The sequence below is a fragment of the Triturus cristatus genome, chromosome 1_2 (genome assembly GCF_964204655.1).
Source record: "Triturus cristatus chromosome 1_2, aTriCri1.1, whole genome shotgun sequence".
Lineage (NCBI taxonomy): Eukaryota > Metazoa > Chordata > Amphibia > Caudata > Salamandridae > Triturus > Triturus cristatus.
Genome location: NC_140580.1, coordinates 318,495,576 through 319,649,008, shown reverse-complemented (window position 1 = coordinate 319,649,008; position 1,153,433 = coordinate 318,495,576). Strand labels below are relative to the sequence as shown.

The 1,153,433-nt window shown below is 44.7% G+C and overlaps 1 protein-coding gene and 1 pseudogene across 1 annotated transcript; both read right to left on the bottom strand.

The window, feature by feature from the left end:
* Positions 1 to 186,664: 186,664 nt before the first annotated feature.
* On the bottom strand, positions 186,665 to 729,574 carry WNT8B (Wnt family member 8B). The gene is made up of 6 exons (XM_085603883.1): positions 729,304 to 729,574; positions 482,116 to 482,149; positions 375,388 to 375,526; positions 336,956 to 337,081; positions 244,964 to 245,106; positions 186,665 to 195,691 (listed from the first exon to the last, which is right to left on the bottom strand). The coding sequence occupies exons 1-6, from the start codon at positions 729,369 to 729,371 to the stop codon at positions 195,125 to 195,127; spliced, it is 1,077 nt and encodes a 358-aa protein (XP_085460009.1). The 5' UTR covers positions 729,372 to 729,574; the 3' UTR covers positions 186,665 to 195,124.
* On the bottom strand, positions 669,525 to 670,061 carry LOC146867245 (lecithin retinol acyltransferase pseudogene; annotated as a pseudogene).
* Positions 729,575 to 1,153,433: the final 423,859 nt, after the last annotated feature.

The following is a 1,153,433-nucleotide window of genomic DNA, read 5'->3' as shown; positions in this document are numbered from 1 at the left end:
ACTCTGGGGAGTACCCGAGCTTGATCTTAACTCCATAAAAAGGTGGTCTGAGACAATCTTGCAGGTCAATGCTCTCTGCTACGAGTATGGTCTGAGGGCTCTGAATGGAAGGACGGTGGGTGACAAACTAGGGGCCAATAAATTTGATAATGGTCGCCACTCTAGCAGGATAGACTACGTTCTATGTAGTCTGAAATTGTGGCGTTTTGTCTTAGATATGACAGTTGAGGCTAGAGTTGAGAGCGACCACAACCCTATTTGTGTTACCCACCAATGGTGGACTAGCAACCGCCCAGTAGCCGAGGCCACGGATTCAAGGCCGCCTGAAGTTGTCCCTACAAACGATATGCGCAGGCTCAAGTGGCACGAGCTTAAGCTAAATCACTTGGTCACTGCTGACATAGACAACAAATTAGCTGACGCCATATTGGAGCTCGAGGGTATATCGATCTCAGAGTCACGCTGCACAGCAATCACTGAACTTCACGACAAGCTGTTTGATGACATAGGCTCGTATTTTATAAAGCCAAGGAGGAAATCCAACAAGATCTCACCCAAGAGTCTCAGATGGTACGATGATGCCTGTAGGCAATCTAGGGCCAACTTGGCCACTGCCCTCTCTAATGGATTCAATGACTCTGTTCGCCTAGCTAGATTGCTGTATAAAAAGGCTATAAGAACGGCCAAAAGGAACTGGGATGAACAACATTGGCTTGACCTAAAAGGCGCATGTTGTATCAAAGATTCCCGGTTATTTTGGAACATCATCAAGTGGGGCAGGTGCGGGAGACCAGATAGCCCATCCAATTACGTTTCTCAAGTGGAGTGGGTTAAATACTTCAAACCCCAATACGCCTGTAATCCCTTGTTTAACTTTGCCTGGGTTCCTATTTATGCTCCCTTCTCACAAGGTCCCTTTTGCACCCAAGATGCTCTGAAGGCTCTGGGTTCTGTTACTAGTGGCCGTGCCCCTGGGCCAGATAGGGTTCCTCCTGATGTTTTTCTCCATAACAAAGACAGCTGGAGTAAGTACGTTACTCTTTTGGCCAATGCCGTGGCCGTAGGTGCTCCTGTTCCCAAATCATGGGGGGGGTGCTGTTATAATTCCTGTATTTAAGAAGGGCGATAAGGCACTCCCATGCAACTACAGGCCAATTAGTCTGATAGATTCTATACAGAAGGTGATTGGGAGGATGGTCCTGAACCAGATACAGGAGTGGATTGATGACAATAACATTCTGTCCCCCTTCCAAGCAGGTTTCCGTAAATCAATCAGTACAGTAGACCAGGTTTTCCGCTTTGTCCAACTCCACTGGCGGGTGGTGACGCTGGGCAAAGGCAGCCTCTACGCAGCTTTCATGGTCTTGAGAGCTGCCTTTGACCTTGTGCCTCGTCTTTGGTTGTGGGCAGTTTTGGAAAAGCTTGGTCTCCCTAAAGAAATCTTGACACTGGCCATGCGATTGCACGAGTCCAGCTACGCTAGGATCCAATGGGGCGGGCCAGGCGAGGTTACCCCTGAGTTCCCGGTTGAGCGGTGTGTGTGACAAGGGTGTACTATGGCACCCACGCTCTTCTCATTATATATCAATGAGATAGTTGATCTTATGCTTTCTGCAAACATTGACGCCCCAAGGTTGGCTGGAGTTACCATCCCTATATTAATGTTTGCAGACGATACGCTTATCGTATCCAAAACGTCAAGTGGTCTGCAGAAAGCCTTGTGCCTGTTCGACGACTTTTGCCTTGATCACGGTCTGGAGGTTAACGTGGCAAAAACAAAATTCATGGCCTTTAACCCCCATGCTAGCTTTCGAGGAAAAAAGGTATCCACTAAGGGCCAAACCTTGGAGATGGTAACCAACTTCACGTACCTTGGTATCCAAATAGCAAATGATAGCAAATGGCGTAAACATATCGAAATGGCCACCCTGCGATTTAAACAACTAACCGGTGCCTTAAGCAGGGAATTTAGTAAGTCATTCACTAAACCAATAAGCCCAGTACTGCAAGTCTATGAAGCTAAGGCTTTAAGTTCTGCATTATACGGGGCGGAGCTTTGGGGTTTTGACCAGCTAGCCCCTTTATCCAGTGTTGAAAACAAATTCTTCCGGAGTATAACTGGTCTCCCCCAGAGTACTCCATTGATCCCACTTAGATATGACCTAGGTAGGAGATCCATACTGGACATTGCAAAGCTCCGACCGGTTTTATACTGGCGGAGACTCTGGACTACCCCTGAGCTCTCCCATTACGCCAACGGTCTTATGGATATCATAAATACTGATGTCTTCCATAAAATTGCATGGTTAAAGAGCTTACATGAGACGTTGAAAGGAATGGGCATGGAGGTGCTATGGTCTGACCCGGGGACAGCCTTGTTTCCATCAAAGAGTTCTCTCAAAAAGGCATACTGGGATAGAGTAGACCTCCAGGTATTGAACAGAGCTTCAGGGATGTCCGGTACCTTCCTAGAGGCTAAAATTGCCCCGGCCCTAGAATCATACTGGGACTTGGTTACCAATGTTGGTGACAGGAAACTTTACTTCCAGTTTAGAGCTGGGTCTCTACCCCTTAGATCTTTGACAGGGAGGTGGGATAGTAAATCGGAGGAATCATGCCCTGCATGTGGGGCTAAATCCGAAACAACTGCTCACTTTTTGTTTGTATGTCCGACATTTATTGCTCCAAGACGTGTTTGGCTCTCCCCCATGTGCAAGACACTTGGTACCAGGAGCAGTGTTGTGGCGTTACGAATTCTGCGCACTAGCTCTTTAACAATTGTTTCTGTGGCCCTAGCTAAATATTTGGGTTGGGCATGGTCTTTACGAAGAAAAGTGACCAAGAACACCCTAGAGGTCCCCCAATGGAATATGGGGCCTGGGTCACTTATGTGCATTGAGCCTGGTTCTTCAGCCTAGTGATCTTGAATGTGCAACTGTCAGTGTGTCTTTTCATTCTTTTTTTTTTTTTTTTTTTTTAGATCTATTCATCAGCATACAGATCTATTTAATGCTTTTCTTAATTGTCTTTTTAATGTATTTATTGATGTCAGGTATTAACGAGGGCGCATAAATTGTGCTCCCGTTCTTATGTTTGTGTCTTTTATGATTCATTTTAAATCGAATAAAGACTGATGATGATGATGATGACATGACAATAAACTGCGTACTAATACAATGCAATCCTAACTAGATGTATCTACGTGAACCTAGCATCTATGTAGTTGGAGATCCAAGAATTGCCCTAGGATAAAGCCAACCCCATTACCTGAAGTGAAAGACTGTGGGACCCTGTCTAGGTCTCGAGATGGACACCCTGCAAGGGATGTCAGACCACTGCAAGCTGGAGTGTCTGCGTGCAGGAACCTCAGCGTTTCGCATCAGTGTGTCAGCATGGAAGTCATTTTTCTGCTCTCCTGTCTCAGCAAATATATGGTGTTTATATACCCAAAGTGGTACCCTCAGGGGATCTACCTTGCTGTTTCATGGCAGACTAGGATGACGGAAGGAATTACCCTTATGCATAGTTAATATGCAGGAGATGGTAGTCCTGCTGAGATTCCAAGAATCCTCATGCATAATGAATGAGGCTAGTTTGCAGAGAAAACCCCACGTCATTTAAGCAGTACCATAACTAGGTAAAAGGTCCCTACCAAGAACCGTTATGTTGTGTAATGGAAGGGGCAATATAGGTGAAAGGTTTAGTTACTACCTGAGCCTATATCGGGTTACCTGTATAAAACATAGCACTAATTCAATATTCATCCAAATAAAGGCCTGGTTAAAAAAACCTACCACAACAGTTCTACTACAGACAGGATGTTAGAAAACATTGCAGTGAAAGGTAAGTTATATAATAGTGGTACACATGATGGTACTTTAATTTGGCTATATACGAAGTGAAGGATGTATGCTCATTTTTTTAACATATTTATCTTGCCTGTAAAGTCAAGTATAATTATCATAAAGAATTACAAAAATATAGTCTTTTTGTGTGTTATCAGAAAGTTGTAACAATAAAGTTACAGGGTATGTCAACACTTAATGAGGCAAAGATGTGAATCCTCTTGCAGTTATCAGTAAACACTGGTTAAAAACACAAATCATATGAATTTTGAAAAAAACCCTTATTAATGCTGTGCTTGTTCAACTGTTTCTTTTGCTAACATTAGGAAACAAGTACATAGTAATTAAACACATTTCTTACATAAAGCAGTCGATTTGATCAACCATGCAAGGTCACATAATATACTGATATCTGACAGAGACATCTATAAATTTCCCGGCCTCAAACTGGATCTGGAAGATTTTTCTACAAGCAATACCCCTGCGTGTCAGCCACGCCGGAAGTGACGTCTAGGGGACCTATATAGGCATCACCTCGGTGCTCTTATGTCCGTTCTTTTCTTTCCACACCAGTCAAGCACTGGTACATGAAGAGAGCTACCCTCTTTCCCTTTTTGACAGGATTTTTCAACATTTTGTTGACCCTCTTTTTTGGTGTGTTGGTATATCATTTCTAGAAAGACTTCAGGGTTCCAACTGTGTGGCGCCTGTCGCCATGCCATGTTGGTGAAGGACCTGCATTTGGTTGGCCTTTGGTGTCTGGAGTGCGACCATGACTTAAAATTGTGCTTCGACTGCCGGGCCATGGCTCTAAAGGCTTTGCTAAAGCGGTCCCTAAAGCTGCTTGCGGCCTGGCAGGCGACACCATGGCGCTCGACTTATCAAAGGTCACGGTCCAGATCCAGAGGAAGTTCCCTGCACCACTCCAGGAGTCCCTAGTCCTCATCATCCTGTTCAAAATCATCCGGACATTCAAGTAAGAGGCGCAAGAAGCACAATAAGTTGAAGAGTGCTTTGACTTCTCCCCGTCTGTCACCCGACGCGATGGAGAAGCGACATTCAGGGCCTCATTCTACGGAACCTGCGCCTGGGTCAGCTTTGCACCATCCCAATTTTCTGGGAGCTGGATCAACTCCTGACCAACTAAAAGAATTTTATGAGGCCATGCTTCTCATTGCTGGGCTACTACTAACAAAAGAGGGTTTTGGCCCTAAATCAGTAAAGCTGAGCCAAATATTCGTAAGCAACAACAAACATGCCAATACTGATATTTCTTTGGTCAATTTTCAAATCGGTCACACGTAAATGACTCAAGTGTTAATTTCAATTTCAACTTTGTTTTATTTTTAGAAAAAACTTTTTACATCATTATCAAAAAATCATCAATTTATACAAACATCATAGATAAACTGTTATATATCCACACCCACAATCTTCAAAAATCCATTTTCCAACATAAATTTTGACAAGAACACAAAATGACCTCAACAATACATATAACACACAACATTTTAGATAAGACAAAACAATGTGCACACATCAATAGAACAACATGAGAGTAATGCCCATTTTTGGGTGGCATGACCCCTCTGACTTGCCTCTGGGCCCCGTTGGATCAGAGGGGGCTCCATCGGGTTTCACACCGGCAGCTCTGGCCCCTGCACCGATGCCTCACCCACAGATCCAGACATGGATCCGGACTGGCGTCGATTGTGCCACTGCAACCTTCCACGACACCGATGCTCACGATGTCGCCGGTGCTCACCGGTGACAGGAGCCCCATTCTGATACCCGATGATCTGGAGCGGGCACTGCATTGCCCGACACCGAACCCGGTGTCGACAGAACCTACTGGTCCTAGATCCTTTCTTGAGCCCTATTCTGAAGGGCTAGGAATGGAAGAAGATTGGGAGGGGTCGCAACACCTCTTTAGAACACCAGCCTGATGAGGAAATGGATTGATATGAGGAATTGGGTGAGGCAAGTGGGCTGGATACTTCTCCAGAGACTGGAATGCTTTCTCCCCCTACCATGGCTACAAAGGAGGGAGCGTCTAATGGTATGGTGGTGCGAAGGGCAGCTGGGGTCCATGGCCATCAGCTTCCTCCTGTGGTGGTCAAGAAGGACATCTTGATGGAGGTGCTACAGATGAGTTTCCTCCTTGGAACCCTTACTCCCATTTAATGAAGCCCTCACAGATGTCCTACTAGGGACCTGGTCTAAACCCAGCACAGGGGCTCCTATGAGTAGAACAATTGCCCGCTGACACCGCCCTTCTCCGGCAAATCAAATTTCCTCATTACCCACTGTACCCCAGAGAGCTTGGTAGTTCAGGCATTCCAAGGTGCGTTACCTTCTGCTCTCTCGGATAGGGAATCCAAGAGGCTGGATAGTTGGGGTAAGACTTTTTCTTTTCTTTCTCCAGCCTTTCATTGCGGTCAGTGAACATCACATGCTTATTGACCTGTTTTTCCCACACTCTGTGGGAAAAGATTGCACAAGTGCTGCGACAGGTCCCAGAGGAGGCCCGGGCTGCCCATTCCCCAAAAATATCAGATGGGAGAGATGCAGCAGTGTTTGCTATTCGATGTGGTCTCGACAAGACCGACTTGCTGGGGAGACCAATTTAATCGACGGTGGCTGTCAGACACCATGCCTGGCTGAGAACCTCTGGCTTTTCAGGGAATGTCCAGGCCTCACTCATGGACATGCCCTTTGATGGCACCTGCCTCTTCAATGGCAAGGCAGACACAGTTCTGGAGCGTTTTAAGGACTCACGAGCTACGGCCAAGTCCTTGGGCCTCTTAGTGGCTGCACATACCAAGTCTGCCGTATGCACCTTTCTTGGCTACGGAAAAGAGCTTTCAGCCATGCCAACCATACCCCAGCCACCGAGCCGCGCAAGCTCAGCAACCCCTGCATGGCCGCTGTTCGTTCCAACCATGTGGGCCTGGCATGCCAGAGATGGGTCAGATCACTACCTCCCCAGCAACTTCAGCCTCCAAAACCTCCTTTGTCTCAACCTTCCATACCATGGGTATCCAGTTGTTGGCAGGCCATCACATTGGACGGGCGGGTTCTCCAGATAATCTAAAGGGGCTACTCTCTTCCCTTTGAGACCACCCTCCCTCCATGCCTCCAACCTACAGCCAGCTGACGGAGGATCATTTAATTTTACTCCCAAAGAAAGTCATGACTCTCTAGGCCATGGACGCCATAGAGAGAGTTCCGGAGCCAGAAGTAGGCTGTGGTTGCTATTCCTGCTACTTTCTGGTCCCGAAAAACGACATGGGCTTTCGTCCTATCCTAGCGAGCCCTCAACTACTTCCTCAAAAAGGAAAAATTCAAGATCCTAACACTAGCTCAGACCTTGTCTGCCCTGGACCCAGGAGACTGAATGGTGTTGTTGGACGCCTATTTCCACATTCCCGTCCTGCCTGCCTATCGGCGCTACCTGCGGTTTACGGTAGGTCACAAGCATTTTCAGTTTATGTTGTTCCCTTTTGGCCTTAATAGCACCCCTCTGGTGTTCACCATGGTAATGAGGTGGTTGCAGCTCATCTGCACGGATCAGGGGTGCCAGTCTTACCCTATCTCGACTACTGGCTGTTGACCACGAGCTCACCCCAGGTTGCTGTCTCCCACCTCCAGACTACGGTGAACCTCCTGCATTCACTGGGGTTCACTATCAATGTGCCAAAGTCATACCGGATTCTTTCTCAGATGCCGTTCTGGATAGTGTGCAGTTTTGGGCTTATCCTCCCAAATGGCGAGTCCATGATATTCAGGCAATGATACTGATGTTTCAGCCTCTATTCTGTAGTCTGCTGGGCCTCATGGCAGCCTGTATCCTGCTGGTGACACATGCCAGATGGCATTTGCGGGCTCTGCAGTGGATCCTGCAGTTCCAGTGGGCGCAGCATCAAGAGAATCTCTCTGACATGGTCCAGATCTCAGAGGGAACTGTACGAGACCTTCAGTGGTGGCTGATAAGCCGCGATAGGGTCAGAGGAAGACCCCTCTCCCTTCCCCAACCAGATCTAATAGTAGTGATAGATGCGTCACTTCTGGGATGGGGCGGTCATCTGTCAGATGAGGACTTTGGTCTCGGGCGGAATCTGGACTCCACATCAGTATGCTGGAGCTCCGAGCGATCCGATTGGCATTGAAAGCCTTTCTACCCTCCATCAAAGGAAGGCTAGTTCATGTATTCATAGACAACACCACCAGCATGTGGTACTGCAACAGACAGGGCAGAGAGGGTTCGTGGACTCTTGGCCAAGAGGCCCTGCGTTTCTGGACATGGCTGGAACAGCAGGCCATATCCTTGGTGGTTCACCACCTGGCAGATTCCGGGAACGCCAGGGCAGACAAACTCCGCCATCGATGCCTAGTGAATCACGAGTGGCATCTCCATCCGAAGGTGACGCAAGGTCTCTTTCTTCAGTGGGGAGAGCCCTGGTTAGATCTGTTCGTCTCCACAGAGAACGCGCAATGCCAGTAGTTTTGCACGCTGAAGTTTTCAAGGCAGTTCTCGCTTGGCGACGCTTTTCATCTCAAGTGGAGATCAGGCCTCCAGCATGCCTTTCCACCCATATCACTCCTGCCCAGAGTTCTCAAGAAGATCAGGAACGACCAGGCCCAAGTCGTCCTTGTGGCTCCAGACTGGACACGAAAAGACTGGTAGCCCGAGCTTCTGCAAATGAACATCCATCCTCCAATCAGGCTGCCCCTTTTGGAGGATCTTCTGTCGCAGCAGCAGGGGAGGGTCCTCCACCCAAACCTGCCTACTCTATGCCTTCTTGCGTGGAGATTGAACGGCGACAGTTGACAGCTTTCGACCTTCCTTCCGAAGTCTGCAATGTTATTCTGGCAGGCAGGTTTCCCTTCTCTAAGATGGTATGCTCCTGCCGGTGAAACAAAGTCTACTGACCCTCTTTCTGCTTCCCTTTCTTATATTTTTATTTTTATTTTGTCCCTTGCCATGCAAGGCTCTGCCCGGGGCACTTTGAAAGGGTATCTTTCGGCTTTGTCTGCCTTTTTTTTTTTAACATACTTTATTGAGGACCGTGGTAACATTATCAATACAAAAAATTATTACAGAAGGTCATTTGTTTTTTGTATAGTTGCAACAAAACAATTGTGCGAATCCACCGATCAGTATTCAAACAGCGGGACCGGAAACAAAATCCATGTACTGTCGCATCATGTCAAATATTTGCTGATCATGAAATAAAGTCATCTAAAAAATCGTGAACTTGTAGCACATACATATTTCCAATTACCCCATCCAAACCTATCTATTTTCCACCCCTCCCTATCCCGCCCACCCCGTACTCCTGGTCTGAAGACGTCAATGAAGCTGTTAGCCTAAGGGAACTAATAGGGTTTCTCCAGGGGACCTACCCCACCCGTAATTGAGTTGTAAATACCTCAGATTGTGGGATAATTAAGGCATGTGATCACAGAACCGCACCTAGAGTCATGGTGAAGGGAGGTGGCTTTGTCTGCCTTACTGAGGCTGCCAGCCCAACCCTCCTTATTTAAATCACCCATTGTACATAGATTTTTGAAATGCGTTGTAAATATGTTCCCACCTCCCCCTTTCATTATGCCTCAGTGTGAGAACCTTTTGAGCCCCTGCATAATTGCCACCTCTGTCTGCTCACCATTATAGCAGCCTTCTTAGTGGCAATTACTTCTGCCAGGAGGGTGAGTAAGCTGCAGACTTTATCATCCATGCACCCCCCTGTCTCAAAATATTGCCTGACAAGTTTGTGCTTCACACTAGGGCCTCTTTTCTTCCAAAAGTGGATACTCCATTTCATGAAGGGCAAAATGTTAACTTGCCTACTTTCTACGCTCCTCTGCATCCCTCTAAACAAGGGAGAAACTCCATCGCCTGGACCCAAAAAGAGCATTGTTGTTCTACTTTGGCCGCACAAAAGAATTATAGGTGGACGACCAAATCTTTATGTGGTATGTTGGAGCGACGAAAGGTCGTGCGGTGCAGAAGAGGATCATCTCCTGGTGGGTCGCCCTCTGCATCAAAATCTGCTATGCTCTGTCCTAGAGGTAGCCTCCTGAAGGCTAAATGGCTCATTCCACCAGAGCTAAGGCTGCCACCACTGCATTGCAATATCTGATAGAGACATCTAGCCGCAGATCCCTTAACTTAGAATATCCCCCCAGGCATCAGGCTGGATCCGGAAAATCTTTTTTCCCCAGCAGTACCTCTGCACGCCGGGAGGTGGCGTCGTCCGGCTCCGTCCTGACGTCATCCACGGAAGTGACATCAATGGAGCCATATAAGACCCTCCCGGCGTGCTGACGTAAATTTTCTTCTTTTACGCGTCCTAACGCGGATCCGGGAGAAGTGGTACCTCTGGCCTGTTTTTGCTCTCTTCAGGCCTTCTCAATGCCTTTTTGGGTCAGGAACAGTGTGTTTCGATGCCTGCCGGCTTCAAATCGTGCCGGTCCTGCTCGCGGCAGATGTCAGCGACGGACCCTCATGAAATATGTATGTGGTGCTTGGGTGAGGACCATGACTCTGTGGAGTGCGACGCCTGCCAACAGCTGCGACCGAAGTCCCTGAGGGAAGCCGCATGAAGTTGCTGTCTGCTCAGATGTCCCGAATAGACCCCTCGCAACGCCGGTCTCCTTCTCCAGCGGAGGGGTCCAGGTGGCGCCAGTCTTTCCATGAGGACGTTACTGTTAGGGGCAGGTCCCGGGGTCATGACCGTCATTCGTCTACCTTAGGTAAGCACCGGAGGAAGTTGCGGAAGTCATGGGCTTCGCGTTGCCATGACGTCGGGGCCCGCTGCTCCCGGTCTTTGACGGATGTGGGCCCCCAGGAGTCGAACCCTGCATATCCCCCATTTCCGGGTGCTGGGGCGACTCGAGCCCAGATGGAGGACTACTGCAGGGCCCTGCAGTCCATTTTTGCTTTGCTCCCCCTCCCTGGCACGCCTTCAGGACCCCACAGGGGGTGTAGTGACTCAGGTCAGGACTCCGCCGGCGAATTTACCCTCGGTGCCGACCAGGTGCCCTGACTCCGACTCCGGAGTCGCAGTGACGTCGGTTCACGGCCCGGTGGGGCATCCCACAACGTCTAGCCCTTCCATAGCGCCATTGCACAGCCTTCTGGAGCTCCCAGCGGCGTTGCTGGAGGTGGCTGCGGTGCGGAACACAACTCTGAGTCGGCGCCACCTCTCCCAGCAGGTTTCCGCCTCGGTGACGTTGGGTCAACGCCGGTCCGACACCGGGCGGATGAGGCCTCTTCAGAGTTCGCCGCCGCCGGCACGACGTCGCCTCGACGCCGTTCGATGCCGGTGCCATCCCCGGTCCCTCCTTTATTGGTGGAGGATGTGGTCCCAGTGGATTCCCCACCCCCAGAGTAATTTCCACGCTCTCTGGAGCGGGCGCCCATGGGGCATTGGCCGGCACATCCTTTTGCTGTTGGGTGGACGGATTAGCTTGCGTCCTTCACCTACTGATCGGTATAGGAAACAATGGCCCTAGACTATTTTCCTTAGGAAAGCATTCATTGAGTAAAAATCTATAAACATGGTACACATAGAAATCAAATTGCATCATAAATGTATCCTAGTTATTTCCAATTTTATTAAGTATATCCTCAAAATGACTCGAGGAGTACAGCGCTGATCACCTGGACTGTGCTGTGAAGGCCTATTGAGATGCCTTGCTCTACCAGTGTGCTGATTTCTTCAACACCACTGCCCTGAACTCTACAGATTGATTTCTCGACATCTATTCTATTCACCGCTGAAATTATGCGGACCGCCACCTGAGGGGCTGTAATCCTGACTCCACCTTTGACACAGGTTGTCCTCCCACCCATCCTGAGGAAGACCCACCCGCAGAGAATCAAAACCACCCTCTATGTGCCAGGGTCGAAACGTCGACTTTCCCCTAGTGGGCCTGTACCCTACTTCACACCATCCCTGCCTTTTTACAAATGATTATACTCTGTACAACATCAAGAAACAGAAAATTACTCGCAAATCAATAAGAGACAGTCCCCATTGTAAGACTGGTGCTATTGTAAACCATGACCAGTCTACTAAGGGCATTACTATACGTAATTGATTGTTTAAATTACTCTCTGATTTCCCCTCCTATATATCTATCCTACTCTCATGAGCACACTTTCTTTTTTCACACTCCCCCTGGAGCAACCCTCTTTTTCTGTTTTGAAGCATTCTCTACAGTGATCTGTTATAATAACTGTGAAATTAAACAGTCACTATTGGAGCTATTTATGGTGCTTGTGTGTCATTTTGAGGATATACTTAATTGAATTGGAAATAACTAAGATACATTTATGATGCAATTTGATTTCTATGTTTACCATGTTTATAGATTTTGACTCAATGAATGCTTTCCAAACGAAAATAGTCTAGGACCATTGTTTCCTATACCGAACATTACCCAGGTCCGTGGACTAGTATGGGTCATCCCATTATTATGTAATGCATCACCTACTGATGACTTGCTGTCACCGCCTCGCAGGGCCACGGAGGCTAGTGAGAGGTTTGCAAGGGCAGTTCGCATGGCTGCGAATATTTTGCTGATGCAGCCGTCCTCTGTCTCTAGGCCTTCGGATCCGTTGCTGGATCTTCCCCATCAGGGCTTTGGGGAAGTGGAGCCTTTGTTGCCGTTTGCGTGGTCATTACATGACATCCTTTTGGGGACGTGGGTGAGGCCCTCTTCGGGGGATCCCGTGGATCGTGCTGTGGCACATTGCCATCGCCCGGTTTCCGATGACCCTGCCTGTTTGTCCCTCCACCCTGGGATTCAAGGACTTGTGCTCCAGGCAGCTCTCTCTTCCTCTCCTGTTCTGTTGCATCCTCCCACACTGGAGTCTCGATGGTTGGAGTCATATGGCCACAATGGGTTTGTGTCCGCCAGCTCGAGACTCCGGTCCCTGAACACGTCCTATGTGTTTGTTCGGGCTACCTTGCCCTTTGGGAATCTGTTGAGCAGCTCCTCCCCTCCTTGCCGGAGAGCTCTCGCGCTGACCTGGGCCGGCTGATTTGTGATGGCCGTGATATGGCGCAATTTTCGATCTGGTCCGCCATGGACACCACTGACTCCATTGGGCGGGCTATGGCCAGGTCGGTTGTCCTGCGTCGCCATGCGTGGTTGCGTGATGGAGTTTTCCCGGAGCATGTTCAGGACCGGCTTAGGGATCTGCCATTTGATGGGGTCAATCTTTTTAACAACCATGCTGATTGGGGGGTCCGCCGCCTCCTGTCTGTGTTTCTATGACTTAATTCTTGTGGAGAATTTTTGATTTAGTGACGGTGCCGTCACTGTTTTTCTTGTGCCCGTTTCTGGGTTACAAGCATTCTGGGTTGTCTGGCTGTTCAGCCGCGTTTCTTTCCATTATTCTGATACAGCTGGTTCAGCTGTTTTTACCTTTCTTGTTGAGCCTCTACCTATGAGCATGTCTCAAGAGGAACCCTTGTTTTTGTACGGTTGTGCCTTACCCTATGTGGGGTATTTGTAGGCTATTATATAGCTACTCTTCCTTGCCCAGGAAGTTTTGACGCTAGTTGTCTCTTCCAACTGCTGTAGGGCGTCTCCTCTGGTGAGATCCATGGGATTGGTTTCTCACCTGGGGTTCAATTTGGTTGTCTACGGTTGGTCCATAGTTCTCTCCTGCCTCTGTAGGGGCGTTCTTCCCTGCTGTTTCGTTGGGGTTTTACCACGCCTGTTTTTTTGTGGCGTGTTATTGCAGCTTTTGCTGTGCCTTTCTTGCCTGTCTGGAGGTGGGGACACACTCCTAAGGGGGCAGGTCGCTCTGATCCGCTTCGGAACGGTCTCTCCTTTATTCTGTGTGTATTCGACGTATTGGTGCACACAGGTTATGCTCTACGTTCTATTCTTCCTGGAGTGGGGTAGTCATTACCTCTTTTATTATGGCTTAAGCCCTGTTGGGGCTCTTGCATAGGGCAAGGGTAGTTTCCGCCAGCTCTGTTTCGGCTGTGCGTTGCCTCCTACCCTGTTTCCCTAGCAGGGTCTCTGGTCCCTTGCTTCTTGCTGGGCAGGGGGTCAGATTTTTCCACTCCTGGTCCTATACATATTTTATAGCTCTCAAAGGCTTAGTGGCTCATGTCTGACTTTTCTTCCATTGGTTCTGTGCTCCACCCCAGCTGTTTCTCTGGGTGTGAGTTCTTACTCACATTCCTGGCACAGTTGTTTCTTTTATGTATCATTACAGTAAATGTATTCTTCTCCACATTCTCGTTGTTGGTTGACGGTGTCGGTATATGGTGGTGTATGCCTTCTCCGACAGACTTCTGTCTGTGGTTTTTCTCTCCTTCCCTGGGAGTGTTGTGGTCAATGTTCTTGCCTGCCTCACGGGAGACCAGGTTTCTTCCCCGTTGAGGAGCTGTCCTTGCTTCTGTGCTGTTACAGTTATGCCGTACACCGGTGCCGAGGTACCAATTGTGCGACTTCCCTTATTTAGGGTTACGTCAATTCATGTACATATACCTACACCTATGTCTCTACAAATTGTGTAGGTGTCGTGAGTTATACACACCACGGGGGTGCCCACATACTAAGTTCCTTCTTGCCTTAGTATCAGGAATGTTTGCTCACTCTCTCCTTCGGGAGCGAGTCCTCTGGGTGTACCTGGCTTTGCCGATTATTCCTTTCAAGGTTGTACCTTTGGATATAGTTGGCTGGATGCCTACCTAAGGAGCTATTTGCTCAATGGTAAGTCTTCTGTCTCTGGTGGGTGCCGAGGTACCAATTGTGCGACTTCCCTTATCTAGGGTTACGTCAATTCATGTACATATACCTACATCCTTGCCTCTACAAATTATGTAGGTGTCGTGAGTTATACACACCACGGGGGTGCCCACATACTATGTTCCTTCTTGCCCTAGTATCAGGAATGTTTGCTCACTCTCTCCTTCGGGAGCGAGTCCTCTGGGTGTTCCTGGCTTTGCCGATTATTCCCTTCAAGGTTGTACCTTTGGGTACGGTTGGCTGGATGCCTACCTAAGGAGATATTTGCTCAATGCTAAGTCTTCTGTCTCTGGTGGCACTGGACAATGCTTTGGACCCTGCCACTGGTGTCAAGTGTTGAAAGGTGGTACAATTTCAACCAGTATTTCTTTTTTCCTTTAACCACACAAGCCTGCTGTTGAGGCTCCTGTTCTTGGCAAGGGCAGTCTTAGGACTGTCCCCTGTTTCATTTTGGCATCCACTGGGGTGTATGTTCAGGCGGTATGCTCTGACGTTGTCATATTGTCTTGCCCCTTTGGGGCTTCGATCCTCTCGGATCCGTGGAAACCGGTGCTTGGCTTCTTCTGTTCGAAGGAGATCCTGCATTTTCTTCCAGTTGGCACTGACCTTTCTGGTTCTGTATTTACTTTCGTCTGTATCTGGACGAGGGAGGTCTCACACCATCCCTTGATGGATTGTGGTATCTTTGCCGCCCCTTGTTCATGTTCCTTTATGGAGTTTCCTGGGTCTGATGTCAGTTGTCCTGGCATTGCGGTTCCCACCATGTTATGTCACCCTTTTTGACGGATATGTTCTCCTGGAACTTGGTGTGTTTATCTTGAGGGCTCTCCTCCTATGGGGTATGGCTTTCGTGTCTATTCTAAGTTAAGGAATCTGCGGCTAGATGTCTCTATCAGATGGACGAGTTACTTACCTACAGTAACGATGTATCTGGTAGAGACACAGTCTAGCCGCAGATTCCTTAACACCTGCCCATTCCGCCCCCTTTCTGCGAAGGCCTTTTCAGGTGCTGTTCTACCACCTAGCCTCCTTTCCGGTGGCCTTGGTCTTCCTGAGGTGTGCTCTCGCATCTTCCTCTGGGGCAGGGTGTGTTGTTCGGCGTGGGGCCCTAGGGCCTCCACTCCTTCCTCGTTTTTGGATGGTGCCGTGTACTCGCACCTTCTTCTGGGACAGGGTGTGTTGTTCGGCTTTGGAGCCCTTTGGCCCTCCACTCCGTCCTCGTTTTTGGGTGGTTAAGGTCTATGCTTTTCAATGCTTTTCAATGTTGCTCCACCTGTGTTCCTCACGCGTGGAGTTCTTCTGTTTTTCCTTCCCTCCCTCCGCCCAAACCTGCTCCTCCTTCTTTCCACGGCAGTCGGTTGGGTTGGGTTCTCTTTGGTTACGCTACAGTCCTTCGATCACTGGAGGGGGTGTGTGGTGAACATTCTTTGTGGTCGTTCACTTCTGGTCACTTGTCTTGCGACATTTTGCTTCACTCTTGTGGTTCTTTTAACTTCCCTCCTGTGGTGATATTCTAAGTTAAGGAATCTGCGGCTGGACTGTGTCTCTACCAGATACATCGTTACCGAAGGTAAGCAACTCGTCCATTGAGTCCCAGTTTCTGGACATCTGTCAGGCAGGAATGGGAGCACCCCTGCACATGTTCGCCAAACATTACTGACTGGATACTCAAGTCTGCAGGGGCGGCCATTTTGGCTGCTCACTCCTACAGGATTTTCTAGTGTAAACTTGTCCGCAGTTCCTCTTCCGTGGATGGCATTGCTTGTGTATCTATTCAAAGGTAAGGAATCTATGGCTAAATGTCTCTATCAGATGAACAAGTTATTTACCTTCAGTAACGCCTTATCTGGTAGAGACGTGATCTAGCCGCAGGTTCCTTACCTACACACCCATACTCCCAGCAATGTGGACATGTTTCTAGGGTCAGGGCTGTTTCCTTTCAGGGCCCTAGTTTCTTTAAAACAAACCAATGTCAGTATTCTTCATGGCTCCACGTATCTGGCATGGAAAGTCATGAAAAGTAACTGACATCAGCGCGTAGAGGTGGTACCTATCTAGATGATGCGGACATCACTTCCAGCGCAGACGATGTCATGCAGAAACGACCAACACCACCTACCTGCACTCAGGGGTATTGCTAGGAGAAAAATCTTCTGGATCCAGTCTGACGCCTGGGAAAGTCATAGGTAAGGAATCTGTGGCTACATCATGTCTTTACCAGATGAGGCATTACAGAGGGTAAATAGCGTGTCCTTCTATGACATACCATGTGGAGTAAATGTTGGAGATTTGTTAAAAGATTTGCAATTAAAAGTGTTTTATAAATTTTTTGTCAATCTGTAGTTAATGGTTAACTTAGTGTAATTACATTCTGTCCATCCTGGATTGTTCCTCAAATATATTGTAAATTGTTGTTTCTCCATGATGGATTTTTTTTTGTCACTGCAAGTGAAAGTGTGCCCAGAATTTGAAATCTACATGGCAGTGATATCTGTAATTAAGGTTTTAATGTTAATACTCTGTAGAACACTTCTTTGTATCATTACAATTAGATAAAGTGCACAGCTTTTTATATAATATGTTTAAATGCTATGGATTTACAATTTGGAATAGGAAGAGAAGCAAATCTTTCAAATTCTGTGACTGTTGAAAGTGCAATAAAACAATGGAAACATTAATGTTTCCAAAAGTAGTTGACACCAAAATGATCTTTATGTGGCAGACTCTTCTGAGCTATGATTTCAGGAGTAGCCATACATAATTCCTGAGCATCTTGTTGATTTATGGAGAAGCAAACTGTTCCTGTACAAATATCTACAATATCTCTAATACCACTTGTAGAGTGGGACATTTGTTTTTGAGGTTGAAGTAGAGAATACAGATCAGTTACTGTATTGGAGAAAGGGTTATGACTGTTTTGTATGACTAGTTCTCTTACTAAAGCTTAGTAGAGAATAAGATTAACAATGAAATAACTATAGCAGTTAATTCCATTTGCATTTCTAAACTGAAATTCTACAATTTCCAGGTGCTTTTGTTTTTACATTTTCTTAGAGGGGTCTTCATTGTTCAGAGGTTCATTATTGTTGAAAATGTATTTTCTTTATATGTATGTTTTAGGTTTTAATACAACCAGAAATTCTTCAAGGGAAGGAGTATATGTTCTTCACAAACAATTGTATTCACATACACAGGAAGTGTCAGCACTAATTTTTGTCTCTTCAAGGGCTATAATATATAGTTCTCTTAATGTTTTGACACAAGATAAAGCAATGCAAGCCATATAATCTTTGAAAACAGTAGAGCCAATGTTAATTAATGCGTAATTCAAGCTTAGTCCTTGAGATTTGTGGATGGTAACAGCATAAACTAACTACAGAGGAAATTGTTCTCTCTGAATAGCCCTTGAAAAGTAAAACCTTGCTGTTGCTCTGCAAATTTGTTTAGGTTCGCTTATATGGTTGAATTTAACACTAACAAATTCAATATCGTCATTGATTTTCTAGATCACAAAATGTACTACATGTCCCATTGCTCCATTCACTACCCATGTTCCACATCTGAATTTCAATGTAAAATGAAGCAACATGTTTTGTACAAAGATATAGCTCCTTTTCTAATCCTGCAGTACATGAGACAGATTTTTCCATGTTTAATAATTTAAACACAGTAAATTTGATAGATAAGTCTTTAGTTATAAGAATGCATACTCCATGAGTTTTGAATGTATCTTAAAAATGTAGATAATCCTGGTTGAAGTAGCAGCCAATCAGATCTCAGCATGATCTTTTTTTGTTTCCACTTAAAAACTATAGAGCAATCATATACCATATTACAAAAATCACTCTTTCTGTACCAAGATCTAGCTTTTTGCAAATATTGGTGTAATTCCGTTCAGCGGTTCGGGCTGTAGTTATGTCTACAATGTCTATGGGAAATTGCATGGGGAAAAAGCGTTTTGGGACTCCCCTTTTTATCGTCCTTTTCTTGATGGACCACCCCAAAACTTTCCAGCAAGTGAAGTGAGTAGCAAACTAGTTTTGAGAATTTTGTGAAGATTTATCAAACGGCACCAAAGTTATTAGCAAAACAAAAAAAGCAATATCTATGGAAACCAAGGGGTCTATTACGATGGTGGGTGGACGGGACCGTCCCCCAGGGGTGCGGCGGTCCCTCACCTACAATTAGGATGCCACCGCCACCGTGGCAGTGGCATCCCCTATGCCCAGCATTGTGGCGGACGGTGCTCACAGCACCGCTCGCCACAATGCTGGGAATGCACCGCGCGGTGCCTGTCACCTTGTTCATGCCAATGCCAAGTGCAGCCCCCCACCCCCGCAATCCCCTGTGGGCTCACAATGGGTCCCCATAGCATTTACCACATGCCTTTCCATGGCGGAGACTCTGCATGAGAAATGCCCCATAGTAATATGGATGGCGGTGTCTTGCAAACACCGCCACCATATTGAGTCCCTTTTCCGCCCAGTCAATATTTCGACCGGTGGAAAAGCGGCGGACAGTCTTCCCGTCTGCCGCGGGGCCCCCGCCATACTAATATGGCGGGGGGTGAACCAGGGACATATGGCGGGCGGATCTCCACCGCCAGGCCAGCTGTGAGCACCGCTGGCCATCCTAATAGACCCCCAAGTTCTAACTATAACTACCTACTGGCAACTGTCAGTAGGGGTTTTTATATATATATATATATATATATGTATATAAAATACATATATATATATATTATTTATGTGTAGTATATAATAGGGGTGGGCGGAATTTGCGAAAGCGACTTTCGCAAATTATCGCGAAAATGTTTAAAATCTCCGGAAATATCGAGAAGATGCGGAAGTTTTTTTCCCGCCCGTTCGTGGTATTTTCTGCGTGTTCGCGGCTTGCCAACTTACCCATGCGGTTGCTTGCGGGCGCGGCCATCTTGTTTTCACTCTTCTCGCGGCGCATGATCGCGAGAAGAAAGACGTGATCGCGCGACGCATGACGTTACTGCGGGCGCGAACTGTCGCGAGACAGCGCAAATGGCTACCAACAATCCAACATCTTGTGGAGAACGCGATCGGATTGGGAAAACTTGTCGGCGAACGCGGGGATTCAGGTAAAGCGATCGCGCGCGCGCGCGAGAATGTATTATTTTACAGCGCGAGCAAGAACCAAATTATCGCTAAACTGCGGAATGCGGTAATTTTGACATTTTCGCGCTCTCCGCGGAACGCGAAAATGTCAAATTATCGCAATTTCCGCGAGCGGAACGGAAATTTAGCCCAGGCCTAGTATATAACATATATTTACTGAAAAATCCAACGGTTAAAATAATGTTATAGTTAGGTGAATATGTCAGTGAAAACATTAACGTTCTGAACTAAACAAATAACACAGAAAGTCACCAGTCATAGTTAGCAGAGCTAACTATAACTTGCTCTCCATCATGCACTGCATATGACCTCACATATTATATCACTCATATTATGCTCTATGACCTAATTTATGACATCATTGATGACATCAATGATGACATTATTGATGGCATCTTCCAAAGAGTGTGCTAGTTTGTTTTATAGTTTATATAGTGGTGGGTAGTTGTCATATAATTTTTCTACCTATTTTTTTACAGCTTGGTTTCAACTAATGCGTGTAAGTGTTTACAAAATGCATGTGTTCCCAAAGCACCATAGCAGTGTGGAGGTAATGAACACGTTATAAATCTTTTTATTCAAGAATAACTCTGCGTGCAGGTGTCAGTTGACTTGTGTTCATTATGCTTCAGACAAGTTTTTTGTTTCTACAGAAAATGTTTCCTACAGCAGAAAGATTCTACATAGTAGAAACTAACTTTCGAAGATGCCTTGAGTTATTAGAGAGAATCTTGCCAACATGATAATTTATACTTGATTTAGAAGACTGTGTGTACCAGGAACTAAGATATACATGTGTGCTAGTTTTGCTAGAATAGATTAGCTATCTGTAAAGTTTTCACCATAGTGTGAATGGTGCAAGTAGTATGTTCTTTAGCCCATTCTTTTTAGGAAATTGTGGGGGGTTTTTAACAACTATTTTTTACACTGTTCTTAAAATATTTTTTTATACTCTGTTGTACATTTGTCATGAGTGTTACACTGTCTGCAAACAGTGTGATACAGAGTATACTCTGGCCATAGAGAAACAACTGTTTGTAGTACCTACTTTTCAGCTAATGCCCATTTCATTTCTCAATCTATGGATAAAAGCTGTCCATGGTAGGGCATTTGTTCTTGAACTAGCATTCACTATTTTGTCAACAATTTATAAATATTGTATAGATATTGAACATTGCAGCCAATGAGTATTTCTCGTATATCTGTGGTTGATTGTTAATTTGAACTATGCTACCTGTAAAGTGTATGCTCTAGGCTCTATGTTGCATATAATACTTGCTGTCAACTTCTAAGTGTATGGTGACATTAGCAATGGGTGATTTTCTCCTGAGCTATTTTGCACTTACTGTCAGGCCTCTAATGTCATACTTATTTATAGAGCAGTATGTGTGAAAGTGTAATTTGAGATTTCATCAGTGTTGTCATAAATGATGCCATAGAACATGTCATTGGTGATGTCGTATGTGAGGTGCATGGCGGGATTGCAAGTTATAGTTAGTGCTGCTAACTATACATGGTGAATTTCTGTTTTTTTTATTTCATAACTTTAATGTTGTCACAGAAAAAGTCACCTAACTATAACATTACTTTAACCTTTGATGTTTTCAGTGAATTTCTAAAAAACATTTAAAGTAATTTTTTAAGTGTATGTATGGTAGAATAACTTAATAATATATTCTGTGTGAGCACATTATTCTGAAAGGCAATTCCTTTTGCATTGTAACTTAACAGGAAAGTCTGCACACTTTGCAAAATGTTTGTAAAAAAAAATGATGTTTGAGTACAAAACAGAGTAATACAACAATGTTTGTGTTGGAATTGTCTATATCTTTATTTCTTCTGACTCTCATATTCAGACATTTTCCCAGCAAGTTCATTATTATTGTATTAGCATACTTCTCCTAGCCTTTTGTATATGTTTTCACAAGTCGTAATTATAATTCAGAAAGAGTAATCAGTTTTTTAATGTTGTATAGTATTGTTTCATTATATTAATCTATTTTTAAGTATCTCATTACTCATTAGAGTTCTATATTTTGTTTTCATCTACTGTTTAGAGTTCCTTTTCATGTGATCAGTTATTTTTTAAGATTAACCTGTAAAAAGAGAGTCATTAAATAAGCTAATAAAATTCATTTAGGTTTTTTTTTTTTTAAAGGTGGTGACTCTCGCAAGACGCTTGCAGGAGTCAAACACATAATACCCTGCGTAGACTCCAAGGGGGGTGTACTGCCTGGATGACTCTTGCAACCCTCTTGCGAGATTGTACATTTGGGATTAAGTTAAGAGCAGCGTTTTCCTGTAATTTTAAACAAAGTAACAGATTACAGAAGTTAAGTATACTATTAAATTGCTTATGATTTGTTCCATTGAATATATATGGCCAACCTGAGAGAACACAGCATCTAAGAGAGACTACAGCTCATCAGTCAATGCCCATACAAGAGCCTCAAAAGATCCCCAGTGTAAAACAGGCCCTCAGTCCTCTGAAATTTCAGGCAACAACAATTGAAGATCAGATCTCTAGAAGACACCGAGATTGAGCGCCAGGCCCAAATTGCCTTCCATCAGCTATTTTTAAAGAGGACAAATCTTTTTGGGCAAATAACTTGGTGTCAGTCTTTGAGAGTATAACCACTCTCAATCTCATCTCTTCTTCCTGGAAAGGCTCTTGGACGTTGATACTTTGCGGGCTGTCTCCTCGATGAGAAATCATTATGGGCTACTGAAAGGTGTTTGATTCAATTTAACCAAGCAGGCTTTGCAGAAGGCATGTGAACTATATCAAACGTACTCACTCCATCACTACTGTTTGAACAGCACAAAAAAACCAATCAGACTCTCTATCTCGGTTTTATAGATTATAAAGCAGCATTTGATCGAGTAGATAAGGGCAAGATTTGGAATAAACATTGGCAGCTGTCATATACCTCACTCTCTGCTGCGAGCCCTGATGCTTCTTCATACCGACACCTGGTTTAGAATAAAGCTAGGAGATGGTGTCCGACAGTCCGGAACGATCCAGATCTACCAGAGTTTAAGACAAGGGTGTGTACTACCCCCTACACTCTTTAATCTTTTTCTAGCGGATCTCCCTTCCAGCTTCGATCAGGTTCACATGCTCCAAAAGTGGGAAGGGTTTTGCTGCCAAGTCTAATATTAGCGGGCGACCTAGTCCTGCTCAGTCATAGAAAAGTAAGTCTTCAGAGACTTTTGAATACCACTGCCTTATATTTTAGTACGAGCTCAGTGGAAATCAATTTGAAAAAGATAAAAATCATAATTTTAGGTAAACCTTCAGTTCTCATCAGTGGATTCTGCTAGATGGGAAGATTGAGGTGGCATCAGAATATAAATATCTGGGCATGCTATTCAAGAGACAAGGCTCCTTTAAGCAACATATGGCACTTATGTGGCTGAAAGCTAATTACCTCACTGCAGCCTTACAACGCCTTAAGTCTGCAATTGCGAAATTGACATACACACCTCTTCTGACAGTTATAAAGACCAAATTAGTGCCAACCATAGCCTATTGCATCAAAGCATTGAGAGTCCTCTCACCTGAACAAACTGATTATCCAGCTCTGTAAGTTGGTTTTCTCAGTACCATGCCGCACATCTCCAGCCCCACTGAGATTGGAATTTGATTTCACTAAACAAACTCTAGTGAGGCATGGAGCATTTATTAAATTCTGTTACAAACGAAAGAATGCTGACTATGGTATGCTGAATTATCACCGTTGGGTAGAAATCAGAATCAAAGATTACTCTCTGGGTAGGTGCTATCTTTCTTTTCTTTAACAGCCCTTGGCTTAAACCAAGAATGGGATTCAATAGCCAACTATTCCCTCGTCAAGGCCACTGTAAACAGAAGAATCAAGCGCACCTCCCTACTGGCTGATAAAGAGGTATTCTCAACAAGACGACGTGCCTGGTTCACAATATCATCCTATGGTAAACTAGCACCTCAGCCATACCTGGGAGCAGGCATCAAATTTCGGGCCAAAACATATTTTCTGAAATCCTGTCTGGGCTGTTTTCCATCACTTTATATCTGCCACAATGGAAATACCTTGCCAGCATAGAGGCCTGTAGACTTTACGGACTATCCCCTGAAACTATGGTCCACCAAATCTGCACACGTGAACAAACTTGGAAAAACGGATATTAAAACCAGCATTTAATGCTAGGGGGGTACGCTGGTGCAGGCAGATCATAGTAGCCTGCTTCAATCCATCACTAATTCTGCTACATTGTAGACTGTTGAAATATCTGGCAAAACTAGAACTGAAAATTAACCATCTAACAGGTGGTAAAACATCTGGGCTGAATTTGGTACCATAAACCTTTTTTTGCACAAGTTCTGCTTGCACTGTCACTGTATTGTGAACAAGATTTGAATTGAAAATCGACCATCTAGCAGGTGGCAATGCATTCGTACTGAATGCAGCACCCGGACCCCCCCATTTCACAAGATTCTGATTGTACTGCCACTTTATTTTGAACCCCAGCACAGTCAACAACTGGCACATTATGCACTTTAAATGGATTAACTGCTTCTTAATGGTCGAGTGGGCAGCTTTTCCATGGTCTGTCAGCACACCAAAATAGTAACCAGGCATGGAGTTCATGCTGTGACCCCGGTGAACAGCTTTACCACGTATGCGAGACAGTGCATGCCATTACAACGCAGTTGTTACAACGACCGCGTTGTTACATCGCATATCTTTACAACCCAAGTCAGAACAATGACTGCAATGCATCTGGGCTGAATCCGGCATCCTGACTCCTCTTTGCTGAAGACTCTGATTGCACTGCCACTTTATTTTGAAATCTTGCACAGCCAAATACTGACACATTATGCCCTTTAATTGGATCAATCGCTTCTCTATGGTCTTTGTAAGGTCTGTCAGCCTGCCAGAATAGTAACTAGGATTGGAGCTTTACTTTGTGAAATTTTAGCGCTTAATCTATAACATTTATTCTTTTGTATTCTATTGTTTTATGCACGACGTATTGTACAAAAAAGCCATCTCTACCTTGTAGAATCAGCTTCTTCCAGCACCTTAATAATTTATATGAATGTATTGTTTTATCATTCTTTTGTGCAAAGGTTTTAATTTATCATGCACTCAAATAAAAAACTTAAACCATTGAATTTATAAAGCAATAATATTTTTATGATCTCTTAAGAAGCTTGCGGAAGTCAAACACACAATCCCCTGCATGTACTTTGTGCGGCCTCTACTCCCTGTTTGGCTCTCGCAATCTACCCGCGAGACTGTGCATTTGGAATTAAGTTAATAACAGTGGTTTCTTGTAATTCTGAACAAAGGAAGACATTATATATGCTGATTAGCTTGGAAAAATTGATGATGAATTGTTCCATGAAAGATATAAAGCAATAATATGTTTACGATCTCGCGAGACACTCACGGGCATCTCGTGGGAGGAACCATACCATAGGAGACGATTGTTATTGGTTCATATGGATGTCTATATTTAGAAGAAGAAGATTCTATCCTTTTTGCTTTATTTAACTTTTGGATGTTGGTGAGAGAGATCATATTTGGCAAGCTCTCCTTTCCTGTTTGCCTATCTTCACTAACATATCTTCACCAGAGTCAGATGAACAGCCAGGAGATTCTGTACCAGCTCAGCCATCTCAGCCACCCATGGAATCCTTGGTGAGGCAATTTTTTAAATGAGGCCAGATTGAAAGAAAGTTTCTGCAAAGTACTTTACCTATAAACTTTGCAGTAAAGAGTTCAGCTGGGAGAGCAGGAATAAAGACAGGGAGGCAATCTTTCGCAAACAGTCCGAGGGGGCATTGCTTCCTGGATTGCCCTTGCGAGCCTCCTCCGAGATCGTACTTTATTTGGCATTTACACTGAAAATATCCTGAAGTAGTATGTATAATTTATATATGCCAGAATAGGAACAGTGTGTTTAGTTTAATGAAAGGCAATCCATTATATAATTGTGTGGAAAACTAGATTACTTAAAATTATGAAAAAGCCCCACTTGTTTTATCTGCATGAGAGGAACATTGGTACATAGCACACATTGAAACTCATTTATTTACTTTTAGTCCATTTATTATTATTAGCAAAAGTACAATCATACTTAAATTATGATCTCACAAGAGTCTTGTGAGATCGTAAACTTTATTTTAGAGGAAGAATTTACACTTTCCTTTATTACAATACTTATGCCTTATAATCCCCATTAGTTGGGTGTGGGAAGAAAGTAGACTCTCAAATTAGACTTTTCAACAGTATAACAGTGCACAGTAGGGTGTAAGGAGATACTGTGATCTCACTGACACCTCTCCTAAGCCTAACAGCTGTGGGGAGAGACTGACCTCTCCAGTGCGACCCTGCTTAGAGGTAACCAATGTGTAGAGTAGGCTGTAAAGATACACTGCCTCTCCACTCACACCTTTCCCCAGGCTCAGCAGTATGCATAGTAGAGTGGGGAAGGTACGCACCTGACATGTAAGACATTACTATTTTATAGTAAGTATAACAAGTACTGATCTCTTCACTGAGACCTGTCCCCAGAGCTATAACCATATATATCGGGGTGTGGGAATGGATTTGACTGTCCAGTCACAGCTCTCCCATGCATGACAGACATATACAATAGTGTGTATGGAAACATTGTCTTCTCTGCTAGCACCTATCTCCAGGACAGCATGGATGGAGTACAGTGTGGGGAAGCAGTGCCCTCTTCACTGATACCTCTCCCTAGAGCAACAGGTATACGCAGTGGTATCTGATAGGGGGGTGACATGAAGAAAGGCACGGCTTGTACTATCCTGCCAGTGGAGGATATTTGTGGCTCGGAGTCCCTCGCTTTTTCTATCGCTTTGGCTCCGCATCAATCAGTCAAGGGATTATTGGTCTATAGACCGCCTGGCCCACCCGGAACGTTCTTTGAAGATCTTGACTCCGTTTTACTGGGACTGGCCCTGAAAGCAGAACACTGCATCGTGGCCGGAGATTTCAACCTCCGGATGGATGATCCATCCGACGCGGCCGCTATTAAAATCTTAGAGGCTATGGCACCGCTGGGATTGCTCCCCTATCTGCAGGGGCCGACGCATGACAAGGGGCACACTCTTGACCAGGTTTTCTCGACTTCCCCTTTTGAGGTCCTAGAGATTATCCCAGTACTATGGTCAGACCATTCGCTGGCTAAATTTTCGATCAAAGGCACAGTTAAATCGGCTGTTGCCGCCCCACAGCAGCATGGTCGCACCCATAGGGCGTACCATCGAGTGACCCCTGAGATGCTGGCTCAGGCTGCCCTGGATCATCCCTGCCCCCTCTCTGGCGACCTGACGAAGGATTTGGAGTCCTTGCAGGCATGGCTTTCTGACAGGCTCAACGATCTTGCCCCGGAACTGGCCCCCCGTCTTACTCCTAAACGAGTTTCTGCCCCTTGGTTCACCGCAGCACTGTCGGCCAGGCGGCAGCAGTGCAAGGTAGCTGAAAGAGCCTGGCGGGTAAAATATGACTCGGATGCTAAGTTGACCTATAAGAGCGCGGTTAAGGAATATCACCGGGACATTCGCCTGGGTAAGAAAGCCTACTTGGCAGGGAGGATAGAAGCTGCCTCCAACTCCTGTAAGGAGATTTTCTCTATAGTTAGAGAATTTATTTCTCCACGGACTAACATCTTTGAGGAGAGACCCTCTGACTCTTGGGCCTCTGATCTTGCTAGTTTTTTTACCAGCAAGGTCCAACTTATACAGGATTCTTTTCCATCGGCTGTACCCGTGGAGCGAATTCATTCTGAGGCCAACCGATCGCCCCCGGCTTCGCCAGGCTTGACGCTGGGCGTATTTCCACCTATATCTGCGCCCGCCTCTTTAGCACTTTTGGGCAACTTGAAATCGGGCTCGCCCCTGGACCCATGCCCTGCTAAAATTCTGGCGAAATTGGCCGAGGTGGTTAATCCATTGGCCAACCCGCTACTGAATCTCTCGCTGAGCCAGGGAGTGGTTCCGCAGGCTTGGAAGCAGGCAATGGTCATCCCGCTGCTCAAGAAGCCTGGTCTGGATCCAAAGGCCCCAGTCAACTACCGGCCTATCTCTCTGCTGCCGGCTCTCACGAAAGTTGTTGAAAAGCACGTGCAGACGGTGCTGTCCAATTTTCTAGAGTCGAATGAGATTCTGCATGCCACCCAGTCGGGTTTTCGCCCAAATCTCAGCACGGAGACTGCGCTCCTCGAGGTCTCAGAAACTATTAAAGGGGTTCTGGATACTGGGGGCAAAGCCATGCTGGTGATGCTGGACTTGTCGGCGGCTTTCGACACCGTCCCCCATGACGGTCTTCTCACAAGACTCCATGAGATTGGACTACGGGGGACGGTGTTCAGCTGGTTTTCCTGCTTTCTAGCGGGCCGCCGGCAAACGGTCTGGGCCTCGCCAGATTCCGCCGTGATGCCGCCTCTGGGAGTCGGGGTCCCTCAGGGCTCTATTTTGAGCCCGACCCTCTTTAATATCTTCATGACCCCTTTGGCGGCGTTGGCGGAGTCGTTTGGGGCCCGGATCGTATCTTATGCAGACGACACCCAGCTCCTCTTCTCGTGTAAGAGAGGAGGAGACTTTGATGGGGAGAGTATCCGGGATTGCCTTGGGGCTGTGTTTCAATGGTTTCAACTGAACAGCCTCAAGTGCAATTCCGATAAGTCCGAGGTACTTTTCTTTGGGTGTGACACGGAGCCAGACTGGCAGGCTTGGTGGCCTACCAATATGTTCCCCCCAACTTGTTCATCCCAAATGGCTAAGAACTTGGGGGTCAAGATGGACAAGGGGTTGACTATGAAGTCCCAGATCCTGGGGGTGTCGGGCACTTGCTTCGGCCTCCTTAGGATGTTACGGAGGTTTCTTCCCCTCTTATCGGAGGAGCACAGGAAGCTGACTGTGCAGGCCCTGATAGGCTCTAGGCTAGATTATTCAAACGTTCTGTACCTGGGCCTGCCAGAGTACCTGCTACAGCGGCTCCAAATTGTGCAGAATGCTGCGGCGAGAGCGATTTTTGGATTGAATAGACGCGTTAGTGCTGTGGGCTTGCTCCAGACCCTGCACTGGCTCCCAATCCGCAAGCGGATCGCCTTTAAGGCTTTGACCCTGACATACAAGGCCCTCCATGCGACGGGAGCTAAGTACCTCCAAAGGAGACTTGCCTTCTACCGACCGGCTCGCTCTCTGAGATCAGAATCCCTGTTTTTGGCGATCGTCCCGCGAGTGAAGAGAGTGCGCTTGGGAGGTCGCTCCTTTGGACTACTGGCGCCACAGCTGTGGTACTCTCTGCCTCTTACACTTCGGGGAGCCACCAGCTTACTAGCTTTTAGAAAGGACCTCAAAACCTGGTTGTTCACCCAGTAGGTCTTTTTTTGCTCGTTGTTTTCTTTCTGTCTGTGACACTTTCTCTTTTAATGTGTTATGTTAGTATACTGCAGCCTACCCTAAATAAAAGCGCCGGGACACTCTTTTTGAGTAGCCGTGCGCTCTATAAAAGCTATTTTAACATAACATAACATAACATGTCCGCTAACACATTTTACCCCAGGTGAGAGGTGTCTGTGATAGGATTTCAGAAAAAGTTTGCTCTCTGCTCATACTTCTTCCCATGCTGACAGGTATGCACAGTAGGCTGTAGGAAGGAACTGCCCTGTTTGCTGACACATCTCTCTTGCCTGATATGTCTGCATAGTAGTGTGGGAAGAGCTTGATCCTCTCCTGTAACCTGTGTCTTGGATGATGGGTGTAAAATTAGGGTGTGAAAAGAGGCTTACCTCTGTGGTCACAGCTCTCCTGAAGATGACTGATATACAAGTAAGGTGTAGGGATTAAATTACCTCTCTGCTGAGAAGTCTGTTGTGCATACAACTATACAAACTATAATATGGAAACACACTGTCCTATCAGGGTAGGTAGTCAGAATATCGAGTATTAAATATAGTTTTGCCATAATATCGAGTAAAAAATATCGTTAGTTTAAAATATCAACGTAAAAAATATCTGTCAATTATATCGATTTTTGTGTTGTAAAAAATATCATTAAAAATATCGATTTTTAAAATATCGTTAGTAAAATATATCGTTTTACAATTTTTTTATTGTGTTAAATATTTGTAAATGATATTATAACTGTTAAATAAAAATAAATTAGATTGTATAACAATTTTTAGGAGCGGGATGTTGGGTTTATAGGGGATAAGGGTGGGGAGGTTTTTAAAATGGGAAAATAATTTAAATTTATGTGAAATTTTAAAATGAATGTATAATTTTGATTTAGGGGCGGGGTGTTGGGTTGATATGGGATAAGGGTAGGGAGTGTTTTAAAAACATTTTTGGAAATTTAAAATTTTGATCTAAATTTTAATTTTAATTAAAAAATGTATTTAGGAGAGGGATTTTATTGTTAATAGGGGAAAGGGGTTGGTATTCTTTTTTAACACATTTTTAAGAATTAATAAAAGTATTTGAAATTACAAATTGAAATTTGTAAAAAAACAATTATGAGTGTAATGTATTTATTGTGTTTAAAGATGGTTAGTTTTTGATGAAATTATTGATCAAAATCTAATTATTTTTTTAATTTAAAATTAACATTTAATTATTAGAGTCCTGGAATGTTGTGTTTATAGTGGGTGTAATTGAGTTTCTTTTAAGTTTATTAAACAATAACATAATAAAGAAAATGTAAATTAATAATACAAATTTTAATGTATTAATGAGAGTTGTTATTTTTTATTTATTTGGTTATAATTTTGTATTTCGTTAAAATTGTAATAATTATTTTAGAATTATTTGGTAAAAATTTGTGTATTAATATTTATATGCATTATATATTTTGAATATATGTTTAGAAAAAATACATTTTACAATACAATGTATATTTATTTATTTATAGTAATTTAGAATTTTTTTGTCTGTAGTATTTAACAAGATTTCATATAACTAATAATAGGAATAGTATATTATATTTGTTTAGTGTGCAGTAATTTCCTTGATTTCATATATGTTTTGGAGTGGGAATAGTAATTCATATATGTTTAGTGTCTGGCACCTTCCTTTATTTAATGTAGTTTGGAGTGGGAATATTAAATTATATATGGTTACTGTCCAAAGCCTTCCCTGACTTAGGGGTCTATTGGGATGGCGGATGGATGGCAACCGCCAGGCTGGCAGCAACCATCCGTCCGCCATCGAAACCTGGAAAACCGCCGGTCACATTAGCAAGGCGGTGTTGACCGCGGAGGTGAGAAATCTTGCCTGCCACTTTTCCGCCGGTAGCAGTCCACACGCTTGCCTGGCGCGCGGAGCTGGACCGCTAAAATGGGGCCGGTGCAGGGCCAGGCTCCGCCGACATGATTATGATGCCCGCGGAAGCCAGCCTTTCTGCTGAGGTGGAACCGCCATGGAAAGGCATGCAGTGAATGTCTCCGGGGGCCTATTGCAGGCCCCCAATGTGTTGGGGGTGTGTGGGTGCACTGGGGGGGGGTACCATGTCCCTTTACTGTGCAGTGCCTGCCACGCAGTACAGGGATATGCAGGACATGCTCCTTTTAACATCGCGGCGGTGCAGCTGGCAGCAGCAACCGCCACAATGTTAAAGGCTGCGATCGTACCGCCGTGGTCGGATTTCGACTGCAGAGCATACTAATTGGACCAGCGGTTATGCCGCGGTCCTGGCGGGTGGTCTTTTCCCGCTACCATGGTGGTCGGGGTGATTTTCCGACTGCCATCCTAATAGACCCCTTAATATTGATTGTTGTGGGAATAGTAAATCATAAATGTTTAGTTCCAGCACCTTCTCTGACTTATTATTAATTGGAGTGGGAATAGTAAATTATATATGGTTAGTGTCCAGCTCTTTCTCTGAATTAATACAAATTGGAGTGGGAGTAGTAAATAATATATGTTTATTGTCCAGCACCTTCCCTTAATTCATGTAGTTTGGAGTGGGAATAGTAAATTATATATGGTTAGTGTCCAGTGCTTTCCCTGAATTAATACAAATTGGAGTGAGAATAGTAAATGATATATGTTTAGTGTCTAGCACCTTCCCTGATTTAATGTACAGTGGAGTGGGAATAGTAAATTATATAAGGTTAGTGTCCAGAATATTTCCTTATTTAATGTAGTTTGGAGTGGGAATAGTAAATTATATAAGGTTAGTGTCCAGCATATTCCCTGAGTTCATATAAATTGAAGTGGGAGTAGTAAATTAAAATGTTTGCTATTTAGTTCCTTCCCTGACTTAATGTAGTTTATAGTTAGAGTAGTGAAGAAATACAAATTTAGTTTTCTAAGTATATTGATATAATATATATATTTTATTATACATATAATATTTTATAATATTTAAAAAATAATAGACATGTTTATGTTTTATTTTTATTTATAATTAAACATTGATATTAAAAAACTGAGATCAAGCTATTTTTTCATTTAATTGATATTGTTCTAGACAGAAAAAAATACATTTTCTTAATTCTTCACATTTTACATATTTTATATTTAGAAATAATTTTTTTCAAAAACAGCATTACACGTTTTTGTTTTATTACAGTATCATGTATATTTTTTGGAAACAATAAGTAGTTATTAATCACTTTTTGTACAATTTTTAATACATATAATTTTTGGGGTAACAGTAGATACATTATTTTTTGGTAATGTAAAGATTTTTACATTAATACATATAGTGAATATTAATAACATATGTACTTTAACAACAAAAACGTGTAAACATATTTATAATTGTATTTTTTAACATATCATGTTTCATTTTCGGTAATATTATTTATATTTTTTATATGAATACATTTATTTAATACATGTCTTTTTACAAACACAAACATTTTTTAAAACATTACTACATTATTTTCATATTACTAAAACATATTACAATTTTTATATATACATTGCACATGACATGTATATTTTTTAATTATATTAATAAATATTATTTTTTAAATAATATGTATTATTATAATTTTACATTATAAATCATATGTCAAACTTTCTTTTTATAACTTAATAATATTTTGTAGAATTTTTCTAACATTAACAGTAATGCATTTTTAATAGATAAGAGTTTTATTAATTCAAATTCTAAATCTTTATTATTTAAGGCAGCCATTTTAAAAGTAAAGTTGTATTTTGTAAGCTATCGGTTTTGTTTTAGGTCATTTCTGAGGAAAGAAGCTCGCGGTTAGAAAGTGGCGTCGCATCGGTTAAGGTAAGTTTAATTTTCTTTCATTAAACTTTAATTTAAGTGTAATTTGGAGGTAGTGTAGTGCTATATAGTGTATGTAGTGTTCGTTTTGTAATTTTAGGTGAGATTATGTTTAAATTAGAAGTGTTTGAAATAGTTTGTTCAACCGGTTGTGTTAGACTTTAATAGATTATTGTAATTATGTTTAAAGTCTAATGTTAGTATTGTATTTTTTGGTAATATTATACAGTGTATATGTGTTTAGTGCGGGAAGGATTGTTTTATTTCCTAACAGGTTTTTTTCGAGTGGAAGTAATTTTGTGGAGAAGAATATGTGTGTTTTTTTTTTAAGGAAGTGTGTATTAGTTTTAGTAAACCAATTATTAATTTACACTTCCTTATTTCTTCGAGTTTTCCAGGAGTGTTTATTTTTTTGAAACTTTTTTCGGGTTTTTTATGGTTTATCATTGGGGGACCTATTGCTGATGGATGAATTTATTTACAGTTTAATTTTTCTATTTTTTGGGGGGATTATTTTTGGAAAAATTAATTTTTTACACAAGTCTGGATTTTTATTTGAAATTTAGGAGTACTGTTCTTCAGCAATGAAAAATGTAAATAAAATTTAATTATTTATAGTGGGTGGGAAATCTTTATAATGTAATTCACAGTTATTTGTATTATATCAAATATAGTTATTATGTCAATTTATTTTTTGTATCTTAATTAAAATAATTGACATAATTATATTTTTGCATTTGGAGAAAAAAATATTTATTTGACTGTTTGTTTTTAGATTAATTGTTTTTGTAGTTTGGAGGTACATTTAAATTAAAGTAGGCTTTGAGCTATTGTTCCTAGGTACTCTAATCCTTTATTTGTTGGGTAGAGTCTTACTTTGAATTGTAAGTACTCAAACATTTGTTTAGTTTGCTTGGTTAGTTTTGGGCCTACTTGAGTTATAGATTGTTCCATTCTTAGTTGTTGGTAGCTTTGTTCTTTTCGGATAGATTGTAATAGTTTTTGTAGAGTTGGTGTAGTTCTGCCAGTTGTGGCTTGGAAGGCGTTATGCCATCCTTCCACAGCATTGTTAGTTTTGGCTTCTTTATTTAGGGTACTGTTATATACATTCCACCATGGAATGTGATATTTAGGCTGTCTTCTGTGTCCAGATCTATGTAGCCTTCCCACCCAGGTATCCTCAAAGTAGTTAAGTAGGGGACTGAATTTTTGCTCATTTTGTTGATAGTGGGACTCTCAATTAATACATTTTAGTGCTCAGCTACGTCAGTAATAGGTACATATACTAGTGCTATTATTTTTTTTACTTGATATGCAAAGCTGCTATTTGTTGCATATTCTATACTTTGGGGCTGATTCCGATCCTGTATTTTTTGTTTCCCGTACGACTCGTATCTGTATATTTTTCCGTACGAATCGTACAAGTCACGTCCGACCCGTGAAGTATGGTTCGTACGGGAAAAAGTACATACGAATCGTAGCGGGAAAAGTTGTACGAGACGGACCCGGACACTTTTCCGTACGAATCGTAAAAAGACAGTCCGATCGTACAAGTACGATCCGGACCGGCTTTCCGATTTACGAATCGTACGGAAAACGTCCCGTACACGGGGAATGACTTGTACATATGCAGTGTCGGTGTACGCACCGTACATACGCAATGTCGTTGTACGCACCAATGTTGTAGTACGCACCGAACATAGCAATGGCGGTGTACGCACCGTACTATCAGGACCCACAAGAGGTTTCCTCCCAGTAACGCTTTTCTGGCTACTATCTCCCTTTCGCAAGATTACCAAAAGTCTTCTAATCCATTAAGCTGGGGTGCATGTTGGCATCGGTGGAACTCCAAGATGGCTGCCAACATGCACATACTGCTACAGCACTCTGCTGTTAGCAGTCTAGTCTTTTAGGATTCAGGGCAGCTGGTGAAGTGTGCTCCAACATTCCACTGTGCACTTCACTGAAAAGCTGAGGGAAGAACATCTGATTTTCTGCGTCGTGTTAGTCAGCTAGGGTAGTTTGCGTATGTGCGGGGTTAGTTTCGCCGGTGGTTGATACTTCCCTTCAGATTCAGGTTAGTGTGTAAAGGACCTTCAAAGTGTAAACTTCTCAGAGTATTAAAATTAGTCAGTCAAGTTGTCAAAGTTAAAATCTCTCTCTCTGAAGTAAAAAGATAAACGCTGAAGTAATTGTGTCAGAAATACTAATCCATTTTCAGTCAGCAGAAGTAGAGTGTATTTAATAATTCTTAGTGTGCAGGAATGATTCAGACGTGGGCGCTTTCATTCGTGCACTGTGTCTGAAACAGTTACCGAAATATTCCTCAGAGTAAACAGTGTTCTGGCGGCTTCAAACGCGAGCGCATACATTTAAGCGCTGCTACCTTAAAAAGGCTGCCGGAACACTTTTTGACCTTCTTGAATTCTGGGCAGTAAGAGAGATAAAAGCGCGAGCGCGTTTCTTATGCGCATAGTGTTGATAAGGAAGTGAATTGGGCATTACTTGAATCTCGGTGGTTAACGCGACGCATTAATTCAAGCGTCGCGTCTACCACAGAGATTGTTAACCATTTCCCGGGCACGGTTGTTGGAGTGTAGACAGCGTTAGCTCCTTCCGTGTCGCAAATTAAACCTAGCGGGGTGGAAATATAGGAAGGACTAGAGTTGCTTCATGTGATTGCTGAAGGTTCCTTCTCATCGTGTCAGGGAGAAAGCATTCTCCTTGAGGTAGAGGCGAAAGCAAACACTTGTGAGAGCTTACCTTCTTCACCCTGTGATCCCCTCATTAATTGCAGAACTAAAATAAAAAGAAACCACGGTGGAGGAATAGTATTCTTTCCTAAACAAAAGATAATTTGAGAGAGTCAATCAGCCAATCATATATATATGAAAAAATATTAATTACTCTCTCTACATTATCCTGGAAAGAAAAGTATCCAGTCCATATTTCGTCATAAACAGAATCCCGGTACATCGTCTCACTCACGACTCCACACAGTAAGTTATAGCGAGACCTCGAAGGCACACTTACTGTAAAATATTAAGGCAGGCTCACACTAATGATATTTTCTTCTTTACGTAAGGGATTACAGAATAGTCCTGAGCAGCACGACCCTTAAACTGGAAGAGCGTTGAGTGAAGACTTCTCATCCTTGTAAATATGGAATTAGAGAAGTAAGAAGTAAGAAGAGTAACAAGCATCCAAGAGATTCTGGTAAGATGAGGAACTAATGTAGATTGTAAGGAGTAAGAACAGTTGACAAGTTTAAAGTAAGTTCTAACATTGATGTAACTGTTGTCAGACCTGTAAAAAGAAGATAAGAAGTCAACGAAGCTGCAGGCAGAATCTGGAGCTGTCTCTTCTCTGTCCCAACCCCTTTCCCCCTTTGGAACTTACCTGGAACGGAACTTAAGAACCTTACAGGAAGTGTTCTGAGGAGGGCATTGGGACCTATCGCCGTTCTGCTCCCGTGCAATTTAAAGGTTACAAGTTAGAGCCCTGACACGTACATATGCAATGGCGGTGTACGTACCATACATAGCAATGGCGGTGTACGCACCGTACATATGCAATGGCAGTGTACTCACCGTACATAGCAATGGCGGTGTACGCACCGTACATAGAAATGGCGGTGTACGCACCGTACATAGCAATGGCGGTGTACGCACCGAACATAGCAATGGCGGTGTACGCACCGTACATATGCAATGGCGGTGTACGCACTGTACATAGCAATGGCCGTGTACGCACCGTACGCCTGGGGGTGTGTGCCTGTATGACTCGTACCCCTGTACCATACTGAACCACGGATACTGTAAAACAGAACAAGGAGGGTCTATTCGAGTCGCACACCACCACAAAATACGTCTACAGTGCACTAATAATTGAAAAGACTGACCTGGACACATCCAAACAGGCAAACAGAGGGGCAAACTCACAACCACCCCTTATAACACACCCACCAAAAATTCAAACTGATGCCCACCCACAAATGGACCAATAAAAAGGGCCCACACACACAAACCATGAGCCTTTGCAACAGACTCACTGCAGCTAGAGAGCACACACCAACAACTGCACCCATCCACCTTAACATATACACCGTCAAACAACCTCCTTCACACATACCCCCTCTACACATTCACACCCACACTGTCACATTCAGACCCACACACCCACAACCATCCACACCCTCACCCCACACCATGCCCACAGACAAGAATCCACAGTTCACAAGGGAGGAGCTGGAGATCCTTGTCAATGAAGTCATCAGAGTCAAGCCACAGCTGTTTGGAACATTGGTCAGATAGACCAGCATAGCTGAAAAATCACGCCTGTGGCAGAGGATCGTTGATAGGGTGAATGCTGTTGCACCCATCAGAAGGACCAGGAATGAATGCCAAGCCAGGTGGTACGATCTGCGGAGGGCGGTCAAGCGCAAAATGAATGATGACTACGCCCAGAGCAACATCACTGGAGGTGGTGCGCCCCGCAGACCAGTATATTACCATCCCTGGGAGGAGAAGGTGATGGCCCTGCTTCCGCCGGTGAGAGTACATGGACTGCAAGGACTTCCAGAGCCTGGTGAGTACACAAACAACTTACGTAACATGGGGGTAATGGCATCCACACCCCAACTACACAAAATGCATGCAACTACCCCCAAGCCCTCACCGGCCAGAACCACAGTCAAAAATAATGCTAATGCCACTAACATGTGTATGCTCCATTGAGAAAGCAAGGCCATGTTATGTCCCATGCTACATGAAGCAGCAACCCAAGAATGGATGTCCGGTATGCTGGGAGGGTGGGTGGCACAAAACAAATTGTTGAACTCCAAATCAGACACAATTGCCCTCATCCCATATGGCCCAGGTACATACCCATGCACCATGCACAATGCACAGGGATTGGGAAAGTACTGACAAGATAGCTCACACTCGGGCCGGGTTTAGGCAGCACAAGGCCCTCCTGTGACCAGTGCAAACACAAACACCAAGGCAACCAGGTCAGATATCTAGGACAGGAACTCACACTCACTGTCATGGCGGCATGCTCCATGGGGGGACAGCTACATCACCTGGGAGCCCCAGTGCCAAATCACACTACACCCACCAGCAGGCCCTGTCACACACACCCCTTAAACAAGCAGGCACCCCCGGGACATTCAATGGATTTACACACTGTCACAATGGACATGTAACACAACACCACCAATACATAGCCAAAGAAGCATCCAAGCCAAAAATCTACATGTCAAAGACTCAGGAGAACATATCAATCTGTCCCCCGCAACATACCCATCCACAAGTGAACATTGAGGAGAATGCTAGGCACACACAACTACCTGGAGGAACAGTGCCAACTTGAATGTGTATGATACATGCATGTTTCATGAAACAGCATTAACATTGTCTGTCTCTCACACACAGGGCAGCGTGATGAATCTACCCCCAACAATGGGGGTGAAGATTCACAGTCCCTGGAGGAACCTGATCCCACCGGCAGCGAAGCCTCTCAACATTCCGTGGATGACCCCGACCGACCTGGACCCTCTGGTGTCCAAGCCCCTGCAGAACCTGGTTCAGGACCATCTGTGCCAACCACCACCCCCATTCCTGCCACATCCCAGGAGACACTGAGGAGCCCTGCCCGCAGTGAACAACTGAGCCAGTCTGACCAGGAGGGACAAGGAGCGCCAGGCACCCAGGAGGAGGCAGACAAGACTGCCACTGCCATCCCTCAGGGGTCCCGTAGACCCGATGTGCCCACAACGGCAGGTCAGGCTCGTGTGGGCAGGGGTGGTGGGAGTGGAGGCAGGCGGAGGCGAGAACCTGGCCAGCCAGCTGAAGGGACCGGTATGTCACACATACACAACATCATGGAGGCATACCGGCGTGACACCGGGGAGTTCAGCCAGGTAGTGGTGACCCTCACAGAGATCAAGAACCAGCAGGCCGAGCAACACGCCTGTCAACAAGAACACCAAGGACGGATGGAGGCAAGACTGGCTGAGCTCCTGGCGGTGCAAAGGGACATAAGCTATTCACTCCGTCGGATCGCCGACAACATGGGCAACCCTCCCTGGGCCACCAGGCGAAGGCCACCACCAGCCACAGGGAGGGAGGAGGAGTAGGATTCATCCGACGGAGCGTCCCAAACATCGTCAAGGCCTGCATCTGAGGGTCCCCGGAGGAAGGTGGGTCGTCCACGAAAAAGACCGTGAGAGGCAGCGGACCATCCACATCTCCCAGGTCACCTGGCCTGGCACCTGGCCTTCATGTGCGACAGCATCACCTCATTGACTGACATCATCTGCCACATGGACCTGCTGGTCAAAGTCTGACTATTGATGCCAAACACTGTGGTCTGGACTCTGATGACTTCAAATGGCAAGGATCCCATCTCCCCATGTGAACTTTGGATACTATGGTCCCTGCATTGCACCTTTTTCAGTGCACAAATCACGCCCCAGACCTATAATTAAATAGTTCATACGTGAAATTTTATGTTGCAGTCATTTAGCATGAGTCCACAACATACGTGTGGGGATATGTCAAAGTATGCGGAACTAACTCCAGCCATCAATACACTTGGATCTGAGTCCGGTCGAGGACACACAGGTGTCTCAATGTATCACCAAATACAGACATGGAGCCCTATACTCACCCGTGATGGCCTCAAGCTGCTGAGGGGGGGCTTGCAATACTGCTCAGACAGACCAATTTGGAAGAGTGTCATGAAGGTGTAGAGGTCATGGGTCATGTTGATGTGCCCGGGGACGGAGTCCCAGGTCTGTTTGGCGAGGTGGGAGAACTGAGAACCACAGTTACACCCAGGGTCTTGCCCGGGGAGGGAACTAGAGGCGTTAGGGCACTAGAGAACGGTCAGCCTCCAACCAAAGCTATGAACCACAGAAAGGACCGTCCCTAGTTGTGTCTAAGAGATGCCCAATTTATTGGGGGCAAATCACAAAAATTGACGGACTGGCATCACACACCACCAGGTGTCATGCTTTATCATCTGCCAGTCCTCGCCCTCTAAAAACCGCGTTTGATAGAGGGCGGGCATACACCTGAAGACAGGGATGCACTTCTAAACTAAGTGGGGGCCCAAACAAAAAAAGGAGTGAGTGAATTTAAAAACCATCATAGTATACCTGAACAATTTTTATTCTATGGGGTTACTATGTGGGATTAAAATATATAAGTGCGGTGAGTGGGGACCTTATCATCCCATCGCCGCTGTGAATCAGTGATTGTTAATAGGGGGTCAACATGTTTCTGCCTGTATTGTCCACTTGGGTACGTGGCATTCGTCAGGACCTTAAATATTGGGCTCCAATCTTACCACTGGGGGCGTAGGCGTATAGCCAGCTGCCACCTGTTTAGAGAAACCTGTAAGAGAGAGGGGGTGAGACAAACATATAATACTCAAAATGGTTTCTGTGGTTCATAGCTTTGGTTGGAGGCTGACCGTTCTCTAGTGCCCTAACGCCTCTAGTTCCCTCCCCGGACCAGACCCTGGGTGTAACTATGGTTCTCTGCTTTGTACAGCCTCTTGCCTGTGGGAACATTAACTAGGGCCTACTCCACAACTGGGAGTCTTTCGAGGACTGTATTGGATAAAAGCCAAACGTCCCATATACTATAATTACATTGGAAGTCCGTGGTGTAGCCACAAACCACCTCCTTAATAATGGAGACGGAAGTCATGTTTGACGAAGACACCTTTACAGAAATACTGAGAACCCCCTCACTACTGGCAGAAACAGTAGTAGCATGCACCGTAAAAAACTCTGACGAATGGGAAGCTCTAACAACCAAGAAGAAAGAACAGATAAGAACAGCTCTTCATGGAGCTTTTTGACAGAATACCTGATGAAGAACACCGCTCCCAGGGGCCTGATAGTCACCAACGAACCCAGACTCTTTCTGAACAATAAAGAATTCAGGATCAACTGGTCCGGTATAGCCTGGAAATGTACCAAGGACTGGCTGGCGCTCATTATTAACACGGCAAGACAACTGGCGGATGCCCTTCTTGTTGAGATCCAGCAGAGCGAGAGTCGACTTAAAACGACTATTGATATCAAAATCTTTAAGAAAAAATTAGACGATATCAATAGCGACCATCAAGAATACCGGAAATTCCTCACCCAGTCAAAGATTACCAAACTTCAAAAGGATGTCTTGAAATTCAATAGGGATACAGTCTACCCCTATACGACTGATGAGTACTACGACAAGGCTCCAGAACCCCAACCTACAAGGAGACGACAGCAGCAACAACGCCCCCATCCAACTCCCCTGAACTGGACTTTCAGTTCAGGAGATGAGCGCAGTACATCAGAAAGCGGCGAAGAAGACAATGGAGGTACTACCAACCAAGGTCAACAACAAAGACCGCACCATAACCAACAGATGTACACCCCTCCAATGAATCCGTATGGATTTTGGCAGCAACCACCGTTCCATCCGCCGAACTTTGGCTATTATCCCGGCCCACAACCTTTTTTATCCAGGGGCAGGGGACGAGGCAGAGGAAAACAGAAACAATGGAGAGGACCAAGAGTACACTGGGAGGAAACCGCCGAAGACCAACTAGGCGCAGTAACATGGAGCAGGGGCAAAGGCACCACAGCCTCAACGAGCAAACAGACACGAACATAGTGAACCTGAGTAATTACCAACTATCAGGACCTGAACAATCAGTACTACAGAAAGGTTTAGGCTTTGTACCCACTCCCCAAAATGATCCATTTACCCTACATACCGAACTGGCACATTTTTTTCGGAAAATCAGACTCAGGGCCTTCTTTGGAGACACTGAAATAAACAAACCAAAGGACGATGGACATACTGATCTAAGAAATAAATCTACCTTTTGTCCACCTATACAATCCATTCCATGCCAGGTTCTGGCTTTTGAACAGGCAGTATTGGCAGAAATTGAAACAATCGATTTTCACAATCTAAAAGGCTTCCAAACCCTAACCCGAGAAGAAAAATCCGCGATGTCAAATCTCAAAACCAACAGAGACATCACGATTAAACCAGCGGATAAAGGTGGGGCCACAGTGATCCTGGACACAAACGCATACGATCAAGAGTGCCTGAGACTATTAGCCGATGCAACCAGCTATGAGGTTTATCAGACGGACCTTACTGGACGCCTAATGACCAAAATAAAGTCCATCGTGGTAGAAGCCACCGCCAACAACTGGATTACACAACATGAAGCTGACTTCCTCATTAATGAGAACCCTAGGATGCCCAGGTTCTATACCCTGCCGAAGATACATAAAAACAGGGTCCCACCACCAGGAAGACCCATAGTCTCAGGGATCGGTTCCATACTACAACCCCTATCCCAGTTCTGTGACTGGTTCCTGAGACCTATTGTCCAAAATTCAAGAACCTACCTACGGGACACCAAGGATGTTCTCAGTCTCCTACGTGACATGCCTATCAATCATATGGAAGACACCCTGGTCGCCATGGATATTGAAGCGCTATACACCAGTATACCACAGGAGCGCACTTTACAAGTGGTAGAGCAAATAATTCTAAACCAGGATTGGAACTATGTCACACCGCAACACTTCATAATGGAATGCGCAGAACTGGCACTATGTGAGAACTTTTTTGAATTCAAGGACGTGATATACCACCAGATCAAAGGTACTTCAATGGGGAGCACATTCGCTCCTAGTCTGGCATGCCTCTACGTACACCAATTTGAGGAGGACCATATCTTTAAGGAAACCAACCCTTACCTTGATCAAATCAAAATGTGGAAGAGGATATCGACGACGTTCTGATCGTCTGGAGGGGTACCAATGAAGAAGCACAATCATTCGTGGAATGGGTAAACAGCATTGATCCACATTTGAGATTCACACATACCATCGACAAAGAAAGAGCAATATTCCTGGACCTTGAAATCAACCTATCTTCAGAAGGCCTACGCACAAGAGTTCACAACAAAGCAACCGACAAAAACAGCCTTCTGCTTTTTGAAAGCTTCCATCCCAAAGCCCTAAGACAAAACCTCCCGGTAGGGCAATTTCTGCGCATCTGCAGAAATTGTTCCGAAATTTTAGACTTTCATGATCAAGCAGACACCCTGGAAATGAAACTCAGAGCAAGAAATTACCCCGAAAAATTGGTCAAGAATGCCAAAAAAAGAGCTCGAAACAACAACCGGGCAGCTCTTTTAGAAAATACGCCAAAGGAGCCGGCCAACCGGATGGTGTGTGTCACCACCTTTACCCCAGCGTCCAACAAAATTCAGAACATTATTCAAAAGAAATGGCGCATATTAAACACCAGCGACAAAGTCTGGACCCAACCCCTATTTGCGTACAAACGCAGTAGGAACATCAAGGATGAACTAGTCCATACAAAACCACCAGCCGCTACAGATGACAACCAACTGACACTATGGGGCCACCAACGACCAACTGGACATTACCCCTGTGGCGATTGCGTATCATGCCAATTCACGGCCACCACAAAAGAAGTGGACATAGGTACTGAGCGACCATGGACTCAGAAGAACTTCTCTAACTGCATCACAGAAAATGTAGTGTACCTACTCAAATGCCCTTGCCAACTCATGTATGTTGGCATGACTACTAGGCGTGTAAAGACCAGAATTAGTGAGCACCGGAGCACTATCAGAAGGAAGAAAGATAACACCAAATTAACAAAACACTTCCTTGAGAAAGAACACTCTGATAAAGATCTAAGATGGACGGTACTGGAAGTGGTACAGAAGCGCAATGGCTGCCTCTCACATGTCTTACATGTTAGAGAACAGCGCTGGGTGTTTCGCCTTGGGACATGGAAAAACGGATTGAACGATGATATCCCATGGCTACAAATGAAGTAACTTCCCTTAGCGCTCACTAAAACATACACTTTAACAGTACCCATTATAAAGACAAAAACACAAACAATAGACACAGTAATACATGTGAATAGAGCTATACGTAGTTTCCCTTACTCCCTAAAACTAGAATCATCTTGATCAGCAATCATGCGGTAGCTGTAAAATCAACTTGTGCACTAATTGTGGGTTTAACCACACCGTCACCCTGACTGTAAACAATCTGGGTTTGTTTTCTCTTCCTTTCTTCTGTGTAAATACTCGAAACTGCTCCCGTCATGAAATAATACTCATGAGCAGGGCACATGTTCCCCATATTTCTATATAACGTGTCTACACACGTTAAATCACTCCCTTGTATCTCCAGAAACTATGGCAGGCGCTTTCATTGGACCACAGTTGGTCCCGCCCCACCCCAGGCAATCATATGAGGTAATGACGGGACACAGGAAGCGGCGTGTCATAGAGCAGCGCCATGTGCTGACACACCCCCACGAGGGTCAGGCAACAAACAGGCAACGTGCAGTCCTTTCTGCATGCTTCGCTCAGGACACAGGAAATGCAGCATCATCACTGTGCGCCACACTCACCTGAAACCCATATCGCATGCCACGATCCCACCCAACAGTATAAAAGCTTGCTGCGCACTACACTTAATGTCACCGGGGAGGAGGCTGGACGCATGCAGCACTAGGTTTTCTAGCGGGGAGTACGCCTTGAACTGTAAGTCATTGTTCTGATTTCTTCTTCCAACAGGTTGAAACTATAGTAGACCAAGCACGCCCTGACAGTTTTTTCTGCTAACTAATTCAGTATCTTTGATATACCTTCCTAACCAGTCTGGTTTTTGTCTTCATCCTTTATCGTCTCCCACCAGAATGTGGCCACAAGGATTTCCCCCCTACCCCTCCCATGGGGCAAATAGGTTTTTCCAATAGGGTAAGACTTCTATTTTATTCACATGAATGTCAGAGTGAACACAGATGCCTGACACTCATATAAATTTTTCACCTTTTTCACTTTAGGAGAGAGCAGTAAGTATGGAGCGTGACTGTGACACATCAAGGTCTACCGAATGATAACCATTTTGAGTATTATATGTTTGTCTCACCCCCTCTCTCTTACAGGTTTCTCTAAACAGGTGGCAGCTGGCTATAGGCCTACGCCCCCAGTGGTAAGATTGGAGACCAATATTTAAGGTCCTGACGAATGCCACGTACCCAAGTGGACAATACAGGCAGAAACATGTTGACCCCCTATTAACAATCACTGATTCACAGCGGCGACGGGATGATAAGGTCCCCACTCACCGCACTTATATATTTTAATCCCACATAGTAACCCCATAGAATAAAAATTGTTCAGGTATACTATGATGGTTTTTAAATTCACTCACTCCTTTTTTTGTTTGGGCCCCCACTTAGTTTAGAAGTGCATCCCTGTCTTCAGGTGTATGCCCGCCCTCTATCAAACGCGGTTTTTAGAGGGTGAGGACTGGCAGATGATGAAGCATGACACCTGGTGGTGTGTGATGCCAGTCCGTCAATTTTTGTGATTTGCCCCCAATAAATTGGGCATCTCTTAGACACAACTAGGGACGGTCCTTTCTGTGGTTCATTGAGGTGGGAGAACTATCTCCTGCATGCAGTGTTTATGTGGATGTGATGAATGGTGGCCAGGGCAAGGTGGGCTGCACGGGAGTTGGGCCAACGGGGTGTTGGATGACAGACGTCCAAGGTTTGTTTTGGGTCTGGGGTTGTGGACTGCCTCCTGAGTGTGGTTGAGGAGTCTGAAGGTGATCCTGCAGCAGACAGTGAGCCATTCTAGCTATCCCAGGTGGACGGTGATGTGGCTGGGGCGTTGGATGTTGAAGATGAGGTGTGCGGATGCACCCTGGATGTGGACAACTTCTCCTGCAGTTTTGCTGCTGTTCTACGTAGAGGCCGGTGCTGTAGTTGAGCCGGCTGGTGTCGTGGACCTGGGGGACGGTCTGTCTTGCCTTGTAGTGGATCTATCTGTGGATCATTTGCAGCATGCGGAGGGTGTTGTAGCATGAGGTACAGATGTTGGTGAGTTGCATGGTAATTGTCAGCGATGGGTCCATGATGAACACCAGCTTGCGTGCGTGGCCACTGGGTGCTGGTGCGGTGCCCAGACCAGTGGGACACAAGGAGTTGACACAGCCGTAAGGGGACAATCCTCAGATGATGACCTCAGTCCTGTCCAAGTCCAGCCTCAGGTGGCTGATGTTGAGCCATTCGTCAACGGATCTCATGCCTTCTTGAAGTTTGGATCTGGCAATGGCTGGCTCTTTGGTGAGTTTGAGGAGCAGCTGGGTGTGAATGGCATACGAGATGATGATGAGGTCGTGTGCGCATGTGATGGTGGAGGGGGGGTCATGGAGACATTGAAGATCGTCACGCTGAGAGAAGAGCCCTGGGGCATGTGCCACATGACCCCAGTGTACTACATGCTGCAGGGTGGAGCAAGAGCCAGGTGGTCTACTTGCTGCTGACGGGAGTCCAGAACCTGAGGGGGATTTGTCCTGCGGATAATAGTGCTGTCTGCCTCTATGTGCCAAGGCTGTTGTGTTTGGCCATGAGCTAGCAGTGGTACAAAGTTGCAAGGGATGTGATCTGCCTTGCAAGGGTGGGGTGACTTGGATGGAGATCTGCTGTCAGTTCACTCACAATGCTGATGAGCTCCTTGATGTCGTGTGTTTTGGTGTCTCAGCACTATCTGAAGGATCTCCACTTGTCCTTGCTGGTGATATGGTGATGGCTGTGTGTGGTCTTTTACAGGCCTGTAAGGTAAATGATGGCTCTTTGTGTTGCAAGGTGTGCACAAGAGTCCGGCTACGTCTATAGGAGTCCAGTAGGTCTGCCTTGTCCCAGGTGCCTTAACCGTTGTGCTTCACAGGAAAGTCTGTCAATGTGGAAAGATTGTTGGATCAGTTGCTGATCCAGTGCGTGAGGTTTCAGGGTGTTGCGTTGGTGTTGTTTTGAGTGTCCCACACAGCTTGTCTGTGGTGACTTACATCAAGCATCTTTGGGGGATCGTTAGCAGGGTGTGGGGCAGTGTGTTGCTTGTCGGAGATGTCGATTAAAATGTTGATGGACCAATGATGGATGGTGGTGTGGTTCTCCTCCAGCCAGAAGTTACGGGCCCCAAGCCACATGTAGCCTGTGGAGGTGAGGGCGTACGTGCAGATGTACGTGTTGATGGCTTAGCGCAATTGTGGATGTAGGCCTGGATATCTGTAGATGAGTGTTACTCTGAGGGTTGCCAGGGAGTTGCTGCAAACCCGGATTTGTGACTCTGGGGATGTACTTGTGAATCAATTGCAATTCATCCTCCGGGATTGTTGGTGCCGTCCCTGCGGGTGATCCTGTATCCGTCTGAGATGGCAATGAAGAAGTCGTGTGCTGAGGATGCTTATGTCCAGGTTACTGTCATGAAGGTGATGTGTGGGCCTGTTGTGTTGAGGAGGTAACACAGTCCAATGGCGTGCTGGTGGACGGAGCGGGTGTGGAGAAGGAGGCACATGACCTGGTTGGTCTGACAGGGTCTGGTAGGCTGGGCAGCACTGTGTAGGCAGTTTGAGTTGCACACTCAGCATGCGAAGGTGTCCTGTGTGCGCTTAGGGGTTGCCTGATAGCAGGCGGATGATTGTGTGGAGGACATTGCTTGGAGGTTATGTTATGTTAAATGAAGCTTGTATAGCGCACTAACACCAATGGTTTCCTGGCGCTTATGACAGAAGAATGAGAGCAGCAGCAGAGTGACAGACAGCAATGGCAGATTAGCAAGGAGGGGGGAAGAGGGAAGTCTTTAACAGTTTCCTGAAGTTGAGGAGGGAGGAACTAGACTTGATGGGGAGAGATAATGAATTCCAGAGGGAAGGGGCCAGAAGGGCAAAAGAGCGGGCACCAAACTTTTTAGTTTTGACTCTGGGAACAGTCAGTAAGTGGAGGTAGGCAGAGCGTAGATTACGTGATGGCTGGTATGCCGTGACTAAGGATTGCAAGAAGGCAGGGCTAGTGCAGTGAAGTGCTTTATAGATGATGCACGCCATCTTAAAAGCTGCCCTTTGACCGATTGGCAGCCAGTGAAGTCGCTGTAGTAGTGGTTTTGCCGACTGCCACCTGGGGATTTTATAGATAAGACGGGCCGCCTGGTTCTGGACAACCTGAAGGCGATGCAGAAGACACTGAGGAAGACCATGATAGATGGAGTTGGAAAAATCCAGGCGGGACAGGACCAGGGAGATGACGACCTGGATTAATGCAGGGGATGAAAGTAGGTGGCTGATCTTACGGATCTTCCTGAGCTGGTGCATAGAGGAGGAAATGACAGCCCCCACTTGGGCTTTTAGAGAAAGTTCTGCATCGATTATCACGCCGAGACTTTTCACTGTTTTCAGCGGGACCGGAAGAGGGCCTAATTCAGTGGGCCAGAACTGTGGGCCCCAGTGACAAGAGCTGGAGCAAGGGAGAAGTAGTTCAGTCTTCCCCGGGTTCAGCTTTAATTGATTAATATTCATCCATTCCAAAATGTGGATCATGACAGAATGGAAGGTATTAACAGCATTAGGGGAGTTCAGTGGGAAGATGATTTGCAGGTCGTCGGCGTAATTATACACCGTGATGTCCCAGTTCCTGAGTGAATGAATGAGTGGACGAAGGTAGAGGTTGAACAGCAACGGCGAAATGGAGGAACCTTGGGGACTCCACAAGTAGTTGCAGTTCTCCCGGCTGTGTAAGGGCCTAGGCGTACGGCCTGAGTTCTGCCGGTTAAAAAAGACATGATCCAATTAAGGGCGATGCCCTGGATGCCCGCCTGTGCAACACGGCGGAGGAGGATGTTATGGTCCACCGTGTCAAACGCGGTGGACAAGTCCAGGAGCACCAAGGCTTGAGGAGTACCAACGTCCGCATTACTTCTCAGAGTATTCAAGACTGCGAGAATGACCGCCTCGGTCGAATGGGCAGGTCTGAACCCAGGTTGATTGGGCTCAAGGAAGCCAGAGAACTCAATAAAGTGGGACAGAAATTGAGTAACGTGGGCCTCCAATAGCTTCGAGAGGTAGGGGAGGAGGGAAATGGGACGATAATTAGAGAGTTCTCCCGGGTCTGCTCCAGGTTTTTTTAAAAGGGGCACCAAAATTGCCTCCTTAAAAGATGCAGGGACAATGCCGCTGTTGAGGGAGCTGTTCAATAAAGGGAGGATGTGATCCGGTAATTTAAGACAGATGTCCCGCATGACTGAGGGTGGGCAACAATCACTAGGGGAACCAGATTTGACTCTAGTAGCGAGTCGAGCCAATGAGTCAGCGTTAATAGCAGGGAGCGTCGTGATGGCTGCAGCATGAGCCTGTTGTGTGACGTGGGTCATGCAAAGACCAGAGGCTCGGGCACTGTGCAAGTTGCAGGCGCAGATGGTCCTGCCTTTGGCACGGTGTTGGCGCAACAGTGGCACAGACAAGCTGCTGGCTGCATTAAGAATGGGTGGAGGGAGGAAGGGAGGAGCGTTTTGGAGGCGTGTGGGTTTCAGAATCATGGCACTCGGCGGGGCGGGGCCGCAGGTGACGCAGCAGCAGGCGGAAGGGGTGAGAAACTAGGCAAAAAGTAGCACACAAAGACAAGGAGGTCAGAAAGGCACTGTGCAACAGGTGTATGTAAAGGAAGGAGTGTCAGGTAACTCATGGGTCACTACGAGAAAATATATGACCAATCACCAAAAATGACGGTCACAGGGTCAGGCAACAAAATGCGGAGCTGCGCATAGGAGACACACCATCAGCATGTGTGGATGTATGACGTTACAACGCACACTTTTACAACGCATGCTCTTACAACGCATTTTTTACAACGCATAATCCATTACAACGCATGACATTACAACGCATGACACTACAACGCATTTTTAAAAAATACCTTTACAACGCATTACCATTACAACGCATACTACCTTTACAACGCATACCATTACAACGCATAATATTAAATTACATTTAAGGTAAGTATTAGATAGTATAGGGGTACAAATTACTATTCTAACTCCAGGGGGGGCAACAGTAGGGTAAGTGTTGGATAGTGTAGGGGTAAAAATTACTATTCTAACTCCAGGGGGGGCAACAGTAGGGTAAGTGTTGGATAGTGTAGGGGTAAAAATTACTATTCTAACTCCAGGGGGTGCAACAGTAGGGTAAGTGTTGGATAGTGTAGGGGTAAAAATTACTATTCTAACTCCAGGGGGTTCAACAGTAGGGTAAGTGTTGGATAGTGTAGGGGTAAAAATTACTATTCTAACTCCAGGGGGTGCAACAGTAGGGTAAGTGTTGGATAGTGTAGGGGTAAAAATTACTATTCTAACTCCAGGGGGTGCATCAGTAGGGTAAGTGTTGGATAGTGTAGGGGTAAAAATTACTATTCTAACTCCAGGGGGTGCATCAGTAGGGTAAGTGTTGGATAGTGTAGGGGTAAAAATTACTATTCTAACTCCAGGGGGTGCATCAGTAGGGTAAGTGTTGGATAGTGTAGGGGTAAAAATTACTATTCTAACTCCAGGGGGGGCAACAGTAGGGTAAGTGTTGGATAGTGTAGGGGTAAAAATTACTATTCTAACTCCAGGGGGTGCAACAGTAGGGTAAGTGTTGGATAGTGTAGGGGTAAAAATTACTATTCTAACTCCAGGGGGTGCAACAGTAGGGTAAGTGTTGGATAGTGTAGGGGTAAAAATTACTATTCTAACTCCAGGGGGTGCATCAGTAGGGTAAGTGTTGGATAGTGTAGGGGTAAAAATTACTATTCTAACTCCAGGGGGTGCATCAGTAGGGTAAGTGTTGGATAGTGTAGGGGTAAAAATTACTATTCTAACTCCAGGGGGTGCATCAGTAGGGTAAGTGTTGGATAGTGTAGGGGTAAAAATTACTATTCTAACTCCAGGGGGTGCATCAGTAGGGTAAGTGTTGGATAGTATAGTGTAATATTATGCGTTGTAATGGTATGCGTTGTAATGGTAGTATGCGTTGTAATGGAATGCGTTGTAAAGGTAGTTTTTAAAAATGCGTTGTAGTGTCATGCGTTGTAATGTCATGCGTTGTAATGGATTATGCGTTGTAAAAAATGCGTTGTAATGGTAGTGCGTTGTAAAAGTTGCGTTGTAAAGGTTGTTCCCCGCATGTGTTCACATCCCGTTGTGTGGAGCAACCTGCACAAATACATACACAACCAGGGACTTCATGCACAATAGATATTATTAGCCATGAAGAACTGCATGCATGTTGCCGAAGTACACATACACATATGCTCAATATTTGACAAGTATGCCATAGATGACGCATGCAAACTGGCAAGAGAGCTGCATTGACAGAGATGAGGCACTTTGGATTGTGCTGAACACCTTTATTCCACATACACACACAAAGGGAAATGCATCCATGTGAACAGACTCACAGGTCAGTTGACAGAACATGTGGGACATACGCTGGACCCCCCCTTCACGACACGGATGATGTCAATCCCAATGAACTGGCACACAAGTCAAGGGGATGAGCCAAACACATCCTGCTGCACACGGAGAGGCTGCAATTCCCCATAGAGCCTGTTGTTGTGATGTCCCACACTATGTCCACCCGTAGCATCCGCAATGTTTCAGAGGCAAGGTTTACACACATTGATGCCTTCATCGGACACCACATTCCACTACAGATGATAGTCAAGAAGGGTGACTATCATGTCATGGGAGTGATGCTACATGTTATATGCTCCATGGTGAGAAGACATGTATGCATGGTACCACAACATGCACAGAAGCAGGCCCACACATTCCCAACCCGTACCACCACCAAAAAGCCTTGCTGTTATCCTTACCCAAACTGACATTTCCACATGTCCGTGCATGGAACACTGATTCAGCACATGTTGCAATCCTCATGAGGAATAGCAGGAGGACAAACATGACACGAGCAGACAACAGGCGCAAAAACCTGGAAATGACAGACACACAAGAAGTCACCTAAAACAATTCTCGCCGCACACATGGACATTTACAAAACATGAACAATGTAGGACACATGTAAATTTCAAAGAAAGTCTCTCCGCAAAACTGTGTGGCATGACATCATCACTCGAGTGACACATCAGAACACACATCAAAGTCACTTTGCATTCAGTCAGCTGGACACACACATTGCAACACATGCCACTCAATGCTACAAGCTTGCACACTCATACCCATTAACTCACCATTATGAGAAGAAGTTGCGTATGAGCTGACTCCAGATATCATCCTCCTCCTCCTCCTCCTCATCACTAGCCTCGTGAGCAAGCCCTTGATCCTCCACGGGTGGATGTTCCTGCTCATCCGGATCCAGGATGAGTGGCACTGCCTTCTCAACTGCCATGTTGTGCAGCATGCAGCACACGAGGAAGATTCGGCAGACCTTCTCCGGGGCATAAGGGAGGGACCCGCCTGTCTTGTCCAGGCACAGGAATCGGCTCTTCAGGAGGCCAAACGTCCTCTCAATCACTCGCCTGGTCTGCCCGTGTGCATTGTTGTACCTGTGATCTGCAGCTGTTCTTGGGTTGCGGAGAGGTGTCATTAGCCATGGCATGTTGGGATATCCAGAGTCCCCCACATGGAAACATCATGTAAAAAAGTGGGTCAGAAGATGCCGTAAGAGCCAAAGATACTGCAACACACAGGACAAACAGAGTATACCCACCAACAAGACATGCTCATTCGTTGTGCAGCCGCAGCATCATTTGTGGCACCCTGCTACGCCTCATGATGTAGGCATCGTGTGCTGATCCTGGAAAACGTACACAGACATGGGAAATCAGCATGCTAGCAAGACACACCACAAGGGCATTTATCGAGTGGTAATGTTTTCTATTGTGATAGGCTTGTTCCTGTGCCTGTGGTGGTACCAAAGCCACATGTGTACCATCAATGGACCCAATGACATGGGGCATCCCTCCCAGGGCATAGAAATCACCCTTGACATCTGTCAACTCCTCAGGAGTAGGAAATGTGATGAATTCATCAAGGTGCTCCAACATGGCTGCTAAAACATCACGCAGGACACGGCTGAACATTGTCTGTGACATGCCACCAACATCAGCTATGGTGAATTGAAACGTACCTGTGGCAAAAAAATGTAGGGCTGCCATCACCTTCATCTTTGGGGGCAGCGCAGTAGGATACCTGTGTCGCGGTTGGAGGTGTGGTGCCAGCCTGTCGGTCAAGTCCTCAATCAACTGTTGAGTGACTCTGTAACGTCGGATGCAGGCACGTTCCCTCATGGCACCCAAGTCTGGCATTGGTCTTGGGACAGGCGGTGCCCTGCAAGACATTGTTTGTAAGAATGAAGATTGAGAGTCTGCCAATATCAATGTCAATGAACATAGCACATGCTACACTGCTAATACACATCAGGTAACTATGGAGTCGGGTGTGTGCAATACATACAGGACACATATGCCAGCTTGCTGGCACTCCTACAAAAAGCCAGATACACCTGTTGATTCTCAAGTCTACATGACATGCCCTGAAATGAGTTGGTGGCCAGTCTAAGTGAAGAGCCACAGATATAACCGGAGTGACACACAACCACATAGCTGCATTGGAAGGATGTCATCTCATCCACACAGCTGACTGCAAGGCACACACACATGTCACAAGGAATGTCAAATGTACATATCAAACACATTGCGATGAAGGGGTACACGTGACAAGAGAAAGACACAGCCATTGAGACAACGCAGACATGTATGACTGGGAAAATATGATGTCCGATGAACACAGACCCTACAGCGGTGGAAATCCACATGTGGCATGGTGTGCATAGATGTGTCCCATGCCCATCTCCACACAGACCCATGTTGGATGCACCAACAGCAGATGCAGTTGACGGAACACTGACATCAAGCTCCTGGGAACACATGACACACACCTGACATAGTCACAAAGGGGCACGCAGATCGTGACATGTCAGTTGATAGAGTGTCCCTGTCCCTGGCATCAGGATACAGGTGCAGGTGGTGATGATTGTGCCATCCCACTGCTCCTGTGCATGACACAGTTGGACTACAGACACACGTGGCAAGTGTCAAGGTGAGGTGTGCCACATAGTGCCCCATCACACATGACATGTGTCCACAGGTCATCACACATCAATTGTGCAACTAGATGAGATGACCTGTGCAATATCACTGGCTGCCACACCTAGGGCCTGCACATAACAGTATGCAATGACAAGTACTTGATGGATATCCTTGTGCGACTCGTAGCCCTCCATTCCTGGCATGTGTGCGCCTGTATTACCATTGTAAGCATGTGAAATGCGTACCCGTACGTGTCAAACGCACTTTACTACTAGTGCGTACCTGTATGTGTGAACTAGTGCATACCCGTAGGTGTCGAACGCACTGTACAACTAGTGCGTACCCGTACGTGTGAACTAGTGCGTACCCGTAGGTGTCTAACGCACTGTACTACTAGTGCGTACCTGTACGTGTGAACTAGTGCGTACCCGTAGGTGTCTAACGCACTGTACTACTAGTGCATACCCGTACGTGTGAACTAGTGCGTACCCATATGTGTGAAACGCACCGTACACCCGCTATCATCACATGTGTACGCTTCGTTTCACCATTGTACTTGTGCCGTAGGGGTACGTGTGAAACGCACCTGTCACGGGGAACACGGGGAACAAACCCTCGTTGAGGGAGACTGGTGGGCACACCACGACATGACAAAGCCTGTGATTTGTACTCCCCAGGACGATCCGTGGACTTCATCCGACACCGGACCTTCCCAGGAGGACGCCTGTTGCTTTAACTGGGAAACCCTCCCAGTTACTACCGCCCTCTGTGCAGACCTACGCAGCCAGCAGCCAATAAATATCCTGGAGACAAGGAGCCGGGTGTGTGACGACACCGGAGGAAGTCGAGAGAGTGAGAGCCAAGGTGGAAGAGAGCGACGGCCAGACGACGGGAGAACGGAGGAACCAGCGAGGAGCAGAAGCGATTCAGAGGAAGGAAAGCCGGAGCAAGGAGGTCTCCGCAACTACGCTCCGCCGAGCCACGCTCAAAGGAGAGTGTGGCTATCCCAGGTACGGGATCGTTTCTCGGGCTGGGTCGGGAGGCGGGAGAAGGGAGGGCGGCTCTAGACGCCACCACTCGCCACCGTGTACATAGTGTGTAAACCCCCTCCTCACAAAACACCCCCCCACACGAGACGCGGACTGGGTCACCGTTGCACTGGTGTGTGTATTCCCTCACTTCCCCTCCTTCACGATTGTGCCCGAACGGGGCCTGAGACTAACGATAGTCTTCTCTTTTCCTTTTGGCACCGGCACCGGAGCTCCTCCAGTCAGCTGTAAACCACGCCCCACCCACGAGCCAGACTCGGACCTCGGAGATCAGACGACCACCCCGCCAGGAAACCGGATTTGCTTCCCTCCTACATACCTACCCTGTATACGACAATAAAACTCATTCTATACAGCAGCCCACGCTCTAGCGTCCTCCTTCGAACCCGCTTACACTGGTGGAGAATGCGGGCATAGAGGACCCATCTGTACGACAAGATGGACGCACTGATACAGCATATGATCAAGGGACAGGAGAAGCTGGAATGGGCAGTAGAACGCCAGATGACTTCTGCGAGTGCAGACAGGGAGGTCTTCAAGAACACGATAGCGTCCCAGTTGGAGGGATTACAGAGAGCCGTAACCAACCCCGTGGTGGGCACCGGGAGTGATGGACGCCACACCACCCCTGCCGGAATATCCTTACAAAAGTATGTCCAGGGAGATGATCCGGATGCGTTTTTTACGAACTTCGAAAGGGTCGCTAGAGCCTGTAGCTGGCCGGTGGAGAAGTGGCCGTTCTTCCTGGCCCCCCTGCTGACAGGAGAGGCTCAAGCCGCATATCAGGTGGCCAATGCCACCGGTGATGCTCCGTATGGCTCTATTAAGGCCCTCATTCTGGATCACCTGGGCCTTGACGCGGAAGCCTATCGGGTTCGCTTCCGCAAGGAGAAAGGAGCACCTGGTGACAATCCAAAAACCCTTTATTTCCGACTGAAAATGGCAGCAGACAAATGGCTTAGTCCCGGTACAAGTACCAAAGAGGAAATAATGGAAAAGATATACCTTGAGCAGTACTTAGAGGCCCTGCCCTATCACACACAGAGGTGGCTTAAACAACACACCCACCTGACGGCGGAACAAGCCGTAGAAATGGCCACTACCTTCTCCAGGGCACAGCCAAAGGGGTACGTCGGGGACCTGGAGAAAATGCGCAACACCCCCACACGGATCGAGAAGAAACCAAAGATCCCTGAACCCCCAAAAGGTCGTGCCACGAGATATGAGGTTCCCGTCCCGAGGGGACCCCAATGCTTTGACTGTGGGGAGTGGGGTCACATCGCCCGGGCCTGTCCAAAGAAACGACCCGTAGACGAACCCATGGAGGTGGGGTATATACCCAAGTCTATCCTCTACACCGCAGAAATGGGGTCCGCTTTTCACGTTCAGATGCAGGTAAATGGCTCATCCTTACACGCACTGCTGGACTCGGGATGTAGGCAGTCCGTTATTCAGGGGTTGTGGGTGGCTCCTGAACAAGTTATACCAGACGCTTTCGTACACATTCGGTTTGTCCATGGGGACGTTAAGCCTTATCCAGTGGCTGATGTTCCCGTGGTTCAACCCTCTGGGGCTAGGAGCAAAATACGAGTAGGAGTCCTTGACAATCTTCCCTAAGAGCTAATCATAGGGACCGATAATCCCCAATTCCAAGATATGTTCCGCATGGCCCTGTCTCAGACGGGAGGGGGGGAAGAACACCCTATCAGGAGGGAGAACATCCCAGCCCCAGCCCTGATAACGGCAGAACCATGGCTCCTGAATCGTAGCTTTCGATTCGCCCAGGCCAACGATGCCACACTCCTAAACGCATGGGAACAGGCACACAGATCCATAGGAGTAGACCCTGTAGTATATCCCCGGTTTCTCATTAAAAACGACCTACTCTACAGACAGGGAGCTCCCTCCGAACCACACCAGCTCATAGTGCCCCAATCCTTTAGAGAACAAATCCTCTTTTTCGCACATTCCCACCTCACGGCAGGACATGCAGGGACGGAGAAGACCACACAAAACATACTCCGACATTTCTATTGGCCTGGCATCTACAAGGACACCAAAGAACACTGTCAATCCTGCACAGTATGCCAGACGAGGAACACACAGAGACCCCCAGCTGTGCCACTTCAACCCCTTCCCGTGATAGGCTCCCCGTTCGAAAGAGTGGGGATGGACCTCATAGGTCCTCTACCTCGTACAAAACGAGGCCATACCTATGTGCTAGTAGTGGTCGACTATGCCACACGCTTTCCGGAGGCATTCCCCTTAGGAGCCCCCACCACCCGGAACATAGCCGACCGGTTCGTGGAGCTCTTCTCAAGAGTCGGCTTTCCGAAAGAAATATTGACTGACCAGGGCACGCCGTTTGTCTCTCGCCTGATGAAGGAAGTCTGCAAAATCCTTGATGTTCGCCAGATCAAAACCTCCGTGTACCACCCGCAAACTGACGGGTTGGTGGAACGCTATAATGGAACCTTGAAAGCAACCCTCAAAAAGATGTTACACGTAGAGGGCAAAGAATGGGACCAGATATTACCGTTAGCCCTATTCGTTATAAGGAGCCAGGTACAGAGCAGTCTAGGCTGCTCATCCTTTGAGTTATTGTACGGACGAAGACCCAGGAGTCTCATGGAGATGACGAAGGACGCATGGGAGAAAGAAGATCTAGAAAGCACTCGAGAGATGTTAGAGTACACCCGGGAGTTACAATCCAAGCTAGGGAAACTCCGCGACCTCGCCTACTCAAATCTGGAGAAACGACAAGAACAACAGGCAAGATATTACAATCGAGGGAAAAGATGGAGGACCCTTGCAATAAACGACTGGGCCTTGGTGATGCTACCTACATCCTCACAAAAGTTCCTGAAGGAATGGAAGGGACCATACCGAGTAGTAGCAACCATTGGAAAGACTACTTATAGGCTACAGATCACCCCAAAACGAACACAGGTGTGTCACATCAACTTATTAAAAAAGTGGATCGGACCCCCACCCAAGAATACGAACCTCACGGTACCCGCTCCGCCGAAGGAACCTAACACGTTACAGCATCTGGTGATCAACCCAGACATAGGCCCGGAAAAGACCGAGGAACTGCTGAAGACATTACATACTCACGCCTCGCTGTTTTCCAATGCCCCGGGGAGAACGCACTTGGCAGAACATCGAATAGACACCCCTCCAGGGAAAATCATCAAACAAAGACCGTATCGCATACCAGCAGCCAGAAGAGAAGCGATACAGCAAGAGGTACAGGATATGTTAAGGCTAGGAGTGATACGCCCGTCCAGAAGCGAATGGTCCACACCAATAGTGATGGTGCCTAAGCCCGATGGAAGCATACAGTTTTGTATGGACTTTCGCGCTCTCAACGACATCTCCTCCTTTGATGCCTACCCTATGCCTCGCATCGACGAACTGATAGAGAAGCTGGGAGAAGCCCAATATATCACCACGCTAGATCTAACAAAGGGCTACTGGCAGGTGCCGTTGAGGGAAGCAGACCGGAAAAAGACGGCGTTCTCAACACCGGACGGCCTCTTCGAATTTACGGTCCTGCCCTTCGGACTACACGGTGCCCCGGCCACCTTTCAACGCCTGATGAATGAGGTGTTGAAGGATCACCAAGGTTTCTCGTCAGCCTATTTAGAAGATATCGTCGTCTTCAGCCCGGATTGGCCCACGCACCTCCAACACCTGCATACTCTTCTTCTGGCTCTACATAACGCAGGTCTCCACGTGAACGCAAAGAAATCGAGGGTTGCCTTCCAGAAAGTGAACTATTTGGGTTATGTATTGGGGCACGGTCTCATTGCTCCCCAGACGGAGAAGGTAAAAGCCATTACCGACACACCATTCCCATCTACGAAACGAGACATGAGAGCATTCTTGGGCCTAATCGGGTATTATAGACGATTCATACCGAACTTCTCCGATCTGGCCTCCCCACTGACAAACACCCTTCAGAAAAACGTGAGTCCCCGAATCTTCAAAGAACCTACGGAGGAAATGACGAACGCCTTTCAGGACCTAAAAACCATCATAACATCCAGCCCCGTGTTGTCATCCCCGGACTTCTCCAAGCCATTCATATTACATACGGATGCCTCCAATCACGGGTTGGGGGCGGTGCTGTCCCAAGTGCTTGATGATAACGTAGAGCACCCCATACTGTTCATTAGTAGGAAGCTCTTTCCTCGGGAGACCAAATACCCCACGATAGAACGGGAGTGCCTCGCAATTAGATGGGCAGTCGACAAGTTAGGCTACTACCTAGAGGGGCGACACTTTACATTATATACTGACCACGCACCCCTACAGTGGATGAGCCATAACATCTCTAACAACCCTAGGGTCCTCAGGTGGTTCCTTGCCCTACAGCCCTTTTCCTTTTCAGTGAAACACCGTAAAGGGTCAGAGAACGGCAGTGCAGACTACCTGTCCCGGACATGTCTTCTCCCCGAGCGGGAGAATCCAGTGGTGGAGGAGTGTCACGGGGAACACGGGGAACAAACCCTCGTTGAGGGAGACTGGTGGGCACACCACGACATGACAAAGCCTGTGATTTGTACTCCCCAGGACGATCCGTGGACTTCATCCGACACCGGACCTTCCCAGGAGGACGCCTGTTGCTTTAACTGGGAAACCCTCCCAGTTACTACCGCCCTCTGTGCAGACCTACGCAGCCAGCAGCCAATAAATATCCTGGAGACAAGGAGCCGGGTGTGTGACGACACCGGAGGAAGTCGAGAGAGTGAGAGTCAAGGTGGAAGAGAGCGACGGCCAGACGACGGGAGAACGGAGGAACCAGCGAGGAGCAGAAGCGATTCAGAGGAAGGAAAGCCGGAGCAAGGAGGTCTCCGCAACTACGCTCCGCCGAGCCACGCTCAAAGGAGAGTGTGGCTATCCCAGGTACGGGATCGTTTCTCGGGCTGTGTCGGGAGGCGGGAGAAGGGAGGGCGGCTCTAGACGCCACCACTCGCCACCGTGTACATAGTGTGTAAACCCCCTCCTCACAAAACACCCCCACACACGAGACGCGGACTGGGTCACCGTTGCACTGGTGTGTGTATTCCCTCACTTCCCCTCCTTCACGATTGTGCCCGAACGGGGCCTGAGACTAACGATAGTCTTCTCTTTTCCTTTTGGCACCGGCACCGGAGCTCCTCCAGTCAGCTGTAAACCACGCCCCACCCACGAGCCAGACTCGGACCTCGGAGATCAGACGACCACCCCGCCAGGAAACCGGATTTGCTTCCCTCCTACATACCTACCCTGTATACGACAATAAAACTCATTCTATACAGCAGCCCACGCTCTAGCGTCCTCCTTCGAACCCGCTTACAGCACCGTACACCCGCTATCATCGCGTGTGTATGCTTCGTTTCACCATTGTCCTTGTGCCATAGGGGTACGTGTGAAACGCACCGTACACCCGCTATCATCGCGTGTGTACGCTTCGTTTCACCATTGTACTTGTGCCATAGGGGTACGTGTGAAACGCACCGTACCTGTGTGTGGATTTCAAAATTACATAGGGGACACATAAGGGACAAGTATTAGGCCCAAAATGCATGCTGGTTGTCATGGAGACAGAGTTTTCAGTTGAAAAGTGTCGATCATGTGTCCTGGAACAGTCAGTTGGCCACAAAATACAATGTTGCAAAGTGGTTGTTAACTTGACATGATGCTCAAAATTTGAACGATTCGAATGCTGTCATTGGTGTATGTTTAAAGTCATTGGTGTATGTTTAAAGGGATTGGAGTAAATGTAGGATGCGAATGAGTCTGACCAATCACTATGTACTCCTCTAAATGAATGCCCCTCAGCAAGACAGATATAAGGCAGCCAGAACCCATGAGAGGGCACTTGCCTGCACAACTTTCCAGTCGACCACACTGCTGCTGTCTCTGCTTCCTCTGGACCATGTCACGTACTGTGGAGAGGGCCCAGCCATTCACCCAGGAGGAGAATGAAGCCTTGCTGGACGTCCTCCTCCCACAGTACACCAAGCTGTATGGGAGACCAGGGGAGCAGGTGAGTGCTGAGTCCACTAACTTTGCCTATGCACCTGTTGTGTGAATGTCAATATTGTGTCCAGGTGGGGCAGACATGCAATGTTGTTTAGAGTGGGTCCCAAGGGGGGGACATGCTGATGTCTCTCATGCAGAGCATGATGTAGTTCCTGTGTGCACTCCTCACTTGCATTGTGCTTACTGTGACTTTCACTGCATAGTGCATGACACTTTCAGCCTGGCAAATCCTTGGTGGCTTTTTTTCCTATTGTCCTGAGGTGATTCAGTGGTCCCCCCGGTGTGACAGGTGACTGTACCCACAGATGTGTATGAGCTGAGTGGCCCTATGGTGAGAGTGTCCAAATGATGTGTACAACCTCATGGACAGTGATGTGTGTGAATATTCCTTGTCATGTGGGTGAGTGTCTATGTGAAGTGTTGCACCACAGCTGCATGGAGGAGGCAACAGATCAACCCATCTGATGTGACAAGTAAGCCGTGCTGTGTGTCTGACTTGCCGAGCTAGCATGACACCTGTAACACCCCACTGGCAAGTGGCACATGTGCAGAGTGAGGGTTGTATCCGCTGTTGTCAATGACAGGCGAGTGATCTGTGCTTGGGTGTGTCTGTCTAGTATGCTGATGGTGCGTCAGTGGAGTGGGACATGTGACTGCTTGGCACGTGCTGGCCTTCAGCCTGCTGTTGCATGTGCTGCACAGTGTGTGGCATGATCAGTGAGTGTGTCACACCCCTCATGCCAACCTGTTGACTTTCAATGCCATGTAGTGCATTGGGGCTTGCACACAGGCCAATTTCTTATTGTGAATGATGTAATTCTTGTCTGCATCCTATGCCCTGTTCAACATTTCAATGATGTTCAAATGTGTGTCTCTGGGACATGGAGCAGGTGTATTGATTTTGTGTAACTTTGTCATCCTGACAGGTAACTGCCTACGAGAAGGGCGTGATCTGGAAAGACATCGTCAGGGCCGTGAGATCTGAGGGGGAGCGTAGTCAGCAGCTGCCCCAGGTCCGCAAGAGGTGGCAGGACATCCGGTGCTGGACAAGGCGGATCGCCCGGGTCCAGCTGGGGCTCGGCAGTCCTCGCCCCCACCGCGGCCACCGACGCCTGACCCCCCACATGAAACGTGTCCTGGCGGTGGTATTCCCTGAGCTCGATAGGCAGTTACAGGAGAGACTGCAGCAAGGAGGGGGTAGGTACATGGCTGTTTGTCGTGTTGTGTGTCGCCAGCTTTTGGAAGTGCTCTGTAGCCTGGATACACTCCCAGAGTTAATATGTGCAGTGCATTTTCTGTTCCCTAATGTCACCTGGTGCTCTTTTTCATCCCTTCCCCTCCTTGACATGTGTCCCCTGATCTGTATGTAATCACATTTGCACATGGTCATCTAGGGTGCCAGTAAATCTAAGTGCACATTGCTTTCGGCATCATGTGGGAGGGTGGTCTGTGACTTGTGTTGGTACCTTGCCTGTGCCATGACCTGTTCACTATGTTTGGGTCCATATTTGTTGGCACTGATGATGACTCTCAACATAGGAGTGTGAGCTTTCAACTGAACACCCTTGCAGCATGCATGACCAATGTTGTGGCCTCAGACATGATGTGCATGAGTGGGAGATATGCATATTGCCATGACGGTTGAATATGGTACAGTCAGCTCATTCCAGGACCACTGAGCAGTGTGCCCGCTACAGTCCCCTGAGACACCCTGGCCTCCTAATCATGTGTGTCATCCAACACTGTGCACATTCTCTGTGTGTTCAGCATAGGTCTGCCTCTGTGGCATTGTTCCCTGGCCTAGTTAGTATTTTGCAAATGTGTGCTACATGTGTCCACTGGACAGGGATACACCATTTTGCTTGTGCATACTCACACTGGGCAGTGACTGTGTGGCTATTCACAACAATCTGTTGATGGTTGTTTGTCACAAATATGTGTTGCCAGCCCCACGAGGTGATGCTGTCTAAATCAAGCTATTTTCCAGCACAGTTATTGTAACCCTGAATAAGAGGTGTCACTTCTTGATCTGTATCAATCACATTGACTCAGGCATGGGGTGGGGTGTGCGGGAGAGGCATACATGTGCAACCCTGATTTTTCATTGCCAGGTCTGACTTGTGTGTGAGACTTGGCTGTACAAAGAATCACTATGCAGTGCCCCTGTGATGCTGGCCAGTGCTTAATTTACCTGCTTTGCAGCCTGTGTCAGTTTTTTAAAAACATGATTCCTGTTTATACATTTTTAGCACCTGTGTGTGGTTCAGATGCAACGCTGTTTGGACTTTATGTGCTGACATCTGTGTGTACATTCTGGCTTGCGATGAGGGTGTTCCCACAGTACAGTTAGGCTTTTGTTCTACCCAATTGCAGGCCCATTAGCTTATGCATTGTCCTGGGTGTGGACATGTGTGCCACTCAAGATGACAGGCAGTAGGTCATATGTGTAGCCAACTGTGTAATCAGGTGACGGATGGCCATGTGACAACTGACATAATTCAAGTTGTTACTCTTAAAAAATTGTACCTTGGCACTCACAGCACTTGTCAACAGTTCTTCATGTTTTAAATGTGGAAATTTGATGATTTGTGTTAAGAACACTGATGTGCCTGCATGAAAAAAGTCGCCCAAGGAAGTGCACACTAAACCACATTTCCACTTTCATGGAACACACTGGCACATTTTCTAAGAATAATATCACAAAAAAGAGAGACTAGGGAGAAAGAGAGCCTTCTCTGAAACCCCTATCAAACGTGGAAACTCACTAGGCAGAGAAGAACTACATTCATTAAAAATTATTACAAGGCAATAAGACAGTGACAAAGGAATAGTTTTATCCTTCACTATCTAGAACCCAGAGGTATTGCGAGTAGAAAAACTCATTTTTATTATAATACTGCCCTCACACACTTTGCAGTGTCATGCTTCATCATTGGTCTGCGTCAGACGCCCCAGTGCAGACCAACACAATGGGCGTAGCGCAACATTTTTTAGAAATGAAGTTTATAGTGGTGAGAGTACAGAAAGACTAACAAAGTCAACAGAAAACGCAAATAATGAAGACAGATACAAGGAGAATTATTCCCTGAAGGAGGGACCACAAGGTGCAGACATAAACACTTAAAACTACATAAGAGGGAACCATCAGCAATCTTTATTCCTGTCACCCCTTGATAGGATTAAAAATAATAACTCGGGACGGTTAGGGGAGGTAAGGACCCCTAAATCCCTGCTGCGTAAACCAACATGTTTCAGCCACTGTTACACGCTCATCTGAGTCGTTCTGGCATTCATCAGGGTGTTGGTCCCGTTTTTATCTGGTCTATGCCCCTAATTGTTTTTTTTTTACCTTCTATCGACAAGCAGCCGATACTGCTGTCATCATGTACTCTGGGTAATTTCCAAGAGAGAACAAGTTTAAGGGTTTATTAGAAATTCTCCAAACCCGGGACCGTTGTGGGACCGTGGTCTTGTTGTCACACTTACTCCAAAGATTCACGCCACTGCGACTCCTCTTTTTTTCGTGGTGTCCAAGTGGCATAGTGGGTCTACCAACTGGGCAGTACAGGGCTTACATATGTGCGGAGTTATCTAGCTGTTACTCATGATGCATTGCCTGATATGCACTGTGACCAATTGTTCTTTTGCTCATGTGTCAGATGTATACAGGTGACTGATGTATTTCGGTTTCTTCTCCTGGCCCACAGCATCATCATCCGCAATCGAGGGAGACACCTGCATGGACCTGGAGGAGGGACCCAGCGACAGTGCCACCAGTGCTGGGGAGTCTGAAGGAGCCAGTGGCACGGGCGGCGAGGGGAGTCAGTCAGAGGACCTGTCTGCAGGCGAGAGCAGCTAGGATGCCGACGGGTCCGAGGCTGACCTCCCTGAGGAGGCGGAGGCTGCAACACCAACTGGCAGCATCCCCACATCTGTCTCCGCCTCCTCCATTACCATCTCCGCCCTCCCAGTTGCTCCCGTCCCTTCTGTCCGTGCAGAGTCCCACCATGTCTCCTTTGGCCCAGGCACCGCACCCCCTACCCCTGTCACCCCTGCTGCCCTCAGTGAAGAATCTGTGGACATACTGCGGCAGTTGCAGGTTGGGCAGGCATCGGTGCTTGCTGTCCTCCATGGACACACTAAACTGCTCACACAGATGGTGTCGTTCATGGAGGGCATGTCAGCAACGATGTCTGACCAACGCAGGTTTCTGCGGTCCATGGACTCTTCCCTGACGGAAGCAGTTTCTCTCCTGCAGCGCTCCGTACCCCCCCTACCCGGACCCATCCACACTGCCCTCTCCCATGCCTGCCCAACGCACACCCAGACAGTCACGGGCACGCACCCCACCAGACACATCCAGCACACCCCCAAGTAAGGCACAGCGCACACCTCCTGGCACGCACACTCAGGGGGATGTAGGCACACCAACAGGGGCTGGGGGCAGACGAAATACACGCAGCCACAGTCGCAGTCTGCAGTCCTCACAACCCTGTTCCTCCAAAACCACTCCCCTTAGCTCCTCTGCCAAACTCTCACCTATATGGTTGAGCTGGGCCTCGCCCCCACTGAGCCACCATCCCACAAGCGGGCGAGGAAGTCCCCGGGCACAGGAGTTGAGTTCCCCACCATGTCCACCCCCTCCCCCAAGAGCGTTACACCCCATCCTTCGCCCACCACACCCTCCGTTGGCCCTGGGGTATCTTCAGGTGCAGGGTTTAGGATGGAGGCTCTAGCAGCAGTGTGCAGTCCCGAGCTCACCTCCACCTTTGGCGCTGCCCCACCCCCTGTGGTGGAGACATCCACCCCTGCACCCACCACACCTACCCCTCCCCCTCATGTCCCTGCGGTGCCTGGTCCTGCCACAGATGATGCCCCCCCCCGGTCGACAAACCTTGAGGTTCCTTAGTGCAGGCAAGGTAGGGGTGGACGCGGTCCCCTACGTCCGCCCTTGGACTTGAGAAATGGACTGGCCATTGGCCTTTGTACATAGTATCTTTTAAATGTATTTATTTTTGGTGCTGAATAAAGCCTTTTCTTTTACTTTCAACACTATTGCATTTCAGGTACTTGATGTTGGTGATGAGGCTCCGGGGAGTTGGTGTTCTGGTAATGTGTTAGGGTTCTGAGAAATGTTTTTGTATGATGGTCATGAGGTGGACTATGGTATCTGTGTGCCATCACAATGTCTCTGCAAAGAATCATTCGTAGTGTGTGTTCATTTAGTTTGGAGACATTGTCCCAAGGAGTGTTCCTTCCTCTGTGGCACCTGACATCTTCCCTGCAAACAGTTGCACAATTGTTGTGCTGACCTGTGTCCACATTTCCTTTGTTGGTGATGGATCCCTTCAACAATGGCCATGCCTGCTCACCGATGTCTCCTGCTGAATCGTTTGTCCCATCCTGGCTAGTCACTATACTTGTGTTTTGGGTATGTAGGAATGCCTTCAGGGACAAATTGGCCATTTTCAGCACTATGCATGTGTGTAATCACAGCCTACCACACAAATGGTACTTGTTATGCAGGGTATTTGGGCATCTGACTCACAATTGTGGGCATTGTATCTGGTGGAATTGAACCCTATTCCTTCCATGAGAGACAACATCTTGGTGGCTGGACCAGCACCTGTACATTCCTAACACTCCTGGGATGTGCGTGACAGTGTGTGTTCACTTTGGCTATCTTAGTTTTGTATGCAGTTACATGACTCTACAGTCTGTTGACATTAAATCAGGGTGAGTATTGTGCTGCATCTGCCATGGGTGGGTATGCATGTGTTATATGTCCTCACACCCACATGTGGTGTGTCATGCAGTGTGTGACAGACATCCATCGTCCTGGTAGTGGGACCCTGCTGTCAGTGATGTGTTGTAATAGCACTAAAATCATAGTCCAAAGTTAGGGATGCGTCCATACCACCATGTAGGTGTGGTCATCTGATGATGATGTACACCCCCTCCCATATCTCTGTCCACTCATAGGTCTGGACACTGCTGGGAGTCATATGCACCCACCCCTCATATGTCTGGACACTGCTGGGAGTCATATGCACCCACCCCTCATATTGCAGGCCACTGCTGGTAGTCATATGCACCCACCCCTCATATCTCTGTCCACTGCTGGGAGTCATATGCACCCACCCCTCATATCTCTGACCACTGCTGGTAGTCATATGCACCCACCCCTCATATCTCTGTCCACTGCTGGGATTCATATGCACCTACCCCTCATATTTCTGGACACTGCTGGGAGTCATATGCACCCACCCCTCATATGTCTGGACACTGCTGGGAGTCATATGCACCCACCCCTCATATTGCAGGCCACTGCTGGTAGTCATATGCACCCACCCCTCATATCTCTGTCCACTGCTGGGAGTCATATGCACCCACCCCTCATATCTCTGACCACTGCTGGTAGTCATATGCACCCACCCCTCATATCTCTGTCCACTGCTGGGATTCATATGCACCTACCCCTCATATTTCTGGACACTGCTGGTAGTCATATGCACCCACCCCTCATATGTCTGGACACTGCTGGGAGTCATATGCACCCACCCCTCATATTGCAGGCCACTGCTGGTAGTCATATGCACCCACCCCTCATATCTCTGTCCACTGCTGGAGTCATATGCACCCACCCCTCATATCTCTGACCACTGCTGGTAGTCATATGCACCCACCCCTCCGGGCATCAGCAAAATTGCCGAAAAACTGGTCAACGCTCAGTTGTCCCAGTTCCTGGAATCGAATAATCTGCTGCGACGGTCCCAAACGGGGTTTCGCCCTGGCCAAGGCACGGACACCGCCCTCCTCGCTGTCATCGAGGAGGCAAGGTGCATTTTGGATTCAGGGGGATCAGTGGCAGTGATCCTCCTGGACCTTAGTGCAGCCTTTGACACGGTGAACCACCGTGTCCTGCTCCATCGGCTGGCCAGAGCAGGACTCGGGGGCACAGCACTGGCCTGGTTAGAGTCATTCCTGTTGGGCCGCTCGTTTCAGGTCTGGGATGGCAGCTCCCGTTCTGACTCCCTTTCTCTGACAAGTGGGGTTCCCCAGGGTTCCTCACTGAGTCCAACCCTTTTTAATGCCTACATGGCCCCTTTGGAGGATATAGTTGTCCCCTTCGGCATCAAGATTGTGAGCTACGCGGACGACACGCAATTGGTCGTCTCGCTCTCACATCTAGACCAATGCCCAGATAATCTTCTGCACTGCCTCCAGAAAATCCACCTCTGGATGTGCGATTCCTCACTCAAACTCAACGGGTCCAAAGCAGAAGTTATGCTGATGGGCAAGAAATGGTCAACAATTCCACCATCCGTTTGGCCCGACACCATGGGTGAGGTGCCCGCCCCCAGAAAAGAAATTAAGAGTCTGGGGGTCTGGCTTGAACCAGACCTATCCATGAAAACCCAGGCTACCAAAACAGCCGGACCCTGTTTCGGACTTATGAGGTCAGTCCGCAAGATCCTTCCTCTGCTCCCCCCTCTTTCCAGGAAACTCCTGGTTCAAGGACTGGTTCTTGCACGACTGGATTACAGCAATGCTGTCTATTTAGGAGCCCCTGAAGCTACTCTGGGCAAGCTGCAACGAACCCAAAATGCAGCTGCTCGGATGCTGATGGGCCTTCCCTCCAGATCCTCTGCCAGACCGGCATTAAGGCACTCCACTGGCTGCCAGTGCGAGAGAGGATCGAGTTCAAGGCTATGTGCATCGCCCACAAGCTCCTCAATGGACAAGGCCCCTCGATCCTGGGAGACATGGTTACCCCGTACAAAGCCTCGAGATCTCTGCGCTCGGATAATGAGCGACTGGCGAATATCCCCAAGTTTAGGAGGGCACGTACCGGAGGTCGTCGCTTCTCAGTAAAGGCAGCCACCCGCTGGAACTTGCTCCCCCGTAGTTTGCGTTTGGGCCCCTGCTACCTGCGCTTTCGCAAGCAGCTCAAAACTCTGCTTTTCCCAAATAAAAAGGTTTTCTTCCCCCTCTCCCCTCTTAGCCAACCTTACAGGTTTACAGCGCGGGGATGCCTTCGGGTCACCAGGCGCTCTACAAATCTTTAAATAATAATAATAATAATAATGTCTGGACACTGCTGGGAGTCATATGCACCCACCCCTCATATTGCAGGCTACTGCTGGTAGTCATATGCACCCACCCCTCATATCTTTGTCCACTGCTGGGAGTCATATGCACCCACCCCTCATATCTCTGACCACTGCTGGGAGTCATATGCACCCACCCCTCATATTTCTGGACACTGCTGGTAGTCATATGCACCCACCCCTCATATGTCTGGACACTGCTGGGAGTCATATGCACCCACCCCTCATATTGCAGGCCACTGCTGGTAGTCATATGCACCCACCCCTCATATCTCTGTCCACTGCTGGGAGTCATATGCACCCACCCCTCATATCTCTGACCACTGCTGGTAGTCATATGCACCCACCCCTCATATGTCTGGACACTGCTAGGAGTCATATGCACCCACCCCTCACATTGCAGGCCACTGCTGGGAGTCATATGCACCCACCCCTCATATTGCAGGCCACTGCTGGTAGTCATATGCACCACCCCTCATATCTCTGTCCACTGCTGGGAGTCATATGCACCCACCCCTCATATCTCTGACCACTGCTGGTAGTCATATGCACCCACCCCTCATATGTCTGGACACTGCTAGGAGTCATATGCACCCACCCCTCATATTGCAGGCCACTGCTGGTAGTCATATGGACCCACCCCTCATATTTCTGGACACTGCTGGGAGTCATATGCACCCACCCCTCATATGTCTGGACACTGCTGGGAGTCATATGCACCCACCCACGCACCCCCTTGGAGCAATACAATTCTGGCCTGGACCCACACACACACCAATATGAAGGTAACATGCTGGCCCAGTCCTCTAAGCCCACATTCCTGGCGTGTGTACGCCTCGTATCCCAAATGTACCGGTGCCGTAACGGGGTATGTGTGACACGCACCGTACCCACACATTCATTGCGTGTGTACGGTCCATATCACTGTTCTAATGGTGCCGTAGGGGTACGTGTGGTACGCACCGTACCCACGCATTCATTGCATGTGTACGGTCCGTATCACAGTTCTACTGTGCCATAGGGGTACGTGTGGTACGCACTGTACCCACGCATTCATTGCGTGTGTACGGTCTGTATCACTGTTCCAATGGTGTCGTAGGGGTACGTGTGGTACGCACCGTACCCACGCATTCATTGCGTGTGTACGGTCCGTATCACTGTTCTAATGGTGCCGTAGGGGTACGTGTGACACGCACCGTACCCACGCATTCATTGCGTGTGTACGGTCTGTATCACAGTTCTACTGTGCCGTAGGGGTACGTGTGGTACGCACCGTACCCACGCATTCATTGCATATGTACGGTTCGTATCACTGTTCTAATGGTGCCGTAGGGGTGCGTGTGACACGCACCGTACCCACGCATTCATTGCGTGTGTACGGTCCGTATCACTGTTCTAATGGTGCCGTAGGGGTACGTGTGACACGCACCATACCCACACATTCATTGCGTGTGTACGATCCGTATCACAGTTCTACTGTGCCGTAGGGGTACGTGTGGTACGCATCGTACCCACGCATTCATTGCGTGTGTACGGTCCATATCACTGTTCTAATAGTGCCGTAGGGGTACATGTGCAACGCACTGTACACGTCCACTTCCGTTGTTGCGGTACGCAGGGGTTGCTGGCCACGCCCCCCCAAGTGACCAGACCCTGGGTGTAATGTATGGCCTCCATATTATAGGTTTGGCTTTGAGTATGGGGTTTGTTTCCTGCCCCTCACCCCCATCCTGGCCCCTGGGTGTTGTTCTCACCTTCTGCAGCGTATGCGTCGGGTGCGGTTCACCAGGTCGTAGGCCAAGAGGACCGGGATGACACGTACGACGGGGTTCATGGCGTGTACGTCGCGTACCGGGGCTCCGTTGCGTAGCGGTTCGCGTCGGACTCTGCTTTTCCGGCTGTGTTTGACTCCCGTAAAAAAAGAGCCGTACGGAGTGACGTAGGGACGAATCTTACTTGCTGGGCCGGAAACCGCTGCCTGAATATGTCCGGACGTTGCGTACAAGCTGTTCCGGATCAGAATCGTAGGTTTTTTTGACCCGTACGGGCTTTTTTACGAAACGTACGGAAATAGGCTTTCTGTACGAATCGTACTTCCTAGGTTGTACGGAAAATTTACTGGGTACGAGTCGTACGGGGTATACGCTCCGTACAACGATTCGTACAGCCTTTTTACAGGATCGGAATCGGCCCCATAATGTAGATTTTTGGAGGTGCCTCCAAATGCATTGGTTAAAGTGATAGTAGCAATCTTGAATTGCTGGTTGAGGGTAGTTTTTTTTTTAGTATTGCTTGAATCATTGATTGCTCAAAGCCTACTATTATTTTTTGGGGGAAATAATTGTTAGTTTCTTGCTTTACTTTGCTTAAAGGTTCTACATAGGTTGTTGTTTGCTTGTTTGGCAGTAGAGCATATATGAAGGAGATGTTTGTATGTTGAAATAGTCCATGTATTGTATATAACTGGTAAAATGGTTTGGGACATATTTTAAAAGTCACATTCATCATCCATGTCTCACAGTTTTGTAATTTTAGTACATTTGTGGGAGTACCAAACATTAATATTCTTTTGTCAGCTGATGTATTGTCATACAGAATAAATTGTTCTTCAGTATGTGTAACTGTGAGTTCAGGTGGGATTTCTACTCCTGCAAAAGTTTTGGGGATGGGTGCAGTGGTAGCAGTAGCTTTTTTAGTTCTAGCTATAGTTCTTTTTAGTGAGGATATTGAGGGCATTTGGCTAGTTGCATGCTCAGGGACTCTGGGAAGTATGCATTTAAGGATTTCTGTTCTAGGATTTTGAGATCTAGTGCTAATTTCTTTGATATTTTCTAAAGCATTACTAACTTCAATTTCAGCAATGTTAGGGGGTGGTTATAACATATAATACAGTTGTTTCCTTTGTAGCAGCTCTCCCATAACATTTGTTAGAATAATATTTGCTACATTTCCAGTTGACTTTGTCCCCTGTTTGCTTTTCTTGGGTGTACACATACCCCATATAACATAATTATTTTCCTTTCTGGGAAGTAGTAAATTGGGCCCCTTCAGTCATGGTGGTGCTTCAAATGCTAAGAGAAATGTATTTAAAAATTAATAAAAATATTTTGTTATGCTTTATTATCTAAAAATGACCTTTGTCAAATTCTTACTTACAATGTTGAATTTGAAGACTTGTTTAAATGTTGATTCTTTTTCTTCGCTGTTTGACTTTTTTGGTGCAAAGAATCCTGTAAAAAAAAATAAAAGAGTAATATTTATTCATGTGATTAATTGCTTTTTTAGCTGGGGGGAATTGTGATTAGCTAGTGCTTCTGTTTTGTTGCGGGGATTCTGCACCTACACAGAACTATGTGCAGAAAAACAGGACCTCTGTGCATAGGGGTGTATCAACCTATCACCTCAGTACCCAAAATCCCAAAACTGTCTAGCTATAGTGTCTCATTTGTTCTCCTCCAAAAATCACGAAGCTACAAATGATTAGACAACCCAGAACACAACACTCCTGACTCTCTCAGGAATCGCGGTAGCAAGACATACTCTTTCGCTCACTCACTCGTACTTGTCCACAATGAGAATAGGCAGAGTCACTATAATAGTTAAAAAAAATTATTTTAACTATCGTGCTCTACAATACAGTATACGAGCCACTACCAGCAGCAAAATGCATAAACTCAGAATGATTAGCATTGTTACAATTCCATAGAATACAAAGAGGGAAGTCATTTTTATAAAGACAGTGGAATAAGGACTTTTAAGGCCTAACCACCCTCCCCTTGGTTGGAAGACGTTTATTTATACGATTTGACAGCAGACCCCATACCTTAAAGCCTGGATGTAAGGTTTACATCATAGGAACAGCGTAGCTCTTCTCCTTGGAACGGCTTTCTCCAAGTGTGTGTAAAAATAATGTGCATCCCCGTAATATCAAAGCACGAGTCTCCAGCATTGCAGCTGTGTTTAGCATGTTATGTCTAGGTACTAGGGACTGAGCAGAACAGAATAACAAGGGGCATTGTTTATCGATCTTGTACAATGTGTTCAGACTAAACTCCAAGAACGTAGCAGAGAACGTGAAAACCAGATGGTTCTCATGTGAAAGGCATAAACAGAGTTTTGCAAAAATAAAGTCATGGAGTAACGGGCGCAAAAGCAGCATCATGGCAGCAAAGCTCATGCTAACTTAGCGAGGTCGACAATGTCCCTAAGGGCCATATAACACCCTCCCCCTGGTAAGGTCATAAGACATAGACAAAGGACCAAAAACAGAGTTCGAAAAGCTAAGCAGAGTTCAAAGCGCTCTTAAAAAGAAACCAAATAGGGAAAAAAAGGAATATATATATAAAAAAAGCTCAACTCTTCGTTGACACTACTAGCAAAGCGTGATCTCCTGGATAGTGTTAGTAGGGAGGAGGTGATTAATCCTTTCAAGTACATGAACTCAAGAATGCAATTCCTTCCGAAAGATCATCCCTGGCGTTAGTAGAAAAATGGGATGCCATCCAATCAAGTAGGTCGAAGGAACAAACATGCTGCTTGTAATCTGATGCTTCCAAAAGCATAACAGGACAACTTGTGTGATATTCAATGAAACTCCTATGCAGGAAGTTCTGCACAGATATCCCATTCAGCCAATACTCCAAGTGCTGCAGCACGCGCCATACGACCATCCCCAGAACAAGCCTTCTCATTGGCCTCTAAGGGACCCATCAACTGGTTAAAATCTGAGACTGGACATGACGTACTGGAGAGACACAAATCCATAGCCCAATAGAAGGGGCATCGCTGACAACAGAAGACTGGTCGCACACAAGTAAAGTAGGCAAAGCAATAAGTTAATTCATAACTCGTGCTAAGCGTAACTAATGGCAAGCATCCAAAAACTTGTTGCATTTGATCACGGTACAGTTGCAATCGGCCTTGTCTGTGCAGTACTACAAGAGGAGCAGCCATTGCGCAGCAGGAACAGAAGAAGCAGGATCCCAGCAGATTACGGCAGTATTAAAGGGAAACCGCTGAAGATGCTGGAAAAAATAGAATGAATAAAAGCCGGTATTACTCCAAATATCGTCTGAAAGGAAGTCACAAGGCAGGATCCCACACGTTTAAAAAAAATTGCAAGGCCTTTAGTGTCAAACGCATTGAATATTTGATGTATAAGCTCTTCAAAATGAAGTGGGAAGTTAGTTTTCAGAAGGAACTGTATCTTGCTAGATGTCCTAGTCACCTGTAACTCCAAGGTCTCGCGAGCCGAAGTGAGGGCCACTTCTTGTTGGAATTATAGCGCTTTGAGCCTGCTTAATTTGTTGAAATCTGTCTTCAAAGTGGGAATGGAAGGCCAAATTGAACTATCCACACTCCCATACTGGGGCAGGAAAAGCACATTGCTACAAGTTACGCGCTGGTAAACTGTTAAAAAATACGGGACTCCTGCCTGTAAACCACAGCAGTCTTGGTTTTTCAAAATAAGATAACTGCCGTTAGAAAGCAAAGTAATAGCAGGAATTATTGACGGAACTGGCGTCCTTTTAAAAAAACAAGCCAGATGAGGTGCCAAAACATTACAAGCGCCGTGCAATTTAACGTGTTTGCAAACCAGGAAATGTCCCACTGTGGAATCACAGTCCTCCCCTGTTAGAAAATGTCCTTATCTTCCCACTAACACCTGTAAGTGAAAGGCAGGGACCATAATTCGTGGAGAAACGCACTACCCAGTGGTTCATAACGACCAATCGGAAAATGTTGCATGCACAAATTTAAATTGAAATAGTGAGAAAGAGAGTGAGATAACCCCATGAATTAACCAAACAGCAGAGTCTGTTTCCGCTACAGAGAACGGTAAAGGCTCTAATTGTTCGATATGCAACAGTGTGTAAGCAGCATCTTTCATGGACATAAATCTCAGTCAGATTAAATGGTAGAAACAAAGCAGAAGCATTCAAATAATCCCAAGGGACTTTTCCCATCTTGAGGGTTTGCAATGTCCATGCAAACTGCATAACAGATCTTAATTGATTTTAACCATGATACAACACAGATACATAACCCTGAACAATATCAATAACAGATGAAACAATATTATCCAATCTATAAATGCGGGATGAAAGTGTATTAATACTATTGTCAACCATGGCAAGGACTTGCAATAAATTTGCTTGATCAATTTGGTGCAGATGGAATGCTGCGCCCCTCATGCGAAAGTTTCCAAATTTTGTTGTAAGTGGCATAAATAAATCTCTTAGATCTTGGATTTCTTGGTCCTAAGATGAAATCAGCCAAATTGATGTCATTCGACAAGAGACTCAGGTGCTGTTTCATGGATGCTAAGGTGGAATGTTCCAACCATTATTGGCATAATTTACCCACCGAGTATGTGGTGACCGAATGTGTAAGTGGATAACGAGGATCCGGTCTAGTCTGTGTGAAACCATGTGCAACATTATAAAAACGCAATTGACATACATTCAAATTTGTTTTCCACACCAACCAACCGGAGGTATCAAGTTCAGAGACATTGAAAGTGCCATTTTGAAACAATGCCTGTAAAGCATCGATAGTATAATTTGTCTGAGCACTCCAATTGTCGTATTCCGCTAAGGACGGAATGGACGGTTATTCAAATTTTTAACAGTGGCCAAGCCAAAACAAGTGGTTTGGTATACAGTATCATTCAAGAATAAAATTTGAGTTGGAATCAAGCAGGCACGATGTAATGCTTCAGTTCCCTGAACCTGCCAATGTTTAGTGCCCCAAAGTGACTTTAACTCTATGGTCTCTTTCCAATGATCATAACCCTGTGTGGCCAATTTTGCCCTAAAAGAGTTGCAGTAAATCAATTTAGTGTGGATCAATATAAATTGCATTCTTGAGATGACGAGTGTAGTTTAAAGAAATAGAGCTCCGGATTAGATGTGTCACAATCGGTAAAATATGTGAACTTATCTCTAAGAGTTTTAGAACTCACTGTACAGGAGTAGGACAATGTTCCCATTGAGTGTAATTGATAACTGGTCTCAACATGTTTGTTTTATGCAAAAAATTATGCACAAAATGTTGATAACCAAAGAGATCAGCATAATTGGCAGAATTTAAATACAAGTCTTCAGCATCAAAAGCAGCATAATATTTCAAAATGGAAAACAATGCATGTACTGCTTGAACATCCCAATCGTCAGAATGTATATCTTGTGTTACCACATCCCCTAACAGGACTTGAAATACGTATGGTACCCTGAGGACCTCGGTCGGGCCGTGGATTTTAAAGGCTACTTTGTCCCAAACTATGCCATCTGCAACCGAGAATGCTGAAATGTTCACAAGTGTCTGATCACGTTTCATGATATGGGATGATGTGTGAGGGGACAGAATTTCATCGACCAAGTTCACAGCAGAGCGTTCCAGCAAGTAGTGACCATTGATGAGCAAAAAGAATACTGTCACAAATCCAATTGACATGAAGAGGAAAATCAGAATAAGCCCCAACCAAATGAAGGTCCATGGAGGGACCAGGTAAGTCTTTTTGAACCAAGAGAAGAAAATACTTAATTTAGTTGGTGGGACTGCCAAACTGGATGTCAAGGAGGATGAGTCAGAAGAGAAGCTGGCATGATCTCCAAAGTAAGCACTTGTCATTCTATCAGTTAGCGGTGGTAGTGCGGGTCCGCCTGATGTTGTCGAGGACTCATCGGTACTTCAATAGTTGACTCATCTGTAGGATATGTGTACTCGATGTCCGTGTTGGAAGATGGAGACAGGACGGGTGAAAGGTCAATTACAGTGTCCATCACTTCCTTAGGCACATGAGGAACAGTGGAAGATGATGACATCAGCGGATCCAATGAAATTGCGTTACGGGAAACAGCAGGCGTGACGCTATTCAGAATTGGCCACACAGTGTAACTTGACATTGTCCATTGATATGTATCTGTTGTCTTTGCGACCAGTTAAAGGTGGTAAAATGACTGTACGGGTACCCTTCAGTCTCAGCACTGGAATGGGTGCACGATAAGAGGGACCAAATTCTTTTTTTTGTCTCCAACTTTTCTCGTACTAGATCTCCGATCTTGGGAAGCCAGTCGGCAACTGGAATCATCAGTCATGCGTCAGTGAAAGAAGGTAAATGTTCAGTTGCATAACTGTCACGGGTCGTCTGTAGATCCTGTAACACAGTAGAATGATTATCTACGTCAAAGGTCGCTCCTTTCCTACACTTTTTTCACTATAATTGGGTGGTTAGAGACAGATACTTGTGGATTACAGAGACAATTTTGCTATTGTACCTCGTATGAGTTTCTTCTTTTTTTAAATTGGTGAAGCATACCCATAAGTAGCATAGATGGTGCAACCACATGCTGTATAGATTGTCTTATAAAATATATGACAACGGATATAGAGGCATGAACTGTATATTCACCTTGGGAACAGGTCAATTGCTGTATAGAATTGTAAGATTGAACACAGTAATAAGAATTGCATACAATAAGAGTATTCACTTCAGGATCAGCAAACTCAAGAGCAAGAACAAGAGCATGTTGCTCCGCCAATTGTGCCGTACAGTCTCCAAGTGCCTGAGTATGCACCACGGAAGAATTAAACTCTCCATTCATAATAGAGCCAGCAACAATTGCGCAAGCTGCCGAATAAGCGTGTTTAGAACTGACGGCCGGTTGAGCCGATCCGTCAGTATAGATGATACATTTGTATTCATCCAAAGGAAGCAAGGACAGAGGAGGAGGATGAACATGTTCATACTGTAAGAACTCCTGTGTCTGAAGAGAAGGATCAAAGATAAACGTGACATCAGTCGATGTCAGTGATGCAGCCCATTGTATCCAACGTGCATGTAAAGCCTTAGAGTTTGGTACACTCGCCTTAGTCACCGCTTCTAAAGCAGGGAGAGGCATGACCATAAGACTGCATTTACCTTGTGCCAGAGAGCGTTCTTTCACAATTGCCATCTGCACTGCTGTCAAAACTTTTTCGGTATTGGAAAATCCCATTTCAGTTGATGTGTACAAATGTGATTTGTATGCAATAGGTACTGTGTCCCCCTCATTGAACATCAAATAAATGAAACCCACTGTCCCTGGAACTATACGTATTACCAGATTCGTGGTTTTATCATGCGTCAACAAGTAGTAAGACGCAAGCAAGTCAGATTGCAATGAATTCAGTATAGAGGTATGTTCTGGAAGCCAGCTGGCAGAAGAAAAGGTAGGTTGTATCAATGCATAATGCGGTTTGATACGCTGGGCATAATCGGAAATGTAGGTCCTCCCGAAATGTAAAAATCCCAGCAAGGACTGAAGTTTCTTAATTGTAGAAAGGGGTTGCAATTGTGCATTTCTCCAAGAAGTGGGGGGCTAGCCCCTTTCCTTCATTATTGAGCTCATAGCCCAAAAAGAGCACCGCCAAATGGGCGATGTGCGATTTAGCAAAATGAAATTTGTATCCATAGTCGGCAAAGGACAAAATTATATTATTGACTCGGACTAGATGCGGCATAAGTTCATCGCCCGACAGATAAATATCATCAACGTACGAGAACGCATCTGGATCTATGTTGTGCAACAAAGACACAACACGTGCAGCAAATGCCCCGGGGCTATTCTTTTACCCCATAGGCAAACGCATACATTTTTTCCGATTTCCGACAGCAGTAAATGCTGTCAAGTCACAACTCTCAGGTGCGAGATTATAACTGTAGAAACCATTGGAAATGTCAAGTCTCGTTTTGTATTTTTTACGGACAAGATTTTTCACTAGCGCAGAGCTGTGAGTGTTTTGCACTGCAAATGTGCGACAATGACTATTCAAATTTCGGTTAGCCAATACAATCCGATATGAACCGTCAGGTTGATACCGTAAAGAGAGGATTATTCATTGGTGATGTACATGGTTCCATGGTTCAATCACTCCTTGATACTCTAACTGTGTTAGAATGTCGCAAACGTGAGCCTTAGCCTCATGCTTAATTGGTATTGTGGTTGTGGCTGCGGCATAGATCGTAAAGGTATCTCATGAGCCGGTGAATCGACATTCCAGCTTACTTGATTACGATACACCGCCGGGGCAAGGGCCGCAGCCCACCCTGCTGCGAAAGCTTTGGCATGCTCCTCAGGGACCTAACACGAAAAACTTGGAAGTATCACATCTTCCCCCCTAGGAGTTGCTAACACAAAGGATGGAGGCCAGTCTGCCTCTGCTAACAAAATGTCGTATGAAGAGGTAAATTCTCCCAGAACACCGCCTTAATTGGATGTGGTACATCACCTTCAATTTGGAAAATAATGTCATAGAGTATTTCCGGGGGGGGCAACCTGGGTATCAGCTGTTTCTACTTTAATTAATGTATTAGTTGCTGTCGCCTCCAGACAGGGACGCAGTGCCTCCCGCACTATGGTAACCTCCGCTGTGCTGTCGAGCAGAGTCACTGCCCATGTCCAGTCCAGGAGTCGCGTTCTCACCGTCTGAGGCATATCTCGCTGTTAAAGCGACAACCTTCTTCTTTTGATATGGCGGTCGAAAACGAGGCAGATCCGCTTGTTTTCCTTTACCATCAAATTGTCGAGGCTGATCTCGTCCCTGTGGTGCAGGTTGACCTTTGCCAGGATCCTTGCATTTTCCTCCACTGAGTTGAGAGCCTGATGTGTCCTGCAAAGAACGAGGAAAGCGCTGATCAGGGACTTGAAATCTATCAGGGGACTTAATTTTCGCGCGATCGCCCAAGTCATAAGTACGCTCAGAAGACTCAGGTGTCGTTGAACCAGCACGCAAACCTTGCTTCTGCTGTTGCTGCCCCTGTTTTTTTATTTTTCCAGTTCTTTTTAGGAAAGAACGGGCACCCATCTTTATCAGTCTGGGCTTTTTGTTGTGTTTGAGATTGAGTTTGCGTTTGCATTTGAGTAAAAGGCTTAACTCCCAGACTATTGTGGCCAATTGGTTTATAAGCCTTTGCAATAATTTTTGGTAATTTGCGTGGCTTGTCTGCATCTGGTACAGCCTCCAAGCAGTTTGCCACTTGAAAACTCACAGCATCACCCTTGACATTGGCAAGGATCATACCAGCAACCACGTCAAACACCCCCACCAATCTCATTCCCAACTCTACAGCCGCTGCGGCTCCGGGTTCATCTTGAACATGTTTTATCACGGAAGGGAGCACGGTCAAGGAAGGAGTGCCGAAACACTTTAAATATACCGCCGCAAACACCTTGCCCCAGGTGTTACAATCAGCTAATTCAGGGATTAAGAGGCCTATTAGGATTGCGGGCGGACCTGAGTCCACCCGCCATCCTAGCGGGAACAGGACTGCCCGCCTGCCATGCAGCAGTCCCGCAACCCTGATCATGATGCGACTGCCACCGCGGCGGGTGCTGCTGGCTGCAGCACCCGCCACAATGGTAAAATGCCATGTGGTGCATTTCCATGCACAACGTGGCAGGCACCGCGTTGTTCCTGCCACCTTGTGCATGTACATGTAATGGTACCCCCCAAGTGCACCCCCCCCCCCCCAGGGGGCCCACAACAGGCCCCCAAAGCAAGTCCCCACCAGCCTTTCCATGGCAACATCGCCTCCATGGAAAGACCTTAAATTCCACACATCATAATCTGGATGGCAGTGCCTGCTAGACACCACCGCTATATATGGGCCCCAGCTCCGCCTGGCTGGCAATCGTAACAATTGCAGACCGGCGGAAAGGCGGCAGACAGACTATTTTATTTATTTTTATTTAGGATGTTTATAGAGCGCAACGAATCACCCGGGGGCATCTCGGCGCTTTGCCTGGTCGGGACCTGAAGAGAAGAGAGGAAAAAGAGTGGGCAGAAAAGAATAGAGGAAATAAAACCGCAATATTCAAGACTGAAAGGAAAATCGGTCAACAGATGGTTAGAATAGAAAGGTTTTCAGTTTTTTTCTGAAAAGGATGAGAGAGGGGCAGGAGCGTATGGATATAGGGAGCATATTCCAATAGCGGGGGGCAAGATATGAGAAGGATCTTCCCCCTGCACGGGCAAGACGGATACGTGGGATCTGCAAGAGCCCTAAGGAGTTTGACCTCAGGTGCCGGATTGAAGTTTGATTCGTAAGTTTACGTGAGAGGTATTGAGGTCCTTTCCCATTTAGGGCCTTGTAGGTAAGACAACAGGTCTTAAAGAATGCCTGTTTCTTTATCGGGAGCCAATGAAGGTCAAACAGTAAAGGGGCTAATGCCGTGCCAGGAGGGCGGTTCAGTATCATACGTGCGGCCGAATTTTGTATGGTCTGCAGTTTCCTAACCAATGTCGGGCCTAGATCAGCCAATAGTGCGTTGCCGTAATCATGACGGGAAATCACCATGGCCTGCACCAGGGTTTTCCGATGTGCGATGGGTAAGTAGGGGAGGATTCTCAGTAGGAGCCGGAGGCTGTAGTAGCACAAACTCGTCGTTGCTGCGATATGATCCTTCATGGAGAGCGCTTGATCAAGTTTAAAACCCAGATTTTTTACCGCTTGTTTAGCGACGGAGGAGGATCCTGGGTCGGTGGGCCAGCAGCCCTGGGACCAGCACGCCGAAGCTTTCCCGATGAGCATAATTTCAGTTTTACTGGGATTTAGTTGGAGATAATTCTCTGTCATCCAATTTGCGATGTTACGCATTCCTGCTGCAAAACGCAGGTGTTCAGATTTTTCATCTGCCACGATACCCACGCCATCGTAATATGGCGGTGGGTTATTCAGGTAACGATGGCGTGACGGTCGCCAACCCCGGCACGGCGGCTGGCGATTGTAATCACCGCCTAAGTCTTTAGGCAAACTTATAGTTAAGATCCTATGTTTCTCCACAGGAATGGTATTTGGAAAAACAGCCTCAAGTTGTCCAAATTTCTCAGCAAGCCAATAAGGTAACTCATCCTTATTCTGTGGATGCTGGCCCATCACTGAATTAACCATAAATGGGCTGATGGTCACAGCAACAGGACCCGCAGGTTGCGCAACAACCTCAGGTGGTCCCACCTGAAAGTTGCGCGACATGAACTGTATAACAGCTCTATGCACACATATCAAAGACGTATGCAGTACACGGAGATCTGCAATTACAGCCGTCATATAACGTGGGTGTGGGGTATACCCAGCTAAAATGGGCCAAGTGTCCCCATCGATTGATAAAGAGCCTAAACGGACCGGCGTTATTGGGTAAAGAAGGATGCCAATAAACCATATTTGGTGTTGCCAAGCCGTTAGCGGAACTTCAAGAGCCCTATAAGGCTGATAGACTTGAGGAAGGACTGTGGTAGTATATTCGGGAAACAAATTATTTGTTCTATCCACCGCTGGAAATTTGACACAAGAATAAAACACTTCAAAGCGGTAAGCTGCATCCGCTTCCACAACAAAAATGCAACACCAGCATTGGGGACTCCATTTTGAGTCAAATAAGCTGTGACTGCCGCTCAATTAGGTGGCGTAATATTAACCACCATAATGAACAACAAATGAACGACAACCTAAAGGGTGGCAGCGCAATAATGGGTTAATTATAATGAGAAGAAATCTTTTAAAACTTCAAGCTTGAAAGAACCTATAAAACAACAATATAGGAGGTTACACCGTCACAGCTGTCTCAGGAAACAGAAGTGAGGGGATTGTGGACAAGCACAAGCACTACTCAAGAGTCTCGCAGATAAGAACCACACCAAACGTTGGCGGCGCCATGTTGCGGAGATTCTTCACCTACACAGAACTATGCGCAGGAAAACAGGACCTCGGTGTATAGGGGTGTACCAGCCTATCACCTTAGTACCCAAAATCCCAAAATCGACTAGCTATAGTGTCTCATTCTTTCTCCCCTAAAAATCATGAAGCTACAAATGATTAGACAACCCAGAACACCACACTCCCGACTCTCTCAGGAATCGCGGTAGCAAGACATACTCTTTCACTCACTCACTCGTACTTGACCACAATGAGAATAGGCAGAGTCACTATAATAGTTCAAAATTGTTTATTTTAACTATCGTGCTCTACAATACAGTATACAAGCCACTACCAGCAGCAAAATGCATAAACTCAGAATGGTTAGCATTGTTACAATTCCATAGAATACAAAGGGAGAAGTCATTTTATAAAGACAGTGGAATAAGGACTGTTAAGGCCTAACCACCCTACCCTTGGCTGGAAGAAGTTTATTTATATAAAGGAAGATCTCTGGGCTTTGACAGCAGACCCCATACCTTAAAGCCTGGATGTAAGGTTTACATCATAGGAACAGCGTAGCTCTTCTCCATGGAACAGCTTTCTCCAAGTGTGTGTAAAAACAACATGAATCCCCGTAATATAAAAGCACGAGTCTCCAGCATTGCAGCTGTGTTTAGCATGTTATGTCTAGGTGCTAGGGACTGACCAGAACAGAATAACAAGGGGCATTGTTTATCGACCTTGTACAATGTGTTCAGACTAAACTCCAAGAACGCAGCAGAGAACTTGCAAAGCAAACGATTCTCATGTGAAAGGCATAAACAGAATTTTGCAAAACTAAAATATGTAGTAACAAGCGCAAAAGCAGCATCATGGCAGCAAAGCTCATGCTAACTTAGCAATGTTGACAATGTCCCTAAGGGCCATATAACAGTTTGGTATTTAACTTTTTTTTTTGTTAATCTGAGAGTAATACTTGCCTTATTTGTAAATTGAGTTTTCACACTGTTGTGCAGTTCCTTGAGTTTGTTCTGATTTATCTGTAGAGGAGATATAATTTTAAAAATACATATTCATTATTTTATTCATAGACAATTTATTTGAGAGCAGTTTTAGTAGCAGTAGTTGTAAAATGCTATTTTACGTAATTTGTAAAGATGTAATCAGAGTTTTCTGTAATGCAGTTCAGTGTTGTGTGAGCAATCCGGCAGAGTTTCTCCTTATTGTTGATTTTTTTGGTTGCAAAGTAAATTAGTGTTCAATTTGTGTGTGTTTATATAGTGTTTTATTAATTAGTTTGCTAATCTTATTGGGTTCTTTTAATTGTATGTGTATTTCATTGGTTGCTACTGTTTGTTTTATTTAATTTGGCAGTTGTTTTCTATATATGGAAAACGTTGATTACGTTTGTTACTTTTTTTTAAAGAAAAAAAATGGTGCACTATATTGTTTGATATTTATAACTTTTTAAATGTTAAAGAGTTACATTTTATTTTACATATTATGTTTAGATCAGTATATAATAGTGTATTTATAAAATTTTATGATATTGTTTTGTTATTTGAAAACATGTGTTAAGTGATTTATAATGTATGTTGTGTGTCATTGCTATTTTTTTTATATTTTTGGTTATGTTTTGAGTTATTATAAAATATTTCACTTGTCGATATTTTTTTAAACTATGATTTTGATGTCTATATTTTTGTGATTGATATTTTTGTCATTTTGTTGGTTTATTTAATGTGCTTGATATTACTCATCCCGATATTTTTCACTTCGATAATGTTGTAAACAATGTAAATGTGTTGCGATATTTTGTAGTCAATATTTGTGTATTTTCTTAAATAAGTATAGGATGTCGATATTAGTGTTATCGATATTTTTGTCCCGATGTTTTGGTAGGTTGATATTGTGTCAGTCGATATAATGTCAGTGATCCCCCTGTCAGCTGAGACATCTCCCCAGAGTAACACATATGCAAAGTAGGTTGTGGGCAGAGATACTCTCTCTGCACACACCTCTCTTCGTAGTGATGCATATCCATAGTAGAGTATAAAATGGAGTATCCAGTTGATGAGAACTGCCAGTTGTATTCAATAATGTAATACTATCATAACATTTACATTTATAGAAACTGTTAAACAAAAAAATGAACAGTAACTTTACACTTTTTTATTACACCATAGCAATTTAACAACAAAACTACTACAACTATCTTAACAAACTATATCAACAACAATAAAACAAACAACTTTAGTAATATAAAAGATTTTTCTTTTGCGCTCATCAGCAGGCAGTAATGTCTCCCCCCTTTTCGCTTAATTTGCCTACTGGATGTTGATGAATGCAGCACTTTGTTTACTGTCTTTTAGCTACCTTAGCCTGCCAAAGACTCTTCAGATTCCTACTGTTTCATAGCAGGCTAGGTGGCAAAATAGTCTCAGCAAAGTAGCATATCTATAATGACAGTTTAAAAAAAATAATTAACAAAGCACAACTCGTGCAGAGTTAGCTCGTGCTGCTGAACTGGACAACTGTTCAGGCGCTTCCACATCCTTCCAACTTGCCTGAAGAGGTACTTATTGCTGAACAGCACAATAATCCTGCTCTTTTTTTGCTGCCTATTTAAGCAGATAACAGTTTCCTCAGAGTCAAGATGCCATTTTCCTCCAATAGAGACAAAATAACCAAAAACATAAAAGCTACATACTGATCAATGATTGATAAGAGTGTTACATCGCTGTACTGTCTAAGCTTGACTAAATCTTTCACCCACTATCACATATTTATATCTAGTGTTGTATCCAAAATTTCATCTCAAGGGCCACACTTACCGGTGGCCCGCAATGTAAGTCAAATAATGAGCAGTTGGCAACGTAGAAGGTTCAAGCGTTTATTGGCCAGACAGAAAACTCTACATAGAGGAGCCTCATCGATCCTCACCCAGGAGGTGCGCCGAGGAAGACTGCTGGCTCCTTGACAAACTCATACTTTTATACATTATCAGCGCAACATACAAAGCCTTACAAGTGGAAAAGTACCAGCCCGTCCAGGCGCTCCTAATGAGCTCATCCTATATCTAGTTTCAGCGATACAAAAAAGGTTACTATCTTTAAGAATAGAAGGTCGGCCGGGTGACTCCCTTCTCGTCCCAGGTTCAGAAGGAATTTTGCTTGGTACTCCCTTTTAGCAGATGTGACCTTGCTTCTCGGTCGTAAATACAATTCAGCCTGTCTTCTAAAACTGGTGTGTGCTAAATGAGGGAAATACGGGCTCAGAGAACCACGTGATCGTAGTTCCTACACGACGAGAGAGTTAAGGGCCAAGATGGCCGCGGTCCTGTTTTCGGCCCTTTTCGTCGTACTAACTTATAATGACGAAGAGGGGCCTTATTACGGGACTAAATCAAATAAGCTAATTTTAGTTACGCTATGCTAATCATATATTTTAATTTGAATCCTACAGAACGGCCCTTTTAGCATAGTGTAGCTAAAATAAAATAAAAAAATGACTACTCCTCAAAAATGCCCTCATCTATTTGCATAATATCATGAATTTCTTTCTGGGTCATCTGGGCATTAGCTTGAGCATGGGTAGGTGGGGACTTAGGTATTGCAGAGCGAAATTGGGTGGCACAATAAGAACAACAAGCAGGACCGCACTGGATACAAATACAACAGGTAAAAAGGAAACCCACTATACCCAATAGGACCATGAATGGTTTCCACCCCCAAGTAGTCAGGAGGTCCCAGAACCAGGTTGACAGGGACCAGGTACCGGTCTCCGTATGGATTTCTGATGCCAGTCGGTGGAGTTTCTGAATGGCTAAATGAACCGAAGGGGCGGAGTCAGGTATATATACACAACAGGAGCTCCCGATCACCCGGCATGCTCCTCCGCGATCGGCCAATATAACATCTAGAACAAGACGATTTTGAAGGGTCACAAGCCGGGTCGCCTGAAGCTCAACAGTGATATTAGTCAATATCCCGGCAGTGGTATTGACCACTCCTTCCACCACCCTGGACAGCCTCCTAATTTCCTTACTAGTTAGGATAGGGCCCCATATAGGTAGGACCCCTTTCATAATATCTACGTGTTGGGCCGGGGTATCTGTTTGATCAGTGACATCCTTATCAGGGAACGTGGATAACAGACTTCTTTTGTTCAAGGAATGGGACTTGTGATAATCTGATGGGGCAATATAAACAGGAGGATAGAGGAAGGACAGATAACACCTGCCTGACCATCCCCTGGGAAGCCAGGTATAAGCATTTTCCCCACATACGAAATATATGTTCGGGGGAGTTAATATTGGCAGACTACTAAAAGTCCGTAATCGATAAGTGTAATTGCATCTGCTAAATCCCACGAACAAATGGCCGGCACCCTGGATACAAAAGGAGGATGACGTATTTAATACAGGGACGGGTATAATCTTGTCTTCTGAGACATTGCGTTCCTGAAAATATCTGAAGTATTCGATAAAATTGAAGGATACAAAATCTAACATCTCATCCCTTAGCCAAGTATCATTCTCATGGTCCATGTACACATTCATGCAGGCTGTTGGGTCTAAAGTGCAGTCAGTACCCTCTGCATTTGGAGTGAACCCCTGATGCCTCTCTATGTAGGCCAAGATTAAATCATAATCTTTCTCTGAGAATCGATGTGCGTCTACAGTATAATGCTCGTATATCATAGACAACAATCTAAACCAAGCTTCACAGCTCCCTAAATGTGAAAACGGCATTGAAATAAACAAATCATGTTTATGCATTACTGAAGGGAGGAGGCCACATACCCAGCAATCGGTAACATTCGTGGAACTGTGGGTTTGATGCAACATTTCTATGAAGGCATTATGTACATAAGTCTGGCGATGCCTCTCTTTGTGAGGGGCCAAAGTCTGAAAATGGTGTTCCTTAGGAGTGGGGGTAGATAACACCAGGGTATGGACTGGGTGGCGGAATTCTAGATAAATGAGCAATCCTAAACACAATAGAAATGACACAGCTATTATAGAAATAAACACAATTTTAGCACGCAAACTCCATGCTGAAAACATTGGTAAATATGGGTATCTAGGGCGAGGGATTATGGGACGTTCTTCTTCAAGGGCAAAACGAGCAATGGGATACATTCTCACTAAAAGTCCAGTTCTAAGCTCGGGAAACAAAAAAAAGTTTACAAGCAGTCTAATCTGCCGGAGGGTGCGTCTTTCCTGTGTCCTTGTTAGAGCCTCACAGGCAGACTCTTAGCATTCCAAACAGTAAAAACATAAAAAATAAAAATCAAGGGTGCAAAAACTTCTCGCGTGGGAGCTGCACTTGACGCAACTCTGGTCGAAGAGGAAGGTCACCTGAGCCCCTTTACTATCAGTGTCTCTACCTTCTTTCTGAACAGGGCTATCACTTAAAGTTCCACGCCCTCCACGAGTTCAGTCCAGTGTTCATATGATCCCTAGGTCCCTTAGCTTAGACTTCACCTTTTATTGTAGGCCGGACCGAAAGATCTCATTCCGTTTGCGGGGCCGCAGGTGGTATCGAGTGTGACCAGGGGTTTCAGGATTCATGAACAAGATGGGCACAGTGGGATCAGATAAGGAACGAGGTGTGTGGCCCTCCTGGTCACGCGTTTGGTCCCCAGGCAGGGCCTTATCTGCCACAGCTGACCCTGAACTTATGGCCCTCTCTCCCTGCCCTTCCGCTTCTCCGTGGGCTTCGGGGGAGGGTGACTCTTCGGTGTCGTGCTCACCTCTTTGTCGTACGTTTTCCTCCTGGTCCTGACAATCCTCGGGCAAGGGAAGCGGGACACGCTTCAAATGGGAAACATGAATCCAATGCTGTCTCCCTTCGACCTTTACCGCCGTCCTTGTGGCCAAAAGCACTTGATGTGGCCGGGTCCAGCGGGGTTCCAAGCTCGACTTCCGCTGATAGTTCCGAATTAGGACCCACTGACCTGGTTCGATGCTGTGTCCGGGGCCCTCCGGCAGAGGCTGCAGTACTGCTGAAATCTGTTGGTGGATAGAACGGAGATCTTTAGTTAACGCATAGAGGTAGTCGGCTAACATAGGATACTCAATATCCCTGAATGACTTGGGCCGGGGCACCCCCCATACATTGGCAGGTCTCCCAAAAACCACCTCGTAAGGGGAAATCCCACTCCGAGAATGAGGGGTCGTTCTTACAGACAACAGGGTAGAAGATCAGGCCATTTCAAGCCGGTCGTGTCCTGTAGTTTGGCTAGTTTTAACTTCAGGATCCCATTATATTTTTCAACTAGGCCTGCTGATTGAGGGTGCCGCGCGGCGTGAAACTTCTGTCGTATGGACAGACCCTTACATACATGTTGAACTAGATTAGCATTGAAGTGTGTCCCATTATCACTCCAGATCACTCGTGGTAACCCATATCGGGGAAAGAACTCTTTTATTAAGGCTCTCGCAGTTGCTATAGCTGTGTTTTCTCTAGTGGGGTACGCTTCTACCCACTTACTGAAAGTACAGACTACCACCAGAACGTATTTGAGGTTGTTAACCCGTTCCAGCTGTATATAGTCCATTTGGAGTACCTCGAAGGGCAAGGTGGGTGGGGCAAAACTACTTGACAGAACAGGAGTACCACCCCCCGGGTTATGTTGAAGGCAGACCATACAATGTTGGACCAAATTCCTGGCCGTTTTTTGGATATTGGTGTTGTACCATACAGGGTCCAATATCGCACAAATGCCTCGAACCCCGACATGGGCGGGACCATGTGCCATGGCTACCACCGCATTCACAAATGCATTCGGTAGTAGCCATCTGCATTTTTCTGACAGGTCCGTCCAACACCCATTCTCGTCTAACCGCCCCACCTGCTCCTGCCAATACTGCAGTTCCTCTGGGGTGACCTCCTGCTGCAATTCTTTCACACTATCTACAGTGTTTCGAAAAATGTCTGCTTCTACCACCCTTCTGCACTGGCTAACCACAAACATGGAGGGGTTGTCGGACTGGGCAGTTTCTTTAGCAATCTTATCTGCAAAAGCATTTCCCCTCCCGACATCATCAGTTACAGCCTTATGGGCGCTACATTTTACAATAGCAAGGGCTTCTGGCAAAGGTAGTGCAGTCAGCAGTCACTCGACCAATTGTCCATTCTTTATCTTTTCACCATGGGATGTAAGAAACCCTCGTTCTGCCCACAACCTCCCAAAACTATGGGCTACACCGAAAGCGTATTGGCTATCGGTGTAGACATTCAGCCTCAATCCCTTACCCAATTCACACGCCCTCAGTAGTGCAATTAATTCAGCTGCTTGGGCTGAATGATATGGTACTTTGGCCGTCTCGACCACGGTCTGCAAGGTAGTAATTGCATAAGCCGCAACCGTAGTACCGTTGGGCAATCTAAAACATGAGCCATCAACATACAATTCCCCTTGGGGTTCAGATAAAGGGGTGTCTGTTAGATCTATCCGGCCCTTTGTTTCTTCTTCAGTCCGAAATATGCAATCATGTGCATCCTGGCCACTTTCTCTGAGGGGAGGGGTAGCAACGTGGCAGGATTCAGAGTGACGCATCTCTTGATCGTTATGTGAGGTGCAAACAGGGTCAATTCGTACCCCGTAAGACGCGCACTGGTTAAGTACTGCGTCTGTGTCCTGTTTAACAATACGTCCACAGCGTGTGGTACCATCACTGTGAAATCCGTATTTAGGACTAGCCCTTCTGCCTGATCGCCACCGCTACAGCGGCCGTGGCTCTCAGGCAGCTGGGAAGCGCTCTGTCGACATTGTCCAAAACCGCCGAAAAATATGCACAGGGTCTTTGCTTACCTCCAAAGTCCTGTGTTAACACTGAAAGCGAACAACCGTCCACCTCATGCACGTAGAGCACAAAAGGCTTCCGGTAGTCTGGGGTGCCAAGCACAGGAGCAGAACATAAAGCAGCCTTCAAAGAAATAAAAGCCATTTGACACTCATCAGTCCAGGGTAGGGGTTCATGCACATCTTTGGTGATTAGATACAAGAAAGGTTTAGTGATAAGGGAGTAGTTAGGGATCCATTGGCGACAGTAAGAGGTTATACCAAGCAAAGCACGGACATCACGTTGCGTGCGAGGAACAGACATGTTAGTAATGGATGCAATACGCTCTGAGGTCAATCGCCTTCCCTCCTTCGACAGGAGATGACCGAGATAGGTCACCTCCGGTCGACAATATTGGAATTTTGACAGTGACACCTTGTTACCATGGCGTGCCAGATGCTGTAGTAAATCCACTGTTGCCGTCCGGCAGCCCTCCTCAGTATCAGAGGCCACCAGGAGATCATCAACATACTGGAGTAATACATTACCTGGCGGCAAGCTCACCGTGTCTAGTATCTTTTTCAGTGCCTGACTATAAATACTGGGGCTTTCTGTAAACCCCTGGGGGGCGCGACAGAATCTGAAGCTACGGCCCCCCAATGAGAAGCCGAAAAGATAGCGGCTATCTGGATGTATGGGGATACTAAAGAAGGCATTCTTTAAATCTATGACTGAGAAAAATTGTGCAGTTGGAGGAATCATCGTCAAGATGGAATTAATATCAGGTACCACAGGGTACTGGGGTACCACGATCTTATTGATCTCTCGTAGGTCAATCACAAATCGATAGGTATCAGCATAATCAGGAGTCGGTTGTACCGGGGCTCGCTTAAGAGTCGGAAGAATAGGGCTATTACACGTGTTAGAGGCCGTTTCTTCCACCACTCCGGTTTTAATCAAATCATGAATGATAGCCATTAAAGCTCATTCCCCAGCAGGGGCAATTTTATACTGGGGAATTTTCGGCAACTTGGCGTTCTGCTTTAGGGTAATCGATACTGGGGAAATTTGCAAATGGCCCACATCGGTGTCTCCAGTCGCCCAGAGGGTTTTCGGGATGCACGCCAGTTCTGGTGGTAGAGATTCTGTTTTAGATAAGCATTGCGCGGAGAGGGGTGAAGGGTCTTTTATGGTCCGGTAAACCCCCTCCGGGGAACAATAGATGCGAGCATGCAATCTTTTCAATATGTCCATGCCTAGAAGGTTCTCTCCACACTGGGAGGTCAAAAGGAAAGGTGAGTTTATTGATACCGACCCCAGGGTAAGGGGAAGCGGTTGTGAGATGGGGCTTACCACTGGAGTTCCAGAAAACCCCACAGACACATTATTCTGGCCAGACAGAGCAGCCCCCGGGACTAGGGCACGTGAAACAGAACTGTTCATGGCCCCTGTGTCAACTAGGAACTTACCTGATGCGTTCAGTAATCGTGCATGGACATAAGGTCCAGCTTGATCAATTGGAATCGACACCTGCCCCTGACTCTGTCTTTGGCTGTCCTATGCTTGAGAATAACCTGATCCCTCGCCTGTCATATAATCGTCATTGTAATACTGCTTCCCCTGACCATGATCAAAACAATTCTGACCAGTCTCACCTGTTGCCGAATGCTCTTGTCTCGTAGATCCCCCTCGCTGTCCACCAAAACGTCCCCTTCCCGGACCTCTCGGAACACTGTTCTGCTCATATAATAACGGACACTGGGCTCGCCAATGCCCCTCCTGCTTACAGAAGACACATTGATTTATGCCCAAGTCGGTCCGTCCTGTCGTCTGCGCCGGACCCGCCCCTCTTGGAGCAAAATTCTGCGACCCTCGCCCTCTTCCCCGTCCTCTCTCTACTTGCTGTAACAATACTCGAGTCTTCAAGTCCTTCGACTTCTTTTCTGTCCTGTCCTTGCTTTCATTCTCACGATGTTCATAATATTGAGCCATACTCAATATTGTCGAAGGGGTAGTAGTTGTCCAGGTGCTTTCAGCAGCCTGTAATCGAGCCGATACTTCCGGCAGCAGATTGGTCACGAATCGATTCACGAACAAACGTACCCCTCCTTCAGTGGCCAGGTCCTGTCCACTGAAGTCAATGAAAACTCCCTCAAATCTCGTAAAGAAATCTGATACACTCTCATCCTTCTTCTGCTTGCAGGCCGTCAACTTATCCCAATCCACCTTCCGGGGAGGGATCAGTGAATGCATATAATTTATTATCCTATCAGGAAGGGCCAGTATTTCCGCCCGGGGTTTATTCCCTGGTTTACGATCTCTATCCCATTCCCGTAGCTGTTCCCAAGTTCCCCCAAATTCGGTTGCATGGTCTTGATCATGTACCTGGCGCCAAATGTCCACCGGTACTAATAAAGCGAAGAATAGTTCAATGTCTGCCAACGTCATTACTGCGGAGGAAGCCGCTTCAGTAAGCTCTTTGTAATACGCGGTAGGATTCTTCCTGGGATCTGGTAATTGACTTTTTAGTGACAACACCTCACTTAGTTTCCAGGGGGTATACACCCATTGTTCCTGGAAACGCGCCTCCACTCTGGGACGAGTAACTACCCCGAGGGCATCTACCACTTCCGTAACTTCTGGATGGTAGATGGGGTGTACTTCCCGCATAGGGTACTGGGATAGCCCCGTAGGATTAGCCGACTGCAGACGGGTTCTATACGCCACCAGGGTCTGCACATTCCCATACACTTCTTCTGGGGTAAGGCGGGATTTATGGGCTTGCGTGACGATATCGTATAATATGGCCGGGGCCCTTCCCTCCGTGTGTGTCTGCTCCCATAATGATTTAAGGCGGTTCGCCATATGTTCTAATGCATGCTGCTGCATTACCGGCTCGTAATCTCTCATGGTGCTCCAAATATCTGATAAGGAATAAATGGGTTGCCGCATCCATTGGGATGCCTGTACAGCAATAGTGTCTTTTTCTTCGGTTCCCAAAGCCGAACGAGTAAACAACCTTTTACCCTCAGCTAAGGGGACCGGACGCGTCGGAGTGGTGGCAGCTGCTACTGGCGTAGTACTCGCGGAGGAGGAGGGCAGGACAGAAGCGGAAGTCATTGACCCGGATGGCAGCTGTGTTGTCCCAGCTGCTGCGGCAGTTAACAGTGCTGGTAACATAGTAATCATCTCCGACACGGATGTGGACAGTCGGGAGAGTTCTGTCAAAGGAGAGGAACTGGGGGGAGCCGGAGGGGCTGAGGCCCCTGAGGTTCCTAAGGACGCAGCCGTGGCCGGAGCCGAGACTCCGGTCACCTCCGGATACAGCCGTTGAGGCACATAAGGAGGCGGTGGCCGTATATCCAATAAGTCTTCTATCTCATCTTCAGCATTGGGTCGAGTCACATAACTCTTATCTACCTTCAATCGGAATTCACGGTTCATACAGTCTATTCCCTTTTCTGCTCGAGACCTATCATAAGCTATGGCCTTCTGAGTCACATTCTGTCCTGCCTTAGCCCTGGATTGCTTCTCCTCCCTTATCCGCCGCTGCTTGGATTCTTTCAGCCACGAACCCAGGGCATCAAACATAGCCTGGCGGCTACGCCTGGAGAACAGTTGTTCCTGTAAGAAAGCAATCTTTTTCTCATCAAACGAGCCAGTCTTTGGCCATTGCAATTCTTCGTTACTTTTAGTATATTTATGCCACAGAGTACAAAACAATAAAGGGGTAATTCCATGCTTCACATACATATAGTGGCTAGGACTGCCTTCCGGCGGGGCAGGCTGACTCTCAGCCAGCCGAGAGTCACCTGTCCGACAGCAACAGCTGAAACAATTCAATTTACTAAAACAAGGCATGGTGATTGGTTCAATACAGACACAAATGACATAAACCACAACCAAAAGTTACAACCCTTACCACCACCTCAGTGAGCCAGTCCCACTCTAATCCGTAATGTTTCCAACAATAGACATCTCTGACTACACCACAGATCCGCTCACTGCCTTCCTGGTTCACCACTGAGGCCTGTCCCGGGGAGGTCTGTGCCTCACCGCGGGTACGTCTCGTGGCTACCCAGCTCGGGTTGTGAGTCTCCCAGGTGCAATCGGGCTACATTCCGCGCGCGGTTTATCAAATCAGAAAAAAGGGCCCATCAAATCGTGCCAACTGTACATGTACTTTCAAATCAATGCCCAGCCATACCATTCGGGCTTCAAACCAACAGTGGCACCGCTCTCCAGCGCCTGCCTCAAAACCAATGCACCGCCCTAGAGCCTGTGCTTCAAATGCAACTACACGCTCCACCTTGCGTGCTTCAAAATCAAAATGGGCACTGTTTATAATCAGTGCTTCAAATCAAAATTCTACTCACCGGGTGCACCCTGGTACGAATGTCCGTTCTTCGCTGCCAACTCCTCTCGACCAACGCGGTCCGTTTCTTGGGTTGAGCCCGTAGGACCCCGGTGAAAGGTGACTAGAAGCAGAGGGCATCCCACTCGAGCGCACGGAGCGAAACCCACGAGCTCGTTCTCCGCCCGCCCGGCTAAGACGCCCTCGAACCTACCACCCGATTACGGGGAAAGTCAGACCCTATCACGGGGTCCCTTCGTGGTCGCCAACTGTTGTATCCAAAATTTCATCTCAAGGGCCACACTTACCGGTGGCCCGCAATGTAAGTCAAATAATGAGCAGTTGGCAACGTAGAAGGTTCAAGCGTTTATTGGCCAGACAGAAAACTCTACATAGAGGAGCCTCATCGATCCTCACCCAGGAGGTGCGCCGAGGAAGACTGCTGGCTCCTTGACAAACTCATACTTTTATACATTATCAGCGCAACATACAAAGCCTTACAAGTGGAAAAGTACCAGCCCGTCCAGGCGCTCCTAATGAGCTCATCCTATATCTAGTTTCAGCGATACAAAAAAGGTTACTATCTTTAAGAATAGAAGGTCGGCCGGGTGACTCCCTTCTCATCCCAGGTTCAGAAGGAATTTTGCTTGGTACTCCCTTTTAGCAGATGTGACCTTGCTTCTCGGTCGTAAATACAATTCAGCCTGTCTTCTAAAACTGGTGTGTGCTAAATGAGGGAAATACGGGCTCAGAGAACCACGTGATCGTAGTTCCTACACGACGAGCGAGTTAAGGGCCAAGATGGCCGCGGTCCTGTTTTCGGCCCTTTTCGTCGTACTAACTTATAATGACGAAGAGGGGCCTTATTACGGGACAAAATCAAATAAGCTAATTTTAGTTACGCTATGCTAATCATATATTTTAATTTGAATCCTACACTAGTACACTTGTAACTTGTTGTTCCTTTCTCCTAAAAAATTCCACAACCTCAACCACTCTATTTCCACATTTTTGCAATTAAATTATAGCATGTCATGACCTCTGCTTCCATAACTGTTTATAAAGTAACACATTCAACTTCACACACCTTTGGTAACACTCACCGCAGATTTTCACACTAGAAATAGCAATATCGCCACTCAAACACCTCATAGGACTACAGTATTTGTACAGTGAGGTTCATAAAACACTAGGGCTTATATTAGCACTCCATAGTCTTTCTTTTATAATTTGAGAAACACTGCTTCCTTTATTTACAAGTACATATATTTTGAACCCTTCATTTTTAACACAGTCTGCAGTACTTGCTGATCTCACTCTATGGTCTAATGTCTACCTCTCAAAAACTATATTGAGAAATCTACATCTCTACTACAAACTGCTTTTCACTCAGTTAACCTTGTGTGGAATAGGTTTACCAACATTAGTACACATACTGACACATCACAACTAAGTTTATAAAATATATTATAAAATGCCTGAACTTGAAGTTCTTTCTTTAATACAGATGAAGACACCAGTCTCTTTCAGCTCCACATAAATTCACTTCTGCTGAGCACCTGTATCTCTGGTACAGGTCCATTCAAAATCCACAGCAACTGTAGACCCTTAATGACTGGACGCTCTGTGAGAGGTCTTCAAAGATGCTGGCACAGAGTCACATCTGAATCTTTCGAAAAAATGTACGCTCCCCTTTTTTTAATGTGCTTATGGACGGCTCTACAAAACTTAAAATTTTTAATAAGACCATGAGTGATGCGATAGACGGGTTGATGCCCATGTCACTTCAACTTAATAACTCCAGGAAAAAAAGTGAAGAATGCTACACTGATGACCTACGCAGTGAAAAATCCAGATGTAAACACTTAGAAAAATCCTGGCGCAAATCCCAGCTGGAGACAGATAAATCAAAGTTCAAACTGGCCCTCACTATCTATCATAAGAATTTTAAAAGGGCACGTAAAGACCATTATATAACTAAACTTAATCAGGCAGGAAACTCATCAAAAGATCTTTATAAAATTCTTAATGCCCTTACCAATCCTACAGCATGTGCACAGTTGGTCACCCCCTCTCAGGGTTTGTGTGATAACCTAGCCGTATACTTTGACGATAAAATCAACTTGATTTATAAATAATTTCCTCAAAATATGGGCCAGATGCTGCCTATCAAATCTGAATTTGTACTGCTATTAGGCTCAGGAGAAGGTCTGAAACAGTTTAAGCATACTGATGTTGCACAAGTGGAAGCCATGCTGAAAAATGCAAAATCTGGATCTCCTTTGGATATTATGCCTGCCCATAAGTTTGCCCTTGTCCCCCTTTCTTAGCTGCCCCTATTGCTGAGATCTTAAACTCGTCATTAAGCGAAGGCAGTGTGCCTTTAGATTGGAAGACCGCCCAAGTACTTCCCATCAAGAAGAAAGATCAGGTGCCAGCCGAATTGCTCTCCAACTACCATCCCATTTCACTCCTTCCTTTAATGAGCAAAATGGCAGAGAACCATGTTAACACACAGTTAATGGACTACTTTGAGACAAACGGCTTCCTTGATCCCTCACAGTCTGGGTTTAGATCCAACTATTCCACTGAGACAACGCTCATTGGGGTAACGGACTATATTAAAATGGCCTTAGATGATAATAAAGGAGTGATATTGGTCCTGTTGGATCTAACAGCAGCCTTTGACACGGTCTCTCATCACAAACTGATATTTCGACTGAGAGAGGCCGGTCTGCAGGGGCTGGCGCTTAATTGGCTTGTTAGTTTTTTAGACCAGCGCACGCAAACTGTCAATATGGGCCCTTTTCGATCTCGAACTGTGAAGCTTATTAAGGGGGTGCCCCAGGGCTCCTGTTTCAGCCCAACTTTATTTAATATCTACGTGGCCCTCCTTGCTAAAGTCATCCGAGAGTACGCTTCATGCTGTTCTCCTACGCAGATGACACACAATTACTCCTATCCTTTGATAAGGACAGGGAGTCAGTCGATCAGCGGTTTGTTAAAGGCATGTCTGCCATACCCGATTGGATGACTGAACACTTTTTGCAGCTAAATGCGGCCAAAACCGAACTCCTGCTGTTTGGTCCTGCACTTATTTCCTGGTGCCCTGCGTGTTGGCCGACAGTGTTAGGCCCCGCCCCCTCTCCTACCTTGGTAGCAAAAAATCTAGGGGTCTGGTTGGATGCACGATTATCGATGAAAGATCAAATAATGACCACAGCCGGGATCTAGTATTATACCTTGAGCCTTTTGCGCAGAGTGTTCATTTGGCTGCCCCTCTCAATACGTAGAACCCTAGTTCAGGCTCTGATAATAGGTCGCCTCGACTATTGTAATGCTTTACTGGCCTCTGCGAATGAGGCTTTTCTTAGCAGATTGCAGATTGTTCAGAATGTGGCCGCACGCTTAGTCCTTAATAAACCACCTCGCACCACCCTGGGCCACTATTGAAATTTTTCCATTGGCTTCCTATCTGCCAGAGAATAAAGTTCAAGCTCTGTTGCTTCGCTCACAGAGCCGTTTTGGCACAAGCCCGAGCTATATGGCCGATAAGTTCAAACTGTATTGTCCGAACCGGTGTCTCAGATTGGAAGGCAAAGGGCTGCTGGTGGTCCCTTATTTTAAGAAAATTCGATCTGGAGGCAAAACGGTTGCCTATCTGGCCCCAAAACATTAGAATTCCTTGCCAGAGGAGTTACAAAAATGTTCTAGTTTTGCTCGCTTCAGAAAACTTCTGAAGACGGAATTATTCAAGGCTTGAGCTATGGAAGTCTGTGCCTGTCTGATCTGTTTTCTATGCTAGCGCGGAGATACTCCTCAGGGGGTGATTCCTGCGCTCTACAAATTCCTTATATACATAGATACATACTCCACCCAATCACATCCCACTGTTTCTTCAACCATGCAGTAAGAATTGTAACTATTGGTTGAGTGTTAGAAATGGGGGTTTTGGTTGGCTAAGTTATACACCCAAGCCGGTCAGAACCCACCACTCTAGTCAGGATAAGCTAGATACACAAATGAGATAACCTGTGCTCGACCTCTGGTAGCTTGGCGCAAAACAGGCTGGCTTGTCTAAAATATTTGTGCAACACAATGAATACACCACAAAAAGGCTCCACACAGGTTTATGAAAAATAGCTTTTGTATTAACAAAAAGTCAAGACCCAAATGATAAAAATCTGAAAAGTACTTTTCAAGTTATACTGGTTCAAAGTATCACATTAAATGCAAGATTTCCAAACAGCCAGGTCAATACTGTGCTAGCAGTACTTACGATCAATGGGTAACTGATGTGTACTTTTTCCTCGCCGTTGCAGGAACAACAGTGTTCAGCGCAGCAATCTGGATATGGTTTTAAGTGGGTCCCTTGGGACCAGGGGAGTCCAACAAAGACGGACAACCTGTGAGGGCACAGGTCGGGGTCTGGGACCTCGGGGGCCTGACTCCCAATTACAGTACCTTTCTGACCAGAGTCTTAGGGGACAGGCGGCCATGCGGGGCTATCCTCACTTGGTTGAGGTAGCCGCGGTGGACAGAGTAGAATGCACAATTTGCGTAGAGGTTCGATGATCCTTGCACCTCTGGCCACGCCCCTCATCACCAGGGCGGCAATGCGTCACGATGAATCCGTACTCTAAGGTGTGCCGTTGCGGTTTGGGTTGAAATCGGCACGCACAGTGACTGGAAGTTTCAGCGCAAGTTGGACTGGCAGGAGTGCTGATTCTGCGCAAAATATAAGCAGCCTCTTCCGCCCCTGAACCAGGGTGTGAGTCGATGAATACAGTCAGTTAGCGGCCCAACATGCTCCACTTCTCCTTAGAGCCCAGTCACCGGACTCACGGCGGCGCTGAAGTCTTTGTTGACTCTGAGACTTCAATGAACGGGGTCAACAAGCCCTTAGAGAAAACTGGAAGTTTGGTCACAAGGCAGAGGTAACAGGCAGCAGACCATCACAGCAAGGCAGGTTGCAAAGTGGCAGTTCCTCCTGAAGCTCAACAAGCAGTAGGCCAACACAGCAGAGCAGTTAGCAAAGTGGCAGTCCCTTCTGGCAGCACAGCAGCCCCTTCTGGCAATGTGTAGGTGTAGAGCCAGTGATGTCTGGTTACAAGTCCAACAATGTCTGATTTTAGGGGGTCAGTACTTATACCATAAAGTCCCTGTGATGTTAGGGTTTACTTCAAAGGAGTTCTCCAAAGTGCACAAGGGTCTCTTTCAACCCAGTCCTGTCTGCCAGGCTATCGGTGGGGGGTTATCAGTACCTGGTGTGTGGGCAGGAAAATACCTATTCCTGTGGAGTGTGAGCTCCTCACACCCCTCTCAGCACAATAAGACCCATCGGAATAAAGATGAAGGTAGATGCAGTTGAGTGACCTGTGTTGTGGCTGTCTAGAGGGAATGCACAAATGTAGCTGTCACCCAGCCCAACCCAGACGTGCATTGGAGGCTGTCAGGCACATAGAGCAGTAAGTGCAGATAAATACCCTCTTCCTAAAAGTGGCATTTCTAACATAGTAAAGTTAAGTCCAACCTCACCAGTAAGTATGATTTATCAATACCATTCCAAACAAATGAATAATCAAAAAGCTACTCCTCTCTGATCAGGAATTACCACTTCAAAAGGCATAAGGGAATTCCTAATGCTAATCTATGAGAGGGTTAGGCCTCACAGTAGTGAAAAACAAAATTGGCTGTTTGTCGCTACCAGGACTGCAAATCACAACAGTATATGTCCACCTTTTACTTACATAGCACCCTGCCCTTAGGGGTACCCAGGGCATACCTCAGGGGTGACTTACATGTAATAAAAGGTGAGTTTAAGGATGGCAAGTAGTTCTAAATGCCAAGTCAAAGTGGCAGTAAACTGCACACCCAGGCACTGCAGTGGCAGGCCTGAGACAGGTTTGAAAGGGTACGTCTGTGGGTGGCACAATCAGTGCTGCAGCCCACCAGTAGCATTTAATTTACAGGCCCCTGAATATGGTATACCACTTTATAAGGGACTTCCAAGTAAGTTAAATATGTCATTAGGTATACACCAATTACACATATGTTTAGGGACGAAGCATATGCAATTACAGCAAAACGTGGAGGTAAAAAGCAAAAAGATGGGGGGGGGGGAAATACCCTAAGGATGCCAGGTCTAACACTGAGCCTTGGCCCTTTTTTTACTTTTCTCTATACGATCTCAGGAGACTCTTGCTGGATCGTGAAACACCTCATGGCAGGCACAGTAATTTTCCATGTAGTTCTTGCAAGAGGCTCACAGGATCACAAAACACCTCATGGCAGGCTCAGCAATTTTCCATGCGGGTCTTGCGAGTGTCTCACACAGGTCTCATGCAGCAAACCTCACCCCTGAAGTTGCAGGTTACTCTCGCGGGATCATAACACAATTGTAGAGAAATAGTAGAATATGAAAGGCACTAGCCTCTCCACTAAAAATCCTCTGTTGGATAATGGTTGTGCATACTGAAGTATGAGGAGGTATTTTCCTTTGCTTTCAAACTTCTCTTTCAAATAACAACTATGCATTGCAGGGTGTGTACAGGGACATGCCCCTCTCTTACATAATGGGTGTAGATAGTAGGGTGTGTTGTGGGACGGGCCTCTCCTTTCACATCTATCAGATGATGGGTGTGCATAGTAGGGTGCCTGGATGGAGTATACTCTCCTTTGAGACCTATCTCTTAGATGATGGGTGTGCATTGTAGTGAGTGGGGAGGGACTCTCTTTCCTCTCAGACCTATCTTTTCTCAGATGACGGGGGTTCATCGTAGGATGTGTGGATGGACTGGCCTTTTCTTTCAGAGCTCTGTCTCAGTTGACAGGTGTGCATAGTAGTGTGTGGAGAATAACAGGCTTGTCCTTTCACACATCTCTCTCAGATGATAGGTGTGCATACTTGACTGGATTCATGCGTTCTCTTGGGTGAAGGTGGAGAAGAAGCCTTGCAACATCATTTTGAATGACGTATATTTTGCGTATGATGAATGTGGGTGTGCTAAGATAAAGGATGTTGGTATAGTCAAGCTTGGAGATTACGAGTGTGAGAATGGCTTGCAGTTTTCGTTGGTATGCACGGAAAAGGAAGATGGGATGTAGCATTTTCCTTGTATAAAAGGCTCTCTTTTTGACACTGTTCTCATAAGATATCACGGATAATTCTGAATTTGTGGTTACTCCTAGGTTTCTAACTTCTCTTGAAGTTGTCGGAGGGGCTTCAAGTTTCTTAGGCCATATGTCAATGGTTCATGATACACCCATACTCACCCATGCGTGCTTCATAGATGAAACCGGCCACAGACAATGACACACCCAATTAGCAGTGCTTGGAATTGTGGGGGGTTGACGACTACTCCCTACCACAAGTTATGCCCCTGCTGCCATGAACCTACACATTGTAACACTTGTTGAATCACTTCACTGGGTGGGGCAAGTCACATACTAAACACTAAACATGGTCTCCGTTACACCAGCACTTTATTTATCTACATCAATGGCAACAAAAACACCCCTCACAAAGTGTAGGAGCCAACTAGTGTTACACGCCATGGGACAGTAGCAGTATCATAATATAGTAAGTAGCATAGGAATTTTAAGGTAGCAGCTTTCTGCTCTGCTACTGCTACTACCAGATTCTACTCAGGCCTGTCCTTCAGTTCAACTGTGCCCCAGATTAGGGGGGCGTGGCCAGTAGCATGGCTGAGTAAGATGTGCTTTCGCCGAGCTCCGGCCGAAAGCTTCATCCGCCATTGATTCCGGTGACCTGCGGACCCGGAGACCACTGCTTTTACCCAAAGATATTCCCAGCTGTTGCCCGAAGTTGAAATCGCGGGGCATAATCCCCTAGATGAGCCCTGAGGACTGAAATCCTGGTTTGCTCGAGCGCACTGGGAGAACCCAAGATGGCGCCGCAGAGAAGCTGAAGGGAGGAGGTACTGACTTGAGTGCCGAGACCCGGGACTGCGAGGCCGCAGGGAGCCGGGGCTGACACGGTGAGCTGGGCCCCATCTGAGCACCAGCCGGAGCAGCCAGGGGGGGGTTGATACCCCTGGGGATGCGGCGGAGGCTGACAGGACGCAACAGACCCAAATAAGGTGCCCCTCCCCCACCGGGACTGAGGGCCGTGGCAGTGGCCTGCATACGGAGGTGCTGTGGAAGCCCTTGATCAGTGGGAGGGCCTCGGTGCGGTTAGGTCTGCTCTCCAGCGGAACTGAAGGAAACGACTTGGAGCCGCTGTCGGGAGACCGGGTGCGAGCGGAGAGACCCCCGGGGTGCAGGATCGTGCAGAGGAGGGTCTGGCCTGAGACGAGGGGAGGCAGTGCCTTTACACCGAGTCACCGATCTACTGAGGTGCAGCCTGTCGGTGGGATGCCACACTGGATGGCCCTTCCCATCCCCTGCGTCCCTGAATTTTCCCTGGGACCGGTGAAGGAGCTTCAAGATAGAGCCGCGAAGGAGCCCAGGTGCAGAGAGGAGGACGCGGGTGCCTGGACTGGAGGCAGAGGAGTTGTGGGGAAAGAACGCTGACAAGATGAGCGCCCCCCCCCCCTGAGCATAATACGGCATGGACTGTGTGAGAAGTTGCCACTGAGGGGGCGGGTGTGACAGATAGGGGGCCAGGGACCTGGGACCGTACTCCTCGTGCCCCCCCCCCCATTTCAGAGACAACACTACTACTACTACGGCGAGGACACTGGGACAGGCCTGGTGGTGGAGGCAGAACAGGGGCCCTCAGCAAGTGGAGCCTGCGTGTGCTGAGGCGGGGGATACCATGAGCGCACTGCCTGGAGGTGGATGAGAGGAACGCATACGAGCCGCTCCGACTGAGCCTTTGAGCTGCTGAGGTGAGGCCTGGTGGTTGACTGGAGCGCCGGGCTGGCCCTCCTCCCCTCGTCTCCTCATACCTGCTTGAACCTGACTGCCCCCCCACGACGCAACATCCTTGGGTGGCTGCCCGTCCACGGGCATGAGAGGCGGGACTCACACGTACCGCAGACCGAGAGTGACCTCGACCGCAAGACACGGGGAAGTCGCAGCTGACCCAAAATTGGGCGACCTTAATATGAGAAAGGGCAGGGAACTGAAACTGCCTCGACAGGGCAAAATGGACCAGTATGCGAAGGTCATCGCCCGCTCGGATACGGATACCCTCCTCCAGGCAATCCAGGCATCCAGGACGGCGCTAGAAGGTCAGATTGGTGCAGTGGGACCAGAAGTGGCGCTCCTATGCCAGGACCTCAGGAACCTAGCTGAAAGGGCCACCGAAACGGAGACACGACTGGGCGAGATGGAAGACTCAGTAAAAGACCTTCACAAAGGTATGAAGGAACTCCAATCCTCTCATAAATACTTACTGTGGAGGGTGGACGATGCGGAAAACAGAGCAAGACACAACAATCTCCGCTTCGTGGGCTTTAGAGAGGGAATTGAAGGGACAAACATGCCGGAATTTCTACACACTTGGCTACGGAGCACCTTCACGACAGACAAGTTCTCCTCTTGTTTCATCATAGAAAGAGCTCACCAGGCGTTGATGGCCCTGTGGGGGCACAGCCTAGGCCCGTGATAGCGCGCTTTCTGAACTTCCTGGATAGGGACATGATACTTAGGGAGGCTCGAAAGCTAGGGGAAATACGACATGAAAACACTAGCATAATGATTTTCCCAGACTACAGTAGGGAAGTACACAAATAAAGACGCACTTTTGACTCCGTAAAAGCCAAATTGAGAGAACGCAAGATACAACATATGCTGCTTTTCCCCGCATAACTGAAGGTCCTGTTTTTGGGCAGATCCCACTTCTTCCGGATGCCGGAGGAGGCCTGGCAGTGGCTGGAGGAGCCCCCCCAACCCCCGGGGCGCCTGGAAACAGACACACGGCACCGCCCCTTCGGGTGGAGCTGGCAACTGACCCTTGGACTCGCACCGCTCGCTTGCCCCGGCAGCCGCAAAGGGTTCCACCATAGAGACCACCCCGTATGCCCGAAGTGCACAGGCAGAAGTAGATGACGCACCGGCGGATCACTTGACTCCTGGCTCCCAGCGAGCGCCCACACGCTCCGTCCCCTCGGACGGCCTCAGACAGATAACGACATTGAAAATGAAGCTGGAACTGAAAGCGGACACTCTTCCTCCGGGGAGTGAGCCCCTCAGTGCATCCCTTAGCGCCTGAAAATACTGGAGATGAAACAAGCAACATTGGCAGAGGACGGGGCATCCCCGAATGAACCCCCGGATTTAACTCATGAACGGGGGTCTGCAGGATTGACCATAGTTTGGACTACTGTGCTGATGCAGGCAAGCTGGACACGCACTCCCTCTTCTTTTTGTTCTTTCCTGCTTATCTTGACTCTTTCCCTATTCTTTTCTCTTTTTCTTCTTACATTGACATTTGCAGAGGACCGGAGATAACCTGGTGACTGTGTTCCCTGTGGTCCCTCTGGTTTTTGATCTACGTCTTTAACTTCATATTTTCTAGACTTTGTCTCGATGGTTCTGGGACAGCCACAGGAGTTTGAAATTGTGGCGTAAGTTGGGCAAGGGAGGGCGACAGGCCTCCGCCTGCCCTAAATTCCACTCCCCGGCATATTGCTGGGGATGAGTCATGAGGGAGGGGGAGGAGGGGTGGGAGGGGAGGAGGAGGGGGTTGCACTTGTTTTATGGTTGGGAAGGTTTTGTTTCATGTTTTCTTTCACGTTTGATTTGCACACTGATAGCGGGACCGCACAGGCTGGCGCGCATACTGTTCGCCCCCCACTAGAGATAAACTCGACACACACCACTCCATGGCCTCCGTGATTGATCATAGAACCCCCGAGGGTGGACTGGTGACTGGCCCCTACAAGGTTCTCGCGTGGAACGTGAATGGCCTAGGGGAGAAAATTAAAAGAGGACTTGTGACGACATATATTAAAAGGTTACACCCTGATATAGTTCTCCTCCAGGAGACCCACCTTAAAGGAACGAAGTGTGGGTTGCTTGCAAGAGAAGCCTACAAAGTATTGGCGCATGCTGGATACACAGCGGTCTCCCGGGAGGTAGCTATTTTGGTCAAAAAGTCCCCTAACTTTACGGTGACTCGGACCTGGACGGACCCCCAGGGGACTTATGTAGGGGTATCAGGAACATGGGGGCGACAGAGGGTTACAATAGCCTCGATCTACGCTCCCCCAAAACTCCAGGCTAGGACCCTCTCCGGATTGGCCGAAATCCTGTTAGACACACCAGACACGTTACATATCATAGGTGATGACTTCAATGACGTTATGTCCATCCCCATGGACCGATCAGGGACCCGCGCCGACAGCTGCCCGACTACGCCCATGGCTCACGTTATGACTACACTGGGCCTGACAGACTGGACCATGTCTTCCTCCCCCGACATGCACATGGGGTTGATGATGAATCCGAGTATCTAGCAAGGGGAATTTCGGACCACTTCCCCCTTTTGGTCCGGTTGGGTGGGAAGCCTCGAGCCAGTAGTGGAGGTTCGAGACTGACGGCATGGGATTTGCAGAATAGTGAGATGATGCAGGGCTTTAGGGCTGACACGAAAGTGTACTTTGCAGAAAATGTAGGCTCAGTGCAGTCGGGTGTTATCGTGTGGGAGGCATACAAAACAGTGCTCCGTGACGGGCCCAAAACTGGATATCCTGGGGGAAGCGGAAAACGCAAGAGGAACTTCATACCCTGGAAATCTAAATACTAGACTTAGAATGGCGGTATCTGTCAGGAAGGGACCCACAGGTGCTTCGGTGCCTGACTGATATCCATTAGCAATATAAAGCCTTAGCAAATGACGAAGCCAAAGCACAGGCACTAGCAACCCTACACAGATTATATGACGTTGGGGACAAGTCCGGAAAGCTATTGGCATGGCTAAGCTGTGAGGAAAGAGACGCCAGGTGGATAGAAGGTGTGGTCGATGGACAGGGACAGCTACGGAGGGGGGATGCCCAGATCGTTCCTACTTTCGGGAATTCTATAAAACCATGGAATTAGGTGAGTCAGAAGAGATCATGGCTTACTTGTCTACTATTCAAACCTCGATCTTAACGGATGAGGACAAGGAGACCCTGGAAACCGACTTATCGGCCACTGAAATTAGAGAGGCAATAACCAGACTCTGACCAGGGAAATCCCCAGGTCCAAATGGACTCCCAGCTGAATTCTTTAAAAAAGGTGTTGATTTTTTGACACCCCACCTATTAGCGCTCTTTAAGGACGCAGCCCAAGAGGGTACCCTCCCACTTGACCTACGAATGGCCACAATTGTACCTATATATAAACAAGGCAGGCCCCCTGAGGACTGCGCGTCTTATAGACCAATCTCCCTCCTGAATGTGGAAGCTAAGCTATTGGCGACGATCTTGGCCCTCCGCCTGCACCAGGTGATTTCAAGCCTGGTACACCAGGACCAGACAGGATTCCTGCCAGACAGGGCGACTAGGCAAAATTTACGACGGACCTATAATTGGCTTATGGAGGTGAAGGGGCGGGAGGATCCTCATATGTTCCTCTCTCTTGACGTTGATAAAGCATTCGATGCTGTGCACTGGCCCTTTCTGGAGGCGGCTCTGATCAAGTTTGGCGTTGGCCCTAACTTTAGGAAGTGGGTGGGACTTCTATATGCAGACCCCAGAGCCCGGGTTAAGGTGAACGGGGTCCTATCTGAAGACTTTCCTATTAGGAGGGGGACCCGGCAGGGATGCCCCCTGTCTCCACTGCTATTTGCCCTCACTATTGAAATAGTGGCCTGTGAGGTCCGGCAGTGCTGAGGAGATACGGGGATTTCAGATATCGCAGACCGACACGCAGGAAAAAAAAATCTCGCTATACGCGGATGATATTCTGTTATATGTAGCTCAACCGGCCACTGCAGTCCCCGCACTGTTCAGGCTCCTGGGTAGGTATGGCTCCTTCTCGGGGTACACGATAAACTGGCATAAATCGATCCTGCATAGCCCATGACAGGAGGAGTGGCCCCCTCTGCCTGGTGCCCTCAAGGTCACCCAGACGGGGTTCACGTACCTGGGGATCTACCTGACTACAGACAGACACCTGTCCTATCAAAAAAACATCCAACGAGTGTTTGTCACTTTTGCGGACGATGCCCTTAGATGGAAGACCCTTCCCCTCACGATATTAGGCCGAGCCGCAATGTTTAAGACTATTACGTTGCCTCGTTTTCTATATGCCCTACAGAATGAATACTTCTCCCTCCCCAGACAGACGTTTAAGGTGATAAATGCGGAAATGCGCTCTCTGCTGTGGTTGGGGAAACAACCGAGAATAGCCCTGGACATGCTCCAGAGAAATCAGTATAATGGAGGGATCTCCTTGCCAGATATGGAGGCATATTATTGGGCTGAACACCTGGCGCCGATAAACGAATGGCTCCACGCGTCAGCGGATCACCCGACGTATAGGCTGGAAAGGGACACCATGGCACTCCGCACCAGTTTACTCTATTTGTATGGGGGCGCCGGAAAGAGGCGGTTACTCCCGGCCACGCAGATAACCATAGAGGTCTGGGAAAGGGCAACGAAGATGATGGGGTGGACACATAAACCAACAAAACAGACACCGATATGGACTTGCCTATGGCTGAAGGAGCTCCACCAACTCAGGGGTTTTAGAGGATGGAATGATATCGGGATCTCCACGGTGGGGGACCTGGGGGCAAAAGGGGAGCTTAAACCCTATGGGACCCTGGCGGCAGAGTATGGACTACGTCCCGCTCAGTTCTTCAAATATGCGCAACTGCGCCATGCCTGGAGGGCTGAGGCGGCGCTCTCCTCTCCCTTCCCAGAATATGCCCCATTGGAGTGTCGCCTGTTGCAAGAACGGGTACCCAATAAGCTAGTATCCCTGACATATAAGACCCTGAATAATAACACACCAGATAGATTGGGGAAACTGAGAGCAACCTGGGAGCAGGACTTGGGTGAGATGGACACAATAGACTGGGAAGCAGCCCTGATGCATCACAGAGAAGTCGCGATTAAATCTCGACTACGACTCATTCAATATGAGATACTACACAGGGTATACTATGATAGGGTTAGGCTACACTGCATGGGTCGAGCCAGTGACTCCTGTTGTCTCCGATGTGAACACCCGCAGGGGGCCTTCTATCATATTATCTAGGACTGCCCCATTATCCATACCTACTGTACACAAATACTGGGAGAGTTGAGGAAGGTGTTAGAGGCAACGCTTTCTGTGGAACCAAAATTTGTTTTACTAGGGATAACTACTGATGTAGATTTGAGCCGCCCGCACCTGATCTTTGGGATGCTAGCCCTGGTGGTGGTGAAAAGAGACATGGCGCGTGTGTGGGGAGCACCATCACCTCCCCAATTGGGGAATGGAGGAGGGGGATGGATATGTATATGGCGGCGGAAAGGGTCACCTACAAAGCAAGAGGCTGTCCCCGGAAATTCCACAGAGTATGGGGAAAGTGGAGAAGGTACCATGGTCTTGATGGGGGTCTGGGACCAGATTGACGCACTGAGAGTCCTTCCGCCTAAAACTTTGTTCCAAGTTGCCGGAAGGCGGGCTATGGGCCCTTGACCTTTGGGGAGTCGTTGGGGGATAAAAGAGTATAGCAGACTCATGCATTGTGGGAGGAGGCTGGATTTTGTTGAGCTCAGGTTCACGATGCTGTCACTGTGGATGGTGGGTTGGGGGGCGGGGGGCGCCTGGGTGTGTGGATAATCACCTGTGACTTGTCAGCTGTGTCTATGTTGGTTAAAATGCAAATATAAATATATATATTTTTTTTAACTGTGCCCCAGATTAAAAATGTGTGCCCCCTCTGACCCAATACCAAGTTTGTGCTATTCTCCTTCCTAAGCCCCCTCACTTGGTTGGGTAAATATCTCTTTATGCCCCTTAGAGGCAGCCAAAGAGCCAACTGATAGTTCTTATGAGTTGTTTGGGGTCAGCAACTGAGAGCCCACCAAGTGCTGTCAGCTCATCAAGACAATCGTTCTAGAAGAGAACAGTGCACAGTGCGTCCAAAGCCTTCAAAATCCTATTTCACCCCAAACCTCCCAGTCTCCAATGAGTCTTGCAGTCTAGAAGTTCTCATAGTATTGGGCTGTGGCAAGCCAAAACCGTCTAATACCAACAACCCCATATAATCGTACTTCACTCAGTCCCTCGCATTCATCTCCAGGGCCCTATTATGTAAAAGGCGCACTTTCCCTGTTTGCACCCGGCGCACCTTAAAACAGGTGTGCCAGGCGCAAACAGGGAAAGTGCGCCCTATTACATGGAATGCGGTGCCCCCAGGGCAGCCGCTAACTTGCACTGCCCTGGGAGCAGCGCATTCCTGTGAAAAACAGAGCTACTGCTTTGAAGCCGCTCCGTGTTTTAGCAGTGCAGGCGGCAACCCACCTGCACCTTTAAAGGGAATTAGAGATCCTCTTGCAGGCAGGTGCAGTGAATGACTGCACCCACCTGCAAGGGGATGTCTGTGGCATCTATAGTACTCCTGTCACCCCCTCCAGTGCGCCACCTGACAGCTTCTTTGCCTCTGTGCCCGTGTCTGTAATATGGCGCAGGTGCAGAAGCAAAAGGATTTCCTCATTTTCATGGGGCACGCTCCCATGCAAATGAGGGAACACCCCCTGAAGATAGCGATGGTGCTTTATGGACACCAGCGATATTGGTATTACAGAAGGGCCACAATAGCGTCTGAAGCCCCTTCTGTAATGCCAACAGGCGTTTGCGCTGCTTTGTGTGCCCCCGGGGTACTCTCTGTAATACGGCCCTAGGATGACTTAATTCCCACTGGGTGGAAGACAATTAAATAGAGCACTGTCTTTTCCTTCTCATTCAGTTTTTGGACGCTAAAAGCTACTTTAACCTTCAACGACCTTGTGAACACATCCACTCTACAGGTATACTCTTGGGCCAAAATACCCCTGTTCCCTGTGTGTGAATGTAGGTAATATATGATGCTCTGCTAGTAAACTTTGTTTGATATGTTCTCTGTATATGATTGTTGTTTTTTATACTGAGGGGTTGTTTTAGAAAAGATAATTGTAATTCGTTTTTATCAGATTTTATACGTTTGGATTTTTACTTCGTTAAATTAACTGGAATGGTGATGGAAGGAGAAATATGCTATTCAAAGTAAGTGTTGCAAAGGATTTCGGAAATGAAAATACGCAAGAATTAACTTAATTGGATCCAAATTCACGGCACACATTTTCTAAAGTAAGTCTCTCTTTCAGTAGAACTATGCTGTATTTTATCAACACCTTTCTGTGGATTCTCTAAGATACATTTCTTACATTTGGCTAGCGCTTGGATGACCAAACTCAGTTTTTTTTTTAATTGGTCATGTTTTTCTGCGACCCTTTAAAAACCTTCTTCACCAACAGGTTTCAGGGAAAGTTCAAAGTGGAACATTCATCTTTAATCGCAACTATTGTGTAGGTGAAAAAAGATCCACTTTGTTGATAAAATCGAGAAGATGTACTATGTTCTACTTCGTGCACATCTAGACAATGGGAAATTAATTCTATACTTCCGGTGGTTTAAGCCTATAGGTTAATTTGTTTATTAGATTAAACCATTTTTTTCACCTGTTCTTCCATTGATAGGATTTGGAAAAAGTACATCAGTGAAAACAGATCACACACATACTCTTCAGTACCTTCTTTCAGTCTCAGTATCCCTCAATAGCTGAAGGAACATATCTGGGGCTGCGTGCCTGTGGCAACGAGCACACAGAGGATAACAATATTCCCATCAAGGAGTCGTTTGTTGGTAATTGGTGTTGTGTCAAGGGACAAACCTCAATGGTCTTCGAAGAAAGACCGTGTTTTCAATTGGCCGATCTATTTTGAATAACATGACACACATAGAGGAGTGAGGAAATGCAGGGACAAAGGCTTCAAAATATCTACTGGGCAGTGAACCAGACTTCATGGAAATTCTTCCTCTGCCCTCCTTTCTTTTAACAACTTCTTTTCCGAAACTGTTTGGGAAAAACTCTTGGAGTAGCACATGCAGCTCCTGCCAGTTTTGTTTCTTCGTGTGATAAGTTTGTGGCCCCCGTGTGGGTCTCACTCCAGCGGAGTCTTTTTTTTTTTGTTATTATTGTTTAAACAAAGATTTTGGAGTTCATCAGCCCCCCACTGAAATTCACAGCTGCTCAACACACTAATCCGCTCCCTCTTCCTTTATCCCTTTCAATGGGTTCCTTGGTTCAAAGGCGCTTTGGGAAAGGACTTTGTAGGGGCTCGCACAGCTTCCTCAATAGAAGTTAGTGCAAGTATTATCCCAGAGCAAGTGGCTTTACAAACAAATGCTGCCTAACAATCTCCCTCCGCCACCCCCCCACCCCCAAACACACACATTCTAGCCCCCAGACATGATGTTGTCCACAAAGGGATTAGTGAACTGATCTCTCAATGCAGTGGATCCGACAACTAACACTCCCCTCAAGCCCCAGGCTCTTTGTGAACCAAAACCTCTTTCCTCATATGTGAAATGCCTTCACAGCTCTGTCGCATAGCGATGCCTTGCTAACCCCAACCCACGAAGAGGATATTTGGCTGCTGTCTCTGAAGTTCTGCCCCACAAGCATCTTTGCCATGCCAGGCAGAAAGACCATGCAGATTTCAGCATTTGGCCTTTGCCAGCTGTGCTTTCTTCTATTAAAATCGTCTCTCCAATTCCGTAGACCACAATGGACCATCAGCTAAAGGTTTCCTACGCCGGTTTTGGATTCATAGGTTTATTTCTACAGTCTGAAAATAATATTTTTGTCCAGTGCAATGCAACGCAAAAAAACAAACAGGCTAACTCGCTTTTAATAAGAAATCACCCCTAGCGTAGTTTTAGAAATGTGGGACATCGAATTTTGCATTTTGCGGCTATTTCAGGCACCATTTCCAATACAAAAATTACTTATCAGGTGCTTTCCTTCATGTTGTCCCTCTCAAAACAATACAAGTTTAAGTATTTATTGTCTTCTAGCGCCTCCTTTTGTTAGAGGCAGGTACACTGCAAAAAGGTTCACAGTGATGTCTAGCTTTTAAGATAAATTATTAGTATATGCTTTAACTTTTTCAATTTTGTTCCAATTTTCGAAGATAAAATATTTCTAGTTGTGGTACTAGATAAGGGGGGGGAACGGTGAAGGGTGATAACATAGTTGAGACTTCACAATTCAGAGCCGAAGAGGCTGCAGTATAGCAGTGGGCAGGGATGACTGAACTGTAATATTCAATCAATCAATCAATCAATCATTGGTAGAGCGCACTAATCACCCGTGAGGGTCTCAAGGCACTGAGGGGGGGGGGGGGGGTGCTGCTACTGCTCGAACAGCCAGGTCTTGAGAAGTCTCCTGAAGGTCAGCAGGTCCTGGGTCAGTCGCAGGTGGGTGGGGAGGGTGTTCCATGTCTTGGCAGCGAGGTGGGAGAAGGGTCTGCCGCCGGTGGTCGTTCTGTGGATGCATGGAACGGTGGCGAAGGTGAGGTCAGCGGAGCGAAGCTGGCGGTTCGGGGTGTAGAAGGTGAGTCGTTTGTTGAGGTATACTGGTCAGGCGTTGTGGAGTGCTTTGTGAGCGTGGGTGAGGAGCTTCAAGGTGATCCTCTTGTTGACGGGGAGCCAGTGCAGGTCTCTCAGGTGGGCTGTGATGTGGCTGTGGCAGGGGGATGTCGAGGATGAGGCGTGCGGAGGCGTTCTGTATGCGTTGTAGTCTTTTCTGGAGTTTGGCCGTGGTTCCCACGTAAAGGGCGTTGCCGTAGTCCAGTCTGCTGCTGACGAGAGCCTTGGTGACTGTCCTGGTTCTGGTGGGGATCCATCTGTAGATCTTGCAAAGCATGCGGAGGGTGTTGAAGCAGGAGGAGGTGACGGCATTGACTTGCTGTGTCATTGATAGCGATGAGTCCAGGATGTACCCCAGGTTGCGTGCGTGGTCGGTGGGTGTTGGTGTGGCTCCCAGTGTGGCCAGCCACCAGGAGTCGTCCCAGGCGGAGGGGGTGGAGCCAAGGATGAGGACCTCCGTCTTGTCCGAGTTCAATTTCAGGCAACTGTTCTTCATCCATTCGGCGACGGCCTTCATTACTTCGTGGAGGTTGGTTTTGGCGGTGGCGGGGTCCTTGGTGAGGGAGAGGATCAGCTGGGTGTCGTTGGGGTATGAGATGATGTTGAGGTTGTGCGATTGGACGATGTTGGTGAGTGGTGCCATGTAGACGTTGAAAAGGGTCTGGCTGAGGGATGATCCTTGGGGTACGCCGCAGGTGATCTTGGTGGCTTCGGATCGGAATGGAGGGAGGCAGACCCTCTGGGTTCTGCCAGTGAGGAAGGAGGTGATCCAGTCCAGGGCTTTGTCGCAGATCTCTGCGTCGTGGAGGCGTGTGCATAGGGTGTGTTGGCAGACGGTGTTGAAGGTGCCCTAGTGGTCCAGGAGGATGAGGGTCGCGGTTTCGTCGTTGTCCAGCAGGGTCCTGATGTCGTCTGTAGCAGCGATGAGGGCGGTTTCAGTACTAGCTTCTGAATGTTAAAACATACAGCAAGTACTGTATTCAGTAGAGTTTGATTGACTCAGGTTGGCCACCCTAGAAAGATACAGGCAGGCCTAAAAGTGAAAGGACAGGGCAGGGGCAACAGCTCGGACAGGACCTGAAAACAGCAGGTCCTAGAAATGGGCAATGAACAATTGAAGATAATAAGGCAGCCCACATTACCTCCAAGAAACGCCACTCAATGCAGTCTATAAACAATAACATACGTATTATAACAGTAAACGGATGTAAAGCAGGTGTTTCTTTTTTCCTTTAATGGATCGAATATTATTTTAATGAAGGACAATGATAAAAAATCATCTGAGTGTTTGGGATGCCATTATAATGATGAAACCCTACTTCACGGAACACGTGAATTATTTTCCATATATTACACAGGTTCATGAAAATGTGAGTCTTATACCTCTGCATTTTATGGAATAAAGCACCTAAACATGCCTGATATAAAGAGTCACGAATAGCAACTTTCACTTTCCATTGAAAAGGACTGATTTGTTTTGCTTTTGACTTAGTCGCTATTGCCCCAATTTGCGCGAAATTTGGAATCCGCTTATTGCATCTGTCAGGCGCTGATCCAAGGCGCCTACCGAAAGTACAGCCGGACTACATCTCCCAGAAATCCCGGCTGTAAGAAGGCGTGGTCACAGCTGATAAGTACGGGCGACGAGAACCAATCGAAGCGCGTAATACTGGTAAAGTGGTGTCAGGTTGTGAGACCACACGGACGAAGCGAGGAGTCGCTGGAGCTCGCAGTGGAGGTATCGAAGTGCACGCGTTCCACTCTGTCTTTGCGGATCCGCCGTGTGGTATGCGGCCGACGAGATTCCGTTTCCATACCCAATGATTGCATTCGCGGGACGCTGACGTAAGCGTCACCGCGCTTTCCTGGCATCGGAGGTTCGAAGTAATCATCTCCTTCGCGGGACGCTGACGTAAGCGTCACAGCGTTTCCAGTGCACCGGAGGTTCGACGGGAGCATCTTCGTCGCGGAATGCTGAGCTAAGCATTGCCGCGGTTCCCTGCGCACATGACTCTCGGGAGAGTAGGAGCGGACGCTTCCCACTCGGACTTCGAGGCAGAGACAAACTCGGCGAGAGGCTGCCAACCGTACAGCTTACAGGTAGCATCGAGGGGGTTGCCCTGTGCGTGACTATTGAAGTTGTTAAACACGATGCAAACGAGTGTAGAGTGCTGGGGTGTGCGTGACATTTAACTTTGCTCCCCACTCTCACTCTGCAAGGATATCGACTGTAAACCAAACTCTACATGCTATCAATGTTAGAGTAGTATTATTTGAGGTTCAAGCATTTGAGCAGTAGAAAGTAAGAGACGCTCATCAAAGCCCATGAATGCCCATGAATACTGGGGGGGTTAAACAGACAGACGAAAGCAGAGAGTGAAAGGTCTTAGCCCTGTTGTAGGTAGAAGTGGGGGGGTCCCCTTGTTGGAGCCACGTTCCCTAATGTGGCGAACTTGTTGATGCATAGGCGTGAATGAGGTGACACATTGGTGAGGCACATTTAGTGAGACCTAACTGAGAGTAGGTTGTCTTGTGTAACTCATTTCTATGTTATGTTATTCCTGATGTTACAGGTATCCCCATCCCAGCTGTTCCTTTCCTAATTCCCTTTCCCTCGCCTGATTGCCCTGGTACTCTGTGTTTCTATATTCAGAGCTGGGGACGTCTGGAGGTGGAACCCTTGTGCTTCACTCGACTCTACAGGAACCCCAGTGGACCGTGACAGCATCTAGCAAAATTTTAGTATGTCTCGTTTTCTCTAGATCATCCCTGGGGAATAGGGAGATACACATTTGGTAAACAGCTGTACTGAATTACACCACATATGTCATGAAACTAAAACTTCGATCAGAAAGGACCATTTTGTTGATTTGACATACATGAAATTAATCCCAAACCAATGTTCCTTGATAGCATTCCAGGGAGGGACACTGTACTACCATGGAGCTATGGGAATCGTATTGGGAGGCAGGATCATTTGATCCCTCTTACACCACTGGATGTCTCGAATCGATATGAGGTTCTTTCGAATCTTGATGATTGCGATTGACAGATGAGACATACGACCAAACTTCCCCTTGTTGCTACCCAGTCTGATCCACTTGTACATCTCGGGCTGCTTCAAAATGGTAATCCCGGACAAATTGAACGACAAAGCCTGTTGAAGAGGATCTTGACCCCAGAACTACCTGTCCCTCCCGCTACCCCATGCCCCCCTCTAGAATGCGTAACCAAACAGAGGGTGGATGCTGGTACCTTAACTTTGAGCTATTCTACTAACTTATTGGAACCTCAAATAACTAAGCAAACCCCCAACGTTGAAGGGATTAAAATAATCTCATGGAATGTGGCAGGCCTTAAAAATAAACTCCCCAACCCTGAGTGGGTTACATTCGTCTCCTCCTTTGACATCTGCATGCTGCAAGAAACCTGGATGCTTAAAGAGAGTGCGGCCCCGGGTTTTGCAACATTTGATATTCTAGCATGTAAGAGTGGTAGGGGAAGGCCATCGGGGGGGCTGTCTATATGGGTTGGCTCCCATTTGGGGATTAAGGCGAAGGATATTCCAACTGATTCTCGGGATGTACAACTTGTATTATTGGATGTAGTGAACGGCCCAAGCATTGCCCTGATAAATGTCTACTCAAGGCCTACTAAGAGGGGCCTTGAATCAAAGGCTATTACTGTAATGTCTAAACTCTTACAGTCACTTGACTCCTCTACTGTGCTAATCCTGGGCGGGGATTTTAACTGCCACTTTGAGCCTCTTCTGGACTCAAATACGGGAGATCGTGATGAAGTAGATGCATTATGGAATATTCCTGACCCACTGGCCCCTTTGGTCAAGGTATGGACCCCCCTTGTTCTGCAATTGCAGTCACTCTCCCTAGCTACATCACTGCGAGCATGCAATGGTAGGGTGATGCCAGATAGACCTGGTAATGTAACGTTTAATAGAGCTAATCATACCTCAACAATTGACTACATTTTCATTGAAGCCAGACATTGGGACAGGCTCCATGAATTTGTGGTCATTGAGAGGTCTGATAGTGATCACAATGCTCTAGCCCTGACCCTTAAACCAGGAAGTTTTGGACTTAAAAATCCTGCTCCGGGTGACCATCTTGTGATTGACCCATTGACAATCACAAATTGTAGAAGGAGAGTAAAGTGGCCAGAACTTCAAATGTCCATTAGTAAGCTGGCGGAGCTGTATGGAACAATAATACCATTCATAGAAGAGATGGGGAGAGTCGGGCCTCTTGGTAGCCCTACAGATATCCATGGTAATCTGGTTATTGCATTAAAGGACACCCTGTACCCAGTTAAAAGGGTTAAACAGTCCCGGGCCTTAACAGATAGGTGGTTTAATAAAACCTGCCGCACAGCCAAAAAGGATTTGCTGATTGCAATAAAAATTAAGGACAGGGAGCAAATTAGAGCAAATCGTTCTTTGTATAAAAAGGCAATCAGCGAAGCGAAGAAGGAAGGGGAGGCTGTACTGTGGGAAGAGTTGGGACGTGCGCTTAGCTGTAAGGACATAAAATCCTTTTGGACCATTGTTGCAACTGGAGTTGGTGGGCATTCCCACACCCCTGCCCCTAACATAGCTGCTTCAATTTGGGAACGTCATTTTAGTGATCTTTATGGCGCAAGCAATCTTGATAGTCTGTCTATTGATACCCCAGATCTTTTACCAGTCCCAGGGTGCTATGCCCCATCTGAACTTTTCACTTTGGTTGAGGTGGAAACAGCAATCGGAAAAATGCTCCCAAATAAGGCTCCAGGCTTGGATAAATTGCCAGGGGACTTATTTAGGGCTCAACCAAAGATATGGGCACCGTACTTGGCTGTCCTGTTTAATCGTATCCTACAGGGGGGTGAAGTACCTTACACCTGGCTTGGGGCCGAAATAGTACCCGTTTTTAAAAAGGGCTGTCCATTAACCCCCTCCAATTATAGGCCTATCAGCCTTATCGACACCTCACAAAAATTAATGGGGAGGGTTCTTTTGGACAGGGTCTTGGGATGGATTGAGGAGAATGGGATTCTTTCCACACTTCAGGGAGGCTTCAGGGCTGGTACTTCTACCCTAGATCAGATTTTTCGCCTGCAGGTCTTGTATTGGAAAACAGCTTTGGTTGAGGGTGGCAGCCTCTACCTAGTGTTTGTGGACCTGCGGGCGGCATTCGATCTAGTCCCACGAACTAAATTGTGGCAAGTATTGGCAGAACTGGGCCTTCCACCTTACTTATTGGCCGTCCTAATTAGGCTCCATAACAACAATTTTGCCCAAGTAAGGTGTGGCAAGCATGGTGAGCTTACTGAACGTTTCCCTGTTCAAAAAGGCGTTCGCCAAGGGTGTGTCCTGGCCCCGACATTATTCAGCCTTTATATAAATGGTCTTGTCGACCACCTAAACCGTGTGGTAGACAATGACGCTCCTAAATTGGTGTCAGGTCGTGTGCCCGCATTGATGTTTGCAGACGATACTCTGTTATTGTCAAAAACGTCATCGGGCATACAAAACATACTGAATGGTTTTGCGAGGTTTTGTGAGCTAAGAGGACTTGAAATAAATCTGGGGAAAACAAAATATATGATTTTTAACCCCCCTAAGCGGGTGCGTCCTAACCCAGTTTTATTTGATATTCCCCTTGAAAGGGTCAAAACTTTTGTTTATCTGGGCGTTACGTTAACGGAGAACTTTAGCTGGAATTCCCAAATTGCTAAGTCTACGCTCAAACTTGCCCAATTGACAGGGGGTTTAAATAAAGTTTTTAAAAAATCAACTTTTAAACCTGTCTCCCCTGCCCTTGAAATTTATTGTCGACAGGCAAGAGTGGCCGTAATTTATGGGGCTGAACTTTGGGGGCATAAGCAGACAGTGTCCCTCCTCAAGGTTGAGCAGTCTTTCCTAAGATCCCTTTTGGGGCTTCCTTCTAGCACTCCGCTGATCCCCCTTAGGCTTGATCTTGGGCTAGCCCCAATAGAGGAGATCATCAGTGCGAGTCCAATTTTGTATTGGAAGAGGCTGTGGTCAGTGCCTGAATTGACCTCCTATAGGTCAGAATTTGCAAAGATTTGGCCTGCTCTTAAATATAAAGAGATCCCCTGGCTTACACATATTAATGAAGGTTGTATCCAATTAGGACTTCCAGATCTGTGGGCAAACCCGGAAGCAAGTTGCCCTGGGATAACAAGGAAAAAGCTTCTTGCCCTGATATCCATGAAGAATTTTTCTTCCTTTTCGAGCTCTTCAGCTTTGGGTAGGTTGTCCTTAGAATTCCTCATGGTTAAGCAAGATTCCAAACTAGAGGAATTCATGGATCAAATAGAACCCCCATTGGCACGAAAATTGTATATCCAGCTAAGATTTGGTACTTTACCGGTTCGGTCCTTTTCGTCTAAGTGGCAGACTCAAAACCAGGAAAGCTGTCCTGCTTGTAATTATAAAACAGAGTCTGTTGCACATGTGCTACTCTTCTGTCCAGCCTATTACGCAATCAGGAAATGTTGGTTGACTCCTATTTGTAGGAATTTGGGATTTCGCCACTTTAAGCAGGCTTGCAGGTCACTAATCTATGATACTCATCCCAACATTGTCTTTGCTGTATCCCGCTATTTGCACAGTATGTGGCGTAGGAGACAAACCTTCTTAACTTAACTATCTCTGTATGATAACTTCAAGTTTAATTCTTTTTAACTTTTTTAACTTTATATGTATATTTATTGTTTTATCATGTCTTTGTAATTGTTGATGTACGCATGTGCACTTTTATGGTCGTTCGACCGAAATAAAGTTATCACTGACTGACTGACTGACATTTGTTCAATAACTTTTGATATGTATTTGTTACAAAAAGGTGTTGGGAATAGAGTTAAATTATAGATAACTTGACAAATAAACCAGTGTTTTTCACTTGTTTTTAAACGAAATTTAGTAGCCTTTTAACTTGTTTAGTTTCCTTTTGTTGTGTCAAGTGTTGTGCAGATTGGTTGGGGTGAGGGGGCATAAAAGTGATCATTTACTAATAACTTTGGCACAGTTTGACAAATGCTATTGAAATCAGGCGGATAATTACAACTTTCAGTTCAGTGCTGTATTTCAAGGTTTGTTTAGATCTGGAGTTGGGAGAGAGGGGTCAAAGGTAAAGGAGGGTCCAAAAGGCTTTGTTTTACTAATAACTTTTTCATCAGTTGATCAATATGCAGGAAACCTGAGATGACAAAGCTGAGTTTAACATGCTGACACTCTTTCAAACTTCAAGCAGATTCATACAACTGTGGTAGGAAATTTAAAGAAAAGGCGTGGTCAGAAAAGGTTACATTTAATAATAAAAGTTGAAGAGATGTTATGGTTAGAATTTTACTCTAAAACACTGACATTTGCATTTAATTTTTAGCAGCTCATCTATAACCTACCCACAATGCACTTTTCATGATCTCATGCATGATATTAACCAAAGAAGTTAAGACCGTCACTTGTGGCGTCACATATCACCTCGCCATTAGCAATGACGAGAGGACGCTAAGGCATTGCAACTCTGTACCAACAAAAGGACATTTTATTACAAAACACAGCATCTCTCGACATAATAATGGACTAAGGATGCAAGGTCTGCTTGTGCTGCTTGGTTATGGGGAATTGATACATATGGAAGACTCTACCTAGGACACTGGGAATGGGCTTGGTGTACATAAGACACAAGGCCAGGCCCTGCGCGCAACCCCTGGTACCTATGGCTGAAACCCGGCACAGTAGGCTATGAACATACTAGGGCCCGTTGCCGGTTCAGGGCGGGGTCTTTTCCAGGGAGGATCCATCTTGCAGATGTTGTCACATAGGTTTGAGGCACTTCGTAAATTACTTCTATACGTGGACCTTATCTGTGACAACCCATTTCTCATGGATTCTTCCCGCAGATTCTTCACCTTTAGGGTTGTCCTGTTAGTGCTAACTTGGGTCTGGAAACGTTTTGCCCAGCAGTAGCTCTTCAGCACTACCTAGTGGAGCCATGCAGCTTCAGCAGCAACTCTACCTACCCCGGTTGTTACAACATCAAAGTATATAGGGCTCCTCCAATGTATATAGGGCTGTCATCAGTTCTTGGACAACAAGTATAGCGCTCAATAAAACAAAGAGGGCTTCAAGGTGTATCCGTGTTCATAGTTGCTTTCAGATTCTTGTCATATAGCTTGATAGTCTTTTAGTTTGTTAAAGGGAGCCAAATATATGTTTCATGCAGTGTCCGCATTGATTGGGGGTACTTACGGTTGTCTGACTTACCTGGCTTACAGTTACAAGTACACCTTTTGTCCACCCTTGACACTTTTGTTGCTGTGCCAGGCAATGTTTCATATAGGCGTAGTGATGGCGGACTGTTAATGCTGGCTACAGGATGGCTTTATACCCTGACACTTCCTGGTGGGGAGTTTATCCATTGATCCTCCATCGGGCATCTAACTTACAGGCACTCTCCATTACAGACACTGTTCCCTTGATCATCTTGCACACATGAGCAGGAATGATGAGTGACTGTTCTTTAGTCAGGATTACCCCACCCTCTGCTTCAGTGTGGTGCACTCCTCTCCCTCACTTTCGAGAGGTATGCTCACTGACATTGAGTGAGCATATCCATATTTTGATATAACCTGGACCTGCCAATTCTCTGCATATGTTGGTAACTTTGCTAAACAGGGAGCAATGTGTGGCAACTAAGCACTGAAGATGAATTTGCACGACCCTGGGTTTGCAAGATGCACGTCTTGGAAACAAAACACAGGGCTGGCTCCTCCAACAGCAGCTGCAGTTAGATGTTTCCTCTGGAAGAGGTACAGATACAGACTGATGTGCCACTGTCCTTAGATGTGTATTGCTATTTATATTTTAGGTTCCTGCAAACCTCCGTGTACCATTTGAACCCGTTAGGCTGCTTCCTAATTGCAGCGACTTAAGCTATGTACATGAACAAGTCACCTGGACACCACTCCAGCATGTCAGGTCTTACTGTTCTGAAATGCCTGTGTTTAGAGGTCTTTTCAAGGGGTTGACTTTATTACTAGGTCTGAAACCATAAGACACAGGCAGCTATTTGTTTGAGTTGAGCAATTCATCAAATAGGTCCTATCTAAGCCACACCGGAACTAGAGTTTGACCAGCAGACTCTGCTTTCACTGACTATTCCTCTTGAATTCATAGAGCTTATTATATCTTGGGAGATCTTCAGGCCTTTGTGCTCAAATGGAGCCTTCTTATTGCTTCTCGGTGGCTTAGGCTGAGGTGCAGCACCATCTTTATGAGTTCTTGAGAAAGGACAGAGCCCATCCTGTCTCTAGTGTACTGGTTTAGGCATGCAGTGTTCTTGCAGGGTTGAATGGTCATGAGGTCATCACATTTTCTCCTTATTTCTATAACTATGTTTGTGAGTGTTGGAGAGGTTCCCTTCCATGCTTATAGTCACAGTTTTTGGAAAAGCAAGCATTGGTTTTCAGTGGCTCACCAGGGCACATACTCCATGCTTGAGGTGTCCATTTCCATGGTTGCTATGACCTTCTTCCTTGGCGCCTACCCCAAAATGTCCTCTATTCCTATGACATATTTGTAGAGCCTCAGTGATTCTTCTTGATATCTCCCATGTTGCAGTAGTACTCACTTTGTTTTCTCTGCTAAAAAGATTCTCCTAAGCATATCATCCCCAGAGGCAGCTGGTTTTGATATATTTGATACCACAATGGCCTTAGTGGCTGCTCTTCCCACAGACTACAAAATCATTGCTCCTTTTTTCTTCTAAGCAGGTCCATCCCTTTAATGTCTGAGGTGCCCTGAGGAACCAGATACTGAATTTCTTCTCATCCCATCTGTTGGAGCAGGCTAGGTCCTCCATAAGACTTGCAACTTCTTACAGCTGATTTTCATATTCCAATGCCTTGACTGGGTGAATATCATCCAAATGAAGACTGAAATTGCAGGATCATTTGCAGGATTGCAGGTGAACAGACCCCAGTGTAGCAGTGCTTATGAATTCCAGTTTATTAGCTAGCCAGTCATGGCATTTCTCCTTTGTCTCTTCTCCTGTAGCGACCTGCTGGGATGACTGCTTTTTCTGACATGTAGTGTGACTTATTGCACAGCCCTTTCCTGACCAAAGGATTCTGCTAGCCAGTCCACCATCATTATCATGGGGACTAGATACCATAGGAGGTAATTCAGGTGTACATCCCACCCAGCAAGTTCTTGAGTTGTTGGATCAGTTCATATATGGTTATCCTTGGATTGTCTCCGAGGACCGTACACTTACTCTGGGTGTGTGCCACTGTCTCAATCTATGTAGTAAAATTATTTTTGTCCAACTAGTATTTCTGCTCTCAGGTGCCTCTGGTGGGCACCACATTCTAAAGATCTCAGCAGTGCGTTCTCTTACATGTGTAGGGAGGTTGCTATGATGTCTAGTTGGTTGATGCTGTGAAGTGAGCTGTGAGATACCTAAGCCTCCATGACTGGCTAGGCCTGTGAATGATTGGCCTAGGGATGGTTAGACATTTTACTCTTTGTTGCTCAAGCTATACGGGTCTAACAGTTGCTTCTAGTGGCAATTGACAATGAAATGATAGGATATGTGATAGGATGCCCAAGAAAAGTCCCTGCAAAAATGATGTAAACAATGAGGGCAATGTATGAAGACATGTCAGCCCCTTTTATCTATATGAGTGCACTCTACAGTGTATAAAGAAGTCCAAATATTTATTTTATCACCTTTGTGGACAATAATCAGATGCATGGAAAAGTACACTGAACAGTGGGGCCTATTTGGGCTCTTTCTGACCGGTGGACTACTCTGTTGTAATTACTTACAGTCCACTTCACAAAGTGTCAACAGCAGTGCCATTTGGGTGCAGGGTACACTGCCTATCTAATGTAAAGTATTTCCCTCCATGCCTGAAGTAAACTGGTGCGAGGCAACATATCTAGAGATGTTGAACATTTAGTAGTATCAAAACAATAATTCTTCATAACACTACTGATTGTTACTACAGTACTGATGAAAGCAAATAAGAGTGGGTGTTATTCTCAAAAAAGTATGAAAAGTATGGGCAGAGATTTCCGCTCCACCTACTTTTCTTACTATCTGGGGTTCACAAACAGTTCTAAGACTATACCATGAAAGTTGCAGACAGTGTAGCTTTCCAGCCGTACTTCAGGGAGCCCATTAAATATAATGGGGTTACCCTGTGTCCCTCAGAACCTTGGGATACAGTTATGAGCTACAAACAGTTCTGTGGGGTGAATGAAATCTCCTCAAGTGGAATTGTAAAATAATGTTTTTCATTAAACATTAAATACTAGAAGGGCTGATAAATGATCCCTCAAACATGTTTGAAACTTCTCCTGACTCAAATAACACAAATCTTTAAAGACAATGAGATCTAAAAAACCATTAACACAACACAACCATTAACTAGTTTTAAATATATTATTTTTCATATATCAAAACATGTATATCTATCTCTTTTCATATTTCTCTTTTAAACAGTTTTCCGGAGAACACAAAGAACAATACATCACATTAACATAAACATAATAAAAATCAAAAATCTCCCAGTAATCACATAAACAAACATGTGACCTTGGAACCACATATAATCAAAATGTCCCCAAAATGTTTTGTTCAGTGCATCCTTATATCTTCTTTACATATTCCATTGATAGTTGATATACGACATAACGTAACGTCGTCGATGTTTCGACCCTGTGTTCAAGTGTTATTACCAATAAGAACAATGTCAATGTATGCTATGACAACTATATGCACAATGTTAAGGATGTCAATAAAAATTATACCAATGATTGCCACATTATTTTCAGGCCTTCCAATGAACTCATTTAACTGCAGTCAGATTCACCCAAGGTGACCTCCCCATCAACCCTGTTAGACCTGGCACCTTGGCGTGAGTTTCCCTTCCACTTTTTGCTGATGTGTCTCATTGTGTTTTGTTGGTGTTAGCTGCTCAGGGCACTGTGCCACTGCTAATCAGTGCCACAGTGCAAGCGCTCCCTTTGAAAAGTGTATACTTTGATTGGTGTCCATGTTTGGCTTATTTGGTTTACTGTCAGCCCCTAGTAAAGTGCACCAGGAGTGCCAGGGCTTGTAAATACAAATGCTGCTGGTGGGCTTGCAGCACTGGTTGTGCCACCCACAGAAGCGGCCTAGTAAAATGTGTCTAAGGTCTGCCACTGCAGAGCCTGCACGCAGTCTGGTATTGTCGCGCTGACTGCGCAAGTGCACCCACTTGCCAGTCCCTAAACCTTCCCTTAACTATATATTAGTCACCCCTCTGGTAGGCCCAAGGGCAGGGTGCATTGTAGGCATAAGGTAGGACATGCCCTGATGTGTGTGGCATGTCTTAATAGTGAATTACAGCCATTTTCGTTTTTCACTATTGAAGGCTACCTGCTCTTCATAGGCCAGAATGGGCTGCTGGGATTACTACACACTGTAATCCCAGTGGACTCATAGAGCATGGCAGAAAGTCATATTTAGTATGCCTGAACTCAGAATAATAAAATACTTCTTTTAGTAAAGTTTATTTTAATATCCTGCGTTTGTAAATACTACTTTTAGAAAGTTAGTATTTACTGACCTGGCCATTTCAGTCCACCTCTGCGCTGTGTGTTCTGCCTAGTAACAGGGAAGGAGCAGGGCTGGGGAATTCCAAAAGACAGGCTGGCTGCCTGGTGGTGGGTAGAGAGATTACACCAGGATGGGTGGGAGGAGTACACCTTTGACTCTGAATAGACCTGTGCTCTGCCAGCACAAAGCCGGCTCCGCCCCCTGTGGAGCGGCTGATGTCTCTGCCCTGCTGCTGAAAGGAAAGAGCAGAGTCACCACAACAAAGTGCTCCAAAACTGGACTGAGCCAGGCCCAGGCCCCCTGGCGACAAAGAACAAAAGAATTGGTGTATAAAAGAAGGAGCCCTGCTCCTAAGAAATCAGATCCTGTTTGCGCCAAGACGAACCTCTGCCTGAAGGAGAAGGACCTGGAGAAGCTAAAGGAGGAATACTGTCCCTCTGCTGGAGAGACTGGCCTGCAGTGGGTGCCTGTCTGTTGGAAGGAGAGGAAAAGACTAAAGGAAAAGACTTTGATTCAACTTGTGCTTTTAAACAATCTCCAAGGGCTTGCTTGTGAACTTGCCCCCTGACCTGCGCCCCAGGAACAGTGGGCGCTACCTTCCCCCAAGGAGAAGAGAAACTGCTGGAGACGATCCTGTGCGTCCCCCTCTCTCTGAGCACCGCGACTTCTGCCACCGGGGCTGCTGTGAGCACAGTAAAGGCCTGCCTGGCCCGAGCACAGCAAGCAACTGCCCCCCGAGCCGTAGCTCGCAAAGTAAAGAAGAACCTGACCAGGCTCCAAGCGCCGAGCCTCTGCGACCCCTGGAAGTGGAGAGCATTGTAAGGACCTGCGACGCCCTGTTTGCCGCCTGAGTGAAGCCGACAGCGCGATGCGCTGAAGAGATTGCCCCCGAGCTGCCCCTCCCTCTTCTGCCCGTGATCGTGTGGCCGAGACCGTCCTGGAGCACCCCCCGAAGCACCGCCGCCCACTGCCAAAGAGGGACGACAACGCGACGTGGGACGCTCCTGCAGGGACCCCTGAAGCTGCTGCGATCATCTTTGTGCAAGAAATAAGGTACTGTGTGCGAGCGCGCTGAAGTACGACCCGTCCGCTGCTTTGTTCGGGCCGTACTAGCGCTGTAGACCCGCTACGCGACTAACGCGTGAAGTGTGAGCTTTTGTACGGTTCGAAATCAGCTGTTCGAGGCGTCCCGACGAAGGTACGACTCGTCCAGCATTAGATACATTGACGGCGCTTACGCGGGAAGCGTGAGTTTTGGCAAGAGGCGTACCGGACGTGTACGACGCGTACCAACGAAGGTACGGTTCGTACGGTTGACGTCCCGAGTACGCGTGCTCACGCGAGAAGCGTGAGAAACGGCAAGTGACGTCCAAAACCTCGTACGAAGCGTACGCAAGGCGCTACGAAGCGCACAGACACCCTAAAGAAGCTATTTTAAGTACAATTTTGCCATTTTAAGTACTGTGGACTGCCTGAAAGCATTTGAAAGGAACTGGAACATTATTTATACAAGAGAGCTGTATTTTGACAACCTGCCTAAAGAAATCTTATCTATAAAGAACTTTATTTTGCTATAAATACAGCCTTGTGTCTTTGTGTGGTGGGGTGGTGATTATTGTATGGGATACCCTGAATGCTTAACCTACTGCCCTCTGGAAATCTAGCCTGACTGCTCACGCCACGTTACCTAGAGGGTGAGCAGGGGTTATTTTTAAAGAGGTAATCTTACGCCCTGACATAGAGCAAAGGGTCCCTGCTTGTCGCAAGTGCATACCTGCGCCAACCAGAGACCCCGGATTCTAACAAACTCCGAGTCTGATAAGTTGTTAGACAAGTCCTACCACCCACACCCACGCCTATTGAATACTAGGTCACAAGTTGGGTCTCTCTTAACCTAAAATGTAAATGTAAAAAATGTAAATCAGTATTTGTAAAGCGCGAACTACTCACCCCTACGGGTCTTAAGGCGCTGGGGGCTGTTGTGGAAATAAGTGAGCTATTGCCCAGTCTCACATGGTGCTGAGCTAAGCTGCTGCTGGGGATCGAACCGTGAACCCTGTGCTCCGAAGTCAGCTGCCCTGGCCGCTGCACCACACCTCTCCTAAAGACAAACATGCCCCCAGGGAAAACCCTGATCAATCCCACCGATAGATAGTTGCACCACAAACAGGTCCAAGGAAATTGACTCCAATAAAACACATTTAGACAAGGGCTCGCGCACCCCAAAATACAATAAAGCTAGATACCACATGTAGATAGAAACACTCAACCAATCAGGACATGACATGCACACCACACATAGCGATCACGCGCTCCTCATGTCCGATATCTAGACACATACACACTGGCCACATTAGCTCTGCCTGAGGTCGAGAGCCATTGGTGTCCTTATAAGATGACTGCATTTGTTGATTTATGACTGAGATGCTTTCTTGTAATGTAGAAAATTGCTTTATTTTATCCCATGAACTGAATATAAAAGTGGCCAAAACTTTGAGAGACCTTGAGCAGACTCACTCTGTCGAGGCTCTCCCAGCCGCAGCGTTTAATTAAACCAACTTGTTCCTATTTTGACAAACGCCTCGCCTTTTCATTTAGTGAAGGTAAACTCATATCCAAGCAACATTACCAAGGCCTGACATATCAAACGTTGTGTTCTATTGGAATGCTTCAACACATGCTATCTTTGTTGTACTTTGTTTTCTGTGTAGGCTAACATTGTATTATGTTGTTGTCATAGTTATTGTTTTACTCATTTGTTTCCATTCAATGTATATTGTGTGTGGGGCACTTATTTGACGGAGTATTGAAATTCTTAATTCGGTATTAGAATAAAAACTTTTAATATTTTTCCCATTATATGTACAATATCATTTAACATTGTTGTGTGCTCTGGATGAGCTGGGATTCGTATGCCTGGAATTACTTTTAGAAATTGCCTTATTTACACATCATGATAGCAGGAGTGCAGTCTGTTTGGTCCTATGTAACATTGACCACTATTATCAGGGATTGTGCAGATATTCTCTTCCACTGCTACCCTTGTAATGGTCAAGCACCTGGATACCCTTGCAGGTCATTAGTGTGCTATACAAGTTTACATAACATAACATGATCTATGGCCCATCCCAAATAAATGTTTTTAAAAACCTGAATGGACTGTTGCAAACAAACGTCTATGACAGATCCTCACAAGGCAAGTCTCTGGTGTTTGGTTTGGTCCATGACTCCAAGACGTGGGAGGTGTGTACCGTAATGCACCCTAAGTTGATTCGGGAACGTGAAGCCAAGCTGTATGTTGCTGAGCACTGCAGAAACTCATGTAAGGCCTGTTGCCACTCCATGTCATGGAAAGAAGCCTACTCCAACTCCACAGGACAGTCCTGCGACAGGTCATCAAAGTCCAAGTCTTTGGGTAAGCTCAAGCCAAAATTAGAAGCACAAAAAGTCCTAGTGGGCTTCATTTCTCATCTCGCCACTCCCCATCTAAGAAGTCAATAGGAAATTGAGGTGCCTCCAGTGTCACTCCCTGTGCCATATAGAGGAGCTGATACCGCTGCTAATCACAATGGCCCCTGAATTTCCAAGACTTCTTTGGGGGGGGAGTTTTATTCAGCGCAAACTCGACCCAAAGAATCAGAGCGCTTTACATGAACACCAGTTGTGTTGCAGACGTACACATTCAATTTGTGAGGCAAGTGTAGATTAAGTGATTTGCCTAGAATGGTGGCCAAGATGGCGACAAGAACGGTGGTTCACTGCTCTGCTGTAGGCCCAGCAATTATTTGTTCCTTAATCTCCCCACAGCAGGTTCTCCACCCCTGCAATTATAGCGGGATGAGCTGAGCACTCTCAGCCACCTTGGCATGACATTCTCGGCTGGCGGTAGCCACTGAACTGGGGTGCAACTTGTTCTGTGCAGCGGCCCGGCTGGGCCCAAGCCGGGCTGCCTACAGTGATCTGCTGCAGCCTGCAGGGTGTGCGGCCGCTCACTGCTGGAGAGGTCCGGTCGGGGCATGCGTACTGTGGAGACCCACGTCTGCTGCCGTCCCCCCACCCATTGTATTGCACAGGTGACTGTGGGGTGATAAGTGCAACGAGGCCTGCTTGACGACCACTCACATCGAGCAGCGGCCTGTATTCGTGACGCGGCCCAGATGAATGTGGGACTACACTGCACCTGAAGGTAACAGAGCCCACCGAAGCCCGGTGAACCTTGGACCCCCGCCCACCCCTGTGTACTGCCTGCTGGTGAGGGGAGGTGGGGGCACATGGCGACTAAGGGCCCATGACTGCTACCGCTCCCACCTGGCATGTGATTTTGTGGACTGCGAGGTGCTCCACTTCTGCACGGTGTGGCAGGGTCTACCTGGGGGCCTCACACCCTACACCAGCGTTCTTTCCCCAAGACTTGGCCCGGATGGCCCTAAGGCACCCTGTGTCTGCCCATTGCCTGGGAATAATAGACCTCTCCAAAAGGTGGTGAGCCCTGGACCCTTAGCCATCGCCAGCTCCCATATGGTATTGGGAAGCTTTTGCAATGAAGCATGTTGTGGTACACACAGTCTGGATTCTTGATTGCGGGCACCCCCGGCAGCAGGATTAGACCGCCGCTGGGCCCTGAATACTACAAATGACCCCAGGAATGAGGAGCTGTCATGAACGACCCCCGCATTTCCTGCTGCAGGTCTTCTTGTATGGGCTTGTGAGCCGGACCGGACCTGCCCTGCGCTGGTGACAGATCTTCTATCTGACATCTGGAATACAATAGAAAATATCATGAAAGTACAATTGACTGGATTCTCTAGTGGGTGCTCCTACAATCGCCTTGGGGTGCTGATGCGCTCGAGGCCATCCTCCGCCATGCCCTTGCTCACATTGGCCCTGCTGCTTCCTGACACAGGATGTATAGCGGGCTGTGTCCTCCCTGTCAGTGGCCCCCTACCATTACTGCAATGCAGTGGGGTTGATGACCCGCACTCAAGTTGACTGGATCTGAGGGGCGGCGGCATCACTGGATAACTTGGGGTCTAGCCTGCTGAGTGGGGAGCACCTCCTTGCCACCCCACCTGTTTGACCCACGCAAAGGACCAGCAGTCCTGAACACAAAGGGGTGATACAGTATCTTGGATTTCCTGCTCGTGCCTATACTATCTCAGTGACTGTTGAATGGAGGGATCACCTTCCTTGCCTCACCCTCTGAAGTGGCTGGGCCACCCTGGACCCCTACCCCTCTGGTCATAACTGTTACCTTCTCGCCTCTCATCTCTGGACCTATGGTTGACCCTCAGTTGGCCCCCTAATATTTTTCGCTGAGCATCCACTGTGCATCTAAGATGCACATGCTTTCTGGCCCACCCTCTCTGTGCACCTGCTGCATGCCGGATTGACCGGGTGCCTACTTGGACCTCAGTGGCACTTATTTGGCAGTCATTCTGGCCCTTGCATTCCCCGTTTGGACTGTATACTGCACGCCCTTAGGCCCATCTCTAATCGCTGCCCGGGACTTTTGTTGACCTCTCTCCAAGAGACACTGATCGATCCACCACAGCGCGTACAATCATCTGAGCCTTTCCCCCGGTGTTTTACGTAGGTTCCTGGCTGCGATGAAGTCCAAAAACACCAAATGCCAGTATGCGGGAGGTGGCGCTGCTGAACCGGACTTTTCACAACAGGACAAGACTCTCAGTAGCCTGCAATGCCTTGCGCAGACTCTCCAGATGCACTCAGCATAGTTTGATAAGGGACTCCAGGCCATCTTGGACACTAAGACCTCCCTGAAGGCTTGCACTGACTCGGTCTCAATAAAGGTAAACTTATTGCGTGCAGATCATCGTAAGTTGATGGACCGTGTGGACGAAATTGAGTCTGCGCTGGCAGCCCTACATCCCCCAAATAAGGATTTACAAGAGCGCCTTCAGAAGGTGGAAGGAAAAGGCACTCTATTGCACCACAGAGCAGAGGACGTTGAACCTGATGGGCTTTCCAAAATGCTCAGAGGGCCCCAGCGTGGAACTATTTTTAGAGGAATGGCTGGTGTGGACTGTTCTCTGCGGCAAGGCCTCGAACGTCTTCTTGATTGAGAGGGCACATCACAATCCTGGCCGACCTCACCTCCCGTGAGGCCCTGCGTCCCATTATATCCCGTCTCCTCAACTACTGAGACCGTGACTTACTACTGCAGTGCTTCCGTACCAAAGGCCCATGGTCCTATGAGAACGCTCAGATAAAGGCATATCCCGATTTTACCATGGAGATGCAACGTCGCCGTGGATTGTTTGTTACTAGTCAAAAAACGCCTCAGAGACCTCAACTTTAAATACCCGCTCTTATTTCCTGCTAAACTGCGTGTCATTGAGGGGGGACATGACCCACATATTTCAATCACCTGAGGACACCTGGACGTGGCTTCACACAAAAGACCTGATGAAACCAACATCCCCAGAACAGACCAAAGATGCTTGGCTGCAGCCCAAACCACGATGGTGAAGGCGTCGACCTCTGGGTATACGACCCACCAAAGACCATGCAGCGGAGGAACAGGCAAGTGCGGTGGCGGAGGCATCTCTCCATGCAGTGAATCGTTTAGCTCCCCTCCCAGGTAGGCGCCTTTCGGAGTCAGGGTCAAACTTAGGCTACTCACGCTCCTCATCAGGCAGAGGTCATCGAGGACTGAAAGTTACCCCGCCGTCTGCTGATGACCTATAGACCTGGGCCTGGAACTGAGTTGTAGGCCTGGAGAGGGTGGGTACCCTATGACATCTAATGACACCATGAAGGTAAGGCCGCATGGCCATGAGACTGTGAGGAGCTTCATATGCTGGGCCCACACCAATGACTTGCTAGACTCTGTTACTATAGCCCACATGTGAAATCCTTTCCCTAACTAGATGTCATTTCCCCACAAACTTATATGTGGACTTAGTGTTCCTGCCTTATTGGTATTTGTTCATATTTACTGTTACCCAAACTGGGGGAAAAATGTAAGGGTGTTTTACTGGACAAGGCCCAGAGGGGCAACTGTCCTTGTGGGAGTTGTTTTTTTGTTAATATTGTGGTTTTACGAACTGCTCTACTAATGTCCAAAATGATGCTTGTTACTTGCTGACACACCACAGACCTGCCCAACAATGCAGGGTCAGTACCGAGTGGGTTGGGGGTCTGGTAGATGGATTGTGCATCCTTACCCCTTATTAAATGGCATGACTCGAATGGCTAACATACAGACCAACACACAGGTTCCCCAATATAATATCATGTCTTGGAATGTGCAAGGTGTGGCTGTGCCGATGAAGCACTACTGTATGTGCGCCTATCTCAAAAGACATCATGTCCACATAGCAATGCTCCAAGAAACGCATTTCACCACCCCCGAATTACACAAACTGTGCACCAAGTGGTGGGGTCAGGTGCATGGCACCGTTGCCCCCTCCTTTGCTTGTGGGGTCTTCATATGGATTGCACCGGGAGTACGATATGTCGTATCCTCTCAGAAGATAGATCCTGTGGGCAGATACTTGGTGCTGGAGGGTTCACCCTTAGCACTGGCATTAGTGTACACTCCCTCTACCCAGCTGAGTGTATTTCTCAACCTTCTTGCCCCGGAACTCTTTAGTGATCGCTTTTTGGGGTGGGCATTTTAACTGCCTTCCAGATGTTTTTTAAGGGGAGTGGGTTATGCAGCCCTCAACTCCAGGTCAATTTTGGCCCTTTGGAAACCCATCCCCCGGGTTCCGACATCATCTTTAGGAGGAGGGTTGCATGGGGCCCCCCTACCCAGGCCGATTTCAGCCCCAGGGACCCCATTTCCCAGAGCCCTGCACAATTAAAGGTGGATGCCCTGGTGCCCACCCAGGGCACCGACCATACTCGTTGGGAGCTATGGAGGGTGGCCACAAGGTTTCCAAGGCCGTGGCTGGCTCCCCACATACAGCGTGAGCTGGCATTGCTCCCACCCACAGGGAGCAGCTCCTAATGCTACTCCCTTCAGGAGGGAGCAACATTTTAATCTGATTCCCTGCCCGCTTCAGTGCGGGCAGGGAAACAGATCAAAAGTCAGCTCTCAGCAGAAAGGAGCATATTCAAAGCTCTAGCCTGCTGGGAGCAGACTTGGTATTTGCTCCCACTTGGCGGGAAGTTAAAAAATGCCAAATCGGAGCACCGGCTTTCTTGTCTGCGCTACTGCAGGTGAACTACAATGTCTTGGGGGTGGGTTCCCCTATACATAGCTTGTGAGCCAGCCCCCCTCCTTTAAAGTAATCGGCTCCAGGGGGTTGGGCTGTTAGAGGCCTGTGGAGGGGGGCTGTGCGGCTCCCCATTTTGCAAACTTTCAGCACGGGGGCGGTCTCTGGGGGGCCTGTCATGGCTCGGGGAGGGGGTGCTGCATGGCCCCCCTCCCCTTCTTTCATGATTTCAACCCTGTAGGTGGGCTCCTCGTTGGACTCCGATGGCTCAGGGAGGGGGGCCATGTGTTTCCCTTCCCATGCACAATATATTCAGCCCCAGGGGTGGGCTTCTAGTTAATGAATGCGGCCCTGCTGCCATTATTTTTTCCGAACGCTTGAGAATCTCTCAGGATGCATTTTTTGCAGATTTTTTTTCTTTTTGGCCCTGGTAGTGAGTGGTCCTGCTGGGTTTGCCCCATGGGCCTAGGGGTTCTAAGTATCCCTACCCTGCCCCCACATATTATTATTATTATTTTTTCTTTAGAACAGGGCACTTAGTCCATGAGTCCTGTAATCGCTGCCAGCAAAATTTAGGGAGTGGCTGGTCCAAGGGAAATAAAATTCCCTGGACCAATCGGAATGCTCTATTTTCAAATTGACGATCCCGCAAGAGTCTCTCGAACCTCTTGCGGACCCAACCTTCAAGCTATAAAAAAAAGTTTACCCTTAAGTTTTTCAACATTTACTGAGCAGATTTACACCAAATCACAAAAAGCACAATCTGTGAGCGAAGATCTAGCTTCCTACCCATTTGGACTGTTCAGCAGTTTTTGCTGGAGTATTGTCTAAAGAAGGCTATGGAAAATGTATTGGGGTTTTGCCTTTTGGAACCTCCCTCTTCTCTTACCCCCAGCTTGATGGATCACCCCAAAACTTTCTAGGAAGGAGCTGAGGTGGATGAACTGTTTTGGGGGAATGTTTTGTGAAGATTTGTATAAAGTATATATATATAATGGCAGGCAGAAGGGAGTAAATAAAAAAGCTCTATTCACCGACGAAGAAGAGTTTGTGCATTCATTCTCGCCGCGCGCTGGAAGTTTGTGAATGCTTTGAAGTTGATATATATATATATATATATATATCTGAAAAGCACCCAACAGTGAAGGCGCCACACACAGTCGTGTTGTCTTCCTTTTATTTGCAGGACCTGCAGGGCAAACAACATCGCTCATTCCAGCTTATAAATCTGCCAAAGTACCAAACGCGTTTCGGGCGTCATCTCGCACTTTGTCAATGGTTTCGGCTTGTATGGAGAAAAAGCAGCATTACTTCCCATCGCACTTGTGGTGGATTTTATAGTTTAGCCCATGTGGGCGTGTATACGCAATGCGTTGTGGTTATTTATAAGCTGGAATGAGCATAAGGAACGTTGTGTCTGCTTTGCTTGGACTTTAAAAAAGCAGAGCTACAGCATCGAGTGTTTACTGCTACTCACTGAGGTATTTTTGAACAACTACAACATTGGAGAACATTACGGCACCCATTAGGGAATATTATTGATGTAAGAACTACTATAACCACCACGCACAGCGTATACACGCCCACATGGGCGGAACTATCAAATCCACCGCGAGTGCGATGGGAAGTAATATATATATATATATATATTACCTACTGGCGGTCGCCAGTAGGTAGTTATAGTTAGGACCACGTTTCCATAGGAAATCCGCAACATTCTATTTTGAATAACTTTGGCGCCGGTCGACGAATCCTCGCAAATTTTTCAAAATAGGTGGGGCGCTACGCTCCGCTCCTTCCCTGAAAGTCTCGGGGGGATTCGTCAAGCGGGGGCTGAGATAAAAGGGGGTCCCAAAACGCGTTTTTCCCATGCATTTTTCCATAGGACCTTTAGACAGGGCTACAGCCCGAACGGCTGAACAGAATTACTAGAAATTTGGCAGAGATGTAGTCCTCAGGTCAAGGAAGTGCCTTTTGTAGGTTTGGTGTAAATCTGTTCAGTAGATTCTGAGAAAATAGCCTTTAAATCAATATATATATCTGAGCCAGCTTACGGTGCGCTTACGGTACGCTTACCGTACGCGTACGGTGGCGTGCGCGAGCACGATTCTGATTGGCTCTTAGATCTTAGTAAACATTCGAATCGGCCGAAACCAGGAAGCGGCGGCCGCCATTTCGTGTGTTTCTCTCAGAAAAAAAAGAGTGATAACAAGAAAAGGGGGCAAGGAGGAGAGTTACAGACCCCCTAACATTTGTAAGGGGGTCAAAGAAGGACAGAAAAGTACAAAGAAAACATTTATTGATTTAAAAAAAAAATCGCGGGGTACGCGTACGGTAAGCGTACGGTAAAAAAAAAAAAAAAAAGAAATGAAATGCAGATTTAAGTGTTTAGATATTAGGGGGCTCTAAAAAGAGCCGTTGTGTTTATGAAGTGATTTTTAAGTGGTACCTACAAGTAAGTACCGATGCAGAGTCTAAGGTTCAAGAGGAAGACTCTGTTCCCTTCATCATTGAAGTGCACACCATCTCCTCTATAAATGTCTTGCATGTCGTAACGCAAGTTGTTGTGGTAAATGGAACCCATACCATAGTCACGGAGGAAAGCAGAAACAGATTTGTTGACGTGCTTTCTTGCTTTGTCAATCTGTGGACAGAAATGATTGGACCAGTTCCATTTTTGCCTTTGGCATATGTTAGAAAACACAAAGGCAGTTTTAGGGAAAAGTGAAAACAGTTGTGCAAAGGTGTCCTTCATAAGCATTTCCAGACCTACCCCAGTCAAAGTGCCTAGGTCATTGCCACCGCAGTGCACTATTATGAGGTCAGGGTGTTGGTTTTGCATGAAGGATTTCACCAATGGCATCAATTGGTGCCACTTTAACCCTCTCTGACCAATCCATTTAATGTCTACATTTGGCAAAGCAAGGTCTCTCACCATACCTGTTTTCTCTGCAAACTTTTCACTCCAGAAGACATAGCTGTGTCCTACAATCCACACTGTGAACATCTTCAAAGGAGATCTGGATGCACTCAGGAGGTGTATTTCAGTAGAATGGTAAAAAGAAATGAAAGACAGTTTGGAAATGGAGGCATACATATATTAAAAAAAAGAACTGATTGGCTGTTTCATACCATTCTACACTAAAAACTAGGCTGTATGTGTAAATTTATAGAAGCATGTTTTGTATTGGTACAGAAAAATGTGTTACCAAAGAACAGTACTATGGATTTGCTGTTAGGTTAGAAAAGTCAAGCACTCTTGCTCTGTGGGATTGAAACATTGTTTGGCGAACTTCTGACCTAACTCCACACAGCAGTGTTCCATGAGCTGTTGCTATGGTAGCAGGCAGAAGTCAAGTTGGGGGAAGGGTACTAGGCAGACGTCAAGTTGGGGGAAGGGTACTTTTCGAAAAGGGTTGGTTTTCAACCAATAGAAATGTGTGATTACATTTGAAAAAAAGGGGGAAGCACTGAGATTTGAAATTAACATGTATATATGTGGAAAAAGAGAGGGAAAGTTTTCCATTATCTGGTTCTGCTGAGAGGAGAGAGGTGTAAAGAACAGAGATCCTGGCTCTGATAATCTGCTGTTTGAGTGCCACATTTCTTTCACAACTAACTAATTTTAAAGGTGAGTTTAGAGTTTGAGAGTTATGTATATGGTAAATTAAGAAATGAATAATAGAAATGCAATTCTTTTTGTTGAAGTTGTGTTTATTATTTTCTGTTTTGGGAGAAATTTAAATGTGAGGAACATGTAAAATAATATGGACTATGTTTTCACAATAAATTAAGGTGTACTGGTATAAAAAAAGAATAGTTTAAGGGTTTGAGGTTGGACTCAGTAATGCAAATACATTCAGCATCACTAAGGCTGGTTGCCCTTGCTGGAGTGTAGGCAGTCACTCAGGTTACAAATGGTGCTGGTCTGAAAAAGCAGTTTGGACATGTGCTTTTTAAAAAATCTGAAAAGTGGATTCATAATGTGTCAGTCTGTAAAAGTGTTTATCACTTGCCAAAAAAAAGAGCAGTAAGTGTGCTTTCAAATTGGCAAAGAAATTTCGTTTTGTGACTAATGTGAAAACATGACTCTGTGTGCAAAGAGGAATTATAGGCAGAGATTTATTGCGTATTGCTCTGGTGATTTCATAGTTGCATTAGATGGAAAGGGGGAGCCATTTTTTGGTGCAGAAGCAGACTCTTAGCACACACCCAGCTGCTTACCATGTGGAATCATGCACAGTATTCACAAGCGAGTGGGGTTTGAGGTTTCAGTCAGTAATGCAAATACATTCAGCATCACTAAGGCTGGTTGCCCTTGCTGGAGTGTAGGCAGTCACCCAGGTTACAAATGGTGCTGGTCTAAAAAAGCAGTTTGGACATGTGCTTTTTAAAAAATCTGAAAAGTGGATTCATAATGTGTCAGTCTGTAAAAGTGTTTATCACTTGCCAAAAAAAAGAGTAGTAAGTGTGCTTTCAAATTGGCAAAGAAATTTCGTTTTGTGACTAATGTGAAAACATGACTCTGTGTGCAAATAGGAATTACAGGCAGAGATTTATTGCGTATTGCTCTGGTGATTTCACAGTTGCATTAGATGGAAAGGGGGAGCCATTTTTTGGTGCAGAAGCAGACTCTTAGCACACACCCAGCTGCTTACCATGTGGAATCATGCACAGTATTCACAAGCGAGTGGGGTTTGAGGTTTCAGTCAGTAATGCAAATACATTCAGCATCACTAAGGCTGGTTGCCCTTGCTGGAGTGTAGGCAGTCACCCAGGTTACAAATGGTGCTGGTCTGAAAAAGCAGTTTGGACATGTGCTTTTTAAAAAATCTGAAAAGTGGATTCATAATGTGTCAGTCTGTAAAAGTGTTTATCACTTGCCAAAAAAAAGAGCAGTAAGTGTGCTTTCAAATTGGCAAATAAATTTCGTTTTGTGACTAATGTGAAAACATGACTCTGTGTGCAAATAGGAATTAGAGGCAGAGATTTATTGCGTATTGCTCTGGTGATTTCACAGTTGCATTAGATGGAAAGGGGGAGCCATTTTTTGGTGCAGAAGCAGACTCTTAGCACACACCCAGCTGCTTACCATGTGGAATCATGCACAGTATTCACAAGCGAGTGGGGTTTGAGGTTTCAGTCAGTAATGCAAATACATTCAGCATCACTAAGGCTGGTTGCCCTTGCTGGAGTGTAGGCAGTCACCCAGGTTACAAATGGTGCTGGTCTGAAAAAGCAGTTTGGACATGTGCTTTTTAAAAAATCTGAAAAGTGGATTCATAATGTGTCAGTCTGTAAAAGTGATTATCACTTGCCAAAAAAAAGAGTAGTAAGTGTGCTTTCAAATTGGCACAGAAATTTCGTTTTGTGACTAATGTGAAAACATGACTCTGTGTGCAAATAGGAATTACAGGCAGAGATTTATTGCGTATTGCTCTGGTGATTTCACAGTTGCATTAGATGGAAAGGGGGAGCCATTTTTTGGTGCAGAAGCAGACTCTTAGCACACACCCAGCTGCTTACCATGTGGAATCATGCACAGTATTCACAAGCGAGTGGGGTTTGAGGTTTCAGTCAGTAATGCAAATACATTCAGCATCACTAAGGCTGGTTGCCCTTGCTGGAGTGTAGGCAGTCATCCAGGTTACAAATGGTGCTGGTCTGAAAAAGCAGTTTGGACATGTGCTTTTTAAAAAATCTGAAAAGTGGATTCATAATGTGTCAGTCTGTAAAAGTGTTTATCACTTGCCAAAAAAAAGAGCAGTAAGTGTGCTTTCAAATTGGCAAAGAAATTTCGTTTTGTGACTAATGTGAAAACATGACTCTGTGTGCAAATAGGAATTAGAGGCAGAGATTTATTGCGTATTGCTCTGGTGATTTCACAGTTGCATTAGATGGAAAGGGGGAGCCATTTTTTGGTGCAGAAGCAGACTCTTAGCACACACCCAGCTGCTTACCATGTGGAATCATGCACAGTATTCACAAGCGAGTGGGGTTTGAGGTTTCAGTCAGTAATGCAAATACATTCAGCATCACTAAGGCTGGTTGCCCTTGCTGGAGTGTAGGCAGTCACCCAGGTTACAAATGGTGCTGGTCTGAAAAAGCAGTTTGGACATGTGCTTTTTAAAAAATCTGAAAAGTGGATTCATAATGTGTCAGTCTGTAAAAGTGATTATCACTTGCCAAAAAAAAGAGTAGTAAGTGTGCTTTCAAATTGGCAAAGAAATTTCGTTTTGTGACTAATGTGAAAACATGACTCTGTGTGCAAAGAGAAATTACAGGCAGAGATTTATTGCGTATTGCTCTGGTGATTTCACAGTTGCATTAGAAGGAAAGGGGGAGCCATTTTTTGGTGCAGAAGCAGACTCTTAGCACACACCCAGCTGCTTACCATGTGGAATCATGCACAGTATTCACAAGCGAGTGGGGTTTGAGGTTTCAGTCAGTAATGCAAATACATTCAGCATCACTAAGGCTGGTTGCCCTTGCTGGAGTGTAGGCAGTCACCCAGGTTACAAATGGTGCTGGTCTGAAAAAGCAGTTTGGACATGTGCTTTTTAAAAAATCTGAAAAGTGGATTCATAATGTGTCAGTCTGTAAAAGTGATTATCACTTGCCAAAAAAAGAGTAGTAAGTGTGCTTTCAAATTGGCAAAGAAATTTCGTTTTGTGACTAATGTGAAAACATGACTCTGTGTGCAAAGAGAAATTACAGGCAGAGATTTATTGCGTATTGCTCTGGTGATTTCACAGTTGCATTAGAAGGAAAGGGGGAGCCATTTTTTGGTGCAGAAGCAGACTCTTAGCACACACCCAGCTGCTTACCATGTGGAATCATGCACAGTATTCACAAGCGAGTGGGGTTTGAGGTTTCAGTCAGTAATGCAAATACATTCAGCATCACTAAGGCTGGTTGCCCTTGCTGGAGTGTAGGCAGTCACCCAGGTTACAAATGGTGCTGGTCTGAAAAAGCAGTTTGGACATGTGCTTTTTAAAAAATCTGAAAAGTGGATTCATAAAGTGTCAGTCTGTAAAAGTGATTATCACTTGCCAAAAAAAAGAGTAGTAAGTGTGCTTTCAAATTGGCAAAGAAATTTCGTTTTGTGACTAATGTGAAAACAAATGTAGTAATATATTTAAATAAAATAAAGGAATTTTTTTTTAGTTTTTTTCAGGTATTGCTGAAGAGCAGTGAACAAAATTTAAGATGCCTACAAAATCCAGAGTAAAAAAAGACCACAAAAAAAACCTATATTTGAAGACAACTGGAGGACCTAAGTTAGTTGAAGATGCTCATGTTGGGAAAAAGAAAAAATCTTCTGGTAAGCAGACAAAAATTTTTCTAAAGAACATATTCAAAAAAAGGAAAAATGTACAAAATGTCTGTACTGGAAAGAATGATTTCAATCGAAAAGGACAGGAAAAAATTGAGAATTTAGTTAATGCAAATATACCTTCTGCAACTAAAAAGATTAACTTAAACAGAAAAACAGCGTTTAAAGAGATACGTAGAAAAATGTTTCAGAGAAGAGTTATGTCCAATTTGATAAAGGATGTGAAGAAATATAAGCAAAAGGCTAAGTTTTATAAGAGAAAAAAAGAAATTGAAGCCATTGCAGCAAAGGCATTAGAATTAAAAAGGAAACTATTCATTTTAATTTTGAATAGGATGCGTACATTAGACAAAATGGTTAATGTACTGAAATCACATAGCAAAAGGAAAAGAGTAGTGAACAGAACAAACTTTTCTAAAGTGTTTTTAGGAAAATGGATGCATAGTTCAAGTAGTGAACCTTTTTTTAATGAAGAGAGTTATTTTCAAAGTAATAGTTTGCTGCATGCAGTTGACACCAGAGGTCGTGCTTATGAAGTGAAAAATGGTTGCATAATGGAGAAGGAGATAATGGTTCCAAGAGATGAGGTACAAGTGATGGCGGATGAGGCTATGGGGAGACGTCCTAAAGCCCCAGTGTACACTTGGAATTGTAGTAGTATTTGCACTGTGTGTCAGGAATCTATTGATAAATTTCGTGAGTTTCTAAGAGAATATAGTAAAAAAAGTGTAAAACAGAAGATTAAGGTGCTTCAAAGTCTGGATCCATGCAGAGTGAGAGAGAATACTGGTTTGCAGGGTCATTCTCTGGCTTGTCTATCTAGAAAAGTGTGTAATAGTGTTTCCCATCATTTTAGGATGCTGGCTGTTCATCATACTGAAATGAGAAAGTTTGTGAGACGGTTGTATTTTGCTAAAAGTCCAGCAATAAAGTTAGATGAATTGAATAGGGCTCTGTTCCGTGGAACGGTATCAGATGTAGAGAAGGTTGTTGATGAAATTCAGTTTTGTTACTTTGGTCCTGAACAAAACAGTGCAGAGAAGGACACAGTAAATGAGGAAGAAGTGGAAGAGAATGTAGAACCCTCTGTAAGTAAGACATTTAATGATCACATAACAAAATTTGCAATAATCTCTAATGAAAGACCAAATATTACTTGTATTTGTTGCCGCAGAACTCATTATAGAAAACAAACTAGGAATGTTGATCACTACAGAAAGAGTGAAAATGAAGATAATTATAAGTGGAAGGATTTTGCCACATATATATTTCTTGAAAATTGTTTTGAATTGGGTGAAGATCAGCGTATTTGTAAATACTGTTACAACAAGTTAGAGGAAAATAGAATGCCGACCAGAGCTGTACATAATAATTTAGAATTGGATGCTATTCCTGCTGAACTTTCTGAATTAAATACATATGAGTCTATACTCATTCAATGTGTTCATCCGTTCCAGACCATAGTACGTATGGAGCCCAAAACTGGTAAATTACCTCCTTCAGATTTACTGAGAGGTTTAAAAGGTAGAGTGGTGTATTTGCCCTTGGATTTGAAAAAAAATATGGAAACTATTGATGCGGATACTTTGGAAACTGAACCATTAATTATTCTGGTTAATGGTGTACCTACAAAGAATAAGAAGATTTGGCAGGAGCTGGTAGATGTACGGAAAGTACAAAGAGCAAATTTGTATTTGAAAAGGAATAACAAATGGTATGAATCAATTTATATAGAAGAAGAAGAAGATTTACAAGAAGACACAGAAACACCAACTGGACAAATTGAAAAAGTGGACAAGTCAAAGGAAGAAGAAATTTATGAACATTTTAGCATACATCCTCTTCATTCAAAAGAAGTTATGGGAGACAATATTGATCTATTTCAGATGAAGAAAGCAAAAGGAACTCCCGTGAGTGTATGGGAGGAGAGCTTGGAAGCTCGATGTTTTCCCCAGCTGTTTCCTAAAGGAAAAGGAGGACGATACGATGAACGTCCGGAACAGATTCCAGCTTCTGAGTATCGGACTACAAGACTATATGCTGAAGATCCCAGATTTCGACAAAGTATTCCTTATTTGTTCCATCTTTTATTTGAAAGCGACTTGTCTGCATTGTCTTATGCAGTAAATCACATTTTAAAAAGTGGAGTACATTTGCAAAATGTGTCTGCTAAGGATTTTATGGAGAAAGTGCAGCACCGAGATGATCATTTGGAAACACAACTGATCAATCTGATGGCTTGTCAGCGTGGGACAAATGAATATTGGTACCGACGCCATGGTGAATTAAAATGCATGTTACGGAATTTAGGAACACCAACATGGTTCGTTACCCTAAGCTGTGCCGAGTACGCTTGGGATGATTTACTGGATTTTCTACGAGAGGCAAATTCAAACATTAAAAACATCGAATACAAGACAGCAGGAGAACTGTGCTCATTGGATCCGGTTAATGTTTGCAGATATTTCAATCATAGATTTGAGGCTATGATGTCCTTCATCTGCAATAAAAAAAATCCACCTCTAGGAGAAGTAGTGGATTTCTTTTGGAGAAAAGAGTACCAGGCAAGAGGTGCTCCTCATATTCATATGCTGTTGTGGATCAAGGATGCCCCAAAGTTTGGAACAGATACTGATGAAGCAGTGTTATCTTACATTGAAGAATTTGCAACATGTGCTATACCAAAAAGCACAGAAGAGAAAAAGTTAAAGGAGCAAGTTTTACGTTTCCAAAGTCATCGGTGTGGAAAACGCTGTCGACGGAAATACAAGAGCAAAGATAAATACTACACTAAATGTCGATTTGGATTTCCTAGACCTGTTCTTTCAAATGGAAGAGTTAACAGTTTTATGTCATCTGTGAGACATACTATCACAAGAAAATCACCTAAGAATACCTACAACCTTAAAAGAAAAGAAGAATCAAAAAATATAAATGACTACAACCCAGTGATTTTATCCATGTGGAACGCTAACATGGATATACAGTATGTAGCTGACAATTCCATTGCTGTTGCTCGATATGTAACGTCTTACATTACGAAATCAGAAAAAACAGAATTGAAGGAAATGTGGGAAGAGATTTCTCATGAGAAAACTGTCAGTAAGAAGCTGTACAGTTTCAGTTTGAAGATGTTATCGCATCGAGAAATTGGATCCTACGAATGTTCAGATAGGTTATCTTCTGCAAGTCTCTACTCGAAATCAAGAAGAATAATTTGGGCAAGTTTAGGCCTTGCAGCAATGAGAAATCGGGTACTGAAATCTGTTGGAGAAATTGAATATTTGGCCGAGAATGACCCAGAAAGTACAGATATTTTGAAATCAAACATGTTGGACACATATTATCCCAAGAGAAGTCTTCATCTAGAGAACATGTGTCTCTATGAAGTGCTGCAGAACTACATTTATTCACGGAAAGCCGCAGAAGACATCAACAATGGAAAATATAAAGTCATTGGTGAGGAAGGATGTTTGGTGAAGCAAACAAAAGGAAGTTTGATAAATCACCGGAAGCTGAGTTGCGACACTACTGACAAAAAGGAATTTTACTACTTGGCTCTTTTACAGCTGTTTAAACCATGGCGTACAGAGGATGAACTACTGGGAGAATTTCAAAGCTATGAAGATTCTTTTAATGCTTGCAAAGACAGCATACAATGCAATACATTCACAACTTATCTGCAAATGTTAAATGAAGAAATTGAACAGGAAACTACAATTGCAGCAGAAATAGCTAGAGACAGTTCTCAGGACAGCCAAAGTTCAGGAACACTCAGTCAAGATCCCCTAGGACAACCAATCGTTGAAAATGAAGCATCAATAGCCATGAATGAAGTGGAAACGGCTATGAATCAAGCTCAAGAAGAATTTATAGACTTACAAAATTTGGAAAGACAACTGAACGAAGAGCAGCAACAAATTTATGAAGAGATCAGAAACAAAATTGATCACGGATTTCTACATGAAAAAAAAGAGTGCTCATGCACATCATTTCATCCAATCAGGATGTATGTAAGCGGACAAGCTGGAACTGGAAAAAGTTTCCTAATAAAAGTCATCAGAAGCTACCTACAGCAAAAAACGGATTCTACTTTGTCTTGTGTGGTTACTGCTCCAACTGGGTTAGCAGCATATAACATAAAAGGAATCACTTTACATCGTTTGCTAATGTTACCAGTGGAGCATGAGAACAAAATACAATACAACAAGCTAACTGGAGAAGCATGCTTGGAAGTTTCAAGAGTATTGAAGAAGATGCAAGTTCTCATTATTGATGAGGTGAGCATGGTATCAAACTTAATGCTTGCCTTTGTGCATTTAAGAATGCAGCAAATTCTGAAGACAGACTATGACGTGTTATTTGGAGGAAAACACGTCATAGTTTTTGGATATCTTTTGCAACTTACTCCAGTTAAAGGACAACCAGTGTTTAATACTGTGACACATGAAGACACGAAGAAGTCATTGGGAAGCATCGGTAATACAAATATTTGGTCCTTCTTTGAGTACAAGGAACTTACTACTAATATGAGGCAAGCAAACGATGAAGAATATGGAAGTATTCTGAAAGATATCAGAATTGGACTACTCACTGAAGCTGGCAAAAAAGCATTACAGAGTCGGCTGCTACATAATTTATTTCCAAAGGAAGAAATAGTTGCAGAGAAGATATACAAGAACATTGCAGAAAACAAAAGTGTCATCTGCTTAATGCCAACTCTACGTGAATGCTCAATATTCAATGAGGAGCTTTTGAAATTGGAAAAGGAAGATATCAGGAAATTGGAAGCAGTGGACAAAATTGAGGATGGAAGAATTACTGTCACATTAACAGGCACACTGAAAAATAAATTGGATTCACTAGAGAAGAACATTTCCAAAACAGCTGGATTAGAAAAAAATCTATATGTTTGCATGAACTGTAGAGTATTTTTAAGGAGAAATTTGGATGTTGAAAAAGGTTTAGTTAATGGAGCTATGGGAAGAGTTGTGGGTTTTATTAATTATCAGAAAAAAGATGGAATTGAATGTTTAAAAATAAAATTTGATCAGATAGAAGAAGTTAAAGACATTTGTCGTTGTTCAGTTCGTTTCATGCTTGTGAAAGACTTATATGTACGTAGGAAGCAGTTTCCGTTTTCGCTAGCATATGCTGTAACTATTCACAAGTCTCAAGGATTGACTGTAGATTGTGCATTTGTGAACATTGGTTCAACTGTGTTCAAAGAAGGTATGGCATATGTTGCTTTGTCACGAGTGAAAACATTATCAGGTTTATTCATGATAGACTTTGATGATTCAAAAGTTAGTGCTGATACAAATTGTGTAAAGGAGTATAATAGATTAAGAAGAAGCTATGCTCCTCATTTAGGTCAGTATCCTGTGTTGGAGAAACGTGTAGTTTCTCGAAAAAGGAGAAATGAGAATATCTGTAATGAAGATGTAGAGAGGAGGAAAAAAAAGAGGAGTGATGTAATTGCAAGCAAAAAGAATAAGGAAAATGAAGAACAGGTTGTAGGATGTCATTTTGGTGTCAACTGCTACGCTAATGTAGTGCTGAATGTTGCATTTTATCTGGAAAGTTTGCAAGAGCAGATAATAGTAAATCAGGGAAAAAGATTCTGTTCTGTGCTGAGTCTCCTTTTTGAAAAGCTGAGTAATGATAAAACTCAAATAGAAAGTGCTACTGAAATTAGAAAAGTTTTAGATGTATGTTCAGGACGGACACAGTTTTCTCAAAATGTACAGCAAGACGCACAGGAATTCTTGATGTATTTTCTTCAGGTACTGGAAGAAGAAGGGGTTCCCATTGAAAATTTATTTGGTCTCTCTTATAAATGGGAACATAGTTGTGAAAACTGTTATAATATATGTGGCTCTAATGTTGATAATGAAAGGTTTATTTATTTAACATTGCCAGAAAGTAAAACAGTCACTTTTGCTAAATTAGTTAAAGATGCTAATCATAGCATGGAATGCAGTGAGTGTCAATCTGACATGTTTTCAACGTTAATTTTAAAAGAATACGGACAGTATGTAATTTTAATGATGCAACGCTGTAAAGCTGATGGTTCAAAATTAGATACTTTAATAAAGAAGTTTACAGGACAGCAATTATCAATTTCAGGAAAAACTTTTGTAACAGTTGCAATAATTTTCCATGAAGGACCTACTGTAACTTCTGGTCATTGCACAGTTTATCTTAAATGTGAAAAAGGCTGGACACTGTGTAATGATTCCCAATTGATTTTTAAGCAACGTTTGCCTTTTGATTTAGCAAATTCCTATCTAATCTTCCTGAGACCTAAATTTTAGAGAGATTTGGCAACATCTGGACAAAACAATTTTACCATTTTATTGGATTACCATTTGGAATTTACAAATAAAAAGATGTAACAAATTATCATTTGGCCTAATGGAAAGGTAACCAATTGTAATGTGGAATTTTTCCATTTTTTAAGGAAACTTTGGAAAACCAAAAATTTAGAAAAAATCGGTAACATCTGCACAATTTAAATTTTGGAATGTTATTGGATTGCCATTGGAAATTTTTTCAAAAAGGATTTTTAAAATTACTATTTGGCCATGCGGAAAGGTAAACAATTCTATTGTGGACTTATTTAATTATTAATAAATCTTTCGGAAACCAAAATGTTACAGAGAATCGGTGAGATCTGTACAATTTAAACTTTAGATTTTTATTGGATTACCATTGGAAATTTAACCAAAAAAGAATTTTTAAATTACTATTTGGCCTAAAGGAAATGGAACCCGATGTATTGTGGCGTTATTTGAGATATATTATTGTGATTATACTTCTGAAACAAAAATATCAGACGGTATTTTAAAGAAATAAGTATTGATATTAGATGATATTTTTTAAGAATATTATGCATTTCTATAAAGTTATGTTTATGCAAAAAGAGATTGTGGGCTTTTTTAAAACAATCTTTGAGATTGTTAATTTTTTTTTTGCCTGCTGTTAAATGATGAATGCAATTGCTTTCACAATTTATAGTGAAATGCAATATATTCTGAAAACAGCAAAAAAAAGGCAAAAATATTTTTTGAAAAATATGTAAATATGTGTACTGTATTATAAAATGTTTTATTAAATATTAATACTTTTTTCTTTTTTTTCAGATTGAGATAGAAAATTTTCGAAAACTAGAACCATTTTTAAAGCAATTAAAAAAAAATTTAAATGAATAAATATTTTTTTGAGTGGGTATGGTAAGTCAATAATATCATGGTCCCTTTTTTCCACTTCTCTACAATCACATTTTCAGTTTTTAATTGTAGTCTCTCAAGGACCTTGTAATGTGATAATTGATTTTTAGTGTTTTTAAAAAAAAAAAAAAAAAATTACGCGTATCGTACGCGTACGGTAAAAAAAAAAAAAAAAAAGTTTTTAAAAACATATATAAAAAATAGATGAAAGGTAAGGTTGGCTCTTAAAAGAGCCGTTGTGTTCATGCAGGGACAGAGGAAAGAAAGATTGGGAATATTAGATGGTACGACAAGTGTGCTGATCTATTTTACTGTTCACTAGGGAAATACTGGTCTCCCTATAACTAATTAGATCATGACAAGTGGCGCACCGTACTTCAACCCTCGCAAACCGAGGGTTAATTTCCAGAGGACCAGAAAAAGGAGATGCTCCCCCCACAGATGAAGGGCTCACCTGACCTGCAGAAGAAGGACTCGGCACTGCAGATGATGGTCCAGGCTGAGCTGCTGTGGATGTGCTTGGTTGATTTACTGAAGGGTTACCTTCAGTAAGTCGAGCATGTGTCCTTCTGTGTACATCCTTAAGGTGTCTCATCATGGTGTGATTCCCAAAGGAATACTTCCTGTCAGGATTCCCTCTTGAAAGTACACGCTTACACAGCTTACAAGTCACTAAGGGTGCATTTACCTTTTGCTGGCCTTCTGGAAAAGAAAAATACTCCCATACGTAAGAGGTCTTTTGTTTCCTCGCTCTCTGCCTCAAGGTAGTGCTGCTAGCCTCACTCTCAGAAGAGCTCTGCTGTTCTGCCATCGTATCACAAAGACAACCCAGCTCCTTCTCCTAAGGGATCACAAGCAGAAATGAGGGGAATGGGTGTGGTGTAGGAGAGTTCTAGAACTGAAAGTAGTTTCAACCAATCAAAAGTTGTGTTTCATGATCACATGACCCACCGTAAGCTTACGGTGCGCTTACGGCAAAAGTACGCATGCGCGTAAAAAAGACACGCGCTCGTGCGCATGCGCATAACAGTCACTCCCCAACACTTCCGCGTAACGTGCGCATGTAGCGTACACGCGTACGCGCCCCACGCGCAGTACGCGCGGCTACGCAAATTGCGTAAATATACGCAAACAGCGTAGATAAATTACGGACATTGCGTAAACCGTACGCTTACCGTAAGCTTACCGTACGCGCACTAAAAAAAAAATTAAAAAAAAAGAAAAAAATGTATTGCTAATAAATTTTACCTGTTTATTTTAAAAAAAATGTAAAATAAAAACATATTGTAGAATTTTTAAAATTTAACCATAGTCTTTAAAAAAGGATAGAAAATTAAAATAAAAATATGTAAAAAAAAAAAGAAGAAAAAAAAAAAATTAGCATTTAAAAAACCTTGCAAATTCACTGAAAAAACCATGGGTTTCACACACGTTATAGTTAGGAATTAGCATTTAAAAAACCTTTGAAATTCACTGAAAAAACCATGGGTTTCACACACGTTATAGTTAGGAATTAGCATTTAAAAAACCTTAGAAATTCAATGAAAAAACCAAAGGTTTCACACATGTTATAGTTAGCTGGACATTTCACTCGTAAAAAACCATTGAAATTCCCCCGTTATAGTTAGTTCAGCTAACTATAACTCGCGCGCCCGCAATGCACTACTGATGACGTCACATATTACATCACTCATGACATGGTCAGTGACATCACTCATGACATCACTGATGACATCTCAAATGACATCACTGATGACATCATCCTTGTGATAGAGTGGTAGACCTCCTCTCACCCTAATATAACCTTTGATACACACATTTAAAAATAGAGACTGAAATTTTCAAAAAAATGGACATACCAATAACAGTTACAACAACCTATTCAGTAATTCTAAGATCCACATACACATCCACTCATCCACCAACAATCCTATACAGTCACTCATACATGTAATTACACATCATATGTACTCATACACCTAAACATCCTGTAACACAATGCCACTCATTCATAGAGTTACTCACACATAGTCACTCATGCTAATAAAGAATCAAACATCCATTTACCTGCATATACAGTTATACACACACCACCACACTTACTTTTACAGAAACTTACACATACTTAGTCTTTTAAATAATCACTTATAGAAACACATACTTATTCATACAGGCACTCTTCCAATCTCTCACTCGCACATATACTTACTTATATACACCAATAGTCATATATACTAGTTTAAAACATATGTAGTTACTTATAAAGACACTATTGAGACAGTCATTCACTCACTAACACACCCATACACACACTCATCCACCCATACGGTCCTACACACATGCTGTCTTCAACACATACAAACAGTGAGTCACTCATTCATGCACCTATGCACTACATAATAACCCCCACCGAACCATGAAGACACTCAGACACTCATACTGATACTCAAAAAACCAACTAATAACCTATATAGACACTCATGTAGCTACTCACCAACCCATGCAGCCACTTATATACAAAGTGAGAGACTGATACAGGTATTTACACATTTAAACATTACTCACTTAGCCATGTATTCATAAAGATACACTTAATCAGTCAGTTACACAATCAATTTTTCAAAAACAAATCATCAATTTAGACACTTATATACTCATTTATTCTTCCATCGACCTTGAGATATACATATATTAAACATATTTAATTTTCAGAAAAACACACATTCACTGGATGATGTCATCAGTGATGTCATTTGAGATGTCATCAGTGATGTCATGAGTGATGTCACTGACCATGTCATGAGTGATGTAATATGTGACGTCATCAGTAGTGCATTGCGGGCGCGCGAGTTATAGTTAGCTGAACTAACTATAACGGGGGAATTTCAATGGTTTTTTACGAGTGAAATGTCCAGCTAACTATAACATGTGTGAAACCTTTGGTTTTTTCATTGAATTTCTAAGGTTTTTTAAATGCTAATTCCTAACTATAACGTGTGTGAAACCCATGGTTTTTTCAGTGAATATATATATATATATATATATATATATATATACTAGTGGCAATTGCGAATGGGTACTTATAGTTAGGATCCTGCTTCCACCATAGGAAATGTCTTTTTTGTATTGCTAATAACTTTGGCATTGTTTGACGAATCTTCACAAAACTTCCCAAAAACGTGCCACTGTTAAACCAGTTTGCACATGGCAAGTTTCAGGGTGATCCGTCAAGTGGGGCCTAAGAAAAAGGGGTGTGCCAAAACATGTTTCTCCATTCATTTTTCCTTAAGAACTTTAGACTCACCTACAGCCCAAACCACTGAACGGATTTACACAAAATTTGACAGAAAGCAAAGTCTTGGTCCAGAGTGCTTTTTGTGTTTTGGTGTAAAATCCTATCAGTAGTTTTAGAAAAATTAAGGTTAAAAAACATTGTATATATCACACTGCAGAGGATCCGTGGAGCTGACAAGTCTCATCCTGAGATCTAATTGGCTGTCACCACATCAAGCAGGCACCATCTTAGGACTTGGGACTCAGTACAAAGTCCTATAAACAACACAAAAAAGATATAAGGGGACTGGGTAGGGATACCCTGATCCCCTAGGTCTGCTGGTGGTGTCCCAGAGGGACACCGTCTTGGTCCAAAAATGTTTTTTGTAAATGTTGCAGTCACTTCAACCAACAGTCAAAAAAAAATGTAAAAGCTCTGTATCCCGTCCAGTCTATAAAAAGAAAACCTTGCTGTAGGCCAGGACCTGGGGGGAGGGGGGACTGTGTATATTTTAGTGGGAGAGGGGCACATGGCCCCCCACTCCAAGCCTCTAAGAGGCCCAGGGACCACATTACCCGGCTGTGTTTTCAACAAGGGTAGGGGGTCTCTGAGACATTAAATGGCCCTAGGGACCCCACCCCTGGAGTCGGCTCAGTGACCGTGTCCTGGGGTCTTCAGCTCCCGGGACACCATCAGGTTCCATGCCAGCCAATATGAGCAGGGAAATAGCAACTGTTTTTCCACCAGGCACGTGCACAAAGCTGCTACTGCCTAATGGGAAAATAAAACATTTCTCAGCCTGCGCTCTCAGGCAGGGAAATGCTTTGAATTTCTCCCACCCTGCGGGCACAAAAGAAAACTGCTCCCATGGGGTTGCTGCAATGCCGGTTTCCGCTGCACCCATGATGGTTACCAGCAGGACTAAGGAAGCCATGGGCCAGCCCCATCAGCCCCCAACGTGAGGATTACTGTGGAGTGCCCAGGAGACACCCCATTTAAAAAAAAAACAGTTGCTCCTGCCAACAAATACTGACTCTGGCAAGGCCTTGTGCAATGGGGCCACTTGCAGGAAGCCGACAGGCTGGGGGCCTTGGGTCTCCCCCGTACACTCCCCAAAAAACCACAGCTGGAGCACGCCAGGTGGGCAACAGAGCACCCCTAAAACATTTTTAAAACTCTGACTCTTTGCTGCCCCACTAGGTGCGCTTGCATGAAGCCGGAGCGGCCACGGGGCCCTGTAGCTTCCCCCTATAAAAAAGAAAAACGGTGGGTGTCCAAGGTGGGACAGGGACACTCAGAAAAAAAAAAGTGGATAATAAATGAGAAGCCACAGCTGCTCATTTATTATTCACCGTTCCTTCAAGGAGCGCCACATAATGCACTGGGAGGGCTATTTACATATATTTTGGTTTTGGTGATGTCCCTAGAAGGGAAAGGGTTATCACCAACATTTCTTTTTAATATTGTTGGGGGAGGGGATTGCACAGAGTTCTGCAACACTATAAAAAACTGTATGTCTCCTGGGGCATTAAAATCATGGCCCCTGGAGAATTTACCATATTTTTGTTAAAGCATTTCCAGGTTGGAGCTTTTGTTTTACAGCTGGGGCTACAGTCCCACCTAGGTGCCAATTGTATTGTTGCATTTTATATGGCCTGAAGATGTGTCACATAAAATACAAGGCCTTTATGTGGTCATTGTTATGACTGAATATTTGGGATGTAATATTTTAAAAGGTAGACTAAGAAAGGTGGTTGTTTTAATTTCTTTTTTTTTTAAAGAAAAAATAATATCTCTTTTTGCCCCCAAAATGTAATAATAAAAAGTATGTAAAAAGAAAGAGTCAGACATGTAGTTTAATAACAGATATTACCATATCAATTTCCATTTTTTGATACTTAAAGTTTGTGTGATGACTACATAATAAATATGCTTTTATTGGTAAAATGACAACATCTGAATATATATTTTATTTTCAGGTGTCATGCACATACAAATAACCTCTGCACATGCAAGTATCTCTGCCAGGGTTACCTGACTCACAATACTCTGAATTTAGATGAGCCTATCTCGTCATAGAAATGAGTATAAGACACTTGTGTGTTCACCTTTTCTCTGGAGAGTGTCCCACATGCATTTGCCCATAGGGCTGAGGTGATCTAACGGGTTGTGCCCCCACATTATGAGGATCACAATATGACATCCATGCGCTCGGCTAAACCTTTAAGGCCTTTAAATGCCTGGATTGTAAAATAGTTTACACTGAATTTAATTGCGAGGTCTGGAGGTATTTTATTATCTTTCTCAGAGATAGGAAGGGTGCTCCCATCCCTGCTCGTATTTATTAAGAGCTTAATATTTACTAAAGATTAGGCCTTATTGTGAATTTCATGTAAGTCTTTATGAACAGTGGCTGGAGAATCAGAGCAGGCTGATTTGGAGGTGGTAGAGATCCCGAAAAGTGTTTACTTTACCGCATATTTCACAGCTAGAGAACTTGCATCGGGTGAGCATGGAGTAGTACTTGAAGTAGTACTAGTAGTCAAAGCAGGCCCCAGGGCCGGTTCTAGGATTTGCGGGGCCCTGGGCCAAAAGGGAATGTGCGAGGCCCCTCTAATTTAGATAAGTGACCCCTTGCAAGGAGACCATTCAGAGACACTGCAGGACGCCCGTTGTCCAGCATTTTAGCGCCCTCACTGTTTTAACTTTTAGCCCACAAGCAACTCTCACACCTTCAGTCCGATAGGTGTGAGAATTGCTTGTGGGCTAAAAGTTAAAACTGTGGGGTGCTAAAATGCTGGACAATGGGCGTCCCGCAGTGTCTCTGAATGGGTCTCCTTGCAATTGGGACAATAGGAAGCGTCTCCCTCCCCTAGGCCTCCAGACACCATCCTTGAGAGGCCCGGGGAGGGGGCCCTCCCATGGACCCTAATTGCAAGGGGACACCTTTCTTTAACCCCTTCGCCGCGGCACGAATTTTGCCGCGGCGCTGGGGGGGTTCGGGGTGAGCGCGGCACCGCCATGCTCGTGACAGAACCACTCCGTCATGAGCCACGGGCGCGCTGTGCTCATGACGGAGTGGTTCCGTCACGCCTCCGCCCACTTGCATTATTCGCCCGCACAGGCGGGGAATCAGCGCCGCGTGGGCGGAGCGGCCGCAACGGCCGCAGCATGACAGAACCACTCCGTCATGAGCACACGGCGCCCGTGGCTCATGACGGAGTGGTTCCGTCATGAGCAGGCAAGGGGTTAAAAAGGATCGCCAGGGAAACAACAGGACACACCACCAGTGCGGGGGCTGAGTGCAAGGCCCTGGGCAACTGCCCACACTGCCCATGCCTAGCGCCGGCCCTGGCAGGCCCAGTATATACTACAGGGGTATTTTACTCCTGCATTGATCCGGAAGCTTCTCAAGATCAAAGTATGTCAAGATTGACCCTCCGTTTGATCCATTTTTGTATGTGGAAGTGCCTTTACATTACATTGAACACTTAATACTGTTTCAGGGAAAGCTCCTGCATTTACTACAAATGGTACATTGAGATCCACTCACAATGTTATGTTAGTAGTACTTCTATAGCGCACGACTCACCCAGGGGCATCTCGGCGCTTGCATAGAGAAAGAAAAGGCTAAAAAGTGGAACCGGAGTCAAGATAACAACAAAGTTTAAAACAGGAAGGCTTTTAAGTGTTTCCTAAAGATACTATATGATGCACATTCTCGCAAGGCACTAGGTGGTTGGTTCCAGTAACGTGGAGCAAGGTGCGAAAAAGCTTTGCCCCCTGTGCGACTAAGACGTATTCGGGGAACCTGCAGGAGGGCTAATGAATTAGATCTAAGGTTTCGACAGGATACATATTTAGTGAGTTTGTTTTGCAGGTAGTAGGGGACTTTGCCGTTTAAGGTATTATAGGTGAGGCAACAGATTTTAAAGGGGGATCGCTTCCTCACAGGTAACCAGTGAAGCTCTCTCAGCAAAGGACCTGAAGGAGAGCCTGCTGGGCGATTTAGAATCATCCTTGCTGCAGTGTTCTGGATCACTTGCAGTTTAGCAAACAAGGTCTCACCTACTTCAGCCATCAGTGCATTGACATAGTCAAGTCGTCTAATCACCATGGCTTGGCCAGGGTTCTACGATGGTTAGTGGGCAGATAGGGCAGAATCTTACGTAAGAGACGTAGGCTGTAATAACAGGAGCTAGTTGTTGCCGCAATGGGATCTTTCATAGATAATGACTGATCAAGTTTTAATCCAAAGTTTTTTACACATTGTTTGGGGATGGGGGCTGCTCCCAGCTGAGACGGTCACCAATCATCCGTCCAGATGGTTGAGGCTTTCCCCATTAACATGACCTCCATCTTACTAGGGTTCAGCTGAAGGCAGTTCTCCGTCATCCAGTTTGAAATAGCACGCATACCTGCTGAGAACCAGATTTGCTCAGCTTCTAGATTAGGACCAATTGTAACCATAAGCTGAGTGTCATCAGCATATGAAATTATCTCGAAACCGAGTTGTTCTACAATTTTTGCCAAAGGGGCCATGTAAACATTAAATAATGTCGGGCTTAGGCAGGAGCCCTGGGGTACGCCCTTATCCAACCGAGTTTTCTCTGAGAAGTATGGCCCTAGCATAATAGTTTGTAGTCTATCCGACAAAAAAATCTGCAGCCATTTTAAGGCTGTGCCTTGAATACCACAGGAGTGTAGTCTCTCCATGAGCTTTGAGTGTGAGATGGTGTCAAATGCCGCCGAGAGATCTAATAGGATCAGGACTACTGATCCTCCTGCGTCCATAACCTGCCTAAGGGAGTCAGTCACGGCCAGGATAGCGGTCTCGGTGCTAAAGCCCAGACTGAACCCTGATTGTGAGGGGTCAAAAAATTTGTTTAACTCAAGATATAGGCTTAACTGCCTATTTATTATACTTTCCATTTGTTTACCCAACAAGAGTAAAAAGGAAATAGGCAGGTAGTTACTGAGTACCTGAGGGTCGGCAGTGTTTTTTATTAGTATTGGTCGTACTTACGCTTCTTTCCATGTAGTAGGGATAATACCTGATTGAATTGAACAATTAAAGATTTTCCGAATTTCAGGAGCACAGCTAGTGACTAAAATGGGCCATTATTTTAGGAGGGCAGAGATCTCGGGGCGAGCCGGATTTAGCAAAGGATAATAAGTTGGCAACCTCATCCAGCGTGATTATTTCAAACCGATCAAGGGTGTTAGGTGTCAGCTTTCCCAATTCTCCGGGTCTATTGGAGGTTTCAGGGTTCTGGGACTTCACAGTTGGAAAGTTAGCATAAATATTTTCAATTTTTTCATGAAAATAAGTTGCTAATGAGTTGCAGAGTTCTTGAGATTCCACTGGGGATTGTCTGCAATTTTGTGGGGACACAAAATCCTTAAATATGTTGAACAGAACTTTGGAGGAGTTACTGGCATGGTCTATTTGATTCATAATGAAGGTTTGTGTGGCTGTTTTTATACTCTGATGATAGCTGGACAGAGATTGTTTGTATGCTTGTCTGTCTAAGGGATCGTTACTGATTCCCCATCGTCTCTCTAATGTCTTACATTTAGATTTACCAGTTTTTAGCTCAGATGTATACCAGGGGGCTGATAGCCTCCGCTGAAGAGAGCTGTGGTTTCTTTTGAGGAATTATGGAGTCTAATGCTGTCACTAAGGCGGAATTAAAACCTTCCAACAACTTAGAAATGTCCGCATCGCTCTCAGATAGATTAGGGCGAAATGTCTCGTTGAAGGTTTCCTGAGATAGGTCATGCCATGGTCTACGCATCACATTATTCCTTCCTGCATTCCCTGCTAGGCTCGTAGTAAATGGTGATTGAATAGTAAACATGATCAGTCCATGTTAGGGGATTGGGAGGGTTGCAGGTCAGGTGATCAATATTAGTAAAAATTAGATTGAGGGAATGGCCTGCCCGGTGTGTAGGGCCTATAACTCTTTGGGAAAGTCCTATTAAGTTTAGACTGGATAGAAGCTTATACACTTCTGGATTGGAGTAATCTTCGCCATGGAAGTTAAAATCACCCATCAAAATAAATGTATTGGATGCCAATACATGCATGGCTATTTGCTCAATCAATTGATTAGTGAAGTTAGCTCTAGATCCCGGAGGATGATAGATCAGCGCTCCCTTCCAACTATCGGTTGGTGACATAATTATTTTAAAGATACCCAGTTTCCTGCTATCATTACTTAAGGTGGAAATCCATTTCACATTAAGATGGTTTTTAAAGGCTATGGCAATGCCACCCCCCATTTTCTCATCCCTGTCTAGATGTAAAAATTTATAGCTATCTGGAATGGCTAGATTGATCAATGGAGGGTTTGTGGAGTTTAGCCAGGTTTCTGTAAAAAAACAGAGTTCTGGGGAGTGCGAGGTGATCAAATCCCATATTTCGATGGGGTGTTTTGCTAGGGATCTTACATTACATAGAATGTTATTTAGACTGGTTGTAGCTTGGTCCGTTTCCTTACTTTGATTCAGTGAACTGGTCATTGTCAGATCTCTTTGAAAAATACAGAACCTGCAGGCTACCGGCCCCTCCGCTATAGTTGGAAGCTTACTGGAACAGCATGTATGAGCAAGATATTTGGTTTGTTCCAAAGTTCTGATTTTAAGAAAGGTTTTGGCAGAGTAGGTTAGTCGACTCATAATTGGAGCGCTTAACTTGTTTTGTGTAGCATGTCCTGCCTCTGGGCTCGTTTGGGCGTGGTCGGGCTTGCCTTTGGAGCGCCTTTGGTGCGCCGGTGGCGCGCGCACTTCCGCTGCGCGTTCGTCTTATCTCGGGCATTTATATAATCAGGGGAGAAAGAACTAGCCCGCTACCAATTGATACCCCCAAGATGGCGGCTATTTCAGCCGGCAGTCCCAAGACAGCAAAGTTACCTCCCCGTCCAGCACCTGTCCCGGCTGTTGCAGTGAGTAAGTAAAATGGCAAATCACAAATTAAAAACAAAATTCAGGCTTTAAAAACAAGACAATCTGTGCAAAGATGTAAAGTGCAAATCATTAAGGTTGGCTCCCGGCTCTCCGCCTCAGGAGTCTCTATGTCACTACAATACACTGGCATACTTGCCCAGTGCTTGCTACATAGGTAATCCAGAACTAGAATTTCTTTCTATAGCAGAAACAAGAGAGATGCTCTCTGAGATTATAAGCAAATATGGACAGTTGAGATAGTCCATACTACAACATCAAAGTACTGATACAGCAGGTACTATGTAAACATCTACACAGGCAAAAGCTACAGCTATTACTCCATAGATAATAAATAATATGGGGGGCATTGCTCAACCAATTTGAGTGAAATACCTTTTTGTTTACCAAGTAAGACCTATCAGTTAGAAACATTCAGCCTCATGCATCAAGCCAAAATCCAGTCGGTAAAATACCGAATCGCAAAAAACACCCGTTAGCGATTAAAAAAAACCGAATCCCAATGCATCAACCAAAACGGTGACCAAATAACGAATCGCCAAATGAAATCCGGTAAAATACCGAATCGCAATTAACCAACATGCAAAAATACCGATTAGCTAAATACCGAATTAGCAATCGCCGAAATCACTAATAGCTCCCGGCAAGTGCCAATGGCTAATAACGAATCGCTACCCAATGCAACAACAGTCGCAAATACCGAAAATCCCAAAAATCGCTATTTTGCATGAGCTAAATAAGGGGAATCAGAACCTGGAGGTAAAGTAAAAAAAAAAGATTTGTGAATAAAAAAAAATGATCCTACAGGTGCAACTGATTGTGGTAATCACCAACCCCTTAAAAGTGGCCAAGGAGACCCTGTTGGCTACCACAAAATGGCAGCCCTCTACGTGCTTGCAAGGAGGATGCGTATCAATGCGGCAGGACAGCGCAGGAGAAGGGTCCAGGAGAGAGTGTTCAGACTGCGCATCACCTTGCTCGGCCAGAATGAGGACGAGGTGTACGAGAAGTATCGACTCAATCGTGCCATGATCATGCGCCTCATTGCAGACCTGGAACCATTACTGCAGCACCAGACACACCGGACCAATGCAATCGCTGCTCACGTCCAGGTCCTATGCATCCTGCACCTACTGGCCTCAGGAAGTTTCCAGGGGGTAATTGCGGTAGAAATTCCTAGATGCCATGCTGACAATGCCACACTCCCACATCAGCTTCCTCACAATCCCACAGCAGTTGGACCGCAACAAACAGGCATTCTACCAGGTGGCACAATTCCCCCATGTAATTGGATGCATCGACTGTACGCATATCGCCATATGTCCACCGGCAGCAAATGAGTACATATTCCGTAACCGCAAGTCATACCACTCAATCAACGTGCAGGTTGTGCGCGATGCCAATCACATCATAACGGACCTAGTGGCACAATTCCCAGGGAGCACACACGACTCCTACATATTCCGCAACAGTGGAATCCACAGGCGTCTACTCAATGGAGAATTTGGAGAGGGACTCCTGCTTGGTACGTACAAATCCCGCTTCCCAACATGAACACCACACATGTATGAACTTCACCATTGCTAAGTCTTTGCTTCTATCTTCTAGGTGACAGTGCTTACGCCCTGCGTGATTTCATACTCACCCCATACATCAATCCAGCAACCCCACAGGAGCAACGCTACAACGCAGCACACATTAGCACCAGGAATGTAATAGAGAGGACATTTGGGATTCTGAAGAGTCGCTTTCGAATCCTACACAAGACTGGCTGCGCCATGCTATACAAACCTGAAACCTGCAGCCGGATTATTGCCGTATGTGCAATGCTGCACAACATTGCGACCAGAAGGGGGATACCCATAGAGGTGGACAGGAATGGGGACCACCGGGATGACCAACCACCCGCCCAACACCGACAGGCACACGTCCCTAACACAGCAGAGGGCCCTAGGAGGCGGACATACATCATGCAACATCATTTCTGAATCAGGTGAGAATGATACATAACTAATTTGTTGGGGGTGCAACTGTTTAATGCACAGTAGCACTGCGATATGTGCAACAAAACAAGCAATGGAAGAAATGCACCACATGTAAGAAGTTAAAACAAATGTGCGTTAAAGTCACGGCTGTGCAGACTCAGGAAGGAGAGGACCATGGTTGCCCCACCACGGTCAGGTAGGCCTGTAATTCTGTCTAGTGGCGCTTGCCACGTACACCAAGCCTCCGCTCAGGTGTCTCCGACGCCTCACCACGCCCTGTCCCTGTGGAGGCCCGCGAACTGCGGCGCCTGGTGCTGGCCTCTGCCACTGACACACTGCTGACACTCGAGGCAGCCTCACTGCCATCTTCCCCTCCCAATGCACCAGCACTGAATGTGCCGCTCTGTAGGTGTTCGACAGCAGCAGTCATCTGCCCTAGTGCCTTTGCTACATCCCCGCAAAAGTGCCCAAGGTCCACCTGCAAGAACACAGAGCGGCGTGCCAACACTGCGGTGCTGTTGCTGAGACATGTGATGGCCTTTGTAGAGGCCGCGGACCGCAACAACTGCTGACGGTGCCTCCTCCTCTCGCACTCATGGCCCTCCCTCATGGCACGGGTGAGCTCTTGGATGTCCTCCCTGAGGTGCCCATTGCCCTCTGCCACCACAGTGGACATGTCCCTAACCGCCGCACTCATGGCACGCATTTCCCGAGCAAGGCGCACGATATTCGAGCTAATTGTTGCCATGTGTCGTCCCTGCAGGCGCTGTACACGTAGCATCCTCTCCTCGATGGCAGAAGTGTGTGGGAGATCAAGGTCGCCTGAGGAGACAGAACTTGGCCGAGCCCTGCGCCGCTGTTGGAGTCTGGCGCTTCCAGGTGGTGCAGCAGGCGGTGTGATGGTGCGCAGACTTTGTCCCAATTGTGTGGAGGGTGTTTCCATCACCTGCGAGGGCGCTACTTGGGACCTGCGCCTCTGCGCTTTAGTGGCTGGTGTTGCTGCAGCTGGTGTGGATGGTGCCGGTGCTGGTGGTGCTGGTGGGGCTGGCGCTGGTGGGGTGGCAGGTGGAGGTGATGGATGCGCATCCTGCGCTGTCTCCATGTCGGAATCCACCGGTGTCTCAGATATGATCAGCTGGCCGCTGTCGTCCGATTCCCCAGGAGATGCATCTGTGTGTGAAACAGTGCATGGTTAGTGGGATAGTTACACCTCCGTAGTGTTGTACACATACATGTCCCTCTGTGATCCACTAAATAAACAGTCTACATCCCTGTTCAACTGATGTGGTGATCCGTAATAGTATTTACGTCTGTACATGCACACTGGGCTGACTAGACTACAACTCCCATGATGCACTAGTGTTAAGAGTAAAACTGTGTGGCCCAAAGCTGCATACACACTCAGGTCCTGCTGGGGGCATGGGAATGAATTTACGCTATGCTGGGTATGGGCACAGGCATGCATCTTACCTTGGGCACTTGTGGCTGCGCCGGACGTGTCCATCTGGGTCACTCCCACGACGGCTTCCCGCTCGATCGTCCCTTCCACCAGGTCCTCCAGGGCAGTGTTGGATTGTACTGTTGAAGGTCCGCCTCCGGTCCTGCTCGCCTCCCGGAGCCTCTCCGCAATCCTCTCCTTGGCACGCTTCCGCAGGTCGTACCACCTTTTCTTGAGGTCGTCGATGCTGCGGGGCGTTACACCAACTGCATTCACCCTCTCCCGGATGCGCAGCCATATGCGCCGCTTCTCCTGCTCAGGCACCTTGAGGGACAGCTTACCGAAAAGGCTATCGTGCTTGCTGCTGACTCCCTCTATAAGGTACTCCAGCTCCCTGTCAGAGAAATTGCGCTTGCGTGCTGACTCAGCGCTGGATGGCACTTCCTTCTCCATGTTGAATAGGTTTTGGGTTTTGCACAGTCGGTGTGGCTTCATTCTGCACAGGCAGGCTTCACTCACAGCTCCTGTTTGCTCCTCTGTCGAGGCAATGAGGGTGGGGCTGCAGTATTTCCTGGTTGGTGATGTCATCTGCACGTTCCCGGAGCGACGCGGTCAATTGAGATTTCGCTAATACCGAATTCGCTAATTGCTAATTCGGTATTACCGAACTCGCAAATAGCTAATCGGAGTTTGCATGCCCCGCTATTGATTATTCGGTAAATATAGCGATTTTTAAGGAATCGCTAAAATTTACCAAATCTGTTGATGCATGCTCAATAGCGATTCCTTAATAACGATTCCTTATTTCTCGCTATTCAGGAATCGCTTTTGGTTTGGTTGATGCATGTGCCCCATTGTTTCCTAAGCCTATTTCACAGAATAAAAGTTTAAAGAAGGGTATGTTACAAAACGTGGACAACACCAGGGTTCAGATTTTGGGGATGATGACAAACGGTATGCAGTGGTGAATGACGAACTGCTTCCCTACCTGAAGTTGACATTGGTGCCCGATACATCACATCTGGTTTGGAGCGGCCACCGGTGGAATCCCAGTCCACATCAACCTCCAGGGAGGAGTGGGGTCGTACGACGCAATGAACCTCTGGAAATGGCTGGAGTGCCAGGACATCTTCCTGATTGTGCAGCACAGAGGTGGCGCAAGGTCTCTCTCGAGAATGGGGAGAACCTTGGCTCGATCTATTTACCATTGCCAAAAACATGAAATATCAGCACTTGTGCCAGTTGGAGATTCCAAAGTGGCTATCACTCTGAGACTCATTATGTTTTGACTGGAACCCATGACTCCTGCACTGCTTGCCCCCAATACTGCCTCTGCCCTGAATTCTCAAGAAGAGCAGCCCAGATTCAAATCGCGTACCTGAACCATGTTTGTGCATGTCAGTCGGTAGACAGGTATGATTATATACTTAAAGCTGGAGCCTCATGCACGCAATTTAAGCGGTTATGGCCTGCACCATGTTACGGCTCATGCAGTCAGAAAAGACTTAGTAGCGATTGGTGATGCAAATACATTTCATTCTGATCGATGGCTAGCTTTTACCACAAAAGCATTAACAGAAGCCTTTGCAAAGGTGGGAGTAAGTCTTCTGTTCTCCCATCCCTTGGTGCCGAGTTCAAACGGGGCTCTCAGGAGAGCTAAGGCCAGGTCAAAACAAGTCTTGACTGTGAGGTTCTTGGACAGCAGTGGGTCGTGATTTCAGAACCTGCCTAGTGCACAAAGAGCAATAAATAGTATACCTGCATGTCTACTATTCAACTGCTGTCTGTATGAGATGCTGTTCGGAGTCAAAATGTATTTACCAGACCTTTCAGAATGCAAGGATCCGAGTGGTCTATCACATCTTACTCTTGTCCCGGATTTGCAGCACACCCAGGAGAGTCTCAGTCAGACTCCAACTCCCACACCATATTCAGTGGCTGGCTGGTTACCACAAGTTGGTGAGCTTGTTGGAGAGGAATTGAAGCAAAAGTTTGGTCCAACATATCGAGTGACAAAGGGAACAAGGATGGTGATACTACCACTATTGCCTGGGAGAAAGAGGACAAGACTGGTATCAGTGGACGCAGTGAAACCATGTCATGTGGCACATCCTATACAGAGGACAAGACTGGTATCAGTGGACACAGTGAGACCATGTCATGCGGCACATCCTATACAGAGGACAAGACTGGTATGAGTGGACGCAGTGAGACCATGTCATGCGGCACATCCTATACAGCAGACCAGAGCAATCTCCGAAGCAATCACCGACTACTGCCGACAACTCTGTCTCACACCTAGAAATGAAGAGCAATTTATTCAAAGCACAGCTCAACAAGTAGTAAGCACTGAATAATTGTAAAATATATGACATTATCAACTCCACTGCCGCGACAATTTAAAAATGATCAGCATGAGTGTTGCAGTATCTGTATCTCTCAAGATTCAAGCGCAGAATTATCAGCATGTGAGAGCATCCCTATTAATGATTTATGGTTGGAGTGTTTACCTAGTCAAAGAAAATAACCTAATGAAAAGCCTTGCTGGAAAAATAAATTGAAGAAATGTAAAGATAGTATGGAAGAACACATGAGACTACCTCGGACTTACCTCTGCCTCACATTAACATCAATTTCAGTGATGATTTGGTTTATAATGGTAGTTTTTCTTGTGAGGATAGTGCACAATGAATATGATGCAGACATAGATTATCCAGTTGCACTTAAAATGCTGAGCAACCAAAATTAAATACATAGAGTTACTAGAGAAGTGTCTGAAGAATGAGTAGAGCTACCTTGTTGCAAGATATGTACACTGGGATGAATTAGATCAGCAATTTCTAGGGCCAGCGAGACTGTTCAAGTACCACACACAGTTTGTCTTGAGTTTGATGACATCTTGCTTCCATTCCCATTTGCCAGGGAATAGGACAGAGACAATGTAGGAAATGTACTTCTGGAACTACAGACACCTGCTTCAATGTACAAGGCTGATCCTCATCTCAGCTTGGAAGCACATGTCCTGCCACAACTGGTATGCTGCAAATAACATTACATCAAAACCAACAATGGGGAAAATGCCCAGTTCAGACAAAAGGGAATACACCCACGTTTCATGCACAATTCCCTTATTTTAAATGTACATTGAACTATAGAAATGATGTTAAAACATATTTTTATAATCAAAATACAACAAACTTCACTTCCGTGTTTATTTCTAGACACACGGTGATGTATTTGGTTTATTGTTTTAGATGAATATGCTGAGGCTGGATATTTAGCTTGGAAAACAACAATACCTGTAAAATAGACATTGAGAACAGAAAGCTGAGCGATTTAGGCGTCAGATACTTTGCTTCCAGCATGCCCTTTTCCAGATGATTTCATGTTTTGAATAATACTGTTCAACAGGTAACCTGCAGGCTTTGCTAATGTTTATGAATTGCCGACATCTTGAATAGCTAATAAAAATGTATTTCACTTCACCTTTTGGAATTTGGAAAGAGAATTCCCTGAAGGTGAAATTCAAGCATAATTTGTATATTGTACTATCAAAAATGTGGTTCCTGAATCTGGGAGAATGCGAGTTTAGAGTTAGCAAACGAATGAATGTTAAAATAGATTGTCTAAAGGAGCGCCAGGACCATTGGCTAATAAAGCACAGTCTAAGTTTATCAGAGTGAACATTCACACTTCTCTTGTAGGCAAACTCTGTCAAGGATGGGTGGATCATTTTTCATTCGCAGTTGTGCATGAAAACTTGAATATGTATGCTTTTCTTAATGGACCAAAAGGAAAAAAAAGCATGAAACATCATTTGATTTTGCTAACTGTTATGAGTATAATGCATAAATCTGCTGCAGAAGCTCTTCTAAACACAAGAGAAATAGTTGATGGAACTATTCAGGGAATATTTAATGTAATAGCCAATGATTTAAAAATGATCATGAAGGGGGCCAGCTTTACATACACTAGGGCAGTGGTTCTTAAACTTTTGACTTCTGGAGCCCCCCCCCCCCCCCACACGCACACTGAATAACTGCTTGAAGCCGAAGACCCCAGATTAACAAAATTCCCACCATTTGAACCGTAAATACACAAATTATGAAATCATTTTAATTATGAACAAAGACATGTACAAAATCGAAATTTTAATTTCAGTGGTAACATTGGTCTTTTCAAATTTTGGTTTCATTTGTAAAAGATGAAGTGATATGTTAGACTCCAGCAAGTCATTTACCTTTTGTGCTGTGAATACATGCTCCATTTTTTGTCAACAACCACCAGTGCTTTAATTGAGGCCAAATTTGTAATTTTACATTTTGTTGTTTTGTGTATATATACTTCATTAATCTTCTAATATTATTTACTTTTATAAGCAGCTGTAGACGCCCTGAGAAGGCCTCGCGGACCCCTGGGGGTCCACGGACTGAAGGTTAAGAATCACTGCACTAGAGTATATCATCTTATTTTTTCATGAAATAGTTCCAGTTCTAATAGTGGCTGTGATCACATTGGTACCGATGATCAACAAGCGCCCTCTACATACCTCAGAAATGGGTCACATCAACGCTGCTCGCCTGGCCGGGTTTTAGGGGGATATTAATGCTAAGCACCAGGATAAATGACAAACCTGTGGGATAAGACGAAAGACGGACTGCCCGCAACACAAAGCCACATGTTCATGGGCAGTGGTAGCGTAGGTGATGTACCCAGCCCAACCAACACTGGCTCACCAAAGGTATCTTTCAGACGACAGTAGCAGCTCGTGCGAAAAATAACAACCTGAGTGCCCCCACTATCGTGGCCAACATTACTGCAATCGAATCTCCCTCTGCGCATGTGCCCCGGTGGAAAGACTATGGAAAGAATGGAGTTGTATTTCGAGTCCACTGAGTTGGCGGACGAACGGAAAACGTCCATGATCCTACCACTTGGGGGCTTTTAAGGCGTATTTTGAACTGATGGCAAAGCAGAACTATGAAAGATTCGTATTGCACCAGGTCAGCCAACATGAGAAGGAGTCAATCGACACCTTCTACACACGACTGAAGGAACTGGGAAGCAGGTGTGGGTTTGCGGATGAGAGGTGGGAGATTCAGGGCCAAATAATCCAGGAGTGCACATTAGCAAAACTCTGTGAGAGCATCCTACAGTAGTCAAGCAGATTGTTGGCTGACATTTTACCTTTGGGCAGAATGAAAGAATTATCTAAACCTCGGGCCTCCTACATGGAGGCTGCCCTACAAAGGGCAGTAAAGATGGGACCAGTTAACCCCATTGCATCAAGGCCTAGCCCTAACAACCCCAAGAAAGTCACAGCAACTGCTCGATCCTGCAGGTATTATGGTGGTCCAACCCACGGTCCAAATTATTGTCTTTTGAGGTGCAAGAAATGCACAAGGTGTGGGAAGTTCAATCATTTTGCAGAGGCCTGTTGCTAGTGAAAAGGATGGACCCCTCGCACTACCATCAATGTTGTGCTGGACAAGAGCAAAACAATGACATGGATGATAATGAGGGTCTCAAGCATACGATCCACTCAGTATTTACAATAGGTGCAGTATCGCAATCGCAGCACCATCTACCTCAGTGCCAAATAGAAGTAGGTACACCCGATTCTAACCATTGTGGACAGAGGAGCGCCTATTAACATTATGCCTGGAGAAGCATTTCAGGCCCTGCATCCTACCCTAACACTCCAAAAAGCAGTTAACAGGGTGTTTGTTTATGAACGAGAAATGCCGCTACTCATGCAAGGAACATTCCAGGCATCAATTGTCCGTGGGTCTCAGTGGGTAGACTCCCAAATCCTTGTTGCCGAGGGTGGCCATGGTATGCTGCTTGGATGTCGTGCTGCAGAGGTTCTTGGGATTGTCACATTTGCATTTAGAGGTCATCAGGAGGCAGTGTCCCACATCTTAGCCTAATTCCCTGTAGTATATTGGATGCCTGAAGGGTAAAGAAATAAAGTTGCATATTGACCGGTCAGTGCAGCATGTCACCCTGCGACAAAAGCTAATCGTTTTTCACCTGAGGCCTCATGTAGAGAGTGAGTTGGAGAAGCTAAAAGCTGTGGGGATAATTGAGAAAGTGATGGGGTCCACACCATGGGTATCCCCTATTATGGTGACAAGAAAGCCAAAACAGTTGGTGAAGTGCCCATATGTGTAGATATGCGGCTTCCTAATGTCGCCATAAAAAAAGGAACGTCATCTGACCCCTACCATTGATGACCTGATAGGAGAACAAAGTGGAGCCAGTTGGTTCTCGAAGGTAGACCTAATTTCAGGCTACCACCAGCTCACCCGCACTGAGAAGTCGATGTATATAATAACTTTCTCCATTCGCATGGGACTGCAGCACTACCGGAGACTGAATTTTGACACTTTCAGTGCTGCCGAGGTGTTCCAAGACACCATACAGGCTCCTAATAGGTCTCCCTGGAGTAGTCAATGTCAGTGAGGACATTCTAGTATATGCCAAGTCAATACCAGAACACAACACCAGGCTAAGAAAAGTCCCACAAAGGAGACAGGACTCTGGGCTCACCCTACATCGAAGCAAATGTGAGTACTTTAAGCAGAGGCTCAGTTTCTTTGGATATACCTTTTCAGCTGGGGAAGTCTCACCCAATCCCTAAAAGGTGCGCAACATCAAGGAAGTGGCCCCACCTTTCACAGTCTTGGAGGTTTGCAGTTTTTAGGCATGATGAACTATTGTGGCTGATTTATTAAGGACTTGACGACTCTGACCCAGCCACTTGATGACCTCACCAGGTCTGAAGTTCCCTGGTCCTGGGGTGTGGAGCAAGAACATGCGTTTCAGGTGGCTAAAGACGCCTTATCAGCCGACACCACCCTCATGTACTTCCACTCCTGGAGAGAAACCACCATAGCCATGGATGCCGGCCCAAAGAGCCTGGGAGCTGTGCTAATGCAAAGACCTGAAGGAGGAGATTGGGCATTTGAAAGCCAATCCCCTACGACGACTGGACAGACATACTCGCAAACCAAGAAAGGGGCAATAGCCATACATTGGGGATGTTGCTATTTCCACTTGTATGTCTATGGACATCCTTTTGTAGTTACGAACGGCCATAAGCCCCTCATTCCACTTTTCTGAGGGACAGCCTCGAAACCACCTCCACGAATTGAGAAGTGTATGCTTCAACAATATAACTGACAAGTAGAATACCATCCAGGGTCCCAAAACCCCGCAGATTATCTGTCAAGGCACCCCTGACCTGCGACGTGAGAGGAGGAAGAAGAGGCCAATGAAACTGAAGAATATGTCAATCTCCATGGTAGCCATACGCCAAGCCACTGCACAGGACGAATGCCTCAAGCAGCTGTTGAGGGGGTCAGAAGCAATCGTGGTATCAGTTCAAAGCCCACTGGCTTAACATATGCCAGACACCCAGCGCATTTTGGAAAGCCTATAGCACTTCTGCCAGGAGTTGGCTGCTGACTTGAATGGCTGTCCCCTCCGAGGACATTGTCTCGTCATTCCCACCAGTCTCACTAATCAAGTGGCTCAGCTTGCCCTTGCTGGGCACCAAGGGATGGTCAAAATCAAGAGTTGTCTGAGAACAAAGGTGTGGTTCCTCTTGATGGATGAACAGGTCGAGACCATGGTATGGTCTTGCCCTTGGTGGCAAGCAACAGAAGAGCCTGGTCCACCAGCCCCAGTCCTGACAGAGAGAGGAGTTTAACAACCGTGTGTCTGTGCAAGTTTCGATTTTGGAAGCCTGCCTGATAGAAGGAATGCCATGGTGCTAAATGAACACTACTTCAAATATCCCGAAGTGGAAAGCATCACCTCTCAAAGTGCTCATAAGGTGCTGCCAAAGTTAGAGAAAATAATGGCCACACAGGGTCTCCTCAAAGAGTTGAGAACTGACAATGGTCCACTGTTTCAGAGGCAAGAGGTAACATAGTACTTCAAGTCTTTAGGCATGGCACACAAGAAGGTCAATCCTTATTGGCCACAAGCCAACGGGGAGGTGGACGTTTATGAGGACTCTAAATAAAGTCATCAGGATTGTAGCATGCCAATCAACAACCTTGCCGTGTAGCTCCTATAAGAAATATACAGGATCTGCACGTTTAGACAACATACACTGTAGGATTGGTGTCAGATTGATTTAGGACTCTTGTACCAAGTATCTCACAGTACCACTAGAATATCCTCTTACCAAGGAGAGAATAGTTCTTGACAACCATCGAACATGACAACCCTGATCCCTCAGGACCGTGGAAACAATGTACTACCTTTCGCTCAGTCACTGGTGCTTATTTAGCCTGTCTCAGAGAGCTACACAAAATAAACAGGCTGGGCGTTTTCAATAAGTATTTATTGAACAGTCGTTACTCTGGTGTATAATAGACGAGCTGCAACAACCATTAGACAGTAAAAGATATAAATGATTAACAGTACTATGAAGGTAAATGGATGATATAGTTCTACCATCTTACAATAATCATGGATACACATGAGTAAATAAAACACATGATAAAAAGATGCTTACTCCTACGATGCCTCCCTAACTAGATGTACCTAAGTGTACCTAGCCTGTATGTAGGTGTTAAGCCAAGAATTCCTCTAGGATTTAGTCAACCCCATAACCTGAAGTGAGAGACTATGGGACCCTGTCCTGGTCTCGAGTTGGACACCCTGCGAGGGATGTTAGATCACTGTGAGCTGGAGTGTCTGCATGAGGAACCTCAGCGTCTCTGGTCAGTGTGTCGGCCGGGAAGTCTCGGTCTCCTCTGTCTATCTTAGCAAGATGTGATGTATATATACCCATAGGTCTCCCCAGGGTTCCTACCTCACTGTATTACTATGTCGGCCTAAGGATGATGTCGGGCTTGAACTTTATACACGGTTTAGGTCCTTCACCTCATCTGCGATTAGTATTTCTTCGCCGTTATGTTGTACCATCTCCTCAGCGCCAGGACGCCACTTTGCTGCGGCATCTGCGCGCTTTACAAAAATAAATAACATAACATAACATAACATACATATATTTCATACAGGAGATGGGTGTACTACTGTGGTTCCAAGAATCTTCATGCATAATGTATGAGATTTCAAACTAGGGAAAATCTGCGTACTGAATGCAGTGTCGTATCTAGGTAAAAGGTCAGTCCCTGTAAACCGTGACAAGCGTTATGTAGGGAAGAATATTGGTGAAGGGTAATGAAGTTACCGGGGCCTATAGTATGGTACCTATATGGAATATAACAACCTTATGTGTAGGCTATCTATTTCTTTCTGCATGAATACCGCCAGATCTCACACTCTACCACCAGGCAGGATCCAGGGCATCTATCCGTGGGATGGGTAATTCAGGGCTCCATCCCTCACCACCCTGCCTGGAATACCGATCCCATTGATGACCAGAGAGATTTTGACAAGAGACATGCTTCCAATGCTCATGCCCATCTGCGTCGGAATGTAAGGCGGTCCGACCTCTAAACATGGAATCTAGTATTGTTCAAAGACAGGTCTCCTGGGAGCAAGTTTAGACTGGACAATTGTTCACATTCATGGTACCAAGTAGGGGTGGGCAGGGAACTTTAGTCCGCTAGTGGAGTTCGTTGAATTTTACCACTCCGTACTCTGCTTGGAGCGCAGAGCTTGGCAAAAAAATAAAAAAATACTCTGCCATTTGCCGGCAGAGTGGAGTGTACCGGTCCACACTGCTCACCCAGGGCAGAAGAGCAGCATCGAGTATCTAGTGAAGGGCAGTACCAGCTCTGCTGTTTCAAACAGCGAGTGCCTGAATGAGACTTGCTGGGCTGCAATAACAGACCCTTGGTAAACCACACTGTACTGCCATCATAACGATGTTACCTGCGTCACGAGGGCTGTCGGACATTTTACTTCATACTGAAATTACTCACAGGCTACCCATAAAGAGTCTGTAATGCAGTGCAACGTAAAACTAGCGGCCATCTGAGTACAGTACAGTGATTTTCATGGCCTCTATGATTTTGCATTTAGGGACAGTTGATGTTTTACTTTGGGGCATTTTTGATGTGGATGGATAGTCATTGATTCTTTCTTGTACGAAGAACAGTGATTGGTCTCCAGACTATTTATTTATTTATTTAATAGAGTTTTATATAGCGCAAATTTGACCCGAAATGCGTATCAGAGCTCATTACATAGCACCAGTTGCATTACATGAGGACACATTCATTTTTTTCTGTTAGGCACGGGGAGATTACGTGATTTGCCTAGAATCACAGGATGTTCAGCGTCATTGCCAAGACTCGAACCCAGTTCCCCAGATTCGAGGTCGACCGCCCTAGCCGTTAGGCCAACTCCTCTCCAACCCTGATGAGCAGTGATTGGTCTGCAAGTCTACGGTGCTAGTTGATTGGTATTTTGAGTGGTGGGTTGGGTTTTATCAGCACTGCTATGTTTAGATTTGAATGTCATGGCGGGTTGCTGGGCGGAAGTTGCTATGTTTTTTGTACTGTCTGGTGTTTATTGCAACAGGTTGCTTAGTGTGCCACAGACGCAGCAGGTAACTTGCTTGCCTCTGTCACCCTCTGTTCAGTTGGCTCCAGCACTGCCATGCACTGCAAGAAGATCTGCATTGTACATGATGTGTTTCTGAGACCCGCAGTGGTCCCAATTTGGGCAGTGCTACCTGGAGCTACAGCGATACTGCCTAAGCCATTGTCTGTTAAAACAGTCGCACAGCCCCTGGCTCTGGCCATGCGAGGAAGTGTTTTCTGACTGCAGTAGCGCTTGCCGCAGCCCTTAACAAGAAGATCCCCTGCTCCTGGAGCAGAACACCGAGGTGAACGTCCAAAGCCAACCCTCCGCCGAACTGTCCCAACCGAAGCAGCGCAGAACCACACATCTGCGGCTTAAGTAAGCAAGCAAAGACATGACATGATGCACGCCTAAGTTTGAAATTGAAAACAAACACAATTTCCAAAGCAGTGTGTAATTTAAGGCCAACTCCACCTTTGTGCTTGTCCCTGGTGTATCATGCAAAAAAACAATTGATGAACAGAATGCAGAACAATGTCATACATTCACCCCAGTGGGGAGATCAGGGCCTAAATCCATCGTTTCTTTGCTCACCATGCCATTCCAGTTTGGACCCAGCCATATGCAAATCAGTCTTGACCCTGCACCCAATGGGAACAGTCCAGCCTGAACTGCCAGGCCAGGTCCGCCCTGGACTGGAAACAAGCATCCTAGGACCGGTTTCGGGCTTTCAGCTCTCATTAGCCAGGATAGCTTGACTCCAGTGGCATGGAGAGCACGGGATCCACGTCTGGGCATACCCGTCCCACTCGGGGTGACAAATGCAAAAAGAAAAATTGATGGACAGAATGCAGAACAATGTCATACATCCACCCCAGTAAGGAGATCTGGGCCTAAATCCATCGTTTTTTTGCTCACCATGCCATTCCAGTTTGGACCCAGCCATATGCAAATCAGTCTTGACCCTGCACCCAATGGGAACAGTCCAGCCTGAATTGCCAGGCCAGGGCAGCCCTGGACTGGAAACAAGCATCCTAGGACTGGTTTCAGGCTTTCAGCCCTCATCAGCCAGGATAGCTTGACTCCAGTGGCATGGAGAGCATGGGATCCACGTCTGGGCATACCCGTCCCACTCGGGGTGACAAAGGCAAAAAGAACAATTGATGGACAGAATGCAGAACAATGTCATACATTCACCCCAGTAAGGAGATCTGGGCTTAAATCCATCATTTTTTTGCTCACCATGCCCTTCCAGTTTGGACCCAGACATATACAAATCGGTCTTGACCCTGCGCCCAATGGGAACAGTCCAGCCCGAACTGCCAGGCCAGGTCCTCCCTGGACTGGAAACAAGCATCCTAGGACCGGTTTTGGGCTTTCAGCCCTCATCAGCCAGGATAGCTTGACTCCAGTGGCATGGAGAGCACAGGACCCACGTCTTGGCTTACGCGTCCCACTCGGAGTGACAAATGCAAAAAGAAAAATTGATGGACAGAATGCAGAACAATGCCATACCCTGACCCCAGTAAGGAGATCTGGGCCTAAATCCATAGTGTTTTTGCTCACCATGCCATTCCAGTTTGGACCCAGTCATATGCAAATCAGTATTGACCCTGCGCCCAATGGGAACAGTCCAGCCCGAACTGCCAGGTCAGGTTCTCCCTGGACTGGAAACAAGCATTCTAGGACCGGTTTCGGGGTTTCACCCCTCTTCAGCCAGGATAGCTTGATTCCAGTGGCAAGGAGAGCACGGGACACACGTCTGAGCATACCCGTCCCACTCGGGGTGACAAATGCAAAAAGAACTATTGATGGACAGAATGCAGAGCAATGTCATACATTCACCCCAGTACAGAGATCTGGGCCTAAATCCATCGTTTTTTTGCTCACATGCCATTCCAGTTTGGACCCAGCCATATGCAAATCAGTCTTGACCCTGCGCCCAATGGGAACAGAGCAGCCCGAACTGCCAAGCCAGGTTCTCCCTGGACTGGAAACAAGCATCCTAGGACTGGTTTCAGGCTTTCAGCCCTCATCAGCCAGGATAGCTTGACTCCAGTGGCATGGAGAGCACGGGATCCACGTCTGGGCAAACCCATCCCACTCGGGGTGACAAATTCAAAAAGAACAATTGATGGACAGAATGCAGAACAATGTCATACATTCACCCCAGTAAGGGGATCTGGGCCTAAATTCATAGTTTTTTTGCTCATCATGCCATTCCAGTTTGGACCCAGCCATATGCAAATCAGTGTTGACCCTGCGCCCAATGGGAACAGAGCAGCCCGAACTGCCAGGCCAGGTCCTCCCTGGACTGGAAACAATCATCCTAGGACCGGTTTCGGGCTTTCAGCCCTCATCAGCCAGGATAGCTTGATTCCAGTGGTATGGAGAGCACGGGACCCACGTCTGGGCATACCCGTCCCACTCGGGGTGACAAATGCAAAAAGAACAATTGATGGACAGAATGCAGAACAATGTTATACATTCACCCCAGTACAGAGATCTGTGCCTAAATCCATTGTTTTTTTGCTCACCATGCCATTCAAGTTTGGACCCAGCCATATGCAAATCAGTCTTGACCCTGCGCCCAATGGGAACAGAGCAGCCCGAACTGCCAAGCCAGGTTCTCCCTGGACTGGAAACAAGCATCCTAGGACCAGTTTTGGGGTTTCAGCCCTCATCAGCCTGGATAGCTTGACTCCAGTGGCATGGAGAGCACGGGACCCATGTTGGGCAAACCCATCCCACTCGGGGTGACAAATGCAAAAAGAGCAATTGATGGACAGAATGCAGAACAATGTCATACATTCACGCCAGTAAGGAGATCTGGGCCTAAATCCATCGTTTTTTTGCTCACCATGCCATTCCAGTTTGCCAAGCCAGGTCCAGGGAGGACCTGGCTTGGCAGTGCGGGCTGGACTGTTCCCTCAAGGAACAGGATCAAGACTGATTTGCATATGGCTGGGTCCAAACTGGAGTGGTGTGGTGAGCAAAAGAATGATGCATTTAACCCAGATCCTTATGACTGGGGGTGAATATTTGCATTGTCCAGCATTCTGTCCATCAAATGTTTCTTTTGCATATGTCGCCCTAATTGGGAAGGGTATGCCCAGACGTGGATCCCGAGATCACTACTCCACTGGATTCAAGCTAGCCTGGCTGATGAAGGGTGATGCTCTGAAACCGGTCCCATGATGCTTGTTTCTGGTCCAGGGAGGACCTGGCTTTGCAGTTCAGGCTGGACTGTTCCCACAAGGAACAGGATCAAGACTCATTTGCATATGGCTGGGTCTAAACTGGGGTGGTGTGGGGAGCAAAAGAATGATGGATTTAACCCAGATCCTTGTGACTGGGGGTGAATGTTTGCATTGTCCAGCATTCCGTCCATCAAATGTTTCTTATGCATATGTGTCCCTGGTGTATTGGCACTGGGGTTGCAATAATCCAACGACATGTGGGACTCTGTGGAATTTGGGAGAGTTTTTCTAGAACTCTGCAGATTTTCACTGAGTGAAACTCTGCAAGCTCCGCCCAGGCTAAGTACCAAGGTGACAGCACGTTGAGGAGGGGAAGAAGTTTCCTGGAACATCTCCCAGTTCAAGCAGTTCTATTCTAGAGACTCTCCTGGACCGAGAATAGGAAAAAGTGGAAGGCTGACCTGGCTTAGCCCGAAGATGCACCTTTGATGGAAAGTAAGCCTTCTACAATCCCTGATCCCATGATTGGTAGACATAGTGAGGCCAGTTCCCCTGGAGTCTCAGTGGGAGAAACAGATCTCTCTCAACCAGACAATCTGGCGAATCTAAACACTCGCAACAGGTACGAACTACACAGCAATACGGTGCCCTCGACCCGGTTGCGAGACCATCTTGTGTGATGATATGTGCTACTACACAAGGTAACCTGAGTTTTCTATGTGAACTGTTTTATTTGATATTGAAGTCACAGCTATCCGTAAGGTGATGTCGTGATTAGCCTCCCAAATAACGAGTGGGTATTTTTTTGATATATGCTAGGTTTGCATTTGTTTGAAAATGAAGGAGGAATGTTGTGTCGTACCGGTGAAATAACATATCCTGTCTGTGAGGGTGGGTTGGAATTGTTACCTGCGTTGTGGGTGTGATCCCACTGTCACAGGGCAATGTTCAATAAATACTGAAATGGGCAATGGGGGTCAGGGGAGACCACTTGCTACGGAACCTGTAATCGGTCTAACCAGTGTCGCTGTGTTTCTTTCATTGGCCTAATCCACAAGGGCCTTGTGTGCTGGGTGTCCTCAGTTATACTGCTGGTGCTCCTCATCACCCAGAGCGACCTGCATAACACACTCCAATAGGCTACTTAAGGATTTTGATGGACAGTTTTGCATGATCAAATTTCTCTAGTCCTAGGCTAGTTTTGCTGCTCTGCTCTTGTTTGAGTTTTCTTCACTAATTTATTTAGGAAAGGAAGAACAGCTAGTTCCCTGCCCACGCTCATTCACTCTGTGCCTGCCATTTTCCATTTAATTCCTCTTATGTCCTTTTGTCTTTCTGCCTTTATTTCCGGCCCTTTCTCCTTATGGGCAAATGAAACATCATTTGTTTGCAATCACTTAGTGACAGGTGTATTGTATCAATAACAATAACAAGAACTGGCTCCCAAATCATTAGTCAGTACTTTACAAAGACAGAGGGCCTGATTTAGGTCTTGGCGGATAGGTTACTCTGTCACAGCGGTCACAGATATCCCGTACGTCGAACAATAAATCCCATAGGATATAATGGGGTTTATATTTCAGCGTACGGATATTCGTCATCATCGTGACGGAGTAACCCATTCCCCGAGATCTAAATTAAGGCCAGAGTATTGTCAGACAATATCACACCATTTCAGGTTTGGATAGACAAGAAAGGTTTCAAAATATGGATTCTTTAACACTGACAACTCAGCACAGCAAAGTTGGGAAGGACCATTTACCTCAATTTTTAATTTTTCAGAATAACGTCTGCAGTCTTTTAAATTGATAATGGGCTACTTTGCAAATAATTTCATACAATACATAAGATAGCATGCCGTCCGGTTAACCCAGTTTTTCTCGTTTTAATTAGGCTTGGCTGCAGACCACTTTAGCTGGACACTAAAGCTTATGGTATACATTAAGAAAATGTTTAGAGAAGGGCTTTAGGTCCTTCTTGTTCAGGAAGGTGTTACTTTGGGTCAGCCCCCTTCACCATTGCTTGATGACTGTCAATTAGAATTTAGTTCAGCCCACAAATGTATTTGCTCTTTATCCTCCTGCTGCAGTTTAATTGGGTATTGTTTGCATTATTTACTGGGGGTGCTGTGCTCTCTGTTTCAATTCATGGATAGTGACGTGTCCCTGTAATGCAATGTAGGTGCATTGGCCTTTATTTTTTCCGCCAAGTACTTGATTGATTGCTATCTTTGCAAGGGCACCTCTCCCCAGGGGCTAAATCTTTAGCCTTCTCACTCCACCGAGTGTACGAAGAGGCTCAGCCGCCGCACACTCTGGCCAAGTCCCATACCTCTCAGGCACCACCTCCATTTGAAGTTTAGCCAGATGTGGTTTACTCGCTGCCTGGGGTGGACAATTGCACCACTAACAACTCCTGCCTGACCCCTGCTCTACCACTCACAGTCCAACTCGATGAGTTATTACCTGACCTTCTCACACCACAGAGGATTGGGTTGAGCACCCACCTTCCCCTCAGTGTCCAGCCATGAACGCCGCTCTGCACCCACTAATAAAGGGCTAGCATTGGGCGGCATACACCTTGGTGGACCCGCAACTTCATGTGTTCCCTGCTTAATACATGGAAGCATTGCTTGTCTTGCATTGTTTGTGAGGAGACCATACACACAGTAACATCTGACAAAATAGAACTGCCTTATACCCACTAGCATGAAGGTCTCTCTCTGTTAAAGCAATTTTGCTCCGCTTCTAGCAAGCAAGAGTATTTTTGTATGCTCTTGCTTGCTAGTAGCGGAGAACAGTTTGCTTTGGCTTGGCAAGTGTGGTAAAGATCCCGCCAAGCCATAGCAAACAGCTATGTCCCAAGAGGGGGTACCCCGGGACATAGCAGGAGCCGACCCTGGAAGAGGGGAGGCCCCTTCCTTTCTTAAATGTTGCCCCAGGGAGGTGGAGTTCCCCCGCATTCATATTTTTATTTACCAAAGACCCAGGAAGGGTGAGGTCCCTGGGGCTGCAGGGGCGTCCATGCGACCCCACATTATTTGTAATTTAAGGTCTGGGGACGTGGCAGCCCCCATGGCAGTGGGGGGTCCATGCGCCCCTTCCATTGTTTTCATGTTAAGACCTGGAGAAGTGGTGGTCACTGATGCTGGGGGGGGTCTGAGAGATCCCCCATGTAAAAATAAATAAGCCCCAGGGAGGTAGTGGTCCCCAGGCCAGCTGGGTAGGCCATGTGGGCCTCCCCCGCATTCATTTCTAGAAAAGCCCTGGGGAGGTGGTGGTCCCAGGGACATTAATAAGCCCCAGGAATGGGGCCCGTGTGCCCCCCCCCCCTCCTTTGTTATGCACATGCCCCCAGGACCTGTCCCACAACTGGGCTGATTAATAAGGAAGCGCGGGAGCCTGCGCTTTGTTTTTGTAAACATTTTTAGATCCCGCAGAAAAACAAATATGCTCTTTTGGCCTTGCGGGGTCCCTGTGGGACACGGCCTAGGGGCTCACAGGATTTCTACCCTGCCCCCTTCTTTTTTTCTGGGACTTGAGCCCCAAGATGGCTGCCATCACTTCCTGGGAGATCGGAAGGGGTCGTGGATCCTCTGCGTCACTATTTATACAACTGGAGATTTCTTTAAATTACACTGCAACTACTTAACAGATTTACACCAAATCCCATAGAGGCACTTCCCTGGACCAACATCTACCTTCATGCCAAACTTGTTTGTAGTAGTAGTATTTTAAAATCTCCTCTTTAATATTTGCGTTTATTTTTTATTTCGCTTTTCCTTGTTTTTAATTGCGCCGTTGTCCACTCACCTGCACCTTAAATTGTGTGAGCACCGCTGTTTGGCGGGTCCTGTCCTCGTGGGGTAGCGTCGGGGAGTGTTTGCTCGCCATCTTTGATTGGGGTAGTGGTGGGACTTTGCCGGGCGCCATATTGGGGGAGGAGACCTGCAGCCTATGCTCGGACGGTGCATTTAAGGCGGGCAGTTGCACGGGTCAGCCAGATAAGGTATTTCAGCTTTGACCGGCATGATATTAGCGCACAGCTCAGCGCAGCGCTGTTTGTAGTAGTATTTTAAAATCTCCTCTTTAATATTTGCGTTTATTTTTTTTTTCGCTTTTCCTTGTTTTTAATTGCGCCGTTGTCCACTCACCTGCACCTTAAATTGTGTGAGCACCGCTGTTTGGCGGGTCCTGTCCTCGTGGGGTAGCATCGGGGAGTGTTTGCTCGCCATCTTTGATTGGGGTAGTGGTGGGACTTTGCCGGGCGCCATATTGGGGGAGGAGACCTGCAGCCTATGCTCGGACGGTGCATTTAAGCCAGCCACCTGCACGCGCAGCGGTGGGTGCCCTCGCTGCGCCTGAGTCACGCCAGAGTCCTGCCCGTCTGCGCCCGTCAGCGTCTCGGAAGCTCCGGGGCGACGGTGGACAGCGGCCCGGCCAGCCTCAGTCGAGGATGATTTGTTACTCCTCGGCGACGCTGCGCGCCCTACAGACATTTTCTTGCTCCTGTCGTTCTGTGTTTCCGGGCCGTGTTAAGGGCAAAAGGCGCTGCCCGGGCTGTGGCTGGTCGCCTATGTGGACTCCGGTCACCGGTTGCCGACCAGCCGCGGCTCGTGTTAAACATCTCTGCCTGTTGCTCAATACGAGGTCAGTAGGCAGCCATGCCCTGTACATTTACGATCTTCTTGTCAGGGAAAATCCATTATGTTTGCTACTGACTGAAACCTGGCTGGGTGAGGCATCCAATCCGGACATCTTTTCTGCCATCCCTCCGGCGTATAATATTTTTCGGCACGACAGAGCGAAGGGTCGGGGTGGTGGGGTTGCTGTGGTGGTGAAGAAGAGCGTGTCTTGTTCAGTGCTCCCCCTGATTTCTATCGGGGGCTCTGAGTCCCTTGCTTTCACGCTCAGATTGTCTTCATGCCAAGCTGTGAAGGGGTTGCTGGTTTACAGGCCCCCTGGTCCTATGGGCTCCTTTTTGGAGGACCTGCAGATGGCCATTTCTGGTCTGGCGCTGTCCACACAGCACTGTGTGGTGGCAGGCGACTTCAATTTCCATCTCGATGTGGCGGAGGATTCGGACTCAATTAAATTGCTGGATATTACATCTTCGCTGGGCCTTGTACCTTTTGTGGTGGGTCCTACACACGAGAAAGGGCATACCCTGGACCAAGTGTTGATATTGAAACTTTGCCTGTGCTCTGGACGGATCACAGGCTGATCAGGTTCTCCGTGTTGGAGAACGGGCGAACGAACAGTAGTGCCCCCATACTGCCCAGACCAACTGCGAAAGCGCTGCATAGAGTGACGCCCGATATGTTGGAGCAGGTGCTTGCGAATCATCCTTGCCCCTTTTCGGGCGTTTTGGAACAGGACACTGAGGCTCTGCAGCTATGGCTGACTGAAAGGCTAAACGATCTTGCCCCTAGGACGGCCCCCCGGTCCACGGCAATCCGGCGATCTGCACCGTGGTTTACGGAGGTGCTGCGATTGGCGCGCAGCCAATGTAAGGTTGCTGAGCGGGCCTGGCGCCGTCAGTATGACGAGAAGGCCAAACTCGCCTATAGGTTGGCTATGAAGGCGTATCACCGGGATATCCTGTGTGCTAAGAAGGAATATCTCGCTAGGAGGATTGAGGAGTCGGTGAACTCCTGTAAGGAGATCTTCACTGTTGTGAAGGAGTTCACGACCCCCAGTTCCAACCTGCCCCTATCAGTTTCACCTGACTTGTGGGCGCGTGATCTTGCCAGTTTTTTTACTGACAAGATTAAGGCGATTCAGGCCTCTTTCTTGGACAGGTCGAAGGAGGGGTGTTGCGGCCCTGGGGCCGGATGCGTTCCACCGCCCATGCCTGCCGCTGTACTGTCGGTTTTTCCATCTGTTTCCAGCGATGCGTCCCTGTTGTTGTTGGCCAGCCTGAAATCGGGCTCGCCGTTAGACCCCTGCCCTGCCAAATTTTTGGCTAGGATGGCAGCGGTGGTGAATCCACTGGTTAATTCTCTTATTAATGCCTCTTTGAGGGAAGGGAGTGTCCCACGCACCTGGAAAAGGGTGATGGTGATCCCCCTCCTGAAAAAGCCCGGTTTGGATACTGAGGTCCTGGCCAACTACAGGCCTATTTCTCTTCTTCCGGCTCTGGCGAAGATTACAGAGAAACATGTGCATGGCATCCTGTCGGGTTTTCTTGAAACAAATAGTCTACTGCACCCATCCCAATCCGGATTCCGCCCTTATTTGAGTACGGAAACGGCTTTGTTGGAGGTCTCGGAGGTTATTCGCGAGACTCTGGATGCTGGAGGTAAGGCCATGCTTGTCATGTTAGACCTGTCGGCGGCCTTTGACACTGTCCCCCATGCGGCGCTCCTCGCCAGGCTCCATGCCATCGGCCTCAGGGGGACGGTGCTCAAATGGTTTACATCTTTTCTTGAGGGCCGCCGCCAGACGATCTGGGTTTCCCAGAGCGCCGCCGAGATGCCGCCATTGGGAGTCGGAGTTCCACAGGGTTCTGTGTTGAGCCCGACGTTGTTTAACATCTTCATGTCTCCCCTGGCGGCCTTGGCGGAGGCTCTTGGGGCCCACGCTGATGACACGCAACTCCTCTTCACATACGGGAAAGATCAGGCATTTGATGGAGAGATTATTCGGGGGTGCCTGGGGATGGTCTTCGACTGGTTCCAACAGAATAGTCTGAAGGCCAATTCCAGTAGGTCGGAGGTCCTATTCTTCGGCTGTGCCACCGACCCGGAGTGGCAGGATTGGTGGCCGTCGGATATGTGTCCTCCTGCACAGTCATCGCTGGTTGCCAAAAACTTGGGAGTTAAGCTGGACAATAAACTTTTGCTGAGAGCGCATGTTCTTGGTTTGGCTGGCTCCTGTTTTGGCATTCTGAAGATGCTCCGCAAGTTTTTACCATCGCTTTCTGTGGAGCACAGGCGGATTACTGTGCAAGCTTTGATTGGATCCAGGCTGGATTATGCGAATGCCCTTTTCCTTGGTCTCCCGGATTATTTGGTTCAGCGCCTGCAGGTGGCCCAGAACTCTGCTGCTCGTGCCATTTTTGGCCTTCACAGGCGAGCGCGAGTATCTGGGCTGCTGCAGACGCTCCACTGGCTGCCTATCCGGAAGCGGATTATGTTTAAATCCTTGACGTTGATTCACAAAGCACTCTTTGGCACTGGTGCAAGATATTTGCAACGGAGGTTGTCTTTTTACCGTCCAGCCCGTTCATTGCGGTCAGATTCTCTCTTTCTGGCCGTGGTTCCGCGGGTTAGGAAGGCGCGCACTGGGGGGCGTTCCTTTAGCTTTAAGGCTCCCCAGCTTTGGAATTCGCTTCCGTTGGCTCTACGCAGCTCTGCTAATTTGCTGCAGTTCAGAAAGAGCTTGAAGACCTGGCTTTTTAACCTTTAGGTTTTTTTTCCCCCTGTTGCCTTGTGCTCTGCTGTTTGTTTGTTTTGCTGTGTTACACTGAGCTGCTTGTGGAAAGCGCTGGGACACTCCTCTGGAGTAGCCGTGCGCTATATAAACACACTATAACATAACATAACATAACATAACTTGGTGTAATTCCGTTCAGCAGTTTGGCTGTAGCCGTGTCTAAAGCTCCTATGGAAATTAAACATCGGGAAAACGCGTTTTGGGGCCCTCCCTTTTTCTCGGCCCGCTAGATGCATCCCCCTACAACTTTCAAGACAGCAACTGAACTGAGCGTCAAACTAGTTTTGAAAACTACACGAGGATCGTCAAACGATGCCAAAGTTAATTGCAAATGAAAAAACACTTTTCCTGTGGAAAATACATCCTAACTATAACTACCTACTGGCAACCGCTAGTAGGTAATGTGTGTATGTATGTATGTATATATATAAATATAAATATATATATATATATATATATAAAATATTATTATAGTTATTATTGTGATTTGTGTGTGGACTGTTTAATTATCCATTGATGATCCTAAACATCTCTGCCCGAGACTGTACTGTCCATGAAGAGCCTTCTATTTTCCGACTCTCTTATTAAACATGCTACTAAGATTCTGAGATGTGCAACATTATAATATTGAATGACAGTTCGCAGTGCGAAGACCCCTTTCGCCAACCGGGTGAAACCATTTTTTGTTCAGCCTCATCTTCTCCCTCCCCAGACATAATTAACTATATGATTTTGCAGTCACTTTGATTTTGTGAGTGGTATTACCAAGGGTAATACACTGAGTATTTGATACCCAGTTCCCATCTGGAATATTTTTTATTTTATTTTTTGGGGTTTTTTTTTGTTAGAGTTTTATATAGCGCGAACTAGACCCGAGACATCGGGTATCAGAGAGCTCTACATAAGCACCAGTTTCGTTACAGATTGAAACATTCATTTTTTTTTATGTTGGTCACGCGGAGATTAAGTGATTTGCCCAGAATCACAGGATGTTGTGCGTCGTTGCCGAGACTCTGACGAATTTCCCCTGCTTTGAGATCGACCGCTCTAGCCGTAAGGCTACATCCCCTCCCCAATATTGGTCTTTCCTGTCTCTCAATATTAGCCATAGTATAATGGCATTAATTCTCAAAATAGTATTGACACCTATAGCTCAGATTACCAACTTCTGCGTATTGTTTGCACTGCATAATGCAGTTAATTCTCAATTTTTGGGGCCTTTATTGGTTTCATGGTTTACCGGATTATTGTAATACTTGCACTGGCATGATATTGGTGATTCTTAGCATTCGCTTTTACATTTTCACGCCTGCGAAGCCCGTAGCCTATAAGACTAGTACAACTTCTCTGCATCAGCTGACTCACTCTCATTCACCCATTTATCGAAACAGCCAGCCATGCTCTCACTGAATCAACCATTCATTCATGCACTCATTTATTGCAGCATTTAATCATGATCACATTCACCCACTCATCCATACACACACAAACGGGTAAATGAAGGAAGAACATTCATAACCAAATAATCAGGCCTACCTACCTAATCTTTGTTCAACCTATCTCCTTTAGCCATTGGCTGTTACTTTTTGCATGTTTTGCTATTGCTTGGCTGGGCTGTCCATTGAACTCCCAGCATTTTGATGACATCAACATTGTTCTTTTTGAGTTTCCATTAAGTTTTGGTGATGGAACATCAAGTACTGCTCTGTTATACTGCAGATGCAACATGAAAGCCGCTATGTGTTCTTTATGTATTTACTGTGCTGACAAGACAACATTTTAATTGCTGTTGTATGGCATTTTTAGGTCTCGCCTGAGACAGCGCTTTAGCGCTGCTCTCGCGAGAGCTTTTGTAAATGGGGGATCTGGAAGTGCAAACGAATGCTTTCAGGCCTCCAAATACAGTGCATGTGCGCCGGACGGGCGCCCGCACCATTTGGAGGCCTGAAAGCACTCGTTTGCTTTCAATTTTGCGGGCCGCACGGCAGTAAAGATCGGCAGTAAAGATTGCAATCTCTTTGTTCCCAGCATCAGTGAGATGCAAATGAACAAACAGCGTGAGGCCAAAGGTCTTATTTTTTAAAAAACAAACCAGGTCACTGCTACAGTGAAAGGAACAACAAGCATTTACAATGCAATAGGTCTCGCATTTACGTGAGTTTGAGCTATTCACATTGCAAATAACAATGCCTTTTATTTGTGTTTTCGTTTTTCAAACATAAATAAAAGGCATCGTCATTTACAATGCCAATAGCTTAAACTCGCGTAAATGCGAGACCTATTGCATTGCAAATGCTTGTTGTTGTTTACGGTCCACGCTGGGTGCTGTAATACTGCTGACACACATATAGCACCAGGACGATCTCAAGGGCACTCTTGGATGCCCCAATGCAAACAAGGAAACATTTTCCCTTGCGCCATGTCATATAAGGGATGCAGGTACGGAGACAAAGTTGACATTAGGAGCAGTTAGTGTGCCCGAGGGCACCCATTGGAAGGGTAAGGAAGGGGGTCCTATGGAACCCCCTAGACATCTCCCGGCAGGCAGGTGCGGTGAGTTACTGCACCTGCCTGTGGGGTTATTTCTGCTTCCCTTTCAAATTGCAGGCTGGTTGCCCCCGCACAGTGAAGGGATGACTGGTGGGGGCAGCCTGCCAGTCCGTCTTACACCCATGCGCTGCACCCAGGGCAGGTGCGGGTTTGAGACTGGGCTCCGGACAGTGCATTCATCTGCAATACAGGCCTAGTTTCACACATAGACTAACAAATTTTCATCAGATTACAATAACAAGCACTGCTGTTATATGAGTAAATAAATACAGGACACGTTATTATGTTGCAAGCACTTGGCTACTTATTTATTGCATTGACTAATGGTTAACAAGAAGTGGCTACAGAAAAGGGTTAGCAGGTTGTGATTTTCCAAGACAGGGTCATGGCCAACGTCTGCAACACATTGCTGTCCGCTGTCGGTTTGTAAAGACCAGAAGAGAATACAAATATGTGTTTTCTGCACAAATGGATTCTTTTAACACTGACAAATCGCCACCTCGACACAGGTGGTTAGAAACTTCTACTTAATTTTTCGCTTGCCATACTAACAATGTCTGCAGTCATTTGAAGGGACAACGATTAACAGTTTAGGTTCACAAACATGATGATCAAGAGAATATATACAAAACCTGTTAACAAGAGAACATTACTTAGCTTAGATTACAGTAACTGTGCAATAAATTAAACTTCAAAGTGCTTAACTTGCTATTTACAACACAATTAAATAGTTACATGTTAGCTTACAGTGTTTTAGGATTTCACCTCCTTCCGGACATGTTTGTTTTTATTTCTGTGTTAGTAATAATGTGCGGCTTATTGACTCCATAGGGAGAATTCTCACAGGAATGTACATATCTTACAGAAGAGGAAGGAAAGTTTCCATGAAGAAGTGTGAGCAAAGAGACAATGGCCAGGGGTCAAAAGCTTGCGGGAATTACGCTCCCATGTCGACAGGGTCTTGTCATGCACACTTTTCTTTATCTGTACACTGTTACTTTTGTCTACCGCACAAGAGCCTTCTTGCGGCTCACCGCGACTATTCACTTACATGCCACCAAAGTGATCATTGAAAATATTTGAAAGAATCTGAACCAGCGATAACTACTTTGGGTGCATTCCATTTCAGCTTTTGTAGCTCGTTTATGCCATCACAGACAGACACCAAGCATCATAAGTCTCTCTTGGCACTACCCAAAAAGGGACACTTTAGCTGGAACTACTAAGCCAGACACCCCCTGAATGGGAACAAAGGTAACCCCAAGCGCGCGCCGGCTCTATTGCGCATATTATTTTTATGCCACATGGAGGTAGCCTTGATGAAGACGCCCAAAAGGGTGTTCAGTGTAAACAAATATTACTAGAAGGTCCCAGATAATGTCCTTATGGAGCCCACAGAGAGATGTGGAAATATAGGCATTTAAATGCATTAAAATAATAAATAAATTATGCATGGTGTTTTCCCACTGGTCGAGGGAGTGTATTAATGGGGAACTATTCAAAAAGGTAGAATGTTAGTGGAATCTGGAGTAATTCTTCCATAACCAGGGTGGTGTACTATAAACATGGATTATTGTCCTTTGAGTTATTTGTGGACATGAGAAGTATGCACATTTCAAGTATTGGTATTGCAGGTGCACAAAAAGGGTTGACACATCAAAAATACTTTATTAACAGTATTGTATCACGAAGAAGTGATGCTTGAGAAACCGTCTTGTCTTGTGCTCAAATGCAATGTTTGCAAGGCACACTCCTACAATGTTGCTCGACTCGATTAGCTGCTACTTGGCCTTCTTCTCCGAGCCAAAGTTTGACAAGTGTTTTGGGCTATCTTGATGAAGAGCTTTTTTAGAACATTGTATATTTTTTCCAGGAATCTAGATTGCATTATGCCTTGTATAGGGTTTCCATTGTTTACCTCTATACTATATTGCTATTTTCAATATATTTGTACTGATTTGCATACCATGTGATTTAACCATTCCGTGTATGGGGTCATATTAAGCAAATTACTATTCCTCTGCTCAGCCACTTTTATGTGGCAGAGAGGGCCAACATATATAGAATAATAGAGGGGTAGCAGTGAATTACGTGGATGGTTTTCATCGGGGATTCTGAATGACATGAAATAGACAACGAGAGCAAAGCACAAACTGCCTATGATGTCACTCAGAACCCTGAGATGAAAAAAAATCTGTAATTTGCTTTTTACCCATCTATAATGTTGCGTTACGTATGACCCCCCACCCCCAAATCCTCTATCCCTGCTTTAAAAACTGCTACGCAGACGATTAATGGGGGAGCCATACGGCCTCTCACCCCTATCCCAAATAATATTTTATTTTAAACTGACATCCTGTCCCCCACCAACACCACTCTTTGTGTCTTCCTTTTCCTCTCCTTCAGAAGCTGGTTTCCCTGCATATCAGAGCTGCTCTGACAGGCTCTCACAGCCTTTGTGGCGAAGTAACAGTGAGCTATGAGATCTGTTACCCACCACTGCTATGTCACAGAAGTGAATTATCACATTTAGAATGTGGCATTCACGCTAATGAGAGCCATACACAATAAACGAATTCCACACATTACAAATGAAATCCACTTGGCTGTAGCATGCAGTTAAATCAGTAATTTGACCACTGCTTTTGCTTCCTGATGTGAGTTTCGCTGGCACTCTGTTGACCACACTTGCTGCATAGTGCCGTTGGGACTGACCAGGCTCTGAATTGGAAGCAATGTGCGCCCTCTCCCAAAGCAGAGGGTCTGAATTTGTAAAAAAATAAATAAATAGCCACCATGCGGCAGCTGTCATAAGATCCAGTGATGAGAATTAAGTGCCGGTACCGAGCAGCAAAAACCACATGCTCAAATTAAGCACTGCCTTATGACCCTCACTGGTGGGATGGCATGTCCACTGGGGCCCTCTTACACTCATTTGTGTTTGGATGAGTCAAGATTGTATTTGACTGTTCCTGAAATAAGACAGGCAAAAGGCTGACCTTACGTTAGATGATACCAGTCCTGCCTCCGCTAGGCGTTTAATAGGGGCGTGCATCACAACACAAATGGAGGTGGGGGTGGCGCAAATTTGTACGGGTCACCTCTGTCTATCAGAGCTGGAGAAGGAGCTGCTGCTGTGTGTTACTCCGGCATAAAAGGAAGTCAGAGACCTGGCCCTACCCTTGCACAAGTCAGTATTCTTTCATCGGTTTTAGGCCTGCACTAGTACTGGTGTTTCATAAACACCTTTATGTAATGAGGATCCTGTTCTTTTAAAAGGATGCATAGTGTTTCTGCCCTATGCTTTGAATAGGATATTTTTTTAAAGTACAATTTCCTTTCATTGTGATTATAGGTTTTGTGCTGCACTTTGAAGTGGAGGTTCCAATGGGCATATGATATGACTTAAGTTACCCATATTAATTTGCTAAATTGAAAGAATTATTTAGCAGTGGTATTTTCGGACTTTGAAGCATAATCACAAGTTTCTTCTCTGTGTTGATAGTGCTATGCTCTACCTGTTGTGATAAGTTGCAGGGCTCCTTCTGCAAAAACCGGATCAGATTTACTAACGGCTGTTTCCCTTACAAGAAATTCCCCATCAATCCGGGGCCCATTAACCCCATCTCATTTATGCCCTCCTGTAATGATTCTCCTTACTCCATGGGATAGGTTGGAACCCCTTACACGTGATCATATTTTAATACTCTTATCAAAAACCAAATCTGGCTCTCCCATGGATGTCTGCCCACCCAGGATCTCAGTCACTTTATCAGCAATGATAGGCCTTGCCATTCTTTCTCTGTTAAATCATTCTCTCGAATTTGCCAAGTTACCTTTAGTTTGGAAGATGGCTTTGGTCTCTAATATTCTTAAAAAACCTAATGTGGACCCAAACAGCCTGACCAATTACCGTCCCATTTCTCTCCTCCCGTTACTAGGAAAAATGTTCGAAAGCTACGTAAACAAGTAGCTTATGTTGTTCCTTGAGCAACATGCAATCCTAAACCCTCCAAATCAGGTTTTAGAGCGCCACACAGCACTGAAACTGCACTGATTGCTGTTACAGATTCCATCCGTCTTTCTCTGGACACAGGCACACCTGCCATGTGTGTGCTGCTTGATCTCTCCACAGCTATCCACACCGTTTTTCACGCAATACTGATTAGCAGACCACATGAGATTTTATCAGAGGTGCTGTTTTGCAGTGGCTGGCTGATTTCTTAACCCCTTCAGTGCCCGCCCCTTTCCCCGCCCTGTGCCGGCCGTTGTATTAGCGGGCAGGGTTTATGACGAGCTGGTCTCGTCATGGGCACAGCGCGACCGCGGCCCATGACGAGACCAGCTCGTCACGGGCATTGAAGAGGTTAAAAGATCGGTCTCAAATTACCACTCTGGGTCCCTTAAAATTCTGGACAGTTTCCATCACCAAAGGAATGCCGCAGGACTCGGCTCTGAACCCCATGTTATTCAATGTCTATGTTGCCTCCGTGGCCCAGATTGTCAAAGCATGGGGTTCTGAAGTAATTTCTTATGCTGACGATACTCAGCTAATCATTTCTCTGGGACACGACATTGACAATGCCAGGTGTCCTTTTCAAACCTGCATGAGAAACATTCCAGCCTGGATGTCCAAAAATGCCTTAAGCTAAACAGTGGGAAGACGGAGGTTCGGCTGTTTGGCAAAGCTCGACATTTCTGGTCTTCAGACTGGTGGCATTCCGAATTGGGGCCTTCCGAATTGGGACCAGCCCCCTGTCCAAGTAAATCAGCGAAAAGTCTGGGTATCAAACTATATCATGAATTATCTATGAAAAGTCATGTAGAGATCATAAGAGGGTCCTGTTTTGCTACCGTGCCGCTCCTGAGGAAAGTCGTCTCCTGCCTTCCTTCTTCTGACAGAAAAACGTTGATCCAGGCTTTGATCATCAGACTACAGTGTCACCCTGTTGATGTCAGCCAACAAAGCCAGCCCTCCTGTCCAAATTGCAGGTGGTGCAAAATATGGCTTCGCAGATGGTCTGCAATCTCCCGGCAGGCTCTCCTTCTGCTCCCATGCTCCATTCTCTTCACTGGCTTCCAGCCAGGAAGCGTATTCTCTACAAGATCTGCTGTCTCGCCCATAAAGCCTTATTCGACAAGTCTCCTCTGTATCTTGAAGAAAAACTACATTACTACTATCACTCTCACACTCTAAGATCCAGCAAAAGGCGTGGCTGTCTATTCCCGGTGTCTGGACCTCCAGATACGGTGGCAGAGCCTTTTCCTACACTGATCCAACAACATGGAATCTGCTTTCAAGCCACCTTCGCACCTGTTCAGATTTTGCTTAATTTCAAAATGTCTAAAAACCTGGCTGTTCTAAATTATTAGGTGCTTTTTACTGTGGAAAGCTGAGCGCCAAGTTACACCTATGGGCGTGATTCGATGCGCTATACTAAATGAATATAACCTAACACAAAGCCTGCAATGCACTAAAAGTGCAAAACCTCGACCGCAATGTACTAAATAGACCACTGTGAGTAACATTTGAGTTTCCGGCTTGCATTGTTCACACTACACTGCGAGTCCCTGTGAATTGAAAGGATTAGGGCACGTGAAAGTGGTTACACTCTTTCCTTACCACTCCTAAGGATATTTATCAAATGTTTAAGATCACTTTTGTGGCCACAAGGAATTGATAAAACTCACAAAATGGCTTATCCGTTTTCAATGTGGAGTTCTATGTACCTCACAAAATGTGTCAACTATGGGCATTGGAGGGAGGAGTTTTCGATACATGAGGTTGCGGCATGCTTTCCACGATGTTCTTATGCATAGAGACACATTTCTTTTCATTGCCATTATTATAGGGGCTCTAGTAGCTGTATTTCGTCAACGTGATTGCAGAGATAGAGGTCTGCTGTTCCTAAAAGGCATCCTTCCCTCCATTTCCAGCCATTTGCAAAGATTCGGAGAGGGATGCTCCCATTAAAAATATTGAGGCAGAAGAGTCTACAACTCCTTGGAAATTCCCTTTTTGCTCTGTACCAGATAAGTATATCCAAACGCAGTTAAATTAGAAAAAGTATCAGCTCGCACTGCACTACTGTGCAAAAAGCAATCCGTTCTCATAGTCTGGGGCATTTGCAAAACATGAGCAGTGCAGATCGGGCCTCGGTACGTTTTAGAGATTTGATGAATGCAATACAGTGTCTATGCTGTCTACCCAAGCATAATGCATGCCACTGCACATATGTTGCTCATTGAGAGTTTGCTGCTGTTATTTAGCCAGCACCCCACAACACTGTTATAAATATTGTAGATGCTTTTTGCACAATCTCCATACTCTGTATTACAGAGGTACCTCTGGGTGTGATAAGTGCTTGTGCCATTTTTTGCACTCCTGTGCACGTATTTTATTACAAGGTGATCCTCAAACAATAGTGCGCCCCCTTCTGTAATACCGATCATAAACACACACACACTTTGCACTCAGGTGATCTCGGGGGGCTGTTCCTTCATTGGATCTCTGTTATTGATGCGGGTTCGGGGACAAACAGGCTGTCTGGAAGTGCACTAACTGCTCCACCTTAGAAGTGCCAACCTACTATCCCTTTGGGATGGAGCATGATAGGTCCAATGTACCCCTTGCCATTCATTCACAGGTGGGCACAGTTCCATCCTGAATCCACCTACTTTTCCAGAAAATCTGTATTGTTTGCTTACAACTTCACCTTGCCACCTTTGCCCTGCACTAGAGGAATAGGCTTCTGCTGTGGGAGAGAGCAACCTTCATTTTGATTTCATCACCATTTAGTCCTGAGTCTCTCTATTGAAAGTTCCAGCAGATGTTGTATTTGTGACAAATCATTAGTGTTTTTCATCTCATGACAATGATTTTAGTCTACGGTGTAAGTAAGAGAATGGTGCATATTTAACGGGAGTTCCACTGCATAATATGTACAGGCTAATAAATGTTCCTGATATGGAATAAGGTGTTACAGTAGTTAAAAAGAAAGAACACAAAATATCCAAATATATTTATGAGTAAAGGTCAGCTGGGGATACTGTGTTACAAACACATTTTAGAGAAAAGAAATGCTAGGTGGGATATCTTCAAGGACCAACATGAAGCACGCCCCTTGATCCTTTATTCCATATTGCCTAGAAATAAGACCGAGATGAAACAGTCCCAAGGAAATCTATTGGAAAGTGTCGATTGTGGTTAAGCGCAGCCTAAAATAGAGTATTTTGCCATTGACAGCCATGGATAATCTCCAGCATACTGGGAACAAACTGAACTCTCCAATTCACCTCACCTCTGCCATTGAAAATCCAAGTTGGTGATATCTTGATCGCCTTATACTGGTACCTGCTCTTCCTCACACATCGGAGTCGCTATAATTTCAAACACAGTGCTTTCTAAGACTTAAAAGTTAACTGGAAATAAAGAATAGTAACAATATTGTGCAAGTAGGTGCAGCAAGCACCTCTTTTCACTTTTAACTTCTCGTTTCCCTCTGGACAACTTTTAATTTGAGGTATTTCGTGCACCCAGTAACTATCTTACCCCTGGGACTCTGCATTTACCAGATCCGGTATACAGACCGCGACTTCCATCAAACTCTGAATCACGGTCTTTGAGGATACGTTTACCCCATGGGTTGCAAATAAAGCTTATTCACATTCAGTTTTGTTAAGGCTGATAGCCCCTGTGCTCCACCGGCAGGGCACTACCGAATTAGACTTTTGCGCTACTCCAACTTTCTCCCGTCGTCTTTTCCTTCATGCGGCTCTGACCCTTAGTGGCACGGCCTCCTCCAGTCCCCACTGGGTCTGTGATCTGAAAACATCAGCGTATCGCTTCCATGCATGGGATGCTTAATTCTGAACATCATTATATAGTCTGATTTTCACACTCGCCCCTACTTACAGTCTCCATTTTAAAGTAGATTCAATAAAGTTCAATTATTTTTTTTATATATAACATTGAGTGGACAGAGCATCTTCTCGAGGCGAGAAATTTTAAGGTAATGTCCAGTGGTGTCTTATAGAAGTGATATTTTGGGGAGCACATAATGTGCTGCATCTAAAACTGGCGTAGCCACCTCCAAGTTGTAATCTTAAAGAGTGTCTGAGTACATATGTGTGTAACTATACATCAGTGTAAGAGTAGATAGAATATACACACAAAAAGTGAGGGATTGACACATTGTAAGCTCTCATAGAGGCTCTTGTATTGCCTCAAACACTCTCTTCTTTGCAGTGAAAGCTGCACATATTAATGTGCGTAGCAGTGTATGTTTTTGCCGGTTTCTGCCCAGGTTTCTGCCCAGCAGAAGCAGCGTTCAACATCTGTGGTGGTGGGGCCCAAGGGAGGCCAGGACATATTGAGCCTGGAGCACGGCCCCATTTGCCCCCCTCCTCCCAGTAGTCACTACTAATATTTTACATGGCTAGGAAGTTAACAGCAAGTGCACCTACTTAGGATGGTGTCTGTCTGGAGCTATACAGCACACATTTGCTGGGTTCCACGTCTAGGCATGCTTAAGAATTGATAGGTAAGGATGTCTGAAGATAATTTACTATTCTATCAAAAACATTGTGTATCTACAAAGGCACCTGGATTGAATCACACTGAAACCTCCTGTCTCCTCGATGTGCATTGAGAAGAGTGGAAGGAGAGAGGAGCATAGTGTGTTTGCCTGAAGGAGGAAAAGGCAGGACGAGAGAGAGGATAATGAAAATGGACAAGACTAGTGATTTAAATTTTCTTTTTGAGCTTGAGGTCCTTCTTGTGGAGGATGCCACCTCCGCTTCTTTCGCGCTTCTCCTTTTTGACACAGAAGTACTTTGTGACATTTTTGTGGCATTGATCGCACCTCACCGCACAGCACCAGTGGAACTTGCAGTTGCAGCTGGACACCATATCCGCTCTCCTTTCCTCCACAGCGAGCCCGCAGTCACCACACAGGCGCTTGCAGCTTCTCTTCTCCCACTTGCTGAGTGATTTGCCCCTCTTTAAGCATTCTCTGCCCTCTGTGCCAAGCAGGCCCAGGGTCTTGTTTTCCAAACAGTAGTTTGGAGAGTCCTCTAGGTGAACCAGTTCCTTCTTCGAGATGGAGTTGAAGGTCTCTGTGATTGCTCCCCTGCTGGCAGCACTGTTTCCTGCCCCTTGCAACAGGTCCACTTTGAGTGCTTTATGGTACTTCTCCTTCAAGTAGGTGCCCACTTCACGGAACTCGGGCAGCTGAAGCCAGCAGGTCTGAGTGGTGCAGCTGCCGGACACCCCGTGGCACTTACACGTCCGCTTCATAGTACTTTTTACTGCCTAGTGATTAAAGACAATAAAGAGGGACAGGCATTAACATCTAAACATTGTCCATAAGTCATCACTTTCTCACCTTCATACTAAATGTTTATATATGCACTTTAAAAGCTTAAACTGTAATTTTGAACCAAAGAGACATGGTAATCATGGTTAGTAAAAGTCAGGGATACATGGTAATCTGAATTTGTATATATGGGTTGAGGATCCCTGAAGCGTACATTACAAGGATGTTGCAAATTACTGGCGTGTTCCATGGCTATGTAGAGGCACGCTGCCACAGTCACCACGCCTTTATGTGAAGTTATGAAACTCCGAGGTGACTCCAATATCTTTTTTTTGATGTAGGGTTGGGGATATTTTATTTCTAATAGAATACAGGCCCCGTCCCTTGGGGACATTCCTAAATTACATTTTTAGACTTTTCCTCATAGCTTCGTCCATAGTGCTTACAAAATAACCAAGGTACCCTTTGGAGAAAGGGATCCTGCCTTTGACTAATACTACACAAAAGTTTACACTTTACTCGAAAAGTCTGGCACTATCACTTATCTCCGCCCTTCATTAAGGTAGGTAAAGTTTGCAGACTTCACCTAACTTCACCTGAGTTGAACATTAGAGCATCTGACTCCTGCTGGTGACAGTTTTCTGCAGCTTGATGTTTCACCTTGGTTACATGAAATAGATTGGTGTGCGTCATATGTTACTGGCCCTTCACACTTACTTTATGCTTCAACGCATGTCTACCTCAATTATATGGGCATAGGATAGAGGACAGATCAATAATTGTTAGATGTCACTATATCAATGTCATAATACCGACAAACACAAATATCACACTCACTACAATGCCAAGGCAAGCATATATTTCTGTTCTTGACTCCACATCAACTCATCTTGTCAAAATATGGAAAGGCCGTAATGCAATATTTCTGTCATGCAATATCTCAAGTGAGCTCCCCCCTCCCCTTACAACTTCAATTCTACTTATTCTGTTGCCATAGTTTTGCTTTGCTTTTGTGGTGCATGGGTGCAACGATAGCAATATACATACGATGATCACTGAAATAAATCACTGGGTAGCTAGGACTGTTGTTATTCACGGCATTGTGGGTGAAACACAAGTCATGACTGGATAATTCCAGGTCTTCACTGAAAATGTAGTCTTTTGAACCCTTCATCTCCAAAACTGGATCTACAAGCTTTGACTGTATTAGACAATTTCCACAAAGGAAATCAGTGTTCAGACAGGATTGTTTGTCATATATACTGAAGCTTCTATATGGACTCCATTGAGCAATATTAAGTTGGGAAATTTAAAATAAATCAGATACTTTTCTTTCCAGAAAAAGTTGTTAAGATCACACTGCTGTAGCCCAGTCTGAATGACACACAGTCCCGAGCCAAGATCAATATCATTCTTGATCAGAAAATACCTCAAACATTATAATATGATTGCCAGGGCTATTCATGCATCGCAGACTATGTTCAGAGAAGAGATTGCATTTCTTTTCTGCCCCACTTGCATTCTGCTCTACATGGGTTCTTTTTTTGATGTCTTTGCGATGGGCAGGACTCTTTTATGCTGAAACCATAGAATGGTGAGACGTCCTCCACAGATAAAACTAGCCCGTATTTTTTCCAAATTTCAAAGCTTTATTCGACAGCATGTCATAAAAGTATTTTTACATAAACACCAGGGACATAGTTTATCATTGTGGCATCTGAGTGTTAGGCTACAAACCCTTTAAAAGGCCAGCTACTCTGATTCTATGTGACAGGTTAGTAAGCACAAAACAGGACAATTTCCGTATGTAGCCATGTGTGTCTTATGGAGTCAGCATGTGTGTTTTTTCAAACTATCCCGGGAGAGTATGTTGAGATTTGAGTTTCTAACCTGCTTTTGTGCAGACGAAATTATAGAGGCAATTTTTGTTTCTTTTCAGTGAATGGACAAGGCTGTCTGTACTGTTAGAAAGAACCAAGACTCATTACAGGGCGTGCAGAAGCCAAGAGTTACCTGAAAGTTTCCCAATTTGTTTACTTGGTGCTATCCCCTAATGGGGTTTAAAGAATTGATACTATTTTTAAGTTGAATTATTTGTATTCTTCCATTATGACTCCTGTTTAATTGCACCTACCTTATCTTTTCAGTAGAACATTTGAAGGTCAACGAAAGCTAAGTATCTGCCTTTTTACCTGATTCCTTGGACCAGCATTTCCCATAAGCTTTACATACCATTAAGGTATATTTTTCTTATTCATCGTCATGTTTCCTTTATTTTGGTTCCGTGGAACCATAAAAGGTGCAATATAAAACATTTAATATAAATACAAAGGAAATACGAATGCATTAAAAAAAATAACATTACTCATTGAAAACAGGCTGGAATAACAATCACAGTTCACCAAACCAAGACTTATCATATTTCCAAAACCATAAATATTATAATAAAAAGTTATTAAAAAAGGAAATATCTTGGTTAAAAGAGACTTTGAAAAAAATAAGTAAAATAATTCACGAAAATTAAAAATATGACACCAGAGAAAATCAGATCAGAGAACAACACAAATACAATAAACTCAAAAGAAGACAATTGTGCAAAAAGTAAATCTGGCTATTTAAAAGATGACTTCGACCTAATATGCCATACTGCCGACAGATATCTCGAAATTGAGTACACAACACAGTCTCTGGTATTGGTTTTACATACCCTTGGAGCTGTGTGGCGGTCCCTAAAACCTAAAAGTTCACGAAGAGGAATGATCCAACGTGATCAGGGTTTGGCGTAGGCCTTGCAGAAAATGTTTCTCATTCATTCTATTGCACAGAAATATAAAATTGTGGAATTTGGTGGGCAGAATATTATACAAGTCCTGATTAAGACACCCAAAATCTTTTGAGAGATTTGAAACATTGATTACTCATGGATTGAAATTCTCACTATATATACATGAAGATTTGCTCCTTTTAAGGGATGTTCTCGGAGAAAGCTATTTGGACAGCAACTAAGCTTCTAACATAACAAATTACGCACACTCTTGATCATCACCTCTAGAAGAACTTTTGCACCTTTCATCTATCATTTGATGCTTTTAACCAATGTTTACACCTTATGCTTTGTCAAAAGTCATATCATAATACATAGTTATTTGCATGCTGCATCTTCAGACTATGTGCTGCTTAAAGAATTTCACAAAGCTTAGTGCAGATATGCATCCCTTTTTTTATGCACTTTATAACTATCAGTGGATCAATTTTATGTACAACTGAATTGAGAATATGGTTAAAATAAACTGTATGCTGCGTAGACAAGATGGCGGCCATGTAAGATGCTCAGGATGGCTCCTCTGTCTGCTTGCCGCCCAAATAGGTGCCTTGATCTGGCCCTGGATCCCGCAGAATCCGCACATCGGAGGGGATTAGCCCCAGAAACAGCCTGAACAGTGTAGGCCCGCCAAACACTCTCCCTGTCCCGCCTGCAAACAAGCAAGTGATCGCGACTGCTGTATAACAAGATTCAAAATGGTGGAGGTGGCATCTGCAGCTTCCTGGCCTGCTCGAGGCCAATAACTGAGTTTTCTTTGAACAGCCCAGGCACGCACAGTGCAACCCCTGATTGCTGAGAGCTCCTGAGGTTGCAGGTCAAGAGACCCATGTTGCCAGCTACCAGAACAATGCTTCAGCACCCCCGCAGACAGCAGCGTAGGCACAGCATCTGGTGTGGGGGGAGGCCCAGCGGGACTAGAGGTGAGTGGCTGACTCCATAAATGATACAGCCTGGCTCTTCTGTGAATGACGCATTCCCCCCACAGCAGATGGCCCTGAGCGAAGCACCCATTGATCTGCACCCCTGATGGCCAGGGCCCAATGTGCAGGGCAGCAGTTACAATACAGGGCCAGAGCCCAAGCTCGCCTAAATGATACAATTACGGCAACCCAGGTGTCTGCCACCTGCGAACTAAGACCTGCACGACCAGGGACCCAAACAGCCTATTGTGTCACCCCTTTCTGGAGGAATACCTGATGCAGGCCTGAACCTCTGCCTCTCTGACCCAGGTTGACATACGAGGTGGACATACCTTGAAAGCCTGTGATTCCCTCCCTGAACTCGAACCTAGACATCTTTCGGTGATCTGGCCTGGAGACTAGCTACACCATACATTGGTGCCAACGGCTTTAGGCAGGCCCTATTGGCTTCCCTACGAGAGGAAATCCAGTCCATTAAACACAATTTTTCATCAGATCTCAAGAATGCCAAGCATGACCTGGCACAGATGGACAACAAAGTGTCCTCACTCAAGGACATGAGACAGGGTGGGGCAAGATGTTTGAGCATCTGCAACAAGAAGTCTTGCGCCTTCAGGAACAGCAAGCGATGCTACAGGCCCAAGCAAAGGACCTGGAGAACAGCTCCTAAAGAAGCAATATCCGGAGCAGATGATCACCTTACAGAGCTGAGGGCGTACATATAATGGACTATGTACAGGCCCTCTTCCATCACCTTCTGGATCCAACAAAGGAGACCATGATACAGCTGGACAGGGTGCTCCGAGTGGGGCGTTCCAGTGCCAGGGGAGCGTCCTCCAGACATTCTTGAATGCTTCTATAACTTCTAACTCAAAGAAATCATTCTACACATAATGAGAGCTTCCCATCCTGTACTATTCCAGGGCACTAAAATAGCGCTTTACGGGGACCTTTCAGCCCTGACACTACAGAAACGCAGAACTTTCTGCCAAGTCACATAGTGTCTCAGTAGTAAAGGAGTCTCACACAGCTGGGGTCACCCATTTCACCTCATATTCCACTGAGAAGATACCTTACACCAACCCAAAACCCTGCCAGAGGCATGCCGACTCCTGAATATCCTGGATGATGCTAGTGGAGCAGCCTCCCCAGGCCTGTGTGGTGGGGAAGGGATGGTCATGCTACTGGCCCTAGGTTGGAGGTCTCTCTCGGGCCTCTGCCCAGACCCCAAAACTATGGCCTTGGACGGCCAAACGATAATTGATAGCATAGCGGGTGACAGAGAACTCTCAGACAGCTGTTGAATGAGAACTAGGTGACACTGGCCGTGAGGCCCAGAGGCACGGCTGGGGTGTGTCACACATGCCACCTGCAGGAGGGACCGAGGAGCAGGATCCGCTGATGCAGATCATTGGAGGTGGACCACTATGACCCACGTCCCAAAGATATCCACAGGACCAGCTCAAAGAGTCACAGTATTTGCTGGACTTTTTATTGTTCTCATGTTTATGTTGTTGTCGCAGGTTCTTTTAAGGACACTACACACTCCACTAAACAATGCACACCGAGATCCTAAGATGGAGACACATAATACAGCTCTCATATGTTCTTAGCCCCTACCATGGCTCCCAACCCTCCACCTGGAGGTTGACACTGGCATACGTTCACCCACACACCCACATATTCTGATTTTAATATTCCTTTCCTCGATGTTGGAGAGCTCAACAACCCTACCAAAGTGAGCTCTCCTACTTAGAGCATAACAGAGGAGACATGTGCCTCCTTCAGGAAACACATTTGCTGCCCTTAGAGTGGCATAGATTGAAACTGCCCCACTTCCATAGCCTATATTTTTCTTTCATGCCCACAAAAACTGTAGCGTGGCTATTTTGTTTGCCCGTTCATTTTGGGGGACAAGGTGCCTAAAATACAGAGAAAGCTACTTCCTTACCAGATTCGCATAGGGGGACACCCCCTTGCTATAATGTCCATATACACACCGAATGATAATCAGGGGACATTTTTTAAACAGGCAACATTAGAGACCCTATACTACCCTGGGCAAACAACCCTGATTGGAGGTGACCTGAACCTTGTAATGAAAATGAGTGGAACAGTCTGGGAAGCGCTATGGCCATACTGGGACTCACTCCAGCGGAGGTGCAACATAGCTACAGGAGGACTTGTGGAGGGCGGGCCATCCACAGACACTCAACTATACCTACTACTCTTTGGCTCATAAAACGTACGCCAGAATAGATTATTTTCTAGGGACACCAGCTATGCAGAAGTGAGTTAAGGTTGTAGTGATGCAACCTCGGATTCTATCAGACCATGGCTCCATTGCGCTTACAGTACAGATCGACAAACCCCAGGGGCAGGCTGATCCCTGGAGATTTTGGGAGAGTCTGCCTAGCCAACAGGACACGGTCCTGAAACTCACACGCACCATCACCGATTTCCTAGAGACCAATGGCACTGCAAACACCACCATAGATACACTATAGGAGACTTTAAAACAGTGGCGAGAGGGAAGCACATTGCCATCTCTACATGCAAAAATAAGCTGCATATGGACAAAAGGAAAAACTTTGAGGGGCAAGTACGGGAACTCTAGGCGTCCAGAAAAGGACAGGGGCCCCTAGAGTGTGGCAAAGCCTAGAGGCGGTCTGGTCCCAGTTACGAGGCCTCAACTTAGAAAGGGCAAAATACGCCATGCTTTACCTCCGACACAACGTCTACATTTTAGGAGAAAATGTGGCAGACTACTGGCCCCCAAACTCCAGGCTAAATATCAAGCCAAGAAGGTCAAGGCAGTCTGGACACCTGACGACACTGAAACCACCCACGAAGCTGGCATTGCTTCAACCTTTAAAGAATTCTACACCTTTGTTTACACAGTCCAGAGCCTCCAACAGATGGATGCCCTTGAATACCTCAGAGGCTCCAGCACTTCCCGGATGGCTTTGCAATAGGCCAACTTTCTCGACACACCCTTCAAATTAAAGCGGTCATCTCTGCTGTTTCTCATCTAAAATGCCTCAAATTCCTTGGCAGAAACCATTTTTGGGCACTACCTTCTACAAAACTTTGTGCCAAATTCTTGCGACGATTCTAACCATACTCTTCAATTCCTTCTCGGAACCTGGAATGTGTCCTCGCAGTATGATGGAAACCTCGATCACAGTCATCCCCAAACCCGCAATGGACACGCGCAGCTGCAACTCCTATCGCCCCATCTTGCTCATAAATGTAGATGCCAAACTCTTCACTGGCATCCTGGTGGTGCATCTCAATCCCCTTAGGCCAGGCCTGGTGGACCTGCACCAATCTGGGTTTATCCCCCACGCCCTGCACCTGGTCAACAAGGCCAACCACTCTCACTGAGAGGTGATGCACCTGGCTGGGGACGCTGAGAAGGCATTTGATAGAGTGCACTGGCCCTACTTAGTGGAAACTGGTCAGTTCGGGCCTTGGCACCAGGTTCAGCAGATGGGTTCCCAGTTGCTACAGCAATCCTACCATGGCAGCTGTTGACCCCCTTCTCCGTATGCAAGAGGTCGCTCCAAGTAGGGCCACTATCCTCTCTTATGTTTGCCCTATATATGGGGCTGAAGTCACAAAGAATACGAACCAACCCCTGAAGTACTGGGGTGTGGTTCGGAGGAGATGTGCACACTATAAGTCTTTATGTGGACAACGTCTTAGTAGCGCTAGATGACTCACTGCATTCCCTACTGGTCTTCCTAGAGGAATTAGTTCTTCAGGAAGGTGTATGGCTTTAGCATTAACCTATAGAAGTCAAAGGCCCTTAATCTATCAGAACCATCTTACCTGCAAGACCGGCTGGCCGCAGGCTACCCTCAGCATGGTATACATCCTTGGTCTCATAACTCGGAATCCAGATTGCCCCATGATGCATGACACGGTCCACCACAATTATTGCACTTTACTCCATCAAATCAGGCCTCTCCTTTCTAGGACGTATAGAAGCCTTAAAAATGATAATACTCCACAGTGCTCTATATCTATTCCAGGCCCTGCTGTTGACACCACCTACTGGAATGCTCAAGTCTATGCAGGCAAAGTTACGTTTCATATGGGAAAGCAAACTACTGCGTATGCATCACAATCAGCTAGACCGCCCCACGGTGTAGGTAGCCTGAGGGTCTCTAATGTCCTGCACTATTATCAAGTGATGCTGCTCTGCTTCCTGGTGGAGTGGAGCAGCCCAGAGACCAAGAAGCACGGGTCTTCATGGACAGTGCAATGGCGGGAGAAAACTTGTGGAAGGTACTTTGGCTACAGAAACGCAAGACATGGGGTCCATACTCTTTACCGATCACCAGATCTACCCTTGTGGTCTGGGATAGAGTGGCCACTGAGATAGATCTAGCGACTTTTGCCTCTCTGCTCATGCCTATTTTGGGTAACCTGCACTTTGCCCCAGGCCTTCACCCCACAGCCTTCTCTGCATGACAGTAGGCCAGTTGTCGATCCATTGGACATTTCTTTGATGCTGATGGTCCCTCCCCTTCGAGCAATTGAAAACTCATGATAGTATCCCCGAAACAGAACGCCTCCACTACCTTCAGATCAGGCACTGTTTTTGAAACCCGAGGTGCGAGAAGGGGCGAGGAGACCACTCACTACCTTGGAAAAATATCTCCTACTCAAAGATGCCTACTAGCGTATCATCACCGAACTTTACACCCTTCTGATCCAAACTCATATGAAGGAGAAATAAATGTGGGACAGAGATGATAGGACCAGAAGTTGGGAGGATCATTCATACATAAGGAAAGGGGAGACATACACTACCGGGCACGCCACATTGCTCGTAATACATTGAGCATGGAAACAGCCACCACCAAGATACCGACCTACTGGTATCTAACACCTGCCACGCAACACATGGGGAATCCTACACACAGTGGAGATTGCTGGAGGGATTGCGGGCACTGGGAGCACTTGTCCACCTACTTTGGGCAAGTCCAAAGCTAACACCATACTAGCACTTGGTTTTAACTGACATAGATGCAAACTGTGATACGTAGCTCCCGCGATTCCATGCCTACATTATCATAGGGCTCCAATGTTCTGACCTTCCTATGAAATCAAGACAAGGCCAGCACATCCTCCGAGCACTCGGCGCAGCACTACAGGTGATTCTTTCACATAGGAGCACAAGCAAAGTACCCACACACACAACCTGGTTGCATACATTATGGCATATCCTAAGCATGGAAAATATAACCCTCTCCATGACCCATCCCTTGGACGCGTATAGAGAGCTGTGGGCCCCATACATAGCGCTGCTTTCATAGGAGTTCTATGAATTGACCTATCCCAAATATCTCTGATTATTGTGCCTGACTTCGCCAACAGATGACACACACACAAAGGACGCCGACTCGCCGACGGGGCCCATTCCTAACTTTGGAAGGTAACCAACTGGGACACACTACAGAGTGAGTAATAGGGAGGTTGGAGGTAGGGGAAGCAGGATGTTGGGCTAAGTTTGTTCTTACTGTTTTGCCACTTAAATGCTTCACAATGCCAGGCTGACCTGCGGGGGTTTGGCCTTCAACGCAAACATAATGTTTGTATTTTACCTTGTAAACTCAATACAATAGATTTGAACCATACAATAAGCTGTACAGGCACATATTTCTTTTGGATTACATTGTAAACACAAATTACGATAGGGATACAGAAGTAAACTGGAGGAAAAAATGGTTTGTGTTTATTTGTAATTGCACTACCAAGTCCTAGTACTCAGTAGTATGAGCTCAAATATTGTTCCAAGTTCTAATCCAGTTATGATATGGCAGATATTTCTATCATTGCCATGTGGGATTATTACAAATGCCACCATGAACTCAGCTATCTAGGCTTGCCCTGGGCCATTTCCTATTTTCTTGTACCATTAGATAGCTATTTATGGTTTAATCCTCAGAGTTGTCATTTAGTGCTGGATGATTGGCATCACACAAATCTCTGATTACCGTTCTTTGTATTACAAATGAGATTAAGCTGTTTATTTGTCTAGAGAAGGAGATTACTTGGATTATAATAGTTAATATTAAAATACAGAATTAGATTTATCTTGATTACTTTATATTGAATATGATTGCAGGTGGAGATTACTTGGGTCACACAAGAAAATTAGTTTGAGTGATCTTCGCTTTATAAGAGGAGAGTTGTTTTATTGCACACATATTGCAGGAAGCAATTGCTCTTTATTCTTCCTGTTGCATTAGAATATGACATGGTACTCTGATTGCTTCATCCTGAATTACATTACGCATATGATTGCTATAAATATTTGACCTTTTATTAGATTTATGAAGAACAGTACTCCAAACATTTTACGCTGAATTAGATCACAGTGTAAAGTGTATTACTCTAAATACATTACTCTGCATTAGGTTTAAAATATGTCAAATGGTTTACTCTTTTATTGTTTTATAGGCATTTACCTTGATTGCTTGTCTGCATCAATTTACTGAAGGTGATTACCTTGATTATATTAGGTACAGGACTTTAACTGTTATAACTTTACATGCATTGTAACACACTAAGGCCCTAATTAGGATGTCATTCAGTTTGCCTCCGACCGCTCGTCGGAGGCTTACCGACTATGGTGCCCCCCTGTAAATCCCTGCACCGTGTTGCAGGCACCATGAGGTGCCTGCTACATGGTGCAGGGATTTACAGTGACTCCCATTTCTCTATGGGAGCTTTGGCTGTGGCCAGTTTCCAACCGCCACACAAGCTCCCATAGGGAAATGGGAGTCTGTGACTGCACCATGTGCAGTCACATTGTTATTGCGGTTTCGGACCACCGACCTGAGGTCGTCGGTCTCGAAACCGCAGGCTTGTCGGTCGGAGGAAACTCTGACCGACATCCAAATTAGGCCCTCAGTGATTACTAGGCCACTTTCTTAATTACATGTTTTTTTTTTGACCTTTTGTTATAAAAATTTTTTTTTATTGGAATTGTTCATAAATTACATAATTAATAAATATATAATTACCTAATTACATAAATACATAAAAAGCAGGATCAAACTTAAATACATCCTTTCTAATATTAGAAAGTGATTACAGAACACGATTATAATAAAGAATCAGATACATATAGATAAAAAAAAACACTTAATTCATATTTGTGATTTCACATGCAAAAACCCTCTTATCCCCGTGTTTCCCATAATTTCAAACATTTCCTATATGACCCAGATCTTAATGTGTATCTTTTTTCTGACCCCTTAATCCTATTAAGTTTACACAGTAGTTGCTGAAAAGTTGGAATTTTGTCAGAGCGCCACTTTTGAAGAATTAAGGATAAAACCACAATATATAATTGTGTTTTTTGTAGCAAGTCAGCTTTTAAATCTGGTGAGTATACTAAAACTGCTGTCTGAGCATCTAGTGATTGTTGCGCTTTCATTTGATCAGTACAATACTGATTGATTTTGCCCCAAAACCTGCTCAACCTTGGGCAGCCCCAAATAATATGTGTCCAGTTCCCCCCTTCTTCCATATTGCACCGAAAGCAATTTGCAGGAATCTGTGGATTTATTTTACGACGGATATTGGAGTTCTCTATAGGAACCATTTAGTATAAAATTACATACGTTGCAAGTTGCCTCCTTTCAACAAATGCAAGTTAAACTCATTAATCTTACCCCACGCTGCAATGGATAACTGGAGACCTTCTCCAACTGTCATTTTGTTTGGGCTTTTCCACGGAGTTTATCTGCCCCATGGCTGTGCAAGAGAGAAGCCCAGATACTGATTGTCTTACAGGTTTAAGATTCTATCAGCTCCTCAACAAGTACTATAGTTTCAGTTATGTGTAAGGGATTTCAGTCTCGTAAAAAAAGGCTTATTTTAATATAGGACCATTGCAACATTTCTTTGCAAAGCAAACACAAGAAGATGATGGACGGAGCGCTGAAACCTTTCAGACACTCACACTCACCCCCAGTCACAGATATGGGTTGAATCCATCATCGTTCTTTAGCTCACTTGGCCACCCCAGTTCAGACCCAGCTATATGCAAATAAGTCTTGACCGTGTGCCTCTCGGGACCAGTCCAGTCCGAATTGCAAAGCCAGGACTTCCCTGGACCGGAAACAAGCATCCTGGGACTGGTTTCGGGGTAACACCCCTCATCTGCCAGGCTAGCTGGAAACACATCTGAGCATACCCTGCCAACTTAGGGCAAACAAAGCAAACACAAGGAGGTGATGGACGGAGTGCTGAGACTTTTCAGACACTCACCCCTGTTCGACATTGTGCAGCAATCTGCCCATCAATTGTTTTTTTTTGCATTTTTCACCCCGAGTGGGACGGTTATGCCCAGACGGTGGTCCCGTGCTCTCCATGCCACTGGAGTCAAGCTAGCCTGGTTGATGAGGGGTGGTGCCCCAAACTGGTCCCAGGATTCTTGTTTCCTGTCCAATGAGGACCTAACCTGGCAGTTCGGGCAGGACTGTTCTCATGGGAAACAGGGTCAAGACTGATTTGCATATGGCAGGGTTTGAACTGGAAAGGCATGGGGAGTAAAAAAACGATGGATTTTTGCCCAGATCTCTGTCTTGGGGTGAATGTTTGACATTGTACAGCATTCTGTCCATCAATTGTTCTTTTATCATTTCTTTCCAATACTTGATGCCAGGCTCTATTTCACTCCAACTTTTCTAATTCCCCTCCAGAAAGTCCCAGATTTTTCCGTAACCGTTGCTCAACCACTTAGATGCAGCATTCTTATCTATCAAATGATGCTTCTCCTTATATACATCTGATAGGAGGGTTACTCCGTTAATTATGGAAATCTCGTAGTGCACAAACAGTTGCTGCCATCATTTAATATTCCACTGTAGCGTCTTGTATCTGACTTTTTTAGGGGTTTTCGTTAAACGCATAAAGTCAATAATAACATATTCTTGACAAATTCTATCTAAAAAAAATTGTCATACCTATTATTATTTAAAAACTTAGTTGATCTATACATGGTATGTGCAAAATTCGCAAAATAATATTCTTTCAAATCAGGAAGGCCTAGACCTCCTTTATTTACTGGTCTATAAAGTGTATCTAAAGATAATCTAGGTGATTTGTTTGCCCATAAAAAAGCTGAAAACATACCTTGCACTTATTTAAATAATTTCATTTGTATTGCATCAGGGATGGCAGAAAATAAAAAAATGATTAGCTGTATAATCGACATATGGATCAGTGCAGCCTGGCCCATTATTGACAGTGGCAGATTATTCCATTTTGAAAGCAACCCTTTAATCTTATTGATTAAAGGGACATAGTTTAATACATACAGGTCATTAACATTTTCCGAGACATTGATGCCAAGATACCTCTGAGGTCTAGTATTGACTGCGGTTGAAAGTTCTATTACTAAAATGTCGGGTGCAGTATTACAGAGCAGAATCTCTGTTTTTAATTTATCTTTTTCATATTCTCCAATTAGCTGTTATTTCTCGAAATTTTCAAATATATCATTTTGAACTTTCAAGTCGGGTCTAAGAAACAGGGCTATATCTTCAGCATAACGCTTTATCTTTGTCATCCCTGGAATTGGAGATGTCAAATTGCTATTTGAGTGAACAGCTATTGCTAGTGGCTCTATAAATAGGGCAAAAGTAGTGGTGACAGCCTTGTCTTGTTCCTCTGTCAACTTTGCAAGCACCAATCTTGTTTGAATTAATAATTATTTGTGCTGAAGCCCCTTTATAAAAATCAGATATCATATTAATAAATTCAGCAGGAAATCCAAACTCGGCTAAAATGCAGGAAAGACTCTCCCAGCAAACAAAGTCAAAAGCCTTCTCGGCATCTAGTAACATATGCTGGGTCGTAATTTTATTTTGACTAAAGTAATCGATGGCTTCGACTAAAAAAATGGTATTAATAGATAATTGCCTCCCTGATACAAATCCACACTGGTCTAAATGTATGATTGATCCCATACACTTACTCATTCTGTTTGCCAATAATTTGGCTATCAATCAATCAGGGGAATTGTAAGCGCGCTACTCACCCGTGAGGGTCTCAAGGCGCTTGGGGGTGGACGGGGGTGGGTGGGGGGGAGTAGTCCGCTCCGTTCAGTCGAAGAGCCAGGTCTTGAGTGTCTTCCTGAAGATGTTCAGGGAGGGGGGGTGTCTGATGTCGAACAGGAGCTTGTTCCAGATCTTGGCCATGATGTAGGAGAGGGCTCTTCCACCTGTTCTTGCTCTGCAGATGCGCGGGGTTTCGCCAAGGGCGAGGTCAGCAGATCAGAGGTTTCTCTTGGGTACGCGGGAGGAGATCCTCTTGTTGAGGTATTGGGGTCCGATGTTGTGGAGGTATTTGTATGCGTGGGTGAGTATCTTGAAAAGGTCTCTCTTCTCAACGGGGAGCCAGTGGAGGTTACGTAGGTGCTGGGTGATGTGTTCGTGTTGAGGGATGCCGAGGACGAGTCTGGCTGCTGTGTTCTGTATGATCTGGAGTCTGCGGAGCAGAGACTTGTTGATCCTGGCATAGAGGGTGTTTCCGTAGTCCAGTCTGCTGGTTATGAGTGTATGGGTGACAGTCTTCCTTGATTCAGGGGGATCCATTTGCAGGTCTTTAGGAGGATGCGGAGGGTGTTGAAACAGATGGAGGTGATGGCGTTGATCTGACGAGTCATGGAGAGGGAGGAATGGAGTACGATGCCGAGGTTTTGGGCGTGTTCCGTGAGGTTGGAAGGGCTGCCGAGGGTGGTGGGCCACCAGGTGTTGTCCCAAGCAGAGGGGGAGAGGCCGAGGATGAGGACCTCTGTCTTCTCCGAGTTGAGCTTCAGGCAACTGCTGCTCATCCAGGATGCAACGTCCTTCATTCCTTCCTGGAAATTGAGTCTGGTGGTGATGGGGTCCTTGCTGAGGGAGACAATGAGCTGGGTGTCGTTGGCATAGGATACTATGCTGAGTCCGTGCTGTCTGACGATGGTGGCGTGGGGGGCCATGTAGATGTTGAAGAGCGTAGGGCTGAGCGACGATCACTGGGGTACTCCACAGTTGATTTCCGTGGGTTCGGAGAGGGAGGTTGGTAATATGATTCTTTGGGTTCTGTCAGTGAGGAAGGAGTGGATCCAGTCGAGGGGCAGTTCCCTGTATGCCGGCGGTGTGGAGTCTAGCGTTGAGTGTGCGATAGGAGACGGTGTCAAAGGCTGCAGAGAGGTCAAGAAGGATCAGGGCCCCATTGTGTCCTTGGTCGAGAAGCGTGCGAATGTCATCTGTGGCAGCGAGTAGAGTGATATAGGTGCTGTGGTTGCTGCTGAATCCGGATTGAGAGGGGTCGAGGATGAGGTTGTCTTCGATGAATTTTGTTAGCTGGATGTTGACGATCTTCTCAGTGAATTATGCTGCGAAAGGGAGGAGGGAGATGGGTCAGTAGGTTTTCTGGACAATATTTTCTCTCTTACTCAGAAATCAGCAAAGTTCACTAAAATAGTACGAGGGTTTTTTGCATTGATTGGGCGTTGGAAAGGTACCCTGTGAGCGCTTGTAATCGTTAGGTCCCCTGTTAGTTTTGGGATTGCTTTTCTCAACAGGAATTCCATCCAGTCTTGGACTCGAGGTCCTTCAATTGCTTTCGGGACCCCCACTAAACGTAAGTTCATGCATCTGTTGTTGTTTTCAATATCTAGTAGTTTAGATTCAAGGACATCTTTATTTTGCCTAATTTGTGTTGTTTCCTGCTCAAAGGACGCTCCCTTGCCCTCTAAGCTGGATACTTGTTCCTCGGCTTCCGTCATGCGCTCCGGTATTTTACCAATTGTTTCCTCAATTATTGACAACCTTGCATGTAATGATGCAATTTCCTGTGAATGTATCATATGCAGCTCTTTTATTTCAGACAGGATCAGCTCAAACATGTCTTTGACCGCTTGTCTAGATTCCAGATCATGTAGATTTATCTATTACCAATTTTGTTCCCTGCAGGTTGCTGAGTCGAAGACAGTATTAGCTGGGATTTCATAGAATTCTTTAACTGGCTGCTACAGTTTTTATAGCTGACACAGCAATATGCAATTTTGAAAAGAGAGGATATTGTTTGCAGCAGATGGGAGTTGAAAAAAGGCTCAGCAATAGATGACTTTTGGAGGTCTCCCAATAGGCTATTATTTTTCATATTTTCTTTTCTTTCCAGAGTTGCTGAGGGGCTAGGCGTATGTAGTTCTACGGCCTCCACAGTACCTTCAATCTCTCCCCCTTTTTGTTCTCCGCCTCTGGGACATCGGGGGGCTCTAATCTATAAGCCTCCAACAGCTGTTGCACCTTTATATTCATTCTTTGTTGTGCGTTTCGGGATAAGCGTGAATTACCAAGTGTTCTTTCTAGGATTCCTTTTTGGTGCACCTTCTGAACTGGGGTAGACTGATTAACAGGAACAGAGTTTACATTTTGGAGTTTGCACTTAAATGTGCGCATACTGTGGCTGTAGCCGTCTTTCCTCCTTTCTTTTTGTTTTTAAACCCCTATTGTTAAACCCCGTATTTTTTGCATAATCACAATATCCTACTGTGTAGTTACTTAGTTAGGAACCAAACAGATGGTTGAATTCTGTTCCATCTGGCAGCACATCAAGCGGCTGAGATTAGAGATGAGAGGAAAGTGCAGGCTTGGTAAACGGCAGTATTTCTAAGGAGAAAAGTATGGTCTAACCCAGCACGGCTCCCCGTGCATGTGCGTCCTTACCTTCTCCACCTGATGCGCCGTCTCGCTGCTTGGCACCGCTTATTGCTGGTACTGCCATTCACTGCTTTCAGCATCTTCCTCTCAGCTTCCTGGCCTGCATTTCCTTATGAATGCCCCGTCCGATGTGTCAAACACCGGTGGTGACACTGCTCGAAATTTTCTCAATCGCGTCCTCAATCCTTCACTACCGGAGTACACACTCTAAGAGTGACACATGTGGGTGGTGTCTCCCGTCTTCCCCCTGTGCGGAGGTACAACTCTCTTAATTGTTGAAAATGATGTTGAAGGAAGTGACCCGATTTGGGTCACTAATGATCACCTTTCAGCCTTCCACAAAAATGAAGAGTCAGTCAGACAGTAGAGAATACAAACCAATATATGTTTATTCATATACACTCAGAGCGGAGCCCAATCGGCCCAGTCACTTTGGAGTGCTGCAGAGGGACTGACATCAGGAAGCATAACGAGACATTATGTACACCTTGAAACCAATAAAAGCACGCCTACCATGGAATTTTCCAGAGAGATGCAGCTGGACAGTAAATTACAAAGGAGTATGTTTCGATTCTGAGGCCGGGCACACATTATCCACTATTCAAGGTCACTCTGCCTGTACCCACCACTAGACAAGTGGGAGAAGGCTTACATCTAAGGAAAGGTATGCGCTAATAAGAACAGCGCATTCATTAGTGTAGTAAAACTCAGCTCCGAACAAACATAACCTAGAGAAGGCTGTTTTTCAGAAAATGACAATGGATTGGTTTAGATCATGATACAAAATGATGCCCATACACAAAATGGCACCGCAAATGCTAACTTACGTAAAACAATGCGAAAGCATAATTTTTTATTCTAACAGACCCTCCTTTTAGCATGAGCTAAACATTTTTGTGTAATAGCAAAAAAGGCATATAATTCAATAAATCATGAATACATTTTTTTAGGAGCACTCCATATTTTCAGCTTCAGGAAGGAAAACAGTAAGGAGGGAAGAAGTCTCAAAAATAATCTAATCTATTTGCATGAGGTCTTCTACTCGGGGCTACCCTCTTGTTGCGTATATGAGAAACAACCTTATGTTTAGTACATGACAGTGTATCCTGATCACATTCCAAAACCCAGGACACCCCACACAGAATCATTAGCAATAAAATCACAAGAATAGCACATAATATTTTTTTCTTGGTAGACCAAAATATATGGGTATACACGAGGGGAATCACTGGCTGTTCTTCATCAGCAACCATTCTGCCAAAGGGGTGCATAGCTAATGATAAAGCAACGGGGAAAATGCCAGCAAGAAGAATATACAAGTTTCCAATGTCCGTCAGAGCCTTACTGGTACAGGCTCCTATTGTCCATCAAAACGTTGGCACTCTTGAGCACCAGCGGTGGAGCTTGCTCTGTCTTAAGCTTGGGTTCCCACGTCGACCAGGATAGTGTACCCCCAAGGGGATACTCTCGATCTGTCCTGTTCAATGCACAAATCTCACATCACCCTAATCTAACTCTGTTGGTACTATAGCAAAGTACACCCTAACTTACATAGTCCATCCCTAACTAATCTGACTTCTCCTTTTGTGCACCGTTCCTCAGTCAAGGACGCAGATTGTACCTAGTGACTCCAGGCCCAGAGGGATCAATGAAAAGGGGCTCTTGGATAGCCGGTATTTCCAGAGGTACTGCTGCTTTCAGCACTTCAACATTTTCCTCATCAGTTTTGGTCCAGGTCAGCTTGGCGTCACTGAAGGGGACAAACTCACACTCTGAGTCCCCTAATCCATCCCTCATCCATTGATCATAGGGCAGGGGTAGAGGTATACTGTGACAATGAGTCACGTGCACCCAGTTCTTTCGGCCAGCAACCTTGACAGCTGTGCGTGTAGCCAGGAGGACCTGCCTCGGTCCCTTATACCGCGGCTCCAAACTCTTCTTCTGCTGGAAGTTTCGGACCAGCACAAAATCGCCAGGCTGAATATCGTGTCCGGGCCCCTCTGGTGTAGCTGGCAGGACTTCCCGGACTTGTTGGTGAATAGAACACAAACTTTCAGTTAACTGAGCCAGGTAGTCAACCAGCAACGATACTCAATATCTGAAAACAGCAGGGGTCGCAGGACGCCCCAGACATTTGCTGTGTGTCCGAACACGACCTCATACGGTGACAATCCTGTCCTAGAATGTGCTGTTGTTCTTGTCGACCAAAGAGCTAATGGTAAAGCATCTGGTCACTGTCACCCTGTAGTCTCCTGAATCTTTGCCAATTTCAATTTGAGAGTACCGTTGTATTTCTCAAACAAACCTTCTGACAGTGGGTGGTTGGTGGCATGGAACTTCTGCTTTATGTGCAAACCATCTCAAACTAACTGAATTACTTTGGCATTAAAATGGCTTCTGTAATCACTCCAAATCAAACGAGGCAAGCCGAAACGAGGAAAGGACTCCTTCAGGAGTACCTTTGCAGTCGTAATGGTTGTATTGTCTTTAGTGGGTTAAGCCTCAATCCATTTACTGAATGCACAGACAACCACCAGAACATACTTCAAATTATTGCAGCTGTCTAGTTCGATATAATCCATCTGAAGGACCTCAAAAGGAAAAGTGGGTGGTGCGAAATTACCGGGTGGGGTAGGGGTACCTTTCCCAGAATTGTGCATCATGCACACCATGCAGTACTTCAGTGAATGTGCAGCTGTTTTCAAAATGTTATCATTCTGCCATACAGGGTCTAACAACTTGCATATACCCTTAGCACTAATATGAGCTGGGCCTGTGCCATCGTAACTGCAGGGAGAACATATGCATCTGGCAACATCCATCTCTGCTTCCCTGACTTATCACTCCAACATCTCTCATCGTTCATCTGTGCTGTACTTTCCTGCCACAATGCTAATTCCTCTATCGTGGCATCATTTTGTATCTCTTTCACATTCTCAAGTGTATCCTCAAACATGGTACCTTCAGGCACCCATCTAGCGGGACCCGCTATGAACATTCTTTTCCTTTTAGTCCGGACTGTTTCCTTAGCTGTCTGATCTGCAAAATCATTTCCCCTACCTACATCATCAGTGACTTTCCGGTGGGCACTACACTTTACTATAGCCAATTTATTAGGGAGTGTCAAAGCAGACAAAAGCCTCAATATAAGGTGCCCATGCTGAATTTTGGGGCAATGCGAAGTAAGAAACCCTCTCTCAGCCCAGAGTCGCCCAAAGTTATGTGCGACTCCAAAGGCGTACTGGTTGTCAGTATAAATATTGATAACCAGTTCCTCACTCAATTCGCAAGCTCGTATTTGGGCAGCAAGCTCAGCAGCTTGGGCCGATTGCTAGGGAACTCGTGATGTCTCAACTACCGTACGCAGCGTGGTGATAGCATACACAGCAGTTGTAGTGCCATCTGGTCATTTAAAACAAGAGCCATCGACATATAGTTCCCCTTGTGGGTCAGATAAGGGAGCATCAGTCAAGTCTTCCCTAACCTTTTTGTCTCTTCTACCGTCTGGAAGATAAGTCATGTTTATCAATCTCATCATTATCAGACGGGAGGGGCAGTAACGTGGCTGGATTCAGAGTAGCACATCTTTTGATTGTGATGTGTTTAGCAAACTATGTTAATTCATAGCCAGTCAGACGTGCACTGGTGAGGTGCTGTGCCTTGGTCTTATTCAAAAAGGTATCCACAGCATGGTGTACCATGACTGTGAGATCAGTATCAAGTACGAGTCCAGCCGATTATCTTATTGAGATGGCCACCGCTGCGACTGCTCTAAACAGTTCGGGAGGGCTCGTGCCGACAGGGTCAAGAACAGCAGAGAAATAAGCACACATCCGTTGCTTATCGCCAAATTTTTGCGTTAAAAGAGAAAGCGCGCAACCAGCCATCTCATGGACGAACAACACAAGCGGTTTGTTATAGTCGGGGGTGCCAAGTACTGGAGCTGAACAAAGCGCCGATTTCAATTGCTCAAAAAACTGCTGACATTCAGGCGTCCAAGGCAGGGGCTCATGCACGTCTTTAGTGGTTAGTGCAAGCAAAGGTTTGATTAGTAACGAGTAGTGAGGTATCCACTGCCGACAGTAGGAAGCGATACCTATAAAAGTGCACACATCTTTCTGAGTTTCTGGAACGAGCATTTTAACAATAGTACTGATGTGTTCCGGGGTCAATCTCCTACCCTCCTTTGACAGTAGGTGACCTAAATAGGTGACCTCCGGTCAACGATATTGAAATTTACACCTTATGGCCATGTTGGGCCAAATGCAACAACAATTTAACTGTACTGTCTTTACAACCTTGTTCTGTATCAGAAACGATTAGCAAGTCATCAAAATACTGCACCAATACATTACCTGAGGTAAGCAAAAAGGAATCTAACTTTAAAGCCTGACTATAAATACTTGGACTCTCAGTATAGCCCTGAGGAGCTCCACAGAACCTAAAGCTTCTGCCAGCTAGTGTAAACCCGAACAAGTACCTACTATCTGGATGAATAGGAATACTACAGAATGCATTTTTCAGATCGATGACAGAGAAGAATTTAGCAGTAGAGGGAATTATTGTCAAAAGAGTAGTGATGTCAGGGACCACTGGAAACTGGGGAACCACTATTTTATTAACTTCGCGCAAATCAATCACAAAACGGTAAACATTGTCATGTTCATAAAGGGAACCTGAGGATTTCCATCTAAGAATTGGAAGGATAGGGCTATTACAAACATTAGCAGTCATCTCTTCAACCACTCCCTTCTTGAATAATTTGCAATAGGTCTTGCTCTCCTGCCTGTGGTATTTTATACTGAGTGATACGGGGCAATATGGCACCCTCTTTATCCTGTATCGAGACTGGAGGTATCTGCAGTAGTCCCACGGGCAAAATGGCACCATCTTTAACCTGTATCGAGACTGGAGGTATCTGCAGTTGTCCCACTTCTGTATCACCTGTCGCCCACAAAGTGAATGGCATATCAGCAAATTCAACAGGAAGAGGCGCATCTTTCAACAAACACTGTTTAGCGCATACTATATCTGGTCCCATTGTCATATAAACACCTGCCGGGGAAAAATAAATAGTAGCATGCAGTTTCTTCAACAAATCCAGACCCATACAAATTTTCACCACAGTTGGATGTCAACAAGAATGGCAAATCCATAGTGAAAGGACCAATGGTCAACGCAAGGGGTCTTGAAATGGGGCTTACAACCGGTAAACCAGAAAAACCTACCGAAACATTATTATGGCCAGACAGAGCGGCCCCAGGGACCATATTTCGAGAAACAGAACTTTTTGTCGCACAGGTGTACACCAAAAATTCCTTAGTCGAACCTTGCAGTTCCGCTGTTACATAAGGACCACGCTAGTCTACAGGTATCAGAATTGGTCTCCCACCATGTCCCTAGCTGTCCTAGCTGTAAGACATTCCTGTCACTTCCTCCACATCATAATCGTCATGATAGTACTGTCCTTCATGAGGGTCATCAAAGTAATTATTATCAGAACGACCCTGTGAGGCTACGGAATTCTGAGCCCTATCTGCCCCACCAGCTCCACGACCCCGTCTAAGAGAACCCCGTCCTCTCAGGACCGCTACCTTCTGCAAAAGCACAGGACGCTCGCTACGCTAATGTTCCTCCTCTTTACAGTAGGCACACTGATTCGGACCCAAAAACGTAGTGGTTGGCTGCCTACTAGTGCGTGGTAGCTGTCGGGCAGGACCACCACATCCTCTCCCATTCCCTCTAAAAGCCTGCTATAACAACACCTTCGTCTTTAAATCCTTATGCCTTTTTCTCTGTCCTCTTCTTTTCCTCATTATCCCTATGTTCGTAGTCCTGTCCCATATTCAAAATAACAGAGGGGGAAGAGGTGGAAAGTACTTGGCCCACTTCTTCCCCCTCTGTTATTTTGAATATGGGACAGTATTCCAAGTACTTTCAGAGGCCTGCAATCGAGTCGCATATTCGGGAAGCAAATTAGAAACAAATCTGTTAACAAACAACCGAACACCTCCCTCAATAGAAAAATCCTGCCCACTGTAGTCCAAAAATGTACCTTCAAATTGGGTGAAGAAATCAGACACACTCTCATCCTTCTTTTGCCGACAAGCTCACAATTTATCCCAGTCTACCTTTCTTGGCGGAATAGGAGAATGCATATATGTAATGATGCGTCTTGGCAACGCTAAAATGTCCGCCCGGGGCTTATCACTTGGTTTTCTTTCCTGGTCCCATACTTTAATTTGATCCCAAGTACCCCCAACTCAGGAACATGGTCTTGGGTCTCCAAATATCAACCAGAACAAGAAGACCAAAAAACATTTCAATATCAGCAAGAGTCATTACAGCGGAAGAGGCAGCTTCAGTCAATTCTTTATAATATGCAGTAGGATTTTTCCTAAGATCAGGCAAATGAGTCTTAAGGGATAAAACCTCACTTCTTTTCCACAGAGTATAAACCCATCGTTCTTGAAACCGGGCCGCCACTGCTGTTCGAGTAACATTACCTCGCCCATCCGTTAACTCTCGTATCTCTGGGTAATATATAGGATAAACCTCTCTCATCGGAAACTGGGACACCAAATTGTGACTTTTCTCATGCAGTCTTCCCCTATAAGCTATTATTCTCGTAACATTACCAAAGACTTGTTCTGGCCCCAATTCACTAATATATACCCGATCTCTAATGTCATATAAAATTTGAGGTGCTTCCGCTTCAAAGTACTGTTGTCAAAGACCAATCATAGTAGCTGACATGTTTAACGGCATGCTGCTGTTTAAAGGGCTCAAAATCTCTCATAGTCGCCCAGACATCCTCTACACTATAAATAGGATTACGGGCCCACTGTGCAGCCTGGTTGTCTGTTACCTGTTTCTCTTCATCTCCCACATCAGGTCGCACTAACTGTCCCATGCGCTTCTTAAATTTCGTCCAGTCCCTATCCTCAAATCCACGTACCGTTGTACTACTTCTTATTAATTGTCGGAGGATGAAAAACCTCAGTGGGAGAGGCAACAATAGTAACAGGCACTATTGTCTCTGAGGGTTGTATCATGGGGGAAAGAACTAGCGAAAGGGACGCTGAGACACTAGATATGGCAGGACTGCTAACAGTCACAAGGACCACAGACGGCAAAGAAACAGAAGAAAGAGGAGGGGGAGGGGTCAAAGCCACAGCCGTTGACATGACAGCGGTAGACACAGAGACAGAGTCAGTGGACGCAACTGTAACGGGCGGCTGTGAGGGCACCGGAACAGTGGGATATATTCTTTGCTGAGCATATGGAGGTGGGGGTCGTGCAGCCAACAATTCTTCCACAAAAGTATCATCTTCTTCCTGAGCCACATACGATTCATCAATTTGCAGTCGAAACCTTCTATCTTCACACTCAACGCCCTTTTCCTGTTTTTCCCTATCATATGCTACAGCTTTCTGAGTCAATGTCTGCATTTTTCCTTTCTGGGCCTCTTTTTCTGCCTTCAATCACCACTGTCTAGCTGCTTTCTGCCATGTTCTGAGGGAATCAAACATAGACTCATTACTTCGTCTCTTAAACAACTTCTTGTAAATACTCAATCTTTTGTTCATCAAAAGTGCCCGTCAACGGCCACCGCATCTCGGCATTGTCCCTCATATATTTGTGCCATAATGTACTAAGCATAATACGGCCAAGACCATGCTTCACATACATATCAAAATTGGGAGTGCCTTCTGGAGGCGCCGGCTGAGCTTCTTCCAATTAAGCATCTGCAGAACAACAGCGGCAGCACACAGAAATGAACTTGCTAACGTCAGGCATTTTAAAAACATTGGACAAACCAAAGGAAATGATGGACGGAGTGTTGAACATTGCAAGCACTCACCCCCAGTCAACTGATCTGGGTTTAATCCATCACCGTTCTTTAGCCCACTCTGCCACCCCAGTTCAGACATGGCCATATGCAAATCAGTCTGACCCTGTGCCTCATGGGAACAGTCCAGCCCGAACTGCCAAGCCATGTCTTCCCTGGACCGGAAACAAGCTTCCTAGGACCGGTTTCTGGCATTTCAGCCGTCTTCAGCCAGGCTTGCTTGAATCCAGTGGCAAAGTGAGCAAGGGACTCACGTCTGAGCATACCCTGCCAACTTATGGCGAACAAAGCACAAACCAAAGGAAATGATGGACGGAGTGTTGAACATGTCTGAACTGGGGTGGCAGAGTGGGCTAAAGAACGGTGATGGATTAAACCCAGATCAGTTGACTGGGGGTGAGTGCTTGCAATGTTCAACACTCCGTCCATCATTTCCTTTGGTTTTGCTTTGTTCGCCATAAGTTGGCAGGGTATGCTCAGACGTGAGTCCCTTGCTCACTTTGCCACTGGATTCAAGCAAGCCTGGCTGAAGACGGCTGAAATGCCAGAAACCGGTCCTGGGAAGCTTGTTTCCGGTCCAGGGAAGATATGGCTTGGCAGTTCGGGCTGGACTGTTCCCATGAGGCACAGGGTCAGACTGAATTGCATATGGCCATGTCTGAACTGGGGTGGCAGAGTGAATAGAATAGAATAGAATAATTTTATTGTTTAGTTAGTAAAAACCATAACAATATAACATTTATTAACAGTGCATAATACCGATAAAATCAGTTAAAAGGTAATATAAAACAGGTGCTTTATCATTAAGTTTTAAGCCGTTTCCTAGTACGAATAGTCGATATGTCAATAAATTTAGGCTGTTACCTGAAATTAATTCTGAAGTGCCATCGTGCTAATAGCTTAATGTTAAAACATACACGTTTGCAATTTGATTATAAATAATGTAATTTATATGCAAAAATGTAAGTTTTAAAAAGCATTTATGAACAACAGCAGCAGGGTGAACGGACGAGTTCGTTGATCGTTCAATGGGGCTTTCTTGTAACTGAGAATAAGTCCTTAAGGTCTGGCTAAGACGGATCTGTATCTCCTTCTCGGTATGGAGAAGCGTTGATGCTTTGTTGGACAGTTACCAAGTTTTTTAGCCGTTTGTGTTCAGCAAACGTTAAAAAATTTTCTAGGCGGCAATTTAACTGAGTATTTTCTGGATTGAAACATGCTAGTACCGCTTGTCTCCTTGTTCGGATACCCTTAGTGTTAAATAGGTTTTTTAGGAGTTTCTGCCGGTCGTGGGCCATATTTTTGCATAGGCAGATTAAGTGTAAAATGTCACCTTGCTTGGCTTTGCACAGGCTGCAGGAGTCTTGACCTGTCCGCCGTTGCCATGGCGGAAGATGTTGGGCACAAGGCAGAACTCCCAGTCTGAACCTCATAAAGCTCAGTTTTACTGCTTTAGAGTACCCCTGATTGAAATATGACTGTGGGGTCAGAGACTTATATGTGTTCAGAGTCATCCAGGCATGGGCTCTTTTAGAGAAGGTTGCCTTGTCTTCAATCAGTGACGCTTGTTTAATGACCTTCCGAGTTAGTTTTTTAAAAGCGTAGTATCCAATTTGGGCATCCCAGAGTTCCTGTAGTTTAGTGTATTCCAGGGCTGTCTGGAGGTAAGCTCTGGCTTGGGACGTATCTCTGTTTTGCAGTTCTTGCCACAGCAAACCGTTAAGCATGTGGGACCGAGCGCTTTTGATCTTAAACCAACAGATGATGTATGCTCCTTGTCGCAAAAGCCCGAACTCCAACCTAACCTGGGCTGGAGAGATGTAGTTCGGAAGACAAAACATTTGTTTATAGGCTTGAACCTGAAGGTTGTTTAATTGCTTAGCGTCTCTGCCCCGCATTGCTTCACTACCATATGCAGTTGTGGGAAGAAATTTCGCCTGGGCTACCCTTAGTAAGGGGGTCAGGAGCGGCCCCGTGAGTTTGTGTGCAAGATTTTTCAGAGTTATGGCCATTAGCAAGCCCTTTCTTTTTTCCTCCTTCATCTGAGATTTAAACAGGCCTCCTTTATCGATTATTTCTCCTAAGTATCTATATTCGTCTGCCGCGTCAATTTTTTTATTACCGAAGAACCAATTCCTCTGGCGTGTCCTTTTGTTTTTTTGGATTGTCATCGTCCGTGTTTTTTGCAGGTTTATCTTTAAATTGTTTTCTACAGCGTAGTTCTGCATTACTGTCAGGAGGTTCTGTAGACCGACGTTTGTATGAATAAGCAGAACTACGCCGTCTGCGTACATGAGGTTGGACAGTACAGTCCCACCTAACCGCGGGGAATGAGAGTTACATGCGTTAAGTACTTTTGGCAGATCAGCCAGATATAGATTAAACAGGGTTGGTGCAAGCACACAACCCTGTTTCAGGCCTTTTGAGGTGTAAATTTTCTTGGAGATGTGACTACCATCGCCTAGTTTCACCTGCACCCAGGTATTTGTGTGTAAAAGTTTCAGCATGTTTACCGTAGGGGCTGGTGCACCCCATTGTTCCAGTTTCCTCCACAGTCTGACTCTGTCCACGCTGTAGAATGCAGCACTAAAATCAAAGTAGCACAGGTGTAGTGGTTGCTTGGAGATTTTGGCTGCGTCGATTATTAGAGATATTGGGCCATATGTAGGTAGCTAAATACCGGTCGGTAACGGCCGAAATTCGGTAAATATGCCGTTACCGACCGGTATTTAGTCAAGTGAGATGTAGGAGGCCAAAAACCAGTTTTGGGTAAATATGAAGCGGTAAATACCGATTCATATTTACCGAATACATATTTACCGAATCGGTAAATATGAAGTGGTAAATATGAAGTGGTAAATATGAAGTGGTAAATATGAAGTGGTAAAACTGAAAAAGACATGTAGGTAAATTCGGTAATTAAGAAATCCATGAAATTCGGTAATTAAGAGTCGGTAATTAACACGGATTGAAAGCAGGTGGTAAGCATCAACAGTGCATATAAGCAATCCCAAAATGCAACAGTGTGGACAACATGGCCGCTCTGTATGTGATTGCAAGGCGCCTACGTCTACAGGCAGCAGGTCTGAGGATTTGGAGACGGGAGGAACGCATCTACAGACAGCGCATCACACTCTTTCAACAGACTGACGCAGAGATACATGAAAGGTACAGGCTACACCCACAAACCATCATGGACCTGATCAGGGACCTGCACCCACTCCTGGACCAGCCAAGAAGAAGGGCGCATGCCATACCACCACATGTGCAGGTGCTCTGCAGCCTACATCTACTCGCATCTGGCAGTTACCAGGGGGTGATAGCTGCGGTGGGCGGTGTATCCCAGAGTTGCCTGTCCCGTTTCTTCAGGAAGTTCCTGGATGCCATGATGCAGAGAATGCACCACTACATCAGCTTCCCAAACACACAGGCTGAACTACAGAAAACTTAAACTGACTTTTATCACATGGCACAGTTCCCCCATGTCATTGGCTGTATTGATGGCACACACATCCCAATCTGCCCACCAGCTGCCACTGAGCACATCTACAGGAACAGAAAGTCCACCCACTCCATCAATGTGCACGTAATCTGCGATGCAGGGAACATCATCACTGATATTGTTGCAAAGTTTCCTGGGAGCACCCACGACTCCTACATCTTCCAGAACAGTGGGATCTACACACGGCTGCTTGCCGGTGAATTTGGAGAGGGATACCTGCTAGGTAAGTAACAGTGACGCCCCATGAAACTTGCAAATCATAGTGTATTGAGGCATGTGACTGATGGTTCCCTTTTACTCACCTAGGCGACAGTGCATATGCCGTGCGGTCATTCATCCTCACTCCCTACCTACACCCAACAACCCAGAGTGAGAGACGATATAACGTGGCACACAAATCTACACGCAACGTGGTGGAGCGCACGTTTGGACTATTGAAAAGCAGGTTCCGCTGCCTCCACAAGAGCGGAGGCGCACGCCAGTACACACCCATCATCTGTTGCAAGATCGTTGCCACTTGTGCAATGCTGCATAACCTTGCCACGAAGAGAGGTACAGAGGTGGAACTAACAGATTTTGAGGACAATGAGAATGATTCAGGTCAGCCAGAGGCCAACGCTGCTGGAGTGCCAACAGCAACAGATGGGAGAGAGAGACGGGCAGAGATCACATGCAACTATTTCTGAGTAAGTAAGGGGACACAGCCAATTGTTGTATGTCATGACATAGTTTTAATGCGGCACTACGCCACAACACCAAAAATATGCCATTCTGGCAACATTGCGTATGTACAAGGAGTAAGTCCAGGGTTACGTCACCCAATAGTATTTGGCTATGCGGTGCAGCATTAATGCTTGCGTCCACGCGCTACAGTGTGAGATGGCACGGATTGAGCCTCCTCACTACTGCCAACCCCAAGCCGCCTGCTGCTCCTGCGGGTATCTGGGACCGGGGGTGTTATTCTGCTCCTGCTGCTGGTGTCGATGCTTTCTGCAGCATCCCCTGCACCAGTTGTGGCCACCTGACTAGTCAATAGCACCTCAAGTGCACTTGTGACCTGCACCATCCCCCGAGACACGTCGCTGCTGCAGTGTGTCAGGCCCTCCTGCATAGACGCAGAGCGCCGGCAGAGTAGTGATGTGGCAGTTGCCAGCCGGTTGAGTGCCCTGGTGTGACTGTCCCTCCTCTGCCGTTCCCGGCGCCGTGCAGCTCTGTCAGCATCATATTTGCTGCACAACAGCTTGATGGACTGGGAGATGTCCTGAATGCCCGCTGCCATGTCACCCATCCCCACCGCCATTGTGCTGATGTTCCTGTCCATGTTGGTAAAAGTGGTTTTCAGTCCACGCATATGTCGCTGCACTGACATAACTGCCTTTGTTTGCAGGCGCTGTTGCTTCAGCATGTTGCCCTCGAGCCCCGAGAAGACCCCATGGCTGTCGACGTCTGCTGGTGGACTCTGCACCCGCGACCTGCGGCGCCGTCTTGCACCCGTGTGTTCTCCCTGTGAGGTGGAGGGCACAGTGGCATGGCTCCCATCCTGGGGCATATTGTTTGGCTCCGGGCCCCTGCTGTCGTCAGATGTGGTGTCTAACGCTCGCAACCTGGCAGCAGCACGCCTCCTCGACCTCACAAATGCAGGCGGTGATGTGGCCGGTGACTCAAACATGAGTGGCGATGCTGGCTGTGGTTGAGGCGACGCTGGCTGTGGTTGAGGCGACGCTGGCTGTGGTAGTGGTGATGCGGGCTGTGGTGGTGGTGATGCTGGCTGTGGTAGTGGTGATGGTGGCTGTGGCAATGCTCCCTGGGCGGAACTTGTGCTGGCCAGAGCTGACCTGTCTTGCCGGTGTGCCCTCTCTCCTGTAGCAGGTGCAGTCCTGTGCGATGTTACATCTGTGGACAGAAATGCAACATCAGCTCAGTGTACCTGAAGCCCTGCATTGCTAGCATCAAAATAAATTCATGTAACACTCTCACATTGTCCCCTGCATCCTTTTGGCTGATGTGTGTACCATGCATTGTTGTTCTGTGCTATTCAGTTAACGGTTGGGGTTTCCCTGACTACATCTCTCATAATGCATTGCCTGTCTGCACTAACACATGGACTGGAGTGGGATAGTAATTTCACTATGGGGGATGTGGGATAGGGGTAGGGGGGGGGCTACATTGCTGTGCATTTGTCTTACCTTGTTGGGTGGCGGCTCTGGCAGAGCTGTCGGCATCCCCAAGGCCCACGACGCTCTCGTGCTCGATTGTGGCCTCCACCAGCTCCTCCAGTTCGGTGAGGGCAGGTGCCCTGTTAATTCCACCTCCTGTCCGGCTGGCCTCCTTCTGTATTTCCCCCATCTTCCTCTTTGTGACGATCCTCAGGTCGTACCAGCGCTTTTTCAGGACCTCAATGTCCCTGGGGGTCACTCCAACCGCATTGACCTGCGCCTGGATTGCCAGCCATATATTGCGCTTCTCTGACTCTGGAACTTGCAGGGACTGCCTCCCAAACAGCTTCTGGTGCTGCTTCACCACCTCCTCCACTATCACCTGGAGTTCCCTGGGGCTGAATTTCTGCTTCCTCCTCCTTTCCCCTCCATCTCTCTGTGTCCTCTGGCTGGACATAGTGGTTTTGAGCTGCACAATCAGGCACTGGCTCCCTGCCTCTCCTCTGCACTCCCAGCCTCTCCAGGGTCTGTTGATTGTGTGCACCTGCCTGGGTGTGGCCACTTCCTGGTTGGGTGGGGTGTGGTTGCACAGGATTGGCTGTTTCATCCAGTCATGTGTTTTCGTTTTTCCGATTCGGTATTTACCGATTCGGTAAATACCACCTCGGTATTTACCGATTCGGTAAATTCCGATTCTTTAATACCGAATGTTACCGAATCGGTAATTATTACCGAATTACTACCTACATATAACTTTCCGATTCATAATTATCGATTCGGCAAAGTTCGGTATTTAAGAATCGGTAAATTATATTTACCTACATGAGGCCCATTGTGAAGATATTGGTGATGGTGCTTGTTGATTTACGGAACCCAGTCTGATTCCACGGTATAATAGAACTAGCCTCTGCCCAGTTTGTTAGTTCTTCAAGTATTGTGCCTGCAAAGTATTTTGCCTCATTATCAATCAGAGCTATTAGGCGATAGTTGTTAGGATCAGCCTTGTCCCCTTTTTTATGGATTGGTGCTATGATTGACCCTTTCCAAAGTTCTGGTATTATTTCCAGTTGCCTGATGTCCGTGAATAAAGAATGAAAAATAACCACCCAGGCATCAGGCTTAGCTTTGTAAAGTGCCGGAGGAATGCCGTTCGGGCCTGGTGCTCCTTCTCTTCTTCCTTTTGCGATTTGTTTCCTTATTGTTTCCAGGGGGTGATGACTGGCGACACCTAATTGGCTGTTTTCGTTGTCTCCGCCGAGATCTAGGTTACTAGGGTAGGTTGAAGTCTGGCTGATGTATGCTTGCGGCGAAAAAGAGCTTATTTGATAATTGCCAGGTGTTTCAGCAGGGATGTTAAAATGGCTTGACAGGTAGTTTATCCATGTTGATTCTGTTATGTTTGACCCAATTCCAGTGTGATGTGGACGGATGATTCCGTTGACTGTTTTCCAGAAGCGACTACTATTGTTGCATTTTATGTCGCATAGTAATTTTGCCCAGTGGTCATTCTCAGAATCTCTTGTGATGTGCCATTTAAGTTTCTTCAATTTTGCCCTTTGCTCTTTTAAGTTTGTTCGAAGAAAAGTGTTCCACGGTGAATATCTTAAATTGCGCAGGGCTGCATTAATTGTTTTTTTAAGAGACTTTATCTCTTGTCGGGTTTTTTTCGAGATGTTGTACTTATTTCGTGTGAACTGTAGCTCCCGGTTGTTGTTGTTGTTGTTGTTTTTTGCTAATTAACTTATGAGTGTATCGGTGAATATTTCCCAGGTTTCTATTTGATTTCCTGGGCTTTCAGCTAGTTTATTAAAAAGTTGAATTGCAGCATCTGCTTTAGTAGCTGTATTTGTTGTTGTGCAATTAATCCTCCGTAGGTTAGAGGTATGAAGACTCTCCTGGGTTGCTTCTGGCGTGATTGTTTTTGAGGGTAAGCAGGTTATGTAAAATTCTTGTGGGCGATGGTCACTGTCTCCTTTTTCCCCCATTCTGAACCCACCGATGTGTTCAAAAAATGCAAGATTTACAAAGGTGTAGTCCAAGATGGAACTGGTTGTTGAGGAGTAATATGAGGCTACGGGTGGGGTGTCATCTGAGAATCTTCCGTTTAATGCACGCAGATGTAAGTGTTCCAGGTCATCTAGTAGGTGGTTGTTGCACAGGTTCTTCTTCTTCTGCTGTGGTACGTGTTGTTTGGGGATATTATAAAGGCCAGTATGCAGCACTACCTCATAACCCTGAGCTGAGCCTATAAGATGTTGGTTAAAATCCCCAGTCAAAATGATCAGAGGGTTCTCTGGCGCCATGTATATTTCTGTCACATGTTTCACTAACTCAGTGGCATCTTTTATTTTGCGTTTAGGGTGGATGTATGAGTTTATCCAGGTCCCCTCAGTTTCTTTATCCTCAATGTAAATTAGAGTTTTGACTGTTATAAATGTGTTTGAGTTTAGATCCATCGTTGTTACTGATGATATACGTGTTGTTGACACGTAAGTGGCCAGCCCCCCAGAGCTGTGGACAAGATCTTTTTGCCGGTGTGGAAAAGCACGTGTATCCCTCAATTTGTATCGGGGACATGAGCCAAGTTTCTTGCAGTAGTATTATATCGTGGGCCTTGATGTAATTTCGAAAGTCTGGATCAGTTATTTTTGCTGCTAGGCCGTTTATGTTCCATAAACAGACTTTAAGGCCTGTAGATCCAACCTGTTGATCTGGTCAATCCAGCTCTATGTGTCTTTTTATGGTACGTCAAATTGTTTCCGTTTTTTGAGCCTGATGTATTGGAGCCCGTGGTTGAGATGTTAATTCCTGTTTGTGCCTGTAGTCTTCAGTGCTCTTTTGGCGAGATCTACCACGGGCGCCCTTGAGGATGCTGGTTGGTGGAATATTATCCACTTGTTGACCTGTGCCATCAGTAATTATTAGTGGTGCCGGGTATGCTGGATTTTGAAATGGAAGTATCTCGATGCCCCATTTTTGAAAACATGTAGTTCGGCCAGAATTAGTTTTGCCGATCCGCTAGAAGACCATGTTGTTTTTGTTGCTTCCATGGGTTGAGGGTTGTTGGTGTTTACAAACTCTATGGATGTTAAATCCGTTGATCTTATCACAGCTAAAGTTGGAATTGCTTTACATAGTTTTAAGATGTTACCGCGATTGAGTATATCCTGAGGACCCCGAGAAACATATGTTGGATGAAAAACCAGGACTGTTGGCTCTTGCGTTGGTTCTTGTATTTCTAGAGGCATTGGGTTTGTTCTGTCTGTTTGATCGGTTTGAAACAGGCCGCTAATTATATCTTTGTGCTGTATATCCCTCCTGTTGTTTGCAGCCTCAGGCCTATAGTTTCCTGAGGGTAACTCCGAGTTTCCTTGTATGGGGTTTGGATGTGTTGTTCCTCCCCGTCTGCACTGTAGCTTGTTGTCCGGTAGCCTAACACTGGAGCATTCGTTGACTTGCTCCTGGAGCGTAGACTCAGATAGCAATGGCGCCTGCGTTGGCCAATCAGGCCTAACTTCACTTCCTTGGGCGTCCCTTGTTATTTCTTGGTTTTGTATTGGTTTCCAGTTGTATTGAGTTAGATTGACCGGTATGGGTGCACGCAGAGGACTGCCCTTTTCTATTGATCGCATGTGTATATTTTAGGCTGTCCGAAGTGGACTCGTTTGGTCGGAGATCTGTTTTTGTTCTTTGTTTTGAATTGTCATCGGATTTTTTGTAGTTTTTGGGTCAGTTGGATCACTTTGACTACTCCCTGCTTCTTGTTGTGAAGTTAACGTAGTTGTTATTTGGTTTAACTTATCTTTGTTTACGAGTGTGCAGATGCGCAGATTCGAGTTTTGAATACTTTCAGGTTCCGGGGATTGTTTTAAAGTATCAGACTGAATTGCATATGGCCATGTCTGAACTGGGGTGGCAGAGTGGGCTAAAGAACGGTGATGGATTAAACCCAGATCAGTTGACTGGGGGTGAGTACTTGCAATGTTCAACACTCCATCCATCATTTCCTTTGGTTTTGCTTTGTTCACCATAAGTTGGCAGGGTATGCTCAGACGTGAGTCCCTTGCTCACTTTGCCACTGGATTCAAGCAAGCCTGGCTGAAGACGGCTGAAATGCCAGAAAACGGTCCTGGGAAGCTTGTTTCCGGTCCAGGGAAGATATGGCTTGGCAGTTCGGGCTGGACTGTTCCCATGAGGCACAGGGTCAGACTGAATTGCATATGGCCATGTCTGAACTGGGGTGGCAGAGTGGGCTAAAGAACGGTGATGGATTAAACCCAGATCAGTTGACTGGGGGTGAGTGCTTGCAATGTTCAACACTCCGTCCATCATTTCCTTTGGTTTTGCTTTGTTCGCCATAAGTTGGCAGGGTATGCTCAGACGTGAGTCCCTTCCTCACTTTGCCACTGGATTCAAGCAAGCCTGGCTGAAGACGACTGAAATGCCAGAAACCGGTCCTGGGAAGCTTGTTTCCAGTCCAGGGAAGATATGGCTTGGCAGTTCGGGCTGGACTGTTCCCATGAGGCACAGGGTCAGACTGAATTGCATATGGCCATGTCTGAACTGGGGTGCAGAGTGGGCTAAAGAACGGTGATGGATTAAACCCAGATCAGTTGACTGGGGGTGAGTGCTTGCAATGTTCAACACTCCGTCCATCATTTCCTTTGGTTTTGCTTTGTTCGCCATAAGTTGGCAGGGTATGCTCAGACGTGAGTCCCTTGCTCACTTTGCCACTGGATTCCAGCAAGCCTGGCTGAAGACATCTGAAATACCAGCAACCGGTCCTGGGAAGCTTGTTTCCGGTCCAGGGAAGATATGGCTTGGCAGTTCGGCCTGGACTGTTCCCATGAGGCACAGGGTCAGACTGAATTGCATATGGCCATGTCTGAACTGGGGTGGCAGAGTGGGCTAAAGAACGGTGATGGATTAAACCCAGATCAGTTGACTGGGGGTGAGTGCTTGCAATGTTCAACACTCCGTCCATCATTTCCTTTGGTTTTGCTTTGTTCGCCATAAGTTGGCAGGGTATGCTCAGACGTGAGTCCCTTGCTCACTTTGCCACTGGATTCCAGCAAGCCTGGCTGAAGACGGCTGAAATGCCAGAAACCGGTCCTGGGAAGCTTGTTTCCGGTCCAGGGAAGATATGGCTTGGCAGTTCGGGCTGGACTGTTCCCATGAGGCACAGGGTCAGACTGAATTGCATATGGCCATGTCTGAACTGGGGTGGCAGAGTGGGCTAAAGAACGGTGATGGATTAAACCCAGATCAGTTGACTGGGGGTGAGTGCTTGCAATGTTCAACACTCCGTCCATCATTTCCTTTGGTTTTGCTTTGTTCGCCATAAGTTGGCAGGGTATGCTCAGACGTGAGTCCCTTGCTCACTTTGCCACTGGATTCAAGCAAGCCTGGCTGAAGACGGCTGAAATGCCAGAAACCGGTCCTGGGAAGCTTGTTTCCGGTCCAGGGAAGATATGGCTTGGCAGTTCGGGCTGGACTGTTCCCTTGAGGCACAGGGTCAGACTGAATTGCATATGGCCATGTCTGAACTGGGGTGGCAGAGTGGGCTAAAGAACGGTGATGGATTAAACCCAGATCAGTTGACTGGGGGTGAGTGCTTGCAATGTTCAACACTCCGTCCATCATTTCATTTGGTTTTGCTTTGTTCGCCATAAGTTGGCAGGGTATGCTCAGACGTGAGTCCCTTGCTCACTTTGCCACTGGATTCAAGCAAGCCTGGCTGAAGACGGCTGAAATGCCAGAAACCGGTCCTGGGAAGCTTGTTTCCGGTCCAGGGAAGATATGGCTTGGCAGTTCGGGCTGGACTGTTCCCTTGAGGCACAGGGTCAGACTGAATTGCATATGGCCATGTCTGAACTGGGGTGGCAGAGTGGGCTAAAGAACGGTGATGGATTAAACCCAGATCAGTTGACTGGGGGTGAGTGCTTGCAATGTTCAACACTCCGTCGATCATTTCCTTTGGTTTTGCTTTGTTCGCCATAAGTTGGCAGGGTATGCTCAGACGTGAGTCCCTTGCTCACTTTGCCACTGGATTCAAGCAAGCCTGGCTGAAGACGGCTGAAATGCCAGAAACCGGTCCTGGGAAGCTTGTTTCCGGTCCAGGGAAGATATGGCTTGGCAGTTCGGGCTGGACTGTTCCCTTGAGGCACAGGGTCAGACTGAATTGCATATGGCCATGTCTGAACTGGGGTGGCAGAGTGGGCTAAAGAACGGTGATGGATTAAACCCAGATCAGTTGACTGGGGGTGAGTGCTTGCAATGTTCAACACTCCGTCCATCATTTCATTTGGTTTTGCTTTGTTCGCCATAAGTTGGCAGGGTATGCTCAGACGTGAGTCCCTTGCTCACTTTGCCACTGGATTCAAGCAAGCCTGGCTGAAGACGGCTGAAATGCCAGAAACCGGTCCTGGGAAGCTTGTTTCCGGTCCAGGGAAGATATGGCTTGGCAGTTCGGGCTGGATTGTTCCCATGAGGCACAGGGTCAGACTGAATTGCATATGGCCATGTCTGAACTGGGGTGGCAGAGTGGGCTAAAGAACGGTGATGGATTAAACCCAGATCAGTTGACTGGGGGTGAGTGCTTGCAATGTTCAACACTCCGTCCATCATTTCCTTTGGTTTTGCTTTGTTCGCCATAAGTTGGCAGGGTATGCTCAGACGTGAGTCCCTTGCTCACTTTGCCACTGGATTCAAGCAAGCCTGGCTGAAGACGGCTGAAATGCCAGAAACCGGTCCTGGGAAGCTTGTTTCCGGTCCCGGGAAGATATGGCTTGGCAGTTCGGGCTGGACTGTTCCCATGAGGCACAGGGTCAGACTGAATTGCATATGGCCATGTCTGAACTGGGGTGGCAGAGTGGGCTAAAGAACGGTGATGGATTAAACCCAGATCAGTTGACTGGGGGTTAGTGCTTGCAATGTTCAACACTCCGTCCATCATTTCCTTTGGTTTTGCTTTGTTCGCCATAAGTTGGCAGGGTATGCTCAGACGTGAGTCCCTTGCTCACTTTGCCACTGGATTCAAGCAAGCCTGGCTGAAGACGGCTGAAATGCCAGAAACCGGTCCTGGGAAGCTTGTTTCCGGTCCAGGGAAGATATGGCTTGGCAGTTCGGGCTGGACTGTTCCCATGAGGCACAGGGTCAGACTGAATTGCATATGGTCATGTCTGAACTGGGGTGGCAGAGTGGGCTAAAGAACGGTGATGGATTAAACCCAGATCAGTTGACTGGGGGTGAGTGCTTGCAATGTTCAACACTCCGTCCATCATTTCCTTTGGTTTTGCTTTGTTCACCATAAGTTGACAGGGTATGCTCAGACGTGAGTCCCTTGCTCACTTTGCCACTGGATTCAAGCAAGCCTGGCTGAAGACGGCTGAAATGCCAGAAACCGGTCCTGGGAAGCTTGTTTCCGGTCCAAGGAAGATATGGCTTGGCAGTTCGGGCTGGACTGTTCCCATGAGGCACAGGGTCAGACTGAATTGCATATGGCCATGTCTGAACTGGGGTGGCAGAGTGGGCTAAAGAACGGTGATGGATTAAACCCAGATCAGTTGACTGGGGGTGAGTGCTTGCAATGTTCAACACTCCGTCCATCATTTCCTTTGGTTTTCCATTTTAAAAACATTCACTATTTAGTGCCTGGCAAAACAAGTGCAAATGCTTTTTGTCCAAAGACAGTCCTTAGACCGCACCAAAATGGTACCATATCCACAAAGAACCAAAAACAAACTCAGCTGATATATGCAGGTCAATGCGAATTAATTCTCCACTGCTGACTCTTCAGACCAAACGGTCAGATCCAAGGGTTTTACCGTTCAGGACTCCAGTCGGAATGACCAGAAGGGGCAGCTGCGAGTACCAGAAACTCTTCATGCAGGGATTCCCGATCATTCTGTCCAACCCGACAATAGCCTTGACTCTTCCCCCCCCCCCCCCCCCCCCCCCCCCCCCCCCCCGGCTGCAGAAGGGGATGGGTCACACATCCGAAGGAGTCCCTGTTCGGGCGCCAACTGAAGGAAGTGACCGGATTCGGGTCACTAATGACCACCTCTTAACCTTCGGCAAAAATGAAGAGTCGATCAGACAGTAGAGAATACAAACCAATATCTGTTTATTCAAATACACTCGGAGCAGAGCTCAATCTGCCCAGTCGCTTAGGAGTGCTGCAGAGGGACTAACATCAGCAAGCATAATGAGACATAATGTACACCTTGAAACCAATGAAAGCACTCCCACCATAGAATTTTCCAGAGAGATGCAGCTGGTCAGTAAATTAGAAAGGAGTAAGTTTCGATTATGAGGCCGGGCACACATTATCTCCTATTCAAGGTCACTTTACCTGTACCCACCACTAGACAAGTGGGAGAAGGCTTACATCTAAGGAAAGGTATGCTCTAATAAGAACAGTGCATTCATCAGTGTAGCAAAACTCATCCCGAAGAAACATAAATTAGAGAAGGCCGTTTCTTGGAAAATGGCAAAGGATTGGTTTTGATCATGACACAAAATGGTGCCCATACACAAAATGGCACTGCGAATGCTAACTTACGTAAAACAATGTGAAAGCATAATTTTTTTTTCCCAACGTTTGTTGCTTTATTATGCCTTATGAGTTTTTGTTAAAAGAGAGTTAAAATAGACTACTAAGATTATTTTACTCTGCGGTTTATTACAAAGAGAGCATTCCAATTTATATTATTTTGTACTTCATTACAGAACTTTACTTTACCTACTTTACCGTATATTAGCATCATATTACCTTATCCCACAGCAGACAACTGTAAATTGTTAAGAGGATTATCTCTCTGACTCGAACATCCCCACCTACTAACTTGTACAGCACTGACAAGAGCAGTGCACCATTATCTATCTGTTTCTGTCTATCTCTCTGACAGACACTCAACTTCCTGTTTCAGCATAGAAAATTGCAGAGCTATCCTTTACACACACACACACTCACCCTCAAAGGTACAGTACAGGCATGGGAAGTGCAACCTTTCACCACTATCACCGCACAAGTAACATTAATGTCCGTGTCCATGCAAATAGAGCACAAATAGTAGTAATATAAGGTTATCTCAATCAAAGTCGGCACAGCAAAGGGTCATACACAGCAAAGGATGAGTACAGATGTGAGAAATGGGGTTATTGCTTGAGGTGGGTGGAAGCCCCAATTAAGCAACAACCACAGTCTTTGTCAGGGTGAACCACAAAAGCCACTAAATTAACCTGTGCTTAACCCTCTGGTAGCTAGGCACAAAGCAGTCAGCTTAACTTAGAAGCAATGTGCAAAGTACTTTTGCCACATACAAACAATAATAAAGTAAAAACACAACAAAAGGAAAATGCCAAACCACTTTAGAGAAATAGAGTAAATTGTCAAGATTAAAATGATACCAGAATGACAAAAATAAAATGGGTAGAACCAAAGATATTGAAATTTAAAGGTTTAAGTAAAAATAGTGCAAGAAGCAGAAAGCAGTAACTCTGGGTATCCGGTCGCGCAGGACATGGACAAAGTTACCAGTTTAGGCCCAGGGGCATCTTAAGGATTTGGGGGGCCCTGGGCCAAACATATTTTGGGGGCCCCTGTTCAGGACACCTTTGAATTTATGATCTAATTTGAGCCCCTGTTTCCCACGCAGTTTCCGCTTCCTCAGCTGCGCTAGCGATTTAGTTTGCATCATAGGCATTAGCCTATATATTCCCGATGTAAATGGACATGTGCAGCTTACAGGTGTAGGATTCAGGGTTTCCTGCCCTGCTACTACATTTTTAATACTTTTTAAATTGTATATGTGTGGCTGAATTACTCTGTGCTTTTTAACAATTTCTCCTACCTATGCGCCCTTGCACTTTACTTGATTCTGCTTGCCAACAACCTCCTTAGCTGCTCCGATTCACATTTCGGTTTTCCTCCAGTCCTGGTCCGCTGCTGCTGATATGCCAATTGTGTGGAGGGCTGGGGCTACTATCGGGCTACTCACTTCCGCCCACGCAGTTTCCACTTCCTCAGCTGTGCTAGCGATCCAGTTTGCATCATAGGCATCAGCCTATATATTCCCTATGCAAACGGATGTGCGCAGCTGATAGCTGTAGGATTTGGTGTTTCCTGCCCTGCTACTAGGTTTTTATTACTTTTTAAATTGTATATGTCTGGCTGAATTACTCTGTGCTTTTTAACAATTTCTCCTACCTATGCGCACTTGCACTTTACTTGATTCTGCTTGCCTACACCTCCTTAGCTGCTTCGATTCGCATCTCGCTTTTCCTCCAGTCCTGGTCCGCCGCGGCTTATACGCCGATTGTGGAGGGCTGGGGCTACTATCGGGCTCCTCACTTATGCCTATGCAGTTTCCGCTTCCTCAGCTGCGTTGGCGATCCATTTGCATCAAAGGCATTAGCCTATATATTCCCGATGCAAACGGACGCGCTAAGTGGACGTGCACAGCTGGCGCGCTGCTGGCGCCAAAGGTAAGCCTGTCTGCGCCCGGAGGCGTTCGGCGCCGGCCATGCTGCCCAGTTCCCCTCCGGTGAGTTTCTTCCACTATATTGCAATAGGGAAAAACTGCTTAGCCTTAGGCGGCTACCATTATGTCACTGTACAGCCGCTGATCCGTGGTTGGAGGTAGACTTTCGATGCAATAAGTGCAACTGGACTCTCAGCCCAGGAAACTCGCACCCAATATCCTCCCACGCCACAATAAGTGTAAAAACAATAAGAAAACAGAGGACTTAAAGGCCACCCTTTTAAATTGTCGCTCTATACAAAAGCATGAACCATAAATTTATGGCCTACTTTTAGACTAACAGTCTGATCTTTTATTTCTCACTGCCATCCCTACGGGTTATAACATTCTTAGGAGGGACCGATTGAATGGGAAGGAGGGAGGTGTTGCCATAATTTACAATAAAAAACGAGACTGCTTAGGCTTCTGCTGTACCTTATCCCCCCACCATAGCATAGCTGGATTTCTGATTTACAGACCTCCCAGTGCTATTGGAAATGTTATTACTACGCTTAATACAGCCACCACCTCCCTGGCCTTAAAATACAACAACTGCCTCATTGTGGGATATTTCAATATACATATGGACAATGGAAGAGACCCTCAAACAATTTCCTTGTTGGAGGCGCTGCAGGCCTGCAACATTTTTCCATCTGTTTCTTTGGCCACCCATGAGAAGGGCCATACCCTAAACCAAATCGTTCACAACTTTGACATATCAGTAAGCCTACCTCTTCCCATTACCTGGTCTGACCACCTCCTATTAAAATTCGTCATTCCCAACTCTGCCACAGCCCCTTGAGCTAACACAGGGCAGAGAGTCTCTAATTACAGGACGTTCCATAAAATAACCATCCCGATGTTAGCAGACGCCCTCGGTCGTTCCTCACCAGAGCTGTCTGGCTGCCCCGACTCGGACGCCCTCTCAATAGATTCATGGCTCCGAACCAACATTGATGCAGTGGTACTGGTTGTTTGCTGCTCCTCAAAGAGGTCAGCCCCACCAGCTCCATGGTTTAACGATTCCTTTAGATCTCGCAACAGAAATTGTGGAACAATTGAACGAGAATGGCGTAAATCCTATCTACCTGAGGACAGGAAGGTGTATAAAGACACCTTAAATGCTCATTACATTCTCGTGAAGGCAGCCAAGAAAAACCTCTTTCAAACCAAGATAGAAAATGCCCAAAATAAGAGGAAGGAAATCTTTAGCATAGTTAAATCCTTTACTGCCCTGAGAGCCGGCACAAAGGAAGGGCCATGCACTGAAGAAAGGTCTAAGTAAATAGTTGAATTCTTCCACAAAAAGATCTCCATGATCCAACAAGCCTTCACTAACATCTCAGAGGAAGAACTGACCTTCTACCTTAGTTCTAATAGCAAATTTCACCTCTTGGATCCTCCATCTTTACTAGGGGTGGGCGGAATTTGCGAAAGCGGCTTTCGCAAATTATCGCGAAAATGTTAAAAATCTCCGCAAACAAGCGGAAATATCGCGAAGATGCGGAAGTTTTTTTCCCGCCCGTTCGCGATATTTTCTGCATGGTTGCGGGTCGCTAACTTACCCCTGCGGTTGCTCGCGGGCGCGGCCATCTTGTTTTCAGTTGTCTCGCGGTGCATGATCGCGAGAAGAAAGACGTGATCGCGCAACGCATGACGTCACTGCGGACGCGAACTGTCGCGAGACAGCGCAAATGGCTAAAACAATACAACATCTCATGGAGAACGCGACCGGATCGGGAAAACTTGTCGGCGAACGCGGGGATTCAGGTAAGGCGATCGTGCGCGCGCGAGAATGTATTATTTTACAGCGCGAGCAAGAACCAAATTATCGCAAAGCTGCGGAATGCGGAAATTTTGACATTTCCGCGGAACGCGGAAATGCCAAATTATCGCAAATTCCGCGAACGGAACGGAAATTTTGCCCAGGCCTAATCTTTACTAGCTTTCCCTGAGTTTCAGCTTGAAGAGTCACTGACCCCTCTCCAAAGCATTAAGTCTGGCTCTCCTACTGACCCATGTCCAGGGAATATCTTGAACCTATTAGCTCCCACCATAAACCCCACAGTAAACCAGCTCCTTAATGCTTCTCTCTCCTCGGGCAACATGCAGAAATTATGGAAGAATGCTAAGATTCTTCAACTGATAAAAAAGGCTAACGCCAAACCGACGGACCCTGCCAACTACAGGCCAATCTCCCTTCTTCCGACCCTCTCCAGAGTACTAGAGAAGCATGTAAACAAGGCCCTCCAAAAACACATTGAAGATGGGAAGCTCCTTCATGAGTCCCAATCCAGTTTTAGGGCTAACTACAGTATGAAGTCCGCTCTGCTGGAAGTGACTGAATTTCTCAAGGGTAAGCTGGACCAGGGAGGCAAGACTGTTCTGATATTGCTCGATACGTAGGCGGCCTTCGATATGGTCCCACATGAGAGGCTCCTTGAGAGACTTGCTAACATCAGTCTGGGGGGGGACCGCCTTAACATGGATGTCATCCTTCTTGGCAAATAGATCTCAAGACATCTGGCTCCCCCCTTTCTCATCCCCAGTTCCAGCCATGAATGTAGGTGTCCCTCAGGGCTCCATTCTCAGTCCTACCCTTTTTAATATATATCTATCCCCCTTGCATTTCTGGTAGAGGAAGAGGGCGCCAAAATTGTTTCCTATGCTGATGACACTCAGCTGATTTTTACGTGTGAAAAAGGAACCGACTTTGACGGGGCAATGATTAGGTCTTGCCTCACAAAGGTTTTTAACTGGCTTAAAATCAATCAGCTGAAGTGCAATCCTGACAAAACTGAAGTTGTTTTCTTTGGTAATCCATAAACGCCTGACTGGAGCGCTTGGTGGCCAAAAGATTTGCCGCCCCCGCCCGCTGAAAAGGAGAAAGTCAAAAATGTAGAAATTGTCATAGACAAGACACTCTCCATGTGCTTTCAAATTCAAAATCTAAATGGCACTTGCTTTGGCATACTCTGGATGCTATTCAAAACTCCTGCCACTGTTAAAGCTTGAGAGCAGAAAGATCGTGGTGCAGACTCTGGTGACATCAAAGCTTGACTATGTCAACAGCTTGTACCTCTGTCTTCCCAAATCCCTTATCCAGCGCCTACAAGTGGTACAATACGCGGCGGCCAGAGCCATCCTGAGACCTAAACCCAGATCTAGTATGACCCCTATTCTTAAGTCTCTCCGCATAAAAGAACGGATCGGCTTCAAAGCGATGACCATCTTCTTTATAGCTTTCCATGGCTTAGGAGCCGGCTACATAAATAAGCGCGTTAATCGCTACACAACAGCTAGACCCCTAAATTCTTTTAATGCCAACTTGACCATCATGCCTAAAATATGCAGTGCCCGCATTGGAGGCAGATCCCACGGCTTTCTAGGTTCAAAATTGTGGAATAGCCTTCCTGAGTCTCTGAGACTAACCACAGACCTACACTCTTTCATGAAAGAACTTAAAAACTTGGCTTTTTGATAACTGATGGGTCATTTACGCATTTTTACCTCCCACTGTCACGCGCCAGGACTCTCTAGTCTGAGTAGCTGTGCGCTTTATTAAATACACTATTTCATTAGGCCCCTGACAGTGCAAAGGAACACTCGTCCAAATTCTAAGGGCCTTATTTATGAGACCTTGCTTCACTTTTATGCCGCCAATGCGTCACTTTTTGTGCCGCACCGGCAGCGTAAAAAATGTGCCATGATGCGCCCTATTTACAAAGTGACGCATCTAGGCAGATGCTTCACTTTGTAAACCCCTGCACCGCATTATACCTGCGCCAGGCATAATGTATGCAGGGTGGGTGTTGCCCCGCAAAATGCCTCGTAGAAGTGGCGCATTGAAATCTATGAGAACTCAGTGCGCCACTTCTAGGACGCCATTGCGTCAATATCTTACACCTGCCACACAGCAGGCATAAGACTGATGCAGGCCCTTTCCCATGGGGCTTGCCCAATGTGAAAGGACACATTGCTGGAGTTGCGTCTATTTTCAGACACACCCCAGCAATGCATCACTTTTGCGCATACAGATTCGTCAGAAATACTGACATATCTGTAACTCCTTGCGACATGATGCGTCATACAGTAAATATGACACATCCGTCATGTCGCAACGAGGGCGCACTAAGAATTGACGCATCCCTGTTTTCACACAGCGATGCATCACTTCTCATAAATAAGGCCCTGACTGTGTTTACATCTAATATTCAGGGATAGTTATTTGTGTTTTCAATATTGTAACACAGCAGCAGCTCACCAATATTCCTGCAAATAATCGCTGTGACGCCCTCCCATTTCTTATATGTTGGCCTTGTTTTGATCTAAAATAAACGTTTTTTATGTATATTGCATGAAACATAAACACAAAATTTCTCTGCAAAATGGCTGTACTAGACACTCACACATCAGGTACATAAGAAATAAATGAATGGAAAACAGAATTTAAAACAAACTGTTTAGGAAATATTCAAGGTCATTAGGGAAAAACTCTGGAAAATGGAGCTGACTGTCAGGGGGCCCCCTGAAAGGCTGGGGCCCTGGGCCAGAGCCCACTTTGCCCCTGCATTAAAACGTCTCAGTTTAGGCCAACCGAGATGGAGCACAGTCTGGGCACAGAACCATGTCTGGCCCGTTTAGAACTGTACCTTGTGTCCTTGGTGTGAGGGCTGCGCGGTGTTGCTTTGTGAGGCTTTGCGCAGCCCGTTATTGGTTCCGCTAAAGCTGTGCGGTGAGGCTTTGCAGGGCTTTGCTTTGCTGGATTTATTGTAACCTTCTGTTAAGTAGGGAGGAGTGCTCTCTGCTGAGATCAGAGACCCAGCAGGGCTCATGTAGATCCAGTTGCACATCCAGGTAGGCCCAGTGCAGCAGGTTAGCTGCGCAGTTGCAGAGAGGCCTCTGCGGCTTGTTGTGTCCCTGTAGCTCTGAATAGGAGGTACAGTTTTCCTTCTCACAGAGTAGTCCTTTGTGGAGGAAGAGAGGCCTCAAGCAGCAGGGCAGCCCTCTGGGGAACACGGCAGGCCTCAAGCAGCAGGACAGTCCTCTGGTAGCAGTGGGGGGCAGAGGGGGGGTTATTTGAGAAACAAGGCAGGCCTCAAGAAGCAGGGCAGTACTCTGGGAAACAAGGCAGGCCTCAAGCAACAGGGCATTCCTCTAAGGAACTAGGCAGTACTTCTTCTTTAATGTCCACAGGTCTAGAGTTGCTCTGACGGTTCAATATTTGTACGTGGTGCCAACCTTTGAAGTGGGGGAATGTTCTAGGTTACCCCACATTAGTTCATGAAAGTTCTTCCCTTTCAGGGCTTCAAGAAGTCTGGGGTGACAAAAGACTAGTGTCATGTTCCTTTGTGTGTGTGCTGGAGGCAAGTCCTTTGTAATATAAGTGGGACTGAGAACAGCTCCGCACCCAGCAATCGAGGAAGTACTGTCCATCCTGCCCACATCAGTCCCCTTGGTGTCATTGTGTGGCAGGAATACACTAACCCCAAAAGCAGAGCCATTCACAGTCATATGACCCAGGACACTGGCAGAGGCAACAGAATGGTTATGACAGAAAAATGACAACTTACTAAAAGACACAATTGATGCCACTCCCTGCCTCGGGCGTCAAGCTATCCTGGCTGATGAGGGGTGAAACCCCAAAACAAGTCCTAGGATGCTTATTTCCAGTCCTGGGAGAACATGGCCTGACAGTTCGGGCTGGACTGTTCCCATTAGGTGGAGGTTCAAGACTGATTTGCATATGGCTTGGTCCAAACTGGAATGGCATGGTGAGCAAACAACACAATAGATTTAGGTCCAGATCTCTGTACTGGGGCAAATGTATGACATTGTTCTGCATTCTGTCCACCAATTGTTCTTTTTGCAACTTTCTAAAATTGGCATTTTCAGAATTGTTTAAAATCCAACCTTACCATAAAAGGGAACTTTAAATAATTCATTTGAGCCCAAACACGACATTTCTACCTGTTCCCAATCAAAGGTTTGCACTTCCTAAATGTAATAAGGTAACCCAATGTTATCCTATGGGAGAGGTAACGCTTACAGTAGTGAAAAATGAATTTAGGAGTTTCTGACTACCAGGACTTGCAACACTTAAAACCACAAGTTCTACTTTTTAAATACAATGCACCCTGCCTTATGGGCTATCTTAGGGGAGATGTATATGTATTAAAAATGAAGGTTTAGGCCTGGCAAAAGCTTTATTTTGCTAAGTGTAATTGGCATTTCTAAACTGCAATGGCAGGCCTGTGAACTGTTTTAAAGGGTTACTTTAGTGGCACAATGAGTGCTGAAGGCCCACTTGTAGCATTTAATTTACACCCCCTGGGTACCATGTAGTACCATATACTAGGGACTTACAACTATATAAAATGTGCTAATCAGGTATAGGCCAATTTTACCAGGTTTTTGGGAGAGAACGGAAGTACTTTAGCACTGTTTGGTAGTGGTAAAGTGCACAGAGTCCTAAAGCCAACAAAACAAATTCAGAAAACAGGAAGGGTAAAGGCAATAAGTTTGTGGGTAACCCTGCAGAGTTGGCCAAGGCCAACAACACACAACAGCAAGGCAAGCTTACCGTACTAGCACACAAAACAGATAACACAATGAGAGCCTCTCCAGGAAACACACAATTCATTTTTGAGTCTCCATACATAAGTATAGGAAATAACTATCCACACAGATTAGCTCACCTAAGATGCAAGCAACCCAGGTGCAGGAAATCTGCCTTTCCTGAAAATTAACTTTAAGAAAATTTACTTTGTAATGTCTAAGTATAAACCAGTTCAGAACTGGTTTGTCTCTTGGCTCTACTTAAATACCTGCTTATCCTGAAGAGCAATTGCTTAACCTTTGGGCCTAGAAAAGCAGTTATGTTTTCAACAAGGGGCCATTTAACAGGGTCTAACCCCCTTAGAGGTGGGTGGGAGCAGTTGGCAGAAAATAGAGATGTTTCCACAGTCCTTTCTTTGACTTAAGGAGACAAATAGGGATGTGAAGGGACTGCTACCATTCATTCTCAGGGCCACCCTCGACCTTCTGGCTCCAACCCCAACAAGAGGGAAAATCAGTTCTGGCCCTGTCAGAGGGAAGAAAGCCTCATCTCTATAGGGGAGTGGCTAGGGAAATGAGAAGATCTCCTCCTCCTGTAGGATGGTGGGAACCATCTTATTTTAGGCCTTCTGTGAAGGTTTACAGTAAACCTAAAGAGAAAGTACTGATAAAGGTGTTGGAGATAATGTAATACAGTAGTCAGAACTGGGTGTAAGGAGTTCTTCAATCACTAGTTAGTACACAGGTTAGGAGTGGCACCTCACCACTACCTCCTCAGAACATTCGTAAACCTGGGAAAAAAACATCTCAAAGAAAGAAGACTCTCTCATTGCTGGAAGAAGTACACTTCAAGGACTCTTGCTCTAGCTGACATCTATGGACTGGAACTGCTCTCCTTTTACCTGCTGTGGAAACACAAATGTACTCCAAGAAGGATCAAGCTGACCACTGAGGGCTGGACCCTGCAGGAGCCTTGCCTGGAGTGAGACCTGGTGCCTAAAAGCCCTCCTTGATGATCTAAGGTCTTGGTGCCTAAAAGCCCTCCTTGGTGATCTAAGGTCAGCCATGACAAACTTTCCCAACAGCTGGAGAAAAGTGTTATGCTATGTTATGTTAATGTAACTTATTGAGCGCACAAATACCCGGTGGTTACTTGGCGCTAAAAGACTAAAGTAAGCCCAAAAGATCAAGAACTAGTTCTGGAATAGTCAGGTTATAAGACTCTTTCTGAATAAGACTAGTGAAGTTGCCGACCTGATATGTATTGGAAGCATATTCTATAGTTTGGCTGTGCCATAACTAATGCTTCGTCCCCCCCCCCAGCTAAAGGTACGAATCCTGGGGACCATCATAAGCTTGGTACCAGTAGAGCGTAGCTGTCTGCCAGGATAATACCAGGAAAATATATTTTTTAGGAACACCGGTCCCAAATTATTCAAGGCCTTATAGGCTAGGCCTAGCGTCTTAAACTTGACGCAACCTGCTACAGGAAGTGGAACTTAGTAATTCCTTTTCACCCCATACAACCAGGACAAGATGCTGAGGCTTTCCCAAGGGGGTCATTACCTCTGCCACCCTAGTGGACTATCACCCTCCATATTTAGAGATCTCTGCTGGACTGGCAAAGATCCCTGTCCATTGAATGGAACCACTATCACTACACTTCCTCCTCCTACACCCCTGGAGTTTTCTCCTGTGATGTGGTGGTCATTTTTCCTTTTTCCTGTTCAGATTCATAAGGCGTTCCTTGACTGTTCAGAACAAAAGAAATGTACATCAGACCATCTGCGCCAAAGATGTAATTACAATGAAGGCCCTGAATCCGTTGGGCTGTAGTTTAAAGTTTCCACCGGTAGAGTCAGCGGGGGCAGCTCCAGTGAAAACATATCAGTCCTCCTGATTTTAAATAGAGTGACGGACTGTTGGTGGGGTAGAGAGGGAACTTCACAACATTTTTGGAAAAGTCCCATGTTTGGCAAACTCTAGATGAGGTCCTAAATTTGAAGTTAAAACCTTGGACAGGGGCGATGCAGCACCTCGTTCCCGTTGGTGAAGTGACTTTTATGTTTAAGTTAATTGTCGGTATGGACTTCCAGCCATATAGAAAACACTTAGAAAATAAATTCTAGTGAAACGTAACAATTCCTGATTTAGTAAAAGCTAAGTCATTATACAAAAAGAGGTAGAAGGACCTACCTTTCTGCCGGCTTCATGGTTGTGAAGGTTCATGGCAGCCCTGGCATCCTGTCCAGTTTCAAGAGCATCCACAAACTGCTTTGAAATGGCCTCTCCAAATCCCACGTTATCACTGCATCCACCCCACAGCCACCCCTGTCCTCCTAGGGGCAACCAAAATCAAGAAAGGGATAGAAGTTAGACAAGATATTATTGCCAAGGTTTGGTTTAGAGCATAGGAAAAAAAATTCAAAACGTGTATACAAAACAAGATTTACTTGTTTTAATGCTGCTCCTTTTCTACCCCATACAATGGCATCTAGTCTAAATTATGAAACAGATATTTGGAACATTACTACTACTACTGCAGTTATACCGTGGTGATAAATATGGCTCAATACAGAAGGAGACAATACCATGTGCTGGTAAAGTCTACCCCATTGATTTACTGGCAGTTATACAATTTCTGATGGTGGATACTGTCACCTGCAACTGTAGTAACATCAATAGTCCCACCTACGGAACAAGACCATGCCTGCAGATTACAAATTTCTGTGCCTCAAGTATGATCATTTCTGAACTAAGCTTTAATTGGGCCAAGTCCAAACCCAGCTTTTGGAACTGAAGCGTTGGTTATGTGTGCTTATTAATCAGTTAATAGGCAGAAGTGTTGTTGTCCTGCATGAATTTTCTCCTTGCCCCTGTCAGTACTAGTTTAGTTGCTGTATGCAGATGAATTTGTGCGTCGTCAACTGTATTTTTTACCAGTGGTAGCTACCTGTATACTTACCACTAGCGCTATTTTGTTTGCCAATTGATTGTTACTGTAGTAGTGCTGATATTATTTCTTGGCAGACAAATAGCTCCCAGGTTATGCCATAATTTGAAATCGTGGGAATTCTACATAATGATGGCAGGGTTTCTAGTTTTTATTGTCCCCTGTCAGCTTTGTAGACCTACTTTCCCAGGTTTCCAGCATTCAGATGCCTAATCTGCATTTCCTGGGAAAAGTAGTCTCTGTTTTTCCTTGCTTCTTTCTCCGTTTCTGATGACAGAAATTGATAGAGTGTGTGAGAAGCTGCCCTGGTATATGATGTCCACTAAGGCAAGCGGGCACCTTGCACCAGTCCAGACAAATTCTTATGGTGATTTAAGAAGTCTTAGACAACCTTAGAAAGCTCTCTAAGTGGTAGCTGTGGAGAACAGTCGTCAGGCTTAGTCCAGAAGGAGCGTAAAGCTGCTTGTTTTACCAGAATGTAATCTTATAGTATAGATCATGTGAAAAAGAACCACACAAGGTATTTATAAAAATATGTATTTATTATATAATACTCTCCAAAACGTTTAGATATCTCCTACCCAAGGAACCACCCAAGGTGAGTGACTAGGAACCCCACGGAGAACACAACCGTATGCTCCGTACAACTCTACGTGTAAGTTGCGGTTGGATTTTTAAAGATTAAGGTCCCTTCCCAGTGGACCCTGAAGAAACCCCATGGAAGACAGAAGGTAGGAGAGCCACCACACCTGTGGATACCCTAGTACCCACGTTAACTACACCAGGGAAGCTGGATGCATACGTGTGAAGTGGTCTCGGAAATCGCCGTCGAACCCAATGGAGGGCTTTAGGAAAGTGCCACTGCTGGAAGAGGAGAAAGTGTCTGTGGGAATCCATACGTGGATTCTTGAAGACGAGTACCTGAAAGCAGAGGGGACAGAGTCTATGTCACTCAGGAGTGACCAGGAGACTTGGAAAACGAATTCCCTCCGATGTTGGGTGTTGCAGGATGAGTGACGATTACCTTGACTCTGCAGCTGTTAGGACCAGGCGATGCTGAGGAGGACCAAGAGCCATGCACAAGCTGTCCCATGAAGGATGTCGAGTGCTGAAGGGTCGGTGTCCGGCTGGAGCAACAACAAGCCTTGACCAATGCAACCAACGCATAAGTCAAAGAAGGAGCAACGTCGGGACCAGCAAGTCCAGGGGACTCAGCACAGGGAGGGGAGTCAGGGCAGGCCAGAGCAATCCGGGGAGCCCAAAAGAAAGAAGTGTGACCCTCAAAGGGACCCACAGGCCAGAGCCACTGGAATAGCGAGAGGCCTTCAAGCAGCTCACCAAAAGATGCAGGCCACAATGCACAGGATGTGGTGTGGATGAAGATTCTGGTCAGTGGAGGTGCTCGAGGTTGGGGCTACTTGGAGTCCAAAGATCTTCTTCGAAGGAAGTCAACAAGCCTTTGCACCTGCAAGTTGACGCGGTGCACAGGGGTCTGGTTATTGCAACCCCCACGAGGGATACTGGCCTCAAACTTGGTGTGAGGGCATGGCAGGCCTCGGAAGCTGTGGAAAACCACCACCTGTGTTGCAGAACCTACGGACTCAGGAGGAGCTCAGGATCAGCACAGCGGTCGACTTAGTTGCGGTGCCTGCAAATGCAGGGGAGTGACTGCTTCACTCCAAGGGAGATTCCTTCAGGTGTCTTTGATGCCCACAGGCCTTAGAATGTTCCTGTATGGTGCACAGGCGCAGACAATACAGAAGACTGAAAGGGAGACGAAGTCCAGCCCAAACGAAGTCCAGCGAAGTCCAGAGTGCCCAGACGGTAGAAGAAGTGGTGTCTGATCTGAATCTTGTCCCATGACAAATCTATGGATCTACACCCAGGTAGGCCCTTAGGTACCCTAAGGAAAGGGTTGGGATGATTCAGGGGACCCTCACAGGGGAGGGTCTGGACAAGTAGGGGGTTACTTCAATTTACTTTGTCCAGTTTCACGCCAGAGTGAGAGCCAGCGGCTCCCAGGACTGGTTTGAACTGGACTATGAACAGAGACACCAAATGTGCCCCTCCTGCAGACTGAGTGGCACTGGCAAGCGCACACACCCTACCCCAATACACTAAATCCTGTCTGGGAGATGGTCACACCTCCCTGTGACAGGATGCCTATTGTTGTGCCTTTCTCTGTTCGAGCTTGGCTCAGCAGGAGAGCAGAATTGTGTCTCTGGTCTGCAGCAACCATTTTGTGCTGTCCAAGTCAAGAAGGCTGGTAGTGGGAACACTGAGAGCCTAACGGAGGGCTCTTCCAGTGCTTGGAATCATACCTCCCACACCGTTTACGGTGTGGGGGTGTGATTCCTACATGTTTGATACCAAACATAATAGGATTCGTTGCAGTCACTTTCGAGATGGTCATCGCGTAATTATGCGGTGCCCCTCTATATAGTATATGGCTGCTTCACAGACAACCCGGGAGATTGGACTCCGTAGGTTGTTGGGGTGTCCTGCTCATGCAGGGGCGCCCTCACACTTAAAACCAAGGACACTGCCTTCAGGATTGTAAAGGCCTGCTAGAGGGGTGACTTATAGGTTTTAAGTGCAGTGACAGTAGATATAAGAAACCTATATCTTTAGTAAGTGGTACAAGCACTAGCTTGCACAGGCTGCAATGGCAGGCCTGTAGTTCCATTTTGAAGGGTCTCTCATGAGTGACATGATTCATGCTCCAGCCCATGGGGGACCTCTGGAGTACCTATGCCCTAAGTACATGGGTACCATATACTAGGGACTTATATGGGAACCCCAGTATCCAATCTGGGGTGTACCTAAGTACTGACATAAAAATGTAGGGAGAAAGCAGATAGACTAGGGTCCTGGTTAGCAGGATCCCAGTCAGACTAGTCAAATACAGCTTAGCACCAGGCAAAAAGTGTATCCTACTTTACAAGAGTATTGTCAAAGATGACTCCTAGGTTTCCAGCGCAGACAACTGGCGTAGGCAAGGGCCACACGACTTTGGCCGCCACCGCTTTGACCACGACAATTGTTGTGCCCCAAAGAGCTGGATCTATGTCTTTTTGGCATTTAATTTCAGACAGTTCTCCATCATCCAGATGCTGATATCCATTATACAGAGTTTGAATTTCTCTGCCACTGTCAGCATATAAACAGATATCGAGACAATGTTATTTTTGTTATTATAACCCTCACTCACTCTAATAGTGACATGCTTCATCACCTGTTCAGTTAGGGTCATAGGACCATCACATCCTCCAACCCTACCATAGTCTTTTTTAACCTTCCCCCCCACTCCACGAATAAAGGATACTTTAGGAGTGAGAGAGGAATCTTATCTTTAAAGTTACGCCCCCATACCCAAAATCTCCACAAGTGCTCCCTGGAATATGGTCGAGCCCACCCTGACCTCCGGAGCCAGGGTGAGCCCGATGAGGAAGCATGTCACTATTAGAGTGAGTGAGGGTTATCATAACAAAAGGGTCTCCCTCCCTTCCCACCTAACAACTCGGGGACATTACTGAATCAGGAAGGTTCAAACTCTTATAGGTATTCTGTTCATCTTCCGAACACCCCCTCCTACATCATTGACGGTTGTTCTCCCCTTGCTTAACTTTTTCCCATTTCACCACCATAGGACCTTTCGAGGTCCCAGGATGGATATCCTTTTGTAAAACTAATTATCCTAGATTTAGCACTGCTTCAATGCATTTTGTTGGTTAGTTTTTATGTATTTTTGAATTACATTTTTCGGATTATACACATAACCCCACTCAATGTACCTGGCTCCTCGACTTCCCACCATGTCATTGAAATTATATAAATAGACAATGTAAGTTTCACTTTATCCTGTTTTATCCCCTGTATGCAAGCAATGGATCAATTTTCCTAAAACCAGCTTGGCTTGCTGTGCCAAGCTGGTTTTAAAAATTAATTGCATGCAATGGAATTTTTAGAAAGGCTATCCACGGTCAAAATATATATTGGAATATTGAATTTTATTAAGGTTAAACTTTAAAATGGATCCTTTTAGCTTCACGCGTCGGACTCTATTGCTCTGTCTTTATGATTTTAATGAGATGTAGTTTCAAATTATTTTGACATTTTATTGGATTTGACTTATGTTTACACGCATTTTATAAATGTTTACTTTTATGACATATTTCAGTGTTGAATACCAATTTTTGAACTGAAGTGAACCATAGGAACAAGTTTGCAGGTATTTTTTTTTCTTCAGTGTTTTATTTTGCACATAGTCTGTTTTAGGCACTACAATTTAGGCATTATGACAGAATACTATTTGCTTCCAGTCATTTCAAAACAAGTTCAATCACATCTAAGTTTAGTGACGCCAAGCCACAATATGCCTTACAGCAACGGACTTTAATAATTATACTTTAGGAAATTATAAGCAGTGCTTATTTCTGGTTTTTGATATCTAAGATTATAAAATGTAAAGGATGTTGATACTTAAGTGGTTACACGTTGAACCAGGTCATATAATTTTCATGCCTGGGATTCCTGTTTCCTACTACCCTGAGTTGCAATGAGCTTTTGTGAAATGTTTTGGGGGGAACAGTGAATACAAGTTCAAGTTTAATTAGATATTTAGCTCTTACAATCAGATGTACAATATACAAAATTACATTCCTTAATACAAATTGAAACATGAGCTAAACAATTAAACATTTTTACAGCACCTTAATTCATTAGCTGGGCAAATTATCATCTTGATTGCATTTATAATTTCCTTCAAGTATCAAGACGTCTCGGAAGACCTTTACGGGGTCAGGTCCAGCAAAACAATATTGTCCGAATAAAGGAGTGTACCTAAAGGATACGCGCCTAATTTTGTGGCATCGCCAGCAACCTTACTTAGCACATCTGGCAAATCTGCTATGTACAGCGAGAAAAGGAGAGGGGCCAACAAGCATCCCTGTTTCAAACTATTTCTGGTAGGGATTTCTTATTTTGTGTTTGCATTGTTCAACGCTCATTAATTATAATAATATTATTTCGCATAATATCATTTAGACATTAATACTACAGGAACTGTATTCGAACGAGTTCAGACTCTGTACTAATTGTTGATTGTATGTTTAACTTGTTTTTATCCTGGCTCAGGTGAAATCTTCTTTCCTGTGCCCTAACCGTGATTTTTGCCAAGCAGGCATTTAATGATTCTCAGTGTTCAAGTCCTTCAGGGTTGATTTGGGCTAATTGCTTCGGAGGAGTTGTGTTTCCAGCATCCCTTTTAGAGGTTTGACTAATGGTCTTGAGCTTTGACGTCCCATAATCTGTTTTGATGTATACACAATGCTTTTGGGCACGGGGCTGGTCCACTCCTTAAATTGCCGGTTAGAGTGGGTAAACTGGTCACCAATGAAAGTAATGTATATTATATCAGTGGCGGCTGGTGGCATTTGAAAGTGGTGAGGTGTAAAATAATTGTCACACTGCACTGTGGCAAGCGAGCGTAGCGAGTGAGCCCGAACAACCTATGGGGGAGGTTGGGGGGTTCTCCCCCCGAGAAAATTTTGAAAAAAGAGTGGACAAATGGTGCATTTTCAAGCACATTTGAGAAATTAAAATATTAGTAATACAATTAAATGACCTAACACATGAAATCAAGTTGGAATAAAGTAATTAGAAGTAGCAATGAGAAGTAGACCTTAAAACATGTAAAATAAATTACAGCATGGGTTTTAGTGAAATGTAAGGTGTAATATAATGACTTTCCCAAGAAAGTGTGCTGGAGATTAGACTTCCAAAAGAATTGATCTCTTATTCTGTACAAGAGTATTGAAAAAATAGGAAAACTTCTGGATGAGAGTTGATAACCCGGGGGGTGGGGGGGGGGGGGGATTTGGGTATTGATATTCTGTACCCTGAAATGTTTTGAACATTAATGGATTAAGTGGTTGGGCTCTATACAATGCACTTTTCTTAAGCCCATCATAAAAAAGGTCCCCTCTTCTAGCAGGGCATTAGGCTGGCACACAAATCCCTGTGACTTGATGTCGTCAGAGGCCACAGTCGTCGTTGCTGAGTGTGAGTATGCACAGCTGCACAATCCACGTGTCTTGAATCTGGGGCGCACTCCCGAATAAAACAATTGGGGGTGTTATGCACAATTATTAATTTCTACTTCTCGTGTCTACTCCAAACTACGAACTATACTCACACAAACCTCTGAAAAGGAGGCGCTTTTGGGAAAGAATTCATGCATTCTGGTCTAAAATTGGTAAAAGCTGTACTCTTGCAATCAATATTAACTTGGGAAAATACATTTTTCAGTAGTTGAGTCTCAGGACTTGTTTTTTCCAACACTGTAGACTTTTGCACCTTGCAGAATAGTTTTTGGGCACCTGATTGTCAAAATGCAGAAGTGAATCCCATCCGCCAGAAAAAGTTGCCAACCAAACGTGAAAGATGAATCATGGTTTCACTTTGTCTCTTCACTCCTTGATTATATGGTTCATAGCTGCCAAGTGACCCTTTACTTTTGTGGTAACCTGCAACCAGGTGGCATTTAGCCAATAATATTACACATCCCCTGACTTGTATTTTCATGACATAGATGATGTGCACTTGTATGGTGCGTTTTCTTCCCAGAAGAGTAACCTAATTCAGTGGTACTCATTTTATCAAACTAAAAGAATGAAAGGCTAAAAACACTTGGGTGGGGGTGAGCAGGAGAAATTTGATCAGTGTCCATAAGGTCAAACAAAGATAAACCACGCATTTGTAACATTGCTTCAGATGGACGAGAGAGGCACAGTGCCCGCTACCAACTGGAGTAGGCGAGAAAGGCTTAAACGTTATCTTACCTCAGGTCTCTGGAGGGAGCCGTGCCGGGGGTTTCTTGCAGGTGGTATTAAGCGCGATTCTGTCGGCTTCTGGGGACACGGCTTTAACCCTCTTTATCTCGTGGAGTAAAAAAACTGCGGCGGGAGAGCAGCTGATAACTTTAGCATGACCTGAGCAGAGATCCCTCGGCATAGCACCTGCTCATGTCCACGAGGCTCCAACGGGCTTCCCCGGGCTCCAGACTATAAGTGACAGCTTCCAGTGCACCCAGTCTTGATCCAGACATGGGTACCCTGTCACCTCCTCCAGGACTCTGGGTTCCTGCTCTGAAGCCCCTTTCCTGTTGCATGAGCGTGCTACAGCTCACCTGTGAGAATACTTTGCCACCCACAGGCAGCCTCCCTGCCCTCTACCAATTACAACACTGCAATGGCAGCATTGTGATTGGTGCGGTGCAGGTGCACAGAGCCCCAGCCGGGCACCTAATGGGAGGCCCTTTTCTCTATGTAGGCTGCATGCAGCCTACACAGAGAAAAGGGAGAGCGCGCATGACTGCTTTGGTCAGCCCCAGGCCGACCAAAGCAGTTAGGGCGCACAACAGTGGGCAAGCCACTCCTCCCCTGCCCTCGAGCAGGAACGCCCACCCGCCCGCCCACAACCAGACACTTCTGCTTTCTCGCAGTGTGAGAAGCAGAAACATAAAATGGTAGTTTTATCATGTTATGTTTCTGCTTCTCGCACTGCGAGAAAGCAGTGTGGCGACGCCCCCACGCCCCTTTTGAGGAGCCGCCACTGTATTATATCAATTAGGTCGGGCTGTCTTCTTTTCTAAATGGTAGGTGGTGCAATTCTTTATACTCTCAGGGGCCGCATACATACTTTGTGTGCATAATCTTAGTTGCACATGACATCCCTTGATGCACTGCATATCCCAGAATTTTCTACTGCGTCCACCGCGATTGGTTGAAGGCCTTTACTGAATCACGGGCTCAGTTATTTAAATAGTATGTTTGGTTACAGATACTGTTTGAATTGGTTGACCGGTGGTATACTTCAGCTTTTCTTGAACCCTTTCTTTGGCTTTTCTCAAATAAGGAGCGTAAATCTACATGAGGTAAACTGCTTGTTAGCTTCTCTGGTTTTCACTTTATTTAGAGTTGTGGCCTTTTATTTTTATAGGTTTGGCGAGGTTGGATTGTCCTCGTGAGCAAGCTGGTGTTTTTTGTTACCACTTCGTAAACTGTTTGCTGTATTTGACGTACGTCACATGAATTTAATGAGTAAGTGGCGGGCTCTTTAAAGGATGGTGAATGTTGTTCCTTGTATCGACAGCGAATTCTAATATAAAACATTTTGTCTTACAACTCCAAAGGCATTTGGAACCTGGGCTTATACTGTAGCCCTTGCAGCCACAATGAAAGGCTACTCTGGCTACGTGTGCTTTCTCAGGCTATTGGATGAATTGTTTCTTCCTCTTTACAGCACCACTAGTAAGTTTCTATTGTGAACGGATTGATTATAGATATTTTCTCTCCCTAAGTCCAAGTTTAATTATTCACTACTTTTGTATTGTTTTATGTACTTTGGCTTGTGCAGCCCTCTCCGATCCAACTATAATCTGTTTCATTCATACTGGGGCATTTATTTCGAAGGGTGTCATTATCCCTCACATTTTTGTAAGTACTGTCTAATTTCAATCTTCCAGGTGGATAGTATAAGAGGCTGAATTCGCTTAAAACTTTGGCTAGAGCACACGTGGTCATGGGACTCCTTTGGGCCTAGTATCTTTTATCTGTTTTTATTTTTTATTATAAAGCCTACACATTGGGTAAATGGCATTTCTTTTCTGTCTGGAGTTATCACCCCCTATTCGGTTACGCACTCACCCGTTTTTTGTTGTTAGTTCCTGAATGTATGACGGCCGGTGCGTTCGTGCGAGGCAGAATCAAGCCTCAAATCCTATTTACCATCAGCAAGAATACGTCGCACTCCAGGGATTTACTTTCCACAATTGTTTTTCATTGCCACCATCACCTTTTTTCCGTTTCTGCTATTTTATTTCATTGCCATAATCACCAACGTGTTTCGACCTTCTAGGTCTTGATCATGGTTAGTTGAGTCCATTTTGACTTTCAATTTATACATAGCTGCCCACATGGCCAATAATGAGGCATTGTGGGACATGCAGTCCAACAGTTATATAAAAAAAAGGGTGTTTGAACTTCTTTTTATAAATACAAACAACAATCATCATTGCATATGCATATTGTTTCTAATCTTTTGATATTATAACAATATAACAAATGAACAACAAGTTGTTAGTTGGAGGTTGATAGCCATATAGTCTAATGGATTAAATAATGTAACCATTCTTAAAAGATGTCAGTAACGTGTTGTGGGTACAAACAATGATAGTTTTAACATCTCTACCTCATTGTGAGCCCCTTTTGATGCTTTGACAACATGACCGGTTGTCAAAATGTTCCTGGTCGGGAGTTATGACACATATATATTATTTCTACCCAATTGGCTTATTGTACACTGGCGGACTAGTGCCTGGTGGATGGCATTTCTATCACTACGAGAAATCGCCTGTAGGATATTTCTACATATATTCCCACAAGTTTACATACTATTAACAGCATAGTGCCGTGTGTCTTAGTCAAGCCTCCAACCATTTTCATGTCAAAAGATGATAATTCTAGTTCATTGATGATTTACATAGTATGGTAGAATCAATTTATGGTTCTGGCTAAGTGCCACTAGTTACAAATATTCTCCTACCCACCTCTACTGAACATTTCTTATTTGAACTATACATCCAGTGTCCTTTTCAATGGAGATCTTCATGGTATCAGCTGACAATGTCTACAGGTGTACATACATTTCCTCATCCCTGTTCAGACCATAAGGTTGTTTCGTCCGGAATCTAATAATCAGTCTAGACACCAGGCGTCTCAATTTGAGTGTTCTGTCCTCACCTCTCTCACTGGCAAGTATTGTGGCAATCCCTCGTTATTTCATTTGTTGCCAATTATAACCTTGGTGTGTTGACATATGTCTGGTCATTGCATAATTCATATAGTTATTTTGTAATGCTCATATATGTTCTCAAATCCTCTTTTTTAGTGGGCAGATTGTACTCCCTATATAGCGTAAGCCACATAGGCACTCCAGCTTACAACAAAGATCGTTTCACAGTTAATTCTTTCCTCAATCATAAATGTTCTTCCTTTGAAATCCTTGATTCCCTTGATGTTTTTCCCGATTGTATGACATAATTTCGAAAGACAAAAATTCGACCTACAAAAATATCGCAACAAAAATATCGTGGTCAAGAATATCGACATCCTATCTACAACATGGTAAGTACAAAAATATCGATAATTTAATATCGATGTAAAAAATATCGTAATTCAAAAATATCGTTTTTTTTTAGTTTAAAAATATATGTAAAATAAACCAAATAATACTTATAAATCAAAGAAACATAATTAAATATATTGTATAATATGTAAAATGTATAATAAATATATATAATTAAATGAAACTTTAATGAAACATATATATATATAATATATAATATATACACTTACTTAATAATTACTTTTAATAATAATTTCTGTAACATATAAATTATTAAATATTTATTTAAATTACCAATACATCTATACACATAAAACAATAACATTAATAAATATTAAATAATTACATATAGCAAATAATAATCAATAATTTTAATTTGAATAATTTTTATTATTAATTATATATTACAATAGCTAAAATATTACAAAACATATTTAATATCAGACACAATAAAACTACTAGTCCAACTTCAACAAAAACAACAGTAAGGAAAATGTTGGATAGCGTAGGGGTAAAAATAACTATTCCAACTCCCGAGAGTGCAACAGTAGGGAAAACATTGGATAGCGTAGGGGTAAAAATTACTATTCCAACTCCAAAGAGTGCAACAGTAGGGAAAGCGTTGGATAGCGTAGGGGTAAAAATTACTATTCCAACTCCAGAGAGTGCAATAGTAGGGAAAGTGTTGGATAGCGTAATGGTAAAAATTACTATTCCCACTCCAGAGAGTGCAATAGTAGGGAAAGTGTTGGATAGCGTAAGGGTAAAAATTACTATTCCCACTCCAGACAGAGCAACAGTAGGGAAAACGTTGGATAGCGTAGGGGTACAAATAACTATTCCAACTCCAAAGAGTGCAACAGTAGGGAAAACGTTGGATAGCGTAGGGGTAAAAATTACTATTCCAACTCCAGAGAGTGCAATAGTAGGGAAAGTGTTGGATAGCGTAAGGGTAAAATTTACTATTCCCACTCCAGAGAGTGCAATAGTAGGGAAAGTGTTGGATAGCGTAAGGGTAAAATTTACTATTCCCACTCCAGAGAGTGCAACAGTATAGAAAACGTTGGATAGCGTAGTGGTAAAAATAACTATTCCAACTCCAAAGAGTACAACAGTAGGGAAAACGTTGGATAGCGTAGGGGTAAAAATTACTATTCCAACTCCAGAGAGTGCAATAGTAGGGAAAGTGTTGGATAGCGTAAGGGTAAAATTTACTATTCCCACTCCAGAGAATGCAATAGTAGGGAAAGTGTTGGATAGCGTAAGGGTAAAAATTACTATTCCAACTCCAGAGAGTGCAATAGTAGGGAAAGTGTTGGATAGCGTAAAGGTAAAATTCACTATTCCCACTCCAGACAGTGCAACAGTAGAGAAAAGGTTGGATAGCGTAGGGGTAAAAATTACTATTCCAACTCCAAAGAGTGCAACAGTAGGGAAAGCGCTGGATAGCGTAGGGGTAAAAATTACTATTCCAACTCCAGAGAGTGCAACAGTAGGGAAAGCGCTGGATAGCGTAGGGGTAAAAATTACTATTCCCACTCCAGATAGTAAAACAGTTGGGAAAGCACTAGATAGCATAGTGATTCTATGAACATTATGACCAATTCAATAATTTGTTATAAAAAAATTGCATGTTAACAATGTTTTAAAAAAATAATTATTATTAAATACCAATTATGTAAAATAAATATTTAAATAAATAAATTTAAATTACATCCCACACTATTCCCCCTTTAACACACGACACACTACACATACAAAATACACAATAGATTTAAATATCAATTTATCTCTTATTTACAATTATTAATATATTTTTTATAATTAATATAGTTATTAATTCACTAATTAATACATATTAACTACGAAATTACAAATATTCACCTATTAATTATTAATTAACAATACATTAATTAGCAATAACAACAAATAAAATACAATAATCAATTATTTATATTTACTATATTTAACTAACTAATAACAATTAATTAATAATAATTACAAATAAATAAAATATATCATTATTTATTTTATTTTAATTACATCCAACCCTATTCCCCTATAAACCCACAACCCACTACACATAAAAATTCACATAATTAATTTTAATTATCAATTAATCACTTAATAAAATTAAATCACCAATTAATTACTAATTAACAATTAATTAATTAACTATAACAATAAATAAATATTATTAATAAACTAATTATAATTTATATAATTAACCAAATAATAAATTATTTTTACAATTAATAATTAATTAAAAATTATTTAATCTATTAATCAAATTAATTACCAATTAATAATTGATTACCAATTAATTAATCATAAATACCAATTAAACAATACATATTAATTCATTCATTATAATTACATTACTTCCCACCCTATTCCCCTATAAACCCACAACCCACTACACATAAAAATTCACATAATTAATTTAATTATCAATTAATCACTTAATAAACTTAAATCACCAATTAATTACTAATTAACAATTAATTAATTAACAATAACAATAAATAAATATTAATAATAAAGTAATTATAATGTATATAATTAACCAATAATAAAATAATTTTACAATTAATAATTAATTAACAATGAATTAATCAATTAATTACCAATTATTAATTAATTACCAATTAATTAATCATAAATACCAATTAAACAATACATATTAATTCATTAATTATAATTAAATTACTTCCCACCCTATTCCCCTATAAACCCACAACCCGCTCTGATACTAAAACGCTAAATTAAATATAAAATAATTATAAATCTCTAAACATTTATTTTTAAATGTATTAAAATACATTACAATAATCTTTAACATACAAATAAAATACATATTAAATGACATTACACTAAATAAATATCGATATTATTGACATCGAAATTTTTACTTACGATATTACTTACATCGATATTAAATACTTCGATATTATTAACTTCGATATTACTTACCTTGGGATCGATATTCTGTCCATCGATATTCTTGACTTCGATATTCTGTACCTACGATATTAAAAACACGATATTATTGTAGGTCGAAATTTAAAACTCGATATTTTGGCTAAACACCGTTTTTCCCTTCTCCCCAAGCCACTGTTTTCTCCCACCACCCCATGGTGAGATTGGCGTAGCTTGGGGAGAAGGAAACTCCCATCGCAGTACCACATGTTTGAGAATATATTTGACAATCAAATATAAATATGTTATTTCTGAGACATGTTTCCACAATCTCAATCAGCATTTGCAAGTGTTTTTTATGTCTTCCTGAGACAGAAAGTACCTCACTGCGGTTAGCCCTATTTCATGGCTGATGGACGTGTATAGCGATACTACATCGACTGTAACTAGGAGTTTTCAGTCCTGCCAGTCAGTATCCGCAAGTATTCTCAAAAAGTCTCCCGTATCTCTTAAATCTGAATTCAAAGCCCATCGGGGCAAGGAAATGGTCGACATATGCTAAAATTGATTCAAATAATCCTCCACAGCTCGATATTATAGGTCTCCCTGGAGGGTTATTAAATGTTTTATGTACTTTGGGAAGAAAATGAATTGTCGTAGTGATGGGACTCATTTTTCAGAAATTTAGCTTCCTCTTCATTCAATAAGCCTTTTTCCTGCCACACATTGATTTTCTCATTCAAAGCCAATGTTCATTCATTAATTGTTTTTAAAAAGAAATGTATTATAGTTACTGGAGACGTTGAGTTGTCTTAATGCCTCTTTCTTATATTGTGCTTTGTCCATCACTATGACATTGCCACCTTTGTCCGCTGGTTTAATCTCAATGTCTTGATTAATTATCAATTCCTGAAGAGCTACTCACTCTGCTTTGGTTAGATTTTCATTCTAATTTTGGGTATATTATTTGTTAGATTCTCCATGTCTGATATTACCAGCTCATGATATATATCAATCCTGTTTCCTGGATTCAATGTTGGACAGATCTTGGATTCGTGACCCATGGTGTTGATTTCCAACTCATTTAATATCTGTGACTCCGACATCTCTTCATCATTCAGATTAAAGTCCAGGTCATACACAGTGTTCAAATCTGGTATTTGGTCAATAGATAGGGCAGTTCTTTTGGTTCTTTCCTTTGGAGTTGATGGAGCAGGGTTTTCCGTAAATAAACCTGCTCGGATTAAACCTCCCATTGTGTGAAAATCATTAACAAAGTTTTGAAATTAACCAGAAAGAGTATTATTAACATAGATTTGGAAAAGAAAATAGGAAAGGTGTGGGAAAATTACAAGGGGTTTAAGTAGGCCACAAATGATTCCTGCATGAAAAGACAGCAAAGAAGGAGCAGCTATTATTTTCATGAGCAAATGTGAATGAAAACGTATTTAATCAAGCAAATATTAATTACATAGAATGATTGTGTTTAGACTAATGAAAATGAAATGGAGCTTTTATTTTGAGCAAATAACTGAATCTGTTTATTTCTCCTAGAGAAAACTACACGCTTTACAAAGAAAGCCTCAAAAAGCTGCCATTAGGGTTAATAATGCTTTAACTGTAGAAATGCAGAGATTTGTGTTTTATTCTTCATAGAATGACTATTGTGTTCTTACTTTCCGATGGCTGCTACATGTTCGGAGTATCAGTGGAACTTCCTACTGTCCAAGGAAAATATTTAGCTTTCTGGATAACTGTGCTAGTAATGTTACAACTTTTGTTCGAATGCGCATGTGTCGAGGAAGGAGAAGATTTCGATTTCCTTTGCTGAAGGACGTTGACTTCTGTACGAGGCGTTCGTATGAGCTGTTTCTTTGAGATTCTTTGGCTGATGCTGTCTGAAACGGACTCCTTAACTTTGCTACTCATACCTTTGTGAGGATTACCCCCTTTCTGGCCTTAGGGTTAGCTGGCTGACTATTAGCACGCTGTGCTATAGTTTTCTTAGGTTCGTATGAAAATCTGCATTTGCATCTAGTTATAATGCACTTTTGTCTCTTACTCTAGCCACTCAACTCATGCTCCTTAAATGAGATGTTATTGTGAATTATTGATTTGTGTTCTCTTGTGTGATGGTTCTAATTTGATACTGTACCTGTGTTTGACCATTTTCATATGCTTTCAAAGAAAACAGATAAAAAGCAAAGTAATAAAGAAACCAAGTCTGTCGTTTTTGTTTATTATAAATAATGATATATAGTTGTATATAGAGTGGTTTGTATATAATATTCCCTTTGTTCTAGGTCCTCATGAGGGGGATATTCATCTAAATATTTTGCCAAATCCCTGTCAACTCTCCAATCTGTCAGAGGACCTGATGTAGATATGGGCCAACATTCAGTTTTATATAGTAGAGATTTATTGACTGAAAGACGCGTGGTGTAAATATACACAATCTGCCTTAGATAGCCCAATCTCCCCTTTTCCGCTGCGCCACGTGCTAACAGAGTCAAGGCCTGGAAGGTATCTTTTTATTTGCAAAGAACTTTGTTAGTTTTAATATCTGTATGTATTTATATAGATCAATTCTCATCTCCACAAAATCATAGTGCTTTTTGAGACAAATTGTGAGGCCTTTGTTCACTAAGCTAATTTGATCTCTGTTCAATATGTATTGTGATAAGTTAATAATAATATTCTCTTCTGAATCTGTGTTCTATTATTTCGATTTCTTCTGTATGTTGCGTAGGGGATATTTGTTTGTGTTTTCTTGTTCCCCTCCTTGTTTTTCTTCCCTTTAATGTCAACCTTCCTCGTCCCTGTCCTTGTCCATATCCCCTCCTTTTCCATCTTCTGCTTCCTGGTCGTTGGTCTATATATAGCAGTCTCATTTCTTCTAAGTGGTTTTCTTTATAGCAGTCGCAGAACCCTCACCTTCACTCAAGTCGGATTCACTGATAGTTGCATCAGATTCATTTTCTCTTGTTTGTTTTACTTGCAATTGTTGGTTTAAAGTAGTAAATCTTTTTGCAATGGTGAATATTGTTCAGATTTCATAATCTCTCTCATCTCGTCTGAATTTCCTTTGCTTCCTTTCCTCAATATCTTTTTCATATCTATCTAGTCTTGTTTCCTCTCTTTTCTATATTGGTTACACTCCTCATCCTTTTTTAAGGATTGAATCTGTGCTTCAATGTTTTTTATCACTTTTTGGGCATCATCCAGGTCTACTTTCGCATATTTGATGATGATTTGCATCATGGTTCTTGAGCATTGCATAGTATTCCTGCCCCACTCTTCCAGCATTTCCGGTTTTGTATCGGGATGGTTAGGTAGTGTGAAAATTCGCAGACCTCTTGGCAAACTGTCTACCTCAATATACTTCTCCATTGTGATTACTTACCATCCTTTGTTAATTTCTTTTTCATTATCCTTCTCAGTTGGAAGAACAATTGTTTCCTGTTATTTTCTATTGTATTAATCTTTTCCATGTTGCTCGATTTCTTTCCAGTCTTAACTTCCTTATTGCTGGTAAATAATGTTTCAGCTTTTTGTTGTCTGTTTGGTCACTCTTGCCTCCATGATTGTATTGTCTTCAATCTTATATTACTCTTTGGTGTTTAACAATTTATTCTTGTTTGTTTATAAAACCAATCATCTGATGGTGTTATGCAATTTCAGTGTTGCTTTAGTGTACTTTAAAGCCTTTCCTTTACCCTGGTGAACTCGAGAATGCTGGTGTACTCTGCTTCTCTATTGCGTTCACTGCCTCAATTTCAAGCAGACTCCTTCCCTCGTGCAACATCAAAGTCAGTTAATTTTCTTACCTCGTAGTTCCTACTGGCCCGGGCGGCGTCCTCTAGCCCCGCTTGTTCGGTTTCCCCACTCCGTTTCTTTTCTCGCTGTAACTGACAGCTTCAACTCCTGCTTCCTTGATGCGCACCAGGTGTTCCAGGTCGCCGTCAGGAACTTGTTTCAAAATGTGTTGGTTTCTTTACAAAGTATCCGACTTTCCTTTGCTTGATGTCGGGCGCCGCTGCCTTCATGTATATGTAAATGACCATCAATTGATTCCAAGATCAGCGCGCAGCACGGCTGGTGCGATCCTGCGAGGCCGAATCAAGCCTCGAATCCTATTTACCTTCAACAAGAATACATCGCACTCCAGGGATTTCGTTTCGTGATGGTGGAAATGAAATAAAATTGCAGAAATTAAATCCCTGGAGTGCGACGTATTCTTGTTGATGGTAAATATAATAATTGGTTTATGATTGTCTTATTTGCAACACTTCTGTCCTGATGATGGCCCTGGTTTATTCTACTGCAGGGCTGAAACGTCAACCTTCATTCAATAAATATGGACTGCTATAAGTGTATTTTATAAATGTTCTTTATATATTGTTTATTTATTAGATTAACCAATTGTGTGGCACCGACGTTGAATCTGGGACAGCCACTGTTTTCTGTATATTTTATATCAGCATAATATATGTTGCTGTGTAATCCTTGTTTTTGGTTTAAAAATTAGTTTACGTCACATTCACATTTGACCTTTGATATGTAAAGCTTTATGGACAATATTTTATTGGTGGGGACAAATTGATAAGAACAGGAAGCTTTATGAATTATCTCTATGATGCTTAAGGGGTGTATTCTTTCTGTGTTAGGCTTTATCACATTCTTCTTGTTATATTTTATTTTTCATATATGTGTTCAATTTAATTACATAGCTTGACTTCGATGGGTCAATTCTATCCCAAGTGAACCATAGTCACATGGAATAACATTTATAAGAGTAGAACAATGGATTAAAAGTATTTTAAAAACATGTGCAAGTAATCATACAAAAGATGTATTCATCCTAATACATTAAGAAGACAAGTTCATAGGATAAAAGCAGCAACAGGGGAAGTTTCGTGTGAGTAAAAATAAACATTGAAGGCTGTAAAAAAGGCCAAAGCTCAGGAATAAGGAACTGATGTCATTTCCAGGAGTGGACAAAAATCCAAGTTCAACAATTCGCAGACAATATTTGTGATCTTATGGTCCACATCCAACTCAAGAACTTGGCTACCAGGATTGCATAACAAGGAGATGCATCAGTACACAAAATTCTCAAGACGTCACTACTTTGTCAGGTACCCAAATTCCTGCAGGCCATACTTTGCGAGGGCCAGCGTAGGCAGGGCAGACAAACAATACATGGGAGTAGGTTTCTTCTTGATCGGTGCAAGTGGGACATTTGCAATCACCTAATGTAGCCCATTTTACAGTGAAATTCTTTAATGTTAAGGAACCCACTCTGAATTAGAAATACAGTTTACGATCAAATGGTTTTGATATTGCATCCCAATAGTGCTCAAGGCTTAGCCAAGGTGTAAATGTTAAAAAAGTCCCCGTCAGCGTTATACTATCACTTTTTCTAATGGTCTTTTGTTCAACCACATCCGAGTATCTTTCCTTAGTAATGTCTCTTGATGGAAATTGGGTAATAGATGGGGTTTCCCAAAGGTTCGGCAGACCCTTGCTGATCAGGGCATCTCTAATGTCACATAGGCCGCTAATTTTATGAAAATGATCCTCCTTAATAATATCCATAAAACTATCTGAGTAGGTTGCCAGTTCCGGGGTGCACCAGATTCTGCACCAATATGATATTGGGCATAGCCTAGCTACATCTACCAAATCTTTCCCGCCTAGGTCATTCAACAAGGGTAACACAGGAGTGCTTCCTGGTAGACTGTGATAATTCAGAGGAACCTATTTTCCGCTCTAGCTAGCTGAGTAAGTTTCTCAAAACCCCATAGTTCTGCCCCATATAGGACTGAGCTTACTACTTCCGCATTATAAATCTGTAGCACCGGTTTGACTGGCTTTGTCAGAGATGTTTTAAATTCATTATATAGGGCACAAGCTAATTGTCGGTGTTTCAATGTCATAATATCAATGTGAGGCCTCCATCTCAATTCCTTCTGCAAGATAATTCCTAGGTAAGTAAATGCATCTACCTGTTCTAAATGTGCCCCATCCAAAATTATACTTACCCTAAAGGTTCTGTGCTGTTTAAAAGTCATAAATGTTGTCTTTGAGGCAATAATTTTTAGGCCTCGTAGAGAGCAAAAGTCTTCAAAAAGTAACAACGCACGCTGTAACCCACTAGGAGTTTTTGAAATAATAAGCCTGTTGTTGGCAAACATTAAAATTGTAATTCTTTTGCCTGCTAAACCCGGTGCATCAGTAGGGACAGCAGTAAAAAATGTAGCAATTCCATTAATAAAAAGGGAGAATATTGTGGGTGACATAACACATCCTTCGCTACAGGAAAAGAATCAGTTACATTCCTCTGTGAACCCCAACGTATTTGAGCAACATTTTTCTCATGAAGGTGGGCAATAAGGGAGAGCAGGACCATGGGCATCCACAACTCCTGTAGCACCACCCAGAGCTTGTTGCGAGAGACCAGGTCAAAGGCTGACTTGAGGTTGACAAAGGCAGCATACATGCTGTCCTTTCCAAGGACTACGGTCCGCCAGTTTATTAGAATAAAACGAAAAACTTGGTCTGTGGTGCTGATACGTGCCTGGAAACCCGCCTGTAATGAGTTTAGGATATCGTTAGCATCTATCCACTCTTGAACCTTTGCCAGGACATGGCAGGCTACCACCTTTTGGTTAGAATCGATTAAGCTTATTGGCCTGTAGTTTCCTGGCAGAGACTTGTCACCATTTTTGTATACTGGGATAATTTCAGCTCCCCTTCAGGAATACGGGATGGGGGCACCAAGGGCAATCGTGTTTGTCAATAGCTTTATATACCTACTCCATTTAGCCTTGTCATGTAGGAAGATACCAGCGGGAATGCTGTCAATATCTGGCGCTCTCCCCCCTAAAATTACATTAAGGGCAGCTCTTACGTCAGCTAAGTCAAAGAACTTGTCAGTAAAATAAAAATGGGTGGGGAGAAGCTTGTAAGCCTCATCATCATCACTGGCGTATTGCGAGGCAAAATGGTTAACCCAGGAGTCTGGTGCTACATGGTTTTTAAGGGGTAATGAAACGCCATCCCTACCCCATTTGACCAAATTCCAGAAACGTTCGGGGTTGTTCCTGATGCATGCTAGTTTAAGATCCTGCCATCTATTATTATCCCATAGTTTTGGGGCATTTTCCTGCACCTTCTTGTAGATTTTCCTAGCATTTTGTACACTGCACGAGTCTCCTGATCTGATAGCCTCCCCTAGGAGTCTGTAGGCTGTTTTACATTCTTTATTGAACCAGTGGTGCTGGAGCTTAATACAGTTCTCCTTAGCCCTGTGTAGTCTTTGAAAGTAAGAGCGCATTTTGGTGAATAGTATGTTATGAAACATAGTTATTTCCTTGATTGGCTGAGAGCTGAGGAGAGAAGCCTCCATCTCTGCTAACATGTTCTCATCATCGGTGGCAATGCTGGACAGAATGTCTGGTTTCTCTCAAATCATTGACCATTTACGTTGCTGCATATCATTGGTAGTTTGCAAGTCTCTGGTGGTAAATAGGTTATGTGGTTGTGTTGGTTCGTGTAGGTTCCTAAGTTCGAATACCGAGCATAATGGATTGTGATCGCTCTCCATGCGATCTAACACAGCCATATCCTCAAGGGCGTGCCATAGTTTTAAATTAATTAAAATATAGTCAATGTGGCTTGCATAGTGGCCGTTATTGAATGTGTGCGTCCTTTGCCTATCAGAGATGGTTCTACCATTAGCCGCCCTTAATCCTTTTCCTAGGCTGATAGTTTTAAGTTGGATAGCCGATTCTGTCCATCTTTCAATTGGTGATATTTCAAGGCATGGACTACCCCACTGCGCATCTTCCTCCCACGCCAGATCATATTCCTCGCAATCAAGAGGCTAAAAGGTTGAGTTGAAATCTGCCGCTATTACTACTGAGGAGGCCCATGAGAGATTATCTAGGAGTTCATCAAGAGCCATTATTGATTCAGACTTCCGTCCCCACTATGACCTCTCGCATATAAGTTATAAATATTGATGTCACCATAAGAGCCGATCACGAACGAATGGCAAGAATATCATTGCTCCGAGTCGGGAGGTCATGTACATTAAGGCCACTGTCCTGAAGAACCCAGATTGTTAGCCCCCCGATGGGTGACCCTTTCCACCATGACTAGCTGGGATATAATAATGTAAGTACCCTGGGTGATAAAGTGGTTCTACGGACCATGTTTCCTGAAATGCGCAGATGTCATACCGTTCTGCAAAACTGTTCTAGTCAGGGGAAGCGGCCTTAGATCTCAACCCAGCAATATTCCATTACAAAAGCTCTATTGTGCGTGAAGTTGGGTGAGTTTCTAATGACTTCCTACTCCCTGGGTATAGGATCCCTAATGTACCACCCACCATGCCCTTTGTGTGAATGGGATAAGTCGATTCTAGGGGAGATTTTCCTAATAGGAGGGGTGCAGTAGGCTCACTGATGGGTTTTAACATCATAGCGTGCGTAAAACCATCAGCAAGTGAAGGTAACGTTCAATCTATCTCTCGTAAAGGTGACACGCCATTATGGGATGGTATAAAATGGACAGGATTAGTCTGTGAGACCATTTCTGGGGGGTTACATTTGTAATGGATGTTACTTTTAGTAAGGTGTTTGGTACGGAGTCAAAAGTCACAAGGTTCTCGACCAGGTGATGGTGTGAGAACGTGAGTGCGATGAAATCTAGAGCGACTCCTGGAGAAGAGTGTCTCTTTGCCCTGGTGATATCATTCCTTATTACAGACTGGCAACCCCTTACATATCAAATCCATTGGATACACTTATTTATAAGGGAACCCTCATCTTCGTTAGATAAACTTTTAAGTAACTTTGATAAGTTTGTCATATATATACAATGCTACTCGTATCTAGGGCACTTACCGTGCTTCTTGGCACTTGAGTCATACCTCCCTGTAAAGGGACGGGACCTAGTGAAGGGCCTAGAGCCGCAGTGGAGTATTCAGATTTCCGATGGCCTACCCTGTTTGTATCTACCCTGCCAGGTTGTCCAGGGTCTTGTAAATCAGTGTTAGTACACGTTGGTATATTTTACCTGTCTGCTCTATTCATACTATGTTTTGCTTGGCTCCTGCTGTTACCAGAGTGCTGTCTTACATAGTACGTGGCCCCTTGAGGATTAGCTGTGTGAACTGTGCGAGTTCCCAATAACCTTTTTACTTGTTGCACATCTGAGTGAACCTTGCTTAGGGAATCAGAAAAGCTACTGACAGTTACTTTAAGAGCTCTAATTTTAGGTTTAGAGAAAGAGCCACTGTTCACCCCTATAATTTCCAGCAGGCTTTATGAGTTTTACACTTCGCCGCTTCTTTTATTTTTACCTAGATGTTATCAGAAATTGATGTTTTCTGAATTTTCACCCACCTAGTTCTTTTCAAACAAGAAATCCACTTTTATACCCTTTGGTGTAAAAAGGTATATTGACTTCTTTGTAGGTGATTAATGAGCTTATTAAAAACAAACAATCATTTAAAGTTATGAGACTGCGTTGGAGATATTTTTTAAAGGCTACCTGCCGTAACTGGAGTTACCCTTACAAGTTTTCCCATGTGCTCCTCCTACATATCAACCGGTAGCCAATCTGACAAAAGTAGGGTTTCAACAATTTTCCTTAATTCTACTGCTAGCGACTGCTTCTCTTTCTTAGTCCATAAAACCTTCTCATTCACAGTACGAAATAACATGTCATCACTATGAGGGATCTGCCACGGATGCACTTCGTCAATGCCTTGTAAAGGCTAATTAAATCATATTCCCTGCATGCCTTGACAAGAAACGTTCCTCTTTTATTTGCCTTAGAGCGGGCAGGGAACACAGGGGCTGGCATATTCACAGTCTCTTTTTCTGCAAATAAAGAGAGAAATGGTTGTACAGAGTAGCATTAAAATCTCCCTCTATTAGGACCTTTAAGAGATCTACTTTCCACATTAACATGTTTATATAATGAAAAAAACTCACTTAACAAATAGTTACTTTCTTGGTCTGGTAGACTATAAAGATTAACCAAAATAAAAGGTAAAATAGAGAAATAACCTGCAATCTCTTCTGGAAAAACAATACACTGTAGTACATTTGATTGATGACAATACACCTGATACATTCAAGTATAATTTGTAGAGAATAATGTCGCTGAACCACCACTAGCATGGCCTCTTTTTGACTTGTTAGCAAGACAGCTAATAACATATCATCAATTTTCAAACTCAAAAGCTTTGGGGGCCCATGTTTCTTGCAAACTACTTCTGGATTTATAGCATTTAAGCTTTGGATTTTCCCCAGATTATTCCAACACCCAGCTATATTCCATCACACAATTCTAATGGAATAGATCATTATACTAAACACCCCACTTCAACCTGCTTGAAGCAGCCACGTTTCCACTATTGAAGCAACTCGATAACCATGCCCATTGAGAAACATTATCATTTTTTCACGTCATTCCAGATTTGTAATCATTACAAGAGACCACCCTGGTGCCAGCTTTACAAGACCTAATGTTAGTTTTGCATTAGTGGCCATCTCTTCATGTGATGGACTACATTCTATAATGAAAGGAAGATTTACCAAATAATTATTGCCACCTACAGGCAACACCCTATTTATGAGAGGGGTGGGAACAATATTAATTCCTGTGCCATAAAGAACTCACAATTGTTCAATATCAAATTTGCAATAAACGGGGACATAAATCTAATGCTAGTTTTCTTTTCTACTTGTGTCACTAAAGGTTCAAATCACTACTCCTTACCAACTTAAATTGATCAACCTGAACCAGAAAATTCAACAAAAGAGATCGATTTAAAAAGAGGCATCCTAAAATAAGGCAATAAAATCCAAAGATGTAATATTCTCTTTTCTCCTTTGCATTTTTGGCGGGTAAGTTTGACGATGTTAGGGACAGAGTTCCAAAACATCAAACCATCGCTGAGGCACAAAGTCAGAAGAGATCGAGTTCAAAATAACTGAGGAAGTTACTTGTTCTTTTCTGAGCCATTTGCCTACCACTACGAATGAACAAGGGATGAACATTTGTTGCAGAGCTCTTGAGACTAGATGACATCTTTTCAGCATTCTTAATTAAAAAATATTTTTTTCTGATTGCTCGCTAGTCTTAGTTCCTTTGATGGCATTAGTCCACCGGGATTCTCATGAGCATCCGTTGATTGCAGAATCTCGATGGTGATAGTCTGAACCCTATCTCCTGGGTCTACGGTGTTCAAAATAAGATTAGTTTCAGTAGGGAATTTTACTTGACTAACCCCTTTATGTTTAACCTTCTTAGCTTTCTTTTACCTTATTCCATTCTTTCCTATTGTCAGGTATCACAACTGGGACTGGAGGAATTTCCGCTACTGCTTCCCTTTTTTCCTTCCTTTTAAAAATTGAAAAGACTTTAGTTTTCATTAATTGTATTGACAAAAGACACTGTTTAGCCAGAGCAACATTTGTGGAAATTTGGAGAGACAAATCTTTTTCCATAAATAGAAGCTCCAGTGAGGATAAATGTGCCACTGAAATTGGTTTCGGCTTATGTGCTGGTATTTTTTAGGCGGGACAGCCAACTTGTAAACCTACGTCCTACTTGGTACAAACACCCCCTCAGATTTCACAGGGAGTTCAATCAAAATTACTGAAAATATGTCCAAGATAAGATCTGATCTGTCTGTAGTTTTTTCCAAAAGATTCATAATAGAACACAAGATCTTTAAAAGATCTTTAAAGGCATTCTAGTGTTGTGGAAAAGCAGACATAATCACCAGGGAGTTTCACTGAAGGATTAAGCAATAATTTTGATGCCATAGAAAGATTTGACCCCCAACGAGACATTAACACTAGATGTACTACAGAAGACTTCCAATGGCCTTCTCCTATTCTGTGATAATGGCATGACCCTCTCTGAGATGCTCTTACTCTAGACTGATGAGGCAGTCTTAAACTGGGATATCTCCGGTAGCGTATTCAACCACTAATGAAGTATCTCTAGAGTGGTCAACTAAGGGGGTTCTCTGATTGGCCTTACTGGGGCTCACCACTGGAAGCTAAGTCAATCTGAGGAGTTCTCTGATTGGCCTTACTGTAACTCGCAATGGGGGTGGACCAGAAGAACATTGTATAGAATGCTCTATGTTGATGATACCAGCATCATCAAGACCAAACAAAGACATTTCAGAGGATTTCTCGCTACATAACAGATTGTTAATAGTCCTCTTAGTATCCTCCACAGAGTCCTCAAATTGTGAGTTCATATTTACTGCCTCTTTCATGGATAACAGATCCGTTCCAGCTGTTCGTAATTGTGGCTACCCCTCCACAGAACACCCGAATAACCCAAAGTTCAGTGGTCAGCACTCAGTTCACTGAAAGTTCAATTATGCTGAAAGAATGAATGAATTAGGCAGGAGCACAATGGCCACCCTCAAACTGCACCCATACCTACTTGGGCTGCTTCTGCGGCTACCAGGCTCACACTTACCTGGACTGAGGACAGCCCTGAGCTCAGACAGTCTCTACTACTCCTCCTCCGCCTGCACCTTGGTGCCACCTGCTCCTCGTCTGACTTTAAGTAGTCTATTGCTCCATGCTCCAATTACTCATTGCACCTTTGGACTCTTAATTTCCCCCCCTACTGGGACCAGCCAGCTGGCTGGAACTCTACCATTGCCCCTGTTGGGCTCCCGCTGTGTTCCTGCCATAATTTAGCATAATTAAGAGCAGATAACAAGGCAGCAGTGATCGCAGACAAAACTATGAGGACTGGGATCAAGCTGGCAGAATCTTGAGGATAAAATACAATATAATCTGCAATGTGGTCCTGGGTTGCTGTGGTGCTATGGTGGTGGCAGCGAGGGCTTAGACTTTTCATAAAGGAGGTACCGTATGTACTGTGCTTTCTGTGCTCTTCCATGCTGTCCGCTCATTGTGGCACCTCCATGGAGGTGACTAAAACCCTTCGCTCAGGCTCATTGGTGGTAGGAGGTTAGGGGGTGGCGACTTGCCGAAGGCTCTGATCGAACTTGGGTGACTCCGGCTCGGCTCAGGGCTGCCTGCCTTCTCAGGAACTCCCTGCCAGCCTGGGACTTGATACGCTCGAGAGGCTAGGACTGACCTCGCCTCGTCACCACGCCGTCCTCGACTCTGATCTGGAAGCACTCAAAAACTCCACCTCACAGCGAACCAGTCCACCTGCCGCTGAAAGGCCAGTAGAGTCTCTGTCTTTTGAGTGAATACCAATAGGGGGTTTCCTTGTTAGACTGATATAAAATGACATAATTTGACTTTTGCTAAAGTACAGGTCTCAAATATGAGACCACCATATGGGGAAGTACTCGTGTTTGAGATATGTGGTTTTCGGTAGGAAGGTATGACAGCATGTAACCCTTGAAATATAGACAGCAACACTAATGAACTTATTGAAGTTCGAATGGGACCTGCAGGCAGTTGCTCTGAGGTTTTATGAGTAACAATTATGTGGATGCAGGTCGCTCTGCAGAATTTTCAGAATTCTCTAATAAATGTACGTGTGCTGAATGTTCACAGTTTAGAGATAACATTAAAATGTTTGTTGATAATTTTTCCAGCAAAAATGAATAAACGAGCCACAAAGATCAAGAATTTTTAAATAAACTTGTAAGCATTTGTTTATGTCCTTATAAGGATAACGGATATACGTATTCTGACCAGACTCGGACTTGTATTTTTAAATCGTGTAGCATATTATTTATGGTAGTCAATGTGAGATTTCAGAAAATCACAGACCAATATCATTTAAATGGACAGTGCCCATCTCAAAGCAAAGCAAGTTGTTGGTGCCTTTCGCGAGGTGGATATATAACTACATCAGCCATCTCTAGAGAGGACTGGCTAAGGTCCTTAGAGGTTTGTTAATTACTGCAACACAGACCAGAGCATCATTTGTTAAAACAGGAATGAAATTCACTGACTAGGGCTTCATTATTTTGAGAATAGGTCTTTGTCAACAACGACCCATAAATATCAGTATGTATGCTCAGGCAAGGCAAACGTTTCCTACTGTCCAGTGCTAATGAACCCTGATTATCCGAAATACCTATATTTTCTTTTTTTTTTTCTTTCTATCAAATTTGGCTTTATTTCACTTGGACATTGCCGGTAGACCATACATGTCAAACTTTGTGGAAACACTTAATTTATTTCACTTTTACATAATGGAAACAGTCTGAACGAGGTGACTAATAAATGGCGACAAGGTACATGCTTTCAGTTCCAACTTCAAAATATGATCCTCAAATAGGAATGTATATATAAATAAGCTTTGTCATGTAGTGAAACTTAACATTCAAGATAGCAATTGCTGAATAGCTAGAAGGCAAGTGTTGCGCTACAATTAAGTCATAGTTTTATCTTAAGTGGCAAAAAGAGTGTGCTCCAAAAGGGGGTGGGTATTGAAGAAAGAAAACGTAATGGAAATGGATCCATAAAATGGTGGACTGTAACAAGAGACAAGTTGTGAACATATACCCGTTTATTAAAAAACAAAACCTGTACAAAATATTCAGTTTTTTTTACGTTTATATCTTGTGAATACCTATATTTTCAACGTATATCAATAAGCACATGTGTTTTGGCTATGCCAGATATGCTATAAGACAATGCTTTTAAGTTGCCAATTTACCAAACTTCACACATCCCTCCAAGATATGAGAGAGATGAAATTATGGACGCTATGAAGGGATAACAAAGGGTGTAGAAAACTGCTAGATACATTTTGCTGGTCCTACTTCGAGTGACGCTGTCGACCTTCTCAATGTTATGTGCTACTGGCTGGCTAGCGTTTTCTGACAGGGGTCACTATTGGAGTAATATAGTTCCATGCATGGGATAAGCAGTACCCATATATCTGATAGAGAGTGTTAGCTGTAGATTCCTTACCTTAGAATTTCCCCCAGGCGTCAGTCTGGATCCAGAGATTTTTCCTTTAGCAACACCTATGCGTATCGGTAGGTGGCATCAGTCGACCCTGCATCCATCGTTGGCGTTGTGGTCGCTGAGATGGCGTCGCTGTGCCTACTTAGACGCCGCCCCTGTGCGCTAATGTCAGCATAGTGCAGATCCGGTGAGAGCTACGGCTTAGCTGTTTTTTGGGTAGCTTTTTTGCCGACTTTTGTCGATATCTTTTTTGAGTCTTGGACTCCTGGTGCGCGAGGGATGTCCAAATGTCGGACCAGCTTCAACCCCTATGGTTCCTGTCACAAGATGATGTCTGGGATGGATACGCACCTCGTGTGCTTGTGGTGTATAGAGCGCGACCACGACCCGAAGTCGTTCTCTGACTGCCGGCCCATCCATCCAAAGACTTTGTGGGAGCAGTCCTGAAAGTTGTTGGAGGCCCAGCGGCGGCTCTGCGTCGTTCCCAGTCTCATTCGAGAGGAAGGCCACAAGGCCCTTCGCAGAGCCCCCACTCCTCATCACACTCCAAGTTCTTGAGGTCCTCGGGTAAGTCAAAGTGCAAGAAGAAGGCGAAGAAGCACAAGCGCTCTTCTCCTTCTGCCCGTCGGTCGGCTGACACGACGCATCATCGCACGAAGGCTCCGTCACCGGTGCCAGCTTCAGGTACGACTCTGTGCCTCCCACCCTTTCTGGGAGCTGGAGCATCCGTTGTCCAACTTAGACAATTTTACGAGGCCTTACACCTCGTCTTTGGGCAGCCCGACTCCACCGGCGTGCCTTCGGGCCACGCAAAGGGTTTGGGGTTCCTAAGCCTCCGATGCCGGCAGCTCCAATGCCGGAGGACCCAGCGGATCCAGGCCTGGATCTGGATCCACGTTGGTCGATTTCAGTCGACTTTCCTCAGCATCGATCCTGACAGTGATGCCCTCAGCGCCGGTTGTGCCCCCAGCAGACGCCGTCCCCATCCTCATCCCAGAGTTGGGTACGGAGTCGGTCCAACATCGGTCGAAACCGATGCAAGAGGGTACTTTTGTTCCCCTGGTCATCCCTGGTGTTCCCTATCGACCAGAGGGTGGTGATGAGGACTGGGAGGGGTCACTGTACCTTTTAATTGACCTGCTGAAAGATCCAGACTAGCGAGAGGACCTGGGTGATGCCAGTGGTCTGGACACCTCTCCAGACACTGGTTTGCTTTCTCCACCTACCGTGGCTACCGAGGAGGGATCGCCCTATGCTGTGGTTGTGAGAAGCATGACCGAGGTCCTGGGACTTGAGCTCCCTTCGGTGGCAGGCAGGACTACCCTCCTGACAGAGGTGCTTCAGCCTGCGGCTTCTTCCTCTGAACCCCTATTGCCATTTAATGAAGCCCCTACTGATGTCCTCCTGGGTACTTGGTCCAAGCACAGCACAGCATGGCACAGGGGCTCCTGTGGGGAGAGCAATTGCCCGCCGCTGCCTCCCGGCCCCGTGTGACCCAGTTTTCTTGGCCCAACACCCTTCCCCTGAGAGCTTGGTGGTCCAAGCCTCCTCTTCTAAGGGTGCATTCCCTTCCGCTCCTCCAGATAGGGAATTCAAGAAGCTTGACCATCTTGGGAAACATATGTTCTCTTTCTCCAGCTTGACACTGCTGTCGGTGAATAACGCGTGCCTCTTGGGCTGCTGCTCCCATGACATCTGGGATACGGTCACGCAGGTGCTGCCTCAATGCCCGAAGGAGGTCCGGGCCGTTCTCTCCCAGGAAATTCCGGATGGGAGCAACGCCTTCCAAATTTTCCATTCGGTGTTGACTGGATACCACCAACTCACTGTGCAGAATGATTGCCACATCGGTAGCCCTTAGACGTTATGCCTTGTTGAGAACATCTGGCTTTTCAGGGGATGTCCAGTCAACCTTGATGGACATGCCCTTTGATAGTCGACTTGGCGCATGAGCGATTTAAAGAATTTTGAGCTATAGCCAGATCTTTGGGCCTCACTGCGCCTTCCCGACTACTCCAGTCTGCTTTTTATCCCTTTCGTGGCTACGGAAGGGCACCCAACCACGTCCAGTCCAGACTAGCCACCGGTTCACGCAAGCTGCCCAGTCTCTGCATAGCCGTGGACGTGGGACCCAGCATCCTCGTGGGTCTGGGAGCCAGCGGGCGGGCCAGTCCACCATCTAGCCCTCTGCCACTGCCTCCAAACCCTCCTAGTCCAACGTTTCAGGCCCATCTTCAGCCAGTTGGAGGCTGGATTTGCCATCACCTCCTCCACTTGCAATCCATCATGTCAGACAGGTAGGTTCTGCAAATCGTCCGAAAGGGCTACTCCCTTCTCTTCGAGACTACCCCGCCCTCCAGGCCCCCATCTTATGATCGCATGTTGGAGGATCATTTGGCACTTCTCTGCCAGGAAGTCTCAGCTCTTTTAGCCAAGGGAGCTATAGAGAGGGTCCCTGTGCCAGAAGTAGGTCATAGTTGCTATTCCCGCTACTTTATGGTGCCCAAGAAGGACAACGGCCTGCATCCTATTTTAGACCAACGGGCCCTCAACCACTTCCTCTGGAAGGAGAAGTTCAAAATGCTCACGTTAGCTCAAGTCCTGTCTGCCCTCAACCCCGGAGACTGGATGGTGGCTTTGGACTTGCAGGACACTTATTTCCACATTCCCGTCCTGCCAGCCCACAGACGCTATCTACGGTTCACCGCGGGCCACAAATACTTTCAGTTCACCGTGCTCCCCTTACCAGTGTCCCTCGGGTGTACACAAAGGTGATGGCGGTGGTCGCAGCTCATCTGCGCAGATCAGGGGTTCCAGTCTTCCTCTATCTAGACAACAGGCTGTTAAAGGCGGGCTCGCCCTAGGCTGTCGTCTCCCACCTCCAGACTACGGTGGACCTCCTGCATTCGCTGGGGTTCACTATAAACGTGCCGAAGTGACACATGACTCCCTCTCAGATGCTCCTTTTCATCTGAACTGTTCTGGACACAGTGCAGTTCGGGCCTTTCCTCCCGAACAGCGAGTACGGGATATTCGGGCTATGAACCAATGTTTCAGCTTCTATCCCGGATATTCCTTCTGCATCCTGCTGGTGGATCATGGCGGGTGGCATATGCAGGCTCTGCAGTGGGACCTGAAGTTCCAGTGGGCGCATTATCGGAAGAATCTTTCTGACTATTTCCAGATCTCAGAGGGGACTGTATCACAGCTGCAGTGGTGGTTAACGAATCAAGATTGGGTCAGAGGCAGATTCCTCTCCCTTCCCCAACCAGATCTAAGGATCGTGATGGATGTGTGACATCTGGGATTGGGGTGGCCATCTGGGGGAGGTGGAGATCAGAGGCATCTGGTTTACGGTATAGTCCGGGCTCCATATCAATCTGCTGGAACTCCGGGCGATCAGACTGGCACTGAAGACCTTCCTTCCCTCTCTCAAAGGGAAAGTGGTGCAGGTATTCACAGGCAACACCACCGCTATTTGGGACTGCAACAAACAGAGCCAGGTGGGGTAGTGGTCCCTTTGTCAGGAGCCTCTCCACCTTTGGACATGGCTGGAACATCAGGGCATGACCCTGGTGCTTCATCACCTGGCGGATTCTCTGAATGCCAGGGCGGACAAACTCAGCCATCGGTGCTTGGTCGATCACGAATGGCGTCTTCATTTGGAGGTAGTGCAAGGTCTCTTTCTGCAGTGGGGAGAGCCTTTATTAGATCTGTTCACCACTGCAGAGAATGCGTAATATCAGCAATATTGCGCGTTGGAGTTTCCAAGGAGGCACTCGCTCCGCTATGCTTTTCATCACGAGTGGAACTGCGGCCTCCTGTATGCCTTTCCACCTGTGCCACTTCTGCCCGAGTGCTTAAGAAGATCAAGCGTGACCGGGTCAGCGTTATCCTTGTGGCTCTGGACTGGACACAGAGTCTGGTACCCCGAGCTTCAGAGCATGGCCATTGATCCTTCGATCCGACTGCCCCTTCGGGAGGATCTTCTGTCGCAGCAGCAGGGGACAGTTCTTCACTCGAACCTGTCCAGTCTCCACTTCCTTGCGTGGAGATTGAGTGGCATCAGTTGACAACTTTTGACCCTCCGCCCAAAGTGTAATGTCATCAGGGCAGCCAGGCGTCCCTCCACTAAATTGGTATACTCCTGTAGATGGAACAAGTTTGTGACATGGTGCACACAAAGGCTGTGGATCCCCTTTCTGTCCCTCTTTCAGCGGTCCTTTTGTATAATCTTTCTTTGGCCCAACAGGGCTCTGCTCTGGGCACTCTCAAAGGTTATCTTGCAGCTATCTCTGCTTTTCTTTGACTGCCAGATCAGCCATCCTTGTTCAAGTCTCCTATTGTTAACAGATTCTTTAAGGACATTACTCAACTGTTTCCTCCAGCTCCCTTCACAATGTCCCAGCAGGATTTGAATCTTGTTCTTACATTTCTTATGTGTGCTCCCTTCGAGCCTCTTCATAACTGTCCTCTCAGGCTCCTCACACTCAAGACTGCCTTCCTTGTTGCCATCACCTCTGCTCACAGTTTGAGGGAATGTCAAGCTCTATCTTCCAAGCCCTCTTTCTTCTCTATGCATCCGGACAAAGTGGTGCCTAGATAGAGGCCTTCCTTCCTTTCTTAAGTGGTTACACCATTTCATGTAGGACAATCTATCACCTTGCCCACCTTTTTCCCACCTCCGCACCCTTCCAAGGAGGAGGAGAGACTCCACCGTCTGCACCCTAAACGTGCGCTGTCATTCTATCTTGACCGCACAAATGACTTCCGGGTGGATGATCAACTCTTTGTTGGCTATGTGGGTGCCAAGAAAGGCAGGGCTGTTCAAAAACGTACAATCTTTCGATGGGTTGTCCTTTGCATTAAAATCTGCAATGCTTTCGTGAAGAAGGATCCTCCATTGGGGTTGTATGCTCACTCCACTAGGGCTATGGCAGCAACCACGGCATTGGCACAAGGAGTCCCACTCCTCGATATCCGCCAGGCGGCAACGTGGGCATCTCTGCACACGTTTAACAGACATTATTGCCTGGACAGTCAAGTCCATAGGGACGGCTATTTCGCCTGTTCGGTCCTCCAGGACTTTCTTATGTGAACTTGGTTTGCAGATCCTCCTCCGGGAATGGTATTGCTGGGTTATCCATTCTAAGGTAAGGAATCTACAACTAACAGTCTCTATCAGATGAACAAGTTACTTACCTTCGGTAACGATGTATCTGGTAGAGACATATGATAGTTGTAGATTCCTTACCACTCCAGGTGATGAACTGGTTGAAGCTCTGAATTCTGCAGCAGTAGCACCAACACTGGGGAATCGGATTAACTCTACAGGTGACCTAGTAAGCCTGGACATGGGGGATGATATTGCAGGCAGTGAATTACTGGCTTTGGGGGATATTGAGGGGGGAGTCCCCCCTTTAACGTGAATATTTTTGTTCTTCAAGAACTAGCACCCACCTTGCTTCACAGAGGCTCATCTCCATCCACATCAACCATATGCTTACAAACTGGCCTTGTGGACATAGGTCCAGTGCTGCATGATGGCAAAATGACTCAGTCAATGGGGGTTCTAGCCCGACAGTCGATTTACCGACTTCTTCTGTGCCTTCTACAAATCCGGTGGCAGACTTGTTGGAGGGGTCCAGGGCGCAGTCTGGGACATTGAATACCCCATTGAACGCTTCAAATACTGCCGATCCTGCTAAACCAGACTCAGACCCAGCACAAGTAGATCAGTATATTTTGCTTAAGGAGCCCATTGTTGCAGTTAAGCACAAACCACACCTTGGTAACCCCCTTGCTGTTAATAAATCTTTAGGAGCGAAAGGATCTTAAGGAGTCAGGGGGGTGAAAGGAGGGGGCAAAAGAGGGTAAGGTCGGGGGGCTCAAAGCTTGATATGACTGTTACTGAGGAGTGTCTCAAAAGCACAGTCCCAGCTCGGAATAAGGATGGCTGGGCCACTATCCCCTTACGCAGATGGGTAGTTTCTAAGGACGAGGTGAAAGCTATAATTTCCAGACTGTCTAGCCATGTCCGAGTAGATGCCTCAGCTCAATCATCAGAGGAGATACTTCAACAACCCCAAGCCGACCAAGTGGATTTTGAGATTAAAAAACCGGGCCCGGTCCAATATGAAGACAATGGTGGAGTCCCTGGTGGGTCCCTCAATATACCCACTGTGGCTACATCTCTGTCTCCAATTCCAGCATTCGTAGACCAGATAGACTATATGGCTGAGTCGACAGGCTATAGTGCAAGATCCGATATCCAGGAGGAACCTTCACTATTCAAGATCCTGCAGGCTTTAACTGCTCAAAGAGTGGAAGCTCAAGAATTTTATATTCAAGCCACAGCTGACAATCGGGATTTCAAACAGGCACTGATGGATGTCACTACTAAGGTCGCCTCACTCTCCTTAGACATTTCTGATCTACAGTAGCGGGTCATGACAGTGGAAGAACCTAGCACCACTACTGCTGGTGCTGTCAAGCATCAAGAGGCCTTGATAGCGGCTTTACAGGTCAAGGTTGAAGATATGGAAGACTCGCAGCAATGCAATAATTTGCGACTCTTTGGAATCCCTGAGGTTCAATTTGGTCCTGAAGAAAACCTGGGACCCAGGTAGGGGCCATTTTGGGAGCTGAAGCATGTCGACCCAATTAACTAAACAGACCTGATTGTTTATAATCGGACAAGTAGCACCAGAACAGGGCTATTAATGTCCAACTGCTTTTTAACCAATCCCCCTCCACCAAGGAATAAAGGTTCTGAAATGTAACTGGTAGGCAGGAGGGATTTTTAGTATTGACTTCAATCCCTTTTCTTTTTCTCCTCAGTTTGCTGCTAATGCTTGAACCACAGCCCTAGTATGGGCTCGTTTGCTGTTAGAGGATTCTTTGGCAAACGTGGGATGGCCTATGATGAAGCCTGACACATGGATGGTGTGTGAGGCCATCCTGTACATTTTCTTGCACAATTGTGTGGGTCCATAAATATCGGATGAACAGAATAGCTAGAGTTTTTCCTCTGTGAAGGAACACCTATATCATAAGGTGTGTAAAGGCCCCCGTAATAGGCTGGGCTAGTAAACAAAGGGACCCGTTCATTTCTGTGGTGGAAGTTATTTGGTAGGGAGAACACGAACAATGGCTCCTGGCCTTTAGGTGAATCCTCTCCCTCTCCCTCAGACCCAATAGTGGTCGAGTCCATTGTGTTAAATAATTTTCACAGATACACTGAGGTACAAGTACCAAACAACAATAGACCAAATGAGGATTTAGAGATCCCATTAACATATCAGAAACACATGAATTGGTTCCTAGGATGCCCTACCATATGCAATAGAAAATGTCATACTAGGTCCTCTCAGTAATGACAGAATGCCAAGGCCATTCCTAGCAGGTTACACACCTTATCCAGATATAAGAAACCTTACAGCTCCAGAACTACAAGTACTATGTACAGGTATGGTTATATTGTATAGAAGACTAATACAATTTGTTATGCGAACCATAACAGCAAACCCAGCAATGGCTGCTCAACCACTTGGTGACGCATGAAACTAGTCCAGTGACTATTAACGCAATAATGGGTAAAGTTCCCATCAGGCGGAAAGAGATTCTATTACAGGACCGGAGGCTTCGGATTATGCTTCTCTTTCTTTTATTTGCTACTCACAGCAGCCAATGAAAATCGTTTTGTATGCAAATAAAACTACATTGCTCATAATGCTTGTCCATACATCACATCCTGTACAGTCCTATAAGAACCACAGTATCCTGTTTCTGTTTCTCTTTCTTTGCTGCCCACGCAGGAAGTTAAGTGCTCAATACATTATATTGTGATTTATGTCTTAATTGACTGTTAAATTGACTTTGCGATCTTGCACTTATGTTTGTGCTTATATCGCGCTAGGTGTTTGAGTATGTGCACGATTTCGCTCTGTGAACAATTATGTCATCCTTGTTTTTCAATGGTTGTGATTTCTGAAATAAATGTATAGGCAATGGTACGTTATCTGCCAAATGTTGGGAAATTGTTTTCCCACGTTAACTCTCGCTGTCGCTATCGTGTTTCAGCCTGCGGGCATCTTCAGAAGCCCCGATGGGAGTGGTGGGATCTGTGAGGCACTCCCGCTGGGAGCAGTGCGTGTGATTACTGCGGGCGGCCCCATAGGGCATTGTTTCATTCCCGCTGGCCTGCGAGCGTCTTAAGGGGCTCGCAGCGGGAGGTTATCGTTACACTGGCGGCCCGATCTGGCTTCGCTTTCCTCCCTGCTGGCCTCAGAGCTCCGCGCAGCCTTCGGTGCGAATACAGTTTAAGCGGGCACGCCCCGCCATTTTTTCCTTCACCGCGCTACTCGCGCTTTGTTTTCGGCATTTCTGCATGTAAAGGAAGCAGGTTCGAATTCGACCTGCGAGCTCGTATTCTTTATAATATGCATAGCCAGTTTTACGGCAGCATGCCGTGCTGAATCACTGGCTTAATGGTTAAGGTTTTTGACTCTTACTCTCAAGGTTACGTGTTCAATTCCTGGTATTTCAATGTATTTGTTTTTCTTCAATTGAAAATATAAGCAATAGTAATTTAAACAGCATTTAGCCCACACGCTCTTTCAGGGCAAGACTCCTCTCATTGGCAAGATGTGCCCAGAGCCTGCTTACTTTCACGTTTTCATGTGTATAGTCCTATTGGGTTACTGTCTAGTACGGTTGTGTTACGTATTCTAAAGCTTTTATTAGCACTTGTGGGCACAGACACCATACCGCGAGGCACGCTTGAAACTCCATGCTTGGTAGATGTATTCCTCGGTGGCCTAGGAGATAAGGCACAGGCCTTCCAAGCCAATGCTTTTGGGTTTAAGTCCCACCTGTAGGGCAACCTGATACCCTCCTTCTTACTCCGTGATAGCGCTACGTAGTTGCCCCGGGCACAGCATATGAGGCCCCCGCGGGAGCAAAGATGCGCGTTGGCATTACACGGATTTGCCCGGCTGGGCGCAAACAATCATGACCCCCCCCCTCGGGAGCGGGGATACTGGGCTGCTGCCAACAGCGTTCCTAACGAGTCGCTGTGATGTAGTGGTTGAGGTATCTGACTCTGATTCTCAAGGTTATGTGTTCAACTCCTGGTGTTTTTCGATAACGTTCTTCTTTCAATAATATTTTTCCTTAAGTAAAATACATTTTTTAAAAAACAATTTTTTTTAGACAAAGTACTTTCTCTGATGGATGTCAGCAATATTTTATGTTCGCTGCGCGTCATCGCGCTTAACCGCCAAAGGCTTTCCCTGGTTGCCGAGTGCGGGATGAAGCCGATCACGCTCCGAGGTGCGTAGCCCAATTGGGCTATATATGTAGATATATTTGGACGTTTGAGTTACGCACTTCGCACGCGTCCCCCGTTTGCTCTGAAGCTTATAAGGCCTCATACATTAGACGGAGCAGTTTTTTCTTTTACGCCTTCCCGGCTGCAACAACAGGCTGGCCCTTGGAGTGCGCACACGCTCCTGATATTTATATATGGCTCTTATGCCCTTCAGTGGGCTGGAATAATTTAGACTACAGCTTTGCTGAGGAGCTAGGTACATTATTTTTCACTTCTCGTGTGCATAGGGTTGGCTCCCCCTCTACTCCTCCGTGACGTTGTGCTTTGCACTACAATTTTACACACACCCCTAACTTTACATGGGTGAGACTTAAGGAGGATGTGATCTATTATGACGGAGCACAGAAAAGTCTCCTGGAAGAACTTGTTGACACTCTGGATATCTCCATCCTGGAGTCGTCTACAGGGCCTCAGGAATTACAGTCTCTAGCACTGTATAGCTAGCCGCCTTCGCGGCCATAACTATTCACCCAGTTCATAACATGCCAGTTTTCATAGCAGGGTGCCCAGCTAGGCTCCCCCCCCCTCCCCTTTTTCTTCCCTTCCATCCGTCGTTTCCTGCTGATTCGATGCGAAACAGTTATTTGGAGTCTTTGGCCTTTTCCCTTTTGGATTCCTCCACGCCCTACTGCTTCACCACCTGACTAAAATCGGTAATTGCTCCCTTACGGGAACAGAGTGGCCTTCGGATCATGTTTATATATATATATATATATATCTGTTCATCTTAACATAGACTTAGCTCTTAGGCTCACAATTTTCGACTATATATTCAGTGCCTTTCTGTTTTGGGTTAGAACTTTCCAGGATTGTCTTGTTCCCTTGTCCGTCCTAGACGGTGGAGTTCCGAATCCATTGTGAATTGTCAGAGTACTGGCGCCATTCGCCTCCTTTGTCAAAGTTTCTTCCCTCCCCTTTCCACTTCATTTCGGACCTTCCCTCACAGGTCTTTGACATATCCTATCCAATATGCGATCAGGCGCTACCGTCGACTGGATATGATTGCAGAATCAGACTCAAGACCTTCTTAGTTCAACTAAACTTGTCCCCTTCGGCCTATACTTCTGTCTTCCCTGTTTTACATTCTCTGTCTGGACACGCTCTCTGAGCAGTTGTGCGTGTGATGAATCACTAACATTAACATATAATTTAGGGTGCAGACTCCTAACCACAGGTCAGGTGTTCACTTCCGGATATTTTCTCTGATTTTTACTTTCTTGGCAGTGCGGACCATCAGCAAGTTGGAAGGTATGAGGTCATCTTCCTTGTGGAGATAGTGAAGGATTTTAGACATTCTGCCTCAGTCATCTGAGTAGGTCATTGCAGAATACATTCCACAACAGTTGCGCTCTGTGGCAGATTGATATCCCGGGTATATCCTAGATTACAGTGAATGGCAGTTTCGACCGAATGAGATTGTGATTGTGGGATTTTTCAAGGTCCTTGTCCAACTGACCTTTTAGCGTCAGGACTACTTCGCCACTTACAATTGTTTTTTCATTTGGAGCCAGATCCATCAGTAACCCAATTAACGCCCTGTCCCGCGACTGTCAGTGGAACTGACCTATGCTCCCCTCCATTCATGTCAATTCAATGAGCAGGATACAATATCACACGGACTGGCGGAAGCAATCTTGGCATCCCCCTTATGGAAGCCCATCTTATTTTCCCGCAATCCTTGTGTCAGGCTGCGACTGTGCCTCTTCACGATCATCCAGGCCCCTCATGCACGGCTCCCGGTGGTCAATGGGGCAGCTATTCCATAGGACATACAGATTTTTCGGCACCACTGGCGATGGCCGGGTTTCAGACACGCTGCAGGCGTTCTTTTCCCAAATCTGAGGCATTCTAATCACACACAATGTTCTTTAACATGGGAAGGCCAGGTTCGCCAGTAAGTACACAACGCGTGGTTTCTGTGGGGGCTGAATTCTCCATTTTGTGAATGGTTTTTCAGTACTAATGTCATAACACTTGGCATATCGTTTAGTTCGCAGCGGCCGTTTGGCCGTTTTTTCCTGCCAGTCATCCTCGGATGATGGGCAAACCGGTGCACTTGCGCCGGTATTCTGTTAGTTATATTAAGGTATTAGAGGGGCGAACCTCCCAAATCAACAAAAAATTCCCCTCTGTGGCATGTTCTATAGTTCTTTACTTCTTAGATCAACAGCTCCTGATCCGTTGACAACTATTTTTCTCTGTCCTACGTATTTAAGCCTAGCCACCTGTCGGTGTTTCTACGACAGAAAGACCCTGGATGTACAGGTACAGTATATACTCCAGAGGGAGTTTACTTTAGTACGACATTTTGTCTAGAACTGTTACAAATTATGTGCTCCAGCTACTGCACTTATGTGGGGTTCATTGCCTTACGGCTTACAAAGGATGTTCGCCCTGATGGGTGATCATATTACATAAGTTTTAAAACTGTGTCTGCAGCTTTTATAGCCAGGAGGTTACGGTCAACTGACGGAAGTAGGTATTCATACCCTAAGTTTAGGGCACCTTCTATCGTGGTGCCATGGCGTCTCAATGTTTTATGATGACTTTTACCGTTCCAGACATCTGGAGATCTGTTGCTTAGTTTTTCTAAGTCTACATTTGAACTGTTGTTATAAACCGGTGGGTGATGTAGTTGTAGTTGTGTTTTAATAAGCGTTAAACTAGCATAATCCGAAGCCTCCGGTCCTGTAATAGAATAACAAATTAGCTAGCATTCGCGCCAAGAATTTTCAATTCTATTAAGGACACGGAGGCGAGGATTATCCCACCCGGTTTTTATTACAATATTAATAATAAATTACCCACCCTCATGTATTTTATATTCTGTATAAGCAGAAGTTACTTTTTTTTCCTGTCTCATTCCTTTCAGGTTCTGGAAAAGAAGACGGAGCAGAAGTACTTCTGGTTTAGAAGATATAAACTTTCCAGTTTGGTTATGGTTCTTCCATGTTGGAGGATGATTGTGGGGACACATGTTCCTTATTTTGGACTGAGGTTAATGTTATTGACCGTCAAGGTTCGAGCAAAGAAAGAGGAACAGAAACAGGATACAGTGGCTCTTATAGAACTGTACAGGATGTGATGTATGGACAAGCATCATGGGAAATGTAGTTTTATTTGCACACAAAAGATTTTCATTGGCTGCTGTGAGTAGCAAATAAAAGAAAGAGAAGCATAATCCTCGCCTCCGTGTCCTTAAAAGAATTGAAAATTCTTGGCGCGAATGCTAGCTAATTTTTTATTCTGTTCTTGATTGCACAAGAAAGAATCAGCTTGAAGCAGTATTTTCCCATACGGACCCCAAAAAAAACATAAAATTCTCACAATGTGCCTGCAAACAGGGATAGTTTCCCTGATGGAAGACAGCGCCACATGGGGCACACACGTTGCTGCAGTCTATATCATAATGCATAGCACACCATCATTATCTGTCTTACCAGATGTGCTCAAACAGATTTATAGGGCAGCCCCTGCACTGGACTTTGTGATCAATAAATCAACCAATCAAGATTTGTAAAGCGCTTCTGCATCACCCGTGAGGGTCTCGAGGCGCTGGGAGACCATGCTCATGCTGCCCGTGGTCCCAATGGTGGAACATCCAGGTCTTGAGGTCCTTCTTGAACTGCTGGAGTGAAGGTGAGGTTCTGAGGTGCAGGGGGAGGTTATTCCAGGCTTTGGTTACCGGGTGGGAGAAGGAGCAGCCTCTACTATTTGTCCGGCGGATGCGTCGGTTGGCTGCTAGGGATAGGGATTTGGAGCAGAGTTTCTTGGTACGTTTGTGGAAATTAATTTGATTGTTGAGATACGCTGGTCCTTCATTGTGTAGTGCCTTGTAGGCGTGGGTGAGTAGGTTGGACTGGCATCTCTTAGCAACTGGTAACCAGTGGAGTTTCTTGAGGTGAAGGGTGAGGTGCGTCCATCTGGGGAGGTCGAGGATGAGTCTGGCTGCTGTGTTCTGGATAGTCTGGACTTTAGTCATGAGTTGGGCGATGATTTATACCTAGAGGGATTTTGAGTTTGAGTTTGAAAGTACTTTTAGAGCGCACGTATACCAGCGGTTTCTTGGCGCTATAGCTAACGGGGACTGAGGTGATAAGCAGGGAGGGCAGAGGGAGCATTTATTCAAGGGACTTTGTGAATAAGTGGGTTTTTAGGCATTTGCGGAATTGTGAGTAGAGGGTGATGGAGCGAAGTTCGAGGGGAAGGGAATTCCAGAGGGTGGGGGCAAGGATGGCAAATTTGGATCCCCCCAGCTTCTTTCTCCGGAAGCGTGGGATGGTAAGGAGGAACTGGGAGGAGGAACGTAGAGCCCTAGTGGGGACGTATGAAACAATCTCAGAGGAGATGAAGGCTGGCGCCAAACCCGATCGGGCCAAGAAAGTGATGGATGCGAGCTTGAATTGAATTCTAGCTCGCACAGGGAGCCAATGAAGTGATTTCAGAAGAGGGGTAGAATGGTGAAATTTAGGGAGATTGAAAACCAGGCGAGCCGCCTGGTTTTGTATCTGTTGTAGGCGACGCAGACTGTATGCAGGAATACCGGCATACAGGGCGTTCCCATAGTCCAGGCGGGACACCACCATGGCCAAGATGATGAGTTTGAGGGCAGAGAAAGTGAAGAAGCGGGACACCCTGCGTATAGTACGCAGTGAGAGGAAGGAGGAAGATACCACAGAGCTAACTTGGGAGTGAAGGGTGAGTTGAGAATTAAGTTTTATGCCTAAAGTTTTAACTGAGGAGGAGGGAACAGGAGAAGAACCAAGAGAGGGAGGCCAAAAAAGAGGGGACCAGGGACTGGATGAACCACCCGTCAACACCAGCTTGGTTTTATCAGGGTTGAGTTTAAGGTGGTTGTGGTTCATCCAGTCCCTGATATGAAGCATGACAGTTTGGAAATTAAAAACAGCAGAGGGAGAAGAAAGATTGAAGACCAGCTGGAGGTCATCCGCATAATTAAATACGGCGACCTCCATCTGTTGAAGAGAAAAAATCAGAGGGGCAATGTACAAATTAAACAAGAGGGGAGAGAGAGAGGAACCTTGGGGGACCCCGCACTGAACTTTCCGGATGTCCGCTGTGAAGTCACCCAGGCGGACAGCCTGGGTGCGGTTGCTCAGGAAGGAGGATAACCAGACCAGGGCAGTCCCCCCGATCCCCGCAGCCCTGACACGGGAAAGTAAGATGTTATGATCCACCGTATCGAAGGCGGCTGAGAGATCGAGGAGCACAAGGGCCTGGTGCTGATTGGTGTCCATGCCCTCCCTGAGGGTGTCTAGAACCGACATGACAACGGACTCCGTAGAGTGTGCGGGGCGGAAGCCAGCTTGGCGGGGGGCAAGGGCTCCGTGCTTCTCCACAAAGGAACTCAGAGCGCAGGTGACATGGCGCTCGAGCACCTTAGCCAGAAATGGCAGAAGGGAGATGGGGCGGAAATTAGCTGGGACAGATGGATCTGCCCCAGGTTTTTTCAGAATGGGCACAATTACAGCGGATTTCAGGGAGCTGGGAACTATGCCTTGAGAAAGGGAGCTGTTGAGGAGGTGAAGGGGAGGGTCTGGGCAAGAAACAAAGATGTGACGGAGGATGTGGGCAGGACAGGGGTCGAGCGGGGAGCCAGATTTGATCAAAGGCACCAAGGAAGTCAGACTTTCCCGAGTGATAGGAGGAAAGGTGGTCAGTGCGCCTTTGGGGGGAGGACATTGAGGATCAACAAAAGATGGGGAAGGTGGAGGGATGTTGGCCTTGATGGTGGCAATTTTGTGAATGAAATAATTATTGAGAGAGAGGCAGAGATCTTCGGACGGGGCTGGTTTTAGAGTAGTTCTGTCCGAGAACGCCAGGTTATGGACGATGGTAAATATCTCCTTGGACTTGTTCTCTGCTGCTAGAATCTTGGAGGAGAAATAAGATGTTTTAGCCTCCAAGATGCCTTTTTTGTACTGGCTCAGGATGTTGGTGTATTCCAGTTTCAAAGTGGGGCAATAGTTTCTCCTCCAGGCCCGCTCCGCGCGGCGAACTGTTAGTTTGGTGGTTTTAAGCTCTTTATTAAACCACCGATTGGCGTCTTTGTCGCGTTTGGAGGTAATGCGCTTGAGCGGGGCAACGGAGTCGCGGCTGTGGGAGAGCCACTGATCTATGGCATCAACCTGGGAGGCGGTGGTAAGGCCCTGAAGAGAGGGAAGAGAGCAGGTGAGGAGGGAGGAGAGATTCTCAAGGTTGACACGGCCCCATGGTCGGACCCAGGTGTTTTTGGGCCGAGGGGGCTTAGCTGGAGGGAGAATTTTGGCATAGTGTAGTCTGCAGTGATGAGTGCTTGCGTGACTGTTTGCCAGGTGTTGGGTGTGAACCATGTGAAGACCTTCCCAAGCATTTGGAGGGTAAGGAAGCAAGCAGAGGAGACGGCGTTGACCTACTTCTTCATAGATAGCTGGCTGTAGAGGATGATGCCAAGGTTGCGGGCATGCTCGGTGTGTTTGGGCCCGGCTCAGGTGTCCATCATTCATTGTTCCAGAGGGTATCCTTGCCTTTCTCAAAGATGAGTACTTCTGTCTTGTCGGTGTTTCTTTGAGACAGTTGTTCATCCAGAAGGCCATGTCTTTCATGCATCTTTGGAACTTGTCCTTGGTGGTCGTTGGTCAGGGAGAGGATGAGTTGAGTGTCTTTGGCACAGGAATATGATGTTTAAGTCCGTGTCTCTTGACAATGTTGCCCAGGGGTGTCATGTATATGTTGAAGATGGCTGGGCTGAGGGATGAGACTTGCGGTACACCGCAGCTGATGTTCTCGGGGAGGGAGGTGTAGGGAGGGAGGATGACCTGCCTTCTTCATGTGAGTGCTATCCACTTGAGGCCTGATCCTTGGATTCCAATCTGGTGGAGTCTTTTGATCAGTGTGTGGTGGGATATGGTGTCGAAATCTGCTGAGAGGTCGATGGAGGATGTGGGCTGCTATTTCTCCGGGGTCTATCAGCAAACTGATGTATTTTGTGGCTGCGACTGGAGCTCGTTGCTGTGGTTACCTCTGAAGCCAGATTGGGAGGGGTGCAGAAGGTTCTCCAGATTAAATTAATAAGCAATTTTTCTACAGTATCCTCAATGATATTAGGTAATATAAAAGCAGCATTAGAAGCATGCCAGCAGCTCACGCATTTCTCCAGTAGACTGAGAGCCCGAACTACCTAAAATTACTGCAGAATCCTATTCCTCAATAGGTCAGGATAATTTGGGAGACAGAATTTATAAACCACAATTTAAAGTTAATCCAGATAAGGATAACTTGAAACAGGCACCAGTGACTTCTAACAAAAAATGCTGGGATAGTCAGAAAAATAAAGAAAAGACTATAACACAGGGTGGATCTCCTCAACAGGAGTCCTTTGACAAGTGCTATAACTTGCCTAACCATGATACAATTAAACAGCCTGATAGGTATCAGGATACTGATATACGTCCTTCTCATTCCTTTCAGGAATCATCCGAATAATACTCAGAGAGAAGAAGACAATCAGAGCACAGATCAGAGGAGTATGTGAAACAGAAGAAGGACTCTCTTCTGACTTCAAAATAAAAAAAGAAAACTTCTACAACAAAATCCTCAATTTAAAAAGAAGAAAGTGGCTGAGATAAAAGTTAAACATCCCACATATATTGAGAACTCTCCCGAGTACGCTCTGACTATGCTAGACAACGCACACTTGTTATCAAAGAGAGGGATCTCAGCAGAGAGGCCAGTCCATACAGTCACCCTGTTATGCACACCCATCATCCAAGACAGAGGTCTCACTGGAGGGGCCAATCCCTCCCTACACCCTACTACGCACACCCATCAGCCAAGAGAGGTCTCGGCAAAGAGGCCGGTCTCTCCTCACACCCTACTGCACATACCTGTCTTCCAAGAGAGACGTCACAGGGGACAGCCTGGTCTCTCCCCACATCTTACTTCACACACCAGTCATCTGAGAGAGAGGTGTCAGTGGTGAGGCCAGTCTCTCTCCATACTCTTCTAAACACACCCGCCACCTAAGAGACAGGTCACAGCAGAGAGACTAGTCTCTCCTTCCTCATCCTACTATGCACACCAGTTATCCAAGAGAGAGGTGTCATATAATAGGCCTAGGCAAAACCTGAAAATGAGGGAATGGCGTTCCCGGCGCGACACCACACGTCTATGAAGTAACACAGGGCCTGGCAGCGTGCACTCGTCGCATACGGAACGCGCAGCCAGCGCAACCCCATACGTATATGACATAACGCGCCGCTTGGTACCGCGCACCTGTCGCATACCAAACTAGCAGCAGGCACGACCTCATACGTATATGATATTAGGCGGGACTCGGTGAGACGAACCCATCGGATACGAAATGCGCATCCTTTACGAGTTTAGCAATATGGCGGATAGGATTCGCGTGCTGATGGAGCTTGGTACACTACCGGAAAAAAAGATATACATACTTTTTTTGACGATATAAAACATCACATAAGTTTTACAATTAAAAACAAAAGGATAATAGAGTTCCAAAATATTACCAAACGAAAATTGAAAAAAAATATAGGTTTTATAAATTTTAAAATATGAAATTAACATTTAAAAAACCTTTGAAATTCACTGAAAAAACCATAGGTTTTACAGACGTTATAGTTAGGAATTAGCATTTAAAAAACCTTTGAAATTCACTTAAAAACCATAGAAATTTGACCGTTATAGTTAGTTGAGCTAACTATAACTCACGCGCCCGCAATGCACTGGTGATGAGGTCACATATGACATCACTCATGACATGGTCAGTGACATCACTCATGACATCATCCAGTGAATGTGTGTTTCTGTAAAGTTTAAATATTTTTCATATATATCTATGCCAAGGTGTATTGAAGAATGAGTGGATTTACAAGTGCCTGAATGGATTATTTAGTAGGTGCATGACTGACTGTATAAGTGAGTGATTGAACGTGTCTTATACAGTGTGGGTTAGTGACTAAACTGTGTGAAAGTCTGTATTAGTCTCTCAGTTGGTGTGTAAATGGCTGCCTGGGTTGGTGAGTAGCTACATGAGTGTCTATATGGGTTATTGATTTGTTGTCTGAGTATCTGTATGGGTGCCTGAGTGTCTGTGTGGGTGGGTGGTGGGGTGTTTGACTCTGTGCATTGATTTCTGAGTGGGTGATTCACTGGTTGTATGGATTCAAAAGTGCATCTAGGAAGGGCTGTATGGGTGAGTTAATGTGTGTATGGGTGTGTTGGTGAGTGCATGAATGTCTCAGTGGTATATGTGTGAGCAACTACATATGTTTTAAGGCAGTATATGTGAGTGTTTGAGTATATGAATGACTATACGTGAGAGTAAGTTATTTGAAGAGTGGGTGTATAAATGAGTGTCTGCTTGTATCAGTGATTGTATAAGACAGTAAGTATGTGTTAGTATCTGAAAAAATAAGAGATGTGGTGTGTGTATAAATAACGGAGTTGGTGTGTATAACTATATACATGAGTAAATGGGTATGTGATTGATTCTTTGCATGACTGACTACGTGTGTGAGTAACTCTATGGATGAGTGGCGGAGTGTGACTGTATGTATAGGTGTATGAGTGCATATTGTAGTACTGTGTTGATGAGTAACTGCATGTATAAGTGACCGGATGTGTGTGTAGACCTAGGAAATAGTGGGTGGTATGTAGTATCTGCAATTGTTGTGTGTATGGTTTCAAAAATAGTAGTCTGTATTTTAGAGTGCGTGTATCAAAGTTTATATTAGGCCATCAGTATGTGCATCAGATTATCACGTGGATGATGTCATCAGTGATATCATCAGAGATGTCATTTGAGATGTCATCAGTGATGTCAATGACCATGTCATGAGTGATGTAATATGTGAAGTCATCACCAGTGCATTGAGGGCGCACGAGTTATAGTTAGCTCAACTAACTATAACGGACAAATTTCTCTGGTTTTATATGAGTCAAATGTCCAACTAACTATAACGTCCCTGAAACCTATGGTTTTTAAGTGAATTTCCAAGGTTTTTTAAATGCTAATTCCTAACTATAACGTCTGTAAAACCTATGGTTTTTTCAGTGAATTTCAAAGGTTTTTTAAATGTTAATTTCATATTTTAATATTTATAAAACCTATATTTTTTTCTATTTTTTGGGGGTAACATTTTGGAACTCTATTATCCTTTTGTTTTTAATTTTAAAACTTATGTTATGTTTTATATCGTCAAAAAAAGTATGTATATCTTTTTTTTTTTTAGAAAACTGGAGTCCCGTACCGGTAGTGTACCAAGCTCCATCAGCACGCGAATGCTATCCGCCATATGGCTAAACTCGTAAAAGATGCGCATTTCGTATCCGACGGGTTTGTGGCACCGAGTCCCGCCTAATATCATATACGTATGAGGTCGTGCCAGCTGCTAGTTTGGTATGCGACGGGTGCGCGTTACCAAGCTGCGCGTTATGTCATATACGTATGGGATTGCGCCGACTGCGCGTTCCGTATGTGACGAATGCACGCTGCCAGGCCCACTGTTACTTCATAGACTTGTGGTGTCGCGCCGGGTATGCCATACCCTCATTTTTAGGTTTCGCCTAGGCAGCGCATGCGCTCTCTCGGCGAGAGATGCTGTATACAGTATTGTGGGGGAAGCTCCGCCTACTTTCTGCCCATGCTTTTGATTGGCTCAAATCTGAAATGCTGCATTCTCATTGGTTGCCGGCGTATTAGTCCCGCCTCCTTACTGCCATGACGTTATTTTTATCCTTCCATGGCTATCAGCCCCTTTACTTCAGCAACTCTTTTGTTCCCCTGCCTCCCCCTGTTCCCTCCCAAAGTCTGTGACTTCTCTGACCACCCCCACCCGCCACCCACTCCTGCCTTCTTCGGCGCCCGCATTTTCGTCTACAATGCAATAGGACTCGCGTAAATACGAGTCCTATTGCATTTGTAAATGCTTTATTTTCATATGATTGGCTGCCTGCATTCGCACTTTCTTTCGCCTGACCTGTCCAGACTTTTGCATGCACGCAATGCTTTACATCATGCGCATGTGTGCCAAAAGTGTTACTCTGTAGTGCAGTGGCTGCCTCCGGCTCGGCACGCAGTGACTCAAACCACGCTAGGCTGGCTGGCTGGCTGCAGGATATAGGCGTGTTTGCCTCACTTCTCTTCAAAGCGGATGCCGAGATCCTGTGAACGAACCCCTGTATAACCAGCCGTCCTTTGACACCAGACACTCTGCCCGACTGTGCAAACAGAGGTTTAATGTCTCTCGCATGGGCGGAGGCGGCTGGTGACGGATAAGAGATCCGCAAAGGTTGCTGGAGGGGTTAGTTTGGGGACAGCGGGACCCGGCTCTTGTGATAAGAGCAGTAAATAGGTCCAGTGAAAGGGGTCGCCTCGTCAAACAAGTGTTAGCTGCCATCACTTATTTGGTCTTCAGTTAAAGGATAGACCCCCACCTCTGAACAGAATAACAAAGTTAACAGCCCCCTTATATTTATTTATGAAATATCTTATGTAGCATCGACTCCACCCAGCGGGGCTTCATAGCGCAGTACAACGCACTCTTAAACACGGCCAGTCAACCATTTATTGATTGCTGTAAACACACTCCTAATGCAGTTGAAATTAGTTTTGCCTTTCTTTTACGAAATACGTCCTAAACGCTGACATTGTGCTAGTTTCTTTATGTCTCAAAACTATATCTAAATATAAGTATATGAGAGCAAGCTATAATCTAAAATATTTTAAACATTTATATATTTCTAACTGTAATAAACTTATATTATAGTAAATATATTTTCTCAAAATCGCGTCGGGTGCGATCTCCTTTCGCGCTGGGCGCGATTGCCATGTGACCTTAAAAAAAATTATTTGATTAGTTCATAACATTTCCCATTGTAGCAGTTGGAGAACGCCACCCATTTTAGTCATTCTCTCTACAGCATTTGATGAGACACACCTCTTCTGCTTAGAGAGCTTTTTTGAAAACATTTTGCTATGTACACATATCTTACACTACACACAACATGCAACCATCATCTTCATCAATATTCATGGTCTGTAAAGTAGCCTTCCACCTGTGATAGCTATGCACCTAAAAGTTACATAACCAACGTTTTACCCACTGCCAGAGGTAACATGGTTGCATACGCTGTCCACAGTACAATGTCATGTGGTACGGCCCAGGGGCAGTATCATGCATAGATAATGAACACACGGACACAGGTAGATAGTGTAAGTGGGTACGGGCACATGCGCTCGACTCCTTTTTATTACCGGGGTCACATATCCAGTGACTTCTGTGCAGGATGCGTGTGGGGTGAGTGTAAACCAGCCCTTAGGGAATGGTTGCTGCTAGCATCAACTACAACAGTAATAATTGGATCACACACAGAGATTCAATAATAAAAGGGTCAATAGTTTGTGCCGCAGTAAGGTAGGGACAGTAGATGTGAAATAATACACAAAAGATTCTATCGTAAAAAAACCATAACTTGTGGTATACTGAGATACAGGCAGTAGATCTGAAATAATACACAAAAAGATTGTATCAAAAAGCGTCCATCAGTTCTAGTGCACTCAGCCACATCAAAAGCATTCAGCATGTGCACAGCCAGCGATGATGCGTGCTGCGGGCGGGCCGTACTAGGAGCAATGTCTGTTGCCTACAGGACTGCATCATCTGCAATAGCGACTCGATCTGAATTGTGAACACTGCTGTCTACAGTGTAGGCCAGAGAGAGCAGTCAGCAAGGGCCCACAGCCACGTGGCGTTGACTTGAGCTGCCCAGTTTGTAATACACGAAGCAACAAAAAGCGTATGCGGAGCCTGCGATGATGCATATGCGTAGTGCGGACAGAGCGCACTGGAGCAATTTCTTTTGCCTACAGGACTGCGTCATCTACAATAGCGACTCAATCTGAATTGTGAACACTGCTGTCTGCAGTGTAAATTGAAGGCAGTAGTCAGCACAGACATCCATGAATACTTTTTCTCACTTCCTCTTCACAAAATACAACAACATAACTTACAAAAAACTCTGCAATAAATAAATCAAAACAATTCGAATTGCAATCTCTGCTGTCCACAGTGTAGACTGTTATTCAGTGTTCTTTTCCACTACCAAGAAGAATTTGGTCATTGTACTAAACCTATAACTCATAAAAAAAAAGTTCTTCAAGCAAGTATACTAAAAGGATATTGTGTATATTTCAATAGACGTTGTAGTTAGTTGCCTACTGGATTCTGTAATTTAACAATCACCACTCAATCTGAATTGTGAGTCCTGCTGACCGCAGTGTAGGCAAGAGGCAGTGGTCATTAACGCCTCACAGCCACTTGCCGTTGGATTCGAAGCACGGAGTTGGTTGCACCTGATTGGAGGGGGTACACAGAAATCATCACAGACTTTAACTTCTGACATCCTCAATCATAGAATCAAGACCCCGTTTCACTGTTTGGACCTGCTGTACCGCGGTGTAGTCCAGCGACTACAGTCAACCAAGCCCAATAATCATGTGCAGCAGTTAGCTACGGAAGCACAGAGTGACCTCGACGGAGGGAGTTCTGTGAAAACCAAGCAGTAGGTAATATCGGACATCGTCCATTGTGGGATCAAGATACCGTTCCACTGTTGGGACCTAGAGTTGGTTGCACCTGGTCGAAGGGAGTACCTTCATCTCCACTCTCAGATGCAGTTCTAACATCGCCCATTGTTGGATCAAGACACCGTTCCACTGTTGGGACCTAGAGTTGGTTGCACCTGGTCGAAGGGAGTACCTTCATCTCCACTCTCAGATGCAGTTCTAACATCTTCCATTGTGGGATCAAGACACCGATCAAGACACCATTCCACTGTTGGTACCTGTTGGACTACTGTGTTAGTAGTATACAGAGCACTCCACTGTGCTGGGCCTCAGGCTGGGCGCTGTGTGCCTGTGTCGCGGTAGCCAGCGTTGATCTCAGGAGCCTTCCCAGCTCGCAGACCTCGGCCCAGGAGCTTCCGCCAGCACGTTGTGGGCCCTCTTTCACATACGGCGGTGTCGAAAGGTGAACTGTGGGGCATATGTGCGTCGCGGCGGCCATGACGGTTTCTGGGTACCAGCAGGCTGAGAGCATCATTCACGCACCCACCTTCTCTCACGGCATCAGCCTCGTGGCAGACACGTTCGCCATTTCGGAAGAGAACCACACTCAGAGAAACGTGCCTTTTATTCATACCCCTACGCTAGCCTTGCGTACGCCGAGTCAGCCCACTACGCTAAAGATTTGGGAGGGGAGGGTGCACGTACACGCTATGTTTTCGTAATCTCCCCTACTACTGTACTATCATGGTTGCGTCCACTGTCCACTTCACTCAATAGACCATCAGTGTATGTTGATATGTACATGTCTGTGCTCTGCATACTCAAGTCTCTCTGGCACATCCCCTCCACACTTTGCATTGTATACTTTAATAATCGAGAATCACTTGCCACTTTCGCACATACTTTGGCTCCCATCTCTCCCCGCATTCTGCATTGTGTGGCAGAGGTGCCATGCCATGTTTGGTTTGTGTACATGGCTAGCCACGGTTCCCACAGTACGTAGTGTTGTTGTGTCTGCTAGGTGTACATGTTGTTTGTCATGTTGTATCTGATTATATAAGGTAGCGCGTTTATTCACGAGCAGTGGTTTCTCCCATTTACATATCGCTGTCTTAAAGAGGATAAATATATTTTTCTCACAGGTGAAAAGTGCGACCACAATGACAGTCATTCATTACTATGCAAGAATGTCCAACTGCACGACGCTTCTAAGCTTACAGTCCCCAATCTTGCGTGCTTTCTTAAAAGCACGCCAACTCCCACAATCAGACCAACATTCACACAGCTTTCTAACGGCAGTTATCTGTTCTTAATAACATGGACTGCTACGGAATGTGAGCTGGCATACCGTATGTCCTTACTGTTTCAAACCAAGTAACTTCCTGTGGCAATGTCTATTCCCACCCACACAAAGTAACTCCCACAGTTCAACTTGGCCTTCCATACCTACTTTGAAAACAGATTTCATTAAACTGAGCAAATTGAAAGTGCTTTTGTTTCAAACAGAAGTGTCCCTTACTTCTGCAAAAGAAATTTATCGACTGCAGATAGCATGAACTTCAAGTAAAATACAGACCCTTTTATTTACGAACCTCCCATTACACTTTGTGAATTGTTAGACAATTTTAAGCACATCTGACACTCAAGGTCTAGCACATTTTTTTAACACTGTCTCCTCCGGCCTTGTCACAGGCTTTCAAACTGTTTTTGGTATAATACCAGACCTCATTAATTCGATCATCTCTGGAATAACAGGAACAGTGCCCATAATTATCGCTCTGTTTGTGGCCATCCTACTACTATTTTTGCTTGTAAAAAATGGCTGCGCTCCCTGTGGTAACAATCATGTCTGACAGAATACTGTGAAAAAATTGAATAACTTTTCCCTGCCTGCCTCTATCTATTATCGGAGCCAGCTACAACATGACATTTATTTACACATATGCAATCAGCGTGCAACCATCTTTTTTTTGCAAAACTTTCCCATTCGACTGGCGAATGGATCTATGCCTTGCCAACATCCCAACAATCGCTCCCGATATCCAGAAGGTAATGGAGTATCTTGAAAACCATGAACTTGGTTGTTCGGGCAGTGGAGCAATGGCGGATGCAACGCAAAAAGGTATCCTGGTGGAATGGTATTTCTGCGCAGCCGCGAAAGATCTCCTTTAACGTGCGACCTTTGACAACATCGCAGATTGCCTGCCAATTCAAATTGCCGCTCCAACATTCGAGGAACATTACTGTCCCTTCGAGTATATGAATTGGATCGCTTCGCTTTTCTCACACGATGGCAACAATCACCTCTTGGAACATTACGCATCTCAAGCCGCTGAAGAACTTCCGTACTGCAATCTCCAAGACTTGTAAGAGATTCACCTTATCCTTGGATTGATTTTTTCCAACTTTTTTCACTTTTTCATATACATTTTTTTAATACACTTCAATTTAACTATTTTCATATAATAACTTTCTAAGTATGCTCAGGCATTTGAACTCTGTTTTCATTATTGCCCCTTACGTCTCCAGCCTAACCAGGGATGGGTGATGTATGGCCTATGCAAATACGCTATTTACTTGCTAAATTATCCTAAACCCAACATCCATTTTGAAACCATGTCTATTCTTTGTGCACACGTCTCTCTGCCTGCCTGTTATCCACGAAGCCCTTTCACACAAATTAGCTCATCCTCAGCCTCTGCTCACAAGTTGGCGATCAAGATAAAAAAACACGACATTGTTTAGGAACTGGTTGGCACAGTCTGGTAATCGTATCCTACCTTTATTTTCATTATAGAATTTACTCATTCATGTCTAATAGCTATTGTTTATGTCACATGGAACTGTAACATGTAATGTGCAATTCACTAATGCAGGAGCTTAGGTTAGAATACAGCAGAAGAGGTTGGAGTTTGCCTCAGCTTGATGCCTTAGCTCTTGCACAAGAATGTGTTTTTGAAAGGGCTGAAGACAATAATGTATGGTTTGCCGAGAAGGGTACCGAATGTGCTTCTGAGAAGTGCAAAGTTTGTGTTTTTCCTCAAAGTTCCGATGTGAGTAGAACTATTACCAATTCTGACACGCACCAGATTGAATCTACTGTAGAAGAGATTGCTGACTGTTCTGCTGTTGATAATTTTGTGTTACAAAAAAGGAGTACCAGGGTACCTAAGAAGTTTGATGATTACATTTTGGATTTTTTTTTTCTTAAAGGATACATGTGGTAATCGTATCCTACCTTTATTTTCATTATAGAATTTAGAGTCATGCATGTCTAATAGGTATTGTTTATGTCAGATGGAACTGTAACATGTAATGTGGAATTCACGAATGCAGAAGCTTAGGTTTGAATACAGCAGAAGCGGTTGGAGTTTGCCTCAGGTGGATGCCTTAGCTCTTGCACCAGTGGGTCCATTTATGGCACTTAAATAAAGACACTTTTTATATAACTTGCCGACTCCATTGCTTTATTACACACAGCCACTTTCTTAGACACACCTGATTTCACCATTTGTTTTCTGTGGCATTGCAACATTCTGTATTATATTCTTCACGATTATTTCTTTATTCCTGCTTGCTAAAACACTGCATTCGAGTCTTCAGACCGGTAGGGGTGAGTAGTTCGCTTCCCACTCCCTGTATAGTATAAACGCATACTAACACTACTTACACAGGTATGCTACAGCGGCCAGTATCCTACAACACCCACAGCACATCACTTTACAGCAACCAGCTAACGGCTTAGGCTCACGGTTTGATCCCCGAGTCTTCAGACCTGTAGGAGTGAGTAGTTTGCTTCCCACTCCTGCTATAGCCTAAAAGCATACTAACACCACTTGCAAAGCTATGCTACAGCGGCCAGTATGCTACAGCGCCCAGAACACATCAGATTACAGCATCAGCTCACGGTTTAGGCACAGGGTTTCATCCCCGAGTGTACCAGCACCTCACCTCAGCACCATCTCACTCTGGGCAAACCAGCACTTTCACACCGGTAGGGGTGAATACTTCGCTTCACACTCCCTGTATAGCACACCCTAACCACCCCACAGAGCTCACAACACTCCTACCCTCCTCTTTCCTACTTTTTTTACCCTTTACTCCCCTTACTTGCTTCAACGGAATCACAAAATGGCTGCCAGCACTTCCTAGTTGCAACTGTTCGCAGTCAATAACCAGCAAGCTCGTGCTCGTAACGCCTCAGCCAATCAGATGGCAGAATTCCCAAATATCGATATCTGTAAATTTCGATATTTCTCCAAAACTACTCTACGGATTCACACCAAATAAACAAAAGCGTGCTTTCTAGACCAAGACCCTTCTCCCTGCCAAATTTGGGTTAAACCCATTCGACCTGTAGCCTTGTCTAAAGTTTCCTATGGAATTGCATGGAGAAAACACGTTTTAGGACCCCCCTTTTTTCTCGGCCCCCCCCTTGACAAATCACCCCCAAACTTTCAACATAGGAGCTGATATGAACAAAGAATTAGTTTGGAAAATGTCATGAAGATTCATCAAACGAGGCCAAAGTTATAAGCAAAACAAAAAATGCTTTTCCTATGGAAACTTGGTCCTAACTATAACTACCTACTGGCGACCGCCAATAGGTAATATATATATATATAGATATTATTGTGGGTGAAAGATGTACAAAAGTCTGGTCAACATAGTGATGAATCTGTGTTATCTTTCATTGAGCAATATGTAACTTTTAATTTTTTGGGTTATTCTTTTTGTAGGACAAAAATATTGTTTGGCAAAATATATGAAGACAAAAATAAAACTTCCTCATTTTTGAAGAAGCAGGTAATAATAACTTTGTAGAAAATCACACAGAAAACGATTGCAGGGGGGTTTATTTACGTTCTTGAGAAGTTTATCCAGGGAGGTCTAGCTGTTTCAGAAGGAGAAATAATTTGTTTACAGAAACAGCAAAACACAGCCTTGTTTAAATAGATTGGATTGGTATCTGCCTTGCTGGATTGTATTTTGAGGAGGTAGTATATACCCAGGTGCTAAAGATGTAGAACCTTCTGAAATGTGGCCTATTTCAAAAGAGTGAGCCATCTGAGCACTGGCAAGTCTCTATGGATGCGTAGATCTTAACTGTGTCTACATACCAGTAGTGCTCATGCCGTACTTGTTGTATCTTAGCAACAGTATCTTAGCTACCCCAGCATCTGGTTGTCATCTCCACTGGATTAAGGAGTGTGGAATCCAGGGGACAGAGAGCAGGCAGTTGCTGAGGGAGAAGGACCTCAGTGTCTCTGGGGTTGTTATGCCTACAAATAAACTTCTTTCTGCCACAAAATTGGTCTCCTGTGAACTTAAAAGTAGTGACGTGGATGGGATGCCTGTGAAGGTGCTGCCCTGCCATGCAGGAAGAATTTTTGGATTTAATTTGACGATTCTTGCTGAAGCCGACTACCCCCAGATGTGCTGTGGCTGTGTACATCGTGTGAGGACAGTCATAGGTTGTGGGGTGAGAGGAGCCAGCGAGTTGCTGTTTGACTGGAACTATACCTCCGTGAAGGTAGGGTCAAAAGCAAGCTGTTTATGACCTTCATGTTGATGTCTGAATCGTGCAAGAGGTGCATGCTCGATCGGTCGTGCCTACCTAAGTGACGTTAGGAAGGGCGCAGCTGATTATCAGGCCGCTGTAAATCATCCGGACTGAATACTCATTGGTACTGTGATGTTCCAGTCACCACAGTAGCGTTGTTGTTAATAAGCACTAGGCCGGAAGAAGCATGGTGACGCATCAGCGTCGGATGCTTGACCTGCCTGATTTGAATTGTAATGTGTGTGACGTGAAGGAACACATTGGCTGGGAGCACAGAGGCACATCCACGCATCAACATTATATTTGCTGATTAACACGTTGTGCAAGCAGGTCAGTTGCCTGACAACACTAGAAGCTGAGAGCAGACTTGCATGTTGACAATCGTGCGAATCGTACTAGGATTTGTGAGCTGACGCGGCATACTTGAAATCGAGTGTTTTAAGCAGGGCACCACACGCATGAGCAGCAGAAGACTAACAAAGTTCGACGGAGTGTTTTGTATTGACGGTGACTACTTCTTTTGTTTTAATTTGTTGTGTTGCCAAGCTGAGCAATTGATGTCAATGGTGACTACTTAATTTGTTTTAATTTGTTGTGTTGCCAAGGCGTTCACGTGCCTGTATGACTTTTCCACATTAACCGTTATCAATGGACATTGAATCATATGCATTGCAGATGGATGGTTTAGTTACCAGTTGATCTATGTTCATGCCTTTCTGAATGTGCATATTGTTCTGAAGGGCAGCGCCAAGTTTGTTTTTTTTGCACGCATTATTTTACATTACCACACTATATTGTGCAGTGTCATGGATGCCACATCAGTATTAGCTCCACTCAAATTTTTACAAGGACCGGTGATTCCAGGCATGGTATAGGGAAGATTGGCACAAGTCCGTTGAGCCCTATCTGGAAGCAATAGGGGGTGAAACTTTTGTAGCATCTCAGAAACTTGCATTGTTGAAACACAACCTAGGTGTAGAAGGTAGGAAGGTGTTAAAAACACTACCTAAACCTTTGTGGTCAGGAGGGTGAAGGTGAGGGGGATGAAACTAGCTCTGATGAAACAATAATTGATGAGTACTTAGAAGCCTTAAAGGCGTTGGAGGATAATTATGGTAAAAAAACAGGCATAGTTGTGAAAAGACACAAGTTTTTTTTGAGGGTTCAGTTAGCGGGTGAAAGCGTAAACAATACGTTGCAATTTTAAGAATTTTAGCTGTCGCATGCAAATTTAGAGATTTCTATGGAGAGATAATTAGAGATCAGTTCATCAACCGGACTAACAATGTTAAGATTCTAGAAAGATTGCTCGGGTTAAAGGACCCGTCCTTGCAAAAGACTATTGACATTGCAAGGAGAGTAGAGAACACCTCTAGCTATGTTAAGGAGCTTAGCAGTGAGCAGGGAAGATACAAAGCCAATTCAATTAACGTAAATGTGATTCACAAAGCTAAGAAAGTCCCAGATGAGGTAAAAACTCTGAATTGGGTTAAACCGTTTGGGGGAAAAAAGCATAATTAAGCAAAAAAAGACGCACACGCTACAGGTGCAGAAGTTTCAGACACACTGCTGAAGCCGAAAGATGCCCTGCCTCTAAAGTCACGTGTTTCAAATGCAAAAAACTGGGTCATTTTTCCAGAATGTGCAAGTCAGTTGGTAATGAGGTTTAGAGACATTCTGTAAATTTGGTAAAAGTGTATGAAGATGAAGAGTATTTGGAGGGTAAATAAGATAACGACATTGAGGTTATGGTAATTTGTGATAATAATGTAAATGAAATATCAGTAGGGTACCAACCACTAAGGTGTACACTTTCAATTAACAGAGTTGATGTATCATTGTGGGCAGATTCATGTTCCCCTTACACAATAATCGACAAGAGAACATGGGAAACAACTGGCAAGTGCGAGTTGTTACCACCAGACTTTGAACCTGAAGGGTATTGTGGCACAAAACTACTGCTGTTGGGGTACTTTAAGTGTCATCTGTTTTTGCTAGGCAGGCATCAGACAAGCGTAGCACGCTCAACAGTTTGATCTAGATCAATCTTGTTTAAATAGTAATTACAGAATCTCCCCCAACTTTTCAATCTGTTTTACAAAGGCAGACATACACATAGTAAGGTGTATGTTGTGGAACAAGGCAGAGCTCTATTGGGTTGGAGAGAACAAAGGAATTTGGGTATGATACTAGATCCCAATCACCCTGACCAAGTCTTATTGACCCATGACACTGCAAGATCGATCTGGCATTTGAAATACCCTGAGTCATTCGGCAACAAACTGGGATGTTTGAACAAGTTTGAACACCGTATTGTATTAAAGGCTGGTTGTATTCCCATTGCCCACAAGGTCAGAAACGTACCATTTGTTCTGCGCACACCACTTAAAGAGGAATTGGATAGGTTGTATGAAGCAAAGGTTATTGAACTAATCGAGGCATCAGAATAGCTGTACCATAGTTTTGGCACGCAAACCTAATGGCAAGTTGCGTATGTGTGTGGACTTGAGGGATTTAAACCGTAACATTTGGGTAGATCGCCGTCCCTTACCATGCATCAGTGAGATGATAGCTAGCATAAAAAATGGCAAGTATTTGTCCTCTATCGATCTATCCAATGCATGCCACCAGGTGAAGTTACATTCTGATTCCAAACACTTGACTTCATTGATAACACCTGACGGAGCGTTTCAGTTTCTACCCATGCCATTTGGTCTAGCATCTGCTTCTGCGGTCTTTCAAAGACTCATGAGTAGCATTTTGAGGGGTGTTGCAAATGTAAAGGTGTTCCAAGATGACATTTTGGTTTGGGGCAATTACATGAATGACCGTGATGATGTGTTGAATGAAGTCCTGAGGAGGTTGCAAGAGGCCGGTTTGACTGTATGTGCTGAGGAATTCAAGTTTGGCGTTAAGCAAAGAGATTCTTTTGGGCACACGTTATCAAGGGATAGAGTCAAGCTGAAGAAGAATTTACTAGAGGCAATTAAGAGAACCCCGCACCATCTGACAAGGAGCAATTGCGTTCCTTCCTAGTATTACTCAAACTGTGTGCAGCATTTTGCGAACAAAGTGCATAATTTAAGACTGTTAATGAAAAAAGGTACACCGTTTGTATGGTCGAATGAATGTCAATGTGCGTTTGACGAAATAAAGACAAACATAGTAAAGGCTGTGGCTCTCAAACCATATGACCCACAAGACAATTCAATAGTGGTGGTAGATGCTAGCACATATGGTTTAGGAGAGTGTTGAGCGAGTAATAGCTTTTGCCTCATGCACTCTCAAGGGTGCAGAGGCAACTTATTCAGTGATCGAAAAGGAAGCCCTAGTCTGTTGGTGGGGAGTCAGCCATTTTAAAACCTATGTGTGGGGAACAGCATTCAAACTTAGAACTGATCAAAGACCCCTTATCGTCATTTTTACCACCAAGGGTGCACGGAAAGCAACGCCTAGGATTGTGAAACGGTTATACCATTTGCAAGAGTATGATTTTCAATTGAAATATGTACCAGAACACAAAAACATCAATGAGATTGTTTATCTCGGTTACCCTTACCACATTAAGAGGAAGGTGTGCACGAAAAAAAGGAGGAGTGGCGAGTGGCCAATGTAGAGGAATAGTGTAAAGGGGCTGTGAGCGAGGATGAGTGGAAACGGGCGGTGGCAGAGGATGATATGATGCAGCAAATAATTTTGTGTTTGACGAGCAACACAGGACAACAAGCGTTAGTGAAAAGGGAACTTACTGACTACAGGATGGTGTGAACAAACTTTCTGTTGTGGATGGTGTCATTAGGAGGGTAAACAAATTGGTAGTACCTTCGGGACTACATGCCAGACTTTTAGAGTTGTTGCATGAGGGACAAGAGACACAGCGGCATGTCTGGCATGAAGAGTGGAGCCAGGTGTGACTTTTGGTGGCCTGGCATGGATGAAGAGATAGAAAGATGTGTGCGTAATTGTGTGGCATGTATGTGCAGTGGTAAATCTCACAAGTCACAGGAGACCACCATTTCGCCCACCATTATGCCAGACAAACCCTGGGAAAAAGTTGTGCTTGATATTTGTGGCCCCTTTAATGCTAGGGGCATTGACAACAAACATGCTATTGTTCTGGTGGATTATTTTACCAAATGGCTTGAGGTTGCATTTGTGATGGATATCAGATCTTCCAATGTGATTGTCTTTTGTGAAGACGTGTTTTGCAGGGAAGAGAATCCTGATTGAATCTTGACTGACAATGGACCACAGTTTGTTGCCGGCGAGTTTGAAAGATACTTGGTTAGGGTAGGTGTTACACATTTCACCACAGCGGTTTACAATCCCAGAGACAATGGTCTTGTGGTGATTCAACTGTGTGCTAAAGGAGTGGGTACAGTTGGCCGATTCGTATGGGGAAGAATGTAAAAATGCTGTGAAGGATATGTTATGGAGTCATCGGAACACACCCCACACGGCCACAAAGGAAACTCCTTTTAGTCTTCTTAAGGGGCATGTTGCAGGTCCCAAAGTGACACCTGCTTGGATGTGCAATCTGAGTTCCACAAAAGTATGCAGAGATAACTTGGTGCGCAGGGTGTAAGGTTATCAAGATAGATACACGAGCAGGCATAATGACAGAATCAAGACCTGTGCACGAAGTTTTACTATTGGTGACTGAGTGAGGACACATCTTTGTAGGAGAGAAAGAACAAATTTATCAAGATGGTCCAAACCCAAGCAAGTCACTAAGGGGGGGGGGGCAAGAATGTGTGGTTGGACTATGGAAAAAGATGGAATGTGAGAAGTGTGACTAAGTGTAATGGTTTGGAGCGTGATGTATGGTTGAAGAATCGGTTTTCTGTTTCTTCACACACTAATACTGCAAATATGCAGGAATGCAAGAAGGTGGTGCATGTCAGATCCAAACCTGCTTGGCAGAAGGATTATATGTGCACCTAGACTAGAGCATCAAGCATCTTATGTATTGCATGCATATATTGTATTTCTTTTTGTTTCTCTGTGTTGTTTTTTTCTCTCTTATAAGGAGGGAAGATGTGTTGTAGCTTAGCAACAGTATCTTAGCTACCCCAGCATCTGGTTATCATCTCCACTGAATTTTGAAATGTGGAATCCAAGGGACAGAGAGCAGGCAGTTGCTGAGGGAGATGAACCTCGGTGTCTCGGTGTTGTTATGCCTACAAATAAACTTCTTTTTGCCACATAATTAGTCTCCTGTGAACTTAAAAGTACTGCTTCTTTGTTGCTCTGCTGAATTCTTTGTTTCAAAGTTTGCAAGTTACAAACTTGGCAAATACCTTTTTTCTTCCTTCTCCAGTATTGAAAAAGTTGCATACAAGTGGCTCTTTTACCAGTTGAGCAGTTTGAGTTGCTGAAACTGCTTGTGCCTGCTCATGAGAGTCAGAAAAATACATTCTAAATGAGTGAAGTTGGTTGTATTCTTTGTTTTAGAGTTTATGATAGTTTGTTGATATAGATGTTGTAGGTTTGTAATGTTGATAAATTACATTATTGTAATAAAAAAATAAGTTTAAAGTTAGAAGTGATTTTCTTACTTACTAGTTATTTTAGATTTTCATATTAAAAAAAAATTATATGGTCACTGAAACTGGCAGTTCCATTTCCTCGGACTTCTCAGGTGTTCCTGCACATATGTCTGTCTATACAGGAGAGATCAGTCCATGTCCACAATGTAGTATGGAGAGTTCTCATAGAAGAGAGAAATCTTGGCACAGAGGGCAGTCCGTTCCCATAATCTACTACACACAGATGTCATCTGGTAGAGATGTGGTAGTGAAGAGGGCAGTCCTTTTGCTCATGTTACAATATACGCTTGTTTCCCTGGGTAGAAGTTTCAGCAGAGAGGTCTGTCCCTGTGCACATCCTACTACACATCTATCGCCATGAAGAGAGGTATGAGCAGAGAGACTGGTCTCTATTCACAGCCTACTACGCACATCTGTTACCCTGGAGTGAGATCTCAACTGACAGGGGAGTCTCTCTCCATACCTTACTGTCTATGCTTGTCACTCTGGGGAGATGTATCAGCGAGGAGATTTGTTCTACCTGACATACTACTACATACATTAGTTTCCATGAAGAGAGGTGTGAGGAAAGTTTTTATTCATATCCTACTTTGCACATCTGTTACCGCGGGAGGTGGTGTTATCAAAGAGGGCACTGTCTTTTTACATCCTATTATGTACACCTATTTTCCTGGGGAAAGGTCTCAGTAGAGAGGTCTCTCATTTCCCAAGTCCTAATATGCATATTCCCCCACACCATCCTGTGCATGCCCGTCACTTTGAGGAGAGAGATCAGCGGAGAACCACTCCCTCTCCACACGCTACTATGGACGCTCGTCTCCATGGGAAGATGTCTCAGTTAGAGGCCAGTCTCTTCCCACATTCAATTACATAAACCCGTAATCCAAGACAGAGTTCTAAGCATAGAGGCAATTTCCTCTCCACATCCTACTTGCACATCTGTCACCCTGGTGAGAGGTATGAGCAGAGATGTAAGCCCCTCTTCACTTCCTACTACGCACACCCATCATCCAAGAGAGGGGCCTCAGCATAGGGGCCAGTTCCACCCTACAACACACACCAGTCATCCAAGAAGGGAGTGTCAGCAGAGAGGTCAGTGTCTCCCTCATAGCCTACTATGCACACCCGTCACCCTTGAGAGATGTGTCAGCAGACAGACCACGCCCACCCTACTGCACATCCCTTTTGTCCTGGGGGGAGGTCTCAGTAGAGGCACCAGTCTCTCCTCACATCCGTAATCCCATAGAGACCTCTCCGCTGTAAGATCAGTCCCTCCCCACCCCCTACTATGCACACTGGTCACCCTGGGGAGAAGTGAAAGCGGAGAGGCCAGTCTCTCCTTACGTCCTACTATGCACGCTGGTCACCCTGAAGAGAGATCTCAGTGGCCAGTCCCTCCCCACACCTTATTATACACAGTTGTTGCCCTGGGGAGAGGTGTCAGTAAAGAGCCCAGTCTCTCCTGACACCCTACTATGCACACCTGTCATACTGGTGAAGGGTCTTAGTGGAGAAGTCCTTTGCTCCCCATATCGTACTACAGGGGACTTTAAGGCATAAATACTGTGATGAAGCAAAATATTAATTAATTTTAAATAACATTTTATTATCCTGAGGGCTCTCACAGGATAGTAAAAATGTAGGAAGAGGTAGAGGAAATCTCTTTCCAAGCTACTTTGCACATGCGTAGCCCTAGGGAGGAGTCTGTAAAGGGAGATCATTATCATTACACACTATTACACTCATTTATCACCAAGCACAATAGTCTCAGCATAGAGGCCAGTACCTCCCCGTAGTGTACTATGCATGTTAGTGGAAAAGACAGACCCTCCCCACACCCTACAACGTACAACCATCATCCTGAGAATAGCTGTCAATGTAGAGGTCACTCCCTCTTTATACCCTACTACGTACATCCGTCATCCAAGAAAGACATCTCAGTGGAGAGCCCTGTGCCCTTCCACACCATAATACGCACACCCTAGGATGCACAGCTGTAATCCAGGAGATGTACATTAGATATTTGAGCTTTCAAGACTCTCGTAGGAGTCGGACAAATCTACAGAAGGCAGGTGTGTGGGTGCTCCTGCTCTTGTGAGAGTCTTGCGGCTGTCAATATCCCCCTAAAAAAGGGATTTATAACATCACACAATCACATAATGTAGGAATGGGGGGCCTCTGACAAGAACCTATGTGTTTATAGTGTACAGTTACGCATAGAATTGCACTCGATCTCGTCTATAGACACCTGCTATTTGAAAACGGATATTGTTATGATAAACAGAGCCCATGCCATGGTTATAAAGAAATGCAGTAATTGTTTTATTATTGTGTTTCCGTTACTTCTCAATCTTAGGATAAAACTCTGTTGACCATTGCCATTTTTGCCTTTGACATATATTTGAATATACAAAGGCTGTGTGAGGAAATAGAGACAGCAATTTTGAAAAGGTCTCCTTCATTTGGATTTCAAGAGCAATCCCTGTGATTGTGCCTAGGTCATTGCCACCATAGTGCACTATCATGAGGTCTGGGTGCTCACAAACCGAAATGCTCTCAGCCCTTGTAACAATTACTACATACCTTTGTGGCCAACCTAAGTAATATCCAAGTTTGGAAATTCAAGTTACATGAGAGGAGAGAAAATGAGAGGGAGGCAACAGTACACATGTAATTGGTAGATGTATTACAGTTAGAAAAGTAAGTTTGGTTGTGAGCAACTGCTGTTTGAATGGTGAACAGTTAGTGGTTAAACAGTATGAGCTTTACTATTAGGTGAGTTTGAAATTATACTACGATCCGGCCTTCGACATACAGCTTTGCTTAATAAATAAAAATATAGTGTAATTAAAATATGAAGCCTGTGTCTAAACATTTAAATTTGAATGGCTAAAATGTGATTGCCAAAGTCTTTACTATTGAAAGATTTTAAACAAATAACAAGAAATTAATATTGAAAATGTTATAGTAATATTGTTGTTCTGGTTGTAATTGCAGTTTTGTGTTTATTGTCTGTATTTAGTTTACTCTGTTAGTTGCTGTTGAAATTTCATTATGTGTGTAAAATTAATTGCCATATATAAATTAAGAGTGCTTGCTAGTGAACCTTAGCTGATTCTATCAGTGAAATGTTATTGAGTTCATAGGTGCTTCTTTGAGATATCATCGACTTTATAGGTGGCTATTGAGATATATTTGTATTGAGTTCTAGGTATCTCTCAGGAGTGGTTGGTGTATATTCTAAGGATTGTACTTAGTATATATAATTTTAGAAAGTGGATGTCCATACAGTCATAGAGCGTGTTGACTAATATTAAAGGTGTTTGAAGGGGAGAGACTTTCTCAATGAAGCTTATAGTACCTAGGTATCACTCAGTAGAGAAATGTCAGGGAACGGATATGTTGTCATAAAAATGAAGTATTAACCCTGTATAGAGTACTAAGATAAGAAGCTAATATATGTAAATGTACTGTAGAGATTGTATGTCCTGTTATTTTGGGAAAAACAGGCAATAGTGGTTCTGCTATACCTTCTAGATACAGTCTTTACATTGTAGTGATGTGTTACTGTGTAGGCTTTTTTGCAAACCTCATTATTAACACTGTTTACCAAATGAAAGGTGTCTACAGAGAGTTTACTTTCACACTAAAGGTTGTTGCTCCCATACATTCCTGTTTTCACACTAGAGAGTGTGCTCTAACTGAATAGAATCATAGATGCAGTCCACTCATAGAAAAGATACTTGCACAGAAATAGGCTATTTACTAAATTATTTAACACTCAGATTTCACCTGTACAGGGGGCTCCTGACCCTAGTATCTAAGAGATCAAAGATAACGATAGACTCCCACATAAATGACAAGGAGGGCAGATTACTTATAACAAACCTCTCCAGGGGGTCCGAACGGTTTCATGTAGCAAACCTATATGGCCCCAACACAGACGACCCTACCTTCCGGACAGAGGTATCTGACTCACTGGACAAAATCCCGCAGGACGAGCTCACTATTGTAGCTGGAGACTTCAACATCCCACTAGACCCTCTGATAGACAGACAGTCCTCCTGCCAATACCACCCCACCAGCTCTCATGCAGCTCTAAAAAACATGTGCTCCAAATTCAATCTCAAAGATGCATGTGGAGACTACAACACCCTGTCACGAGAGACTACACTTTCTATTCCAACCCTCATAAATCATTCACGAGGATAGACTACATTCTAATATCAGGGAGTCACACACACTTGATTGAAGAATCCGCGATCGAACCAAGGCTAGTCTCTGACCACTCAGCCATCAACCTAAAACTAAGTGGCTGTCACAATGAAGCAATCCCCAGAAGGTGGCACTTCAGAAATGACTCCATCTCGGACCAGTGCAACAAAAAGGAAATTGAGGCAGCCATAGAGGAATACATAACCAACAATGACAACCAGGAGGTTAACACTAATACACTATGGGAGGCGCTAAAAGCAATGATCAGGGGCAAAATGATCAGCATTAAAGCAAGAATAAAAAAGAAAACGAACCTCAGGATAACCCAACTAGAGGAGGAGATAAAAAAGTTAGAACTTGAGCACATAAACACCAAGCACGACAACGCACTTCTACTCACCCTGACACAACAAAAGTATGAATACAATAAAATCATAAGCGAGAGAGCAGGAATGTGGTTCAACAAATGCAAAGCCCTTAACCTCTGCGAGTCTATTAGAGCAGGGAAACCTCTGGCCTCATACCTGAAACACAAACGTAATCAAGTAGCGATCTCAACAATCACAGACACACACAACAAAACGCACACAAGACACAAAGAAATCTTCAGTATGTTCAAAGACTTCTACTCAAAACTATACAAAACGGATAAGATACTAGACAAGGAGGAATGCACAAGATATCTAGACAGACTAAGACTCCCTAAGCTAGACCAAGCAGACACAACAAAACTAGAACAAGAAATCAGCGGCACAGAGATAGAAATGGCAGTTAAGTCCCTAAAAAAAAAAACAAGGCTCCCGGCCCGGACGGATACACTGCCAATTTTTATAAAGCCTTCCTACCCCAACTAGCCCCAACCATGAAAAAGGTATTCAACCAAACTGCAACCTCAGGGAGGGTCGCGCTATCTATGACAGAAGCAACAATAATAGTTATCGCGAAAGAAGGCAAAGACCACCAACTACCGAAAAACTATAGACCCATATCGCTCATCAATGTAGACTGTAAAATCTACGCCAAAATCATGGCGGCCAGACTGAATAAGTTTCTACCCAAACTAATGTGAAGCCGTATGGCTAGCGACAACACACGTTTATTCTGCCACGTACTAGAACAAGTCTCAGCGAGACCGACTCCAGCAGTAGCCATAGCACTAGATGCAGAGAAGACTTTCGACAAAGTATCCTGGGCTTTCCTAGAGCAATGCATGCATGCCTTTAACCTAGGGAAGACTACATCAGGGTGACAATGGCCCTGTACCAAACCCCCTCAGCCTGCATCATGATAAATGGGACACTCTCTGACCCATTCAAGCTCCAACAAGGAACTAGACAAGGGTGCCCGCTCTCGCCGTCACTCTTCCTCCTGGCTCTCGAACCCCTAATTCAGGACATAAAACTTAATGACAGCATAAAAGGGGTCATCTTTAATGGATCGGTAGTAAAACTGGCGGATGATATTCTGATAGTGACAGAACAACCAAAGGCTTCAATAAAAGCTCTAATGTCCACAATAAAGAGATACTCAGAACTTTCAGGATACAAACTTAACAATGGAAAATCAGAATGTAAACCATTAAATGTATACTGCTCTAGAGATGTGCTGGGAGATTCAGAACTGGCCTGGCAGACAGGTCACATCAAATACTTAGGAATATTCTTTGGTAATGACCTGATAACCACAATACGCCACAATGAGAAATTCCTATTAGGAAAGGTAAAGAAACGATTAGAAGCCTGGTTGCCTAAATTTATGACATGGTGGGGATGAATCGAAACATTAAAAATGATGATTACGCCTCTGATAAACTACCTGTCAGGCATGTTCCCAATCCTCCTAACAGGTGAATTCCACCAAAAGATAGATAAAATGTGCACCAAATTCCTTTGGCACGACAAGAAGGTTAGGATTAGTATTAAGAAACTAAGACTTCCGAAAACGCAGGGGGGTGAACCTAGCAGATTTTAAACTCTGGAAACTAGCCTTCCTAGCTAAACAAGGTACACACTGGGTTGTCCAGATACCAAAATACACACCAGTGTGGATACAGGTAGAAAAAGCCATTCTGAACAATCTGAACCCACTAGCCATACGAACGTCAAACGCATACCCACACGCGAATAACCCAATCCTGAGGAATACCAAGATAGCGCTCCTAAAACTGGACAAAAAATTGGAGGTCAGCATTAATGGATCCAAATCAGAAGCACTATGGTGGAATAACAATATCAAATACAAGGGGAAAACACTCAGATTTGACACATGGATAGTAAAGGGCATTTCACACCCACACCAGCTAGAAAAAGAAACATCACCAATCACATTCTCTGACCTGAAAACATCCCACCAACTAGACGACTTAGTATAGATTCCTAAAGATAAAAGCAGCCATATCAAAGTCAAAAATAGCAGATACCAAGCCCTCGATCTTCAAATGCGTAGCAAATATAAATAAAATAGGCCACCAAGCATCGCAACTATATAAAATACTCCGAACTCAAAAGTCCAAACTCAACAACAGAACAAAGGATTACTGGGACAAACTTACCCCCCCCCCCCCCCGTTAAACAAACAGGAGTGGAATAACCTGTGGTCCTCAGCCACCCAAAATAAGATCACCCCAGTCTTAGCCCAAACTAAACTCTGGCTGCTCCACAAAACATTCTGGACCCCAGCCCACTTACATACATTAGGCCTCAGGAATAGCCCTCTCTGCTGGAACTGCAACACAGGGAAGGGGGACCTAGAACATCTCATCTTCCAATGCCCAACACTCAAGGGTTTCTGGGGTAAGGTGTTTGACTTCATAAACAATGTCTTTAAGTGCAAGATTACAAGAGACTTTGCTTCGCTCACCACGGCTTTTATCCGAACCAACCTGCCCGCAGAGGGAGAGAGGGAACTAATGGATCTATTCCTAACAGCGGCGGTCAAGCTGGTACTAACGAACTGGAAGGACACATCCAAGACCACCTACAAAGGCTGGCTCAACTGGGTCACCCACCTCAGGGGAGCAGAAAATCTGGCGTTGCAATACTCTCCCTGGAAAGCGTCATCCAGGGGCTTGTGGGAGGTTCTGGACAAAGCCCTGGTCCCGTACGATCCGCCTTAAGAATCAGCCCCGCACTCGCTTGAGGGCCGTGCTGTACCTACCGTGCAATGGGCATGTTGGGGACTGGAGCAGTCTATCACCAAGTCAGAATGGTATATCTAGCTGTTTGCCTGTCCTATCCTTCTCCTCCGCTTATTCCTAACTTTCCAGTACTTTCCTATCTTAGACCTACCTCTCTACAAAAGTATAGGCAGCAAAGGGAGACCCGCCCAAATTGTTACTCTATACTAGGACTATGCCAGCGGTAAACCCATATAACAAATGTATGTATTATATATGGAAAACTCCAAAAAAAACCTAAATTATTCAACACTCAGGTTTCACCCATACAAGGGTGTATTGTAGAGAGTGCATGGCATGTTGTCATTAAACGGAAGCATTGGTACTGTATAGAATTGTATGAGAAAGACTCAAGGTTTTATCAAATTGAAACTTATTTAATCTGCACCCTGTTAAAATGTGTTCAGTTCAGAGGGATGGGGTTCTCACTAAAGACATTTACATCCAGCATTTATCATGCGTAGAGGTCTCAGCAGAGAGGCCCTGCTGTCATAGAAATAAAAGTTATAAGAAAAACTGCCCTATTTTATCAAATGCTACCCTACAGAGTCACCACCCTCCTAAATGATGATAACAGAAGGCCTAGTGTTTCTCTGGAGCTTTCCACACATATTCTTTACCCTTTTCAGTGGTGTCACTAGAGACATTGCTGTTTGTAAACTGAATTAACCATCCTTTTCACAATGAGAAAAAGGTCTCACCAGAGAGATGGGTTTTTAATAAAGTCTTCCACACCTAGCGTTAACCTTGAAAAGAGGTCTCAACAGACATGCTATGTTGTCATAAAAAGAAGCACTTACGCTTAATACAATTATAAGAAAATAACACCCTCTTTCACCAAACTCTTCCGTATAGAAACAATACACTTTTAAAGTGAAACTTAGATAAGAGCTTGTGTTTCTATGGATTCTTCTACGAAGATTTTTTTTCCTTTTCAAAGGTGTCAGTAGGGTAATTGCTGTTTGTAAACAGAGACATACACCATCTTCACTCTGACAAAAGATTTCTAGAGACTGATAGCTCAATTACTAAAGCACTTCACACCCACAATTTATCCTGTAGAGAGTTGTGAGCAGAAATGGTGTATTGTAATACAACTGAACCATTCACGCTGTCTAGGTTTGAATAAGAAGTACATATGCTTTCATGAAACTCTACCACACACAATCTGTACCCTGTTTAAATCTGCTAACAGAGGGTCTAGTGTTTGTCTAAAACCTTGTGCAAAAATCCTTTACTCTGTTCAGCGGTATCAGTAGAGATCTTGCTGTGTGTGAACCCAATCACACACCATGTGCTCTCAGAGGACACACCTTTGTACAGGGCCGAATTACACACTAAAGCATTTTACACCCAGCCTTTAACCTCTACAGACCTATTATTAGAGAGGGAATGTTCTGACAGAAGTGAGACATTCACTCTGTATAGAATTATATTACAAAGGTTTACTGTTCTATACAAACTTAACTATCCTCAATCTGAACTCTGTTAAAATGTAGTAGCTGAGGGCCTAGTGTTTCTCTGAGACCTTTTATACACACCCTTTAGTATGATTAGAGATATCAGTAGAGAGCTTGCTGCTTGTAAACCCACATAACATGACAGGAACTAGTACTCAAAGTTCCTCTACTGAAATCATGAACTCTCTGCTGAGGTGTCAGTAGAGGGACTGCTGTTACATGGTAGAATGAGATAGGATCTCATGTTTACCAAAGTCCATCATTCAGAATGTATTGGCTGTTGAAATATATTAGCACAAAGTCTAGTGTTTCTCTTTTGCTCAGAGTAATCACTAGACACAGGATGGGCTTACTGTACCAAACCAAACACCCTATTCACTCAGAGAAAAACATCTTTAAAGAGTGATGGTTTTCTCTGTAAACCTTTTGACACCCAGCCTTCACCCTGAAGAAAGGTTTCAGCAGACAGACAGACTATGTTGTCATAAAAAAGAAGCATTTACTCTGTATACACGTATAACCGAAGAAGCCCTTCTTTCATCAAACTCTACCATAAGGAATATGCACCTTTTTAAAATGTGATTATATAAGGCTTAATCTTTCCATGTAGCTTTTTCTACAGATCATATATCATTTTAAGAGGTGTCAATAGGAATATTGCTGTTTGTAAACTGAGTCAAACACCATGTTCACTCACAGCAAAATTCTCTAGAGATAGACAGCTTCATTACTGAAGCAAACACAAGGAAATGATGGATGGAGTGCTGACACTCACCCCCAGTCACTATTAGATCTGGGTTTAATCCTTCATCATTTTTAGCTCACTTCGCCACACCAGTTCAGACCTAGCCATATGCAAATCAGTCTTGACCCTGTTCCTCATGGTACCAGTCCAGCCCGAACTGCCAAGCTAGGTCTTCCCTGTACCTGAAAGTAGCATCCTGGGACCGGATTACCAAAGCCCTTCACACCCATCAAGGTCTTCTACACACATTACATCTCTGATAAGGTGTCACTAGGGAGGCTGCTGTTATACAGTAATATTACATAAAATCACTGATTTATAAAATTCTACCATACAGAATGTTTAAATGTAGTAGCACAGACTGCATAGGTTTTTCTCTTAATGCTTGTACACAGAATTTTTATTCTGGTTTCTGGTATCACTAGAGATGGTGGTCTTATTGTACTGAACTAATCATTGTTAGTTACTCACAGAAAAGGTATTTTCAGACGGATGAGATCCTCAATAAAGCCTATCACACCCAGGCTTCATGTGGCAGAGAGGTCTCACCAGAGAGACCATGTTGTCATACAAAAGAGCATTTTACGCTGTATACTACAGTCATTAGAAAAAGAGCTCCTCTTTCATCAAACTGTATCATACAGAATGTGCACTCTCTTAAAATGCGATAATACAAGTCCTAGTGTTTATCTAGTTTACTCTGCATAAACTCTTCAGTCTGTTTAAAGGTGTCACTAAAAACTGTGTGTAAATTGAACCATGCAATAATCTGATTTTTAGTAATAATTCTGTGAGAAGCAGAAAATAATATCATGTGTTGTTATTTTCTCTGTAGGGCTTGCAGTCGATTAAAGACACCAATGAACAGCAGAAAAATAAGTAGAAAAAACAAAGCAACCACAAAAAAGTCTTCAAACACGGAACACAGCCACAGGAAGGAATTTTTTTTTAAAAAGATTGAAATCAAGTAAGAGCACTCAGTCTTTAATAAAAAAAAAATAACATCATGTGAACCTCCAGACACACTGCAGGGGGGGTGGAGACAGCATTGTGAAAGGCCAGGCACAGTCCTATTCAGGTGCAGGTGACAGCTCCTCCCATCCCTCAATCTCAGGAAGAATTTACTTCATACTCAGGAGGATTTACCTACCTGCACCACCTACCTTTCCCAGATTAGAACTTCTTTTTCACACACAGAAGTGCGTCGGGCTATCCCACTGGTGACTTACGTAAACAAGAAAATGCTCACTTTGGCATTTTCAAATACACAATTTAAAACACACCTTTACTAAAAGATGTGTTATAAAATTCTGAGCTAAGAGAGCCCAGACTCCAAATTTCTAGCTGCACCCAATTGAAAGTTACACTTGTAAACATTTTACAAGGCAGCTCCAATGATAGTCTATGGGAGAGGTAGTCCTTGCAACAGTGAAAAAGGAAATTGGCAGTATTTCACTATCAGGACATGTAAAAAACACAAGTCCAGTATTTCACTATTAGGACATGTAAAACACACCAGTCCTACCTTTGACATACACTGCACCGTAAAATGGAAGGTTAGTGCCTGGCAAGTGGGTGTACTTTCCAGGTTGGCATGGCAGTTTAAAACTGCAGTCACAGACAATGCAATGGCAGGCTTGAGACAAGTTTACATGGCTACTCATGTGGGTCGCACAACTAGTGTTGTAGGCCCACTAGCATCATTTGATGTACAGGCCTTGGGCACACATAGTGCACTTTACTAGGGACTTACCAGTAAATAAAACATGCCAAATAATGGAGATTCAATCAGAATTGTAATTTACAAAGGGAGCACTTGCAATTTAGCACTGATCAGCAGAGGTAAAAGTCCAGCACACAGTAAAAAATACAGGTTGTAGAGGCAAAAAGACAGGCAAAACCACGCCAAGAATGCCAGGTCTAATAAATATGAAGGAGAATATTGAACCTATATGTGTAGATCGAGAAAATGAAGATCAACTACGTTCTAGTAAATGGAGTGCCAAATAAAGATTTTTAAAAAATTGGCAGGAACTCGTAAACAGTGATAGGATTAAGAAAGCTTTGTGATATCTTAAACTAGAATACGTGTTTTACAAAGATGTTGATATAGAGGGACATGTTACCTGTGTCAGAACAAACACTTTCATCTCAGCTGCTTCTGCTTAGTTTGTAAAACTTGAAGTAGGTAAGGAAGAAGAAGAAATACATGAACATTACCACATTCATCTTCTATGTTTAAGAGACATGATCAGTGATGCTTTAAAGTAATACAAAATGAAGCAAGCAAATGTTGTTCCCTACTTCAGTAGGGAACAACATTTGCTTGCTTCATTTTCTTTTTCAGAAGGTCGTCGTTATGATGAGCTTTCAGTACGTATTCTTGCATCAGAATATAGATCAAGTAGATTATATTCTGAAAATCTTCGGTTTAGCCAAAAAATAAATTTCTGCATTTTGTTTGAAAGTGATCTGTTAGTGTTATCTTATGCTGTGGGCGATGTTATAAGAACAGGGACACAGTTTAATGATATCACTGTGAGTGATTTTATAGGAAAAGTACATGGTTAGGATGATGTACTAGAGAGTAGTCTAATGAATATCATGACTTGCCAATGTGGTACCAATGAATATTGGTTCCGTTGCCATGGTGAGCTAAAGTGTATGTTACGCAATCTAGGTGCACCTACCTGGTTTGTCACCTTGATCTGTGCAGAGTTTGCTTGGGATGATCTTCATGAGTTTTTCAGGCTAACTAATGCAAACATTGCAGGGATTCATTTAAAGACTCATGATGAAATGTGTTCCATTGATTCTGCAAATGTTTCTAGATACTTTAAGCCATGGCCGGACTCGGAACCGAAACCGCCCCAGGCAAACAGCTTAGCCAGCCTTGGTGGGAAAGGGGGGCACTAGTTGGAACCACCACTCCCGTCTCACCACTTCTGCTTTTGTTACAGGGCCGATATTGCAGACCTGCCCCCAGTAACAACAGCGGCCCCTCAAGGTTCCAAACCAGCTCCCACCCTGTTAGCCCACCGGGGAAACACCCAGTGCCCGCTACGGCCAGTCCAGCCCTGCTTTAAACACAGATTTGAAGCCATACTCCATTTTATCTGTAACAAAAATAAACCACTATTGGGTGAAGTTGTGGACTTTTTCTGGAGAACAAAATACCAAGCTATAGGTGTACCATATATACATATGTTATTGTGGGTAAAAGATGCACTAAAGTTTGGTCAAGAGACTGATGACTCACTTTTATCATTCATTGAGCAGTATCTAACTTGTGATATTCCAGAAGTTACTCAGAACAGAACTCTTAGGCAACAAATCTAGTGATTCCAGTCCTATGAATGTGCCAAATATTGTCGACGGAGATACAGAGCAAAAGGGAAATACTAAATTAAGTGCAGTTTTGGATTCCCTAGGCCTGTAATCGCCAAAGGAAGAGTGAACAGGTTTATGTTTGCAGTCAGACACACTGTTACTGGAAAATAACCTAAAAACACACATAACCTAAAAGATTTGAACTTCAAAATGTATCAATGATTACAATCCAGTAATCCTGTTCATGTGGAATACCAACATGGATATTCAATTTGTAGAAAACAATTCTATTGTTTAGCTCAATACAGCACTTCCTATATAACAAAGTCAGAAAAAAACGAAATGAAGGATGTATGGGAAGAAATTGCATCAGAGAAGAAGTCTTTAAGTTAAAAGCTTAACAGTTTCAGTTTAAAGATGCTTTCACACAGAGAAATTAGATCTTATGAAGCCTGCGACAAGCTCAGTTCTTCTAGCTTATATATGGGAAGTCCAAATCAATAATTTGGGCAAGTTAAGATCTTGCATCAACATGAAAACGTGTGTTGAAACCATTTCCTAAAATTGAGTGTCATGCTCAGTTCAATCCAGAAAGTGCTGAGCTACTTAAAACCTATATGATGGACACTTATTAAACTAATCGGAGTGTCCATCTAGAAACCCTTTGTCTGTATGAAGTACTGCAGTAGTATACATACAGAAAATACATGGATGAACATATTGAACAAGGAAAGCTTGGGTAGACTGGCTGTAATGGATGTTTGGTGAGACATTCAAAACCAAGCCTCATTAAGCATTGTAAACTGAGTTGTCAAACAGGTGCGAAAAGAGAATTCAATTACCTGGATCTTTTGCAACTTTTTAAAGCTTGGCATTCAGAGCCTGAACTACTAGGTGACAATGGCAATTATGAAGATGCTTTCAATGCAGTCAAAAATAGTATTCAATGTGAAGAGTTTCCCACAAATCGAATAATGTTAAATGATTAAATTCAACGAGAGGAAACAATTGTTATAGAGGTTGCAAAGGATTGTTCACAAAACAGCCAGAGCTCAGGGTCCAATAGTCAAGATCTACTTAGCCAGCCTATCATTGAGAATGAGGCTTTAATACTTATGAATGAAGTGGAAAATGCTATGAGCCAAGTAAGGAACATTTATTTCTCAACTGAATCAGGAAAACTAAAAACATTTGCGCAAATAAGAAAATCTGTAGAGCGTGGACTCCTGCATGCAAAATTTGAATGTTCATGTAGAATATTGCAGCTTACACTTCTCAATGTTAGTGGTCGGGCGGGTACAGGAAAAATTTTCTATTTAAAGTGGTGACAGCTTTAATTTACAGGAAGACTAGTTGTGATCTTTCATGTGTTGTGACTGCTCCTACTGGACTAGCTGCTCACAGTATTAAAGGAATCACATTGCCAGACTACTTGTGTTACCTGTGTAACATGACAACAAACTAGGATAGGAGAAGTCCTCAGAACTTACTATGATGATCTGTTTGGTGGTAAACATGTCATAGTTTTTTGTGACCTTCTACAGTTGACATCTATCAAAGTTTAACTAGTATTTAAGAAATGTCTTCAAGAAGAGCCTAAAAAGTCATTAGGGATTATTGGAAATGTTAACATGGTTCCATTTTCAGTACACTGAGTCGACTCAAAATATGAGACAAGCCGCAGATGTGTAGTATGGCAATATATTAAAAGACATGAGAACAGAAATTATCAGGAAAGAAGCCAAGAAACTCTTGCGTTTCACATGGTTAGGTCTCTGTTTCCACACAATGACTCATGAGCTTCTGTAATGCAAGATCTTATAGAATGCCACAAATAGATCTCTTGACTGGGGGTGAATGTTTTGATTTGTTCTGTATTCCGTCCATCAATTGTGTGTCTTTTGCTTTCTCACCCTAAGTGGCCAGGTATGCCCAGACGTGGGTCCTGGGCTCACTGTGCCACTGGAATCAAGCTATCCTGGCTGAAGAGGGGTGACACCCCGAAACCAGTCAAAGGATGCTTGTTTCCCATCCAGAGAGGACCTGGCTTGGCAGTTCGGGCAGTTCGGGCTGGACTGTTCCCATGAGGCACAGGGTCAAGACTGATTTTCATATGGCCAGGTCTAAACTGGGGTGGCATGGTGAGCAAAAGAATGATGGATTTACCCAGATCTCTTGACTGGGGGGGAATGTTTTGATTTGTTCTGCATTCCGTCCATCAATTGTGTGTCTTTTACAAATAGATTGTGTGCCTCATGCCAACATTAAACGAGTGTGCTCAATTTAACTTAGAAATGCCTCATTTGGAAAAACAAGACTTTGTGAGTCTTAATAGTAAATATAAAATGGAACATCAAGGTTTAAATTTACCACTATGCCAATCAGTGGTAAAGAAACTGGAATCACTAGAGAAAACAGTTTCCCGTACAGCTGTTTTAGAAAAGACTCTAAAACTGTGACAAAATTGCTGAATAATTTTGCGATAATCTGAACGTCGAGGAGGGATTAGTGAATGGTGAAATGGGGAATGTGATAGATTTAATTACATATCCCAATAGAGGAGAGTATGAATATATATTTTGATGTCATCAATGATGTCATTTCAGATGTCATCAGTGAAGACATAAATGATGTCAAAGAACATGTCATGAGTGATGTAAAATTGAGGTCATAAGCAGAGCATGAAGGGGCGCAAGTTATAGTTGGCTCTGCGAACTATGACTGTTGAATTTCAATTTTTTTTTGTTCAAATCGTTAATGTTGTCATTGACATTCACCTAACTATAATGTTACTTTAACCTTTGTATTTTTTGGTGAGTTTCTAAGTTTTAAAAAAAACAAAAACAGATCTTTATATCACACCAAAGTATTATGTTACTTTAACCATTGTGTTTTTTCGGTGTATATAAGTATATTACAGATTGGCCGTAGCCGCTATATAGTTATAGTTAAATTTCTTAGGTATAGGAATTCCTCAGGATTTTCCTCGCTAATAACTTTGTCCCCGTTTGATGAATCGCCACAAAACCTTCCAGACCTATAGCTTTTTCTACATTGGCAGAGGATCTGGAGTTTCCCAGTGATTGGTCAAGGGGGTGCAAAGGTAAAGGGGTCCCAAAATTAATTTTTTTACTAATGCATTTTCCATAAACTTTTGTATCGAATGTAACGCAGTCGCAGCAGTTTTGCAAAATTTCGCAGTATTTCACAAAAAAATCATGGTACATATGGATGCCATGGCATTATGTGATTGGTTAATGACTGCCTTTACAAAAATGTCACTGTGTTCTGCGATACACCCTTAGATATAGGAAAGTATTAGATATGATATTTCTTCCCTACCTGTTACCAGTTAATTAAAGTGCTAATAGGTAGAACAATTATTTTTAAGTTTCTTTTTTTTTTAAAAACTTTTTTTATTGTCAAAAAGAAATTCATTTACAATTCTGATCCGCAATAATACAAAATACAAGGATGAAGAAAAAATAAAACAGATACCAAAGTGGTGGTAAAAAATAAGATAATAATGCAGTGTGAGTCTAAGTTAAGGTGTCGGAATTCGATTTACAAGTTAACATCTAGAAATGAGTGCTTAACACAGATACACAAATTTACTGAAAATCAGGAAAAACAGATAATAAACAAAAGAAATGGATCCTAATCTCCTAAAACCATCAGCCTATGCATCGTCTAAACAGCCCCATATAGAATCAAATTTTTGTAAGACGCGGATACCTCTTTCTTTAGCTAGAGCCTTCTCTCTTTCGCCAATTTCCCTTTCAATTACCCACCACTCTGTTACTGAGGGAGGCTTAGTTGAAATCCAGGCTCTAGCTATCGCCAGCTGGGCAGCAAGTAACATGATTGCAATTATAAATTTATGCTCGCCACCATCCTCTTTGTAACCGAGCATTTTCTCAGCTATCGTAAATGTATATTCCACCCCAAGTCGGAGTTTAATAACAAATAGTATCTTCTGCCAAAAAATACCTAAATCTGGGAATATAACAAACATATGAATCATATCATCTGTGAAGAGCCCACACTTGGGGCAGTTACACCACGCCCCCCCCATTACCCCCCCTTGAGACCATCTAGCGATCTTCTCCGGTGTATAATAAAGTGTACAGATCGTCCAAAATTATTGCAGTCGTAAATTGACCGAGTGTACCAAGGGTGCTATGATATTAAAAGCAGTCTTTACCTCCCCTATGGTAATATTTATCCCCAAGGTCTCACTCCATCTTGACGCTAATTTTTCACAGCCATCAAATCTGAACTGACAAAGAGATCGATACATCCAACTGATGGCTGCCTGCCGGTTCTGAGCACACAAGCACTCCCAAACCTCTGAGCTTGAGACACTCCGGATAGCAAGGTATCTAATGAGATAATCCCTGACCTGAAGATATTTAAAAAAACATCCGTTGGGTGACACCAAAAGTAAGTTGTAGATTCTCAAGTGATTTAAAACCATTACAATCGTACAGCTGCCCCAGGTAATGGACTCCCTGCTTCGCCCACTGCTGGCCCGCAGAATCCTGAAATATCCCGGGAAACATCGGGTTACCCCAGAGAGGGAGCTTATCATGTATTAGAGATAAAGAAGATCTAGCCATAATGCCCTACCATATATAAGCACAATCTCTAATAGTCTTGAACCGTACCCTTTAAAATAGTTAGGATCATTACTTCGATATAAGAACATCCAGCTCTCTGGACCAAGAACAAGCCAATGCCAAAAATCCACTTTCCCCGGGTTCAAGAGGCTGCGCAGACGACCGATAAATGCAGACCAAAAATACAACTTAAAGTCGGGGAATTCTACACCCCCCTGATTATACGGAAGCTTCATTAATCCCATAGCACGTCTTGACTTCTTATACCCCCAAATGAAGCTACTTAAAACCCCATCCAGTTTGCTAAAAAAAAGATTAGGAATGCGCAACGGGATCAACCGAATTAAGTACAAAAATGTAGGTAGTATCTTCATCTTAATGGTGTTACACCTACCCAAAATACTGATAGGAAGCTTGTGCCACAATTTCAGTTATTAGTAATAGTAGCTAAGAGAGGATCATAATTTAATAGATGAATAAGTTCGACCTTGGGCAATATACAAACCCCTAAATACCTAGCAGTCGGGCAAATGCCTTTTAACAGAGATTCCGGTTGAAATTTAAGAAGGACTTGCGTTTTATTAATAGTTAATTTATGGCCCAAAAAGAGGCCAAACTTCTTAGCTTCCATATTGATACCCTCTATTGCCGAACTTGGATCAGCCGAAAAAATAGCTATATCGTCCGCATACGCAGTGAGTTTCAACAGGCATTGCCCAAAATTCAGCGGACAAATCCTGACATTAGCCAGGAGTGCCCTAATAAATGGCTCAATATAGAGAGCAAATAGGAGGGGAGAGAGGGGAAAGCCCTGTCTAGTACCAAAGCAAATGAAGAAAGGGGCTGTTTGAACATTACCATAAAGCAATCTAGCCATAGGACTGTGATACATAGCTTGAACCCGTTTCCGAAATTTCTCCCTAACCCCATATGCAGTAAGTTGCCCAAGTATATATTCCCAAGCCACCCGGTCAAATGCTTTTTCTGCATCTAATCACACCATGCCCAGGTTAGTTTTTAACTTCCCTGCAGCATCAAAAGCCACCTCTGCCGTGTTGACATGGGCAGTGGTATCTCTCCCTTGTATAAATCGGTGCTGCTGGGAAGAAACCAGGCCGGCCATCATAGGGGCTAACCAGGTGGCAAGTATCTTGGCAAAGACCTTAGCATCTGCATTAATGAGAGAGATTGGGCGATAAGAAGCCCGTTCCTCCGATGCCTTATCCTTTAAAAAAACAAATATTATATTAGCAATATTCCATGAGTTTGGAACTCGACCGGTTGCCCCAATTTGCTAATTACCTCTCTTAGCAACGGGGCCACCACACTTTTACAGCTCTTATAAAATTCAGCAGGGATAGTATCCTCCCCGGTCACCTTCCCCAGTGGGAGCCCCCCTATTGCTTCCTCAATTTCCTCCAATGTAATTTCCTGCTCTAATAAGAGCGAGTCTTCATCCGCCAACACCGGGTGGTTATTCTCTTCCAGATAACCCTGCATATTTGTCAGATCTTGAGCAGCATCTGGAGAGTATAGTTGCTGATAAAAAATAGAAAATTGATCAGCAATATCCTGTGGGCTTCTATATAATGTACCCCCCTCGCCCTTAATGGTTTTGATCGTCATCTTAAGGCAATTATCCTTAAGCTGGTGAGCAAGTATTTTCCCTATTTGATCTCCATACTCGTATTGCAGTGTCTTATGCTTAATGAAGCTCGCGCTACCTTCTGTTTTAAAACCCTGGTCATCGCCACCCTGTGCTCTTCTAAAGAGGCATACAAAGAATCCTGGTCTACTACCCCCTGCCGGACCGCCTCAGCATGCTGGAGTTCGCTGGCTATAAGCTTTTGAAAGGCTTCCTCTGCTAACTTCTCTCGTTCTATATTCTGATGGTAGACAAACTGCTGGGTAACTCCATGAATATATGCCTTCATTGCATCCCATACCATAAAAGGGGAGGCAGACCCCAGGTTATCTTCCAAATATTCCGATAATTTTTTTGCAATAAAAACCAGATACTCAGAATCCGTAAAAAGATAACGCGGAGAAGAAAAGAGTCGAGATGTTTTAGGCCCAGAAATAACCCGGAAAGATAGTAATATAGGGTTCTGGTCAGATGTAATCCGAGGACACGCCTCCATGTTCGAGCGTAATAAAATGCTATCTGAGATCCATGCCATATCGATCATGGAATACTGTCTATGTGGTGTGGAATAATATGTATAACCTGGTGTTGTTGGAAATAGAGAACGCCACGCATCCTGCAGCGAGTGCAGACGCCCTAATTCTAAAATGGAAGCTCTCACCTTCCCCATCCTAGAAGTGAGTGCCCGACTAGTTGAATCTATAGCATAATCAATGACACAGTTAAAATCGCCCATTACTACTAACTCCCCCTGCCACCCCAATAATTGCAGACAAATAAAGTCAAAAAGGGCCGGATCATCCACGTTGGGACCATACATACACAGAACACATATTTCACACTGTTTAATCTCAATTTGAGCCAGAGCCCACCTCCCCCTTTGAGCGGCTAATACCTTATGAACTTGACAGTGCAATGTCTTAGAAACCATAATAGCAGTACCCCTTATCGACACATTCTGTGAAGTGCACATTACATTCTGAAAGCCCAATTGATTAAGAAGAATTCGGTCCTTATATGCTAAATGTGTCTCTGAAAGGAGTACTATATGAGGTTTATATGCCCTAAGCTCCTCCCGTACTAATTGTCCTTTAGATCCTCTGTTTAATCTTGACACATTCCAAGACAAGCACCTAATCATTGCCATATCCCTTCATATATACAGCATACCTCAACTCAGAAAAATAAAAATCTTCCTTTCCCCACCTACTCAAAAAAACCATAAAAGAGGGGGAAGGAAGATAGCGGACAAGTGCCGCCTCGTCTCGGACGCACCAGGAGAGACTCCCGGCCTGCCCGCCTATCGCTATGTATGTCGCGCATATCGTAAAAAGGAAGAAAAAAAGAGCGCTAGACAACCAAAACGGGAAGATTACCTGCATTTGGAAGAAGGCTTGTTGACACGATGAGAGCGGCTATGGCTGTACTCGGCGGGTCTGGTGGCTCAGGCTGATTCCCGACACCAACACGGATGCTTGGACCAATGAGGAACTTCCAACGGCTGTGGCTGTCTTTGCGGCTGGTGTGGTGGTCAGCGGGCTCCTGTCGCTCCTGCGGCTTAGGGATCTATTGGTCGAGTCTGGCTATCCCTGCTGGCCTTGCCGTGGAAAACACACCAGTGAGAAGGATGGCGCCACCTAAGACTACGGTGAAGCTAACCCGGGCTACTAGGGCTGCAGGCGCCCAAGGAACTTCACTGGGCGAAGAGACTGCGGCAGCGGCGATTATAAAAACCGGCGCAAAAGGAGGTATGTCACGGGTTGGCAAACCCACACTTCATTTGTTACAAGCAGGGAAAGCTGCTGAACTTATCTCCCTGGGGGAAGTCGTGGTTCAAACGGCTGATGCTATAGCAATAGAGAGAATTTTGGGTAGTGCCAGCAAGAATGGCAAGAATGTTGCGCAGGAGGGATCCCCTAATAATAGTTCTTCTCCAGAGGCGCTTTCAGTGCAAACAAGAGATACTTTGTTCTCTTTTGCAGCACCAGTAGAATCGGTGGCTGATGCTGCTGGCCTGGGGAATGTGTCTGCCCTGAATCATATGGAGGCCCAGGTGTCAGGGGAGACCCCGGTTATTATGGATAAGCCAATATTGGAAAGGGCTGATGCATCTACAGCGAGTGAAAATTTACGGGTTGATGGCGGCGAGAGCCCCATTTTTATTTCCCAGGACCCTGATATTCTTAGTCCAGAGGTGGAGGGTGACATATCCGATGACCCCGCTAAGGCCCAGGGGTCTCCTCCTATATATATGGATCAGGGCGCTAAACCAAAAACAGGGAATCAACTGACGCTGGATGCCACGATCATTAGGAGGGGGGGAAACAGACGGGGGCCGCAACGTACTCCTAACCCCTCTATTGAGAATAAGAAAGAAAAACCCAAGGCGGTTAAACTTCGCAAGAAGGGGACAGACTTGCAGCAAAGCAGTTGGTACAACAGCTCTGCTTTGCGCTGGAGAACTTGCCTGGAGAGTAGCCCTTTACGTAAGTGGGTTCAAGCAAAGGGAGAGGTTAAGTTCTTAAACTCTCGGCTGTCTGGCTCCGTCTGTAGTTCCGATTCTGGTCTGAAAAATGGGCAGCGTAGGGTGAGCTCTAGCAACCAGGAGATCCATTTAACAGCTGGCAGGTCTGAGGTATCAACTATGATGAATCATTTAATTCAGAACTCTCCAGGGACTGAGACTTTGCCAAATGGTGAAACGGCGCTGGAGTTAGGGGGCACGACAAGGGCAAACATGCTCGGTACAACAGACAGGGCAGAAGGTACCTGTTAAGGAGCCGACACTCACTGTAATATTGCAGGCATTGCAAAAGCAAAGATGAGAAGCACAAGACTATCATGCCCAGATCAGAGCTGATTACCTCAGGATTCAACAGTAACTGAAGGAGGTGACTGGTACAGTGGCAGGAATAACAAGGGACGTCGCCGAGCTACAAACGGGGGTAGCAGAGACAGAGGAAATTATGACAACTATGGCTAAATCAGTTCAATCTCATGATTTGCAGCTTTTGGTCTGTCAAAATAAAATCGAAAATTTGGAAAACTGCCAATGTTGGAACGATCTAAGATTATTTGGGGTTCCGGAAGGCAAGGAGGGATCAGACCCTCGTGCCTATGTGGTCCAGCTTCTTCTAAAGGCCTTCCCGGACCTGTCAGATTGGGATTGTCAAGTCCAGAGGACGCATAGGTTGCCCTTAACTTTGCAGAGACCCAGCTCCCGGTACACCCGACCCATTCTGATTTTCTGGGGACATTTTTGTTAAGGCAGGCGATATCCTTGAAGGCTCGGCCTGGTTCTCCAATAGTTGTTGACTCTTTTTCCTTATTTGTTAGATCTGATTTAAGTTGTGTGACAATGGAGAAAAGGTGGGAAATGAGGCATCTTATCGATCCTATTAAAGCAGAAGGGCCAGAAGTTTTTTTGCAGGAACCGGCTCGGCTCAAAGTTGTCAAGGATGGGCCCTCACAATTTCTTTTGACGGATATAGAGGCTAAACAAGCGTTGAATAAGTGGCAGATGGCCAGAGCACCTGGCAGGACTGATGGTGTTTAGCATTTCTTAGCATTCTTTAAAAAGCAAAGGGGCCAGAGATATGTGTTGTAGAATGGAGAAGGGATAGAGTTGGGGAGGTTGTTAAGGGCTAAAGTGCCTTTTCCTCTGGGATTATGCTGTTTCGGTTTTTCTTTTTCCCCCCCTTATCTCTCCTCCCTTATCTCTATTTTCTTGTAACTCTTTCCTGATTTAGGAAGGCGTATGCTCTAACCCTTTGCTATGTACTATTTAGAATCTTCTTTTGAGATCGGTGGGGCGCTGGCTGGGGCCGTCTTCATCGTGCGGTGAGATATTAGCTACCATAGCCAGCGGCAGCTTTTTTGGGAGGGTGATTCCTTCTTTAGGATACTGGGTGGGGGGTGGACGGTTGTTCATGGGGGGGTTTGGGGTGGGTGCACCTAAGGGTGAGGGGGTTGGAAAAAAAGAGAAAGTGTTTATAAGTTTCTATATATTTAAAAAACAAATGTACCGAGTACTGTGGTAATGCCCAGGAAGAACTGCAGTAAATTATATATATTAAAACATTAAAACTACATTGTATAACACTATATTTTACAAATATAGTATACTACAGTGTATTTTAAATTTCTAACATATTTATTTCTTTATAAAAATTCAACGGAGTACTGCCATAATACCTACAAATTTCCATACTAATTACAAATGGTTTTTTTCTTTTTTTAAGGAACGATTCTCAGTAAAGTGCTGTAAAAACAGCAGCAGAGAGGAGGGTGGGCTGTCTACGCACTATTTAAAGTGTGCATGTCTTTTTGGCTGGCTGTCTTGCGACGGCCAGCCACACATGTGCACTTTGAACATTTCTAACCCAGCTGTCTTAAGACAGCTGGGGTTAGAGCAACTGCAGACCTCCAGAGTGCTGTGAAACGCTGAGTGAGGTCGCTTACTTTAATCAGGGCACTGCTCTCATGCAGCATGAGAGCAATGCCAGAATTGGTCAATGGAGTTGCTGCATGCATACATTTCCTGTGGAAAGAAGAGGACTGGAGTATAGGACAGGAGCGGAGGACTGGAGCAGAGGACGTTGCGTTCGGTAAGTTTTATTTATTTTAATTTTATTTTCCATGTGCCTGCGTGCCCCCCGTAGATATCAGCCGCCACTGCCACTCCACTATATGGCACTCCACTATACGCTATTCCATTGTAATCCACTCCACTCTTTGGAACTATGCTTTATCCCACTCCACTCTACACAACTCCAGTCTATGTCACTCCACTGTTTATGACACCAGTCTATGCTATTCTTCTGTACGCAATTCCATTCTACGCCACTCCACTCTATGCTACTGCAATCTACACCATTCCTCTCTAAGCCATCACACTGTACATCAATCCACTATACGCTATTCCACTCTATGCCAATCCATGCCATTGAACTATACATCACTACATTCTACCTAACTCCACTGCACGCTACTCCATTCTACGCACTGCACTGTACTCTATTCCACTGTATGCTACTCCACTATAAGCCACTCCACTCTGTGCCACTCCACTCTAACGTATTCCAGTGTACACCACTCCACTGTACACCGTTCCACTGTACGCTACCCCACTGTACGCTATTTCATTTTACGCTACTCTACTGTACTCTGCTACACTATATGCCTCTCCACTCAACGCCACTCACTTGTATCCAGTCTATGGCACTTCATTCTACCACTATATTGCACTCTACTCTAATTCAGGCCACTGTACAATACTGTAATCCAGTTTGTGGAACTCTACAACACACCAGTCCAATCCACTGAATAACTCGCCACTTCACTCTACAACTCTTTACTCCACTGTATGCTATGCCAGCCCACTCTTCTCCACTCCACTTGACTCAACTGCACTCCACTTAATCCCACTCTATGGCACTATACAACACTCTACTCTACACCGCTCCATTTTACCCACTTTATTCCACTCTGTGCAACTCCACTGTACACAACTCTACTACACTCTGTGCCACTATACCATACTGAACTCCACTCTATGCCCCTAGACTACACTGTACAACCCTCTTCTCAACTCGATGCAACTACACTCTACTGTTCGACACATTACAACACTTTCTAATACTTTACGGCATATCACGCCACTGTACTGTACAAGATGCCACTCCAATTTATAACAGTTTACTCAACTCTTCGCTATGCCTCTCCACTCTAGTACACTCCAGGCCACTGTACAACACACACTACTCCACTTCACTCTAAACCACTCCACGTTACCCCACTCCACTCTTTAACACTCCACTATACGCCACTCAGCTCTACACCACTCCATTGTACGCCACTCCACTGTACGCTACTTCACTTTACCACACTTCACTCTACTACACTCTACAATACTACACTCGACGATATTCTCCTCCACTCTACTGTACCACACTCCACTTAAAGTCACTCCACTCAAAGATAGTAAACTCTACGATTTTAAACACATTTACATTGAAAAAATATTGAAATTAATGAGAAACCAAAGGTTAAACCTTTGTTATAGTTAGGAAAATTGTATTTATCTTTTCTATAGAAGCCAAACTTAAACTACACAAACATTACAAATTCTCCACTTATAGTTATACCATTAATTTATATTTTATGCACCACCTTTACCTTACTATAACTTTACTTATTCTTTATCTACAAACGTTAAATTGCACCAAATTTTAAAGTTCTAAACTCTTATACTTATACCATGAATATATAATTCACGCAACAATTCAAATTATTATAGCTTGCGGACCTCCATACACAATGAATTCAACTCAATATCACCACTACATTAACTATAACTTGCCACTCTACCATGCACTGGGCTCTCACAAATGATGTAATGTCATAAATGCTATTGTAAATACTATTATTTTCCATGGTATAAGTAATATAATATAAAAAGATATAAGTAGGGCATGAAGAAGGCGTGAGTTATATTTAATGTAGTGTAGCTATTGTGCGTAAGTTATCATAATTTGAAGGTGTTGAGTAAATTATATATTAAAGGTTAGAATTTTTTATTTTGTCATAGTTTAACTTTGTTTTGTAGATAAAGACTAAATAAAACTATAGGTATGTAAAGGTGGTGTGTGTATTATACATTAAATGTATAGTTATAGGTGTAGAATTTGTAATGTCTGTATAGTTTAGTTTGATTTGTATAGAAAGAATAAATAAAGTTTTTCTAACTATAACGAAAGGTTTACCCTTTGGTTTTATTTATTATTATATATATTTGTGTATATAATACACCTCCCAAAAAGCCAGAAGGTTTTGTTCTGCAATACAAGATGTTAATCTAAAGTACCTGAATGGATGTGCTACTTATCAGCAAAATATCGCTTTCGGAACAAATCCATTTCCTTCTTATCCTCAAGCCTGTTCTTGATATTACCATCCTAATATGATCGATTCTGATACATTTTGTCATTGATATATCCATAGTGAAATACTTGCCGCTCATATCCATAGTAAAATACTTGCCTTTCATACTGCCTTTGAAAGGCAAAATTGGATTATGGGGGCCCCCAATAAATAGTTTTGTCATCTTTGATGTCTTATCCTCTTCATCCCCCTTAAGTTTTAATTTGCCTTGAACTATTGAGATTCCTTTTCAAGCTGTCTTCATTCACACTGATGGATGGAAAAGAATTGTGGAACTTACCGTGCCTGCCCTTTCAATCTCATGACCCTCTACGTAACCCAAACTAACTAAAATATGTGATTGGGCCAAAGAATACAATTTATAGTCTCCTTCTGTAATTTAACATACTTTTTTAAAACAGGGACATTTTCTGCCCCTAGCCATGACGTATGGCCACGCTGGATGCATTGGTAGCATTACAGAACATTCATTTGTGGGGGCCCAGTCCCTAACGTTCAAATCAATAGTTTTCCTTCTATATCTTTCAAAGCTCAATTGGTGAGCCTTTTTCTCATTCCTGAAAGACAGCAACATTAGCTGACATAAAAATGACACATGTTTGAGGGCATCCACAAATTCAAGTGTGGTTGGTAGAGTCTTAGCTCAAAAACATATTATAGTTTTCACTCACGTACAATGCAGTCAAATGAGCACTACACACATTTATTTATTAACTTATTTAAGTATGTTTATAAAACTTCAATCCCTGCGTAAAAAACATTGCAGAGGGCTAGGGGACAAAAGGACAAACACAACACTTGATATATGGGTGGAGCTAAATATTTTGCTGATCCACCAGTAGCCAATAATAAGACCAGATGGGCATAAGAGATCACACACAGCAAAGTTCACTGCACTCAGTAATATCTCACAAATGTGAGTTATACGGAAAAGATTTGATTTGAAGCCCACTTGGCAAAACTGGTCCTAAGTGTCTGCCCAGTTTAAGGCAAGATATGAGGGTGAGCAGAAGGTAGCATAGAAGTCATACCTATCTAATTTCCGGTTGTCGGACCATTAATGTAGCTGAGGAGACAGGTTTTCAAAAGGTTCCTGAACCTCAAGACGTTCGCTAGATGCTTGAAAGAGAGAGAAAAGAAGTTGGAGAGGGTGCAAGATTGCACTTGAAGGGTGCTTCCTACCACATCTTTTAAGCCTGCAAGGGTATATATTAAAGGTGGCTGATCCCAGGTACCTGGTAAAATGGTAATAGAGGAAAACTTGGGTGATGTAGTGTGGGTACAGGGCCAATGAAAAACCTGTGTACTACACAACTGGACTTTAATTGGGATCTTTCTTTGAGCGTAATCCAGTGGTTTTTCTAGAAAGAGGGTGTAATATAGTCATGTTTTAGCCAAAATATGTGTCCGTTAGCAAATTCTTTACTTCAGGATTCAGATGTTGAAATATGCCACTTATACCTGAAAACTAGCAAAGTAAATGTTGAATTTGTGTCATAAGTGCCTTTGTCATTAAATCACTTAGCCTATTCTCGTCGTAACTCTTGTTTTCCGTAATCATCTCTTTGTGGTCCTTGTTTACAAATTTAATCTTGACTTATTACTATGAACAGGATATTTTACTATTGTAAGCAATTTGGTTTAAATTAACATTGTTATCACACCTATCCCCACCAACAATCTTCATGAAGGCCCTGTTCTTTCAAGAGTCACGCTACCACTTTTCTCACAATATGTTATTGCATTTTTATCCTTCAAATTGGACCTATAATTTTAGCCTCCTTAAAACAAGCAATCAGGGGAATACGACTATAGATTTTACATATCAGTTATAACATAGTTAATTTCTTCATGCTCCCACAGGAGTCTTCTTCAGTTGTAAAGAACCAACAATGTTACATTAGCAGCAGCAAGTATATTTACTTCCCTCTTGTGTGCTAGATCAGCTTTCGAAGCAATAGTTCATTATGATTGCCTTAAAGTTCTGGTACCACTTTCATATATGCTAATGCATATACCCAGGTTCAGAAATATATAGTTGAAGTGTTGTGGCTTTGTTTGATGTCCAGATCGTCTTGGCTTACTGTTTGACAATGTTCCGTTGCTGCTGACCCATAGATGCTTCTTTGAAATCATTGAAAACTGAATGTTTGCCCCTTGGAGTGGGCACCAGTTATTTCCTGTGTAATTCTGATCATTTTCCTTTCTGGCCGGTGTTATAAAGTCACACAGTTGCTCAAACTGAGTATTGAAATGCAATAATATGAGCGGTCAGCCTCTTCCTATGGATTTATCTTTTTGCATAGTAATTCCTTAATTCTAAAAATTAATGCACATCCAATGGCAGGATAATCTCAAGCAACTGAATATTTCTAGACACCTTTGTACTGTAAACAACATGGCATTTAAAGACCACAGTGATCTAAATAGATGCCCTAATAGTAGACCACTGCAGCCTTTTCTGGCATTGATATTTAATTCAAATACCCTTGTTTAAAACACACATGTTGTCAGGTGTCTATAACTGCACTGAATAGTCACTTTCATAAGGTTTTAGTAATCATTGTCTAACAATCTAGATAAAAACCCAACTATAATCCTTGAAAGTGTCGTAGACAACCGGTCAAACAACAACCTACAAAGCATTTATATAAAAGGGACTTAGAGGCATCAGTACCATTTTGACCAAGGGATTTCTTAATTTGTGGAAAGCTTTCCAATCATCTGTCTCTGGATAACACAAATCCGGTTAAGTTTGGTAGAGGATGGACCATTCCCTATTGGATCACAGACCCTTACGTCCTTCCTAATACACTTCCGTGCTATAGTAGCAGATACATCAATGTTATCCAAGGTGAAAAATGGGGGATCATGTGATATTTACTTTTTTGCCACAATAATATTGGTTCCCCTAAAATAAATCTGAGTTCCTGGCACAATCATTCTACTTACCCAGCTGTCCATTCCTAGAGTCATCGCACCCACAGTTCTCAAAGTCCCCCAGGCTGCAGTTCCGGGTCAGAGTGTACATCACTCCAGCAGAGCTGATGGCATGGACAAAAGCAGTTTCTCGGTTTGCTGCAATAAAAAGAGTAGAGGGAAAGTAGATTGAAATGTCCACAGTAAGCGACTGCTCTCCTCCATCATGTTCAGCAATCAAAGAAGACGCTGTGCCCCGTATCAAACATTTAGAGTGTCTGGATAGAAGGAAATCTGAAAGACTGTGGAACAGGTCGATCGTGAGCTCACAGAAACCTTCAGAGAAACTTACAGCCTTGAGTTCATTTTAAAATAAACACCAGGTAGTTTTCCATCCAAAATTAGGGGATGGTTGTGTTTATTTTATATCATAACATCACGCTGGGGATAGCACGGCCTGATAATGAGCAGTGCTGGACTCAGATTTTTGGCCCATGGTGGGGATCAGAGGGGAAGAACTGAATCACTGAGTAATTTAACTATTAAATAAAAGTCCTTGTTAACTAAATATTGGAACATGGAAACAACATTATGTTTCTAAATGCTTTTAAATGGAAGAAATTTAAAATGAAACATTAACTTCATGATTAAGTTAACTCTCTGTTTTAATTTTCTCCCATTTCAAAATGTCACATTAAAAAACAGCAAGCCGCTTGCTCCATCTGGCCACTAGACACTTCAATATTTATAATTGAGAAATAAAGTCATTATTTTAAATTGGAGAAATTTCAATTGAAGAAAAATATTTCTATGAAACATTAAGTATAAATTTGTTTTGCCCTTTCAACACAGCCAATTACTCTTAATGTTTTATGAAGCATGTTTCTTCACTTTTAAAGTCTACAGACTACTGGGGGCAAAATGCCTACTGTTTTCAAATGCAACACTTTGAAATAGGAGAAAATTTAAATAATGAGTTTCATGGAATCCAAATGAACATAAAGTTAACTCTTCAAAATAATTTTTTCTCATCTCAAAGTGTCGCTTTTACAGACAGTATGCATCTTGCTCCCAGTGGCTGAACAGTCATTTATTTACATGGGTGAAATTTAAAGAGCAGAAAATTATTCCATATTATGAACATTTTTGCAGATCATTTTTTTGCACTTTGAATTTCTCCCATTTAAAAAATGGTTGTATTTTTGTGTTATGCATGTTACTGTGCCAAATATGCCAAAAGGTATGTCCTGTGCCACAAGTACATACGACACAGGCTCTCATTTACCCATGCCCATATATCCCATTCATACGCACACATGTTCATAAATCCCCACTGACCATGCTCTCACTGCAGCCCTGTCATAGTATCCCAAGTCAAAGTATTTTGTTCAAACAATAGTATCTGGCCAGGGTTGGATTGGGGCCAAAATTAGGCCCAGGAAGCCTAAAAAAGTGGCCCATGTTCGCAGATCACAACATTTTACGATCATTGAGCTAAGTGTTGGCAAACATTTGCTTTAATGTCAAAGACTGCCTTTTACACTCATCTTGGGATTTTAGATATTTATTTTTTACAATACTTAATAGAAACCCTCCAATGATTAGAGACTCATGAAAGGTGTATTTGGTTTTGTTGTTGTTTCTTTACTGCTAACATCTCATGTAAGTTCCAATAACAGGAATGATGCTAGTGTGAAAATGCACAAAAAAGAAGTGTCACTTTCCTCAACTACATGCAGTTTTATATAGCATGAAAATGGCCCAGAAGCATTGGAGGCTTACATTAGCACCAGATAACGTTACAGAGTCAAATTCATTTTTTGGCTCATGTAAATTAAGTGATTTACCCAGAATCACAGGATGTTGAGCTGACGCTGGGATTCAAACCTGGTTCCCCAGTTTCAAAGTCAGCTAATGCCAGAATCTCTCTCTGTTGACTGTAGCAATTGACTTATGGCAGGCAAAGGAGATCAGCACAGACATATTTATCTCCCTGTTCCATGCAGGGGAGGAAACACAAATAACTGAAGAGCCCCCTTGCTGGTACTCACCAACACCCCACCACCAGCTCCAGTCCTCTCCCCTGCCCCAGTCCCCTGCAAAGCAAGTCCTAGTGGCTTCCATCAACAGTTCTTTAGGGCCTCTGTCACACCTGGAGGGAGGCAGAGGGAAGGCACAGCTCATGATGTGACAGCTGGAACAGCCCATTGTCATTCTGCCTCTGACAATGGGGCAGCTTGACCTTAATGTGCATCAGGTCAGGCGCATTATAATTATGCAAAGGCTTTAACTACAGCCTTTGACGTTGTGACCTTGCACTGGAGACTGAGACGGCCACCCAAGAAACGGCCTACCAAAGGCCTCAACCACGGCTATTCAAAGAGAAAGTGCATGACATATATCACATTACAAATTGCATTACACAAACAACATGACATATATACAACAAGACCAATAACCCTAAAATAATTTGTTCGTAATAGTGTCCCCCTTAGAGAATTATGAGCGATCCACTTGGAGGTAGTCAAAACGTGAGACACTACAGGGCTAATAACTAGTTAACCTAGCTTTAGTGTATCACAGCAAGGTTTTCAAGAATCACTATTAGTCCTGTGATTCCTCCTTTAAAGTGTCTGTCGACGTGACCACGTTTCAGCCTTATCTTCATTGGCCTCTTCAGGACAGGGGTTATACAAAAATATCTGCGTAAAATAGGACGCGCGAGGTCCCACACGCTGAACCTATAACAGGGGGCCCTACCTTCCCAATAGTGGGTGGGGCACACCCTATGCAAAGGTATCTTAGATAGGTAGGGCTTTCTCTCAAAACTGGCAACCTCCCGAATTAAACGGGAATACAACTTTCAAAGTAGATATACGATCCCTCGCTTGATAGAGATTCTCTCATGCCGCCCGACTATATCCGAAACACGCGAATACCCGTTTGATATATGTCATGCACTTTCTCTTTGAATAGGCGTGTTGCCCATGTGTGTTGTAAATTGAGTTAGATATATTCAGTGTAAATATGAATTATTCTGGAGAGGGTAATTAAACGTGCTCAACCCATATAATTGATCAGTATTGGTTCCTTGATACCTATTTTTCTTTGTATATAACTACGCGTCCATACCCAGGTATTTAAGGGTCATTTGGGTATACCCCTGTTGTTGTTTCTAGTATCTGGCTCTATGGACATTAGGCTTAAAGTAAATCAAGCTGGGCGTGAGGGTGTCTGCTAACAATGTTTTAGTTGCTTGGCCTTCAGTAGCTCACAATGATTTTCACTGATCAGAAGTACAGAATAGGTTGGAGAATCCTGCTGTGGAATGTATTAGAACTGGTAGTAAAGTTTCCCACCAGTATTTGACATTGTCCGGCCACCATCCTCATGCAAACTCTACCTGTGTATCTCTGAGTAAACACCACAGGTCCCCTTTTTAAACATCCAAGAGCCAGATGACTACATTACTCCCACAAACACAGAAGGAACCTCAAGTTTATTTGATTTGTCTGCTAAGTAATTGTTTTGGGGAATATTATGCATGAATGACAAAAATAAAGTCTTCCGGCCCCAAATGTTGTGTTTTTTTTACTGATATCTTTATTGTTTACTCATAAGATACTGGGTTATTGATTGAGGGGGTGGAAACCCCACTCAGGCGACAACCAAACTCCTTCGCAAGGTGAACCACAAAAGTCACTACATTAACCAGTGCTTAACCCTGTTGTAGCTTGACACAAAGCTATCAGGCTTAACTTTGAGGCAATGTGTAAAGTATTTATGCAGCACACAAACACAAATAAAGTGAAAACACAATGATGCAAGTCAAATAGAGTACAGTTTACCAAATAAAATGATACCAGAATGACAAAAATCCAATCAGTAGAACCAGAGACATTCAAATGTAAAGTTTTAAGTTAACAGCACCAAGAAACACAAAGCGCCAGCTGTGGTTATCTGATTGCTCTGAACTGGGACACAGCCACAAGTTCAGTCTGACTGCAATGGAGCATGTGCTGGATACAGGGACCAGGTTAGTCCCACTGAAAGTTGTACTTTACGTCCTTGATGCGAGGATTTGCCTCGCTCTGCGTCGGTTTTGATCAGATGTGTGGTGCTGCGATGCGAAGTCCTGCATTGAGTTGTGTTCTGATCAGGAGCTGCGATGCAAGGTCCTGCACTGAGTTGCATTGCACTGCATTGGTTCCTCCCAGGAACTGCAAAGGCTGCTCTGCAAGTTCCTGCGTCGAGTTGCATTGCTTCCGATGAAGCCATTGATCAGGAGTTACGAGATGCTGAGATATGAGGTGCTGCATTGGGTTGTGTCACACTGCATCGGATTTGATGGCACCCACATTTAGGCAGGGAGGAGTACACTCTTATGCACACACTGATGCCAGTCAAAGGTCCTGGGCTGGGGTGGGGGCACCTCTTGGTTATCACAACTCTTTCCAGGAAGAGGCCAACAGCATGGCTCAGGCAGGTCCAGTTGCAGCAGATCAGCTGGGCAGTTGCAAAGATGCCACTGGAGCTTGTTGTCACTGTAGTTCACACAAGAGGTCATCCAACTGACCTTTGAAGTCACTCTAGGTTAGCCTGGGACGAAGTAAGCAGGTCCAGTCTTCCTTCTAAGACAGCAAGGCAGTCTACCTTCTGTGACTTGCACAGGTCCAGGAGTGTTCTGAAGAGTGGTTGTTGGAGTCCAATATTTATACCTGGTGTCTGCTTTAGTATGTGGAGGGATAACTGTGAAGACTCCAAACTTTCTAGGGTGATAAAAGACTGGTGTCAAGTTCTTTTGTGTGTGCTGCAAGCAAGCCCTTTGAAGTGTAAGTGGGCCAGGGCACAGCTCTGCCCCCAGCCATCTTGCCCACACCTAGTCCCCTTTGTGTCACTGTCTGGGAAGAATACACACATCCACCAGCAGAGCAATTCACAGTCATATGACCCAAGATACTGACAGAAGTCACAAATCGTTAGAACAATAAAACACCAACTTTCTAAAAGTAGCATTTTCAGAATTATGACTTATTATCCTACTTTTAAATAAAGATTATTTTAAATTACAATTCATTTGAGACTAAATAGCATATCTTCATCTGCTCACAATCCAAAGTTAGCACTTATTAAATGTAATAAAGTAACTCAGTAGCCAATGGGGGAGTTAGACCTTACAGAAGTGAAAAACGGCTTGAGGGGTTTTTCATTACCAGGATACGTAAAACTTAAGCCCACATGTCCTACTTTTTAAAGCACCATGCATCCTACGCTATGGGTCTTTAGGGCCTCCCTTGTGGTTGACTTGTAGGTATTAAAAAGAAGGCTTAGCATGGCAAAAAGGTTCTTTTACCAGGTCAAAATGGCAGTTGCAGATTGCAGTGCCAGGTCTGAGACACATTTAAAAGGCTACTATAATGGGTGGCACAATGAGTGCTGCTGGTCTATCTGTAGCATTTAATTTACAGGCTGTGGGCGTGGGGACAGAAGGCTCTGAAGACCGTATCTTGGTAAAGCGGGTTTTTATTAAACATAAGCGTCTCCTCCTGAGAGAAGCCAGTGTAAAGGCACGTGACAATACGTCTTGTCCGGGTCTTCTCCCTGGCTGGTTTCGGTACGTCGCCGGGTCTGGTCTGTATCTTGATCCAACGCCACTCGGGTACATGCAAGAAGGAGGAGAAAGGAATCAATATCCTTGTCTGGACGTTCTTCGGGGAAAAGGGGAGTGAAGGGATCACCCGTGAGTGCTATACAAATCAGGTGCAAGTGCTCAAGGATACCAGGAGACGGAGTAGGAGGTCAGAGTGAGGAGAAACACCCTCTACGGGTCGGTCCTCTCCCGTGCCCCAACCCATCCGGCCACCCTGTTCCATACCTTGGAAAGCCACGCTTCTCCTGAAGCGTGGCCCGGCGCAGCGTGGAAATGGTGGCCTCCTGGCTGCTTCGGCTCCTCTTTAATCTCTGTGGTAAATAAAATTCCTTTACCGGGACTTAATTTGATACGGAAACATAATAAAACAGCTCAGTAAATAAGAGGCAGAATCCGTGGTATTAGAGGTTCGGAATGGGCTTTATTCCAATGATCGATTATAATCGGTTGCTCCAAGTTCCATCACCACGGAGGTTCAGGAAGTGAAGTACATACTTTATTGACAAGAAATGACTTTTATAGTACATACATTACAATGAAGCGAATGCAGTAGGCGTAACAATTGATAAGGAAAATGACGATTCATATGCGTAACCGAAAATGGGTGTAATAAGGAGTAAAAAGGAACATAATTGGTTATGATGTCATATATAGGTGGATCTATAAGATAATACTTGGCATAGATGCGCGTGCAGCAGCATGACGTGTGATTGACGTGCAACTAGGGGGTGAAGGGGACTTGACATTTAGCTCTACATGAGGAGACGAAAAGTCTGGGGGGTCAAGTCAACCTAATCCCAAATCATATCTAACATCCTATGTTTAAAGAACTATGTTATCCACAAAAGAAGGACTCTCGGACAGAATCTATTCTATACTGACTGTGCGTGCGTGTACAAGCGTCTAAGTGTCTACACTAAATGCGAGGGGGTAGGAATATTCCATGGTAACAGGGCTATGAATTACTTGCATGAAGACAGAGAAGCCGGGCCTTTTGCTCGGTAGCTGGAAGAATGTTTACTTAAACTACTAGACAGGAATGCATCGGCTGAGGGGTGAAGCAGATAACTCGAAGGTGAAATACAGTTCTTGGCAGAGAATAGGCTGATGTCAGGCTTCGTGAGCCGCGCAGAGAATGAGACAAAGTTCATGGTCACAGATGCAGGCTCAGACTGGAGTTTTCAGAGGCAGAAGGCAAGAAGAGTTTGATGACAGAATCAGGGCCTACTTGCCTGGACTGTAAAATGGCATAGGTGAACCATATAAAGCCGGTGGCTTTTCATACTTAGGAATGGAATATCCGGCCTATTCATGGCGGATCTGACAGAGGACATGTTGACGGTGGACGCACATGTGTTTGCGTCTTCATGACTGGAACTGGAGGGGATATACATGTACTTGTAACATGCACATAGAACCGTTGGGGTCCAAGATAGGGGACATAACTGACCAGAAAAATCCATATTTCCACATTCCCTCCTTGTCCCCTACTTGCCCGTCAAGAGATATCAATCTTCATTAATCCATTGATCTGTTCGTATAACATCATTTGTTCTTCTTTCTTCTTCCGTGACGAATGAGATCTTGGTGGTGGAATGCACGATGTGGCACACAGACCACAAATCGCTGGTCCACATTGCAGACATAGACAGCAACTGAATAGTGTGAGAAGGCCAATACCTAGGAAAGATAGGACCTTCCATCCAAAGGTAGATAATATACTCCAAAACCAACCGGACCAAGTCCAGGTGCCTGGATTCTGGTGTATCTGGCTTACAATCTTGTGAAGGCGAGTTATAGCTTTATATACAGATGGCGAATTTTCTGGTATGAATACGCAGCAGCTTGATCCGATGACCCTACAAGCTCCGCCCCTATCAGCCAGGATGACGTCAAGGACAAGACGATTTTGAAGCACAACAATCCGCATAGCAGACTGCTCTTCTGTTAAATTGCCTAAGGCGGAAATAGTTTCGTTCACTACTGCTTCAAGGGTTCTAGTTAATCTACGTATCAGCTTACTATTAGTAACAGTACCTATATAGGGAAAGATGCCTTTATTGAAATCTGTGTATTTTTCCCATGCTGTTTCAGTGTAATCGACAATTGGGAGATCTCTCCGCTCTCTGTTGTGTACTAAATGAATATTTCTATAATAATCAGGAGGAGCTAGGAAAACAGGTGGCAAAAGGAATGCAATGTAGCAGGTACCATCCCAATCTAGAGGTAGACGCATATATGCAGTCTGACCACATATAAAGTAGGAGTGGCGATAAGCTCTAAATGAAGATTTGCCTTGATCACTGAATTCTACTGTAGTAGTGCATTTACTATGGCCCATATGTATGGAACCAACTTTTCTTACACACAATTCACCTTTCGCTGGGAATACTGACATGGTGGGCAAAATTAGTTCAACTTCGGATTCGACATTCAGAATCATGAGATTAGGTGTGAAGTTACCTAATCCATATACTTCATTTTCTAGATCAGTTCCTGTTCCTTTGGGGCGACCCTCCTTGTCAGGGTAACAGACTTTGAATAAAACTAGGTTCAGATTTCCCCATACCCACTGGTCTTGGTAAACGGCTGTATCTGAGTCTATGGAATTTATTAAACTAAACCATGCTCCACAGGAGCCATTATGTGTAAACGGATGTGGAAAGAAAGGCAGGACTCCTTCATAATTCTGATAGGGAGGGAGCCGGCCACACACCCAACAATTAGTTGCATTACTAGTCTGATGGGAATGATGTAACATACTAATGAAAGTGTTATTGCGCAGCGCAAGTCTATAAGACAATTCATGCGGGGGTAAGTCACTAAAAGAATGTTCAGCAGTAACATTGTAAACGTTTCTGGCAATAGGGTAATATATGTGCAACAATATACTTGCAGTAATTATTAAAAGACTTAAGAAAAACAAGATTAATAATGTCACTATGCAATGGCTACGCAGTGATTTACAATACGCCTGTCGTTTCATCATTTTTCGCGACTGTCCATGATTCAGGTCTAGGCGATACATGTCGGAGACAGATTCAACCGCTTCACCTAGGAGAGGACTTAAACAATCAAATCGTCCGACGGCCTAGGCCTTAATTTTAGTCTATAAAGTTCTTTACCGTCGGCCTCAGCCAGAGGTAGTTTTGAGTCAATTGGTGAGGACACACGAGGTGGGCTGTTTACATCTGAAGGAAGTCCATGAAATTTCTTGATATGACTTGAATGCACCCATCCTTTCTTGCCCTCGATCTTCACGGCTGTCCTTGTGGTCAGCAAGACCAACTTGGGTGTCTTCCACCTGGGCTCCAGCTGAGTCTTTCGGTCGAAATTCCTCACAAAGACGAGGTCCCCCGGAATTACGTCATGGGGTTTCACCTCAGTATTGTCGGGAAAGGCTGCAGCTACCTGTGAACGACAAGATTGTAGTGCAGACATCAAGGAAGCCAAGTAATCTGTCAGCATATTACAGTCAATATCAGTTATTTTGCGTGGTATAGGCGTCCCCCACATATTTGGTGGTCTGCCGAAGATCACCTCATACGGGGATAGCCCTGTTCGAGAGTGTGCTACCATTCTCATGTAGAAGAGTGCAACTGGTAACGCTACTACCCAGTCGACACCTTTCTCTCTGCATATTTTGGACAATCTGATTTTCAGTATCTGATTATGTCTTTCTACGAGACCTGCTGCTTCGGGGTGTCGGACACAGTGGAATTTCCACTGATAACCTAACAGAAGTGAAACATGTTTCATTAATTCGGATGAGAACGGCTGGCCGTTATCTGAGTGAACAACACGTGGTAAACCGTATCGTGGGAAGAATTCTCGAACTAACTGTTTGGCAGTAGTCGGGGCAGTGTAATCTGAAACCGGGTATGCCTCCGTCCAGCGGGACAGAGCGCAGACAACTACGAGAACATATTTGAATCCTCGACATCGTTCCATCTGGATATAATCCATCTGGAGTACTTCAAAAGGGTGATTAGGAGGATGAAATCCACCTTGCTCTACGGGAACACTTTTTCCTGGGTTGAACTGGCAACAGATCATACAGGTACGGACCTTTTGTTTGGCTGCTGCTCGTAAATGTTTATTGAACCAAATGTGTTGAATGCTGTCTAGCATAGCTTTTTCTCCTAGATGTGCTGGACTATGTATAGTGTTAATTATAACTTGGACCATTGAATCAGGAAGGAACCACACAGATTTTTCCTTCATCATCCATCCTTGGTCCGTTTGGATCCCTCCTAATTCAGTCCATTTCTTTATTTCGTCTGGTGTAGCATGTGTCTGTATGTCAATTACGTCAAGGGTAGGATCTTTAACTGTCATACAATGTGTCGGCATCGGGACTATTGTCTTTGTCATGTCGGATGTTTGGGTTTGAGCAGTCTGTTTAGCTGTTCTGTCGGCTAGATCATTGCCTTGAGAAATGATATCAGTAACCTTCGTATGAGCCTTACATTTCATAATTGATATTGCAGTAGGTAGATGTATTGCATCTAATAAGGCATGAATGAGGGGTCCGTGCTGAATGTGGGCACCGTGGGAAGTTAAATAACCTCTCTCTCGCCATAGCACGCCGAAGTCATGTACAACTCCGAATGCATAACGTGAATCAGTGTATATGTTGACTTTTTTATTTGTGGCTTGAATACAGGCTTGTGTCAGAGCAATAAGCTCTGCGGCTTGAGCTGACAAAATATTTATACGATTAGTTTCAATGACTTCAGTATCTGTTGTGACTGCGTAAGCAGCCACCAACTCTCCTGTATTTGTTCTCATACATGAACCATCTACATACAATGTCAGGTCTGGGTCTGACAATGGGACATCGGTTAAGTCTTGTCTAGGTTTCGTCGTTATTGTAATAACTTCAATACAGTCATGGGCTAGTGGGTCTGTTCCGGTTACTGGCAAAAGTGTGGCAGGATTCAATGTATTACAGCGTCTGATTTCTATATGTGGCTGAAACAATGTAAGTTCGTACCCTGTAAGTCGCGCTATAGTCAAGTGTTGTGTTTGCGTTCTATTTACAAGAACCTCTACTGCATGTGGTACTTGAACTGTCAATGGATGTCCTAACACTATGGCATCGCTTTGTCTGATTGCTAAAGCTGTCGCTGCCACTGATTTTAGGCATGCAGGCAAAGCCTGAGCTACGGGATCTAATGTACTAGAAAAATAAGCACATGGTTTGTGTGCTCCTGCTTGTTCCTGTGTGAGTACTGACAAGGCAGTACCTTCGCGTTCTGTAACAAAGAGTGTGAACTGTTTTCTGTAACATGGCGTTGCTAAAACAGGTGCTTGACTTAAAGCTTTCTTTAGGCTTTCAAAAGCTTGTGTATGTTCCTGAGTCCAAGGGAGAACAGTCGATGTGGCTGCCTCCTGTGTTGTCAACTGAATGAGTGGTTTTGCTAGAAATGCGTACTGAGGGATCCACTGCCTGCAATATGACGTGAGGCCTATGAAAGCCCGCACCTCCTTTTGTGTCTTGGGTATTGGCATGTTAGCTATTAACTGAATGCGGTCGGGTGTAAGCTGCCTTCCCTCCTTGGACAGCGAGTGTCCAAGATAAATAACTCGCTGGACACAGAATTGCAGCTTAGAAGGGGACACCTTGTGCCCCTTTTCGGCTAGAAATTGTAAAACTGTCAGTGATGCTTTTTCACATTCCGGTTCACTTCTCGCGGTGATCAACAGATCATCGACGTATTGAAGCAGAGCAGTGTTAACTGGCATGTAGATACTGTCGAGTTCTCGTTTCAGTGCTTGGCTATAGATGCTGGGGCTTTCTGTAAATCCTTGAGGTGCGCGTGAGAATTTAAAGCTACGTCCATTTAAACTAAACCCGAACAAATATTGGCTTTCCGGATCTATTGGGACGCTGAAAAAGGCATTCTTGAGATCGATTACAGTAAAGAATGTCGCTTCGGAATCAATAGCTGTCAGTAATGACGAGATATCTGGGACCACAGGAAATTGCGGCACAATGCATTTGTTTAATTCGCGCAGATCAATAACCAATCGATATACTGGCGGGGCCTTTGGATCTGTTCGTTTAAGAATCGGAATTATCGGTGAATTACATACATTGGAGTCTGTTTCTACAACTACTCCTTGGGTAATGAGCTCGTCAATGATTTGTAGTAAAGCCACTACAGCATCTGGTGGTAACTTGTATTGTCGCATTCGTGGTAGTACCACTCCTGCCTTTAATGTGACTCGATATGGTGTAATATTCATGCATCCAACATCAGTAGGGCCTTGTGCCCATAGATGTGTAGGTAAAGTCTGTAGTCGGGGATCCATGTCTCTAGACACATAATGACCTTTAAAATCACGTAAAAACAACCTTACTCCTTCCGGAGAACAACATATTATGGCTCCTAGAGCTTTCAGCGTTTTTATTCCTAATAGATTTTCTGGACATGATTTAGTAAGCAATAAATCGGTAGTTCGGGTCAAAGGTCCTATCGTAAGTGGAAGAGGCTGTGACACTTCATTAACAATAGGCTTTCCTGAAAAACCAAGGGAAATATTCTGTGAGCCTGAGAGGGGTGCCCCTGGAACTTCACTACGTTTTATGGTCGTTCGACTTGCCCCTGTATCGAGTAAAAATTTTCTGTCTTGGCCTAATAATTCACTATGTACATAAGGTCCTTCTTGATCTACAGGGATCTCGATAAGGGGTAAGTCAACTTCCCTCTCTAGGCTTGTTCATGCGTATCGTTGATAATCAGGATAGTCGTACTGTGCGGTCTGGTACAGTTGTCGTGTCGTGGTTTGTGTGGCAGCAACAGGCAGCGCTGGTGCAGCTGGCACAAACTGTATAGACTGTTGTGAAGCTGGCATGGACTGTGCATGCTGCGGAGCTCCTTGTTCATTCTGGTCCTGTCTAGGTGGCCGTGGTCTTTCTTGTGTTTTACCTATGCTGATATTATGTTTCAAAACTGGACAATCGTGTACGTAATGACCTGGCTTTTTGCAATAATTGCATGTCCCTTTTACAGGTCCGGCTGAATCACCGGAATGTGTCATACCCTTTTTATGTCCTTCAGCTGGGACTGTCTGAGAAACTAACATTTTCATTTTCGTGTCTTTCATGCGTCTGTGTTCATGTTCTTGTTCCTCTCTAATTCTATTGTGATGGTATTGTAACATTTGTAACATTTGTGATGGAGTGTTACCTTGCCAGGTACTCTCGAATTTTAATACTCTATTCTTTACTTGGGGCAGGGCATTTTCTACTAATTTTGTTACGAACAGATGTGGGTATGATTCGCTACTTGCTTTTAGGCCACTATTTATACCAAAACATTTTTCAAATCGGGCATAGTAATCACTAGTGTCTTCATCTTGCTTCTGCTTACAGGCTGAAATTGTACCCCAATCTTCCTTTTTCGTAGTTAATAAACGTGGCAGTACCTGTACTAATAAACCTGGTAGTGCTTTAGTTTTATCCCCAAGTCCTGCTCCTGCAGTTCGGGCCTTTTCTTCTGCTTCCAATGCTGACCATTCTATCTTTTGGTCTCCTACCTCCCACTCCTTTTCCCTGAGTTTCTCATAAATGCCAGCAGGCATCAATACCTTTAATATTGTCATAATGTCGGGATAGGTATACTCTCCCATGAGTAACATGTCTTTAATTTCTCGGTGAAAACCCGCTGGATCTTTGTCATGACTGGGTACCACTTTCTTCATTTCTAACAATTCTATTTTTGATATGGGCGTATATACAAATACGCGTTTAAACTCGTTGTCCTCGCCTTTTATTGGGTGCACTTCTCGTAAGGGATTCTGTCTATCCATGTAATACGTGGTTCTTTCCTTGACGGGTAATGAGACACGGTCTGAACATACAAAAAGAATATACTGCTTTCTTGATTCTAGAATTTCTTTAATTAATTTAGTACCTGAACCTCTCCATCTATTCATAAGCAATTCAGTCAATATGTCAGGTAAGGGACCAGGGTCCGAATGCTGACTCTGATATAGTATAATGAGTTGTTGAATCATATAAATCCCAGCTAACCGCTGTTCATCTGGGGTGAGATTCAAAAATGCGCGTGCTACTGTATCATCACTATATTTTCCGGGACTGTCCACCCAATGGACAGCTGCCCTAGCTAAATCTTGTTCATCCATAGAATCGAGGAAATGATAACCCCTTCGTTCTCGGAGTAGTTTGTCGGCGGCTTGGAACGAATGCTCGTTAGACCTGATGTTAATTATAGGTATTTGGAAATTCCTATTATTATCTGGACATATCGGACGTATCGGGTCAATAGGACATCTATTACTATTACAAGATCTTCCTTTACCTACATAGGCTATAGTGTCTGACTGTCCTGTGGGCAGTCCTGATCCTTCCTCCTCGTTTTGTTCGAACTCGTCTACCGCTAATCTTTCTTCGTGTAGGCGTTCTATTTCTTTACGGATCTTTCGGCACATGGCTATTATACAATTTTGTTTATCATGTCTACCTTCTGATATATTTCACTCGGATCCCTTCCTCAATTAATAGATTTTCTCGAACTTTATTGGAATTCTCTTTACTCTTCTCTTCCTGTCTACGTGCTTTTTCTGTACGTCTATGAGATTCTTTACGCCATAACTCAACGGCATCTTTCTGTGATTGTCTGACTTTCCTTTTCCATAACTCTTCCTCGACTTTCATGATGCACTCTGCATCCCAGGTTCCCGCTGTGGGCCACCTCTGACTTTCTGGTAATTCCTTGGTGTAGTCTACCCATAAATCAAGAAATAATATAGCATCTAAGCCATGTTTATGATACATGAAGTACCCCGGAGTGTCCCTAGGAGGAATAGGAACGGCTTCTTCGAGCACCCCTTTTCTAGTAGTGATCTGTCTTAATTTCGAAAAGAGCGGCATATTGACAACTGATCCGATACCTAATCTTGAACACACTTAGTACAAAAGCACAATAATGAACAACCATTCATACCACAATATGCAGGACGTTTAACACATTAAACATTAAACATTAAACATTCTTAACCTTTAAAATAACCAACAATGATGATCGTCTGCATAACTAATCACCAAGCATAATTCTTTGACAATAACTAGATACTTCGGAATACTTGATATACTGCTAAACAGTACATATACACTGCTAAAACAGTGCAGACCGGATTTGTGTACCCAAACCCGTCTTGACCGGCACAACCTATGTGCACGTCAGAAATGCCTCCCCAGTAATGGTACTCACCGGGTAGCTTCGGAAACGGAAGGCCTCGGAGACTGAACTTGGACCGGACTGGACTCGACTCGACTCGTGGGAAACTGGACTTGACTTCGAATTGGTGGGCCTCTGTATACCTCGGATCTTGCTCTCTCAGCTAGGCTCTGGTCGGGATACTTCGCACTTCTCACCGCCTCGTCTGGGTGTTGATCGCAGCCTCAGTCGCCCCCGCTTGACCGGAGGGAGATACAGGAAATCCTGCTGGTACGCGTTATTGTCCGTCCAGCTGTGGCAGGAGACCGGGCCTGCAACTCACCGCCGGCGCGTGAGATGAGAAAGTGTCCCTATTCGGGCGCCATTCATGTGGTAAATAAAATTCCTTTACCGGGACTTAATTTGATACGGAAACATAATAAAACAGCTCAGTAAATAAGAGGCAGAATCCGTGGTATTAGAGGTTCGGAATGGGCTTTATTCCAATGATCGATTATAATCGGTTGCTCCAAGTTCCATCACCACGGAGGTTCAGGAAGTGAAGTACATACTTTATTGACAAGAAATGACTTTTATAGTACATACATTACAATGAAGCGAATGCAGTAGGCGTAACAATTGATAAGGAAAATGACGATTCATATGCGTAACCGAAAATGGGTGTAATAAGGAGTAAAAAGGAACATAATTGGTTATGATGTCATATATAGGTGGATCTATAAGATAATACTTGGCATAGATGCGCGCGCAGCAGCATGACGTGTGATTGACGTGCAACTAGGGGGTGAAGGGGACTTGACATTTAGCTCTACATGAGGAGACGAAAAGTCTGGGGGGTCAAGTCAACCTAATCCCAAATCATATCTAACATCCTATGTTTAAAGAACTATGTTATCCACAAAAGAAGGACTCTCTGACAGAATCTATTCTATACTGACTGTGCGTGCGTGTACAAGCGTCTAAGTGTCTACACTAAATGCGAGGGGGTAGGAATATTCCATGGTAACAGGGCTATGAATTACTTGCATGAAGACAGAGAAGCCGGGCCTTTTGCTCGGTAGCTGGAAGAATGTTTACTTAAACTACTAGACAGGAATGCATCGGCTGAGGGGTGAAGCAGATAACTCGAAGGTGAAATACAGTTCTTGGCAGAGAATAGGCTGATGTCAGGCTTCGTGAGCCGCGCAGAGAATGAGACAAAGTTCATGGTCACAGATGCAGGCTCAGACTGGAGTTTTCAGAGGCAGAAGGCAAGAAGAGTTTGATGACAGAATCAGGGCCTACTTGCCTGGACTGTAAAATGGCATAGGTGAACCATATAAAGCCGGTGGCTTTTCATACTTAGGAATGGAATATCCGGCCTATTCATGGCGGATCTGACAGAGGACATGTTGACGGTGGACGCACATGTGTTTGCGTCTTCATGACTGGAACTGGAGGGGATATACATGTACTTGTAACATGCACATAGAACCGTTGGGGTCCAAGATAGGGGACATAACTGACCAGAAAAATCCATATTTCCACATTCCCTCCTTGTCCCCTACTTGCCCGTCAAGAGATATCAATCTTCATTAATCCATTGATCTGTTCGTATAACATCATTTGTTCTTCTTTCTTCTTCCGTGACGAATGAGATCTTGGTGGTGGAATGCACGATGTGGCACACAGACCACAAATCGCTGGTCCACATTGCAGACATAGACAGCAACTGAATAGTATGAGAAGGCCAATACCTAGGAAAGATAGGACCTTCCATCCAAAGGTAGATAATATACTCCAAAACCAACCGGACCAAGTCCAGGTGCCTGGATTCTGGTGTATCTGGCTTACAATCTTGTGAAGGCGAGTTATAGCTTTATATACAGATGGCGAATTTTCTGGTATGAATACGCAGCAGCTTGATCCGATGACCCTACAAGCTCCGCCCCTATCAGCCAGGATGACGTCAAGGACAAGACGATTTTGAAGCACAACAATCCGCATAGCAGACTGCTCTTCTGTTAAATTGCCTAAGGCGGAAATAGTTTCGTTCACTACTGCTTCAAGGGTTCTAGTTAATCTACGTATCAGCTTACTATTAGTAACAGTACCTATATAGGGAAAGATGCCTTTATTGAAATCTGTGTATTTTTCCCATGCTGTTTCAGTGTAATCGACAATTGGGAGATCTCTCCGCTCTCTGTTGTGTACTAAATGAATATTTATATAATAATCAGGAGGAGCTAGGAAAACAGGTGGCAAAAGGAATGCAATGTAGCAGGTACCATCCCAATCTAGAGGTAGACGCATATATGCAGTCTGACCACATATAAAGTAGGAGTGGCGATAAGCTCTAAATGAAGATTTGCCTTGATCACTGAATTCTACTGTAGTAGTGCATTTACTATGGCCCATATGTATGGAACCAACTTTTCTTACACACAATTCACCTTTCGCTGGGAATACTGACATGGTGGGCAAAATTAGTTCAACTTCGGATTCGACATTCAGAATCATGAGATTAGGTGTGAAGTTACCTAATCCATATACTTCATTTTCTAGATCAGTTCCTGTTCCTTTGGGGCGACCCTCCTTGTCAGGGTAACAGACTTTGAATAAAACTAGGTTCAGATTTCCCCATACCCACTGGTCTTGGTAAACGGCTGTATCTGAGTCTATGGAATTTATTAAACTAAACCATGCTCCACAGGAGCCATTATGTGTAAACGGATGTGGAAAGAAAGGCAGGACTCCTTCATAATTCTGATAGGGAGGGAGCCGGCCACACACCCAACAATTAGTTGCATTACTAGTCTGATGGGAATGATGTAACATACTAATGAAAGTGTTATTGCGCAGCGCAAGTCTATAAGACAATTCATGCGGGGGTAAGTCACTAAAAGAATGTTCAGCAGTAACATTGTAAACGTTTCTGGCAATAGGGTAATATATGTGCAACAATATACTTGCAGTAATTATTAAAAGACTTAAGAAAAACAAGATTAATAATGTCACTATGCAATGGCTACGCAGTGATTTACAATACGCCTGTCGTTTCATCATTTTTCGCGACTGTCCATGATTCAGGTCTAGGCGATACATGTCGGAGACAGATTCAACCGCTTCACCTAGGAGAGGACTTAAACAATCAAATCGTCCGACGGCCTAGGCCTTAATTTTAGTCTATAAAGTTCTTTACCGTCGGCCTCAGCCAGAGGTAGTTTTGAGTCAATTGGTGAGGACACACGAGGTGGGCTGTTTACATCTGAAGGAAGTCCATGAAATTTCTTGATATGACTTGAATGCACCCATCCTTTCTTGCCCTCGATCTTCACGGCTGTCCTTGTGGTCAGCAAGACCAACTTGGGTGTCTTCCACCTGGGCTCCAGCTGAGTCTTTCGGTCGAAATTCCTCACAAAGACGAGGTCCCCCGGAATTACGTCATGGGGTTTCACCTCAGTATTGTCGGGAAAGGCTGCAGCTACCTGTGAACGACAAGATTGTAGTGCAGACATCAAGGAAGCCAAGTAATCTGTCAGCATATTACAGTCAATATCAGTTATTTTGCGTGGTATAGGCGTCCCCCACATATTTGGTGGTCTGCCGAAGATCACCTCATACGGGGATAGCCCTGTTCGAGAGTGTGCTACCATTCTCATGTAGAAGAGTGCAACTGGTAACGCTACTACCCAGTCGACACCTTTCTCTCTGCATATTTTGGACAATCTGATTTTCAGTATCTGATTATGTCTTTCTACGAGACCTGCTGCTTCGGGGTGTCGGACACAGTGGAATTTCCACTGATAACCTAACAGAAGTGAAACATGTTTCATTAATTCGGATGAGAACGGCTGGCCGTTATCTGAGTGAACAACACGTGGTAAACCGTATCGTGGGAAGAATTCTCGAACTAACTGTTTGGCAGTAGTCGGGGCAGTGTAATCTGAAACCGGGTATGCCTCCGTCCAGCGGGACAGAGCGCAGACAACTACGAGAACATATTTGAATCCTCGACATCGTTCCATCTGGATATAATCCATCTGGAGTACTTCAAAAGGGTGATTAGGAGGATGAAATCCACCTTGCTCTACGGGAACACTTTTTCCTGGGTTGAACTGGCAACAGATCATACAGGTACGGACCTTTTGTTTGGCTGCTGCTCGTAAATGTTTATTGAACCAAATGTGTTGAATGCTGTCTAGCATAGCTTTTTCTCCTAGATGTGCTGGACTATGTATAGTGTTAATTATAACTTGGACCATTGAATCAGGAAGGAACCACACAGATTTTTCCTTCATCATCCATCCTTGGTCCGTTTGGATCCCTCCTAATTCAGTCCATTTCTTTATTTCGTCTGGTGTAGCATGTGTCTGTATGTCAATTACGTCAAGGGTAGGATCTTTAACTGTCATACAATGTGTCGGCATCGGGACTATTGTCTTTGTCATGTCGGATGTTTGGGTTTGAGCAGTCTGTTTAGCTGTTCTGTCGGCTAGATCATTGCCTTGAGAAATGATATCAGTAACCTTCGTATGAGCCTTACATTTCATAATTGATATTGCAGTAGGTAGATGTATTGCATCTAATAAGGCATGAATGAGGGGTCCGTGCTGAATGTGGGCACCGTGGGAAGTTAAATAACCTCTCTCTCGCCATAGCACGCCGAAGTCATGTACAACTCCGAATGCATAACGTGAATCAGTGTATATGTTGACTTTTTTATTTGTGGCTTGAATACAGGCTTGTGTCAGAGCAATAAGCTCTGCGGCTTGAGCTGACAAAATATTTATACGATTAGTTTCAATGACTTCAGTATCTGTTGTGACTGCGTAAGCAGCCACCAACTCTCCTGTATTTGTTCTCATACATGAACCATCTACATACAATGTCAGGTCTGGGTCTGACAATGGGACATCGGTTAAGTCTTGTCTAGGTTTCGTCGTTATTGTAATAACTTCAATACAGTCATGGGCTAGTGGGTCTGTTCCGGTTACTGGCAAAAGTGTGGCAGGATTCAATGTATTACAGCGTCTGATTTCTATATGTGGCTGAAACAATGTAAGTTCGTACCCTGTAAGTCGCGCTATAGTCAAGTGTTGTGTTTGCGTTCTATTTACAAGAACCTCTACTGCATGTGGTACTTGAACTGTCAATGGATGTCCTAACACTATGGCATCGCTTTGTCTGATTGCTAAAGCTGTCGCTGCCACTGATTTTAGGCATGCAGGCAAAGCCTGAGCTACGGGATCTAATGTACTAGAAAAATAAGCACATGGTTTGTGTGCTCCTGCTTGTTCCTGTGTGAGTACTGACAAGGCAGTACCTTCGCGTTCTGTAACAAAGAGTGTGAACTGTTTTCTGTAACATGGCGTTGCTAAAACAGGTGCTTGACTTAAAGCTTTCTTTAGGCTTTCAAAAGCTTGTGTATGTTCCTGAGTCCAAGGGAGAACAGTCGATGTGGCTGCCTCCTGTGTTGTCAACTGAATGAGTGGTTTTGCTAGAAATGCGTACTGAGGGATCCACTGCCTGCAATATGACGTGAGGCCTATGAAAGCCCGCACCTCCTTTTGTGTCTTGGGTATTGGCATGTTAGCTATTAACTGAATGCGGTCGGGTGTAAGCTGCCTTCCCTCCTTGGACAGCGAGTGTCCAAGATAAATAACTCGCTGGACACAGAATTGCAGCTTAGAAGGGGACACCTTGTGCCCCTTTTCGGCTAGAAATTGTAAAACTGTCAGTGATGCTTTTTCACATTCCGGTTCACTTCTCGCGGTGATCAACAGATCATCGACGTATTGAAGCAGAGCAGTGTTAACTGGCATGTAGATACTGTCGAGTTCTCGTTTCAGTGCTTGGCTATAGATGCTGGGGCTTTCTGTAAATCCTTGAGGTGCGCGTGAGAATTTAAAGCTACGTCCATTTAAACTAAACCCGAACAAATATTGGCTTTCCGGATCTATTGGGACGCTGAAAAAGGCATTCTTGAGATCGATTACAGTAAAGAATGTCGCTTCGGAATCAATAGCTGTCAGTAATTACGAGATATCTGGGACCACAGGAAATTGCGGCACAATGCATTTGTTTAATTCGCGCAGATCAATAACCAATCGATATACTGGCGGGGCCTTTGGATCTGTTCGTTTAAGAATCGGAATTATCGGTGAATTACATACATTGGAGTCTGTTTCTACAACTACTCCTTGGGTAATGAGCTCGTCAATGATTTGTAGTAAAGCCACTACAGCATCTGGTGGTAACTTGTATTGTCACATTCGTGGTAGTACCACTCCTGCCTTTAATGTGACTCGATATGGTGTAATATTCATGCATCCAACATCAGTAGGGCCTTGTGCCCATAGATGTGTAGGTAAAGTCTGTAGTCGGGGATCCATGTCTCTAGACACATAATGACCTTTAAAATCACGTAAAAACAACCTTACTCCTTCCGGAGAACAACATATTATGGCTCCTAGAGCTTTCAGCGTTTTTATTCCTAATAGATTTTCTGGACATGATTTAGTAAGCAATAAATCGGTAGTTCGGGTCAAAGGTCCTATCGTAAGTGGAAGAGGCTGTGACACTTCATTAACAATAGGCTTTCCTGAAAAACCAAGGGAAATATTCTGTGAGCCTGAGAGGGGTGCCCCTGGAACTTCACTACGTTTTATGGTCGTTCGACTTGCCCCTGTATCGAGTAAAAATTTTCTGTCTTGGCCTAATAATTCACTATGTACATAAGGTCCTTCTTGATCTACAGGGATCTCGATAAGGGGTAAGTCAACTTCCCTCTCTAGGCTTGTTCATGCGTATCGTTGATAATCAGGATAGTCGTACTGTGCGGTCTGGTACAGTTGTCGTGTCGTGGTTTGTGTGGCAGCAACAGGCAGCGCTGGTGCAGCTGGCACAAACTGTATAGACTGTTGTGAAGCTGGCATGGACTGTGCATGCTGCGGAGCTCCTTGTTCATTCTGGTCCTGTCTAGGTGGCCGTGGTCTTTCTTGTGTTTTACCTATGCTGATATTATGTTTCAAAACTGGACAATCGTGTACGTAATGACCTGGCTTTTTGCAATAATTGCATGTCCCTTTTACAGGTCCGGCTGAATCACCGGAATGTGTCATACCCTTTTTATGTCCTTCAGCTGGGACTGTCTGAGAAACTAACATTTTCATTTTCGTGTCTTTCATGCGTCTGTGTTCATGTTCTTGTTCCTCTCTAATTCTATTGTGATGGTATTGTAACATTTGTAACATTTGTGATGGAGTGTTACCTTGCCAGGTACTCTCGAATTTTAATACTCTATTCTTTACTTGGGGCAGGGCATTTTCTACTAATTTTGTTACGAACAGATGTGGGTATGATTCGCTACTTGCTTTTAGGCCACTATTTATACCAAAACATTTTTCAAATCGGGCATAGTAATCACTAGTGTCTTCATCTTGCTTCTGCTTACAGGCTGAAATTGTACCCCAATCTTCCTTTTTCGTAGTTAATAAACGTGGCAGTACCTGTACTAATAAACCTGGTAGTGCTTTAGTTTTATCCCCAAGTCCTGCTCCTGCAGTTCGGGCCTTTTCTTCTGCTTCCAATGCTGACCATTCTATCTTTTGGTCTCCTACCTCCCACTCCTTTTCCCTGAGTTTCTCATAAATGCCAGCAGGCATCAATACCTTTAATATTGTCATAATGTCGGGATAGGTATACTCTCCCATGAGTAACATGTCTTTAATTTCTCGGTGAAAACCCGCTGGATCTTTGTCATGACTGGGTACCACTTTCTTCATTTCTAACAATTCTATTTTTGATATGGGCGTATATACAAATACGCGTTTAAACTCGTTGTCCTCGCCTTTTATTGGGTGCACTTCTCGTAAGGGATTCTGTCTATCCATGTAATACGTGGTTCTTTCCTTGACGGGTAATGAGACACGGTCTGAACATACAAAAAGAATATACTGCTTTCTTGATTCTAGAATTTCTTTAATTAATTTAGTACCTGAACCTCTCCATCTATTCATAAGCAATTCAGTCAATATGTCAGGTAAGGGACCAGGGTCCGAATGCTGACTCTGATATAGTATAATGAGTTGTTGAATCATATAAATCCCAGCTAACCGCTGTTCATCTGGGGTGAGATTCAAAAATGCGCGTGCTACTGTATCATCACTATATTTTCCGGGACTGTCCACCCAATGGACAGCTGCCCTAGCTAAATCTTGTTCATCCATAGAATCGAGGAAATGATAACCCCTTCGTTCTCGGAGTAGTTTGTCGGCGGCTTGGAACGAATGCTCGTTAGACCTGATGTTAATTATAGGTATTTGGAAATTCCTATTATTATCTGGACATATCGGACGTATCGGGTCAATAGGACATCTATTACTATTACATGATCTTCCTTTACCTACATAGGCTATAGTGTCTGACTGTCCTGTGGGCAGTCCTGATCCTTCCTCCTCGTTTTGTTCGAACTCGTCTACCGCTAATCTTTCTTCGTGTAGGCGTTCTATTTCTTTACGGATCTTTCGGCACATGGCTATTATACAATTTTGTTTATCATGTCTACCTTCTGATATATTTCACTCGGATCCCTTCCTCAATTAATAGATTTTCTCGAACTTTATTGGAATTCTCTTTACTCTTCTCTTCCTGTCTACGTGCTTTTTCTGTACGTCTATGAGATTCTTTACGCCATAACTCAACGGCATCTTTCTGTGATTGTCTGACTTTCCTTTTCCATAACTCTTCCTCGACTTTCATGATGCACTCTGCATCCCAGGTTCCCGCTGTGGGCCACCTCTGACTTTCTGGTAATTCCTTGGTGTAGTCTACCCATAAATCAAGAAATAATATAGCATCTAAGCCATGTTTATGATACATGAAGTACCCCGGAGTGTCCCTAGGAGGAATAGGAACGGCTTCTTCGAGCACCCCTTTTCTAGTAGTGATCTGTCTTAATTTCGAAAAGAGCGGCATATTGACAACTGATCCGATACCTAATCTTGAACACACTTAGTACAAAAGCACAATAATGAACAACCATTCATACCACAATATGCAGGACGTTTAACACATTAAACATTAAACATTAAACATTCTTAACCTTTAAAATAACCAACAATGATGATCGTCTGCATAACTAATCACCAAGCATAATTCTTTGACAATAACTAGATACTTCGGAATACTTGATATACTGCTAAACAGTACATATACACTGCTAAAACAGTGCAGACCGGATTTGTGTACCCAAACCCGTCTTGACCGGCACAACCTATGTGCACGTCAGAAATGCCTCCCCAGTAATGGGGTTTTAGGAGACAAGGGTACCCCGATATGTGAACCTGGGGTGATAATGAAGAGTTAAGAACAATGGTTCAAGGATGGCCCAAAAGGGTCCAATAGAAAAGGTGACCCAGGCAGGGTCACTTGTTTTTTAAGATAAGTGAAATCAATTCCGTAGGGAGCAGGAGACAAAGTACGTAAAGGGTCATGTAGGTCAAAAAATAGCAGGTATTTATTTAAACAAAGTCAATTTTAGAATGCTCACAAAATAAGAAAAGCGTGGTGTGAAATAGTGATAGTAGTTTTAAAAAGACATCGCATTGACAACAATATAGTAGTTGAATTCCATAATTGATCTTTACAAGTTATAAAGAATTCATGTTGTGGGGTGGTCGACGGCGTTTCGAACCCAATTATTGGGGTTCATCTTCAGGACAGTGGTGAGCATGTATTTTGAAGTTAAACTGCCCGTAAAGTTCCTAGAGTCTCCAAAGTGGGAGGCAGGGGCTTCAAAGGTTAATTATTTGAAAACAAGCAGCTTGGCAGTACATAGATCCGCCTGGAGAATGTAATTTTCTTTAGAGGGGCGACAGGGCAGTGAATGGGAGCCTGAGGCCGAGCAGTCAGAGACGTCCTGCAGCTGTTGGGGCTGGCTGATGAATGCAGCCAGCCCCAACAGCTGCAGGACGTCTCTGACTGCTCGGCCTCAGGCTCCCATTCACTGCCCTGTCGCCCCTCTAAAGAAAATTACATTCTCCAGGCGGATCTATGTACTGCCAAGCTGCTTGTTTTCAAATAATTAACCTTTGAAGCCCCTGCCTCCCACTTTGGAGACTCTAGGAACTTTACGGGCAGTTTAACTTCAAAATACATGCTCACCACTGTCCTGAAGATGAACCCCAATAATTGGGTTCGAAACGCCGTCGACCACCCCACAACATGAATTCTTTATAACTTGTAAAGATCAATTATGGAATTCAACTACTATATTGTTGTCAATGCGATGTCTTTTTAAAACTACTATCACTATTTCACACCACGCTTTTCTTATTTTGTGAGCATTCTAAAATTGACTTTGTTTAAATAAATACCTGCTATTTTTTGACCTACATGACCCTTTACGTACTTTGTCTCCTGCTCCCTACGGAATTGATTTCACTTATCTTAAAAAACAAGTGACCCTGCCTGGGTCACCTTTTCTATTGGACCCTTTTGGGCCATCCTTGAACCATTGTTCTTAACTCTTCCCCAGTAATGGTACTCACCGGGTAGCTTCGGAAACGGAAGGCCTCGGAGACTGAACTTGGACCGGACTGGACTCGACTCGACTCGTGGGAAACTGGACTTGACTTCGAATTGGTGGGCCTCTGTATACCTCGGATCTTGCTCTCTCAGCTAGGCTCTGGTCGGGATACTTCGCACTTCTCACCGCCTCGTCTGGGTGTTGATCGCAGCCTCAGTCGCCCCCGCTTGACCGGAGGGAGATACAGGAAATCCTGCTGGTACGCGTTATTGTCCGTCCAGCTGTGGCAGGAGACCGGGCCTGCAACTCACCGCCGGCGCGTGAGATGAGAAAGTGTCCCTATTCGGGCGCCATTCATGTGGTAAATAAAATTCCTTTACCGGGACTTAATTTGATACGGAAACATAATAAAACAGCTCAGTAAATAAGAGGCAGAATCCGTGGTATTAGAGGTTCGGAATGGGCTTTATTCCAATGATCGATTATAATCGGTTGCTCCAAGTTCCATCACCACGGAGGTTCAGGAAGTGAAGTACATACTTTATTGACAAGAAATGACTTTTATAGTACATACATTACAATGAAGCGAATGCAGTAGGCGTAACAATTGATAAGGAAAATGACGATTCATATGCGTAACCGAAAATGGGTGTAATAAGGAGTAAAAAGGAACATAATTGGTTATGATGTCATATATAGGTGGATCTATAAGATAATACTTGGCATAGATGCGCGCGCAGCAGCATGACGTGTGATTGACGTGCAACTAGGGGGTGAAGGGGACTTGACATTTAGCTCTACATGAGGAGACGAAAAGTCTGGGGGGTCAAGTCAACCTAATCCCAAATCATATCTAACATCCTATGTTTAAAGAACTATGTTATCCACAAAAGAAGGACTCTCGGACAGAATCTATTCTATACTGACTGTGCGTGCGTGTACAAGCGTCTAAGTGTCTACACTAAATGCGAGGGGGTAGGAATATTCCATGGTAACAGGGCTATGAATTACTTGCATGAAGACAGAGAAGCCGGGCCTTTTGCTCGGTAGCTGGAAGAATGTTTACTTAAACTACTAGACAGGAATGCATCGGCTGAGGGGTGAAGCAGATAACTCGAAGGTGAAATACAGTTCTTGGCAGAGAATAGGCTGATGTCAGGCTTCGTGAGCCGCGCAGAGAATGAGACAAAGTTCATGGTCACAGATGCAGGCTCAGACTGGAGTTTTCAGAGGCAGAAGGCAAGAAGAGTTTGATGACAGAATCAGGGCCTACTTGCCTGGACTGTAAAATGGCATAGGTGAACCATATAAAGCCGGTGGCTTTTCATACTTAGGAATGGAATATCCGGCCTATTCATGACGGATCTGACAGAGGACATGTTGACGGTGGACGCACATGTGTTTGCGTCTTCATGACTGGAACTGGAGGGGATATACATGTACTTGTAACATGCACATAGAACCGTTGGGGTCCAAGATAGGGGACATAACTGACCAGAAAAATCCATATTTCCACATATTTCCATATTTCCATATTTCTCTGTGGTTCGTAGGTCCGGTCCCGCTAGCGCCAGCGTCAGTCTCCGGTCTCTCCCTCTCGCGTCGGTCTTCTCCTGTTCCTGGTTCCCTCCGGAAGCGTGTTTCGCCGTGATCACGACATCCTCTCCTCTTATTAGCCAATGGGTGCCGACGTTGGTTTGAGAGGTGGTCTGTCCACAGCCTGGGGTTGATTTAAAGGGCCCGCTTCCCCATACACAAGTGTCCGCTTTCTGTGTGGAAAACGAGTTGGCAGTCCACTCCTGCTGAGGAACAAAAGGCATAGTGACAGGGGGAACCGACCACCATTCTGTATCAGGGTCTAGAGGTTCATAGGGCACCATGTGACGCTCCTGCCCCCAAGGATTCTCCCATTCGTGGAGAGGGAAGACTCGGGATAGGAAGTCCGTACTACCATTAGTAGAACCTTTCTTGTGTTTAACACTAAAGGAAAAAGGTTGCAAGGACAAGAACCACCGAAGCACTCGGGGGTTCTGGCTGATGTTGCGTGCCATCCACTGGCATGGAGCATGGTCCATGAATAGGGTAAAAGGGCGCCCCTCAAGGTAATAACACAGGTCATTGATTGCCCATCTGATGGCAAGGCACTCCTGCTCCACTGTAGGATACTTGGTCTCACGAGGGAACAGTTTACGGCTAATGTAGAGGATGGGGTGCTCAGTACCATCTGAGACTTCCTATGATAAGACCACCCCTATGCCATAGTCTGAAGCATCAGTATGCAGGGTGAAAGGTTTAGAAAAGTCGGGAGAAATTAGTACTGGGCTATTGGTAATGACAGTTTTCAGTCTAAGAAAGGCGTCGAGAACCGCCTGGGTGGGATGGTGAAGTGCTTTGTTCTTATGTTCCTTGCGGAGCAAGTTGGTCAGGGGCGTCTCAATTTCAGAGGAATGTGGGATAAACCGCCGGTAATATCCCAAGAGCCCGAAAAAGACCCTCAGGTCTCTTTTGGATGTGGGGAAGGGAGTTTCTGAAATGGCTCTTACCTTCTCTGATTGGGGGGGGCGATCACGCCATGGCCCAAGACAAAGCCCAAATATTTGACCCTTTGAAAGGCCACCCGGGATTCTTTTAATTTATGTGGAGGCCCGCATCTTGTAAGGTTGTCAGTACAGCCTGGAGGTGTTCCATATGGGTTTCCCAAGTTGGGCTAAACACCACTATATCGTCTAGATATGCTGATGCGAAAGAATGGTGTTTGTTCAGTACCAGGTTCATGAGGCACTGGAAGGTAGCGGGTGCCCCGTGCAGTCCGAATGGGAGAACCGTGAATTCAAAAAGGCCATCTGGGGTGACAAAAGCTGTTTTCTTCCTATAAGATTCTCTGAGAGGGACTTGCCAGTACCCCTTGGTGAGATCGAATGTGGCGATATAGGAGGCGTTGCTTAGTTTCTCTATTAATTAGTCTATTCGTGCTATGGGGGTAGGCATCAAAGGTTGAGATGGAATTCAGGGCACTAAAGTCCATACAAAACGTATGGAGCCGTCAGGTTTTGGCACCATGCCTATGGGTGAAGACCACTCACTCCTAGACGGGCGGATGACCCCTAATTCCAACATCTGATTCACCTCTCTTTGTACTGCTTCTCTTTTCGCAGCTGCTATTCTGTAAGGCTTTTGTTTTACTACTGTCCCAGGGATTGTCTCTATAGTGTGTTCCGTTAAAGGCGTCCTTCCTGGTCTATCTGAAAATATGGGGGAAAAGTGTTTCAAGACCTTCTCAAGGGTATGCTTTTTATCCCTCCGTTAAGTCTGTATTTACCACTAATTCTTCTAGTGTGTGTTGTGACTGTTGTAAGGAAGGCATGATGAAATGAGCTGTTGCAGGTAGGGGCCCTAACCATTTTTTTAATGGATTAATGTGAAAAGTCTGGATTCTAGAGGGTTTTAATTGAACTCTATAGCTCGTTTTACCTATAGTACCAACTATTCTATAGGGACCCACCCATTCGGACCTGAACTTACAGGTCGATGAGGGCAACAGGACAAGGACCTAATCATCGATTTGCAATCTCCTCCATTTATTTCCTTTATCGTACAGGGCCTTCTGCTTCTTCTGTTTCTTTTCTAGCCTGGAAAACGCCAAGTCTTGTAGCTTCCCTATCTTATTTTTCAGGTTTTGTGTATATTCGAGGAACCTCCGAGGTTCCTCCGCCTCCACCCTTTCCCAGGCCTCCTTGGTGATTTCCAATAGTGACCTGGGTTGTCTCCCGTTTAACATTTCGAATGAGGAGCACCCTAGTGAGCTTTGTACTTGGCTCCTGATCACATGAAGGGCGAGGAGGAGCAGTTGGTCCCACTCCTTCCCATCATTCTGGAGCATTTTCCGGAGGACCGATTTTAGGGTCCTGTTGTACCGTTCCACTAGACCATCTGTTTGTGGTCTATGGAAAAATCATCTGTGAGGGAGAGGAAAGTCTTGCAACATAGTTTGATGGTTTGGGCTGGGGTAATGCACCTGTGTGTAAACAGAATGCCCAGCTGCCTGGAAAGAAGACTTTTGCTAAAAGTTGATTCTAGAGTTTTGTAGGTACAGTTCACTATGTAAGAAATGTGATGAATGTTTACTGGTGCGTTGCTGCTACAGTTTTTCCTCCACTTCCCTCTTAGACGATATAACTCACTTTGCGATTCTCCTAGGATGTATGGTTTGTGAAGCATGATTATGAGCTACTATGATTAATGACATAGGGGCTCATTACGATGGTGGATGGACTTCAGTCCGTCCGCCATTGTCCCGGGGATTGGGACTGGCCGCATATACGGCAGCGGTCCCGCAAATGACATTACGATGCGACCGCCACCACGGCGGCGCAAATGGCACGTTTAACATTGCGGTGGGTGCTGCTGGCTGCAGCACCAGCCGCAATGTTAAAAATGCACTGTTTCAACGTCCCTGCACTACGTGGCAGGCACCATGTGGTACTTGCCACATGGTGCGGGGAAATGTAGGGGGGGCACATAGGTGCCCCCCAAGTGTACAAACAATCAGCCCATGCACAAGGGGGGCCCTCAAAAGGCCCCCAAAGTACATCCCCGTCAGCCTTTCCATAGTGGTTGAACCTCCATGGAAAGGCTGGCGGGGATGCAGCATCCTAATCTGGGAGATGGTGCACCATTCTGTGGATATGCGCGGACTGACAGGCAATTGTACCGATTGCTGCTGTCAGACCCGTGGCGGACAGGCTTTTGGTCCACACGCACACTGCCCGCCATCACAATGTGGCGGACGGAAATTGGCCTTACAATGGCGGTGAACCGACCACCGGCAGCCTGCTGGTGGCGGGTTCACCGCCATCGTAATCAGGCCCATAGTTCTGGCATGATTGCCCATTATGCATAATTGAAACTTACGCTGATGTAGGAGAGTAGGATCTGCTTCTTATAGTTACCCCCACTTTTTGCTGATGTTTCACTGTTTTCGACTTAGATTGATTGGGATCCTGCTATCCAGGACCCCAGTCTAGCTGCTTTCGCCTCTAAATTGATTGCATGTACTTTAGGTACATTCCAGATTGGATTCTGGGGTACCCTTATTAGTCCCTAGTATATGGTGTACTATGTACCCAGGGCATAGGTACCCCAGAGGCCTCTCAGGGGCTGCAGCATGTATTATGCCACCCCTGGGAGACCATTCAAAATGACACCACAGGTCTGCTACAGCAGCCTGTGTGAGGTGGTGCATGCACCCCTTACTTAGATATAGGTTCACTATATCTATCCTATATCACTGCTCATATAAACCTATCAGTCACCCCTATGGCAGGCCTTATCAATCCTGAAGGCAGGGTGCCAGTAACTGGCGGGGGAAGTATGATTCCACCCTCCTAGAGGGAGAAATATGACAACACAGGTACACCCGGTACCAGCTTTACAGAACCTGGCATCACAAAATGGATGCTGCCAGCCACAGACACGGTCAAAACTCGAGCAGAGGATGGCCTGACAAAAGGTTTCCTATCACAGGGAGGTGTGACCACCTCCCAGACAGGCTTTAGTGTATTGGGGCAGGATGGGTGCACTCTGAGAGTGCTTTGATGTCTGCACTGGGGGCACTTTTGGTGTCCCTGTGCATAGTCCAGCTCAAACGGGTTGCAGGAGCCATTTGCTCCTGCTCTGGAGCAAAACTGGACAAAGGACATAGGTGTAGCCACCCCTCTGTCCTGACCCTCCCATAGGTGGGTCCCCAGAGTTTGTCCCAGCCCTTCCTTGGGTATAAAGTAGGAACCCCTGACTACAGGACTTTAGATTTTACCTGGACTAAACTCTGCTACAGAAACCAAGTACTTTGACGATCTCACGACGCTGGATGACTGAAAAATCTCACTTGGAGTAAAGGAGTAACTCCCCTGCAAGGCAGGCACCTGAAACGCATCTGACCAGTTTGCATCTCTGAAGCTCCTGAGGAATCCGAAGATTTCTGCAACACAGGAGGTGGGTTCCCGAGGTCTCTGAGGTTGATCTGTACTCTCAGCAATTCTGAGGCCCGTATCCTTCGTGGAGACCATGCAACCCGAACCCCTGTGCACTGTGTACATTTGCAGCAGCATATGCTTTTTGGCGACCCTCGAGGCTGTGCTTTGGGCTACTTGTAGTCCGGACCCCGAGCAGTATTTCCACTGACGATTTCCGGCCTACACTCCACGAGTGTTCCTTGGGCTGGTATTTTGTGATTCAGCTCGAGGTCCCTTTGCGATCCCTGGTCTGTCGACCTGTGGGTCCCTGTGAAGGTAACTTTGGCTTTCCATGGACTTTCCTGGTTGCTCCAGATGTGCCCTGACTCTCCATAGCTTGGAGAGTCCCCAGGACCTTGCTGGTCTTCACCAAAGCATCGTTCCTCTACCCGCGTGGGTTGCAGTTGCCAAGGCTTGTTAGTGTTTAATCCGGACACTGGCCCCCCAGCACTCGACATCCTTTGTGGGGCAGCTCACCTCCGGACATTGGTCATCGTACACGTCTCCTGGTCCCCGTGGCTGCAGAGTCAAGCTTCACCTCTTCTCACCTGAAACACCCGACATCGGTGGGCATTCATCTATCGTGCCCCTGGTCACTGTGAAGTGACCCAGACTCTGTTCCCTCTGCTTTCAGGTTCTTCTCAGCTCCGATCCAGGCTTGGATCACACCGGACACTTTTCATCTTCCCGGCAGTAGCACTTCTTCGCATCACGCCATTGAAATCAACGAGCGTTCCCGACACCACTTGACCCCTATGCACCCGGCTCCTCTGGGATAGGTAACACGGGTACCTCGGTACTCACAAGGGTGCTGACCTTAGAACCTTCTATGTTCCAAAGGGTTTGCTTGAAGTCCTCTCCGAAGTGTCCTTAATCTTTAAAATTCCAACCGCCACTTTCCCATAGAGTTGTACGGAGCTCGCGTCTGTGTTTGTGTTCTCACACTGCACCCGTCCTCCGTGGGTCCCCTGTGTCACTACTTTGGGTGGTTCCTTGGGGTCCCAGCGATTCTACGTGCTCTAGGCACTGTGTCTTGTCAAGTCGTGGTTGTTATACCACTTTCTTAGTATATGGTTTGGTCTCCCACTGGAGCCCACTGTGTATTGTGCTATTTACTGTCATTCTAGTGATTTAATATTGTGTGCTTTGTTCTCTAATCTCATAAAGAGGTTAGTAGAGAGTGTTTAGTAATAAATACATATATTTCATATATTCCTTGTGCGGTTCTCCTTTCATTTGGTCATTCAGGAGGTTATAATCTGATAAACCAAGCTGCTTTACATTCCTTCGAGACTTAGCCTGAAGGCTGCTCTCCATAGCTACCACTAGGATAGCTTTCAATAAAGGTTGTCTTTAACCTAATCATCAATAAGGGTCGTTTGGACTGGTGCAAGGTGCCCACTTTAATAATGGACAGCAGATACCAGGCCAACTTCTCACCGCTGCTCCCTGGCGAAAAAGGCCAAAACCCCTGAGCTGACCCAGCCTGAATGGCATGAATACCTTTTGTCCGGGTAAGGGATAGGATCCTGAATATAATCATTACTTTAGGCCTGAAGAACAAAATATAAGCAGCTGAGCTAAGGAGCAGAGTTCTAATCTGCTATCACGTTATCTTAAAAAACATTTTTGTAGTTGCTGAGATAGCGGAGAATTACCCTAAAGCTCGAGAATGGAAATCAGGTTTTCAGACCTTTGAGAAATATACCTGTTCATCATCATTACCATCAGCATATCTTTATTTCACATATCTACACTGCATATTTTCAAGACATTTTCAAGACACACTATTTATATAATCCAAATTATAAAAACCCATAGCCCAATATCAATTCATGTCATAGAATGCAGGCCGTTAGAACAATTTATAAAGAGCATTATGCTATGTATTAAATAATGAAATTTATCATCAGTTTCACTGCAATATTACTTTCATGTGCCATTTCCAGGGTTTAAATATCGACGTTGCCCCATTTCTGTATTTTTACACAACAATAACAACGTGTCATTACAACTTTTTATATCGTATTCTACAACACAGGCTGTAACTAAAGTCTTCTCAACGCTTTGTAAAAAGTACAGAATAACAAGCATTAAAAATGCAATAGGTCTTGCCTTTTATTAAGATAAAGCCATTTGCTTTGCTATACAATACCATTAGCAAAGCAAATGGCTTTAACTTAATCAAAGGAGAGACCTATTGCATTTTCAATGCTTGTTCATTCCTGCTAGCTTCATTTCTCACAAAAAGAAAATTCTCTCCCTTTTCTTTCACCCTTTTCTGCCTCCCTCGCTGGCTTGGGCTGAAGTCTGATGATGAAAAATAAGTTCCAGTGTGCAAAAATGAATGCCGGTGCCCACCACCTGCAAACACCAGCACAAATTAAGCACTGCTTGGGCAATCTCTTTGGTCAGAGGCAACTGCCACGGATGTGGTCATCCAGCTGGTCCTGGTCTGAGAAAGTTTAAGACTATAACATTGTTGAACCAAAAGAGGCTAGTGACCTGCAGGGATGGTGGAGCACGGTGGCCAGTGGGAAGTGGTGGGGTGGATCCATCAAGGAGACCATTCCTTATTCCTCAAGGAATCCCTCTTGTTACGCAACCTTAGCCAGGCGAGACCCATTCCTGACCACCCTACACCTCTACATACTGAACATGCGACTGGTTGTTCCCCAACCTTATCAGCCTTGGTATGATGTCTGTCAGACCTGTCCAGATCCATGGGCCCTTCAGATCCACTCCCCATTGATGTCAAAATCACCAGATCCATCAGTCAGCCGCCTCACCTGTCGTGCAGAAATCCTATTCAAAAACACAAACATATCCCTTACATACCTGCTCCGCCCATCACCTGTACAACACCAGCACAGCGGATCCTTCAGGGCTGCGGTTGGAAGAGAACAGCTCTCTCCTGTCCTCCTACAAAGACTTGGCAAGGCCCTGGCAGGAATGAGCGGTGTAATTGGCCCCATTGTTGGCAAGAAGCTGGTGTTGCATTCCCCGGTGGCCCATACAATTATCCTTTGTGCCCTTGGCCACCTCTTGTGCAATCATTCATTTACTCTCTAGAGGATAGGAGGCTTAGTGGGTAAACTGTCAGCTAAAGACGTAGGCGACCAGATGTGTTATTCACCATCCCTTAGTTCATCACTCTGTGTGATCTTGGACAAATCAAAGTGTGCCAACCCCTCTACTTCACCCTGCCGCTCGTAAACAGACAACCGCTCCAATTTGAGTGTGATACACGAAACATCTTGACATTTCTATTTCAAGTGCCTAGGAGCATATGGAGACAGCACGATGCTCTATGAGCGCAGGCAAGTTTTCGTTGGTTCAGCTAAGGTCGTTTCCTTCAAACAAGCATTGTCAAAGGCAATAGGTCTTGAATTCTGGGCGCACTGGCTTTGCCAGTGGTTTTAGCTGATGCAGTGTTGCATCACGGGTGGGAGGGCGGCATACCTTACCTAGACAGGTGCATCTCCATGAATGTGCTTGCCCTTTTTTCCTTTACATTATTTACTGATCCAAGATGGCAGGTGGCATTAAGAGCGGTTAAAATAAAGAAATAAATTAAATAGAATTTTAGTTGTGCAAACACCTTTTACACTGTGAGACAGATCGGCAGCAAAAGGCAACTCCCAGGCCCTCGAAAAATAATGCAGTAAAAAAAACATAACACATATTAAAAAGTCACACAGGCCCTTTAGGCTGGGCGTGCAGGAGGACAAAAAAAATGAATACAATGTAGGATGGCTAAAGTAAATGAGAGCTTGGGTGGGGTATAAAGTGCACCGGGGGGTGTGGGCGAGGGAGCAGCACACTGAAAAACACATGCACTATCACAGAGGGCTGAATGAAAAAAATAAAGTAGTTCTCTGAATGTGAACAGCAAAAGAATAAATGAAGTCATCCAATCAAATGGATGGTAAAGATGCTATGCTCCAGGTGAGAGACAAACACAAGAAGGGGAAGGCAAGCTATTGAATAAGAAGAAGGCAAATGGGAAGACAATAATCCCAGCCAATGGCAAGCATGAGTGGACCCCAAACCCACTGTAAGTTTTCGCTATGGCGTGTGAGGCTTTTGATAGGCAAGACCTAAAAAAGGTAAAACACTCGCCATCTATCATTTCACTAATATATTTATCCTAGGACACATTAGTCTTTCTACTTTAATGAGTTGTTCCAGAAATACTGTGATAAATTTGTCCTTTTTAAAAGTTGGACCACCGCAGCCAGTTGGTGTGGCGAGATGAAAGGTTGAGTGGGGGGTGGCGGGGGTGAGAGTTTCAGTTGCTGCTGCAGTCTCCTATGTTCCAGGTATAACTACATGGCCAATCTATGGCTGGTTCTGCTTGCACTGCAATCTTCTGCACTCAAGTATGGTTGCACCCAAGCTAGTTATTACATAGCTGGTAAGAAAAAGTGAGTATGTGAAAGAGCAAGAGGTAACACATTAAACAAAAGACAGTATGTCTACCCTCTCCACCACTGGAATTATGAATTGGAAACAAATACAAGAAATCACTTCAGAACTATTTTAAGAGCCATCTAACCTATTTTTAAGTTATTTGAAAGACAAAAAAAAAGGTAGGGTTGCCATTGGAAAAACAAAGACAACACAGATGGTTTTTGCACACCCTTGCATCATACTACCACCTCCTGGCTCTTCCAGAATTTCAAAATGTGACAAATGGACACTATTTCTATCTGAGGAAGGTCACAGCACCAAAACCAGCTGTGGTGCGGCCGGGTGCCTGCCCCCTCCATAACATCTACCCCAAACCAAACCCTAAGACCCTGGGGGTTCTTTGAGATGCAGGACCACAGTGTCCAGACCCCCACGTGCCTGGGGTCTGGACAGAGCAGACATTATGCTGAAGACCTGAACACTGGCTGCCCTGGCGTGCACGAGAACCAACTTTCTGAAATAGATGACTGTGGGGTATTTAGGGACAGAGGGGGATTCTGGGAGGAGGGCTTCTAGCCCCAGTCCATGGGCACATGCCACGTTTCCACGGCTTGGCTATGAAAGGTCAGGGATGCTCTCCGCGGTCAATGCCGTGGTCACTTTGAGCCGCTTTAGTGGATGATGCCCAGGCTAGGCGCCCAGATTCACTTGCCCCAGCAGATGAGAACACACAAGGGCGTAGTTTTGGGGGGGAGGGAGCGGGGCATTACACCCCTTAATAAATGTATTTTCTGATAAATAGTTGGGTGCAGGTGCTTTCAGTCGGGTATGGTTAGGTTTCTGTCGGATTTCACCAGGAATTTTGACATACACACAGACTAAAATGCTAGCACACTCTCTCTGTTTTAAAAAGTCTTTAAAAATGTTGGCTAGTTTACAAAATATGGTTTTTTCACTCACTTAGTGCCCCCTACCAATCCACATTCCTCCAAGTCTACTGCCCCTAAAATCCCTTCTATGCGCCCTGCTTGTCCTATAATGTATTTTAACATTATGTGCCAGCGTGATTGTTGAAAAACCTGAAGCTCACCCCACCCCCCTCCCAATCTTACTGCCCAAGCTACGCCCCTGGGAACACACCGACCCCACAGCAGGTCCTGCACTCACAGACACTGCAATGACTGGGCTGAGACAAGTTACGGGGCTCCTCATGTGGTGGCAAAACCAGTGCTGCAGGCTCACTAGTAGCATTTGATGTATAGGCCCGGGCACACATAGTGCACGTTACTATGGACTTACTAGTAAATCAAATATGCCAATCATGGCTAACCAATTAGAATCATAATTTACACAAGGTGCACTTGCACTTTAGCACTGATCAGCCGAGTTAAAGTGCCCAGAGTACATAAACCAGCAAAAATGAAGTCCAGCATAACATAAAAAATACAGGAGGCAGAGGCAAAATACAGGGGAAGCAACGGCAAAGATGCCAGGTCTAACAGTGGCAAAAACTGCTGACCTTAGAACATGGGGAATAACGTTGAATCGCTGCCTCTGCTCAACATTCTGTGATTAGGTCCGTGCTATAAAAAACTGCAAAAAAAGAAGAAAGGATGGTGTACTTTGAATGAGTGAGACTAAGAATATATGGTTTGAACCATTCTTGAAATACAAAATAGGAAACAATAGTGGCTTTGGAAATCAGCAAAATTGGCAAATTTATCAAGAGAACAAAAAAAGCATGTGGCTTTGTGACAATTGATAGTATTTGGAAGAATCAGAATTAGTGAGAAAGACATTTGCCTAAATGTATGGTTGTTTCGGAAAAGGTGACTTAGGCTCACATCGCCGTCAATATGTAATTGTGGTATGATAATTCTGCACCCAGTATTACTGATGTTGTGGATAGCTATACTTCCAGAATTTAGATTTACTGTGGGATTACAGATAAGCCCTAAGGCTTTGGATGGAATGGGGAATAACATGCAGAAATTGGTGATAATGCACCGAATTCTGTATGCTAGTCTCAAATTCCACACCCTTTTGCTGGGATAAATTCCACCTGGTTTCACCTGATGGATTTGTCCAGATAGTAATTTCACATATGGTACTGCATGGCTCATAATATCGTTTCGGGCTACAAGACCTTTTTCAATTGGGCCTAAGTAACAATGGAAATCAGGTACTACTTTTCCAGCCCCTTCTGTTATGTAGTCTTGTTTATTAAATGTGTTGATTAGCTAAATTTAAGATTGTTTTAATCCATGGGAATGTCCTAAAATCAATGAGCTTCCTAGAGGCTGTACTGATACACCATTCATCACGACAGTCAACTTAAATAAAGAGTTTTCAAGATCATCCAAGCCATCATTGCTACTTTCAGAATTTTTAAGTCCTCAATTCTCTATTAAATCAGCAGAGTGAAGCAGATGATGTTGTTTAATATAATCATATGTGTAGATGGTATTGTAGAAGAGAAGTTAAAGTTGAGGAAGGTACTAAAAACCTTATTAAGAATTTGCTGTTGGGCTACTCCATCAAACATGACGTATATCCTGTTTGCCGTATTACAAGTGCCATAGGTTATAATGCACTTATATATCCAACACATTTGTGACTGAGTATCCTGTCCACCAAGCTCTAAATAACGCACAAAATTAAATGTCACTTACCGCTACGAAGACCACTGTGACTGGAGAGCTGCAAGGCTCTCTCTGGGCAATTCCACCGGTCCCAGGCAAACTGGTATTTGCACTCCTCAATGCCACTCTGTGCCCCAGCTGCCACACTGCTGGAGTAGATCAAATAGGCCTGGAAAGCAAGAACAAAACTACAATGGCTACAATGTGACATTATTTTTTAAACTTACATAAGACCATATCGTTTTCTATCTAGTACATTTCTGCATTAGGCAAGGGTTACATGATCCATCCATGGGTGGAATCGACTAAGGATTCTGCTCTGCCAAAGTAATGGTATGTAGTACATTCCAACTCACTTCAATCTGCCAATCCCATGCTCCTTGATTAGTGCTGCGAGAAAGTCCCAGGGCAAAATGCATGTGGTTATCATGTTGGCTAGCATGAAATAAGCATGCATAACAATGGCCAATTGTTTTACATAATTTGTGAACAATTTATTGGTGGGGGCTGCAGAGTTCTCTGCCAGTGAATCCAAAATGCATAAATGTGGCAGATAAAGTCCGCAATTTCCCTCTAGGGTTCTGAATGGGAGCATTCCACCAACCCCATGCCTGAAGTACTCACTTTCTAGGTCTCAGTGTCAAGTTCAAAACTAAAACTAAACTGTCAACAGAAAATATCTTTAATGTAATAAATAACTGCATAAGATACATCCGGGTAAAAACATATAAAAAAAATGCAAGAGAATATGTTGTTCATAGCTCATACATTATAGATGCTAGCTGTCAGGAGAGTATAAGTAATTGGCTGAAGATTTCACCTAATTTGCCATAATGCTATGGTATTTTTCACGTTAGAGTTAAACACTATAAAACAGAAAATGAAGTTCAATAAACTGAATGCTTTTTGTTGAATGGCACAACTTTTGTAGTCAAACTCAAAAGATTGCCTTAATAGCTGGTAGGATACTGATGTGACTCAGACACATCTCACTCTATGCCAGAGGTCTTCAAACTGGGGGGCAGGCCCGCCTTGGGGGCCTTAATTGATCCCAGGGGTGGGGGTGCCAGGCTCTGACCAAGAGAAGCATCATGCTGATAAAACTGCTTTGTTTCAAGTGGAAAAAAGGAGTCTCAGTAAGTCACTCTGTAATGGGCCATCACAAACACCTTTTGTCATTTATATACTGACTAGGAGTAGGTGTCAAAAGAGAAGGGACTCCAAATACTCCTTAAAGGATCCCCCTCCCATCACTACTGATAATCACTCTGTGGATGCTTGTACACTCTAATAAGACCTGGCTGACCAGAATAGTATGTATGGCAATCATGTATTTGATTGCATTTTTAAAAGGGGTAACAGAACGTAACTGCACTATTTAAATATGGTAGACATATTTAAACATTGCAAATTTATCAGAATAACTCTTAAACCTTCAGGGGGTGTGATGTGTTTTTTTTGGTTCTTTTTTTACAGTGGGCCCGACTTTAAAAAGTTTGAAGACCACTGCTCTATGCTCATTTTGTCGGATCAGATGTGTGTTATGTACATAAAATTGAAATATATGAAGAAATTGCTTAGGTGGTGTCACATAGCAGACTGAAAACGAAAATGGCACAGCCAATTTGGAATTTCTACAAAGTGTGCTGATCAAAAGGTTTACAGTAATTATGTAGACCAAAAACCATCAGATTTGAAATGCTACATTCAATTTTTGTCTTTACATAACAATCAGATAAAACATCTCATGTTGGAATTAAGCACCATTTAGGAACTCATTACGATGCCGGGCAGAAAAAGCCTCCGACCAGCGGTCGGAAGCTTTCCGCCCAACATGGTAAGTTACAGTCAAACCGCCATATTAGGATGATGGCCTGGGGGGCACCTATGGTGCCCCTCTAAACATCCCTGCACCTTGTGGCAGGCACCGCATGGTGCCTGCCACACAGCGCAGTAATGTTTAAAAAGCTCTGTTTCTCATTGGAAGCTTGTGCTGCGGGCCTTTTCCGCCCGCCACATAAGCTTCCATTAAGAAATGGAGGTTTACGACCGAACCATGGGCAGTCGCACCAAAATACTGAGGTCAAAACCGCCGACCTGAGGTCGGGTAGTTCCTTTCCGCAACGGAGTCAGGTGGACGATCGTCCGCCTGACATCGTAATAAGGCCCTAAGTCTTCAACAAAGAGCATTTCGTCATCATAATTTACACCTGCGTAAATATACTGTGTGTCCTCTGAACATTTTTGTTATGTCACCTTTCGACAGTAAGGGGTTCTGCTATTTTCTGGCTTGCTTCACAAATTTAAAAGGCACAGAAAAATAAGTGTTTTCTGCACACTGTGACAAGTCTTTCTACTACCCACTTACAACAAATTAGGCCATACATAGATCTCCTTAATTGTGTTTTCTTAGACTGTATCCTAAACCTAGAGGAGGGGACTTTTTGTTAGTTTTCCTGTGGCAAAAATGTCACTTTAAACTCACTTTTAAAATACTATGTATCAAGTGTCAGTACATTTTGCCAGCCATCGTATTCACATTTATCTTTGACAGCCTTATCTTTTGGTGGTTATATTGAGAATCTGAGGATCTTTTTAATATATCTGCTAATCCCCTCCATTAAGCCTCCACCGCAAAAACGTAATCTGAAAACATATTGTTCGCTCCATATTTTTCTCTAAAAAATCTAAAAAGCTGTATTTTTTATTTTTCTACTTTACCCACATAAGAAGGTGTGGCCTTAGGTGGGTAGCTCTCAAATCAATTTCCTCTGTGTTTCTAATATAACATAGAAGAGTCCGGGGGAAGGGTTAATAAAGGTTTGTTTGGGAGATCTGAATAGTAAAAGTGGTATGAGATGACACAAGGAGGGGTAGAGGAGGGAAGAGTCTAAAAAGGGTTATTTTGGGGATCATAGTAGTGGTATGGGGTTTCGGTTGAGTGAGAGAGTTGAGGTAGAGGATATATTGAGAGAGATATAGGGTGAGATATAGGGTAGTGCATTGGAAATGTTGAATTTGAAGCAAAGTAATTAATATGAGGATACATAAGTACATGGAAAGGTATATATGTATAAGGAAGGTAATATATGTAGATTAAAGTTGTATTTAATAAACCCTTGGCTTTCAAGTATTGCTGTACTTTGATTTTGTTTTTTAATTCACTAGTGAAGCAATTGTAGAGAAATAGTTATGATTATAGATTTACTTATTTATGCAGTCACTTATATACATGTTAAACATAGAATAATGTAAGTATAAGTAATATCTACATTTGTTAAGCAGAACTAACCAATATATATATCTTTAAAACATAATTATTATACACGCTTACCAAGCAATACACATATGTAGGTACACATCTATAGTCCAAATAAATGCTTATATACAGAGGGATATGCTGTTTATTTATGTTTGAATATGGTGGTTATGTGTGGAAGAGCCAACTCTTGAGTACTTTTCTGAAGATAAGGTGGTTATCAGTGGATCTTATGTTTGGGGGTAAAGAGTTCTATAGTTTGATGCTTGAACAGAGAAGAATGTGCCACCTACGTTTTTTTTCTTGTACGGTGGGATTTTGATGCGAGTTGCCAATCTAGAGGGGAGGTTCCTTTGTTGAATGTATTTGGTGATTTTATTCCTGATGAAGAGCGATCCTGTTCCATGTATCCCTTTGTGGGTTATACAAATCAGCTTGAATGTGGATCTTCTGGTAACCGGTAACCAATGTAGGGCATTCAAGGCAGGGGAGATATGGGATTGTGGCTTTGTATGTAAGAGTACATGCTGTTTATAATAGCAGCAGGGTTCCGAATCCGTTGTAGTCTTTTCATAGTTGTTAAAGGTGATCCGTGGTAGGGGCTATTGGCGTAATCGAGTTTAGACAGAACAAGAGAAATGGTAGCCTGGACCTTGTCCCAGGGGGGGAAGATGCATCACAGAGTTTTCATAGTAACGAAGCTTGATCTTGCTATTTTGTCCACTTGGCCATTCATTGATAATTCGGAGTCCATGGTAATTCCAAGGTTTCTTACTTCCTTTGATGCTTTAGGCGGCTTTCCCAGATCATCAGGCTATGTTGCGAGTGGGTCATAATTTTTCCAATCGCCACACATGAGTATATCCATTTTGGAAGCCTTCAATTTAAGATAGCTCCGTGTCATCTATTGATCCAAGACTCTGAGACAACTGAAAATCAGTGTCTTTGGGAGTATTTGTGTGTCATCTGCATAGTTATAGCATGGGAGGTGAAATTGATTGATCAGTGCTGCTAATGACTTCATGTAAATGTTGAAAAGCATTGGTGAGAAATAGAGTCTTGGGGTACCCCTGCTTTTGTGAAGTACTGTTTGGAAAGGAAAGGAGGGGTATGGATTACATTAGTTTTGTTGTGAAGGTAGGATGTGATCCAGTTAAGAGCAGTTCCCTCTATCCCAGCTTCGTAGAGTCTGTATACTAGAGTGTCTTGGTCAACCGTGTCAAATACAGCTGAGAATTCAAGAGAAGTAGTGCAGCAACCCCGCTCCGGTCAACTGTGTTCTTAAGGTCATCCCAGATGACAACAAGGGCAGATTCTGTGCCTCTTCCTGGATGAAATCTTGTTAGGAAGTCTGAAAGTATGGCATTTTCTTAAATGAATTGTGGCATCTGGGCAAATGCTGCTCTTTCTATCAGTTTGCCCAGGAAAGGCACATTTGTAATTGGTCTGTAGTTGCCGGGGTTCAGCGGGTCCAGGTTTGTTTTCTTCAGTAATGGGCATATGCATGAGGCTTGGACCGGGTTGGCCATTGGGAAGATGGCAAAAATGCAAAAATGTATAAGCACTAAAATAGATTAACGGGTTTAGGCAAGGGGTCAAAGAAGACATGAGCAGGCAACCAGGGTTCAGAGTGGCTACAGAATTGTAGGAGAATGCCGAGTTTGAGTAACTAGACGGGCACAATCCCAAGCCCAGATCAGTCAATCAGTATGTTTATGTTTGTTTATGTTTATATGCTTGTATAGCGCTCGATTGCCGAGGCGGCTAGGCGCTGGGGCGTGTGGGCAGGAAAAGGTGCACTATAGTTGAGAGGCCTATGCAGCTGTAAACAGCCAGGTTTTCAGACTCTTCCTAAAAAGCTGAAGGTTAGATTGAAGCTTTATAGGAAGTGGCAGTTTATTCCAGAGCTTAGCCGCACAGGGAGAATCTCCTGGCCCCAAGTGACAGGGAATATTGCTCACAAGTTCTGCACTCTCATACTAAACCATCTTTATCACTGCACTGAGGTGAGTTGAGAAGCAGTGCCTTAACACAGTGAATGCACTGTAGGAAATTAACTTTGCAATACATTTACCTAGAAACAGAGCAATACGATTCATGACTCTGAGCCATATTAAAAACAGACTCTTTTTTGTTCAACTAAACAGTACTCTGGACTGAACATAAAAATGTCTTTTATTGAAGTGACATGTTTGAAACTCGCCTTGCAGAGCTGATGAAGCATTTAAATTCACAGTGCAGCCAAACTGGTGAATTTACTGAGGTTTTTTGCCAGAACCACAGTTACTGATATGCAAATGAGAACAATATTAAATTGTCTGTCCAGCAATTAACTGTGAAGTGCAAACAAAACTGAAGGCTGTAACCAAAACCTGCTGAAACATTTACAAATCTATCATGGCCCGCACTCTGGCATACCTTGCAGGCAACCACACCATCTCTGGTGGTTCTCGACGCTCTCACAGCCATCTGACTGCAGACTAAGAAGTATAAAAAACATCTATGCCCCCAGCATCTGGAACAATATTCCTACATTCATCAGGACCACTTCAACACTGCTTGGGTTTAAGAATAAGTTGAAGACTCACCTCTTTAAAGACCACTACATTACATCCATTAACCGTTCTCAACCCGACTTCCTCTCTATTACACGTTGATTTTATGTTTTTCTTTGCCTTTGTACAGTGCTCCACAACTTTTTGACTAGGTTTGTGCTATAGAATTACCAATGTATACATGCAGAGCTTGAATTAATATCAGCAAATGGTAAATTACTCCAAGCACATTCAAGTTCATCATCTTTTGCATTCTGTAGCTCTGCAGGTGGCACAACAAGAATCAATCTAGTGTGATTGTGAAGACAAGCCAACGCTGATACACTTAGCTATAGAGTAAAGACCATTCCCATCCTGCTATCTCCTACTTGAAGAGTACCTCCTTGCCCAGCTGTGGCTTCACCACAGAGCTAGCCTGGCTTGCACACTCCTTGCAGCTTCCCCATTCTGTTCTTAACCCCACCTCAATCTCGCCCCACCTCAATCTCGAAATCGCTGGTGAGTGGCAGTTGCGTCAATCCTGTTCCTGAAGCCACAGACTACTGACAGCGACACCACAGACTACACCCCTCTCACCCAGTTAGGTCAAGCCATGTAGATCCTTTCTTTCTGGACTGCAGGGTCTTGGGAGAACTAAACACGATGGAGCCTTTTTGTGGTAGGGTATTTGTAAACACAACCTGTGAACCCTTTAAAAAGGGGGTTGGAGCAATGAGAGGGGTGTTTGGGCTGTCTAAGTTTGCATCCTCCTAACACAATCTAAATCACAACAAAGCAAACTAAACATAAGAAATGGGGTCACATCTGGGGAATACCCTATTTTGGAAGGTCTCAATTACCTCTGTGACATAAGATATGGATAGGACCAGAGTAATATGAGTGCAGCGCGTGAGCTTGACCACAACAAAGAGGAGTTTTGCCCAAGAAATGTTGGGAAAAATGGTGTATTCTGCAACATATTTGAAATTATATATTCAAATGTATTAGTTTGCAAAGCATAGTAAATGATGACCTTACTGTGCACCAGTATACAACAATCTTTGTTGGGGCTCTTCAATGATTCCAACCCTCCAACAGTGCCTCTCATTTCTCCAAAGCCCCTCTCTCACATGTATTTAATTTGTTGTATAGCACCTCTCATACCAGTGTAGGGTGTCAGAACACTTTATATCACACAAATACAGAGATAATGAATCACACATGTGTAAATCAGTATATAGAAAAGGTTACATAAGGCAAAAGGAACTACAAGGTGTAGCATTCACACACCATCCATACTGGTAAACACTTTTTAAGAGTCCTTGGTCTGGAGAAGCACAAACTCAGGATCCAGAAATAACACAGTGGTTAGGGTTGACTTTAGTCATAAGCATTTATTTCTACCTAAACAAACCTTTTTTAGCCACATCAGGATGATAAAAAACCAGGAAAAGCTATCACTTTCTAAAGTGTACCATGTAGCTTGCATGCAGCTCTTTGATGGCAGTTCATAGCTCACTGTGCTAGATTATGATTGTAACTTATGAACTGCACAGTAACAAAAGAATTGTGTAACAAGAGCAGTTACCCAATGAGCTATGCACATACAATATTGTTCTTTGATATGCATAGTACACGTTCTTCATAGCAGGCAGATTAACCTTCTGCGCTACCTTAGATGAGTCAAAACTGCCCCTAGGCAAGCAGGTACATTAATCACCAGAGTTAACTTGACACTTTTATCGTTACCGAAAACTGCTGAATATCAATGAACTTTTCAGTGCTTTTAAAACTGCTGTACTACTACAAAACCAGCCCCATTAATAAGACTGTCCCTCCCACCCTTCTAGCCTCCTGGAGAAATGCCCAATGCCTGGTCCGGTCAGTCCAATCTTGATTGCAGACAATTACAAAAAATTGTATATAATGGGCACACACACCACCCTAGGTGTGATGCTTCATCCTTGGCCATCCTTGCTCGCAAAATAATCCTCTAATAGTGGGCAGGCCTCCTGTATTAGCTGGAAGTTTTTATGGATGGAAGGTGGGGAATGGGATACAGAAGGCAAAAGGCAAAAATCAGAGATGTTTCCACCTAGGAAATACCTTTATTTGATGAGAAGGCAAGATAAATAAACAAGCAATGCTTAGCCAATAGGTCTCGCCTTTGGATCCTTATGAGTGTTTAGCCAAGCAGCACATTATCCTGGGTGCTATGCCGACAGGAATTGAAGAGCTATACAATTACTATACACTGGGTCATGCAGTCTGATTCAGAAATACATGCTTGCCTCAGAAAACATTTATGGATACTTAGCAAGGCTTTTTAATGCATAGACTGAAAGACAAGTGCTACGATGCAAGTCAACAGTACTGTAATATTCTATGTGTGACTGCATCACTAGAGAATTGAACAGCCTTTCATCAATGTGATAAATTAATTGGAATTCGGGGAGACATAGAGAAGTTTTGGGAGGGGCTGTTAGATGTTAAGATTAATCTATCCCCCACTCTTATGATATTAGGAGTCGATAGTAAACTGGGTCTCAGCAAGGAGGATGAAGCTTTTGTTTTTATATCTGTGGCTGTTCTCCGGATATTATTAGCGGCAGGCTGGAAGGATATTGTAGTACCAACCTTCCAGATGTGGCTGGCTGAACTACTGGGGATTCATAACATCGAATCCTCCTTATATAATCGGAAGGGTAGGAAGATGAATAAGTTGGGGATTAGCATTTGGGCCCCTCTTAAGAGCTGGAGAGATTCTCGACTATAACATTGCTTAAGGTGGTATATTTTGCATTATGATGAATTTGAGGTTTTTTTTTTGTGGTGATTATTTCTTGTCCCCTTAATTCTTCAGTTGTTTGTCATTTTTTGTAAATTTTTTCGAATCTTTGTAAAGAAAGTTGGATCTTAGTTGCAACTTTGTATACACTGAAGTATAAAATGTATTGATTGTACCAGGTATATTTTTCAAGAAAAAAAAAAGAGAATTGAACAGCCTATGAAAGAAAGCAGTGAAGTACTTTCCAATGGTGGAGACGTCACATCTCTTCTCGTCCAGGCCTCTATTCACCAGGTGCCAATCTCCAGATTTTTCCATTCAAAACACTGTTTGCACATCCATTTACCAGAAAGCCGCCGGACCCATCTTCTTTCCCAGCCCCCTGGGTTTAGCAGCACTGTATGTAGCAATAACAACAAAATGCTCTCATTTGTCAGGTAGAGGGAAAATAATGAATAAACAGGGCTGGCATCAGCATCACCTAATTTCTGCGTGCATAAAAACCAAACAATTAACCTGACCTTGTGCAATATAACGGGCGATTTTGTTTACGCGGTCTGATACCTTTCGGTCAATTGAGTTTGCGCTCTATAAAAATGCTCCCAAAAATGAATATGACCTTGTGTGGTGTAACTACTGCCCATGTACAGCGCTCCAATATCTTCCTGTTTCTTGCGTTCATATTATATAATAAAAAATGTCTCACAGTCCCTGGGAAATGTGCATTGAAATTAAAGCTCTGAGAGGAGGAGGAAGACAGGCAGAGACATGGGGATGAGCATGCAACGACATGGGAGGAGGTGGGAGGGATGAATGCTTCTCCCATTTCTCAGGTAGAGAGGAAATAATTAATAACAGGAACAGCGTCAGCATGACTTAATCGCAGTGCACCTAGAAACAAAAAAAATAACCTGACTCTGTGTAATCTAACTGCCGCTTTTGTAAAGCGCACCAATACATTTGAGTCAGTTGAGTTTGCACTCTATAAACATGCCCCAAAAAATTAATCTTACCTTGTGTAATGTAACTAGCGCTCATGTAAAGTGCTCCAGCACCTTCGGGTTGCTCGAGTTCACATTATATAATAAAAAATGCCTCACAATCCCTTGGGAGCTGCTGTGAATGTGCTTCGAAATTAGAGCTCGGAGAGGAGGAGGGAGACAGGAAGAGGCAGGGGGGTGGGAATGCAACGACATGAGAGGAGGTGGGAGGGACGAATGCTGCTCCCATTTGTCAGGTAGAGGGGAAATAATGAATAAACTGGGGCGACATCTGCATCACTTAATCTCCACGCACCTAAAAACAAAACAAAAAAATTAACCTGACCTTGTGTAATGTAACTAGCGCTTTTGTAAAGTGCCTCAATACCTTTGGGCCAGTTGAGTTCACACTCCATAAAAATGCCCCCAAAAGTTAATCTTACATTGTGTAATGTAACTAGTGCTAATGTAAAGCGCTCCAACACCTTCAGGTCACTCAAGTTCATATTATATAAACAAGCGTCAGAGAAAATGCGGCATTAGTTGTGCAAGCCTTGCCCTTAAGTGTGCTGTAAGGTTGGGCAGCCAGGGGCATCTTAAGGATTTGGGGGGCCCTGGGCCAAACATATTTTGGGGGCCCCTGTTCAGGACACCTTTGAATTTATGATCTAATTTGAGCCCCTGTTTCCCACGCAGTTTCCGCTTCCTCAGCTGCGCTAGCGATTTAGTTTGCATCATAGGCATTAGCCTATATATTCCCGATGTAAATGGACATGTGCAGCTTACAGGTGTAGGATTCAGGGTTTCCTGCCCTGCTACTACATTTTTAATACTTTTTAAATTGTATATGTGTGGCTGAATTACTCTGTGCTTTTTAACAATTTCTCCTACCTATGCGCCCTTGCACTTTACTTGATTCTGCTTGCCAACAACCTCCTTAGCTGCTCCGATTCACATTTCGGTTTTCCTCCAGTCCTGGTCCGCTGCTGCTGATATGCCAATTGTGTGGAGGGCTGGGGCTACTATCGGGCTACTCACTTCCGCCCACGCAGTTTCCACTTCCTCAGCTGTGCTAGCGATCCAGTTTGCATCATAGGCATCAGCCTATATATTCCCTATGCAAACGGATGTGCGCAGCTGATAGCTGTAGGATTTGGTGTTTCCTGCCCTGCTACTAGGTTTTTATTACTTTTTAAATTGTATATGTCTGGCTGAATTACTCTGTGCTTTTTAACAATTTCTCCTACCTATGCGCACTTGCACTTTACTTGATTCTGCTTGCCTACACCTCCTTAGCTGCTTCGATTCGCATCTCGCTTTTCCTCCAGTCCTGGTCCGCCGCGGCTTATACGCCGATTGTGGAGGGCTGGGGCTACTATCGGGCTCCTCACTTATGCCTATGCAGTTTCCGCTTCCTCAGCTGCGTTGGCGATCCATTTGCATCAAAGGCATTAGCCTATATATTCCCGATGCAAACGGACGCGCTAAGTGGACGTGCACAGCTGGCGCGCTGCTGGCGCCAAAGGTAAGCCTGTCTGCGCCCGGAGGCGTTCGGCGCCGGCCATGCTGCCCAGTTCCCCTCCGGTGAGTTTCTTCCACTATATTGCAATAGGGAAAAACTGCTTAGCCTTAGGCGGCTACCATTATGTCACTGTACAGCCGCTGATCCGTGGTTGGAGGTAGACTTTCGATGCAATAAGTGCAACTGGACTCTCAGCCCAGGAAACTCGCACCCAATATCCTCCCACGCCACAATAAGTGTAAAAACAATAAGAAAACAGAGGACTTAAAGGCCACCCTTTTAAATTGTCGCTCTATACAAAAGCATGAACCATAAATTTATGGCCTACTTTTAGACTAACAGTCTGATCTTTTATTTCTCACTGCCATCCCTACGGGTTATAACATTCTTAGGAGGGACCGATTGAATGGGAAGGAGGGAGGTGTTGCCATAATTTACAATAAAAAACGAGACTGCTTAGGCTTCTGCTGTACCTTATCCCCCCACCATAGCATAGCTGGATTTCTGATTTACAGACCTCCCAGTGCTATTGGAAATGTTATTACTACGCTTAATACAGCCACCACCTCCCTGGCCTTAAAATACAACAACTGCCTCATTGTGGGATATTTCAATATACATATGGACAATGGAAGAGACCCTCAAACAATTTCCTTGTTGGAGGCGCTGCAGGCCTGCAACATTTTTCCATCTGTTTCTTTGGCCACCCATGAGAAGGGCCATACCCTAAACCAAATCGTTCACAACTTTGACATATCAGTAAGCCTACCTCTTCCCATTACCTGGTCTGACCACCTCCTATTAAAATTCGTCATTCCCAACTCTGCCACAGCCCCTTGAGCTAACACAGGGCAGAGAGTCTCTAATTACAGGACGTTCCATAAAATAACCATCCCGATGTTAGCAGACGCCCTCGGTCGTTCCTCACCAGAGCTGTCTGGCTGCCCCGACTCGGACGCCCTCTCAATAGATTCATGGCTCCGAACCAACATTGATGCAGTGGTACTGGTTGTTTGCTGCTCCTCAAAGAGGTCAGCCCCACCAGCTCCATGGTTTAACGATTCCTTTAGATCTCGCAACAGAAATTGTGGAACAATTGAACGAGAATGGCGTAAATCCTATCTACCTGAGGACAGGAAGGTGTATAAAGACACCTTAAATGCTCATTACATTCTCGTGAAGGCAGCCAAGAAAAACCTCTTTCAAACCAAGATAGAAAATGCCCAAAATAAGAGGAAGGAAATCTTTAGCATAGTTAAATCCTTTACTGCCCTGAGAGCCGGCACAAAGGAAGGGCCATGCACTGAAGAAAGGTCTAAGTAAATAGTTGAATTCTTCCACAAAAAGATCTCCATGATCCAACAAGCCTTCACTAACATCTCAGAGGAAGAACTGACCTTCTACCTTAGTTCTAATAGCAAATTTCACCTCTTGGATCCTCCATCTTTACTAGGGGTGGGCGGAATTTGCGAAAGCGGCTTTCGCAAATTATCGCGAAAATGTTAAAAATCTCCGCAAACAAGCGGAAATATCGCGAAGATGCGGAAGTTTTTTTCCCGCCCGTTCGCGATATTTTCTGCATGGTTGCGGGTCGCTAACTTACCCCTGCGGTTGCTCGCGGGCGCGGCCATCTTGTTTTCAGTTGTCTCGCGGTGCATGATCGCGAGAAGAAAGACGTGATCGCGCAACGCATGACGTCACTGCGGACGCGAACTGTCGCGAGACAGCGCAAATGGCTAAAACAATACAACATCTCATGGAGAACGCGACCGGATCGGGAAAACTTGTCGGCGAACGCGGGGATTCAGGTAAGGCGATCGTGCGCGCGCGAGAATGTATTATTTTACAGCGCGAGCAAGAACCAAATTATCGCAAAGCTGCGGAATGCGGAAATTTTGACATTTCCGCGGAACGCGGAAATGCCAAATTATCGCAAATTCCGCGAACGGAACGGAAATTTTGCCCAGGCCTAATCTTTACTAGCTTTCCCTGAGTTTCAGCTTGAAGAGTCACTGACCCCTCTCCAAAGCATTAAGTCTGGCTCTCCTACTGACCCATGTCCAGGGAATATCTTGAACCTATTAGCTCCCACCATAAACCCCACAGTAAACCAGCTCCTTAATGCTTCTCTCTCCTCGGGCAACATGCAGAAATTATGGAAGAATGCTAAGATTCTTCAACTGATAAAAAAGGCTAACGCCAAACCGACGGACCCTGCCAACTACAGGCCAATCTCCCTTCTTCCGACCCTCTCCAGAGTACTAGAGAAGCATGTAAACAAGGCCCTCCAAAAACACATTGAAGATGGGAAGCTCCTTCATGAGTCCCAATCCAGTTTTAGGGCTAACTACAGTATGAAGTCCGCTCTGCTGGAAGTGACTGAATTTCTCAAGGGTAAGCTGGACCAGGGAGGCAAGACTGTTCTGATATTGCTCGATACGTAGGCGGCCTTCGATATGGTCCCACATGAGAGGCTCCTTGAGAGACTTGCTAACATCAGTCTGGGGGGGGACCGCCTTAACATGGATGTCATCCTTCTTGGCAAATAGATCTCAAGACATCTGGCTCCCCCCTTTCTCATCCCCAGTTCCAGCCATGAATGTAGGTGTCCCTCAGGGCTCCATTCTCAGTCCTACCCTTTTTAATATATATCTATCCCCCTTGCATTTCTGGTAGAGGAAGAGGGCGCCAAAATTGTTTCCTATGCTGATGACACTCAGCTGATTTTTACGTGTGAAAAAGGAACCGACTTTGACGGGGCAATGATTAGGTCTTGCCTCACAAAGGTTTTTAACTGGCTTAAAATCAATCAGCTGAAGTGCAATCCTGACAAAACTGAAGTTGTTTTCTTTGGTAATCCATAAACGCCTGACTGGAGCGCTTGGTGGCCAAAAGATTTGCCGCCCCCGCCCGCTGAAAAGGAGAAAGTCAAAAATGTAGAAATTGTCATAGACAAGACACTCTCCATGTGCTTTCAAATTCAAAATCTAAATGGCACTTGCTTTGGCATACTCTGGATGCTATTCAAAACTCCTGCCACTGTTAAAGCTTGAGAGCAGAAAGATCGTGGTGCAGACTCTGGTGACATCAAAGCTTGACTATGTCAACAGCTTGTACCTCTGTCTTCCCAAATCCCTTATCCAGCGCCTACAAGTGGTACAATACGCGGCGGCCAGAGCCATCCTGAGACCTAAACCCAGATCTAGTATGACCCCTATTCTTAAGTCTCTCCGCATAAAAGAACGGATCGGCTTCAAAGCGATGACCATCTTCTTTATAGCTTTCCATGGCTTAGGAGCCGGCTACATAAATAAGCGCGTTAATCGCTACACAACAGCTAGACCCCTAAATTCTTTTAATGCCAACTTGACCATCATGCCTAAAATATGCAGTGCCCGCATTGGAGGCAGATCCCACGGCTTTCTAGGTTCAAAATTGTGGAATAGCCTTCCTGAGTCTCTGAGACTAACCACAGACCTACACTCTTTCATGAAAGAACTTAAAAACTTGGCTTTTTGATAACTGATGGGTCATTTACGCATTTTTACCTCCCACTGTCACGCGCCAGGACTCTCTAGTCTGAGTAGCTGTGCGCTTTATTAAATACACTATTTCATTAGGCCCCTGACAGTGCAAAGGAACACTCGTCCAAATTCTAAGGGCCTTATTTATGAGACCTTGCTTCACTTTTATGCCGCCAATGCGTCACTTTTTGTGCCGCACCGGCAGCGTAAAAAATGTGCCATGATGCGCCCTATTTACAAAGTGACGCATCTAGGCAGATGCTTCACTTTGTAAACCCCTGCACCGCATTATACCTGCGCCAGGCATAATGTATGCAGGGTGGGTGTTGCCCCGCAAAATGCCTCGTAGAAGTGGCGCATTGAAATCTATGAGAACTCAGTGCGCCACTTCTAGGACGCCATTGCGTCAATATCTTACACCTGCCACACAGCAGGCATAAGACTGATGCAGGCCCTTTCCCATGGGGCTTGCCCAATGTGAAAGGACACATTGCTGGAGTTGCGTCTATTTTCAGACACACCCCAGCAATGCATCACTTTTGCGCATACAGATTCGTCAGAAATACTGACATATCTGTAACTCCTTGCGACATGATGCGTCATACAGTAAATATGACACATCCGTCATGTCGCAACGAGGGCGCACTAAGAATTGACGCATCCCTGTTTTCACACAGCGATGCATCACTTCTCATAAATAAGGCCCTGACTGTGTTTACATCTAATATTCAGGGATAGTTATTTGTGTTTTCAATATTGTAACACAGCAGCAGCTCACCAATATTCCTGCAAATAATCGCTGTGACGCCCTCCCATTTCTTATATGTTGGCCTTGTTTTGATCTAAAATAAACGTTTTTTATGTATATTGCATGAAACATAAACACAAAATTTCTCTGCAAAATGGCTGTACTAGACACTCACACATCAGGTACATAAGAAATAAATGAATGGAAAACAGAATTTAAAACAAACTGTTTAGGAAATATTCAAGGTCATTAGGGAAAAACTCTGGAAAATGGAGCTGACTGTCAGGGGGCCCCCTGAAAGGCTGGGGCCCTGGGCCAGAGCCCACTTTGCCCCTGCATTAAAACGTCTCAGTGGGCAGCTGAAGGTCAGGTGACTGGGGCTTGCTAAAGCAACATGCAGTGAAGTGAGAGAGGTTTGGGGGAAATCCTCAAACTTTGAAGTCAGAGAAGATTAAAGAAGTGCCCTCAAAAACAGCGTCTAAAGTGTCTGACATTTCATTTTGGTTTTATGAACGGGATGGGGAAATTAAGTAACAGGTGTCTCAGCTGAACCAACGGAGACGAGCAGTGACTTTGCCAGGAATCAAAGAAAAAAATATCCAGGGTCCACAGCTTTCGTCAGGACCTGGGATCCCTACTATCCTATGATGCAAGCATACATACAATCAACACGCAGCAGGCACACACACAATACCAAATCCTCTGTTCATTCTGGATACTTAAGAGTAAATGAACGCAGGGATGGATGTGGACAAAAGGCTAAATAGAGAAGCGCATGAATGAGAGGATGAGCCAAGAATTAAAACGGTCGAATAAACTTGTGATTAAGCAGTAGAGTTTCGGCCCATAAATTTGAAACATATTTTGGATTCAGTGAACAGGATTCTAAAAAAATTTGCTCCTACAGATAACCCAGCAGCAGAAGGAAAAAGGACATTTTTATGTAGACAGAATCCTAGTAGCTAGAGAATAGGCATCAATTTTACAATGTGGACCCTAAATGCTCTAAGCCAAGCTGCACCTCACGGATGAAGCGCAACAAGGCCAAAACGCTTTTGTGTTTGCTTATGTTCTTGAGCAGATGAGATGTGACCTCGCAGTTGTGGTTGAGAGGTCCTGTTGAGACTGGGCCAAGGTCATTTTCACATGGTTAGCTTCAGTCATTAAATGGGCAGATAGAAAGGCAAACAGACGAATACATGGAATGTACAATGACATAAGGATTCAGAGTGATTCAAAGTATTGCCACTGATCATTTGCATGCTGTCTATGAAGAGATGCAAAGACAGGTAAATGTAACAGGTTGGGACAATTACTGAACATGTTACAAACTGCACAACATGTTCAATAACAGGCTTAAAGGTTGCACTGAAAAATCACTTGTAAGACCTGTTCCCGATCACTTCTGCCGTCGCCTTCCTAGGACCCCCAATGTCGTCCTTCTATAAGAACTTTCTGTTATAATAACTGTGCATTCAGATTTCTACTCCTGTCTGTGTTTTTGGTTCTGCTTATGTAGCTGGGTAAAATATTTCTGTGCAAAATGTTCCTTGTTGATGTACATAAATATAAAATCAGTACGGACCATGTCTGCCCCTAGCATTCATAAACGCTGCAAACGCTGCAATAATTTATCACAACCATGTTCTCCTATGAAAGTATCAGTGTGACCAACTATGCCTTCCAGATGAAATGGCTATGTAACTGCACACGAGATGTCCAGAGGAACTGCAAATACTTTGAGTCATTGATCAATCTTTGGAGACGTTAAACCATGATATTTGAAGACCAATATGATTGTTGCACCTCGTTCAATTTCCCTATTGAGAAATTCTAATAGATTTGTTTCACTTGTAGGGGCAGATGTACAAAGATACTGCTCACAAAATGTGGTTGCAATTTGCGACCTGAATCTTTTGTGAATCAACCTATGTACTAATAAGTCAGTTCCCATATAGAATGGTGGGGTGTGTCAGAATGTTCTGCCTAATTAATTTTCATTAGGCTGGTCACAAATTGGGAATCCGGCTGATTGCCTACTTTCAGATTGATCAGTTTGGGGATGACGCTGCGAAGATGGCCAAGTCCAACAATCGGGTATCTGGGATGAGGAGCTTTAAAAAGGAACCTGTTCATGAATACTTAGATATCTATGGCCACAGAGCAACTCTATATTGAATTAAATGCAATCACATCAAAGGTACCATTTTGAACCATAGTATTTAATTCATCAACAGTAATGTGTTCTTTCCATTCCCAACCAGGTTATGTGCGCCACATTAACTTTTGCAATGGATGGTGTCTTTATAGCGCTAGTGGTCGCAAACCCCAGGCATGTTGTCTGCTGGATCGTCTTGTTTAAATATATAATTTCTCAGAGTATCATCCATGCTCTAAATAAATCTTCTGTACCTACCAGCTGCCACAACTTGTACCCAAATACGTTTTACTCATTTAAATTTTCTTTCCACTATTCATAACCTCGGACAGAAGGGGTTTTAGTGAATTGTGAGGAGTATATGAACCTGTGATTGGCACTCAGATTTTTCTGGAGTCTTTTTGGTTTTTGTGAATAATAAGAAGCAGATTGAGCTGACCATCATATAGAGGGACTTTTAAAACACACGGAAATGCCGTCGTACCCATAATATGATAATGAACCTTTTCCCAAACAACACCGTCCAGCACAGGCTACTCATTGATACCAACGGCATGATAATTCTGACATGCTCTATGAAAAGAAGAATGCAGCTCAAATTCCTGAACCCCCAGGAAACTGCACTGTCTTATCCAGAACATAGTTCACATGTATCTGAAGCAAAATCATAGTCTGCATTACAGTCTACATTAAAAGGAAAAAGACTCCAGTGACAATCCAGATATATGACTAGGGTTGAAGAAAGTATCTGTCGATAACGAATCGCTAGCAAGAAGCCTTATGTAGTGCTGATTAATTGGAGGTGTATTTGTAATTTCTTCTCTTTTGAAATCGATCTCAGAATCATTCTTCTACAGTACAATTTCTTGTAACGGGTTCACACGGTGCAGGTTCTGTTAGTGGTTCATAGTGGCAGTTTGGTCTGGACTGTTCCCATGAAGCACAGGGTCAAGACTGATTTGCATATGGCTGGGTCCAAACTGGGGTGGCATGGTGAGCAAAAGAGCAATGGATTTAACCTAGATCTCTTGACTGGGGGTGAATTAATTATTTATTCAGCGTTCCGTCTATCATTTGTTTGCGTAGCACTTTTCACCCTAAGTGGGATGGGTATGCCCAGACGTGGGTCCCTTGCTCATTGTGCCACTGGATTCAAGCTAGCCTGGCTGATGAAGGGTAATACCCAGAAACCGGTCCCAGGATGCTTGTTTCCGGTCCAGGGAGGACCTGGCTTGGCAGTTCGGTCTGGACTGTTTCCATGAGGCACAGGGTCAAGACTGATTTGCATATGGCTGGGTCCAAACTGGGGTGGCATGGTGAGCAAAAGAACGATGGATTTAACCCAGATCTCTTGACTGGGGCGGGGAGGGGGAGGGTGAATGAATGATTTATTCAGCATTCCATTCATCATTTGTTTGCTTAGCACTTTTCACCCTAAGTGGAATGGGTATGCCCAGACGTGGCTCCCTTGCTCACTGTGCCAATGGATTCAAGCTAGCCTCACTGATTAAGGGTAATACCCAAAAACCGGTCCCAGGATGCTTGTTTCTGGTCTGGGGAGGACATGGCTTGGCAGTTAGGACTGGACTGTTCCCATGAGGCACACGGTCAAGACTGATTTGCATATGGCAGGGTCCAAACTGGGGTGGCTTGGTGAGCAAAGGAATGATGGATTTAACCCAGATCTCTTGACTGGGGGTGAATGAATGATTTATTCAGCATTCCGTCCATCATTTGTTTGTGTAGTACGCATAGTAAACCACAGCAGCAGTATCAACAAGTATGAATTGTTCAGCTCACAGAATCAGATTCTTCCTTTGAAACTGGTACTTGTAAATCTTGAAAAGCAGTAGTCTCCTCAGTTCTTGGAATAGGATATAGGACATCTCGATTGGAATCTTCTTGAGATAGCTCTTGCAGAGTTAGGAGGATTATGTGCCAATCTTTTCCGAAGTAACCCTGATGTCAGCAGATGTCTGCTGAACAGAATCATCCATACATTGCTGTTTATTGTAATTGATTGACACTCACCTGTTTTTCTTTGAGCTGGGCAATCATGGCGATACTACTGTTTGAGTCCCTTCTGTCACAAGAACTGGAATAGGTGGCCTGTAGGATGGCCTGAAAACTTGTTTGCCAGGGATCTTTTCTAGTACTAGCTTTCCCACTTTGGGGAGCCATCCGTCAACAGCTTTAGGAACCTTATCTCCACCAGTTTTGAAGGGTTTGTAATAAATACAACAGGAGCAAAGTATCAGGTGATTCGGACTCTGACGCCTTTCCAGGGACATCAGGTTTAGGCACATACATTGATACACCATAGAACATCTCATACGAAGTGTGACAACCCAATACTCCTCTAGGTAGATTATGTAATGCCTGCTGAGTCCCATACACATTATGTAGCCAGTTTAATACTGTATTCAATACCAAGGCAGTCAAGGCTTGTTTAAGCATACCGTTGTCTTGTTTTACAATTCTGTTAATTTCCGGACAGAAATGAACGGGAAGGCCTTCCAATTTGCACATGGTTTACCACCTACTTGAAGTAGGTGGTAAACTGCGAGTGTTTTGAGACCACAAATGCGGTCGCAAAACACTGGCACATACCATTTGGACTCGCTATTATGAAGGGACTCCCTTGGCACGCCCCTTCCTAATAGCGAGTCCCATCGCTATTTTGTGAGTCTTTGACTCGCAAAATAGCATTAGTATATACCACCATGGTTTTTTGCAGTCGCAAAAGTGTTGAATACCCTTTTGCGACCGCAAAAAATGGTCGTACATCTGGCCTCATGCCTCTAACATGTCTGTTTGCAGTCCATTTATGATAGCTGTGTGTGCTTGCATTTGAAGTTTTTCAGAAAACGTGGGAGTCATTAAAGGTGCAAAGGTTTCACTTGGTCAGCATAATGTGGCATATAAGTTCTGCCACAGTTGAGAAATCCCATTAGGGCTTGTCCTTTTCTCAGTGTGTTTGCCGGTTGTAAAATAACACTTCTGTAGAAAGTCATGTCCCAAAACTTTACCCTCACTAGATAATTCATATCCAAGCAAAACCACATTCAAGTAAGCAATTTCAAAGTTCTTAAAGTTGATATCATATCTGTATCAAGTTAGCAGAGTTGCTATTCTGTCCACCCTTGCCAGGTTTTCAGTCAAGTCATCATCCGCAAGATATATATATATATATCGTATCAATACATGATCGCACCTCGGGATCTTTCTGTAAGATCTTCATATTTATTTGCTGCAGAAAGCCCACTGCTATTCTCATACCACATTTGCAATCTTGCATAGGCATAGTGAAAATCACCGAAGGAAAAAGCGAGTAGATACTGAGAATTTGGCGCTGTATATTCTGGGTAAAGAAACCACTGGACACATCTAAAAACATTTTGTATTTCTTCTTTACTAAATTCGTCATTAGTCTAGTATTATGAGCGTTTTGTACAGCAAGTGTGTTTTTGCATGTAAGTTTCTATTTATGAGACTTCAATACCTGGAAAAGAGGGGTGTTCGTTGTGGAAGTACAAGGCACCATTATACTTTGATAGTGAAACTGACCTAAATTAGCTTTTTTATCATGCTTAGTTTCTGGCTTCAAAGCACTTTGAGCATATACTTGGGGCTCACTCCTTAAGGGAACCATATGTGGAACAGACCATTTGTTCTACTCTGCTTGGTTTCAGGAGTCTGTTACAAAGCCCACTCACATGCATATTTTTCCCTGAGTTCTTCAGATACGAGGGAGGAAAAACCTGCATTATTGCCTCCTCACCGTGAGGTGCGTTCCTATCATCCACTGCAACATTACTGTCATAAGTATCCACCAAAGGAGGCTGGAATATAGGGTTTATTTTACGCTGTATGTTCCCCTCAGTGTGTATTTTTTACATTATAAACCCTATCTGGGGACTTCCCGTCCTTTCGCCATCTCAACCTGCATTTATTCTTTATTTGGAGTCCCTACCAGATGCTCCTTGAGAGACTGGTAAACTATTGTCACTTCTGCTGCACTGCCCAGAAGCGCTACAGCTGATCTTTTAAAAAAACATTTTCCTTTTATCCCTACTGACTTATGTAAAGTTGTGGTTCTGGCACTGATGTCTTTCCAGATGGATTACTGCAATGTGCTTTGCTTCAGCATCAACCATGCCTCTCTCAAGAAGTTACAGGTAAACCAGAATGTGGCTACCCATCTAATTCTGGATATTCCGAATCATCATCTGTTTCGAAGAAACTGCACTGGGTACCAATTATGAAACAAGTTATGTTCAAGGTCCAAGCTCATAAAGCTTTACACTCATGGGCCTGAGTTTTTTTTAGATCTTCCTTTTAATGGTACTCGCCCAAAAGACAAGAAACATGTGGTGTTACCTAAAATCTGAAGAGCTAGATGGGCCAGTAGATCCTTTTCTTATGCTGTGGCCAAGCTCTGGAACACGCGACCCAATCATATTTCAGGAACTGAAAACTTTATTGTTTTCCTTAAGTATCTTAAAACTTGGCTTTTTCGCTTCAGCTCCAGCAATCCGATCCTATTGTTTTTGCTTTTTCTTTCCCTTCTTCCTCTTTCTATTTTCTCATGTTTGGGGACCATGATACCTTTGGGTATTTGCTGTGGTCTACACATCTATTTTTAATTTAATTTAATGTAATGTTATGCCCTTGTTTTGCATAGATATCTGTAGTTTGGAGGGCACGTTTTTTGCTAGATCTGCCGCCTTTTTTTTCTTAAAGTCAGTCTCTGAGTCTGAACCTTTCTCTTCTTTCTTTACATTAACCTCAGCGTCATGTCCTGATTCACTTTTCTGATGATGTGCTCATCCTTTCTGCGAAACTCAGTCCGTCCACTTCTTTCTGCTCTTTCACTGTCTCCATTGTGCTGAAAAGAATGGGTAGAATGGCTATGAGAACATTAACATCAATCTAACTTTTTTAATTTTGTCACTCTCTCTCAAATGATATCCACCCCTGCTGGACACCAGTGTTGAGGATTATCCAGTCCTTGTTTTTGCTTTATGCTATTTCTTAATCTCTACTGCGTCTTTTTTATTGCTGGAACCCTCAATCTCATTTTTAGATTGAAGAGATGCAGTGTAAGGGCCTGTGAACCTACGGTACCACATCACAAAGGAAAGTATTCCATGAGTAGAAGAGTAAATACTCGCAAATACTGTTCACCAGGTGTATCAATTCTCCACAGGTAGTACCATTCCAAGTGGAAGGCATATGGTAAAAATGATACGCCTATCCTGGGCTGCTGTGTGAGGATAGACCGCTTCCAACTGCTTGGATCTTATGAGCAATCCACTGGGTGCATTGCCAGCGATAGCATTAATAGTCTGTGGACTGATTACTTGTTTTGCAGCCCGCTCATGTAGAGCTGACCCAGGAACAACGGCTCTGGTAACATTTGTTGAACAGATGGTCAAAGTCACCTGTAAATAGACACTATCCACATGTGTATGTAACAGTCTTGCCTCTGGAAGTATCAGATTCTCTACATCTGGATATTGTGTATACCCCGCTAACACAGACCAGGTGGCCCCATCATTACTTAGGGGAACCAGTCTATATTCTGCACTACTTGAGGTGGCTGACCACCAAACCACGCTTGGTGTTCTTGATACCCTTTTGGGACTTCCAAGTCAAAATATTGTACATAGTTACCTGGTGTTGCAGCATGTTTGTGAGTATGAAAACTCATATTATTAATGCCCGCAGCATCAAACTCACCCCATGAGTAAAACATTTCAAATAGATATGCAGCATGTGCATTTACAACAAATGCTACCACATCTCCTGTGTTAGACACACTCCTTGTAATAAGATGTTGTGTTCTTGGTGCCCCATAATTTGGAACTCTTGGAACAGTAGCTTGCGCTATATTCAACAAATAGATTTTAAAAATTGAGATTCAAACAATCAACATCGAAATGCAGAATGACTTTTAAAGTCCAGAACTGACAAACCTACAGCAAATAGGAAGTACCTAACTAGGCTTTCGGAAGTACCCAATAGTACAATGGATGTCTCTGTTATATGTAGTACGTGGTACAGTGGTCTGTTTTCTAGACCCCCTGGCACTCAGCCAATGTGCCAATCTGAATCAGATAACCAGATGTACTGCAAGCACCCCACAACACACTGAGCAATATTTGGGCAAGATGTGTTTTATGTAACACACAATGCCATGAGACATTACAAAGATAGTTAGGGAACCCTAAACCTTTTTTCACTAACACACTTAATAACTCTAGAAACTGAGTGATGCATTTTAAATATTCATTTAAAAATCAATATCTTATTCTAGTGTACACAATAGGAATTGTAACAACAATGAAGCCAAATATAATGGCAGGAGCAATGTTTATTAAAAGGGTGAACAGGATGAATCACTTCAATATGATAACTATTATGATTTTGTATCAATACTACCCTCATATTGCTACTTCTAAGTGGTAATCTAATTCTAGCATAGCAGAAAATAAAACAAGGATGGTACACACCCGGATACCTGTTTGAACAATAGTGCTTATTCTCAATGCAATAGCCTGGTCTGCCATTCTCATCCCACGTGGCCAGATTCACTAATAAGTCAGTGAACAAAGGCTAACTGCCTCCCATCCCAGTAGCTTTCAACTGGAACCGGAGATATGATTCTGTATGACCAGTGGCAGTGTCGTCTAGTGTCGTCTAGTGTTATGATTCTCTTCTACTCTTCACTCTTCGTGCTCGGTTTTTATAACCTTATATCATTGTTGTTAAAACCTTTAGCTTAAAAAATTTAAAATTAAAAGCCCTCATGCCCTTTCACTTATTTTTATTCCGCCAGAGTTACTTACCTTCGGTAACGCTTTTTCTGGTGGATACAGTACCTGCATGTGGACTCCTCACCTTTTAAATTACCCCTTGAGCAGCATTCCACTGAATCTTTTTTCATAGCCCTCCCACGTTGACGAGGACGTCACAATGGTACAGCTCCACACGTGACTCCGCGTGACATCATTGGAGCCAGAAGAAGACCTCATCAGCGTGCAGATGTCAGTAGCACCCATTTATTCCGTGCTTTTGAGGCGAACAGTTGAACCAACAACATTTCTCAAGTATTCATAGTATAAAACATTTGCACAAGTATACACAGTATATGATCCAAAGTAGAAAGGAAACTGGAAACTCTAAAATACAGACATTTCCTAGCAACAAGCATCAAATAATTTCAAATGACAATGAAATACAAGAATGTCATACCCAAAATTCTTTTCGGTATAAATAGGCCGACAACGCTGAGGCGGGTGGGTCAGTGATGAATCAACAGGCAGATACTGTATCCACCAGAAAAAGCGTTACCAAAGGTAAGTATCTTGTTCTTCCGATGGATACATCTGCCTGTGGATTCCTCACCTTTTGAATTAAATCACCAAGCAGGCCTGCCCCCGGAGGAGGGTGTCTGCCTACCTATACCAAAAAATCCTGCAGAACAAAACGTGCAAAGTAGCCGTCTCTCCTCACCTCTGAATCTATACAGTAGTGCTTCACGAAAGTGTGGAGGGAGGCCTAAGTATCCACCTTGCAGATGTCTACAACAGGGACACCTCAAGGCGAATCCGAAGAAGAAGACTTAGCTCTGGTGGAATGAGCTCGAATACCTTCAGGAAGGCTTCTGCCTGCGACTGCAAGAGGTCTACTCTGTGAGGGAGACAGAGCGGAGGGCGCGGTGAGAGGAGAAGGAGGTCTGTGTACCACACTCTTCTTGGCCAATCCGGGTCGATCAATATGACTTGAGCCCGGTCTTGGTGAATCTTCCTCAGAATCCGAGGAATCATGGGTGTGGGAGGGAAGACGTAAAGAAGCAGTGAGCCCCAATCTAACTGAAACGCATCCCCCAACGCTCTCCACATTGGATACTGGAGATTGCAGAACGACGGGCGATGCACATTCTCGTGAGTGGCAAACAGGTCCAACCAAGGAAACCCCCACATCCTGAATATGTGATAGACCACCTCCGGATGAAGACGCCACTCGTGATCGGACGAGTATTGCCAACTGAGACTGTCCGCACGCACATTCAGTGCTCTGGTCAGATGATTTGCAATTACACAAATCTGATGGTCCTGAGCCCAGGACCAGAGTGGCAGAGCCTCTCCGCAGAGACGGTACAACCCTACTCCTCCCTATTTGTTTATGTACAACATCACAGTGCTGTTGTCCATCAGGACCTGCACTAACTGACCGTAGCCAAGCGTATCGCCCGCAATTCTAGAAGATTGATATGAAACAATCTTTCCTCTGGAGACCAAAGGCCTTTGATCTCCAGATACCCCAGATGAGCTTGCCACCCTAGAGTGGAGGCATCTGTTATCACTATTGTCACCGGAGAAGGAGGTTGAAACGCCTTGAGAGAGGTTGCCCGGAACACTCCACCATAAGAGCTCTGCTGCGGTGTCTCTGGAGATTCTGACCACCTCCCTGAGATCTCCTTTGTGTTGAAACCACTGCCTGCGGAGGCGACACTGGTGTGTCCTCATGTGCCAGCGTGCATAGTTGACCAACAGTATACAAGAAGCAAACAGACCAAGAAGGCGCAGAACCTTCAGGACTGGAACAGCCGCTCCATCTTGAAACATTGGGAATTATAGCTTGGATGTCCACAATCCTCGGAAGAGGTGGGAAAGCACAACTCACAGTAGTGTCCAGTACTGCCCCTATGAACAGGTTGCGCTGAGAGGGCACCAGCTGAGATTTGGGTACATTTATCAAAAAACCCAAGTCGAACAATAGCCGTGTTGTTACTTGCAGATGATGAAGCACCATCTCTGGCTACTTTGCCTTGAGCAGCCAGTCATCCATATAGGGGAAAAAAGGAATTCCCTACCTTCTGAGATGTGCTGCTACCACCGCCATCACCTTTGTGAAGACCCTTAGTGCGGATGAAATACTGAACGGGAGAACCACACACTGGTATTGTTCATACCCCACTGTAAAACAGAGATACTTTTGATGCAACTCCAGTATGGGCATGTTAAAGTATGTATCCTGTAAACCGTTCAACACCATTCAGTCTTCCTGCTGCGGCACCAGTATAACCTGAGCTGGGGGTCAACATCTTGAATTTCTACTGTTTGAGGTAAGAATTCAAGACCCTGAGGCCTAGGATCGGTCTCAATCGCTCGTCCTTTTTTGGGATCAGGAAATACCGGGAGTAGCATCCATGCCTCCTTTCCTGCTCCGGAACAACCTTGAACACACTTTTCTATAGCAAGGACAGAACCTCTTGTTGCAGGAGCAACAGATGATCCTCCGAACACCAGCCCTGGTCAGGGGGAAAGGAGGAGGAAACTCCTGGAAAGGAAGGGAGTGCCCACTTTCTACAAGATTCAAAACCCAGAGATCTGATGTTACAGATTTCAAATGTTGTCGAAAATGGGACACCCAACCTCCCACGGGTCCAACATGTTCTAAGATGGGGGATCTAAAGCTGCTTCCCTGTGGAGCCAGTTGGGGAAACAGGAGAGGAGGAGGAGGAGACTTGTTGGCGAACAGATTCCCGCAGACGACCTCTACCTTTCCCTCTGTATGTTCTATACTGTGGGTTTGCCTGTTGTTGCTGCTGCTACTGCTGTGGGGCCCAAAAAGGAGCAGCCTTTCCAAAGCCCCGAAATGTTTGGTGTTCAAAACCCCTAGGCAGAGATTGTAAACCAAGATATATAGTGGTAGCTCTACTGTCTTTAAAACGCTTTAGCACTGAGTCCGCCTTGGTTCTAAAATGTCTAGAGCCATCAAAAGGAAGATGCAACAGTGTGGCCTGAACATCTGGAGGGAAACTTGATCCTCTCAGCCCGGCGTACCTCCTAGTTGCCACAGAGGAACCCATCACCCTAGCAATGGATTCAGCCATGTCAAGCCCAGACTGACTAACCTGACGGGCCACAGCATGAGTGTCCAACATCAGCTCTTCAAAGTGGCCCTGGACATTCTCTGGTGGTTTAAGAATCACATCCTTAGCTGAATCAATCAACGCATGGATGTAGCATCCCAGTAGGCACCTAGCATTAGTCGACTTTAAAGCCATACTGACTGATGAAAATACCTTTTTCGCCCACTGCGAGTGGACGGAAAGGAACCTGAAAATTGCTTCGAAGAACATGCAGCCTGAACCACCAAGCTCTCTGGTGAAGGGTGCGTTGGTAAAAAGGCTTTATCCCCAGGCACAACATTGTATCGTCTTGCCACCGTTCTGGATACAGCTGGGGCAGACATAGGCTTTTGCCACACTTCCAGAATGGGTTCCGTCAAAGCCTCATTGAATGGAAGCAAAGGTTCTATCACCAATGAAGGAGAACGAAGAACCTCCGTCAGAATGTTCAATTTGACCTCTGCAGTATGCAACTGCAAATCCAGAAGGTCAGCAGCCTTCCTGATAACAGAGTGGTAGAAAGAAACCTCCTGAGAAGGGAGAACTTTAGTAGAAGAGAGTTCCCGCTCTGGTGATGTATCCAGCCAACTAGCTTACTGAAGCCCTTCAAATTCATGCATGGGATCCACTATCTCCCCTTCCTCAGCTTCTTCCTGTTGCTCCTGGAATTCTTCCTCTTCCAGAAGCCTCTGTGTCTACCTTCTTGACCTAAACTTCGGTATCAGCATTAGCAGCGCCGGTGACTTCAGAGCCGGCATCGATGGTGGCCTTCAGGGACTGCTGGAGGTGCCACAAGAAGTCGAGATGGCGCTGGACCGGAGCCCGATGGCGCCGGAGAATAATCCATCCTTCCCTCCAGGGATGGAATCAGCTTCGAGAACCTTGACGTCAGGAGAGGCCAATTCGGGGTCATTGGTATGAAAGGCATAAAAGGTGCCTGGGCATAATGATGGGGTAAGCCCATGTTGAACTAAAGCGGTCCCATGGTGCCACCTGGCACACCAGAAGGGTTAGCCGACCTGGAAAACATGCCTTACATTGCATTGAAAAAATGTGAAAGATCTGCACCTGAAAAAGGTTGGCACGGATCCGGAACCATCTGCTCAGGAACAGCCCAAGGTCATAAGGCTGGTCCTCATGTGGTGAAGGGGAAGGCGAGAGCTTATTCTTCCTGTGATGCACTAGGGCGGGGGACCCCGACTTCTGCGACTTCTGTAGCCATGATGACACTTCTTCTTATGTTTCCTCAACGACTTCGAGGTGTGTGACCTCGACTTTGTCCTCCACCGACCCCTCTTCTGCTTCTTCGAACAGGCCATGAAGGGCATTCCGGTTCATACGGCAACACAAAGAGCATTCCTCAACGTCGTGGTCAGACGACAGGCACCAAAGGCAATCAACGTAGGGGTCTGTGATGGACCTATGTCCCCCACACTCCCTTCAAGGTTTAAATTCAGAATTTTTGTGAGCAGCCATCCCACTGCTACAATTACGACTGTAACAATGTTAAACCACAATGGAGAGTACTAGAAAAATCATTGCGCCTCGATGGTGCGTAAAAAAGGGAACTGATGCCAGCACATGGATGTGGTCTTCTTATGGCTCCGGTGACGTCACGCAGAGTCGCAAGCAAAGCCCTACTGTTGTGATGTCTTCATTAACGTGTGAGAGCTATGAAAAATGTTTCCGTAGAATGCTGTGCAAGGGGTAATTCAAAAGGTGAGGAATCCACAGTCGGACGTATCCACCAGAATATGCTCTTCTAAGTAATAGCAATAAACAAGGCACATAGGTGTCAACCTAATAGAAATTAGTAATTAAATACTGTGAAATAAAGCCCTCAGCATTTAGATTAAATACTGCAAATATATTTACATAAGCTTGAATATCACATTGCAAAATATAATTTAAAAAAACTAAATGTGTGTTGCATTAATCACATGTATTCGCTTTTGATTGATTAACTAGCACATGTAACTTAAATTCGGGAAAACCATGAATGGAGAAGACATAATATTTCTAACATCCATTTCTAAACCCATTTAAGGGTTCTGAAAACCTTTTTTAATTGTTAAATGTGTTTAGTATATTCCAAAAATGTTTTTAGTGGTAACAGACGCTCTGATTCAGTAAACTGGAGGGTTGCGGTCCTTAGAAACATTAGTGCATCTGGCACCCAATATTCATAAAGAATGCTTTGAGCTTGCTACTCACCCTTAAGCAAGTTGTGGGAGTTTGTAGCAAAATAAGCAGCAAACCACACTCTGTGAAAATGATGTACAATGTAAAACATTGCTCCCATTCGTAACTTTTTGAATGAGTACAGCTTGCAGAAAGCAGTGCTACTTTTGCCAATCCATTTAATCCATGGTTTTAGGACACTACCACTGGACTGTGAACATACACAGGGTGGCTATAGCAAAATGATTATAAAACAAGAGAACCAGAATAATAAGAAACAGCAACTGCTCCTTTTTGGCAGTTTATGTTACGCATGGAACATTACAGGAATGCGCTCCTAGTACGCATTCAGATAATTTACTCCTGCTTCCATGTATCTCTCTGACTGAAGAAAAAAATCTGATTATTGAGCGAGAGGCACTAGCTTGGGCTCTCGATCACTTTAGATTGTTTGCATGGTGAAACCTTTTACCATTTCCTGTGATCATAAACCTCTGGTTAAAATTCTGACTACTCAAAGTACAGTTACTTAGTCAGCTAGAATTGCACAGATTTCCATGTGTATTCAATTTATCAAGAATGTTTTTACAATTGGTGGAGTGTGAAGCCGAATTGGCAAATTGATTTCAAGTGGCTTTTGTACATGACTGTGGCTAATCCAGGCATAAAGAAGAATGGTTGGGAAATGGAATATGAGAAAGAAGGTGTTTTGCAAAAAGCTATGGTGTATTTCACGATGCGTGGCCTAATAAGGAGGCCTTAACATTACTGATAAGACCCTTTTGGGAGGTAAGATCTGAGTTAACCACCAATAATGGTATCATTCTCAAGGAATCGGACTGATTGCCCCTTGTGAGTTGTGTAATATAGTTTTGGAATTGTGCCATGAAGGTCACTTCTGGATCAATAGAAAAAAAATCTATAGTTAAGAAACAGTTTTGTGGTCAGGTGTTGATCTAGCTGTTGAAAGGTTTGTGAAGGAGTGCACAAATTATTCCATGGCGGACAAATCTTTATGCACTTTGAGACCCCCTCCTAATGTGTGAAGGTATTACTCCAAAGTATGCTTGGGAATCAGTGGCCATCGATATTATGGGTCCTTTTAACTTTCCACAGAAGTGCATAATTGTGTTTATGGATTTATTTTCAAGATAGCCAGTAGAGGAAGTAGTGGACCAAACTGATACTGATTCTGTTTTGAAGTTCCTTGATCAACCTTTCATTTCAGAAGGTATTCCAGTGACTGCTTTAAGTGAAAATGGCGTACAGTTTTTGCCTAGCATGGTACGTTCTACTTTGAAAAACGAAGGCCCTCATTTACAATGTTTTGGTGTAGCACAGCATCGCAAACCTTCCGGCTGTGCTGCCTTATGTCAAAAGAAAAGGGCAGGAATGCACCATATCTATGCAATACGGTGCATAGATATGCACCAACACAGGCACCCTTTCACCAATAGGGAAGGGTGTCTGCATTGAAATCAGATTGTTTTTGTGGGGAAAGGGACACCTTCCTACACAAAAACAACCCTTACACCACTCCTGTGAAGGCATGGGCTTTTGATGCATTCCCAGATTTCCAGCATGGTGTAAATCTGGGAATGTGTGGAATACCATGGGTGTTGCGTGGGAACATCCACCATAATGCCCATGGCATGCCTCCCCATCGCAGTGTGGGGCGACGCAGTGTCTTGCACTGCTTTGTCTCACACCATATCTACGAGGCCATGAAAAGCCATGCAGGGTTTCTTTACGTGCCCTCGATGATATGGGTAAGCCCAGTGCGCCATTGGTACGTCATAAAAAATGACTTTCTGGTGGCGCACTGAGCTTGTAAATAATCCCCTTAGTATCAAGCATAGAACAATTTCATTGTGCCATCTTAGTGGCAATGAAATTGTGAAAAGCTTTAACCAAGTTATTGAAGGGACCAATCGTCTAAAAGTAGCAATAACATTGGGTTACTGAACTTGGTAAACAATTATGGGCTTACTGGCACACAAGTAATAAGGCCACAGAACTATCTTCTTTTTTATTATGAGACAGAGGAATCCAAGGTCTAAGTGCAGCTCTGAATGGTTGTTTCTATCTGTTGTTGTGAACTGGACAGAAGATGATTTTCACAATAGAATACTTGAAAGTCATGGCAATAGTAAAGCATATTACAATACCGACCACAGTGTCCAGTCAACGGACATCAAAGTTTATAATTTGGTTCCCATTAAGAAATCATTCAAAGTATGTAAAGGTGAAAGTCAATTTTATGAAATCTGAAGAAGTTGTGAAAGAACTGAGAAATGCTGTAAGACTGAGTTATGGTAAGGCTTGGAATCGCAAACAGGAAACCTCTTTAGTTCTCCTGGTAGAGTGATCATATTAACAGTAATAATTAAGATAGGAGCAACTATATTTATAATAATAAAAAGTTGTTCAGAATAATTTTTAGTATACTTACATTCAATAGCTACATAACATACCTTTTGTGATTATTGTTTTTACTTTTTATTGGTTTATTTTTATTTATGTTATTGAGAATTGTGTACTGTATGAAGGGGGGGTTGTTGTAGCCTTATCTTATGTATGGAATATTAGAGGAATTAAATCTTTGTGGGGAGTCAAGATGGTGCCTAACTGAGACAGCCGTGCTGGTCGCCCCTTACTACTGACTGCGCTCGAAGTATGTAAGGCTAAAAACAAAACCCCTAATCGAGCAAACCTATGCTCCTCGTCAGGTCTTACCAGCTGGTTCTTCGTGCCGCGGACGTCTTGTGGACTCTTGAGCGGCTATGGCCGCAATTCTGGTAGGCGTGAGGGGGACGTGGAGAGCGCTACATCTCGCATTGGTGCCTCCTCAGACTGGAGGAGAGCAGGGGTCGGAACATATGAAAGGACCGGGCAGCTCACGGCGCGGGGCTGCTCCAAGGGAAGCTCAGAAGTGAGGATGCCTCCCAAGCCAAGTCGTGCAGCACGCCTATAGGCTCCTGAAGGACAGGCAAGTGCTGATGTCAATACCAGCATCCCGATACAGCGTTCCAAGGGAGGGAAGCCAGGAGGCTGCCCCAACTCTAGCACTCGGACATCCCTGAAGGGGAAATCAAACCAGGATGGTATTAAAAAAGCTGAAATAAAAGGGGATGAAAGACAAGCCGAAAGCGAAGAAAGCACTATGGGGGCAAAGAAAATAGATTACCAGCTAGACTCTATCTACAGCCGCAACCACCACTACAGTTACAGTCTCAGGTGCAGCAACAGCAAAGCATTACTGAATTATTTTCCACATTTACGGACCCCACAGATGATGTCCGCAATGGGATGGTTAATCACAGGGAGCGGAAGGCTCAATGTGTGAGTATTCATAGCGTGGAGAAAAAGATCCCAGATGCAGCTGACTCTACAAAAAAAAAACTGGAAGATGGGATACTAACTGGAGCCGCTGCCATCCAGGATGAAACTCCCACTTGGAGGCTTGAAAGCATTAATAGTCAAAGATCCACTCCACTACCCGTCCCAGTGCAACTTGCTTCAGCCACTGTGGGTCAGTATCATGACATAACCCGCTCCTCAACGGCACAGAAACAAGCCCCCGTCAACACAGCCTTAGACACCAGTCTGCTAGTCGAGGAGGCAACAGGACTCAAGGGGCTGGAGGACACTCAGGAGGGCGTGATACATTTTTCTCTTTGATGGATGGTTCTGATATCAGTTCCTCAGATTCCGAAGAGGGAAGCAATGCTCAACTTTCCATTTCATTCTCAGGCAGTCAAGAGATGGAACCAGGCACAGTGGTGAGAAAGACAAGGTTCTCTAAGAAGCACAGAGACTCTCAACCAACTGATTGGACAGCGGACAAGAATGCCAGGTCCAATGTAAACCCTGGCTTAAAGAGGGATTATTTTGGTACCCAAAATATTTACCCAGATCTTTCGGGCCAGCAAGAAGTTACTACCAATGTAAGAACTTTGCAAACTGAAGAACCTTCCTTGAAGTTAATTTACTAATCCATCGAACAATTTCAAGAAGAGACTTGATTAGATGGGAAGAAAAATTGCCTGGCAACAAAGAAGCTTCAGGGTGCTGTAAGAAAAATGGCAAAGCCTGTACAGATATAAACTCAAGGCTGACGATGGTCGAGGAGTGTACCGCAACGCTGGAAGACAATATGACCAGAGCCCAGGCACAGACGGGGACCCAAGCAGCACAATTGGCAGACCTTTAATGGAAGATGGAAGATTTTGAGAACAGACAAAGGTGGAACAACCTACGGATACTTGGCATAAAGAAAGAAGTTAGAGGGCAATGATTAACGAACCTACACTCTGAAGCTAATGAAGGGAGTCTGCTTGTCTCACAATGTAGGTGGAGGTAGGGGGGGCGGGGTAATGGGAGGGTCAAGTTGAGGGAGGGTTAAAAAACAAAAAACACCATCATACAAGAAAAGCAAAGAGGGAAGACAAGAAAGGGAAAAGATGACGCACAGGGAAGGAAAATACACTTAGCATGCAGATAGCAACGATAAATATATGCGGGCTGAATGATCCGGCAAAACTGCGGAAGATTAAAGAGCAGATTCGGATGCTGCATGCAGACATTGTCTGCAAGCAGGAAACACATATTGAGGGAACAAGGAAAAATCTCTTAGAGCAGCTGGGGCTTCAACTGATAACATGTACTACACAGGGGACTAGAACTCATGGGATGGCTATACTGGCTAAGAAGGGGGGCATTCTATTTAAAAACCGCTCAGCTGATAAACTAGGCAGCTGGGCAATTGTTGAGTGCCAATACCAGGGGTTTCGTTTTTTACGCTATTTACAATTTATGGATCCACCGGTGATGATTCTGAAGTGTTTGAGTTCCTCAACTCAGAGCTTGCCAAATGGCCACTACCAATGATTTTATATGGCGATTTAAACATAAACGGCATGGGGGGCTATGGAAGGTGAACCCGAGTAACTATACAGGCCGAAAAAAGAAAGTACATTGGGCCCTTATTCAAATGATGCAAGATAACGGGCTCACTGATGTATGGGCACAACTTAAACCAAAGGAGGGGGTAGCACATACTTTTCTGCACCACATAGAGCTGTAGCACGGCTGGATTATTTTCTGGTCTCACATCGCCTCCTTACTGCTTGCACCATTAAGAAATTGCCCCGGACTATGTCTGACCACAACCCCTTGGTCCTGGAGATGACAAATATAGCAGTGAATGTGCCAGAACACACTTGGACATTTGAGAGGGCCCTGCTTCAAGACCCTGACTATGTTCAGCACATGAACAAATGGCTTGGGGAATTTCTGGAGGTTAATAGGGGCAGTGCTAGGTGCAGGTTGTTGTGGGATGTTCTCAAGGCTGGGGTTAGAGGAAAACCTTGAGCTTCTCTTTGATCCGGAATAAAGACGTTAGACAACGCTCAAACTCAATGTATGGTAGATACAGAAGAAGAGTTGGTCAGGGCCATTGCTAACGGTTTAAGCTTAGAAGGGGCTCTCCAAAAATTGGCGCTAGTAAAAGCTGCCGCAGGGGAAACCATAGCAATAAGAGCAGCAGAGAAATATCTGGCCTGGCAGCAAACCTGTCATGAATATAGTGAGCAAGTTGGGCACATTCTTGCCACTAGGACAAGACAGAAAACTGCAGGGGGGGGTACATTTTAGAGGTGAAAAATCTAAATCTCTCACTGGGGTCAAGGAAATATGTATGGTATGTCAAAGATACTATGAAAAATTATGCAGCCAAGACCTTGAGGCATGCTGCAGGAATGCTGAATGGCATACTGTTATTTTGCTTTGTGGTTTCTTCATGTAGTTCACTATATAAGCCACAATGGGATACTTGGTGACTTCATACAGGTTGTTCCTGATTTTGCTTTCAATCTCAATTTGTTTCTTCTGTGTTCTCCACCGAACGGGAACATAGCTGGGCTTCTTGTACTGGAAAGTGTTTCTTCAGCAGGGCTAGGCACTCTATTCCATTCTCTGAGGCAGGATTATAGGTACTAGGCAGATCCACAGCTTCACCAGCAAGTTGTCCAGACTTCAAATTATGTCTCCTCAACTCTGGGAGACTGACCTTTCATGCAGACCAGCCCTAGTCTCACATCAAGTCTTCGAGTACTCTGCAGAGCACTCCCTTTCTTGGTGAAGAAGGACTTGAAACTGGAATGAAGTGGGGTGGTTTGGATCTCACCTTTATAGTCCTTTTCTAGATAGGGGACATTATCCACTATTTAAGGACCTGTAGCTGATTTGAGGTGTTTCCCTTCCAAATGTCATTTGCTAGCTACAGTGCAAACACAACCTTTGTACAAGGTGATGACCCTTACAGGTAGGGATGATGCTGGTTCAAACAGGAGTATTTAAAACTTGGACAACATGAAATGTCAGGATTTTGTACCTGGCTGTCATCAGCCTTCCTGCTGTAGCAATCACTGACAGACAAAAGGGCAGGACCCTGCCCTAGAAACTTCTTCATATTTAGCAATAGAATCCGCTAATTTGCCCCTCCTCCTGTCAGCCACCAAATGGCAGGGCTAAGGGAAAGCTAATGACCAATCACCTACTAAAAGTCACACTTCAGTGTCTGGTTCTCCAACCTTTTCCTCATAAATGTAGGCAATACACTTCCTCTGCCTGGGTAAACTGTATCTACTCTCCCTATTGTGCCATGCTAAACCAGGACAATTCAGAACGGATCCCACTGGTCCCAGCAATCATACCAACAATTCAACAGTCTTACTACCTTAAATGTTCCACACATGCACAATATATTAAGTTTACATGCACATGGAACTGTAGCACAAAGGTATAAGTGTTATATCTAACAGAAACTTCGCCTGAATGGGTTGTAGGTCACACACACACACACCACTAATACAGGAAAAATATGTGTTCAGGGCTATTAATTCATACACATCGATTCTGGATATTGGCTTTACCATGGACCGCTGTAGGTCTCAGTACACATGCAACATAAATGTGTTAACTGGGTCAACCCAAGCTAGGATTCCAGTTTCACAGTTTCAGCTCACTCCGGGCCGGGGTACATGCCTGTTTATCATGCAGGGGACATTGGTCACCCCACAAATATTTCTGCTTTGCTGCTGACAGGAAAAAACGTCAGAACCCTGGAATAAAGCAAATAACACCACCAAATGGGCTGTAGTGATGCAAGGAATGTGACTGTTCTAAAGAATGAATGTCGCAAAGTAAAGAAACTGACCCCATAAAGTGGAACCTCATACTTTGGAAGCGATCAGAAAAGGCAGGTTTTGTGTCTGGTGGAAAATTGGATTAGGTCACCTAAGATCGACTGTAATAACCTCTCTCCTCCACATGGCTGTGATTGAAGGGAGATTGGGGGCAGTTTGTGATGCTGGTCTCATCGCCTCGTGGTTTTTTATTGTTTTTACACCACAAAGCTCAAATGAAACGGAACAGAAAGTACAATGGTAAGTGGCTGCTTTAATCAACAAGTCACCAAAACTGCAGCCCCCTTGAACTCAAGTAGCATCCCATTGCTCCACCAGACGTGACCGAATCTACTTTCATATTCCTTAGCTAAGCATTATATTAGCTCAGACTTGCATTTCGAAATCACAGAAATTCAATGTTATTGTCTATGTAAGCATTTATAGCAGGCATAAGTAGGCTGTTACAAAAAATTACAAATGACGTTTGCAATCGCAATGGATGCACTTCAGAGACAGATGAGTCGAGCATATTTAGATGTGGGCTGGGGACGTGCCACGTCAAGTCAGAGGGATTTATTAAGCGCACATATCACCCTGAGGTCCCATGGCGCTAGCGTAAACTCCATGAAGACTGATAGTCAGATATATGGGCATTATAGATGGCTAAATAACCAGGTTTTTAATTCCCTGCGGAATAACTTATGGTCAGCGATGGAGAGGAGATGTGATGGAAGCTTATTCCAGAAAGCAAGTGCACGGAAGGAGGAAGATCCACCGCTGTTCCTGGCAGTGAGAATTCTGCAAGGGGTAAGGAGACATTAGTACTTGACCTAAGCGTTTTACTCGGCTGATACCAGCTAGGTTTTTTAGCAAAATAACTTTGCTCATTTCCATACATGTTCTTATGAACAAGACAGCGGATTTTGAAGCGGATTCGCTTCCTGATGGGGAGCCAATGAAGGGTCTTCAGACTAGGCACTGATGGGGCTCTCAATGAAAGGTTTAATACTAGTCTGGCAGCGGTATTTTGCAAGACTTGAAGCTTGGAATAGAGCTACTCATTTATGGAGGCCAACAGGGCATTTCCATCGGCAATACAACTTATGATAAGTTCCTGGATAAGTGGTTTCCTAGATTCGATGGGGATCCATTGAAAGATTTTGTGTAGATTACGCATAATGCCATAACAGATGCCGATTACGAGATTCACATGGCTTTTCATTGACTGCTGATTGTCAATCATCACTCCGAGGTTCCTCACCACTGGTTTAGGAGATGGACAGGGGCCCAGATTTGAGGCCACCAGTCACTAGACCAGGATTCGTCCGCCTTACCAAAAATAATGACCTCTGTCTTACTTCCGTTAAGTTGTAGGTGATTGGTACGCATCCAGTTGTCAATATGGGTCATGAAGTTTTTTAAACGAATTCTTGTGTCAGTGGGATTGGGTCTAGGGTAATCAATAACTGGGTGTCGTCAGCATATGATACCACATCAAAACCATAGGAACTGATCACTCTGGCCAACGGTGTCACGTACAGGTTGAAAAGCATGGAACTTAAGATGGAGCTTTGAGGGACTCCTATGCTTACAGACCAACTACAAGAGGCCAGGGTGCCCATCTGTACAGTGGTGGTTCGATCAGTTAGATAATTTCTGAACCAGTCCAAGGAGACACCCCGGACACCGACCTTCCAGAGCCGCTGTTCAAAAATGCTATGGGAGATGGTGTCAAAGGCGGCTGACAGATCCAACAGGTCTAGCATGGTCAATAGTCCAAGGCCAGTCTAATGTTGTTTACAACCTCCACCAGTGAGGTTTCAGTGCTGTGAGCAGCCCTGAACCCCGACTGTGATGGGTCCAATAGTCCATGATTCTCCAGATGGGTGGTAAGCTGCTTGCTGACCAAGGGCATAAGTACCTTTCCAAAATATGGAAGCAGAGAAATTGGGCGGTAGTTGCTCGGTACCTTAGGATCAGCAGAAGTTTTTTTTTAAATTGGCTTAACCCACGCTGCTTTCCATCTAACAGGGAACGCTGCTTGTGCTATTGACATATTAAATAAGTCCGTAAGATTACCAATGAGCAAAGGGGCAATAGTTGAAAAGAAGCGGGGTGAAACTGGGTCCACTGGAGAACCCGATTTAATCTTTGCCAGAGCGGTTGATACTTCATCTAAGGTAAGTGCAGTGAACTCCAGTAAAAGAGGAAATGTGGTTAGGGTTAATGTCGGGGTTGTTATCAGGATTTTTGGTGTCATGGTGTGGAAAGGAGCTATGAATTGTTATAATCTTTTCATCAAAAAAAGTTGACAGCGTGTCTACCCATTCTTGCGAAGATGTGTTACCGGGCTGACCTGCAAGAGGAGTAGTAAATTCCTTTAATATTTTATAAAGCTCCTTGTTGGAATTAGCAGCTTTGTTAATCCTGTTTATAAGATATGACTTTTTGGCATGTCTGATGTTATCTAAGTAGCCTCGGTGGATATGTTTATATTTTTGTCGATCTTCACTGGTCTTGGTTTTTCTCCATTTACGCTCTGCATTCCTACTAGACCGTTTTTCATTTTTCAGGGATTCTGTGAACCAGGGTGATGCCCTAGGCTTAATCTTGACCCTTGACAGAGAAGCCACGGTGTTCAAGGCCACTGTGATTGCGTCCTCAAAGGCTATTACTGCATAATCAATATTCTCAGTGTAGGATAGAGACGGGGTTTTAAAATGAGCCGAAAAGGTCGCTGGAGTGACTTTCCGCCAAGGCCTTCTCCAGGTGGGTTCACTACTAAGATAGTTTTTAGTGGTGGCTATTGGTTGGGAGAATTTCAGCAGGTTATGATCAGACCAGAGCAGAGGGAGGGGGGACTCAACTCTGACATTGGCTGTGTTAGTAAACAAAAGATCAAGAGTATGGCCTGCCAAGTGAGTAGGTCCCCGCACCATCTGGACTAGTCCCACTGTGTTCAGATTTGTCATAAGTTGACTTGTATCAGGGTCTGATAGCAGTTCCGCATGTTAATTAAAATCTCCAAAAAGGAGAAAATTATCAGCAGCTAATACATGTGGGGCAATTGTCTCAAGTAGATGGTTTATAAAATTAGTTTTCTGGTATGGAGGTCTGTAAACTAGGGCACCTCTCCATGTTGCCTTAGATTGTATTTCAATTCTGAAAATGCACATTTCAGACATTTCTGTGGTAAAGGCATCTAGTGTTTTGATCTCTAGTCTCGCCCTGATGGCTATTGCGATACCTCCTCCTCTTTTGACGTTTCTGTCTAGTCTGGTTAGATGATATTCTGGAGGAAACGCAATTGCCACATCAGGGGAGGCATATTCGTGGAGCCAAGTTTCGGTAATGAAACAAATATCTGGCTTTTCTAAATCAAGAAGGCTCCATATTTCCAGTGCGTGTTTTGGAAATTAACGGGCATTAAAATAAAGCCCTTTTAGTTGTTTAGGGATCTCGGTGATGTCTCTAACATTTTTTAATTAAGGTGCTGGGAGAGGGATTGACTTATTGAGAATGGTTTCATTGTCTCCTTTGGAAGTGGCATAGCACGTGACTCCTCTTGCACGTGATACACTTCATTCATCTAGCTCACAGGGATGCTGCTTATGCATGAGAGATGGTCTTTGCTAAGCACAGGGCTGGCAATCTTGTGACGTCCCTTGTGTGATTGAGAAATGTTGTGGCAGTTGCTCCTCAAATACAGAAAATGGTGCCTCATTTTGGTCCCCCTTGCTGTGTCCGCATTACCAGCATTGCAGCCAACAACTCCGCTGAGGGCCAGTTGTGATGCCCAGGTGGTGGTCGCGGTTTGAGATCGATATTGTGGTTTGTGGCTGTGCTTTGGTCCAATTCTGACTGAGATATAAAGTGGAGAAATGCTGTCACTCGCGTTGCCTGACACTTTAACCACCAAATGACTATCCCCTGGATTGAAGCAACATGTGACTGACCCTTCAAACAAAGCAGTGGTCGAATTGGGCTGTCTTCTCCCCACTCTGTATGCGTTGGGCTGATACAGAATATGATTCACAATTCAGCAACGCATTGGCAGACAGGGGCTGACTCAAAGCACATTTATGAATTGCTATTTTGTTTTCATTTCAACAGCAGTATCATGCACTGAAGCTGTCTTCAGGCTAGGCTCAAAAAGCAAAAAGAAGAGGGACTTGAGGAACTGTTCTGTTTCAAATTAACAGCACTAATGCCTGATACCAGAATTAAAGCAACTCTGGTGCAGTGCTCACCCATGACCAGAGAAAAACAAGAATTGGTAAAGGCATTAGGCTACGCCTATGTGAATAATAATGAGCTGTTTTTTGTTGTAAGTTGTAGCTTGCTGAGTATGTGTAAATTATAAGTTACAGAAAGTCTAATAAAGTGTTATGACTTGTTTATGTAAGAAAAGGCAATATATTGTGCTGTTACTAGTGGTATAGTGCAGGTAAGTAGTAGCAACATTTTGGAAAATGGAATGAAAGAGGGAAATAGAATTAATTGATGTAATAGCAATATTATGTGTTCAGAGGAGTTCTGACAACTTTTGGGCCCGGTACCACTGCACCTGCTCCATCATTTAAAGCACGCCCCTAGTGCCTTCAAAATAACTGCATTTTTGACTACTTGTTTAGTAGTAAAATATTTAAAATGTGGTGTTTAGGGGAGTTATTACAACTTCTGGCCCTGGTGCCACTGCACCTGATACACCATTCAAGTCATGACCGTATTGCCTGTAAGTTAACTGCCCTTGTGACTGCCTATTTAGTAGTAAAATATTCCAATATTTGGTGCTTAGTGAGGTTCCTACAGCTTTAGGCCCTGGTGTCACTGCAGCTGCTGCACCATTGAAATCATTACCCTAGTGCCTGCAAGGTAACTGCACTTGAGACTGCTTATTTAGTAGTTAAATATAGCAATATTTGGTGTTTAGAGGAGTTCTGACAACGTTTGGCCCTGGTGCCACTGCACCTGCAGCACCATTGAAATCATGACCCTAGTGCCTGTGAGGCAACTGCACTTGTGACTGCTTGTTTATGGGTAAAATGTAGCAATATTCTGGGGTCCCTAGAGCTTTTGGCACCAGTGCCACTGCACCATTCAAATCAAGTCCCTTTTAACTGCAAGGTAACTACAATTGTGTCTGCCTGTATAGTAGTAAAATATAGCAATATTATGTGTTTGGAGGAGTTCTGACAACTTTTGGGCCCAGTGCTACTGCACTAGCGGCAAAATTCAAATCATGACCTGTTCTCTGCAAGGTAACTGCACTTGTGGTTGCCTGCTTAGGAATAAAATATAGCCATATTAGTTGTTTAGTGGGGTGCCTAGCGCTTTTAGTCCAGGTGCCACTGCACCAACTGCACTATTGAAATCATGACCCTAGTGCTTGCTAGATAACAGCACTTGTGACTGCCTGTTTAGTAGTAAAATATAGCAATATTTGGTGTTTAGTGGCTTTATGATAACTTTTGGCCGCGGTGCCACCGCACCTACTGCAGCCCCTTTTAACTACAAGGTAACTGCAATTCTGACGGCCCGTATAGTAGTAAAATATAGCAATATTATATTATGTGTTTAGAGCAGTTCTGACAACTTTTGGGCTCGGTGCCACTGCACCTGCTGCGCCATTCAAATCATGACCCTGTTGTCTGCAAGGTAACTGCCCTTGTGACTGCCTGTTTAGTTTTAAATTTGAGCAATAATCTGGGTTTAGTGAGGTCCGTAGAGCTTTTGGCCCTGGTGACCACCTGCTGCACCATTCAAACCAAGTCCCTTTTAACCTCAAGGCAAATGCAATTGTGACTGCCTGTTTAATAGTCAAATATAGCAATATTATGTGTTTAAAGGAGTTCTGACAACTTTTGGGCCCTGTGCTACTGCACCTGCTGCACCATTCGAATCTGTTGTCTGCAAGGTAACTGCACTTGTGCCTGCCTGTTTAGTAGTAAAATATAGCATAGCTCTTGTATAGTACCTTTATTTTTAGTATGCAATGTTTATTACAATATTTAGCATTTGATCAAAATGACCAAATAGATTACTTTGAAAAAATCAATCAGATAATGCCTACGGAGTACAAATATAGGTACTGAGACATGAATAGGATATGCCACAAATGTTCTAAGACTAAAGCATCTGCTTAACACAATTAAGTAATAAAAAGCAAGCATTCCAGCATACTGTTAGAAGCTGTCTGCCTTTTCCATGGGAAGAGATCATCTTGACAGTGAATGGGGCTTAAACAGTGTGAATAGCTTTAGTAGAAGTATTGTAAATGCGTGCAGCCAGGGAATGTTAACAAAAACAAAGTTCCACACAAAAGCGAATGAACATAGTAATTCGGAATTAGGAACTGATATGAGTCCCCTTTCAAGATGTATTAAATACAAGAGATTTCACAAGCACAGCGCAAGCGCTGCACAGGCGAAAGAATGAGGGGCAAGATTAAGGATGAAAGTAAGGCGTGTGTTGGTGTTCCAATTACGGTGGCCATTTCTCCATGTAAAGTTGCCAAAAAGCAACAACTTTAATAACATTTTATTTGATCCCAAATGCTTTCTGGTTGGACGTGGGCAATAAACTGATATGAGTTATTACAGGGTAAACCTTTTATGATTGAGGGTTGTAAATAAAAAAGCAGGAGTAACTTAGTTCTATGTTGCATAGTGTTCAGATAATCTGGTTGAAAAATAAGAGGTGCACAATGTTATTCAAAAGGTTCAAAGTTCTTCTGAACCCAAGTAAATATCAAGCAATGTCCCATGTCTTCATTCATTACATTCTAGAGTTCAAGCTGCCCTATTGACTTGATTGTTCCCAGCTGTACATTAACTGTAAAACCATGTATGGTATCTAGGAACGAAGAACGCCTCTACAGTTGATGCTGGCGTAATGAGAATGCGAGACTGACTGGACTGTTCCTCCCCAATATACTATCTGGATAACATCGAGATCACCCTCAAGGGAACTGATCTGGCGGAAAACCTCCTTGCTCTGGAGTTTCGTACTTGTCCCCCTGAAGGGTCTTCTATCCAACTCAGGCATTTCCCCATACGCAAGCTGGACGGGCCAATAACTTCACAGCCACCGATACACCTGGTAGGCACTTCCTCCTCTCTCGAGGCCATTGATTGACTAAAGGACCCGATATACCACCACCTCGCCTTACAAACTTTAGAGTCTAGTTTCAATCATATAGCTAGCCCTTCAGCTACTTTGGTTTTTCCCAAGCCCGAAACCCACACCGTGGACGGTACAGGCAAAAAACTAGCCGTCGACACTCCTATACACCCAGGCTTGCAAGTACCACTCAACATACAAACTGACATCTATATTCCTGCATCAAACGCCGATATTGACCCTGTAGCCAAACATCTTCTGAAGATTGTGTCATGGAATGTGGCGGGCTTAAATAGTAAGATCCAGCTCCCCCATTGGAAAAATGTGTGGGTGACTTTGACGTCTGCCTCTTTCAAGAGACGGGGAGTTTGGTTCCTCTATACAAGGTGGGTTATACCTGCCTTCATATACCTGCAATTTCCACTGGGAGAGGGCGCCTATCTGGAGGCTTGATGGTCTGGATAGGCATAGCTCTAGATTGTCGAATCACCCTACAAACCAGCGCAAGCCCTGATATTTTGTGGCTAAGCTTCAGGGGTTCCTGGGGCGGTCTCCAAATAGAACTTTTTAATGTTTATGCAAGAGGGACAAAGGGGGGCAGGCCTTCAGCAACCATCTCAGCACTAGACGAATGCCTAGCTAATTGCTCTCCCCAAGCACGAGTAATAGTTGTGGGAGATCTTAACTGCACATACGAACCACTGGCCACAGAGGATCTATCGGGAGCAGAAGATTAAGATAGCAAATGGACAGTACCCCAACTTGACCTTCCCATAGCAAAAAGATGGACACAACAAGTGCTCTAACTCAATGCTATTGCTATGGAGTACGGACTAAGGGCAACTAATGGAAGGTCCCCATCGGATAAGCAAGGCGCTAAAACCTTCAACAGAGTGAGCTGCCTATCCCAGATAGACTACATCCTCCTAGATGTCAAATTGTGGGGGAATCTGTTCGTTATGCTAGTGGGTTCCACAATAGAGAGTGACCACAACCCCCTGTGTCTGACCATGAAACCCCTGTGGGAGGAAACCCATCAACAGTTGAATAATACACCTCTGACAACTACCAGAGACGTAGTCCCATCCAATTGAAAAAAAAAAATTTAAATGGAAGAAGGTCATTTTAAGTAATGCTAAGACTGCTGGAATTAAAAATGAGCTTAACTTAGGTATAGCCAAGCCCCGATCTGCAGCTAGCAGCGCAATAAGATTAATAGACACCTCAAGGGCCCATGCACACACTGTTGCACAAATAAGCACATACTTCCAAGCCCCAGACACGAATAAAAAAATCCAGCAGCACCACCAAGGACCTTTATTCTTGATACAACAAAGATTGTAGGGCTAAAAGATCAATCCTGGCCAAAGCCATCAAAGAGAAAAACCATCCGCTTATAAAATCTGCTAGAAAATACTATAAAGTAGCCCAGCGCGAGGCAAAGGCAAGCTGGGATGAATCACACTGGGCACAACTGAAAGATGCTTGCTTAACTAAAGACAATAATTTGTTTTGGAAATTAGTAACCTGGGGTAGCAAGACAGGTGCCCACTCGCCCCCAAATTACATCACTAGCCAGGTGTGGTATGACCGTTTCAAAGGCCATTATTCAGCAGTGGAGGCAAATACGGAAGGGGTATCAGATGGAGTAAATGGGTGCATGACAGAGGATGAACGCTTTACCCTTCTGGAGGCAGAAGCTGCAATAAGCAAAATCATTCCCTCAAAAGCTGGAGGTCCTGATGGCTTGCCAGGCGACTTGTTTTTGGCTGATCCCAGCAACTGGGGTCACTATATCTCACTCCTAGCAAATGCTATAGCTGATGGTACGCCAGTCCCAGAGTCCTGGAAGAGCTCAGAAGTGGTCCCCATATGTAAAAAGGGTGCAAAGGATGACCCCGCCAACTACAGACCTATTAGTCTGATTGATGCCTTGCAGAAGTTCTTTGGCCGGATGCCTCTGCACAGGATACAGACATGGTCAGTGGATGAGAGTATCCATTCCCAGTATGAGGCCGGTTTCAGATCAAAGACTGGGACAATGGACCAAGTATTTCGACTTCTCCTCATTTACTGGAAAATAGTTGTGCTGGGCAAGGGCAGTCTTTATCTTGCATTTATTGATCTGAAGACTGCCTTTGATTTAGTTCCTAGATCTAAACTGTGGAGAACGCTTGGTGGGATGGGCATGCCCCCATTCATCCTAAAATTACTGATCCGACTCCATGAGGGGAATGTCACCCAGGTCAGGTGGGGGGAGCAGGGACAAACAACAGAGCGCATCCCTGTTAATAGAGGGGTTCGACAGGGATGCGGCCTGGCCCCAACCCTGTTCTCCCTATATGTGAACGGGGTAGTCGACTTCCTCTTAGAGGAGCCTGCTGCCTCGCCCACTTTGGGAGGAAACAAGATACCAACCCTGGTATTCGCAGACAACACCCTGCTGATATGTAAGACCCCAGCAGGGTTACAGCGTCTTATCAATAGATTTCAACTTTTCTGCGATAACATGGGTTTGGTCATAAATAGCTCCAAAACCAAATTTATGGCCTTTAATTGCCATAGGTCATATAAAAGTGGCCCTCTGCTAGGTGTTGTCCCCCTTGAAAAGGTGGACACCTTTGACTATTTGGGCGTAAGATTTTCTGACAAGATGTCCTGGGGACCACACATAGCGAAGATGTTGTTGGGACATAAAAGAACAACTGGAGTAATTGGGAAAGAACATCGTCTTTCACATACTAGGCCTGTGGCCCCAGCACTCCAAATTTACGACCTAAAAGCAGCCAGTTCTGCCCTTTACGGAGCAGAAGTTTGGGGGTTCGACAAACTCGACGAGCTCTGCAGGTCAGAATATAAATTTCTGAGAGACTTGGTTATGGCACCCAAATATGTCCCCCTTGCCCCTCTATTGTTAGACATGGGTAGGCGGTCACTGGGTGACATAGCAAGGTTGCGTCCTGTACTCTTCTGGGCTCGGATTAGGCGAACCCCTGAGCTTTCTTCCTATGCAGAAGCTATGACTGAGATTATCAGCCTAGATACTGGCAGGAAAATAGGCTAGATTGTCAACATCAAAAGAACGCTGATGGCTATGCGTCTCCAGGGCTGTTGGGCCAGTCTGGAACCCCAGAGGAGAGAAGAACTTAAACACCTATACTGGGAATGGGTGGATCAAAGAGAGAACCGTAACCCTAATGTGGGCAAATTAACACTATAATTCTATTCTCATATGCAAACCAGATACTTTGAGCCCTTCCTCAACACAATTAAAGTACCAAGAGATAGAACACTCTATATCCACTTTAGGCTCGGAACTCTCCCAGTCCGTGAGGCGACAACAAAGTGGGGCCCAAGCAAGGAGAAAAATTGCCCATGTTGCAAAGCCCCGATTGAATGCATTGCCCATCTAATGTTTGCTTGCCCGGCGTATAAACCACCACGGGCAAAGTGGTGAAAACCGCTCTGTCGACAACTGGACACACAAGATCACTATACAGCATTACGCATTCTTATTATGCATGCTGTGTAGCAACATTTTTGGGAAAAGCATGGCTCACAAGGTGTATGGTGCTCACAAGAAGCACATAGCCTTCATTGAAAGCAGATTAGCGGGGACCCTAAAGCCATATTATATAAGCCGCTAGATCTACTATGCACAAGCACTTTACTCGCGAAAACTTTCACAGTTAGCTAAGAATAACTGAATGGCCTTCTGAATTCCTTTTATAATTCATTGTAAAAAAACCGAAGTATTACATAATCTTATCCTAGTTTTTAAAGATGATATGCACTAAATAACTTGAACCAAACTGTGTATATATTAATTGCTTCTTTGTTTCGAAATTTTAAACTTTTTACCTTTTTCGATATGTCACTTGCACTATTGTATTATTAGTTTAATTGATTATTATGTTGCAGTAACATCAACACAAACCAACGATGCTGTAAATCTGTACTCTGTTATATTTTTTTAGCTTTTAATGAACAGCAATGTGTTTTTTCTTTTTGTAATCGTAGCTTTAATGACATCTCTGTCGACATAAAGCCTGAGACGTTTTAATGCAGGGGCAAAGTGGGCTCTGGCCCAGGGCCCCAGCCTTTCAGGGGGCCCCCTGACAGTCAGCTCCATTTTCCAGAGTTTTTCCCTAATGACCTTGAATATTTCCTAAACAGTTTGTTTTAAATTCTGTTTTCCATTCATTTATTTCTTATGTACCTGATGTGTGAGTGTCTAGTACAGCCATTTTGCAGAGAAATTTTGTGTTTATGTTTCATGCAATATACATAAAAAACGTTTATTTTAGATCAAAACAAGGCCAACATATAAGAAATGGGAGGGCGTCACAGCGATTATTTGCAGGAATATTGGTGAGCTGCTGCTGTGTTACAATATTGAAAACACAAATAACTATCCCTGAATATTAGATGTAAACACAGTCAGGGCCTTATTTATGAGAAGTGATGCATCGCTGTGTGAAAACAGGGATGCGTCAATTCTTAGTGCGCCCTCGTTGCGACATGACGGATGTGTCATATTTACTGTATGACGCATCATGTCGCAAGGAGTTACAGATATGTCAGTATTTCTGACGAATCTGTATGCGCAAAAGTGATGCATTGCTGGGGTGTGTCTGAAAATAGACGCAACTCCAGCAATGTGTCCTTTCACATTGGGCAAGCCCCATGGGAAAGGGCCTGCATCAGTCTTATGCCTGCTGTGTGGCAGGTGTAAGATATTGACGCAATGGCGTCCTAGAAGTGGCGCACTGAGTTCTCATAGATTTCAATGCGCCACTTCTACGAGGCATTTTGCGGGGCAACACCCACCCTGCATACATTATGCCTGGCGCAGGTATAATGCGGTGCAGGGGTTTACAAAGTGAAGCATCTGCCTAGATGCGTCACTTTGTAAATAGGGCGCATCATGGCACATTTTTTACGCTGCCGGTGCGGCACAAAAAGTGACGCATTGGCGGCATAAAAGTGAAGCAAGGTCTCATAAATAAGGCCCTTAGAATTTGGACGAGTGTTCCTTTGCACTGTCAGGGGCCTAATGAAATAGTGTATTTAATAAAGCGCACAGCTACTCAGACTAGAGAGTCCTGGCGCGTGACAGTGGGAGGTAAAAATGCGTAAATGACCCATCAGTTATCAAAAAGCCAAGTTTTTAAGTTCTTTCATGAAAGAGTGTAGGTCTGTGGTTAGTCTCAGAGACTCAGGAAGGCTATTCCACAATTTTGAACCTAGAAAGCCGTGGGATCTGCCTCCAATGCGGGCACTGCATATTTTAGGCATGATGGTCAAGTTGGCATTAAAAGAATTTAGGGGTCTAGCTGTTGTGTAGCGATTAACGCGCTTATTTATGTAGCCGGCTCCTAAGCCATGGAAAGCTATAAAGAAGATGGTCATCGCTTTGAAGCCGATCCGTTCTTTTATGCGGAGAGACTTAAGAATAGGGGTCATACTAGATCTGGGTTTAGGTCTCAGGATGGCTCTGGCCGCCGCGTATTGTACCACTTGTAGGCGCTGGATAAGGGATTTGGGAAGACAGAGGTACAAGCTGTTGACATAGTCAAGCTTTGATGTCACCAGAGTCTGCACCACGATCTTTCTGCTCTCAAGCTTTAACAGTGGCAGGAGTTTTGAATAGCATCCAGAGTATGCCAAAGCAAGTGCCATTTAGATTTTGAATTTGAAAGCACATGGAGAGTGTCTTGTCTATGACAATTTCTACATTTTTGACTTTCTCCTTTTCAGCGGGCGGGGGCGGCAAATCTTTTGGCCACCAAGCGCTCCAGTCAGGCGTTTATGGATTACCAAAGAAAACAACTTCAGTTTTGTCAGGATTGCACTTCAGCTGATTGATTTTAAGCCAGTTAAAAACCTTTGTGAGGCAAGACCTAATCATTGCCCCGTCAAAGTCGGTTCCTTTTTCACACGTAAAAATCAGCTGAGTGTCATCAGCATAGGAAACAATTTTGGCGCCCTCTTCCTCTACCAGAAATGCAAGGGGGATAGATATATATTAAAAAGGGTAGGACTGAGAATGGAGCCCTGAGGGACACCTACATTCATGGCTGGAACTGGGGATGAGAAAGGGGGGAGCCAGATGTCTTGAGATCTATTTGCCAAGAAGGATGACATCCATGTTAAGGCGGTCCCCCCCCAGACTGATGTTAGCAAGTCTCTCAAGGAGCCTCTCATGTGGGACCATATCGAAGGCCGCCTACGTATCGAGCAATATCAGAACAGTCTTGCCTCCCTGGTCCAGCTTACCCTTGAGAAATTCAGTCACTTCCAGCAGAGCGGACTTCATACTGTAGTTAGCCCTAAAACTGGATTGGGACTCATGAAGGAGCTTCCCATCTTCAATGTGTTTTTGGAGGGCCTTGTTTACATGCTTCTCTAGTACTCTGGAGAGGGTCGGAAGAAGGGAGATTGGCCTGTAGTTGGCAGGGTCCGTCGGTTTGGCGTTAGCCTTTTTTATCAGTTGAAGAATCTTAGCATTCTTCCATAATTTCTGCATGTTGCCCGAGGAGAGAGAAGCATTAAGGAGCTGGTTTACTGTGGGGTTTATGGTGGGAGCTAATAGGTTCAAGATATTCCCTGGACATGGGTCAGTAGGAGAGCCAGACTTAATGCTTTGGAGAGGGGTCAGTGACTCTTCAAGCTGAAACTCAGGGAAAGCTAGTAAAGATTAGGCCTGGGCAAAATTTCCGTTCCGTTCGCGGAATTTGCGATAATTTGGCATTTCCGCGTTCCGCGGAAATGTCAAAATTTCCGCATTCCGCAGCTTTGCGATAATTTGGTTCTTGCTCGCGCTGTAAAATAATACATTCTCGCGCGCGCACGATCGCCTTACCTGAATCCCCGCGTTCGCCGACAAGTTTTCCCGATCCGGTCGCGTTCTCCATGAGATGTTGTATTGTTTTAGCCATTTGCGCTGTCTCGCGACAGTTCGCGTCCGCAGTGACGTCATGCGTTGCGCGATCACGTCTTTCTTCTCGCGATCATGCACCGCGAGACAACTGAAAACAAGATGGCCGCGCCCGCGAGCAACCGCAGGGGTAAGTTAGCGACCCGCAACCATGCAGAAAATATCGCGAACGGGCGGGAAAAAAACTTCCGCATCTTCGCGATATTTCCGCTTGTTTGCGGAGATTTTTAACATTTTCGCGATAATTTGCGAAAGCCGCTTTCGCAAATTCCGCCCACCCCTAGTAAAGATGGAGGATCCAAGAGGTGAAATTTGCTATTAGAACTAAGGTAGAAGGTCAGTTCTTCCTCTGAGATGTTAGTGAAGGCTTGTTGGATCATGGAGATCTTTTTGTGGAAGAATTCAACTATTTACTTAGACCTTTCTTCAGTGCATGGCCCTTCCTTTGTGCCGGCTCTCAGGGCAGTAAAGGATTTAACTATGCTAAAGATTTCCTTCCTCTTATTTTGGGCATTTTCTATCTTGGTTTGAAAGAGGTTTTTCTTGGCTGCCTTCACGAGAATGTAATGAGCATTTAAGGTGTCTTTATACACCTTCCTGTCCTCAGGTAGATAGGATTTACGCCATTCTCGTTCAATTGTTCCACAATTTCTGTTGCGAGATCTAAAGGAATCGTTAAACCATGGAGCTGGTGGGGCTGACCTCTTTGAGGAGCAGCAAACAACCAGTACCACTGCATCAATGTTGGTTCGGAGCCATGAATCTATTGAGAGGGCGTCCGAGTCGGGGCAGCCAGACAGCTCTGGTGAGGAACGACCGAGGGCGTCTGCTAACATCGGGATGGTTATTTTATGGAACGTCCTGTAATTAGAGACTCTCTGCCCTGTGTTAGCTCAAGGGGCTGTGGCAGAGTTGGGAATGACGAATTTTAATAGGAGGTGGTCAGACCAGGTAATGGGAAGAGGTAGGCTTACTGATATGTCAAAGTTGTGAACGATTTGGTTTAGGGTATGGCCCTTCTCATGGGTGGCCAAAGAAACAGATGGAAAAATGTTGCAGGCCTGCAGCGCCTCCAACAAGGAAATTGTTTGAGGGTCTCTTCCATTGTCCATATGTATATTGAAATATCCCACAATGAGGCAGTTGTTGTATTTTAAGGCCAGGGAGGTGGTGGCTGTATTAAGCGTAGTAATAACATTTCCAATAGCACTGGGAGGTCTGTAAATCAGAAATCCAGCTATGCTATGGTGGGGGGATAAGGTACAGCAGAAGCCTAAGCAGTCTCGTTTTTTATTGTAAATTATGGCAACACCTCCCTCCTTCCCATTCAATCGGTCCCTCCTAAGAATGTTATAACCCGTAGGGATGGCAGTGAGAAATAAAAGATCAGACTGTTAGTCTAAAAGTAGGCCATAAATTTATGGTTCATGCTTTTGTATAGAGCGACAATTTAAAAGGGTGGCCTTTAAGTCCTCTGTTTTCTTATTGTTTTTACACTTATTGTGGCGTGGGAGGATATTGGGTGCGAGTTTCCTGGGCTGAGAGTCCAGTTGCACTTATTGCATCGAAAGTCTACCTCCAACCACGGATCAGCGGCTGTACAGTGACATAATGGTAGCCGCCTAAGGCTAAGCAGTTTTTCCCTATTGCAATATAGTGGAAGAAACTCACCGGAGGGGAACTGGGCAGCATGGCCGGCGCCGAACGCCTCCGGGCGCAGACAGGCTTACCTTTGGCGCCAGCAGCGCGCCAGCTGTGCACGTCCACTTAGCGCGTCCGTTTGCATCGGGAATATATAGGCTAATGCCTTTGATGCAAATGGATCGCCAACGCAGCTGAGGAAGCGGAAACTGCATAGGCATAAGTGAGGAGCCCGATAGTAGCCCCAGCCCTCCACAATCGGCGTATAAGCCGCGGCGGACCAGGACTGGAGGAAAAGCGAGATGCGAATCGAAGCAGCTAAGGAGGTGTAGGCAAGCAGAATCAAGTAAAGTGCAAGTGCGCATAGGTAGGAGAAATTGTTAAAAAGCACAGAGTAATTCAGCCAGACATATACAATTTAAAAAGTAATAAAAACCTAGTAGCAGGGCAGGAAACACCAAATCCTACAGCTATCAGCTGCGCACATCCGTTTGCATAGGGAATATATAGGCTGATGCCTATGATGCAAACTGGATCGCTAGCACAGCTGAGGAAGTGGAAACTGCGTGGGCGGAAGTGAGTAGCCCGATAGTAGCCCCAGCCCTCCACACAATTGGCATATCAGCAGCAGCGGACCAGGACTGGAGGAAAACCGAAATGTGAATCGGAGCAGCTAAGGAGGTTGTTGGCAAGCAGAATCAAGTAAAGTGCAAGGGCGCATAGGTAGGAGAAATTGTTAAAAAGCACAGAGTAATTCAGCCACACATATACAATTTAAAAAGTATTAAAAATGTAGTAGCAGGGCAGGAAACCCTGAATCCTACACCTGTAAGCTGCACATGTCCATTTACATCGGGAATATATAGGCTAATGCCTATGATGCAAACTAAATCGCTAGCGCAGCTGAGGAAGCGGAAACTGCGTGGGAAACAGGGGCTCAAATTAGATCATAAATTCAAAGGTGTCCTGAACAGGGGCCCCCAAAATATGTTTGGCCCAGGGCCCCCCAAATCCTTAAGATGCCCCTGCATAAAGCTTATATCAATCAATCAAAATTGACACAATTCACAGGCCAACTAGCTTATACTGCAAACCATCAGGTGAATGAATGTCAGGTTTGAGCAGCTTCAAGTTGCAATGCAGATAATGGATAATGAGTTGCTTGAATATTTTTAAATTGTTCTGGACATTTTTTTGCCTAAATTTTGGCCTGAAAAATAATGATTTAGTGGACTATGTGGGTGATGTTACATAATTTAGTAAGGATGAAACTAGAGAGTATTTTACGTTGTGTATGTTGAAACATTTTAAAGACCGTGCCATAAACAGTAGGAAGGATCTTTGATTAAGGCCAAAACAATTCAAAAATGTAAGTAGGAGTATATTATCATCAGGTGTTATGGGTGGGACAAGGGTCATTTCGACTGCAAAACATATTTAGATGAACTGGTGGGCCTTACCTCATTCCCGTGCCTTGGTGCTTATTCTGAAAAAACTTGCTTTCTGATTTTTGGATGCCAAGTCTCCCTAGGATGTGGCTTGTACTGTTGAGGGTGATTCTCAACATTTTCAGTTTTAGTGAAGTAGTGGTGTCTCTTACAGCTGGCTGTTACTGGACGAAACATTGAATTGTGAATAGAAAATGGGTGTGAAAGTACATTTAGTGTAGTTGTGTGAGGGTGACCAGTGGGGACCAGAAAGATGATGAAAAAGAATTCAAATGTACTTACCCACACTCTCCTCCATGTTTTCTTCTTTCTTCTTGGATGACGGCACCTCATGAAGCCTCAGCCTTCTGCAAATCTCAACGCTATTCTCATGCTGCAGATGAACCACATGAGAGCCGCGCCAGGTTTGGCTGGCGAGTGCTGCCTTAATGCTCCAGCAGGCACAGGAGGCCAGTGCCTGCTCTCCACCCAGCTGACTGTGAAAGCTGGGTGGGGAGATTTACACTGCGCATGTCAGGCTGGCTGTTGCAAGACAGCCAGCCAAAGTGACATGCACAGTGTAAACTGGAGCGAGCACCACTTCCCTCTGGCAGTCAGCAGCAATTCCCTGCCCTAAACACTGATTGGCAGGGAAAAATAAAACGGGGGGCGGCTCATCCGCTAAGGCGGAGGAGCGTCACCCCACTGCTCTTAGAGCAGTGGACAAGGGAAAAACAAAATTATAATAATAACGTTATTATCATTTTATTTTTTGTCGCTGTGGGGCTGGGCTAGGGCGGAGCGGGGCTGTTGGCACATGAAGGAGTAGTGGTTCATGAACTTAAGTGTGAAGGACGGTTTGGTCAGCTGTCTTGGGCTGGCCAAACAGTCATGCGCGCTTTGCATTTTCTCTACCTGGATGGAGAACATGCACAGGCTCCCTGTCCCCAACTAAGCGCTGAACCACGGCACTCAGACCAATCACAATGCTGCATTGCAGCATTGTGATTGGCTTAGGGGAGCCTGTGTGCTTCTTGCTTCTTCTGGACTGGGAGTCAGGAAGAGAAGCGGAGAGACGACAAGGAGAGATGGTGGAAGAGTTAAGTGTTTTTTGTTCATATTTTTCAAACCTCCCCGCCCCGCCAGCCCCATTCCCTACCAGACCCACTGCTATTTGAATAATCAACCGGGTATACTGATAAATGTAGTGCCTGCTGAGAAGAGCCTGCCGTGGTTTTGCGTACGCGTGCACTGCATTGTTATGCAAACTTTATAAAAACCAACCAAAGCAACAGAGAATCTTTCCAAAATGGAGAGGAAAAACACGTCTGTGGTCTTCATCGGCCTCTCTCTCAGCTCTGTGTCCAGGAGGTATGTGTCTATTCCTCTCTTCTTTGTGGCTTTGATATCTATCTATCTATCTATCTTGGTTTCTTTACAGATTTCTGTGCTTCTGTCTCCTTGTTTTTATCTCCATCAAAGTAGTTCCCTTCCTCATTCTCTCTCTCTTTCTCTCTCTCTTTCTCTCTCTCTCTCTCTCTCTCTCTCTCTCTCTCTCTCTCTCTCTCTCTCTCTCTCTCTCTCTCTCACTTCATCCCTCTCCACAAGCTGGTCCCAAGTAGGGGTGGGCGGAATTTGCGAAATTCACTTTCGCAAATTGTTGCGAAAATGTTAAAAATCTTCGCAAACACGCGGAAATATCGTGAAAATGCGGACGTTTTTTTCCCGCCCGTTCGCGGTATTTTCTGCGTGGCTGCGGCTCGCCAACTTACCCATGCGGTCGCTCGCCGGCGCGACCATCTTGTTTTCACTTGTCTCGCGGTGCATGATCGCGAGAAGAAAGACGTGATCGCGCGACGAATGACGTTACTGCGGGCGCGAACTGTCGCGAGACAGCGCAAATGGCTACCAACAATCCAACATCTCGTGGAGAACGCGACCGGATCGGGAAAACTTGTCGGCGAACGTGGGGATTCAGGTAATGAGATCGCGCGCACGCGAGAATGTATTATTTTACAGCGCGAGCAAGCAAAAAATTTCCGGTAAATGCGGATTGCGTCAATTTTGACATTTTCGCGCTCTCCGCGGAACGCGAAAATGTCAAATTATCGCAATTTCCGCGAGCGGAATGGATTTTTAGCCCAGGCCTAGTCCCAAGCAGTTCGAAAGTTGGCCTCCTACGGTCACCTGGCTTTGCCATTGATCTCGCACGTCAACTTTGGTGGCTGTAAAGAAGACGTGTAATAAAATCCTCAGGAAACTCTTTAAGGTAGTCTTTATTACAGCAGAAGGTTAGCACTAGGTTAAAATCTTGCAATATTACGTAGCACACCTTCCCGTTCCTTTATATGTTCTTGCGGTTACAAAATAGCAACGACAAACACACACACACATACTGCTAACTTACATATCAGTACCAGTGATACACAATGAACTGTTGAAGGAACTTTCCCTTGAAAACGAACACTGTCAAGGTAAACTGCAAAATATTTTTAAAGAAAATCAATGGAAAGCTAATGTGGCTTCCAAAACAAAGTAAAAAGCAATTGACTGAGTATTTGGCATGAAACTAGATTTGATACTTTTTGACACTTATCCTATTTACCATTTAATACAATGGGGTTGTCCTGTGTCCCTCAGAACTTGGATATACAGTTACAAACTACAGAGTTATGTCGACTAACACAATTCTTCTCCGAGAATTGTGAATAATGCTATTCGTTAAGCATTAACATTGGAAGGGTCAGACACTGATCCCTCCCAAATATACAGTACAAAATCTTTTTTGTCAAACAAATAAAACCAATGTTGAGAGAAAAGAGAGACATATCTATACACCACAGACATGACACGGAAATCTGTTTCTTGTTTCAATATTTTGTTTCTCATATATCCAAACATTTATGTTGCATTCTTGCTTTTTTGCATAAGTAACCGACTGCCCAGAATGCATAAAATACATACATCACATTAACACATGCACAGTGAACATCTAATACTTCCAGTGATCACATTCACAGACATGAGACCATGAAAACATATAAAATCCTATTTGCCCACTTTATCTCTTAATCACAAGTATGTCCCTTTTTGTTGCATTTACCAGTGTACTATATCGCAGTAAACATTAGAACTTGGACTTATTAGGTCTTCTGTTCGCTGCCAGTCTTTTTGCTTTGACACTGTTTATTTTGTTTTGTACGGTTTTTGCTATATTGTATTGCTGGGGAAGCTGCTGGGCACTCATCAATCTTAAAAAATCACAGTGACTAAATGCACAAATATGTTTTGGGTCTCAAAAAAACACACTGTCGCAGTGCCCCCTGGCACTGAAGGGTACAGTCATGGTGAAGTTAGCCAATATCTGAAGAGGACTGACCCTTTGCCCCACGCTGAATGCTGTACTAGGCAGAAATAAAATGTGAAGGACACAATAACAGAGCAGTAGATGAAATGGGCTGACTGAAAGCCCCTATATGTAAATATATCATGCATACAATTTATGTAAAAACCAAAGGTCTTGGCTAACACCAGATCTAAAAACCTTTAGCATGTTCCATACCTGTCCCTTCGCTTTGTTGGCTTTGTCTATAAATGTAAAAACCCACATCCGGCCTGTGAATGATTTTTTGTCTTTAGTTTTCCTAAGAAATTCTGCTTAGGAGTCATGCCATTAATAGGTTGCCTTTCAGTGGTTTCAGTTCTGAATACAGTAAAACTCTTTTACTTTGCTCTCTTTCCTGTACTTCTTGGTTTGGTGACGTGATAACGCCAAGACTAATTGGATAAATACAAGGGATAATCCTGGCTAGGACAGTCGCACAAGCCTAGAGTAAGAGAGGAGAATGGAGGGACACTGCAGCTGAGGACCAGTCTCCTGGCCGTGATTCAAGAGGGGAAATGAGGCGGGCCATCTCTTGAATCAAGTGATCAGCCAAATGTGTGAAAACACAGGCTACGCAAGGCCAAGGTTGAATAGGCCCTTGAGATTGAAGAATTCGGGCCAGTGTATTGAGGAATTAATGCCTCCTAGCATCTTTGGAGTCTGAGGACAAACAGCATGTGTGCCACAAACGAACCCTTATACTTCCTGTATGTATGTAGGCAGATGAAGTGGGAGGCACTCGAGGCCTCAGACGTGGTGAAGTGGTGACTTTACAAACAGGCCGTTGTTTGAACTTCCTCCACAAAAGCAGGGGTGAAATGCCGAATTATTTGTCTCCTTAAAAAGTGAAGTAAACAAGACAGGCAAATCTAAGGCCTAGAGCAACCGGGACTAAGCTTGCCTGATCAGATCTATCAATGTCGATCTTGTGGATTTAGTCCGACTTTTTACTCAGAGTTTGCTCAGGGTTAAGTTAAACACAGACGTAGACTTTATTTGCAGGTTTAAAAAAGATCTGGTGGAGACCTTATCTGTGTCACGGGTACAATGCAGTCAGCCATTGGTTTCTGTAAGTATCACTCATTGCATTCAGCATCTATTATTCGATTGTCTACGTCATTTGTAATAGATACAGTTTAACCAGTGCACTAGGGGAAACATCTATTTAATTAGCATTGAGGTTAGAAGAATTGACATAGGGAAGGTTCCTCCTGCGGTTTGGGCAGTAGTTTACTTGCTAGGGAAAACATGAGGTTTTTAGTCGCAGTCAGCAATTGCCAGGAGTGGTACGAGTCTCCTGTGTTTTTGATGTGCATGCTATTCAAAATACACTGATCTTTGCACTTTTCGTAGTTTAGTCCAAGATAGATCTCTTGGTTTTCAGTTTAGGAGCTGCCTTCACACTCTTTCTCTGCGCTGTAACTTTCAGTGGATTGGAGCGTTTCTGAATTTTTTATAGCAACACATTCATACAGAATAATATTAAGACGCGTCTCATTTAAAATGTATTGAACGCTTTGTATCTATTTTTCACCCCGAGTGGGACGGGTATGCTCAGACGTGAGTCCCATGCTCTCCATGCCACTGGAATCAAGCTATCCTGGCTGAAGAGGGGTGAAACCCCGAAACCGGTCCTAGGATGCTTGTTTCCAGTTCAGGGAGGACCTGGCCTAGCAGTTCGGGCTGTACTGTTCCCATGGGGCACAGGGTCAAGACTGATTTGCATATGACTGGGTCCAAACTGGAATGGCATGGTGAGCAAAAAAAACGATGGATTTAGGCCCAGATCTCTGTACTGGGGTGAATGTATGACATTGTTCTGCATTCTGTCCATCAACAGTTCTTTTTGCATTTGTCACCTCGAGTGGGACGGGTATGCTCAGACGTGAGTCCCGTGCTCTCCATGCCACTGGAATCAAGCTATCCTGGCTGAAGAGGGGTGAAACCCTGAAACAGGTCCTAGGATGCTTGTTTCCAGTTCAGGGAGGACCTGGCCTAGCAGTGCAGGCTGGACTGTTCCCATGGGCCACAGGGTCAAGACTTATTTGCATATGGCTGGGTCCAAACTGGAATGGCATGGTGAGCAAAAAAACAATGGATTTAGGCCCAGATCTCTGTACTGGGGTGAATGTATGACATTGTTCTGCATTCTGTCCATCAACAGTTCTTTTTGCATTTGTCACCCCGAGTGGGACGGGTATGCTCAGAAGTGAGTCCCATGCTCTCCATGCCACTGGAATCAAGCTATCCTGGCTGAAGAGGGGTGAAACCCCGAAACCGGTCCTAGGATGCTTGTTTCCAGTTCAGGGAGGACCCGGCGTAGCAATTCGGGCTGGACTGTTCCCATGGGGCACAGGGTCAAGACTGATTTGCATATGGCTGGGTCCAAACTGGAATGGCATGGTGAGCAAAAAAACGATGGATTTAAGCCCAGATCTCTGTACTGGGGTGAATGTATGACATTGTTCTGCATTCTGTCCATCAACAGTTCTTTTTGCATTTGTCACCCCGAGTGGGACGGGTATGCTCAGACGTGAGTCCCGTGCTCTCCATGCCACTGGAATCAAGCTATCCTGGCTGAAGAGGGGTGAAACCCCGAAACCGGTCCTAGGATGCTTGTTTCCAGTTCAGGGAGGACCTGGCCTAGCAGTTCGGGCTGGACTGTTCCCATGGGGCACAGGGTCAAGACTGATTTGCATATGGCCAGGTCTAAACTGGGGTGGCATGGTGAGCAAAAGAATGATGGATTTAACCCAGATCTCTTGACTGGGGCTGAATGTTTTGATTTGTTCTGCATTCTGCCCATCAATTGTGTGTCTTTTGCTTTCTCGCCCTAAGTGCGCCAGGTATGCCCAGACGTGGGCCCTGGGCTCACTGTGCCACTGGAATCAAGCTATAATGGCTAAGGAGAGTTGAAACCCCGAAACCGGTCATAGGATGCTTGTTTCCCGTCCAGAGAGGACCTTGCTTGGCAGTTCCGGCTGGACTGTTCCCATGAGGCACAGGGTCAAGACTGATTTGCATATGGCCAGGTCTAAACTGGGGTGGCATGGTGAGCAAAAGAATGATGGATTTAACCCAGATCTCTTGACTGGGGGTGAATGTTTTGATTTGTTCTGCATTCCGTTCATCAATTGTGTGTCTTTTGCTTCCGTGCTTTGTGCAGCACCTTCAGCCAGTCCTGTTATTTGAGGTAAGAGCAGCATTTTTGGACTTGTAGTTCCACCTTTACCATAGTAAGGATGGAGTAAAAACTTCCAGCATGCAAAGTTTTTTTTTACTGGAAGGCTAGACCCAGCTGAAAGTACTGCTTATGATAATATGGCAAAATAAAACCCATAAATGAAAATCAAGTTTTAAAAAAAATCGTTGATGCCCTCTAAAGGCAGTTACACAATTCGGCTCCTTCACTTACAATACATTTTCGATTTCACAAATCGGATTAATTGTAAGAAAATAGTAAATTAGAACATAGATGTTTTTTAAGAAAAATGTATTATGCTTCTACACTACACAAGTTCACTTGACTTGAAATGTTTGGCCCCATTGTCATCTTTTACAAAGCAGATACAGAGTGATAAACTGAAAAATATCACTTGAGCTATTTTGTTCTATATTTGTTAGAGGGTGTACCCTCGACTGCAGATTACATTCTTTAGAATACTTACAGTATTTAACAATATACAGAATAATTATTAGAAAATACTTTTCTCATCTTAGGTGGCCCTGATGTAATTATTTTACGTGAGAGTGTTGCTGCAGGACAACTTTGGGCAGCAAGGAAAATTATTGTCAGCCACGCATCCTAACGAGGGCGGCACCAGTCCTGGGTTACTTGTATTCTGGTTCAGGGAGGACCTGGCCTAGCAGTTTGGGCTGGACTGTTCCCATTACAGCAGGGTCAACACTGATTTGCATATTATTGGATCCAACCAGGGGTGGCATGGTGTGCAAAATAATGATGGACTGGGATGCAGTCCGAGTAATAACCAGTGGCTGAAATTAATTTGAACATTCCAGCCATCACTTTTTTGTTTACTAAGCCAAAAGATGCCACTGTAGGAAAGGGCGGTGGCACCCTTCAGCATGCACGTGCACAGGAGCGGAAATTTATCAAGAATATGCAGAAATTATCGTGACGCAGAGTAATCACGCACAGCTAACCTTGAAATTAAATTGATTTATTGGTGTCTCAGATCAACCGTCGAGGATCAAGTGTCGAGTATGGCACACCACTAGGCAGATACCAACCCTACTGGCTCAGGCCTCAACCAACAGCAGGGACAATGCCATAAAAGGCTTTGTCAGTATAAATTAAAATATGTATCAGCACAAGTCATGTAATAATATCCAGAGTAGCAGGACCATTTGGTGCCTTGGAAACAATATCGCCAACACATCCCAACTGTCAGCATGAATTATCACTGAAATATCACTTTCAAATATTTTTTGCAAATATGAATTTCAATTAAAAAGGGTTATCTTCTCGGTTTCTGAAAAATCACACTTTTTATTATCAAACATATTTTTTCACTTTGAGTATGTAAGCTCAGTACCCCAGACAAAAGATTCCCATTTTCATGAAACAAATCACTACTTTTGTAATCCGAAATTCCAACTTTTCGCCCTTATTAAGTGCATGCTTGATCCCTTGACATTTTTTCCAAGTTCTCTTATGCACAACTATCATACAGGAGCAGATTCTGATTTTGATTACCGTTTTTCCTCATGTCATCATCTCTTGCCATAAATGTCCATTACATGCCTGGGCTTTCCACTGCTATTTCAGGGAAGGTTAATATTATGTCAGGAAAACCCACACTATGCCAATATTTGGCACCATTGTGCCAGGCCCACTGTTATGCTATGAACAGTCTCCATAATGTCAAGGACTGCTATGATCCCATGGCCCAAATGATGCCAGAAGTGGGCAGAAACATCATTCCAGGGCTTAATTTGAGCCAGTTATTGACAGTGGAGGGCACCAGCACTTATTTTTGGGCTTGGGTATTTATTTTTCTGATTCATGGAAAAAACACACAGGTTGGGAAGATGGAGGATGAGAAAGGCAGCAAAACCGTCACAAAAGGACAACTTTGATGAACAGAACCAAGTCACCGACCCGCCACCTTCCACCAGCAACTCCACTCAGCCGACCAACCTCGCCTGGTACCCTGTCACCACAGAAGACACCGCAAAGACCATGAGAAGCATACACTCCGGAGCACCCACAGAGCCCTGCCCGCCGCACACCTTCCACAGGGCCACCCTGAATCACACTAGAACTATGACGGACAATCAACTGCACCCTCGATATAGGCACGTTCCCCGATGACTGGAAACATGCAGAAGTCAAACTCCTCCTTAAGAAGCCCTCTCCAGACCCAACGGACCTCAAGAACTCAGGCCCATCTCCATCCTCCCCTTCGGCGCCAAAGTGACAGAGAAGATCGTAAACATCCAACTGATGAACTTCATAGAATCCAACGACATTCTCGACACTTCTCAATCCGGCTTTCACAGCACCGAGACCGCCCTCCTAGCCACCATGGACGACATCGACACACTTCTCGACCAAGGCCACACGGCAGCCCTCATGCTACTAGACCTCTCAGCAGCCTTCGACACCGTCTCCTATCGCTCCCTAGCCACCAGACTCCATGACGCAGGCATACAGGGAACTGCCCTAGACTGGATCCGCTCCTTCCTTGCCGGCCAAACTCAAAGAATCAGACCCCCCTTACTCTCCGAACCCACAGAGATCAAATGCGGAGTACCCCAAGGATCCTCCCTCAGCGCCACGCTCTTCAACATCTACATGGCCCCCCTCGCAACCATCATCAGAAAACACAGACTCAGAACAGTATCCTACGCCGATGACACCCAGCTCATCCCGTCCCTCACCATGGAACTCAACATCACCAGGCTCATCTTCCAGGAAGGAATGAAGGACGTCGCAACCTGGATGAGCAGCAGCTGCCTGAATCTAAACTCAGAAAAAATGAAAGTCCTCATCCTCGGATCCACCCCTCCCACGTGGGATAACACCTTGTGGCCCGCAGCCCTCAGCACCCCCCACTCCCATGGACCACACCCGCCTGCAACCTTGGCATCATACTTTACTCCCCCCTCACCATGAACCGACAGATCAATGCCGTAGCCTCCTCATTCTTCAACACCCTCCGCATACTTCACAAGCCCTTCAAATGGATCCCCTTGACTCCAGAAAGACCGTCACCCACACACTCATCACCAGCAGGCTTGACTACGGGAATGCCCTCTATGCTGGAATCACAAATCTCTACTCCACAAACTCCAGACCGTCCAGATCGCCGCAGCAAGACTCGTCCTCAGCATCCCATGACAAGACTACATCACTCTGCTCCTACGAGACATCCACTGGCTCCTCATCAAAAAAAGAGTGACCTTCAAGCTGCTCACACACACCAACAAAGCCCTCCACAACACCGGACCCCAATACCTCAACAAATGAATTTCCTTCTACGCCCTCAAGAGAAACCTCCGCTCTGCTGACCAGGCCTTGGCCAAAAACCCCTGCATCCACAGAGCCAGAACGGGAGGCAGATTCTTATCCAACATTGTGGCCAAGACCTGGAACAAACTCCCCCTCAGCATCAGACAAAGCCCCACACTGCAAGCATTCAGGAAGAGCCTCAAGACCTGGCTTTTCGAATGACAGGAGCTGCCTGAATCCTCCCCCCCCAGCACCTTGAGACCCTTACAGGTGAGTAGTGCGCTCTATAAATGCCCTGATTGATTGACTGATTGAAATCAGAGACATGCCAAAGTGAGAAAGGGGACAGGGAGCATCTGGTATTGAATTAAACAGACATGAGGTGGATTTGGTAGTAGGTGAACCAACATTTAATTGCACCAGCGGTAGGCTTATGAAGAGCTTCGGGTATCGGCACTCTTTCTTTTACAAATTAAGCACTGCCTTATGTTACTGATGCCCACACTATTGTAAGTATAACCACCATATGCTGAGAAGCCAACATTCTGGGAATGGGTGCCATAAGAATGCCTACCATATGCAACGAATATTAACTATTATGCCAGGACAACCATCATGCTCAAAATGGATGCCATACAGGGATGTCCACAATATGTTAAGAATAACCACAATTATGCAAGTGCAATCATTATGCCAAAAATGGGCGTCATCTTGCAACTTGCCAGTGCTAGGAGATGACCTAACAATAGCTTATTCCATTAGGCTTTGGCCCAGCTGAGAGAATGTTCAGGGTATACATAATGCATGAGGTCAGCAAGGGATGTCCAAATAATCTCTACCATTCAGGAACAGAGAGTAACCCCTCCTAGAACATTTTTCTTTTGTTATCACACAGATGAGTGGCACTAACTATGCAGTTTCCAGTGATGCTTTTGGCTTGCTGTTGGTGGGGAGAGATATGTGGATCCATCTAGGTGGTATTGCTTGGATGGGCTTGAATGATTCTTACTGCCAGCATGTCTTAACCTTGGAGTAACTCCTAAGTCTTTTAGTGCTGCAGAACCGCTGCAATTCTGTTGGGATGCATGTGTCTAGTCAGTCCATTGTGCCGGCAGAGACTGTTCCTTTTGACATGCCACCAAGATATTAGGCCTGGGTGGTGATCTCCACTCCGTTCACAGAGTTTGCAGAGTTTCCTCACTCTGTGGAGTACACAGAGTTCTGAAAGTTTTTTCCTTGCTTGTGCCCGCCAGCGTTAAGTTGGCGAGTGCAAGAGGGGAAAATCCAAACGCTAGACCACGTCCCAGTGAGATTTCTCAACACAGGTGGTTGCAGATGGTCGCAACTACTCACGTTGAGAAACCTTCCATTCGCGTTGAGGAAGCTGCAACTCAAGTAGAACATCTACTTGAGTTGCAGAAAGCAATGCACTCTTGCGCTGTACATGGTGTTGTTGGCATTGATTTTTCAGTGTGGATCAAAAACCTGGTGCTACCTAACCCACTCCACCGCTTGCGGAACTTCGTGTAGTGCGGTGGAGTTAACTTCGCCCTAGCCAGATTCATATACATGGGGACTATGTCTGTATTCTTGACGAGGTACAGGTTTGTTCTTCTAGGACCACCATTCAAATCGGTATTGCTCCCACTATTTTCAGGAGAGGCATCAACCCCTGGAACCCATGCAGCACTAAATGGGCATGTTGGTGGTGGGGAGAACACATAGGGCCTCATTACGATGTTGGTCAGTATGGTTTCCGACCAACTCGGGTTTGGGGAGCCAGACCGACCGGTTACGATGTATCCAAACACCGTTCGGTTGGACTACCATTTATTTCAATGGGAGCCAGCGTTCCGACCGACAACACAGGTTCCCATTGAAAAAAGGGGTGGTCACGGAAAACATTGCACCCTGTGGTGGGCACCCCTTGGTGCCTGCCACACCGTGCATGGTTGGAAATATTGGACCCATGGGTACCCCCAGGAGCCCCAACCGGGGGCCTCCAAATGAAGGGGGGCCTGCTACGGGCCCCCAAAGTCAGATTCTGACAGCCGATCCATGTCAGACAGACCGATTTGGAAAGGCTATCCGAATCAGACATTGTAATCGCTCGGTCGGAAATTCGGTCGGTAGAGACGTACGAGTCGGCTCCAACCGACTCGGAGTCTACGAATGCCGTTTGGACGTGAGTCAGAACCGAGTCAACAAGTCCGAACAGTTTCCAACCATCGTAATCGGTTGGTCGGAAATCATTCTGAGTTGGTCGGAAACAAGGCTTCTGACACGGATTCAGACAAACCAAATGCCGTTCGGAGCCTTTCTTACCGACATCGTAATTAGTCCCAAAGTATGACTGACCTGTTCTGGTTGTGTTTATTATTCATGTTCATCCTCTTCAAGATTCCTTGTCAAAGGAGACACTGGCTCCTGCTTCAGCCTCTCTGTCTTTTGCTAAATCTGTGCCTTTGTACCCTGCAAGCTTTCACAGGGCGTCTGATAGTGGGGAATTAAACCTAGAATCAACTGTGCTGCAGACAGTAGGCAAGGGTGCTGCTCCAGTGCATGCAATTGTGTAAGTGGTAGTTTGGCTGCATAGCAAAGGCTCTGGTAATAAAATGCAAACCAGGGATTAAGGCCTTTGGGGAAGCAAGCCATCACTTTATTCATTGATTGACCACTCACCTTCTCTCACTAGACCTGGATGTGGGTCCACTACTGGTCCTAGAAACTTTACAGGTCCATTATGGGTGTGGGTCACTGTCTCTAGTCTCTAAATTAAATTCAAGTTTGTGTCAGATGAGTCACTGGTATACATGGTAACTTCTGCCTCCAAGGTACTAACAACTCTCCTTGAATTGTGAGCATCTCTTCTTGTTGATGGTAGGTCTGCCCTTCCTGAATCCAAAGCACACCAGGACTAGTAATCACTTTATTGTACAACATGAGAGGTTCCATCTCGATGGAATGCGTCTACTCTTGGTCCTTGGAGAGCACAAGACTCACACCAGAATGGACCTCATGCAGGAAAACAGTTCCAGCTCATTATCCATTTCAAGCCATAATAGTGTTTCACAAATATGTTGAGTTGAGGAAACAGGGGCTTTTTGGGGTTCTTGTCACATATCTACAGGTCCAAATTCAGAGACGAGCATGTCAAGATTCTCCTCAAATTGATGTTCCATCTTGCAACAAAGGTGTGCCACTCCTGCCCTACCCACCTAAATTGGCCTGAAACAGTTAGACAATGTTGTGAGATTGTTTGTTACTTAACAGAAAAACTACAGCCTCACTAAACATGTTGCCAAATGCAGTATTGGATAGCCCTGGTGCTCAACTTGCCAATTATTGAGAGCCAGCACTCACTGTAGAAACAGGTATCGTCCTGTCCAAATGATGCTCTCTATCTTGCATCTAGGATGTTATTGTTGCCCACTTATTGTCCCTCCTACTTGTCTTCATTTCTGTGCCAACTATGCAAACGGATGCCATCATCCTCACGTGCGGTGGTAGAGGGATATGGCTTTACCGTGGTACCCTTGGTCTGAAAGAACTAATGTCTGTCTATTCGACACTTGAACTACCTCCTTGTAACCTTTACTACCCTGGGGAGAAAAATTCACAGTTACCCTCAAGCAGCATTCCCACCAGGGTGGTACAGCCTGCCTGGATGTATACAAACACAGCGCCTTGCTTTATCAGATTTACCTAAAGACATCTGCACTCATCAGAACATTCTGTCTTCAGGCAGAATGTCTGACCACACACACATCATGCATGATGACAATCTGGCCCTTCCATGCAATCCACTCTGCTCCCCCACATTTCAGTGGCAAACCCTTACAGTTAATCCACATCTTCTTGGATGTGCCTCTGTGCTGCCACCTGGAGGCTCAACAGGGTTCAGATTTATAGGTCCCCCCACATTCTTATTATTGACTCATAACTGATTTGATGCAGCATGCGTTCATTCATTAACACACTTACTGTCTAAGAATAGACCCTCACACTCTTTCATGTTTTCGAACGTGCTTCGCCCTCTCCCACTGACTCTGATGATACAGGTGGTCAGTGCTCAATTTGTAAATGAATAAATAATTAAGAAGGATGTATGACCAAAATATTTTTAAGAGGCCACCGCCCAATTCTACCACTGGCGCTACGCACTTACACCTCTCACATCGTTCAAACCTAGGTGTATAAACTAGCCTGAGTTGTGAGTAAGTACTGCTTCCGCCAGAAGGTTCTCCTCAAGAATATTTTAAAACCATAGGACAATAGAGGAAAATGGGCCTCCGCTGGGTGCTAAAGGGCCGAAGAAGAGTGCAGTGACCCACTCAAACTCCTGCCTCTTCTCTTAAGGAACTCCCTTAATGATAATCTCCCATTACTAGGCTATCTGTGAACTGTATCAGTGCCTCAAATCCTTCATTCTGAAGAGCTAAGTTACTATAGCCATGCAAAAACAACATTTGCATTTTCTTCCTTTGAGTCACGGGAAACCATGTCGACCCTTTTTTTTTTAATCTGTGTAGAGCAATAGTGGTCATAGTATCTAGTAATTTCTATTATATTAATGTTATGCTTGTTAATAAGCTTGAGTACCTGTTAGACCTGTTAGCCTTAGGGTGGTCTTCCCCGAAACATTTTGCCTTCGCTTTCCTGTTTTCTGAACATGTTTTTGTTGGCTTTTAGGACTCTGTGAACTTTACCTCTGCTAACCAGTGCTAAAATATAGTAGAATTATCTTGTTCTCAAATGGCACATTTACTTTACTTGTAAGTCCCTAGTAAAGAGGTACCACATGGACCCAGGGTCTATCAATTAAATGCTCTTAATGGGCCTACAGCACTGATTGTGCCACCCACTTAAATACCCCTTAAAATATGTCTCAGACCTGCCATGGCAGCCTGTGTATGCAGTTTTAAACTGCCATTTCGACCTGACAATGAACTGACAATGGAAATTCAGGTCAATAAACTTAAGAGTCAGCAAGTAGAGTTGTGGTACAAGGCCTAGTAACTACCCAACTCGATTACAGGAACTCCTTATACCTGGGGAGGCACTAGTCAGTCTTAAAAATATTGCAGGTTATACAGAATGTTGCAGCCCACATTATTTGTAAAAATATCCAAACACCTGTCAGCAAGGGCAGCAATATCGGCCCTACATTGGCTCCCAATACCTAAAAGAATCCAGTTTAACCTCTTCAGTGCCCATGACGAGATAGTCTCGTCATGGAGCAAGGATGCGCTGTGCCCATGACGAGACTATCTCGTCATGAACCCCACCCACTAATACAACACCCGGCACAGGAGGGGGAAAGGGCGTGGCACTGAAGGGGTTAAGACACTCTGCCTTGTACACAGAGTGATGTACAAAAAAGGTCCCAAGCTGATCCAGGGACTCCTCATAACTTACAACCCTGCAAGGCTGCTATACTCCACCGACCAGCAGTTGCTCATAGTCAATAGGATAAAGAAAGCCAAAGCTGGTGGCTGGTCCTTTGCCTACATCACCCCTAGGCTCTGTAGCAAATTGAGTCAAACTGAATCAGAATTAAAATTCAAAAGACTGTTAAAAACTAGACTGTTTGAATAATTTGTCAGCATGGTAGGAGACCTGTTGCTAGATTAGCTCTGGGAGGCCCTTCTGGGTAGCCATGCGCTTTAGAAATCCTGAGGAACAGAATAGAATCTAATAAGTGATAACTTTCAATTGGGAGCAGGTAGGAACACGTTTGGTGTCTAAAGAACTGTAATTAAAAGCCAACTTTAACAATAAAGTCACAATTCTGAAAATACCACTTTTAGTAAGTTGGCATTTTCTTGTCCCAAGCATTTAGGGCCTGCAGCCTGTTCCTGGGTTGCATGACTTGGTGTAGCTGGCAGACTTACAGGCATATGCATCAAAGGTTTTTGCAAGCGCAAACGGTGCGATTTGCAAAAATTGGCCATTTGCGATCACAAATTAACCTTTAGCGATGCATGAAAGTGTTTAGCAAGCGCAATTTAAGAATTCACAATTTTTTGCGAGTTCCTAAATTGCGATTGCATTTAAGGAATCGCAATTTGCAATTCCTTCAATGCAATTCAAGAAGTACTTTGAAATAGCGATTTTGCTATTTGGGACCACAAATTACAGAGAAATCAAACTGGTCTGTAATTTGCAAAACTTTGAAAAATGCAATAAAATGCATTTTTCCAAGTTACTGGTTACACACACACATGCCCTTGGGGCATGTGTTTGTGCAACATGGGTGCACATCACAATTTTAGGGGTGCAACAGGGTGTCCTTTTGACACCTTTGCACCCATGAAATTGCATGCGCAATTTGCGAGTACATATTGGTACTCGCAAATTGCGCATGCAATTTCCCATTCATTCCTATGGGTCTGTAGGCCCATAGGGATGAATGGGAAGCCATTCCTCAATTGCGACTCACAATTAAGTCGCAATTAAGGAATGTTTAGAAATCGCTATTTTAATAGCGATTTCTACATGCATAGGCTTTTGAGAGTCCCTAATTGTGATTCCTTAATAATCGCAATTAAGGACTCGCAAAAGCATTTCTTGATGCATGTACCCCTTAGTGTATTCCTCCTAGACAGTGAGACAAAGGGAAGCTAGGTTTTGGCAGGGAGGACCACTCTGACTTCACAAGAGGAAGAAGCTGTCACCTACCACACATGCAGTTCACAAATGCTATGCCTGAGCACTCTCACAAAGGGTTTGTCACTAGTCTTTTGTGTCCCAGACAACCTAGGCCAGGGCAGGGAGGAAGGAGATGTCTGACACCTCAGGGGGGCAAAAGCTTCAAGAAACTCCCCCGACTTCAAAGTGGACACCAGGTATAAATATTGGACCTCAGACCCCAACTTTTTATTATAAATCTAGACCTGTGGAAGACTCAGAAAAAGGACTGACATGCTGCTTTGCTGCAAGAGAGGGACTGCCACTCAGCTTCCCTGCTGTGCTGCCTTGCTGCTCTACTGACTGAATGAGAAGGACTGGACCTGCACCTTGAACCCAGGATCACCAGAGTGACTCCAAGGGCTAGTTGGCTGGTCTCCTGATCAGAAGCCTCTGGGACAGAACAGACTTTTCCTATCTTGAACCTAGCACCTGGGCTCTCCCAGATGTTAGCCGTCTCTCCCAAGTGGTGCCACCCCAGTCCTGGACCCTTGGAAATGGTTTTTAAGGTCCTCTGCCAGCCCAACCAACACATCACGATGCATCGCCTCCCAGAAACTCTGGATCAGTGCTACTGGCCAGCGCATCAACTCAACAAACCCCACATCAGGACCACAGCATGATGCATCTACCGTGCAGCAAATCACATCACCACCCTAAGCCTCCTTGGAACCACCACTGCATGACTCATCTCCAACACATGCCTTCGGATCACAAGCTGCTCACCAATGGCACCCCCGATGATGCAGGACTCCGCATAGCCCAGCAGCTTCTTTGGAACGAGTCAGTGCGCGATGCAATTTTGAAAGTCCCTCATCTACGGCATCCTCGACAATGACGCAGGACCTTACACCACAACCTTGCAAGTCCTAGGAGATGCTGCTGCTCAACTCATCCTCGACGTGTGACTCCGCATTGTTCCAACACCAGGATATAAGGCACATTGTTCAGGGGGCCTCACTGGGTTCCTGTAGCCAGCCTGCACTCTATCACAGTCGGCCTGAGCTTCTGACTTTGTAATTGTTTGGCGTGACCAGATAATCACAGCTGATGCTTTGTGCTTTTTGTTGCTATATTTACTTAAACCTTTAAAATAGCATACCTCTGGTTCAACTGATTGGATATTTGTTGTTTTAGTCTTAAATTATTTATTACATTTTATTGTTATTTTCTAAATTGGTGTGAGGTTTTTCTTGTCTGGTGTTGTCACTTTATTACTTTGTGAATACCTGCATAACTACTTTAAACATTGCCTCCACGTTAAGCCTGACTGCTTTTATGTCAAGTTACCTGAGGGTTATGCATAGGTTAATTTGAGGCTTGCTTGTGAATTCACCAGTCAAGGATTGTGGTTCCTGCTCGAGTAGGGTGTCATCCCCCTCAACCAGTCACTTGCTTTCTTACAGATCCCCTGCAGCATTTGTTGGCCCACCTACCGCTACTCCTGTGGAATAGCTATCTTCTACATACTAAATGATCTGAGGGAATTTTTTCCAATAATATTTTCTTTAAGCTGTTGTATGGTATTCACAGTTTATAGACACTAAAGAGTGCCATATGTGGACCTATTTACCAACATCAGTTTATGGTGGTACGATTTATCACCATATTCCACTAACAGTCCCCCTAACTTGTAGCAATATTATTAGTTTGTTTTATAGACAAGGTAACACAGGTTAGCATTTTTCAAACGTTGACAAGTCCATACACAAGGATTGATTCTGTATGCTGCAGTTGCTCCAGTAAATTAATGGGGATACTTTTCGGATGGTGAGACATCGCTGTCCTACAATAAAAGGAACCTTACTTATAAGATGAATAGTGATAAAAAGTATTTTTCGGAAGAACCGGAGGCAAGAAGGAATAGATTGCAGAATATTTGGCGAACAGCAAGGCTAATAATTGAGAGAAGGAAGAACAGGAGATAAAGGATGCAGACTTATATCCTAGATTGAGTCTGGATATGGTAAAGGATAGAAATCTATGTTTCATAAAATCAAATTGGTGGGTTAAGAATACACTGGCGATGGGATGGAGTAAGTATGTACAAGGAGTGGAGGTTAAAAATGAATTTATTTTGGTGGAAAGGGAACCTGTAGTTTTTGGAATTTGTTGCATGCGATGGACAAATGTTTATGCTTCAAATTCGGTAGGAAGTTGCAACATGGGTTTAGTGTTTCCAAATATATATTACATAGATACATTAGAAGACAAGGGAAAGGTCCAACAGAGGAGATCTATTCCTAGTGCATTACAGGTAGTGAGTGCTATTTTTGGAGATTCCGTCTGTCGGTGTGATTTTAAATGATGTAAAATTTTAAAGTTGTCCACTTTAGTTGACATGTTGGCAGCTGACACCACAGATGCATTAGATGCCAGAAATTTAGATTTAGTGGCAATGAGAACAATGGTTCCTCCAAACATGCTTGCTTTGGATATTTTGCATGCGAACAAGGGAGGAGTTTGCAAAGCTTCACTTGTCCAGCAATGCTGCACTAATGTGCCAGATAAGAATAAGGAAATCAACAAGTATATGAAGAATATTATGGATTTATCAAAAATATTTGAAGGTGCTGAAAGAGGCAGATGCTTGGGAAGCAATTGGGAAAGATTTTTCTGCTATAGGTGGCCAGCTTAGTAGTGGGGATTTTAGGTGCTACATTAAGGCCCATATTGATTGTTGGTGTTTGTGTGATTTGTCTGTTTTTGGTGATAAAGGAATTTAGGTTGATAAAGAGGGAGAAACGTGGAAAGAAATCAGCTTCATGTCATGGAGTTAAAAGAAAGCTGACAGAAACAGAGATGGAGGAAATACAGTGTCCAATACAAGGGGAGACATACTTTACATCGCATGCGATACATTGCATGCCAAGTTGAAGGAGTTAGTGGATCTAGACGTAAGTAGCAGCGTACAGTAGACGGGTTCTGGAAGTGTCATGGAGGAAAATGGTGGGGGTTTGGTGTAATGGATCCTAGAGCCAATAGAGGAGGCATTGATGATGCAGGTTCACCATAACTTATTTGCAATTAAGGATATGTTAGTGTGTAACCTGCATAACCACTGCTCATATGATTTAAACCTGACATGCATTATTTTGCATTATCTCACATATTATTTCATACATTATTCTACATGTTGCTCTGTATTTAGGTTTAGTAATCTGAATGAACCACATGTTTTTGATTCATTTTAGGTAGCATATGTGCAAACATCATTGTCATGAGTGAAGCTAGGTGTTTTACTATATTTTTGGAATAAACATTGCCTTTCTGCTTTTTGTGCATAATACTTCTTCTGTTTCAGGCACCAGAGTCACTGTGTTCTCATTTAAAAATATTAATGTTTGTTAGCTTATAGTTCGCAGGTCGTAGAGTAATAATTATTACATTTTCGTTAAAGAGTCCCAGCACCTACAGAATGAGATACTGAGGAGGTGAGATATAATTAAGGTTGCATTTAGGGAAGAATCTGTCATACTATTATCCGTGAGAAGAATGTTGACACCAAGTATGGAGAAAACACTTTTTTTGGGGTGGGGGAGTTTTATATAGCACAAACTAGACCTGAAGGAATCAGAGCGCTTTACATGAGCACCCGTTGCATTTCAGACGGACACATTCAGTTTTGTCAGGCACTGGGAGATTACGTGATTTGCCCAGAATCACAGGATGTTGAGAGTACCTTCCCAGACTCAAACCCAGTTCTCCAGCTACGAGGTCGACCGCTCTACCCATTAGGTCACATTTTGATTGGTTCCTCCTCAGTGGGGACCTGTGGAATGTATCTTTTGGATGAAATGTTATTTATGTTTTGCCTGTGTGAAGCTTGTTAGTTGGTTAGATCACATTCCCCAGTTCACCTTTGCAGGCAGATGTCTTTTTTCTCCCCCTGACATCAATGCTCCTTATTTACCTGCTCATAGAGGTACTCTAGAGCGCAAGCACTTTCCTCCTCATTCTAATTGGAACCTTTGGTTCTTCTTTCAATGCTATATTTGGTGACACTTGTCACTTTTGAATTTCCCCAAACTGCCCACAATCTTAGCTTAGCATTAGGAAGTGTCCTTTATGGAAACCAGACTTTGCTTTGATTTGCATATGGTTTAATAATGCAATATTTGCATTATTAATTGAATTACTCAATTACTCATGTATGCTATATTAAGGTGAATTTCGATTTATGTCTAATTGATTTGCTTGCAGATTGTACATTTACTAATTTGCTAATAAATCTTTATGATTTGCAACGTACTCTCTATGTCGTTGCTGTGGGGAATTGTGCTTCACTGCTATTGCAATGTTATTGAATTTGTGATTTCAGTCTCAGGTCGAGAGAAAGGTCAATCAGAGCAGACTCAGTGGAGTTTTGAGTTTGCAAAAAAGTTTGCGCTGGTGCAAATACCTTCTTTATCTATCCCGCTATTACTGCTGAAAAGATTTTCCAAACCTGTCTGAAGCCTGGAAGGATAATTCACCAGGATAAGAATCATCAGGAGATTATGTAGCCACTGGAAATATTATTGTTGTAGTACCCCCTCTCTTTTCAATCTAGTGTTCTCTCTTTCAAAAGGTTTTACTCTATTTATTTTTACATTCTAAATTTTTTAGCTATTGCCATTTACACTGTGCTGGAAAAGAAATGGACTAAAACGAAATTCTTTATACTGCTTTGTGTCTTCATTACAAATGTGGCGACGAGTGACGCCCATGAAGTACGAGGCTGTCCTTCATGGGCACTCTCCAAAATGTTGTATCATATCGACCGTGATCACACAATTGTTACTCTAAGTAGCTAACTTTTTCTTTTTGTCATTTTAGATACACTCTCACGTACAGGGTTCCATCTGGATAATTTAATGTTTACATGGCTTAAGAAAGTAATAGTGTGAATCTAAAGATTGGTCAGGATTATACTTGTAGGAATTGGAGGAAATCCATTGTGGAGGGTGCAAGAGGGGTAATCACAAAGGGATACAGAAGTCCCATGTAGGCAGGTCCTATGATTCTGGACAAATCACTTAATCTCCTCTTGTGCCTTAAAAAACAAGAATGTGGCCTTGTGAAGTGTAACTGGTGCTTATATAAAGCACTCCTATATCTTCAGGTCGAGTTCGCACTACATAAAACTGCAAGAACAAAATAAATAAAAAATTAAAAATGATGTGGAAAGTCTCATTGAAATCTGTTTTGTGGATGCTAAGGTGGAGCATTAGCTGCCTGAGAGCAGAGTGGTTCCTTCATAGAGGTCGGATGGAACTGAGGCCTGGACAGTTAATCTGAAGTTGGGCTCGCAACTGAAAGCTTCTTACATCAGAATGACATTCACTCAATGCTGCTTAAGTTATCCTAGCAATGTGGACTGTGAAGAAGAAGTAGTGATTGAGTTCAAAGCCCAGTGATTTTGCCCAAGTTGTGAGCTGTGGCATGATTCTCTTGAGTTTCACTGCTGAAACCCAGGCCCAGGATTTTGGAGTGGTTTGTGTTGTTGGTGAGTGAGGGTCAGCAACTTTGTCTTGGTAAAGTTGAGTTTGAGTTAAGCACCAAGCATCCATGACTCAACTGGTACGATAAAGGCTTAAGGCATTGGATAGTCTAAACTGAGGATATTATCAAGTAAAGCTCAATGTCGTCATTGTATTCATGACTTTTAACTCTGTGGATCATCAGAAGTGTTCTACGACTCCATGTATTGCCTAAATATTGAAGGATGAATCCTTTTGGCACTGATCTAGATTTACCCATTTGGATGAATTACTGATGGTCTGAAAGGTATGAGGCAACCAGTGAGGTGATTGTTTTCCAAATCCATTCATCGTGTTTGGTAGTGTTAATGGTAATTCCGCTAAAAAGTAGGATGATCACTTTATTCTTAGCAGCACAGCAAATACATCATCACAGGAAGACAGCAAATGTTTAACTGGTTTGAGCAATCAAAGCTTTCAGCGATTATGTCAGAGGGCTATGCCCCCTTAATGTCCAATATGCCACTAAACCTTTCCAGGAAACTTTGTCTGAACTGATAGTCAACAGGAAGCCAGAATCAACCACGAGTTCCAACTCCACACCTAATATGTGAACCACACATATTAGGCGTGGCCTCTTTACCATTTGGTCTGATTCACATCCCCCATTCTCCTGAATGGACAACACAATTCCCCTTCCACTGTCTTCACCCTAACCAGACTTAAGAAAGGACTTTGACTTCTTCTCCTATGTAGTACATGACACTTTACCACACATCTGCATGGAACCTTTCTTGACATCCCTGCATAAACGTGAAAAATGTCCCACTCTACGGCATTTTTTACATTCCTTATTTAAGGTAGGACACCAAACAAAAGAAGCAATGTGAGTGCTGCTAACACACCTGTAGCATGCACCAGACTTTACTGTGTTCTTTGCTGCATTAGCATTATTTGAGCAAGGACCATTCACATTTCAAACTTCCATCGGCACACAACACATACATTCTCAGCACAACCCATTTCCATACTACTATTCTTCACAGATGACATCCATTTTTCGGATAGTTCTAAAGCTTTTGCCGTTCAGTTGGAATCCTGCAACTTAGGATCCCCCATGACCCACAATTGTGGTTGCGCTTTTTTGTTTTTCACATGAACTATAATTTGGTCCCTAATCATTTCGTCATTCATGGGACCAAAATTACATGTCATGGATAAAGCTCTCAAAGCTGTCAAAACTCATCAAACAATTCTCCATCCTTTTGTGACCTTGTGTAGAATTTGAACCTGTGAAAAGCAATGTTGGTTGTGGGTTTAAATCTGTACTCCATTCTCAGTAACGCTTTCTCATATACGTCAATGTCTCCTTCACCACCCGAAGGTACCACTTGCGTTCAGCACAACTTGACCCTCTGAACCCAGACAATGCAACAGGATATATTTTTTCCATTCAGGTCTCATTCTTTCACCATCAATAGCCTGCATGTATGTGATAAACTCTTCTTTCCACCTCATCCAATGTATGGAAGGGTCTCCTATGCGTTGTATAATTGTTGCTGAAGGATCAAACTGCATAGCATCTTTAGTAAGAACTCTTTACAGAATACAGATAAAAGAAGACACTGACCAGAAAGAAAAGCTCCAAATGCTCTGTTTCACCTCAGTTCCTGGAAAGCTCAACCAACAAAGATCACAGACATAAAGACCAAACAGCTGTAAATGAGATACAAGGTACCATTCAATGAAAGGCCGGGGAGTAAAAAACAATAACCAGAGTCTTTCGCTTGAAGGTAAATGTAGTTGAATTATGTTTCCCCAATTTAAGATGGCTGCCACATTTTATGCGATGACATCATAAATCACGTGACATTCCACATTACACACCAACTCCAATGAGTGCCCAAGACATCTTAGGCGTGCACAAGTGGGATGGTATTGTATGAAAACTGCTCACGTGACATTTGTTTGTCATTACTCCGCGGACACTCCAACGACTTGCACTGGTGAGGTCTCCATTTTCTTGCACTGTGTAATGGGTCTCCAATGACTCATTAAGACAACGTGGGACCCATTTGACGCTGCGCAGGACTTCAGAGGTCAGTGCATCCGCTTAAAGTTGAATCAAAAGTGCGAGGTAAGACTCGCTGTAGATGATGGTTAGCGCTCAGGCCAGCACGTGGCAGGGGTTCAGCGATCCGCATTCACATGTTAACAGTTCCCAACATTGACCCAGGGAAAGGACGAAGAACAAGTGCCTCCAAAGTTAAAACAAAATCACAAACTCACTGAAGAAAAAAGGGGTGCACTCACATGGTTGCTGTAAGGCCTACAGTTCTAAAGATGATCAGTCCTCACGGACTAAATTGAAAAAATAGGTTCTCAGAGGCAAATCTGCTCCGATGCTGCATCCATATGACAGGATGCCTCTGTAGCTCGTCGCCATTTGTTAAAAGTAATTCCACTTAAGCATAGGATGATAAATGTATTCTTGGCAGTACAGCAAATATATCTTCACAGGAAAACAGCCAATGTTCACTGATTGGTACCCAGAATTCCATGACCCAATCATTCCAAGGAATGTAGAATGCAAACCAAACCACAACACAAGCAAGTGCATATTAAACATGTGAATCACAATGCAGCAGGTGGCCATTCATTTTTTGTGCTTCAAATTATCTTATGATTGCGATTACCCATTTCATATACTATGCCTCCCACTATCACTTGGCTTAATGTCACACATGAAGCTTCATGAAAGGTACCCACACTGTTATACATGTTGCATTATTACCAGACTGGAAATACTGCAGTAGTAGCAACATGGGCTTATATGGTCTAACAGCGCTGGGCAAAAGGATGAGGTGACGTACTGTTATGGTGAAGGGCACAGTGCTGATTATCTTGTCACTGGGAGGCGGGAGAGCGTTAGTTTACCAAAGCAGTCTGCTAAACGCCCTCAGCCGGTAAGTTTGGTATATTGCTCTGAAACATTATCTTCATCCATACAGGTCTATCGCAATTAATATTCATAACATACATTTGCATATAAAGGACCTAAATGAAGTTTTATTTCTTTGCTTACACTGAAAACCCAACTTAATTGCGGCATCTTAGGACAGTCGAAGGTTAAAAATGTGGTTGATAGGGGGGGCGTGGCCACGAGCTGAGCAAGATGGCCGCCTGACGCGGGACCTCCGGCGCACCGGAGCTTTTCTTTTATGCCGGTTCTCCTCCGAAGAGGATTAAAAACATTGCGGACATCGGTTTCAGATGTGGGAATGCAGCGCGCTTCTGGTGAGCGCTTTTTGACTCATTTTTAGGGCCGGGCTGCCTCTTTTTTCACCGCGTTCGTTCTCTCCTCAGAGAGCGGCCGCCATTTTGTTTGAAGCACGATGCCCGTGCTTACTGCTGGCTTGCCTGCATTTGCTCCACATTGACCTTTTTTAGGGTCCTGCGCCTCCTGAATGCTGATTCATCCTTTTTTTGGACGCTGCCTTGCCCTATGACTGCCTTGTTGCTTGTGCTGCTTCACGCTACTGGAATGAGGTAACCTCTGACGATGGCTTCCATACTATGTTTCTGCCTCCTCTTTGATTACGTTCAACATTTCCTCTGACGGGAGCTTCCATGGCCTGGTTGGTCACTGACCCTGCGCTCTTCATTTCTGCATAGACCGGCACTTGCTTGTCCCTATGTGATTATCCTGGACTGTTTTCTGGAACATTTCTTTATTCACTCCACAAGCTCTCCTATGGTTACTGCTTCACCTTATATGTGAGTGGATGCCTTCACTTTCTGGTCTTCCTTTATAGTCGTCCTCTTGCTTGCTGCTTGTTATTTCTGATTGGCTTCTATGGGCAAGTTACATAACCCAAAATTTGTCTTTACTCCTTCGGGGAGCTCTCCTGTGGTAACTTCTTTACCTCACTCAACGGCAGACTCTCCTCCCAAAGCAGCGCCAATGGCGGGAGTAGCTCTCCCTCGTTCCTCCTCAGCACAGCCGCCTTTAAACAAATCTTCGCCTCCGTCAACATCTTCTAAGCGTCTCAAACAAGATTCCTCTTCATCAGAGAAGTCGCCATCCCCTATTTCCATGGAGATGCTTTTTGAGGAAATTCGTGCTCTTCGGCCGTTTGTGGAGGAGACCAACAGTAAGATGCAGTTTCTTGAGGAGAAATGGTCGTCCATGGATAACAGAGTTACATCTGTGGAGCAACAGATTTCGGATCTTCAGTCTACTTCCCAGAGGGTCTCCTCCTTGGAAAAATCTGTTTTGGCGCTTCAACAGCATACGGAAGAATTGGAAAACAGAAATAGGAGGAACAACCTTCGTATTTATGGTTTGCCGGAATCTTTAGAAGGGGACGACCCTGTGCTCTTTTTCTCCTCCTTTCTTCCGAAGCTTTTGGATATGCCGTCCACCACTTCCCTCAATATTCAGAGAGCACATAGACTTGGTCCTCGCTCGTCCACATCAACCAAGCCAAGGGGAGTCATTATTCTTTTTTTGAAGTTCACAGATCTTCTCTCTGTTCTCTCAGCGTCCAGGGCCAAGCGTCAGGTCTCCTGGTTGGGTCAGAGAGTGTATCTTTCCCAAGATGTTTCAAATGCTACTGCCTCTCGTCGGAAGGAATTTTTATCTCTACGAGCTCCTTTGAGGTCTCTTGGCGCTAGATATGGTTTATTCCACCCATGCACTTTCAAAGTTACGCACCAAAATCAGACTTGGACCTTCCAGGATCCTGCTGAACTCAAAAATTTCATTCATATCCGCTCTAATTCTGCTATGGAGACCTCTTCCTCTTCTTGTGGTTGATTGTTTAACTGTTTTACGCCTGCAGATTACTTGAAAATGTCTAACTTTTGCTTCCCTTACAGGTCATCCATTTTTGTCCCTGTCTTTGTTTCCGTTTATTAGTCTTTTCGTATTAGATTATAAAACATACTTTTCTTACTCCCTTGTATCTAACTTTAATCTCCCTCTATCCTTTGTTTAATAATTGTATCTTGTGTTTGTCCTTCAACAATCCTTTTTGACTTCTCTGCTCTATGCTTCCTCAGTTCTTTCCTTTATGTGTCACTTTTGGATTTTCACCCTTTGATCGTCGCAGTGTCTTTTCCTATTCTCAAATGTTACCCATTCTTTATTCATTTATCTAGATGGACCGACTTCCTCTCCACCTGGCTCTTCGGTTATGTTCTTTGTTCCGGTGCGATCCGGCCTGGTCTCCCGTCTTGGGGGATCTGTCTCGTTGAGTGTCGCCATTTCCCCGTTGTCCTATTTCGTACTCCCCTCAGGTATGTTTACTTCAGTCATCCCTTTGGGATATGTGCTGTCTCTCCTTGTATTCGCTTTCTTTTCCTGTTTCCTTTTTCCTTTTCTCTCCCCTTTACTGGTTGATCAATTCCGATTCTCCTTCATTTCTCTTTACCCCTCACTTTTCTTTTTCAACCTACTTTATCGATATTTCTCAGAGTTTTCTCTTTTTCGGCTTGTTTTCTGCGCATGCCCCCTCTTTTTCACTTTTCCTGTCCTATTTGATTCTATGTTATTTGTTAATTCAAAGTTGTTACCTGGAATGTAAAAGGTTTCATTAACCCCATTAAGCGGCAGAGAGTTCTTTCCCATTTGGCTTCCTATAACCCAGATATAGCTCTCTTGCAAGAAACCCCCCTTAATGATGTTGAATCTCTGAAGTTAAAAAGAAGTTGGGTGGGTACAGTTTTATTTGCACCCTCTGACAACAAAAAGAATGGAGTCGCTATCCTTTGTCACAAAAGACTTAAATGTACAGTTCTGTCCCAGGAGACGGACTCTGAAGGTCGTTGGATATTAGCCAAATTACTACTGTACTCTATTCCTTTAACTGTTTTCAATGTCTATGGGCCTGTACAAGCAGATTGTTCATTTTGGCCTTTAATTACAAAGAAATGTATTCAATATAAGGATGTATCATTTATTTTTGGTGGTGATTGCAACCAGATTGTTGACCCGTTCCTTGACCGTAAATCCACAGTCCGTTTCGCACCGCACAAACCCCACAAACAATTTCTTAATACTATTTCACAATCACACCTTATTGACTCTTGGCGTCTTGCACACCCTGACACGTTGGACTATTCCTTTTTCTCTCCTCCTCACTCATCTTTTTCTCGCCTTGACTATATTTTTCTCTCTAAATCTTTATCTCAGAATGTTTTGTCTTCTTCCATTGAACCTATTGTCATCTCGGACCACGCTCCCATCGTGACAGATTTTGATCTACTCCCACCACATCCTAAACCCTCCCGGTGGCGCTTTAATAGTGCACTTCTTACTGATCCCAACTTTTCTTCCTCTTTTCGCTCTTTTGTTGAAGAATTCTTTTCTCTTAATTCGGATCCTAGTATTTCTTCCCATACTCTTTGGGATTCCTTTAAAGCCTCTGCGAGGGGATTCATTATTGACTTTGTCTCTCAGAAGAAGAAACAGTTTACTCAAAAGCGGAAATCCTCCCTGGCCCATATAAAATTTTTGGAGCATCAGTTTTACACATCTTCAGATAAATTTATGTCACCGGATCTCCTACGAGCTAAGCTGGAATTCAATAAATTAACTACGGACAATGCTTCTTCGGTTCTTCTTCGCAGTAGTGCAAGGTATTACGGTGGTCGCAATAAATCTGGTAAGCTCTTGGCTAACTATCTTAAATCCCGTAAGGAGCGCACTCTTATTGACTCTATTTATTCTTCTGCAGGCACTCTTCTCCACAAAGACAAAGAAATCCTTGAGCAATTTCAATTGTTTTACCAGAATCTTTACACCCCAGAATGTCCTCCCACTCCTTCTCTTATTCAGAGCTATTTTGAGAATCTCCCTAAACCGTCTAATTCTCATCTTAATTTTCCGGATCTTGACCTCGATCTCTCACTACATGAACTCTCTGCAGCCTTGACCTCCCTTACTAAAGGCAAAACCCCTGGCCCTGACGGCTTTCCTGTGGAATTTTATTTGCACTTTTCAGACATTTTATTGCCTAAACTTTTAACCCTCTTTCAATCATTTTCCTCCTCCGGCAAGGCAGAAGGCACTTTTCAAGATGCTACCATTTGTCTGATCCCCAAAGAAGGTCGCGATCATCAATTTTGTAAAAATTATCGTCCGATTTCGTTAGTCAATGTAGACTACAAAATTTTTGCCAAATTACTTGCAATGCGCCTAGATCCCCTTATGCCTCATCTCATTGGCAAAGAGCAATGTGGCTTCGTTAAGGGTAGACTTATTTCGGACAACTCTCGCCTTTTTCTTAACGTCCTAAATAAAGCTCCCTCACTCTCAACCCCTCTTGCTGCTATCTCTGTTGACGCAGTGAAGGCCTTTGATAGGGTTGACTGGTCTTTTTTGTTTGCTTCATTGCGGTGGCATGGTTTTGGTATCAAATTTATCTCCCTTATTTCTCTTCTCTATTCTGCCCCCAAGGCCTCGGTTCTTGTAAATGGACAGCTTTCTCCGTCTTTTAACCTTCAGAGGGGTGTTCGTCAAGGTTGTCCTCTTTCTCCACTCCTCTTCGTCTTATCTCTTGAACCCTTTTTATCTTCCATTCGCAATAACACTTCCATTTCTGGTTTCCCATATGGTTCTAATCAATTGAAACTTTCTGCCTCTGCGGACGATATCTTATTGTTTATTTCTGATCCTGAATCCTCCATACCCCCCTTGTTATCCGAGTTTAACTCCTTCTCTTTGGTCTCAGGTTATAAGATCAACTCGGACAAAAACGGAAATTCTCCCTCTCACCTCATCCTGTCTCCCCCATCTTTTCTCTGCTACTGGTTTTGCTTGGAGTAGCTCCAAGATTAAATACCTTGGCATTTTGTTTTCCAACTCCATCTCATCCTCGGTTAAATTAAATATGTCTGCAGTTATTTCTAGGATTGATCAATCGCTCTCAGCCTGGAATCCCCTCTTTCTTTCCTGGTGGGGTCGATTGGATTCAATTAAAATGATGATTGCTCCTATTCTAATTTATACCTTCTCTATGTTGCCGGTTCATATTCCTACATTTTATTTTTAAAAAATCGATTCTCTTCTTTCTCGATTTCTTTGGAAAGATAAGAAATCCAGAATTTCTCTTGCCATCCTCCGTAAGCCCAAATCTAATGGTGGGGTTAACTTCCCTGATTTCCGTCTTTATCATAGATCCTTTTCTTTACGTCAGGCCTCGAGATGGATCTCATCAACTCTTTCTCCTTTCACGCCCCTTTGGCTTCTCATTGAAGACTCTTTACTATTACCCTTCTCCTTTGCCGAGGTGGTACGATTCTCTACCAGGAATCCCTATTCTCTTTGTCCCCTATTCAAACATACCTCTTCTCTTTTAAGTCCTTTGGTTCTTCCCTCCATGGTCACACGTACGTCCTTTTTAAATTCCCCTATCTGGTATAATTCTCTTATTCTTCTAAAAAATAGACCCATTTTTTGGAGATCGTGGAGGGTCAAGGGCGTAATGTGGGTCAACCAACTTTTTGACGGCATATCCCCTTGCTCTTTTCCCCAATTTCAACTTTTATTTCGATGCCCTCGTTCCTTTTTGCGGAAATTCACAACCCTCATGGCAATTATCCTTGATCGTTATTATTCTCTCCCCTCTACACCATCATCGTCACCTCCTCCTCCTCTTCTCAGTATTCTTGCTACACTCCCTAAAGCATCTCTCATCAAAAAATCTTTTGTATCTCCTAACCCTAATCGTGTCAAAACTAAAGTGGAGCTCTCTTGGGAAACAGATTTTTGTTGTACTTGGCCGATTGCTCTTTGGGATAAGCTGTGGTCCAGATCTTTAAAAATTTCTCGCTCTGCTTCTCTTACTCAATCCTTATTTTATCTGTATCACAGACTCTACCTCTCTCCTCTTTCTTTATCCCATTTTTCCCCCTCCTCTGACTCTAAATGCTGGACTTGCGGCTCTTCTGATGCTGACCTTTTTCATATGTTTTTTCTGTGCCCAGTTGTTTCTACCTTCTGGGGGAAAGTGTGGTCATGCCTCTCTCGTATCTTCCCTCTCCCTTCCTCTTTCACAAATTCCTTTCTCTTTTTGGGTAGTCTTTCTGAACCTTTGAACCTACCCGTTCATCTACACGGACTCTTTGACCTGACGCTTGCTCTTGCCTTCCAACACATTTCTTCCAACTGGAAATCTCTAGCTACTATTTCCTTACAAGGCTGGTGGAATTCTTTATGCCATTTTCACAGACTGGACGTCTCCTTTGCCTCCACTTGTAAACCTGTTCGTAATGTTGATCTTTTCTGGTTGCCCCTCACCACGTATTTGGACTGCTTGGCCCTGAAGAAACCTATACGTCTCAATGCAGAAAATTTTAAACCCCCTTGAATGTCTTGAACTCTCTCCTTTTGTTATCCCATATAGGTTTATTTAATACTACTGCTTGTTTATGATGGTAATTTTGCATCGCTGATTTATATAGTTTGAATATATGCCGTAATTATTAGATAACGCATGGTCTGTATTATTATCTTTATTTCTTCCCCTCCCCTCCCCCCTCTTTTCCTCCCTTATCTTATCCCTTCTCTTGTTTCCTTCAATGTTAAAATTCTCTTAAAATGCTTTTTGGGTTTCTAACATTGATATTAGCAGTGTTAAGTTTTTTTCACTGGATTCTGTATTGTTGCAATGTATGCTGATATCTTCCTTTTGTTATCAATTCTTTAATAAAGCTTTCAAACATAAAAAAAAAAATGTGGCTGATAAATCATAGTTTTAATTTTGTTAAGAAAAAACGGAAAGCTACCATTTATTCATGAATGCAATTAGTTCCATAATCAAACTCTAGTTTCTCCGAAGCATGGATGGAGGCAAAGAATAGAGCACATTAGGTTTGCACTGATTTTGCACTAATTTAACAATTTTCCATAATATGAGAAAAACTTTTTTTTTTTATTCTTCAGTTATGAAGGTTGCGAATTATAGTTTGCTCCGATTTCATTTTTACCTCAGTGGTGTAAATATTTCTTTTTAATGTGGACCATTCATAAAAACATGAGCAACTTCCTTTTAACTCAAGCAGGAAGATGATAAATGACTGAGAACTTTACTTACGCGGGTCCTTTGTTCGGTGAATGTATTTTTCCGTATTAGAATTTCGCTGATAAATGTTGCCCTCTATTGACTGTAACAATTAGACTATAAAATATTCCTGCGCCTTATAAAATAAAGGCGCTAGAATTATTCCCATGCGACTCCCAATCAGGTTCAGCATGCATTTTTCTACGTTAGATGTGGGCTTTGCAGGGGATAATGGAATGAGGCGGAGACAGATGGCTGCCACAAAGAACACACGAGGCGAAGAGAAGTGGCACTCTTCACTGTGGTGGGGGTTGTTTAGGCCGCGCTCTGGGGAATTCTGCCTGTGTGGCAGCTACAGGTGTAATCCTATTAAACAAGCTGTCACTACAGAGCCCCCTCTCTCTTTTCACGTGAGGCGTGTTTATCCTGGCCTGATTAACTCCGTGCCTCTCCAGTGCTTTAGTTCTCGCCCGGTTTGTTTAGCTCATTGGTATGCCAGTAGTGGAATCGACACAATTCTTCTGATTTTAGTGGTTCAATTGACAGGTTCAAGGACAGGCCAGTGTTTGGTCAGGCACCAAGGCCCCGATTCACTCAAAAATGTGCATGCAGCGTCGGATTCTCACAATGATATGCACAATTTCCGCGTTTTCGGGATTCCACAGCCCCATACAGTGCACCTCGGAAATGTAGGGAAATCATAGATTTTCGTGCATGCCATTCCTCCTCACCACTTTCTCTTGATGTTTGGCGCATGGGGGATGTTCTCCGGAAATAGGTATTGTGGAGACGAGCATTTAAAAAAACTTTTTCAAAATATTTCCTCCTATCATTTTTTTCTTTGAAGAGTACAAAAGCCTTGACTATACTCCAGAATATGGGGATGTTTGGAGTAGTTTCCTAATTTGCACTGTTTACCTTTTTGGGAATAAAGTAATGAGCGGAAAAACATTAAGAAAGTCATTGGGATTGTTTGTTAAATATCCAAAAAACGTTGACATTGTAGGTTTCCTGGGTTTCCAATGGGCACTCTAATGGGAAAACGTGCCCTTCTTTTCAAGACCTTTGCAGTAAATAATATGTGGGGTGAGCAGTTGCAAAATGTAGCAAATCCTGAAACATATGTCCACATAAGATTTTGTTATGAGGCCTAAATAATGAGTTGGGCATCTTTTGGGTGAATGCGACCCTTGACCCTGTCACCCGGCAGGCAGGTCGCTCCCCTCACCTCCACGCAGCCCCTGCGCCTGGGTGTGCCCTGATCCTCGCCGCTACTGTTGTCCGATTTGCCTCACCCCATGTGCCTTTTATTTTCTGTACCCCTGTGCCACTCACCGCTACTGTTGTCCGATTGCCTTAACCCTTGTGCCTTTTTCTTTCTGTCCTCGCTGCTACTGTTGTCCGATTTGCCTTAACCCTTGTACCTTTTATTTTCTGTATCCCTGTGCCACTCTCTGTCTGTTCCCCCGCTCGCTCTTGGTCTCCCCATTGTTGTTGTTCCGCTGTTTTGCCCCGGTTCCCGCCGCTTTCCCTTCCCGCCGCTGCGTCCCTGCGGACCCGCCCCCTCTCTTTCCATTGGCCACCCCGCTCCCACCTCCCAGCTGCTCCTCCCTCTCTCTACCCTCATATGGAGGCCGCGCAGCGGTAAAGAGAGCGACCCTTGACCCTGTCACCCGGCAGGCAGGTCGCTCCCCTCATCGCCACGCAGCCCCTGCGCCTGGGTGTGCCCTGATCCTCGCCACTACTGTTGTCCGATTTGCCTCACCCCTTGTGCCTTTTATTTTCTGTACCCCTGTGCCACTCACCGCTACTGTTGTCCGATTGCCTTAACCCTTTTGTTCCTTTTTCTTTCTGTCCTCGCCGCTACTGTTGTCCGATTTGCCTTAACCCTTGTACCTTTTATTTTCTGTATCCCTGTGCCACTCTCTGTCTGTTCCCCCGCTCGCTCTTGGTCTCCCCATTGTTGTTGTTCCGCTCTTTTGCCCCGGTTCCCGCCGCTTTCCCTTCCCGCCGCTGCGTCCCTGCGGACCCGCCCCCTCTCTTTCCATTGGCCACCCCGCTCCCACCTCCCAGCTGCTCCTCCCTCCCTCTACCCTCATATGGAGGCCACGCAGCGGTAGAGAGAGCGACCCTTGACCCTGTCACCCGGCAGGCAGGTCGCTCCCCTCACCGCCACGCAGCCCTTACGCCTGGGTGTGCCCTGATCCTCGCCGCTACTGTTGTCCGATTTGCCTCACCCCTTGTGCCTTTTATTTTCTGTACCCCTGTGCCATTCACCGCTACTGTTGTCCGATTGCCATATGAACTTAAACACCTAGGCAGTCTAGATTATGCAACTATGTAATACATTAATCATTTTGGATATTGCAGAAGGAAACACAGTGTACATAATGTAAATAAAAGCATATTTAATTTTTATTATATGTAGATTGCACAAAAATATATCGATAATAGGCAATTCTACATTAGAATATATGATTCAAAAGATGTCAAGCAAAATAAACAATACAACACATATAATGAAACAAATCACATATATAATACAGTAAACAACAGATACAAATACGAAAAGGCAAACAAAGTGGCTGAGGCCGAGATGTTCTCAACGCGCGTTTCGACGCTAACAAAGCGTCTTCATCAGGAGAGCCACAATATCTGTTATCTCAAATGATTGTCGTGGGATTAGATAAATAAATATGGTCCAGCCAGGACCTAATGTCGATAAAGATACTCCAAGTATGGTGAGACGCAGTAGTCAAACGAGAAATACCTTGAAGTCCAATAAAGGCACATACATTCACAATGAGTTCAGAAAATTGCTGCGGCACAATTCCAATAGATACATGGAATGATTTGAGGAGTCAAACAGATGAAAATAATTTGAATGCAACACATGGGAAGCAAAACACAGCAATTGGACTCGTAACAAGCAAAGATGTAGCTTGATATATTAGGATTACAAGCATTGAATGATTAGAGGATCAAATGTAGTAACGGATGTGGACCAAAGGCCTTAACCCTTGTGCCTTATTCTTTCTGTCCTCACCTCTACTGTTGTCCGATTTGCCTTAACCCTTGTACCTTTTATTTTCTGTATCCCTGTGCCACTCTCTGTCTGTTCCCCCGCTCGCTCTTGGTCTCCCCATTGTTGTTGTTCCGCTCTTTTGCCCCGGTTCCCGCCGCTTTCCCTTCCCGCCGCTGCGTCCCTGCGGCCCCGCCCCCTCTCTTTCCATTGGCCACCCCGCTCCCACCTCCCAGCTGCTCCTCCCTCCCTCTACCCTCATATGGAGGCCGCGCAGCGGCCACGCTGCTGGCGCGCCGCTGGCGCGCCAAAAGCAAGCCTTTTTGCGCCTGTCCGCGCCTGGACCGCACCCAGCGCCAGGACCCCTGGTCCCCGACGATGCCAGCCCACACGACGGACTTACGACGCCGCCACCCTCAACGCACTCAACGCCGGACGGAACCCCGCCTGCTACCAAGCCACCCCAAAACGCACCCACGGACACTTCACCTGCCAAACCTGCAAGTTCACCTGCCTCCGGACCTGCACCGCATCCGCCAAGCCGAACACCAGCAACAACCACCTCAAGTGCATCCTGCTCAACACCCGCTCCGTCCACAGACACGCCGTCGAACTCTGGAACCTCCTCGACACAACATCGCCAGACGTCGCCTTCCTCACAGAAACCTGGATGAACGCCTCCTCAGCGCCCGACATCACCACAGCCATCCCGGACGGATACAAGATCCCCCGGAGGGACCGCGTCAACCAGACTGGAGGAGGCATCGCCATCGTACACAAGAACACCCTCCGCATCACGACCAACTCCGACGTCACCTTCACCGCCACCGAACACCTCCACTTCCAGATACACTCCGACCCCAAGATGACCCTCAGAGGCACCCTCATCTACAGACCCCCGGGACCACGCACACAATTCAGCGAAGACATCGCAGACTTCATCAGCCCGCACGCCCTCCCCTCCGCTGACTACATCCTCCTAGGGGACCTCAACTTCCACCTGGAGAACAACAAGGACTGCAACACCACCACCCTGCTGGACAACCTCGCCAACCTCGGACTCAAGCAACTGGTGAACACCCCCACCCACTACGCCGGCCACACGCTTGACCCCGTCTTCTCATCCAGCAAGCACATCTCCTTCAGCCACTCCACCGGACTTCATTGGACTGACCACAGCTGCGTCCACTTCAGCTTCAGAAGAACCACGACCCACCACCACCCGCAACAGGTTCCTCGCCGGAGCTGGAGCAAGATCACCGCCGAGCAGCTCACCACCTCCCTCAGCCGGAACCCTCCCGCCAGCACAACGGACCCCAACAAAGCAGCCAGCAACCTCACACAGTGGCTGACCGCCTGCGCCGACGGCCTCGCACCACTGAAGAACCCTCCCAGCAGACCCAGCAGCAAGAAAGCCCCCTGGTTCACCGACGAGCTCAAGGACTCCAAGAAGAACTGCCGCACCCTCGAGAAAACCTGGCGCCACGACCAGACCACAGACAACATGACCGCCCTCAAGCACGCCACCCGCAGGCACCACCAGCTGATCCGCACCACCAAGAAGACAGCATTCAAAGAAAGACTGGACAACAACGCCCACAACAGCAAGGAACTCTTCAGCATCGTCAAAGAGCTCTCCAACCCCAGCGCCGGAAACAACGACATCACTCCTTCACAAGACCTCTGCGACTCACTCGCCTCGTTCTTCCACCGCAAGATCGCCGACATACACAACAGCTTCGGCGCACCAACCACGCACCCAACCGCCGAACCAACGCCCCCCACCACCACCCTCTGCGCCTGGACCCCGGTCAGCACCGAAGACACCACCCGCACGATGAACACCATCCACTCCGGATCACCAACCGACCCCTGCCCCCACCACGTCTTCAACAAGGCCGACTCCATCATCTCACCCCAACTCCGGGACATCATCAACACCTCCTTCCACACCGCCAACTTCCCGGAGAGCTGGAAGCACGCCGAGCTCAGCGCCCTCCTGAAGAAACCAACAGCGGACCCCACCGACCTCAAGAACTTCCGCCCCATCTCGCTCCTCCCTTTTCCTGCCAAAGTCATCGAGAAGACCGTCAACAGACAGCTCGCTGCCTTCCTCGAGACGAACGGATCCCTCGACCCCTCGCAGTCTGGTTTTCGAGCCAACCACAGCACCGAGACCGCAATGATCGCAGCCACCGATGACATCAGATCCCTGCTCGACAACGGGGAAACAGCGGCCCTCATCCTCCTGGACCTCTCTGCAGCGTTCAACACTGTCTGCCAACGCACCCTAGTACAGCGCCTCAGCAACATTGGGATCCAAGAGAAGGCACTGAAGTGGATCATCTCGTTCCTCGCCGGAAGAACTCAGAGAGTCCGCCTCCCCCCGTTCAACGTCTACATGAGCCCCCTCGCAGCCATCGCATGCCAACACAACCTCAACATCATCTCCTACGCCGACGACACCCAGCTGATCCTCTCCCTCACCAACGACCCCGCCACTGCCAGAACCAGCCTCCAGGAAGGGATGAACAGCCGCCTGAAACTGAACTCAGACAAGACAGAAGTCCTCATCCTGGGATCATCGCCCTCCACCTGGGACGACTCCTGGTGGCCCCCTGCCCTGGGCGCCACTCCCAAGCCAACGGACCACGCACGCAACCTGGGCTTCATCCTGGACTCCTCCCTCTCGATGACCAGACAAGTCAACGCCGTCTCATCATCATGCTTCAACACCCTGCGCATGCTCCGTAAGATCTTCCGATGGATCCCACCGAAACCAGGAAGACGGTCACCCAGGCACTCGTCACCAGCCGACTGGACTACGGGAACACCCTCTACGCCGGAACTACAGCCAAACTTCAGAAAAGACTCCAACGCATCCAGAACGCCTCTGCACGACTCGTCCTGGACATCCCCCGACACAGCCACATCTCCGGCCACCTGAGAGACCTGCACTGGCTCCCCGTCAGCAAGAGGATCACGTTCAGGCTCCTCACCCACGCACACAAGGCTCTCCACGACCTGGGCCCCAAGTACCTCAACAACCGCCTGACCTTCTACACGCCCACCCGCCAGCTACGATCGAGCAGCCTCGCCCTCGCCGCCGTACCACGCATCCGCACAGCCACCACCGGAGGAAGATCCTTCTCCTACCTGGCAGCCAAGACTTGGAACTCCCTCCCCATCCACCTTCGGCTGACCCAGGGCCATCTCTCCTTCAGGAAGCAACTCAAGACCTGGCTCTTCGAGCAGTAACGGACCCCTCTCCCCCAGCGCCTTGAGACCCTTCCGGGTGAGTAGCGCGCTATACAGATGCTATGATTGATTGATTGAATGCATCCATTGCTGGGCCTTTCTGCATTCCAATTTCCAGAAGCTACATTGATCTGCCTGATTTTCGCTGGCCCCTACACCTTTGCTGCGCTTTGTGCTTTTTGGGGCTATTTCTTCTTAAAACTTTCAAAATTCATGTTGCTGGTTCTCCTTGTTAGATGTTTGTCATTTTGGTGTCATTTGGTTTAATAAAATATACTTTTGGGATTTTTATTGTATAACATTTTGACTTTATTACTGTTTTGTCCCTTGATACTGCATACGTACTTTACACATTGCCCTAAGTTAAACCTCTCTACACCGTGCGATAGCTACCAGAGGGTTGACCTCAGGTTAATTTAGTGACTTCGAGGGTTTGTGATTATTCCCTAGGGTGGTTAGTCATCCACCCCAAATAATAATCCAATTTAATACACTATCCTACATTTTTCTTGTGATCTTTTATGCTCAATTAAGATGTACACGAGTGCGCTAGTGGATGCAGATATATACCTAATGTTGGCCATTGTCGATTAGTTGCTCACAAGTGGGTATTCACATGCACCAGTGTTAATCGTTCAACAGGACTTTGGCACATCCTTAAAAAAATGTCTGCTGTAGAGAGTCACAAACAGGCTTAAACACTATTAATCTTTCTCTTTTTTTCTGTAGGTCCTACATATGCAACACTGTGTCACTCACTCCCAGGCAACCACAATGAAAGCTTCACTCAAACAGAACCTGTAAACAGCATGGAAATAAACAGTGCAAGCTTTCCACATATGCATAATTGCTCATCACTGGAACAGTGCAGAGAACTACACTGCAAATTTCCCTTATACAAATGCAACGAATACATCATGGACATCAGCAGTGGAAATTTCCCCTCGCTCTCAGCATAGTTAGCCATACTGCAACAAATCTGTATCTTACACAGGCACACACAAACAAACACACACACATGCACACTGAATAGTGATAAAGTTAGTTGTGTGGTTATAGTCAAAATAGATTATACACTTCACAATCATCTTTTAAATCGATGAATGTAGCTGTCATCTTCCTCATGTGACATGTTCTTCCAAAAGAAGGTTAATTCACTGCCTGCCTTGAGTTGATATGGGGATCTTAGCTATTGAAGAAACCAGATATACATTTCAGCATCTTACTCAATTCCATTTCACAGCCTTAAGTTTCTTGATCCATAGGCTATACATTTTATTTGTATTAGTTTAGTTTTCTATCACCTCTACTCCTGTTTTTTTGGTATGTTTTGAATTGAAAACAGTAAGGAAAGTTCTTTGGTTTTCATGTCTTGTGACATAGTGCTCTTTCAGTAGTACTTGGTATCAAATTTAATGACCCATCTTGTAATGCTTTAGTATTCTAGTCTTGAGTGAGCAGTGCTTGCATGCATTAGTCCAAGGACATAGCATTGCATGTATAATAAAACTATTGTGCCAGTCAACCTTTTTTTAAATTATATATCTAAATGGGTTTTTTATATTTGCTTTGTTTTTGTTTTGTTTGTCTCAACTTTCAATCAATCAATCAATCACATAATTTGTAAAGCGCACTACATACCCGTGAGGGTTTCAAGGCGCTGGGAGGGGGGGGGGGGGGGAGGCGCTGCTACTGGTCAAAGAGCCAGGTCTTGAGTTGTCCCCTGAAAGTCAGCAGGTCTTCGGTTTGTCGCAGGTCGAGGGGGAGGGTGTTCCAGGACTTGGCGGCGCGATGGGAGAAGGACCTGCCTCCGCAAGTGGTTCTACAGATGCGTGGGACCGTGGCCAGGGCGTGGTCGGCGGAGCGGAGGTTCCTGTTGGGTACGTAGAAGGAGAGTCGACTGTTGAGATAGGCTGGGCCAGTTTTGTGGAGTGCTTTGTGTGCGTGGATCTGGAGCTTGAAGGAGATTCTTTTGTCGACGGGGAGCCAGTGCAGGTTCCTCAGGTGGGGGGTGATGTGGTCGTGGCGCGGGACGTCGAGGATCAGGCGTGCGGAGGCATTCTGGATTCTCTGTAGTCTGCTGATGAGCTTGGACGGGGCTCCGGCATAGAGGGCATTTCCGTAGTCCAGTCTGCTGCTGACTAGGGCCTGGGAGACGGTTTTCCTCGTGTTGGTCAGAATCCATCTGCATGCGGAGGGTGTTGAAACAGGTGGAGGAGACTGCGTTGACTTGTTTGGTCATGGAGAGTTTCGAGTCGAGGATTACTCCCAGGTTGCGTGCGTGCGTGGTCGGTGGGGGCCGGGGAGGACCCCAGTGAAGTGGGCCACCAGGAGTCGTCCCCTGCGGAGGGATTGGGTCCGAGGATGAGGATTTCCGTCTTGTCTGTGTTCAGTTTGAGGCGGCTGTCCTCCATCCAGTCAGCGACGGCCTTCATTCCCTGGTGAAGGTTGGATTTGGCGGTGAGGGGGTCCTTTGTGAGGGAGAGGATCAGCTGAGTGTCGTCGGCGTATGAGATTATGTTGAGGTTGTGCTGTCGGGCGACGCGTGCTAGTGGTGCCATGTAGATATTGAATAGTGTCGGGCTGAGGGAGGATCCTTGAGGGACGCCACAGATAATCTTGGAGGCCTCTGATCGGAATGGGGGGAGGCGGACTCTCTGCGTTCTGCCAGAGAGGAAGGAGGTGGTCCAGTCCAGGGCCTTGTTACGGATCCCTGCGTCGTGGAGGCGCGTGCGTAGTGTGCGGTGGCAGACGGTGTCGAAGGCGGCGGAGAGGTCCAGGAGGATGAGGGCAGCCGTCTTGCCTTTGTCCAGCAGGATCCTGATGTCGTCTGTGGCGGCGATGAGGGCTGTCTCGGTGCTGTGGTTGCTGCGAAATCTGGATTGGGACGGGTCTAGGATGTTGTTGTCTTCGAGGTGCTGGGTGAGCTGGGTGTTTACTATCTTTTCGATGACCTTAGCAGGGAATGGAAGCAAGGAGATGGGCCTGAAGTTCTTGAGGTCGCTAGGGTCCGCCTTGGGTTTCTTCAGTAGGGCGTTGATCTCTGCGTGCTTCCAGATCTCAGGGAAGGTGGTGGTCTTGAAGGACAGGTTGATGACTCTGTGCAGGTGGGGAGCGGTGGACTTGCTGGCTTTGTTGAAGATGTGGTGTGGGAGAGGGTCGGATGGGGATCCGGAGTGGGTTGTACCCATGGTCTTGATTGTCTCTTCGATGGTTACGTTGGACCAGGATGTCAGGGTGTCGTGGGCGGTGGGGTGCAGTGGTTTCGGTGCGGTGTGGTCGGCAGGGGTCATCCGGGGGGTCTGAAGCTGTCATGGATGTCGGTAATTTTCCAGTGAAAGAAGGTGGCGAGGGAGTCGCACAGGACTTGCGATGGTGAGATGTCGTTGGCGTTGGAGCTGGGGTTGGAGAGTTCCTTCACGATGGTGAAGAGCTCCTTGCTGTTGTGTGCGTTGTTGTCAAGGCGGTCTGTGAAGGAGATTCTTTTGGCGGTCCTGATGAGGTGGTGATGGTTGCGGATGGCGTCTCTGTTAGCAGAGCGGCTGTCTGCCGTCTTGTCGTTGTGCCATATGTTTTCTAGTTTCCGGCATGTGCGTTTGGAGTTGAGGAGATCCGGGGTAAACCAGCTGACTCTTCTGCTGGTGTCTGTGTTGGTGGGGTTTTCAGTGGAGCGATGGTGTTGGCGCAGTTGTTCATCGAGCGTTCGAGGGCGAGTGCCCCTTCATCTGGGTTAGTTGGGGTCGTCGGGGGGTTGGGTGCGAGGTTTGTTTGTAGTTGTTCTTCGGTGATTTTGCCCCAGCGGCGGCGGGGGTCTGTAGGGTGCGGTGGTGTGTGGGCGGTTTACGGAAGGAGAAGTGGATGCAGTGGTGGTCTGTCCAGGAGAGTTCGGAGGCGTGGCTGAAGGTGATGTGGGGGCTCGAGGAGGAGATGACATCAATCGTGTGGCCGGCTTTGTGGGTCGGCGACGAGACGAGTTGTTTCAGTCCGAGGTTGGCGAGGTTATCGGTCAGGTTGGAGGAGTTGCTGTCATTGTTGTTCTCTAGGTGAAAGCTTAGGTCTTCGAGGAGGATGCAGTTGGCGGAGGTCAGCGCGTGCGTGCTGATGAGGTCGGCGATGGAGTGGTATTTGAGTTCGTGTGGACCTGGAAATGCATGTGTTCGGCGGTGCTGAGGGTGTCGTTGGTGTTTGTTGAGATCTAGATGGTGTTTTTGTGGACGATGGCGATTCCTCCTCCGGCCCTGTTGGTGCGGTCTCTGCGGGTGATCTTGTACCCGTCTGGGATGGCTATGGCGATGTCTGGCGAGGAGGCTTCGTTCATCCAGGTCTCGGTTAGGAAGGCGACGTCCGGTGATGTGGTGTCGTGTAGGTCCCAGAGTTCGATGGCGTGTTTGTTTACGGAGCGGGTGTTAATCAGGATGCATCTAAGTTGGTTGGCTTCCGTTGTGGTGGGTGTCTTTGCGCTTTCGTGGCAGGAGAAGCTGCAGTTCCGGCAGGTGAAGGGGCCGTGGGTGCGTCTCGGGGTGGCCTTGCAGCAGGTGTGGGTCCTTCCTGGGTTGAGAGCGATGAGGGTCTTGGCGTCGTAGCGGAGGTGGTTTTCCTGGCAGGTGCGGGGGCCAGGGGTTCTGGCACTGGGCGCGGTCCAGGCGCGGACAGGCGCAGACGGGCTTGCCTTAGGCGCGCCAGCGGCGCTCCAGCTGCGCGCGGCCGCCATATAGGGGGAGGAGCAGCTGGGAGGCGGAAGGCAAGGGACCGGTGTGGCGAATGGGCGCTGAGGGGGCGTGGCCGCAGGGGAGGCAGCGGCGGGTACGGGGGACGGGAGACCGGCGCGGGCACAGAGGAGCGAGAGGTGAACAAAGCAGAGGGGCACAGAGCGGGCGGCGATCAGGGTACAGAAAGCAAAACAGGGGCACAAGCAGAGCGGTGATCAGGATACAGAAATACAGAAATCAAAAGCATAGTGGCACAAAGCAGAGCGGCGATCAGGGTACAGAAATCAGAAACACTGGGGCACACGCAGAGCGGCGAGCGGGGGTCAGGGGGCACAGACCGAGCGGGAGCAAGACAACAGCGGCAGGGTAAACAGTGAAAAATAAACAGAGAAAACGAAGCAGTTAAACAACAAACCTAAGGGCCACCACTGGCCACCAGGGATGAGGCGCAGGTGGAAGCCTGCGGGTGGAGGAGGGTCGTGATTTCACCGGCGGTGGCAGCAGCAGCGGTCAGTGACCAGCGGCAGCGGGGGTGCAGGCGGAGCTGCAGCGGTGGTTGGGGGAACGACCTACCAGGAGGTCAGGGGTCGCTCTCTTTACGTATGTTGCTGTTATGACAAGTTGAAAATCATCGCTTTGGCCTCATTGATATTTGAGGATTATAAGTCTTAAAATGGTATTTCTTGTATTCAAATGGGCAAAGATCAGTTTTGAAATTTGTTTTTTAAATATCATTTTTGGTGTGTCACTGAGGCTAATCAAAAGTATTGTTTTTTTCTAGTCACATGTACCTGTGCTTTTGTCAAACACTCAGGAAAATCTAATGTCCTTCATTTGGTTGGATAATGTATTTCTTCTCTTTTGGTGGTTGATGTGGTTGTCATTGAAAGTTTGTGTCCATTGTTTCCACTGCTTTCTTTACTTTATTGATAGGACATGTGAGATATTCCTATGGCTAAATTTCTTCACAACTCCACTTGCTTTCTGTTCAAATATTTATGTATCACCCCAGGTTCTCTTTATCTTGACTAGTTGTACGTTGGACATATTGGAAATTTGAGATGCCGGTTGTGCACTTATGGGTGCAGAGTCATATTTGTGAGAATGTAGCTTTGTTTGTAACTTATCCTACTGTGTGTATATCACAATATCCAAGAAATACATTTGTTTCCGGCTAATCTGGGTGGCCTGAGTTATGGTATAGTTGTTGTTGTTATTCATCTTCCTAATATAATCATTCAAAATATTTTCTGGACCTTGCCTTATAGGCAGGCTCTCAGTGATAAATCTGCCTCAGCATGCAAAATGATTTGTATATGTTATGAAAAGTTTACGAATCTTCATCTCTGATCCAATTATTTTTCATTTAACACTTGAGCAGGTTGGTGTGTGAGGATGCAAAGTTGGTCCTCATCGTGCTACTCTGGTTTTGTAGATAGATTGCACAATTCAACAAAAAAATAGTGTGCCAAACAGAAATCGAGCATGTCTAATTTAGAGCTGTTTATTATTCAATAGAAGGTAGGTCTTGGTTTCAAAAGCTGTTTGGCTTGTGTGAATGTTGACATCATCAAACTTGATGATGCAGTTATAAAAGTGAATTTCATGCAAATGGATTTGACAAAGTGGATTTCTCAACCTAGAGTTACCCTGGGAATTTGGCCGTTTAACAAGTTAGGTAATTTGCATAGATTTTCTGATCTGAGCTCTTCTTTCCACTCGTTTAAAGCCATAAAACTATCTTTAGCATTTGACTAAAGAGATTTTTTTGATGTGATACAGTTTATTTTTTATTGCGTCTTATCCCTAAATATGTTTTCTCCAAAATTAGAAAATGGGATTGTTATTTAACTCCAATATTACTATGATAGCGCTTTGGTCTGTGGAGAAAATTCTGATATTAATTTTCTACAGCTATCATTAATACAGCAGCCTTAGGAATACATACTGTGTTTATACAAGCATTAAGGGCCCCATTACGATGGCGGGCGGACTTTGTCCGACCACCACCGTAACGGAAAACGAGACCGGCTGCCAGAGGTGCGCCTGGTGGTCGCATCCTGCATCTTCAACATTGTGGTGGGTGATGCTGTAAGCGGCACCCGCCACAATGTTGAATTTGCATGCACTGCATTGACAGGCACAACGTGACAGGCACCGTGCGGTGCCTGCCACCTTGTGCGTGGCAATGAAGGGGGGTCAGTGCAGCCAACCACCTCCTCACCCCCCCGGGGGCCCGCAACGGGTCCCCAAAGTCATTTACCGTATGCCTTTCAATGGCGGAGTCTCCGCCATGGAAAGGCATACCCACCGCAGGCATACTAATATGGATGGTGGTGCCTGGAAAGCATCGCCACCATATTGTGGGCCTTTTCCGCCCTGCCGGCAATCCGTCCGGCGGAAAAGCAGCCGACAGACTTTCCGTCCATTGCGGTACCCCCGCTATAGTAATATGGCGGGGGGTAAATTGTGTTGTGATGGTGTGCGGATCGCCACCGCCAGCCGGGCGGTGGCGATCCGCACAACATCCTAATAGACCCCTAAGTGGTGGTTAGTTAGTGTTTATAAAATATGGTGATGTAAATTTCAGACCCAAATTACAATGAGTGAGCGTATAAAGGGAGCAAAGCAAATCCCACGTCCTCCCATGGTATTTGTGGGAATTCTCCTTCTAAGAATATTTTGAAAAAATGTGGCCAGACTCAAACTTTGAAACACAGGTAAGGAGGTGGTATTGGGCATAGGAGAGGCGCAAAAGAAAAAATACACTAGCCATAGGGAGACTTACACTTTAAAGGGACGGTGCAATAAGGAGGAGAGAACCACCAACTGCTCCTAATTAGCAGCCAAGGCCGAAGTCAGATACAAAGTATAAAACCTTAGCACACGTCAATTCTTATATACATAATCACATTCCATCAATGAAGTTGTAGGCAAGAAGACACATCAAAAATCCACTGCTGGTGGCGGTAGCGTAGTGGACATAAATTAAAGTCCAAGGTAAAGGTCATGTGCGCATCAATAGCCAGTATTCATAGCTGAAAATGTTAGGGAAATGAAGTAGCATCCGCCACGTTTCTGCCGATGTTCTCGAGTGCGCACATGACCTTTACCTTGGACTTTAATTTATGTCCACTACGCTACCGCCACCTATTGGATAAACTTTTGATGCGGATTCTATTTCAAACAGCTTTTGGTATATCTTGTCTTCAGCCTTGAAAAAGTCGCATATACAGACTTGTAATAGCGACGAAACACGTGTTGGCTTCAGGCTCTATATGGTGTAAAACCTGGACCAGCTACAGTGAACTTTTAATGAATAGCAAAGAATGACAACTTGGATTAAAGAGTAAAGAAATACCAAGAAATACCTGCTGCCAGCTGTGGATTTTTGATGTGTCTTCTTGCCTACAATATTGATGGAATGTGATTATGTATATAAGAATTGACGTGTGCTGAGGTTTTATACTTAGACTCAAACTTTGCAATTTATTGCACCATTTTCACATAAATTCAATAAAAAACATGTTCTCAACAAGCATTCCAATACTTTTTTGGTTTGCCAAGCAAGTCTGACGATATCCAGAGTTGTGTTGAAGCAAGACCCACCTTAAGAACTATTTGAGAAAATGGTAGCAAAATGGTGTATTCTTCTACAAATGTTCTAAAAAATGTCTAAAATACACAGGTGAAACAGGAAACTCAGAAAATGCATTTCCACATTTTTCATAGCATCTATCATCACTTCTGCCGTGTCCTGCCAGCTTGGGTACTCGCCAATGACTACACCACACACGAAGCTTAGTATTACACGTCTTTTATCGTCTGTGTATAACTGCAAACTCAACATTCTTAAGCAGTCTTCATTGCATTCCGCTCTAACACTTACATCACAGTTCTGAGGAGACTATCAGGGGCCAAAAGGTTTCCATCATTTCTAACTCACCAGACACTACTACTTCAACATTTCACTTCATTTCATTTTTGCCATTCTGCCCCTTCGAAGTATGTTCTCAATAATATGTAATGACTGATAATCTTGGTGTAAGGGAGAGGATGAAAATAGGTTAACACACAGCAGTGTTATCACGCATGTCACAGAGACCTTACCAGTTCAGCTAGCAGATGATTAGCCAAATTCTATAAGGTAAGTCCTATGACAGCTAGTGATTATCACTCAAATATTAGCTTCACATATTTATCTGCAAATATATTTTTTCTATACCCTAATAATAACTAGGCATATTATGAAAATATGCACATTTTGCAACAAAAAATGTAGCTTTCCATTTTGGGACAATAAACTTAATTCCCCTTGTCTTAGATGGGATTCTGGATTTCTTTCCGAGATATGCCAGTTACCAAGAAAGTTTTCCAAACCTGGCAACAACAACTGGTGTATCAAAGCTTGAGCACTGAGTTATTGGGAGAAAGTTGTAATCATGCAACTCTGACTCAGAACAAGAAACATGCCAGATCCTGGGGTAGAAGGTTTTAGCATGCATTTATTCTAATAGAAGGATTAATGATGAAAACTAACAGAGAGTATGCATCAGGAATAGAGAAACCTCTGCAATAAATCAAATAACGCATCAAATGCTGCCCTTTGTTGTATTGCTCTGCATTGTGTTGCTTTGCAATGATGCAGGATAACTCATTCAGTCTACATGATTCAAAGCGTGACACCCCAAAGAAGAGCAGCTGATCTCCCTTTAAATGCAAGTTACACAGATTTATGTATGTATAAAGCTGGTCATTTCAGAACTTTTTAGTTTGAGAACCTTCTAGCCCCTCGCTGTACTTTTCAACACATCAAGCGTATGTGCAGATGTTTTTGCCCAACGCACAACGCATCCATTCTCTCTCTTTTACGGAGGGTAAAGCAGACGTCTTTAAACTGTGGGGTGTGGCCCACTGGTGGTCCTTGGCTGCATTCCCAGGGGAGTAAAATTGTCTGTGCAAGTAATTGTAAATGAAGATGTCCTAAAAGTGCGACCTTGGCGCTTTTCCCGGCTGTTTTGATTTACAGGCAGCCCTGAAGTCCATAAAAAAGTATGAGAACTGTGATCCTGAGTGCCATGGAGGCGGGATGAGTGAGTGTGGTGACATAGTCAAGAGGTGGCTAAAACCCCAAAATATTCTGTACGTATTTTGTTGTGTTTTTGCATTCAGGTAACTGCAAAATTATGCACATATAGCTTATATAAAAAATAAAACGAATCGGTGGGAAATGTACTCTTTTACGTTATGAAACCACAATTGGTTAATGTCATCATTGCAGATGTCTGTGTGTGTGAGACCAGGGAGGTGCATAATTGAATCCTAGTTTGCACTGTGGGGAATAATGACTTGTGTATTTATAGTGCTACGAGGTCCCAGCCTGTGACGCAAAACACTGTTATCTTATTGTATGTGTATCTAAAATAGTATTACACACAGTATAAGAAAGGCAGCCACAAAATGATGGAGTGTTTGAGATAAAACAATTGCTTTCAAAATAAATATTTTAGCAGTATCAATTTTCAATTCAATCTTTATTTCGGTTTAAAAAAGCATAAAAGATATACAGTGACAATAAATACATTTAGAATATAAAAACGTCTTTAAAGGTAGCGCTAGACCATTGCATAAGTATTAAAATTCATATTTTCAATACATGACCGTTCACATTTATATTTCAGAAAGATAAGTACAGTTAAAATTTAAACTTGATAAATAAATAAAACTTAGAAAACTTATTGAGGAGGCACAACAAATACTGTTGTAGGAAACCAAGGAATAACACTAAAGGAACAGATATTTAACTGGTATTCTTTAAATATAACCTCTTAAAAAGGAGTCGATTCAGGAAGTGTAGGCGCTTTAAATGCTACTTTTGGATAGGACTCCTTTAAAGGAAGTCAGTTCGAAAAGTGCAAATGCTTTAAGTGCTACAACCATGCTTATTGTAACGTTCTACTAGCAATCTTGCTAATTCATAAAGTGCGAATGCAAAACCAATGTAGCAGTGAAGTAACTAATATAGTATACTCAATAGTGCAAATGCTTAAAATGCAACATATGTACTTAATGTGACAATGTACTAGTGTTGTTGCTAAACAAAAAAAAAGCAGTTAAAAACCAATGTAGCAGCGGTGTTACTAATATGGTAGATAAAGCGCAAGTACAAGACTAATATAATGACGATGTTGCAAATGTAGTACATTACAATTTTAAACCTTCAGTTGTTCTTATTAGGCCTACATCAAACAGGTATACTAAAACACTAAAAATGACCTTCTGGGAGGTATCAGTTCTCAATATTCTTGCTGACTCACAGCAGGACCAAATACTTAATGACCAACAAATGGGTTTGATCCATTTCTTTCTTGGTTTAATGTAAGCTGGGCAGAAAAATAATAAATGTAAATCCTTTTCTATTGCACCGGATTGACAAAGTGCACAACACTCGGTATTTTTCCTCCCCTTGTTTGTGAGCCAATTTCAGTGTATTTAAATTTATTTGCAAAATACCATATCGAAATTTCATATATATTGCGATTTTGTTAATTGTGGCTGCACCTCATTTAAAAATGGCTCAAAGGTCCAAGTTTATTTCATTAGAAGGAATCGTGTTGTTAATGTGCCAGTGGTTGAGTTGTGGGACACGCTGTCTTGAATATAGGCACAAAAAGGTTGATTTTAATATTTTCCTAGAGGCCATAGATAATTGAGCGGGTTCCCCCCAAAAAATGCTTCAGCCCTACTTTAATGAACCAACCATGGACGTGCTTAAGCCACGGCAAACCTATGTCGTGGTTGAGCCGTAGAATTGTCTGCAGCCCTTCTGGAGGAGTAAGTAATCAAACTGTACCTAATGGCAACAATTTTGTAGGTGTCTCCATTACTCTAGGATTCAGCTGATAACACCCTTACATTTCCTCTCAAAAAGAATACATTTTCATCACCATGAAGCTTTAAGTGAGTCCATCAATTAAAGGCTGGTGAGATGTATTTCTTCCTTAGCTCTCAATAACCCCCAACCCCCAACCACTCCCACCTTCACTTACAGGCCTCAGGGTAATGGCCCAGGAAAAAGAGGAAAGGATCGACTTCCATGGACAGTGTTCAAGATGTGGCCCAGAAGGGAGGGGAATTACGTATGGGCTCATTTCTGTGTTTACAGGTGGACAGTGACAGCTTCTTCTGAGAGATGTCCCCAAGGAAGGGGGCTATTTATGGGGGCTTTTTTTAACGGGCCATCACTGCCATTAGTGAGGCAGGTACTGGGGCCAACAGTGTAAATGACAACTGCAATTATAGCTGTCTTGTGATGAAAAAGTAGAATGGGAGCCCATCGTCGTTACTAGCATTAATGCCAAGGTCACCCTTTCTGTTTTTTGTTCTTATTTTAACACAAAGGGGCGTAAAGTATCATTGGTGGTGCAGGTACAGTGGCACCTGGGCCCACCGGTATGAGAAGCCAACTAAAATGAAATCATGACTGTTTTACTATCCTTCCTTTCTTGCATTAGAGCCTACTGCACAATTGAGTTGCTGTGTTGCTTTCAGCCTCGGAGAAATGGGAACCCAGTGTTTAACAAAGGGCAAAGACGACTGTCTACTTTGCAAGGCAGTAGCTTTCATTAAGGAAGCAGGTGCAGTGGCACTGGTTCTCAGGGGTCCAAGGGGCCTACTGCATCAAAAAATCGTGAATATCTCACTTTAAAAAAGATTCTTGGGGGCTATATTTCCTTTGTAGCATTAGGTCTGAGGGCACAGAGAAAAAGGGAACAACATGTAGGGGCTCATTGGTTTTTTTCTTGAAAAGGAGAGAGAGCCTGTTTCAAGATAAAAATGATGGTCAGGTAACCATTTGGGCCCAGAAATATAGTGTTTTTCTTGGGGCCTAGAATTGCAAGGTGCTCTCAACACCCCAATTATGGGGGGCAGTAGTTTTGGGTCAATTAATAGACTTGAGCCATTTGCTGTTTTATAATTCTCACATTTATTCTGGATTATGAGCTACAGAAAGGGTAACCCTGTAATTATCTCATAAACCCTTCACTCTGCCCGATCACTCGCATTCACCCTAATCCTTGCCATAAAGTTTTGGAGGAGGTTGACTTTAAAGCACTGTGCTTAGAGGGTCTCAGAGCAAAAAATGTTGAAAACCTCCTAGTTAGACGGACTGGTTACTAAGCCTGTCTCTTGCCAAAAAGATGTGATCAGCGCATGGACATGGATCTTTGGCCTCATTATACATGAAGCATCACCACTAAGTGAGTATGTGAAAGCTATGTGGATTAAGCCAGGGTCCTCTTCCTGTTTCTACTGCTCCCATGGTACATTTCATCTACGGTATAAAAGATCATGGTACCAAGCAGCTCCATATGCTTCAGTCGTACCTTGTTGAGGAATCTTGTAACAATCTTCCAATAATGTTGTTAATCTTTATGACCCTTGCTTGAAAGTTAAAAAGAAATCTGTTCTGGGAAACAAACTATGCTGTGCTACTCCAATGCGCTACCCTTACTACTTCTATGTGCTATTTCTCCTTCCAGGTGTTATACTAAGGGCCCGATTATGATGCGGGCAAGAAGGGCTCTGACTGTCAGAGCCTCCTGCCTGCATCGTAATCACCGATTTGGCTTCCTTTCCGACTGAGCCATTTCAGTGGGCTCAATTGGAAGGTAATCCGAATCAGTCTTCCGAATGGCTTACAACGGGCTCAGAGAGCCCGTACACCATTCGGAAGGTCCACATTAATACCCCGGCTGGCTCTTTCCAGCCGAGGGATTACGATGGTAGTTTCTCACTGCCTTTTTATGCCTGTCTTTCCGGCAAAAAAAAGCATTGGGAAACAGGTTTGGGGGCCCCCAGCAGGGCCCCCATCAGTGCAAGGCCGATAAATGGTGGCCTGTTGGTCCCTGCACTCGGAGGCAGCTACCTTGAGGTGCCTGCCTCAGGGTGCCGGGATGCACCTTAGCATTTTGCTATGAGAGCATGCATTCCATTGGGAATGCATGCTCTCATAGCAAAGTATAGGATTGCGACAGAACTGGGTTCAGTCGCATCCTAATTCCTGGGCTGGAACCGACGACTGGAGGTCGTTCGTTTCCTGTTCCAGAACAGTGACGGACGGACTCGGGTCCGTCCTGCATCATAATCGTCCCCTAAGTGTTCACAAATACCAGTTCATTACACTTCTAAACAAAAACATATTATTTTCAAGAAAAAATACTATATTTCTACTGTAATACAACGTTTTCCATTCTAATGTGTATTTGGTGCAAACACATCAGTTTGCCATTTTCCTTTAGCATTCACATGTACTACTTCACATACTGATAGATTCTGCCTTGCATACACATGAATCATCTTCTCATGTCATGGATGCCCAGAATATGACTAGCATTATCACCATTATTCCACGGCCAGTTTCTAGCAGTAACTTCTACCAGGGACTGCGGGTGCCCCAAATATGAATGAAATACCACCATGACACCAGGCCCCTCATTGTCGAAGGCATGGGCACCATCATGTCATGGATGTCCACAATATGGCCAGCAATACCATCATTATTCTAGGGCCAGCTTCATTTCAGGGTAGGGCACAATCAAGCCATAGATGCTCACAATATGTGAAGAGTTACTGGCATTATGCCAATTAGTCTATAATGAGATGATGTATGGCTGTGGTTGAGATGGAGATGAACAAAGGACATAATACATTGACTAAAAGCTAACATATAGATCAAACAAATGCCTCTTACCTTGGGTCCAGTCATCAGAAAATTGTTTACTGACCTAGAAGAGACAGACCAAAGAATTAATGGAGTCATACACATTCCAAAGTTGCTCTTCAGAAAATGCTTGAAATTCCACACTTTTGTCTCTAAAAATTCCACATCAGTGAAAGTTGCAGTGTGGAAAAGAGGAGATGAGCTCTCTCTCTCTCTCTCTCTCTCTCTCTCTATCGTTCCTCTATCTATCTATCTATCTATCTATCTATCTATCTATCTATCTATCTATCTATCTATCTATCTATCTATCTATCTATCTATCTATCTATCTATCTATCTATCTATCTATCTATCTATCCATCTATCTATCAATATATGTACACACACACATATATATATTATATATATACACACACACACATACACACATACACCCATACTCACACATACACCCCACACACACATATTATTGAGAGCGAATGCTAAATATTAGGATAAACTATCAAATTCAAAATTGCTAATGACACTTTTACAAGAAAATGTGAATGAACTGTAGGAAAATAATAAGTTATATTTAAATTCACATTTTGCTAAAAGCAGTCAGGCAAAAGTAGTTATGATATCAACTTTAACGTTTTGCAGAGGAAAAAAAAGTAATGCTTTTTTATTGCCGCACACCCTACATGGTGTAGCATGCTATCCATGTAGGCAGCACCACACATAGCGGAAGTAAGCACCATATAAATGCTGCAATACATGACCTATTTTTTTTCCTAGAACCCAAATCTATGTTTGTTTTTTTTGCAATACAGTTATTTTATGTACGATATGTTCTGTATACACGCGTTTTTTATATAATCATCTAAACAAACCGAATGCTGCTTTTAGATCCAATGTCTGACTTATCATAACTATTAGGCCAATGCCACCGTTGTGTAATTCCATCCAATTTTTCTCGCACATAAGGAGAAAGATAGAGAATCTGTTTCACAGTTTTCTATCTTGTGGGGGAGACTACGCCATTCTAATAATGTGCAGGGAGAAGCATAACTTTTCAAAGACCGGGGTAATGGTGGCCATCTTGGCTGTTAGCAACATGGACCTCACGGACACCCACCAGCTGCTCCAAGAACGGATGTTATCACATTAAAGACAGGTATCCCCTATGGTAACATACGTCTCACTGTGATAGATATCTAGGGAAATCTCTTTAGGACAAGATATCTGCGTGTGGGATATTGATTTTGTATATTGTTTGCCATTGTCATTGTGACCCTAATCATTGTTAATATTTTAGTTTAGGTGCAACTATGCGAGTATGTAATAAAGATCTGTAGAAAATTCTCTTGTTCCTTTTGTCATCTCATGGGGGCTGGAAAAGGAAGGTGCCACCTACTCATTATTGTTAGGGTCTCTGGCAGGTCTGATCTGATTATACGTCTATATATGGATTTTCCTTCTGGTATAAACAGGGAGGTGTCGTGACACACTTGTCGATTCTTACACTCCTCAGGCACCCACAATGTGTAAGAGTGGACCCTCCAGCCCACAATGGATATACCAGATGTGATCAGAATATTTGTGTAAATAAGGTAGGATTTTATCGTGCCTTTAGAGTCCTGTGCAAACTGCTTGGCTTTAATGTGTTTGTTCTACTTGTTGCACTCTGCAAACTGATTTCTTGCAGCTTGCACAGTTAGACATGTCCATGGTGATTTCATCCATTCCACTCTGTGCAGAAAGAAGCATTGAATCTAGTTAGTTAAGTCTTTGAGATAAAAATTATTTAAACTGAGAGGGTGTTGGCAGACTATTGCCAAAATTGATCCGTTGAAAGTCATCCGTTCCTTCACTTGTCATCTTCCCTTAGGTACCTAGGAGACTTTAAGAGCTGATACTGAAGGTGCTTCTCCCTTTATATCTGTAGGTGCACAAGGGGAAATACAGTCCATACATTTTCAGTAAGGTAGCTTCACGCGCAATGACACAGAGATAGTAATGGCACACCACAATTTCCAAGAGCATACTTTGCACTTCTAAGCACCTACACATAACACACATTCAATATATCATAGACAGCCCTTACCACATGCAACTGACACATTTACATGACCTTTCAACTGCATCCAAAAAGCACTCAATGGCCAACCATAACACCATATACCATTTGTTGGTTCTCACCTTAAAAATGGTTATACCGAAACAGTACATGCAGGACAAAATCCCTCACCATGTAGATGACAAACCGCAGCCACATTGAGGGTACAGCGTTGAAGAGCGCATCAGCAATCACCACAACAAGCTGCATTCCAAGTTAACCCGGGCGTGAGAAGAAAAGACTGAGAGACTGTATCTTGCGCTGGTATAGATAAACCTGCAGTTAACAGACTAGCAATTGCCAGAGTAAACACTTTTGCTCACAATCTGAACAAAATGGCCCCTTGGGTTATTCAACTCGGTAGTTGTTTTGTAGCCTGATAGAACCCTGTTTCGGAATCCCCATTTATCTGTGTAATATTTCACGTTGTTGTGAGATCAGAATACTTCAGTTTTTTCTCTCAAACTTCTTTCTATTGAATTTTCCATAAGTCACAAACAGTACTGTCTGACATTCCCCGCGTTCCCCCTGTAGTTCTACAGAGTATACAGCTGCATGGTTGACATCTCCTCCCCCCTCCCTCAAACACCCCCTACCGTCCCTAACTAAGGGTAAAAGACATAATAGAAAGAGTTAAAAAAAACTAAGACAATTTTCAAGTCCTGACGTGGAATTGAAAACAGGTAGCTACATCTAGTCTAGGGCTCTGTGGGGTGTGGAGAAAGGTGGGGTCAGCATGGTGCCCCCAGGCACTGCGTTAGAGATCAGAACTGGAAGAGGTGCAAAGCCCGCGTGGTCGGGGGAAAGCTATCAAAGGTAGGCTCCATGAGAGGTAAGTTATTAGTGGGCCCCAGCAGAATTCAAAGATTTTGAAGTCGCCCGTAAATATCTCTGCCATTCTCGCCATTGTTTGTGCCCTCCATAGGCGGGCATCCCATTGCGTCAGCGCCAGGGCCTCATGTTTTTTCCATGCGGTTGCAATCGTAAGTTTAGCTGCTCCAAGACAGATCCATAATAGGGCTCTGTCATCTTTAGTTTGATAGTGTAGACTTTTGTCTCGCAGGCACAGTAGAGCAAATTCGGGGGAGTCGGGAATCAGGTAGCCCAGTATGTCCTTGATGTGTGCCAAAATTTCCACCCAGTAGGGTTGTATTGTTAGGCAGTCCCACTAGATATGGCGGAAGTCGCCCAGAAGCCCACACACCCTCCAACACAGATCACAGGTGTTCCGGTATATTATTTTCAATGTTTTAGGGTACAGGTATCAGTTGTAGAGTGTTTTATAGTGTCCATGGAGTGACTGCATTTGCCGATGTCTCTCTCTGTAGTGCTGTCCATTGCCCCTCACTAATTTCTGTTCCCAGAGTGTGTACCCAGAAACCCATGTGACGTGGTCATGGACAGTGTAGTGTATCCAGCAGCAAGGTGTATAGAGAATATATTGCCCCATTCGAGGAACCTGCCATTCTAAAAAACTGTTTATAGGGGTGAGTTCATTGGTGGCCGCTGCCCTTACTTCAGGGTGTAACATCCAGTGCTTCAGCTGGTGATAACGGAAGTGTTCACTGCTGGGAAGTTGGAAATCCCCCTGAGAGTTCTCAAAGGTTAAAATGTCAGAGTTGTGGAAGAGATCTGAAAGAGTTAAACACCCACCCTGGCCAAGCGTCGAAAAGACCTGGTGTCAAGGCCGGGAGGAACGCTGAGTTAAAATGTATGAGTGTATATGGAGAGGAGAACGTGGTCCACTCTGTAAGTCTGAGCACATCATCCCATGTTTTAAGTGTGGTACTCATGAGGGTGCTTAGATAGATGTTCGGGGTCGATGTTCCCCAGGTTTCCAAAGCACATCTCATATAACCCTGCCGACTATCGCTCTGTGAATGTGCAGTCAATGCTTGTCTGATTCCCTCACTGACTATTCAGTGTTAAATCTGAGCTGGGCTGCCTTGCAGTACAGAGCAAACACAAGGAAATGATGGATGGAGCACTGATACTTTTCAGACACTCACCCCCAGTCACAGATCTGGTTTAAATCCATCATTGTTCTTTAGCTCACTTCGCCACCCCAGTTCAGACCCAGCCATATGCAAATCAGTCTTGGCCCTGTTCCTCATGGGAACAGTCCAGCCCGAACTGCCAAGCCAGGTCTTCCCTGGACCAGTAACAAGCATTCTAGGACCGGTTTCGGAGTAACACCCCTCATCAGCCAGGCTAGCTTGAATCCAATGGCAACGTGAGCAAGGGACCCACATCTAGGCATACCCTGCCAACTTAGGGCGAACATAGCAAACACAAGGAGATGATGGACGGAGCCCTGAAACTTTTTAGACACTCACCCCTAGTCACAGATCTGGGTTGAATCCATCATCATTCTTTAGCTCACTTCGCCACCCCAGTTCAGACCCAGCCATATGCAAATCTGTCTTGGCCCTGTTCCACATGGGAACCGTACAGTCCGAACTGCCAAGCCAAGTCTTCTCTGGACCGGAAACAAGCATCCTGGGACCGGTTGAATGCTTGATTATGTCACCATTCTGTCCATCACCTGTTCTTTTTGTATTTGACGCCCTAAATTGGAAGGGTATGCCCAGACATCGGTCCCGTGTGCTCGCTACGCAGCCTGGCGGATGAGGGCTGTTACCCAAAAACCTGTCCCGGATGCTTGTTTCTGGTCCAAAGGAGACATGCCGCAACCTTGGATCACTTCCACTCGGCCCTATTGGCTGGCCACGCCCCATACTTTCGTTTTTATTAATTGAATCACTGGAAGGACATTGAGCTCTTTGCGCCTGTTGTTTGACTTTTTGAGACCTGTGTCTCTGCCCCCGTACTCCCTCAAAAGCCTTTGACTGCTCACCCTCGCTATCATGAAAGTGAAGTGCAGAAAGGGTGTACTTGTCCCAGTTTGCCTAGCCACAGTATGACCGATCTTAGGATACCAGAGGCATACAACCACATCCACCACAGTCTTGCCTAGTAGCCCTTATCAGTCCTGTGGCCCACCGAACATTCATGCAATTGTTATGAAGAATTGAATCTCATGCAGTCAGACATTCTAAGTTGTTCGCTAGGTCAGCTAATTTGATTGAAATCACACTAATACTCCAGGTAGGGGTGTGCGCTTGCTGAGGTAATCTTGGCAAACATTGGTTGGAGCTTTCCTCCTTTGTGAAGAGTTGGCTGTGCCTATCTGACAGTCACGATGTGGAGGCAAAACCTCCAGTGTCTGGCTGACAGGTATATGGGAGTTTTGAAGGGTCCTTCCGAGTGGAAGGACCTACAGTGTAGCTTTTTCTTCTTTGCTGTGCCATTCTCAAGTTGTTGCTCAACAGCAGGATAATTGTTAAAAGGGATCAAATGCAGTGATGCATTTGCCACTGCATATCCCTCGAGCTGAGAGGCCACTGATTGGCTTGCCTCTGAATCCAACCTGTGTGATTATTTCCTGCTAGCGTCAGGATCAGTCAGCTTGCAAATAGTCTGCTATTCAAACATACTTTAAGCCATCCTTATCCCACCCAGAATTGGGAAACCCATGGACGGGAGAACCTTTCCCAGGCACACATGGCATAAGGATTCTGGATCCAGTTTTGACCTGTTTTTAATGTTAGCATGGAATATTGTTGATGCGGATTCCACCAAAAGTAGAAGAGAGAATGTGGCCTAATGGCTAGGGTGGTCGACCTCGAAGCTGCGGAACCGGGTTCGAATCTCGGCAGGGACACTTAACAGCCTGTGATTTTGTGTAAATCATTTAATCTCCCCGTGTCTAACAAAAAAATTAATGGATCCATCTGTGACACAACTGGTGCTCATTTAAAGTGCTCTGATACCTTATTAAATTTGCACCCAAAAAAAGTGGATGAACTATTGAATTACTGAGTTTAAAGTCTACTTTCCCAGTGAATTTTTGAAGGCTAGGGTTACTAATGCTTTTAGATCATTTTTGCAACCCAGTGATTGTTTCAAACTGCTGCAGCCTGTGACTAATTCCAGCCTGTGACACATACCAGCCCGCCAAAGCTCATACTTTGGTTCCTCTCAGGTAGTCAGGACCAATATTCAAGCCTATTCCTCTGCCACTGCACCCCTGACATCAAAGCAGAGGACTAACTGGCCTGGGTTTCCACCCAAGTGGCGCACCATCCTCGTTTTAATACTGCTACACAAGCAATAATTTGTGAGTAGTGCACTGGAAGAAACTGGCGTATTAGTTGAGGGTCGGGAACACCTACCTCAAATAATACTCTCAATCTTTGCCAGGTTGAACCACTGAAGTCACTAAATATTCTTGTGCTTAACCCTCTGGTACCTTCTGTCAGGCCTAACTTACAGGCAATATGTATAGTATTTATGCAGTACTCAAGCAAAACGAAAACACAACACAAGAAAAATCCTAAAACAATTTAGAAAAATAAGAAAAAATAATAAAACATAAAATGATACTAAAATGACAAAAATCCAATAAGTGGAAGTGGAGATATGAATTTTTAAAGTTTGAATTGAAAGTAGTACTGCAAAGCTCCAACCATGGTTATCTGGCCTCACTAGACTGGGTCAAAGTCATAATCTATTTAAATTTCAAGATACATTTTTATAAGGGTTTTACACAAGTCAAGTACAGGTATGGTAAAGATATAAAGAGGAAAGAAAAACAAGTTCCCGTGGGGTTATCATAAAAGGCATTTAAAATCATCATATAGAAGGACAGAATATTTATTTATGTATCTAGTAGCAGTTTTCTATAGCGGGAAGGATACCAACTAGTTGACAGACCTCTTTGTACTGGTCCAGGTTAAAGGTTACAGGTTACAAGAGTGATTGTTTCCAATTGTACACAAATATAATTTGGAAAATAGGGTGAACAGTATACCTTAAAATATATAATATAATAAATAAATTATTAAAAAGTTATATGTTACAAATAAAGCAGATGTATAAGGTACAAAAATAAAGCAGATGTATAAGGTACAAAATAATGTACCCTATTTCACAGTATTACATATATAAATATAGGCGAATAAACGATGTGTAGAGATGTAGGCATATCTTAACCAAATTTACAAGATTATTGGTAGTTGCTTTAGAGAGGAGTTTGTCGAGTAGAAGCATTTAGCACTAACACAGTCCTTTCTTTTAATTAAATGGCGTTGGTACAACAGCCATTTCATGTTTTTATGAAGAAATAATAGGAAAGAGTTGTGATAGAAGATGAGATGGAGTTCCAGACCCCAGGGAAAACTCAACTCACCAGAAAGTTATTGTCTTTGCTCCCTTCTCTCTTGAAGGTGGAGATTTCATGAAAGTGGATGGCAGTGCATTGACGTTGATGCTTTTTGAAAGATTTATTTATTAGTATTTTTGCTTCAAAGAAAACCAAAAACACAGTACATGCAGTTTGATTCTAATGTTGTATGAGAATCAGTGTTTTATTTGTAAATACATAAGTGCCAGGGCCCTCATCATGAGGCTCCTGCAGCTTGCATCACCCATTGCCCCTGCCAGTGCTGCCAATAAATAAATACTTTTTGTATATCACAGCTAATCACCCGCAAGGGCCTCTAGGCGCTGTCCATAGGGAATATAAATCCCATCAGATATAATAGGATTCATATTTCGGCAGACAGGATATCCCTCACCATTGTGATAGAGTAATAAGTCAACCAAGAATTAAATCAGGCCCTACGTGATTTTCTCAGAGTCACAGAATGTTGAGCAGACACTGGGACTCGAACCTGGATTCCCAGCTTCAAAGTGAGCACCTCTGGCTGTTACATCACACTCTCCCCATGACAGTATCAACATAACTACTAATCATACTGCTACAGGTGTTGCATTTTATACTATTTCAGACCTCAAAACTATAAGAATGACTTGGGTGGCAGGTGTTAGCCATTTTTAATGTATATCGAATTAATAAACAATTGTTAGTGTGCTGATCTCTAAACTATATAAACAGCGCCATCATCTGGCAGACTGTCATATGAGTTGGTGTAGACAATTAAGTGCTGGTGTCAGGCACCGTAAGCCACTGGCTCAAATGAAGCATTGATGAGAAGTACAAACAACACAAGGCATTCGCAGACAACACGCAAGCACGCTGTACATTTAGGAATGGTACAATGAGACAGTGGGTCTTCATTGCAGTCAAAATGATAATATGGTGGGGTTCCAAAACTGCAGAGAAAGCAGTGGTGTCTCTACCTTGTGCAGCAGGTAAAGTCAGAATGGAGCCCATATGACCCTAGGTCGAGCCGTGGGGTGAACAGTCTCAGCATTTTTGCACCAACATATGTTGGCTGTAGGCGATGTCCCACAGCCATCTTTTCACTGAAGGCACCCGATCAGCATCTGAATCGTCCCTACACACATCTTAGTAAGTACAAGTAAAATGGCGGTAAGGCACCAGCTCTGGGGGGTTTAAGCTGAAGTATGTCCTTGTAGAGCCCTAGAGTCAATCGAAATCCCTACAATCTCAGATACAATGGAAAATATTTCCCTCCAGTATGTGGTGAGATAGCAGCAATCTAAGCTAGCATTAAGTAGGCCACATATAACACATTTCCTATCAGTTTTCCCACCAGATTTAGCTATTGATTCAGGAGAGTAATCGTATTGATGCAAGTACTTAAAATGTATGAGTTTGTGTTTTATAAGTGAGCATAGTTTTCTTAACTTGTGCGCAACAAAATGCTTATCTCATGAGACTGCTGGTAACCCAAATTCATCTTCCATTTTAGATTAGCATTCAGGACCTTGTCCATAGTACGAGCTAGGAAAGTAGAGTGCACATTTGAGACTTAACGACCTTTTTCGGCCCAAGCCATGTAGGCCATGAGGAGTTGCATGCATGTTTGATGTTGATCCTGTGATGGTTCTTTTTAGCAGCATAAAGTGTAAAGGGGAGCAAAATCTTGTCAACTCAATATTTAGTATACATTGTAACTCAATATATGACTACACAATGACTCCGGTTGACAACCAAATGCAGGTTAGTCAAATTTGATCACAAATTCAGGAATAATTGGATATACACAAATCTCAGCTTAAGGGTGTAAAAATACAAAGTAAACAGAAGAAATCCGAATCTCCAAAAGAGATTTACTCGATGCAGCAAGAAAAGAACAACTAGTTCTATGACGATTTTGCATGAAATCAGGAAGCAAAAGTTAAGATTACCCTGCATTGGCACTTCGTGGAAGTAAAACATTTAATTCTATCTCCCCTACTCTAACTCTAAACCTAGCATCCCTAAAATAGCAATTTAGCATGAGATTTGAAAGAAAAAAGGTGTCAGTGGTTAGAGTCTTCCTAAGAAGTCACTGCACCATCAGTTGGGTCAATTAAGCCACAAGTAGGAAAGAAGTAACCTAGCACTCAGGTGCTGTCTGTCAGAGAAGCAACATGGAAAAGGCACAGTGTACGATGCATCACATATTCAAACTTGTATTCAGCATATGTCCCATAATGCTTTTCTCACGTGTAGTCTACAGAAGGCTCAAACACAATTTTTTTCATGACGTTGATTCCTTTCACAGCATTCTGCATGTATGCAGACTAACTGTAACTCCTTCATTCCTCAACTATCTAATGAAAACAATATCCCTTACTCTTCACTAACAGGCGTTTGTCCACCTCCAATACAAAACATGGGAACAAGCAACATTCTACAAGACTCCCAAGCATTAATTTCAGAAACAAGAACATTCAGAATGCACTGTGAATTCAGGCCTACAACTTGAGCTAAAATAATGAATGCACCATGTTATTCACATTTAGCATTTCCATAAAGTCATTAGCATGTTCAGTAGAATCGCTCTGTAAGTTACAGTAGTACATTTACTTCAGCTACATCATAACCTAATCATTCAAAATACATTTAATGTGTCTATGCGTAACACCACTAACAATCCCTATATGTGTTTTACATTGTTTTTACGTAATCAGAAAAATTCTATGAATCATTTATTATGCTTCACATTAAATTATATTAATTTTGCAAGAACGTGTTACTGGGTTTGTGTTGCCTCTAACAACAAATTTCATCAAAACACTCAATGATATATGAGGCGGCGCACAGATATGCCCTAGCAAGGATTACGTTCGGGTATAGTTCGTTTCACCCTGACGTGCATAGGTGTATACTGCATTGGTGCCCAGTATTTCAAGTAGTGAGCCTGAACGACCGGGTAATAAATGTAAAAATCAGGTGGCGCAAGACCTTTGAACTGCATGGGTAGTCAACACTTCCCAGTGTACCCTGGGTTGACCCTCGTGCCATATCAGATGAGAGAGAACTTAGGGTAATTGATGAAAGAAGTAAAAAGGGAGGGAGACAGGGATGTTTGCAAACAGGTATAAATATTTCAGCATTACCAACATCTTTATTAAAAAGATCCTCCCAGTTAGGGTTAACAGGAGTTGAATCTATCTCTCTATGCTTGACTTAACTGTGTCTAGGAATGTACCAAAGTTGCTGCACATCAGATCATTAAAATTGTAGGTGTCCTGATCCCGAGATATCTCACCCTGTTGGGGCGCCATTGCAGGGAGTGGTCCAATGTGGTTGCCGTGCAGGTGTCAGTTAGAGGGAACCCTTATGATTTAGCCCATTTAATTTGAAGCCTGGATTATACCCCAAATTGCATAATTTCTCTGATGGATGCTAGATTGACCACTGGGTGCTGCACGTGTAGTAGGACATCATTGATGTATAAAGAGATTATTAGTGATGCACTACCAAGGGACAGTCCACAATGGGAGTGCAGCTCCCATATGTAGCAAGTCAGAGACTCTATAGCCAAGGCAGAGATCAGGGGGGATAGGGGACACCTGTAATGTGTGCTCCTGCTAATCGCAAATGATTTAGAGTGCAGTTTGTTGACACACACACTCGCTGTTGGGGTTATGTATAATAGGTTTATAAGTGAGAGGAAGTAATTACCTAGACAACAAAATGCCTCTCTCATAAACAGCCATTTAAGCAAATCAAATGCTTTCTCACTGTCCAGGAGGGCAGCAGCAGATGGGAGCTGGTAGACCTCTCTATGGGCCAGATGTACCACCATTGATGTTTGCGACTCGCAAATTGCATTAAATTGCCTGCCCTTAAAAAATAATTGTGCATGCATTCACAAAGGAGAAGGGGTCCCCTGGGGACCCCTTTCTGTTTGCGAATGCTTTATCACCCTTCTGCGAAGGGTGGTAAACTGTGAGTGTTTTGCGACCGCAATTGTGGTTGCAAAACATTCTCACATAGTATTTGGAGTCGCTATTAGAAATGTAATGCCCCTTCCTAATAGCGAGTCGCTAACCCTATTTTGCGACCTGCTAATTGATTAGCAACTCGCAAAATAGGGTTGGTACATGAACCACATGTTTTTTGTAGTCGCAAACGGGCCTAGAACCCCTTTGCGACCGCAAAAAACAGTCGTAATTCTGGCCCTATGTATGATGGCCACAAATGTAAGGCGATTAAAAGAGGTGAAGCATTGTGGCATAAAGTCCAGCTGATTGGGCAGCATTAAAGATTGCATTCATGGCAGTGGTGGCTCCTCCGCAATGGCAGGAAAGGAAAAATAAATCGATAGTAAACATGTTATTATCGTTTTATTTTTCCTTTCATGCCGAGTCATGAGGGCGGGGCCAGGTGGATGACATGCACACGGGGAGTGGTAGTGCACTGTGTCAGGCTGGCCAAACTGTCATGCCCACTGCAGCTCTGTCCAAAGAGACCAAACACAGGCACCTAGTCTCCGTGGGAGCGAAAATTCAGAGCGCTCAGGCCAATCCTGACACTGCTCTCATGCATGACATCAACATCAGGATTGGCAACAGGGGAGGCTGGGAGCAGAACAACTCGACCGGCTGCAGGTACGTTTTTTTCAATAAAATTTTTTTTTTATTTCGTCCTGTGAACCCGTTCCTCCCATCGCCCGCCCCGCCACTCCTACACAACACCAGCCGCTAATGATTAATGGTGGTAGTCTCTGTGAAAGAATTTTGCAAAAATGTTTTATCTGTGTTAAGCAATGATAGGGGCCTATATGAGTGACACTCAGTGAGAACTTTATCAGGTTGGAGCAGTACCGTGATGGTTGCTTTCATTGTGGAAAGTGGAAAGCTCTTTTTTGCAATTGATTCAGTATACATGTTGAAAAGTCTCAGAGACAAAATATCTATATATGCTTTGTGAGAGTAAAGAGGTAGACCATAGCTACCGGGAGCCTTTCCATTAGGGAGAGTCATTATAACATTTTTAACACCAATTAGATTATTAGGAGTGCTTATTAGCTCCATGGGTTCCTCATCCAGCCAAGCTAGTACGACCTGGTTGAGGTATGATGATAGATCAGCTTAGTCTGTATGAGGTCTTTGAGTATATACATGAATAGCGAGAACTCATGAAGTATTGCAGTTGGGTCAGTGTTCATACCTAGGTCCTCACAATTGATGCTTTTAATCCCTTCACATCTCCTGTCATTTTTGGCAACCCAGGCCAGTGTTTTGCCTGGCCTGTTGCCCTCACCATACGCCCTTGCTCTGGCACCGCAGCCCAAGTATAAAACTTCACGATCTGCGTCTACCCAGTATTCCTGCAGTCTTTACTGTTGCTGAACTAAGTACGACTCATCATTATTAAAGGAGTAACTATTTTCTAAGTCTCTGAGTCACGTCTCTAGACTGGTAAGGTAGCCATGATTTAAGCACTCCAGTGCTTTTGGAGATACAGATGTTGCAGATGTAAACTTTGAAGGCCTCCCATAATGTGGGTGCGGTTGATACAGAGTTTTTATTTGGTAGAAAATATTCAAATACGGCATCCCTATTTTTTCCCTGCAGATGACTTGATCCAGTGCCTTTTAAGGCCAGTAGTAAAACGACGCATAGGAACTAAGTTGACAACAAGCTAGTTTCACTGGGGAGTGATCCGATAATGTGTTGGGGAGTAGGACCATGTGTGCGTCTGCTGCATTAGCATGTCTGAAAGTAACCACATGTTCAGCCTAGATGAGGTATCATGTTCCGAGGAGTATTTATATATATTATTTAGTTATTAGGGAGTTTTATATAGCGCTGGCCAGACCCGAGGGTATTGGAGCGTTTTACAACAGATTCAAAGCAATCATATAAAAAGGCAGAGGTATACATATTGGTTCAGAAGACCCAGCGTGCTGTGCAACATTGAGGTAAGGAAGTCCTGAGATAACCTCGATGAGTGCACGATGTCTTGGGCTGAACCTCAAGTCACCACCTTGGAGTGAAACGTATGTTTAGTGTGTGTAGGATACAGCAGTCTCAAAGCATTGACTAGACCACATTGCTGTATAATCTGTATAAGGGTGGAGCCAGCGCATAATGCTGGCCGCAAAGCTCTCACTGTCCTATCGTTTGGGAAGGAGAAAGTGAGGTTGAAGTCTCTGCCTCAGATAATTGGCAATTCTCCACATTTTATACATAGCTGCAAAATATCATCAAAGAACCGGGTGTCATCTACATTTGGGCCATATATGTTGATCACCTGGACTCGGTGCCTGTCCACCACACGGCCATTGCCACCATCCTGCCTGCTGAGTCTGTTAGGCTTTCTGTCAGTGAGAAGTTACCTGCTTTGCATATGAGGGTGACCACCCCATAATAGTAAGTCAAGTAGGAGGAGGAATAGAACTGTTTGCCACAGGAGGAGGCAAGAGCCAGGCGAACCAATGGAGAGCAGTGGGATTATTGGATCAGAGCAATGCCAAATTTATGACAGTCCAGGTACGCTAACACCTGTCCAGTCTTGCTTGGATTATTCACTCCCCTAATGTTGCATGTTAATAAGTTAAAGTCATGTGCTTCGGTGTGACGGTGCTGAACAATAACTATAAAAAACAGAGTTCAATAGCATTGAATACCTCATCACCCCCCATCCTCGCCAACTCCAAACATTGGTGAACCTCTGAATCTCCATGAAGAGCAACACAGACAATAACAAACTAGACAACTAAGTTGAATATCCCAGGGACAAAGACTGAGCTCCATTCATGGGGGTGCCTAGGGAGCACAGCAGAGCCCTGAGTGGTTTCCGTGATGTATCTGACAGTAGTGTATATTGTACCATATGCCTGAAAGTAGGAAGAGGAAGAGGCCCTGCCGGACCCAGCACCCGCCGTAGTCGAAATTGCAGGTACCACTATAGTTGGTCAGGAAGCTTTTCACACAGGAAAGAACCAAACCTGGTGAGTAGAAATATACTTTCACATATTTATTACTACACACAACACACTAACTTGGTATAGCTCCTACCCGGAGGTATCAATTACACACAATGAATACTCAGAAAAGAGGTAAGTAGCATAGAAAAGCACACAGGGCCAAACCAGGGAGCAAAACCATATACTAAAATAATGGAATGTGAAATAGTTACCAAAACGGGACTAGTACCCAAGGTTGGAGGACTCCAGGAGAAACAAGGAACTGCCCAAGGTAAGTAGCCTGGGAACCCAAGGCGCCAGGTGCAGAGTGGTTACTGGGTCAGACGTCTTTAGTACAATACAGGTAAGTTGTGGTCTGGAGTTTAGAGTTCTAGGACCCTTCCCAAAGGACTCCGAAGGAACCATTGGAGGAAGGAAGATTGGAGAGTCACTCCACCCGTGGATACCCAAAAGAGATGGATAACTGCACCAGGGAGCCCGGGTGCATAGGGGTGAAGTAATGTGGGAAACTTCTGTAGACTACAATGGACGGTCGTGGAAGTTCTGCAGCGACAGCGTCTCGAGGAACAGGGTGGTTGAACCAGGACTAAAAATTCAGATGAAAAGCACCTGAAAGCAGAGGAGACACAGTTCAAACCAACCGGTGGTGACCAGGAGGCATGGGATCACAATACCTGCCCTTGTTGAAGGTTCTTGCTGAAGTGCGGTGAGAAGAAAACAGCAGCTGTAAAGACCAGGAGATGCTGTAGAAGACCAGGACAGGAGCCTCTCACAAGCTGTCCTATGCCGGTCTATGAGTGCAGGACGGTCAGTGGCTGGCAGGATCACCAACAAGCCTTGGCAAATGCAAACATCGGTTCACAGGTGAAGATGCAGCAATGCAGACCAGCAAGGTCTGAGGGACTAACCCAGCATGGGTAAGTCAGGACCAGCCCTCAGCATGATGGAGAGCCAGAAGGAATCGGTGAAGGCCCCCTCGATGACCCTCTGGTAGCAGGCACAGGAAGTCCAAAGGAAGCCCCAGCAGCACAAAGGTGAAGAAGACCCATGAGGCAAGAGATGCAGGCAGGATAACATACTTGGAGCTGTGCAATACTGGAGGCAGGGGATGCTTGGGGCTTGAAGATAATGTGTGAAGAGAGCCTTGGCAACGACAAACAGATACAGTGCACAGGGAGCCATCACCGTTGGCAGGAGAGGGATTACAGTCTCCCAACTTGCAGGGAAGACTGGTCAGGCCTCTGGAGGACCAACAAACCACCACCTGTGTTTCAGAGCCAGAAGATGTTCATGGGACAAGAGTTTCAGCAAACCAGATGTCGATCTCAGGGTGCCTGCAGATGCAGGGAAGTGACTCCTTCACTTCAAGGCAGATTCCTTCAGGCTGGGATGCAGGCTGAGTCCTTGGTGACTCGGAGATACACGGACACAGAGTTGCATATCTTTGGAAAAGCACAGGGACGAAGATGCAGCAGTATTCTTCCTACCGGAAGCAGTCTTGTTGTGGGTCCTTGCTTGAAGTACAGCAGAGTTCCAGTGTCTACCAGCAAAAGGGCAAACATACTGACACCAGGCAAAAAGTGGGGGTATCTATGCCAGAAAGATCCTACTTTCCTGCATATCCCCCTCCCAAACGAAAGAAGATAACACTAACCTTGCCCAGTTGAGTTTTATTTTCTGAGTGGAAATATCTGGAAAGTCCATCTGCATTGACATGGTTACTCCTAGGTCTATGTTCCACTAGAAAGTCCATCCCCTGAAGGGAAATGGACCACCTCAAAAGTTTGGGGTTTTCACCCTTCATCTGTTTCAGCCATTAGAGGGGCTTATGAACAATGAAGTGAGTGCCAAACAGTTATGGCCTCAACTTCATCAACGCCCAGACCACAGCAAATGCCTCCCTCTCAATAGCTGACCAACATCTCTCTCTTGGGGGCAACCTTCTGCTAATAAAAGATATTGGTTGATCCTGGCTCTCTTCATTAAGTTGTGACAACACTGCTCCTATTCCTATCTCAGAGGCATCTGTCTGGACAATTAATTGTTTGGAATAGTCAGGACTTTGCAGGATGGGAGTTGAGCACATGGACTTCTTCAGTGCATCAAATGCCTTTTGACAGCTAACGGTCAAATTTACCTTCTCAGGCATCTTCTTAGAGGAGAGGTCATTAATGGGAGTCACGATGTACCCATACCACTTAACATATCTTCTGTAGTACCCAGTCAGGTCCAGAAAAGCTCTGACCTGAGTCTGGGAAGTGGGAGCAACCCAGTCCACGCTGGTTTGGATTTTGATCTCCAGCAGAAGAGTCTTTGAACAATCTTCAGATGATGAGCAGTCGGTTCCAGAAGTTGTTGTTGAGACGAATCAAAGGACCTACCCTCAGGGGAGCCCATAAGTACCCCTAAAAAGGGGAAGGACCTCTTCTATGGTGACCCACCTATCAGAGGGGACAGGGACGCTACCCAGATGTCCTAGCCAGTCAGATGCCCCCAGGTGCCAAGATTCAACATGGTAAAATCAAGTGGCCACCTGGAGGAGCTCTGGACACCTCCCTGGGGAGGTGCTGGACGGGGGGTGGTTACGCCCCTGTCCTTTGTGTAGTTTTCCACCAGAGCGGGAGCCAAGGGCTTGGATCGGGGCAAAACGAGTTTATGCACGGAAGGCACCAAATGTGCCCTTCAATGCAGTCTGGTGGAGCTCGAAAGCAAAACCACCCTACCTTATTTCTAAAGAAGAGGTGGTGACACCTCTCCTTTGCAGGAACTCCTTTGTTCAGCTTCCGCTGCCTGAGTGAAGCTCATTAGCAGGGGGGCAGAACACTGTCTAGGGTCGGCAGCTGCATCGGCTGGCAGTCAGACCCTGTAAGACTTCACAGATAGGTATTGCAGGGGTCCTCTAAGGAGCCTCCCCAGTACATGGCATCATGCAACGAACACTAGAATCAGTGTGGTTGCATGATTCCAACATGTTTGATACCAAACGTGACCAGGTTCGGGGCAGCCATTATGTAGTTAGACATCTTGGCTTGCCAGTGTCCACAACATACCCTATAATGGCTTTTGCGCATTTACAAAGCCCAGAAAATGGAGTTAGGGGTTTGTAGGGGAAGCTCTGCTCATGCAGAGGTGCCCACACACTTAGAACTGTGCACTCTGCCTGAAGACTAAAGGGCCTACCTAAGTGGTGACTGACATGTTTTAAGTGCAGTGACTGGGATATAAGGGAACCCATATATCTGAAGTGAAGGGTGCATGCACCCTGCCACACAGACTGCAATGGTAGCTCTGCAGACACTGTTTGCATGGGCTCCTATGGGTGGCACAATACATGCTCCAGCTCATAGGAGGCCCGGGTGGACCAGTGCCCTGGGTACCTCGTTACCATATACTAGGGACTTATATTAGTACCCCAGTATGCCAATTGTGGGGTGTACAAAGTAATTACCAAGCGTATTTAGAGGCGAGAGCACAGTCACTGGGGTCCTGGTTAGCAGGATCCCAGTGAAATACGGTCAAACATACTGACACCAGGCAAAAAGTGGGGGTATCTATGCCAGAAAGATCCTACTTTCCTGCATAATCCCCCTCCCAAACGAAAGAAGATAACACTAACCTTGCCCAGTTGAGTTTTATTTTCTGAGTGGAAATATCTGGAAAGTCCATCTGCATTGGCATGGTTACTCCTAGGTCTATGTTCCACTAGAAAGTCCATCCCCTGAAGGGAAATTGACCACCTCAAAAGTTTGGGGTTTTCACCCTTCATCTGTTTCAGCCATTAGAGGGGCTTATGAACAATGAAGTGAGTGCCAAACAGGTATGGCCTCAACTTCATCAAGGCCCAGACCACAGCAAATGCCTCCCTCTCAATATCTGACCAACATTTCTCTCTTGGGGGCAACCTTCTGCTAATAAAAGATATTGGTTGATCCTGGCTCTTTTCATTAAGTTGTGACAACACTGCTCCTATTCCTATTTCAGAGGCATCTGTCTGGACAATTAATTGTTTGGAATAGTCAGGACTTTGCAGGATGGGAGTTGAGCACATGGACTTCTTCAGTGCATCAAAGACCTTTTGACAGCTAACTGTCAAATGTAACTTCTCAGGCATCTTCTTAGAGGTGAGGTCATTAATGGGAGTCACAATGGACCCATACCACTTAACATATCTTCTGTAGTACCCAGTCAGGTCCAGAAAAGCTCTGACCTGAGTCTGGGTAGTGGGAGCAACCCAGTCCACACTGGTTTGGATTTTGATCTCCAATGGCTGAACTTGGCCAAGTATATAACCTTACTCTGACCTTACTGGCCTAGATAGTGAAGCCTGCCTTCTGCAGGACCTCAAGTAAATTTCTGAGGTGGACAAGGTGATCCTGCCAGGTGGAGCTAAAGTCAGCTATAATGGTCGGATATGCTGCACTAAAATCTTTCACACCTGACTTTATTCACAAGCCTCTGAAATGTGGCAGGTACATTCTTCAAACCAAAGGGCATCACAGTAAACTCGAAGTGCTCTCCAGAAGTTGAAAATGCTGTCTTAGGTTTTGCATCCTCAGTGAGCCTTATCTGCCAATAGCCTGCAGTCCGGTCAAAGGTGCTACGATACTTAGCAGAAGCCAGAGTATCTGTCAACTCATCTGCCTTAGGGATAGGATGTGCTGTGGCAACAACTGATGGATGGAATCATGAACAAATCAAACATTCACCCCAATCAAGAGATCTGGGTTAAATCCATTGTTCTTTTGCTCACTACGCCACCCTAGTTTGGACCCAGCCATATGCAAATTAGTCTTGACCCTGTTCCTCATGGGTACAGTACAGCCCGAACTGCCAAGCCAGGCTCTCCCTGGACCAAAAACAAGCATCCTGGAACTAGTTTCAGGGTAACAAACTTCATCAGCCAGGCTAGCAAGCATCCTGGGAATAGTTTCAGGGTAACAAAATTCATCAGCCAGGCTAGCTTGAATCCAGTGACACAGCAAGCAAGGGACCTACGTCTAGGCATACCCATCCCACTTCGGACGAAAAGAGCTGTGGCAACAAGAAGCAAAAGTAAAAGAGTTCATAGAATTGACTGAGAACCTGTCTGCAATCAGCTTGTTGGTGGTCAGTGAGGCTGTCCGCAAAGACCACTCCATCAACTGACCCATCAACAGGGTTTTGTGAGAGGAGATCAGGGAGAGGGTAACTCTCTTCCTCCTGTCCGTCATCAGTAGCCATGAGCAAGCTCATGTCAGCCCTGTCAAAGTAAGACTGTAGGCGGTTCACATGAAGTACCTTGTGGGGCCTTCTAGGAGTGCCTAGGTCCACCATGTAAGTGACTTCACCATTCTTTTTCCAGGATGGTGTGGGGGCCACTCCACTTGTCTTGGAGAGCCCTTGGAGCCACAGGTTCCAAAACCCATACTTTCTGCCCTTGCTGGTAAACAGCCAAAACTGCCTTTTATTCATGTCAAAATATCTGAATTTCTTGGCTGGCCTCCAGGTTTTTGCTGGGCTTCTTCATATACTCAGCCATGCATGAACGCAGGCCTAGCACATAATACACAATGTCTTGCTTAGGAGGTTTGAGAGGTTGCTCCTATCCCTCATTCACTAGAGCAAGTGGACCCCTAACTGGATGTCCAAATAGAAGTTCAAGGGGACTGTACCCTACTCACTTCTGTGGGGCCTCTCTGTAGGAAAAAGTAGGCAAGCTTGTCAGATAGTCCAATTATCATACCTTTAAGGGTTTTGTTGAACCTTTCAACTAACCCATTGCACTGCGGATGGTAAGATATTGTAAATGTTTATTTACTCCACAATCTTTCCACATGGCTGTTAGGCAACCAGACATGAAGTGTGCATCTCTGTCTGACACAACCTCCTTAGGAAAGCTCACTCTGGTAAATATTTCTAGGAGGGCCTTGGCCACTGCAGGAGCTGTAGTGGACCTAACAGGAATATCTTCTGGGAATCTGGTGGCATGGTCTATCACCACCAGGATATAACTGTTCCCAGATGCTGTAGGGGGGTCTAGGGGACCAACAATGTTGATTCCTGATATTTCAAAGGGGACCTTAACTATCGGTAGTGGGATTAAGGGGACCTTTGTAGTGCCACCTTTCTTACCACTGGCTTGACAGGTGACACAGGAGTGACAAAACTCCCTAGTGTCTTCAGACGTATGGGGCCAGTGAAAGTGTGGTACAAGCCTGCCCCGAGTCTTACTTTGCCAAAGATGCCCTGCAAGTGGTAAGTCATGTGCAAGGGTTAAGAGGAACTCCCTAAATGTCTGAGGAACAATCAAACTCCTGGTGCCACCAGGCTTGGGGTCCTTAGCCTCAGAATAAAGGAGTCCATCCTCCCAATAGACCTTGTGGGTCCCACTGACATCCCCTGCCTCTGCATCAGCTTGCGGCCTAAGGCTCTCAAGAGAGAGGCAGGACCTTCTGCAAGCTCAATTCCTCCCTGTAGGGTCCTCCTGCTCCCTGTAGCTCTGACAGGTCAGGCCCACACTCCTCTGGGGCAATTCCCTCACAAGAGGCAAGATCATCTTCCTTAGAAGACTAATCCTCACATGAAACCTAGGGGAAGGATAACTCTTTACCCTTCTTACCTCTCTTGTTGGTAGCAGTCAGTGCCATTATTTCAGGCTCCACTGCTCCTTGATAATCCTGCTTCTTGGTCTGTGCTCTAGTCATCAAAAACACTGCCTCTGAGATATCATGTATGGCAGCATGAGTCCTCAAATCAACTTCAGCCGATGCTGACATTTCCAAATCATTGCCAGGAAGGTACTCTACAGGAATGTTAGAAGATACCATAACCTTTTTAGGGCCAGTAACGTCCCCAGCTGAGATTGATCACTGCCATGGGGTGGCTATTATCAATCAATCCATCAATCATGGTATTTTTAAAGCGCACTACATACCCGCGAGGGTCTCAAGGTGCTGGGGGGGAGGGGGTAAGCTGCTACTGTTCGAAGAGGCAGGTCTTGAGAAGTCTTCTGAAGGTCAAAAGGTCTTCGGTCTGCCGCAGGCGGATAGGGAGGGTGTTCCATGTCTTGGCGGCGAGGTGGGAGAATGATCTGCCACCGGCAGTCACTCTTCGGATGCGGGGGACGGTGGCGAGGGCGCGGTCTGCGGAGCGGAGCTGGCAGGTGGGGGTGTAGAGGCTGAGTCGGCTGTTGAAGTACGTTGGTCTGGTGTTGTGGAGTGCCTTGTGTGCATGGGTGAGGAGTTTGAAGGTTATCCTCTTGTTGATAGGGAGCCAGTGTAGGTCTCTCAGGTGGGGTGTGATGTGGCTGCAGCAAGGGATGTCGAGGATCAGGCGTGTGGAGGCGTTCTGGATGCTTTGAAACTGTTTCAGGAGTTTGGCCAGGGCTCCTGCGTAGAGTGCGTTTCCGTTGTCCAGTCTACTGCTGATGAGGGCCTGGGTGACCATCCTTCTTGTTTCGGTGAGGAGCCACTTGAAGATCCTGCGGAGCATGCAGAGGGTGTTGAAGCAGGAGGAGGAGATGGCATTGACCTGCTTCGTCATGGAAATTGTAGAGTCGAGGATGACCCCTAGGTTGCGTGCGTGGTTGGTGGGTGTTGGGGGTGTTCCTAGTGCAGTCGGCCACCAGGAGTCATCCCAGGCTGAGGGGGTGGATCCGAGGATGAGGACCTCCGTCTTGTCCGAGTTCAGCTTCAGTCGGCTGTTCCTCATCCAGTAGGCAACAGCCTTCATTCCTTCGTGGAGGTTGGTTTTGGCGGTGTGGGGGTCCTTGGTGAGGGAGAGGATCAGCTGGGTGTTGTCGGCGTAGGAGATGATGTTGAGGTTGTGCGGTCGTGCGACGTGGGCGAGTGGTGCCATGTAGATGTTGAAAAACGTTGGGCTGAGGGATGAGCCTTGGGGTACGCCGCAGATGATCTCGGTGGCTTTGGTGCGGAAGGGGGGAGGCGGACGCTCTTTGTTCTGCCGGAGAGGAAGGAGGTGGTCCAGTCCAGGACCTTCTCTTGGATTCCGGCGTCATAGAGGCGTGTTCGTAGTGTGCGGTGGCAGACCGTGTCGAAGGCGGCTGACAGGTCCAGGAGGATGAGGGCCGCGGTTTCTCCGTTGTCTAGCTGGGACCTGATGTAATCGGTGGCGGCGATGAGGGCAGTTTTGGTGCTGTGGTTGCTGCAGAACCCGGACTGGGACGGGTCCAGGATGCTGTTCTCCTCGAGGAAGCTGGTCAGTTGTTTGTTGACGGCCTTTTCGATGATCTTCGCCGGGAATGGGAGCAGGGAGATGGGTTGGAAGTTCTTGAGGTCCTTGGTGTTGATTACTTGGTAAGTGTGTCCAAGTAGGTATTGTTCAGGTGACACCAGTTTTTCAGTCACCATTGTAACACTGGCACCTGTGTTTCTGTAAGGTATTGCTTCCATGCCATTTATGAGGGGAACTGCCTGTATTTTCTCATATTTGGAGGCTGGGCAGCCAAAGTGGCATGGTCAATGCCACCCTTTAATATCAGGACAGATCAATGCCACCCTCAGTGTCAACCTTAGTGACTTTTCTGACTAGGCCAGAGCTCACTTCCCAAAGTTAACCCAGCTACACCATGTGGAGGTTTACTGCTACTAGTGCTACTGCTAGGGGCTCTAGTGGGAATAGTAGCAGTCTTGGTGCCTTTCTTAGGACAATTGGAATCATTGGGTCTATGGCCTTTTTGCTCCCAAACAAAGCACCAAGGAGGTTTGTTACCAGTGGGAGAGGAGGACTCTTACCCACCCCCAGAGGAGAACTTTAGTGGCCCTGTAGAAGACTCTTTCTTGTTTTCTTTAGGTTTCTCCCCATCTTTGTCTTTGGTTTTAGATTTATATTTCTTTTTCTGGTCACCCCCACCATGAGACTTATTGCTCACCATGGTGCAAACCCATTTGCCTGTCTTATTTCCCAATTCTTGGGGAGGGATCAGGTATTGGTGCAGTTTTTCAGACAAACACAGTTATTAAGGATGTGCTCTCTCATGATCAAATTATACAGTTCTGTATAGTCATGTACATTACTACCATGCAACCAGCCTTCCAGAGTCTAAACTGCACAGTCTATGAAATCAACCCAGTCTTGTGAAGAGGTCTTCTGGGTATCCCTGAATCTGATCCTGTATTCTTCACAAGTAAGTCCCAACCCTTGAATAAGTGCCTATTTAAAACCCTTATAGTTGTCCGCATTCTCTTCTCTTACTGCCAGGAGTTTGTCTCTACCTTTTTCTGCAAAGAAGAGCAACAGGATAGCTGCCCACTGCTTCTGGGGAACCTTCTGGACTTTACAGGCCCTCCATAGCAGTAGTTTACTCGTGGATATAATCCCCAGTTGTAAAAAGGGGTACTATCCTGCTAAGATTCATAGAATCAAAAGTGTTCCTTTCTGACTCTAGTCTCTTTATTGCTGCCACCATTGGAGTCTAACCCCAACTTCTTCCTCTCCTTCTCCACTTCGAGGACTTCCCTCTTCAGGTGCAACTGTCCCCTCTTCAGCTTGAGTTTGGCCTTCTGAAGCCTGAGCAGATTGTACCCCCTATCTGGGATGGCCTCATCTACATTAGACTGAGTAGAACCAGCAACTAATGAGGAAAGGGAGGATGAGGATGAAGAAGATATCCTCCTCCTAGGAATCCTGTGAACCAACCCAGGGGGAGTGAAAGCTGGCCTACTGACATGACCCCCAAGTTGGAGTCTACTATTGTATAGTTGAAATAAGTTGGATTTGCAGCTTTTGGGCTTCTGTTGAGAGGAGGCAGTTCTAAGGTAGCAGCTATCCTTCTCTGGCTTTTAGCGGGAGCCAACAGTTGCTTAACTCCTGTCTAATGCTCAGCAAAGAATTCATTAACGTGACAGGAAATTTTGGAACTATTCTTCCTTCAGATACAAGGGAGACACTTGCATCTTTTTTGCTGGTCTGTGCTGGGACTTCAACCATCATCAGGCACTGGACTCCAGGAGGTGGTCCTTTCCACACCTGACATCGCAATGGAAATGAAAAATATATTCATCTGCAGCTGGGCATTCTACAATCATTGCTCCATCTGCCTCCAAGGAAACAACCATAGATAACAACCATCTGTCGACTATGTGGAGAATCAAAAGAGGATGTGCTAAATTTACTGTGTATATGCGGGAGACTAAACAAGGAACGCAGACTTCTATTAAAACCTGCCCTAAAGATCAAGGGGATAAGAACATGTAAGCAGGCAGTGAAAGCATGCTTCAAAGGCGGGGATGTTAAGATAGCCTGCCGTCTTGTTCAATTTATGGGCATAGCGGAAAGAATGCTAAACAGGAGTACTTAGATGTCCAATTGGGCTCTCACAACAGGTAACTACATGTTAGCCACGACTGATTTAGGACCAAAGTCACCTCACCCGCTGCTGATTTTGCACATTGCCCGCTTTGGCTGTTGGGAGCCCCATTTCATATCCTGCAGTCACCGACTGTGCTGCTTAGGAGGAAAAAAAATGTACATTGCGGGCTTCACACATTGGAATCAATCTTTTTTAGCCCTGTAGTCTTTGACCCTTTGATCCCAACTAATCCTTTTAACAACCTGAGAACGTCACTTTGGCAAAATCAAACTGCAAACCCCGGTACATAACAACGACTTTTAACTCAGAAAATTTGACTAATATTGTTTTATTGATGTAAAGGTTTTTAACTTTCATCGTAATCATGGTCTCTCAACGTGGAGAAATCTGACATTGTTGTTTTCACTGTTGCAATGGTTTTAAGTAATCACCCAAATAAAGATGTATATTAATATATAAAAAAAAAAGACATCACCGTGGAGGCGCTATAAAGTGCACAGCTGAGCACTGCAGCACAGGAGACACTCACATCTTTACGTTGGTCTGTGCCGGGACTTCAACCACCATCAGGCACTGGGCTCCAGGAGGTGGCCCTTGCCACACCTAATATCACCGTGGAGGAGCTATAAAGTGTACAGCCGCTGGACACAAGCGGGCCTAGGGTGGGCTCGTCCACAGCCGGAGGAGCTCAGAGGAGGCTGGGCCTTTCCCCCTTGGATCTGAACTTTGGCTACCAACGTAACCTTCAACTAAGCCCATTGGTTATCATTTAAATGCTGCAGGTACTGTAGCCATATTTTTCGTCTTGTTCTTTTGTGGCCTCCACATCTATTAAATTTACTTTGATTAATTTAACCCAGAGTTGACCTGGCAAGGTGTGTCATGAGTTTGGTTTAGTCTTGTCTGTGTAATTCGCCTCGATTTACAGAGCCCACAGGGGAGTCGGTTTGGTTGGACCACATGCTGACATCTTTCATTTTTCTTTATCCACGTTTACTCATCATTGTGAGGATGGTAATCCTTGGTTAAAGGCTTCCATAGAAAAAGGGTTAAAGGAAGGCAAAGGGGAGCCCTAATGGAGTTACTAAGATGGCCCAATGGACTGCATCTAATGCAGCTGAGAATTGTGTGGATAATGACATTGACACGTTGATTGAAGCAGTAGAGAGTTTACTAAGTGGTCATGATAAACTGCAGAAGATGGAGAGTGCCGGATATTTTTAAAATGAAAAAACTCTCTGGAAAGACCTTATCCACGACAAGCATAACTACGGTTTCTGTCCCCGAAAGATGGTAAAAATGCAGTTCATGACGGGTTGGTGGCACACAACTCTTCAGCACAACTGCACAATGTACCTGATTCTGGCTTCTGGCCCAAGTGACACTGTAGTGGGTCACGTTGTGGCACCTGATATTGTATGTGTCAATCGGTTTGATCCCTTGGTACATTTGAGCACTGCAAATGAGAATGTTGATAATTTTGACATTTGTACATCCGCCAGTGAAGGGGCTAAGAGTGTGGATGATGGCTGTCTATCGAATAGCAGCAACCGTCCCTATCAGAGCGAATTCAGCGAGCTTAAATTATTTGTCAAGCAACTAGCTACTGATCGCTCCCAAGAGCTATTTTGGGAACACTTACTGAACAAATTATTATTAGCTACCCACATGGAACTAGTAGAGGGAATGCAGAGAGCTCTAGCTTTCAGGCCAATTAAAGGGTACTAACTGCTATGAGGTCTGGAGATCTTAGTTCATATGTTGAACCTTAATCTCGGTATGTGGCTGTTTCCATGGTCTCCAAAGTATGTCATGACTCTAGGCTACATCGCAAGAGCAGGGAGTCATCATGGTCCAAGCCCTGGGGGGTTGTGCCAAGGGCAACACCATATGCCCCTCTCTATGTTGACCCCTGGGATCATGGTAACACTCCCGGAAGGGTCCAATGCAGGGGAGAGCTAGGGTGGTCTTACCACCCCAGACGGTTCTAGGAGGGGCGTTCGGTATGCAGCCACAGGGAGATAGGCATCATATGAAGGAGACTATCAAGTCCAAGTATGGGAATCGATGTATAGGGCCTGTGAACCTGCAAAGTGAGTGTAGAAAGCAATTTTTTATGCTAAATGTACATAAATTGGCATCTATGACAAAAGAAACTGGTGAAACTTTAATTAATAAAGTAACACATTGGATAAGAGAGGTTAGGCAATGTTATGTATAGCAGCTGCAACACACTGTCCTTTAGTGATGAACATGATTATATAATTCTGGAACTAGTTAGTGTGAATTTAGGGGATGGACTGGTAAATTTAGACTAGCTGACTTCACTCCCTAATGGATCTATGATCCAGTTTAGGTATACTCCACCTAGTAAGGCATTGACGCCTAACCCAGAGACCTTGAGGCTGCTAATTGGCCAATATTCAAAACACACCCAAAAAGGGGGAGTCAAAGGAGGAGACTGTGGATGGCAATATATGACAGGTAGAGGGATTTCCCTCCAGACGCGCCCAGGGTAGCTTGGTGGAAGAAGACCCCAACTCTTGTGTACTTCTAGATGCAGTACAATCCGCCATAATTAGAATGGCAAACGATGCGGGGAGGCAATCCCTTGTACGTCAAAAGTGTACTAGAAATTAAATGATATTGTCTTAGAATTTAGCTGGCCTCAAGTCTGAAGTTATATGTGATGAGTGGGGGAAGTTCGTTGATAGTTACGACATATGCCTTTTACTGGAGACGTGGGCCACCTACACAGTATGTAGGGTGGGCTTTACTAATTTTGGTGTAGAAGCTGTGTAGTCACCTATGGGCCGTCCAGCTGGGGGTCTTATCATTTGCTTCAAAACTCACCTGAATTGTACCATCAAAAGCTTGATACAAATTCCATTGACTTACCAGTTTTGAACCATTGGTAATCATTTGGTGCTTCTCGTTATCATCTATAACAGATTTCTTTCTCAGAACCAGAACTCACCCACCGTAATTGCCTTTGACGAGTTCTTGGAAAGGGAACTTAGTGCTTGCTGGGGACATGAACATTGCTTTCGAACCATTGAATATCACAGATGAGGAGGATGCTGAATGGGGTACCCCAAGTTTGAGTCAAGACAGGCCTGTTAAGAATGTGAGGGTAGTATTTCCAAGTTGCTTCTCTCACTCTCAAATATGGCCTTTGGCTTGTAGTGATTGCTCGGCCTCTGATAAATATTTAAGAGAAACCTTTAAAATAGCCAACTGTAAAACCAGGATAGATTATATCCTTCTGGACGTACTTCTATGGTGTAACTTAACAGATATGTGGGTTATCAAATAACTAGATAGTGTCCATAATATCCTATCATTAGAATTGTCTGACATGTTCACTCTCCCCAGTTCCTCTTAGAAGGAAGTATGTCTAACCTCATTGTTCTCAGTAACAATAGAAGGAGGGTTAAGTGACCCATGATTGAAAGGAACGATGATACCCTTGTGCAAATTTATAACACTGTGGGTCACTCATTGAGTAAATGTACTATTGAACCACAACCCAAACTGGATATATTTGGTAGATTAATGGAACAGATTAAAACGTATTTTTATAAAGTGGGGAGGAGCATGGTAATCAGTCAAAATAAGGATGAGGGGTATGATGAGCACCGTAAGGCAGCAAGGACAGAATTGATGCCATCAAAATTGGATGTAGGAGTATGGTGGATCTAAAAAGGAAACATTAGAAAATGGCTCAAAACGAGGCAAAAAAGGAAGTAGCATGAGGTATTCTGGAGAGATTTGAATACCGCAGCACAAATCAAGGACAGCAAACAGTTCTGGCATCTACTTGTTAAAGCAGTGGTTCCCAAACTTTTTCAACCTGCGGCTCCCTTGACCCATTGGCCATTTGCTGTGGCTCCCCACTGTTACATTTTTTGGAGGGTGATGGGGATGTAAGCCCAGCCTCGTGAGTACTTGCATTTTTCCCTCTGAAAATAATTGGGAGGAAGCTGATGAAGGTATTATAATCATATACACAGGGTGTTTCATATTACTAAGGTGGTGCCTAATATTCCTAGTTACACTTCAAAGCCCATGCCTTTTTTAGAGTACCCTCTCACACTTTTTTATTCCACTTACTGTACTAGATAGCACCCCATATGCATGTAGGCCTCATTGGCAATGTGTTTCTGCTCTTGAAGAATAATTGCATGCGTTTCCATTTCTTCCTATGTCATACGTGCCAACATACCTGTCTCAGCAGGATGACTCATGAATTTTTAAACCAAATACAGCTTTATTTCTGCTGCCTCCTCCCTAAAATTGCCTCCAAATCAATGCAAGTAAAATAAATTCCTCTGCTTTTTTTCAAATGTGCCTTTTTCTTGTTTCCAAATGATGTCATTATGCCGTATATGGTGTTTTACTTCCCTGTGCTCAAGGAGAGAGCAAGCCTGTCTGGAACAGTGTGTGTACTGAAAGAAATGTGTACTGGAAGCACCTATGATGCAAGTACAAATGTCAATACTTAATAATACTTAGTGTGTTTAATAGACAGGACAACTGTACTTTCCTGATAACTTGCAATGCAATGGTGTAAAATGCATTTGGAAAAAAACTAAATTATTTACAAGTCTTACAAAACAAATCCGGCATCTTAAGCATACTTTGGGAGTGTTGGAACATGGGGATCCAGTGAAATATGGAGGTCATCTCCCTTGAAATGCCATTAATTAAGCACTACGTTTACAGCTTTAGGCACTTCACTTACAAATCATCGACATCATGCATTTAAGTCTAATTAGTTTAACTGGAGCCAACAGACCTTTCAACATTAAATACATTAAGGTGCTTGGGAGCCATGGCCACAGTTTGAGAACCACTTAGTTAAAGGGTCAAAAAGGTAAACTGTAGAGGAAGATTACCACATACAGCCACAGACCTGGGAAAATCATTTTAGCTCATTGTAAGCAGGGTTGGCAGATACCAGGCCGGGGCAATTGAACCACCCCCTGGGGCCTTGTCCGCTGTAGCTCGGGAAGTAGACTTGACTACCTTCATCTTAGAAGAAAAATAGGTAGCATTTGCCACGTTGCAAAAGGATAAGGCACCCAAATTAGATAAAGTCCCAGATTATCTTTTTCTTTGAACTGGAAATCCGGTGTCTGATTCTCATCCATAGCTTTAATGCTATTATAAAGGGTGCAGGAATTCCTGACGCCTGGTTGGGAGCGGAGGTAGTACCTGTATTCAAAAAGGGGGACAAAAGCAATCCAGCGAGTATCCAGAAAAAATCTTTGACAAATCTTAAAAAGAGATACTGGCACCATATTAACGAATCATGGTTTATAGGGGAACTGCTGGGGAGCTAACAAGGAGGTTGCTGGATTTTAAAGACAGCATGTATCAAGAGGAATTTCTAAATCGCATTTAACCCCCATTGATGAAATCTTTGTTTTTAAAATTCAGATATAGTATTCTGCCAGCAAATGGATATTGTAGTAAATGGAAGGGCGTTAACACTCTGCCTAACTGTCCTCCATGTATGGCCAATTCTGAAACTGAAGAACTGTTCTTGTTTCTTTGCCTTAAGTATATGGATATAAGAAGAACCTGTCTAATACCAATATGCCGTATCTTAACTACAAACCATCTAAATCTAAAAGATATTATCCAAATTGTAAGAAGTGACCACTCGTGGTTAATTTTTTCCTTGTCCAGATATTTTTTGTATGCCTGGAGATTGAGAAGCAGGATGAATAGATTCCCTGTAAAGTACTAAAATTGACTATTAGCTGTAATGAACTGTGCTTGAATATTATTGAATATAATAGTATTACCAGAGATGCACCGACTGGTGGTAATACTCCCATATGGTTCTTTACATTCAGGGATTTCATACACATTTACTGGCACCGAATGCGAGTTGTTAGTCTTTTTTCCATTACATTGCCAAAACCGGCATCTAGCGGCAGCACGGTAACGGGGATTACGTGCTGTTTCACGTCTCCCGTCAAATACACTTGGACGGTGAGTTTGCGCGCTCCTTCCCATTAACGGAGTGAGATCTGGCAACGAGGGTGAGTCTTGCCTCCCTTTTGAAATTTCTTCATACCCCCACTTTGCTGTGATGGAGTCGACTAAATTTTCATCAGGCAGAATTTGATTGTAGCGATCTAGATCGCTTTATCGCGCTGGTAGCGCAGTGCCATGACTCCGACCACAGCGCTATAGTTTCACCGTTTTTTCTCTTTTCTAATTCGAAAGTAAGTCACCCCGAGCACAGGCTCTAGTGAACTTATTTTGGGAAGTGGAAAGGGGTATACCTTACAAACGTTGTGGCATGATATTCCCCTTGGTTTAATCAACACACCCCCGTCAGGGAAGGTGCCGAGACCGAGACATTTAACTTGTCGGTTAGCCACCCATTTGTTTCCATCTTGAAAATTATTGGTCTAGCCCCTAGACGCCCTCAAATACCCACGCCCGTTTGTGACTTTTTTAATTTTGCTGCAGGGTCCGTAGCTTTGGTTTTAATCCTCCTCTTCTATTTTTAGATTCATTCTTCTATGGTGATCCAGCGGAGGTTCAGCCTCGTGTTTCGCCCCAGCCCACGTATTACTTTCCACGGCTGTATCCAGGCAGATTTTGGACTGTTTTCAAATATCCGATAGGGGATTTTTTCCCCCTGAGGCAGAGTAAGTTGATGCCTAACCCCCTCCTTCTTTAAATTTTTTGATCTCTAAGTTTTGGGAGACTGCAATACTAATAAGCACCTTAATTTTATAGGTGGTCATCACTCTCTTCAATCGTACCGTTGGGAGGCTTTGTACCCCTTTTTCTTTGACGACATACTGCGCCTTAGAACCCTGCCACAAGGCAGATACGGTAATTTCCTAAACGTCAAGTTTTTCGTGTTCCCTTAGATGTTTTGATATTAATTATACGCTTTACACTTGTTTTATTAATTGTTTCAGGTGCCCTCCCTTCTTCCCACCCGCAACCCTGTCCTGAGGAAGACCCCACTTTGTAAGGTCCTAGTGAACACCTACACGAACCAAGGGGTCGAAACGTCGACACAACATAACTGCCAGTATTATCACCAGTACATGTTGCACTGTGATTCTCATTCTACATGGCGGCATCTAAGTTCTGTGTATTGTATCTTGTGATTGGATCTATGCATAACATGTGGCATTGACTAAATAATGCCGACCAATTTGATTGTTACTAAGTGGATATACCGTTGTTTTCACATTTCCCTCAATTCCACACTCAATCACTGACCCTCCCTTCCCCCTCCTCCCTCTTCTGGGCACATCTATTATATCTTGTTGAAAGCATTTTGCTTAATTGATTAATCAACTATATGATAATTGTAGTTCAGTGTGATTAAATAACACTTGAACTTCCTTCAGTTTTTTGTCTAATTGTTTATTGATGTTTGATTTATATGGTTTGTTTTGTGCTGGGACCCTTTTTTTCTATAGTATCTTAACTACAAACCATCTAAATCTAAAAGATATTATCCAAATTGTAAGAAGTGACCACTCGTGGTTAATTTTTTCCTTGTCCAGATATTTTTTGTATGCCTGGAGATTGAGAAGCAGGATGAATAAATTCCCTGTAAAGTACTGAAATTGACTATTAGCTATAATGAACTGTGCTTGAATATTATTTTTTATTCTATTTAAAGGGTAGAACATTTTAATAGGGCTCATGTTTGACAAATGTAGTGGAGCGGTGCTCTGATGTGTCCGAATGAGGAGAACAAACCAGTGGTGAGTAGAATGCTTGAATTAAACTCAGCTACTGGTAATTTTTTGAGCACCGGAGAGAAACCAGCCGCATGAAAATCAGCTTGGATCCAGCTCCAATAGGAACAGTCCAGCCCAAACTGCCAGGCCAGATCTCTGATCAGAAGCACAAGCTACCCTAGACTGTTTTCAGCCGATTTGGGCTCCTCTACAATGTATAGTTTGAGTCCTTTGGCACAGTGAGAATGGGACTCACGTCTGTGCATACCTATCTCAGCCACTGGTTATTACTCTTGTCTTCTATTCAATTCATTGTTTTTTTGCCCACCGTGCCACCTCAGACAGGAACCAGCCATATGAAAATAAGCCATGGGCTGGTCTATTAGTAACAGTTCATCCATAGTGCTAGGCCAGGTTCCCTCTGAAAGAGTGTATACAAAAAGACCTGTTCACAATGTGAACAATTATTTGGTACATCCGTTTCAGTTGGTACTCGCCTGCTACCTCAAATTCTCATCATCAGCTACCAACACTCCAAAAGCAAGAAAATTGTGTAAAGAAACCAATGATTGACTGTACAGGTGCTAAGGTGTGTAATTAAAGAAGAAAGAAAAACAAAGAGCTGTGCTATACTGTGTGCACCGTATCGAACCCCTTCGTGATATACACTGATATCGTAAAATGAGCTAAATCACACTGGCTTGCATATTTTATTCTAAGCTGCGTGATGGCTCATATGTTTAAATGTTTTGGCATTTTAAACATATGAGCCATCACGCAGCTTAGAATAAAAGTACAGTCAATCATTGGTTTCTTTACACAATTTTCTTGCTTTTGGAGTGTTGGTAGCTGATGATGAGAATTTGAGGTAGCAGGCGAGTACCATCCTGCTTAACCCTCCCTGGTGGCGCTACCGTGAGGCACCAACACTCCTCCTCACTCTTTTTTCACCACAATTGGGTGTTGGAGACATAAGTTTAAGACACATTGATAGTCAGTTTGACTCACCTCGTACGCAAAATTTCTCTCCCTTTCTTTCTTTTTTGAGTGAACTACACCGTTGAATAGCTTAGAGGAAACAATCGCAAGCTGAAAAGAGTGTCTAAAATCTATGACAACTGAAACGGATGTACCAAATAATTGTTCACATTGTGAACAGGTCTTTTTGTATACAGTGTATTGAGTGGGGGATGACCTGTTCTCTGCCCCTTTAGCTCCTTATTGTAGACTGTTCCCTCTGAAAGAGAACAGAAGCAACCCAACACCAGTTTCAGCCTATTTGGGCCGCGTCTGTAGCTGGACTAATTACTAATGTAAATTTGCATATGGCTGGTTCCTGTCTGCAGTTATGGAGTACCATGACGTAGACTGCAACACAATCATTCAAACAGAAGCCACTGACCATATGGTTGTATCAGGGACTAAGTGGTAATCCAGACAAGATATGAAGTTAAGGCATTATCACTTTGAATTTTCCAGTTAAATTATACTTCATAAATACAAGACCACAATGTTATAATAATTACTAAGCCCTGAGGAAGAAAGATTTGCGAAACATGTTGGCTGTGCTCATTTTATCTACTTTCTTAAAATTGGAATTATGGGTTGATGAAATTACATCAATAATAGACATTTTGAGTAATGTAATGAATATATTGTTTTGTGGCACAATGTTGCAGCATTTTGTAATAGATTTCTGAGGTTACACACAAGCAAAAGAGAAAAGGTTTCTGATATGTCACTAATATGCAGATTAACATACTAAAATGTAAACTCCTGAAAACTCCTACTCCATTTCATGTTAATAATGCCAGGCATGGAATCCTAAAACTGTATCAAGGCTTAGAAGTGCTTTCAAAATTGGAGCACACTGTAATCAGAGGATCAGGGTTGAGCCCAAGTAGCTTGAAGACAGCAAATTTCACGCATGATAAAGAGGTCTTGTCTACTAAACAATAACACAAAATAGAAGTAATAACATGGCTGAAGTACTGCAAATATAAAATGAAACTTCGAAGAGAGATAAACTGCATCTTCAAAGGTTTCAGAGGGCAGCATTTCTACATTATTGTATTCTACTGGGAGTGACTATAAAATGTGGAATATCTCTTCCAAAACTGGAGCAACAAGGGGAAAATCAAAGAGGGATGGCCATGAAAAGACAACAACAAATCGACAAAATTGCCTCTCAAGAGCAATACATTAAATGTACACTGACGTCTACTTAAGGAGCACTACAGGCAAAAACTACTCAAATCTACTTCACTCAAATCTTGGGGCACTACACACCACACTGTGCAATCAGAAGAACCGGCAACAAAATGTCACATAAATCAATGTCAAATAACACGACCAGGACAAAAGAAAATAGTAAATCTAATGAAATGCAACAGGCCTTTACAGATGGCATTTGAAAAACATGCATTTTCAAGGCACCTTTAAATGATGGGAATATAAAAACAGAAACAAATCCACATGCCCACAGCAAAAAAGAGACACAGCTGCTTACATCACACAACACAAAAATTCAAATCAACAGAGACACACATTACCAAACCAATTCAAAGAGAAACATTTATTGGGCTAAGCCACTATGAAATAATCCTTTGAATGTCACCTCTCAGCCCAAGGGGAAAGTGTCAGTGATCAAATCTGCATCACAGGCATTCACCAGCTGGGTCTTATTAGTCCAACAACCAATGACGGACAGCCTGCTTTCATAAGACCACAAGCCAGAAGCATAGCACTTTACTTGCAAATTTGTCAAATGTGTTTGTACTATATCACTGGTCGTCTGAGGAATATGCACTTGAAAAGGAGAGAACGAGAAGGAGGCAGAAATTCAACCTTCTTTGCATGGCTGATGACAAAATAGAGACAAGATACTACCTCCTTCATAATGTGGTTCTGAACATAGTTGCAGAATGAGACAATGGACTTCCTTCACCAACAGCCAGCCAATATCAAGATAGTGGCTGCAATCTATTTTCTAGTCACTAAATCATTCCAAAGGACCAATGGGATCATAACTAGCAACTAACAGACCAGCCAATCCTGATGCCAGCACTAGATATACTAGATCTCTACCAGTCGAGTGCGCATCAGTACTTCTCCATTCCACAGTCCAGCTTTAACGGTTCCTGTCTCCTTCCAATGCTATTGGAAATTCCTATTTGAAGTGGACTGCTACAGTTTCACAGTTCACCATATTGTGTTGCTGGACTCAGTTTCACCAATTGTTCTTTAATAAAGTTTGCCCAGGAAGAAAACCAAACTGTTCTTTAATAAAGTTTGCCCAGGAAGAAAACCAAACGTAATCATGTTTAATTTGCAGCACACTAGTTACAGTTTCATTTAAACATCAATGAGATATAATTTCTGTTTCAGTATCCAACATTTTATTCTGTGAACCCTCGTTTCTTCCTTCCTTCTTTCTTTCTTTTTTTGCATACTTTCCTTTTTTCTTGCCTCCTTTCCTTTCTTTCAATTTTTTCTGTCCTTATTTCCATTCTTTTTTGCCTTTTTTCTTTTTGTCTTTCCTTCTTTCCTTTTTTGTGCCTCTATTTGTTTCCTTCTATTCTTCTTTCTTTCTTACCTTCTTTCCCTCATACGTTCTTTTTGCCTTTCTTTCTTTATTGACTTCTTTCCTTCTTTCTTTTTTTGCCTCCTTTCTTTCCTTTTTTCTGTTTTGCCTTCTTTGCTTTGTTCTCTTTTTTGCCTTATCTTCTTTTCCTCCTTTCTTTCTCTTTCTTTGTTTCGCCTTCTTTCCTTCCTTCCCTCTGTCTTTCTTTTTTGCCTTCTTCCATTATTTCGTACTTTCCTTCTTTTTGTCCCTTTTTTATCTCTATTTCGTTCCTTCTTTACTTTTTCATTACTTTGTCCTTCTTTTTGCCTTCTTTACTTCTTCTCTCCTTTCTTCCTTTTAGCTTTCTTTTTTTCCTTCCCCTTTTGCCTCCACAATTCCTTCTTTTTGTCTTCCTTCCTTATTTGCCCTTCTTCCTTCCATTTTTGTCTGCCTTCCATCCATTTTTATCTGTCTCTCTTATTTTTCTTCCTTCCTTCCTTCCTTACTTTCATCCCTTACTTCTTGCCTTCTTTCTGAAAGGCGAGGCTAGCAGCCAATATCAGACCAATAGCTTTTTTTTAGGACTGTGTTAAGTAAGACCTTTTGATTTCACTAAGAGTATGTATACCATAGTTATGTATAGGAGATTTCAGCTAGACTTAATCTATTAGTCTGTGAGTGTGCCATTAGCATTTTTGTTCTACCCATTCCAGCACATATCAAGAGTGGAACAATGTTAGCCAGCTTCAGCCATTGACTGACTTAACTATGAGTTTCGACATGCTACCCTTCACAAGCAGCAAATCCGCACATAAGCTTGTTCCCTTCAGTGACGGGTGTACCATAGCAATGTGTACATTTTTAAGACCAGAAAAACGCTTTTGCCTTTAGTCAATGTTTTTTGTTTTATAGAATTAATGTGGGGCCAGCTGCTTCCCGGGCAATCAAGTTTTGCAGAAACCATGACAAAACAAGAATTGCCAAAAGGCTGGCGGCCAATGCCAGACCTATAGTCTTTGCCAATGCCTTTCGAGATAGGGAATACATTGAAAGGTCATGATGTATCATGATGGTGACAGCAGATAATAAATGATGTGTTCATTAGCTGGTAGATATGATCATGTCTATTGATGGGGAGGGTGAAATCATTTGGCTGTTCAAAACAAGGCCTAGGTTAGGGTCCGGATCATGCTGTACACTGGTGAAGAATGAGTGTGTGGGGTTGGGGCCCCTGTAGGTGTTTGTCGTCTACTGGAGGTCCCAGGAGAATAATTTGGTCTTGCTGGCTGAACTGATCTCCAAACGTCTGCATGAAATCATCATGCCACTTGGAATTATCATCCTTCACCTTCTGGAGATGTTCTATGTGAAAGTGAAAAATGTCCTGGGGCATTCAGTGGATGTTCTTCAGGTGCAAGTTGTTGCTCTCCATCACCTGTGACTGTCTTGCAGGCAGGAGTCTGTGGTCCCCAGTTAGAGGTCAATGGAATGCATGGACTCCTCCATGTTCACAGCTCTATATTGCATGGAGTCCTGCTAGTAAAAACTCCTACTCCCAGAGCCCAAGCCAAGCCAAGCTACTCCATTGGACAAATGTGCCTGTTTCACTCAGCCTTTTTGCATATGACATGATGGAGTGACTCCAGGAAAGTTGTGACATTTTGAATGAAGAATGGTAGGGTTCATTGCTCATCTGAGGTATGTGTTCTGTGCCATGATGGAGTGAACAGAGGAAATGCACTCAAACGGGGGTAGAACAGGTCACTTAACTGGAGATCATGCATGTTGGGGGTATATGAGTCTTACATGGCCGGGACCAGCATCTTTGGCCTTGGACTTTGTTCTTTTGGATTTGTATAGTGGAATATTGCTCAATGAGAGAGACAGGTGACTGGCACTGCTGTGGTGGTAGATGTGTCATTCTGCAAGGGACTGGCAATAGAATAATTCTTTTTGATGTTGCGGGCCGTTGAAATTGCTTCCAGCAGGAGGCTGTTTCCGAAACTGCAAGCTGCCCTCGACTCATGACTATGATAGCAGCATCACCAGGCGCATCGTCTCCAAGTACTGTGAGGATGGGAAAGACTTCTGTTTGTCAACTGAATTCTGTTAGGATGGTGATGCATACTGAGCCAGAAAGGCATACACTACATTGTGAGACCTGGATAGTGCAGGCACCAAATTGACACAGTCTACTTGGGCATGAGAACTAAATCTGGATATTTGGTGCTTAAAATGGGATCATGGACAAAAGACAGCAAGGCGTCTTATCTACCAGTTCTGCAGATGTATCTGTGTGGACATATACTGCATTATCACCTGCTGACCAACACTGCATCCAGGAAGTCGTTGGAAGGAACACTAAAATAGTGCAGTTGATTAATAGCAAAATAGGAAACATTATAGTATCGTAGAGCAAGGATTATTGTTGACAACTCACATTGTTGGGATGACATGTTTTCTAATAATGTAGAATGTGTGTGAATACAAAATTCCAAAGAACACCTTATATAGATGCAAAAGTAGCAATGATAAACTGTTGTGACTTCGTGATGCAAAAGGAATCACATTGCAGTGTTTAGGATGGGTCAAAATACATACTTGACTGATGCATAACATGGTTGGTGTCTTGCTTGTAATGTGTCCCCTGATGTGACCGGATGGATGTGGAGTGATGTTGTACCGGGAGTCTTTGGGCAACTGCAGCTGTAAAGAGGGACACATAGACACATATTGCCATTACAGGGTCTTTCATTATGTTGGGTTCAACACGTGTCACGGGAATTCAGGATAAACTTTTCAAAGTTGTGACCTGGCTGAAAAATAGTTCCACAGTGGGGGTAATAGGGCAATTAGAAATCTATGTTGGAAATGCATGGGAACAAGGTGACATGAGACAGTTCTAATTTAGAGTCATGGACATCACAAGCAACAATCGGTTAGCATTTGAGGTTTAAGCATACAGACCATTCAGCCATGTCATAGAAAGCAATGCTATGTCATGTTTGGATTTGGTGGAATGTCATTCCCAAAGTACCTTATATAAAGTTGTAGCACTTTTTTATGTAGAGAGTCAAATTGCTGATTTGATGTATGGCACACATTTGTAAGTACAGATTAGGGAGTTGTGACAGTTATGGTGTTAGTGTCAATGGTTGTATGCAGTATGCTGCTGAAGTTGACATTGAATGCGTAGTCTCGCACTCACCAGAGTGATTGCCCAAATAAGCTTTGCATTTGCTTCTGTGCTGTAGAGTGATGATCTTTCCCTTGCATCTTTACCCAGTTTGCACTAAAAGATATGCTTTGATATTTACTGGTTTACATGGAACGTGACTTACCAGACTACCATCATTCGTTTGGTGTGAGTGGCGAGATCACATAGGTCTATAAGCATTGCAATGGTGGTAGCAGTTAGCTGAGGTGTCTGTAATACAGAGCCTTCAATAGTGACAGTCACATGTTAAATATATACGGCTGTGGTGATGCTTCAATGCCATCTATTTTTGGGGGCTGTGTGTGTTAGCTCTGCCCAAACAGATTACATTGATTATTTGCCAGTGGTGGCACAGGACAAATTGGCTGGCAGTGCTTTTTGGTGAATATTTGGAGCAGTTTTTTTTTGTGACATATAGCTGACTGAGTGATTAGGATGTGCTGTTGTGCCTGTCCTGCAGCACGTACAGTAGCTACTCGTGCTTGCATTGTTGCATGTGGAGGGACTAGGGCTGGAACGACAAAGGATAGGCAGGTGAGCATATACATTGTTTGTCTTGGTGTAGATGTGTATGTGAAAGGCTGTATTGCACTAGCATGTGTGGGATTTGGGACTATGTCACGTCTGACGTATTTGGCCATGGTGATATAAGTAGGGAGTCTGATGATTGGGTACATGTAATGATGCATTCATCTTGAAAAACATTGTGCAGTGAGAAGCTTCATGGATCTTTTTTTCAATTCTCAAGAAGACAAGTTAGTTGGATGACCAACAAAATATTTATATAATAATTTTGGCAACAAAGCCCCCCCATTCGCAAAGGAACATTTACACGTGGAAATTTACGTTTCATGTAGGTGGAGATCTCTGCCACTTTGTTGATATCGCGATGCGAAAGTATGAGGAACATTTTAAAAATTTATTATCCATGAAAAAATATAAAAAATATTTTTATATAAAATATAAATTAAAGTAAGGTAAAATATTTCTTCCTAGCATTACAACTAATAAAATGGTACAGAACCTAACTAATTAAATTAAAAGTATATTAATTATTTCATTTACATATAGCTGTTTAATTTATGTATAGAATTTCTTTAAGAATGATCAACAGAAATCTTATCCACTGTAACATTCACTGTAGTTTTAGTTGTAGTTCACATTTAGTTTGTAACAAATTTTGTTAAAAGTTGTGTTGAATTAGTTTAAATTGTTATTTGTTAACAAAAGCATAAATGTTTAATTTTATTTATAAGTATTTTTATATGAAGTTTTTTAATCAAATTTTAAGAAAAGAAAAGAAATATTTAACAATTGTATATCATTTTTTAAAATAAACTCCTCCCACCTCTGTCATCATGCCCACTAGGGCTCTCGGGGAGGGGGTTTGCGCGGCCCCCCTTCCCGAAGAAATCAATGTCAGCCCTGGTGGTGGGCTCCCTGGGGCCTCAAGAAGCACAGAGAGGGGGGCCGCACTGCCCCTTCTTGCAAATAATAAGATCGGCCCACAGGTTGGCTCCCTGGGGCCTCTAATGGCTCGGGGAGGGTGGCCGATCAGATCCTCTCTCCTTTCTAAACAGAGCCCCTGGGGTAGGCTGCCTGGGGTATAATAAATGCAGCCCGGCAACCATTTATTTTTAATGTTGATCTCGAGAGAGTCTTGCGGGATCACAGCATTTTTTTGCTAGCTTCTTTTCTTTTAAGACCCAGAGGGGGAGAGGTCCTTCTGGGTACCCGCATGAAGCCTAGGGGGGTATCTTTACCATGCCCCACATACTTTTTTTTTTACAATTTCAGGACAGGGGAATAAGTACCGAGGTTCTGTAATGGCTGCTAGTAACTTTTTCTCATATTGTTGCCACCAATTGAACGGCTTGCTCTCGACAAAGTCAGTCTCCCGAGGGAGAGAGCTGGGCCAAAAGAAATAAAGCTCCCTGGGCCAATCCGAATGCTCTATTTCTAAATCCGTGCTTCGGATACTCTTGCGAGGCCAACTGCCAAAATATAAAAAAGATTTTACCTTCATTTCTAAAAAACTAATGAACAGATTTACAGCAAATCATAAAAAGCACAATCTGCGGACTAGGATCTATCTTCCTGCTGAATTTGATGTAATTCCGTTCAGCAGCTTTTGCTATAACCTGCCTTAAAGAAGTCTATGGAAAATTCACAGAGATTTTTTATTTTGGCCCCCTTTTTTTCTTAGCCCATGCTTGATGGATCACCCCATAACGTCCCAGGAAAGAGATGAGGTGGATGAACGTTTTGTTTTTTGAAGGTTTCATGAAGATTACTCAAATGGGGCCAAAGTTATAAGCAAACCAAAAAACGCTCCATCAAAAGAAAAGCAGGCCTAACTATAACTATCTAATGGCAACCACCACTAGGTAATATATTTACATACACATATATATATAGATATCAAAACAGTACCCTTTCAGGAATAGAGTGACGCATAAATTCTGCAAAAAAAGTAGCAGAGAACTCAGGTATTTCCCAAGTTTAGGTGCTTTCCACCTAAACTTAAGAACTACCCAGGTTCTCTGCTTCTTTTTTTTGCATATATATAGATAAATATATCTATATATATATATAGATATATATTTAGGCACATAAACAAATATATATATATATATATATATATATATATATATATATATATATATATATATATATATATGTATATATATATATATTTTCACTGAAAAAGAAAGGTTAAAGTAACATTATAGATAGGTGAGAATTTAAGTGACAACTTAATGTACAAGACCACTGAAATGCCCTAAGATAACTTTAACTCACGCCCCAGCCATGCACAGTTTTCTTATCAATAATTTAGTTGCAAATGTTGCTGTTATATTATCGATGATGAAATAGATGTCATGAGTGAGGTAATTTGTGGGGTAATTAGCAGTTCATAGCGAGGGCACAAGTTATAGCTACCTTAGGGCACTAGTTATTGCTACTTCAGATAACTATAATTGGTGAATTTCAGTGGTTTTGTATGTTTAAAACATTACGTCAACACTAAAATTCTTACCTATAAATAACGTTACTTTAACCTTTGTTTTTTCAGTGAATTTCTATTTTGTTTTGTAACTTAAAGTAATTTTTTGTTATCAAACATAAAGCCAATCCCCTACCACGTATAGCCACGGGGTTTGGCCTCAGAGCCTGGCCTGGCCTGTGGCCATACCCTGCATCTAAACACCACTGGCAGCCAACTACATGCCGAGCATGGCCTTTGGCCAGGCCCTGCATCCAACCCATTAGTGCACCACCCCTCCACAGCCACTTTGGTCCCAGGGATCCATCCATAAGGTCTTTTTTTTTTAAAGTAAACAGGGAACATGGCCCCATCCCCCAAGGCCAAAAGATATTTCTAATGGGGAGGGGGCGTGCAGCTACCCTCCCCAAGCCATAATGGATACCGGGTACCCCAAACCCCTGGGCCTTTAAGCGGAGGGAGCGCACAGCCCTGAGATAATAATGCCCTAACCCCGGGGAATGGGGAATGGGCACACAACCCCCCCAGGAGCCTTAGTAGGCTCGAGGACCCATCCCCCGAGGTTGAATGCCAGAAAAAAGGGGCAGAGGGACGCATGGCACCTTTCCCGGGCCTTATTAGGCCACGGGGACCCCATACTCTGGGGCTGATAACCATTGTAAAGGGGAGGGGGGCTTGGTGCCCCCCTTCTGAGCCTTAATAGGCCCCGGGGACCCATCCCCTAGGACTAAATGCTGGTGAAAAATGGGAGGGGAGCTATGTGCCCCACCCCTCCAAGCCTTAAGAGTCCACTCAAGAGTCCTGGGGATGATTGCCATTTTAAAGGGGAGGGAGCCTGTGCCCCCCAAAGCCCTGATTGGCCCTGGGTACCCCATCCTCCCCATTATGAAGGGGAGGGGGAAGTGGGCCCTCCTCTCCAAGCTAATTGTGGCTCCTGGGACCCTAACCCCAGGGACATCACTGATTTGTAGCTGGGTGTCCAGGTTCCCAGCCGTGGCACCCACCAATCAGCAAATAGGGGCCACAGGGGGAGTCCCAGGGACCCCGCAGTACCAGCCAATTCCCCACATACTCTGGATACAGCTGCTTATGCTTGATACCGTCGGGCGGGAGCAATATGTGTTTCCCTTTCCGCAGTAGTGCTAGCAGGGAATCAGAAGTCTGCTCCCATTCAGAGGGAGTACTTTAAAACCTCCTGTCAATGTGTGAGCAGGCAAGCCTTCTCTGTCCACGCCCCTGCAGGCAGGAAAGGTATACTTGCTCCTACCCGGCAGGAGATTTAAAAATACTCCAGCTGGGCTGGAGCAAACATATGTTTCCCTGCCTGCACTGATGCTGGCAGGGTAACAACCGGCAGTAATGGATATAAAACGACTTCCTTTAACCGACAACAGCCAAAATAGAAAAAAAGACCATTGTAACACTTGAAGACAACAATTCATAAAAAGTATGTCATTTTAGCAAAGGGTAGGGTGAAACCTGAAACCACACAGGTGTAAGACAGGATCTTAGCCACAGCATAATATTGCTCACACACTAAATAAATTAAGTGAATCTGTATATTTCATTCCTTAATTTGAGGCAGTGATTTCGGGTGCTCAGCACCAGCACTTAATTGTCAAACTGGCACCTAGGACAGTCTGCCACATGATGGCGCTATTTATTTTATGTAGAGATGACCACAACAACAGCTGTTTATAAATTCAATATACATTAAAAATGACTAATATTCCCACTAAAGCCATTCTAATAGCTTTGGGGGCCTGGAATAGTCTGAACTGTCACACTTACTTGTAGGAGTGTGATGGTTAGTAGTTATGCTTGTATTGTAATTGGCAGAACTGGCAGGGGCAATGAGTGGTATGAGCTGAAGCAGCCTCCTGATGAGGGCCCTGGAACTTTTTTTTGTTTGTTTTAACAAAGTAAGCAGTGGAGGGCCCTGATACTTTTATTTTTTTGCAAAATAAGCACTGGTATATTTTATATATGTGGCTGCTGTGTAAATTAAATAGACATTGACCTAGGGCCCTGGAACTTTATTATTTTTTTTTTTTACAAAGTAAGCAGTGGACGGCCCTGATACTTTTGTTTTTTGCAAAATAAGCACTGGTATATTTTATCTATGTGGCTGCTGTGTATATTAAATAGACATTGACCTAGGGCCCTGGAACTTTATTATTTTTTTTTTTTACAAAGTAAGCAGTGGAGGGCCCTGGCTACAATTGGCTCACAGAGGGGGCCAAGTGCGCCCCTTTCCCTTTATAAGATCGGCACTGGGGGATGGGGTCTCTGGTGCTGATAATGGCTTGGAGAGGGGGGCCATGACGCCCCTCCCCCGTTTAACTTGAATAATACGGCCCTGGGAGATGGGGTCTCCAGGGCCAGGCCCTATGACCAACACCCTAATTCAGCCACACGCAGCACAGGGTTGGCTGTATGGGGGGACTGTCTGCAGAGCCTGACCGCAGGGTTTGCATTTATGTATGGTAATTAGGTATTACATTATGTTTTTAAAAAACTTGAAATTCACTGCAAAAAATTAAAGGTTATAGTAACGTTATTGTTAGGTGTGAAAAAAGGATCTGGTTATTTATTTATTTATTTATGTTTACCAAAAAAAACCTTAGAAATTCACTGAAAAAAACAAAGATTAATTTAACGTTATAGTTAGGTAAATATGTCAGTGATACCATTAACGTTTTGAACTAAAAAACACAGACATTCACCAGTTATAGTAAGCAGTGCTAACCATAACTTGCACGCCGCCATGAACTACTTATGATCTCACATTTGACATCATTTATGACATGTTCTATGACATAATTCATGAAATCACTAATATCTCAAATGACATCATTGATGATATCATGAAATGAGTGTGCTAGTCAGTGGCGGCCGTGACAGGTAAACGTGGTGAGGCGGGCAGGGCTCGGCAGCAGGAGAAGCCGACAGACAACGGAATATGTATTATTTATTCATTTAATTATACCTATTCCAGCGTCTGTCGACTTCCCCCATCCCGCCCCACACCACCATACCGTGTTTACCTGTGCCGACCGCCGCTGGTGCTAGTTTGTTTTACAGCTTACATAGTGGTTGGTAACTACCATATTACTTTTCTATGTACATTTGTACAGCTTGGGTCCAGCTAATGGGTGTGTTTACAAAACGCTTGTGCTTCTTATGAACCATAGTTGTGTAGAGGTATTGAACACGTTATAAATGTTTGCATTCAAGAATAGCTCTGTGTGCAAGTGACAGTTGACTTGTAAAAAGTTAGGAGAGGTGGTGGTGGAGATTTCCACTCGTAGGTCTATGAATTGCATTTTGTAGTAAGTAAGTAGTACTACTGTCCTTTTACTCTACGTACTACAAAATGTAGTTTGTGAATCAGGTACAAAGTGTTTTACTTGCATTTATTCTTTTTCTACATGCTGATATTAAGTGACAAATAGTTTGTACCATTTTCTTTAATGTTCCCAAAAGCTCTTAATTGGCTTGAGTTTCTTGGTGGCAAGCATTTTATTTAAGGACATTTTTGAGAAGTATAGTGCATTTTCAATTTTTGCTAGTAATGCAAGTGACGTATTTTCCATTGTTAATTGCAAGAATAGATAAGATTCTCGTTGCTCCCATTTACAGAGAGGTTTTTAAAATATATTTTTAGGTATACATCGGCAGTTATTTCATTTGGTCGTATCCATCCTCTGGAGTAAAGAAGTTAGATGGATGACTATCAGCTTGATACTGGAAAGATATTTTTTTAGTCTAAAGAGGGCAGAGACTGTTGGGATTGGGAGGGTGGGGTCGGGTAGGTCTGTACAAAGGGGCAGCTCTTATTCCCCAATGACTAGAGAATTTAGGGAGGGAGATGATAATTTATCTGTGTAATTTGTCACCACATTAGGACAGTTTGCTCTAAGGTTATTCGGTCATGGTATCTTGACAGATTATTAGAATTTTCTCCTAAATAAATGTTTTTGCAACAAAAGGTGTTTGAGCAGCAATATTCTGCCCAGTTTCAATTGACCATTAGAATTAATGGGGTAACCCAGTAACCCTCAGAACCTGGGTAAATATATGAAACAGAAAAGTTGGTTCTGTTGGGAGTGAACTTGATTTAAAGGACACTGAATGTATTCGAAGGACTATTACAAAAAGGTGTACCTAATCACAGGAAAACACACACATATAAAACATTACTCTAACAAACGCAAAGTGATTTTCATTCTCAATGTATTTAAATGTGCATGATTGTTATTGCAATATAGAGCTGACCAAAAGACAATACATAGAATCACAACACATTTAGTGATCAATGGTGCACAATAACATAAACAATCAACGCAAAATTGACATCATGAACATATATTTGGACGAAGATACTTTAAAAGAATGATGATCCGAGATTAGTAGCATATAACACCACAATATGTATCATTCAATATTTGAACGGTGGAATTGCATGGATCAATCAGATAGATAACGTTGACGTTTCGACCATGAGACTACGTGTAGATTTATACGCATCAATGACGGGTCTTCATCAGGACAACAACAACCGGTCAGTCTGAGGACTAAGAAACGATTTTTTATATATATATCCTTGTGTCGCACACGGTGAAGTCAATCAAATTCTCACTGCGTCAGGACAATATATTCTTACTGCGTCAGGACTGGCTTTTGTTTGTCCGGACTGTGAGATATTGGAAGCGGATTCAGTTTGCTCCAAAAATTGTTGATCGCCTTGACGGTACTTTTTGCCCAGTGCAGGGACATCGTAAGAATATATTCGACGTTATCTATCTGATTGATCCATGCAATTCCACCGTTCAAATATTGAATGATACATATTGTGGTGTTATATGCTACTAATCTCGGATCATCATTCTTTTAAAGTATCTTCGTCCAAATATATGTTCATGATGTCAATTTTGCGTTGATTGTTTATGTTATTGTGCACCATTGATCACTAAATGTGTTGTGATTTTATGTATTGTCTTTTGGTCAGCTCTATATTGCAATAACAATCATGCACATTTAAATACATTGAGAATGAAAATCACTTTGCGTTTGTTAGAGTAATGTTTTATATGTGTGTGTTTTCCTGTGATTAGGTACACCTTTTTGTAATAGTCCTTCGAATACATTCAGTGTCCTTTAAATCAAGTTCACTCCCAACAGAACCAACTTTTCTGTTTCATCAGTTTCAATTGAGCCATTAGACTTACACATACGAGATTAAAGCCAATTTTCTCAAATCTGAACCGTGTGCAGCCATTCAGACACATATTTATGCCTGTTGAATCATGAAGTGTTTTAAAGCAAGCAGAGGTAGAACTTCTATGTCCCTACAAATAGTACAAATAATCAAACTGGAAGCAACCTTAATACCCTTATTAGGCCAATAGTCAGAACTCCAAAAGGCCTTTAACTCTGTATCATAGTTTTTAAAGATTAAGGCCAAGTTGACCTCTGGAGCAACGAAGTACCAAAGACCCAATTCCAAGATACTAAAATACTGATGTATAGTTGTAGATTAAATAACAAGTTGTCATGTTCAAATGACAGCTTAATTATATCTGTACTAGTGCAACCTGGAGGCATGTTTGAATGCACACCATAATATTTATTAAGAATCACAACAAATACGATTTCAGATACGCAAAAACGAGCTAGCAATCGTGACTAGTTCCCTTTGAACGTGGAGGAGCTTAACTACACACTATAATTTCAAAAGATGAATAAGCCTGAGCACCTGTACGCAATAAAAGTGGGGTTCCCCCTGACAATGTTTGAAAAATTAGGGGTAGATAGTGTGTTTTGTGTCATACTTTTACATACATTAGCTTTAAAAGCCATGCGTATGTGTTCATTGGGGTATTCATGAAACATCCCAATTCTATAATGATGCACAAAGCATGCCTGACCATCATCAGGGATGTTGGGAGGAATTCCCAAACCAAACACTAAAAATAACAGTGGTGCCAACGGGGTCAGGTAGTGAACGGGCCAGTGAGTCCAATAGTAGCAATAGTATGTAAAGGTTGGTGCTTGTGTCAACCCTAATTGTATATGATGTTGAATCTTCTGCTGAGTCATGAAAAGTGTAAAGTGTGTTCAACTGAACTATGTGCTTGGGACTCTAAGGCGTGTAATGGAAATAAGTCAATGGATAATGTCTTGAAGGATTCTGTATATGGCCGTTCAGTTTGATGTGAAAACTTAAAAATAAAGTTAAAATATTTTTTTTAAATAACCGTGGTGAAATTGCATTTTCTGATAGATACTTCAAAGTAGATATTCCTCACCTTCAGAATATTCAGGCGCCAGACAATTTTTCACCATCCCCCTACCGCGCTGGTGGGTGGCATTGTGAGGCTGCGCATCGACCCTGCTGCTCCCTGGAAGTGATGTCTGAGGCTGCATATAAGTCCCAGCCAAGCGCGCTCACATCCATTCTTTCCTTTTCGCACCATTTGTACATGGATCTGGAGCTAGCTCCTAACTTTTTCTCATCTGTTGACAAGCTTTTTCTCTTAAATGTTCTTTCCAGTGTGCATGAAAATGCGTCCTCTCCTGAAACAACAGGTTTTAAGCCATGTAGGCAATTTTGCAAACAAAGTCTGTGACATATCTCCATGAGGTGTGTCTCTGGTGTTTGGGCTCAGGTCACGACCCCATGTCATGCGACTGAGTGTGGCCAAAGGCGATCCAGGAACACACACCGAGTTGTACATAGCCGAGCACCGCAGAAAGTCTTGTAAGGGACGCTCCCGCTCAAAGTCATTGAAACTGACACATGGACCATTCCCATTTTAAGCAACTGGTCGTAGATGTGAACCATGTATTTGGATAAGTCCGAAAAACCAAAAGAAGCACAAGAAGTTCAATCGGGCCTCGTCGGTCTCCTTCTGAGAAGTTGCACAGGACATCAAGGTGCCCCACATTCCTGCTACCCTACAGATGAGTTGATTCCGCAGCTGATTCCGGTTCACCCTAAATTCCTAGGTCTGCTGGTGAAACCACCACAGATTAAAACATTTAAGATATTTAACTGTGTCCTCGCACTACCAAAGGGGGTATTTGCACAGCATGGGGGTTGAAGCAGCAGTAAGCGGTAATAGCTCAGATTTTCCCCAGTTTATTTGTAGCCCAGATAACCAGCCAAATCTTAGGATTTCGCGAAGAAGAGGGGCCATATTTTACAAGGGGTGTCGCACAAACAGTAAGATGTCACTTGCATATAATGAAAGGAGCAAGGGGCCAGTTGTGAACTGTAGACCTTGGTAGAGGAGTTTCTCTTGCAGGTGCCGAACCAAGGGGTCCATAGCTCATATGAATAATAGGGGCGATAGTGAACAGCCCTGCCGCATCCCCCTTCTGACTGGGGATGGCACAGTAATTAAACCGTTGGCCCGATTACGAGCAGTAGGATGAAAGTAAAGAAGCATAATAAGGGAAGTGAATCCATGTGGAAAGCCCAGTTTCCGCAACGTAGCAAGCAGGAAAGGCAATTCAAAATGTAAATATCAAAATTTAACAGTGAAGGAGGTTTGTAGGATTGAGCGTGTAAAGGGTCCTTGCCAGGCTTGAGGAGGGGGATGATTACAGCTTTGCATAATGAAGGAGGTAGGGTGCCAACCTCCAATGACTCAGCAAACATGGCCAGTAAGTGTGGTGCAAGGAGGTGCTTGTATGTTTTATAAAGCACCCCCATAAGCCCATCCAGGGAGTCAATAGCTTTGATCACTTTGTCAGAAGTGATGGGCTCGCTAAGCAACTGCTGCTGTGAGGTAGTAAGCTAAACCATAGCAACCTCCGACATGTCTCCACCATCTCCTAAACACAGTGAGGTATAGAGGCTGGTGTATTCACGAATTCGTTCTGCAAGAACCGTGCTGTTATTAGCAGTGCACGGTCCTCCCTCGAGCAGCTGCTCAAGGATGTAGCCACTGCCACTCAGTGGACAGGGGAGTCACACCAGCATGCGACCAGGTCTCTCACCCTTGCTATAATGCTGGCCTTTAGTTATTTCCCCATGTGTGTCACCTTGCGCTCTGCCTATTCACAGAAATCTTCCATGGGAGTTGTGCACCTCAGGAGCTGTGGGGCGCCTCACCGGTGTGCATCTGCCTCATCGAAAACGCGCAGCTTACTCTCGACCTGATGAAGGCTATTGTGGATATCGTGTAGTATGCCAACATGTTTAGAGATACATATCCCTCTAATATGAGCCTTAAAGGCTTCCCAAAGAATGGCCTGTGTTTTAACGGACCCGATGTTGTGCTCAAAGCATTCAACTATGGCGAAGTGCAGTTCCTCATGGAAAACGTCATCCTGAAGCGCATTGCAGATGAAGCGCCAAGCGCGCTCCATTCCACGGCAGTAGGCCCATGGACCGTGGCATGGCCCAAAAGCAGGTGTGGGAGGGCAGCTAGTTCTCCAATCCAGGGCAGCACAGTCACCGAAAGCAGCCAGTAATCGATGTGGGATCAGGTGTTGTGTGAAGCTGAGTAGAACATATTTCCCGGGACACCAGTGTGCTGAATACGCCAGATGCCGCATAGGGTGTGCATATCGCATAAGTCGTGTAGTACTCGAAGGGACCACGGTTTACCAGTTGGGAAAGTAGCTGAAGAATCTAGGAGGGGGTCCAGACAAAAAATTAGATCACCTACCAAGATAACATGGTCGTCATCGTCAAGCCCCAGCAAGGTCCGGAGGACTTGCTTAACCTTACGGGGTTTGTTAATGCCCAAATGTTCCAAGTGAGAAACGTTATCTCAACCCTACGGTCGACAGTGTTCTGTGACATGATTGTGTAGTGTGGTAACGAAAGGATAGTCGGCATACAGTCAATGAAGAAAGGTCTTCCACATAACAAAACAAAATAACTATCCCTCCCCCCACCAGACCCCACTATGCCTAGTGAAGCACCATAAGAACAAACAACATAATAGCAACTAAAATAAGAAAAAGTGACAATATGGTATACACCACTGGGGTGGGCAACGCTGCGGCCTCTGATCTCTGTATGCAACAGGAGTAAGAAACTATGGGGTAGGATTAAAGGCAAAGATATGTGCAAACAAATGTAGCCATCTGGAGTATGGCAGACTGCATTGTGCTAAAACAATTACTGTCATCCGTCTGGCCGCTGATAAGATCAATGGAAGAATAGGTGAGCTAGCAGTAGATGCAGGTCAGTCTGGTTGAAACAAATTGGAGCTGTTTGTGGCGTGTAAATCTGGAGGGGAGCACTCAGGAGTGTCGAAGTGGGCAGGCGGACAATCTTTTGTGTATTGTTTGCAGAAGGCCAAATTTGGCGTCAGAGAATTTGCAGCGTCCCTCCTGCACCATCAGCGTAAAGTGTGAAAAAAGGACCACTTTGAGCCTTAGTATTGCACCTGGCCCTGGCCAGATGAAGCGCTGTGTCTCATCCTTAAAATTTAATAAACGGGCAATTATAAGACATGGCGGGTATCCGGGGGGGAGGGGATTGTGCCAAGTGAATGGTGGGCACATTCCACTACAAAGGGGGGGTGAATTGATCGCTGCCAAGCAACTCCATCAAAAGGTGCGCCACAAAATGATCCATCCTGCCCATGGCAGAGGACTCCACCACCCCTGGTATGTGTAAATTGTTGCAGCATGATCTGACTTCCAAATCTTCATTTTTTATGGCAATGGTTTTAGGAAGACATTCCAGCTTCTCAAGTCTCTTCGCTGCTTTCACTGCACAATCCTTCAACATAGAGAGATGTTCCTCTGTGGCATTCAGATGGGTCTGGTGGTGGTCCAGGAACTCCCCCCATAGTGTTCAACCTGCCTGTGAAGGTGTCGAAGCGGCATCCATAGTGTGGACCCTGGACCAGCTCTCACCCAGAAGGGCATCAGTTGTACTCAGTTGCTCGGGCCGGGTGGGCCAGTCACATTGTCAGCCATGTCCACAGATGACTCTAACCTGTCCGAATCCTTTACCGATTCAAACTGCACTTTCTTCTGGCACGTGTCACCGTGTCCCATGTTATAGACTGGCCGGGAATAAGTGTATAGATGGTGGGCTGTAAGAAGGGGAGGTCAGGGGTTGGGCTGCAATAGTCCCAATCGTATCGGTCAAGAGAAATAAATGGGGGTGTAAGTGATGTACCACGGTAGTGTAACCCCCTAGAAGCGTGGATGTAGAGATCCCAAACGGTGTGGTATGGTGTCAGGCCGAAAGCCCCACATCAGTGCAAGCAATGGAACCAACCCAGGGCCCAGTCAATGGTCCGGTACACAGCTGGCAGCAGGAAATATATAGGTAATAGGTGGCCCCACCACAGCATGTATGTGCGTTACCGCATCCATCACAGACTTTATCCCCTGAGGGGTCAGCAGGCTCCACTCAGGGTCCTCAAGACAGGGCCCAAGTCATAGTAGGGAGGCACAGTACTGTGAGGCGAGCAGGGTCAGTTAGTGGGGGGGCACAGCATTGCAACTCACCAGGTCACAAGCAAAAGTAAATTTGCTTTCCAGCTCGATATGCCACAGGGGTCGCATGCAGTCAAGGGACGAGGCAGCAGGCAGGAACGGGCACCATACCAGCAGGAGCTCCAGCAGAAGCTCGAAAGACAAGATTTCAGGCAGCACCTGGGAGAAGAGGTAGAGACAAAAAGGCAGCACCAGCACATGTCGATGGATTATGGCTGGGGCCGCGACACCTGTAGAGCAGGATTGCATTTTAGGTGAGCATGTGCCCTGCCGCTGGGCAGCAACGCCGTGGCCCGATCCGGCTGCGGATGGTAAGTGGCGCTGGTATGTTGGTCCTCAGACAGGCCGTGCTCCTCTGCGGGAGCCAGGCAAGGCCATCGTTCTGCCCCCCAGCCGGAAGGGTGGACAGAGACAGCCAGCAATCAAGGCTGTGATGCAGGCCGGCGCCCGGGCAGGCAGCACACAAGGCCATAGGCATCTCCAGGGAGGAGGAGCAGGGCCAGAAAGTGACCGCCACCCTGAGAAAAGGAGGACAGCCAGAACAAAGTAAATCAGGGGGCAGAAAGGATCACTAAAGGTAAGTCTGGGCCCTGCTCAAGATGTTACCACCACAGCCATATATAGCAACTGATGGCGCTGAACATTGAGAGGCGGGCCTGAAGGCAGACCCGCACTCCCACACAGACTTCAGTTAAATGGGCCCTCAGACTCACTCGCGGTCCCTGTCGATGTGGGGTCTCCGAGGCCGGTCCAACCGCCACACGGAGCACCACACCACCTCCTCCTTCGCACCAGTCCTGCTAATTTCCAGGCCGGGAAGCGCGGCACTAGCTTGATAAGGGCCTCATTGTCACTGATGGCTGCGGATGGCTTGATGGGGTCAAACAGGAATACTTCAGAGGCCAGAGCTTCAGCACTGTGCGCCCATCTTGATTTCCGGCGTGGCCATGCCTATTCCCCAATTGGCAATCAGTAGTAATGCGGCTCTACATGTTCCCAGGACCTGTAAACTAAATAGTGTGCCTGGAGCACTGACTGTGTCACCTGCATAAGTAGCACTTTAAACATGTCTCAGGCCTGCCATTGCAGCCTGTGTGTGCAGTTTTAAACTGCCATTTCTATCTGGCAAAGTAAACATTTTGCCAGGCCCAAACCTTACTTTTTAATATATATGACACCCCTTGGGTAGGCCCTGGACATCCCAGAGTGCAAAGAGCAATGTATTTAGACAATAGGACAGGTACTTTTTAGTTTCATGTGTCCTGGTAGTGAAAAACTCTTACATTCATTTTTAACTACTGGAATGCCTATCCCTCCCATAGGATAACATTGGAGTTGCCTTTTTGTCTTTTATGTGTAATTTCCAAATAGGAAGAGATAACCAGATCATGTTTGGTGTCTCTGGAATCACAATTTAAAATCCTACCCTGTGGTGAACTCGGATCATGACTTGCAATCCTGAAAATGTCAATGCCACATTTTGAAATTGACATTTTCTTGACTTTTGGTGCCTGCAGCCTGTCTCTGAGTCACATGACTGGATGTAGCTGACAGTTGGGCTATATGCATTCCTCCTAGACAGCCAAATTCACAATGGGAGCATAGGTGTCACTGGATGGGCCATTGTTGGCAGGATGGGATGAAGGAGCTGGGCACAGCCCTACTTACACTTGAATGGGCTATTTTCTGCCTCCACACAAAGGACTGCATACTCCCTGTAGTTTGTCTGGAGCCAGGACAGGCAAGGCATCTGTACACTTCAAAGGCATGCCTCTAGAAGCTTCTCCCCACTTCAAAGGCAAAACTGTGTATAAAAGAAGGACCTCAGACACTACTCTTCAGCACACTTCTAGACCTGTGGCTATTCTGCCAAGGAGAAGGACTGCTGTGCTGCTACAATGACTGCCACCCTGCTGGACAATAGTTCTAAAAGAACTGCTGCCCTGCTGTGCTGACCTTCTGCCCTCTTGCCTGGGGAAGAAGAACCGGGCCTGCAATGTCATCTTGAACCCAGAACCTCAGAGTGATTCAAAGGGGTAGTCTGCTGGCCTCCTGATTAGAGCCTCACTCTCCAGCCACCTCCTGGACCCATCTGTACGGTGTCCCTGACCCCCCAAGTGGTGCCTCACAGGTCCTGGATCCTTGATGTGGCTCACAGGCTTTTAAAATTAAGCTTTTGGGCTCTTTGCAAACACAAACAGGCCTGTCAGCACTGGACCGCGCTGCTCGACCGAATTTCAGCTCGAGCCACTGCCAGCCCATCTCTTTGCACAGTATGCATAGACCGCCCGCAGATGACTGCCACCGCAATGCTCCAACCCGCCTGTCCAGGACACCTGGCCCGCTCTTCACCCGCGACGCCCCCCTTGTTCCATGCGACCCTCTCCTATGCGAACAGGACTCTTGGCACAAAACTTGAGAAGGTAAAGCTTCAGCTGGACTAATCTGGGACTGTATCCAACCCACACTCCAATGCGTTGGCCTGAACTTTTGACGTTGACCCGGTCCAGTGCAACCTGATAGCTGCAGTAGCCGCTTTGCGCTTTTAGGTGCTAATTTACAGTTTATTCTTTAAAAATTCATACCTGTGGTTGTACTAGTTGCGTTTTTGTTGTTTTGGTCTTCTTTTATTTATTAAATTCAGATCTATTTTGCTAACCTGGTATAGGATTTTTTTTGCGAGGTGTTTTAACTGGTTTAAGTTCTGAAGTGTTGCACAAATACATTACACATTGCCTCTAAGTTAAGCCTGACTGCTCTGTGCCAAGCAACCAGGGGGCAAGTACAGGTTAATTTGGGGTTTGCTTGTGACTTACCCTGACAAAGATTGTGGTTGCTAATTAACCAGGGCTCACACACCAGTCGACCATTAAACCCAGTTTCTAGCACTGGGGCTCGTAACAGTGGAGTCTTTACAAAGGCGGTGCTCCTGTGTGGGTTCCTTAATTATGAGCAGGAGTGAGGCTCTGTGCAGCTGCCCAGACTGCCCATGCCTAGCATTGTCCCTGTATTCTTCCATTCTATATGGACTTTATGCTACAAATATTATAGTAGATTTTGTACTTAGTGTACTCATTTATACTTTACTTCCTTGTACACTTATGATTTTCATATTCAGAAATATATGTACACCAGTTTTCCTCTAAACTATCTTTGTAAGCCTTTTAATTTAATTCATGGCGTTAATTAAAACCAGTCTAACAATTGTACATAAAAAATGGGTTTAAACCACCCAGTAAAGAGAAGCATTACTGAGTACACCTATGAATTGAAAAAGAACATCACACTCTTACACGAATGTAAAACTGGAAATATAGAAGCTTTATCCCTTAATAACAGATTGGTTGGGTACATAGAGCATTGTCTCTGCCATGGTAAGAAATTGTTATGTTGTAGTCAATGTGATAGCCAAAAAAAACTACATTTCTATTATTTCTAACACCATGGATTATGAAGGTAGTAGGATAATATCTAAAATGAAGAACGTAGGTGGAGAATTTTTTGTTATCAACATCTATGTTTGAAAATGAGATAACCCAAAGTTTTGGTCTAATCTTTCCAATAACATGAGGGAGGTGACTTCAACCTTCGCATCAGTTGCACTTTAGATATTCCTCCTGTAAATACCTAGATCTTTCACATTCATAGAAAACTTGTGTTCAACGTATATTCTGAATGTCACTTGGAGACTTCAACACCCAGATTCCATGGAATTTTCTTTCTTTTCTCCACCTCACCTTTCTTACTTTAGAATAGAATATATCAAGCATTTATTTGAAACATATAGATAAAACCACCATAGAACCTAGGCTTATTTTAGGCCACTCATGTATTACATTACGGTTATGTCGGGCCCTGACAGAGGTGTCGCCCTTCAAATTTAGAAATGCTTGCTGGGCCAGCGGACATTTCTAGCATTGGCAGGATATGCTGTCACAGCGGTTCCTGTGAATGCACTATAAGTTTGACAAAGGGCTCTGTTAACATGTTGGTGCTGTATGGCAAACTTACAATGTTTTCTTTAATTTCAAAAAGAAAATCCCAAATTGGGATTTTGTTTTTAAAAACAAAAATGCAGTGTTTCCCCTGCCATGGGAGTTTCCTCCCATGACGAGGGGAGCATTGAGCACTTTTCTATGCCTTTTACCGCCAGGTTTTTTCCTGGATGTGATGGGCATTGAAAATTGGCTGAAGGTCCATCTAAATTAGGTGGGAGGACATACAGCCAACCTCCAAGGGCTCTTAGTCCCTGGGCTGTTGGAGCCTGGAGTTTGACAAAGGCGGAGAGGGAGTAGTCTCCTAGTTCGTCAAACCTAGAGTCTATTCTAAATTGGGCTTGTGGACCATAATGTTGGCAATGAGGGAACTTGGTGGCCATTGCATTGTAGGTCCCTCACTTGGCAACATTTAAATCAGGCCCAGAGTTTGTAAGTGTAGCCAGTTTCAAAGCATGGGGATCTAGGACGATGTCTACAGATGTGCGCTGTCAAATGAGGTTTGGAGGGCGAAGGAATGTGGTGAAAATTCAAGGTTTTCAAATCAAAGGTGCTGCAAGCTCATGCTGTTCATTTTCAAATGTGTTACCAAGTCTGGCGGGTGTCTCTTCTGGGACAAGTCTCTGGTTGTGCAAGGATTAGATTGGACTTCTGAGGTTTGCAGCTCTTGGCACACACTTGGATTTTTCTCCTTGGGAGTTTCAACAGGTCACACCTGCTGACAGAGCCGTCTTTAGCATGTGGGCTAGCTTTAGAGCTGTTGGTGCCCGGTGCGACAATCATTTTTGCCCTCCCATGAAGGCCTCCACTGATTCTTTGAAGACTCGGTCCTGTGAGGCTGTGGCTGTACTTCTCTGCATCTTTCCTGCCGACCTCGGCGCACCCGCTCCGCGGGTGCTGCTTCGTGATCTGGGGCAGAGGCACTTTGGACAGCTAGAAGGAGCCGAGTTCCGTGGGCTCCTACAGGAAGCTTGCATCAGGGCTGCGAGCGTTGCAGGGACTCCATCTCCCAGGAGCCCCTGCCTGACCTAGAGACATCACCTGGTCCGCTCTCCCTGTTGCTCCGCCCACAGCCCACCTGAGGGGTTTTATACCGCCTGCCTGCACTCCCTGCGTGGGTGTTTCTTTGAAGACTCGGTTCTGTGAGGCTGTGGCTGTACTTCTCTGCATCTTTCCTGCCGACCTCGCAGCACCCGCTCCGCGGGTGCTGCTTCGTGATCTGGGGCAGAGGCACTTTGGACGGCTAGAAGGAGCCGAGTTCCGTGGGCTCCTACAGGAAGCTTACATCAGGGCTGCGAGCGTTGCAGGGACTCGTTCTCCCAGGAGCCCCTGCCTGACCTAGAGACATCACCTGGTCCGCTCTCCCTGTTGCTCCGCCCACAGCCCACCTGAGGGGTTTTCTACCGCCTGCCTGCACTCCCTGCGTGGGTGTTTCTTTGAAGACTCGGTCCTGTGAGGCTGTGGCTGTACTTCTCTGCATCTTTCCTGCCAACCTCGCAGCACCCGCTCCGCGGGTGCTGCTTCGTGCTCTGGGGCAGAGGCACTTTGGACGGCTAGAAGGAGCCGAGTTCCGTGGGCTCCTACAGGAAGCTTGCATCAGGGCTGCGAGCGTTGCAGGGACTCCATCTCCCAGGAGCCCCTGCCTGACCTAGAGACATCACCTGGTCCGCTCTCCCTGTTGCTCCGCCCACAGCCCGTAATCCTCCCTACTTATTGGATACAGCATCCCGCTGCGCGGGAGCGCGCAGGAGCGTCGCCGGGCGAAGCCCGGGCCAAGGGCGGGCCCGTTTGTGCCCGTTCGTGACCGATCTTGTCCGGTCCGGGCCCCCCCTCTTGCTTCTGCTGCTACATTCTGCTATCTCTAGCGTGGGGAGATGTCTTGTCGTGAAACCAGGAGCAAGTCATCCCTAGCTGGAGCGGCCATTTCTGGAGGTATGGAGAAATTTTTGATTAGAGCTAATACCCTCATTGACACTGAAATAAACGTTCTTGAGAAGCGTTTATCAAAGGAATTATCGGCCTTCAAAAGATCTTCCCTTGGTACTTTGGCTAATGCTAAAACCCCCGAACGACCTACTGAGTCTACTAACAATGCTGCGATGGGCCCTTTTTCAACATCTACTGTGACCAACTTGGCGTCACTTGATGTGGATATTTTGGTTAACAAAATTCTCCCAGAAATTGATATGGTCCTTGATACTAATGTGCCCACTCCCTCAGACTCCGTTGTCACTTGTGATACTATACTAAATGGAGTTATTGAAGGGGTCGCAACTAAATGTAAAAGGCCGTATAACTCGAAACCTGGTGGCAAATCTAAACCAGCCAAACATAAACATGATACCACCAACCCCACATCAGGCCTTTCTCAACACATACCTAGTCTGGACCTCTCTTTAGAAACTTTGGGAGCCCTCTTCAAATCCCTCTTATTTCCCCTAGAGTCTAAATTGGAACGCATAGAACTCCGTCTTACCAACATTGAGAAAACTTCTGCTGCTATATTAGCTACTAGATCCCCCAAGTCCAATATTTCTTCAAACCCCCAAATCACTCTTACTAACCTAGGTAATCTAGACCCCTCCTTAGTGAATGATGCCGCTCCCCCTTTGCGTCCCCCAACGAGCAATCTAGCCCCGATTCAAAATAGCAACTTTAACATTCCCCCTTTGCTACCTGCAGGTCCAGTTCAATCTATGACCACTACTAACGGGGCCACAACTAATGGCCACATAGCTTCCCCACCCCCTGATAAGATTGTCCCTAGACCATGTAGGCCTGACCTGCCCCCTGAAGCTAACCGCTTCATGGTAGTCCTGGCCGGTGTTCCTCCCTTAGAAGTTGGAGAAGCCGAGAATTTTCAATCTCTTAAAAATAAAGTCATTAAATGGCTGAACTGGAATAGACCCCTCCCAGCCCACCTTCATAATGAAATCATCTTGGTTAGAAGGGTACCTTGGCTGGGTAAAACTAGAAAGACTATAATCGGGGACTGTATCATGGTGAGCTTTGGAGACCCCAGAACAGTCTCGCACATATGTGCCGGGTTTAATAGATCCTTCGATTCCACCATCCAGACGCTGCCAGTGTCTTTTTTCTTTACCCCTATCCACTTGCACCATGATCAAGGCCGAGATAATTGGACGAGGGTTGAGCGGAGGGGTAGATTCCGTGGGTATGAAGCAAGACCGGCCCTGTTATCTCCGGAGACTCCTTTCTGTGATTTTAACCGATTTAATTGTCTTAACGGTTTAGATGGAGTAGACTGACTATCCACATTATATTTCCCATTTTGCATCCCCCCTGCTACTGGTAATAGTTTAATAGCAGTTATGGGTAAAAGTATATCTATCGATCCAGCCCCCGTAATGCCCCTCACCCCTACCCCTGCACATTTACTATCCCAGGGAGTTGACCCCTCTGCCCCACCCCACCTTCTTGTATCTACGGTCTCCCCTGTTGTTATCAGGCCATCACTGGGATTTACTAGTATACCGGAGGTTATTGAATTAGCTCCATGTACCCCCGGCTTCAAATTTGCTAGCTGGAATATTGCTGGCTGGAGCCGGCAAAAGTCGTCCTTGGGCTGGAGCGAAATTCTTTCCCAGTTTGATGTCTTATGTTTACAAGAGACCTGGGTAACAACTGATATCATCCTTGATGGATTTGTGTCATATAACAACCCGGCACAAAGGTCCAATATGGGCAGGGCTAAAGGGGGGCTAGTAACTCTACTTTCTGTGAACCTCCCTGTTCGTGTGAAATCGCACCAGACTGTGGGTTTTCACTCGCAATTTTAAGCATGGAACACAAAAGGGGCCATGTTACCCTGCTGATTAACCACTATAACAATTTGTTTGATGCTACAAATACCTCAGTTTTGGATGAGTTGGATGTAGCAGTGAGAAACATCTGCAAAGGCATCCATAAACCTCTTGATATCATCTGGGGAGGGGATTTTAATATTCGTACTTGCCCCCACTCTTTCACCAAAGTTTGCGGGTACGACGGGGATAATGGGGAAAACCGGGCACATTTTATACACTCACCATATGGCGACTCCCTCAACTCCTTTATGCTTAAACTGGATCTATTGATACATTCCCCGGCTGCAGACCTTGAGGGTAACCCTGTACCGACTTTTGTAGGAATGAACTTGGCTTCTGTTATTGACCATTTATTAGTTTCTGTTCATATTGTTCCATTTTGTATGGTTCCTATTGTTGTAGATTTTGGAAGTAGCGACCATAATGCCATCACCATGTCGATTTCTATTTGGGGGTTCCCGGTTAACATCCAGCGTATGATAGTAGAAGACTTAACCCCCTGTAGGCAGAATGGTATTCGTATCAAATGGCGTGTGGATAATTCCGAGAAGCTGCAGCATAAAATTGTAGAAATGGGGTCTGTAGCGATACTCAAATGTTTGGACTCAGAGGCTTCCCCCCAGTGCATTATAGCTGATTTTGTGGAATTGGGTACCATCATAAAAAGATCCCTCACCATCACCAAAGGCTTAACGAAGAAGGCAGCTACCGGTTGGTTTGATAATGCGTGTACCAAATCCCTCCAAGAACTTAAGCGGGCACTTTCTAAACATCCCAGAGACAGGGAGGCCATTATATACCTCAGGCTGTTATACAAAAAGCACCTAACACGTAGAAAACAAGAGCTAAGGGAGCTTGCCTGGGACGATTTGACTAAAGCAGCAGTATTGCGTGACAGTAAGCTCTTTTGGAATACGGTCAATAGCCCTTTTCTTGTAAAGGAAGATTTCCCTATATTATCAGCACAGGTTAGCGAAGATAATTGGGTATTATATTTTACAGAAATCTTTGACTCGGCTAGGGAGGACTGTGCTAGCCTTTCTACCGCCCTGTATGAACCTAAGCTATCCCTGGGTATTACCCTTCAAGAGGTGGAAATGGCCATCAGCCAGAGCAAAGGGGGGAAGGCACCGGGACCAGATGGGGTCCCGGTGGACCTGTATAAATCCAACCCGGCACTTTGGAGCCCGCTCCTGACCCAGGTGTTCAACGCATCAGTTAGGGATAGTACACCATCCACCTGGAGTGAATCCATAATTCTACCGATCTATAAGAAGGGAGATAGAGGAGAGGCTAAGAACTACCGCCCTATCTCCCTTCTGGATTCCTCACTCAAGATTATGAGCAGGGTCTTACTGGTGCGACTGGTGGAATGGGCGGAGGAAAATAAAATTCTAGCTGAATCTCAATATGGCTTCCGTAAGGGTCTTGGGACAACAGAGCAGTGTATTAATCTCGATCTTATCATCGGGAAATACACAGAAGCGAAACAGGGCTCTTTATTTCTCTGTTTCGCTGACCTCTCAAGTGCCTTTGACCTAGTGGATCATACTTTGTTATGGTCCACTATATTGGGAATGGGAGCCCCCCCAGCAATAATATATTTCCTGGCCAGACTTTATAATAAGCTATCAGCCCAGATCCGCTTTGGCCAGGCCGGGGAATGTACCAGGAAAATCAGGGTCAAATCAGGCATAAGGCAAGGCTGTGTGTTGGCCCCGTTGCTTTTCTCCCTTTTTATAAACTCCATGGAGTCCGAATTGAAGAGGGTACATGCATATTCCCCACAGGTTGGTGGTCACCCTGTCCCGGTCCTGCTATATGCAGATGACACGGTTCTACTCTCGCGTACTCCGAATGGACTCCAAAACCTTATGAATTATTTTTACGACTTTATCAAGGGGAGAAAACTAAAAATAAATAACTCTAAGACCTTCATTATGGCCTGCGGGAAACGGATGAAACGTTCTAAACCATTTCATTTTAATAATCATAGAATTGAGGTAGTGGACAAATTCTGTTATCTTGGCATAACTTTTAATAATAGAGGAACTTGGGCACCTGAGATTTTAAATGTGAATGCCAAGATGGGCAAAAGCTCCTCTCAAGTATTCCGCTTTGCATTCAAACTAGGCAGTCGTCGCATCCCTGACATGTTAAACATCTATAGGCATAGATGTGTATCTATTGCCTTATACGGTTCAGGTATATGGGGCTACTGTAAACACAGGGATCTACAAGTTACAGAGAACCAGTTCCTTAAAAGACTCCTTTGCCTTCCCTCCTCGGCATCTACTGAACTAAGTCATAGAGAGGTGGGCCTTGATTATCTTACAGATCTAACGGGATTGAGATCTCTTATGGCTTGGAGGTCAATTTGGGCCAAGGATGAGACAGGATTTACCAGGCAAATCATTTTAGACTGTCTTCGGTTGGATAATGTCCGTAAGATCCCCTGGTTAAATTATGTTTCATCTTCCTACAGTGAAATTTTTAATCTTGACATTTTTGATGAGCCCCTGAGCGCTGTCACTATACCTAAAAAGGAGCTTAAAAACGTTTTTCTAGGGACCAAATCTAACCTGCGTAGTGTTCAATGTAGCCTCTCGTCAACCCATGTTTTTTACCACTCTAACATGTCGGTTGTCTCGGGCTTGCCTATGTATTTAAAAGCCATTACCAAACAATCTCACTAGTTTGTTCTCACTAGGTTGAGATTAGGCATTGCCCATAACCTGGTGGCCTTTCCACAGATGAAAATTTATAGCCCAACACCTTGCCCTTGTGACGGCTCAACTAAGCAAAGCACATTGCACTTTATGCTTATTTGCCCTTTTTATCTGCATCTTCGTCTTTACTATCTCAAACCTGTTTTTAAGAAATACTTTATGTTCACTACTGCCCAAGCGATGAAATTGTTATTTGGACTTGATATGTTGGACATTTGTTTTTTTACCGCTACCTTTATATTAAAAGCTGTCTCCCATAGGAAAAGCCTGGTGTTCTAACCGTGGTTATTCTATAAACATTAGATTGTCTGGCCGACATACTTGATGCCATTTAAGCTGCTTCGTTTACTGTAATATCTGATGTATGTTCTGTATTTTATTCTGTATTTTAACAATGTATGCTTTTATGATTGTTTTCTAATAATCGAATAAAGCTTTGAAATTTGAATTTGGATTCCCTCACGACCACCAGGCAAAACTGCCTCTCATGTCTCATCTCTCCATATCCCCTCTCTCACATACATTTTATTTGTTTTAAAGCATTGGTAAAGGCTGGCTTTACTAATAAGAATAGATATCTACCCAAACAAACCCTTTTTAGTAACCTTAGGAATACATAAAAGAAGACGAGGGAAAAAAACAGAACGTCCTAACCTATTTTGTGCAGTTTGCATGCAGATATTTGATGTTTGATGTCAGTTTGGAACAGTCAGTGTTCTATATATGGGTTGCAACTTATGAACTGTGGTAACAAAAGTATCTATGTGACAAAAGCAGTAATCCACTCAACTATCCACAGAAAATTCAGATCTGTGGTCTGCACAGGAAAAGTTATTTGCCGCAGGTATATTAATCACCCCTAGACAAAACTCTCTCTCTCTCTCATTAATCACAAGAGCTATATTGCCATTTTTAATGCTGCTTAAAAACTTGATGCCCAAGGAACTGGACTGAAGGTGTTTTTTAAATTGTAAGTTATTGCTAAACACAGCGCCCCCCCCCCCCGCCCCTTCCCCAGGTCAGCGCCCCCTCCCAGGTCAGTGCTCAATGCGGCCACACCAGTCGCACTGCCCTAAAGCCGGCCCTTTTTGTGAGCCTGGCCGAAGCTCAGAATGCTGAAGTCCAGAGGGGTGCAGGATCTGCCTGCAGCAAACTCCCTCCGACGTTAGTCCAAAGAAAAGTGTTTAGACACTGTTTCTGAAGGCTGTTGGCACCACTGTCCACATCTGATCTGTTTGTATTTTCATTACGGTCCTTAATTTTGCCCCCCCCCCCACATCGACCTCTTATTCTTCCCAAATTTTTGCCACACGGACAATAAAAGAAGAGGAGTAGGAATGTGAAATTTGTTTTCGCTCAGGGCGCTCTCTGAGCACAAGCCAGCCCTGCCTGATGAAATTCACTAGATGCAACTATGCTGCAAATCGCAATGCACATTCGGAAGCTGGAGTGGAAAGCACCACATTCCTACTGCAATTCCTCACTAACATGAAGAAAACTCATAATTGGAAGTATTTACCTCACCAGATAAATACATCTCTCTCAGTATTTGTATTTACACAGTTTTGTAAAACCTCAACCCAGTTGACCCCATTTAAAGTCAATGCCAAAGTCATAAACTACATTTCCAGCTAAAAGAACAAAAAAACACCAGCCGTGATTAACAATGCCGCTATTGAAAGGACGTTTTCAACAGAAATATGCCATGACGATGCTTGTATTAACTGACATGCACTGTGAAGTTTATTTTTACAAAAAAAGTATGCATTATACTTTGCAGATGTTGTAGAGCTCCTTCAGTTTTCGAGGCGCCTGAAGGTGCAAATGCATATACTGCAAATTGCGAACATTAAGGCCCTTATTACGATGTCGGACACAGTTGCAGGAAAGGAACCACCCGATCATATGTTGGCGGTTCCGCAATCCCCATTAGGATGCGACAGCCCATAGTGCAGTCGGAAACTTCAATTTTTCAATCGGAGCTTGTGCGGCGGGCTGAAAAGGCCCACAGAACAAGCTCCCATTGAAAAATGTACGTTTGTAAACATCCTTGCACCGTGTGGCAGGCACCTCACGGCTTTCCACCGGACATCGTAATCGTTCCCTTAATCTCTGGAACACCCACCCGATAAAAATATTTAATACCTGGCTGCTCTCTACATTATGATTTCAACTGATTTCTGGCTACAAAGTGTACTGGTTTGTTTAACCCCTTCGCTGCGGCGCGAATTCCGCCGCGGCGCTGGGGGTGTTCGGGGTGAGCGCGGCGCCGCCATGCTCGTGACGGAACCACGTCGTCATGAGTCACGGGCGAGCTGTGCTCATGACGGCGAGGTTCCGTCACGACTCCGCCCACTCAGTATTTCGCCCGCACAGGTGGGGAATTAGTGCCGCGTGGGCGGAGCGGCCGCAGCATGATGGAACCACGCCGTCATGAGCACACGCCGCCCGTGACTCATGACGGCGTGGTTCCGTCATGCGCGTGGAAGGGGTTAAGCAAACTGAGACCCTGCCTCTCACACTCCTTCACAGTTCATCGCATGCAACAATGTGCTGTCATATCCCTGCCTCATCATTGTTGGAGCATACCTCCAAATCACACGCACAAGACCAAAACTATTACTTATAGGCTAAAACTCAACCCACAGATGGAGTAGCTACTTATTCGACCACCATGAAAGCGCTTTGAGACCTTGTCAGGTAGAAAAGAGCTATGCAAATGCTAAACAATACCTGCTCATTCGCTTAAAGTAAATTTCATTTATACATGTATTTGCGTTTTGTTGTCCAGTTAAAAAACAAGTTCCACAATTTCTTTATCTTTTGCCATTTCTTTAACGTGTTTTAAGAACACATTGGAAGCTGAAAATCCAAGTACTAGAAGTGAAAACTAGACATTACCTACTCTATGATCAGAGTAGGGCAGTCAATGGCCAAGAAGTTGGAACAAGCTTGATTAGAGGCTTTATAAAGCAATGCTTTCTAGGGCAGGCAAGTAAGCCTTATGCAAGAAATTGTTAATAACTTTAAACACCAGGGTTCGTAGTCAAAAGGTAAATTTGATTATAGCGTAAGCTTTCCATTTTACGCCTGCTAGGAATTCACAAAGGGATTCCTAGCAGACGTGTATGTATTTACGTGTGTGTATTATTTCACCATAAGTGCTTAGAAATCTTCACACATAAACCCTCTCAAAGCGTGGGAAATAGGCGGGGTTTGCCTCGGAAGTGGCCTCAATCAAGTATGTTTGTCAGGATTTCCACTATCCTTTCTGGCCCCTTTGCATTGTGGGGATTTACTCCAGCATTCCTCTTCCAGTTACGGAATAGAGAAGACATCATCTTCATATTTGGTGGGCGTGTAGGGGAAGAGCTTTATCCAGGAAAAACAACATGTTTTCCCTGAAGAGAAAAAACAGAAGTGTGCTTTTACACAAGAGGCTCAATTCTCCATGTGCGGACTTTCCAGAATCCCAGCTATGAAAAACTCTGTAAGAGTGAATAGAACCCTTTGGAATAGTCACATGGCATTCCTAGAAGCCTGGAAACCCACACATGGAGCTGTTTTCCAAGCATTCTTCTGGGAACATACGGCAACCCAAAGTAGTAAATCAGCACCCACACACAGACCTACATCTGCACGTGCAGACTTCCATTTAAAAAAAAAAAAAAAAAAAAACAATTGGCGCCATTTCATAATCAAGCTAATTGTGCATAAGTAAACTTTTCACGCTCTTTTCAGAAGTGATCTACTGGGAAAACCAAATAATCTGGAAAGTGTATAAAAATGTCCAGATCTATTCAGTTCCTTCATGGCCGCCCCAGTCCCTTTGCGTTGGACTGCCCACCGGTTCATCTTAAGGCTTACTCAATGCAAACTAAAAAGAGCACAACAGGTGGTTCATGGACCTTGTCAAAACAGCCATGGGTCAGCGTGACATCGAAAGTCATCGGGCAAATGTAATGCTAATCAAGATTGAAGCACGAAGTACATATACTTACTGCTCAGAAAGGCAAGGTCAGACTGGGACCTCAAATAGGCCCAGGCACAAATACAAAAGTGGCTTCCATTTGTGAATCAGGCAGTGAAAAATTTGGCTCACGATTTCAAATTGAGGCAAATATAAATTTTTAATTCGTACTATACCTGTGTGGTCTATAAGGGGTGGGTGACTGCACAACTGTGTGCTTGCTGCAGGAAGTATTTGTGGTGATATAGTAATGAAAAGCAGAAATAAAATCCACTGTGCTCCTTCCCTATTAAAAATGTAACATTAACAACCTCCTGACCTGTTCTACCCTCAATGCGCTGCTCTCAGTAGATGCGACAGCCAATGAGATAATAGAAGCCACAATGCACCTTCCTTGTTCCCTTAATTTTGGTTTCCTCTTTCCTGGTGCCATTTTTGTATTTATACTGCCAAACTCAGGGCATTGAGGCAAGTTTGCCATCTTGTGAGGATTAGAAAATGTATTTATGATTTTACAAGAAGTGCTTTACAGCTGCAACACTTGCTGTGGCATAACTGAAAGGACATGACATAGCTACATCCATAACATGTGTAGCGCCCAGCCTGCGCAGCTCTGTGCATCCAGTGCAAATTAGGGCGTTGTTGTTGCCTCCTTGTAGAGATGTTCATAACACCAGCCTGCACACAGTAGAAAAAGCGTCCCACTGACCCACAACACTGGCCCACACACTGTCACAAAACAGGCCCACAAACGCACCTTCCTAACAGGCCAGTCTGACACTACAAGGTTACTCTATAGGCAGGGCATCTGGAATTATGCGATTTTGCAGCCGCGGCGATTTTCGCATTATTATGGATTTGCCACGTTTGCCAAATAATCCATCATCTGCTGCATAATCTGTTGATTTTAACAAACAAAAAATGTGTATCTGATAGAGACTACTAGCCGCAGATTCCTGGATCTGGAATTTTTTTTGCCACAGCATCTCTGCGCGCTGGGGGCGGTACCACATGACCCAGCCCTGACGTTGTCCGCGGATGTGATGTCAGCGAGGTCACATAAGTCCCACCCCGGCGCGCTGATGTCAGTTTCCTTCTTTACCCCGTGCAACGCGGATCCGGAGTGTGCTCCTTGGCCTGTTTTCAGGCCTCTTTAGCGCCTTGAGTTGGGAACAGTGTGCAATGCCTTCGTGCTTCAAGACGTGTGCTTCTTTTGCACATCAGATGTCGGCGACGGACCCTCACACTATTTGTATGTGGTGTTTTGGCGAGCACCATGACCCTGCGGATCGCGAGGCTTGTCAGCGTCTCAAGCCGAAGTCCCTGCAGGAGCGCTGGATGAAATTGCTGTCGGCCCGCTTGTCCAGATCGTTCTCGTCGCAGCGTTCATCTTTTACCTCCGACGGTCCAGGGGCCGCCATTTCCGGCTGTGACATCGTCCTTCACCGAGGCCCCATGGGCGTCGTTCGCCCTCCGGTAAGTCGTGCAGCTTGCCACCGAGGCCCTGTCCACCTTCGGCAAGGGGAGCCGGTTCCTCCCGGGACGTGCGTCCTCGCCCGTCGCCACCCTATCCGCCATTTCCCGGCATTGGGGTGACAAGGGCCCAGATGAAAACCTACGCTACTGCTCTGCAGGCTTCCTTGGGCCCTCCTCCTCCTCTTCCTGGGACGTCCGTGGATCCATCGCCGTGCGTGGGACCTTCTGCGGACTCGCCGGCGGCTTCGCCCACTGCGCCGACGAGTTCGGCTTCAGGTTTTGGAGGTGTGGTGCCGTCGAGGTGCAGCCCTTCGGGGTTCCCCTCTTCGGCCCATGGCATCCCGGCCTCACCGCAAAGCCCCGCGGGGTTCCCTGCGGTGTCGCAGGAGGTCGCTGGGACTCATGGCTCGTCCCCAAGTACCCCTCGGTCCTCGGGGAAGGCAGCTGTCTTCCCAGAGGCCGTGCCGACGCCTCTCCGGCGTCAGCGGCTTTCCTCCCGGGCGCTGGCGGTGCTGCAGGTGGAAGCCGGGCCCCGGGGCTCTTCCCCGGGCCCCTCTCGGTCCTCGGTGCAGGCGGCTGCCTCGTCGGGGGCGAGTCGGCGCCTTTTCGTAGCCGTTCATTGGCCGCTTCGGCTCCGACCCCGCCCCCCCCTCTCCGATGAGGCACGCGGTGGTGGAGGTCGACCCGGCGCCCCTGGTGGACACTTTGGACCGGTCGAGGAATCCCAGATGCCTGTGGTGTACTCCCCGGCGCCGTCCTGACGTTGAGTCGTCGACTCTTCTCCGGATGTCCCTTCCTCTCCGTTGGGCTGCCGTCTCCTTGTGTCCTCTTCACCAGAGACTGGGCGCCGCATCGTGGTCTTTTCTCCGGCAGATTCCAGGGCGGGTTCTACGCCGTCTCCACGTCCACAGCCCCCTGACCCACTCTTCCGCTCCCTGTAGTTGTCTGCCCCGCAGGCTTCTCCGCCCTCTCCAGAGACCCCTCAGGTTCCCTACTCATCCGTGAGTCTTCCATCCTACAGGGGCTGGTCTTTTCTCCCTCCAGCAGGGCACGGGGACGGGCGTCTTACTTTGCAGCCATCACCCACAGAAGAGTTGCTTCCTCCCCCATGACGCTCTACGGAGGCGAGTGTGGCCTTTGTCCAGGCCATTTCCACGGCCACTGGCATTTTGCAGATGGGCAATCCGGTTGCTCCACTCCCTACAGACCACTTATTGGAGGTTCTCCACCAGGGCTCTGGTGGAGGGGAGCCGCTTCTCCCATTTGAGGCGTCGCTCCACAACCCTCTTCTGGGGGCCTGGGGGCGCCCTGCCACGGGGGATCCGCTGGCTCCACCGCCACCGTCCTGATCCGCACAATCTAGTCTGCCTTTTTTCTCACGCATCTGTCCAGGGCCCTGTCCTGCGGGCTGCTTTTCCTTCCTTGCCTTCAGTGCTGCTCCCGCCGTCACAGGAGGTCCGGTGGCTGGACTCCTGGGGGCGTAACATTTTCGCCTCCACTAGCGCTGCTTTGCGCTGACTCAACACACTTTGTGTGTTGGCCATGGCTACTTCCGACCTGTGGGATTCCGCGGAGTCCCTTGTGTCTCGCGCCTCCCTAGAGGGTGCCCGTGCTGATCTGCGGCACCATATGCGGGATGGTCAGGAGTTAGCTACATTCATTCTCCGTTCGGCCTTGGACGTCTCTGATTCCCTCGACCGCATTATGGCGAGTTCTGTGGCCCTCTGCCGCCATGCTTGGTTGCGGGATGGTGTCTTTCCGGAGAATGTTCGGGAGCATCTTGTGGATTTACCTTTTGATGGGACTCTGTTGTTTCACACTGTTAGATCTGGGGGTCTCTAGTTGGCAGGGTAGGTACCACTGTCCAAGTAGGGACCCTTGCTTCTAGTCAGGGAAAGGGGGATACACTGTTAAGATAACCCCTGCTCACCCTCTAGGTAGCTTGGCCTGAGCAGTCTAGGCTATCAAAGGCAATGTGTAAAGTATTTGTACCAACACTCACAGTAACACAGTGAAAACACCACAGATTTACTCCACACCAGTTTTAGAAAAATAATGTATCTTTACTAAAAACTTCACAAGACCAAATACTACAGACAAACCAACATATAATTCAAAAAGGTTACTTTAAAGATAGTTCAGAGTTTGCAGAAAGTACTCCAGGATGTAAAAGTCAGTGTCCTGCACAGTGCGACTCTCAATGCACAAAATGCGACACTTTCGTGCCCAACAGTACCTGTAGTTGCGATAAGGTTCCCAAAAGCTATAACAAGGAAGATGGCAAAGGCGATGCGATGCTCCTGAGATCCTGGGGAGGCTTTGCAGCAGCCCTGCTTCACGCAGCAGAGGTGGGTGCGCCGGCTCCGATCTGTAGGGGGAGGATGCGATGACTTTGGCCTTCGTTGCGTAGGTTTCTTAGGGGGAAGCTTCACACACAGGTTCGATGCGACACTCTTCGATGTGGTGCGATGCGTGGCGCAGCGTTGCCTTCCGGCGCCGCAATTCTCGATGCGCCACGGAACGGGACTCTGCGTCGACGCACGCAGCGATTGGAGACTTTTCACGCACCGGCAGTGGTGCGGCCCGCAAACTGGTTCTGCGACAACCCTCGCAATGGCAGGAAGCTTCACGCTTCGGGACGATGCTCGACGCACTCGGCGATGCGGAGACCCCGCGTGTTGCGATGGTGCCGCGATGAAATTTTCCACGCACTCTCGTCTTGCGACACGCAATCGGATGATGCGTTGGGTACCAGTCACTCTTGTTCACGCTTCTGCTTCCCAGCTCCCAAACACAGCAAAACGACCTCCTGAGGCCCCAAGACTGGGCAAGCACTCCAAGGCAGGTCAGAACTCTCTCAGCAGAGTTCCAGGGGAGCTGGTGGTGAAGTCCTTTTGTTCCTGGGACTTCTTAACAGGGAGCCAGCTCTTCTCAGGCCCTTGGAGATCAGAATCAAAAGAAGGGGACACAGCAAAGTCCTTCCCCTCTCCTTGGCAGCAAAGCAAAACAGCAAGCAGGCAGTCTTCTCCTCTTCAGTTTCTTCCAGCTTTCTCCTTGGCAGAGGTTTCTTCTTAGTTCCAAAGTGATCTAAAGTTTTAGGTGTCTGGGGTCCTCTTCTTATACCCCTCCAAGTCTTTGTCTCTCTTTGTTCCAGTGGGGGGATTCCCCTGCTCAAACCGGTTCCTGGGTGTGCTCTGCTCTGGAGCACCTGGTTCCTTTCAGAGTGAGGGGCAGGGTCGTTAGACGCTCAGCAGGAGGTGGAGCCTTCTTTGTGCCAGCAGAGGCAGAGTCCTCAGCCTGGCCAGCAGGGGGTGGAGCCAGCTTTGTGTTTGTCAGGGGCAGCCCTATTCAGACCCAGGGACTACTCCTCCCACCCATCTAAAGCAGATCTCCCTATTCACCCTGCTGCTGACTCATCCAGGCTCCTGGAGCCACCTAGCACATCACCTGACACCAGTCAGCCAACCAGCACACAGGCACACAGGAAGGTTAAACAGGAGAATAGCTACTTTCTAAAAAGTGCTATTCCCACACAGTGAATTTAAAAACCATCTTGCTAAAAAGATGTATAATTAAATTCTGAACACAGAGATACCAAACTTGGATTTTCTATCTTGCCCTTATGGGAAGATAGGCATGTAAACAGCCTTCCCCATTCTATCCTATGGGCAAGATAGCCTCTCAGCAGTGAAAAACGAAAATGGCTGTAATTCACTACCAGGGCATGTTACACACCTCAGTACATGCCCTACCTTTCAGATACACTGCACCCAGCCCAGGGGGGTACCTAGGGCCACCATAGGGATGCCTGACATGTACAGAAAGGGAAGGATAAGGCCTGGTCAGTGGGTGCACTGGCCAGGTCGACATGGCAGTCCTGGACTGCACATAGGCACTGCAAGCAGGCCTAAGACATCATTTTAGCGCTACTCCCGTGGGTGGCACAATCAGTGCTGCAGCCCACTAGTAGCATTTGAATCACCAGCCCTGGCACACTCAGTGCACTTTACTAGGGGCTAACAGGTGAAACAAATATACCAATCATGGATAACCAATCAATATAACAATTTATACAGAGAGCATATGCACTTTAGCACTGATCAGCAGTGGTAAAGTGCCCAGAGTCCTATTGCCAACAACCATGGGTCAGAAAAAATAAAGGAGGAAGAAGCAAAAAGTTTGGGGATAACCCTGCAAAAAGGGCCGTTTCCAACACAACCCCCTTCCAGCCTAAAGCCAGGGTAGACCAAGCGATACCTCGATGGGATTCCCTGCTTAGGGCGATAGAACACGGAAACTGGCCCAAACAGCAGGGCACTATTCCTGTTCTACGCCTTCCTGAACCCGGTTGGATCTCTCCATCCATACTCTCAGGGTCCACCAAGCCAACCCAGGTGGAACCCTTCTCTTCACCTGTGGACACCACCTGTGCAGCACCTAGCCTTAACTTGCTCACAGATGTGTCCCAACAGACAGACAGCAAGCCGCAGTGACCAGTGACACTGGTCAGGGATGAGACCCAGGCCTTATGCCTCTCAGGGCCCTCAAACCCCTGTGGCATCAGAAGGTGGGGGGCAGTAGCCCCAGGTGCTGGGCACCCTTTGTCCACTTCCTTTCCTGTCAGGTCGGGTCTGACAACCTGGCACTGACCGACCAGCCCCGGGCCTGTATCCGGTGGCTGGACAGGAGGCTGGGGTAGGCTTTTCCATACCCAGTCCTCCTCTTCCTTGGGGCTCTGTACCCTCCCACCTGGAGCGGTACCTCCTTCTAGAATAGTCAGGGCACCTGTGGCAGGTGTCCTGCACCATTCACCCACCAGTTCAGGGGTTCTATCCTGCAACTGGGATCCCAGGTCAGGGGGGACACCCCAGACCTGGCCCTCCAACCTAGGGTCTCCACCCTTCAGGTGAACCGGGGTCAGAGGCGAGGACTCCCTCCCTCTGCACCCTCTTCCAGAATTCTGCACCCTCCTACTCGGAGCGGTACACCTCAAAGACAAACTGGTAGAGACACTGCTTACAGATGTCCCTCCCTCCAGTTCAGGACCTCTCTCCAGCAACTGGTCTCCCAACCTAGGGTCTAAACCCTCAGGTTGCACCGGGGTCAGAGGCGAGGACTCTCTCCCTCTGCACCCCCTTCCAGAGAGCTGCACCCTCCCCACTGGAGGGGTACCCCTGGAAGCCAAACCGGTCAGGACACAGCTTACAGATGTCCTTCCCCCCAGGTCAGGCAGATCCTGAACCTGGCCTCCCAACCCAGGGACTAAACCCTGCGGTTGCACACCTGCCTGGCATGCCAGGACTTCTGGGGACTCACACAGTATCTCCCCGAGGGTGACACATGACTCATGTGTCTCGTGACAGTCTGCCTGGCGCAGATCTCCCGGCCCCTGTCCACCTGACAGTGCGCGAGGATCCCCCAGGACAGAAGTGGTGTCACCATGGTCACTCCTAGGGGACTCAGCCCTTCTGGCTGGTCCCTGACCCACTGGTTCTCCCACTGGGGAACACATCCCCCTCTCACCCCTCAGTCTGGACTTCTGCACCCTCCCAACTGGAGCGGTACCGCCAGACACCAGAACCACTGGAGCTCTGTTTACAGAGGCTCCAGGTTCTCCTGACACTAGGAGATCCTCCTCAAATGGCCTACTAGCACCGTCTAGGCCCCCAACCTGGTGTTCCCTTAAGGAACCCTCCAGGCCCTGAGACTGGGTTTCGGGCACCTTGGGACCCACAGCCCCACACTCACCCCTTCTCCACTGAGACAGGACGTGAGCCCCTACACCCCTCCCACTACACTGGGACCTAACCGGGCTACACTGAACCTCTTCCATCTCACAGGTCTGGAAGATATCTGGGCCACTCCTTTTGGGATCACTCCCCAATGCCTCTCCAGACCTTTTGGCATCCAACCAAAGGTCTGCCTCCAACGCAAGCTCTCTGGAACCAGAGAACTCACACTCCACCGGGTGTTGGCATAGCTCTGGAAAACAGGGACTTAAAATATGCTCTCCAACAAATGAATCACACAGCCCCCCACAGTTGTTAACCAAGCTACTGTTTGCCACACCCTGCAGTGCCTCACACAAGTACCTCACACCACTCTCCTGAGATTGGCAAGACAGTACCTGACTGTCTCTGTCACACAACTCACACTCTTCTGGGTGGTCTTCACACTCACACACCAAGGTTTCTACCATGGGGGAACCCCTCTCCCTGTACCTCTCATCTAGGGTCAGTAGAGTGTCCCTCCCACCACTAGGAATATGGTCCCCTGTGCCAGTTCCCCAATCTACTTCAGGGACACTGCACCCCACGGGAACTACATCATAAACCTGAACCCCCTGGTGTATGTCGACCCCCTCCCTCAAGTTAGGTGCCACATCTCTTGGTGTTTGTACCTTTCTCTCAGCACTAGAAACTACAATCTTGCTGCCACCATCTGAGCTGGACTCCACCTCCAACTCAGCAAAGCTCACTTCCTGAGCTAACCTTTCTTCTTCAGCTGAGACACTCATGGCCTCAAGCCTCTCGAGCTCCATATCAAGCTCCCTCATTCTTAATTCATGTGCCAAGGTCAATTTCAATTCTTCCAAGGCATACATCTTCTTGCTCTCTTCTATTTTGTTTTGGGTTTCCATTTCCATCAGCTTCAACTCAAGCCTCATGACTTCTAACTCATGATCTCTAGCCCTTTGATTCTCCTCCAACTCCTCTGGAGTGAGACTCCTACTGGAATGGGAGCTGCCAGCCCTTGAGACTGGTCCGACCACGGGCAGAGCTTGGGAAACAAAACCATCCTCTTCATCTGCATCATCCTCTTCTTGGGCCTCCCACCAGGCCTTCAAGACTCTTTGTAGCACATCCCTTCTAGATCCGCTTTTCACAGGGCAACCAAGGTCTTTGCAGAATTGCTTGAGCTCCTCAACCTTGTACGAATACAGATCCTCCATGGAAAACTCCAATTCTGCCCTCTCACTTGTTGCCACCTGAGACATGATGCTCTTGAAGAGTTACTCCAAAATAGAATCAAAAATACAGCATGTGGTTGTCTATTGGTCTGCACTCCTAGTGATGTACACCAATTACTGTGGGTCAAGTACAAATACAAGTTCAATCCTCACCGCTGACCACCAATGTTAGATCTGGGGGTCTCTAGTTGGCAGGGTAGGTACCACTGTCCAAGTAGGGACCCTTGCTTCTAGTCAGGGAAAGGGGGATACACTGTTAAGATAACCCCTGCTCACCCTCTAGGTAGCTTGGCCTGAGCAGTCTAGGCTATCAAAGGCAATGTGTAAAGTATTTGTACCAACACTCACAGTAACACAGTGAAAACACCACAGATTTACTCCACACCAGTTTTAGAAAAATAATGTATCTTTACTAAAAACTTCACAAGACCAAATACTACAGACAAACCAACATATAATTCAAAAAGGTTACTTTAAAGATAGTTCAGAGTTTGCAGAAAGTACTCCAGGATGTAAAAGTCAGTGTCCTGCACAGTGCGACTCTCAATGCACAAAATGCGACACTTTCGTGCCCAACAGTACCTGTAGTTGCGATAAGGTTCCCAAAAGCTATAACAAGGAAGATGGCAAAGGCGATGCGATGCTCCTGAGATCCTGGGGAGGCTTTGCAGCAGCCCTGCTTCACGCAGCAGAGGTGGGTGCGCCGGCTCCGATCTGTAGGGGGAGGATGCGATGACTTTGGCCTTCGTTGCGTAGGTTTCTTAGGGGGAAGCTTCACGCACAGGTTCGATGCGACACTCTTCGATGTGGTGCGATGCGTGGCGCAGCGTTGCCTTCCGGCGCCGCAATTCTCGATGCGCCACGGAACGGGACTCTGCGTCGACGCACGCAGCGATTGGAGACTTTTCACGCACCGGCAGTGGTGCGGCCCGCAAACTGGTTCTGCGACAACCCTCGCAATGGCAGGAAGCTTCACGCTTCGGGACGATGCTCGACGCACTCGGCGATGCGGAGACCCCGCGTGTTGCGATGGTGCCGCGATGAAATTTTCCACGCACTCTCGTCTTGCGACACGCAATCGGATGATGCGTTGGGTACCAGTCACTCTTGTTCACGCTTCTGCTTCCCAGCTCCCAAACACAGCAAAACGACCTCCTGAGGCCCCAAGACTGGGCAAGCACTCCAAGGCAGGTCAGAACTCTCTCAGCAGAGTTCCAGGGGAGCTGGTGGTGAAGTCCTTTTGTTCCTGGGACTTCTTAACAGGGAGCCAGCTCTTCTCAGGCCCTTGGAGATCAGAATCAAAAGAAGGGGACACAGCAAAGTCCTTCCCCTCTCCTTGGCAGCAAAGCAAAACAGCAAGCAGGCAGTCTTCTCCTCTTCAGTTTCTTCCAGCTTTCTCCTTGGCAGAGGTTTCTTCTTAGTTCCAAAGTGATCTAAAGTTTTAGGTGTCTGGGGTACTCTTCTTATACCCCTCCAAGTCTTTGTCTCTCTTTGTTCCAGTGGGGGGATTCCCCTGCTCAAACCGGTTCCTGGGTGTGCTCTGCTCTGGAGCACCTGGTTCCTTTCAGAGTGAGGGGCAGGGTCGTTAGACGCTCAGCAGGAGGTGGAGCCTTCTTTGTGCCAGCAGAGGCAGAGTCCTCAGCCTGGCCAGCAGGGGGTGGAGCCAGCTTTGTGTTTGTCAGGGGCAGCCCTATTCAGACCCAGGGACTACTCCTCCCACCCATCTAAAGCAGATCTCCCTATTCACCCTGCTGCTGACTCATCCAGGCTCCTGCAGCCACCTAGCACATCACCTGACACCAGTCAGCCAACCAGCACACAGGCACACAGGAAGGTTAAACAGGAGAATAGCTACTTTCTAAAAAGTGCTATTCCCACACAGTGAATTTAAAAACCATCTTGCTAAAAAGATGTATAATTAAATTCTGAACACAGAGATACCAAACTTGGATTTTCTATCTTGCCCTTATGGGAAGATAGGCATGTAAACAGCCTTCCCCATTCTATCCTATGGGCAAGATAGCCTCTCAGCAGTGAAAAACGAAAATGGCTGTAATTCACTACCAGGGCATGTTACACACCTCAGTACATGCCCTACCTTTCAGATACACTGCACCCAGCCCAGGGGGGTACCTAGGGCCACCATAGGGATGCCTGACATGTACAGAAAGGGAAGGATAAGGCCTGGTCAGTGGGTGCACTGGCCAGGTCGACATGGCAGTCCTGGACTGCACATAGGCACTGCAAGCAGGCCTAAGACATCATTTTAGCGCTACTCCTGTGGGTGGCACAATCAGTGCTGCAGCCCACTAGTAGCATTTGAATCACCAGCCCTGGCACACTCAGTGCACTTTACTAGGGGCTAACAGGTGAAACAAATATACCAATCATGGATAACCAATCAATATAACAATTTATACAGAGAGCATATGCACTTTAGCACTGATCAGCAGTGGTAAAGTGCCCAGAGTCCTATTGCCAACAACCACGGGTCAGAAAAAATAAAGGAGGAAGAAGCAAAAAGTTTGGGGATAACCCTGCAAAAAGGGCCGTTTCCAACACACACCCACACGGACTCCGCTACTCAGAGACTCCATGCGGGGCTCCGTCCCCCTCCCCCTCTGTAAGTTTCGATTGGTGGGTCCTCCGTCCTCTTATGGGAGGCGTTTATCCCACCTTTCTCTTTGGGGCCTTATGTTTCGGTTGGCCTGTTGTGTGCTGTGTGCGGCTTGGAAAGCCTTCAGGGTCCTTCAGTTGGCCCCTCTATTATTTTGGCTGCTGGTTCAGCCCTTCAGCTTGTGGTGAGTGTTTTTGCTGTTAAGTGCAGCTGTATAGGTCCTCAGGTTGGACCCTTTGTGTTATTTTTGGCTGATTGGTAAGCCGTCTGTGGTGTTTTCCTCAGGTCTTTTCGGTTCTTGACCTCTGCTGTGGGTTTTCCTAAGAGGTGTTTGGCTGATTGGTCAGCCGTCTGTGGTATTTCCCACAGGTATTTTATGTTCTTGACCTCTGCTGCGGGTTTCCCTAAGAGGTGTTTCCCTGTTTTTGTTTAGGGACGATTCATAACCCAGGTGGGGTATTTGTTGGCTATTGTATAGCCCTGTCTTAAGCTAGGTGTGCGTGGATACCTTCTCAAGGTCCTCGCGTTTTCCTGGCATCACAGTATGCCGCTTGGTGCGGTCTCTCTCTCTCTCTCTCTCTTTTCTTCTGCCCTTGCGCAGCTTGCGCTGCTCCAGGTTTGTCCCGCTCAGTATCCAAGGGTGTTTTATCCTTCTTCTATAGGGTTCCTTTCCTCTTCGCCTCTGGATCGCCGGACCGACCTTTGTCATGCTGATTACAGCGTTGTGTCTTGGTGTTTCTACCTGGTTCTCCGCCGTTTCGGCCGGGGTCTGTCTGCCGTGTATTCCAAAGGGGGTGGTGCTCCTGGGGCGGTCCTTCTCTAGGGCTTGTTATGGGGTTCCCTTACCTCTGTCTTCGTCTTGCGCTCGACTCGTTCTGAGCCGCTGCTTCATAATATTTGCCAGCCGTCTGCTGCACGCGCCTGGTAGTTTTGGTCCCCCTCCGTGGACCTCGCCGTGTCAGCATGTGCTCCTGTCCCTTGCTTCTTGGAGCTTTGCATGTCTGCGCTTCTCGACTGTGGAACCATTCCGGCCTTGTTCCCTGCCTCAGGATAGACACCCATTCAGCTGTTACCTTCGCTGTGTGTGTGTTCTCTTGGGGCGGGCTCTGCCTCCGTTCCTCCTCTTTTCCTTGGCTTTGAGGGTGGTTATTTTCTTCCTCTGGTACTCGCAGGTGCCTTCTGCCCCTCCGGGTTTTCTGGCGGCCACCCTTTGCTCCTCGGGTAGGCTTGTGGTATCCTGGCCTTCCCTTCTCCTTGTTCTTGCTTACTTCTGCTTGGAGGGGGCTGGGCCGTCCTTCCTGTCCCCATGACACATCCCCTGTTGGGGCCCTGTGTTCTTCCAAGCTGGTGAGGTTCTCTCGCAGCCCTCCTCCCCTCTGGGTATGGCTAGGGTATTTATTCTACGTTGAGGAATCTGCGGCTAGTAGTCTCTATCAGATTTACAAGTTACTTACCTTCGGTACCGATGTATCTGGTAGAGACGATTCTATCTGCAGATTCCTTTGCGGCCCGCCCTTCCTCCCCATTCTGCGAGGACCCTTCAGCTTTGTCTTCTACACTCGCCTCCCTCCGGGTGGCTTTGTCTTGTGCGGGTGCCTTCTTTCACTTCCTCCCTGGCGGGATGCTTCGTTCTGTTAATTTGTTCCACTCCTTCTTTTCTGGTAATTGGACGGTAGGTTCATGTGTAGTTTTGCATCCCTGCACCCTGGTTATTCCAGTGTGGGGCCTACTCATAATCTTCTCCCTTTATTTTGTCATTGCTTGGGGTTTCTGACTCCTCTGCAGTCCTCTGGGTTGGGGTCTCTTGGCTGTGCCTCAGCCCTTAGCTTTTTACAGGGGATACGACACTCCTTGGTGGTGTTGTCTTGGGGTGATTTGTCGTTACTCATCTGTTCCGGACTTGTTTCCCTTCACTGTTATAGATTGTGGTTGAAGACTTTCTGTCGTCTGCCACAACATTTTTCACATGTTTTTCTGCCTCCAGGGAGGATGTCGCCTTTGCTTTGCAAGGTTGCTTCTCAGATCGGTGCTCTGCTCTTCCTTTCCATGACTTTCAGTAACGCAGTGCTTGGCACTGTCCCTAATGGTGCTGTTCCTCACCATTCGCTTCTTCCCTTTCTGTTTCACAGATTTTTTTGCACACTGTTCCCATACTTTCACAGTTTTGTTTGTGATGGCTCCGCGTTGTGGCGCGGAAAAGTTCTCCGAAGAAAACTGACGTCAGCGTGCCGGGGTGGGACTTATGTGAGCTTGCTGACGTCACGTCTGCGGACGACATCAGGGCGGGGTCGCGTGGTCCCACCCCCGGCGCGCAGAGATGCTGTGGCAAAAAAAATTCCGGATCCGATCCCACGCCTGGAGATAATTCTACGTTAAGGAATCTGCGGCTAGAATCGTCTCTACCAGATACATCGTTACCGAAAGTAAGTAACTTGTACTTCTAGCTCAAAAGGTTCAAAAGTTACTAAAAGCACAGTGACATGTAACTGCGCAGCAGAAGGCCCTTCGCAAAGCTAGACTGGTTGCCTTTCTGTTGCTTATTGCAGTATTTAAATATTAAATTGGTACTAAGTGGTGCAACCCATACCCAGACAGTAATCAATAAGTGTAAAAATGATAAAATACTATTACAAAATTTGCTGTATTACGCCGCATGATTAGCTTTTTCTTGGCGCATAATTTACTCAACACTGCCACATAATTTGGCCCTCCCCTGCCACATAATTCTAGTGACCCCACCTATAGGACAGTCCAGCCCAGCATCTCAGTATGCAATCTTGAACTGGCCACGCTCCTAAAACTCAGTGGGCCTGCGAGATACATGTTTTTTAAACAGCCTTCTTTTGTAAAGGGCTAGGAAGCTGGCACGTTATGACGTAAAACTGCCAGGAGTCTTCAATACTCTGGGACTTGAAGTTTTTACAAGGCTGACGTTGATAACTGTCAACATATTGACAACAGGCACTTTCTATATCCATGGGTGTTTAAAGTGACGTTTTGTGAGGTCTGACAACTGGTCACTTTAGTTAGAACATACAGATTCAATTAACATAATATTAATTGCCAGATGACATTGGAAGTATTGAACGAGGACTAACCAGGGAAACTGTGCCACCTTAATAGTCCAGGTGGGTGTGCTCCCTGAATATTCTGATGGGAATCTTGATGACGCGTGATGAAAATACAGGGAGCAACATATCAAAAAGTAAGTCAGTACAGATTTTCGTTACCTAACTCTACATTTATGTACCCTGATGATATATGTATCTTCAAGGTGCACATATGTAGAGAAAAGAATAGTAAATCTGTACTTCCTCTATATGTACCTAACTTTCCATATCCCATCCACAATATTCTGATAGCATGATATCCCTGTGCTTGATTTTCAGCAGTACAAATCCTCCACCTATTTGCCTCCATGCAAAGCTACTTTGTCATTTTACACTATGAATTACTCCATGTCTTTTACTTCTTTGGCTACTAAAGTGTCAGGCCCTGATGCCACGCTATACTGGCATGTGGTAGCTATAACACAATAGATAAACAAATACATTCATAAATGAACACAATAGTTCAAAATAGTTTGATAAATAACATGTTCATTTCAAATCATCAGGTTTGTTTCTTTCAAGGATTGTGGTGTAGGCTCGGTCGACTCAAGGGGCAATTTTATTTTCACCACTAATATTTGATAATTGTAGACTGTGTGAAATTCTGTATGACCTGAGTTTGCATAATTTATGTCAACAGGAGCTGGGTTAATACAGCTCAAGAGACATTTTCAACTCGATACAGTGTGCTGCTAGTATCTTGCTTGACTATTTCACGTAAGGTATTCTAGCGTGTGAAATTTTCGCTCAAGATACTGGAAAACCAGATTTCTTTTTATTTTATGCAATTTTCCGGATAGCTTATAAATCTTTACCAAAAAGTATGCAATTTCGCCCACCCCAAGAGAAACGGCTTAATTCTCTACAAAGAGGCCTCCTGTTAGTCTTAATATGAACACATGATGTGAGTAGTTGAGTGTAATTGCAATTGTGTTGTTTAATGTAAACTGCACAAGTAGTGATATAAGACCTTGTAAAAAATGCCTCAAAATACAGGGGCAGTTTGAAAATGACTATAACATCATCTCATCTCACTCACTTAAGGAATAATAATTTAATTACACACCATGATCTTCATTGCACTGGGTCCTGCACTTCTCTTTCTGGTTGTAACAATAAGAGGTGCAGATATGTGTGGGAAACAAGCATCTTTACATGAACTTTAAAATACGTTTTTTAGCCCTCCTCCTTGTCCTCAGGATAAGTACATGATCTCACTCGGACAAATGCTGCCTGTACTTCCCAAACAGTACAATAGTTGAAGAAAGAGACCACATGGGTGGAAGAAGGGAGAGCTGTTGTGAACTTTGATGAGAAAGAACAAAAGCTTGGCGTGGCTTGATCCCCAAGTAAGATGGTGGCTTCCAGTAGCCCGTGATGAGGCAGGTTGACACTTTCTTTTGCGGACCCCGGGACCTACCGATGAGTCAACACTCAGGTCTGACATGGAGAAGCACTCCCCGCCCATCCGGTGAAGTCTGCAACACGCCGCAAGTAAGAGCTGTGTTTATTTTTCATCATCTCCGATATCCCCAAAAGTGCCTGCCATTTTGTGATGCAGCCGCTTCATATCAATGAAGCACAGTGCTGAGGCGATGCTCTTCAACTCATTTTAAATTGTATTTGTTTCAAAAGAGGATGCCTGAAAATAGCACTTAACTTAAAGCTACACGGTCATCATAATTTTAAAAGAGCTTTTCCTGCTTGGTTATTTTTCCAGCATTCCAAGCATCTTGTCCTCTGACATCTGGATTTATTTACGCCATATATATGCTACGTCCAACTCTATTTTCCTACCTATATCAAGTATTGCTATAACATCATCGTTTTCACATAAGAGTTGGTGCTATTTTAACGGTTTCTGCATTGCCTATGGGAAGAGTAGGAAGGCTAAGCTCCGCTACCTTGTCCTCAGTGCGCAGATTTATCAAAAACTCCTCCGTTTTCGTGCCGTTTGCTGCAATGGAATCTTCTTTAACTTCTCAGCCACAAAATGCCAAGTCTAGAGCCACGGCAAAAGTGGTTACTATACCGGTGAATTCTGGAAAAGCTTCCACGAAATGTTTGAAAAAAGACTCACCCTCTCCAGAAAAATCCACGCCTCCTGCTTTGTTGGACCTCTTACTCGAAGAAATTCATGCACTACGTCCCTTTATGGAGGAAACTAATACGATACTACAACTTCTCACTGAGAGGTGGTCTCAAATTGATGAACGTCTACAAGCAGTGGAACAGAGTGTTTACTCTTATGGTATAATCAACAGCAAAGTGAGCACTTTTCAATCTCAAGTCTCTTCTCTGCAGAAGCAAGTTGAAGACTTGGAAAACAGAAATAGAAGAAATAATCTACGCATATATGGTCTATCGGAGAACACGGAGGGCTCAGACCCTTTCACCTTCTTCAAAAATGTTCTTCCTAAAGTGCTAAACCTACCTGAAGGTACCTCTCTGAACATTCAACGTGCACACAGACAGGGTCGTCAACAAGTTAATGCTTCCGGTTCAAAGCGCCCAAGAAGTGTCATTTTATTGTATACGGTCTTATCAAAGTTCTCTCTGCATCCAAATCAACAACCCAAATATCTTGGTTAGGTCATGCTTTATTTTTTTTCAAGATTACGCCGAGTACGAAGGACAGACGTAGAGAATTTCTAAGTATGAGACCAGATCTTCTCTCTCTTGGTACTTGCTACAGACTTTTTCATCCCTGTCTCTTCAAGATTACCTACAGAAATAAGAAGACCACCTATGAAGATTCAGTTAAATTGAAAAGCTTCCTTAACTCTTGCAAATAGAAACTACGGTCACTTCTGGCGCTTCAACTTCTCACTCTGGTTAAAATTTTAAGAGCATGTTGATAATCAGAACATTTGCTTGTATTTCATATACTGTTGTGTATCTGCTCACCCTTGCAATTTCTTTTTTTACATTAATATTCTAATGTTGATGTTAACTTTTAGCAAGTAACCCACATTCTATCGCTTCCCTTTTTAGGTATCTTATTAAATGTACTTGTTGTTGTCTCACATCTTGTCAACTGCAGTCGTCCGTGTGCCCCTTCCGCGGGATCTGGATGCACCATCTTTCCATGTGGTTTCACCCTGTCTTTTTAGGAATTGTATAGGTATGTGTTACTTCTTTTGCATTTTCTTCTCATTCTATTGCTTTTTTATCCTTTCGAGTTTTCCCTCTACTCCCTTCTCCTGTTACTTTTCTCTCCTAAACACCTTTAGCTGTTTTTTTCTCATTTTCCTAGTTCCTTCTTCATCATGGTGTTCTTTGTTGTGCTTTTGTTATTACAAGTGATATTGTGGTTTGCACTGTATCAATTCTATAATATGTCTGGCTTATTTCACTTTTTCTTCATCATGAATAGTGTTTGTCATTGAAAATTGTTTCTTGGAATGTACGAGGCTTAAATTCTCAGATCAAAAGACAGTGTGTTTTAACACGCTTAGCTAAACTAAGAGCTGACATAGCATTGATTCAAGAATCGCATCTTACAGAAAGGTGAATCCTTAAAATTGAAGAGGGATTGGGTAGGTGCAGTCTCTTCTCTCCCGGAGATGGTAAAAGAAATGATGTTGTCACACTATGTCACAAATCTCTCTGTGTTAAACTTGTTTCTCAGGAAGCTGACAATGTGGGTCGTTGGCTGTTTACTGAACTGCTGATTGGGAAGGTTCCACTCTCTTTATTCAACATTTATGCACCAACTACTGGTGATTCCCTTTTTTGGTCTCACCTTACAAATAAACTATTACAATGTCCCCAGGACAATCCCATTTTAGCAGGCGATTGCAATCAAATTGGAGATCCCTAAATTGATCGCAATTCCCTGACTTCCTTCATACCAAATAAAGCCCATAAATTATTTTTACAGTCCACTGAACAATGAAAATTAGTGGACGCCTGGAGATTATGTAACCCCACTCTAAGAGAATATACCTATTTTTCCCCGGCACACCAGACCCAATCACATATTGACCACGTTTTTGTATCTCACAACATGTCCCTATAATCTGCGGAAATTGGCTCTATATTAATATCTGACCACGCTCCCGTCTATATTTATTAGACATACTTAAGAAGCTAAGTGTCTCCAAGCTATGACGTTTTAATAACTCGCTAATACTAGACTCTATATTTAACTCCTCTTTTTTTAAAGAGTATTTTCTTTTTAACAAAACAGAAAACCTACCCTTTCATACAATATAGGATGCTTTTAAAGCAGCCGCGCATGATTTTATCATTAATTAAGTTTCTGAGAAATGACACACCGCCCGTAAACATGCCACAGATCTTTTTGCAAAAATAAAGAGATTGGAACATTCCTATTATGCTACCAAATCAAAAGAATGTTTGTGAGAGCTCATAGCAACTAAACTTAAGTTTAATAAGGAGTCTATGGATAATGCTTCATTATATCTGCTAAAGTCCAGTGCAAAGTTTTATGGTGGCCAGAATAAATCTGGCAAATTACTAGTTTTTTTTATACACTTCTCTCATTAGCTTCTCCCAAAGTTAAATAATCTTATAGCCTCTTTTTCACATGCTGGTGCATCTTCTGGATCTTTTTTGGAAGCTTTAATATGCTTCATACCCAAGGAAGATGAAGACCCTCATTTTTGTAGAAACTACAGACCCATATATTTAAACATTGATTATAAAAAAAAAATCAAGGCCTTGGACTTGAGGCTGGAATCCTTTCTTCCTGATTTACGTGGTAAGGAATAATCTGGTTTTGTTAAGGGACGCTTCATTACAGACAACACTCGTTTATTTTTTGACATACAATCCAAAACCTCTCATAAATCAGACTCTTTTACCGCAATTGCATTAGATGCGGAAAAGGCGTTTGATAGGGTATATTGGCCTTTTATTTTTCGAACACTTCAATGGTTTGGTTTTGGTACAAAAATAATAAGTTTATTGTCTCTTCTCTGCTCAAATCCCAGAGCGGCAATTTTTGCCAATGGTCTTACTTCCTCATACTTTAATTTGGGAAGAGAAGTTCGGCAGGGATGCCTCCCTATCTCCCTTTCTTTTTAATCTAGATTTAGACCCTTCCTATCTAAAATACGCCAAAACTCAAGCATTCATGGCTTTACATCCGACAATGTACACATTAAATTGGCGGCATACAGATGATCTTTTATTATTTCTCTGGAAACCACATTCCTCCCTTCCTACATTCCTGCAAGAAGTAACGGCTTATTCCTCTGTCTCCGGATACAGATTAAATAATAACAAATGCAAGATGTTGCCCTTAACCAAAATTACATTTAAAGATGATTTTAAAATATCCAAATTTAAATGGAACCCCCCAGCATTTAAAATATCTAGGTATGTACTTCACTTCGTCAATTAACTCATCAATTTCCATTAATATGGATAAATGCTCACTAAAAATATCCGCCTTGGTAGATAAATGGCACCCCCTTTATCTTTCCTGGTGGGGGCGATTAGACACTATCAAGATGAAGCTATCCCCCATAATACTTTACACGATTTCTAACATTTCAAATATTATATCTAAAAAAGTATTTTTTTAAATCAGTTCCTTATTATCTTCCTTTCTCTGGAATAATAAAAGAGCCTGCATGTCAATATCAAAACCCACACATCCAAACCTAGGAGGAGTCAAATTTCCTGACTTCCCTAATTATCACTAAGCTTTTCTACTGCGTCAATCCTCTAGGTGGATTTTGAGATCTTTGCCGGATTCTGCACTTTGGGTCATGCATGAACAATCCTACCTTAACCCTTTCTCCTTTCAAGAATACCTGTCATTTACTCGGAAACCCCAACAATTATCCACTACCATTCTTAAACACACAAGTAAATTATTAGACACAATCGTATCAGGTGAGTCCTATGATAGCGAAACATTCCTGAAATCCACCATATGGCACAACAAACTCTTACCGATCAAGGTTAAGCCCTTTTATTGGAAAGCATGGAGACAAAAAGGCTTAATACGGGTAAACCAATTATTCGATAATAATAAGGTCATACCTTTTTCTCATGCTCGTTCTTGGTTTAGTTTTCCCTTCTCCTTTCAGAATAAATACAAATTATTGCAAAATGTTTCGTGTCTTGCTTTTGACCAAGCTACCTCAACTCCTCTTTCCTCGCCCCCAACTGTCAACCAAACTCACACTTTCCTCAGCACATGCCCTAAAGCTTCCACCATATACGCTTACTTACGAAAATCCAATATTACTAGAGATAAAACTAAGGTAGAGTTGGCCTGGAAACAAGATTTAGATACAGAATGGTCCATTTACATATGGAATAAAATCTGGACTAAAATTAGAAGAACTTCTAAAGCAGAAAACACAACACAGACACTCTTCTTTTTTTATAATAGACTACTTCTCTCTCCCACAACTCTGCATAGGATGAACGCTGACATCTAATGCTTGCTGGTCCTGCTCCCTAATACATGCTGTTTTAAAACATTTGCTTGTTACTTGCCCTTTTGTTCATGATTTTTGGAAACGTGTTTTGGATCAGATCACCTTTATATTTGCCTCTACAATACCCTTCTCTATTACCAATATTTTTTTAGCCGCTTTATCAGATGACTGGAATAATTGTTCATTAAACGTACAAATTCTGGATTTGCTTTTAGGAGTGGCATTTCAACAAATTACTAAATACTGGAAATACTTGTCTAAACTATTGTTGGACTAGGCCCTATTTGCAGGGTCATCCCAGAACATTTTTGCCTTCCTCCAGTATTTTTTCTGACCTGTTGTTGGTGGTTTTAGGACTCTGGGCACTTTATCACTGCTGTTCAGTTCTAAAGTGCATGTGCTCTCTATGGTAAACTTGGGAAGATTGGTCTACACGTGTTTGGCATATTTAATTTACCTGTCAGTCCCTTGTACAGTGGTATCTCATATACCCACTGCTAGTAAATTAAATGCTACTGGTGGGCTTGCAGCACTGCTTGCGCCATCCACCAAAGTGGCCTTTCAAACCTGTCTCAGGCCTCTGCCATTGCAGGGCCTGTGCGTCCAGTTTACAGCCGCTGTGACATGGCACATAAAGTGGTTGCCATGTCCGTGACTCCCCTTTTACTACATATCAGTCACCCCTAAGGTAGGCCCTATCTAGCCCTATGCACAGGGTGCGGTGTAGGTAAAAGGTAGGACATGTGCCTTAACTGTGTGGCACGTTCTGGTAGCGACAAACAGTCCATTTGGTTTCTTACTGCTGTTAGGCTGCCCTCTCATAGGAATGCATTGGGGATTCCCTGATATGAGCTTCAGTGGTAACTCCTGACATGAGAGGAGTAGCGTGATCAAGTTTGGTATGTTTGGAATAGTGGTAATAAATGCTGCGTACTGGTGTTCACAGATTTAGTATCCCTAGTTTAGAAATGCCAATTTTAGAAGTAGGCATTTCTGTGTATTATGTGTCTTTGTGCCTGCCTGTTGTGTATTGACTGCCTGGCCTTGCAGTGATAGGGGCTTGGGAGGAGCAGTGGCTCCAGAGGGTCTGGGTGAGTCAGCGCTAGGCTGAATAGGCCCGATTGGCATTTGGAGCAGTGGGAGGAGTAGCACCTGAACCTGAATAGGGATGTGCCTGCCTTCCACAATGATGTATCTGCCCCCCTGTGGTGTGCCTGGGACCAGGGCCTACACCAACAATAGAGGTGGTTGTGCACTTGAAAAGATGTGGGTAAGTGCCCCCCAGAACTGGTTTAGACTGGGCACAGAGCCCTGTGCCAGGGGGCAGAACAAAGACACTTGGTGATATAAATATTGGGGCTGTGGCCCCATGTCTGCTGAACTGGTGCTGTGCTTACTTGAAACTGGAGAAGACACTGCACTGGCAGGGAACCGCCACTGGGTCTTGGCCTGGGGAGCTACTTGCTGGAGTGGATGCCCCTATTCCCAGGGACCATGTGTGCTGGCCTGCTGCCTGTGCTCTTAAACCGAGAGCTCAGCATGAGAGGAGCGCTGCAGCTCCCTATTTTGGGTCTCCCTGGTAGAGACAGGCTGGGCATTTTTGTGGTCTTGGTATGGCTGCTGGCCAGAGCGTGCTGAAACGCTGACCGTGTGGGCTCTCCCTTGCCCTCCAAGCCAGGAAAGGGATCTTTTGGGTGGATGTGCAGCTGGTGCTCTGCTGCATGACCTCAAGCTGCCCAACGGCGCAAGAAGGACCAGGATTCTTGAGACGGGAAGTCCTCTACGTTGCCACCGGGACTGTGTTCCCAAACATGAGCCGGTTTGTGAGCAGGGGCGACAAGAGGCCGAACCGGAGCCTCGCAGGCTCTTTCGTCACTCGAAGAGAGCTATGCAGCCTTTTGCAGATAGTAGTGAGGAGATCTGCCCCGCTGTTTGAGGAAGACCTGTGGAGCTGGGAACAGGAGCCGCGGCTGGCTGCAACCCAGCAGGAAGCCCCCTCCCCAAGACAAACAGAAGTCAGGCGGCTGTTGCCTGGTCATGGGCGGGGCAAACAGGACCGCCTCCCAGGACGTATGCGAAGCGGTTTCGAACTGGGAAGGAGCAGGTGAGCCTTGCAAGGGCTCCAGACTGGCCCTATTGGGTACCTCCTGGCATTTGAGCAGCTGCGCCGCATGGTAGCGGGCAGCTGTATTATTGGCAGCTCTTGGGAGACGGAGACCGGGCTGCTCCACCCCACGAGGGAGTCCCAAGGATTCCGATTCACCTGGGACACAGGTGAGTGTGCTGGAAGCCTAGGCAAGAGGGGGGATCCTGGGAGAGATCTCCGCCCCCGGTTGCAGCCAAGTACCTTGCAGCAGCTGCCCCTCTTTGTGATCACCGGCAGCTGCCTTCAACGTGGGACGGCCATTGTGTTTTAGGCATCCGGGGTAAACCTCGACGAAGGCCCCCACCCCTCACTAAGGAAGAGGAGTAGTATTAGTGGTCCCCAAGTGGGAAGTAACCACTCAGGACTACCGTGTATTCCATGTGGTGAGCCCAGAGGTGCTGGGATTGCCGATTGGGGGCCAGTGGGCTCTCAGGGATATTGTTGCATATGGTCCAGTTATGTGTATGCCTAAGAGGGGCATGATGTGTTGTGGAAATGATGCACTGCAGTACTGATAATTGTATGCATACTGTGCTATGCTGGGTACTGCTACTGATGGTTTATACCTAATGTGTTCATGCTAAATGTACCCTTACCAGTAGTTACTGGTTGTCTTTACTAAATGTGAGTTGTGATGTTATGACAATGGCCCGATTGGCCGTGTGGTGTATATAATCCCTGTAAAGTCATGCCAAAGTGCCAGGTGGCACAGTGTATATATATGTGATTATGTTCTAATGTGTTTTATGGATAATACAAAGGCTATTGTGCCTAGTGTGTTGTTGCTGTGTGAGTGTGTTGCGCAAACGCTTTACACATTGCCTCTGGGATAAGCCTAACTGCTCTGCCAAGCTACCAAGGGGGTGAGCATGGGTTATCTTTAGTGTTAATTCCCTTGCCCTGACTAGAGTAGTGGTTTCTGCCTGGCTAAGGCGCATACCCTAGCCAACCAGAAATCCCATTTCTAACAACTATCCTTTCAAGCTTGGTGGTATGCAGTTTGCCATAATCACAGATTAGATACAGTTTATGTATGTCCTGTTTCCCTAGCCACGAAACGCCTGCAGTGATAGTCGCCAGTTTCAAAATGTATTGATCTTCACGCCAGACTTTCCTATACACACACTCCCTTAGAACAAGATGTTTTAAAGCTTCCTTGACATTCCTTATTTTATACTCATGATTATTTGAACATGTTAAAATAGAAATATAATGTTGAAATCTTAGATATATTGCCAGACCTTGCATATATCCTTATACACCCTTTTTCTTTTCTTCCTTCTCTTTATTGATGTTATAAGCACAACTTCATGTATGATCTTATGTTATATTATGTAATTATATTTTAATGCTTCGTTTTTCTTTTTGAATAAACTTATTTTTGAAACGTAAAAAGAGAGAACAAAAGCTGCGAGGAGAAGGTGACTGTTAAATAATCAGCGTAGGCCACTCATATCTGTTTCGTTTTCACAGTCCAAATAGAATGACGATATACAAAGCATTGTCAATGTTCCCAAGGGCATCCCTTAACAGATGAAATCCAGTTATCCATTAGCCGTAACCAATTCCAGAAGACCATCTCCAACACATTACTAAGGAAATGACACAGTTTTTATGAGAGAACCAGCCACACAACGACTAGAGAGGAGTCAGACGACCACCAAAGAGCTCCGCTGACAAAGCTTTTAACAAAATGGGAATGAATTTTAGGCCCTGTGCAGCGGTGGGAATGTTGTCACTGTGGTTGGTGGTACGCTCAGTATTTGGTGGGAATGTAGCTGAGCAGCAGATGAGTAGCGGATATTGTGTACCCCACTGCTAGGCATGGATAAATTAAGATGACAACGGCAGAGAGGAAAATTATTCCTGCTGTCTGAAGTCACGTCCATCTTGGGCAGGACATCTAGCTGCAAAGAATAGACTTACTTGTTTTAAACGGTTGGCTTACACTCACATCATTTACAACTCCCAAACACAAACGCAAAAATAATTTTAAAAAGAGAAAGGCGGGTGCCGGTATCGGCCCCGCCGCAGATATAGCGGGGCAACGACCCCCTCCCCCCCCTCGCCTGTTTGCCCGGCCCGGCGCGTCCACTGCGTCAGCGTGACGCGGTGGGCTCGTCGCGGCTGGGATTGGGTGGCGGCGGGGAACCCTTGGCCCGGAGGCAATTAAGGTGCTTCCGGGTCAAGGGGGGCGGAAGGGGACAGGCCAGTTAGAACTGGCCTGCCCCCAGTACTAGGATAAAAGGCCGGGGAGCGCGGGACACGGTCTCTTGGTCCCGCGCTCTCAGGCATCCGGACGCAGCCCCTGGGAGGCTGCTAACTATTTGTTTGCTTTGTTTTTCAGGTCTTTCATCGGAGGATTAATGGGCGGATTCGGGAGCGGTCTGGCGACGAAGAGCTCGAGCGACGTGCGGCTCATCGGCTGTTTGGAGAGAGCGGAGGACACGAGTGTCATCGCGGCGAGACGCGAGCATGGTTTTCGTGTTTAAAGCTTCGTCGATGGAGGTTTCCTTCGCAGGACCCGCGGGATGACCAGAGCCGGTGTCGGGCTCGTCGGCGGAGAGGGCGTTTGAGCGCGAACTGCCTTTCCGCCCGTGTTATTTATGGTGAGCATGCAACGTAATCTGGCATGATGGGGCCCTGAAATAGGAGTATGCAGCATAATCTGGCATGGGGAGGGGCCCTGAAATATTGGAATGAATAACAAGCGGCACACGGGTGCAAGGGCTCTAGCAATGCGGAGTCACTGTGGCCTAATGGTTAAGGTCTGAAGACTCTTACTTTCAAGGTTAATACAAATGTTGTGGCGCAATCGGTTAGCACGTTCGCCTGCTAAACTGTAAGGTTAGTGGTTCGAGCCCACCCAGGGACGGTTGTTTTCAGGTTCAATTCGGGCGGGGAGGTGGTCCGTCGGCGTAAATTACCGACTTTGGTACTGGAAATTTGAGTTTGAGCCTCGAGGTCGCGTCCACATCCTGTGACTCTGGGCAAATCACTTAATCTCCCCGTGCCATAAAAAAGGTGTAATGAAAATCCGTTGTTCGTGTAAAGCGCTCCAATACCTTCGGGTCGAGTTCGCGCTATATAAAAACCATTGATTTTGTTCAGATAGTTCTCTTCGCATATTCTGGGGCAGCAATATAAGGCTAATATTTAATTGGAGAAACATGAAGGGTGTAGCGTAGCGGCTATGGCGACCGACTCGGACGCTGGGGGAAACAGGTTCGAGTCTGGTGGGAGGCCAGGCATCCTGGCATCAAGGACATGTGTGGGATCACGGGTTAAAACCGTCCTTCGTGTTTGCCTTCCATCTTGGTGTTGGGGTAACGAGGCAGGAGCGGGTCACTGGAGAATATCACATATAGACAAGGTGAAAAGTTTTTGGGCATTGCGGGTTTTTTAAGGGACAGAGCAGTGGTAATATTGTGTAGGTTGGTAGGTGTTTAACTTGACTTTAGTTTAGCTCAGCTAGTCGTGTGTGGGCATGGCAAGGTGGGAACAGAAATAGGCTACACTCAAAAAAGAATAAAGCATGCAGCGGGAGCGCGCAATTTTAACCTGACTTGCAGCTAAAAAAATCAACGGATCACGCACTATGTGGGAAGCAGCCTGTATATTTCTATTGCATTTAGTAAAGGGGGAGAGTATGTTGTTTGATGGCTAGAGCTGCCGAGTTTGGGGTTAGAAATCAGGGATTGAGCCTCGGGGTGGGGTACACATCCTGTGAGTATGGACAAAATCTCACCACGCACACAAAAAAGTACATGGACGTGTTCTTGCGTAACTTACAGGGTGCTCATGTGAAGCGCCCCGATACCTTTGTGGCGATTTCGCGCTTTTATCATTGAAATCGAACCATATCCTTCCCTGCCTTACACAAGTTCTCACAGGCTAATTAACAGTCACGTCTTATGTTCCATTGCGGGACACAAATCTGTTAGTTGTATGGTGAAGTGCTGACATACTAACAAATTTGCCTCATATCTAGAGGCATTGCCAAAACTGTTTCAAATAGAGGTACTTTAATGATCTGCGTGTAAATTTGAGGGTGCAGTTATACGCTCTCGACAAAGACGGTCCGGTTTGGTAGGTTTTTGTCCACTACGGCAACGTGTAATATGTTGTGCTATGTTATGCAGCGGGTGCGAAGCTAGGCGGTCTCAATTGAAAAATGAGTGCGTAACTCCTCAAGTATTGCTCATGGTAGGCACTCTCCTTTTGGGTGATTCCAATGTTACCTCATGTGATGCGACCAGTGCTATGCAGGGCACTCCCTATTGTAGGTCTGAATCCAGTGTCCCTGAGGTAGTGCATCTGGTGTTATGCTAAGCGCCATTTTAAGTTTTAATGTCCGCTTTCAATGTTCCTTATGCGATGAGACTGGCGGGACAGTCTCAAAGGTGTCTGCTTCCAATGATCCGGAGGTGATGCATTTGGTCTTAGGTGAAGGGCCATCAATTTGTGAGTCTGATTAACAATTGCGGTTTATGCCCATGGCAAAGGTTCTCGGATTGTGTAGGTCTCACCTGCAGGTGAATACAGTTGGATAAGGCGGCTGATGTTGAACGCCGTTTTTTAGTTTACAACAATAACAGGCTTCGGATCAATTGGGAACACATACGGGTGGTATATGCAAGTCAGTACTCAGTGCCTTAGAGTCAGCATTTACATTTGGACCAATTCCAAACTGTTTGGAGATTCATTACATGGCCGAAAGCAATGCCTTGGCCTGTATTACAAATTCATTAGGTAACACTGTAGGAAGCCATGTTAGGGGATTGGCAATAGATAAGGGAAAAAATGAAGCAGGCAGGGATTGGAACAGTAGAATAGGAGTCAGTGTTTTGTTCATCCAAAGCGGGACAACCTGGCCTATGAAAGCGTCCTATGGTGAATGTACCTGGTCTACTGAAGAATATTTTAGGATTACGAGGGGTGTGTGCCATGGCTTGTAAGCCAAGTACTGCTGGTGGGCCTGTACCACCAGCATTGCCACCCGCCGGGGTAGGCCCCTTTTAAACAATGTGTGTCAGACCTATCACTGTAGGGTCTGCTCAAACAGTTGATAAATTACCAGGTAGGTCCAAACCTTCATTTCTTTACATATAAGGTACCTTTATGGTAGGCTACAGGGTTGCACATTGTGCGACATTACTTAAGTCGTGAGTTAGGCTTAGCATGTTAGCCGATGCTTTTAAATGATTATGAGGTTCGGCCCTCTAGGCACTGGCCAGAGGTGAGGGTCACTTAAATAAACTCTCAACACGTATGACGTAAAAAAACAGGACATCCCAGGCCTTGTCGTCACACCGTCAAGGGTATCCGGGTGTGCAGTGTGGGGGTACATAGGAAGGAGGTGTCTGGGTCAAGAAGCCCTAGGCGCCATGTGCAGGGGAAGCAAGCTGCAGGACGGCGTTAAGTCACACGGCGTCTCTGCGCCGGTCCGCTTATAAACGTAGGCACTGGATTACGATGTCTGCTCACAGTGTCTGTACACCCATTTATGCGCATACATGTAGGCACAATGATGTATTGTATCACACGGTATCTATGAACTTATGTGCTTGTGCACTTGTAATTTGAACGTCGTATGGCATCACACAGTACCGTCGCTCCCCTAGTGCGTGTACACTGCGGCATTATATGCCTGGGGTTTGTCATGTTGTATTTATGCACCATTGCCCGTGCACTTACACAGTGAAATGTATGTGTGGGGTCGCACATTACTGGCGTGCATTGGACTTGTAAAATAAGTAGGTTATTCTGGGGTTGTGTCGCGCGGGACCTACTCTCTGGGGCTGGTTCACATTTGGGGTATTTGGGGGCTTATGTTGTCAGACCCACGCAGTATCAATGCACCTGGCGGCCGGCAGATTATGGGACCTGGTTGTGTCACACCTAGAGAGGGGTGTAGTGTTGGCAGTATCAACGCATCCTTGGTCCGGCGGGCCAAAGCATAGTACCGATACACTTTAAAAGCCTGGGGGTGTGGGTAGAAGGGGGAGAGTACAGTCTCACGAAGTAGCACTGACTTAAAAATCGTTGTTGGGCATCTCACAGCATGGCAGGTGTATACCTTCAGAGCTGCTCATGCATTATAGTTGAAGGGTATGGTTGTCACCCATTTATTGTTGCCATTCGTGTTATGGTAGCAGTTCGCTGCCTTGTAGGTGTCTACCTTTACCGATTGTATAAAACACAAGTATTGGGGGCAGATGCGACACATTAATTCCTGTGTCATGGAACGGTTAACTGCCATTACGGCGCATGTGCACGCAGGCGCCTTTCAGTGCGGACATTGAGCAGTGTTGGGATGCTCCGTGTAGGGGGATAGGCGGGCACAGAGCCTATCCCAGAACATAGTGCTCAGGTGCAGATAGTTCACGGTTTACATGATGTACCTAAGGGAGAGGCGTTGGGCCTGTGGGGCACTCCTTGGGTGGCCTTCCAATGGTATAAATTTCACCGGCAATGAGTGGTGTTGTCTGGGGCGACGTGACTAGGCGGCGCACCGCGAGGCTCAGGAGTCAAGGCGGGTAGGGGCTCCAAAACGGCATGTTCATTCCCTATGAGGAAGCCAGCCCCGTAGCATTATTATCCTGCAAAGGGGGAGTGACCGGGTACGAAACTATTCCTCAACACCCCTTGTCAATAAATTGGTCATTGTGCGTGTTGGGATGCTCCGTAGTAGGGGCAGCAGCCAACACATAACCTATCTTAGAGCATGTTGGTTCGGTTGCAGTGGTTCATGAGGCCCATGGTATGCTTATGGGAACTTTTTGGGAGCCTGTGGGACACTACTGGGTTAGTATCACAACTGTATAATCACATCAGCAATGAGTACCAGGGTATGTGAGTGGCGGGTTAACTCAGACGGTTTAGAGCGTGGTGCTGATAATGCTAGGGGTGTGGGTTGCAACGTGTTACATCGCGATGCGTTCAATCAAGACCATTTAGTGGCTCACTGACGGTATGTCAATTTTGTCTCATTCAGTCAGCCCTGGTATTTGTGTTATCATACACTAGGAAGGGGGTTGCGGACCCTACGCCTGGGTAGAACAGTAGGAATACTTCGCATGGGAGTGGGAAAGTGACACGTCTATGCCCGAGGTACACCTCGGCATGGATTGCAGAGATTCCGGTAGAGAGGAGGCTAGCTAGCGTTTTTACACCTGCAGACTATACAGACAGAGCTGAGGGCAGGGTGGTTTCCAAGTATCTTTCCTTGGCCTCAGTCAGTTTAGGGTTTTTTTATGACTGATCTTCTGAAGAGACACAGTCCTTCGCCACAATAGTTATTATAGCTAGTGGGGGAACGACTTTACACCATTAGGCAGAAGGGTCTTGCTGAGGGGTGTCAGGGAGAATTGTGCTTCATAAAAGTCGGGGTCCACTCGACTAGGTTAGGTGATGAAATAGTGTTGATAAATTTTCATAAGCTTGGTCAGGGAATTTAAGGCAGGGGCATGACCTTTCTGAGCGTCAGGATGGGGGGGGCCAGATAGTCGGTCAACTATGCTGGCCTGTGGCGGTAAGGTCATGACTGGTGAGCAGTAAATTTAAGGTCCTTAGGGGGCGGCGCCATTCTCGGATGGGGTCGCCCAGGAGGAAGGACAAGGGGTCTCTCCTAGAACTCCAGGGGCGGTACATCCGGTTGGCTGGATGGGTGCGGGGAAAGAGGGGAGTCACGCTTTCTTTAGGCTGGTTGGCCACCCGCACTGGTATGGACGTCATTAAATGGCGCAGAGTGCAAGACCTCCCAAATTGGAATGGAGTTCAGGGAACGTATGGGGTAACCGGGGGGGGGGGGGAGTACCCTCTCGGTAAGCGGGCCCTCTGCGCATGCGCAACTCCTACAGGAGGGCGTGGCTAATTGATAAGGATCTGACACCGGTTAGCGACCTTGCCGTAGGCTCAAATAGGATACGCAGAAAGTAATTAATGTATGATTATGTCTAGATGTTAGATTCGGATAGAAAAACTATGTATTATAGATAGTTTAAGGTTAGTCATCTGATATCTGTGCATATGAATTGTAATCAAATGCCGTGTTATGTTTCTGCGTATAATTGTGTAAATATTGTTTATTTCAAAAAAAATTATTTTGTTTTTATATTTTAATAAATACGGCCGGGGGTTGTACGACCCCCGCCTCCAAAAAGTATTTACCTTCTCTTGTCCCTCATTAGAAATGTGGTTTACGCGCAGGGGGAGGGGGAAATTCGGTAGTCCCAGACCATATCTCTTTAAGCTCCTTTTACTGGTCAATCGTGGCAGTTCTGTCACATTACACGCTTATGCACATGTGGTATATCCTGAAGGTATAATACCCTTGCTGTTTATACAGTCTGATCTGTGTAACAACTGGCACGTGGCTATGTTTGTCTTTTACAGTATATGCCTTGCACGTCGTACATACTGTAAAGTAACGCTGTTACTGTTTAACTGCTAGTGCTGAGAAAAGAAAATGATTAACAGAATGTCAAGACTGCAATTCAAATAGGGGGAGTTCCAGGAAAGACCGGAATTCAGTATGCTCAAAGAAGTTAGAGATAATATTATAGGCCTCATTACAACATCGATGGTCAGTCCGCCGGTACGCGGATGCCGCAGTTGCCAGCCACCACAAAGGCTGCGGTGTTCAGACCGCGGTATTCTGAGTGGATCGCCGGGCCAGCAAACTGAAGTCAGTGGTCCCACCATGACTGCATGGCTCTACCATTGAGAAGGCCACAGCAAACGCCGTCGCAGTGCAGCGCCTTCTGCACGTCTGTGCACTGTGTGCCATGCACCATGTTGTGCATGGCACACAGTGCACGCACAACAGTGCATGCAGAGGGGGGTACAACATGAGTCCCCATGCATTACCCCCGGGGCAACAACACCCGGGGGCCCTGTTTGGGTGCCCCTTTCTTCCCTTTCCTCCATCCTATTCATGGAGGGGGGGGGTTCCCGCCATGAAAAGGCTGTAGGAAAGGGAACTTGTATTCCCGATGGTGTTGCCTGCCGTGACACCGCCGCCATTCCCAGCCGCCTTTGTCTCTGCGGCAACATCAGGGTCCAAGATCCTGGCTGTGTAGTAGCGGGCTGGTGGCAGCCCGACTGCAAATTTATCATCTGGCAGTCAGACCGCTCAGATTGCGGCAGTCAGTCTACAACCAGGGGTACGGCAGTCCGGGGGCTGCCATACTCGTAATAAGGAACTATGTGATTAACAGTTTTAAAAGCTACAGATTGACAAAAAAGCACCTGGGTAGAAGACTACTTGTGATGATGAGAGTTGAAAATGTAGTTAGACACAGCAGGTAAGGTAGACTCTAGAATGTTTTTCCATCCTCGTGTGTGTTCTTGTAGGCCTTCCTGCCACCTGCTGACGTTTTTATGACAATGTTTAATATCCAATAGTAAGGAGTACTTGCCAAGTTCTGACCTGTCTGCGGTGTCGGAGAACTCTGTGGACTTCAATAATGATATTGCAGAACAGCAGATGCATCATTGTATGGGAGTGAATATTCTTCTAGCAAGGTATAGGTGCAGATAAGTCCTGCGACTTCACTTCCAAAGGAGAACTTGATAGGGTATCTTTAGTCATTTAAATCAGCTCCCTGTGTGGCGTTCCTGTGTAATGTGGATATGTAAATCTGACAGAAGGAGGAGGCGGCTGCTTGAAAGAAGCTACTCGCACTGCAGCTTGGGCCACCCCTAGATTCTCGTATCACAGCAGCTGTGGAAGATGTGCACAGAATGTCTACATCCCAGCTTCTAATGGAAGCTCCATCTAGCTGTGTACTGTGCCATAGGAGCTGAGCAGACTTGGGAGAGGTCGAAATCTTCAGATTCACCACCTGCCAGCCACATGCAGTGTCAAAGCAAGCACTTTGGCTGCCCGTGGCAGTCCCCATGTTTGTGGCCGAATCAAAGAGCATGGGGTGCTGACAGTATTTTTAGGTCTCGCCTGAGCCAGCGCTTTAGCGCTGCTCTGGCGAGAGCTATAGAAAACGGGGATTTGGAAGTGCAAACGAGTGCTTTTCAGGCCCCCAACTACAGTGCATGTGCGACGGGCGCGTGCACCATTTGGCAGCCTGCGTGTACATTTCGTGGGCGCTTTGATGTTCTCAGTGAACCGCGCGGCCACTGCGAACATCAAAGCCCCCGCGAAATGATTACTTTCACTTTAGCGGCCGCACAAGTGAAACATACCCTCTAATTCTTCTTTGGGCCACACCTAACCAACCCTTTCATCCTTACAATCTAACGTTCGCACCTACTTGGCAGACAAGGGAACATTAGCACCCCATCTGTACCTCACGTACATGTTTTTTCAACTAAGGCTATGTGCTATACTTTTGTGATTTAAAATAGGGTTCCCTTTTTTAAAAACTATTTCGGTACTTAAATGGAACAGAACAAGCTTTTGAAATTACTTCTTGATCCAATGCCATACCTAGACATCGCAAACTCTAAAAGTTTCACTACTTTCGCTGCAAACAAACACGGTAAGTTTTTTAAATTACAGAGCTACATCTCCTATTTGTGCCGTTTTTAAGGTTGCCTAAGTACTTATCCGAATTGTGAAACAATACCTTTTAATATAATTCCTTAAACTGCTTTTTTTGCTTTGCTTTTATAATATGTTCTGTTTACAAAATGGTAGCTTATTGCTTATACATCGCGTTTGCTTATTTGTTCATCAGTAGAGCTAACAACTGGCAACGTATAGTCTTTTTACTAAAAACAAGCTTTGTATGTATCATAATCACTTGCCTATGGACTGGATTTTAACTATACAGTTACGTTAACTAATAATCTTTTTGGGGAACGGAAACTGTAGGTAACATCTAACGCATTAAAATATATATAATACGCTTAGGTATTTTTAGATATATACGCACAATAGTAAAGTAGACACAAGCGTTAATGAGGCACAGAGTATTTGCAGCTACAACGTTCTAGCAGCGCACCAGAATTAGCGCCCCTGATGCTCTTACTTATTTATTACATTAATTTAACGCAAAGCAAAAGGGAGTCTTTTACAGCCGCCTTCTCTAACATGCAAGCCGTCTCCTACTACCCTTAATATGTGTTAGACATAACTGACACCAACACCTGCACACTGCAATGTTTGTAGGGGTGTCACTGGTACTTTAGAGTACATCTCTTTTACATTAACTTTAAGTACACCTTGCCTGAAGGTCACTTGAGTTCCCTTGCTGTATGTGTGCTTTTTAGGTCTCGCCTGGCTATCGTGTAAGCGATCGCACAGCGAGACTCTAGTAAGGGGCTCCAAAAGTGCTCCCAAAAGCGGATTGCATGGCGAGCACGCGCACAATTACATGCATCGTGCCGCCATGCAATCCGTTTGGCATCCTACTTCAAAGGGTCCGCTCACCCGCCTGGAATGCGCTCCCCGGCCCCGCCAAGCGCGCGTGCCACGCTCCGCCGTGCTTGTCTTGTTCGTCTTTTTAAACATTCACGTTATCATGTGCTTACAAAAGCCTGCATGTTCGAAATGGGTTTCTTTATTTTCAGAGCGAAGGGCTTTACGATGTACGTCTTTAACATTATTTAATGCCAACAGAGCGTGGTCTTTTTACATTTTTGTTTGTTTTTAGGTTGCCATGAGCACATAACTGCTCTGCACGCTAAGCTTTATATTAATAGCAGCACACATACTTTTTGTAGTACAAGTTAGTACTTTGCTTTGTTTACTTTGCTATTATTCCAGCGGACATAATACAACTGAGCACACTGTCTGATGCCTGATGCTTGCGGATGTCTGATGCCTGATGTCTGATTCCTGATGCTTGTGGATGTCTGATGCCTGACGCTTGTGGATGTCTGATGCCTGATGTCTGATTCCTGATGTCTGATGCTTGTGGATGTCTGATGCCTGATGTCTGATGCTTGATGCTTGTGGATGTGTGATGCCTGATGTCTGATGCTCGATGTTTGATGGCTGATGCTTGATGCTTGTGGATGTGTGTTGCCTGATGTCTGATGAATGATGGCTGATGTCTGATGCCTGATGTCTGATGCTTGTGGATGTCTGATGCCTGATTGATGTCTGATGCTTGTGGATGTCCGATGCCTGATGTCTCATGAATGATGTCTGATGCTTGTGGATGCCTGATGTATGATGCCTGATGTATGATGCCTGATGCTTGTGGATGTCTGATGCCTGATGTCTGATGCTTGTGGATGTCTGTTGCCTGATGCTTGTGGATGTCTGATGCCTGATGTTTGATGCCTGATTCTTGTGGATGCCTGATGCCTGATGTCTGATGCTTGTGGATGTCTGATGCCTGATGACTGATGTCTGATGCTTGTGGATGTCTGATGCCTGATGTCTCATGACTGATGTCTGATGCTTGTGGATATCTAATGCCTGATGTATGATGCCTGATGCTTGTGGATGTCTGATGTCTGATGCTTGTGGATGTCTGTTGCCTGATGCTTGTGGATGTCTGATGCCTGATGTTTGATGCCTGATGCTTGTGGATGCCTGATGTCTGATGCTTGTGGATGTCTGATGCCTGATGCTTGTAGATGCCTGATGCCTGATGCTTGTGGATGTCTGATGCTTGTGGATGCCTGATGTCTGATGCCTGACGCTTGTGGATGTCTGATGCCTGATGTCTGATGCCTGATGCTTGTGGATGTATGTTGCCTGATGTCATATGCATGATGTCTGATGCATGCTGTCTGTTTACTTTGCTATTATTCCAGCGGACATAATACAACTGAGCACACTGTCTGATGCCTGATGCTTGCGGATGTCTGATGCCTGATGTCTGATTCCTGATGCTTGTCGATGTCTGATGCCTGATGTCTGATGCTTGTGGATGTCTGATGCCTGATGCTTGTGGATGTCTGATGCCTGATGTCTTATGCCTGATGTATTATGCCTGATGTCTGATTCCTGATGTCTGATGCTTGTGGATGTCTGATGCCTGATGCTTGTGGATGTGTGATGCCTGATGTCTGATGCTCGATGTTTGATGTCTGATGCCTGATGCTTGTGGATGTGTGTTGCCTGATGTCTGATGCATGATGGCTGATGCTTGTGGATGTCTGATGCCTGATGTCTGATGCTTTATGCTTGTGGATGTCTGATGCCTGATGCTTGTGGATGCCTGATGTCTGATGCCTGATGTCTGATGTCTGATGCTTGTGGATGTCTGATGCCTCATTTATGTATGATGCTTGTGGATGTCTGATGCCTGATGTCTCATGACTGATGTCTGATGCTTGTGGATATCTAATGCCTGATGTATGATGCCTGATGTATGATGCCTGATGCTTGTGGATGTCTGATGTCTGATGCTTGTGGATGTCTGTTGCCTGATGCTTGTGGATGTCTGATGCCTGATGTTTGATGCCTGATGCCTGATGTCTGATGCTTGTGGATGTCTGTTGCCTGATGCTTGTGGATGTCTGATGCCTGATGTTTGATGCCTGATGCTTGTGGATGCCTGATGCCTGATGTCTGATGCTTGTGGATGTCTGATGCTTGATGACTGATGTCTGATGCTTGTGGATGTCTGATGCCTGATGTCTCATGACTGATGTCTGATGCCTGATGCTTGTGGATATCTAATGCCGGATGTATGATGCATGATGCTTGTGGATGTCTGATGTCTGTTGCTTGTGGATGTATGTTGCCTGATGCTTGTGAATGTCTGATGCTTGATGTTTGATGCCTGAGGCTTGAGGATGCCTGATGTCTGATGCTTGTGGATGTCTGATGCTTGTGGATGTCTGATGCTTGTGGATGCCTGATGTCTGATGCCTGATGCTTGTGGATGTCTGATGCCTGATGTCTGATGCTTGTGGATGTATGTTGCCTGATGTCTGATGCATGATGTCTGATGCATGATGTCTGATGCCTAATGTCTGATGCTTGTGGATGTCTGATGCATGATGTCTGATGCATGATGTCTGATGCCTGATGTCTTATGCCTGATGTCTTATGCCTGATGTCTGATACCTGATGTCTGATTCCTGATGTCTGATGCTTGTGGATGTCTGATGCCTGATGTCTGATGCTTGATGCTTGTGGATGTCTTATGTCTGATGCCCGATGTTTGATGTCTGATGCCTGATGCTTGTGGATGTGTGTTGCCTGATGTCTGATGCATGATGTCTGATGCTTGTGGATGTCTGATGCTTGTGGATGTTTGATGCCTGATGTCTGATGCTTGTGGATGTCTGATGCATGATGTCTGATGCCTGATGCTTGTGGATGTCTGATGCCTGATGCTTGTGGATGCCTGATGTCTGATGCCTGATGTTTGTGGATGTCTGATGCCTGATGTCTGATGCATGATGTCTGATGCCTGATGCTTGTAGATGTCTGATACTTGTGGATGTCTGAGGCCTGATGTCTTATGCCTGATGTCTGATGTGTGATACCTGATGTCTGATGCTTGTGGATGTCTGATGCCTGATGTTTGATGCTTGTGGATGTCTGATGCCTGATGTCTGATGTCTGATGTCTGATGCCTGATGCTTGTGGATGTCTGATTCCTGATGTCTGATGCTTGTGGATGTCTGATGACTGATGTCTGATGCTTGTGGATGTCTGATGCCTGATGTCTCATGACTGATGTCTGATGCCTGATGCTTGTGGATGTCTTATGCCTGATGTCTGATGCTTGTGGATGTCTGATGCTTGTGAATAAATTAAAGGCATTGTTATTTACAATACCACACAAACCTGCATGTTCAAACCTCTTGCAATGTGATTTATTTCTGCGCATCGCAAATACGTTTTAGATCTGGTCTTCAGTTACAGTTTTATTCTGTGTCCGCACTATGGGAACTTCTCTTTATCTTAAGAATCAACCCCCCCCATAACAACACTGTATATTTAAAATATATAATGTAAGTGTCTCACTCTAAGATTCAAGATATCAGAGCAAATAAAAAAAGCAAAATCTTTCCAATTTTTTAATTCTCTGAGTTTTTGCAGTAATTACTCTTTTGGGACAGTGTCAGTGGAACATCACGAACCTCCACAAATAAAGGCATTATTTTCAGCCTGTATCAATTATATTTACGTGTAAAAGTATTTTAAAGGGGCAAGATCAAAAGCCCAGTTTCAGTCCATGAATTTGGGCTCTATATGACTCCATCTTTGCATCATTTTCACCCCTTCAGTGCCTCTCTAATAGCTGAATACAGCAATCAACAGCTGAGAAGTGACCAGTTAACATTTGCGAAGTGCTTGGCGCTGAGTTGCCCCACTAGTCATGTTTATTTGCTAAGCTTTGATACGGTTGACTTAAAAACATTTTTTGTTGAAATCTGCCGGAGGTGTTGCATTATGTTCCTACTGCACCAAATGCAGGATTATGCGGAAAAAATGAGTGTGCAAAATCACAATTCAGTGCCCTGAATATATATTAAATTAGGTTTAAACAAATACAAGCTTTGTTGATTTACAGCTGCTAACTTGTGAAAAAAGTGCAACCAATAGGGCATATCATACCCCATTCAGGGGGTCAGTGGGCAGTCAGGGATACTGGGCACGATGGTTGTGGTTGGGGTCATTTGCCTCTAGTGTTTTGGGGTCCACTCTGCTAACTGGGATAAGTGCACCTACTCCACACTTGAGACTGAAGGTAACGAGGGTAAATAGTCAAATGCTTCTCAGGTAGGTAGTGTAAGGAGTTGAGGCTCAAACCTCAAAGGTCAAGCAACAGACACAATACATTACTGTCCAATCCAGTTCTTGTATAGTTAAAAGAGATGTACTTTAATAACACAGCAAAATCAAATAGCTATACACAGTAATGGGGTTCAGCTACAAGGTTCTACAGTGTACACTATGGGTATCCAAGCTGGGTTCCACAGTTCACTGCTCACATCATCTACGATGATCTAGTAGCAATGAACAGATCATACCCGTGAATCAGGCACAGGTGTGAGATCATAATTTGGCATAGCTGAGAAGGGATCCTGCTTGGTAACCTGTAGGGCAGTTTGTTATGTATCTGGAGCAAAACAAGCTCACACTGGTAATCGTTATCCTCCCTAATATGTAAGTTTATCTTCCTGAGTCCAATACACAGTCTCTCTGCCCCTAATTTCAAGTCTTGTGCTATCTGTCTGCTGGGATGCAGCTTGGTGGGGAGATTAGTGGTGTGTCCATCATGGTTGCATCCAGCGCATGGGATCCTCGGAAATCACTCCACCTCTTGGATCTTTCAGCCGGGAAAATACACCTTTGGCAGTTGCAACCTTCAGGCTAGTGGGGGTTATCTATAGTGGTGTGGTCAGGACTCACTGCATGTCGGGGGAAGTGGAAGAATAGGCCCCTCTGGTCATGTTGCAGTGATTCTCGAGGCACGCTTGAGCTTTGGCACATTTCTCTTGGAATTTCATCTCTGCATGCCAATAAACTAATGGTTGAGTGTTTCAAGGTGATTTGAATCGCTCCTTGCAAATATTTGCATGGAAGCACAGTTTTATATGTATCTTTCGATAATTACCACATCATATTCCTGTCTGTCTCTCCCTACTGTTATCTTTGACCTCCATAATTTTGACTGCCTTTTTGTTTGCTATATTACACTGAGTAGCTGGTTGCTACAATTTTGTGTTTTTTAAATACTTTCTAGTTTTGTAGTTTTTAGATGGATAAAGAGTCCTGTTCACAGAACAGGGAGGTGGATGGCTTGTGGAGGAATCTGAAGTTAGATAGAGTATTCACCAGAAAGATTGCTACCAAAGTTAACTAGTTCTTCTGGTTGATATCTCTAACCTCACTTTATGAATCAATACCATAGCTGTGCCTCCCAAGCTGGTGGGCATGTGAACTGGCTCAGACCAAAACGTCTTGAAGGACCGAGCGGGCAAAATGGTAACTCAACGGATCTCACTGTCGAAGCGGTAGTGCATTGTGGGTTCATTGACACAGTATCACAGTAAAATATATTGTTGACAAAAATATTGTTTACCGTGATAATCTGCTCCTATACATATAATGGTAAGTACAAAAATATCAGAAACAGTTTAATTGACATTAATATTGACTTTTTTAATATAAATAGAGTTTAATATAATATGTGTCTATATATATATATATATATATATATATATATATATATATATATATATATATATATATTTATATTTATATTTATACTTTCCGTCAACAATTTCCTTCTCAGGAAATAAAATGGAACGCACTCACAGATTCTTCATTTTTTATCCCAATTCTTCTTTATTAAGCCATTAACATCCAATTTTACGGGAAAACCAACGCGTTTCGCTATCAGCCGATAGCTTGGTCACGGTTAGTGTTATGACTTTGAATCACCCAATAAAACCAAAATGATGCCGAACATGTGATCAATGATGTCACTACTTTTTCCTTTGGACTCATGGTATTTGTAGTTCACACTCAAAATGTATACAAGCCAATTCATCACCACTTTTTATCTGGTTACCAATGTTATTTCGTTTTGGACGTTCATTATTGAAAAACAACAACAACACAGATTATCACCCAATTGTTTGTACTAATCTGTTTCTATTACTGATATTCAAGGCGGTTTGCTTTAAATGGCGAGAAATCTCTGCTCATTTTATTTTAATATGTATTCAATTAAGAACAGACTTTGTGCGCATCCTAGCTCCGATTTACATTACTACGATCATAACTTTGTGGTTTGGCACAGTAAGATTAATTGTGTCAATATTTATTCTCATACTTTTGGCCCTCAGGTGGGCTTATATTTATTGAATATCTATTTTATATATGTATAAAGATCTTATCACACTAACTGTGCCTTTTAGTCAACGGTGTCGCCACTTATTTATTAACAGTTGACCGTATGAATTTCCAACACTAGTGAGGGATAGTTGTTGATTGATCAATTAGTCTGTTTATGATGAGATGGCTAGATTTTAAACAGATCTTTGTGTGTGTGTTGTTCCTACATATCTCTTCCCTCCTCACACTCCCTCTTTCAAGGCACCTGTGAAAGTGATCATATTTAGTCTTGATATGTTCCTATAAATGAACATACAATTCTTCACTTTGATTAAGACCCCATGGTATGTAAGTCCTGAAATTCAAGATTTGTCGCGATTCTCTGCGTCTCAAGTTTTTTTCCCGGTCTCCTCCTCTTTCATGTGCAGATATTGTCTCAAGAGCATAGAAACATAGAGATTTCCAATCTCCTCCATGATGACTCTCCATATGTTTCGCAACTGCGTTGCTTCTGTCTTTGTTGACCGTTGCTCTCACATGTTCCAGGATTCTCTTTTTTAATTCGCACTTTGTGCTGCCAATGTATTTCAGTAAGCATGGACACTCAATCACATATACCACGAACTGACTTTTACATGTGATTAGTTCTTGTATTTGCCATTTTTTGTCGTCCGGAAGTTTGACTTCAGTCATGTTCTTAGCAATTTGACAGACTTTGCATGTGTAGCACTTTTTGAAGCCCTTAGTTGTTAGCCATTGTGTTCCCTTCTTTTTGTTATGATCTTGATGATGGCTATGTACCAATTTATCTCTCAGAATTTTGGCACGACGGAACGTAATATTTGGATGTTTCCCCATGATTTCGCTTACAACTAAATCTAATTGCAGGAGCTTCCAATTTTTACGAAGAATATCCCCTATTTGTTTTGATTCTTTGGAATGATCCAAAATTAATCTCACTATTGGGGTTTTCAATTGGTTAGTAGAAGAATTTTTGTCTCCTTTATAGTTTGCATCCAAAATGTTCTGTCTTTTCTTTTCATTGGCACTTGTCCAACATTTTTGGATAATGCCTTTTATGTATCCACGATGCTTGAATCTCTTTGCTGTGTTTTTACTGTGTTCCTCCCAATCTTGTTATTCTGAACAGATGCGTCGTAATCTCAAAAATTCCCCATATGGGATGTAATCCTTCACCGATGTTTTGTGGAAACTGTTCGCATGGAGAGTTGAGTTAGTGGAGGTTTCCTTTCTGTGCAATGTCGTTTCCAGTTTGTTATTTGCAATATAGATCTCTGTGTCTAGGAATATGATCCTTTCATGGCTGATATTATACGTAAATCTTATTTTCTCATCTGTGGATTTGAGAATCTTAAAGTATTCCTCAAACTCTCGTGCCGTGCCATCCCACACTATCAGAAGGTCGTCGATGTATCTTAACCACTTCATGATCTTATTTACATATTTATCATTGTTGGGATGCCATGCCACTTGCTGCTCCCACCAACCCATGGTGAGACAGGCATATCCTGGACTGAAAGAGAAACCTATTGCGCATCCCTTCGTTTGTATGTAGATTTCCTCTCCGAACAGAAACACATTTTGGGTAAGACACATTTGGATCATATCCATTAGCATTTGATTATGGTGTTTGAATTTAATGTCTCTTTCCTTAAGAAAATAACTACATGCTAATAAGCAAATATCATTTTCAATGTTCGTGTACAGCGATATTACGTCCATCGTAATCAACATATAAGATGTTTGCCAGGGTAGTTCTTGTAAGTGTCTCAAAAGATCGGTCGTGTCTTTCAGATATGAACTTAAATTGAGTACAAAAGGCATTAAAAAATGGTCAATGTAACTGCTACAGGTTCCAAAAGTGATCCCTTTGCGGACACTATTGGTCGTCCCGGTGGTTTTAATGGATTTTTATGCACTTTAGGTAGGAAATATATTGTCGCTGTGATTGGGTGTTCAGTGATCAAAAATTTCCGTTCATCGTCATCAATCAAGTTTAGTTGTTGCCACTTATGGATTTCTTTATCCAGATTTTCTTTGAAAATCTTTGTTGGATTCTTATCCAATTTGTTATAATATTCCTTGTTTTTCAATTGTAGATGTGCTTCTGCTATGTAATCTTGGGTGTTCAGGATGACGATATTACCACCTTTATCCGCCATTTTTATGGTTATTGTTTTGTCCTCCATTAATTCTTTGAGGGCTGTTCTTTCTTCTTTTTTCAGATTATCCTTGTATTTCAATCTCCTTATTTTATAGATTTCTTGTACCACGGCCTCTTGGAAGATATCAATTTTATTTCCAGGGGGCAATTGAGGATAAAAACGTGAAGGGGGTTTTTTCCCACTCAGGCCTGCTCCCATCTGTGGGCACGCTGTGGTTTCACCGATGGTATTGGTATCTTCCATTACATCCAAATTAATCAGGGTCATAAGGGCTGACATGTCTGTGGTTCTCAAATTAGGTTCTTCTGTATTCGGTTCTATCTTTTTCTTCTGTGTTTTAATGAAATTCGCCATTTCTTGGTTTTCTTTGAAGATTTTCGCAAGTTTGATCTTTCTAATATATTTATAGATGTCGATTCGTGTCTGTGCTAGGTCCATTGTTTGTGTTGGACAAAAATTGATCCCATGTTTTAACAAGGATATTGCATTGTTTGACAATACACGCTTAGATAGATTCATTATTACTAGTTCCTCTTTGTCATCTGAGACATCTGTCCAATTTATTTCGAGATTTTCTGACGCATGCTCCTCGTTTTTGTGCCTGTCTCCTCGGATCCACATTTTTCTTTTTCCTCTTCTTGTTGATTTCTTGATGATGATGTGGGTGTCCGCTGTATCCATTTTCGCCCTTTGCCCCTTCCTCTTGGAGCTTGAAATTGGTTTTGATTTTGTTCCCAGAGTCTTTGTTGGAGAACCAGTCTCAAGTCTCCTAAAAAATTCCTTGTGGATTGTTCTTCGCTCGATTCCCCATCTATATCACTTGCTTCTGTTGATGTTAATGATGTTAGACTTGTGGAGCTCTGTGCTCCTCTTGCCACTTGTCCTTGTTCCTTAAAGATGTCAAATTTTTTGCATATGTAAATATGCGACCCTGCGCATAGTCTTCTTTGTCTCTCTGAAATTTGGACTGCTTTCTCATTTTTACCACTTCTTCATGTTTATCAACGTATTTATCCAAGTCCTCTTTTAGTTTAACCATTTCAGGATTCATTTCTGTTGAAGCCAATTCTTTTTTCTAAATTTTGTAATTCTTCTTTTATTTTCATTAGTGCTATTTCAATGTGTTTTACCAAAATGGCTATCAAGCCTAGTGAGGAATTCAAAACGTAATCCCCCCATTCTTGTAACAGTTCATTGCTAGCATCTTGTTGGCTCGGCATTAATGATATTCTGAGTCCTCTCGGGACCCTCCGTACTTCCAGATATTTTTTTTAAGTCGTAAATTCCCACCATTTATTAATCTCTTTCTTGCTCAACTTTTCCCACATCTTGAGTTTGCTGCGTATATCTGTTTTCTTACTATCCATGTTCCGTTCTTTTCGATTAGTGCCCTGTGATGTTGTGTCTTGGTTGAAGAAGGAGGCCAGGTGTTCGTTTCGTTTGGCATCACGTTTTTCCATATTTACTCCCTGATAAATTGGAGCTAATCCTTGATAGTTCTGGCTGTTACTACCGGCGTCAAAGATTTTTGAAGCCGGCAAGAGAAATACAAGGGATCTTTGAATCTGTCCATGAGGAAAAAACAACTCTGTTACTGAGGTTAATTTACCGCTGCTGCTACTTGATTTATCACATTGCGGTCTTTTTTCAAGTACAGTTAAGTTTTTCCTCTTAAATTGGAGATAACCAGCGATGTGGACAACTGTGTCCTAAGCGTTAAGTGGATCACTCAAAACCAAGAGCCTAAAACAGTATAAAGAGCTTACCTTCACCCTCCGATGTCGGGTCGCCGTTTACCACTGTCTTAGCGCTTGAAGTTTTTTTCCGCAATTCCACCAAACAAATGAAAGCTGGCGTTCACCGGGTCCCAAAAGTTAAAACAGCTCCGTTCCATGGACCCCTGGCGATTCTGTATCCGGTGCAAAACCCAGCAGAGCCAAGCCGTCAATATATTAGGTCAACAATTTCCTTCTCAGGAAATAAAATGGAACGCACTCACAGATTCTTCATTTTTTTATCCCAATTCTTCTTTATTAAGCCATTAACATCCAATTTTACGGGAAAACCAACGCGTTTCGCTATCAGCCGATAGCTTGGTCACGGTTAGCGTTATGACTTTGAATCACCCAATAAAAACAAAATAATGCTGAACATGTGATCAATGATGTCACTACTTTTTCCTTTGGACTTATGGTCCTTGTAGTTCACACACAAAATGTATACAAGCCAATTCATCACCACTTTTTATCTGGTTACCAATGTTATTTCGTTTTGGATGTTCATTATTGAAAAACAACAACAACACAGATTATTACCCAATTGTTTGTACTAATCTGTTTCTATTACTGATATTCAAGGCGGTTTGCTTTAAATGGCGAGAAATCTCTGCTCATTTTATTTTAATATGTATTCAATTAAGAACAGACTTTGTGCGCATCCTAGTACTTTTGCTGTAGTTTATCATTACAAACTACATTTTTGTAATTCCAAGCATTGGTTGGCTATGTTTGTACCATAGGATGCGCAGATTATTTAACTATTGTTTGGTTGGGATCTGTATGTTAGCTAGTCCCTTCAAAAATATATATATATTTATATGTATATATATATATATATATATAATTGTATAAACACACAAGCACATATGTGTGTGTGTGTATATATATATATATATATATATTACCTACTGGCGGTCGCCAGTAGGTAGTTATAGTTAGGACCACGTTTCCATAGGAAAACCTCAACATTCTATTTTGAATAACTTTGGCGCCGGTCGACGAATCCTCGCGAATTTCTCAAAATAGGTGGGGCGCTACGCTCCGCTCCTACCCTGAAAGTCTCGGGGGGATCCGTCAAGCGGGGGCTGAGATAAAAGGGGGGTCCCAAAACGCGTTTTTCCCATGCATTTTTCCATAGGACCTTTAGACAGGGCTACAGCCCGAACGGCTGAACAGAATTACTCAAAATTTGGCAGAGAGGTAGTCCCTAGGTCAAGGAAGTGCCTTTTGTAGGTTTGGTGTAAATCTGTTCAGTAGATTCTGAGAAAATAGCCTTTAAATCAATATATATATCTGAGCTCGCTTACGGTACGCTTACCGTACGCTTACGGTAAGCGTACGGTGGCGTGCGCGAGCGCGATTCTGATTGGCTCTTAGATCTTAGTAAACATTCGAATCGGTCGAAACCAGGAAGCGGCGGCCGCCATTTTGTGTATTTCACTCTGAAAAAAAAGAGTGAAAACAAGGAAAGGGGGCAATGAGGAGAGTTACAGACCCCCTAACATTTGTAAGGGGGTCAAAGAAGGACAGAAAAGTACAAAAAAAACATTTATTGATTTTAAAAAAAATCACGGGGTACGCGTACGGTAAGCTTACGGTAAGCGTACGGTAGAAAAAAAAAAAAAAAAAAATGAAAATCAGATTTAAGTGTTTAGATATTAGGGGGCTCTAAAAAGAGCCGTTGTGTTTATGAAATGATTTTTTAGTGGTACCTACAAGTAAGTACCGATGCAGAGTCTAAGGTTCAAGAGGAAGACTCTGTTCCCTTCATCATTGAAGTGCACACCATCTCCTCTATAAATGTCTTGCATGTCATAACGCAAGTTGTTGTGGTAAATGGCACCCATACCATAGTCACGGAGGAAAGCAGAAACAGATTTGTTGACGTGCTTTCTTGCTTTGTCATCGCACCGCGTGCCCACCGTGCGTGCACGGCACTAACTGCGTAAAGTGGGCGCGCGGTGCGCGAAGCGCACCGCGTGCTCACTGTGCGCGCACGGTGCGCGAAGCTCACCGTGCGCGCACGGAACGAACTGCGTTAAGTGGGCGCGCACGCCACGAATGGCGTAAAGTAACTTAGCATTTAAAAAACCGTACAAATTCACTGAAAAAACCATAGGTTTCACACACGTTATAGTTAGGAATTAGCATTTAAAAAACCTTGCAAATTCACTGAAAAAACCATAGGTTTCACACATGTTATAGTTAGCGGAAATTTTACTGATAAAAAACCAATGAAATTCCCCCGTTATAGTTAGTGCAGGCAACTATAACTCACGCGACCGCAATCTTCTGCTGATGACATATGTGTCTTTATGAAAAAAAATATTTGTAATACATGTATAGCTAAAATTTAATGGAAGAAGACATGGGCAAATAAGTGTCTAAATACAGTATTAGCATCAGCAGAGGATTGCGGTCGCGTGAGTTATAGTTGCCTGCACTAACTATAACGGGGGAATTTCATTGGTTTTTTATCAGTAAAATTTCCGCTAACTATAACATGTGTGAAACCTATGGTTTTTTCAGTGAATTTGCAAGGTTTTTTAAATGCTAATTCCTAACTATAACGTGTGTGAAACCTATGGTTTTTTCAGTGAATATATATATATATATATATATATATATATATATATATATATATATATATATATATATATATTACCTACTGGCGGTCGCCAGTAGGTAGTTATAGTTAGGACCACGTTTCCATAGGAAATCCGCAACATTCTATTTGGAATCGTCAGAGCTCATATTAAGCATACAAAAAATCCACAGTTAGAGACGCAGTAAGGATAAAGGTGAGGCCAAAAGACTGGAACAGATTTCGACCATGTTTGATAAAGGGATTGCGCAGCAGGAATCCACAACAAAAAAATCCAATATACCAGACAAAACTGATATGAAAAGCAAAATACGATCATGGGAAAGGCTTAGCAAAAAGGAAATAAACAAATTTTGGGAACTGATAACCCTTCAGAAATATTTGGAAGTGGGAAGAGTCCCCAGAGGATTGAGAATCATGCTAATGCCTAACCATCAAGATTCCACAAATGATCTGTTACAAGAGTGGGGAGAGCATACTCTTAATTCATCTCTCGGATTAATCAAAATACTGGTCAAACACATTGAGATTGCCCTAAATAAAATCAAAGAGCAACTAAAAGAAGTTGAAAAAGATTTAGAGAGTGCAAAACTCAATCCGGAAATGCAAAAATTTAAGGATGACTTAGAAGCCCAAATAAATAAACATGAGGAAGTGGTCCGCCAAAGAAAACACAACAAATTTATCCGTGATGCGAATGACTATGCCCAGGGGAGAATATTTACATTTGCACGGAAATTTGATCCTTTTAAACAGCAAGGAATGGCAGCCTCAGTGGGAACATCCAGCAGCTTCTCCTCCCTAGCCTCCACGGATTTAAGCACAGAGGAGCTGGAGCCAACAACGGAGGGGGCAAGGTCTACTTTTTTAGGGGACATGCGCCTAGTCTTGCAACAACGACAGTGGGAACAAAACCAAATGCCCCAAAGACAAAACAGAGGAAGGGGAAGGGGGAAAACCTGGTACCAAAGAAGACGCAACGAAGGGGAAGAAGAACCCAGCACCTCAAGCGAAAGGATTGGTACGAAGACCAGAAGTATGAGGCAACGAACGGATCAATAAGCAATGAACTTCAAGTAGTCAACCTCTCAAATAGGGAACTATCAGAACCGGAAATCTCACTCTTAAAAAGAGGAATTAATTTTTGTCCGGTAAAATAAATGGACTTAGCACAAACTAGAGTTGATCTCTATCTGTATGTCCGCAAAATAAAATTGGCAAAACACTTTCTGGAAAACCCGAAAAAACCGAGGATTGGCCACATGGCGGAAACCCCCACGTCAACCTTATTGGCAAAGGAGGCTGATGATTATCTCACATTACTCAACCTAAATGTGGAAGAAGGGGAAGAGATACCCCTACAGTCAGCAATTCCACAACTAGGGACCAGTCTCAGCAATAAACGCTCAAAATCTAAATTCTACCCCCAACTGCCACCTGGCAACAAAATTGATGTATTTCAGGAGGCTGTTATCCACGATCTGTACAAAATCAACAAATTGAACCGCAAGGAGAACTTGACAAAAGCGGAAAAGGAAGTCTTGGAAAAATTATCGAATGACAAGGAAATCGAAATCAAAATGGCGGACAAAGGGGGTAATGTGGTAATATGGGACCGTCAACTATACATCTTTGAGGCACTACGCCAGTTGCAAAACGAGAGATATTATGAGAAATTAAGTACAAACCCCACCATGTCATACCAGTTGGAAATGGAAAACAAGTTAAATCTGTGGACAGCAAAACACTTGATAGATGAAGAAGAACGGAAATATCTATCAGTGGATTTCCCCAAACTTGCGACCATGTATTTTCTCCCGAAGATACACAAAGACTGTAAGACACCACCAGGCAGACCGATTTTATCAGCAAAAGGATCCCTTTTTGAACCCATGGCTAATTACATCGATCATTTCTTAATCCCACATGTAGTGAAACTAAAGTCTTATATTCGAGACACTACTGATCTCTTAAACAATCTGCGTGATGTGACCTGGCAAAATAATTTTTTGTTAATAACAATGGATGTAATTGCCTTGTATACGAACATTGACAATGATTTAGGCATGAAAGCCATTAAATTCTTCCTGCAAGAAAGAAATATCCATTTCAAAGACCATGACGATATGTTATATGACATGATTCTGTCCTGTCTCACTTGCAACATTTTTCTCTTTGGAGATGACCTTTATCGTCAAAAGAATGGGGCAGCTATGGGCTTTTCTTTTAGCCCAAGCTATGCTTGCCTAGTAATGGGCTGGTGGGAACGAGAGGTGGCATGGAACAAACAATATGAGCAACACACAAACAAAATCATTAAATGGACAAGATTTATTGATGATTTATTGATAATCTGGAACGGAAATGAGAAGGAATTCAGTGAATATTTTGAAATCCTCAACAATAGTGTCGCGAGTTTGAAATTCACATATGAATCCAACAAGGATAAGATCAACTTTTTGTATGCTACAATATATGTGAAAAATGGCCGTTTGGAATCAACATTGTACCGCAAAAGCACAGCAACAAACGCCACCCTTGAAGCAACAAGCTTCCACCAACCCTCTCTGGTGTCAAGCATACCCTACGGAGAATTTCTCCGCCTTCGTAGATTGTGCAGTGAGGAGGAAGAATGGAAGAAACAAAGCGCAGGCACAATCAACAGATTCCTTAAGAGAAAATACAATAAAAATACAGTAAAACAGTGCTGGAATAAAGCCAATCAGAAAACCCGGGAGGAGTGTTTGACACAAACCAAAGATTCAGAAACTATGGATGAACCAATAAAACTAATCTTGGATTACACTTTGGAATCTAAAGAGATTGTGAATATAATTCAAAAAAATTGGAAAATACTACAATTGGATGGGACTGTGGGAAAAATAATGGGACCTCACCCTGCAATAACTTACAGAAGAGCTCCAAATTTAAAAGACAGATTGGTGCACAGTCATTTTAAATCGAATAAAGCACAAACAACGTGGTTAAAGAAGACTGGCTTCATTAAATGTCAAAATTGTAAGGTGTGCCAAATTGCTAAACCCTTAAGTGAGATCACAATGGCAAACAAAAAAACTTGGAAAATCAAACAACTAATATCTTGCAAGAGCCAATACACGGTTTACATCATTGAATGTCCCTGCAAATTAAAATATGTGGGCAGTACCAATTGTGAGTTAAAGAAAAGAATTTTGGAACACACGAGGGCTACCAAAAACAAGGACAAAAACAACGCGGTAGCAAAGCATATGGAGACACACCACAACAGCAATTGGAAGTCTTTAAGGTTGTTTTGGAATTGAAACAGTACCAATTAACACACGAGGAGGGAATCGGGAGAGATTATTAAGACAAAAGGAGTCACGACATATCATCAACTTCAGAAGCATGACACCATTTGGTCTGAACCAGTCGGAAGAATTATATATACATCTCTAGACAGCAACATAAATACATTGACTTTTCTCAATAATACTGTTATACACTTGTACACATGGTTATTTTGTGCAAATATCTTTTGAAATTTATAATGAATATTATGGCCTAAATTTGTAGCCCTGTTTTTAAGATGTAGGCCCACCAGAGGGCACACAGCAATGTCGACCCACTAGAGGGCATTTATTTACAATGTGATTGTGTCATTGAAACACGGGACTCTAACGAGCCATGAAAATTATTTTATCTTTGAACCAAAATAATGTTGCGCAACATTTTGCATTGCAATTATATTATTGTTATGTTGATATTTCAGCCTTTCGTTTAAAATCCAGATGATTTCATAAGTAAATATTGGTTAATTAACGGGACTACATTTCCCAGAAATCCGGGGATTCTTAACCACCCCGCACATGACAGGAAAGGAGGGTATGACAATTTCCTGTCTCTATTTTGTTTAAAACACTTGATTTGAATGAGTGAATTAACCGTGAGCAAGTCAGCGGACGCTGACGAAACGCGTTGGTTTCTCTTTTGCATCTCGGAACCTGTGGATGATTTGTGAATAAAATATCAAGGATTATCACAACTCGCTGGAGTGCGACCCTGTTTTTTCTTTCAAACTGAGGGAAAAATTGTTGGCATAATAGCGGCGGTCCAAGCCGCAAGGGCACCGCACCTTCAATTTGAGCGCCATCAATCCGGAACCATTGGACGCTTTTGGCTAAATATATATATATATATATATATATATATATATATATATTACCTACTGGCGGTCGCCAGTAGGTAGTTATAGTTAGGACCCCTTTTCCATAGGAAATCCGCAACATTCTATTTTGAATAACTTTGGCGCCGGTCGATGAATCCTCGCGAATTTCTCAAAATAGGTGGGGCGCTACGCTCCGCTCCTACCCTGAAAGTCTCGGGGGGATTCGTCAAGCGGGGGCTGAGATAAAAGGGGGGTCCCAAAACGCGTTTTTCCCATGCATTTTTCCATAGGACCTTTAGACAGAGCTACAGCCCGAACGGCTGAACAGAATTACTAGAAATTTGGCAGAGAGGTAGTCCCTATGTCAAGGAAGTGCCTTTTGTAGGTTTGGTGTAAATCTGTTCAGTAGATTCTGAGAAAATAGCCTTTAAATCAATATATATATCTGAGCCCGCTTACGGTACGCTTACGGTACGCTTACCGTACGCGTACGGTGGCGTGCGCGAGCGCGATTCTGATTGGCTCTTAGATCTTAGTAAACATTCGAATCGGCCGAAACCAGGAAGCGGCGTCCGCCATTTTGTCTCTCGCACTGAGTGTTATTTATCAAACATGATGCCCAAAAACATGTTACGGGGCTGTTTTGACAACTCCCTCCCACATAGTCATGTTGAGGGAGTCCCCAAACATCCCCCAAGGGCAAAAACGGTTTTATTTTTTTTTCGGCAATTTCGCCGAGTACGCTTACCGTACGCTTACCGTAAGCGTACGGTAAAAAATAGAAATAAAAAAAACACTATCCACACTTACCCCACCCCCTGTGCTTTTGGTGGCCGTAGGCCACCAAATGTACAGGGCTTATTACATCAGTAAAAAAACTATATTTTGGCAACATGAAATTATAAAATCGAAATAAAAAAAACACTATCCACATTGACCCCACCCCCTGTGCTTTTGGTGGCCGAAGGCCATCAAATGTACAGGGCTTATTAAAGTTGATAAAAACCGTGCACGGAACGCACTGCGTTAAGTGGGCGCGCACGCCTCGAATGGCGTAAAGTAACTTAGCATTTAAAAAACCGTACAAATTCACTGAAAAAACCATAGGTTTCACACACGTTATAGTTAGGAATTAGCATTTAAAAAAACTTGCAAATTCACTGAAAAAACCATAGGTTTCACACATGTTATAGTTAGCGGAAATTTTACTGATAAAAAACCAATGAAATTGCCCCGTTATAGTTAGTGCTGGCAACTATAACTCACGTGACCGCAATCTTCTGCTGATGACATATGTGTCTTTATAAAAAAAAATATTTGTAATATATGTATAGCTAAAAATGTATGGAAGAAGACATGGGCAAATAAGTGTCTAAATACAGTATTAGCATCAGCAGAGGATTGCGGTCGCGTGAGTTATAGTTGCCACCACTAACTATAACGGGGCAATTTCATTGGTTTTTTATCAGTAAAATTTCCGCTAACTATAACATGTGTGAAACCTATGGTTTTTTCAGTGAATATATATATATATATATATATATATATATATATATATATATATTACCTACTGGCAGTCGCCAGTAGGTAGTTATAGTTAGGACCACGTTTCCATAGGAAATCCGCAACATTCTATTTTGAATAACTTTGGCGCCGGTCGACGAATCCTCGCGAATTTTTCAAAATAGGTGGGGCGCTACGCTCCGCTCCTACCCTGAAAGTCTCGGGGGGATTCGTCAAGCGGGGGCTGAGATAAAAGGGGGGTCCCAAAACGCGTTTTTCTCATGCATTTTTCCATAGGACCTTTAGACAGGGCTACAGCCCGAACGGCTGAACAGAATTTAATGAAATTTGGCAGAGAGGTAGTCCCCAGGTCAAGGAAGTGCCTTTTGTAGGTTTGGTGTAAATCTGTTCAGTAGATTCTGAGAAAATAGCCTTTAAATCAATATATATATCTGAGCCAGCTTACGGTGCGCTTACGGTACGCTTACCGTACGCGTACGGTGGCGTGCGCGATTCTGATTGGCTCTTAGATCTTAGTAAACATTCGAATCGGTCGAAACCAGGAAGCGGCGGCCGCCATTTTCTCTCTCGCTTCCTGAGTTGGGCAGCAAAAACGAACCCCAAAAATGTGTAAAGAGGCAGTTTCATGAGATCCTAACCACCCAGCATTGATACAGGGGTCCCCAAACCACCCCCAAGCCCCAAAAAAAATAATTTTTTTTGTTTTCGGAAAATCGCCAATTACGCGTACGGTAAAAAATTGTAAAAAAAAAAAAATTATCCACATTCTCCCCACCCCGTGTGCAAATTGTGCCTGAAGGGCACCATTTGTGCATGGCATATAACATCTAAGAAGTTAACAAAGAATACATTTCACAAAGATGCGCAAAATATGTCCCCCATGTGCGCACGGTGCGCGAAGCGCATCGTGCGTACATGGCCCATCCCGCTTAACGTGGGCACGCGGTGCGCGCAGTGCACCGCGTGACCACTGTGCGTGCACGGCACTAACTGCGCGCACGGTGCGCGAAGCGCACCGTGCGCGCACGGAACGAACTGCGTTAACTGGGCGCGCACGCCACGAATGGCGTAAAGTAACTTAGCATTTAAAAAACCTTGCAAATTCACTGAAAAAACCATAGGTTTCACACATGTTATAGTTAGCTGGACATTTTACTGATAAAAAACCAATGAAATTCCCCCGTTATAGTTACTGCAGGCAACTATAACTCACGCGACCGCAATCTTCTGCTGATGACATATGTGTCTTTATGAAAAAAAAATATTTGTAATATATGTAAAGCTAAAATTTAATGGAAGAAGACATGGGCAAATAAGTGTCTAAATACAGTATTAGCATCAGCAGAGGATTGCGGTCGCGTGAGTTATAGTTGCCTGCAGTAACTATAACGGGGGAATTTCATTGGTTTTTTATCAGTAAAATGTCCAGCTAACTATAACATGTGTGAAACCTATGGTTTTTTCAGTGAATATATATATACATATATACACACACGTGTATAGCAATGCATTTAAAATAATAATGAATTGAATATTATGCTAAATAAATGTTTATTAATTATGTTACGTTATATATATATATATATATATATTCACTGAAAAAACCATAGGTTTCAGGCACGTTATAGTTAAGAATTAGCATTTAAAAAACCTTAGAAATTCACTGAAGAAACCATAGGTTTCAGGGGCGTTATAGTTAGCTGGACTTTTCACTTGTACAAAACCATTGAAATTCCCCCGTTATAGTTAGTTCAGCTAACTATAACTCGCGCGCCCGCAATGCACTGCTGATGACGACACATAATACATCACTCATGACATGGTCAGTGACATCACTCATGACATCACTGATGACATCTCAAATGACATCACTGATGACATCATCCAGTGAATGTGTGTTTTTCTGAAAATTACATATGTTTTATATATGTATATCTCAAGGTCGATGGAAGAATAAATGGGTATATAAGTGTCTAAATGGATGATTTGTTTTTGAAAAATTGATTGTATAACTGACTGATTAAGTGTATCTTAGTGAATACATGGCTTAGTGAGTAATGTTTAAATATGTAAATATCTGTTGCAGTCTCTCTTTTTGTGTATAAGTGACTGCATGGGTTGGTGAGTAGCTACATGAGTGTCTATATAGGTTATTAGTTGGTTTTTTGAGTATCAGTATGAGTGTCTGAGTGTCTATGGTTCGGTGGGGGGTATTACGTAGTGCATAGGTGCATGAATGAGTGACTCACTGTTTGTATGTGTTGAAGACAGCATGTGTGTAGGACTGTATGGGTGGATGAGTGTGTGCATGGGTGTGTTAGTGAGTGAATGACTGTCTCAATAGTGTCATTATGAGTAACTACATATGTTTTAAACTAGTATATGTGACTATTGGTGTATATAAGTGAGTATATGTGAGAGTGAGAGATTGGAAGAGTTCCTGTATGAATAAGTATGTGTTACTATAAGTGATTGTTTAAAAGACTAAGTATGTGTAAGTTTCTGAAGAAGTAAGTGTGGTGGTGTGTGTATAACTATATATGCAAGTAATTGGATGTTTGATTCTTTATTAGCATGAGTGACTATGTGTGTGAGGTACTGCGTGGCCCCCCTTCGTTTTCTAATTTATTGGCCCTGGGGACCCCATCCCCCAGGGCCTGCACCCTAATTTTTTTTGTTGAAAAAAATAAATTTGGAAGGGGGCCGCGTGGCACCCTCCCAAGGCCTTAATTGGCCCCGGGGACCCCAACCCCCGGGTCATGGCCTTTGTTTTTTTTATTCTTTAGGAGGGGGGCTGCGTTGCCCCTCTCCTCAGGCCATTTATGGCCCCGGGGACCCCATCCCCCGGGCCGTCCTTTGTTTTTTATTATTTAAAAAATATATATATTTACAGAAACACCTAGGACATGCTGGACAAACCGTATGTACCTATCACCATGACGATTTGCGTGATATTCATTAAAAGGCGACTATGCATACAATGAATCCACGTGGAATGTATTTACACCGCTAGTGAAGCTCTGACGTGTCTGACGCCCTACCGTGCCTAATCCCGGCGCCCCCGCCGGTGGGTACTCTCCAAGTAGACACCCTTGTCGTTTATTTATACAAACATGGGCAGCTATTGACGAGCACATTTAATACACACGCACACCAAGCCATTTAAAGGGGATTCGACAAAAATTCGACCAAACTATGCAAGAAACCCCCCTCACGGTTAATAAAACACACATCCACCGCCGCATGTGTAATACTTTTTATTTTACTCTCTGGAAAGGAGACGAACCTCACTTGAGAGTCACAGCATGCTCTTGGCTGAGCCCAATGCTGTGTTACACCCACCAGTGCCCGCTGAGTGCCACACACCTCTGTGTTGTATTCCACCAGCTAGTGCATATGCTATGACACTCTCTAGCCCATGTGCACTGTAACACCACCCCGTGGATATGTCATGCCACACTTGCCTTCGCACAGGTTATATTGCCCCATCTAACATGCCTTCCTCGATGCCTATGTTATAACGCACAGCGCTATGCCATACATATTACAATCTAGGATCCATATCTTTGTCACAGTGCATATGCAACGTTACACTCCCCAGCACATATTTTATATTACAACTTTAGAGACTAGTTAGGTTACACAACACTGCCCTGTGCATATTACACTCCAAGGCGCATATCGCATAGCATGCGCTAGTGCCTGTGCTATCTCGCACTCTCCAATGAATCTGTCATTGCGCACAATGTATTGCATATTATATTTCACGCCCCGGTTCATCTTATATCACACTTTTTATTGCATATTTTATACCACATACTATATCTAGTTTTAATTTTCAATCGTGCTCCTGGGACTATGTTCTATGTAACACTGCGTCCACCTACCCTTTTCACGGGCATTACATTTTGCGATGGGGGGTGGAGGGTCAGGGGGTGTTTCTGCCAAGTGAGCCCAGAGTCACACTCACAAACGTCCTCTTCTTCCTGAATAAAAGTGAGATTATGCTGCATACTTGTTCATATTTTAAGTAGTTCGCACAGACACACATTTTAAAAACAATAAAGTTCCTAATACCCACCTTCTCTGAAAAGTTAGCTTGCTGCCCCATCCACCTCCTCCCTATCCTCTGTTGTCTGAATCCATGGACTAGCCTCCGCCCTCCTGCCATGCATGGTCTGATGTGCTGCCACTGCCCTCTATTTAGCATGATGTACCAGTCCACTCCCCCTGCCATCCATTGCCCAATTCTATAGCCCATCATTGACCTCCTGCTTAGCCTCTGTGCTTAGCTTGCTGCCCCTATTCTCCTTCCCCCTGCCCTCCGATGTCTTTGTGCATGCCCCTGCTCCATCCTTTTTGCCCACCATGTTCCATGGACCTGCCACTCCTATCTACTCTGAGTGTTCTGTTGAGATGCCACTCCCCTCCCACCTGCCTAACATTGTCAGATGATTGTAACCTGTCCCTGCCACCTCCACCCTGCCTGTCCACATGCCATGCCCCTAGCCCCTTCCTCCTGTCCCCCATGGTCCATTTTACTGCCACACTCTTCTGCCCTCCCTGGTCTGTTGTGCTGCAACTGCTTCTCCTGCCTGCCCCGCGCGGTCTGTTGTGAGGCCCCTTCCCCTGAACTCTCTTGTCTGTGCCCAGGTCCTGACCCTCCCTTCTATCCTTCATGGTCCTTTGTGCATGCCCCTGCACCCTCCTTCTTGCCCATCATAGCCATTGTGCTGCCACTAACCCTCCCGCTTGCCATGCATGGTCTTCTGTGCTGCCATGGCCCCTCCCACCTTCCCTCCATGGTCTGTGTGTATGCCATCATAGTCTCACTGTTGCTCTCCATGGTGTGTCTTGTTTCTAGTTCCCATCCTGCCTGACCTCCATGGTCATCTTGCTGCTCCTGCCCCCTTGACCCCAGCCCTCTGTTTCCATGTGTAGACCCCTATTCCCTCCCTCCTGGTTTGTCTGCTCCATTGTAATGCGCCTGATCCTTCCCTCCTGCCCTTTATGGTCTGTTATGCTGCAGCTTTCTCTCCTGTCTATCCATTATGGTCAGCTAGCTACCACTGCCTCTTTCCCCTCTGTTCTCTGTTGTCCTTGTGCATGGTCCTGTCCCCTCCCTATTGCTTTCTATGGATTGTTGTGCTTCACTCCTGTCCCGCATGCCCTGTGTGGTGTATTGTGCTGCTGCAAACCCTGATGCCTGCCCTGTAGGGTCTGTTTGGTGCACCTCTCCATGTCCCTCCTGTCTTCTGTTATCCGAGCCCAGGTCCCTACCCCAATTCCTCCTGCCTACCATGATCCAATGTACCATACTTGCGAATATTTTGAACTTGGTAAGAGGGAGATTTTGAAACAAAACTGGGATATTGATTTTCCCCTTTGAGTTACATTGAAAAAGAGGAGATTGTAGACAGGAGACAGATCAAATAAAGCCCATTTGAGCTTAAAAACATTGGACGTTTCCTGGCTAAAACGGGTCTGTTGGCATGTATGGTTGTACTACCACTGCCTCTTCCTTCTGCCCACAATGGTCTATTATATTGCCACAGCCTCTCTTGCCAGTCCTGTATTGTTGGTTTGTTGCCCCTGCCCCCCTTTCCACTGCCCTAAATAGTCTGTTGTGCTGCCATTGCCCTTCCTGCCTGCCCAGTGTGGTCAAATTGTTGCCTCTGCACTCTCCTACCTGCCTTCAATTTTCAGAGTCCGTGCCCCTGGTCTCTGCCTCTCAAAAGTATCCCAATGAACAACTAGATTGCTAACATTCTATATTTATTACAAAAGTGTGGAACGCCTGACGTCATCTTTATGTAATCAAAACTGTAATACCTAGAGCATTTCCTTTAGAAATTACATATATGAGAGGGTCTTATTTGCATCAAAATTATGTTTAGTGCTCTAAAAATCTAAAATGAGGACATATTTTCTGAGTTTTCAAATAGCGACAAAGAACTTTTAAATTATTTGTAATCTTTATGTTTTTTTATCCAGTTGGCCACTTGATTAAATGTTGCACTTAGGGGAGAGGATGTGGTGTTACTTCCAGAGCTGCAGACTGTGCAACTGGGGAACCAGGTTGGAGTTTCTGCTTCAGCTCAACATTCTGTGATTCTGGTCAAATCACTTAATCTCCCCATGTCTACAACCAAAATGAATTTGATCCTGTGTGATGTAACCAATGCTCATGTAAAGCACTCCAATACCTGACAAGTCTGCACTATATAAAACTGCAAATACACAAAAAATAAGTGTTTTGCACACTTCTGTCATTGTGCTACATGTGGGCTACATCTGGGTGATATTTGTGCTGCATTTGGGCTCTTTTGTCTCTGGTGGCCATCTTGGGAGATTTATTTGTTATGAAGTTTCCTAATTTCCTCATTTACTGCAGTCTCCTCAGTAGGAAATGCTTTCAGTTTTTTACTTTGATTCCATCAAGAAGGTATTCAGATATGTCACACATTTGCCATAAATTCTGAATGTTAGCACTCTAGTTGCTCATTAGATTACTGTAGTAAAGCTACTGCTCACCACGGAAGTCTGCTGCTGGTATTAAAAGTGCATGTTTCAGTCTGCATATCACAATTGTTTAATTAAATAGAAGAGGATTTGAGAAGTCACTCAAAATGTGCCCTAATTTTTCTTTCTTCAGGACTAATCATAATTTCTATGGCAAAATGAACCCCCTCATTGTGTTCCTTTTTAAATTAAATGTTTTAAGTGTTACCAGTTTATTCCAATCAAGATGGCTTCAGGTGTGCCATACTTTTGTCATAAGTAAGACAGTAAGCGCTCTAGTTGTTCTTAAGAACACTCAGGGACATTCTGTCATTGGGCTATACTTGGGCTACATCTGGGTGATATTTGGGCTACATTTGGGCTCTTTTGTCTCTGGTGGCCATCCTGGGAGATTTATTTGTTATGAAGTTTCCTAATTTCCTCATTTACTGCAGTCTCCTCAGTAGGAAATACTTTCAGTTTTTTACTTTGATTCCATCAAGAAGGCATTCAGATGTGTCACACATTTGCCATAAATTCAGAATGTTAGCACTCTAGTTGCTCATTACATCACTGTAGTAAAGCTACTGCTCACCAGGGAAGTCTGCTGCTGGTATTGAAAGTGCATGTTTCAGTCTGCATGTCAGAATGTTTTAATGAAATAGAAGAGGATTTGAGAAGTCACTCAAAATGTGCCCTAATTTTTCTTTCTGCAGCACTAATCATACTTTCTATGGCAAAATGAACTCCCTCATTTAAATGAATGTTTTAAGAGTTACCACTTTATTCCAATCAAGATGGCTTCAGGTGTGCAATACGTTTGTCATAAGCAAGACTGTTAGCGCTCTAGTTATTCGTTAGAACACTCTGGGACATTCTGTCATTGGGCTATATTTGGGCTACATCTGGGTGATATTTGTGCTACATTTGGGCTCTTTTGTCTCTGGTGGCCATTTTGGGAGACTTATTTGTTATGAAGTTTCCTAATTTCCTCATTTACTGCAGTCTCCTCAGTAGGAAATACTTTGTTTTTTACTTTGATTCCATCAAGAAGGCATTCAGATGTGTCACACATTTGCCATAAATTCAGAATGTTAGCACTCTAGTTGCTCATTACATCACTGTAGTAAAGCTATTGCTCACCAGGGAAGTCTGCTGCTGGTATTGAAAGTGCATGTTTCAGTCTGCATGTCAGAATGTTTTAATGAAATAGAAGAGGATTTGAGAAGTCACTCAAAATGTGCCCCAATTTTTCTTTCTGCAGCACTAATCATACTTTCTATGGCAAAATGAACCCCCTCATTTAAATGAATGTTTTAAGAGTTACCACTTTATTCCAGTCAAGATGGCTTCAGGTGTGCAATACGTTTGTCATAAGTAGGACTGTTAGCGCTCTAGTTGTTCTTTGGAACACTCTGGGAAGCTGCAGTAGTACACAGATGAATCAACTGACAGTCTCTGCCCTTGTTGGATGTACATGTTTTACTGAGAATGTCAGACTTTATTCTCACATGACTGAGAAAGATAATGTGAATTTACAGAAAATATGCTCTCAGTTTAGCCTATAGATCACCTTCCAAACCTCTGTGGGAAAAGCATGAGAAAATAGTTTTCTCTCAAACACGATTCATGATATCACAGCAGAAGGCTTTTTCACATGGTAAAATCACCTTAGAACACACCACAATTCCTAAATTGAGTATGGTACAATCAACAAATGATTTATAATGTAACTAAAGTCTTACAACCTTCTATTAACTGCAATGCTTTTTAATGAGGTGCTATCGTGTATATTGGTCCCAAGATGGCTGCCAACACTTCTTGGATGGAGTACTGATAGCCAATCAGATCTCACGATGAGATGTGTGGTTAAGCTCCGCCCAGATATATCTATCTTTTTAACTCAAATTTTCAGGCACGAGTCTGAACTGAGGACTACCTCTTTGCCAAATTTGGTGTAATTCCGTTCAGCAGTTTGGGCTGTAGCTGCGTCAACAGGTCCTATGGGAAAAACGCAATTTGGGACCCCCTTTTTTCTCGGCCTCTGCTTGACGACTCACCGTGAAATTTTTAGGATAGGAGCGGAACTGGCCAAAAGTTTGGAAAATTTCGTGAAGATTCGTCAATTGGCGCCAACGTTATTCCAAATAGAATGTTGCGGATTTCCTATGGAAAATAGGTCCTAACTATAACTACCTACTGGCGACTGCCAGTAGGTAATATATATACATACAGAAGGATTCCTGTAATTTTGCCTCGTTTGACAAAAATACAAGATACGTCACACCAGAGAACTGCACAATAGCTTTATTGTGCACCAGTTTAAAGACAACGCGTTTCGACGTTATCCTTTCTCAAGTGATTTCCTGTACAGCAATCCCCTTCAAAAATAGGCTCCATGGTGCAGACATGGAAAAGTCTCCGGTGATTTTAAAATACACATGTACTCAAACCAAAAACATTGCTATATACAAATGTAATTGCAATTTCGATGTAACACACTTCATCCTGTTAGTTCAATAATAATATCATCGATTAAAATAAACTATCAGGAAGTTACAACTTTGTCAAAAAGTTTGGTCTGCATATCAGTGAACAACCAACTGTTAATTACGTTGGGCCGCTTTTACTGCATAGTAAAACTTATTATTTCATGATCTATTGCAATACATTCCTAGCTGATCATATTAGCGATATAGTCAGTCACCTTCTCAACCATGGTACTACATTATTCAGCCATGATAATCGTTGTTCACAATAAATGAAAATTATTTAAAACAAAGTTTAAATCAACAACGACTTTCATACATGCTGAATAGAAAGCAAACTGCAACACCTAATTCTATGCGGGATGAATTTAGCGACCATCATGTAACACCATATTTCGCTGGTGCCATGCGATTAGTGACAAGTGCCATATCACACATTTCTATTACTTGGTTTACAAATGTCCCTATACAATTCATTCATTAATAGGGATCAACACCTTTTCTGGAGTCAATTCAATTGTATTGGGATGGAGACTGGAAGGCCTATATGTGGTGCAAAGAAATTAGTGGGACTGTGGTGAGTGTCTTTAAACTGGTGCACAATAAAGTTATTGTGCAGTTCTCTGGTGTGCTGTATCTTGTTTTTTTGTCGATCGAGGCAAAATTACAGGAATCCTTTTGCATTGTGAGCGGCTGCTGCTGCCGCTGTCCGGCACTGACGCCGAAGGCAGAGAACCACTAAGTACAGCGTTGGTGAAATCGTCATTGAGTGCAGCGGTTCCCGCCGTTCCTGTCACAAATTGGAGTGAGGAGGACTATCGGGGTAAGCGCGTGCACGAGTGGACGTGGGTTTGTGTGGAGGCAGGGAGTCCGTGTCAAAGGATGGGGTCGCTCATCTTCTGCATTTCCTTCTCCCACCCGGTTGCGCCCGCTGGTGCCCAACCCGCTTCATAACAATAATTGGGAGCAGGCGTAACTGTCACGGGCCGGATTGGAACCGTGGGCATCAGAGGACTGTTAAATATGTTGGAGTGGGAGAGTGAAAGGAAAACAGTTGCGCTATCGTTATTTAATGAGGACCAAGACGTAATCCCAAGTGCATCAACAGGAAGCGTAGCAATAACTGGGACCGAACCTTCGATTAAACAGAAACTGTCATTGCTTGAGAAATTGAGCAATCGCAAGCTCAACAAGTGGTGGGAAGTTGCTTCATTGACCAACTATGTGGAAGTGGGTCGCGTACCTCTTGGCCTCAGAACAACTATCGTACCGACATACGAAAATCCAAACCTACTTACTGAATGGGCAGAATATATGGCGAAGACATGCAAAGGCATGTTGGAAATGCTAATTAAGTATGCACGGATAGATCTGGTCGCCATGATAAAGGAATTGGCAGCCCTGAGAGCGGAGTTAGACAAAATTAAAACAGATAAAGCTGTGGTGGAATTCGTAAAGTTATCACCGCATAAACTTAAGGAATACGAAGACACAATCAACGCAAGTTCCTTAGAGACAAAAGGGACTATGCCGAAGGGTGAATCTTGACTTACACTAAACGCTTTGATTGGGCACAGAAACATTTCAGGGCATCCTACAGTGATCGACGAGGGGAGGAACTGTCGACTGGGTCCAGTTCAGATTTGAGCACAGATTCCGAGGAGCGGAGTACAGCGGTCCCTTTAGGGTCATGACCGCTAACGTTCCTGCACAAATTCCAAATTCTGAAAAAGAAGAAAGAACAGAATCAGTTAGACAAACCCCAAACAAGGGGCAGGGGAAGAGGCAAGGCTCCAAAAAGAGGAAGAGGACGAGGGACAAAAAAGACGAAGATTAACTGGCAGAAGAGGAGGCAGAAGTGTGCAAACTACATCGCCAAAAGAGGAGCAAGAAAATAAATCAGTTATCAACGTATCCTCTAGAACACTGACAGTGGAAGAAACAGCTGTACTGCAATTAGGCTTGTCCTTCTGTCCAAATAGCAATTTATACTATACAGACACTAGAATTGATCTGTTTTTGTTTATTTGGAAACTGAAATTAATTAAATTATATGAAATGACTGTGGGATCAAAAAAATCTGTGGTCGACCTAAGTAACAGTGCCAACAATACTGATCTACAAGTACAAGATACAGAGTTGTTACAGGACATGTATGAGTTGGAAATTAATAACCAAGAAGAAAATATTCATCTAGTAATGGAGTCCTGTGGTGTGACTACCAGTTGTATCAACCATAGTGGATTAAAATTGAAATCAAAGTATAACCCCAACGTACCTTATGATAACATCGAAGCCTATAGCTCAGCAGTCATAACTGACTTGAAAAAGATGTGGAAAGTAACAAGTAGGCCCAGAAATGACTACCTATCAAAAAGTCAAAAGACAGCAATAAATGGCTTGTAGAAAGATACCAGCATAGTAAGCAAGCCCTCCGATAAGGGGGGCAATGTTGCTGTCATGGACCTAACCAACTACAGAGCAGAGGCAATGAGACAGCTGTCCGATGAAACCTCTTATGAACTGATCAACTGGGAAATATACCGACAAACTATACAGGAATATTATGGTCGTTTGGGAAATTGGTACCATTAGGGATTGTTGGATGCAGATGAATACAAATTTCTGAGAACAGAGAACCCACGCATGCCGTGTGTATATTTTCTGCCAAAAATCCACAAGAATGCCACTTCTCCACCAGGGCGACCGATAGTCTCCTCAAATGGAGGATTATTGGAGAACCCCTCAATCTTCTTGGATTTGTTTCTCTCTAAAAATGTCCTAAATTTGGGATCATATTGTAAGGACAGTTCTGACTTTCTGCGCAGAATACATGATGTTCAGTGGGAGAAGGGCTATCATATGATAGCGCTAGATATTTGCTCTCTGTACACGTGTATAGAACAAACTTTGGGTTTAGCAGCATGTATGTATTTTTTGAAGAGCAGACATATTGAATACTGGCAGCATAATAAGATGCTTGAGGAAATGATGCTTTTCTGCCTACAGCAGAATATTTTTCTTTTTGGTAAATCAGTTTACCGACAGCGGTCGGGCACCACAATGGGCACTTGTTTCACCCCAGTCTAGCGAATGTATTCCTAGGCTGGTGGGAGGAGCAAACTGTCTGGATAGAAACCTTCGAAAGATATACTGACCACATACTTATATGGGTCAGGTATATAGATGACTTATTCCTTATTTGGGATGGACTAGAAGCTCTTGCAAATGAGTTCATTGAAAAGCTGGGGGATAATAATCTAAACCTCAAATTCACATATTCAGTAAGCTCCAACCATTGTGAATTCTTAGACATAGAAGTTGAGCTCAAACAGGGAAAGATCACAACCCAACTGTTTCGCAAAGAGACAGCCGGCAATACCGTTCTACATGCGGCCAGTCATCACCCTATTCCCCTAGTGCAAAGTATCCCCTATGGGGAGTTGCTGCGGGCTCGCCGCAATTGCAGTACTAATGAGGATTTTCAGGCGGAACAGCAAATCATCATGACTTGTTTTGAGGATAGAGGGTATAAAAAGAAGGTATACAGAAAGCGAAAGAAAAAGTACAGGATAAAACTTAGAATGATTTTTTATTTGATCCATCCAGCAGGTCCACTAGGAACTATAAATGTGGAGGTAGGGAAACCCCGAGAATGATAACGAGTTTCAGCAGGGGTGCATGGGCACACAAAAAAGCAATGAAAATCCCCTGGAATCTGCTAACAGCGGATCCCATAATAGGGAAACATGTGGGATTAAATCCACAAGTGACTTATATATGAGCGAAGTCCTTGAAAGACCGGCTAGTGCACAGCTATTTCCAAGATGGTACCAAATCTCATTGGCTCAAAGCGTTGAATGGGTTTACCAAATGTGGCACGTGTAAAGCGTGCCACAATGGTAAAATCTGTAAAGTGTATTTGGCAGGTCCAGGAGAAATCAAATTGATAAAACATCCTATCAACTGCAACAGTGAATTTGCTGTCTACGTGCTGGAGTGCCCTTGTGGCCTCCGGTACATGGGCAGCACAAAACTACCATTAAACATGAGAATATTACAGCATCTTCGGGCTATAACCAAGCGTGATTATAATTATCCGGTGGCCCGACATTTTGCAGAGAGGCACAGGAGCAACAATAGCTGTCTCCAATTCTATGGAATTGATATAACTCCCAGGCACATAAGAGGGAGAGACAGAGAGAAGAATCTCAGGATACTTGAATCTAAATATATTATTGATTTGGATTGTAAAACACCTAAAGGTCTGAATGGGGGCGAGGAGCTTGCCACACATATAGGTTGTTAAAAAATCCTATTATGTCAAAGCAGAGCTGTGCATCCTCTGAAACTTTTACCTGTTTTTAAATTTACATTATTCTTAATAATATTAAATTATCACCATTTTAATGTGGAGCATTGGATTGAAACCAGTAACGGTGAACGATAGATTCCTATTCAGGCATCTTAGGCTAAAAGGAGTCACATTAGTGCTCAAGCCTTGTAGGTACCACTTAATAATTCAGTGATACCTTGTGACCATTCTGTTTTTTTCTACTTTCCTCTAGACACTGTGAAGGGCGCTCACTCACAACAGTCCCAATAATTTCTTTGCACCCCATATAGGCCTTCCTGTCTCTATCCAATACAATTGAAGGTGTTTATCCCTATTAATGAATGAATTGTATAGGGACATTTCTAATCCAAGTAATAGAAATGTGTGATATGGCACTTGTCACTAATCGCATGGCACCAGCGAAATATTGTGTTACATGATGGTCGCTAAATTCATCCCGCATAGAATTAGGTGTTGCAGTTTGCTTTCTATTCCGCATGAATCTGATGTAAGTCGTTGTTGATTTAAACTTTATTTTAAATAATTTTTATTTATTGTGAACAACGTATTATCATGGCTGAATAATGTATTACCATGGTTGAGAAGGTGACTGACTATCATCGCTAATATGATCAGCAATGAATGTATTGCAATAGATCATGGAATAACAATATGGTTTAATATGTAGTAAAAGCAGCCCAACATAATTAACAGTTGATTGTTAACTGATATGCAGACCAAACTTTATTGACAAAGTTGTAACTTTCTGATAGTTTATTCATAAGTTTATTTTAATCGATGATATTATTATTGAACTAACAGGATGAAGTGTTACATCGAAATGGCAGTTACATTTGTATATAGCAATGTTTTTGGTTTGAGTACATGTGTATTTAAAAATCATCCGAAACTTTTCTATGTCTATGCACCATGGAGCCTATTTTTGAAGGGGATTGAAGTGGAGTAGTGTGGCTCAATGGTTAGAGAGGCAGACCCTGATGCAGAAGTCTGGCCCGGAACCAGGGTTCAATTCCTGCCTCGGCGGGTCTTGGGCTCAATTTCCTCGGACCTGTTAATTCTCGCCTCGGTGCCTATTCTAATCATGGGTCCCACTCTGCAACTCTGGGCAATAGCTTGCTTAATCTCCACAACGGCCCCAACAGCGCTGGGATGCCTGGCTTCACCTTGGGGGTGCCCAGGAGTGGACATTTCACAGGGAAAAGCCAGGAAGGGTTCCACAGCGGTATGAGTACAGCGCCAGGACACCCTAGGGTAACAGTGCGCTATACAAGTACTCACACATTGCTGTACAGAAAATCACTTGAGAAAGGCTAACGCCGAAACGCGTCGTCTTTAAACTGGTGCACAATAAAGTTATTGTGCAGTTCTCTGGTGCGCCGTATCTTGTTTTTTTGTCGATCGAGGCATAATTTCAGGAATCCTTTTGCATTGTGAGCGGCTGCTGTTGCCGCTATCAGGCACCGACACCAAAGGCAGGGAACCACTAAGTGCAACGTTGGTGAAATCATATATATATATATATATATATATATATATATATATGATACACAATAAAACCATAAAAAATTATAAACAGTTGAATAGGAAAAACATATTAATTAATGTAGATAATAAAATATTAAAAATCAATAAAAAAAAAGTTTAACTAAAATTACAATAAACATTAAAATAAATGTAAAAATATAAACAAACATTGTAAACAAATAAAACAATTAATGCTATAAACTTAACTAACTTAACCAATATAAGGAAAGATATTCAAGTCTAAGGATATTAAATAGACTGTTTTTCACTCTAGTTTATGCAACAGTAGGGAAAGTGTTGGACTTCAGAGGGGTTAGATTTACTATTCCTACTCCAGTCACTGCAATAATAAGGAAAGTGCTGGACTTTGGAGGGGTTACATTTACTATTCCAACTCTGAATGAGCATGTGATGCATCCGTGCTTTAGTTCGAGAAGCTCCGAGGTGTAAGCATGGGTTAGATGAAAGTCAGGGAAGCAGCAGTCACTTATGGAACATGTTGTCCCTCCCCAGTTGTCTTGCACACATTTTGACTCCAGCCACACACAAAACCCCAGCTGCGAAAAATGTGGGGCAGAATGATTATACCAAGGCTCCACCTTCAAATACAATCTTGTCAGGCCGACTTTTGTGTGCTGTAGGGCTCTGTTAATTTGGAGCATCTCAGATTCTAGCTGAAGACAGGGCTTGGAAAATAATTGTGGGCTGCAGAGTCACCGCAGGGAATTGTTGTCTCTGCTCAATAATCAATAATCTGCCATAACAGAAATGTAATGAGTCTCCTAAAATGTAGTCTATCAAAAATCTTAGAGTTGAAAAGTAGCTGAATGGCAGGTTAGTGGTTAACTTAAGAGGAATGGTTGGACATTGTTTTTTCATAATAGGTATCGGGCCACTAACGACTTGAAGAAATGAGGGTACATGCCTGAGGACAATGTTGTGTGCAATGCCTTGGTCCTCAATTGTTTGATCTCATCTAGATACTTTTCAAACTAATGGTTACATTTGATGGCCAGTAGTTTTCTGCATTTTGAATGAAACAAAGAACCAGGACAGTTGCTTTGCTAAGGTTGTGGACACAATACCTTTTACCTCTGGCTGGTCCATAGAAGGTGCAAGCCCAGACATTCCAGCATATCTTTAATATCATCATACCATGGGAGTTTGCATACACCAGGAATAGCCAATATTTGATGCATAGCTTATTTAAAAGTGCTTACTGCAGGATTGCTCTGTAAATTAATCCAATAGAGGATTGGCCTTAATTTAGCAACATGTTCAATAGCCCCTGAGTTGTAGGTCCAGTAATAGAGTATGAGAGAGTGAAGTATTGGTTGGGATGGTTGGGAGACCTTACCAAGTAATAAAGACACTATTCTGTATCCGGTTTAGTTAGGCTATCTTGATTTGAACCTTAGTCCAGTCCTAGATAGTGGTGGCACAAGGCAGTCATGCTTAACTCAAAGGAAAACATGTGTAAAACATTTACCAGTACCAAAACAGTCAATAAGTTAGAAACAGGACACAATTAAATTCCCACTCTAATTTATGAAATTAGTATATATTTTTATCTTTAAATAGACAACAAAGGAAAATATTCTGATGAAGGGAACCAGAGTTTTGCTTTTTGGATATTTTTTATAAGTCACTGTAATTCAATCAAAATGTTTTATAAATCACTGTTTTTCACTTGTAGTAGTGGTGTATGAGCCAAAGTCAAAGTTTCAGACTGACCTCGATGGAGCACTGGTAGGAAGCAGGAGCCCAGTTTGTCCAGGTCAAACATTTACCTTTGCACTTAGAATCGTTTTGGGCTCTTTTTCTCATCAGCTGGCTCGTCGGCAGGGTCCTCTGCAGCTTGGATCCGGCATTGAGCTCTATGTTAGTGGGCAGGGGAATTTCATAGGTCCAATATGAGCCTTGGTTCTCAACAGGAGTTTGAGGCTATCCACTAACTGGCAAAACCTTTTAGCCGGTACAGTCTGAAGTCAGCTGCCCCTGTAGGCTTCGTTGAAGACTGGATGCAGAATAATGGTGGCATATCAGCCTCTCGTTATTTGTCAAAAACTGTTATGTTTTAGCTGTTGGCTCACAAGTTGCAGTTTTTTCTAGGAGAAAGAGTAACCTCTAAGACCAGCCAAAAGTTCAGGACTTGGAGGGCACCTATTGGGTGCTTGGTCTCGAGCTCCCTTGCTGTACCAGCAGCGTCCAGGGCAAGACCAGTTTTAACTGGTCAGCTGAGCTCTTTGCAGATGATGGGCTTCTTTAGATTTGTGTACCTAGAGCTTAACAGGAGGATAGCCAACCAGCTGAATCACAACAAAACTTGTTTAAGTACATAATATATGATCTTATTAAGAATGTTTTTTTCATTCTTCACTCATATCAGAGGTTTTGATGTCAAAATCATGCAAATATTCCCTAAACAATGTTTTATGACAAAATGTACTTTGCAAAGAATTTTCAAAATATATTCTTCTGAAATGTCTCATGAGGTCCGAGCCTTTTGAAATCAGTTGTAAAAGCCTTCAGACAACAGGTGGAGATGTCCCACATTCTCTTCAAAAGCACACCAGTTATCTTGAATCCTGTGGACTGTGATCAGCAGCATCCCCTGACCTTGAACTGGCTGCAGCTTCCTGGCCGGCAGGCTCTTCAGAGGCAAGGCACCCCTGTAGCCAGGAACCTGTCCCTAAAAGGATTGGTCAAACTTGCCATTTGAACCTGCTGAGGAAACTGGAATCTTAGCTTGTGGCACTGAGGGTAATGATTCAGGAATAGGCAAGAACAGCTTTTCTGGTATTGTTCTACCAGCCAGGCAGGGTTTCTTCTAGCAAAGATTGTGTTGTAGGGTTAAACAGGGCCTAAGCATAAGATTGCAATTTTAGTTACACCTTTAAAATTGACATCTTTTTACACGGTGACTTTTAACATGTTTTGCACATACATGATAGCATACTTAGAAATGGTTCTACAGGCAGCACATTTCTTCGTAGGCACATTATCACATTGTCTTGTGGATTCCGTCCGAGGCTAGGAACATTGAGCATAAAAGTCATGGTCTGGATCAGGCACTGTGAGTTATCTAGGAATCGGGGCAACATACTCTGATGGATGGCAAGACTCAGTCCTCACATTCTGATGTTTCTGTTATCCAGATGCACAGTCCTACTTAATTCGTAGGAACCGTACAATGTGGTGCTACCAATGTTCTAGGTCAGATTATTATTTAACGAGTCTCCTGAGTAGTTCCTATGTATACCCAGAACCCCTTGTCACCTTATACGGAGACATCTGTGGTGTTAGGTATTAATCCTCCTGAACTAAATAAGGCACCCTATTTATGTTGGTAGGTTGTTAAAGCGTGAACCTTTAAAAGGATCACCCCGTTATAGTTATTACCTTCTTTAAATCCCAGTAATTAAATATGGTGAATGCAATACCGGTGGTTATACCACTTAATTGCAAACATGCAGTAACACAAATGTTACAAACACAAGGGCTCCCTCTCACAGGGGGAGATGTTACATTTGTGGTAGAGGCCCACGAGGCATACAAAACAGAGGCATTATATTTATGGGTCGCATTTCCTGCAGAAGATGCAAATACACAAACATTTCACACATACACTGAAGCTGTAGCACAAGGCCAGTACAGAGCTTATGAAGATTTAGAAATTCCACTAACATTCCAGGAACACATAAATGTAAGACTGGGTCACCTCAGTAAAGATGAAGCAACCGGGCCAGTCCTAGACTGCGATACACTGTATCTAACATTATTGCCACTCACAGCAGTGAAGCTATGTGCTCTATACACAGGTCTAGTCAGGCTATAAAGATATCTAACAAAATTTGTCAAGCAAACAATCACAGCAACCCCAGCGAAAGCTGTTCAAGCTGCACAGCTACATATGACTGTACCTGCAATTAGTCCAGTGACTATTAATGCGGTAATGGGTAAGGTTCTTACCAGACGGGAGGAAATTCCATTCTGGATTGCACAAGGCAAACCAGCTTGAAGCAGTATTTCCCTACACGGGAACCCAAAACAAACATAGAGTTCTAACAATGTGCTTGCCACTAAGGATTGTTCCCTCAGTAGAGGAATGTGACACATGGGGGGCACAGTTTTCCCTGCAGTGTATACCATAACACATGGTACACCATCCTTAGCTGTTTTACCTGAAGTACTAAAACAGATCAAAAATGAATACGGGGCTGCCCCTGCCCTGGACTTGGGGATGAACCTTATTGCAAACTATGCCACAGTTGCCTCAAATATTTTAAGTAACTTTAAAGGGGGTGCAACAGCTTTGGCAGTACGTCAATAGCTCAAACAAATTCCTTTAGTGGATCAAGAGAGCGAACTACCAAAAATGAATGCAGAAACCTATACATCTAAAGGTTGAGTTATTTTGGGAGCCAGGCCAAACAAACCACAACTTAAGGGAAATTCTGATAAGGATAACTCAAAACAGGAACCTAAGTCTTCTAAAAAACGCTTGGATAAACAAAAAATGAAGACAAAGTTACTGGGTAGATCTTCCTGACCAGAGTTCACTTAGAAGTGCTACAATCTGCATAACCGTGAACCATTCAAACAGCCTAATAGGCATCAGTATACTGATACTCGTCCTTCTTGTTTCTTTCAGGACTCACCCAAAAAATGTTCGGACAGAGGAGGACGATCAGAGCGTAGACCAGAGGAGTATATGAAACCAAGAAAGGACTCACTATGCTCGTCTGACATCATCATGAAAAAGGAAGAAAAACTTCCACAACAAAAGCCTCAATTAAAATAAAGAAGGTGGCAGGTATTTCTGTTAAATATGCCACACATATTGAGGATGCTTCTGGGGAGCAAGGAGTGAGCACAGACACTGCTAGACAGCGCGGAAGAGGTCACAATAGCTCAGCAGACTCCTCAAGAGTTTCTGGTGGCAAGAGAAACTAACGATTTTGTTAAAGTGGAAACACCGGATCTGAGTGTTAGCTCTCCAGACAGATTATTTCATTTGGACATCCAAATTGCAGGTGATATACTGCATACTATTAAAGTAATTTTTGAGGAAAATTTTACACTTACTTATAACATTCTTCGGCTGAAAGGGATTGGCCAACCGAGTTTCTTAGAAAAGTCCCACAAAGGGAAAATGTAATAACATATTCCTGGTCCGTCCACGTTCCTGTAGCAGTAAAACTAGCGCATGTCGTGGAGTGGGCTCTGGCAGAAGCCCCGGCATTTTACCGCAACAATGGAGGCTGGGATAAAGATTTACTGTGTAATACCTATAAGGTCCAGTCCGCAATACCCAAGTATCCGTTAAGCTAAAGCTCCAGTTAGAGTAATCCTCACATAGCTAGAGTATCAAGGCATCACTGAATCTTGTATCTCATGAAAGAACAACCCTTTGTTTCCAGTAGCGAAACCAGATTATTCATATCACCTAGTCTTAGACTACAGACATCTAAACAGTCACACCTGCACATGTGTGATGTAAAATGCACACAGTGCTGCCCTGATGAACAACAGTGTGCAGAAAATAGACATTTCAAATGGCTCTTTCTGCCAAAAGCTGGCACATGAAAGCAGGGATTTAACCGGATTCACCGCATTGGGGGCACAGAAAAGATTCTGTTGACCCATAAAAGCTATAAGAACAGCCCTGGTCTGTTTTCTGCTCGAGTAACATAAATTTTACAAGATATTGACAGAGAAGCATTATACTATGCCGATGGCATTTACCTTACCATGATGACTTGCGCTAATCAAACGTTCTACCACTGAAGAAGTGAAGGTTCAACCAGCAACTCCTGTCCCGGATTTCAAAGATTTGGGATCTAGTTCGAGAAAAGATTGTCAATAAGGAGTTTGGACCTTCATACAGAGCACCTGTGCCATTCCTGGCAGTTCAAGGTTCCAGGACAGTACTTTTGCCACACCTTGCTCCTTGTAAAAACAAAGCATTTGTGTCCATAGACCTCATCAAAACAGAACAAGTGGCCAGTCCTACACAGTAGACCACAAGGGTTCTTCGGTAGTTACTTGTCTCCTCTGACTAACACACTGGAAATACCAATACAAGCATTAAATATTACAGAAAATGTTACTCTCCGGCTTAGGACATCTGATACCAATTTATACTACTACCAGCTACAACTACCAACACCGTAACCACACTATATGTGAATTCACAGTCTTCAACTGCTACACCTACCAGCGGAGTTGTTTATTAACAACCACTTGGAGGTACAAATGAGTTCCACTTTGTCCCTGTTTTTGCACAGACTCTCTCTGGCTATTTATTTGTCGACATTGATAACTTTTCCTAAGATTCGTCACATACTTCATTACAGGGGATTTGTGCTTTTATTTTTTGGCTGAAACAGGTTTACCTGATTCTAAATTGGTCCTATTTGTGGATAGCCATTTCATTACCTTTCCTCTACACTTAGATTAGATTTAACTTTGTTTTCCTTTTGCTCCAAAATGTACATTATGTCCCAGGACGGTCTGCTGTTGAACTAGTGACTGAGGTATTGAAACCTTAGTCTTCTTCCTATATAGTGAGAAGAGAGCTGTCCCTTGTGAACATTTCTGCATTTCCTGTCCCAGATGGAATGTTTGGGATAAGGTCCCATTTAAAATTTTTAGCCCTATGGTAACTCTGCAAATTCTGTATGTATTTAAAATAAGCATGGCAATGTTATCACTCCTGGAACTGTGTCTCATGACTGGGATGTGACAACAGTGAAATCAATGCTTTCTGAACTAGAGTCTTTAACGGTATTTGATGCTGATGATGTACCTTAACTCTGCACATTATGGTGAAATGTTTTGTTATCATCATTATGCACACCATTATTTACATAGAGCGAGCACCCCATGTACAATTTTTATTTGCACACAATGGGAACATTGCCCGACCCTACTACAGGTAGTTTGAAAATATACCTGCAAAAGTTTGCATATTCTTCTAGCAACAGCCCCTTAGAAACTGTGGGCCTGATTCACAAAGGTAAATTTAGACGAAAGACTAATTTTACGACTCTCAGTATTTACAAAGTGAATACCAAAAGTCGTAAAGTTAGACTTTCGTCTAACCGTACCTTTGTGAACCGGACCCTGTGTCTTACTATTACACATTTACACCTTCCCCAGTGAAGAAAAATATGCAAACCCTCAACAAATGAATGTATTCACATTCCTTTATTCCTCACCTATCAAGACAAGTTCATGAATTTTGGAAGGAAAACATTGATTTGAAATCAGTTTGGGGAACACGCAATTGGTAAGTGCAAGGCAATTAAGCTTTGGTTAGAGCTTGTCTAATACCTAAGCAATTGATTTCCTGAACAAGATATTGCAGCAAACAACCTGCCTGGGTTTGGCTACATTTAAAGACATGAATGCACCAAACATTCCCTCCCTTGCATGTGTTGAAAATTGCTGATATTTTACAAATTACACTGAGGAACAGCTCAACAACATGATACAGAATGGCACATATAATTCTACACTTTCGGGTTCAGCAGGATGGTTAGTGTGTCCAACTGACACTAATAGCTGTCATATATGTTTTTAAACACCACAAAGGGTTTTAAAGGATGCAGACCAGATACAACAATCAGGGGTAGTCACAACCTACAGTGTTGGGAGGTTATCATCAATGCTTGCAGCATTCTACATTGTCAGCAGTTAAGGAACACCTGTCTCTCCACTCTGATGACATGGATTTACAAGATTTCTTGCTAGAACCTAGATCTCCACGCTCTAAACACTTTCTATATGCTATTTACAATAAACTCTGGAAAGTTTCCCAGCAAGAAGCTGCTGAACTTATACATGAAATTTACACGGCTAATTTGTAGACAACGGCATGACAATATTGTCAACCCGCATTTATTCTTTGAATATATTGTGTCATCTGCAATCGATGTAATACAAAGTGACATGTCCTTATTGCAACATGGGTAAAATCAGCTCAGATCGACAATGCAATTGAGTTGGACATTGCAAATGCTAAGACCAAATTGCATGCCAAGGAAATACCTGCATGCCACAGATTTATTTTTGCCGCATACTTTTACACACTCTAAAAAAAAAGAATGTCAACAAAAAACGCAACTTACACAATGTTGAACATTGAAAATTTAGAAAAATTGCCCTTCACAGTAGCTGAAATGCCATCTGCCGTGTGGTTAATACACAGATTTATTTTGCTACCAATTTCTAAGTTTTATTTCTCATCTTGTTTTAAACATTTCCAGGTGGATTGATATGAGGCATTAGGGGTGAGATTTTTTCAAGAAACATTTGTCCCGTCTTTCAATTACATGTGTAAGAATGGGGAAACAACAGTATTTCTTAGAAAAAAACAAATGCGGAACTTTGTTTGACCATTCATTACTCTGTAAAGAGATATCACTTCATAGAGTTTGCAATGCCCACATGGCCAATTTGGTGTGTTATTTGAAAGGTGCCCCAGAGTGAAAGCCTTATTGTTTCAGAAGGATGTAACGTTGACCTCAGTTAGAGAAAATTTTTATCTCCAAGTTGGAGGGTCTTCTGCTTTAATACTGTTGTTTCCCCATTCTTACACATGTAATTGAAAGACGGGACAAATGTTTCTTGAACAAATCTCTCCCTATAATTGTGCTGAAATTATTGGACATAGTGACCTCTTAATCGACTTTGATTTTAGGAGGTAAGCCTATTCTTTAGACATTATATCTGGATATTGCAATTCTTGATATGGCCTCTCAATCAACAATTGCAATATCCAGATATAATCTTTAAAGAATAGGCTTACCTCCTAAAATCAATGTCGATTAAGAGGTCACTATGTCCAATAATTTCAGCACAATTAAATGTTTGGCGTAGAGTTGTCATAAATCCAGTAGTGGAATTGACAGAGAAAGTCCATCTCTGTGTAAAAAATGTCAATCAATATCAACCTATCGTGGGAGCCTCCACTACATAATTATACGGCAAAAGGATTTAGACTAGAGACTTACCCAAATAATTATTCCACTGGTCCATTAAATATGTGAATATCAATCCCCGGAAGATAATAAGCTTCTGAAATGCCGCGAGTGTTGGTGCCCGATTACAGGTGCCGTGCACCCCGGCTCCCGGAGATATATGCCAGAAGAACATCAAAATAGAGAATGGACCACCCGTGATCAAATTCACCCGTAGCGCCATCTTAGAAGAGTAAAGTAATAACATTGCCAAATCGACTTAATGTGATGTGTAAGTCCTAATGCCACTATTTGTGAATCACGGGGCATCGGAACAAAGCTAATAACCTCAATTAGCACAAAGTGAACAGTAACTTGAGACTGTAGCTGTCAGTGAGTCTACAAGGTCGTAGAGGTAATCCCCTGAAATGATGAAACACGTATTGGCTAAGGCTAAAAGAAGTGGATGGAATAAAATTGTCATACAAGAAGATACAGAACTCTGCTATTGTGGTATTATACTGTGTATGTGTTGTAGTATAGATTGTGTGTGCATTGTCGACATCTGCTAAGTTAGCATGAGCTTCGCTGCCATGAGGCTGCTTTTGTGCACAATACTGCATGCACATATTTTGCAAGACTCTGTTTGCGCCCTTTTCACATGAGAACTGTCTGATTTTCGCGTTCTCTGCCGTGCTCTGAGGTTTTAATCTGCACACGATGTACAAGGTTGACCAACAATGCCCCTTGTCATTCTGTTCTGGTCAGTCCCTCGCACCGAGACATAACATGACACATAGCTGCACTACTGGAAATCCTATGCTTCAATATTGCAAGCGAGGCATGTGGTTGAGACACTTGGAGAGACACCTTTCCAGAGAGAAGAGCTGTGCTTGTCTTGAGATGTAAACCTTTCATCAAGGCCTTGAGGTATGGGTTCTGCTGACAAAGCACAGAGGTCTTCTTTTTTATAATAAATTATTTCTTACCACGGGGAGGGTGGTTAGGTATTGTAGTCCTTTTCCACTGTCTTTGTAAAATGATATCCCCGTTTGTATTCTATGGAATTGTGACAATGCTTACTATATTGTTTTTATGCATTTTGCTGCTAGTAATGGCACGTGTACTGTACCATAGAGCATGTTAGTTAAAATAAACATTTGAAACTATGCCACGAGTCTGATTACTCGCATTGTGGACAGGTATGAGTGAGTGAGTGAAAGAGTTGTCTTGCTCCCGCGATTCCTGAGAGAGTCAGGAGTGTCGTGTTCTGGGTTGTCTAATCATTGGTAGCTTCGCTGTTAGCCGGAGAACAAATGAGACACTATTGCTAGTCGGTTTGGGATTTTGGGTACTAATGTGGTAGGTTGGTACACCCCTATTCATTGAGGTCCTTACTTCCTGTGCATAGTTCTGTATATGTGCAGAATCCCTGCAACATGGCGCTTCCAATGTTTGGTCTGGTTCTTATCTGCGAGACGCTTGAGTAGTGTTTGTGCTTGTCTACAATACCCTCACTTTTGTCTCCGGAGACAGCTGTGACAGTGTAACCTCCTCTATTGATGTTTGTATAGGTTCTTTCAAGCTTGATGTTTTAAATAAAAGGTTTCTTTCTTTATTCTTAACCCATTGTTGCGCTGTCGCTTATTGAGTTGTTCTTCTTTGCTTTTCGTGATGGGGTTAATATTCCGCCACCTAGTCACGCAGCGCTCAGGGCTTATTTGACTCTCCATGGGATCCTGATGCGGGTGTTGCACTGATTTTTGTATTAGAAGCGGAGCCGTATATTCAAAGTGTTTCGGCACTCCCTCTATGACTGTACTCCCCTCTGTGATTAAACGTGTTCAAGATTAACATGGTGCTGAAGCGGCTGTAGAGCTGGGGATGAGACTGGTGGGGTTGTTCGACGTGGTTGAAGATTTGATCCTTGCCAATGTCAAGGGCGATTCAGTAAGCTTTCAAGTCGCTAACGGCTTGGAGGCTGTACCTGATGCAGACAAACCACACGAATTACCGAAGATTATTGCAAAGGCTTAGAAAACAATAGGTCGCAATAGTTTGGGATTTAAGCCTTTTACTCAAACGCAAACACAATCACAAACACAACAGAAAGCTCAGTCTGATAAAGACGGGCTTCCAGTCTTTCCTAAAAAGAACTGGAAAAATAAAAAACAGGGGCAGCAACAACAGAAGCAGGGTTCGCGTGCTGGTTCACCGACACCTGACACTTCTGAGCGCACTTATGACGTGCGACCGCGCGAGAACTAAGACTCCTGATAGATTTCAAGTTCCTGATCAGGGTTCTCCTCATTCTTCACAGGACACATCTTGCTCTCAAGTCAGTGGTGGGGATCGCCAGGATCGTGGCAAGAGTCATCCTGCACCACAGGGACGTGATCAGCCTCATCAGTTTGACGGCAAGGGGAAACAGTAGGAGCTACCACGCTTTCGTGCCCTGTTTTAAAAAAAAAAGGTTGCCGCTTTGACAGCGAGATATGCCTCAGACAGAGGGAACCCGACTGCTGGATTGGACGTGCTCGAAAGGGCAGCGGAAGTTACCATAGTGCAGGAGGCACTGCGTCCTTGTCTGGAGGCGATAGCAACTGAAACTTTCATTACAGTAGAGACAGCTGACACCCGGATTGCCCCCGGGATAGGGTGTATAACATAGTTTTTTTTATTGAAGGTGACATTGAGCGTGTAATCACAGGGATTTTTTAGGAGAATCTGACTGCTTCCTATGACATTTTGTTAGCAGAGACAGATTAGCTCCCACCTTTTGCATTGGCCGTATCAAGGGGGGTGGACGTGATACTTGTAAGTTTTTGTGTTATGTTCCCAAGAAGCATGCAGAGGCTTTTGCAGCTGAGGGAGCTTTGCCCCTGGCGCCGGCAGTGTACCGTAATCAGGTGGGCTGGGATAAAGATTCTCCACCACATGAGATTCCATTGTGGTCTATGCCTCAACCTCAACCCCAATATCCCATCCAGCGGGAAGCCAAAGGTCCCGTTTCTGATGTTCCAACTGAGTTGGAATATCAAGGAGTGATTGAGACATATGTGTCTTCGATGAATAATCCTCTTTCTACTGTGTCTAAACCCGACGGGTCTTATCGCATAGTTGTAGATTACCGGCATTTGAACTGTCATTGTCGTACTTTTGCGGTACAGAATACCCGTAACTCTGCTCTTGTGGACAGTATTGTTCGTAAAAAATATAAAACGATGCTTGACATTTCCATTGGCTTTTAAAGTCATAACCTGTCCCCTGAATGCAGTCAATGGACCGCATTCACGGCCGGTGGAAAACAGAAAACATTTCAGCGCTTACCTATGGGGTATAAGAGTAGCCCCAGGGTTTTTGCCACACGTGTTGTCTCTTTGTTAGATAGCATAGACCTAGATGCATACTCGTATGTTGATATTTATTCCACAGACGACTAATTATGGCAACATCTATGCCGCGTTGACCGCATCATCCTTGAGTTTGCGGACTATGGATACAAATTTAATTTTGCTAAATCTCACATCGCTTACTATGCGGCGCTCTTTTTGGGCTATGAGCTTAATAATGAAGGTCGGGGCTTGGCACCCCACTTTCTGGAGAAATGCGCATGCTTGCAATCTCCATCTACCCTGAAAAAACTTCAGTCTTTGCTGGGATTTTTAAATTTCGAGAGTTCTTACATTCCAGAGTATGCACAGCATATCAAGCCTCTTTATGCTTTGATACAACCTACATTTTCAAAAGGCAGCTGGCTCCCGGAACATTTTGCTATTTTGCATTCTTTACAATCTGATTTGCTTGAATCTAGGTACTTGTTGACACGTGTTAACCACACAAACCTGGTGATCCGAATCGTGCCAGGCGCAGTGGAGAAGTGTGGCTCAATGATTAGAGCGGCAGACCCTGATGCAGAGATCTAGCCCGGGACCAGGGTTCAATTCCCCGCCTCGGCGGGTCTTGGGCTCAAAAATACCACGGACCTGATAATTCTCACCTCGGTGCCATTCCAATCATCGAGTCCCACTCTGCAACTCTGGGCAATAGCTTGCTTAATCTCCACAACGGCCCCCACAACGCTAAGGATGCCTGGCCTCCACCTTGGGGGTGCCCAGGAGTGGACGCCTCACAGGGAAAGCCAGGATGGGTTCCACAGCGGTATTCCTACAAGCGCCTTGAGACCCTTGCGGGTGAGTAGTGCGCTATACAAGTATCAATTTACATTTACATTTACTTGACATACAATGAAGGCAACACAGTACCGATAGCATACAAATCACATTTGTACTCTTCAGCCGAAATGCGGTTTTCCACTGTTGAAAAGGTTTTGACAGCTGTACAGATGGCGATCCTGAAGGAACGCGCACTGGCACAAGGGAAATGCATTTTGGTGGTTACACCTTTCCCTGCTTTGGAAGCAGTAACTAAGGCGAGTGTGCATAACTCTAAAGCATTACATCCCGTTGGATACAATGGGCTACTTCTTTGACATCTCCGGGTGTCACGTTTATCTTTGACCCCTCTCTTCAGACACAGGAGTTCTTGCAGTATGCACACGTTCATTCTCCTCCTCTGTTTTTGCTTCCTTTAGAGGAGTACAAATGTATCATCCACACCGATGGTTCGGCGAGACCGGCCACTGGTTCTACACATGCTTATTCAGCAGCTTGCACTATTGTGGCTGGTACAATGATGAATGGAGAATTCAAGGCTAATATAGTGCATACGCAGGAGCTAGGATAATGTACCGCCCAATTGTCCGAGCTGCGGCGCTCTGGTTCTTGCTCTCGATTTTGCACATCCGAGTGTTTCTACACTCACTGTGTGTGATTCCTATTACTGTGTTCAGTCTTTCAATGACAACTTATTCTTTTGGTCTCAAAATGATTATCAAGATTCTAAAGGCAGCACAATTAAGCATAAAACGCTTTGGGTTCGAGTGACAGTTCTTAAACAATGTCTGCCCTCACACATGTTATACATACTCTTGGCCATCAGCGTGTGGGAGCACACACTCTTGGGAATGGTTTGGCTGATGAAGCAGCCAAATCTGCAGAAGCCACGTGTTCCGTAGCAGCCATTACAAGGTCCAGGACTAAGATTGATTATGACATTTTGGCAGCAATAGCTGCAATTGTGGAGGGCTCTAATTATCCACAGGGTTTCCCTTCAAAGTATTCTTATCAATTAACTCCCAAACAAGTTTGTTTTGCTAGAATACCTGACGCTGGAGATCGGCTGATTCCTAACGCGGACCGCAGACACACTTTAATCAAAGCCGCACATGAAGGTATGGCTTCGGCCTATGCTGGAGTGTCCGCTTGTTTCTATCTTGCAGCAATGTTATTGGTGGCATGGTTTATATAAACAGACCCGTAATTATGTACTTTCTTGTGACATCTGTCAACAAATCAAGCCTTCCACGTAACATGTCCACCACAAACACAACTTTGCATTGCAAATCGCCCTTTTGCTTGTTTATATCTTGATCACTGTGGTCCATTTTCTTGTGATACTGCATATAAATACATTTTGGTTGCAGTGATTCGTGCATTAGATTCCTTTGGGTTTGTCCACAACGCAGTGCTGACGCTCGAAATGTCATCAGGGATTTGTGTGTCTTTGTAGGGATTTTTGCCTGTGGCACCTTTCATTCTGACCAAGGTCCAGCGTTCGTCTCTAAGGTGTACAAGGACGCGATGAAGTCTTTGGGGGTGCTGATTCCGTTTTCGTCTCCATATAGACCTGAGGGCAACTCAATTGTGGAGCAAATGAACCTTGACTTAAAGCAATCTTTGACAGTTAGAGTCTTAGGTACTGACAGTAACTGGCTAGCCCATTTGTATGAAGTCCAACGTGCACTTAATAATTTTCCTAGAAGATCTCTGGGTGGCCAGACCCCATACGAGATGCTCTTTGGCATAAAAATATTTGTGCCAGACCTTGATGGTCTAGACGTTGCAGCGGCAGCCGCGACCTTTGACGTAGATAATCATTCTACTATGTTACAGGACCTACAAGAGACCCGTGTCAGTCTTGCTACTGAACATTTGCCTTCGGCAACAGATGCTGCACTGCTGATTCCGGTGACCGGCTGGCTTCCGAAAGTTGACGATCTGGTCCGAGAGAAGTTGGATAACAAAAAATAATTTGGTCCCTCTTATTGTGCACCGGTTCCAGTGATTGGCTTAAAGGGTACTCGTGCAGTCATTTTACCACCACTTCATGGTTGCAAAGACAACCGCTACATCTCCATTGACAATGTCAAGCTACAACATCTGACCGATTCTGAATAGTGTGACGCCTGCCGTTTCTTGCCCCACAATTTCGAGGATTCCTAGGGTTGGCGCAACTTTCGATTCACCAAACGACACTGTCATCGAGATGGACCCTGTTGTTGACCATTTGCCTGTTCCCCAGCTTCCTCCTGCAACGTGGAAGTTGAATACGCATATCCCACAAGTGAGTATTTGCATACATTGCCCGAGAGTCCTTTACACCATGGCAGTTTTTCTTATGACTCTTCCTCAACCTCCTCAATTGGCCCTACCAAATTGACTGTTTTTGTCTACTGGTTAAAACAGACTTATCTAGTCCCTCCTTGGACAAGTGACTGGTTGGTCCTCATCCTGATTTTTCTCTTCATGACAACTGGCTTTGTAACAGGGTTTTTTCTGCTCATCAGTGGTCACTACTTGCCTGAATGCTCTGCTGTGAACTTGCTTGATGGTATTTTGGCCCCCCACTCATCTTCCCACATCATGAAACGTGACCAGACTCTTGTTAACATTTCAGCGTTCCCTGTTGCTGATGGCATCGTCCGGGATAAAGTGGATTTCCAAGTCCATGGCCTGATGGAAATCTTCAATGTACCATACGTCTTTCGTGTCTCCATGAATGATGTGGTAACACAGGACATACGTTCAGATGATTGGGATGTGAATGCAGTAAAAGCATTGTTTTCAGATTTAAAGTATTATGCTGTTTTAAATGCTGAAGATTTATTTTTGAATTCTACCAATTATGCCGATTTGTTCTGTTATCAACATTATGGGCATCATTTCCTACATAAGACTAATACATTACGACCTGTTGTTAATTACACACAGTGGGTCCCACTCAGTTGAAAGGGAGCTCGAAAACATTTAGAAGTAAATTTACATACTTTAGAGACTTTGGCAGGTCTGCTCCTGAGTCCTATTATTTTTAATTGAATATTTCTTCAACTCCCAAAGTCATGTTAACCCATACTAAGTTAATTGAGCTGTCAATACAGGGTTATGATCATTGGAAGGCCACCATTGATTTTAAATCAATTTGGGGTTCTTAAAAATGGCAAGTGCGAGGCATTGAAGCATTACATCGTGCCTGCCTTATACCAGCACAAATTCAGTTAATAAATGATACAGTGTACCAAACAACTTGTTTTGGCTTGGCCACTGCAAAGAAAATGAACGCCCTTGCCATTCCCTCTTAAACTGAATATAAAAATTGGTGCTCATACACAAATTATACCATTGATGCATTACAAAATTGAATTCCAAATAACACGTTTAATGCGTCTGAGCTGGATCCTTTGGGTTGGTTAGTTTGGCAGACGAATTTGAATGCCTGCAAACTACATTTTCACAACAATATCTTCGGATATATGCAAGACAGACCCGACCCAAGATTTCCAAATACCCATTCGGTAACAACTTCTTTGGTTGGAAAGTTATGTCAACAGTGGTTGCAGCACTCTACACTATCGTCCGTTAAACAACACTTATCGTTGTTGTCCAATAATATCAATCTGGACGACTTTGTCTTGGGATCCAGGGTTCCTAGAACAAAGAGATTCATTTACGCAACTTACAATGAAATATGGATACTTTCACAAATTGAAGCTGCGTCTCGTTTGCTGGAAATTGAACAAGCAAACTTAGAAAAGGTTCTTGCTGTTGTTGACAACAGTATTAGTACGCTATCTTCCCGCATTTACACTTTAGACAATATTGTTTCTTCAGTTATAGATATTGTACAAGAAGATGTGTCTCTCTTATATCATGGTCAAAATCAATTGCTTTCTGTGATGCAATTCGCATGGACTTTGCAAACTCTAAAAATGGGGAAAAAGTACCATGGGATTATTTAAATGTGACTTCTTTATTTTTACCATTTTATTTGACTGACAAACAGCAGTTCATGTCCATAAAAGATGCAATTTACACTCTTCTACACATAGAAAAAATAGACCCTTTGCCCTTTTCTGTAGCGGAAACTGACTCTGCTGTTTGGCTAATTCATGGGGTTTTTATCTTTGCCTTTGTCACTGTATCAATTCAGCTCCTGTATGAAACATTACCCGCTAGGCCACTTTGAACCCCTGGGTAGCCCCTTTTTGCATGAACTGTGGTCTTTGCCTTTTACCTAACGATGTTTGTGGGAAGAAAATGAAGTATACCTTACAGCAGAGGACTGTGATTCTACAGTAGGTCATTCCCTTGTTTGCAAAACTATAAAGTTGCACGGAGCATGTAACATGTCAGCTGAGAACCTTGCATGTGTTTTAAAAGGTAATCCGGTTCCCACAATAATTCCCACGTTCACTCTACTTACTAACGGTAGTTATCTTATTCTAAATAACCAAGAATGCTGCAGCTTACTGGCTGGCTTACCATACATAGTAACGGTTTCATAGCTCGTAATTTGCTGTAAAAATTAGCTTTTTCCTCCCCCGCATGGGCAGCTCGATAGCTCAATTTGGCCTTCAATACCAACTTTGAAAGCAGATTTCAACAAGTTGAGCAGATTAAAGGAGCTTTTAACCCAACAAGAAGTCGCCCTTACTTCCGCACGAGAAACCTTCAACCTGCAGGTGGCTAGCGCTGCTAGCGAAATTCACACGCTTTTAACCTCTTCAGTGCCCATGACGAGACTATCTCGTCATGAACCCCACCCACTAATAAAACGCCCGGCACAGGAGGAGGAAAGGGCGTGGCACAGAAGGGGTTAAACACTAACCTCCCACTGCATTTTGGGGAGCTAATACACCGCATATTTAATGCGTCTGATACATTAGGCCTTGCACATTTTTTTAAAGCTGTCGGCTCTGGCCTTGTGACTTCTTTTCAGACAATGTTTGGTGTTATACATGCATTCATTCTATCTTTTCCAGCGTCTTTGGTGGATTCCCTTTAATAATCGCCTTAGCTGCTGGAATCCTGCTTCTACTGTGTCTGCTGCGCAATGGATGCTCCTCTTATAGTGCTGCACAGACCGGGCCGGCTGCAATTGCTACGTGACCATATGCATGGATGCTTGGGTACACTACCTCTGACAACTCTCAGTGTGTCTTATGGGTTAACCATCCGCTTTACATACTCCACTTGCATGCAACCAGACTTTTCATGTCTACAATGTCCGTTTACATGGGCGTTGGATTTATGCCTCTCCAATACGCCGTGTTCAGACCCGGATTTCGACCAGCTGATGGATCCCTTAGCAGCCCATGAGCAGAACTGTTCTGGGATTGGCCTTTTGGCGTGTGCGGCTGCACTTGGAATCTTGGCTCAATGAGATATCTGTGAGGCTGCTCAGGATCTCCTACTTCAAAGTTACATCGAATATCATGCAAGTTGTCCGGAGATGCTAATGGAGGCACCCGAGTATGGGGAGCACACTTGTTCGTTTGATTTGCTAAACTGGAGTGCATCTCCATTTTTCTACCTGCGACAATGATGTACTTCTGGAGGGTGTTGCATTTTTTTGCTCCTACACTCTGATGGATTAAACTCACCAATTCTTGAATTTCGGATGCCTTTCTACAAAATTACTTTTTTCTCCCTAATAGGTTTTTTATCCCTTCTCCATTGTTTGTTTCGTTTAATTTTAAACCCATAGACGCTTTTGAGCTCTGCTCGCACTTTTTGAAGTCTGTTTTCGTAGGATGTCTACATACGATGAACTAACCAGAGGGAGGGTGTAGTATAGATTGTGGGTCCATTGTCGACATCTGTTAAGTTAGCATGAACTTTGCTGCCAAGAGGCGGCTTTTGCGCATGACACTGCATGCATATATTTTGCAAGACTCTGTTTGTGCCCTTTTCACATGAGATCTGTCTGCTTTTCACGTTCTCTGCCGTGCTCTGACGTTTTAGTCTGCACACGATGTACAAGGTAGATCAACAATGCCCCTTCTTATTCTGTTCTGGTCAGTCCCTCGCACCTAGACATAACATGACACACAGCTGCACTACTGGAAATCTTATGCTTTAATATTGCAAGCGAAGCATGTGGTTGAGACACTTGGAGAGACACCTTTCCAGAGAGAAGAGCTGTGCTTGTCCTGAGATGTAAGCCTTTCATCTAGGCCTTGAGGTATGGGGTCTGCTGACAGAGCCCAGTGGTCTTCTTTTTTATAATAAACTATTTCTTACCACGGGGAGGGTGGTTAGGTATTGTAGCCCTTTTCCAATGTCTTTATAAAATGATATTCCAGTTTGTATTTTATGGAATTGTGACAATGCTTACTATATTGTTTTTATACATTTTGCTCCCAGTAATGGCAAGTGTACTGTACCATAGAGCGCTCTAGTTAAAATAAACATTTTAAATTATACCACAACTACGATTTCTTACATTGCGGACAGGTATGAGTGAGTGAGCAAAAGAGTTGTCTTGCTCCCGCGATTCCTGAGAGAGTTGGGAGTGTCGTGTTCTGAGTTGTCTAATCACTGGTAGCTTCGCTGTTAGTCGGAGAACGAATGAGACACTATAGCTAGTCAGTTTGGGATTTTGGGTACTAATGTGGTAGGTTGGTACACCCCTATTCACTGAGGTCCTGTCTCCCTGTGCATAGTTCTGTATATGTGCAGGATCCCTGCAACAGTGTTCGACATTGAAATGATTTGGAGCGGCGTGTGCTTCAAACTTTGTGAATTAACTTTTTACACAGTGACTTTGAACATGCTTTGCACGTACTTTATAGCATACTTAGAAATGGTTCTGCAGGCAGCACATTTCTTCGTAGACACATTATCACATTGTCAAGTACACTCTTCCAAGGCAAAGAACTTTGAGGATGGTACTTTTGTTTTTAGTCATGGAGCTGGAGTCAGCTTTGTATCGCAAAGACAAACAAGCACATCAGCGTTGTTCCTCTGACACAGTGCAATAGCAACAATGGTTTGATTATATGAACCAACTTGGAGATTTATGTACCAGAGGAGCATTTCCATGGATTATACTGGATGCTGTGACTGAGACCCAGCCCTGCTGATTCCAGTCCTTATCCTGCTGACTGTGGCCTGCTCTACACCAGAATGGCTGCCTGATACATCATACGTAGGTATGGAACTTTGGCTGTCCCAAGCAATCTGGCAGATGGTACTCTCACTACGCTCTTGATAATGTAGGTAGAATTAGGGTAAGAGCATTCATATATTCATATATGCATTATCACATAATCATATAATCACGCAATATTGTCATGATGGTTGAATTGTTCATCTTCTTTACCATTCTTGTAATGCTGGTAACAATGCTTTGTTTTGTTCTGCGAATGATTGCAGCTAATGTTTTACACAGGAATGCAATTGCTTCATTAAATGGTTGAAAAGCCAATTTGTACATGTTTTGTTTCTCCCTCTGGGCATGCCTAAGTAACCAATGAAAGGGTAGATCTGTTTCCATGATTTCCTTGGTGAATCAGAGTGGTCATGTCCTGAAGTTGCAGATACCTTCTAGGTCCCTGTCATGGTTAGGGGTCTGAATGGGGCACTGTAGGTTTGCCAGGAATACGTTTATGTTGTCCAGACACTACTTAATTCATAGGAACTGTATGACAACTGGAGCTTCTTACTCCCTCTTCTTGTTCAAGGCTGGGTTTGAGGTGTCAGTGAGCCATTAAAGAGTTTAGAAAGAGTACTAACATGCCATTGGTACGAGATTCTAAGCCACTCCATGCAGAATTCCTATACTCTGTATTTCTATTTTTATTTAGATGCAAATTAAGAATCTGTTTATAATCGTCTCACATATCTTACCTGTTAGAGGTCAGTGATATTTTAAAGCTGTCTGGTGCCCACTATAAATTGTTGGCAAAAATACCCTGCTCCTCAATTGCATAACTGTGGCAGATGCAAAAGGCAAGGTGCCCAGCACTTCTACGATTATTCTGCAATTGGCTTTGGCCTTAATGTTTTGTTATTCTGAAGTGCCAATGTCAGACTGCGTTTACTGACAGGCAGCCACAGCAGTACCTTCCACAGCAGCAGTGTCTGCAATGGGAAAACAAATGGCACACCAGTATTATGTGGCATGTGTGTCTAGGGCATGATTGTACTTTTGTTACGTTAAACACAAGTGATACAGAATTGTTTAAAGTAAATTGTTTCATTTGGAATCAAAAGTTCCTTTCTGCAGTTACTTAACGTGATTTATCAAAAAATATAATATTTTCCCCTTCTAAATATATGGATGGGTTAAGCCAATTTGGGAGGTGAGGCTTTAGTTAATATCATTTGAAATGTAGGTCCTCCTTTACAAGAGGGCTTTAGTAGACCAGCCACCAAAAACATTTGAAGCTAGGGCCATCAATATTTCAGTCTGACCTCCTCATTTAAATGTGGTGTAGGAAAGTGGGTTTCTGTTGCAGTTACCCCCATGTGTTGCATAGCCTTTGTGTATGCAGATAGTTTTTTATCATGCATAATAAATATTACTTATTTACTTAATTACTTACTGACTTTCCCAGGGGGCTCCCTAGAAGAGGAGGGCCTCTAATCTGGCCCTCACAAGAAGATTGAAGTTGTGCTGCTTGCTCTGGGCCCCATACTTTTCATGGCCCTGTATTACAATATGAATCTATCATAAATTGACAATGAGGCAGGTGAAAAAAGTCAGTATGTGGTTCCATATACTAGAGCTGCCTACAAATATTTTCCTGGACATTCTTTCTATATTAAACAAGGTGCTCGTGTTGCCTGAATACAAGAGCCGGGAACTGCAGGACATCTGCGTCTAAAACTTCTATCAGACCAGACTGTAGCATCTGGAGTAGGAGCCTTCAAAATACACAAAAGAGAGTTTCGAGCGATAAAGTTTGCCCCGGAGCATTTCTCCCACTGAGGCCCTCTACTTGTCATGCATCTACACAGAATACTAAAAGAATACCTGAACCCTTATTTGGTTTTGTTTTTTTCTTCCAATACAACTTTAATTACCATAACTTAACATAATCCTATCTTTAAAAGTCCTACCCATATTCAATGCTTCAGTATTAATGTCATAGTGTCAATTGTGCTTCTGTGACTTTTGCCTGTTCTTAGATCTGAAATTACAGCATCCTAATTAAAACGGTCATCAATTTTGTTGCTTGGAGTCACTTGGAAAGCATTGCCCATGGCGACTACTTATCCTTAGCCCCTAATCATCAGGCTGCCTTCAGTTTTGTGATGTGCATGAAATGAAGCGTTCTGAACCATGCAGCCATTTGCAGGCAAGCGCTGATTCTTAGATGATGACCGTTTGATTCTGAAACAAGAGTGACCATTTTAACAGAGGGTGTAGCATTTAAATGTTGCATAAGGGGACGCGCTATCTGAAGGTCTCAGAATGAGACAGTCCACAGCCTGGGGCAACTTACCATCGCCGTGAGGGAAACGGCCACCGCAGCAGGCGCCTACATTCCAGCCGTGAGGGTGGAACGGCTCCCTTGGCTCACGCAGGACCGGGAACCACATCCCCCACAGTTCTCTGCTTCGTCGCCTGGCTGACGCGGCGGAGCGTGCCTGGAGGCGCGATTTAAGCAGCGCCAGACCCCCGCAGCGCGGGACGCGCGCGGGTGAAGCCCGGGCCAAGGGGGGGCCGGTCCTTGCCCGTCATTGCCAGGAAGAGGCAGGGCAGAGCCACCTTCCCTGGTTGTGTGTCTAAAGGTATCACCTCCTTTTATCTATATTGGATTATGGACTCTGGATTATGACTGAACCATTCACCTAACTCAACAAGGTACTATTGTATAATCTAAGACTAACAGACGGTGGACTCTTGTAATACCATTTTGCTCATTGAGGGATTTGTATTATTGTCTATAATAAGGTCTAACCCTTTTAATTTGTGCTAGCATTTACCTCTTTAAAAATGAATAGGCGTAAACTGGGAAAAGGTCAGGGTGCTGCAGGGACCCTCGATGCTTTTTTATCAAGGGCAGAATCCGTTCTAATTAATGAGATCCAGCTCACTGAACGTAGACTGTCGCTGGACTCGCCCTTATTCGCCCAAAGTAGACTCTCCCTAACCCCTGCTCTCCCTGGACCGAGTGCACTAGTTACTCAAGCCACTTCTTCCCTGTGACCTTGTATGACTGAGCACGCCCTGAATGAGAAAGAGATTGCTACTGAGATTGCTTCCTCTCCCTCTGAATTAGATACCTTTGTTGACAAGCCCACAGTTTCCACTAGAGTTCAAAAAACAAAATCGAGAGCAGTTCGTACTGTAGCCCCGCTGACAAAGAAAAGGAAGAGTCGAGGCCCTACCTAATCTAGCAAACCTGCAAAAAAAGCAACCGGGGGAAATTTAAGTTCTGAGACAAATGAAATAGCTCCTGTGGAATGCCCCCCGGTTACCACCCCGTCCACACCCAGAGGGAGTCCTGTTGTTAGCAGTGAAGACTGATCTTTTTGGGGGGGATTAGAAACTATGATGTCCGTTCTATTAGAACCCATTTTTCCAAAGATAACTCTGATAGAAGCGAGGCTTATTATAGTAGAGGAATTGGTCTCCAGTAAATCGTCTGTAACAGGCCCTGTGCGTCCCAATATTAGTACATGTGTTGTAGATGCTGCGGAAAAAGGGAAGAGGATGGTTAACCAGTAACTATTAATAAAGGGATACTAGAGCACAATGAGAATCCTGTCACTCTGGGTGTTGTGAACCATTTGACCCTTACAGAGACTCCTATTGAGACCCCTTCTACAACCATGTTACCTTCCAATACAACATCTGATAGTAACATAGTTTCTGGTAAAGGTAATAGAGAAGCTGAGAAGATGGGACCTCACGTAGTGGAGGAAAAGGAAGAAAAGGGGTCAAACCACCAACTTCTTCGAGTTAAATCCCTGAATCCTACTAGAAATTTAAATCTTCCTCCAGAAGCAGCCCCCTACACAGTTGTTTTAACGAATATTCCCCCAGTCCCAGTTAACTCCTTGGAGCATTGGTCTACTTTGCGTAACAAGTCCTTACACTTGATTGCGTTAAGGACAGGTATTAGCAATGCTCTTTTTTCTGAATTTAAAATGGTAAGGAGAATTGGATGGGTAGGAAACTCCATCAAGACCCTCCACGGAGATTGCATAGTGGTAACTTTTAATTCACCTCACTTGGTTCACACAATTTTGGAAAGGAGCAGTAACGGGCCTGTTAATCCCACTGAGATTAAAATTCTTCCACTATGTTATTTTTACCAACCGATGAGACCACGTAGGCCTAGGTTTGGGGTGGAAAACTACCAAGGTAGCAGAGAATTAAGGTACATGTGCCCTGTGAGCAATCGATTTGATGCTTTGAACTCACTGGAGGCCATTGATTGACTGGGCCAGGGGACTGATTTAAACTTAGCCTCCCTTGGGTCTACCGGGAGAAATGATGCTGGAAAATTGACAATGGGTAAAGCTACGATTACACATTCCCAAATTGTTAACACCCCAGATGAGCATCTCATTTGTGTGCCAATCAAACTGGATCATCAGCTCCTCTAGAGGCCCCTCCCCTCCTGGTATTCCATACGACAATGATAGACAGCGATAAGTGCGCTGTTTGTCATATTGTCTCTTGGAATATTGCTGGAATTCGCCCTAAGTTAGACAACCCGCTTTGGCAAGCTTTTATCTCCCAATCAGACATCCTGTGTCTACAGGAAACTTGGACCCAGGAAGCGATTCACATAAATGGGTATAGGACATTTCACACCCCAGCCATGGATTCATTAAGTGGGAGGGCAAAAGGTGGGATATGTACCTATATTTCTAGCAACTTAAATGTGAAGAAGGTAACACTATTAGTTAGCGACCCTTATTTTCAAGTGGTCGCAATAGATATTGATGCAAGGTATCGCCTTGTTCTGACCAATTTTTATAATAATATTCCCTCTGACAAAGTTAGTCTCGTCATAAAAGATCTGGGCAAATGATTAATAAAATGTAGGTGTGAATAAGGCAAAAGAAACAATTTTGTTGTTGGTTGGAGATTTTAATTGTGCACTGTGTCCTAACTTTGATGATAATATTTGTGGCTTGCAGGAGGATGGGGCCCCCACCTCTCACTTTAAACATTCTGCAGTGGGAGATTTGTATAATGACTTAATTTTCAGTTTCGATCTGGGCTTTGTTAATGAATTGTGTACCTGCCCTGTCCCCCGCCCCGCCCCCCCCCCCCGTCTATGCCCTGGACTTTTAGTGGGCGCGGACTTTGTTCCACAATAGACTTTTCCCTAATCTCAAGTAACCACGCTAATTTTATTCAATCATTTAGCGTCTCAGGGATTTCACTGAGTGATCACTTCCCCCTTTGTACGGCGATTACACTTCCTTCAAATAGAATTACTAGGCTGTCAGGTAGTGACAGGTTACTGGAGAATGTTGCTCTGGGTAGTCTTAACGGTTACTCGGTACGCTGGTCAATGGTTGACCAGACCACCACAGTTAAGTATGTGATAGGTAAATGCAAGGATGCTATCAAGAGGTGTCTGAGTGAAATTGCTAGCCCAGATAGTAGTTTAAACTCTTTTAAGGAGATTTCTAGCACAATCCAGGCATCTCTCCTTAGAAAGAAAACAGGCTCTAGGAAGTCTAATGGTTGGTTCGACTCCAGGTGTACACAATCATATTCTATCATGAAAAAAGTGTTGCACACGATACCGAGAAATCAAAATGATATAAGACACGCTAGAGGGGAATATAGGAAAGCTATTAGGGATAGGAAAGCTACACTGAAGAGAGATGCCTGGGAAGCCTTACACGAAGCCTCATTGCTAGGTGATGGCCAGGCCTTTTGGAAGGCGGTCAAGGCGCCTTTCCTCATAAGTGATCCTGCCCTTCCATTGAAGTCTCCATTACTGGCGACCAATGGATTTACCATTTTTCAGCAGTTTATAAAGGTGAGGGAAATCCGGATATCTTGTATAATAATGAATATGAGAAACAGCAGTTAATCTCTTTTCCTGCGGTTGTGAATCTAGATTTCACTCTGGATGAAATAGAGCGGGCTCTCTCTTCTTGCCAGGGAGGCAAAGCTCCTGGCCCCGATGGCGTCCCAATTGACTTTTTCAAGTCAAATATATCTTTGTGGGGCCCCATCATTCTTCAGGTGTTGTCTGCAAGTTGTAACTCGGCTTTCTTACCCACCTGGGTGGAATCAACCATCGTGCCTATTTTTAAGAAGGGGGACAGGCAAGATCCAGGCTGTTATAGGCCTATCTCTTTGTTGGACGCTATAACTAAAGTTGTGGGCCGTGTCATTTTGGAACGTCTTCAGGACTGGACAGAGGAAAACTCTGTCCTGTCAGACCTCCAATACGGTTTCTGTGCAGGCTTGGGCACTGTTGAACAGGGTCTTAATCTGTCATTACTGATTGGGAAATACACAAGGGCAAAAAATAAAAAGGGGAATCTGTTTTTAGTATTTGTGGATCTAACAGCCGCTTTTGACTGTGTGATCCATAGTAAACACTGGGCCATTTTAGAAAAATTGGGGGTAGAAGATAGGATTATTTATTATCTTAAAAGATTTTACAATGAAGCTACGGCCCGAGTCCGTTGTGGGGTAAATGGGGAACGGTCAGGCGCTTTTTCGATAAATAGTGGTGTTAGGCAGGGTTGTGTTTTGGCCCCTTTTCTTTTTAATCTTTATATTAATGGTTTGGAAGGGACCCTACTTGAAAATAACAATGACTGTCCTCTTGTGGCTGGGAGACCCATCCCAGCACTCTTATACGCAGATGATGCAGTTCTGATGTTCCAAACGCAGGTGGGCTTTCAGAGGCTGCTGGACAGCTTCACCAATTTTATGAAGAATTTAGGCTTGAGAGTAAACACGTCTAAAACGTACTCTATGCACTGTGGGCATAGGATAAAGAAACTTAATACAATGTTTGTTGCAGGACAAAAGATCGAGGCTACTGCCAAATTCTCTTATCTGGGGATTCTTTTTACGCACAGTGACACATGGGCGCAAGCGATTGACGCCAAGAAACTGGCTTTCCTTAGAGCCACCACTGCCCTTATTAACTTCGCTAAAAGATTGGGTAAAAGACCACCGGTGGAACTTATAAAAATATATAAGGCCAAGTGTGTCTCATTAGCCACCTATGGAGCAGGGCTCTGGGGGCTAGCAGATGTGAACAAAATTCAGCATGTTGAGAACTCATTTCTCATATACCTTCTATCAGTCCCAAGTGGTACTTCTTCTACCGTATGTCATGCATAACTGGAGCTTACCTTTATCTCTGATTTAATTAAGCTAGAGCCTATACTTTTATGGCATAGGCTCTGGATTAAGGAAGAGGCAAAATTGAATCGGGAGATTATTTTAGATATTTGTGAACTGGATGGGTTTTTGAACATCCCCTGCATTGCGTACGTACGTAACTTCTTAAATGACCTTGGTCGTTTGGAGAATTTTAATAATCCGAGTTCACTTGGGACTATTTCAAGGAAGGACTTGAGAAGAGAAGGGCTACTGCTTTTAGAAAGCCACAGAATAACAAATGATTCATTAAAACCGACTGTCCTCCAAAATCAGATGATTTTAACCACACTTAAAATTCAACCCCATCTAACCTTTGTACCTGGTGTATACGATAGATTCATTTTAACAAGATGTAGACTGGGTTTTTTTCATAGATTCGTGTCATTACCAAAGATGAATGATTGGTCGAGAAACCTTCAGCCTTGCCTATGTGATAATAGTTCCTCCCAATCAACGATTCATGTTCTATTCTTCTGTAAATTGTCTACCCACTTAAGAAAACTGTACATAGTGCCCGTTTTAAAAATATTCGGTCTCCGCCAATGTCGACCAGCATTTAAGGCTCTGCAATATCTTGACAATGAGCATAGTGTTTTTAGAATTGTGATCTTTTTAAAACAAGTTTTTATTTATCAGAAGCTTATGCATGTTTAATTGATTTTTAGCCTCATATTTATGTCCCTTTATATGTACTGAAGACTGTGTTATAATAATTATTAAATTTCTATTGTTTTAAGTAATTAATTCTCACCTACTGTACATATTTTGTTCTTATGTGCTTTTATGATTGAATAACATATCAATCGAATAAAGCTTCTGTGACTGACTGACTAGCATAAGGGACATTACCAGAAGCATTCCACCCCTCTAATGAAGGATTTTGCTTGATATCTTAGTGTGAAGTTTTCGTGTGAACAGATGTCCCAGCACTTGCATAGTCCTTGACCGTGCATTCCTGTAGATATTATATCAATTTAATTTTACGTTTCTAATAATCTGCCTGGGTTCAGTTGCATGGGCATGCATTGTTATTTGTACAGTGTGAACCTAGCTGGAAAGCAATGAATGATGAACATGGGTGAAAGCCCAAACGGCGATACATCATAGAAGGTTGGTACCATGTGCACACAAGCGCGTTGGCATTTAGTGTTACAAAAAGAGATTTGTCTTCACATTCTTTCTGAGGTGATGCTGCACCAAATCCTGGGTGCATGGATGAAGAAAGCCTGTCTTCTGTTTTTATCTTTCCCAGGAGACGGTGCAAGCCAACTAAGACTGGAGCCCACCCTGGGACAGGAAGACTTATACCAGAGGCAATAGTGTGGCTACAACCCACAGGACCAAGAGGGCTGATCATCCGCCACCTTGTTGGACCAGGAAGCTGGGAGGATGGCTCCTGGATGCCATCCCAACATGTAGCCAGGATAGGAGAGTTCAGAGGCCCTTTGCACCGTTGGCTTCGCAAGGATCCATGGAAGAGGACATGAGGAGAGACATATGAGTGGCCTACGATGGGAGCGTGTCTGAGCTTCATAGGAGGTCCCGGATCCAATTCCGAAGGGGTAGAATGACATGGGTGATCACCCCCACTGCCTAGGAAAAAGGTGACGGTCAGAGAGGGGCTGGTTTGTGGGTGACAGAGAGTGCGGAGGTAGACATTGCACATCAAGAAGATTTTTGATGATGAACAAAGAATCAGTGGGCTTCCAGACAAAGGAAGAGGGGACACGGAGAGATATAAACCATTGTGCTACAGCAAAATCAAGAGTGGTTGTGATGCACAAGACAGACCGAGGTTTAGTGGAAGGAGGTTCAAGGCCTGTGGCAAGGGGAGTGCCCTCAGAAAACTCAACAGATTCATTTATCAGGGCAAATAAGACAAATGGACATAGAGGTGAAAGACACAGACAGTCAGGGCTCAGAGGAGGAGGGAGTTTGAGTGCAAAAGGAATAAGGGTTTAGCAGGAGAAGCAGAGTTGAAGTGGAGGAGGGAATGGTCACTGCAAAGGGAGGCCAGTCAGGTGTTAGACATGTAAGTGGAGGTAGTGAGAATCAGTATGGGTCAGAGAAGGAAGCTGGAGCTGCTACGAGACACGCAACAGCTGTTGGCGAGCAGATCAAAGGATAGACAGGTGACTAGGGAAAACAGACCCAGATGCTGCTGGACCACAAGCAGGCCATAAAGTCAGTATGAGGGAGCGGACCGAGCTGCATGGAGGATGGGTGAAGGAAACGGCAGCGTGCGAAAGAAAGAGAGAGGGGCTGAGAGCACCAGGAGAGGCAGGAGGCAGAATGAAGAGGACTTTGCACAGATTCAGAAGGCACTATTTGAGTCCTAGGAGAAATACTTGCAAAGTAAGGACAAGACACTGGGACAGAGGAGGGAGCAGCAAGGTAGAGACAGGCTTCAAAATTGAAGTAGGAGGCAAAGGCACAGAGGTAGGAGATAGGGCGGTGAAAGAACAGGGTGGCAGTAAAGCCACAGACTCGACAAAGGTGGCAGACGGCAAGGTAGCCGGCGTTGGGAAGAAAGAACATGAAAGGCCAGGACAAGAAAAGAAGAAAGAGGAAGACAAGGTGAAGAAGCTGCAATACATCGGCACAGCCGATGCCCTGTGTGGGCTCCTGCTGATGAGCAGAAATGGAAAACATATAGGCAAAGGAGCATATTAACATTTTCAAACTGGTGCACAGAGAAACATGGTGCATGGAGGGCTCCGAGGCAGAGGAGAGGGAGGTCTACAAGTGGCTAGAGTGCCAAATAATGTTAATACATGAACAGGTGAACAGCAGTGTTCATGATATATGCCAGCATCATCTGCTAAAAACACACAAGGCTAGCATAGGACGATGTTCATCTTACATCTTTCTAGTCTCATAAAGTTGACAAATACAAACATACTGTGCTACTGGACTAGTGATATTAAATTCTAAGGTTTCCCGTTGAATTCTAGCCATTGCAGTTTTGTTTTTCCTCACTATGAATACAGGACTTCAAGCACCAGGATGCAAAGAAATGTGACAACTTGGTGGGTGGTGTAGCATGGGGGGGGGTGAGGGGGGATCGACTTTGTTTTCAGGATTAGACCTCAGCTGATTATACAACTTGCTCACTCCTCCCCTGTTGTCACCTGAATCACCCACAGATCAGCTCCTTCCCACAAGTGCCAAAGTGTAACTAGGGAGGGGTAGAGGGTGAGGAGATCAGAGAGCAAAGGATTGTAAGAGAGATGAGAGAAACTGTCTCAAATTCAACTCCAACAAAACTGAAGTATTGATCTTCAGGAAGAACACCTCCGCATGGGACTGCTGGAGCAGAGTTTTCTTTTAGAAAATTCATGGGCTTTTGAAGCTCTGGCATGTCTATGCGTTTTATTAATTTATTAATAAATAACAATTAATTATTTGTCTTGTGCAAGTGTGATTTTATTAATCAATCCGTTTGTTCTAACATAAGAGAAAGTTATACGAGGGTTAGCTTATTTGTGCTGTTTCTGTTTAATAATAACGTGCAAGTTTTCATGTTTAAACGTTGCTGTGTGCTATTTATTTTAAGCACAAAACGCTGTCTGAATTAATGCTTTTTATGTCGCAAAGCTAGATAAATACATACACATAAGGGTATTAGTGGGGTTAACACTGTTTAATTAATATGCTGTAGTAACGTTTATTTTGTCTCTTTAATTAAGATGGTCTATTGTGGCCTATGAAGGCCTTAACCGAGCTGATAGTATTTCGAAGCCTGGCTGTGGCATATTCTGTGATGTGGCAAGGGAGACCCCTGCTGGAAAAAGGTCGAAGACAACTGACCATGGTCCTTGTTGTAAATTTCCATGAGGACATCAGCAGTTTGGAGGATCTCCAAAGAAATGGAACGTCCTTGGCAAACAAAGGAGCTTCAGAAACGGACAAAGAACTGTGGCTCGGCTGCCGAGGGAAGTTGAACAAGTTGGATACTTTAATAGTTTCTTGGTTCCTGTTCCGTAGTTCACGTCTTGTGACTTTTCCTGAGCGAAGATTTTCAGATGTAGCAATGTTACATCCCTTCCTTCTCGCTCTGCTTAGTGATACAGTTTATTCTGCCAACTTTATGTGTGTTTCCATTGTAATTTTCACTATAAGAATTGTTAGCTTAGGGAGGGCTTTGCCACTTGCCATTTTACCTTTGCTGCGTGAACTTGCGTTGCTGAGGATCGATGCTGAGGGACTTCGTCTTGAGAGACTTTACCGAGAGACTTGTCCTGACCCGTTCTGACACTTAGTTAGAATAGGTAACTATGAGAAATGATTTATTCTGATTTACTTTGACTAATATTAGATAAAGCAATATAACTTTTAAACATGGTGTTGAATTTCCTTTCTTGTCAATTATTGTGTACATTTTGATCATTATTGTATAGATTGTATAGAGTATGTTTAAGGACAACCACTATAATCAGGTCCTATCGTCCTAGATATAGATGCAGGGTGGTTTGGAGTTTTCTTCCCACAGGTCTATTGCTGGTAGAGTATTTGAGTGTATGTAAGTGAAATGGGCCCTAGCGTATGATGAATGTATGTGTGTGTAACTGTGAGATTACTCTATCTGTGGAAGTGGGTTTATTTTAGGTACCCTGATCTCTATCAATTTCTCTGGTAGCAGAGGATGGTTATAGATGGTTGTCTTGATCTGATAAGATAAGATTGCTTGTATATTAGCTTATTGATTATTGATTTTATTTTGTCAATATTGGTATATGTACTAATATTATATGTTAAAGTCATCATGTTGAGTTATATGTAGTGCTTCTGGAACTTGGAAGCTGTTGTAGCAGTTCCGTAGTAGGGCAGAGGGAAGTATATGCTGCTCTCGGGAAAGACGGGATTGTAAGGAATAACGTGTGACAATTGAAGTTGCGCGTTCACATTGTCTGGGTTCGGAATCAGTGACATCGTCGTATGTTACTATTAGATATTTCTGGTATGTAAGGAGTGTATGTAAGTGAAATGGGCCCTAGCGTATGATGAATGTATGTGTGTGTAACTGTGAGATTACTCTATCTGTGGAAGTGGGTTTATTTTAGGTACCCTGATCTCTATCAGGACCATAGCTGGTGGCCTGCAGAACTCGGACCTACACCCACACCAACCGACCATACATGCAATTCTGGCATGATCCTCTACAGCCAACTGACCATGAAACGTCAAGTCAATGCAGTTGCCTCCTTCTGCTTCCACACCCTTCGCATGCTAAACAGAATTTTCAGATGTATACCGATTAACACCAGAAAGACCGTCATGCAGGCCCTTGTCACCAGTCCCCTCGACTACGGCAATGCTCTCTAAGCCGGAATCCCCATCCAGCTCACCAGACCACACAGAATGCTGCAGCAAGACTCATCATGGACTTCCCTACATAGAACAACATCTCTCCGCACCATAGAAACCTCCACTGGGTCTCCATCCAGAAGAGACGCCGGTTCAAGATCCTCATACACTCCTACAAAGTTCTTCATGACCAAGGACCATCATACATCAAACACCAATTGAAATTCCATCTGCCGTTAAGACCCTGCGCTCCTCCTCACTCACCCTCGTACACACCCCCTGGGTCTAATGCAGCTGCAGCTGGGGCTGCTCTTTATACATCATTACCAAGACCTGACACAACCTGCCTGCCCACCTCCGAACAGCCCCCTCCCTGGTGGACTTCAGAAAAAGTAACTCAAGACCTGGCTCTTCGACAGAGACATGGCACCCTCAGTGCCAAGATACCCTTGGGGCTGCCAGTGCTGTGCTTTAAAAATCCTGATTGATTGATTTTAATTGGGTGCATGCAACCTGTAAAATGTGGGCTGAATCACTTGAGCAATTTTGGAGTGAGACTGCTGCATGACCTGCATTCAGGCAGCTCCTAGCGCCTCTCTGAACATTGACGCCGTGGGCGTGGGCCCAGCTTGCCATGCTAAAGGCCGGCCCGGTTGCCTAAGTTGAACGAAGATAGTGTGCTACCTCTACCAGTACAGCCAATTCCGGGATGTCCCACCCTTGGGAGGAGGGGGGCACTTAGGGAGATCAGGCCCCATTTGCACTTGTCGGAATTACAACAAAGGGGCGTGCTATTGGCTCCCCTGCAAGTTAAGATACAAATACTTGAAATGTGGAGGCAAGCGCCTGGTATTGCACTGCTAAGGCAGCCAGAGGACGGTAAAGGACTCTAGGGAATATAGATTACGCTAATTGAGTAGACAGGAGGGACAAATGACTGTACAATTACCCCAAGAGTACTGCATCATTGCTCTTACAGGCAATGGATCAGGATTCCATACAGAGGAACAAAAATGAAGAGATTGGCAGAGGACTTGAAATCATGCAACGGAAGGGAACAAGTAGTACAGAACAAGTTAAAGAAAGAGGTGGGAAGAGATAGAATGGCTGGTCGTATTCCCTCTTCCACTCAAAGAACTTGATTATATTGCCAACTGGCATTTTGGCAACGAAGACTGACGGTTAATTTTGGCTGATTCACCTCCTATACTGGCCAGAGGAGGATCAGCGAGTGATTGCATGGATCTGGGTGAAAGCACAGTGTCATAAGTCAGCATTAACAAGGTGACTCAAATTGTGCGTACGTGTACAAAGGGAGCGGAGATGGGTAAAGCAGGCATAAAGTTGGCCTTCCTTTTGCTAGCCAAACACTCACAAGATTTCCATCTGTTCAGTATACAGTTCCAGGGCCAAATATTCGTTTATAATACCACACCCATGGGCGGGGCTATCACAGGTTCTTGACAATTTTCTGATGTTGAGCAAAGCAGAAGTATCGAAAGAGTGTGTGAGACTAATGACGACTTTTAACGAAGTGTCCCAATGCTTTGGGATACTATTGGCAGAGAAGACCGACGGACACAGCACATGCAAACATTTTCAGAATAGAGCAGAACTCTGGGCAAGGCTAGCGCGACCTAGCGTGGGCCGCCATTATGGCGGTCGCGCCAATCCCCGGGGGAGGTTGGGGGGTCGACGCACCCTCTGACGCGGGCCCCCACCTCCCCCGAACAACCAATGACTGTGCCCGTAGGTGTGCGAACCGGAAGCACTTTAGTGCTTCCGGTTCAGCGCGACCTGTAGACATCGGGGCAGGCCGGTTTAGACCGGTCTGCCCTGTGCCCCCTCTTTTAAAAGGGGGCGAGGGGAGCGGGAACAGTCTCATATTCTCTCGCTCCCCCAGCATATGGGTCTGGGCCGAAAAAGGGCCCTTAACTTGTTTTTCCCCACCCACCATCCCCTAAGGCAGGCAGTTTCATATGAGTGTTGCAGCGATAGGTGTCTGGCTTTGTTTTCTTAAATGTCGTTGCAGGTATCTTGAGGGCCAGGGTTAAGAAAAAATCGGGATTATTGATGATTTTGGTATTTTTGTAATAAAAGGGTCAGTATATGTCGTTTTTCAGTTACAGGTAATGTGTGGAGTATAGTCATGGGTTGATGCTATGGTAATGTGTAATAAAAGTGTCAGTATATGTCTTTTGAGTTACGGGCAATGTGTACGGTAAAGTTATGTGTTGACGTTATGGAAATGTGTAATAAAAGTGTCAGTATATGTCATTTTCAGTGACAGGTAATGTGTAATATAAAGTTATGTGTTGATGCTATGGTAATGTGCAATAAAAATGTCAGTATATGTCTTTTTGAGTTACAGGTAATATGCAAGGTAAAGTTATGGGTTGAATGGTAATGTGTAATAAAAGTGTCAGTATATGTCGTTTTGACTTACAGGTAATGTGTAATGTAAAGCTATGTGTTGATGCTATGGTAATGTGTATTAAAAGTGTCAGTAGATTGTATGTTTTTTGAAGGTAATATTGTCGTATTTTTAGTTTGGTGTCCTTGGTCAGGCGGTAAGGTCATGATTGGTGAGCATAGTTTCGGTTCGTAGCGGGCATCACCAGTTATCAAATTGGGGACGCCACACAAGGAGGAAAAACAGAGGGTCTTGCATTGGGTAGGCTGCCGCACGCGCATGTGCACAAGGGCGCAAGGATGCAGAATTGCAGGACCCATTTATGGCGTTAAGGCTCAGGGCGTAGGGGGGGGCCAGGGGAGATGTCCGTCCGGTAATCTGGACCCCCTATGCAACGTTTACAACTCCAGGGGCAGTGACAGCCGGTCGGTAGGCTGTCAGGGTGCAGGGGCCAGGGGAGTCACTCTTTCCAGTAGGCCTGTGGCCACCCTCGCCCACGTATGCGCATCAGGGGGCAAATATGCAGAATTGCAGCCTCCGTTATGGACTTAAGGCTCAGGGCGTCGGGGGGCCCGGGGGAAAATATATGTCCGATAAGCTGTACCCCCAACGCAGGCCTACTCCAGTGGAGTCTTTTTGTCATCTTACCGGGATTTGGGGCTGCCAGTCATTGATCTTGCCGTAGGCTCTAGCGGGGACACGCAGAAAGTAATGTATATACATGTGTAGATTACGATAGGAATGATGATGTATTAGCAATGTGTTAAGGTTAGCTAAGTAACCTCGTGTATCGATCAAGATACCCGAACTTTCTGCGTAATTGTTTTACATAATGTAAATATTATCAATGTTTTTAATTATGTAATAAATACAACCGGGGGTTACTCCCCCTAATCCAAAAGAGTGTGGTCTGAAATGCTTCCCTTGGAGGAGAGAGGGAGTCCTCATACCAGGGTGGTCTTGGGTTTTAAAGAAAAGGGGACTTAGGCAGTACCAGGCCATAAATGAAGATGGTTTCAAAACTGCCAGCATACAAGCCAACGTGTCTGACAGAATTACAGGAAGTGGGCGTTAGCAGGAAGAAATGCGACTTGATCTGTTGGGACATCCCAACTTGGCTTGTAAGAAAGTGACACTAGGAAGGTCATTCTGTTGCCAATTGGTCTTTGTGATGAGGTGGGAGCCAAAACTCCATCCCAGTATCAGAATAACAGACAGAGTGAGAAAGGACTTAATGGTATGGCTGATATTTTTGGACCAATAAAATGGAGTGAAACTGTGGCTGTAGGATGGTAGAAATCTTTTCTGCTGGTTCGGAAGCAGGTGGTTTCAGGTTCTGCTGGATGAGAGACTGGTGTGTTGAGCAATGGCTGGAAGAATGGAAGAAAAGGCGGCACGGCATTGCCTTCCTGGAATTCTTCCCAGTAGTACTCGAGGTGAGGCTGTAGGGCAAGGAGTTAGGGAACAGCAAGGTCACCTTTGCGATGGACAATCAGGGAGTGATTCAAGTGCCTCCAGGAATTGCCCCGTTTTAAAAAAAAATGTACTTACAGGTGCCCCCATATTTCAAAAATTGTCTCCATTGTGCCAGGGCTAGCATTTTTTCACGGGTGTACCCCTATCGACATGGGTGCCCCCTTATGCCACAAATTGCATACAATATGCCAGTGCCAGAATATTGCATTAATGCTATCTGTAAACTATGGGTGACACACGTCTAAAACTACCTCTAGTATGTCAGGGTCTGCGTTTTGTCATGTCTGTCCCCATCTCGAATGTCAAAGTTGTTCTCTCTTATGACAAGAATTATATCTGTAGTACCAGTGGCAGCATTTTGCCATGGATGCCCCATGCCAAAACTTTCCTCTTGTATGCCAGTATTTTACCATGGGTGCCCACTATACCAAGAACTACTTCCAGTGGCCAGTATCAGTATTTTGTCACTGGTGCTTTTCATGCTAAGAATTCCCTCCAGTATGCTAGCCCCAGTATTTTACCATGGGTACAGACAAAGGCCAGACTTACTTTCAGATTACCCGGAACAGCAGCAGGATGGCAAGCAAAACACCACATTCTCACTCAGCACACTCACTAATTCTCACTCGCTCATACTATCTTGCTCACTCACAGTCCGTTGAATTCCATCTTACTCTAACGTTCTCATTTTCACTCACTGTCATATATTGTCAGTTACTCGGACTAACTTATTCTTACTCTTTTATTCACTCACTCACATTTATTCTTACTCTCACTCACTCATACTTTCTCACTTACACTTACTTGCATTCTCTCTTATTCTTACTCATTTATTGTCACGTATTCTCACTGACTAGGACTCACTCATTCTCACTCAGCCACACTCTGGCACTCTCACTCATTCTCACTCATACTCTCTAACACTTACACTAATCCTTATTCATTCTCATTCACCCACTCTGTAACATTTACCCTTACTCACTCAATCTGACTCACTCATACTCACTGAAAGTATCAATACATGTCAGTGACTTTCACTTTCACTCACACATGCACGTGTTTAAACACTGATACACATGCTGTCTCTCACACAAATACATTCTCCCCTACAAGCACACACACAATATTCATTTAAAAACATTATTTTACCTACCTCAATGCATCATTTTGTAGTACGTTACCTAGTGAATAAAAGACTATTATTTAGTATTAGCATAATAAACAAGCATTTGCAATGCAATAGGTCTCGCATTTACTCTAGTTTAAGCTATTGGCATTGTAAATGACAATGCGTTTTATTTATGTTTTAAAAACCATAAAATAAATAAAAGGCATCGTCATTTACAATGCCAATAGCACAAACTCGCTCAAATGTGAGACTTATTGCATTGCAAATGCAAGGCATCACGGACAACGGGCGGGTCGAAGGCACGGACAGCGGGTGGGGGGACGGGGAGGGAGAAGGCACGGACAACGGGACGGAGGCCGGTGGGTAAACAAGGCACGACAACGGGAGGGAGGGAGGGGGGAGGTAAAGAAGGCACCAAAGCACGTCGTGCCTGCAGTAAGAGAAACTGAATAAAAAAATAGTGCTCACAGTCTAAATAACCAGTACCGTGTAACAACTGAAGTAAAGGGACCAGTCGCCATGGGAGGTGACAAATGAAGAGGAGGCGGTACTAAGGAGGGACTAACAAACCTATTTTCGAATCAGAAGCCAGCATTTAGGACCGACAATGACACAAGCCAATGGCAAATATGGGCGGAAAGTAGGCGGGCTTCTATTTGCTAATCCACCACAACAAGTCTAGCAGAGCAGCACGTGCGCGCTGGCTCAGGCTCGACCTAAAAAGCCATAGTCACATTAACAAAAGGGCCGCTGTAACACAGCGAGGGCATAAATCAAACTTAGAACATGCATTTCTAGTCCCTCAGAAACTGTAGCTTGAAATAAAGGCAGAGCAAGAAAGTGGAATGTCTACAGACCGCAGCCTAGCTAAATGTCACAGATCTGTCCAATCAGAAGTCAAGAATGAGAGAAGTATCCAAGTCACACACAATCAATGGGGCAGAGTTTTCAGAAAATACATGTTACTCTGTGAGGTAATGTAATCCAATGAATATGTATTGAACTGAAACAAATATCGGAAAAATATTTGTAAAAATGTTTTCAGATTTCAACTGTTGTGCACTTAACAAAATTGCGTCTCGGTAGCTTTGCGCACGCACGGTCCAAGCTCGGATCTCTTTTTCTCTGACTTTAGACTACTCAATGTCAACGTCTCACTCTCCAACCAATGCCATATGAAGTACAATTCAGGTCTAAAGCAGTTTGTCCCTCTCCCTCCATGCCACCTCATCTGAGGACCACCCATACCTCACATCACCCTAAGACACACGTCATCAAGATCAGGGTGTATATTAACTGCCCCCAAACTGTCAAGCGATGGAGCACTCTGCATCCACAACTAACTCACAATGATGGCCAGACACCTTCACCCATCTCCCCACATACTACTCTCTTCTATGGACCAATGAGAGTGAAGAGCAAGGGTCTTCCTGGTACCGTGGTGAGATTGGATCGTAACCATCCATTGGGGTAGTTTATTCCTAACCTCACTTTCAGGGGTAGTAGTTCTTAGTTTCCACTATCTACACCTGACTCTGGATATTTGAACACAGTAAAAAGACTTTAACCAGAAGCCACAGAATCCTATTGGTTATTTAGGAGAAATACTGCTAAATCCGGTTGTCCACTTATATTGATTTTCAGAGTGGATTTGTAATCTAGGCTTCTAGGTCCGAAAAAAAACCCTGCCAAAAATCCCAGTTAAGGAGGTCTCTCAAACATCCTACTCAGTTACCTTTAATTTGCCACCCACTTCATCAAAACTGCAGATCTGAGGCATACATTGCTCCGTCTCTTGAGGTCACCCTCCAAGCTATTTATGCTTGGCTTTTATGATTGCCCCCCAAGGGCAGCCACCTTTGTGCTCAGGGGTCACTTGCTCTGTGGTGCGCGAGATGTACATCTGAAAGTGAATCACATGTGTGGAACAAACGCTTCAACTATTCACTCACTGGAAAGCTGCACCGGGTTCCTCCCTAGGCCACACCATCAGTACCATTGATTTCACAACCTTAATGGTCAGCCGCCTAGCATTGCCATAATGCACCTCAGACTAGTCTAGATCCCTACAGGGTAGGGCAAAGGCCGAGATGAGTTCCCTTCACATAGTACGGACAGCTCCCTTCTGAGGTTCTAGGTCGGCCCCAGTCTGGGGATACCTCTGTATTCAAGTTGGAAAGGGAGGTCTATGTTGGCAGTTTTTACAGTCCCGTGTCTCCACCCAACGGATTTCATTAATAGGTCTATAGCACTAGGGGTTCACAGGGACAGAGATTAACCCAACAGTCAGACTTCTTTGGGGCCTCTGCCGTTTAGAAGGGACTGCTGCTTTTGGGAAAGTAAAATAAAGGTGGTTTATTCTAGACCCCTACCCTCACGGCTCCAGCAGAGTGCAATTCTCTGTTGCTTTGGAACAGAAGGAGGTTCTGGTGAAGAGCAGGCGGCGGAGCCCCCATTGTTTTTCTGCTAAGCAAGCAGGGTGTGCCGTAGGCGCTCTGCAGGGAGGGTGTAGTATGTGCACAGGCCTTTCCGGCACAGGATGCCCCCCTGCCCAGGAGGATTCACGTGCTCCCACCATCAGAAGTGGGATTCGCAGCAACCTGTCCAGTGCACTGTTTGCTTGCCTGCCCCTGTTCCTGACCAACAGATCAGGCACAGCGTATAATCCGCTTCCTGCTAATCCAGGTGTGTGTTTGAGAAGGGATTAGGTGGGCGGAAGTCACCTGTAACCCTTTTCCAATGTGCAGGCTCCTTCTGAGACGACTGTAGAGAGTGCTCACAGCCAGCAGTCTATGGGGACACCTGCAGCTCAGGTCTGGTTTACCATATAGGCAAAGTAGGCCCTGGCCTATGGGCCCCACTTCTTTTAGGGGCCCCGCGACAACTCTTTGAAAGATAATTACAATCAAGCTTTCTAAAATATTGTTTCAAAACGATAGAAAACAAGCATTTACAATGCAATGGTCTCGGCATTGGTAAAGTTAGAGCTATTGGCATTGCTCATGACATTATTTTTGTTTATGTTTTTGTTTTTAAAACCTTTAACGAAACGGCATTGTCATGAGCAATGCCAATAGCTCTAACTTTAACAATGCCGAGACCGTTGCATTGTAAATGCTTGTATCATAGTAGGTTTGGGCTTAAACAGCCCAGTCAGCAAAGGACAGTGCGATAAAAATCCAGAGCTTGTTTATGATGCCGCACGTTTGGTAGGGGTTACATACCTGTTTACCGACGGAAATAAGACGGGATTACTCACATTTTCCTTTTAAATAAAATGGATTAAACAATACAGAACATGTGCAGGTCACTGCAGAGAAGCATGAGATTCCACTTACTGAGGCCGGCATCGAGGACCTAGGTTGCGCACAGGTCCGTGGTGGTCACCCGGCAGAGCAGCCCCATGTCACCCCTAGATTCTGCCCGGGCCGCCCTCTGGGAGAGAGTGAACCTAGAGACTCGAAGCACCATCCCGGGCGGTCGCTAAGGACTCTTTGCAGGTGTAACCAAGGGACGGCGAGCCTTAGGAGCCAAATTACACAAAACGGGTGACGTATAAGAAGGACTCAAATAAAGCATCCGACCTGACGGAGACCGCGGCCATCTTGGAATGGGAAAGCTCTCCGATGAAAGGAGGGCGAGGAGATACGAGTAAAGGCTTAGAGGCGTTGATACATTTTACGTTCCTTTGTGTAATTGACTTCATGAAATGTAGAATTACGGATAAAATGTTTCAATGATGTGGCGGAGTCAATTAAGAAGGCCATGGCCGGGGGCCCATAGCTGCAAAGTTCAGACAAGCATGTGTGCTTTTGTGTGACATTTTCGTGGTTTCAAAGCTTTTCCTTAATATCTCGTGCCGAGTTAAAATATGACTCATGAGGTCTTGGGCCATCCCACAATATCCGACACTGCGCGTATTAGGTATGCCTGTAACTTGATGGGGGAGAGGGCCAGAGGTGCGGCGTCTGTGACAGGAAAGTGATGCCTCCTTTAACAAAGAAAAACAAGGAGATCAGGTGAGGGAGCAACGCCGGGACACCACCGCCTTTCTCCGAGGCACAGCAGAAAATGCCTCGGAGAAACGCCACGTCCTTTTCGGATTTGGGGGCGTGTTTTGCTGTTGTCTCCTCCCTGAGACTTCTCGCAAAAAACACGCCCCCTGATCCGAAAAGGACGGGGCTTCAACGGAGTGACTGGACCTCTTCAGTGGCTGGCCAGCATTTAAGAGGCCAGCCAATGGAGAACAGGAGAGAAGAGGGGCGGGTGCAAGCCCCTCTTCTCAAAGTCATTAAATCTCGGAGCGAGACTGCGCAAGCGCAGCCTTCGCAGCCGAGACCTAAAAAACCACACCACACCAACACATGCCCGTGTGGTGTTCGCCATATGGGGCCTGGGTTGGCAGATAAAGTGAACACGCTGCGGCCTGCTACAGGTAACCACGAGATGTGGTCTCGGCGCTATCCCAGCATCCTACCAGGCTGCTTGCTTTTAAGCGCTATGCCTCTAGAGCAAGAGGCTAATTTATGCCTGCTTATCCTAGCGCAATCCAGGCAGCCTAGTAGGCATGCTGTTAGGCGCTATGCTTGCACACCCCAAGCTTGTTCCCAAGTACTATGCATGTTTTCCCCGAGGTTAACTAATGACTACAACGCCTTAGCCTTACCCTTAGGCGCTGTACCTGCGCGCCATGAAGGTTAGTTTTGGTTGCGTTGTTAATTGAGATATATTTGTATGCAAGCAGCCCACGAGGCTTGCTTTTGGGCGTTATACCCACAGCCCACGCGGAGTGCTTTCGGCGCTACGTCCAAGGCCCCCCCTTTAGACTTGTTGTTCGGCGCTGTGCCTGCAGACTTAGGTACTTGTTTTGGGCGCTAACCCTACAGTGCATGAAGCTTGTTTGTGCTGCTTTTACCGTAGAACATAACGCGTGTTGTTGAGGTATACCTGCAGCCGTGGGAAGCTTGTTTAGGGCAGGAGTTAACGTGTTTTGCTCTTAAGTACGCCTTCTGCACTGCAGCACACCAAAAATGTGTCGCTGGGCACTGTTCTTGCCGCCTCTAAGGCATTTCCGGGTGTCCGCAACAGTGGCGTCTGGTTTGTAGACTCCTAGCAGCGGCCAGAGTTTGTTCTTGGGCGCTATGCCTGCGGTTCCGGCGGCTTGGGCGCTGTCCCTCAAGTCCCTGCATAATTTGTACGCACTAGTGCCATGCCTCTGGCTAACCTCTGCTGCACGACACTTTCAACTGACATCCGGGCTGAAGTGCAAAACAACTACCCATAATGAGCAAAATGAAATAAGACAAAGTTTCCGCCTCCTGTACTTGTGAAAGTACAGCGCCTCACATCGGAAGCACGCCATTTCTGAGCGCTGCATGTTTGTGTAACAGAGGCCACGGGAAATTAATCGCGCTGCCCACGATCACTCAGTGTGGAGAAGCCTGCCTCTTCTGGCCCAACATGACATTTTGATGGAGCAGACCACCTACCTCTCCGTGTGGCCGCGAATGCCCGCCAAGAAGGGCAGGGAAGGGAAATTCCATTGCGGGGAAGTGGAGAGAAACACGCGTCAAACTGCTCTGAAAACCTGTAAATTAAAATCGATCATCTACGGTCGGAGAGGGGGTGTCCTCTCACCAAGAACGCAAGGGGGAACGGGCAGAGCTGTATGTTCTCAATTTACTTTGTTAAATACACTACTTTAGTTGTAATAAACACCCGATTCAAATATGTGGCAATTGGAATTTGTCCCAAATAGATAAGTCCTTTCACCCCAAGCCTGCGGAGTTCTGCCTTCGCCCAGATCCTGCCCCTGAGGCCCATAACCACATTCAACGTCTAAAACTGCGGCGAGTGGATGCAGTGGAACAAGAACATTTCTTGTAGCGCTTACAATACACGGGAGGCGTGTATCGCTGGATGCACCAGCTCTACTTTCGCCAGTCGACGCCCTTGCCTCGGGGTTGGGAGACGGCTAGTCTGCCCAGAGGCCCCGCATCACTTCTGAGCGCCCGTGTGGCAAGGAAGTTACACTGTTACAAAAATGAATCGATTAAAAGCGCCACAAGCCTCTATTCTGGTGCCACTGAATCTGACCTCAGTCGAGTGCTTTGAATTTCAGACGTGCGCCGCGGCGCTACTTTAGTGTCTGAATAAACATGACCGCAGCTCACTCAGTATGAAGGGAGAGTGTCGTCTGTAAAACTAGGGCATCAAGGGAAAGAGATTGTTTTTAATTCGTGCATTCTAGAGACGGTGCGTTTATGTTTGGGGGCAGTCTGCAGTCGCGGGGATGCGTGTGAGATGTGGACGCTTTGAATCAGACTGAGCAACAAAACAAGAACAAAAATATAACTTTGAAACAGACCGTCCAGGCTGGACCCCGATCGAATTCCAAAGCGAGGCGGGTTGTAGATGTGTGCCCGAGGGTACATGCAGCGCACAGAATTGTGAATTTAACCTGCGATTTGGGGAGCGACAGGACCGTATGTCGGGTTTAGTTGTACAACTTTCAAGTGAAGCCAAATATGCAACGGGAAAATGCGATTTGTCGTCTTCTAAAAGATAAGACAGTTTAAGGCGGCGGTATCTGAATGTGAGCAAACTACAGCTGCATACGTGCGTATTAAGTATGCCTGTAACTTGATGGGGTAGAGGGCCAGAGGTGCGGCGTCTGTGACAGGAAAGTGATGCCTCCTTTAACAAAGAACAAGCATTTACAATGCAATGGTCTCGGCATTGGTAAAGTTAGAGCTATTGGCATTGCTCATGACATTATTTTTGTTTATGTTTTTGTTTTTAAAACCTTTAACTAAACGGCATTGTCATGAGCAATGCCAATAGCTCTAACTTTAACAATGCCGAGACCGTTGCATTGTAAATGCTTGTATCATAGTAGGTTTGGGCTTAAACAGCCCAGTCAGCAAAGGACAGTGCGATAAAAATCCAGAGCTTGTTTATGATGCCGCGCGTTTGGTAGGGGTTACATACCTGTTTACCGACGGAAATAAGACGGGGTTACTCACATTTTCCTTTTAAATAAAATGGATTAAACAATACAGAACATGTGCAGGTCACTGCAGAGAAGCATGAGATTCCACTTACTGAGGCCGGCATCGAGGACCTAGGTTGCGCACAGGTCCGTGGTGGTCACCCGGCAGAGCAGCCCCATGTCACCCCTAGATTCTGCCCGGGCCGCCCTCTGGGATAGAGTGAACCCAGAGACTTGAAGCACCATCCCGGGCGGTCGCTAAGGACTGTTTGCAGGTGTAACCAAGGGACGGCGAGCCTTAGGAGCCAAATTACACAAAACGGGTGACGTGTAAGAAGGACTCAAATAAAGCATCCGACCTGACGGAGACCGCGGCCATCTTGGAATGGGCTAATTTATGCCTGCTTATCCTAGCGCAATCCAGGCAGCCTAGTAGGCATGCTGTTAGGCGCTATGCTTGCACACCCCAAGCTTGTTCCCAAGTACTATGCATGTTTTCCCCGAGGTTCACTAATGACTACAACGCCTTAGCCTTACCCTTAGGCGCTGTACCTGCGCGCCATGAAGGTTAGTTTTGGTTGCGTTGTTAATAGAGATATATTTGTATGCAAGCAGCCCACGAGGCTTGCTTTTGGGCGTTATACCCACAGCCCACGCGGAGTGCTTTCGGCGCTACGTCCAAGGCCCCCCCTTTAGACTTGTTGTTCGGCGCTGTGCCTGCAGACTTAGGTACTTGTTTTGGGCGCTAACCCTACAGTGCATGAAGCTTGTTTGTGCTGCTTTTCCCGTAGAACATAACGCGTGTTGTTGAGGTATACCTGCAGCCGTGGGAAGCTTGTTTAGGGCCGGAGTTAACGTGTTTTGCTCTTAAGTACGCCTTCTGCACTGCAGCACACCAAAAATGTGTCGCTGGGCACTGTTCTTGCCGCCTCTAAGGCATTTCCAGGTGTCCGCAACAGTGGCCTCTGGTTTGTAGACTCCTAGCAGCGGCCGGAGTTTGTTCTTGGGCGCTATGCCTGCGGTTCCGGCGGCTTGGGCGCTGTCCCTCAAGTCCCTGCATAATTTGTACGCACTAGTGCCATGCCTCTGGCTAACCTCTGCTGCACGACACTTTCAACTGACATCCGGGCTGAAGTGCAAAACAACTACCCATAATGAGCAAAATGAAATAAGACAAAGTTTCCGCCTCCTGTACTTGTGAAAGTACAGCGCCTCACATCGGAAGCACGCCATTTCTGAGCGCTGCATGTTTGTGCAACAGAGGCCACGGGAAATTAATCGCGCTGCCCACGATCACTTAGTGTGGAGAAGCCTGCCTCTTCTGGCCCCACATGACATTTTGATGGAGCAGACCACCTACCTCTCCGTGTGGCCGCGAATGCCCGCCAAGAAGGGCAGGGAAGGGAAATTCCATTGCGGGGAAGTGGAGAGAAACACGCGTCAAACTGCTCTGAAAACCTGTAAATTAAAATCGATCATCTACGGTCGGAGAGGGGGTGTCCTCTCACCAAGAACGCAAGGGGGAACGGGCAGAGCTGTATGTTCTCAATTTACTTTGTTAAATACACTACTTTAGTTGTAATAAACACCCGATTCAAATATGTGGCAATTGGAATTTGTCCCAAATAGATAAGTCCTTTCACCCCAAGCCTGCGGAGTTCTGCCTTCGCCCAGATCCTGCCCCTGTGGCCCATAACCACATTCAACATCTAAAACTGCGGCGAGTGGATGCAGTGGAACAAGAACATTTCTTGTAGCGCTTACAATACACGGGAGGCGTGTATCGCTGGATGCACCAGCTCTACTTTCGCCAGTCGACGCCCTTGCCTCGGGGTTGGGAGACGGCTAGTCTGCCCAGAGGCCCCGCATCACTTGTGAGCGCCCGTGTGGCAAGGAAGTTACACTGTTACAAAAATGAATCGATTAAAAGCGCCACAAGCCTCTATTCTGGTGCCACTGAATCTGACCTCAGTCGAGTGCTTTGAATTTCAGACGTGCGCCGCGGCGCTACTTTAGTGTCTGAATAAACATGACCGCAGCTCACTCAGTATGAAGGGAGAGTGTCGTCTGTAAAACTAGGGCATCAAGGGAAAGAGATTGTTTTTAATTCGTGCATTCTAGAGACGGTGCGTTTATGTTTGGGGCAGTCTGCAGTCGCGGGGATGCGTGTGAGATGTGGACGCTTTGAATCAGACTGAGCAACAAAACAAGAACAAAAATATAACTTTGAAACAGACCGTCCAGGCTGGACCCCGATCGAATTCCAAAGCGAGGCGGGTTGTAGATGTGTGCCCGAGGGTACATGCAGCGCACAGAATTGTGAATTTAACCTGCGATTTGGGGAGCGACAGGACCGTATGTCGGGTTTAGTTGTACAACTTTCAAGTGAAGCCAAAGATGCAACGGGAAAATGCGATTTGTCGTCTTCTAAAAGATAAGACAGTTTAAGGCGGCGGTATCTGAATGTGAGCAAACTACAGCTGCATACGCGCGTATCAAGTATGCCTGTAACTTGATGGGGGAGAGGGCCAGAGGTGCGGCGTCTGTGACAGGAAAGTGATGCCTCCTTTAACAAAGAAAAACAAGGAGATCAGGTGAGGGAGCAACGCCGGGACACCACCGCCTTTCTCCGAGGCACAGCAGAAAATGCCTCGGAGAAACGCCACGTCCTTTTCGGATTTGGGGGCGTGTTTTGCTGTTGTCTCCTCCCTGAGACTTTTCGCAAAAAACACGCCCCCCGATCCGAAAAGGACGGGGCTTCAACGGAGTGACTGGACCTCTTCTCCAGTGGCTGGCCAGCATTTAAGAGGCCAGCCAATGGAGAACAGGAGAGAAGAGGGGCGGGTGCAAGCCCCTCTTCTCAAAGTCATTAAATCTCGGAGCGAGACTGCGCAAGCGCAGCCTTCGCAGCCGAGACCTAAAAACAAGGAGATCAGGTGAGGGAGCAACGCCGGGACACCACCGCCTTTCTCCGAGGCACAGCAGAAAATGCCTCGGAGAAACGCCACGTCCTTTTCGGATTTGGGGGCGTGTTTTGCTGTTGTCTCCTCCCTGAGACTTCTCGCAAAAAACACGCCCCCCGATCCGAAAAGGACGGGGCTTCAACGGAGTGACTGGACCTCTTCTCCAGTGGCTGGCCAGCATTTAAGAGGCCAGCCAATGGACAACAGGAGAGAAGAGGGGCGGGTGCAAGCCCCTCTTCTCAAAGTCATTAAATCTCGGAGCGAGACTGCGCAAGCGCAGCCTTCGCAGCCGAGACCTAAAAAATGAATCACTTCAAAGAACCGGAAACCTTACATTAATACAATATTTTCTCTGTAGTCTTTAAGGTAATATACCCATTACCAACTTAAAGTACATAAACCAGAGACATCAGATTCACATAACAGTTTGTCTCTTAAAAGCTCATCTTCTGGCAGCTGGCAGATTGTAAAAAAAATCCGGTGCATTGGGTATTAGGAGATAATTTGCGAGGGGGAACCGAAATTTCGACTGCCTAAGGCCTCCAAAGGGTTTAATCCTGAACTGCTGCAGCCGCTCCATTAGACTCCAGCCTGCTGGACACGCACTAACCAGAGCACCAAAGAAAGCAAAGCGCATGGCCCTTGTATAGCATACTAACTGCTGTGCACCAACATCTCTTCCGACAGGATCTCCTCTGCACAGGGCGACAATCAACAGATCTACCCAAGATGTGCCAGGGACGTCAAGGCTTCAGATCCTTCGGCCAGAACTGAAGAGGACAGAGCGCCTAGGCCTTAATTCTGCACCCTCTGAATGATGAGAAAACACTCTGTTCCCGCACTAGCCCTCATTCGGAGTCATTCTCTAGCTTTGAACACCCAGTCATTGGTGCACCCTACAGGCACAGCGGCACCTCACTTGTAACTAGGCCCTAGGCAGCTAGGATAACCATCACCAGTGGGCTTTTTACATCATGCATAGTCATCGATTTGATGTGTTCTCAGCCCATTTGAGACTCCTCTATATCAGAAGTCTTCTTTCCTAGGAAAGACTTCTCGTGGGAGGAAACCAAGAATTTGGACAAAGTTGAACAGTAGGGCTCTGGAGGAAGATTAAAGCCTGCAGAGCTAACAAGTGAGCAGTGGAAGGCCACAACCTGGACAAGACAAGCCACGAATAAGAAGCAGGCAAATGAGTGACAGCGAAGCCAATCAATGGCAAACAGTAAGGAAGGCTGCAAGCCATTGGCTTCCAGGTAAGACCACAATGCCTTTTGCAACCAGATCGCGCTGCGCTGTCTGGCAAGCTCGACCTAAAAAGACTTAGGTGAAATGTCTAAATTATTCTCAGCCTAGTAATTACTCATTCTAGTGCATTCTTTTCTTTAAAAAAAAATAATTAAAAAAAGCTCCACTCTAGATGTGGAAATGGAAATCAGCCCTGGTCTGCTGAACTGCCATGTCACCTTCCTGCTGAGTAACACAAACAACCCCAGACCAGCTGCAGAGTGAGCTATGGGACCCATGGCTGGTAACAGTAGTAACATGCGGAAAACACAAGTAATGGCTGGAGCGTCCGCATTAGTCTTAGCCCCTGGTAACTACTCTGGGCTGCATCAAGGCAGGAGCACTATTCTAGGCTACTTAGACAATCTTTTAAATACAGGTGGGCAGCCGATAAATGGGTATAGAGAGCAGAGCCAGAACTGAGCCAAGGGTCCGCCTCGGATCTTAAAGACCATGTACGAGCCGAGCCCTGAAACTTTGCGATGTAAATCATGTAACACATCATGTAAATTATAAGTCGCTTCAAAATTCAAAAATGTGTATTTCTATACCAGTGAAGCTTTGGCATTAAAAAGTCACATTATAGCAGTGCACAGAGTAGTACTTACAACAAGGGCACACGCAAACCTAGCCTTCAGATCCAGGGGCGCACGCAGAGTTTGACTTCGGAGCAGAGTGCTCTGCGGCCCACTAACTGACTGCTCAACTCCACATCAGTCCGAGACTCCAGTAAAGACATACACCTGGGGCCCGGGTCACCACCAAACGTGTGAAAGGCGGCAGTACCTCAGGTCAGAGCCGATCCTTCCACGGAGGCGGTCACCCACCTCTGCAGAGACAGCCAGCAGTCCTCCCTCGGACCCTAGGTCATGCTTTGCCCGAACTTTGGTAACTCTCCCGCCCTGACCCTCACCCCGCCCATCCACCGCTCACCTCTCCTGCACACAATAACCAGGAAACATGATGCTCTGCAGTGGGTTTGAGCGAAGGAAGATGCCAGACTGTGGCAGGGGGCAGGGGGCAGAGGGCACCTTCAGCCGGGGCGGACGAGCACCAGCACGGCCCTGTCTACAGAGGGGAGTACGAGGGGCCGAGGAAGAGAGGCGAGGCCATGGAGGACAGACAGGATAACTGGATAGGAGGAGGGCGGGACAACCTAAAGGGGCAGTCACACAGAGGGCACAAAGAATCAAAGGTTTGGAGGGACAGAAGAGGGCCAAGGAAGAGGAGGGTGGAACAAGGAACCTTCGTGCGTACGTGCGATAAAAGTGGATCAATAAAGAAAAAGTTCACGTACTATTTAACAACCATGTAAAGGGGACAGTAACCATGGGAGAATACAAATGACGACATGGCCGTACTAAGGAGGGACTAACAAGCCTATTAAGGAATCAAACGCAAGCATATACGAAGGACAAAGACACAAGCCGATAAAAAATATGGGCAGGGCTTCTCCTCCGTACAGTACCTACAACAGATCGCTAGAGCAGCACTTGCGTACTGACTCAGGCTCGACCTAAAAATGCAGTTTCTCGTTGGCCTGGTAAATGGCATGGCACATTTATTGCTTTATTGGGGTGGGCCCTGGAGGTGAGGTCTCTGGTATCTTTAGCGTGCGGGTGTTATTTGGAAGGACCTGTCGCCCATTGTACACCTGATTAGCCGCCATTATTAAGTGGTCCATAAAGGTTCATCAAAGGCTACTAAAGTTCATGGACTGTTAGTGCCACTGGAAACAACCACCTATTAAACATGATTCAACAAGAGCATGGCGCTGCTCCACCACCAGGCGCCACCAAGGAGGTGCTCCTCCTTACACGCAAGAGAACCTCCCAACAATGAGCCTACTTTCAATAAAAGGCAAAAAATTCTATGCATGTACGTTGTGGCAATGTTAAAATGACTTGTTTCTCAAGATGACGTAGCTGCTACCATCTAACTAGACGACCTCTATTTTGAATACTGACTGCTCAACTCCACAGCACTCCGAGACTCCAGTAAAGACATACACCTGGGGCCCGGGTCACCACACGTGTGAAAGGTGGCAGTACCTCAGGTCAGAGCCGATCCTTCCACGGAGGTGGTCACCCGCCTCTGCAGAGGAAGCCAGCAGTCCACCCTCGGGACCTAGGTCATGCTTTGCCCGAACTTTGGTAACTCTCCCGCCCTGTCCCTCACCCCGCCCACCCACCGCTCGCCTCTCCTGCACACGATAACCAGGAAACATGACGCTCTACAGTGGGTTTGAGCGAAGGAAGATGCCAGACTGTGGCAGGGGGCAGAGGGCACCTTCAGCCGGGGCGGACGAGCACCAGCACGGCCCTGTCTACAGAGGCAGAGGGGAGTACGAGGGGCCGAGGAAGAGAGGCGAGGCCATGGAGGACAGACAGGATAACTGGATAGGAGGAGGGAGGGACAACCTAAAGGGGCAGTCACACAGAGGGCACAAAGAATCAAAGGATTGGAGGGACAGAAGAGGGCCAAGGAAGAGGAGGGTGGAACAAGGAACCTTCGTGCGTACGTGCGATAAAAGTGGATCAATAAAGAAAAAGTTCACGTACTATTTAACAACCATGTAAAGGGGACAGTAACCATGGGAGGATACAAATGACGACATGGCCGTACTAAGGAGGGACTAACAAGCCTATTAAGGAATCAAACGCAAGCATATACGAAGGACAAAGACACAAGCCGATAAAAAATATGGGCGGGGCTTCTCATCCGTACAGTACCTACAACAGATCGCTAGAGCAGCACTTGCGTACTGGCTCAGGCTCGACCTAAAAATGCAGTTTCTCGTTGGGCCTGGTAAATGGCATGGCACATTTATTGCTTTATTGGGGTGGGCCCTGGAGGTGAGGTTTCTGGTATCTTTAGCGTGCGGGTGTTATTTGGAAGGACCTGTCGCCCATTGTACACCTGATTAGCCGCCATTATTAAGTGGTCCATAAAGGTTCATCAAAGGCTACTAAAGTTCATGGACTGTTAGTGCCACTGGAAAAAACCACCTATTAAACATGATTCAACAAGAGCATGGCGCTGCTCCACCACCAGGCGCCACCAAGGAGGTCCTCCTCCTTACACGCAAGAGAACCTCCCAACAATGAGCCTACTTCCAATAAAAGGCAAACAATTCTATGCATGTACGTTGTGGCAATGTTAAAATGACTTGTTTCTTAAGATGACGTAGCTGCTACCATCTAACTAGACGACCTCTATTTTGAATGCTACCCATCCATCCATAGTCTCAATGTTTTATTTTGTGTATACAAAATTTGTATAACGCCACATGAGAATAAAACAACTACAGATCTCTAGAGGGAACACACACACTAAAACACGTGTTATGAAAACTCAAGATGCAGTCTGCAACTCGGTTTAGCATATCAATATGATAAGTCGACTTTGCACATAGCAGTTGGCAACTCATTTTTCTGTTATGACTCCCTGAAAATATTGGGTATTACAGCTACCCGGCTCAATGATACCCATGTGATGGACTCGGAAGAATGAAAGGCCTGCTTAGCTTTGACAGGATTCCAATATGTGCGATATAGAAGAAAATGTGCTGGCATTTTTTTTTTACCAGAAATCCTGCGGTTTAAACCCAGCTTTCACACGACGCGTGATTTTGGGCGCTTACCATCATTTTAGTGCGCTTCACTCCAGCTATCTGCTCGTAATGCAGCCCCCTACACATATGCTAGAAGTGGGTCATACATAGTGTTACCTTGTCAGTCTGGAGGCTGGCCGGGCTGCCATATCTGCAGCGGGTCACAAAATGCTCGCAGTTGTTCCACAGCCCCCACCAGCTGCTTGGCTCGCCACGCCACCTGCTCGCCGGGCAGCACCCCCTGTAGGAATCTCCGGTCCAGGTAGTTGACCAGGATGCAGCTCCTGTAGGCGAAGTAGTGCACCGAGTCCACTTGCACGCTGGCCGAATTGGCCAGGACCCCCAGCACCAGCCACTTGTTGGTCACCACCTTCTGCAGCAGGGCCGGGTCTTCGGACAGCAGAGGCAGGATATACGGCATCTGGTGGGCTACCTGGTCCTCCCCCAGGTAGTTGCTAAAGTGGACAAAGAGGGTGAGCAGCACCTCCAGCAGGTCTCCCCTTTTGTATATGGACACATTGTAGTGACTGACCGGAAATACCTCATCTGAGGGCTTGAGTTTGAAATTGAAAATTAGCAGCACTTTCTCGATGATGAAGCCAGCACTTCCAGCACCGAGGATTTCATCCTTCCCTTGCTGCAAGCTGCACTTTCCTTTTGTAGCTCCTTCTTTCTGGGAGTTTCTGCCACTTTGATGACTTTGGCAATTTGGAAACTCGCCCTCCCACTTAATCCCTCCCATCTCCACCTCCGCCCAGCCCAACACCAACCCTGCATTGAGAGATGCTGGCTGTGTGATTGGCTGGAAAGAATGTGAGTGGCCCACAGAAGGAAACTTGTAGGTCATTGAAACAGAACATTTTGAATAAAAGCGCATGCCGCTGACGCCACAACTTTGTTTACAGTCTGGCGTACAAGCCCTGCCGAGGAACTGCAGTAACATGTCCTCTTGGCCAAGCCACCTAACGCTGGTGGACCCGTGGACGGGCTCCAGAGTGTGTAATTTTTTAAGGATGAGAACCGGGCCAGTGGGGTATCCGCCTTTTGTGCTCCTGCTTGCTGTGCCCATTTTTTTCTCCTGAGAAAAGGATTTAAATCCTTTTATCTCGTCTAACTTGGTAGAAAAGCTACTCTCAAAAAGCTCGATCAACAAGTACCACTATGCATAGGAAAAATTGATCGTAAATAGTGCCAAATGCACCCACCTGATTAGCTCTTTACTGAGCACTGCATATACAGCAGAAAGTGGCAGCATTTCAAATGGTTTCAAGGATGTTCCGCACAAACGGCGGCCACAATTCTACTGTACTTCCGCTCTTCCTGGCTTCACATTCTATTGCAGCACTAAGAGTGCGCATCGCCATCTCACCCGGAGAATGACACAGTAGTCTCATTATATGGTAATGGCAGAGAGAGACTGCGAAGACATGGTGGAGAGTAGGCCTTGAGTGTGGGGAGCTACAGTAATTCAAAAGTTGCAGCAGAGATAGGAGGTGGCGGGTCACCATGATTCCTTTGTCTAACATCTTGCGTATGAGCAATAAAAGTGGCTCAATAAAGAAAATGTTCATGTACTGTGTAACAACCATGTAAAGGGGCTAATAGCCATGGAAGGATACAAATTACGACATGACCGTACTAAGGACTAACAAGCCTATTAAGGAATCAAGCGCCGGCATTTAAGACACAAGCCAATGACAAATATGGGCAGGGATTCTCCTCTGTACAGTACCTACAATAGCTTGCCAGCGCTAGCGCGCTGGCTCAAGCTAGACCTAAAAGTAGGAGATAACAAGGAGGGCTTACTTGGCACCAGATTTGCAACCTCTGAGGCAAGGGGTCGCAAATTCAGTTGCCTGGTCAGAAGAGGAAAGCCAGAGGTTTGATGGAAACCTGACGTCTATTTTGTAATGGGTGCGGCTCATGCCAGAAATTACATTCAATATGCCTCTGTCAGAATTTTGCATTATGCTGTGCATATACCATGAGCAATTCTAATGCCAAACATTACCTCTAGTATCTCAAAACCATCATTTTGTCACAGTTACATACAAATGTCCTTCTTTATCACAAGAATTATCTCAAATGTGTTACCAATATTTTGACAACTTGCCCCATATGGCAAGAGTTTTCTCAAGTGTTTACTAAAGGTAGTGGATGGCTCATAAAAGATTCGGTAAATCCTCCATTGGTATCTGTGTGGCAATCCAGAATGGGTCAAACTTTCCGCTTATACTTGATTCAGGCAGCGGGAGCAGACGAATGCGGACGCGCCGTCTCTTGAAGTACGAGGTCGCTTGGAACACTTTCGGCGCATTTTTTCATAGCATTACAAGACAAGGAATTGCTGACTACCGAAGTTACCCCCAATAGAGGCTCTACAGGAAAGTTTGACTCACTATGTATTGCCACACAGGTACAAATGGAGGATTTACCAAATCTTTTATGACCCATACACCACCTTTAGTAAACACAAGGCTGCCACACAGGCTGGCTTGAAATATATCCCTAGTCCTGAAGAAGACCCGTGGAGATGTTTTACACTTGCACTCTGTGAATAGGGGTCAAAACGTCTACATACAGATCAGACATTCCACACTAGCACTTCACAGATTGGTGCTCAATAACAAGGCTATATATGTTAATTTATATGCTAAGTTACTACGGATGCCTAACGGCGAAAAAAATGTTGTCTCCTCCTACCGTGGCTACGGAGGAGGGAGCGTTGTACACAATGGTGTTGCGTAGGGCGGCCGATGCTCTCAACCTCGAGCTTCCTACAGTGGCGGTCTGGACTAATCTCCTGACAGAGGTGCTTCAGCCGGCAGCGAGCTCTTCAGAGCCCCTGCTCCCGTTCAAAGAGGCCATTACCGACGTCCTTTTGGGCACATGGTCCAGGCCCAACATGGGGGCTCCCGTGGATAGGATGATTGCCCGATGCCACTGCTCGGCTCCGGGCGAGCCCACTTTCCTTTCCCAACACCCCCACCCTGGATAGCATGGTGGTCCAAGCCTCCACTTCCAAGAGTGCATTCCCTACCGCCCCACCGGAAAGGAAATCCAAGAAGCTGGACCATCTTGGAAAGAAAATGTTCTCTTTCCCCAGCTTGGGACTGTGGTCGGTAAACACTGCATGTCTCTTGGGCCAATATTCCCACTCTGTGTGGGATACGGTTGCGCAGGCGCTGCCCCAGTGTCTTGAGGAGGCCCGGACAGTGCTCTCCCAGGCTGTCGCCGCCAGGGGGGCGACAAAGCAGACAACGCTCTAGAGCGTTTCAAGGACTGACGGGCTATGGTCAAGACCTTGGGCCTCTCCATCCGCCCTGCGCAGTCTGCTTATTGCCCGTTTCATGGCTACGGAAGGGGTGCCCCGCTACGTCCTGTCCAGTGCCTCAGCAAGTTACTCAACGTGGCCGGGGAGGTGAGAACAACCATCATGGTTCCAGCAGCCAGCTGGCGTGACAGTCCACCAAACCCCCTCTGCAGCAGCCTCCAAACCTTCCTAGTCTGACTTTTCAGGCCCATCAAACGCCAGTGGGCGGCAGGATTCGCCATCACCTCCCCCACTGGCGCACCATCATGTCGGACAGGTGGGTTTTGCAGATAGTCCGAAGGGGCTACTCCCTCCCCTTCGAGGCTATCTCTCCAGCAATGCCACCGCAATACCACCGCATGACGGAGGATCATCTGGCCCTTCTCCAGCAGGAAGTTACGGCTCTCTTGGCCAAGGGAGCCATCGAGCGCGTTCCTGTCCCAGAAGTAGGTTGTGGTTGTTATTCCCACTACTTTCTGGTCCCCAAGAAGGATAAGGGACGTCAACCGCTTCCTCCGGAAGGAGAAGTTCAAGATGTTGACGCTTGCTCAGGTCTTGTCTACCCTCGACCCGGAAGACTGGATAGTAGCATTGGACTTGCAGGACGCTTATTTTCACATCCCTGTCCTGCCGGCCCACCGGCATTACCTACGGTTCACGGTAGGCCGCAAGCATTTTAAATTTACTGTGCTCCCCTTTGGCCTTACCAGCACCCCTCGGGTGTTCACGAAAGTGAAGGCGGTGGTCGCAGCTCATCTGCGTAGATCAGAGGTTTCAGTCTTCCCCTATCAAGACGACTGGCTGTTGGAGGCGGGCTCACCCCAGGCAGTTGTCTCCCACCTACAGACTACAGCTGACCTCCTGCATTTGCTGGGGTTTTCCATCAATGTGCCAAAGTCACACCTGAATCCCTCTCAGAAGCAACTCCGTATTGGAGCAGTTCTGGACACGACGCGGTATCGCGTCTATCCTCCTGAAAAGCGAGTCCAGGATATTCAGGCTATGATTCCGATCTTTCCTCCTCTATCCATGGTTTCGGGCAGGATGACCCTGAGGCTGCTGGGCCTCATGGCCTCCTGCATCCTGGTGGTCGATCATGCCAGGTGGCATATGCGGGCTCTGCAGTGGGACCTGAAGTTCCAGTGGGTGCAGCATCAGGGGAATCTGTACGATTGCATCCAGATCTCGGAGGGCACTGCACGTCAATTGCAGTGGTGGCTCACGAACCAGGATTGGGTCAACGGCAGATTCCTCTGCCTTACCCAACCAGACCATACAGTGGTTACAGAAACGTCCTTTCTGGGATGGTGCGGCCACATGGGGGATGAGGAGATCAGAGGCCTCTGATCTCCGGCAGAGTCCGGGCTCTACATCAACCTTCTGGAACTTTGGGCGATTCATCTTGCACTAAAAGCATTCCTTCCCTCTGTCCGGGGGAGGGTAGTGCAGGTGTTCACAGACAACACCACCGCCATGTGGTACTGCAACAAACAGGGCGGGGTGGGGTCGTGGACCCTATGTCAAGAGGCTCTCCACCTCTGGACATGGCTGGAACATCAGGGCATATCCCTGGTGGTTCAACACCTGGCAGGTTCACTGAACACCCGAGCGGACAAACTCAGCCGCAGTTGCATGATGGATCACGGATGGCATCCTCACTCGGAGGTAGTGCAAGGTCTCTTTCAGCAGTGGAGAGAGCCTTGATTAGATCTATTTGCCACCGAAGAGAACGCGCAATGTCAGCAATTCTGCGCGTTGGAATTTCCAAGGCGGCACTCGCTAGGCGACGCTTTTCGTCACGAGTGGAGTTGCAGTCTGTTGTATGCCTTTCCGCCTATGCCATTTCTGCCCAGAGTGCTGAAGAAGATCCGGCGCGACCGGCCCCAAATCATCCTTGTGGCTCCGGTTTGGGCACTAAGAGTCTGTTATCCCGAGCTGCTCAACATGGCCATTGATCCTCCAATCCGACTGCCTCTTCGGGAGGATCTTCCGTCCCAACAACAGGGGACGGTCCTACACCTAAACCTGTCCAGCCTCCACCTCCTTGCGTGGAGATTGAGCAGCGGCAGTTGACGTCTTTTGACCTGCCTCCTGAAGTCTGTGATGTAATCTTGCAGTCAGGCGTCCCTCCACCAAGACGGTATACGCCTGCCGGTGGAACAAGTTTGTGGCATGGTGCACAGCAAAGGCTGTGGATCCCCTTTCTGCCCCTCTTTCTGAGGTTCTCTTGTTTCTACTTTCTTTAGCCCAGCAGGGCTCTGCTCAGGGCACTATCAAGGGCTATCTTTCGGTCACCTCTGCCTTCCTTCAGCTTCCAGATCAGCCCTCTCTTTTCAAGTCTGCAGTGGTAAATTGCTTCTTGAAAGGCATAACTCACCTCTTTCCTCCTATTCCCTTCGATATTCCTCAGTGGGACTTGAATCTAGTTCTAACCTATTTAATGTGTGCTCCCTTTGAGCCACTTCACAACTGTCCTTTGAGGCTTCTGACACTTAAAATTGCTTTTCTGGTAGCCATCACATCTGCCAGAAGAGTGAGTGAGCTCCAGGCTCTTTCCTCCAAGCCTCCTTTTCTATCTGTTCATCCGAACAAGGTAGTTCTCAGGACTCGTCCATCCTTCTTGCCTAAGGTTGTCACTGCCTTTCACATCGGGCAGACCATCACTTTGCCCACCTTCCTTCCGCCTCTGCATCCTTCCAAAGAGGAAGAGAGGCTCCACCTTCTGGACCCAAAATGTGTGCTTTCGTTCTATCTGGATCGCACAAAACATTTCCGGGTGGATACCCAACTTTTTGTCAGCTACGTGGGTGCCAAGAAAGGTTGGGCCATACACAAGCGAACCATTTCTCGGTGGGTCATTTTGTGTATCAAAACATGCTATTCTCTGGCTAAAAAGGAGCCTCCTGTGGGGCTAATTGCCCATTCCACCAGGGCGGCGGCAGCCACTACTGCCTTAGGACGAAGAGTTCCTCTACATATCATCTGTCAGGCAACAACGTGGGCATCACTGCACACGTTTACGACGCACTACTGTCTGGACAGTCAAGTCCGGAGAGACGGCTTCTTTGGACTTTCTGGTGTGATCTTGGTTTGCAGACCCACCACCGGAGTTGGTATTGCTGGGGCATCTATTCTAAGGTAAGGAATCTATAACTAACGTGTTTCTTTCAGATGAACAAGTTACTTACCTTCAGTAACAATATATCTGTAGGAAACATTAGTTAATTACAGAATCCTTACCGCCCCACCCATCCTCCCCGTTCTGCGAACTGATTTCTAGGGTTAAGGTCATCCTTTCAGGGCCCTAGTTTTGTGCACCAGTGGTCAATGTCTTGCATGGCTCTGCATTTCTGGCGCAGAAAGTCGTGTACAGCACTGACATCAGTGCGCGAGGGCGGAATCTAAGTACCTACCGCAACGTCATCTCGGCGACCACGACGCCAACGACGGATGCGGAGCCGACGGACGCCACCTTCCGACGCGCAGGGGTACTGCTGACGAAAAACTTTCCAGATCACGTCTGACGCCTGGGGGTAATTCTAAGGTAAGCAATCTATAACTAACTAATGTTTCTTACAGATATATCGTTACCGAAGGTAAGTAACTTGTTCTTACTGACCCAAAATGTAAATGGCACTTCCAAAAACCGATGACTGAGGGGGTGAACATCCCCACCCACATGAATTATTATGTACTGTTTTAATATGATCTGTCAAAAGCTCTCTCTGCAAGGCTTCATGATGGCCTGCTAAATTAAAAGCACTGAAATGTTGTTCTGTTAAAATGAGCCCACTTAAATGTAATGTAAAGCTGGGCTGTAGGTAAGGAAACATGGTACACCTCTGAAGCTTGTGACACTGTAACACTGAGAATTCTGCAGCATGGATCCGCAAAAAAATAAAACCCCGCTTAACTGGGGCATTGAAAATGAATGGTTCTGCTAAACTGAGGGCATTGGAAAGAGAGGTGTGTGAATTGATGAAATGGAAAATCATTTTGAGAAGGATTGAAAGCCGTGCTAAATAAGGCCAAATCTCATGTATCAGAGTCTGCTCTCAGAGGAGGCTGTGGGTAAAAGGGAATGATGGCATAGCAATGCTATGGAGCTCACTTGCAAGGGAGGCAGTGATTCTGAATGGTACCCATAGCTGAGTTTGTGTCGAGAAGTGGAGGAGTGCGACAAAGTTGGGGTTGGTGAGGTCCTCTAGGTGAAAGTTGAGGTCTCCCTGGAGGATGTACGAGTTGGAGTCGATGAATATTGGAGCAACCAAGTCTGTGATGTTGTTTGCGAAGTTGACCTGGGGTCCTGGGGGTCTGTAGACCAGGTTAGCACACAGGGTGAAGTTGGCTGTGATTTGCAAACTGGAGGGGTGGTACTCTATGCAGTTGGTTTCAGTTTGTGGTTGTGCTAAAAATAGAAGACGGGTTCTACTTCGGAACAATACGAATATCCCCAGTCTCGCCATCTTGAAATGTTTTCGTAAATTCGTTTGTCTTGAGAAAGGTGGCATTATAATTCCTTCACCGAAACGCGTCGACGCCTGGTTTCTTATGACCACAATCTGTATTATCACTGAAACTTGAGTGCCAACAGAACACAGCACCCAGTCTCAGTTTTTGAGAAACAAGTATTACGGAGGTGATCATTCTAAGACAAAGTGTTTGGTCTGTTCCTTGTACTCTCGCTCATATTTTAAAACCTATGTAGCATGATATGTTTGTATTTTTTAAATGAAATGTAATGAATTTGTATTGTTTCTTTTATTTCATGACACAGTGTCATTTATTGTGTAGCATTGTGTGTTTTGGATTGAATAAAATCTTTTAAAATCTTTTTAACTTTTTGCCATTAGTCTTGCATTTACTAGTAGCTTTGGGTATACAGATTTATTCTCCTATCTTGACTGTAATGAATTGGATTGAGTGATATGGTGGAAGACTCTTTCTGGGTATAATATATATGGTTGGCTGTATAGTGGAGGCCAAAGGAAATCTTTGTGATTATATCTTTGCATGATACCCTATTCCTTTGGCTTAAGGGGTTCCTCTCAGTATCTAAATTTGTGTGCCTTTCTGCCGTGTTTGCTGAGTGAGCGAGTATTGAGGAGCATGTTTGGGAGTGCGGAGTTGTGTCTGGGTGGGGGCTGGTTTTAGTGTACTTGAGGTAATGGAGTGCTGGGAGCTATTGCTATGGGTGTGGTGGGTGTTGGAGTAGTGAGAGTGGGTGTGGGTATGCAGAAGAAGCGGCAGGGGGTGCAGATTGAGGCTCATTCTGTATTGTGTGGTGAAGTGTGGCAGCAGCCAGGTGAATGGTGGGCTGAGGTGGAGGGCATGGAGGAGTGTCGTAGGATAATGGTGGTGAGGTGAGGATTAGGGTTCCTGGTGCGGTCCAGGTGCAGATGAGGGCGGAAATAATTGCCTTTGGAGGGACAGTGGTGTGCCATCTTTGTGCCTATTGAATGTGTCTCCCGAGCGGCTGCCATTAAGTAGGCCCGGGGAGGGGAGAAGATCACAGGGGGGTGGGGCTGAGAGGTGCACGAGAGGGGGAAAGACAAGAAATGGGTGAGCAGGAAGTGACAGGTAAGGAGTGGCAGGAAGGAGGGATAGAGGAGCAGAAAAGGGCGGGAAATGGGACAGAGGCAGGAGACACAAGTACAAAGAGCAAATAGTGGTGGAGACAAGGGCACAAACAAGAGAAAAAGAAGAGAAAAACATTGAAAAACAGTGCTTGAAACAAGGGTGCAAGTGAGAGACAAAGCAGTGAAACACGGTGGTGAAACGTCACAAAGGAGATAAAGAGCAGTGAAAGACATTGGCACAAAATAAGAACAAAACTGTAAAAAAACAGTGGTGACAGGGCACAAAAGAGCAAAAGTGGCATAACATGGAGCGCCGAAGAGAAAGTAGTTGCAAGGGAGCGAGAGAGAGATCGTTAGAAAGGAACGAAGCTGCAGCCTCGATGCACTGAAGCTGTCTGGGTCCAATAGTGCATTGGCCAGTCGGAGATATGTTCGCAGGTACGTTCTGGGTGGGGGCCAAGATCTTTGATTTGTGAGATGTTTCATCGTTTTACAAGACTTTTTAAAGAATCCAAAGTTGTGCACCCTGAGGGAGTACATTGCCCATTTCTGCAATGCTCTAAGGCTAAGTTCACATATTGACCCATTTACACTAGATGTTGCTAATATTTCTATCTGCAGATTAGAAACTGTTTCCGGAAAGAATTAACCAATAGAAATATGTAATCTTAATATAAATATTTAATTCATTATATTTGTGTTATGATATCATCAAATTAAAGAAAAGGCAGACATTCCTCTGAGGCTTAACCAGGATCTATTGAACTGCTGTTTATAGTGATTGGTCAGTTCCATAGATCACAACTTTTCAAAATATTGGGTGTCTTGCACTTGACTTCAGTGCCTAAATTAGAAAAACATTCTCACTGCACATTGATGTCACATACACTTTTGTGAAATAGTATTTTACATGGTAAACAATGTAACCAATAGTTATATGTTAATAGAACACTTGATGATGTATAGTTGTGCAGCTTTGTAGCACTGCGATAACACATACCCTAGTTAATCAAATCGAGGTTTTTCATTTTATTGAAAGTAGACTGGCAACAGGTTTCAACCATCTCATGAACAGTTGCTCTGGCATAGGGTGGATGATGTCATCAGTTATGCCAATATTGATGTCAACGGTGATGTCATCAATAATGTCATAGAACATTTAAAAAGTGATATAATATGTAAGGTCATAAACCGTGCATGGTGAGGCTCATGCTATATTAACTTTTAGTGTTTCTTTCAGCTTAAAATTGTATATTTCAAGTGATATTTCAGCTAACTATAACGTCATGACGTCACTTTAACCTTTTTTTCTCCCAATGTGGATGTGTGTAAGAGAAAGTGAGAGAGAGAGATTATCAACTATGATTACACAACAATGCACTTGAGTACGAAACGTTTTGGGTTAAAAAAAAGTTGTGGTTTGGTAACAAGGCAAGCTTTTGAAAAAGTTCTGACTTAAAAATAATTTCATACATTATAGTTCAATTTCATGCACTGTTTAAGCGTACATGATATGAAAATGAATGTAAAGTGGTTAAAAGTGCCAATGTCGTCATTAGTAGAGAAAAATACACTCTGTTTTGTTCTTTTTTTGATAAAATGAGGGGTGCTGGTAATTTAAACGTTCTTTCAAAATTGCGTTGTGTTATAAAATGTTTAGAAACGCCATGATCTCAAATGTACCAGGATGCCATACAAATTGTACAGTGACACACGCTTTCCCTCTACAGGCTTCCCTGAAAACAGCTCCTCATTTCCTGTGTCTAAAAAATACAGATTTTCACACTAACATCAAAGCAACTTTCATAGTCTCCAGAGAGTGTCAAATCAGTTACAGGAACTCAAAGGAAACAGGACTCTGTGTGCTAAGTTACATTGGTGCAGTTCAACTTATTGGCAATGCTACAGCCCCTAAGCATCTAATGAGAAACTGTCCGGTGGCTAGCGGTGGGACAAGGAGGGACCATCCTATGATGATGGTCAAGGGGTGTGTGATGCAACTTTCGGTACCTCTCTAGGCGTCCATGGTAACATCACTAAAGATAATTACAGCAGTCCTAACATTATATGAGATTAGTAGTGGAAACACTTCTGGAACACTTTTGGAACATTGAAATCGGTTATGTTGGTTTCTTTTTGTGGTTACTGAATATTATGGGAAAATGGCAACGGAAGTTGAACATTTTTGAACTGTCAGCCCGAGCTTTGCCCTCGGAGTCATGCTGAAAAAATAGATTCTTTCACTTGGTAAGGTCCAATAAAGGATAATGTTTTACAACTGGCCTTTCAGCCTCATTTCCAAGTGAAAGAAACCGGTGTGCAGTGTTTTTTTGGAAGTGCGTTTGTGCATTTCTATGCCGCAGCCGGACTGGGCACTCTCCGTGGGACGTTTTACCCAGGCGGGAGGACGGGCATATGAAAAGCCACAGCCTGGGCCAGTTTCTCCAATTACCATAGTGAACAGGAGCAGATGCAGTGCTCAGGTCCTATAAAAAGAAGTGGGGGAACTGACCAAGTAAGACAGTATTCAAATTACATCACCGGTAGCGGCCCGTGGAGGGAGTGCCACGGGGTGGGGGAGAGGCAGGTTGGGGGGTAGTAAACTCCGGCACACGGCTGACCGGATTAATGCAAGTAAATAAATATATAAAACGAATTTTATTGCGCGCGCTGAAATGCCAAATGCGTGCCGGAACGCGGAATGAGATTCGGTTTATTTATTTACTTACATTACTCAGGGAGTTTATTACCCCCACCATGCCCCTCCTCCGCTCCTCCGCCCCTCCGCCCCACCGCCCTCCGGCACTCCTTCCACGGGCCGCTACTCATCATGACGCGTGCCATCACATCACGACGTAGCGCTGTAAAAGAATTAAATAGTGCTATTTAAATTATTTATGTAAATCCTGGTACAGACCAACCCATCTGACAGTCTTACAGTGTCTGCATTTATATAAGGAACAAAACAAAGGCAAAAGCATGCCTCTCTTAAGTACCTGTGAAGAGATAGCAAGCTGTGTGCCTTTGTTTTCCTCTGTGGCATTTACATTTAAGTGTGAGGTTTCAGGCGGCCCACAGTCAGCATATTCAAACAAACGGAGGCCGGATGGCCCCTTAACTTCGGCCCAGCAGGAGGTGAAACAAGCATTGGCATAGCCAATAGGTCTCACCTTTGGGACCTTATAAGTATTTAGCTATGCAACAGTTGCATAACTAAATACTTATAAGGTCCCAAAAGCGAGACCTATTGGCTATGCAAAGAGGCCGTGCGGCCGCGAAAGTGAAAGTGATCGCGATCACGTTTAAACATCAAAGCCCCACTAACACGGCATGAGATCCCTTCAACAGTAAGCATTTTTTAACTTGTAATGATGATACCGCTTGCTGTTTGCAGCATACTAGTTCGCATGGGCAATTTCGCCTGTTTCGCACCTTCCGACACGCTGCAAGTCCTTTACCATTCACAGGAGTGGGAGTAACTCTTATGGCCCCTCCAACTCCATGTGCGTGTCTGTCCAACCTTATAGCGAATTTCACTCCCTTGATCGTTACCAAGGTGATTGATACATTTGGCACTTTACCTAACACGATCCTGAGGCTTATCACCGCTGCCGATCTTTTATAGTATCTTCCTAAGAACTAATATGACTTTACTATATATCAGGGCACTAGAATTCAACGACGACGACCGATACTGTTATGGCCCGGAACAGACTCATTGAGGGTGAGGACTTTTTTGTGGTTTGCGAATTATTGATTTTGGAACAGCTAGACCTTCCATTTTTATCTCTACTGCGAAAATTCACCATTTTAATCTTCATCACCGTAGTGCTCTTAGACTGATTGAATACAGTTTGAATGCATCAAGTATGTCACTGCCCATGGGCCATTTGCATGCGTTTGATGCACTGTCACTGTTTTTGAAACCAACAGTATTGGCTATTATTGAAATAACATTGTATTACTTTGTTTTCTGACTGTTCTAACTGTTTTTTAATATTACAGGTTAACACTTGATAATCTTTGTTGATACCAAAGGTACCCCCACATTTTTTAGGGTGCGTAAAGGTGGCCGCTTTTCACTGGCTGTGCTGGGTGACCACCACCGACAAATGTGTAGGTAGTACTCGATAAGGTCCTGAGGAATTGCCATCAATTTGATAGTAGGGCAAGAAACATGTCGACCTCTTTTTAAGCGTATTTAAGCACTTCATTGAGTGACTATACACGATTTTCTTATTTTAACTAGGGATGTAGCCAACCTCATTAAAATTATTTTGATTGGACTATTTTTCTCTATTTTAACTTCACTTTACACTCCACATTCACCTACACTAGGACACTTACTCACACTTCACCTGTCGGCTTTGGAATAAAGATCTCCTTGAAGTAGGCCCAATCACGGGCGCCTGATCGGGCATTGCAGCGCCGGCCCGAGTAGGAGCAGACCCGATGATGAAGCAAGACACCTACTTGTCAGGTGTGTGAGGGTCTTTTTCCAACAAGGAGATTGCTCTCCTGTGTTTCACTGGTTTCAACCTTACAGTTATGACCCGTCATCTTTCTTTCTGATAGGAACTGCATACTCATTGTTTACACATAGTCTATCGGGCATGTATGCTGGACCTCACTATAAAAGCCCCTGCCATTTCTTCCCCTCCTTGTTGATTCTATTGTATGCACGGGTTTTTACCCGTGGGGACTTCTCATTAAGGTTACCAAAAGGTTGTTACTAGACTCCTTTGGCCCATCCTTTTACCCCCCTTCAACTAATCAATCCAATTAGGTTTTGATTCAACCCTTGTCTACCCCTAGTCCACTACATGGAGGACTATCAAGGATTAAGCTTCGGTGATGAAGCAGCAGCTAGCTGAGATACTACGAGCACCGTCCCTATTGGGATCTGATGGCAGTTCTGCCTCGGTCAGTCAATCAGAGGATTGGTCCTCTTTATCTAACATCAAGCATGAGTGGCTTAAGGTTACTCTACACGGGGCAATGATGACCGAATATTTGAGAGCCAATATAGCTCCTAATGGCCTCATTGTGAACAATTTTCCCTGCCTCTTCTTAGAAGACGCCACTTTCAAGAAGGAATGGTCCCTAGTTGCTTGGAAATGCACTAGGGACTGGCTGATTCTAATCATAAATACAGCGAAAAGGATTGCAGACGCCCTCTTAATTAGAATTCAAGCAGCAGAGGGTGCTATCAAAGTTACAATTCAGACAGCAGCCTACAAGAGCAAATTATCGGAAATCAATGCGGAAATTGCTGAGAATAGAGAATATCTCATGAAACAAAAAATTTCCAAATTGCAAAAAGACATCCAGAAATTCTCAACTGAGAAAGTCTATCCCTATCTCAAAGCAGACTACACGAGTTCCGTAACTGGATATTCCTCAGACGACAGTTCCTACACTTCACGGAGAGGATCCTCATCCAGTAACGACTCAAACACTGGGAGTTGGAACAATAGGAAGACACGAACCTACCAACCACCCATGTTTCCTTCTTACAATGCCCCGCCCTACCAGGGACCACCTTTCTGGCAATACCCATTATATCCACAAGGCCCACCACCCTTTTACTAAACTAGACCTGCACCTCCTTTTTTAGACAGAGGTTGGGGCAGAGGAAGAGGGCGCAGAAGAGGCCAAAAAAGAGTGCAATGGCAGGATCAACCAACAGGAGCAGTGGAAACCAGGAGTCAAACCAAGGGGAAAAGAAATTGATTGTCAATCTTTCCTCTAGAGCCATTTCACATACTGAGGAACAGGTTTTGCAAAAAGGATTAGGCTTTGTTCATACTCCAAGAACTGACACATTCAGGGACCGTTGCTAGATACAAAGCTTTTTTCCCAAGATTCGCCTTCGGGCCTTCTTCCAGGACCAACCGGCATACACCGCCGATGATTCAGGCTTGCATAAACCATCCACGTTCACTCCCACCAGTGCTATGGTTCCCAATGAGGTTCTCACCTTTGAGCAAGCAGTGTTGAAAGATTTCAACTCTAATGCAAACTCAGCCCCCTTTCATAACCTGTCCATCAAGGAGACCACTGCCATCAGGGCTCTGGCAAATGATGAGGCTATCACGATTAAACAAGCCGACAAGGGTGGGGCAACTGTAATTATGAACACAGAAGATTACAATATCGAGTGCAAGAGACAATTGAGTGATAGAAGATACTACACTCCAATAAGAGAAAACCCCACACAGAGATTACATAACATCATCACTGCTATGACGTTTTCAGCTGAATCAGTAGGGTGGATCTCGAGAAAAGAAGCTGACTTCTTAACAATCAAGGAACCGGTTGTACCCTACTTCTATTGTCTTCCCAAAATCCATAAAGGGATGACACCTGTACCTGGACGTCCTATCGTGTCCGGCATCGGTTCTGTATTGGAGCCCCTCTCTAAATTTGTCGATCATTTCATACAACCTTTTGTCAAGGAGACTCCTTCTTTCGTTAGAGACACAACTGATGTGTTACGTCTCCTTGAGGGGTCCAACATCCAAATGAGGTGAACCTTTTGGTAACATTGGATGTTGAGGCCCTCTATACCAATATTCCCTAAAGAGCGACCTTAGATGTCATTGAAGACATCTTAAACAATGCCGAGTGGGATTCCCCCACCCCAGCGTCATTCATTATGGAATGTGCCACCATTGCCCTCACAGAGAATTACTTCCAGTTTGGTACCCAACTCTTCCATCAGACCCAAGGTACTTCAATGGGTAGTACCTTTGCTCCTAGCCTGGCATGTTTATACATGTCGGCTTTTGAAGCACGTAAGATTTTTCACCCTGACAATCCGTATTTCTCCAACATCTTACTGTGGAAACGGTTTATAGATGACATCCTTATCCTCTGGAAGGGAGAGATGACCAAATGAAATGAGTTTTGCACCTGGATTAATACCCTCAACCCGTTCTTGAAATTTACCAACACTATTTCAACGAGCGAGATTCCTTTCCTAGATCTTTTGATTAGGTTGGAAGCAGGGGTGATTTCCACCACCCTTTATTGTAAACCTACTGATAGAAACAGCCTTCTCCTTTTCAGTAGTCATCATCCCAGGGCTTTGAGACACAATCTACCTGTTGGCCAGTTCCTCCGTATCAGAAGGAACTGTAGCACCCTTGGTGACTATAAAAAGGAAGCAAACACGTTGAAGCAAGATCTGCTTCGACGTGAATATCCTAAACAGGTTTTCGATGATGCTCACAAAAGGGCGAGAAATAACAATCAAGAGGGTTTGTTGGAGAACAGGATTTGAGAGCCAGATTCTAACATCACATGTGTCACTACTTACACCCCAGATTCCAATCGATTAAGGAACATCATTCGGAAAAATTGGGGTATTCTCAACACAGGTACATTGAACCTCTCTATACCTAGATTCGCTTTTAAACGAACGAGCAACATAAAAGATATGTTGATACATACTAGACCTAAGAAACACCACAACATGTTACAGAACACACTTTGGGACTTACCACCAGTCCAGGGACACTTCCCTTGTGGTTCTTGTTCTGTTTGTCCTCAAACTAAGGTCACTAAGCAACTGAATCTCCCGAATGGTGTGTGTTGGCGGTTGACAAAACATACCAACTGCAACACAGCCAACTGTATTTATATGGTGAGGTGTACTTGCAACCTCGACTACATAGGGATGACAACAAGACAAGTGAAAGTACGAATGATGGAACACAGGAGCACCTTTAGATGTGCCAAGACCAACACAAAAATGACCACTCACTTTAAAGAAAGACAACATCTTCCCGATTCTTTTGATTGGTGCGTTCTGGAAGCACACCCTGGCATATCAAAGGACACCTTGTTCCGTTTAGAAAAACGGTGGGTCCTTAGACTGTCATCTGATAAATCCGGACTTAATGAAGACATCCCTTGGAGCCTTTTGACCTCATAACTGAGTGTTTCATTCAGTAACTCAGCTTTTCTGGTTACCTGTACCTATATATACTACATTTGATCCAGACAATATGTCTTTCACATGAGCTTTTTCCTAGACCAAATACCAATTTTGCCCTTGTGTGCTCGGTCATTCCCAACAGTAGGTTTTGACACCAGTTAGCAAGCTCTTGCTTCCACCTCTGTGGTCTTCAATATATGAGATGCCTCTAATAAAAATTTTGGCATCACTGACTCCTCGAACTCTGTTTTGAGTTTGTTATATAAATAAAATTCTTTTTGCACCACTGTTACCCTTGTGTTCATATAGGGTTCAATGCCTTCCTTTAAATATACTTTATTGGGGCTACTTGTTCGATCGTAATTCACGCTCTCCAGTCCCCCTTCACCTCCTTTGAACCATTCTACATAGCGATCGCACCACCCTGATCGCTAGGTCATGATTGGTCCTTCCTTTGATCACGTGACTCTGTTTGGGTCACGAGTTTATCCTCTCAACATGGCGCCGTTTAATGTTCGGCGCTCTAGCATTCCATACAACCACCCGGAAGTTCTGGGGAAACGCCCTCCCCGTCCTGCCTTCCCATTTTAACTGAGTTTGTTACACTATGGTGACCAGACCGTGTGGACCGGCCAATCCGTTGGGGTAGGATTAACTTTGTGATTCTACTAAGGGAACCGTGAGTAAAAATACTGTGTGATCTTTGGCATTGCTATAGGCATCAGCACTACCGTACTTCGAGGTCCGCGGCACTCCCCGCTAACACGGCATGAGATCCCTTCAACAGTAAGCATTTTTTAACTTGTAATGATGATACCGCTTGCTGTTTGCAGCATACTAGTTCGCACGGGCAATTTCGCCTGTTTCGCACCTTCCGACACGCTGCGCGTCCTTTACCATTCACAGGAGTGGCAGTAACTCTTATGGCCCCTCCAACTCCATGTGCGTGTCTGTCCAACATTATAGCGAATTTCACTCCCTTGATCGTTACCAAGGTGATTGATACATTTGGCACTTTACCTAACACGATCCTGAGGCTTATCACCGCTGCCGATCTTTCATAGTATCTTCCTAAGAACTAATATGACTTTACTATATATCAGGACACTAGAATTCAGTGACGACGGCGACCGGTACTGTTATGGCCCGGAACAGACTCATTGAGGGTGAGGACTTTTTTGTGGTTTGTGAATTATTGATTTTGGAACAGCTAGACCTTCCATTTTTATCTCTACTGCGAAAATTCACCATTTTAATCTTCATCACCTTAGTGCTCTTAGACTGATTGAGTACAGTTTGAATGCATCAAGCATGTCACTGCCCATGGGCCATTTGCATGCGTTTGATGCACTGTCACTGTTTTTGAAACCAATAGTATTGGCTATTATTGAAATAACATTGTATTACTTTGTTTTCTGACTGTTCTAACTGTTTTTTAATATTACAGGTTAACACTTGATAATCTTTGTTGATACCAAAGGTACCCCCACATTTTTTAGGGTGCTGTAAAGGTGGCCGCTTTTCACTGGCTGTGCTGGGTGACCACCACCAAAAAATGTGTAGGCAGTACTCGATAAGGTCCTGAGGAATTGCCATCAATTTGATAGTAGGGCAAGAAACATGTCGACCTCTTTTTAAGCGTATTTCAGCACATCATTGAGTGACTATACGCGATTTTCTTATTTTAACTAGGGATGTAGCCAACCTCATTAAAATTATTTTGATTGGACTATTTTTCTCTATTTTAATTTCACTTTACACTCCACATTCACCTACACTAGGACCCTTACTCACACTTCACCTGTCGGCTTTGGAATAAAGATCTCTGTGAAGTAGGCCCCATCACAGGCGCCTGATCGGGCATTGCAGCGCCGGCCCGAGTAGGAGCAGACCCGATGATGAAGCAAGACACCTACTTGTCAGGTGTGTGATGGTCTTTTTCCAACAAGGACATTGCTCTCCTGTGTTTCACTGGTTTCAACCTTACAGTTATGACCCATCATCTTTCTTTCTGATAGGAACTGCATACTCATTGTTTACACATAGTCTATCGGGCATGTATGCCGGACCTCACTATAAAAGCCCCTGCCATTTCTTCCCCTCCTTGTTGATTCTAGTGCTCAATTTGTGCCAGTGCTTTCCGGTGCTCAGCAGCGGCACTTATTTCGCAGGGAAAGGGCTGTTGAATTTTCCCTCCCTGGGCATTGGGAAGCCCTACCAAGTACCATCCATCAGGGATTAGACTAATGCACTTTAGTGCTGGTGGCTGCATCACCACACTAAAATGCATTAGTCACGCATTCACATCTACCCTAATTGAATGTGAATGGAGCTCTGCGGCCTGCACATAATTAAAAAGAAAAGTGCTGCTGCTGCCCTCCCATGCAATTCATTTAGCTGCCTCACAGCTCACAGGTGATGGCTCAGGGGATTTGAACTGTGTCTTTTGGCACATTGTTTTCTAAACAACAGCGGATATTTTAAAAAAACAAATCTGTCTTGCTTGAGGTGCATTCTTCCCTGGAGGCAGAGACAGAATGTGCTCTGTACAGGCCGGGCCCAGCTCACATGGATTCGGGGTTCATGTTTTCCACACAAAGCGCACATTCCTGTTGAATGTCCAGGTGGCAGTTTCAGCCTGGATTCACAATTTTCTTAACTGCTGCTGCCCCTGACCGGACAAGTGGTGCTATTTGTGACCCATATTGATTAGAGTGGGCATTGCCACCTCAAACCATGCACTCCTCTCTGGCCTGCTGCTGCAGCAGCCCCTGGAGATCATGGTTTCGCCAGCCCTCCAGGCCTCTGTTGTGGCTGGCACAGGCCGATGCACGAGCACTCTTGTCTCAGACACTCCTGTCCTCCAGCCCTGATGAAAGTTCGGCAGCCTCCACACATGTTAGGCCGACACAGTGATAGTCACTGACTGTCACTGAAAGGCTCTGGTGGTCGGTGCAAGCTGCGGCAGAAGGATGTTTTCCAGACCGAACCACCAGGAATTGCTGCTGCCGCCAAGGCATTACAGTAAGGAACAGCCATGGCCTTCTTGCCATGTTCTGCCCTGAGTGCCCTCCTGCTTTTGCAGGTTTGCTGGCGGCTATGCCAGTCACGGTGAGAGCTGGCGCTGAGGGTCTAAAGACCGAGTCACGGCTCTGAAGACAGCGTGCCACGCCACGCCCTCTCACAGTAACTTAAATCTATAGCTGCATATTAGATACAAAGCAGTACAGTACTATCTGCAGAGAAGAGAGCCAGCATCATCTCTTTCACTGCGGCAGCCTGCCCTCTATGACCGGTAACTGACCCCTGTCTCCAGTACATCATCATGGCAGTCAGAGAAGCTGTCTGCAGTGAAGGACGCCACAGACTACAGCTACATCGACCATCCCGAGGCAGCAGGCATTATTTACCCACCACGGTCAGTGACTCCTCTTGGTAAGTTAAAGATAGCGTGGTGATTAATGTTCCTGCTGGAGAGGGATTAGAGTTCTGTGTAGTGCAAGTTTTAACTCACCAGTAGCACAGAGGGTTAACATGCCTGCTGCAAAGAAAGTGTATTTTGCATGTCACAGAACTGTATTTTATATGGATAGTTCAGTGGGTTACTGCTTTGTCACAGAGATCCTTTGGGTACTTATATTTCATACATTACAATCCAAAAAACTGTCATTGGTTAGTTTGGGTTAAAATGCACTCTGATTAGTAAAGACAACCCCAATTACTGTGGTAAATTTTAAACCCTGAGTTTGTGCTTTTCCAGACCACTCTTAAAATATAATGCCTACCTAACTATAGATGACGTGATCCTACACCTTGTAATTCTCATTGTTTTTTTTTTACATTTCCTGGGATGATTCATTGTCTCTCTACAATGTGTCTGTGGTATAAAGTGCTCTGGCACCCTGCACTGGTATGAGCAGCGATATAAAAACAAATTAAATGTTTGCGAGTGAGGAACTGAACTATGGAGAGATAAGGGGCACTAATGGAGAGTGGTAGTAAGGGAATCCGTGGACCAGGGGGTCATTGGAGGGGACACCAAAAAGGTTTGTTGCCCTGGGCACCACCTGTGCTAATGCCAGCTCTTAAAGACTCAGTAATGTCTGTCACTGTGCTGTTCGACATTAATCGTTTTGTCTAATTGGGGAAGTGTTATACTTGGTTAGTCAGGGGAGGAAGTAGGTGGAGGCGGGGGAGTGGGTGTGGCCTCCTAAAACTAATTTTGAGCACCTGCACTTAATATTTTACAAGTTAAGCACTGATTGTGCGCCAGGGTGTAACAGGAACGTGCACCCACTTTGTGAGCCCCTGGGACACAATGATATTACAGAATGGGCCGAAGATGCTTGTGTGTACCCTTCTGACATACTGATAGCGCTGGTGCAAAGGTAGCACCAGTGCTATCATGTGAGGGTGTTCCCTCATTTGCATGGGGGCGCAGCCCCATGCAAACGAGGGAACCCCTTTGTTTCTTCGACTGCAGAAGCAATCATACCTTTAGGAGGCGCATTGAAAGTCTGCCCAAAAAGGTGGCACAGGTTCTGTGCGCTTCCTAAAAACAGCCCTCTGGGGTGAGAGAAAGTGGGTTCCATAAACCCCCAAGACATCCACCTGCAGCATACTGCTCTGCTTTCATTGCATTGGCAGCGGCGTTGAAGGCAGAGAGGTAACCACCAGGCAGGTGGAGATATCAGTCAGTCAGTCAAGATTACTTTATTCGGTTCATAGCAAAAACCATAAAAGTACAATGTACATAAGACGATACAAACATTATAAAAAACATTTAAAATAGTATTACAAATATATTAGGAGATAATATTAATAAAAATTGATCACAATTCAGAAATTAACTACACTAAGACCACATGATTTTTTTCCTAAGCCTCATTGAAATTACTAAAAAATTAGCTATGTTAAAAATCTCCCAAGGAGAACCCAACATCTGGAGATACAAAAGTGCTGGTTTGACCTGTCTAAATCCTTTGTTTTTTATGAGGGGGATAATAAACTTTTTGCGAATTAAAGACAGGTGGTTACAAAAGAAGATAAAGTGCGTAGTGTCTTTGATGGAGAATCTGTCACAGGAACAGATCTCCATATCCCTCTCCTTCGTCCACCCAGAAGAATCAGTAAGTAGGAGATGGAATTTATTCATTCTGAACCTGATCAATAAAAAGCGATGGTTCATGTTATTAACAATACCCAGGTAAGGCTCTAAGCTATTAGATGTAATGATCAGCTGATGAGCCCTTACTGTGGGTTTAAGTAACTCCTTTTCTTCCCTTATTAACATTGCCCTCTGTTTATGGGTATCTTTAGCCCATTTTAGGTCCCCCTTTAATATGTTACTTGGATAATCAAATATCTCTGGCCGACCCAATTCCCTGGCTAGGTTCTTAATGTAATTCAACCAGGGGATAGTTTTGCCATACTCTAGAGATAGGCAATCTTTTATGATCGCATGGTTCAAGTCTAGTTCAGGGTTTAGCCAAATTGAAATCCATTTAAGTAATGGGGCTAAAGCTATACGGTCTGATAAATGGGCTATCCCAAATTCTTGGTGGACAATATAACCCGCGGTTGAACAAGGGAGGGATAATAAGGATTTTAAAAATGTATCTTCTACAACCTGTAAGTCAATAAGTTTTTTGATTCCCCACAAGTCAGCGCCATACAATGCAATGGAGGTACATTTGGCTACATAGATATTCAACATAGCTTGCATAGGCTTCACCCCCAATTTACGTCCAAACTCCAGAAGAGCAAGTGTTGCCCTAGCAAAAGCATTACGTTTAGCTGCTAATTGTGGGGCCCAAGTAGACTTATCATCAAAAATGACCCCCAGGTAAGGGAATCTCGTAACCCGGGATAGAACATGGCCTTCACAGAACATAGCCTTAGCTCTCTTTGGTTTACTACCCACGATCATCACATGGGATTTGGAAAAATTCACGCCAAGTACAAGTGCAATCATAAATTTTGCAAAGGAGTCTAAAAGATTTTGGAGCCCTACTGCTGTACGTGCTAATCCTTTGGGTCCGATTGAGTTAGGGGATGCACATTTTGAACACACAGTGGCGGGAGATCTTCTCGAAACTATATTGGCAGACCACGGTTTGCTACTCCCTCTCAAGGTGGATGATAATATACCCACTTTTAAAGGAAATGGGAAAAATTCAGTTATTGATTATATTTTTGTTAGTTCAGCTTTTGGGGTTAGTATCAATGGTTATATGGCGACTTGGACCCATTTCAGCATCCATAATCCCGTGATCCTTAGTATTTTGAACCTCTCTAAAAAACCTGTTACATCCCAGGTTAGAATGGATAAATCTGATATCCGTCCTACAGATCAGAATCAGATGGAATAAAGTTATCCCAGGCAATTTTTATAATAATCTAAAAAGTAAGGTAGGACCTGAGTTAAATACGTGCCTGGATTTTGAAGCAGGGAATGAGGAGGTTCTGGCGGCATACTCTGTAATCTGCTCGCAGATTTTTGCAGACTTGACTTGCCCAGGTAAACACAAGGATAAGGCCGAGCTGGGGTGGTTTGACAAAAACTGCTCAATTGCAAATAGAAAATTGAAGGCCGCCCTAAAATGCAAGCCAGTGAATAGGGTTATTGTTGCTGGGCTGAGGAAAGAATATAATAAAATCCTGGACACTAGGAAAAAGAAGATTCGGGAGGACGCGTGGGAAGAACTCTCATGCGTGGACGTCCTCAGAAATAGCGCCAAGTTTTGGTCTGTGGTAAATAAACCCTTTTTTCGTGATACATGTAACGACCAATTAGATTGCGGTATTGGGAAACACTTGTGGCACTCCCATTTTAAGGCAGAGAGGTAACCACCAGGCAGGTGGAGATATCATAATATGGGGGGTAGTCCTGTCCCTAGGGAGCAGAGTCTGTAGCATCAGCAGAGCACGTGATCTGGTGGGCCAGCTGCAGGGGTCTAAATGAAACTGTTATTTCAACACCGTTACACAGATAGCTGGGATGTCGTCTGAATATAGCCAAATTAAGTCATCCTGACCAATGCACAAATATTTGAGTAATAATGTTTTAAGCTGCAAACTCCTGTAGCAATCTTTATTAGGCTATCAAGTCAAAATTAAAACCTGTGCTCATGTTTAGACACAAGTTAAAAACACGGAACTTTGGCATTTCACTTGATTTCACTTATGCACCTGCTTGTCAGAGAATTGAAGTTTAAGGTCACGTGTACCTGGTCTAGAAACATATAAAGTTTGCTTTCAGCGTGTGTGCGGCCTTGGCCCATGGAGCTCTTCTACTCCGTGGCTGCCCTGGTGCCCTCTACTCGACTTTGGTGATTACAGCTTTTTCATAAATACATCTTGCAGACTCATCCCGAATGCAGTGATCTGGTTTTTCCTTCAACAGGGGGCTGCTTTGTCTTAGTTCTCTTAACCACTGTAATTGTAAAAGGCATCAGACCCTCTCTAAACAATTAGGCAGTGTAAAATGATGTCTGTGCTCCACAATAAAATATGGTTCAGCTAAAGTTCAAATAGCGTTTATTGCAATCTTTTCACATGCAATGACATTGAGCTATAGATTAGATGAGTGTACATAAATACAGATTTATTGAGCAAGATGTGGTGTCCAAGTGCATTTTCTTATGGAAAATGCGAATTCACAGTATTATTTAGAGCAATGTGCCTTTTGCTGGAAATATACTACCCCCTATTACGGCTGGCTGTTGGGACCTACCCAATACATCTTATTTACTGCCTTTTTATCCTAGCCATGGAAAATAATGGTCCCAATGATATTGTCAGATAATGATTAGACCATTCATTCAAATAGAGAAATATGAAGAAAATGTTTCGCAACACATTAAATGTAAGGGAACATTGGCCACACATTAGAGATAACAGAATTAAATTCTGTATTAAAGTGTCCTTATACATAGATACATTATTGACAGTGCAGTGCATAGTGATCACAGTCTAGTGAAAAGTGGAAAACAAGTGCCAAAAAGTTTGCGAATAGCAGTTTTTCAGTCTGAGTATGAGCAACTGGTCCAGTTCTGAGAGACCAGTCACACTTAATTAATTATGGCTAAAGGGGCTTAGCTTCAGATCCATTTGTTTTGGATTTACCGCGTGAGAATGTAGCTGTTTCAATACTCCTATGCTATGTCAGCGTGGTATCATCACGACAGATGACAAAATTAAACAGCATGTGAGAAGCACTCAGAAGAAAGAGTCCTTACAGTACAAAATGCTGACAAAATGGTCTCTATGATGTGTCTTCAACTTAAGCTGAACGTTGAAAATAATGAAATAATCCTTTCAAGTCGTGTTTGCAAGAAGCTCCCAGTTTTCGCACAGAATTGGGCGTTGTCTTCTTTCTTAGAATTTCTCTATTGGGAAGAACATTGGTTGGCCGTGTTCCCATGACTTAAAAATCTGAAAAACAAAGTTTACCAGCTGTATAATGTGAGAAAAGAGCAAGTTAGTCGAAGATGATCCCGGGGAGAAGGTTTTTAGAAAATAGGAGTTATTTATATTTTATTGGTTACCCTAGAATATGTTGAGGATATATTTTTGGGTTCTTTTTGCAACATCAGAATAAGTAAAAATCCTTATACTTGGCAAGTAGCTTTCTGATTGAGCATTTGTGCTCTTGAAACACTGTGGGGCTTGCTGCTCGCATTATGTTTCTACAGCACATTCCATAACAGCAAAGTCTTGGCAATCATAGTCTCAATAAAGCTCTAAGCAGCCGTTACAATAGTATCTGACTCCAATCTAGAAGGATAATTGCAGTAAAGTATTTGAAAAACGAATTATTTTATACATTTTGCAGAAAGCAACATTTGCAAGATATCAGTATGCAGTTTTCCTGAAAATGCAATGTGCAAAGTTTTTTTCCGAATTGGGTAACATTTACGGAAGAGAAGTCATCTAACTTTGTATACTTGTACTGGTGATAGAGTAGTGAATGTTCAGGGTTGTTCAGTCTTCTATTCTTGTACTGCAGGAGCTATAAAGTGAGCTGCAGCATTGATAGTGCTAAGTAAATGTTTCCATCAATGGTACTGTCATGTTATTATATAATGAGATCCTTGATGCTGTGACCAAATGAGCTATCTCCTCTACAAACAGCAAGTTCATCTGCTTGGAAACCATGGTGTCATGCATTAATCTCAAATAAACATGTCTTCCTAACGGTGTTCATTGTTTTAACCATTTCATGTCAAAGCAGTTCTAAAAGCAGGAAACAACCTACAGAATCACTATCAAGTAATCCAAGAGGTCACACTATGCTGAATGCATCTTGGAGGCAACAAGCTTAACCACGAAACTTTTCACAATCATTGATGAATTTTGTAAGCCAACCAGCAAGTTAACAGTCTTCATTCACACTCAGAAACTCTGTGAAACCTTAGCAAGATAGTTGTTAACCTGAAAGGCAAGAGTATGTGGCCTAACGTCCAGAGCTGCCAACTATCGACCAGGTTCGAGCCTCAGTGTCGGCTCAACATCCTGTGATTCTGGGCAAATCATTTAATCTCTACGTGCCTACCAAAAATTAGTGTGTCCTTTTGTAATGTATCTAGTGCTCATGTACAGAGTTCGATACCTTTGGGGCGAGTTCGCGCTAAATAAAATTGCAAAAAAAAGCTTATTTCATCTCTAAACCAAACAACCTCTTCTCTGAACTTCTAAAAACAATATATTGTGAGAAGAGAGTTAGGCATTCTCCTCAATGAATTTGGTTTACAATTTTTGATAAAATGTGTATTTTACAGCACATTGACTTGTTGCGAATGCTTATATATTGATGTGATTTGAGTAGCAGTAACAGCGGAGTTTGATGTGCTTTCCCCCAAGAAAATCTGAGGGAAAGATTACGGTGACTGGTGTATTATTTGGCGAATTGGGCCATTAGCAGTGGTCAGAAATTAAAATATAATTTAAATACTACTTGGACCAGGGGGTGTATTCTCCCTTAAGGAAATCATGGGACATTGGTAAATGATATATTTTAGAGATATTGGGCAACCAACAATAGGTGTACCAATCAGGGAGCACAAATATCTTCCAGGAGTAATTAGCTATAAATTATATCATCAAGGAACCAAAGGTCTGTTTCTTCTTGGTAAATATTTATTATTAATTATTAACAGGTGAAGCCTGGGGAAACAGGCGCTAGCTAATGGTTACACATCTGAAAAATTATATTCTTAGTTGCATCAGGACCAGGGAACTTCGCCAAATGAATCCACATAGTGATCAAATACAGTGGCAAATGACATTATCTAATGTGTATTCCACTAAATCATTATATGCATGATAGGATAAAATAAGTGGAAAAGTGGATTTTATAAATACCAAATAGAATCCTAATAACCGTGAGAAGGTATGGTCCATAGATTGAGAAAGTGTACAACAATAACAGGTACCACAAGTCACACAAGAAAACCCAAAAAGTACTCAACTTCCCATGGGGACCTCAAGAAGTGAAAGATAACCTAACATAGTTCAAGAGGGAAATGAATGTCAGCATACCCATGGAACTATGATAATCAATGTGTCTAAGGCGTGCAGTGTACACACAAAGGGTGTCTCATGTAGAACCATTACTGATGACACTATGTGAGTGCTTTATGGTCATTTTCACCGTCTAGCCTTGTGAGCTCATATTCTCATATGAGCTCACAAGGCTAGACGGTGAAAATGACCATAAAGCACTCACATAGTGTTAGCACCATCTTGGAAGTCCACAGCTGGGGTTAGAACTACTGCAACAAACAAAGAGGTGGGGTGGGGGGGAGACCAAACATACCAAACCCATATCTGGCACACAAAACAGCATACACAATGTAAAAAATGTATTGTGTACTATTTTTAAGAAAAGGGATCAGTTGTACTTGGGATAAGACAGGGAGCATTACTAGGAGGCTTGATATGTTGATCATAAAAAAGCCTGGGAGTTGTCGGCCCTTTCACATCAAAAGGGCTGACTGATGGACTGGGGCTATGTGTGAGTCCCAAGCGCCGAAAGCTCCTGACACAATTTAATGTAATCCCAGGAAATTCACCTAAGAAAATCCACAGATGAAAAAATGCAGGTGAAACAAAGTTCAAAGTACAAACCATGAAGGTCCTTCTCTTACCATATAGATTATGTGTACAATTGAAATCATATCAATGTTCCGTTGTGGATCAAATAGGACGTGACAAGAATTTATAATCCAAAAAGGAGGAAGTTGAAAGTGTGTGTCAATTTGAAAGAATCCCACTAGACTAATTCCATTGACGTAACGAAAGCTGAGGGGGCCCCCCCTGCAAGGTACACGGAGGGACCCCCATTCTGGATTTAATCCGGAGCTCTAAGGCCCGAGTACTGGGTGGATGGGGCCCCCTGCAGCTCAGGGGCCACCCCGCACTGTGGGAGATGCGGGGGCCTGTGTTACGCCCCTGCCGTTACACCACTAGTTTATCCAACCTACCTTTCTAGCTTTTTAATCCAGTGCAACCAAGTAGGTATCCAGTACAACCAGATGGTAAGAGAATGAAGATCTAATTTTAAGCATGTTAGCATGAGTTTCCACATGTACACACCAAAAGACGTTACTGAATAACAGCGGTCAAGGGTGCAGTGGGGCTGTGCTATGTAAGCAAACTGCAACCAGAATGGTGTTGTTCATTGTATTCTTTAGCCCTGAAGAAGTCGCGGGTTAATCTTGACATGACAAAACACGTGTTGGCTGTCTTAAAAGAAGACAGAAAATAAAGGAAATAACACATTTTGATTGTATTTTTTTAATAACCTATAAAAATGTGTTCTTTTTGTACTACCATGTGCGCTCAGGCATGGTTTACCATGGAGTCTTATCTCTAAGGGGACTGGGAAGGAACCTTAGCCAAATGGTGGATTTTCATACACTTATACACATGGAATCCGTACAGTCACTGTAGTTCGACATAAAAGTTACATTGAGCAGTCCAATAGCAAAACAGAAAACATATCCTGTGGTATAATTACTTTTACTCTAGAAATTGTGAATAGTCCTGTATTAGGCCCTACAACAGAAAACAAAAGTGAATTATGAAATATAAACAACGCCTCAGTTAGACCAAATAAGGTGGCCTTCAATAGTATGCAGTTGAAAATCTGTCCTCACATCTGAACAGAAAATAATACTTTAAAAAACATGTTAGAATACAAGCAAGACCGTAGAGTAAACTGAATTCTATTCAAAAGCTGAAGCTCACATTTGAGGCTGCTCGCTGCTCAGGAGGAGAAAGAGAAAATGAGTCAGTGCCAGGTTGCACTTCACAAGCATCTTAAAATGTAAAAATGAAAGCACACCAGACCTAGATCTGCGTATGTCAATCTAACAACCTATGGATAATAAACACATTTAACATTTTGCATTTGCATCTCTTCAGTATTCATTGAGCATTCAGAATTACTAACTGTGGAATCTTTCCCTGCTCGTCAGTGGGTTCATACATTACATTAAGCATTAAACAATCACGTTTCTATCTGCCAAATGCCCAGGCAGCATTTTCCTGCAGGAGACCGCTCTGCCTTCTCTGGAGGCCGCAAAACCCAGGAGAGACCTGATGAGTAGGAACTACATGCCTGTAAGGAGGTCACCCAGTTCGCGAGGAAGCTGATTCCACTGCTTGCTAGAAGGGTAGAGTGGCTGCATTACTCAGGAGATCATTATCACTCATAGCCCAAAGGCTCTGAAGAGAAGAAGTTGAACGCTTCCTCTTTCACAAAATATTTGCAAAATGGGTTGTGTTGGTTTCAGTCAATGCTCATAATGGCAACAAAGTCTCCTTCTCCTCTTCATAGTTTGGTAGATACCAGTTGACTGTGCGGTGGGGATTTGAACATGACGGTGGATCCAACCCTGTACAGATCGAGTTTACTCCAGGGATTGTGGCCTTTTACTTGATTTATTTGAAAACGATGCCCTTCGGGCTGCGTAGAGGCTGCTACACCACGGAAATAGAGAATATGCGTTGGTGTCTGGGGCGTCCACCGACCCTGCACCCACATGGATTTCTTTGCCTGCCCTACTCTTCTGCCCCTACCTGAATCCTGTACTATTCTTGAAAACAGCATGTTGAACCACAGACCAGTACAACTGAAGTTCGATCTTGGCCTAATGACACCTCCTCTGTGCCAATGATGTAAGAACACATAAAAATATAAATTGCTGGCCGCGAAGAAAAAAATGTCCACCCATCTTGCAGAATTCTTACTGGTAAATGAGGGGATGGTACTCCCAAACCCGACACTGTGAGCAGCTAGCAAAGCCTATGTCAGGAGTCTCATCTGAAGGGACTCCATGCTTTCAGAAACAAAAGCACTGAGAAGACCAGCTGTTGCTTGACACTTCCGTCAGTGACCTCGCTAGACGCTACCACTCTGGACCCACTGACCACCAGCTTTGACAAGACTTAGCCAGGGCAAAATACAAACTTAAGATTCTTCTCACGACTTAGGTTGAACATGCGCTGAACTGGATAAAAGGAAACATTATGAGGGGGAAAAAAAATGGGCAGACCGTTGCCATTACATTATAGACAAAAAAAAGACTCTGTCCACCCTCCCAACAATCGGATCAATGGACTATACTGACCCACCTGTTAGACAGATGTTCAGGGAATTCACTGCTTTTTTTCTTAGCAAACTTTATTACTCAAACCCCAAAACCACCCTGCACTTGAAGGATCAGTTTCTCACTGGCTTTGTGTTGCCCTGTCTGAACGCCGAGCAAGGATGTCCTTAGGTGGTAGTATGAAGACAGAAGAGGTAAAAAGGGACATAAATAAAGTGTATGAGAAAGGCACAGGGTGTCAAAGCTTCTCTACAGATTACTACAAGATTAATAATCCAAGACGAGGGGTGTGGCTTGCCTGGGGATGATGGCGGACGCGCGAGCAAGGAGCTCCGCACCAGACGAACAATTCTGTAAACCGTGCTGGCCAGGGCCGTGCTGAAACGCCCTGCTGCCGCCTAACAGCTCGTGGAGTGGTCGGGAGGAATTGAGCCGACTTTGGAGGTTGCTGGTGCTGGGCTCTGCGAGCGGTGCCCTCCGACGTGATCTGGGGAGCGGAGGCCACTCGCCTGGATGGCTGGGACGGCTTCGGCGGTACTCTGCACCCCGGCTGAAGGGCTTAGGATTTGCTGGGGAAGGTCCTCGTGGCCTATGGAGCGCGAGGTGAGAATGCGCCTTGCCCTGATGTGACCGACGTTGCTGGGACACACACTTCTCCATGGTGAGCGCCGACGGGGGTGAGTGGAGCATGTGGGTGCCATTCTCAAGCGGGGATAACCCGGAGGTTGGCAGAACTACTCCAGAGGCTCCCGAGAGACGCCGGTAACTGAGACATCAGCCCTGAGGATCGAGAGGACTATCGAGGCTGGGGAGGGACCCCTGGAGCGAGGCGCGCTCCTTGGACTTATTGAAGGGGCTCGCGGGAAAGGGCATGGTGCGGCCTGGTACCAGGTGGAGGTGCTGCCATCTTTGAATCGGGCCTGTGGGGCCTATGCTGGGCCTGGCTGGAACATTGGAGGAGGCAGATTTTCTGCAAGTTCCAGACCGGAGTCATGCACCTAGAGCTTGCGGCGGAATGGAGGGAGGTAACTAACTGATTCTTGCCCGGGGCACCTGGCATTGAGCTGCGATCGAGTATCTAGCTTTGTTTCGTGTTTTGGGGGGTTGCCCAAGAGGAGAGCGATAACTACCCTGCAAAGCCCCTATATTTATTGCACGGAACAGTGTCTGATTGGACTCATTTTTGCTGATGCGAGGCTGATGGCACTTCTGCAGGGCCTTGAAGGCGGGCCCACTGCGCTCTTGAGCGTGTAACCAGAGGAACGCTGGTACTGGTGGGTGTCCTCCTACCTGTACGCGGAGAGAGGCAACCCAGGATACTTTGAGTTATGATTGAGCACATCCACAAAGGGATTGTATTTCCCCACCACAAACTGGTGCGCCAACATGGGTAAACCCAGAGCCAAGACCACCAGGGCCGTGCCGGACCCTGAGGACAGTGCGACTGAGCAATCGCAGCCAGGCCCAGAGGATCCCATCCAGCAGCAACTGAAATAAATCCATGACGCCATCGCAAACACTAAAGCCACCCGACATCAGGACATCAGCACAGTGGTGGTTGACCTGGATCTGTTACCCGAGGAGTACAAGAAACTCTCGGAGAGGGTTAAGGACACTGAGACCAGTCTGGCAGGAATGATGCCGGCGCAAAAAGCGACGGACCAGCAGCTGAGTACCCTTATGGACAGAGTGAGTGTTTTAGAACGTAGAGTCGAGGATGCAGAAGGACGCAATCGGAGGAACAATGTTAGAGTGGTTGGTCTGCCGGAGGGAACAGAAGGGAGCCACATGGTGTCCTATCTAGAGCACTGGTTTAAATCCATTTTGGCCCCGGAGGGGCTGTCCGCCTTCTACACCTTGGAACGGGCCCATAGAGTACCTGCTAAGCCGCTGACTCTGGGTAGGCCTCCGAGACCAGTGGTGGCCCGCCTGCTCCACTTCCGGGACAGAGACTTACTGCTGCAGAAAGCGAGAGCGGATGGACCCTTCACTGTGGACAATAGCAGAGTCACCCTGTTCCCGGACTATACTCTGGAGGTTCAAAGGAGGCAAACCTCTTGTCTGGAGATTAAGAAAATGTTGAGGGATGAGGGGCTTCAGTATTCCCTAATGTTCCCGGCCCGCCTACGCATTGCCCTTGAAAACACCACTTACTATTTCGACTCCCCCACGGAGGGGTGGAACTGGCTGGAAGGCTACAAGGGCGGGTTAACTGTTGATGTGAATCGTGAGGGGTTGAGGCCGAAGATCAAGGTCCCCGGGGCACGTATGCCTCGCAGGTCACGGAGGAGAGCCCCGAGGAAGCCTTCCCCGACACAAGCTGTGAAGGAACGAGCTGTGGCGCTACAGGCAGTGGCATCACTGTCGCAGAACCGGAGTCCACCTCCAACGGACGACGAAGCTGGGTCTACTAAAGAGCCGGCAGCCAATGACTTGGACATGTCTCATAGTAGCAGTGTGAAGCTGCCTGTGGTAACACCTCAGGCTGTGGATGACACTGTATGATTGTATTGGTAGACCAAGGCGGCTGTATTGCTCTGAGAATGATTGATCTCACACTGTTTATGAGGTCCCTGAGCTAGCTTAAGTACGGCTGGTGCCCTGCGAACTGGGCATACGTCCCTAGACAGCTGCGCCCACTTATACCTCTGAACTAGTCGGAGGTTTCTTTTTAGTTTAATATAGTTTGGATGGGAGCTCGTTTGATAGTAACTGTCCTTGGGAGGGGATGTTGGGGGTTTGGGGTTGTTCTGCGGGGGCCTCGGTGGGGCACTTTTAGAAGTTCAAATGCGCACTGGGCACAGGTTTCGTCATGGGATCGTTGATGGAATTAAAATGCATATCGTGGAATGTCTGGGGCATGGATACCATGGAGCGCCGCCACAAGGTACATGCTTATTTAGTGCGCAGGGGGATCCAAATTGCCTTCCTTCAAGAGACACGTCACGGGTCATAAGGGGCCTTGCCCTGCAGCGCAGATGGAGGAGCTAGGTCCACCACACAGCTTACTCTGCCTTTGCGCGAGGAGTATTGATATGGATTAGGGCGGGGGTTCCTTTCCAGCTGGTACAACAGGTTACAGACCCAGAGGGGAGATATGTAATGGTGGTGGGCAGGCTCAATGACAGGGATGATGGGCTGGGCAGTGTGTATGCGCCTACTATAGACCAACCGGCTTTCTTCACTCAACTGTCTGGGAAATTGGCGCCCTATCTGACTGGCGCTGTGATTATGGGCGGGGACTTTAACTCTGTCACTGATGTCCTTCTGGATAGGTCACACCCCCCTCTCCTTGCTGCACCTATTCATAAGATCTCTAAGGCCAGGAGGGACTGGCAGACCCGCTGGGGACTGGTTGATACGTGGCGGGCACATCACTCGACTGAGCTCAATTATTCCTTCTTTTCAGTGCTGCATGAACTCCATGTTAGACTAGATGCCATACTATGTTCCCCAGTTTTGCACGCCGCAGTCAAACACAGTGAGTACCTCACCAGGACACTTTCAGATCATAAACCTCTGCTGGTACTGGTGCAATGATCCCAGGCACCCCCCGCAATGCCAACTTGGCGGTTAAACCCGGAGCTCTTAGAGGATCCAGTCTTTCAGGAGGCGGTGGGGACTGGGATAACCCAATAATTCCTTGAAAACACGGGTACGGCATCTTCAACCGCTGTGGAATGGGATGCTTTTAAGGTAGCAGTGAGGGGTCTCTGTATTACCAACATGCTGGGGGTGCATAAGATGCTATTGCAAGATATAGAGACTGCGGACTGCCGCCTACGAGAACGTGACAGACCTGAGCAGCCTCATAGACAAAGGGAATTGTTAGAAGAGAGGGAAGAGGTAGCCGTGGGGGTTGAGAGACTGCGCTGTTTTGATTATAAAAGATATATAGTGCGTGCCCATGCCGAGCATGACAAATCTGGCACGTTGCTGGCTTGGTTAGCCAACTCAGCAAGATGGGGACGGTCATTTTGGAACTATATAGCCCAACAGGAGAGCTTTCTCATACGCAACAGGAGATTAATGAACAATTCCACACCTACTACATGGAGCTCTATCAGAGCAAGGTGACGTTGAGTGAGGATGCTCTTGGGGAATTTCTAGCTGCAGCTGACCTTCCAGAGCTTGATGGGATGATGGCTGAATTATTAGGCCAAGATATTTCGTTAGGGGAAGTGAGAGGAGTGATTAAACATATGGAGCGGATAGGCTGCCAATTGAGTTTTATTTGGCCTATATTGATCTGTTAGCTCCAAAATTAGTGACTCTCTATAATGAGGCAAAGAGTGCGGGGCAGCTCCCAGTCACTACCCGCGAAGCGATAATTATTCCATTACTGAAACCCGGGAAATCACCCTCTGATAGGACCGCTTATCGCCCACTGTCAATGCTTACTACCAATTATAAGATTTCAAGTCAGATTTTGGCGACCTGTCTGCTCCCACATATGACCCACTTAGTACACAAACACCAGGCGGGATTCATTCCAACGCGGAATACTGCCATCATTGTGCGGCGGCTACTCCGCATATTGGACGCTGATACATACCCGAAGACGTCCACTGCCATTTTTTCTGTCGACATCGAAAAAGCTTTCGACAGTTTAGAATGGCCTTACTTGTTTCAGGTCATGCACACTTTTGGTTTGGGCGATGCTTTCTTGGCCAGGACGGCATTGTTATATAGAAATTCTACGGCACGAGTTAAAACAGGTGGCTTGATTTTGGACGCGCGTGAGGTGAGTCGGGGGACACGGCAGGGATGCCCACTATCTCCTCTGTTATTTGCTCTGGCCATTGAACCTCTAGCGGCCCAGGCCCGGACGGGACGGTGTTATTTGGGTCTTTGTGTGCATGGCCTTACTCACTACATCGCGCTCTATACTGATGACCTTCTTATGTTTTTAGCAGACACGAAGGCTGCCCTCCTCGGAGCGAAGCGCTTACTACAAGATCTCGAAACGGTGGCGGGCCTCAAGGTGAATTGGGCGAAGTTGTGGCTGTTCCCCACTGCCCCATTAGATGAGGGCCCCTTACTTACTGCTGGCATGCACTAGGAATATAATTGTTTGACGTACCTGGGGACCCGTATTTATCGTACGCAGATGGATTTGCTGGAGGGCAATGTAGGTAGAGCTATCTGGGGCCTTCAGGGCAGCATAGAGTTTTGGGGGACATTGCCGCTCTCAGTAGCAGGCCGGGTGGCCCTTCTTAAGATGGTGGCACTTCCTAGGCTTCTGTATTATTTCAGGACCCTCCCCATTTGCCTTCCTGCGTCGCTTTTTAAGCGGCTTCAAACAATGATCACAGGTTTTCTCTGGTCTGCTGGCCGACGACGGGTGCTTCTGAAGACCCTCATGTGCCCGAGAGGGGAGGGGGGACTGGCGCTTCCGGACTTTGAGACCTATTATTTAGCGTCCCAGCTGCAATGGCTTACTCAGGCAGTGGCGCTGGAATTTCGGGGAGTGGGCGAGCGGGAAGGTGGGGGGGTGCCTGGGTGGATATTGTCTTGTATTATCTTACAGCTGCCGTTGCGACTCAAAACACTTCCTACTGAATTAAGAACGTTTCGGCTCTGCTGGAATAGGAGCCAGCGGGGAGCGCAGATTGCGCGTACCTATGTGCCTGAGATCCCTTTGGCTATGTGCATGAATTTACCACACGGGGCAACGGGTGGCGTTAAATGATTGGGGGGAGTTGGGCCTGACTGCAATAGGGGACCTATATGACAATAATGCCCTTTTGCCATTTGAAACTTTGCGGGATCGACACAATCTGCCTCGTGGGGACTATCTGCTTCATTCGGCCCTTGTGTCGGCCATCCAAAAGCTCTGGGGAGGAGAGCTCTCTGAGCCACAGACCTCCATGGCTTGTCAATATGTAGTATTAGCGGCGGGAACCATTAAGGCAGTTACTTGTTTATACCGGCGAATGACTCCCGAGATGCTGACTCCACTGTTGGGGCTGAAACAGAAGAGGGAGGAGGACTTAGGTGGTGAGATCCCAGAGAAGGTGTGGGCCAAGTTGGTTGAACGACCGTGGAAAAGCACTAGAAATGCTCGCTTTCAGCTGGTTCAATTTTTTTATTTACATAGGGCATATCTTACTCCAGCGAAGATAAACAGGTATTTTAACACGACCACAGCACTCTGTCCGCGATGCAGCACGGAGGGTGCAGATTTCCGTCACATGATGTGGGACTGCCCCAAGCTTGAAACTTATTGGGAGGAAGTGGTGGCGCTACTATGCGATGTTACTGAGAGAGATATTGATCCTACTATAGGCCCCTGCTTACTCCAATGGTTCCCCCACACCTCCAAGATTACCAGCAAGTTTTTAGATCTGAGTCTTCTGTTGGCCAAAAGAGATATTACAGCACACTGGAAATCTAAGAGGGGCCCGAGTGTTCGGAGGTGGAGAGCAGTTTTCCTTAGATGGGCGGAATGTGAGGGCACTATTAGGCTACAGGCAGCTAACCGTGCACACAGCGAGAAAGCTTTAGAGGCTGCAAGGGCTTGGGAAGCGTTAACGGCGTTGTTGAAGGCTTCGGAGGCGGACTCGGATGTGGAGTCTTCAACTAGCGATCTGATTGGCTTGCCCTGACTGCCGCATGGTCAGTACATGCATAAATGAATCTAATGTCTCACCGACTGCACTTATGTTTTTTTTATAGCTGTAGAACTTTCCTGATATGCAATGTAATGTATGGTATCTGTATAGCGGACTGATGCACTATGCCCTACAGCTATCATAACATCCTGCTCTGTGTACCACGCTGGGGGAGGGAAGGAGGGGAGTGCGAGGGTGGGGGGGTATTTCTGTTTTGTTTCTTCAAGTGCAAAGCTCAGGCGTCATTTATATGGTCCTCATTGCTTCTTGATTGTTATTACTGTGAATGAAACTCACCACTCTGGGGGGTTGATATGATGCTTTGACTCCGTGAACTGGAGTAAATAAATGAAGCCCGAGAATATCTCACTTGTATATGGGAGAGATCAGAGTTTATTACTGACAGATGGACACCTGAGAAAAATTTGCATCCTGTATGTGCCAGAATGTTTTGTTTTGAAACTAATAAATATATATATATTTTTAAACTAACCAAACTAACCAAGCTAACTCGCAGCTGTTGCAGAAAGTCTGGAGTTCATTTGGGCAGTTATGACATTGATCATAAAACCAGGCAAGGACCCCCTTTAATATGCCTATTTTCCTGCTAAATATAGACATGAAAATCTTGGTGATGGCCTCAGTCCAATGATCCCCGCCTTGAGTCACCCCGTACATCCGTGTTTTGTGCTTGGGGTATCGTCTGATGACAACATGAGATCGCTACTCTACCTCCTTTGGCTGGTCCGTGGAGACAGTGATGTCAAGGTGCCCATCTCGCTTGACTCTGGGAAAGAGTTTGATCTGATACATTGTGGATTCCTTGTTAGGCCTCTGGAAAGAGATGAAAATACAGGAAATGTTTTCAAAGTGGTCCACACTCCAATTATACTTGTGGAATAAGGTTGAGGCACTAAAACAGATTGTTGAGCCTAGGGTCATCTATGCATTTGCAACGCTCTCCTTCCCTAAATCCAAATACCACTCTATCGGAGTTTGACGGTCTCAACAAAAAGTTCCATTGAGGTGCGTTGAGACCTTACAAATTACATATGACCACAACGAGGGGAGGTTTACGCTTGCCCCACTGAAAATGTATTATTTGGTGCACCAACTATCTTCCATCTGACACTTGCTTGTGACATGCTGGAAACAAGCCAATACATGTGAGAATAATCTTGGGCTTCTTGAGACAGGCTAGTCATGAGAGATTGCACACTAAGCATGTGTTACTGATTTCAGGCTTACATTCTATAGTAAACCATGCAGAGCCTGTCAAAAGAGCTGAGACACTAATCACTAGTGCATGCTCAAAGACATCGCCTCGCGAAATCTAGAACGCTAACAACTATGACATGCTCATAGACAACCTGCCACCAAACCTAAATAACATGACTACTCACAAAACATTATATACAAATCATCAGGGTATGATCAGAAACCCCACCTATAAAATGTGATCACCTGGGCCACTGGAATTATGCCATTCTGCAGTTGCATCGTTTTCTACATACTTATGGATTTGCCATATCTGCAAATAGCACATTATATGCTGCATAATTTGCAGATTATAACAAAGAAATTGTTGCTTACTCAAACAGTTTAAACCGAAACGTTACTAAAAACGCAGTGACGTGTTGGCTGGTGGGACCCCTTTCAGGTGTTTATTGCTATATGTAGGTGTTAAACTGCTACTAAAGAGGTTAAATCTTTGGCCAAACAGTGTAAAACTGTGTGAAAATGTCAAAAGAGCCGAGTAAAACTATTATAAAGTTTGACGTATACGACCTCCTAATTTACCTTTTCAAGCCACATAATTTAGTTAGCCCTGCTGCATAATTTAGTCCTCCCCTTGTGAATAATTCCCATGTCCCTGGCGATCACTATTCATGTTATGATCAACATGCCTTTGTATCAGCTTTGTTGCATCACCAGAAGAAGAAAGTGACATGCTTGAATGAAGGGTGATAAAATAGCAGCTGACATGAGATTAATACCAGGCTTCTTTAGAGACTCTCCTTGTGATCCATTGCACACTGGGCAGTTGTGACAATACAACGGGTCCCTATCGGACTCTATGGTCATGTTCTTAATTTCACTGGAAAATAACACTGAACGAATTCTGAACAATTAATGTAAAAAAATGTTATGGTAATGCATGTCAGTGATTTAGGGCTTGATTTAGATCTTGGCGGACGAGTTACTCCGTCACAACCTGCCGAAATATAAATTCCATTATATCCTATGAGATTTCCATTTCGGCAAATGGGATATCCGTCACTGTTGTGACGGACAAACCCATCCACAAAGATCTAAATCAAGCCTTTAGTTCCTGTTTATATTTCACATATTTTACTTAACCCTTTGGGTGCCAGGCCTTTTCCCCCTCCTGTGCCGGGCGTTTCCTTAGTGGGTGGGTGTCATGACGAGATAGTCTCGTCATGGGCACAGCGCGACTGTGCTCCATGACGAGACCATCTCGTCATGGGCACAGAAGAGGTTAATCAGGCGAGCCCCGTATTTCTGCGTGTTTTTTTCGTGCAGCGTATTACTCTTGTGTAGTTCATACATTGCAGTGAGCCGTCTCCAGGTGTTTATAACGGACAACGATTGAGAGTTCGGGAGTTGAGGCTGAAGGCAGTGCGGCGTTCTCAAAGTGCCTGTTAGTGGGTCAAAAATGTTTTCAGGTTACATGGTCAACAACTCCTTGGCCTCGTTACAGAGAAATGGGTCTGAATTCCATATGCAATTGTGATTCTGTGCAAATGTGTGTGTGAAGGTGATACATAGTTTCCAAAATATTGACTAGGCGAAAGTTACAGATGAGTGGGTGTGTTGTGTGTTTGAAGAGGTAGTACAGTAAAGGAGATACAAGGAAGAGCATTTAGATGCGGGTGAAAAGAGGGAGCAGAGAAGGAAAGAGATGGGGTGTAAGATTTGCACATGAACGAGATGTAGAGAGAAAATGGACATACATGTCTAACACAGTGAATATAACGGGAGCTATTGGGACAGTATGTAGACCACTACTTCTTCCACAAGTCTCAGTAACGTTTAATCCAGAGTCTTACAATTTCAGAATTGAAACACGCTTGATATAATTTACAACCAATTCATTATTGTTACTCATTTTTGTTAAACAGCCACCACTCATTGACAAAGCCATTAGTTGTGGCTTATTCTTAGGTGTGTCAGTTGCTGTGTTATATGCAATACCAAAAAGCTCAGAGGAACTAAAACACCAGTTTGGGTGGCACACTATGGGAATCACTGAAATTTAGTTTACTTGTTTAAGCCATGCCCTTAATTACACTGGCCATGCCCTTTTCTGACATCTCTCGCTTTTTTCATCCCACTTAAAGCCATGGTGGGGGGGCAGCTAGGGACAGAATACATTTTACTGATCCGACAATCACAGCGCCAAGAAGACTAATGGCTGTTTAAAGCTTGCCAAATATTCTAGATTCCACGTGTGCTGATGAACAGCGTTTCTCTACACAGACACAAGACAAATCATTACCCAGATCATATGACGTTGGTTACGGAACTAAAAAAGATGGCACGTGTTTCTATTTTTAAAACTAGCACTTTCTTTAAGCAATGTGGTCCTTGTACGTGTTTTCTTACTTGTAACTAAATGCATCCCTAAACTTTTCCATCTTTGCCACTAATTATACAATTGTGCAAAAATGAAACGTTAGTATAGCTTCAATAATTAGAGCAATTATGAGTGTTTTTGGGCACTCTCTTTGCAGAGCTTGTCTGCAAGTGGCTGTCTGTTACTAGTAAAACGCCATTTCACTTTGGCTTTTTCGTCAACATTTGCGGACAGTCAGTCAGTCAAAAGGAAGCAACGTAGATCGCTGCATGGAGTCGCAGTGTTGCATCTATCTACCAATTACCAAAGTCAAAAGATGCCCTTTTTTATCGGAAGTGCAAAGAATGATGCATCCACTGGCCGAAATGTACTGGGTCCCTCGCGAGATCACTTACAAAACATTTTGCCATAGTGGAGCAAATGGGCGGCTAAACAAAAAACTTAACAAGCATTTGCAATGCAATAGGTCTCGCAGTTACGAGAGTATCAGCTATTGGCATTGTAAATAACAATGTCTTTATTTATGTTTTTAAAACAAACACAAAAATAAAAGGCATTATTATTTGCAATGTCAATAGCTCAAACTCGCGTAAATGCGAGACCTATTGCATTCCAAATGCTTGTTTCTCTTCTCTCAGCTCCAGTTAAAGCGATTTCTCTGCGAAGCTCACTACCAATGCCCGTATTAATTAGAGGGCATGTGTGAAGCTCGGCGTTCCTCTCGGCAGTTGCAAACACGCACAATTCCTCTATCCTAATTGATCCTCCATGCCAAGCACAGAGAATGAGCATTGGGAGTCAGTGGAGGAGGAGCAGATAGATGCTTTTCCCATCCATGAGGATTTGGTTAATGCGATTGATGCTTCTCTACAGAGAGCAATCTCATCAGCCTTGGTGCCCCTGAGTAGACAAACTATTGAATTTACAGCCCAACACAGCATTTTATTTCCTGGCAAGGAAGATAGGGGGCACTCGCCTCCAGGTGACACACGGGCACCCTTAGGGGCAAAGGTGCCTCAAAACCTGCCTCCGAGGCTAGTGCTGTTTCGCCACCCTAAGACGCATTCGAAAGATTGCATAAAGCCTTCCTGAAGCTGCGTAATTTCCAACCTGGGTTTACCCCCGATGATGTTTCCCATTCTCCACAGGGAGCAGACGCAAATGCTGGGGATGACTCCGATACCCCTGACGGGGATTCTTGTGAAAAACCACGCCCCAGTCGACCATGGCTGCCAGAGGACAACACCGCAGGATTCAGCAGGTTTGCCAGATGTGCTAATATCATCCGGTGGACATATATCATCCTTTCTCCGCAGATTGGATACCAGCTGACAAGTTGCTGCAATAAGTGGCCAGCCACATTCAAAAGCCAATGGACAAAGAGGTCCGGGGAAGACTGATGGCAGAATGCCCTAGACCCTCGTTGGCTGGGAAGGTTGCCTGTACCCCTGAGATCTACAGTAAGATGGTGACATCTATTGCCATTACAGACCTGAACTAGATGCATTCTGGGAATTGTAGTATTGATTCGGTTCAATTGAACCACGCACCCAAACATGATATCTTAAAGGAATGTGCATGTCTGGCTCCCTGTCGAGACGGAGCCAGCTGAAAGCAATAGCATATGCCCATTCTTGGAATTAAACAGAAGGACTCACCTAGCGCTGAGCGGGCTCCCCTGCGTGCCACAGGTGCTTAGATTCCATGCAGCGCCTCTCTGCTCCGCTTTCCCGCCAAGCACTGCTGCTCCGGAGCCCCTGCAAAATAGTTTACCCACTGAAGGAGAGGGGAATCTGTTCAGGGCCAGGCTCGGCTTCAGCAGACCGAAGCAGCGCCGTTCTGAGCTGCGTTGCTACCGTCACAACCTAACAGGATCTCAAGCGCGGGGGGCAGTAACAAAGGGAACTTGGACAATGGGAGGGGAACGTGAGCATGGAAAACACAGACCACGGTAGGGGTTCGGGAATAAATGCAACGCGCGCGGACAACGAGAGGAAGGAGAACACAGACAACAGGAGGGGGTGGTAACAAAGTAAAGCGCAACACAGAACGCGCGGACAACGGGAGGGGGCGGGAGGAAGGAGAACACGAACAACGGGAGGGGGTGGGTACAAAGCAAAGCCCAACACTGAAACTAACTAGGAAAGTGAAAGTGTGCCATGCGCACGTTGTGCTTAAACGACGCGAGCCGTACACGTGCACATCGCCTGTCCGCGCGCGCGCACATCTCCTTCCCCCTTTGGAAGCTAAATCGACAACAATAGATCTCGCAAGCGACAGCGCATGCGCTGCTTCGCTAGGCGAGACCTAAAAAGGACATACATATCACATGTAAAGTGTTTTTCAAACATATTCACGGTTGGCTTTGAACTTGAAGTCTCATGTACTGAAGACAGGGTGAACTTTCTGTGGTAAATTCGCTGTATGGTTAGCCTTTTCATTATACAGTGAAAACAATTAAATGAAATAAAAATTAGCTGCTTCTTCCCAAGTCTAGGTACCTCAATTATTTTGAGGTGTGTGTAAGACATAGCAAAGCAGGGATGCGTGAATATATTCTTAGTTTAAAAAAATATACATTTTTACTATGTATAATCCAAATATATGAAAGAAAACATTAACTAAATCTTAAAACACCCTTAATATACAGATTGCTGTATGTATGGGCCTTTCTTTTTTTCTTATCACTTTCCATTACAAAAAATCGCTTTTAAAAGCATAAATATACACAGCAGAGCCCAAAGAAAATTCATTACAGTCTTACTCTATAAAATTCATATTAAAGGACATTAGATCAAATATAAATATCGGCAAATTACTCTCATAGATACCACAAATACATTTAAGTTAATGTCACAGATGAAACACAAACATAGAGAAAAGGGACCCCTCCCCCCCAAGCTTTTAAATATCTAAGAATTATCACACCCCTCTAAAATAGGAATACAGATCCCTCAGATTTAGCAAGTCCTTAAGAATTTTTGTACCTTGTATCCCTTCCATTCAGGTGGTAATCGGTGCCCAGATTCTGTGTTCCAAACTTCTTTTCCAAGCCCCTTTAAGGTCATACAAAGAAACTTCCATATTATATATTGCTAACAACCTGGATCTCCATGTTTGGGCGAAACGCGTTGGCTGTGGATATAACAACGCCATTACAATAAAGAAGAAATTTGAAAAACTGCTTAGCTTTTTGTGTATTACGTTAATTCTGTAATATCACAGTATACCAGCTAAACTCACATTTGGCCTTTTGTTTCTGCAAATCATCTGGCAGTTCCTGTAATAATAACTGATAGAGCGTACCAATCTTAGATTTATGTTTTATGGCTTCCACCAGAGGAATCTGGATCACTGCATTAGAATCCTTCATACTTTTAAGGAGGAAATCTCGAAGCTGCAGATACTTAAAAAAATCACCCCTAGCCAAGCCATACCGCTCTTGCAATTTGGCACAGGAGCAGAGTTGGCACTTTATTTATAGGTTCCCCAAAGATGTCACCCACTTCTTCACCGATCTAGATGTCACTTGATCTTGAAACACTATTGGGAGGATTGCTGAAGCCGTAATGGGGGTTCACACATTTACTTTAGGAATCCCGGCTACACGTTTAACCTGTAGCCAGACCCTATATGCAGGCTTTAGAACCTTAAATCAGTTTTTTTTGGTAATAACTAGGTTCAATTATCTTAACTAGAAAGCTTTTTGCTTCATGCCCCAAAATCAGTATATAAATCGAAGGGGTCTCAGCAGGATTCATACCTCCCAAGTTCTCCTTAATCAATATGCCCATGTGTTGTATCATACAGACGCAATAATAAAGAGTGAAACTCGGGAGCGACCAGCCTCCCCACATCTTTGGCAAAACCATCCATTTGGCTGCCCGTCTTGGATTCCGATACCCCCACAGAAATCAAGAGCATATTCTCTCCAGACTAGATAGCATTTTTTATTGATTTTTAATGGGACTGTCCTAAAAAATATATAATATCCTTGGTAAGATTACCATTTTCAAAACATTGTTTCTACCAAACAGGGACAAATGCAGATGATCCATTTTGACTAAGTTACATTTATTATTAGCCAAGAGTGGAACCAAATTTAATTTTGCTATCCTATCCACAGTTAATGTAAGCTTCACCCCTAGGTAGACTGCCTCTGAAACCACCCGATGTCCTCAAATCTTGTTCCTTCTGTACTTACAATTTGCGTTTTGCTATCATTTAACTTGTACCCAGAGTATAGCCCAAACTGATTTTCCAAAGCTTCAACCACAGAGAGTGCATCAGATGGATCGGTGGTGAGGACAGCAACATCGACTACATACGCACGGGCCCTATATGCCACTTGGTCAACACTCACAGGTTTTATAGCTGTGTTATTCTCTAGCCATCTTAAACAAAGATCTATGTACAGGGTAAACAGTAACAGAGAACATGGACACCCCTGTCTATTGCCCCTTGAAATGGTGATATTTTCAGATTCCAATCCCATCATCCAAACACTGGCCCTAGGTAATCTGCACAGAGCCCTAACAGCTGAATAAATGTATCCGTAAACTCCTTCCAATGGCAAACCGTCCACAAGAACTGCCAAGACACTCTGTCAAATGACTTTTCGGCATCTAATAGGGCGAGACTAAATGGTAACCCAGTGGCTTTAACAAGATCAAATAAATGAATAACCCTTCAACACGATCAACTGTACTTTTTCCTGGAATGAAGCCATGTTGATGAGGTGACACCAAGGAAGGGATGACCTTACCTGATCTATTAGCTAACACCTTTGCATAGATTTTACCATCACAATTGATTAGAGAGATTGGCCTGTATGATCCCAGTAATACCACTGGTTTCCCCTTCTTCCTAAAAGCAACAATAAAGTTCCCACAAAGTCAGTGTTATCTCCGTTTGAGCCTTCCAAACGGTCCTTAACATATCTTGTTGAATTTCCTTAAACATAGTCTATAAAATTCAACTGGAACATTGTCAGGGCCAGGGGCCGCCCTTACAGCTAAAGAACAAACTGCTTCCCACAGCTCTTCCATTGTTATCGGAGCATCTAACATGGCTTCATCCGCTATCCTATCCTTAGATGTTACCAGATCCTGAAGAAACTTCATGCAATCATCTTCTGAGGGATCTATCTCTTCAGTATATAGCTGCACGTAAAATTCCTTCAATAGTCTGATAACGTCCACTGAGGATTCAAACCTGCCCTGTTTGATCTTGTATGGTTAATATTTGATTTGCCATTTACTTTCTGCTGGATTAGTTTAGCCATGAGCCGTTCTGTATTTTCTCCGAATTCATAGCACTCTGATCTAGGTTGAAAAAATGTGGAAGCTATTTCAGACGCAAAGTGCCTATTGAGCTTAGATTTTAAAATAGCTATCAACTGCAGAGAATCCTGAGCAGTCAATCCCTTAGTAATCTTACTCCTGAGATCAACTTCAACCAATGTTAATTGATCATATAATCCCCTGATCGTATCCCTTTTCTTCTTTTGTTGATAAGGAGAAAAGCTGAGAGTTTCCCCTCTCAACCCACTTTAAAAGAGTCCCAAGCTGAACCCAAGCTGACCCTCTGTTTATCTCAATAAAACTCCACAATCCATTTAGACAGGTGTTCTTTGTATAATGGATCTTGCAGAAGCGTCCTTTCAAACATCCAAGAATTTTGATTATTCACAATACCAACAACAGAGACCTCCAAAACGAAGGGATTATGGTCAGACATGGCCCTAGGGTAGATTTCAATCCCAGCCTGTCCTATTAAGGCTATTGAAACAAAAAATAATCTACCTCTTCACGGAAGCAATCGGACCAATAGGTTCTGTGATGGAACACCATCATCCTGCCCATCCCCCAGACCTACTCACCCCTCATGAATCATCCATTTGTGCCGTCCCCTATCAAACGAAAAGTAAAAAAAGGAAACACGGGTAAAAATAAGGCAAAAAAATCAACACCCTCTATACACTATTCTAAGCTATTCTTAAAGAGAGAGGATAATTCGCTATTCTTTAAGAGAGAAGATAATTCCCCCCGACCAGACATAATACATAGATGAAAAATCTGAATATGTGGGGTGGCGTTGCTTAGCTCTTAAGTGAGGTTTTCTAGAAAAAAAATTGTCTTGACCTCAGATGTAAAAAAATAGAACTTTTCATGCCACACAACCTTCAATTTTGCCGGATCCATGAGGTAGGCCTGTGCACTTTTTGTTGAAAAGGCAATATTAGCTGACATAGCTGCCAGTGGCGCTCAACTGTAAAATTACAAAAATCAGGCCGAACAAAAACATACAGCCATCATATGTGCATTCTGATCCGGACAAGCCAGATCTGAAATGTACTGCAGCAACAGAAAATTCCCCACATAAATGAGTATTGCTCTGGGTCTAGCCCCTCCCTGAGATGAATGTGTATTCTGCTTAAAGGGGAACCTATGAGCCTGTTGAACCTCCTGATACCAGTCCCAGTTTGCCAGCTGTTCCAGAAAAGCTCCCTTGAAAAGGTCAAGTGCAAATTTACAAACATCTTCTCCTTCCTGTCCCTTTGTGATACCCAAGACCCTAAGACTAATCCATCTCAGCCTATTTTCAAAGTCTTCTAATTTCCACTGGGTATATGCCATTTGTGCTACCAAAGCCTATGTTGCTGTTTTTGTATTAATGCCCCGCTCTCAAGAGTCACAACTCTCTCCTCGACTTCACACATTCTTGTTGCAAACTTCGAGCAAGTTTTTGCAGCCCTTCAGATAGCCCCTTGCACTTTCCTGCAAACTGACTGAGTCTTGTGGCTCTCAGCACAAGTATCTTCCCAGTGGCTCATTATACTCTGATATATAGACTCCAATGAGGTCCCTTCTGACTGTTGAGGCATCACACCTACACCCCCGGACCTTATCCTAAGGATGGTGAGGCAGAGTAGTCCCAGAGAAGTTCCTTTAACCCAGTCTTAGGCTTCTCCCTATGAGCCACCTTCTTTCTCTGGACTGTAGTGCCATCCTTCTAATGTTCATCTTTGGTGCTTACATCACTCAACAAACTGTGGCTCTCATCATTTGGCCAATCAGAGTGGTCTGAGAGGGAGAATAATTTGTCTCCTGAATCAATATCAAGGCCCGATTTGAGGCTCTCTTGTATAGGAGTGTGCTGTAATTGACATACTATGTTGCCCTCCTGATGCACCTCTTCAGCAATTATTTTAGCCATTCCAGCAGCGGATGCCTAGTCCCTCTCTATGCGCACAGGAACATCACCCCCAGCTGTCAAAAAGTAAAACGTTCCTTGATCGTGATCATGAATAGGCTCCTCAGACCTGGTTTGTTGAGCTGACCCCTCAGGAAAGTCTTATCTTTTTTTTTTTGCAGAGTTTTATATAGCGCGAACTTGACCCGAATCCAATCAGGTATCAGAGCGCTTTACATAGCACCAGTTACGTTACATGAGGACCCACATTTATTCTTTGTTAGGCACGGGGAGATTAAGTGATTTGCCCAGGTCCGCGGTCGAGTGCCCTAGCCATTAGGCCAACTCCTCTCTTCAATCGTTATCGTTATTATTTGTTCCGGTCGGGCTCCGCTAAGCCACCCGCCTCTTGGGAGGAATACGCTTGCGCTGGCACGTACGTATGGCCAGTTTTCACAAGGATTACCGATTGGGCAAGGTAGAGGAGAACTGCAGCCCAGGGAGGTCGCAGTACAGAGGTAAGTGGGTTTAAATGTATTTTTAATTAATTTTTACTTACTTGTTAAAAGCGGGGGTGGAGGCGGGAGCTGGCCAACTTTGCTCCGCTGCGGAGTGTGCGGATATTTGCCTTCTTCGCGTTCTCCGCGGAACGAGGAGAAGGCAAATCTCCACACACTCCGCTGGTGGAGCGGAGGTCTCCGTTCGGAGTTACTCACATCACGCATGTACCACTATGCGTGGTGCAAACGTGATGCAAGGCTCTTAAAAATATGCCCCTTAGTATGTGGAATGCAGTTGTGGAAAAAAATGGCATGTCAAACTCAAAGTATAGGTAGAATTGGTCTCCTCAAACTGCTTTAAAATTCAGGAAAGTATAGATTGCTGAAAACTGTTCAGTTACGTCATGAAAAAAATTATTACAATTATTTCCATCTTGGCTTGCACACTTGCCTGACGCCATTCGACATAGTGTTCAAAAACGTGTGATGTGAGCTACAACAGGTCATTTTCTAATATAGGGGAGCTGAATTTCAAAATCCTAAACTGGTACAGGGAATCACACAAGCAGAAGAGATGGGTCATTCATGAGGCACTATGGAAAAGTTGCAGTTGTGCAATCTATAGGTTTTGGAGGGGATGGTTAACTGGCAGGCAGTAAGGTGGGTGGGCAGAATGATTGATCAGTGGGTGGATGGATAGAAGGATGGATGGATGGATGAACAGAGAGACTGATGGATGCTTGATGGTAGCACGCTACCCTGCAAACCCTAGGGTAGTGGGTAATTGACTGGTTATTGTTGTTGATTTAGATTAGTCTTGTGCTCTCAATGAAACCGTCCATGAATTTGCTCCAGTTTCTTTGTGGTAGATTAAAAGAAGTGATAATCCGTGTGAGTTCATCCAAATGGTTGGCGGAATGCATGGACTGATGGAAGGATAGATGGATGAGCGAACGGATGAACAAACAGGTTAATTTAGAGCATATATAAAAAAGTGGGTCGAAAGACAGGGTGACAGATTGATTGTTAGACATTAGCTAAATAAGATTAATCGGTGCATTTGCTGATTTAAAAAAAAAAATGGGTAGAGTGGATGAATGGATGATGGATGAAGAATGGATGTACAAGAGAGAGGGTTTACAGCACATTTAGATACGTGTATTGACAGACAGGACAAGAGATTAATTGATAGCCATTATATAGATAGATAGAAATAAAGAGATAAAAATTGTTGAAGCAAACAAAAAAATAAGCTTTGCCTTTTTACCATTAAAACAGTTGATGAAGTAAGATTTTAGAAAATTAAGGAAGGTTAAAGTTTATAGCCTGCCTTCCCTGCTGGGCATTTTGAGGAATTGTTTATGCATGAAGTCGTATAAAAACTAAGCCAGAAAAAGAAGCTGAACAAGGCCATGAAATCCTCTTCACAAAATCGGCAGCCCCCAGGGCTGCGCGGCTCGCGCCATTTGCCATGTTGTGACAGGCGCCCGCGTTCCAGCACCAGGAAATGTGTCAACAAACGTGGTCTGGCAATGTGAGGCCACAAACACTCCTCTCTGCGCGCTGATGTGATATCATATGCGCTCGCTGCCCGAGCCTGGCACCACGGTTTGATGCCCTGCGACACCACACAGTGCTTGTCCCCTACTGTCAGGAACCAGGCTGTAGGGTTAGGCAAGGGTGCCCGGGCTGCCAAGGTTACCGCTTACCCTGGCTGGGGGTGCACGTTACACATATCTAACCTGGAGTTTTTCAGTCTTAGCTACCTCAAGACAAAAGAGGACAGTGTGATATGTCTCCTCACCTCATATCAAATTTTAACGAACAGTCTCACCAGAAATGAGGCGGGCCAGAGCTGAGCGTTTTACATGATGGATGTATCAAGGGCCTTAAAGCAAGTCTTTATCAAACATAATTAATATACAAGTCTTTTGGTTCTTCTTGTTGCCTGTTTGTTTTTGACGTGCCATCTAACCATTGCATACATGATTTCAAGCCGACTGAGGTTACCAAGGACTAGCTGGTAGCACAATACAAAAAATTGTAAAATAAATACTTTAAATTAAGATATGGCAAAACCGATAAAGCGACAGTTACTGAAATGCAGCGCAATACAAATGCAGAATATCGTGCAGGGCTGCCGCACTTCCGGTTCAAGATCATATAACTTACAAGTAGGCCTGGGCGAAGCACTACACTACGCTCGCGTAGTTTGCGAAGTTCGCGCTACTTCGCACTACGCGAACTGCACGTAGCACAGTGCGAACACGCGTAGCGTAGTTTTGCGTAGTGCTGCGGTCATTTTTTGCTTGCTCGCGGTCCTCAACGTCAAGTTGGCGACCGCGAGCAAGCAAAATGACATCCCGGTGAGACTTTTTCCTTGTTCGCGATCAGCAACATCAAGTTGGCGATCGCGAGCATGGAAAATAAACCTCCCGGCGAGATTCCCAACGCGAGGTTTCTCATTGCGAGGGGTCGCGTATGCTCGCGACCGCTCGCGATGAGAAACTACCAGTTCGCGTTGAGAAAGCTGCCGCTCGAGTAAAAATCTACTCGAGCAGCAGAAAACTACAGCTCGCACTGTGCAAGATGCCATTTTCAATGATTGCACAGTGCCGGTTGCTTGTCCGCACTGTGCAATCATTGAAAACAACATCTTGCACAGTGCGAACATGTTACTACGCAGTTCGCGAAGTGCTACGCGTAGCTCGCGTAGTGCGAACTTCACTTTGCGTAGCTTCGCGAAGTGCTACTTCGCGAACTACGCCCACCCTTACTTACAAGACCAACATCATAGGGGCACGCGACAGCATGCCCTGCACGTTCTCACGGGCCGACAGTACACAAGTCACTTTGGTCACCCTCACACAGCCACGCAACAACACACACTCAAAGAGCCCAGATAACAGCAATAATTTACACGTGGGACAGTGCTGAAAGCACATATGCAACTCAATCAGTTGACAAGCTCCAGAAGAGTACAGTAGTGTCGAAAGTGTGGAACGCATATAGCAAAAACATAGTAGTGGCTATATCATTAACAGCTGTGATGAGCATATCAGAGTTCCTACCTTGTTTTTAGGACATTGCACTCTCTAAAGCACATACATACACATGGCTTGGGAATGCTACGAATTTGAGTATGAGCTGCTCGGTTCAGAAACAGGACAAGGCAATGACTGTTCCCTTTCCGAGCTGCTCTGACTCCCCTGTTTCCTATGAAAGGCGCAACATCGAGTTGGCTGGTTTATTTGAAGACATTTTAGAATTCAAGGGGAAAGAAATTCTGGGCAAGGTCCATGTGGCCATCAAAGGGTTCTTATCTATCTTGGGTTGGTTTCACCAATGGTTGTTTCAAATGGTTCTAAGACCTGGTACTAAAGAACAAGTTAAAGTGGTTATTTCTACAGATTACACTGAAAGCATTATACAACAGTTCCCTACAGTTTTTGGGGTGTGGTTTGGGCAAAATCAAAGGGCTCGTGTATGAAATAAGAGTAAAAGATGGGGCCATCCCTGTGAAACAAAAACTTAAAAGTGTGCCTTTTAGCATAAGAGAAGGTTTGGAGAAAGAGCTCACGGCTACAAACTCATACACTAATTCTGAGAATTTCCAAGGTAAGTGTATGCACTTTAGACACTGTGTGGCAGATTTATGAAAAATAGTGTAGAACAGCAGTTGAAGTGGCTGTGCTGTTCTGTGCTAGGGATAGGAAATATCGCAGAGCCATGTCTAAAAAAAAAAATAAGTAATGCCCTTCTACTCTTCCCCAGTGACGGCCCACAAATAGGCTGCACAGCGCCACACACACACACACCTTTGGAAAGGGGGGGCTCTGGGCCCCCACGCCTGCATGGCAGTGCGGCGACCTCCCCCGAACTTCTCGGTGGTGGGGGCGTGTCCACTGGGGCGCGCCCTACCACCGATTGGCTGCTTACGCGACCCGGATGTCGTTAATCGACATCCGGGTCGGAGGGGAGGGGGGGCGGGCCACTGGGGGGATAAAGAGGTGGGGAGCGCCCAGGTGACCCCCTTGTTGCCTGGACGCTCCCCCACAACGGACGTGCCCCGGCGTTCAGGGCGTTAAATTTTCCCCACCCACCATCCCTGGAGTACGTGGTTGATGCGTTGCTAGTCCGACTAGCGGACATTGGGCGCGGTAAACTGTTAGGAAATGTTAGTTTCTGATGAGGTTTTGTTTTAGGACTTTTTCTCCCATTGTAGCGAGCAATATTGTATTGTGAAGTTATGTTCTTGATTATGCTTTCTCTTAGGCCTTTTTCTCCCAAGGTAGTGAATGATACTGTATTATGTGTAACTGGTGCAGTTGTGTTTAGGCCTTTCCTTCCCTTGCAGCTTTATGGTGTTATACATGATGTGTGATTTTAGTCAGTGTAGTTGTCCTTTAGAATTTTCTCCCATAGGTCGTCGTATTTAATAGGTATGGGGCATGCGGTAAGGTCATGACCGGTGAGCAACTATTTGAAGGTCTGAGGGGGCGGGCACCATCCTACGGAGGTGCCCGCCCAGGGGGAGGGGCCATTGGCCCCTCCTAGAACTTCAGGGGCAAGGTAACTGCTGCTACAAAGGGGCGCGGGTTGGGGAGTCACGCTTTCCTTAGGCTGGTAGCCACCCCGCGCGCGCATACTCATGACGTCACCGGATGGCGCAGAGTAAGGGCCCTCCTTTAGTGGGTAAATGAAGTTCAGGGCGTGGACCGGGTAATTACCGGGCCCGGCTGCGCATGCGCACACCTGTAGGGGAAGCGCAACTAGTAGGACCTGACACCGGTTAGCGACCTTGCCATATGGCCCAGAAATGTTAGTATACAAAAATGCAGAGGAGGATGTTAGACTCGGTTAGGAAACAACCTGTATTAGAGTCTTTGTTAAGGATAGTCACTCACACCTGTTGACAATAATGTATCTAATGTCCTGCTGATTTTTGTATAACTGTTTATCATGCAAATTTAAAAATTTATTGTTTTGTACTTAATAAATACGGCCGGGGGGTCTCGCGACCTCCCGCCTTCCAAAGATACCACGTCTATGTGCTGTGTCCGGGGGTGGTGTGGTCATAGGGGGAGGGCGGTAGCCAGTCACTGACCATGTGCACCACAGTGAACCTGTGTGCCCATGATGTCTACCATAGACTTTGTAATGGAAGGATATCCTTTTAAACTTTTTATAGATAGGATGTTTGCTATACAGTGCAGTACACATGCAATGTGTAAAACGTTAGGAGAAATGAAAAGATTTTACCTAGTTAGCGACTGCCTCAAGCTGGTGTTATTTTTTTGCACAAAGAAATAATTTTAGTAGATAGGGCTTTGCGTCAAATACCAGGAGTGGTACCATGGTAACACATATAGATCACCTATGGTACGCTGCCTGGACGTCAAGTAATACGAAGCAGTGCAAAGTACTATTTGCGTTACTTTAAGGGTTACTTTCCAGCTCAAAACAAAACTTGCAATGAAAAATGAATGCTTTATCAACACTTTGTGCTGCTTTGCATGAGATTGTGGTTGCGCAAACCTTTGCAAAACCTGCCTCTGCAAAGTCTTAAAAACAGGCGCACAGGTCTGCTCTGCACACCCATTCATGATGTAGGCCCATGAATGATTGGTTCCTCTGAAATGTAAAACCTATTAGCAAATGTATACTTTTATATGACGTATTAGAGACTTTTGTCCACCCCACATTAAATGGAGCCTTACATTGGAATTTGTTGGTGAGACGGAGACAATCTGGGCTGCTGGTGACCCGTGGACTCGTTTCTTGCATAAAACTAATATCCTAATTTTACCACTTCTAAACGTAACGGGCCTACGGTTATCAGAACGGTGAAGGGATGTGGTGGCGTGAACGCTGCATTTGCATTTCTCGTACAGAAGTCAGCAGTGAATAATCAGCTCACTGAGACATCTTCACGTAGATGAGTGAGACTCGGCATCGCTGCCATTATTATCTAAAATATATATCTTACAGCGTTGCGCAGTCACCGCTGAAGTAAAAGTAAAAAAGTAGAAATACGTAATGCAAAAAAAAAAAAAGACTTTTCCGAACACAGGGGAAATTATTTGAATAACAAACAAAACGGAGCTATTTACAGTAGTGAGAGATTTTTTAAAAAAAGTGTTGAGCAGAAAGCATGATACACGATAAACAAATCCAAGGCATGTGTAAGTGTGCAGCGCGCGCGCACGACACAAACCGCGTGAACAGATTTTTGCGCGTAAATATCTAAGGTAAATACTTCAGCTCTCATGTGGTGCCGCGTTGGGGGTGGTGGGGTGGATTTGTGGTTGAGGATAAGAGGCAGACAGGGGACTGCCTCGGAATACCTCAGATGTGACTCTTTTTGAAAGGTGTAAGCCATCAAAGGCTCCGTGGGAGCCCCGGGGCCCCGGCTCACAGGGAGGTTTGCCACAGGCGCAAACCCAGCCGAGAGCCCGGGCCGTGATCTCCTTCGCCTTCAAAGCAGATTATGCAAAGCGGGTGAGAAGGGGTGAAAAGGGAAGGCTGGGGTGGAAGGGCGCTTGTTTTTTTTTTCTCTGCAGACAGCATTCAGAAAGAATTTAGTTTTTTTTAAGTTAACCCGCTCCTGCATTTTTGTCCCATCCCGTGGTTCCAGCTTGCTCAGTGGGGCAGGTGGGAAACTGAGCATTAGCCTCATGTTTCCTGGAATGGCAGAGACATGCTTTCAGCGATTATAGAGGAAGGGCATGTAATACGCTGCATTATCAATTTACTGACTTTAACGTATACATTAACTCGAAATATCTCCGAGTCAGTGCATGGGCTGCGGGCATCAGAGCATGGAAATCCGGCCAGTAATTGTCTCTGTGTTTCTGGGCTCTGCTGTCAGCACAACATGCACTAACTTGGAGAATGTTTTCAGTTAACGTATGTGTTGAAGACGCAGGCCTCGTTTTGTGCAACGAGCTGCTTCACTGCCTTACAAACGACAAATAGCACGTGTGCACTGCAGGCCTCGCTTCTTGTTATTTTATTGCTGCCTTTGTCTTATGCAGCAGCGCTTCAAACAATGTGGTACTTGCTTGCTTTGCTGGCTCAGCGCACATACAAACATCTTTTTTTTTTTTGCGTTTGAGGGGAAAAAAGTTAGTACCCATAACTCAGACTTTCTCAAAGTTAATGCAGGAAACACAGACAGCACATCTGGAAAAAGGAGGAGGCAATCCCTGCTCAGCCTTCCAGACTTGTCATGTCTGCATTTCGTGCACTAATGTGGAAAATTCAGAGTTATTATGCAGGGCCACTGGAATTATGCGGCAGGAGACGGCCAAATTATGCAGCAGGGTTGATTAAATTATTTGACAAAAAAAGGCAAATTACGCAGCCTAATGCGGCACATTTTGTAATGGTATTACTTCAAATATTTGTAATTTTTAAACTTGATAACACTGTTTGGGCACTGGCTGCACCCCATTAGTACCAATTTAACACCCAAATTTAGCAATAAGCAACAGAAAGTTGACCATTCCAGCTTTTCAAAGGACTTTCCCCCACGCTGCAACATGTGTTGCTGGATTTTTAGTAACTTTTGTACCATTTAAGCTAGATACATTTTTTGTTGTTAAAATCTGCAGAATATGCAGCAGATGATGGATTATGTGTCAAATGTAGCAACTGTATAATTATGTGAAAATTGCAGCTTCCGCACAATCGCATAACTCCAGTGGCCCTGGTTATATTAATTAACTTTAAACACCTAAAATGCAAAAAAAGCGCTGGTCACCGTGCTGAGCCTATGCAGCTTTTCATGCTATTATTATCATGCATGATTTGTAGAGTGCATGGCTACCTAAAAAAGTTTTCCCTGCGCTAGCCTCCTCACTGCTAGGCCCTTGAGGTCGCGTCATGAACACTGCACACAGGCACATTATGAAGCTGTGCATCTGTTTTCAAAGGAATCACTCTACTTACAGCAGGTATTAACTGGGTGGTTCCGTTGCTGCATTATGACCATTGCGCTCAGAATAGAGCTGTGCATGTGTTTTCAATGGAACCGCGCAGTCTACAGCACATGGTGCGCAAACATAAACTCAGTATTTGTGGTTGCGTCCCGAACAATATGTACTGACACAGAAAGGATCTTAACTTCTTCAGTGCCCATGACGAGATAGTCTCGTCATAGAGCACGGTTGCGCTGTGCCCATGACGAGACTATCTCGTCATGAACCCCACCCACTAGTGCAACGCCCGGCACAGGAGGGGGAAAGGGCGTGGCACTGAAGGGGTTAAATAAACACCCACCAATTCCAGAGGGTCTATAACAAACAGTGCACACAGAACAGAGTTGTGTGCCTATTTTTTTATTAAAATTGGTCTCTCTCTACATTGCATTGTGAGCATGCGCTAACTCAGTTACTCCAGGAGTTAGTGCATGAACTCTCGATATTGGGCACATAGACTGCCAACCACTGCTCCATTTTTCCGAGATGCGCTGTCTGAAGCTCATGTGCTAGGTAAAAGTGTCATCAAGCAGATGCATGTGCGGTAGGCACTTTGATTTATTTCGGAACAAAGGCACACAGCTCTGTGCTCGGCCTATGTGCGGTGTTCATGAACCCAGCCACGTAAGTTAGGGCATTAGGTCTGGATAATGGATGCAAAAAGAACTCTATCTTTCTAGGCTCCCGTGACTAGAGCTCATGCACTAATTCTAGAAAGTACAGAGTTAGTGCCTACCTATGATGTGTTGTAGCCAGCACGGTTTTGTTGAAAACAGGCGCACAGCTCCTGCTGATGATATGGCCCTTGTGCACTTTCATGTATTGTTATGCTATGTGAACTTGTAGAGCGCGGCTAGTCACCTGTGAGGGTATCCAGGAATATGTAAGAGGCACATGTACAGAAAAACTGTTGTGCATGTGTTAGAGACAATTTAAGCACTGTAATGATATGCAAAATTCTTTTGGTATGCCTCTTTAACTTGTGCATGTATATAAAATGCAGTAGCACAAACATACACAAAAAGTATTGCAAACCTGGAACTGCGCTAACTGCAATTCCACATTTGCAAACAGTACTGCTAAATGCAGGAAAGTCATTTGCATATGCACACCTCTTTCTCATGCAGTCCCAGGCTTTTATATGGTGTTTGTAGCCTCAACCTGCTTCCATGAATAAAAATGTCACTGTCAACCAGCCAATTTGTTCTGTTTTACTATCCTCATGGTGATGATGTTAGAAATAGAAGGTTCGAGACCGCTGGATTGTGATGTGGGCTTTTCTGCATTTATAAACAAGGCTGTAAATAGTTCTCAGGTTATATGAGGCATATGGTGCAGATGCGCATATGATATTGTGCATGAGTTAGTGGCACCTTTTCCCCCCATCTTATCATAGAAACTTGCATTTTGATCTCTGTATTTCTTCACGTGTGCTGCCTCTTTGCTTGTACACATATGCAAAATATATTAGCACAGATGTGTATTTTGCCTAAGATAATGCAAATACATTTAGCACTGGGTAAACATTTTGCCCAAATGCAAAATATAATATGTTGCATATGTGAAAAATATTAAGTACCATAAATGAGTTCTGCACATGTGTTTTAGGTGCTACAATGTCTACTCAGGGTCAGATTACAAGTTGGCTGTTAAATAGCAATCACAGTGCAGGCACCTCTTTGTGCAGCTATTTCAGTAATAAGTGGGGCCATGTTTATCGCACATGGTAATTACAGGTGTTATGAAGTTTGCACTTTCTGTTTCATTTTTGTAGGTCTTATCAGATGGAATTTGGAAAAAATGCCTAGTATTTGCCAGAACATGCAGATTTGGGTGCAGTAAAAGACAATATCTGTATGTTGTACCCCAAACAGTAGGAATAGGTAATAATTATTACATCTGATAAATTCAAAAAACATTGTCAGATTCCATCAAGTGCGATAAAAACTGGACAACAATGGTTAGCCATAACAGTCCATAAAATAAGCGCAAAAGTTGTTTGAACATTTACACCTTTCCACACAGTTTCACAAAAATGCAGCATTAGCTTTTACGCAACTGTTCAATAAACACATTGAATGAATACAGATGGTATTGAAATATTGAGCCATTCACGACGGTGACTCCGGCGTAAGAGGTCAATTGTGCAGCGGTCTTTCATGCAAATACATTCACTCACAGAGTTATCTTACTGGGTTTACATACTTTAGACCACTCATCGTCATCAATAGTTTATTCAATTAAAAAAAAATCTTACAACTACAGCAAAAAATAGAACATCAACACAGTTATACAACAAAGCAAAAATATAAATATTTACATAAAATTGCATAAAACGTCAAGAGCCGGTTCAATAATAGCTACCACTTATTAAAGATTTGAAAGAGATGCCCATCCATTGTGACAACAAAATTAATGTATTTCACATTTTGAACCTGCCATTTACACCACTAAGAAATGGAGAGCTTTATATAAAAGCAAGTTAATATTATTACGGCTGATTCTGTGTGTACAAAGGTATCTAAGCACATTCTGATTCTCAGAATTCTACGCTGTAAAAAAGTCGTTTCGGTCGGTCGTGCTGGCTCGCCCGACATCTCTTTCTCTAGACATTCCTGTGCGCGCGGTATTATGTAAGCATCCGAAACTCACAGAGCAAATGAAGAAAGGCAGAAAGACCAGCGCACCAGGGTCCCTAACTTTACACGAAAACAGGGTGTGGTTTTTTAAAAGTCAGTGAATATACACCTGTTAATATGTGTAAACTATCGAATCGTCAATCACATCAGGAGAAAGCGGAGTTTATGGTGGAATTACCGTCGAAGCATGTTTAGTGCAGTTTATAACTCCACATAAAAGAAATAAAACCTGCCTCGTGGTTCTAGTTTTAAAGTCTGACGAAAATACCACTGTGTATATAAATGAATAAATGAGAAACGTACGTGCACGGGCCGTTGCGTGGCTCTTGAGGGTGGTGTAATGCGCTTCCCGCGCACTCCACCCCGAGATGAACCACCTAGCCCTCAGGAAGAATTTGCTCTCCCCCTAATTCAGCCCACATACCTCTATTTCAGCCAAGAAGCGTAGAATGTCAATTTAGCTAGAAAGGCATTCCTGTGGAATGTTCTTCAATCGTTCATTCATCCTAGCGTTGCTGATACGCATGGCTAGTGCTGACTTCACAACTACAGAACCACTGCTAAAAAAATGCGGCACTGGAGTGTCGAGCAAAGAAGTCTGTGGTATCGGAAAATCCACCCGTTGCGCTACAGTGACCTATAAATTTGCAGGCAGGCTAATTAAAGGGGCCAAGGCCTACAGAATGTTTCTTTTTTAAGATAGACGAACAAAGTGACAATTAATTACATCTTGGCAAAAAAAAAAGTATCATAAAAAAATACTTATACTTGGAAAAGGTGTTTGAGTCAAAGCTTAGTTTTGCATACTGTCATGTCAGCTCCTAGAGCGCTACCACCCATGGGCGCAGTCAGGCAGTTCCAGGAGAAAGCAAAGGGACCCACTGGCACTTACCAGGAGTGGCAGGTCTGAAGAACGCGAGCCAGGACGACGACGAAGACCGCGAGGCCCCTGTGACGCATAATCCACGCGCAGCAGGTCCCAAGAGCCAGCGAGAAACAGGTTCCGTTCTTGCTCTGAACCGCGCCTCCGGCTAGGCTCGGTCTAACTCGCAGCCACTGCGATGGGTGAGCGCTGGGTAAGCGATCCAATGCGGGAGCCAAAGGGGCAGCGAAAGAGAGCTGCAAACTTCCTAAGCAGAGATTATCTACTTAATTAAAGATTTTCCCCCTAAACCCTTCAGCCAATCAGGACTCAAGTGCCAGAGAGAGATTGGGTTGATCAAAAGAACACCCCAGGCTCCTAGAAGACAAACACACCAAGTAAAGGGATCAGGATAAGCGAGAGAGAGAGGGGGACAGAGGAAGAGGAGGGAGGGAGAGAGCATCATGTGTAGGCTGCCTGCCTGCCAGCTCCTAGAGTCCAGGCATAACTCCCCTCACCATCCTACCACCCCCAGAAATGGTTCATTCCGCCCGCTGCAACCTAGATGGGTTCTGCAACTCGATTGAAGACAGAACAGGAGAACTGGAATTTAAACTGCTTCAGTGGTACTCTGTTCACCAAGCGAGGGGAGCGGCTGACCAGACAAGCCTCATAATCAAACTTCTAGGCCCAAAGTATTGTTTCGATATCAGCTTCAGTCATGACGGCCAGTCTGAAACTTGCAGCCCATTATGAGGGTTACGATACCATACATTAGCAACATTGTATGCAAATTAGTTGCATAACCTGTGAAGTGATTATTCTGATAGTCCGCCTCTATTCGGTCCCTACCTACTCTCTCATTTGTATCGCACAAAGGCCGGGCTGCCAAACACGTTCTCCTTTTTGCCCCCTAGTTCTGCAGTGCACAGTGCCAGAAGTAAGGATGCGGATGTAGGTTTCCTGCAGACTCAATGTGCAACTAGCACATTTTTTCTGCAGCTCCCATATAGCCTCCCCCCCCCGCAGCCGAACTAAGGTGGCTTCGTGGTGAAAGGGTACTAATAAAAGTCAAGGGCTCTGTCATTCCAAGATCCTCTTTACTATATACAGCATGCATCTCGAAATACCGAAATTTAAATGCCAATAAAGGTTCTTACGTTCATTTTTTTTTATTAGTCAAGATATCCTTTCTCTTACCTCATCAAACCACATACAAGTCTGCTCTTAAAAACCCTTAGCCTGTTCTATCTCACCTTCTTCTTTGCTTCTCGTCTTTCTCAGAGGCATAACATTGGCCTAAATGTATTCAATCATTCAATCAATCAGTGATTTTGAAGTTCGCTACTCACCCGTGAGGGTCTCAAGGCACTAAGGGGAGTCGAGTTCAAGCAGCTCCATGGTCATTCAAAGAGCCAGGTCTTGAGATTCTTTCTGAATAGATGCAGTGTCGGGCTTTGTCTGATGCGGAGTAGGAGAAGGATCAGCCACCCTCTCTGGCCCAGTGGATGCGGGGGACGTGGCTCGGGCTTGGTTGGCAGAGCGGGGGTTTCTCTTGGGGGCATGGAAGGAAATTCTTTCATTGAGGTATTGGGGTCCGGTGTTATGGAGAGCTTTGTAGGTGTGTGTGAGCAGTTTAAAGGTTATTCTTTTTTCCACAGGGAGCAGTGGAGGTCGCAGAGGTGTTGGGTGATGTGGTCATGTCGTGGGATATCGAGGACGAGTCTGGCTGCGGCATTCTGGACGGTCCGAAGTTTGCGGAGGAGTGTTTTGTTGATTCTGGTGTAGAGCACATTTCCGTAGTCCAGTCTGCTGGTGATGAGTGCGTGGATGACGGTCTTCCTGGAGTCGGGGGGATCTATTTGAAGGTCTTGCGGAGTATGCGGAGGGTGTTGAAGCATGTGGAGGACACAGCGTTGATCATGCTGTTCATGGTGAATGAAGAGTCGAGTATGATGCCGAGGTTTCAAGCGTGGTACGTAGGGGTAGGTGAGTTTCCGAGGGCGGGGTGCCACCAGGTGTTGTCCCATGCAGAGGGGGTGGATCCGAGGATGAGGACTCCTGTTTTCTCCGAGTTGAGCTTCAGGCAGCAGCTGCTCATCCAGGATGCGACGTCCCTCATCCCTTCTTGGAAACTGTGCCTGGTGATGTCCAGTTCCTTGGTGAGGGAGAGGATGAGCTGGGTGTTGTTGGTGTATGACACTATGTTTAGTCTGTGTTTTCTGATGATGGTTGCGAGGGCGGCCATGTAAACGTTGACGAGCGCGGGGCTGAGGGAAGTTCCTTGGGGTACTGTGCATCTGGTCTCTGTAGGTTTGGAGAGGAAGGGCGGGAGTCTTATTCTTTGTGTTCTGCCTGAGAGGAAAGATCGAATCCAGTCTAAGGCAGTTCCCTGGATGCCGGCATCGTGGAGTCTGGCGGCTAGTGTTTGGTGGAAGTTGGTGTCAAAGGCTGCTGAGAGGTCTAGGAGGATGAGGGCTGCAGTGTGGCCTTGGCGAGTACGGTGTGGAGGTCGTCAGTGGTGGCTATGTGGGTGGTCTTGGTGCTGTGGTTGCTGCAGGATCCAGATTGAGAGGAGTCGTGGATGTTGTTGGTTTCTATGAAGTGCGCTAGCTGAGTGTTGATATTATTCTCAATGACTTTGGTGGCGAAGGGGAGAAGAGAGATGGGCCTGAAGTTCTTGAGGTCTTTCAGGTCTGCGGAGGGCTTCTTGAGGAGGGGTTTGACTTCGGCACGTTTCCAGTTGTCGTGGAATGTGACTGTCTCGAGTAAGCAGTTGATTGTTCGTCGTAGTTCGGGTGCAGTGGCGGCCCTGTGGAAGGTTGTGGTGGGCAGGGGTCAGAGGGTGCTCCAGAGTGGATGCTTTGCATAGTCTTTGCGGTGTCTTCTTTGTTGAGAGAGGTCCAGGTGAGGAGGGGTGGCTGGATGGAGTGGCTGGTGGGGGGTGTTGGGTCGGTGCTGTGGTGTTAGTCGTCAAAGTTGTCATAGAGCGTCTTGATCTTGTAGTGGAAGAAGGAGCTGAGTTTGTTGCAGAGGTCTTGGGAGGGAGGGACATTGGCAGTTTCGCTGTTGGGTCTGGTGAATTCTTGTATGATGGTGAAGAGTTCCTTATAATTGTGGGCCTTGGAGAGGATTCTGTCTTGGAGGAAGTTTCTCTTAGTTGATTTGATGAGTTGGTGGTGTGCCATGGTTGCCGCTTTGTAGACGGAGTGTGCTTCAGGGGATTTGCTGTTTCTCCATGTTTTCTCCAGTCGTCAGCAAGAGCGCTTGGATTCCCGGAGGTCTGTGGTAAACCAGGTGGCTTTTGCGTTGTGTCGTCTGGCAGAGTTCTGAAAGGGGGCGAGAGTGTTGGTGCATTTGGCGATCCATTGGTGAAGGTTGTTTGCTGCTGTGGTGGCGTTTGTTGTGGTAGGGAGAGGAATGCAGCTGAGGGCAGAGGTGAGCTGTACTTCAGTGATTTTGTTCCAGTATCTGCGTGGGAGGCGTCGCGTGCGCTTGTGTGCAGTGGGTTTCGAGAAGGAGAAATGGACACAATAGTGGTCCGTCCAGAGCGGTTCCGTTGTGTGACTGAAGCGATGGGGTCGAGAGTGTTTCCTGCCGTGTGAGTGGGGGTGGAGACGAGTTGCTTCAGTCCAATGTTGGTGAGGTTCTCTAGTAGGGCGGTGGTGTTGGGGTTGCTGAGGTTTTCTAGGTGGAAGTTCAGGTCTCTGAGCAGTAAGTAGTCCGTGGGGGTGAGGGCTTGGGGAGCGATGTAGTCTGCGATGACGTTGGTGAACAGGGAGCGGGGTCCGGGCGTTCTGTAGGCAAGTGTTCTGCGGAGCTTCCTGCTGGGTTTGGGCTGGATCTGGAAGTGGATGTGTTCCATGGGGGTGTGGCGTTGTCCGAGTTGGTGGTTGTTAGTTGGAGGGAGTTTTTGTGGACGATGGCGAGGCCTCCTCCAGAGCAGTTGGGTGGGTCTTTCCTCAGGATCTTGTATCCTTCGGGGATGGCGGTTGCAGTGTCTGGTGCGGAGTTGGCGTTGGTCCAGGTGTCGGTGAGGAAGGCGACGTCAGGCGAGTGAGTGCTGAGGAGGTCCCAAACTTCTACTGAGTGTCTGTGCAGGAAGCACACATTGAGGAGGATGCAGCTCAGAGGTTTGTGTATGTTGGCGTCCGGTGGGTTGGGGGTGGCTGTCTGGATCCAGAGGAGGGTGAAGGTGCGACAGCAGTATCGGCAGGAGAACGGGCCTTGAGAGTTGCTTGGCGTTGAGAGCTGGCAGTTGTGGTTGCATCCAGGGTTGAGTGTGTGAAGAGTGATGGAGTCGTAGCGGCAGGGGATGGGTGACCAGGGTCCCTGGCACTGGCCGCTGTCGGGTAACGGCTGGGTGCAGACAGGATTGCATTTAGCGCACCTTTTGTGCGCTGGTGGCATGGCCGCCATTAAATAGGGGTAAGGGGTGAGGGGGAGCATTTGGGAGGCGGGAGCAGGAACACGCTGGGGAGTAGGGGCCGCGGGGGCAGCAGCGGAGGGGAAAAAGGCAACGAAAAAGAGTGAAACAAAAAGAAAAGACAGAAAAAAGGCAAAACAGCAACAGGCAAATAACAAGAGAGAGGCAAAACAGAAAGAGGAAGATACACACAGAGTGGACTATCAAAAGAGCAGGCTCTTCCACTAGACCACCAGGGATGAGGCACAGACAGGAGAGGAGCCTGTGGGTGGAGGAGGGCCTCGAACACCTTACCTGGGTCACCTGAAGGTGCTAGGGGCAGTACCTTAATGGTGGAGCTGTGCGAGGGGGGAGCAGTTACCCTGACCAGGAGGTCAGAGGTCTTGCTCACCGTGGTGCACAGCCACCGCCATTAAATAGTGGTAGGGGGAGGGTAAGCAGCTGGTAGGCGGGAGCAGGAACATGCTGGGGAGGAGGGCCCGCGGGGGCAGCAGCGGCGGGAAAAAAGGCAATGCAAAACAGGGAAACAAAAAGAAAAAGACAGAAAAATGGCACAGAAAGGCAAAACAGGAAACAGGCAAAACACAAGAGAGAGGAAAAACAGAAAGAAGAAGACACATACAGAGTGGACTAGCAGAAGAGCAGGCTCTTCCACTAGACCACCAGGGATGAGGCGCAGGTAGGAGCCTGCGGGTGGAGGAGGGCCTCGAACACCTTTCCTGGATCACCAGAAGGCACTGGGGGCAGTGCCTTTCGTTAGTGTGAGCGACACAAAGATGTGCAAAAAGCACAAGTAGGATCAACTTAGCACGCAAAATGATTTTGGCACCAAAAAGTGAAACAAAAGGGTTTAAAGGCCTTGCATCACATAGAACTAAACGTACAATTGTTCACGCAAAGTGGGCATAACAACAGTGCTTAAATTGGAAATGCAAATGGTGCCCTGTGAGTTTGTGATTTCAGTGCAACTGCGTATGGTACAATTAATTTATCTACACATCACATAGCTCGCCCCCTAGTGTGTGCAGTGCGTCTCCCCCAATGCCCCTGCCGTGTGGTGTGTGCTTCCGGCAGGTGATTTTTTCCATATGGCATGGGACTGTCCAGGGCTGAGGCCCTACTAGGAGGGCAAAGTTCCAGAGCTGTCTTCTGTTCTGGGCCACACAGCGGAAATCACCACTCGTAATGTACTGTTGGGGCTGGTGGAGGACTTTGAGGGCCCGCAGGCGGAACTGACCTATTTGGGCGTGGCTTGTTTGGTCGCCAAGAGGGATGTAGCATATGCCTGGAAGCAGTGAGCTCCACCGACTATCAGGTGCTGGCGTAAGAGGGTGGACTAGTGTGTGCATCAGGAAAAGCCAGTTTTTGTGGCTCGTGGCTGTCCCGAGAAGCTCGACCGCATATCGGGGAAATGGTATAACTATTATGGACTGTCATTGTAACTCCATGCAGTTTGGCTATACTGATGTAAGTTCCTGCCATGTCATTGCCTCTATGCGATCTCTGTTTTTGGAAAAATGTGTATCTTGCCGCGTGTTAGAAATGGGGGTCTCTAGTTGGCAGAGTTAGGTAACTTTGTCCAAGTAGGGACCCTTCTTCCTTGTCAAGGTAAGGGAGTTACACTCATAAAATAACCCCTGCTCTTCCCCTTAGTAGCTTGGCAGGAGCAGTCAGGCTCCTCTCAGAGGCAGTGTGTAAAGCATTTGCACATAACCAACAGTGATACAGTAAAAACACTAACACCAGTTAAAAAAAATATCAAATATTTTTATGTATCCAAAACAAGACCAAAAGGACCACAATCCAACATACAGTACTTAAAAATATGCAATTTGCAAGAATAACTTTAAAAATGCAGTTCCTTGTAGTCGGTAGCTCCGTCCGATGCTACAGCGACACTGAAAACGACAGGATCCAACATTTCCTGCTGACCACGTTGGAGCGGGTCAGCGGTAGGGTCGACAGACTCGTAAACAGTACCTTTTTCATTGTCGCCGATGCAGCCAGGTGTGGCAACTGTCGCTGCTGCGATGCAAAGCGTAGCAGTGCGCTGTGCAGTGTCCTCAGGTCACGGTGCAGCTGTGTCGGTGAGACCAGGACTGCGAGCGAAGCGGGACGGTGCTCCATGCAGTGCTGACAGATCGTGGTGCAGGCGACAGAGCCGGTTGAAGAGCAGTGATGGCGTCGGTGAGACCAGGGCGATGAGGTGAAGCAAGGTGGTGTGGAGTGCAGTGCCCACTGGTCACTGTGAAGCAGGGCTCGGTGGCGTCAGTGAGGCCAGAATTGCGGTGCGAGATGTGGCGGTGCCCTCACCGTTGCTTTAAGGACATGGAGCCAGTGACGGAGTCGTTTGCTTTTCCCTTCTGTGGCAACTGAAACCCACGGTTCCAGATACGGTGCCCAGAGGTGAGTGAAGTCTTTGCTGTCCCTGAGACTTCGTAAACATTAGGCAAGCTCGGTTACAAGCCCTTGGAGAAACTCTGCAACAAGTAAGAGAAAGTTCAGTCCGGTCCATTTACTGCCCAAGGCAGAAGCAGCAACTGCAGGCCAACCCAACAAAGCGACATCATAGCAAAGGGGCAGTAGTCCTCCTGGCAGCTCTTTCAGCACTTCATCTTAGCAGGTTCCTTGATTCCAGCAAGTTCTAAAGTTCTGGGATGTGGGCCCCAATATTTATACTCAAAATTCATATTTTCTCTTGTGGCAGAAGGTGTCTGTGCTCATCAAAAAACAGTTCTGTCCTCTCTGGCCCAACTTCCCGGCAGGAGGTGGAGACAGCATTGTCCAAGGCAGACCAGGACCATTCAGGTGCAAGGAAATCTCTTCCCACTACTCTGAATGCTGCCCAGGTCTATTCAGCCCAGCCCTGACTCATCAGGAAAGGCAGGACACACCTCGACCCCCCAGTGGCTGTCTGAAGAGAATGCACATCCCTGGCCCCTATCACTCTAAAGCCATACAGTCAATCCACAAACCCAGCAGAGGCATATAGGATGGCTAAGCAAGAAAATATCTACTTTCTAAAAGTGGTATTTTCAAACAAAGAACATAAAAATCATCTTTACTAAAAAAGTGCATTTTTAAATTCTAGGCATACTAAACTCCATTTTCCCATCTTGTCCCAATGAGAAGTTATGTTTATAAGGTATTATAAGTAAACTCCAATTCTATCCTATGAGACAGATAGTCTTTCCATAGTTAAAAACGAAATACACTGTAACTCACTATCAGGACACGTCACACACATCACTCTGCCCACAGTGGTACCTTGGGTCTACCAGAGGGGTAACCTACATGTAAGAAAAGGGACGATTAGGGCCTGGCAAGTGGGTGCACTTGCCTGGTCGACATGGCAGTTACAAACTGCACGCATACATAGCAGTGGGTGGTCTGAGAACCCTTTTCACGACTGCATGTGTGGGTGGCAAAATCCAGTGCTGCAGGCCCACTAGCAGCATTTGATTTACAGGCCCTGGCACCCCTAGTGCTCTTTACTAGGGACTTATTAGCAAATCAAATATGCAAATCATGGAAACATCAATCCATAACACAATTTGCAACAGGAGCACTTGCACTTTACCAGTGAACAGCAGTGATAAAGTGCACATAGACACTAAACCAGCAAAACCAGAATCAAAACCGGGAGGTAACAAAGCAAAAAGACAGGGGAAACATACCAAAAGATGCCAGTCCTAACACTGCACAAATGTAATTATAATTGGTTATAAAAAAAAAATTGAAAATGACAAACTGCTGGTACTCAATGCAGAGTTCACATTTTCTCATGTGAACTAAAGTTCACTTTTCTACAAAATTGCACATAATAAACAAAAACACTTGCGTGAATGTCTTCAAAGATATTTGTACTCAGGGTGTTCCTAGTTTTCATATCTCACGTAAAACAGCTTTCGCTCGCTATTGCACAGATGTGTAATACTAAAACGTGCTTGGCATTGTGCCAAGGTGGCATTCCCTGCACTATCATATTTGATGGCATAGTAGGGCATAGAAAAAACAGTGCTGCATTATATTTTACCATTTGCTCAAATCAGTGGTACAAGATTTCCACAGTTATGTGTTGTGCAAATCTTGGTAAATCGGTGGCAATTGTTTTTGCTTTGAATTAGTTGTATTTATTTTTACAAGTGTGAGGTGCTCTTATACACTGTAACGTTTTGATGCTCATTCTGTAGATGGTTTCATAAAGGCTGCTGTTCTGGACCTCTCTCAGGCCCTGGTGCTGTTCCCGGGTATTAAAGCCCAGATTTAACAATTTCCCATTCAGCGCAGTCCTAAATGCTGCTCTGCGTGAGGACAGAGCAAGAGAGCTGCACATTTATCTCCTCCCCTTTCCCTAGCGCCAGCGCTGTAATTAGCTGCCGTTCTCTACTGAGAAACCTTTGTGCCATAGTGCAAGGGTGTTTCTGTGAGTCAGATTCAGATTCAGAAAAACTTCATTCGATTGTAAGAAACAATCATAAAAGTATACATAGAAAAACATGAATACATTAAATCATAAAACTTCAATTAAAAATTACATAGTACCCAAGGATTTGCAGAAAAATACATTATAAAATCATCCTTTTCCTGATGAATATCACTTTTTTCAAATACAGGGTAAGTGTTGCAACACAAAGATGGTTATCCAGGCGTTGAATATCATACATTGCACGGCGACATTGCTGATGCCCAATCACCCTTAAAAACGACAATAAAATGGTTCGCCTAACTTGATAATAAAATTTACAAAACAATACAACATGCATAGTACTTTGGGGAGAGATTTCATCACAAGGGCAGGGAGACAATTCATGAGACCAATCATTGATTGTTGGGAAACTGACCAATCTATGGAAAAGTCCGAATCTGAGACGGGATAATAAAAATCTATCATAATTACCCGGGACGTGGATCAAGTAAGGTTGAATATTAAAAGATGTTAAAATTAATTGATGTTGTAAAACAGTGGGTTTTAAGACTTCCACAGCACATCTTGTTGATTCTAAAAATGCCAAGCCCTCTTTTTTAAGATCTTTCCGTGAAATTGCTGAGATAGTAAGAGGATTTAAAAAATAATCCAACTTGCCCATGTCGGTTAAAAACTTTCGTGCATAACTCAGCCATGGTATCCTCATATGTCCATCTAACTTTAAGACATCTGACAATATATCTCTATTAAGCTTAGGTTCTTCTTTTGACCACACCCTGTGCCATAATAGCACAGGTTCTAGCTTAATAAGGTCCGATATAAAAGGGAGTCCCAATTCTGTATGACAATTATAGTTAGAGGAACTCTTAGGGACCGCGGGGATAAACTTCAGGAAAGAGTTCTCAACTACCTGGAGCGGAATAGGATCCCCATATCCCGCTACCATACATAGCACCGGATACGCATTTAGCTTTATAAATTTTAATTAACTTTGCGGGTGGTCTGGTGCCTAATTTCCCTGAGAAGGACCTAAGGGCAGCGGTCGAGCGAATCATCGCCTGTTTTTTTGCTACCAATGCCTCACCCCATACATCCTTCTGAGTAAACAGAATGCCTAGGTAGGAGAATTGTTTCGTTAGAACCAACCGCTGGCCTTCAATAAAAATGGGCTTCTTTGTTTTTACATTTCTGCCACAGTGCATGATGAAAGTTTTTGCAATGTTAACTTTTAAGCCCAATTCTTTCATAAAGAGGGCAAAACTAGCGACCACGCGCTGTAGTCCCATTTGAGTACGGGACATCAATACTGCATCGTCCGCGTACATTAATAACAGAATTGGGCGGCCAGCTACGTGTGGGGGATCAAAACTGTTAATGCACAAGGCTTTCTCCAGACCATTTATATACAAATTAAAAAGGAATGGGGCCAGGACACAGCCTTGCCTAACCCCACTCCTTTTAATTGGGATTTTACCAGTGCATTCCCCCTTATGACCATAGCGTACGGACGCAGATGCTTCACTATAAAAACATTTAAGAAAATAAATAATGTTTTCTTCAACCCCAATTTGTTCCAATAACATCCATAGTTTGGAATGAATCACACAATCAAAAGCGGCTGAGAGGTCAACAAAAGCCACAAGCAAATTCTCCCTCTTAGCCCAAGTGTATTTCCCAGTCAGCATCAGAAAGTTTAGGCCTTGTTCCACTATTCCTAGGCCAGTGCGGAAGCCATATTGTAAGTCGGATAAGATAGAATTATCCTCAGCCCATAAGAGTAGTCGTTCCAGGATTATTCGTCCAGCTACTTTTGTAAACAAATCTAAAAGTGAAATGGGTCTATAACAGCCCGGGTCATGTCTATCCCCTTTTTTGTATATTGGGACGATTATGGACTCCACCCATGTGGGCAAGAATTTCGACGCACAACAGGCATTTAGCACCTGGACCAGAAGGGGGGCCCACAGAGGCATAATTGCCTTAAATACATCTATGGGTACACCGTCTGGGCCAGGGGCCTTCCCACCCTTACTTGCATGTATCGCCTTTTCAACCTCTGGCAAGGAAAACTGCATATTTCTCAGAGATGGATAGTCAGAGGGTTTGCAAGAGGGGAAAGGCGTACTATTTCCCTCGTACACTTTTGACAAGTGGTCAATGCACTCGGCCTCAGAAATAGCTATTTCTAGGGTGGGACAGGACTCTTCTCTAAATAGAGGATTTCTGATGATCTTCCAAAAACTTGCACAATCGTTGCATACCGACGCCTGATGCAACGCTTCCCAAGATTCTTTCCTTAACTCATCTTTTCTATCTTTAACAGCGAGTTTGTACTCATTCCTAGATTTACGTACTTCTTCTACACACCTAGGTTGATTATGCAGTGCTTTCTTTAAAAGAGAATACGCTTTGGTGCATCTGGAATTAAACCAGCCACCCCTCTGTGCTTTGTTGTGTCTACGTTGTCTCATTAAAGAAGTTCTAATCTCATTACAAATTGACAGAAAGGATGCAAGTATATTTTCTGAAGTAGCATCCACCGTTAGGCACGTTGAGAAATCAAGAGCACAGTTGGTAAATACCCTATTAAGCGTGTTAATTTGATCCACCTTGTCCCATTTAAGCGTATAGCCATTGATACTACCAATGGCAAGATTTTCCCACAGTCTGTCTCTATCTGTACTATTTTTTGGGGCAGACCTCTTTGGGATAAAAATGGCAAAGCAGAGTGGAAAATGATCGCTTAGAGCAATGTCAGATACGTTAAAAGTGACAATACTTCGAGCATGCCTATTTGTAATTAGTGCAAAATCAATAGTAGAAGTACAACCTCGCCCATTAAAAGTTGGAGGGAGAGGAAGTGGTGTTGGGCAAACCTCATTTATAAAGCCCAAGTCAAGCTGGCCAATTAATTCATTCAATTGTTCTCCCAAAGTAGAATGATTAAAGTGAGACTGACTCAGACCATCTTCTCTTCCTATACTACATCTATTATCTGCCATCATATTGCATAGAGTGCAATTGAAATCTCCCAGGAGGAGTGTTAGCATGTTAAATCCAAAGATTTTTTCCTGTGAGAGCACTACTTTGGCCAACTTCTTAAAAACAGTAGAAACTTCCCCGGGGGGGGGGATGTTATTATATAAATTGAGTAAGGCAATCGGGGTGGATAAATCCAAAACTATTATCAAAATTTGAAAATAGGAATCTTTAACTGGCTCCATTATCTTTTTGAGATGTAATTTATTAGATATATAAGTCATCAAACCCCCTTTGGCCCTTCCATGGAAGGTATCCACGGCTGGAGTATGGAACGTTTTGAACCCATTTAGATGGACCGGGTCCTTACTCCATGTTTCTTGTAAACAAATAAGATCTTGCATTTGAATAAAGTCTTGCCAGAGTGGATTACCAATTTTGGATTTAATACCAGCAATGTTCCATGAACATACGCTACAAGGTAGAGAACCGAGTGGGGGACAAACAGGATGAACTAAAGTGGAATCTACCGACAAAGACATTGGTCTGGTCTCATTCTTCTCCACTGGTCCCACTTCCAGTGCCGCCAGCCCCCCTACATTGCCCTCAAACTCTAGTAAACAACGGGCTGCCCCGTTCCTCCCTTGTTATTATCCATAGGATCACTCATAGGCTCTGCAACAATAGTTAAAGTATTTAGGGGAGGATGAATTTGCTGTCAATCATTGTTATCTAAGCCACTTAAAATGTCAAAATGATTAAATGTTGGTATACTGTATCTTTCTCCTTCGAAACGCCCCTGGTTATACAATTGGGGACGATGACCCCACAACCTTTCCCGTCATAAGGGGGGATAAAAGAAATCAAGGGGAACAATGTTGACATAGTCAGTAGCTAAGTGGCCGGTATAGCATTTTTCAAGTATATGGTTAACCAATAAGGGAGACCGGAAAGATACAATCACACAGTCCCCTCTCAGTGATTTAGCTGACGAACCAAGCCAGCGAACTCTTCTAACCATCTTAAAATTTGAGAAGAGAGCAGCATTCGACCCAAATTTGGTAGACAGAAAATGAAGCGTCTTATTCCTCAAAGTTGACCAATGTTCAAAAGCATTTGGAGGAAGAGGTGGGACATTTGCTAGCACCACAGTATAAGGTAGAGCCTCGGGGGGTAAATTCAACGTAGGTAAACTAGATGTGGTAATTACCTCCCTGGTGTCTGCAACAGTTCTTGTGGTAGTTAAATCTATATTGTGAGTTGGATTAGAAGGTCCTAAAACATTTATTCCAACAGGATTAGTACCACTTGAGCCAGTTGGCTCCTGCTGCGCACAACAGCCAGACACCTCTGATACTTTTGTTGGATTGCTATGTGTGTCAGGCAAAATTATTCGAGGTACAGCAGGGGGTAGAGTAAGGGGTACATTATCCTGTGAACCTTGTGAATTTCCCACCACTTGTTTTTCCATGTTGTTGACCCTAGATTGAATATTTGTTAATTTTGTCATAATAGGTGTGATAAGAACAGTTAGCATGTCCTCCATTTTCCCCCAAAAGCTCTCCCCTAATAACAAGTCACTCGTACAGATGTTAGGAGGGGCAGCTAAAGATTTGTTATTATCCTTTTTCCCTTGTTCCACATTAGATTTACTAGCAGTTTTACAAGGCTTATGGGATCTCTTTCTTTTAACATTTAATAGTTGCGGCCCTTCCTTGTTACTATGTTTTTGCTTACATCTTGCCTTCTGGCCTCTAGTTGTCATTTGCGGTGTGTCACTATTGATACTTTGCACTGAACCAGTGATTGAGATTGGAGTTAAAGGTGAATCCAATCCCACCTGTACTATGGGGTTCTCATGCAGAAGTGGGAACTCAAGCGGTTCATTAGTGGAAAAAATGGCCGGGGACAAAGAGAGCCTAGAATGTATAGGCAAAGAGTCTCCAACTGACTGCTGCTGGGGAATTACAGTATCCCCTATTTCTTGTAGTGTTCTAACCTCTGGGAGACCAATAAACGATGGTACTATTAGAGAATCCTGAGAATTTGTAGTAAAGATCGATGCGTTATTAACAGGCAAAGGGGGGGGCAAGCCTGCTGGGAGTGAAAGGCGCCTTTCAGTACTTTCAATGGCAGATACAACCACCCCAATTGTTTTTTGGAGCATACGATCAATGGCTGTCAAAGTTGGTAATGAAGTATTGTTTGGCCTCGGGTCGTTATGGCCCTGAACAACCTTATGCTTCCCCATATCTAATATCGGTCAAATACAGCAATATCTACCTTAATAGTGACCATATACAGTATACAATTATAGGTACCGAAAATACACAAGTGATAAATACAATGGGCAAAGTCCAAGGGAAATGTTTCATTAAGAGAAATAAGGTGCCAGAACCAAAGGATAGGGCCCTGCCCGGCCTCCTCCGGCCCCGGACGGCCACAGACGGCCCGCCCTTTGCCCGGGCATAGCCCGGCACGTCCCGCGACGCGGAGGAAGCCTTGACCTTATGAGCGCCTCCGGGCGCGAAGACTGCAGGAAATAGCCGCTAAGCAGCCTGGGAGCTGTAGTCTCCCCCTGACGCGGCCGCGATGGAGTCAGGCGGCGTCAGGGGAGACCAACAGCGTGAGGAGCCCGGGAGCGGCAAGGTGAACGGACCAACTGGCAACGGGTCGGCAGGTAAGTATGTAGCAGGACTCCAGGAAAACACCCCCGCTCCACAGAGGGAGCCTCGACCTTATGAGCGCCTCCGGGCGCGAAGACTGCAGGAAGTAGCCGCTAAGCAGCCTGGGAGCTGTAGTCTCCCCCTGTCGCGGCCGCGATGGAGTCAGGCGGCGTCAGGGGAGACCAACAGCGTGAGGAGCCCAGGAGCGGCAAGGTGAACGGACCAACTGGCAACGGGTCAGCAGGTAAGTACGTAGCAGGACTCCAGGAAAACACCACCGCTCCACCGAGGGAGCCTCGACCTTATGAGCGCCCCCGGGCGCGAAGACTGCAGGAAGTAGCCGCTAAGCAGCCTGGGAGCTGTAGTCTCCCCCTGTCGTGGCCGCGATGGAGTCAGGCGGCATCAGGGGAGACCAACAGCGTGAGGAGCCCAGAAGCGGCAAGGTGAACGGACCAACTGGCAACGGGTCGGCAGGTAAGTACGTAGCAGGACTCCAGGAAAACACACCCGCTCCACCGAGGGAGCCTCGACCTTATGAGCGCCTCGGGCGCGAAGACTGCAGGAAGTAGCCGCTAAGCAGCCTGGGAGCTGTAGTCTCCCCCTGTCCCGGCCGCGATGGAGTCAGGCTGCGTCAGGGAAGACCAACAGCGTGAGGAGCCCAGGAGCGGTAAGGTGAACGGACCAACTGGCAACGGGTCGGCAGGTAAGTACGTAGCAGGACTCCAGGAAACCCTTCCAGTACAAAATACTATGCTTAGACACATTTTAAACATGTTTTCACTTTGTATGTATGCTGTACAGTGCAGCACACATGCAAAGTTAGAAAATAAAGGGGAAAAAAGCATTTCTCCTTGATAGCGCTTAGTTAAAGGGTGCTCTGGTTTCTGACGTTAAACCCTGTCTACTTTATTTAGTAAACTGGGTTTAGCAACAGAAACCTTGGGTGGTTGCATGAGAATGCCCATACACCACCCATGGTATGCCCCCTTGGCAATAAGTAATGCCAGGCAGCAATATGCGCAGATTCGCGTTACATTCACATTATTTCCAGCGCTAAGCAAGTTTAGCGCTAAATCAGACAAAAAGATTTTGTGCCGATTTGCTTCACTTTTGTGATATAAACACAGTAAATCTGTCCCAAAGTATGTGCTGTTGTCACTCACGGTGTACACATTAGCTGATGTGTATGAGTGACTGATCAGGTAAGTGGGTCTTGTGGATACGCAAACTGGAACTTCAGGAATGGCTTGGTAGACTTACTTAGGAATCCCAACAGTGAAGGCACAATAAGCAAGCGCTACAGCCATGCTAGAATCATACATTTCATCTCCCCACTGGTATTACATTTGGATACATAATGATGATATGTCCATTGATGCAGGATCTAGAACAACATCCCGTATCCATCAGGAACGCCCCATACTGCTCTAATTTACGAAAGAGTTGAAGAGTCACCTCTTTAAAGAACCCTTCATCACAGTTCATTAACCATCCCCAAACCAGCTTCCACGCCTCTTCAGAGCCGGCTGCTATGTACCCATGGTGGTGAGTCAGGGCAGAGGACGCCCCCCAAAAAATAAAACCCTTACCTTGATGCGCGACACAGCGATCTCCTCTACTAGTCATCTCTCTTCCAGGCAGGCTCCAAAGCTGGACCAGGAAACTGCACTAACTAATTCTGGTGCTGCTGTCACAGCATTAGAGGAGTGCCAGGTTTGGATAGAGCAGGCTCTCTCAGCATTCCTAAGAGCACTAGAGTCCTGCGCTTATACTAACCCTGCTGTCTATGACAGCTAGGTTTGAGAACTTTAAAATCTGCATGTCTGGCTGGCCGCACAAGACGGCCATTCCGCAGCACTGGCCCAGCCCCGTCCTGTGATTCCGTTAAGGACAGGTAGGTTGCTGAAAAATAAAATGGTAATAAATAAACTTTATTACCATTTAAGCTCTGGCCTGTGGGGCAACACTCCTCCCCTTGAAGGGAGGAGCCGCCCTGCGTCCTCCTTGTCGTTCATTTTTTTCTTGTCTTGGACAATGTACAGTGCTCTACTGCCTTTTGGTTATGAAGTCGAAATACCATATACATAAATACATCCAAACTTGGCTGTGTCAATAGTAATAGAGACAATTCATTGGCAACAAAGTGGTCTCTGAAGCTGCGTGTGGGTTGTGCAGTTGATCATCGTAACAGACGGTGAGTCATGCTGATTATCTTACCCAGTGTCTTTGTTAGATGATTGGCAAGTGGCAACGGACCCCAAAACGAAAGGGAGGGTCACATAGCAGTAGTGCTGCATACATTACTGATTCGGTTGAGGCTCTGGTGTTGGTGCTAGGTGTACTTCACTGTTGGTGAATCAAGAAATCCAAGACGTTCTTAAGCAAGATGGATCACAAGATAATCATTGCTGCCATGAATTTAGGAGATGAAGCACACAAGAAAATCCGTCTGATGCAGTATGTGGGACCTTACATTGTTCTCAGAAATCAGTAGTAACACATACTGAAATTTGAAATACAGCCTGATAAAGGACTTCTTAACTTAAAACAACAGCTATGATGTACCCTTATAGGAAAAGAAAGTGAGACTGTATCATAAAAGTGTTATGTGCAGATTATACGTGAACCTTAAGACCGTACTGGCTGGTCTCTTGCTTATATGGACACTGAACCCTCACCCACAAAGGTGGCCTGTTTCATCACAACCTTTGCTGCTCAACCTGGCCACAGTGTTCTTTGACCATGGTGGGATCCGCACTGGAATGTCTTCTTTGGGGACCTGGTATAACACTGGTCACCAGGCTGAAGCTTGTATCAGAACATAATAATATCCTTAGTCTCTCACAGTTGTTTAGAGAAAAGGCAGCTCCTACATCTCCATATAACATTAATTTACAGTAGATAACATGGTTTTCTTTCAAGTTTACCTAAAGTAATTTTAAAAACAGACAGGTCACTGATGGCAGTAATTAACCCTTGCGACTTGGGCTGACATGTTCCAGCCAATGCAAAAGCCTCAGACAGGGTCTCTGGCTTTCTGCAGGGCCTGGCCTCTGTTGCTATGTTCACTATCTATCAGAGCAGATGCTCCTATAGTATGCTGCATTTATAGTGCTTGGAATAAATAAACATGCATAACAATACAAAACCAGTTTCTGCTAGTCCCATCCTGTTTTTCATTTTGGAAGCAAAAAATAAAAACTTCTATATTACCATTATGTGGACTCATCTTACTGCTTGTAGTATGTAGGAGGCTTCAGAGAATATCTGTTTCTTTATATGCGATTGCTATAAAAAAAATGGTAAACATTGGACTTTGTGCCGATAAGACCCAATTATGCGCTCAGATTGATATCTGACCACAATCATAGACAAGACATAGACAAACTGTTTTAACATACTGTGCACTTGTGAAAACACATTGAGAAAAAGACAGGGTCTTATCAAGTGTTTGGCAGATGGGATACTCCGACACACACTTGGCCATTCTCCCATGCACCATATTGCAGGTGCAGTATGACATGTGGCACTAGTAAAACAGTGGATGGGATATCCTACTTATTTGTGATGTATCATGTCTGCCAAAAGCTGAATAAGGCCCTTAGTTTTATATGGATGATGTTACCCACCCTATCCCTAATCCTTTTGATATAAAAGGGGAGAAAAATGAGGTTAGAGCGGCCGTGAAGGCCCAATCAGCTGCCATACCAACGTACACTGCTAGATCATTCCCAAAATAAAAAGTCAGCTTGTCATAATTAGAAGCTTCATGAATCTACTCACCCAGTCAAACGCTGGACCAAGTTATTTGATACATTCGCGCTCCAGCTTGGAAATGTGGTATCCTTGATGGATGAAGATTATTGATTTGCTAATTCTTTTAAAAGGTGGGGAAGGGCCTGCGTAGTGTTGCATGTGAAGTGAGACGCCTGATGAGCGATGTCATTGCGTGGGTCCAGTAATTATGCTGGCTCTAACTGGTGCGTGAATAGAAGCCTTTCCCGGCTGCTCAGGCAGGGTGGTGTGTATCATAATCATGAACTGGGTTTAATGTGCATATGTTTTGTGGAGTTGATGCCACAAGTATGAACATATATAGAGAAAATAAATTGTCAGGTACAGAGGACTATCTTGCTATTGGTATATATGCTCTCACTCTTGGTGGTAGTAAGAGCTATTTACCTACAATCCAGTTACGGACATGTGTCAGATTGGGATACAGTTGTATTATTTCATGTCATTTAAAAAAATGTGCAACTAAGGGGCTCATTATGATGGTGGTGTTTGGCACATCCGCGGTGCTGGCGTGGCATAAAACGTCTTTTTCCGCGCTCCAGCGGCAGTCCTCGTGTCCGCCATATTACAATGGGCAAAAATAGCCCATTTCCCGTCCGCTGCGGAGTTACGGGATCCGCCAGGAATTTCCTTCTGCAACGGTGGTGGAGGGAGCCAATAGAGAAAGACCGCTATGCGGAATGAGGTTATGACTGCTGGACAAATCACGATGCCTCAAACAGCCCATCACAACGCAACGGAGAAACCAGCCACCCAGAGACGGCGGAAGCACTTCTGCGGAGATCGAAATTCGAATCCCGGGCAACTCCACGCATTCCTGACCGCTATGGATCCAGCTCTTCAAGCCCTTCCGCTGCTGTACCTGATCCACTACCAGCAGATAAGATGTCGCCATGGTCAACACCCCAGGTACGTAAATAACACATCTCCGCATACAACCACAACACACAACTCCTGTGCTGAAATACGGTTCCTGTCGACATCAGACACTCTGGTGGAGACAGGAACATATCCACCAGTGTACTCACCTATGTCCTGCTTGCTAGAAATCCACACTGCCGCATTTGGGTCACCCATCAACAGCGAAATCACTGCAATATCCCGGTCACGTCACTGCAGCGGTGAAGACACCGGAAAACCTGCGCACAATGTAGTAGGCAGGGCCGGCGCCAGGCATGGGCAGTCTGGGCAGCTTCCCAGGGCTCCACCTTCACCCTACCCACATGGTAGGCCGCATCAGTTGGCCACAGCCCACAGCACGCTTCCCACATCCATTTTTGCACATGCTGTGTGCCCCACTTGTGCCCCCCCCTCAATGCACTATTTAGCAGCCAGGTGTGGCTCGACCTCGCACCTCACATCAAAGGGCAAGGTAGATTTACTGGGAAGGTGGGGGTGAAGATGAACACCCTGCACAGAAGGTCAGGGGCTGGACAACCCTCCTCCTCCTCACACCTGCCTTCCACTCATGTGAATCAAAGTGAGTAAATTAAGAAATGAAGACTCACTCTGTATATTAACAACCACTGAACTGTTCAAACTGCATGTCAAGTCCCGTCAGAAATATACCACAATGACACTGCCACATACACATACCCTAGGTCAGCAGCAGTCTGGCTTGCAAGCACCTCTGCTAGCTGCTGCTCCTTCTTCAACAGTGAAAGCTGACGCTTCTGCTCGTGCACTTTCTTCTGTAGCTTCTCTCTCTCTTCGCACACTAGCAACAGATTTTTCTCAGCCTTTTCCTCTAGTCGACGCATATCTTTCTGAATCTCTAGGCGGAGTAAGGTTAGCAGCTGTGTCTGTGCCTCATTCATTGCCAGAACTTCCTCAGGGACGGCAGGGACTGGAGCATACATGCCAACATTTCAGAAAAGCAAAGTGGGAGATTTAAAAAAATAAATAAATAAAAATCGGGAGAAGGGGGCCTTCAATCGGGTTTCTGTCATGTATGGACTTTGGAAGTGTGCTGCTGCAGGATCAGACATTTGAAAGCAAATTGCACCTTTCAGAAGCATGGAGCGCAATGGCAGGCAGAGAAAGAGGGGGATGCAAGAGTTTGCACTGGCCTGGCAGGTTGCGGTCAGTGCATACACCCACCCCCCCCTCCCCCGTCAGCCGGGGCTGAAACAGCTTCGGGCACACACACAGCCGCCGCCCCCCCCACCCCCCTCCCAGTACTTTACAGACCATTCGCTTGTTAATGAGGCTTTGTTGGTGTTTCACCTCTTCTAGACCTCCTGCATCGCAATTCTGACTATTGCTGGAAGAATTGACACGTTACACAATACCAAGCCCTGTCTGCTGAAACCCAGAGGAATCGGGTTTTTGCTTGCAGGAATCGGGAGGCGGGAGACTAGCCATGAAATCGGTAGTCTCCCGCCTGAATCGGGAGTGTTGGCATGTCTGACTGGAGGCAGCTCCTTTTTGGGAGGTTTAGCATCAGCTTTGAAGAGGGCTTTTGGAGTCTTTATCTGAAATGCTTTATCATTAATAACAGAAAGATCAAGATCAGGGCGAGCGATTTTATGGCCTTCCAGCAAAGTGGACTGTAGGTCACCTTTCCCAAAGATGGTGGTATTCAGTGTGCCAGGTGGAAGTCCACTCGGGGCCTTGAACCTCTGAGGCGCCATGGACCTTCTTGTGGGTGTACCACTGCCGGTCGTCTCTGGGGGCTTCACACCTGAACAGATGGTTGTATTTTGCAGGTTAACCTTTGCAACTTTTTTCTTGTCATACTGCTGCATATAACGAGACTGCACCATCTTTCCACCTTTAGGCTTTTTCACCGTGATTTCATTACTACTCCCAGAGCTATTGGTGGATACATCCTCTGAGGGGGCACTCCCTAAATCCGCCATTTCCCGGTCCTACGGTTGGAATAGGGGCATGTTTTGTCTCGTTACGGCGCGCAACACCCATTGGACTTACAGGGCTTCAGCCCCCCCCCGTCGTGTGTGGCAGCCCGGGATGAGACTGGTTCCCGGCGCACATACAGCCGCACCCGGGCACTTCACAGGTCTTTAAAAGACCATTTGCATGTTAATGAGGCCTCACTGTTGTTTCACCCCTTCTAAGAGCCTCTGCAGCTCCACTCTGCCTATGGCTTAAAAGATTCAGCCCCCTGTGGAAATATGGATTTTTCTGGTCAGTTATGTCCCCTATCTTGGACCCCAACGATTCTATGTGCATGTTACAAGTACATGTATGTTCCCTCCAGTTCCAGTTATGAAGACGTAAACACATGTGCGTCCACCGTCAACATGTCCTCTGTCAGATCCGCCATGAATAGGCCGGATATTCTATTCCTAAGTATGAAAGGCCACCGACTTTATATGGCTCAGTTACTCCATTTTGCAGTCCAGGCAAGTAGGCCCTGATTCTGTCATCAAACTCTTCTTGCCTTCTGCCTCTGAAAGCTCCAGTCTGAGCCTGCATCTGTGACCATGAACTTTGTCTCATTCTCTGCGCGGCTCACGAAGCCTGACATCAGCCTATTCTCTGCCAAGAACTGTATTTCACCTTCGAATTATCTGCTTCCCCCTCAGCCGATGCATTCCTGCCTAGTAGTTTAAGTAAACATTCTTCCAGTTACCGAGCAAAAGGCCCGGCTTCTCTGCCCTTATGCAAGTAATTCATAGTCCTGTTACCATGGAATATTTCTACCCCCTCGCATTTAGTGTAGACACTTAGACGCTTGTACACGCACGCACAGTCAGTATAGAATAGATTCTGTCCGAGAGTCCTTCTTTTGTGGATAACATAGTTCTTTAAACATAGGATGTTAGATATGATTTGGGATTAGGTTGACTTGACCCCCCAGACTTCTTGTCTCCACATGTAGAGCTAAATGTCAAGTCCCCTTCACCCCCTAGTCGCACGTCAATCACACGTCATACTGCTGCGCGCGCAACTATGCCAAGTATAATCTTATAGATCCACCTATATATGACATCATAACCAATTATGTTTCTGTTTTACTCCTCATTACGCCCATTTTTTGGTTACACAGGTGAATCGTCATTTTCCTTATCAATTGTTACGCCTACTGCATTCGCTTCATTATAATGTATGATCTATAAAAGTCATTTCATGTCAATAATATATGTACTTCACTTCCTGAACCCCCGTGGTGATGGAACTTGGAGCAACCGATTATAATCGATCATTGGAATAAAGCCCATTCCGAACCTCTAATACCACGGATTCTGCCTCTCATTTTACTGAGCTATTTTATTATGTTTATGTATCAAATTAAGTCCCGGTAAAGGAATTTTATTTACCACATGAATGGCGCCCGAATAGGGACACTTTCTCATCTCACGCGCCGGCGGTGAGTTGCAGGCCCGGTCTCCTGCCACAGCTGGACGGACAATAACGCGTACCAGCAGGATTTCCTGTAGCTCCCTCCGGTCAAGCGGGGGCGACTGAGGCTGCGATCAACACCCAGACGAGGCGGTGAGAAGTGCGAAGTATCCCGACCAGAGCCTAGCTGAGAGAGCAAGATCCGAGGTATACAGAGGCCCACCAGTTCGAAGTCGAGTCCAGTTTCCGACGAGTCGAGTCGAGTCCAGTCCGGTCCAAGTTCAGTTTCCGAGGCCTTCCGTTTCCGAAGCTACCCGGTGAGTACCATTGCTGGGGAGGCATTTTCTGACGTGCACATAGGTTGTGCCGGTCAAGACGGGTTTGGGTACACAAATCCGGTCTGCACTGTTTTAGCAGTGTATCTGTACTGTTTAGCAGTATATCAAGTATTCCGAAGTATCTAGTTATTGTCAAGAATTATGCTTGGTGATTAGTTATGCAGACGATCATCATTGTTGTTTCAGTTAAAGGTTTAATGTTAAATGTTAAATGTTTTAAGTACGTTCTGCATATTGTGGTATGAATGACTGTTCATTATCGTGTTTACTGTATTAAGTCTGTTCAAAATCAAGTATCAGGTCAGTTGGTCAAAATCAAGTATAAGGTCAGTTCTCAATATGCCGTTCTTTTCGAAACTAAGACAGATCACTACAAGAAAAGGGGTACTCGAAGAAGCCGTTCCTATTCCTCCTAGGGACACTCCAGGGTACTTCATGTATCATAAACATGGCTTAGACGCTATATTATTTCTTGATTTATGGGTAGATTACACCAAGGAATTACCAGAAAGTCAGAGGTGGCCCACAGCGGGAACCTGGGATGCAGAGTGCATCATGAAAGTCGAGGAAGAGTTATGGAAAAGGAAAGTCAGACAGTCACAGAAAGATGCCGTTGAGTTATGGCGTAAAGAATCTCATAGACGTATGGAAAAAGCACGTAGACAGGAAGAAAAGAATAAAGAGAGTTCAAATAAAGTTCGAGAAAATCTATTAATTGAGGAAGGTATCCGAGTGAAATCAGAACAAGTAGACAGACAAAGAAATGCCCTTATGAATGGTATGTATCCCCTTCTGGCCGAAGGATTACCTAAGGCTACTCCAGAAATACCGAAAGACTTGCCACCCCCATTGTTCCCAATAAAGGTACATCCTAAGGGGCATCCTAGAACCGCAGAAGATGTTTTTCTTTCCTCATATTTAGATGACGCAGCTCCCGAGTATGCTAATTCTGCCCCGCATAGACCGCATACCAGGGAGGTCCAACGCCAAGATCCAGTACCCGTATCCCTACAGCAACAGATCGAGTCACAAGTTCCGGCAAGCACATCTGTTTCTACATCTGTTCCTACAGCTACTTCTATAGCTGTGTCCACACCTGTAGTTGCTGTGTCACGTTCAACGAATCCTTTCACACCCGACACCCCAGATGGGGCCACGGGAGGTGCTACCAATATTTTTTCTACGCCACCCAGAATAAATAAACTTACTTTTCAAGAGTCAGCACATTCACGTACACCCAAACTCATAAGTGCCCATACGCTTAAGGAACTTCTTATAGATTGTAGATATGACCCTGTGCCCGGTAAAGAGGACGAAATGACCCTGGCATCATTGCGTATCAGACGAGCCGCAGTGTATTTAGGGAAGTTACCAGGAATGACTGCGCATCTAGATAAAATATATCATTTTGTCCAAACAGGGCGAGATCCAGAATGTATTAACAGAGCTATGGAATACCAGAAAGTAGAGATACAGGGGGAACTGTTACGTTTCCTCATAAATTGTGTGATCAGAAATCAAGACCGACCGGGGGTAGACCCGGAAGCAATGCAAATTCTTACCAGATGGAGCCAGAATATATCAGAAGGTAGACATGATAAACAAAATTGTATAATAGCCATGTGCCGAAAGATCCGTAAAGAAATAGAACGCCTACACGAAGAAAGATTAGCGGTAGACGAGTTCGAACAAAACGAGGAGGAAGGGTCTGGACTGCCCGCAGGACAGTCAGACACCATAGCCTATGTAGGTAGAGGAAGATCTTGTAATAGTAATAGACGTCTTACTGACTCGATACGTCCGATATGTCCAGATAATAACAGGAATTTCCAAATACCTATAATTAACATCAGGTCTAACGAGCATTTGTTCCAAGCCGCCGACAAACTACTCCGAGAACGAAGGGGTTATCACTTCCTCGATTCTATGGATGAACAAGATTTGGCTAGGGCAGCTGTCCATTGGGTGGACAGTCCCGGAAAATATAGTGATGATACAGTAGCACGCACATTTTTGAATCTCACCCCAGATGAACAGAGGTTAGCTGGGATTTATATGATTCAACAACTCATTATACTATATCGGAGTCAACATTCGGACCCTGGTCCCTTACCTGACATATTGACTGAATTGCTTATGAATAAATGGAGAGGTGCAGGTACTAAATTAATTAAAGAAATTCTAGAATCAAGAAAGCAGTATATTCTTTTTTGTATGCGCAGAGCGTGTCTCATTGCCCATCAAGGAAAGAACCACGTATTACATGGATAGACAGAATCCCTTACGAGAAGTGCACCCAATAAAGGGCGAGGACAACGAGTTCAAGCGCGTATTTGTATATACGCCCATATCGAAAATAGAGTTGTTAGAAATGAAGAAAGTGGTACCCAGTCATGACAAAGATCCAGCGGGGTTTCACCGAGAAATTAAAGACATGTTACTCATGGGAGAGTATACCTATCCCGACATTATGACAATATTAAAGGTATTGATGCCTGCTGGTATTTATGAGAAACTCAAGGAAAAAGAGTGGGAGGTAGGAGACCAAAAGATAGAATGGTCAGTGTTAGAAGCGGAAGAAAAGGCCCGAACTGCAGGAGCAGGACTTGGGGATAAAACTAAAGCACTACCAGGTTTACTAGTACAGGTACTGCCGCGTTTATTAACTACGAAAAAGGAAGATTGGGGTACAATTTCAGCCTGTAAACAGAAGCAAGATGAAGACACTAGCGATTACTATGCCCGATTTGAAAAATGTTTTGGTATAAATAGTGGCATAAAAGCAAGTAGCGAATCATACCCACATCTGTTTGTAACAAAATTAGTAGAAAATGCCCTGCCCCAAGTAAAGAATAGAGTATTAAAATTCGAGAGTACCTGGCAAGGTAACACTCCATCACAAATGTTACAAATGTTACAGTACCATCACAATAGAATTAGAGAGGAACAAGAACATGAACACAGACGCATGAAAGACACGAAAATGAAAATGCTAGTTTCCCAGACAGTTCCAGCTGAAGGACATAAAAAGGGTATGACACATTCCGATTCAACAGGACCTGTAAAAGGGACATGCAATTATTGTAAAAAGCCAGGTCATTACGTACACGATTGTCCAGTTTTAAAACATAATATCGCCATAGGTAAAACACAAGAAAGACCACGGCCATTTAGACAAGAGCAGAATGAACAAGGAGCTCCGCAGCATGCACAGGCCATGCCAGCCGCACAACAGCCAATACAGTTTGTGCCAGCTGCACCACCGTTGCCTGTTGCTGCCACACAGACAACAACACAACAAATGTATCAGACCGCACAGTATGAATATCCTGAGTATCAGAGATACGCATGAACTAGCCTAGAGAGGGAAGTTGACTTACCCCTTATTGAAATCCCAGTAGATCAAGAAGGACCTTATGTACATAGTGAATTATTAGGTCAAGACAGAAAATTTTTACTCGATACAGGGGCAAGTCGAACAACTATAAAACGTAGTGAAGTTCCAGGGGCACCCCTCTCAGGCTCACAGAATATTTCCCTTGGTTTTTCAGGAAAACCTATTGTTAATGAAGTGTCACAACCTCTGCCACTTACGATAGGACCTTTGACCCGAACTACAGATTTATTGCTTACTAAATCATGTCCAGAAAATCTGTTAGGAATAAAAACACTGAAAGCTCTAGGAGCTATAATATGTTGTTCTCCGGAAGGAGTAAGGTTGTTTTTACGTGATTTTAAAGGTCACTATGTGTCTAGAGACATGGATTCCCGACTGCAGACTTTACCTACACGTCTATGGGCACAAGGCCCTACTGATGTTGGTTGCATGAATATTACACCATATCGAGTCACATTAAAGGCAGGAGTGGTGCTACCACGAATGCGACAATACAAGTTACCACCAGATGCTGTAGTGGCTTTACTACAAATCATTGACGAGCTCATTGCCCAAGGAGTAGTTGTGGAAACAGACTCCAATGTATGTAATTCACCGATAATTCCGATTCTTAAACGAACAGATCCAAAGGCCCCGCCAGTATATCGATTGGTTATTGATCTGCGCGAATTAAACAAGTGCATTGTGCCACAATTCCCTGTGGTCCCAGATATCTCGTCATTACTGACAGCCATTGATTCCGAAGCAACATTCTTTACTGTAATTGATCTCAAGAATGCTTTCTTCAGCGTCCCAATAGATCCGGAGAGCCAATATTTGTTCGGATTTAGTTTAAATGGACGTAGCTTTAAATTCTCACGCGCACCTCAAGGATTTACAGAAAGCCCCAGCATCTATAGCCAAGCACTGAAACGAGAACTCGATAGTATCCACATGCCAGTTAACACTGCCCTGCTTCAATACGTCGATGATCTGCTGATCACCGCGAGAAGCGAACCGGAATGTGAAAAAGCATCACTGACAGTTTTACAATTTCTAGCCGAAAAGGGGCACAAGGTGTCCCCTTCTAAGCTGCAATTCTGTGTCCAGCGAGTTATTTATCTTGGACACTCGCTGTCCAAGGAGGGAAGGCAGCTTACACCCGACCGCATTCAGTTAATAGCTAACATGCCAATACCCAAGACACAAAAGGAAGTACGAGTTTTCATAGGCCTCACTTCATATTGTAGGCAGTCGATCCCTCAGTATGCATTTCTAGCAAAACCACTCATTCAGTTGACAACACAGGAGGCAGCCACATCGACTGTTCTCCCTTGGACTCAGGAACATACACAAGCTTTTGAAAGCTTAAAGAAAGCTTTATGTCAAGCACCTGTTTTAGCAACACCATGTTACAGAAAACAGTTTACACTCTTTGTTACAGAACGCGAAGGTACTGCCTTGTCAGTACTCACACAGGAACAAGCAGGAGCACACAAACCATGTGCTTATTTTTCTAGTACATTAGATCCCGTAGCTCAGGCTTTGCCTGCATGCCTAAAATCAGTAGCAGCGACAGCTTTAGCAATCAGACAAAGCGATGCCATAGTGTTGGGACATCCATTGACAGTTCAAGTACCGCACGCAGTAGAGGTTCTTGTAAATAGAACGCAAACACAACACTTGACTATAGCGCGACTTACAGGGTACGAACTTACATTGTTTCAGCCACATATAGAAATCAGACGCTGTAACACATTGAATCCTGCCACACTTTTGCCAGTAATCGGAACAGACCCACTAGCTCATGACTGTATTGAAGTTATTACAATCACGACGAAACCCAGACAAGACTTGACAGATGTTCCATTGTCAGATCCAGACCTGACGTTGTATGTAGATGGTTCATGTATGAGAACAAGTACAGGAGAGTTAGTGGCTGCTTACGCAGTCACCACAGATACTGAAGTCATTGAAACTAATCGTATAAATACTTTGTCAGCTCAAGCCGCAGAGCTCATCGCTCTGACACAAGCCTGTATTCAAGCCACAAATAAAAAAGTCAACATATACACTGATTCACGTTATGCATTCGGAGTTGTACATGACTTCGGCGTGCTGTGGCGAGAGAGAGGTTATTTAACTTCCCACGGTGCCCACATTCAGCACGGACCCCTCATTCATGCCTTATTAGATGCAATACATCTACCCACGGCAATATCAATTATGAAATGTAAAGCTCATACGAAAGTTACTGATATCATTTCCCAAGGCAATGATCTAGCCGACAGAACAGCTAAACAGACTGCTCAAACTCAAACATCCGACATGACAAAGACAATAGTCCCGATGCCGACACATTGCATGACAGTTAAAGATCCTACCCTTGACGTAATTGACATACAGACACATGCTACACCAGACGAAATAAAGAAATGGACTGAATTAGGAGGGATCCAAACGGATCAAGGATGGATGATGAAGGAAAAGTCTGTGTGGTTCCTTCCTGATTCAATGGTCCAAGTTATAATTAACAGTATACATAGTCCAGCGCATCTAGGAGAAAAAGCTATGCTAGACAGCATTCAACACATTTGGTTCAATAAACATTTACGAGCAGCAGCCAAACAAAAAGTCCGTACCTGTATGATCTGTTGCCAGTTCAACCCAGGAAAAAGCGTTCCCGTAGAACAGGGTGGATTTCAGCCTCCTGATCACCCTTTTGAAGTCCTCCAGATGGATTATATCCAGATGGAACGATGTCGAGGATTCAAATATGTTCTCGTAGTTGTCTGCGCTCTGTCCCGTTGGACAGAGGCATACCCGGTTTCAGATTACACTGCCCCGACTACTGCCAAACAATTGGTTCGAGAATTCTTCCCACGATACGGTTTACCACGTGTTGTCTACTCAGATAACGGCCAGCCGTTCTCATCCGAATTAATGAAACACGTTTCACTCCTGTTAGGATATCAGTGGAAATTCCACTGTGTCCGACACCCCGAGGCAGCAGGTCTCGTAGAAAGACATAATCAGATCCTGAAAATCAGATTGTCCAAAATATGCCGAGAAAAAGGTGTCGACTGGGTAGTAGCGTTACCCGTTGCACTCTTTTACATGAGAATGGTAGCACACTCTCGAACAGGGCTATCCCCGTATGAGGTGATCTTCGGCAGACCACCAAATATGTGGGGGACGCCTGTACCACGCAAAATAACTGATGTTGACTGTAATATGCTGACAGATTACTTGGCTTCCTTGATGTCTGCACTACAATCTTGTCGTTCACAGGTAGCTGCAGCCTTTCCCGACAACACGGAGGTGAAACCCCATGACGTAGTTCCGGGTGATCTCGTATTTGTGAGAAATTTCGACCGAAAGACTCAGCTGGAGCCCAGGTGGAAGACACCCAAGTTGGTTCTGCTCACTACAAGGACAGCCGTGAAGATCGAGGGCCGCAAGGGCTGGGTGCATTCAAGTCATATCAAGAAATTTCATGGACTATCCTCGGATATAGACATTGTGCCCTGCACTCCCTCACAGACTGATTCAAAACTTCCTTTGGTTAAAAAGACTAAAACCGAACTCTATAAAGTAAAATTGAGGCCTAGAACGTCAGACAATTTGATTGTTTAAGTCCTCTCCAAGGTGAAGCGGTTGAATTTGTCTCTGACATGTATCCTCTAGACCTGAATCATGGACAGTCGCGAAAAATGATGAAACGACAGGCGTATTGTAAATCACTGCGTAGCCATTGCATAGTGACATTAATAATCTTGTTTTCCTTAAGTCTTTTAATAATTACTGCAAGTATATTGTTGCACATATATTACCCTATTGCCAGAAACGTTTACAATGTTACCGCAGAACATTCTTTTAGTGACCTACCGCCGCATGAATTGTCTTATAGACTTGCGCTGCGCAATAACACTTTCATTAGTATGTTACATCATTCCCATCAGACTAGTAATGCTACTAATTGTTGGGTGTGTGGCCGACTCCCTCCCTATCAGAATTATGAAGGAGTCCTGCCTTTCTTCCCACATCCGTTTACACATAATGGATCCTGTGGAGCATGGTTTAGTTTAATGAATTCCATAGACTCAGACACAGCAGTTTACCAAGATCATTGGGTATGGGGAAATCTGAACCTAGTTTTATTCAAAGTCTGTTACCCTGACAAGGAGGGTCGCCCCAAAGGAACAGGAACTGATCTAGAAAATGAAGTATATGGATTAGGTAAATTTACACCTAATCTCATGAATCTAAATGTCGAATCCGAAGTTGAACTAGTCTTACCCACCATGTCAGTATTCCCAGCGAAGGGTGAATTGTGTGTAAGAAAGGTTGGTTCCATGCATATGGGCCATAGTAAATGCACTACTATAGTAGAATTCAGTGATCAAGGCAAATCTTCATTTAGAGCTTCTCGCCACTCCTACTTTATATGTGGTCAGACCGCATATATGCGTCTACCTCTAGATTGGGATGGTACCTGCTACATTGCATTTCTTTTGCCACCTGTTTTCCTAGCTCCTCCTGATTATTACAGAAATATTCATTTAGTACACAACAGAGAGCGGAGAGATCTCCCAATTGTCGATTACACTGAAACAGCATGGGAAAAATACACAGATTTCAATAAAGGCATCTTTCCTTATATAGGTACTGTTACTAATAGTAAACTGATACGTAGATTAACTAGAACCCTTGAAGCAGTAGTAAATGAAACTATTTCCGCCCTAGGCAATTTAACAGAAGAGCAGTCTGCTATGCGGATTGTTGTGCTTCAAAATCGTCTTGTCCTTGACGTCATCCTGGCTGATAGGGGCGGAGCTTGTAGGGTCATCGGATCAAGCTGCTGCGTATTCATACCAGAAAATTCGCCATCAGTATATAAAGCCATAACTCGCCTTCATAAGATTGTAAACCAGATACACCAGAACCCAGGCACTTGGACTTGGTCCAGTTGGTTTTGGAGTGTGATATCAGCCTGGGGATGGAGAGTTCTATCCTTCCTAGGTATTGGCCTTCTCATACTATTCAGTTGCTGTCTATGTCTACAATGTGGACCAGCGATCTGTGGTCTGTGTGCCACATCGTGCATTCCACATCAAGATTTTCATTCAAGATCCCGGAAGAAGAAAGAAGAACAAATGATGCTATATGAACAGATCAATGGATTAATGAAGATTGATATCTCTTGACGGGCAAGTAGGGGACAAGGAGGGAATGTGGAAATATGGATTTTTCTGGTCAGTTATGTCCCCTATCTTGGACCCCAACGATTCTATGTGCATGTTACAAGTACATGTATGTTCCCTCCAGTTCCAGTTATGAAGACGTAAACACATGTGCGTCCACCGTCAACATGTCCTCTGTCAGATCCGCCATGAATAGGCCGGATATTCTATTCCTAAGTATGAAAGGCCACCGACTTTATATGGCTCAGTTACTCCATTTTGCAGTCCAGGCAAGTAGGCCCTGATTCTGTCATCAAACTCTTCTTGCCTTCTGCCTCTGAAAGCTCCAGTCTGAGCCTGCATCTGTGACCATGAACTTTGTCTCATTCTCTGCGCGGCTCACGAAGCCTGACATCAGCCTATTCTCTGCCAAGAACTGTATTTCACCTTCGAATTATCTGCTTCCCCCTCAGCCGATGCATTCCTGCCTAGTAGTTTAAGTAAACATTCTTCCAGTTACCGAGCAAAAGGCCCGGCTTCTCTGCCCTTATGCAAGTAATTCATAGTCCTGTTACCATGGAATATTTCTACCCCCTCGCATTTAGTGTAGACACTTAGACGCTTGTACACGCACGCACAGTCAGTATAGAATAGATTCTGTCCGAGAGTCCTTCTTTTGTGGATAACATAGTTCTTTAAACATAGGATGTTAGATATGATTTGGGATTAGGTTGACTTGACCCCCCAGACTTCTTGTCTCCACATGTAGAGCTAAATGTCAAGTCCCCTTCACCCCCTAGTCGCACGTCAATCACACGTCATACTGCTGCGCGCGCAACTATGCCAAGTATAATCTTATAGATCCACCTATATATGACATCATAACCAATTATGTTTCTGTTTTACTCCTCATTACGCCCATTTTTTGGTTACACAGGTGAATCGTCATTTTCCTTATCAATTGTTACGCCTACTGCATTCGCTTCATTATAATGTATGATCTATAAAAGTCATTTCATGTCAATAATATATGTACTTCACTTCCTGAACCCCCGTGGTGATGGAACTTGGAGCAACCGATTATAATCGATCATTGGAATAAAGCCCATTCCGAACCTCTAATACCACGGATTCTGCCTCTCATTTTACTGAGCTATTTTATTATGTTTATGTATCAAATTAAGTCCCGGTAAAGGAATTTTATTTACCACACCCCCCCGAAATTTTTTCTTACCCCCCCTCCGAAATTTGGCTGTAGTTGCACCTCTGCTGTGCCCTCATGATTTACGATTAGTATTTACGGGCATAAAACACAACTTGCTACCATACTGATTTCCTGAGGAAGGGCAAAGACTGAAACGTTTGTTGAGATGGCATGGATGTTCTCGCCAAGACCCTGCTCTACATCTCTTTCTTTCTTACAAAGTCGACAATGTATATTTATTAGGCGTTGTGTTTGATGAAGAAGGTTAACTTGTATTCTGCACACACTAGTTATTGTGCACATGTAAATAAATATGCTGATTTTGTAGATTGAAGAGTAACTTGTTTTTGGAGTGCTGTTTTTTTATTAAGGAAAAGTGCAAAACAAAAAAGCTGACTGACAGTTAGTAGCAAAACCAAAACGCGTCTCCTGTGCAAAGTTAGTTTTAACCATAACTACAGAGGCGCCAGTAAAGCCTCTAAATAGTATGTTTTTTGTGTGCGTGCGTTTTTATCAATAACATCTCCATGTAAATTCATTACATAGTGGTTGCAGCTTTTCTGTAGTAAAGGTTAGAACATGTAATCCGTAGGAAAAGTATTTTGGGTTTTGCTAAAAAACCTTTTTTCTTAATTCGACGAATATGCACGTTACGTTGCCATAAAATGTAATCCACTTTTGCTTGACCACAAAAGTGGATTACAACCAATTGATGAAAGCGTTCAAAAGTTATAGGGAAGAAGTACCTATTATGGATGGGTGTTTGCGAAATGTGTATGTTAATTGTTTGGATAGCATGATAAAACTGCCTGACCAGTATGTCATCGAACGTTGTACACAGAGGCCTCTGTCTTCAGTGTGCTTTTCTGAATTTGGTGAAGTCTTGTTGAGAACATTTGTCGTACGTTTAAAAATGGAATGTATAAGTTTCTTGGCAGGAAGTGTAAAATCTTTGCAGGCATTCCTGGGCCTAATTTTTCAGGGGGGAGGGTTTTATATAGCGCACACAAAAACCCGGAGGTATCAGAGTGCTTTACATGAGCACCAGTTGCGGTACAACCTCTCCTGACATTGTTTAGTGCAACACAGAGTGCAGGGCGCGAAGACAGACAAGAGAATGGGGAGCCGAGGTGTGAATGGCCAAAGGGCCAGAGCAACACCAGGCCCCCTGCCTGGCTCACATGGGGGGGAGAGGAGCTATTGTGTTCTGGCGTCTGTCTTACTACAGCCGCACCTGAGTACTTCACAGGTCTGTAAAAGACCATTTTACTTAACAAGGCTTTCTTGTTTTTCACCCCTTCTTAGAGCCCCTGCATCTCCATTCTGCCGATTGCTGGAAGAATCCACCCCCCCCCCCCGAAATTTGACTGTAGTTGCGCATCTGGGAGCTATGTAAGTATATTTACGCCGCTGGTCCTTATTACTGTTGAACTGTATATGAATGTTTCATACTGTACACATGGATTCAACATTCCCCTTTCATTAAGCTGAACATTGTCCTGACAATAGGTTACCTGACCTGCATCTGTATATACATCGCATTTATTTGGACTTTTTATAAAGCGTGTAATTGGCCTAAGGGCTTTCAACCACCAAGTATTAATCACTTTTAGGCAAGCTGGAGGTTAGCTAATGTGCATACATCCAGAACCGATTTTTTTTTTAAAGCATGATGGTTAAAAAGCATTTAAGGTACCAAGGATACAGATTTTTAATGTTTTAAATCAAAAGCACTTAGAAACTGCAATTTGCCAGTTTTCGTGAATGTTCCTGTTAGAGCCCTGATGGCTGAAGGTTTTGCTTCAAGGTCAGCTATTGGAACAAACACATTTTGAAGACTTTCGAATCCTTAGTCAATTCAAGGCCAAGAGGACAAGGGAGAGAGTCCCAGAGCGAGGAATCTGAGCCACATTGTGCCCATCGTTGAAACGCATTTTTCATGTCAGATTGGACTGAGAGTCTCATTAGGGTGGCTGGGTAGACTTTTTGTTTGGTGTCATCAGGCTTTAAAGATAAAATGGATTCTTATGCTATGCCTCAAATATGTGTTCGTCAATTTCACCAATTGGTTGGCAGCCTGTTTAGTGGCATAATTATTTTTTCAACAGTACACAACCGGTTTATAAGTGTTTCTTTTATGATCTAGTTTGCGCAGAACACCATGCCCCGCAGAATAAAGACGGCAGAAGATTATGTGCTGGAAAACAAAGATTTCATGGATGAAGAAGTGCGTGGGCAAAAGATGTTAATTTGCAGGTTTTGCAGAGTGACTGTCCCAATAGTAACTGGGAAGACTGCAAGCCGAATTGCTGAACATCTTGTCACCAAGACCCACTTGAAATTGAAAGAGCCACCTAATAGCGACAGCCTATGCCAGATGCCTCTTGCTGAGACAATGACACGCTTCAAAAGAAAACGTGAGGAAGAAATGGATGTGGCACATGAATTTGTACGTGCCCTAGTGCAATCTGGAACCAGCTTACACCAAGCCGATGGATCCATTGGGAATCTGTTCCGCAAGCGTGCACCAGCATGCAAAACATTACCAAGAGCAACACAAATGTATGACAAATACCTACCAGAGGTGTTCCTTGCAGATATTGAACATATTTCAGAGTTACTCCAAGGTGATGTAAAGATCTCTGTTACCCTTGATGAAACCCCAGAGATGCGTGGCGACCCAGCAGTGGCAGTGCTAATCACATTTTGTGATGCAAAAAATGGATGGTACAGACGTACCATCATGGCAGATCTAGATGTACTGGAAACATGCAACGCAGTGTCACTTGGAATGCTGCTGCAGAGAGTTCTTACCAAGTTTAACAAAGATTGGAGTGATATTGTTTGTATTTGCAGCGATTCCGCTACGTATATGAAAAAGTTGTGTGATGACCTGTCAAAAGCAATACCTGAGCTGAATTGTTTCCCTGTAAGAGATCCATGGCACTTGCTAGATGGTATGCTGAAAGCAGCTCTACAATCTTCTGAGCTAATAAAGAATGCTATTGATTTTGTAGTCCATTCAGGTGCACTGTTTCGGTATGCGCGGGAACTAAAACGCAAATATTTCTCATTTTGTGTTTTGTGTGGCAGCAAAGAAAAAGTAATCCCAACTGTGTCATTTAGTCGGTGGTTCTCAGTCCTAGAGCCCGTGAATGCAATATTATCTATGTGGCGACCGTTTACTGATTTTTTGCTTAGTGATGATGCAAAAGGCAAGAAATGTGAGGATCTTCGGGTGCATATTGATAGTGATGTAAAAAAAAGTACATTTCGACTGCATTCTTAGATTTCTACACGAAAACATGACTGCTGTAGTGGACATAACCAAAAAACTAGAGTCAGAAAACACCCTGGTCTACCAAGTGTTCAGCATAATTGGTGTAGATGTCAAACATCTCCTCGAGAGTAGGCTAGGCGACACTTTTAGTGACTTTGGCACTGCAACATGTTCCCTGTTAGAATGCTTGCCACTTGGTAAGCAGAGAAGTGTTGAGGAACAATTCAGGAAATTTTATTTCACAATGCATGAGAAATGGCTAGCTATGATGCATAGAAATGTCCCTTCACCAACCATGGCGTTTGAAGCCAATGAAGCCTCACTTTGGTACTCTGCGCAAGTGTTAGATCCCTTCCGTAAAGGGGAATTTTCTCCAGATTTTGCGAAGTACAGCTTCATTTTTGACCGCTTTAACACCTCTGAGGGCATATGCACCCAGTTCAACTCATATGTTTCAGAACCTGGTCCAGACAATGTCAACCTTGAGGTGCACCAGTATTGGCATGGAAAGCTACGTCAGTGGCCAGAGTTGGCAAATTGTGTACTGTCTGTTTTGGCGTTGCCAGTCTCAAGTGCCAATGTCGAGAGGGCCTTTTCCCAAATAAAAGTGTACATGGGTAGGAAAGAGAGAGCGCGAATGACCAAAGATTCACTGAAAAAATATTGTATGGTGTACTACAATAAATTTGACTTGTAAAAATGTATTTTAACCTCATATACACTGTACATAGACTGTCTATATTCCATGCACCAATTAAGAAAGCAAACAATAATAAAAGCAAAGCGTCCTATAAACACCGGTAAAACACCGTTTCAGTTGTTTTTTATGAGGCGAAAATGAGTTACCACTGAAAAGCCCTGTTTTTTGGAGGTTTTGAAATCACTGGAAAACACTGAAAAAACACCACCAGAATTCACCAAAAATAGAAACTGAAAACAGGAAAGCCTAACCATACTCCAACCCAAACAAGAATTGCATCATCAAATGCCGATCATGAACACTAACTGTGATGTGATCAATGGGACAAATCAGGTAACACAGACATAGACACCACACAAGTTATCAAGTGACAATGTGTACCACAAGCATGCACATGCAAAATCCTGACAAGTGACATGTCAAATATTGGAGGACATAGCACTATTGTGCACTCAAAACAAGTTCATGAACAAGACTCTACATTGCTGCATGTGACATACACACAAGAAATGCATACTACACATCCAACACACATCTGAATGTATTACAATGCACAAACTACTCTCACACAATGTCATGCAAATAGAGCATCACACACATGCACCTGTCAATAGAAAGAGCCAACACAGGCAAAACACTGCATCCATCAACAGCAAAAACACTACATATGCCAAAAACACAATTCATCACATAGTCAACTCAGCTGGACATCAGGGGGATGCACACCAGGCAAGTACAATGCAACATACACTGACAGCACTGCATGCACAGTAAGCAGTGTGTTACCACCAACAAAACCATTAGCAAACATATCTGAGTGCCCCACCATGAACTTCCAGACCACAAATCATCACAGCACACAGATCACGACACACTCAGGAAGGGTAGCAGTACCCCAGCAAACAGACATACAGCTTAGCCATTACCCACAGCTGCACAACTCAGGAAAACCCAGATGCAAACAGCATGACTAGAGGACTGTGCTGCTCAAACATATGCACTGCATATGAGCAACCATGACTGCAACCAAGTAGAAGAAAGTCAAATCATCGTGAAACTGTCCTGAGTGGCACATTGGTCCTGTACACAGATCATCCTCCCACAGTATAGTGTCACACTATGAAGTGGTGGGGAGGGTCACACACTGGCAAGGCATGGGGTGGAAGACATGAGAGTGAAGTGGTGTGCACATCAGCATTGGACAGGTGAGGAGTGTACAGTGCAAAAACACATAGACGAATAACTCACAATGTGTAGGCATCAGAAGCACCTATAGGGGATGGAATGACTCCTCATATCACATTCTATACTTGTTCCAAAAATGTGTCAAGTGACAGCAATGCATGAGAAAACTCACAAATAATGTCAGTGTGGCTGAGCAGGTCAGCACAGTGAGCACAATCTTAAACAAGACCTATGGCTGATCAACAAAACACAACACACACTTTGCAGTGACACACTCTGCATACTCACAACTGACAGCCACAACAAGTAGGTGTCCCCCAGGAGTGCATGGACACACCAACACACAGCACAGTGCTCAACCTACAACTTCTCCATGTGCCCACAATCTGAAGCACGTCTGACAATGTAACCAAACAGGCACTCATTACCTGGATCATACATGTGTGTAGTTGGCATGTACAGGGGCACATACACATCAAAACTACTGACATTGACAGGCCAATCACACTGCATGACTCCTCATGTGCACACATTCAACTGTACCCATGTGACCATAAAGACAGGCCTACACAAGATAACTACACATCAACACTTCTGTTCACACATCAAGAAAGATCCCATAGATATGACTGACCCTGGCCACCCCGCAAATAATCCTGTGGATAGAATTCACCTCTGTTGTGGTATTGCATCCTAACATGACATGTGAACAATTTAGCAAACCTGAGCATAGAATTATTAGGATAAGAGGAGATCATCACAAATAACCATCATTGCACACTCAAGCCTCAGACTCAAGAAGAACAAAATTGACTGTCACCTCTGGACGAATCTGAAAAAGTTAATCAAGTAATTGCCAATGTGAAAGTGGCATACAGAGCATGTGTCACATGAACCTTTACCCGTACATAAAACCTTTTATTTAGCAGGGGCAGTGTAGGAACCTGGGGTCACCAGGCCCTATAGGCGGTAGCGTGGCGCGAGCCGGTCAGGCAATCAGAGGGCTATGTGTTAAGCAACCATACACCACACGCTTCTCATGGACTAGAGTCACACACAATAAGGGACGCCACACCGTTTAAATTATGCAAATACTTCAAGTTTATCCAAGTATAGCTGGTCAGTTGCAGTTCTGGAAATAACAAGACAATACATGAATCACAATACCATTGTTCAGTACATGCGACACTCTTGGTGATCTCTAGGCAGTGCCTAACCTCGATTCTAGCGCTGTGCGCGCTTACGTAAAGTCTTTCCCTGAACCGGCCGTCTAACACAGCGTAATACTTGTAAGGGTAAACATTGGGTTCACTAACATGGCGCCTGTCGAACTGAGCGCTCCTCGTGACCACTGGCCCCTAGTACTGTGAAGCAAGGCATATAAAACACAGCGCTACGCGCAATCAGTTGCATGTGGAAACGTTTGCGTAGAACAGTTATCACAACGCGTTATTCGTAATCAGTTGCATATCATTACCCTGGAGCAGAGCATATAACACAATGCGCTACTCGCATTCCTGGGCATGTAACTACGGTCGAGCAGAGCATATAACACAATGCGCTACTCGCATTCCTGGGCATGTAATTACGTTCGGGCAGAGCATATAACACAATGCGCTACTCGCATTCCTGGGCATGTAATTACTTTCGAGCAGAGCATATAACACAGTGCGGTACTCGCATTCCTTGTCATGTAATCTACTTCGAGCAGAGCATATAACACAGTGCGCTACTCGCATTCCTTGTCATGTGATTTACTTTCGAGCAGAGCATATAACACAGGGCGCTACTCGCATTCCTTGTCTCTCCGGCTGGGGAAGCAGGGTCGGTGGCGTGAAGCGCCACACGAGGGTAATGTCAGTCAGTTCTTTGGGCGGCTTCCAGCGGGGAGGATGACCGGACTTGCGGAGCGGTTCCCTATGCTCCGGTGCAGTTCACAGAGCACCGCGCTCAGTATTACAGAAGGGGGGACACGGACCGGATCCCGCGGCGGGATCTCTCCGTCACGCAGGCAGGGGAGGGGACTCCCACGGAGGGGACAACCCGGGCCAAGTGCGGTGTGGTTTCCAGACCAGCAGGGGGCGCACCAGGGGGGATCTCGGCCTCCGGGCTTACCTCCGTCTCGGCGTCAGCGTTTCGCCCAATGGGCTTCCTCAAGGCTGTAAAGATCATATAACGCAATCAACAACTTGTTTTTTGCTGTTGTTATACAAACACAAATGTACAATATTTTAATTCAAAGTTTTCCTATACATATATATGTAGAGATAATGTTATTAAAAACACCAGGACACATTTATGTCCGTAACCACTACCAAAAACCACCACACCAATGTGAAAAATACAAAAAGAAAAAACTCATTATCATATTAGAGTGGGATTAAAACTACACCAGAAAGAATAAAAATAAACCAATTTCATAATCCCCAAAAACTAAAACACTCTAACATAATCACCCGTGAGGTGTGATTCGAGATGTATCTAGATTGTCAAATGTGTATATCACATATTGAATTGGTTAGTTAGTTAAGTTGATTGGTTAGTCATACAGTTGGTGCGAAATATAAGTCTCACCTCCAAACTGCGATATGTCTGCATCTATTGCCTCTCATCAACTGTTAGTTTCCTTTCTGTTTAAATCGTAATAATTCTGCAGAAATATCCACAGTTTTATATTTAAAAATTATTTTCCTCAATATAACCCTCAGTCCGGGGAATAAAAACGAACAAGAACGCAAATCTAGAGAAACCGGTACCTTATTGGTTATAGATGCTTTTTCCGATGTCCAATATTAAATGTATATGTCAGATCAAGTCGATTATCATCATGTTTCATATGTATAAGGCAATCTTGGGACCGTGTTACGTCCATGCTATTAGAATAAACGAATAAAACACTATTTTAAGAACTGTCGTTTCACCACCTCATGTTATATAACCAAATCCAGTTAAGTATACAAAAACGTAAAAACGCCCCTCTGGGCTAGTATCCTCAACAATCCAAAGCCATAGGGTGAGTTTAACAACCGATAATTTATCCATTGTATGGCATATGATCTCAAAACTGAAAAAATGCTAGCTAAAACCAATATATATCTGTAAGATTCTCAGAAACGTGTGAGTCATTACATATTCCAAGTCAATTTGTTTATTATTAAATGCACACATAGTGTGCTTCAAACATAGAAAAACCCGACAGTATCCTAGCTTTCAAAAGCAAAACCTGAATCTAGTTCCGTCGGATGTCAGGGTGAGCAATATTTAACTTACCTGCCGTCAACGATTATGCCCGCATCATGTCAAAGATTGTAAATGTTCATGTTCTCGCGTTGCGCCATTACCGGCTAAAAAGACGCTACCACCGGTCACTAAACATCGAAATAGGACTCCGTTGTGTGACCATATCACGGTGATCGAATATCGCGGCCATATTGTAATGTATACTGATTACATCCTATTCACACTACAGATATATACATCAGATACACGATCTACAACGATCATTGATTAAAATATCACAAGAAAAAAGGGAAGAATACTAATTGAATAACTCAGGATTTGTTTTTAAGAAACGCAAAAAAATCGTCGATGTTTAAAGCCGGAATGGATTTAGTGATCTCTAGACAGGGATCCATTGTATTCTTAACTGGAAATTCATATCTTAAGGCCATATTGTGGCATACCAATTTTAAATCCTATTCGCATTAAAGACAAGTATATTAGGAGCGCGATCTAGGAACGATCATTGGTCTCAATATGGAAAGAAACAGAACATATTAGGGTGAATCTAACTTAAGTTGCTTCATCAAAATAATTTAAATCAACCAATAATGGAGCTCACTCCACCTGAGTAGAGACATTGTATGAGATATATGGATAATGACCTTCATAGAGATAACACCTCAGAGTGTGTCCGCATCTTATATTATGTTGGCCGCAAAACTTGATAATGCTGGCCATGTTCTCACTGATTGTCCATACTATGGATTAAATTGCAAAGACATCTCATCATATGTTTAAATGTGCCTGATGTTCATGTCTTGTTAGTAATATTTTTCAACATGCAAAAGACAAGATTAGTATTTATGAGTTCACCAGACAGTATATATGACATTCGATCACCTAACAGGATTATAACAACCAGGGAATATTTAATCATATACATTATAAGAATTCAAACATTTCCTTATCAATGTTAATTCCCTGTTCTACCGCCCTCAGGTTGATAATCCATTTGCTTTCCATCTGACGTAGTCTGTTGGTTCTATTTCCCCCTCTTTTATTAACAGGTGCTAATTCCAATCCATGAAAGCCTATATTGATCATTTCTGTCATATTGTGTGTCGTATTGAAATGTGATGCCAGGGGATATTGATTGTTGTTATTTCGTATCGCCCTGATGTGTTCTTGTATTCTCTCTTTCAATGTCCTAACAGTACTTCCAATATAAATCATACCACAAATGCATCTTATACAACCACGAATTTGGTGTTACAATTAATAAATTCATTGACTGTGTATATTCTTCCTGTATTGTATGTGAAAGTTGTGGTTTTATTCATTGCAAAACAACATACACAACAGGAACCACATTTGTAAAAGCCTTTCGGTTTTGTAGACAACCAGGTATTGCTTATCGTTGCCGGAATCAAGCTAGGACATAACATCTGTTTTAAAGTTTTACCTCTTTCAAAGGTGATGTTTGGTTTACGTCCAATCACTTCTAATATCTCCATGTCATCAGTGAGCAACTGCCAATGTTTGTTTAATATTTTAAACAAATCTTTACTGACTGTCGAATATAGTGTAATGAATCTAATGCTCCAATTAGTGTTTTTCTTGTATCTTTTATTTGAATGTCCTGTCAATAGATCTTTCCTGTCAATTTTGTTAATTTTATTGCGTGCCCTTTTGATGTCTGCATTATCATAACCTCTCGTAATGAATCTTTTTCCTACAACATTCAGTTCTTCAGTTAATTTGTTTGTATCACTGCAATTCCTTTTGGTCCTTATCATTTCCCCCATAGGAATTGGTTTTATTTGTGAAGGAGGATGTGCAGTAGTCGCATGAAATGTAAATTTGATACTTGTATAGCGCACTATTCACCCGCAAGGGTCTCAAGGCGCTTGTACGAATACCGCTGTGGAACCCATCCTGGCTTTCCCTGTGAGGCGTCCACTCCTGGGCACCCCCAAGGTGGAGGCCAGGCATCCTTAGCGTTGTGGGGGCCGTTGTGGAGATTAAGCAAGCTATTGCCCAGAGTTGCAGAGTGGGACTCCATGATTGGAATAGGCACCGAGGTGAGAATTATCAGGTCCGTGGAATTTTTGAGCCCAAGACCCGTCGAGGCGGGGAATTGAACCCTGGTCCCGGGCTAGACCTCTGCATCAGGGTCTGCCGCTCTAACCATTGAGCCACACTTCTCCACTCTCTGAAGTGTCGCATTACATGCCGTCTTTTTCCGAAAAGGTATTGCTTGCAGTTTGTCCTTATCTACTACAATTGTGATGTCTAAGAAATTGATTTGCGAGATACTTTGTTCTTTTCTGAAAGTTAGATTGAATGGATTATCATTGATAAAGAAAAAACTCTTCTAGTGTTTCCTTTGTCCCAGCCCAGAACATTAAGATATCATCAATGTGACGTCCTAGATAGAGTACATTATCCATAAGGGCACTAGGATACTTTCTCCAAAGGTGCGTGAGTTCAAAAAGACCCATATAGAGGTTGGCAAACGAAGACGAAAATTTCGCCCCCATTGACACTCCTCTAATTTGACAAAACCAGTTTCCATTGTGTAGGAAAATGTTATTATTCAGAACCATCTCAATGAGTTCTACAAGCATTGTAGTGTGTTCATAAAGTTGAATCGGTCGGGTTTCTAAAAAATGTTGTACAGCTTTAAGACCCAAATTGCCTGGTATACTTGTGTAAAGAGAACAAACATCAAGGGTCACCAAATAGTGACCCTCTGTGCATTCCACATCTGAGATGATATTTAATACTTCCGACGTATCTTTGATGAATGAGGGTAGATTGATCACCAACGGTTGTAAAAAGGTGTCAATATATTCGGAAATCCTTTCCGTTGGTGACCCAATACCTGAGATAATCGGTCTCCCCGGGGGGAATTTACCCCCTTTATGTATTTTTGGTAAACAGTAAATACAAGGAATCGTTGGGGTATCATTATAAAGATACTTAAATTCCAAATCCGTGATCAGACATCTGTCCTTCCAAAATCTTAATTTGTTGTATATTGTCAATTTTGTTGCATCTAATGGAGTGGTTTCTAGATGAATATATGTGGTTGTGTCCGCCAGTTGTCTGTCTATCTCAGCCATGTAGTCACATTTGTTCATTACTACTACATTTCCTCCCTTGTCAGCCTCCCGGATGACAAGGGAGTCATCACTCCTAAGATTTGTCAGTGCCTTTCTTTCTTCTGTAGTGATGTTTTGTTTCCACCTAGAATTATTATTATTATTATTTTTTTTTGTACGATTTTTATCTTCCAATTCATATAGATCACGAAAAACATTTCGCTGGAATTTGTCAATAAGATTAGACCCTGTTACCTGGGGGGTGAATCTTGATTTAAGTCTAAGACTACTATCAATACTCATAGATGTCTCCAAGTTAAGATCTGTCGGTGTGGTTTGTACTGTGGAAGTATCCTCTAGATCTTCTAATGAGAGCAGCAAATGAATATCTTTTATATCTTTGATTGAGAATATAGTTTCCATGTTTTTATCCCATTCACCACAGAGTGTGACCTTTTGTTTATCACGGAAGAATTTAAACAATTTGATTTTTCTGACAAATTTAAAACAACTTATATGTAGAGATGTGAAATTTGGTGTGGCACTTAGGGCCAGATGTATCAAAGGGTTTTACCCATTCTATGTCTATGGGAAAATGTGTTCACACATATGGCCCTTGGACAGAAACTCAATCCCTTGCTTAACACATTTATTTCACAGCTGTTCAAAACACGACTCGATAGATTGACAACATTAATATCATCTGATAATACAACATCATTTAAACAACTTAGTTCTTCTGATTGCGTGTGACTGATCTGGTCGTTACACCTATTTTTTCTTTTTCCCCTGGATCTGGATTTACCCCTCATGTCTTCTTGAATCCATATCTCGCTTGAATGCCTGTTTGTTCCCTATTCTGAATCTTTGTAATTCTAAAAAAAAGGGGTCAGAGGATGTGCCTATCTGTCCTTCCATATTTATTGATTCTTTCATGTAATACCACAGATACAAACTCCAAAATGTCCTTTTGCAATGGCTACAAGCTCCTGACATCCACCATGTTATGCTTTGAAGCACAACTACAGTTGTACATTGGTGTCAACTGTGTAGATGTCACAAATTATCTGTCGTGCATAGCACACATCTATGAATGCACTCTAACCTGATGCTCACTGCTGTTCGCTGCCAGGTGATGTCTATGACACACATACTGCATCATATGTCACAAGGCCACATCTCATCTGTCAATGACAAGGGTCATGGTTTTAAACACAAAAGAAAACCACATGTTGTACAAATGCAGAACAGCTGCTCTCAACACTGAGGCCACTTAGAAGCCATTGCATCACACTAGAGACATCACAGAGCTTCACACTGGCTTATGGTTGGGATTCATGCAGTCACTCACACCCAAAGTCACACTTTGCTGAATACTCACCCCCAACTTGCTGCTGATGGGCCCTCCAGCGTCCATCCATCTCTGGCTGTGTCACTGCCAAGATGCGGGCCATTAGTGGTGTCATGCTCCTGCGCACCAACCTGCCACTCCGAGGGAGCACCCCCAGTGTCATCTCTGCCACGCTTTTGCTCAGCTGCCAGATGTCCTCCCATCTCATGTGACAGTGTGTGTGCCGTTGGTTGGAGATACCCAGAGCCCGCACCTTGCGTGCAATGGCCCTCCATATCACCTTTCGCTGGTGGACCTTAAGCTGCAGTCATGGGAGGCAAGAGGAGGAAGTTTCAGTGACACTGTGTTATGTACCACTGTGTGTCAGTACAGGAGCATGAAAATACATAGCACACTACTACAGAAATGTTGAGCAGAGACCATACAGCATGACACGTAGTACACTTGTATCGAATAATCTCATAGAAATGTATACATGTATGATGATGGACACAGTACATGGCCATCTCAAACACATGCAGAGTGCCAGCACAGCAAGCACTGTGAAAATGACCCTCATCTGTGATGCAGTATGTGAGTGAGCATGACATACAATACATTAGAAATGATGTGTCGGGGCTAATTAACTCTGTCCAACACTACATACCTCTCAATGTCCTTGACCAGTGAATGGCTACATGTGTCATGGTGGTCATATTTAGGGCCATGATCTTACATTCTCACACTCCTCTTACAAGGTGTAGTCCTGTCTTGTGCAAGCCTCAGGCCTAAGATAGCTCATTGAGAAATAGGGTGGTGGACAACACATATGTTTCACTCAGTCCATTTAGTGATGGGTCCTTGTAACATTGGGCAGTTTCTGTGCAGGCCAGAGGGACTCACACTGAGGTAAAACGTGGGCAATCAGAGAAATCACATGCATGTACAATATAATAGGGCAAACAGTGCCTACACATGCAAGACTGAACACATAATGAAATAAATAGAAGAATGACATCTCCAACTTACATTTATCTGATGTGTCATAGGTGAATTACCACCAAGAGTGTTACACTCAGGCATTGTACTCTTGTTCATAATGCACACATCACCATAGGGGAAATTTGAGAACTGTACACCCAGCATTCAGTACCCTCTGGACAAAATACATTTGTAATGTCACAAAAGAGCATGTGAAGACGTAATGGACTATGACATCACATAGCACAGGCAATGTTTGTTCAGACTCCGACTGTTTCAAACCAGCAGTGTAACTGTATGGCTGCCAAAACACTGCATGTCACTCCCATCTTTCAATGCAGCCATGGATCTGTGGAAATAAGGCTATACACCCCATTGACATGAAGTCAGCATACTAGGCAGTGTATCACATATTTACATTACCCAGTCTCAGACCAACGTTTTTACTTTTTTTGCTGAAGAAGGACTGTAGAAATGTCCATGTTGCCATCCTACCCACATTCTCAAATGCAATCCTCAATAGGCCATGTATGGAGCATGCTATAGCAAAAATATGGATGCATGCACATTGACTTGCACTCACAAGCACATACTACTGCAGAGCAACATCATGTGAGCATTCTGAGCACTTACAAACTTTTACTCTGAAACACTTACAAGTACATCTGGCGCACCATACAGCCTCCCATACTGTGCAAGGACCTCATCCACCAGGACCTCCAGCTGTGGTGAAGGGACGGGCCCTGATGTTCTCAGTTCTCTCCATCACTGGGTCCAGTATACAGGAACAGCAGCAGTTGGTGGTGAAGAATGGCAGGCAGCAGTGTCTGAATGCAAGTGAAATGTGTGGCTCTCTCACAAAGATTTATAGGCCCCTTTGGTTGTTTCAGTGGTACTCTGCTGCTGAATTTAGTCTGCCTGGTTAGTATTTTTCAATTGTATCCAATAACCGGGACTGTGGAAGTGGAGTACGCCTACCATGAGTTTCAAAATTGTATTTCACTACCGCGGTTCCCATTGGCTGCAATGGCATTGGCACAGGAAGTGCCACACCGCGGGGGCCAGGCGGTCACTACCGCGATTTGGCATCTTTCAATTGTAACCAATGACCAGGCCTGCGGTAACGGAGCACACCTACAGCGGCTTTCAAAATTGTATTTCACTACGGCGATAGCGGTTCCCGTTGCCTGCAATGGCATGGGAATTGGCGGTAGCACAACGCAGGGGCCAGGTGGTCGCTACCACAATCCTGCATCTTTCAATTGTGAGCAATGACAGTGATCAAGGTGGCGGAGCACGCATACCGTACCTATGGACACATTATGCTCTAGCAATGGCAATAGCCAATTTTCATCATTGAACATTATACCTTCACAAAGTATTATAGCACCTGTTTGCAAAATTTAATGCTAGTGTGACATTCAACTCACCGATTCCTACACATGCCATGTCAGTACACATGATTACATGCATTGGCATGTACGTATTCACATATCACCTATGATATTTGTGTGCATGTACACAGATTTGGTGTGTAAGGGAGTCTCATGTTTGTGAACAAGTCAATGTGTGAGACAGCTAATCAACACCCAGCAATGATGGACTGACCACATAATGTGCCTATTTCACTGTGCACATTGCTGTATTGATTCTGATAGTTGATCAGCTTACACACACTGTGCTCATTGTGTTGAAAAGTTGTGCTCTGTGAAACTTAAGCAAGAAGGTGTGGCAGGTACAGCAGCTACATAGAAGTCAGCAGTGTTGCTATTTCCAACATGTGCTGTGTCAACTACTCCCAGGGCTGATGAAATACGATGTAGGAGTGTACTAATTACCATTCACATAGTCAGAATCAGTTTGGGAGGTAGTCAGTATGTACATACTGACCACATGTATGACTATATGAGATCAAGGTGTCTCTGCATGTGACTTGTGCATTAAGCTGTTGTTTCATTCCAGTCATTGTTGGAGCTGCGTCAGTCAAGGTGTAAGATGTTTGACACATCGCATAGAGGAATTAAATTGACATGTGTTCGCTTTCATATTATGTAGGAGACGACCAAATGTGCATCATCTGTTCCCAGTGCTGGCAAACATGGAGGATGAGGACATTATAAGGAAATCCCGTCTGGATCGCCTTACCCTTCAAGACCTATGTGGTCAGTTGGAGCCCCATCAGAGGCCTCACAGAACCTATCCAACTGCTTTGATGCCAACAGTTAAGGTGATGGAGGCCCTGTATTTCTTTGCAACTGGTTCATTTCAGTACATGGTGGCCATCTCCGGTGGGATGTCTCAAGCTATGTTCAGCATGGTGCTATGTGATGTCCTGTCCGAAATGATGACATACAAGGACCACTACATTCACTTCCAAAGGATACATGAATTGGCAGGTGTGAAGGGTGATTTTTATGATCTTGTACACATACCTAATGTTGTTGGCGCCATTGACTGCACACATGTTGGCTTAGTTCCACCACAGGCACGTGAGCACATCTACCGGAACAGAAAACATTTCCATTCCATTAATGTGCAAGTGGTATGCCAAGCGGATATGATTATCTCCCATGTCTGTGCCAGATTCCCCGGTTCTGCACATGACTCCTACATACTGCGTAACAGCATCATCCCACAATTGATTGCACATCTGCATCCAGAGTGTGCGTGGCTTGTTGGTGAGTACGCAGAGTTAAGTAGTGTGCTGTATGAGTGACATGCTGTTCTCAGCTACTGTTTATATTAGTACCTTCCTCTCTGTATCTCACACCTAGGTGACTCTACATATCCGAACCGGCCTTGGTTGCTGAGCCCACTGAGGATCCAAGGACCCTGGGTGAAGTCCGCAACAATGATGCACATGGGAGGACACGTTGTGTGGTGGAGTGTACTTTTGGACTTCTGAAGTCTAGATTCTGGTGCCTGGACAAGAGCGGAAGTGCACTACTCTACTCTCCCCAAAAGGTGTGTCAGATCATAGTTGCATGCTGCATGCTCCACAACCTGGTTTGCTCCTGGACGATGATGAGCAGCAGATGCCCCCCTGCAAACCCACACATGCCTAGTGACGACGATAGTGGAGAAGAGGAAGGTGTTGACCTGCGTCAACAGCCCATTGACAACAACTTCCCTTGAGTGTAAGTGACATTGTACAACAGTGACATTGTCTGTTGTCTTTGATGGTAAGGCATAGATGATCTTTTTAAAAACCAAAACAAGGTGACGGACTTGATGGATAGCACTATCACTATATCCCTGCTGCCATATAAGAGTAATCGTGCACAATACTCCGGCACCTGTCACCTTTTGGTGCCACTGATTTACAGATTCCCAAAGTACTTTAAGCAATAGGAGGTGCACCGAACACAACACTTGTAGTCCATTGTTATTTCATTAAATTCTTCTTTTGTTTCAAAATTGATTAATAAAAGCAGCCAACGCGTTCCGTTCCCCAAAGATAGACCTTTTGAACTTAATCAGGGCTTAGGTCGTAACTTGTGAGATCGAAATATGATAGAAAAGATAAAAGATGTTCAAGATTTAGACGTGCTTCGTAATTAATACGGCAAAGATAAATACCTTTTGAAGAGAATCAATTTCAGAGGACAGAGTAATAGAACACAAAAGTCCTTTATGAATATTATTTTTGTTCAAATAAGAAATGTAACTACCAATTTATCAGGCTGAAAGTAGGCTTTCAGTGGAATGGATCAGACATAATAATCCACGCAGAGAGGAATGAACGATCAACCACCGTACTAAGCGTCGTCGTCTTCTTTCTATTCCGTGGCCGCAGGCTCAGCGGTGCCTGAGGAGTTGGTTTGGAGCGCACCCCTCTCTGTGGCTGCAGGTTGGTGGTGTTTTCTGCTGTAGTTGCTTGTGGATCTCCTGTTGTACATAGGTCAAGCGGTCATTGAAGTGCACTCCACAAGCTTGGTTTTAGACTTTTGGATGTTACATTTGATACACCAAACACTTTACATTGCAATCACTTGGGATGGCTGCAAGATACTGAGCATCATGACATGATGTTGAGGTACATATATTACTTGTCCATGGTGTGACATGTGGATTGAAACTATGTGCCACGTACAGATTGTGTGATTACAAGGACATGTCATAATCTAACAACCTGCGGCACATCAACTTTATGTGATGCTTCTTTTTTGTTTGCTCTTCATGGAATCAATTTCAGCTGAGCAAGAACTAGCCATTGTAATGTTATACATACCTTTTTCATATCATGTACTTTACTTTGTTTGTCAGATTGCCCTTGCATGTTGTGTTCATATGGGCCTTCATGCTCTGACACCATGGCACTTACACATTGCATTCTGTGCTGTGCATGATTGGGCCCTGAATTTCTTCCACATGTGACTTGGTGAGTCAACGTTTAAGTTCTTTGACAGTTACGTACGCTTAGCTGTCTGCACACTAGATGTGGCTTTTGGATCTATGTCAAGTTGGACGACATGTGAGTGCTGGTGTGGTCATATGGCTCCACGCATTTTGAGAAGGATGGCAGAGTGCATGCACTGACTACCAACCTGTTTGGTGACACATTGGTGGGAAATGGCTGCCATATGCTTCTGGGTGGGGGGAGTACTCCCTCCTGCTCAGCTGTGGGACATGGGAGCCTGGTGGGAGTTGTAGTGCTGGCTTCCCAACACAAACACCCTCCCTGTTAAGATGGCTACCTACCTGTTAGTTTGATTAGAGCAATGCAATGGCTTCCACATGCTTCTGGGTGGGGGGAGTGCTCCATCCTGCTTTTGGGGGACAAAAGGGGCTGGTGGTAGTTGCAGTGCAGGCTTCCCACCCACAAACACCCCTCCCTGTTCAGAAGGCTACCTCCCTGTGAAGTGGAGCAGAGGAAGGGAATAGGTTACACATGGGTCTTGAATGGGGGGAATGTTCTATCCTGCTCAGGGGTGAGAAAAGAGGGCATGAGCAGGCTTCCTACCTGTTAGTTTGAGGAGTGCAATGAAATGGCTGCCACATGGTTATGAGTGGAAGGAGTGTACCATCCTGCTCAGCTGTGGGACAAGGGTGCCTGGTGGGAGTTGTAATGCTGGCTGCCTGTTCACATGCCCCCATGGAAATAGTGCTAGCTACCTTTGGCGTGATTCAGAGGAAGGAAATGTTAGATCTGTGAGACATGTGTTGGGAAGAGTGTGTTGTACGTAAGTGCATTTGTGTTTAGGAAGTGTAGCTTTGTAGTTGTGCAAGACAGTACATAGAAGTGTAATGTGAGACATGTGTCGGTACTTACCAGCCTCCACTCCCCCGGGTATTCCTGTGAGACTCTCTGGATGCAGTGTGGCAAGCACCTTCTCCTCCCATTCAGTAAATGTTAGTGGTGGAATGGGAGGGCCACCACTAGTCCTCTGAGTCAGCTCATGGTTCTTGTTGGCACGCTCTTTCACCCTGCTCTTGAGGTCATGCCACCTCCTCTTGATGTACTTCAGGGTGTGTGGGGTGGTCTCTACTGCATTGATGTTTTGTGGCTACTGGTGTCTGTTGGACCATGCTTCCAAACAAATGTGGTTCTACTCTGATTATCTCATCTACCGTCACTGACAACTCATTGACAGTGAATTTGGGCATCTTCCTCTGTGACATGGTGTGTGATGTGCAAATGGGTGAAAGGTGCAGGTGTGAAGGTGGTGGTGGTGTGTGTGGTGTGTGTTTGGTTGTGATGGAGTGATGTGTGCTGATTTGCCCCTCCTTTGTGCTGTGGGGTTGGGCCCTTCAGTTCTGGAGTTGCGCAAAGGATTCTGGGCAGGGAAGGGGTATGTTTTATACTCAGCTATGTGGGTGTGTCAAAATGGAGTATTCATGTCGGGTGTGCTGACCTGGGATTGGTATTTTTTAATTGCCATGTGGATGTGTCATTGGGGTGTATTAGATGTTTTTTGAGGCTGAGCCAGATATACAGCCACACTCGGTAGCCATGTTGTGTTGTTGCTTTCGACCGCTATTACTCTTTCCGTGCGACCTCGGCAGTCGGAATGCAACAGTCCTTCTGCCGGCTCTACTATTCATCATTTGTTGTGATCGTGGCAGTCGGAAACAACTGATCGTTCCGCTGGTACCGCCATCGTATCATAATTTCACTTGCGGTCATTCCGCTTGTCGAACGGCGGTTTTTAGTCTTCCGGCAGCAAATACGACCGCAGCTAGTGGATTTGCAGCTCTTCCAGACGTTCCCGGCGGAGTTTCATGGAATCTGTCCGTGTCGGTCAGATTTTTCTGGCGGTGCATCATAATCTGACCGCCGGTTTTGCCGCGGTACATGCGCACAGTTAATTTCCGCTACCACAGCGGTCGTAATGCTTTTCCGACCACCATCCTAATCAACCCCTAAGTTAGGGCCGAATGCGCATTTTGTTTTGAGGAAAGTTAATAAATTGTGTTACAGTATATTCTTCTTGGTATGGAGGAAATAAAAACAATGGCACCATCGCTGGTGATAATAACCTACAAGGTAGTTTAGCACCAGCTCCCCTATTGATAACTTCACCTGTGGGAAAAACTATGTTCATGTATACAAAATGAAGGGAGAATGTATTCCAAGCCTCAGTATGGAAAGACTATTTATTGATTGGAAAGGTATGTCCTCATTAAGGCCTGTTCTAAGTGTCTTCAATTTGAAAAACCATTTATGTTCTTTCAATAATAGTATGCTGGTGATATTTTCTTGTATCAATGTTATAATCAAGATTTCTAAAACAACCTATCTCAGGATATTCTTACAATGGACATATTAAATAAAATAGTAAGTATTATTTGTAGTAACACGTTTTCATATTATGTTGCTCATGTGTTCACCTGTACATATTTTGATTTTCTGGTGGTCTTGACAGTGTATTGGCATTTCGAAGGACATTAAATGAGATAAATGTTATTCTCGCTGTAGCAATTCATATGTAGTTCTCATAGAGTGGTCATTCCCAGGTTAACTGCCTTAGTGAGTTTGGTAAACTTACATATGCCACAGGTTTCCACGTGAAAAGTATCCAGTCACTGGTTGTGAACCCCATAGGGTAATTTACACAATGGTTTATCTGGAATTATTTTCCTGAGTCTGGTGTGACTCAATTGGCCTCCAATGTGCATCCTCGTTTAAAGAGGGATTTTTCCTAGGGTATATTGTCAGGTTTATTCTCAGTATAAAAAATCTACCAATGACTACTCACAATTTTTCTTCAAGGTGTTGCAGAGGCTCGAAAAGAAGGGCATGACTGAACACTTTGAGGTCTTTATCAAGACATTATTAATAGCAGTGTAAAGAATACTGAGATAAAAAGGTGCTGAGTGTCTATAAGGAAAACATCATGGTGAGAAGTGAAAACATGTCTCAAACTGGTGATCACATCTAAAAGAACGAAGAAAAAACAAAGATAATGAAAAGAGGTATGATTTTACCAGAAAGTGCATAGTACTCTATAGAATCAATGAAATATTTCCTTTTTGTCTGTTGTATTATAATAATAATAATAATAAGGGAATTTTGTAAAGCGCTTGGTTACGCTCGGAAGCGTGTCCCCGCGCTGAAACTGAAAAACTCAGAAACAGAAGTGAGGAGTGGGCCCGGTTATCTAGAGAATAGATGTGTTTTTAGTTTCTTCCGGAAGCTAGATTCAGATGGATCCAGGCGAAGGTTAAGAGGTAGAGCATTCCAGCTCTTCGCCACCAAGTAGCGAAAGGATCTTCCTCCCATTCGGGCCCTTCTCACCCTAGGGACCTTTAATAGGCCTCCATGTGAGGAGCGCAAAGCGCGTGATGGTACATACCTGGTGACTAGGTTCTGGAGTGGTGCTGGCGCCTTCCCAGTAAGGATGCGATAACAAGTACAGAGGGCTTTAAATTCAACTCTGCTCCTTACTGGCAGCCAATGGAGGGTCTGAAGGGCAGCTTTGGAGGCCGATCTTTTGGGGAATTTTAAAATGAGGCGGGCTGCCGCATTCTGTAACACCTGAAGGCGATTTATTGCCTTACAGGTTGCTCCCAAGTACAATAGGTTGCCGTAGTCTAGACGCGATGTGACGAGGGCGTGCACCAGCGTTCTACGGGCGGACGTAGGGAGGAGAACTAGGACCTTCCGTAGGTTTTTTAAAACGCTAAAACAGACACCCGCCACCCGGTCTATCTGGGGTCCAAAAGACAGGTCAGCATCAAGCCAGACCCCAAGGTTTCTGACTTCCTGACGAGGTGTTGGGACCTCACCTAAGCATGGGGGCCACCACGCCGACGACCAAACAGATGGGTTCCTCCCCACCACGAGCACCTCGGTCTTGTTGCCATTTAATTTAAGGCAATTAGTGAACATCCAGGTTGCGAGATCTTGCATGCAAACCCTGAAACTGTCCATGGCAAGGCCGGGCGCGCGTGAAAGGGAGATAACCAGCTGCGTGTCATCTGCGTAGGACACAATTTGCAGCCCATGGCCCACAGCAATTGGAGCCACTGGGGAGACATAAAGATTAAAAAGGGTGGGGCTCAGGGACGATCCCTGGGGAACGCCCTGGCCCAATCCTATGTTCCTGGAGTAGTGATCACCCTGGCGGACCTGGAAGCTTCTCCCAGTCAGGAACGATTGGATCCATTGGAGTGCAGCTCCAGATATTCCTCCACTGTTCAGACACTGTAGCAAGATGGTATGAGCTACAGTGTCGAATGCTGCACTCAGATCCAATAGGATGAGGGCCATAGTATGACCCTCATCCACCCCCTGACGTAGGGTCAGGGGGTGGATGAGGAGCGCAGATTCCGTTGAATGGCGGGGACGGAAGCCAAATTGGGTATCGTGTAGTAAGGCAGCCTTTTCCACGAAATCCATCAATTGCAGATTGACCGTTTTTTCAGCCACTTTGGCCAGGTAGGGTAGAAGGGAAATTGGCCGGAGGTTCTCTAGTTTATCAAAACTGATATTAGGTTTCTTCCTAAGGGGTAGAACCACCGCCTTTTTCCAGTCTTTGGGCACGGTCTTAGTGCTGAAGGACACGTCTAATAGATGTCTAATGTAAGGTTCCAATACCACTAGGCTATCCGCTAGACGTTTTGGTGTAGTAGGGTCCCGCGGAGATCCCGACTTCACAGATCTGCAGATTTTTAAGAGATCTTCTGGAGGCGGGGTGACAAAGTTGGTCAATCTATGTCTATCCCCCCATTCCCTAGGGCTTTCCACAAATTCTGTCCCATTAATGGGTTGAGTCGGAAATGCCGAATAAATTTTGGATATTTTTTCAGCAAAAAAATCTGCGATCCTATCGCAGGATTCAGGCGAGCAGTCATCTGGGGCAGTAGCTGGTTTTCCACTCGAGAGAGTTTTATAGAGCGAAAAAGCTCCTTCATCGAGTTACCAGCTTCGCTAATTCTAGTCGTGTAATATGCTGTTTTAGACTTCCTAATTAGCCCATGGTAAAGTCGCCTCTCAATCAAGTAGGCATCTCTAGTTTCTTTGGAAAGAGCCCCGCGCCATTGTCTTTCGACTCTCTTCAGTGCGGCTTTCATGACTCGTAGTTCATCGTTGAACCATGGGGCAGTTTTTTTAACCCGGCCACCTGATTTGGCTTTTGAGAGAGGAGCTGTGCAATCTAGCGCCTCGTTGATGCGCTTACAAAGATTAGTGTTAGCCGTGTCTACATCATCCCCCCCAGGGCTCCCCCCTTTAGTCAGCGCCTCGCAAAATTTAGACTGGGAGAAGGTGGCCCATCTCCGCCTGAGGTGGTACAATGCCGTTGGCTGCGGAGATCTTCCTCCAGGAATTCGTATAGAGAAAGGTACTATGTGATGATCCGACCAGGGGATAGGGATAGGGGTCATGGCTTCTACTTCCCCCCAATTAACAAATATAGGATCGAGCAAGTGTCCTAACTGATGAGTGGGACCATTTACAACTTGATTCAATTGGAGGGCTCCTAATGCCTGACAGAAATTCTTGCTAACATTGTCTAAGGGGTTGTTAAGGTGTAAATTAAGATCTCCAAGCACCAGAAATTTGTCTTTACATAGCGCAGTCTCCATAATGCCCTCAACCAGGCTCTCCTCAAACCTGGCTATAGGGCCTGGGGGTCTATAGACTAACATGCCCTTCAGCGTGCAGCCGTTATTCACTTTAATAGTGAAACTCCCTGCCTCGCTGTCCAGGATGGGGGAATAGTCTAGTTGGCATCGTAGACTTTCCTGGACTACAATTGCAATACCCCCTCCTCTACCTGTGGGTCTATCCAGTCTATATATTGTATATCCCTCTGGGAGCGCCTCCAGGGCGTCAGGTGTAGATCCTTCATCTAGCCATGTCTCAGTTAGAAACACAAGATCCCACTGTTTCTCAGTGAGTAGATCATTTAAGTCCAACTTGTGTTTCCGTAGCGAGCGTACATTAAGCAGTCCACAATGCATGATGTAGTCCGTAGTGGCCATATTCCTACCAGGATCATAGGAGAACTGACAATATTCGCAGCCTATGTTATCCTCCACTCGCAAGTTATGCTTACAAGACTCAGCAATGTTGCAGCGGAAGGTTAGTAGTTCCTGCTTGCTCCATCGTATGGGGTCCTCCCGAGGGGCATAGGGTATGGCCCTGGACCACGTATGATCGCGGACGGGCGCAGACGGGCTTGCCTTAGGCGCGCCTTCGGCGCGCTGATGGCGCGCCCGCTGCGCTCGTCCGCTGCGCTTACGTGAGAAGCACATTTGTAGGTGGTAGTGAATGGGCGTGGCCTCAAGAGTGGGCGTGTCCCAGCGTTCGAGCCGCGATGGCGGCAGTGGAATCCTTCCCTGTAACAGCGCTCAAATCCGCTGTAACAGGGTTAATAACTGGCGTTTTTTCAGGGAAAAGTGCTCAGGGTAAGTGGACAAAAGGATTTAAAAGCACAGAAATACACTTCAATTTTTAAAAAGTTCGAGCAGTCTCTCCCGGCATCCGCCTCAGGAGTCGATCAGTTACGTGTATTGCTGGTTGTCGATGGCGTTTCGACCCTAGACACCATTGCAGGTCATCAGCAGGACACAAAGTGTGTTTTCTGAGCCTGATGACTATAGATACTGAATAGAATGAAACAAACAGAAATGAAAAACAACTTCTTTCAGTCATTATTTATAACCATGAGTAAGGTTATATCCAATAAGTACCCATATTTTCATAAGAAATGAAATTAAAATAAATGTATCAAGAGCTTAAATACCAATTGGCATCAAGGCACTATAAGCCATATATACATTCTTGAGGCAAGGAAAAGAGGCAATTCAGAAGAAAGTAAGATCAGTCTACAGAGAGAATAGCCAGGATTTTTCATAGGACTAGAAAATGAGGAAGGGAATTCCAGTTTTGCCGTGGCTATAGAGAAGGATCTTCCTCCCCAGCTTATTCTTGATAGGCCATAGAGGTCTTGCTGGTTGGTACCACTGAAATTTGGTTCTAATAGCCCAGGGTCCTGAACTAAGCAATGCCTTATGTGCAATACACAAGGACTTAACCCCTTCAGTGCCCATGACGAGCTGGACTCGTCATGGGCTGCGGTGGCGCTGTGCCCATGACGAGTCCAGCTCGTCATGAACTCCGCCCGCTAATGTTAAGCGCGGCACTGGGCGGGCATGCAAGGGGTTAAAGGTGACTCGCTTGCTAATGGGCAACCAGTGGAGCTTGACCAATTTAGCTGCTACCGACTGATGCCTGGTCTAAGATGACCCATGCTGTTGCGTTTTATGCTGGTGGAATACACTGTGTTTTATAGATTTTCAGGAGCCCTAGCATTATCCTTGACCTTTTGGGCTGCGGTAGGCTGAGGATTGAATTAATAACTTTAGAAAACATATTCCTACTATATGCCACATGGTCAACCCAGGAACCATTGGTAGTGAAAACCAGCCCCAGGTAGGGAAAAGTGCTAGTGCATTGTAAAGTTTGATTGTCTACAGTGATAGTATTTAAAAGATACTTTTTTGATCCACAAGACATGATAAATGTTTTTTTAAAATTAGTAAACAAATCTAAACTAGCCATAAAATCCACAAAACCCTGCACTGAAATATGTAAGGCATTGGGTGTTCGGCCCAATAGGACCACATCGTCGGTATACAATAGGGTGGGGACTATCTTACTATTAATTTTAGGGGCATTGTTGGTTAGTACAATCAAAGATTTATGTAAATCATTAATATATAGAATAAAAAGCAGTGGGGCCAGGACACACCCCTACCTTACCCCTCTGTCAACTGTGATGTCATTTGAGACCTCACCTCCCTTATTGGTGCTCACTCGGGCTTTCAAATCCTTATGCAGGGAGGCTAAAAAGTGAGCTAAAACCTCGTCTAAACCATATTCTAAAAGGGTAGACCATAAACGAGACCGATTAATAAAATCAAAGGCCGGGGTAAGATTAAAAAAAGCCAAGTATACGGGGGATTGCTGGGCTATAGTATACTTCCCAATAATTAAATTAAGATTTAGGCATTGTTCGATAGTGCCTATTGTACTTCTAAATCCTAGTTGGCATGGTTGTAAAATACAATCCTCCTCAGCCCATGTTTTTATCTTGTGATATAAAATTCTCCCTAGGATTTTCATCATATTATCTATCAGGCAGATTGACCTATAACAGTTAGGCTGGGAACAGTCGCCCTTTTTGAAGATTGGTAAAATACTACTTGTTGACTAGGAACTTGGGAGTGGGGCATTAGTTAAGTTATTAAAAACATTTAATTGAAGAGACGCCCAGAACTCGGGTTTATACTTAATCAAATCAATGGGCAGCCCATCAGGTCCGGGGGCTTTATTTCCCAAACTTTGATTGATAGCATCTTCAACTTCCTGTAAGGATATTGAGATCCCTGGCGGGACCTGATGCTCTACAGGAGCCTCATTTTGCGTTGGTGCTGAGTAGATCATAGAAAAATGGGCTACCCATGCCTCACTAGTTATTTTGCAGCTTATCGAAGTAAATGGTTGTCCAAAGGATCTCATGTCTTTAACCGCAGCCCATAAAGCATTCCCATTATTTAGCATGACAGCCTGTTAAAGTGCGTCCCAGCGTTCATTCACAAGTTCTTTTTTCCTTTGTGAAACGGCTACCTTATACTTTTTCCCTAATGATTTAACAAGGGAAGGGTTTCTGGGGTTTGTTGAGAGTGCCTTGCGAAGCTGTCTATTTAATTAATGAACATTCACCATTAAACCATCTTGGTCCATGTTGTACACCCAGGTTTGGTTTAGATAACATAGATTTAATACACTCACATAGTTTTGAGAAGGCACCAATCACCTCGGGGTTAAAATCATGTAATGATAAACATGAATCAATAAGTCTTGGGTAATCCCTAACCATCTTAGAAAAGAGATTGGTATATTTGGCTCCTCGCCAAACCAATCTTCGGTTATCAGTAGAGGGAGTCAAATTCCTAGCACCACACTCATTGTTATATATCGGCCTTGGAGCAATTCTCAGTTCTATTTTAATAGAATTATGATCACCATGAGTGGTCAGGACAACCTTGGCTTTCATTAAACAACCCTCAAGGATAGGAGAAATGAAAACATAATCGTTAGTGGAGGCACGCCCCTACCTCTGAATGTCGGTTCGGGGGGGGGGGGGGGTCATTATTATTAGTTACAGCAGCAATTTCCATCACATTGATCAAATTATGATTAAGCAAATGATCACGCAGTTTAACGCCCCTGTTACATAAATGCATCTTAGTACCAGGTCCTAAGATTGATGTGGCTTCCCTACAGATTTTGGCATTAAAGTCACCCCCCAAACAGATCCCAACAGTGTTACCAAATCTATTGTGTTGTTGTAGGGTTATAATAAAATTGAACAAATTAACAAAATTAACATTAGGTGCAGAGTAAAAATCATTGTTATAAAAATTAATTAAACATATGGATACACCCCTTCTATATATTAGCGCTTGAAATGTATCATTTTTTGTATCTAAAACATTGATGCTGCCTCCAGCAGCAATATTATTGACCCAAATTGAGAGGCCACCAGATGGACGACCAAGCTAAGGAAAAAAAGCAAGGTTATTAAAACATTAAAACCCTTCAATATATACGTCTTGCGTAGTCCAGGTCTCCTGTAACATAAGAATGTCCTGCTCTTGTACTATATCTAGCCAATCTGGTAAATATATTTTTGACTCCAAGCCAGCTAAATTCCAACTTAGTACTTTTAAATTACAATCATTATTTGCTTTGTTTAACGTTACATGTTCAGCTGGCTCTGAGGGATGCACATCAGCATTCAATATAAAATGGGAGGCTTATTAGTTACCAAAGATGGCGTTAGTCAATCCTGGTTATCCAGATCAGACAATGGTAGAAACCTGTTGTGCATGATTGGGTGGGGGACATCATTTATCAAGGGCCCAGGGACCGGTTTATTAAAATAACCCAACGGTAGTGGGTAAATATGCGTTGGGTTGGTAGTGAAGCCTTCCTGTGTCCTCAATAATGATCTGACCATGGACGGCCTACGAAAATTGATCACTATGCAGTCCCCCTCGATGTTCTTTGGCGACGCCCCCACCCACCCTACTCTTCGAACCATGATGATGTTATTCATATCTAACACCTTAAACCTCCTATGTTTGGATAGCCAGTCCACACATTGGTTTTCGCAATTCATGCCAGGTCCCCCCTGTTCTTTTTTTAAGGGTTTGCACCCCTGCCAGTACTAAAACATAGGGGCATGCTGCTGGCGGCAGTCCTAAAACCTCCATGTTGGACTCATAGGGTCCCTTTCTCTTGGGGTTAGGTATACTACTATTCAGGCTGCCTGCCTTCAGGTTCTCGCCGGGTAGGCTAATCACTGATTCGGGCTGGCTAGTGGAGGGCAAATTTTGTGCAATCCTGGTATATTTTGTATGCAGTTAGAAGAGTGACAATTTTCATGCTCAACATTAAGCTTAGGTAAAAAGAGCTCCTTAACTTTACTACATGTTACACATGAGTTATCAAACAAAGGGCCTTTAGACAAAGTTGAGTTTGAGTTCAATAGAGCAGAGCTCGGCCCAGCATCAATTAATGAGGACAAGCCCTCCCCTGCAGTAACAGCAGTCTGAATAGTCTCTTGATGTCCAGTCATTTTGTTCATCATAGTGTCCAAATGATCTAAATGTTCCAAAAGGGAGGTAAAGTTCTTATCTAACAACTCTTTTATTCGCGCAAAGACAGTATCAACAACGGAGTCAATAATTAAATCCCCAAAGACACTATTTGCTGATATAAAGGATACAACCTCAGTCTGTGTACTAGTAGAACTAATTTTTGCCACCTCGGGGATACGGACGATCGATGGAGACTGTATCCACGAACTCAAGACAGTACGTGATGAACTTGAATGAGTGGGTTGTTTCCTTTTAAAACTGGTGGTCTTCCCAGGCTTCCTTTTGCACTTGGCCACTTGGACTGCAACAGGTGCTAGTGAGTCCGTATTTAACTGCGGCTCGGTCATGTCAGCACCCTTAGAACACCCACTAAAAAAAGCTATATTGTTAGCACTAATTCCCGGAGACGTTGTTGTGCTTGATGCGATTGTAGGCATATGACTGACTGTAGGTCGGGAAATTGCATCTGCTGGAGACCCTCCTGCTGTTGAAACATTCGTTAATGCCTCGCTTCCCAGGGATAAGCGGCGTTCAGTGACTTCAATTTCACTAGAAACGATGCTAACAACCCTTTCTAACATACTATCGATGCTAGTGGTAGCAGGGTGCAGTGTCAGTGTTCCTGTGCGCTTCCCCATGATTAAAATTTTAAATCCGCTTCAATGTGAAAGGACACTCACCTCAGACACTTAGTTGCTAGCTGTTGATGGAAAAAAGAGGGATGGCCCAGCCCTGCCTCTTCCTGGCGCTGACCGGCCAGCCCTGGGCCCGGGCTTATTCCGGGTGCGGCCCGGGCACGCCCCGCACGCATCCTGCACTGCGGGAGCTGTGTAATGCCTTTAAGCGCCTCCGGGTGTGTGAGGTGCTGTGTTAGCGCCTCCCGGTGCTAGGAATTATGGGGCTTTGAGTCCCCCGGTTCTGCAGGTGGCAAGCAGCGTCTGGTTGATGGCGGCTCCCGCACTGCGGGAGCCGCGAAATGCCTTTAAACTCCTGTGGGTGCAAGATGTGGTGTTAGCGCCTCTTGGCACTAGGAATTATGGGGCTTTAAATCCCCCTGTTCAGCAGGTGGCAAGCGGCGTCTGGTTGATGGCGGTCCCCACACTGTGGGTGCCGCAAAATTCCTTCAAGTGCCTCCGGGCGTGTGAGGTGCAGTGTCAGCGCCTCCTGTCGCTAGGAATTATGGGGCTTTGAGTCCCCCTGTCCTGCAGGTGGCAAGCGGCGTCTTGTTAATGGCGGATACTGTTCTGTTTACTTGCCAGTTAAAAAGAAGAGGATCATCCACTATGACCCCAAGATGTTTTGTAGCTTTTTTTGGTAAAGGCAAGCTTCCCAATGATTCGGACCACCAATTTCTATTCCAGATGGAAGGTTGATTTCCAAAGATGATCACCTATGTCTTCTCAGAATTAAACTTAAGACAATTTTCCCTCATCCAAGTGACAATTGCTTTCATATATTTGTTGAAATTGATGTTCCTAGCTGCTCCATCCTCTAACATATATACAATGATCTGCGTATCCTCAGCACAGACCTGGAGACCAAATGATCAAATAAGTTGGACTAATGGAGCGATGTAAAAATTATAGAGCATGGGGCTTAATGAGGAGCCATGAGGGACCTCAAGAGGAAGAGAGAAGGGTGTGTATTTGAGCTGACCAATATTCACTAAATCCTGTCTGTTAGTAAGGATCTCAGAATATTTGGGGCTGTGCCCTTAAAACCAACCTAAGCTAGACGAGATGTGAGAATCACTGAGGAGACCATGTCAAAAGCCTCAGACAGATCCAGCAGGATCAGTGCTGCAGCCTGACCCGCATCTACCATTGCTGTGATGTTATCAACCACTGAGATCAGCATGGTTTCTGTACTATGGCCACTGTGAAACCCAAACTGTGAAGGGTCCAATAGCTCATAGTCCTTGATAAATGTCATCACTTGCCTATTAAGGTGTTTTTCCAAAAGTTCAGCTGATGTTGGAAGCGGGGATATGGGCCTGTAGTTTTCAACGCTTTCGGGTCTAAATTAGGTTTCTTTCAAAGTGGTCTGACTGCTGTCTCTTTTCATAATTCTGGGAAACACACGAAAGCAACAGATTGATTGATAATGGATATGAAATGAATGGAAAATAATATATAATCCCTCTAGTCTACAATATAGTTGTATAGCTGAGATTCCCCGTAAAAAGAGAGGTGGAGACAGGGAAAAAGAACTTAGGAAATTGGAGACATATTATTTCTTGGAGTTCAATAGCAAGGAACCTTATGTACTGAATGTAGATGCGGACTTGTATACATGCCTACACTAAGGTAGTGAGACAAGGGATTCTGAGGGTAAAAGCTGCACAAAATGAGACCTTTTTGTTTTTCAAGTCAAGTCAAATAGGCTTTATTTCGACATAAAATATCTTAAAAAGCGTACATACATTGGAGGTCATTTAAAGCATTTACTAAATAAAAAACGTAAAAAACCCTAGATATTCTAAAATTCATCATTTTTCTACATTTGACTAAAAGGAAGGTTATTTAAATTAGCTAAAAAAGAGTTAAGATCATGATTAAACAATTTGCCTAAGTCTTTTTGACCGTATTCGCCATGCCCAACCTAGATACTTCGAGGTGGCGCATGCGAGGAATGGGCGAGTATCTGTGAGTAAAATACGTAATGCCACGTTACAATGTCTAGTGCCCAAAGTAAGGCACATCGGTTTTAACCATTTCATTCGGGGGACCTTATAGGCGGGGCACTCGAATAACAAATGGGGGACAGATTCATGACGCTGAGGGCAAAATGGACACCATGGCGCTGTCTGGTGTGGTATTTTCCAGTGGCATGTGAAATCCATGACCGGGAGAAGACCTGTTCTGAATTTGAAATACAGAGATCTATCCCATGGGGCAGTAACAATGTCCAAGTACAGTTCTCTGATAGGGACATCTTTGTGCTCCAAAAGATTTCTGGTAGATTGGCAAATTGTTGAGGAAGAATTCCTTTTATTTGCTACCCATGTCCAATAGATTTGTTTTAACATGGATTTGGGCGGGGCTGACTGTTGGTGCCATGCTTCTTCCAGACCCAGATTTATAAGTAGAGCTTTGACGTCCCTTAGCCATTTTATTTTTGCCCAGCCGGGGCAATTAATTATCTCCCGTAGGCCTTCCGCATAACTTGAGAGCTCTGGCACTCTCCAGATGCGGGCCCATAGTAGCAGGGGGCGTAGTTTTGCTTGATCTTCAATCGCCCGGCAACCCATGTCCAATTGCAGGGGTAAAATGGGAACAGAAGGGCCGAGAGACATTAGGCTTCTCTGGAAGGCGTTCTCAGCTAGAGTTAGCACTTTCACATTTGACATCCCCCAGAGCTCCGCTCCGTAAAGTGCTGCACTTATTCCCCTGGCGGAGTAAATATCCATTACTGCCGCTATTGGTCTTGTGGATGCTGCTCTCTGTTCTTTCAACAGGGCCCCAGTCACTCTTTTTAAGCTCAACAACATTTTGGTCAAGTGGCAGTCCCATTTCATTGTATCCACCAAGCGAATGCCCAGATAGTCAAACGTTTTGGTTCTTTCAAGGGCAACGTGCCCCAGTGTGGGAGGGGGGCCAAGCTTGTGTGGGGGATTCAAAATGAGATACTTGGTTTTGTCTGTATTAATACAAAGGCCTCGCTGCTTACAGAAGGTGTCAAATCCGGAAAGAAGCCGCTGGAGGCCCATCGGAGATTTTGACAAAAGTAAAGTATCATCGGCAAAGAGTAAAGTAGGAATTAAGCGACCTGCCAAACGTGGAGCATCTGCTGGAGTCTGAGTCAGAAAATCCACCACTCCATTTACGTATAAGGAGAACAGGGTTGGAGCAAGTACGCAACCTTGTCGTACACCTCTGTTCACCTCAATTCTTGAGGTCTTTTGACCATTTGACCCCCAACGTATTTGGGCGTAGTTATTTTCATGGAATCTCATGATCAAATGAAGCAAATAGGGTGGCATGCCCAGGTCACACAGCACATTCCACAAGTTGTTTCTAGGCACCAAATCGAAGGCCGTGCGGAGGTCGATGAAGGCCAGATATAAGGTACCCTTTCCAATTGTGACGACCTTCCAATAGATCATAAGTAGTCTTAGCGATTGTTCTATCGTTCCTGTCCCGGATCTGAACCCAGCCTGAAAATCCGAGAGTATCTTATTCTCGTCAGCCCACTGCTGGATCCTAGATAAGAGGATCTTGCCCGCCACTTTTTGGGAACAGTCTATTAAGCTAATCGGTCTGTAATTAGCTGGGTCATCTCTTGAACCTTTCTTGTGCAGGGGAACCACCTCTGCTGCCATCCAAGAAGCAGGGAGGGGGGCGCCTGCCATGACTGCGTTCAACAGCGAGGCAATCATCATAGCCCATTCGCTTATGTCCATTCGGATGAGATCGCCAGGTAGGCCATCGGGTCCGGCTGCCTTGCGAGGAACCAGTGATTTTATGGCAATTTCAGCCTCTTTTCTAGAAAATGGACTCTCCTCATAACTGCCGGCACCTTGAAGAATCTGAGGTAAAGGGAAGACCATCGCTTCTGTAGCAGGTGCAGTATACAGCTTCGAGAAGTGTGAGTACCACTGGTCCTCGGTTATGTTGCATGTAATGACGGTGTCCAGGGGTCTATGTTTTTTTCGTAACAGATCCCAGAAACCTTTTGCATTTTTTTCTATGCTTGCTGCGCGAAGCTCCTGCCAGAAGTTGTCTTCCCAGTCTCTCCTGGCTAAATTAATTGTGGATTTGTAGGACTTACGTTTAGCAGCTATTGCTAGGGCATCACCACTCTTTACTGCCATGATTAGAGCTCTTTTTCCAGCACGGCACGCCTGTGAGTACCAGCCAAATTTGGCCTGTCGCTTAACATGGTTTTTGTTTGCCTTGGGATTTGGTTTGACCAGGAACAAGTCCCCTATCGCTGTCGAAACCTCACTGAACATGGCTGCTATCTTATGCGGGCTAGGAGGTTGATTTTCCAGGGTTTCAGAGGCTGCGGCAATAACGGCTCTAATGCAAGATAGTTTTTCTTCATCAATTGCCACCTTGTCCCATTTTAAGCGTCTGAGGCAATTGGAAGGGACCACCCCCCCCAATGACCTCTGTTCGAGTGCCGCAGAGGCTCCAATTAATGAGCCACTGGACCTCCACCAATATATTAGGGATAATGAGAGTGCATTGTGGTCACTTTCCAGGGAGGGCAAGACTATCATATCCTCCAAGTGTGCCCACAAGGAAAAGTTTAAGAGGATATAATCTATCCTAGATGAGTGGCCCACCCTATTATACGTGTGTGCACCCGCCGGGTCTGACCGTGTTCTCCCGTTTGCTGCTCTCAAACCGAACTCAAGTGTGAGAGAATTCAGTTGGACAATTCTAGGTGTCCACCTTTTGACAATTGGAAGATCGAGGGGTGGAACGCCTCTCCTCGAGTCTTCGTCGAACAGGTCCAAGGATTCGTCGGCCATCAAAGGCTCGAAAGTGCAGTTAAAATCCCCCATCACCAATATTAATGAGTCGCCACGACACTCCCCCAAGGCTGCCTCTAGAGCCAGGAGGGTTGGTGACGAGGCCCTCCCAGAAGCCCCTCGTGTGTAAATGTTAAAAATCTCCAGCTGCTCAACCATATTTGGGCATGTTACGGTGAGCCGCATCAAATCTGGTGATTTTTGGGGATGGTGATACACTCGCCAACCTAATGATATGTCGACCCAGACTAAAAGACCTCCAAATGGGCGCCCTCTTCCTGATGCTGGAATACCTGCCGGGACAGAGAAGGAAGCATATCCTACTCTATGCCTTGGTTCCACGCACCACGTTTCTTGAAAGGCGCAGACGGCGTGGGTCTCTATGAGTGCCACCCAATCCGGGGCGTCCAACTTATTATTCAGGCCTGCCACATTCCAACTGATAGCCTTCAGGATAGGACGAATCAGTGGCCCTACACATCCAGCAACCCTGCTTGGGGACCCCGAGTTTCCTACTACATCCATGGGCTCAGTAGACTCAGATCTACTATCAGAAGGGGAGGAGATGGTGGTGAAGGACGTTGGCTGGAGCGTGAGAGGGGTTATTAATGACAAGGGGACACTCACTGCTTTGTACAACCCATTTGCCTTGGGTGGAGGGGCTTTTAGTGCAACTTGATTATCGAGTCACCAACCCCATCCATGGGGTGGAGCCGCTTGAGTCGGCGTCCTTGCCCTTACTCTGGCATCCAAGGTTGGGTAGTGAGGATACCATGCACCTCTGCCCTCATCCGGCAAAGACTTCTTAAACCCGGATAACGGGGGGGGACGATAGAAATACCCCAAGTCCCTGGTTTGTATGTTGCAAAAATTGTGTGGCGACTGCTGGCTGCAGATCATACCTGCTGCTCTGGGATCGCTAAAGTTAATTAGTACGCAGTCCCCGGTTAAGTCCTTGCATCTATTTCCAATCCAACCCACACGGCGGACATGAACTATCCTACCATCAATATGCCCTGGAATAGGTCTGTTTAATCTGAGCCAGGACAGGGTCTTGTGTTTAAGATCAGAGTACAGCTCGCAAGAACCCTCTTCAAGCTCCGGGACCCCCGTTAGGATTACCACATACGGTTGGCACCCAGGGGGAAGGCTAACATTGGGGGTGCTAATTTTTGTCCTACCCGGTAGTAATTTGACTGGGGGTTTAGCTAGAGGTATAGGCACAACCTGACTGCCAGAAATAGGATTAGGTGCAATTATATTTCCTTCTGGCACGGTTGGCGTATTTTCAGCTACCTTGGAGGTTGTCGCTATGACCTCTAGATTAGGGGCAAAGTTAACTTTAACTTTAGAGGTCTTCGCTGCTTGATTATTTGATTTTTTCCTTGGGGGGCTCAGTCTAGGTATAGGATTAGAAGTTTGTAGAGCAGGACTGATACCTGTATTAGGTTGCAGTGACTGTAGGGCCTTCCCAGGTAAGGGAACTGTATGGCAAGACGTTGGCTCCGAGGGTGCCAATGTTACTGGTGTTACTGTACCACACCTTGACCCTCCGTTGTCTTCTCCCTGCCTCTTGGAGTGAAATTTGACCAGTGATTTCACAGCATAGAAGTTATCCAACATTGATTGCTCAAGGGTGGCTAATTTCCGTGTGAGACAATCAATCTTGTCTGCGAGGGGCATCACCACAGACCTAAGTAGGCCCTCAACGTCTAAGGATCGGAGGACGGTATCAGTGTGCGCTGCCTGTGGAGCTGGGGTGGTGCCAGGAGACACTGGCGGGACAGGTGTGCCTAGCGGACGAGACAGGTCCCTGGATAATAAAGCTCTAGTAAGGGCATTAGTTGATTTAGGGATACCCCCTTTGGTCGCATTGTGCCTACTTAATTTACTGCGTGGTTTCAGAGAACCCCCCCTATATGGGCTAACAGGGCGCTTTCTTTTCCTGGGTACTGCAGAACCTGAGAGTGATTTCCCAGATGGAACAGTCGCTAAAGCCGCTGCTAAAGAGGTACCAGCTTCGGTAGGTGCAGCTGTAAAGGGGAGATGTAAAGCTTTATTAGATGTAGCAAGAGGGCTTTGGGCGTTGTTGATCTCAGGTTCAGGGTCATCGTAAAGGGTCCCCAGCAAGGGATTACATGAGTCGAGTAGGTTAGAGTGAGTTGAGTCGTGAGCAATGTCCGGTACAATGGTCGTTGCCGTTTCGGAGCTTACCCTAATCCGACTCTCCCTCTCGATAATGGCCGGTGAATCGACTACCACAAGTGATGTGGGTGGTGCATTAACTGGGCTAGGGGCTAGGGCGAGGGTGCCCAAAGATGAGCGCTTGTGTTTCAGGCCCATAGAGTCCCGGGATAGTCTTCGTTCAGCTAAAACTATCTCCTTTTCTACAATGGAGACTGCCCGGGAAATAAATTGGTCCATTGTGCCTGTGACTGTGTTTCCCACAACTTTCCTAGATTTACTAGCTCTAGTTCTAGTACCTGTGGCCATCCCCCCGTCTTACTCGTGCCCACTTAGCAGGGCCAAGAGATGTGGCCCGGCCCGGCCTCTTCTGGCCACAGATGGCCAAAGATGGTCCCGCCCTTGTCCCGGGCTTCTCCCGGATGCTCCCGCGTGCTCCCGCACAGCGGGGAAGGGGCGTCACTTTATTGTGACGTGAAGCGAGGGGTGGGAGGGGCAGCAGGTCAGCAGGTGTGCCAGAAAGCAGGGGCTCCTGGTTAGATGAGTCCCTGTGGCGGCGCTGGTAGTGCAGGCTCGATCCCTGCTTCCTCGCGGCTTTCCTGATTGCTGTGAGCAAACGTGCTCCCAACAGCAGCACAAACCCAGAACTGCGACGCGGCACCCGCGGAGCGGGTGCGGCGAGTTGTCAGCGAAGGTCCAGCAACTCCAAAGAAACGCCGGTAAGCCCTCAGCGTGTAAGCGTGTAAGGATCACGCCGAAATGAGGAGCTCAGACGCTTTTCACCCTCTGAGCGAGGGGTGGGAGGGGCAGCAGGTCAGCAGGTGTGCCAGAAAGCAGGGGCTCCTGGTTAGATGAGTCCCTGTGGCGGCGCTGGTAGTGCAGGCTCGATCCCTGCTTCCTCGCGGCTTTCCTGATTGCTGTGAGCAAACGTGCTCCCAACAGCAGCACAAACCCAGAACTGCGACGCGGCACCCGCGGAGCGGGTGCGGCGAGTTGTCAGCGAAGGTCCAGCAACTCCAAAGAAACGCCGGTAAGCCCTCAGCGTGTAAGCGTGTCAGGTATTACTGCTAAGGGGCAATATCATATACAGGGGCAGTTTCTTACAGTCATGGAGAGGGTGTCACCATTGAGGATCACACAGCGTGGAACCCACATATACTAGGCTTAAACCTTCACACTGAACCGGTAAATAATGTCCGCGAGTGACGAAGCATCCTCCAGCATGACTGGCAAAATACAATCAGCCAATCACAAGCAGACATGTTTTTAATAGAGAGATCGAGACTGTGAGGAAGAGGGACATGAAAGGATTAGATGATTGCTGTACAAGGAGAAAAATACGTTTTTTTAAAAATGGACCTGTCTATATGTACGGTTACTTTTCACTATTTTTAACTGTTTAAAAGGAAATTAGGGGTGGTGTTTTTGTTTGTATATCAATCATAGACGTTTTAGAATTTTGAAAGTGGTAGTAGCACTTGCGTTTTAAAGTTTTGAAATATATATTGATATTTTAATTATATATTTTTTGACAAGGTGTTTTTAACAAGTTTATGAAATGTGTATGACAATATACCGTGAGGCACCTGCACTTTCAAAGATTTATTTGCACAAAGCACTAGCACTTTAATAAATATTTTGTTTTTTCATGATATACATAATTGAAAAGTAATATCATCGTTACTCCCCGTGAACTTTTTTACTGTTGAAATATATGTAGAACATATAAATTGTAGGATCTATAGGTTGCAAATATACAAATGTGATTTTGTTATAATTGGATGTTCAATAGAGTCATTATTTTTTGCCGGGGAATCTGGATTATAAATGCAAGGGATTTAATGTCTCGCTAGATATAAAAATCCAGGAGGACAAAGTCGAAATATGGCTTGAGCAACCACAAAAAGTAATTTCTGCGTTTTTATTTTTCAGGAAAAATGTATAAAATGGAACTATCCTTGTAAATTGCCATTTGTATATGCACCTTATGTGTTCTAATATGGCCGCCGCGTTAACAGAAAACAAGCATGCAGGCTAATGTTTCCAAATCCTTGTAGTCCTTCCTCAATGTTCTTACTCTCTGAAAGTGAGTATTTTAATGAAAAAATGATGGCGCTCTAATATCGTGAACAAGGCAGCTGAGACTGCTGAAACACATAGATGTTTTGTCATTTACAATAAAGAACCGAGTTACCTAACCCATCTGGGTGTGCTGGACGATTATTTCCTATAAAGGAAGAAAATCTAATTTTTGAAAATATCTATATATATATTCACTGAAAAAAACATAGGTTTCAGGGGCGTTATAGTTAGCTGGACTTTTCACTCGTACAAAACCATTGAAATTCCCCCGTTATAGTTAGTTCAACTAACTATAACTCGCGCGCCCGCAATGCACTGCTGATGACGTCACATATTACATCACTCATGACATGGTCAGTGACATCACTCATGACATCTCAAATGACATCGCTGATGACATCATCCAGTGAATGTGTGTTTTTCTGAAAATTACATATGTTTTATATATGTATATCTCAAGGTCGATGGAAGAATAAATGGGTATATAAGTGTCTAAATGGATGATTTGTTTTTGAAAAATTGATTGTATAACTGACTGATTAAGTGTATCTTAGTGAATACATGGCTTAGTGAGTAATGTTTAAATATGTAAATATCTGTATCAGTCTTTCACTTTGTGTATAAGTGGCTGCATGGGTTGGTGAGTAGCTACATGAGTGTCTATATAGGTTATTAGTTGGTTTTTTGAGTATCAGTATGAGTGTCTGAGTGTCTGTATGGTTCGGTGGGGGTATTACGTAGTGCATAGGTGCATGAATGAGTGACTCACTGTTTGTATGTGTTGAAGACAGCATGTGTGAAGGACTGTATGGGTGGATGAGTGTGTGCATGGGTGTGTTAGTGAGTGAATGACTGTCTCAATAGTGTCTTTATGAGTAACTACATATGTTTTAAACTAGTATATGTGACTATTGGTGTATATAAGTGAGTATATGTGAGAGATTGAAAGAGTTCTTGTATGAATAAGTACGTGTTTCTATAAGTGATTGTTTAAAAGACAAAGTATGTGTAAGTTTCTGTAGAAGTAAGTGTGGTGGTGTGTGTATAACTGTATATGCAAGTAAATGGATGTTTGATTCTTTATTAGCATGAGTGACTATGTGTGTGAGTAACTCTATGGATGAGTGGCGTTGTGTAACAGGATGTATAGGTGTATGAGTACATATGATGAGTGAGTACATGTATGAGTGACTGTATAGGACTGTTGGTGAATGAGTGGATGTGTATGTGGATCTTAGATTTACTGAATAGGTTGTTGTAACTGGTATTGGTATGTCCATTGTTTTGAACATTTTAGTTTCTATTTTTGAATGTGTGTATCAAAGGTTATATTAGGGGGAGAGGAGGTCTGCCACTCTATCACAAGGATGATGTCATCAGTGATGTCATTTGAGATGTCAACAGGGATGTCATGAGTGATGTCACTGACCATGTCATGAGTGATGTAATATGTGACGTCATCAGCAGTGCATTGCGGGCGCGCGAGTTATAGTTAGCTGAACTAACTATAACGGGGGAATTTCAATGGTTTTGTACGAGTGAAAAGTCCAGCTAACTATTACCCCCCTGAAACCTATGCTTTTTTCAGTGAATTTCTATGGGTTTTTAAATGCTAATTCCTAACTATACCGTGCCTGAAACCTATGTTTTTTTCAGTGAATTTCAAAGGTTTTTTAAATGCTAATTTCTAACTATGCCTACAGAGATAGGACATGTGAAGAAAGAAGAAAAAACGCACACAGAAAGAAAAAAAAGAAATTCAGAAAGAAGCAACAGAAGTCCTCAAAGACGAAGAAAAAGTGCAGGAAGAAGGATAACGTGCAGAAAGAACAAACAGAAGAGCAGAAAGAAGCCTTGTTGCAAAATCATCCTGTACCCTCAACTTTTTCAGACGGATACTGGTAGTAACTGAGTCTGACTAACCAGTCCTAGAACCAGTGCTATGTTAAAAGACACTCAGAATACAGTGACAACACCTACATTTACTAGGGAACACTATGCGTCGGGGTCCCCCTGTGATTAGCATGACCTCCTCTGTAAGCCCCTAGCATATAATAGGGCAGGGGATTAAAACTACCTCTTAAAACGTGCCACAGGGCGTGTTTGCACACGTCACCTCAGGCCCCGTCGCCTCCCTTCCCCACTGTGTAAACACGCCCTGTGGCCGTTTTAAGTTGGGAGATTAAGTTCATTTGAATCCTGAGGGTCCCTAGGGTCCAACTAGCCCACTAGGTACCTCCAGTAAGCGCCACAGAGCTGCGTTGCAGAGTGGTGTAAAAAGTGGCATGGCCTGGACCACCTCTCTGCAACGCACCTCAGTGGCACTTACTGGAAGCACCTGGTGGGCTAGTTAGCTCCCAGGGGCCCTCAGGATTGAAGGGGAATTATTTCCCAAACTTAAAACGCGCCATAGGGCGTGTTTGCACACGTCACCTCAGGCCCCGTCCCCTCCCTTCCCCACTGTGTAAACACGCCCTGTGGCCGTTTTGTAAGTTGGGAGATTAAGTCCCCTTGAATCCTGATGGTCCCTAGGGGCAAAATAGCCCACTATGGAAGGCCAGTAAGCGCAATTGCAGATAGGTGTAAAAAGTGGCACGGCCTGCACCACCTCTCTGCAACACAGCTCAGTGGCGCTTACTGGAAGCACCTGGTGGGCTAGTTAGCCCCCAGGGGCCCTCAGGATTGAAGGGGAATTATTTCCCCAACTTAAAATGCGCCATAGGGCGTGTTTGCACACGTCACCTCAGGCCCCGCCCCCTCCCTTACCCACTGTGTAAACACGCCCTGTGGCCGTTTTTTAAGTTGGGAGATTGAGTCCCCTTGAATCCTGAGGGTCCCTAGGGGCAAAATAGCCCACTAGGTACGTCCAGTAAGCGCCATTGCAGAGAGGTGTAAAAAGGGGCACGGCCTGCACCACCTCTCTGCAACGCAGAGCAGTGGCGCTTACTGGAAGCACCTGGTGGGCTAGTTGGGCCCCAGGGTCCATCAGGATTGAAAGGAATTATTTCCCCAACTTAAAACGCGCCACAGGGCGTGTTTGCACACGTCACCTCAGGCCCCGTCCCCTCCCTTCACCACTGTGTAAACGCGCCCTGTGGCCGTTCTAAGTTGAGAGATTAAGTCCCCTTGAATCCTCAGAGTCCCTAGAGTCAAACTAGCCCACTAGGTACCTCCAGTGAGCGCCACAGAGCTGCGTTGCATAGAGGTGTAAATAAGGGCATGGCCTCAGAACACCTGTCTGCAACGCAGCTCCCTGGCGCATACTGGAGATACCTGTTGGGCTAGTTGGCCCTCAGGGACCCTCAGTATTGAAGGGGAATTAATTCCCCAACTTACAACTGCATTTGCAGAGTGCTGCAAGGAGGGGACGCGGTCTCCGGCGCGATGCCGGTCTTTTATTTATTTTTACTTTTTAAGAAGGAGGACTGTGTGGCCCCCCTTCTTTTTCTAATTTATTGGCCCTGGGGACCCCATCCCCCAGGGCCTGCACCCTAATTTTTTTTGTTGAAAAAAATTAATTTGGTCCTCCCAAGGCCTTAATCGGCCCCGGGGACCCCAACCCCTGGGTCATGGCCTTTTTTTTCTTTTTTAATTCTTCAGGAGGGGGGCTGCGTTGCCCCTCTCCTCAGGCCACTTATGGCCCCGGGGACCCCATCCCCCGGGGCCGGCCTCTGTTTTTTATTATTTTTAAAAAATATATATTTATAGAAACACCTAGGGCATACTGGACGAACCGTATGTACCTATCACCATGACGATTTGAGTGATATTCATTAAAAGGCGACTATGCATACAATGAATCCACGTGGAATGTAATTACACTGCTAGTGAAGCTCTGACGTGTCTGACGCCCTACCGTGCCTAATCCCGGCGCCCCCGCCGGTGGGTACTCTCCAAGTAGACACCCTTGTCGTTTATTTATACAAACATGGGTAGCTATTGACGGGCACATTTAATACACATGCACACCAAGCCATTCAAAGGGGATTCAACAACAATTCGACCAAACTATGCAAGAAACCCCCCTCACGGTTAATAAAACACACATCCACCGCTGAATGTGTAATACTTTTTATTTTACTCTCTGGAAAGGAGACGAACATCACTTGAGAGTCACAGCGTGCTCCTGGCTGAGGCCAATGCTGTGTTACACCCACCAGTGCCCGCCGAGTGCCACACACCTCTGTGTTGTATTCCATCAGCTAGTGCATATGCTATGACACTCTCTAGCCCATGTGCACTGTAACACCACCCCGTGAATATGTCATGCCACACTAGCCTTCGCACGGGTTATATTGCCCCATCTAACGTGCCTTCCTCGATGCCTATGTTATAACGCACAGCGCTATGCCATACATATTACAATCTGGGATCCATATCTTTGTCACAGTGCATATGCAATGTTACACTCCCCAGCACACATTTTATATTACAACTTTAGAGACTAGTTAGGTTACACAACACTGCCCTGTGCATATTACACTCCAAGGCGCATAACGCATAGCACGCGCTAGTGCCTGTACTATCTCGCGCTCTCCAATTAGTCTGTCATTGCGCACAATATATCGCATATTATATTTCACGCCCCGGTTCATCTTATATCACACTTTTTGGTGCATAGTTTATACCATATACTATATCTAGTTTTCATTTTCAATCGTGCTCTCAGGACTATGTTCTATATAACACTGCGTCCACCTACCCTTTTCACGGGCATTACATTTTGCGATGGGGGGTGGAGGGTCAGGGGGTGTTTCTCCCAAGTGAGCCCAGAGTCACAGTCACAAACGTCCTCTTCTTCCTGAATAAAAGTGAGATTATGCTGCATACTTGTTCATATTTTAAGTAGTTCGCACAGACACACATTTTAAAAACAATAAAGTTCCTAATACCCACCTTCTCTGAACAGTTAGCTTGCTGCCCCATCCACCTCCTCCCTATCCTCTGTTGTCTGAATGCATGGACTAGCCTCCTCCCTCCTGCCATGCATGGTCTGATGTGCTGCCACTGCCCTCCATTTAGCATGATGTACCAGTCCACTCCTCCTGCCCTCCATTGCCCAATTCTATGGTCCATCATTGACCTCCTGCTTAGCCTCTGTGCTTAGCTTGCTGCCCCTATTCTCCTTCCCCCTGCCCTCCGATGTCTTTGTGCATGCCCCTGCTCCATCCTTTTTGCCCACCATGTTCCATGGACCTGCCACTCCTATCTACTCTGAGTGTTCTGTTGAGCTGCCACTCCCCTCCCACCTGCCTAGCATTGTCAGATGACTGTAACCTGTCCCTGCCACCTCCACCCTGCCTGTCCACATGCCATGCCCCTATCCCCTTCCTCCTGTCCTCCATGGTCCATTTTACTGCCACACCCTTCTGCCCTCCCTGGTCTGTTGTGCTGCAACTGCTCCTCCTGCCTGCCCCACGCGGTCTGTTGTGAGGCCCCTTCCCCTGAACTCTCTTGTCTGTGCCCAGGTCCTGACCCTCCCTTCTATCCTCCATGGTCCCTTGTGCATGCCCCTGCACCCTCCTTCTTGCCCATCATAGCCATTGTGCTGCCACTAACCCTCCCGCTTGCCATGCATGGCCTTCTGTGCTGTCATGGCCCCTCCCACCTTCCCTGTGTGGTCAGCTAGCTGCCCCTGACCCCCTCCCACCTTCCCTCCATGGTCTGTGTGTATGCCATCATAGTCTCATTGTTGCTCTCCATGGTGTGTCTTGTTTCTAGTGCCCATCCTGCCTGACCTCCATGGTCATCTTGCTGCTCCTGCCCTGCCCCCTTGCCCCCAGCCCTCTGTTTCCATGTGCAGACCCCTATTCCCTCCCTCCTGGCTTGTCTGTTCCATTGTAATGCCCCTGATCTGTCCCTCCTGCCCTTTATGGTCTGTTATGCTGCAGCTTTCTCTCCTGTCTGTCCATTATGGTCAGCTAGCTACCATTGCCTCTTTCCCCTCTGTTCTCTGTTGTCCATGTGCATGGTCCTGGCCCCTCCCTATTGCTTTCTATGGATTGTTGTGCTGCACTCCCGTCCCGCATGCCCTGTGTGGTGTATTGTGCTGCTGCAAACCCTGATGCCTGCCCTGTAGGGTCAGTTTGGTGCACCTCTCCATGTCCCTCCTGTCCTCTGTTATCCGAGTCCATGTCCCTACCCCAATTCCTCCTGCCTACCATGATCCAATGTACCATACTTGCGAACATTTTGAACTTGGTAAGAGGGAGATTTTGAAAAAAACTGGGGTATTGATTTTCCCCTTTGAGTTACATTGAAAAAGAGGAGATTGTAGATAGGAGACAGATCAAATAAAGCCCATTTGAGCTTAAAAACATTGGACGTTTCCTGGCTGAAACGGGTCTGTTGGCATGTATGGTTGTACTACCACTGCCTCTTCCTTCTGCCCACAATGGTCTATTATATTGCCACAGCCTCTCTTGCCAGTCCTGTATTGTTGGTTTGTTGCCCCTGCCCCCCTTTCCACTGCCCTCCATAGTCTGTTGTGCTGCCACTGCCCTTCCTGCCTGCCCAGTGTGGTCAAATTGTTGCCTCTGCACTCTCCTACCTGCCTTCAATTTTCAGAGTCCGTGCCCCTGGCCTCTGCCTCTCGACAGTATCCAATGAACAACTAGATTGCTAACATTCTATATTTATTACAAAAGTGTGGAACGCCTGATGTCATCTTGATGTAATCAAAACTGTAATAGCTAGAGCATTTCCTTAAGAAATTACATATAAGAGACGGTCTTATTTGCTTCAAAATTATGGTTAGTGCTCTAAAAAACTAAAATGAGGACATATTTTCTGAGTTTTCAAATAGCGACAAAGAACTTTTAAATTATTTGTAATCTTTATTTTTTTTATCCAGTTCACCACTTGATTAAATGTTGCACCTAGGGGAGAGGATGTGGTGTTACTTCCAGAGCTGCAGACTTTGCAACTGGGGAACCAGGTTGGAGTTTCTGCTTCAGCTCAACATTCTGTGATTCTGGTCAAATCACTTAATCTCCCCATGTCTACAACCAAAATGAATTTGATCTTGTGTGATGTAACCAATGCTCATGTAAAGCACTCCCATACCTGACAAGTCTGCACTATATAAAACTGCAAATACACAAAAAATAAGTGTTTTGCACACTTCTGTCATTGGGCTACATGTGGGCTACATCTGGGTGATATTTGTGCTGCATTTGAGCTCTTTTGTCTCTGGTGGCCATCTTGGGAGATTTATTTGTTATGAAGTTTCCTAATTTCCTCATTTACTGCAGTCTCCTCAGTAGGAAATGCTTTCAGTTTTTTTACTTTGATTCCATCAGGAAGGTATTCAGATATGTCACACATTTGCCATAAATTCTAAATGTTAGCACTCTAGTTGCTCATTAGATCACTGTAGTAAAGCTACTGCTCACCACGGAAGTCTGCTGCTGGTATTAAAAGTGCATGTTTCAGTTTGCATATCAGAATTTTTTAATGAAATAGAAGAGGATTTGAGAAGTCACTCAAAATGTGCCCTAATTTTTCTTTCTTCAGCACTAATCATAATTTCTATGGCAAAATGAACCCCCTCATTGTGTTCCTTTTTAAATTAAATGTATTAAGTGTTACCAGTTTATTCCAATCAAGATGGCTTCAGGTATGCCATACTTTTGTCATAAGTAAGACGGTTAGCGCCCTAGTTGTTCTTAAGAACACTCTGGGACATTCTGTCATTGGGCTATACTTGGGCTACATCTGGGTGATATTTGGGCTACATTTGGGCTCTTTTGTCTCTGGTGGCCATCTCGGAAAAAAATTTTGTTATGAAGTTTCCTAATTTCCTCATTTACTGCAGTCTCCTCAGTAGGAAATACTTTCAGTTTTTTATTTTGGTTCCATCAAGAAGGCATTCAGATGTGTCACACATTTGCCATAAATTCAGAATCTTAGCACTCTAGTTACTTATTAGGGGCCATATGTAGGTAATTTCTATTTACCGATTCCTAAATACCGAATTTTACCGATTCGGTATTTAAGAATCGGTAAATAGAATGTAGGTAAAAAATCGGTAAATTTTACCGATTCGGTAATATTCGTTATTACCAATCCGGTATTTACCGAATCGGTAATAAGTCATACCTTCCCATTCATTCCTATGGGCCTAGGGGCCCATAGGAATGAATGGGAAGCCATTCACTATTACCGATTCGGTAAATACCGAATCGGTAATAGGGGGAGCATATTCAAGGGTGGCAGGGTGTCACATTGACACCCTGTTGCACTCCAGAATCGTGCATGTGTGCACATGTGGCGCACATACATGCCCTAAGGGCATGTATGTCTGCCACATGGCACTTTTAAAAAAGCACAAAATTGCTTTTGAAAAGGTATTCGGTATTTACCATCAACTTGTAGTTGGTGGTAAATAACGAATCCTTAAACCAAAAATGCACTCACTTGAGTGCTCCCTACATAGGATTTAAGGATTCGGTAATTTACCGATTCGGTATTTTACCGATTTCTTAAAATACCGAATCGGTAAATTACCGAATCCTTCAATCCAGCCTCCTACATCTCAAAGTTCTAAATACCGGTCGGTAACGGAAAATTGACCGATTTTCGGCCGTTACCGACCAGTATTAGCCCACCTACATATGGCCCTAGATCACTGTAGTAAAGCTACTGCTCACCAGGGAAGTCTGCTGCTGGTATTCAAACTGCATGTTTCAGTCTACATGTCAGAATTTTTTTATGAAATGGAAGAGGATTTGAGAAGTCAAAATGTGCCCTAATTTTTATTTCTGCAGCACTAATCATAATTTCTATGGCCAAATGAACCCCCTCATTTTGTTCCTTTGTAAATTAAATGTTTTAAGTGTTACCACTTTATTCCATTCAAGATGGCTTCGGGTGTGCAATACGTTTGTCATAAGTAGGACTGTTAGCGCTCTAGTTGTTCTTTAGAACACTCTGGGAAGCTGCAGTAGAACACAAAGGAATCAACTGACAGTCTCTGCCCTTGTTGGATGTACATGTTTTCCTGAGAATGTCAGACTTCATTCTCACAACACTGAAAAAGATAATGTGAATTTACAGAAAATATGCTCTCAGTTTAGCTTATAGATCACTTTCCAAACCTCTGTGGGAAAATCATGAGAAAATGGTTTTCTCTCAAACATGATTCATATCACATCACAGAAAAAGGCTTTTTCACATGGTAAAAACACCTTAGAACACACCACAATTCCTAAAATGAGTATGCTACCATCAACAAATGATTTATAATGTAATAAAGTCTTAAAACCTTCTATTAACTGCAATGCTTTTTAATGAGGTGCTATCATGTATATTGGTCCCAAGATGGCTGCCAACACTTCTTGGATGAAGTGCTGACAGCCAATCAGATCTCACGATGAGATGTGAGGTTAGGCTCCGCCCAGATATATATGTTATGTTATGTTATGTTATTTATATTTTTATAGCGCACAGCTGCCCCAGCAAAGGGGCGTCCTGGCGCTATGACAGACGCTACAACATAACACACAATAAAAAGAAAAGGAAATTAACCAGACACGGGAAACAGTAAAGTTTTAATCGCCTGCCTGAAGGCGAGCAGGTCTTCAAGAGCTCGGATGTGTACCGGGAGCGAGTTCCACAAACCAGCCGCGAGCACCCTAAAGGAACGGCCACCCATTCTGCTCAATTTAAAGCGCGGACAGACCGCCAGGTGAAGTCCCTCCGATCTCAAGGATCTCAAAGGAACATAGGGCGTGAGTAGGTTAACAAGTGCCGGCGGCGAAGAAGATTTCAAAATTTTAAAGGTCAGGCACAGCGCTTTGAACTGAATTCGCTGTCTGACCGGGAGCCAATGTAAGGCCGCGATGGTACCAGACACTGAGCAATGTCTAGGGAGGCCCACAATGGCCCGAGCCGCGGCATTTTGCACCCTTTGGAGCCTAGAGGCCTCCTCTTTATTCACCCCTAACAGCAGTGAACTGCCGTAGTCCAGCCGAGATAGTATAGAGGCCTGGACCACAAGCTGTCTGGTAGGGGGATCAAAATACTTTAAAACCGGCCTTATTCCCCGCAGAATGCCATAGCACGTGGCAGCCACCTTCTTAGTGTGGTCCTTGAAGGTGAGCGCAGAGTCCAACCAGATGCCTAAATTTCTCACTCCAGAAGTTGGAATGGGAGTGACACCCAACTCTGATGGCCACCACTGGTTACCCCATAGCTCAGCATGCTTCCCTAATACCAACACCTCTGTTTTGGTGGCATTTAACTGAAGGCAGTTGGTGCGAAGCCAGCTAGCTACTGCCAACAAACCCGCTTGAAATTTGGGGGCCTCCACCTCAGGGTCTCCACTAAGTGTCACCGCTAGCTGTGTGTCGTCCGCATATGAGGCCATCGTAAGACCCCACTGTTTAACGACACCAGCCAACGGTTTCACATAGAGGTTGAACATTGTAGGGCTCAACGAGGATCCCTGTGGTACCCCCAGCTCCAGGGGATAAGTGGCGGATTGGCCAGGTGGTATGGCCACTTTAAAAGAACGATCTGATAGAAAAGACCGAAACCACTGGAGAGCGAGATCAGTCACTCCCGCCTCCTGTAAGCGTTGGATCAGTATATGGTGGGACACAGTATCGAAGGCAGCGCTTAGATCTAATAGTAAAAGCGCTGCAGTGCGACCTGAGTCCAGAACCTGGCGAAGATGTTCCGTGATGTAAAGTAATGCCGTCTCGGTACTGTGTCCCGACCGGAAGCCGTTCTGACTGGAATCCAATATCTGGTTGCGAGCCAGATGCTCAGACAGAACAGAGTTGACGTGGGCTTCTGTTACTTTGGCAATCCAAGGCAGCAGGGATATGGGTCGATAATTCTCTGGCAGCCGGGGGTCAGAGTTGGCTTTTTTTAGTATAGGAGTAACCACTGCCTGTTTCCATGCCGTGGGTACCGTTCCGTTGGACAATGACATATTGATAAGATTCAATATGGGGTCACGACAGAGTGGGGAAAGTGTGTTGATAAAGGCTGGCTTTAACGGGTCCGAGGGAGAACCTGACTTGACCCTGAGGCTAAGCCTATCAAAGGTCTCAATAGTCAGTTCAGGTAGCATTGCAAGGGTCTCATATCCCAACGTATCGGGGACAGTAACCTCTCGGTACTGGTGGAGTGTGTCAAAACTTTGGTAGATTGTTTCCACTTTCTCCACAAAAAAGGAGGCCAACTTATCACAGTGGGAATCTGTGCAAATCACCTCTGAGGTGGATCTGTTTTTCATAAGATCCTTCAGTATCTTAAAAATCAGTTTTGATGGATTAGGGCTGGTAGCAAATTCTTGAGCGTAAAATGCAGCTCGTGTTCTGCAAATAGCTCTATGGTAGAGCTTCAGCTCAGTAAAATACCGAGTTTTCAGAGCAGGGCTGTAGGATCTTCTCCATTCCCTCTCTGTTTTTCGGCAAGCTTTTTTTAGTTCTGCGAGTGACTCATTATACCAAGGACTAGGTGTTTTTGTCCGGCCTTTCGACCACCGTAAAGGTATGAGAGAGTCCAAGGCATCGGTGATCCAGGCGCAGAACTGTTGGTAACCTTGTTCCACGTTAATAAAAATGCTCAGAGGTTTCTGTTCCAGTATGCTATAAAACTCTTCAAGCCTAAGCTTGTGCCAAAGCCTTTTTAGAATAGGTCTATCAACAGCTATAAAAGGCTTATCGTGAACCGGACAAAAGGCTTCTATAAGCAGATGATCAGTCCACCCCATCAGCCTCGGATCTGACAACCTTACCTCCTCAAGTGTGGAAAAAAAGGGGTCCAAAATATGGCCCCCTGAGTGGGTTGGAAGGGTGACGAGCTGAGTGAGTTGGAGAGCTTCGAGGTTCGCCAGCAGAGTGCTCACCGTAGTGGATGACCCATTATCAAAATGGATGTTAAGGTCCCCCACGATGTTGAAATTGGCACAACCGAGTGCTATAGGACCGATCATATCGGCCAGTGCGGACCTGAAGACAGAATCATTGCCCGGAGGACGGTAAATGAGCATACCACTGAAAGTGAATTGATGGGAAAAAGCAACTTTGAAAATAGCACTTTCACATGCAGGTAGTCCCGACGGTTTCCAATCAGCTGGAAAACAGGATTTGACTGCCATAGCAATACCACCTTGATTTTGATTTTCTCAGATACTACTGAACGGATTTATATCATTTAAGCAAAAGGCACGAGTCTGAACTGAGGACTACCTCTTTGCCAAATTTGGTGTAATTCCGTTCAGCAGTTCGGGCTGTAGCTGCGTCAACAGGTCCTATGGGAAAATGCATGGGGAAAATGCGTTTTGGGACCCCCCTTTTTTCTCAGCCCCCGCTTGATGAATCACCGTGAAATTTTCAGGATAGGAACGGACCGGAGCTGGCCAAAAGTTTGGAAAAGTTTGTGAAGATTCGTCAATCGGCGCCAACGTTATTTCAAATAGAATGTTGCGGATTTCCTATGGAAAATAGGTCCTAACTATAACTACCTACTGGCGACTGCAGGTAACATATATACAAATATATATTTATATATATATATATATATATATATATATATATATATATATATATATATATATATACACACACACACTTATATATATGTGTATATATATGTTTCGAAAAGCGTTACCCCAGGCTGGCGCACTCAGGTAGGTAAATATTCCCCAAGATCAGTGGCAGTCAATGGTATTATTCCCCCTCTGAGCCTCAGGTCCGACGCGTTTCAGGCGATAGCCCTTCTTCATGGACCGGAAAGAAAAACATAGCAGCAAACGTGTGGCTACTAATTGCATTCCCTCTTTTATTTCTATTTTCGGCAAATACACGCTCAGCTGAGCATATTGCATGATGGGATTAGTAGTTTCATCAAACCCCAGTGGGTCACACGCTGCCAACAATCCTCCAATAATATTTCTCTGGGACTGGAATTGTCCATATCAGCCACTTCTGTATTACGGGGAAACCCTCTGCTCCGCCATCACGTCCCAATCACAACGGAGGCAGACCCGCATCTTTCTTGCAGTGGTGCCAAGCCGTGGCCGGGTGAGCCACTATTATGTTTCGAAAAGAGTTACCCCAGGCTGGCGCACTCAGGTAGGTAAATATTCCCCAAGATCAGTGGCAGTCAATGGTATTATTCCCCCTACTAATCCCATCATGCAATATGCTCAGCTGAGCGTGTATTTGCCGAAAATAGAAATAAAAGAGGGAATTCAATTAGTAGCCACACGTTTGCTGCCATGTTTTTCTTTTTTTCTTTCCGGTCCATGAAGAAGGGCTATCGCCTGAAACGCGTCGGACCTGAGGCTCAGAGGGGGAATAATACCATGTGTATATATATATATGCATAATATATATATATCATATTCATCGAAAACACCATAAGTTTTAAAAACCTTATAGTTAGAAATTAGCATTTAAAAAACCTTGGAAATTCACTGAAAAAGCATAGGTTTCAGGGACATTATAGTTGGACATTTCACTCATATAAAACCAGAGAAATTAGCCCGTTATAGTTAGTTGAACTTAGTATAACTTGCGCCCCCGCAATGCACTGCTGATGATGTCACATATTACATGACTCATGACATGCTCAGTGACATCACTGATGACATCACTGATAACATCTCAAATGACATCACTGATGACATCACTGATAACATCATCCACAGACTGTGTGTTTCTAAAACGTTTAAGAATGTTTTATGTTTATATGCTAATGTATATTCAAGAATGATTTGTTGCATTAGAACCTGTTTATGTGCAAAAGTGTCTTTATGCGTGGGTGGGTGTGTGACTCCTTGCATTGATGTGTGACTGAATAATTCTGTGCATGTACGCATTTATGAGTGTATGAGCTAAGGACTGTATTGGTGACTGAACATATGTATAGCTTTGTTGGTGAATGCAACAATGTGTTACTGATATAGGTGTAAGCAATTACATATGTAAAAGGCAGTAGTTTACAGAATTAGAGTATATAAGTGAGTTTATGTGACAGCAAGTGATTTTGACAGTGTGTCCATGGATAAGTATGTGGTTATGTCAATAATTGTTAAACACAGTACATATGTGTATGAATAAGTGATGTGCTGTGTGTATAACTGTGTAAAAAAATAAATGGCATTGGAAAGAATTCTTTGGGTGACTCACTATGTTTTAGATTAACTGTTAGGATAAGTAGCAGTGTGTGAGTATTTATATAGGTGTATGAGTGGATTTATTAGTGGCTGTATTGATGAATGACTGTGTGTAAAACAAACTGTATGAATTTGTGGATGGATGTGTATGTGGACCTATAAATCAGTAAGCAGCTATGTAGTAACTGCTATTGGAATGAGCATGGTTTCCATATTAGTGGTATGTACTTTTGAGTGAGTGTATGAAAGGTATTTGTTGGTTGTGAAGAGCTGTATCAGATGATCAGTAAACAACTATGTATTAACTGCTATTGATATGAGCATGGTTTCTATATTGGCGGTTGTACTTGTGAGTGGGTGTATGAAAGTTGTTATTTGGTTCTGAAGAACTGTATCAGATGATCACATGAATGATGTGAATGATGTCATCAGTGATGTCACTGAGCATGTCATGAGTGATGTAATATGTGACATCATCAGCAGTGCATTGCGGGGGCGCAAGTTATACTTAGCTCAACTAACTATAACGGGCGAATTTCTCTGGTTTTATATGAGTGAAATGTCCAACTAACTATAACGTCCCTGAAATCTATGTTTTTTTCAGTGAATTTCTAAGGTTTTTTAAATGCTAATTTCTAACTATAACGTTTTTAAAACCTATGTTTTTTTCCAGTGAATTTCAAAGGTTTTATAAATGCTAAATTGTAACTACAATGTCCCTGAAACCTAAATTGTTTTTAAGTAAATTTTAAAAAGACGTGCATACTTTTTGTAGTGATAAACTAACTGTAACAGTAGCCTGTTACAAGTTATCATTTTACAATATTTAAAACTTAATTAGCACTAATTAACACATAAGTGAGGAAAAAGTGTGACACAGCAGCTCTGATACCTGACTTCGAACAACAGCGTTCACAGTTCGATTCCCGGCTCCAGCGACACGTTAGCCCACCACTATGCCACTGTGGGCAGTACCTTGCTTAATCTTCCCGATGCCCCGAGCGCCAGGACACCTCTCTGGAGGTAGCTGTACACTTCACAAATGCTGACATTTAAAAAATTTAAAACCATAGTGGTGGGAAATATTAGCACGTTTTTTTCTATTCTGAACGATATTTTTTTTATGTCTTCTATTTAGAATTACAGCAATTAAAAGATGTTTTTAGTTACGAGAAAGGAAATGACACGGTTTGCGGGGTAACAGATTTTAAGCTCTCCAACGTATGTACATATTAAGGAGCTTATACGTGTGAGGATCGAAACCTTTACCGCTTCACATTTTGTAACTTTTCCCAACACGTACACAAGTTAAACAGTGAAAACGTGAGCACATGTCAACTGTAAAACGTGACATCTAAATGGGCGGAGCCGCATGTTCCTTCCATAGACTACTCAATACCCAAAAAGTATATAAACCACACCCGTTGATCCATTAGTTTTGTTTCTGCGAGTTATTTACGCGTGTCCATTCTGTGATGCAGGTGCTGTTTTCTAGCGTCGGATTCTTCTTTTGCGACAACAAAATATATTATGGAGTTGTAAGTTGTTTGATTATGGCATAGTAGATATTTATAATACGTAGCTATTTGTGAATATTTAAAGATTTGTATTTAGAAAGAAGTGTTATTGGTTGTTTTTGTCATTTATATGTAACGTCAGCAGCTTGTATTCAGAAACAGACAGAATAGAGGAAACGCTGTTCCTTTTCTGGCTCCTTGGAGCTCATATAGTGTGACTTTGTATATTATAATATTGACACTATACTTGACCTCAGAGGTGTTGGTGACCCGTGGGCGCGAAGACTACAGATTTATAAGTAACGTCAGCAGCTTCTGGTTCTTACTCTGTTTTCACCCTGGGATCATATTGTGTGAGTATGTATATTGTAATGTTCACAGTCATTATGATCTCAGAGGAGTTTATGACCCATCGGCACGAAGATGAAAGATTTAGAAGTCCCGGAGAAAAGAAGCTTTGAACATATTCACCGCTGGAAAATATTTAGTTATTGATCTTGTTTTGTGACACTCTGTATATTGTAGTACAGTGTCATATTTTCAGATAACAGGAGTTGGAGATTTGTTGGCGCCAGGAGTAAACCATCTGAAATACAGCTTACTGACCTTTATAACTTACTTGATCAGATATTTTTACAGTGAGAATATTTTTCGAAATTGCAGTTTAAAAAAAAGATTGTTTGCATAGATACTTTCTTACTGAATACCTTTGATAAACCCTACATTTCTGAATTATATTTTGGTATTTCTCTTTTTCTCTGTTGTGGTTCCTATTCTCCTTCTCCCTATAGAATATATCGAAATAGAAATGTATATTATACTACTATCCTATATGGTCTTAAAGGAGTACGTGAACTGTTAGCGGAGCAGTGAGCGACCTCTAAGCACTAAGACAGAACATTCCCGAGTTCTACAGAATAGAAATTGTAAAAATGTATATTTTTTTGTTGTGGTCCTTATACTTGTTCCCCTGTGGAATACTATAAACTCACCCTGTATATTTTAATACTGTGACTTTATAGTAGTTCAAAGGGGTTGGAGATCTATCTGTGCGAGAAATTAACGACATATACTAGAGTTATTTCTATTGATAACTTACTACCTCACAGTTTGTAACACTGCTAGTGTTTTATAAAATAGTAGTTCCTAAAAAAAAATTGTATACATAGTGCTTCATTTAATGTTTTGATGAAGCGTACATTTCTATGTAATTTGACTTCATTTGTGTTTAACTATTTTTTACTTGTTATTGTTGTTGTGACCTCAGGTGATGTAGTGCGGGAGTGTTTTTTTAGCACTTCTTTTCTACTTTATCTAAAAGTAACTAATGCCCTCTTATATTAACAAGAATATGGGGCAACACTTTTACAAACTATAGGCGACAAAAAAAGAGAGGGTGTGTCCACGCTTAAGGGATATTTTATGAATTGCATTTTTATTTGTCACCCCTCTGATATATACAGCTACACTTTCCTAAGAAAGTATATTTGTTATTGCTTAATAAAAACTGTTTCAAACCTAGACTGAAATTTTTGCAGCGCAACCACACCTACTATTTTACTGCAAGGAAGTAGCACTCCCCACGATAGAAGTAAGTACCACACTATAACTATACATTAAAGTAAACATTGCTCCCGAGAAGTAGCCTACTCAGAACCTTATTTAAATGAAGACCGCAACAGCGCGCTTTATTTTTGCAACCCCCTCCTCCATATTATAATATTTGCTCCAAAAATGTAGCACTCCCCGTCAGAAAAGTAAACACCACATTATAAGTAAATTGTGCTCCTGGGAAGTATCCCGCCCGCTGACTTAACCCCTTGAGTGCCCATGACGAGATGGTCTCGTCATGGGCCGCGGTTGCGCTGTGCCCATGACGAGACTATCTCGTCATGAGCCCCGCCCGCTAATGAAACGCCCGGCACAGGGCGTGGAAAGGGCGGGGCACTCAAGGGGTTAATAAAAAGAAGACCACAACACACTGTTATTTTCCCACTGTGATTTGTAGGCCCCACGCAAATTATATAAATGGCCCTTAAAGTATATAAAAAACAATTTTCACCTTCACAGTCCCTGTCCACCACCTTGTGACCACTGTACAGAGTTAATAGTGTTCCTACCCTCCCCTCTACTACTTTTTTTCCCAGTAATCCTTTGAAGTGCATCACAAAATGGCTGACAACAGTGAACCGTTCCCAGTCAATAAGGAGCAAACTTGTACTCGGAACACTTTAGTCAAAAAAATGTCCATGGTATTCCGCAGAGGGGGATGTTATGGCTGCCAACACTTCTACTTTTAATACTTCACAGCCAATGAACATTAAGCTTGGGAAGGTCCTGCTTGGAACACGTTATCCAATCAGATGTCCCTAAAACTCCGCGGAGGGGGAGGGAAACGCTGACAACACTTCTACTTTCAATGGTTTACAGCCAATGAACATTAAGCTTGGGAAGGTCCTGCTTGGAACACGTAAGCCAATCAGATGTCGCTGCTACTCTGCAGAGGGGGAGGAAATGGTTGGCAACACTTCTACTTTCAGTGGTTCGCAGCCAATGAACATTAAGCTCTGGAAGGTCCTGCTTGGAACATGTGAGCCAATCATATGTCCTTGCTACTCCGCGGAGGGGAAGGGAATGGCTGCCAACACTTCTACTTTCAATGGTTCGCAGCCAATGAACATTAAGCTCATTGTTGGAACACCTCAGCCAATTAAACGTTAATTTTGTTCCGTGCACAGGGACAGAACACGCCCTCCCACATAATATTAAATTTCCTCTAACCTAAGTGACACTATCCGTGATAAAAAGTGAACACCGCATTATAAGTAAACATTACTGCGCTGTAAAGGAAGGCCGCAATACGGCGCATTGTTGTTTTCCCGATATGATTTCCACAGCCTACTGATCATTGCCGCAATACCGCGCATTGTTGCCAGTTTTATAATTGAAAAAGGTGCTGAAGTCTTAAATCATACTTGGGTGCTCCTCTGCATTTCGTAAAAGATACTGCTGCAGAAATCAAGGAAGCTAAATAATATTCCAACTATATTGCATGCTACACATGTAGCTATTCTCCTGGAGCTGGTCATGCTTTGCTTCTGGCATGTTGATGCAGTGAATGATAGAGTGCCACCCTCAAGGTATCTTACATTGTCAGTTCCAAGTGTGTCTTACTGTTAGAAATGGGGGTCTGTAGTTGGCAGTGGCTTGCACCCTGTCCAAGTAGGGACCTTTCCTTGTAGTCAGGGTAAGGGGATTACACAGCTGAGATAACCCCTGCTTACCCCCTTGGTAGCTTGGCACGAGCAGTCAGGCTTATCTCAGAGGTAATGTGTAAAGCATTAGTATATAAACCCACAGTAACACAGTGAAAACACTACAAATGGAAACCACACCAGTTTAGAAAAATAACTAATCTTTATCCAAACCAAACACCAAAACAACAAAAATCACATACACAGATCAAGATATCACTTTTAAAAGGTTTAAAACAGTTCAGTCCATAAGAAATTATGGATGTGTCACTTTTAGTACAAAGTACCTGTGTTGCGTCAAAATGTCAAGACAAAAACAGGCACAGGGGAAGTGAGACCCGGTAAAGCAAGGCGATGCATTGGTTCCTTACACACAGGAAAGGTGATGCATCGGTTCCTTGCTCCCAGGGGAGGGGAGGCGCTGGTTCCTTATTGCTATGAAGGGGAGGTGATGCATCAGTTCCTTACTGTGAGAGGGGGTGATGCATTGGTTTCTTACTGCATGGGGAGGTGATGCTTCGTTTCTCCAGACACCCAGCCTCGGTTTCTTACTGGGGCCCAGCGCCGATGTAGACTTGGTGTACAAGTGTGATGTGTGGAAAATCCAGACGCGCTGGTGTCGATGCGGTGGCGTAGAAACAGGTGTCAATTTTTCCAGCTGTGAACAGGTGATATTTAAATTCCTTCAGCCTCACAGCAGGGCCTGCGTCGGAGCTGGAGCGGGGATCTTGAGCACTGGAGATACGCTGCTGCGGGCTCGGGCTGCAGCGGTTCTTTCAGCTACAGACAGGCATTGAGTCGATCTTTTCTGCCGCACCACGCCGATGCATTGGTTTTTCAACTGCATAAAAAGCTTGCGGCGGGGAAAATGGCACTGAAATGCCATAAATGGATTTTCAGCTCTTCTTGCAGCAGAAGCCACCTACAAGGGCTCAGAACTGGAATTGACACCACTTGGCAGGTCAAAACTCCCATCAGAGGAGTTCAAGGGCTGCAAGTGAAGTCTTTGATGTCCCTGAGACTTCTTAACAGGAGGCAAGTACACACAAGTGCTTGGAGAATTTTTCAAGCAGGATACCAAAGCCTATGTCCAGTCCTTAGTCTCTCCAAGACAGAAGCAGCAACTGCAGGGCAAAACAGCAAAGCAACACAGCAAAGAGGCAGTACTCCTCCTAACAGCTCTCCAGCTCTTCCTCTTGGCAGAGTCTGCTCTTGATCCAGAAGTGTTCTAAACGTCTGGGGTTAGAGGTCCAATAGTTATATCCTTTTAGCCTTTGAAGGATAGTCTTTGTAGTGCTCAGACCCTGCCTTACCCTGCCTGACCTGTCTCCAGACACACTACAGGGGGGTTGCGATAGCATTGTGAGAGGCCTGATACAGCCCTATCCAGGTGTCAGTGACAATTCCTCCCAGCACTCTAGCTCAGGAATACCGATCAGCCTGGTGAAGGCCAACAGGATATGCAGGGAACACCTAAGCTCCTTTTTTGTGACTGTCTAGAGTGAATGCACAAATAGCCCAACTGTCAGTCTAAACCAGACATAGATTCCACGGGCAGACAGAGACACAAAACAGTAAATCAAGAAAATGCCCACATTCTAAAAGTGCAAAAGAAACAATTGATGTATGGAATGCTGGACAATGTAATCATTCACCCCCAGTCACAAGGATCTGGGTTTAATCCATCATTCTTTTGCTCACCACACCACCCCAGTTTGGACCCAGCCATATGCAAATCAGTCTTGACCCTGTTTCTTGTGTAAACAGTCCAGCTCGAACTGCCAAGCCAGGTCCTTCCTGGACCGGAATCAAGCATCCTGGGAGCGGTTTCAGGGCATCACCCTTCATCAGCCAAACTAGCTTGAATGCAGGGGTGTAGTGAGCATGGGACCTGCGTCTGGGCGTACCCTTCCCACTTAGGGCGACATTTGCAAAATAAACAATTGTTGGACGTAATGCTGGACAATGCAAACATTCACCCCCAGTCACAAGGATCTGGGTTTAATCTATCATTCTTTTGCTCACCACACCACCCCAGTTTGGACCTAGCCGTATGCAAATCAGTCTTGACCCTGTTCCTTGTGGGAATAGTCCAGCCCGAACTGTCATGCCAGGCCCTCCCTGGACCGGAAACAAGCATCCTGGGACCGGTTTCAGGGCATCACCCTTCATCAGCCAGGCTAGCTTGAATCAGGCTGGGCTGGACTGTTCCCATGGGGAACAGGGTCAAGACTGATTTGCATATGGCTTTGTTCAAACTGGAATGGCATGGTGAGCAAAAAAACAATGGATTTAGGCCCAGATCTCTGTACTGGGGTGAATGTATGACATTGTTCTGCATTCTATCCATCTAGAGTATTTTTTAGTTGCATTTATCACCCTGAGTGAGGCGGGTATGCCCAGACGTGGGTCCCGTGCTCTCCGTTCCACTGGAGTCAAGCTATCCTGGCTGATGCGGGTGAAATCCCAACACTGGTCCTAGGATGCTTGTTCCCAGTCCAGGGTGGACCTGGCATGGCAAATCGGGTTGGACCGTTCTCATGCGGCACAGGGTCAAGACTGATTTGCATATGGCTGGGTTCAAACTGGAATGACATGGTGAGCAAAAGAACGATGGGTCTAGGCTCAGATTTCTGTACTGGGGGAATGTATGAAATTGTTCTGCATTCTGTCCTTCAATTGTTCTTTTTGCGTTTGTCACCACGAGTGAGACAGGTATGCCCAGACGTGGGTCCCGTGCTCTCCATGCCACTGGAGTGAAACTATTCTGGCTGATGAGGGATAAAACCCCATAAACGGTCCTGGGATGCTTGTTTCCAGTCCTGGCCAGGCAGTTCGGGCTGGACTGTTTCCATGGGACACAGGGTCAGGACTGATTTCCATATGCCTGGATTCAAACTGGAATGGCATGGTGAGCAAAAAAACGACAGATTTAGGCCCAGATCTCTGTACTGGGGTGAATGTATGACATTGTTCTGCATTCTGTCCATCAATTGTTCTTTTTGCACTTTCTAAAAGTGGAATGTTCAACCACACATTTCAAAAACCACCTCCACAAAAAGATGTATTTTTAAGTTCTGATCTCAGGAAACCCAAACTAAAAACCCTCTATCTCTTCCTAATTGAAAGTTACACTTGTAAGATGTTAAAAGGCCTACCTTAGGGGTACCTTATATGTAGTAAAAGAGAAGGTTAGGGCTTTGCAAGTGGGTACACTTGCCAGGTCTACATGACAGCTTAAAACTGCACCTGCCCTTTAGGGAGATAGACCACCTAAACAACTTTGGGTTCTCACCTCCCATCTGCATTAACCATCTGAGGGGGCTGTGGTCTGTCTCAAACCTCTTCAGTTCCCAGACCACGGCAAAATCCTCCCTCTCAATAGCACTCCATCTCTATTTCGGAAAAGTTGTCTCCTACTGATGAAAGCTACGGGTTGATCCAGGCCCTAGTCATTCAGCTGTGAAAGCACAGTCCCACACCATGCTCTGAGGCATCTGTCTGCACCACAAACTCCTTGGAGAAGTCAGGAGCCTTGAGCACAGGCGCCATACACATGGCCTCCTTCAGGGCATCAAAAGTGGTCTGGCATGCCTCCGACCAGAACACCTGACGTGGCTGCTTCCTGGAACTCAGCTCAGTCAAGGGGGCAACAATGGTACAATATCCCCTTGACAAACCTGTGGTAGTACACAGTGAGATCCAAGAAGGCTTTCACCTCTGTCTTGGTCTTTCTCAAACCAGAATGGTGTTAATCTCGGGTTGTAGGGGCGCCACCGGGCCACTTCTTACCCGATGCCCCAAGTACACCACAGATACCTGCATTATCTGGCACTTATTGGCCTTGATAGTGAGAGCTGCCTTATGCAGGGCCTTCAACACTTCCCAGAGGTGGTGCAAGTGATCTTCTTAAGTGGAACTGAACCCTGCTATGTAATCCGGGTAGGTGGTACTGAAATTCTCCAGCCCAGTCAAAACCTGGTTGACCAAGGTGACAGAGGTGTTATTCAACCCAAAGGGCATAACCTGAAACTGGCAGTGTCCCTCTGGCATTGAAAACACTGTTCTCTCCAGTGCCCCCTCAGTCAAGGCATTCTGCCAGTATCCCGATGTTAGATCAGTTGTATTGCGGAACTTGGCAGCTCCCAGCTGATCAAAGCGCTCATCAGCTTGGGGAATGGGGTAGGAATCAGTCTTCGTGACAGCATTGAGCCCACGGTAGTCCACACTGAACTGCTGTTCTGGAGTGGCACCGGGTGCAGCAGCTTTGGGAACCAAGACTACTGGACTGGGCCAAGGACTTTTGGAGGGCTCAATCACCCCTAGAGCTAACATTTTGGACACATCCTCCTTGATGCAGGTCTTCACTCTGTCTGTCAACCTGTAAATTGTGTTATTCACAGGTGGAATGTCCCCCATGACAATATTGTGCATGCACCAATGGGTGACACCTGGGGTGAGTGAGAACTGGGTGGCAAACTGCCCCAGCAACTGGTGAGAGGCACCCTGCTGCTCCAGGGTCAGTTTAGGGAAAGAGGACCATGCCTTCCACTGACCCATCCTGCTCCTTGTCAGACAGGAGGTTGGGAAGAGGTTCGCTCTTCTCTCCACCTCATCATCAGTAGCCAAGAGCATGGCTAACACAGACCTCTCAAAGTAGGGTTTGAGGCGGTTCTGGTGCACGGGGTTTTTAGGGGTCCACAAGTCCACCAGGTAGGTGACATCACTCTTTCGCTCCTTCACCTCGTAGGGGTCCTACCATGTGCCTTGTATAGCATGGAGCTCTACTGGCTCCATCAACCACACTTTGTGACCAGGTTGAAACAAAACCAGAGTGGTATTCTGGTCATACCAGTCTTTCATGTTCTCCTGGCTTGTTTTAAGGTTTGCCTGAGCGAGTTTCTTGGAACAGGCTGTCTCGTTTCGGATGGCCAGCATGTAGCTAAATACATCCTGGGGGGATTCCTAGGAGATGCCTCCCAGCCCTACCTGATAAAACTGAGAGGTTCTGTGGCAGGGTGCCCGTACTACAGCTCAAAGGGGCTAAAGCCAGCCCCTTTCTGCTGTACCTCCCTGTAGGAAAAGAGAAGGCATAGCAAGAGGACATCCCACGTATGCCACATGGGTCATGACAGACCCCCAGTCATGCCTTTCAGGGTACAGTTGGATCTCTCACCCAACCCATTACTTTGAGGGTGGAAAGGAGTGGTGGATATGTAGTTCACCCCACACTCCTCTCACATAGCCTTTAATTACAGCAACATGAAATGGGTACCCCAGTCAGATACTACCTCCTTAAGGAAACTCACACAGGTAAAGATCCCCATGAGTGCCTGGGCCACGACAGGCGCCATCACCGTCCTGAGAGGGATAGCTTCCGGGTTCCAGGTGGCATGGACCACAAAGACCAGGTTGCCCATGGCTGTCTTGGGATCCAGAGGCCCCACAATGCCAATGCCCACACACTCAAAAGGGGTGCTCATGACAGAGTATGGTTGGAGGGGGCCCTTACACTTCCCATCACTGTTGCCACTTGCCTGGCAAGTTTGGCAAAGACCGGCAAAATGCATCTGACTGCCTTCACATAATAGGAGAGGTCATTCTAACAGTAAATCAGGTGTGACCTGGCTTCTTTGCGAGCTGCTTGATGCACGGCCTGCTGTCTAAGACCCACTAGAGTAGGGCATGTCTTCTGCTCCGCGCAGAACTCTTCCCTAATGGGACCCTCTCCTTGCTGCCAATTTGTCAGCTCAGGCAAGTCTCCCAGTTCAGTTGCCTCTACCCCTGTCGTCAGCCTCCTCTTGGACCCTGGGAATTTCAAGAGTGGGTTTCCTGTGCCCCCATGCCCTTCCTCTTCATGGCAGACAGCAGGGCCACTGTTTCAGGCTCCAGGTCCTCTTGATTACTCTGGACTGCCATGGACTGTGTGGTCATGCACGCCCACTAAGACAATCAGAACATCTCCACGTACAACCTGAACTCCACCTCCCTCTTGGCGGTATGTTCCAGGTCATTCCCCAGCAGACAATCCACAGGCATGGATGGGCTTACAGCTACTCACAAGGAAACTGAGACCATCCCGCACAAATGGAACCTGAGCCACTTTACAGAAGCACTCACTGTTGTTTACTCCCACAACTTTGTGAAAAACATCAGGGACTACTTGCTCTTCAGAAAGAAGGTGACACCTAACAGTAGTCACACTGGCTCCTGTGTCTCCTGTGTCTCTCGGAGCCCCTACCCTCTGTCTGTTGATGGTCACCCACTGCCTGTTTTTCTTAGTGTTATCAGTTATTAGGTTTCTCTGGACCATCTCACTGTCCCCTAGTGAGACAAGGGCCATCTCAGCTTGGACTCCACACCCTCCTGGGACCAACTCCTCCCCAATCGCTACACTAGCCATCACCCGTGTCTGCCCACCGGTGGGGGGCTTTGGCCGCATGGGACACTTGGGGTCTGCTTCTCATGTGACCTTCCTGATGACACACAAAACATTTCCTGGGACCCCTCTCTCCAGGCTTCCCTGAAGAAGTCCATGTTTTTTTATAACCTGGGGGATGGGAACCTTTACCCTGGGAACAAGTTTGGGGCCCTTTAGAGAACTACTGCTATTTACTCTCCCCCACTTTTCTGATGGGGACCCCGCCCACCTTTGACGGTGTGTCTCCCACAGTGGCGGCTGGTATTTCACGGCGGTGGGGGTGTGCGGGTTGCGGGGGAGGGAATAGAAACAAAATGAAACACACACCTGTGTGCTGCCGCTGCCACCTCTCAGTCCCCTTCGCCCGCTTCCAGGACTCCACGGCATGAAGCAGGAAGCTTCCAGGCTCCCCACAGCCAAACACAATGCTGCAATGCAGTGTTGTAATTGGTCTGAGTGTCGTAGTTCCGTGATCAGCAAGGGAATGAGAGCATGGGCATGTTCTCCACCCAGGCTGTAATGCGGCCTAGGTGGAGAACTTGAAAAGTGTGCATGATGGTTTGGCCGGCCCGAGATGGCCGGCCAAAGCGTCCTGTGCCCTTGGAGTGGGCAAACCACTCCTCCCCTGACCCCCCCTTCCCAGCTAACCTGCTGAGCAAGGACGGAAAAATAAAATGATAACAACAATGAGTTACTAACATTTTATTTTTGTCCTTTTTGACCTTCTCAGTAGGGTGACGCTCGTACGCCTTAGTGGAGGAGCCGCCCCTGGTCTCCCATGTACAACAGCTTTTGGACCCAGGTGCTGAGCCAGCGGCCTGCCTCCTTAACGAGCTGCCTGGGGTCAGTCAGCTTGCTGTCAATATAGTGCTGGTGCAGCTCTGGAAAACAACAATTGGACAAGTGCTCCCATACAATCAAATTGTAGAGCACCTGATAATCTGTTATCTCACTGCCCTTCACCCAACCATCCAGTGCTCTGCAGTAAAAATCAACATACTCAACCCAAGTTTGGGAAACCAGTTCAGTACTCTCCCTAAACTTTACCATGTAACACTCTGGGGTGAGACCATACTTCCCGACCAGGTCTTCCTTCATGGCTGGATACCTCTCCAGATCATCTGGTGCTAAGGCCAGCAACGTGTCCCTCCCCTCCAAAGTGAAGTGGTTCCACTAATACATGCCCTACCTTTCACATATACTACACCCTGCCCATGAGTAGCATAACTTTATTTGCATGATTGATTAAAACCTTTGCAATTTCTTTTACATTATGAGTAGTGGAAAAGGGAGAAATAAAAAATGCTCGAACTATATATACAATTCCCCTCTATGCAAATGTTAAACTTGCAACATTCATTTAATAAAATCAATAATCAAAGAAGCCTTTGTATTTTTTTACATTTATAGTGTAAAAAAGGGTGTTTCCCTTTACCCATATGTACCCATATGGAGCTTTTAATGTCTTCTTGCCAATCCACATTAATTTGAATGCTGGTACGACTTTAAAAGCAATAAAAACCTTTGAAGGAAGAGCTGTTCGAAGTTCCTTGTGCGTGGACCTTTTTTGTTCTTCCATTTTTATGTTTATTTGATCAAATCTTTGTTGATTTTCTAGCTTTTCCTATTCCCAGGGTGTTTAAATGGTGGTTAGAAGTGCATTTAACTAAAAAAGGATAAAGTGTACATCCACTAAGTAGTGTTGTAGTGGCCTGATTTTTTCCTATTTGGTAATCAGTAACCTCCTGTGCAGATTGTTTATTTGCCCTCAGCGCCTTCGTTGTGGGGCAGTGTTTGAGAAAGTCTCTTTACCGCTATACCGAAGAACTTTGTGAGGCAGCAGTTAGTTGGATAACAGTAGAGTTGACGCATAGCTTCACTGCCTGCCTGCAAGTCCTAATGCCCTTCTGTTTTAAAGTTAGACAAAGTAGAGTACGTCTAATGTCCAGTAGGCTTGGGCAAATACAGATAATGTGCACAAGGTCCTCGCTTCCCGTTCCACAGATGCGACAGGTATGATCTCCTCATTTGCTTTTCCAGGGGGGTAAACACTGGAGGATCGGTGAAATGCCCAGGCGTAGTCTTAAATTCTTTTCTTTTATCTTCAATTTAAAACTTGCACTGAAATAAGTTTGCGGTTTAAGAATTTTATAATCATTGAGCACAGACCAACCATGTGCCCTTTTTGCCAGGGTTTCTTTGTCTTTGATTATACCTATAGTTTTTGTTGCATTTGTTACTTCCTTCTTGAAGCTCCGATGGGTTTCAGAGGTGGCCCACAGGCTAGTTAGCCCTAGTTTTGATAGAGAGTCAAGGGTCTCTAGCGGGTTAGTTTTCATGGCATGTCAATTCGGTCCAGAGGTGTGAATTTAATGATCCTGGCTCGGTTCCTCTAATCTTATACCAGCACTTGTTGCAGCTTGGCCCGGATGACCTGTAGTAGTGGATTGGGGGTTACATCTGGTAGGGCTTTCTTTAGAGGCCTCATTTCTAGTGAAGTCATAGTTCCTTTCCGGCACAGGGCCTCCAACTGAGGTTTGTACGAGCCTCTGCTGTCCAATAAGACTCCTAGATATTTATATTCAGTGGCCGGTTCTAGGGGATGTCCGTCCAAATACCAATTCGGCTTTTTCTTCCTGGAATAAAATATTGCCATTATTTTTTCTTTTGCTTAGGTTAATGCTTAATGCGTTGACTTGCGAAAAGGTGTTAGTGGTGTCCAGGAGGTGCTGCAGACCAATTAGTGCTCTGCTTATTAAAACCAGGTTGTCCATGTATAGAAGGTTGGAAAGAGGCACTTTTCCAAGTTTCGGGCCATGTGATATACTTTTGTCCAGTTTTCCGGGGAGATCTGTGTGATATACTTTTGTCCAGTTTCCCGGGGAGGTCTGCCATGAAGAGATTAAAGCGCAGGGGTGCTAGAACGCACCCTTGTTTTAAGCCTTAGGAGGTGTTAATTCGCCTAGAGAGGTGTGTCCCGGCTCCCAGCTTGATTTAAACCCAGGTGTCCGTATGTAGTAAAATCAGTTGGTTTAGAAGGGCCATTGGAATCGCCCATTTTTCCCGTTTCTGCTATAATCTAGCGTGGTCTACATGATTGAATGCTTCACTACAATCTATGAAACATACGAATAGCGGTTGCTTTACCTCTTTGGCTGCATCAATCAGAAGTGCCAGAGCCACGATGTTAGTAGTGGTTCCCATTTGTCTGCAGAAACCAGTCTGGTTTATAGGGATGATGGATTTAGACGAGGCCCAAGTTGTTAGTTCTTCCAGGATCACTCCCGCGTAGTATTTAGCTTCAATGCCCCATGAAGCTACCTTGGGCCTACCTTAGTGGTACCTTACATATAGTAAAAAGTAATGTTAGGGTCTGGCAAGTTGCCAGGTTGACAGTTTAAAACTGCACTTGCAGACACTGCTGTGGCAGGCCTGGGCTACTCATGTGGTCGGCACAATTAGTGCTGCTGGCCCTCTAGTAACATTTGATTTACAGGCCCTGGGCATACATAGTGCACTGTACTAGGGATTTACCGGTAAATCAAACATGCCAATCATGGATAACCAATCATAATCACAATTTACACAAGGGGCATTTGCAGTTTAGCACTGATCAGCAGTGCTAAAGTGCGCAGAGTACACAAACCAGCATAGACAAAGTCCACCATTCAGTCAAAAAACAGGAGGTCAAAAGCAAAAACAAACAGTGGAAAACCACCCCAAAGATGCTAGGTCTTACACAAACTCCACTTGAGAGGAATTCCAGCACTGGTTTCAACTTGCAATGGATGGGGACAAAAACACTTTTTGTAAAGATGTACATGTTCCAGACAACTATAGAAGATGCTAAACTTTTTTGTCGCTTCTGAGTCCTTTGAAGTGTGACCTGATCAAAAGTGAAGAAACAGAAGAGCCAGAGCAGTGGATAAGGAAAATCATGATGGAGAGAGGTTCATCGGGTGACTCGCCTTCAGAGCAGGCTGAACCCACAAATGTTAAGGTGTTCTTTGTCAAGAGCAGTGTATGACTGAAGACAATGACATAATAATGTTGGCATTGTGTATTCTGGAGGAGCATGTCAAAATCGTTTTCTTGGATGTTGTTAAATGAGACTCCAAATCATATTAATAATGACATTTTATAGGAATTATAAGAGTTTCAAATCTCACTTGGATTAAGAGCAAAAAATCACAATGAGGTTGCCAATATTATTATGGATTATATAGTTGTTTGTTCCCAGATAAATTCAGACTGTACCCTTTCCCTATTTATAATATCTCGTACAGTGAATAAGCTTCCTAGCTCATAATGATTTGGGTGTTCTAGCCGAAGTATTGATCACATTCCCTATAATTCAGAAAAAAGTTTATTTTATTTTCTAACAGAGTATTAACATCACCTTTTATAGGTTTGTATAGGTTAAGTAAGCTAAGTATGTTTTTAAAGTATTTTCTTTGTAGCAGTAGCAGAAGTATCCAATTTCATATTGTGCTTCAAGGATTTTAATCACTTAGTGATTCCTATAATTTTATATGGACAAAGAGAACAAGAGATTGCTTTTAAAACGATATGTACTAAGATAATAATTAAGAAACTGAGTAACAGTTTGAATTAGTGTTTCCAAGCATGTAATCTGCTGCTTAGCTTTTGGTATGATAGACTTGGCACTGTAGAAAATATCAGTTCAGTTTAGGTGCGAGGATGCTAATGCTATTTATAAGCTCCGTCTGTCCATGTGTCCTCAGCATACTATCTTCTCATAACTATTCTATGGGGTTTAGGCTATGGTTGTAGACATCTAGCACGCTAATGTCTGATTCAGACAATTGCTGCTTACCACTCCATGGGTATCTGTGTGCATACATTAAAAACATTGATTGATCATTATCATCCATGTAAGTTCTAGAATATATCCTCATTGTGAAATGTAAATTTCATATCTTTACATCTTCAAAACGAATTTATTTAGAAATAATTAAAATAGATTCTATTAATTAGGGCTAACCCCATGTTCTCATCGATATAAAATACACCTTGCTATTGTCTTAAACTAAACCAACACTAAATATATACTAAATATATAATAAAACATTTAGTCTGGTAGCTAATTTTACATTTTCATTGTTAGCCTCAAATTTTACGGCCTACTTTCCATAGATTCACAGATTAAAACATTTTTTAAGAAACAGGGAAGAAAATGTGCTGTTAAGAGAGATTTGCTTATGCAGATTGTAACCCTTGTGGGGGGCGCGGGAGAGATGTGGCACAGCGGCCAGGGCGGCTGACCCTTGAGAGTGGGGCTCATGGTTCATCTCCGGCACCAGCGGCAGCTCAATTCAGCATCATGGGTCTCTGGGCAGTAGCCCACTTAATCTTCCCAGAAGTCCCCAGTGCCTTGAAACTCTTAAAGTGGTGATATGTTTGCGCCTTACAAATATGAATTGTTATTATTATTATAGTGACGTTGTATACAAGTCACAATCTGTGAAGGTCTTAGCTATCTTCTATCATGTTACAGAAGCATGTAAAACAATGCCAAATATGTAACAGTAATAACACAGATTTCTTTCTCGCTACTCTGAGAATTTGGCATCTAAAAATAATTATATTACAAAATCCTCAATTAGTATTCTTATTAATGGAATCCGACAAGTTCAATCACTACTCTCTCATGTGCTCTTGGGTGGCCTTTTGTTAATCAAAGAAATAGATTTCCTTCTCATTATTGTGAGAATGGGACATCCAGAAATAACAAATGTCTAGTCATATTTATTTAGTCTCATGTGTTCAGTTACTACTTTCTTGTATCCTCTAGCTTTGCCCTTTGGAAACTGAAGTTATTACAGTTTTATTAATCAAACCATCTGTTCCATCAAATAGAAAATTCACTTTAGTATAATTGGCCAGTAAAATATATTTCTTCATTGAGGCGTTTGTAAACCAAACTCGACAGAATGAAGTTAATGATTTTAAGAACCCTCATTTTTCATAGTTGTTTCTCTCAGTCTCCAGCTATACAGCTACCCTTTTTGGTCAATTGCAACACACTTGATTTTTTCATTATCATCTTTGGTGTGTACCTCAGTAAAAATCTTTTAGTAGCTTCATACTCAAGCCTACACATGTTCTAATCACACATTGAAGGTTACATTATAGTAGCAAAAATAAATACTACATTTTATGAACTCATTAATTCTATATTTTTATGGTGGTTGACATCTCAAAACTCCAAGTCTTTGAATACAGTGTATTGACAACAAATACAATTCGTAAAGTTGTAAAATCTTATTAGGATTTAAGGTCTAATAACAGTTTTTCTGCATTTTGAAATAAGCATAAAATTAAGCAGTTGTGTGAGCTGCCTGGAAAAAAAGCATGCATATCAGGGAAGCAGGCCCTGGCATCACAGACAGCCTGCATGTTGATTGAGTGCAGGCAATGTCTGTTGCTGAAAAGGTTTACTGTGTGGCGAGGTGGCTGAAGTGCGACATGAGTGCAATACATAGCAGCTAGAACACGAGGGAAGTGGAAAATGTAATTAAATTCCCTAGCAAACATTTGCCTTCCCACCAGTGATGGTGGCAAGCCTATGTAGAGATTCACTCTTTGGTTGCAGCAGCTCAGGACCAGATGCAAGCACTAGGACTGGTCACTGGACACTGTCTTAAAACATCCAGTGGCAAGAAAATGCAGAGCAGTTAGTATCTTTACGTAGACTTCGATAGCCTAGGAGCAGCATGTATCTTAATCAAGATCCTGCTCTCACCCATAAATCCTGTCACAAATTACATCAAGTGTGAAGCGGAATCTGGAAATCACATCTTAGCTGGACTTCCAAAAGATAATAATCCTTTGCCCAGCCGCAGCCTGTGCAGATGAGAGGGGGGGAGGGGATTTTGACAGGCGACAAGGGAAAATTATTTATTTATTTTATTTTCCCTTGTGGTCATCTGTCGAATCCCCCCAAACCCCCCACCACCCTACCTCTCTTACCTGCATGGGTGGCGGCTGTCTTTGCCTAAAATCCTCTCTGTTCTTTTGCTCCTCACATGATTCCTTCGCAAAACAATGGGCAAACCCACAAACACTTCAGTGATATCGTGAAAGTTCAGAAAGAGAATGTTTTTGCTTCTTTTTCCTGCCTGGCTGTAATTGGCTGTTGAGCTAAATATATTCTGGTGGAGCTTGGTGGGGAAACTGTATAAACTGTCTAATTAATTTACCAGGTGTCTGGGAAGTATTTGAAACAATGTTAAATGAATGTGTTTAGAATTGCGGTTTTAACTTATGACTAACATTAACATTTGAACAGATTTTAAAACAAGGTACAGAAAATGTAATTAATTTTAAACTGAAAGTTGAAATGTTGTTACAACTTATATCATTGTAGGACACATGCAGAATAATATTAAAAAATTAGTATTTTATTCCACTAAATTAATCAACACTTACTACTACAAACCAAAAATATAACAAAAAACTATAAAAGTAAATCCAACAATTTTATATAATGTTATTTGATTGTAAATAAAGATGGAAAAAACAAAATCCCATATGTAAGGTTTTTAGTTTACCAATAAACCACAATGTAAGGGGCTTGACATAATACATTTTGATTTTGCCTAGTACTTACTATATAATGAGCCTGTTAATGACAATGCTGTTTCTGTTTTGTGGGTGAATAAGGACCCTTCCAAGCCCCTCCCAAACAAAACTCCTTACTCCACCGTATACCCCACACTTTTCATCTACAGTTTTAGGCTTTTTTCCTCGACTGCCGCGTGTCTCACACTCATTGGCTGCTACAATGTATACTTACATGTGGTGACATTCTGCAGGTGCGTAACAGAACTGCACACATAAAAAGATATGACAGGCGGTGGCTTAAGACTCTGTACATAGTTTGTGAATAGTATTCTGTGCTTTTAAAAAAAAATCTATAAAATGAACTACAGAATGTAGTTTCTGAATCAGGGCCTATGTGCACACAGTCTTACACCTCTGCCTGTCCTATCTTTTTCTGTACAGAGTTCTTCACCTCAAATGCGTGATCTCTAGCCTGAGAGCCAAGCCTCCGCCCAATAGAGTGGACTCTCTGCCTTGATAGCAGAGACTCCACCACAAGTGTAGAGTCTCTGCAGTTGTAAAAATAATATTTTTAAAATTTATGAACATAGTTTGTGAATACCAAAAAATCATATACTTACACAAGTGTGAGTTTCCCTTTGTGAAACTTAATATTTTAAAAATAGATATTCTTTATTTTTACACTATATTTTAGCTTTTAAATTTTTGTTATTTTAATGTAAATTTTAAAAGTCAACATTATTGTAATCTATATTTTTGGTTTTGATATTTTTTTAACTTTAGATATTTTTGTAAGACGATATTTTGGAATCAATATTTTTGTTGTTTTAATTGTAAGTATTGGCTTGTCGATATTATGGTTGTCTTTACTTTTACTTAGACATTTTTGTAGGTGATTAGTTTTGGTGTTGATTTTTAGTAGCACAATCACCTTTAATACTGTTGTCCAGGTGCTCAACAAAAATTTTGCACCAAAAAAAGAGCTGCAAGGGCACTCCTTAAGCACTTTACCTTCTGGGTTGTGAACTCAATCACTCCAAGACTTACTCAGGGAGATGGTGTGGGTTTAGAGAGTCAGAACTCAGTGAACGACCAACACCAGTTATTAATTCACTGTCTTGAAAAAGAAGTATTTTATTCAAATGCATACAGCAAAATACTGTACATAATATTACAGAAACAACAAAATATTCTGGGTTGACTAAAACCTGTTAGTAACTACTGAAGAGGCAGCCTTTGCAGCTTCCATGGGACAACCTCCTAGGATACATTTCATGCAATAGTTCATGTCTCTGGGGCCTTTCTTGGAGGGGGTTGTTATCTGGAGGATCTCAGCGGAGTGCTGTCCATGTTCTCGGCCCGTTTGTTTCCGCCACTGGTGGAGATCTTGCTTCCCCTCTTACTTGATTACCCTGGCATGCACAGTACCTTTTCTGTTGTGTCAGTCTGTTGGTGGTGCAGGCATGCTTGCATTGTGCTGTTGGGGTGCACTACTAAACAAGGTGTGCACTCCACACCCTGCGAAGTGTGAGGACATGTGATCCTGCCCTACCAATTGATGCATGAGCAGCATCTTTGGTGCTTGAACGAGATGAGTAGGGGCAACACCAGTACTAGCCAAGAAGGCTGCTGTAGAGTAGCAGTGCTTGAGGATTGACAGATCTTGTGGCTTGTATTATTTCTGGGACCCATACACAAAACCCAGCACACAAAAAAGTCTCTGTGAAAGAGTAGTTCTTTATAAAAGCCTCTTGGTTGATGTGGTTCACCTCCTGTACTCTTGGTTTTCCTTTGCAAGGAATATGAATTGTGGTCTGGTCTTCCTGTGCCATGTGGCGCTTTATTCTGAAATGGAACTTTATTGGTCACGAGTTCCTAAGTACTGTAATGGAGACGGAGGTCCAGGTACACACATTGCTATGTTAGCATAAGCGTCTTAGAAGTTAAAACGCCATCTTGCCACTTTTGCTGCTTTTGCACACGACACTGCAGATAGATGTTATTATATGAAAACTGCGTGCTTGCCTTTTCTTCACATGAGAACGGTCTGTTGTTCACATCCCTAGATGTGCACCGCGACCTTGGTCTGAACGTTGTGTGCAGACACAGTCAGGGCCAACAAACAATGTATGCTTTTGAATTCAGGTTGATCGGCCCACGCTCTAGCCATAACACGCTCACAGCTGCAAATATCTGAAATTTGAGCGCCTTTAATATTGCAGTTTGCATGCATGAGATACGCACTTTGGAGAAGACTTTTTCCAGACACAGAGCAAAGCAGATCCTGTGATGTGATTCACCTAAGCTGATATTTACGGTATGGGGTTCCCCATTCAAACCTAAAGAACTTCTATTAGTCTAATAATACTAGCTTACTAGTGAAGGGAGGGTGGTTGTATTCCACTGCCATTTGTAACATTATTTCTCCCTTCATTTTCTATGGTATTGTAACAATGCTGATGGTTCTATTCTTAATCATTTGTCTGCTTATGTTACCCAAAGTACTGCATCTTAGGACACGTAGTTTATAAAATAAACATTTTAAACTTTACTGTGTCTCAGATTACTGTTGTTGTGGACTGATATGAGAATAATAATGAACAGGTATTTCTGATTCTCACCATTCCTGAGTGTACTCTAAGTCGCATGTTCTGGGTTGTCTAATCATTGGTAGCTTCGAGATGATACGGAGAGCAAATGAGACACTGATGCTAGTCGGATAGGGGTTCTGGGTACTGAGGTGAGTTTTTGGTACACCACATTTCACTGAGGTCCTGGTTTCCTACGCATAGTTCTGTGCATGAGCAGAATCCCTGCAACAGTACCCTCTGTCCATGTGGGTTCACACTACCAGTTGCTGTGCAGGGTCGCATCAAGATACCTGGGCCTCATCCTTGCAGAGCAGCAGAGGTCCTTCCCTGATGCAGCAGTGAGTATCTTCGACTCATCAGGACTCAAATTCTTCATAGCCCTCACCATCTGTACAGCTTCTTCCTTATGCAAGAGCACCTCAAATGCCACTCTTGAGCACATGTTGAAGTTTCTCTCTTGAAGCATGGGCAAGGTAGTCCCTCCTGACTGTCTTGTCAATGTTTCCCTTGATCTGGTCCAGAACCTGGCAATGGAAATTGGCTGTGGATAGTCACAACCTAGATGGCAAACGTTTTCACGATCACCACCGTTAAGAAGATCTGGGATTCTGGTAAAAAAAACTCTTGGCACACTGGCTGGAAGTTCCGGCCCCTCCTTTGTACTAAAGTTGCATACAGTACTTGTGTATTTCAACAGTCATGTTAGAGATTGATTTTGACCATTTGCTTTTTCAACTCATCCTCCCCTAGCCAAGTTGAGAGGGTGTTAGCAGGCAGGTGTAAAATGTATGGCTTACACTCCAGTGTTGGAGGAGGGTGTGAGCACAATACTGCAAACTTGCTCACATCAAATTTATTTCGGGGATAGAAAGACAGTGATTTGGAAACAAGAACTTAATGTGTGCACATGTTTGATGGGTTGCTGCTGGAAACCATCAGGGCTTCTTTTTGGGAGCTTGGACTATTTCAGCGGTGGTGTTTCCTGGGCTAGCCACTATGAGTGATGGAACTAAGGCTATAGGAGGTGCTTTAGTACCACCAGTCCTGGAGGCAGTTCAGAAGGACAATGGAAAACAATGAGGCCTTTCAATGTGTGCAATCAATTTTCTTTTCAGTAGTATTTAGATTTTTGTTTGGATGCAATGAAAGGTCGGTAGTAATTAATGAGAGCTCCTTTGTAAAAATTGAGAAATATTAAAATTGAGGCTGTTTTGGGGATTTTAGCTGTGGTATGTGGTGGCTGGCACCATTTGAAGGAGGGTGAGGCAAGAAACCAAACACACATTCATTTTATCCTTGAGTGTATATGACTTTCTAAAGAAATGGACGCTTTTAAAAAACTCATTTTTTAAATTCATAAACACACCTTCTTCCTACTTAAAGTTTTTCTGCTCATTTGCCGTATTAACTAGTTCAATATGGGGGCGCTAGAGAGCCCGGAGCAAGATGGCTGCGCTGTAGCGCTGCTCCGCTGGTCGAGTTAAATATCCGCCTAATATCCGCAATCCCTGGCGCCATTCATGGCTGTACCTGATCGATGGTTGCTTCTAGAACATTGAGGAGTGCACTGCTGTGCTTCATTTGACGACTGGCCGCCTCTCCGGACTCCGGCCCCGCTGCCCCCTGCCAGGCCTCGCTGGACATAAGATGGCAGCCTGATGGAGTGTACGCTGCTGATCTACATGACCTGGAGCTTTTGCTCCACTGCTGGGGACCTGCCGGTGCTGCTGCGTTCCACTCGGACAGTCTGATCTCCGGTGCACAGTAAGTGGTTTTGGAGTGCGCTCGGTGGAGGGTGAAGCGTGCTGGGTGGCCGCCATTTCCTGATCCCGGGGCTGCGGGAGCTTACTTGCTCCGTGGCTTCTGCCTGCGGTGGCGGCTCTGTTGTCTGGTCGTGCCCTGGTGATTGCGGACGGAGATCTGCTGATTGACCGGCCCTGACGCTGCAAAGGAGCTGCAAGGTTGCGGAGCGTCGGGGTGCCGATCGGTGGTGTGAGCTGCGGCTGGGAGTCCTGGTGGCGGGCCCGCTATCGCATCGCAACATTGGCTGCTGTTGTGCCTGGGACCGTGGCCTGACTGCCTCAGGCGTGTGGCGGCGGCTCTTCCTCCCGCGGCCTGGAGCTTGTTGGCGGGCGGCGGCAGCTACAGCGCCAGTATTTAGCGGCCGCCCTGCTAGATCATCTCGGCTGGTGAGTGTGATTTTACAGTAGCTGTTGATCTGGAGCGCATGTAGGCGCCGGTTACGGGCCTCTGGCGGCGTAGCGCTCCCTAGGGGAAATCACTCGCAACGGCATTTCTTCATTGCCCTTGGAACTTTTGGGACTGTCAGTGGGGCAATCTGTATTGTATAATCCCGGTCCACCTGCTCCGCACGTCAGCTTGAGGGCGCTAGTTGGGGACGTATTTCTCCTGCATCATTGCTTTGCGGCAGGTGTGCAGCTTTTCAGAGCTGTTCCTGTCACTGTCTCTGTCCCAGTGTCAGCCATCATAACCCTGTGGTGCTGCGCCCTGTCGCCTCTGTGACCTGTCTGCCGCTGCTTTGGGCAGTCTGGGCGGGAGGCTGGCTCCAGTATCTTTGTAGTTGGTTTAGCTGCTAGTGCGCAGCGAGCGCACGGCGTCTGGTCACGGCTGCGTGCGCTGCTGCCTTTCTGCCTTGGAGCTAGACTGTCCGCGGCGGGCTGGCCTCTTGGGGCCCTTGAGATCACTGATTTGGCCTCTAAAAGTATATCAGCATGGGCCGGACAGATAAGCAGCAGAGCAAACTAACTTTTGAGGCAAAGAAGTCTGCCAAGCCTCCAACATCTATCGCCTCGGACACAGATCCTGACCTTGAAACTGGCGCAACTACCAAGTTGGAGAGTGTGATGCTTAGCATGCAGTAAAGCTTGCATACTATTGACGCCAAAATTGACCACCTTAACATGCGTATGGACACTATGGCCTCGAGATTAAACAAGCATGGCTCGCAGATTGCGGAGGCGGAGCAGCGCATTTCCACTGCCGAAGATCGTGTGGAGGCGGTTGGCGCCTCTTGTGCGGCCATGGAAAAAATACTGGAGGTCAGTAGGGCCAAGAATGAGGACATAGAAGCCCGCTCCCATAGAAACAACCTCCGTATAACCGGAATATCAGAAACCACCAACACCGGGCCAATGGAGACGTTTGTTGAGACATTGCTCATCACGTTGCTGGGGGCGGAACACTTCTCGAAGGTGTTAATAGTCGAGAGAGCTCATCGTTCATTGGCTGTGCGACCAATCCCAGGGGTCCCGCCTCACCCTATAATTGCCAGACTATTGAACTATAGGGACAGAGACACTGCGCTCCGTCTGGCAAGAGTGAAAGGGAAACTCGAATATCAAGGGATGAAGGTGGAGTTATTCCCTGACTTCACTGTTGCCGTGCAACAGGCGCGCCGAGAATATCAAACAGTCAAGACGAAGTTGCGGGCGCTGCAGATTCAGTATGCTATGCTATATCCTGCCCGTCTACGAATACAACATAATGGGAAGGCGCAAATTTTCACGACACCGAAGGAGGCCTTGCAATATATCCGTAGACTTGAACAGCAGGAGACGCAGCGAGAGAGAGGTGGTCCCTCGGACTCCGAAGGCTGAGCTTGTGAACCATTGTTGATCATCTTTCTGATTGTACTGGTAGACGGTGTCCCTGGTCTATTAACTATAATGTGATATGATTGTTTCTGGTTCGTGCAGTCCTCTTGCCATGTAATACGTATTTCTAGGCTTGTTCAATTTGGGAAACTTTGTTCGTAAAGTCATATGAGATGCTGGGTGGAGTACTTTCTGTCAGGTATTGCTTTCATGATAGATTGAAGCTGTATGACTGTTGATTGGTTATACGTCATTGACTGGTTAGCCTAACTATACTCTGCTCGACAGCACTGGAGCGTGAGTTGGGCGACTTGGAGCGTAAATATAGTGCGGGAGCAGATCCCAGTACACTGGCACTCATAAAAGAAAAAATTGTAGACTATAATGAATTGACTGATCAAGAGATCAAGCACCTGTCACGCCGGCACAAAGCGAGGTATTACGGTGAGGGCGGCCTGCCGGGCAGAACTCTGGCTAGCCGTATACTGGAGCCTCTGGCTCAGGCACACACGATACAAGCGGTCACGGTTGATGATCGTACACACTATGACACGCCGGCAATCCTCAATGTGTTTATGGAGTACTATGCCAGGATGTATGCTTGCAGGCCCACGGTTGACACTGCTGAGCTCAAACAATATCTTGCTGACATCACTTTGTTGTGGCTGTCACGGAGGCAGCAAGACTTTTTGATGCATCCGCTCACGTTGGGCGAAGTGCAGGATGCCATAGCCGCGATGCCCAATGGGAAAGTTGCAGGTACCGATGTGCTGCCGGCGGAATTTTATAAAGAATATGTCGACCAATTGGCTCCCTGTCTCCTTCAGCTCTATGACGAGGCGTATGAAACCCAATGTTTGCCGCCGACCCTACGTGAGGCACTCGTAGTTGCGCTCTTAAAGCCTGATAAGCCGCTTGATAAATGCGACTCCTACCGTCCGTTATCTCTCATGAATACGGATGTGAAAATTGGGCGAAAGTGTTGGCTACCAGGCTGCAGCTCCTCCTTCTTGTTATGGTCCACCCTGACCAATCGGGATTTGTCCCCACCCGTTCTACGTCGCATAATTTGCGCACCATTTTCGCAACCATTCATGTGCTGGAGCCCACGTTGACGGCGGTGGCGGTGCTACTTGACGCGGCAAAGGCGTTTTATTCGATCTCCTGGTCCTACATGATTTCGGTCCTTCATTGGATGGGTGTACCATTTGTGTTTGCCAATTGGATAAAGCTATTATATACCAATCCAGTGGCCCGGGTTCGAGTTAATGGGCAGTTGTCGAAGACAATTTCTATCCAAAGTGGCACGCGGCAGGGCTGTCCGTTGTCGCCACTGCTATTTGCCCTCATACTAGAGCTTCTAGCATGTATTCTGCGGCAGCGCCACGCGGAAACGGCCTTGCGATTTTTACAGCGTCCGCTTGCTGTCTCCATGTATGCGGACGACATGGTGTTGTATGTCCGGGAGCCGGCGTGTTTTCTTGCACAACTTATACGTGAATATGTCCGATTCGAACGTTTCTCAGGCCTGGGAATCAACTGGGCCAAATCGATTATTCTGCCCCTTACGGACTGTACCCAGCAGCTTGACACCGAATATCCCATAGTGTGGAGTGCGGATCTTGTAAAATATTTAGGAATATGGTTGCACAGGGACATGCAAACTGTTGTGCAGTCTAATTTTGGCGCTGCCATTGCACGGCTTGAGGATCAGGTGCACCGCTGGATCAAGTTGCCTCTGACCTTTGCGGATCGAGTAGCATTGATAAAAATTGTGGTCCTTCCGCGCTTTCTATATCTTTTTTTAAACGTCCCGGTGCGCCTGACTCGACATTTCTTCAACACGCTTCGCTCCCTTTTGATCACCCTTGTATGGGGTGGCAGGAAACCTCTGCTTAAGTGGGAGACACTTACCCTTCCATATGACCGGGGTGACTTCGCTGCGCCAGACTTTCATCTTTACTACTACTGGCAACATGACCCAGCATTCATTCCGCATGTGGCGGTGATGGCAGGCGCAGTACACCCCATACCACTCACGGCCATGATTGTTAATAAACATACGGTGTTTGACAAAGGGGAGTTTGACACGGTGCAGATCACATCTGGGGCCTGGCGTGATCTTGGTCAACGAGCGCCTAAGTTGCCATTATATGCACCGAGCATGCCGCTACTGAACCATTCAGACCTCTCGGTCACCAGGGAAGCTGGCGCAATAAAAATCCTGAAAGATATGGGACTGTCCACAATGGCAGATGTGTTCCCTGGAGGCCAGTTCCTAACCTTCGACAGTATAGGTATCCGGGGCGAGATTCCCGCCATGCATCTCTTTGTCTATACTAGACTGCGCTCGGCTATGCGGGCGCTATACTCAAGCTTTCCCGCAGAGCCACCGGCCCTAGAGGCGTTGCAACTCCTCTACATTGCTAAATCTAAGGCTAAACTCGTCACCCAGCTTTATAAAGTGTAGCAGGGTGAGCTGCCATATGGGGGTGCGGGTGCGATGGCTAGATGGAATGCTGTGCTGCCAGAGCCGCTCTCTGAGGGCGATTGATCACATAGCTGCTCCTTGACGAGCAAGTTGATGGCAAACGGCAACTTGCGGTTGGTACATTTCAAATATCTCCATCAACTTTATTACACTCCTGCACAACTTTATAGGTATGGGCTGCGACAAACTGATGCCTGCAAACGCTGTGGTATGTCGGGGGCTAATTTCTATCATCTGGCCTGGGAGTGTCCCAAGGTGCGTGCATACTGGGGCTCAGTCGTACAAATTGTAAGCCTAATGGTTGAGGAATCGGTTGAGTGCGCTCCGGGGTGTGCTTGCTGGGGGTTGGCGCTAAAGTAAAATCATACAACAGGAAATTTGTGTCCATTGCGTTATTGATGGCTAAGCGCAGGGTCTCTGTCTGCTGGGAGAGCAGGGTTGTGCCCACCACTAAGCAATGGTTGCAGGAGCTGGCGTACTGCCGGGACCAGCTCACCTGTTATGCGGAGGAACTACCGACTGCATCTAAGCCACGAGATATCTGGAGGCCGCTCACGTCCTATTTGTTGTCAATTGCTGATAATTGAGGGTTGTCAGGTGTGCATTGTGATATTGTCCTGCCTATTCCTGCCTCATAATATGTTCCCTACCAATGTCATGTCCGAATGTATTTGTGCCCTGGATGACGCATACAGTACCACTGTGATTTCAGCACTGTGGTTATATGTAGCCTGCATGTTATGCCAATGCTATATTCTAGGACGGTCGGGTGTGCCTTGCACTATTGCCCTGCCTATTCCTGCCCAATAATATGCTTCCTGTTATTGCCCTGTCTGTATGTATTTGTTTCTTTGACGATGTATTCTGCAACACTGTGATTTATGCAAGGAGCTTCTAGGTATCATGCATGCTGAGCCAATGCCATAATCTTTTTGATTGTAAGATGTTTTTCTTGTATTTGAAAAAGCAAAAAAACCCAAAAACAATAGTTCAATATCAGCTGGATTATTAGAACTCCTGGAATTTTAGTTAGCTGATGTCCTGACAAGCATTCTTAATTAGTAAATTGTTACAACACCACTGCCGGCCATCTGAAATTCTGGTCCAGGAGAGACACGGACATTTCTATCCTGGTTCCTCCCAGTGGCTGGTGGTAAAGAATGGCCTCAGGTGTGTTCCAGACAGGTGTGGTTGGCACAGGTAACAGCGGTGGGCGATGGGGTGGGGCGGGAAGGGAGTCGACAGACGATGTGATAGGTTAAATACAATTTTACAAATGAATAAAACCACTTACAGAGTCGGCAATGCGGCGAGCGCAACGTAAGTGTTTTTTTTTACCTTACTGTCCCTATCGCGTTGTCTGTCGACTCCCTCCCCCCACCTCCTGCCACCACCCTGAGACGTTTTAATGCAGGGGCAAAGTGGGCTCTGGCCCAGGGCCCCAGCCTTTCAGGGGGCCCCCTGACAGTCAGCTCCATTTTCCAGAGTTTTTCCCTAATGACCTTGAATATTTCCTAAACAGTTTGTTTTAAATTCTGTTTTCCATTCATTTATTTCTTATGTACCTGATGTGTGAGTGTCTAGTACAGCCATTTTGCAGAGAAATTTTGTGTTTATGTTTCATGCAATATACATAAAAAACGTTTATTTTAGATCAAAACAAGGCCAACATATAAGAAATGGGAGGGCGTCACAGCGATTATTTGCAGGAATATTGGTGAGCTGCTGCTGTGTTACAATATTGAAAACACAAATAACTATCCCTGAATATTAGATGTAAACACAGTCAGGGCCTTATTTATGAGAAGTGATGCATCGCTGTGTGAAAACAGGGATGCGTCAATTCTTAGTGCGCCCTCGTTGCGACATGACGGATGTGTCATATTTACTGTATGACGCATCATGTCGCAAGGAGTTACAGATATGTCAGTATTTCTGACGAATCTGTATGCGCAAAAGTGATGCATTGCTGGGGTGTGTCTGAAAATAGACGCAACTCCAGCAATGTGTCCTTTCACATTGGGCAAGCCCCATGGGAAAGGGCCTGCATCAGTCTTATGCCTGCTGTGTGGCAGGTGTAAGATATTGACGCAATGGCGTCCTAGAAGTGGCGCACTGAGTTCTCATAGATTTCAATGCGCCACTTCTACGAGGCATTTTGCGGGGCAACACCCACCCTGCATACATTATGCCTGGCGCAGGTATAATGCGGTGCAGGGGTTTACAAAGTGAAGCATCTGCCTAGATGCGTCACTTTGTAAATAGGGCGCATCATGGCACATTTTTTACGCTGCCGGTGCGGCACAAAAAGTGACGCATTGGCGGCATAAAAGTGAAGCAAGGTCTCATAAATAAGGCCCTTAGAATTTGGACGAGTGTTCCTTTGCACTGTCAGGGGCCTAATGAAATAGTGTATTTAATAAAGCGCACAGCTACTCAGACTAGAGAGTCCTGGCGCGTGACAGTGGGAGGTAAAAATGCGTAAATGACCCATCAGTTATCAAAAAGCCAAGTTTTTAAGTTCTTTCATGAAAGAGTGTAGGTCTGTGGTTAGTCTCAGAGACTCAGGAAGGCTATTCCACAATTTTGAACCTAGAAAGCCGTGGGATCTGCCTCCAATGCGGGCACTGCATATTTTAGGCATGATGGTCAAGTTGGCATTAAAAGAATTTAGGGGTCTAGCTGTTGTGTAGCGATTAACGCGCTTATTTATGTAGCCGGCTCCTAAGCCATGGAAAGCTATAAAGAAGATGGTCATCGCTTTGAAGCCGATCCGTTCTTTTATGCGGAGAGACTTAAGAATAGGGGTCATACTAGATCTGGGTTTAGGTCTCAGGATGGCTCTGGCCGCCGCGTATTGTACCACTTGTAGGCGCTGGATAAGGGATTTGGGAAGACAGAGGTACAAGCTGTTGACATAGTCAAGCTTTGATGTCACCAGAGTCTGCACCACGATCTTTCTGCTCTCAAGCTTTAACAGTGGCAGGAGTTTTGAATAGCATCCAGAGTATGCCAAAGCAAGTGCCATTTAGATTTTGAATTTGAAAGCACATGGAGAGTGTCTTGTCTATGACAATTTCTACATTTTTGACTTTCTCCTTTTCAGCGGGCGGGGGCGGCAAATCTTTTGGCCACCAAGCGCTCCAGTCAGGCGTTTATGGATTACCAAAGAAAACAACTTCAGTTTTGTCAGGATTGCACTTCAGCTGATTGATTTTAAGCCAGTTAAAAACCTTTGTGAGGCAAGACCTAATCATTGCCCCGTCAAAGTCGGTTCCTTTTTCACACGTAAAAATCAGCTGAGTGTCATCAGCATAGGAAACAATTTTGGCGCCCTCTTCCTCTACCAGAAATGCAAGGGGGATAGATATATATTAAAAAGGGTAGGACTGAGAATGGAGCCCTGAGGGACACCTACATTCATGGCTGGAACTGGGGATGAGAAAGGGGGGAGCCAGATGTCTTGAGATCTATTTGCCAAGAAGGATGACATCCATGTTAAGGCGGTCCCCCCCCAGACTGATGTTAGCAAGTCTCTCAAGGAGCCTCTCATGTGGGACCATATCGAAGGCCGCCTACGTATCGAGCAATATCAGAACAGTCTTGCCTCCCTGGTCCAGCTTACCCTTGAGAAATTCAGTCACTTCCAGCAGAGCGGACTTCATACTGTAGTTAGCCCTAAAACTGGATTGGGACTCATGAAGGAGCTTCCCATCTTCAATGTGTTTTTGGAGGGCCTTGTTTACATGCTTCTCTAGTACTCTGGAGAGGGTCGGAAGAAGGGAGATTGGCCTGTAGTTGGCAGGGTCCGTCGGTTTGGCGTTAGCCTTTTTTATCAGTTGAAGAATCTTAGCATTCTTCCATAATTTCTGCATGTTGCCCGAGGAGAGAGAAGCATTAAGGAGCTGGTTTACTGTGGGGTTTATGGTGGGAGCTAATAGGTTCAAGATATTCCCTGGACATGGGTCAGTAGGAGAGCCAGACTTAATGCTTTGGAGAGGGGTCAGTGACTCTTCAAGCTGAAACTCAGGGAAAGCTAGTAAAGATTAGGCCTGGGCAAAATTTCCGTTCCGTTCGCGGAATTTGCGATAATTTGGCATTTCCGCGTTCCGCGGAAATGTCAAAATTTCCGCATTCCGCAGCTTTGCGATAATTTGGTTCTTGCTCGCGCTGTAAAATAATACATTCTCGCGCGCGCACGATCGCCTTACCTGAATCCCCGCGTTCGCCAACAAGTTTTCCCGATCCGGTCGCGTTCTCCATGAGATGTTGTATTGTTTTAGCCATTTGCGCTGTCTCGCGACAGTTCGCGTCCGCAGTGACGTCATGCGTTGCGCGATCACGTCTTTCTTCTCGCGATCATGCACCGCGAGACAACTGAAAACAAGATGGCCGCGCCCGCGAGCAACCGCAGGGGTAAGTTAGCGACCCGCAACCATGCAGAAAATATCGCGAACGGGCGGGAAAAAAACTTCCGCATCTTCGCGATATTTCCGCTTGTTTGCGGAGATTTTTAACATTTTCGCGATAATTTGCGAAAGCCGCTTTCGCAAATTCCGCCCACCCCTAGTAAAGATGGAGGATCCAAGAGGTGAAATTTGCTATTAGAACTAAGGTAGAAGGTCAGTTCTTCCTCTGAGATGTTAGTGAAGGCTTGTTGGATCATGGAGATCTTTTTGTGGAAGAATTCAACTATTTACTTAGACCTTTCTTCAGTGCATGGCCCTTCCTTTGTGCCGGCTCTCAGGGCAGTAAAGGATTTAACTATGCTAAAGATTTCCTTCCTCTTATTTTGGGCATTTTCTATCTTGGTTTGAAAGAGGTTTTTCTTGGCTGCCTTCACGAGAATGTAATGAGCATTTAAGGTGTCTTTATACACCTTCCTGTCCTCAGGTAGATAGGATTTACGCCATTCTCGTTCAATTGTTCCACAATTTCTGTTGCGAGATCTAAAGGAATCGTTAAACCATGGAGCTGGTGGGGCTGACCTCTTTGAGGAGCAGCAAACAACCAGTACCACTGCATCAATGTTGGTTCGGAGCCATGAATCTATTGAGAGGGCGTCCGAGTCGGGGCAGCCAGACAGCTCTGGTGAGGAACGACCGAGGGCGTCTGCTAACATCGGGATGGTTATTTTATGGAACGTCCTGTAATTAGAGACTCTCTGCCCTGTGTTAGCTCAAGGGGCTGTGGCAGAGTTGGGAATGACGAATTTTAATAGGAGGTGGTCAGACCAGGTAATGGGAAGAGGTAGGCTTACTGATATGTCAAAGTTGTGAACGATTTGGTTTAGGGTATGGCCCTTCTCATGGGTGGCCAAAGAAACAGATGGAAAAATGTTGCAGGCCTGCAGCGCCTCCAACAAGGAAATTGTTTGAGGGTCTCTTCCATTGTCCATATGTATATTGAAATATCCCACAATGAGGCAGTTGTTGTATTTTAAGGCCAGGGAGGTGGTGGCTGTATTAAGCGTAGTAATAACATTTCCAATAGCACTGGGAGGTCTGTAAATCAGAAATCCAGCTATGCTATGGTGGGGGGATAAGGTACAGCAGAAGCCTAAGCAGTCTCGTTTTTTATTGTAAATTATGGCAACACCTCCCTCCTTCCCATTCAATCGGTCCCTCCTAAGAATGTTATAACCCGTAGGGATGGCAGTGAGAAATAAAAGATCAGACTGTTAGTCTAAAAGTAGGCCATAAATTTATGGTTCATGCTTTTGTATAGAGCGACAATTTAAAAGGGTGGCCTTTAAGTCCTCTGTTTTCTTATTGTTTTTACACTTATTGTGGCGTGGGAGGATATTGGGTGCGAGTTTCCTGGGCTGAGAGTCCAGTTGCACTTATTGCATCGAAAGTCTACCTCCAACCACGGATCAGCGGCTGTACAGTGACATAATGGTAGCCGCCTAAGGCTAAGCAGTTTTTCCCTATTGCAATATAGTGGAAGAAACTCACCGGAGGGGAACTGGGCAGCATGGCCGGCGCCGAACGCCTCCGGGCGCAGACAGGCTTACCTTTGGCGCCAGCAGCGCGCCAGCTGTGCACGTCCACTTAGCGCGTCCGTTTGCATCGGGAATATATAGGCTAATGCCTTTGATGCAAATGGATCGCCAACGCAGCTGAGGAAGCGGAAACTGCATAGGCATAAGTGAGGAGCCCGATAGTAGCCCCAGCCCTCCACAATCGGCGTATAAGCCGCGGCGGACCAGGACTGGAGGAAAAGCGAGATGCGAATCGAAGCAGCTAAGGAGGTGTAGGCAAGCAGAATCAAGTAAAGTGCAAGTGCGCATAGGTAGGAGAAATTGTTAAAAAGCACAGAGTAATTCAGCCAGACATATACAATTTAAAAAGTAATAAAAACCTAGTAGCAGGGCAGGAAACACCAAATCCTACAGCTATCAGCTGCGCACATCCGTTTGCATAGGGAATATATAGGCTGATGCCTATGATGCAAACTGGATCGCTAGCACAGCTGAGGAAGTGGAAACTGCGTGGGCGGAAGTGAGTAGCCCGATAGTAGCCCCAGCCCTCCACACAATTGGCATATCAGCAGCAGCGGACCAGGACTGGAGGAAAACCGAAATGTGAATCGGAGCAGCTAAGGAGGTTGTTGGCAAGCAGAATCAAGTAAAGTGCAAGGGCGCATAGGTAGGAGAAATTGTTAAAAAGCACAGAGTAATTCAGCCACACATATACAATTTAAAAAGTATTAAAAATGTAGTAGCAGGGCAGGAAACCCTGAATCCTACACCTGTAAGCTGCACATGTCCATTTACATCGGGAATATATAGGCTAATGCCTATGATGCAAACTAAATCGCTAGCGCAGCTGAGGAAGCGGAAACTGCGTGGGAAACAGGGGCTCAAATTAGATCATAAATTCAAAGGTGTCCTGAACAGGGGCCCCCAAAATATGTTTGGCCCAGGGCCCCCCAAATCCTTAAGATGCCCCTGCCACCACCCGCCGCTTTTACCTATGCTGGCCGTGCCTGGTTCCAGAATACCTTTCTATCTCCTGAAGCTCAGTACTTAACTTACATCTCTCTTCTTTCACTCCACTCATAAGACATCCTCTGTTCATCTCCTTCATTCCTCCCCAGAGCACGCATTTGATTCTGCCATTTTACAAGCTGTTCTCTGCCCCCAGGGTGGCTGATTACACCTATCAGGATCCACACACAGGCTTCCAAGAACCATGCTCAGCAGTTAAAACACCCGCCTACCGCAGCTTCTATTCTTCCTCTTTTACAAATTGCCACATATTTATTCCAGGTGCTTTGTTTTTGAACATGAAGACATCGGAGGAAGTAGTGGGACATCCAGCACCACAAAGTAGCACTTGACTGACTTCCTACCTGCTTCTGCTACATAAATGCACGTGGAAAATAATGTTTCTTTCTTTCCCTGGGAGGGCCCTAACGCCACGATAGTACCCGCTGAGGCATTTCCACCTGCTTTCGCTGCACGTGTCTCTCAACTCCTCCCATACTCTGCTGCATGAGCCAGGGAATAGCATGCTGCACTGCAACATTATGTTAGAAAACGTCATTTCCTCCAGGAGCGGCCCGTGCAGGTAAGAGCCATGGGGTGGTGAGGCCGGGTTGGGAGGGATTCGACAGACGACCACAAGGGGAAATTAAATAATTCATTTTCCCTTGTCGTCTGTGAAAATCTCCTCCCCCCACCCTGCCCCACCACACCACCACTCTTACCTATATATCTTCAGAGATTTACCCCATATTTTGTTCCACAACCCAAATCCGCCTCCCAAGCAGTTTTCACCTTAGATTTAGAACGAATCAGATCAGGAGAAAGAAGAGATTTATAGATCAAGGAAGCTTTAGGAAATGTAGTTAATACTTTAAGTAGTGAATCTACTACGGGAAGGGGTTCAGTAGAGGGTAGAGAATAAAAAACGTCTAATGTTATAGTCATAAAAGTAGAACAGTTCACTGTGACAGTTTTAAACAGAGGTACTACCGGGTACTGCTAAAATAAACTTTAAGAAGGCATTCTCGACAGACAAAATGGGATATGAATCGTAGAAACCCCACACACCCACACCAAAGGTAGCAATGCTCACACATTTTGCCTGATAGATTTTAAGGAGTATCTCAGGAGGTCTTCTTCCCAACTGTTTCGCAAAATTGAGCACTGCAGCAGTCGACTTCATAAAAAGAAGACTCCTACCTTTGACAGCCTGGTGCCATGAATCAGTGTGATCAAATAAAATGCCTAAATACGTGAACATTTTAGTGGATTCTACCCTACTACTCTCAAGAGGTATACTTTTACATTTCTGTCTCTCTTTTCCACAAATCATGACATATGTTTTTTTGGCATTCAATTTTAAGCCCAAATTATCCATAAAAGTGGAGTATGAAGCGAGGGCTTTTCGTAGGCCCATCTGAGTGCGGGCCATCAGTACTGCGTCGTCTGCGTAGAGAAGGGAGACTATCGGGCATTTGTTGATTTACAGTGGGTCCCTCCCCTTTTCCACCAATTCTTGTTCCAAAGTGTTTGCATATAGGGTGAACAAGAATGGCGCCAGGACACAGCCCTGTCTTACCCCCCCCCTCTACTTTAAATGACGCAGTACATTCCCCTTTGGTTCCATATCGAACCTTAGAGGTCGCCCACTATACAATTATCTCAGAAACTGAACCAGTAGTGGGTGCACCTTCAGTTCCGCCAAAATGTCCCATAATTTGCTGTGTGTAACACAGTCAAAAGCGGCTGTGAGGTCTACAAGCACCAAATAAAATTTCCCTACCTTAGCCTGGGTGTATTTTCCTATTAAAATACTGAGATTTAAAACCTGCTCCGTAGTTCCCAACCCTGCCTAAAACCATATTGCACATCTGTTAAAATATTAGTTTCCTCTGCCCATGTTTGAAGTCGGTTTAAAACAATTCTTCCTGCTACCTTCATCAGAGAATCTCATAGAGATATTGGGCGTTAGCAGGCCGGATTGTCCCGATCCCCCCTCTTACAGATGGGTACGATTATTGGCTCCGACCATGTTTTAACGAAACCCTTCACACAGCAAGCCTGAAGGACCCGTGTTATTAGCAGAGTCCAGAGTGGAAGATTAGATTTAAACAAGTCGATTGGCACCCCGTCTGGACCGGGCGACTTTCCGCTATTGCTTGCCTTTATCGCCCCAATAACCTCCTGATGTGTGAATTGGAGATCAACAGCTGAAAAAACATGGGAACATCCCCCCAGCTGGCTCAGAGGAGCTGTTTCCCTTTCGTTGTCTTCCTGTGAATAATAAACAAAGGAGAAGAAATCTACCCATTTCTTCTCATCTATTGCAGCCTCTACAGACGGGTTATTAGGCTTGCTAAAAAACGGTGCATTTACTGCCCGCCAAAAAGAGGTGCTATCTTTGCTCTGGGAGGCTTCGTAAAGACTAGCCCAAGCGTTTTCTTTTAACTCCTTCCTTCGTGCATGGTTATATACCTTCCTGCTCTCTCTTATTTCTTCCTTGTCCCTCACTGCTTTATGTAGGGCCATCTTTAACTTCGTGTAAGCTCTAGTACAGTTGGTATCAAACCAACCCTGTCTGCGGGTACGTGTGCCTTTACTTTCCACCCTGAACAGGTTTTGAATAACTGATGTTATTTGAGAAAATGCTACTAATGTGTCTTCGTATGAAGCACTTTCCTCTAAGCATGTTAAGATTGGATTATAGGCCTTGGTGACGAACTGTTTATTTAACTCCTCTGGGTTACAGCTAGACCATCGTAAGGCGTATCCATTTAACTTTCCCAATGATATATTCTGGGTCCATGCTATTTGGTGATTTTCTTGTCGCTCTAGCATGGTAGGAAATGTAATACTAATGCTTAACGGTAAATGATCGCTTATTACGTTTTCTTATATATTATAGTTGGAGATGTAGGTAGCATAACAATTTGGGCCGATTATGAAATCTATTGTTGATTCCAGTCCCCTACCAATAAAAGTATTCTCCAAATCCACTCTAGGGGAACATAAGCAATTAGCAAAACCAAGGTCATGTGAGAATAAAATCTCATTTAACCCCTTCGCTGCTAGGCCTTTTTCCCCCTGTGCCAAGCTTTTTTTGAGCTATTTGGGGTAGTTCGCGCTTAGGGCCCTGTAACTTTTTGACCACATAAGGTATCCACGCCAAATTTGCGTCCTTTTCTTCCAACATCATGGGGATTCTAACGGTACCCAGGGTTTGTGGATTCCCCTGGAGGGGTCCCAGAAATTAGCCAAAATACAGCAGAATTTTGTTTTTTGGGGGAAAAATGTGCTGCAAATAAAAGCGTTCGGGTTTTCCCCTGCACATGGAATCAAAAAAGGGTTTGTGGGGCTGAAATCACCATTTGCCCAGCTTTTAGGGAATGACAGACTTTTGTCAGAAAACGAAAAAATAATTCACAGGTTTGGCATTTTTCTGGGACATAACCTAATTTTGCTATTTCTTGTGCTTTCAACCTCCTTCCAGTTAATGGTAGAAGTGAGTATGAAAGCAATAATGGATCCAGGAAAGCTATACATTTTAGAAAAGTAGACAAAATGCTGAATTCAGTAAGGGGTCATTTGTGTAAATCCATCAAGGTTTCTTTATAGAAACTAACAGTTAAATAAAGGAAAAATTTAATTAGTTGAAAAAAAAACAGCCTTTTGTGTTAACGTTTTCACCTGTAACTTCTTCTAATTATGACAGCTCTTTGAAAGCAATATACCGTGACATAAACTGGACCTTACTGGTTGTGGGGATATATAGGACTTGTAGGTTCACCAAGAACCCGACGAACCCAGAGCCAAAAACTGAGCAGCGTCTTGCAATGGTTTCTTATTATGTACCAGGTATATAGCAATTATTCTGGGAAAATGTATACATGTAAAATTCGGTATGAAAGACTTCTATGTATTTCTGAAATGGGAACAAACTATAGAGTTTAGAAACAGTATATATTTGCACATTTCCGAAATTGGGAATACTCATACTAGCATGAGAATTATCGGTCACTTTTCAAAATGACTTCTTTTCTACACATTGTCTTTCATTTGGAAGACCGAAATGCATCAAAAGTCAATAGGTAATAACAAATCTGAATTACCCTAAGTCTCCTGATAAAAATGGTACCTCACTAGTGTGGATAGGCATAGTGCCCACGACAGGAAACGGCTCAAAACCCAACGTGACCACATTTTTCCAATGAAAAATTACCCTTTTTTTGCAAAGTGCCTAGCTGTAGTTTTTTAACCCTAGCTCTGCCGGAACCTAGGGAAACCTAGCAAACCTATACATCCACCGAGGGGAATCCAGGATGGGGTGACTTGACTGGCTCCCACCAGGTTCTGTTACCCAGAATCCCTTGCAAACCAAACAAATTGTCAAAAAAACCACATTTTCCTAACATTTCTGTGTTGGAAAGTTCTGGAATCTACGTAGATCCACAAATTTCCACCCACCCCGCGTTCCCCAAAGTCTTCAGAGAAAAATGGTACCTCTCTTGTGTGGGTAGGCCTAGTGCCTGTGACAGGAAACAGCGCAAAATGCAACGTGGACACACCTCAATTTCACTGTGAAAAATGACCCTTTTTTGGCAAAGTGCCTAGCTGTAGTTGTTGTACCCTATCTCTGCCGGCCCTTAGGGAAACCAAGCAAACCTATATATTTTTGAAAACTAGACACCCAGGGGAATCCAGGATGGGGTGACTTAACTGGTTCCCACTGGGTTCTGTTACCCAGAATCCCTTGCAAACCTAAAAAATTGTCAAACAAAATACATTTTCCTCACATTTCTGTGGTGGAAAGTTCTGGAATCTGCGTGGATCCACACATTTCTACCCACCCTGCGTTCCCCAAAGTCTTCCGAGAAGAATGGTACCTCACTTGTGTGGGTAGGCCTAGTGCCCGCGACAGGAAATGGTGCAAAACGCAAACTGGACACACCCCAATTTCACAGTGAAAAATGACCCTTTTTTGGCAAAGTGCCTAGCTGTAGTTTTTTAACCCTAGCTCTGCTGGCGCCTCGGGAAACCTTGCAAACCTATACATTTTTTAAAACTAGACACCCAGGGGAATCCAGGATGAGGTGACTTGACTGCATCTCACCAGGTTATGTTACCCAGAATCCCTTGCACACCTAAAAAATTGTCAAAAAAACACATTTTCCTCACATTTCTGTGGTGGAAAGTTCTGGAATCTGCGTGGATCCACAAATTTCAACCCACCCCGCATTCCCCATAGTCTTCCGAGAAAAATGGTACCTCACGTGTGTGGGTCGGCCTAGTGCCCGCCACAAGAAACAGCGCAAAACGCAACGTGGACACACCTCAATTTCGCAGTGAAAAATGACCCTTTTTGGCAAAGTGCCTAGCTGTAGTTTATGAAACATAGCTCTGGCGGCACCTAGGGAAACCTAGCAAACTTATAAATTTTTTGAAACTAGACACCCAGGGGAATCCAGGATGGGGTGACTTGACTACCTCTCACCAGGTTCTGTTACCCAGAATGCCTTGCAAACCTAACAAATTGTCCAAAAAAACACATTTTTCTCATATTTCTGTGGTGGAAAGTTTTGGAATCTGCGTGGATCCACAAATTTCCACCCACCCCGCATTCCCCAAAGTCTTCCGAGAAAAATGGCACCTCACTTGTGTGGCTCGGCCTAGTGCCCGCAACAGGAAACGGCGCAAAACGCAAAGTAGACACACCTCAATTTCGCAGTGAAAAATGACCCTTTTTTGGCAAAGTGCCTAGCTGTAGTTTTTCAACCGTAGCTCTTCCGGCACCTAGGGAACCCTAGCAAACCTATACATTTTTGAAAACTAGACACCCAGGGTAATCGAGGATGGGGTGACTTGACTGCCTCTCACCAGGTTCTGTTACCTAGAATCCCTTGCATACCTAAAACATTGTCAAAAGAAACACATTTTCCTCACATTTCTGTGGTGGAAAGTTCTGGAATCTGCGTGGATCCACAAATTTCCACCCAACCCACATTTCCCAAAGTCGTCCGAGAAAAATGGTACCTCACTTGTGTGGGTCGGCCTAGTGCCCGCAACAGGAAACGGCACAAAACACAATGTGGACACACCTCAATTTCGCAGAGAAAAATGACCCTTTTTTGGCAAAGTGCCTAGCTGTAGTTTTTTAACCCTAGCTCTGCCGGCACCTAGGGAAACCTAGCAAGCCTATACATTTTTGAAAATTAGACACCCAGGGAAATCCAGGATGGGGTGACTTCACTGCCTCTCACCAGGTTCTGTTACCTAGAATCCCTTGCAAACCTAAAGAATTGTCAAAAGAAACACATTTTACTCACATTTCTGTGGTGGAAAGTTCTGGAATCTGCGTGGATCCACAAATTTCCACCCGCCCCGCGTTCCCCAAAGTCGTCTGAGAAAAATGGTACCTCACTTGTGTGGGTCAGGCTAGTGCCCGCACCAGGAAACGGCACAAAACGCAACGTAGACACACCTCAATTTCGCTGTGAAAAATGACCCTTTTTTGGCAAAGTGCCTTGCTGTAGTTTTTTAACCATAGCTCTGCCGGCAACTAGGGAAACCTAGCAAACCTATACATTGTTGGAAACTACTCAACCAGGGGAATCCAGGATGGGGTGACTCGACTGCCACTCACCAGGTTCTGTTACCCAGAATTCCTTGCAAACCTAAAACAATGTCCATAAAAACACATTTTCCTCACATTTCTGTGGTGGAATGTCCTGTAATCTGCGTGGATCCACAAATTTCCACCCACCCTATGTTCCCCAAAGTCTTCTGAGAAAAGTGGTACCTCACTTGTGTGGGTCGGCCTAGTGCCCGCAACAGGAAACAACGCAAAATGCAACATGGACACACCACAATTTCATAGTGAAAAATGACCCTTTTTTGGCAAAGTGCCTAGCTGTAGTTTTTGAACCATAGCTCTGCCAGCACCTAGGGAAACCTAGCAAACCTATACATTTTTGAAAACTAGACACCCAGGGGAATCCAGGGGTGACTTGACTGCCTCTCACCATGTTCTGTTACCCAGAATGGATCCACAAATTTCCACCCACCCCACGTTCCTCCAGGTCTCCTGATAAAAATGGTACCTCACTCCTGTGGGTGGGTCAAGGACCTGCGACAGGCAAGGGCCCAAAGCCTATTGAGGCAACATCAAAATTACCTATCACAAACCAACCTGGTTTTGCAAGGGGGGTCCCATGAGTTTTTGGGCCGGGGCTTGGCAGCCATCTAGGGAAAGCTACCAAACCCACACATTTCTGGAAACTAGACACCCGGGGGAGTCCAGCTAGGTATGGCTTGCGTGGATCCCTCAACATTCTCCTACCCAGAATCCCCTGCAAACCTCAAATTTCGCTGAAAAAAATCACTTTTTTTCCTCAAATTTCTGTGTGGGAAAGTTCTGGAATCTGCGTGGATCCACAAATTTCCTCCCACCCAGCGTTCCCCCAGGTCTCCCGATAAAAAAGGTACCTCACTTGCGTGGGTGGGTCAAGGACCCGCGACAGGCAAGGGCCCAAAACCTATTGAGGCGACATCAAAATTACCTATCACAAACCAACCTGGTTTTGCAAGGGGGTCCCATGAGTTTTTGGCCCGGGGCTCGGCAGCCATCTAGGGAAACCTACCAAACCCACACATTTCTGTAAACTAGATACCCAGGGGAGTCCAGCGAGGTATGGCTTGTGTGGGTCCCCCAACATTCTCCTACCCAGATTCCCCTGCAAACCTCAAATGTTGCTGAAAAAATCACTTTTTTCTCAAATTTAAAATGCACTGTCAATAATTGAAAGGACAAAAAACTGAACCAGTGACACGCAGCTTGTGAGCTGTAGAGCCACGTCAAGGCACCAACCGCTTTACAGGCCATTCACACACCTTTCATACATGATACACACAAGACCATTCACACCACCAGGCACAAAACCAACACATTACAACATTCACAAAATATGACAAGGTACAACCTGCTTGACAACAGAGAAAAACAGAGAAGACAAATTTTTATGCACAACCACCTATTACTCAAGCACACATACATACTGGTTGGATTTGGCATGAGGGTGAGTGATGGTTCAGTATATACAATTGTATTAACCAGAGATTTCACAAAAAAATGAAATGCACTGTTAATTGAATGGACAAGAAACGGAACTATTGACTCACAGCTCGTAAGCTGTAAAGCTACGACAAGGCACCAACCTCTTTACAGGCCATTCATACACCTTTCATACGTGTGACACATACAAAACCATTTACAATGTCAGCCGCGGGCCCAGCACATTACAACACTCACACCAGCAGACAGCGCCATTCAATGGCCCATCACTTTCACACGGCCACATTCCTGTTACAGCAACCACACCAGCTCACGGATTGCGTTGAGTGGTGTTTGGCTAGCAGTGTGTGTAGTGAACAGCAGCTAGTCACTACTCACACACCGCCAGCCAAGCGCCAGTCCACGTACACCGCCAGCCGAGCGCCAGTCCACACACACCGCCAGCCAAGCACCAGTCCAGACACACTGCCAGCCAAGCGCCAGTCCACACACACCGCCAGCCAAGCGCCAGTCCACGCACACCGCCAGCCAAGCACCAGAACAAACGCACCACCAGCCAAGCGCCGGTACAAACACACCACCAGCCAAGCGCCAGTACAAATACACACCGCCAGCCAAGTGCCAATCAAAACACACCGCCAGCCAAGCACCAGTCCACGCACGCCACCAGCCAAGCGCTGGTCCACGCACACTGCCAGCCAAGCGCCAGTCCATGTACACCACCAGCCAAGCGCCAGTCCAAACATACCGCCAGCCAAGCGCCAGTACAAACATACCACCAGCCAAACGCCAGTCCATGCACATCGCCAGCCAAGCGCCAATCCAAACACACCGCAAGCCAAGCGCCAGACCACGCACACCACCAGACAAGCGCCACTCCACGCACACCGCCATCACATTTAGGATTTTTTTTATATAAATAAGAAAACACAAACAAATTACAAATAGATACAAATCTACTAACACAAAATCTGAAACCAAATACACTACACAAATGCCAACCTTGAAACTGAACAAAAAATATTAAACAATAGAGGCCAGGCAGTTCACTTTACCACTCATGAATGCTCCCAAAAATTATTTTGCGTGTGGTACGTTCTAAAACAAGCAAGCACACACAGCCCAGGGTTAGAAGGACACTCGGGCAGTACATACGAGTCTCCTTCCGCGTACGTCTTCACCAAGAGACTCTACATCTCCTACTGGGAAAGTCTTTTGAGGGTGTGGGAGGAATGTAATCAGGAAAGTGGCAATCTTTCAATCTAGCAACATCCTCCACCACTCCAACTCTAGGAACACTTGCCTATTCTACTAAAACAAGGCTGCCTATTACAGACTCTTGAAACTTAGCAAAAGTCATCTTTGACTCAGGACAAGAATCCTGGAATACAACAAAAGCATTAAAGGTTGCCAAGTGGAAAAGATGGATAGCCAACTTCTTATACCAAATGTAAGCCTCACGAAGAGCAGCGTAAGGTTCCAACCTCTGATCTACTCTGTCTACACCACCCATGTGCCTAGTATAGTCTAAAATGCACACAGGTTTGCGCACTTCAGCAACCTGACCCCAAACAGTCACAGGTGAAGTGCTTTCATCATGGATGGTAGTCAGCATGTAGACATCTCTCCTGTCTGAAAACTTCACAAGTAGAAGCTCCTCGCAATTCAACGCACTGCACTGTTATTTTGGGAAACCTTTACGGTTAGAGCGGATTGTGCCACAAGCAACCGTGTCCACTTTGGCCAATTCCCTGAACAACCGCACACCAGTGTAGAAGTTATCTACATATAAATGGTGGCCTTTGTTAAAAAGTCCTCTACCAAGTTCCCACACAATTTTCTCAGCCACTCCAAAAGTGGACGGACAACCAGGGGGGTTCATCCTGGATTCCTTACCGGTGTACACCCTGAAATTAGAGACATATCCAGTCCTACTGTCACACAGCATATACAGCTTAATTCCATAGCGTGCCTTCTTACTAGGAATGTATTGCCTAAAAACCAAGCGGCCCTTGAACAACACCAAAGACTCATCCACTGTTATTTCTTTCCCTGGAGCATAGATCTCAGAAAATCGATCAACAAAGTGATCAATGACAGGCCAAATCTTAAAAAGACGGTCACAATCAGGGTGATCTTGTGCCAACGCTAAACCATTATCGACAAAATGCATCATCCGAAGCAGAAGCAAATACCTATCACGACTCATGATTGCCGGAAATATAGCTGTTGCCATCAAGGGACTAGTAGACCAATATGAAGACATTGATGGCTTCCTTAGCAAGCCCATCAAAAAAGTTAAACCCAAGAACCTCTTCATCTCTTCCAGATTTGTGGGAGTCCACCGGGTAGCTCTAGAGTGGGGCTTAAGGCTGGCATTGTTGTCCCTCAAAAACTATTCAGCATACAAATTAGTCTGCTCAACAATCTCTGCCAAAAATACATCGTCCATAAACAACTGAAAACAATTTATCGGCAAAAAGTTTTCAGAATTCACTCTACACCCTGGAACACCAGTAAAGTCTGGCAGTGCCGGCTGCACCATGCCTGGGGCAACCCAGAGGTCAGCACTTTCAACGGGAAGCCTTGCAGCCAGAGGCTGCAGCCCAGATGCCTCTTGCCGCACAATACAAACGGGAAGCCTTGCAGCACAGATGCCCTGTGCCGCACTATCGGCACATCAATGTCCTCCTCTAACACAGGCACTTCATCCGCACTAAGAGTAGCTTCATCCGCACTGAGAGTAGCTTCATCATCCGATGATTCCATGTGGAGAGAAAACTCACTGCCTGAATCTTCCCCTGCCTCAGATGCAGAGTCAGTCTCTGAACCATGGTCAGAGGAGGACATAAAAAGCATACCAACAACCTGCTTAGCAGTAATCCTGCGGCTAGCCATTATCCTTACTAAGAAAGGAGACTGCACAAACAAGTCAACCGCAACCAAAACTGTGCAAAATAAGTAAGTAAATGAATGTGTGCCTTTATCACAAAGATCTATATACTCAAAAACTATACGATTCACTTACAAGAGACAGCTACACTCACCAGCACCTACTCTGCAGAGACACAGCAAAAACCAACGATATCCCACTAGAAAGAAAAAAACAAAACCAATTACTCACAAGGCAACAAAATACTAGGCCTGGGCGGTAAATTCCGCTCCGCTCGCGGAATTTCAGTAATTTCGCATTCTGCGGAGAACGCGAAATTGCCCAAAATTCTGCTTTCCGCGACTTCGCTAAATTTTTTGCTTGTTCGCGTTCTCAAAATGCGTGTTCGCAAGATATTTCTCCCCGAGCACGCAAACAGCAACTGTGAACAGGAAAAAAGCATCGCGAACAAGCAATTCCGCGTGCTCGCAGAATTTCTGCATGTTCGCGGAGATTTTTTACCGTTTCGCGGAGATTTGCGTAACTCAATTACACAAATTCCGCCCACCCCTACAAAATACACATCGAGCACAAAAGCAAAAAGTTTTTGACACTCAAAAAACAGAAGCTAAACATACTGCTATTGTTACACCATTTGCCAAAAACACATTCATGCAGAGAAATGAAACTCATTTAGGGGCATATTATCAAGCACGGCGTTAAAATTATCGCCGCTTTAGCGGCAGAAAACTGCCACTAAAGCGGCGATAATGGGCTTGATAATATGCCCTCAAGAATTCCCATAGAAGCCCATGTTGACACCAGAACATGGGCTTCTATGGGAATTCTCGAGGGCATATTATCAAGCCCATTATCGCCGCTTTAGCTGCAGTTTTCTGCCGCTAAAGCGGCGATAATTTTAACACAGTTTCGTGATAATATGCCCCAAATATTGTACCAAAAAAGTCTCTTACCAAACACATGCAACTACACAAACAGCAGAACCACCAGTAATGAAACCACAACCTGGAACAGTCTAAAGATCAAAAGCCTTGAACTAAAACAAAAAGGGAGAAATAAAGCATTACAATTGCAATTCACAAGAAGTAAAACAATTAACATTATAACACGCGATGTCACTACCCAAATGGGGGCAGAAAGGCCAAATAAACTGGCAGATCTTCCCCCAGGAGGGGCAGAATAAACCTAAAAAAAATATATGTCCCCTGAAGCGACTAATTTATTTATTTTTAAATCCCTGGCTCTATTGGGCTTTTCTGCCCCCCCCCCCCCGGGGCCAGAAACGCCCAAAAAAATCAGGTGATCTGTCCCCAGGGGGGGCAGAATAGACTTATATAAATTCCCTGGTGTCTAGTGGGGCCAAATAAAAAAAACAATCTGCCCCCCGGAGGGGGCAGAATATACTTTTAAAATAAATTGGGCCCCTGGAAGTGACTCTTGCCCAAGGGGTCGCTTCCAATTAAAAAACAAAACAATTCCCTGGCTCTAGTGGGCTTTTCTGCCCCCCCCCATGGGTCCAGAAACGGCCAAAAATCGGCCGATCTGTCCCGGGGGGGGGGGGGGGCAGAAAAGTCTCAAATAAAATGTCCCCCTTAAGAAGCCACGCTTGCCCAAGGGGTCACTTCCTTTGCATTGGAAAACACATCCCTGGTGTCTAATGGGGCATTCCTTGTGCACGATTGCGACGCTGTGCGCGATTGTGCACCAGGAATGCCCTGCATTGAGACATCAGGGGAGAGGAAACAGTGTTTGCCTCAATGTGCCGCAATGTGCCACCCCTGGCCCACCGGAGCAGCAAACACTCACCCTCCTCTTGGACGCGCTGGAAACAAATGGTTTCCAGCGCGTCCAGCGCTTCCTGATGACTTCGGCGCGTGCTGTGCGCGCTGAGGTCATGGGAAAGCGGGGGGGTTAGGGGTGGCAGCGGAAACTCTTCCGCTGCCATCCCCCTCTGTGGGGGCAAGATCGATACCCTAGGAGGGGAGCGCCAGTGCTTCCCCCATGGGCTGTGCTCATGACGGAGCGGTTCCGTCATGAGCACAGCCCAACCGATGCTCATGACGGAACCGCTCCATCTTGAGCATCAAAGGTGTTAATAAGTTCCCCCGGTCTGATTGCAAAAAATGAATCAGGGGTCCTTGTCTTCTAGTGTTAGACCTCCCCAAATGATAATCATATCGCGGGCCTTAGCTTGCTTTATCTTAACCATGTCTTGATTAAGCTTCTTCACAATTTCCCCAATTTGTTCTTTTGGTGCATTATTGTAAAAGTTAATCAAAACCAGAGTGCATTTGCAATCAATGTGGATTAGAAAAATTTAACAGTAAACTTCAGATTTTAACATTTCAATCTTAAGTACCCTGACCAGATTTGAAACATAAATACAAATTCCTCCCTTAGATCTCATGCATAGAATGGACTGCTGGAGTATGGTACGTCTTAAATCCATTAATATGAATTTCCTCTAAAGCCCAAGTTTCTTGTACACACAAGATGTTAAATTTCTCAATGAAATCAACCCAAACAGAGTTATTCAGTTTATTGCGCAAGCCTGCCACATTCCAGAAAGAGACGCCCCTAGTTAACACTGAACACGATACTGATTCAGTCTGGCACACAGGTTCTAACCTAGTCTGTGCAACTCTACTAACTTTACATTTCAGGCTCTGTACCTGTATACCACTAGTTGTACATCCTGTCCCAAAAGCCTGATGCCCACTACAGTGAGATATCCCCTTTTCGATAGTTGGTTTGGTAGCCTGTTCAATCAAGTTAGGGCCACAGGTAATCAGTACATTTTGACCTCCTTTTGACGCACTCTGCGTTTTTTGATTAGGTAGTCAGTCCATCTCGTCCAATATTTGAAGGGGTGCAAATCTGTTCGAGACCTCTAAATTATAAGCTGGGAAGTCAGAGCCTTGTATAAATGGATGGCTTTCATTTTGCCTAGTATTATGCTTGGACTGATAAAAGAAACCCACCCCCTTATCAGCCTCGCTTTGTACTATGTCACTAATTATTAATCCTAAAGGATCCATACACAATGTCCGAAGAGATTTGCTTTTCGATAGCACCAACAGCCTCAGTGAGATAGTTGAGCAAAGTCAGATTTGTATTTTTGGCCTTACTCAAGGATTTTGGCGAATGGCTCTAGCTGTTGTCTTTCTTTTCCCCATCGTAGTAGCCCAGCTCGGTCAGATATATTAATAAAAATTTTAGAAGACCTTCGCTTAGAGTGGGGCCACCAGTATTAAAATGACAATGCAACAATAGATTTAAGTCTCTGTAGCTACTGGATCTTCATGTGCATTACCCTCCTGATATAAACTTTGTTCCACACAACCCCCAGTTCATAAAGTACAACTTTAAATGTCTTACTGTTAGACTTTCAGGCAGCCAGGGCACCCTTTGTCCTGGGGTATGTCCACAGCAATGTTTAAAATATTTAAAGCATCCATAGACACAGCCAAGAGGGGGGGCCCAGCCCAGTCTCCTTCGGGATATGACGGGCACAGACGGGACTGCCCTTGGCCCGGGTTTCACCCGGGTGCGTCCCGGGCACGCCCGCGCGTGTCCCGTGCTGCGGGAGTGCACCGCTGTTTTTAGGCGCCTCAAGACGCGATGGCGGTGCGTTGGCGGCCCTTCCTGGCGCTGGGGCTCCTGGTAGATGGAGTCCTCTGCCCCCGGTTTGCTGCTTAAACGTCCCTCAAAGATAGGAGTCAATAGAAGAGGGAAGTGGAGAGGATTCTGGGGTATATAACATTTTGTAAAACTCCATGAATTCATTTAAAATATCTTGGTCTTTGAGAAGGGTTTTCCCATCTGATGAATGAATAGAGTCTATCAAAACGCGCTCTTTGCGGAATTTAAGATAATTCTCCAGGAGTTTGCCAACTTTATTGCGCCCACCATAATACTGAGCGCTCGATCAGAGTAGAACAGAAGAGGCGTTATCAGTGGTTGTTTTATTAAAGTTCAGTTTAGTCCGAATAAGTTCCTGCATTGAGGATGTAGAAGAAGATGTGTAAAAAAGATGCTCCAAATGTTTAATATTAGCTAGTAAAACTTTTTGCCTATTAAGAAGATGTTTCTTTTTCTTGGCTACAAAATCGATGATAAAGCCACGGGCTGTAGCCTTAAAAGGATCCCAAAGTAGTGAAGGAGAGATATCAGGAGCAGAAGTCAGAGAAAAAAATTCTTCAGTAAAGGAAATGAAAGAAGAAGAGAAAAGTGAATCCTGCAAAAGGGAGTTGTTAAATCTCCATCTGGAAGACTTGGGATGTGAGGGTATCAAATCAAAATCAGTAACAAGCAGGGCGTGATCAGAAATAACAATGGGTTCAATTGAGGAGGAAATAAGGGTCTGTGTTAATGCAGAAGAAAGAAAGATATAGTCCAATTGTGACAGAGTGCCATGTGGAGGAGAGAAAAAAGAAAATTCTGAGTTCTCAGGGTTACAGAGTCTCCAAGCATCTACCAGATGAGTCTGAGATATTGTATCTTGTGGGGAATGAAATGGACCTGGGATTTTCGTTCAGTGAAAGGGTCCGTCATTTGGTTACAATCACCACTACAATAAAAAATTCATCTTTATGTTGAATGCACTTTTTTGTGATATTAGGCCAAAAAGAAGAGTCTGGTTAGGTTGGACCATAAATATTAAAAACTGTAAGGGAAATATTATTAATGAGTAACTTAACTTATAACCATCTACCATCTGAATCGGTTTCTTTAGACATAACCGAACATTTCAAACGTTTATGAACATGAATAATTACCCCATTCTTCTTCGTGTTGGTAGGGGATACCAACATTAAACCCACCCACTGCTTTTTAAGTTTCAGAGCTTCTGACTCTGTCAAATGAGTCTCTTGCAATAAGACTAAGTCAGGATTATATGAAGCAAGGTGGGATAATATTCTCTGCCTCTTAATGCGATTAATGAAACCTTTTACATTCCATGAAATAACTCTGAATGTAAATAAAATGAGTTAGATATAAAAACACACAATTAATAATAATGCAAAGTATTAGAAAGAAAAGAGATAAAAGAAGGTTGTAAAGATGAGTCTCCAGTGAAAAACAAAAGAAAGGAGAAAGAATAAAAGAGATGAAACCATTTTGAATGCAAGAAAAAGTCCAAAAATAGAAAGCAAAGAGACTGGCAGCAATAAAGAAGTATAGAAAGAGGAGAAGGCAAAGCCAAAAAGTGGAAAAAGTTTAATATAGAGATAATTTATAAAAAATAGTACAACTGTCAGTAGTGGGAAAAGAGAAAAATAATAAGAAAAGAAGATAAATATAAGATAAAGGATAAACTGGGGCAAATACGGGGAGAGAAAAGAGAAAAAGGAAAGAGAAGAGGAGAAAAAAAAGGAAGAAAGATAACCAGAGGGGACAGTATATGTCAAAAAGACGACTGTAATATGTACCGTTTAGGGGGGATGAGGACAACAATAGGGAGTGGCGACAACAAATGAAGACAGCACAACCGACATGGGAGAAGGCACCGCACCGGAACGCCAACACGATACAGGGGGAAATAAGCAACTGGACTCCAAAGGGTCTACAAAGGAATTGACAGAGGAAACAAGTGAGAAAAATCATCAATCAGCAAGCGACCTGTAAAGGAAGCAAACATTAGTAAAAACCAACAGCAGGAGCTAGCGTAACAGTCAAGTAACATTAGAGGGGCCAGGAATCTCCATTGATGATGTAGAGTGAGAATGAATAAATGTCTTCAGTTCTGCAGGATCTTCAAAGGTATAGGTGTTATTCTGAAAGGTCCCCTTAAAAGACAAGGATGAAAAAGCCCATAACGAGCACCAAGGACGCAGTTCAAGGAAGTCCTTCCATTGTTTAGCCGTTGCATTAGAAACATCTTGAGAGATAAACAAGTGAGCACCAGACCAAACGAGATGCTTTTTGGACTTAGCTGCGTTTAGTACTTGGATGAGGTCTGTAAACTGCAGGAAAAGAAGAATCACTCCACGAGGTTTCGATGGAGCCGACGTCGACCCCGCTGAATGTTCAAATTAGTTGAAGGTGGAAGATCTAGAAGCTTGGGAAAAAAGGAAGTGAAGAAGACGACCGGATCATTCCTTTCAAGGACCTCCAGAAGACCATATAAACAAAGATTGTTCCATCTATTTCTGTTTTCAAGGTCTTCTGCTGACTTTTTGAGCAGTGAAATATCTTTTTCCAACGTCGCTATTTTAACAACAGCATCTTGAATGTCACTAACATGTTGTTCCACCAGGGAGAGCCTAGATCCATAGATGACCAGTTGTTATCTATCAATTCTAATCGAGTATTAGTTTCCTCAATGAATCGGTGGAGCGCACAAATTTCCTCTAAAATAGTATCTTATGATACAGGTGGAAGAGGTTTAGGAGGAGAAGGTGGATCTTGTTTGAGGCGCTTGTTAGCTATAGGCGTTGTCTGCATCTCGGAGGTTGACAAGGGCAGAGGTACTGATCAAGAGGAAGAAGACTGAGCCATCTCCACTGCAGAGAGCAAACTGCTCATGGGAGGAGCAGTAAGCGAGGAGTCAGTTGTAGAGCTTAGCACTTTTACTTGTATTTGAGTGTAGTAATTTTTTTACCTCTGCCCATAGAAAACGCTGAAAGACTTGAGAAAAACGCAAAGAAGAAAAAGGGTGCTGTGAACAGAAAAAATATAACACTTTCCCCAACCTAACAATGCCAAAACTAGACAGGATATGTCCAATTGATGAGGAGAGAGGCGAAGAATGTGAAGAGCGTACCACAAAGATGTCCCTTCTGAGGAGAACGAAGGCCTGGAACAGAAAATGGCGGCTGAAGCACAGGTTAAGCTTTCAGGTCATCAGAGAATAAGAAAAAATCCTCCAAGGGCATAAGCAAATTGCCAAACCAACAGGGTATGCTCCACCCGCAATACCAGCCTGGTGCCAGGTCAATTAATGACTCGTAATTTTGAGTAACAGATTGTAACTTCTGCCCATGTACAAGCAATGGAAAATGTAATAAAAGGTCCACGGATAATAATCCCAGTCTCTCAGTGCCAGAGTTAAGCAAGATAAATTCAATAAATGAGGAGAGACATGTTGCGAAAGAAAAATGCGCCACAAAAAAACTCACTTCTGAGGGAATGAAAGTCTTAGAATCCAAAATGGTGGCTGCAGCACAGGTCCAGCATATATTTTGGCAAAAAGCCAGAAAAAGTCTCTCGAAGCGCACAAAAATGTTGCTGAACAAAGCAGGCCATGTTCCGCTGTTGGTATCTGCCTGTTTTCAAGGTAATTAACTTCTTGGGAGCCGCATATCTGTATCGGCGTTCGGACTCGACATGGAGCTCCACTAGGCGGCGGCCATCTTGTGGGCTGCCACACGCGCCTCTGATAACTCTTGGCGACAGTCTTAATTTCTCTTACATGACAGTGGGCCCTCAAGAACGTAAGGTGGGCAGTTTTGTTGAAATGTTGGCTTTCCCTGTCATCCATAGTGACTTCTTCATTAAATATTTGTGGAATTTCTGAAACAATCTTGATTTCCCTGGTATGTTAATGATCATTGAATAATATATTGTGAAAGATTTTAGTAAAATCCCTGGAGCTAATTGTAGCCTCTCCCTGATGTATTGTTCGGGATTTTTGGCAACAATTTGCCATTCCCTGTTAGAATAATGTCCATGCCTTAACATAATGTGGACATTTTATTCAACATAATGAATGTGCCTGGTATAATGATACACGTTTTTGGTTTATTTTGGTTGCACTTAGCATAATGATGGCTCTCTGCTACATAGCGGTTATTGTGGCACAACGGTGCCCAACCCTGTTCTATTGTGCCCATTCTTGACATTATTCTAGCTATCACTTCCATAATGGTGGTAAAATATCTGGCACATGGTAGCCATCTATAGCATTTGAAGATGATGATAAAATGATAAAGTGATGTAAAAGGCACCCTGTCCATGTGAATCATTAGCACATTGACTGTATGGTGAAAGTGATAAGCTGCTGTTTTAGGACCAAACATTTATTTACCAAAAAATGAATATTTGGTATTTTCTTGGTGGAGAACTCACCTCCATGCTTGCCACTTGATTAGCTTTCTCGATTCTATTAGGGATTTGGCGTTTAGGTTATGTTCACCAGACGCCACTCTGTATACATTGATATGATCATAGTCACAAAAAAGTAGTAAAACTGCACCCACTGTTCTACTTCTGTGGGTGGGTGAAGCTTTACTACCTTTTGGAGTTCACCAATTTCTATTTGACTCAGCATGGAAAGCTGCAGTAGGTGGGTTTCCATGTGCATTGCATTAGGAATCACAGGAGTCTAAACTTATGTTTCCATTCCAATTATGAGGACTTATCTGTGGTTGAGAACACCATACAGGGGTATGAATTCCATTGTGGAAATGCACTTTAAAAACAAATCTCTGCAGTGATAATATTGTTTCCTGTGGAGAAAGCCCTTCCCTAACAAGACCACCAAATGTGACGGTGATCTGTTTTCCTCCCACCATAGAAGAAGAGGTACACCAGATGTTATAACTGGGATTCCTAGTTGGCTGAGGTATGCACCCAGGCCAGGCAGGAACCACCACTCTAGTCTGGGTATGCTAGATACACAATAAGTGGTTTTGTATTTTAGTATCAGTATTGTTTATTTTTCACTATTCACTTGTTTGTGTGCAGCAGCATGTAGGTCCTAACTAAAGCCTTGACACCTTATGTGTCATTAGGGCTGAAACATATTGACCTCTCTTTTTCATCTGACACATGCAGTTTTAAATCCATACTGCAGGTGCACCGTTTTTAACCCTGGCAGTGAGCACAAGCCACTAAAGTATACAAGTTAGTTTTAATATTACTTCCTACACAGTTATTTTCTGTTGTGCTGCGCCCTCTCCGCAACCTATTCCTCTCATCTGTTGGATTTAGAATATCCTTTATAGAGTAGATATACAAAACATCCCTGAGCTCCTCCCTCTCAGAGAGGGCGTTGTAGCCCTTGGCGGGATTAGGGTTTTCCGCCAAGAGGAGAATCCCAGATGAAGAAACATGCCACCTTCGGTGGGTGAGGGGCTACGTCCTGAAAGGGATCATCCCACAGGTATCTCTGTGTGATTGTTTCTAGTATCTCTGAGTGCTTGCCTCACTATTTTAAACTCAAGGATTTCTATTTTGTGTTTGAATAAATAAAGTTATACATATAAATTGGTTTTTTTTAAAAATATTTCTCCATTGTTTTCTATGGGGAGTTAGTCTTTTTTTCATTTTAACGACATTTTTTCCTCAGTTTTCATCACTTTTCTGTCTACCGATTTCATTTTTAGGTCATTTTGGAAGACAGAACCTCGCGGTTGGGAGCTGCGTTTCGTCGGTCAAGGTAAGTTTAATTGTATATGCTTTTAAGATAGTTTTAGGGTAGGGGCATGGTAGTAGTAGTGTAAGTAGATTTGTTAGGGTGTTTTTGGTGTAGATAGGTGTTGTTTTGGTAGTTTAGTGTTTTATGTGTTTGACGTAGTGTTGGATATGTGTTGATTAACCTCTTCTGTGCCCATGACGAGATAGTCTCGTCATGGAGCACGGTTGCGCTGTGCCCATGACGAGACTATCTCGTCATGAACCCCACCCACTAATGCAACGCCCGGCACAGGAGGGGGAAAGGGCGTGGCACTGAAGGGGTTAAATGTATCATTTTGTATGCTTGTGGGTTTGTGTTTGTTTTTGTGGGTGGATGTTCTTTTCTTTTTTAATTACAGGTTTTCTCTTTGGTGAACGGATGGAGCTGCAGACACTTTTATTTTTTTTTTAAAAGGAAAATGTATTTTGTTTTTTGATAATAGGTTACATTACATTTACTTTTTTCCCGGTTCGTTGGAGCGTTTTTTTCTAAACTATTTTTCGGATTTTTTAGGGTTTCTTAATTAGGAGGTTTGCGACGTTGGACCCTTTTTTATACACATGTATTTTTGCGGGCTTTGTTATCCAATGGATTCAGATCTAATTTGTTTGCTATGGATTTTATCATTTTCAAGGATATTCTACTGCTACATAACTACGTTTTTTTTATTACTATGGGTGGGAAATGTATCTTTTTAAATTATTTTATTTTTATTTTAATAATTATATTATATCATATAATTGTGTGCTCAATTGTAGATTTTATATGACAATTATATTTATAAATTTGAAGAAAAAAGGGAAGTCTGTTTTTTACATGTTTTATAGTTATAAAATTCTTATGCTGTTTACTATTTTGTTTGGTTTAAAGTATTGATTTAGCAATCATGTCTAGGTATTCTAGACCCTGGGTGTTTGGATATAATTTAGTCTTATTTTGTAGGTACTCATACATTGTTTTAGTTTGTTAACTTAGTTTAGGGCCGATTCTAGTTAGGGATTGCTCTAGTCTGAGTTCTTGATAACCCTGTTCCTTTCTAATTTATTCAATTAGTTTATGTAGTGTTGGTTGTCCCTTTCCTATTGTGACTTAGAAGGCATTATGCCATCCTTCCACTGCTTTGTTGGTTTTGGCTTTTTGATCTACACTAAAAGCGTACATGTTCCACCAGGGGATCTGGAATTTCAGTTGTCTGCGGTGCCCTGACCTATGTAACCTTCCCACCCAGGTGTCTTCGAAGTAGTCTTGGAAGGGAGGTAATTTACTTTAATTTGCTTGATAAAAAGAGCTTTCAATAAGTAGGTTATGGTGATTGGCTACTTCAGTTGTTGGGACATAGGCCAGGGCTATTAACTTTTTTATTTGGTAGGCAAAGTTGTTATTACTGGCATAACCTGTATTCAGAGTAGATTTTTGTAGGTGTCTCCAGATACTCTGATTGAAGTGGCAATAGCAACCTTGTAGTGCAGTGTGTGGGTATAATTTTAAAATGTACTGAATCAGTGCTTGCTCAAAGTCAATGATTATTCTTTGTGGAAAGTACTTGTCAGTGAATTGTTTTACTATTATTAAGAGCTCTATATAAGTGGTGTTTTGTTTATTAGGGAGTAATGCATATTTGAAGGGAATGTTTGTATCTTCATATTCGCAGTGAATGGTATAAAGCTGGTAGAACAGCTTGGGGAAAAATTTGAATGAGTCCTCCATCATCCACGTTTCGCAGTTCATAAGGTTTTGTAAATTTGTGTTTGTAGCAAAGGAATAATTCTTTTTTCATGACTTTCATTATCATAAGGAAGAAATTTTTCATCTTTGTGGGTGATGATTATTCAGGTAATACTTGTATTTCTTCAAATGTTTGGGGGATAGGTGATGTTTGTGCTGTAGCTCTTTTAGTTCTTACTATTAGTCTTTTTAAAGTGGGTATGGGCGGTAGTTGTCCTGTGACATGTTCTGGAACTCAAGTCAAAAAACATTTTTAAGTATCTGGATGCTTGTTTGTTGGGAACTTGTACTTGCTTCTCTTATTGTTTCTATGGCATCTCTGACTTCAATTTCAGTAACATTGAGGAGGGTTGTGTTCTCTAATACTGACTACATTGTTGTCTACTGTAGTGGCTCTTCCATAGCAAGCATTAGAGTAATATGTGCTACATTTCCAATGTGTTTTGTTTTCAATTACTTTTTCCTGTGTAGCCCATGTAGCAAAGAAGTAGTTTCACCTTTTTTGAAGTTATGAATTTTGCTCCTTCTGCCATTTCTTTGTTTATCTGTGAAGATATATATATATATACATATATATATGTTTATTAATTATGCAATTTTGAACAATAAAAATGTTTTGATGGTCGTTGTTTATTCGCTGTTATATTTTCTGTTGGTATGAAAGCAAAATGTTAATGCTATTAAAATGTTACATATATTTTGTATTTTATTGTATTATATCGTATTGTGTTTAGTAGCAAAACAATTAATACTTACTAATTGTAGTTGATGAAGTTTATTTCATTGATGTTGTTTGTTGGAGTTTGTAGAAGCTGTGAAGAGAAAAATATTTATTCGTTAAAATTGCTTTTTTATTTAATTTATCGTTTATTAGTTTTTTCTATTTGTTAGTTGAATTGAATTGAAATAAGCTTTATTTCGATAAAAGCATATCTTAAAAAGCACATACAAATGTAACATACAGAATAAGCACAAACCGGAAAAGTACAGTAGCATCCATAGATCCCAAGTTATACAGCAGAGGTTTAAAAAAAAAATACATATAAACACAATAAATAAGACAATTTAAAAATGATGGAGTATATACAGGAAGGGATCAGTCATCCAGCTTAGCTAGAGTCTGTGAGGGCTTTAGTTCTCAACAGCCAGGACCACCTCAAAAATTTTGCCAGAGCACAGGCATAAAGGGGTCGAGCATCTGATTTAAGGATACGCAAAGCTATGCGGTGGTCACGTGTTCCCAAAGTTTTACATAAGGGAGTGAGCCAATAGGATCTTGGGTTTCTGTATTTCGGGCATGCAAATAAAACATGCGCGATCGATTCAATTAAGGACTCACAGAAAGGGCAATATGGAGATGTCTGAGAAGGGGGTTTCCATCGTGCAGTCAACTCACGGACCGGAAGAGTGCCAATCCTAAACTTAATATAGAGGGATCGGTCATACGGCTTTTGTATTACGTCAAAGTAGGGTTCATAACACACTACATCTTTAATCGTGAGGAATTCAGTAATTCTACTGCCGCCAGAAGGATTAGAGTCTCTTTTTGCAAACACCCATCTCCAATAAAGCTTCTTGAGTTCAGCTTTTGGGGGGGAAGTTTTCTTGTCCCATGCTTCGTTAAGGCCAAGATCCATAAGTAAAGTCTTGACTTCTTTCAACCACTTAATTTTATGCCAAGAAGGAATAGATAAAATATCAGATAGACCCTCTGCGTATTTGGCTAACTCAGGGGTCCGCCAAATCCGGGCCCGTAGGAGTAAGGGGCGTACTTTTGCCAAGTCTTTGATTGAGTGGCACCCTAAGTCCATTAATAACGGAACCAAAGGTGTGCTCTGTGGGAGTGCCAGTAATTCTTTGAAGAAGCTGGATTCGGACTTGCCAAGCTCATCAATATTAGTTACGCCCCATAGTTCAGCACCGTAGAGTGCCGAACTCACAGCTTTTGCTTTATATATATCCAAAGCAGGAACTATAGGCCGGGATGTGGAGGATCGATGCTCCCTGAGGAGGGCGCCGGTGACCCTCTTGTGGGTTATTAGCATTTTTTGTAGATGGGATGACCAGGACATCGTATCCGAGATACGTATACCCAAGTAGTCAAATTCTTTCACCCGCTCAAGGGGGAGAGAGTTCAGGACTGGTGGCCGCCCTAACTTCCTTGGTGGATAGAATTAAGTACTTGGTTTTAGAGGTATTTATAATGAGGCCTCTAGCACTACAGAAAGCCTGAAAGCTGTCAAGCAGGATTTGTAAACCCTTTGGCGATTTAGATAGCAGGAGAGTATCGTCCGCGAACAGGAGAGTTGGAATACGATCGCCCGCCAGGGATGGGGCGTCAGCTGGAACTTTTTTCAGATGCTCCACCACACCATTCACATATAATGAGAATAGTGTAGGGGCAAGGACGCATCCCTGGCGGACGCCCCTGTTCACTGGGATTCTCTCCGTTTTCTGACCCTGGGGCCCCCAGCGCACTTGGGCATAGTTTCCCTCGTGTAATTTCTTAAGTAAAGCCAACAGATAGGAAGGGATATTCATGTTGGCCAACACTCGCCACAAAGTGTTGCGGGGGACAAGGTCGAAAGCTGTTTTCAGGTCGATGAAGGCAAGATAGAGACTGCCCTTTCCAAGGAGTACGACCTTCCAATAGAGAAGAAACAGCCTAAAAGCCTGCTCTATAGTGCCTGTTCCGACCCTGAAGCCTGCTTGGTAGTCAGAAATAATATTGTTCTCATTGGCCCAGGATAGAATCCTCTCCAGGATCACTTTCCCGATCACCTTCTGGGATGAATGAATAAGACTGATCGGGCGATAATTCGCCGGATCGTCTCTAGCTCCCTTTTTAAATATGGGAACAACCTCCGCCCCCTTCCAAGACTCGGGAACCGAGGCACCATTATCGATGGCATTGATTAAGATAGAGAGAAGCCTCCCCCACCGGGATGGTTCAAGTTTTAATACATCTCCAGGAATGCCGTCTGGGCCAGCAGCCTTCGAGGGGACAATAGACTTGATAGCGAGGACTACTTCCCTTTCGGTAAATGGTGTATGATTTGGAACTTTTGCAAGAGGGGGGGCATTGTCAATAGAGGATGTCCCCAACTCTTCCGACTGGAAGGAGTAAAGTTTGGAAAAGTGTTCGGACCATGCCGTGGCCGTGATGTTACATGTTAGAAGTATATGGGTTGGCCTGGTTTTATTTCTGATTATTTCCCAAAAGGAACCAGAATCTCGTTTGTAAGAAGCCTCTCTAAGTGCCTGCCAATACTGCTCTTCCCAAAGTTTTTTGGCATTTAAGATGGTAGCCTTATAGTCCTTCCTGGCCAGCTGAATCTCGGGTATAATCCTCGTTTTTATGGCTGCAACTAGGGCAGATTTTTTCTTCCTACACGTTGATGAATACCACCCATCAGTGGGAATACGTTTGGACCTACCACAAGATGGGCCGCCCTTGCCCTCTATACGAAATAAATTGCCCAGCTTGCTTATAGTATCTTGAAAAATCAAGGGGGCTTTGTCTAGGTTTGACTCAAGGTCGCTTAATGGAACCAGATCGGCTTGTACTTCCTTTAATATTGATCTAATTAAATCGATTTTTGCATCATCTAGGCTCACATTATGCCATTTAAGGCGTCTCTCGCAATTAGCAGGACGTACCTTGTGGGTTTGCATGGTGCTAATTGCTGAAAGAGCTGAAGGTCCATGTATGTCTTCCCACAATGATTTTATGGTAAGGGATAGCTGATTGTGGTCGCTATCATGTGAGGGGAGTATTACCATATCTATCACGTATGCCCAGAGATTAAGATCAAGTAGTATATAGTCGATCCGAGAGGAATGGTTGGTCCTATTATAGGTGTGCATGCCTTGAAGGTCAGAAGATGTTCTACCATTAGTAGCCCTTAAACCAAACTCAAGTGTCATGGTGTTTAGGAAGATAGCTGTTTTCGTCCATCTCTTAATAGGAGTTAGGGATAGCAAAGGGATGCCTCTTTTGGAATCATCCTCAAAAAGATCAGGGAGGTCCAGTGAAGCAAGGGGCTCATAGCAACAGTTGAAATCGCCGGCTATTAATGTATGTGGTATGTGGTGGCACTTGCGTAGTTCACTCTCCAGAAGTGAAAATACAGGAGATAGTGCGCCACCATTGAGGCCCCTGGCATAAACATTGAAGATCACAATAGACTTCCTTCCATTAGGACCTCCTAGAGTTAATTTTAGGATGTCAGGGGAGATAGTACAGGCTTGCCTTACAGAGCACCCCATAGAAATGTTAACCCAAATCAGGAGGCCTCCCGAAGGGCGACCTTTTCTTGTTGGCGGTGGAATGGCCGGTATAAAAAAGGTGGTAAAACCGACCATATGATGGGGCACTATACTCCATGTCTCCTGGAAAATGCAAAAAGAGTAAGGTGTTATTAAGGAATTCCAATCAGGTAGATCAAGTTTGCTGGAGAGACCAGCTACATTCCAGCTAAGCACCTTTAGGGTAGATGCAGCGGGTGCTATGCTTTGCGTTGTAGCAGGACCAGGGGAATTAGAGGAATCCCGTAAAGAGTTATAAGGTAAGGGCGACAAGGGGTCAGCTATATTCAAACTAAGCACCTCTAGGGAGGAGGCCTCAGATACTGTGCCTTGCGTTGTAATAGGGCCAGGGGAGTTGGGAAGGTCCCGTAGAGGTTTATGTGGTAAGGACGGCAATGGGCAGTTGCTAGCCTGATGAGTAGGGGTAAGCTGTAGGTTACACTGCTGAATATTTAGGTGAAATTCCTTGATTAGGGTGGTAGACATGGTTACTTCTTTACTTTTCTGTGCTTCTGAAAAAGGGTAAAATCTGTCCCCTGGAGAAAAAGATTCATGTCAATAGGAAGCAAAGCGCCCATAAGGGGCACAATACCTATTTTGAACAAAAGGGAAATGGACATTTCCACGAGGAACCCGGTTATCCAAAAAGTGTTCCACCTGGGGCAAGTGAAAAGAGGGGAAATGTGGATAATAAGGGTACACAGGATCAGAATAGAAGTAACTTAAATCTAGGCATTCTATCCCGTTGATGTTAGGGCCTGGATGTCCTTTATTGCAGATTGCCTTGGTCACATAAGGGTCCCTAAAATTTATAACAATACAGTCACCAGGCGTTTGCTTTGGTCTAGTCCCCACCCAAGCAACCCTCCTGACATGAAGAACATGGCCATCCAAATGCCTAGGGAGTGGCCTATTGTTGTTCAGCCAGTGTGTCGTCTTGTTTTTAAGCTCAGAAAAGGATTCTGACTTGCCTGCCTTGAGGTGTGGGACACCTGTTAGGACAACAACAAAAGGCTGGCATTCAAGTGGAAGATTAATGTGGGGTAATCTATCCACAGGGTCGCTAGCGGCACTATTTAGGGAATCTTGGACTGGGCCTATATCCAGTGTTCTAGAGGGGTTCTGCGCGGATTTTGCTGCGCAAGCTGGTACTTCAAGAGTTGTGGAACTGGCATTAGAAGAAGTATCTGGTTTCTTCCCTTTGGATAAGGTACCCAGTTGCGGTGTGGGTGACGGGGATTTTGTGCCCGAAAGAAAGGTACCTTTATTTGCCTCTGGACGTAAGGCCACATTAGTGTGCAATGAGCCATTTTTGGGAACAGGGTCGACATGGCTAGTATGCTGGGGGTTGGTAGTTGCACAGTTTTCTTGGGCCATTTTTGAGTGTAACTTAATTAAAGATTTAAGAGAGAAAAAATTATCAAGAGAAGACTGCTCGAACTTCTCAAGCCTCTCTGACAATGTTCTCACTTTTTCCATCAGAGGTAATAAGAGGGAATTGATAAGTGACTTAAGCTGATCAACGAACAAATGTTGGGAGTCTGGGACCTCTAGTAGATCAGAGGGCAAAGAGCACTGCTCAACAGTGTTAACAGAAACTAAATTAGGGGTCTGGGCAGGAGATGATCTTGGCTTCTGGCGTGAGAATTGGGAAGAAACTCTACAGCCAGCTCTCTTTCCAAAAGTATTACGTAATTTCCCTTTGCATTTCTGGGGAACTTTTGGTTGATCCTCTGGTGTTCCACTGCCCACCCTTTTGCTTTTATTTGAAGTAAGGTTCTGGCCTGCTTGGTTAGGTGGCTCAGAAGAGTCGCAGGCTTCAAAAGGAGGTGATATAATGTTAGCGGTGGATTCAGGGACAACTAATGAAGTAGAAAGAAGGGGGGAATACGACAAATTAGACTGTGAATTTGAACAATGGGCTGTAGATCTCACAGGTGATGCAACCACAGTAGGTGACATATGTGGTGTATGCCCCAAAGGGGTTCCATCGAGTGTAATAATGTTATTGGCTAAACCAGGGGATACAACGGAAGCAATATTTCCCAGTGAAGAACGTTTGTCGTTAAGCAGACCAAGGGAAACACGTCGTTCAGTGAGGGCGATTTCTTTCTCAAGGACCGAACAGGCACGGATTATAAAATGATCTAGAGTGCCGCTTATTGATGATGAGCCTCCTGGAACGCCTCCTCTACCTGACCGGGTCAACATAGCCATTTGCAGGTAATGAGGTAGCAATGTAATACGTGCAATATGACTAGCAGTATAATGTAGAGTCAAACAGCCAAGTTCGTGGCAGAACAAACAAAAGAAAAACAGTCAGCAGAGTGACAAATTACCGTCCAGAAGCTGGAACACCAATCTTAAGGGAATGGCCCTGCCCGGCCGCGATCGGCCCCGGACGGCCACAGACGGTCCCGCCCTTGTCCCGGGCTTCTCCCGGCGCCGCCCGCGCGCGGTCCCGCAACGCGGTCCCGCAACGCGGGGAACGAGCTGTGATTTTGAACTCCTCCAGGCGGGAAATCCGTGCTGGCGGTGGCGGCTTCCTGCCGCTAGGGCTCGTGGGATTTGTAGTTCCTCCCAAGCTGCTGCGGCCGCACTGGTGACAAGAATTGCGGTGGCAGGATGGCTCCTTCGATAGCGCCGAGGGGAGCTGCAGGGGATATCAGAAAAGCGAGGTAAGGCAGGATCCCAATGGCTTACGCTCTCCAAGAACCAAGCAAAACGCCCGCTCTGCCGGGAACGAGCTGTGATTTTGAACTCCTCCAGGCGGGAAATCCGTGCTGGCGGTGGCGGCTTCCTGCCGCTAGGGCTCGTGGGATTTGTAGTTCCTCCCAAGCTGCTGCGGCCGCACTGGTGACAAGAATTGCGGCGGCAGGATGGCTCCTTCGATAGCGCCCAGGGGAGCTGTAGGGGATATCAGAAAAGCGAGGTAAGGCAGGATCCCAATGGCTTACGCTCTCCAAGAACCAAGCAAAATTAATTGATATACTTACCTAGTTTTAGCTTTTTCTTTAATGTTGATTTTTTACTGTTCTTCGAAGTTGTTTGTTTTCATGATTTTTGATGCAGTTGTGGTGAAGTTTAAACTGTGAAATAAAAGAGAAAAGTTTATAATTTTAGTTAATTTGATTATTTTCAGAATTTACAACCACATGTATGATGCTAAAGAATTGTGAATCCTTAATAGCGATTTTTATGGAATCGCTATTAAAGAGTTGCAATTCTTAATGCATGTAGGAATCGCTAAATAAATTGGCCATTTATACACAATCTGTAATAGGGAATAGACTATTTTCTCATTAATTCCTATGGGCCTAGAGGGCCATAGGAATGAACTGGAAAGCATTTGCAATTGGCTAGTACCTATTTTGCTATTATGTTCTGACTTGATGTATCCTATAAATATTTTCTACCGGTCGCAAATGGGGCTAATCCGCTAATTCACTGGTTTGCGAACCGTCATAAGCTTGATGCATGTGCCCATTATTCTTTAGTGAAAAAGAATTGTTATAAAAATTATATACTTGCTATTTTTCGTTGATGAAGTGTCTTTTGTTGCTGTTGTTGTTTTGTTGAATTTTGTGGAAGCTGTAAAAAGAAAAGTATTTGTTAGCTATGTTTTGTATTTTTATTACATTTATAAATTCTAAATAATTTACTTTCTTTTTTGGTTAATTTATATATTCACTCATTTAAATATTTGTAATGATGTTGATTTAAATTTTGTTGTGTATGAAAATATTTGTCCTGTATTTTGTAGGTGGATTTTTAATGAAGTTAAATCTGTGATATTTAAAGAAAAACATGTCATAGTTTTAGGTAATTAAATTAAAAAAGGTGAATTATTTATATTTTGTAACAAAGTTTTGTTCTTATCTGTATTGATGGATATTCTATATAGTTGTATGTGTAGTTCTTTTTCCTTCTGTGTTCTCTCTCTCACAAAGTATCATTCTTCTTTTTTTGGCCGATGTACAGTAAAATTGGTGTTGATTAATTCATTGTTTTCATAGTGTTAATTTAGTTAGTTAGCTTTTGCTATTTGTTTGTGTTCCTTTAGATAAAATGTATTGGCCGAGATAGCTTTTTTGAACTTTTTAGCAGTTACCTTTTAATTAGTTTAATATTTATGATGTTCATTTAATGCTTGTATTTATTTTCTTTATTGTTATTTAAATTTATATATAAATAAATGTAATCTAATGTATTTGTATATGTTATATATTAATGTTAGTTTATTTTCTGTTGGTTTGATATATATTTAATGTTGTTTTCTTAATTTTTTTAATTGTGTTTGTATTATTGTATATGTTTTAATTAATGGTATTTATTTTTTTATTATTTTTATAGTCAATTTTGAATATTTTGTACATGTAACTTAATTTATAACTGCAAATAGTACATTTTAATGTATACATTTTATTTTTCTATAGTTTATATGTATTTTATCGATATTTGTGTTGTAGATATTGTTAATATCAATGTTTTTGGTGTGTTTCATTTTATTTCATTGTTATTGATATTCTTGTGGGGTATGTTTTTGCTGTCGATGTTTTTGTCATCGATTTTCTTCAAACGCTATGTGGCTGATTGTGATGGCGGGCGGACTCAAATCTGCCCGCCCGCCATCGTTGCGGTGACTGGGACCACCTGCCTGTAAAGGGAGTCCCGCACATTGTATTATGATGCAACTGGCACCATGGAGGTCGCATCCAGGCCGTAAAGCATTGCGGCGGGTGCTGCTGGCTGCAGCACCGGCCTGGGGGTCAACAACACGGAGACAGGTCCGAATACGGCGGGAGGGTGGTATTGCCAAGTTCAATCCTCTCTGCCGAGCATGCAACCACCAAGCAACTCACTGCATCTGGGTAAACCAGTAAAACGCTACAAAATCCAGGGCCAGCAATCCACCCTCAGTCATTGGTTGCTGAAGTTTAGCTAACGCCACCCTGCGCCAGTCCCTATGCCAGCTCAACCCAGTGAGCAGGCTGTCAATATCCCGGAATACGCTTGTAGGGACAATCCTAGGCAGAGCCGTGAAATAGTATAACAATTGTGGCAGGGCAACCACCTCACATACGGCCACAGATAAGGACAGAGTCTTCCAAAGCCCCACCCCACCCTCAAAGCAGCCAATGTCGTCCCAATATTACCCTCCAGAAGATCCCAGTGTTTGCGGTATATTCGAACCCCCAGATACCTACCGGAAGAGGAGGCCGGGCTCCTCACGCCAAACAGGAAATAAGCTGGTCTTTTGCCAGTTGATACGGAGGCCCGAAACATCCCCAAAGCTGTCTAGCAAAAGTTTACCGACTCCGTCTGCGCATCCTCTACGAGGAGCTGCATATAGTCCATGTATAATGCAATATGATGCCACGACCATGACACTGTATGCTAGCAAAATCGATCCCCATACATTCCCTACAAGCCAGGGTCTCCATTGCCAGAACAAACAGCAGTGGCAATAGCGGGCTTCCCTGCCTGGTCCCCCTACCCACAGTATACGTTTCAGATATGACACTTCTCATCTTTATGTATAAACAAAAGGAGAGAGCGAGGATTATATTTGGTGTGCGTCCCTATCCCCAGGATAACATTCATAAACAAAGTGAACAAACCTACTAGTAACGATGACTCAGTTATGATTTTCGATTCCAGAAACCCACTAGGTTTGTAAAAAGTACCCTCACCCACCAGCCTAGTTGGTGGCATGCTTCACATAGGGTTCCCAATTGGGTAGCCGAGTGCCACCTGGTTGTGCTTCAGCGCTTGGATTACAGTGGAGCGGGATTGGTGTTGTGTGAAAAGGAAGTGCTGGAAAAGTGGTGCAGGTTAAAAATGTCTCTGGGAATCCTTACTGTCTGATTTTTTATTCCCAGCGGCCCAAGACAAGGTTAAAAGAAAACAGAATAGGGACAACCTCAAGATTAATTGATCTTATTTATCCACATGGACAACATGTTTCAGCCTCTTGAAAAATGGGTATGGAGGCTTTCTTCAGGATCAGACTATGTGAAAAAAAGAGTGGTGTTGCGGCAAAAACACGCCACATGACTATATTTATACAGCACACACGCTAAGGTGTGCTGTTCATGCCGTGTTGTCTATATACTTACGGACCCACTGGGAAAATGTAAAAACCTGTAAGGCAAAAGGCGAAGGAAAAGAGAAAAAGACATATAACATAACATAAATTACAATCTTTTACTCTGTTTTTTTGTATCACCTTCTTTGACTTATCAGTGTCTAAAGTGATCTAGCACTCTGTGAGTTGATCAATTCATTAATGCCAACCGTTAAGCGAGCAATAGTGCAACACACATCGGTGTGCTGTGCTCAACAATCATGATGTGCATGCACTGCTGGTGAGGTAGGCTATCTGTTGGGGTTCATTTCTTACATGCTTTAGTATTGTAATTCTGTATACTGTCAGGCAACGGAGAGACCACAGTGATATGGAGATGGTGCCACAAGTATCTCCCCGTTATAGCAGTAAGTGGAAGATGATATTTCACTAGTAATTGTAAGTCTATTGCATGTCACTTAAATAACTATCACATAAAAAGCATAATTACACTAGCTACATGTTTGATGTAGCTTTAAGCAGGTCCCGGAAGGGGCGAACGCCGGTAGTCAGGCACTGGGGGAATGAAGAGGGTAAGGAGAATCAGCATTGGGAGACGCGAGGGATGATGGTTTCAATTCGTTAAAAATAGGATCTGTATAAAGCTGAGCCTGGGATGCTGGCTCGTAATACAAGCGGCATGGTTGTTAAAGTGTGGCAACCTGTAAAGAAAACCTTACTTCGTCAAAGCAGGATGCCTGCCTCTGATACCTATTACGGTTCTTCTCGGGGATCTGTATGATGCTCGTGATGCCGGCCGGTGTCTTTTTTAAAGGAGGTTCCCGGGCGTTTTTTTATGCGAATTAAAACCATCATCCCTCGCGTCTCACAATGCTGATTCCCCTTCCTCTCTTCTTTCCCCCAGTGTGTGACTACAGTCCCATATGTGAGTGGGTTACCACCTACTTGAATTAGGCGGTAAAATGTGAATGTTTTGCGACTGAATTTGGGTCACAAAATATTCGGACATGGTACTGCAAGTCACTATTAGGAAGGGAGGCCCTTAACACACCCTTTCCTAATACAGACTAACAAAACCCAAATTGCGATCCAGTAAAAAATTACTGAATCACTGTTTGGGCTTTTGTACATGCCAAAAAGCCTTTCTGCATTTGCAAACGGACAGATTCTGTGTATCGGCCCGTTTGCGACTATGGAAAAGGTTTGTACATGTAGCCTAAAGTCCCTGTTTATTCTTCTATTTGCCTGCCTTTTTTCCATACGTCCTATTCTGATCAAGTACCGAGCCTCCGGTAGCATTGGATGACTGCGGATTGCAGCACTTGACCTACTCACACCACTCTAAGGACTACTTGGAAACCAAGATTTCAGGAGATAGGACTCTAACGTCAATTTATCGAGATCCCAGCGAACAGACACATTGAATGTAGAACTGACAAAACTCTTAGGGCCACATGCATCAAGGAAAAAACAGGTCGCAAACAGGCAGATTCTCAGAATCTGCCTCTTTGCGACCGGTATTTTTGCTTTGGGATGCATTATCCCAAATGCAAAATTTGCAAATTGCGATTGCATTTAAGGAATCGCAAATTGCGATGCCTTGAATGCAATGCAAGATGCCATTTAAAATAGCGATTTCGCTACTAGGGGCAACTAATTACCGTCAAATTATACCTGATGGTAATTAGCAAAAACTTTGAAAAATGCACTGAAGTGCATTTTTCAAATTTCCAAGTTACACACACACATCCCCTTGGGGCATTTGTGCGTGCAGCATGTGTACACATATCAATTTCGGGGGTGCAACAGGGTGTCCTTTTGGCACCCTTGCACCCTTGAAATTGCATACGCAATTTGCGAGTACCTAATGGGTACTCACAATTGCGCATGAAATTTCCATTGATTCCTATGGGCCTCTAGGCCCATGGGAATGAATGGGTAGCAATTCCTTAATTGCGACTCGCAATTTGCGAGTCGCAATTAAGGAATGTTTAGGAATCGCTATGTTTTTAGGGAATTCTACCTGCATAGGCATTTGCGATTCCTTATTAGCAAATCCTTATTTTTCGCTAATAAGGAATCGCAAATGACATTTGGGATGCATGTGCCTCTTAGACTCGGAGAAGGCTGTGATAGAAAAAGGAAGGGAGATTAGAAAGGGTGAGGGTAGCACACAATAATGGCTCTCAATCCTAGCTACCCCAGTTATTGACATCCCTGTGCCCTTCTCGAAAAGCAGAGAGGTAGAAATGAAATGTGAAAAGAGGGAAAGTGGAGGGAAAAGAAATGATATAGAGAGAAAGGGAGATTGGACAGCTAGAACTAGGTTGGTAAGAAAGCTAGATTATGCAAAGCTAAATGGTGGACAAAATAGAGGATGAATTAGAAAGGAAGTTAGTTGAAAAAGGAGGGCTGGTGCAAGGTTATTGGGAGGATTTATTTGCGCCTGTTTGTGTTACTTGTATTGCGCTTAAATATCAAATATTACGATATCTTTTATCTTTTTATGTAAAAATACCTACCTCCAAACATCATCGTGTTTGCAAGTGAATGTTAGAGAGTGGTGAGATGTTGCAGGAATAGATAATGGTGTCAGGGTTGAGGTAGGGGTAGCTGAGGCATTGCGGTATGAAACAAGGGTGTAGATGTGGCATTCTCCTGGGTTGCAGTAGGATACATACTGTCTGTTATATGGTACCCTCCCCGCATATGACTGAGTGGCTGAACTAGAACATGTTATGGCAGCACACAGGAATGTGATTACGTGTATATGATAGGCACCAGGAAAACACAATACATGTTGAAAATGACAAGCTGTGTTTTTCTAGTGAAAAAATATGTTTTTAATAAAGAAGGGGTGGTATGTGGTTGCAAAATTGTTGTATTTTCAGAAAACGACGAACTGATGTTCGGGAACGAGTGAGTTTTTTGCTAAAAGTAAAACCGGTGTTTGGGGACTGACAGGTACATGCATCAATGTAGTAATCGCAATTAAGGAATTGCAAAAGCCTATGCATGTAGGAATCGCTATAAAATTAGCGATTCCCAAACATTCCTTAATTGCGACTCACAAATTGCAGGCTGCAATTAGGGAATGCCTTCCCATTCATTCCCATGGACCTACAGGCCCATAGGAATGAATGGGAGATTTCATGCGCAATTTGCGAGTACCAATAGGTACTCGCAAATTGCACATGCAATTTCAAGGGTGCAAGGGTGTCAAGGGTACACCCTGTTGCACCCCTGAAATTGATCTGTGCACACATATTGGGCACACACATGCCCCAAGGGCATGTGTGTATGTAACCTACAACTTTGAAATATGCACTTTAGTGCATTTTTCAGAGTTTCTGAAAATTACCATCAAGTACAAATTGATGGTAATTTGCGCCCCCTATTAGCAAAATCGCAATTTGCGATTCCATCATGCATTGCATTTAAGGAATCGCAATTTGCAATTCCTTAAATGCAATTGCAATTTAAGAAATCTCAATAATTTGAGATTTCTTAAATTGAGGTTGACAGGTTGATGCATCGCAGAAGCCCTTTTTTCGGACGGTTTTTGCAAATCGCACCGTTTGTGCTCGCAAAAATGGTTGATGCATGTACCTGAAAAAGATTGTTATGTCAGACAATGCCAAGCAGCACATAGATGTCAAAATTTAAGTGGCAATTTGTGTTCAGTTCCGGACACTTTGCTCTTCGTTTAGTTTCTGCTAATGGTTTACTCCTTCTCAACTTTGACAGTTAACGTGTCCACATGATGACAATGACTCTGATCCTCTGGCGCTTGTTGTGAGGCGGATGGGATTTACACCAATTCCCTAATGCAGTACCCGTCCGCAAACTCTAAATCAGGCCCTTAGTATTGTTAGGGCCTCATTTCCTTAATGTGAAAGACATCTTTGTAGCTGGCATGTCAGCTATTTCATGATCTATATTGTAGACCATTATTATCACCGTAAATTACAGAAATCTGAAGGCTGAATCTGTAACCTAAGTGTTTTATATTATGTTAAGAACCTTTTATCTATATGTACCTTGAACGGATAGGCTTGCCATCATTATCTATAGGAGCTGTTTATTTGAGGATGGCCCTGGTGCCTACATCCATGAGAGTAAATTCTGTACAATAATTTGGTTTTCTCATCATGCCCCTTCCAAGTAGGTTCTCAGCAATATTTTATTACGAATAATCTCTAGGAAAGGAACATTATTGGTAAATGAAAGGTAGAAATGAAGGAAGGCCTTTTATACATCTTGCAAAACAATAGGAGACCACTGCAAATTCCATAGCAGTGAGTCTGATCTTGGCATTACCTGTTTAAATAGACACCTACAAGAGTGCACCCTACCTATCCATACTAAGACTGTGGTGAGGGTTTGGAGTGGGGTCCACTAAGGGCCAGATGTAGGTGGCCAAATACCGATCGCTAACGCTGAAATTCGCAGAATTTCAGCGTTTGCGATCGGTATTTGGCTGAGAGCAATGTAGGTGACTTTAAACCTACTAGCAAAATAAGGAATCGCTAAATTTGCGATTCCTTATTTTGCTCTTGCATTTAAGGAATCGCAAATTGCGATTCCTTAAATGCAATGTAGGTAGCACAAAAGAAAGAGCACTTTAGGCTTAAGGAATCGCTAATTACCACCAACTTCAAGTTGGCCGTAATTAGCGATTTAATGTAAAAAAGCACTTTTTTGCTTTTTTTAAAGTGCCATGTGGCACACATTCATGCCCTTAGTGAAAATCTTCCCATTCATTCCTATGGGCCTCCTAGACCAAAGGAATGAATGGGTAGGTATTTCTTATTAACGAATCTCAATTTGCGATTCGTTATTAAGGAATTTTAAGGAATCGCTAATATTTTAGCGATTCCTACCTACATTCAATTTAGCGAGTCCTTAATAGCGATTCGGTAAAAATTGAATTTACCCACATCTGGCCCCAAGTATTTGGGCTGGGAGGGTAAGTTGACTGAAATGACTCCACTATGGGTGAGCAATCTCCTGTGTGAAGTGGGAGGCCTTTAAGACTTCACAAAATGGACATTGATAGGAGCGGTTGGTTGATGTGTGGAGGGGACAGGCATTTGTGTCCTTCGAGGTTCTACAACAAGAGTATGACTTAGGGGACTCAGAACGGTTCTGACATTTGCAGGTGGGACATGCCTTGCGGGCCACATCCAGGAAGGTGAACACTTGCATGATGAAGCTCAGGTGCAGGACTGCCTACTAACAGATCCCCGGATAGAAAAGGCAATTTCAACCATTTACAGGAAATTGGTGTGCAATTTCCTGGATCCTTTGGTGGCATTGAGGGCCAGGTGGGAGAGGGACCTAGGCGTACTTGAAGATGATGACTGGGTTAAGGCTAATCAGAGTCCCAGGGAGGTGGCAATAAAACTAATTTTAGACTAGTCAAGCTAAAGATCTCATACAGGACATACTACTCCAGAACATTGCTATACCGGATGGAGTGTGCTGCTTAATGGAATGCGGGCAGGAGGGAACTTTTTTTCCATGTGGTGTGGGGTTGCCCCATAACTCAAGGCTACTGAGTAGAGGTCACACGAATAATGGCCCAGGGTACAGGACCCCTGGAGGCCAAATGACACCTCCTTAACATCACCGGTAAGGGGACCTGGCTTAGATACCAAAGAATATGGCTGCCACTGGCAGCTACACTGGCTACACGCAATATTGCATGAATGTGGGGAGCCACCTGCCCCCGCATATAAGATTGTGAAGATGACCTTGATTGGTGTCAATGAGTGGAGCACAGTGTACCCAGCAGAGGTTGCCCTCACAAATGGGAAAAGGAGTAGGGAGACAGGCAGGGTTACCGGGGCATGTGACTGGTTAAGAAGTTGTGGATGTCAACTGTGTACCTTCCCTTTGATTCAATTAAGTTTAGGAGGAACTATTCCTTAACTACCGGGACAAGCTATGATATGTTGATCATACTTTTTATGTATATGTTGTGTTCTTGGCCAAATGATTTACACTGTTTCTTTTATTTTCTCAGTCACAGTACTGTTGATAGAGAACTTGTTCAATAAAAAGAATTTTAAAAGAAAAATAGACACATACAAATGCGTTATTCTGTAGAATTGTGCGGTACAAAGGCATAGCTGCCCAGTGTCCCATGAATATGCATGCACAGCTACCCAGAGCTTTTAGGAAGAGATACACCATTTTGCGGCTTGGTGCTTATTTCACCTTGATATGTGTGTTGGGCACCAGGTAAAACATCTTTGAGCATCTTTTTGCCATCTTTTTGCCTTAAGGCTTTATAGCATAAATACGTTTCAAGGAGCTTGTAAAATGGCTCTGTAGATGGCTTTTACCCAACAGTGCTTTACATTTTATATTCCTATTCCGAAGTTGCAGTTGGCAGGAAAAAAGACTGGCTTAGGGTGTCACACCAACTTAAAGCCAGTCTCCAACTTTAAACGTTTTTTTGCAGTACGCAGTAAGTGCGATTTTTGGTGATAAAGAGATTTAGTTATACCTTGTGAAAAAGAGGCTGTTAAAGGATAAAATGTAAGTTCAGCCTTCCTGTGGTCTCCCCTGATTAGTCAAAGTTAACAGGATTAGCCAGGCTGCTTCTATAAAGTGATAGGTGGCACCCAGGGGGAGGGGCTATCTGGTAAGAGAGGGATCTGCTACACAGGAACGCCAGAGCAGGGGGGAGGGATCATAAAACCTGAGCTTCAAAGGAAGAATGGGACAGACAGAGAAGGCCAGTCCATCTACTTCAATCCAATTCTGCTCCTAGCAGCCAGTTGGCAGGCTTAAGGAAGGAATTTGCAGATGCCAGGGGGAGGGGAGGAGAGGTATGGAAATGAGCCATACTGGAGATTGGTTTAACTTGTTCTTGCTCCTCTGCAGAGATTTCAGCTATATTGAAATTTGGAGAAGGAACAGTGCTTTCTGGTAGACCATTAAGCCACACTTTGGAGGGAGTGGTGGTTCACCACATTGGACAGTAGTGTACTCCTGCTTGACCCCAGATAACATTGAATAAGTATCTGAGAGGGGCAGAGCCTCCCGGATCTACTACTTGAAACTAAGAGAAGAAGAAGGGTCCATACTGGAAGTTTGATTAGCACCAACCAGGCCCTGCACTCTGACTGACTGCGCCTACTGCACAATCTTGAACTACAGCCCAGTGGACGTAACTTCCTTCACGAGGAATAAAGAGTGGGCTCCCTGCAAGCTATAGTTTAAGAGAGCTAACCTGGACCATCACAGCCAACAATCCGAAGCCTGGAGTGCCTTATATTGATAAAAATATAAAAAACACAGTTTATACTATGGCATTTCTCCTGAATACTTTCCATATAAATATTTTTGCAGACCTTTTATAATTTTTTTAGGGAGCAGTTTAATTACCAACTTCTGAATACTGAGCGCAAAGTGTGATATTTATTTACCTGTGGGACTATCGTGAATTGAATCAAGGTTTTTGGAGGTACTTAAGTTCCATAAAGATTTACAATTAGAAGCTGATTGTGTTTAACTAAACCTTTCGCCTTTTTCCCTCCACTTCTGCTGAAATTTGTTTTTGTTATCCTTAGGACTCTTTGTAATTTACTACTGCTAAATAGTGCTAAAGTAATTGTACTCACTCACTTAAAAATGGTAAATGTGACTTACACCTAATTGGCACATTTAATTTACTTCAAGTCTCTTGTAGAGTAGTGTACCATATACCCAGGGCCAGTAAATTAAATGCTACTAGTGGGCCTGCAGCACTTATTTTTCCACCCACTTAAGTAGCCCTTTAACACATGTCCTAGGCCTGGCATTGCAGCATGAATGAAGCTTTAAACTAAGAAGTGGACTTGGCTATATAGACCCTTGCCGAGCCTTAAACTCCCCCTTTATTGCATATAAGTCACCCTTATGGTAGTCCCTAGGTAGCTCATAGGGAAGGGTGCATAGCAATTAAATGGTTGGACATGTAATTTTAAGATTTACGTGTCCTGATAGTGAAAAACTCCTAAATTAGTTTTTCACTACTGTGAGGCATACCTGTCCATCAGATAACATTAGGTTGCCTTAATACATTTAATAAGTGCTAACATTTGATTTGAAACACATAAACATTTCATATTTGGTATATATAGGAATTGGAATTCAATTTACCCTTTAATGATAAAGTTGGATTTTAATTTATAATTTTGAAAATGCTACTTTTAAAAAGTTGGCATTGTCCTGCCCATTTCCATTTGGTGCCTGCAGCCTGTCCTAGGTCTCATGACTGGGTGCAGTTGGAAGTTAGTCTTTGTGAATTCCTCCCATACAGTCACACAATAGGTCGAAACACGTGTCGGCTCTTTGCTCTCTATACCTACGTGTCAACTACTTTGAAGATCAAGATAACTGTACATTGATTGCTTCATCTATTGTTTTGTCTAGAATTAAATTGATTACTGGGTATTGAAAGTCAGTTAATACTTTGTTGTGCTGTACTCTGTTTGAATTTTTATAATATGCAGGCAGGTCAAGGTGACATGTGCAAAGTTTGCATCAGGTGTGTTTCACTTCGGGCAATTAGATGATCTGTTGGGGTCTACTCTGGCGAGTGTACTGGGGGTGACATATGTCCTATGTAGAAACTTAAAGTGCAGCAACTTGTGGCAGTGGTTAGGGGATATTAATTTGATCTGCTCATAGCAGTAGTGCCATTCTTTATCCGATGTGACACGACCCATGTTAGCATCCCATTTATCCTGTTTCTTCCTGTCTCTGATGGGTTTCAGAGAGAGGTAGGCTTTATAGAGTCTAGAAATCAATCTACCCACTTCAGGGTCTAATATCAATAATGTCAGTGGGGGAAAGACTTACAGAGCAATTGGAAACGTAGGGATACAAGCACGAGGCAGCTGTATTATATAGAGGTCCAGTTGTGTAGCATGCGGAAACCTTGCGTCATCTGTATATGAGATAACGTGACCGTTAGGGAAGACATCCCTCAGTGTGTGTAGTTCAAATTTCTGTAGCCTGCGTTGAACTACTAGTTCCCTTGCTGGGGCTATTCATGGGCTGTTGACTAGCGGGAGTAGGGGAGAGTATAAGGGACTCTTCCCCATGATTCGATTACTTTTCCGACGCGCCCATCTCGTAGTAAACAGTGTCTGTATGTCTGCGGGGATGAAGTTTAATTCCACTGGGTAGGATAGAGGATAAAGGGAAATCTATTGCCTGATCCCACTCCGGTATTGCATAGGGTAATCTGGCGTCTGTATGAAACCAGTATGATGCACATTGGCACTGCGCTGTTAAATAGTATAATTGAAGATCGGGAAACCCCAAATCCGTCTCTGTCATATTGAGAGATAAGTGTATCCCACTGAATTTGGGGTCATCGGCTGGTTCAAATGAGCTGTAGTAGCAGTCCCCAGAGGGTGCGGAAAAAGGCATTTGTGAGGGGGTGTGGGAATATTTAAAAATAGATAAAGAAATCGAACCCCCATCTTAATGATGGCTATCCGGCCAGTCATGGAAAGTGGAAGGTGAAGCCACCACTCAACATGGATCGTGAGTTTCTCAATGGACAGACCATAATTTTAATAAATTACCTGAGCTTTGTCCCTGTGTATCGCAATGCCAAGATATTTGGTGGAGTCGCTGTACCATTGGAGCGGGTATTTGCAGGGTTCCCTTGTAGTGGCATCGGTAAGAGGAAATAACTCGGATTTCGCCCAATTAATATGGAGGCCCGAGAACCCCCCAAAGTGGATAATTTCACGGATAATGGGTGTGAGTTGCTGGCTGGATCACGGATAAAAAATAAAATTTCATCTGTATACATAGATATAAGGAGCAGGCGGGACGAAATCGGAGGTCACGATGGAGGTGCTTTTTCTAGAGGTGACGCACTAATGGGTCTATGGCAATAATAAAAAGGAGTGGAGAAAGTGGGCAGCCCTGTCTTGTGCCCCTGGCTATCACAAACACGTCAGTAAGTGTGCCATTAACACTGAGCCATGCCAGTGGTTCAGAGTAGAGGAGCACGATTAGTGCTATGAAGCCAGTGAGGAGTCCAAGCTTATGTAGTACCGCCTGGAGAAAGGGCTGTTCCAGGGAATCAAAGGCCTTTTCTGCATCAAGCAATGCGATGGCCGGAGGCAGATCTGGGGCGATTCTAATGAGCACTGCGAATACTGTACGAATGTTAAAGAACGTGGAACTGTATGGGACAAGTCCTGTCTGGACTGTTGAGCGAATCCATTGATAACGCCAATAGAGTGGCTATTATTTTGGCTAAAATGTTGTTGTCAAAGTTTAGGAGGAATAGTGGGCTGTACGAGGCGTATAGTCTGGGGTGCTTGCCAGGTTTTGATAATAGAGTAATCACTTCTTCCCTAAGTGGATACAGTAGTGTGCCCGTTTCGAGGCTTCCAGAATACATGTCCATGAGGTGTGAAGTGAGAATGTGTTTGAATGTTAATAGAACGTGCCTGTCAGGCCATCAAGGCCAGGAGCTTTTTGTGACTTTTAGGGCATCCATGGCTGGGGCAAACTCTTCTGCAGTGATAGGCTCACTGAGAAATTGTCTTTGTGCGTCAGTGATCCACACCATTGCAATCTCTTCTAGATAGGCCGCTCTGGCTTCTTCTACCCCCATCAGTCTGGTGGAATATAACTGCTCATAGTATTGGAACAGGGCACGAGTTATGTCAGAGTTACTGGTGTCTTGTTCGCCATTTTCAAGAAGCAGCTTAGATATGAATCCCGGCCACGAAGTGGCTGGAGGAGTCGTGTCAGGGTACATCTAGGGCGCTCGCCCTCCCCGTATTGTTGGCCCAAGCAAACTTGCCCAGGAATGTGGTCTCCCTCTCGGCTAGTGAACGTAACTTGTCCACCAATTTAGCTCGTCAGCTCAAATTGCCTCCTCCCCATTTCTGCACTGGAGCCTCGTCCAGGTCCCTCAGCTCTGTTTCTATTCACGTGACACTTTTCCGGATATCTCGGAGGACCCCAGCGTGCTTAAAAATGCATATTCCACTGATGTATACTTTGAAGGTTTCCCATAACGTGGCTTGATGAGGGAAGGAGCCAGTATTTAGTTCAAAGTATTCCAATAAAGAGTCCCTAGGTTCTGAGTGGGAACAGTGTCCAGGTGGGAGGTGCTGGGGAAGCACTGTCTCTTTTCCAGTCTACCAGCAAGTGCGACATGTAAATACATCTTTACTAGGGAGTGGTCTGGGAGTGTGTGGGGTAAATGTTGCATATCCTGTAACCACATAAGAGCAAGGGCTGACAGATACCAATAGTCAATGGATGTCCATACATCGTGGGGTTTGGAGAAGAATGTATATGCTGGCTTTGTGGGGTGGGCGATGTGCCACGTGTTCGTTAAGCAGTAGGTATCGCGGATGTCCTGGAAAATCTTAACAGCTTGAAGTTTGTTAACAGTAGGGGTGCCCGTAGTGTCTAACAGTGGGTTATATACCATATTTAAATCCCTCTCAAATATAACAGTAATAGCGTTTATCCGCTCCAATATGAATGAGAGGTCATGGAAGAAGTCTGGGTTGTCTACATTAGGCATGTATACATTCACAAGCAGTACACAGTGATCGTCCAGCCGTCCCTCCAGTATCATATATCGGCCTTCTGTATCAATGAAACTGTTAAGAAGGAGTAAAGGGATGCTTTTATGAATGAGTGTGTACATGCCTTATGAATATGTTCTGTAGCTGGAGGAGTACCTGTGGGTTCCCCAGGTTTTTACAAATGCGCAAGCATCTTGCGGAGGTAAATGTGTCTCCTGCAGGAAAGCAATTTTCGCCTTGTCTTTATTAAGGTAGGCCAGCACTTGCATGCTTTTGCGAGGACTGTTTAAACGGTTAATATTCCAGGTGAGGAATGTTATATTAGCGTAGGTGGCCAGACCTCTATATGTCATAAACATAATAGTGATTGTGTAATCTGCATAGTGTGAGGTGCACCAAACTTAGCACCTTCCAAGTTTTTTATAACTTAAAAAGAAAAAATCTTCAAATAATCGCCTCTGAAGCAAACACCCAACCACAGAGAGCACCAAACTACTCAGTGAATCCCATGTAACCTACAAAGAAACAAAGATCATAGATATCAGAATGCAATAAACAACATTAGGGTGGGCAGCGCTAAGGCAACCGAAACCCATTAAGGCACAATAATGCAATGTATGGCTGTTGGCCAAACTGATTTGTCCCAAACAGGTGGGTAATATAGGTGAGATGAAAAACGGACTGTCGTACATGGGATCCTCCAGCATCACCCTAAGGCAGGGACTGGGCATTATTAATTCGGCCAGGGAAAAGGTCTACCTGCTGCGAGTCCTGCAAGTCTGTCGGGCATGGTCCAGGGTGGTATGTGGCGATTGGGCTGCACCAGACAGAAGTTTCTTACAGAAGTAAAGTGCCTTAGCTGGAGAGTCTAAAAATCTGGTCCTGCCATCCACCTCTAGTAGGAGTCTGACCGGTTATAGCATTTCGTATTTGAGGTCTTTTTTGTGGAGGAGAGCCTTGAGGTCTTGAAAATTAAGTCTTGCCTCTAGCACCATCAATGTGAAATCAGGATATATGGAGATGAAAGCCCCCTGGTGTTGTAGTGGACCCTGTTCAAGGGCTAGGCGCAGTGCTGTGTCTCTATTCCTAAAGTTTAACAGCTGGGCTATTACTGGGTGAGGAGGTGCTCCTGGTGGCAGCTTTGAACCAAGTGTTTTATGCGCCCTCTCCACTATAAATGTGTCAGTGAAGCTTGTGCGGTCGAATAACTTTATGAGAAGCTGCTCCACAAAGTGGTTTGGGCGGCCCATGTTTGTGGACTCCGCAATACCCATGATGCGAATGTTTCTTGCCGACCTTGCTTCTAGATCTTCTATTTGTAACTGGAACTGTCTTGAGGAGTCGCTCCAGTTTATCCAGACGTTTAGTAAGGGAGGCATTGTCATCTTTCAGGCCCAAAATATGCTCCTCTGGGCCATCTAGGCAGGTATTATGGTGTTCAATTCTTTCCCCCATGTGGTGCAGGGGGCCATTTAGAGTATTAAATCGTGCATCTATGGAGCGGAAACCAGCCCTCAACTCCACCATGATGGCATCTGTCCCTGTTACGTGGTCCGCTCCTCCATAATCAGATCCCACTCTTCATTATCAGACATAGATCCTGGTCTATCAGACTGCCTTGTCCACTCAAAAGGGAGTTTTCGTTGTTTAGGTCCCCTCTACTAAAGGTGGGCAGCGAGATGAGGTCACAGAATTTTGCCAACTCGGTGCTCCGCTTTGAGAGCAGAGTCCAGAAAACAAACTCTGCTCCACCGTTTGGCGGAGTTTATCAGTGCTGCCGGCCACCCCTATTTCAATCCCCGGGCACCAGTGAAGTCCTGCAACAATTTCATCTGCCCAAGAGATGCAAACACTCAACTGCAAGTCACTGATTCATTCCAAAGACTTGCTGCAAAGCAGGTAATGTGCATGCAGCTTGAAAACACAAAATGTCAAGGGTGAAGCTGCAGAGCAGCTATGGTTTCTAATGTCAAGCATATATTTATTGAAGCCCTGAGGATATCAGAGTGCTTTACAGTGAAACATTATGGCATAAAAGCAGAACAATAAACTACAAACGTGACAGCATAGAGTAGAACAGGCACATGAAGAACGTAGCTTAGAGGGTTAATTGATATTGGCATCCAGTCCAGGAATAATTCCACAGTGTGAGGCAGTCTCCAATTAGTAGTTTACGGCATTTTGGAGAAGGCAGAGCTAGGGAGACCATATGTTGTCCAAGTGGTGAAGCAGTAAGCCCCATCTTAAAAAATGGGACCAAATGGCAGGGGCATACCACAGGCCCCTGCTGCCTCTGCAAAGCTGGGGCCCTCAACTCTTCAGAGGAACTCTTTTCAGCCCAATGCCAATGAATATTGGTAAGCTATGTAGGGCTCCCTGATAAAAGTGGGCCTCAGCTCACTGCTACTGGCGGTAGTGCACGGAGCGGGAGAGACGGCACAAGAGAATAACAACTGAGACGACATTTCACTGCCTTCTCCTGCTTCAGTCCAGTGTACTCCATGCTGCACTCGTACGTGCCACTTGACTTCGCAGTCTCGCGGCAGGGATGGTGATGTAACAATCAGCGACTGCTCGTGCAGATCCATTGGTGCCCCTAGGGCACTGAGATTCTTTTAGCACCCTAGTTTTTTCACAATCACAGCAAAAAAATCATTGCAGAGCTTCGACGTCTGCTACTCAGCCAATGAGCACAGAATTTAAGCCTGGCCGTTGAACTACGCTCCGTTCGCAGAGCTTGCGAAGTTTAGGCCACTTCGCGATTCGCGCAGAGCGCGAAGTTGCAGATTGCTACGCAATCTAGCGCGTAGCGTAGTAGTTTTGCTTCCTCGCGCGCTCAATATTCATTCTCGCGTGCGCGGTAACGTCTTACCGTGATTCTGCGATCGCCAACTTGCTTTTCTGTCCGTTCGCGAGCGCCACGAGATTTGTAATATGGCTGCCCAAGCCCGCGAGAGTGTGCGAACGCGAACACGTCATTCGGGCGCGCGAGTTGACTTCTGGCGGCTGTCTTGGTAAGATCGCGATCCCGAACATGCAAAAACTACAATCTGGCGAAGAATATCTTTCGATCTTCATAAAACCTTCTCCAAAATGATAATTTTGCTCAGAAAAACTCCTCAGATTGTGATTTTGCTGTAGTCTTTTGTGTAAGCAGGAGTCCTTTCATTTTTTTAACTCTTTTTTTCAAGAGGAAGGAAGTGCCCCTGAGTCTACAACTTCCTGTTCCTGTCCAGCAGGCTCCTCCCTGTGCTTTGTGCATGTGCTGTTCACTTTCATTTGGATTTGGAGCTGGAAGGATCACTTTTTGTGTCTGTCTGCTGCATCATACCATTGGATTGGATTTATTTGAGGACTTTTTGATTTGAGATTTAATTTACTACAAGTAAGTTGGAGAATTGGTTTGTTTGTTTCCTTGGGGCTTGTATTACCTACATTTTCTGGGTTTTTCATTGTTTTTTTAAATTATTGTTGTGGCGGGTGGCCTGTGCTTTCAATAGGGGCCTAGTTGTTTTTCTCTGCAATTTCAGCCAGTATGGTACCCATGGGTCCATGTTTCGTGGTGTCTGTAGAATTTTCAACATCATGTAGGGCATGGATGGCATAGGATTATTTGAAATGCTAAATGTAGCTGTGGTGTATTTCACTGTTGGTGTGTGTGTGTGTGTGAAATACCTTTGTTGGATGTGTGTGCTTGATGTGTAACTTCTTTCCAATCCTTTCGTAGCCCTGTTGATTTTCATTTTTTGTATTAAAGCTGTGTTGTTTAGCTGGCCTCCTTTGTCCGGTCATATATTATAGGCCTGCTTCAGTTCATTGTTTTCCATGGCCTGTTGTGACTTGTGACTGTGAGTGCCCATGTGGCTTGTGGCAATTTTGTGGTGGTAGTTTAGTAGTCTGTGCTTCTTTTTCCATAAAGGCCTGCATTTCTTTTCTTTGTTCCCCTTGGCTTATGCTTGTTGTTGTTGTGTCCTCCTGGCCATGTGTGTGGCGGCCATTTTGTGAAGGCAGGCATTGTGCTTTTGCCATAGGCTTACATTGACTGTTGTGTTGTCTGTTGATTTTTTTTTTTTTACACCATGGATGGCTTTGGATTTTATTGCAAAAGGTGTTTTTTTGGGGTGGAATACCATTTTTTGGGTGTGTGTTAAATAAATAGGGCTTTGTAGCCAGTAGGTAACCCTAGGGATTCAGCTCGCGTACTTTTGGTAACTCTGCACAGCGCGACAACGCGGACTTACAGTTTTCGTCATTTTCGCGCTCTCAATTTGCGTGTTCGCGCACGCGATAAAGCTTTTTTGTACAGTTCGCGATCCCGAACACGCAGCATTTGCAATCTGGCAAACAATATCTCGCGAGCAACATAAATCCTTCTCGAAAACGCTTTTTTTGTGCATTTTGCTAAAAAAACTCCTCAGGTTGTCATTCAGCTGTAGGTTTGGAGCACGGAAAAGCTTTTATTTTTTTGAAAATATTTTTATGAGAGGAAGTAAGTTCCACAGACACTACAACTTCCTGTTCCTGTCCTTTGTAATCACTTTTTGGTTATTTGTGGTGGGTGGCCTGAGCATGTGTGTGGCGGCCATTTTAGGAAGGCAGGCATTGTGCTTTTGCCATAGGCGTACATTGATTGTCTTCCATTTCTTGTTGTTGTGGGTGTGTGGCGGCCATTTTGTGGAGCCATCCAAGCATTGTGCTTGCTTTTGCCATTCTGTTCCAAGCTTGTGGCCTAGTCTGCCAGTAGGCCCAGAGGTAGTCAGCCTCAAATCTTTGGTGCGTTATTTAAATTTACAGTTTGTGTTGTCTGTTGATTTTTTTTTTTTTTTACACCATGGATGGCTTTAGATTTTATTGCAAAAGGTGTTTTTTTGGGGTGGAATAGCATTTTTGGGTGTGTGTTAAATAAATAGGGCTTTTTAGCCAGTAGGTAACCCTAGGGATTCAACTTGCGTACTTTTGGTAACTCTGCACAGCACGACAACGCGGACTTACAGTTTTCGTCATTTTCGCGCTCTCAATATGCGTGTTCGCGCACGCGATAAAGCTTTTTTGTACAGTTCGCGATCCCGAACACGCAGCATTTGCAATCTGGCAAACAATATCTCGCGAGCAACATAAATCCTTCTCGAAAACGCTTTTTTTGTGCATTTTGCTAAAAAAACTCCTCATTTTGTCATTCAGCTGTAGGTTTGGAGCACGGAAAAGCTTTTATTTTTTTGAAAATATTTTTATGAGAGGAAGTAAGTTCCACAGACACTACAACTTCCTGTTCCTGTCCTTTGTAATCACTTTTTGGTTATTTGTGGTGGGTGGCCTGAGCATGTGTGTGGCGGCCATTTTAGGAAGGCAGGCATTGTGCTTTTGCCATAGGCGTACATTGATTGTCTTCCATTTCTTGTTGTTGTGGGTGTGTGGTGGCCATTTTGTGGAGCCATCCAAGCATTGTGCTTGCTTTTGCCATTCTGTTCCAAGCTTGTGGCCTAGTCTGCCAGTAGGCCCAGAGGTAGTCAGCCTCAAATCTTTGGTGCGTTATTTAAATTTACAGTTTGTGTTGTCTGTTGATTTTTTTTTTTTTTTACACCATGGATGGCTTTAGATTTTATTGCAAAAGGTGTTTTTTTGGGGTGGAATAGCATTTTTTGGGTGTGTGTTAAATAAATAGGGCTTTTTAGCCAGTAGGTAACCCTAGGGATTCAACTCGCGTACTTTTGGTAACACTGCACAGCACGACAACGCGGACTTACAGTTTTCGTCATTTTCGCGCTCTCAATATGCGTGTTCGCGCACGCTATAAAGCTTTTTTGTACAGTTCGCGATCCCGAACATGCAGCATTTGCAATCTGGCAAACAATATCTCGCGAGCAACATAAATCCTTCTCGAAAACGCTTTTTTTGTGCATTTTGCTAAAAAAACTCCTCAGGTTGTCATTCAGCTGTAGGTTCGGAGCACGGAGAAGCTTTTATTTTTTTGAAAATATTTTTATGAGAGGAAGTAAGTTCCACAGACACTAAAACATCCTGTTCCTGTCCTTTGTAACCACTTTTTGGTTATTTGTGGTGGGTGGCCTGAGCATGTGTGTGGCGGCCATTTTAGGAAGGCAGGCATTGTGCTTTTGCCATAGGCGTACATTGACTGTCTTCCATTTCTTGTTGTTGTGGGTGTGTGGCGGCCATTTTGTGGAGCCATCCAAGCAGTGTGCTTGCTTTTGCCATTCTGTTCCAAGCTTGTGGTCTAGTCTGCCAGTAGGCCCAGAGGTAGTCAGCCTCAAATCTTTGGTGCGTTATTTAAATTTACAGTTTGTGTTGTCTGTTGATTTTTTATTTTTTACACCATGGATGGCTTTGGATTTTATTGCAAAAGGTGTTTTTTTGGGGTGGAATAGCATTTTTTGGGTCTGCGTTAAATAAATAGGGCTTTTTAGCCAGTAGGTAACACTAGGGATTCAGCTCGCGTACTTTTGGTAACTCTGCACAGCGCGACAATGCAGACTTACAGTTTTCGTCATTTTATCGCTCTCAATATGCGTGTTCGCGCACGCGTTAAAGCTTTTTTGTACAGTTCGCGGTCCCGAACACGCAGCATTTGCAATCTGGCAAACAATATCTCGCGAGCAACATAAATCCTTCTCGAAAACGCTTTTTGTGTGCATTTTGCTAAAAAAACTCCTCAGGTTGTCATTCAGCTGTAGGTTTGGAGCACGGAGAAGCTTTTATTTTTTTTAAAATATTTTTATGAGAGGAAGTAAGTCCCACAGAGACTACAACTTCCTGTTCCTGTCATTTGTAATCACTTTGGTTATTTGTGGTGGGTGGCCTGAGCATGTGTGGCGGCCATTTTGTGGAGGCAGGCATTGTGCTTTTTGCATAGGCCTCCAAGCTTGTGGCCTAGTCGTACAGTAGGCCCAGGGGTACTACTCATCAATCATCTCGGGTGCACGGAATTTAAACAACAGTTTTTGTGTTGTGCGTTAAATTTCAACATCATGTGTGGCTTTGGATTGAATTGTAAAATGTGGCCTTTACTTTTTTACGGGGGTAGATTTCACTTTTTGGGTGTTGTAAATAAATGCTTTTAGTTTTTGTGTATATGTTCGTTGTTGTTGCCCCCTGATGCTGCATCCATCCCATAAGATGCACAAATTGTTATTTAGGGCAAACAGGCTAGACTACATTTATGTTTTTGTTCTTTGCTATTCTTCTTCCTGAGTGTACACAGTACAAATACAACAGGATCCCTGGCCTTGTCAGTCTCTTAATGGCTGGCCTTACTGTTGTTGTTCACTGACTTCATAAAATTTAATAATTGTGACCACCCACCAGACACTAATAAGTTATATATTATATTATGGATCTTTTGACTGATGTTCTTCTGGCTTTTTTGCTTTTAGGTGTACAAAAGACAGAGGAGGTGTGTCATCATCATCCACCGTTGTGGTGCCAGTCCGACGTCCTGCTGCTGTACACAACGTGGCGTGTGAGTGATCTGACCAGGCATCTCTGCAACTTGTGCAACTGAGTGCTGTTTTGACATCTGTTGAAGATGCCCCCAAAGAAAGCAGGTAGCAGGTCGTCCGGTACCAAGAAAGTTGCCATGGAGAAGAAGGAACAGAAGAAGAAGGAAGTGTTACTTAAGTCTGGTGTGCCTCCCAAAACCTTTTTTGGTACACCAAAAAATGACGCCTGCAGCAGCGGTGTCGGGGGGCCAAGCTGGGGGCAGCACATCCACATCAGTGGGCCCAACCCACCAACCCAGGCCCAAGCAGATGAGTGTGGCAGAGGTAGCCAGCCTTATGGTGGAAAGCAGTGATGCTGAGCCTGAACTAAACTTATCGCTATCTCAAAGTAGTACACAATCAACGCAGGAGGGAACACAGCAGATAAGTGGTCAACAGCCACAGCCACCGCCCGCAATAGTACCTGTTGTTCCTTCCGAAGTAGGGGCAGTTCAGGAAATTGAGCCTCATGCAGAGGAAGAAGAGGAAGCCACTCCTTTAGAAGTTCCATTGGCTTCCAAATCCCCAGCAAGGAAAAGGAGGGTTAGTACATCAAGTTCTTCACCAAGCCCCCCTTCTGATGATCTAGATGCCACTTGGAAGCCACAAACTGAGTCTGAGAGGGAAACACATCACAAGAGCAGGCATGGGAAAAGGAAGGTTCCAGAAAGCCTTACACTTATGGATGTTGATGTAGAAGAGCAGGATGATGATGATGATGATGATGAGCCAGTCGTCACAAACATCACTCCCAGGCCTGTGGAGATGGAGACCAACATTTTTACACTATCCAAAATGGCTGCGAGGGATGTAGCACGCATACCTCCAACACAGGTAACACCAACACGACCTCCAGCTTCCATATTTACATTAGCAAAGGGCCGGCAGCGTCCTACATCCAGCACAAGCACCACCTCAGCAGAAGTAGGTAGTGGTACTGCACAGAGTCAAATTCAACACACACCCTCCAGTTCATCCGGCATTGGAAGTGGGAGTGGCACCTCCAGCAGGAGACAAAAGTTAAGCTCCCCAGTGTGGGACTTCTTTACGGTTAGCGGAAAGGAGGAGAACATTGCTATATGCTCCGTTTGTCATACCTCTGTTAGTCGTGGTAAGCTTGGTACAAACTATGGTACCGGAGGCCAAATGACCCATCTGAAAAAACACCACGCAATCCAGTGGGAGGAGCACCTTAGTCTTATCAAAACTGGAACCATTGCTGTTGGGCATAAACGAGTAGAAAGTCCGCTCATGGTGGAACAGGAAGAAGAGGGAGACATTCTCTGTGGTAGTCTGAGGTGAGGTGAGGTAACTCCTCCCAATACCATCACATCAGTCCGGAACTTAGGCATTAAATTTGACAATCAGCTGTCCTTCAAACAACAAGCTGTTGCAGTAGCTGGCACATGCTTTCACATAACCAAAACCTTGAGAAAGTTCTTTGATCTTCTGCCGCTGTCAGCCAGGAAAACTGTTGCAGTGGCCTTGATAACTTCTAGGCTGGACTACTGCAACAGTTTATATGCAGGAGCCAACAGATCGGTACTTCACAGACTACAAATGGTCCAACATGCAGCTGCCCGCCTAGTATTAGGCTGGCCCCGCAGATCATCAGCTTCTGCAGCAATGGATGCATTACACTGGCTACCAATTGCAAAGAGAATTCTTTTTAAGGTCCTCTTGATCACCTTTAGGGCTTTTCACCATCGAGGCCCTAAATATCTAACCGAGGGTTTTAAGCGATACAAGCCGGTACGTTGTCTAAGATCTGTGGGCCAAAACCTGCTGACTATCCCTAAATTTAAGCTGACAACTAAAGGTGGCAAATCTGTCTTCGTGTTGGGTGCTAAAGCATGGAACAAGCTTCCCTTTTCCTTACGCTCCTTGTCGGATGAAACCCAATACAGGAAAGCATTAAAAACTTGGGTATACTCTATGTCCAATTCAGCTTGTATAGCAATGGTCTGAGATGTAGTGTGCCGCATGTAATCTGTGTCTACTCCCCCCCCCTTCTCGTACATCTGAGTTGGGTGAGCGCCAAGATACTCCCTGGAGTGGTAGCAGCGCTATAGAAGTAGCTTTTACATTTACATTTACATTTACATTTAGTGGTACACAAAGTAGCCCTGTCCCCAGCACTGCAGTGGTAACGCCCACATCCTCAGCCACATCTCATTGGCACAAGAGTAAGAGTCAGCCTGAGACACCAAGGAGTACTGCTGGCCAAAAAAGTGCGACGTTGACCACAGGAATGAATACCATGCAGCCTACCATTCTTAGCATGTTTAGTAGGCCGGAGGGGAAGTACGAACGCAACCACCCAATAGCACGTTTGTACAATGCAAAGCTGGCTAAAATGTTAGCACTGGACCTTCTCCCTTTTTCTTTTGTTGAAGGGGTGGGTTTTCTTGAATTTGTAACCACCATCTGCCCAAAATGGAAAGTTCCCAGCCGCTACTATTTCGCAAGAGTTGCTGTTCCAGCACTACATCACGACGTGCTGGAATTGCTTGGAAAAGCCTTAAAACAGAGTGCTGTACAGAGTATACACCTGACAACAGACATGTGGACCAGTTGCCAAGCCACTGATTACATGTACATCACTGCACACTGGGTCTCTTTTTCGGGTGTTAAAGATAAGATATCTGACGGTGTTGTTGACACCGCTGAGATTTTTAAAGACACTCGCAAACATGCAACTGTAGCCATGTTTGCTATGGAGAAATCTCATACTGCTGCAAACATTTTGGATGAGTTTAACAGCAAGGTGTTTGAGTGGCTGCGACCAAGAGGGCTTACCATTGGTTTTGTTGCCACGGACAATGGCAGTAATGTAGTTAGGGCCATGAAAGATGGTGGCTATTTCTGGGTGCCATGTTTGGCACACTGCATTAACATTGTTGTTCAGGACTTTCTGAAAAATGAAAGCAAAGTCAGCAGCTTACTGACCACCTGCAGAAGAATATGCACACATTTCAACCATTCTTTTAAAGCCCGGAAGCAGCTGAGGGTCATTCAACGTGAGCATAAAATGCCAGTCAAAGCACTCATCCAGGAGGTGCCAACACGTTGGAACTCAACGTATTACATGCTTGAGCGTCTGTTTGAGCAGTACATACCACTTAATGCTTATGTCATGAAAAGGTCAGGGGATCCTACTGTGAAAGGCATGAGGGTTGAGATGGCCCAATGGGACCTCGTCAAATGCCTGACAGAGATGCTACTTCCTTTTGAGGTCTTCACACGTGAAGTGAGCAGGGAGGACTGTACTATGGGCCAAGCTATCCCATTGTTGTACATGCTAGAGCAAGAGCTGAAGGAGGTGTCAGAAATGTACGCAGGTGTGGATGACAAAGTAAACGCATATTATTTGGCAGACACCTTAGTCGCTCACTTATCTGACAATATAAGGATTCAAAATAACATTGTGTCACATCCACATTACATTACTGCCTCAATTTTGGATCCACGTTACAAATTATTGCTGCGCAGTAATGAAGTAATTCCTTTTTCAGAAGTGGATGTTGCCCAGTACAAAACTTTGATAGCTGAGGAAGCCACTGACTTTGAAAACGAAAGGATCTTAATTAGAGGCCCGCCCCCCCCTGGGCAGAAAAAGTACTGCAGGGCACCCAGAGTCAAGTTCTACTTCAGAGGCCAAGAGCAGTGCGTTTGCCTCCCAGCAGTCAACAACACTGCCAGCAATAACATCAACAGCACCAACAGGATCATCAGACACATTTAAAAAAACAGCAGGTGATTGGTTTCTACGGAAAGGGTATTGTACGTCCATGACTGATGCAAAGGCAAAAGAGGCGCAGGAAATCGGAGCACCCCTGAACATTGAGCGGATTGTTCAGGCCTATCTAAATGACACAACAGAGGTCTTCATGGAGCAAAGCCCATTGGTGTATTGGTATGGGAAAAGAAGCCAATGGCCAGTGCTCAGCAGGCTGGCGATAAAGTATGTGGCTTGCCCTGTTGTAAGTGTCTCTTCAGAGCGTGTTTTCAGTGCTGCTGGTGCCATTGTTACTGTCAAAAGGACCAGTCTCTCGCCCAAAAGCGTTGCGAGGTTAACCATGATCAAAATGAATCAACACTTTATACCACCGGAGTACAAAATACGTGAATCACAGCAGGAAGAGGAGAGCGACTTCGATGACATAAGTAGTGGGTTGTTAGACGTACTTCTGTCCGAACCACCAGAGTTTGAGGACGAGCTCCTCTTCCCTGACAACTAGGCTTTCAAATTGTTCTCCCTTCCTTTATTTGTGTGTGACTGTGTATCTGTTTTTCTGGTTCAAAATCTAATCACAACAAATCCATCAACAGTCTCCTCTTTTTATTTCCCTATTGGAGTTGCACGTCTGTGCATAACTGTCCACTCCACTCATCAGGGTCCTGCTCCATCTTCCTTACTCTCCCTAAGTACATTTCAAGCAAGCCAGACATTGGATGGAGATGGAGAATAGTACAATACATGTTGCCTCTAACAGTCCCTCCATAAGAAGTGAAACTTGACTCCAGCTATATTCCATTTTGTTTCCAAGCCGAAAGAAACTCATCACTGACTGCCAGAAGGCTAGGCAGGCATCAGATCAGACAGCCAAAGAGAACACCAAGACAGGTAATGAGTGATTATTGTGAATGATGGTGGCATGCATTGCATTGGATGCTGGCTGACTACGAATAATTGTGCATGAAGTAGAACTATACTAGTTTATCGACAAAGTAAAAGTGACTCAGGTGTGGTGACAGTTAATGTTTCCTTGTTGTTTAATAATAACCACATTGTACTCCTACCACTGCAGGTGCCGGCCAATATCCGTTGCAATTTTGTAATATGGAATATATTATAAACTTAATCAGTCACTACAGACTGAGTTGGTGTTGGAGAATACGTACAACACGGTCATCATCATGATGCTGCTGAGCATCCTATCTTTGCACACAGTCAGTTGGATCGGAGAAAATTGATGGAATAACTTCATTTCATGGCCTGACTTAAAAGGTAAACAGTTTGAACAAGAACCACAGCAGACCTAGGCTAGATGTCCGTGTAGTGGTGTGGACTGGAGTAGAGTGTAGTGGTATGAGGGACAGTGGTGCATTGATTTAGTCACTTCATTTGGAAAATGCTAGGTTGCTGCAGTGCATATGACATTTCTCTGGCTCGGTCAAAATGTAAGTAAGGGGTAGGGTGCCTGGCCTGTGCCGCGGTTCTCCGGTTCTGTGGCTGTGCTGGCTCCTGAGTCCTGTCCCGTTGTTGTTGTACCTTAATGCTGTAGAGTAGACACTATGTATCCTATCCAAGCTGCCTCAGTCTGAAAGTGTTCTCTCCGGAGTGTTGTCTTCGCGTCTTGCACTCCACTGTAATTGAGTTTATTGTTTTAAATGCAGTAATTTTTCAATACCCTGTTTGTTTTTCCATCAACACTTACAGGCCGGCCTTTAACCTGTGCTATAGTGGGAGAAACGACTCACACTTACCTTACCAATCCACATCAGGCAGGCAGTGGTACCCAAGATTGATGTGCGGAGTGTCCATGGAAGGGAGGACCAAGAGGAATGACGAGAATGATGCAACTCCATATTTGGACCAGGATAATACAGTAACTTTAGTATCATTCATCATTCGTCTTTAAATTTATTTGATTGCTTTTTTCTCTTCAATCATTACGACTGTGTGTTGTGGTTTGTTTGGTAATTGATCCCTACAACTATTTTTTAATTTCCTTAGCTAGCTTGAAAAATAAAAGTAAGCCCGGTACAGCATGTAATTGGGTTCGGTCTGAGCTATGAGGGCGGCAGACAGGCAAGGCAAATTTCAATTTCTTCCCTGACTGTACTGTCTCATTGGGTAATAGTAGTTATAGTAAGTACAACTCATTATCATTAACCATCAAGTTCTCTTCCTCAGCATGCATGCATTTGCTTTTTCTCACTTCATACTTTGATTTCTTTGATAATGGATCATGGTCGTCTTACAAGATTGTGTTTTACTTTTGTTGTGTCCATGCATACTGTCTGTTTTTCTTTCTCAAACCTTTCCCAAAACCCCAATTCCCATCCCTTCATCAATCCCTAACCCTCTTCCCCCGGGCTGTGTGATTTATATTGAGGTGTGATGTGATGACTACATTAAATGTACACCAATTGATCACACGCTTGCTGGGGCAGATGTGGTGAAAGCAACACTAATTGAATTTCAACTAAGGCAGGGCAAGGATCTTCTTCTGCTTGCCCACCCATGCTGTAGTTTACTTTGTGTTCTGTTCTACTACTCCTCCCACAGTCTCTCAGTCAAGTGACTTTCTCTTTCTTTTTTCAAATGCTATTGCCAGTGTCTACTACTACCACCACAATAATGGCATCTTCTCCGTCAATTTGGAAAACCAACCATGCAGCCATCAGTGTGCCGAACTTCATCATCAATCACAGGTAAGATAAGTTTGGTGGGAGGTATGGACTAGGAGGAGAGACTGACAGTACTATTATGACAATTAAAAATAACTCATTGAGGGGTACTGCATCTATCGGTTTGTGTGTTACAAAATCGGCAGATCTTTTAAATCAAACACTGGCTGTGGGCATGCAGCACCACGGAAACAAAGTAACAAACCATGTAACTTAGATTGAATTCTGAAAACTGTAACCCACCACAAAACATTAACATGGTATAAGTAAATAGAATAAAATGTAATATCCCCTAACAAAAATAAACTATCCCGCTCTGACCTAACCCACCCCCCTCCCTAACCCCAACCAATGTCCAAAAAGAAACGAAAGTTGAAGAGTCCCAATGTCCGAAAGAATCCCCAACGCCCAAAACCCCACCCACCAACAAAAGGAATTAAAAAAGGGGCAAACGACGAGGTCCCCTATTGTCGGCGGGCCTTAAGGTGTTTGTCCACCAGGATCTTTACCCGCTCCTCCATGTTCTCCTCTAAGCGGGGCATCCGGCGGAGCAGCTGGCGGCGAAATGTCCTGCAGTTACATGCAGGGTGGGGGGGGCAGCAGTGCTTGAAATCGAGGTGCGGCGACGGGCGGATGCCGGACCACGGCGCCGTGAAAGTGGAGGCAGGGCCTGACTGGGGCCCGGGGCATTGGAGGAGGCTGCAGCTGCAGCCACCTCCTCCTCCGCCTGAGCCACCAGCCGGCGATAATGTTTGCAGATGGCTTCCAGTTTCCGGTGCCGGGCCCTAGCGGCCAACTCCTTCCTTGATGGTTTAGTGGATGTGGAAGGAGTATCTATATCAGGAAAGAAAAAGAACATGTTGTAGCCAATACTCTTAGCAAAACAGAAACACTAAAATCATTCAACACATAGTGTCACAGTATCACTAGCAAGCACAGTTCATAACATTTGTGATTTGGTGGTAAGTATCTCTAATCCTACTTCCTTGGACTCTAACATTTGTGGGAGTTTCCGACATTATAAATATAATCGTACTATGTACTCCGGTGCACCAGTCGTGTTGTTCTTATCTGTAGTTTAGCCCAATTACATAACCTTGTTGTAGCCGGCATGCCAGCTCCGTCAGCTAAGCTTGCACCCAAGAGAAACAGATATGAGCCACATGATGCAGACTCACGTTAGTTTTATTTACTACTACTGTCTGCAGGTGGGGAAGCTCATATTTTTGTATGATGCCTTACGGCCGTTGGCACTGGTCATACTCTGTTACATGAGGGCAAATGGCATGCACAATTTCACTTACACCCTGCCATGGGTACTACAAAAAGGCTGATTATTTATCTGATCCAATGATCATTGCTTATATTCATATTATAGATGCTAATACGATACGACATTAGGTCGGTAGCCGTCGGTTGTGGGAGTGCTGCCGGGCGGTGAGTCGGTGATGTGGGAAGGTGCAGGGTGGGGATAGTAAACTATGGATTAAGGACAATCACAGGTAATTAAACAATACATTAAAAAAAAAATTGTTGCACGTACTGCATCGCATTCGGCGCTGCAGTGCGCACCTTGAAAATAATGTTATTTATTTTTATGTTGATTACCTGTATTTGGCCGTAATACACAGTTTATTCGCCAGTGCCACCCACCCGTCCCCTCCCCATGTCACCGCCCGCCAACACTCCCACCACCAACCGCTACTGCAGAGGGTACTTTGCTTTTATTGATTGTGTAACCAATAACCATAAACAACAGATAGGCCACCCTTTGCAGGCTGGCTGCCCCAATCGAAAATACATTAATAATAATAGGTAGGGAGTGGTCCCCAGAGTGGGAGGAAGGGGTTTCCGCTTGATAATATAGATATATATAAATATATATGACGTGCTTGCAAACTACTGCAAGTGTACTGTATTCTGATAATACTACCTATATTCTCCTAGGCTTTGCTACTGTCGCGCAGTTTCTTTTACATTTTCTTCAAAGTAAGAATCTCCAGTGACACTTTCCACCTATATTGTCTCTTGATGATAGTACATCCAGGCATACATCCATTAAAGTAAACGTTTATCCTTCTTTGTTATATCTCTCATACTTAGTTGGTTTCACCAACAACCACCCATGCTTCCGCTCCTTCCTTGCTTGCCTTGGCTTTGAATTTGAACCCAACAACGCTGATTATTGCTATCTAGCACTATCCACCCATACTGTTTCGCCCACCCAGGCAGGCACCCTTTCACCTTCCACCCATCCATCAACAACCCATGCATCTGATCTGATTACTATCAGCCACCTATGCATGCTTCCAACAACATATCCTTCTCTGCCAGTCAGTCATATTATTTATCTCGCCCGTCCTTCCACCCTTAGTTCTTTCCCTCTTTGTTCAAGAATCAACACATCCATCAAGGTCATCTGATCTGAGTTTGTCTTCTCCATAAAACATTCACAGCTTATTTTGGAGTCAAATAGAAGAGGCCATTGGTTACTCTACTCACGCTGCTAATGCTAAGTAAAGGTTGTCTTCTTCAACTGTTGTATAATAATAAGTCGCACAGTACAGTGAAATATTGAACACTCTTCCATCTAGCCGTAATGTCAAGAAGTAATGAATATAACTTACCGCCGCCAGCCACTGCTGCTGGATCCCCCCCAGTCTCTCCTGCAGGTGCCGCCAGTTCGCCTGCCCCCTCCAGAATGGCCGCATCACTGGCCCCGACGGCACTGGTGGATGGTAGTGTGCCTAGAAAAAAACATCACACATCTTTAGATGCCTGGAAACCTCCCCCTATTTTAAGTGTTCACTTGGAACATTGAAAAAAAATGTTAATGCAACATACATCAGCACTAGACAGTAAGTACAGTCAGTAGCAGACACTAGTAGTGATATGGTTCCACTTCCTAGGGTCATCTAGTCCTACTCTACTCTTTTGAAAGTTAGCCTGAGCCATGTGTAACCCTTTTAGATTCATCATGTCGACTACTACTCTTTTGGTGCATATTTAATTATACCTGCCAGCTTATTGACATGTACAGTAGATTCCTTTGAGGCCACTTGACTGTTGCGTACAAGTGAAGAGGTCGGAAAAAAAACAACTTATTGAGTTTGTTTAGTTCATATTGCTTAGCCATCACATACATGTTACACTGTTTGCCATGACTGCAAAATGCTTGCATTCACCAGTATGCTATCTAACGGCTAACTCGCAGCATTTTTCTCATATAATAGGCAGAAGATTCCCTTCTACAAACCAGAGATTTACAGAGCATATTGGATGCAAGATGATGTAACCATTATTTCTACGTTCTACGGTGAGGGGTCTTCCAGAATTCAAAAGATCTTGGCTCTTGTTCTTGTTGTCATGCACTTGTAAATGTTTACTGTTTTAATTTTAGGCTTTTTGCTGGCTTATTGACTATGGCTGTAGTAAATTAAATTTCATATTAACGATGTACAGAGTTTGATACTTGTTTCAAATAAACCTTTTGAACTTACACATAGACTCTATTTGGTGTGGTGGGGTGGACTTACACAAGTGAGTGTGCAAAATGGTGTTATTATGTTCTGGTTTGTCTGTCTCAGTCATCATCAACATTGTGTATCTTCTTCATGTGGGGGGGTCGGGAGTGGGACCCTAATGTGAGACACTATAGCTAGTCGGTCAGGGGATCCTGGGTTCTTCGGACTGAGGTGTGATCAGTAAGGTCCAACCTCCCATCAGCAACATCCTATTTTGTAGTGCATAGTTCTGTATGTGGCTCTGCAGAATCACTAGACAATAGTAGTATCATGTACTATCCGATCAAAAATACTAGTCAAATATCTGGTTGGCCATTTTGTTTGTGGTAATTGTCAAAGCCTCAACATTGAGAAGACTTGAAGAGGACAACCCAAAGGACAGGACACAGTGGCTAGAGCTATTGGTCAATCAGAGTTTTATTATTCCAAAGAAAACCTTCTATAAAGAGTTTGCAACTGTGCAAGCTTCGCTACACGCAGAGTAATAATAGTAATAGTAGTAGTAGTAGTAGTAGTAGTACAGAGAGTCATAGCAGAGGCAGTTAGAAGCAACTTAGTTAGAGGCAGGGATAAACAGAATTTAGGAACAGATAGTCAAGGTCAAAGAAGTAAGCTTTTGTAAAAAATAGAATTAGAAAGTGGAACCATAATTTATAGTTCGGAAAAAAATGATGCAGTAAACTTTAGGGAAATATAAATGTCAATATAACAACTGGAGGACTTCCTGGGGCCAGCAGCAGGAGCCTCGGTAGAGGAGCGGTCCTGTGGTTCCCCCGCCGACTCCGACCCCGTCTTCTTGCCCCTGGGTGGTGCTGATGATCATGTAAAATATAATAAAGAAAGAGACAAACATTAAGGAGTGCTGTGAAACAAATAATAATAAATCATTTGGAAAAATAAGTCAAACAACATTTTAGGAAACAAACAACAATTGCAATAAAATTGACCTATCTAATCAGATGGATCGACTACTGGCTTCTTCCTGCATTCGCGGATCATCTACTTATTTATGAACACTCCAGTGTTCCATAATCATTCTAATTACAATACGAAGCCAAGTAAGTACCACCTGACCTACACCACCTATTCCAGACGGGCCAATTGCTCACTAAGTCTGCATTTCCATTTTTTTCAGCCATCAAATGCATAGATGAGATGGAGGACACATGCATACATTAGTGCATACATACATACAACAAATTGTGGGTTGGTTGCATGATTCTGATCTAGTTCTGCTACTGAATGACCATGCTAAGTGTTGTACTCTTACATGAAGTAGACGCTGATAGCCATGTAAGTTCTTTAGTACCTTTATTCCAGTAGTACAGCAAGTTGGTTTACTGGTACATCCAACAGGTAGTACAGGTAACAGGATAAGGTAAAGTAGGTTAGCCCAGTAGTCAGTCCTTGGTCCTATGCCACAGCAAACACCTTTGTAGTATCAAACCCCACCAGGAGCAGCCTGCCTGCTGCTCAGCCCATCTGTAACTGTCATACCTCACCCAGCCAGACTCCCAACGTTCTATGCATCACAGCATTCACAACATTCTACTCCAAACACACACTGTGGCTGATCAGCAGGTGAACTAGTAAACTGCAAGATATGAAAATACTATGCAGGGCATAACATATCCCCCTTCTTTTAAAATGAAAAACGAAAGTGACATTTGTACTATGGAAATACAACAATGCTATATGAGCAAACCATACACAAACGAAAATACACTTGTAATAAAATGATTCAAAACTCAGAGATGCCTAAAAGTGTTAAACAACACGAAAGATTCAAAGGCAATAAAAAAAATAAAACAGATTGAGACAATAAGTAGCATATAGCAAAAGGGAAACAAACCCCACGACCCAACTCAATCTAAAAAACATTCTGAAGCATAATGCACATATTGACAAATCTCAAACATAGCAAAATTACCCATGAAAAGAATGAATCAAAACTAGGGATGTGCAATTAAGAACATCACGAGAGATAATGAACCACATTCTACTCTAAACACACACTGTGGCTGATCAGCAGGTGAACTAATAAACTGCAAGATATGAAAATACTATGCAGGGCATAACACTAAGCCTATCACTCACTAAACAAAGTACAAAAGGTTCGACGGAGGACTGGGGTAAGCAGCACTCAGTGACAGAGGAGGCGTCACGCAGACCGCATAAAATAATTATTAACTACTACTAACAAACTAAACCTAGTATCCAATATCCATCCACCCAGTGCTTAATTTGTGCCGGTGCTTTCCGGTGCTTAGCACCGGCACTTATTAATCAGGGCCGGGTCTACACCTAAGTGCCACTGACAACGCACATTAGTGATTTGACTGCACCTTGTGAGTTGCAGTAAGTATAATCAACAGTAGTGTTGTTTAAACTTCGCACTCTGTCTCCTGAGTCCCCGTTGATGAGTGCTGCTACTGCTGTTGAGCCGATCATAAATGCATGCCAGTTTGCCATTAGTTCATTCTTTCCGGTGGGCGGGCAAGTGATTGGGCTGGATTTGGTTCTTTAGGGTAGGGGCTGCAGCCGCGTGCGTAACGCTTTTTTGCTTTCCTCATGTGACCTCTGTTTTGCCTCCCCTCCCCCTGCGCCCTCTGTGCTCCTCGCCATGAGCCCCTGTGTTTACTGCCCGCCCTCCGTCTTGGTCCTCACCACGCACCGCATGTGTGTTTACTGCCCGCCCTCCATGTTGCCTCCCGTTCCTCCATGATTTCACCCTCCATGCTGTTTTCCCACCTGCGTTTTTTCTCTACATTTTAGTCAGTATTCCTGATCTCCCTTCCTCCCTCTCATTTTCCTCTCTCGGCCTGTTGTCTTACTTTTTTCCTTTCCTGTCTTCGCTGCCTTGCATGCTACTCGTATTTCCCTTTCCGATGCTTCATTTTCGTGTTACCTGCAGCGTGAGCTCCTTTCATTTGATCGAAAATCTCAGGCTGCGGAAGACCTGACGGGCTGACCCTGCCAGCCTTAGGCATGTGCATGGAGGCACGTTTGTAGACTCCATCCTCACCCCATCTTCCCAATCTATCCTTCAGCGCTTGAGATTGGAGCACATTTCCAGGTATGTTGATATCTTTATGTTCACTCTGCCGTGTTTGTTCTACTGCACCTGATGACCCACATGGTCGGAGATGTAAGTTTTGAACCTGATGATGGTCTGTACAAAACAATCTGTGTTACAGATCAGTAACGTTTGAAATATGGATATATTGTGGAGTCCCAAACAGTGCATATTCCATCTATGGTTATTCTAATCTATTATGTCAGTTCTGGTTATGATCTGTGCATGTTTTCATTAGTGTGTACCCTGTTACCTCGTTAGAGTGTGCCCAGAGTTTCTTTCTGGGGCGTTTGCCTCCCTGACAACTGCTGATGGTTTCAGTGTCTTGCTTAATTACCTGCCTTGAAACCATCTCCTCAAAGGTGTGATTCTGGGCAAATCACTTAATCTCCCTACGCCTAAAAATGAACGTGTCCTCATGTAACGCAACTGGTGCTATGTAAAGCGCTCTGATACCCGATACCGGGTCAAGTTTGCGCTATATAAAACTCCATAAAATAGTTTTTTTTAAAATTCCACGCCATACACATACTGCACGACTCACCGCCCTACAGTTCAGCAGGACGTCCAGGACACTATAATTTGAAGCAGGTGCATCCAACGTGTGGTGCTGCAGTGTGTAGGAGCAGTCTTCTGTAAAGGAAGTGCCAGTCCCTAAGTAACCCAGTAATTAACAAACCTACGCTGCTATTTCTTGAGCGTGTTCACTAACAGACTTGGTGTAAACAGAGTCCGAGGTTCCGAACTAGCAATCATGCCTCTGGCGCTGTGCATCGTGTGCAATGCCCCGGCCCAGGAGGCTGGAAAGGCAGGGCCTTGCCCTTAACCCTTTCTGTCAATTTGATGACTTGACTGACTTACATCTGAAGTATTGGTGTTTTTCTGTTTCCTGTTCAACTGGCCCTGATTCATCACTTTCGGATTTGGTATTTTAGTACCTGTTATCCCCAGTATGCAATATGGCGGGGTGCTGTAGTTGTGTATTTGGATGACGTGTTGAAATGCAAGTTTATTAATTTCCTACATCAAGCCTCGTGGCTCAGGTGTCAGTATGTCAGTTGCTGTGGGGGTATGGACAAACCAACAAAAACTTAGACGGGCCCTTCCCCGATGTCTCACATGTAAAAGTGTAATCCTTGCAACCAGGTCCTGCCTGTTGAGTGTGCAACCGTAGACAGGAGGACACATCAGACCCATTCTGCTTTGCGCTTTCTTAATGAGACTTAACAAAAAACAAATATGTGCGCAAGGTACGACACCATTCATCTTCGCTTCCTTTCTTTTAAAGAGGGGGCCCAGTGATGTAAAGTAGATATCCAATAGTAGGCCTAGAACCTGCCGTAAATCTCTAAGCAATCTACTTTTTTTCTCCAAATTATGCTTTGTCTAATGGAAGTATCACAATCAACTGAGTACACCATAAATTAACATTATTTCAAAAGTTTTTTTCACCATCAAAATTTTATTATGAACGTTTTAATGCACTATGTTATCAAGCCAGTTTATAAGATTATCCCATCCTACAAGTAAAATTGCATTAATTTCTATATACAGTACTTTTAACCACAAAGCAAACACAAGCCAATATTTCAGAAGGAATTCCAGCTCTTCCACCCATGTTGGATGTCACATTGGATAAAAAATATGTTGTATCCTGTTTTGTACTTATGAAAACATTTGATGTATAAGATCTGTAAAATAAGTGTGGGATACAAATAAATCACGCTATCACTGCTGGCACAACTACAAAACTACCAATTGTGATATTAATGATATCTTTATTACAGTGTATCACAGTTTTCTTTTTCATAAGTGATTGCAAAAACTATTAGTTCGTTGGCTAAAGAAAATATCACTGAACACAATGGAAAAAAAAGTCACAGAAACATCAACTGACATTTTTCTTTTGGTTTCCTGCAAAAATAAACATAATTTGGCAGGAAAACTGAAAAACTGATATTTCACTTTCAAATTTCATTAATTGTGCACACAATTGCCTCATCTACATATTCCACTATGCTCGACATTTGCTCAAAACACATTATGTAACTGCATCTGGAAGAGTTCCTATATGTCACTGCTGATACCAAACATATAGCCACATATAAACAGTAGATGTCTGAGCTAGAAAATATACCATAATTCATGTCTACTACAGCTTCTACATTTCACACCTCTTGACAGAGGAACACTATAGTGCTTATCCATGAGCAAGTAACATTTCAAAAGAAGACAGTGCATGTAAGTTTGCATTGTAACCTTCTAATAGGACAGCAATTGCCAACCATTGGGAAATGATTCCATATGATGGATGACACACAATCTTAGTCTTATTAAAACGTGACATTATTAAGGCTTTTTACTTATCTTAAATAAGGATCAACCCTTGTACTTGTCTTCAGAGGATTATATTGGTTCCTAATTAATATTGTATATTCCTGTTTTGCCAACTGTTCCTCATTTTTCTAAATATCCCTGGGAGCTGTAAGAACAGATCCTATACCAGAGCATTCATCCCTTTTACAATTAACTAAATTATGTTACTGCTAGGCATATAAGGATTCACATAAGGATACTTAGACAGGGTTTGTCAGTTTAACGTTGCTGTGGGTTTTCATTACAGAGAGACAGAGAGATACCCACAGCAACAACAGGGCTAGTATAGTAAAGTGTTAAAAAATCTTGAGGCCCGTCTCCTTGTGCAAAGACTATGAAAAGATTGATTGGGGAGACTCAACAACTGCCTAAGGGACTGTTTTTCCTGATAATGGAGTACCATTGAATGCATATAACCGCTACACCCCATGATATCCCCAAATCTCCCAAACCTGTACCTCTTCCAACACTATCTACCTCTCCAGTGACTTTTTCCAGCTCTTACTGTGACTGAACACCTCTTCAAGTCACTGACCCTAATCTCTCAATACAGTCAACCTCTCTTACACCATTAGTCACATCCCTCTGTCACTGTCCGCTTCTCCTTTTCTGTATCCTTCTCCTCTCAAGGTCACCTTCTCCCATCACTCCCCACCTCTCCTATCACTGCTACGTACTCCCATAACTGTTCATCTTTGATCACTCCATATTCTCAACCTCCTCTCATAGTTTCACTTGTCATTTCCTATCACTCATTGTATATCATGCCACCTTTTCTGACTCATATTCATCAATGCCAACCACCTGATAACACTGAAAGCCTGGTAATGGAGGGACAGAAGTTAGCAGGATATGTCACTGTGTCACTGACTCTTCCCCTATACCAATTACACAACTGGTATCCTAGAAACTAATAGAGGGATCCCAATAGAGGGAAAGTCACCCCAATACCAACATCCTTTCAGAGAACTAATGAGGGGCAATTTGTCACCAGGAAACCACTCACCATCAGTCATGGGATATTTGGAAGTCTGGGTTTGGCTTCTTTTCCATGAGCCATGATTCTCATTGATAAGCAATGCCAGTCAGATTATTGCAGTGTACCAAGCCTGCAATAGTGTCCTGCACTTCCAGATGACAAGAACGGTGTTTTCCCTCTACTAATCGGGGCCTTGTGCCTTACTTACCCATCACAACTTTTACTGTAACATTAGACTCAACTGAACACTCAAAGAGATCAGAAAAAACAAAGACTTATTTGTGACTGCATTCTGTGGTGTGTGATGCTCCTGATAAGATTAGACCCTTAAAGGGAATCTACTCTACAGAATTGCTGAATATGCTAAACCCTAAAGCAGATACACATTGCTTGGGGCACCCTGAGAACCCGCAGTGTATGTTTGCCCACAATTGTCCCATGCCACAAAATTAGACTCAGTTAAAAATGACATACCCCAGTACGTGACCCTTTTCAATGCATTAGTCATTTTAGCTAATTTATTCTGAAATTGTACTGTAAATGGGCTTTTGATTTCATCTTTTTCAAAATTTTCACGGGGCAGTGGAACCTCCTATCAAAACCTTACTTGGAGGAAGGCTGCCTTGCTGACATTCAGATTGGGTATTACATCTAACTTTCAGCAGTGCCAGTTGAGGATGTGGGTGGAGCTAATAGAGTAAGTGGGTGGAGTCAGTGGATAAAGTGGGTGGAGCTGGCAAAAGTGGGTGTGGCCTCCGACAAACATTTGAGCACCTGTACTTCATATTTTACAAATTAAGCACTGCATCCACCACTATTTCACAGTAGGACAATGGAAGGACTAGAGTCTCTCTAGAAAATCGCATTACCTAACTTCAGTTCTGTAAAATAAACTCTTATATAATCAGCATCAGCACAAGCTAGCGCAAACTAAGTTGCAAACAAGTAAGAATTCCACCGTGCACCTGGGTCCTTAAATCAAAGAACATTTTGCTTTTTGGAACGTAATTTAACAGGAACGCTTGGCACGCAGCAGTAATCTTGTTGTTCATCAAATTTAATATACACAATCAGTTACTCACCAAGTCCGACGACCTTGACACCTAGCAGGTCCAACAGGTCCTGCTCCCGGTCCAGTATGTCGGACCACCGGTGGGCTAGCTGGTTGTAGGTGCGCCGGATCCCAGAGCACCGGAACATGGCCCGGCGCACCTTCGCCCAGCGACGGTGCCTCTCCTGGGTAGCGTACCCGGAGCCGGGCCTGCCGCCTGCTGCCAAGGTCAAGGGGAGGAGGCGCTGGATGAAGAAAACAAGGGCCGCCACCTCCTCCTCCCCAAACCGTTGCCGGGCCTGCACCCCTGCAGGACGCATTCTGCCACAAGGCAGGCGGCCCTTCTCTGCTCCTGCAGGTCCCTTGCCCTTGGCACTCGGTGTGCCCTTGGCCATGGTTCTGGGGTGGGTGGGATGCGGAAAAGAAAAGTTAGAAGGGGAAAAAAAAGTTAGGGGGAAGAAGATAGAAAGAACTTTATAAAAGTAACAAAAACACAGTAAAAGTAGAAATAAAATGCAAAATATAAACTTAGGCAAAGAGAGAGATAGATAATAACTAAAAAAAGTCAGAAAAAATGCTTTAAAGACAAAGGATTGCAAAGATAAAGGGAGGATACAAAAGTAGGCCCAGAACCATAGCATAGAGTGAAAAACAAGATGGCCGCGCCCATTCGCGACCGCGTGGGTAAGTTTGCGCGATATTTCTCGCGAACATGTACTATTCATCGCGAACAAGTAAAATGCGCTCCCGAACACATCAATGCACATCGCGAACACGCTATCCGCGACCCGGAACAGGAAATAAGGCATCGCGAGCGGGCGGGACAATTGAAAAACAAGATGGCCGCACCCGTTGGCGACCGCATGGGTAAGATTGCGAGATATATCCCCCGAGCATGCAAACAGCTCCCCGAACACGCTCAACGCGCTCCAGAACAAGAAAAAGCCATCGCGAACGGGCGCACCAAGCAACTACGCAAGCTCGCGAAGCTACGCGAAGGTCGCGTAGTGCAAGAACATCTTCGCGAAGCTTCGCGAAGCGCGGCTACGCGAACTACGTCCAGGGTAGGGAAGTGAGGTCACAAACTTTGTGTTGCCCCAGTCCTCATGCTTGATTGCAGCCATGGCCACTCGCTGTGTAGTGAAGGTGTCCACATACATTGCTATGTTAGCATAAGCGCGTTAGCTTTTAGAAAGCCATCTTGCCACTTTTGCTGCTTTTGCACGCTACACTGCAGATACATGTTATTATTTGAGAAACTGCTTGCTTGCCTTTGCTTCACATGAGAACCGTCTGTTGTTCACCTCCCTAGACGTGCACTGCGACCTTGGTCTGAACATTTTGTGCAAAACACTTTGAGCAGCCAGACAATGTATGTTTTTGAATCCAGGTTGATCGGCCCACTCTCTAGTCATAATATGCACACAGCTGCAAATACCTGAATGTCGAGAGCCTTTAATATTACAGTTTGCATGCGTTTGAAACACATTCTGTAGAAGAACATTTCCAGGCTCAGAGCAAAGCTGATCCTGTGATGTGATCCTCATAAAGCTGATCTTTACGGTATGGGGTTCCCCACTCAAGCCTAAGAGACCTTCTACTAGTCTAATAATATTAGTTTACTAGCGAAAGGCAGGTGGCTGTATGCCACTATCATTTATACTATGATTTCTCCTTTCATTTTCTATGGTATTGTAACAATGCTGATGGTTTTAATTATAATCATTTGTCTGCTTATGTTAGCCAAAGTACTGCATCTTAGGACACATAGTTTATAAAATGAACCTTTTAAACTTTACCGTGTCTCTGATTACTTTGTTGTGGATTGATATATGTATAATAGCGAACAGGTTTTTCCGATTCGCACCATTCCTGAGAATACTCTTAGTCGCTTGTTCTGGGTTGTCTATACATTGGGACCTCCGTGATGATACGGATAACGCATGGGACACTGATGCTGGTCGAATAGGGGTTCTGGGTGCTGAGGTGAGGTTTTGGTACACCACAATTCACTGAGGTCCTGGTTTCCTGTGCATAGTTCTGCACATAAGCAGAATCCCTGCAACATGGCGCACCTAACGTTTGGTCTTTTGATTTGAAACGCCTTAGTAGCGCTTATATTATTCCACAACACCCTCACTCTTGTTTCCGGATAAAGGGAGTGACGGATTTTACCTACCTGTTAGTAACTTAATAGGTTCATACAAGCTTGTAAATTAAAAAGGTGTTTTTATATTTCTGAACCCGTGTGCTACAGCAAATTACATTGTTGTTCTTCTCTGTGTCCTTATGGCGGTCGAAATTGCAGTGCATAGTCGTACGCCTTTGCGGCATCATTTGACGCAGTATGGGGTACCGGACAATGGGATGGCCGTTATTTTTGTGGTGAGTGCTGATGGCTCTCACCCTTATGAGTTGTTTTACTCTTGGGTGACGCTCCCGGAGGTAAATGCGGATGATAAAACGTTTCACTCGTATACTCACACACGGGTCCCAGCCAATTATACGCCATATAGGATACTAGAGATTCCACTTTCTGCCTGGCAGCATAGCATTTGGTTTAATGGCGCCCTTCCCCATGCGGTTGCACCGGCTAGACTCGCCCCTTTGTCAATTCCGGCTTTATGCCTCACCCCCACTATTTGACTATTGCGGTGGATGAATTGCGTACACTCCATACAGCCCTTATTACAATATACAGGGCTTTGGTGCAATACGTTTCGCGCAACATGCAGGTGGGGGCAACTGCTGTTGCAGGTCTACCAGCTGGTCATCCTGCGGCTGTTATCAGCCCAGTCATAGTTAATTCGGTGATGGGCAAGCGCCCCCAGAATAAGGACGATTTGCCTTATTGGCTTGCCGAGAAATTTGACCAACTGGAAGCAGTGTTTCCACACTCTACGACAGTGGAGAAACACAGAATACTCACCATAAGTTTGCCCAAGGACTTGGTCCCAGAATTGTCCGATTGTGACACCTGGGGTAAGGTTTTTGCAGCGGTCTACTCGAAGTGCTTTGGCACTCCGTCTATGGCCGTGCTCCCCTCCGTTATTAAACGTGTTCAGGATAATCACGGTCCGGAGGCGGCGGTTGAGTTGGGAATGCGACTTGTTCGACGTAGTTGCCTCTCTCGTCCTTGGTAATCTCAAGGGAGATGCGGTACAGTTCCAAGTGGCTAATGGCTTAGCCCACGTCGATGAACTCGATAAGCCGAAAGAGTTGCCTAAGATTATTGCGGAAGCTTATCGAACAATTGGCCACAGTAGTTTAGGGGTCAAACCAACTATTGTCATTCCTGACCTGATACAACGAACTAAGGTGAGCTCGTCTGTTAAAGACGATCGTCCTAATTTTCCAAAGCAAAATTGGAGACAAAAGAAACCGGGAAAGCAGCAACAGAAGCAGGGGTCTCGTCCTGCGTCTCCCACTCAGCCACCTAGTGAACGCACATACGATTTGCGTGATCGCACTAGTATTAAATCACCTGATAGATTTCAGGTTACTGAACGTTCTCCTCGTTCTTCACAGGATACATTGGCTTCACAGTCCAGTGGAGGAGAACGTGGCAGAGGTCGGGGTGCGCAGCAAGGTCGTGACCAAACCCATCAGGCTGAAGGTAGAGGCAAGCAAGACGAGTTTGCACGTCAACGTCCCCCGTTTCAAAAGAAGAAGGTTGCTGAATTAACAGCAAGGTATGCCACAGATAGTACGGACGCAACTTCTGAACCTGACATGGGCGATAACGCTGCTCGACAGCGCAGCGGAGGTTACAGTAGTGCGGCAAGCACTACGTCCATATCTGGCCGCGACAGCAACTGACACATTCATTACTGTAGAGACTGCGGATACTAGAGTGGCTCCCCCTGATAGACTATATGACATAGTCCTCTTAATCGAAGGTGACATACAATGCACAATTCAAGGGATTTTTTGGGATAATCTGACCTCTTCCTATGACATTCTCTTGGCGGAGGCAGACTGGCCCCCGACTTTCGTTTTAGATGCTCCTAGAGGAGAGGAGGTTATCCTCCCGTCCTTTGCACATACGGTGCCAAGGGAGCATGCTGAAAGGTTTGCCGCGGAGTGGGCTCAGGTGCTTGCACCGGCTTTCTATCGTACTCAGGTAGGCTGGGATAAATTGTCCACCAGCCATGAGATTCCCTTACGGTCTATGCCCCAGCCGCAACCCCAATATCCCATGCGCCGCGAAGCGATATCTCACGTCGCGGAAATCTTTGATCAATTGGAATATCAGGGTGTTATTGAAACATGTGTGTCACCAATGAATAATCCTTTGTTCACTGTGACGAAGCCTGATGGGTCGTACCGCCTGGTTTTGGATTACCGGCACCTAAACTCTCATTGCTGGACATGCGCGGTACAGAATACCCACAGTTCTGCACTAGTGGGTAGTCTTGTACGTAAACGATTTAAAACCACACTTGACATATCCAATGGCTTTTATAGCCATAACCTGTCCTCGCTTAGTAGTCAGTGGACAGCGTTTACATCTGGCGACAAGCAAAAACAATTTAAAAGATTAGCCATGGGCTATAAAACAGCCCTGGCATCTTTGCCGCACATTAGTCTCTCTATTGGAGAGCATAGACCCTGATGCGTACTCGTATGTTGATGATATCTATCTCACAGATGACGAGTTGTGGCAGCATCTATGTCGCGTTGATCGCATTATTGTAATGTTTGCAGACTTCGGTTATAAATTCAACTTTGCGAAGTCTCACATTGCAGAGTATACAGTGTTGTTTTTGGGCTACGAGCTCAACAATGAAGGTCGAGGACTGGCTCCTCACTTTCTGGAAAGTGCGCATGCTGGCATGCTCCAACAACATTGAAAAAATTACAGTCTTTGCTGGGCTTTCTGAATTTCGGTCGTACGTATATTCCTGATTATGCCCAGCATATCAAGTCGCTTTATGCCTTGGTACAACCTACTTTTTCCAAATCGAGCTGGCTGCCAGAGCATTCAGCCATTTTGCAATCATTACAGGCTGATCTTCTAGCTTCAAAGTACTTACTGGCGCGTGATAACCACACAAACCTGGTAATAAGAATTGTGCCAGGCGCAGTGGGTTTCACGTACTTGACGTTCAATGAGGGCGACACCATCCCCATTGCATACAAATCACACCTGTACACTTCGGCTGAACTGAGTTTTTCCTCCGTCGAGAAAGTTTTGACGGCGGTAGAGATGGCGATTCTTAAAGAACGAGCGCTGTCGCAAGTAAAACGCATGTTGGTGGTAACACCATATACTGCCCTGGAGCCAGTGACGAAAGCAAGTGTACCTAATTCTAAAGCTCCAAAAGTAAGATCGATGATGACATCTTGGCAGCTATTGCTGCTACAGAGAAGGGAGGTAATTACCCGAGAGGGTTCCCTTCTCGTTACCATTATCACTTAAATCCTGATAAAGTCCCAATTTGTGAGAATTAACGACGTTGGTGAAAGATTGATTCCCAACGCGGACTGCAGACCATCTCTGATATCAGCGGCTTACGAGGGCATGGCGTCTGCCCATGCCGGCGTTGCAGCAACTGTTTCTATGTTACAACAACGTTACTGGTGGCGTGGGTTATATAAACAAGCTCGCACTTATGTTCTTGATTGTGACATTTGCCAGCAGATTAAACCTTCAACTGCTGTGCGTCCACCACAAACTCAGTTGTACATATCCAATAAACCACTTGGGTGGGTTTATTTGGATCACTGCGGTCCTTTCTCCTCTGATACTGCGTACAAGTATATCTTTGTTGCAGTGGATTCGTGCACACGTTTTCTGTGGGTATGGCCACAAAGGAGTGCTGATGCCCGTACTGTCATCAGGGATTTGCGTGTCTTTGTGGGAAGTTTTGCGTGTGGTACCTTTCATTCTGATCAGGGCCCTGCGTTCGCCTCTAAGGTGTACAAAGAAGCCATGAAAATTTGGGGGTCCAAGTCAAATTTTCGTCTCCATACCGGCCTGAGGGTAATAGTGTAGTGGAGCGGATGAACCCTGACTTAAAGCAATCTTTTGACAGCTAGGGTTTTAGGCACTGATCGAAACTGGCTAGCCCATTTGTATAACGTCCAACGTGCACTTAATAATCTCCCTAGAAGGTCTCTGGGTGGGCGGACCCTATACATGATGCTCTTTGGCATAAATATGTTTGTCCCGGACCTTGATGGTCTAGACATGGCGGTATCTGCCGCACCCTTTGACGTAGATGATCACTGTGCTGTATTACAGACTCTACAAGAGACCAGAGACAGTCTCGCGAAGGAACACATGCCCTCCACATCTGATGCTGTGCTTCAGAATCCGGTAGTCGGCTGGCTGCCTCGAGTTGGTGACCTGGTCCGTGAGAAGGTGGAGAACAAGAAGGAGTTTGGCCCCTCTTATCGTGCCCCGGTTCCAGTGCTCGGCGTGAAGGGTACAAGAACAGTCATTTTACCTCCTCTTCCTGGTCGCAAGGATAACAGGTACATCTCCATTGGCAATGTCAAACTACAGCGAGTGGCCGATTCTTCTTAGTATGACTCCAGCAGTTTCTTGCCCTGCGATGCTGAGAAATTCTGTGTTGGCTCCAGCTCCTGACACCATGCCTGATGTTGCCATCGAGATGCATTCAGTTACTGCTCCTTTATTGCTACCACAGGCTGGTGGTCAACCTGAAGATACTGAGTATGCTTATCCTGCAGATGTAACATTACCTGTTTTACAATCTACCGCAGTTACACAGTCACGTTACTCTTTTGACACTAACTCTATGACTTCCAGGGCCCCATCAAAAGTTTCTATTTTTGCTGTTTGGTTTAAAAAACATTTTTTGATTCCTCCTTGGACTTACATTTGGCTGATGCTCATCTGTGTTTTTTTATTTATGTCCATCGGATTTGTGGTGGTATTTTTTCGTCTAGTGAACGGACACTACCTAAAAGAAAGATCTACAATTAGACTAATTGATGGAACTTTGGCCCCTCACTCCTCGTCACACATCATGAAAAGAGACCAGACTTTTGTGAATATTACTGCCTGGCCTGTGTTAGATGGGATTGCGTGGGATGCTGTTAAATTTCAAATTCATAGTCCGACTGAGGTTATCAATGTACCAAATGTATTTCGTGTTTCTATGGGGGATGTAGTTAAACAAAACATCCGTTCTAATGATTGGGACATTCAGGCCATTGAAGCACTGTTTTCTGATTTGAAATATTATGCCGCATTTGATGCTGAGGATTTGTATTTAGATACTGCTAATTATGGAGAGCAGTTTTGCTATCAACATTATGGAAATCATTTCCTACATAAAGCCAATACATTTCGTAATTTTGTAAATTATACACAATGGGAACATTGTCCAACACCAATGTTAGGCAGCTCAAGCACATTGGTGAACAAATTTGCCTATTTTACTGATTTCAGTATTTCTGAACCGGCCGCCTTTTATTTCAAAATGGTAGCAGAGTCTGCCTTGAAGGTTAGGCTGACACACACTAAATTATTATATTCCAAATCCTTTTTGGATGATTTAGCGGTCAGGGGTTATGATCTGTGGAAAGATGCTATTGATCTGAAGTCTGTCTGGGGTTCTAAACCTTGGCAGGTACAAGGAACAGAAGCTTGGCATCGTGCCTGCCTTATCCCGAATCACATGTTGTTTTTGAATTCGACTATTTTTCAGACCACTTGCTTTGGATTGGCTACTTCTAAAAAACTGAATTCACCGTCTATTCCGGATCTGGGTGCTTACCCGAATTGGGATAATCATACAGATCTGTCCCTTGATGCGTTGCAGTTGTATGTTACTAATTCATCCTTCAATGTTTCCAAGTTCGACTCTGAAGGATGGTTGACTTGGCAAACGAGTTCAGATTCCTGTCAACATCGTTTTTTGGGTCTGAAGCCTGGGTATACGCAAGATCGTGTAGACCCCCGCTTTGAATCTTCTCATTCTGTTACTACCTACTCTGTTGCCAAGTTATGCCAGTCTTGGCTGCAACACTCCACCTTAGCATCTGTTAAAGTTAATTTATCTAAATTACATGACAAAATAGATTTGAATGATTTTGTTAAAGGTCCTGTAGGTGGCAGGTCCAAAAGATGGGTGTATGCTATTTATAACGAGGTTTGGAAGTTATCACAAATTGAAGCTGCTTCCAGATTGAGGGCTATTGATCAAGCTAATATGGAAAAAGTGCTAGCTGTTATAGATAATAGCATTAACACGCCTGCAAACAGAAGGAACCCCATATCCGGAGGCTCTGATTTGATTCACCACTATCTGTGAAACCAGCAATTAGAATTGTATTTAGTCCCTTCATCTGCTGTTCCTGTTGTCGTTTTGGGCTATCCCTGCTGGAACCCGACGCCTGGTCAACTCTGCTTCCCGCCATCTCGCTGCTGCTGCATTGTCCCTCCCTCCCCTCCCGCCGCCGAGTTTTGGAACTTCGTGGCCGCAGCGTGGAGGGAGGTTGAGTGAGGACTACATCACCCAGGCTCCCCGGGTCTCACACAACGGACGCAGCGTCACCTGCCCAGCGCCCGGAGGCGCTTTAAATTCAACACCACACCCCACGTCGCGGGACCGCGCGCGGGCTAAGCCCGGGCAAAGGGCGGGCCGTCTGTGGCCGTCCGGGGCTGGGCGAGGCTGGGTTGGGTCACCCCTCTAAGCAGTGAGTGCCGGTAAGTGGCCATATATATAAACGATGAGTACACGTGTGATCCCCACACCCACAACCGCCCCAATTGCCCCCGCATCTGGAGGTCTCAACACGTTTACATCTTCATTTGAGATTATGTTGGAGGACGCTGTGAATAGGGTAAATATAGAAATTGAGAACACTGAGAGGAGACTCTCTATGGGCTACATACCCCCACACCGACCATCATCTGAGGGCTCATGGGCAGACGGACTTGTGGCCCCCCTTCATTATTACCTACTGTAATAGTCAACAAGCCATTACATCCCGAAATCATACCCGAGGCTCTTATAACCACCGAGGATGTAATCGCCATCCTTGACTCCCAGCAAAGTCCCAACGCTGTAAGTAACACCAACTCAGCAATAACATCAGAAAAGACTGCGGAAGAGAAAAGGAAGAGGGGCCCCGGAAAATCCTCCAGAAGTAAGAGGAAACAGCCCCCCTGCAATAAATTTCAACCAACGCCAATGAGCATGTGGTCACGAGGTGCAGATGAACCTAGTAGGGCACCTGTTAACTGCATCATGCAACCAGCAACCAGCACTTTAGATCTTACCACAGCAGAAATGGCTCGTACCTCTGCCTTTACTCAAACTGAGTCTGTACGGCGGGATGGTACACAAGGCAGGCCGAATGAAAATTTAATTGATACCATAGTGGATTCCACTTTCAATCGATTGAAGGATTTAATGGAAAAACAGTTTAACGCCATTTTTAAAAGACTCGACAGACTGGAGAACCTGGTGAAAAAAGAGGAAACAAAGAGAAAAGGGACTATAACTATTGAACAAACCAGGGGTGACAGGCTACTAAAAGACTTGGACGCCATCCATAAAGGAATCGCAGAGGGTATCAGTAATAGTGCATCGTCTGGACTAACTAATGTGTGTAAAGAATGCATAGGGGGGATAAATTTAAATTCATTACCAACTAATCCCCCGCATAGTTTTGTGGCTAGTATGTCGTTACCACAAAAGGCTCACACTGTGGACAACCCCCCCGCCAACCTGGTACCTCCCTCTATTGCACCAACCACAGTACCCATGTTAGGTTCTGTGAAAACATCCTCTGAGATAACTAATAGACCCGTCACTATCCCACAGGTTAACAAATGTGCGGAAGTTATTCTTCAGTTGCCCCCATAAGCTTGTACCTACGTAATAATATTAGCTGGCGTACCCCCCCTTAGACACGATCAAATAGAGTCTTGGGATCAGCTCAAAAATAAATGTATGGACTGGTTGTGTAAACATAAGGGTGTAGGGCGGGAGATTGCTAATGATATCTTAATGGTCCGCAGGGTGGCCTGGGTGGGACCCTCCATCAAAAACATCACGGGCGATTGCATAGTTGTATCATTAAGGTTTCCCTCATTGGCGAAATGGCTGTTGAATGCTCCCTTTGATCCGTTTATTAGTCCTACAAACATCATTTTAGTACCATTGGGCTTCTTTTATAGACCCCGACCCAGGACATACAATACTGCCATTCAGATACCTCAGTCATCCAATAGGTTTAGTATTTTAACTGATTTGGAGAACCAGGATTGACCAACTTATAGATCTGGTAATGTTGAAACAGAACAACCGAGCCCACCGTACGATAATTTTGGCATAGTTGAATGTAGCCCTATCGATAACCCCCAAGAATTACGGCAGGCAAAACCAGTACCAGTTATTCCATTTGTGACCACTGATCCAAGACTCAATGTACAAAACCTGAATATACTCAGTTGGAACATCGCAGGCCTAAAAGCCAAAACGACCATTAATGGATGGGATAATATGGTCAGCCGATTCGATATTCTGATGTTCCAAGAAACCTGGTGCACCAGTGGTTTACTATTTGAGGGATTTGCCTGCCATAATAAAACTGTACCCACTCCTGACCTTGGTAGACCAAGTGGGGGCCTATCTATATGGATAAAGATCACTGAAGGCAACAGCATAAAATCAATAGAGACTAATAATGACAATTTCCAGGCTTTGATTTATACGCATGGAATTACGGTATGCCTAATAAAATTTTATAATAATGATTTTATCTCGTTGCCAAATAAAAATTTTATTAAGCTATTTGAATTTATCGATAATTTAGTGCATGAAGACAAATATGGTAAATTAGACGGTATTTGTCTAGGGGGGGACTTCAATGCCCATCTGTACAATAGTACAGATATATCTGATATAAGATGTGTTGGGAAAACCCCTGTAGAAGAGGCGAAGAACTGAACAATTATCTATCCATTTATGATCTAGTCGATGTAATGACAAAAGCTGGGTACGATCCAGATAATCGTTCATTGCCTACCTATAGAGGTCGTGGTTGTTCATCCACCATTGACTACATCTTTATTTCATCTTCCCTTGAATTTTTTTTATTAAAGGCCGAAGTTTTAGGCACTAGTCATAGCGACCATAACCCATTTTTTCTCTACCATTAGATTTTTTAACAAATTTAGGAAACGAAAAGAAATAGGGGCAAAAGATCTGACATTATCTACTGACAAGTTGAAAGTAACCTGGAGAGGGATAGATAATAAAGCTCTACTGGCTTGTACCATAAAATCCCACCGACCACTTATAGAGACATGCCTGTCTAGTACATGCCCTGGAACAGATATTATTCAGGCTTTTACTAGATTATGTGCCGGAATCAAACGAGAAATTTCCAAACCTGTCATAACCCAGGGCAAGAACCCCAGATGGTTTGACGGCACCTGCTCCAGGGCCAATAGGGCCCTACGTGATGCACTAAAAGCCGAACCAAGGGACATGGCATTAGTAAAACTTTTGAGAGAGCGCTACAAGAAAGCAACTAAAACACGCGCGGAGGTGGTGCTAAATGAACGGTGGGATCTCCTTGCCCGCGCTGCAGCCCTCAATGACGTCACGGGGTTCTGGAGAGAGGTGAAAGCATTCAGGTCTACTGGATCAAATATCACTCCAATAAATTGTAACATACTGAGCAACACATGGGTGGAGCATTTTTCCAAAATATACTCAGCTAAAACAGTAAGCATCGACAGTCTCCCCTCACGCTCCAACTTGACCATACTATTATCTGAAGTTGAAGATGCTATACATGAAAGCGCAGGGAATAAAGCTCCAGGCCCAGATGGTTTGTCAATTGATCCTATTAAATCCGAACCCGATCTTTGGTCCTCTCTTTTATGTAATGTTTTTAACAACTTGGTCAATACCTCAATTCCAGAAACTTGGACCACGAGCATAATAGTACCCATTTTTAAGAAAGGGGATAGATCGAACCCTAGCTGCTATCGCCCAAAATCTCTGATTGATAACACCTTAAAGATCTTGGGCCGGGTCGTTTTTAACAAAATCAGGAATTGGGCAGAAGAGAAACAAATTTTAAATTGTTGTCAATTGGGTTTTAGGAGCCACGTTGGAACAGTTGAACAGTGCCTAAATCTAAACCTTATATTGAGGAAATACACAGTAGCAAAAAAAGTACCCTTATATTTGGGTTTCATGGATCTAACTTCGGCCTTCGATTTCGTTAACCGTTCACGCTTATGGGAGATTCTTTTAAATTATGGGCTGGACGACTCACTTGTGCACTTTTTGGCATATTTGCACAGAGACCTGAAAGCACGGGTGAGGATTAATAATGAAGGCGAGGTCTCCAGGGATATTTTAATTGGCAGGGGGGTCAGACAAGGGTGCGTTCTAGCCCCCCTGCTTTTTATCTATGAATTGAATAATTCCCTGATTGAACTGACCAGTGATGTACCAAAAAAAAATGGTCACCTGTACCCCGCACTTTTATATGCAGACGACGCGGTCCTCATGGGCCGCACACCTAAAACATTACTGTAGTATAGAAAGTGACGAGACCAGTGGAAGTTCAACTGTCACTTTATTCAAGTCATCTGCTCTCTGACATGAGCAGGTTGTCAACATTCTAAGGAGAGCTTCGGGAGATACCAAGGTAAGAGGGATGGAGGGGGTGGACGGAAGGTACCAAGGAGGGAAGGAAAAGGGGAAGATACAACACATCTCCTTACCCAACATAAACGATGAACATGGAGGGAGCAATTACCTAGCTACTCTATCTCCACTCCAAACTTGACCATCCTCCAATTCCACCACATTCTTCCCCCTCCCTTTGACGTTCTGAGAAGGGAAAAATTTACTCTGTCCCACTTTAACCCTAGTGGGTTTCTTTATCATTACAGCATCATTGGCCAAAGGTTCCAACTCCTTCACCCCATGTTTCTTATCGTACCGGCCTTTGTAGCGGGATTGATGTTGCTGCACCTTAATCTGACTTTCAGACCTGTCATAGACAACCTTCTTACCCCCTTCTAGCCAGAGAGGGTTTAACTTGGTGCCTGGTTCTCTCCCTCTTAACATTACAAAGGGAGAGATTCCTGTTACAAGGTTGGGTGCAGTGTGGTAGGCCCACAAACAGTCTTTAAGCGAATCATTTACGTTGAATCCGTTAGACGTTGCCAGTTGTATGTGTTCCTTAATCATACGGTTCATCCTTTCTACTAAGCCATTGGCCTTAGGGCAGTAGAGGGCCGTTTTCTCATGCTTGATGTTGTGTTCCTTTAGGAAGGTCACCATTTCATCTGATGTAAACTGCACCCCATTGTCAGTTACTAAAGTAGATGGAATACCTTCAAATGAGAATACAGATTCCAAAAATGCCACAAGGTTCTTGGTAGTGGTGGAAGGGGTGAACTTGACATTGACCCAGTGGGAGGTGTAGTCCACCAACACAAACATGAACCTTCTCAGTGGACCTAGTGCATCCATGGGGCCAATAATGTCCATGGCCAACTTGGTCCATGGAACAACAGGTACCTCCACCGGCGAAAGGGGAACGTTACGTAAGGACTTGGATTTATCACTCTTAGCACAGCTAAAACAGTCTTTTACCTTTAACTCCACCCTAGAGTCCATCTTTGGGAACCAAAAGTTGTTCCTTACTTTGCTTTTGGTGATACTTCTTCCCAAATGGTCTTCATGGGCAAGGTCTACTATTCTGTCTCTCAAAGTCTCGGGTGGCACAACCTTAGCATTGCGGTAGATTCTGTCCTCCTGAATGGTAAGCTCATTCCTGACTTCCCAGAATTCCTTCAACTCTTCTGCCACATCCCCACATTTATCTGGCCACCCCTTTATGATTAAATTCTTTAGTGCCTCCATTATAGGATCTTTGCTCATTTCGTTATTCCATTCTTCTTTTGAAAAGGAAGGCAGATGAATTGCGAGAATGGGGGAATCCAAAAGGTCTTCCACGGTGTTTGTTTCTACCGGGGACCTGGATAAATAGTCAGCTAGGACATTGTCCTTCCCCGGCAAGTATTCAATTCTGAAACTGAATTTCTCCAGCCCCAAGACCCATTTTGCTATCCTGGGTGATTCACAGAGGGATTTCTTGGCTGAAAAGATGTGTGTTAGGGGTTTGTGGTCCGTGCGGACTGTAAATTTACTGCCCCACAAAAAAAACTTGAAATGGTTGATGGCCCAGTAGCAGGCCAACGCCTCCCTCTCAATTACGGAGTAGTTCCGTTCAGGAGGACTCAAAGTACGGGAGGCGAAGGCAATGATGGTCTCCTCACCTTCCCCTTTTTGAGATAGGGTGGCTCCAAGCCCTTTGTTGGATGCATCCGTGCATAGGATGGTTCTCTTCCTATGGTCAAACGGTCCCAAAGCACGTGAACCCACAATCTCCTTTTTTAGAGCATTTACAGAGTGAGAATGTATCTCTTCCCATATGAATTCACTCTTTTTCTTTAATAGTTCTCGTAGGGGCTCGCATTTCTCTGAAAACTTTGGTATGAACTTGGCCATGTACTCCACCAACCCTAAAAAGGATTTGAGCTCCTCCTTGTTAGAGGGAAGAGGAGCGTTTTCCACTGCTTGAACTAAGCTCATCTTGGGTTTTATCCCTTCAAAGGAAAGATTGTGTCCCAGATAGTCTACCTCCATGACTTTGATCCTGCATTTTTCCTTTTTAACTGATAAACCTGCATTAGATAACCTGGAACATACTTTTCTGAAAATGAGGTCATGCTCCTCTCCATCGGCACCATAGACTAGAACATCGTCTTGAAAACACATGCAGTTAGGAATGTCCTCCAATACCTTTTGCATCATTTTTTGGAAGACGGCAGCCGCTGATGCCAGGCCAAAAGGCATCCTTAGGAACATATAGGTGCCAAATGGTGTTGCAAATGCAGTAAGAGGTCTAGACTCAGGGTGAAGATCTACTTGGTAATATGCCATTGAAAGGTCTATGACTGAAAAGAACTTAGCCTTCCCCATGGTACTCAACATTTCATTGATGTTGGGAAGCGGGAACCGTTCGACCCAGATGTTTTCGTTGAGACTGCGTAAGTCGATGCAAAGGCGAATGCCCTGACCATTGGCCTTAGATGCTATCACAATTGGGGATACCCACTCTGAAGCGTCGATGGGTATAATGACTCCAAGTTGGCAGAGTTTATCAAGTTCTTCTTTGAGAGGCTGTCTTAACAGTAAGGGAACTTGGCGAGTCTTATGTACTACAGGTTTCGCCCCCTGTCTGATCTTTATTTTATGCTGAAAATGTTTCAAAATTCCCAGCTCATTGGAGAATAGGTGGGGGAATTCGTCACATAGGGGTGATTCCCCCGTGGCGCCATTGACTACGTTGACTTGTTCCTTACCATTAGGATCTAGGATTACCCCCAGTTCTCTCTGGTGACGCCACCCAAGGAGGTTGGAACCCGAGCTGACCAGGTAGATCTTGCCTACCGTGGATCTCCCTTTGAAATTTATTTCAGTCACCACCATGCCTACCAATGGAATGGGGTCTTTGGTGTACCCCTGGGGTGTGATGTCAGGTTTAGAGATTTGCATGCCTGAATCCCCTTTGATTTTCCTGTAATCTTCCATGTTTAATAAGGTGAATGGAGAGCATGAGTCTGCGAACATTTCAATGCATGTATCGTTGATTGTAATGCTGCATTTTGGGTATTCGAAGGGAATACTGCCACACGTACTTTTTACTTGGAATGTAAATCTTGGCTGCTCAATGTTGGTATCATTGACGGCTTTAACTTGGGTGCTGTCACTGTCCCTACACACTCTGGCTAAATGTCCTCTTCTATTACATTTCTTACAGTGGGCATTGCGAGCTGTGCAAATGGGATTGTTGGCCAGATGATTGCTGCTCCCACATCTGTAGCATTTGAGGTCCAAGTGATCTTTTTGAGACTTACTGTATGACTCACCCTTACTCCTGACTTTGGAGATATTCTTATTGGAAGGTTCTGCCTGAACTGCCGCAACCACTTCTTCTGATACCTTTATTTCTTTCATGCACTTTGCCGTATGTTCAATAGACTGGGCAATAGACACCGCTTCCTCCAACGACGGGTTTTTGGATAACAACTTCTCTTGGATTTTACTGTTGCTTGTGCACCTGACTAACTGGTCACGTATCAAGGAGTCATTGAGCTCCCCAAAATCACACCTTTGGGTAAGACCTCTCAAATTGGCAATGTAGTTTTTTACCGATTCGTTCTTCCCTTGTAATCTACTGAAAAACTTATGGCGTTCCAGAACTACATTTATTTTGTCCCCAAAATGATTACCTAATTTTAGCATGGTAACCTCATACACATCAAGGTCCTCTTCTTCCTCCAACTCCGGTTCTGGGAGAGTCTCATATACCTTGCGACCATGTACCCCCATGTTGTGAAGGAGAATATGCTGTTTCCGTAATGCAGAAAATCTCTCCCCCCCCATAGCTATCAAATATGACTCGAACAGCTTTGTCCATTCCTTCCAATGGATGTCAGGGTCGCCACATTCATTGAGAAATGAGGGTGGTTGGCTTATTCCCGGGGTACCCATTATGAGGAGTGTATTAACGCAAAGGGGAGAACTGAGGGAGAAAATCTGGTAAGGTGCCTGGGAGGTTGGTAGTCCCCAAAAGTTCAATTCAGCTTACTAGGACCAGGGACCTCTATAACGTAGAAAGGCTGTAACCTTGAAATCCTGGGTATGCAAGCACTCCGCCCCAAGTACAGTTCCCACGAAGCACAGTAATGTCCTACAAAGCTGGAGTACCTACAGGCAGACGCAAAGTACTGTAAGATTGACGCCGAGTACAACACCAATTGGCCCAAGAGGAAGGAGTCACAGTATGCCCTAATTGAGCAGGGGCTAACGTGAGGTGAAAGTCAACCAGGTGGCCAAAGTCCCTAATAGCTTCCTCTACTTGGCTGGATTTAACCCCAAAAACGAACTCGCTGGAACCACCACTTGACGTACCTCAGTGATCCAGTCGTTTGATGTTGCTGTCGATCGTGCCTTCCCCAGAAACGAGCTCAGCGCCTGCGGCTTGTTGGAAACTGACGAAAACAGCCAGGAGCGACAGGACCCAGCGGAACCAACTGCTTCCCGCCCTCTTGTGGGCGTGAGGAGGCGCGTCACTTTCACCCCCCCCCCCGTCAGCTGAGGGAGCGCAGGAGACTTCACGGCGCTGACGCGGAGGAATCTCCAAGAAACCTGACGAAATGGCAAGGGGCGGCAGGACCCAGCAGAGCGCTTCTGCTTCCCGCCTACTTGTGGGCGTGATGAGGCGCGTCGACCACCAGTTCCTCGTCAGCTGAGGGAGCGCTGGAATCCACCAAAACAGCTGCGTGATGAGGCCAAAAGGGGTGCCCCACAGGAGGCTTGTGCCGCTGGAGTGCCGGGATCGCCTTCTGCCAGCACGAGGAACTTCACTTACATTACAAACCTCGCTGAGGATGACGTCCAACAACCGGCACTCGCGCCGAGCCCCCGGAACACCAGCGATGCGCCTCGGATGATCGTTAGAGACGAGGACACGCTGAGGGGAGCCCTTCCCAGGCGCCAAACAGCTGCAGCCGTCGTGGTACGAAGAGTACCTCCACAGAGAAGAGTCGTCAAGCAGCCACAGACCTCGCTGGAAAGTCCTGACAGCCAGGTCAACTTTGCGCAGAGCCCCCGGAACACCAGCGGTGCACCTCAGATTGCGGTAGAGGCGATGACGCTCGCGTCACTGACGAGGGAACCCTTCACAGGCACCAACCGACTACAGTCATTAGGTACGAAGAGGCTTCTCACGCAGATAGTCGGAACAGCCACAGCAACTCGCCCGAGCCGCTGACACAGCACGCCAGTCTGTCTTCCTTGAATCTTAGGATATGCGGAGTCCAGGAGGTCACACGCAGTTTGAGAGCGTAAACGTAAAAAGGGGAAATGACTTGTCCTGCCCCCCTCGCAGGATCGTCGCCAGTGTAGTAAAGAAAGTGACGAGACCAGTGGAAGTTCAACTGTCACTTTATTCAAGTCATCTGCTCTCTGACATGAGCAGGTTGTCAACATTCTAAGGAGAGCTTCGGGAGATACCAAGGTAAGAGGGATGGAGGGGGTGGACGGAAGGTACCAAGGAGGGAAGGAAAAGGGGAAGATACAACAATTACGTATTTTAATTTCAGGTTTTGTCTGACTAACAAATCTTTCATAATGTCATGTGGACCTAAAAAGTACTGTATAACGAATATAAGGATCGGAAGTGATCTCTTAAAAAGCACTAGCACTTTCCCCTATCTGGGCCTGGTCTTTTCTGACACGGGCTCATGGCAATCGCATGTAGCTAGAGGTAGAAACAAACTTGGCACAGCAATTAACTCTATAATTAGTCTTCGACAACCCAGAAAGGCAGAAGTGGTGTCCCCATTACTGCAGATTTATAGAACCCAGTGTCTGCCTACTGTGACCTACGGTTCTGAAGTTTGGGGGCACGCAGACTGCAGTTGTATACAAGTGGAAGAAAACAGATTTTGTAGAAGGTTACTTGGGGCACAAATTTCATCACCCACCTTTATATGCCACAAACAACTGAACTTACACTATGTCGAGGACTTTATTAAATCTCGCACCGCCTTATTTTGGTTAAAGATATGGCGAAATCCTGCTGCCACTCTAACCCAACGGATCATCACAGATTGCCTCAGATGTGATAGGGGTAAATATATACCTTGGCTTAATGCTGTACGTAAAAGCTTAGCCAGCATCCATTTAGAACACAGTTTCCTTTTTCCCTCTGCTGTTGAAAACACAATTTTAAAATCAGCAAGGGACGCATTATACGACCTATATTGCAAAGATAGAGTAAAGATCGAGTCTTGTAAGCCATCTATTATTAGATATATGCCTATTTTGAGGACAGTAGGGACCAACCATTCTAAACCACAGGAGTATCTAAGGAAAAACATCGGGAGATGGAACAGGAGCTTGCTCTTCCGACTTAGGGATAACAGTGTAAAATATCTACTCTCCTTTCCGATTGGTTTTAATAAAAATCTGGAGGAGACATTTTGTCCATGTGGTGACGGTTGTAAACAAACACTACCACATTTCCTGTTCTCCTGTAAATTTTATGTAAAGTACACAAAACAATATCTAATCCCCTATTTTAAGGCAAATGAGACGACTAATCATAACTCTGCATATCAAGAAATACTGCAACTGGGCTGTGAGGATTTGATTTACCGTGTTAGCTCCTTTTTACAAGCAGCTGTCAAATCTCGAGCCTCTATGATTGCCCCGTGATAGGTTTTATCAATTTGCTATAATCTTTCATTTGACTATGTCTATTTATGATATGTTTATCTTGTATAAAGTTGGTCGGTATAAATCGCTTATTTGTACTATGATTATGTTTACATCTTGCGATTTTTGCACAGTAATGCTGGGGACACTTTTATGGTTCACACAAGGCAAATTATTGCCTATTTGTAATTTATTAAATATAGGTATATACAGGGCCTTCTGGTACCCAACAGATTGTAACACATGTGACAAACCTGTTTTCTACATAGTCGGATGTTTACAAATTGCCCATTTTGCACAGTGTTTAAAGTTTACACTTGCGTTTTCTTGCACAGTAAGGTTGTTGGTCCTTGTACGAATTATCGGTCAAATTTACTTATTTTTAAAAAAACTGCACTGATAAGCTGTATGTACAGGTCTTATGACATTCAATTTATAAATTCATCTATATTTTTTAACTATTTTAATCATGAGAGATGATTGTAGTTACATGTGAATTAATAGTGATGTTGTACTTTTATGGATATATATTATATCCGAATAAAGATAAATTGAATTGAATTGAATAGCATTAACACCCTTTCTTCCAGAATTTACACATTAGATAATAATGTTTCATCTGTTGTTGATATCATGCAGGATGATGTGTCTGTTTTATACCATGGTCAGAATCAATTGCGTTCTATAATGCAGTTTGCATGGACATTGCAAACGTTAAAAGCAGGGAAAGTCCTCTGGGACTATATGAATACTTCATCGTTGTTCCTTCCTTTTAATTTAACTGCGAAACAACAATTCATGTCCATGAAAGATGCAACATATTTATTACTGCATATTGAAACGTTAGAACCTTTACCTTTCTCAGTGGCCGAATTGAACTCAGCTGTGTGGCTTATCCATGGGTTAATCACATTGCCGTTTCCATTGTTTAAGTTCAGTTCGTGCATGAAACATTATTCCCTAGGCAGATATTAACCACTGGGTACTGCTTTCCTGCATGAAATCTGGTCACTCCCATTTACATACAGGTGCATGAGAGACGGTAAAGAGGTCTACTTGAAAGGTGAGGAATGTACCTCCACACCTGACCATTCTGTAGTCTGTAGGCACATCCAATTGCATGGCGCGTGCAATGTGCACGCTCCTAATTTAGCATGCGTCCTGAAAGGGATTCCAGTGCCAGCTATTACACCTTCTTTGACGTTGCTAGCTAACGGTAGTTATTTGCTTTTGAATAACGAGGCTTGCTGCGGAATGCTAGTGGGAATTCCCTACATTGTGACTGTATCACAGAGAGTAGTTTGCTGTAAAAATGTCCTTTTCCCACCCCCGCATGGGCGGCTGGATGTATCCATCTGGCCTTCCATTTCAACCTTGAAAGCAGAGTTCAACAAGATGAGCAGAATAAGGGCTCTATTGTCTCAGAAAGAGGTCGCTCTGACTTCGTCCCGTGAAACATTTGTCCTTCACGTAGCCAACACCCGTACCGAGGTGCAGGATCTTTTAAATACTGATCTCCCACTTCATTTTGGTGCCCTGATTCAGACTATATTCAACGCCTCGTCAACAACTGGCTTGGTGCTTTTTTTCAAAATTGTGGGCTCCGGCCTCGTGACCTCCTTCCAAACTATTTTTGGTGTGATACCGGCCTTTTTTCATTCTATTTTTTCCAGCGTCTTTGGAGGTCTGCGTACTACGCAATGGCTGCACACTCTGTGTCACGCGACAGCCTGGCCGGCTCCTCCATCTCCGTAACCGGATGCTTGAATACTATGGAACTTTACCTCTGGCAACCCTGAGCATTGCCTATGGATTATCTTTCCGGTTTGCCTACTTTACATGCGTACAACCTGTTTTTCATTGCCTAGATTGTCCTTTCGAATGGGCTCTGGATTTGTGCTTGTCAAACTCGGTGTCTCCTGCCCCGGATTATGATCGACTAATGAGTCCATTAGTGGCTCATGAGTTGGACTGCTCTGGTGTCGGGATTATGGCCTGTGGTGTGGCACATGGAGTCCTTGGGAACTGGGACATCGGAACGGCAGTGTATTGCTTCTTGGCACGAAGTTATTTAGAAGAACACGTCAGTTGTCCTCTGAACGTGCTAGAGGCTCCAGTGGTCGAAGAACATGTATGTTCGTTTACCTTGCTGAACTGGATGGCGGAATTTTTTGCATCTCGTTCCAATGACTTCCTTTTGGAAGCTGTTGCTACGTACTGTGCTTACACATTTATGGATTAACTTGATTATCGTCCAGCTTCTCTAGCACAAACCAAACATTTTTTTTTTCACTTCATTTTGGTTTTTTTTAATGGTTTTTTCGAACTTTCACTGCTCCTTTTGGATATACAATACATGCACTTGGTTCTGCTCTGCAGATCTTGAACTCTGCGTTCCTTATTGTATCCCTAGTTGCTCGTAGTCCGATCAAGGGGGGGGTGTAGTGAAGGTGTCCACATACATTGCTATGTTAGCATAAGCGCGTTAGCTTTTAGAAAGCCATCTTGCCACTTTTGCTGCTTTTGCACGCGACACTGCAGATACATGTTATTATTTGAGAAACTGCTTGCTTGCCTTTGCTTCACATGAGAACCGTCTGTTGTTCACCTCCCTAGACGTGCACTGCGACCTTGGTCTGAACATTGTGTGCAAAACACTTTCAGCAGCCAGACAATGTATGTTTTTGAATCCAGGTTGATCGGCCCACTCTCTAGTCATAATATGCACACAGCTGCAAATTCCTGAATGTCGAGAGCCTTTAATATTACAGTTTGCAGGCCCCCGGCGGTGCCGGCCTGGAAAGAACACATGGATTGGTGCATGTTCCGAGAAAAGGTGGTGTATGTGGCGAGGGGTAAGCCTGGGGCATGGGTGAAAGTATGGGGCCCCTGGAACGCCTACCGCGGGGGTATCTGCGCGCCACCACTGCTGCCTGCTGCCTCACCAGCCCCGTCCCCTTAGTTGACTCCTTTCCCTAGCCCCGGGCACAGAGTTCCCCCAGTCCTCGATCTGTTCCCCTTCCCCTCTTTAGACTCCTGTGGATGGCGGGGGTCCCCCATTCGGGGAGCACGTGCTGTTACTTTCGATTGCGGGTTGCCTTGCGGGTGTGGTTTTTTCGTGTTGTTTGTATAAAATGAAACCGTATTGTGGGGTCAGAGCGATGTGGCCCACGACGTTGATACCTCCTGATTTTGCTTCTCTGCAACGCCAAGTGTTTTTTGAACGTATGTCATATGCTCCTGCCATTCTAGCGGCCGGACGGAAGGTTGTAGGCCCATACTTGTATATTCTTGAGATTGCAATAAACGGTTTCAAAAAACAAAAAAAAAAGAAAAAAAAATATTACAGTTTGCATGCGTTTGAAACACATTCTGGAGAAGAACATTTCCAGGCGCAGAGCAAAGCTGATCCTGTGATGTGATCCTCATAAAGCTGATCTTTACGGTATGGGGTTCCCCACTCAAGCCTAAGAGACCTTCTACTAGTCTAATAATATTAGTTTACTAGCGAAAGGAAGGTGGCTGTATGCCACTGTCATTTATACTATGATTTCTCCTTTCATTTTCTATGGTATTGTAACAATGCTGATGGTTTTAATTATAATCATTTGTCTGCTTATGTTAGCCAAAGTACTGCATCTTAGGACACGTAGTTTATAAAATAAACCTTTTAAACTTTACCGTGTCTCTGATTACTTTGTTGTGGATTGATATATGTATAATAGCGAACAGGTATTTCCGATTCCCACAATTCCTGAGAATACTTTTAGTCGCTTGTTCTGGGTTGTCTATACATTGGGACCTCCGTGATGATACGGATAACGAATGGGACACTGATGCTGGTCGGATAGGGGTTCTGAGTGCTGAGGTGAGTTTTTGGTACACCACAATTCACTGAGGTCCTGGTTTCCTGCGCATAGTTCTGTGCATAAGCAGAATCCCTGTAACAGCTGCTGCTCACGTGGCTTCTCTCCCGCAGGATTTTGCAGGGAAGGTAATGCCCAGACCTACTACCAGCTAGAAATTTTAAGCAACTTCAGCGGATTGAGCGGCCAGGGGTGCTGAAAGAAGTGCTGCAGTACATCCAGTAGGCGACCCTCAGCGGCACCTAGTGGGAGGTGGTGGGGGCAATGGGGGCAGCTGCACTGCTGTGGCAGCTGCCAGACTACCAGTTGTGTGTGGAAGAAGTTAGATCTCCTCTCCCCTGTGCCCCTCATAAGGTATTACCTCGACTCCGTGGGTGAGTAGAACTCCGCGAAATTCCACAGAGTTTTTAGCTAACTACGTGGAATTCTGTGGAGTTGAACTCCGTGAGCTCCATTCACCCTTACCCTTTACCCATGATGCCCGGAAGATGCAGGAGAACTGCAGGGGGGATACAATAGGTGCCGTACAAATGTAAAATAAGGTGCCCTTAACCAGTGCAGTGATTGATTGTCAGGTTCTAGAGTCCATGTAACACTTGGTCAACAAAGGTGGGTAGGGTGCTCCAGGTATGTCCACAGGGAGTCAGTCCCACAGTACAGTTATAGCTTCTTGTCCAGTAGGCCAGGGTGCTGGGGTGATCGCGGGTGGCTTGAAGCTGTGTTCCTGGCAGATGCAGAGGCAGCACAGGGGGTCTCACTGAACCCTGCACAAGTGCAAGTAAAGGCGCTCTATATCATCAGGATATTTAACTGATAAGGAGGAGGGTCCCACGTGGCACCTAGACAACAATGATAGGTAGAATGCCTCAGATGCAGCTACAGGGGGCAAGGCGAGTCCCACTGGGTAGATAAGGGTGCTTGCCAGCAAGTCAATTAGGCTGGGACATATGTGGGCAACCCAAAGCAACAGTTCCTCCGTGTGAAGTTTACACTATTCAAAGGTCGTGGCATTTTCAAGTGGGGTCCCCAAGGCCACAAGTGGGGCAGGATCACTTAGTAAAGAGTTTCTAGGGGTGGGGAGCCACCAGGGGTTCACTCACTGGGCCGCAGGCGTCATACTCACCACACGCTGTGGCTAGGCATTGGTCTCCAATCGATCCGGACTGAGGGTCGCCTTGATCCGCAGTGGCTCCCCCATGTTGCCGAGTTGTGGTCCCCACGCAGCCTTGCTCACCTGGGATTCCGATTTTTGGCAATGCAGCCCCAACAGAGGACATGGGCAGACCAGCTGGCCCTGATCCCGTTGAGGCCCAATGCACTCCCAGCAGGGCCGTGCGGCTGTTGAGATGCCGGTGATCCCTGCTCAAAGGCTGAGGCGGGTCACAACCCAGGAGTGCGGGTCACTTTGGCAGATGGCTGCTGGCAGTATTGGTGATGCTGAGGATGGCCGAGCAGGGCTCGATAGCCCAGTCCTCAGGCTCACCTGCGGCCCCTATCGCTGGGGGGTCACAGAGGAAGGCCGGCCCCTACCACATGGCTCGATGTCTCCGTCCTGGTATGCAGCATCCGTAGGCAAGGAGCAGGGGACAGTATTCATGCAGCTCTGTCCAGCGTCAACGACAAGGAGCTTGTCCAAGGATCTTGTTTTATGGTCTATAAGCCACTAATGGAAAGCTGTCAGAGCCAGAGCTTCAAAGTCGTGTGCCCATTGTGGTCAACAGCGTGGCCATGCCTCGCAAAGCACATGTTGAGTGACTTTTGTGATGAGACAAGTATTTGCTTCCAATACCAATGTATGTAGAAATATAAATTTGACCCAAAGTTGATCTCCTATTGAAAAACCTTTTTGAAGTATTATGAACATTTTGTTCTATGATGTTTACATGATGATTCTCTCTACGCTTCATACCTGACTGCATGGATGTATCTAAGGCAGTATTGGAACTGGAATGTCGTGATTGGCAGTGTGACATAGCCATGAATTAACCATTCCATAGACGGTGACTCTGCTACTGTAAAAGGTAACTTCTCTAATTTTTCAATGAACAGCATTGTGTATTTTGCATCTTTGCGTGCCATGGTCAACTGTCTGTCAGTCAGATTATAAGCCGAAAACAGATTTGAGCCATTAATGTACCGCCATGGCAGATGGCCAGAATGCAGCGATTATAGCGTCCAGCTCAAAAGCAAAATGGAGCGCAATTGAGATTGCCAATGTTGTAGAATAGACAAATCCTGTTCCATTGTGTCGATTGCTGAGGACACAATGTTGACCAGTGAATAAATATGCAAAGAAAGTGTGGTCATACCATTGTCTACCATAGTCAAGGCCTTGTCTATGTTAATCCTAACAATCTCATGTAATCTCTCAGCAGCATCTTGTTAGGAGACTTTCCACAGTTCATTGTAGATGGCACATAAGAATCGTTTTTTACGCAGTTTCTTGGGACCTAGCAAGAAATCCCTAAGATACATGTTGTCAGCTAGAAGGGAGAAGTGTTGTTTCACCTGTTGTAGTGTTGAGGTTTTTAGCCATTCTAGGCACAACTTCCCAACACTATAAGAAGTCACTACCCCTGGGTCTTCAGTGTGTACATAGCGTGGGTGGGGCCTATGGAGACTAAACTCTCCGGTGGTACCCTTGAATCTTGACTGACACCTATTTGTGTCGATTGGCCAAACCAACCATCCCTTCCAATTGGGAGCTGATTAATTGTATTTACCATTCTGTATTATTGCACCCAGCACCTCCTCACTCATCAGTGTGTCATTTAATAAACCTTCAATAGGTGTGGGTAAGGGGATGAATGTTGTTTTCAGGTCTTTTATTTCTGCAAACCCGTAGCAGGTAGTCTGTTGCACAGTTCTGTTTGGGAAAATTAACTGTAATGGTATGAGGCAAGCTCTAACTAAAGCCTCAGATGCCTAAACTTGCCATTCCTTTGTCCCCTAGATGTATTTTGTGTCTATCGTGCCCCTCCAATAGTCAAAACCTAGCATAGACAGTTGGGAGATAAAAGATGGTTAATATATGAGCTTGGTATTTGTCAGCATTATTTTCTTCGCAGTTGCATTCGTCTGTACTAACTTATAGTAATATGACATTGAGTCTGATGTATTGAACCCTGAAAAGTATGCAACTTTCTGTGCGAATGTGGCAGAACTACCTTACGGTGGTGTCGGGCAATGTTCCCATTGATGGTAAGTGTTGACAGTGCGTAGAACACTAGCTCTGTGCAAAAAGTGATGACCATAATGCTGGTAACAATACACACTGTTGAAGTCAGGTGTATCTTCATACAATTCCCTGCAAGAAAATGCAGCAGATTGTTCTAGAGCATATGTCCCAATCATCAGAGAGTGTACTCGGGGTAATGAAATCATTCAATGAAATTTTCAATATGTGTGGAATTTTCAAATGTTCAGTAGGACCAAATACATCATATGAAACCCTATCCCAAACTATACCATCTGATACTGGAACTGCTGTAATGTTCACTAGGGACAAGTCTCTTTGTTCACGGTGTGATGACGTATGTGGTTTCAGGACCAAGTTCACAGGTTGTACTGCAGAGTGTTGTGGGAGGTAATGTCCATCCAGTAGTAGGAAAAAGACAGTTACTATACCAATCCAAATTAACAGGAACAGAATCCCTAATGCAAACCAAAGATGCAGCCAAGGGGACACAAAATAAGTCTTTTTCAGCCAGAGATAAAATTGTTGAAATTGTTCTTTTTTAGAACTGGGCGGAGTTTGCTCAGGTTCACTTGGATCTGAAGTAAAGTCATCAAAGTTGATGAAGTAGCCAGACGCAGTTCGATCTATCTTTGGGAGCTCAGCAGTGTTTTTAGAACCAGCAGTTGCTTCTTGTGAAGGCACATTGATGTAAACTTCATTATTGGGCCGAATTGCAATTTGCATAACAGTTTCATTTGGATGTTGTACTGTTTCAACAGGTGTAATTCGTACTCTATTATTGGCTACTCCGGCATCTTGCGCAGAGGAATCTTAAAATGTGTTTTAGTCTCTCTATCCGAACTTCCCATATAGTAGCCAGAGAAGATCTGGATTCCGTGTGGCCTGCTGTTGAGAAGTGGCCACATAGTGTGGTTTGATCGCATCAATGGAGACAAATCTTTTTTCTTTTTTACCAGAAAGAGGCAGAAGAAGTATTGTTCAGGTTCCTTGAACCTCCAGGACAGGTACAGTTGTTCTGTAGGATGGCCCAAACTCATTCTTGTCCACAATCTTTTCTCTGACCAGGTCCCCAATCTTCGGGACCCAGACAGTTCTTGTCGGTACCGGTTTCACTTCCCCAATGGCGGTGCGTTTTCCTTGGGAATGCCCGGAATTCATTGAGTTCCTGTAAATCATCATACCAAAAAATACTGTGGGTCTAAAAGTTCTGTGTGAAGACCTGATATATTCAATAGAGTGAAAACGATCTGGGGTATACCCAAAAAGGTTGAATTCCCATCACCCACAAAGGTGGCTATTCATCATCTGGGAACTCTGAACTAAACCATAACAACCAACCACTTAGGTAATTATGGCGGTTATATGGTAGTCCCAGTCGTGGGTGACCAAGGGTAGGGTGATGGTTTGCAGTGCCAAGAATATAAAAGGAAAAAGTGCTATTAAAAATGGCTATCAAAACACAAACAATTTTATTCTGGTGCTGTCTTGATGCCACTTTAAAAACAGTGCGTGGACAGCGTAACAAATAACTGTCAGGGTGTCGGTCTACATGTTTCGGCTATTGGACTAGGGAGTCCAAGCTCTCATCAGGACCAAATGCGCTACTGCAAAAACGTGTAAAAAGGAAACTTATGTAAACTAATAATTGGGATGAATTCCCAATACGACCTGTTTGTTCTAGTCCGTTTCCCTGGAGTTTTGGGGGAAAGGAACCTAGTTACAATGGAGAAAAGAAAATCTATTCATTTCTGAACAATATCAGTATCAAACACAGAACACGGCTAGATGTGATGTACTAGCGGTCATTTGCACAATACTAGTAGATGTATTGTTTAAACAAAGTGATAGTCATATCAAAAAAGCTGCTTATGTACTTACCCGTCAGTTTTCGGGTATGTACCTCGCCTCGCCTGGCATCCGCTCAGGACTGGAGGCACCGCTCTATGAAGAAGAGAGTATCAAGGAGTAAAGTAAGTAGCCCCTGGGTAGTTTATCCTGTTTTGTTACAGTGGGGGGAGGGAGAAAAAACTTCCACAAAGTGTCGTTTGAAATTGCAATTATGAGGAAATGGCAGAATCAAGCAGTCTAGTCAAATCTAATCAGACGATAAAAACACAAATGTGTGTGTATGCTGACATATTTAAAAGTGCACTTTGATGATTGCACACGATTGGAAGCGGGTCTAAAATGCAAAAAGGGGTCTTGCAAGTCCGCATTAAGTCCCTTGTTAGTGCAGCCATAGTGCTCGGTCACTTAAGTGGTGGAGACTCGGGCTTAATCTAGAAAAACGTAAAGGTGCGTGCAGTATCGCGTTTAAAAACTCACGCCTAACCTACGGCTCGTGTATATAGAATTAGTAAAGTTTCAAAGTCAAAAATGGGATTACAGAAAAAGAGAGGATAGGACTCACCTCTCCGTCGGTACCCCGCGCTAGCAATTGAGCTGGAAGGGGAGGTGGCAGACCGGCCGGGGGAGTATCCTAATAAACACCAATGAGCGTCCAGCCTCGTCAGTTTCTACGGAGCGCTCAAAGGGACGAAAAAGCTTGTGTGGTGTTTCCGCATTGGGAAACTTGGGTAATGTAGTTGTTAGTGTAGTTCCTCTATAGGACGTATTTAGGCGACATGTTGAAGTGTCTGCCGAAGAGGTGCAGTCAAGGTACTTTGTTCAGCGAACTGGTGCGCAACAAAGCGCCAGTCATGTGAAGGGCCCCTTAACATAAATTATTATTGTATATGCTATCATTGTGTCACACTCTGAATGTAAACAGTGCGATGTCACCTGATAAACGATGGTATAGATTAGTAATGCCATAGGTGGTGTCAGTCTGAAACGGGTGTCATAGAGTGAATACTCATGTGTTATCACCTATTCGTCAGAACTAGAGGTTTGAAAAATTAACGTATTTGAAGAATTGAGATGCCATATGTAGTACTCAGAGATCCCTTTGGAGGGGTTACCGACAAATTAATCATAGTAGACACTCCAATTAGAGTGAGTAGTGTCCTGTGTGCAAGAATGATGAAGGTCAAAGCGTTTGGGGGTGCATCAAATGTTGATGTCTCACAGAATTACAGGGATGACCATGGGATATCGTCGTTCAGACCCATTAGATCGCTCTTGAGTTTGAACACCCATTTTTGTTCTTTTATGAACAGGAATCTGCTGATGTCTGTGACATGTGTGGGGATGAAAGGTTGTTCTAAGATCACCCATCTCAGATCCTCCGGTTTATGTCCCAAAGACAGAAAATGGTTGGTAAGTTTGGTGGCTTGTTTATTCCGTCTAATGGTGCTCTTATGTTCGTTGATGCGAGTTTTGATCTTTCGTGTGGTCATGCCCACATATCGCAATGAACAAGGGCAGGTTATGAGATAGATCACCCTTTCTGTATTGCAATTTGTATGCTTTTTCAGGATCCATGGTGTGTTGGTACCAATATCAATGGTTTTGGTGGACTGAGTTTGAGGACAAACAGAGCACTGGCCACATGGGAAATGTCCCTGTACTGGTGGCAAGCTCCACAGGGTATTGGTAGTTGTAGGGGGTTTCACCCGTGGTCTTGTGTGAACTAGATTATCTCTAAGGTTGGTACCTCTTTTGAAAGAGAAGAGGGGAGGTGGTAAAGCCTCATTCCCTATGTTTAATAGCCGCCAGTGTCTCCTGATCGTTTTTTGTACATGGTTGGACCACGTGCTGAATGTATTGACACAGGTCATTCTCGACAACGGTGGTTTTGGTACTGGAGGTTCTAGAAGTGCCCCACGATGATTGTTGGTGGCTCTTTTCCAAGCACGTCTGACCAAATTCTTTGGGTATTGTCTATCTTGTAGCTGACTAGATAGATCTTCTGCATGACGGTTGAAAGAGGTTAGATCAGAACAGTTCCTGCGGATGCGCAGGAACTGTCCTATGGGTAGATTTTCCCGGAGAGATCTTGGATGGTAGCTTTGAAAACTCAAAAGAGAGTTCTTTGAGGAAGGTTTTCTGTATAGCTCACTCCCCAGTCTGCCCTGGTCAGGGCATATCATAATGTCTAGAAAAGGCAGTCGAGTTTGGTCATAGGCTACCGTGAAACGTAAAAAATCGTTCTGCTCATTTAGCCATGCATGGAAATCTAACAGAGAGGCAACAGACCCATGCCACACTACCAGAATATCATCAATGTACCTTCTGCATATCTTTATCTGCTCTCTAAATGGATTGGACTGTGTAAGTACATTGTGCTGTTCGAAGAGATGGACATACAGGTTGGCTAAGCTCGGCGCGAAAATGCTGCCCATTGATGTACCTGAGACTTGCAAATAAATCGTCTCCTCGAACCTGAAGAAGTTTTCCATCATGGCCAACCTGGCACACTCCATTATGAAATGAACCGGTGTGATGGTGTCGAGGTTTCTCATCTCTAGAAGACTCTCTATGGCTTCTAGGGTCTCCGTTTGTGGAATAGAGGTGTACAAAGATTCCACATCAAAGCTCACCAATAAGTCCGATTCCGTGTCAGAAATAATGTCTGGAAGCAGACGGAAGACGTCCTTGGTATCTTGCAGGTAACTAGGCATTTCCTTAACGAGAGGTTGCAAAAAGAAATCCACAAAAGTGGAAAGAGGTTCTAATAAAGAGCCTATACCTGATATTATCGGTCGCCCTGGAGGTGGTCTTTGTTCTTTATGTATCTTTGGTAAGACATAAAAATATGGCATGACCGGGTGTTTGGTAGTTAGGAAATGGGATTCTTGTTCTGTGATCCAGCCAGCAGCTTGTGCATCATCAACGAGGGTTTTTATCTCTCTCGTGAGTCTGGGAGTAGGATCTTCAGTAAGCGGTTTATATGCTGCAAGATTGTCAAGTTGTCTTAGGCATTCAGTACGGTATGTCTCTGTGTCTAAGATGACAATTGCTCCGCCTTTATCTGCCGGTTTTATCGTGATGGAGTCGTCCTTCGTGAGAGCCATTAAGGCATGTTTGTCCTTCTTCGAAAGATTATGATAAACCTTGTTTTCTCTGGCATTATAGGTGGTGATATCTTGGATCACTGCTTGTTCAAATACTTTTACGCGGTCTGGAACAAGATGGACTGGAGGGTTGAAAGTGGAGGCAATTTTCAGGCCTGTATTTCTGTCAGGAGAGTCATCTGCAGAAGTTGTGAGTTCTTTATCCTTAAAGAAAAAGTGAAGACGTATCTTCCTGAAAAATTTAGCCATTTCGCAGCGGAGCTGGAATAGATCTCCTTCGTTGGTCGGGACAAACCCCAAACCTTTATTAAGGACTTGTTGTTCATTGGATGTCAAAACTTTGGTACTTAGATTCACAACTAGTTCGTTGTGCTCGTGCTTGTCCCTGGTTGTGGTTGTCCTTTCCTGCTGCGGGTATTCGGTTGTTGTGGTTCTTCCGTCTGCCAATGCACCTGTGGTGGCCCTCTCCTTCTGCCCCGATTTCGTCCGCGGCCTGATCCTAAAAAAGGCGGTTGACCAAAGAATGGAGCCTGAGCTGGAAATGGAGGTGGTGGCTGGGTAAAGGGAGGTTGATAGCCCCATGGAGCGGGCGGCCACCAAGGTATTCCTTGTTGGTAAGGGTTTGGCATGTTTTGTCTGAAATTAGGCCGAGATTGTCCTCTACCTCTCCTTGGTGGTTGTGCATTGTTCTGGGAATCTGAGTCGGTGGAATAGGTATCTGACCCAGATGAGGAGTAGTTGGACCCATATCTTCTACCTTTTCTATTGTACTCAGGTGGAACGTACTGCTCACTGGTGTATGGATATACCTTTTCAAAGGAGAAGCGCGCTAGATCCTTTTTGAATTTGTCTATTTTGGTCAATAAGATCGAGTCTTTATGTTCTTTATTGGTTTTGTTTGTCTCTTCTATGTTTATTTTGAAGATGGCGCTTGAGATGGTGGTCTTGATCTGCCCCTCCAAAGTTTGAATCTCAATAAGTATGGCATCTGCTACCCTTTTGGCCGTGTTAATGATAAGAATTAACCAATCGCGTGTGCAACGCCACGCGATTAGTGACCAGTCTTTGAGGAATATCTTGTCTGAAAGAAAAAGTCTGGGAGTGTTTGTCCCTATTAGGCCCATGGGGGCGCTGTTGTTTCTCAGATACTCAGTCATGATGGCACCGTGAATAAAGGTGCGAGAATGAGAATTCTTTAGACTGAGTAAAGATTGCCAGTCATCCTGAGTGTTGCTCGTGACAGATGGTAAGGAGTCTAAAATACTTGGATTGGTGCTCAGTATCGATTGGAGCATGTCTTCATTAAAAGCTAGACCTGTGAGTTCTGCCATATTCATAAATTGCCAAACGTCGTGAGAAAGTGGTGAATCTTCCCAAATATGAAGGACCCGCAGCCGTAGCTGCTCTAAGACTTAATACAAGAAAAACCCTACACAAAGAGGGAAAGTGTGGGTAGGGAGGGTCCAAGGGATATGTTTAGAGACCAGCTACAGTATGAATCCCCAGTCAACAAACATCATACCAAAAAATACTGTGGGTCTAAAAGTTCTGTGTGAAGACCTGATATATTCAATAGAGTGAAAACCATCTGGGGTATACCCAAAAAGGTTGAATTCCCATCACCCACAAAGGTGGCTATTCATCATCTGGGAACTCTGAACTAAACCATAACAACCAACCACTTAGGTAATTATGGCGGTTATATGGTAGTCCCAGTCGTGGGTGACCAAGGGTAGGGTGATGGTTTGCAGTGCCAAGAATATAAAAGGAAAAAGTGCTATTAAAAATGGCTATCAAAACACAAACAATTTTATTCTGGTGCTGTCTTGATGCCACTTTAAAAACAGTGCGTGGACAGCGTAACAAATAACTGTCAGGGTGTCGGTCTACATGTTTCGGCTATTGGACTAGGGAGTCCAAGCTCTCATCAGGACCAAATGCGCTACTGCAAAAACGTGTAAAAAGGAAACTTATGTAAACTAATAATTGGGATGAATTCCCAATACGACCTGTTTGTTCTAGTCCGTTTCCCTGGAGTTTTGGGGGAAAGGAACCTAGTTACAATGGAGAAAAGAAAATCTATTCATTTCTGAACAATATCAGTATCAAACACAGAACACGGCTAGATGTGATGTACTAGCGGTCATTTGCACAATACTAGTAGATGTATTGTTTAAACAAAGTGATAGTCATATCAAAAAAGCTGCTTATGTACTTACCCGTCAGTTTTCGGGTATGTACCTCGCCTCGCCTGGCATCCGCTCAGGACTGGAGGCACCGCTCTATGAAGAAGAGAGTATCAAGGAGTAAAGTAAGTAGCCCCTGGGTAGTTTATCCTGTTTTGTTACAGTGGGGGGAGGGAGAAAAAACTTCCACAAAGTGTCGTTTGAAATTGCAATTATGAGGAAATGGCAGAATCAAGCAGTCTAGTCAAATCTAATCAGACGATAAAAACACAAATGTGTGTGTATGCTGACATATTTAAAAGTGCACTTTGATGATTGCACACGATTGGAAGCGGGTCTAAAATGCAAAAAGGGGTCTTGCAAGTCCGCATTAAGTCCCTTGTTAGTGCAGCCATAGTGCTCGGTCACTTAAGTGGTGGAGACTCGGGCTTAATCTAGAAAAACGTAAAGGTGCGTGCAGTATCGCGTTTAAAAACTCACGCCTAACCTACGGCTCGTGTATATAGAATTAGTAAAGTTTCAAAGTCAAAAATGGGATTACAGAAAAAGAGAGGATAGGACTCACCTCTCCGTCGGTACCCCGCGCTAGCAATTGAGCTGGAAGGGGAGGTGGCGGACCGGCCGGGGGAGTATCCTAATAAACACCAATGAGCGTCCAGCCTCGTCAGTTTCTACGGAGCGCTCAAAGGGACGAAAAAGCTTGTGTGGTGTTTCCGCATTGGGAAACTTGGGTAATGTAGTTGTTAGTGTAGTTCCTCTATAGGACGTATTTAGGCGACATGTTGAAGTGTCTGCCGAAGAGGTGCAGTCAAGGTACTTTGTTCAGTGAACTGGTGCGCAACAAAGCGCCAGTCATGTGAAGGGCCCCTTAACATAAATTATTATTGTATATGCTATCATTGTGTCACACTCTGAATGTAAACAGTGCGATGTCACCTGATAAACGATGGTATAGATTAGTAATGCCATAGGTGGTGTCAGTCTGAAACGGGTGTCATAGAGTGAATACTCATGTGTTATCACCTATTCGTCAGAACTAGAGGTTTGAAAAATTAACGTATTTGAAGAATTGAGATGCCATATGTAGTACTCAGAGATCCCTTTGGAGGGGTTACCGACAAATTAATCATAGTAGACACTCCAATTAGAGTGAGTAGTGTCCTGTGTGCAAGAATGATGAAGGTCAAAGCGTTTGGGGGTGCATCAAATGTTGATGTCTCACAGAATTACAGGGATGACCATGGGATATCGTCGTTCAGACCCATTAGATCGCTCTTGAGTTTGAACACCCATTTTTGTTCTTTTATGAACAGGAATCTGCTGATGTCTGTAACATGTGTGGGGATGAAAGGTTGTTCTAAGATCACCCATCTCAGATCCTCCGGTTTATGTCCCAAAGACAGAAAATGGTTGGTAAGTTTGGTGGCTTGTTTATTCCGTCTAATGGTGCTCTTATGTTCGTTGATGCGAGTTTTGATCTTTCGTGTGGTACCCCAGATGGTTTTCACTCTATTGAATATATCAGGTCTTCACACAGAACTTTTAGACCCACAGTATTTTTTGGTATGATGTTTGTTGACTGGGGATTCATACTGTAGCTGGTCTCTAAACATATCCCTTGGACCCTCCCTACCCACACTTTCCCTCTTTGTGTAGGGTTTTTCTTGTATTAAGTTCCTGTAAATCAGCCAAATATCATTCAATTAAAATGGTTTTACATCAGCCACTGTGCTGGCACAATCGAGGTCAGGTACCCACATTCTTGTTCCAAACAGGATCTTGGGGGTACATCCTCCCAAGGATTTTCTTGGCATATTGTTTAGTGCCCTCTGGACCAAAATATTGGTTATTGAGCCAACTACCGCCTGAACCTAATACCCTTGCTGTTAAGTATTGCTTTAGGTCCCGGTTTTCCTCTCCACCACCGAATTTCCCTCAGGATGGTAGGGGGAGAAGTGCTGCAAGGCCACGCTCATACTTTCCATGGCTTCCTTTTAAGCCCGAGAGCTAAACGCAGGGCCACAGTCGGAATGTAACATGCCAGTTGCGTATGTCCTGATGAAGACTCGCAAATCCTTTATAACAGTTCGAGAGTCAGCCAAGCGCTGAGGCCATACCCATAGAAATCTAGAGCATGAATCTACTGCCACCAAGATGTACTTGTAAGCCTCGGCTGAATTTAAGGGGCCGCAATGATCCAAATAGACATGTGCGAGAGTTCTGTCTGAAATGAGTAATGGTGTTTGTGGTGGCCGTGCTACGGTGGAACCCTTCATCTGTTGAACTTTAAGACATAAGCCTTTGTTTGTTTAGACCAATTGGCCAATTTGCCAATTGTAGCAGTCACTCCTGCGTGTGCGGAGCCCAGAACCTTGTGTGCAGCTAGAATCAAACCTAATGTGCGATCCATGTTTGATATAACTCTCTCCCCACTCCTGGAATTTGAGCATACGGTGTGTTTTGCGCATCTAATTTATAGGAATATTTGAGTGGAAAGACTTTTGGGACGGCATAGCTTTTCCTTGAAGCATTGACAGCTATCAGTATGTTTCCGTCTATCCTTGTGCGAGAACGAATGATTACGACAGTTCGCACTGTCGCCTTGGCGGCTTCATCAGCCAATCAATTCCCTTCAAAGGTGTACACCAACATGCTGATGACTCAAGGTGTTAATAACTTAGGCCTGTGGCAGGCACGCTTTCAGCTTTGCCATTTGTTCCTACAACAATTTATGTTTAATTGTGCAACCCTTGGAATCTCTAAACCCATTCTGGCCCCTTAATGAAAATATTCATTATAGTACTGCACACAATAAAACCAATCGCACACTATCAGTGTGGGGAATTCCCGATCTGTATACTGTAGTGCTAGTATCAGGGCTTTCAGCTCCGCCAACTGCGCTGTAAAATCTCCTAGAGATTGCGTAGTCGTATCGCTGGGATGGAATTTACCTTCCTACATATGTCCCTTCACTATAGCTCATGCTGCGTTATACTGTTGTTTGCTTCCTATGGCAGGCTGAGCAGAACCATCAGTATAAATGATGTTTTCATATTTTTCTAGAGGCAAGATTTCATTCGGAAGAGGGTATTCTTGTTCATCCTGCAGGAACGCTGGTGTTTTTAATGTAGAATAGTATTTGTAATCTACATCTGTTGCAGTGAGACAATTAGCCCATTGTATCCATTACAGATGCAGTGCTTTCACATTTGGAATTCTCAGTTTGGTAACAGCTTCTAAAGTTGTTACTGGGGTAACAACAATAATATGTTTCCCCTGTGTTAGTGCTCTTTCTCTCATTACAGCAGTCTGTACCGCGGTCAATATTTTTTCCCTTGCTGCAAATCGCATTTCAGCATTTGTATATAAATTTAATTTGTATGCAATTGGGACTGTCTCACCTTCATTGAAAGTGATGTATGTGTATCCTGATAAACCTGGGACCACCCGGATCACCAAGTTGATGGTATTCACACGTGTGTGCAAATGTTTTGATGCTATCATGTGAGTCTGAACTGAATATAGAGTATCTGTGTGTTGCTGTGTCCACTCATGTGGTCTGATTTAGTTGTAGAATGTTTTACCCTTTCTGTATAATCTAGAATGTATGTTCTGCCAAAATGTTAAAATCCTAAAATGGATTGCAAACCTTTGAGAGTCTTTGGAGGTTGGAGCAGCATACACTTTTCTACAAAGTTGGCTGCCAAGCTCTTACCTTCAATTGAGAGCTCATATCCCAAAAATAGGACATTGATATGGGCAATTTTTGATTTCTTGAAGTTAAATTTGTAGCCCAAATTGGCGTATCCCACAATTATGTTCATCGTCCATCAGCTAGATATCATCTACATAGGACAAAGCCTCCTAATCGCATGTTTGTAATATTTCTTACACTCTTGCTGAGAATAGCCCCGGACTGTTCATATACCCTTGGGGCAAATGACGGAAGTGACGCTGTGTGCCGAGGGCAGAAAATGCTGTCAAATATCTGCTGTCGGGAGCTATGTTTTGGCAGAAGAATCCATTTGAGATATCTAATGTTGTTTCGTATTTTTTCCGCACAATGTTATAATTAATGTGGCACTATGTGCATTTTGAACTGCAAATGTTTGTGTGCATGTGTTTAAATGTGGGTAATCCAAAACTCGACGATATATATTGTCAGGTTTCATTACTGGAAACAAAGGATTATTCATCGGGTAGGTGCAAGTCTCAATCACCCATTTGGTATTCAAGTTGGTCTAAGATTTCTTTGACCTGTCTTATTGCATCATTTTTATAGGATACTGCCTCTGTGGATTTGGAGTAGATTTCGTCCTCAGTAACCTGGGCATGTTTAATTTTTAAGCCAGCTACTTTCTTCTATTTGAATTGAGGTTTTGTTTTAGGTTGCTCTTCCTGTTTGATAATATAATCTGAATTTTTATGTGATTCCCTTTTTGTCGTTGGTCAATCCTCTTGCTTTTGTCCTGATCGCTCGTCCCTCTCTTAGTTTTTTTATTAGCCCTGAAATGAACGAAAGGAGCGTGTATCAGTGTCCTGAAACCTGTCACGTTTCCTAATATTGTCACGATTCCTAAGGTGACAATTTTCAGAGGACTCCTGTTGGGGAGACACACCCCTTGATCGTGAATTCTTTTCTAAATTGTTATTTTTAGAATTTAGAATTTTTAGAATTTTTATTTTCCCATTTCTTTTTAGAAAAAGGGGCTGCTTGCTTTGAGTTGTCCTTGTTGGGATTATCCTCCATTTGTGGCTTCCCTGCTTTGGTTCCCAAAATATCTCTACCTAATGCAGCATAGGTTTCTTTGGTAATTTTGCTTCTTATTTATAGGAGCTATTTCCCTTTTGCAGCTGTGTATGGCCACTGCTGCTGCCTCCCCCTTTATGTTGCTCAGCATGATTGGAAAGACTTGGGCAAAATTACCCATCAGTTTCATTCCCATGCCAAGGGCAGGTCCTGCCATGTACTCATTCTGTATTTGTTTCAATACTTCTGGAACGACTGCTATGGAAGGGGTACCGTGTATCTTAATGTATACTGCAGCAAAGATTGTTCCCCAAGTGATGCAATCCTCAATCGAGTGAACCATCCCCATTGGCAAGCAAATTCATAGCATTCTGTGTTTTTCCTGTGGACCCGTATAGGGAAATACTGCTTCCAGCTCTGCAATTTTTTGTGCTATCCAGAACAGAATTTGCTCCTGTTTGGAAGGTATTGTTCCTATCACTGATTTAAGTGTCCGTGGGTTAATGGTGGGTGTGGTCTGATGTGAACCAACTAGAGCATTTCTCGCAGGTTGGACTGTTAATGTTTGCATGACAAACTGAACAATGTGTCTGTATAGCCTGACTATGTCTTTGTATATTGTATGGACTTCATCCACTGGTAGTCTATCTATCTCTGGATGTGGAGCGTATGCCGCTAAGACTGGCCAGGTCACTCCTTCTATGCTGAGCAGACCGAGTCTCACGACAGATGTGTGTGGGAGGGCCTTTAAACCAGTTTTTATGTTGCTGGTAAGTTAACGGGACTTCAATGTCTTCGTATGGAATGTATACATCCGGTGGTTCAACTACAATGTATGTGTGGAACAATTTAGTCTGTGGATCTGCAGGCAGGAACTGAACACAAAAATAGAATACCTCTGATCCGAACACCTTGTGTGCCTCAATCATGAAGGTAACACAGCCACCTGTTGCTGGTACTTCGTATGGAATGTATTCATCCGGTGGTTCAACTACAATGTATGTGTGGAACAATTTAGTCTGTGGATCTGCAGGCAGAAACTGAACCCAAGAATTGAAAACCTCTGATCCGAACACCTCGTGTGCCTCAATCACAATGGTAACACTGCCACCTGTTGCTGGTACGCCGTGTTCCAACAGCTTTATAGTTACTGCATGTCTACAATTTTCTGTGATGTTAAGAGCGTTTGTAAATTCTTCTTCCCCATTCCCTGAACCACTGCTCATGGACTCAGTCATTCTCAAATGGAGAAGAACAATTTGTTTTTTACATTTTAGGGGTTTTGCACAATGTGAGAACCTTCTACCCTTACAAGCTTGTTAAACCTTCAGCCAATACACAGAGTATATCTGTTCAGTTGCGAGACGGTTTCCCTTCTCATTTCAGACATCTCTGAAAAGTGTGAGTAGGGCTTGCTGAGAAAGCACGACTGAACTACTCAGATTTTTACTGTTAATATAAGAACCAAACCACCGTTGGCAGCACCATGTTGTGTAGTTCCTAGGAATGTTAGGACCTGCGCGTTTTGGATGACCTAAACTGAGGGCTTGGTATCCCAACCGATTCTGGACACCCCCACAGGAAAGGTCAGCCATTAGACCAGTTAGCTCTACAGTGCCACTACCACCACCCTGGATCTTACAGTGGTGTAGGCGGTTTCTGGCAACCACTGAACATGACAACCCTGATTCCTCAGGGATTGTAGAAAACAGTACAGTACTTATCGCTCAGTCACTCGTGCTCACTTATTCTCAGAAAATACACAGGAGGGCGATTAGGACATTTCAATAAGTATTTATCGGTCCAGCGTGAGTCTTGTGTAAAACATATTTGCTGAGACAATCAGGAGACAGAAGCATACGAAAGAGATTGCTAGTACCAATATAGTAAGTAGTAGATACATTTCTACCATAGTGCTAATAAGATGAACATAAGTCGTTCAGATAAAAACAGTAGCACTTGCATATTCCTAAAATGCACGCCCTAAGTAATTTGCCCGAATGTACCTAGCCTAGATCTGTATGTGTAGCATGTATATATATATATATATATATATATATATAAAGTTCCACAAGTGTGGAACTTTATAATTAACACGGCAGTCCAGCCGTGGGGATTGCACCACTGCAGGGGAAGCGGGCCGGCGGCCTGGTGACATCCAAGCTGCTATCGGACCTTTGGTATGGCGAGTATATTTGGCAGTACAGCGCGTTTTCCATAGAAGGCCCACTAATGGCGAAATTACTTAAATTCGAGCAGCAGTGGGGATCGTACCAGGAATCCGGGCTTGATGCAAAGACTACTGTTCCCATGAGACACTGGGGTATTGAGGCCCCACCTGAGGCTAATAAAGGTATTGAAGTGATTCCAACAGCAGTTTTTGTACCTTTATTTTCACTGCTGCACGCTGCCTGTGAACAAGGATATATGAAGTATCTGAAACGCGTAAGGCTTTTTGATTGATGCCTATGGTTTATCGTCTGTGCTGCTGCCTAGATAAACGAAAGTTGCCAAGGGGGAGTGCATCCTAAGTGTGGACACTTGTGGAACTTTATATATATATATATATATATATATATATATATATATATATATATATATATATATATATATATATATATATATATATATATATATATAACATTTTTGTTCTGTAACAAACTGCTGTATAGACAAACCTTATTTTGTAAGAATTGTAAAATTAGATTTTTCCCCATTAAGTATCACATGAAGTTTCTTAATTGGTGGTGGGAAAGGGTACAGCTGTCGATTTAAAATGGCACTCTGTGCACTGAACTCTATGACCCAGTAGAAGGCTACGGGCGAAATGCGTAGGTCTGATCTGTGCGTTAACATGCACCTTGCACTTTGCTGGTTATTGGATTAAAATTTCTGGAAGCAGTTGAAGCCTAATAAATCACTTCTGTAAGGATTCCTGTGTGCCGTCCTTCTGTTAGTCCTGGCATTGCAGAGGGGCCCCTTAAACTTTAGTTACGCCACTGATGACACCCTACAAGTGATGTCAGATCGCTGCATGTTGAAGATTCAGCATGCAAGACCCTGTGTCAGCTTGGAAGGAATTCTCCTCTAATTTGCAGGGGGAAATAAGGGTCTTATATACTATTTTTTTAAACATACATTTATTGAGTTCTTACATCCGCATTATGCATGATTCAATGCGTAAATCAACAGTGAGAAATGGAGGAACAAAGTAATATTCTTGTATAAGTAACTTCTCACCAAATATCAGTGTGCAGATAAATGTACATATACAGGGATCGCAAATAATGTATTGCCTGTGGAATAAGCACATAATGATAACAAAACAGATAATAACATTTTGGGTGAATTGCATAGGTAAACAATCGTATGGGGCAAAAATAGAAAAAACTTGTGATTATTTATTTATCTTCTAACTTCTATTCTATAACTGAGCTAAGAACACCTCCCCCCAGTTTGTTGGTCCATTGTTTACACTGTAGCATATTAGGAGAATGTAGTCCCACAAACAAAAACAAATAGTATCAAGCATATACGTTCATACATACATTTATATTGATACATATTTATAGATATATTTCCCTTTGACAATAAGAAAGGTGTAATAATATAGTATTATCCAGATACGGTCAGGTGAACCAGTGAAGACGTAGGAGAAATGGGTAGCATAGGCCCAACTTGAGATGTCGGGGAGTTAAGGACTTCATGGCTTTAAAGGCCCCTAACATTTGATCCCGTTCCAGTGAGATGGGGATCCTACGCAGACCCCGGAATTCTTCTTGCCTAATTATTACACTCTCCGCAGTACCCCATCTGATCAACTCTGTTTGCCATGTAAGTAGTGTAGGGGGGAAGTGGATTTCCACCTCATTGTAATTGCACATTTAGCTATGAGCACAGCTAGGTCCGCAAATCTATATTGGACTTTCTGTTTCTTAGGGCGCCTATGTAAGCCCGTTAGGCAACTGTCCGGCACTGACCACCCAACCGTACCGGTGACTTTCTGCACAGTGTAACCGACTGTCTGCCAGAACACTCGCAGACGCGGGCAGCCCCATAACATATGGAGCAGGTCCACATCCGCCTCCCGACATCTGGGGCAAGCAAGCTGTGCATCGAGGTATATGTTGTTAATACGATGGGGTGTTAGATATGCTCTATGTAAAATCATATACTGTATATATTTGAATTTGGCATTTCGGGAAACTTTTTTGGGAAATTCTAAATTCAAGGCCCACTTTTTATCAGTAGGTTCCCTCTTAATCTCCGATGACCACTTAGCTCAGAGTGAAGTTAACTGTGTGCCTGAATGTGCCCGAATACCCTTATATAGCCAATGAATAAGGTGTCGCCCCTCTCCCATTAGGTGCATAGCATGGACTTGCTCATGTGTAGGGGGTTCGATCCCATTTGGGGCCCAATGAAGTTTGATGTAATGAGTGACAGTGGTGTGGAGGAGAAATAACGTCGGGGGAACCCCTTGTGCCCGGAGAAAGTTGTCATGATCTGTTAGTGTGCCCTCTATGAACAGTGCTCCAAGCATTGACACCCCCTCCTGTATCCATGAAGATATCGTTCTTTTGGAGATTAAGCCAGTTGCGGTAGGAATCCCAAGTAATGGAATGTTGGGAGAGTATGGAAATACCCGTCTAGTATATTGTAGGGTCTTCCTCCAATACATCAGTGCTATTTTAAGCAGCGGGGGAGCCGTGGGTAGGGTAAATTTCTGGGGTTTTGCCTCTTTTTAAAGAGGTTCATTAATCTGTTTTCTGAAATTGTAAGACCCAACTCCAGGATACTACATAATGGAGCAGTTTTGAGGGCTTTTGTGTTTTTGAAAGAACTTTTTTTTTTGCTTCTAGTTTGCAACATCCCAATGCAAAGTATCTATTTATTGGTGAGATAGATGCCTATTATCATGCCATAGGAGGTATTTCACCATAGAGAAATCCAAACTTGGGGCAGGTACATTCATTTGTTTCTTTTTCTCAAATATATTCTCCTTCAGAATGAAACGGTGCCATCACTGACAAAGAGCTTTTGGCTATTAAGAGTTATTTTGAGGAATGAAGGTTTCATTTGGCTTTATTTGTTTGAAGTCAAACTTGCTGCAAAAGGGTACAAAGATCCCAGAAACCTGCCCATAAAAAACTGCGAGAAACTCAAAAGATAGAGGCCTTAGAACGTAAGCTGTTAAGTCTGGAAGGAAGTGGAACCTCCGCACTAAGTAGTCATACCCTTTGCCAAATAGAAATAACAAAAAGAGAGTATCAGGTGCTAGTAACTCAAGAGACGAAGGCTCACCAGCTGGCAGTCCAACACTGGCTATACGAGACAGGAGATAGGGCGGGTAAGCTACTCGCATGGCTGGGCAGGAAGGAAATGGAGTTGAGATGGGTAATGTCCATTCAAGAAAGAGGCTATACGCACACCACACCCAAAGATATAGTGGGGACTTTTGACCGGTACTATACAGAACTTTATGCAGCTAGAACACAGGCAAGTGAGGCACAAATAAGACAATACTTAAAAACAATTGAGCTTCCCTCGCTTTCCCAGGAGAAAAGGGACAGGCTAGATGAAGACTTAACTCTTGAAGAAGTGACAGAGGCCATTGGCCGGCAAAAGTTGGGGAAAACCCCCGGGCCCAAATGGGCTCCCAGGGGAATTTTCAAAATTAAATAGTAGCCTACTGGCCCCACATTTATAAAATATGTTCAGAGCGTCAAAAGAACAAGGGATTCTCCCAAAAGAGCTCCGAACGGCAACGGTAGTGGTGATTCATAAAATAGGGAAACCTCCAGAAGATTGTAGGTCCTATCGACCCATATCACTGCTCAATATTGAAACAAAGATATTGATCACTATTCTTGCGATGCTCCTTTTGGCGGTTATCGCCCCCCTGATACATAGAGACCAATCGGGTTTTATGTTGAAGCGAGCCACACATTTTAACTTATGGCGTCTGGCTAACTGGATGGACAGGGTTCAGCGTTGGGATAGCCCACATTTGCTCCTTTCACTTTACGCCGAGAAGGCCTTCGATACCATTCATTGGCCCTTTATGAGACGTAGCTTGGAAAAATGTGGATTTGGTCCAATATTTCGGGAATGGTTGGCACATCTGTATAATGCTCCTGAGGCTAAAGTCTGGGTCAATCGGGCCATCTCAACGAGCTGGCCGGTTCAAAGGGGCACTAGACAGGGTTGTCCCCTGTCTCCCCTACTGCTTGCCATAATATTGGAACCTTTGGCCTGTGTTGTTAGAGCCTATCAAGGGTTGGGCGGTTTCATAGATGAGTCCCGACTTCTAGAGGAAGAACGCATATCCCTATATGCTGAAGATATTTTACTATATGTTACCTTCCTACCCGAGACACTCCCCAAAATGTTGCAAATCTTTGAAGAATATGGCCGTCACGCCGGGTATAAGATTAATTGGAGGAAATCCACCTTGTACCCGGTGGGAGGGGTCGTAGAGCCCCAGACCTACCCGAGCTGCCTACGGTTGTCAACAGAGGTGTTCAATTACCTTGGGCTCTATATCACCACTGAGGTAGCAACCAGCCTAGAACATAATATCAGGCGGGTCCTCTTAAATTTTCAAGAAGATGTCAAGAGGTGGAGGAAATTCCCTCTGATGATCATGGGGAGGGCCGCTATGTACAAGATGATCAAACTCCCCCAGTTGCTTTACGTGCTGCAAAACACCTACTGCAAAATACCAGAGACCGTGTTTGCAACCCTCAACAGTGAGCTACGCCTGCTTCTGTGTGACGGGGCCCATTCAAGAATAGCTCTGCCAACACTGTAGCGGAACCCGTGCAATGGGGGTTTGGCCCTACCGGATATCAGAGCCTACTATAGAGCGGGCCATCACATTGTAAATAATAAATGGAATCACGCTCCGAGAGGCCACCCCACATACATGTTGGAAAGACTTAAATTCCGATACTCCATACAATTACACCATATCTATGGAGGTAAGGGCAGTAGCCAGCTCTAACCAGCTACCAAGAGGGTGCTGGATGCATGGAAAAGTGCTGAGAAGCAAATGAAATGGGACATGAAACCTACGAGGGAGACCCCTTTGTGGGAGGGAGCGAGACTACGAGATGGGAATGCTGAGAGGCTTTAGACAGTGGGATCTAATAGGGATCTCCTAAATAGGGGATGTCATAGAGAAAGGCACATTGGCTCCATTTGGCATGCTTCAAGCCACATACCAGCTCCACGACACTCAAACCTATGCCTATCTTAGATAGCAACATGCCTGGCAAGCAGAGGGGCTAGACGCTGAGACGCTGCCGGAAAATTCCCCCTTAGAAGGCAGACTCTTGCAAGAGAAGATTCCTGCTAAGGCCAACTTGCTGACATACAGAACACTAATCAACAACATGCCCGACAAACTAGGTCCACTTAGAGCTAAATGGGAACTCACCACTGGCCCAATGAAAGACATCGACTGGGAAGTGGCCCTTATGCACCCTCGTGAATTGGCGATCAAACTAAGATTACGACTCATTCAATATAAAATCCTACACTGGACTTTGACAGAGCAAAGCTACACAATATGGGGAGAGCAGATACCCCGGACTGCTTCAGATGCCACACAGAAAGTGGTACATTTATACACACCCTCTGGGAGTGCAGCCAGATTCAAACATACTGGATTAAGATATTGAGGGAACTAAACAATATATTGGAAGCCCAACTCGAGATGGAAACCAGGTTTCTCCTACTGGGAATCCCTACAGAAGTGGACCTGCCACGTCATAAACTTTGGCTAATTTGGGGCTGGTGGGAGCCAAGAGGGGCATAGCTCGATCCTGGGGTGTCCATCAACTCCCTACACTCAAGGAATGGAGAGCATGCCTAGATCTATATATGGTTGCGGAAAAAGTAGCATACATAGCAAGGGGATGTCCCCAAAAATTCCGAAAGATATGGCCTCCATGGATAAAATACTATGGCTTAGAAGTGGCAGAGGAGGAAGAGAGATCGGACTTGATAATGGGGAGATCGGGGAAAGAGCCTTGAAAACTGTGGTCCCTGACCCATTGTCGATAGGTGTGGATAATCCAGATGTGACTCTCGGCACTTGTACATATATGACACTCGAATCTAAACTCATGCTCTCTTTCAGAGAAATTAATGCTTTATTTTTTGCCCTACACCAAATGCTATTGCCCGTTATCCAATATGTATCGTGTTTTCTTGACTTCTTTGATTGTATGTTAAAACTACAAAAAATAAATAAAACGTTTTTTTTTAAATCACAGAAACCTGCAATTCTTTCTTTTTCAAAATCTTTTTATTAAAATCATCGACATACAAAGACTCAGAGCAATAAAACAATTTCTGTTCAGGTGAGGCAGAATCAGATAACAATTATGGACATCGCACACAGTTAGGACAAGTTCAAGGAGAAGGCGGATCGTCAAGGGTAACGTCCTGGGGCAGAATACAAATGTTCCCTCTATATGAGTTCCAGGGCCCCCATATTCGGGACCACTTTTTGGGGCAGCCCCGGGCAACAAATACAGTCTTCTCACGGAACATGCACCAATCCATACTCGTCTTCCACGCTCCCTGTGTGTGCGGAGCTGTGGCTCCCAAGGCCTGGGCAATGTTCCTTTTTGCCACCATAAATCCCAAAGTGACCCATTGCGTTTGGTGTGTGTTGAGATCAGTTGGTTCCCAGATGTTCAATAAACATCTGTGCGCTTCCGGGAGAAGAGGTACCGACAGGACCGCCCCTACCACTTCATGCACCTCTCGACAGTAGGACTGAATGTGTGCGCATTCCCAGATGATGTGTAAGAAGGTGCCTACGTGTCCACAGTGTCTACGGCAGTCTCCCGTGGTCGTCCTTCCCATCTGTACTAGTCTAGGGAAACCTGCAGTTCTTGAGTTTGGATAGATGACTGAATCCCAGACATCCTACATGGATTTTGATGCTTTAAGCTTATGATATTCTTAACAAATTATAGACCATGTCCCAATAATGGTAAAGCTGAGTCTTTGTCTCAATCAAACTGAAAATGAAATTAAATCAATCAATGACTACATACAAACACACACACTCACACACACAAGATAACTTGAATTAAGGAACAGGACAATAGACAAGAGAAACATGGATTACTTTATCAAGGGAAAACCATGTATTCACCATCAGCGCAATTATGAAAGCAGGTGTTCAGTTGGTTTCATGATTCTAGCTCTGTGGGTATACTAGAATTGCTAAAACTTTAGCAGCAGTCAGGGGATGATTTTGGTGGCCAAACGTATTTGTTGATGTGAAATAATGTGTTCAGACATTTTCCATTGGTTCTCAGACAAATAATTTCCACGTTAAATCTGAGGCCCTTATGAGACCGTTACCTGATTCACCTAAACCTTGTAATAAGGTATTCATGTTTTTTTTTATAGTAGAGTTACCTAAAGGTCACAACTGTAATGTACTGTTTGTGGTTGCTGATTTTTTGATTAAAATTGGGCACTTTATTTCACTACCATGATTATCTATTTCGTGAGATTTGGCATAATTTCTGTATACAACATCATTCAACTACATGCTGTCCGCAGAGTTTTTAATTACTGACAGACAATTAACATACAAAAACACTCAAAATACAGCTACTTTGACGTCACCCTTTTTTCATATGTATGGACAACACCCAAAAATAAATATCATTAGATCTGTCTTTACCTTGACTGTTCCTTCAGTAAAATGTAACTGAGTTGAAGAGGTTACTGATACATGTATATGTTTCCTCATAGCTCCTAGCATCATTGCGAGGAGATATATACTTTGTTGTTGTAGCAAGGACCTTGATTCATGAGCTTGTGGAAACATTACAGACTGTTTGTTTTCCTTAAATACTTGTTTTCAAACAGCAGCTGAACAAAGAGAAATTTTCTGCAGATCTGAGTCATATTTAGAATCAAACTTCGATAGTTTGAAGAATTAATTCTGAATCACCTTAGAGGAGTATAGAGCTATATTTTTCTTGCATATTATCAGATACTATTTTAAATGAGGCGGTACAAAAGGGGGTGGTGATGGACGGAGCATCAGAACCAATCAAACACTCACACCCAGTCAACAGATCTGGGTTTAATCCATCACCGTTCTTTAGCCCACTCTGCCACCCCAGTTCAGACATGGCCATATGCAAATCAGTCTGACCCTGTGCCTCATGGGAACAGTCCAGCCCGAACTGCCAAGCCATGCCTTCCCTGGACCGGAAACAAGCTTCCTAGGACCGGTTTCTGGCATTTCAGCCGTCTTCAGCCAGGCTTGCTTGAATCCAGTGGCAAAGTGAGCAAGGGACTCACGTCTGAGCATACCCTGCCAACTTATGGCGAACAAAGCGGTACAAAAGGGGGTGGTGATGGACGGAGCATCAGAACCAATCAAACACTCACACCCAGTCAACAGATCTGGGTTTAATCCATCACCGTTCTTTAGCCCACTCTGCCACCCCAGTTCAGACATGGCCATATGCAAATCAGTCTGACCCTGTGCCTCATGGGAACAGTCCAGCCCGAACTGCCAAGCCATGCCTTCCCTGGACCGGAAACAAGCTTCCTAGGACCGGTTTCTGGCATTTCAGCCGTCTTCAGCCAGGCTTGCTTGAATCCAGTGGCAAAGTGAGCAAGGGACTCACGTCTGAGCATACCCTGCCAACTTATGGCGAACAAAGCGGTACAAAAGGGGGTGGTGATGGACGGAGCATCAGAACCAATCAAACACTCACACCCAGTCAACAGATCTGGGTATAATCCATCACCGTTCTTTAGCCCACTCTGCCACCCCAGTTCAGACATGGCCATATGCAAATCAGTCTGACCCTGTGCCTCATGGGAACAGTCCAGCCCGAACTGCCAAGCCATGCCTTCCCTGGACCGGAAACAAGCTTCCTAGGACCGGTTTCTGGCATTTCAGCCGTCTTCAGCCAGGCTTGCTTGAATCCAGTGGCAAAGTGAGCAAGGGACTCACGTCTGAGCATACCCTGCCAACTTATGGCGAACAAAGCGGTACAAAAGGGGGTGGTGATGGACGGAGCATCAGAACCAATCAAACACTCACACCCAGTCAACAGATCTGGGTTTAATCCATCACCGTTGTTTAGCCCACTCTGCCACCCCAGTTCAGACATGGCCATATGCAAATCAGTCTGACCCTGTGCCTCATGGGAACAGTCCAGCCCGAATTGCCAAGCCATGCCTTCCCTGGACCGGAAACAAGCTTCCTAGGACCGGTTTCTGGCATTTCAGCCGTCTTCAGCCAGGCTTGCTTGAATCCAGTGGCAAAGTGAGCAAGGGACTCACGTCTGAGCATACCCTGCCAACTTATGGCGAACAAAGCGGTACAAAAGGGGGTGGTGATGGACGGAGCATCAGAACCAATCAAACACTCACACCCAGTCAACAGATCTGGATTTAATCCATCACCGTTCTTTAGCCCACTCTGCCACCCCAGTTCAGACATGGCCATATGCAAATCAGTCTGACCCTGTGCCTCATGGGAACAGTCCAGCCCGAACTGCCAAGCCATGCCTTCCCTGGACCGAAAACAAGCTTCCTAGGACCGGTTTCTGGCATTTCAGCCGTCTTCAGCCAGGCTTGCTTGAATCCAGTGGCAAAGTGAGCAAGGGACTCACGTCTGAGCATACCCTGCCAACTTATGGCGAACAAAGCGGTACAAAAGGGGGTGGTGATGGACGGAGCATCAGAACCTCATTAAATGAGGCAGTAGAAAATATCCTCTTTGCTTTGAAGATTGTTAAAATACTCTTTTTTTAAAACTTTTATTTTCATTTTAAACACAATAAAGATGCAGGAGTTAATGCACAGCAAATATAGCATGTGAGTCAAATCTAATTAAACTGTTGAATATTCTTGATGCATGTATTGTATTAAAGGTAGTGGTGGATGTTAACTATTTATCAATGTGAGCAACATTATTCTTTTGAGTATTTGTTATATTACAGTTTTACAAAGAGACACTTTAAATGTACTTCAGCTCCGGCAGGCTTGTAATCACAAATTAGAAGGTTGTTTACCTTGTCAGAAAGAAAGAGTAAGATTCTATCAAAGGATAGAACAACTGATTAGATAAATATTATTTATGTTCTGTTTTTCAGTAATACCAGTGTCCCACTTCAACACAATGGGACCTATTCACAAACTACATTTTGTAGTACACTTGCTAGTACCACAAAATGCAATTCACAAACCATGGGGTGTAAATCTCCACCTTCACCTCTCCAATCTTTTCTATATGAAGATCCTCACACATGTAAGTTTACAACTTGGTAGTAAATGTGGGAGGGACCAAGAGGAGTACCTTAAAATTTGGGCATACTTACTACAAAATAGATGGGGTTTAGAGAGAAGTAGAAAGGGGTAATGGGTTGATGCACAAACCCCTAAAAGAGTACGCCTATGGCCATTCACAAACTTCACTAAAGTTACGACCCAAAACAGTAGCAAATTACTCCAGCTCAGAGCTGAAATACTTCCAGCACCACACATGGCAATCACCCACTGGTACTGCAACATCCTCCCCTAGAAAATAATGGTGATAGGGGCTTACGGCAAAACCCCATTTGAAATATTGGTAAATAATTTCAATGATTTAAAATAGTTACAAATATGTGTACATCCAATTTAATGTTAAAGATATCTAATTATTATAACTATAATTTAATTGTAACATATTTTATCAACGTTTTTTATTTAAAAGGGGACGCAGTTCTTTTTAATTGCTTTTTAATGAGGCATGAAATATTAGAGTTAATGTCGTTTTTGCATTGTTTAATGCTTTTACATTCATGCTGGTCTATCCACCAATAAACAGCCGGCTGCATTACACTTGAAAATACCCTAAAACACAGTAAAGTACTTTTTGTCACTGGAAATATATTAGGCATGTTGCTAGTTTGATGCTGCATACGTGCTCATATTATTATGAACATTAGCACGGACAATTGGATTTATTTGATTAAACATGGCTTATTTTAAAGCATTTTCGTATGAAAATAACAGGCATACTTGAGCCGTAAGAGGGCGCCGTTGCTCTATTTTTTCAGAGACAGGATGGCTTCTGCTTTACTGGGAGGGGCTTCGTGTCCTCGAGCACGAACTTACAGCTGTTCAGGAGCAGCCAAGGTTGCATCAGCTGTCTCTTGGCTGGCGTCCAGCAGTCTTAGTCAACAGAGCAGCCGGCGCAGCATCCGCCCATTATTATATTTTTTGCAGGATAACCGTAGACTCCTCTTTTTCATTTAGACGAACATAACGCTTATCCTTGAAGTCTTATTGAAATGTAAAAACACATAAGTATTAATTTTATCATTATTTTGTCTTCTGACACGTGTTATGCTGCTGGAATAAGTTGTGTAGTTTAATATTACATACATTTTTAAATGTAAATAAATTAAATAATTATGCACAGCGGCTTCTAGCTTTGCCACGCCTTGTCCTGTGCCCTTTTCAGCAAGGTGCAGCTTGTTTAGAAATTCTATTGAAGTGTGGAAACAGAAGGGGTCTGATTAACACGTCTGCCAACGGTTGGTTCTCTTTTCGCACCTGCCTGCCTCCCCTATTTAAATGTACATCACGCCACGAGACGCACGTTTCTTTTACAGCCAATCATCTCTCGCGTTGTACTGACGTTGGTTCAACTCCCCTCCCCCTCGTCTCCAAAACGGTTCATCTACTCGCCATGAAATGCTTGTCACCCTGCGCAGCCTGCTCACACTGAATTTTTCATTGGCCCTGCTGCTGCTGCATCACTTTAATACACGTTCTTCGCCACTCATCTGCAGCATTTGCATATCCTGCTTTGAACCCTGCATTCGTCACCCACTCTACACTGCTCACCAACCAGGCATTGCTACCCACCCTGCAGTGCTATATACTCTGTGTTGACGTGCCACCGAGGCAGAGACGGTTTTAGTTAAAATAGCGCTCTGGGTAAGAGAAACTTGGCACGCTTGCTGATGCTAGCGAATTAAATGAGGCAAGGGGTGGGGGGTGGGCTTTTGAGTTCACTGGTCAGTCGCTGGCTGGGCACGGACTGGCCACTGAACACAAACGTCCCTGGACTCCCCCACCCCAGCTCACCTAGCTCACCAATAGCTTAGCTGCCACGAATGAAGATGATGGTTTGTTGGTATGTGCCAGCAGGGGTGAGATGGGGAAGGGAAGACAAGAAAGCGGGCATTGGGAAGTTAAAAACTTCGCCCACTGTATGATAATGTAGGATTAACACCACTTATTAGCAAATCAGACAGAAATAAGCACCCGAGGACACAGAGCAAGAGGACAGGAGTGCTGCTGTTAGCATTACCTTAATGCATACAGCTCTGTACACCCTTCAGAATATTGGCGCCCTGTGCCCACCTCACTCATGCTAAAGACCGGTACTGCACCAGTGCTTTAAGCGGGATGAAGAAACTAGGGGTGGGGTGGGGTGTGTTTGTGGTAAACCTGTTGAAGGGGAGTGGCCAACACAACTAGGGGGTTGGCCTAAATCATGAGAGCTAGAATTGTGTGCTTAAGAAATTCATGAATTCACATTCAGCAAAGGATAATAAAATAGAAAAAAGTTACATGAGACCTGTGCACAGCATAATAAAATAGTAAAAAGATACATGAGACCTGTGCACCGCACAGCCAGGCGAGAGACACACATTAGCATGTTCAAAACAATAGTGCTGTAGGCAGTGTGTCCTGAGACTTAGTGCAAGGAAGGACATGTGCCCCCGTGATGCTCTTTGAACTGTGAAATTCAGTAAGAATCAAGGTTCAGTGGGCCCCTCAGGCCTATGGGCCCCAGTTCCACTGCACCTGCTGCACAAATGGAAGCTACTCTCGTTTATTTGACAAGTGGCGACAGCAAGACAGACGTGGAGGGAAAGACTGGCACAGACTATAGAGGTTAAATGGCTGTAGCATAGCAGCATTTTAAAGAGGCACTACTCTGTGTTAAAGAAATACATTATAATGTTGAAACATGATGTTTGTTGCACGGTTTCAATTTACATTTAGAACCCTACTAAAGCAAATACCAAGTACAAGTCATCTCTGGACATGCATGAAGAAAGCAAGGGGATCTCAGGGGAAGCTTAGCTAGATTTGTAATGCCTTAAATCCGAGATTACTGAACATCATGTGCAATTGCTATAAACAGCATGCGTGCACCAGTGTGTTGTGTGTCGAAAGCAAGCCTCCATCTCATTGTTGTGTGTGTGGTGGTGGTAACTGACCCTCTAAGCTTACCAGCCCGCCTTTGAGCAATGACAGTGCCAATCAACGAATAAATAAACATGACTTGTTAACTATGAATGCCCTCAAACAAGTCTCTCCTCCATGCCACAGGGATTACAATCCAATCTGTGAAACGCCCAGAATCCCGGGTCATGCCCAGCATAGCTTGTTTTCTTATGGTTACATTTGACGGGTTAGACATTCAGGCTCCACATCAGCCTAATGCGAAACTGCAACTGCATTTCTGTCCCGACAATATCGAGTGTGCAGGAGACTGGAAAGGTGGGACAAAAAGGGAAAATGCAGGGTCATGAAAGCATTCTATAAATAGGCCAGTTCCAACCAAGTGCTACCTGTGACTCGCCTTTTTCTAATACGGTGTCTGTCCAGTGGATGAACCCCTTTCAAATACCACTACATCCAGCGGCAAAGCAAAGGTCATAGGATGTAGCAGAAGAGGTCGGCTCAACACCAAAGCATGCAGGGCAGCTGCAAGAGGCTCCAAAATGACTCAAGTCATGCTAATGGATTCCAGGAGAGAAGTGAGGCACAGCGTGCTAGGGTGCCTTTAAAACAACACCCCTCCTCTTTCGATTACTTTTCAAGTTCCAGATTCATGGAGGAAGTATTATGTGTGAGTCACAAAATGATGCTTGAGCCATCTATGTTAAGCTTGCCCTCACCAGTCTTTTGCCAGGGCCTGGCACAAACAGGCCAGGGCTTGTAAAGAGAGCCTAAAGGGCAGGAGCGGGGGGGGGGGTATTCTGGAGGAACGGGGGGGGGGCTTGGGGGGGAAGGGGCACTAGGGGTCTCAGGGGGATAAAAATAATAGAAATCAATTTTAAAAAACTTACCTGCAACCGTCCCTGTCGATCTCGTCTCCTCTTCACGGCTTCAGGAAGGCACAGGCTCCCAGAATGCCTTGCAGTTCTCGCGCATGCAACTAGCTTCAGGACTGGCATGAGCTCCCTCGATTTGCGCTCCAGTACAGACTGTGGTGTCATTGCACATGCTGCGCCATTGATAGCTACTCCTTTGACTGAATTTATGGCATACCATGGCCTACCATGGGCAGTTGGGTCAGCAAAGTTTTATATTAAAACCAATCTTATAAAGTGGGGGCTGAAATGTTTTTTTTTGTTCTGATATGAAACATGGCTATCATTCCTTATGACTCTCAATTGGTAAGGACATGGAAAGTTTGTCAATAATTCACCAGCCTAAGACAAGATACCTTGACCATTTTGAACTCTTCGCTTAAGTAATGTGCCATTTTATTGGGTTTTGCTGTTCTGAATTTTCAGCAGTAAAATGTAGCAGTTTTTTCAACTAAGACACTAACTGCATTGTGGCTCAATTCCAGCCTTTGGGCTGGTTGAAGATTAGCTGTTCTTAGCTGAATTAATTCATAAAAGGGAGCACATTCTATGATATTTACAAACTTGTGAATCACAACCAGATGCAGTTTCGGTACATACAATCGCAGCCACAACTTTTCAAAGACCTTTAATTTTGATCGTATCTATATTATTGAGAATTAAACATCTATAGTTAGGGAACACAGAGAATTCATATTTTGTTTGCAAATTATGGTGTGCACATTTCAATTTAGTAGCTTGATAACAATTATACAATGGTAGGGATGCTTTTCAGCCAGATCATTTATATACCATTTGAAAATTAATATTTCAATAAGTGGTTAGATCAAATTCACCGCTGTAGTCCATGGAAATCTAATCCAATAAAAATAAATCATCAGTGTACATCAACATCCGTAAAGCAAAGGCTCTGTTTTTAGAAGGAAAGCTCTTTATTGTACTATTTTTTTTCTCATCTCATAGGGATTAAACAAGGTTGGTGCCAACAGCATTCTTATTTAAGACCAATTGAAGTTCGGGCAGCTTTATTTATAATGCCTCGCTTGCTGATCGAAGTGTGGGTCAGCAGGGCTGTACCGACTTTAGTAAACTATCAGTACCCAAGTTATGTTATTTACTGTATAATATTGATCTAGTGACCATGGGAACGTTTTTGAATAAATCTACCATTTAATTATCACAATTACTATCCCCACTCTGAGCTCTAGAAACTATGTGTGAAAAGACTCAGGGCTTGATTCACAAAGGGCCTCGCAGTCAAGGGGGACTCCCCGCACTCGGGGCGGAATCTACGTAGTCAGACTTCTCATTGCAGGGATTCCGCCCCAAGTGCGGAGACTCCCCCACAACTATGGGGCCTCCGCAACTAGTGCGGAGGCCCTTTATAATTCAGGCACTACATCTGTAGCTACTATTGGTGCATCGTTTCGAACCCGGAACTGTTCTGTTGGACATAGGTTTGCTGCTTCCATCCAGTTGTTCAAGTGCTTCAAAACTAGTTAGCCTATAATATATCTTAGCTTCACAGTCGAGCAGTGCAATCATACAGTAGTAGGTTTCAGAGTCCCTGACTCCTTTTTATGTAAGGGTACCAGATGAGTATCTTTCAATAATTCTGGAATCTTGTTTACTGACCATTATTTTTGTAGACAATAGACATAGAGGCATATTTACAAGGCCCCTGCGCCAACGGAGTGTCACTTTTTTTGACGCTCCGGTGGCGCACAATGCTCAGCTATATTTACAAGGCCACGCAAAGCTACTCTGCGTTTCAGGGCCTTGTAAATATGTCCCCCTTTCACACATTACTCTACATGAAAGGGGTGTTTCATGGGTATTGCTGTGGGTGTTCCCACGCAACAACCATGGATTTTGGCGCATTCCCAGATTTACAAGGTTTTGTAAACCTGGAAATATGTCAGATTCTAACACCTCACCAGGGGAGGCGTTAAAGTGGTGCAACAGGGAGAAATACCTTTATTTCTCCTTGTTTTTAGCTCTTTGCATTCTGCAGCACACATAGAATGAGGAAACCGCCATCAGTGATTATTTTTGTGAAGGAAGGTGTCCCTTCTGGCACAAAAACAATCATCCCTTCAATGCAGGCATTCTTGCACCATGGTGCTAGGGTGCCTGCATTTGCTCTAGGCAGCCAATTGTGTGCCAGCACAGAGGAAATCACAGGGATGCGTTGTATTGCTGTAAATATGATGTATCCCTGCACTTTCCTAATGACGCAGCTCGGAGCAGCAAAAGGCTTGCAGTGCCACGCTGCATAATTTTCTATTAAATATGCCCTATAGTTTCTTCTCCCTGAAATCATGGTGCACTTTTAATGTAGCAATTGGAACGGCATTCTTACTGCGGTCTGGCAATAAAGTTTGTTGCTTCCCTGAATAACTCAGAGACCTCAGCAACAGTTATTTTTAACTCAATTGATTACTTCAATTGCTCTTCTTTCGATGATGTCGGACTAATCTCACAAAATTCATTTCTAAAGCATTCCTCTCTCTAAAGATCATTAATATATTTTCCCCATTAGTATTCTTATATATTCCAATCAGCTTCAGTTTTTATTTTCAAGCAAACCTTAGCTATGAGAGACCATCATAGACATGGGGGTTTCACAAAGGCCTTATGAGTATGTGAAGTAGAACACCTGTGGTATTCCTTCCCATCCTATTTAATGCCTTTGAGAATTGGCCCCAAATATCTAACATGGGAATACAATGGGAAATTTCAGGGAATATTTATTTATAGTTAGCAAAAATAGGACTGACTGCACCCTCTTGCACTTTGACTGATTAGGAGTTGGTAATTTTAGGGTTGATTCATAATGGTATTCTTCACCTATTGAAGTAATACCCCTTTGGTAACCTCTACGTGCATGGTTTTCCTTTTCAATTCTTAACATTTTGTTTGTGGTATTGTTGACATACATTTCTATATTGATTTACAAGTAAACATTGATGTGGTGATCTGTGCAAAGCAAGCATTGGTGCTAGAAGACACTTACACATCAGTTTGCACCCATATATAATCCAAGGAGACAACTGATTAGTGTTACTCTGAGTTTTTTGTATGCTATCGGTATCTTTTAGATACGTCAAAAGAGATCCAAATGATGTATCCCACTCTGAAAACAGGATCTCAATGAAACAGTAACTATAAAAGGGGGAGTTAGCTACCCTTGACCATGACTAATAAAATCATTACCGTTTCGTATTGGGATTAATTGACCATTTTATTTTTCAGCTGTTTTCAGTTTCACCTCTATTCACCAAATGCTTGCCAGGATTTCCATCTGTATTTGTCATTTGTAGTACTATCATCTGTTTATGATGGTGGCTCTCTGCACTAGTTTGCCCATAAACGTTGCTCACCCAGTACAAATGGTCAAACTCAATGAAAGTGTAGCCAAGGAAATTATTAGCTCCGATGTTGGATAAATGAGAGCTTGTTCATCATTAGGGAACCTCCCATTCAAGTCTCTCATTAGAACCTAGGTGGGTTCTCCCTGAATCTGCAGTCCCCAACTGCACTTATGTTGAAAATAATTAATCCACAATAGGATGTCCCAATATTTTTCAATGCCCTCAGTAATGTAATCATTTTATGGCAAGACCGGAGGCTAATCTTATTGGGGTCCCAAGGGGATCGCAGCACGAGCAGCTGTCCCCTTGGGGAATTTCGCGCGGTGGAACAGTCCACACAGCGCGTGAGGGCTCTAGGCAGGCAGGGGGCGGGGCTTAGCAGCACGAGCAGAGCAGGCAGCAGTTAGGGAAAACTGTGTTTTTTTCTGTGAGGAGATTGGGAGGCTGTCGTTTTTGTGACACAAGCCTTGACAATTTTCCTCATTTTCTGCTAGTTTTGGTGTGTTTTTTCTTCAGGCTTTGCTTCAGGATGGCAGAGTCAGAGGCTGTGAAGGAGGCATTGCGCATTATTTATGACGCAGGTCGTGACGACCTATTGCAGCCTGGTGTTTCAACAGTTTTAGTGGCGGTGGGGAGACGCCCGAAGAGGATGGCAGCTCAAGGAGTTTCGGAAGCAGTGGCAGCTTGTTTACCTGCGAAGAGCCGGTCGCAAGGGGCTGTGGGTCGTGCTGAGGTGGAAACATCGACGCTGCAACATAGAGGTCGTGTGGCACGCCGCAGCGGAGCCAGCAGGTCACAGGCTACCAGATGTCACTCGCTTCCTGACAAGTCTTCAGGTCAGTTGAGGGTGGTATCTTCTCTCCGCATGGGGCGTGCTAGAAGGAGAGAGGGCAGGGGTGGTACTACCTCCAGAAGCCTTACTACAACAAGTTCCCTGTCAAGCAGGGGGAGGGGGTTTATTTTGACACTGGGGTAAAGGAAAATTTGGTTTTGCCGGCACCTACATCAGCTTTTAAGAGAGCGCACGTCGCTGGCAAGGTGCTCACAAACATTGCTAATTTTCAAGGAATGACTTCCATTAATATTGTGCCTCCTGTGTCTTTTGAGGGACGCTCTGCTGTTTTGGTGGATTATTCTAGTGACAGTGGTGATGACAGTGAGGGGGTGCAAATTTTGGCAGCGGGAAAGCACAATAGTACGAACGATAATTTTGCTCCGGTGCAGGGTACTGCAGGGGAGGGAGCCGTTCCTGAGGTGATTTTGGCCCCGGTGCCTAGGGGCCCACCTGGGGAGTATGTCAACTCATATTTACATATCAACACTTTAACTGTTGATTTAACAGACTCAGCGTTTGAGGAGGTTCAGGAATTGGATGGTGCTGACTCACTGTCTCACAATATATACCCTACGTCACGTTCTGAACCTCCTGGTTATTCTTCAGGATTTGAATCTATTTTTCCGGAATCTCGTTCTCCTCCTTGTTTCTCACAGTTTTCTTATGACTCTGCATTAGGGCCAAGTCGAGGGCAATGGGTCTGGGTGGATCATGCCACTCCATCTTCGGCAACGGGCAGTGCCACGCAGTTTCGGGATTGGTGGTAAGTTGGTAGCAGCATGTGGCACGAGCGGCTGGAAGTCTTCATCTTACAAGGTCCCGCAGATGGCGGCGGGCGTGTCCAAGTACAAGAAGGCGAAGCATGGCGCGGCTGTTGGTAAGGGTGTTGTGTCACAGAGCGGATCAAAGGCGGATTTTGCTGTGACCAATTGGGATTGTTATGATGGTGGGGTGGGAGACGGGGAAATGCCGAGTGGGAGTAAAAATGATTTGGTCATACCTGATGAATATGCTGGTCAAGGTTTGGTGGACGAAAATATACATGAAGGTTTTCTATTTGATGAAGGGATTTTTGATGCAAGAGCTATGCGTCAAGAACAAGTAGCGGTTACAAAGGGGTCGGGGTCTACTGTTGTTGCTAGTATTTTTCAGAGGTCACGAGCGGGCAAGACAGCGGAGCAGGAACGACTTCGGGGGCAACAACGGCGAGAGGATCCTCAGGAGTTCCAGAAGCGGGCTACTCAATTGACATCAGGTAGGCCTCAGTGGTGGTCTTCGTGGCTGCAACCTTTGACAGACAAACCTAGTGTACGTTCAGTGGGGGTGGGTGATGACTCAGTGAAGGAAGGTTCGGGTTGCGGGGCGGGGGAGGCGGTTGGTAAATCTGATGAACAGGTGGGAGTGGGTTCAGGTGCTGTGGGATCAAATAAGGCGCCAAGCATTGATAAACAGGTTAGCACTGATAAACAGGTTTTGGATTGGTCTGAATCCTCATCTGGGCAAGTTTCAGGTGCTGTTCACCTCATGCATAAAAAATTACCTTACATGGGTTTGTCCATGCCCCTGGGTACGCATTTGGCTGAGAAAACTAAGAAGAGGATTTGGGACCACGAATTTGTAGACGTATTCAAGCTCCTTCATAGTGATATTCAAGCAAAGGAGGGGTCCAAGGAAGAAGAGTGGGAGCTTTCGAGGCGTCCTAGGGTTCCAAAAAATATCGAAAATTGGACGGCAGCATTTTTTATTTATGCAAGCTTCTATTGTGAAAAACATCAGGACAGGGCTGTTGCAATGTTTAAGTATATTGATATCATACGCAAAGCACATTTACAGTCCGGGGGGTTCGCATGGCTCAACTATGATGAGGAGTTTAGGGCTAGAGGAAGTCTTTTCCATGATAAGCCTTGGGGGGATGTGGATCAGGAACTGTGGCTTCAGTGGATGTCCTCGTCTCAGATGCCTGCGACAACGCATACTGCAAGCGGGCTCCCAATTACTTATCGGCCCTTTCTGACTCGCCCCGCCCAATTTGGGCCGGGTGTTGTGGGAAGAGGACAACTACCAGTTACGGGATCCTGTTGGAACTTTAATCGAGGTTCCTGCATCAGGCAATTTTGCAGGTTTAAGCACGAATGTTCACAGTGTGCTGGGAAACATGCCATCATCCAGTGTTTTGCCAACTAAAGGTTTGGGGATCAGGGAAAATCACCAAGAGGTAGGGGAGCTTTTCCGCAGTTTATCTCAAAGGGCTCATACCCCAATTAAGTTATCGGTCATGACACAGTGGTTGGAAAGGTATCCTGATACGGAATCAGCTTCAAAACTCTATTGGGGTTTCAAGGAGGGTTTTAAGATAGGTTATCAGGGTCCCCTTTATAATAGATGGTCTGACAATTTAAAATCGGCGGAGTTGCCTCAAGTGGTGCAGAAGAGATTGGATTTGGAGATACAGGAGGGCAGGATAGCAGGTCCATTTAAGCACTGTCCTTTGAAGAATTTGATGATATCTCCGTTGGGTTTGGTTCCCCAAAAATTGGCAGGTGAATTTAGACTAATCCATCACTTATCGTGGCCGGAGGGCCAGTCTATTAATGACTTAATTTCCCCGTCAGACTCCAATGTGTCTTATACATCTGTTGATGATGCCCTGAGGATGGTACGCACAGCTGGGAGTGGTGCGGAACTGGCTAAATGTGATATCCAGTCAGCGTTTCGTTTACTGCCCATTCACCCATCAGATTTTGAGCTGTTGGGCATGTTTTTCAATGATTCTTTTTACATAGACAGAGTCCTCCCAATAGGTTGTTCGGTGTCATGTGCACTCTTCGAAATGTTCAGTACTTTTCTTCTGTGGTGTTTTTCGGAAAAAAGTGGTCACAAACAGGTATGTCACTATTGAGATGATTTCTTGTTTATTGGCAAAGCTCAGTCACATCAGTGCCACAGATGCCTTAACATTTTCCAACAATTGGCTGAGGAGTTCGGCGTTCCTTTGGCTCGGGAAAAAACTGAGGGTCCAGGTACCAAACTTACATTCTTAGGTATTGAAATTGACACAGAACTTATGATGGCTAGGTTGCCGGCGTCTAAAGTGACTGAGATGAGGTCATTTTTATTGGAGATCATTGACAAGAAAAAAGTTCAGCTCAGGCAGGTTCAGCGTCTTTTGGGCTATTTGAATTTTGCTTGCCGCGTGGTGCGTGCTGCCAGGACCTTCTGTAGACACTTGGGGATGGCGATGTCTGGGGCATTTCTTCCTCATCACAGGATTAGGCTCACCAAGCAGATTAAGGAGGATTTACTAATTTGGCTGCAATTTTTGAAGGATTTTAATGGAGTCTCTCTATATTTTGTGGAGGATGATACCATCTGGCATTTTCAGACTTTTTCAGACGCTTCTGGAGCGCATGGCTTCGGCATTTTTTGGGAGGTTTGTTGGTGTGCAGGGAAATGGTCTCCACATTGGCTACAACAGGGCCGAAGCATAGCCTTTCTTGAATTGTTCCCTCTCATAGTGGCTGTTTTAGTTTGGGGGGAGGAGTTTAAGGATAGGAATGTTCATTTTCATACTGACAATATGGCTGTTGTGGAGCTAATTAACAAGCAAAATGCAAAAGATGTGCGTGTATTATACCTGTTGCGTGTTTTTATGCTGCAAAGTCTCAGATTAAACATTGTGTTTCGAGCGAGACACATTCCAGGTGTTAATAACTCAATTGCGGATGCTCTGTCTCGATTCAATTGGCAGAAATTTCACAGTTTGGCGCCGGGGGCAGATGGCTGCAAAACTTCGATCCCGAAAGACATCTGGGCGCTGGATCTGGGCGCTGGGGGAATGAGAATCGTTGATCTGGTGGAAAATTCTATAGCCCCTTCTACTAGACACAGTTATCATCAGGCCTGGTTGGAGTTTATAAGTTATGTTAAGTTTCAAAAAATGGTTCTTTCTACAGAGGGTATCAGAGAGGTTATGTTACGGATTGTTTTGCCTTTGGTCAATTTGGGATTATCTCATACAACAATCTCATGAAAATTGGCCGGCATTTCGTTTTATAGTCAGTTGTGGTGGGGACAGGAGTTTACAGGGGATGTTTTATTAAGGTGTATGTTGAAGGGTCTGGGGAGGGAACGTTCTTTTTCTTCGGAGTTATGTGAGCCAATCACTTTTCACATTTTGCATCAAATTTTAAAGAAGTTAACAGTGTGCTTTTATGATTTGTGGGAGGTTTCACGTTTTAGACTTTGTATGATTTGGCTGTTTTTTGGCGCTTTTAGAGTTTCCGAGTTGTTAGGTCTGCGGGATCAGAAGGGCATGCAGGTAGAGGATATTCAAGTGCAAGGTGGGAAGGTTAGGATTCTTTTGAGGAAGTCAAAAACTGATCAGCTGGGTAGAGGCACTTGTATCTTTTTAAAGGGTAGCGGAGTGCAGGATTGTTGTCCAGTGAAGGAATGGGAGTAATTTTTTGTTTCCTTAGGCCTACAACGTGGGGACATATTCATTCACAAGAATGGGAGTAAAATTACTAGTGGACAACTATTGGCAGTTTTACGTAAAACTTTGTCATTGTTGGGAAAAAACCCAGCACGTTTTTGGGACTCACTTTTTTCAGATAGGGGCAGCGACTGAAGCCTACACATTGGGTTGGGGTTTGGATGACATTAAAAAGATTGGGAGATGGAAATCTGATTGCTGCACACGTTATGTAAGGAAATGAGATGTTTTTTACTATGTGGACTAATTTTGGTTTTTCCCGGCTAGGTCGTGTTAAAAGTTCATTATCATCAAAGAGGCGGACATGGATAGTGGGCCATTCATTTGTAAAGTGGTCAGCCAGCTTCCCCAACAGCAGATTTATGGCCGAGCTCTTGGTTTGCCTAGCAAGGGACATGAAGTTGCATGGCGGGGGAAAGGGGGGATGAAGTGGGATGATTTATTGCACGAGCAGCTGTCCCCTTGGGGAATTTCGCGCGGTGGAACAGTCCACACAGCGCGTGAGGGCTCTAGGCAGGCAGGGGGCGGGGCTTAGCAGCACGAGCAGAGCAGGCAGCAGTTAGGGAAAACTGTGGTTTTTTCTGTGAGGAGATTGGGAGGCTGTCGTTTTTGTGACCCACCCACCCTTCCTATAAGAATACAATATAAAAAAATAAATAATAATAATAAATAAATAAAGTCACGTTAGATCAGGTAGCATTTTCCTGTTTCGCTGATTTTCCTTCAGGGCGTTTTTTCTTGGGGGTTGGATGGTCTGGAGCGGGCTTATCCTTCCCTCTGGGGTGGGGGAGGGGCATTGAAAAGGTTGATTGGGATTGTGCATTTCATGGGGTATTTTTGAAGAGAAGTCTTGTGGGGAATATTTGGTTGGATAGCAAAAAGTTTCAAGAGTAATGACAATGGGGTTTTGTTCCAAGAATGTTTATTGTAGCAAGATTCTAATTTATGTTGCCTGGCCTAATAAAGTGACCTTTTATGCTAAGTGCAAATATTTGGTGTGGTTGTTCTTATTGCGCGATGCATTACTTCTTTAATGCTCCACACAGCAGCCCCTTTAAATAAATAAAACTTTACAACTTTAGAATTCCAGCACTATAAAACAGAAGGAAACTCCTTCCTCGTCCTTCTTTTTTGCTGCTGCACGTCGAGATAAGTATATTAAAGCGGCTCTTGGATTGTGCTATAATTAAATATGTGATGCAATGTACTTTTTACGGATATTTGAAGAAACAAGTGGATTTATTTGTACATGAAAAATCCCGGTGGGATTGGTATCTTTATTTTTAGCAAGAATGTTTTAGTTACGGAAGAGTTTGTGTTAACGAAATTCTTGTAGGCTAATATTTGTTGTATAATGTTAGGTATGGGGATGGTAGACTATTTTTGAAGGTTTAAAGGTTTACCGGCGTATTTATAAATGTTGACTGTTGGTTGAGGCAGGATGTGTTGCGCGCACGTCGGTCGCATGTAAGAAATTGCATTGCAGTGTGTAGCGCGATCGGAGAGGAGATTTGTCTCGTGCGAGCTAACAGTGTGTGTCACTTCCTGGAAAAAAGTAGTGAGAAGTGAGAAAGGACTTCAGATCAGTTCACATTTATGTGGCGGCCATTTTGAAACATAGGGAAGAATCATTAATAGTGTATGCTGATATTAGTTTGAACGATTGGGCTCATTTTAAAAGGAAAGGCAGTTATAATATTGATCTATCTTTCTTAGTGTGAAGGGCTTGTGCATCGTTTGTTGGAGGAGCAATTTGAGTTTTAATGAACCCAGTATTTTAGGGAGTTTGTAGAACAGTACTATGGAGGAGAGAATTTTAAATTGTAGAATACATTCTCTACAGATTTTAATAGTAAAATGGAAAATAAATTAAATGATTTAATTTAAAGTAAGGGATTATCAATTCAAGATGAGAGATTTTTCTTAGCAGGGGAAGGTCCACCAGTAGGAGGAAGTGGAAAAGTGAGTAGGAAAAGAAAATATCTGGTGGAAGTGGGAACAGTGGCAAAATAATGTAGGAAAGGTAACGTGAATAAAACCTTGAGTGGTTATAGGAAGCTTGATGGTGTCAAGTACACACATTGGGGCCATGTTAGGGGTCCACAGAATACAGGAAAAAAGAACGTTGAGGCTCGTAAGCATTCCTCAGTGTTCTGTGATGAATCCTCTGGCAGTGCAGAGGTGGAATTAAGTTGTTCTTCTGTTTTTGAATCTGAGGAAGATATCAGAGAGAATATAAAGAAACCTGTAGATTTCACAGGTAATATGGGAGAGCAAGAGGCTCCTATGGATCTCTTGGGTGAGTTAATGTTTGACCCCATGTAAATAAAACACCCATTGTCTCCTGAATGGGTGCCGGTGGCTCATGTAGCAGAATGCATGGAAGCTTGGTTGAGAAAGCAGATCCCAAAGGATGTTAGAATACGTTTGAGATCTGAATGTCCAAGACCAAGTTGGGCAAACAAGGTCATGGTGACGCTTGAATTAGATGCAAAAATCATTGCTTTTATAAATAAAGAAGGACTGGATCCTAGGAAAGGTCTGAATAAAGGCCTTAGAATGTGCCAAAATCGTTTTTGGACTTATCAGGTCCTTTGGCGAAAATATTTGAAGTGGTATAAGAGACTTATGTGGGTAATAAGTCTTTGGATGTTGAGGAATTACGACTATGGGTTCAAAAGGCAGTTTGGTTGCTGGAGAATGCAAACACTGCTTTATCTGTTGAACGATGGAAAATTATTATTTTGAAGATTGATTCAAAACTAGTGGAGCTAGCTAGTAACGAAGGGGGTCAATCAGCGAATGGTTTGCTGTTTGGGGACGATTTCATAAAGGAAATGTCCAAGTATGTAGGGGCTTTTAGCTCTTTACAGAAGCCACACAGAGAGATAAAGAAAGTCTTTGACAAACGTGTTTTTGGTGGGGCCGGAAGAACAAGAGGTCGGTTCCTCAGCAGAGGTCAAGGGATTACTAAGACATCATTCAGACCCAGTATATATCAGACCTCTTATCAAACAGGAAGTTTCTACCCACAAAGGCTGAGAAATAGAGGAAGAGGTGGACAAGGTGATCATCATACAAGAGGCACAGGTAAGGCAAGACCCTTTTGTCACCCATCAAAAGTTGGGTGGCAGACTTGCTCAATTTTTAGGTCTTGCCAATGCAGCGCACATGCGCTGCATAGGAGGACCTTAGCCGTCGATCTGCTCTTTTTTGAAGCACATACTCGTGCTTGTGGCGGCATCCACCTTGCGGGAACGAGCATCGGCGCACATGCTAATTGGCTGTTGCTCGCTCCCTCAAGGCGGATGGTGCCTCCAGCACGAGTGTGCTTGAAAACAGCTGCTGTCACACGAGCGTGCGCGCACCACTCAGTTCGCATGTTGGTGACCTGTTTTGGTGACTTGTTTTTTTACTTCCTGTTTTGGTGTAAGCCGCTCCTCGATAATTATTACTTTCAGATTAGTTGACTTGTGTTCTACTGGCCTGCGCACAAGTAAGTAATGCGCATCACTGCTGTGTGTGCATCTTTTAGTGATGGCTGCCTTTCATTGAGAAAAACCTCACAAAAAGAGATGCTGCCTTTTGATTATTGCATTGTTCTAATCATTTGTTGTACATTATTGTAGCTGAAAATCTGTGAGATACTACACGGCCCCTAATCACATTCTGCAGTGGGGGCCCTGTCATTTTGCGGTACGCCACTGCTTCTTACAAAGTACTTATATCAGAGAGGGGTGGATGTTACTGTGATATTGTAGCTTGTTGAAAACGACATTTTGTCATTTGGGGGCATTTATTCTGCCCATTTACTGACCACACACTTATCCAAAGTTCAAAATTTAAATAGTCATTATCTATTACCTCTGCAAACTTACCCTGCAGACAGTTATTTGATACGATCTGGCCCATTCACGTGATTTAACATGGATTGTGGGCATTTTATGAATTATTTATTCATTTGGTTTAGAGGCACAGACATAAATTAATGATCGCGGTTTGTTGCTTCCACAGCTTGAGAAGGTCACTGTGGCAGACTTGAAGGAGACCCAGGTAGAAGTATTTAACTTCTGAAGAACTTTGAAGAATCCAGGCAATTTATAGAACCAAAGGGTGGGACAAACACAGGAGTGTACTCGTTGATAATAACACTATATTATAGCCGGGTCTGGTGGCTCAGGGGACTGATGCAAAACATTCCAGGAAACTGTGCTTGACATCATGGCCACTGGTTCAAATAGTGGTGTGTCCATTGAGCTTTTCATCCTTACGAAGTCCATAAAATGTGTACCACTGAGTCATGTAACAATAACCATCTGAGATTCAGCGGCACGAAGCGGCTGGGTGGGAACTTACTTTAAAAAAGATATCAGACACACTAATATTCTGCTAGCGGGTGCGTAGTTATCATTAGTGGAAAAAGTACAGCAGCACCGAAAAACACGGCCTGAGTGGCCCAATGTAATCCAATTATGTTGTGTTCTAATTAAGAAAATAGACCAAGTGCCTGTTTTCCAGTCTCACTCTAAGGCCCATTGCAACCCTGCTGCGGCATTGCTGCTAACGTGACAAAAGCTCAACAGTTTACAGTTCATGCCTTCACTTAATCATTATTTTGGCAATCAATACATTTTAAAATATAAAAAACAAAATACATGTTTACATTTTATGTACCTCTTCCCAGATACATCATTAATGTACCTGGTCTCAGAGGCATAATTTCCAACAATTTTGTTTTCAGTAAATCGTGTCTAATAATGATCAAAGAAGGGACAATGATGAGGACTTCCATGAAATTAGATGGATTTTTATAAACGTATCCGGTACATAAAACTGTCCACATGTTCTGTTTAACTGGTTGTAGTCAATGATGAATAATCGTATGAGTAAAGTTGTTTTCTATAATACAATGCAGATTATTTATATGGGTTTGTAGTTACACTAAAATAGACTATGTTTAATTGATTGAAATGTTACCAATAATGCAGTATTTACAGAAAGTGTATCTGCTTGAACCAAGTTTAATTAATAGTGCAGTTTGTAAGTCTGCATGTCTGCCTAGGCTGAACGCAAGTTATCAGTAGTGTTGTATTTACATTGGCCGTCTGCTGTGCCTGCAATCTGTCTGCTTGCCCATTGTTTACTCAGACTATTGATCAGAGGCAATACCACCTTTGTTTCTAGTGTGTCTAGACAGACCCCATGAAAGAAATTGTCTGGAAATGAGCTGTTAGCATAGCATGCCCTCTACTAGTAGAATGTAGGGCAAGGAGACCCTATTTACACACTTAAATTCAGTCTAAAACGTAGATTTACAGCCAAATGTAACTTTTTATGCTTTCCAGGAATTCACAAAGGAATACTAGACAGGCATAAATGGTTTTACAAGTGCTAATTTCTTCACTATGAGTGCGGAGAAATCTGCACTTGTAAATCCCACTCAAGTGGTGGAAAGAGGGCATTCCCAGGCATCATTTCTTTCGGAAGTTTTAGAAGAACTTCAAATATGTACATTAATGGGTGTAGGATGCTGGCTTAGTATATGGTGCACACTTATTCAAGTGATTATGGTGTTTTTATTGGTCTTTGATAACCATAGAAAGCTCTCAAAGTAGTAATGGAGCGCAGTCTTCAGGCTTATCTTGAAGGAATGTAAAGCAGCTTGTTTTACCTACTTTAATCAATAGTGTAAGTTAAGTGAGAAAGAACCACACAGTGTTTATATAAATATAAGTCTATTTATTCTACAACACAATCACTAACACATTGGTATATCAGCCAGAGATATCAACACAATACACAAGAATACTTTGCAGTAACCAGGTAAGTAGCACAAATATATACGGGTCTCCAGGGGGAGACCAAACCATAAATTGAAAAAGTGGAATGTGAACTGCAAAGGAGAAGGGGACTTGAACCAGAAGACTCAAAGGAGCTGGGGACACAAAGAACACCCAAGGCAAGTACCTAGGAACCCCACAGAGGCTGTGTGCAGAGTGAAAACACAGCCGCATGCCCAATGGATGTCAATGGAGAAGTTGCGGTTGCAGCTCTCCAACCTTATTATTTATTATTATTATTATTATTATTATTATTACTGTCTTCCAAGAAGCCCTTTGGAAGACAGAAGGTAGGAGAGCCACCCCATGCTCCAGGAAGGATAGGAACCAGTTTACTTGCACCAGGAGAGCCGGGTACGTAGGGGTGAAGTGACGTTGGAACCTGCCATAGACAAGAATGGGAGACTTCAACAAAGATGCCTCCAGAGAAGACTGTGAAAAAGTCCGGTGGAATCCAAGGATGGATTCTTGAAGTGAAGAACCTGCAAGCAGAGTGGACAGAGTCAGTGCCACTCTGAGGTGACCAGATGCACGGAAACACAATGGCCACTGATGTCGAGAGGTTCAGAAGAGACAATGGTGACCTTGTTGCTCCAGCTGTGAGGACCACGCAAGGCAGAGGAAGCTTAGGAGCCATGCATGAGCTGTCCTACATTAGATGTCAGTGTCTAGGTGGTCAGTGCCCTGCGGGAGCACCAACAAGCCTTGGTAGCCACAACTGGTTTGGAGAACGAAAAGGAGCAAACATTGGGACCAGCAAGGTCCAAGGAACTCACCAAATGCAGGAGAGTCAGAGCAGGCCCTGAACAAGTAGGGGTGCCCACTGAAGTAAGATAAGCCCCTCAGGAGGACCCACAGCCCAAAGGCACAGAAGTCACATGAGGACCTCAAGCAGCTCACCAAAGTTGGAGGCCCACGATGCAGGAAATGCAGAGAGGACTCTGTTCTTCTGGAAGTGAGGTGCTGGAGGCAGGAGCTTCGTGTAGCCCTAAGATCTCAGGAGTGCAGAGCCAACCAGCCTTGGCAACGGCAAGTCAACGTGGCACACATGAGTTCATTCCCAGCAGCCCCAGGGGACTGACTCCTTCACTCCAAGGGAGATTTCTTCAGGTGTCCTTGATGCTCACAGGTCTTTTGGAGAATGTAGATGAAGCACAGACACAAATGATGTGGAAGACTTGAAGAACAGCGAGACCAGGAGAAGCAGGAATCATTCCTAGGTGCTGTCTCGGTTCCAGTTGAAGTTCAACAAAGTCTAAGATTCTCGACTATTGAAGAGAGACATAGTTTTAGGATTGAGTCTGGTCCCATGACGAATCTGAGGACCCACCCACAGGGAACCCTTAAATACCCTCAGGAAAGGGTTGGGATGACCTGGGGCTCTCTCCCAGATGAGGGGCAGGACAGAGGGAAGGATTCTTCCTGTCCTTTATCCAGTTTTGTGCCAGAGCGGGAACCAAGGATTCCTGAACTGGCTTAAACTGGAGTATGCAAGGAGGGCACCATTTGTGCCCTTCAAAGCAGTCTAGTGGCGCTGTCAAGCATCCCCACCCCGTGCCCAATACACAAAGTCCTGTCTGGGAAGTGGTCACACCTCCCTATGACAGGAAACCTATTGTTCTACCTTCCCCTGCTCAAGCTTAGCTCAGCAGCAGGAGGGCAGAATCGTGTCTGTGCTCAGCAGCAGACCTGGCTTGCTGGCAGACCCTAAAAGGCTGTTAGGGAGTACAGGGAGGGTCCCCTTAGGGGCCCCCTAGTACATGGGATGATACTTACAACACTGGAATAGGCATTGGGGTATGATTTCAACATGTTTGATACTAAACATTACGCGATTGATGCAGCCATTATAGAGTTAGACATCTTATAATGACTGATGTCAACTATATGTTTTAAAATGGCTGACCGCACTCACAAAGCCTAGAGAATCGACTCCTGGGTTTGTAGGTGTGTCCTGCTCATGCAGGGGCACTCTCACCTTTGTAACCAAGCACTCTGCCCTCAAAGACTGAAGAGCCTGCCATAGGGGTGACTTATAGGCGTTAAGTGCAGTGACCCCAGAAATAAGGAAACATATCTGCTGTGAGAGGTGCAAGCACCAACTTACAAGAGCTGCAATGGCAGGCCTGTAGTCACAGTTTAAGAGGACCCCGTTGGTGGCACAATGCATGCTACAGCTCATGGGAGACCCCTGGTGTACCTATACCCTGGGTACCTTAGTAACATATACCAGGGACTTATAAGGGTACAACAGTAGCCTATTGTGGAGGTACCAAAGTACTTACCAAAACCAATTTAGGGGAGAGAGCACAGTTGCTGGGGTCCTGATCAGCAATATCCTAGCACACTAGGTCAAAAACACACTGACACCAGGCAAACAGTGGGTGTAACCATGAAAACAGATCCTACTCTCCTAAAGTGGGCATTTCCAAACTTCAACATGAGTGTTTGTATACACAGTGGGATCCATTTTCCGAATGTGGACCTCCTGTGAGAGCAGGAGAACACTGCACTGGTGGAATTGGAAACTTTTTTAAAAGTCACATGACGTTCACAGAAGTAGGAACCCTGTGCCAGGGCATAATTCAGGTTAAATGTTTGTAAATTGGAAAAAACCCAGAAAAGTACGCATCGACGGAAGAGTAAATTTCCACCCATACTTTTCCAGTTTTTGTTATCGTTGTGGTCCAAATCTTTTTAAGTGTTGCAGAGAAAATGCTTGCACTCTATACAGAGAATAATATTATGCTGAGCCTTGTTTGTAGCGAGTGTTAATTAACACGTTTATCAGCTGCTGCTTTTTGTAACATATTGATGCTGAATGGAGTTTAGCCATTGCACATTACCTCCAAGTCCATCTTCCCCGCTACAGTTGCGAGATTTCATCTCTGTCCTGCAGAACCTGTTCCCTAGTTGACATCCAAAATAATTCTCCCACTATGGTTGACACTACTCATCAGGCAGTAGTAAAGGGGAGAAACCATTACAGCACATCCTGTTATTTTCTTTATGTATCCAGAATACCCTAACTGATGTCAGGTAATTGAGTTTTTTATTTATTTTATGTATCACAGAGTTCTAATATGTTTATTTGTAGGGCTTGCTATAGCCGCACTTACAAGATTTTTTGTTCAGTACTGCCTTGCACCAGCAGGCATGATCGAATTCCAGCCAATGTTCGGGGTTTCTGCTTGACCGTAACTGCCATAGCAATTTTGGAGTCGGGCAGAGGGCGGACTGGTCTTCTTAGTTCTCTGCTTCAAAGACAGTGGTATTTCTGATGCTTGCTGAGTGCTTTCAAATTTTATGATCTATTTTGGGCCCAATACTGTTATTTCTACCGAACTCAAGATGGTGCGTCTGCGCAAAATGCCGCAAGGATAAGTGTTGCTATGAAACCAGCCGAAATACAGGAAGTTTTCTGTCACTTTCATTGCATTGAACATGCCTGATTCTTATCCTGTTTTCCATCTCAATGTGGAAGAGGCGACAGCAGAGAGTTTCCAGGGCCCTCATCTGCCCCTCCTTCAATGGCTTCTATTCAGCTAATGATAGAGCATGCTGTGGAAGCTGCCTCTAGGGCTGGAGAAGGTCCTCCCCTGCCAAAATGTTTTGTATTCAGGACTCTGTGAATCCTGTTGAGGATGGTGATGGAGATGAGGAGCAGAAGAGGAGCAGGTTTATTCAGGCATTCAAATTCTCTGAATTTTTGCAACATTCAAGAGAGAACATTGGTCTTCTGGTGCCTGACTCTGCAATTGGAGAGGAGGACATTTTGTCACAGCGTATGTGCCCTGAACCTGAGTCACTGCCCATGCATGCTGCTATTAGGCGTGTCTTGCGTCACGAGTGGAGAGATGTAGACAAATCATCTTTTCCTTGTTTCTTAGCCAAACGCTACTGGATACGTTTACTGATGATTTTCAGTGGTTGTTAAAGTTGATAATCTCATGGCAGGTCTGTCTTCTCAGGGCAATATAGGGCCAGTTGCTCCACCAGATCCAGCTGATAAGAAGGTGGAGGGAGCCATCAGTCACATGCTACCTCTACTTTTTCACTTAGGGTTAATATGTATACCACCTATGCTGTCCAGTCTCTTATCAAGGACTTTCACCAGTTGACTGAGCAAATGTCAGAGGGTACAGATTGTTCAGCCCTTCGAAGTTTGATGGAACTGCAGGTCTATTTTCTTTCTAACTTATCATTTGATAATCTCTTGGCTTCTGCAGCTGCATCTGGAGCTGCTGTATCAGCTTGTCGTCACCTATGGATGCAAAATTGGCTAGTTGACTCATCTCAGAAAACATTTCTGATAAAAATGCCATTTGATCGGTGTTCTCTTTTTAGGTCAGCAATTAGAGAACATGAATAAAAAGACTGCTTGAAAATAAAACAATTGGTGGCTCTACTTAAATCTAATTCTATGGGCAGGGGATTTGCTTACAAGAGAGTTTTTCCTGTCACTTCAGAAAAAGGAGGATCGCAGCCCTTTCGAGACAGGAGTCGTGGCCGGGGGACCACGAATCCTGAAAAATCCTGGTCCAAGAATCCTCGTGGAGTCCCTGTTACTCCCAATACCTCAAAGGCATAACAATCAATGCCAGAGGCCAGTTTAGGGTCGCCTGACTTTCTTCAAAGATATCTGGACTCAGACTGTGTCATACCAATGGGCAGCCAATTTTGGTATCGGAAGGTTACCACCTGGAATTCTCAAATGTACAGCCAAACCATTCTCAGCCAACCACTCTTCCCAGAGATCTTAGATGGCACCAGGCACTCTTGGGAGGTGCCCAAACCCTATTAAAAAAGAATGTAATCTGTCCAGTACCACTCCAGGAGCAGTGCAAGGGTTATTACTCCATACTGTCTGTGGCACAAGAACCTTCAGGCCGTTTTTGACCAATATTGGATCTAAAAGGACTCAACAAGTTTCTCGAGCATCGCTCCTTCAAAATGACAACATTACAAAGAATTTTTCCATTACTGAGACAGGGAGATTTCTAGGAATCACTGAATTTCAAAGATGCGTACCTCCATCTGCCAATTTTCCCAGCTCACCAGAGGTTTCTTCAGTCTACTGTTAGTCGTCAACATTTTCAATTCTTGGCCCTTACGCTTGAATTAGCATTGGCCCCAATGGTTTTTACAAAGATCTTGGATCCTTTGATGGGTATTTTACACTTTTTTTTTAAGATATCTAAGTTAATCCATATCTCGATGACTGATTAATCAGTTCTCCTTTGTCCTCTAAGGTGGAACATGATGTCCATGAAGTGTGCAGTTTTCTTCAGGATTATGGATTTCTAATCAATGTTGAGATGTCCAATATTCAGCCAGTTCTACAACTCCAGTTCACCAGGCCCTTTTCCACATTGACAGGGGGGAAGGTTTTCTCGCTCGTTGTTACAGCAACCTTAGGCCTCGGTATGATTGTGGTTGCGGAGACAGGGGGATTTGGCTTCAGCTCTGGCCATAGTTCCCTGGTGCTGCCTCCATCTGAGTCTCTTGGTACATCATGTATTGCCCCTCTGGAAATCTCTATACCGGGAATATAAAGCCTTAGTACCAATCACACCACCGATTTCATTGCATCTCTAGTGGTGGCTCAAACCAGAATCTCTTGCCAGGGGTCTTCAGTTGAGTTAGTTATTCCGAATGACAATTGCAACAGATGCCAGAAAGTTAAGGTGGGGACTCTATTGGGGTTCTGTACAGCGCTGAGCAGGTGGTCACACCAAGAGGCTTGGTCCTCATCCAACTAAAGGGAGTTGGCTGCTGTCAAAGCAGTGCTACTAGCTTTTCTTCCCCAAACTAGGCACCATCTAGTATGAATTCAGCCAGACAATCAAGTGGTGGTGGCATATCTTAACCACTGGGGGGGATGGGAGGGTCTTTCCCTTTCCAGGGCGAATTGTGTTTGGACAGAATCAAAACGAGCAGTTTATCTTTTGGGAGAGAGATTGGTCTTGCATACTAACTCAGCAGGAAGTTCCCCTCCTCTGTAGCCCTTTTTCTTTCACACACTGTTTTTCATCAGAATTGTACCAGGTTCGGCCAGCCATGGTTAGACCTATGCGCAGCTAAAGACAATACTCTCCTCCCTTAGTTCTGTTCCCTTGTTCCATCCAGGGATGTGTGGGTGATAAATGCCATCTTGGTGAAGAGGCCGAATGGGTCTTCTGTATTGTTCCCTACCAATTCCTTTGATGCCTTGGGTGTTACAGAAGATTTGCAAAGGCCAAGTTCAGGTTCTATTGGTGGCCTTGAATTGTGTGTGGAGGCCTTGGTTTCCAGTGTTGATGGTAATGACTGTGGTTCCTCCATTGATATTTCCTCTTCAACCTTCCCTGCCGATGCATCCTCTGTTATCTATCTCATGTCTCAGTCAGTTGAATCTGGAGGTTTGGCTGTTGAACAAGAATTCTTATTAGCAACGGTTGTTCATCAGAATAATAAAGGCTATTCAACAGTCTTGTAGACCTTCAATATGAAAGTCATACAATCAACACTGGCAGGATTTTGAGAAATGGTGCCTAGAAAAGGGTTTACAGAACTCCGTGTGTGATTCAGTTCGGGCTTTAGATTTCCTGCAGGATGGTTTCAGGTTGGGCCTGGTGGTCTCCACTATTTGTGGTCATTGTGCAGCAATTTAGGCATTCAGGGCTGAAGTTACTGTAGCAGTGGCCCCTTTAACTTCCTTCAACGCTCGGTGCATTCCCCGGTTCCCGCTTGCAGGGCCGCTCTTTTGGGGCCTGGGCAGAAAGGGAATGTGTGGGTCCCTTCTAATTTGCATACAGCATGAAATCACATGAAATGAGATCAGTGGAAGTGCCATCAATTGACTATTGTTGAGTGGCTTTGCAAGAAGCAACTTTCTTGGTGCGGATATCATTAAAACAATAAAAACATGAATATTAAATCTAATAAAATAAGTATATATATTTTAAAGTTCTTCTACATGGAAATACATTATACTAGTGCTGTGGTACAAGTCTTGCCCCCCAGTTGTCATGTTAGCAAATGCCGACCCAGTGGTTGGTCCAAGAGTCAGTGCTATGACATTCTACTGTTAAGGGCTGCTCCAGCCTTGCCAGCTAAACTATTTGTTTTGCACCCCCTATTGATTAGTCAGCTTGCCTACATCAGGCAATTGGCAAGCAAAAACAGTTTGACACTTGGCACCAACAGGAGCTGGCTGCAGGATGCAGGTCAAACATCTAAAATGAAGAACAAGTCTCAGAGCACTGGACCATGGCCCTGAGGTCCAGGGGAGGGAAGGAATCTCTTGGGCCTCAGAGAACTGGATTGCGGCTGTGAGAGCAGTAGAGTGGGGCCAGTTATGTAGCAATGCTGCCATGGGCCCTGGTTTGAGCAAGGTAAATGGTTCCTCCCCACTACCCTTTGGTCCTTAACTGGACAGAAAATTAAAGCCATAATTTGGGTGCATAGGACACAAAACCCCACAAGACCATGGACTCATTTCACTTCCTACACTATTGATAGCTATGCCCTTCATAGGGCGCCTCTTACCCTGGGCATGGAATCCATGAATCTGTGCTGCAAAGCCCAGGGTAGCACACTCGCGCCCTTGGGCCTCTCAGCACTGGACCATGGCTGTGCGGTGTATGGAAGAAGGTACCAGTGGCATAGTAATGTTGCCATGTGCCCTGATGTAATAAAATGACGCCAGACAGTAAAACACAGCCTTAATTACTTGCATTGGGGGCCTTACATCCTTGAGCTTTGGTGCCACTGTACCTGCTGCACTATTGTTAACTACACCCCTGAAAGAGGACCCATGTGCCTCATAGCAATGTTCCAGTGCTGCTAAGCTTACAGGTGGGTGCTTTCTCCCCTGAGTGTCCAACCATGCCTGTGAGGCCCAGAGGAGAGAGGGCCTCTTGCAGGCCTCACAGCTTTGGAACATGGGCCTGAGACCCATGAAAGAGGAGAAAGTAGCGCAGCAATGGTGCCATGATACAAAGTAAAAGGGTCCCCTCACCCTTGTGCACTGGCTGCATAGTACAGTAAAGCCATAATATGGGAACATAGGGTTCTTAAAGCCCCTAAGCCTGGTGTCACTGCACCTGCTGCACTACCAATTGCTATGCCGAATCAGAGGCACAGGGCCAAGGTATAGCACTGTGAGACACATTATCTGGGCCCAGGGGTCAGGGCTTACGTGAGGCACCCCCTCTCCTGGGCCTCTTAGTCATGGTGTTGCATTGAGATGATAAAGAGAGACCCTTTGGCCTATCATCACCAAATCATGGCTGTGAGGCCCAGGGAGAGGGCCCTCGGTAAGGCCTTACAGTGCAGCACCATAGTTGCAAGGTGTCGGGTACCCCTTAGGCCTCACAACCATGGTTTAGTGATGCAATGTCCAGGAGAGGGGACCTAGAATAGGGGAGCCCTCTTCCATGGGCCTTGTAGCAATAGGGTAGCACTGGAAGTCCAGTGGAAGGGTTTTCACTCACTTGGACCACCTCACCATGATTCAGAGCTGCAAGGCCCAGGGGAGGGTGACCCCATCCCCTTAGCCTTTCAGCTGTGGTCTAGTTCTGCAAGGGCCATGGGATGTGGCCTACTGCCCTGGGCATCACATCCATGGTCTGGTGCTGCATGGCCCAGGAGAGGAGAGTCTTCTTCCCTGGGACTCACAGTCTTAGTCCCCAGCTACCGCTGTGAGGGCCAAGTAAGGTGGTAAATTTTCCATTATCACTTCACAGGACAATTTCTGCCTTTGGAGGCACAATGCGTTGGCAGAGGCATCAGAAAATGTCTATTGGGGAACAGGGGAACTATGAGTCACATAGTGGATTTTTGGGGTTTTATTCTAAAACCCTCCCTCTAAAGCAGACCATGTTAAAAGATAACTCAGCTGGAGATTGAGTTTATCAAGCTTGATTACTCTTCAAACTATATTTGAGTTTTAATCCCTTTACCACCTTCTGGAGTAAGCCTTGACTGGTCGCTATTGCAAATTTTGAGCTACAAGTTTAGAAAATAAACTCTGGTAAACAAATGAAATGAAATAGTCTTAAGCTTTGAAACACCAGTGGCAAATATCTACCACGCATAAAGTCCAGTAAGTACCCTCTGCCACCGGACATGATCCAGTGGGTACACTTCAGCCATGGATATTTGACATTTAATCTCAGTTTTATGATGAAATGAAATGAAAATAGGTACTTATAAAGCGCACAGCTACTCCACGGAGTGTCCCGGCGCTAAAGGACCACCTGGTAACTGGCCACCCAAGCCCAAAGGCCAGCCCACCCAAGGGGGACTATTGCTGAAACAACCAGGTTTTTAGCTGTAGCCTAAAGGAGAGCAGGTCCTGGACCTGCCCAAAATGAAGAGGATGGAAATAAACACTGTGTTCTAAAGATGAGCAGGGCCCATAACAAAGTGACAATTCGCCTTGCCATAAGAATCATTGGCACCCCAGTTGTGGTCTGGTGGACTAGTTGGTTATGTGGAACCAGGAGGAATGGTTTTTAATCCTGGCCTCCCATTGAATGATCTTGGGCAATCACTTTTCTGAATTTATTGGTGTGCTGCTCCCTTTTTGGCAAGATTGGGATTATTTTGAATCAATGTAAAAAACTACTAGTAATTGTGATTTAATAAATGGACTGGATATTACCTTGGAGACGATAGGTGCCCTTTCCCATGGTATAGTCAACTAAATACAGTACAGCCCCAAGTAGGAGTGTACTGTAGTCCAGGGTTTACTAATTTAACCAACAGTTTGATATTGGGCAAAATAAGTTTTTCCCTGTGCTTCGTCTACTAATTAGACAATATGGCAACGCTTTGAAACAGGCTTCATGTAAGAAATAGACATTAAGAAATTACTCCCGGATAGGTAGCATGGGTAGAGGAGGGGAGAAGATGTGGTGTGAAGTCAGAACTGCCGACTTTGGAACTGAGGAGTCGGACTCAAGTCTTGGTCTTGTCTCAACATCCTGTGATTCTCACAAATCTCTTAATTTCTCTGTACCTAATAAAATGAATACGTCCATGTGTAATATAATTGGTGTTCACGTAATGCACTCCAATATCTTTCTCCCAAGTTTGCACTATACAAAAACTGCAGAAAAAAATGGGTTTCATTTACTCATTCGATGCTATTTGCATCTAAATAATGGAAGGTGCTTCTGACCATGCACGGTGCATGACCCCTCCTGTGCTGCAACGCCCCCTGCCTGCCACTGACAAGCGTCTCTTTCCCAGCTCATCGTCATCTGAAAGAGTGCGAGTTGCTTGTCTTTTCAAATGGTTAAAACTGCCAGGTGCCAAAATGCGGGATAATGGGCATTTGAGTGGGAAGTGGACAGCATCCCCAATCGCAGGCGAAATCTGGCACATACAGAAATACAGATACATGCGGGATGTAAGTTCCAGGAGAAAAGTGGCCCCACCCTGGGTTTTAGCAGCCATGGTGCAGTGCTGGGAGGCACAGGGTAGGTGTCCGTCTTCTCCTATTCCTCACAGTGCTATAAATGCCTGTGAGGCCCAGGTGAGAGGCGTCCCTTCCCTGGGCCTCGCAGTGTTGCACCAGAATTGCGAGGCCTAGGACGAGGGGAGCGCTTTTGCGAGGCCTCATGTTGGTGGGCTTACCACGGGGTCTTGGCCAGCAACCCATGCTCCTCATGCCTAGCGCCAGCCCTGCTTTTAGTTTTACAAGTTCTTTCTTTTTCTCCTTTTGAACCATTAGAGTCAGTTTATCTCAAACTTTTAACAGAAAAGGTGGTGTTTTTAGTGGTTGTTTGATCAGGACGAAGAGTGAGGGAAATAGGTGCTTTGCTTTCGGTTTTCCCTTTTATTCATGTTGTTCCCAAGCAAAAGTTTGTCCCACCCTACTTTTTCCCCAAAAGTCCCATCCTTTTTTTATTGCTCCCAGGATCATTTTTAGGTCTCGCCTGACCCAGCGCATGCGCTGGTCTGGCGAAACATTTTGTGAGGGCTCCAAAAAGTGCTACCAGGCCAGCCTAGAGCTACAGTGCATGTGCGCAGGCACGCGCGCCGCGCTTGCCCGAGCTTACTTTCACTTTCACGGCCACTTTGAAGTTTGATCGCAATCACTTTTGCGGCCGCACGGCTGCTTGGCATAGCCAATAGGTCTCGCTTTTGGGACCTTATAAGTATTTAGTTATACAACTGTTGCATGGCTAAACACTTATAAGGTCCCAAAGGCGAGACCTATTGGCTATGCCAATGCTTGTTCCAGTGTTTTTTTCCAGAACCCGCCTCGACTGAGGAGGAGGTACTTCCTTCCTTGGATTTGCATGGGGGCTTTTCAATATATTTGGCTATAACAGCTCCTTTTTGTAAAGTATATTGTGGTATTTTCTTAAGATATTATCATTTGAGCATATTTATTGTAAGTTTTTAAGTTGCCAGTGTTTTACTTGTTTCCTTATAAGTATTGTTACATGGTAGTGCGAGGTGCTTCTCTGCCTTGTTCTACCTCGTGCTACTCATGCATTGTTCGATTATATTCAGTTGTGGTTAGAGTTTGAATTAGTGGATGTTCAGTTGCTGCCACTTACCTGTTGTGGATGCATGTCTTGGCGGTTGGGGACCTTTTTATGAAAATAAAGACTTCAGCCCAGAGCTCTGTTGTTACTGAGCCTTCTTCATTTTGGCAAAGAGGATGAGATATCGCAAGGTCAGCTGAAAAAGAAGACGAATGTGAGAAGGGCGTCAAACAGTGTTTCATAGATGCATTATTTGCCACCTTTGTTTTGCCAAATAAGGGATTCAGTCCATCGATATCAACTCTGTCAAGATGGATCAAATCTTCCATCATAATGTGTTATGAATTGTTTCTTCCATCTGCATTGAGGGGCGATCCACTAGCAGAACTCTGGACTCTTGGGCTTCTTCTCAGAGAGCTTCTTTGTGAGATATTTGCTGTGCTGCTACACGCAATGCCTCCCGTATTTTCCTTTCTCATTACAGTGTTCAGTTGGAAGAGGGGTTTTCTACTTGTTTTGGAGATTGTATATTATGTGTTCTATCAGACTCATAATTTAAATGTTCACCTTTAGTAAATTATTGATTTTGGCATTCATTTGCTGTATTTGTTGAGATTTCTATAATCATTCCCATTCTGATTGGGTATTCTCTCACAGGAAAGGACTGTAGTGGGGAAGATGGACGAGAAGGTAATGGCCCAGTTACTTACAGGTAATCTTCATTACTCTGAGTGCAAGTCTTCCCTGGTACAGTCCAGTTTTCCCACCCTCCTGCCCAGTGGGTGGTGGGATTGATTATATAAAAATGTGGAATTATCTTCATATGCTTGTACATGTTCAGGATTTAATGTAATGGTTCCTCCCATTTCCTATTGCTGATTGGCAGTGGCAGCCATATTGGGAGGATTTGTTTGGAAATCAGCAAGAGAACAGGTTCTGCAGGATGGAGATGAAATCTCACAGGTAAGGACTGTATTGAGGAAGACTTGGACTCGGAGTAATGAAGATTACCGGTAAGTAAATGTTCAACGGTGCAGCAGTGAGGCGAGTCCATGTTCAGAGAGACATTTTGTTCATAAGCTTTTCCTGACTTTGGGAAATATTTTCAGGAATATACTATATGATGTCTAACTAGAATGGTCTGAACTAAGGTTTTATACAAAAATATCACCTTGAAGTTAAAAATATAAATCTACTCTCAATGGAGGGATATTTCTGTAAGCGATATGTAGGGCACAGTATGTATACATGTTTCTGCATCAGATATCCCGCCATACCATCAATGTCCAACCCTTTTAGATTGAGGAAAAATACCCATCTAGGGCACAGATTATCAGCACACTGATCCACTGCAAAGTCATGAAAAGTGATGCAAAATAGCACAAACTGTGATTTCCTTTTCAGCTTTAAACTTTTTTGCATTGAAAAGTAGACTTAAAGTGCCACTGATAGAGTTGCTTTGGGCTACTGTGTGTCAAAGGGGTGTCACATGGGTGGTACCTGGGATTCCCCAGGATGTCACCCATGGTTTTTGATGCAACGCTGTATCTACCAAAGTTGTTAGGCAGCAGTTTTAGTAGATATGGCTCTGCGCTGCAGTCTCTTCCTAGGTCAACGCATCATAGCCACTTTGGTTGCAGTGCTGTGTTATGCTATTTCTTAATAAATCTACTACAGGGTTTTAAAAATATATGGATCATCATGCAATGATCATGCCATTCAGAAGCAAGATTGGTCAGTGGGCTGAGTACTCATGGCTGACAAAATACAGTGTTCCCAAAGTCATGAGTTTGAATCCCATCGAGAATTACTCACACTTTCATCATTCCTGGGTCAGTAAATCAAGTACCATTAATTGTGTTAAAGTAACATACCATATTTACAGCGCTTAGAAATGGATGAGGTGTTCTATATAGTGCATGGAAGAGATCTTAAAATGAAAAAAGTGATGAATGGAAGACTGACCTCTGCAGGAAGAATTCCAAACACACTGGTGCTTCTGAAAAACAAATAGGCTTGGATAGAACCAGTCATATGCATGACTACGACAAGCTTCTTCTAGATGTGGTGTAAAGTCACTCTCATACCATGTGTTCCTGCTTGTCGGCCAATAGGGGCCGGTTAGAGTGAATCACTTGTATAGTGCATTTCGGGCAAGGCAGTAGGCCTGGACCATAGTTGGTGGATTGACAAAGGTTCCTGCCGACTCTGTGCGGCTGTTGGTGCCACCATTTGTTGCCTTCTCTCCTGACGTTTTCCTAAGCTTTTGTGCTTTGGAGACATTTTGTGAGAGCTCCATATCCCAATGGGCCCCCAAACTGTATATTGGGTGCTTCAGGGTCACTCCTTGACAGGGAATGTTCCCATTGGTCTCCCGACCTTTGGTCGTTAGGGGGTTCCCCCCCCCCGTAAACCCTGTGACTGAACCCTAGGTGGTGAAAGCTTAATTGTGAGGGTTTGGTGCCAGGTGCAATGCTGCAAAAAGTTTTAGGCTGCAGCAAAGCCCAAACAGAGTCACTATGTGGGCTCAGAAAGTTAGAAGGAGGGGTATCCAAAGAGCCAGGTGAAGTAGAAAGGTTGGAAAGCGTCCTTAGCCATGGGAGTAATCCCTTTGTTTTTCTCTTGCGTCTGCCAACCGGTGGGGGGGAGGGGGGGGGGGGGTTGGTGTAGTAGACTAATGGGCTACCTTGACCCAAGAGGTTCCAGGAGTGCCAAAACGGAGGATGTGATTATGAGAAAAAGAATGGTTGATGGCTGAGCATGAAAAGTTGAAGGATAGACATCTTTCAGCCAGATCTATTTCCCTGGATATAACCCCAACTGCTCTAATTAGGAAGGAGTTAATGGGCAGTCTGCTGTAGGTTTTGAATTTGTTTTGTATTTGCCCATAGTAGTGACAGCACTAGGAGTCTACTGTGCACCTATAGAAACAGAGCAAAAATGCAATCCAGGGCACAAGCAGGCAATAAAAGTTTTACTTACGGCCGAGACCAGAAGGATTCAGATGGGCCAGAGTCAGAGCAGTAAAACAAGGTGCCAAAGAGACAGGGCTTCGTTTGGCCTCATCCGGACGCAGACAGGTGCAGATGGGCCCACTCTTTGCCCAGGCTCACACAGGCTTGTTTCAAGCGCTCGACTGGTGCTACAGCGTTCCTCCACCTCCAACCTTTGCCCTGGTTCCCACTGTAATCCATGCTGCGGGAGGGAAGCACACTCCTTTCAAGTGCTTGACTGGCACTATGGCGCTATGGAGTTCTCCGGCTTCCGACTCTCCAGACAAGCAGTATGGAGCTTGCAGTCCGCCCCTGGTCTCCATTATAAACCACTGATAGTAAATTGAGGTACAGCTACGAACTATCTCTCCTTTCGGTAGGAAGCTCACCACTTCTTGTGATAGTAATGAAAAAACACCATTGTCCAATAATAGCTCTTTCAGTGAACCCGTCATGCAAAATACTGCATCTAGATATCCTGTTACTTCTTTAGCATTTATCCATGGCACAACCTGGGGTTCCGTCCGGTGTAAAAAATAATATATTGCAACAATGTTATATTTTGTCCCTCCACTAAGTTTACCAAATGGTCCTGAAAAAATTGAAAAGCTATTTTTTCCAATCTTCCAGAGGACACACCACTTTCTTTACTGGATATCCATCTGCTCTCTGAAACTTGTTACTCTAAACACACAGAATACATCTCAATGCTTCTATGTAACCCAGGTTTCCAGAAGACCATCCTAGTTCTCCTTTAGCTAGCACTCCTTGCTGGATTACCTTCACATGTTCAATTCAGTATTCTCTCAATCAAGTCAATTGGAAACCAGGTGTATAATTCTATTCTGTCATGATACCTCATTCACCACACTTATATCAGGAAGGACATTCTGCTGTGATAACTCCTCACTGAGCATACATCTTGGTTGAAAGCCCTCAATTGTTTATTGCCTCATCTTCCCCAGATGTGCTAACCCACATGCCTTGTGATCTTCAATTAGACACCTTACCTACAGGTGCCACCACACATGCATAATCGTTGACCTTATCCTCTTTACAACCTACACACATTCTTGACAAAGAGTTTGCCACCGAGTCACTTGTCCGAGGAACATACTCAAGTTGAAAACAACACTTCATAAGTCTAATCTGCCTTTTAGAAATATGTCTAATATCTCTTCTTCTAACCTTCTGTGAAAAAGGCTTACCACTGGTCAGTGATCTATTCTCACTGTAAATTGTGCCCCAAACATTAGGTTGGAAACAACCCAAATGCCGCCTGCAGTTCAATACCTCATTTCCCACTGTAGAATAGTTAGGATTATCACTTTAAAGTTCTAGATGCATATGCAACAGAAACCTCTTTGCCATATTTTTCTTGAAGCACTACTGCGCCAAACCCATACGCATTGACTGAAATTAGAGTTTTACATATTGTGTCAAATGATTTAAACATTAGGTTCTTTGCCTATGTCTTTTCTAAATGTTGCGTTTCCCTCACAAATTACATTCCAATCACATCGCATACATTTTCAAAGTAAACTTTGCGGGTTATTTGTTTTATCCACAAGCAGCGCAACAAGGGTTGAATAAGAGAAATTAACACAATTACTCCTTTCAAATAGGACTATGTCCATCCACTATGACTTTGACTAAGCATTTCTTAAATGATACTCTTTTGTTACTGATCCTATGTCCTAAATCACCAACATCTTCAACTTCAGTTTTACATCGATCCTTGGACCTTGCTAAACATTTTTACTACAGGTATAACCTGGGCCAAGATGATAACCGTTTTCGCTTTTTCCTACACCAAACCCAAAATGCCTACCTGCAAGTATGTGACATTATGATAGATGGCGCACAATCCTGTGGAGCATGACTGAGGCCAATTAAAATGGCATACCTTTATATCTGAATGCCACTTCTGGAGAGACAATATGCATGCTCTCGTATCTTCATGTAGAGCGATTTGGCAATATTCTGAAGGTTGGTTGAAGATGATAAACAGAGGCACCTTGAGCATCTTTGGCATTTATCAATATTGGGTTATGAATCATGGTGCACCCATACAATATTGTTCTGCGCCCTCAAAACCACACTTAGTCTTACGCTTCCATTAGATTTGGTAAATAAGACAACTGGTGCAATGCAGTTCCAATGCCTCAAGCTCCTCAATCATGTCTTCATCACAGAACCTATGCAAATCTTTTTTTTTCAATTCCTACATCATTATAAGTGCGAACAATCCTTACTTTTGCACCTTAGGCGTCAAACGATATCGACTTCCCCTCCAATCACGAAATGGGAATAGTTGGGTTCCAGTTTAATTCTTACATTTGTTTGTTGAGCCCAATCCAGAAGACAAGCTCCTTCTTTACTCCTATACATTTTGACATTTAACTCTTCTAAATTCTAGGTTAGACTCAAAATATTGCACCAGATGAACATATTAATTACATATATGTTCAATTGTATGTTTGGAAGTTACATCTCTATATACTCATGTATTTATTTAAGACAATACCCCATCAACGTGTATGTTGGGCAAACGTGGGTAACATTTTATTCTCTCCATCCAACTCTTACAATGCAGTAATGCTTATCTTTCTTGACATCACCAACGTCACTCATTTTTAATATAATTCTTCTTGTTCTCTGTTAGCTAGCTGACTATCCATTATCGAACGACTTATACTTCTATTGTATTTTTTTAAGTTGTCTATCGTATATTTCTTTCCCTTGCATATCCTGATGTAATGGCCTTTAGCCCATACTTTATGCACAGTTGTCCAACATCAAGTCACAATTTGTAGGACACTGGGCGACCCCTTTCACAGTTACGTTTTTGCTTAGTAAATGTTTTCCAGAACTTGCTATGTTATTGTTGTTTAGTACTATTTGTTTTCTTTTCTTATCATTACATTGTGAAATAACCCATAAATACTCGTGCCCGTTAGAGATCTGAGAGATGCCTTATAACTATGGATAGTTTCACCCAGAAACTGCAGCTTTCCTAAAACGTGGGCCTTGCCTCTACTTCATTAATCTTCTTTCCTTAATTATTGTCTGTTAGTTTCAGTGCTGTTCATATTCATCTAGATCTCCTTCCCCTTTGTGCTCCATAAGCTACAGAGGTAAGAGCTTCAATTCTCGCGATACTCGGCCTCTAAACAATGCAAGCATGACCTGCACACCAGGGTGGGAAGAAAAGTATATCTCTGTGTCAGAAGATACACACACCTGGAAAGGAGGGGGGCACCGGCCAAATGTACTAGATATAACCTCAATATACAGCTTTTTCTTAGTGCTCTTTTACATCACAAAGCACCATTCCGAGACAACAACACATATGTCACTCATCTCTATTGCTTTTGACATTTCGCTGGATCCCTTGTGAGGCAGAGCAAATAGGTCTGTGTAGTGAATGAGGCGGAAACAGCCATAAACAAATGAGGGTTTATTGTGAACTACACGGTTGTGGAGCAAAGAGGTAAAGCTCCATCAGACACAGCATCCAGGACCAACAGTGAGTAAACATTCCAAATAACTTAGCAACTGCAAACTTCTACACATGACATCAGAAGGACACTAAAAGATATATACACATTACTACAGTCTGGCTTTAATGAGCGAACACATGCAAACACAATGTTCTTTCACCTTATGCTGTTGGCTGATTGGTGTATCATTCCTCCTGCAAGTGATTTCTTCCACTGGAATGGATGATGGACTATTTTACATCTGAAATGTACACCCAACCATCATGCTTTTTGTCATATTACATTCTTAAACTCCTATATGCATTTGACAAGGAAAGAAATCTTTTCGGCTATTTTTGCCCATCATTTGGAACCGCTAATAGGGCAGGCGTCAATGTCATAAAGAGTATGGGCCTGATTTACAAAGGTGAAGTTTCACAAACTACTCGTAAATGCCCTTTGTGAATACCGAAAGTCGTAAAGTTAGACTTTAGTCTCACTTTACCTTTGTGAATCGGGCCCTCTTTGCTCATGCAAAGCATTAAACAGCATTTGTGAATACCTGTGTTTACATGTGTTGGCACATCAAAGCCAGATCTATTTGCTTTGCCAGTGATTGTTTATCTAGATGATCATACGATTTCACGTTTTTCAGGCATTTAAAAAACTGAGTACCACTTATTGGTGTTATAGAATTCTGAGGTGAAGAGTAGCTCTATTGTATTAGTTGTGTTCTCTTGAATACCTTTTTGGGTAGATAGTTTTGGTAGCACTGCTCCATTGCACAGTATTTTAATTCGCTTTGCATCATTCATTGGGGAATACCTGCATGATGAGTGCTTGACAGCAGCTGTGACTCAAGTTTCTTGGTTAATGCTAATTACAGTGGTGTGCATGTGGGGCGTGCCTGTCCTCTCTTTACACTACTGCGCCCTTAGGGAACACGCAGACTTGTCTGACAACCGGCATGTACAACAGTGCCTCTGAATTGTCAGCCCTGGCGAAGTCTTTTGGCTTGTTTATTTATTGCCATATAAATCACAGAACCTACCAAAGCTGGTTGTAAAGTGCTGTACAGAGACGATGAGAAACAAAAGGCAAAAAGTGTACCGTGCTTTACCTGTGTTTACAGACATATTTTTATGAAAAGTACAAAGGTAGTCACAATATTTGCAGGGGTCAGGAAGATTATAGAATATATGGGGCATATACGTTGAGGAAAGACTTGGCCAGAAACACAGATTATAAGATCAACTACTGCAAAAATAAGGGGCATATTTACAAGCAGCTATCACCACACGAAAGTCACTTTTAGTGAGCTCCTGTGGCGATATGGGCTTTGCCTTATTTACAATGCTGCCATGTAAATAAGGCCCTCTTTCACGCTATACTTAGTGAAAGGGGCGGGCAATGGGTGTTGTGGTGGGTGTTCTACCGCAACATCCATTGATTTTGATATTGCCCCATATTCACAATGGCAGTGTAAATATGGGGCAGTGCCAAAATTAAGACCAGAGAAAACCTGATCTTAAACAGGTGCAACGAGGAGAAATGTTTCATTTCTCCTTGTTTTTGCTGTTTCTATGTGTGCTGCACATAAACAATCAATAAAAAAATGACATTTTGCAACTTCTATGTGTGCTGCATTAAACAGCACATACAGAAGTTACAAAACACCATTTAAAGAATATGTGCAGGAAGGGACAATCTCCCCTTACAATGCAGACACCCTTGCACTATGGTCTCTATGTCGGAAGCAAAGCGGTCCAATATGGGGTCTAGGTTTTAGTGATACAAGAGCTGGAGTTGTTTCATGATGTAAATCCCCAAGTACTTAAACCCTTCCTCGATCATTGGCATGGGTACATTATTATATTATCTTGCAGGGGGTCTGGGGCTCATGATCAAATGGAAGAGGGACTTGCCCCAGTTTATTGTATGTCCTGAATATTTCCCAAAGATTTGGAGGATCTGCATCAGTCTGGGTATAGTCAGGGGGGATCAGTAACATAAAACGGATCATCTGAATATAAAAAAAAACACTTCTCTCAGATCTCTCCAAGCTAATTCCCCGTACTAGTGGATCACCCCTAACCGAAGCAATGAGTGGCTCAAGAGCCAGGGCAAAGATCTATGGGGTTTAGGGCAGCCCTGTCTGGTCCCTCAGTGTAAGGCACATTTATGCAATACCACCCCATTCACTCTAACTTGGGCCGTAGGGCCCTAATAAAGGAGGTGTATCTACCCTATGAAGTTGGGCCGAACCCTAGTCTCTCCAGGACCCCAAACATGTAGTCCCATTCAAGCGTGTCAAAGGCCATGGTAGTGTCCATTGCCAGTACCATCGTAGACACTTTGTCATGTGCTGCCCCACCTCAAAAATTAATTGGAGGCTAAACCTCATTCCCCTATTTGGTGGGAATCCAGATTGATCTGGGTGTATAAGGGATGTGATTACCTGTTGGAATCTGTTAGACAATAATTTGATGAGGACCTTGATCCCCGCGTTGAGGAGTGATATCAATCTATAGGAGCTACATCTGTCAGGGGGTTCTCCTTCCTTGTAGATCACTACTATCATGGCTTGTCACTGATCCCCTGGGAGTTGAGCGGAAGATTTGGTTTCAAGCCACATCTTTTACAGGTGGGGCTCAAATGTGCTCTCTAATCCCTTGTAAAGCTCTTTGGGGACACCATTCAGCCCCATCGCCTTCCCTGAATTGAGTGAACATAGGGCTTGGTCTATCTTACTGGTCTGGAATTCACTATCAACCATCTGCCTGTGCTCGTCTGATAGCTTAGGGACGTTAACATTGCCAGAGAAGACTTTAATGTTGTGTACCTAACATTGCCCCTTAGCGGAGTAGAGATCCTTGTAATACCCAGAAAATTCCTCCGTTATATCATCTGGGTTGGTTTTCGTGTCTCCCCTGTGATTAGTTTTCTATAGAACCCAGTTGTGGGCCTGGTTGCGCTTTTCCTAGCCACAACAATAATATCCCAGCTTTAATGCCTACATAATATTGATTCCTCTGGGACATTATGTAGGATGTCCGAGCTCTCTTCTGCTAGGTCCCTATTCTCCCATTGTTTCAGTCTAAAGGTATGCACGGCGTTCTCAGTTTTACTGTCTTGGGCTCTTCTTTAGAGGTCCATAATGTTCTCCTCCAGTCGGTGTAGTTTCTCCGTTTCTCCCTTATTTTTCCTTGTGATTAGGGATTACACTTGGACTCTGATTACAGTTTTATACGCTTCTCATAGCATCAGCTCTGAGCGGACTGACCCCTCATCTGTTTTAAAATATGCGTCAATCATTTGCCCCAATATCTCTGTAAGTTTCTGATCTTTCAGGTGCCATGCACTGATGGGCCATTTTCACGAATTTTCCCCAGAGATATCCTGGAGCTCTAACCACACTGGCAAATGGTCTGAGATGTCCCTGGCCAAGTGCTTAACTTCGGCTATTCTGACTATGTTGGAATACTGTGTGACTATGTGGTCAAGCCGCAAGAAACTATTATGTACCCCAGACAGGAAAGTATATCGGCATTCCTCCTGGTGTTGGAGTCCCCACTTGTAAGCCAGACAAAGAGTTGTCGCAAAGGAGGCAAGAGTGATATTATACTTGGACAACTGAGCACTCGATTGTCTGTCCATGTTATCAGTCATAACCACATAGTAATCACCTCCCATAATTAAGATGCCTTCTGGCAGCTGTAACAATAGGGCACTCAGCATTGGGAATGTTATCTTCTGGTGCCTCGTCGGAACATATACCGAGTACCGTTTATAGTTAGGCCATCACAAGTACCAGATAGGGCTACATATTTACCCTGAGGATCAGTCCAGGTCTTATGGGGTGTGAATGGGGCATTATTTTTAAGTAATATCCATGTACTTCCATTCTCTGGCTTGGAGATTCTTTTTTTCCTCATTAAAGCTTTGTCTCTGCTGTTGGACTTTGAGTGTGAAGTCTGGATCGAGACTGACCATTGTGTTTTCGACTTTCAAGTCTGCTTTTTGGCGGGCCACATGGAGTATAGGGTTGCGGTCCTTATGATTAAAGATGCAGGTGATTATTGTTCTTGGTGGTGCCACTGGTTTGGGCGGAGGCACAGGTGCCCTCTGGGCCCGCTCCATGGGGAAAAAGTTGGAGAACCCCCAGGGTTCTAGAGGGTTTAGGATAAAATGCTCCACAAATAGATTCACACTAGGACCCTTCCGTACGCTCAGGCACCCCCACCTAGCATATATTGTTGCACCTGGACCTTCACTGAATGTCTTCCAGCTTTGCTTGCATCAGGACATTGTCTTTTGACAGGGCGGTCCACCTGTTGCCTGAGGGTGTCTGCAGAGCCCCAATTACAGTCAGTTTAGTTTCAGTATCTCTCAGACGTTCATTTGTGTTTTTGACATCTGCTCTTAGCAGGGACATCTCCACCACAAAAGAGTTGATCTTGGGTTCCAAAGTTCCTTTTATCACTAGGATGGCTGCCATGATTTCTTTGAGGGTCGGCTCTGGCAGTGCCGCAGCTGGGTCTGGTTCCGGTTCTGGGTATGGATTCTCAATCTCTCACAGGGACACCCTTGGACTGCTTATTTATCCATTTTGGAGCATTGAGTCAGCATGCCTCCTTTGCCACCTACCATGATGAGAGCAAGTTCTGAGTGTGGTTCTGGTGCTCCATAGGGTTTGTTGTGGATTTGGGACAGAGCACCAAGAATTGCTGTCTGCCCGGGGGAGTTACTCTGGGGCTTCCCTCTGACCCTGCGGCATTTCGGTGTTCGCACCTTTACCGTTGAAGGTCGTAGGAGGCAGCATGTGTTTACCAATATGCATGGTGCTGCAGCAGACAGAGGGGATCCTCAATGGTCTTTGCCACCCTACAATCACCTCACACACCCAAGGACCCCACTTGTTGTCCAGGTCATCCCAAATATTCAGGCTTTCTGCAGGGCAGGTGGCCTTAAGTGCGCTCTCTAAGCCTGCAGAAGCAGGCAGATCTCCTAGGGTTCGTACCTGGATGGGGACTCTAGGCATGGGTCAGCATCTTCCGCAGCCTCAGAAACCTCTCTGCGGTGCCAACAATCTCCGAATGCCAATATGACGGTTGTGGCATCCTTTAATCATTGGGCTCAATTACGGTGCTGCTGGTAGGGCCGCAGTCAGTTTATCGCCACCTGAGCCAAGCCACTGCCCCGTTATTTCTCTAGTGGCTAACCACTTCTCTAGCCGCCGCTGCTCTCGATTATCGAGCAAGGGCCCCATCCCTCACAATCACCCTGCTCACCTGCCGGGCGCCACGGTGTCTCGGGCTCAATCGCTGTTACAACTTCCTCAGCGGGGGTGGGGGGTAAGGAAAGGTATCTGTGCATAGCCGGAGCTTCCCTAGAGAGCAGCCATCATGTTTTGCTGCAAGCTTCGCCATCATCCCTCCCAACCAATCTTAGCCTACTACTATGAAACATACACACTTCATGCCTCTGTAACTCCTCTTAACACCTGATGCTTAGACGTGGTAGCTTTCCCTTACTGGAGAAGGTCTCTGCATCTCTGATTCATTACAAGGGTGGGCAGGGTAAGGGGTAAGAAAGGACGAGGTTGAGAGAGTAGGCTGTATAGTCCTCAGTAAGTTGTCCATGTGGGTATGATTGTGTTTCATAAAGGCCTCAATGAATAAATAAAAGCAAAATGTAGTGGGAGAAAACTCTCATGCCTCACTCTACTCAGCCACGTAGCAGCCCACCTGCCAAATTTTAGATTCAAATAACCGCGTTTGGGGGCAGGTGGGCATGGTTATCACACATAGTAAAATCTGATACCCTGGAGTTCGGAATTTACCTGGTGTGATAAATACCCCTTATTAATATTTCCTCTTCCACAGGAAGGAATAATTTTCGATCTTTTATGCTCTCTGTATCAGTAAGTAACAGAAATTTGCCACCACTAGTTGGGAGGTTTGACCTGCTCATATTGAGCTGGGGAAAATAGCAGGATTTTGATTCTTTGCACAGCCAGTAAATTTTACATGCATGAGTTTGAAATATGTGTAGTGAGAGGAGTTGCATCACATATCAAGTCTCTGCAGGGCACTAATTAGTGTATGTTCTAGCAAAATTTTAAACACCTCATTCCCTTTCCCTCTCCGGTCTTTGCCTATCTACAGCGATTGAAGTAATATTTTAGTTCCTGACGAATAATTTACTCCTCCTTGCTAAAATATCATCAATCCCTTTGCACTGTAGTTAATGCCGGGTTTATTTACCATCGTACAATGCTCTGCTTGGATAACATTAACTGCTACATTAAAATGTTTCTTAAATGCTTCATTGAAGTATTTGACAATTGAGATTTATTTCGGTTGTGTATAATTTTCCTTTGGTGTTGAGTCTATAAAGATACATTTTAGTTCACTCCGTGAGCGATTTATAGGTGGATAGATGAAGGGGTGACGTGATGCTTTCACGTTATTACATGAACAGGCGGGGCAGCAGGTGTAATGAAAGCTCACTTGTCAAGGTCATTCTCTTCATCTCTTTCAAGGACTGTTCATGCAGCTGCCATCACAAACAAAATAAGATGCTCTTTACTGTTATAATTTTAACTCTTGGCATATTTACCAATCAGGGCTCGTTGCATCTACAATATTTTAAAACGATTTTGGAAACAGCTTCCATGCTTCCGGTTGAATTGTTCTCAAACCCTGGCACAGGATGTGGCACCAGAGGACCGGAAGTGAGGTGCAGATTTGATTCACGAAAATGCAAAGTAAAAGCTTGGATTTTCTTGTAGATGGAGAACGTGGGTAGGCAGGAATGGACAGCAACAATTTAGATGGACATGGGGAAGCTTTTCAGACTATGTTTCAAGTCCACGGGGACATTATGTGTAAGAGTAAGCTGAGTGGTAACCGAGGGACAGAACGTAGTCGAAGCGAGATGCGAGGCCAATTTTAGGAGTATTTTTGACTATTCTGGCAGCTGAATTATGTAGAATTTAAAAGAGATGAAACAATCTCTCCCTGAGTGTCTCAGCAGTACATTACAGCAATCAAGATGTGCGGGAAATGATAGCCTAAGTGATGGTGGCTAGATGGCTCCCGGAGAAAACAGGATTGATCCATTTAAGTAATTGTAGATAATAACGAGATGGTCTAATATCACTATCATATTAATGAGTAATTGATAAAAATACCCTCTTGAAATATTCCTCCTGACTTTAGGCACCTCGGAATGTTACGGTTCGATATATTATATAATGTCACTACCCCTGTTGATTTGCATTGCCCTAAGCAGCCACATTTGCTTCCCAGTGGCATAAAATGTACATGCTCATCCTTTGGTTAGGGTCAGATTTGATTGTTGATGTTCTGTCTATCCAATGGAACTTTAAGGTCTGATCTAGACCTGCTTCGTCACTATCTATCTATCTATCTATCTATCTATCTATCTATCTATCTATCTATCTATCTATCTATCTATCTATCTATCTATCTATCTGTCTGTCTGTCTGTCTGTCTGTCTGTCTGTCTGTCTGTCTGTCTGTCTGTCTGTCTGTCTGTCTGTCCGCCCGTATGTCCGTCCCTCTATCTCCCTCTGATTTTTGCTCACTAGCAAGTTTGCACCCATTTGACGAATCTCCACACAACTTTGCAGACCTAGTCCTCTTTCTACATTGGCGGATGATGCAAACTTTCGTGGAGATTTGCCAAGAGAGTGCAAAGTAAAAAGAGACCAATGCATTTTCCATAGACTTTGTACTCAAGCGTGGCACAAAATCGACTCAACAGATTTGAATTACATTTGGAAGGAACATAGATTTTGGTGTGTAAATGATCTTTTTGGGTAATACAGATTTGTAGGGTAAGTATTTTTAAAGTTCTAATGTATTTTAACTTAGTGATATCTGTTGTCGCAGTAATTTCATGGAAGTTCTCAAAACTACTGGTACATGACAAGCAGTATGTTATTGGCTAATGGCTACCTTTACAAAAGGCAACGGCAGCCATGATAATTTAAGTACACATTGGCTTTGTTTTGCGTTACACTGTTAGATATAGATAAGTATTAGGTTTTATATTTTATCCATACCTATTACAACTTGACTAAAGTGGCAATAGGTTGGTAAATGTATTTATAAGTTTCTATATATATATTTTTTTAAATGTACACAGTGCTGCAGTACTTCCTACTCCGGTGTACGCAAGTCCAATATATGCCACTCCACTCTATGCCACTCCACTCTTCCGTACTGCGCTCTATGGTATTCCACTGTACAACACTCCACTCTACGCCTCGCCACTCTATGCTATTCCACAACACTAAATGCACCCTACTGTACACCACTACCCTCAACATTATTCCACTCTAAACTACTCCACTGTATGCCACTCCACTCTAACCAACTACACTCTATGCTATTATAGTCTACGACACTCAACTCTAGGCTACTCCATTCTATGCCTCTCCACTGTACGTTATTACACTGTACACCACTACAGTCTACTTCACTCTACTCTATCCCACATCATTCTAGAACACTCCAATCTGCAGTATTTCGCTCTGTACTACTTCACTCTGCGTCACTTCACTGTATGCTATTCCACTCTTTGACACTTCACTGTATGCCACTCCACTGTACGCCACTCCAGTCGGTCCTATTCCATTGTAAGCCACTACACTGTACCTCATTACACCTTATGGCACACTACTCTATGTCACTCCACTGTACGCTGTTCCACTCTACATAACTTCACTCTACCCCACACCAGTGTAGGCTATTCCACTGTACGCTACTCCACTCTATACTATTCAACTGCACCAAGAGACCAGTGGTATTTGCGCTATATAAATATTATTAACATAACATAACACATGCCACTACACTATACCTCACTCCACTCTATGGCACTTCACTCAACATTACTCAAATCAACGCCACTCTACTGTACACTTTACACACTTCCGCTCTATGACATTACACTGTATGTATTCCACTGTACACCACTCCACCCTATCACCCTCCACGCTTTTCCAGTGTATGCTACTCTACTGTACATTATTTCACTGTATGCCAATCCACCATATGCCATTCCCCTGTACACCTCTCCAGTGTACGCAATTTCACTGTACACTACTCCACTGTACCCTACTCCACTCTACTCCACTCCACACCACACCAATTCATCGTACACTATTCCACTGTATGCCACTCACTCTATGCCACTCCAATCGATGCCGCTCCACTGTACGCCACTCCAATTATGCCGCTCTACTCTACCCTATTCCACTGTACGTAACTCCACTCTAACCCACTTCACCCTATGCTATTTCACTCTATGCCACTCCACTCTATTTCACTCCTCCATTTACTGTGCTACTGTACGCCATTCCACTCTATGCCAAATGACTGTATGCTACTCCACTTTAAGCCACTCTACTGTACTCCCCTCAAGAACACTGTACTCCACTCAATGACAGTCTATGCCCCTCCACTCTACCACACTATACTCCACTCTAAAGTACTCTTCTGTACAACAATTTACTCCTGCCAATGCGAGTCTGCAGCACTCTACTTTACTCTATACCACTGTACGACACTCTACTTCACTCTACTCCTCTCTACGTTACTCTAAGCAATGCCCTCTCTGCCGTTTCACCTCACTTTACTATACTCTACGAGACACTACTCAACTCTGCTCCACTCTACTCCACTACAGCATTCTTTGCCACTCCACTATATGCTACTCTATACCACTCAGCTATACAACAGTCTATACCATTCCACTCTACCATACTGTGCCGCACTCTACTTTACTCAAGTCTGAGTCACTCCTCCATACAACACTGTAATTCACTCTGTCGCACTCTACTCTACTCCACACTATGACACTCTCCGACACTCTACAATACACCACCCCACTCTACAACACTTTACTCCACAGAATGCTACGCCAGTTCACTCTCCACTCCGCTCTACTCTACAACATTCTACTTCACTCTGTGCTACGCCACTTAACTGGACTCTGCTCCACTCTACCCAACTGCACAACACTTTACCCCACTCTATGGCACTATACAACACTCCACTCTACACCGCTCCACTCTACCATACTCTACAGTACTCTATGCAACTCCACTGTACAAGACTTTACTACACTTCATGGCACTATACCATACTGGATTCAACTGTATGCCCCTACACTAAACTGTATAACCATCTACTCCACTCTGTGCCCCTATACTGTACAACACTCTACTCCACTCGACAACACTTTTCGACACACCACTCCATTCTACTGTACAAGACGCCAATCCAATTTATGAAAAAAAGTCTACAAAACCTGACTACACCCAACACTTAGACCCTTATTGAGAAATGCACAATACTGAGGGCTGCATGCAATTTTACCATTAGTGTCTAGTAAAATCACAACAGTGCCATGAAATTCTAACTTGCACTGTATGGAATGCGGGATTACCATGCAAGCCCAGTTATAAAACCACACTGAATTTGCCATTTCATGGCATTTTACCGCATAATATAGAACTGCTCTTAGAAAGTGGTAAACATATGCACGGGCCTGGGAATTAGGTGGGGTGAGGGTGTGAGTGAGGGTTTTGAGGGAGTGGGGAGGGAAGGGAAAGCTTTTTAGGTCTCGCCTAACGGCATGCGTTGTTGTTTCTAGGGTACTGTATGCGGTAAGGGGCTCACTTACCGTTTGCAAGCTTGATTGTCAGTCAGCTGGCTTGTAATTGGCTATCATACGTATGACATCACATTATTTTACTGTTTTGGAGCATGGACGAAGTATTCATTAATTTTGTTTTATTTGTGTCTTTCCACTCTACTGGCGCTGTGCCTATGAGAAAAAATTTTATACAACACTTTTGTTAATGTTTCCACATTTTTGCTGCTATTTGCATTTTTTATTCCACAATTTTCATGTTCTGGCACAGTGCTTCAGAGAAATATATTTTGGCTACATTTTAATGTCGGTTTTCGGATCATTATTTTTATTATATAGGGTAACCACGACCAGGCCGAAGTATCGACATGCTTTACATGAGCACCAGTTATTACACAAGTTCATATTAATATATTTTTTTTAAATCTTGAGGGATTTGCCCAGGATCACAGGATGTTGAGTTGACGCTGAGACTCAAACCTGGTTCTCCAGGTCTGAAGTCGGCAGCTCTGGTTCTGTCTGTAGCTCCACACCCTTCTTCCCTCCCTCGCCCACTCCTTCTGCATTGAGCTTTTTTGCCGTTTTCCAACGCTACTGCACCTGCCTAGAAGGCATGCAAAAGGGATGGGCTCTGCTGTTCACTCGTCATCTCCTTGCTCCCAATAAGCACCAGTTTCATTATACAAGTTTGCATTGATATAATTAATTTCAATTCAATGTGATTTGCTCAGGAGAACCACTTACATTACAGAAGTTCACATTCATTTAATTGTAAGTGATTTGCCCAAGATCACAGGATGATGATGAGTCAATGCCAAGACTCTTCTCCTTCTTCATTTGGGTTCTTTACCGCTTTCAGACATGGAGCTCTCTGATGTTCACTCGCTCAATCCCTTGCTCCCAATAACTGCACGCAACAACCTTTGCCTCAGAGCTGGCATCATCATTATGCCCCCAGGCAGCACTTCCTTAGACAGAACTGAGGAGCCAAAGCCTTGACTGTAAGGACCCTTCCTTTGGTCAGAGCCACAACCTCTCCAGCCCTTCTTCAGTATTACGCCATGGTCTCAGAGTTAATTGCCTAGTAAGTTAGGCTGGATTAGAAAGCACTGTTTTCTGAAGAAGATGCATTGCCAAAACCAATAAGTCTCTCGTATAAGAGATCTCTTGTCTATTGGCGCTGTGCTTATGAGAATTCTTTTTATGCAAGACTTTTTTTTTCTCCCATTGGCATGTTTTTCGTATCAGCATTGAATTGGCATTGTTAATGTTTCTGGGTAACGAGGGGTATGCAGTTTCTAAAGAAAAAACAACTAAAATGGGATGGTGCTTAAAAACGAAGGACCCATATGAGAGCATCTGAATGCACAGAAGCAAGGGCCCTCACACACCCAGATGGGTGTCATGCTTCATCATAGGGTGTTGCTCCTTGTCGGGCCAGCTGCAATGCCCAACGAACACCCACAAGGGGTCTCTTTGCCGGAGATCTTTAATTATTTTCCTTCTGTGAAGCATAGGTGTATGTGTATGGGCTCTCACGTATAGATTGGTGCAGAAGTGAGTGAATTAAAAATAGGCTAAGGAGTACCCTAATAATATTTTCATTCAGTGGGTACCTTGTCTAGGCTAAAATCAAAAGTGATGGCTGTAACCAGAAGTAATGGTCTGTATCAGCTTATGGGATAGTGCATAAGGTGGTCGATATGTTTCTTGCCATAGTAGTCAAATTGATCAAGGGCAATTCATCAGAACCTAAAATCCTAATCTAGACAATGATTGGGAATTTTATCTTGATCAGTGTGTATTTATCCACTCACTACCATCAAATCGTAGCAGTAAGATTTATACCTTTAGTAGTGGTAAAACAACGACCCAATATGGGGGAAATCCGAGGGCCCCCTCGGGTGGGTGCAGAGACCAAGCTAAATTTTATCTGCCTGGAGACACAACTTGTCTCCTGATGCGAAGAAACCACTGTTTTCTGGAGAAAAAAAAACGTATTGTCAAAACCAGTAAGTCTCTTGTATACGAGATCTATTGGCTATGCCCCAAAAAAGTGCTAGGACGTGGTCAACGCTGGCCACTTGATAGCACATTTTTTAACTTTCAACATGCTACACAGCAGACGCGCAACTGTACAACATGGCAAAGAAATCATTGACAATGCCAAACAGCTCTACTATTTGGCCTTTTAATGTTTTAAGCCATATTGTACAGCTGCATGGCTGCTGTGCTGCATGGTTGAAAATAAAAAAATCATGTTAACGAGGCAAACAATGACTGCATCATAATATTTTTCTTTGTACTTTAAGCCATTCTCCACAGCAGCTAAAAACACTAACAAAGCCAATCGCATAGGCGAGACCTATTGGCTTTGACCATGCTATCTGATGGAGCATTGTATGCAAGTAACTAACAACTCATATTCAGGTGGAGTGAAACTGATTCATAAAAAGTGTTAATTTCATTTCCCCTAATTTGTGGTCTGGGCCTTAGCCTCCAAAATATACTCGATATTCAAAACAGCACAAAATCCTCCTACGTTTACTACTTTCACCAATCAGAAGAAATGAGAAAGTTCTCAGATTAGTGATATTCAAAGTACGGCCTGGGGCCATCTTGACGTCAGCAGCACGGGGCTGTTGTTTACTTCACTCAGCACTATTATCAAAAAAGATGTTAAATAAACGAGCAAACATATATTTAACCCCTTCGCTCCAGGGGTAATTCTCCCGTGGCACGGGGAGGCGGCGGCGTCGCTGTGTTCGTGACGAGCCCAGCTCGTCATGCTGCACAGTGGAGCTGCGCTCATGACGAGCTGGGCTCGTCACGACTCCGCCCACTAATTGATTCTCCCGCACAGGCGGGGAATCAATTACGCGTGAAATTGGCGCGACCGTTATGACGAACCCAGCTCGTCACGAGCACAGCTTCTCTGTGCCTCATGACGAGCTGGGCTCGTCATGAGCATACAACGGGTTAAAGGTTAACTGAAGTTTTTAAAAAAAGTTACTATGGTGTCATGCACCCTTAAATTTAAGAACACCTTACTTTTTAAAGACATCTTGCAGCAAAAGTGTAAAAATATGATGAAGACTTTTCAGAATCCAAAAAGTGTATTTTATTAACATGCAGAACCATTTCACCTTAACACATCAAATTATCAGTGTATTGAGAAGTATTTTTTTTAAAGTCATAGCTTTCAACCATAGAGATAGAATTTATTAATTCTTGCCCCCACACTGACAGTAGAGAGCTAAGAGGCAAGTCAGTTATGTGGAGTCACTGGGAGGCTTGGTTTCTTATAATACATGAAAAACTTTATTGGTTATTAAAGCAAACACAGAAGAAGGCTTCTACAGCACACATACTGAAGTCGCGTATATCAGGGTCCTCTTATATGTGTTAATAAAGAAAATGGCGGGAAAGTGAAAGAAAACAATTGCCTAGGTTCACACAATTTGGTTAAGTGGGTAAACCAGGATTATTCCCAGATTTTCTTGTTTATAGATGTATATTTTTTTGCTTCCTGGGTCTGGTGGCTCAGTGGACTAATGCATCCACTGCATGGGGCCTGTGTTCGATCTCATGGTCATAGGTTCGAATCCTGGAGGTTCCACTCAGCCTTTCATCCATCTTAGGTCGATAAAATGAGTTGGATAACAATAAACATCTGTTATTCAGTGCCAAGAGACCTATTAGTGAAGGTACACTGTACAAATACACATGTTATGTTATGTTCGCCTACATCAACCTTACAGGCAATCCCTGCCCCCCAACTGCCACCCTGCTGGTATCAATACGGCCCTCTGTCACATCGCAGACCAAACCTTTTGGTCCCTGGGAAAATGTTTGCCAGTACCCACGCACTAGAATTAGAAAAATGTGGAAAAATCTTCTCTAGAGCGAACAAATTTGCTCATCATTACCAGGGAAAGGAAACGATATACAGGTGTCACTCTGCCCCTGATTGTTTACACATGATAGAAAAGTCAATACCAGATACATACTATAGAGAATGCAGTGACATAAGCAACATAGTACACATCCTATGATCATGCCCCAAACTGACACGATTTCAGAATGAGGTACTGGAAGTTTTTTCTATGATATATGATGTAGCTTTTTAAAGAGATCTTTGGAAGAGATATACCCTCTATCTTCAGGAAGAGGTAAAATGATATACCTCTTACTACTAGTGGCGAAGCAGATAATCTTCGCACTGTGGGGACAGGCAATTACCCCAACAAGATCATTTTGGCCTCAAAGAGTTTGGACGCTACTGGGACATGAAAAGATTGCAGACAAAATAGCAGAAGTATCACATAATTTAATGAAATATAGGCATCAGTTCTTCAGTAACTCAACTGAGAGCGCAGTGGCTTCTTATGCCTACATTAGTAGAGAATGGCTAGTATTGACAGTGGCAATTCTTAATTATGGCTTACTCGGGTCAAAGTGCCAGGAGGAAGAGTGGTTCTGGGGGTGAGTTATGTTTGGAGCAAGGGGAGATGTGTTCAGGTGGGTATGCAGCATCTAGAATGACATTCCTAGCCACAGAGCATAGGAATTCCTAGGCATTGAGCAAAACTCATTTCAGGTGGTGAAAAACTGCCTACATGGAGGCAATTGCTAGAGGAAGTGATGGAGACAAAAATGTGAGTTCAGAAAATTGCAACAGGTAATATGCCATTGAAACCTTGCCTGTAAGGCGGAGGGCTTTGGGCAGGCCATTTGGCAAGCAAATGACATTTGACTTTAGAGAGGGCAACAAAACAACACCACATAATATGGACAATGGAGAAAGTAGGACGGGAACTGAGGATGTGGATGAGGTTTTTGGGCCATTGCAATGCAATGGTGTGACATTGTGGTTCGAAGACGACCCATTGATGTAGATAGTTGAGATCTTTTCAGATGCATCAAGCACTTAGGTGCTTCCTAGAAAGGTCAGTGGTGCACTGAGAGGTGGCCACAGCCATGGAATGATGAACACCATAGCAGCTAAGCATCCAATGGAGAAATCGACGATGAGGGCATGCAGGATGGGCTGGACAGTGTTCTTACATTCAGTGAATTTTCGATTCCTTCCACAGTGGAAGGTGAATCCCAGTATGCACTCTTTCAACTTATAACTGTAATAAGTTAAACCACAAATATCTGTTCATTAATAAACTGTTTTATTTCACAGTCTCCATTTCATTTTGTTGCTTCATAGAAATGTTCATTATTTGTTATTTTCGTAGTTCAGGTTTGTTTAAAACCTCTTCATGCAAATAAACTCCAATGTTGTAAACATGATCTCATATTATCAATATGAATATTTGGGTTACAGGGATGAATCCCAATGCATTTCGGGGTCTCCCTTCATCAGGGGATACTCCCTATAAACAAAAATGACCATATATTAATAATCTCCAAAAGCTGATAGCATAACAACAAAGCCTAAGATTTATACGTGAACAGTGATCAATGGCTGCAATTCTAATGCAATGTAGACGTAAATGATATCTGATTCGATTAAAAAAAATATTCTCGGTGGTCATGGTGACGTGAACTATGAAGAAAAAATGAAATAAAACCCACGTGATGTGAAACTTTACGAAGTGCCGGAAAATGGTTAATGCCCTACATATGTATCAAAACCCTGGGTTCTTTAAAAAGATGTACCGGGAATTCAATTAATTCAAAAGGGTTAAATACGTAACTCATGCGTGCATTAAACTAATAATAAATGAAAGAATCTTATCGTGTAAGGTCTAATCCACGCCGTTGTGGTGCATACCTGTGCAATACCCGTTCCTCATTCGAAACTGTTCCGCGTTCCGTAACCGTTGGAATCAGCTGTGTTCCTAATGTGCCCCGGAAATAAATAGGTGCGTGCTGGGAAAACTCATGTGAAATAAAAAAAAGACTAAAACCCAAGCTTAGTGATGCAAGTGAATGTCTGTAGCGTAAAGTTAACGCACTAAAAAAAGGAATGTCTGCTAAATAAAAAACAATAAATTTCAGAATACCATCATACGAAAATACATTTTGAATCTAGAATTACGAGATACAGTATGTTAATCACAAATGTACACCTGCACATTGAAAGGTATTTACAAATAACAATTATATTCCACCCGATCATTCAGACCCTTCGGGTGTAGTGAGCCCAATGCAAAAATCCAATATAATTCTCTTTGCAACAGAAATTTCTTGTTGTCTCTGCCCATTTGCAATGGCACTTGTTCCAGAATTAAGAATCGGAGTTGACTGATATTGTGAGATAGTGTGTTAAAATGTGTGGCAATGACTGATTTTGGGTTATTGTTTCTTATGTTGCTCTTATGCTCTGTCAAACGGGTCTTAATTTTTCGTTCCGTTTTTCCCACGTAGGACAGCCCACATGGGCACTTAAGTAAGTACACGACAAAACTAGAGTCACATGTCGCTGTCACATGCAATTTAATGGGAGTTCCTTGCGTTGGATGAGTCAATGTAGTTCCTTTAATTATGTTATTGCAACTACCGCAATTCAAACATGGAATGGTTCCCTTGTGTATGTCTTCTCTCTGTTTTTTGTGTTTCAACATCTGTTGTAGGTTTTTTGTGCGTTGATATGCAAATATTGGTGGTTGGTTGAAAATGCCATTAAATTCTGTCTCCGCTTGTAGCATTGGCCAATATTTTTTTATTGCGTGTTTGATTTTTTGACTTCTGGTTGAGTATTTGGAAACGAACACATTACGGTTCTGTTGAACATCCAGATTCTTTTTCTTAAGTAATGCTTGTCTGCTTTGTTTGTTTGCTCTTTCATTAGCCTGATGTAGTACAGAATCTGGATATGCTCTTTGTTTGAATTTTGCCATCATTGTATTTTTGTTTTCCTGGTACAAGTCTTCAGTTGATGATATTCTTTTTATCCTCAGTAACTGCGAGTAAGGTAGGTGTTGTTTAAGACTTAATTGATGAAAACTTGAAAAGTGTAAAAAGTTGTTTCTGTCTGTAGTTTTTGTGTACACTGTGGTTATTATTTTTTGATCAATTATCTTAACTTCCACATCTAAGAAAGGTATTTTTTCTTTACTCAAAGAATGTGTAAATTGGATGCGGTCATCCACCATGTTCAGTTCTTGAATGGCATTGACTAGTGTGGATTCTTCTCCCCTCCAAATGAGAAAAATGTCATCAATGTATCTGATGAATAAAATTGCGTTGTCCGTCCATTTTTTGTGTGCAAGGATGTGAGTAAGTTCAAAATGATGCATGAACAAATTTGCATACGCCGGAGCGGCGCAATTGCCCATCGATGTTCCGTTCAACTGTGTAAAAAACTCGTCCTTCCAGGTGAAATAACTGTGGTACAGCGTAAAATGCATCAACTCAATTAAAAAGACATTGAGATCACTTTCCTTGTTGCTTCTTACTAGGAAAAATTCCAGTGCTTCCAGTCCCAGATTATGGGGAATTGAAGTATACAATGATTGTACATCCATGGTACATAAAATGTACTCAATATTTTCCCTCAGCTCCATTTTGTCTAGTTTTGTGAGGAAATCGGTTGTATCTTGAACATATGTGGTCATTTGTGTGACCATTGGTTGAAGGTGTCTGTCTATGTATTTGCCGATTGGTTCATGAATGGAATTTCGTGTACTCACTATCGGTCTGAATGGGGGGTGGTGTAAGTTCTTGTGAATTTTTGGTATCATATATAGATACGGTATACTCGGATTCTGCTTGATCAAAAATTTTTTGTCTCTCTCGTTAATGGTTCCCAATGTCAAAGCCTTATCAATGATTGATGCCAGAATCTGTTTAAAGGATGAGGTAGGATCCGAAAGTAATCGCATGTATACGTTAGTGTCTGAAACATGCAGCTCCACGCTATTTATCTAGAACGATGTGTCCAAAATGACTAGTGCTCCTCCTTTATCAGCTTTGCAGCATGTGATTGTCTGATTATTGGCAAGATTAGAAATGGCCATTTTCTCGTTACTAGTTAAGTTTGTGCTTTTTGATGTTTTGGATCGAAATATATCGTGAAAATCCTTGCGAACCACTGTCTCAAAAGTGTCCAAGATTTTATGACTGATTGGTGCTTGGAATGTGCTTTCTGGCTTTAAATCCATTAAGGTGCCTCGGTCGATTGGTTCTGAAAATGTACTGATGTTTGTAAAAAAATGTTTCAATCGAAGATTCCTCATGAATCTGAATAAACTCACTTGTGCTTCAAGTTCATGGCTTTGGTACGTGGGTACATACGATAAACCTTTTTGTAACGTCTGTATTTGGAATTTAGATAATTCAGTGGAAGAAATGTTAATCACTAAGTTTTTTGACTCCTTGTTGATTTGGCAATTGGTGTCGTATTTTGTCCGCCTGGATCTCCGAGTGGGGCCTGGCCTCTTCCTAAAAAAGAAGCACCGGAAGTTGAAGGTGTTGCACTTCCATCACTCGTTGTGGTGAATCGTTTACCCTGATTAACGTTTGTATTCCTGGGAAGGTGTTCTTTTGGTTGAAGATTGGGTTGACGTCTCTGTTGTGAATCCTCAGAAGATGAGGTATCGTCCGTGGATCTGTTATCAAACTGTCTTCGTTGTCTGCGTGTGGCATACTCCTCTGCCCAGCTGTAGACTTCCCCCAACTTGTAATCCACTGTGTCTCTCTTAAATTTTCTTAATTTCCTTTCATTTATTTCTGCTGTGTGTTTGTCAAGTTGAATATTAATGTCTTCTAGAGTTTTTTTCCAGTCTTCAGTAGTCATTTTGTCACTTAACTCTTGTTTCAATTGACCAACTTCTTTTTCAAGGTCCTCTAATACTTTTGAAAGCTCTTCAATAATTAGTAGTATCAAGTCTAATGAACATTTGTTTAAAATGCCGTACCAACGTTCCGTGAATCTTGCGTTGTTCTTACATAATGTTGATTTCAATGGTATCCTTAAACCTCTTGGAATCCTTTGAACTTTGTGATAACGTATCAATGTGCTGGCGTGCAGTCGTTGGTTAATTTCCCTTTTGGCAGCGAATAGTAGTTGTTTAATGTTTGATTCAATTGATCCTGTGCTTGTTGCTATGCATTCTGGCTCCTGTATAAGCGAATATATACGGTTAATATCTTCCGTGTTGAAACCAAATGTGTCGGCAGACAACGAAGACAGTTTGATAACAGATCCACGGACGATACCTCATCTTCTGAGGATTCACAACAGAGACGTCAACCCAATCTTCAACCAAAAGAACACCTTCCCAGGAATACAAACGTTAATCAGGGTAAACGATTCACCACAACGAGTGATGGAAGTGCAACACCTTCAACTACCGGTGCTTCTTTTTTAGGAAGAGGCCAGGCCCCACTCGGAGATCCAGGCGGACAAAATACGACACCAATTGCCAAATCAACAAGGAGTCAAAAAACTTAGTGATTAACATCTCTTCCACTGAATTATCTAAATTCCAAATACAGACGTTACAAAAAGGTTTATCGTATGTACCCACGTACCAAAGCCATGAACTTGAAGCACAAGTGAGTTTATTCAGATTCATGAGGAATCTTCGATTGAAACATTTTTTTACAAACATCAGTACATTTTCAGAACCAATCGACCGAGGCACCTTAATGGATTTAAAGCCAGAAAGCACATTCCAAGCACCAATCAGTCATAAAATCTTGGACACTTTTGAGACAGTGGTTCGCAAGGATTTTCACGATATATTTCGATCCAAAACATCAAAAAGCACAAACTTAACTAGTAACGAGAAAATGGCCATTTCTAATCTTGCCAATAATCAGACAATCACATGCTGCAAAGCTGATAAAGGAGGAGCACTAGTCATTTTGGACACATCGTTCTACATAAATAGCGTGGAGCTGCATGTTTCAGACACTAACGTATACATGCGATTACTTTCGGATCCTACCTCATCCTTTAAACAGATTCTGGCATCAATCATTGATAAGGCTTTGACATTGGGAACCATTAACGAGAGAGACAAAAATTTTTTGATCAAGCAGAATCCGAGTATACCGTATCTATATATGATACCAAAAATTCACAAGAACTTACACCACCCCCCATTCAGACCGATAGTGAGTACACGAAATTCCATTCATGAACCAATCGGCAAATACATAGACAGACACCTTCAACCAATGGTCACACAAATGACCACATATGTTCAAGATACAACCGATTTCCTCACAAAACTAGACAAAATGGAGCTGAGGGAAAATATTGAGTACATTTTATGTACCATGGATGTACAATCATTGTATACTTCAATTCCCCATAATCTGGGACTGGAAGCACTGGAATTTTTCCTAGTAAGAAGCAACAAGGAAAGTGATCTCAATGTCTTTTTAATTGAGTTGATGCATTTTACGCTGTACCACAGTTATTTCACCTGGAAGGACGAGTTTTTTACACAGTTGAACGGAACATCGATGGGCAATTGCGCCGCTCCGGCGTATGCAAATTTGTTCATGCATCATTTTGAACTTACTCACATCCTTGCACACAAAAAATGGACGGACAACGCAATTTTATTCATCAGATACATTGATGACATTTTTCTCATTTGGAGGGGAGAAGAATCCACACTAGTCAATGCCATTCAAGAACTGAACATGGTGGATGACCGCATCCAATTTACACATTCTTTGAGTAAAGAAAAAATACCTTTCTTAGATGTGGAAGTTAAGATAATTGATCAAAAAATAATAACCACAGTGTACACAAAAACTACAGACAGAAACAACTTTTTACACTTTTCAAGTTTTCATCAATTAAGTCTTAAACAACACCTACCTTACTCGCAGTTACTGAGGATAAAAAGAATATCATCAACTGAAGACTTGTACCAGGAAAACAAAAATACAATGATGGCAAAATTCAAACAAAGAGCATATCCAGATTCTGTACTACATCAGGCTAATGAATGAGCAAACAAACAAAGCAGACAAGCATTACTTAAGAAAAAGAATCTGGATGTTCAACAGAACCGTAATGTGTTCGTTTCCAAATACTCAACCAGAAGTCAAAAAATCAAACACGCAATAAAAAAATATTGGCCAATGCTACAAGCGGAGACAGAATTTAATGGCATTTTCAACCAACCACCAATATTTGCATATCAACGCACAAAAAACCTACAACAGATGTTGAAACACAAAAAACAGAGAGAAGACATACACAAGGGAACCATTCCATGTTTGAATTGCGGTAGTTGCAATAACATAATTAAAGGAACTACATTGACTCATCCAACGCAAGGAACTCCCATTAAATTGCATGTGACAGCGACATGTGACTCTAGTTTTGTCGTGTACTTACTTAAGTGCCCATGTGGGCTGTCCTACGTGGGAAAAACGGAACGAAAAATTAAGACCCGTTTGACAGAGCATAAGAGCAACATAAGAAACAATAACCCAAAATCAGTCATTGCCACACATTTTAACACACTATCTCACAATATCAGTCAACTCCGATTCTTAATTCTGGAACAAGTGCCATTGCAAATGGGCAGAGACAACAAGAAATTTCTGTTGCAAAGAGAATTATATTGGATTTTTGCATTGGACTCACTACACCCGAAGGGTCTGAATGATCGGGTGGAATATAATTGTTATTTGTAAATACCTTTCAATGTGCAGGTGTACATTTGTGATTAACATACTGTATCTCGTAATTCTAGATTCAAAATGTATTTTCGTATGATGGTATTCTGAAATTTATTGTTTTTTATTTAGCAGACATTCCTTTTTTTAGTGCGTTAACTTTACGCTACAGACATTCACTTGCATCACTAAGCTTGGGTTTTAGTCTTTTTTTTATTTCACATGAGTTTTCCCAGCACGCACCTATTTATTTCCGGGGCACATTAGGAACACAGCTGATTCCAACGGTTACGGAACGCGGAACAGTTTCGAATGAGGAACGGGTATTGCACAGGTATGCACCACAACGGCGTGGATTAGACCTTACACGATAAGATTCTTTCATTTATTATTAGTTTAATGCACGCATGAGTTACGTATTTAACCCTTTTGAATTAATTGAATTCCCGGTACATCTTTTTAAAGAACCCAGGGTTTTGATACATATGTAGGGCATTAACCATTTTCCGGCACTTCGTAAAGTTTCACATCACGTGGGTTTTATTTCATTTTTTCTTCATAGTTCACGTCACCATGACCACCGAGAATATTTTTTTTAATCGAATCAGATATCATTTACGTCTACATTGCATTAGAATTGCAGCCATTGATCACTGTTCACGTATAAATCTTAGGCTTTGTTGTTATGCTATCAGCTTTTGGAGATTATTAATATATGGTCATTTTTGTTTATAGGGAGTATCCCCTGATGAAGGGAGACCCCGAAATGCATTGGGATTCATCCCTGTAACCCAAATATTCATATTGATAATATGAGATCATGTTTACAACATTGGAGTTTATTTGCATGAAGAGGTTTTAAACAAACCTGAACTACGAAAATAACAAATAATGAACATTTCTATGAAGCAACAAAATGAAATGGAGACTGTGAAATAAAACAGTTTATTAATGAACAGATATTTGTGGTTTAACTTATTACAGTTATAAGTTGAAAGAGTGCATACTGGGATTCACCTTCCACTGTGGAAGGAATCGAAAATTCAGTTTCAAGCCACATCCCTTTTGCTCAAGGGAGAAGATCCCACAGCACCGAGAACATAGTGAAAGATTTACAAAGTAATTGAAAGTTTACACGAAGGAGTGCGACCGATACACAACTTTAATTCTTACATTCAGTAACATACGACGGCAGAAGGGAGGGCAGGTTTTGGAAGAGAGAAGAAATTAGATGATTAAGTGGTAAAGGGTTTGGCACCATTGACCGTTGGTAGGAAGATGGCAGAAATGGCATTTTATGGGAAGTTGTTGTAGGGCAATGATTCTTGTGGGGGCAAGCTGCGAAGAAGGATTTTACAAGGATGGGCTCTGGTGAAGGGTAAGACGGTGAAACTGAGAAAGCCATTTACAATAAAAGTCAATCAATCAGTCAATATTTGTAGAGTGCAGCTCATCAACTGTGAGGGTATCCAGGTGCTGGGTTGGTGTGCTTAGTCGTAGAGCCAGGTCTTGAGTTTCTTCCTGAAGTCTGCCACTGAAGTTGATGTTTAGAGGTGGAGGACGTTCCAGGACTTGACAGTGAGATGGGAGAAGTAGTGGTCTCCGCTATGGCTCCGGCAGATGCGTGGGGTCTGTGCCCGGGTGAGGGAAGTGGAGCAGAGGTTTCTGGATGGTTGGTGGGAGTTCATGCAGTGGTTCTTATATGCTGTCCTTGGTCATGGAGGGCTTTGTAGGCATGTGTCAGTAGTTTGATTTGGCATCTTTTCTGGACTGGGATCCAATCGTTCAGTGTGTTGGTTGAAGTGGGTCCTTTTGGGCAGGTTGAGGATCAGTCTGGCCGCTGAGTTATGTCTCTTCAGAGCTTTCTCATGAGTTCGATGGTGGTTCCTGCATACAGTGCGTTCCCGTAGTCCAGATGGCTGGCTAGTGATGAGGGCTTGCGTGAGTGTTTTTTGGTGCTTGTGGGAGCCATTTGAAGATTCTTTGTAACATACGGAGAGTGTGGAAACAGGCTGAGGAGACTGTGTTGCTATGTTATTTCAAAGTGAGTTTGCTGTCTGGGATCATGCAGAGGTTTCGGGCATGGTCTTTTGGTGTGAGGGTTGGTCCGAGTTGAGGGGGCCACCAGGTTTCGTTCTAGAGGGAAATATGGTTGCCAAAGATCAGCACTTCGGTCTTGTCCGTTTTGAGCTTTAGGCACTTGTCCTTCATCCAACCTGTGATGTTGATTATGCAGTTGTGGAAGTTGGTCTTTGTTGTAGTGGGGTCTACTGAGTGCTAGAGGATGAGCTGGGTGTATTTGGTGTAAGATATAATGTTGATGTTGTGGGGTCTGACGATGTTGGCTAGTGGCATAATATAGATGTTGAAGAGGTTGGGACTGAGGGATGAACCTGGGGGAATGCCACAGATGGTGCTCTTGGGCTGCAAGGTAAAGGGTGGGAGACAGATTCTCTGCATGTGTCTGGTGCGGAATGATACTATACATCTGAGAGTGTTTCCTCTGATTCCAACTGTTGGGAGTCTTTTGATGGGGGTGTGGTGGAACACAGTGTTGAAGTCTGCAGAGCGGTTGAGAAGGATCCGGGCGGTTGATTCTCCTCTGTCGACTAGGGTGTGGATGTCATCTCTGGCGACGATCAGGGTTATCTCAGTGCTGTGTTGGCTCGGAAACATGATTGGGAGGGGTCTAGCAGGTTGTTTCTCTCCAGGTGCTCTGTGAGCTGACGGTTGATGGCCTTCTCCAGGAAACAGGAGCAGTGAGATTGGGCTGTAGTTCTGGAGATCGCTGAGGTCTGCAGAGGGTTTCTTGAGGAGAGGACTGACCTCTGCATGTTTCCCTGCATCGGGAAAGGTAACTGTGGTGATGGATGAGTTGACGATGGTTGTGATTTGATGGCTGAATTTGTCGTTTCCAAGGGTTTTTTTTTGTTTTATATAGCGCAGACTCAACCCGAAAGTATCAGAGTGCTTTACATGAGCACCAGTTGTGTTACAGATGGACACATTAATTTTGTTAGGCAAGGGAAGATTAAGTGTTTAGCTAGAGCATCACAGAGTTCTTGTGTGGGAGGAATTGTGTTCTCTGTGGCTGCTCGGCAGAACTCTGACGATGCTGAAGTGTTCTTTGGTGTGGTTGGTATTAGCCTTGATGCGGTCTCCAAGGGCTTCCTGTTTTCCGTCTTTGAGCCGTTGGTGGTATTGGGTGAGGGCTGACTTTAAGGAGGCTCTGTCTGTATTCTCTCTGATGGTGGTCATCTTCTTTCTAGTTGTTTGCAGCTGCATTTCATTGTGCTGGTGGATCTGCAAGTTTTGGCTGTTTTGGTGAGGGCAACTCAGTCGGTGGCATATGTGATCCAGATGTTGAAGTTCTCAACTGCCTATTTCAGGTTGGTTGTGACATCAGACTGGGTGGTGTTGAGGGCATCTGTCCATTGGTTCTGCATCAGTTTGCTACAGCTGCAGGAAGAGGTGCTGGTGGGGTTGGTGAGAGGAGGTCCTGGGATAGTGAACTGGACAATGGAGTGGTTGGTTCAGGTGAATTCTGTGGTATGACTGTATTTGACTCTGTTGCTGAAAGTGAAGATAGGGTCTAGTGTGTGTCCTGCTCTGTCTGTGACCAGCTGGGTGAGGCTGATGTTGTCCATTCATTCCAGGAGGTTGCTGGAGTTTGTATCTGTGGGTTCATCTAGGTGGAAGTTGAGGTCACCAAGGAAGATGTGGTGCTTGGATTCAATGGCGAGTAGGGCAATGAAGTCTGTGATGGTGTCGCAGAGGCTATTTTTTGGTCCTGGTGGTCTATAGGCAGGGTCGAACTGGGAACACAAACCAACCCAGGCAATTCAGTTTGACAAGCCCCAGGGGGCGGGGGGGACCAGTGAGAAGCACTGCTGCTGCTTTTGTTACAAGGGCCCGCTGCTGCAAAACCAGCCCACAGTAACAGAAATGGGCCCCACCACTCAAAAACTGGCCCAAACCTTCCAGCCCCCTTGGAAAATGCCCTGTCCCTGCTACAGCGAGTTCAGCCCTGTTTATAGGCAAAGGTAGCTTTGTTGGCTGTTTTGTCGTTGATATTGAATTGGAAATTCAGGTGTTCCATGATCGGTGTGGTTTCATCTTGGGTGGTGGTACAGCAGATTGAATCTTTCTGGATGATGGCGATGCCACCTCCGTGTTTGTTGGTGCGGTCCTGTGTTTCATCTTGTAGTCGATGGGCTTCACGGTGGCGATGTTGGGGACCAAAGAGGGGTTGAGCCGTGGTGTTGAGTATACTGGTGGTCCAGGTGAGATTAACATACACTTCTGCTGGAAAGGTATGCTGATGGGGCACTGCTCATGATATTATTTTTTGGGGCATTTAGAGTATCAAAACTGGTGGGGACAAGACGAGCCTGAGGCTTAGATATGGAACAAACAGGGATTGGGTCTTCAGTTAAAAAAACAGTCTGGAAAAGAAAGGTAAAGGGAAGGTATGAAGGTTGAAAAGGCCAGGGCTGCAAGGCGTTTGCTCGGTACAATGGCTGTGCTGGTTTTTGAGATTCTGTGGCTCGGGGATGGGCAGAGTGTTGACATAGGGATGGTGCAAGATGATTTTGTCAGACGTTACTGGGGCTAATGAGATTATGACTGAGTCAGGTGGGGTGAAACAAGATAGAGTTTGGAGCACATGTATTCAGGATAGGTGCAGGGACTGAAGTATACCACCTGGGGATAAGTGTCTACAGGCTGAATGGCCTAGGGAGGTGGAATATTGGTTATATGTGGGATACATGAGGCAGGGATGTGACAGGGTTTATGGTAGGCTTGAAGGTTATGCTTTTATCCGACAGGTGATGAGGAGATGAAAGGTAGAAAAAACAAGTTTGGATATTTGGACATTAGATTGTGAAATTGGCTGGAGAACAGGCGAGAAAACAATTCTTTGGCCAACAGTTGGACTTGGACTTTGAAAGAGTGACAGTAAGTTGGTTTGATTTAGGTGGAAAGAGATGGGGGTAGTTGTTGCGAATGCCACGGTAACTCAGAGGGAAATGGCTGCTACCTGAGGCAGTGGTGTTGCACCTTGGGAAAAAGGACGTGGTCCAGGCCACATAGTTGGAACTCATTATCATGATGAAAAAGGACATGGGTAGCTTGAGGGACAGGTGGAGTGGGGCATTGTTGTGCTGCACCTAGTTGCTGCCAAGTTGTGTGTGCTGTGGGACCCAGAAGCTTCCAGTAATAAATAGGTCATAGAAATAATTCAATGGGTAAATTTCAAGGCTTTTTAAGGCCAACGTGGTTAGCCCAATCAGGCATAAGGAGATAGTTTAATGAAAACCTGGTGGTGTTCTAACATGATGGGGTACGCCTTTCATTCCTGGGGAGCGAGTTATATTTGGAGACAGTTAAGGCAAAGGTGGGGGATGGGTCAATGAGTTGTGTAGCGTGTGGAAGCGTGGGGAGAAATAACACCTCAGAGGAGTGATTATTTGGTGGCGATTTGATGGGCAAACTTCAGAGAGATGGATAAGCAGGAGAAAGGGGGAACAGAGGAAGTGGGGAAGAGAGTGGAAGAAAGATGAATCAAAGAATAGGTCCAGGCCTAGGGTAGGTAGGCAACACAATACAACAAGTAAATGAATGTGGCAGAAAGGAGAACACCTGAATATCTTAAGCCATAAAGTTAGGGATTGCCCTCATTGTTTAGGGAAACTGGGAGTGGAAATGATTGGGGCAGGAGATGTTTAGGGGTGGGGGCGGGATCAGTAACATATTGTTAGAAGGTTGTTTTGGGTATATTAGCACATGTGGCTCAGACGAATGAGGTAAAGTTGCCAACCTACTACCAACATAAGTGGCCTTTTGTACACATGACATCATGGGGTAGCTTAAGGATTTCCTTCCAATATGTGGATGGGCCTCAGTGGGTACCCTCTTTTTGTGTTCTCAGCTGTTAATATGAATTCTTTAGAGTAGCCCAGTATATACCAGTTTCCCGCCCATATTGTTGCACATTAGTTACCTTAACGAAGGGAACATGTGAGAGCTACTATTTAAAATGCACTAAAATGTACTTTGTTGGCATAATTGTTACAAGTTTTTTTTTGAGCAGTGCTTTGGAGAACACTTGCAGTAGGGTTCTCTAGGAATGTGCATTTGTAAGTATAGACACTTGCACAAAGCTCCTCACTCAATCACACTCTCAAAGTATATCAATAAATGTCACTACTTAGGAACTATTTCGCTTCACCAACCCCTGTTACAACTTCCCAGTATCTCCATATTCAATTACAGTCACTTCATTAGTCAACCAATCATTAACAGATTCTCTCACCCTCATTGAGATCCTGATTTGTGCGCACATTTTTATTCAGCACCTCACAGATGCACAATCTCTCTGGATTCCTTAACATGCATGCTCACCTTCACTAAACTCCTGAAGCACATTCCCACATTATTCCAACTTTTCATTGATGAACGCCTCCACTCTGCCCTTTGTATCATCTGTGTAAGTCAACACTACACTGTCGTATTGTGTGATGCTTTCTGCCTCTTTCGTGGACGCCAGGGGGCATATTTATTAAAAAGTTGCGTCTTCCTTGCACCATGCAATGGGGCGCGAGAGTGACGCAACTCTTAGATTAGATTTATCATGCCACCCTGTGTGGCTTGATAAATCAAGAGTAACGCAACGCAGCACAAATCGCTGCATTGCATTACTCTGCCCCGGGAGGCATTCTGTGGGTGGGCCGTGGGTGTTCCAACGCACAACCCATAGATTTTGGCACATTTCTAGATTTATCAGTACTGGTAGACCCAGGAATGCATCAAAATGCTACGCATCACCAGGGGAGGCATAACGAGGGGAAATATCTTTATTTCTCCTAATTTTTCCTCTTTCTACAAAAAGAGGAAAATACCCCAGGGAATTGTTTTTGTGCAAGAAGGTATGCCTTCCTCCACAAAAACAATCCTGCTTACAACACAGGTACCCTTGCACCATGGTGCAAGGATGCCTGCGTTGGCGCTAGGCAGCACAATTTGCGCCAGTGCTGCGAAATTACAGGAGTGCGACTTATAATGTTAGATATGGCGCATTTCTGTCCTTTCTCAATCACGCAGCACAGCAAGGTGGATTGCTCCACTCCATGATTTATAAATAAATATGCCCCTAGATTTTTGAGGATCTTAAGACTGTGCGTATCAACACAGTTGAACACCCAAGATCAGACTTATGCTTGCCCAAACAGGGGTACAGAAAGTTCTTTTAAGTGACTAAATTACTTATTTGCTAATGGTAGTGTGGAGCAGGCTTCTTCGAAGAGCAAGAGTTGGCAAAGCTGAGAGGTCCGACTTGTTTTGTATCTCAAAGTGCTTCTTTATTGATTGGTGAGTTTGTTGGTGTGGTTGTGTCGATGGGTGAAAGGGAGAACGTAAGAATGAGTCAATGGATTGCTGAGTAAGTGAGTAATTAGGAAACAGGATTGGCAAATGGGTAAATACGTGGGTGCAAGCATGGCTGAATGGAAGAGAGAATGTATGGAAGAGTCAGTGAGCAGCATCAGTGGGAGGGGAGAGTAGCTTCATGTCATCAGTGGGACCCTGGCTAGTTACAACATCGTCCTTCGCAATCCATGCACTAACTCATCATTTCACTCATTCATCATGCCTTGCACCCATTCATCCAGCATGCCCTCATATAATCATCCAGATAACTTTCTATGTATTTACTCATATGGTAATCCATTATTGCTCCGAGTCGCACACCCATTCACTCATTCTTCCTTTCATCCACCCTTTGATTTTGTTCTCTCCTTCCCTCACTCACCAGTCCACTCTCGCTCTCTCTCTCTCTACTATTACTACTACTTTGACATACTGTTGCAAATTATTTCGCACAAACGCATTCCGATCAGGAATTCGTGTTAATAAACTACTGCCATTAGTGCCCGGTACACCCAGAATGAGAGACTAATGTTCTAAATTCCCAAATTATTTTTTTTGCAAAAAGCTGTCCAGGGGAAGACTTTATTTCACTGCTGCTGGAAGAGTTGGTAGGGTTGTATACAATTTAAGGCCACATTTTTGCAGGTGGCAAGTTGGATCTTGGACATGCAGTTGATCTGTTTTCTTCAGAATAAGATATACTAATTTTTGTGGGTTGAACTTTTTCAAACCACTCCATTGTGGAAATCTATGTCTGACGTTTTCTGCCCTCTTGCTCTTGTAAATGCCAGGCCTCAATGTACACAATTCATTTATGGCATTTACGGCCATTAATTCCAGTCAAGATGGGGATACACGCCTCTCTTCCAGCCAGTTCAGAAGATTAGATATTTTCATGTTTGACATTTAATAGATATTTAATAGAGGTTGGAAAAGATTTTACCTAATAACATGTGGATTTTGAGGCTTATGGCACCAATATTCGCATGTTCGGCTATTTTCTGGTCTTTTTCCCGCCAGAAAATCTCAGCAGGTTGACACGTCAATATTTATCACAAAATTCATAGTTCTTATATGTGCAGTAACAGTAGTTACTGCACATATCAGAATTTCCCAGCCCACTTTCAATGAGGGCTAAAGTGCCTTGCCATATTTATTTATTTATTAATAGTGCTGTAGAGAGCAGCCCAAGCCTACTGTTGTTTCAGGCACTGAGAACATCTGAGTTCTTCAAGCACATTGAACAGCACTCGAGGTACTGTGGCAGGGCACCTGCTGGCACCATCTGCCCCTGTGTTCCTCTGCATATATGGATGTCAGAAGATCTTTTTATTGAAGGTAGCTGAGACAGGAAGTCATGCATTGAAAAGCGCTGTGGATTCGACTGTAGACAGTAAAGTGGTATCTGATTGGGAAGTGAGGAGGAAGAAGGGTGGAGGCGTGACTAGCCTCATTCTTCACAGCAGGAAGAGGTCATGGTGAACGAGCATGATGAAGATACCAGTAGGAGCACCAAGTCTGGTTGTATCGCGTTAGTTGACATCATGTCTCGAGGTCAATGATGATTTGGCAAAAGGTCTCAGCTGCTGGGTTGGGGGGGCTTTAACTTCTGAGATCCTAGGGGCGGTCTGCCAGCCTATGGCAAATACTGCACAGCTGCATAACACATTCGAAAACTAACCTGAAAAAACAACACACACAGGTTACAGGGAGAGATGTAAACCTTTTTAATCTCTCGTATTTTGGGCCTATTACTTTGCATCATCCACCCTGAAATTATTGGGAAAAAGTGACACACTAAGGGGTTAATTCCGATCCGGGTCGGACAGCCCTCCGAGAGTTGTTCGTAGCCTTACCTTGTGACAGACACGTCCCGGGAGCCGGTCCGTCCGGGCAATAAAGTACGATGCGCATAACTGACACAATTCCGTCCGACATGTAGGCTGCGATTCCAGCAGCATTTCCCGTACGAGCCGTACCTCCGAACGCCGATTCAAGTCGCCCGGAAGTAGTTCCCACAGCATTTTCCGGCCAGACAAGTACGATGCGCAAATCATACGCGCCAGACGGGTCGCCACAAGCAGCACGTCACAGCATCCGGGAGAGCTGCATATCAGGTCCGATTCGCGCCACAACAGAATCCACGGCTACGAGACGGACCAATTCTCAAAGTGTACGAGCAACGAGCAGCAAGTACGAGACGAACCAACGATGAATCCCATCGCGCAGGTCATCCCAGTACTGTACATCTATGACCGGATCAGGAACAGACGTGCACAACGCAGACGGTCGGTCAGACACCCCCACAAATTAACGTCACGAACATGCAAAATGCAACACACACATGGGGGGGTGAAATCCCTTCCACCAGCAACAGCAAATCCACATGGGTAGCATGGTCCCCACTACCAGCAGTCACCACACCTAGGGGGGGTCCCCATCACCACTCCCCTCCCCACTCATAGGGGGCTGTATGTCCTGCACCACTCCCCTCTCCACTCATAGGGGGCTGTATGTCCTGCACCACTACCTTCCCCACTCATAGGGGGCTGTATGCCCCGCACCACTCCCCTCCCCACTGATAGGGGACTGTATGTCCTGCACCACTCCACTCCCCACTGATAGGGGGCTGTATGTCCTGCACCACTCCCCTCCCCACTCATAGGGGCTGTATGTCCTGCACCACTACCCTCCTCACTCACAGGGGGCTGTATGCCCTGCACCACTACCCTCCCCACTCATAGGGGGATGTATCCCCTGCACCACTCCCCACAACTCATAGGGGGCTGTATGTCCTGTACCACTCCCCTCCCCACTCATAGGGGGCTGTATGCCCTGCACCACTACCCTCCTCACTCATAGGGGGATGTATACCCTGCACCACTCTCCTCAACTCATAGGGGGCTGTATGCCTTGCACCACTACCCTCCCCACTCATAGGGGTATGTATGTCCTCTACCACTACCCTCCCCATTCAGAGGGGGCTGTATGCCCTGCACCACTACCCTCCCCACTCATAGGGGGATGTATGCCCTGCACCACTCCCCACAACTCATTGGGGGCTGTATGTCCTGTACCACTATCCTCCCCACTCATAGGGGGCGGTACTTGACCAGCCAAGTACCCTGAGGCGGAAGCCGGGGTGTGTGTTTGCTGTAAACTCGCTCTTTTAACTTTGTTTTGCTTGCACAATCGTTTTATGTTGACTTTAAAAACCTAAAACTGCAAATTTGTTCGTTGCACAATCTCAGCGCCTGAGGGGGAAGATCTAAATCCCTACTCAGCGTCATCTCACCCACGTGACTCGGGGCCACGCCCACCCATGTAGCCACGCCCACTCCAGGAAGCCTAAAAACGCCGCGCTATCTCTCAGCCGGTGTTGACCAGCCAAGTACCCTGAGGCGGAAGCCGGGGTGTGTGTTTGCTGTAAACTCGCTCTTTTAACTTTGTTTTGCTTGCACAATCGTTTTATGTTGATTTTAAAAACCTAAAACTGCAAATTTGTTCGTTGCACAATCTCAGCGCCTGAGGGGGAAGATCTAAATCCCTACTCAGCGTCATCTCACCCACGTGACTCGGGGCCACGCCCACCCATGTAGCCACGCCCACTCCAGGAAGCTTAAAAACGCCGCGCTATCTCTCAGCCGGTGTTGACCAGCCAAGTACCCTGAGGCGGAAGCCGGGGTGTGTGTTTGCTGTAAACTCGCTCTTTTAACTTTGTTTTGCTTGCACAATCGTTTTATGTTGATTTTAAAAACCTAAAACTGCAAATTTGTTCGTTGCACAATCTCAGCGCCTGAGGGGGAAGATCTAAATCCCTACTCAGCGTCATCTCACCCACGTGACTCGGGGCCACGCCCACCCATGTAGCCACGCCCACTCCAGGCGTTGCACAATCTCAGCGCCTGAGGGGGAAGATCTAAATCCCTACTCAGCGTCATCTCACCCACGTGACTCGGGGCCACGCCCACCCATGTAGCCACGCCCACTCCATCTTCCACCTCTTTACCATGCTCACTACTCGACAGCGCAGCGGTCGAGCGCAGCGGGCACACCATCAGCACGCCGAAGACACGCCAAAGACTAGCCCGTCTGTGCCCGTCTGTGCCCGTCCGTGCCAGGACGGGGCACGAGGCAGAGGCTCCCACTCCCTTTTCATCCCCAAGGCTGGTAAGATCGTCATCCGCTTTGAAAGCGCTGCGCCCTACCCCAAATCCGAGGTGCTCTATATTTAACCTCCATAAAGTCGGAACACGTGCTTGCTCTGAATGTAAACTATCCACCACCATTTGTCAACCCCACCCTGACCCATCTAGGAGACACAGGAAAAGCAAATTATTACGTAAAATCGAGCCGCTGACATGTTTTTTATAGCACAAATTGTCGATCACTGCCCAAACATAAACATGATATATTCAACCTCCTTGCGGAAAAAGGTCCTAGTGCCCTTTTCCTAACCGAGACCTGGTTGCATGACAGCGCCGGCCCGGATGTTGCTACTGCCCTCCCCGATAACTACGCCATTGTCAGAATAGACAGGGAAAAACAGGTAGGGGGTGGGATAGCCATCATCTTTAACAGAGAACTAAAATGCACTTTGGAACCGGTATCGATCCCAGACTGTGAAGCAGGTCTTTTCAAAATCTCCTTGAACCCCAATTTTACAATGTCAGGCCTTCTGATCTATCGACCACCAGGCAATTCCTCTCAATGGGTATCCAATTTTGCCAATCTTATTACTCCCTACTACATGTCATCTAGCAACTTTTCCTTGTTGGGTGATTTAAACCTGCACCTAGAAGATCCCACCATCCCCTCATGTTCTAACCTGTTGGAAGACCTTAAGGCTCTAAATCTGTCCCTGATAAATTCTAGCCCTACTCACATAGCGGGCCACCTGTTGGACCCCATAATATCCAACATCATGGAACTTAGCTGTATTGCCACCTTGCCCTCTGGCTGGTCTGACCACCATCTTATTAACTTCAGCATTATTTTTCCACCCTCCCTCAGCTTGCAACAAAATACTCACGCTTCATGCAGGAAAAATTGGAAATTAGTAGACATTGAAGCATTAAACTCGGCACTACAACAAAACCCTCCAAGCCAAAACTCCAACATGGATCGCTTAGCAACTGAAGCGTATAACTGGCTTAGCAATGCAGCTAACAAATGTCTGCCTTCTACTTGCACCAAAGGGAGTAGACATCGCCCTCCGGCTCCATGGTTTAATGATAGCCTAAAGATTGAAAAATCTAAATGCAAAGCACTAGAACGCAAATGGCGTAAAAATTACGCCCCCAATGCTAAAAGAAGTTACCAAGAAGCCAGGAATCTTTATCACACTGCCTGTACAAAAGCAAGAGCTGCTTTTGTCTCAAAAGCTATTGTTGAAGCAACCAACATGCCCAAAACTCTCTTTTCTAAAGTCAAGGAACTGGCTGGCGCACACACTACAGCTGCTGCACCACCATTAAACACACAACAATGCCAGGCGTTAGCATGCTTTTTTATTGAGAAAATCGACAAAATCATCTCAGACATTAAGGCAAAAAATTCTGTTTCAGAACCTTCCCCTCTTTCTGACTCAATACCCACTTTTTTGGGTGAAAATTTACTGGAATCCTGGCCTGCTCTTTCAATAGATAAACTGAAAGGAATCCTTAAAACTATTAAATCCGGCTCCCCCAGGGACCCCATCCCTATCAAAATCATTAAAAAACTGGATGACCACTCATTGGAGATCATTGCTAATCTCCTAAACTCATCCCTCGACCTAGCTACTGTCCCAGCCTTATGGAAGCATGCCATGGTGACACCCCTTCTGAAAAAGCCAACTGCAAACCCAGAAATACTGGACAATTATAGACCTATATCTCTGCTCCCAGCTTTTTCTAAATGTCTAGAGAGACACGTACACTCTGCTTTAGCCACTTTTGCAGAAGAAAATTCTCTACTCCACTCTTCGCAATCTGGCTTCAGGGCTGGCTTCTCCACAGAAACCGCCCTGCTTGGTGTCACTGAACACATCAGAAAGCTTCTCGACCAAGGTCAGACGGTCGCGCTCGTGTTATTGGACCTAAGTGCGGCGTTCGACACCATCTCCCATGAAACTCTTATTAAAGAGCTATATACAAACGGTGTACGAGGAAAGGCTTTGGATTGGATCAGACTTTCCTGGCTAATCGAACTTTCCAGATCGCATCTACACAAGCCGTCTCAGACACCCTACCTGCATCGCATGGAGTGCCTCAGGGGTCCATCCTAAGCCCTTTATTTTTCAATATGTATCTAAAACCTCTGGCCGACCTTGTTGAAAAATCAGGTCTAACGCTTATGAACTACGCTGACGACTCCCAAATCATCTTCTCCCTATCCGAATCTTGTCCTCACTCCCCTTCGTTACTTAAGGAAGGACTATTAAAAATCTTGAACTGGATGACAAAAAACCAGTTCAAACTAAACGGCGACAAGACGGAAATACTGATTTTGGGAAAAGATCAAGATCTCTGGAATCCCATACATTGGCCTGATCAGATGGGCGCCTTTCCTACCCCGGTGACCCACGCCCGTAACTTGGGCTTTATACTGGACAATTCCCTATCCATGAACAAACAGGCCAGTAAAGTAATCAGCCTATGTCTCACCATAGTTAAATGGTTGAGGAAGATCCTCTGGATGCTGCCTGTGTCAACGCAAAAGACCGTAGTCAATGCCCTTATCACATCTAGGCTTGACTACGGCAACATTCTGTACCTGGGCGCAAACAAATCTGTGATCGGACGACTACAGGTAGTGCAAAATGCAGCGGTCAGGCTACTCTGCAATATTCCGAAGAACTCCGGAGTTTCGAACCATCGTAGGAATCTTCATTGGCTTAGGATCGGAAGCAGAATCCGCTTTAAAGCCCTGAACTATATGTTCAGAATTAAAGCAGGTACAGCACCAAAATATCTCCAAACTCTTGCCTACCTCTATACGCCCAAGAGAAACCTCCGGTCGCAGACGGCAGCCTGTTTCTGCATACCAAGGTTCAAACGAGCAAGAACAGGTGGCAGATCCTTTGCCTATCTGGGACCCTCCCTTTGGAACACGCTCCCCCCCTGTATCCGAAAGGAAGGAAATTATCTTAGGTTCAGAAAGCTTGTTAAGACCTGGCTGTTTGAACAATAAACACTCAACAGCCACCTCCCTCTTTCTGCCCTCAAACTAGCTGTGTCTAGGCGCCGGGAAACCCTTTTGGGTAGCTGTTGCGCCCTATAAATTGATAAAATAAATAAATAAAATATGTCCTGCACCACTACCCTCCCCACTCATAGGGGGATGTATGTCCTGTACCTCTACCCTCCCCACTCATAGGGGGCTGTATGCCCGGCACCACTACCCTCCCCACTCCTAGGGAGATGTAGGCCCTGCACCACTCCCCACAACTCATAGGGGGCTGTATCACCAAACCAGCATTTGTGACTACTGCACCCAACACCACAACCAATGTTTTTGCAATGTGGTGGTTGTGACACTTACAAACATAGACATGAGAGGCAAATAATGCTGTGTATCACAAGAACTCCCTCTGCCATGTGCAGACAAGCATTGGCCATGACCACTGACAATGCCAACAGTGTACAATTAGACTGTGTGAAAAGGGAGCATCAAGATGCATACACATATCCCTACAAACAGACACACAAACGGCAGAATCCTGTGGAGACTGTCGATGTTGGGTGACAAAGTCACATGCCATGGCAGCAATAGGACATACCAAACATGATCAATGTGCAGGATGATGACCTTCAAGACGCTTGGACAATAGGGACAATCACACAAACAACATCCCCCCAATGGAACGCTGAAGCCACACCAATGCAGAGGCACAGATGCACAAACACAGACAGGCAGCCACACACTGCATATCATACACAACATGTGTGTGGGTCACAGTGTCCCCAGGCTACTGCACTATGCATGACCGTGGGCTGAACTACCATGACACACGTGTGTTCACTGTGCCATACAAAAGTAAGTCATTGACTGGTCACACCTGGGGGGGCAAGCAGGCATTGTCAGGTAAGTGGGATCACAAAGGATTCATGTGACACAAGGTGGGTAGAACAGCTACCAACACAGCAAGAGACAGACCCAACACAGCACTACCCTCTAGTCCCCTATATTTTTGGTGACATTAGCCTGTACGCCAATCCCACTGTGATGATAAAGCTAGGTTTTCCCTATACTGCGTAGCACAGTCAGATGTGCATCCTGGGACATGTGTCCGGGACCACAAACTCACCTCACACCTCCATAAGCACAAATCACTTGCCATGGCTTGCAAATAATGGTCAAAAAGTAGTTATGGGCCTAGACATGAAACAACTCCCATTTTACCTACATCAACACCACACACCTTGATCTGCAAGAATGTGCATCAGCTAGGCACACAGGGACCGGTGATATTGCTCATGCACACATGACAATCCCAGGGGTGGTGGGGGGATCAAAGGTACCCACAAATCCTCACACATGGGTTGACAACAACACCTGTGAAGGTCTGCCACACTGCACAGCATGCGGCACATCGATATTAGGTGACAACTACACAATTCATTCCGAACCCTGCCAGACACCTACATCAATGTTGAACCACAGGAGAGCCACAACGCACAAATGTTGACACCTTCCAACATAGTAGCAATGACCCTGATGATAGGGAGTAGTCACACACACACACACACACACACACACAAGTGAGCTTGTCAATGACAGATACCACATAGGGAAAATAACATGATGTTGCTAGCACATAAATGCCAATGGTAATCCAGAATGTGTCCCACGTGTGTTGGACAACAACCCTGGAATTTACAAATGAAACAGCCAGGGATGACAGCCTAATTACCAGTGGTGTCAGGCACCTACATCCCAGAAAAGGCAGGGCAAAGAAGATACATGAACAAAGGCCAAGTCAGCAAGTCCACAAAACCGGTACATCTGTCTGGAACACAGGCTGCGTCCAGAAAAGGGAAGTGAACACACACAGACATGCTCACACAACACACACCATGTGCCCAGGCAATGTCATGGAATGACACAATGCCATGATGGGACTGCACTCCTGGGGAAGGTAGGTCAGCTGTGCCACATTTTGTCTGTGCAGGCTCCTGTCATGCCAGCACAAGACTTGCCCAGTGATCCAACTCTTACAACTCAAGTAAAGCAATGGTCACAGAAGCTTGTGTACGGGAGTCCTCCCTCTGCACATATTCAATACACATGTAAACTAAGTTGGACAGATGACACAGATAATTTGTGTAACATGGATGCACAAAAATGCCTGTCCAGTGGAGATTGTCCAAGTCAGGGAATATTTCCATGTGCCCAAATGTAAGCACAACCTATGTGCAACAGTATATGCCAAAGATGTCAAGTAGCAAACCCAAAAATAAAATCCTGGTCACAACATTTTGCCATCATTACACCCTGAAATTGCAGCTAAGGATGTCATGGATATATAGCATAAAAGTACACATACCCCATAGACCACATGGAGTACATCACAGCAACAACTCATTCTGTTATACCTTTAAAAGACCTGTACAACAGCAAGTCCATGACACTCATCACCAACATCATGTACATTTGAAGCAACACCACTGGATAACAAAAATTGGCTTTATTAAGCACATAACTCATTGAAACTGTTAAGTCCACAATGTCAAAAGGCCAATGGCCAGTCCATGTTAGGAGTCCTCCAAGGGTGAAATGTGAGAAGTTGTCACCCATTGCTTGCCTGCACTGCTACGGGCAGGGGACATCTCCCCTTGGAGGGGCATACACAGGGGCAGGCCAGGCACCACAGGGACAGCATCAGGAGGCAGCAGAATGGGGCACGGGAGGGCTGGTGGGTGCAGGTGTGTCACTGGCAACTGCAGTGGAGGCGTCTGACACTGTGGGCACCGTCACCACGGCATGGCCCAAGTCCAATGGGGGGTGTGCTGACATCAATGCAGGGCCCAAGTCAGACGGGGTTGTTACCGGCACCACTGCAGTGGCCAGGTCAGATGGTTGGGACGGGGCCTCCACTGCAGTGCAAAACTCCATGGGAGTGTCATGGGGCTCAGGTGAGGTTGGCAGGACAGAGGGGGGGTGGTACACGGTCCCCACATCAGTGGCAGGAACAGGCTGAGCATGTGAGGTGGGGTGGAAGTGCATGGGGTAGGAGGGGATGGCCTAATCATTTTGGGGATGTGGTATTGGTGTGTGGGGGAACCAGGAGCAGTGTGTGGTGGGGACCTGTGGAGTGGTGGCCTGGGGGCTGCAGGAAGGAGAATGTGACTTTGACCTGCGGGATTGGGGGGGGCTTGCTCTTCCTGCTCTAGGGGGGACTTCCCGAGGGGGCCTAAGTGTCCGGGCACCTGGGGGAGTGTGTCTGTGTGGCAGGGAAACTCCCCCCTGTGCGTGGTGACTTCCTCTTCCCTTTGTGCGTCTGAGCAGATGGATCGGTGGGGAAGAGGCCAAGGTCACAGAGGAAGAGCTGCTTGGAAGGGGGGGTTGCAGGTTAGGCAGGAGAAGTGCTTTTGGAGGGAGAGGCATCTGAGGTCTGCGGAGTGCTCGTGGATGCCTGTTTGTGTGTCTGTGACCCATCCCCTGTGTGTGTGCCATCAGTCCCTGGAGTGTGTGTGCCTGTGGATTTTGTTTTGGACTTGCATGATTGTGTGCTGCCTGGGTCTGTTGTGGTGCGTGCTGGTGCCGGTGTGTGTATGCATTGGTCAGGTAAGATAGTGAGGACTGTGGGTGGTGCAGAGGTAGGAGGGGTGAGGTACTGTTGGAGGAGGGACACTGCTTCCGTCTGTGTGGAGGCCATGGACTGAATGGTCTGATTTAGGGCAGACAGGTTAGATGAGATGCCCTCCATGAACAACGCCAGTTGAGTCAACAGAGTGGTGTGGGAATGGAGGACACTCAGCATCGCTGTCTGCCCTACATGGAGCTGCTTCAGTAAGTCCACAGACTCCACACTGAGGGCAGCAGGGGAGACAGGGGCAAGGGGTGCGGTGCCTGAACCAAAGGAGACATGTTCCCTCACACCGGGGCCTCCATGGACATCTGGGATGGCGGCAGATGGGAGGGTGGAGATGGTGGTGGTGGCGGGGACAGACTCGCTAGGTGTTATCTGGGGTCTGCTTACACCCGCCTCCACAAGGGAGTCCTCACTGGAGATGCTGTGTTCCTCAGCAGAGGTGTTTGTAGCTGAGGTCTCCTCTGTGTGGCTCCCCTCACCCTCTGTGCCACTGGGTCCCTCCAACTCCTCTGAAGCTGACCCAGTCTGGCTCTGCGGCTCCTCTTGATCCGTGGAGCTGTCTCCTCCAGTAGCCGTTGATGTATCTGCAATCAATTGGGATAAACAGATACACATCAGTCACATGTTTCACCTGACACATCACAGTCAGTACAGCACATCACAGAGTACGGCTTTGCATCAAGTGCCAGATATTGCGATCAGTAGAGACATCATTTGGAAATGACACCTGTCAGTCTGCAAGTCAACCATGCCCCTCAGATCCTGCCCCTCCATGGACCCATCTGGCTGGGACATGTTGTCTGCCACTTCTCATATAGGTGCACAAGCACCACATAGACATATCTCTAAGCTGCAGGACTCGTGATTTAATTCTGCCTGGACTAACACATGCCATCTCCTGCCACTGACTCAGTACATGTGTCATGAGAAGGTATGGCAAAAATCATTGTCAGTAAAATGGATATGTTTCACTCACAAGACACCATGATGTGCACATGTCTTGATGGTCAATGCCACAATAGAGTGCATGCTGTACAACTGACATCACTGTGGGATACACATCAGCAAGTGGGATGCCATGCTACGGCCCAGTATGGCTAAGCAGCCAGCACTGGCTTCAGTCTCAGGGGTAGTGCATCCAAAATTAAACACTCTGCACTGTGTCACAACCATTAACATGTATGAGTATCTAAGCCCTGCAGATGTCAAGTGCACAGGGACACCCAATGCGAACCACGTCTTCAGGCATCTGATGATCACACGTAATAAAAATGCAACAGATGACTGACTGCAAGCACCAATCTGGCCGTACTTTTGCACTCCCTGTGAGGTGAGCATGGTTCAGTGTGAGCTTGCTGAGACATGTGGGGGGACCTGTTTGCTGTGACTGCAACTCCCATCATGCTTTTGGCTCCACCCACCTTCCCACAATACCTGAGCTTCCTTCCTGTGATTCTTTTTCCCTATGCGGTGGTGTACCTGTGCTGACAAGCTGGTAGGCAGTGATGTCCTGGTGTTTGTTTGCACACAAGTCCCAACAATTCCATGTCCTTCACACAGCAGAACCCAGTGTGGTAAATCTGTTTGGGATATTTAAATGGATTCTGATTCAATGCATTATACCAGGTGGGTTGTGTGGAGTTTGTGTTAAGGGGGGTGTGTGTGCTAGTACCTGCTGGTAGATGTAGTCAGAGCTGGCAGTCCTCCTCCCCCAGTCCAGGCATCCCACCATGCAGCATGCTTACATTGCAGGGATTGGAAGTTACCTTTCAGGCTGTCAGGCATTGGTGTCCTGCCATTTTTTTGAGCCCAAGTCCCAGCAGTGCCTTGTGCTCCCCACAGCAGGGCCTAGTGTCAGCCATCTTGGCAGTACTTTTCCACTCCCTGTGCGGTGAGCATGGTTCAGTGTGAGTTTGCTGGGACATGTGGGTGGGGGACTGGTGGCTGTGACTGCAACTCCCATCATGCTTTTGGCTCCACCCACCTTCCCACAATACCTGGACTTCCTTCCTTTGACTCTGCTACCATGTGAGGGGTTGAGACAGCAATGGCAAGATGACTGACAGTGGTATCCAGTTGTTTGTTTGTGCACAATTTCAAGGCAGGGCCTTGTGCTCCCCACAGCGGAGCACATTGTCAGGGTTCTTGGTAGAGACTTTTCACTGACTTTCTTGTGGAGCATGATCCCAGGTGTGTATTTTGGTGTAGGTGGGAGGGGTGTGTGTGACAGGGGCTGCTGGTAGATGTAGTCTGAGCTGGCAGTCCTCCTCCCCCAGTCCAGACATCCCACCCTGCTGCATGCTTCCATTGCTGGGAGTAGTAGTCACCTTTCAGGCTGTCTGGCATTGGTGTCCTGTTATTTGTTTGAGCCCATGTCCCAGCAGGGCCTTGTGCTCCCCACGGCAGGGCTTAGTGTCAGCCATCTTGGCAGTACTTTAGCACTCCCTGTGAGGTGAGCATGGTTCAGTGTGAGCTTGCAGGGACATGTGGGTGGGGGACTGTTGGCTGTGACTGCAACTCCCATCATGCTTTTGGCTCCACCCACCTTCCCAGGCATATGGAACTCCAGTTTCCTTGACAGTGCTATAGGTGTGTTGCCACAAAATGTTGAGTGAATTGGTTGTGTACTCACCAGGCTCTGGTATTCCTGTTGATCCATGTATGCTCTCCGGTGGTAGGATGGCCCACACCTTCTCTTCCCAAGTCCTGAAGTGCGTTGGTTTGGCAGGAGGGCCACCGCCGGTCATCCTGCTCTGGGTGTATTCCCTGTCGATGAGCTTCTTAACCCTCCTGCATACATCATAATACCTGCTCTGTATGCCGTCCTTTGTGCGCACACAAGGTGCTTGTGCGTTGACCTTGTCAACAATCCTCTCCCACATCTTGGTTTTCTGTGACATGGGGGTCTGTTGAATCAATGTGCCAAACAACTGTTGCTCTACCCTGAGTATTTCGTCAATGATGACTTCCATCTCACTATCTGTGAACTTTGGATTCTTCTTGGGGAGCATGGTGCTGGGTGGTTGTGGGGATTGATGGGAGGGGTGTATGGGTGTGTGGTGGGTGTGAGTTTGTCAGTGAATACGGGATTTCGTTTTTAAGTGGTGCAAATGGTGTAGTTGTTGTGTGTTGTGTGAGTGTGGTGTGTCTCTGCAATGTGGTGGTGGTGTCTGCTGTCCTATGTCTGTAGTTTGCAAAGGATCATGGTAGGGCCTTCTTGCCATTATATAGGTGGAGTTGTGGGTGTGTCTTTGTTCACCCTCTTTTTATTTTTTTATATATTGGCTTTGTCATTTGTTTTTGGGGCTTTTTTTGTGACTTTTCCTTTGCTTTTGTTGTGCATGATGGAGACGTTTGTTTGACCGTGTCGGACGCTGGATGTGGCTCGCGCGGGCTAACCCGAGTCTGTCACACTGACATTCTGCTGTTTTCGAGGTTGTCGTACGCGTCGGACGCAGAGGGGTCTGTTATTTGCTAGTGACTATTTGCTGTGCGTCTCAGTTTTCATGTTCGTGCTCCGTGCGAGTCGGTCTCAATTCACACGTTTGGCATCGTACTGCGTGGCTCGTGCATCGCGGGTACATTTCGGTCACGTCTATTCCTTGTGCATGTCGGTCGGTAGGATTCCCGGTCATTTTACGGGCGCCTCACAGCTTTTCGTACGGGTCGGTCGTTCGGCTCGTGTTCCGTGCGCATGGGTTGTAATTCACATCGTACTGCACGGGTCGTACGGTGCAGGTCCGTGTCGGTCGGTCTCTGTCCCCGGTCTGTGTCGGTCGGTACGTTTTACGGCTGGAATCGGAATTGGCCCCTAAGGGTTTTCTTTTCATCTATTCCTCACCTTTTGAAATTATCTAACACATGGTGAAAAGGATGTTAGGTGTACTACTGTTATACCCTGAGCTGATACTTGCCTTCTCTTTTATGTTTCCTGGAAGGATCTCGATGGAATTCCTGGGCCCAAGTCTGCAAAGCATTATGTCTCAGTTAATTTATAAAAGATATTATTAATATCTTTGGAATTCTTTTACACATAAAACCTCCTCTCTTTTCCCACAGTTCCAGTGTCAGCTCTTTCTTCATTGTGATAAGTACTGTCAGGAAGGCTAACACACTTGGAAGTCAGCGTAGATGGCAGATTATTTTTGGGGCATAACATCTCATATCTGTTCTGTCCCAGGTCCCTTGACATTCTTCGCTGGTTCAGTGACTATTTAAGATATTGGCTTAACACGTGCCTGTGAGGTAAAGTATTTACTAATCATGAGCATATGATTTGGCTGATAGTCCTGTGGCAAAGACATGAAATCCTGTCCTTCATGATTTCGGGATGAGAGTGTTGATGACACTTGTTCACAGGCATACAGTTTCTAACACACTTCCATAAGCTGATTGGTTGAATTATTGGGTTTATATGGCATTGTTCAGCTTCACCACAAAGGATATGTTAGTAACCTTTGTCTTCCCATTATGGAATAAAACAGATTCAAGAATCGGAAAACTTGGTGCAACAGCACACAGCAGAAAAACCCCCTTGACTCCTTCCAGGATGCTGTGTATAGAGTATTGCGACTGGTGCAGCCATGCAAAGCAGCACAGCTACTTGGAAGATGTAAGGCATAACATTGCTTCCTCACTTGTCATTAGGATAAACTCCATCACAGCATAACTCATGAACAAGAAGCAGGACGCTCCGAAAGGCGTCGAGTGATTTGTTATACGGAATAAAATCACGCTGAAGAACTGTTTCGTGGCCGTGGCGTACTGTTTTCTAAAGAAGGTTGAATACGATTCCGGTTTGGAGATATATATATATATGCTGATCCCACAGGCCTAACTTACTTTCTGATTGACTCCATTCCACTGAACAAGAGAGGAGGAGACAGGCAAAAAGCATTAAGGCTTATGGAAACCAGGTACATCATTAACCTAGATACCAAACATCCGAAAGGCCTTAATGCTACTGAAGAACTTCATACATGCCTGTAAACGTCCCTGATCCCTATAAGACATATCATTTGATAAAAATATTTAGAGGACTAGTGGTATTCTATACTGACATTGATAAACAGCAATTCTATGCTATATATTAATCTAACATGCCAGCCGTCTAACCGTTATCCGAGTTTCTTACTTTTCAACACAGGGTGGGTTAACAGGTTTTTACATTAGTATTTTCTAAATTATTATATTTTGGGTTTTTTATTAAAACAAGTTTTGACACTTTAAAGCACATTCTACAGGTAACCAAATTAAATAAGTTATTAACATATGAAAATATACCCGTTAAAATTGTAACTCGAAAATATATTGACAGTCTGCATATTTCATTAAAAGTTCAAATTTGGTTGAATAAGGTATTGAAACCATTGATAAATCCCCATGTAACGTATGAATGTCAGTTTTTCTTTCATACACACACACCATATATCAACTAAACGAACACGACTCAATTGGTATTAACCTAAAATAACCAATGTTTCAAATGTCGCTTTGAAATGCAAGTATGTCTAACATATTGTTTTATAAACAGGCTACAATCAATATCTTGTTTATATTTATGCTATTTTTTAACCGAATAATCAACTTTGAATGTTTTTATATTATCTATTTAAAAATGTTCGTTTTACCTGTATTTATTGGCTATTTATTCTTGCACTGTCACTTTAAACACTGGTTAAAGCATTATTGAAAAAAGGTAAAAAAAGAGAGAAAAAATTGTATATAAAAAAACTACCCACCTGACAGAGCGTGTCATGTGATCAAGGCCCTTCAGGGCTGAAACGCGTCATGGCTGTAGAGGTCTTTTGGGAATAAAGAGTTTACTTTGCTGCAATATCCCGTGGTCTGTGCTTCGTTGTTCTAAGAAGTTTGCGTCAGCCGACGAAGTTCATTCTAATATATATATATATGTATATATATTCCATACGAGAAATCATGCTGCCTTTACAACACAGAATCAAGCCCATCCATTTGAGAGAGTCAAAGTTGATTTTATTCCAGTAGGCAGCTCAGTAGCAATAGCATGACGCGTTTCAACCGTCTTCGGTTTTAATCATATGCACGTGTGAGGAACCACTAGCTCTGAGTTTAAATGCACTGCAGTTAAAAACAGTGAAGAAGGACAATCACATGCAGTCCACTGATTTTAAAAGGGGCACTGGTCACAATGTATTTTCATTTATGTTACAACCTCATTATTGAACATCATGGCAAAAAATCGAAATTGACTTTAAATAAGGAAGGATGTGATGCCGCATTTTCTGATCATCTTTACAATGCATGCTGGTCAATGTAGTGCGAGAATCAACAAAACAGGGACTTTAACCACGCAAACTCAGACAATGATGAAAAATAACGAACTGTCATTTAATAACAAAGAGTATTGTGTAGAAAAGTTATGGTATAGTCCCAGGTTAGAATGAAAATACATTGTGACCAGTGCCCCTTTTAAAATCAGTGGACTGCATGTGATTGTCCTTCTTCACTGTTTTTAACTGCAGTGCATTTAAACTCAGAGCTAGTGGTTCCTCACACGTGCATATGATTAAAACCGAAGACGGTTGAAACGCGTCATGCTATTGCTACTGAGCTGCCTACTGGAATAAAATCAACTTTGACTCTCTCAAATGGATGGGCTTGATTCTGTGTTGTAAAGGCAGCATGATTTCTCGTATGGAATATGGAGGCGGTGACGACGCCAACAAGCCCCGACCCGTTTGGAAGGGCACCCACTTCGTCAAAATTGCATTTGGAATATGTATATATATATATATATTCACTGAAAAAACCATAGGTTTCACACATGTTATAGTTAGCGGAAATTTTACTGATAAAAAACCAGTGAAATTCCCCCGTTATAGTTAGCGCAGGCAACTATAACTCACGCGACTGCAATCCTCTGCTGATGCTAATACTGTATTTAGACACTTATTTGCCCATGTCTTCTTCCATACATTTTTAGCTATACATATATTACAAATATTTTTTTTTCATAAAGACACATATGTCATCAGCAGAAGATTGCAGTCGCGTGAGTTATAGTTGCCTGCGCTAACTATAACGGGGGAATTTCACTGGTTTTTTATCAGTAAAATTTCCGCTAACTATAACATGTGTGAAACCTATGGTTTTTTCAGTGAATTAGCAAGGTTTTTTAAATGCTAATTCCTAACTATAACGTGTGTGAAACCTATGGTTTTTTCAGTGAATTAGTACGGTTTTTTAAATGCTAAGTTTTTTTCCCTTATAATAAGCCCTGTACATTTGGTGGCCTTCGGCCACCAAAAGCACAGGGGGTGGGGTAAGTGTGGATAGTGTTTTTTGCCCTTAACATAAGCCCAATTCTTCGTCACAATTATGACCGATAGGGGCCAAGGTACCATACTGGATTATGAGTTTCGACTCCAATCGTCTAAGGTCTTGAACCCTATTACCTCCTCTCTCATTGATCTTTATTGTGTCAAGAACGCAAAAACTGAGCAAATCACTGTTCTGACTGTGGTGACTCAGGAAGTGGCGTGCAACAGGGTATTGTTTGTCGCCATGTTTAATGGCGCGAAGATGTTCTAGAATTCTGATTCTTGCTTTATGTATGGTGCTGCCAATATAAGCTTTTTTACAAGGACAGAACAGGGCATAGACTGAAAAATCTGTGTTACATGATGTATGCTTCAAAATTTTGTAGGGCTTATTGTTTGGGGAAAGAATACATTCTTTGCAGTTTTTGCTATGTTTACACGCCTTACATTTTCTGCATGTGTAAAAACCTTGTACCCCAAAGATGTTGGTATGTGTAGGTTCAATGGCTCTGCACAATGTATCCTTTAATGATTTTGCCTTTCTATATGTGACTTGTGGGAACATTTCCACACTCTTTGAGAGGTCACTGTCAGTGTGTAACACTGGCCAGAAAGTATTGAGACTCTTGCGAAGATCTATGGCCTGATTGTTATAGGTGGTAATGAACCTTATTTTCTCTGTCTCTTCATCATTCTTTTCTTTCTCAGTTAGTAATGATTCCCTTGATCTTTTGGCCACTTCTGCCTTTGCTTTGTTAACAACAGTTTTAGAGTATCCTCTTTCTAAAAATCTCAGAGTCATTACTTCTTCTTCCCTTACATAATCATCGGGGGAGCTACAGTTACGCTTAGCTCGCAAGAGTTCTCCCAAAGGGATACTGTCTAACAAAGGTTTTGGGTGACAGCTGCGTGCGTGCAGAAGGCTATTTCCAGCTGTTTTCTTCCTGAATAGGCAGCTTTTTAAGTTATCATTTTGGATGGTAAGGGAAAGATCCAGAAACTCAATGGTAGTTTGTGACCATTGGCTTGTGAACTGAAGATTGAAAATATTGTCATTCAGACTTTCCACAAACAGATTTGCTTCGGTCTCACTGCCATTCCAAATGCAAAGGATGTCATCGATGTACCGTACCCACTTAACTACCTTTTCTTTGAAAACATCATGTTCTTTGACAACCTTTTCCTCCCAGTACCCCAAATAGAGACATGCAAAGCAAGGAGCAAAGCAAGTCCCCATTGAAGTACCGAGAGATTGTTTATAGATTCTGCCATCAAAAGTAAAAAAGTTTTGTGTTAAACAAGAAGACATCATTTCAACGAGCATCTCAGTGTGTCTGAGATATGAGATAGATCTTTCATTCAAATAGTATCTACATGCTGCAAGTCCTAACTCATGTGGTATACATGTGTAAAGACTTGCAACATCCAAAGATAGGAGTGAAAATTCTTTCTTCCACTCAAGATTCTCAATCACTTTTAGTAATTGTTTTGCCTTTTTGCTCTCATTAAATGACCGTTTTGAAGCTCATTGGTGTCCGTGGTTGCTGGGGATTCGAGGAAGGAGGAATTACAGCGTTGTTGAAATATATATATATATATATATATATATATATATATATATATATATATATATATATATACACACATATATATATATGTATATATGTGTATATATATATATATATATATATATATATATATATATATATATATATACATATATAATCCTATCCTGACAGCGGCAAACAGACAGGCACTGACTCCGTGAGATGATGGCGAAGTAGTTCTAATCCAAACAACAACCTAGACGCGTTTCGACGGCGTACCGCCTTGGTCACTATATATTATATATTTTTACTTTAAAACAATTAATAAACTATTCATTGAAATTTATTTTATAATCTTAAAATGATATATATATATATATTCACTGAGAAAACCATAGGTTTCACACATGTTATAGTTAGGAATTAGCATTTAAAAAACCTTGCAAATTCAGTGAAAAAAACCAAAGGTTTCACACATGTTATAGTTAGCTGGACATTTCACTCGTAAAAAACCAATGAAATTCCCCCGTTATAGTTAGTTCAGCTAACTATAACTCGCGCGCCCGCAATGCACTGCTGATGACGTTACATATTACATCACTCATGACATGGTCACTGACATCACTCATGACATCACTGATGACATCTCAAATGACATCACTGATGACATCACTGATGACATCATCCAGTGAATGTGTGTTTTTCTGAAAATTAAATATGTTTTATATATGTATATCTCAAGGTCAATGGAAGAATAAATGGGTATATAAGTGTCTAAATGGATGCTTTGTTTTTGAAAAATGTATTGTGTTACTGACTGATTAAGTGTATCATAGTGAATACATGGCTTACTGAGTAATGTTTAAATATGAAAATATCTGTATCAGTCTCTCACTTTGTGTATAAGTGGCTGCATGGGTTGGTGAGTAGCTTCATGGGTGTCTATATAGGTTATTAGTTGTTTTTTTGAGTATCAGTCTGAGTGTCTGTATGGTTCGGTGGGGGGTATTATGTAGTGCATAGGTGCATGAATGAGTGATTCACTCTTTGTATGTGTTGAAGACAGCATGTGTGCAGGACTGTATGGGTGGATGAGTGTGTGAATGGTTGTGTTAGTGAGTGAATGACTGTCTCAATAGTGTCTTTATGAGTAACTACATATGTTTTAAACTAGTATATGTGACTATTGGTGTATATAAGTGAGTATATGTGAGAGTGAGAGATTGAAAGAGTTCCTGTATGAATAAGTATGTGTTTCTATAAGTGATTGTTTATAAGACTAAGTATGTGTAAGTTTCCGTAGAAGTAAGTGTGGTGGTGTGTGTATAACTGTATAAGCTAATAAATGTATGTTTGTTTCTTTATTAGCATGAGTGAGTATGTGTGAGTAACTCTATGAATGAGTGGCATTGTGTAACAGGATGTATAGGTGTATGAGTACATATGATGAGTGAGTGCATGTATGAGTGACTGTATAGGACTGTTGGTGAATGAGTGGATGTGTATGTGGTTCTTAGAATTACTTAAGAGGTTCTTGTAACTGGTATTGGTATGTCCATTGTTTTGAAAATTTCAGTCTCTATTTTTGAATGTGTGTATCAAAGGTTATATTAGGGGAAGAGGAGGTCTGCCACTCTATCACAAGGATGATGTCATCAGTGATGTCATCAGTGATGTCATTTGAGATGTCATCAGTGATGTCATGAGTGATGTCAGTGACCATGTCATGAGTGACGTAATATGTGACGTCATCAGCAGTGCATTGCGGGCGCGCGAGTTATAGTTAGCTGAACTAACTATAACGGGGGAATTTCATTGGTTTTTTACGAGTGAAATGTCCAGCTAACTATAACATGTGTGAAACCTTTGGTTTTTTCACTGAATTTGCAAGGTTTTTTAAATGCTAATTCCTAACTATAACATGTGTGAAACCTATGGTTTTTTCAGTGAATTTGCAAGGTTTTTTAAATGCTAATTTCTAACTATAACGTGTGTGAAACCCATGGTTTTTTCAGTGAATTTGTATGGTTTTTTAAATGCTAATTCTTAGCTATAACATATGTGATTCCCATATTTTTTTTTATTGATTTTTTTTTGTTTTTTTTTTATAAATTCTTATATTAAATGTGTTTTTTTTTTTAAAAAACAAGTTTTTTTTAAAACTTTTTATTCTCTTAAAACACTATGTTTTTTTTCTTTAAAATCTGCAATATTGCAAGATTTTTTTTTTTTTTTTACCAAACAGGTAAGATATATTAGTATAACTTTGAAAAGATTATTTTTTTTTTTTTTAGTGCGCGTACGGTAAGCTTACGGTAAGCGTATGGTTTACGCAATGTCCGTAATTTATCTACGCTGTTTGCGTATAGTTACGCAATTTGCGTAGCCGCGCGTACTGCGCGTGGGGCGCGTACGCGTGTACGCTACACGCGCACGTTACGCGGAAGTGTTGGGGAGTGACTGTTATGCGCATGCGAGCGAGCGCGTGTCTTTTTTACGCGCATGCGTACTTTTGCCGTAAGCGCACCGTAAGCGTACGGTTGGTCATGTGATCATGAAACACAACTTTTGATTGGTTGAAACTACTTTCAGTTCTAGAACTCTCCTACACCACACCCATTCCCCTCATTTCTGCTTGTGATCCCTTAGGAGAAGGAGCTGGGTTGTCTTTGTGATACGATGGCAGAACAGCAGAGCCCTTCTGAGAGTGAGGCTAGCAGCACTACCTTGAGGCAGAGAGCGAGGAAACAAAAGACCTCTTTCATATGGGAGTATTTTTCTTTTCCAGAGGGCTAGCAAAAGGTAAATGCACCCTTAGTGACTTGTAAACTGTGTGGCCGTGTACTTTCAAGAGGGAATCCCGACAGGAAGTATTCCTTCAGGAATCACACCATGATGAGACACCTTAAGGATGTACACAGAAGGACACATGCTCGACTTACTGAAGGTAACCCTTCAGTAAATCAACCAAGCACATCCACAGCAGCTCAGCCTGGACCATCATCTGCAGTGCCGAGTCCTTCTTCTGCAGGTCAGGTGAGTCCTTCATCTGTGGGGGGAGCATCTCCTTTTTCTTCTCCTCAGGAAATTAACCCTCGGTTTCTGAGGGTTGAAATACGGTGCGCCACTTGTCATGATCTAATTTGTTATAGGGAGACCAGTATTTCCCTAGTGAACAATAAAATAGATCAGCACACTTGTCGTACCGTCTAATATTCCCATTCTTTCTTTCCTCTGTCCCTGCATGAACACAACGCCTCTTTTAAGAGCCAACCTTACCTTTCATCTATTTTTTATATATGTTTTGAAAACTTTTTTTTTTTTTTTTTTTACCGTACGCGTACGGTACGCGTAATTATTATTTTTTTTTTTAAAAAACACTAAAAATCAATTATCACATTACAAGGTCCTTGAGACACTACAAAGAAAAACTGAAAATGTGATTGTGGAGAAGTGGAAAAAAGGGACCATGATATTTTTGACTTACCATACCCACTCAAAAAAATATTTATTCATTTAAATTTTTTTTAATTGCTTTAAAAATGGTTCTAGTTTTCGAAAATTATCTATCTCAATCTGAAAAAAAAGAAAAAAGTATTAATATTTAATAAAACATTTTATAATACAGTACACATATTTACATATTTTTCAAAAAAAAAAATTGCCTTTTTTTTGCTGTTTTCAAAACGAAATTTCTTTGCCAATTTGAAAGCACACTTACTACTCTTTTTTTTGGCAAGTGATAAACACTTTTACAGACTGACACATTATGAATCCACTTTTCAGATTCTTAAAAAAGCACATGTCCAAACTGCTTTTTCAGACCAGCACCATGTGTAACCTGGTTGACTGCCTACACTCCAGCAAGGGCAACCAGCCTTAGTGATGCTGAATGAATTTGCATCACTGACTGAAACCTTAAACCCCACTCGCTTGTGAATACTGTGCATGATTCCACAGGGTAAGCAGCTGGGTGTGTGCTAAGAGTCTGCTTCTGCACCAAAAAATGGCTCCCCCTTTCCATCTAATGCAACTGTGAAATCACCAGAGCAATACGCAATAAATCTCTGCCTGTAATTCCTATATGCACACAGAGTCATGTTTTCACATTAGTCACAAAACGAAATTTCTTTGCTATTTTGAAAGCACACTTACTACTCTTTTTTTTGGCAAGTGATAAACCCTTTTACAGACTGACACATTATGAATCCACTTTTCAGATTCTTAAAAAAGCACATGTCCAAACTGCTTTTTCAGACCAGCACCATGTGTAACCTGGTTGACTGCCTACACTCCAGCAAGGGCAACCAGCCTTAGTGATGCTGAATGTATTTGCATTACTGACTGAAACCTCAAACCCCACTCGCTTGTGAATACTGTGCATGATTCCACAGGGTAAGCAGCTGGGTGTGTGCTAAGAGTCTGCTTCTGCACCAAAAAATGGCTCCCCCTTTCCATCTAATGCAACTGTGAAATCACCAGAGCAATACGCAATAAATCTCTGCCTGTAATTCCTATATGTACACAGAGTCATGTTTTCACATTAGTCACAAAACGAAATTTCTTTGCCATTTTGAAAGCACACTTACTACTCTTTTTTTTGGCAAGTGATAAACACTTTTACAGACTGACACATTATGAATCCACTTTTCAGATTCTTAAAAAAGCACATGTCCAAACTGCTTTTTCAGACCAGCACCATGTGTAACCTGGTTGACTGCCTACACTCCAGCAAGGGCAACCAGCCTTAGTGATGCTGAATGTATTTGCATTACTGACTGAAACCTCAAACCCCACTCGCTTGTGAATACTGTGCATGATTCCACAGGGTAAGCAGCTGGGTGTGTGCTAAGAGTCTGCTTCTGCACCAAAAAATGGCCCCCCCTTTCCATCTAATGCAACTGTGAAATCACCAGAGCAATACGCAATAAATCTCTGCCTGTAATTCCTATATGCACACAGAGTCATGTTTTCACATTAGTCACAAAACGAAATTTCTTTGCCAATTTGAAAGCACACTTACTACTCTTTTTTTGGCAAGTGATAAACACTTTTACAGACTGACACATTATGAATCCACTTTTCAGATTCTTAAAAAAGCACATGTCCAAACTGCTTTTTCAGACCAGCACCATGTGTAACCTGGTTGACTGCCTACACTCCAGCAAGGGCAACCAGCCTTAGTGATGCTGAATGTATTTGCATTACTGACTGAAACCTCAAACCCCACTCGCTTGTGAATACTGTGCATGATTCCACAGGGTAAGCAGCTGGGTGTGTGCTAAGAGTCTGCTTCTGCACCAAAAAATGGCTCCCCCTTTCCATCTAATGCAACTGTGAAATCACCAGAGCAATACGCAATAAATCTCTGCCTGTAATTCCTATATGCACACAGAGTCATGTTTTCACATTAGTCACAAAACGAAATTTCTTTGCCAATTTGAAAGCACACTTACTACTCTTTTTTTTGGCAAGTGATAAACACTTTTACAGACTGACACATTATGAATCCACTTTTCAGATTCTTAAAAAAGCACATGTCCAAACTGCTTTTTCAGACCAGCACCATGTGTAACCTGGTTGACTGCCTACACTCCAGCAAGGGCAACCAGCCTTAGTGATGCTGAATGTATTTGCATTACTGACTGAAACCTCAAACCCCACTCGCTTGTGAATACTGTGCATGATTCCACAGGGTAAGCAGCTGGGTGTGTGCTAAGAGTCTGCTTCTGCACCAAAAAATGGCTCCCCCTTTCCATCTAATGCAACTGTGAAATCACCAGAGCAATACGCAATAAATCTCTGCCTGTAATTCCTATATGCACACAGAGTCATGTTTTCACATTAGTCACAAAACGAAATTTCTTTGCCAATTTGAAAGCAAACTCACTACTCTTTTTTTTGGCAAGTGATAAACACTTTTACAGACTGACACATTATGAATCCACTTTTCAGAGTCTTAAAAAAGCACATGTCCAAACTGCTTTTTCAGACCAGCACCATGTGTAACCTGGTTGACTGCCCTCACTCCAGCAAGGGCAACCAGCCTTAGTGATGCTGAATGTATTTGCATTACTGACTGAAACCTCAAACCCCACTCGCTTGTGAATACTGTGCATGATTCCACAGGGTAAGCAGCTGGGTGTGTGCTAAGAGTCTGCTTCTGCACCAAAAAATGGCTCCCCCTTTCCATCTAATGCAACTGTGAAATCACCAGAGCAATACGCAATAAATCTCTGCCTGTAATTCCTATATGCACACAGAGTCATGTTTTCACATTAGTCACAAAACGAAATTTCTTTGCCAATTTGAAAGCACACTTACTACTCTTTTTTTTGGCAAGTGATAAACACTTTTACAGACTGACACATTATGAATCCACTTTTCAGATTCTTAAAAAAGCACATGTCCAAACTGCTTTTTCAGACCAGCACCATGTGTAACCTGGTTGTCTGCCTACACTCCAGCAAGGGCAACCAGCCTTAGTGATGCTGAATGTATTTGCATTACTGACTGAAACCTCAAACCCTTAAAGTATTCTTTATTTTTACCAGTACACCTTAATTTATGGTGAAAACATAGTCCATATTATTTTACATGTTCTTCACATTTAAATTTCTCCCAAAACAGAAAATAATAAACACAACTTCAACAAAAGGAATCCCATTTCTATTATTCATTTCTTAATTTACCATATACATCCCCCCTCAAACTCTAAACTCACCTTTAAAATTAGTTAGTTGTGAAAGAAATGTGGCACTCAAACAGCAGATTATCAGAGCCAGGATCTCTGTTCTTTACACCTCTCTCCTCTCAGCAGAACCAGATAATGGCAAACTTTCCCTCTCTTTTTCCACACATATACATGTTAGTTTCAAATCTCAGTGCTTCCCCCTTTTTTTCAAATGTAATCACACATTTCTATTGGTTGAAAACCAACCCTTTTCCAAAAGTACCCTTCCCCCAACTTGACTTCTGCCTAGTACCCTTCCCCCAACTTGACTTCTGCCTGCTACCATAGCAACAGCTCATGGAACACTGCTGTGTGGAGTTAGGTCAGAAGTTCACCAAACAATGTTTCAATTCCACAGAGCAAGAGTGCTTGACTTTTCAAACCTAACAGCAAATCCATAGTACTGTTCTTTGGTAATACATTTTTCTGTACCAATACAAAACATGCTTCTATTAATTTACACATACAGCCTAGTTTTTATTCTAGAATGGTATGAAACAGCCAATCAGTTCTTTTTTTTATGAAAAAAATATGTATGCCTCCATTTCCAAACTGTCTTTCTTTTCATATTGCCATTCTACTGAAAGACACCTCCTGAGTGCATCCAGTTCTCCTTTGAAGATGTTCACAGTGTGGATTGTAGGGCACAGCTATGTCTTCTGGAGTGAAAAGTATGCAGAGAAAACAGATATGGTGAGAGACCTTGCTTTGCCAAATGTAGACATTAAATGGATTGGTCAGAGAGGGTTAAAGTGGCACCAATTGATGCCATTGGTGAAATCCTTCATGCACATCCAACACCCTGACCTCATAATAGTGCACTGTGGTGGCAATGACCTAGGCACTTTGACTGGGGTAGGTCTGGAAATGCTTATGAAGGACACCTTTCCACAACTGTTTTCACTTTTCCCTAAAACTGCCTTTGTGTTTTCTAACATATGCCAAAGGCAAAAATGGAACTGGTCCAATCATTTCTGTCCGCAGATTGACAAAGCAAGAAAGCACGTCAACAAATCTGTTTCTGCTTTCCTCCGTGACTATGGTATGGGTTCCATTTACCACAACAACTTGCGTTACGACATGCAAGACATTTGTAGAGGAGATGGTGTGCACTTCAATGATGAAGGGAACAGAGTCTTCCTCTTGAACCTTAGACTCTGCATCGGTACTTACTTGTAGGTACCACTAAAAAATCATTTCATAAACACAACGGCTCTTTTTAGAGCCCCCTAATATCTAAACACTTAAATCTGAATTTCATTTATTTTTTAATTTTTTTTTTCTACCGTATGCTTACGGTAAGCTTACCGTACGCGTACCCCGCGAATTTTTTTAAAATCAATAAATGTTGTCTTTGTACTTTTCTGTCCTTCTTTGACCCCCTTACAAATGTAAGGGGGTCTGTAACTCTCCTCCTTGCCCCCTTTTCAAGATATCACTCTTTTTTTTTCTGAGTGAAACACACGAAATGGCGGCCGCCGCTTCCTGGTTTCGACCGATTCGAATGTTTACTAAGATCTAAGAGCCAATCAGAATCGCGCTCGCGCACGCCACCGTACGCGTACGGTAAGCGTACCGTAAGCGCACCGTAAGCTGGCTCAGATATATATATTGATTTAAAGGATATTTTCTCAGAATCTACTGAACAGATTTACACCAAACCTACAAAAGGCACTTCCTTGACCTGAGGACTACCTCTCTGCCAAATTTCAAGTAATTCTGTTCAGCCGTTCGGGCTGTAGCTGTGTCTAAAGGTCCTATGGAAAAATGCATGGGAAAAACGCGTTTTGGGACCCCCCTTTTATCTCAGCCCCCGCTTGACAAATCCCCCCGAGACTTTCAGGGTAGGAGCGGAGCGGAGCGCCCCACCTATTTTGAAAAATTCGCGAGGATTCGTCAGCCGGCGCAAAAGTTATTCCAAATAGAATGTTGCGGATTTCCTATGGAAACGTGGTCCTAACTATAACTACCTACTGGCGACCGCCGGTAGGTAGTTATAGTTAGGACCACGTTTCCATAGGAAATCCGCAACATTCTATTTGGAATAACTTTTGCGCCGGCTGACGAATCCTCGCGAATTTTTCAAAATAGGTGGGGCGCTACGCTCCGCTCCTACCCTGAAAGTCTCGGGGGGATTTGTCAAGCGGGGGCTGAGATAAAAGGGGGGTCCCAAAACGCGTTTTTCCCATGCATTTTTCCATAGGACCTTTAGACACAGCTACAGCCCGAACGGCTGAACAGAATTACTTGAAATTTGGCAGAGAGGTAGTCCTCAGGTCAAGGAAGTGCCTTTTGTAGGTTTGGTGTAAATCTGTTCAGTAGATTCTGAGAAAATATCCTTTAAATCAATATATATATCTGAGCCAGCTTACGGTGCGCTTACGGTACGCTTACTGTACGCGTACGGTGGCGTGCGCGAGCGCGATTCTGATTGGCTCTTAGATCTTAGTAAACATTCGAATCGGTCGAAACCAGGAAGCGGCGGCCGCCATTTCGTGTGTTTCACTCAGAAAAAAAAAGAGTGATATCTTGAAAAGGGGGCAAGGAGGAGAGTTACAGACCCCCTTACATTTGTAAGGGGGTCAAAGAAGGACAGAAAAGTACAAAGACAACATTTATTGATTTTAAAAAAATTTGCGGGGTACGCGTACGGTAAGCTTACCGTAAGCGTACGGTAGAAAAAAAAATAAAAAAATAAATGAAATTCAGATTTAAGTGTTTAGATATTAGGGGGCTCTAAAAAGAGCCGTTGTGTTTATGAAATGATTTTTTAGTGGTACCTACAAGTAAGTACCGATGCAGAGTCTAAGGTTCAAGAGGAAGACTCTGTTCCCTTCATCATTGAAGTGCACACCATCTCCTCTACAAATGTCTTGCATGTCGTAACGCAAGTTGTTGTGGTAAATGGAACCCATACCATAGTCACGGAGGAAAGCAGAAACAGATTTGTTGACGTGCTTTCTTGCTTTGTCAATCTGCGGACAGAAATGATTGGACCAGTTCCATTTTTGCCTTTGGCATATGTTAGAAAACACAAAGGCAGTTTTAGGGAAAAGTGAAAACAGTTGTGGAAAGGTGTCCTTCATAAGCATTTCCAGACCTACCCCAGTCAAAGTGCCTAGGTCATTGCCACCACAGTGCACTATTATGAGGTCAGGGTGTTGGATGTGCATGAAGGATTTCACCAATGGCATCAATTGGTGCCACTTTAACCCTCTCTGACCAATCCATTTAATGTCTACATTTGGCAAAGCAAGGTCTCTCACCATATCTGTTTTCTCTGCATACTTTTCACTCCAGAAGACATAGCTGTGCCCTACAATCCACACTGTGAACATCTTCAAAGGAGAACTGGATGCACTCAGGAGGTGTCTTTCAGTAGAATGGCAATATGAAAAGAAAGACAGTTTGGAAATGGAGGCATACATATTTTTTTCATAAAAAAAAGAACTGACTGGCTGTTTCATACCATTCTAGAATAAAAACTAGGCTGTATGTGTAAATTAATAGAAGCATGTTTTGTATTGGTACAGAAAAATGTATTACCAAAGAACAGTACTATGGATTTGCTGTTAGGTTTGAAAAGTCAAGCACTCTTGCTCTGTGGAATTGAAACATTGTTTGGTGAACTTCTGACCTAACTCCACACAGCAGTGTTCCATGAGCTGTTGCTATGGTAGCAGGCAGAAGTCAAGTTGGGGGAAGGGTACTAGGCAGAAGTCAAGTTGGGGGAAGGGTACTTTTGGAAAAGGGTTGGTTTTCAACCAATAGAAATGTGTGATTACATTTGAAAAAAAGGGGGAAGCACTGAGATTTGAAACTAACATGTATATGTGTGGAAAAAGAGAGGGAAAGTTTGCCATTATCTGGTTCTGCTGAGAGGAGAGAGGTGTAAAGAACAGAGATCCTGGCTCTGATAATCTGCTGTTTGAGTGCCACATTTCTTTCACAACTAACTAATTTTAAAGGTGAGTTTAGAGTTTGAGGGGGGATGTATATGGTAAATTAAGAAATGAATAATAGAAATGGGATTCCTTTTGTTGAAGTTGTGTTTATTATTTTCTGTTTTGGGAGAAATTTAAATGTGAAGAACATGTAAAATAATATGGACTATGTTTTCACCATAAATTAAGGTGTACTGGTAAAAATAAAGAATACTTTAAGGGTTTGAGGTTTCAGTCAGTAATGCAAATACATTCAGCATCACTAAGGCTGGTTGCCCTTGCTGGAGTGTAGGCAGACAACCAGGTTACACATGGTGCTGGTCTGAAAAAGCAGTTTGGACATGTGCTTTTTTAAGAATCTGAAAAGTGGATTCATAATGTGTCAGTCTGTAAAAGTGTTTATCACTTGCCAAAAAAAAGAGTAGTAAGTGTGCTTTCAAATTGGCAAAGAAATTTCGTTTTGTGACTAATGTGAAAACATGACTCTGTGTGCATATAGGAATTACAGGCAGAGATTTATTGCGTATTGCTCTGGTGATTTCACAGTTGCATTAGATGGAAAGGGGGAGCCATTTTTTGGTGCAGAAGCAGACTCTTAGCACACACCCAGCTGCTTACCCTGTGGAATCATGCACAGTATTCACAAGCGAGTGGGGTTTGAGGTTTCAGTCAGTAATGCAAATACATTCAGCATCACTAAGGCTGGTTGCCCTTGCTGGAGTGAGGGCAGTCAACCAGGTTACACATGGTGCTGGTCTGAAAAAGCAGTTTGGACATGTGCTTTTTTAAGAATCTGAAAAGTGGATTCATAATGTGTCAGTCTGTAAAAGTGTTTATCACTTGCCAAAAAAAAGAGTAGTAAGTGTGCTTTCAAATTGGCAAAGAAATTTCGTTTTGTGACTAATGTGAAAACATGACTCTGTGTGCATATAGGAATTACAGGCAGAGATTTATTGCGTATTGCTCTGGTGATTTCACAGTTGCATTAGATGGAAAGGGGGAGCCATTTTTTGGTGCAGAAGCAGACTCTTAGCACACACCCAGCTGCTTACCCTGTGGAATCGTGCACAGTATTCACAAGCGAGTGGGGTTTGAGGTTTCAGTCAGTAATGCAAATACATTCAGCATCACTAAGGCTGGTTGCCCTTGCTGGAGTGTAGGCAGTCAACCAGGTTACACATGGTGCTGGTCTGAAAAAACAGTTTGGACATGTGCTTTTTTAAGAATCTGAAAAGTGGATTCATAATGTGTCAGTCTGTAAAAGTGTTTATCACTTGCCAAAAAAAAGAGTAGTAAGTGTGCTTTCAAATTGGCAAAGAAATTTCGTTTTGTGACTAATGTGAAAACATGACTCTGTGTGCATATAGGAATTACAGGCAGAGATTTATTGCGTATTGCTCTGGTGACTTCACAGTTGCATTAGATGGAAAGGGGGAGCCATTTTTTGGTGCAGAAGCAGACTCTTAGCACACACCCAGCTGCTTACCCTGTGGAATCATGCACAGTATTCACAAGCGAGTGGGGTTTGAGGTTTCAGTCAGTAGTGCAAATACATTCAGCATCACTAAGGCTGGTTGCCCTTGCTGGAGTGTAGGCAGTCAACCAGGTTACACATGGTGCTGGTCTGAAAAAGCAGTTTGGACATGTGCTTTTTTAAGAATCTGAAAAGTGGATTCATAATGTGTCAGTCTGTAAAAGTGTTTATCACTTGCCAAAAAAAAGAGTAGTAAGTGTGCTTTCAAAATGGCAAAGAAATTTCGTTTTGTGACTAATGTGAAAACATGACTCTGTGTGCATATAGGAATTACAGGCAGAGATTTATTGCGTATTGCTCTGGTGATTTCACAGTTGCATTAGATGGAAAGGGGGAGCCATTTTTTGGTGTAGAAGCAGACTCTTAGCACACACCCAGCTGCTTACCCTGTGGAATCATGCACAGTATTCACAAGCGAGTGGGGTTTGAGGTTTCAGTCAGTAATGCAAATACATTCAGCATCACTAAGGCTGGTTGCCCTTGCTGGAGTGTAGGCAGTCAACCAGGTTACACATGGTGCTGGTCTGAAAAAGCAGTTTGGACATGTGCTTTTTTAAGAATCTGAAAAGTGGATTCATAATGTGTCAGTCTGTAAAAGTGTTTATCACTTGCCAAAAAAAAGAGTAGTAAGTGTGCTTTCAAAATGGCAAAGAAATTTCGTTTTGTGACTAATGTGAAAACATGACTCTGTGTGCATATAGGAATTACAGGCAGAGATTTATTGCGTATTGCTCTGGTGATTTCACAGTTGCATTGGATGGAAAGGGGGAGCCATTTTTTGGTGCAGAAGCAGACTCTTAGCACACACCCAGCTGCTTACCCTGTGGAATCATGCACAGTATTCACAAGCGAGTGGGGTTTGAGGTTTCAGTCAGTAATGCAAATTCATTCAGCATCACTAAGGCTGGTTGCCCTTGCTGGAGTGTAGGCAGTCAACCAGGTTACACATGGTGCTGGTCTGAAAAAGCAGTTTGGACATGTGCTTTTTTAAGAATCTGAAAAGTGGATTCATAATGTGTCAGTCTGTAAAAGTGTTTATCACTTGCCAAAAAAAAGAGTAGTAAGTGTGCTTTCAAATTGGCAAAGAAATTTCGTTTTGAAAACAGCAAAAAAAAGGCATTTTTTTTTTTTGAAAAATATGTAAATATGTGTACTGTATTATAAAATGTTTTATTAAATATTAATACTTTTTTCTTTTTTTTCAGATTGAGATAGATAATTTTCGAAAACTAGAACCATTTTAAAGCAATTAAAAAAAATTTAAATGAATAAATATTTTTTTGAGTGGGTATGGTAAGTCAAAAATATCATGGTCCCTTTTTTCCACTTCTCCACAATCACATTTTCAGTTTTTCTTTGTAGTGTCTCAAGGACCTTGTAATGTGATAATTGATTTTTAGTGTTTTTAAAAAAAAAAAATAATAATTACGCGTACCGTACGCGTACGGTAAAAAAAAAAACAAAAAAAAGTTTTCAAAACATATATAAAAAATAGATGAAAGGTAAGGTTGGCTCTTAAAAGAGGCGTTGTGTTCATGCAGGGACAGAGGAAAGAAAGAATGGGAATATTAGACGGTACGACAAGTGTGCTGATCTATTTTATTGTTCACTAGGGAAATACTGGTCTCCCTATAACAAATTAGATCATGACAAGTGGCGCACCGTATTTCAACCCTCAGAAACCGAGGGTTAATTTCCTGAGGAGAAGAAAAAGGAGATGCTCCCCCCACAGATGAAGGGCTCACCTGACCTGCAGAAGAAGGACTCGGCACTGCAGATGATGGTCCAGGCTGAGCTGCTGTGGATGTGCTTGGTTGATTTACTGAAGGGTTACCTTCAGTAAGTCGAGCATGTGTCCTTCTGTGTACATCCTTAAGGTGTCTCATCATGGTGTGATTCCCGAAGGAATACTTCCTGTCGGGATTCCCTCTTGAAAGTACACGGCCACACAGCTTACAAGTCACTAAGGGTGCATTTACCTTTTGCTGGCCCTCTGGAAAAGAAAAATACTCCCATATGAAAGAGGTCTTTTGTTTCCTCGCTCTCTGCCTCAAGGTAGTGCTGCTAGCCTCACTCTCAGAAGGGCTCTGCTGTTCTGCCATCGTATCACAAAGACAACCCAGCTCCTTCTCCTAAGGGATCACAAGCAGAAATGAGGGGAATGGGTGTGGTGTAGGAGAGTTCTAGAACTGAAAGTAGTTTCAACCAATCAAAAGTTGTGTTTCATGATCACATGACCAACCGTACGCTTACGGTGCGCTTACGGTGCGCTTACGGCAAAAGTACGCATGCGCGTACAAAAGACACGCGCTCGCTCGCATGCGCATAACAGTCACTCCCCAACACTTCCGCGTAACGTGCGCATGTAGCGTACACGCGTACGCGCCCCACGCGCAGTACGCGCGGCTACGCAAATTGCGTAACTATACGCAAACAGCGTAGATAAATTACGGACATTGCGTAAACCGTACGCTTACCGTAAGCTTACCGTACGCGCACTAAAAAAAAAAAAAAAAAAAAAAAAATATTTTCAAAGTTATACTAATATATCTTACCTGTTTGGTAAAAAAAAAAAAAATCTTGCAATATTGCAGATTTTAAAGAAAAAAAACATAGTGTTTTAAGAGAATAAAAAGTTTTTTAAAAAACTTGTTTTTTAAAAAAAAAACACATTTAATATAAGAATTTATAAAAAAAAAAAAAAAAATCAATAAAAAAAAATATGGGAATCACATATGTTATAGCTAAGAATTAGCATTTAAAAAACCATACAAATTCACTGAAAAAACCATGGGTTTCACACACGTTATAGTTAGAAATTAGCATTTAAAAAACCTTGCAAATTCACTGAAAAAACCATAGGTTTCACACATGTTATAGTTAGGAATTAGCATTTAAAAAACCTTGCAAATTCAGTGAAAAAACCAAAGGTTTCACACATGTTATAGTTAGCTGGACATTTCACTCGTAAAAAACCAATGAAATTCCCCCGTTATAGTTAGTTCAGCTAACTATAACTCGCGCGCCCGCAATGCACTGCTGATGACGTCACATATTACATCACTCATGACATGGTCACTGACATCACTCATGACATCACTGATGACATCTCAAATGACATCACTGATGACATCACTGATGACATCATCCTTGTGATAGAGTGGCAGACCTCCTCTTCCCCTAATATAACCTTTGATACACACATTCAAAAATAGAGACTGAAATTTTCAAAACAATGGACATACCAATACCAGTTACAAGAACCTCTTAAGTAATTCTAAGAACCACATACACATCCACTCATTCACCAACAGTCCTATACAGTCACTCATACATGCACTCACTCATCATATGTACTCATACACCTATACATCCTGTTACACAATGCCACTCATTCATAGAGTTACTCACACATACTCACTCATGCTAATAAAGAAACAAACATACATTTATTAGCTTATACAGTTATACACACACCACCACACTTACTTCTACGGAAACTTACACATACTTAGTCTTATAAACAATCACTTATAGAAACACATACTTATTCATACAGGAACTCTTTCAATCTCTCACTCTCACATATACTCACTTATATACACCAATAGTCACATATACTAGTTTAAAACATATGTAGTTACTCATAAAGACACTATTGAGACAGTCATTCACTCACTAACACAACCATTCACACACTCATCCACCCATACAGTCCTGCACACATGCTGTCTTCAACACATACAAAGAGTGAATCACTCATTCATGCACCTATGCACTACATAATACCCCCCACCGAACCATACAGACACTCAGACTGATACTCAAAAAAACAACTAATAACCTATATAGACACCCATGAAGCTACTCACCAACCCATGCAGCCACTTATACACAAAGTGAGAGACTGATACAGATATTTTCATATTTAAACATTACTCAGTAAGCCATGTATTCACTATGATACACTTAATCAGTCAGTAACACAATACATTTTTCAAAAACAAAGCATCCATTTAGACACTTATATACCCATTTATTCTTCCATTGACCTTGAGATATACATATATAAAACATATTTAATTTTCAGAAAAACACACATTCACTGGATGATGTCATCAGTGATGTCATCAGTGATGTCATTTGAGATGTCATCAGTGATGTCATGAGTGATGTCAGTGACCATGTCATGAGTGATGTAATATGTGACGTCATCAGCAGTGCATTGCGGGCGCGCGAGTTATAGTTAGCTGAACTAACTATAACGGGGGAATTTCATTGGTTTTTTACGAGTGAAATGTCCAGCTAACTATAACATGTGTGAAACCTTTGGTTTTTTCACTGAATTTGCAAGGTTTTTTAAATGCTAATTCCTAACTATAACATGTGTGAAACCTATGGTTTTTTCAGTGAATTTGCAAGGTTTTTTAAATGCTAATTTCTAACTATAACGTGTGTGAAACCCATGGTTTTTTCAGTGAATATATATATATATATATATATATATATATATATATATATATATATATATATATATATATATATATATATATATATATACCAATAACATAAAATCTGGTTAAAAAAAATCTATTATGAATTGTAAAAATTAAACTATTTACAAATCTTTAAACTTAAATGTACCACTCCAGTGAGTAACATTTACTTTTTCCACTCTAGTGAGTGCAACAGTAGGGAAAGTGTTCGACAGCGGAGGGGTAAAACCTACTATTCCCACTCCAATGAGTGCAACAGTAGAGAAAGTGCTGGATAGCGGAGGGGTAAAACTTACTATTTCCACTCCAGTGAGTGTAACAGTAGGGAAAGTGTTGGATAGCAGAGGGGTAAAACTTACTATTCCCACTCCAGTCAGTGCAACAGTACGGACAATGTTGGATTGCAAAGTGGTAACAATTAATATTCTCACTCCAGTCAGTTCAAAAGTAAAAACAAACAAAATATTATCAACAAAAATATTTAAAATAAATAAATATATAAATATATAAAAATATAAATATATTTATTATTACAAATAAAAAAACATATTATAATGTTATATGTATATGATAAATACCTAATAGATAAATAGAAAATCATTTTCAAACAAAACATATTTTTAATTAGAAATTATTTAGAATCAACAACATTAATTATTACATACACTTACTTTTTTTTATTTCCTACTCGATAACACCACACAATTCACAACACACATATAAATCTTATTAAAAAATGTTCTTACATTATTAACATAATTAATTACCAATTAAAGAAATAATATTAACATAATTAATTACCAATTAAAGCAATATTAATAATAAAAATCAAATTAAAACTCATAAAAATTAATAAACTTCCCACACTTTACCCCTATAATCGACACAAACCACTGGTAAAATTAAACTGTAAAACAATTAATTACACAATTAAAACGTATTTTCAATTAAAAAACTAATAGTATATCAAAACTAATTATGAAGTAAGTAAAATTAATTTACTCCCCACCCTTTACCCCTAAAAAAGTAAAGCCACACACAAAAAATATGAACAACTACCCTAATTAAATATCAAATAATTAATTAACATTAATGATTAACCAATTATTAAATAAACATAAATTACTTTTCACACTTTACCCCTATAACCCACATAACCCACACCTAAAACTAATTACACAAATTCCATATTTAATATTCAATTAATTAATCAATAATAATTAAGAACTAATTAATTAAAAATAAACTACTTCCCATCCTTTATCCCATAAACCCTGCAACCCACACGTAAAATAAATCACACGATTACCATCATTTATTATCAGTTAATTAGTTAATATAAATTAACAACTAGTTATTAATTAATTAAACAAACATTACTTCCCATCCTTCACCCCTATAGACCCCACAACCCACACATACAATTAATTACACATTTTTCAGAATTCGTTTTCAATCAATTAATTAATATAAATTAACACATAATTATTAATTAATCAAAAATAAATTACTTCCCACCCGTTACCCCTATAAACAACCCGCACCTAAAAAATTGCACAATTATTATCATAATTAATTATCAATTAATTAATTAATATTAATTAACAACAAATTTATAATTAATTATAAATAAATTACTTCCCAAAATTAACACTATAAAATCTAAATTAAATTAAAAAAATAATCATTAATTTATTAAAATTCAATTACTTCCCACCCTATTCCCCTATAAACTCACAGTCGGCTACGGACCTATGTAAAATATAATTTAAATAAAATTGATAGCTACTAAAAATGTAACACATATATTAAAAACATAAAGAATAATTATACAAAAAAACATACATCACATACATAACAGTAATTTAAAAATTGATATTTTAAACAACTATATTTTTGCAAATAATATTAATGACTTCTATATTTTTCAAAAAGATATTTCTTACCTTAAATTCAATATTCTTGACTACAATATTCTTGCTTTCGATATTTCTGAATCACTATATTTCGACATTTCCAACTCAATAGTCTGTCTCAACACCTCCTTGTGTTCATGGCTTCCTATGGGGATCTCTGTTTTTCGATCCTTGTAAGGAGACATGAGTGGGAAGGACCATTTATTAGCAGAACAGTCCAGCAAGTACTACCCCCCCCCCCCCTCCAGATCCCACACCTTCGAGAATGATTCACACTTGGGGCTAATACCTATTCTCAAAAGAGATATATAACTAGAAATTGTGACAGCCATGATTAATGTATTCTTATCACACTTCTGGGCAGTTTAGTTAATAGCCACTGGCCCGATTCACAAAGGTAAACTTAGACATGAAATCTAAGTTTAGACCTAAAGTCTAAGGTGCCGATCACAATCCGGTAAAAAATTCCCCCGTGCGACTCGTATCGGGTCTTTTTACCGTACGAATCGTACAAGTGCCGTACGAACTGGCAATCACGATTCGCATGGTAAAAAGTCCATACGAACCGCACTGGGAATCATTCCCCACACGTCCTCGGGTCGGAAAATGTGTCCGACACGTCCTCGGACGATTTACCGTACAAATGTGAAAGGTGAAGTCCGACCGAGGAATCACGATCCATCCCGTGCGTCCGATGTTACAACCGTATGGAAAAAACACCGTCCGCACCGAACTCCCATAGCAACCATGGAGACATGTGCCTGCATACGCGCCCAACACTCCCCCCCGCCCCCGTACGTCCGAGACGTACCCCCCGTGTATGTACACCCCCACCCGTGTATGTACACCCCAGTACGTTCCAGTCGTACCCCCACCCCTGGACGTGTCGTACCACCGTGAACCTACACCCCAGTACGTTCGAGTCGTACCCCCACCCCAGTACGTGTCGTACCACCGTCAATGTACACCCCCCACCCCTGGACGTGTCGTACCACCGTGAACCTACACCCCAGTACGTTCCAGTCGTACCCCCACCCCAGTACGTGTCGTACCACCGTCAATGTACACCCCCCCACCCCAGTACGTGTCGTACCACCGTCAATGTACACCCCCCACCCCTGGACGTGTCGTACCACCGTGAACCTACACCCCAGTACGTTCCAGTCGTACCCCCACCCCAGTACGTGTCGTACCACCGTCAATGAACACCCCCCCACCCCAGTACGTGTCGTACCACCGTCAATGTACACCCCCCACCCCTGGACGTGTCGTACCCCCCGTGTACCTACACCCCAGTACGTTCCAGTCGTACCCCCACCCCTGGACGTGTCGTACCACCGTGAACCTACACCCCAGTACGTTCGAGTCGTACCCCCACCCCAGTACGTGTCGTACCACCGTCAATGTACACCCCCCACCCCTGGACGTGTCGTACCACCGTGAACCTACACCCCAGTACGTTCCAGTCGTACCCCCACCCCAGTACGTGTCGTACCACCGTCAATGTACACCCCCCCACCCCAGTACGTGTCGTACCACCGTCAATGTACACCCCCCACCCCTGGACGTGTCGTACCACCGTGAACCTACACCCCAGTACGTTCCAGTCATACCCCCACCCCAGTACGTGTCGTACCACCGTCTATGTACACCCCCCCACCCCAGTACGTGTCGTACCACCGTCAATGTACACCCCCCACCCCTGGACGTGTCGTACCCCCCGTGTACCTACACCCCAGTACGTTCCAGTCGTACCCCCCCCCCTGGACGTGTCGTACCACCGTGAACCTACACCCCAGTACGTTCGAGTCGTACCCCCACCCCAGTACGTGTCGTACCACCGTCAATGTACACCCCCCACCCCTGGACGTGTCGTACCACCGTGAACCTACACCCCAGTACGTTCCAGTCGTACCCCCACCCCAGTACGTGTCGTACCACCGTCAATGTACAACCCCCCACCACAGTACGTGTCGTACCACCGTCAATGTACACCCCCCACCCCTGGACGTGTCGTACCCCCCGTGTACCTACACCCCAGTACGTTCCAGTCGTACCCCCACCCCAGTACGTGTCGTACCACCGTCAATGTACACCCCCCCACCCCAGTACGTGTCGTACCACCGTCAATGTACACCCCCCACCCCTGGACGTGTCGTACCACCGTGAACCTACACCCCAGTACGTTCGAGTCGTACCCCCACCCCAGGACGTGTCATAGCCCCGTCTACCCACACCCCAGTACGTTCCAGTCGTACCCCCACCCCAGTACGTTCCTGGCGCACCCCCAACACAACCTCCTAAGTACGGAGCGCACCCCATGCCCCAACATCACAACCGCATGTACGAGTCTTACAAAGCCACACACAAGGACAAAATCGTACAACCAAATGGCCCATGTACACACCGTACACACGCTCAAAACGCACGTACACAACCAGGACAAAATAAAACAACACAAGAATACACCATTCGAAAGGCACACAGCCACTAAACATGGCCAACAACCACTAAAATAACACAATCACTGACCTGCAACTGCCAAAAACAAACAGAGGCCCAATACACCACCACTCCTTATAACACACCCACCCAAAATTCAAAAACTGCCACACCCACCCATGGACCAATAAAAAGGGCCCACACACACAAACCATGAGCCTTTGCAACAGACTCACTGCTGCCAGACACCACAGAACCAGACTACAAGCTACACCACACCTTACACTTGCACACCTTCACACGACCACCCTCACAAACACCCTCTCATCACATTCACACACACACACAACCATCCACACCCCCCCCCAACAACCACACCCCCCCCCACACCCACACCATCCCCACCCACACCCCTCACCATGCCCACTACCAAGAATCCAAAGTTCAGTCACCGAGAGTTGGAGGTCCTTGTTGATCAAATCCTCAGAGTCGAGCCACAGATCTTTGGAACATTGGTCAGAAGCACCAGCCAGGCAGCCAAAACAGCCATGTGGTAGACCATCGTCGATGCTGTGAATGCTGTTGCGGACACCAGGAGGACCAAGCAGGATTGCCAGAACAGGTGGTACGATCTGCGGAGGAGGGTCAGAGCCAAGAGGCAGGAGGAACACGACCAGGCCAACGCCACCGGAGGAGGGCCCTCCCGCAGAGCCGTACAGTACCATCCCTGGGAGGAGAGGGTGATGGCCATACTGCCGGTGGAGACAGTTGAAGGAGTAGAAGGACTCCGAGACCCGGGTGAGTACACAAACAACGCACCTCACATGGGGGGAACTGCAACCACAACCAAAATTAATAACAGGCACGCAACCACCACAAGCCATCGCATTACTCAACCACACTCCATGAGCAGGCACATGCCACTGCTGCCACCATGCCCCATGCACCCAGCTGGACAATGTCAAGTCACAGGCCACAGAAGACAACACATGACACGGTAACCCGGATGGCGGGAGGCTGGGCACCAAGAATCACATAGTGCGACTCCAAAGCAGACAACAATGCCCTCTGCCCATATGGCCTAGGTCACAGCCAGACAAACACTGTGTCCCAACACAGGAATGACTTGCCAGTAAATGGCGGACGCCTTGCATCAACACATGGGGGTGAAGGCACTGTTTTGCACATGCCAGCAGCTAATGAACAGCCAACAGTGTGAAAGAGTGGCAGCACACACCACCACAGCAGCAGCGCACAGACACACAGCAGACAAAATGGGTGCCTGGAGATCAGAAACAAACTCACATCAACAGGCCAAGGGCCACTCAAAGATCTGCTAACAGTGTGTGCCCAGGAAGCTGGGCCAAGGTGACAGAGGGTGACACACGGAGGGAGGGAGAGGGGGACACAGAGGGAGGGAGAGGGGGACAGAGAGGGAGGGAGAGGGGGACTGAGAGGGAGGGAGACGGACAGAGGGAGGAGGCTGACACACGGAGGGAGGGAGAGGGGGACACAGAGGGTGGGAGAGGGGGACAGGGAGGGAGGGAGAGGGGGACTGAGAGGGAGGGAGACGGACAGAGGGAGGAGGCTGACACACGGAGGGAGGGAGAGGGGGACACAGAGGGTGGGAGAGGGGGACAGAGAGGGAGGGAGAGGGGGACTGAGAGGGAGGGAGACGGACAGAGGGAGGAGGCTGACACACAGAGGGAGGGAGAGGGGGACAGAGAGGGAGGGAGAGGGGGACAGAGAGAGAGGGAGACACAGGAAGATGGACACAGGGAGGAGGCTGACACACAGAGGGAGGGAGAGGGGGACAGAGAGGGAGGGAGAGGGGGACAGAGAAGGAGGGAGACACAGGGAGAGCAAATCAGTCCTTTGGTGTGTGGGAATGTCTGCTCGTCAGCAGGTGGACTGCGTGCATGTAGACAAGGGTGACCAGTGCCAGAACCCCCCCTCTTCATCATGGCAAAACGCAGGGCCATGTTACAACCTGTACACGAGCACAAGGACAGCCACCTGCATCATATGAGTGTGTGGATCCACTCCATGTGCACATGTACAGTGCTACAAGGAAGGCGCAAATGCATAGCTCGGCACACATGCACACTCCACTGCTGACTGCAGTCACACTTGACGCAGCAAGTAAGACTGTGCCACACATAGTTAAAGGGGCCAAATTGGTGCCCAAGGGACACACACATGCACAAGTGCACTGTGAGTGGAATGCAAGACAGATCCTAATTCCAAGAGGAAATGTGCCAACTTTGTAACGGATGAAACATGGATGTTGCATGGATCAAAATTAACATTGTCTTTCTCACACACAGGTCAACGTCGTGCTGCACCCCCCAACACTGGGGGGGAACACTCACAGGACCCGGATCTGCAGGAGACCGATCCCACCGGCAGCGACCACTCTCACCACTCTGCGGACGACCCCGACCGACCTGGCCCCTCTGGTGTCCAACCACCTGCAGCACCTGCGTCAGGTACAACCGTGCCAACCACCACCCCCACTCCTGCCACATCCCAGGAGACACCCAGGATCCCTGCCCCAACACCACAATGCAGCCAGGCTCGCCAGGAGGGACACGGTGTCCCGGGCACCCAGGAGGAGGCAGGCGACAACGCCAATGCCACCCCTCAGGGGTCCGGGAGACCCCATGTGCCCACAAGTGCAGGCCAGACGCAAGTGGGCAGGGGTGGTGGGAGTGGAGGACGGCGGAGGCGCGAGCCTGACCAGTTGGCTGGGGATCCGGTATTTTCCCATGTCCGTAACATCCTGGACTCATACCGGCAGGACACCACGGGCATGGCCCAGGTTGTGTCCGTCCTCGAGGGGATCAAGGTCCAGCAGGCCCAGCAACATGCGGAGCTAATAGCCTGTCTACAGCTACACCAACGGAGGATGGAGGACAGACAGGCTCAGCAAGTGACGGCGTCCCAGGGGATTCACGCTGAACTCCGTCGGATGGCCGACACCATGGCCGACCCTCCCTGTGCCAGAAGGCGGAGAACATCACCACCCACAGGGAGGGATCATGAGGAGGAGGAGGAAACATCCGACGGAGCATCCCAGACGTCGTCACGGCCTGCTGCTGAGGTTCCCCGCAGGAAGCCGGGTCGTCCACGGAAAGGACCGTGAGGGTGGCTGCTACATCACCATCTCCCAGGACACCTGGCCTGGCACCTGGCCCACTGGAGCAACAGCATCACAGCATCAAGAGACATTCTCTGCCACATGGCCCTGCTGGTCACTGGCTGACCAATGTTGACAAAGACTGTGGCATGGACTCTGAGGATTTCCAATGGCAAGGACACCAACTCCCCTACTGAACTTTGGATTCCCTAATCCCGGAAAGGCCCTCACTTTGCCCCCCCCCCCCAATAATAAATCACACTATTAAGAGTAGATGCCTGCTGGTAGCATTATTACCTAACATGTGTCTTGTACAGTCTAAACATGCCTGAGTCATCTGTTCACTTCAACCATCCACACCCTGGGGCCTGAGTCTGGCACAGGACACATGGGTCACAGTTTTCTAGGCAAGACAGACATGGAGCACCATACACACCCGTGATGGTCAGAACCAGCTGAGGGGGTGGCCGAACAACCGTGCTGACAGACACATTGAGTACAGCAACAGTCATGCGCAGAGGTCAGGGATCCTGGCCCGTGTCCTGGGGGGCACCCAGGTACGTGTAGACAGGTGGCAGAACCATGTCCTGCAAGCTTGAGTCCGGTGGATGCAGAGAATGGGGTCATGGACAACGTTGGATGCATGGGGATGGCACATGTCACAATACCCACACAGTCATGGACATCATGCCCATTACACAGTCTCAGCACACACACACAGCTTGCATCTTGCCACTCGACACATTGACACATAGCCACAATCAGGGAATACCATGCCAGACATGCAGGATGCACCGTGCCAACACACCAGCATTGACTGAGAAGAGGCACCTTGGAGGCATAGGGACACCTTTAATAGTCATGTGTTTGGGATTGCAGAGGCAACTTGAAGTACACATGAACACATCATGTGGAGTAACATGTGGCTCCAACACTGGCACCCCCCTTCTGCAGCACAAATGCGTGATAGCCATGGGACTGGCACACAAGTGTCGGATAACAGCTAAATACCCACAGCTGCTCACGGAGAGACTGCCATACACCATACATCCGCTGATGTGGAAGTCCCACGCCATGTCAAGACAATGTTAACCGTATGTGTCCGAGGGCAGTGTCACACACATTGATGCCTTCATCACAATCCACTATCCCATCACTGATGACTGACAACCAGGCAGCCCATCTATTCAGGTGTACCCAGCTGCATGTCGTGTCCCATGGGGATGCCACATGTCTGCAGAGGACCCAAACCCCGACCGGGGCAGTGTGCACACATCGTGAACAACTGCCACACCCAATACACCCCAGATGCATCCCTTACCCCATGGAGACTTCCAAACGTGTCCGTGCCTGTAACGCTGAGTCAGCCCACGATGCCATGTCCATGAGGAATAGCAGTGCCACAACAATGCAACCAGAAGACGGCATGCGCAGGTACCTGGGGAAGAGAGACACACAAGAAGTCAGCCACAAAAAGCACAGCCACTTGCATGTGCATTTACTCGACACATGTATGGATGACAACATGCTAGGTCACAATTATGCCTGGGGAAATACTACCATCACTGCCACCATCACTCCAGTGACACACCCACACACACCTCTGACCCACGTGCCATACATGCAGGTGGAGACACACATCACAACGCATGCCACACGGGGACCAATGCGTGCACACTCAGACCCTGGTACTCACCACTAAGCAAAGAAGTCGCGTATGAGCCGAGTCCGGATGTCCTCTTGCGGCTCCACATCCTCCACATCACTAGCCCCATTGCCAAGCCCTTCGTCCTCCACGGGTGGATGGTCCTCGTCATCTTGATCCAGGATGAGGGGCACAGCTCTTTCAACTGCCATGTTGTGCAGCATGCAGCAGACCATGAAGATCTTGCAGACCTTCGCCGGGGCATATGGGAGTGCGCCGCCGGTCTTGTGGAGGCACCTGAATCGGCTCTTCAGCATGCCAAACGTCCTCTCTATCACTCGCCTTGTCCGGCCATGGGCGGTGTTGTAGCGGAGCTGGGCCGGCGTGATGGGGTTGCGGAGAGGTGTCAGCAGCCAAGGCATGTTGGGATAGCCAGCGTCCCCTAAATGGAAAGCACATGGATATCGTTAGAACTGGCGAAGCGGTAGTGCTGGTCGGCCAAACAGAATACAGGACAGACAGACTGTACCCACCAACAACACATGCCCGTTCGTTGCGCAGCTGCATCATCATATCAGGCATCCCGCTACGCCTCATGATGTAGGCATCGTGTGCTGATCCGGGAAAACGAGCACAGACATGTGAAATCACCATGTTGGACAGACACACCACAAGGGCATTGATGGAGTGGTAGTGCTTCCGATTGCGGTACGCCACCTCCCGTGCGTGTGGTGGTACCAAACCTACATGTGTCCCATCTATGGACCCAATGACATGGGGCATCCCTCCCAGGGCATAGAAACCACGCTTGACCTCAGTCATCTGTTCAGGGGTTGGGAACTTGATGAAGTCATCCAGGTGAATCAACATGGCCTCCAAGAAATCATGCAGCACACCGCTGAACATGCTCTGGGACATGCCACCAACATGAGCTATGGTATATTGGAAGGTACCCGTGGCAAGGAAATGTAGGGCAGCCATTACCTTCAGCTGGGGTGTCAGTGCCGTAGGATACCTGTGCTGCGGTTGCAGGTGTGGTGCCAGTCTCGCCGTCAGCTCCAGAATCAACGGTTGGGTGAAGCGGTAGAGCCGGATCCTGTCATTCTCCTGCATGGTGGCCAAGTCTGGAATTCTTCGGGCAACAGGAGGCGCTCTGCAGTAATTTGGAAGTGACAAGGAAGAGTGAGTGCACTACGAGAACAACTCATGTCTACTGAGCACATGTAAATCTGGCAATACACACATGCCACATAGGGAGTCAGGCATGTGCTACATGCCCAGGACACGTATGGATGCAAGGTGACACTCCTTCCAAGACCCAGCTACACACGGTGATTGAGAACCTCCCCATGCCACGCCATGAAAATAGCTGTGTCCCAGTGCAAGTGCACTGCCCGACGCAAGACAGGAGTGACATACACCCACACATCAGCAGAAGTGTGATGCTGATTGCAGAGACTGGCAGCGGAACACTTGAGCCACAGGTCACATGACATTACACTAGTCCAGCCCACACACCTTGCCAGGAAGGTGCACATGTCATGACTCCCCACACATTCCTTGTGAGTTTGCTGACATGGCCTTGTCACGCTACTCCGTGTCCCTTGCATACATGTGCACCTCACATCCGATAACACATGTGGCATGGTGTTGGGAACAGTGTGCAATGACAATCTACACACAGCCACATGTTGTTTGCTGCAACGGCTGCAGCTTTTGAGGGTGCTACAACATCAACCCGATGTAAATCCCGGACACATATATGGCATAGTCACATTGTGCACTGTGGGTAGTGATGAGTCATGTGTCATGACCCCTGTACCGGGCATCATGGGACACTTCCGTGTGTTGGTGTCCGTGCCATGCCAGTGACGCTCACCCCAAGTGCGCAGTCCCACATGCACACATGTCAAAGGAGTCAAGGGCATGCCTGGCACACATTGCACCCTCACACAGTACACATGTACACATCTCATCATACATCTGGTGCCTTCTCCACTCAGGAGGCATGTTCCACATCACAGCCTGTGACACCTGTGCCCCACACATGTGGTAATGCACAGACGATGCCTTGGTGTCCATTCCTGGACAAGTATGTCCATCCATGGACAAGTATGTCCGCCCTATTCCGACATGTGTGTCGCCTATCACCACAGTGATGTGTAAAATCCGCCGTACTGCTGCTGAGAGGGCCTGTGCATGTTCCCAAATCACTGTGGGAGTGCTGCCGTATGTGTACCCATCGTGATGGCGAGCGTAGATGCGAGTGTACGGTCCGTACCACTACGAGTACGCATACGCGTGCAGACCCATAGTGATAGAGAGCGTAGATGCGAGTGTACGGCCCTATCAGTATGGGTCTGCACGCGTATGCGTACCCGTAGTGTTACGGACCGTACACTCGCATCTACGCTCACTATCACTATGGGTCTGCACGCGTATGCGTACCCGTAGTGGTACGGACCGTACACTCGCATCTACGCTCACTATCACTATGGGTCTGCACGCGTATGCGTACCCGTAGTGGTACGGACCGTACACTCGCATCTACGCTCACTATCACTATGGGTCTGCACGCGTATGCGTACCCGTAGTGGTACGGACCGTACACTCGCATCTACGCTCACTATCACTATGGGTCTGCACGCGTATGCGTACCCGTAGTGTTACGGACCGTACACTCGCATCTACGCTCACTATCACTATGGGTCTGCACGCGTATGCGTACCCGTAGTGGTACGGACCGTACACTCGCATCTACGCTCACTATCACTATGGGTCTGCACGCGTATGCGTACCCGTAGTGATAGTGAGCGTAGATGCGAGTGTTCGGTCCGTACCACTACGGGTACGCATACGCGTGCAGACCCATAGTGATAGTGAGCGTAGATGCGAGTGTACGGTCCGTACCACTACGGGTACGCATACGCGTGCAGACCCATAGTGATAGTGAGCGTAGATGCGAGTGTACGGTCCGTAACACTACGGGTACGCATACGCGTGCAGACCCATAGTGATAGGGCCGTACACTCGCATCTACGCTCTCTATCACTATGGGTCTGCACGCGTATGCGTACCCGTAGTGATAGTGAGCGTAGATGCGAGTGTTCGGTCCGTACCACTACGGGTACGCATACGCGTGCAGACCAAAAGTGATGGAGAGCGTAGGCATGCATGTACGGGCCGTTGCCATGCATTTGGGGTGCCCTAGGGCCCCCACACGCACCGTACCTGTGTGTGATGCTCCAAATTACATAGGGGACAAGTATTAAGGCCTACATGCATGCTGGTTGTCATGGAGACCAAGTTCAAAATTCGAAATTGTTCTGGAAGGTGCACAGCAGAAGTCAGTTGGGATTAGTCTACTTTGTTGCAATGTGTTTGTGGGGCTGACATCATGCAGGAGAATGAAACCGATAGAGAACCCACAGACTGCTAGGTTTGAAGGGATTGGTGGAAACATAGGATGCAAATGTGAGTGACCAATCTCTCTGTACTCCTGTGCATGAGACTGGGCAGAAGGGCACATATAAGGCAGCCAGGTCCCATGAGGGAGCACTTGCCTGCACATCTTTGCATTCGTCGACCCAGCTGCTGCTACTGATTCCCTGGAACCATGTCAAGGGCTGTGGAGAGGACACAGCCATTCACCCTGGAGGAGAACATGGCTCTGCTGGATGTGATCCTCCCACAGTACTCCATGCTGTATGGGCGACCAGGTTATCAGGTGAGTGCATAGGCCACTGCCACAGACTGTCCCTATGTGGTGACTGTGACTTCTGCCATTGCGTCCAGGTGTAACACACATGCCATGTACTGTCGGGGGGGTCCCAGGGGGGGGGGTGCCTGATGTCTCCCAGCAGTGCCCTGAGACAGGAGGGGTGGGGGCCTATCACTCACAGCAGTGCCCTGAGCCAGGAGGGGTGGGTGCAGAGTCCTCCCAGCATTGCCCTGAGACAGGAGGGGTGGGTGTGGAGTCCTCACAGCAGTGCCCTGAGACAGGTGGGGTGGGTGCCCATCACTCCCAGCAGTGCCCTGAGCCAGGAGGGGTGGGTGCAGAGTCCTCCCAGCATTGCCCTGAGACAGGAGGGGTGGGTGCAGAGTCCTCCCAGCAGTGCCCTGAGACAGGAGGGGTGGGTGCAGAGTCCTCCCAGCAGTGCCCTGAGACAGGAGGGGTGGGTGCAGAGTCCTCCCAGCAGTGCCCTGAGACAGGAGGGGTGGGTGCAGAGTCCTCCCAGCATTGCCCTGAGACAGGAGGGGTGGGTGTGGAGTCCTCACAGCAGTGCCCTGAGACAGGTGGGGTGGGTGCCCATCACTCCCAGCAGTGCCCTGAGACAGGAGGGGTGGGTGCAGAGTCCTCCCAGCATTGCCCTGAGACAGGAGGGGTGGGTGCAGAGTCCTCCCAGCAGTGCCCTGAGACAGGAGGGGTGGGTGCAGAGTCCTCCCAGCAGTGCCCTGAGACAGGAGGGGTGGGTGCAGAGTCCTCCCAGCATTGCCCTGAGACAGGAGGGGTGGGTGTGGAGTCCTCACAGCAGTGCCCTGAGACAGGTGGGGTGGGTGCCCATCACTCCCAGCAGTGCCCTGAGACAGGAGGGGTGGGTGCAGAGTCCTCCCAGCAGTGCCCTGAGACAGGAGGGGTGTGTGCAGAGTCCTCCCAGCATTGCCCTGAGACAGGAGGGGTGGGTGTGGAGTCCTCACAGCAGTGCCCTGAGCCAGGAGGGGTGGGTGTGATGCACAGTGTGAGCCTAGATCATTGATTGTGACATTGCCATCATTCCACCTGTGTACCCACTGTGGCACGTAGTGCTTTTCCCCTCACCAGGGGATGATGTCCCTATGACAAAGGTGCAATGCGTTGGCTGCATGACATGCCTTGTTGTTACCAGCTAATTTGTACCCATATGTCTCTCTGTGACATGTGGCTGGTGTATTGATGTGGTGTCACTTGTTCCTCCCCACAGGTAGGCGCCACTGCCAAGGAGCAGATCTGGCTGACCGCCGTCAGTGCCGTGAGGGGTGTGGATGGTCGGAGGCGGCGCCTGGCCCAGGTGAGGAAACGCTGGCAGGATATCCGGTGCTGGACGCGGAGGATTGCACGGCTCCTGCTGGGGGACTCACCTGAGAGCCACAAGAACCGCGGCCGCCGCCGTCTGAGCCACCTCCACAGGCGTGTGCTGCCGGTGGTCTTTCCAGACCTTGAGAGGCGCTTACAGGCGATGCAGCAGCCGGAAGGGGGTAGGTACATGTGTGTTTGTTGTGTGTCACCGGCATTTGTAAGGGCACAGTAGCATGAATCCACTGGCAGGGTTTAAAGGTGCTGTGCAGATCCTGTTTGCCCCAGTATAGCGCTGTGCCCCTGCCACCCTTCCCCTCCTTGCAATGTGTTCCCTGGTCTGTGTGTAGTCACTCCTTCACAGGGTAATGTAGGCTGGCGCTTTGTCCACGGGAACAATGTCTGTAGCATCATGTGTGGGGGTGGTGTGTAACAGGTTGTGGGACCTTGCCTGTGCACTGTCAAGTTCACTGCATGTGGGTTCCATGTCAGTTGGCACTGATGCTGACTCCAGACATGGGAGTTGGTCTCTCATGTGTCATGCCTTACAGCGCGCATGTCCTATGTAGTGGCCTGTGACATGATGTGCATGACTGTGCGATACACATAGTGCAGGGATGGTGACGTGTGTTGCTGTCATTACCATTCAGTAGCATGTAGTTGCGTGCCCACTACTGTCCCCTGGGGCACCTTTTCCTCAGTGGTGTATGTGTCATCATAAACGTGGCCACTGTCAGTGTCTACAGCGTAAGTTGTGCTCTGTGCCATTGTCCCCTGTCACCATGTATATAGACGTGCTAATTTGTACAGGTGTCCACTGTGCAGCCTGACCTGATTGTCCTTCTTCATACTCACAGTTGCCAGTGCCTGTGTGTCTTGTTATACTCATCTGAGGATGGGCACTGGTACCTCATTATTTGTACAGGCGCACCTTGGCTGTTTGGCGTCCAATCTTGCTGTTTGCCTGCCACTGTGTGTATCACCCAGACCATGAGATGTTGGTGCCACCTGTGTCTCCACAATTTGCCTCGTGTAGGGTCTTGTTGGGGCGGGCAATGCCTATGTGTTAAATCCTGATTACCACTTGCTGGGTCTGGGCAGTGTGTGATGTGCCTGGACACACACGCAATGTGCAGTGACCGAGTCATGTTGTGCATGTTTTCAGCATTACCTATGCAGCATGTGTCTCAAGTTCATGGATATGGTCCCTGGTCATCGGTATTTTCGCCAACGCTGTGTGGTGCAGATGCAGTGCTGGATTGTCCCCAGGACCTGGGTGCTATGTCAGACTCCTTTTCCTGTGTTTAGCTATTGTCTCATGCTCTCCATGGTATTTCAGTGGCATGGTGGCTCAACCAACTGTGTGTTTCATGCCCTACATCGGTACCCTGTTCAGTAGATGTTAGGGATCTTCCTTTTCAGGCCATGCAATGTTACCTATGTAGATTGGACTCATGTGACAGATGTGTACAGGTGTCTGAATAATTTCTGTCTCTCCACCCTGCCCACAGCATCGTCGGGGGACACAGACGGAGACATGGACACAGACCAGGCGGAGGGACCGAGCACCAGTGCCAGCCGTGACATCGGGTCTGGCACATCGAGTGGGACAGAGGCGGAGGAGAGTGTGGCCGAGGACCTGTCGACTGGCACATCAGACTACGAAGCTGACAGGTCCGGGGACGATGTCGCCGAGTGGGCGGAGGCTGCACCAGCAGCTGACAGCGGAACAACACCTCGCACCGCCCCCTCAGTTTCCACCAGCCGCCTCCCACTTGCTCGTGTCCCTTCCCAGCGTGCCCGGTCACAGCATGTCTCCTTCCTGCCAGGCACCGCGCCCCCTGCCCCTGTCTCCACTGCTGCCGCCAATGCAGAGTCTGTGGACATCCAGCGGCAACTGCAGGTTGGTCAGGCTGCGATCCTTAATGTCCTCCATGCCCACGGCAAAACCCTCACCAACATCGAGGCTTTCTTGGAGGGCATTCATTCATCGCAGGCTGACCAACGCAACTTGCTGAGGTCCATCGACTCCACACTGACTGCAGCAGTGGGTCTCCTGCAGCGCGACCTCCCCCCACCTACCCCTGCCCCATCCACCCTTCCCACTCCCATGCCTGTCACACGTACACCCAGACGTCGGCATGCACCCACATCAACGGACACGGGCACCACACCAGCAGGGAAGGTCCACCGCACTCCTCCTGACACGCACACACAGGGTGAGGTAGGCACACCCACTGGGTCGGGGGGCAAACGTGTGACACGCAGCCATAGTGGGAGTCCGCATTCCACCCAGTCCACTCCCTCCAAATCCCCTCCCCTCAGCTCTCCTGGCCACATCTCCCCCAAGGACTCCTTCATGGCCGCTCTGTCCCTGAGCCCCACAGTTACACCACCACGCAAGCGGTCACGGAGGTCCCCGGTCAGGGTGGTTGAGTCTCCCCCCCTGTCTCCACCCTCCCCCGGTGGCGCTGCGACCCATCCCTCTGACCCCCCCCCCTCCTTGGGGCCTGAGGTCCCTTCGGGTGCAGGGGACTCCCTGGAGGACCTTGCAAAGGTGTGTAGTGCCATCCTGGCCTCCGCCTTTGGCACTGACCCACCCCCTGTGGTGGAGTCCTCCATCCCTGCACCCACAACGCCGCCCCTTTGCCCTGATGTCCCTGCGGTGCCTGTTGCTCCCCCCCCCCCCTGATGCCCTCACCAGTGTGGAAGACGATGCCATTTGACTGTGCAGGCAAGGTAGGGGACACGCATCCCACTGTGTCCCCCATCCAGCTGAGAATCATTGACTGCCCTATGGGCTTTGTGAAGATTGAACTGCCTGCGATCCACGGACATTGTGCTCCTGCTGAATAAAGCTTAATTTTGTTTTCATTATCACACTACTGCTATGCTGGTATTGGTGTTGGTGGGGCTGCTACATGGTTTTGGGTGGTGTGTAAGGGTTTGGGTGTGTGGGATATGTAGTAGTGTACTGCTCATTGGTGGGACCCTGTGATCTGTGTGCCATCACAAGGTGTTGGCTAACTTTCTTTGTTCATGTAGGCAGTTACTGCATGGTGCACTTGTCCAAGGGTGTATTCCTTCCTCTGTGTACCCAGCTTTCTTCCCTGCAGGGTGTTCCCAATGTTTAGCGCAGAGCTGTGTCTACATGAGCTGTGTGTGTGACGGAGCCCTTCTACTTTGGCCATGCATGCAGGGCCATGTCTCCACCTGCGACAATCGTGGCATCCTTGGTGATCACTGTACTTGTGTGTGGAGTCTGTTGACATGAGTTCATGGGGACATGTTCCCTTGTAGCCAGTATGCATGTGGATAATTCTGGCCTCACACACATGTGTTACACCCCTCCAGTCTCAGGGCACTGCTGGGAGTGATGGGCACCCACCCCTCCTGTCTCAGGGCACTGCTGGGAGGACTCTGCACACACCCCTCCTGTCTCTGGGCACTGCTGGGAGTGATAGGCACCCACCCCTCCTGTCTCAGGGCACTGCTGGGAGGACTCTGCACCCACCCCTCCTGTGTCAGGGCACTGCTGGGAGGACTCCACACCCACCCCTCCTGTCTCAGGGCACTGCTGGGAGGACCCACACCCACCCCTCCTGTGTCAGGGCACTGCTGGGAGGGCTCCACACCCACCCCTCCTGTCTCAGGGCACTGCTGGGAGGACTCTGCACACACCCCTCCTGTCTCTGGGCACTGCTGGGAGTGATAGGCACCCACCCCTCCTGTCTCAGGGCACTGCTGGGAGGACTCTGCACACACCCCTCCTGTCTCTGGGCACTGCTGGGAGTGATAGGCACCCACCCCTCCTGTCTCAGGGCACTGCTGGGAGGACTCCACACCCACCCCTCCTGTGTCAGGGCACTGCTGGGAGTGATGGGCACCCACCCCTCCTGTCTCAGGGCACTGCTGGGAGGACTCTGCACACACCCCTCCTGTGTCAGGGCACTGCTGGGAGGACTCTGCACACACCCCTCCTGTCTCTGGGCACTGCTGGGAGTGATAGGCACCCACCCCTCCTGTCTCAGGGCACTGCTGGGAGGACTCTGCACCCACCCCTCCTGTGTCAGGGCACTGCTGGGAGGACTCCACACCCACCCCTCCTGTCTCAGGGCACTGCTGGGAGGACTCCACACCCACCCCTCCTGTGTCAGGGCACTGCTGGGAAGACTCCACACCCACCCCTCCTGTCTCAGGGCACTGCTGGGAGGACTCCACACCCACCCCTCCTGTGTCAGGGCACTGCTGGGAGTGATGGGCACCCACCCCTCCTGTCTCAGGGCACTGCTGGGAGGACTCTGCACACACCCCTCCTGTCTCTGGGCACTGCTGGGAGTGATAGGCACCCACCCCTCCTGTCTCAGGGCACTGCTGGGAGGACTCTGCACACACCCCTCCTGTCTCTGGGCACTGCTGGGAGTGATAGGCACCCACCCCTCCTGTCTCAGGGCACTGCTGGGAGGACTCCACACCCACCCCTCCTGTGTCAGGGCACTGCTGGGAGTGATGGGCACCCACCCCTCCTGTCTCAGGGCACTGCTGGGAGGACTCTGCACACACCCCTCCTGTGTCAGGGCACTGCTGGGAGGACTCCACACCCACCCCTCCTGTCTCAGGGCACTGCTGGGAGGACTCTGCACCCACCCCTCCTGTCTCAGGGCACTGCTGGGAGGACTCCACACCCACCACTCCTGTCTCAGGGCACTGCTGGGTGGACTCTGCACACACACCTCCGATTTCTGGATATGTGCGCTTGGCACATACACGGTGGGGGTACGCACAATGCATTCGAGGTGAGGGTACGAGTCTACTGACACTGGTGTGGTGGGGGTACGCTCCGTACGTCCGCGGGTGTGGGTACGGGTCGTACTTACACTGTTGGGCAGGGGGGTACGCTCCTTGCATTCGCGGGTGGGGGTACGGGTCGTACTTACACTGTTGGGCTGGGGGTACGCTCCGTACGTCCACGGGTGGGGGTACGGGTCGTTCTTACACTGTTGGCATGGGGGGTACGCTCCGTACGTCCGCGGGTGGGGGTACGGGTCGTTCTTACACTGTTGGCATGGGGGGTACGCTCCATGCATTCGCGGGTGGGGGTACGGGTCGTACTTGCACTGTTGGGCAGGGGGGTACGCTCCTTGCATTCGTGGGTGGGGGTTCGAGTCGTACTTACACTGTTGGCATGGGGGGTACGCTCCATGCATACGCGGGTGGGGGTACGGGTCGTACTTACACTGTTGGGCTGGGGGGTACGCTCCTTGCATTCGTGGGTGGGGGTTCGAGTCGTACTCACACTGTTGGCATTGGGGGGTACGCTCCGTACGTCCGCGGGTGGGGGTACGGGTCGTTCTTACACTGTTGGCATGGGGGGTACGCTCCATGCATTCGCGGGTGGGGGTACGGGTCGTACTTACACTGTTGGCATGGGGGGTACGCTCCGTACGTCCGCGGGTGGGGGTACGGGTCGTTCTTACACTGTTGGCATGGGGGGTACGCTCCATGCATACGCGGGTGGGGGTACGGGTCGTACTTACACTGTTGGGCAGGGGGGTACGCTCCTTGCATTCGCGGGTGGGGGTACGGGTCGTACTTACACTGTTGGGCAGGGGGGTACGCTCCTTGCATTCGTGGGTGGGGGTTCGAGTCGTACTTACACTGTTGGCATGGGGGGTACGCTCCATGCATACGCGGGTGGGGGTACGGGTCGTACTTACACTGTTGGGCTGGGGGGTACGCTCCTTGCATTCGTGGGTGGGGGTTCGAGTCGTACTTACACTGTTGGCATGGGGGGTACGCTCCGTACGTCCGCGGGTGGGGGTACGGGTCGTTCTTACACTGTTGGCATGGGGGGTACGCTCCTTGCATACGCGGGTGGGGGTACGGGTCGTACTTGCACTGTTGGGGTGGGGGGTACGCTCCTTGCATACGGGGTGGGGGTAGGGTCCATACATATCCGTCCCCACGCTATGTGATGTTTGTGCGGCCCGTACCCAGGCCTTTGCCACGTGGGTGCGATCCGTCCCGCCATTGTTGGGGTGACGTGTGTGGGCGTGGTCCGACTCGTACCCACGCTCTTCAGGCGTGGGTACGGGACGTACCTGTCTGGTTGTGTTGCCGGTTCGCGTGGTGACGGACTTCCGTTGTGGCGGTCGCTGGCTTATCAGGACACGCCCCCACCCCCTCGTGGTGACCAGGGCATGGGAGTCAGGTATGTCCAGGCCATGTGTGGTGTGTGACTCATGTGGTTGTTTTGTGGCCTGCCCTGGTCGTGCCACCCCCACCCCACCCCACTTTCCCCCCTCCCTTAGTTATTCTGACCTTCTGCGGCGTCTGCGTCGTAACCTGTAGAGGAGGTGGACTGCTATGAGGGCAGGGATGACTCGTAGGTTCGGGTCCATGTCTGTCCGTCACGTACTGGTCCTCCTTGTTCGCGGCGTCGTCTGTCCGTCGCGTACTGGTGTTCCTTGTTCGCGTCGTCCTGATTTCCCGGCAGTTTTTGGCTGCCGCAAAATATTCACCGTGCGGGGTGACGTCGGTGCGAATCGTGATTCCTGGGTCGTGAATGGCTGGCTGCGTGCGTCCCGACGTCAGGTCGGCGCTTTCCCGGATCGCATTGGTAGGTGTTTTTTGTTCGGTCGGGCTTTTTTACGAATCGTACGGTAATGGTGTACCCGTGCGAATCGTAATTCCTTGTTTGTAAAATTTGACGACCGGGTACGCGTCGGGCGGAGATTATGCTCCGTCCGACGGTTCGTACCCGGTTTTTGCCGGATCGTGATCGGCACCTAAGTTTAAAACTGACGTCTAAGTTTAGACTTCAGGTCTAAAGTTAGATTTCAGGTCTTCTAAAGCTCTGGATTTTCCATTCCACCTGTCTTGATAACTGTGATTAATATGGTAAGAGAAGATGGTGGTGAGGGCAAAGGATAGCATATAGTTTCTGTCATAACTTGTTCAGAAAGTGGTCACTCTTGTTGAGAGTTTGAACTGGGGGCTACGAAAGACTAGGAAGATATGATTTACCAACATTTCATGAGAGTCAAAACCATCTGGACACCAATACAATCTATTTTCTATTTTTTCACACAAAAGGTGAGGAGTGGCAGATCACATTTTCCAAATGAATGATGCGGTAGGGTGCACCTCGGCAGGATAGGCATGTAGATATTTAGGGGTCGATTCCGTTCCTGGAGAAACCAGGTACGAACCGTCGGTCGGAGCGTTTTCTCCGTCCGACTCGTACCTGGTAAAAACACCATACAGACATGCAAGTACGATTCGTACGGAAACACCATTTCCGTACGATTCGTACAAAACACCGACCGACACAAAAACACATACAAATGTGATCCGGGACGGCGCGTACGCGACATGCGGACGGAGTCATACATGTTTTTATGTACCAGCAAGTACGATTCGTACCGACAGCACTCCGGATGGCTATATTTTTACGGCACACAAAAAGTGCCGGTAAAGCTAAGTACGCCGCGAAGCGTGAGGAAAAGGGGGCCCGGTACGTGCCGGACACCCCCCAAGCCCCCCCCATGTCCGTGCTGTACCCCCTACACCCTGGCATGTCCGCGATGTCCCCCCACGGGGTGGCAGAGTGGGCTAAAGAATGGTGGTGGATCAAACCCAGATCTGTTGACTGGGTGTGAGTGTTTGATTGGTTCTGATCCTCCGTCCATCACCACCCCCTTTTGTACCGCTTTGTTCGCCTTAAGTTGGCAGGGTATGCTCAGACGTGAGTCCCTTGCTCACTTTGCCACTGGATTCAAGCAAGCCTGGCTGAAGACGGCTGAAATGCCAGAAACCGGTCCTAGGAAGCTTGTTTCCGGTCCAGGAAAGGCATGGCTTGGCAGTTCGGGCTGGACTGTTCCCATGAGGCACAGGGTCAGACTGATTTGCATATGGCCATGTCTGAACTGGGGTGGCAGAGTGGGCTAAAGAACGGTGATGGATCAAACCCAGATCTGTTGACTGGGTGTTAGTGTTTGATTGGTTCTGATGCTCCGTCCATCACCACCCCCTTTTGTACCGCGATGTCCCCCCAACCACCCCCGTATGTCCGTGACGACCCCCCAGCCCCCCCGTATGTCCGCGATGTCCCCCCAGCCCCCTCGTATGTCCGTGATGTCCCCCCAGCCCCCCGTATGTCCGCGACGTCCCCCCAGCCCCCCCTGTATGTCTGCAATGTACCCGCACCCCACCCGTGTATGTCCGGTGTGAACCCCCACCCGTGTATGTCTGGTGCGGACCCCCACCCCACCCGTGTATGTCTGGTGCGGACCCCCACCCCACCCGTGTATGTCCGGTGCGAACCCCCAACCGTGTATGTCCGGTGCGGACCCCCACCCCACCCGTGTATGTCCGGTGCGAACCCCCACCCCCGTATTTACGGTGCGGACCCCCACCCCACCCGTGTATGTCCGGTGCAAACCCCCACCCCCGTATGTACGGTGCGAACCCCCACCCCACCCGTGTATGTCCGGTGCGAACCCCCACCCCCATATATACGGTGCAGACCCCCACCCCACCCCAGTATGTACGGTGCGAACCCCCACCCCCGTATGTGCGGTGCGGACCCCCAGCGTACATACGGAGTGGGGATTCGCACCGTACATACGGGGGTGGGGTGGGGGTCCGCACCGTACATACGGGGGTGGGGTGGGGGTCCGCACCGTACATACGGGGGTGGGGGTTCGCACTGGACATACGGGGGTGGGGGTCCGCACTGTACATACACGGGTGGGGTGCGGGTACGTCGCGGACATACGGGGGGCTGGGGGGATGTCGTGGACATACGGGGGGGCTGGGGGGACGTTGCGGACATACGGGGGGCTGGGGGGACGTCACGGACATGCCGGGGGGATGGGGTACGGCGCGGACATGTGGGGGGGGTGTTCGGCGGGTATGTGGGCACATGTTTGGACGTCTCCATGGTTGCTGTGGAGGTTCGGTCCGTACGGTGTTTTTACCATACGGTTGTGGATTCGGACGGACGGGACGGATCGTACTTGCGCATTCGGACGTCGGTTTACCGAGTCGTACGTAAAAACGTCCGGGGATGTGTCGGACACTTTTCCCGACCCGAGGACATGTCGGGGTATATTCCCAATGCGATTCGTATGGTGTTTTTTACATACGAATCGTAATTGCCAGTTTGTACGGGACTTCTACGATTCGTACGTAAAAAAATCCGGATACGATTCGTACGGGGAATATTTCTCCAGGATCGGAATCGACCCCTTAGTCTAGTATGTATTCCTCATAACCTGACACCAAAATCAAAAAAAACTAAAAAAGATCTTTATTCGGCCAAACTAAAGGCCATAAAAGCACAATAATAAATACACATTCACAGTAGGAATAAAAAACATCAGTAAATAAGAAATGTGTTACAAATCCTAAACATGCAGCATATTAAGACACCATCATTTTAAAATTAAGACTCATAATTTTTTCTTAGCTTTATAGCAGCAATAATGTAACTAAGAACAGAAAAACTAATTTCCGGAGTAGCTGGAGATTGGAAATATCCCAAACCATCTTTGTATGAGATAAAGTGCTTGTGCAATAAAATAGGCATAAAAACTGAACTCTTAACGAGGTTATAGATTACAAAATAACATAAAATGTGCATTTGATTGCAAAGATACAGCGTCACATGGGCAACAAGAAAAAAGGTAACCCAAAAGTCGGCCGAAAAGGAGAGGCAACTAGGTCATGTACCATATTTAGCAATGCAACGTAGCCAAATCATAGTCTAAGAGCCAAAGTCAGGAAAGCAGGCAATGGTAAGGAATACAGAGGGAACAAAACAGGAGGAAACTAACCAAAGTGAGGGAAGAGCTGGTGAACAAACTCTACTGCAAGCTGAGAGCCAGTGCAACATGGATAGTGTCCAGACAACATCCATTTATAAGTCACAGCCCCTTGGTCTCCAAAGGCCGGTGAGCCACAGCTTTAAAGATGCTCTGATGATCTTCCAACAACAGGCCTCAAACTCCCCATCCCCTGCTGATTCTTGAATATAAGTCCAGTAAGGACTGGTATGATAAATAGAAGAGCTAATTTTCATGACTGTTTAATTTTTAGTAAAATACCTGGTGTAACTCAGCATATCACAAGGGAACTGTATCACTTACCCAGTATCGTAGCAAGGATGCCCTAGGTCCTGGTGAAAGAAAGGGAAATGGCCCCTTTGACTGCTATGAGGGTAGTAAAATACAGCAATGATCAGGGTTCATCGAACTCCTCAGGGCTCTTGATCCTGATGCTACTGCACTTGCTGCACCAATTGTAGCTATGGCCATGCATTTAGATCTAAGAAACATGGAAACCACTATTCAAATCCAGTTATTCAGAGAGGACTGAAACATTGTAAACTTACCCAAATGTAATTTTTACCAGTACATAAGCTTCAAGTACGCTCTCACATATTGAAGCTTGCACCATTAAATGTGAATTATTTGTTAATCTTACTAACATAAATCAAAGACAGCAATGCAATATTATGCCGTAGAGTGTCAGGGATATCTTCACATTCTTCTTCTATTATTTCAGTGGAGTCGAATGCAAACAATGACCACACCTGTCTGTTCATGAGTATGAATGGTTAATTGGTTGCCACAGAACAAAAACACTCAGCGGATGCAATGCAAATAGCTTTGCTTCATTCCTTACACGTGTGTCAAAGTTCATTAGACACAACAACAGATGCGTTAAGCCACCACCCAAAGAAGCAACATCTTGACACGCCTGTTTTTTTTTTTTACAGCAACAGAATAATTTTGCTTCACCTTAAAAAGAGCATATCATTCTCTTTGAAAGTAATCAGAAAGTACTACTCTGCTAAAACACTTGAACATGTAGACCATCTCTGGCGATGATAGGTAAACAATGAAAAAATGGTACCTAAAATCACACCCGCTTGTTTCATGAAAGCACCTCTGCCTCTGAACCTAGCAGCTTAGGACAACTAGGATCTCATGACAAGATCCTGTAGCTTAGCAAGGCGAATCGCCACCTTGAAGTGGCCGAGGGGTTTTTGTGTCCTAGACAGATATCCTGGCAGGAGCTTAGTGTACTGGCAGGGCTAAGACCAGACCAAATGCGATCCATTGGTCCTCCAGGTTGGGGTTTGAGCACAAGGCTTACAACCTTGTCCCATGAACAAAACACTTTACTGAAACAGCAGCAAGAACCACTTAATCTTTTGGGCAAAATGACAGGACCCCAAGACCAGCAAGGTATTTCTCTTACAAATTTAAAAGCGGTTCTGATTCCTGGCAGACATGGAAGATGACTCAGACTTATGAAGGCAAAATCTGAGGGGCTGAATGAAATACAGGCAACAGTACATAGAATCAAAAAGAGGTTTAGGTTTAGGAATTTATAGAGCGCATGGCTACCCATAGGCATCCCAGAGCAGATTAAAGAATGATAAGAGCAGACAAGCGGGCCTTCCAGTCAAATAAAAGGAGGCAACTAGTAGAGGAGAACAGGTAGGTCTTCAAGCTCATGAGAATAGTCTGTGGTAAAGCTCATGCAACATGCAACACCGCTATTATGGACAAGCAAGCAGACTTCTCAGAACAGAGAAAGAGTAGAAAGCATGCTGAGCCAAGCACTTTAAAGAAGTTTTAAACACCACAGTATGAACAAAGGAATCAGACGTCCAAGAAGCAGAGACAGACTTCAATGTGTAAACCCCTCCACGACAGAATGAAGAAACCGTCACTGCCATCTGCTCTCTCAAGAACTGTAAAGCTCCTGGCCAATACAACCTGAATGGAGAAATGTTCAAGGCAGATCCCGAAATATCAGCCAAGTTACTTCATACACTATTAACATCAGTTTCGGAGAGAAAGAAGGTACCAGACTACTGGGACCAAGCCATCAACGTCAAGATTCCAAAGAATGATGCATTAACCAACTGTAACAACTGGTGTGAAACCGCTCTTCTGTCCATCCTGGTGAAAATAATTATACGGTGCACTTCTGAAGCTGTGGACAAGCGTTTAAGAAAAGAACAGGCTGTGTTTCACAAGATTAGAGGGTGTGTTGATCAAATCCTTACTCTACATAACATCATAGAGCAGGGCAGGGAGTGACAGAAACAACTCTACATCAACTTCATTGATTTTGAGAAAACCTTTGACAGTATCGACTGTGACAATCTCTGGTGTATACAGAGAGCCTATGGCATACCCCTGCAGATAGCTCATCTCATCAAAAGCTTCTATGATAATTGTATCTGCAGAGTGGGAGATAGTGAATGTAGATTCAAAATCAAGACCGGAGTGAGGCAGGGGTGTGTTAAGTCTGTGTTGGTCTTCAACCTAGTCATCAATAGGGTGATGCGACTTACAACAGAGGACCAATCCAGGGGCATTTGATGGACCTTATTTTCTATGCTAGAGGACCCTAACTTTTGAATGACCTAGCCTTGTTCTCTCACACATCAGAATATGCAGGAAAAGACATCACATGTCAACATCTGTGCACAGCAAATAAGCCAGAAGATCAACATGAAGAAATCAGAACTCATGCCAGTGAACATCCCAAAACCTTCATCAATCAAGGTGGATGGAGGTTCTCTCCATTCACCTTGATTGATGAAGATTTTGGGATGCCCAGCCATGACTGAAGAGTTCATATAGGTAGGCAGTACTATCATACATAATGAAGGTGCAGGCAGTGAAACAAGAGCTGATTGAACAAGCGCAGGAAAGCCTTCAGGATGCTCAACAATGCATTGAGGCTTGACCAGAGCTGCATTCTGTCCATATTCTTAAATTGATCAGAATGCTGATGGATTACAAAAAGCAATTTACCAAACTGTTAGCCTTACACACCAGTAACTTGAGAGTAATTCTCTGCAATTTCTGGCGGAGAACCAACTCCAGCCAGATGCATGCCAGGGAGCATGGACGCCATCAATATGAGAAGAAGATGCCGATAGATATGACAAACCATCAAAAGAAAAAAAGACTCCATTACAAGAATAGCTATTCACTGTTCCCCAGAAAGGAAATAGAAGAACGGTAGTCAAAAGAATACCTGTGGAAACAGAAATGAGGGCTTGAACCACAGCTGGGGCATCGTTTAGAAACATGCTCAAGACAAGCAGAAGTGGAGGTCCTTTGTTGCTGCCCTACATGCCAGACAACATAATGGGAAATAAGCAGACAGTAGCGTAGTATGGTACCAGCCCTAGCAGCTTCTGATATAGGAGGCATCAGTAACCATGATGGACAGCGTTACTGGGTGTCAAGTGTGGGACCCTCACGGGCCCTTTAGAAATGAAGAATTGCCAGGGTAATATGTAATTTGGTATCAACTCCCCTGGTTACTCCTCATTTTTCCTCTGCCCACACAGTATTCAGTAGTTTCTCCTCGGCTGCTGCCAGATAAGCACTTTCCAACAACTGGTATGCCACAGCTGGATCCAGTGAGAAACATTTATGAAGTTAGCACTGACTTTCCAAATATAACAAGATTGGGGAGTGTAGAGGGGGGGGGGGCCTGTGTAGGCGCTGAGGTGGATACGTCCTCCACTCAAAGTTAATTAATAAACAAGAAGGATCATGAGGGGTATTTAAACAACACTGTGTGTGCCCAACCATATTGGGACACGCACCTATCATTACCCCACTGTACACAGGCTTCTTAGTACCTCTCTCTCCAGAGGTGGATCCTTCTTGTTTATTAAAGTACTTACTTTCCCTCAGGGTCAATTGGGATAACATGAAAGTAATATATTTCAAGAAAGGGTTTAAAACTACCCAAGTCTTTGTTTTTAGATCCAGCTCTCTCTGTCAGCACAATATTTACACAACAAAAGGGGGTCTATGCTATTGCATTCGTAAAAATCTGCAAGAGAGAATTATGTTTGTGCACAAATTTGTGTCCATTCTTGACTTGGAAACTATCAGAAATCTAAATGATAGATTGGGGAGTAGAGTGGCCAAACACCTTCACATTTGTTCAAGTAAATCGTCTACAAATCATTGCACCGTCAGACCCCATTGATGCAAAGCAAAGGGGTCCTTAAATTTTACTTATCATGCTCTGAGGTAATCAATCAGTCAGGGTTTGTAAAGCACGACTACTCACCTGAGGGTCTTTAGGCGCCAACGGGGCGGGGCCAAAGGGGACTGCTGAACCGTCTGAGTGCTGGGGTTCAGTCGAAGAGCCAGGTCTCGAGATCCTTCCTGAATTGGGTCAGCAACAGGGATTGTCTGAGGTGGAGAGACAGAGTGTTCCAGATCTTGGCGGCAAGTTAGGAGAAGGATCTTTTTCCAGTTCTAGTCTTGTGGATCCAAGGGACGGGGGCAGCGCCAGCTGGGCAGAGCGGAGGAGTCTGGTGGTTCACGTATGCTGCTTCTGCGTCGTGAAGGGCATTGCAGGCGTGTGTGAGTAGCTTACAAGGAGGTACCAAAGACTGAGCTCAAGACGTATTCTGAGACGGGTACTTATGGACTACAAATTTAGCATAGGTTTGGCACTTGGTGGGAAAGCTGACTGAAAAAAGCATAACACTCTTCGTACATGTTCTGGGTGTGGGTGACCTTCCCAGTTGGGGGACGATGACCTACATGTTAGATCAGGGGTCTTCAAACTGTGGGGCGCGACCCCCAGGGGGGCCGTGGAGTGATACAAAGGGGGTCGCGCCTTCCCAGTCACACTTCTGCCCAGGCCCAAGGGCTTTGTTCAGCCCCCCCCCCCCCCCACACTTGCCCGGGCTGCTGCAGTGAAACTTGAGCTGCTGGGGCTCAGCTGGGCAGTGTCTGGATTCCTATCTCCACACCCGTGTTTTTTCACAGGTCTTTAAAGACCATTTGCATTTTAACATGCCTTTGTAAACTGCTTACAGAGGCTTAGGTTTTTTTGCTGGTTCCAGTACCCCCTGGGTCCCCACTGTGCCTATTCCTTACATTTGGATTTTACATTCACTACCATAGTGTGACAATGCATTTCATGGAAAGGAATACAAAGTTGGCTTCCTGGGGGCGCCCTGAGTGAAAGTTTATTGTGCTTTTGAAGCACCTGCTGCAGCGTTTCTTTCCCCGGCAATTACCAGGCCTCACATAAATGTCAAGATAACTTGTGTGATTAATTATCTTCCTGGAGAGAGATCAGAATGTTGTATAGTTGAGGTTTTGACTTAGGTGATGTTAGTGCAGAGGGTTAATATGCCTGCTGCAAAGAACGTGTACCAAGTAGATTACAGAGTGTGTATGATGTGAAGAGATCAGCAGGTTACTGCTTTCAAAAGAGACATCCTTTTGTTACTTGCAATTTATAACTTAAAGTCCTAATAGAGAATAGTGAGCTATTAACTTTCATCCTAGAACAGCATGCACACTACAAAGAATACATTATTAGACCATTGATTAATGTTGCAAAAAGGGTTAATTTGGCTAGAAATCAATTCGTATTATTAAAGGAAACTCTCAACTATGCTGTTTCTTTTTCGACTCTGAGTTTGTGCTTCTCCACACCAAGCACTCTTAAACTATACTGCCTACCAGTATGGATGACATGTGACTCCTATACTTTTAGTCCTTTGGCTTATGTAACATTTCCTATACACTGATTTACACACTTATGATTGATTGTCTCTGTGTAATGTGTGTGTGATGCAAAGTGCTCGGACACCCTACACTGGTATGAGTGGCACTATATAACTAATTCAATGCATCTGAGAGTGTGGGGTTATGGAGACTTGGTCACTGTTAAAGGGTGCTAGTGAGAGAATCCGTGGTGGGGGTGGTCATTGTGGGGGGCACCAACAAACATGGTCGCACAGGGCACCACCAGCACTAAAGCCAGCCCTGGGAAGTATGCACAGATAAGCGCTGAAAATACCGCTTTAGGTGACTGCTTTTTTTTGTACCGACTGGGCCACCAAAATAATCTGCTGGCAACCCTAACCATAGGACTGGAAGTTTGTTGCAGGATCAGCACATTATTTATTTCCTTCACCCTCGATCCCCGATTAATGCCGCAATAGTTTAACTTAGATATTAAAGTCTACGCCCCCGTCAATAACATGCTGAGTTACTTCATGGGTCTGGGAATGCACCCTGCATTCAGACAACTCATTCCTCATTCTCGCCCTTTATTGTCACGCTCTCACCTTGCACTCGCAGTGATCTCAATGCACTCACACTGATCACCATGCACTTGCACCATTCACCCGCTCACCTTGCACTCACAGTGATCACTCTGCTCTCAAAATGCACTTGTCCTGCTCACACTATACCTCAACCTGCAGTCACACGAGTACACTACTCATCCTGCACTCATGTGACACTTCACTCACCTGTCCCCCTCACTACTCAATATGCAACTCACTCAAACAAGCCCATCAGTAATCATACATTCATTCATCCCATTCTGAACTTGCATCCGCACCCAAAATGAGAGAGGGCAGCAAGGTTGTGAGAGAATTTGATTGAAGAGGTCAGGGATGAGGAGAAATGTGAATTGCCGAAGAGAAGTGTGGACACGCAAGAAGTGAGTGTGATCCAAAGGTGAGGGCTTCTGTTAGAACAAAGGGGAGATGTGAAAGAGGAATGGGGGGACTGGAGAGGTGTAAGATACAAATACACAAAAATTTGAATGAAGAGACGAGGTGAATGAGAAGTGCTGAGGGGCACGGGAGGTGACAGGGCCAGAGAGGCCATGAGATAAATGTGAGAGACTGTTAGAGATGAGGGCAGTGAAAGGACAGAATGGCAAGAGGTGATTAAAGGTGAAGTGAGAGATTGAATGGGGAGAGTTCAGAAGTTGTAAAAAGGGGTGAAAGAAAATGACCTGCAAAGTGAGAGAGGGATCCGGGGGTAGGAGAGGAGAGAGGGATGGAAGGGAGGGGGTGAGAGGAAAGCTGCATGGGTAAAAGGCTTAACTCTACACAAAACCGCCAGGGTTTTAAGGGACCCCTGCTTCTTCCGGTCAGGGCCAGGTGAGCTTCTAATGTGGCAGCACCTATTGCTGCAGAGTGGAAGGCCCTTCACAAAGGTTGACTTGAAATCTTTCTGATGATAATTGCTGTATTTTGGTTATAAATGGGTACTGATTGGGTGAAATCTTTCCTCAGCGTTACTGTGTGTAACAAATATCAAAATAATGAAGCAATGCTATCCCAAAATACGCGGCATCACATAACCTTATTTACATTTTCATCCCACGCAATTTAGTCAACAGGTTTAGACATTTTTGTCAAGAGGGGGTCCTTACGCCTCAAAATGTTGACGGGGGGTCTCGGCATCCAAAAGTTTGAAGACCTCTGTGTTAGATGAAGGTGCTGTGAGCATACCTCACTTTTGTGCTCAACAACTCAATATGGCAAGGGGTTGAGACAGGGCCCAGGCAGAATACTTGCAGTTGTATAAATGGGCATGATCCTGGCAATACCCACTTCAAAAAGCAACAATTCACCATTGTCTGAATGCTAGTATTTAGGAAATGTATACAGAAGAGTCCTCTTCCCTTCATATTGCAATTTTTTCACCAAAGCCCTTTGGTTGGATGTTGTCAAACTTTCCCTTTTATAACCAAACACATGACTGCAATCAGGCTTATACCAACATCGCTCAGTGGAGACAGTGGAGACAGCAATGACTCATACCAAAGTTGGACACGTTTGCACACCATAATCATCCTAATCATACCTCAATTCTAATCCTCCTCCTTGAATGTTGCACGGCCGTTCACTCAGTCACTCACCCCCCCACGCTAATGGCCCTATTCTTTTAAGGCTTTGGAATAGTTTTCCTCCTACTTCTCCAACCACTTCTTTCCCATCCTGTTGTTCCAAACTTCCACTACTGACTCCCTTACGGATTCCTGTCTGAATACTCAATCAATCAATCAATCAATCAAATGATCTTTATTCGGGTATTAAAAATATCCATAAAAGATACATATTATAAACAGTCCCACTTCCATTAAAAATTCGGACCAATATGCACGTTACACATGAATACAATAGTAATAAAAACCCAGCACTATAAACAGTTTAAAAACGGGACAGTTATGTGCAATATTCAACTCGTTCAACCGTGTAGGGGTTCCCCAATAGCATGAAAGGGGGGACCCTATAAAATACAAATGTCTCATAACTTAGATTACAAGACAAATCTGGCTAAAGGTCTTTAAGCCCTTCCAACCTTAGATAAATCCGACACAGTTAATCCTCTCTTCTGGTGTTTCTTAGTTTTACTGCCAATCGTAAAAAATGTACAGTGCTAAATAAGGTGAAAGGGTCGGGGGAGAGATTACTCATTCCTAGGGTCTGTTCTCTTCTCCTTTACACAGCTGCAGTTGGTGACATTATCTCTTCCTTTGATTTTTATAGGCCTTAATATGCTCACAACAGACACATTATCTTTTTCTTTCCCACATTCATACCAATACTGCAATTTAGGAAAGTCTGACTGACATCAGGCACTGAATGGTCCTCTGCTCATCAATAGTCAACTCTTTCAAAACTTAAATCAGCTTCTTTTCTTCCTCATCCGCCCAACTGTGTTCTCTTCTCCTGCATAATTTCCCACAGTTATTTTGACTCCCTGCCTTGAAGACAGAAATGTAAGAATTTTTGTGTGTAAGGTACTTAATATTTTAGGATACAAAAATATTTTCCATGACATGTCTTTTTTTGCTTCCTGCACTGTTAATATTGAAATGTTATTAACCTAAAGTAAGAGGAGGGTTACCCTCAAATTTGATTTCTCAAATTATGCACACCCTTATTTGTTATATCTCGCCCAGAATTACTAAACAATGAATGAATCAATCAATCAGGATTTATAAAGTGCAGCTAATCACCCTATAGGGCATCCAGGAGTTTGCAGGTTCCAGAGGCCTATTTCGAACCGCCAAGTCTTGAGGGCCATTCGGAATTCCAGAAGTAAGATGATGGTCCAGAGGTGCGTGCAAGGGCTGTTCCAGGCCTTTCCTGTAATGTGGGAGAAGGAGTGCCCTTCACTTCTGCTTCAGTAGATGCTGAGAGTATGGCAAGTGAAAGGGAGGTAGAGCGTAGTCTTCTCAACAGTGGGTGGAAGTTCAGACAGTGGTTAATGCGTCTGGGCCCTTGGTTGTGTAGAGCGTTGTGTGCATGGATCAGCAGCTTGAATTGGCACCTCTTCTGTATGGGGAGCCAATGGAGTTGCCTGAGGTGGGCTGTGATGTGGGTTCATCAGGGAAGGCTGAGGATGAATCTGGCTGCAGCGTTCTATATGATCTGAAATCTCTGTAGGAGGTGTGCTGCAATTCTTACGATGAGGCCGTTACCGCAGTCCAGTCGGCTGGCGATGAGGACATCTCAGTACAGCACTGTGTCTCGTGTGTAGGGGTAGCCCATTGACGATCTTACGTAGCATGCGCAGAGTGAGGAAGCAGACGGAGGAGACGGCGTTGATCTGTGATTTCATGGTGAACTTGTTGTCAATGATGATTCTGAGGTTTCTGGTGTGGTTGGAGGGAGTGGGTGTGGGTCCTAGGTCTAATGGCCACCAGGAATCATACCATATGTTATTGCTTTGCCAAAGATCAGTATCACCGTTTTGTCTGTGTTCAGCTGCAGGCAGGTGTTCTTCATCCAGTCAGCGATGTTTGTCATGCATCTGTGGAAGTTGGTTCTGGTGGTGGTGGTGTCATTGGTGAGTGAAAGGATGAGCTGGGTGTCGTCTGTGTGGAAAATTATGTTGAGACCATCATGAATAGTCATTGTATTCATCGGATTAAAATATGCATTATTAGGACCTCCCATGTTATGTCTCATTTTTAAGCAACTCGAAGTTACCTATAAAGTTTTTGAGTAAATAACGTGTGCAAAACTTGCTTGGCATAACGTATGCATGCTTATTTAGTTTACACACGCAGACAATACCTGAAGTATGCACGTGCTTAACACCTCAATAATAACTGCATTATTGCATAAAAAGCTACTTTTTTTACTCTTTCCACCTCTTTGACTGTGGTCTTCGATGGACTACATGATCCTAACACTTTTAAAATACTTTCAAACTTTAACATGGATATTATAAATATTTTCAAAATGAAAGAATACCTGGCCTTTTTTATTTACTACAATAAAATGTCGGAACAAATGAGTACTGTCAAATGATACTATTTTAATGGAGTCCATTTTTTCAAATGTTTTATCTTGTTAATAAAATTTATATGAAAAAGAAAAATCAGGTCTAGAGTCACATTGTAAACTTTGTCAGATGTCCCACTTTTCGGAACGCCTGAAAGTTTTTCATTGTCGCTGAGGATGAGTTGGCTGAAACGAGCAATAGCAAGCATCATCAGATATTTCATTGCAGATTGGCAAAGAACAAGTTATTAAGAAACAGAGCAACAGGTCACTTGGACGACCAGTAGAATTTTGCTTGGAAACTAGTAGTCTGGCCAATGTATAAGCACAGCTGTCAGAGGATTAAGTACAAAGATCAAATATTCAGATATGTTGACTTTGCTCAAGCCATCTAGCTGGTGGTTTGGCTCGTGTCTAGACTTTATGATGTAAATTGGTTCAAAGTCAAAGCAGCTCTCAGCAGATTTACCCAGGGAAAAAGTCTATGCTAAGGTCAGAGAAAAGCATTCTGTCCTCACCCGAAATACAAACCTCGATCAACTTAGGCCCTTTTTCCCTGTTACCTCTATGTTGAAACACGAGAACTGCAATTAACAATTCTGGCTGGTGTCGCTTTGAGTTAACGGAATGTGGAACAACCCCCTAGCCTCGGAATACTGGGTCTGGTTAAATGTTTTTCCCGCCTTCCAACGAAAATAATGAACACAAATCTACAAATACTTACTACCTTCTTAGACCAGGTGGAATATAGTTCGAGGGATTTTTTCTTAGCTATGGAGGGGTAGTTATTCCTCTTACTTCAGATGGGGGGAGTTTTTTCTACTCTCCCTCTGGTGAATACAGTAGGGGAGGGGAGGGTCAGCACAGCAGCTGTCTGCAGCTCCCGCAGCTCCACTGAGAAATCCAGGCCAAGAAATATCAAATTACAGGTATGGAGTTTGCTGACCTGAAAATTCTGGGCTCTGAGACACTTGAAAACTCGTGGTTGCCTGAAGCAGTATCTCTTCCGTGAAGCCTCCTGTGAGTAATATGTAAAGTAGGACATAGCAGCAGCCATTAATGCTCTCTGCTTTTCAGAACTACAGAAACACAGAGCTAATGCACTTCCCATTGAACATGTAGGTGTTTATGCTTTGTATCAGTCTATCATCCCTGAAACTGACAATGTGAGCTCTTCTCCTGCACCCCGAACGCTCTCACCATAATCAATGGAAAAGACTTTCCTACTCTCTCAACACGCGCCACTATACACAACTCTACCTTAGCATGCAAGGAACCCAAGATGTCACCTTCTTCAAACCCTACCTCGATTAAATTGAACATTGGATAGCAAGTCCATTTGCGACTCTAAATTATTTCTAGACTGATACCCCGAGAGTGTCAGCATGTGAAAAGCCAAATATGCGGTCTGTTTATGGTTTGGTGATGTTATTCGTTTTTAACACAAGTGCCGTAACTACTACATAAGGAAAAAGTATTCAGTGTTCTATAGAAATAGATAATTAGTGAGAAGGATAACTATTATTAGTCTTATCTTTTCCTCGTCCTGGGGGCCAATAGTATGCACACTCAGAGATATATGTTAATGGTGTGACAGCTCCATCATAGTATATCGAAATGATCATAGAGAGCAGATTGCTGTTGTCTTAGTAGGCCGATCCAACCTTCTTCAGTCGATAACACAGAGTAAAACTAAACCAAGATTCATTAGCTCCAAGATAATGCAAACCATGCTATGACAGAGGCAGGGTTTTGTGCCAGAGGGCAGCCAAATGCTCCTTCATAGACTCCACGGCTCTCATAGCTTACTTGATATAAAGGGCAGAGGTGAACGTGCTGGCTGGAAAAGTGTTACAACATAGCCAGAAACCGGTCCTAGGATGCTTGATTCCGGTCCAGGGAAGACATGGCTTGGCAGTTCGGGCTGAACTGTTCCCATGAGGCACAGGGTCAAGACTGATTTGCATATGGCCATGTCTGAACTGGGGTGGCGTAGTGGGCAAAAGAACGATGGATTTAACCCAGATCTCTTGACTGGGGGAGAATGTCTGCATTGTCAGCATTCCGTCCATCATTTGTTTGTTGTAACGGCTGGAAAAGTGTGGCATGAATATCTAGTACAAATTGCGCGCGACGGGCGAGTGTTCAGAGATGGGTGTCGGGATAAGCTCCCACCTAGAAGTGTATTTCAGAGCACAATTTGCACCGAAACGGTCTACAAAGACATATGTTTTGAAGGCGCACTCTTAATACAGTCCAATACCTTCACTGTGGGAAGCATGAAAACCCCTCAACTGGGGGTATGTGGAATGTTTATGCGCTGCAAGACCATTTTGAAAAGCTGTGGCACAGCTGGGCATTTTTAGCTCGTTTTCTATACAAATGCCCTCGATATGCCATGAGTTGCCACCGTTAGGTCGGAGGGACATTTCATCACACAAGAGATGTTTAAAGACTAGATGGCCCCTGCCTGGAGACGCCACAGGTTACTGACGGAGTCGGAGGAGTGACGGGGGCTGGAATGTGATAGAGAACTTGAGTGACAGGGGTTCGGCGGTGACGGAGATGGTTGACAGGTCCTGGAATTGTGACAGGGATGTGGAATTGTGATAAAGACTGGAAGAGTGACATAGATGCGGACGGTGACAGCAACAGGGAGGGTGACAGGATGGGGAAAGCTATAGGGAAGCTGACAGGCACTGGAAGATAACAGGGATGGGAAGACTGATAGGGAATGGTGCATGCCAGTGATTGAGAGGGTGACAGTGCATAGGAGTGTGACAGGGACTGCAACAGTCATTGGGGTATCACTGTGATGGGGTTGGTGTGGAAAAGTGAGTGCGATGGTGGCATTGACTTGTAAAGAGCTAGGGACTTGGACTGTGACAGGAACTAATGGTGACACCTACTGGGAGGGTGACAGGAACTGGGAGTGTGACAGGGTCTGGGAGGGAGGGTGACAGGGACTGGGAGTGTGACACGGAATGGCAGGGTGACATAGAATGTGAGGGTGACATGACTGGAGAAGTTATGGATGGAGAACATGATAGGGAAGGGCAAGGCTAGAGGGACAGTGAGGATGACATGGAAGGGGTGCATGACAGGAGCTGGAAATGTAACAGATATGGGAGGGATAAATAAAAACAAAACTTCTTAAGGCGTTGCAGCAATTTAATTTTGGCTCCACCCTTAAACATCGCCTATTTACGTTGGCCTATGCCGATTGGCACTTATTTTACTTCGTTTGATCTAACATTCTAATGATCAAATGGGATTTCAAATGCATTTTTTAAATGTTCCACGATGAAAGGAAACTTAATAGTATCGTTTAATGTGTGCATACTAATGTTGAAGATTCTAGTAAATATGTTATTCTCTTTCATAGCTATACAAATGTTTTAAGATATAACACACAGTTATATGTAGCCATGATTTTATTCACCATGATATTCCACATATGTACTAGTTGTGAATGAACATGCACCTATATTCAAACTCTTTAACTGCTGTGCTAACTTAGCATAATTACGGGCTTCAAGTTTCTGAGATTTGAGGTTCAATTTTTACATGAGATTTGTTTTGTTTGAATGTTCTCTCCTCTGCAGGTGCAGATACAAGGCTTAGTTAGTGAAAGGCATTGTTTATTTGTAGTGATAGTAAGGTGCAGGAGAAACCTTTGGCAAGAAGAAGACGTGTTAACGAGGTGAGAGACGAGTTCTCATTGCAGAAAAGGGGTGTTCAAGCTGGATTGACTGTACCCAAATGAAGGTGTGGGAGAAGAGAAGAATGTTGCCAATATTTTACAGGGGAAAATGGAAACGTTCTGGGAAAGATTACGCTGGTTACATTGAATACTTTGTGTGTTAATAGGTGTTGCATTGTTAGCTATTTCACGGGGTTCAGATCTCTTTTACTATTCCTCTCACTGTGTGCCTTCATGCCATATTTCCTTTAGACTTGGACTGCTTTATACATGACTTCATAATGCTGACACTTGATCCTTGCATAACTTAAATGAATGAGTATTTAGGACAGAGTAGGATAAGTTAGATTTCTTTAGAACTACTATTGACCCGGCAAGAGGACCCAACCTTGTCACTTAATCTTCAGATCTTGTTCCTCATATTTTGTATTGCAGCTACAGAGTTCCTGGTTTGCTTCTTATTGTTTAGAATGAATTTCATTTGGAGATTTGGATTTATTCCTGTGATATTATACTTTTACAATATGCGTCTGAGACTCATATACATCTGTCTGTTTTTGAGTTTGTAATGAAACCCGTTAACTCCATTTGGTTGTCTTGGCCTTTTTGCATGACTACCTTTGTGTATGAATTATAGTAATCAAAAGTGATGTCAACTCCCTCTTACCTGTCATGTTGCTAATAAAAGGTCCACCGACCAAAGGGAGAGAAATCCATGAGATTAGTGCGTTCTCAACGTTATAGAAAATTATCGCTCACCAACCGTTACAGAAATGAAGTCAGGAATATACTACTGAACTGAGGGCAGCACGTGCTGCACTCTTTTTTCTGCTTGCCCCACCTATTGACAAATCTTGACCAGGTCTGAGCCCTGCACAGCTAGAGACAAACCTAGAATGAAAACACAGTGTATTGTATAGTATAGTATCTATTTTAAAATTCAAGTAATTCATTTGCAAAAATAAAGTCAACAGCTTTTTTTTTTTAAAGTCCTCATTCAACTCAGACCTCGATGACCAGACCAGCTGTTATAAGAAGGCAGGTTTTAGAGTTTGGGAGGATTCGCCCACCTGCTGGCACACCTGCAGACTGGAGAGGCACCGTCCTGAAAACAGGCATGGTCAGTCTCTGATATGGTCCAGTACTCACTGGCGACTGCTAATGTTGGCTCAGGGAAAGCGAGAGGTGTCCAACACAGTCAAGAGAGGTATAATCATAGGAACAAGTACTGTCCCAAATAAATCAAGTGCACCTTCAGATTTCTAGGCCATTCTCACACACCCCCGCATTTGACCATCTCAATAGAAAATCCCAATGGGCTTTCTTCTTCCTGGTCTGTGTTCCACTCAAATCTAGCTTGGACATCAAGAAGACAGAAGACAACCACTCAGTGTGCAAAGGGGCTGAACATTCCACCCATTTTTTACATAGTTCCCTCCTGGTCAGAAGTTAAGCATAGAAGTGGAAGGACCTTGCTTGGCCTGTGACTTCGCTGGAGATTCCAAAGATTATCAAAGAGATGCTCAGTTGAATTTCTAAACCCAGGATGGCCGAGATGGTTTTGCAAATTTTTACCCAAAAGTCAGAAATGGATGGGCCTTCCTGGAGCATGTGTATGTCAGTTGCTTTCTCGAAGCCACATTTCTTACAGGCAACTGGAGGCCCTGCCGTCATCTTTGACAACCTTTGAGGGGTTAGGTAGGCCCTATGAATCGTGAATAAATGGTTGCTTCTTAGCCACGCTGGTTTAACTATGGAGAACAGAGTGCTGAAAGATGTTTGCCAAAGATGTTTCCAGGGTTCGTCCGGCAGGCAAGCACCCCACAGCTCCTTTGCCAGTTTGAAGTCCCCATCAATTGCCTATTCAATGCCCCAGTACCACATAGAAACCTCCTTCTTCCCCCTCGATGTTTCAACCAGGTGTTCCTCTAAGATGTTTCCTGTACCTATAGGTGATTTCAGGTTTTGGCCCCAGCTTTGAAGTTGAATATATTTACATTTTTAGATGCCCCCTTCCAAGATGGTGTGAAGCACTGCCCAGTGTAAAAGTGTGCCCTCTTGAAATAGGTCCCCCAAAACCTTAAGTCCAGCCTCTCTGAGTGGCTGTGATAGTTTATCCCTTAGGAACTCTGGTGCACCGGGGGAGTCCGACAAAGGGGATAAACTAGAAAAATAGCTGTGGCTCATCTGCCGTCTGATATTCGCCCATGGTCTCACCATTAACTGTAGCACTTTTAGCCTTATCTTTTAAAAAATTTAGGCTCACCGTTTTTGAACAGGAAACCGTCCTGGGCCAAGCTAGCGCCCTTTAACATCGCTAAGAACATTGCCCCCACGCCAGCACCGTCCGGTGTCTTTAAGAGCATCCTGGAGTGGGACAGTTGTAAGGCCCAAGCATAGTACTGCAGGTCCGGAAGTGAAACCCCTCCCTTCTTCCTCCTATGTCACAGCTTCTTCCAGGCGATTCTGGTTCCTCTATAGGCCCAAATGAATGAGTTGATGGCCTGCTGAAGTTTGTCTATAGCTAATTTGTCAAAATGTAGTGGAATTACATTCACAAAGAAAGTAATTTTGGGAAGCACTATCATCTTGACCAGATTTACCCTCCCAAAGATTGACAGGGGGAGGTGGACCCAACTTTTCATAAGCCTCTGACACTCCTTTGTTACTTTGGCCAAGTTAGTCCCTGCAATTTTACTGATGTCATGTACTATTCTGATCCCAAGATACCTCATGTCTCTTTTGGTCTGGTGTTGACATACCCCCAGATTTCTTTAGAACTACTAATGACTCGGCAAGAGGACCAAACCTTGTCACTTAATCTTCAGATCCTGTTCCTCATATTTTGTATTGCAGCTACAGGGTTCCTGGTTGGCTTCTTATTGTTTAGAATGAATTTCATTTGGAGATTTGGATTTATTCCTGTGATATTATACTTTAACAATATGTGTCTGAGACTCATCTATATCAGTCTGTTTCTGAGTTTGTAATGAAACCCTTTTTTTAAAAAAACATACTTTATTTTTTTTCACAAGTTACAATTACAGACCAATATGGTTCAGCGTTTGTGCATTTTACATTCTTCATGTCGGCATTCAATACTGTATAATCACATCCCCATGCTTGATCTGTCTTGCGGCAGCACCCAAAGTGGCCATATACAACATATCTGGATGCCGTGGTAGCAGTATGTATATGCAATTATCGCAAACTTTTAACCTCCAACACCCTTCCACTCTATCCTACCCCCTCCCAGGCTCTGGCGTTCACAAATCACAAATTCTCATCACGTCCCAGATTTATTGTCATTCTGTTGCGTTAGTTTGTGCAACGAGCCTCCGCCTGTCTACTATGTGATAGCCGTACACAACCCTTCCGCACCATTGCCTACTTCGTGTGCAGAATGCCAGGAATGTCATCAGAGATAGCACCTTTAAGGGCTTCTAGCATTGTGTCCCAATCCAGTGATATTGGCTTTTTTCGTAGCCCCCGGGCTTCCTCTCTGCGCAGGGTAGCACTTTTGGCTCCCACCCATCTCGTCAGCTCACTGTGCCATGTGTGTATTGCAGAGTTTTAGCTGATTTCCAGCGCATAGTGATGGATCTCTTGGCTACTATAGGATCCAAGTCCAGGAAGCGGAGCGGGACCTTCTGCTTCTTCGGACGCCTACGGAGGCCCAACAAGCATTCCAGTTTTGGGCCATCTATGGAAAGATAAGTAGTCTCCTCTATTATTAGTTTAATCCCTCCCCAGAACTCTCCAAGACGTGGAAATGCCCACAGCATATGTATTAAATCTGCCTCTATCGTTTTGCATCTGGGGCATTGATGTGTCATGTTCGGGTACATCCTCTGTAAACTCTGTGTAGGATCATGTATTGTATGAACTTAAACTTGGCATTGTGGGGTATTATCGTGGTCCATGAGAACCTCCCAGCTGAAGAGTGCCCCTATTATTCCCACCCCTACTTCCAACCATGGCCTGCCGCTCACTAGTGGGTTTCCCACTAACAGGATATTACCGGCATAGGGGCCGCAGCTGGATGTGTATTTCAGAGCTTTCTTCCAGCATATCAGTGCAGTTTGTAATAAGGGCGGTATTACCGAGGGGAGTTTGCTTTGCGTCAGCAACAGTGTGTGTAGCAGACCTTACTCAATGTTTCTTGCAGTGAAACCGATCTCTTGTAGGTTACCCCCTGCTGTCCAGTAGGACAGCCACTGCAATTGACACGCATAATAATAGGCTCTAAAATCCGGTGCGCCCAGGCCCCCTCCCTTCGTATCTATTTGTAATTTCTTGAGGCTTATTCTGCGGCGACCCGCTCCCCAAATAAGGTCTGACAGGACAGTTTCTAGTGTGTTGAAAATAATTATAGGCACTATCACCGGTAGATTAGTAAAATAGTACAGGAGCCGCGGAAGTACAACCATCGAAGACACTGCCACTCGGCCCATTGCTGAGAGAGGCAACGTGGTCCAAAAAGCTACTTGTGATCGTATTCCCCTAAGAGCCTTGTTGAGGTTACCCGCCAGCATGTCCGTATGGGAGCGATATATGTTGATGCCCAAATATTTAAAAGTGTGTTGTGACACCAGTAGGGAGAGCATCCCGAAGTTGATTCTGTCCGGGTGTGGTTGGTCTTGGAAGAAGAAGGCGTTTGATTTTGACTCATTTATTGCTAAGCCAGATATCCTTTCAAAATCGGCAAAAATTCCCGGCATCGTGTCCAGCCCTCCCAGAAGGTCTTTCACATAAATGATTCAGTCATCCACATACGCGGAGATCAGATGCGTGGATGTACCTATTGGTATGCCACAGTGAATAGCTTCCTGTCTTAGTCGGAGAGCCAACGGCTCCAGCGCCAAAACAAACAATATTGGGGATAAGGGGCAGCCTTGACGCATGCCTCTGTGCACTTGGTATTCCAGTGAGATGTGTTTACCGGACCTAAACCTCGCCGTCGGGGCCTCGTACAGTAGGTGTATCCATTTAAGATAATCAGGGGGCAGACCAAAGCACGCAATAGCTTTGAACATATATTCCCAAGATAACGTGTCGAATGCCTGTCTCATGTCTAGTGCTATGCAACCGGCATGCTGGTAATGTTCTAGATCAGTTGCCATAATATGGTGTAGCCTCCGTATATTTAATGATGTGCTTCGCGCCGATATGAATCCACATTGGTCATTGTATATTAACCTGTTTAAGTAGGAATGCAGTCTGTTTGCCAGAATTTTACTCATAAGTTTGTACTCAGTTTACAATAATGATAAAGGGTGGTAGCCCGACATATCAGTCATATCCCTTCCTGGCTTCGGCAGTGATACCACTAATGCTTGTACAGTAGTGCAGGGGAGGTGGGCTTAATCAAGCGACTTGTTGTATAATTCCTCCAGCTGAGGCAGTAATATCTCAGAGTAAGTTTCGAAGAATTCCACAGGTAGTCCATCCAGACCCGGCGCTTTATTATGAGGGAGCCCGTTGATGGCTGCCTTTATTTCTGCCCCAGTGTTGGGGCCTGCCAAAGTATCCTTCATGTACGCTGGGGCTTGTGGGTAGGGTATATCTGTGAGGAATGCCTCTATTAGGGCATCGTCCAATGTCGGTGGCTTACTATATAGTGTTTCATAATATGTGCTAAAGGCCTAATTAATATCATACTACATATATACTGCGTCACCCCCAGGAGTGGTAATTTGGCTAATAACAGTGGCAGGTGGGTCATCTCGTAGGAGTTTTGCTAACAAGGGTCCCTCATTATCTGCATCAAAGTGTTTTATCTGAGTGTAGGCCCTATAGTCGATCATTCTGAGAGTTTCTAATAACTCAGCATGCTGGATTCGTGCCTCCTGTAACGAAGCCTGCATAGTGGGATAATTTACTGCCTCTTGCTCAAGCCCCTTCATGGTGTCCTCTACTGCTTTCAGGTTCTTATGCACCTCTAGCATCGCTCCCACTGTGGCACTGATTGCCATTCCCCTAATGACTGCCTTCAGCGTGTCCCATTCGACTAGTATTGTGGATGCTGTATTTCTGTTTTCAGAAAAGTAATGCGTAAGTGTATTTGAGAGCATGCCGCAAAACACTGTATCATTCAATAGATGGGGCCAGAGTTTCCACGTAGGCACTGGAGTGGGTATTCTAACCCAGTTAAGGGCGACCTCCAGTGATTATGATCTGAGAATGTCTTCGCTAAATAAGTGGTGTGGGTTACCTGATCTGCTATGGAGCGGGAACATGGAAGCCTGTCTATTCTAGTATGCAACTGGTGTGTCGGAGAGTAGATAGAATATTCTTTATTGAACTGGTTCTTCTGTCTCCACACATAGCACAAGGACCAACCCTCCACCCAGCTGCGCTGCGCCTCTGCCTGTTTACTTGCCATCGTGCCATGGAGGGGTCGGTTGTGATCAGTCAAGTCTAATATCCATGACCGCGTTACAATCTCCCCCTTGGATCCATGGGTATGCCTCCCAACCTGCCAGTATCGTATTTAGTCCAAGGAAATATTTGTTTTGCTCAAAATTTGGAGCATACACATTCCCCAGTATAACAGGTACTCCGTCTAACATGCCACGTAAAAAAATGTACCTACCCTGTGCATCTACCCTCTTATCTAGTACTGAAAACGGGACGTCTTATCTAATCCAGATTGTCACACCCCTGGCGAACGCCGAGTAATTAGTAGAAAATATCTGACCTCTCCATTTCTTCCGCATTTTTGCGGCTTCCGTTTCCATCAGATGTGACTCCTGTAGGAAGACAATGTGTGCCATCCGCCGCAGTAATTGCGCATGCATTCTGTGCCACTTTTGTATTGAGCCCAAGCCCCGGACATTCCATGTAACGAAACTATATGCGTCTGGCTTGTGCATTATACATCAATTGCTGTATGTGTGTACGGGTCTGGGGACAATAAACACAAACTGGACAGATTAGCTGCTGCTTGCCAGAGCCCCTATACTCCCATTCTAACGTTAATACAAGGCCCTGCTTGAGAACTAAACAAGGCCAAGCAAAAAACAACACACATTTAACTGTTTCGTGGTAAACTGTAGCATTTGCAAGTAGTGGACTGGCTTCCACAATGGTCATGTAAATGTCACACATTTAGGGGCTCCACTGAGTCCGAGCAAATGTATTCGTGTCAGTATCATGCCATAGTTTATACAAGAAAAAGGATATAGGTGTCCATGAATTCTCTTGCCGGTGCCATCGTGTTCCGCATCGCTTGTATGTACTGGATAGTCTATTGTGCGTTTACAGGCCTATCAGATCATCTGCCATTTGCGGCATCGCAGTAGGAAAAAATGTCAGACTATTCTCCGAGTCGGATCGTACTGTGCTGCCCTCCGATGTTTCCGAGTCCCGACGGGAAGCTTTATCACTGAACGTGGTCTCAGCCGCCAGAGCTACTTCCTTGCTTTTTTGTGCCTGTTCCTGTGTAGGGCCAGAAAGGGATCGGTTACTAGCAGTCCTTGCAGTGCGGCATGATTGTCGGCCTTGCGATCCCTTGGGGTTGTTCAGCGTTTTCCGAGGGTCCTGTCCAGGAAGTGGCGTCGGGTCCATGACTTCGATCCATTCTTCTGCATCCTCCAGGCTTTCAAAGAAGTATGTTTTTTGGTCGTAGATTATTTTCAGGCGTGCGGGAAATAGCAGCGCATATTTGAGATTCTGGTCTCGCAGTTTCCTTTATACTGCCTGATAGGATGATCTGTGACGTTGGACCATCTGTGTAGTCGGGATACAGTGATATCTGACAGTTTTCGAATTGGATCTGGGGCTGCTCTCACTCCTTCTGGAGGAGAGGATCTCGATCCCTTTAATTAAGGATCCTGACTATCAACTGTCTTGGCGGTGCTCCCACCTTCGGTCTCCTTGTAAGGATTCGGTGCGCTCTTTCAATACGGAAGAAGTCCGACAGACTGTCAGGGGCTACATGTGTTCGAAACCACTGTTCCATAAAGGTGGTGGCATCCGACCCCTCGCTTCGTTCCAGGAGCCCAATCACGCGTATATTATTCCGTCTAGCTCTGCTCTCTGCTTCTTCAACCCTGTCTAGAAGGCCTGATACTTGCCTTTGGAGTGTCTGGATTTGCTTTGCATGTTCTTTGTGTTGAGGCAGTATTTCTTCCAGGGCTGAGCTGTTACCTTTCACTGTAGTGGCCAGTTTAGCATGATCCGCCGTGAGCAATGTGAAGCCAGTTGTGAGGGTACCTATTTGCTGTTCTATTGCTCTCCTGGACTCCGTGACCTCGCATAGTTCGTGGGCGGTACACAGATAAGTGACTGCGTGTTCGTATTGGGGTCCTGGTCGTCCGTGGTCCGTGAGGTAATGGCGGCCGCCTCCTGCGGTTTGCCTTTTGGGCTCCCCATGACAAACGACCGATGTCCACAGCCGGCTACTGATTCCCAATATGGTGAAGGTGTCGTGCTCCAGGCAGCATTCGTACAGCTGCAGTCTTTGCGCACCGGATGGGTTAGATTATGAGAACGCTGCTTTGGTGATTACTCAGTTAGTGGTCACAGGGTCTCAGGATTACCACATCTCAAGTGCATGCCTGGAGTATACACCATTTATATATGCCAGTGTAAAAGGTTCCGCTGCAGCGTGCAACAGATTTCAGGCACCACCAGTTCCAAAATCAGGCCGAGTGGCATCCGCTGTCGCCGTCAGAGACATTCCCTGTGCCCGTGATGTGTAGCAGGTGCACCCCCACCAGCACGTTCGGGGTGGAGAAAGGGAACAGGAGTCAGAACTCTGGTCCCACCGTGTCCAATGCAGCACGTCCAGCCAGGCGCGGCTACCGAGATTACCTGGGCCCTAGGCCCACAGCACAGCTAATGTCCTCCCTGTGACAGGGCTGGGGACAACAGGGGCCTTCACGGATGATGGACACCTTCTTTACCTTGCCCCCCTGGTGCACAGAATGTGAGTCACCAGGCTAACACTTGTTTTGGGATCTTAGCACCATTCACTCCCACTTAAGCTATCACCGCCTGGGCCACTACTCAAGGCTCGCTGGTTGCGCCGGTAGGCTCTGCCTCTTCCGCATCACACCGCAGCCGGCTACGTCCCGTAGTCTGGGGGACCTTCACCATCCCCACAGGTGATGCATAGAATCTATTTTAAAATTCAAGCAATTCATTTGCAAAAATGTAGTCACCAGTTTAAGGGTTAAACCCACATTAGTCATTAAAGTGGTTACATTTTAATCAGAATGTATGCAATTTCTATGTCAGAAATGCTACCTGGACACCAGCCACGTCACGTGCCAGGGGCGCCCAGGGAAACTCCAGAAACAGCAATTCCATTTTTGCTACTGGTGGCATGAATACTAAAATATGAAAGCCCTCCCTTGTTCAAGAGTACCCAGAGAAAAAGCTCACAGTATTTAAGTATTTATTAAAAACAACCTACATGTCTTTTGCCAATATAGCCAAAATGTTGATCTAGATAATGTAAATTCTGGAGTTAGGTCAATGAATGGCAGTCCTTTGGTTGAACCATATATTAGTTGCACGTATTTTAGTTTCTGTTCGGTACTTATTCAAGTTGCTGTTTAGTAATTCACCTTCTGTAGAATTTAATCGCACATGTTTTTTGCACATTTTGAATACATTTTCTTTAGAAAATGCCACAGATAAATGTCTAACTATAGTCCAAATAAACATGTACAAAGACAAAAGCTAGAAACGGGAAGTCACAGCCAAACAATTCGACTTGCTCAGCTTAAAACTATAGAAATACATTCCTGATTTACAATAAGATCTCGAAAACTTAAACTCAGATTCGATTTGCCAAACCCCATAATTTTACAGTAAATTGAAGGAGCCTGACAAGCTATCAGTTATATAACAAAATTCATAAAATATTGGACAGTAAGCTAGTGGGAGGGCAACAAACTCCAAAATGTAGCCAGGACCTACATGAGTAAGTTACCTTTTAAGAATAAACACATACCAACAATTTATTTCACTGTGCACACACCCAACAAATAGAAAATCGGTCTAAGAAGAATGTTAATTTATTGCCCAATCCCACTTCCCAAGCAGTGTTCTTCAAGGTGTATGCATACAAGTAAGAGATCTCTGGGCATCATTAAAAACAATATGTCGGCATGGACTTCTCCCTCTTTTTTAGATTTATGGCAAAGTTCATTTTAGGATTTTAGGATGGCCTACCATTGTTATCCAAAAACTGCCACATCATTGCCCTTCTAGACTGAGAGGCCAAGGTTTTCACCAAAATATTGCCAGGTGAAACGGTAGGTTTCCTCCCTCTGTATCACACGTGCTTTCAGGCTGGTTTGAAACTATTGATAACATTTCAGCTCTGCAGACTGCAGTCTGAAGGGCAATCTATTATCTCCACAACACGCTACTCTTGCAGACACTAGCCAGAAGGGCGATATATAAACTCCGGATCAATTACATGAATGCTTCAATGATTTTCTCCGAATTCGACAAGATCAATCGAGCTTTATTTGGGAAAGCCCCTTCTATATTGGGTATACCATCTTTTCTTTCAAGAGCTGCAGTTAGCTTAAGTCCTGGTACCAGGGTAAGTGGAAAAAAGAAAAAGGTGAGAAGAATGCTTGACTTAGTCTCAGCCGCTAGTAACTACTCGAGCTACAATCCAACCCACCTTTTTTTACCCACCTTGCCACTGCACCCAGGAAACAGGCATCTACAAACCAGCTAGGTATTGTTCTGATCAGAACAGTCCGGCTCGAACTGTCAGGTTAGGTTCCCTTCAAGTGAGGAGAAAACCTGTGGGTCAGTGGAGCTCAGAAAACTGAGGGGGTTCTTACCTGCTCGCCAGTGGACTATTTCATATGAAGGGGTTAGTCTGGAAAAGATGTCAGACCTGCAACAGATCATAACAGAACTTATTTAGGCAGGCCCACTACTTGATTGTGAGGACTCAAGTAACAGAACAAAAGGGTATCTATAACTCTTTATTGTATGCTAATCTCGTCTATAAAGTTGACAGGCAATAATTGCAATGATTGTTAGAGCATTGACAAAGGTCAATAATAGGAAACAAGATAAGACGAAAATACCTAACTTTATAAGATCAACCTAACAGAATACTAAAATCACCATTCTGAGAAAACATATCCAATGCCCAATCGCCTCACATGTCTGGAATTTGAACAGCCTCCATATTTTCAACAGTCTGAGTCCATGGGTTTATTGCTCTTTCACCTTTCAGATTACATCCTCAGCATAAAATTCTCCTCTCAAACTGGGCTATTTGTACTCTTTTAAAGTTAGCAAAAAGTGTGAGCAGAAAGTTCTTTTTCAGGTTGTTCATGAGAATGAATTGCTTACAGATATGTAAGAATGCCATAAAAACAGTAGGAATGGTGTTTCCTGAGGTGGCTTCTACGATATATATATATATATATATACATATATATATATATATATATATATATCACCTCCACAAAATGCTCAGTGAAAGAGGCCACGTACTTAATAAGGCGGCTTCAATGTAGCAGGCCCAGAACTTCCTGCTCGTAAATCAAACAAAACCTTTCTCTTGAACAGAAAAAGCCATTGAGCCATGATTCCGTGAAGTTTCCAGTGCTCTATTTAAACAAACAAAGTTCCTCAGTTGCTTGCAATTGTTCTCTGTCCCAACGCGTTTCAACCCTATTCTTGAGCCTTGTTCACGGGAAAATAATCACTTGCTTTTTTGAAATGACCATGTTTTTTATAGACACCTTGATTACACAATTCACGGAGCCTGAATGTCATTTACTTTCAGCATGCGCAATGAATACAAACTGGCACTTAGGGGGATATTCACAAGAACGTGAGCTAAACATCACCAAAAAATGCTAACGCAACTTTACACATCGCAGCCTATCGCGGGAAAATAACCCTGTGTCAACGTGGAATTCACAACGAGGTGGTACCATGCGATAGTCTGCCGAAACCGCGGCCAATGTCCGCAATACAACCACCTCGACAGAGATAAAAACACAAACCACAACACAAAAAAAGTGCGATGAGCCCATTCGCGATGAGGAAAGCAGGGATAAGCACCGCCAGGCCCGTGATACACACGTCAGACGGGAATAAGCACAACAAAAGCCTGAAAAAGAAAGACAAACCAAACAGAAAACAAAAGCCAAGCACAATGGAGGCAACCCAAGCCAGCAGACAACCCCACAAGCCCCATTGGCAACAAAACATTGTCCATGCCAGGCCATCTTGGACAAGGTGAATGCAGCCTGAGAGTGGAGGAGGATAATGGAAGAAAAACAGAACATCCGGAATGATGCGAAAGGCACAAACAAGCAGAAACACGCCAACAACAAGAAGGCAGCAATGCACACCTGAGGTGGGAGTCCAGCGCCACACCAGGAGCTGGATGACATGGAGGAAATGGTGTCCACCACATCAGTCTGGAGATGGTGGCAGGACTCGGGGACCAGAAACTGCCCAAAACAACAGACACAACAGCAACAGGGAGAGGAACCAGCAGGGACTGAGGGGACGGGGGGAGATGTGCACAATGGCACACATGCACAATTAAGCACAGCACAACTTCAGACAAACTATACCCAAGAGTAACAACACCAATCAGGAGCACAAGTCACACAACCCGGCAATATCACACCACTGAACAAGCACAGAAGTGAAAACCACACTGCCTGAAAGGGAGAAGGGTGAGCCAAATCAGAGCTGAAGGGACATCTCCCACACAATGCAGCACACACACATAGGAAGCAGAACACTCCAACATCGAACACAATGTGGTACAAACACCAACATTTGCACAACTGAACACAGGACACAAGTGTACCCGCCTGTGGCCGGTAAACGGCCATACGCATCTGGCTAAGCACGAAACAGGGACATGATAATGCACAAGTACAAACCCACAGTCCTGTTGGGGGTAGCAATGCACATATGGCAGGGAGCCAGAGAGTCCGTGACACACACATTGGCATACAAATCAAGACACAACACCGCTGGAGACAAGTGAAAGTGAGGAAACTTTATCAACAAGTGTGGGTCAGAACGGCCAAGAGAAGTGCCACGAGATGCAGACCAATGCAGCAGCATGTCTGAATGAGGAACGTAGGAAAGCGCCCATGTCCACGTCGGGGGAGTCCATCACCAACACAAGTCATCGCCAACCCGCGTTGGTTGTCCGCGCCTGGATCATGAGTCCAGGCCAATGCAGCCATGTCCACTGTCGTCTTGGGACATGTGACCAGATTCCCAACATGCGACCAGGCGTCGGGACACGTGCAATGGGTCACATCCAGTTGTGGCTGCAGGTACCTTGTCATTCGTCCATGAACGCGAGTGCAGCTACGTAGGCCAACACCTCCAATGAGCGATCGTTGTCCACCACATCTGACATGTTCCTGTGGCACTAGGGAATGAAACGCATTGGCTGTGTTCCGGTTTTTAACCAAACTACATAAATAAAGAGAAGATTTTTGGATAACACATGTCTTCAGATTGACTTCACTTAGAGTGCACCTTCCTTTCTTGTGGACATCTGACATGTCGTCGACATAATCCATCAGTTGACCCGGACAGATGTGTTGACTCCAACCACTGGACCCAATGTGCACCAAAGCCCAATTGGGTAGTGGCTCAATGTGCTCACTGCACACGACGACTCGTGCAATCTCCCTGGTCCAGTTTCCAGCCTGCATGCCAAACATCCATGCATGCCATAAACGGGCATCACGGTGACACTCCTGGTCATGGGCCAACAAGAGGCGCACACACACGTCGTAATCCAGGTCAGCTACCGTTACGTTGGAGAGGCAGACATCCATGGACCACTCGAATATGAACGAGCGACAATGCAACACAGGCTGAACACAGGTGATGTCCGCAAGGCGGAAGCTCAGCCGGTAACTGATCCGCAGCACTGCCAACAGCAGTGCCCCCAGTACATGCAGCAGACGTGCACGATACAGGTCCATGTGACTGGAGTCGAGCATGTGTCCGGGATGGTCTGCCATTGCATCAGTGGCTCTACTTGAAGCGGCACTGGCTTGCCCTGCGCCAGTCCTGTGGATGAAATGGCATAGATCGGTGCAATGAGCAGTGTCTGTGTGCAACGGGTGCAGGCCTGGGGTGGGGTGGGAGTACGTCTGAAGGCCATTTTACGCACGCTAACTATGATCAAGGAATTCTGAGTCTGGGAGTGTACACGTCGGTCTCACGTCGGGCAGTGCGTAGTGTGGGAGTCGCAAGCAAATGCTATCGTATCTGTCAGGGGGTGCTGGCCACATGCAAGTTCCTGCTCGGGGCTGCAGATGTGCTACCGCCTGATAGTTCAGACAAAGGACCGTTCATCCCTACAATAACTTCACCATCCGCATGCATACAGGAGATGTACAGAGGCCTATCGTGGGTTTGGTGGGATGTCTGCAACCCTGGGAATCATGGATGATATGCCCAGCAGGTGGCACATGAGCGGCCTCACTGTGTGTTATGTTGCCACACAGCTGCTCCTCCCTCTAACGAGCCCCCACACTTGTGTGTGCTGCGTGGTTGCATGACGTGCACTCCTACGGCACACCATTGTAATGCCTGTCTGTGCATGTCCAGCAGCATGCCAACAACACCATGACGCTGGCCTTTGAAGGTGTGCGGCCACGTCAGTGTAGGCCAATGGTCCGGACAGGGTGGACACAGGTGTACAGCCCATGGCTGGCTGTGATCTCGCTGCGAATGAGGCCAGGCAACTGACTCATGCACCCGCAGGACTGATACACATAGCACTTGGCATGCATGTGCCAAGACCCCGAGCGGTCTTGCGTGCCTACATGTCCCCGTATGTGCGAGCCTGCCCTCCTGGTGCATGCCACATTGCAACATCGACTACTGTGGCCCTGGTGGTGACAACACCCCAACACAGAGACACACTTACCGCACTTCCTGGCCAAGGCCAGGTCCGAGCCACGCCCTGCTCTCCCTGCTGAATCAGCACACCCCTGCGCTGACCTGACGTACGCCGGACCAGCACATGCAGCTTGTGCATGCAGGGGGGTGCGTGCGAAGCTACATGTCCAGGGTCACTGCCAACGCTGAGGTGACATGGTAACGTCCACTGAAGACAGCACACTGTGATGTTGCAGGGCCCATGCCCATCATGCTGACACAATGACCACACGGACATACTTGCTCAGATGGTGTGAATGGCTATGGGTACGTGTGCACGGCCACATTTATTAGCAGGCACACATATCAAGTGACACCTGTGTTGGATGTGTGTGGGGTGTGTGCACACCAGCCGGCAAGGGCTGCCTGGTGCAGTCAGAAATCGACCACAGTGTACATCGTAAAGAACACAACCATTCAACCATAAAGGCCCCATGACTTGTGCTTCACAGAGTTAGTGGCCCCGGATGCACAGCGTCCTGCACTCGCCTACCGCCACAAGCTGCTGACTTGCGGGGCACTGGAGCAGGGTCACGAGTGCAGAGCAGGTTTCCGTAGATGACAAAGGGGCTTATTGTGGAGTGTCTCGGTGGACAGTAGAAGGTGTACCCCCAGGGCATGATGCAGAGGGCAGGACCACGCTGAAACAGTCACTATGGTAGAGATGAATGGAACAGACACATGTCGGACACCAAGTCCGGTCCAGCCAGATGAAAATGCAGAAAACCACCAGGCCATGGACTCAGACGCCACCAAGGTCCAAACAGATGGAGCCCATGACTCATTGCGCACAGAGTTAGTGGCACCAGTGCTGTTAGGGGATGCTGCCAGCGATGAGGCGTGTCCAATGGTGTAGACTCCTCCACATCTTACCTAAGACACAGTTCCACATGTGTGACCTACTGGACCGCAGTGTAGGCTTGAGGCAGCAATCAGCACGGGCCATTCACCGAGTGTCACCGGCTTAGGTTGGATGGCCCCACCGGCCTGCGTAGTTCAGGTTCAGTGGCACCACGGGACGTGGACTTGAGGTGAACAGGGTTGATGGCACCAGGTCAGTTGTTGATAGTGTTCGATCACCTCCGTGACTCTGATCCGGCTTTCGTCCGGACTGAGCCGCATCTTCCTCTTACTCCTCTCCGCATGTTCACTGGTTTGGACTCTGCCATTCATGATTCGAGACTATGTGCTGGATGTGGGACCTACTGGTCTACAGGGTAGGCCTGAGCCCTCATCCACGTGTCGCCAGCTTGCGTTGAACAGGGTTAGTGGCACCACATGTCACAGGCCTGCGATATGGAATTATGCCTCACTGATCAAAGGGAGTCTGGTGCTGTGGCCGCTGCCACGGACTTGGGGTCCCTGCCATTCAGGACTCAGGACACAGTTCCACATGTGAGACCTACTGGGCCAAAGGGGACGCTGGTGGAGTATGTCAATGAGAAAGGAGTAATGTGGGCCAGCGTCGGGGGGGGCCAGCGATGGTCTGCGGACGCTGCAGAGGTCGCGGGACTGGTGCTTGGAGCTTGCACTGGCACATGGTGGGCCCTCTTTGACACACCCAGGTGTAGGCAGGTGAGCGGAGCCTTGTTGGTGCGCTGGGGCAGGCATGACGGGTCTGGGGACCAGCGGCCCGGGGTGCAGCAGTCGCACAGGGACGCAGGCCCCACCGCGCTCGGCACAGGACTCGTGGCGGGCTGAGAGGCGCCGGCCTGGCAGACGCGTTGTCCATTCCGAATGAGGACCACGACCAGTGCGACTGGCTTTTTGTTCACTCCCCTACGCAGGCCTGGCGTATGCAGGTCCAACCCACTATGCACATGCATGCAGGGGCGGACGTAGCGTGTGACATTTCCGCATTCTGCCCCACAGCCTGTGGGGACATGGTAGCGTCCACTGGCCACTACACTCCATGCACCAGCAGTTGATCTCCACATGGCCATTTCCGTGGTTTGCACTCTGTGGTCTGTCCGGCACCTACACGCCACACCTGGTATTGGATAGGTTCATATTTCTTAGTCACTTGCCGCTCTCGCACATGCCTGCTCCATGCCTCTCCTCACATCCTGCTATTGTGTGTCTGTGTGCCATGCCGTGGCTGGGTTGTGGGCATGGCAATGCTGGATTCCCAATGGAGTTGTGTTGTCGTGTCTGGTCGGTTGGCATATTGTGTGTGATGTTGAATGTAGTTGTGCTGCATGCCCATTGGCAGTGTCATGAGTTGCATGACTGTGGGCTGGAGGTGTGTGGTGTGTTTATTTTGGACTTACCAATGGGCACTGCATTTCCATGTGTGCCATCCTGGGAGCGCTGGGTGATGATGGACTGTCGGGAGATGTGAGTTTCATGCACTCTGCCTGGGGAGCTGGCCACAACATTGTTGAGGAGTCCCAGGCGGTCCACTATTGCCTGCACATTCATGGTATGCATGTGCTTTCTGTTTTGGTAGTTGTGTGCAGTGTGGGCAGGGGGCACGAGGGGTACGTGTGCGCAGTTGATTGTCCCTGACACGTGAGGTAATCCAGCTATGGCGTAGGCTCCATGCTTGGCCTCCAGCTGCTCCTGCGCAGTGTGGGTGCTGGGGTACCAGGCTGATGTTGGCATCCAGGACATGTGTATTGAGCTTGGATGGGGCTGGCTGTGTGACTCTGGCAGTTGTGGTGTGGATGGTACCAGAGGCCTGCATGTGCTGCGCAGCCGGCAGCTTTGTCTGCGGAGGGATGTTGGTTGTCCGCTGGGTTCGTACCATCAACAGGTGGGGGATGTGGGTCAGGATGCAGGGGATGGTTGTACTTCTGGGCCTGTGGTGGGCAATGTCCTCCTCTGGCGTTGGGTCTGTGTGGCAGGTGTGTTTCAGGTGGGTTCGCTGTCTTGGTGTACACTGCCTCTGTGGTGTTCTGGGGGAGGGGGGGGGGGACGGGTCCTGGGGGTGGTGGTGGGCCTGGGGTGGTATAAACCGACCGCCACAGCTTGCGTATCTGAGAATGCTGTGTGAATTCAGGCTTAAAAAGTGAACTGTTATGAGAGGATATGCGCATTAGTTGCTCTGCAATAAACAAGCATAATGCGAAATGCACTCCAGTCATTTATATAGATCTGTCCGTTTATGCCGTTCTTTTTATTAAAGCCTGACATTTATTGATGTTTTAAAAAAATTGGAGTTTACTGTTTACATGCAAATGCGCCTCAGTCACATACTTTAGGACTAGTTTTCAGAGTTGAATATTTGATTCAGCGCAGCAGCATATGTACACTATTTTGGTGTTAATATTTAGTCAGTCCATTACAAGTATTGCTGCTTTTTGCAATTGGTAACAACATGACTGTATTCCTTTTAGACATTGTTTTAGGACGGAACAACTGCTGTCTTTCATTAGGAGTTGTAATTTGTTCATGTCCATGAACCACACTGAGGTTTTTTTTATGTCTATGATTTAGTCAGTATAAATTGGTTTGTAAAAATGGCGCCAAACTTGATTGATAAAGGCTGCTCCATCAGCCGAAACGGGTCTCTCTTGACTTCTTGGGCTGAGGAAGGCCAGATGAATTAAAGAATTTAGCATTTTCCACGCACCACCAGTCATTCCTGGGCAACCGGTTTGGCCGCTAATAGTTTTGGAGGCAGCATGGGAGTGCTATACCAGTGGCCCCTGGACCAAACTTCAAGAAGTGGCATTGAAATAGCAGGCAGTGATGGAGAGGTTCGACCGGCACGGGGAAATCCTTGCGATTTTCAGCGCAGAGACTGTATCTTTCATTCCCATCCTGCATTCCATCCCAGAGTACTGAAGGAGCTCTGGTGACTGGGCACCGTAAAAGCCGATGCCTAACGGTGAGGATTGCTGAGCTAGAGATATTTTTTATTTCCACATGGCCTTCCCAAACCTCAAACTTGTAGTACATCTATGCCGTGGGCTTGAACTGTTGTGATATTCTAAACATGACGTGAGGATGTGCTCGGCATCAATATGGGATGGCCTCTGTGAATTTCAGCATATATTGAACTCATGTGCTCACTGCATTATATTTTTGAATACTTTTTGTGTGCATAAGAGACACTACACATTTGGGTTTTCTCGACATTTGTGGGGCAAACTTTCCACATCAATGCCCTCATGAGTTTTTCCTTCAAGAATGCACTGTAGCACGTCAGTTGTATTGCTACACCATTGGAGGTGTGGACAGATCTATATAAATGTCTGGAGTGCATTTCGCATTATGCTTGTTTATTGCAGAGCAGCTAACGCGCATATCCTCTCATAACAGTAAGCCTGAATTCACATATTCCATGCACCACCAGTCGTTCCTGGGCCGCCGGTTTGACCGCTAATATATATATTCACTGAAAAAAACCATTGGTTTCAGGATGTTATAGTTAGTTGGACATTTCACTCGTACAAAACCTGAGAAATTCAGCTGTTATAGTTAGTTGAGCTAATTATAACTAGCGCCCCCGCAATGCACTGCTGATGACGTCACATATTACATCATTCATGACACGGTCAGTCACATCACTGCTGACATCTCAAAGGACATCACTGATGACATCATCCAGTGACTGTGTGTTTCTGTAAAATTTAAATATGTTTTATATATATATAGGCCAAGGTGCATTGAAGAATGAGTGGGTGTATGACTGTCTGAATGGATGATTTAGTAGGTGTGTGACTGACTTTATAAGTGAGTGATTAAACATGCCTTACTGGATGCATGGGTTAGTGACTAAACTGTGTGAATATCTGTATCAGTCTGTCTGTTGGTGTGTAAGCGGTTGCATGGGTTGGTGAGTAGCTACATGAGTGTCTACATGGGTTATTTATTGCTTGTCTGAGTATCTGTATGGGTGCCTGAGTGCCTGTGTGGGTGGGTGGTGTGTGTGTGACTCCCTGCATGGATGTGTGAGTGGGTGATTCACTGGGTGTTTGGGTTCAAGAGTGCATCTGTGAGGGGCTGTATGGGTGGGTGAGTGTGTGTATGGGTGAGTTGTTGAGTGAATGGATGTCTCAGTGGTACATGCGTGAATAACTACATATGTGAAAGGCAGTATATGTGAGTGTTGGAGTATATCAATGACTACATGTGAGAGTGAGTGATTGTGAGAGTGGCTGTATGGATGAGTGTGTGCTTGTATCAGTGATTGTAAAAGAGAGTAAGTATGTATTAGTATCTGTATGAATAAGTTAGGTGATGTGTGTAGAACTGTATAGGTGAGTAAATGGGAGTGTGATTGATTCTTTGCATGATTGACTAGGTGTGTGAGTAACTCCATGGATGAATGGCGATGTGTGAGTGTCTGTATGGGTGTATGAGTGAAAATGATAGTGCTGTATTGATAAGTGACTGCATGTATGAATGACTTTATGGGTGAATGAGTGGACGTGTGTGGAGACCTAGGAATCAGTGAGTGGGTATGTTGTAACTGGTATTGGTGTGTCTATGGTTTCAAAAATGGTAGTCTGTATTTTAGAGTGGGTAGATCAAAGGCTATATTAGGGTGTGAGGAGGTGCATCAGATTATCACGTGGATGATGTCATCATTGATGTCATTTGAGATGTCATCAGTGATGTCACTGACCATGTCATGAATCATGTAATGTGTGACTTCATCAGCAGTGCATTGCGGGGGCGAGAGTTATAGTTAGCTCAACTAACTTTAACGGCCAAATTTTTCAGGTTTTGTACGAGTGCAATGTCCAACTAACTATAACGTCCCTGAAACGTATGGTTTTTTTCAGTGAATTTCAAAGGTTTTTTAAATGATAATTTCTAACTATGCCTACAGAGGTAGGACATGTAAAGAAAGAGGAAGAAAGGCAGAGAAAGAAGCAAGACAAATGCAGAAAGAGGCAACAGAAGTCCAGAAAGATGAATAAAGGTGCAGGAAGAAGCAATGGATATGCAGAAAGAACCAACAGAGGTGCAGAAAAAGGTCTTGTTGCAAAGTCATCCTGTGCCCCCAACTTTTTACTGACTGCTACTGGTGCTAACTGACTCTGACTAACCAGACCCGGAGCCAGTGCTATGCTGAAAGACACTTAGAATACAGTGAAAACACCTACATATAATAAGGTACACTACGGGTTGCGTTACCCCTGTAATTGGCATGGCCTCACCTGTAAGGCCCTTGTACATAATAGGGCAGGGGGATTAAAACTACCTCTAACTCAGAGGTGCAGAAAAAGGCAAGAGAAGTGCATAAACAGGCAGGAAAGGTGCAGAAACAGTGAACAGGGGTGCAGAAAGAGGCAAGTGAGGTGCAGAAAGAAGTAAGAGTTGTGCGAAAGAACCAACAGAGGTGTAAAAAAGAGGCAAGAGGGGTGCGAAAAAAGATAGGAGGGGTGCACAAAGAGGCAAGAGAGGTACAGAAAGAGGCCGGAGGGTTGCAGAAAGAAGGAAGAGAAGTTCATAAAGAGACAAGAGAAATGCTAAAAGAAGCAACAGATGTTTAAAAAGAAGCAAAATAAGTGCAGAAAGAGCTAAGTGAGGTGCAGAAAGAAGCAAGAGCAGTGCAGAAAGAACCAACAGATGTGCAAAAAGTGGCAAGAGTGGTACAGAAAGAGGCAGGAGGGGTGTAAAAAGAAGGAAGAGAAGTGCAGAAAGAGGCAAGTGTAGTACAGAAAGAAGCAAGAGCAGTGCAGAAAGAACCAACAGAGGTGCTGAAAGAAGCAACAGATGTGTAGAAAGAAGCAAGACAAGTGCAGCAAGAGGCAAGTGTAGTACAGAAAGAAGCAAGAGCAGTGCAGAAAGAACCAACAGAGGTGCTGAAAGAGGCAACAGAGGTGCAGAAGGAGGCAAAAGGGGTGCAAAAAGAAGGAAGAGGAGTGCAGAAAGAAGCAACAGAGGTGCTTAAAGAGGCACGAGGGGTGCAGAAAGAATGAAGAGAAGTGCAGAAAGAAGCAACAGAGGTGCTGAAAGAGGCACAACGGGTGCAGTGAGAGGCAAGAGAAGTGCAGAAAGAAGCAACAGAGGTACAGAAAGAGGCAAGAGTGGTACAGAAAGAGGGAAGATAGATGTAGAAAGAGGCATGAGAGTTGCACAAATTGGGAAAAGGGGTGCAGAAAGAGGCAGGAGGGGTGTAGAAAGAAGGAACAGAGGTGCAGAAACAAGCAAGAGAAGTGCAGAAAGAGGCAAGAGCAGTGCAGAAAGAACCAACAGGGGTGCTGAAAGAGGCAACAGAGGTGCAGAAAGAAGGAAGAGGAGTGCAGAAAGAAGCAACAGAGGTGCTTAAAGAGGTATGAGGGGTGCAGAAAGAAGGAAGCGAAGTGCAGAAAGAAGTAACAGAGGTGCTGAAAGAGGCAACATAGGTACAGAAAGAGTCAAGAGAGGTGCAGAAAGAGGGAACGGGTGCAGAAAGAGGCAAGGGAGGTGCAGAAAGAAAAAAGAGGGGTGCAGAAAGAGGCAAGAGATCTGCAGAAAAAAGTAACAGAGGGGCTGAAAGAGGCAAGTCAGCTGCAGAAAGAAGCAAGGCAGGTACAGAAAGAGGTAATAGAAGTGCAGTAAGAAGCATCAGAGGAGCACAAAGAAGCAAGAGGGGTGCAGAAAAAGGAGGGAGAAGTGCAGAAAGAAGCAAAAGTGGTGCTCTAAGAGGCAAGAGGAATACAGAAAGAAGCCAAGAGAAGTGCAGTAAGAAAAAACAGAGGTGCAGAAGGAGGCACGAGGAGTGCAGAAAGAAGGAAGAGAAGTGCAGAAAGAAGCAACATAGGTGCTTAAAGAGACAGGAAGGGTGCATAAAGAGGCAAGAGAAGTCCAGAAAGAAGCAACAGAGGTACACAAAGAGGCAAGAGTGGTACAGAAAGAGGGAAGAGAGGTGTAGAAAGAGGCTAGAGAGTTGTACAAAGAGGGAAGATGGGTACAGAAAGAGGCAAGAGGGGTGCAGAAACAGGTAAGAGAACTTCAGAAAGAGGATGAGAATTGCTGAAAGAAGCAACAGAGCTTCCCACAGCCCTCCCACATCACTACCGCATCCTTAGGTTGGATAGAGTAGGAAAAATGGGGGGAGGGGTCACAATTATATATAAAGAGGCTCCTTCCAAGATAACACAATGTAAATGTGTATATTTAAAATTGAGGTCACGTCCCAAGAAACTATAAGAGGCACTCTTGTCTATCGCCCTCCGGGGCCATTAAAAGATTTTAATTTAAAAATAATGGAAAAAATGAGTCCTTATATAATTTCATCAACGCAATTCCTGCTGCTTGGAGATTTTAACGTCCACAGTGATGAAAAGGAAAAGTTAGAGGCGTCAAGTTTTCTAGCTGATATGGCCACTTTAGGCTTGAACAAAATTAATATTGGGCCCGCACATTCAGCGGGCCATACACGAGATACCATACTCTCTACATCCCCTCATATTGTCGCTGATCCTGCTTATCCACTAATATGGTCAGATCATTTTATGATTCCATTTAAAATTCTGAGTAATTGTAGATACCTATTGATGGAATGCTCTATGAAATGTCCTTTAAGACAATGGAATAAGGTTACAACGGAATCTTTTGATAAAATGTATTCTCTCCCTGTTTTTAATGATTCTATGGATAGCACCACAAAACTCAAGATTTTTAATATAACCTTAAGTGAGGTGATAGACACATTGGTGCCCATGTCAATCCAGTTCGGCAATACTTGGAGAAAAAAAAACGAAGAATGGTACACTGATATACTACGCTGTGAAAAATCTAGATGTAAAAACGTAGAAAAGTCTTGGAGTAAAGCCCAGTTGGAGACAGATAAATCAAGATACAAACTGGCCCTCACCAACTATCATAAAAACCTAAAAAAGGCACGTAAAGGCCATTTTATAACCAAACTGGACCAGGCAGGCAATTCATCAAAAAATCTTTATAAAATTCTTAAAAGCTTTATCCATTCAACTGCATGTGTACAGTTGAGCACCACTTCGCAAGGGCTTTGTGATAGTCTAGCCATATATTTTGACGATAAAATCAATTTGATCTATAAACAATTTCCCCAAGAAATGGACCAGGGGTTACCTGTCAACTCCAAATTAGGATTGAGATTGGACTCAGGAGACGGTTTGAAACAGTTTAAACATATTGATGTTTCACAAGTGGAAGCCATGTTAAAAAAGGCTAAATCTGGCTCTCCCTTGGATATTATGCCTGCACATAAGTTTGCTCTTTTAGCCCCTTCTCTGGCAGCCCCCATTTCTGAGATCTTAAACTCATCACTATATGAAGGTAGCATACCTTTAGACTGGAAGGCTGCTCAGGTAATACCCATTAAGAAGAAAGATCAGGTGTCCGCTGAAGTTCTCTCCAACTACCGCCCCATTTCGCTTTATCCTTTAATGGGTAAGATGGTGGAGAGCCATGTCAACACTCAGTTAACGGATTACCTTGAGACTAACGGCATTCTTGACCCGTCACAGTCTGGATTTAGATCCAACAACTCAATGGAGTCAACCCTCATTGGGGGTTACGGACTATATTAAAATGGCCTTGGATGACAATAAAGGTGTGATGCTGGTCCTGTTTGACCTAACTGCAGCCTTTGACACGGTCTCTCATCAGCAATTGATACTTCGACTGAGAGAGACCGGTCTGCAAGAGCTGGCGCTTAAATGGCTTGTTAGTTTTTTGGACGAGCGCACGCAAACTGCCAATCTGGGCACATTCCGCTCACAAACTGTAAAGCTTAGCAAGGGGGTGCCCCAGGGCTTTTGTTTGAGCCCAACCTTATTCAATATCTATGTGGCCCCCCTTGTGAAGTCATCCGAAAATATGGCTTCATGCCATTTTCTTACACAGACGATACTTAATTACTCCTATCCTTTGATAAGGATATGGAGTCAGTCGATCAGCGTTTTGCGGAAGGCATGTCTGCCATAGCTGATTGGATGACTGATCATTTCTTGCAGCTAAATGCAACCAAAACTGAAATCTTGTTGTTTGGCCCTGCGCGCATCTCCTGGCCGCCTGCATGGTGGCCGACGGTGTAAGGCCCCGCTCCCTCACCTACCTTGGTGGCAAAAAATCTAGGAGTCCAGTTGGATACACAGCTATCAATAAAAGATCAAATAATGACCACCGTTGCTACCTGCTATCGCACCCTGAGTCTGCTGCGTAGAGAGTTCATCTGGCTGCCTCTCGCAGTACGTAAAACCCTAGTTCAGGCTCTGATTATTGGTCGCTTTGACTATTGTAATGCCCTACTGGCATCTGCGAATGAGGCCCTTCTTAGCAGATTACAAATCTGCCCATAGAGCGGTTTTTGGCAAATGCCGAGTTATATGGCAGATAAGTTTAAACCGTATCACCCGAATCGGTGTCTTAGATCAGAAAGCAAAGGGCTGCTGGTGGTCCCACGCTTCAAGAAAATTCGATCTGGAGGTAAAACAGTTGCTTTCCAGGCCCCCAAATACTGTAATTCCCTACCAGAGGAGCTCCGAAAATGCTCTAGCTTCACGTTTTTCAAAAAACTCCTGAAGACGGAATTATTTAGGTTAGGGTAATCTATGCCAGCCTGCTCTGTTTTCTATGGTAGCGCGGAGATACCCCTGCGGGGGTGATTCCAGCGCTTTACAAATTCCTTACATACATACATACATAGAAAGAAGCAAGAAAAGTGCTGAAAGAGGCAACTGGGATGCAGAAATGGGCATGGAAGTTACAAAAAGAGGGAAGACAACTGCAGAAAGAGACAACAGGAGTGCAGAAAGAAGCAAGACAGGTGCAGAAAAAAGCATGGAAAGTGCAGGACCAAGCAACAGGGGTGCAGAAAGAGGCAAGAGAAGTGCAGAAAGAAGCAAAAGAGGTGCAGAAGGAGGCAAGAGAACTCCAGAAAGAGGCAAGAGAGTTGCAGAAACAGGCAAAAGAGATACAGAAAGAGGGGACAGAGGTGCAGACAGAGGCAAGAGAGGTGCAGAAACAGGTAAAAGGGGAGCAGAACAAGGCAAGAGGGGTGCAGAAATATGGAAGAGAGGTGCAGAAAGGACAAGAGCAGTGCAAAAGAACCAACAGAGGTGCAAAAGAGGCAAGTGAGATACAGAATGAGGCAAGAGAACTGCAGAAAGAGGCCAGAGAGTTGTAGAAACAGGCAAAAGAGGGACAGAAACAGGAAACAGGTGGGCAGACTGAAGCAAGAGAGGTGCAGAAAGAGGGAAGAGGGGTGCAGAAAAAGGCAAGAGGGATGAAGAAATTTGGAACAGAGGTGCAGGAAGAAGCCAGACCAGTGCAGAAAGAACCAACAGAGGTGCAGAAAGAGGCAAGAGGGGTACAGAAAGGGGTAAGAGAGGTGCAAAAAGAGGTAGGAGGGCTACAGAAAGAGACGGGTGGGTTGCAGATAGAGGAAGAGAACTGCAGAAAGAAGCAACAGAGGTGCTGAAAGAGGCACAAAGGGTTCAGAAAGAGACAAGAGAGGTGAAGAAAGAAAGAACAGAGGTACAGAAAGAGGCAAGAGTGGTGCCAATAGAGGGAAGAGAGGTGTAGAAAGAGGCAAGAGAGTTGCACTAAGAGGGAAGAGGGGTATAGAAACAGGCAAAAGGGGTGCAGAAAGAAGCAAGTGAGGTGCAGAAAGAGGCAAGAGAGTTACAGAAAGAGGCAAGTGAAGTGCAGAAGGTGGCAAGAGAACTGCAGAAAGAGGCAATAGAGGTGCAGAAAGAGGCAAGTGAGGTGCAGAAAGAAGCAAGATAATTGTAGAATGAAGCAACAGAAGTGCAGAAAGAGAGAAGAGGGGTGGAGAGAGGGGCAAGAAGGATGCAGAAAGAAGCAAGACAGGTGCAGAAAGAAACAAAAGAAGTGCAGAAAGAAGGAATAGAGGTGCAGAAAGAGGCAACAAGGGTGCAGAAAAACATAAGAAGGGTACAGAAAGAAGCAAATGAGGTGCAGAATGAGGCAACAGGCATGCAGAAAGAGGAAGAGAGGTGCAGAAAGTACAAGAGATTTGCAGAATGAGGTCAAGAGAAGTGCAGAAAAAGAAAGAAACGTGCAGAAAGAGGCAAGAGAGGTGAAGAGGGAAGCAAGAGTGGCTTGCACACCATTAGTACCAATTTAACACTCACATTTAGCAATAAGTAACAGGTGACCATTCTAGGTTTGCAAAGGGGTTTCCACTATGCTGTAACACGTTTTTGGTAACGTTTGAGCCGTTTGAGCTAGAAACAAGGCTTTTATTGTTCAAATCTGCAGATTAGGGTGCAGAGGGAAACAACCTTTACAACACAGTCATTACATCGCACTACCTTTACATAGCAGTCATTACATCGCAACATCCTTTACATCGCATGTCATTACAACGCAGCCATTACATCGCATGTTACTACAACGCATGTCATTACAATGCATGTCACTATAACGCAGGCATTACATCGCAAGTCATTACAATGCATACCATTCCAATGCATAGTACCCTTACACTATCCAACACTTACCCTACTGTTGCACTCACTGGAGTTAGAATAGTAATTTTTACCCCTACACTATCCAACACTTACCCTACTGTTGCACTCACTGGAGTTAGAATAGTAATTATTACCCCTATACTATCCAATACTTACCTTAAATGCGATGTAATGGTATGCATTGTAATGGTATGTGTTGTAAAGGTATAATGCGATGTAATGGAATGCGTTGTAAAGGTAGTTTCTGAAAATGCAATGTAAAAATCAAAAGTTACAGGAATGTTCTAGTTAGGCTCACATTTCACAATTACAAAACAAGAGAAAATTAGTAATTATAGTTACCTGAGCTAACTATAGCTTACACCCTGCAATGCACTGTTTATGTCCTCACATATTACATCATTCATGTCATGGTCAGTGACAGCACTGATGACATCTCAAATGATATCACTGTTGACATCACTAGTTACATCATCCAGTGAGTGCAAGTTTTTTCTAAGAGTTTATGTTTGTTAAACATATGTAATAAGTTACTACAACTTTTTAATTAGTATACTAGCTGTACAACTAATGAGTAATACTATTTTCTAACATATATTATGTGAATGGCTGTGTGACTGTCTGCATCCATGTGTGAGTGGGTGTCTGAGTGACTGCATTGGCGTGTGAGTAGGTGTGTGAGTAAGTATGTGTATATAAGTGGGTGTGTAAGTAGCTCTGTGGGTGAATGAGCGACTTTGTGAGTGGCTGTATTGGTGAGTGAGTGGATGAGTCAGTGGCTGAGTAAGTGGCTGTGTGAGTGGATGTATGGGTAGGTGAGTGGGTGTGTGAGTGACTGCATAGGTGAATGAGTGGGTGTCTGAATGCCTGTATGAGTGAGTGACTGGGTGTGTAAGTGGTTGTATGAGTGAGTGAGTGAGTGGCTGTTTGAGTAGGTGTTTTGGTTAAACGAATTGGTGTGTGACTAGCTGTATTGGTGAGTGTTGCTCTGTGTGAGTGACTGTATGGGTGACTGAGCAGATGTGGGAGTTCTTGTATGGATGTGTGAATGGGGTTGTAAATGGTTTTATGCGTGTATGAGTGAATATGTCTGAGTGCTTGTATGGGTGTGTGAGTAGTTGTGTTGAGAGGCTGTATGGGTGAGTGAGTGGGTGTATGAGTGACTGTATAGGTGGATAAGTGTGTGTGTGTGTGAGTAGTTGTATGGGTGAGTGTGTGCTGTGTGAGTGGCTGTACAGGTGAATGACTGGTTGGATGGGTGGCTTTATGGGTGAGTGAGTGGTTGTGTGTGTGGCTGTGTGAGTGAGGGATGTGTGAGTGCTGTATAGATGAGTGAGTCAGTGTGTGAGTGCCTCAATGGTTGAGTGGGTGGTTGTGTGAGTACTTGTATGGGTCTGTGAATGGGTATGTGAGTGGTTGTGTGGGTCTGTGAATGGATATGTGAGAGGTAGTATAGGGATGTGAATGGGTGTATGAGTGGCTGTGTTGATGTTGTTATCAGTGATGTCATTTGAGATGTCATCAGTGATATCAGTGATGTCACTAACTATGTCATGAGTGATGCAATATGGGAGGTCATAAGCAGTGCACTGTGTGGCATAAGTTATAGTTAGCTCAGGTAACTATAACTGCTGAATTTCTCTTGTTTTGTGTGAGTGAAATGTGAGCCTAACTATAATGTCTATGTAATCTTTGTTTTTTTCAATGAATTTTTAAGTTTTCTTTTTTATTCTATTTCCTAACTATAGCATATTTGTAACCTTTGTTTTTTCAGGAAATTTCTATGTTTTAAAAAATTATATTTCCTAACTATAACATAACCTTTGTTTTTTGCAGTGAATTTTGACTTTTAAATTTTTTTATTTCCTTACTGTAACCTGTAACCTTTGAGAATGGGTGTGTGAGCGGCTGTATAAGTAGGTTGCTTGATGTGTGAGTCTCTGAGTGGGTCAGAGAGTGGGTGTGTGAATGTTTGAGTGGTTCTGCCAGTGGGTGTCTCAATCTCTGAGTGGGTTTGTGACTGGGTGAATGAGTGTCTGAGTCGGTCTGCCAGTAGGTGTACAAGTCTCTGATTGGGTCTGTAAGTTGATGCATCAGTGTCTGAGTGAGTCTCAGAGTGGGTCTGTCAGTGGGTGCATCAGTGTCTGAGTGGGTCTGTCAGTGGATGTCTCAGTCTGTGAGTGGCTGCATCAGTGTCTGAGTGTGGTTTGACCAGGGTGCATTACTTTTTAAGTAGATCTGATAGTGGATGTCTAAGTCTCTGAGTGGGTCTGTCAGTGGGTACATCATTGTCTGAGTGGGTCTGTCAGTGGCTGCATTAGTGTCCTAGTGGGTCTATGAGTGGGTTTGTGAGTCTCTGAGCTTGTCTGTGAGTGGGTGTGTTAGTGTCAGAGTGGGACTGTGAGCAGGTGTATGATTGTCCCAATGGATTTGTCGTTGGGTGCGTGAGTGTCTGTGAGTGGGTGTGTGAGCATCTAAGTTAAACTGAGGATGTGTGTATGCATGTATATATATTTTTTTCATCAGTCTTCGCGAAGACATAGCAATTTCTACAATATTACACGAGGGCCTACACTGACGGTCGAGACGTATTCGGTAAATATCGAGCGTGGTAAAAAAAAAAATAATTTCGACACATAAATTGTATCATTAACCCTCCCATTTGTCAAGCATGGGGTCAAAGTACTTCTACCTGGACCTCTTAAATCACCTTTGACCTGGAATTTCAGCCCAGGGAACCATTCTCCAATCAATAAAATGGTGGCTGCAACTTTCATTACAGGTTGTGACCAGCCAATCACAACATTCCTGTTGGCACGCGCATTCACGATTAATCACAAAATAGTTGTGGATTAGCCACAGCCACAGATTTCACTATCTTTATTCTCTTAAATTTCTCAACAACTACTGAATGGATTTACACCAAATAACAAAAAGCACAATCGGTGTACCAGATCTACCTTTCCGCAAAATTTGGTGTAATTCTGTCCAGTGGTGTGGGCTGCAGGTGTGTCTAAAGATCCTATGGGAATTAACAAGGGAAATCTCACTTTTTTTGCACAATTTTTTCTCAGCCCCTGCTTGACGGATCAACCCGAAACTTTCCATGCACAACAGGACCCAACTTGACACATTTTCTTTGGAAAATGTAATGAAGATTCGTCAACCAGAACCAAAGTGATAGGCAAGTCAAGTCAAGTGCAGCTTTATTCGATTGCTATTTCATGCAATCATAAAAGCACATATAAAAACATATATATAGTTAATAAAAAAGAAACGTACTCTCCATACATTGCTGGTTCAAGTGATTGTACACTAAGTAAAAAGTCATTAAAAGCTAGATAAAATATTAAAAGAAATAGCAATAAGAAACTGGGGTCATAAAGTACATAAATTCATCAGTACTACAACGGCACCTTTTGCTACCATGTGACCTTTAGACTTGAGTTATCATCCTTTTCCTAAGGTTAATTACATGCTTTAAAAACATTGATAGGCATATCAATAAATGCTTTTCCTATGGTCCATCATACTAACTAAAATTACCTACTGCACCTACTGGCGACCGCCAGTAGGTAAACAGCGGGAGCCTTGAACTTTGAATTACCCTATGATTTTCTGGGGTGTGACTTTGTCCCCCAGAATTTATTGTGCTGTGGATGGGGCCAGGCCAGGAAGATGTGCTGTTAAGTGCCAGCTGGGTCCATCGGTGCAGGTGTGAGAAACAGCGGGGGCCTTGAGCTCTGATTTCCCCTACAATCTTCTGGGGTGGGACTTCGTCCCCCAGAATTCAGAATGCAGAGGGCGTGGCCAGGGCAGGAAGACGCACTCTTAAGCACCAGCTGTGTCGCACAGTGAGGGTTTGCAAAACAGGGGGGCCATGAACTCTAATTTCCCCTATGATATTCTGTGGTGAGACTTCGCCCCCCCCCAGAATTCAGTTTGCTGTGAGTGCGGCCAGGCCTGGAAGACACACTCTTAAGCACCAGCTGAGTCCCAAGGAGAGGGTTTGAGAAACAGGGGGGCCTTAAACTCTGATTTGCCCTACGATCTTATGGGGTGGGACTTCATCCCCCAGATTTCAGCGTGCTATTGGGGGGCCAGGCCAGGAAGACGCGCTCTTAAGTACCAGCATTGCGGGAAGTGTGCATGCCGCCCATGGGCGGGGACCTGGGTCAAGACCAGGCCCGTCTTCACCCGTCATCACCCAGAAGAGGCCAGGCTGGGCCTACCCTCTTTCACTGGCTCCTCTGAGTGTGTTCAATCAAGTTATTCTGTGAGTAAAGTGTTCCTCTTTTTCTCCCTTATTTTACATCATCATTAAGACTGCATGTGATATATTTTGGTTTTTAACATAGGGAAGCAAAAGGCATCTGAACCTCTCAAAACAAATGTGAAGAGGACAAAGAATACTTCTACCAATGGTCATGGTCCTGACATTGATCTTAATCTCTCTGTGGGTGAGAACTGCACCCTTGATGATATAAACCACTTAATTGAGGAAGAGGAATGTATTTTTAGAACTGATACTGCAACACTCAGAGGGTCCACGTGCACAACTAAAGTCCCTGAAATGTTTATGAAAAGGAGCTTAAGACCAGCCGGAAACACGGAGGGGGCTGTGCTTGCGGACAAGGTTCCATTAATTAACATTTCTTTGTCTCCTCCACCTGGTCCACCTTTATCACCAGTGATTCTGTGCAAATAGGTACTCTAGTCTAGTGTTTGACGACATGCATAGTCAAGCTGTGGTAAATAAAATATCACGCTGTCATAATTTTTCAGATATCAATAAGATCATGCATAAAGCAAGAGGCTGAGTCTGTGGTATCAGATTCATAAAGGGCTTTATTCCAATAACTCGAGTCAAAGGGAGAATATCTCCATCACCAAAAAGGATCTGGACGGGGCTGAAAAGTATTCTCAATATTCTCAAAACATTATTCACAGAGTACAGTATATATACATTTCTCAATTGTACGTAAGCAAGAGAGCAAGAGAGAATGAGATAAGAGCATGTGGGCGTGTAAGTAGGCGTGAAGGTGGGCGTCCATGTGGGCGTCCACTTGATGATAATGGGTAAATTGTCATGTGTGGGTGGATACCTGGAGATGATTTCGCAATGTCAGCAGAAATACTTGGCAGAGATGCGCGCGCAGCAGCATGACGTGTGATAGACGTGCAACTAGAGGGTGAAAGGGACTTGACATTTAGCTCTACATGTGGAGACAAAAGTCTGGGGTTATGTCAACCTAATCCCAAATCATATCTAATATCCTATGTTTAAAGAACTGTGTTATCCACAAGGGAAGGGCTCTCGGACAGAATCTATTCTATACTGACTGTGTGTGCGTGTACAAGCGTCTAAGTGTCTATATGAGATGCAAGGGGCAGAAACTTTCCATGGTAACAGGGCTATGAATTACTTGCATGAGGACAGCGAGGCCGGGCCCTTTTGCTCGGTAGCTGGAAGAATGTTTACTTAAACTACTAGACAGGAATGCATCGGCTGAGGAGCAAAGTAGATAATTCGAAGGTGAAATACGGTTTCTTGGCAGGCAGGCAAAACTGGCCGAGGCAGGCACCGTTAGCCGCACAGGGAGTAGGACAAAGTTCATGGATACAGATGCGAGCTCAAGCTGAAGCTGTCAGAGGCAGAGAGCAGGGAAAGGCTTGAGGACAGAATCGGGCCTACTCTGCCTGAACTGCAAAAATGGAGTAACTTAGCCATAAAAAGTCGGTGGCCTTTCATACTTAGGAATCGAATATCCAGCCCATTCATGGCGGATCTGACAGAGGACATGTTAACGGTGGACGCACATGTGTTTGCGTCTTCGAAACTGGAACTGGAGGGAACATACATGTACTTGTAACATGCATATAGAACCGTTGGGGTCCAAGATAGGGGACATAACTGACCAGGAAAATCCACATTTCCACATTCCCTCCTTGTCTCCTACTTGCCCTTCAAGAGATATCAATCTTCATCAATCCATTGATCTGTTCATATAGCATCATTTGTTCTTCTTTCTTCTTCCGTGATCTTGAATGAAATCTTGGTGGTGGAATACACGATGTGGCACACAGACCACAGATCGCTGGTCCACATTGTAGACATAGACAGCAACTGAATAGTATGAGAAGGCCAATACCTAGGAAGGATAGGACCCTCCATCCAAAGGTAGATAATACACTCCAAAACCAACCGGACCAAGTCCAGGTGCCTGGATTCTGGTGTATCTGGCTTACAATCTTATGAAGGCGAGTTATGGCTTTATATACAGATGGCGAATTTTCTGGTATGAAAAATGCAATAGCTTGATCCGATGACCCTACAAGCTCCGCCCCTATCGGCCAGGATAACGTCAAGGACAAGACTATTTTGAAGCACAACAATCCGCATAGCAGACTGCTCTTCTGTTAAATTGCCTAAGGCGGAAATAGTTTCGTTCACTACTGCTTCAAGGGTTCTGGTTAATCTACGTATCAGCTTACTATTGGTAACTGTACCTATATAGGGAAAGAAACCTTTATTGAAATCTGTGTATTTTTCCCATGCTGTTTCAGTGTAATTGACAATTGGGAGATCTCTCTGCTGTCTATTGTGTACTAAATGAGTATTTCTATGAGAATCAGGAGGAGCTAGGAAAACAGGTGGTAGGAGGAATGCTATGTAACAGGTACCATCCCAATCTAGAGGTAAGCGTATATATGCGGTCTGGCCACATATAAAGTAGGAATGACGAGAAGCTCTAAATGTAGACTTGCCTTGATCACTGAATTTTATTACAGTGGTGCATTTACTATGGCCCATGTGTATGGAGCCATTCTTTCTTATACATAATTCCTCTTTTACTGGGAATACGGACATGGCGGGCAAGATTGGTGTAGTTTCAGATTCAACGTTCAGGATCATGAGGTTAAGTGTAAAATTACCTAATCCATATACTTCATTTCTTAGATCAGTTCCTGTTCTTTTGGGAAGTCCCTCCTTGTTAGGGTAGCAGACTTTAAGCAAAACTAAGTTTAGGTTTCCCCATACCCAGTTGTCTTGATAAACGGCGGAATTCGAATCTAGGGAATTAATCAAACTAAACCATGCTCCACAGGAGCCATTGTGTGTGAACGGATAGAGAATAAAGGGGCAAAACTCCCTTATAGTTCTGATAGGGGGGGAGTCGGCCACAGACCCAGCAGTCTGTAGCATTGCTAGTCTGATGTGAATGGTGCAGCATCTGAATAAAGGTATTGTTGCGTAAGGCAAGTCGATATGATAGCTCATAGGATGGCAGATCACTAAATGTGTGCTTTATGGTGTGCTTTATGGTATCATTAGTGGAGGAGTATAAGAGTGAGGCAATAGGAGGAAAAATAGCATGTAGTATTAAGCTGATGCACGTATTATCGTGATGCTCTTAAGATATTGAGAAATTACAGTCACTATACATCTATTTGCTTCTTATCTAGCTCTCTTATTTTTGCTTTATGTTATTGTCCAAGATCTTATGCGAGCCAGAATACATGTTCAACCGCTTCACCACCTAGTGGACTTAATTGATCAAACGGGTTCTGACTTTTTGAATCAAGGTTTAGCTTTGTGGAAACTTCTGGGCATTCTCCTCTAGAAAATGTTGTTCAAAATCCAAGTTCAAAGTTTTTTTTTCCTTTGTAAAAGAGTGGTGAAGGTGCACTTTGACTTTAACGGCCGTCCCCGTGGTCCAGAGCACTGACTTTGGCGCCTGTCATCCAGGAGCGATGGAGTATTCTTTGACCTGGGTGTTGTCAGGGAAGGCGGCAGCAACCTGCGAACAACAAGAGAGTAGTGCAGACATCAAGGAAGCCAGGTAATCTGTCAGCATGTTACTGTCAACATAAGTAATCTTTTAGGCATTGTAGTGCCCCACATATTTGGTGGTCTACCAAAGACCACTTCATAGGGAGATAAGCCTGTTCTAGAATGAGCTACTATTCGCATGTAAAAGAGGGCAACCGGCAGGGCTACCATCCAATCTATACCTTTGTCTGCGCAAATTTTAATGTCTGATTATGTCTTTCTACAAGGCCTGCTGCTTCAGGATGTCGCACACAATGGAATTTCCAGGTATACCCTAACAGAAGGGACACCTGCTTCATTAGTACCAGGACATATTTGTAACCTCTACATCTGTTTATTTGGATATAATCCATTTGGAGCACTTCAAAAGGGTGATCAGGTGGATGGAATCCACCTTGTTCCATCGGAATGCCTTTACCTGCATTGAATTGGCAACAGATCATACATGTTCTGACCTTTTGTTTCGCTGCTGCACGCAGGTGCTTGTTGAACCATATATTCTGTAAGCTATCTATCATTGCTTTCTCTCCTAAGTGTGCAGGACTATGTGCGGTATTTATAATCACTTGTACCATCGAATTTGCCCTTATTCATCCAACCCTGATCAGTCAGTACCCCTCCTTGTTCCGACCATTTCTTTAATTCGTCCATAGTAGCATGTGTCTGTATGTCTTGTACATCCCTGGAAGGATCCCTAACTGTCATGGCTTTGGACAGTGATAGTATCTGTGATTTTGTCATGTCTAGTGGGGTCTGAGCTGTCTGTTTAGCAGTTCGGTCTGCCAGATCATTGCCTTGGGAAATGGTATCTGTGGCTCTAGTATGTGCTTTACATTTTAGGATAGCTATGGCTGTTGGTAAATGTATTGCTTCCAGTAGGGCTTGAATAAGGGGGCCATGCTGTATCTTGGCCCCATGAGAGGTCAAGAAACCTCTTTCTCGCCAGAAAATCGGTGTAAATGTTTACTCTCAGGTGCTTAGCTATTATGCACGCTTGTGTCAGGGCGATGAGCTCTGCTGCTTGTGCTGACAATATGTCTATTCTTTTAGTCTCTATTATTACAGTATCAGCAGTCACTGCATATGCTGCCACTAATTCTCCCGCCCCTGTCCTCATGCATGAGCCGTCAACATATAGTGTTAGCTCGGGGTCTGGGAGTGCAACATCTGTCAAGTCTTGTCTTGGTTTAGTCACGGTATGTATTACTTCAACACAGTTGTGTGGTGAAACGCTTTCTGTACTGGAGGGCAAAAGGGTAGCGGGATTCAGTATGTTGCATCGTCTGATCTCTATGTGTGGTTGAAATAACGTCAGCTCATAATCCGTCAGTCTAGCTACAGTCAGGTGTTGTGTTTGTGTCCGGTTCAAGAGAACCTCTACTGCGTGTGGTACTTGTACTGTCAGAGGGTGGCCCAGCACTATCGAGTCACTTTGTCTTATGGCTAAGGCCATTGCTGCAACTGATTTTTGGCACGCAGGCACAGCCTGTGCTACTGGGTCTAATGTACTAGAAAGATAAGCACAGGGCTCGTGTTTTCCTGCATGATCTTGTGTTAGGACAGATAGTGCTGTTCCATCCCGCTCTGTCACAAAAACATAAACGATTTGTTGTAATCAGGGTTTGCTAAAACTGGTGCTTGACATAAAGCTCTCTTTAATTCTTCAAATGCCACAGTGTGTTCTTGAGGACTTTAGTCTTTTTGTGTCTTGGGCTGTGAAAAACCAGAAATCAATTGAATACGTTCCGGTGCCCACAACTAATTCCCCTGAAAGATCACAATAAAACATGAGAAAAAGGGGAAAGCACCATACCTATTTCCTCGGCTTAATTTCTAAGGGGGCTAATTTCTAAGGGGCTTAATTTCTTAAGGGGCTAGCGGGAAGCGAACCTCCTCAGGGGCCAGCAGAAAGCCAATATTCTCCTCCTTCCCCCCCTTTTTGACAGGAGGAAATCTGAAACAGATTTCACTGCTGTCAAACACTATCAAACCCTGTGTCTTGTCAACACTATTAATCCCTGTGTGTAGCTACTGGGCGTAAGCAAAATTATAGGAGATACACAGCGTATGTGAAACGGCGAGAAATCCTTCAAATTAATGTACAAACCTCATTGTGTTAGCTCATAAGCTGGCCAAATGACATCTCATATGCAAATGTCCCTATTACATGAACCTACACCAACCTGAAGTCAATATTAATGCTAGGAGGCCCTAATAGGAATGCTAAATTACCTAAATATTCGGAAAACCAAGTTTAAGAACAGTTGTTAATGTTGATAATTAATAATTTATCTGCTAAAGAAATCAGTCAATGTGCAATAATTTCCACCTATACAATAAATAGCCTAATTCAAAAACAAGTCAACTTTTGGGGCCACCACTCACAAGAATGAGCTTACTAAAGCAAACTTTAAAAAGGAAATCCTGTCAGATATTTTCTCATTACCCTAAATACCGAGCCTTATTTGTCACTCTGTGGTGGCAGTCCTTATTTAAAACAGGCCTTCAAGAGTTAAGATGCAAGTGCACAGATCATAATTGTTCCTTAATGTCCAATCTGGAAACATATGACCGAGGCTGCCTGTCTATAAGAGAAAGGCAGTTATGTGAAAAATATTTTAGTCTTGCATAGCCTTTTTCTTTTGTTTCATTCATCTCCAACACCAATTAGACATACACTGATAACGTGTTGTCTGCTATTTTGACAGCATGATAATGGTAATATCATGTCTGTGAAATTTAGTAATTGTGCCAAGCCATCAGTATACCGGGCACAGAAAGCATAGATAATTACACTAACATATATAAATGAGCAGCGATGCGTAATTACAGTACCTACAGCTCAGATGCGAACATTCTGGCCTGCTTAATTTGTCAGGCTTATAATCAATAACTTATTTACCTGCCCTATACAACCCCATCTGGCAGTGGGTCATCCCAATGATGACCGCGTCAAGTCTGACACACAGGATCAGCAACAATAATCAAAAAATGACGAACACACGAACCTGTCTCTTTTTTTTTTTTTTTTTTTTTTTTTTTTATAAAAATGTGCTATGCTTCTTTGTACACAATGTACCCTCATGTCCTAGTCGAAGATGCATCCCACATCTTTCCTCACAGACCCGTAACCACTGGATCATTTATCCAATGCAACTGGTGGCAGCTTGTGGCCACAATTCAAAAATGTCTGAATTTGAAAATCGTTTTTATATAGGCACATAGCCCTTAAAATTCCAAGCAAGAGCAACATTTTACTTTCTGACCAGAAGCAATATAACAATTGCTAAAAAATAAAACAAATCTTCTCCATAGACATTTCCTCGGGGCACTTGTTTTGCACAGAATAGAACAAGGGAATCTTTCTCGACTTACATTTCTCAGCTGCCCTGTCTTATCAGAGAAGTTAAAAATAGCCCCTCAGCGCGGCCTGAGCCTGGGCTGCCAGCCATCTTTTTTTTGTTTTTCCTACTCCTGGCCCCAAGGCTCTCCAGCTGCAGGCATTACACAGATGCGATGTCAGAGAAGCCTTCTAAGCAGTGCCCTGTTCTGCTCCTCTCATCGGCCCCCACCTACACTGGCTACAAGGTCAGAATCTGTCTCCGATTTCTGTATCACATTCTGCTCTACACGGCCCCCACCTTCTCCTCACTCTGAAGCTGTCAAAGACAAAAAGACTACTCAATTCCATAAAAACTGCAATAATTCGCTCAATTGAAAAATTATTTTTACATACAATTTGCACTCAGGGGGTCATAATCTTACCGACTTGACCCAGCACATTGGCTCACTGGACCATCAAGAACACAAACCTGTATTCATGAACAATTTGCAAATTCGAAATACCCACAATTCTTTTTTCAAGCTAAACTTTTCACTAATTATTTTTCCGTTAACACTTTGTACATTAGGGGTGTCATCAAATCACAGGAGTTGCTCCTTCTCTAGCTGCACCCCTCTCAATTTCCTATTGACAACGTAGTCAAATGTTGGACCATGTAAACACCAGCTATGCGCTGTTCATTTGGTGGGTGGCTCAAGAACCTTTGGGCTACTATGTAATTAATATATGTATTATAACTGGTCTTTTTACTGGGGCCACTCTTGCTGGGTCCTCTGAAAGGACGGGATAAATACCAGCAACGTCAGTATTTCTTTTTCTGTCAGCCTGCGCTCATTTTACCAGCTCAAATTCCTCCTGTAACATCTCATCCTTGGCTTTTCCAGACACCAGTCCACTTCTCTCTGCTTCATGAAACACTTACTCTGTCCTTCTATGTCACTCCTTGCGCCAAAAACTCAATGGCATCCTTCCAAGCTGGTCTACATTTTCTCTTTCATAAGAGTGTTTCGTTGTCCATCTACTTGTCCTGCTTTTACTCGTATACCTTCCTCAACTAACACGTTTTCTCGGGCTTTGTCTGAATCCTCCCTACTTTTCTCTTCTTTTCTGAGCGCTTACTCTGTGCGTCTATGCTATTCTTTACGCCATAATTCAACAGCGTCTTTCTGTGACTGTCTAGCTTTCCTCTTCCACAACTCTTCTTCGACTTTCATGATACATTCGGCATCCCAGGTCCCAGCTACGGGCCATCTCTGACTTTCTGGTAACTCTTTGGTGTAGTCCACCCATAGATCAAGGAATAATATGGCGTCTAAGCCATGCTTGTGATAAATAAAGTGCCCTGGAGTGTCCCTAGGAGGAATAGGAACACCTTCTTCGAGTACCCCTTTTCTAGTTGTGATCTGTCTTAATTTTGAAAAGAGCAGCCTATTGACAACTGATCTGATACTTAATCTTGAACACACTTAATACAAAAAGCACAACAATGAACAATCATTCATACCACAATATGCAGGACATTTTAACACATTAAACATTAAACATTAAATATTTTAACCTTTAAAAATGACCAACAATGATGACAGTCTGCATAACTAATCACCAAGCAGAATTCTTGACAATAACTAGATACTTCGGAATACTTGATATACTGCTAAACAGTACATATACACTGCTAAACAGTGCAGACCGGATTTGTGTACCCAAATCCGTCTTGACCGGCACAACCTATGTGCGCGTCAACACGCCTCCCCGGCGATGGTACTCACCGAGTAGCTCCTTGAAACGGAAGGCCTCAGAGAATGGACTGGACTCGACGACTGCGGACATCGGACCCTCTGGACATCGGGACTTTGAAAACCTGGTTGGCCTCTGTATACCTCGGACGCAGCTCTCTCGCAGGTGGGCTCTGGGTAGACAATCTGCGTTCCTCACCGCCTCGTATGGATGCCTGGTCACAGTCTGTCCCCTTCGGTGGCCTGAGGGAGTTGGCGGGAAAACCCGCGACGTGCACGCTTGAAGTCCATCACGGCTATGGAAGGGGGCAAAACAGGACCTTCATCTCCGGCGTGTGGGGAAAGAGATTAAACTGTTCGGGCGCCATTCTGTGGTAAATAAAATATCACGCTGTCATAATTTTTCAGATATCAATAAGATCATGCATAAAGCAAGAGGCTGAGTCTGTGGTATCAGATTCATAAAGGGCTTTATTCCAATAACTCGAGTCAAAGGGAGAATATCTCCATCACCAAAAAGGATCTGGACGGGGCTGAAAAGTATTCTCAATATTCTCAAAACATTATTCACAGAGTACAGTATATATACATTTCTCAATTGTACGTAAGCAAGAGAGCAAGAGAGAATGAGATAAGAGCATGTGGGCGTGTAAGTAGGCGTGAAGGTGGGCGTCCATGTGGGCGTCCACTTGATGATAATGGGTAAATTGTCATGTGTGGGTGGATACCTGGAGATGATTTCGCAATGTCAGCAGAAATACTTGGCAGAGATGCGCGCGCAGCAGCATGACGTGTGATAGACGTGCAACTAGAGGGTGAAAGGGACTTGACATTTAGCTCTACATGTGGAGACAAAAGTCTGGGGTTATGTCAACCTAATCCCAAATCATATCTAATATCCTATGTTTAAAGAACTGTGTTATCCACAAGGGAAGGGCTCTCGGACAGAATCTATTCTATACTGACTGTGTGTGCGTGTACAAGCGTCTAAGTGTCTATATGAGATGCAAGGGGCAGAAACTTTCCATGGTAACAGGGCTATGAATTACTTGCATGAGGACAGCGAGGCCGGGCCCTTTTGCTCGGTAGCTGGAAGAATGTTTACTTAAACTACTAGACAGGAATGCATCGGCTGAGGAGCAAAGTAGATAATTCGAAGGTGAAATACGGTTTCTTGGCAGGCAGGCAAAACTGGCCGAGGCAGGCACCGTTAGCCGCACAGGGAGTAGGACAAAGTTCATGGATACAGATGCGAGCTCAAGCTGAAGCTGTCAGAGGCAGAGAGCAGGGAAAGGCTTGAGGACAGAATCGGGCCTACTCTGCCTGAACTGCAAAAATGGAGTAACTTAGCCATAAAAAGTCGGTGGCCTTTCATACTTAGGAATCGAATATCCAGCCCATTCATGGCGGATCTGACAGAGGACATGTTAACGGTGGACGCACATGTGTTTGCGTCTTCGAAACTGGAACTGGAGGGAACATACATGTACTTGTAACATGCATATAGAACCGTTGGGGTCCAAGATAGGGGACATAACTGACCAGGAAAATCCACATTTCCACAAAGCTCCCAGCTCCCTCTCTACACAACAAGCTGATTTACCTGTGAACTCGACAACTATTGCTCCATCTGCATTTTCGGAAATGGTTTCTTCTGCATCTTCTAGTAATACCAATGGAATCTCCTTGCATCAAAAGCTAGATGAATTTAAGGAATTGGTTGTCATACTTGTGGGGCGCCTTTTTAAAGAGGATACCCAATGAGTGGCTACCTGCTCCTGCTCATGTAAGGATTCTTCTTCAAGCTTTCCAGGGGGGGTGCTCTTGCATTGGCCCAAGTGATGGTCACACCTAAAGAGCTGAGAGGAGAGAACGGTTGGCTATTCCAGGATATGCCACAACTCTTGCCCATGATTCCAGTAGCTCCCCAACAGTCGATGTCCCACGTGAAGGGACCAATCAGATTAATTCCAACCTTAATCAGGGCGTTGATTCATCCCTACTGCAGCATAGACGTGGGTACTCGTGTCTCCTTTCTGGTACTGTGCAATTAGTCTCATGTGCCAAAGTAAACCCCCATTTGCCACATTTACTAAATGCGGAGACGACTGAGAGTGACCATTCTTTAACCTTGAGAAATGCTTCTGCAATTATACATCACTCTACATTTAAGTCACATGTTAGAGCGAGTGACTCTAAGAGGTTTGTTTACTTGACTTTAGTACCCAAGCTGCATAGAGGAGCTTATGAAGACAATCAGACACCCATCAACAAAGTTATTCATTTGCTCAGAGCAAAACAAATCTGTCTCTCTATAATCTGTTTTGATATTGTAAGCGCTAAACGGTGTTGAAAAGGTCTCACCAATACAGACTACATTGTGCTGGCCCTGAAGAGTGATCACCAAGACATTTCTAAACACCTCCCCCCTTTACTATAGCACAGAAAGCACATTTACACCAACATATATACAGTGGTAACACAAAATGATGCAATAAAAGTTTCTCCATGTAGTTCAACAAGTTGTGCGTAGAACATACAGGTATTACAGGTTATGGGAATTTCATCTCCAGCAATGTAACAATAATACATAAAACATAGTCCTTAAACACGACTAATGAAAAATGAAACGTAATAAGTTACACCTTAATATGCAGGATAAAATTTCACGGTTCACATACCTTACATATACTTGCCAAACTTCACGTAGACCCATCATCTAACTTTACTTCATTTCTTTTAACATCTCGAACCAGAAAAGGTCCCAAATATTTACTTTCCCCTTTGCGAACCCACTCATTCTTGCGTACTACTACCCAATCACCTACTTGGACCCATATCTTCTTCGCACCCTTCCTCAAGTTGTATACTCCTTCCATCTTCTCTTGTCCTATCCCCACTTTTCCTTTCATCTCACTACAATCAAACCAAACCTTGTCTTTTTGCTCAACCACACAGGACATTCCTTATTTTCTGTCTCTCTCCCTTTTAAGGACACAAATGGGGCACACCTGTAGCAGAATGTGGAGTAACTCTATGTGTCCACACCATCCTTCTTAACTCTTGTTTCCAGGGCAACCCATTTGCAAGCGATAGCTGAATGTTATCCATTATTAGACGGTTGACCCTTTCTACTAAGCAATTCACCTGTTGTCTAATGAGAGCTACTTTCTCATGAGTAATTCCAATTCTCTTCAAATAATCCACCATCTCCTTAGAGACAAAGTGTACTCCATTGTCAGACACTATGGACGCCAGTAACCCCTCTTCCAGAAAAACGTTCTCCAAAACCTTTATCACATTTGCAGTGTTCATCTAACCCATTGTCTCCACCACAAACCATTTAGAATGGTAATCCACCAATACAAGAATGTATCTGTCTTTACATCCCAACTTTCCCACAGGTCCAATGAAATCTATAGCTAATCTTTCCCAGGGTCTTGACGGAAACTCAGTGGAAACCAAAGGAGGTTACCTCACTATTTTTGATTTGTCACTATTGGCACAAATATGACAATTCTTCACCAAGACTTCTACGTCACTGTCCATCCAGGGCCACCAAATCAATTCTCTGACCCTACTCTTGGACATACCACGTCCCGGATGCCCCTCGTGAGCCATATTCAGAATACGCTTGCGCACTTCCTTTGGAGGCACCAACTGCCACCTCCTTTTAACTTTCCCTTAACTTATGCTCAGCTCATCTCTTACATTAAAAAACTCCTTTAGCTCATTAGCCTTGCCATCTTCAAGATTCCAACCTTGAACAATTTCCATCTCCACTTTCCCTAGTACAGGATCCAATTTCCTTGCTCTTTCCCATTCCTCACCGCACAAAGCAATTTCACCTGTCACCCTCATCTACAATATCACTACAAATTTCATCACAACTTTCCTTCAACTGCATCCTTGATAAATAATCTGCAATTACGTTCTTCTTACCTTTTACATAATCAACTTCAAAATTTAATTCCATGACAGATAGCAACCACCTTGATATGCGGGG

Bases quoted from the DNA above. Each gene is read 5' to 3' on its own strand.
- WNT8B (XM_085603883.1), bottom strand. From the start codon at position 729,371: ATGCGTCACAGGGGCCTCGCGGTCTTCGTCGTCGTCCTGGCTCGCGTT. The intron at 482,150-729,303 runs GTAAGTGCCAGT...TGTCTCTTCTAG, and splicing joins CTTCAGACCTGCCACTCCTG to GTCAGTAAACAATTTTCTGA. The intron at 245,107-336,955 runs GTAAGTAGAATG...GGTTGCCCCTAG, and splicing joins CTCTAGGAATGGACAGCTGG to GAGGACAGGGGTGGCTGTGG.